Consider the following 1153433-nt stretch of genomic DNA (forward strand, 5'->3'; position numbering starts at 1 on the left):
CCTTTTCAAGAAATGGTACAACTTCATTTTGTCCATCCATCTTCTTTGGGTCGTAGGGTCAGGGTGCCAACGCAGAGAAACCCAGACTACACGTCCAGATCCTCCTGGTAGATCCACAGGCGTTCCAAAACCGATAGAGATACAAACTCTCCAATATGTCCTGGGTCTTCCCTGAAGTATCCTACCAGTCGGACATGCCCAGAACACCTCCCCGGGGAAGCATCCGGGAGTCATCCTAACCATCTGCTTCCTCTAAATGCCTAAGAGAAGCGTCTCTACTCCGAGTCTCTCCCGGATGACAGATGCTTCTCACTCCATATGTAAAGCAGAGCCCAGCAACCCTACGGGGGAAAATCATAATGTCATCTTTTCGGTTATGACCCAAAACTCCTGATCATAGGATTCATTTTGTAAAACAGTAAAACACTTTTTACAACATTTTACAGCAGCAGATAACTTGATGATGGCTTACGAGCCATTTTGCCAACAACCCAGATGGCAAACATAATATGGTAATGGTAATGGTAATGGTAATGGTTTTATTTCATTTGAACATGCATCACATAATCAGTTCACAGTTCCACATGTCCAAAAGGAGTAGGAAGAAGCAAAGCTTATTAAATCCTACCCCTCAATCTGGTACTTTTACAATCAGTAACTGTTACATTTGTTCACTTCCTGCTTTCCAAAATAAAGTTTAAGGTTATTTTTTTGTTTTTTGTTTTTTTTTTATGTTTTGTCCCGTACCAAAGTACGAGGTGTATAACCATATAATGACATAATGTGTACCATAGTAACTGTCCATATAATAATATATATCTATATATCTATATATCTATATGTCTATATATGTACCATATATATACCATATATATACCATATATATACCATATATATATATATATATATATATATATATATACCATCTGGTACTTTTACAATCAGTAACTGTTACATTTGTTCACTTCCTGCTTTCCATCATACAGTTTGAGGTTTTTTTGTTTTTTTAATAATGTACCTTGTACCAAAGTACGAGGTGATATGACCATCCAATGACATAATGTGTACCATAGTAAGTGTCAACATAGTGATATATATAGCACATCATGACTGGTTCAAGACTCTTCATCCTTGTATTTAGCAAACATCAACTGCTTGTATTGTTTCTTGAATTGGCTCATCGTTGTGCATTGTTTGAGGTCCTTACTCAATCCATTCCATAGTTTGATTCCACATACTGAAATGCTATGGCTTTTTAACGTAGTCCTTGCATAGAAGTGTTTCAAATGTACTTCTTCCCTGAGATCATATTTCTAATCTCTTGTAATAGTTCCACAACAAATACATGTTTTAGTTTGGTTTATAAAAGGTAATAATAATCTGGTCAGTCACTTTTGAAATGTTTTAATGATAACAGATCACAGATCACAGATGGCATCCACATGTGCGTGCATTTTTCATAAATGAAAAAGCAGCAATAACTCACAATAATTTCCTGAAACTTTTTTTTCCCACGCACACTAATTCAATTATAAATCCAATATCTTTTCTCCCTATGCCAAATGTCAAGCTGTGCCAGAGTTATTGCTGACTATGTGCAGAATCAGTTCGTTTTGGATAGATGGAAGTAAACCACAGCGTGCTGGGATATGTTTGGTCCAGCTGTGTTTAAGCATGCAGATTGATAAGAAGATTAGTTATCTCCTTCATCTGACCCTAAAACAAGGTCGTTAGCGTGGAAAGATCTTGCCAATAAATGATTTATCATTACCATCTTGTGTGTGTGTGTGTGTGTGTGTGTGTGTTTGAAGTCAACAACATTCCTCACTGAGTAATACCATCACACATTTGGAAATACTTCTTTGTGATGAGCGCTGACAAAGACAATATTTAGCAGGAAATAAAAAGCCTCCTGCAGGATTTAACAAGGAGTGGTCCATCGTTTGAGTCGGCGAAAGCCACTTTAATTTCCTCCGAGTCTACGGCGAACAATTGAGCGAGCAGCTCTGCTCATCACAGCATACCATTAATCACAATTGATACATTCAGGGCATTTGTGGATTTCAATCAATGTCTGGAATAGTGTGCACAAATCACTGTCATTTATTTAACAAAGGTCGTTATTAGAATGGACAAACCCTTTTTTTGAAACACTGGTAGTGCGGTATCTAGTTAGATGTTCTGAAAAACAATTTAGCACGGAAACTGACTATTAACATTGAAACCTGAGTTGACCTGTTACTCACATTCTTGATCAGAGGTTTAATACCAAACGAGGAAGAATAAAATTGCTTATGAGTAGTGATAACTCGTTAACAGTGCTAACATTCATTCATTCATTCATTTTCTACTGCTTATCCTCACGAGGGTCGCGGCGGGTGCTGGAGCCTATCCCAGCTGTCTTCGGGCGAGAGGCGGGGTACACCCTGGACTGGTGGCCAGCCAATCACAGGGCACATATAGACAAACAACCATTCACACTCACATTCATACCTATGGACAATTTGGAGTCGCCAATTAACCTAGCATGTTTTTGGAATGTGGGAGGAAACCGGAGTACCCGGAGAAAAACATGGAAATTCCACACAGAGATGCAGGGAATTGAACCCCTGCCTACGCAATAACCACCGTGCAGCCCCATCATAAAATCATTAATTCATTCATTTTCTACCGCTTATCCTCACGAGGGTCGCGGGGTGCTGGAGCCTATCCCAGCTGTCTTCGGGCGAGAGGCGGGGTACACTCTGGACTGGTGGCCAGCCAATCACAGGGCACATATAGACAAACAACCATTCACACTCACATTCATACCTATGGACAATTTGGAGTCGCCGATTAACCTAGCATGTTTTTGGAATGTGGGAGGAAACCGGAGTACCCGGAGAGAACATGCAAACTGTGTAGCCTGTGCATCCACCGTGTAGCCCAGGTGCAGAGATTTATACAGTAAATTGCTCTGATTTTAGATCAACATTTGCAATAAAGGTTTCAGTATCCAGAAACTTCCTTCCCCTTATTCTCTCTTCAATATGCTTCACACACTTATTTAACACATTTAAAGTATGCCATCCACTTTCTATGCCGCTTATCCTCACTAGGGTCGCGGGTATGCTGGAACCTATCCCAGCTGACTTCCAGCTAGTCGGCAGCCAATCGCAGGGCACATATAGATACCTATGGAGAATTTGGAGTCGCTAATAAACCTAGCATGTTTTTGGAATGCAGGAAGGAAACCGGAGTCCTCGGAGAAAAACATGGAAATTCCACACAGAGATGCAGGGAATTTAACCCATGCCAAGGCACTAACCACCGTGCAGCCCCATCATAAAATCATCCCATAAAACTGAATAGAAGCTTTTCCAGCCTGGATTTGAACATAGGATAGTCGCACATCTTCTGGAAGACCGTTCCAGATTTTGGCCTCCTAGCTGTGAGGCCTGGCGCTAACCACTAGACCACCGTGCAGCTACAGGAAAACACTGACAGCAAAAAAACAGGTTCTGTAAAAGTGAGCACTGATTAGTGAATTCCCGTGAGGTAGAATTTCTTTTTTGTAAATAGAATATTTTTGTACTTAGCACATAGAAAATCTGTTTAAAACGTAATTTTTTTTTTGGCCTTCTCGCTAATCTCTCCTCCGCCATGCAGCCTAATATATAACAGAAGATTGATAAACGATGTCAAATTTGGCATGCATGAATTTTTCTATGAACTGCATCATAGACGTTGTAAGTCAACCGCAGGCCTCGGTGGGATGAAACAAAACAAAACAATCAGGCCTCATTTGTGCTCACGTCACACAGCATGGCTCTCGTTTCCCTTGCAGGCGAATCAGTGCGATATGCATGCATGTGATCATCGAATGACTTCGAAAAGACCTGCGATGGAAAGCCATTTCCGTCCATTGAAATAACACTCGGCTAAATGACTCTTTGAACTTGACTACAGGCTACACAGACTCATCACGGAGTCATTGCAGACTGAATGGCAGAGTAGCAATATAGCATCTTCTCACTCAGCCAGACAGCTCATGAATATCAATGAGGACCAGACACAATCAGGGTGACGGTGTCTTAAACAATGAGGAAGGAAAGGGGGGAAGGAAGGCTTAATATGACTCCATCAATTGTCTTCGCCCTGCTCCTCACACATGTACACATATGATTAACAGCACCGGCACATTGTTGGCAGTGGGTGAAGGTGGAGAGGTCACCCGTGATGATGGAGGATCCGTTGTTGAAGACAGTTATATTTTGTGTTCGTATATTGTAACAATTCCAAATCAGTTAAATGTTCAGACCATCATTTTTTATTGATGGTTAGTGATCACTTTCGCCTTATGCTGGAAAAAAAGCAATGTTGGTGCTTGCAGTGTGGAGGTTATGTTTTGCCGGCAATTTATTTATCTGTCTGTCTGTTTGTCTTCAAAATAACTTGAAAAGTTCTGAATGTATTCGGATGACATTTTCACAAATTGTCAGAAATGGGACATGGAAGAACTGATCAAATTTTGGGGGTGATCCAGATGACTGTCTGGATCCAGGAATTTTTTTGAGGATTCTTTAACTTTTGCGAGACAGGACCATTTTCGTTATTTGTGCATATATAATATATAGAGATCATATTTCTCCTCTCTTGTAGAGAAGTATTGGATGACATTTTTAGCTAATTGGTTGTTTTTAGCCTTATGCATTATTTTAGCTGTTTGAAGATGAACTATATCAGCAAGTTGAAGTATTTGTGATTTTAGAAATAAGGAGTTAGTATGTTCTCTGTAGGCGGCATTATGAATTATCCTTACTGACCTTTTTTGCAGTACATTTAGCGAGTGAAGATTGCTTTTATAGTTATTAGCCCATATTTCCACACAATAAGTAAGGTATGGTAGAACCAGAGAGCAATAAAGAGTGTGGAGTGATTTCTGATTGAGAACAAATTTTGCTTTGTTCAATACTGAAATATTTCTGGCCACCTTATGTTGTATATTTGTAATATGAGGTTTCCAGCTCATATTTTCATCTATTGTGATTCCCAGAAATTTATTTTTGTTCACCCTTTCAATATCCACATTATTTGTCTATTTGTATTTGCTGGTGTGTGTCCTTTCTGCTGTTACCAAACAGCATGATTTTAGTTTTACTTAGGTTACTAAGAACTGCTGAAACTATTTCTATTGACACGAGTCCAGAGCATGACCAGACAGACAAGTCACCTTACACATTAACGGTGTAGTTTCAGCACCATGACCAGCACCCAACCAAATCAAAATGTTGGGTGAAAAAAGAAAACTCAGGAAGGCAGAAAGTCAAAAGAACACAAACTGAAAGCATGTCTATGAAATCGCATAATTGCACAGCGGTGCATTTGAATCAATTAGAAGCGTGGAGTTCATTAATGCAGCATTGTGTTTACTAAGCGAGCGCCATGAGCTCACAGAGGACAAACACACAGTTCCAGGTGACTCAGATGTCCCAGTCACAATGAAGGCACGTACTTATAGCCTATGTCACGCCTTCAGCTGTGACTCACATCACTTTTGTCACACGTTTCCGTTTATCTGGCAGGGTTGAACTAAAAAAAGCTGACCCCCCCTCTGCTGAATGTCTAATAGTGTCTGACAGTGTCCAAATGGACTTCCATACAGTTCAGCGAAGGTCATTTCCATCATTTAGCGCTACTAATGAGATGAATAATGAATGAATTAGCGCCCTGGTGGGAGTGGGGAAGACGTGTTGATTGAGAAAGGACGTGCCGCCGTTGCTTGAGAATGAAGGCGACGCAAACAGGTGCGATGTTTACTACACATGCTCACTGAGGAGTCTATCTCCAGCTGGAACATTTTCCTGACATCCTCCAGAGTGAAGGTAATTTTATTACCCAGCATCCAAACTCGGCATGCTTGACTGGTGGAAGGGAGAAAAGAAATCAATAGGAGCCATTACCACAGTTCTGGCGCGCGTGTGTGTGTTGGTGTGTGTTGGTGTGTGTGTGGTGTAAAACAAACCTCATTTACTGTTGACTAATGAAGATTTAAGAACCTACTGTTTGTCTTTTTTTCTGAGCAGCTGTCAGGGCTTGATTATGTCTTCTCATCTTCCAGAAGTCATCACCACGTACGTGTAATGTCGGCGTCTTACGTTTCACCTCGGCGCCTGTTGAAAGGTGGGGCCCCGAGTGTGACCCCCGTGACCCTGCAGATTGACAGGGAAGAGAAGGAGGAGGTGTTAGAGAAGGAAGTGGAGGAGTTGAGTGCACCGTTCGGGCCATCTGCTGTACAAACCGAGCCTGTCGACTTGATAATTAAAATTAATTACCCCAAATTAACTGCAAAGCGTTTTGTTCACTCGGTCTACACGCGGAAGTAATGACACCGAATCTAATCACCACACATAAAATGAAGACCACTACACTCCGTTATCCGTATTGCTCATCATTTGAAGCACATGTCGTTGTTTTGTTTAACAGGCTTACAGGGCTCCCACTAATCCACAGACAATTTGTCTTTTTAAATCTGAGACGGCATCACTTTGCGTCTCTCATTTCAGACACAGTTGGAGGCTGCCTGTGCCTCTCTCTGGGCTTCAAGCCATCATCATTTCCGACTGTGATGTATGGATTTGCAAAAAGCCATTGTGACAGTCAGTGGCACATCTGAGACAGCAAACACATCCAACTCAACAAAACACCACTTCAACCTTTTTTACAGCCTTGGATGGGATTGCAATCACACGCTTCTTTTTTTATTGTGTTATTAAATATCGAAATACAGCAGAGCTCCACTTTGTCACAATTTTGGATCAACCTTTGAGATAAAAGTCACAGTCTTTATTATTAGACTAGATTCATCTCCAGAACCCGACTTAGATGCTCTGTGCAGTAAAGGGCAGAGCATCTGTTTGAGTCCAAATCAATCAAAACGAGTCTGGTCCCAAGTCAAACAAACTTAAAATCTTTGAGTCCTTACAAGTCAGAAGCTGTTTATTGTTTACCAAATAAAATGGCATTTAAATAATGTAACCATCTATTCATTCATTCATTCATTCATTTTCGACCGCTTTTTCCTCACGAGGGTGACGGGGGTGCTGGAGCCTATCCCAGCTGTCTTCAGGCGAGAGACAGGGTACACCCTGGACCGGTCGCCAGCCAATCACAGAGCACATATGGACAAACAACCATTCACACTCACATTCATACCTATGGACAATTTGGAGTCACCAATTAACCTAGCATGTTTTTGGAATGTGGGAGGAAACCGGAGTAGCCGGAGAAAACCCACGCATGCACGGGGAGAACATGCAAACTCCATACAGAGATGGCCGAGGGTGGAATTGAACCCTGGTCTCCTAGCTGTGAGGTCTGCACGCTAACCACTCAACCGGCGTGCCACCATCTATTCATTCATTCATTCATTTTCTACCGCTTTTTCCTCACGAGGGTCGCGGGGCTGCTGGAGCCTATCCCAGCTATCTTCGGGCGAGAGGCGGGTTCCACCCTGGACTGGTCGCCAGCCAATCACAGGGCACATATAGACAAACAACCATTCACACTCACATTCATACCTATGGACAATTTGGAGTCGCCAATTAACCTAGCATGTTTTTGGAATGTGGGAGGAAACCGGAGTAGCCGGAGAAAACCCACGCATGCACGGGGAGAACATGCAAACTCCATACAGAGATGGCCGAGGGTGGAATTGAACCCTGGTCTCATAGCTGTGCGGTCTGCATGCTAACCCCTCGACCACCATCTATTAAGTTTGACAAATATCAATTGCTTTACTATTTAAAATGACATAACCATCACATTAGTTGAACGGCCTAGTGGTTAGTGCACAGCTAGGAGACCTGGATTTGATTCCCCGCTCCGGCATATCCGTGTGGGTTAATTGTTAATTAATTAGTTGTTGGTAGGTTAATTGGCAACATAGTATGAATGTGAGTGTGAATGGTTGTTTGTCTATATTTGCCCTGTGATCGGCTGGCAACCAGTTTAGGGTGGACCCCGCCTCTTGCCCGAGAAGACAGCTTGGATAGGCATGCCCACGACCCTTGTGAGGATAAGCGGTATAGAAAATGGATGGCTAGTTAGAAATTGGGACGTATTTTACTCAACACATTCAGAGTGTTGAGTCATCAGACTAAGGTCCGATTCAAGTCCGGCGTCATTGATGTCAAAGTCCACACAAGGTGCAGTTATTGGATGATTTGGTCGAGTCATGTCCAAAGTCATCAAAATTGTGACTCCAGTCCAAAGTCATGTGACCAGACCTCTGCCTCATGTCGGCTAAGAAGAGAAGAATGTAGATTTTTATCTCTAAAGTTAACATCAATTTCTGCATCATCAATGCAGCATCTTGTTGCAGGGCTTTCTACGGTGAACCCTTTCAAAATAAGATTTTATCTGATGTTTGTTTGTTCACGTATTACTAATCTACTGAATAAGAAGCTTCATTTCATGTAGACCTTCTTTGTTTAAGCCCAGAGTTTAACATACAGTCACTATGATTGATATCATTATTTATCTCAAGTGTATGTGATGTATCTGTCTCTCGGTAAGCATCCCCAAGGAAGCCGGTGACTGTTGAAGGATTTCATATATGTTTGTCTCCTATTCTTTGCGTCTCATATATGTTTGTCTCCTATTCTTTGTGTCTCATATATGTTTGTCTCCTATTCTTTGTGTCCATGTATGTTTGTCTCCTATTTCTTGTGTCTCACTCATATAACTATGCACTACATTTAATCAAGTACAACCAAGTAGCCTTGGGCAAATCACAGGACACATAATCGCTTTCAGGCACATACAGTTCCGGAGCTCTACTACACATCCACAATTTTGACTAACAACAGATAACGGGAGAGCATGACGTCGGCAGCCATGGCCTGTCGATAACGGCTGGCTCCACCGCTCCACCCCGCCCGTCCTGCGTTGGTGAGAAGACGTCGGCCGAGGAGAAGAGGGGGGCCACCTGTGATGCGCCAGAGATCTACCGACATTTCTTAGCATAATAAAAGCCGGGCAGGGACAGTTAGCTGTACTCATTTGTTCTGACCTGTAAGTAAAGCCTACGTCTCTGCAGGTGTTAGGGAAAGACTTATGAACCCGGAGCTCCGTGTAATCTGACTGGTCTGAGAGTAAACCATATAACTGACAAGTTCGTTGTCATCTCTTGCCTCCAACACGACACCCACAGGAATCACTGACCTAAGAACAGGTGGTCAAATTCCAACACTGTCCATGTGTATGACAGACCATATCCTGTCGTTTCCACATGGTTAAATGTGTGTCCGGAACAATGAGATAAATTACCAAGGAGCGTGGTGAAAATGCCATTCTCCACCTCTGCGGTAATGTTAATCCTTTTTGAATTAGGCTTAAGAGAACAAATGAAATTGGATATATTCATGATAATGGAGTGCGCTCAAGCAAGTTTCATGTGTCTGCAATTTAATTTTAATGCTGAATTAGATGGAGAAGACTTTCTGGTATTTGTTGAAAAAATATCTATGAAATGACTACGGCATATACTTAGTCCTCAAACGATTGCAGGGTGGAACCTTGGTTAGCGTCATTTACTCTTTCCGCAAGGTCCGCCTCTAACAAAACCATACTCTAACCAAATCCATTTTGTGTTGACTGGTTAATTGGTTCTAGATCCCTTCGTGGAAAGTGAATTTCTGCAGTCATAAATGTAATATTTTGGTAATGGTAATGGTTTAATTTCATTTGAACATGCATCAGATTACAATTGAGTGCATCCCATAATCAGTTCACAGTTCCACATGTCCAAAAGGAGTAGGAAGAAGCAAAACTTATTAAATCCTACCCCTCCATCTGGTACTTTTAAAATCAGTAACTGTTACATTTGTTCACTTCCTGCTTTCCATAATACAGTTTAAGTTTTTTTGGGTTTTTTTTTAATAATACACCTCGTATCGAAGTAGGATGTGATATGACCATCCAATGACATAATGTGTACCATAGTAAGTGTCAATATAGTGATATATATAGCACATCATGACTGGTTCAAGACTCTTCATCCTTGTATTTAGCAAACATCAAATGCTTGTATTGTTTCTTGAATTGGCTCATCGTTGTGCATTGTTTGAGGTCCTTACTCAATCCATTCCATAGTTTGATTTTAGCTGTTTGAAGATGAACTATATCAGCAAGTTGAAGTATTTGTGATTTTAGAAATAAGGAGTTAGTATGTTCTCTGTAGGCGGCATTATGAATTATCCTTACTGACCTTTTTTGCAGTGCATTTAGCGAGTGAAGATTGCTTTTATAGTTATTAGCCCATACTTCCACACAATAAGTAAGATATGGTAGAACCATTGAGCAACAAAGAGTGTGGAGTGATTTCTGATTCAATACAAATTTTGCTTTGTTCAATACTGAAATATTTCTTGCCACCTTATGTTGTATTTTTGTAATATGAGGTTTCCAGCTCATATTTTCATCTATTGTGATCCCCAGAAATTTATTTTATCTTAGAAAACCTGTTTACGACCTTCTAAAAATGTTTTTTTTCACATTTTTAGAGCCATCTCGACATGAAACAACACCCCTATAGATCCACCTTTACACTTTTATTACCTAATATAGTACAGCTGTCCCTCGTTTTATCGTTAATTGGCTCCAAACTCCATTGCGTTTAGTGAATTTCCAGGGAGTAGGATGTTGTTAACACCAAGCTAAACCACAAATGAAGACCCTGGAGTTCAACTGTGGCGTTCAATTGCTTCCCTTTATATTAATGTATGGTGAAAACTGTAAAAAGAGAAAAAGTGCATTTCAACATGTTGAGCCGCTACAACACAATCAAGTGCTTAAAGCTTATTCAATCATATTTTGTCAAAATACTCAACAATACCCAAATGTATATAAACTGTAACATAGTTAAAAATACGACATTCCTGCGCACTAATTCAACGTGGATGACATCTAATGCATTCTTGTGCAATCTCTAGCTAGCGATCTTTTCCTTCTGGCGAGAACCGGAAGTAAACCGGAAGATCAGCTTCGGGAACCGGAAGTACATTTTAGCGATAACATTTTAAAATATAAATTTGCATAAACAATGAATTACTTATTTAAACAACTTCTAATCGCTTTTAGCAAATATTCATACTTTTAGCATTGTTTATTTAAACCCATTACCTTATTTATTCAGAACATTGACTTAAGGGTTCTTTCTTTATAAATTTAATATTTTTTATATGTAGTATTCTACAATGGTAACTATGTATCAGCAATTTTACTCTAATGTGTGGTGAGACACACAAGCAGCAGACTACATTGCCGGAACGACAGTGATTAATCTCACAACCAGCAGCATACTCCCAAACACAGGCTAAAGGTGACTTTAGGGGTGTTATTTCATGTCTAGATGGCTCTAATGATGTCAACAGGTTTTCTATTGGTTTAACTCTGGAAAATATTTGATGTATGATATATAAATAAAGAATTCACTTACTGGAACCGATTAACCGTAAAAAACGAAAATGCAAGATTCTGCTGTTTAAGTGTACAATATGACCTTTTAGCGCTTGTTGCTGGTGCCGAAGTCTGCATCTTTTAAGAGGAAGTACAACTTAGGTTTTGAGTGTTTCAGTCTCAGGATTTGAGCTTGATGCTCACCATCGTCTGTGCAGGTAAAAATAAAGTTTCAGCATCACAAAATCCATTTAGCACTGAAACGATCCAAGTTGTTATTATTTTTTCTTTATGTTCTGTTCAATCTTTACTATTTTTACAACGCTCTCCACAAAATCAGCCACGCACTCACTATATCCTCTGCTGGCTTTCACGTGTCTATGTATTGATTTTGCTATTAGAACACTTTGCAGATCTTGTTATGTCTTATTACGGCCAGAGTGAAATGTCCTTTTGCCGCCAGCAGACTGTGCTTTCAGCTCACATCCTCGCTGGCTCCATTAATGGCAGGGCTCAGCATTTTGAAGACCAAATGAGGCACTGTAATTGTGTTGTTAGAGCAGATGGATTAGTCATGCGGGCACATGAAACTGAACTTACATGTTCAGATTGCTGCCATAGTGGGAAATGTTCACATTGATGTGGTCTTTCGGCCAATATGATTCACTTTTTTTTTTGGTCCAAAATGAAATATCTCAAAGAAGGAACAACAATTTATGAGCCACTTCCGCCTAGTTTGTCAATATTTTGTTAAACATCTGCACATGGTGCTCACTGGTTGAAAAGTGGAGTGTCATGTTTATGGGCGACTTTTTTAAGTTTGAGCGAAGAGGGGGCTTAACATGCTACCAGTCCGCTGCAGATATCCGCTGGAGAAGAGGGCACCATAAAGCTATAGACAGTGTCTCACCAACGCAGCTCACGTTGTGTTGCATGGGGGAATTCCACCCACAATGACTGTTCAAAATAACCAAAATAACATGTGGAACATGAAAAGTCACTGGAAAAAATTGTGTTTTCAATAAAAATCTACAAATTGGCGAAGTAGAAAATGCTAAATCGCATATATCGCAATATATGCCCCACTTCTTTCTTTAGATTCTTCAGTGGGTCAGAAACTGATGGGGCTAATGCAAAATGACAACTTTGTTTCTCATCCTTGACACAATACCTCCATTCATGCCACCCCCGTGGATGTGCATGCCCACTGGCTCCATATAAAAACTTGTGTTTTGATTTCTGCCCATGACATATTCCTTAATTTGCAAGAACCCCGAGGTAGAATGCCAGCATTGACCTCTTGCTGTCAAGAAAATTAATCTCCTTTCATCGGAGACTCTGTGTTTATGATGCAGCAAAATCTTTTTTCATCAGTGGCGTCATCAGGCCTATTTTAGGGGGATTCAGCCCCCCTAAAATGTTCTTAACCCCCCTAAATAATTTGATATTTTTTATTGATTTTTTTTTAGCTCTTCAAACAAATTTTAATATTAGTCAATAACAAAACAACTGAACTCAAAATACAAAACAGAACTAGACCATCACACTACCACCACCATATTTTACTGTTGGTATGATGTTCTTTTTCTGATGTAATGTAATGGGGGACACACCTTACACCTTCCAAAAAGTTAAGCTTTTGCCCCATGACACCACAGTATTTTCCCAAAGGTCTTGGGGATCATCAAGATGTTTTCTGGTAAAATTGAGACGAGCCTTAATGTTTTTACAAAAAAAAATCTCTGACAAATTTTATATAATAGGGCAAAAGCAGGCTAATAAGCAAGCCAATAAGCAGGCTAATACTAGCCTACTACTAGTAGTAGTAGTAGTGGTAGTAATATTCAGAAGAAGAATGATAATGATAGTAATAATAATAGGCTAACTAATAACATAATGGTGATTATTATATAATTGATCACTGTCCACTAGACAAAATGGTTGCAGAGCTTGAGCAGCGGTTTTGCAGTGTAGATTGTGTGTACTTGGTGTAAATGTAATGGTGGCCTAAAACAATTGAGTATCCCTACTAAATCTGTCCAAAAGTGGGAAAGTTATATGCTGGTTGCGCACCCCCCCCCCCCCCCCCCACCCGTCCTCAGAACCTAATGACGCCCCTGGTCGTCATCTAAATATTATATTGCATGTTTGTGTAAATCTGTGGTTCGAAGTATGTTCTTTTTTGCCGTGAGAAATTATCCAATATAATTTTCATTATCATTTCTTAATAATTTTCTGCAAATATTACGCCATTGTCGAGTGTCCGCGGTAGAAAAACTGGAAGAGCAATGTAATATTCGTCCGTGTGGCAACACGTAGCTGATTGCGTCGTTCCTCCAATAGACTTCATGATGCACGTGAGGTGGTTAGTGGTGTGCGGTAAGATTTTCCAATGTAAAAAAAACATGCCGTGGCTCAAAAAAGTATGAAAAAACTGCCTTAACGTGTTGGCCAGCTTGAGAAGGTACTGGAAGAGCGTCTGCTCACTGTAGTTAAGCGACGCGCCCACAAGATGTAAGTAAAGACCAAATCATATCTATGCGAAAGGTGCAGTTTTTTGTGCTTGCCGTATCCATCTGAGTATCTCATCTCACGCACGCAGCAGATCGGCAAAACGCCTTTGAGATGTAATTTTAATTACTATTATAATATTTATTATATTTTCCCCATTGTTTCCCCTACTTTCACTTATTACTCCGTGTACTCTGGTAGTTGCGCATGCGTCCTGGCCGTGAGTATGGTCTAGTGTAAAATAATGTATACTGTATGCCTTGGCTCAATAAGTGTTGGGAAACACTGTCGACATAAATTTGTATTTACCACCATCTAGTGGCCACTTACTGGAATGCAGCCTACACATAATTAAAGCCTATAAACAAAACCTCATTTATTCACACATGTATTCTGAATAGAGTTGTGCACAATTTAAAAAAATAACCCACCACTAAAAATGATGTTTTACACACATTGCTTCTTACTTCTTACTTGTTTCTCAAGGTTCAATTGGTAAAATAAGCCCTTCCAATGAGAGAGCAGTACATTTTTTTGTGTAACCATTGAATAATCCTACTTAGTTGTAGTTCACTATTGTTGTGTAAACCTGCTGTCTTGCTTCACTATTTGTACCACGAAGGTGCCTTATTCGTACATCACACAATCATAACTACGCACTTTAACTTTAAACATACTACCAGCGTGATTCACAAATTGTGCTTCTATTCATGAAGTTAAATAAGAAAAGTAAGCATACATGTGAAAATTGTTTTTTGCAGGTATTGAATGCTTAAATGTTTTAGCTCTTTTTTTAAATATTAGTCAATAACAAAACAACTGAACTCAAAATACAAAACAGAACTAGACCATCACACTACCGCCACCATATTTTACTGTTGGTATGATGTTCTTTTTCTGATGTAATGTAATGGGACACACACCTTACACCCATCACACCACAGTATTTTCCCAAAGGTCTTGGGGATCATCAAGATGTTTTCTGGCAAAATTGAGAAAACCTTAATGTTCTCTTGTGGTTTTCATCTTGGAACTCCGCCAGGCAGGCTGTTGTTGCCCAGTGTCTTTCTTATTGTGGAGTCACGAAAACTGACTTTTAACTAAGGAAAATGAGGCCTGCAGTTCTTTGGATGTTGTTGTGGGGTCTTTTGTGACCTCTTGGATGAATTGTCACTGCGCTCTTGGGGTCATTTTGGTTGGCCGGCTACTCCTGGGAAGGTTCACCGCTGTTCCATGTTTTCGCTATTTGTGGATAGTGGCTCTCACTGTGGTTTGCTGTAGTCCCAAAGCTTTAGAAACAGCTTTCTAATCTTAAACCAGATTACTGCGATGCTCTTAGCGGATGGATTTTTAATTTAAATATTATTATAATCTGACCAAATGTTTTCAGCAAAATTGATTTGTGAAAAAATTAAGACTACATAACTACAACATTTAAGGTAATATAATAATATCAACAAAATATTACAATTATTCCCTGTTATGACTTATCGTTGGAGCCAAATAAAGACATCAATCTCATCACACTAGTGGCCACAAAGCATGACATGATCAGGGAAGAAAATCAACAAAATTCTGTTGATCCACCCTGGTGTTTCTCCTATATGGAAAAAATAAGATTTCATTTGAATATTCATTGTTTTCTGAACTATTTATTATTATTTAAAGTGGTTAATGTAAGCAAATTAAATACCTGAAATCAATGTTGTTATGTCTTATGTCTCTGCAGAATACCTCAAAAAAAGTTTATTTCAGCTTTTCTGGTTCAAACACTTTGTCCTGCATTTTATAAAAGAGCTAATCTGTGGAGCTAATCTCTGGATTTACTTGTTTTTCTTCCACATCACATTCCATCCACTGCACTGTTAAATGACTATGTTTAGTGCCAACCACCCCTAATATCCAAGTCACAATAACAGCATACAAGTACAATAGCTCTCAGTGCTGTGGATATTTGATATTAATAAATAAACATGAGTCATTGAGACGCCCCGATGTACCCCTGCGATGTACCCCTCTGATTTCGGATCAACATTTCCCATAAAAGTTACTGCTGCAATTATTAAATTCAGCTCCAGAGCCCTCCCTTTTTAAAATTAGATTAAATTTCCCTATCTTGAAGGGAACCTATTATACTTTTCTACTTTTGTTGTCTATATATGTTGTTATATTCATATATATGTTAAAGGATGCCAAAGCTTCAAATAATGAGATTTGCAAATTTGGAAGTGAGCCCTGAAAGTTTTTCAGTATGTGGCCCTCAGTAGAACAAGTTTGGACACCCCTGAACAAAAGGCATATGATAGGAAGTCAAAAACCCCAACAGCAGTTTTTGGTTTTTTTCCATTTAAATGATTTTTTTTGTTTCTCCGTTGTTATCAGTCCATCAGGACATTATTTGTCGGTTATTTCCTTGTGTTATGCATACTTGTTTGGCAGGATTTAAAGCAGAAGGCAAGCATTTACTGCTGTGTTCAGCTTCAAATAAAATGATATAAAGTCCTCAGGATGCTTTATAAAATTCATTCATTCATTTTCTACCGCTTTTCCTCACGAGGGCCGTGGGGGTGCTGGAGCCTATCCCAGCTGTCTTCGGGTGTGAGGCGGGGTACACCCTGGACTGGTCGCCAGCCAATCACAGGGCACATATAGACAAACAACCATTCACACTCACATTCATACCTATGGACAATTTGGAGTGGCCAATTAACCTAGCATGTTTTTGGAATGTGGGAGGAAACCGGAGTACCCGGAGAAAACCCACGCATGCACGGGGAGAACATGCAAACTCCACACAGAGATGGCCGAGGGTGGAATTGAACCCTGGTCCCCTAGCTGTGAGGTCTGTGCGCTAACCACTAGCCCCCCGTGCCGCCCTGCTTTATAAAATTATTCAAAGAAATCAACTTCAATAATTCAGTGTGTTGAATCACAGTATACATATGGATATGCTCTGAATATGTGTTGAATGATATTTCTTCATTTTTCATTCTGAAAAAAAGATGAAAAGATGAAAGGTGTGTGTGTGTGTGAGTAGTGGAATATGTTTCATTCACAATATTGTGGAAGTCAAACCCACAAGGTGACGACATGAGAGGGGAAACTACAGAGGATTTCACTCATTCTTGTTCTTGTAATCACTGACAGGCGTGTGTATATTTTTAGTTTCATTTTTAAGGAAACTATTTTTAGGTTGCACGTGACTTCACACCCAATTGCAGTCGTCATCGGCTCCAGCAGTTGGGAGGCAAATAAGCATATTCATAGCTCATGTAAAATGAGTGCGAAAATTCCAAATACTGTTGTTTGGAAAAGTGTTTGATTCTTATTTTTAATGTTTGTCACACTGTCACCACTGTCCTAACTGTTTTTATTTTGTGTAAATAATTCAACAAAATGGCGGTATGGTGGACGAGTGGTTAGCGCGCAGACCTCACAGCTAGGAGACCCAATGTTCGATTCCACCCTCGGCCATCTCTGTGTGGAGTTTGCATGTTCTCCCCGTGCATGCGTGGGTTTTCTCCGGGTACTCCGGTTTCCTCCCACATTCCAAAAACATGCTAGGTTAATTGGCCACTCCAAATTGTCCATAGGTATGAATGTGAGTGTGAATGGTTGTTTGTCTATATGTGCCCTGTGATTGGCTGGCGACCAGTCCAGGGTGTACCCCGCCTCACGCCCGAAGACAGCTGGGATAGGCTCCAGCACCCCCCACAACCCTCGTGAGGAAAAGCGGTAGAAAATTAATGAATGAATGAATTCCACAAAATGAGCTCGGCAGCTGTCAGGAAGTCCTCAGGAGCGATTGAGAGTGTGACCAACCACAGCGGAGTGGGCATACTTGAAGAAGGGTTAGGGGTGGAGTAAATTAAACAGGTGGTTGAGGTGGGAAGCAGTAAATCCATGCAAATGCTGCAGAAAGAGGTCCAGAATCTGGAAGATCCAGAAAGTTTTGTGCGAGTCCACAAGTCAATACATAGGGACAAACAATTAGCATAACAGGTCCCCTTCTATATTTTGACTTTATTCTCGTGAAATTACAGATGTTTTTCCATTAATGCTCTTGTACTTCAAGTACTTGTACTTGTACTTTCAAATGTATGATGTTTTTTTTAATATTCTTCTCTTAATTATGACCTTACTCACATAAGATTTAGACTTTATTCTTGTAACACTGTAGCTTTTTCCACAACCTAATTATTTTATACCTTAACTGACTGGCATGTGTGGCATGTGGTGAACTAGGCGACTGCCAAGTAGGGGTGTGCGATACTGCTAGATTCGGTATCTATTTGGTATTGACCCGATATCGATCCTGTGTTTTTATTTTTGAGCTTAGCAAAGTTCATTTCTATGTTGCCATGTGAAATTGATGTAGGAAGTAATTTCCGGTAATGCTTAGGATACAACAAAATACTGTAAGTATTACATGTTGTCATGAGCGTACCTGTTACGACATGATTCCAGCATATACCTATATAACAAAGAGTTGTCTCTTTTTATCTGTTTCTATAGCTTTATAACTCAGACAAAAGAGAAAAATGTGTGTTCATGTGTCATATACGGATTATGGATGATAGAGAAAATAATTTTGATGGGTTGACAAAAAATTTAGATGACATACTTACTATATATATACGTAAGTACTGCAATTGTTTACATCATGGATATATATGCCATACATCCCAAACAGGAAGTCATGCTCTATGTTGTTACACTAACTAACATCATGTCTCGGATTCAGTGACCGATATCAGCTGTTGAACCTCAATGGTGACACTGATCAGGCATAAGATTGAGATACTATAATATTTAGGAGGTACAAAGTCCAAACTGTGATTAAAATGCTGCTGCGTCAACTTCAGCTCCTCGCGGATGTTTGTGTTGAACATTCATTCAGTTTCCGGCATGACAATGTTTACTTATCAGACAAGGAGTGCAAACAAGTGAAGGAATTCAATGTACTTCCCATCAGTGTATTTCTTTTGGAGTACCAGTACTCAAAGAGATGTGTTTCCAGCAACACTAGCTCTAGCCAAAAAACACTAGCCAAAAAAACATCACAGATTAATGAAAACGTGTTCATATAATTTCAATACCACTTTATACTTCCTTATATACTGTAAGTGTGCACTAAGATATGAGAAAATGCTGAAGATGGGAAATAAAATCGTATTTCTTTGTCAGGTGTACAGTATCCTCCCACATTCCAAAAACATGTTTGTTAGGTTAATTAAAGTGTAATTGTCTGTAGGCGTGAGTGCAAGTGTATTGGTGTGTGCCTCTCTCTATATATATGTGTCAGCTCTGGCAGTAAAGGTGGCGTGAACTCCAGCTTTCCATAAACCTGGATAGGACAATGGATGGAAAAATACAAGGTAAGGCTATGAATGCTTTCGCTTTCCATTGACACCTCTTGTGACCTATAAAGTTGAACTAGTAGGCGGAGAAACATCAGAGGGAGAGGGAGGAAGTGGTGAAGAAGCGCTCAGGTGAATGCAGTGTTTGGTTTATGACCACAATCAGCCTGCCGCAGAGTTTGTATCGTCTCACCTTGCCTCTCAAGGTAAGACAGCATTTGTTCTTGAGTAAAACTAAAATAACTTTACATAAAAGTGCTGTTAGTTTCCATGTCGCACATGATAATGATCACTGTCTGACAACCAGAGGGAAACCGGTGGTAGCGTAGCAAGAGGAAATAAACATGCCATAAAGAACCGGGGCAAGTAATCATCATTCTGCAAAAGACTCCACATTATAGTTTCATTTTTAATTTAATGCATTAACATGAGTACTCATGTGCCAGTGTGACCGTTATTAAAATGTAATATTTTATGGTGACAGTTGTTTCAATCAGGTGTGCACGTCACATTGCATTTTTTTAAAATACAAAATCCTTTAAAATTCTTAAATGATTTACTTTAAAGCAAGTCCACCTCTGAATGGCTGAAGACAAACAAAATGAATCCTGAATCCTATTGAGATGCTGTGGCATGACCTTAAAAAGGCTTCATTCTTGAAAAGCCTCCAATGTGGCTGAATGACAACAATTCTGCAAAGATGAAATGATCAAAATAACTCTAATAGAGAGCTTGATTGCAGTTGTTGCTGTAAAAAGAAATCAGAAAGAGGTTAAACGCTAAAATAGCTTTCCATAAAACGGCTGTTAGTTTCTCTGTCGCACATGAGATGCTGTGGTATGACCTTAAAAAGGCGCTTCATGCTGCAAGACCCTCCAATGTGGCTGAATGACAACAATTCTGCAAAGATGAATGGGTCAAAATAACTAATAGAGAGCTTGATTGCAGTTGTTGCTGTAAAAAGAAATCAGAAAGAGGTTCAACACTAAAATAGCTTTCCATAAAATGGCTGTTAGTTTCTCTGTCGCACATGAGATGCTGTGGTATGACCTTAAAAAGGCGCTTCATGCTAGAAAAGCCTCCAATGTGGCTGAATGACAACAATTCTGCAAAGATGAATTGATCAAAATAACTCTAATAGAGAGCTTGATTGCAGTTGTTTCTGTAAAAAGAAATCAGAAAGGGGTTCAACACTGAAATAGCTTTCCATAAAACAGCTGTTAGTTTCTCTGTCGCACATGAGATGCTGTGGCATCTTAAAAAGGCTTCATGCTGGAAAATGTGGCTGAATGACAACAATTCTGCAAAGATGAATGGACCAAAATTCCTCTAAGAGATAGCTTGATTGCAGTTAGGGTTAGGGTTAGGGTTGCTGCAAAAATAAATCAAAAAGGGAGTAAAGACTTTTTCCCAACACTGTTTATCTCACATAGAGAACAACCTGAAAAACATCAGATCAGCACAAACAGTCCTTTCATTGGACTGGATCAGTATTTATGTGTGTAATCAGGCAAAATAGGGATTTGTTTTTGTAACAAAAATCCCTGTATTGGTAGAGTTTGAACTAATCATAGGTCACGCTAAGGTCCTTATATTCCTAAATCCCATGTTTTTCAATGACATCACGGTGTTATGTCACTTCGGGTTTGCAGAGGAAACCTGACACAAATGTCCTCAAGCTGTTCAGGCCATTCAGGGTACAGAACAGTCGTATAGCGGCTAATCTCTCTTAGTATGAAAAGAAACATTGACCTCCAAATGTCCTTATGAAACACTTTTGTTCACCACGAGTCAATGTCGCCAGTCAATGTGAGTTATGTCGCCAACAATCAAGTCCTGCTGCACAGTGTTCCGGCACAGTGTATGAGTGGATATCACGTAGGACACACAGTCAGGAGATCAGGAAGACCTGAGTTCGATTCTCTGCATGTTCTCACCGTGCGTGCATTCCAAAAACATGCTAGGTAAATTAGCGACTCCAAATTGTCCATACCATTACCATAAATAAACATAAAATAGGCTGCATGGCGGATGAGTGGTTAGCATGCAGGCCACACAGCTAGGAGACCCGAGTTCGACTTCGAGTTCCAAAAACATGCAAGGTTAATTAGCGACTCCAAATTGTCCATAGGTATGAATGTGAGTGTGAATGGTTGTTTGCCTATATGTGCCCTGTGATTGGCTGGCGACCAGTTTGTCCACCCACTAATTCAAGCACTGTTTCCTCTGTATATTGTTATAAAACAGGGGGATTGGCTAAACAATCCTTCTCAACTGGGATCAAGATGGATTTGTGAGCTAAAGACAAACTCAAATGCTGAAGGACCCTCAGAACACAGAAAGCTGGACCCAGGACTGACGGCTCTGCAAAACTCTAAGTGGGTAGTTGCAGTATATGGACTTGTTTTGTGGATGACTCTGCTTGAATCTTTTCTCTACACAGATGCTATACGAGAAAATGCAGTGCCGGTAATGTCAGTTCGAGGTCAATAACAGCATCATTGAGGGGAAAGAGGAACCTCATCCAGGAACAACATCCAGACTTCCCCCTTGTAAAGGTCTACCAGTACGGAAGATGTCAGCCAGTAAGACAACCAATGCAGGAAGAAGAACTCCAGTCTTCAAGGTGTCAAAGAATATTAAAAAGGTAAAAACACATACCAGAAAAAATTATACATGAACATGAACGTTAGCAAGATATGTATTTATTTTGCTGTTTTGCCTTTGAATGAGAAATGTATTACCCATATGTGTGTTTAGGAGTAAGCCGCAAATATAATCTTATTGCCATGTAACGCCAAGCGCCAGCCTGATGCTGATTCATACATAATTACCTCCTGCTTGCAAGTGGAAATAAATGGCTTAAGGATTGTTTTGGTTCTTGCAGCCAACAGCTGCTGCCCTGAAAGGTGCCATTCAGCTGGGCATCGGTTACGCTGTGGGAAACCTCAGCTCCAAACCTGACCGAGATGTTCTTATGCAAGACTTTTCTTTGGTGGAGAGTGTCTTCTTGCCAAGGTACTTTCACTTCAACACAAACCAGAAGGGATATGTTGCCTGATTGTTGCCAAGCGGACCAGAGCGGATATTTTTGTCATGAAAATTAAATGTGAGGAAAAATTTCAGTAGAAAAAGTGGAAAATATGTGAATTTCTTGGGAAAAATGTGAGGGTTCACAGGTATATACCGGCATAATGATATTCAATACAAACACTATATGAAAAAATATCTGAAAACATCGGATCGCTTACCATCAAGCCCATACTGTCGCTAGGCTATAGTGTGGTTCCCATCATACTCTTGCATCCATGACATAGTATTGCGTCTTGTGTCGTTTGCTTTGTTTGTGATAAAAATAGCATTAAAAAAACCCCCGGCAACCTGTGTGGAGTTTGCATGTTCTCCCCGTGCATGCGTGGGTTTTCTCCGGGTTTCCTTCCACATTCCAAAAACATGCTGGGTTAATTGGTGACTCCAAATTGTCCATAGGTATGAATGTGAGTGTGAATGGTTGTTTGTCTATATGTGCCCTGTGATTGGCCGGTGACAAGTCCAGGGTGTACCCCGCCTCTCGCCTGAAGACAGCTGGGATAGGCTCCAGCATCTTCTGCGACCCTCGTGAGGAAAAGCAGTAGAAAATGAATGAATGAATGAATCAATTATATTTCGGCTGCATGGTGGACTAGTGGTTAGCACCAGGCCTCATAGCTAGGAGACCCGAGTTAAATTCCACTCTCGGCCATCTCTGTGTGGAGTTTGCATGTTCTCCCCGTGCACACGTGGGTTTTCTCCGGGTACTCCGGTTTCCTCCCACATTCCAAAAACATGCTAGGTTAATTGGTGACTCCAAATTGTCCATATGTATGAATGCGAGTGTGAATGGTTGTTTGTCTATATGTGCCCTGTGATTGGCTGGCCACCAGTCCAGTGTGTACCCCGCCTCTCGCCTGAAGACAGCTGGTAGATAGGCTCCAGCATCTCCCGCGACCATTGTGGGGATAAGCGGTAGAAAATGTTTGAATGAATGAATGAAGAACTGCTGTGGATAATTGTGTTTGTTCCACAGTGCGGGCAGTAGCCTGACTCCAGCACATCACTACCCAGACTTCCACCTGAAAACATATGCACCTCTGGCATTCCGCTACTTCAGAGAGCTCTTTGGTATCAAACCAGACGATTACCTGGTATGTTTGGGCACACAGTTAGTTGAGTGTTAAATTTCTTATTCTTACCATCATTATTTCATCATGACAGCGTGTTGAGAGATTATTATGATTCGCAGTACTCCATCTGTAACGAGCCTCTGATCGAGCTGTCCAACCCCGGTGCCAGCAGTTCTTGGTTCTACCTTACAAGTGATGATGAGTTCATCATCAAGACTGTGCAGCCCAAAGAGGCGGAGTTCCTGCAGAAGCTGCTTCCTGGCTACTACATGGTGACAACACATTTCCTGGTTCTAGTATTCTCTGATGTGTCAGAAAAAACATACAAAAATAGTTAATCTGTATACGACAGTATTAGAACATGTCTGAAGTAACATATGACATTCCTATCAGCAGTGTAGTACATCAATGACCACTTGGTCCCCTAAGTCCAGTTCTGGTTGGATTTCGGTGATGCGGAACGTGGTTCCAGATAGTCACTAGGGTTGCATAAGTAAGGAGTTTGAAGTCTCAAAACATTTTTGTGATGTAAATGTATTATTTTTCTGAAGCCATATTGTTTGTAACTCCTTACTTGTGTAACCCCAGCGTCTACCTGGAACTACGTCCTTCATCACTAAAATCCGAAAATGGATGGATGGAAGACATATTATTGAAAACCGATATTTCCCATTTTCCGACAGCTTACTAAGTCAGAAAATGTGTCTTTCCACAAGCAGGCAGAATGGGATGTAACAATCTGGCTAATTTATCCACTATCAGTCCAAAAGCTAAATTGCAGCAGAGTTGCTGTGTTGTCGGATGCACATTCATTCATTCATTTTCTACCGCTTTTTCCTCACAAGGCTCGCGGGGGGTGCTGGAGCCTATCCCAGCTGTCTTCGGGCAAGAGGCGGGGTACACCCTGGACTGGTCGCCAGCCAATCACAGGGCACATATAGACATGTCAGATGCACAGATTGCAGTAAATATAGTCATCGAGTGCTGTCTACTGCTCCATGGAGGGAGTTTGGAATGTCTTGACTTCATTGAAAGCTCCTTTTTTCTGTCTAGTGTAAAAATAAGACTTTCAGGCTGTGGTTTTCTGGGTGAGACATTTATTTCATTGTACAACAAATGCCAAAGCAAGCTGCTCACACCCTCTTTGTTACACTTCCTCGCTCATATCTGTCAAATGGTTCGTACATAACATCTGTCATCATGTCAGAGACGTGTTAAGTATAATGTTTCCTTTAACTGTTTATCTTTGGAATAACATAAACTTTTCTGTTTATGTTTTATTTCCCAAATGTAGAACCTGAACCAGAACCCAAGGACTTTATTGCCGAAGTTCTATGGCCTTTACTGCATCCAGTGTGGCGGTTTCACTGTCCGTGTGGTTGTGATGAATAATGTGCTGCCACGTGCCATGAAGATGCACTACAAGTACGACCTGAAGGGCTCGTCGTACAAACGCCGTGCCTCGCACAAGGAACGCACCAAGTCTTCGCCCACGTTCAAAGACTTGGACTTCCAGGAGCTACATGAAGGCTTGCTGTTTGATGCGGAGACCTACAACGCATTAATGAAGACTCTACAGAGAGACTGCAGGGTATGTTGCATCAAAGGGAACCTGTTGTTTGTTAGAATGTTGTATTCTCGTGTTAAACGATGCCAATGTTTCAGATAATGAGGTTTGGAAGCAAACCCTGGCAGTTTGGGGATGGCTCTGAATAGCTAACACCAGGAAGTTACCAGTGTACCCGGGAATGCAGGCAGTTTTCCTTCCTCCCATGTCAGTTTTGGTCTCCAATTGGTCTCACATCACATTGTGGTATAAATTAAAACAGTTTTGGAAATTCAGAATGCAGATTCTGGAAGATCTAGAAAGCTTTCTGTGCGGTGTTATTGTGTGTAGCTGCTCTATAAGTCCACAACTCAATACAAAATGGTCAAAAACTGAGCATAATAGGTCTTCTACAGGATTTCATTTTTTAATTAGCTTTATTTGATTTCTCTAATCCTCCATATAATGGAGGATTAAGGCTTAGTACAACCAAATACCAAATGATCACGTGGGATTGGACCTCACTGTATTGCACAACAGTGCTCAAGGAAGTCTTTGTTTTCAAGTATAATTCTGTGACATCATTGCATAGCCGGGAGGATTGGTGCTTGGTTGTACTGTACTTTGGTATGCAGTTGCAGATTAAGTCCCCTTAATTTGGCCACCACATTGTCAGAACCACCTTAAGGAAATCTTTTTTGTAGGTTCTAGAGAGCTTCAAGATCATGGACTACAGTCTTTTGCTGGGGATCCACGTTTTGGATTGCAAACTGTTCAGCAGGGGGAGCAGATGCGACAGCAGAAAAGGACAAAAAGTTCTCTACTCGACCGCCCTGGAGTCCATCCAGGGGACTGTGAAGGACCCAGAACCAGTGGCAAATGACGACACGTGAGGAAACTTTTTTTCTTTTTTTCCAAAACACTAAGTACAATACCATACAGATCACTGCTCTTCGCAGGGGTTACCTTCCAGTACAACCAGAGAGTAGCGAAAGAGGCACCCATAAAAATGTCTATTTTTAACACACACCTCAGCCCCTTCCACTCCAAACTCGGAGTTTGACCTCCAATTTCCGATCAACATTTGCAATAAGAGTGACTGTAATTATTACATTCAATTCAACTCCTGAACTCTCCCTTCTCTCTTAAGTATCCCTCACACACTTATCAAAAGGCATTTTAAATGATAAAATGTTTAGGTACGGGGCTGCATGGCGGTCGAGTGGTTAGCGCGCAGACTTCACAGCTAGGAGACCAGTGTTCAATTCCACCCTCGGCCATCTCTGTGTGGAGTTTGCATGTTCTCCCCGTGCATGCGTGGGTTTTCTCCGGGTACTCCGGTTTCCTCCCACATTCCAAAAACATGCTAGGTTAATTGGCGACTCCAAATTGTCCATAGGTATGAATGTGAGTGTGAATGGTTGTTTGTCTATATGTGCCCTGTGATTGGCTGGCGACCAGTCCAGGGTGTACCCTGCCTCTCGCCCGAAGACAGCTGGTATAGGCTCCAGCGGTAGAAAATGAATGAATGAATGTTTAGGTACTCGCTACTAATGAATGATAATGTGCGTTCAAGGACCGTATAACAAAGTACAAAATCTCAACCCTTGACTAAAACAAAAACAACATTATCAGTGAAGCATAAAGACATAAGCATATAACAAATGTGGGCTTGTTAACTTTATTACCAACTTATGCTGAATGAGATATTTTCTATTTTTTGGACAAAAAATCTTTTTGGGGGGACAAAATCCTGAATCACAAATGTGCAGGAATCCATTACACTGTTCCCGTAACACATGGGGTCTCAAACTCAACTAACCGGGGGCCACTGAAGGTAGAGTGTGGGTGAGGTCAGGCCGCGTCAAATATTTAGTCAGCATTTTTTTTGGTCCTTTATGGTTTCAGATTGACTTCAGTTTGTGACCGAAGGAGAATATTGTGTTTACTCCATCCCAACGCAAACTATGCAGATTAATTTTGAAAACATTTTCATTTCAGATTGGGTGGAATCCCTGCCAAACATAAAGATGAAAAGCTGCTAATCTTTTTGGGAATCATTGACATCCTTCAGTCGTACAGGTTCGCAATCTCACACATCCTTTTCATAGTGTTCCTTTTATTGTGTATACTGTACGCTGTCATACAGTTTTAATTTTAGTATTTTTATTGACAGGTTCATTAAGAAGGTGGAACATTCCTGGAAAGCACTTTTACACGATGGGGTATGGACAGCCACATGCCTCTTATCCTTTTGTTTATTTGTGTATTTATCTGATAGACTTCTTTGTTTTGCAGGACACCGTGTCGGTTCACAGGCCTAATTTTTATGCGGACAGATTTCTGAAATTCATGGGAACGGTCGTATTCAAACGCATCCCTCGTAAGTAGTTCTGCTGTCAGCGCTTGAAGCCGCTATATACTGTATAATGGTTTTTACAGAATGGGTTTTGTTCAACAGACTTAAGAGGAGCCTCTTCCAAAAGGAAGAAGAATTCTTTTGGTGCGGTTCGGTCTGCCTCTCAGGAGTTGCCATGTCTGCAGAAAGTGAAGCAAGAAAAGGAGAAGAAAGCTCAAAGCATGGAAAACCTGGATGGTAAGTTCATGCATCAAGGAAATGCTTCAATGAATTAGTGTATTTTTATAGAATAAAGGTAATTTATTGTGTCAGAATGCTTAGTGAGGCTTCGGTATGGGTGGGCAAACTGCTGCCTGAGGGCCACACCTGGTCCGCCAAGCATCTTCAAATTCCTTTTTGTAAACCATAGAAATAGTCAGATGTAATCTATGGATTGTACCAAAGCGACACAACACATCAACTAGGCTTGTCACAATTATGGATATATTGATCAAATGTTAATTTTTTTTTTAAAAACAAGGTCGGTAATTATGAGCCATGTTAGTCTCTTTGTGCTACACAGGCTGGATGACATAAGGGTTCACTTTGTATGTGTTTGAACACATTGGCTCTATATTAAATGAACAAATCTTCTCAGCTATTTGTGCCAGTAGCACAAAACCTAATTTACTTTGTCACCTTAAAATCACAAATACTTCAACTTGCTGATATAGTTAATCTTCAAACAGCTGAAATAATGCATAAGGCTAAAAACAACCAATTAGCTAAAAATGTCATCCAATACTTCTCTACAAGAGAGGAGAAATATGATCTCAGGGAAGAAGTACATTTGAAACACTTATATGCTAGGACTACGTTAAAAAGCCATAGCATTTCAGTATGTGGAATCAAACTATGGAATGGATTGAGTAAGGACCTCAAACAATGCACAACGATGAGCCAATTCAAGAAACAATACAAGCAGTTGATGTTTGCTAAATACAAGGATGAAGAGTCTTGAACCAGTCATGATGTGCTATATATATCACTATATTGACACTTACTATGGTACACATTATGTCATTGGATGGTCATATCACCTCGTACTGAAGTACGACGTGCATTATTAAAAAAAAACAACAACCTTAAACTGTATTATGGAAAGCAGGAAGTGAACAAATGTAACAGTTACTGATTGTAAAAGTACCAGATGGAGGGGTAGGATTCAATAAGCTTTGCTTCTTCCTACTCCTTTTGGACATGTGGAACTGTGAACTGATTATGTGATGCACTCAATTGTAATCTGATGCATGTTCAAATGAAATAAAACCATTACCATTACCATATAACATAAAGCCAAACTGTTGATGTTTTTGTTTTGCATGTATTGAACTACATTGAATGGGTTCTAGCATCTTTGATGTACAAAATGTAGCCCTCCACTTCCTAAAATTGACCTGTGGCTGCCCATTAGACACCACTGACTTACTGTAGATTGTTGATCCTGATCAAAAAAACAATAGAGAGAATAAAGAGGCCCAAACTGTGAACCACCAGGAGGCAGTGCCTATAGATTTATCTCTTTCTTCCGTCTTCCAGTTTCCAGTTTATCCAAGCCAGCTGATCTTCTGCCAAGGGCAGTAGTTTCTTTCATATCTACTGATGAAGAGCACCTTGAAAACAGGTAGAGTCCATGCTTTACTTATTAGCACGATGACTTGCTCTTGGATTTAGAATTCTATTTTTATTGCTGCAGTAAAGACAGACGGGCTTCCAGTTCAACGATCGCACTGGATGATCCTTTGCCATCCCTCACCAGAAGCCAGTCAGACACTGAACTGGATGTCTACTTGGTATGAAAAATACAGAATATGCTGTATCTACATGCATGCCTTTTTCAAGGATTTGGCCCCAACCTTTTTTGGGACAACGGACAAACAAGACATCCTTGCTAGATGAATGGGGGACAGAGGGATACGCTGCAATATAGTTGGAACCTATCACAACGGCAAACTAAAAGGAAACAATTTGCGGTAGGAGTGTCCAAACCTGTTTTCTTTTAATTTTGTAAAAGGCAAAAAAAACAGGGCGACCAGTCCAGGATGTAAGACAGCTGGGATAGGCTCCAGCATACCCTAGTGAAGACAGGCAGTATAAAAATGGATGGATGGATGGCTAATAAAAACCTGTTTGATTATTAGTACCAACATTTCAGCTTCTTTTTATATTTTGCCTTTTTGCTCTATTTTTGCTGTTTTATGGGTTTAATTCTATTGAATTTAATACAATTCTGGAGGCACCTGGGGGTGCAAATGAATGACATTTGCAGGTTGACCAACTGAGTAGTACTCACACTATGGTTCTTAATTATTTTGCATCAAGCCCCCGCCTTCAGGCGACAGTGATTTTTTTCACGCCCCTCCCCTAAATTGAAATACAATAGAGAACCTGATATTTATTTATAAACACAATGTAACAAGTTTTATTAGCTCAATTTTTAACATTTAAGCAAGCTTTAAGGTCAGTCCTTGTGACTCTCAAAATGTTTTTCCTGGATTTTATCATTTTTTTCCCCCATTCTCCTGCTGTCTCTGTCTCACTCATCCACAGTCAGCTCTGTACAACGGTGGTCCTCTTCTCCTGGGTTGAACAGACAGCCTCTTCATTAGTTTGAGCATTGCTGCCACCTAGCTGGAGGATTCAAGCATGAATACCATACATGCAGACAATGCATGAAGACACTGATACCAAAAAAAAAAACACCCATGAGTGCAGAGGTGCAGACTTATACAATGGCTGTAATGCAACCACTGTGTGCAGACTCATAATGATAACAGCCACCATTATAAAATTAAAATACAAAGACTCACTGTAGGTCGAAACTCGGTTACATGATGTGCAATGTGGTTTCCGCCCTGGTTGTGGAACACTTGTCCAGCTCTGTCCAGGAATTCTAGTATCAGGATCTTGTTCGCTGGCGTGGGAGATTAATTGACGGAGCTTCTGCAGTGATGCAGTAGCTGTACCGGATCACTGTGATGAAGAGAAAGCAAAGCTCTCACTTTATACCTGTAGATCTACATTCCTACACTTACCTACTGTATGTTCACAACGTTCGGACAGTACCAGTGACCTAAACAGCAAGGTTATGGATACAAAATGTATTTCCTCGTTTGGGTCGGTGGACTTTCCTTAACAGGTTAGATGAGAATCTTGGTCACTTGGGAGGAGCCAATTGAGTTGGTTGGAGCATCTAGTCTTGACACCTCCTGGACTCCTCCCTGCTGAGGTGTCTCGGTCATGCCCAGCCAGGAAGAACCCCCCTCAATCTCCCCGGTGGAAATGGCGAAAATGGCCAGAGGCAGGGAAATATTGTCTTCTCAACTGAGACTGCTGCCCCCACAACCTAGACTTGGATAAGTTGAGGAAAATGGATGGATGGAAGGCTTTTATTCACGTAAAACAGGTGGAAATGGAGTCCCCAAAAGCAATGCACATCCAAGAGATCTCCAGTCTAAGTACACGTTTTATTCCTAGGATGGCAGTGTAAATCGAGTTTAAGTATAAGTCAGAACTTCTAAAATATACATCTAAGTCACTCACGCTGTACACAGTATTTCATTCCAAGGGAGGCAGTCTCAATGAATGCTGCTTAGTCCATTTCATAGGAGCAGATCCTTTCACATGTTCAAAGATACCATCTACGTATGGTGATGGTCGCAGCGTTTGAACGACATGGACTGTGCATAGAGACAATACTGGCCATTGTTTCGCCACTTTTCCACGTTTCTAAACATAATGTTTTCATATAATGTCATGGTGTATTAATACAAAAACCTTGTGACTTCGCAAAGGGCCAAAAGATCAGACCCACTGAACAAGATCAGAGGGGTCTTGAAAAATTTGACTTTTTTTTTTTTTTTAACACACATGGCACATCAACAAACATGGACAAACATGATTGGGACAGCTACATAGATATGAAAGGAAAAAATTACATTCAGGTCAAGTAGCAGCAGAGCCCTAGGCTGAATTCACTTTTATTTTGTATGCTTTTTGTTAAGCTCACCTGGGCCCTTTTTGCCGTCAAATAAATACATACATTTATACTAACTATGACTCAAATTCAATTTATACAACAGAATCAAGGATGCACTATGGTAAATAAAAAAAAGCCATATTGCTTTTTTTCAATTTTATGGGATTTTGTTTTGCAGTAAGGTGACACAGCTGGTGGATGTGCTCCTGGAAGCGATGCCTTTTGAAGAAAGAGCTTTTTGAGGTTTTGCTCCTGCATTGTCAAGACATCAGGACTTCACAGCAGCGTGTGACGCAAACAACAGGCGATAAAATGCTCAAAGATAGTGTTTTTACTTGAAATCAAGTGACAATCATTCATCTACTCCACAAAGCACACATGCGAATACAGTTTGGGTGTATACAATGCAATACAATTCAATACAATATTGAAGCCTAGCAGTTTCTTTTACACTTTTCTGCTAATTGAAAAAAAATCAGATTATTTTTTTTTATCAGTGGCTGGATCACTGTGGGTATGTTTTGTCCATACTTATTTATTTTCTTTCCTTGCAGTTGTTTTCCTACTTTCACACTACATCTGTGCTATACATTAACCAATTGTTAAAGTTGAACCTGTAATGATAATGAGTTATTAGCCCATCTATTACTATGGGTATTTGACCCAGGGACCATCTTAAAATTATGTGTACACACTACATAATTGATTAAATTAAATTGTACGTAATTGAATTTATGTTTCAAATGTAAGATGCACTGTTTTGATTAAACTCCAGTAATCTTCAAACGCAATTACGTATGTTTGTGCAGTAAAGTTCAAAGCACGTTTAAGGTGCTCTCGCGTTAACTGTTATATATGTTCATTCAAACACAAGAGGGCGCAACAATGATACTCTTGAAGACTCTTGGAGACTCTTGAAAACTCTTGAAGACTTGATATTTATTCCACCAGTGGTATCCCAAGTGCTGCATTTTCCATTGGCGTGCAGCATAAGTATTATAAAAACAAAATTACAAAAATACAGAAATGGGGGGAAAGTGCAAAACGTCGTAAACTAATGGGAAAAATTATTTGCTGATGCTAACAACGCAATGCAGGTTGATTAATAATAATAATTATTATAAATATTTTCCTTGCATATTGGATTGAGTCTTAGTTTGTATATTCCACAATGAAAACTGTAGAAATGGCCTATTGTTGTTGTTGTTTTTTATTGTTTTGTCCAATAACCATTACTAAAGGACAGCAAATATTGGATATACTTTTCAAATATTTGCAGAGTACATCTATTTTATTTTACAAACCAACATGTGGCAATAAACTGTTTAAAAGGTCAAAATATGGTGATGAATTGGCAATAATTTGTCACAATAGATGACGCGTGCTGATGACGTCACATCCGCACCCAGCAGAAAACACCCACCTGCCCCTGCTAAGCCACACCCACATACCTGTGAAAACCAGGAAATTGCACATATTTGGACCGCCAGATCAAACTAAACGACTCAAAAGAGCCTCGCGGTCATCGCTTTTTATCTTGTCTTGGGCGAAAGTTGTTGTATTTTCGGATTAATCTCCTCGGTTAACCCAAAGAAAAGGAAAGTGACGCAGTTTCACCAGGTATTGTACGTCTCTCGCTCAGTGTCGATATACAGTTCTTGTGTTGTGTCGCTTTGCTACCATGTTTGGTAAAGTACTTCTCACACCCAGGGTGCTTGGATTTTGCTTTTGGTTTTAAAAGTTTTTTTTCTATTTAGCTTTCGCTTTGGGGAGTAGACCTAACTTTTTACTATCATGCTAGTTTTGTTTGTCGTACCAACCTGAGTGTTTGGAGACTGTTTACACATGTTTGCGCACGAGGCCATTCCATTTACTATACTGCCCCAATAATGCAGTATACACTGTGTTAGCTACTATATTAGCATTGTCAGTTGTATATTAGCATGCCAAATTACTGTATCTGCCAAAGGTGGACACCACTCCAATATCAATATACTAACTTCAATTATTTACTGTATTTATTTATAATAATAATCGTGTTTTGACCAACATTGCCATATGCTAATATGCAATCTAACATGTGTTTGTAGTTTGGTCCACAAGCTTCTGCATTGTCATTTAATTCTGTCCAGAGTTGCATTAATTTTTTGCCAAGATTGTGTTGATGATGGGAGATATGGACCACTGCGTAAAATTTCTGCACTGTTCCAATTTTTATACAGCGTTGAATAGTTTGATTTTACAAGTTTCCACCATCGCTTTATTCCAATTATTTGATCCTTCTAAGATACTCACACTGCACAAAAGAGTGTTGTCATGGTAATTCATATGATTGATAATAATAATTCATTGATAACCATAATTAAGATAAGACTGCAATAACATAAGAGCCACAAATTGTTACACACTGCACATTTTATGACAACTGACCAGACTTAAAAATGCCCCCAATTGTGCCAGTTGCTTGGCGCCTCTCCTCTGACTGTTGCGGTGCCATTGGCATGTTTGTTTGTGAGGCAGCGCTTTGTCCTGTTCACTTTGTTGTGTGAATGCTGTTGTGGCTGCAGTCAGCAGGGAAGGACACACCAGCTGGTAGCTTTTGTTAATGCCTTGATGTCCTCTGTCCTCTTCTGCAGCGTTTCACTTTTGAATCCTTTATTTAAAAACAAAAAAAATCCACCCACAAAGAACATCCCACCCCTGAAAAGTACTTTTTATCCTCTGTAATTACCATACATCTATCTTTCCTCATGATCCATGGGTCACCTGTGGTGGACGCATGCTAGCAGTGACTCTACTATTTTGTCTGTCTGTATCCATCTCTGAACACACACATTAGAGATTTGTGAGTGTGTCCTTCCATCTGGCTCGCACGTGCATTGCATATGGACATTGCATAATGGCCTTTGGGCCTTAATAACAGCATGTCGGGAGGGGGCAAGGGACAAAGAAACAAAATGATTATGTAAAAGCATTAAGATGACCAAAAACTGTAGCTGTACTGCACTGTGCAAGAATGCCCAGTGTTTCCCACAGGACTGCAATGTCTATGTGGCTGTGGTGGATCGTGTGGAAATGCTGTAATGTTTGTCTTAATTTACTATGTCTGTAGATCACTGTTTTCCACAGTCAAAGCTAATGTGTGAGAGTATCTTGTTTGATGATGATGGGTTCACTTTCATGGATAACTAATGAAATGAAAAAATATTCACATTTGAAATCCAAGAATATATTCATATTTTAAAAGAAAGAAAATGATGAATCGGATCCCAAACCTGAAATAGTTGTCTGTTAATTAGATAGTTGATGAGTTATGGATTAATTGTTGCAGCTGTAATCTGTTTATGATCGAGGGCGGTTCAGATTTATTTGTTATTTATTGACATAAAAACTTAAGTGATTTTTGTTATTATTAAGAAAGCCATGGAAGTTGCTAAATTGAACTCTTATGAGCTATTTTTCTCATCATCATTATATCTGTCCAAACAACTGTGCCTTTAGTTGTACCAGGCAATAAAATGGATCAGTAAACTGGGGTGATAAAACGGGGGTCGTCTAATCATTTTTTTTTAATTTCCATATGTGAAACACTGATGTCAATAACTACATGAAGGACAATTCAATTTAAAAAGTGACCAAGCCCATTCCCCATTGACTGTAATCATATTGTTTACACTTGCCCTCATAGTGACCCTGAAGCTGCAGTGTTTATTGTAAACACAGGCAGCTGTCCTCTTCTAGAGGCAACTGAGAGGAATGCACTCGCTTTGCAAACCATTGTGACATGACTGTTTTTGAAATGATAAACACACTCTTGGCATTAAGGTTTCACTGTGCTGTGTTTGTGGTTAGTTTGTGGTTAGTTTAGACCATGAGCTAACCAACACAATGCAAAATATTGAATACAATCACCTATTAAACAGGCGTGGGCAATTCATCCTCGTTCTGGCCTTTTGATTTTATACCATACCATGGAATAAATGACAAGGATAAAACTAGTGCTATATGTAGAGTTTTAGGGTTGAATAACACTGGGGCAAGCAGGTTAAGGTATTGACATCAGGTGTGCACGTGATCAAGCACATCTTTCTCCATGTGGAGTTTGTCAACCTCCCCCTCGTGCACGTTGATATACTCACTTTTGTTAGGTTGTCATCTGTGCCAGATGCGTGTGTTGTCCGTGAGATTATTGTGAAGTTGGATTAGGGCATGTGTGTTTGTGATGTGATTTGTGCACATTTGTTTTGTAAGTAGTTTGTACTCTAAAGACTTGTTCAGACCAGGAATGTCTGCAGACAGCATGCAGAAAATTGCACACAAAAAAATATATCTTTGTGGTGGGTTAGGTTTTTAATCGTTTTTCGGAGCTGTTTTTTAACATCAGATTTATCGGTATGTCATAATAATTTCTCATATTGGCTCGATAATTATCGTTCACTTCCCCGCTTGGGCATCTCTCTGTGGAGTTTACATGTTCTCCCTGTGCATGCCTGGGTTTTTTTTTGGGGGGGGGGGGTACTCCGGTTTCCTCCCACATTCCAAAAACATGCTAGGTTAATTGGCGACTCCAAATTGTCCATAGGTATGAATGTGAGTGTGAATGGTTGTTTGTCTATATGTGCCCTGTGATTGGCTGCCGACCAGTCCAGGGTATACCCCGCCTCTTGCCCAAAGACAGCTGGGATAGGCTCCAGCATACTCACAATGCTAAAATTAATTATATCGTCATATCATGATACAACCCAAAAGTATTGTTTAATTTCATACCAAGATCATCTATATGTCATTTTCAAGAAACACTGCTCAGGGTGTAAGAGGTTAAAAATTTTCCTCTTTTTCCTGCCTTTGTGCTTCTTTCACCCAATCATTTTCAGACATAGCTATGTGTTATTTCCGTGCCTCCCCGCTGTGCTTGTGGTATTGGAATGTAGAGGGATTTCTAAAAGCTGCAGCAGCCCCCATGGATGGCACTGCCATCTTTGACGTCCAGGCTCCTGGAATTTAAGTCCTGACCAGAATGTGCATTGACTGGCAACTTGTCAAGAGGATACAGAGATTATTAATTTTTCAAACCTCCCAGGATGTGGCGGCCTGCAGTCAGCTGCTGACTTGGGCATAAGATACTGAATATTTGTATTCAAATTTGCTCATTTGCAATGAAAGATTAGGTTTTGTACTGAAGACACCACCATACAGGAGTAGCTGACGTGTAGGTGTTTATGCATGGATGAAATAGTATGATTCTGTCTGGGTATAAATGGTGAGAAGACTTAGCCCGGTTGGGGGATTAGAGTAGAAGGGGGCGGGGAGCATGCATGATCTGTCAAGAGCTTAGTTCCACAGTTATCCCCACGGCAGCAGCAGCAGCAGCAGCCGCCACAGTGATGGCAAAGGCTGTGTTTTCATTAGTGTAATATTCAGAGAAGCTCCACAATTATGTAAGAGTGACGTGCTGTCGTCCTCTCTCGACCGGCCCACTGCCTGGCAGAAACGTGGCCGTTTTCCTTTGATCCTCCATCGCTGGGAAAAGCCAAAAGGACATCTGTCAAGAGTGTGCGGTCGGGGACGGCACTTGTAGTAGTCACGCCACAGCAACCGTGCTGCTTTGGGGCTTGTCGGCATGGAGAGACTGATGTGCTGAAGCGGCAGGGAAGAGTTTGGAGTCTCTTTTGCTAGGCAGAATAGATGAGCAAGCATGTGGAGATGCTGGAGGTCTTTTGTCGGAAAATGGGAGAAGGCTAAATGTAGTGTAGCATCAGTGCTATCTGTGTGATGCCGCTTGCATCGGAGGAGTGTTGCAGTAGAAGATGAAGTTCAAGAAGTTTATTACAATTATGCAGGCAGCAATGGGGGTTGTACCCCTAAACAAAAGAGAGCTTCTGCCACCAGGCAGGAAACTATGGCGACCCCCTGGGTGAGTTACATTACTTTGTGTCTTGTGAAAAGCATGCATGGCTAGTGTGGAGAACTGAATGTTCTCAAGATTTGTTACATCTACTGGTTATTTGGAACTTCCCTGCTGATGATTCAAACATTAGCAGGCTGGTTAGCACTTAAGGACTTAAGGATGGATTCAGTTTTTTCACTTAATCCAGTCAATGGCAATGTACAGAAAAGGTCGTAGTTACGCGTCCATTGCACAGCGCCACATAGAGACACAGACAACTGTTTCGACTGTAACCTAGGAGGTAAAAGATTGCACTTGATTGGCGTTAAAGAAAAGAAACCAAAAGCTAAAACATTTCCTTGTGTGTTTACTTCTAAGTTAGTGCCTTAAGACTGCTTGCAGTTGCAATAAGCTTCACAGCCACATCATTGTGACATGGATTGGTTTGACAACTTGCAGTGGTAGTTGTAGTAAAAGTAACTTAACACTTGAGTCAACACATTTGTCATCAAACAAAGATTTCACTATATAATATAGTATGTACAGCTAGGTTTTAGAGGGATAGCTGCAAATAAGTGTATTGTGTACGTGATGAAAGGTAGTTTGCGGATACAGCTGAAATCCATGCTTCAGCATCTATGACTTAAAGCATTAGTACTTATATGTCCTAATATGACCTTACAGCAGGGCTCAACTACATCGTGCACAGAAAGCCAATGACTAGGGCCTGGCTTTATCCCTTTATGATTTTTCTTATTATGTATACAATAAGTTTGCATGTTCTCCTCGTGCATGCATGGGTTTTCTCCGGGTACTCCGGTTTCCTCCCACATTCCAAAAACATGCTAGGTTAATTGGCCACTCCAAATTGTCCATAGGTATGAATGTGAGTGTGAATGGTTGTCTATATGTGCCCTGTGATTGGCTGGCCACCAGTCCAGTGTGTACCCCGCCTCTCGCCCAAAGACAGCTGGGATAGGCTCCAGCACACCCCGCGTGAGGAAAAAGCGGTAGAAAATGAATGAATGTATACAATAGTTTCTCATTTGATTTCACAAAATGGTTAATATGTGTCCTAAATATCGTTCTATAAAGCCTAACACACCCAACCTTGCTGGTGGTGCCAAAATCTCTCCACCTATCGCCCAAGTTACAATATGTTTCAAATGAGAACAAAATAGCTACATGAACCCGCTTTACAGTGTTAAAAAGAAAAGGAAATAGACAAGGTTAGTTCCACAACCTCCCGAGAAAGGCATAATGGCAATGTGTGGCCCAATGATGCTTTGTAGCCTTAGAAATCCTGCAGTTGACTATGTCCCAATTCAGAATTTGCGTTCTCCAAAGGATCCAGCCTCGTCGAAAGAAACTGGGTTCATTGGCACCTTCGAAAGCCGTGACCAGCGTTGGGAATGGTCTATAGGGGTGTTCACACTTTTTGAGCCTGCGAGCTACTTTTAACTCTCAAAGATCTACCTCCTACTGTAGACATAGGAAACATCTATATTTACTAATTTATGTATTTATCAATATGAATATTTATGTACATTGTGTATGTACATCGGGGTGCACATACTTTTTCAGAATGCAAGTCAACATCTCTTACAATAAAACTAATAACAATCAAATAACAAACTGACGTTCATACGATCGAAGTAATTGGCACCCCTGGTCTAGTGTTTGGAACACTTCCTGGTCTTGAGACTTTGGAACTTTTGAAGAAGAAAAGTGAAATTCAGTATTAATTAATTACGTTACATTTAATTTGTAAACCAAAGCGTTTTCATCAAGGCTGTGAAACCACTTCACAGATTGAACTCTCTGTTTCTGTGATCTTAAAATGTGCATTCGCACTGTATGTCTAGGACTTGAGTAATATGAGTAATAAAGTAATCTTTTTTTTTTTCTATACATGCAGGGACCAGCCTGGAACTGAGCAATCATCTGCACTTTTTAAGTCCAGCCGCAAGTTCTGCTGGCCCCGCGAAGCGCAGTACTTGTACCTTCGCCGCCTCTCCTCGCGCAGCTACTCTGCTATCATGATGGTACGTTCATTAAATCATACAGAATGTTGTTGCTGTGTTTTCAGAGTCAAAATGGTCTCCTTTTGATCGAAATGTTTGATCAGGTGTATTCATGTTATTGTCTCCAAAAATGTCCAATAAGAACAGAAAAGGTTACTAACTTTATCGCTAATCACTGATCGGAACAGGAAGTGCCATATGAATTACAGGGAACACTGGTATAACCTTGTCCAAGACTCTGATTCTGATGGGCTGGTAGGCTGTAGAATTACTAAATCAGTCAATAGTTTTTTTTGTACTTGGAAGGTTTTGTTTAGAATCAGTCAATCAGAAGCACACAGGAATGCTAAATGTATTGGTATGTTGTATTGATGCTGTATCCAATAGGAAATCTATTACAAATTTAGTAAGAAAAGGTTTTTAGGATAAGCGGCATAGAAATCATAGAACTCAAGATGAAGTTTTTTTTAAAAAGCCTTGATTTGCATATGCATGAATAATTTTCATAAAATTGTAAATAAAGTAATCCCTCGTTTATCACAATAAATTGGTTCCAGACCTGACCATGATACTTAAATTCCCAGGCCCCGCCCCTTAAATGCACACAACACCCTACAGATATTACATTTTTTCTGAATTCCTTATATTTGTACTTTTATTCATTTAGCATTTTTTATGCTTGAAAGAGTACATACTATTTGCTTATATATGCCTATTTTTTCTGAACAATAAGCCATATTCAACCACAAAACGGCAATCATTTATTAAAAAAATTTGAAAAACGTTGTGATGTTTGAACCTCCAATGTACAAAAAAAAAAAACAAAAAAAGATCTACGATTATAATTGCCTTGACTATCACAAAAATGGCAGAATGTAATCTCAATTGTAGATTTTAAAACTGGACGTCTGCTCCTTGTATTTGACTTTGTCCCCAAAAAATACAATTATAATTATGTTATGATATTTATACTGTATAGTATTTGGATAAATAGGAAATGAATTAATTTCTTTTCTGTATGTACTTAACAATACTTAACTGCTTAGAATCTTAACCTACATTGGATTGGTTTTAGTGTGTTTTATATACACAAATGTCAGGAACAAAAGGTGGACACCCCTGCTGTACAAGCTGCATGTAGGTATTTCTATACCCGTGTTATCTACATTTACATGTACATGTCACTGGTACCAGTTGGTCTGCACAAAGGTGACTGGTTAAGTACTCATTCCCATGCATGTTGCTTCGATCTTTGTATATTTTTGTAATGGGTCTTTATCTCATGAAACTCTTTTCATAATCCTGTAACAAGCTAAGGCATGCACACATTTTTGTACTTTCTCCAAAAATAAACAATCTCCTCCTCCTGCTCCTCCTCCTCCGTGCCACACTGCTTGAAATGCAGTGACTCATTATTTTCGCAGACTTAGCCCCCTTTCATTTGAGCACACATACTCTTACGTGACCCCACCTGCATAATGGATGATAATTAACCAGAGAGACATGCCACTGCTCTGGCAGTTCATTGTATTATCTCCGTCTCACTAAGTATTAAGGTTGAGCTATGTTGGAATGGACTCATTTCATGTCTGTTTGGTGAATTGTTGGTTATTGTTGGCTTATTAACACATTGATGTTTGTGTAACTTTTAAGTCAGAGATTTATGAAAATTATTATGACAATTACAGTATCTGGTGGATATATTGATGTAGCGAACTTGGCATGCATGTTGTAGATATTTAGTTTAATTTAACGGGTTGAAATTGCATTGGAAATTAGTTTAAAGGTCTCATTTGTACTGCTGACAAGTCAAGATAAGAATGGACAGCAAAGAAACACATACAAAGTAGCAACACGTTATTAGGGCCGGCTAAATGCAGCCATCTATTTTCCAGACCTTTTGCTTCAGCTACTCATAATAACTTTGCATTTTTCACGTAGCTCTAAACCAGGGGTCTCAAACTCGCGGCCCGCGGGCCAAATGTGGCCTGCAGGACACTAGTTTGAGGCCCCCGCCTTGATATGAAAGTTTAATGTACCCAGAAAAAATTATTCCGTTTGATTTAATGTTCATGTTAAAGGTTAAATAACTGATAGTTATCCTCCCTATCCGTGTGGAAGTTTTTGGCTATTTAAGTTTAAAGGAAATAACTTGAAGGCTACCGTTTAGGTATATATATGTGGTTTCTTAAGTTTTTATTATTTGCCGTTTTATTATTATTATATTTATGTATTTATTACTGATTGATTGATTTTCTTTATTATTGATTTGTTTATTTATTTTTCATCTTATTTTGTGTAGAAAAATATAAAGTAAGATATTTGAGAACAGTGGAATGTTTTATCAGAGCTTTTCTTGTAGAAAATTGGAACCAAAGCGAAGTTTTTTAATTTTTTTTGTTTTTAATAAATGCGTTTTTTTTTTTTTTTTGGAAAACCTGATGCGGCCCAGTCTCACCTAGACCCAAGCTCCAGTGGCCCCCAAGTAAATTGAGTTTGAGAACCCTGCTCTAAACCCTGTCCACATACCATTGTGTGCTTTTGTTAAGGGCCTTTGTTGTTGTATTAGGTCTCTGTGTTCAAATGAGGACAAACTATATGGCTACATTTTTGCTCTAGGAATGTTTTACATGACAATGGCTACATGTTAAAGTTCTCTTCAGTTTGCTACAGACTGACATTTCAGAGCTCTGACCTCAGTCCTATCCAAACGTTGTTGCAATGACCTGGAGCTCGGTTACAAGCCAGCTCATTCATGTCCATATGATTCCAAAAGTTTCCAAATTAGTTTTTTTATGTAAAGTGAAAGCAGGTATAGTACCATACTATTTACAGATCATCTGGAAAGTATTTTGTTCTGTGTTGTTCCTTACCGTCAAAACTGGGCTTCGATGTGTTGAAACCGCAAGCTGGGGGTTACCAAAATCGACCTATTATGATCATTTTCGGCACTTTGTTGTGGGCTCTTATAGAGCAGCTACACACCATATCCCACACAGAAAGCTTTCTAGATCTTCCAGATTCTATACCTCTTTCTGCAGGGTTTCCATTGACTCCCTGCTTCTGACACAAACGGTCGGTTTAATTTACACCCGGTTTTATTCACGCCCACTCCCGCTGTGAATGGTCACACTCCCAAGCGCTCCTGAGGACTTGCGGATAAAAAGGTCAGAGCAGAGCCATCTAAAACGTCTTTCAGGGCTGACTTCCAAATGTGCAAACATCATTATCTGACACGTAGCAAATGTATAGTCTGGCCCCTGGCCAATTTTGTTAACTCAATGCAGCCTGTGAGTCAGAAAGTTTGCCCACTCTTGATCTAGAAAGACTCCTGGTGGTTCTGTGCCTCTTCCGTTTATGGATGATCCAGGCCACTGACCTAATAGAGACCTTTAAAGCATCAGAGTTTTTCATGCCCTTTCCCGGACAATACTTTTGGACAGTAAGTGATAAGTAGGGGCGGGGAGTATTTAGTCATTTGGGGGCCCAAAGCAAACCTAGTCATTGGTTTTGTAATTTAGGGCACTTTTTCCTGCTTCTGAAATCTGTTAGTTATCTGTCAGATTAAGTTGCTAGTTACTGTACATAGCCATGTTATACCCCCCCCCCCAAAAAAAAATAACAATTTAAAACATGTTTATCATCTTCTAACAAGTGTGAATATAAGAAAATTCTCCAGTTTCCTGAACTAGATAAAGTCCTTAAAATCACCCTGGGGGATTATTATTACCTAACAAGTGAATCATGCTAATTTATAAGAACATTTAATGTAGTTTACCGCTTTTATACTCACATCTTTGTGATGAAAAGCATCACTCTTGACCTCATCTCTAAAACGACAGGAGCGGTGCTTTTTTAAATGCCTCTGGTAGTTTTAATAAAAACTGTTTCTTTTTCACTCTTCTCCTTTTCTTGCGCCAATAGAGTAATTCCATGCCAACTGGTTTGTATAGCTCCTGCCTTCCAGAATCTGCAGTAACATGGAATAGTCCATTGCATGACAAAGGGGAGGCTATAAATTGAAGAATACAATCAATAAGCCGTTTTTAGGAAACATATTATGAACAATAGGAGTCTAAAGAAGTTTGATAGGGGTGTTATTTCATGTCTACAGAACTCTAACCATGTTAAAGACCATATTTAGAAAGTCAATAACCGGCAACAATATTGTTCATATTGCTTTTATGTGTAGAATGTTGAGGAAAAATGAATTCAATATGGAATTAGGCTGTAAACATAATGTGGAAAAGTGTGAATCATTTCTGAATGTATTGTATTTTAGAATTACTGCTATAACCTCAAAAATAAAGATGACGCAGAGTGTGTATGTATACGTATTTCACCCTTCAGAATGAGAGTACTTGTATGCTCTCATGCAGCATATTAGTAGGCTAGGGTAAATAAGCATTAATTAATGCTTATTTGTGCTGTGTCTGGAAGCCTCACAGCAGGCCATCTTTAACTCAATGCACATTTTGGACTCATCCATGACGGGGGTGACGTACGCAGCAGTGCTTTTTGCATTGTTATAATTTTGTATTTGTTTTATACTTTATGATAGTCAGCTCCATCTTTCCATTCTTTAACGTAAAGAAGATGCGTAATATCTTGTTTTTGTTGTTGTTTTTTGTCTCTGGGCAATGTAATATTTATTCCGATACCCCCTCCTGCTTCCCTTTGGTATCTTCTGTCCGGAGTAATCGCCGCCACTTCATGCATGGCGGTGTTTAGTAAACTTTTTATGTTTGACTTATGAATGTGTGTGAAGTTGGTGAGACTTTTCCTTGAAATCCCGTACCTTTTTTAAAACGCGTACGACGGGGCGGAAACGGATTGATATCTTGATATCTTGACTCGTTGCTAAGTGCGTTATGCCTGTGAACGGAGGGGAGCTGCTCTCCCTGAGCAGATATGCTGCTCACTATTTCACTGTAAGTATACGTCATCTACCGGTTTATTCATTATCATCCATTCTTTCATGCACAAGTTGACTTACAAAGGCAATATACCTACCGGAAGAAAGCAACATAGAGCCATATGGGGCGTCGGTGCACCTGCTGTGTTCAAGCGTTCATGCGTAGTTGAGCCCAGCCGTAGTTGAGTGTAAACTAATATATTCTTATATATACTGCACAGAAATCGTAGTTGTGGAACGTAAAATGAATGATACTATAAAGTTCAAACATCATATTTGTAGTTCAACACAAACCGAAGGTTACAAATTTACAAACGAGGTGGTTCACGACATGTAAAATACAATATTTTTTTCACATTTGTCATCCTTGTCCTACATAATGTCGCCAGAAGGGGGCAGCGTCGCACAATATGTTCGATACAGGTTGTTTTGGAGGATTAAGTTTTCAGCATTTTATATGTACTAAAAAGACACCTCGTCGGTGCACAGTTGTGTGTGTGTGTGTGTGTATAGAGAGTGGTGTTGACGGATAAGTTAGTGTAAAATTATATACAATGTGAAAAAACACCCCCAGTTCAAGAATGGTGTGATTATTCAATTGCTACATTTGTGTATTGTTGTTATCCAAATATGTGATAGCAGATATCACACAGGCCTCAGGAAGGAAGCTGCAACAATATTTTGCTGTCTGTTTGGAAATAAGTAACTCCTCCATAATGTTATTTAAATTAATACTGTGTACTGTAGTTTATTTTCACCCCAACCTATTTCTGTGCTGTGTTTCCTCTCATTGTCAGCTGCCAAATGGACCGCTCTATTTCTGTAAATCACTTTCGCAACCCATTTTGTGTTAAATGTGAATGCCTTTCAAAACTTTTACCATCTGCTGTAAGCCTTGCATATGTGAAGAATCGACTGAAACATTGTTTTACTAATTCCGTGTCCAACAACAATGACCTTGCAGTTCAACCCTCCCGCCGCATTTGGAGGAAATTGTTGTGTTATGTAATAGAACTCGGGAAGCTACTGCTTATCCTGCATGCCCGGCCTGCGAGCAGCCCACACAGAGCACGCCATAGCACGTATAGAACCGTGTCCAGGAACTGTGCTTTTATGTTGCCTGCTGCTTTTTCACTTGAAAAAGCATTCATCTTGTTCTTGCTGCTGCTTTCATTAACTCCAGTGATTGTTCTGTGCACACATTTCCTTCCACCACATACACTATAGCAGTGAATTTCAACCACTGTGCCGCGGCACACTAGTGTACCTTGAGAAACCGTCAGGTGTGCCGTGAGGAATCCAATATCACATTTTATAGTTAACGTTGATTAATCATCATTTACAAATATTATGTCAATAGCCATGAATATATGGACTCAAATATTTCAATTGCATTTGGTATATTTGCTCAAACGGAAAGAATTGAACAGCAATGGAATATTCCTTTCCCAAATTCAAGTGAGGTATCTTGTACCCGTTCAATCAGAAAGTTGTCAGATTGCGTTCTTCTTTGTGGTGTTTTTCTTCTTCTGTTGTTTATTGGTGGTGGGCAAGCAGCTTTCGTGTGCATTAGCGCCATCTGTGGAACAGAATCTAAACCCTTCTAGACGCCATTCACAAGTCCACTTTTATTAAAAAAGAAAATATATATCTATATAAAACATGTCCCGAGTTTAATTATAAAATATTAGCAAGATTGAATTTGATCTTTTCCTGTTTAAATTTATCCCGGGTGCGTTCTTTCAGCACATGCTCAGATATGACGTAACACGCAGATCCAGACGTTCTTCAGGTTTAAAAATGGAGGCCAGCAATCGGCACTGGACTAAGCAAAGTTTGTTTTTGATTCTAACTAAATTTCAAGACTGGACAGACGAAAAACTGGCAATACGGAGTTATTCCAACAAGTGAAAGAAAAACTCGGGGAAGCCGGTATCACGTGATGTTGATGTTTACATTTTACTGGGCATGCCCTATTGACTATTCTGTTTGATTTTCACGGCGCATGTAGACAAGAGATTGGAATATTCCTTTCTATGGATACCATTGTTTCCTGAAAGGTCATTCAGAAAGAGAAAAAGTGGTCATGTAAAAACGTGGCTACTGTGGAGTGTCTGTGGTGTAAAGACTGGCAGAGCAATGTAATATTGGTCCGTGTGGCAACACCTACCTTGTTCCTCCGATAGACTTATTGATGCACGTGTGAGGTCGTGGTGACATTTTGTAACATTTTTGGTTAGTGGTGTGCCACAAGATTTTTCCAATGTAAAAAACGTGCCATGGCTCAAAAAAGGTTGAAAAACACTGCACTATAGCATCCTTGTGACACAAATAAACCTTAGGAGAATTCAAAGTAAGTCTGTATTGTCACTATATCCTGGTTTCTAGTAGGGTTGTGCAAAAATGGTTATACTAGATATATGTCAGCTTTACTCAATGAGCGCCATCATTACAAACGCTGCCATTTTACTCAATATAATGACATCCATCCTCACTCTTCCCGTCTCCCGGTGAGCCTCGCCGGCCAGGGCAAATTGGCTTCACTGCCCTGGTTTTACCCTGGACAAAAGTATTTGATTTGATCTTCAAATGCGACCCCGATGACAACCTAATGACACAGAAAGAAGTTCACACAGAGTAACAGTTCTATTAAAATGAGGATCATTTTTCACGTCTTAATATATTGTCATGAGCGTGTATTTTCTTTGTCTCCCGCCTTTAAACAGGCTGGAAGAGACTTCACACTGTGCATTGGTTTCAGCAACTTGGTGCGTTTGTTCCATAAAACTGCATGAACGGAGTGAGCATTTTTGTCAGTCATGCAGTCTCTTTGTCTTGGAGGGTGGAGGAGCCTCAGACACACAATGCATAAGAGTGAAATGTGGTAGAAATTTAAATTAGTAGATTGCGGCTGAAAATAATTCATCTCCAAAGGGGGGGGGTTGGGAACCACTGCGTTTAAGGAGTGTCTGTGAGGTGTTAGCTTCTGTTTAGCTTGAACCCCCTGCACCTTCCTTGCCCGTGTATACATTCTTGATTGGCTATAAAATCAAATCCATTATAAATAGTGGTAGTATTAATAATAGGTCACATTCATGCACAAAACAGCCTGATTTATTAATAAAACCATGAGAGTGAAGCTGTGAAATTTGAACCACTATGTGGTTCTAAAGTGCCACTTTAACTTTAACTGTATTTTTTACAGCAGTAATTGTTGAATTGTTTTACTCCACCACTGAACCGCTGCTATTGTAATTGCATAGCCGATGTGAAAGTGTGCGGAAAAGGCATTGCTGTTTTAAGATGGCAAAAAGAATTAGCAAGAAGTGATGCATAGTAAAAAAGACAAACAGCACTGTGACTGCAGCTATAATGCTGTGTTTATTATGAAATGCATACTTTTATTTTGAATTGTACCAAACAGGAACTTGTATCATCGCTTCCGTAAGTTAACAACAGTTACGGCTGTTCGATAGCACTTGTGCACTTGACAAGAAGAAAGTGGTGAGTGCTATTTATATTCAGTATTAGCTTCGATGCTACAGTTCTGCTGATGTCTAACTGCTGGATAATTTGTTATTTTTTTATGTACTTTAGTTCTACGATGTTCCGTGATGTGATGGAAATAAACATATGTAAAAGGAATAGGAGTCTAACGATCAATCAAGTGGCGGCACAAGCACTTTAGTCGAATTTACTGCCAAGTGCCTATAAGGAGTAAAGCCAAATCCTTTTTGTAGTACCATACTGAATTCCATATTTTTCCTTTGGTCCTTTGGTATCGCAAGAAATTGCACCATATCATATCAGATCGCATTGATTTGAACTAAATGATTATCACATCATCGAAGAGGGTGAATTGTATCGCATCGTATAGAAAATACCATGTATCGTTAAAGTATCGTATCGCTGGCAGTGCATCGAGATGTGTATCGAATCGTCCTCAATGCTGAGGTTCAAACCCCTAGTATGTTTGTGTGAATCTAGATTGCATTTTTTAATGAAGCCCTAATCCTAATGACAACCATGCCTCACTTCAAAATTACAATCCTACCAATTCTACCAAATCCAACTTTTGGATTACCTGTGCACAACAGTAGAGTCATTTGAAAAACTTTGTTGTAGTTTGGAATCCAATCTAAGAATTGTTTTGTTTTGATATGGATGGAAGCTCCTTAATCACTGCCCACCAGTACAGGCGTCGGTTGCCCTGTATGTTTACACTGTCTACTGACACTGGGATTTGTGCTGAATGTAGGCCAGCAGAATCACGCTTACGTCAAAGGCAGGCAGGCAGGCAGGCAGGCGGGCAGATGCAGGGAGAGAGCAGCTGGTGGTTGTGCAGCTGTGCCCAAGGAGGAGGCTGTGGCGTACATCAGTTTGCCAGCGCACCGGTGGCAGTGATCAGGGAAAGACTGCGATAGGAAAAGGAGAGTGCCAGTAATGAAGACCGTCCTCAGCCTGCACAGGAAATGGGCCCACGCGGTCAAAACCATACGTATCCTGCAGGGACTTGTGAGTGTTTGGACTAAACTGACTCACTTTTTATCCATCAGCTCTCGCTCAGTGGCAGTGTTTCAGTTGTGGACGTGAGTAAAATGTATGCAATGGAAAAGTTCAGCAAATGATAACTTTTATAAAACTATCCATGTTGCTATTTTCACATGAACTGAGCCAGTGAAGTCATTTTCAAAAATTCTAAACCCTCACAAATGGCATGTTTGAATAAACAAAATCAAAGTATTTGTTACATGTTATTAATTGGAATTAATATATAATTTATAATTAATGTTAGAAATTGTATTATTAAAATAACAATGGGTATGGAACTTTTTGGGTAAAAGTCTTTTGAGTAATTCAAAGTGATAGCTGACAGAACGCCGCGGACAACTGTCATTGTTTTGCTAAGAGGTCCGTGTTGCGTAACAGCACAGGCTAATGAAGTGGCTTTGTCATTACATCACATAATTCATTATTAATCTGTACATGGAAATGAAACCACTGATGGTAATCTTGCCTTCTTCTTTCTAGAACCCGGTCATGGAGGAGACTGTGTGGGAGCAGTACACAGTGACCCTGCAGAGGGTGAGTCCATTTGCACCTCATCTCCTCCTTTACATTTGCTTTTCAACATGGACCAATGGCCATAGCGATTCACAAAGAGGAACATGTAAAAAATTGTACAAATGTTTGATAGCCTACAGGTACCATTTTTAAAGGGGACCTATTACGCTTTTTCCACTTTTCTGAACTAAAAATGTTGTTAGAATGTTGTATTCTCATGTTAAATGATGCCAAACGTGCAGATAATGAGGTTTGCGTCTTTGGAAATGAGCTGTGGAAGAAGTTAGGGATGGCTCTGAACGCTCTGTTTCTAAACTAAAGCTGTACCGGTCTTTACCCTGGTATAAATGATAATGCAGATGGCAGCTCCTTTGCATACACAATTCCTTGATTCACTTTTAGCAACATTGTGTATGGAATACACTGTTTACGTTTAAAGAGGTGTAACGTTTTATCAGAGTACTTGTTTTGGATGCAGCAAAATGCGTTTGGTACATATTGAGGTCTTAAACAGGGTCAGGCAAAATGATCTGACACATTCGTAGGTTAAATAAAAGGCAAATAAAGTAAAACTTATTATCAAAATATATATATAATGCCATTCTGTGTCATTATGTTTTAAAAATTAAATCAGTTCTGGCGGTGCGAAGTCGGCCGGTAGATTTTCATTTTTCAATGCACATCCAGTAGCTCTGAAGTTGGAAACCCATAACAAGATGGTGTTTCGAACTGGTACGGGATCATGTCTACCAAGATTGAAGTACAATCGGAACGCTCGTTGTGTTGCAGTTACAGATTTGTTTGTTTTGATAAACGTTTCCACAATGAAAGCGCCATGCTAACCAGTCCAATTCATGGCAGCAACTGAAAAGGAAACGAAAAACAATGGCATTATGAAGAAACAAAACTAAATGGCATTATATGGAAAAAATTGCATTATATTTACTTTTCGAAAATCTTATCTTATTTGCCTTTAATTTAACCTACAAATGTGTCAGATCATTTTGCCTGACCCTGTGCTTCGGGAATCACTGAAACATAAGTTGCAGCATTTTGTATTATTTATTTCATGTCACAAAATGATGCGCAAACAGTCTGAAATTGACATCATATTGTGTTTTCTACACAGCAGGCCCAAAGAAAGTATTGGATTGTGTAGCACACGACACACACAGCTCGCGAGTAGTTCACTCGATTGCAAATTGCAAAGAGGCTGAATAACTGACTGAATAACAGAACCAAATGCATGGAGTGAACCCTCTTGTCATCCAGCCTGTTTGGTAGAGAGAGGAGAAAAACGAACATGCATCAGCATGTTGATATATCATGGCTGGCAAAATGATCAAGGTTTTTTTTATTTATTGTGTGGTTAATTGATTTAATTTGAAGTGGAACCGTACATGTTAAGTGCCCGTTTCTGTTTTAAATTACAAATTGTAGACACCGCAAACTATGCTGCACTATTTTTAGACCAGCAGTGAATTTGTGACTCATGACCGTGTGTCACTTATGATTTTTGTTTTTTTCTCCTGGCCCAAACAATACCTATTTTTTCCTTTTCATGCCTCTCCTCTAGAAGGTTCCAGGTGTAAGCTTAGGTAATCATCATGGTTAGAGACCATTGTCTTGTGCTACAGTTCATTGCAGCCAGAAAAGCAGATTTAGTAGAAAAAAAGTTTTCTGCTGCAGACATTTGACCTCCAGTTCTCAACCTCCCCACAGCCAGCTGTCACACTAACACTATACTCTGTATATCTACTTTGTACTCTCTTCTCACCTGTCTTAAATAACTCTGTTTGGGAGACAATCAAGTAAAGCATGTACATACTGTAGTTTCCCACAGGACTGCAATCTATTGGTGGCAGTGAGTTGAGGGGGGTGATGATGTTATTGTCTAATTTGCGTAATTGACCATGACGACTGTGTGAGCAAAAAACATAAAACAAAACAAAAATGTTTCAAAGTAAACTATCCTTCTTCTTCCTTTCCCATGGCATTTAATCGATTGCACCTTGACTGTTCAGGTTGTCTAAGAAGACAAACAGTAAGACAAACACTAGTATGACGAGCGAGAGTAGTTAAGGATGTATTTATCAATCGTGAGGATACAATGGAGTGGGGCGTCTGCCAGCTAACAATGGTTGTTTGGGGGATATCATCCTCATTGGCATTCCATTCAGATGTAATGGTAATGGTTTTATTTCATTTGAACATGCATCAGATTACAATTGAGTGCATCCCATAATCAGTTCACAGTTCCACATGTCCAAAAGGAGTAGGAAGAAGCAAAGCTTATTAAATCCTACCCCTCCATCTGGTACTTTTACAATCAGTAACTGTTACATTTGTTCACCTGCTTTCTATAACACATTTTTTTTTTTAATAATGTACCTTGTACCGAAGTACGAGGTGATATGACCATCCAATGACATAATGTGTACCATAGTAAGTGTCAATATAGTGATATATATAGCACATCATGACTGGTTCAAGACTCTTCATCCTTGTATTTAGCAAACATCAACTGCTTGTATTGTTTCTTGAATTGGCTCATCGTTGTGTATTGTTTGAGGTCCTTACTCAATCCATTCCATAGTTTGATTCCACATACTGAAATGCTATGGCTTTTTAACGTGTAATGATGGTCATTGATTCCCGAGAAACCAAGGTGACTGAGCCTTGGTGTGCCTTGTTGGTTTGATTTTTTTTTTTGTGTCGATTTGACCATACAGGATGACACAGCGTTATTGCTAGTCTTTTCTTCCTCATCCACCTTGCTTTTGTTCTTTCCGGAACAAGACCAGCTCGGCTAACCACCATTTGTGATTGTGTGTGGGTTTATTGTACTTATTGTCTTTGAAATCCTCACGTGTAAACTTTATGTTTTTGTCCACTGAGTTCATGTGCTTAGTGAAGGCTTCTCATTTGTGTCATCCACATGTCTGGACTAGTGCTGTTCCCCTAGACACATCCAGAGCCTTCTTTTCCAAGTGTAGAAATCGGCCACAATGAGGGATACCGGTGAACCCCCATAGCACAACTGTGCTTTGAATTGAAAATATATGGTATAGAGGCAAGAGGGGGGTGTCACCACAGCAAGTATGTTTGATTTGGTTTGTTTTTTATGTTGGATGCTTTGGGACCAGTACTGGACATCTCTAGCAGCTATTATATTATATATTATATTTATTGTACATTTGGTCCTTTCACCCACACTCATTATGTTTCACCTACGGTAAGGGAATAGAATAGGGTTGAGATCAGAGATTTTGTCAGGTTATTCCAGAAGCTGAATGTTCTTTATCCATACCAGTATTGATGTGTTTGACGTTTGTCCTGTTGGAACACCAATTTGTGTCAGAGTTTCAGCCTTCTAGCTGCTCTTTTGGGGGTAGTCTTTATTTTCTTCCTTATTCCATCCATTTTTTGCAGTCTGCCAGTACCACTGACAGCAGAACAGCCCCAGAGCATGATGCTACCACCACCATGCTTGACAGTTAGTTGCAAATTTCAGTCAAGCTTGAAGGTGTCCCGTTTCAGAGCAGGAGCTTCTTTCACCACCCCCTCCAGTGATGCTTCACTGTGGACAATGACAATGCTGTTCCAGGAGTTTCACACACACAAGGTTTAGTGGTTTGCTTGTTCCTAAACAAATTGACTAATGACCTTTCATTTTAGGATTACTGTTTGGGTCTTTTTTCAGAATTTGGAAAATTGGTGTTACAATAACATGTACTTGTGTTTAGTTGTTTGAACTGATCATCTTAAAGGGTTTACACATGTCCTGGTAAAATTATTATTTATCTTCTCCCTTTCTCTCAAGCAAATGCAAAGGGATTAGAATGTCCGTTGTCACTTTACCTTTTAGGCAACATTAATGCACCCCACGTACATAACTCTACCAGCCAATCATATTTGCATTTCTGCATAGAGCAATTCTGCAACGCATTGCTTCCAATTGACTTTGTCACTAGATTTAGCAACGTGTTTTATAACTTAAATCCTTCAGGGGCTGAAAATGTCCTGGAAAATAATTTCAGGGAAAGAGTGGGAACAGTGTTTTGGAATTTTCAATTGTTTTGAACGTCAAAATATTTTCAAACCTCTCAGTTCTCCTCGGGTCTTCACAGAGTTGCTTGAATTTCCAAAGTTGTTCAATCCAATGATTGCAAACAAATACATTTCTGCTGCCTAAGAGAAACTACCATCTGCTCGAGGTGGATAGAAGTGTGTGAATAGAAAGCTGTTGGGTTTTTTGTGCAGATGGGAGGGATTAAGTGAAGGGTTTGTCAAATCTCTGAACTAATCTCATCAGCTCAAACTGGAACAGTGGCAGGTAGATTTTGAAAGTCTGAACCATTTTCTGAAGAAGCCAGTGGCCTTTTTTTTCTACTGTGCGATCCATACCTTTATGGAAACGTTTCACTCCTTGGCATTCGAAAGCATACCAAAGTCAGGAATTCGCAGAGTTGTTAATCACCGACGCATGACACACAATGTTTCAGACGATGACAATGTTTCAGCTTTGAACTGTGGTACAGTCATATATGACTGCACCGCTCACGAATGTCATTACAGAGGCAAAAATCCCTTTTAATGACATACAGCCAAGATAATGCCATGAGAGATTACAGGACTGTTTTCTCTCTCGCACACATAGGGATCCAACCTCAAAATTATCTTCATGTTTTATTTTGCTGTTTGTCAGGATCCAAAGATGGGCTTTGGAATCGCCGTGTCAGGAGGGCGAGACAACCCAAATGAAGAGAGCGGCGAGACATCCATTGTCGTGTCTGACGTCCTACAAGGAGGACCAGCTGATGGCTTGTTATTGTGCATATTGCTCCTTCATTCCTATTGAAAATGTTACACTGTATAGTAGATGCCTGCTTTTCACAGGGGATTATTGCAAAAAAAAAATATTTGATACCTCCATAAAACCATAATACTGTGCATTTTTAAGTATCAATCATAGCACAAAACTACGGTGCGTTCAAGGACCACCGAACACGGTGCGAAATGTGAAGCATCAAGAAAGAATGTAAAATGGTGATCTTTTTAGCAGTTGCACACATGTGCTGTTTTACCTGTATTTTCACATATTTATAAATTATTACCATGCAGCGTATGGAGAGATGTTTTCTGTGGAAAAAAATTTAACATTTCATTTATAGTTGGACTCCGGTTTCCTCCCACATTCCAAAAACATGCTAGGTTAATTGGTGACTCCAAATTGTCCATAGGTATGAATGTGAGTGTGAATGGTTGTTTGTCTATATCAGGGGTCTCAAACACGCGGCCCGCAGGCCAAATGTGGCTTGCAGGACACTAGTTTGAGGCCTCCGCCTTGATATAAAAGTTTAATGTTAGTGCAACCCGCGCAAGTTTGATATGGATGCTGTATGGTATCATGTACCCAGAAAAAATTATTACGTTTGATTAATGTTCATGTTAAAGGGTAAATAACTGTTAATAGTTATCCTCCCTATCCGTGTGGAAGTGGTAAGTTTTTGGCTATTTAAGTTTAAAGGAAATAACTTGAAGGCTACCGTTTAGGTCGCTAGCTCTCTAGTTTGCGAGTGAGCATGTGTCTCAAGACCCTGCAGTTGCGCAATATGTCGTAAATAAAAAGAGTATACATATGTTTATATGTGCCCTGTGATTGGCTGGCGACCAGTCCAGGGTGTACCCCGCCTCCTGCCCGAAGACAGCTGGGATAGGCTCCAGCAACCCCCGCGATCCTCGTGAGGATAAGCGGTAGAAAATGAATGAATGAATGAATGAATGAATTTATACTTGGATTTATTGACACATCGACGTCTGCTTCGGAATATACGGTATTCTGGCAACAAATATTGACCAGACAAGTTCCTCCAACTGGTTATATCATCCTACTTACAGTAGTCCATCTGGGGTCTGCAGCACGTCAGTGTACAGCTAACTGCTGTATTGAATAAGGGGGGGAACTGTTTCTCGGATCAATAACAAGCAGTGATGTCCTGCGGCATCTATTATGATCAAATAAGTCGCTGAATATGTTAGAACAGTGACTGACAGAACACAACTTGCCTTCTCTGACTAGAAAAAAAATGAATTTACGTTTTTCACCACTACTATGTACAGTATTTATACATCTTTGTCTCATTTCTCTCTGTTTAGCGAGAATGACAGGGTGGTGCAAGTGAATGCCATCCCCATGGAGGGGGTCATTCACTCCTTTGCCGTCCAAACCCTCAGAAAGTGTGGCAAAGTGGCGAAAATTGTAAGTTGTAATGTCTCACGGTGGACACAAAGATTTGGATACACCACAAAATTTTAACTTGTATGTTTGGTGTGAAATCTTCTGTTAACGAACAGACAGTCAAGCGGCCAAGGAAGGTTCCTGTGAATGTTATGAATCGTCCCGGATCACCCGACGATAGGGTCTTTAACAACGACTACACTGATGATTACAACTACGACCAGGACCGCCGCAGTGTTTACAGTGGCAGGCAGGACCATAGCCTGGAGAGGGAAAGAGGAGGCTACATGGATTCTGGCTACCAAACACGTGAGCGTGAATACGACAGAGACTATGACCGACACGACCGGGGCAGGAGTACGGAGAGAGACTTGAGTCCAGACCAGCAGTACAGGAGAGATGGTAGCAGAGGTCGTACGTTGGACCGAGAACGTAGCCCTGATCGCCATCACAGAAGTGAGCATACACTCAGCCGTGACTACAGCCCAGACAGACGATACCGTAGCGAACGCATGTTAGACCGAGATCACAGTCCTGATCGGCGATACCGCAGCGAACGAGCCCTCAACCGTGACTACAGTCCGGACAGACGCTATCGTAGCGAACGCATGCTCGACCGCACCAACAGCCCCGACCTGGGCTACAGACGGGACAGTCATAGCCCGGGACGTAGCCGTGGACGTGACCACAGCATCGAGCGAGGACGAGATCGAGTCACGAGCGACACAAGAAAATATGACGAGCCGTTGAAGCGGGGTGGTAGCAGGGACCGCTTGGATCGCTCGCCTTCACCTGCCGCGATGCCCATCCCTATGCCACGCCACGCCAGAGAACTGGAGCCACTGGAGAAACCTCTGAATGTGCTGCTGCTCAAGAACCGACCAAACGAAGGTGAGATAGTAAATCAACCATGGTAGACTCGACACATCCAGCAAAGAACTTAGAGAAATTGAATAATACTATATTTTAATTCACACCTCTTGTCTATGAAAATCACATGTTTGTTGTTTATGTTCCAGAGTATGGCCTTCGTCTGGGCAGTCAGCTCTTTATTAAAGAGATGACCAGCACAGGACTTGCCAGCAGAGACGGAAACCTACAGGAAGGAGACATCATCCTCAAGGTTTTTTACTATCAATTTACTTGTTTTACTGCTTTACTGTTTTAATCAAATGTCATTAGGGGTGTCACAAGATCTGGCAAGTCTAATTCAGAAAAAAAACGTTTTGTGGGCACTAGTCCAGGGACGAGAATTCATTCATTGATTTTCTACCGCTTATCCTCACAAGGGTCGCGGGGGGTGCTGGAGCCTATCCCAGCTGTCTTCGGGCGAGAGGCGGAGTACACCCTGGACTGGTCGCCAGCCAATCACAGGGCACATATAGACAAACAACCATTCACACTCACATTCATACCTATGGACAATTTGGAGTCGCCAATTAACCTAGCATGTTTTTGGAATGTGGGAGGAAACCGGAGTACCCGGAGAAAACCCGGGAGAACATGCAAACTCCATACAGAGATGGCCGAGGGTGGAATTGAACTCGGGTCTCCTAGCTGTGAGGCCTGTGTGCTAACCACTGGTCCGCCAAACTGGATAATTTTCCCGGCCATGTGCATGCGTGTCTGTTTTCGTTGTCTCCTGCCTCCAAACAGGCAGGAAGAGAGTTCACTCTGTGCACTGGTTTCAGCACCATGGTGTGTTTTATCCATAGAACAATGGCATGAATAGAGTGAACCCTTTTGTCAGTCATACAGTCTCTTTGTCTTGATGGGTGGAGGTGAGGCCGGTAGGAAATATATACAGTACAGAGGAGAGTAGCCTCATGCCTCATGCAAGGTAACATAGTCAAAATTCACTTAGTATATTGCAATATATTGTCATGTACTTTTTAATGAAGTAATGTTAAAATCTTGTCTTGTCTCATTCTCATAGACCCAGTCTCTTGTGACACCCCTAAATGTCACTGTCCCAAATATTGTCCGTATTACATAAAGCTACAAAGAAAATGCCACGCTTGATAAACAATGTTAACGGCATTAAAGATACTGTTTACTGTGTACAAATCCAATATATCCGGATCATATTGCCCTTCATCTAAAATGTCTAAATTGGCAGTACGATACAAAGAGACCATTCCAGACTGCCATTCTCCTTATGCCTGGCAATGGTCGAAAACCGATTATGTTGACAACCGCTTCTGTCGACATGAGGCAGCCAAGGAGTGGGGCATAGAATATTTTCTGTTCTATTAATTCTTATTCTACCTTTCTACAGCCCAATGAATACATGTCTACATTGCTCCTTAATGATGTAATAACCATGTATGTCCTCCTTCCTGTCAGATCAACGGTACGGTGACTGAAAATTTGTCCCTGAGCGACGCAGGGAAGCTCATTGAGAAGTCGCGTGGGAAGCTGCAGCTGGTGGTTCAGAGAGACAGACAGCAAGTGCTGATCCGAGTCCCCCCGATGGTCGACAGCGACTCAGAGCTTGATGGTGAGAGATATTTGAAACTGAAAAGCAGCAGGTCCTATCCAGTGTAAAGGCAAATGTGTGGTTATCCTCCTCATGTATAAACCTCAACACTTATGCCACAATCAAGTATGGAACTATTACTATTGTACTGTATTTCTCCATCAAATCTGTTTTCCCATCACTGAATAAAAAGTGTACTTCCACATCAGTTTATAGTGTTCTTTACCATCAGAGTTTTCACCAAACAAAAAAAAGAGCAAAACATTATGAGCTAAGGGGAGATTACAAATAATTTCCTCTCTACCTTCATGAGAATTCGCTTTTATACCTAGTTTTAATGTCACATGACCAAATGTAGTACTGTGATTGGTCTGTTCCAATCTAGATAAGTGGTGTGAATGGATGTTTTGCTCACCAAACATCTGCAGGGAGGGTGGAATAGCCAGAGGCCCTGTGACCCACTTTGTCTCTTTTTGGGTGTGTGTGTGTGTGTGTGTGTGTATGTGTGTGAGAGAGAGAGAAGGTTCTCACCCGCCTTTGGCAGGGTGAACTAATCCACCACCATAATCCAGCTATTGGATATGACAGAATTTCATCATGTTAGGTTTCACACCATACCAGTCGTGTGGTTCTTTTGCTTAAAAAAATCAATAAGTGCTGTATTTTTCTATAAAATGTGTATGCAACCAAGCTTTGATAATGCATGTAATTAGTGGAACTACTGGACTTTGTATGACCTGAAACTGTGGACCATAAGTTGTCTATTTACACATGCATCGGTGTATTTAAGAGTAAACGATGACACCACAATAACTTCTTTTTAACCTGGGCTGTTGCAGACATATCTGAGATTGAGTCCTACCGCTCCTACTCCCCACAAGATGACAGACGGGGCCATCATTCAGACCTTTCCTCTCATTCCTCCAATGAGAGGCTCAGAGAGAAGCCCAGGTATGCAGTTGTCAAATCCTTGAATCCTTTATTAAGTGTACAAAAAAAAACACTCAGCTTTGGGAAATATTTTACTCATTCAAAATATCTGTTCAAGGCCTGATAGTGATCCATCAGTGAGCCATCATTGCGACAATGTCTGAATATGTATTAGTGTGTGTAATGCAGTACAAATCAGGATAATGCAGGATTATGTTTATGTTTAACTAAGCTCAGAGACCATCAGCCCAATTGCTATAATGTCGATTAAAATTGTCTTTCACCTGTAGACATGAATCAATTTAATTTCTTTTGTTAGTAGAGAGGACCCACCAAACAGGCTGGCTAAAATGGGCGCCATGCCGACCCCCTTCCGAGGTCATGACAAAGCTGTGGAAGATGGACCCCCACTGCCTCCTGAAAGGGAGGAGCCACGGCCACAAACACCACCAAGTAAATCTGTTTCTCCATCTCATGTGAAATATACTTTAATGTAAAGCAAAATATTTACTTGTTTCTGTTCTTTTTCCGCACTGCAAGCGATAGCCGTCGCCCCGAAAGTTCACACTCTTCCAAAGGTGCCACTAAAGCCAAGCATAGAGGACCTGGATGTGTACGGGTTAGTATATCAGATATTGTCATACATATATAAGAATCCTATTATTTTTGGCAGTGTTCTACTTTACAAACAGGGTCTTGTTTGCTTCTTATAGGCCGAACACTGTGATGGTGCGTTTTCAGAAAGGTGACAGTGTTGGGATGAGGCTTGCAGGAGGAAATGATGTTGGCATCTTCATTGCTGGGGTTCAGGAAGATAGTGCAGCTGAACAGGAAGGTCTCCACACAGGAGATCAAATTGTAAAGGTGAGTTTTTTTTATATACACTATATATTAATAAATGACTCAGTTGACTCAATACAAATTCTAATATGTTATCACAAATATTGTTATTATGGTAATGGTAATGGTTTTATTTCATTTGAACATGCATCAGATTACAATTGAGTGCATCACATAATCAGTTCACAGTTCCACATGTCCAAAAGGAGTAGGAAGAAGCAAAGCTTATTAAATCCTACCCCTCCATCTGGTACTTTTACAATCAGTAACTGTTACATTTGTTCACTTCCTGCTTTCCATAATACAGTTTAAGATTTTTTTTTGTTTTTTTTAATAATGCACCTCGTACCGAAGTACAAGGTGATATGACCATCCAATGACATAATGTAGTATACCATAGTAAGTGTCAATATAGTGATATATATAGCACATCATGACTGGTTCAAGACTCTTCATCCTTGTATTTAGCAAACATCAACTGCTTGTATTGTTTCTTGAATTGGCTCATCGTTGTGCATTGTTTGAGGTCCTTACTCAATCCATTCCATAGTTTGATTCCACATACTGAAATGCTATGGCTAGCATAACGTAGTCCTAGCATATACGTAAGTGTTTCAAATGTAGTTCTTCCCTGAGATCATATTTCTCCTCTCTTGTAGAGAAGTATTGGATGACATTTTTAGCTAATTGGTTGTTTTTAGCCTAATGCATTATTTTAGCTGTTTGAAGATGAACTATATCAGCAAGTTGAAGTATTTGTGTTAGCCCATATTTCCACACAATAAGTAATATATGGTAGAACCAGAGAGCAATAAAGCGTGTGGAGTGATTTCTGATTGAGAACAAATTTTGCTTTGTTCAATACTGAAATATTTCTGAGAAATATTTCTATTATGACAACTATAATTCATTCATTCATTCATTTTCTGCCGCTTATCCTCACGAGGGTCACGGGGGTGCTGGAGCCTATCCCAGCTATCTTCGGGCGAGAGGCGGGGTACACCCTGGACTGGTCGGCAGCCAATCACAGGGCACATATAGACAAACAACCATTCACACTCTCATTCATACCTATGGACAATTTGGAGTAGCCAATTAACCTAGCATGTTTTTGGAATGTGGGAGGAAACCGGAGTCCCCGGAGAAAACCCACGCATGCACGGGGAGAACATGCAAACTCCACACAGATGGCAGAGGATGGAATTGAACTCTTATTGTTATTGATATATAGTCCAAATATTTAAGCATATTCTCCACACAGTTACATTTTGTCATCTCAGGTGAACAACATGGACTTTAGGGGTATGGTTCGTGAGGATGCAGTCCTTTACCTCCTGGAGATTCCAAAGGGTGAAGATGTGACCATACTCTCTCAGAGCAAACCTGAAGGTATAAATCTCAAGATATCACAAACGTAATTGTGGGGGGAGGAGACAGTTTTTGTCTCATGTAATTTTTACCATCCAAAAACAATTTTATGCTATCTTAAAGGATGTGTTGAGCACTAGGACCAAGCGGAGAACAGCTATGCAAGCTGAAGCCTGCTTCCATTTATACAGCCCCGTTTTTTGTTGTTGGTTTTTTTTTTTTTTTGCTTTGTGTGATGAATGTCTGGACTTGCACAATGGTGTTTTCATTAGTTGGCCAGAGTTTGTGCTCATCTGTCACTGTAAATAGTTTTCTTGGCCATTTGATCCGCCTGAGTCGCATCATTTTGATACATTTTATTATCACATACTATAGTATTAATTGGCCCTGTACCCTAGAAACCGCCCATGAATGATACGGGAAAAGGCCGAAATGATACTGTGTCAAAGCCCAGGGCAGTGATACTGATAAAATATAGAGTTTAACCATGTCCAGTATCAGCCCCCGTAGCTGTCCACTCAGAGCGTGCTGCTCTGGTATCGTGCCCATGAAACAACCAATCAGAGAACAGCACACGAGTGCTTAGTGCCTAGTGCTTCTCCAGTCACCAAAAAACCCAAACTAGATTAATGGAACTTGTGGATTAATGGTCAGACATTGATAAGATAAGACTGTTGATAAAATATTATTGTTGAAATATTTTTGCAATTGTTGTGTTTACACTGTTTAGATATAATACATGTAATAAACTGTACATTTTCAGGAAACAAAATGGTCTTTTGATTAAATAGTACGTGATCAAAAGCTCATGATTAAATAGTATGTGATAATAAGATCATCACATGGTTTGTCTGGTATCAGGCCAGGTATCATGCCCCCAAGTGTCAGTATCAGCCCGAGACCGAAGGTCGAACAAACCATGTGAAGTATTAGATGCTTCATTTCCAATAAGATATTGTGTGTGTTTGGACATTTTCAAGCATACAATTAAAAAATGTTGCGATGGTATTTTAGTACACTGGTCACTAGTTGTGACCAGCCGCCACCACATGAAGTACTGTCTAGAATAGGACATTTAAAAAAAAAAGAAGAAGAAGGAACTGTCGCAATGCTAACATGTGTTTTATATGGCTTGTGTTCTGTTATTATGTCGGCTATATTGGGTAATAGGAGTGTAAAGTTGACTATGGGGTGTTATTTCATGCCTAGAGGGTGCTAATAATGTTAAAAACCGTAATTGAAATATTGAAATAGATCGAGGATAGTGCAGGGCCGGGAAGCAAAGCTTGTGGTAGACCAAAAGCAAAGCTGTGGAATAGCTATTTTTGTTTATTGGTGTCAGGTGGGTTACCTTCACACATTGAGTGTGTATTTACAGCCTCCTCCCCATGTTTTTTTTTGCATGCTTGTGCATACGGATGCATTAAAAAGACTGATTAGACTTTTACATTTCTTTGTTTTTCAGTTTACAAAGATATTTTGGCCTCTGGTAGAGGTGACTCTTTCTTCATCAGGACCCACTTTGAGTATGAAAAAGAAGCCCCTCAGAGTCTTCCTTTCGCCAGAGGAGAGATTTTTAAAGTTACAGACACGCTATATGACGGCAAGCTGGGCAACTGGTTGGCAGTGCGCACAAACAAAGAAAACCAGCTGCTGGAGAAAGGCATCATTCCCAATAAGAGCAGGTCGGTTCAGTCTTAATCTTGACGGAAATATGGAGCAGCTTGCCTCAAATCAGGCTGAAGCCCAATTTGCTCACATGCCAGGTGGAAAGATGAAAATACAACTGTCGTATCCACTTTGTTTTTGCATCACAGAGCAGAGCAAATGGCCAACGTCCAGAATGCTGCACGAGCTGCATCGGGCAATGACCGAGGAGACTTCTGGAGGTTGCGAGGACAAAGAGCAGCGAAGAAAAAAGATCTTCGCAAGAGTCGAGAGGATCTGAGTGCAACCCCAGTTGCCACGCGATTCCCAGCCTATGAGAGAGTGGTCCTGCGTGAAGGTGGCCCAATTATTGAATGTCCCAGTCTTTGAATGTCACTGACAGTTTGCTTTGTATTATTTCCAGCTGGTTTCAAGAGACCTGTGGTGATCTTTGGGCCCATTTCTGATGCTGTCAATGAGAAACTGGCCAACGACATGCCGAATGAGTTTACTGTTGCGAGTAAGTGTCGAAACGGTGGTGATTGTCTCTATGATGGAAAAACAGTACACCTTTATTTATTTTCCTTTTAAAAGAAACTGAGCCAAAGGATGCTGGAAGCGAGAAATCATCCGGAGTGGTGCGATTGAACACAATCCGACAAATCATTGAACAGGTATTGTATTCTATCAATACAGTTTGATGATGCTGATCAATAGGGCTGGGACTAACATTGCAGTTTTGATTAATAAAAAATAGCTTACACCAACATTGATGCAGCAAAGTATACAACTTTTCAAAAGTTTTTGTGTACTCCAACAATCGTGTTTTTTTTCCATTTCTCAGGAAAGTCACGCACTGTTGGATGTGACGCCTAAAGCTGTTGACACCCTGAATTACACCCAGTGGTATCCCATCGTCATTTTCCTCAACCCTGACAGCAAGCAGGGAGTCAAGGCGATGAGGAACCGCCTCCTGCCTGGATCCAACCGCAGTGCACGCAAACTTTACGAGCAGGCAGTCAAGTTGAGGAAGACCTGCTCCCACCTTTTCACTGGTAGGTTTCAATCCCGGAAGTAGCTCCTCATTCAAGTCGATGCAGTTGCAGTAGCTAAATGTATTTTAGGCTATGTGCTTGTAATAGTGCTGTTTTTTCTGGACTCCAAGCAATGTTTAAAAACTAAAGCTAACTAAACTAAAGCTATAGGAGCTGAAATAGGTCACATACAGCAGTGATTTTCAACAACTGTGCCGTGGCACACAAGTGTGCCGTGAGAAATCGTCAGGTGTGCCGTGAGGAATTATTCAATATCACTTTTTTTAATTAACATTTATTAATAATTTTCTGCAAATATTATGTCATTGTCACGTGTCATTGGTGTAAAGACTGGCAGAGCAATGTAATATTCGTCCGTGTGGCAACACGTAGCTGATCGCCTTGTTCCTCTATTAGACTTAGTGATGCACGTGAGAGGTAGTGGTGACATTTTGTAACATTGTTGGTTAAATTAGCATGCGGATCAAAAGGATCTGCTGTGGCGAGTCCGTAATCAGGAAAAGTTGAAAGAAGCAAATAATGTTGATTATTGGTGTGCCACAAAATTTTTCCAACGTAAAAAACGTGCCGTGGCTCAAAAAAGGTTGAAAAACACTGACATACTGGATATGGATTCAATAAAAAAAACAGTTTAAACCTGTTTAACAGGTGCATTCCAATGTGTAGAAATGTATCAAAGAGCCATTTGGGGCGCTGGGGCCATCCCAGCTGTCTTCGGGCGAGACTGGTCGCCAGCCAATCACAGGGCACATATAGACAAACAACCATTCACATTCATACCTATGGACAATTTGGAGTCTGAGTACCCGGAGAAAACCCACGCATGCACGGGGAGAACATGGCCGAGGGTGGAATCGAACTCGGGTCTCCTAGCTGTGAGGCCTGCGTGTTAACCCGCATACTACCAATACATGCATATTACCAGACTAACCTGTTTTTTTCTTCTTTTTTCCATGGGAATTCAGACACTATTGACCTCAACTCGGCCAATGACGCTTGGTACGGTAGCGTGAAAGATTCCATCCGAGAGCAGCAGGACAGAGCCGTGTGGGTGTGTGAGGGCAAGGTGGGTCCATACATATATTCCCAAAAGACACACTCTATTTTGCTCCATATCCAGAATCGTCCCATCGACTTCCACAACATGACATTTGTAGTCGTTTTCATGTCTTGTCGCTTCCCGTCACAGTTGGATGGTTCGGAGGAGGATGTCGATCTCCATGATGACCGCATGTCATACCTGTCGACGATGAGCGCAGACTACCTGAGCATGGACAGCCGGCTGACCAGCGACTACGACGACACAGCCGACGAGGGCGGGGCTTACACAGACAACGAGCTGGATGAACCACTGGACGAGCCCCAGCCTGTGTCGGCCATCAGTCGTTCATCAGAGCCCGTGCTACCTGACGAGGTGTGTGGTGGGAAAACCCTTCAGGATATTACAACCCAACCCTGCCAACCCTCCTGTATTATGTGTGTGTGTGTGTGTGGTGTTGGTTTTTGTGTAGAAGCCCCATCCTGAACCCCGGGCTCGTATGAGAAGGTCAGGCAGCAGAGAGGCGCTGAACAGAGAGCCCAGTCCTCCCCCTGCTTTTGTCCCTGAACCTCCTAAGGTGAGGGTGCCTCTCCACAAGTGTTTGCGTTAACTTTTAATACAAACACTATATAAATATAAAGCAGGAATTAGAAAATAATGAAAAAGGACTGTAGATGTTTCAGCTTCAGCTCATGTGTTCCTCTTCCTCTGTGACAGGTACGCGCTCAGACCCTGACTGACACATCACGCAGCTACGACTCGCACTCCAGCAGCACCATCAGCAGCGATGCAGCGGGCGTTACCAAGCCGCCGCCTCCCCCTCCGGTGGCACTGAAGCCAACCATCGCCCGCCTCAGCCAAACATCCGAAGATCAGAGCCCGGAGAAGGAGGAGGATGACCCTGCTAACAAATCCTTCCTGGGCAAGGTTGTTTTTAATCTCACAGTGTTTGCATGTTCTTCACATCTTACCGACTAGTTCAATCTACTTGGTGCTACTTGCTGCGTCTTTATTCCACTGTCTTCTCTTATCATTTCCACGGCTTCTAATGTGACAGCAATCAAGGGAGCAGGTAATCGAACGTGTGTCTTCAGCTGTGACTTCAACAAAAAACACATGACTTTCATGCGTTGGTCTTTTCATTCCATTCACTCCAATCGAAAAGATTCGATGTCAATACGTAACATGGACGTACTGGCTGAGTGGAAAAAAAGGATTCACGTAAATCTTGTTATGTCTTTAAAAAGATTAAAGCCTTCGAGAAGATGGACCACCTGGCACGAGCTCAGAGGATCCTCGAACTGCAGGAGGCAGAAAGTGCTCGAGTAAGTACTTCCTGGATGGATATTATTTCCTATGACTGATTTCAGGATGCTTTACTGTTGGAATGACACGGGACCGATGCTAGCGCTCACCTTTTCTCCTCTGGATACCCCAAACAATCAGAAGTCGGTCCCTGGATAGAAGTTAGAACTTCTAACTTCTAGCACAGGCCATTTTCCAAAGCTTTTCACTCCAATCCCGCAGATAAACCATCTTTCAAAGACAGGCCACACACTTTCTAGGACGCCGTTGATGCCTACAAAATGAACCCCTCTCCTTGAAGTTCTTGATATGATGAATGATTGGTTTAGGTGTCATCCAACCAGCACCAATATCCTTACCAATGTTTAACAGAGGAAAAACAAAGATTTCAAGCTCCACCTCCTTTTCTTTAAAGCTTGACAAAGTCACTATTTGTGGCTGGGCTGAAATGCAGTGGAAATTTTATTTTGGAATGTTGTTAGTATCTTAAGTTAATGGCGTCCCTGTCCTTATTGGAGATGTGGGTGATTGAGGGTGGTAAGCCTCCATATGGCTGTAAATTTTCAATTTGGGGCGTTTTAGGTGCAATATAAGTACATACTTATGTTGCACACTTATGCACTGAAAATGCAAAGGGGAAGTGTTGCAGCTGAAGCACATCCTATGAGTCCATGCAGAAGGAAGATGTCTTGGGGTGTTTGTTTCCCCTCTTTAAAGTCGTTGTGACATATCTGGGTCTTGTTGCTTTCGCTCCACAGTTGGAAATCGCCCAGAAGCATCCGGACATCTATGCCATCCCGATTAACTTGCCCAAACCCAATCTCAACCGTCCTCAGCCAATAGGGTGAGCGTGTGGGGTCAGTTGTCCATTTATCAGCCCTTGCTTTTATTCACTCTGTGTGTGTGTGTGTGTGTGTTCCAGTTCCAGCTCCAACCCTGAACCACAGACTCCATCCAGGCAGCCGTACCCTGAGAGCAGAGGGCATGAAGAAGACGAGGCAGAGTACCGCAGACAGTTGGCTGACAGCAACAAGAGAGGATACTACAACCCCCAGAAATACAAGGACACCGAGTTGTAGTACAAGTAAACCTTCGTTATTACACACTGATCCACACAACCTATTCTAACTACACATGTACTGTATTCAATGCCAGTCCGTGTATGTATGTAGTACTTTTTCGTCTTCCTCTCGTGTCATTTATAGTGAGGAGTCAAGCATCTTTTGTAAAAGAAGATAACCTGGTGATCTTTGCGGGCTTCTTATCTCCTAGAAATCATGTTACCTGTCCCCTCTTTGTGCTTGTTTAGGGTTTTTTTTAGACAAAAAAGGTAAATATATGTATTTTGTATGAATATCAAATTGAGGGAATCAAAGCAGTTTTTTTTTTTTAATTTGTTGGTTCGGAGATGTAGTTTTGTCATATGATGTTTTTTTTTGTCTGTGTGTGTACCTCTACTTTGTTTTAGGAATGTGTATGTGAGGGTGTGTGTGTGTGTGTGTGTGTGCATTCTGGGAAGCAGCACAAATTAAAGTGCCTTAGTCATAATAAGAACAAATGTTTCATTAGATAACCGAACCCCAGAATTTCTCTTATTTGTCTTATAATCTTTTAAAAATGAATCACTAACAAGGGCAAATATATTCAGAGTATATTTGAAAATCTTGAATAAATGTTGTTTTTTTTTTAGTTATTTCAGGTGCCAGATGTGTACCATTTAGGTAGAATTATGGCGTATAACTGTATATTTTCTTATCTACTTGCAACCATCCAAGAAAATGTTCTCTCAAGTTAATAATGAGACAATCATGATAGTTTTTTTGAAATGTAGGTTGGGGGTTTTTGGGCTATGATAGAGGATTTCAAATAAATGTTTTCGGTTTTTTTTACATGAAATTTGGCTGTGTCTCAATTTCCACACTTGCTAGCATTTTGAGTACGGGACTAACGAGTATTAGGGCCACATCGATAGGAAATATGGGAGTTTGAGAATACAAAATAGTGTAGTAACACAGTGACCTTTGGCAAAGGTAATGTTACGACAAAGTGTTTGATTAATCAACTTGGAATACGCGCCCTCGGGAACGAAGTACGCAGTGTACAACGTACATATAGTACATACTCATTCATTCATTTTCTACCGCTTTTTCCTCACGAGGGTCGCGGGAGTGCTGGAGCCTATCCCAGCTGTCTTCGGGCGAGAGGCGGGGTACACCCTGGACTGGTCGCCAGCCAATCACAGGGCACATATAGACAAACAACCATTCACATTCATACCTATGGACAATTTGGAGTCGCCAATTAACCTAGCATGTTTTTGGAATGTGGGAGGAAACCGGAGTACCCGGAGAAAACCCGGGAGAACATGCAAACTCCACACAGACATGGCCGAGGGTGGAATCAAACCCTGGTCTCCTAGCTGTGAGGTCTGCGCGCTAACCACCAGACCGCCGTGCCGCCCTATAGTACATATTGAAGTGTGTAAATTGAAACATAACCACGGAGGTTAAAAAAAAGTCCATGACTTGACTTTACAGTAAAGAAGTCTCCTTTTGGATCATGAACTAACATGATGACCTATGACGCTCAGTTTTCGACCCTATTTGTATTGAGTTGTGGACTCCTATAGAGCAGCTACACACAATAACCCATAATAAAGGTCCTTTTTAAACCATTAAAGTTAGTACTTTAGTACTTAGTGTACATGGCACCTTATACTGTACATATTGAAGGTACAGTATTGGATTTGTGCAATTCTGAACTGGTTTGACTGCATAAACAGGTTGAAACCGAGAAGCGCGGCAACATGCATTGAGGAGCCGAGCGTTTCATGAAATGATTCCAAGCCACACTAGCTCGTCCTGACACAATCTGAATGAGTTTATTCAGTAGAATTGTGTATGCTTTGCTTCCACATTTAGCTTAGACAATATTTAGGTCCAACATATTGAGTGTACATTCAGATACGACAGCTATTGTATTGACTTTTAAAGTGACATTTACGCTGTGTTGCTGCCTATATAATGCACAGTGAGACCCATGGACTGTACCACCACCACACAGGAACATGTTTGTTGTGCACTATACGGATTTAAGGCAGTTTGCGTGATGTCGTACAGGTGAACGCTACTTGTGAGTGAAAAGCTGGACGAAGAGTACGTGATGAAGGTCAGATGTATACGGGCTGCTCCTGTGCTGTGAGCAGGCGGTACATGGCTGCAGGCATGGTCTTCATGTGGATCTGCGACAAAGACACAACGTTGTTATTCCACTCATGTCTTAGATACTGCTAATGATTCATTTTATAGAGATTTTACCAACAGTGTTTTCTTATTTATGACACTACATTCCACTCTTCTGCACTCTGTGTGTATGCTAGCAGCCCCGCCTGCACCCGCCGGACTCATCATACCTCTCCCATGGCATTGGACAGGATCTGAACAATCCTCTCATGAGGCGTCGCCACAACGCTCTGACTGTTGATCTCGATGATGCGGTGACCGACACGTACGCCGCCCCTCTCGGCGATTCCTCCCCTCATCAGGCTGCAGATCTGCACACAATGCGATACAACCCGTTAAAAAGGAGGTACTCGACATCATCATGAAAATACTCACAATGCCGTTCTGGACGCTGAAGCCCAGCTGGTATCTGAGGTCCGGCCTGCGAATGAGCACCATGGTGACGGGGGGGCACCTGACAATGTTCATCTTGATCCTGCACTGAGACTTTAGCCCCTGAGGGAAGACCGAGTCAAATTCTCCACTGAAGACTAAGGAGGTGTGCTTGCAAAGGGAAAAAAACTACCATACCTTGATGATGCTTTGGCAGGTGCCGAGCGGCAAACCCACCAGGCTGGTCCCGTTGATGGTCATGATTTGGTCGCCGATGTTGAGTCGACCGGACTTCTCAGCGGGGCCACCGTGCATCATGCTGGCGATGATGACGGTGGGGAGGATGGATCCCCAACCCGACTCCACAATCACCACGCCCAGAATCTCCCCCTTCTGCTTCTCAATGTAAACCTGGCAGCCAGGACACAAAACCAAAGTGCGGCCTAATTAATTTAAAGAATCAAGTCAAAATATTGAGAGAAATAAGCTGGAACCGTAATAGTTATTTTTACAAGAATACTGTCATTTTAGTAGCATAAATTTGAAATATTAAAGAAAAAATTTGTAATGTTTTAAAAAGTCGTAATATTGCAAGAAACAAAACAACCATGCTGTCATTTTAGAAAATTAGGGTGCAGAAAATGTTACAATACACAGTCAAAATATTCATTCATTCATTTTCTACCGCTTTTTCCTCACGAGGGTCGCGGGGGTGCTGGAGCCTATCCCAGCTGTTTTCAGGCGAGAGGCGGGGTGGACTGGTGGCCAGCCAATCACAGGGCACATATAGACAAACAACCATTCACACTCACATTCATACCTATGGACAATTTGGAGTCGCTAATTAACCTAGCATGTTTTTGGAATGTGGGAGGAAACCGGAATACCCGGAGAAAACCCACGCATGCACAGGGAGAACATGCAAACTCCACACAGAGATGGCCGAGGGTGGAATCGAACCCTGGTCCTCCTAGCTGTGAGGTCTGCGCGCTAACCACTCTTCCACCGTGCCGCCCTTCAAAATATTCAGTCATAAACAAAAGTCATAATTACTAAAACATTTACTAGAACCTTGAAATAAAAAAAACAGCTGTAACATTATGAGAATAAAGTCAAAATATTACAAAAATAGTTTTAGTAGCATGGAGCTGAAATATGAAAAAAAATGTCTCATAATAGGCGGCACGGCGGTCTAGTGGTTAGCGTGCAGACCACACAGCTAGGAGACTAGGGTTCAATTCCACTCTCGGCCATCTCTGTGTGGAGTTTGCATGTTCTCCCCGTGCATGCGTGGGTTTTCTCCGGGTACTCCGGTTTCCTCCCACATTCAAAAAACATGCTAGGTTAATTGGCGACTCCAAATTGTCCATAGGTATGAATGTGAGTGTGAATGGTTGTTTGTCTATATGTGCCCTGTGATTGGCTGGCGACCAGTCCAGTGTGTACCCGGCCTCTCACCCAAAGACAGCTGGGATAGGCTCCAGCACCCCCCGCGACCCTCGTGAGGAAAAGCGGTAGAAAATGAATGTCATAATATTACCAAAAAAATTGTGAAGATTATTTCCAAAAGTTGAACTATTTGAAAATAAAAAGAAACAAATAACAGCAAAAAATGTGAAAAAAGGCAAAACCGAAGTTGATACTAATATATATAGTGAACCTGGTACCCAATATCTATGCAAGTCCTCAGTACTCTGCTGCCACCTGCTGGTGTACTTACATCTCTACAGTTCTCCGACTTGGAGAAGTGGATGAGGTCGTCGTTGTACATGTCCTGAGTGTTAAGCAGGTCGCTGTACTCCCTCTGACTCAGATCCTCTGGGTCGATACCGTTGGCCCTGAGGAACTCCTGGTAGGCCACGCTGAAGGACTGACCAATGGACTGAGCAATCAGCTGAGCCTGGAGGAAACGTTTTGTGAGATGATTTTCCATGAAAAAAAAAAAAAAAACATGGCGGGTTCCACTTACATCTTCGGACTCAAATACGTGACAGACCATCCTGTAGAGCCGTCTGTCGTCATTGGACATGGTGGTTTGCTCAGCCGTGGTGTCCAAATTTTCCTGTGCGCTGCGAGACCGGACCATTTTCCCTCTGGCCATCAGGACCACCATGTTACCAATATCAGCTATGTAGGAGATAGTCCGAAGCGGCAGGTCCATTAAAGACTCCTACGTAAGGACAGGACGGTAGATTCTCAGCAGGTCTGACAAATGATAATAACTTCATATGTGGAAAACTTCATGTATCTCCACCTGAGTGTCGGCATTGAGGACTTTGATTCGTTGCGTGGACATGAAAAGATCAACCTCAGCAGTGGGCGGAGTCTCATTGTCAGGACTCTGCAGGGATTGCAAAATCGGTCAAATCATCAATTAATTCAAACTTCCATTGAAAACTGAAGAGTATTTACCTTTTTCCTGTTCTTTGCTTGCTTCTGAGCTGCCTGCAGAATCAAAAACCAGAACTCAGCTTTTAGGCAAAGAAGGACCACATAGAAAGAACATTTTCTAAAAGAGCTAGTTCCTATCCTAGGACAGCCTAAGCAGACAAGCCCAGGCTTCCCACCACAGTTGAGAGATGTAGTCTCTCCAACATGCCCTGAACACCTCCCCTGAAGACTCATTTCAGCTTCTGGTACCCTAGGATCACATCCCCGATACCAGAGATGACATGCCACCCAACCATGGACTCGGGACTTGGAAGTGCTGATTCTCATCACGGCCAATTGTCACTCAGCTGCGAACCATTCCGTCAAGATCTGCGGATTACGCAGCCAGCAGGACCACATCGTTGACTTAAGCAGGTACTGTTGGTCGACTCGAGGGGTTGTTGACATAAGCGGGACTAACTTAATTGGGTTCCTTTGTTTCGGGATGTGTTACTCTACAAGTGTTTTCCAGAGTTGCTGCCTTCAAGTTAAAGTGAGATGGAAGGTTATTTTTTCATTGAATTGCTCGCAATAATTAATTGAGTTGAGCTTGTGACGCAGTTAGGTACGCTAATTGAAAGACGCTACGGCAGGGGTCTCAAACTCAATTTACCTGGGGGCCACCGGAGCTAGGTTCTGGGTGAAGCCGGGCGGCATCAGGTTTTCCAAAAAAAAACGCATTTATTAAAAACTGGGGAAAAAAATCAATCAAAAAAACTATCTTCACTGCTTTTGCTTCTGCTATACCCTACACTTTTTCAGTATTTTGGTTCCGGTTTTCCACACCAAAATATCTGATAAAACATTCCACTGTCCTCAAATATCTTAATTTTTATTTTTCTATACACAAAATAAGATAAAAAATAAATAAATAAACAAATTAAGAATAAAGACAATAAATCAATCAATCAGTAATAAATAAGTAAAATAATAATAAAACAGCAAATAAGAAAAATGTAAGAAACCACATACAGTTGGTAGAGAAATTATTTTTTTCAGATTCAAATGTACAGTATTAACAGTTATTTAACCTTTAACATGAACATTAATGAAACTTAATAATTTTAATTTTAATTTTAGCCAATTAGCAAGTTAGCATCGTACTCAGTTCCATCTGGGAGCAGCGTGGTAACTTTAACAACATGTTTGATGAGATGCTTTATCTTGACGTGTATTTTCCCTTTTATTCCAAATCATTTCCTGCAATTTATTTTTACCCAGCGTCATAAGCCTTTAGCTTCATTGCTAATCCAAAGCAAAACAGGGCGGGGTAACAGGGTAGGGTAACAGTATGGGCGGGGCAAAATCATGTTAATTGTGTCCGGTGTGCACACAGCTTTAAGCTTTGGTATCAAGGTGGGGGCCTCAACTAGCGTCTCGCGGGCCGCGAGTTTGAGACCCCAGCGCTACGGTATCTTTCTTAGACCTTCATAGAGACGATGCTCACAGTTGAGTTCATCTTAGTTCCTGTATTCCGTATTATATGTTGGGGTGAAAGCATGCGTGACATCCCATATATGGACTGCAGCCAGAAGGGAGGATATTTGCTCTGTGGATGCTAACTGGTTAAAGTTTTATGTAAGATCCACTAGCGCTGAGGAGAGGATGCTGTGTGACTGTGGATCGGCAGCAATGACCCATGCATTATTCCTCTACATATAACCAAAGGAGCCGCAGGAATGAGGAGAGAGAACAGTATTCCCTCTACTGTTGAATTTGGGTGGCATCCCAAGAAGGTCAACAAAGCAGTGTAAAAAAAGTGTTTGCATCTTTCCTGTTTTTTTTCCGTTTTTGTGAAATGCAGTTTTTAAATAAAACTTGTCATTATTAAGGGAGAAACAGGAAGCAATACGTACAGCTCAGAGAATACACATCTGCAAATTCATATATTAGAGTTCCCCAGGGGTCAATACTGGGGCCAAAATTGTTCAACTTGTACATCAATGATATCTCCAAACATAAGGTGGACAGAAATATTTCAATATTGAACAAAGCAAAATGTGTTCTCAATCAGAAATCACTCCACACTCTTTATTGCTCTCTGGTTCTACCATATCTTACTTATTGTGTGGAAATATGGGCTAATAACTATAAAAGCAATCTTCACTCGCTAAATGTACTGCAAAAAAGGTCAGTAAGGATAATTCATGATACAGAGAACAGAGAACATACTAACTCCTTATTTCTAAAATCACAAATACTTCAACTTGCTGATATAGTTCATCTTCAAAAAGCTAAAATAATGCATAAGGCTAAAAACAACTAAATACCTAAAAATGTCATCCAATACTTCTCTACAAGAGAGGAGAAATATGATCTCAGGGAAGAAGTACATTTGAAACACTTCTATGCTAGGACTACGTTATGCTAGCCATAGCATTTCAGTATGTGGAATCAAACTATGGAATGGATTGAGTAAGGACCTCAAACAATGCACAACGATGAGCCAATTCAAGAAACAATACAAGCAGTTGATGTTTGCTAAATACAAGGATGAAGAGTCTTGAACCAGTCATGATGTGCTATATATATCACTATATTGACACTTACTATGGTACACATTATGTCATTGGATGGTCATATCACCTCGTACTTCGGTACGAGGTACATTATAAAAAAAAACAAAAAAAAAACCTTAAACTGTATTATGGAAAGCAGGAAGTGAACAAATGTAACAGTTACTGATTGTAAAAGTACCAGATGGAGGGGTAGGATTTAATAAGCTTTGCTTCTTCCTACTCCTTTTGGACATGTGGAACCTACCTAACCTACTACATGGTGATCCTGCCCAAAGTGGAGGCGTTCAAGTACCACGGGGTTCTTTGGCTGTTGTTGTGGGGTCTTTTGTGACCTCTTGGATGAGACGTCATTTTGGTTTGCCAGACACTTTTTGGAAGGTTCACCACTGTTCCATGTTTTCAACATTTGGGGATAATGGCTCTCACTGTGGTTTGCTGGAGTCCAAGGGTTTTAGAAATGGCTTTTTAATCTTTTCCAGACTAACAGACCTCAAATATTCTCACTTATGTAGGTTTATATTTTTTTTCTAACTTAATAATAACACATATAAAAACACGTTTTCTTTAAAAACTTAAATGTTTTAGATCATGAAATTATTTTAAGTGTGACAAACAATTAGAAGTCAGGAAGGGGGCAAACGGTATGCTGTCCTTACCCGAACTCTGTTCATGGCTTCCTGTGCCTGCTCCATGCGGGCGCTCTTTGTGGGAGTCCTCTCTGAAAGAAGGTGGGTGCAGCCCAGGTAGGTTGCGGCAAAGATGATTCCATCAATCAGATCTTCGGGGTCACATGGTCCCGGGACTGCACAGATCGTACACAATCATTAGACACGAGCATTATGGGAAGACTTTGGAATGTGTGCATTGGAATATATTGATCCTGAAGAACATCTGTGAGATCAAAATAGCTGATATTTTCATTCTGTGACACAACACTGAAAAAATAAATATACAGTAAACCTCGGATATATCGGATTCAATTGTTCCCACTGGTTTTGTCCGATATAAGCGAAATCCGTTATATGCGTATACCGGAAAATGTTGTATACCGGAAATATATGTTTTACGCATATATCGGATTTATATCCGGTATATGCGTAAATCGGATTTTATCCGTTATAAAAAGGCACTATGTTTCCAATGTACCTGGACGCGCAGGCAACGCTGCAAACGCTGCAAATGACATCGTATAGCGGCCTGTCACGATTCGGCGAATCGGAGCGCCACAATGCGGCCATCCGATATATGCAAGGGGAATTTAATGGAAATGCATTGGAACGGGAATGGAGATTTTGTCCGAAATAGGCGAAATCCGTTATAAAAAATCTGATACATGCAATGAATTTTTATTGGAAATGCATTACAGAAAAATTGGTTCTTTTTTATCTGTCCGTTGTGAGCGAATTTCCGATATATCCGAGTCCGATATATCCGAGGTTTACTGTATTTAAATAGTTAATATGTTGCAGTACATACAGCTTGGCCATCATTTTGGTAAATATGTGAATAAATAAATGAATACAACTAAAGCTGTAATGTATACTGTTATGTAATCGTGGGGGTGGAGGTGAGAATAAATGTTTCTACTCACTATCCACAAATGTGGGAAAAGGAGGGAGAGACCTGCGTATCTGTAAAAAGACACAAAAAGTATGCATCAAATATTTTGTAGATGTACTGTATCTTTTGGTTGGAATTAGCATTAATTATTGACGATTATTTTCATGATTTCCCACATGCCACATGACACTGAAAGACTTGAAAAAAAGAAAAATTTGGATTTAAGATTATCAAGCACCCCATGGAGCTAAGAGATTACAGAGATTGTCCCATCACAGTTTGGACACTCACTTCCTGGACAGACGGCTGCTGAGGTGAAGGCTGAACCTGATGCTGATGTTGTTGTGGTAGATTTGGCTGAAAGTGTGGTTGAGTGACATCCCTCTGTTTTGACTGGCGGCTTTGGTGCTGATGGTTGTTCCGTTGGGGCTGGCGCTCGGGATGTTGTTGGGAATGGAGGACTTTTGATGACTCGTCGCTCGGCAGACTGCCAGACTCCTTATCACACAATGACGCGTGCTGAGATGGAGACCTTGACGCTGACTGGGAGAGGGACTGAGGAGAAGACTGTAGGAAGAAAAACAAAAACGGAATAATGGAATACCGAAGTCTGAATAAACACAGAGTCTGAAATATGTATGTAGATGGCCAGTGGGGTGACTATTGACTGTAGGGGTGTTATTCATTACTGGAGGGCTCTAATAACATTCATTCATTCATTCATTTTCTACCGCTTTTCCTCACGAGGGTCGCGGGGGTGCTGGAGCCTATCCCAGCTGTCTTCGGGCGAGAGATCACCAGCCAATCACAGGGCACATATAGACAAACAACCATTCACACTCACATTCATACCTATGGACAATTTGGAGTCGCCAATTAACCTAGCATGTTTTTTTTTCGGAATGTGGGAGGAAACCGGAGAAAACCCACGCATGCAAACTCCACACAGAGATGGCCAAAGGTGGAATTGAAACCCTGGTCTCCTATCTGTGAGGTCTGCGCGCTAACCACTCGACCGCCGTGCCGCCAGCAATTAAATTTGTCACGGAAATATTCAGTAGTTGAACTATACCATGTTGTTCTAGGTAGTAGAACAAGTAGGCAGATTGTTGCGGACTCATCGACCTGACTTCGATCTATGTTGCTACCCTCACAGATGGTCATAAGCTTTGGGTAGTGACCAAAAGGACAGGATTGTGGGTACAAGCGCCCAAAATGAGTTTCCTCCACAGGGTGGCTTATCTCTCTTCCCTAGAGATAAGGTGATCTGGGGTGCTGTGACACATGTGATGGTTCGAGCATCTGGTCAGAATCAGAATGTCTCCCGGACGCTTCCCTGTTCAGGGCACATCCGACCAGAAGGACAACTCGGGGAGGACCCAGGACACGAGGAGACTATAGACTACAGGATCAGCCGGGAGGAGCTGCTCAGGCTGCTTGCCGCCCCGCCCCCCCACCTGACACCAGCCAGATAAGCCGAAGAAGATTAAGATAGGAAGGATAACGGAGTAATAAAACCAACCAAAAGCTGGAGCCTATCCCAGCTGGACCACAACCACAGGGCTGACAGACCAACATTGGATTGGAAGGCTACAAGAACCTAACATATAATACATGTTTTTATTTTAGACTGTGGGAGGAAGCCGTATTACCCATAGAGATCCATAGAGAGCCCACATGAGCACAGGAACAACATATTCAGTTGGACCAAACATCAGTGAGGTGACTGACTATAAACTATAACTATAAGAGCGCAGTGACGACTCATCTAAGAGGTTACAAAAGACCCCACAACAACATCCAAAGAACTGCACTTGCCTCAGTTAAGGTCAGTGTTCATGACTCCACCATGAGAAAGATACGACCCGCGTGGCAAAGTTCCAAGACCAAAACTACAGGCTAACAAAAATAACATTAAAGTTGACTTATTATGCTCATTTTCTACCCTTTTTATTGAGTTATGGGCTCCTATAGAGCAGATACACACAATAACCAGCACAGAAAGCTCTCTTTTTCCAAAAAAAACACTAGCTACTGGCTGAAGACCCCTGACTTACTATGTATGAACTGGCACTTTTTGCCAGTAACCAGTAGAAGACGCTGGTAATTCAGGCTCAAGAAGAGGAAATTGCAATGAAGCTAAGAACATTGATCTAGGAACATTCCTACATTCAGTGTGACAATGTTATCAAAACAGACGCCCAAAACTTAGTAAGGGAAACTCTCCATCCCAAATTTAGGTGCTGGACTGACCTGGCATGCTAGAATTAAATTATTCTTAAACTGCATGGAAGCCTCCACCAAATGAATACTAAATCCACGGAGACTCATAAGGATGCACTTCCATCCACTTTCATGCATCCACCAGCATTAACATTAAGTTAGCAAGGAAGATAAGCGTGATACTTACATGGCCGGCCATCATCTGTATTGTCTTGACTTCCTCCGTGGGGCTGGTTTCCTGCCTCATCACCCAAATGGGCTCCACAGGTTGGTCTGGTGTATAAGGGGACCGCACAGTCTTGGTCTTAACCTCCTCGATTGCCTCCCTGATGTCTTTTATCACTAAGCTAATGGTGTCCCCAGATATATCTGCATCGGGACCGACTTCATCCGTTGTCTCGCCTGCAGGGGATGGATGCTTGGTCCGTGCATCTGCATGCCTGGGTCCATTCCAAAAACTTTTCTGGATGGGACTTTGATTAGCACTGCCCCCCTCTCCATCAGACTGGGCGTCATAGTGGTGCAGCCGGCAGCCGACAGAGCTGTCCACATGGGAAGGATGGGAACCTCGATCCCTGCCGCGACTTGGTGCATAATGAGTGCCTTTTTGTACATTCTCCTGTCTATGGCTGGTAAGCACCTCAAGGTGGGTCTCCTGCTGGGCATCAGATGGCTCGGTCTGTTGACAAGACTGCATGCGAGGTTCTCTGAGTGCCTCAGAATATGACATCTTAAGAGCTTCTGGAAAACATGTTTGATGGCATTTTGTTTCTGACTCCTCAACAGGTTCCAGGTAAGACTTTTGGTGGGATTCTGTATAAAAGTCTGCATAGGTCTTGGGGTAATATTCAGAAGGTGATTCGGAGCATTCGTCTTCATCGTCAGGCAGAGGACTCATACTGGCATCCTCACTGAAGTGGTCCAGCTGGGGGAAAAGTGGAGCATCAGGTGACGATGGCGGCGTAGGGGACTGGAGTGGAGGAGGGCTGTGGAGCGGTCCGTCGTTACTGAGAGAAGCAGCACTTTCTGTGTCCGAGCAGAGATCAGTAATTTCACTTCCCTGAGCTTCAGCATCGAGAACATCATCCATAATTTCCTCCTGATTTTCCACCTCCTTGTCTACATGAACGTCTGCTTCATCCTGGACTGTCTGCAATGTGTCATGGCTGCAGATAGAGTGATCTGTGGTTGAGTGAAGATCTCGTCCATCCTCTGATGGTTCTGACTTTTCATTGTCCTTCACTTCCTTCATGTCGTCTTCACAGACCACAGCAATTTCCTGTAAATTCTCTTGCTGGTCGAGATGTGCTGGTTCTGATGTGAGGTGGGTAGGGGTGACCACAGCAACAGGAGTCTGGTAGGGAGATCCTCTACTCGGTAATTGGTCCTTTAGAGATTTGTCTGTCATGTTTTGCTCTGCAACGTCTGCAGGACGTTCTCTGGATTCTGTACCTGATGAGGTCTGCTGTGTGTCTTTGATCGGAGGCTTCTGTTTGTGACCTTTGAGTCTCGGATTTGGGTCGCCACGGCGGCGGTAACGGGTAACAGCTGCGCGAATCTGCTGGACAGGACGTGGTTCACTGACTTGACTTTCATTGGAAGGAACCACCTCTGGCACCAGACCAGGAAACTGAGCCTGATTTTGACCTTGCACTGATGACCGCCGTTGGCGTTGACGTGGTGGACCACGAGCTGCGTGTAGGTGGTAGTGATGAGATGGCTGTTGATGGTGATGGTGAGGGTGGGAATTCAACTCTCCATCTTGAGCGTGCATCTGACATGGCCTCCAGGTTCGGCGTATAGGGGGTTCTCCAGGCACCGATCCATTGTTCTGCCTAGTCCGCTGAGGAACCAAGGCTCCTGGTCGTTCCTCGCCTACTTCCCCAGTCCCTTCTTCCGGGTACTTATGGCTCATTTTAGTGTCTTGATGTGGTGGTCAGTGTTTGGAACTTACCCTGCAGATTCATCAACAGAGAATATGAAAATTCATCACAAACTGCCCAAGAAAAGGTTTAAAAGAGAACCTCTGAACAATCTGAAATTTGAATACAATACAAAAAAAAAACAAGTGAACACAGGAAGATATATTAAGTATTATATGTTGGAATTGTCAATGAAATGTTTCCATTGTGAAGGCTATATTATGTATATTATGCATTTTCCAGGCTTTTCCAGTAATAGTTTATTTCGTCTTACAACTTAGAATCAGGTGCAACTTACATATGAAAACAGTATGTAATTTTAAAATGTGCTGCCTTTATGTTAAAGTGAAAATGGTTGGGGGGGGGTTGGAAATATCTAGTGGACCCAACGCACCCTGTGTGACAATAATTGAGAGCTATCAATCTGGAATATGTTATGAAGTAATTTTTCTTTTTGTTGAGTCAATTTTAAAGCGTTGGGACTCCAGCAAACCATAGTGAGAGCCCTTATCCAGAAATGGCAAAAACATGTAACCCGCACTCTGGAACCTTCTCAGGAGGGGCCGGCCAACCAAAATTACGCCAAGAACGCAGTGACAACTCATCTAAGAGGTTACAAAAGACCCCACAACAACATCCAAAGAACTGCACTTGCCTCAGTTAAGGTCAGTGTTCATGACTCCACCATGAGAAAGATACGACCTGCGTGGCAAAGTTCCAAGACCAAAACTACAGGCTAACAAAAAGAACATTAAAGTGGACTTATTATGCTCATTTTCTACCCTTTTTATTGAGTTGTGGGCTCCTATAGAGCAGATACACACAATAACCAGCACAGAAAGCTCTCTTTTCCCAAAAAAAACAGTAGCTACTGGCTGAAGACCCCTGATTTACTATGTATGAACTCAAAAAAAAATGGCACTTCTTTCCAGGAACCAGTAGAACGAAGGAAATTGCAATGAAGCTAAGAACATTGATTTAGGAACATTCCTACATTCAGTGTGACAATGTTATCAAAACAGACGCCCAAAACTTAGTAAGGGAAACTCCTTCCCAAATTTAGGTGCTGGACTGACCTGGCATGCTTATATTATTCCTCCAGTAGAATTAAATTATTCTTAAACTGCATGGAAGCCTCCACCAAATGAATACTAAATCCCCGGTGACTCATATGGATTCTCGGCGCACTTCCATCCACTTTCATGTATTCACCAGCAGCTGGCAGAACGAGAGAAGACAAAAGGTCAAAGAGGAGACAGGATGGGATGACGAGGAGGGATATTTCTGGGATGCTAGATGAGACTTGACACAGAGCGATGGATCGGCCACTGATCTGAATAATAACTGTACCGGGACTTACAAGGCCACTTTTGATGCCAATTAAATATGACAAGGCTATCAGAGTGTCCATCAGTTATTTCCTGTAGTAGCCTTTGCCATGATTGTGCTGAGAGTGGAGACTTCCTGAATAAGGATAAACTGTGCAAACTGATCGCAAGAAAGAAAATGGCCAAAATGGTAGTTCATAATGGATATGGAATGTTTTTAAGAGATTCTCCAAGGTGCTCAATGAGGTACACTATATGGTGTACGCACAAGTACGGTAATTGTACAAGTACAAAGACAACATGAAATTGGACAGTTTCTGTCCTTCTGGGAGGATGTTGGAATGTGTCTGTGGGCGATTGTCCCCAATTGTCCACAAGAACACTTTTGAGATCAGAAGTAATGGTAATGGTTTTATTTCATTTGAACATGCATCAGATTACAATTGAGTGCATCCCATAATCAGTTCACAGTTCCACATGTCCAAAAGGAGTAGGAAGAAGCAAAGCTTATTAAATCCTACCCCTCCATCTGGTACTTTTACAATCAGTAACTGTTACATTTGTTCACTTCCTGCTTTCCATAATACAGTTTAAGGTTTTTTTGTTTTTTTAATAATGCACCCCGTACCGAAGTACAAGGTGATATGACCATCCAATGACATAATGTGTACCATAGTAAGTGTCAATATAGTGATATATATAGCACATCATGACTGGTTCAAGACTCTTCATCCTTGTATTTAGCAAACATCAACTGCTTGTATTGTTTCTTGAATTGGCTCATCGTTGTGCATTGTTTGAGGTCCTTACTCAATCCATTCCATAGTTTGATTCCACATACTGAAATGCTATGGCTTTTTAACGTAGTCCTAGCATATAAGTGTTTCAAATGTACTTCTTCCCTGAGATCATATTTCTCCTCTCTTGTAGAGAAGTATTGGATGACATTTTTAGGTAATTGGTTGTTTTTAGCCTTATGCATTATTTTAGCTGTTTGAAGATGAACTACTATATCTATTGTGATCCCCAGAAATTTATTTTCATTCACCCTTTCAATGTCCACAAAACCTTAAACTGTATTATGAAAAACAGGAAGTGAACAAATGTACCAGATGGAGGGGTAGGATTTAATAAGCTTTGCTTCTTCCTACTCCTTTTGGACATGTGGAACTGTGAACTGATTATGTGATGCACTCAATTGTAATCTGATGCATGTTCAAATGAAATAAAACCATTACCATAATTTAAAACAACATAAGGACAAAGGTTAATTTGACCAAGTAATCTGACCACAAACCCCAACTGCCAGGACAGAATGGAAGTCTGCTTGACGATCCTCCCTGCCCGGAGTTCAGAGCCGGACGTCAGACGCCGGGCAGTTTGGGAAGAGGCTCACTGAGGAGGGCTTGGCCATGCTGCAGATGGCCCAGCAGAGCGGCGGTGCATCTGCAGAGCTAAGTGCTACACTTCCATCTGTCAGGATGCAGTGAAAGCTGCTGGGAGGGGGGATTTACTAACCCATTAATTCGCTAATCCACTCCTGACAAACACCCACTGACACCAACACACGTGCTGAGGACCTTGAGTCATCAGTAATCGCACTAAGAGAGTGTCAATAACGTGATCCTAAATTTCAGGAAATGTCTCAATTATGAGACTCGAACATTTGTGATGGCGAATATGACGCTTTCATTTCTCACGCCTCAACATTCAAATCAATTCACAGAAATATCCATCAGCTTAGTCTTTGCTTGTTTAACGTACAGTAGGCTATGTCGTTTATCCAATTCTGCACTCATACACCCAACTATTGGCTAACACCTCCTCATTGTCACTTGACTACCGCGAGGTGCATTCAGGGACTCTCCAAACATCACAACAATGTCTTTACTACGTGTGTATTTTTTTAATCTAAACCTGTGATTAATCATGATAATTCATTTGAAAACTGATTAATTTGATTAACAAATGTTTATCATTTGACAGCCCTATAGTAATTATACATACAATACTGTTACTCAGTAATAGATGGTTTTAATTTGTTCGATGCCGACTTATGAGGATTTTCCTTACCTTTTAAATATTGAGTGCATAGTTGTGCATAATTTACTCAAAATATTGTATGTAATAAAAAGGAATAGCTGTATTATTTTTTTGATATAACATCTATTACTGTATCTGTTTGTTGATAGAGTTTTTGTTTCATCCTGTTTTATTGATCACAAAACCATTCAACTAGCTTGAAAATTTCAAGTAAAATATACTTAGTATCGATACCACATTTTGCAGTATCGGCCACCCCGGTACTTTATGTCTTTGTCGAATAGACTAGTGCTTTTATTTTGAAGGTCGCATTCGCCTCTTAAATCCTTCCAATGGCCTTGAGGGATTCTATTATTTTTGCCATTTAAAGTCAACAATGAACAGAATAGCATAAATATCCTGTACTTTAATGTATATAATGTTGTGACTGTAACGGGACTTTGGAAATACATACATCAAGAAATCCACACCAAGTGAAGCGATGTGTTTAGATTATGTAAGATGTCACCTGTCGAGATGAGCCTCCGTATATTCCACTCGAGCAGGTGTCGTAACACAACATTGTGTCTTAAAAAAACACACACACGAAACACAAAGTCATTACCTGTTCGTCAGTACAGGAGTTCCGGTCGTACACACATTCTCCCCCCCGGTGTCCGGTCGCTCGGTCGGCTTGCTGCGGTATAGTGTTAGTCCGTCCAGACGACAAGTTGTTCGGCTAAAACAGAGAGCAGAGCCCCTCCTCCTCCAGCACGGTGACATCAGAGCGGATTAGAGATGCAGCAAGCGGATGCTGACATGAAGCAGACGCTCGTTTAGCTAAAGAGGGAAGCTTCACACTCGTCATCATAGCGCAGCGATGGATGATCTACAGGAGCAGGTAAACACATACACGCCGTCACCGCATGGGGGGCGCTGTTTCCCGCTTTTGCGCTCAAAGTTGGCTGTTACCGTAAGAGTGGGCGATACTGATTCGATACCTTGTACCGATACCGTGCTGATACCGATGTTTATGACGCTCATTAAATGATGTTGTGCCTTTTATTTTTTTATGATTCTAATCAAGATAAAACACTGGATTTTAGTGCAAGCATCCTTTAGTAATATTGTCTCTGCAAAATTAGTTAGTAGCTCAAAAGAAGCAAACAAAAGAAAAAATGGCGCCTGCTGGAGGTCTGCGCTCTCCAAGTACTTTTATAGTTACCAATTTAGTATTATATTACATAATACAAATTATGGTAATATGAATTATATATATATATATATATATATATATATATATATATATATATATATATATATATATATATATATATAATTTTTTTGGTTTGTTTTTTTAATACATTAAATATACATATATATTATTCATTCATTTTCTATCGCTTTTCCTCACGAGGGTCGCGAGGGTGCTGGAGCCTATCCCAGCTATCTTCGGGCGAGAGGCGGGGTACACCCTGGACTGGTTGCCAGCCAATCACAATTTGGAGTCGCCAATTAACCTAGCATGTTTTTTTGGAATGTGGGAGGAAACCGGAGAACCCGGAGAAAACCCACGCATGCATGGGGAAAACATGCAAACTGCACACAGAGATGGCCGATGGTGGAATTGAACCCTGGTCTCCTAGCTGTGAGGTCTGCTCGCTAACCACTCGACCGCTGTGCAGCCCACGTATATATTAAATATAATTAAAATAAAACTGTAATTTAATATATAATATATATGATATTAATATACATATTACATATAATTAAAATATAAAATATAATACATTAAAGACAAACAAATACCATTTTTTTTAAAAATTAATAATATTGTCATGCAAAGTAGTGATTCTTCCTATTCACAATAATGTGCATGTTTAATATCTGGCGTATGGTGTTTACCCTGATTTTAATGCCCGCCATGGCTTCCCGGTGCGGATCAATAGTGCCTGTATCACCTCTGCAATACAAACTAAACGACCGTCAGTTACATCCTTCCTGTTACCCTGACAACATCCACGTATATGTGACAGGGTACTGATGTTATGCAGTACACTGCAGTAACATTACCATCTCTCTCTCTGTGCATTTGTGTCAAGAAAATAATGGTTCACTTCTGTGGTAGTCTTACACATGTGCACCAATCGCCGCCATTGGGTCATCAGAAAGAGTCCCAGCGAATGCTTGGGACATTAATTTGTGCAACAAAGCTTGCTTTTTTATGCTCTATTTTGAGAGATGGCATCAATAATTACTGGTCTTTTCTCCCTGCATACTGTACAATACATGTCATTAGTTATTTGCCACGCGGGCTGAACCCATTAAAGCACATTAATGTTTCATTGGCCCATAAGCACACTTGATATCTCTTGTCATGCAGAAAACCTACAGTATAAGGAAAAGCCATGCAGCTGCTCCTGAGATCCAATTAAGATACTGTAATGGCTTTGTTACTACTCCTGTGAAGGACGATGTCCTTCAGATAAGAAATAATCATAAAAAAATCACTCAGTACTAAAACTTCAAGTATAAAGTGTTGGCATTGGTATCAGTAATACTGGTATCAAATTGAGACTATTACATTGTTGTATTTGTATTGTATATACAATATATTGAAATGTCCTGTATTTACATGCTTACATTGTTGTATTTGCATTGTACTGTATATTGTATGTAAGGCAAAACCACTCAGTAATATTGAAACATTTCAAGTACAGTAAGTATTGGTAAAATTTCAAATATAAAGTATTGGTATCTACAATCCTGGTTCTGTATTTACTTCGTATCGAATCGATACCACAATTTGCAGGATCACTTACCCTCAAGAGGCGGCACGGCGGTCGAGTGGTTAGCGCGAGGACCTCACAGCTAGGAGACCAGGGTTCAATTCCACCCTCGGCCATCTCCGTGTGGAGTTTGCATGTTCTCCCCGTGCATGCGTGGGTTTTCTCCGGGTACTCCGGTTTCCTCCCACATTCCAAAAACATGCTAGGTTAATTAGCAACTCCAAATTGTCCATAGGTATGAATGTGAGTGTGATTGGTTGTTTGTCTATATGTGCCCTGTGATTGGCTGGCGATTGACCAGTCCAGGGTGTACCCCGCCTCTCGCCCGAAGACAGCTGGGATAGGCTCCAGCACCCCCGTGACCCTCGTGAGGAAAAAGCGGTAGAAAATGAATGAATGAATGAATGAACTTACCCTCAAGAGTTCCAGTGGTGATTTTACATCAAGTGTGCCAGCAGATGGTGCCGTTTTTCTTTCTGTTGGATATGTACAGTATTTGCTATTTAATACAGAAAATGACTAATAAATGTTGTGTATTAAGCACATCCCATATGCCAATGTGTTAAATGACCAGGAAAAAGTGATAGCTGACACTAATGAAGCATCATTGGTCATTATTGGTGTCGCCTTGGTCACAATAAAAGTACATAAATGCCATGTTTGAGCCAAATCACTTGCATTCATGGATGTTTAAGTTGTAAAGAAAAAATGCCTTTAGACAAAGCTCTGGGTGTTCCCAAAGAAAGGCTGAGGGCTCCAAGGGGAACCAAAGTGCCCCGCCCCGTGGCAGTAAATCTACAGGCATCATCATCATGCAAACATGAAGCTCTCTTGCAGTGACGATGACACATGTTGGCTGTCTTCTGTTAGTTATTGGCATTGTGCCATCGGGATATGCTAAATATTACTGATGTGTTACTTGGCTTCAAAGTACAACACAACATGTATCTCTGAACTTTCAAAGAAGAAAATAACTTCTCCATATTTTCCCTTTTTTTTACTAGAGAGACCATAATTTGAAGCTTTGAATGTCATTATAATGACATGCAATGGTGATGATCAGAAATGTAGTGTTGCAATATTTGCCTGCATTTCTGGGGGTAGAGAGAGTGGCTATTAATATAAATAGGATATGAACGTTAACAAAGATGGAAACGGGGAAAGAGAAGCTTGACTGCATGGTGGGTAATCCCCCTTAGTCTAGGCCTGTGAGGGAAGAGGAGGAAAACAACTTTAGGGAGGATTCAGGGCAAGCCTAAGCCTGCTCTAAACTTCATTCAATAAGTAGACTTTAGCCAGCTTAAAGTCATTTCAATAATGAAATGCCTATTTCATATATTTTCTTCTTAGTTTCACCAGGGTCTTAGGTGTGCTGGAGCCTAGCCCAGCCAACAACTCCTATAGCAATTTCTGGGTAAAACGCCTGCAAAATCAGGCATCTCAAAAAGGCCCTCAAGATTCCGGGCGGACTGGTAAAGGTCTGTCAATGTTTAAAAATCACATTGAATATAAGCAATTTTGATTTGGGTGGCTAATAAGTTGATACTTGAAATACGTAGATGGCCAGTGGGGTGACTATTGACTGTAGGGGTGTTACTTCATGACTGGAGGGCTCTAATAACATTCATTCATTTTCTACCGTCTTTTCCTCACGAGGGTCGCGGGGGTGCTGGAGCCTATCCCAGCTGTCTTCGGGCGTGAGGCGGGGTACACCCTGGACTGGTCGCCAGCCAATCACAGGGCACATATAGACAAACAACCATTCACACTCACATTCATACCTATGGACAATTTGGAGTCGCCAATTAACCTAGCATGTTTTTGGAGGAAACCCACGCATGCACAGGGAGAACATGCAAACTCCACACAGAGATGACCGAGGGTGGAATTGAACCCTGGTCTCCTAGCTGTGAGGTCTAACCACTAGCCTGCCGTGCCGCCCCTTCTAATAACATTAATTCATTCATTTTCTACTGCTTTTTCCTCACGAGGGTCGCAAGAGGGTGCTGGAGCCTATCCCAGCTGTCTTTGGGCGAGAGGCGGGGTACACCCTAGACTGGTCGCCAGCCAATCACAGGGCACATATAGACAAACAACCATTCACACTCACATTCATACCTATGGACAATTTGGAGTCGCCAATTAACCTAGCATGTTTTTGGAATGTGGGAGGAAACCAGAGTACCCGGAGAAAACCCACGCATGCACGGGGGAGAACATGCAAACTCCACACAGAGATGGCCGAGGGTGGAATTGAACCCTGGTCTCCTAACTGTGAGGTCTGCGCGCTAACCACTAGACCGCCATGCCGCCCTATGTAAATCTCCAGTGATTTTTAAAAACAACTGAGTGCACAAATCTAATCGAAGCAGGGTTCAAAGTTGACATCCAAACATATGCAAACATCCCCATGTGGCTAACTTCCAGTAGCATTTTAGCCTGACATTGTTATCCATTTCTGTGGGTAAAACCTCAAATGTTATGGAGTGTATACGTTTTTTGGGACACTTTGTATATGCTCATGCTGAAAGCTCCATTTCCATGAATAACTCTCTGCTCTTTCTCTCACCATTCTGTCCCACACCCCTTCCTCTTTTTCCCTTCCTCCATCCAACCATTCACTTCCATTCTCATCCCCTCTCTCTCTCTCTCCCCTCCTCTTTATTGGGCTCTGCTGTCCACATTTAGGACAGTCAGCAGTGTGTTGCCAGTCTGTGAGCTGGAGAGACACTCAGACGACAAACTTAAAGAAGAACTTATCTTCTTTTAAAGAAAAAAAAATTTAAATAAATGAACTCAAGAAGGGTCGCAATGCTTTCATTCTACCTTTTGGCTTTAGCTGGTGAGTCTTTTTTTTTGTTTGTTTTTTGCATGAGGATATGTTTCTGTTAATGCCAGTGTGTGTGATTCATACTTGCCGTCCCCCCCTCTCTCTCGTTTCAAGCCGCCATCCGAGCCCACACGGCATTGTTGCCGGGTTCCTGCAACTTTGAGGCCGACACCTGCGGTTACACGTCAGATGCAGACTTTACCACCTGGACCCTACACGAAGACGGTAAGGGGACACTTATTGTACATATGTGTCACATATGCATTATCATTTGCAGACATTTGCCATTCTGAGATGTTTACCTGCTGCATTTTTGATAGGGATTTTCTCTTAGCTGACACTTTTAAATCTAGTGAGAAGGATCACATCCACATCTGGTCTCCATTGGCTCCAACATCCTTGAACATCTGGACTCAGTGAAAGAGCACATTTAGGCAATTCTCAATTCAGTCCAGTCCCGAAGAGAGCTGTGAACAATCACATCAACATCGTGACAGTATTTGTTTATATGAAGGGATGAAAGCTTGTATCCATTCTCATGTAAGAATATGACCAATCATATCCTTTCATAAACATTTGCCACTTTTCCACCAATATTTTACTCCTGTATTATTACCGTCTATGGAGATTCCAAGGAGTTGTTTGGGGCTGACCAAGTCTTGGTCCAAGAAATGAATACTTGGTCGTTCCAGTATGAAGTGAAGGAAAGTTTGGACTTTCTCATTGGATGTCTTCACTTCTTGGAGACAAGAGTGGAGTACCTCTTAGGATGAGATCCTGCCCAAGTGGAGGAGTCTATGTACTTTGAGATCTTGAAAGGATGGAAGTGATGTGGACTGTGCATCACAATTTTCCGGTTCCTGCCGTCACCTACGGTCTTGAGTTTTTGGCTAGTCCAAAAAGACAAAGCAACCAAAAATGGAGGGAATCCTGGACGCAGGTGATGATTATGAGGTAGCGTCACTCTCCTCAGGTCACTTGTATGACCTCATCACCGGATGCCTTTTATGGTCATGCCCAGGACCCAGTCTTTTCACAATAGTCAAAAAGCCCCTTGTTACTGTAGGATTCTTGACACGTCTTAGGTTGCTGCCCCCCCATCCAACCGGAAGAAGCATATTTGTGTCCTTATCGTGTAAAGAAGCTATTACCTGTACAGGCAGTAGCTACCATTTTTGTCTTCTATTTCAGGACATTTTGTTGCCGTAGATTCTGTTTTGAACAACGACTCGGACAAAAGTACAGATGTGACAGGTATCTTGTTGAGTCCGGTTCTGGAGCAGAGCGAGTGGAGCTGCCTGAGGCTGGTCTACCAAATCAGCGGCTCAGGAAGCCTGCAGGTCCTGCAGCGCTTGGAGGGACAGAGTTTTGACAGGCCGCTGTGGAGTAGCCAAGAACCGTCAGACAGCTGGGTGATTGCAAGCATGGACCTGCACAACAGGACTGAGCCTTCCAGGGTAAAATTCATGTTATAGAAGTTTAAGCTTGACCCTTGATAAATATTAGTTTTCTAACAACGGTTTTTCCATAGCACCGTATAGACTATAGAATTAAACAGCATGATAAAGCACAGCTAAAGTCCTTAATTACACATAATAACAAACACTCCTGCAGTGACATATTGATGTAGTTAAAGGTTAAGCAGAAGTAGGTCAACATGCAGGGAGTAATTATGATACAAAGTGTGAGAACAGTAGAGCTCGTGTTTATACCGGTACGCAGAGGTGGCTCCGGATTTGACAAGGTCACGACCGACGAGATGGCGAACCATGTCTGTGCAAAGATGGGCCCCCTTAGCGCATAAACATTAAGTAACTTGCAGGGCAGACAATGGAGAAGAGAAATTTTCACTGAAAATATCCACCCTAAGTCGGTGATAATTAAACGAATATGAAATAATTCTAAACGTTCTGATGAAAAAATGCAAACTATGAAAAACAAAGCAAGCATTTCATTGACTGGCTGCATAAAGCAGGGATCTACTGTACTGTACGTTGTCTGACCTTTGATATAATCGCTCTCATTGGATGACATCATCCCATAGGAACATGTGTTGTCTATCAGGTTGTCATTGAAGGTAAACCTGGGCGGATGGCTGGGAGCAGCGTGGCCATATTTGAGATCCACATCAGCCCCGGATACTGCCTGGGTCGGTGATGTCACTCCTTCTTCACTCACACACCCTAAGACCCCTCAGACTTATTCAATCAGTCTATCAATCACACTGTAGTTACATTTAGTATGTTGCACAGATGCCTGACTGGCACTTCATTTTGAACTATGACCCCAATCAGTATGACAGGTGTAATGCGTTCTCTACATCTGGTTCTTCTCAGCACTCAGCTGGAAGTCATTTACACATAGACCAGCTTTAAAGTGGTCCACCATCATTATCATCATCCCATCATGGAAAGAGATGTAGATTCATTACACAGGAGCCCAAAAGAACACACAAAAAAAGTGATCATGGATTGTTTGACGTTTGTGCATGTAGAGTGTGACTATGAGGAAACTCACCTGTGTGGATACAACAACCAGTGGAATGCGAATGTAAACTGGTACGTGGGAAGTGGTGGCGGGGGCCAGCTGCTTCACAACAATCTGCCAGACGACCACACAAACAACAACAAGACAGGTGAGTAGTACTTTTTCAAGTCAAGATTAAATGTATATTCTGTGTGAACGTCAGGTTTACCAGTACAGTAGAGCCCTGTTTTTTTGTGAAAACGGGGAAAATCCACAAGTAATTGATACACCTTTCTGATTTTGGATCAACATTGGCAATAAAAGTGGCTGCCATTGTCATTAGACAAGGTTCAACTCCAGAACCCTCCCCATCACTCTTCAATTGCCATTGTTCACTCGCAACTAGGGTTGGGAATTATTTGAGTTTGAACAATTCTGGGGCGGCACGGCGGTCGAGTGGTTAGCGTGCAGACCTCACAGCTAGGAGACCAGGGTTCAATTCCACCCTCTGCCATCTCTTGCATGTTCTCCCTGTGCATGCGTGGGTTTTCTCCGGGTACTCCGGTTATTCCAAAAACATGCTAGGTTAATTAGCGACTCCAAATTGTCCATAGGTATGAATGTGAGTGTGAATGGTTGTTTGTCTATATGTGCCTTGTGATTGGCTGGCGACCAGTCCAGGGTGTACCCCGCCTCTCGCCCAAAGACAGCTGAGATAGGCTCCAGCACCCCCCCCCCCCAGCGACCCTCGTGAGGAAAAGCGGTAGAAAATGAATGAATGAACAATTCTGGTTCTGATACCTCAGTACGATTCTGGTTCCTACCAAGTGCTTTTTCTACCAAGAGGTAGGGTCATAAAAGTTTATATGGTTTAAATGAAGGCGCGAATGGATGGAGTGTCTGAACTTCTCTAGGAACTGTTAATAATAATAATAATAATAATAACAAATTACATTGCACTTATCCTTTCAGGATCATTTATCTCTAGCATTCTTTAAATCTGCAACTCACATGTATTTGATCACGTTTGTTCTTTGGCCAACATCTGCCACTTCCAAATATAGTAAAATGGCTTGATTTCATTTGCTATTATGTGAGCAACAGGAAATTTACTCCATCCCTTTTCAACTGGTTGAGTTGAACCCAAAACCGTCAGTGACAAAACAAAGCTGGCCGTTGCCTTGGTTCCTTTGGGGGTCCCAAGTCATAGTAGTCATGTCTGTGACAATAAAGTGCGTTATTGGTTGGGAAAATCTGAACTGCAGTTAAGATTTGACCAAGGTAAAGTTGTGGTGTCTTTGAGTGGCAAAAAGCAGTCCTTCTATATTTGCATACAAGCTTCATTGTCATCTGGGAGCATGCTGTTGTTGACTAGAAACTAGAAGATTGTAGATTTTGAACGTTGTACATTTGTTGGTTGTTGACTAGAAACTAGAAGATTGTAGATTTTGAACGTTGTTGATTTGTTGGTTGTTGACTAGAAACTAGAAGTTTGTAGATTTTGAACGTTGTCGATTTGTTGGTTGTTGACTAGAAACTAGAAGATTATAGATTTGTTGGTTGTTGACTAGAAACTAAAAGATTGTAGATTTTGAACGTTGTAGATCTGTTGGTTGTTGACTAGAAACTAGAAGATTGTAGATTTTGAACGTTGTAGATTTGTTGGTTGTTGACTAGAAACTAGAAGATTGTAGCTTCGGGCGAGAGGCGGGGTACACCCTGGACTGGTCGCCAGCCAATCACAGGGCACATATAGACACAAACAACCATTCACACTCACATTCATACTTATGGACAATTTAAGGAATTATTAAAGAGCAATTTAGCCACTGGGAATAATAATTTAACAACATTCTCTTTGGTCCATAGGTCACTTTATGTACGTGGACTCCATCTACTCCAAAACGTTCAAAGAAGTGGCAAAACTGGTGTCTCCGATGACCACCGTCCCCATGTCTGGCTGCTTGACGTTTCACTATCAGCGCACTGACGAAGGAGGGAACCTCTTCTCAGTTTACACTCGAGACCGACTGGGTCAGTACCAAGAGCTGTGGAGGGTGGAGCCAAGGAATACAAGCGAGTTTAGCGGGACAAACAGAGAGTGGATACCTGTGCAGGTGGACCTCAGGGCTCCTTACTCCGTGCAGGTAAATACGTAACATAACATGACACATGTTGCATACTACATGCAAAGTGAAATATGTGGCAGTTGTAGTAGTGTAATAATGGCTGACTGCACCGAAGGACATTGGACTCAGAGGTCAGAATTTGCGGCAATTGAGGCAAACAGGAGCTTTCCTCTGAAGCTACATTTGGACTATTGATCATTTTCCAGGCCACAAGATGTCCCTGCTTGGGAGAAATACTTTCAAAGTACCCAAGAACCTCTGAGCAAGGAGAATGCCCAGTGGAACACACAATGGTTGCCTCCAAATACTTGCTATGGTTTGATTTGGACAGCAAAGCATGAATACATTGCTAACTCAGTTTTTGTTATAAAATTGTTCCAGTTATGACAAAAAGTAAACTTCTTTCATCGTTTGTGATCATTGTCATTAGCTTCATTTACTCTTTCTTCGCCAGGAAGGATCTTGCATGCTCCTTGGAGCACCCAAGGTGAACTAGTATGTTACATGTAAAATTGTACGATGTACAAAAACTGATATTTTAACAAATAGACTGTAATTGGCTGGCGAACAGTCTCACCCGAAGATAGCTGGGATAGGCTCCAGCATGCCCGCGACCCTCGTGAAGATAAGCGGTATAGAAAATGGATGGATGGATGGGTTTTTTTTCTACCAACACCAGGGCATTCGAAAACAGTAAGCTGGGCAATAGAAACAATAGATGGATAGTAATGTTGTTTGTCATGCCCTTTAGGTGGTTTTCGAGGTGGCCTTCAATAGCCCAAGAGGTGGGCACGTTGCACTTGATGACATTTCATTTTCACCGGAGTTCTGCAGCTCTGACACAGGTGAGCTCAATCACTCACTGCTTCAGGTTCCAGTGACGTGCGGTTGCTAGTCCTGTGCAGGCCTCAACAATTAACCGCTTCTACCGGATATCCATTTGCATCGTTTTATCCTTTACTTTTATATTTTTCATCATGACACAGAGCATCCTCTGACCGCACGTCACTGTCAATTTCATCCAGTCATAGTCTCATAAATAATGTACATAAATGTGTCCAAGAAGGCACATGTACAAGCCCATCTGAGGTTTTCCACTGAAAGCTCAGAAGGCTTCAGAGGATGTGATGCAGTCACATGAAACTAAAATTGAAGTCTTTGGCATCAACTCGACTCAAAGAAAATACCATCTCTACTGTCAAACACGGGAATATTTTTGCTTTGAGGCTGTTGCTCTGCTAATGGTACTGAAGGACCTCAGTCACTGAGAGGTTGATGAAAGGGATATCATTTTGGATGGGAACGTCCTGGAACACTGAAGATGCGTCACAGATAGCTCTTCCAGCATCACAATAACCCAAAACACAACATGCTTGGCCAACAAAGAAACACATTACGATCCTGGTGTGGTCTAACCAAGTCTGCAGATTGTAAATCTCATAGAAAATCAGTGGAAGGAGCTGACAGATGGAGTTGCTAAGCAACCGTCTTGAATATCTTCAGAGCAACAGAACAACCCTAGTGACCGATGAAAGGAAAAGTGTGATGTGATCCACCATTCAGGGACTTCTTGACCTTGCGTCTTCAGAGCCACATTATCAACCCTCATCTGACATATCTTTTTTTTTTTTCCACAGAGCCAACCTTTGATCCCTCCATCGCCAACTGTGACTTTGAGTCAGGTTTCTGCCAGTACACCCAAGACCAAAAGATGGGATCGTTGTGGAGGAGGGTGTGTGTGAAGCCTAATATATTTAGGAACGGGGACCACACATCAGGAGCAGGTTGTATGTCTTTTTTTTTCTCTTCATAGGTATGAATGTCGGCACGGCGGTCTAGTGGTTAGCGCGCAGACCTCACAGCTAGGAGACCAGGGTTCAATTCCACCCTCGGCCATCTCTGTGTGGAGTTTGCATGTTCTCCCCGTGCATGCGTGGGTTTTCTCCGGGTACTCCGGTTTCCTCCCACCTTCCAAAAACATGCTAGGCTAATTGGCGACTCCAAATTGTCCATAGGTATGAATGTGAGTGTGAATGGTTGTTTGTCTATATGGGCCCTGTGATTGGCTGGCGACCAGTCCAGGGTGTACCCTGCCTCTCACCCGAAGACAGCTGGCATGGGCTCCAGCACCCCCCGCGACCCTCGTGAGGATAAGCGGTAGAAAATGAATGATTTTTAGTTTTGTTTAGTTTTTTTTAGTTGCATTGTATTTGTTAATTGTATTTGATGTCAGAGGTTATTCCGGTCCAAAGATTGTTGTTTCATTTTATTTATTTTTTTTATTTATTTATTTTAATTTTTTATAGCAGGTTGTATTTCAAGTTAACTGTCATTCTGATAGATGTAACTCAATGAATGTTACTTGTCATCTTATCATAGCTTGGCTCTGAGCGGAACTCGCCAAGGTGCTTGAGAGAACTAAACTGAACGAAACTGAACGGCTGAGAAAATAAAATAAATACAATTGTCTTGTTTATCATGGTTAATTGGTTCCAGACAGCGATTCAATATTAGTACATTGAATATTTTCATAGTTAAGAGTAAAGAAAACTGCCGTTTTTTTATCATTATTAGAGACCTGTAGACATGATATAACACCCCTATGGTCACCTTTACACTCCTGTTAATCTTTGTTTACACCACATTGCGTAACTCTTATCCAGGCTACAGATCCCAGGAGAAAATGTCAATAGAAAAGAGAAGGGGTGGGTTCTGGAGCTGAATCTAATCCGAACCGTATCTGGGCAATAATGTATTTTCCTTAATTTCTTAGTAAATTCATGAATGGTGACTCAATTGTTTTCTTTTTACTTTCAGGCAATTTCTTGTTGGCTCATTCCCAGCTGGGCACAGAGTCCAGCTACATGAGTCGCTTAGTGGGTCCCACACTGGCTGCCAACATGAAGTACTGCCTAAGATTTTACTTCACTCTCAGGGGTGAGAGGCACCTATTTCACATTTTGGCATCGATTATGGATGCATGTATGCGAGTGACTCACCAGCCAAGAAATAAGTGCAGGTTTCAACCACTCGGACCAGGCCCTGGCAGTGTATCTGCAACAGGGCAGCAGCCAGGAGAAGATCTGGACCCAGGGGGAGAAGTCCAGAGGAATATGGATAGCGACAGATGTGACCTTCCACACATCACAACCTGCCAAGGTCAGGACAGAAATTGTCTTAGGGAAATAACCTTTGATCCCAGTCGCGGTTCTGAGCCCCCTTATGTCAACCAACTCATCAATCATGATCTCCATTCTTGTTTTGCCTGCCCATATCTGTGGTGGAAGTCACAAGTTCATGTACAAGCAATGGCTAGTCTGAGTTTCCATTTTGGTGTCATGTCAAAGTCCATCAGCCGGTCCGAGGGACGTCAACATAAACGTGTTATGCTGTATACTGCAGGGGTGTTTGGCAGATCAGATGTGGCCTTAGGATCCCTGGTATATTGTACATCAGGGGTCTCAAACTCAATTTACTTGGGGGCCATTGGAACTCGGGTCTGGGTGAGACTGGGCCGTCTCAGGTTTTCCAAAAAAAAAAAACGCATTTATTAAAAACAAAAAAAATTAAAAAACTTTGGTTCCAATTTTCTACAAGAAAAGCTCTGATAAAACATTCCACTGTTCTCAAATATCTTCTCAAATAGGGTCTTGAGACACATGCTAACTCGCAAACTAGAGAGCTAGCGACCTAAACGGTAGCCTTCGAGTTATTTCCTTTAAACTTAAATAGCCAAAAACTTACCACTTCCACACAGATAGGGAGGATAACTATTAACAGTTATTTAACCTTTAACATGAACATTAATCAAACGTAATAATTTTTTCTGGGTACATGATACCATACAGCATCCATATCAAACTTGCGCGGGCCGCACTAACATTAAACTTTCATATCAAGGCGGGGGCCTCAAACTAGTGTCCTGCGGGCCACATTTGGCCCGCGGGCCGCGTGTTTGAGACCCCTGCTATTAAGTTTAAGAGAATTTTGTTCCATCCAAGTTTTGATATCAGTTAAGCAGTTGGTGAGGGTGGAGTAGATGTTGGAGTTGATATAAATTATTGTGTGTATCTGCTCTATAGGAGTCCACAACTCAATAAAAAGGGTAGAAAATGAGCGGGGGCCTCAAACTAGTGTCCTGCGGGCCACATGTTTGAGACCCCTGTTGTACATTGATCCCTCGTGGGAGTTTAAAAGTACTGGCAAAGAACCAGGAGAACGTGTGTGTTTTAACAACTGACCTTTGCCATTTAGGTGGTTTTCATCAGCACCTGCAAGAGTCTGTGGGACTGTGGTTCAGTGGCACTGGATGACATCAGCATGAGTCTGGGAGACTGTGAGCTGACAACAGGTAAAACATCTTTCCATGCTTCAGCAGCCTGGAAATATTTACGCCTCATTAGTGAGTCTGTCTTGAGTCTGTCTGTTTATGCAATACTCAACAAAACCAACCAAGTAAGATTCTGATTACATTTTCTTTGTGGTATTAATGACTTTTTCTGCTGCAGGGATGTCCTCATCCCTCCCAGGATGGTGTGACTTTGAAGCGGGTCTGTGTGGTTACACTCAGGACAAGCAGAGTGATGCTGGCGACTGGGAGTGGAGGAGAGGACCTACTCCAACCTCATTCACTGGACCCAGAGGAGACCACACGACCGGACTTGGTGAGACATAGACAAATATGATTAGCCTAGAATGAGAATTCCCTATGAATTAACAAAGCTGTTAATTGATTGACAGGATACTACCTGTACATGGAAGCATCTCCCATGCTTCCGAGCCAGACAGTCCGCCTGCTGTCCCGTCCTCTCAGGGGCTCGAGGGAGCCTCAGTGTCTGTGCTTCTACTACCACATGTACGGCTCAGGAACGGGTCAGCTCAGCGTTCACCTGGAAAAAGACGGAGAAGATGTTTTGTTATGGCAACGAGGAGGCGAGCAGAGCGTCGCCTGGCTGAGGGCTGCGGTGGAGTACCGGAGCGACGGCCAACATCAGGCAAGAATGCAAAAATAACTCACCCACTTTTTTTGGCTGGAGTTTGTCATGTTGCTTTTGAGGCATTAAATGGAGGTTTGCCCGTTTCCATTTGCTCTGAGTCTGAAACTGGAGGAAACCAACTAAAATGACTGTTGCACTGTCCCAGATTGTGTTTGAGGCAACGAGAGGTTCATCAGTCAGGAGTGACATTGCCATTGATGACATCATCTTGGAAAGCGAACCATGTCCAGGTAAATTTCCTGGCAGAATTCACGTCATTTGTCAGCCCCTAGTAGTGTAATGGTACAGCTGCTGCCGTTTTTTTTTTTTTGTTAATTTGTTATGCACTAAAAAGAAATTATTGAACAGTTTGTGGGTTCCCTGTGTTGATGCAATGATGTGGGTTTCAATTGGTTCAGATCTAGGTTCTAGGTGCGTAGTAAACACAGTTGAAGTAAGAGTGTATTTGCTTATTGAGTCTTTGTTTCCATTGCAGCAGCAGAGACGAAAGCCCCTGTGGAAACATTCAACGATATCGAATAGAGGCGATCAACAGCATCAGGCAGCATGCATGAACAGTTTTTTTGTTTGCACATTTGAGGACTCTAAAGCTTTTAGACTGCACACTCAAGCACGCGGTCACAGTTTTGCAGAACAGTTTCCATAGCCCACTATTGTACTTTGTACTGTGCCATAATAAAAACAAAACTGCTATGTTTATTTTCACATTTATATGCATTAGATTAATGCCCAATTAAAGCTACAGTTGTGATTGTGGTAGATTAGGATTATTAATAGTAATCAAAGAAAAGTCAAAGTTTGCATCAGATAAAAACGAATATATACAGATTTATTCAAATCACATACACACACTGTACATTCTATGGAAAAACCTTTGCAATTAATAAAAACCTGATTTGGTCCAAAAGATGGAGGTTACATGACACACGTCCCATCTTTCAGGTATTTCATAGACTCCATCTGCTGTGTCATAGCAAGAACATCCTGAAATCCGGTGCTGAGCCCGGACATATGCTGGAAGTACGCTTCTTTCTCCAACTGCACAGAGAGATTATTCACGCCGGCATCTTTCAAAATAGCCGTCACCTGCAAGAGACGACACAGTCGGGCCAATCATGTGTTTGTCTGTCATCATAAGTCAGTTTGGGAACATGCAGTAGATGGACTGGTAAATTGAGAGCTGTGCTTTCTGGTTCACTTCTCGTGCTGCTTTATGTGCTGCTTGGCTTTTCGGCACCTGTCAGCTGCTTCAGTACTCCCACAAGCCAGCTAATCTGGGTAGGACTCTTCAGCTGGATGGTCGCATTTACCTCTGATGTACACCATCAGGTTTCCGCTATGACTGGCACTGACCACTGTTTTAAAGGCTCACCAAGCATAAAATACAGTAAAACCTTTAAGGTCATAAATCATTTAACGACTGACAAGTGTTTCCCATACATTCATTCATTCATTTGAATGAATGAAATTTGGACTGCCACAGTCGGTATTAACCTGCTGTATGATGCGTTGCTCCACCGCATCTGACATGACCTGGAGGTGGATGGTCCCTGCGATCACGCTGGCTGAATGTCTCCAGAAATGAGGATCTCTGTATGACAAAACTCCTTCAATCTTCTCAATCTGGAAAGACAGCACACTGAATCAGTTGAGTCTTTATCACGATTATAACATTTCGCTGGATGATAATTGTCCTCCAAATTATTGTCAACGCTATTTTGAGACCATTTTTTTTCTTCCGTGCAGTTATTACAAATGGCATAATAATTACATAAGTACACAGCATCAAAAGCAACACACTGGCATTTCTCAAGAGTATTTAACATTGCAACTGGAAAGTCAAGAGCGTTTAAATAAAATAAACATATCAAATTAAATATACCTAAAAACCCCAATGAAAATAAAATTGACCTATGTGAAAAATAAAATTTAATAAATTGGTGAATCAAGTCCATCCATCCATTTTCTATACCGCTTATTCTCATCTGGAGTCTACCCCAGCTGACTTCGGGCAAGATGCGGGGGGTACACCCTGGACTGGTCGCCAGCCAATCACAGGGCACATATAGACAAACAACCATTCACACTCACATTCATACCTATGGGTTATTAAATCTCTACTCAAAATTGTACTTTAATAAATAATGAACATTGTTTATTATTCTGTAAAAGGAACACTATGTAGGGGTGATGGCTGCTGTTGCGTAATGGGGCCGAGTAACGTCAGGCTCGCTTCACGTATGTGGGAAGTGGTGGTGACAATGCCTACCAAGCAAGCGCATGATCAGTTCGTGCCAATGCATATCATTTTCGCTCACAAATTGCATGCTACATGCATAATTTAACTATGTGTAAACAGAATGCAAACAGGGCACAGACGAGTCTTGTGGCATAAATACATAATTAAATGACGGGCATTGCCACAGCAAATTGCAGGACAATGCAGGGCAAAATGACGCTTTACTCCTCACTTGCATCTCTGTGTGCACTCGCCAACAGCCCCGCCTCCACCCACTGGCACAAAGAGACTGAATGACTGGACAGGAGGGTTCACTCACTCCGTTCATTCCGCCATAGAACCAACACACCCAGATGTACAGAGTGAACCCTCTTGTCATCCAGGCTCTTTGGTAGACAGTGAGGAGGCAAACACATGTGCATGCACATGTCAATATATGTAGAACAGCAAAATTAGCAGGTTTGTTTGTATTTATCGTATGGATAATTGCTGGATTGATTATCATAACATGCCTATCTACCACATTTCTAAAACACTTGCTATATTCAAATCTTACAGCTTTTTTGACTTTTCAGTTATTTTGCCATAAAAGTATCCTCACCTTCTCCAGAGCATTGTTCAGGTCCTTCTCGTGCTCAGGGGGGGTTCTCAGCAGAAGAACCTCACAAGCATCCTTTAGCAAAGGTATGACACTGAGAAAGATGAGTGTGGCAATGAAGAGGGAGCAAATAGGATCTGCGATCAACCAGCCAAACTGGCGGATGAGGATGGTGGAGATGATGACGCCGACGCTTCCCAATGTGTCAGCCAGGACATGAAGGAAGACGCCTGAGAGGAACACAGGAGCGTTACATTCAGCTTCCTGGATGCTTTTATATTCAACGTACCCCTCATGTTGGCATTCATGCCCCCTGAGCTGTGGGAATGCCCGTGCCCGCCATGTCCGTGTCCGTGACTGCCATGCCCGTGTCCGCCATGCCCGTGTCCTCCGTGAGTGTGGCCGTGGCCTCCGTGGCTATGGTCGCCATGGGATTGTCCGTGGTGTGAATGGCTGTGATCGTGCGTCGAGCAACTTTTTCCACCGTGGGAGTGAGCGTGGCTGAAAGCGCAGATTCCCACAAGGTTGACCAATAGGCCGCCGACAGACACCGGCTGTAGTAGACACCATGCGGAGGTCAGATTGATTATTAGAGTCAATCACTGTTAGACTCACTCATAGTGTTATAATATGTGCTGTTAAATGTAAACATCACAAGACTGTACTAACAAAGTGATCAAAAGGAATAACAATAATGACACTATTAATACACAGCTTTCAAAAACAATATGAGAATGACAAAATTATAAAACTGATCTCATAACCATGATACTTTCATATCACCACGATTGAGTAGTTGAATATCACTGAAGATGGAAAGCATTTCACTCACAGTCAGCATGTCTGTGTTTATGTTAGGAGGGTCCACTAAACGGGTAACAGACTCCACAAAGACAAAGAAAGCGATGACCATCAGGAAGAGGCCATTGATGAACCCAGAAAGAATTTCGACACGTCCATACCTGAAAATACAACAACAAATCATGACTGAACACAAATACTACTACGGAGTCCCACAATATGTCTCATTGGAGGCAAAAAAAAAACATTTTACCCATAGGAAAAGATCCTGGTAGCTTTCCAACGAGTCATTAGAGCGGCAAACAGGCCGAGGACTAAAGCTGAGCAGTCAAACAACATGTGGAAGCCATCCGAGATCAGTCCGAGACTGTTTGTCCAAACACCATAAAAGAGCTCTACAAAGGTGAAAGCCTGGAACGCAGAAATCGTCACATAAACATATCTTGACAGCAGTGGGTCAACTTCGCTCAGGAAATTCATTTCATAAGAAAAACACACGGACTGGATAAACAGTCAGCAGGACTTTGCTTGTCGTGGTTTATGCGTTCTATGAATCCATACATTGCCCATGAACATTCATTATACTGTACATACCAAGTTGAGACACAGGAAGTAGAAGATCTGTCGTGAGTCGTACTCTTCCAGGATCTGCTTAAGGGAATCTTTGATGAACCGTGGCAGGGACTGAGATGTGTGCTGCAAGGCGTCACCCATGAAGTTGTACAAGGGCGTCCCTTCAGGTGAGTAACCCACCAGGGTGCCCTTTTGACCTTTCTTTGAAGGGGATGAGAGAATACTGGATGCTACAAAGGGAAGAATAAAGGCCGCAACTCTTAATAAAATGAGCACCAACCTCAGATTGTGGACAGTCAGAAGATGCAGTGACAACAGTCTCACGCATAAAATGAGGAAAAAGTGGTAAATTCTGGTTTTCTGACTTTGTTGGGAATTTTTGTGCATGGTGGATCCCCACACATTTACCATTCAATATTCATGGCCCCATCAATTCACAGATTTTTGGACTTCAATTCTATGCCAAAGGGGGGACTGTGAATGACAAGTTTTGGATTTGGCTGACTTGGACGTCATTCCTGCTTCTCGCCATTTATGTTAGTACACATCGTTGCTGTGATTGTGCAGTAGTGGAGTCTGGAATGCACGGCTTGTATCGGAGTACTGGCCAACAAAACCCGATACTCGTTTGTTTGCTGATATCAGAACAATATAAATATTGGCATGGAACACTTCAAGTATGTGCTGATTTTAGACACAACATATAATAATAGTGGCGGCACAGCGGTCGAGTGGTTAGCACGCAGACCTCACAGCTAGGAGACAAGGGTCAATCCCACCCTTGGTCATCTCTGTGTGGAGTTTGCATGTTCTCCCCGTACATGCATGGGTTTTCTCCGGGTTCTCCGGTTTCCTCCCACATTCCAAAAACATGCTAGGTTAATTGGCGACTCCAAATTGTCCATAGGTATGAATGTGAGTGTGAATGGTTGTTTGTCTATATGTTCCCTGCGATTGGCTGGCGACCAGTCTAGGGTGTACCCCGCCGGGTTGGGATAGGCTCCAGCACCCCCGCGACCCTCGTGAGGAAAAGCAGTAGAAAATGAATGAATATAATAATAGTAATAAAAGTAATAGATATCTATATTGATGAACAGATGTGTTGCCAAGTCATTTGTGGTCAGTAGATATGAGGTGTGTTAAGAAGCAGTGTTACAGTGCCATCTACTGACCACTACTACATACTTCACAGTATAATGTATTTGTGAGTGAAGGCAAATAAGTAGCGTCAAATCATTTCCTCTTTAGGTTGTGCCAGATCTATCCATTGAAGTCCAAATAAATTTTTTAAAACACACACACATACATATATATATATATATACATATATATATATATATACATATATATACATATATATATATATAGTAATAGTGACCACATATATATACACATTTTAAATATATATAAAATATTTTTTCTGTATGCGGCACTCCTACCTAATAGGAAAAAGTTTTGTCTCAAATATAGGAAGTAGAAATTCATTCATTAATTCATTTTCTACCGTTTATCCTCACAGGGGTCGGGGGGGTGCTGACACCCTGGACTGGTCACCAGCCAATCACAGGACACATACAGACAAACAACCATTCACACTCACATTCATACCTATGGACAATTTGGAGTGGCCGATTAACCTAGCATGTTTTGGAATGTGGGAGGAAACCGGAGTACCCGGAGAAAACCCACGCATGCACGGGGAGAACATGCCAACTCCACACACAGATGGCTAAGGGTGGAATTGGTCTCGGGTCTCCTCGCTGTGTGGCCTGCACGCTAACCACTCGATTCAGCCCGAAGTAGAAATTAAGAACCCTGTTTCAGGAGCAACTCTATGACTTACACATGATGAAGAAGACAGCACTGACAAGCACCCCTCCAGAGAGTACATGCTCCGTGCTGATCTCGTGTGGCGGTTTGCTCATAGAGCGCAACTGGTCGGTCAATGGGTGGGTCCAGAAGTTGGCGAGAAGCAGGGAACTGGAGAAGAGTGCAATGGCGCCGTAGCGAGCGCACCGCTGCACCTCCATCTTTGCACTGCAGATGGCCTCCACGTAAAACTCGAGGATCACCACAGAGAAGATGATCATGGCAAAGGGCAGGATGAGAGAAGACCATGACTCTACTTTACTCTGCAGACAAAGAGTGAACTTTTATTTTTTTTTTTACAGCTCCAGAAATGCTTTTCTAAAGGAGACTGCACATTAAAGTTCATGTCTGTAAAGTGCTTCAGTGACTGTTAAATCATTTTGCACTTACTTCAGTAGTGGCTGACAGGACTATGACCCAGGGCAGCAGCACCACAGCAGACACCAGGTTGTCAAGGGCATACAGGCGCTTGGATCCACCAAGTTCCACTGAGAGTTTCCTGGAGGCTGTGCGGAAGCCCACTTTCAGGCACAGGGAAACCACCAGAAGCACAACACCACCCTGGTGAGAAGGAGCAGACAACACACTGATTAATTTAAGAAGAAAATAGCCTTGAAAAAAAATAGATGAGAGCAACACTTTGAATAAAATGACTTACTTTGTGATCTGCAACTCCTAAAAATGCAATAGTGGTGTAGAGGAAGTGCGTTAGCGCACTGTCGTGATGTCCTTCAGCTGCCAGGGGTGTCAAGGCTCACACGTGGGAAACAGAAATGTGATAACAAAACATGATGGAATTAAGGATACGATGCTCTGCCATTTTTGCCATGAGATCATCGTTATCAAAGAGGAGTAGGCAGATTACTGCGATGATGAAAAGAGCAGCGCCTCTGGTCTGGAAAACAGATGTTCAACCATCATCATTATACATAGTAGTAAGTGTGCACTAGGACACTGTGCATAAGCTCCATTTGGTACAATCAAAATCATCCTGGGTTCATATGGAGTGAACCCAAAACTGACTAATGCATTTTAGCGGTCAGACCGATGTGTCCAAAGGAATTACAGAAAAGATATATGTAGACAGGGTGGCACGGTGGTCAAGTGGTTAGCACGAAGCCACCCTCGGCCATCTGTGTGTGGAGTTTGCATGTTCTCCCCGTGCATGCGTGGGTTTTGTCCGGGTACTTCAGTTTCCTCCCACATTCCAAAAACATGCTAGGTTAATTGGTGAATTAATTGGTATGAATGTCTATATGTGCCCTGTGATTGGCTGGCGACCAGTCCAGAGTGTACCCCCCCCCTCGCTCGAGGACAGCTTGGATAAGCTCCAGCATCCTTGTAAGGAAAAGCGGTAGAAAACGAATGAATGAATGAATATATGTAGACAAGTACACCTATACACACACTATACAGTATTCACTATAGGGGTGCACTGATCCCAGACCTATAGTGAAAGCCTGTAGAAAGCCGCTTCCAATTTTTTTACAATGAAAAAAGGCTGAGAAATGACTAATAATATAATATAATAATAGGCCGTTGCAGTCCATTTCGTAACACTGTATTTTGTAACACTGGGGTAACAATTTCTTCTACATTGACCACTCAACAGACAGCAGCAGCCTTGCGCCACACTGTTTAACAACAAATCCTCCAAAAAAAGACCCACACCCCACACCTAGTACTCTCTGCAGTTGAGTAAATGCAGGTGCCACTTTGATGTATTTTGAACCCTTAAGATACTAAAACCAGTCCAATGCAAGTTAATACTAGGGATGTAAATTGCTAAGGACTCATACCACTCAGCGCACAGACTGTTTGCCCTCCTACCCTCAGGGAGGCGCTATAGGAGCTTAGGAACAGCTTTTTCCCAACAGCTGTCTCCTTGTTGAACTCTGTCCCCCTTTGCCCACCCCTTCCGCTGATCTATGCCCCCCCCCCATCACTTCATTGCACTATTGTACATATTACTGTAATATCTTGCTGCATTCATAGATCATACTGTTTAAAATTTATATAATCTGCAATAGCCATACTCTAGTCACTTCATTGCAATACTGTACATATTACTGTTATTATATATTGTCACATCCATACTGTTTATAATCTGTATAATCTACAGTAGCCATATTATAGTCATTTATATCCCTGTACATATCCTCACTGTATTATAGTCATAGCCTGTTATATTTTCTTCCATAGATCTGTCCATTTTTTTCTACATTTACTTACTACTAAGGTACTTACTAGTACCTTAGTAGTACTGAAGGTACTTAAGGTACTTAATTGCACTTCTTGTTGGATGCTAACTGCATTTTGTTGCCCTGTACCAGTGACATGAGCAATAACAATAAAGTTGAATCTAATCTAATCTAATCTAAATGAGGGCTATTTACCTTGGATGGTCCTCCTCCTGTGCTGGTAAAAAGGACACCAAGGAGAGCAATCACCACCACATCACTATGCTCAAAAAGTAGTAATGTCCTGAAAAAGAAACACAGAAGCGCTTACTGGCACCATGAAAGGTTTCTGAAAAAGTGCACCAACAAACTCTAAGGTAATTTATGTAGAATGACATGCACATTTACCTCAGAGGTCCACAAAGAGTCAGCCCAAAAAACCCCAGCAGGGATATGATGCAGCTGAAAACAGCATGCTTGAGTAGCTTTATCCACTAGAAATACAACCATTGATAAGAAAATGAGTTAACCATCATGGCGGGACATACATGTCTAATAGCCCAACCTACCTGTCTTTTTGAGATGACTTTTCCAGACGAAAACGGTTTTTGAAAGAAAAGTAAAACAACAGCAGACCTAGGAATAATGGCAGATCATGGTCAACTCCTTGGAAATCTCAAAAAACATCTCAATTGGACGAGCATGAAGTGTCTTTTCCTCTAGCATAGCAATACCTTGGACAATACTCACCCTAGCTTTAATATGAAGATAAACTGGACAATGTGAACAACCTTAAGGATGTCATATGATTCAAATATCCCCAGGGCCTTGAGGATCTTGGAGATCACCAGTAAAATGATGTACTTGGTTAAACTGCAGAGGAAAAGGACAAGGTAATATAACATAAGCATGTCTCTGAGGTATAATGTAATAAAACATTAGGGGAAATCTAACAGGAGGATAATTGTGTTAGTCAACATTAATACTGTACCTAGCATTAGGAACCTCGACCATTCCTAGTTTCCTCCCAGAGAGGACGTTGCTACTGTATTTCTCCTCCATGTTCAGCCGGTTGGCTTTACGTCCCCAAGTGCTCTTTATATCATTACTGCTCTCTACCAAATTAAATTAAACAGTCTCATCTTGGTTTGTAATTTGAATTACATCATAGTCGCGCTTTGTAACTATTGTCGATGCCACACAAAGGTATAAGGAACCCTTCAATGGAGGTTGGATATAAGCTAACTAGCTAGCTAACCATCTGGCATGTCAGGTTATATCTACCCTTTGACACAGTGACGCGTTGTTTTATATGTGTAAACATGGACTACATCTATATCGGATCAATAAATAGCAACCGAGACGCAGCATATTAAAAACAAATACTGACGTATGTCGGGACTAAACACGGAAAGCAAGACTACCGGAAAGCCTTTCGGAAGCTTGCTGTAAACAGTCCACGTCACTTTCTTCTTCCTTTTTGTTTTAATAGCAGGCTAAAACCATGACTTCAAAGCTGCACACCGCCACCTACCGTCTCGGCATTTGAACTACAGCGTATAATGTGGTGGAACCTTTACGTTACATATACGTAACCTATACATTAACTTCTTTAAAAATATTGGGTGGCCGAGTGGTTTTGCTGAAGCCTGTTGCAGCGCGCTCTCACCGGGAAAGGTGCATTAATGTCGGAGGCGCGGTGCGTCGCAGGTGAAGAGAACCACAGTGCTCACTGTCTGGAACACGGTAGTCCCCTCACATTTGGCTTCTGCGCTCCATTGCACCAGTGGTGCCTCTGACATGTGTCCGACAATGAGTGCTCCTCCTCGGCAAGCGAGGTGAGTTCATACACGGTAAGGCTGGAGTCTCCAGCCAGTAGTTCTCCAAAGGCTTTATTCATTTGTTATCAACTCCTATACCCACTAAATTATATTAAGTGTTTATTTGCAGTAGTCAGGAAGTGGTTTGGGACTGTGACCAATCACAGCAGAGTAGGCGTGCCCAGAGGCGGGCTATGGGTGCAATCAATTTTAAAAAGGCCTTTTTGGCTGGACACACAAATCCAAGTAAATACAGCTGGAATAGGTGTAGATTCTGGAAGATCTGGAAAGGTTTTCTGTGCGCATTATTGTGTGTAGCTGCTCCACAAATCAATACAAAGGGTAAAAAAATGAGCATAATAGGTCCCCTTTAAACATAAACATACATGTTGAAATTACATAGCCTTTGCTATTGCTGTTTAATACCAACTTTATTAGATCATCAATTCAATATATGTATATGTGGTGGAAAAGTTGGCATCAAGTTCCAGTAATGTAGTTCTTTAGTGGGGGCCACAAAGTCCAAGGAGGATGTTCTCAAAATGATTCTTGGTGTCCTTCTGTGAAACAAACTGTGCTTAAAATCGCTGTACATGTATTCTAGTATTATTTGATGAAAGCATTTAAAGATCAATTAAAAGTTACCAATATGTCCTCCTGTAGTGTGGTGTCATACATGGCCCTGTATTCCTCCAAGATCTTCTTCAGGTCGATTTCAGAGCGGCTCACCAGCACCCTGATCAGCGTGTCTTCACATGTGCCATGGCCCTGACGGAACATAGCATTCATTATTAGAAACATAAGCACATAACCATATACAAAACCTGATGTTTATACGCACCTTCATAGCCCGATGTAGCTTCTCAGCGAAGAAGGCAGGTGTGCTCCAGGCGCATTTCACTTGAAAGAAAACAATCACAACATGCCGTCTAAACCAGGGGTCTCAAACTCAGTTTACCTGGGGGCCACCGGAGCTAGGTTCTGGGTGAAGCCGGGCCGCATCAGGTTTTCAAAAAAAACCCAAAACGCATTTATTAAAAACTGGAAAAAAAATAAATAAAACAACTATCTTCAATGCTTTTGCTTCTGCTATACCCTACACTTTTTCAGTACTTTGGTTCCGGTTTTCCACACCAAAATATCTGATAAAACATTCCACTGTTCTCAAATATCTTAATTTTTATTTTTCTATACACTAAATAAGATTAAAAATAATAAACAAATTAAGAATAAAGACAATAAATCAATCAATCAGTATTAAATAATTAAAATAATAATAAAACAGCAAATAAGAAAAACGTAAGAAACCACATACAGTTGGTAGAGAAATTATTTTTTTCAGATTCAAATGTACAGTATTAACAGTTATTTAACCTTTAACAGGAACATTAATGAAACGTAATCATTTTACACAATTAGCAAGTTAGCATCGTACTCAGTTCCATCTGGGAGCAGCGTCGTAACTTTAACAACATGTTTGATGAGATGCTTTATCTTGACGTGTATTTTCCGTTTTATTCGAAATCATTTCCTGCAATTTATTTTTACCCAGCGTCATAAGCCTTTAGCTTCATTGCTAATCCAAAGCAAAACAGGGCGGGGTAACAGGGTAGGGTAACAGTATGGGCGGGGCAAAATCATGTTAATTGTGTCCGGTGTGCACACAGCTTTAAGCTGTCATTTCAACATTAAACTTTGGTATCAAGGTGTGGGCCTCAAACTAGCATCTCGCGGGCCGCAAGTTTGAGAGCCCCAGTTTTGTTAAGTTCATGAAAAAGGAAAAGATAGCATCATGCTCACCAATATCAATGAGACAGTCTTCAATGTCTCCTCTCAGTTCCATGTTCAGAGCTTTAGGTAAGGTCATGTCGCTGACACAGGCGTACCTCTGGAACGCTAGCAGGCAGAGGGGAAAACAAACAATCACACGTAAAAATACTTGTTTCGTTGCATCGTAACTCAACTCAAGTCCCAAAAAGTGCACATTATGCATTGCTCTCTGTTCCGCCTGTTTGTCAAGATGGGTGTGGTTGTACCTGTTTGTTCATTTCAGAATGAATGCTGATTCCACAGTCAAACAACAATAAAACAGTCACGTGGTTTTTAGTCACTCAAGTACTTTTGGAGAGTTGCGGTCCGCTGCGTGTCGTCAGGATGTTAATGAAGGCAGAGACATCCACTCCTTTTGTATTCTCACCAGCTTCGAAGAGAGTCTGCAAAAAAAGAAGATTGTTTTTGTGAAAGTGACTGAACACGTCAAACAGCATAAATCCGGAGTTATGCAAAGTGTGGCCCGCGGGTTATTTGCAGCCCGCGGTGCAATATTTATTGGCCGGAATATGAAGGAATATGAAGAAAAGTAAATAATATAAAAGCGGCTATCGCACCCTATCATTTTTTTTGCATGTGGTCCCACAAAAGGCATTGACATCTCTGCTTATTTTCCTTAATAGAAACGTTGTGTTATCCCAACTAAGTACCGTTGCATCCTTTTGGGCTTGATCCATGTCAACTACTGTGTCTTCATCTTTTTGTGTATTCAGCATGGCCAGAAGAGCGGTGGTAAAATCGCCTCTGGTTTCATCCTTGATAACATCCTCCAGGTCTTTATTGTAGTCTGAAATAGCATCAGAATGCAGAATGAAGCGTGACTGCAGTGTTTTGACTATAGAACTGTCTGCTATGTACTACTACCATTACTTTTTTTTAAAGAAATACATCATTTATATCCTTATTATATACCCTTACAGCAGTGTTTCCAAACTTCATTGAGCTAAGGCGCATATTTTAGATTAAAAAAGCCTCAAGACAGAACAAATTATATCTCATAATTTTTTATATATCAGCCGCACCCACTAAATTTCAATAAAAAAACAAATTTCTACATTGCAGGAGGTCATTGCTCAATATAACAGTCTGACTCACGGTGTCATCTTACAAAGAAGGCTAAACTCATCCCACAGCAACTTAACACTCAAAAGGTATACCGAATAAATATTAGAATACAAGTATAAAATGAAAAAAAGAACATTTTAAAAATTTCACATCATACATTGTCTGAACAAAGCATTTCATTGGAGGACAGGCAGCATACAAAATGGATGGATAATGCTGCAATACTGCCTCAGCACAGAGCGAGGCTGACGGCATTTTGGTGAAACTATGTGATGACTTTAGTGTTCTTTGTTAGATGACACTGTGATTTACACTGTCTACACTGAAGTAGTCTGGAACCTCAAACCTGCTTTAAAGGCCTTTTTCAGCTCTGCAATCTGTTTATTTGTCCTCGTTGCCAGAACCTCCACAAGGACATCCTCATCTGTGCCAAATCCCTGTTGTATTAAAAGTAAATGTTATTAATTTGTAATTTTAGGGAAATGTTCATTCTCATAATCACACTATAATATAAATGGCACTCTCATTCATCAAATAAACAATTAAGTATGAGTTAGTCCATAATTTTAAAAGCTGATAATTACCTTTGTTGCATCTCTGAGCAAGTGGGCATCAAAGTGTGCTGGATTCATCAACAAGGCCAGAGAGATGTCCTCTAAATCTGACCTGAGAGCAGACTTGAGAGCTCCACTCAGTGACTGCAACACATTGGAAGGATCGGCTGATCAGTTCTTTTCTGTCATGACCCCCAGGGGGACAGAAATGTTTGACTTGCGTGTTGAGTGCAACCAACTCATCTCATACTGTGTACTGTTCCACTGTTTATAATCCCTCCTTTATTGCAACTAAACAACTCCAGACTCAGCCGTGATAAGTGAATTCCCGCTGGGTAGGATTACTTATTTGTTAACGGAATATTTGTAACCTGTTTACGACCTTCTAAACACATTTTTAACATTATTAAAGCCCTCTAGACACCCCTATAGTCACCTTTAAAGTGGCATTACCCAATAAAGTAGACATACTAAGAGTACATAAGACATAAGGCTCATGCTTGTGTGTGTGTTGTTGTTGTTTATGTTTTTGACCAGAGTGGCAGGAGAACAGGAAGTGATGTCAGGGGTTAAGAATTGAATTTCACCTTAGCGTGGGTATGACGTGATTATTAGGGATTATTGTACCGGTTCTGAGCTCATTGAAACTGGCAATAAAGAAATCAGGTCTGGTGCTTGTGTGTCTCACTGAACATTACAGTAACATTACTGCCACCAAGTGACCAGTGTAGAATATTCCATATCATGACAATGTCTTTGAACGCATCTTCTAAATGCCAATTTTCCAACATACTGTCGACTCACCTCCCCAGTGGAAGCCTCATAGACAGCCTTTATCTTCTGTCTCTGCTCATTGTTCCTTTTGACCAGGATTGAAATTATCACATCTTCATCCACTCCTGCAAGGGAAAACTTCATTCATTCATTCATTTTCTACCGCTTATCCTCACGAGGGTCTCGGGAGGTGCTGGAGCCTATCCCAGCTGTCTTCAGGCGAGAGGCAGGTTATACCCTGGACTGGTCGCCAGCCAATCACAGAGCACATATAGACAAACAACCATTCACAGTCGGCAATTAACTTAGCATGTTTTTAGAATGTGGGAGGAAACCAGAGAAACCCACGCATGCACGGGGAGAACATGCAAACTGCAGGGTGGAATCGAACTCGGCCTCCCACTCGTCCGCCGTGCAGCCACAAGGGAAACTTTTGTTTCCTTAATCTGTATTAGAAAAGTGGACCCTTGAAAGAAAATATCTCATCCTTATAATGCGTATATATGAGGTATATCAAAAATAGACATTATTTGCTCTCGCTCTTGCTAACTCCCATAAACAATGGGGATCCAGAATGATCATAGAATGAAAATAAACATTTACAGCATAATAATGAGTATGCATATTCCAAGCAGAAGTCAAGATACAAGATAAAGATTGCACATACCTTTATTTTCTATGGCGCTCTGCAGAACTGAAGCATCATGGCTGGCATTGAAGTTTGGGTATGGTGCTACCGTACCATAAAACACGGGCGTCTCTTTCCCTCTCAGCTAAAACATAAGCACAGACAGTGTGATTTTCCCAAGTGCAAAACATCATATAAGGCTTGTTATTATCCAAACGTCGGATTGACACACAAATACAGTAAATTCCTTGCATGACAACCATAATATTACAATGCACACCTTAATGGTGTCTTTCTCTGGGTCTCTGTCATGAATTATATTTTGATAGAATTTCTTGAAGAAAGACATCTTTTCTGGGCAAGATGGTCAAACCTGGAAAACTAATGAAAAAGTCTCAATAAGTAAACATAATTCCTTTTTTTTTTACTTTAAAACTAAGACAATCTTACCTGAGGTGCTGAAGACAGTCTCCACACTCTACTGCATAAATAGAAAGTATCAGGAAGTTTTAGAGTCTCCACCCATCAGATGAGTGTGCAGAAAAAAATCTTGCTTTCCTGTCACCTGCATAAAATCAGCCTCAACAGGACACACCCAACAATGACTGGTCTGACGACTTCTCTTCAGACTTGTCTTGTGAATAAATGCGTCACCCTTTAATCAAACAATCATTTAACACAAACCTACAGTGAACGGTGACATTTCCGATACATTTTCCTAACTTACTGGCGATGCAAGCCCAACTACTGACACGTCATCAGGACAATGCACTGTTGTTTCATGTGGTTCAACCAGATCATCTACATTTTACTCCCTTGTCTTGACCAGTCTGTAAAGCTTAAGGGGCACACATATATGGAGGAAATGCTATTATTCCAATCATTATCAAGTCAAATGTTCTGACACTCAAGGGGAAAAAAATTCATTTATAGGATGACAATACCTAATAACATAATACCAGCATGCCCTTCATATTATTTTATACACTCAAAATTATTCAACCTTTATAAGTTTCTCAATGTGCCGTATTGAAATCCTATTTATCGGTTACAGTTTGTACCAATCAGTAATAAAGTCACTCAATAGTTTTAGCCAATTGCTATTGTTGACTCCAGTTTATTTTCAAGTGTCCCACAGGGATCTGTGCTTGGACCAGTATATGCTTCCCTTGCAGGACTGTATTATCAGAAATCGGAGGGGGGACACAACTTTATTGATCAATGAACCACATCAGCTACCAAAACTTCAGACGTTCCTTAATGACTTCAAGAAATGAATAACTGGTAGTAAACTACTAGACGGCACAGTTAGGAACCTTGGCATTACATTTGATAAGAGCTGATGCTTTAATTCACACTTACAATTGTATAGAACATTCATTCATTCATTCATTTTCTACCGCTTGTCCCCACAAGGGTTGTGGGGGTGCTGGAGCCTATCCCAGCTGTCATTGGGCGAGAGGCGGGGGACTGGTCGCCAGCCAATCACAGGGCACGTACAGACAAACAACCATTCACAGTTTCACACTCACATGTACCGGAGTACCCGGAGAAAACCCACGCATGCACAGAGATACACAGAGATGGCCGAGGGTGGAATCGAACTCTGCTCTCCTAGCTGTGTGGCCTGCGCGCTAACCACTCGTCCGCCATGCAGCCCGTATTGAAAGGCCTGTATTATGATTTAAAAATGTAGATTCTAAAAAGAAATGTAATTCACAATGGGGGACTGAATAATTAAGTAAGTAATTATATAATTAAGTGCGGCATGGCGGTCAAGTGGTTAGCACGCAGACCTCACAGCTAGGAGACCAGGGTTTAATTCCTCCCACATTCCATAAAAAACACGCTAGGTTAATTGGCGACTCCAAATTGTCCATAGGTATGAATGTGAGTGTGAATGGTTGTTTGTCTATATGTGCCCTGTGATTGGCTGACGACCAGTCCAGGGTGTACCCCGCCTCTCGCCCGAAGACAGCTGGGATAGGCTGCAGCACCCCCGCGACCCTCGTGAGGAAAAGCGGTAGAAAATGAATGAATTATATAATTAAGTACAACTGTATGCCATGGGGTGGATAGATTCATTGATCCGAAAAACAACAACCAGTACTCGCCAACCCAGTGAGTCAAATATCCCATTTTACACTATATCCAGTTGTAACAATGAATATGACTGTTTATTTTCTTGGGGCACCTCTACCGCGGCCTCGGCCAGGACCGGATGCTGGTGCCGGTCCTCTTGGTCTAGGGGCTTGGGTTATTGGCCCTCGGGGAGCGGGGTTGGATGACGCAAGGGACATGTCTTTCTGTAGGTGAACACCTTTCCCAGCCGTCCCTGGTTTTGTTTTAGTTGGCTTTGCATCTGACGTCTTTTCTGTTTAACAAAACAATAACGAATACGTTGCTAAAAAGCTGAAAATTACACTTTGATATTTTTTTGGAATGATCATTGATCATTGAAAGATTACTGACCAGGCTCTGGTGGTGGAGCAGGGGGGGCCAAGGAACGGTTTGGTAGCAGATCCTCCAAATCTTTCATGACCTGGTTGGTGCTATCTGTGTTGTTCCGTCGGTTCTTCTCTTCATCACGAGCCTGATCAAATAGATGTTCGCCAGGAGGGGTGTGAATGATTATCGGAAATATATGACACGATTCATCAAAAATATATATAGTCAACCTAACATCTTGAAAAGAATGTCTCAGTGGCACATCAAATTCCTCTCTCACAGTGTCGGCATTCCAGGGGAATCTCACATAGTTGAACACAATCTTTGGTTGACTTCCAAGCTGTTTTAACTTCAGAAACATTTTCCACAGGACATAATGTAATTATGATCATAATACGAATACTAATACTGATCATAAGTGTGTCTTCTTTCATATTGGTCACCCACACTTGTTTGTGTTTCTTTTCCAGATGTTATTTCTTCTGGTGCTGGGCGGAGCCACGAGGGACACCTACAGTACACCAAGTACTGAGAGAGCTCTCTTCATTCCACGTATACTTCCAGGATTTTTGTACTCCTAATTCTCTTTTTGAGCAGAATATGTTTTCTGTTGCTTTGACTTCCTACTGGCCTTGTTGTTCTATTCCAGCTGCTCTTTTGGCCGTGCTGTGTATTTTATAGCTAGTTCTTCGATTTTTCAGCTTGCATGGACAGGCTTCATTGCTTCACTGTAATGTTTGGCAAAGTGTGGACCTTATAGCCAAGCCCCCAGGCTTCCAGGTTGATGATGTCTACTTCATGCACCATTTCCAGGCTGCTCGAAGCACTGGGCCACGCCAAACGTCCAAGTCTTCCGTGGAGCTTCCCTGGGCATTCTTTCTGTTAGAACATCTAACTGTTTTAACTGGGATGCTGCTTCAGAGGTCAGGAGAACCAGAACCGCCTGTCCTCCGTTGAACCCTCATGGGGCGTCAAAAGTTTGAATACAGTATTCCCTCATTTATTGTGGTTGGTTCCGAGTTAATTTCCGCAAAGTAGGAAATACTAATAAAATGAATATGTTTGTAGTTAGAGCATAGAAATATATGACTTTGTAAATATGTGTTTTAGCATTATTACAGCCCTGTAGGCATTAAATAAACCTCCATAGGTCACTTTACACTCCTATGACTTTTTGTTTACATCACATTGCACATGTTAGGCTATCACTGCAGTCAATCAGCATCAGTAATGTTATGAGACATGACATTGGATTAAATTACCTTTCACACGGCATGGTGATGATAGCTACTGGGGTAGCACAGCCAAGCCGGCATGCTATGACTAAGATCTCTTTCAGTGTGGATGTTTTTGCTAGCGGCGACCATCTCTGATGTCCCTTCAGTGATCTCAAAGCATGCGTATCAGTATTGTGCAATGTAAACACATGATAATAGGAGTGTAAATGCAAATATAGGGATGCTATTTTATGTCTACATGGCTCTTCAGTCATTCATTCATTTTCTACAGCTTGTCCTCACGAGGGTGGCGGGGGTGCTGAAGCCTATCCCAGCTGTCTTTGGGCTTGAGGCGGGTACACCCTGGACTAGTCGCCAGCCAATCACAGGGCACATATAGACAAACAACCATTCACACTCACATTCATACCTATGGACAATTTGGAGTCACCAATTAACCTAGCATGTTTTTGGAATGTGGGAGGAAACCGGAGTACCCGGACAAATCCCATGCATGCACGGGGAGAACATGTAAACTCCACACAGAGATGGCCGAGGGTGGAATTGAACTCAGGTCTCCTAGCTGTGAGGCCCATGCACTAACCACTTGTCCACCGTGCAGCCTCTACAGGGCTCTATTAATGGTAAAATAAATGTATTTAGAAAGTAATTTCTAACTATGAAATTAATCTGTTTATTAATATTGAACCAACTTCACGAAAACCAATAAACCACAAGAAACAAGGGACAACTGTATTATCTTTTGAAAGAAAGGCATTTTGTGATAAAGCTCCGTGTAGGATCTGTTTGGATAGGGCTTCAGCATGTTGAGGCTCCACATCTGCAAACGCTACTGCAGACTGTTCACATTCAGACCAGAAGTAGAAGCCAAAAAGTCCAAATAAAGCAACCGGTCAAAGAAATGATTATGAAATGATAATGCAATATGCATTTGTGTTATGTCCATTTACCATCTGCATCTTCTTCTTCAGATCCAGGTTGGAGTTTTTGTAGGCCTCCGAAACTGAGTTCAAATAGTAGATGGCCAGTCTGATGAGGAAAGTAGACACAAGCCTTTTCTGTCAGTTTCACTGTTATTTTTGTAAATATTTTTATTTCAAGCACTGGAGGGTCTGTGTACTCACACCATGAGCAAAACAGCCGGTATGATGAGGCCTGGGTTGGCTACGTAGCTAAACAATGTCCCGATGAAGGCTGGCAAGTCCAGATCGATCGTCTCAATGATCACATCAAACATCTTCGCCTTCCCACTTCAAATAGTAGCAGCAACAATATGAACATCCACATGCGCATATTCACACGATTATTTTCTCTGCGTGTTACCTGAAGGGTCCGCAATCAAACGAGGGAGACAGTGTCATGATGGTGTAGACCACAGGCAACAAACTGAGGAAGAGGATGAGGAGCAGCAGACCCATATAGAAGTTGTTGGACTTGGAGGCCTTAAATACCCTCTCGTGGGGGACGTTGGTGGCCATCACAGCCCAACACTGATAGTACATGGAGGTGAGCAGGCGCAGCACGTTGATTCCGACCAGGCCGGGAGCATAAAACGCCCCCATCCTAAAACATTTCAGCTTGGAGTTAACTGTGATGTATTGCATATAACTTCCCAAGAAAAACAGTTCAAAAATGATCCAATTTGGTGGTTGAATGTGTTTACATTTACTTTGCAGGAGGCCTTCCTTCAGACTAGTGAGCTCTAACTATGGACAAAAAAGCATGACATTACATTTACTTTGAATAACTGAGAAAAAAAAATTAACCATGAACCAAGTGGGGAAAAGTACTACAGTACAACTATTTAATAATGGCTGTTGGATTGGTTAACTCACGTCGATATAAGTGGTCGAGGACATAGCCGAAGCCTTAATAAACGATTTTTTAGTCTAATGCTGCTATTAATAATTTTTCTCCATTTGTGTATATGTTTATCGGGATTCCTCTGCATTCATATGATACTTTGTACTCTTTTTTAACAAAGCTGCTGTGGTAATTTTGTTGTACTGTACTATGTCTTGGCTACAATGACATAAAGTCAAGTCAAGTTTATTTATATACGTAGCTCTCAATCACAAAATTAAGCAGGCAGTTTTTAATAATAATAATAGATTGTCGACATAATGGGGACCAACTTAAATGAGTTCCACTGTCCTGAGTACCACACACAATACAGATGACTTGGATTATATAGATTGAGAAAGGCTCCAACCAGATCATTCCTTGATTGAAGACCAGTCCAAGAACGTTACCACTGATGTCAAACTCTCCGTATGAGGGCTAAAATGAACAGAGAAATGCAGTTTTTAATTAAATTGTTGCACACGACATGGAAATTCTAACTTAATTTCAATGCAAAGCTCATTACAATGAGAGGGATACACTGTCCAGTGTGATGCAATGCAGGTCTACAACCCAGCAAATTACCAACAATGGTCTTGCTGTGTGCTAACGCTGAGGAGGTGTAGGTGTACAGTGCAGCTCCCTGGCTCCCATGGGGATATAAAGCTCCACCTACTATCATCTGCAGAGGTTCTCATATGATTCTGCCATCATTATATCTCCCAATATTTGTGCTATGACTGATAGCACAACCTTCTAATACATCAACTGTTGTCCAACTGGTCCAGTAGTTGCTATCTCGTAGTTGAACCAAGTTTAAGATACTTACAAATCCAGCCTCCAGGTCCCAGCACCAGCAGTAGTTCAGGAAACGCACAATAACTGCCCGTGCAAAGTCACCTATCAGGATGGTCAGGTAAGTGACCTGGATGTCTGACACTGTCAGCTTCACAAACTCCTATAACACAAATATAAAAAAGAACAATAGTATTGAGTTATAGTAATATTCCATTAGTAATATATAGTATTGGTAATAGTATTGACTATTGAGTATATCTAACGAGGTGTCCAATGAAATAAATGCTTCTCCTTACTATGCCAACAGCTGTCTCCCAGCAGGGTCCTCTGATGACATCAGCAGGGCTCATGGGGGGCGGGGTGGCCTCTGTGTCATTGACCAGTCGGGTGTAGTTAGCGTAGTATTCCTTCATGGCCAAGATCGAGGCATTCTTTATAGACTGCTCTTCTTCCAGCTCAGAAGACAAAGAGAAGATCATGTGTAATCCTTAGAGAAGAAGTGCGGTCGCCGAGGAATCACCTCCAACGTGGAACAAACCTTGCTGTTGACCTCGTCAAAGAGGGCGAAGAGAAATGTGTACAGGTTCCCCAGCAAGAGAGCAAAGATGCGTCCCAGCTGCCACTTCAGGGCGATCCGAGGATGGTAGTCCTCCAGCTCCGCAATTGTCTCAAACAGTGGAGGACACAGAAGGCCCAGCAGAGACATGATGATCTCCAACTGAATCAAGTCAGTCAAAATCACTGCTTTCATCTCAACATGTTTAAAACATGCTTTTGGTTTCTATTATATATATTATATATATATTATATATTTGCTGCAGATAATGACTGAAGAAAGCATCCAAGTGGCCTTACCTCATTTTTCTCATACCAGCTGAGATCATCTCTATTGGCAAACTCCTGAGACCTCTTCACCACAAAGTAGATGAGGTATCCGCTTCCTCCCAGGCTGCAAGTGATGAGGACATTTGCCAGGACCCTGAGGAACCTCCGCAGATGAATGTTCTCATCCTTCTGGTTCTCTTGCTCATCCACAATGGACTCCTGTTCTTATACAGTATTAGTGGAAAGCAGAGAATCGGAATCTGTCAACAGCTGGTGTGGAATTTCGATAAGAAATACTCTTGCATTCATCGTCTGAATGAAGGAGTATTATTATTATTATATTACATACCAGTCATCTCCTGCCATTGGTTACCTTGAAGCTGGTGGTGATGGATGCATACTTGTTGTCCGCTGTCTCGGCATTCCCGATGAGATAATCCCAGCTGGTGAACATCTTCCAACCAAAGGTGAACTCTCCATCTTCTCCATCCCCACCGCCGAGGTCTGCATTCTTGGCCATTCTGAACAAGCAAACAATACAAAGAACAGTATTGTATATTTACTAGTCACATTTTCTGTGTTTATGTCTTGCCTAAAACATAATCTCTCTCTATATATAGTGTAGATCCTGACTTTCCTACACATGTGGAACATACAATGTAACTTTACCACACAGACGACCTGGGTATCAAAATAAACGCTAACACACGAATGTACAAAACAGAATCCCTCATTTGACATGGCTAATTGGTTCTAGACCAGACTGCAATAAGTCAACTGTTGTTGTGGGGTCTTTTGTGACGTCTTGGATGAGTTGTCGCTGTGCTCTTGGGGTCATTTTGGTTTGCCGGCCACTCCTGGGAAAGTTCACCCCTGTTCATTGTTTTTGCCATTTGTGCATAATGGCTCTCACTGTGGTTTGCTTTAGTCCCAAAGCTTTAGAAATGGCTTCATTTTTTCATGTAAATTGAGAGAGCAAAGCAGTATCGGCCTAAGCATCGGCTAAGGGCGATGGGAAAAAATCGGTATCGGCATCAGCCCGAAAAAAAACATATCAGTCGATCTCTATTCAGAACATTTTCTATGCTGATAGATCTCAATTAATCTCAGTTAAGTTATGTTTTAAAAGGGGGCAATCACTTTTTCACACATGTAGGTTCTTATTTTTTTCTCCCTTAATAATAAAAAGTAGAATTAAAAAACTGCATTTCCTGTTCAGTTTTCTTGTGAATGAATGAAAAAATAAGAAATCAGGAAACGGGCAAACGACCAGTCCAGGGTGTACCCCCGCCTCTCAGGCGAAGACAGCTGGGATAGGCTCCAGCACGCCCACAACCCTCGTGAGGATAAGCAGCAGAAAATGAATGAATGAATGAAACGGGCAAACACTTTTTCATCCATCCATCCATTGACTTTCTATATCACTTATCCTCATTAAGGTCAAGTCAAGTCAAGTCAAGTTTATTTATATAGCCCTTAATCACAAAAGAGCCTCAAAGGGCTTAACAAGCAGGCAACAGTAGAAGACAGACAATAGACGACAAACGACATCCCCTGATCTGAACCCCCATCAGGGCAAGGAAAAACTCAAAACCCATTAGGGAAAAAGAAACCTTGAGAAGGGACCGCAGATGGGGGAATCCCCCTTCTAGGATGACCAGGCTGCAATGGATGTGGAGAGGTTTACATGTGACAGTTAAATATAAACATAGAGTATAATAGTCCAGGTCCAAGATGTGATGCCATTAGGACAGTTGGGCAGCCACGGGTCTTGAGATGATCACTATCCCTCATTAAGGTCATGGACTTTTTCACACCACTGTATATAACATAAAGCATTCCAGTGAGATACCATACAAGACCTGTAGCAAAGATAAAATAACTAATTTATGCTGATAATTTCCACTGTCAAAGACGTTTTCAGTTAACTAAATGTGATTACATTATGTGGTTGTCCCTAGTAATTAATGTTTAAACTTCACTGATTACTCCCTCAATACTTTGTGTAATAGCTCAGGGATCAGGAATGCTGCGTTAGTTATGCCAGTTTCATGCTCATGACTCACGTGCGGATCACGACCATCAGGCTATAGCCAAATGTTCCGATCCCAACCATAAGGTAGGCCAAAGGGAGCCGGAACTTCAACAAGCCGATGGTCCTCTGGCTGTTGTAATATCCGTAGAACAGGACGGAATACTTGCAATAGCCCTGAAAAGACAGAATGCAGTTATGTTTTATTCCTCTTGAAGGTGGATGCTCGTTCCAAAAGATGTCTTATGCATTTTTTTGTGTGAAAGGTACAAAGAGGTGATGATGCAACTGCACAATAAAAGAGATCATGTGTGATACAGTTTTAAGTCGTAAGAAGAGCATTTTATCAGAGCTCGGCATGCTTCTTTCACATAGAATCAAATGCTACGCAGCCAGCAGGAAATGAAAGGGCATGGAGGCATGTAACATTCAAGAGATTACGTATTAAAGGGAAATTTGAAATTAGTGCAAGTGCGAGCAAACCTGTGCATGTGCACTAGTGCATGAGTTACCGTTTTGTGGTTGGACTTTTATTAATAAAAAAAAATGTACATCCATGACTTAAATAAAGCATGTTCAACAATAAAAATGTCTATGTGAATGAAAATACAGTATCTGGGACTAGTGTACGCGTTTAAGTAGTGGGGCCTGGGAAGTGACGTGTGTCAGCTAGTAGAGTTGACTGTTAGCTGACTGCTACAGCAGGTTAGCAGTGGAGAGAGTGGCCAACAGTCTACTATATTGGGTAATCCAAGTGTAAGGTTGACTATAGTGGTGTTTTTTCATGTCTACAGGACTTTAATAATGGTAAACTCCGTATTCAGAAGGTCATAAACAGGTTACTATGAAAATGTACCATTTATTAATACTGAATTTCGTGAAATTGACTTATTGTGGTCAGGTATGGAATAATTCATTCATTTTCTACCGCTTATCCTCACGAGGGTCGCGGGGGTGCTGTAGCCAATCCCAGCTGTCTTCCAGCGAGAGGCGAGGTACACCCTGGACTGGTCACTAGCCAATCACAGGGCACATATAGACAAACAACCATTCCCATCCCCATTCATACCTATGGACAATTTGGAGTCGCCAATTAACCTAGCATATTTTTGGAATGTGGGAGGAAACCGGAGTACCCGGAGAAAACCCACGCATGCACGGGAAGAACATGCAAATTCCACACAGCGATGCCCGAGGGTGGAATCAAACTGGGGTCTCCTAGCTCTGTGGCCTGCACGTTAACCACTCGTCACCATGCAGCCCATAAGTTAATCAAAATTGCACAAACAAAAAATAGCTATAGGTTTAGTTAAGGGTATAGCCTACCTATCAACAACAACTCACATTGAAATCCAAGAGGACAGAGTAGTCCTGAGCGGTTGCCTGCTCTGCTCTGGGCACAGTCTTCCTAGGAATGGACCCATAGGGAAGGCCCATCAGAACCTGTGTGTAAAGGAATAATAACAAATACAAGACAAACATTGAATTCATATGCATTTTAATATATATTTATTGTTTGTGCTCAAGTATCAAATGTGGCAGTACCTCAGGAATGACCACCAGTCCAAAGGTGAAACCAAACAAAACAAGGTTCATCCCGTACATCCATCGCAGAAAGATGAAGTAAGAAGCTACAGATGACCCGAAGTGACCTGAGGACACAGGGAAGAGTTTATCGCAAGGATCAATTCTTGGGCCCATTTTATTTGCCCTCTACCTGGTCCCACTTGGCACAGTACTTAAAAAGCATGGCCTGTATGCGGACGACTGCCAGCTGTATTTGCCACTCGCAAAAGACTTCGGCCCCCTCCAAAACAGCATTCGTCCCTCAGCCACCAGCCTTGGCGTCATAATAGACAGTGATTTTAAACTCAACAAACAAATTAATGCAGTTATAACATCTTGTTTTTATCATCTTTGGCTTTTATCTAAAATTAAATATTTTTTATCTTTGCAACACTTTGAGCAAGTCATGCACGCTTTTATTTCATCACGTCTGGACTACTGTAATGCACTTTACTCTGGAATTAGCCAAAAGTCTCTCTCCCGCTTACAGTTAGTCCAGAACTCTGCGGCACAGCTTTTAACAGGAACCAAAAAGGGGGAGCACATCACCCCAATTCTGGCCTCCCTACATTGGTTGCCTGTTCGCTTTAGGATTGATTTTAAGATTTTATTGTTTGTTTTTAAGGCGTTGAATGGGCTGGCCCCCAAATACATCTCGGACCTCATCCAAATTTACTCTCCAGCGTGGTCACTGAGGTCCGAGGGCCAGCTCCAACTTATGGTGCCCAAGACGAGACTTAAGACCAGGGGGGGACCGAGCCTTTTCTGTGGTTGGCCCCAGACTATGGAACTCTCTCCCCTCCCAAGTAAAAAAGGCCCCCAACATCGAAAGCTTTAAGTCTCGTCTTAAAACCCACTTTTATTCTCTGGCTTTTAACTCAGAGTGAGTTGTATGGCCCTGTGTCTTTTAGTTCTTAGTTTTTATTGTAATTGGTTTTATTTTTTATACTTTTATTGCTTTGTTTCTTGTTTTTAATATTTTAATATCTATTTTACTATTTTATTTCTTAAATGATCTTTTAGTTTTGGATTATTACTTTTTAATTTTACTAGTCTGTGCAGCACTTTGGAAACTCTGTTTATAAAATGTGCTATATAAATAAAGTGGATTGGATTGGATTGGATCAGTATGACGAAAGACGTCGCCGTGATGCTGTTAAACACACAAACTCAAAACTTACTTTCCACCTCTTTAATCTTCCTCTCCCAGGGGATACATGCCGTTCGGAAGTTTTCAAAATCCCTCTGGAACTTGATCCATTTCTTGAAAATAAAAAAGACAAATTATAAGGCCAACATGCTTGCTGGAAAGTTCAATATGAATAATTTCCCCAACCTTTGTCATCATCACTTTGTAGGCGTACCACTTTCTGCCTTTTCCTTTGCCGAGAGCTCCTTCAAACTTATCCACAAACTCTTGAGCTTCCCTGTGTGTAAAAAACCCATAAAATTAAGGTTAGTACTGCATTACACTGGGTCATATACTTTCATATACATAAAAATAAAGGTAAGGTTAAGTGAAATTGAACATTATTGGTCCAGAATGTAGAGACCACTTGTATAGCAACAACACAACATTACTTCAGGTGTGTTAGCCTCCTCTTCATCCTCCATGGTTTGTTCCTGATGTTGGCTATCAGTTTCTTCTTCTCCTCCACCTCCTCCATCAGCAAGGCCATCTCTCCTTCAGACAAGGACTCCTCATCCTCATCTGAGCTTGAACTAGAATCGGATGAACTATTTGTGGATGGACAGAGAGAGAGGGGTGTGTTCGGACTTGATAGTGTAATCAAAAGACTTAGATTGTATTGATTGGCATCTTTTGCTTATGAGTGGCCTCAATCAAAGAGCAAAACAAAGCAACAAGGTTGCAATTATATCATGGTATTTCTTAAGCATGTGTTTCTAAAGAAATGCTATGATATGTTGAGATATAGTATACAGTAGTCTCTATTTTTCTAAAATATGACTAAACAATGTCAAAGAGGAGCTTATTTAAAAATGAATTGAACAAAAGAACATATATGATTTTAAAAACATTGGAACAGTGAAATTAGTATTGTTATGCGTGTGTTATTAGCATTTTTGCTAAGTCTTTCCAGGCATAGCAATTTTGTTCTATATTGTTTTATATTAAGAACACTTTAATTGTAATATTTGACACTGTTTATTCATTAGGATTCGTATATGGGTTTAAATTGTCCCTTAATGGCAAAAAAATAAGCTTTGGGAAATTAGCTAGCTTGTTGAGATATAGTATACAGTAGTCTCTATTTTTTCTAAAATATGACTAAACAATGTCAAAGAGGAGCTTATTTAAAAATAACACAACTACAAATGCTGCCCTGTGATTGGCTGGCGACCAGTCCAGGGTGTACCCCGCCTTACGCCCGAAGACAGCTGGGATAGGCTCCAGCATCCGCGACCCTCGTGAGGAAAAGCGGTAGAAAATGAATGAATGAACTACAAATGCACTTTAAATTGAACAAAGAACATATATGCTTTTAAAATCATTGGAACAGTGAAATTAGTATTGTTGTGCGTGTCTTATTAGCATTTTCTGCTAAGTCTTTCCAGGCTTTCCATAGCAATTTTGTTCTGTATTGTTTTATAGTAAGAACACTTTAATTGTAATATTTGACACTGTTGACTCATTAGAATTCATATATGGGTTTAAATTGTCCCTTAATGGCAAAAAAATAAGCTTTGGGAAATTAGCTAGCTTGTTGAGATATAGTATACAGTAGTCTCTATTTTTTCTAAAATATGACTAAACAATGTCAAAGAGGAGCTTATTTAAAAATAACACAACTACAAATGCACTTTAAATTGAACAAAAGAACATATATGCTTTTAAAAACATTGGAACAGTGAAATTAGTAGTGTTATGCGTGTCTTATTCGCATTTTCGCTAAGTCTTTCCAGGCTATCCATAGCCATTTTGTTTTATAGTAAGAACACTTTAATTGTAATATTTGACACTGTTGACTCATTACGATTCATATATGGGTTTAAATAGTCCCTTAATGGCAAAAAAAATAAGCTTTGGGAAATTAGCTAGCTCCTTCCACCATTTTGGGGCTGCTGTGGCGTGAGAGTCACATGACCGTCACACTAATTGAGATCCTACACCCAATTAGGGCCTCAATTAGTTAAATTCCAACGCAAACGGGACGATTGTAGGACACTTAAAGTGTTATAACTCACCTTTCCGCCTTTTTTTTCTTTTTCTTGTCTTTTCCTTTTGCATCTCCTTTCTTACTTTTACTTTCCTCCTCCTCCTTTCCTCCTTTCTTTCCTCCTCCCTTCTTCCCCTTCCTTCCTTTCTCCACGTCACTGTCCTCCTCACTGTCTCGGCTTTTACCTCCTTTCTTCCTATTTGTTGCTCCCCCTCGCTTCTTCTTCTTGGGGCCCTCATCCTCACTTTCATCATCTTCCTCGTCTTTCTTGACGGGCTTCTTCGCTGCCCTTCGTGTTCTTGGGGCCACAGCCTCCTCATCTTCCTCGTCCTCACTTGCTGCTTTTCTGGCCCGGGCTCCTCCCTTTGCTTGTCTTCTGTTGGCTCGCCTCCGGGTGGCGCCGTCTAAATGCAGTTAAAGATGTCATTTTTTTTATATATATACAGTGATTGCCAATATGTTCATGGAATATTGGATAAGACTTACCATCACTGTCGCTGTCATCATCGTGTATATCAATCCCAACTGACAATGAACACAAACACATAGCAATGACAAAAAAATCAAAGTAACAACTGAAATGTTAATAAAGTTAGTAATAGTCGACTGTATTCTTCTTATGACTAAAAAAAAAAAACCTTAAGTCAACACGGATTTATATGGAGTCTGGGTACGTTAATGTCATATGTTGTAGTACTGCACTTCATCTGAGTTGTCTTTATAAGTTGATGTTTACATTACACCAGGGGTCTCAAACTCAATTTACTTGGGGGCCACTGGAGCTAGGGTCTGGGCGAGACTGGGTTTTCAGGTTTTCCAAAAAAAAAACAAAAAAACAAAAACGCATTTATTAAAAACAAAAAAAAACTTAAAACTTTGCTTTGGTTCCAATTTTCTACAAGAAAAGCTCTGATAAAACATTCCACTGTTCTCAAATATCTTACTTTTTATGTTTCTACACAAAATAAGATGAAAAATAAATAAACAAATCAAGAATAAAGAAAATATAAATAAATCTAATAATAATAATAAAACGGCAAATAATAAAAACTTAAGAAACCACATATAGTTGGTGGGTAGACAAATTATTTTTTTCACATTAAAATGAACAAAGCATTATTAGAGCCCTGTAGACATGACAAAACACGACTATAGTCACATTTATACTCTTTTTATTTACAACATATTGCGCAACTGCAGGGTCTTGAGACACATGCTAACTCGTAAACTAGAGAGCTAGCAACCTAAACCGTAGCCTTCAAGTTATTTCCTTTAAACTTAAATAGCCAAAAACTTACCACTTCCACACGGATAGGGAGGATAACTATTAACAGTTATTTAACCTTTAACATGAACATTAATCAAACGTAATAATTTGGATGTCTATGTTGAAAAACCCCAAACATAAGTCACCACGCAGTGTGAGACCAGACAACGTATGGAAAAAAGTGTAGAAAAAAAAAAGTGTAAAAAAGTGACTTATAGTTCAGAAAATAGGGTATAAATAACGCTGTTTAGCATATCTACACGGGTTTTCAACTCTGCAGGCTTCATCAGTTCATGTTCAAAGACTAGATGATATTTTTATATGCCCTTATTAAAGTGCATAGAGCAGGGGTCTCAAACACGCGGCCCGCGGGCCAAATGTGGCCCGCAGGACACTAGTTTGAGCCCCCCGCCTTGATATGAAAGTTTAATGTTAGTGCGGCCCGCGCAAGTTTGATATGGAGGCTGTATGGTATCATGTACCCAGAAAAAATTATTACGTTTGATTAATGTTCATGTTAAAGGTTAAATAACTGTTAATAGTTATCCTCCCTATCCGTGTGGAAGTGGTAAGTTTTTGGCTATTTAAGTTTAAAGGAAATAACTTGAAGGCTACCGTTTAGGTCGCTAGCTCTCTAGTTTGCGAGTTAGCATGTGTCTCAAGACCCTGCAGTTGCGCAATATGTTGTAAATAAAAAGAGTATAAATGTGACTATAGTCGTGTTTTGTCATGTCTACAGGGCTCTAATAATGCTTTGTTCATTTCAATCTGAAAAAAATAATTTGTCTACCCACCAACTATATGTGGTTTCTTAAGTTTTTATTATTTGCAGTTTTATTATTATTATTATGATATTTATTTATTTATTACTGATTGATTGATTTTCTTTATTCTTGATTTGTTTATTTATTTGTAATCTTATTTTGTGTAGAAAAATAAAAAGATATTTGAGAACAGTGGAATGTTTTATCAGAGCTTTTCTTGTAGAAAATTGGAACCATAGCGAAGTTTTTTTAATTTTTTTGTTTTTAATAAATTCTTTTTTTGTTTTTTTTTTGGAAAACCTGATGCGGCCCAGTCTCACCCAGACCCGAGCTCCAGTGGCCTCCAAGTAAATTGAGTTTGAGACCCCTGGCATAGAGTGTTAAGGGTGTTGCCGGTGAGTGTCAGTCCATCCTCATGGTGTACTATGATATACTTATCAAATATTCATTAGGTACAGTGGCACTGGAAATTTTGCAACCCCCATTGTAAAATACATTTATTTTCAAAACGTTTTAATCACTATGTCAAAGTACTGTAGTTTTTATCCTCTAGAAGAAACTACTAGAAGAAAATAACAGAAAATACCAAGTCCATACTGTAGTAAATTCCTAATATAAAGGTGTGTATTTTCTGCCAAGGTACCAATGCATCGCTTTTCCCACAAAACCCCCTCAACCTTACCTTCATCTGCTGACAAGTCCCTCTTTCTGGGCATGGTGAATAAGAAAAGGCCACAGTGTCCTCTACAGTGAACCAGAAGCTGTTTAGTTCTGCTCTGTCTCGGATACCCAACTCAGGTGTCCCGTAATGCCGTCACTATGACGACGTCACTGTCACGTGATCCCTTTGCAGAGGATGCTCGTTGGATGTATGCAATACAAAATATATAAAATAGATATACAGATGAGAACAATTATTAATAATTACTACTTAATAAGGCAACAGGTCATTTATGCATATGATTGTATTATTATGGGGCGGCACGGCGGTCTAGTGGTTAGCGCGCAGACCTCACAGCTAGGAGACCAGGGTTCAATTCCACCCTCGGCCATCTCTGTGTGGAGTTTGCATGTTCTCCCTGTGCATGTGTGGGTTTTCTCCGGGTACTCCGGTGCCATTTTGCAGTATGCACAAATCAACTCTTAATTTGACAGGAGCCAAATCAGAAGCTATGAAAAAAAACCTTAACACAAGCTTGTCAACCCATTGGAAATTGCAAGCGGTCCTGACTAAATATAGCAATCTGACTCAAGTTTTCATTTTTATAAACGACATTAAAATCATCACACAGCAACTAACACTTAAATGTTATACCTCCGAAATATGGAACCATGTATCCCTATGGGGTTTTTCTGAAAAAACCCCAACATGTTAAAGTGTAGCTAGGAGACTAGGGTTCGGTTCCACCCTCGGCCATCTCTGTGTGGAGTTTGCACGTTCTCCCCGTGCATGCGTGGGTTTTCTCCGGGTACTCCGGTTTCCTCCCACATTCCAAAAACATGCTAGGTTAATTGGCCACTCCAAATTGTCCATAGGTATGAATGTGAGTGTGAATGGTTGTTTGTCTATATGTGCCCTGTGATTGGCTGGCGACCAGTCCAGGGTGTACCCCGCTTCTCGCCCGAAGACAGCTGGGATAGGCTCCAGCACCCCCGCGACCCTTGTGAGGAAAAAGCGGTATTAAATGAATGAATGAATGTATTATTATGATCCTGTTGACCTGATGGACTCATTGAATTCTTAAACCCACTCATTAGTGCCTCCATCTATTTTACATCTCATGTCTCGCTTTACTTAAATGGCCGAAGAATTCCATTACCTAAAGTGTTTTCAAGTGAGACTCTCACTTGACCAGACACACACACACACACATGAAAGGTCAGACACTTTAAGATTGAATGAAGGATTAGGTGTCTTAAGGCAGGACTCGAAACCTTGAAGGATTGCACATCAGAAGTGATGTCCAGTGGACTTTAGTAAGGAATGAAGTGCATCCTTTAAGGATGAGGAAAAAACAAGCACATTTTGGTGAGGATCTGGCTATAGATGCAAGATTCCTCATGAACCACCAAGTGGACTGCTTAACCAGATATGACACCACACATTATTTTTACTTGTTTTTTTTTTTTACCTGTACCTTTTGTGAGAGCATTCAAACCTGCAGTAAAAGCCTGGCGGTTGCTACCATGGATCTGATACAATTGCTATTCAAACCATGGGTATTTGGGTCAATCCACCCACACTCTTCTCATAGGTGCATCTGATCATCAGCCGGTGTTGAAATGTGAGTCGAGGCCATGCATATCCGCTTTCAACACATGTCCACATGCACGCGCGCGAAGCAGCCTCTTCACGCCAACTAACTGTTGTAACATTTACACCTGGTAGGGGAAGACTTCATTTATGGATAGTAATGGGCATTGTTGTATCCAATGGTGGCCTATTGCAGATAGGATTACTGTACAGTGTTTAAAAATTGATTAGATGACCCTAGATTCTCCCAGGAGTTGGAATTTAATCGGGTTAAACCATTAACACTAAGAGTGAAACATCTCTAATCAACTATACTTAGTGACTGTCAGTTATATTGACAAAAAATTATTTAATTTACAAAGGAAAGAGGGCGGCACGGCGGTCGAGTGGTTAGCGCGCAGACCTCACAGCCAGGAGACCAGGGATCAAATCCTCCCACATTCCCAAAACATGCTAAGTTAATTAGCGACTCCAAATTGTCCATAGGTATGAATGTAAGTGTGAATGGTTGTTTGTCTATATGTGCCCTGTGATTGGCTGGCGACCAGTCCAGGGTGTACCCTGCTTCTCGCTCGAAGACAGCTGGGATAGGCTCCAGCACTCCCGCGACCCTTGCGAGGAAAAAATGGTAGAAATTAATGAATGAATGAATGAGGAAAGAGGGCGGCACGGCGGTTGAGTGGTTAGCGCGCAGACCTCACAGCTAGGAGACCAGGGTTCAATTCCACCCTCGGCCATCTCTGTGTGGAGTTTGCATGTTCTCCCCGTGCATGCGTGGGTTTTCTCCAGGTATTCCGGTTTCCTCCAACATTCCAAAAAAAACATGCTAGGTTAATTGGCGACTCCAAATTGTCCATAGGTATGAATGTGAGTGTGAATGGTTGTTTGTCTATATGTGCCCTGTGATTGGCTGGCCACCAGTCCAGGGTGTACCCCGTCCATCCAATCCATCAGATGACGCTGTCTCAAATTCATTCGCTCAACGTTTTCCAGCAGGAAGATGCTTTGTCAAGTGTAACTGTATATTATACAGGTATATGCGTAGTAGTATGGTATAATATGGAGTAATGGCTTCCAGGTTTGTGGGAAACTAACTTGCCAAGAGAAAAGCATCAGGAAGAAGTGGTATAGCGTTTCAGATTCCCAGCAAGAGAAAAATACGAGAGTGATTTGTGAGTTTCAGCAAAGCTGGACTATAAGATACAGGAATATCTGACAAACTCTTGCTAAAGTCCGATGCCTTTCCAATATTACTCATTTATTATCAACTCCTACACTGAGAACATTAGAAAGTGGGTTTTGGCAGTAGTCAGAAGTCCTCGGGAGCGCTTGTTAGTGTGACCAATCACATCAGAGTGGGTGTGCCGGGAGACGGACTGTGAGTAGAATAAATTAACAGACTGTTTTGGAAATCCAAGGAAATACAGCTAAATTAGGTTTAGATTCTGGAAGATCTAGAAAGCTTTGTGCGGGTTGTGTTGTGTAGCTGCTCTATAGGAGTGCACAACTCAATACAAAGTGCTGAAAAATGCATAATAGGTCCCATTTAACATCTCAAAATTTTTATTCTTGCCATCTTTCAACTGGTTACTAAAATTTTCATCAGGATCCCTTTACTGCGTCCCGCTATTTGAGGCACTGATGCTTCTGTGCTTCAGCAATGCCACCTTGTTTTTTTGCTGGTGAACTTTTAGGATGGATGACACAAGAGCATTTAAACATATTTTGCATTACAACACTCGATGCTTTGACCTTTGGAACAACCCCCACTGAACTCCATGTTCCTCGAGGCGCCAATATCAGTTTTCCAAACAAAAAGCAGTCCCACCAGCAGCACATTCAAAATGAAGGCCTAACATTGCTGACTGTAGTATTTGTGAACACCATTTATTTACATCATACAACTTAATCTGTATTATTGGAAGATTACACACACATACTGCGGTATATAAATAAAGATGTTTGTACAAACTTGCATGACTAAAAGGGTAAAAAAAAAAACACACACACATAATAAGCAGCCAGCCCTTGCCCCCCCACAAAAAAAACTAAAAATCAATGAAAACAGAACACTACTCACCTGCTAATATAGTCATCCACACCTTTTCCCCACAAAAAATGTGTTTTGGTACATGTGTAACTCAACATTCCCAACATTGTGAACATGTAAACACACATTTAAAACAGCAGAAAACATTCCCATGTGGAAGAGAGAAAATACTAGTGGGACAAAACCCTGTAAAGGCCAAACAATTCAAGTTTAGGCTCTCTTGTCATATGACACGACACACATTTGGTGTTAAAAAAAAATAAAAATACAGTGGGGATATGATAATACGTGTAGTAACAAGGACGCAAGGCTAACGTGCCAACATTCAGATCTCTCAATCACAACATGCACACACACACAGCTGGTTTAGCAACATGGTCATGTGGGGAGGGGTGCATCCAGTGGCTCAGACTTGAAAATGCAGGGTGCAATATCTGACCAGTCAGATGAGCAAGGGGAAAAAAAGAAATGGTCGGATTGAATATGCACTTTGATACTAATGCCAGTTGAGCTCCAATACGGTTGGCTTTGGCGTCATTGGCCAAGGACAGTACCAGCCACAGGATGGCAACCGTCAAAGGATTTCTATCAAACAATGAGTGGTACACAAAATGGATTCATGGATTTTCTTCAGCATACAAATACCATACAGTAATACGGACCGCCTCATCCCTCGGATACACACGAGTACATACTGTTCCTCAACACCTAAAAAAAAACACACACACACAAAGAAGGAAAGCTGGAAATCTGTGAAAAAAAACAAAAAACATTCTTGATCGTGAACTAACAAAGAGGGTCCATGGGGGAAGTTGGGCTCAAGTCCATTTTTGCAAAGCCGATCCAAGTAGTTCAAAGTTTTTATATTCTCTGGATCTTGTCAGCAACAACCACAGGGTTCTCTTTGCGAATCTTTGCAGCAGCTTCGGCTTTGTAGTCGTACGGACAGTTGTGTTTGTCTGAGTAACGATGAAGGCCACAGAACAGGTTCCCGCAGCGGCAGTCGAAACCTGGAACACCACAGGAATATATCAGTTTGAGGTTGCTGAGAAAATTAACCAATCATAGTATCCAAAGACATTTCCCCTTATTTTCTCCCCCCGATTCCTCTTAACCACTTTGTGGGCCATTGTTTGCTTTCATCTTTGTGAAAACAGTTGCGGGGTGCCCTTTATAGGCACAGATGAGTCTGAAAAAAGGGGGCTGCCATGGATTTGGAGACCAGTAAAACATTCATTCATCCATCCATTTTCTACCACTTATCCTCACGTGGGTTGCGGGGGAGCCTATCCCAGCTGTCTTTGGGCGAGAGGCGGGGTACACCACAAATTGGTCGCTAGCCAATCACAGGGCACGTATAGACAACCAACCATTCACACTCACAGTCGCCAATTAACCTAGCATGTTTTTGGAATGTGGGAGGAAACCGGAGAACACAAAGAAAACCCACGCATGCACAGGGAGAACATGCAAACTTCACACAGAGATGGCAGAGGGTGGAATCGAACTTGGGTCTCCTAGCTGTGTGGCCTGCGTGCTAACTACTCGTACATCAGTAAAACAGATTTTTAAAATCAAATTATGTGTGGAACAAACCCGCCCAATCAGGCAAGCTGCATTCTCAACTGTCAACACTGAGACATCCCAAGTTGATAATAATTCACACAATATTCACATAGTACTACAGTATAAGCATACATACAGTACATACACGGAAAAAACTCAAACCTTGCGGCGAGGTCAACACAAGTTAACATATGCTTGTAAATACTGTAATCATTCTTACGTGGTGAGTACCAATACATTTTATATAGGGGCTATTCGTCACTGACTGAGCGAATGACAACTGTATTTAGCTCATTGGCTTCCTGTTGCGGGCAAGCAGGAGTGTCATGGCGACTAGAGCCAGTGAATGTGTTACAACAGGCAGCCTTAACAATCCATGTTGCTGTCACTCGAGGATGTTTTTTCTTTGGCGCATATCACGTAATGCTTGTGTGGCATGCACTTGGCACCTCCGGGTTTCTGGGACTGGGCTCAGGCTGCTGGGATGTTTGCCTGGAGAGTGGCAAGGTGTACGCGCATGTTCAGCAGTACAAGTACGTGCCTGTCGGTCATTCTCCGGGAGGGGGCACTGAAGTGATAATGCATTTACCACTTTGTTGTACTGCCTCATTTCCCTATGCATTTCAAAAGCAGCAGAGTGCATCTTGAATACAGGAAGTGAACAAAAACATCAAACATCCTCACTCCCTCCACCCAATCGCTGTTGTTGTGTTCCTCGGCAAGACAATTCACTCACCTTGCCTACAGTGCTGCCCACATTATTTATGAATGTGAATGAATATTTGGTAGTGGTCGGAGAGGCGCAAATTGGCAGCCATTTTTCCGTCAGACTACCCCAGAGTAGCTGTGCCTACAGATGTTGATTACCACCCCCAGTGTGTGACTGAAGAGTGCTATGGGTGCCTTGAAAAGTGCGATATAAATACTAATCCATTATTATTAAAGTCCAAAATAAATGAAACCATTACCAAAGTCCCAAAAATTGATTGGTCGATCGCAATCCACAGGTTTAGAGTATGAAAAATAGGCAGGATAATGTCAGGGACCTATGAAGCCATGAGCTCTTTCAATTACTTCCTTTCTTTTCTGCTACTAAGTTCAATGTCATATGTTTAAACAAAGCTTCAATTTCCTTAATACTAAGAAATTACCTGCAATTACCCATATTGATGAATGAAATAAGACTGAAGGGTGCGTACACTGGCATAACAATTGGTTCATAATGGTATTCGTTTTGTTTCTGCTGGTATGTGAGCAGTGACATGCTCCATACAGCAACAAGCATGCTAGCTCAATCCTAAGGCGATTTGGAATGAAACCTCACACCTTGCGTTTTAAAACCTTGCTGGTTATGCAGAGTGTGGTACATCGCCTTCCTCTAATACTGGTAATTTAATACCATTCCGCAGGAACAGTCACTCGGCATGTCTGCAGCAGTAATAAACGACCGAAGAGGTGTTTCATTCACTGATTGGATTCATTTAGAGCAGGGGTGCTCACACTTTTTCAGCATGCGAGCTACTTTTAAAATGACAGAGTCAAAATGATCTACCCACTACAAAAATGCAAAACATCTATTTATTTTCAAATGTATTTAGGATTATTTGTACGTACAATGTATGTTGATGTACCTTACATAACCAAATGAGCCAATATTGCAAAACACACATAATTAACTATTAACATTTTTTGTAATTACCTGAGTTTACTTTGATGACTTGCACTGAATTGAATCAGCCAGGGATGCATAGTCCGGACAGTCGCTGCTGATAGCCAGGTTAGCCAGGCAAACGCACTTCGAAAAAGACATTGTGAAAAAAAGTCCACCTCCGTGATATGTTTTTGCCTTTTTACTTGGTCCAGCTACTTCACTCATTTTAGTGACCATAAACTTTAGCGAGGGCTTAAAATCTGACGCAATTCGCCGACTAGCTTAGCACTTTGCATCGTTGTTTACGCATGAGCGGTGACCTAAAGGTCAAAATTCAGTTGTCATCTGACTGGTTGTCCTGTATGTCAATCAAGTAACGGGGATGGATGATAGGCTGACATCGTAAGTTCTGCTGCACTTAGAGACGTTGTTTGATTTGATTGGTCACACGAAGGGCAACATTCAGTTGTCATCTGAATGGCTGCCCTGTATATCAATCAAGTGACGGCATTGATGCTAGGATGATATTTTTTTAATGTCACGCCGCGATCGACCAGTACCACCTCCGCGATCGACCGGTAGATCGCGATCGACTTAATGAGCACCCCTGATTTAGAGTTTCCTGCTTTGCACTTTACTTTGTATATCATCAGTGTTTGTGAAATACATCCAGTGGCATCACAGTAAAAGAAGCATCATGTGTTCATTCATTCACCTGATGAGTTTGAGGAAAGAGGTGCTGTCAGTGTTGACATTGGTGATCAAGCGTTGGGACACATTTTCATGTGACTCACCTGTAAGGCCAACCTTTTTGCGGCACATAAAACAACGGTTCTTCTTGGGTTTGGGGGGGTCCGGAGCTCTGGACACTTCACTGCCAGCAGTGGAGGATTGAATATCTATGTCTGTGGCCACTGGAAACAAGCACAACAATTAACATACAATTTAACATTTTTCCCCCTAAAAGAAATCACTGACACCCAATTAATCCGTTTAATCCATCTGTTGTTGATGCAGTCTTCCTGTACATCCTTGCGAGGACTCCATCTTCCTCCTTTTACAATGACTTCTTTTTTCATATTCAATAGCGTTACTTGAAACCTTCTTCGGCCCAAGAGCGGACGATTTACCAATGTTAGATGTAGTAAAGTTTGTACTTGGTCTTAGGTGTGTGATCAAAGATGGCTGAATCATCAACAAAGCTTTTACCCATATCGATTATGGTAGTGTACATTTATTCTTAAATGTGTTTTGCACACAATATCATGCAGTTGTCGTACACAGCCTACAGGAACTCTGCGGGGACACGAGAGACCGCCACCGCTCTAAGAACATAGAGTGGTGTGAAAAGGTGTTCCTGATTTCTTTTTTTTTTTTTTTTTTGCATGTTTGTAAATTGGCAGTTGCTTTGTCAAATGTTTCAGATCAAACAGATGAAATATTGTCAATGACAACAACGTGGTGAACCTTCATAAGGAGTGGCCGGCCAGCCAACAAGTCACAAAAGACCCCACAACAACATCAATGGGTGAATTACAATTTGGTCCACGCCCCACTTTCTGTAGTTAACTGAAACATACACTATATCAAAAATAATCTGACAGACAATAATGAGTTTCAAGCAGCTTGTCAATGAACATACTTAGTTATAATTGTTTTACATTTTAGCTGTGCTGATCAGTTAAAAACCTGCTGAAATATGCTGGTTTTGATTTTTCAAGGTAGATTTTTTTTACATTTTAGCTGTGCTGACCAGATAAAAAGCTGCTGAAATGTGCTGGTTTTTTATTTTTCTACTGTTTCAACTGTTTTCAACAGCTACTGTTGGGATTTAAAAAATCAAACAAACAACAACAAAAAAAACACCAGACACATAAAAGGCAATAGTCAGATAGCTGCGAAAAAGCTGACAATTGAGAGAGAAACCAGCCAGATGTTCAGTCATAGCCTGGCTTTTAAATCTACAGGTGCCCTGTGCTGCAGCATTTAAAGCAGTATCTCTGTTTGTGCATATAAATACAGAAATACAGAAACATGTCAACCCCCCACACTGTTTCAGACTCAAATAAACCATGATAAAGAATGTTTGGATACCTACCAAGCTCTGTAAGGTCTGCTTTGCTAATGGATACCTCTGCGTCCTCTGAGGTAAGGCTCATCGCAGTCATCTTTTGTGTTACGGAAATAGTCGACATCCCACTGCAGTGGAAAGAATCATAGCAATACACACAATAGCAATGTTAAAAGTTGTGACAATCATTATATTCCACGTATCAAAGCCTAAGTGGCACACAGACTTTCGAAACACAGCTTTGCTCTGAAAAGAGAGGACCTTACCTGAGCGTTTCGGTGGCAGCAGCCTCTGCTGAAGCTGCTGCCTCAGCTGCAGCCTCAGCTGCAACCTCTGCTGCAGCCACCGCCGCTGCTGCAGCATTATTCAAGGTGGCCTCTAACCTCTGGATGGCTGAAACTTCTACTGTGGAGCCACTGCTGCCACCTGTGGGGGAAGATGCAGGTTGCAAAACAGTTGAAAGGTGAGATAATCAAAATATAAGCACACATAAATGGCATTGACTGGCATTATGAGTCTTATGAGCCGTGCTGTACATCGGCACACTTAAAACCTAAACCCAGTTTTGCTTCGCTGGTCGCGTCATGACTGGATGTGGACCAGGGACTGACACAAGCAGCTGTGAAAAGCTGTGTTTTACCCGTTCAGACACAAATTACTAATCTGAGTTTTGGAAAATCTCGACTTGCCATGTCCAACTATAGACATTTGATGATGATGTCATCTAGATTAAGACATGTCATCTGCATAAAGACATGAAATAGTCTTTAAGGATCACAAGGTGATCAAAGAGCAATGGCCGCTTATCCTGCCCATTGGACATAATAAACGTAGAGGATGAAAATGGCAGCTCTGACATGTCAACCTGTGTTCTTACACCAAGTTAGTCTGCATAAATACAATCTTGTATGTGTCCGTCATTGTTGCGCTACTCTGTTTTTGCATGGCTGTGTAGCCGATGAACAATAATTTGCTATAAAGAAGGCAACCACGACCTTGTGAAATTACTTTCGCTCTACACGCTCTACTTGATTGTATCACTCCGCCAGAACACCCGTTCATAATCTAGTGTTCGCGACAAGAGCATTGTGAGTAAGTTTATTACTGGCATCACAGGTTTGATGTATTGCTAGTGTAGGATCGCCGCGCTTCCCATTATTTTCATGGAACAAAGTAGGCTTGGTACTCTTGGAGGTATATTAATTGTGTTTGATGAATATTTGCATACTTATACTGCATTTAGATTAAGCAGTATGAAGAAATGAGTCTATAATCATGAGAATTTTCAAGTTCCAACAACATTTTAACTTTGGTTTTAGCATTCATTTTACTTGTCAAACTTTTTGGACTAGATTTGTTCTAACTTCTTCCAAAATCCCTTTTCAAAAGGACTTCCACAAGCAAGAAGAGCGCATTTATGTTGCCTTTTTCCTCTGAATTCACATGGTGTCTAGGTACAAATGCGCTTTTTTTTAACCCCAAAGTGTCTGAGCCGGTGACAACTGAAACCGGATAGCGTAAAGGCTAGTTGAAAGGAGTTCAGGTGGACACATGAGGCTAAGAACTTTTGTCCATGCAAGTGGACATAATAAAAGAGACACAGCGGGTCTTACCCACAGCACTCAGCGAACTGACTCCTCCATTGTTCTGTCTTGACAGGTGCTCCTTGTGGCAAACAGAGCACATGCCATTAGTCCTGGGGTTGCCATAGAAACCACAGCCGGTAGCACAGAGCATGGGAGCTGGGCTCTGATTGGTCTCCTGTGCCATAGCGAAGTCTGAACTGACCTGGAGACACACACAAAAATGCACTGTTTTTACACCAGAAAAGTCACCCACTGACGTCCTCCACTTGGCAACTTAAACCACTCAAGTCGTCTTGGCAAGCATCACAATTGAACAGCCTCATAATGCCTTAGTAACAAACTTTGTCAGTCTCGCATGTTGTCTCGTCACTACTTCCTGAACTGTATTCTTAAGTATTATGGGAAATGCAGTTTTTAGCCATAAATTTGTCGCATCACTGTACCGCAAGGTTCAAAACACGATAAAGTAGCTTATACACCGGAAATTACAGTATTTTTAATATTAATTGGATTCTACATTATTTCCTATAGAAAATTTTCATTGGATTCTACATTATTTCCTATAGAAAAATTACATTGGCTTTAGTCTGACATTCAAGGTACTATTGTACACCATTCCAGTACACAGTTATAACTGCAATCGCTGTGAAAACAACAGTTGAACTAGTTGCAACTCCCAGTATTCCAACTGCACATTTAAGTGGGACAAATATGGTACCGTTACGCTGGCCTTGATCCAAACAAGTCTTAGTCCATAAAAGACACTCTGACCTCACTTATGGGGATAAAATTAATATTGTTAGCTTTTTAAATGGTTAAGTGACATCTTCACATTCACTTTGTGCACTTTTTAGACATTTTAGCCAATCAACAACCAAAAAATGCTAAGGGGTTAAAAGACTTGCGGTCACATCCTTTGTAACAGAAGCAGATCTAACCAGCGTGCTTATAGCATCCAGACAAAGACCAACCAGTCTACTGTGCGTAAAAGCGCTTGAAAACGCTCACCACTACAATACACAATACAATATAACCATTATCTGACAATTTAATCCCGAAGTAAATCTATTTGTTTAAATCACCGCTTTAGTCCCTTCATACAAAAACAGCAGGCCACACTCGTGTATCACACACACAAAATCCACTGAGTCATGCTAGCACGCTAGTGTCTGTCTCTGTGGTTCTCTAGCTTTTAAATTCAATTAGGTAACGACATAGTGGGGATGATGCATGGAAAAATACATATACTACGAATACTGTGATGTAAACGATCCAAGTCGTGTGCTTTGAGTGAATCCCGACACGACTTTATCGTGCCCGGTAGCGAGGATTGCTAACGTTGGGTAAATAAACCGAGCGAGGAGCTAAGCTTATAGCTAGCCTTTGATGTCTCTTTTGTGTGTTGGTGTCTCTAATAGAATAGAATAGAATAGAATTACAGCGATCGTGAAATATTGATAAACGCTTCTCGGTTACTTTGACTTGAGCAAGATAAGACTGATTTAACTATCAGGGATAACGACGTTACACACCAAAGCTCCGGGAATCAATCAACAGTGACTGATTCAATTCAGAAAATACTGAATTGACTTTCCGGAGTTGTTGATGTAACATGTTGGGTTTATGACAACATGATTTCCTAACAAAGACCTTTTCAAGAAGCGAAGTCATCTTCTGCTTATCCGTACGCAACTCACGTCGACGTTTGTGTTCATTAATGGACTTACCTTCTTTGTCAGATGACGGTGGGCTTCTAAAGAATTTAACGGAATTATAATGTTTATTTTAGCACACAACTGGGGTCGTCTATGTAAGGGACTTTCTTAAGTCGTCCGGCACACGGTTGGACCGCACTTCTGTTAGCGTCGTTGACGTAGCTTCATCTGTTTTGTTTTACATGTTGCCTTTGGGGACTCTGTTTCCGGTGACGTCAACGAAATTGCCAGCATGTAATTTTTTGTTTGATTTACTCCCTTTTTTAAAGTAAGTTACACAGTTTAGGCAGGTCACTAACTCGCGCCCCACAGACGCCGCCTTATATGAACTTTGACTCATAGTCAAGAAGTTATTTAAGTATTTTCACGGGGCGCTTCTATTTTGACCAGCGCAGTTTTTTTTGGACTTTACGGTACTGGTTTGCTGGCTCAGGAAATCCACTGACCAATTGCATTCGAGTTAAGTTGTCGCGCGTGATACTACCCAGCCAATCAAATGTGCACATTCCAGTCGCTAAATATACCACACCGGTGAAACACCGATTTGACGATATGACGTTAATTATGGACTGGCCCAGTAGCCAGCCCATAGACTGCTACTTGCAGTAGCAGTCTATGGGCTGGCTACTGAGCCAGCCCATATTGTTATTCCTTGTGGTGTTTACCAATTTTTATTATTCTTATATCTTAATCTTCCACTTTTTGTGCGCGTAATGCGGCCAAAACCGCAAGAAGGACCCCCACACATGTTACACCGTCGGAATCGTGACGCTCGGGACTACAGCGGTATTTATTTTTTGGAACGTTTCGTGTAACCATGGCGACGCTATTCGCGATAGAAAAAAAAATCGGCCACTAGATTAGGTACACCATTCTATTTTTAGAACAGCCGCATTCCAGAGAAAACGAGAATTTACAGACTTTTCACAGCCTTGTAGCTCAGCCATACGGCCACGTAGAAACGTGGTTGATGGCTCATTTTTTAGATAAACTTCTGAACTCTCTCTGTGGCTAAATGCTAATTGCTAGCATGTTAGCATGTTAGCATTTAAGCTAATTTACTCATGTTTAAAGGCAAATACACCCATGGCATGATGCAGGGAGGTTCTAGGACAACCTTGGCAGTTTCTAAACTTGAGGCTCTCTTGCTAGGTGCTAGCATGGACCCGTTAGCATGTTAGCATTTAAGCTAATTTACTCACGTTTAAAGGCAATTGCACACATGACATGATGTAGGGAGGTTATAGGACAACCTTAGCAGTTTCTAAACTTGAGGCTCTCTTGCTAGGTGCTAGCATGGTAGCCGTTAGCATGTTAGCATTTAAGCTAATTTACTCATGTCTAAAGGCAAATACACATATGGCATGGTGTAGGGAGGTTATAGGACAACCTTGGCACTTTCTAAACTTGAGGCTCTCGTGCTAGGTGCTAGCATAATGATTGTTAGCATGTTAGCATTTAAGCTAATTCACTCACGTTTAAAGGCAAATACACACATGACATGATGCAGGGACGTTATAGGACATCCTTGGCAGTTTCTAAACTTGAGGCTGTCTTGCTCGGTGCTAGCATGTTAGCCGTTAGCATATTAGCATTTAAGCTAATTTACTCATGTCTAAAGGCAAATACACACATGGCATGATGTAGGGAGGTTATAGGACAACCTTGGCAGTTTCTAAACCTGAGGCTGTCTTGCTAGGTGCTAGCATGATGACTGTTAGCATGTTAGCATTTAAGCTAATTTGCTCATGTTTAAAGGCAAATACACACATGCATGATGCAGGGACGTTATAGGACATCCTTGGCACTTTCTAAACTTGAGGCTCTCTTGCTAGGTGCTAGCATAATGACTGTTAGCGTGTTAGCATATAAGCTAATTTACTCACGTTTAAAGGCAAATACACACATGGCATGATGTGGGGAGGTTATAGGACAACCTTGGTAGTTTCTAAACTTAAGGCTGTCTTGCGAGGTGCTAGCATGTTAGCCGTTAGCATGTTAGCATTTAAGGTAATTTACTCATGTCTAAAGGCAAATACACACATGGCATGATGTAGGGATGTTATAGGACAACCTTGGCACTTTCTAAACTTGGGACTCTCTTGCTAGGTGCTAGCATGATGACTGTTAGCATGTTAGCATTTAAGCTAATTTGCTCATGTTTAAAGGCAAATACACACATGCATGATGCAGGGACGTTATAGGACATCCTTGGCAGTTTCTAAACTTGAGGCTGTCTTGCTAGGTGCTAGCATGTTAGCCGTTCGCATGTTAGCATTTAAGCTAATTTACTCATTTCTAAAGGCAAATACACACATGGCATGATATAGGGAGGTTATAGGACAACCTTGGCACTTTTTAAACTTGAGGGTCTCTTGCTAGGTGCTAGCATGATAACTGTTAGCATGTTAGCATTTAAGCTAATTTACCCACGTTTAAAGGCAAATACACACATGGCATGATATAGGGAGGTTGAAGGACAACCTTGGCACTTTGTAAACTTGAAACTCTCTTGCTAGGTGCTAGCATGTTAGCCGTTAGCATGTTAGCATTTAAGCTAATTTACTCATGACTAAAGGCAAATACACACATGGCATGATGTAGGGAGATTATAGGACAACCTTGGCACTTTCTAAACTTGAGGCTCTCTTGCTAGGTGCTAGCATGATAACTGTTAGCATGTTAGCATCTAAGCTAATTTACTCACGTTTAAAGGCAAATACACACATGGCATGATATAGGGAGGTTATAGGACAACCTTGGCACTTTGTAAACTTGAAACCCTTTTGCTAGGTGCTAACATGGTAGCCGTTAGCATGTTAGCATTTAAGCTAATTTACTCATGTCTAAAGGTATATACACACATGGCATGATGTAGGGAGGTTATAGGACAACCTTGGCACTTTCTCAACTTGATGCTCTCTTGCTAGGTGCTAGCATGGTAGCCGTTAGCATGTTAGCATTTAAGCTAATTTACTCATGTCTTCAGGCAAATACACATATGGCATGGTGTAGGGAGGTTATAGGACAACCTTGGCACTTTCTAAACTTGAGGCTCTCTTGCTAGGTGCTAGCATAATGATTGTTAGCATGTTAGCATTTAAGCTAATTTACTCACGTTTAAAGGCAAATACACACATGACATGATGTGGGGAGGTTATAGGACAACCTTGGCACTTTCTCAACTTGATGTTCTCTTGCTAGGTGCTAGCGTGGTAGCCGTTAGCATGTTAGCATTTAAGCTAATTTACTCATGTCTAAAGGCAAATACACACAACGCATGATGTAGGGAGGTTATAGGACAACCTTGGCACTTTCTAAACTTGAGGCTCTCTTGCTAGGTGCTAGCATGAAAACTGTTAGCATGTTAGCATCTAAGCTAATTTACTCACGTTTAAAGGCAAATACACACATGGCATGATATAGGGAGGTTATAGGACAACTTTGGCACTTTGTAAACTTGAAACCCTCTTGCTGGGTGCTAGCATGGTAGCCGTTAGCATGTTAGCATTTAAGCTAATTTACTCATGTCTAAAGGAAAATACACACATGGCATGATGTAGGGAGGTTATAGGACAACCTTGGCACTTTCTCAACTTGATGCTCTCTTGCTAGGTGCTAGCATGGTAGCCGTTAGCATGTTAGCATTTAAGCTAATTTACTCATGTCTTCAGGCAAATACACATATGGCATGGTGTAGGGAGGTTATAGGACAACCTTGGCACTTTCTAAACTTGAGGCTCTCTTGCTAGGTGCTAGCATAATGATTGTTAGCATGTTAGCATTTAAGCTAATTTACTCACGTTTAAAGGCAAATACACACATGACATGATGTGGGGAGGTTATAGGACAACCTTGGCACTTTCTCAGTTTGATGCTCTCTTGCTAGGTGCTAGCGTGGTAGCCGTTAGCATGTTAGCATTTAAGCTAATTTACTCATGTCTAAAGGCAAATACACACAACGCATGATGTAGGGAGGTTATAGGACAACCTTGGCACTTTCTAAACTTGAGGCTCTCTTGCTAGGTGCTAGCATAATGATTGTTAGCATGTTAGCATTTAAGCTAATTTACTCACGTCTAAAGGCAAGTACACACATGGCATGATGTAGGGAGGTGATAGGACAACCTTGGCACTTTCTAAACTTGGGACTCTTTTGCTAGGTGCTAGCATGATGACTGTTAGCATGTTAGCATTTAAGCTAATTTGCTCACGTTTAAAGGCAAATACACACATGCATGATGCAGGGACGTCATAGTACATCCTTGGCAGTTTCTAAACCTAAGGCTGTCTTGCTAGGTGCTAGCATGTTAGCATTTAAGCTAATTTACTCATGTCTAAAGGCAAATACAAACATGGCATGATGTAGGGAGGTTATAGGACAACCTTGGCACTTTCTATACTTGAGGCTCTCTTCCTAGGTGCTAGCATGATAACTGTTAGCATGTTAGCATTTAAGCTAATTTACTCATGTCTTCAGGCAAATACACATATGGCATGGTGTAGGGAGGTTATAGGACAACCTTGGCACTTTCTAAACTTGAGGCTCTCTTGCTAGGTGCTAGCATAATGATTGTTAGCATGTTAGCATTTAAGCTAATTTACTCACGTTTAAAGGCAAATACACACATGACATGATGTGGGGAGGTTATAGGACAACCTTGGCACTTTCTCAGTTTGATGCTCTCTTGCTAGGTGCTAGCGTGGTAGCCGTTAGCATGTTAGCATTTAAGCTAATTTACTCATGTCTAAAGGCAAATACACACATGGCATGATGTAGGGAGGTTATAGGACAACCTTGGCACTTTCTCAACTTGATGCTCTCTTGCTAGGTGCTAGCATGACGACTGTTAGCATGTTAGCATTTAAGCTAATTTACTCACATTTAAAGGCAAATACACACATGGCATGATATAGGGAGGTTATAGGACAACCTTGGCACTTTCTAAACTTGAGGCTCTCTTGCTAGGTGCTAGCATGATAACTGTTAGCATGTTAACATTTAAGCTAATTTACTCACGTTTAAAGGCAAATACACTTATCGCATGATATAGGGAGGTTATAGGACAACCTTTGTAGTTTCTAAACTTGAGGCCATCTTGCTAGGTGCTAGCAGGGTAGCCGTTAGCATGTTAGCATTTTAGCTAATTTACTCAAGTTTAAAGGCAAATACACACTTGGCATGATGTGGGGACACTATGGGACTGCATCAACCTTTTCCGTACTTGAGGCTTTCTTGCTAGGTGCTACCGCGGTAGCCGTTGGTACACCGGGCCCGAGGTTCACAGCACAGGTGGCCAGTCCATCAAAATTTCCGCGGGAATTTTCTAGTTATGTATATTTAATTTCTTTATTAGACTTTTAATTTTTCTCTTTTGCAACACCCCGTTGTGACACTATTTCAACCTGGAAATTTACTTGAAATTGATGCCATAAATAAAAATACATATTAACAAATAAATAAAATAAATTCTAAAACATTGTTTTCATTAAAACCTTTGAAGTGTGTCATCTATTATTAGGTACACCTGACACAACACAACATCTAAAATATTAAGCCTTTGGTTTGTAATCTTGTAGCTATTTTGCTGGCTATAATGTCATTTGAACTGAAACCCGATTGTATACAAAGTAAATCAGAATATTTAATATTCATATTTTGTGAAGGAAGTGGCATTAACACAGTACTTTTCTGTTACTTCACTATAGTTCCTCTAAACAGCTGATTGTCATTGTAAGCTGTGACACCCACACAAGACAGAGTCATTTATTAACATATATTTTAATACAATGTGCTCTTTAGTAGCACCAACACAAAATTGTGCTTTTGTCTTTGTTACTGTAATTCTTATTTTCACCACGTGAAGGCAGTGGCATTATCACACAATGTATAATTTGATGCAGTGTCTATTTTCAAAAAAGATAATTTATATATAAAATATTATTAAATACAATATTACATATTTGGGGGTAAAATACATACTATTTAAGTAACTTTTATTTATTATTATTATTTTATTACATTAAGAACAAGAACCGAAACCGGAAAAAAAGCGGAAGTCACCAGTTCTCGCGAGGTTTCACTCAAAAAATAACGCGGGGCACCATCTGAACTGTGTACGTTGGATTGCGTCTTAAAATACTTTGAACTACCTCGAAGAACTAAACGGAATTATCATATTCCTCCGTTGGTTTAAAAATAAAAAAAACTGATTCCAACGTTGCTGTCGCCGTTTGTTGTGAACAGCTAAGGTCGTAAGATGGATTACACGGAGGACTTATCTGCTCGGGTTCTTCTTAAAAACATTCTCAGTACTGAACCACCTAGGACTCCTGTCACTCGCAGGTAAGAAAAGTTGTATAGTGTATATATACTATGTTAGCATAAACTATTAATAATGATATTATAGTTCCGTCCCGGTGGCAACGTTCCCTGTGGCTGGGAGCAGCATTTTTTGTCCCATATTTTGCAAGTAAGTCAAGGCAACTTAACTTGTGCATTTACAGAATTGTGATACAATGATGGTATGATGGAAGACCATAGCACTTACTAGGTATCTACTCAGATGCTTTGAGGTCATTCCTGTGCTGTAAATTGACTGTACTAAAATGTGTTTGTCCCTATTATCTTACTTCAGTGTCTCCAGAGCAAACAGTTCCACATTTGTCCGCCGCACCAGATCGAGCATGAAAAATGCTAGTGCAGAAACCCCACAGGACATCTTGAGGCGCAGTCTGAAGCAGAACATGCGTGAGGTGAGGACTGGAAAAACATACTCCTTCTCAGCACTGCTCTTGGTGGTCTTAAACAATGTCTTCTCTCTTTCCAGGGTATATCAAGGACGGGTCTTTCACCTGCTAGCAAAAGAAGAACCACATCGGTCGTGCTGAGAAAGGCAAACACACCAGCCTCATCCTCCATGCTGTTTGACGAGGGAGACACACCGAGGCACATACTCATGAACATTTTGCGTACAGGTGTGCAAAACATTGCTTTTATCTTCACTTTTCAGTCTTTTAACAGCAATTTCTGTGTGCTTTAGAGCCTGTCAAGTCCCCTGTGATTCATGAGGAAGCTGCACCAGTGGAGCCACAGATGTCATTAGCAGATAGCAGTGATGTCACACATTCAAAGTAAACAGTATATTTTTGGTCATTTTTGTTGTGTATTTGTATCATAACTAAATAACAAGTTGTTTTTTTTTAAGCATTGGACTGTCGGAGTTGGATCTGCCTGATCTAACTTTTGGCAATGCAGCAAGCGTCGCAAAGAGGCTTACCAGAAAGAGACCACGTCACATCGCCAATGTATCCACTCTTGAAAGGAGGCTCAGGGAAGGAGAGGGTAAGATAAATAGAATTGTTATAAACTTTCTACAGTGGAGCCTATAAATCAAACACAAAATCTGTTCAGGGTTTGTCCATATTGGCTGGAAACACATGGCACGGCCTCCTCTAGGTAGGGATTAGTTGAGACGAGGTGCCATCATGTCCATGACGAAGGAGGGTTTTCCTTCATGATGTCACGACGTCAAAGAACACAATCTAAAAGTCAACTTTGCAGAATACATTTACTTTGCGCTCCAAATTTTGCAGGCTCCACTGTACTGTACAGTTATCTCCCATTGTTTGCTATGTGTTTGGCTGACTAGCTGCTTGTGTAAACAGGTGAAAATGAAGAGGAGGATTTGTCACGAGAGGATCTGTCGCTGTCTTTGTCAAAGTATAACAAATCACCCACAATGATGCTGATGCAATAACCCCATGATAACTGTCCTACTTTGCTTTGCAGCGTCACTTCCCTGACTCTAAAAACGCCCTTTGTGAATGTTCAGACTGAGAAGAAAGGCTTGCAGAGGAGAGTTACTCAACGCCAAAAAATCACACAAGAGGGTTTTGGTGACGCTGTGAATAAAATGCTTTTAGATTACGGTGATTAAAATAAATTTCTAGCAAATTTTGAGCCATTATACTGTATGTTGTGCATAACTTGTATTTTTCTCCACTTTCACCTATCAGGGGCGAGCAGCATGATGCAAGGAGAAGCAGACTTCAGTGAGAGCGCCCAGGATGAGGCTTTAAACTATAAACTGGAGTTCTCCAATGACATTAGCCACTCTAAAACATCCGACGCCCCCGCCTGCAACGTCTCCGTACTTGGGATACAGGACCAGTCCACCATCGCGGCATCTCAGATGCATCTCAGCGGAATTGCAATGGGGCCACAGAGCCAACTGGATGAAGCAGCAGGGGAAGTTGTGCAAGTGTCTGGAAGCCAGGAGGAGGAGAATACAGCCCATAGTGACGCTGAATTGAAGACATCTGAGGAAGAGGTTGACGACAGGCAAGAAGAGGAAGGGGATGGAGTTGAGTCTCAAACTGAAGAGGATGCTGCAGCGCCGTCTGAGGAAGAGGAAGGGGCTCTCCTTGACTCTCAAGCTGAAGAGGATGTTGCAGCGTCATCTCAGGAAGAAGATGACATGAAAGAAAAGGAAGGGGCTCCAGTTGATTCTCAAGCTGAAGAGGATCCAGCAGCATCATCCCAAGAAGAGGATGCTGCGACGCCATCTGAGGAAGAGGACAACATGGAAGAAGAGGACGGGGGTGCAGTTGACTCTCAAGCTGACGAGGATCCAGCAGCATCATCCCAAGATGAGGATGCTGTGACGCCATCTGAGGAAGAGGACAACATGGAAGAAGAAGAAGGGGTTCTTCTAGTTGACTCTCAAGCTGACGAGGATCCAGCAGCATCATCCCAAGAAGAGGATGCTGCGACGCCATCTGAGGAAGAGGACAACATGGAAGAAGAGGACGGGGGTGCAGTTGACTCTCAAGCTGACGAGGATCCAGCAGCATCATCCCAAGATGAGGATGCTGTGACGCCATCTGAGGAAGAGGACAACATGGAAGAAGAAGAAGGGGTTCTTCTAGTTGACTCTCAAGCTGACGAGGATCCAGCAGCATCATCCCAAGAAGAGGATGCTGCGACGCCATCTGAGGAAGAGGACAACATGGAAGAAGACGAAGAGGCTGCAGTTGCCACTCGAACTGAGGAGTCTGCTTCAGTGGAGGAAGAGGAAGAGCATGCAACTGCTGCCAGGCCTCAGTCTGAGGAAGAAGACACGGCTGAGGATGAGAATGACGGCAGTCAGCATGAGGAGCGAGGGTCGAAATACGACGTGGAGCGCGTCAATGTACAAGCCGATGCATCCAAGGGAGCTCTCGTCATGCCTGTTGAAGAGGCTGACGTCATGGAGCCTGGTAAGGGTCATTTCCTGTATTTCATGACAAACTTTTATGTAATTAGACGTGATACAAATAAATAAATACAGTACAATTGAACTACAATAAACCTCGGATATATCGGATTCAATTGTTCCCACTGGTTTTGTCCGATATAAGCAAAATCCGTTATATGCGTATACCGGAAAATGTCCGTTTTACGCATATATCGGATTTATATCCGGTATATGCGTGAATTGGATTTTATCCGTTATAAAAAGGCACTTCCTTGACTATGTTTCCAATGTACCTGGACTGGGCAATGAAAAGAGACGTAAGGTCATGAGAATTTAACTTTATTGGACTCTGAGCATAACAAATTGTTAATTAAGCTAGGCCCTGTTACGCCCGTCAGGCCTACGTTATTTCCAATAGTGAGGTTAAGATCTCATTCACTGCTGTGCTAGTATTATTGACGTCACTCACTTTTATATTTGTCCTAAATCTGGAGCCAGGAGAAAGACAATAGCCAGTGACCTCAACAAGATTAGCATAACGATGCGGCCATCCAATATATGCGAGGGAAATTTAATGGAAATGCATTGGAACGGGACTGGAGATTTTGTCCGAAATAGGCAAAATCTGTTATAAAAAATCCGATATATGCAATGAATTTTTATTGGAAATGCATTACAGAAAAATCGCTTCTTTTTTATCTGTCCGTTGTGAGCGAATTTCCGATATATCCGAGTCCGATATATCCGAGGTTTACTGTACAAAAATTGGTAGAATTTGGAGTTGTGGCTGGCGTATGTATTAAATGTTAAATACCGTACTCTAAATGTTAACGTCATGCTTAATTGTATGCAGGCTGCCAGAGAGGCTCGGGGATCAAGAACAGAACCCACAGGTTGAGTGATTCCCACAACCCCATCAAGCTGGATGAAGTCCATCTCAAAAGTAACAAGTATCCGAACTCAGACCCCGCTCTACAGCTGGAGGTGAGCAACGGCCAAAGTTACAGCAATCACCTTGAGGATGTGGACCCACCTGAGCAGGAAGAGTGGGAGGAGGAAGACGACGGAGAAGAAGAAGGTCTCGCTCAGTGTTTGAGGTTGGTTTTAAAACTGAACTTCATGTTTAATGTGAATTTATTATATGCAGAAATCCCCATGAAGACTCCAGCATTTGTTCGAGAAAGGAGGAATTTTCAAGTGGATGACCCGGCCTCGCCCACTATTTTAAAGCCTCAAGCCAGGCAAGTCCTATTAAATCATTACCAGCAGCATCTGTTATAATACAGGAAAACTGACCTGAGTGAACAAACAAGGGTGTTTTCTTTGGGTATACCGGTGATGGCAAAGTGGCAATGTGTGATGATAAACATAGAACCAGAAACTGAACTTAATTCTCCATACGGTATAGACCAGGGATCTCAAACTCAATTTACTTGGGGGCCACTGGAGCTAGGGTCTGGGTGAGACTGGGCCGCATCAGGTTTTCCAAAAAAAAAAAAAACAAATTTATTAAAAACAGAAAAATTAATACACTTTGCTTTGGTTTCGATTTTCTACAAGAAAAGCTCTGATAAAACATTCTACTGTTCTCAAATATCTTAGTCTTTATTTACTACACAAAATAAGATGAAAAATAAAAAAACAAATCAAGAATAAAGAAAATCAATCTATCTGTAATGAATAAATAAATATTATAATAATAATAAAACGGCAAATAATAAAAACTTAAGAAACCACATATAGTTGGTGAGTAGACAAATTATTTTCTTCAGATTAAAATGAACAAAGCATTATTAGAGCCCTGTTGACATGACAAAACACGACTATAGTCACATTTATACTTTTTTTATTTACAACATATGCGCAACTGCAGGGTCTTGAGACACATGCTAACTCGCAAACTAGAGAGCTAGCGACCTAAATGCTAGCCTTCAAGTTATTTCCTTTAAACTTAAATAGCCAAAAACTTACCACTTCCACACGGATAGGGAGGATAACTATTAACAGTTATTTAACCTTTAACATGAACATTAATCAAACGTAATAATTTTTTCTGGGTACATGATACCATACAGCATCCGTATCAAACTTGCGCGAGCCGCACTAACATTAAACTTTCATATCAAGGCGGGGGCCTCAAACTAGTGTCCTGCGGGCCACGTTTGGCCCGCGGGCCGCGTGTTTGACACTTACACATATACACACTATACACACTTTATTCATTCCAATATTATTAATTCCATTACCCATAAGTGCAACTTTGATGCCAGTGTCACTGTTCCTGCTTTAGTTTTATTTGATTACATTTTACTTAAAGGTCCTTCATCATGCTGTATTGACTTTTTAATCATGTTTATTACACTTTATAAGCAACAAACACAAGAAAAATTTATTTAGTCCACTTTTGGGAGAAGAGACCGTTTTGAAGATGCAGCTTTTCAGGATGTAATGGGGAAAAAAACCTTCGCCCATACAGCACGCCCACCAGAAACAGGCTTGTTTGCATTTAAAGCCACAAACACACAAAACCTGGGTAGGGCTCACTCCAGCGTCAAGGCTAGATTTCATCAAAGCGGGATCTCTGAGTTTACTTAGTTTTTATACAACTATAGTAATGTAGGATGATAATATTTTTGCTTACCATTCTCTCTCAACCCAGCAGTAACACAAGTGATTGTGTACCTTTACCGAAACCAAAACGGGTGAGAAAGCCCAGAAGTGCGACAGTCAAGAAAGACGGCCTTCCTAAAAACTACCTTATGGGTGTCTTCAGGCACTTTGCCAAAACAAAGGTGTCCGCCGACATTTATCCCGTCTTAAATGAGATGTAAGTACCTTCCAGTACTCAACTTAATGCTGTGTAACAACTCCTTTTTATTTACGTTTTGTTTTTATGGCTTTCTCAAATAGAATGGATAAATTCTTTGACCGGATGGTCGATGACCTGGAGACGTTTGCTGCTCACGCCAAGAGAAAAACCATTGAAGTCGAAGATGTCGAACTATTGTTGAGACGGTGGGTGTGGTCTGTCTTATTTCAAACGTAAAAGTAGCTAAATTAATTTAAAAAAAAAAAAACAAGGCATTTAGTAGACGCTCCAAAGAGAAGGAGTATTCCACACTGGTCGCTAGGTGTCAGTAATTAATGTTACTGTAATGTTTGGTGAGACACACAAGCACCAGACTTGATCGCCAGTACATAAGGCTTTTTTTGCAGGTTTGGATGATCTCAGATCAGATGCAATAATCCCTAACGCATCTTATTGTTGCAGCCGTAACTCACACTAAAAACTAAAACTCAACGCTGAATCCATGACATCACTTCCTGTCCGTGTCACTGGAACACATTTAGGCTATCTTAAATGGCTTTTTTAAATTTTATATTATTATATTGAATATAGGGATGTTATTTCATGTCTAGGGGGCTCTAATAATGTTCAGAACCATATTTAGAAGGCCGTAAACAGGTCTTCTATGCGCTACGACAATATTTGATTTCATTCATTCATTTTCTACCGCTTTTTCCTCATGAGGGTCGCGGGGGATGCTGGAGCCTATCTCAGCTGTCTATGGGCGAGAGGCGGGGTACACCCTGGACTGGTCGCCAGCCAATAAGAATCCCTACTTCAAGGAAATTGTGTTTATTGTGATTGATAAACAGCATAGAAGATGGATGGATGTTTATTTTGATACCTGCATAGTCTATGCGGTGCAATTACATTGTGTGTTCCACATGTGTCACGTGTTATTTTTTTTTTTGTGTAAATGTTGCACCCTTTCAGGCAGGGTCATGTGAATGACAAGGTGCCCGTGGAAGTCCTGATTGAAAAGTACCTACGCATGGACCAGCGCAAGCTCCTGATACCCATTGCAACCAGCGGGAACGTCGTCATCCCAAAAATGAGGCGATGAATTAAGAAGAATAAGAATGTTTTTATTGCAGTTGGACGTGTATTAAATAAGTCAAAACCCTCACACAGTAAATAAAACAACGTTGAAAGTAAAGCGTGTCGGAGTACATTACAGGAAAGAGAATAAGAGGAATGTAGAATTCCTTATAAATGTATAGTAGATGACAGCAAAATTGGTAGTGCTGATTTTGACCTTTGACCTTTATTCTTTCATATAGAAGTTATTCATGTAAGCTATTGTCCATTAAAACAGTAAGATGAGCTCTTTTGTGTGTCATATCTTATTAGGTACTCTTGATAAAACATACACTTTGCATCCCGTGCTGGTAATGGGAGTTTCTCTGAGAAGCTGTGGAATTATCTGGGGGTTGCTATGATATGCTGTGATGTATTTAGTAGTGTTTGTGATGGCATTTATCAAAACAACGTGGCCGATTTCTTGTCTGGCAATTGTTCGTGTTCCCAATTAAATACTTGATCAATTTAAATGGGGGCGGCACAGCGGTCGAGTCCTTAGCGCGCAGACCTTACAGCTAGGAGACCAGGGTTCAATTCCACCCTCGGCCATCTCTGTGTGGAGTTTGCATGTTCTCCCCGTGCATGCGTGGGTTTTCTCCGGGTACTCCGGTTTCCTCCCACATTCCAAAAACATGCTAGGTTAATTGGCGACTCCAAATTGTCCATAGGTATGAATGTGAGTGTGAATGGTTGTTTGTCTATATGTGCCCTGTGATTGGCTGGCGACCAGTCCAGGGTGTACCCCGCCTCTCGCCTGAAGACAGCCGGGATAGGCTCCAGCACCCCCACGACCCTCATGAATGAATGCTATGATATGCTGCGATGTATTTAGTAGTGTTTGTGATGACATTTATCAAAACAACGTGTCCGACTTCTTGTCTGGCAATTGTTCATGTTCCCAATTAAATACTTGATAAATTTAAATGATTTACGTTATTTATTTTTATAAACTCTTGGAAAAAAGCACCCGTGACACTCGTGAGGACCAGCCGTAGAAAATGAATGAATGGGAAAAAAGCATCAGCGTATTCCTTCTTTACTTTTTACCGACGCAATTAGGCGTATTCTTGTCACCTACTGGAAGTATATTAGCAATCGCTGTAGCCCTAAGATTACTTTAATTTATACCACCATTATATAAAAGTATTAACTTTTTTGTATGAGATAGGTGGTGTACAGACAATTTAGAAAACTGTGAAGAACTAAATACATTCTAAATTAAAAAAAACTTTACATGGTATTTATCGAGCAAAAACGCTGTCAAGGGAAAAGGAAATAGACCGGTTTAAATGTATCACGTGACTCAGGACTTTTGTTGAGAAACAAATTTGTCCAGATGCGCTCGACCAATCAGAAGCTCGGATTGTTTGGATCAGCCAATCAGCTTCGATCGTGCGAGGATTTAAACCAAAAGACTCAAACACTGTTCATGCAAAAAACCTCTAGCAACGTAGCTTTTTCCTCTCCTGAGCGCTGCGTCCTGAAGAGCAACCCGCATTAAGAAAACACAATGGCTTTTCGTGTTACAAGAGTAAGTAAATCACATCTTCTAACACTGTTTTTAAAGTATTTAAAGTATTTAAATTATGTGCCGCCGCATCACTGCGCGTGCAGTTTCTGTGACGCTGACTGTCATGCTAACAGTGTTGACTTGTATGCATTATGCAGGTATTCCACATTTTATTCCAGGTTGTTTATGCATTTATTGTTAATTTTTTTTTTGCTTTTAGAACCGCTTGGCTTCCACTAGGACTGACCTCGAAGGAAAGGCGTGCGGGCCCACAAAGCCACGAGCAGCCCTTCAGGAAATTGGAAACGTCCCAACTACTAAAGAGCCACAAAAGGTTTTTTTTTTTAATAAGTGATATGTAATATTGTATTAGTTAAACTAATCGATAAACGTGTTTGACACATTTACAACCAAATTCAATTCAGTGCAGTGTTAGGATACACTGCATGCAAATTTCTGCAGCCATTTTAAGAAATGCTCATCTGGAAAGTGAACAAGTGTAGACCCCTGCTTCTCAAATGGGGCACTTGAATTAAAATAAGTATATGAAATACTATGTGAAAGTTTACCCCTTTTATATATTGTACTTCAAGGCAGCGCTCCTTCCCCCAACCAAAAAATGCTGGTGGGGGTAGGGAGCGCTACTCTACTCTAGCTAATTATCTTTTTTTATTTTCTAAATTACAACTAGTTTTATTTTGCTCATTTTTCTCATGACTTGACTTTGCAGGCTGTCAAGGTCCAGGCTGCCAAGAAGACCAAAGCTCTCGCTCCAAAGGAAAAACCTGAGCCCAAAGCCAAGGATGTTGCTGTGCTACAGGTACATTTAAATTCCCCCCAAAGTGTCAACCCTACGTTGAATGGCTTGTCTGGTATCTAGGTTCCTCCTGAGTCGACCTCCCCGACCCCTATGGAGACGTCGGGGTGCGAACCAGCTGACCTGTGTCAGGCGTTTTCAGATGTCCTCCTTCAAAGTGCCATCAGGGATGTGGATGCCGACGACTATGACAACCCAATGCTCTGCAGCGAATATGTGAAGGAAATATACAAGTACATGCGTCAACTGGAGGTCAGATATATATTTTTTTGCCCCTTTTTGAGAGCCTCTTAATTGAATGATGTGTTAAAATGCGCCTTTAGGAGCTGGGTCTGGGAAGTGCCTTCAGCTTGGTAGAGTTGACATGAGTTGTAGCTGACAGCAGCCCCTGTGAATGTTAAATCAACCAAGTAACCACAGTAAATGAGGATTACTGTAATTAGAAACCTAAAATGAAAATTTATTTTTTTTAAGGCTGAGCAGAATGTTCGAGCCACGTATCTCCAAGGCCAGGAAGTGACGGGTAACATGCGTGCCATACTAGTAGACTGGCTTGTCCAAGTGAACCTGAAGTTCCGCCTGCTGCAGGAGACTATGTACATGACCGTGGGAATCATCGATCGCTTTCTTCAGGCAAGGAATTTTTATTTTTGGTTTGCATTGAACGATTTGGAGAACAAGCAATGTGCTTTACATACAACAGGAGCACCCAGTCCGCAAGAACAAGTTGCAGCTGGTCGGAGTAACCGCCATGTTCCTGGCTTCAAAGTACGAGGAGACTTACCCGCCAGAGATCTCCGACTTTGCCTTTGTGACCGACAGGGCGTACACCACTGCTCAGATCAGAGAGATGGAGATGACCATCCTGCGTGTGCTCAAATTCCAACTGGGTCGTCCTCTTCCCCTGCAGTTCCTCAGGAGGGCCTCCAAGATCCATGAGGTCCTTAGCGGCGTTTAACTAGAGGTCAGGTGTGAGGCAACATTTAATGATGGTTTTTTTCCTTAGGTCACCGCTGAACAGCACACACTGGCTAAATATTTGCTTGAGCTCACCATGGTCGACTACGAAATGGTTCATTTCCCACCTTCAATTGTGGCGAGTGCTGCTTTGGCGCTGGCGCTGAAGCTGTTGGATGCTGGGGAGTGGGTGAGTCACAATTCTGCAGCGCTGTACTGTTGGCTTGTGATGGGGACTAGATGATTCACCCACTGAAGGAATTGGATTTGATCAGCTAAAGTCATCAAAACCTTGCATATGCCCAACACATGTGAATCGGGTATGCTAGTCACTCAATCAGCAGTACAACATGGGTAGTTTTCTGAAAATTCAAGCATAACTTTCAGTTTTTAATGCGAACAAAACAAAGTACTTAAAATTCACATTTGCAATGAAATTGTACGTTTTTAAATGTGTAACCTATGCACCACTTTGTCACATGGATTTCAATGGGGGAGATGCAGGCAGAGCTCGTATAATACGTACTTCTCCCACCTTGTGGCAGTTTATCTTAACAGCACAACTATTTCTTTTTATTGTGCAATTCAATTAGCTTTAACAAAATAAGTCTTTGGGAGTGAGGTGGTTGGGTTTAAAAAGCGTAAATTGGTCTTTGGTAGCAAATGACTTGAGTGTAATGGGCAGATTTCAAACTCCTGGGTTCAGTTTCTACCGCTTTTCCTCATGAGGGTTGCGGGGGCTGCTGGGGAGAACATGCAAACTCCACACAGAGATGCCGGTGAGTGAAGTATGAGTCCTTATTTATAAATGGAGCATGGAAAACCCGTTTGACCTTCTTTGACGTGGTTTTAAACATTGTTAGAGCCCTCTAGTCATGAAATAACACCCCTATAGTCACCCTTACACTTCTACTACCAACATAGTAGATACAGTAAAAAGAAAATAAGTCATTCATTTTCTACTGCTTTTCCTCACGAGGGTCGTGGGGGGTGCTGGAGCCTATCCCACCTGTCTTCGAGCGAGAGGCAGGGTACACGCTCGACTAATTGCCAGCCAATCACAGCTTATGTCTGGTTTAGCAAAGTTCATTTTTCTCTCTCAGCCTCATGAGTCACAGGAGTGCTGGAGCCTATCCCAGCTGTCTTCAGGCGAGAGGTGGGGTACACACCGGACTTATCACCAGCCAATCACAGGGCACATATAGACAGCCATTCACATTCATACCTGTCGCCAATTAACCTAGCATGTTTTTGGAATGTGGGAGGAAACCAGAGTAGCCGGAGGAAACCCACGCATGCACGGGGAGAACATGCAAACTGAGTCCTTATTTATAAATGAAACATTCATAGTTAAAGCATAGAAAACCTGTTTATGACCTTCTTTGACGTGGTTTTAAACATTGTTAGAGCCCCCCTCGTCATGAAATAACACCCCTATAGTCACCCTTACACTTGTACTACCCAACATAGTAGAGACGGTAACAAGAAAATAAGCCATTCATTTTCTACATGCAAACTCCACAGATTGCAGAGTGGAATTGTACTCGGGTCTCCAAGCTGTGTGGCCTGCATACTAAACACCTTTTTGGATCTAATTTTGCTGTTTTGCAAAGTTACTAAAGTTTGACAACGGACACAAAAGGGGACATTTTTAGGACTTGCACTGTTTAATAGCCAACACTAAGCAACATGTTGCACTGCGTTAAAATAAAAGCGTGGCAGTATTACAGGCATCTTGACGTGTACTCATTTAATTGAGTAGGCTCTGCTGTTCTTGGTATGCATTTTCACTAGTTATGAGATTGCGTCGCTCCTATCTGCAAGCATGTCTAAAAGCTAGTCAGCTTGTATGACATTTTGTGTATAGGACCATACAGTCCACTGAAATACTGCAATTTCAGATATTCCAATATACACTCGATGACTGCTTTCAGTTTCATCGCCTTGGCTAGTCCTGGGGGGCATTGACGTAAACTGGTCCCACTGTCTTGGCAAGGAATTTAATGAATGTCATCTTTTTGCCTTCAGGATGCAACGCTGCAGCACTACATGGACTACACCGCTGACAGTTTGGTTCCCATCATGGCTCACATTGCAAAGAATGTTGTCAAAGTGAATGAAGGAAAAACTAAGCATATGGTAAGATGGCTGGGATTTTTTTTATTATTGCACTTTATGAGATGCTAATATGATTCCCTTTGCAGGCCGTCAAAGGGAAGTATTCTACTTCAAAACAGATGAAGATCGCAACAATTTCGCAGCTGAAGTCTTCTGTAGTGAAAGAGCTTGCGATGCAACTCACACAGTGACTTTTTTTTGGCACAATGTGCTAATTGTACAGAGTGGTGTCGGGAGTTCCTGGGGTTTTTACATTTTTAAGGACACATTTTTTTAAATGCCTTTTTAATCTCTGTAAATACTCTAAACTCAATCCTTCAGACTATCCCTGTCCAGATTTTCAAATTGCATTTATTTATGCTGTTTTATGCACGCTTTAACATTTGTGGTTCTTAAATGTGTTAAACATTAAATGATTTTTTTTTTTGGCCAGAATGTTGTCAAAGCTCTCCTCTAGAGGGCGCCATTGGATAAAGTGTGTTGACTTTAGTGCGATATCAATATGCTTTGACATTCAATTGTAATTTGATCATAATTTATAGTCCAGATAGAACACTAGGCAAAGTTATTCCTAAACATTTTAATATACAATGTCATACTAGAACCATTTTTTTATTTCAAATAAAGTAAATGGTGCAAAAACTACTAGCTGTCAAATTATTCAGCTTTTTGCCTGCCCTTCTGTGTCCAACATAGCTATTGAATATTGAAGGGAGCCGGATGAGGTGGCTTGGGCATCTGGTTAGGATGCCTCCCTGGGGAGGTGTTTGGGGCTTGTCCAACTGGTAGAAGGTCTCGGAAGACCCGGGTCATAGAGGCTTTTTGTATCTGTCTCAACCTCCGGAAGTGTGAATTCAATTGCAAGCCTTTTTTACTGAAAGTGAGTATGCAGCAGATGCTCAGCTATTTAAATGTATTTAAAGTCAATGAATACAATGGAACCCGTTTAAGTCGACATCTTTTGGATGGTCTGACTTGTGACATAAGGAAAATGGGTGGGTGATTGTTTTTTTTTTACTATCAAGTTGGTCGACTTAAACGGGTTATCCCTTGTCTCAGTGGTGACCCTGGTAGTACCAGTCAAACCCCATCTGTCCAGTCATTCCCCATTCCTTTCTCGTGTTAGGGTCGGCACCGACCCGTTTTACATTTTAATGCATAAAAAGAATCACATAACATTTGTTTATTGCATCAAGGCTTTTTGACTTTGTCAGGAAACTATTTCAACAAAATAAAAACAAAAAAAATATTTTTTACTACATTTTAAAATGGTCTGGTTGAAATTATGACCACTGTATTGTTAGGGTCGGTTTCGAACCGGTTATAATGACTATAAAGCAATATTTTGAGCCACAACTGAAATCATAAGTGTATAATTAGCCAACACAATGACAACCAGCTCCTCTTCTCATGTAAGCTTCAGGGGATTCTCATTTTGACCGCTTTTCCAGTATACCAGCAGAAAAACAAGGTCCAGACATGTGAGGGGAATTCACTCATTTGACTGATGGCTGATTTCACTTTTACAATTTGGATCATGGAAAGAATGGCAAGAAGTACAGTGAACCAAATTTTTGGTGACAAAAAAAGGCCTATATGCCCACACCAAAAGTATTAAAATTAACATTTTCATGTATGAGAAAGCCTAAGAAGGTAACCAAGACATGAGAAGCAAATTTGATGGTAACTTATTGTTTTTAGTGTATTTTATAGCTGATTTAATACATGGGTCAAAACCGACCCAGTAACATAAGAGATGATACCAGAAAGCTAACACAAGAGGAAGGTTAAGCACAACCACCCGTGTTCATAAGGCCATCAATGCCCAAAAGGTTCTTGGGTACTAATTGCTTGATTGTGCACTGTAAAAAAAAGTCAGTTTTTCTGGTGAAATACTGTCAAACAGTGACAGTAAACGACCGTAAACTGAAAAACAATCCAAAATTGTTTTAACACTGAAAAACTGTAAATCAATTTACTTTCGAAAACCGTACTTTTTATAATTCTTGTAGAAAATGCATTAGTACGCTGTTAAAATGACAATATGTGAATGTAGCCTTGAAAACGGTGAGGGAGTTTTTTTTTTTTTTACATTGAAAAACCGTAAATCAGGTGGCATGGCGATCAAGTGGTTCGCGCGCAGACCTCACAGCTAGGAGGACCAGGGTTCGATTCCACCCTCGGCCATCTCTGTGTGGAGTTTGCATGTTCTCCTCGTGCATGCGTGGGTTTTCTCCGGGTACTCCAGTTTCCTCCCACATTCCAAAAACATGCTAGGTTAATTGGCCACTCCAAATTGTCCATAGGTATGAATGTGAGTGTGAATGGTTGTTTGTCTATATGTGCCCTGTGATTGGCTGGCGACCAGTCCAGGGTGTACCCCGCCTCTCGCCCGAAGACAGCTGGGATAGGCTCCAGCATGCCCGCGACCCTCGTGAGGAAAGTGGTAGAAAATGAATGAATGAATGAACCGTAAATCAATTTACTTTCTAAAACAGTATTTTAAATATTTTTTTCTGGTAGAAAATGCAGTACTACACCGTTTAAATGGGTGAATAGAATAAGTGAACCGTTAAAGTCACACCTTTTTTATTTGCTTGATTTTGGAAATTCCCAAACATTTGATTGCATTTAAACCTTTGGAAGACATTCATTGAAAAATGTAAACCCTTAAGTTAATGATGCTTTCTTATCAGTATATGTGATGCCATTAGATACAGAAATGTATAGTGTATGTGTATAAAATTAGACAAATACTACAGTAGGCAATACAATTTCTGGTAAAAGTGAGTCACAAATAAAGAATGTCTATAGTCAACTAAAATAACATGTTCATCAACTATCAATAAGACAAAATTTCAGATTCTTCCATCCATTTTCTGCACTCAAAAAATAAATGTTTAGCCTCAACAAAAAAAATCAACGCAACAGTTTCCATTAGTCTTTCTTATGACAACTTCATTTGAAATTGCTTTGAACCAAGAAACAATATTGCATTGCACGAATTAGCTTTTACTCTTCACTCAAAGCTTATTTTAAGTAATGCTTACTGAATTATTGTTGTCATAGGGACAAGTTTTTAAGTTTGTAACTCAAAAAAATATGTTAAGTCTAACATAGTTTAATTTGTTGTCTACTTAATTATAATAACAATGCACACAGCTTTTTAATGAGCAGTAACTTAATATATATACATATATATGTGTGTGTGTGTATTATGTTACCAAGCTAATTTTATTAAGTCATGGCAACTTGAATTTTGTTTTAAGCTTACCAACAATAAAATTTGAGTGTATATGACTATGCTAAATTAAGTTCATGTAATAGCCAACATTATTATTTGAACATAACTTAAAAAATAAAGTTAGCAACTTAGAAAGTTTATCTAAATCAATTAATTAAATTTTTTTACATTGCATTTATGTATTAAATCAAGTGGTGTCAACAGATACTCTGAATTACTTTTTAGAGTGTATGTTGCTTATCCTAACTAGGGTCGGGGGTATCCTGGAGCCTGTTGCACCTGTCTTTGGGCGGGGCAGGGTACATATGGCAGGGCACATATAGACAAACAACCATTCACACTCACATTCATACCTATGGACAATTTGGAGTCGCCAATTAACCTAGCATGTTTTTGGAATGTGGGAGGAAACCGGAGTACCCGGAGAAAACCCACGCATGCACGGGGAGAACATGCAAACTCCAAACAGAGATGGCCGAGGGTGGAATCGAACCCTGGTCTCCTAGCTGTGAGGTCTGCGCGCTAACCACTCGTCCGCCGTGCCGCCAGAAGTTGCCATACGACTTAAAAAATGCGAAAGATCATTTGACATTCTTGTCCCCGACTGTCCACAATATTCAGGAGTGTCACACTATAGCAACCCCATAGTATAGCACTTCCACCTCATGGAGGTCCCCCCCCCCCCTATTTTCGGGTTTATTTTTGCTCAACACATCAAGAGAATTTGGCCGTCAGCACTGAGGTCTACAAAGAATGAAAATCTTTGCTTCAGACGTCCAAGAATTCCAGAGATTGTCTAAGATCAGTTTGGATTGCCCTTCCAGTCTAAACATGGCCTGAAACGCTCAGATTTCCTTACAAATGAATGCTTTACAAGTAACAAATACCTCGTCTCACCCCCCCCCCCCCCCCCCCCCCCCCCCGGGGATTGTAACGTCTGCTTGTTTTCATTCAAGAATGACAAAGTCATACAAACTCACTACCCACAAATAGCACTGTTAGCGTTTTTGTGGGGCGCTAATAGGTTGGCAGCCGGCAAAATGAATGGAATGGAGAGCTTTTATTTGTACTGCACATAGTACATTTGGAAGTAAATATCATGTGGCTCCTAAAGTTTTTTTTAACCTTTTACTTCCAATGTTTCATGAGGCAAAGAAAGACCTTGGAACTGGGTGTCCAGACCATGTTTGGCTTTATTGGGGAATAGGGACTCTTCGCTGTCATTAATATAACATATTTATTCGACCACCATCAACCATGTGTGGTAGCAGGTCTTTTCATACATTTTGAGCACTAATGTCATTTACATTGCCCTGTGATTGGCCGGAGACCAGTCCAGGGTGTACCCCGCCTCTCGCCCGAAGACAGCTGGGATAGGCTCCAGCACCCCCCGCGACCCTTGTGAGGAAAAGCGGTAGAAAATGAATGAATGAATGAACTTTTTAAACATTTTGTTGAAAAATGTGTATTTTTAAAAATATTTCAACTATGCTACAAAATGACATTTTTATTCATAATATAATAATTGTAATATTCTCAGAAAATTTTGACTTTTTTCTCCTTAGAATATGACTTTATCTTAATATTTTGGCTTTTTTAATTTTAATTAAAATTTTAATTTTAACTATTTACATTTTATTTCAGCAATTCCAATTTTATTGCAACCGTTTTTTGACATTTTTGTAATATTCAAAGCTTTTTACACAACCTAAGTTTCTTATTATATCATTACTTCAAGAATTTTCTTTTTGTGCTATTTCAAATGTCATAATATAATAATTATAATAATCTTGTAAAATAGTGACTTTTTTTCTTCTTAGAATATGACTTTATGTTAATATTTTGGCTTTTTGATTTATTTTTTTTATTTTAATAAAACTATTTACATTATATTTCGGCAATTCCAATTTTATTCCAACAATTTTTTCACTTTATTTTTGTAATATTCAAACCTTTTTACACAACCTAAGTTTCTTATTATATCATTACTTCAAGAATTTTCTTTTTGTGCTATTTCAACTTTATGCTTCTAAAATAATTAATAATAAATACTAATAAATACATAATTTATTAAATAAATAATTATTATTATTTTTACTTGTAATTCTTGGAGAATTACAATTTATTTTCTCTTAATATTTTGACTTTGTTCTTGGAAGAACATTTTTGCGTTTTTGTTTCTTTTTAGTTTTCCTGTTAGATTTTCTTTTTGTGCTATTTAAATGTCATAATACAATAATTATAATATTGTCCTAAAATAGTGACTTTTTTCTCCTTAGAATATGACTTTATCTTAATATTTTAGCTTTTTTATTTAATTTTGTATTTTAATAAAACTATTTACATTATATTTCAGCAATTCTAATTTTATTCCAACAATTTTTTCACTTTATTTTTGTAACATTCAAACCTTTTTACACAAACTAAGTTTCTTATTATATCATTACTTCAAGAATTTTCTTTTTGTGCCATTTCAAATGTTATAATATAATAATTATAATATTCTCGTAAAATAGTGACTTTTTTTTCCTCCTTAGAATATGACTTTGTCTTAATATTTTGGCGTTTTTATTTTAATTTTTTATTTTAATAAAACTATTTATATTTTATTTCAGCAATTCCAATTTTATTCCAACCATTTTTTGACTTTATTTTTGTAACATTCAAACGTTTTTACACAACTTAAGTTTCTTGTTATTTAATTACTTCAAGAATTTTCTTTTTGTGCTATTTCAACTTTATGCTTCTAAAATAATTAATAATAAATACTAATAAATACATAATTTATTAAATAAATAATAATTATTATTTTTACTTGTAATTCTTGAAGAATTACAATTTATTTTCTCTTAATATTTTGACTTTGTTCTTGGAAGATTACTGCTGAGTTTTCCATTTTTGCGTTTTTGTTTCTTTTTAGTTTTCCTGTTAGATTGTTAAAAAAAACAGCTACAGGCCGCCAAAAAATGAAAAAACATAATGAAACATGAAAAACCTTGGACTTCCAATTAATAATTGTCTACAGCCTACACATTTGACAACATGTCTTGGTACCTGTCACTCTTTACCCGCTACAATCTGAAGTATTTTATCTTTGCTTGTTGCTTCCTGTGTCAACAGGAATATTTATAGCAAATAAGCATAATTTCTCACAAGAAAAGCACCCTGACTGGACCCTGACTAATGCCACCAATGTTGATTCCAAATACTCAGCAGGTCTAAACAGGGCCCATATTCTTCAATCAACACAAGAGCTTCCAGCTGTAATCACAGCAGGCTTTTCAAGTGATCAGCTGGCTTTTAAACGTCATTAAGGATTCACTACTTCACTGCGGCATTTGGACCGCAGGAGTGATGATGACTGAAAATGCTATTTTACATGCGTACATTCTGTACATATCCAATAAAAATCAATTTCTAGCTGATGCAGAATTTCACATCATTACTGTCTAGACTGGATTTCTGATAGAAATCTTCCCTTCCTGGTGTGACTTATGTCAAATATTCGCTTTGGCAGTTTTATACTTGTTAAATTTGACCAGCATGTAAGTACTTTATTACTGTACGAAGTGCCATACATCGTCATACAACGCCAACAAACTACCATAGCTTCGAAACCCTTTACAATCGCCCCTTTTATCCCATTTATTGTGGTTAATTCAGGGGTCTCAAACTCAATTTACCTGGGGGCCACTGGAGCTCGGGTCTGGGTGAGACAGGTTTTCCAAAAAAAAAAAAAAAAACACATTTATTAAAAACAAAAAAAATAAAAAAACTTCACTTTGGTTCCAATTTTCTATAAGAAAAGTTCTGATAAAACATTCCACTGTTCTCAAATATCTTACTTTTTATTTTTCTACACAAAATAGGATGAAAAATAAATAAACAAATCAAGAATAAAGAAAATCAATCAGTAATAAATAAATAAATATAATAATAATAATAATAAAACGGCAAATAATAAAAACTTAAGAAACCACATATAGTTGGTGGGTAGACAAATTATTTTTTTCAGATTAAAATGAACAAAGCATTATTAGAGCCCTGTAGACATGACAAAACACGACTATAGTCACATTTATACTCTTTTTATTTACAACATATTGCGAAACTGCAGGGTCTTGAGACACATGCTAACTCGCAAACTAGAGAGCTAGCAACCTAAACGGTAGCCTTCAAGTTATTTCCTTTAAACTTAAATAGCCAAAAACTTACCACTTCCACACGGATAGGGAGGATAACTACACTCTTAAAAATGCTGGGTTAAAAACAACCCAATCTGGGTTGTTTTTCAACCCAACGCTGGTTAAATATAGGACCAACCTCGCGTTGGGTTATTTTAACCCAAGTTGGGTTGGTTCTCTTAACCCAACAATTGGGTTGTACATTGGGTTGTTCAAACGACCCAACGCTGGGTTCATATTAACTACACGGCTGGGTTATTTCAACCCAGCAAGTTGGGTTTCCAATTTTTATTGTATGCTAATACTATTAATAATATATTACAATGATAATGACACCAATGTAACAATAAAATATTTATTAAAATTCAACATTTCCAGAACATACAAATATAACAACTCACAACATTTCCTTCACATATGAACAAATTATGTACAAAAAAAATAACATTTTAAGAACGGGTGAGGGGACAGCTATGAGAGAGTGATATATACATAGAACAAGAGGCTCTGTGAGCAGCAGCACAAATGGGTAGGCGATTCTGCCTGCTGCAAGTATTCCACCATGTTAGCGCCGACCTACGATGAGAAAAGAAAAAAAGGTAAGTATTTTGTAAGTATTTCTAGCAGTGCAGAGCAATTGTCATCAGCTCTCTACTGAAGCTATTTCAATATACATTCTACAGGGAGAAGTATGACACCTGTAAATTCAATGGAGTGTTCAACAATTTATTCAGGGGGTTTGGCCAGTCTTATGTTTGGTCTGTGGTTTATACGTCACACATCACTATGGAGTAACAACTTACACCAAGTTACAACTTGTAAGAATAGTGCTTCATGAAATGAGAAACACAGCCAAATGTTACGTTGTCACACATTCCACGAAATACAATCTTTTCAAGTAGCTCCTCATAAAAAGAGTCCTTTAAAACTGTGTAAAAGAACAACTGGAGTCATTTCACAATTCATTTACATTTTAATTTCTATTGAAAGGTAAATTACTTACGGGCTTAACATCGAGGAAGGCTCTCTTCACCTCCTGAATACTCGCCCGGACCAATTTCCTGCCCTTTTTAAACACAGGCGGAGGGAGCAGGATGGGCAGAAGCGTCAGGGCGACTTCTCCCCTGGCATCTGTAGGACAATTATGGGTGTCATTACCAGATTGTTGAGAACATGAGTTTTAAATAATATAATATTACAATTTTAGATAAAACTGTCTTGTTTTCAATATGTTCCACTACTGTGCAGTGTTGTTGTATTGCAATCAACCCTAACATAATATTAAGAAAATGTCTCGATTATGTTTACTTGGTCTATTTTAAAACACAAAAACACACCCCAAACATTTTTTTACCAATTGGGATCATAATGTGTACCATAGAGGGTTTGTCAGTTTGTCTTTTTGACTATAACAGCAATATATATTGGAATCACAAGATGGATCACAATCAAAATCAAATCAAATTTTGGGTATTGGTACAAGCTACGGTGACTGACCCACCGCCATTTCTTATGTATAGAACATATAGTAGGCACAGTAGCTACTGTAAAACAATACCCATAAAATGAAGGCATGAAGATGACTTACCTTTCAATCAGCCCTGGTAGCTGCCACTCAGTCAATTTGGAACTGATAAACTCATCCATAGATGCTTTTCAGCGAACTGAAACATCACAAAGAGGGTCCATAAGAACAAACATACCATGAAATGAAATAAGATTCAGTAGTCCAAACGCATTCTCTACATTTATATGCGACTTACAAAACTGTCGTCGAATTCGCGCCCAAACTAGTTGAAACTGCTAAGTATACAGTGGACTATCAGTGGCTAACGGAAGCCCGCTAGCATGCAGCAGTCTAGCGTAAAAAACACCGGTTCATCAGCACGCTCGTATTAATTCACGAGATTATTTAACTTGATATCACATAAAATGGCAAATTGACGAGATAACTGACGTTGTCCTCATAACTATCACACATAGTGCATGTCTCTTGTAACTTCAACAACATAGTTTGGTTCCTACATAGCTCGCCAGCGAATGTGTTCGCTTGCCACTTTTGGAGGGAATGGAAGTTTGCTAAGGTTACCGATCCATTCCTGAAGCTAGTACTCAACAGTGCTTCACGAACTTACATTTTAACAAGTTTATGAAGCTTTATATAATAATATAAAGTCAATTCTACGGTAAAACAATAGTGGGCATGTAACAAACCTTGCTCTGTGCTGAAATTGGTCTCCTCAGATGAAATGTGGGGTCCGAACGAAGTAAGTTTGTGGGCGGGGCTTTGTTGCGCGTGTTCAAAATTCTACCCAACGCTTTGGGTTGTCCAAAATAACCCAGCACAATATAATGGAAATCACAACCCAGCAGCAAATAACTCAGCACCCAACAGAGATAACCCAGCGAATTGGGTTCTCAGAATACCCAACTCAATAAAAATAACCCAATTAAATGACCCAACAGGCTCAACCCAGCGATTGGGTCAAAAAAATAACCCAGCATTTTTAAGAGTGTATTAACAGTTATTTAACCTTGAACATGAACATTAATCAAACGTAATATTTTTTTCTGAGTACATGATACCATACAGCATCCATATCAAACTTGCACGGGCCGCACTAACATTAAACTTTCATATCAAGGCGGGGGCCTCAAACTGTGTCCTGCGGCCCACATTTGGCCCGTGGGCCGCGTGTTTGAGACCCCTGGGTTAATTGGTTCCAGAATTTCCGTTAAGTGGGATTCAATATTCATAAACGGAATATTTTCATCATTAGAGCATAGAAAACCTGTTTATGAATTTTATGAACTTTTAACATTATTAGAGCCCTGACATGAGATTACACCCCAGTTATCACGTTTACACTCGTATTACTCTTTGTTGACAATACATTGAGCAGGCTACGGGATCACTGCAGGGACATAACAGACAGCCACTGCTAGCATAAACACATTCATTCATTCATTCATTTTCAACCGCTTTTCCTCACGGGGGTCGCGTGGGTGCTGGAGCCTATCCCAGCTGTCTTCGGGCGAGAGGCGGGGTACACCCTGGACTGGTCGCCAGCCAATCACAGGGCACATATAGACAAACAACCATTCACACTCACATTCATACCTATGGACAATTTGGAGTCGCCAATTAACCTAGCATGTTTTTGGAATGTGGGAGGAAACCGGAGTACCCGGAAAAAACCCACGCATGCACGGGGAGAACATGCAAACTCCACACAGAGATGGCCATGGGTGGAATTGAACTCGGGTCTCCTAGCTGTGAGGTCTACATGCTAACCACTCGAACACCGTGCAGCCCGCATAAACACATATTTCCAAATGGAATGAGAGAACCTTCTTTTAGTTGATCTCAGCCATGATGTGGCTGACGAAAATTCTCAGTCTAATTAATTTTTCAATATTTTGTTGATTAATAATCAACCACGAAACAGCCATCATTTATTATTTTTGGAACAACTGCAATACCCAATACTATATTATTGTATCACCTATTCCCTTTATGTCTCTGGCAAAAGTCACAAATGAATATGCCAGCAATGGTTATTAGCAGTTATGTTGACAATTGCTTATGTCGACTTCAACAAGTTCCACTGTATTTTTTTTCCCAACAAAAACAAACTGAAAGTACACTAATAAAAAGAAAAGAATTTGCTTATCTTATCTTGCATTAAATCCAATTGTCGGGACATTGTAATTATTAGTGTTTTACGAGTTGACATTATAATTTCTGATACTAAAATGATGCATGGGACTGCAATAACGACCGACTTATGACGCACGGCATCCTGTGGCTAACATAACTATAACCACACTGTTTTTGTATGATTGTTTTTACATGATAACAAGTGCTGATTTATGAACCACATGATGACATGTCTTAGGTTTAAATATACAGTACATTACGCAGTGTTGTGCAGTGGACTAACTCAGTGACTTTCTGAGACAAGAAGGTCATGAGAGCGTCCAAAGAGTATAAGCGGAGTCTGGTGGTGATGCACCATGTAACCTGACCCCGGGGCTCTTGAATCAGGCCTCCGAGCAGACGTGGCTCCTGAGTGGTGATAAATCTTCGGTGGGTTTGGAGGAGGGGGAAGGGAGATGATGCCGCTCCTGCTGACACGTTGTAAAGCATTCTCGTCTGCGTGACACATGGAGATGAAAAACTTGAAAAAATGTTTAGCCTGAATTGATTGTACCACTTAGAAGAAGAAAGTACAGTACATGCTTATCATTTGATTGAAAAATGATTGGTTGATATAGTACTGTACTCAAGTACTTGATACTCACATAAAAAATTATATTTTTGACACACAGCTCTCTACGAGTCGCCCCAAACCCTCTTGCGACCTTGATGTTGACATTCTCCTCCGATTTTGGATCAACAATTCCGGTAAAAGTGACTCACACACATATTAAAGGTATAAAATGTAATTAATCCCTAATGTATCACTGTTAATTAGTTGATAAGTGAAGTTCATTCATTCATTCATTTTCTACCGCTTTTCCTCACGAGGGTCGCTGGGGGTGGTGGAGCCTATCCCAGCTGTCTTCGGGCGAGAGACGGGGTACACCCTGGACTGGTCGCCAGCCAATCACAGGGCACATATAGACAAACAACCATTCACACTCACATTCATACCTAAGGACAATTTGGAGTGGCCAATTAACCTAGCATGTTTTTGGAATGTGGGAGGAAACCGGAGTACCCAGAGAAAACCCACGCATGCACGGGGAGAACATGCAAACTCCACACAGAGATGGCCTGTGTTGATGGGCTACTGATGGGCGACAACCTGCAATAAATGCCTGTTGTTGCGGCGATCAAGTGTGTCTCACCACATACACATATCATTACAATGTCTTCTGAATGTCATACGGTATCTTGTTTCTCTTTGGGCTCTTCCCTTCAGGGGTCGCCACAGCAAATCAATCTCCTCCATCCAACCCTGTCTTCTGCATCTGTCTCTCTCACACCAACTACCCTCATGTCCTCCTTCACTACATCCATAAACCTCCTCTTTGGTCTTCTTCTACGCCTCGTACCTGGCGGCATCCAATACATTCACTATCTCTCCTCTGGACATGTCTAAACCATCTCAGTCTGGCCTCTCTGACTTTATCTCCAAGGACTCTAACATGTAATATCCCTCTGATGTACTTGTTCCTGATCCTATCCATCCTGGTCACTCCCAATGAGAACAGTATATTTGCATTTTAGTTCACAGAGACATTTTTATGTTTAGATGCTGAATTTAGGCTAAAGATAAGATAAGACAATATGCTTAACTAATATTGAGTGAAGCTGTAAAAGTCACTGTATTTACAGCAGCTATGGTGCGTTCAAGGACAGCCAAACAAAGTGTGAAATCTCAACTCTTGACAAAAAACAACATTATCAGGCAAGTATAAAGGCCTGAACATTTAAAAATGGTGTGCTTTTTACACCGTGGTACATGTACTGTGTTCATTTCTGTATTATCACATATTTGTAATACTAATAATACTGGACGGCACGGTCGAGTGGTTAGCACGCAGACCTCACAGCTAGGAGACCAGGATTCAATTCCACCCTCGGCCATCTCTGTGTGGAGTTTGCATGTTCTCCCCGTGCATGCGTGGGTTTTCTCCGGGTACTCCGGTTTCCTCCCACATTCCAAAAACATGCTAGGTTAATTGGCGACTCCAAATTGTCCATAGGTATGAATGTGAGTGTGAATGGTTGTTTGTCTATATGTGCCCTGTGATTGGCTGGCCACCAGTCCAGCGTGTGCCCCGCCTCTCGCCCGAAGACAGCTGGGATAGGCTCCAGCACCCCCTCGACCCTCGTGAGGAAAAAGCGGTAGGAAATGAATGAATGAATGAATGAATGTATAATACTGACTTATGATGAATGATATGTGTTTATAAAATTGTTTATTTTTTAAAATAAGAAAACACACATTTCCCAGACCATAAATGCTAAATCGCGAATGTGCAAGGATCCACTTTATAACCATATGTTGTAGTCTTGGTGGTGTAGTGGGATACGTGTTGCCTTTCATGTCGGCCAGGGCCCCAACACCCAGCTGGTGAAGAATGCTGGCCCCAAGCTTGGATAAATAGGAATGTTGCATCAGCAAAGGCATCTGGCGTAAAAACTAAGCCAAATTAAAACATGCCATGGACTTGCTGTGGTGACCCCAAAATGGGCAAAGGCTGAAAGAATGAAGAAAATATACGTAAATTTGGTAATGGTTTTATTTCATTTGAACATGCATCAGATTACAATTGAATGCATCACATAATCAGTTCACAGTCCCACATGTCCAAAAGGAGTAGGAAGAAGCAAAGCTTATTAAATCCTACCCCTCCATCTGGTACTTTTACAATCAGTAACTGTTACATTTGTTCACTTCCTGCTTTCCATAATACAGTTTAAGGTTTTTTTGTTTTGTTTTTTTTAACAATGTACCTCGTACCGAAGTACAAGGTGATATGACCATCCAATGACATAATGTGTACCATAGTAAGTGTCAATATAGTGATATATATAGCACATCATGACTGGTTCAAGACTCTTCATCCTTGTATTTAGCAAACATCAACTGCTTGTATTGTTTCTTGAATTGGCTCATCGTTGTGCATTGTTTGAGGTCCTTACTCAATCCATTCCATAGTTAATAGTAAATTTGTATTTCTTATATATCTTACTCAACAAATACAATAAATTCCTCCAAACACCCCCACCCCTCCCCTCCAGGTTTTTTCAAAGAGAGTGATTTTTGTATGTTGCACACAGGAAGCTCTAGGAATTATACTCATTGATTATATCCGTCAATAAAGGCCAGTTTCCTAATGCACTTAGGGTGAACGTCCCAGCAAGTACTGCAGACCAGATTATAAAGTGCACCCGAGATCCTAAATTATTCACAAGGCCCCCTACACCAGCGCCGACCCTCCATTAGGGTGGACGGGGTGGATGGGGTTATATGACGATGATGTCACCGTAACCCCATAGAGACACGTGAGGGCACCAGGGACTGAATGATGGGCTCAGCTGTCATCCGCTACTCTTTTACAGGAAATCCCCCCTCCAATAGGATGGAGAACTGACTATAAGCTGAGAAGACGTGACTGGAATCAAATACTACAGTTGTGATTAATAATTCTGTTATGTAGACAGAGATTTGAATAATGATCAATTACAGTCAATTTCAATTACATGAAATCAACTGCTGTAATATAGTAGACATATTTATAATACTTATGTACCTTACACTCCTACAAATGTCTGTTTTTGACACACGGCTCGCTCTTTCCCCTCCTGACATTGATGCTCCCTTTCGATTTCGGATCAACATTTGCAATAAAAGTGACTCAAGTCTTGAATATACCCCACACATATTCATTCATTCATTTTCTACCGCTTTTTCCTCACGAGGGTCGCTGGGGGGCTGGAGCCTATCCCAGCTGTCTTCAGGCGAGAGGCGGGGTACACCCTGGACTGGTCGCCAGCCAATCACAGGGCACATATAGACAAACAACCATTCACACTCACATTCATACCTATGGACAATTTGGAGTCACCAATTAACCTAGCATGTTTTCGGAATGGGCGGCACGGGGTCGAGTGGTTAGCGTGCAGACCTCACAGCTAGGAGACCAGGGTTCGATTCCACCCTCGGCCATCTCTGTGTGGAGTTTGCATGTTCTCCCAAAATCATGCTAGGTTAATTGGCGACTCCAAATTGTCCATAGGTATGAATGTGAGTGTGAATGGTTGTTTGTCTATATGTGCCCTGTGATTGGCTGGCGACCAGTCCAGGGTGTACCCCGTTTCTTGCCCAAAGACAGCTGGGATAGGCTCCAGCACCCCCGCGACCCTCGTGAGGAAAAGCGGTAGAAAATGAATAAATGAATGAATGAATGTTTTTGGAATGTGGGAGGAAACCGGAGTACCCGGAGAAAACCCACGCATGCATGGGGAGAACATGCAAACTCCACACAGAGATGGCTGAGGGTGGGATCGAACTTGGTTCTTCTAGCTGTGAGGTCTGCGCGCTAACCACTTGTCCACCAGCCCTATTATTATTATTGTTTTTATTATTATTGACTTTTTTTGGACAATTGTATGTAATAAAAGAGAATATGAGAATATTATTTCTTTGACATTGTTGCATTGCCTTATATTGTTTAATTTATATCCAGTATATTTACATTAAATAAGTTAGCTGGTTTTCCTGTTTATCATGTGTTTGATTCCGAATCATTCAAGATCATTCAAGAATCTTCATTCATTTTCCTTTTCAATTTCGGATCAACATTTGCAATAAGAGTGACTCAAGTCTTCAATATACCCCCCACACATTCATTCATTCATTTTCTACTGCTTATCCTCAAGAGGGTCTGGAGGTGCTGGAGCCTATCCCAGCTGTCTTTGGGTGAGAGGCCCTCGCTCCAGCCAATCACAGGGCACATATAGACAAACAACCCTTCATTATGCTAATTGCCAATTAACCTAACATACATGTTTTTGGAATGTGGGAAGAAACCGGGGAGAACATACAAACTCCACACAGAGATGGCCGAGGCTGGAATTGAACTTGGGTCTCCTCGCTGCCCCACACACATATTAAACATATTTTAAACATAAAACGTATAAGTACTCACCACTAATGAATGATAATATAACAGATGGAATTGGAATTGGGGTGTAGAAACAATATATGTTTTAACTTTAGCATCTCACAACAACTATGGTGTGTTCAAGGACCGCCAAAGAAAGTGGCAAAAATATTACAGCTGAATCCGGAGAACATGTACTCTCTTCGGGAAGTGAATTCTAACCTCACAACAGCAACAAATGTGTGTGTTTTTAATTGCTGTGTGAAGTAGAGTTGGGTAATACTGAAAATGTTGGTATTAATTTGGGGTGTCACATGATCTTGCAGCCGTAAGCCAATCAGACCGTGAACTATGGCATCGCTACCATGCATGATAATACGGTAAAATGGAACTAGTAGTGCGGAAAGCAGGATGGAAAACCGCATATGAAGTGCTTTACATACACCTTGCAATCCAGCCTACCTCGGTGTTCCCAGGCTCAGCATCAACGAGTTAATGCCTAAGCAGAAACAGTAGTAATTCTACATTTGATCAAAGTTACTTAAGATTTGTCATATCAAAACACATGGATGTTTCAGATCGGTTCTTCATCAAATCAAATTAAACAAGACAAATTCAAATTAAAATTCTCTGTATGATGAATTGGGGGCTGCACGGCGGTCGTGTGGTTAGCACGCAGACCTCACAGCTAGGAGACCTGGGTTCAATTCCACCCTCGGCCATCTCTGTGTGGAGTTTGCATGTTCTCCCCGTGCATGTGTGGGTTTTCTCCGGGTACTCCGGTTTCCTCCCACATTCCAAAAACATGCTAGGTTAATTGGCGACTCCAAATTGTCCATAGGTATGAATGTGAGTGTGAATGGTTGTTTGTCTATATGTGCCCTGTGATTGGCTGGCCACCAGTCCAGGGTGAACCCTGCCTCTGGCCCGAAGACAGCTGGGATAGGCTCCAGCACCCCCGCGACCCTCGTGAGGATAAGCGGTTGAAAATGAATGAATGAATGTATGATGAATTGATTTTTTTGACTCTCATTACCACTCTTCTCAACCTCCATTTGATCTGTCTTTGAGTTTCCAGGAACAGGCCACTTGTCAGACTCAACATGTTGAGCTATTACATTGATAATTGAAACGGACTGGATGGGATTCAATTAGTAGTGGACACTGGAGATGCCTTTGGCACCAGATGCCATGGAAGCGTTTGACTAAGCTCTATTAGATTTATCTAGTGAAAGAACACAAAAATTGAGACAGACCTAATTACATTTCAGTATCAGATGTCATTCACCGAGCGCCGGTCATTGTTCCGAGGGCTACAGACGAGTTTTATTGCTGGAGACAGATGGTGGGGTAAGTTCACTCGGAAATAAGGTGGACGCCATTAAAATGTTCTTCTATTCACCTTGTGTCGTCTGTGGATAAAAAGCTGTGGAAGGTTCTGTAATGAATTCACAATATTCATTCATTTTCTATCGCTTAACCTCACGAGGGTCGCGGGGGTGCTGGAGCCTATCCCAGCTGTCTTCTTGGAGCGAGAGGCGGGGGACACCCTGGACTGGTCGCCAGCCAATCACAGGGCACATATAGACAAACAACCATTCACACTCACATTCATACCTATGGACAATTTGGAGTCGCCAATTAACCTAGCATGTTTTTGGAATGTGGGAGGAAACCGGAGTACCAGGAGAAAACCCTCGCATGCACGGGAAGAACATGCAAACTCCACACAGAGATGGCCGACGGTGGAATTAAACCCTGGTCTCCTAGCTGTGAGGTCTGCGCGCTAACCACTCGACCGCCGTGCAGCCCCGAATTCACAACATGCTATTATCAATGCTACTTCATTCGTTCATTTTCTACCGCTTATCCTCACGAGGATGCTGGAGCCTATCCCAGCTGTCTTCTTGGAGCGAGAGGCAGGGTACACCCTGGACTGGTCGCCAGCCAATCACAGGGCACATATAGACAAACAACCATTCACACTCACATTCATACTATGGACAATTTGGAGTCGCCAATTAACCTAGCATGTTTTTGGAATGACTCTGGAAACCATGACATGCTGTGCAGCATCGTTCCACTCTTGTCCAGTAGGCTCCAGCAACCCCGCGACCCTCGTGAGGATAAGCGGTAGAAAATGAATGAATGGATGAATGAAAGGTTCTAATAGCCACGCTGCAAGCTTGTTTTTTTTCACCACAGCTCCCTCTGTTGAATCTGCTGAGTTACTGCCTCACTCGGCCCCCAATGTAATGAAGCAGCACATTACTGTAGTCACATTTTATGTCCATTAAAAACTATGGGCTGTTATTATCTTCCTTTTAAATATGAACTGAAGTCAAATGCTTCATGCTCTGAAATGTTTTTTATACGGGCTCTAGGGGACCCGTATGAATGAAATAAATATTGCAACAGCATTTTGGTATAAGAACACGCTGATGTTTATCTTGATAGTCCAGACAGAATAATCATGTTGTCAAAAATGGCTTCCAGATGTTTTTAACTGTATTTAACAACAGAAAATGAGAGTATTTACTTACTGGTGTTTGTTGCGGAAGGGCGACCCAGCGGTCGAGTGGTTCGTGCGCAGACCAGGGTTCAATTCCAGCCTCGGCCATCTCTGTGTGGAGTTTGCATGTTCTCCCCATGCATGCGTGGGTTTTCTCCGGGTACTCCGGTTTCCTCCCACATTCCAAAAACATGCTAGGTTAATTGGCCACTCCAAATTGTCCATAGGTATGAATGTGAGTGTGAATGGTTGTTTGTCCATATGTGCCCTGTGATTGGCTGGCGACCAGTCCATGGTGTACCCCGCCTCTCCCCCAAAGACAGCTGGGATAGGCTCCAGCACCCCTGTGACCCTCGTGAGGAAAAGCGCTAGAAAATGAATGAATGAATGTTTGTTGCGGTCGTGCACCTTATAACTTATAATATAATTATAAAAGAGTTCATGTTTCCTGCACTGTGTAATTGTAAAGGTAGTGTATACTTCATTGTATAACTAATATCAAACTATATTGATGAACAGATTCATTTGAATCAAAAACCAAGTCGGTTGGGTTGCTTTTTCATGCATGACAGCAAATGAATGTGGCTTTATGTTTTTTTTTAAACCTCACTCAATGTTTTTTTTGAAAAATATCCTTGTACGTGTGGACATGGCCAAAGCAGACAGATAACAGAGAGATAGCTTTACTCCGTCACAGCAGCTATCTTAGGGCAAAAGCACAGCCTGGACAGATCACCAGTTGTAAATGGGGCATTGTCTGGGAATTGATCGTACACGCCATCAGCCCTGCCAAGAAACCCCCCCCCCCCCAACCCCCGATTGCACCCATCCAATGGCCAGCAATCCCCACCGCCAAAATGGCCCTACCAACAAGGCTGTCATTCCAACATTTATGATGGTTTCTTTGTCAACATGTACATGTTCATTCATCATGCCATCAACATGTCAATAACATGTGTTCAGACTGAGCTGACAGAAGGTGGGCCCCGTCTGTCGCCCAGCCATTCTTTTTAATGCACTACACATGCACAGGCATACAAAGAGGAGAAAAAGAAAAAGAAGAACAAGGAAATAAATAAATAGATAATAAAATAAACTAAAATAAACTAAAATAAACTAAAATAAACTAAAATAAACTAAAATAAAATGAATATGCTTATTTTAATGCACAGCACAAATGCAGGAAGAAACACAGGAAAAGGGACAAAATGAGAACTAGGATTAGGTGGAGGCGTGATGTGGGGAGTGTGTGCTGGGGGTGCTCGGGCTCTCCAGGAGCTGAATAGCAGACAATCTCTGTCTCTCAGTCATCCGATCAGCAAGCAGACACAATTTTTGCATTTATTTTATGATAAATTAGTGAATTAACATTCATTCATTCATTCATTTTCTTCCGCTTTTTCCTCACGAGGGTCGCGGGGGGTGCTGGAGCCTATCCCGGCTATCTTGGAGCAAGAGGCGAGGTACACCCTGGACTGGTGGCCAGCCAATCACAGGGCACATATAGACAAACAACCATTCACACTCACATTCATACCTATGGACAATTTGGAGTGGACAATTAACCTAGCATGTTTTTGGAATGTGGGAGGAAACCGGAGTACCCGGAGAAAACCCACGCATGCACAGGGACAACATGGAAACTCCACACAGAGATGGCGATAAGTGAAGTATGACTCCTTATTTATAAATGGAACATTTTCATAGTTAAAGCATAGAAAACCTGTTTATGACCTTCTTTGATGTGGTTTTAAACATTGTTAGAGCCCTCTAGTCAGGAAATAACACCCCTACAGTCACCCTTACACTTGTACTACCCAACATAGTCGATACAGTAACAAGAAAATAAGCCATTCATTCATTCATTTTCTACCACTTTTGCTCACGAGGGTCGCGGGGGTGCTGGAGCCTATCCCGGCTATCTTGGGGCAAGAGGCGAGGTACACCCTGGACTGGTCGCCAGCCAATCACAGGGCACATATAGACAAACAACCATTCACACTCACATTCATACCTACGGACAATTTGGAGTCGCTAATTAGCCTAGCATGTTTTTGGAATGTGGGAGGAAACCGGAGTAACCGGAGAAAACCCACGCATGCACGGGGAGAACATGCAAACTCCACACAGAGATGGCCGAGTGTGGAATTGAACCCTGGTCTCCTAGCTGTGAGGTCTGCGCGCTAACCACTCGACCGCCGTGCCGCATTATCAATAATTATTTTTACTAATTCCATATCAATACCTGTACAGTCAGCAGTTTATTTTTTTCATGAGTAACCAATCACCAGCGACCATTGACAATAAACATACACGACATACAGCAGAATACAATAGTTTTTATTTCACAATCAAATGAATATGGATACACATAATTCTAGCATATATTACAGTTCAGGACAAGGTAACAAAAGATGTGGTTGAGCACCTTTGTTTGGGCGCCTTGACAAGCAAATTGTCCTAGACTTCCCAGCATGGCCGGTACACTCGTCCCACCATGCACCTCATGGTGTCCCGCCTCAGGATGGAGAGGTTCAGGTCCTGGCCAGAGTTTCTGTGTTCGCTGGTCTGGCTTGGATCATCGGCTCGCCGTTTGTAGAGAGGCATGATGTTGCGCAGCCCTTGCAGGTCCCGCCAGAGACTGGGATCAGCGACGACGATGACCCTCGACCCTCTGGTTTTGCCGTCAGCGATAGGATCTGCCTCACCGCGGCCGTTGTCTTTCACCTCTTCACTCAGCAGCGAGGTGAAGGTGTCCTGTTCCAAGGAGCTGTCTTCTGCCAGGCCCATGGGCGACGCAGAAGAAGACCGCAACAAGAGCACAGCGGCAAAGATGACGGACACGAGAGACTGTCTCATGGTCAGGATCTTTCTGGATGGAGACTTCTCAGGCTTTGCGGCGGAATCTCTCTTGTGATGTCTGGATTTCGAGTTGTGACTTGAAAATCTTGCGTAGCTCTTTTATACCATTTGAGATGTTTGTCCACGTTGGCGAGTCCTCACGTCATCATGGCTTCTCCCATTGTGTTCAGGAAATTAGCTGAAAGTAGTAAAACAGAGCTAAGTGGAGCCCTTGCGGTGTCCGAGTGTGTTGTCTTCACACGAGTTAATTAAAGTCATCTTTCCACGTCGGATTACTGATAATGAAACAGTCGGAGATCCTCAAACAGGTGAAAGCAAGAAAACATTCATCCAAAATGACTGCCCTTTAAAATAATGGTGACGGATTAACTGCCTGTGAAGTGCTTTGTGCTTTCATATACTCTTCCATAAAAGATGTTCAGTTATTATTGCAGCAACATCGAAGTAGGATTAGCCAGAGAGACAACAAAATTATTGTTGATGGAATCTTGCCAACGTGTTGGAGACAAAGTCAAGTACAGAGATCATCCTGATGGGAGAATTTGCAGCACGTCTGCCAACATGGAAGCTGGTGTGATGTCATGCCATCAGTCATAGTAATGGTAATGGTAATGGTAATGGTTTTATTTCATTTGAACATGCATCAGATTACAATTGAGTGCATCACATAATCAGTTCACAGTTCCACATGTCCAAAAGGAGTAGGAAGAAGCAAAGTTTATTAAATCTTACCCCTACATCTAGTACTTTTACAATCAGTAACTGTTACATTTGTTCACTTCCTGCTTTCCATAATACAGTTTAAGTTTTTTTTTGTTTTTTTTTAATAATGCACCTCGTACCGAAGTACTATGTGATATGACCATACAATGACATAATGTGTACCATAGTAAGTGTCAATATAGTGATCTAAAACATTTAAGTTTTTAAAGAAAACATGTTTTTATATGTGTTATTATTAAGGTATAAAAAAATATAAACCTACATAGGTGAGAATATTTGAGGTCTGTTAGTCTGGAAAAGATTAAAAAGCCGTTTCTAAAATCTTTGGACTCCAGCAAACCACAGTAAGAGCCATTATCTCCAAATGTTGAAAACATGGAACAGTGGCGAACCTTCCAAAAAGTGTCTGGCAAACCAAAATTAATGTACTTCTTCCCTGAGATCATATTTCTCCTCTCTTGTAGAGAAGTATTGGATGACATTTTTAGCTAATTGGTTGTTTTTAGCCTTATGCATTATTTTAGCTGTTTGAAGATGAACCATATCAGCAAGTTGAAGTATTTGTGATTTTAGAAATAAGTATAATGAAGTATAAGTATAATTAAGTATAATGACATAGAGCAGTGGGCATCGGGGGTACAGCACTGGAGTGGTTCAGGTTTTATTTTGCTGATCGTTCTCTCTGCGTCAGCCTTGGTGAATCAGTTTCCTCCTCTCTCATGTACTAGAATTCCTCAGGGGTCAATTTTAGGTCCCCTCTATCTTCCCACTAAACTCTACACTGAGGAAGCAAGCACTGTTATGCAGATGTTTGTCGGCTTTATGCCCCTCTTGGAAGCAACACTCACTCCATAATTCTCAAGTTCTCAATACTCTTTCTGTTTGGTTAAAGATTATCAACACAAATGAACAAATTCCTTTAAATACTTTGAATGCAGTAACCCCAAGAAGACCTGTTGGGGTTGATTTGATGAAGCATCCTCTATGATCTTGGCAGTCTTTCCAAGACAGGTGGAAACACTGAAGAATTTATTTGTTCCATGCAGAGCAGCAAAAGGAATAAATAAGATCTTAAACTTAGAAGTAAATAACAAAACTCAACCTGTCAAACACAAATGTCAGCTGACAAAAAACATTCATTCATTCATTTTCTACCGCCTTTCCTCACGAGGGTCGCGTGGGTGCTGGAGCCTATCCCAGCTGTCTTCGGGCGGGAGGCGGGGTACACCCTGGACTGGTCGCCAGCCAATCACAGGGCACATATAGACAAACAACCATTCACACTCACATTCATACCTATGGACAATTTGGAGTCAGCAATTAACCTAGCATGTTTTTGGAATGTGGGAGGAAACCGGAGTACCCGGAGAAAACCCACGCATGCACGGGGAGAACATGCAAACTCCACACAGATATGACCGAGGGTCGAATTGAACCCTGGTCTCCTAGCTGTGAGGTCTGCGCGCTAACCACTCGACCGCCGTGCCGCCCCTGACAAAAAACAAGTGGATCTTAAAGACAAAAGTTTCCTCAGTTTAACTCATGGACAAAATACGGTGAAACTGTTTGGGGGCAGCACGGCGGTCGAGTGTTAGCGTGCAGACCTCACAGCTGGGAGACCAGGGTTCAATTCCACCCTCGGCCATCTCCAGTTTGCATGTTCTCCCCGTGCATGCGTGGGTTTTCTCTGGGTACTCCGGTTTCCTCCCACATTCCAAAAACATGCTAGGTTAATTGGCGACTCCAAATTGTCCATAGGTATGAATGTGAGTGTGAATGGTTGTTTGTCTATATGTGCCCTGTGATTGGCTGGCGACCAGTCCAGGGTGTACCCCGCCTCTCGCCCAAAGACAGCTGGGATAGGCTCCAGCACCTTCTTCGTGAGGAAAAGTGGTAGAAAATGAATGAATGTTTAAGTCGGTCCAGCTTATGACAACAACCCATTGACAAAACTCCTCAAGTCCCAAGCCATTGTGTGCTTCTAATGACTAAAAAGTACCTGCTAAAGACCTCATTCACCCAGTTCAAAGTCAAACCATCCTGGTTGTTAGGTAGTTTCTACAAAACCTCATGGCTCTTTTTTTTAAAACCTATTTTTATTAGGTCTACAAAACATTTCCATCACCAAAACTGGGGTCAGACGCAGCAACAAATGTCGAGATTTGACTTGCAAAGAATTCCAAAACATGCATGGCAACCTACCCCGCAAATGAGTAGTAGGGAGTAGTAGTTTGCATGAGTTGCCAGTGTGGAATACATATGGAATTCCAGCCACAGTTCTTCAGAGAATCCCTGATTCCTGCAGAAGAACCAGTACATCAAGTAGTGCCAAAACTCCTTTGGAAAATATACAGTATCAATGATTATCAAAGCTGATGATGTCATAACTTGCTAGTAATACACATCTTTCTTAACCTTGTTACTAATATGACATGTTTGATACTAAGATGACATGAGAAGGTACTTATTCCTATTTACAGTATATATCATTTGCTGAGTCAGAAATTAAGTGAAGACACTACTGAGTCGATTATGACTAAATTAGAGAAGATGGGAGATACCACTGGTATGTAGTGACTATGTATACGTTTATAACAGTTAAACCGTGAAGTGAATTTCCGCAAAGTATTTTTTCATCGTTTCATCGCATAGAAAACCTTGGGGGGGTTGAGCCTTTGTAGCCTATAGTGACACAGATGCAGCAGCATAACTTATTCTTGTCAAAAATAAGTTTTTCTGGGTCTCAAAGACTCGCCTTTAGGTGCCATTTGGTCTTAAGCCCCGCAAATAAGAAGGATCGACTGTACTATTGATATGTGCATCGAGCCGTCCAAAGCCTACCTTTGTGTGATTGTGTGAGTGCTCCTCTGCAGCCTCAGCAACACAGAAGCATTCACACTGAGGGTGAAGTATGGAAAGGCAGAAAAAAAAACATCTTGTCATTTGCTGTCTCTAACAACCCAAGTGCACCCTGCAATGGCGATGCCTCTAATGATGGCAAACAGAACTCCAGACATCTCAGAGTCCAAAGATGAAAGAAAGCTGTTATTTATGGCTCCTGGTGGTAATGGGAAATGGTGGCTATTGGTTCAAGGCCAGGGGAAACTGAAAGTGTAGCGAGGATGATGACCATGGATGTGTTTCTCTATGAAATGATTGGTTTCATAATGAAAATATCGGATGGATACCAGTATCGCCCACCTCAGTCATTTTGCAATGCTGTTGCAATGTCCTAATGTCCCACAAACACACACATTGCATGATGCCTGACATATGCACCAATTTTTGTTCGGGTTTGACAAGCAAACATCCACAAAAAACATATCTCATTCGTGCTTTCAAGTGTTGTGGCAGTCTTGTTGCAGACACACTCGCTGGAATCTCTGCCGCAGTTTCTCAGCAACAAGCTCCATGGTTTTGTCTCATCCACTGGAATAAGACCAGGGTGTTATATTTAGCAGGCTCTATATCACTTTGAATAAAGGGATGGATTGCGGGGTAGGAGCAAGCTAAACAAGATTTTTTTTTAATGAAAGGAGGGACTTGTCAATCACATGTGCTTACTTGTTTGGATATCAATCAGCTTTTTTTTTTTAATTTTTGACATAGAAGTGTTAGCAGTAATTACAGCAATTAGGCTTCCATTCCCTTTCCTAGAAGGTCATACCAAATGCTTCTTTTTGAGGCTGTTTTTTAAAGTTGAATATGCTGGCTGTATTATTATTAAAGTTCAAGGTTCGTCTTTAGATGTAATCTAAAATAAAACGTCTTAACACGTGAAATGACAGAAGTGTTTGTGTTTGCTTTAATTGCACCTCAGGGGAGAAGGTGGTGAGCAAAAGCACAGATTTTCAATCTAGCCACCTGAAGGAATGAGAGGGAGATGATTCACACTTCATCCTCCACAAAAACAATATATTTTTTATGCTTTGCAAGTGGGGCTGTCATAATGGAGTAAAATAAATTTCAAAAATATAGCCGTTATTTCCTTTTTACAGAGGTATAACAATATTTATGCTGTTGTAGTTTGCAGTGGTATGAGCATGTGGGCTGGGCAACAAACTACTAAGTAAACTTCTGCAAAGTTGATATTTTTGATATATATCAATATATATCAATATATATATATATATAATATATATATCATTATAACTATTGATATAGTTGAATATTTTCAAAGCTAGAGCTAGAAAAATAGTTTTCGCCCTTCTAAATATGTTTTTTTAACATTATTAGAGCTCTACACACATCAAATATCACCCCTATACTTTCATTTACACTCATATTACCCGATATAGAAACCATTATAAGAGACAATAAGAAAATAATTGAAACCTGCAATAAAACCTGTTGTTCCGATAATCAAGGCTGGTGCTTGGGTGTCTCACCGATTATTACAATAACATTACTGACACCCAGTGATATATATTATATTTGCATTTTAGATCATTTAGACATTTGTCTGTTTGAAAATTATTAATTTAGGCATAAAATATGTAGCATTCGCCCAAGTTTGCATATTATTTTTACTAATAATAAACCACAAAATGTATTAATACATAGCCAGTATTATATAGTATTATTATTATTATTACAGTATTATTATAACACAAATATATTATGTAAACAAATATTTCCACAAAAAATATTTCTGAATATAATACAACAATATGAAACATTGTAATAATATCAAATAATTAAATGATACCCCTTTCTCCCTTTATTACATATAATTGTAAAAAAATGATCAGGAACTTATTCCCTGAGATTAGATCTCATCACACTAGTATGGATCCAATACTATCGATATTGATATCGATACTATCGCTATTTGGACAGATCCGCCCAACATTAATAAACACTGTATCATATCTACAATATATAAACAATACAATACAGTTATTTAATACAGTATGATGTAACCTTCGCCTCTCAGCACAGATCATTTCATTGAAAGTCCAGGTGTGTGTCTCCGTTACCATGGAGACACTTCCGCCCTCTGTATTCAGAGCACGCCAGTTTAACTTTAGAAGCAGTTGGTAGTTCAGAAATGTATTCATTTACAGACATATAGTAAAATAATAATTATTATTTGTTATTAGACATTTGTCCTACAGGTGCAATGTCGACCGACGAGGACGAGTCAGTGGATATAAATCAACATGACAACGACTCAGACGAGGTGAGTTTGCAAAGTGGTTCCATTATACAGCTATAAAAACAATTAACAGAACTCTTAGTGGCATTGTGAAGTATTTAAAATGAAATTCAAACAAATATAAATACAATGATTTGATTTATTATACGGTATTTAATTTGTTTGGACGAATTGACTTCCGGTAGGTTCAGTGGCGTTAGCTAGCAGCCAAACTGTATATTTATGCCATTAAAACTTAATGTATGGTCCTTAGGGTTATGTGTTTAAAATTAAAAACAAGTATAAGATAATGATTTTAAGTAATATTTTACAGTATTTAATTTACGTGGGACTTTCGCCACTTCCGGTAGCCTCAGCTCCGTTAGCTAGAAGCCAAACTTTATATTAATGCAATTAAAATTGAATACGTGGTCCTCAGAGTTATATATTTTCAATTTTACAGAGGGGAACAACTATATATAATAGCTATATTATATATATAAAACTATATAAATAGCTGCATTTACGTTTTTTACTCGCCTAGCATACATTTCAAAATAAAGTATAGGTTCATGCTAGTGTCATTTCCATCACAAACAACAGCCATTTGCCTACCTGTTTTTGCTATTTTTCATACATTACTACACATGTTCAATCATTTTATTTTTGCCAAATTATTATTTACAATATATTTACTTCCACGCGTTGCAGATCCGTACCCATTATTACGCACATTATTAACCATATGCAATAAAGTCTATTAGGAAGAACGTAATAACGGGGATTTTCGGTTTACTTTAAGGGCAGAATTAAAAGGCAAACCCCTGTGTAGAAGCCCAGACAACATTTAGTAACCCTTGTTTGCGCGACTCATTTTACTTTGACATAGTTAATGTCGATAACGCCGTGTCTACGTCATCATCATGGCTGTATTAATAAGCCACGCAGATTCCTCACTTGGCGTTAGTGCAATACAATCATCAAGAGGCCTAAACCAAGCTAAAACTAAGTGTAGACGGCTGAAATATATTGCAGCAGTTATATCAAGTTGGAGAAATGGTGGGTTAACTTGGGTTACCAGGTCCAACTAGTGGTGCCCAAAGTGTGGCCCTTGGGCCATTTTATTGGCCCTTGGCATATTGTAAAAAATAAAATGAATGCGGATAAGCGGAAGAAGAATGCATTATTGATGAAGTATATGATTAGATATTCATGACATGCACTGGATTGACAAGATGTTATCATAGTACACTCAAAAGGCCATAAGGAGTTCTCTTTAATTGGACTCAGTTGATTTACATGGTAGCTGATTGGTTTGCATATTGACCACACAGTCAGGGAAGACCCGGGGTTTGAATCTCCACTAGGGCATCTCTGTGTGGAGTTTGCATGTTCTCCCCGTATGTCCTCCCACATCCCACTCCCCACAAAAACATACATGCTAGGTTAATTGGCGACTCCAAATTGTCCATAGGTATGAATGTGAGTGTGAATGGTTGTCTATACGTGCCCTGTGATTGGCTGGCGACCAGTCCAGGGTGTACCCCACCTCTCAGTCCAATGTGTACTCCACCTCTTGACGACAGCTGGGATAAGCTCCAGTATACCCTCGCGACCCTAGTGAGGATAACCGGTAGAAAATGGATGGATGGATGGATGCTTAGAGTTGGGCCATATTGTAAATGTTGGCATCGATCCGAAAATACAGGGACAGTATTGTCGATACAGATACTGACACCATTACTTTTGCCTTAAATTGTCTCAAGATCAAGTTTTAAGGAAAAAAAATGTATTTGTGAACAATATATACTGATATCAACAATGTGAACAACAAAAACAGAAGAAAATGTACTACTAATATTATATTACTACTGATACTATCCTTGGTGTCCATATTTAATTCCACTGTCGTATCTATCCAGAAGTGTAATGCAGCCGATGAGTTTGAGGATATGAGGGAACAAATGAGAAGAGGACACAGAGGAGTTTTCAACATAAGCCCAGGGGCAAAAATGGACAAGATCACCACTCTGAGGGCAGCATTTACCCCCCCAAGGAGTCCAGGTGTGAGGCTGCGAGGTAGGTGGAGTTCTTTTTTTTTTTTTTTTTTGTTAGCAAGCCGCTCCAAGGAGCAGTTATAATTGTACAGTTGCATGGCTGAAGTCCAATTACACCCCTATAGAGCATGCTAACTTTCTTCATCTCTTCAGGCATAAGGTCAGAGCTCTTGGAAAGAAGAATTGCTCAGATAATGAGGCAAGTATTATTATTTGAATTGCACATACGTGTTATCAGGAAGTGGCTCTTGCTTGGGATCATGTTGCATTTGTGTTCCACCGTGAACCTCATTTGGTACGTCAATGCGGGCCATTTATTAGTAAAAAAAAAGTATTTTTTTCTGCCTAAAGTAAGCATTTTCAAGCAAAAACTGTAAAAGTACTAAAATACAAACACGAGGCACACACAAGATGCATTCAAAGATGTTGTGTTTATATGTAGCATTCTACACTGGTCACTAGGTGTCATTAATGTTACTCGACTGCTCAGTGAGACATACAAGCCACGATCACTGGAACAACAGGCTTTTATTGCAGCTTTTAATGATTGTACAACAGGCGCTCCCCGAGCACCGGAACACATTTACAGCAACACACAGGAGTACAAGTTTTTATTTATGTTGATCTAAAAGAGGCGGCACGGCGGTCGAGTGGTTAGCTCGCAGACCTCACAGCTAGGAGACCAGGGTTCAATTCCACCCTCGACTATCTCTGTGTGGAGTTTGCATGTTCTCCCCGTACATGCGTGGGTTTTCTCCGGGTACTCTGGTTTCCTCCCACATTCCAAAAACATGCTAGGTTAATTGGCGACTCCAAATTGTCCATAGTTATGAATGTGAGTGTGAATGGTTGTTTGTCTATATGTGCCCTGTGATTGGCTGGCGACCAGTCCAGGGTGTACCCTGCCTCTCGCCCAAAGACAGCTGGGATAGGCTCCAGCACCCCCGCGACCCTCGTGAGGAAAACGCGGTAGAAAATGAATGAATGATCTAAAAGACTTATTTTCTGTTATTATGTCTTCTATATTGGTTAATACGACTATAAAGGTAACACTAGGGGTGTTATTTATTGCTGTAAATATTCCATTTATCATTAAACAATCTCACTTTGCAGATATTGACTTACCACAGCCAGGTCTGAAACCAATTATCCATGATAACTAACAAAAGTATCGGAATTGTTTGATGATGTTTTGGCAGAGAGAAGATCCATGCTGATCGGAACCCACCACTACCCCAAACGGACTTCGCCACCATAACCCAGAGAGATTTTCGAGTTGACGGATTTGTCCCCCAAACGAGTAAAATCACACATGTATGTCCATCCAGGCATTTTCCAACATTTTTCCTGTTCAGGACACCCAGTATTGGTCACCATTCCAACACAGGGTGCATTTAAACAGCATTTAAAGCAGCAATGTACACATTTTACCTTGTCATCAAAATGACTTGCAATCATGAGAATAGTCTGCCATTGCCATGGCAACTGCACAGATGCCATCTTTTGTGGTCATCCAGCCCAGACACATCCACTGCAGAAAACGCTTCACCGCAGTGTTCATTCTGTAGTGTAAGGGAATACAGTGGAACCCCTTTATGTCGGTCCTGTTAAAGTCCAATCCACTTCATTTATTTTTATTTAGTAAACATTTGCATGGAAAAATTAGGGAAATTTGACATTTCCATCTTCCACATGAAGATTAAAAAATATTAGATATAATTGCTAGAACTGTAGCCATTAGAGTCTAATAGCTTAGTGCATTTTCAGTCCAATTGAAGGCCTTTTTGACACACTCACACAGCACAATTAAATAGTGTTGTGATGTTCACGAACGAACCGGTTCTTTTGAACGGCTCATTAACATGAACGATGGGAACCAGGTTGCAGCTGGGAACCGCCCCCCAGTTGCAAATAGCATCACGCCACGTTGTGCACGGTGCCTTCATGTGAGTGCGCCAGCAAAAAAAAAAAAATCCAACAACACAGAAACACATGAATGTCCCCCGCCTTGGAGAGCAGCAGCAGCAGCAGTGTAACACCACCCTGTGGAATATTTACAATGAATCCAGATTAGACTTTACAAGTTTATAATCAGTATTTCAGAATAATTCAAACTATTAAATTAATTCCTCCCAGTGATTATTTCCAAGGTAAAATGAGTTAAGGCCAGGCTGGCTTCTTAAAACGTATTAAATATAAAAATGAGCCAGTTTTTTTGAACGGCTCTTTGAAAGGAACGGCTCACCAAGATCCGGCTCCCCTCCAAAGAACCAAAAATCTCTTCACTACAATTAAATAAATGCAATGATGCATTACAATAGATGCATTGTTCTCACTCACACAAGCTTAATTCTCCTTTCTATGAAAACTTTTCGAGGGACTGTCTACTTTCATGGCACGGCGGTCGACTGGTTAGCGCGTAGACCAGGGTTCAATTCCACCCTCTCTGTGTGGAGTTGGCATGTTCTCCCCGTGCATGCGTGGGTTTTCTCCAGGTTTCCTCCCACATTCCAAAAACATGCTAGGTTAATTGGCCACTCCAAATTGTCCATAGGTATGAATGTGAGTGTGAATGGTTGTTTGTCTATACATATGTGCCCTGTGATTGGCTGGCGATCAGTCCAGGGTGTACCCCGCCACTTGCCTGAAGACAGCTGGGATAGGCTCCAGCACCCCCGCGACCCTCGTGAGGATAAGCGGTAGAAAATGAATGAATGTCTACTTTCATTCTATTTAGTTAGTTTTGATTATGTCGACAACCGCTTGTGTCAACGTGACTCAGCCAGTCTTGAGAGCCGTCGACGGGTTCCACTGAAACTTGATGAGACAATCACATGCAACTACGACAAGAAGCTAAGATAAAATGAAAGCATTTTATTGTTGAGCATAAATACCCGGTAGCCACAAACTATTGATTGTTTTTTTTTTACTGTCTTCCTTCCATTTCCAGCTTCATGATTATAAAACAGAGCAGGCCATCAGCTACTGGAGTGAAAATTACCAGCAGGTACAGGTGGGTGTCAAATCTTCCACACCCAGAACATCCTCGGCTTTTTTTGCTGACTTTCTGGTCAAGCCACATGAAAACATGAAGCATTTATTCCTACATGTTTGCCACAGTATCAGCTTAGGGGTGTATTAAACACGGGTCAACCAGTAGTATGTTGTTTTGTGTTACAGGGTGTGACTGCAGTAGAAAGCCCCAATACTCCCTTCAGAAAGTGCGCCCAGTTCTCCACACCCATTGAGGAGCAACGGGAAGAAATCGAGCTCACCATTGAGTAACTGTCAGTAACTGCTTTTTAATAATGTTAGAAAAGATGGTGCTTGTATGGTTACACTGCAGAGCCTCATTAGTCATGATGAAAAAAAATACATAATAATGATAACATAAAATAAATACACATTTTGTCCATTGAAGTGTATTATAAATGCACTTTCTCTAACATTTTATGGCTTAATCGCCTAATTTGTTAATTTTTAATTTTTGTTAATTTCCTGATTAAATACAGGGCAGAAATGGAAGCTGCGGCAGCCGTGAGCATCTCTTCTTGGCTTGGTGTGCAAGCCCTGGCTACAGAGTTGGCTCATGGTGCCTGCCAGTTTCTGTTTGTCAGCACGTTGCAATGTTGAAACATTTACTGCATTATACACTAGACCCTTTTTTCATTCATTTAAAAATAAAAATTACTTTCTCTGTCATCAGTTCCCCTCCAAATATGATGATAATGATGATGTAGCCCTTTATTCTTGTCACTTATACAGAAGTACAAGCGAAATAGTGCAATCATTTGTACATACATATACAACATAGTATGCAGTGAGACAATTGGTGACAGGATGGGATGATTCGGTGATCACGTACCCGGCGGTGTACGTTTCGTCAGGGCAGGCAGGTTCCCCTGAACCTGAGCTTCTCAATTGCGTGGAGAGACCAGTTGATCAATTCCATGATTTATGTTTTTGCTAGACACGTCCACTACTTAGTTTCATTTAAAATAGTAATTATTAAAATGAAATGTAAGCCTTAAGTTGTGCTACATGACGTTCTGGTGAGGTATATTGTGCTATATTAGTATAATACTGCTTATGCTTCACCTCTATCAGAAATAGTAAAAAATAAATGGTAATGGTAATGGTTTTATTTCATTTGAACATGCATCAGATTACAATTGAGTGCATCACATAATCAGTTCACAGTTCCACATGTCCAAAAGGAAGAAGCAAAGCTTATTAAATCCTACCCCTCCATCTGGTACTTTTACAATCAGTAACTTACATTTGTTCACTTCCTGCTTTCTATAATACAGTTTAAGGTTTTTTTTTTAAAAATAATGTACCTTGTACCGAAGTACGAGGTGATATGACCATACAATGACAGAATGTGTACCATAGTAAGTGTCAATATAGTGATATATATAGCACATCATGACTGGTTCAAGACTCTTCATGGCTATGGCTTTTTAACGTACTAGTCCTAACATAGTGTTTCAAATGTACTTCTTCCCTGAGGTCATATTTCTCCTCTCTTGTAGAGAAGTATTGGATGACATTTTTAGCTAATTGGTTGTTTTTAGCCTTATGCATTATTTTTAGCTGTTTGAAGATGAACCATATCAGCAAGTTGAAGTATTTGTGATTTTAGAAATAAGGAGTTAGTATGTTCTCTGTAGGCGGCATTATGAATTATCCTTACTGACCTTTTTTGCGGTACATTTAGCGAGTGAAGATTGCTTTTATAGTTATTAGCCCATATTTCCACACAATAAGTAAGATATGGTAGAACCAGAGAGCAATAAAGAGTGTGGAATGATTTCTGATTGAGAACAAATTTTGCTTTGTTCAATACTGAAATATTTCTGGCCACCTTATGTTATATATTTGTAATATGAGGTTTCCAGTTCATATTTTCATCTATTGTGATCCCCAGAAATGTATTTTCATTCACCCTTTCAATGTCCACACCGTCTAATTGTATTTGCTGGTACGTGTCCTTTCTGCTGTTACCAAACATCATGATTTTAGTTTTACTTAGGTTCAAGGACAATCTATTATCATCAAACCATCTTTTTAGTGTGATCATTTCTTCTCTGACCTTTCTAAAGATTTTGTCTGTATTCCCTCTGGAACAAAAAGCAGTGTAGTGCCGAATGTGTAGTGTGTTTGTGCTTGTCACTGCCACACTTTCATAGAGAGGAACAACCTACAGAAAAAATCTGAGAAAAAGCAATGGCTCGTTAACTTTTAAGAGTTAATTTTGTCTGCGACTGACACAACTTTATCTCCGGCCACCTCTTCCAGTTCCACCTTGAGGATACCAAGGCGTTCCCAGGCCAGTTTTGAGACATGATGCCTGTGACACTCTCGGCGGAGGCCAACGTTGGAAACAGTCTCCACTATCTGCTGGCAATGCTAATCAGGCTTGTACAAGAACCGAATGACATGTGGTCATGTGCCACCAACCCATAGTCCTGAAAGTGTACTGAGCTATAAAAATGCATCTATAGGTGCATTAATATCGCAAAATTATTTCATTCTCCTTTCTTTAAATTAATTGTTGCCGCTAGTTAAAAAGCTGAAGCCTCTCGCAGAAGATGAAGCTTCATTAAACTTCAAAGAGTGAACCTCTCCTGCGTCGAAACACTGCAATGTCGCTTGGGAATTTTCTACCAATACTCATAATATGTGCTGTGTCAATCACAGGACAATGCCAGGAGCTGCTGATCCTTTCTGAGCATTCAGCAAGGATTAGTGGGCGGTAGCTATGGCGACAATTCATTTAAGCTTCAACGCATGCAGGTTTTTCTGTCGGAACATTAGACGATGCAGGGAATTCCACTTATAGAGATAAATATGTTTCATGACATTGAAAGGCACAGGTTTGTTTGAACATTGCAAGCCACCGCTTATATGTTTGTTTTCAGGTAAAGATAGAGATTTGGCAAAGTTTGGCTAGTATATGGCCAATTGCCAAGGATGAGAAGAAAGACATAAAAATCCCATTAGTGCTCATTCCCTCAAGTCAGCAATCAACTACAACTACAGGTGGGGAACTCACGCCCCCATGCTGCTGAGACTAATCAAACTAATCACTTGACGTGGATGAAATCAAAGCAAGTCGTGAGGGGGGATCGTTCACTGCTGGGTCTTCGGGTTAATTACAGGGTTTAAAAAAATGTAAATATCTCAAAAATCTAAAAAGAATCTCGATTAAAATGTGACTTACATTTATAACTTTATTCTCGAAATCTCAGATTTTAAAAATGATTAAAAACGAGGCAATGGTTTAGTGTTTTTGTTCCTTTTTAACGCCTTAATTCCGGATTATATGCTCTTATTTTGTATTACTTCCGTTTCTGCTCCGTCCTAGTTTCCTTTTTTTTACCTTTCTGTTCTCACGCACCTGCTTTCAATTTGTGTTAATTGGGATTATCTGAGCATTGTTAATGGTTACTGTTGTGGCGTCCTGACACTGCTTAACAGCATCAATAGTTATAATAATATAATAATTTTAATCCAAAACTTTTACCTGCACTTTGGGGTCTCATCCTTTGCATCCTGAGGTCGAGCTAAAAACATCACAGTGCAATGACGTCACAGCAATGGTGAGTCAATATGAGTTGGTTTAGCCGAGTGATGATCATTGGTGTCAAAAAAAGGAAGTCAAAGATAAAGATGATGATCATATTCCACCCATATGGCCATTTTTTTTTTACAAAATACAACGTGGAATTGTAACACGTACTAGCCAGTGGTGGCGGTTTTATAATGTGGGTTGGACTTGAAATTCTCTAATGAAACGCGAGGGGGCGGTGTTTTCTGGTGCGTGCGCAACCACAACTCCTGTTTAGTCGCTATTAATTTCCTCTGTTGAGTCGTAGTATTGAACAATGGCGACTGAAACCACATACAGATCGTTGCTATAAATATCAGCGCATAATAAGACGCCGCATTTCACTGTTGGTAGCGGCGTTGTAACGTTTGAAATAGTAATTTGATTACTACCCGTTATATGTTATTATATATGCCGCCTTGGCATGTACGTACGTAGGAAAGCGTCATGATTATCAGGTTGAAGTGCGCCAACCCTTCAACTGCGCATGCTCCGCCTATAACAGGCTACCTGCAGGAAGACAGTTGTCATTACAGCCATGCAAGCAAGGGAAAGATGGCCTCCTGCAGAGACGAACACACATCCACGCTGTCTAAGTGGCCCCTTCCGCTGCCGATAATGAGCATCTAATGAGCGGTGACGTCATGACACACGGATGTTGCTGCCAACGCGCTTTTCCACCCCCTCCCCACTTCCTCTCTTCTGTCGACAACTAAATTAAGTTAATTAAAGCTAATTGAAGTACTTTTTTTAGACGGATGTTAAATCTGTACATCATTTTCCCCCGAGATGTGAAATGTACCGAATAATCACATGTTTTTCAGGGTATTTCCAATGAGTTTATTGAACAAAATATCTTACAGTATCTTGGATATACATATATACACCTTGTATTGTATAACACTTGTTAAAGAACGGCAGCAGTGAATATAAACACCGTTTCTACATTTCAAAGGATTTTCCCAGGAAATATTAATACATCATTACTTCAAAACACATTATACAAATCTAAATATAGAAAGCACAAAAAATTAGATATTTTCTGTGAAAAGTACTCACTCTGAGGACAGAAAACTTCATACAAAAAAAGCACATTTTACATTTTTTTTTCCTGTTTAGCAATTGCAGCATTCAGGTCATAAAAATACCTGGAATTTCCTCTTTGTTTTTTTTTTTTTTTTGGTGTGTGATTGCGTTGGTTTTCATCTGCATGGAAATGACCAACAAAGACTTATTCTAGAACAAATAAAGAAATGGCTCGGACGAAGGAGCTTCCGATTAGACTGCCTCTCAGATGACGTACACATCAGTCTTCTCTCCAAGAAGCCAATATGTTCTCATTTTACCTTTGCCCTGAAACACACAAATCAATAAGTTCATCAATGGCGATGGAGGGTGGGCGGGGTCAGGTTACGTGACCCTGATGTGTGCTGGCGTTCATATTTCACCCCCCACCTCGTAATAGCAACATCTACCAACTAAAAAAAAAAGGATACATCATGGTTCCAAAATTATAAATGCATGTTGATTAATAGGAACACGTTATAATTAATAAATCATATATCACTCCCTCCCTCACTAAAATTCATTATATGACTGCTGTTTCATGGTTGACTATGTATTATTAGTCACAAAATATTGAAAGACATGTTCCAGTGGTGTCAAAAAGTGTTTGCCCACTTAATATTTTTGTTTGTCGCGTCAAACAAATTAAAATATTAGTCAATGGCAACACAACTGAACACTAAATGCATTTTTTTTTAGTACTTATTAAACATCCAAACCTACGTATCCCTGTGTGAAAAAGTGATTACCCCCCTGTTAAACATAAATAAGTCAGATTAATTCATATCAATCAGTCTGGAAAAGGTTATAACACAATTTCTAAAGCTTTAGGACTCCAGCAAACCACAGTGAGAGCCATTCTCTACAAATACTTACCATTACGTTAATACTGCATGAAGTCAGCCATGACATTTCTGACATTCATTCATTCATTTTCTACCGCTTTTTCCTCACGAGGGTCGCGGGGGTGCTGGAGCCTATCCCAGCTGTCTTTGGGCGAGAGGCGGGGTACACCCTGGACTGGTCGCCAGCCAATCACAGGGCACATATAGACAAACAACCATTCACACTCACATTCATACCTAATTTGGAGTCCCCAATTAACCTAGCATGTTTTTGGAATGTGGGAGGAAACCGGAGTACCCGGAGAAAACCCACGCATGCACGGGGAGAACATGAGAACATGCAAACTCCACACAGAGATGCACGAGGGTGGAATTGAACCCTGGTCTCCTAGCTGTGAGGTCTGCGCGCTAACCACTAGACCGCCTTACCCATTTCTGACATGACAATGTAAAAAGAAAAGCTCCTCCAATTCTGTGTGGAAGTGGTAAGCTTCTTTGTCCTTCTTCCTCACTCCACTTGAAACATTTTCTTAAGTTTAGAATAAATAAATTAAAGACTAATTAGGCCCATGCATTGCAGTTATGTAATGTGTTATAAACAAAGAATCATCAGAGTGTGAAAGTGCCTATAGGGGTGTTATTTCATGTCTAAAGTGCTCTAATAATGGTAATAAATTACATTAAAAACAGGGTTTTCATGCTCGAACTATGAAAATGTTGATTAATCTTGACCCCGACTTGGGGCGCACAGTGGTGTAGTGGTTAGTATGTTGGCCACACAATCAGGAGATCTGGAAAACCTATCCTGAATCTCCATTGGATGTCTCTATTTTGTTCTCCGCCTTCCTTCCACATTCCAAAAGTTAGGTTAGTCGGTGACTCTAAATTGTGCAATTGTGTAAATAACAGTGCGACAATGGCAATATGAACTATGAGCTACAATGTTCCTTGTGTGAATGTTCCTTGTGTCCTTCGTAGATGACTTTCTCGACATGTTACACAATCCAGCAAAGACACAGCAACAAAGTGGTGAATAACACAGCAAAACAGCAAAATAAACAGTAAAAAAAAAACACCCATAAAGTATAAAACATCACTTTTCTGTAGAACCCCGTCGTAGAAAGCTTACTTCTCTGACCCCCTCTGTCACATGAGCTCCATCTGGTGTGTGCACAGACCCCTACCCACCCACTGGCCTGCTATCAAAGACTTGTCTTCCTGGAGCTGGTGTGACATAGTCCCTATAATTACCGTAATGCCCCTTATGTCACTAGAAGGTGCAGAGTCTTTGGATCAGGGGTCTCAAACATGCGGCCCGCGGGCCAAATGTGGCCCGCAGGACACTAGTTTGAGGCCCCCGCCTTGATATGAAAGTTTAATGTTAGTGCGGCCCGCGCAAGTTTGATATGGATGCTGTATGGTATCATGTACCCAGAAAAAATTATCACGTTTGATTAATGTTCATGTTAAAGGTTAAATAACTGTTAATAGTTATCCTTCTTATCCGTGTGGAAGTGGTAAGTTTTTGGCTATTTAAGTTGAAAGGAAAGAACTTGAAGGCTACCGTTTAGGTCGCTAGCTCTCTAGTTTGCGAGTTAGCATGTGTCTCAAGACCCTACAGTTGCGCAATATGTTGTAAATAAAAAGAGTATAAATGTGACTATAGTCGTGTTTTGTCATGTCTACAGGGCTCTAATAATGCTTTGTTCATTTTAATCTGAAAAAAATAATTTGTCTACCCACCAACTATATGTGGTTTCTTAAGTTTTTATTATTTGCCGTTTTATTATTATTATTATATTTATTTATTTATTACTGAGTGATTTTCTTTATTCTTGATTTGTTTATTTATTTTTCATCTTATTTTGTGCAGAAAAATAAAACGTAAGATATTTGAGAACAGTGGAATGTTTTATCAGAGCTTTTCTTGTAGAAAATTGGAACCAAAGCAAAGTTTATTCATTTTTCTCTTTTTAATAAATGCGTTTTTTTTTTTTTGGAAAACCTGATGCGGCCCAGTCTCACCCAGACCCTAGCTCCAGTGGCCCCCAAGTAAATAGAGTTTGAGACCCCTGCTTTTGATACTGTACTAAGGATTATTTCAAAATAGCATCACAATTTCTATTGCTCTACAGCTTCGATGCAACCCATGTCTGCTTACTGTCGCAGCAAGATCCATAATCAAGCAGGAGGTGGGAATAAATGTTACTTTTTAAATAAATAAAAATGAATATTGGAGTATCGGTTCCAGACCTGAGTACATTTCCTTACAGTTCCTTATTTATAGATGGGATATTTTTATTATTTAATTTATAACCTTCATTTTAACATTGTTAGAGCCTTCTAGACAAGAAATAACACCCCTATAGTCACCTTTACACTCACATTACCCAATAAAGTAGACATACTAAGACATAAATAAATAGATAAGACTCGTGCTTGTGTGTAAAGCTGAGGGTTTTTCCGGTTTTTCCTCACGAGGGTCGCGGGGGGGGGGGGTACTGGAGCCTATCCCAGCTGTCTTCGGGCGAGAGGCGGGGTACACCCTGGACTGGTTGCCAATCACAGGGCACATATAGACAAACAACCATTCACACTCACATTCATACCTATGGACAATTTGAAGTCGCCAATTAACCTAGCATGTTTTTGGAATGTGGGAGGAAACCGGAGTACCTGGAGAAAACCCACGCATGCACGGGGAGAACATGCAAACTCCACACAGAGATGCCCAAACGGAGAATCGAACCAAGGTCTTCCTGATCTCCTGACTGTGTGGCCAACACAGTCTTAACCACCACTAGCTTTAATCATACACATTTTAGTGTATAGTTTGATATAATTCAAACCTGCAATAAAAGCCTGTTGTTCCGGCAACCAATTTTTGGTGCTTGTGTGTCTCATAGAACATTACAGACACATTACTGACAACTAGTGACCAATTTAGGATATCTTCTGAATGCCTTATATTTGTATTTAATTCATTTAGCCATTTTTATGCTCGACAATGCTTAATTTAGGTAACAAATAAGTAAAGTAGGTTAAATGTGCATATTTTTAGACTAATAGTATTGAACCTTGAAACAGCATGATTTATTCATTAATACCCATACATCCCTTTTGCAGTGAAAAGAGTGGAGCTCCATAATGTGAAGCTTTATTGTAGTGAAATGTGTAAAGTAGTGAGATACCAAATACTTCAATAAGGCTGCTTACTTTCATTTCTACGTCTCCTCGTAACTGCAGATCAAAGTAGCCGAACTCATCCAGCACTTCTTTGGTGGCTGACGATACATGGATCTTCAAAGCTGTCAATCAAACACATGAAAAACATGATCATTTGTCTGCGAATGTCCACTTTGTCCTTTGTGTCTAGAAAAACACATTTATTAAAAACAAAAAAATTTGGTTCCAATTTTCTACAAGAAAAGCTCTGATAAAACATTCCACTGTTCTCAAATATCTTACTTTTTATTTTTCTACACAAAATAAGATGAAAAATAAATAAACAAATCAAGAATAAAGAAAATCACTCAGTAATAAATAAATAAATATAATAATAATAAAACGGCAAATAATAAAAACTTAAGAAACCACATATAGTTGGTGGGTAGACTAATTATTTTTTTCAGATTAAAATGAACAAAGCATTATTAGAGCCCTGTAGACATGACAAAACACGACTATAGTCACATTTATACTCTTTTTATTTACAACATATTGCGCAACTGCAGGGTCTTGAGACACATGCTAACTCGCAAACTAGAGAGCTAGCGACCTAAACGGTAGCCTCCAAGTTATTTCCTTTAAACTTAAATAGCGGATCCTGACGGTGGCTTCAGGCTGCAGTTTATCGCTGGCTAAGGGGCATTCGCTCTAAGTGCTATCAATTATTTACCAGCAGAGGCAGAACGCAGGAAGCGACTGCATAGTTAATCGATATCGCCAATGATTTCCCCCAATGATATCCCAGCAAACGTCTCTGCAGGTTAAGAATAGAACCATCACAATAGAAGTCTTGCATGTGTCCTGTATTATGTTTCCCAAGCAAATGCTGAAATAGAATTCCCCCATATGACTAATTATGGTATGCTCTTTAATAACCGGTGTATGGACACGGAGGACCAGAGAAAGCCAAAGTACATATTGTCAAAGAACTGAACGAAAACTAAACAATAAGTGATTTTGGCATCTCACCCTCGCCGTTGGATTCCATTCGGGATGCTGTGTTGACAGTATCTCCAAACAAACAGTATCTGGGCATTTTCAATCCGACTACTCCAGCGCAGACTGGACCTAAAAACACAGAGATGAGATATTATCACATTGTGTAGTGGAATAAAAACGGGTGTCAATTGGTACAGGCTCCATGTTTAAGATGGATGCTGGCTACACATCACCCAACGTCCTGACGTACTGATTTCCAATGTAGTACAGTAGAACCTGCCTCTTGGACTGGAAACCCAAATGGATCATTTCTTGCACATTTACTTGTGAATTATGCCAGGAGCTTTGGGTTGTGCAGGGGCGTCAAACGGCAGCTGGCTATATGTGGTAATGACTGGCTTTTTCAACAGTTGACAACGCCGGAACACACGAACAACCTGACTCTGGTTTCTGGAAACACCGGCATGCTTTTGGCACAGGCACAACCATGCCCCAAACCATTTTTGAGGGTTTTTCACCTAGTACCCAGGAGGGTACTAAGTGTCCAGGAGGTGAAACCTGTTCATGAGTGTCCATATATCTCACAAAAGTGAGTATACCGCCACGGTCTGTCTGGGGCTGCATGAGTGCACAGGGGAGCAAAATGTACTGCGACATCCGCCAACACTAACAACCTTCGATAAAGTCCCCGTCCAAGAGGATTAAGGCACAACTGGTAACAATCTGGCCAGGCTCACTGTAAGGTTGCCAGGTAGTTAGAATATGTATGTTGACTTATTTTCAGAGGACAGTAAACCCATCCTGCTTCCCAAGCTATACATTGAATACTGTATATTAGTGTGCATCAAATTTGAATGGGAAATTTTAAATTCATAATATCAATTTGGCTGGCATTCCATATTTTTTTCTAATGAACATAAAAATGTCTTTTGCAAAGTTTTGAGGAACTCCACTGATATTTAGGGGTGCCACAAACTTTTGTAAAATTTCGGAAAATGTGCAATTTCTAATGTGCAATTGCCAAAAAGTTGACCTGGAAATGTTGAGTACAATGAACTTCTATACAGCATCATTTTCTATACGGTTATTAAAGGGGGCCCAGACCAAAGACCAAGCTGCAACTGCTAGTCTGAGAGGAACTAGTTGTTGAGGGCAGCATCTTAGGCAGGGGTCTCAAACTCAATTTACTTGGGGGCCACTGGAGCTCGGGTCTGGGTGAGACTGGGCCATATCGGGTTTTCAAAAAAAAAAAAAACAAAAAAAAACAAAACGCATTTATTAAAAACAAAAAAATTAAAAAAACTTCGCTTTGGTTCCAATTTTCTACAATAAAAGCTCTGATAAAACATTCCACTGTTCTCAAATATCTTACTTTTTATTTTTCTACACAAAATAAGATGAAAAATAAATAAACAAATCAAGAATAAAGAAAATCAATCAATCAATAATAGATAAATAAATATAATAATAATAATAAAACGGCAAATAATACAAATTTAAGAAACCACATATAGTTGGTGGGTAGACAAATTGTTTTTTTCAGATTGAAATGAACAAAGCATTATTAGAGCCCTGTAGACATGACAAAACACGACTATAGTCACATTTATACTCTTTTTATTTACAACATATTGCGCAACTGCAGGGTCTTGAGACACATGCTAACTCGCAAACTAGAGAGCTAGCGACCTAAATGGTAGCCTCCAAGTTATTTCCTTTAAACTTAAATAGCCAAAAACTTACCACTTCCACACGGATAGGGAGGATAACTATTAACAGTTATTTAACCTTTAACATGAACATTAATCAAACGTAATATTTTTTTCTGGGTACATGATACCATACAGCATCCATATCAAACTTGCGCGGGCCGCACTAACATTAAACTTTCATATCAAGGCGGGGGCCTCAAACTAGTGTCCTGCTGGCCACATTTGGCCCGCGGGCCGCGTGTTTGAGACCCCTGATCTTAGGAGAGCTGGTGGGTTGTGCTGCACAGTGCCTAAAATAATAAATGGACAAGTGTATATCAGATTATGTAGGACTACAGTACTACTCTCAATAAATATGAGGCATCAGGAATACTGTCTACTCTGTATTACTGTTGTTGATGTTGCGCTTGCTCAGCTATTAGCTAACTGTCATTAGCAAGTTGTAGCTAGCTAATGTTAGCTACAGTAGAGGCAATGAGCACTAAATACATATAAATATGACTACAAATCACTCAAATTACAAAGACAAAACCGCAAATTTGCTAGTAATATGTAATAGGAGTATAAATACCATCACCTCAAATCTCCATGGCGACCATTGAACTGTTCACCACTTTATTCCACAAAAACAGATATATGGTGGCACCCCTAAATAATCATGTATTGGAAAAATATTTTGTATGTGTTGTTTCTACATATATTGGAACACTTTTAGTACCCAGCCATATCAAAATTCAATAATTGTGTTTTTTGATGCACCCTACTGTATATATTATTATTCATTCATTCATTCATTTTCTACCGCTTTTTCCTCACAAGGGTTGCGGGGGGTGCTGGAGCCTATCCCAGCTGTCTTCGGGCGAGAGGCGGGGTACACCCTGGACTGGTCTCCTAGCTGTGAGGTCTGCGCGCTAACCACTAGACCTATATATTATTATATTATATTTTATTATATTATATTATATCCACGTTTCATTTCCAGAGTATCATCCCTCGAGAAGATTTGACTCACCTGTGTGAATACCTATCCTGAGTCTCAGCTGGTCGTTGGGTCTGTGGCGGATCTTGAACGTTTTCACCTGCTCTAACAAGGCCAGCGACATCCCAGCAATCTCCCTGGCATGGAGTTTCCCATTCCGCACCGGCAGCCCTGACACCACCATGTATGCGTCGCCAATGGTCTCCACCTGAGGGAGGAGCAAAGTCATCATCTTCACGTACTTCGTACTGTCCAGCGCTGAAATTTCGACTTACCTTGTATACATCAAAGTTATCAATTATGGCATCAAAACAGGTGTACAGGTCGTTGAGTAACGTGACCACCTAAGAGGGAAAGGACACTCGGTGAAGCTACAATAGAAATGAATGAATGATGACCATGTTTACCAAATATTAATGGGTGCAATTTGTTGGCTGTGGAAAGTAGGACATGATTAAAATAAATAATAGTGTAATAATAATAATAATAGTTCCATTTTACCTAAAAAATGACACCATGTACACTCAGTAACATTGTGTCTCTTGCTGTTTGGACTAACCTGATGGTGCAACCCTAATTGGATAAATATGAGCACACAAAGAGGCCAAATGCAATAGTTCATTGGGAGGTCATTCCTCCACATATGAGGGTGTATAAGCTTGTCAGCTATCACTTGCTGACTCTCTGCTTGGACATCATTATCGTGTTTCCCTGGTGAGAAAGCTTTAGAACTGGAGCTGGTGGGAGCCATGTAGCACAATGTCTCAATGACTCAACTCTGCATCAACATTTTCGATTTGGGAAAGTGTAGGACTCACTGCAGAAAGGAAGTTAAAAATGGTACACTGGCAAATAGAAAGTTAGTTGAGAATTACAGCTTACTGATCTTTTACTCAATACTTAGGTACTTACGATATACTATATATTCTGTATCTATTTATCACATATGAAATATTTACAGTATCTCTTCATTATCATTGTGTATGGTAGTTTTACTCTAGTACTTTGTATTTTTAATTCTTTTATTATTAAATTAACGCTGTTTATCATCAGTGCCGGGCAAATTTAAAACAGTAAATAGTTATAGTTGCTACCGGTACTTACTTTTCCTTGCAATTCTCTATCACGTGGTTATCTTGCTGGGTGTTAGCATGCTAACTATTAGCTTTTTACCCATGCATACCCATGTCAAATTAGCATTTTAGCATGTTTTCCTGATGTCTAAATGTAAATACATACAAAGGGACACTGTAGAACTGCCTTGGCTGTGTCTGTACTGAGCTGCTAGCATGTTAAGTGTTAGCATGTTAACATTTAGCTATTTATTTATGTCTTATTTATGTCAGCATTCTAGCTTTTTTTCTCATTTCTAAATGCAAATAAATACTCCACCAACATATTGTAGGGATACTAGAACTACCTTGGCACTTTCAGCACTGAATGCTATCTTGCCAGGTGCTAGCATGCTAACTTAGCATTTCAACATTTAGCCATTTTACTCCTGTCAATTAGCATTTGAGCTATTTTTCTCATATATAAGTGCAAATACAGGTGCTGTACTGAGTGTGATCTTGCCAGTTGCTAGCATGTTAACTGTTAGCATGTTAACATTTAGCTATTTATTTATGTCCTATGAGCATTCTAGCTATTTTCCTCATTTCTAAATGCAAATAAATACTCCCCGTACATATTGTAGGGACACTAGAACTACCATGGCACTTTCAGTACTGAATGCTATCTTGCCAGGTGCTAGCATGCTTAACTTAGCATTTCAACATTTAGCCATTTTACTCCTGTCAATTAGCATTTGAGCTATTTGTCTCATATATAAGTGCAAATACAGGTGCTGTACTGAGTGCGATATTGCCAGCTGCTAGCATGTTAACTGTTAGCATGTTAACATTTAGCTATTTATTTATGTTCTATCAGCATTCTAGCTATTTTTCTCATTTCTAAATGCAAATAAATACTCCCCCTACATATTGTAGGGACACTAGAACTACCTTGGCAGTTTCAGTACTGAATGCTATCTTGCCAGGTGCTAGCATGCTAACTTAGCATTTCAACATTTAGCCATTTTACTCCTGTCAATTAGCATTTGAGCTATTTTTCTCATATTTAAGTGCAAATACAGGTGCTGTACTGAGTGCGATCTTGCCAGCTGCTAGCATGTTAACTGTTAGCATGTTAACATTTAGCTATTTATTTATGTCCTATCAGCATTCTAGCTATTTTTCTCATTTCTAAATGAAAATAAATACTCCCCCTACATATTGTAGGCACACTAGAACTACCATGGCAGTTTCAGTACTGAATGCTATCTTGCCAGGTGCTAGCATGCTAACTTAGCATTTCAACATTTAGCCATTTTACTCCTGTCAATTAGCATTTGAGCTATTTTTCCTCATATATAAGTGCAAATACAGGTGGTAGCATGCCAACTTTGAGCATGTTAGCTATTTTACTCACCTGAAACTGGCATTTTAGTTATTTTACACATGTCTAAATGCAAATACATACGGTAGATGGCATGATGTAGGGACACTGCAGAACTGCCTTAGCACTTTCGGTACTTGGTGCTATCTTCCCAAGCCCCAGCATGCTAACTGTTCGTATTTTAGCTGTTTTAATTATGTCACAATGACACAGAGAAGAGAAGGTATTACATAAATGGTACATCAAGGAATATTACACGACTATTGTAGACACTACGTTATCATATCCTAACAAAGAAATGGTTTGTGTACCTGCAGTGGCGTACTCTCAGCAGACATGGACGTGAAGCCCACAATGTCGCTGAAGTAAATGGTGACACTGTCGAAGGCTTCCGCCTGTACTGTCTCCCCTCGCTTTAGCTGCTCTGCTACTGAACTGTGTGGAGAGAAAGAAATGAGTTGAAAAGTTTGTAGTCATATAGTTATTAAGAAGCTGGCAGCACGCAGAACATACTCAAAAATCCCTACATTTGAAAACAAAACGGTTCCTCTAAATGTCTTCATCTGACAAAACCATGGACTGCGAGAGAGGACAATGAATATGGGGGACACTGATAGCCGTCTTTTCTTTGAGGCTCATCTCTTGCTGACTGGGTGCCTTTGTAGGAAGGACATTTTTCAGCTGGAACACGGTAGAGCGGGTAAGAAATATGCCATTTCCAAGTGCTCCTAAGTCGACTATCTTGTCTTTTTTTCACCACCATTAATAGTTTGCCTGTCAGCCCTTTCTGTTCCCTTTCATCTGCAGTGAGATCGCACCACAGGGAAAAGTACAAATGTGGTATTAAGAAGGATTTTGGGTCTTTGATTAATACAGGGATTTACCGCAGCACTGGAAAGTACTACATGAAATTTGGACTAAATGTATCTGTGAATTATATAGCAAAGCATGTTTTTTACTCACCTTTTGTCTCCTACAAGGTTATTCCTCTCTCTACTACATTCATTCATTTTCTACCGCTTTTCCTCACGAGGAGCTGGAGCCTATCCCAGTTGTCTTCGGGCGAGAGGCGGGGTACACCCTGGACTGGTCGCCAGCCAATCACAGGGCACATATAGACAAACAACCATTCACACTCACATTCATACCTATGGACAATTTGGAGTGGCCAATTAACCTAGCATGTTTTTGGAATGTGGGAGGAAACCGGAGTACCCGGAGAAAACCCACACATGCACGGGGAGAACATGCAAACTCCACACAGAGATGGCCGAGGGTGGAATTGAACCCTGATAAATCCTAGCTGTGTGGTCTGCGCACTAACCACTCGACCGCCGTGCCGCCCCAAAATTATATTATTAATAAATATATTATTATTTGCAAAGCCATGCACAGCCTTTGCAGCCGGTGTCATTTAGATTTTTTTGGCAACATTCATTCATTCATTTTCTACCGCTTTTTCCTCACCAGGGTCGTGGGGATGCTGAGGCCTATCCCAGCTGTCTTCGGGCGAGAGGCGGAGTACACCCTGGACTGGTGGCCAGCCAATCACAGGGCACATATAGACAAACAACCATTCACACTCACATTCATACCTATGGACAATTTGGAGTTGTGGAGTCATGTTTTTGGAATGTGGGAGGAAACCGGAGTACCCGGAGAAAACCCACTCATGCACGGGGAGAACATGCAAACTCCACACAGAGATGGCCGAGGATGGAATTGAACCCTGGTCTCATAGCTGTGAGGTCTGCGCGCTAACCACTCGTCCGCCGTGCCGCCCCTCTCTACTACAGTTATTTACAAATGAAACCATGACATCATTATGCCGCCGCCCCCAACCACCAGTCCTGTTTATTTCTTTCCCTAGTGGACACACAGGTTGTCAGGTATTCTGTACGTATTCTGAACGTGACCACCCCGGATAGGACATAAAGTACTGCAGTATAAATCCAGTCTTGGTCTGGAAGGGCAAAAATGAGTGTTTTAATTAGTTCTTACTGTGGTAAAATCTGATAGAGGAGATTTTCAGCTTTCCTTTTCTCCTCCAGGTAGGCTTGTGTTCGCTCCTCCACGAGGTTCTCCAGGTTGTTGGCGTATTGCTCCATTCTGGACAGCAGGTTGTTAAGGATACTGGTGCTGCCCTCTCTGCAGAAAACAGCCAAAGAGCAGATTACACAACAGTGTACCATATTGACCTTTGACTTGCCCAGCTTTAAGCATCACTCATGAATGTTAAATGTATATATTTTTAGACCCTTCTTGGTTATACTTGGTTAAATGTCCCCTTTCACCTCAGCCAACTGCTTTTTTTTTTTTTTTTTAGCTAATAAGCTTCTGGCAGGATAGCTGACCACTCTTCTTGGCAGAATTGGTAGACTTCATTTAAATGAGTTGGTTTCCTGCTTTGAAGCATAGCTCACTAATGATCTGGGATTGAGGTCAGGGTTTAACGTTAGCCTGCTTTATCCATTCCAAAACTAATTTTATTTTTCTAATTTGTGTTTGGGATCATTGTCCAGTTGGAACACACAATTATGTCCAAGTTCCAACCGTCTAGCCATCTTTGGAGGTGAATTTGAAGCTTTTGGTTAAGATTACAGCGTCCATCGCGGTTAGTTTATTTTTCGGTTAATGTTGAAAATTTACACAAAAATTTTGTGTACATTTTCAGGTTAGCTTACAAATTCAGTGAGGAAATGGTGGCTTTGTCTTTGGCAGGGGCCAATCACGAGCTATAAGTGAACTCATGACGAGCTGGTCCATATAACAGTCTGACTCACTGTGTCTAAAATCATCACACAGCAACTTAACACTTATAAGGTGGCTAAGAAATATGAGTTTAAAATAAAATACAACTACAGTGAAGAAAATAAGTATTTGAACACCCTGCTATTTTGCTATTTCTCCCACTTAGAAATCATGGAGGGGTCTGAAATTTTCATCGTAGGTGCATGTCCACTGTGAGAGAGATAAACTAAAAAGAAAAATCCAGAAATCACAATGCATGATTTTTTAACAATTTATTTGTGTGATACAGCTGCTAATAAGTATTTGAACACCTGAGAAAATGAATGTTAATATTTGGTACAGTAGCCTTTGTTTGCTATTACAGAGGTCAAACGTTTCCTGTAGTTTTTCACCAGGTTTGCACACACTGCAGGAGGGATCTTGGCCCACTCCTCCACACAGATCTTCTCTAGATCAGTCAGGTTTCTGGGCTGTCGCTGAGAAACACGGAGTTTGAGCTCCCTCCAAAGATTTTCGATTGGGTTCAGGTCTGGAGACTGGCTGGGCCATGCTAGAACCTTGATATGCTTCTTACGGAGCCACTCCTTGGTTTTCCTGGCTGTGTGCTTCGGGTCGTTGTCGTGTTGGAAGACCCAGCCACGACCCATCTTCAATGCTCTGACAGAGGGAAGGAGGTTGTTCCCCAAAATCTCACAATACATGGCCCCAGTCATCCTCTCTTTAATGCAGTGCACTCGTCCTGTCCCATGTGCAGAAAAACACCCCCAAAGCATGATGCTACCACCCCCATGCTTCACAGTAGGGATGGTGTTCTTCGGATTGTACTCTTCATTCTTCTTCCTCCAAACACGCTTATTGGAATTATGACCAAAAAGTTCTATTTTGGTCTCATCTGACCATAAAACTTTCTCCCATGACTCCTCTGTATCATCCAAATGGTCATATGCAAACTTAAGACGGGCCTTGATATGTGCTGGTTTAAGCAGGGGAACCTTTCGTGCCATGCATGATTTCACATCATGACGTCTTAGTGTATTACCTACAGTAACCTTGGAAACGGTGGTCCCAGCTCTTTTCAGGTCATTGACCAAGTCCTGTCGTGTAGTTCTGGGCTGATTCCTCACCTTTCTTAGAATCATTGAGACCCCACGAGGTGATATCTTGCATGGGGCTCCACTCCGATTGAGATTGACCGTCATGTTTAGCTTCTTCCATTTTCTAATGATAGCTCCAACAGTGGACCTTTTTTCACCAAGCTGCTTGGTAATTGCTCCGTAGCCCTTTCCAGCCTTGTGGAGGTGTACAATTTTGTCTCTGGTGTCTTTGGACAGCTCTTTGGTCTTCGCCATGTTACAAGTTAAAGTCTTACTGATTGTATGGGGTGGACAGGTGTCTTTATGCAGCTAACGACCTCAAACAGGTGCATCTGATTCAGGATGATACATGGAGTGCAGGTGGACTTCTAATGGGCAGACTAACAGGTCTTTCAGGGTCAGAATTCTAGATGATACACAGGTGTTCAAATACTTATTTGCAGCTGTATCACACAAATAAATTGTTAAAAAATCATGCATTGTGATTTCTGGATTTTTCTTTTTAGTTTATCTCTCTCACAGTGGACATGCACCTACGATGAAAATTTCAGACCCCTCCATGATTTCTAAGTGGGAGAAATAGCAAAATAGCAGGGTGTTCAAATACTTATTTTCTTCACTGTATTTTTATGGCTTCCTGTCATGCATTTCATCCGGCAAAGCATTTAATTGGACATGACTGGTGGGGCGCTGCCCCTGTCCACCAGAGAGAGCCACAGGAGCTCAGAGGAAGGCTCCCCTTGCTCACTCTCCCCCGACATACATGTATACATATTTGTGTATGTAAATCACAGAAAATACCCAACTTCAAATTCAAACTTGTGCACCCAATTCCTGTTTTTAAAACTTGAATTTGAATTGAATCTGCATGTGCAGGCTTTATGCAACTCTCAACAGAGGTGAGATGGAGACAAACCACAAAGCTACTTTCATTATCACCCAATCAAGCGTGGAATAATCTTTTAATATCGTTTTAATGTTTACTACATGAACACAAATCATCTAACCTATAACACCTTTGAGACACATTGCTACATGACTGTTTTCATCCTAATTCCTTTTTTTGAATTACATAATACAAGTATTGTGTAATACAGTGTCTGAAGGGATGTCTGCATTCATGTGCTTACGCACACACACACACAGTCGATACATAAAGTATATCCAGGCATTAACTCAGATGAAGCAAGTATGTGAGTCATCAGTGGCTTAAAGTATCAATGCCTGGCTTCCTGCCATGTTTCTTGTGTGCCACACATCTTCCCACTGCGCCCACTGTTAAGTGTAAAGAACAACACCGTGAAACATGAAACACACAACCATCCTAGTGCTCAGTCACACAGTTTATTTGGTTCTTATTTTTCCTCATCATTCATCTAAACGCGTACAAAAAGCAATTAGATTTGGATGTTCAAATTAAGTCAATTATTATTAATGTTATTCAAGAACATCTGTGTATTCATCAAAGTTTAATAACCCTTACTAGAATTTAGGGAAAAGGTTCAGGAACGGACCATGACGCGTTACGGTCTTGATCACATTGCATTCAGAGACCATTTTTGCAAAAGACGCACATGTCCACGTCATAAAATGGCATATTGTGACATGCACAAGTCTGTGAGGACCAAGATGCTCCTTATTGACAAGAGCCAATCATGAGCGAAAATTACAGACGGTCATTTCTCATAATAACAGTCTCACTCACGGTGCCATTTTACAAATAACTCTAAACTCATCACACAGCAACTTAACACTCAAAAGGTATACCTAATGAATACACAATACCAATACATTTTCCCATCATGCATTGTGTCTGGAGGACGAAGTGAAAAACGGGTTGATGAAAGGATGCAATGCTGCCTCTGTCCACCAGAGGGAGCAACATAAGCCCAGAGAGAGGCTGACATCATTGCAGCGCCCTGGCAGGCACCAATGTATGCTTTGCTCAGTATTAATTTTATATAGCGCTTGCAGTCAATTGCAAGGCGCATATACATACACAACCATTCAATCTGGACCCAGACAATTCATGACTGACATTCATATTTGAACCCTCGACCTCTTGACTGTGAGGCCAAACTGCTAACCATTATGAAACCACATGTCAGTCATACAATCTAGCTAGCATGCACACCGTATAAGAGTGGAGACGGCAGACGGTAAACATGTTTGATACTGTCTTTATACAGCACCTTTATACCGTCTTTTTCTGTGTTCTGAGTGTAAACAATGGGGCAAACGACAAGCTGCACACTTGCTTAAGGGGTCGATATGGCATGAAAACAATAAGAAATTAATAAATAAAGAACAATTAAACACTAAAAACGCCACGGAAGCTGCCATAACTAGCTTGCACTCGGGCTGCGCCATCTTGGAACATGACATCTCCGCATCAAATCCAGTATTAAAATTTTGCCAAACATTTTGCTACAATTCCTTTGCATAAAAATGAATCTCACTAAGTTTACCACACAATACATCATTTGAGGAAAACATTATCACCAGTCACATCAGTTGGCAGATCTAGAGCCAGATAGAACAAATGCAGTAAAAGGCGCAGTTTGGCGGCAATGTCTTGAGTGCTTTCTTGTTTACAAAGCGGTTAAACATACTTGTTGCAGTACAGAGCCAGTAGTATACACAGAGTTACACGTTGAGGGGACAGCCTTTTCACGGTGAGCGAAGTTTCAACTCTGTACGGGTTAAACAAACCATTTAGCGCTGAAACACCCCTCTTGTTACTGTGCCCTTCAAGCACACGGGTATGCCAAATATAACAGCACATCAATCATGTCATGTCAACAACATACATTTACTTAATGAAAATAACAGGCAAACAGTGCATTAATGCGCCGGCTTGTGTAATGAAGGGGCTTCCTGCACATGTGGAAGAATGGTGCATGACACTGTCAAGAGCATCCTTGGGTGATTCGGAGGTTATCAATCACACAGAGATCTCTAGTCCACGCCACTCTAAATGCAACCCTATACATCTTTGGGCTCATCTTGTATTTTGCCTTGCAGGGCAAGCTAAGGGGAGGTCATATTGAGGTGATTGAAATGAAAAAACATCAGGCAAGACTTGATTCATATCGATTTTCCATATGATTATTTGTTTTGGGGACTGTACTGTAATTAATAAGAAAATGGTGCAAAGGGGTACTTACTTGTTGAGCTTTGCCATGTAGATTTTGATGTGGCCAAAGTCTGGCCTCTCCGTGGGATCTTCGGCCCAACAGCCGTCCATCAGAATAGTCAGCTCCTCTGAGTGACATCTGTTGTCTGTCGTCGGTCGAAAGTACGGCTTTTGACCGTTCCTAACCTTCTGCACAATCTCTGCGGTAAAGAGGAAAAGATTTTTAGCACTTGCTACAAGTGTTGTTGACATAGTTATGACTATTCTATTCAAGTAAATAGGAAAACAATACTCTATTTTCCATCTATTTCACTTTATTGGAAATGTTCTATTTATAATATTATACCCACATCTTCTTCTGTTGCAAGTGTTTAAAATTCTGTTATTTGAGCCAGACAGCAAGTGCAAGCTCTTTCAGCCAATTAATGGCACTTATACAATCAGGACTGAGCGTGACCATGAATAAACACCCAGCCGACGTTATGCCGTGGAGGAAACCCCCTAAGGCAGGGGTCTCAAACTCAATTTACTTGGGGGCCACTGGAGCTAGGGTCTGGGTGAGACTGGGCCGCGTCAGGTTTTCCAAAAAAACAAACAAAAAAAACGCATTTATTAAAAACATAAAAATTAATAAACTTTGCTTTGGTTTCGATTTTCTACAAGAAAAGCTCTGATAAAACATTCCACTGTTCTCAAATATCTTACTTTTTATTTTTCTACACAAAATAAGATGAAAAATAAATAAACAAATCAAGAATAAAGAAAATCAATCAATCAGTCATAAATAAATAAATAAATATAATAATAATAATAATAATGGGTGGCACGGCGGTCGAGTGGGTAGCGCGCAAACGTCACAGCTAGGAGACCAGAGTTCAATTCCACCCTCGGCCATCTCTGTGTGGAGTTTGCATGTTCTCCCCGTGCATGCGTGGGTTTTCTCCGGGTACTCCGGTTTCCTCCCACATTCCAAAAACATGCTAGGTTAATTGGCGACTCCGAATTGTCCATAGGTATGAATGTGAGTGTGAATGGTTGTTTGTCTATATGTGCCCTATGATTGGCTGGCCACCAGTCCAGGGTGTACCCCGCCTCTCGCCCCAAGACAGCTGGGATAGGTTCCAGCACCCCCCGCGACCCTCGTGAGGAAAAAGCGGTAGAAAATGAATGAATGAATGAATAATAATAATAATAAAAGGGCAAATAATAAAACTTAAGAAACCACATATAGTTGGTGGGTAGACAAATTATTTTTTTCAGATTAAAATGAACAAAGCATTATTAGAGCCCTGTAGACATGACAAAACACGACTTTTGTCACATTTATACTCTTTTTATTTACAACATATTGCGCAACTGCAGGGTCTTGAGACACACGCTAACTCGCAAACTAAAGAGCTAGCGACCTAAAAGTTATTTCCTTTAAACTTAAATAGCCAAAAACTTACCACTTCCACACGTATAGGGAGGATAACTATTAACAGTTATTTAACCTTTAACATGAACATTAATCAAACGTAATAATTTTTTCTGGGTACATGATACCATACAGCATCCATATCAAACTTGCGCGGGCCGCAGTAACATTAAACTTTCATCAAGGCGGGGGCCTCAAACTAGTGTCCTGCGGGCCACATTTGGCCCGCGGGCTGCGGGTTTGAGACCCCTGCCCGAAGGGGATGTTAAGGATCCACTGTGAATACTGTAAAGGTTGAACTCCTGTAAACTCCTGGAATTGCATTACAGTCTTTTATTCTCACTGATACCGTTGAGGTAGCTTTGGTGTTGTTGAAGTAGATGGTTCGAGGACGGCAAGGATTTTGTACATCTCGTTCACGTGTTTACCTGGCAGTAAAGTGAGTGACACAAGTGTTGACTTCCATTGTTAAAACAAAATGGATATATTCAAATTAATGCAGGATTATGTTAACACAGATTTCTCATTTTTGCTCTATCCAAAAAAAAGTCTAATCTTTTGTTTGCAACAGATGAACTTTTAATGAAAACCAGATGGCAAAATCCCATTAGTCCAGTTTTCCGACTCGACACTTATTACCAGTCGTTTTTAAAAATCATGTTACCAGTCACCTTTAATACACCTCTTGGCTCTACCCCAGGTTCCACTGCTGAAATGTTGCTCCACTGTGAGCCAGGAGACAGACCTCGACTGGCTGTTCCTGTTCCCTCAAAACTAAAAGGTGGTCGAGCTTTTGCGGTCAGGGCCCCCTCAGCTCTGGAATGCCTTGCCTGAGGTTCTGAAAATCACCTCTCAAAATATCTTAACACGTTCAAGCTGTACTTAAACCAACATTGTTTGGCTCTTTTCCACACTGAAGTACGGTGGCCTAAAGAATCAAAAAGGGTCAACAGGGTCTGATGGAAGATGCCCATGCTACAGGTCCGCAGGTTCGGGGGTGCAATTATTCAACTTGCTCCTGGCGCTGGCAGCCCACGCTTTGCAACTCCTCTGCACGACTGTGGAGCTCATTGCTGCTGGGGTTGGTGCAAATGCACACAACTTGCACAGACAACATTTCTCCATATGCACTGATTTTGTTGCTGTAATTGCATATATCTGCAAAGTACCACTTTGCCTTAGGCCAAAGACAGCAGATCCACATTTTTCCTGAATGTAATTGAACCCCCCACAAAAATATCTACTTTGACGCTTACACAGACCAACAGGAGGGCATTAAAGCAAACTCATGCCTCATTCATGGTGCAGTGAACAAGTAACACATGTGGAACCCACAAGACATACTGGGTAACGTCTGGTTGGGTAACATGTGCACAATACAGCATGCCTTGCGGGTTATGATTAGCATGAAATTGCATTTTTTTTACTTTCTATTTCGAGTCTGTGTGTAACTTGTGTTATTTTTGGTTGCACCGTGAGTGAGTGAGTGAGTGAGTGAGTGAGTGAGTGAGTGAGTGAGTGAGTGAGTGAGTGAGTGAGTGAGTGAGTGAGTGAGGTAGGCATTTGGGATAAGCTCCAGCTGATTTGTGATTTGTGAGCAGGGGTGTAAATATCAAAGCTGATTCACTGCATATCAAGAACACCTCCTCAAGCACGTTGAAGTTTGCCTCTGACTACTTTCAGTGCAAGTCAAGCTTTACCAATGTGGAACCCACAAGACATACTGGGTAACATCTGGTTGGGTAACATGTGCACAACACAGCATGCCTTGCGGGTTATGCATTAGCATGAAATTGCATTTTTTTACTTTCTATTTCGAGTCTGTGTGTAACTTGTGTTATTTTTGGTTGCACCGTGAGTGAATGAGTGAGTGAGGTAGGCGTTTGGGATAAGCTCCAGCTGATTTGTGATTTGTGAGCAGGGGTGTAAATATCAAAGCTGATTCACTGCATATCAAGAACACCTCCTCAAACACGTTGAAGTTTGCCTCTGACTACTTTCAGTGCAACTCAAGCTTTACCAATGTGGGGCAAATGAAATGGGTTTTCCAAATGCTGAATGTTTAATATGTGGGGAAATACCGTCTTGCCAGACGTAATACTGTAGAAATAATCATAATACGCACTCACACCACCTCGGGAATAACCATTTGTACTACTTTAAATATGACATTTAAAGGATATATTTGCCTTGAACATCTGTCCAACATATGTACTGTTTGTACATGGCTGTAGGCCTTCTTTGAAATGTCAGACACAATCCAATAGATGGATGGTGTGTCTGGTCTGTTTAGCTTCCAAAATACAGTATATACTGTACCTTAGCAGATAACCTTTAATCATTAACACATATCAATGCCACTTTACCTTTGGGACTGAGATCCATGCCTTCAACAAAGAAAGGTCCGTTCCTCAAGGCTATTTCCTGCAGGATGATGCCGAAACTGTACACATCACCCTTCTGGGTCCCCTGGGGAGGATGGTGGTCGTATATGAGCAGCTCAGGAGCTGTCCACAGCTTTTCTAAATAAATATCAAAAATGAGGCCACAATATTGCATACATAGCATTATATCCGCATAAGGTCAACTTACTTGCATAGAGAGCATGGGAGTCATCGTTTTCGCAAGATGAGCGAAAACTGGCTAATCCATAATCAGTGATTTTCAACACAAATCGACTGTCCACCACGCAATTAGATGACTTCAGATTTCCATGGCAGCCGAAGTAGCTGTTGTGGAGATAGTTCATGCCCTGGTGGAGAGCAGCATTCATTCATGCATCAAGGCACTTTTTCCTATTTCCTCCACACGAGGACACATAAAACCACACACATGGAAACAATAAACTTCGACAAGTGGATGTAAGTTTGGGTTAAAAAAAAAAAGAGACCACAATTCAAGGACACTACAGTCTCAGGGGAATTATTGTGAAATTACTGCTAATAGCTCCGGTAGGGGGACTGCCCAGACGGACTTATGTTCGATATTTTGTGGAATAGATGAGTCAGTTTTGTGGAAACATCCCTAAAAACTTCAGCAGTGCCTCCTCTGTGCAGGGCTATTTTATCCGTGGGGACCAATTTCGCTGAAGCGCATCATTATGCATGCAGTTCAATATTGGACCCTACAGGAGTCAGCTCCCTTGGCAAAGAGCCTCCATGTTGTACAGTGGAACCCACATTCAGCCACATTGAAGGGTTTTCCAGCATGAAGCCTTTTTAAGGTGCCACAGCATCTCAATAGGAATCAGGTCTGGACTTTGACTAGGCCACTCCAAAGTCTTTATTTTGTTTTTCTTCAGACGTTCAAGAGGTGGACTTGCTGGTGTGTCTGATCCTTTTCCAGACTGACAGATCTCAATGAATGTTTTAACAGTTTGTGTTTTAATATAAAAAGTTACATTTGAAAGCTGCATTTTGTGTTCAGTTGTGTTGTCATTGACTAATAAATTAGTTTGATGACCTGAAATATTTAAGTATGATGAATTGTAAACTGCATTTCTTTTTACTCTTGTCTGACAGCTAAGAATGTTGGATCTTTGGATGTTGTTGTGGGGTTCACCACTGTTCCATGTTTTCACCATTTGTGGATAATGGCTCTCTCTGTGTTTTGTTGGAGTCCCAGAGCTTTATAAATATTACTAGATTAATAGATCTCAATTAATGTCAGTTATATTTTAACAGGGGGTAATCACTTTTCACATAGGGTCATGTAGGTTTGATTTTTTTCCTCTGAATAATAAAAGCTTTCATTTAAAACATGCATTTTGTACTGTATATGTCACACTTTTTTCATAGCTTTGCTGGTCTTGCAACTTATAGTCAAGTGTAGCTTTAGTTTTTTGTCCTTGTTAGTGTAAACATTGCTCCCTCCCTCTGGCTATGTCTTTTTCTCTTGTGAATTTAATGTTGTTAGGAGCAGCGCCATGACACCCTTAAAAAGGCTCACTATGATGATAGTGCCTCATAAAAACCGCAACTTGTAGTCCAGTGCAGTTTCAGTTCCAGTTTGGGTTATGCTGGCGTGAGTCAGCCAGACTTAAATGGGTTTCACTGTAGTAGATTAAAAAACATCATTTTTTTTCACCTACAGTACATCCATGATTAGATTAGATGAAGCTGTAAGAAAATCCTTGCACTGTTCAAAATGATGTTTTGTCTCCCACTCCACAGTGTAATGGGAATATTTGCTGTATTTCACTTCATACCGTCTGTGCAGGCTCACACACATCTGCCTGAAACCATGGCAACAACCTGGGTGGCTTTTGTGTGTCTCTGTGCCTCACAAAGCATTCACTGTACCGTTGAACACGTTTGTTGTTAGCATTCCTGCAAAATTATGAAAAGGTACCTTCACTATGTCGTTGATCAGCGAGTAGCGGAACATCCAATCCAGATTGATGCTCTCGTTTTCCAGAATATCCTGCAAGGCACACAGTCAAAACTAATAAATAACAGAAGGCAGAAAACATTCATTTTCTATTCTACCTTCTTCTCATCGGACATGACAGCAGCTATTTATTTCAGGTCGGAATCCTTATATTCTTTCATACACATTCAGCCAATCCCTGCACTTTTTGTGCCCATGACATTTTATCCAATTAGCGCCACTTTACTGCAACTTTGGCTGTTAGAAACCCTGTTTATGACCTTCTAAGTCCATTTTTTTTACATTATTAGAGCCTTGGAGACATGAAATAATGCCATTATAGTCACCTTTACACTCCCATTAGCCAAGATTATAGACATAATAGGAGAGAATAAGCCATTTAAGACATAAAAAAAAGACTCATACACATGTCTGTTGCTGTAAATGTGTTCTGGTGGCACGGACAGGAAGTGGCAATAACGGCATAGAAAGTACATGGATGTAATTCCTATTGACACATAGAATCGTGGACGTTACCTGCAGACTGCCCCTGGGACAGTACTCAGTTATGATGCATATGTTGGGAGCGTCAATGCAGGCCCCGATGAAGCGGGTCAGATGGTTAAACTGGACATCTCTCATCTGAAAATAACACACAGACACAGGGTTAACGTTCCAAACATCACATCTCACCAAGCCTGTGGAAACAGAGGACACTGGCAGCTCATTTCGATTCAGACTTGTGGGATTACCTGTGCCAGCATTTCATCAAAATGGTGTACTTGCAAGTCGGCTAGTTGGCACAATATCTTTTTCTACGTGTTCCTGCTCAGTTGCACCCAGCCGAAACATGTGCAAGTGCATAAATTGGCCTTGGAGCTTATGAATGAGGCAGTGTGTGCATGGAAAAAAGATGTATTGAGAAGGATGTACAAGCAGTAGCACCGTAGCCAAGAGGGCTGAACTCTGCATGGAAGACACTCAAAATCCAATCTTTAAAGAAAACACCAATGAATAAACTGGTTAAAAAGCAATATCAATTAATTAGATGATTGATTCCGGGACTAAGAAGGTCCCATGGATAGCACGCTGGTGCCTTCAGTCTGACACCCCAGCCAAGCAGCACTAAACAAATATATCTCTGAAGCCGGCAGCTAAAAAAACGGTGTTCTTAATTTCAGCAGCGTACTTTTTTCCCTCAAAGGCCAAGAGTTACAGCAAAACCAAAGACTTGCTCCTGTTTCACAGCCTGGGAGATGTTAGCCTACCCTTTGGCCTACATAATTTCCCCTGCTGAACACTGACTGGTGAAGCGGGTTGGGGAGGTGGGGTGGGGGGCTGCTGGGAGACAAATGGTTAAGTTTCCACCAGTGGTCCTCATTTGGTTGGCTTTTTCATGAGCTGAGGTTTGACGGGCGATCGGGCCTCTGGGAGGTCTGAGAAGCTGCCAGTTCAGACAGCAGCAATTCTCCTATGTGGCCTGCTGAGTGACTGAGAGGCCACGGAGGCTTCCAGGAAGCCTTAACTGATCTTCTCTAACCGGCTGTGACTCGCATGGCAAGCCCAAAAATGCATAGCAGAGATACCCGACTCCAATAAAAGAGCAGATTGGCATTGTGATGAAAAGTTATTTATCAATACCGTTAAACCACAGATTTCAAACCCCACAGTTTTTGTACGATTTGATTTTTGACAAAAATTTGCAACGGTTCTCGTTCTCGTATTTTCAGGTGTCTGAAACAGATTCATCAGATTTACATTATTTCCTAAGGGAAATATTGCTTCAATTTTCGTCTAACTTTTTTCTAAGGATTTAAATATGTAAATATGTGTTCAAAAAAGCCTTAATTCTTATAATGACTCACTTGATGAGTCTGCTATCTCTGCCGTTAAACATATTACCATGACTAAAATGACATGGAAAGTCAATAATTCAATAGCAACAGTCGTTATTTTCATTCATTCATTCATTTTCTACCGCTTTTCCTCACGAGGGTGCTGGAGCCTATCCCAGCTGTCTTCGGACGAGAGGCTGGGTACACCCTGGACTGGTCGCCAGCCAATCACAGAGCACATATAGACAAACAACCATTCACACTCACATTCATACCTATGGACAATTTGGAGTCGCCAATTAACCTAGCATGTTTTTGGAATGTGGGAGGAAACCGGAGTACCGGCAGAAAATCCACGCATGCAATGCGGGGAGAACATGCAAACTCCACACAGAGATGGCCGAGGGTGGAATTGAACTCTGGTCTCCTAGCTGTGACGTTTGCGCGCTACCCACTTGACCGCCGTGTAGCCGTCACTAATTAATGATTGTTTATTTCACTGAGGAACAGACAGAATCCGATATATATATATATATATATATATATATATATATACATATACATATATATATATATATATATATATACAGTGAAGAAAATAAGTATTTGAACACCCTGCTATTTTGCTATTTCTCCCACTTAGAAATCATGGAGGGGTCTGAAATTTTCATCGTAGGTGCATGTCCACTGTGAGAGAGATAAACTAAAAAGAAAAATCCAGAAATCACAATGCATGATTTTTTAACAATTTATTTGTGTGATACAGCTGCAAATAAGTATTTGAACACCTGTGTATCATCTAGAATTCTGACCCTGAAAGACCTGTTAGTCTGCCCATTAGAAGTCCACCTGCACTCCATGTATCATCCTGAATCAGATGCACCTGTTTGAGGTCGTTAGCTGCATAAAGACACCTGTCCACCCCATACAATCAGTAAGACTTTAACTTGTAACATGGCGAAGACCAAAGAGCTGTCCAAAGACACCAGAGACAAAATTGTACACCTCCACAAGGCTGGAAAGGGCTACGGAGCAATTACCAAGCAGCTTGGTGAAAAAAGGTCCACTGTTGGAGCTATCATTAGAAAATGGAAGAAGCTAAACATGACGGTCAATCTCAATCGGAGTGGAGCCCCATGCAAGATATCACCTCGTGGGGTCTCAATGATTCTAAGAAAGGTGAGGAATCAGCCCAGAACTACACGACAGGACTTGGTCAATGACCTGAAAAGAGCTGGGACCACCGTTTCCAAGGTTACTGTAGGTAATACACTAAGACGTCATGATGTGAAATCATGCATGGCACGAAAGGTTCCCCTGCTTAAACCAGCACATGTCAAGGCCCGTCTTAAGTTTGCATATGACCATTTGGATGATACAGAGGAGTCATGGGAGAAAGTTTTATGGTCAGATGAGACCAAAATAGAACTTTTTGGTCATAATTCCAATAAGCGTGTTTGGAGGAAGAAGAATGAAGAGTACAATCCGAAGAACACCATCCCTACTGTGAAGCATGGGGGTGGTAGCATCATGCTTTGGGGGTGTTTTTCTGCACATGGGACAGGACGAGTGCACTGCATTAAAGAGAGGATGACTGGGGCCGTGTATTGTGAGATTTTGGGGAACAACCTCCTTCCCTCTGTCAGAGCATTGAAGATGGGTCGTGGCTGGGTCTTCCAACACGACAACGACCCGAAGCACACAGCCAGGAAAACCAAGGAGTGGCTCCGTAAGAAGCATATCAAGGTTCTAGCATGGCCCAGCCAGTCTCCAGACCTGAACCCAATCGAAAATCTTTGGAGGGAGCTCAAACTCCGTGTTTCTCAGCGACAGCCCAGAAACCTGACTGATCTAGAGAAGATCTGTGTGGAGGAGTGGGCCAAGATCCCTCCTGCAGTGTGTGCAAACCTGGTGAAAAACTACAGGAAACGTTTGACCTCTGTAATAGCAAACAAAGGCTACTGTACCAAATATTAACATTCATTTTCTCAGGTGTTCAAATACTTATTAGCAGCTGTATCACACAAATAAATTGTTAAAAAAATCATGCATTGTGATTTCTGGATTTTTCTTTTTAGTTTATCTCTCTCACAGTGGACATGCACCTACGATGAAAATTTCAGACCCCTCCATGATTTCTAAGTGGGAGAAATAGCAAAATAGCAGGGTGTTCAAATACTTATTTTCTTCACTGTATATATATATATATATATATATATATATATATATATATATATATATGTTTCCCTATTGCATCTCACAGTAATTATGGTGCGTTCAAGGACCAAAAAAAACACATAAAAACATGGGTGGAATTGAACCCTGGTCTCCTAGCTGTGAGGTCTGCGCACTAACCACTTGTCCGCCGTGCAGCCCTCATTATTTTCATGATACGTATATTTCCACCATAAAAAAAAAATTCTTGAACATTATTGTGCGACACATTTGTATTAAATGTATTTTGAAAATGTATTCACCAATTTATTTGTGTGCTACAGTGTTACAGATTTGGTGCTATTTCCGCCAATGCTCCTAAAAAACATTATAACCCACCTGTGGCCTGCCAGAGAAGAAGAAGACAAAGCAAGAGGGATCATTGTTGACAACTTGTTGCTATATTTAGTAGATAGCTTAGCATACACCAGTGGTACTCAGCTATTTTCACATTACACAACTGAGTATATGTACAGTATTTATTTATCTGTAATGTCCAGACCGAACTCAAAACTAAAACCAGCTGAAACATTTGTACATGTGGACATGCCTTCAGTAACATTGAAAGAATTGAAACATTGCAGTAACATTGAAAAAAGAACTGGATACAAATGAAGCCAGCTCAGCATTAACAGATTTTTCAGTTCATGTAGCCTAAAGGCAAACACATTGGTCTGAAAATGGCCACACCTACTTGCTAGCATGTCTGGGAAACATTAGCATCATTGGGTCGGTTGTGTACAATAAAGGAGGGCTTTCACCGAATACCCGTAAATCTCTTTATCGTGAGTTGTTAAGTAACACTAATAAACACTGATACACCCAAATGTGAGCTAAGATAAACAAATCCTGTTGGTAAACAACACTTACGTGTTTTAGCTCCAGTAGAACCTGTCTTGTTAGCTCGATCCTCTTCTTGTTGACATGTTTGATGGCCACCAAGTTGCCCTGCGTTTGACACACATCAGAGGCACAAAGATGAAGCGACTTTCAAGACTAAAATATACAGCTTTATTATGTTTGTTTGTAGCATTTTTTTTATATCAGAAAACGTCCTTGTTAGGAGCTTAGTAGCAATGCTAACAAAATGGAACCCAAAACCAACTAAATCATTGTTCCCTAGCTCTGTTACCTGTCTTTAACTAATTCGCTTTGCAGATGACTTCAGGGCGAGAAGTGGCGTACATCATGGACTGGTCGCCAGCCAATCACAGGGCACATATAGACAAACAACCATTCACACTCACATTCATACCTATGGACAATTTGGAGTCGCTAATTAACCTAGCATGTTTTTGGAACGTGTCCCTGAAGAAAACCCATGGAAACACAGGGAGGAAGCTCAGTTCCAAATGTGAAAATTGTAAATAGTTCATGGTGTTATATTTGTAAATTCATTGTTATTTTCATGAAAAACAACCTTTTTTTTGCCCTAGTGCCTTGAAAGATGAGTAAAAATCCTTCAAAATGGCCGCTACTGGAGGGGATGTCCTTCCGTTCATCTTTTCCAATTGTTTTTGCATGTAAAATGACAGTTGCAAAACAATAAAAGTGTTTTATGTTAATATTTTTGAGTACCCAGAATGGATTACAGTCATCCCTTGTTTATCGCGGTTAATTGGTTCCAGACCTGACCGTGATAAGTGAATTTACGCTAATTAGGATTCAATATTCAATGTAAGTCAGTGCATAGAAAACCTGTTTACAACCTTCTAAATATGTTTTTTACTATTATTATAGTGCTCTATACATAAATAACACCACAGTCACCATTACATTTGTATTACACAATATACGAGACATAATAATAGAAAAGAATCTGTCCGAGACATAAATAAGACATGCTAGCATTGACAGCATACTGGCTATTGTCTCACCAATGTAACTTTACTGACACCTAGAGGCCAGTGTAGAATACTACTCTACTGTTTACTGCTGTTTGTGGTAAAACAAGGCAGTGAAGCTAAACTAATGCTAGCACTCGGATAAAAGTCAACGCTAGCTAGCTGACATCACGCAAGTCATTCCTAGGCAAGTCACAGACAATGTATTACACTTATATATATCATGTCATTTGAATGCCTTATATTTTAATTTTCTTTAATTTAGCCATTTGTATGCCTCAAAATTTAGCTCAATTTAGGCCATGAGTTAGTTAGTTTTACTTAATTTACTTTAATTAGTTTTACTGCCCTGCTGGAAAAACCAGCATAAACCAGCATATGTTGTGTTTTCGTGCTCTGATTCCATGTGTTCATGTATCATTTGACATTATTATTCATTAGCAGTGAGTACTTTTATACTTTAAAGTGTGTTCAATAAATGTATAATCACATCAGTCACTTTTACTGTCAAAGTTCATCCAGATAACATCAAAGTCAAGCCAGCATGAGGATTTTAAAGGCGCCAGCCGTGTTTATGGGAGTATTTTGTTCATGGTTGCTGAACGTAACCCCCAGCGAAAAGCAGTAGATTGACTGTTTGCTGCCCATGAAAATACTTAATTGGTATTCAAGGTTCACCGAGACGCCAGCACTTATACATAACCCACACCATGCAGCTAAACACAAAGACGGCGTTCTCATTACCGAGACACATTTCCTCACACCTCCTTCACCTTAAACAGATAAATTAACATCAGCAACAAGTTGATGGCTTTGTCCAGACGGCGGGGCGGGAGTGTAAAAAGAGACAGTAGAGAGAAAAAGAAAGAAAGAAAAAAGGAAAAATGACGCATTCTGCAGTTCACGTTAAAACCAACTACCGAAATGTGCCCACGCACTCGCTGACTCGCTCCCTCTCTCAACTCCAGCTTTCTCAGCGAGCGTGTACATGTGTAGGTGGCAAAGGAGAGAGTTTAAAATGTCAGAACTCACCAAGCCTTACCTTAAAATAGCCCGTTTTTGCAAATAGCTGATATTTTCCATGAGCGGTTATCAGGGAGCCGTAGCTGGAGCCTCTCTGCGAATAAAAGAATGAAAATAAAGTGTGTTAGCCTTGAGTCGATTGGAGCAAAGAGGAATGAATTGTGGCACCTTCAGAGTTTGCTGCAGAATGAAATCATAAAAAAAAAGGAAAAAAAAATAAACCTAAAGTGTTTTTGGGTTTTCAAAACATCAGCTCAAGGTCTTGTGTAAATATGTTGTCTGAGAGTGAATCAGTCAATTGTGGAGGCAGTGCGTGCAGACAGCGAGCATCATCGTTTTCGGATTTATTTTTCATGCAAATACTGGTAGCATAGTGCAGTAGATTGGCTGACTCATGCAGACATGAGCGCTTGTTAGCATGACCCAATGTGGCCCTTGCTCACGTATTTACTTGTGACTTTCACCAGAGATGTAAGGAGAATGGGAGATAAGAAAGGATTTTTTGGTGACATGGATTTGCATGTATTTGTGAAAAAAAATGTTTTTGCCAAAGACCAAAATACATTTAGGTGCAGAAAGATTTTGACAAATTTTCTAGATTATAAGTCACTCCAAAGTATGAATCGCGTCAGTTAAAAAAAGTAAACTGGACTATATTTATTTTACATTTACAATTATTTACGATTCAGTTATCATCACCAGCTCTTAACATTAAATTCACAAGAGAAGAAGATGCAACCAGCGGGAGGGGTGCAATGTTTACACAAACAAGGAGACAAATAAAGCTACACAATCTGAATTAAGTAAATTTTTAAACTTTTATTACATGACATGGCAACTGGACGCATCCCGGTGTGTCAGTCATATTTTAACACCAACGGCTTGTGCTGTATTGTGCTTTTTCTGGTGGCGTTTTCACTTCTAAAATGTCAATATTTATTATTAAGCCATTTTATTTAGGGGGTGTTGCCGCCCCCACCCAACTCCAGCCCTCCCAGTTGAACACTGATTCCTCTTGCTACATCTTCTTATTCTCTGGCAGACCAGGTGCTCATGAGGTGTGTTCAAACCCAGAGTCACAATGCCATCTACCGTACCGAGTTGTAACAACAAGCTACAGTCGTAGACAGTCCCATTATAATGTGTTTATAAAGGTCTCTTTGCGGTGTGACAAATGTATTCATGGCAAACCTCCACAAATCAATCAATGTGTAGATACAACCCGGGTTGACATCATACCTTTAGCTGCCGTCAGGTTGCATTACATTAAATAGTGGTTGCTGTGATTATTTATTGCATTGAAATGTGCCCGACACTCTGAAAGACCTGCCTGTGAGTTTTTGGTGTGTTTACAGCGTGCCTGTCAGACAATTTACCACTGCGCAGGGTGCGCTTTGCCTGCGCCGAGAATAGACCAAGTCAGAGCTGGCGATCTTTCAACACACCTTTGGTGCGTTGTTTTGTCTTGAAATTTTGCTGAAAATGTGGACACCTCCACATGGTGCGCCACCACACAGTGGTGCGCTTTGCCTGCGCCAAGAATAGATCAAGTCGGAGCTGGCGATCTTTCAGCGCACCTTTGGTGGGTTGTTTTGTTATGAAATTTTGTTGAAAATGTGGACACCTCCACATGGTGCGCCACTACACAGTGGTGCACTGGACGAAATTACCACTTTGTGGCAATTTACAGTAAAGGCAGCACATGCTCAGTGATATATATGTTTTCGTATATACAGTATGTCACACTTGACTATATGTCACAGGCCCAGCAAGACTATGAAAAAGTTGGGAAAATATAGTAAACCACAAATTTTGTATTGATAATGCCATCTTAACCTTTTAGTAATAAGAACAGCAAGGCTAGAGTTTCTCATACATTGATTGATTTGTGGAGGTTTGCCATGAATACATTTGTCACACCACCCACGCTTATAAACACATTATAATGGGACTGTCAACGACTGTAGCTCGTTGTTACAACTCTGTACATTAGATGGAATTGTAACTCTGTGTTTGAACACACCTCATGAGCATCTGGTCTGCCAGAGAATAAGAAGATGTAGCAAGAGGAATCAGTGTTCAACTTAGCAACTTTGTCATTATATTTAGCTAGTCTCCATATTAAACTTTTGGAGATTCTGCATTACAAATGACAAATTTGACAATGATGTCATGAACAGGGTTGATTTAAATAGGTTCCACTGTAGCACTTTGGAAAATATAATCTGGAAAAAAGCATGCATATTATTGCTGAGACCGAAACCCACAGAAGATGTATGAGCCTGCAGACAACAAAACTTGATACTTGAGGAACGTGACAAGGTATTAGAAATGTGGAGACGAGGGCCAGGCAAAAAGCTTATTTTATCAATCACCTAATATGTTTCTGCCACTACAAACTCAGCCACCTCCAATAAACCTCTGGGAAAGAAACCAGGAATGTGTAAACAAAAGATCTCGACTCTCTCCGGGCTGCTACTTTGCTTTCTAGAGCCTAAACCTAAACATCCAATATGTCAAATGAGCATTTTTGGATTCTTGGCATATCTGACTGATAATCAGGCTGGTGCGGAATGAAGATGTTGGACGTTGCATTAAGTCTTATGGAATCTGCCAAAAGAGCAGTATGAGACGTATGAGAACACGTTTGGGTCTGCCAACTTTAATAAGAACCCATGTGGGTGGAACAGTTTTTGACTATCACAACAAATGAAGTGCTTTTGGTTTCTTTAACCTCAACCGAGCTATTTGTATGCTTTTGCTGCCCTGGTCCTTATTGTACTTAAACCACGCAGTAGGAAACCTTCCACCTGTGAGAGGGTGAGGCGGCTGCCGGCTCGTTTGTGGTATTTATTGGGGCTCTCAAACTGGAGGTCCTCCCAGCGAATTCTCCACAGCATTCCAGCCAGCTCTTTCTCCAACTTTAGTTTCCTGCATGAAGAAAAAAAAAAAAAAAAAAAGAGTCGTCAAACCGTGGAATCACAGGACAATGTCACCTTGAGGGTGTTGCATTTGATGGAACGTGTACAACCGTGTACAATTCTTCTACAGTATGTTTGCTGCCATTTTCCTCATAAGACGATCAGAATTTAAAAATAATACACTTCTAATCTGTCTCATCATAATAAATGCATAAATCAACCATACTGAACGATATATATTGCCAAGTGCATGTGACAAATCCACCCGACCAAGTGTTCCCATCCGGGGGAAAAAAACGACACATCTTTGTGCGGACAGCCAACACTCACTGAAACAGCAAAGTCAATGTAAACGGAACAACTCAAAATGATGTGTGTTTACAGAAATGTTGCTCTATGACACAGTAGCAAAACCAGCATAGCAAGAAATGCTGCAAATGTTTGACAGACAATACGAATTAGACTAATTAGACACTCCACAAACGGCAATTCCGCAATGTTACAAAGTAAAGGATGACATATTAAATGAAATACATAAGTATGTGATGCATATTTGGGGATTAAACCTGGACTGTGGATTTAGCATTTAGTTGTTAGCTTCCGTTGCGAATGAATAATGGCAGATGTGATAATGTGATCTGTAATTTAAGTCAAGGTAGCCTATGTTTCATGTAGACTGGAAGCCATTTAGGTCAACTCTACTACTCCAGAAATTACCGTATTTTCCGGAAAATAAGTCACACTCTTTTTTTTTAGGTTGGCTGTTCCTGCAACTTATACTCCAGAGCGACTTATAAAGCATTGTGTTAGCATATCTTACACCTATTCAGCCTGTTCTCTATTCTTTTATTGTTAGAACTTGCCTTCCAAGAGGACGTAATGTCTGTTTTGGTCAAGTCGTTTGGAAAATAAATTATTCGCAAAAAATGACTTATACTCCAGTGTGAGTTATGTATGTTTTTTTCTACCTAATGATGCATTTTTGGCCTTGTGCGACTTATAGTCCAGAGCGACTTATAGTCCAGAAAATACAGTAATTTGAGTGGTTGCAATTCAAGCTTAAAAAGGCACAAAGACGAAGAGAAAGCAGATGACTATTTTTATATTATTTTTATTACATAAGAATATATGATGTGTGACCCACCCTATATATTCCATACCCCTATATACCTGATAGGTGAGTAATTTTACTTTATTTAAGATTAATTTACTTTTAGTATGCAGGGATTTACAGTGGTGTGAAAAAGGGGTGTGTCCTCTTAGTGGTGTGTTTAAACTTAAATGTTTGAGGTCATCAAACAAATTTCAATATTAACCAATGATAACACAACTGAACATAAACTGTAGTTTCTAAATTAATTAAAAAACGTAATTTTGCTCCGTAAACACAAGACTCACTGAAGAATTAGATACAACACATGGGAGTGAACAATTAGTCTGTATCTCATGCCTGACGGAAGAATACAGCGCCAAGCAGCAGTGTGCCAAAGAAAAGGAAAGCCATCATTGTGGAAGTAAAAATGAATATCATTTAGTTAATTTTCGGCTTACACTTAAAACTTGACTTACAGGAATAGGAACAGAACTGGTTCCTAACCCGACGACCACCTGTAATAAGAATTGTGACATGTCTGAATGTTATTTTTGAGCACCATTCCAGTGAAACAACACATCTGGTGCAGATCACAGAGAAGCTGCTGTTTCTCCACACTTAATAATTCCCAACAAAATAGCTTTTCCTTTTATTAGCACAGTCTCTGTGTGTGAAGTCTGTTTGTTTTGTTTTTCAGCAGAAGGGGGAAAAAAAATAATAATTTTCGCTCAGAAATGACAAACGAGCAGAGCCCACACATTCCGACGCCGGCTAAAAGGTGTAAAACATTTCCAGATGGCTCCGAGAATTTATTGCAGCGCTTGCATATTGTGTCCTCACCCTGTTTTACCCCCATTTTCCTCATTTTTTTCCCGCCAGGGCACAGTGCAGTGTTAGTCAGTCTAAACCTATGCTTGCTGATCCTTGTGTATACAAATACTGCAGACGCCGAGTGCATGTGAGCATTCTGAGGACAGGAAACACCATCAAACAAGCTGTGCCCCCCCCAGACCCGAAAAAAGATATTTAAAGAGCCTCGTTCAGAGACCTCCAGCAGCCCGAGGAGCAAAGTGTGGGTCTCCACAGTGGGGCTATTGTTTCATAAGAGCCATATGTGGACTAGTCGCCTTCATTAAAAGACCCCGGCCAGAGCTTCTCTGCTTAACATTCCCTAACACTGCTACTGCTCACACTCCAAAATCAACTTGGAGAAGCTGAGCAGCCACCTGGTGAAACCCACCTTCTAAAATATTGTTTTATTTTCACTATGGTGTTATGAAAACACCGTCTTCTTCCTATTTATTTTATTCACTTGTTCCAGAGGAATTTATAAAAAATTATTTGTTGTACTGTATACAGTAGATAGACAGATTTTTGTTGAAGTTACATTCCAGGCCCTCAAGCAAAAGGCCAAAAAACATGTGTAATTGATTTAATTAATTTCAACACATCACAAATTAATTAATTAATTTATTCATTCATTTTCTACCGCTTTTCCTCACAAGGAATTAATGTATTATTGATCGCTGTTTTGTGGTTTACTATTGCATATTATTCATTCATTCATTCATTTTGTGCCGTTTATCCTCACGAGGGTCGCGGAGGGTGCTGGAGCCTATCCCAGCTGTCTTCAGGCGAGAGGCGGGGTACACCCCGGACTGGTCGGCAGCCAATCACAGGGCACATATAGACAAACAACCATTCACACTCACATTCATACCTATGGACAATTTGGAGTCGGCAATTAACCTAGCATGTTTTTGGAATGTGGGAGGAAACTGGAGTACCCGGAGAAAACCCACGCATGCACGGGGAGAACATGCAAACTCCACACAGAGATGGCCGAGGGTGGAATTGAACCCTGGTCTCCTAGCTGTGAGGTCTGCGCGCTAACCACTCGACCGCCGTGTAGCCGCCACTAATTAATGACTGTTTATTTCACTGAGGAACAGATAGACTCCGAGATATATATATATATATATGTTTCCCTATTGCGTCTCACAGTAACTATGGTGCGTTCAAGGACAAAAAAACACATAAAAACATAAACATGTAAAAATCGTAGGCTCATATTTATAAATTACGATCCACTTACGGTGAACGAGGTGTGTTTTCTGCAAAAAAAAAAAAGAAAATTTGTGTGTGTGGATCCATTATACCTTTACCACAAAGCAATACAAAAAAGACATTCCATTCAGAAAGGGTATTTTATTAAAGTACTATTGCATATATTTCACATATACAATACGTGTAAGTTCTTATTAAAAAAATGACCCATTTATCCAGTACCCATGTGTTAAAATACACCAGTATATATTTCACAGTATATAATTACTATTATTCCATATGGGTTTTCAAACCCCCTAAATTGCAAAACCCCAGCAATTAGACACATCCGAGTATAAACTACTTCTGTTACATTCATTCAAATACAAATCAGCAGCATAACATATATAATGCGTAGAAATGATACAATATTTTCTTTGTTGTTGTTTTAATTAAAATATATGTGTAATAAATATTACTCTATAGGAACATCTGGCTTATACTGGCTGATTGGAGGATAGGAAAAATATAGAGGGTTTTAGTGGTGATTTGTAAGGTCAAGTAGTGAAGACATGAGGTCTCTCAGCAGCTTGTTGGTCTTGCACAATGGCTGTGGGCCGCTGTGCTGTGCACCTCTGTGTCCATCAGCAAAGCTCTACTGGTGTCTGCAATAACAGGAAGCCACTTGTTAGCTTTAGCCATTAAACATCTGAAAGGTTCGAGAAACACTTGAGGTGGAAAGCTGTCTCATTGAATGAGAGCTGGAATGATTCCTTGTCATAAATAAGATTAGATTTTGCAGCACTGTTTTAAGCAACGGTGGAACCTGTGGAACCATGTCGTCGCCGCTTGAACTGGCTGGCTGACAACAGGAAGTTACAATAAATAGCAATGAGGCTTTCATGTGTGAACAAATATTTCTTCAGGGGCCCAAAAATCCATGAAAAGAATAAATAGCATAGCATTTTGCTAATCGCAGTGGTAGAATATTGGAATATTTTCACGGTTAGAGCATAGAAAACCTGTTTAGAATCTTCTCAATACGGCTTTTCAACAATATTAGAGCCCTCTAGACATGAAGTAACACCCCTATAGTCACCTTGGACTTGTATTACCCAGTATAGTACACATAAGTGAAAATGAGTCATAAATAAGACTAATCCTCAAATGTGTTCGGGTGCCAGGAGTACTGAGTGGGGGCGGTGTAGAGGAAGTAACGTCGGGGGGGGGGGGGGGAATCAAAGTTGAGCAGTAGCAGTAGCTTGTGTGGGATTATTTAACCTGTAATACAAGACTGTTGTTCTGGCTATCAGGTTTGGTGCTTGTGTGTCTCACCAAACATTACAGTAAGATTACTAGTGAAGTGTAGAATACTAGATATCAACACAACCTCTCTGGATGCTTCTTCTGAACGCCTTTTGTTTCTAATTCATGTTTATGCTTGAAAGTGCTTAATTTAGGTATGTATATTTATATTTTTTATATATTTTATTTATAACAGTAGGCCATATTCAAAATGTCAGCAATGTCTGCCACATTCTAATCAAGTATAGAATTACTACAGCTTCTGTTTGGAGTACTTGGACTGCCAGCCGTCCACTGTCACCAATGGGTTTCCAAAGGCTGGACTGAATGAAGCTAAATGGCGAATTTGTCCAGACGACAAAGAGCAACAATGAAAGAGAGACCGTCAAAATGTGTGATGAAGGAATTATGAGGTTGTTATGATGCTTGTCAAGACTTGAGTGGTTTGAGTTCTTAGGAGGACAAAGAGGAGGATGGCGATGGATTACTTTTCTGGTACACTACTGTACTGTACTGTACTGTACTGTAGTGGAAATAATAAGTAATATATGAACTCATCCATTTCTCATAGAAACGACCGCTTTGGGTCTCAAATTTTATGTTGACAAAAGTGCTTTCGTCTCTTGGCCTTTTGGTTTCAGTGGAAAAAGTTTGGTTTTTAAAGTTTTATATTAAGGATACAGTGTTTTTTCTGTGTTTTATAGTTCTTGTGTTCTCATTAAGAGGCTTGAAATAATTCATAGTTTGTTATTCGTTCTGCAACTGTAAGAGGCCCAAGGGTGAACTCACATTAGCCACGTTTACATGAGGAGTTTTTCCTCTTTTCGAATGACTTTTCCGAAAACAATGGTATACATGGAAAGGAATATTCCAATCTTTTGTCTACATGCGCCGCATGTGCAATAAAATGTAAACATCAACATCACATGATACCGACTTCCCGGAGTTTTTGTTTACTTGTTGGAATAACTCCGTATTGCTAGTTTTTCGTTCGTCCAGTCTTGAAATTTAGTTAGAATCAAAAACAAACTTTCCCCAGCAGATCAGTGTCATTTTTAAAACTGAAGAACGTCTTGAGCTAAATTGGATAAATTTAAACAGGAAAAGATCAAATTCCATCTCGCTAATATTTTACAATTAAACTTGGGACATGTTTTATATAGATATATATTTTCTTTTTAACAAAAAACTGGACTCGTGAATAAAGTATAGAATAGGGTTTAGAGTCTGTTCCACTGTAATGCACACCGAAAGCTGCTTGCCAACCGCCAATAAACAACAGAAGAAGAAAAACCCGACAAAGAAGAATGAACACTGACAACTTTTTCCGTTTGAGCGGGTACAAGATACCTCAATCGGATTGGGGAAAGGAATATTCCACCTTTGTGAATCCGATTATATGTTCATTCGGATTGGCACTTTTCTTTCGAAATGAGGTGTATACAAAGGTTCAATTCTTTGCGTTTGAGCAAATAAACCAAATGCAATAAGAATATTTGGGTCCATGTATACGTGGCTACTGAAATCGTTGTGTCAGACAATCTTTATGTTGCATGTGCTATGACTGCTACTTTTATTTTTTGTATTCCGGCTGTACAAAAATTATTTTTCATTCATGCTAACATACAATTTTTTGAGATTTTTTTTTTTTTTTGGACTGGACCAAATTGACAACTCATGCTTCACATGATGGCTCCCCCACTAAGCACAGACTAAAATGTTCAGTCCCCTGGTCACTTGTTCCCTCATTAACAACATGAACTACATTCTATGCATGTTCTAGCGCATGAGAAACCGTTAACCGTTGGCCATGGAAATGTCAAGCGTGAGTGACTTTTGCACAATCGGTGTCACTTGGGTAATCAAATCTTAGAGCCGAGACCAACAATGGCCTCCTCTGTTGGGTTCCCATTAGAAGAATAGATACTTGTTGTCATAAATCATCAAGTTTAATGACTCCAAATAAAACCATTCCAGAAAAAAAAAATAGCGGACATTTCTCAGCATTTACCGGCCAAAAGTCCTGGTCGACTAGTTCATTAGGAAGCTGCTCTGTGCTTGCTGAACCGTGAGCTGAAAACAGAAACAGACAGGAACAATGTCAGTTTTAATCCAGAATAAAAGACACAGTGAGCAAAGAATGGTCTGGTAGATTCTTGATATTGATTTTCAACAATGCCAATGGAGGATTTAGTGGATTTACCTGGGGGGTAAAGCTGCTCCTCCGTCTTTCTTCCGCCATTCCTCTGATCAAAATCCATTCTGATTGGCTGGTGAGTAACACTTGTTAATGATCAAATTCATGGTGCGATTTGAAGTACAGTACGAGGCGCAAAATAAAAACACACAAGAAACTACTTGGAGTATAAAAATGTTCATTTGTAGCAGATCTGACCAATGGCATCAACTCAATGCATTTGTTACATTCCATGTTGCTCCCTTATCCGGGTCCGGGGCACTCCATCAGGAAGCCCAGACTTCCCAGTCCCCAGCCACCTCCTCCAGCTCCACCGGGAGGACACTAAGGCATTCCCAGGCTAATGTTCAGTCATAATAATAATAAGACATAATCGCTTCCATCGTGTCCCCGGGTGGGCATGCCCAGAACACCCCACCAGGGGGGCATCTGGGAGGCATCCGGACTCGATGCCCAAGCCACCTTAACTGGCTCCTCTGGATGTGAAGGAGAAGTGGCTCTACTCTGATGACGGAGCTCCTCACCCAATGGAGGAAACTCATTTCAGTCTCTTATATCCGTGATCTCGTTCTTTTGGTCAAGACCCAAAGCTCATGACCATAGGTGAGGGTGGGAATATGGATCGGTCGGTTCCACATTACTCCGATCCGCCTATCCACCTCACCTTCACTCGTGAACAAGACCATGAGATACTTGAGGACCTCCTTCAAAAATGTCAGCAATGTCTGCCACATTCTAATCAAGTATAGAATTACTACAGTTTCTGTTTGGACTACTTGGACTTCCAGCCGTCTACAGTCCGACAGGCTGGACTGAATGAAGCGAAATGGCGAATTTGTCCAGACGACGAAGCGTAACAATGAAAGAGAGACCGTCAAAATGTGTGATGAAGGAATTATGAGGCTTATGAGGCTTTATCAACTTTTAAGTGATTTAAAATTAAGTAAATCTACTGCAGGGCTGCACGGCGGTCGAGTGGTTAGTGCGCAGACCTCACAGCTAGGAGACCAGGGTTCAATTCCAGGGTTCTAATTCGGCCATCTCTGTGTGGAGTTTGCATGTTATCATGTGAGTTTTCTCCGGGTACTCCGGTTTCCTCCCACATTCCAAAAACATGCTAGGTTAATTGGCGACTCCAAATTGTCCATAGGTATGAATGTGAGTGTGAATGGTTGTTTGTCTATATGTGCCCTGTGATTGGCTGGCCACCAGTCCAGGGTGTACCCTGTCTCTCGCCCGAAAACAGCTGGGATAGGCTCCAGCACCACCACAACAGTATCACTGATACTGTAAACATCCAGCAGCAACACAACATTTTGGCATGACTACTATTTTGATGAAAAATATACTGAACCAGGGCTGCACAGCGGCCGGGTGGTTAGCACACAGGCTTCACAGCTAGGAGACTGGAGTTCAATCCCACCCTCGGCCATCTCTGTGTGGAGTTTGCATGTTCTCCCCGTGCATGCGTGGGTTTTCTCCGGGTACTCCGGTTTCCTCCCACATTCCAAAAACATGCTAGGTTAATTGGTGGCTCCAAATTGTCCGTAGGTATGAATGTGAGTTTGAATGGTTGTTTGTCTATACGTATGTGCCCTGTGATTGGCTGGCGACCAGTCCAGGGTGTACCCCGCCTCTGGCCCGAAGACAGCTGGGATAGGCTCCAGCACCGCCGCGACCCTCGTGAGGAAAAAGCGGTACAAAATGAATGAATAAATAAATCTACTACATGCTCTCAGTTCTTTGAGTCTCAAAAAAAGATTGTTTTCCGCCTGTTTTCTGAAGAGCCAATGAGGACGAAATGTCACAAAAATACCAGGAGAAATCGTCAGGTCACACAGATCAGTTTGTGCTACCATCTCTTGAGGACGCGTGCCAGCATGGTTGGACAATATTGAAACGCAAATTCATTTTTAAAAACAAACTATTCACAGCCAGGCACCGATACGAGGTGACTCTGCTGGTACTTGTCTTGTTAATGGTGTATTTACTCATATACAGTAACACAATCAAATGTCTAGACCGGGGGGGTTTGTTTGTATTGGAGTAAGTAATTCACATTATGGTCATGTGGTCATCAGTGAGCTATTAGTAATGATCCCTAATCAGTGAATTGAATTACTGAGTCAGTATTCACACATACTATATGATTATTTACAATAATAATTCATTATATTTCATTGCCTATCTAACCCGATTCACCCTCCAAAGGCCAACACTTGCTACCCTGAGACATTTTCCTCATTTTGCATTGCGTAGTTTCCGGAAATTACTTTCATCAGGCTTCTAATTGACCAAAAGGGATTTTTTTTGCCCCCCTCATGATCAATTTGCAGTAATTATTACATTAATAATTACATAAAATACAAATAATCACATTAAAAATGTTAATAACATGTGATGTGAATGTTAAGGTAGATGTAAGTAAATAAAAAAAACAAAGATCAAAAGAAAACAAAGATCATACCTGATCTGAGTGGAATACTTTACAGTACAGTACAGTACAGTAGATCCCTGCGTTTTCCTGGGGTTCGGTTCTAGGTTCCGGACCATAAAAATGTCTATTTTGCCGTACGGCTCATTCCCAAAATGCTCTTGCTAGTTTGATGTTCTCCTTTGATTTCTGATCCACATTTGCTTGGATAAAGTGTTTGTAATTATTAGATTAGATTCAGCTCCAGAAACATTCTCCTTCTCTCCTTTTGTCTAAATATGCCTCAAATCATGTATTAAACACATGTAATTAACTTAATACCAAAGTCATTTATTTTTATGATCCCGAACACCCGATCCCAACACTGGATTTGTGCCTCTTTGACCTTGTTTTGCGTGATAAGCAAAAAATTGATGACACAATTCTCCACGAATGCTTGTCACTCTCAGAGCAATTTTAAGCCATAAAAACGCCCACAAGGTGGCAGAAGTGCATTGGATAAGACAGGGCTCTCAAACACGTGGCCCTAGTTTGAGGCCCCCGCCTTGATATCAAAGTTTAATGTTAGTGCGGCCCGAGCAAGTTTGATATGGATGCTGTATGGTATCATGTACCCAGAAAAAATGATTACGTTTGATTAATGTTCATGTTAAAGGTTAAATAACTGTTAATAGTTATCCTCCCTATCCGTGTGGAAGTGGTAGGGTTTTGGCTATTTAAGTTTAAAGGAAGTAACTTGAAGGCTACCGTTTAGGTCGCTAGCTCTCTAGTTTGCGAGTTAGCATGTGTCTCAAGACCCTGCAGTTGCGCAATATGTTGTAAATAAAAAGAGTATAAATGTGACTATAGTCGTGTTTTGTCATGTCTACAGGGCTCTAATAATGCTTTGTTCATTTTAATCTGAAAAAAATAATTTGTCTACCCACCAACTATATGCGGTTTCTTAAGTTTTATTATTTGCTGTTTATTATTATTATTATATTTATTTATTACTGATTGATTTTCTTTATTCTTGATTTGTTTATTTATTTTTCATCTTATTTTGTGCAGAAAAATAAAAATTAAGATATTTGAGAACAGTGGAATGTTTTATCAGAGCTTTTCTTGTAGAAAATCGAAACCAAAGCAAAGTTTATTCATTTTTCTGTTTTTAATAAATGCGTTTTTTGTTTTTTTTTGAAAACCTGATGCGGCCCAGTCTCGCCCAGACCCTAGCTCCAGTGGCCCCCAAGTAAATTGAGTTTGAGACCCCTGGGATAAGAGCTCAGCATGTGTAACGGAGTTAAAAAATGTATTTTCTAAATGTGTGAATTTATTATTATTTAGTAATTGTGTGAATTTGATCTCAATTAGTTATTTATTTTTCTTATCTTGTTCACTCTATTTTCATCGCTTTACTTGTATGTGCTTTATTTTATCCTTTCACTTCTGCTCCTCTGGGATTCCGTAGTTGACCCCAGGTCTGGTAGCACTTCCTCTCTTTGCCACACCACGTGGTTGGCATTGATGAGGGGTGCAGAAGTGGAGAGAACTTGGATCATGGATCGTAGATGGAAAAAAAATCACACATGACAGGAAGAAGGAAGTGAGAGAGTGTGGAGGAGTGTAGCGTGCAGAAGGTTATCTAACTATCTGTTGCTGTGTTAGCTTGGAAAAGTAAACAATCCCATGTCACAACAATAGCAACATTTCAGACTGAACACTCCAGGTAGGGAACAAAGTGCAAAATTTCAAGCTAAACAAGTTTGTCAATCAATTGCTTCTCTGGCAATACCTGAGGCATGTCTACACAATCAGTTCATCCAAAGCTGACTGGCTGATTCTTATCAATACAGGATGCTTGTTCGTTTTTTCCTCTCACATCGTTTTAGCGTTCACAACCCTCATATTGACCATTGATGAATCAGAATGGAATGGTGTAAAGGTTTGGCTTTTGTGTCTCAACACACAACTACGATGCATTCAAGGACAGCGGAACAAAAAGTGTGAAATCTCATCACTTTACCAACAACGTTATCAGTGAAGCATGAAGACATAAACATGTACAAATTGCTGCTCATATTTTGAAATTATTACCAACTCGCTGGAAGAGATGTGTTTTCTGTGTAAACAGCCTATTTCTTATTCATTCATTTTCTACCGCTTTTTCCTCACGAGGGTCGCGGGGGTGCTGGAGCCTATCCCAGCTGTCTTCGGGCGAGAGGCGGGGTACACCCTGGACTGGTCGCCAGCCAATCACAGGGCACATATAGACAAACAACCATTCACACTCACATTCATACCTATGGACAATTTGGAGTGGCCAATTAACCTAGCATGTTTTTGGAATGTGGGAGGAAACCGGAGTACCCGGAGAAAACCCACGCATGCACAGGGAGAACATGCAAACTCCACACAGAGATGGCCGAGAGTGGAATTGAACTCAGATATCCTTGCAGTGAGGTCTGTGTGCTAATCACTCAACCACCGTGCAGCCCATGATGGGAATAATAGATTTCCAAACTCATATTGGTACTTATTTGTATATTTCTTATTATTAATTCGTTCATTTTCTACCGCTTATCCTCACGAGGGCGCCGGGGGTGCTGGAGCCTATCCCAGCTGTCTTTGGGCTTGAGGCGGGTACACCCTGGACTAGTCGCCAGCCAATCACAGGGCACATATAGACAAACAACCATTCACACTCACATTCATACCTATGGACAATTTGGAGTCACCAATTAACCTAGCATGTTTTTGGAATGTGGGAGGAAACCGGAGTACCCGGAAAAAACCCACGCATGCACGGGGAGAACATGCAAACTCCACACAGAGATGGCCGAGGTTGGAATTGAACCCTGGTCTCCTAGCTGTGAGGTCTGTGCACTGTCTATTTCTTATAATAATCCATAATGCAAGGATCTACTGTAACTCCTTTAAACACCAAGTATCTACTGCTGTCTTCCTCTTAACTCTAAGCTCTAACTCTAGTTTAGACTGTAGGCTTAATCAGTTCATGCTTGTTCATACTCCTGTTCATACTTGATAGGACAATTCTAGACTGCTGATCCTGCTAGCCTGCTAGCCTAGACCGCTGGTTTCACAACTCGGTTGCGGTCAAAAACTAGATAGGACAGCTCTAGCTTTACTCTAGACGGCAGGATTCATCAGATCATGCTAAAATACTAGATAGGGCATTTCTAGTCTGGACGGCAGACTCCGTCAGTTCAATTCTAGACTGCAGGTTTCATCGGCTCATGATCAAAGACTATATAGGACAGCTCTAACCCAAGTCTAGACAGCAGGCTTTATCATTTCATGCTCAAATACTAGATAGGACAGCTGTAGCCTAGACTGCAGGTTTCACAACTCAGTTACGGTCAAAAACTAGATAGGACAGCTCTAGCGTTACTCTAGACAGCAGGATTCATCAGTTCATACTAAAATACTAGATAGGGCATTTCTAGTCTGGACGGCAGACTCCATCAGTTCATGCTCAAATACTTGATAGGACAATTCTAGACTGCAGGTTTCATCGGCTCATGGTCAAAGACTATATAGGACAGCTCTAATCCAAGTCTAGACAGCAGGCTTTATCATTTCATGCTCAAATACTAGATAGGACAGCTCTACTCTAGGCTGAAGGTTTCACAACTTGGTTGTGGCCAAAAACTAGATAGGACAGCTCTAACTCTAGTTTAGACTGTAGGCTTAATCAGTTCATGCTTGTTCATACTCCTGTTCATACTTGATAGGACAACTCTAGACTGCAGGTTTCATCGGCTCATGATCAAAGACTATATAGGACAGCTCTAACCCATGTCTAGACAGCAGGCTTTATCATTTCATGCTCAAATACTAGATAGGACAGCTGTAGTCTCAACTGCAGGTTTCACAACTCGGTTGCGGTCAAAAACTAGATAGGACAGCTCTAGCTTTACTCTAGACGGCAGGATTCATCAGTTCATGCTAAAATACTAGATAGGGCATTTCTAGTCTGGACAGCAGACTCCGTCAGTTCAATTCTAGACTGCAGGTTTCATCGGCTCATGATCAAAGACTATATAGGACAGCTCTAACCCAAGTCTAGACAGCAGGATTTATCATTTCATGCTCAAATACTAGATAGGACAGCTGTAGCCTAGACTGCAGGTTTCACAACTTGGTTGCGGTCAAAAACTAGATAGGACAGCTCTCACTCTAGTTTAGACTGTAGGCTTAATCAGTTCATGCTTGTTCATACTCCTGTTCATACTTGATAGGACAATTCTAGACTGCTGATCCTGCTAGCCTGCTAGCCTAGACCGCAGGTTTCACAACTTGGTTGCGGTCAAAAACTAGATAGGACAGCTCTAGCTTTACTCTAGATGGCAGGGTTCACCAGTTCATGCTAAAATACTAGATAGGGCATTTCTAGTCTGGACGGCAGACTCCATCAGTTCAATTCTAGTCTAGACAGCAGGCTATATGGTGTCATACTCAAATACTAGATAGGACAGCTGTAGCCTAGACTGCAGGTTTCACAACTCGTTTTGAAAACACATTGAAAACACCTAAACATCGGGTGACGTAACCAACACATGGTCAGGTACAAGAACAATTATGGAACCAAATAAGCATACTTGGTGATCAAGTTTGTGTGCCGACATAGGAGCTTAAACCACTGCTTTCACACCATGACCTGCACTGTTACTATAGCAACGGTTGTGAAAAGACCACACTGGCTCCCATTGACGCACCACCCATAAATCCCTTTTCAAAACACACACAAGACTTTGTCATCTCACTCAAGCGACTTCACCATTTCTAGCCTTTCTAAGAGCAGCGCAGACACGCTCACCTGTAAATGAGGAAACTGGAGATTCCAAAAATGATGAGCGCTAAGCCAGATCCCACGGCGACAATTCCCAGAACTGGCAGCTGACCTGGAAACAAGGAGAACAAGGATTCCACACTTCAGATGTCTCTCATATGCTGAGCAGATGTCCACGTTTATATGTTTGGAAAGAAAAGAGAAAGAGGCACGACTAAAAACACAGCTGTGACTTCCGCAAGTACAGCTGCACCACTTCAGCAGTTTGCCAGATTGCAGACAATTAAAAGACACTTGCTTCACATAAAAGTACATATGGGAACTAAATACAGAAGCGGCAGCAAATAACACAATAGTCCACATCATCATGCATTAGTGTATTTGTTATATGATAACTGCATTGTTTTTTAACTCTTCCAAGGGGGTGTGGCCTTGTGACTGACACATGTTCTGCATTATTTTGTGGGTAGAGTAGAACCCGGTCTCGCTTATGTCGACAACTCGTACTCATTCATTCATTCATTTTCTACCGCTTTTTCCTCACGAGGGTCGCGGGGGTGCTGGAGCCTATCCCAGCTGTCTTTGGGTGAGAGGCGGGGTACACCCTGGACTGGTCGCCAGCCAATCACAGGGCACATATAGACAAACAACCATTCACACTCATATTCATACCTATGGACAATTTGGAGTCGCCAATTAACCTAGCATGTTTTTGGAATGTGGGAGGAAACCGGAGTACCCGGAGAAAACCCACGCATGCACGGGGAGAACATGCAAACTCCACACAGAGATGGCCGAGGGTGGAATTGAAACCTGGTCTCCTAGCTGTGAGGTCTATGCGCTAACCACTCGACCGCCGTGCCGCCCCGACAACTCGTTTTTTGATAGATGAAATAAATTCATGAAGCGACGCAACACAGAACCATCAGGTAATGAATACCATAAGTCGTCTCTCGCCTCTACACTCGATTACAGTTTTACTAAATTAATTAATCTATTTATTCTTGTTAATTATACTATGTGCCGGGTGATTGGCTCGCGACCAGTCCAGGCTGTGCCCCGCCTCTCGCCCAAAGACAGCTGGGATAGGCTCCAGCACCCCCCGCGACCCTCGTGAGGAAAAGCGGTAGAAAATGAATGAATGAATGAATTAATATTCTTGTTAATAACACAGTCAGGAGATCGGGAAGACCTGGGTTTGATTCCACCCTTGGCCATCTCTGTGTGGAGTTTGCATGTCCTCCCCGTGTGTGAGTTTTCTCCGGGTACTCCAGTTTCTTCCCACATTCCAAAAACATGCTAGGTTAATTGGCGACTACAAATTGTCCATAGGTATGAATGTGAGTGTGAATGGTTGTTTGTCTATATGTGCCCTGTGATTGGCTGCCGACCAGTCCAGGGTGTACCCCGCCTCTCGCTCGAAGACAACTGGAATAGGCTCCAGCACCCCCGCGACCCAAGTGAGGATAAGCGGCATAGAAAAAGGATGGATGGATGGATGTTAATCAAGCATAAAAATAAAAAACAAAAATATAGTGCATTTTGAAGACGCATTCAAAGATGTGAAATGTAGTATTCTATACTGGTCACTAGGTGTCAGTCATGTTACACTGATGAAATAGGAAGTACGCTGCCCAGTAAAAAACAAAACAAAAAAACAAAAAAAAAAGGATCCTTTCTCAATGCTGACATGTTAGCCTATATGTTTTCATTTTCTACCGCTTATCCTCACTTTGTCGCCAGCCAATCACAGGGCACATATAGACAAACAACCATTCACACTCACATTCATACCTATGGACAATTTGGAGTCGCTAATTAACCTAGCATGTCTTTGGAATGTGGGAGGAAACCCGGAGAAAACCCACACGTACACGCGGACAAAATTCCACACAGAGATGGCCGAGGGTGGAATTGAACTCGGGTCTCCTAGCTGCGGGGCCTGCACACTAACCGCTCATCCCTACGTTATACAATATATGTAGTTAAATTACAGATAAAACAGATGCATATACATGATAAAGGGCTGCCCCGTGATCCATGAGGGGGGCCTACTATGCGCAAGGGGGCACATTCTTGGAATATGCACAAAGGATTGCGCATCACTGTCGTGAGGCATAGAGCACAAACTTATGGAATGTGGGAGGAAACCGGAGTACCCGGAGAAAATTTGTTTTTACATTAAATGAACAGTAGGAGACCAGGGTTCAATTCCACCCTCGGCCATCTCTGTGTAGAGTTTGCATGTTCACCCGCGCATGCGTGGGTTTTCTCCGGGTACTCCGGTTTCTTCCCACATTCCAAAAACATGCTAGGTTAATTGGCGACTCCAAATTGTCCATAGGTATGAATGTGAGTGTGAATGGTTGTTTGTCTATATGTGCCCTGTGATTGGCTGGCGACCAGTCCAGGGTGTACCCTGCCTCTTGCCCAAAGACAGCTGGGATAGGCTCCAGCACCCTTGTGAGGAAAAGCGGTAGAAAATGAATGAATGAATGAATTAAATGAACAGCTACTTTAATGAATTAATGACACATTTAATAACACATTCATGTATTTAATACATAAATGAATATTTAAGCTTATTTTTACTTTCATTAAAGATGTGATTTTTAACAATGACACACTGTGGCAGCGCGATCGACACAGACACCACCTTCCTCTTTTGATATGTCTTGAATTCAATAGTGTTTCCCACCTTCCTTTTCCTTTATATTTTCAAGTGGCAGCATTTTCATAAAGAAACTTAGAAAGAGTATTGAAAGTGAGAAATAACTCATAGCAAAACACAAAGGTGGTATCTATGTTGATGCATTAATTTCTTTCATTCTGTCCCATGTGATCCTCCCGTCATATTCTGACAGTGTCAGTCACCCGCTATAAACATGCCTGATGTCCTCTAACAATCCCCAACTATCACCAGGCAAATAACTAACAATGATTTATTCTATGACAGCCGGTTTCGCAATGGAAAGTGACTCACAACTTAACACCGACACCCCATAAGCATCCAATAAACCAAGAAAGAGCAGCTGTGTATCATATTACAGAAAGTCTTCTCTTTCATCACGGTGGTGTATGGTTTTCTCTTTTGTTTCTTGACCGGGTTTGATTTTCTCTTGAGTATGTGAGACCAGCAGACAGAGCTGTGGTGTAACATCAAGTTACTGGCAATCGAAGAAAAAGTCACATAAATCATTAAGTGCGCTCGCTGTGTTTATAACATAACATAACATGACAGTGCAAAATCTTACACTATGTAATAGTTGATGTCATATACTTTTTAGCAAAGTCACCAAGGAATTTTCTTATTATTGTTTTAAATACGCTTGTTCATCTAGATGGGTGCAGGATAAGCAAAATTTGTGATGACATACCATCATTGCAGGAGGGGTCATCTGTGGAAAACACACAGGGTGGGTTATCCAGTGGTGGGCCTCCACTGGGCCAGTGGATCTTCTCCGTCTGGGACCAAATGATCTCTTTCATGGTTCCATTGTAATAGGCAACAAGCTGGACAAAGACAATAAAACAGATATTTTAATATACACACACAGTATATACACAATATATATATATATATATACATATATAGTTCAGTCATGAAACATTTGCAATGCCTACCAAATTACACTATGTTTGAGTCCCACCCACGCAGGGGCGTTACTCTCTCCTTAGTGGATCGTTCATTCATTCATTCATTTTCTACCGCTTTTTCCTCATGAGGGTCATGGGGGTGCTGGAGCCTATCCCAGCTGTCTTCGGGCGAGAGGCAGGGTACACCCTGGACTGGTCGCTAGCCAATCACAGGGCACATATAGACAAACAACCATTCACACTCACATTCATACCTATGGACAATTTGGAGTCGCTAATTAACCTAGCATGTTTTTGGAATGTGGGAGGAAACCGGAGTACCCGGAGAAAACCCACGCATGCACGGGGAGAACATGCAAACTCCACACAGAGATGGCCGAGGGTGGAATCGAACTTGGGTCTTCTAGCTGTGAGGCCTGCACGCTAAACACTTGGCGCAGATTAGCAACATTTTATTCATTCATTCATTCATTTTCTACCGCTTATCCTCACGAGGGTCGTGGGGGTGCTGGAGCCTATCCCAGCTGTCTTGGGGCGAGAGGCGGGGTACACCCTGGACTGGTGGCCAGCCAATCACAGGGCACATATAGACAAACAACCATTCACACTCACATTCATACCTATGGACAATTTGGAGTCACCAATTAACCTAGCATGTTTTTGGAATGTGGGAGGAAACCGGAGTACCCGGAGAAAACCCACGCATGCACGGGGAGAACATGCAAACTCCACACAGAGATGGCCGAGGGTGGAATTGAACCCTGGTCTCTTAGTGGATCATTGTGTCTGAAATTTTGTATCAATTAATTAGTAGGTGGGCTGCACCTAGTGGTTAGCGTGCAGGCCACACAGCTAGGAGACCCGAGTTCGAGTCCATCCTCGGCCCCTGTGGAGTTTGCATGTTCTCCCCGTGCATGCGTGGGTTTTCTCCGGGTACTCCGGTTTCCTCCCACATTCCAAAAACATGTTAGGTTAATTGGCAAATTGTCCATAGGTATGAATGTGAGTGTGAATCAGCTGAAGACAGCTGGGATAGGCTCCAGCATGCCCGTGACCCTTGTGAGGTATCCTTATGTGTATCCTTATACATTTGGAGCTATAAGGTCCATGAATCAGTGTATGAAGGTAAAAGGGACAGACGGTAGTCCTGTTTTGCGAACTGAATCAAGAAGATGGTTCAACAAGATAGGACCTTGATAGCTGAAGGCTCTACTTCCGATTCTTCTTTAAAAAAAAAACGCACATAGATATAAGCTGTTAGTGTGTTTTATCCAGTAGGTTACAAGAGCTTTATTTTGACAGGACAACATCTGCTTTTCTGCTATGAAACATGACTCCTGAGTTGCTCTCAAAGTCAGACTTTTTTGTCCCTCCTCCATAGTCTTTGCATGTTGTGTCCTCTCTGCTAAAACCTTGAAGGCCATCACCCCTACAGAGGGTCATCAAAACAATGCAGAAGGTGTGGGGGCAGGGTCTGCATACTCTGAAATAGCTGCGGTATTTTGGTTCAGGCCCCATGCTGGTTATTAGTCCAGGGCTGTGAAAAGCAGCTACATGAGATAAATTTTATTTTGAAACAACAAAACATAAAAAAACCAAACAAAAAAAATATATATGGAGAGCTTAACTTAATCCGTTATTATTACAAACCATGCATTTGCTGTGCGGTTTCTGTTCTTTTTAATGCTAATACTAAGTATCAATCACAACTGGACTGTTCAGGCTGTCTTGCCTCTCATCCGAGCAAGCTTCAAGACTAGATAGGACAGCTATAGCTCTACTTTAGACGGCAGGCTTCATCAGTTCATGCCTAAATACTAGATTGGACAGCTCTACTTTACACTACAGGTGTCACAACTGGGTTGTGGTCAAAAACTAGATAGGACAGCTCTAGCTTTACTCTAGACGGTAGGATTCATCAGTTCATGCTTAAATACTAGATAGGGCATTTCTAGTCTGGATAGCAGACTACTTGATAGGACAACTCTAGACTGCAGGTTTCATCGGCTCATGATCAAAGACTATATAGGACAGCTCTAATCCAAGTCTACACTATATCGTTTCATACTCAAATACTAGATAGGACAGCTGTAGCCTAGACTGCAGGCTTCACAACTCGGTTGTGGTCAAAAACTAGATAGGACAGCTCTATCTTTACTCTAGACGGCAGGATTCATCAGTTCATGCTTAAATACTAGATAGGGCATTTCTAGTCTGGACAGCAGACTCCATCAGTTCATACTCAAATACTTGATAGAACAACTAGACTGCAGATTTCATCGTCTCATGGTCAAAGACTATATAGGACAGCTCTAACCCAGGCTTTATCATTTCATGCTCAAATACTAGATAGGACAGCTCTACTCTAGGCTGAAGGTTTCACAACTTGGTTGTGGTCAAAAACTAGATAGGACAGCTCTAGCTTTACTCTAGACGGCAGGATTCATCAGTTCATGCTAAAATACTAGATAGGGCATTTCTAGTCTGGACGGCAGACTCCATCAGTCCATGCTCAAATACTTGATAGGACAACTCTAGACTGCAGGTTTCATCGGCTCATGGTCAAAGACTATATAGGACAGCTCTAACCCAGGCTTTATCATTTCAGGCTCAAATACTAGATAGGACAGCTCTACTCTAGGCTGAAGGTTTCACAACTTGGTTGTGGTCAAAAACAAGATAGGAGATTTCTAGCTTTACTCTAGACGGAACGATTTTATCAGTTCATGCTAAAATACTCGACAGGGCATTTCTAGTCTGGACGGCAGACTCCATCAGTTCATGCTCAAATACTTGATAGGACAATTATAGACTGCTGGTTTCATCGTCTCATGGTCAAAGACTATATAGGACAGCTCTAACCCAGGCTTTATCATTTCAGGCTCAAATACTAGATAGGACAGCTCTACTCTAGGCTGAAGGTTTCACAACTTGGTTGTGGTCAAAAACTAGATAGGACAGTTCTAGCTTTACTCTAGACGGCAGGATTCATCAGTTCATGCTAAAATACTAGATAGGGCATTTCTAGTCTGGACGGCAGACTCCATCAGTTCATGCTCAAATACTTGATAGGACAACTCTAGACTGCAGGTTTCATCGGCTCATGGTCAAAGACTATATAGGACAGCTCTAACCCAGGCTTTATCATTTCATGCTCAAATACGAGATAGGACAGCTCAAGGGCATTTCTAGTCTGGACAGCAGACTCCATCAGTTCATGCTCAAATACTATATAGACTCAAAGACTATATAGGACAGCTCTAACTTTACTCTAGATGGCAGGATTTATTAGTTCATGCTAAAATACTAGCTAGGACAGCTCCAGTGTCAGATTATGACCAGAGCTGTCCTACCGGATGAATGACAATATTCAGAAAACTCAATTACTATACAGAAATCATAGGAGGCAAAACATACAATGACATAGTTGAACTTTAACCAGGTTGTTGGGGACTTGGTCATCGGTCATATAACTGCACCAATTAAGAGCTGAGGATGAATGAGAACAAGAACTCTGGCTGACAGCCCCAGGGGGCATTCATGAAATTCTGACTGAAGTCAAAAGCTAACCCAGTTCTTCTGCCCCCAGAGTGAAAAATAAAGGTTTCGCAGAGCACAACACAAATAGTTGTTTCCTCTGACTGAAGGCAGAAATGTGAGATATTAAGCATCTTATCATTGGAAAATAACCAGTAACTGTTTGTTGGGTTGGCGGCACGGCGGTCTAGTGGTTAGCGCGCAGACCTCAAAGCTAGGAGACCAGGGTTCAAATCCACCCTCGGCCATCTCTGTGTGGAGTTTGCATGTTCTCCCCGTACATGCGTGGGTTTTCTCCGGGTACTCCGGTTTCCTCCCACATTCCAAAAACATGCTAGGTTAATTGGCGAATCCAAATTGTCCATAGGTATGAATGTGAGTGTGAATGGTTGTTTGTCTATATGTGCCCTGTGATTGGCTGGCCACCAGTCCAGGGTGTACCCCGCCTCTCGCCTAAAGACAGCTGGGATAGGCTCGGACTTTGTAGGCTGCATGGTGAGGAGTGGTTAGCGCGCAGGCCTCACAGCTAGGAGACCCGAGTTCAATTCCACCCCCGGCCATCGCTGTGTGGAGTTTGCATGTTCTGTGGTTTTTCCTCCCACATTTCAAAAACATTAATTGGCAACTCCAAATTGTCCATAGGTACTATGAACGTGAGTGTGAATGGTTGTTTGTCTATATGTGCCCTGTGATTGGCTGGCGACCAGTCCAGAGTGTACCCCGCCTCTCGCCCAAAGACAGCTGGGATAGGCTCCAGCAACCCCCGCGACCCTCGTGAGGAAAAAGTGGTAGAAAATGAATGAATGTTTGTTGTGTTTTTAATGGCAGGTGGATAGGTTCTGTCCAAAATCCTTGAACGTGTCATAGCTGCTCAACTTCAAAGTCACCTCAACTCAACAGCCTGTTTGAATCCTTCCAGTCCGGTTTCCGTCCCAAACACAGCACTGAAACAGCTCTTCTTAAAATCACCAATGATCTTCTTCTCTCCTCCGACTCTGGTCATCTTACCATCCTCATCCTCCTAGACCTCACCGCAGCCTTTGACACCATTAGCCACTCTATCCTCCTGTCCCGCCTCAAAACCAGCCTCAATATCACCGATTCTGCTCTGTCCTGGCTCCAATCATACCTCACCAATTGTCAACAGTTTGTGCACATAAATAGCTGCTCCTCCTCCATAGCCCCTTTACCTCAAGGTGTTCCCCAAGGTTCGTTGCTTGGTCCTCTTCTCTTCATCCTCTACATCCTTCCACAATATCATCCGTCGACATGGCCTCAATTTCCACAGCTACGCCGATGATATTCAACTATACATTTCTACCACCTCCATCAACTCCAACATCTACTCCACCCTCACCAACTGCTTAGCTGATATCAAAACTTGGATGGATATTATCAGATATTATCATCATCGGTACCAAAAACATCACAACACCCACCCATAACTTCTATCTTCAATTTGACAGCGCCACCCTCACTCCATCCCCGCTCATCCGCAACCATGGTATCCTCCTGGACCCCACCCTTTCATTTGAACCCCACATCAAACAGTTAACCCGGACTGCATTTTTCCATCTTCAGAACATAGCCCGACTCCGTCCATCACTTACATTCTCTGATCCATGCATTCATCACAACCAGAATGGACTACTGCAACAGGATTCTCTACGGTACACCGTCCAACTCCGCTGCCCGCCTCCTCACCTCCACCCGCTCCCGTGAACACATTACCCCGGTCATTAAAAACCTCCACTGGCATCCCGTTCCCCAACGCATTCACTTCAAAGTTCTTCTCATAACCTACAAAGCCCTCCATGATCTGACCCCCCCCCATATCTCACAGACCTCCTCCATCCACACAATCCCCCGCGTCCCCTTCGCTCCTCAGACTCCAACCTCCTAGCACTCCCCTGTAAGACCAAGCTCCGAACCTGGGGAGACAGAGCCTTCTCCATCGCTGCCCCCACCCTCTGGAACTCTTTGCCCCACTTACTCCGTGCTTGCCCTGACCTTCCCAGTTTCAAAGCACAACAAAAACCCACCTCTTTAAATCTGTTTTTAATGTCTAACTTTTTATATCTGACTGCTGTGCCCTGCTTTTACTCTTGTTTTAGCTGTGTATTAACCAATGAATGTTGTATTTTAATGTATCTTTTACTCTGTTTACTTGCTTTTATTCAATTCCATTCTTCTGTAAAGTGTCTTTGAGTATTTTGAAAAGCGCTATACAAATAAAATGTATTATTATTATTATTATTATTATTATTATTATTATTATTATTATTATTATTATTATTATTATTATTATTATTATAAGGATCAGTTTTGTCTTGAGGCGGTAAGTCTTAACGCAGTGTGAAAAGCCTAGGCTATGGTCTTACACTCTTGATCAGCTGATGGACAGCCTATTTGACTTTTACGCCTTCTTGAAATTTTTCATCTGGTCTGAACCTGTTGATCAGGAGTGTATAAGTTCCACTTTTTTTAGGACTGCCGAAAAAAGTGTAAAATCTCAACATTTGACAAAACATTATTAGTGAATATGTAAAAGTTGTATGCTTTTTTTTTTACAGTGTTTTATGTATAGTGTACATTTGACTTAGTGGAAAAATGGCACATTTACTAGACCTTAAGGGCATTGAGCATCATTTCAGCCTACTGGTCTGACACTGCTTGGAATATCCATAGTTGACAGTCGCCATGCATTCACAGGAGGAGGAAGAGTGGGAGCGAAAGCTGGACGAGTGCACATCCTATCAACTGCAAGCTTTTTATAACTCCACAATGCTGCTTTGTCATTTTCAGCCTGGCTTGCCGCAAAATGCTACACAGTGCAACAACGGAAATAAAGAAACACTGTACAAAAAAAATTGGTAAAAATTGGTAGACTTACCCCATACTCTCCAGTGTCCTGATTGGTCATGGCCCAAAGGTTGATATCTATATCCCTGGCGTTTTTGTGGTCTGTGGTAACAAGACCCGTCACACCTAGGAATAACATCCACATGAAAGGTCTGGTTAGACAGTGTGATGTCATGCGTTCTCAACAACTGCTGATGCTGACGCTGGTGTATGATGGATACCAGTGACTGAGGGTGAAAACGTCCTTGTCTTAAACCACACACTATAACACGTTTGTGTGCTGCTCTTTGAAGTGAACAATTCACAACATGGTAGGAGTTTGCAATTTCTCACATGTCAGAACATTTGATTTCTTTCTGGCTATTTTGAGCTGCGACGCAGATGTAAAACTTTGATGCTTCAAATATGGTAATGGTTTTATTTCATTTGAACATGCATCAGATTACAATTGAATGCATCACATAATCAGTTCACAGTTCCACATGTCCAAAAGGAGTAGGAAGAAGCAAAGCTTATTAAATCCTACCCCTCCATCTGGTACTTTTACAATCAGTAACTGTTACATTTGTTCACTTCCTGCTTTCCATAATACAGTTTAAGGTTTTTTTTGTTTTTTTTTACTAATTTTACAAATACTAAACAAATGTAAAAAAAGTGCATGCTAGATTTCAGCTGTGGAACACAATTTCACACAAGTAACTGAGACGTCCATAAAGACGTCTACTGTAGACACACTAATAAATCCTGGGTAATGCTGCTGTTTTTAGGCACAGCTGTACATTTTATACCCTTACTCACACAACTAAACCAACAGGATGTCATCAACCCACTCACTCACAGTCCAATCAAAAATAACACAACAAGTAACACATGTGGAATTAAACACTTACATATTAATACAGAGTACATGCAAAGCAATACTAATGTTGGCATGTTGGCTGACTTACTGTTGGGGAAGTGCGTGTGTGGGCTTCCCAGAATTACTACATATGGATCACATTGGGTCATGTTTTTTGTTTTTTCTAAACAAAAAAATGACTAATTATGGAGATTAAAAGAATACTTCATATTTCTTAGCTACCTTTTGAGTGTTAAGTTGCTGTGTGGTGAGTTTAGTGTTCTTTGAGTAATGACCTCCTGCGATTTCCAATGGGTTGACTAGCTTTGTTGTGTTGCTCATGGTTGGTTTCTGTCAAATAAAGAACTACCCGGTCCTCATTTAAGTGTGACAAACATGCCAAAAAATTAAATGAAATAAAATCAAGAAGCGGGTAAACACTTTTTCACAGCACTGTATATGTCCAAATGTGTTTAGTGGGTCTGACTCATACACTGCAAACTAGGGCAGTTTATATCCACTGTATTAGCTTTGAGTTAATTGTTGGATTAGCCGACATATACTGTATATGTACATCATTCATTCATAATTCATAACCAGTAATTATGGTAGTTTTTGAAATGGATACAATTGTTTTCAAGGAAATTTATTCTCCATATGAAAATATTATTATTTCCATGCCGCAACTAAGTGACACATGTATAACAGATTTAGCTCATCTTACAGTGAAACCATTAACAGTTAGAATGCGGCATTTTTGTAGCTTATGCTTCTTTAAAAGACACTGAAGCAAAAATGTCCATTGTTCTTCCAAAGGGATGTGTATGCGTATGTGGTAGTCAGTAAACAAAAATGAAATATTTATATGGATACTTGGGTAATAGTGCTGCACGGTGGTGGAGTGGCTAACGCACAGGCCTCACAACTAGGAGACCCTGGTTCTCTGTGTGGAGTTTGCATGGGGTTTTCCTCCCACATTCCAAAAACATGCTAGGTTAATTGGCGACTCCGAATTATCAATAGGTATGAATGTGAGTGTGAATGGTTGTTTGTCTATATGTGCCCTGTGATTGGCTGGCGACCAGTCCAGGGTGCACCCCGCCTCTCATCCAAAGATAGCTTGGATAGGCTCCAGCATCCCTGCAATCCTCGTGAGGATAAGCGGTAGAAAATGAATGAATGAATGAATTTGGATCATAACTCTTCATAACAATATCAATGTTGTGTTTAGAGAGCAAGTATATCTAATATGGCTTTAGTGCTTTCCAGAACTTTTCACATTGAGACAGTCAACAACCATTTGACCTCACTTCATGACTGTTGGAGTGTTACCAGAGTGGTGACCACGACGGTGGTAACTAAACTACCTCATAAGTGGAGGATGAGAGTCATTTAAGGAGAAAAAAAAAACAATAAACAAAAAGTAGCTGGTTTATACAGTACATTGTAATCCAATGACGTCTCAAAAATCTATATTCAAATAGTCATATATAAATGTCAAGCAAACTGATGTTATGTACAGAAGTGCAATTACTCCGAAAAGAAGGGATCTATTGTAAAGCCTTTATAATAAGCTCAATCGCTGGGTTTTTGCGGAACTAAAACCAAATAAAAGAAAATCAAAGCATAAACAATTTCCATCACAACATCCCATAATATTCTTTGCCAGGTCATATGAGTGAAAACAATGTTTGCTCACCCCAAATTTGACGGTTCTGTGTTCTCATTGTGATGTTGATGCCATCGTTTTGTGCTCCACCGTCAGCCAGGGTTTCCTCCAAGGCTTTTGCGTACAACACAAAGCCATCATAAAAACTACCAGCAATGTAGTCCATCTGCAACAACACAATAGGTCAGGGGTTGGTTCCATTCTGAGATTTGTGTTTTAACCTTCCTCTTGTGTTAGCTTTCTGGTATCATGTCTTATGTTACCGGGTCGGTTTTGACCCATGTATTAAATCAGCTATAAAATACACTAAAAACAATAAGTTACCATCAAATTTGCTTCTCATGTCTTGGTTACCTTCTTGGAAATGTTGGTTTTAATACTTTTGGTGTGGGCATGTAGGCCTTTTTTTTGTCACTATACCCCTCCATTTCAATTTACAAAAATGGTAAAATGAACCTCAAAAGAATCATATTAATAAATTGAAGGTTCTTTTGTTACCTGGCTATTACTGAGGGCTATACAACATATCTCTAAAATCAATTAGTTTTATTTATTTTCTCATTTTAGTACTAATCACTAAAGAAACATCTATGGTGTTGGGGTGAATTATGACCCATATATATTAATGTCAAGAAAAGGTAAAAAAAAAAAAAGTTATTGTTTTCAGCAACAGAATTTTAGTATAAAGTGAAATGAAAAAGGAGAACAGGTCCAGATCTTGGTTCACTGTACTTCTTGCCATTCTTTCCATGATCCAAATTGTAAAAGTGAAATCAGCCATCAGTCAAATGAGTGAATTCACCTCACATGTCTGGACCTTGTTTTTCTGCTGGTATACTGGAAAAGCGGTCAAAATGAGAATCCCCTGAAGCTTACATGATGAGAAGAGGAGCTGGTTGTCATTGAGTTGGCTAATTGTACACTTATGATTTCAGTTGTGGCTCAAAATATTGCTTTATAGTCATATTATTATAACCGGGTCGAAACCGACCATAACAATACAGTGGTCATAATTTCAACCAGACCATTTTAAAATGTAGTAAAAATTATTTTTTTGTTTTTATTTTGTTGAAATAGAGTTTCCTGACAAAGTCAAAAAGCCTTGATTCAATAAACAAATGTTATGTGATTCTTTTTATGCATTAAAATGTAAAACTAAACACAAGAGGAGGGTTAAGTATCAAGGAGTGTTGACAAGGGATTTGCATATTTAACCTACCAATGATGGTTCCAAATGCACACCAAAATCTTTCTGTGCTCTTGCATGGAGTCTTCTTTGAAAGTCGTTGTACTCGGGATTATCAGGAGGTCGGTATGTAATGACGAAAACAGACTAAAAGGACACAGAAAAAGGGTATAACCATATTGGTGAAGCATGACCAAATGAGGAATGTACAGGTATAAACAATGAAGTATTTTCATATTATCCATATTATCCCTATCCAAGTATATTATCCATTTTCTATACCGCTTATCTTCATAAGGGTCGCAGGGGTATGCTGGAGCCTATCCCAGTGGACTTCTTACTGCTGCCAAAAAAATATAAATCTGTGTAATCTGCAAAGACTGTGCAAGGTTTTGCAAATAATAATATATTAGCGCGCAGACCTCACAGCTAGGAGACCAGGACAATGGACCAGACCTATGGACAATTTGGAGTCGCCAATTAACCTAGCATGTTTTTGGAATGTGGGAGGAAACCGGAGTACCCGGAGAAAACCCACCCATGCACGGGAAGAACATGTACACTCCACACAGAGATGGCCGAGGCTGGAATTGAACCCTGGTCTCCTAGCTGTGAGGTCTGCGTGCTAACCACTCGACCGCCGTGCAGCCCAAGCATAAAAATAAAAAAAACAAAAATATAGTGCATTTGGAAGACGCATTCAAAGACGTGAGATGTAGTATTCTATATTGGTCACTAGGTGTCAGTAATGTTACATTGATGACATAACATTATAACGACCAGTCCAGGGTGGAACCCGTCTCTCACCCAAAGACAGCTGGGATAGACTCCAGGGTCAGGCGACCATCGTGAAGAGGTAGAAAATGAATGAATGTTACATGTTACATCACATTTACAGCAAGAGTGATATTTTTTTAACTATCTAACTAACTATTATTAGTTAGTTAGTATTAGTATTAGTATTATTAGTTATTATTAGTTACTAGTTAATTAGTTAGAATTAACTATCTAAATTTAACTGCTTTCATCAAGAATACATTTATTCCATTCTATTGACTTGTACCAAAGTCCAACTTAAACCTAAAACCCAGTAAAGCTTCTACATCAGGGGTCTCAAACTCAGCATGAAATTTTGGGAGTACGGCTTGGAATATGCCAATCATATCATTTTTCACGAAAATCGGCCGATAATCATCGGTGGCCGATCGATTAGATCATCCCCTGAATAAAACTATAAAAAGTTGCTTAAGTTATGTGTTTAGACAAAGTTGTTTATTATTCACCATCATACACTCTATGTGTGTTTACTTTACCTGTTACCTGTTTTGTGTGTTAGCACCGCGATTGACCTCGCGGACTGCAAATGGCCTGTGGGCTATGAGTTTGAGACCCCTGATCTACATAGGGTAAGAGTGGAAAGACAAGACCTTGCACTGGATGGAAGCCTAGATAAAGTAAAAAGTCCAAGGGACTTTGATAAAGTAAATAGTCCGAGGGACACAACAAAACATAAAGTTTAATCGTTAACATTAGTCTACATCTGACTTTATAAACAAGACTTTGGAAAAAGAATAGAATCAGTTGTAAGTTATGGAAAGCAGGAAGTGAACAAATGTAACAGTTACTGATTGTAAAAGTACCAGATGGAGGGGTAGGATTTAATAAGCTTTGCTTCTTCCTACTCCTTTTGGACATGTGGAACTGGGAACTGATTATGGGATGCACTCAATTGTAATCTGATGCATGTTCAAATGAAATAAAACCATTACCATTACCATTACCATTACCATTACCATTACCATTACCATTACCATTACCATTACCATTACCAAGTCGAAGAATACCTTCCCAGCTTCCATCCAGTGCCGTATGGTCATCTTCCCAGTGCTGTAGTATTGTATGTGCTTACGATTTGCTGTTCTCTGCTGATCCCAAATCAGATCCCAAATCCCAACAACTGTATGTCCAGTACATGTGTGCATATGTTCCTTTGTACCTTAAAGACCTTGATGAGATCGTCCCAGTCTGCGTCAGAGTTCTGCCAAGGTTTTCGCTCTGTCAAGCTCTCTGCGAAGACGTCCAGATAAAAAATTGCGTAGTTTTCTGGGTCCTGGATCTCACTCTGGAAGAGTTTCATGATGTTCAAGAAAGTGTCCCTGGGGCCACAGATGTACACAACTGCGGATGAAAAAAAAAACAACAACACTTGAAAAAGACTAAATGCGTTAGCGTAATTGCATTACTATAGTAATTGGCATCAAACTTAAAGTTCATTTCAGTAGTATCATTAGAACTCCAGTTGCGGTACATCGGCTTTTGAACACTTCATCTCCAGTGAAATTCATTCATTCATTCATTTTCTACCGCTTTTTCCTCACGAGGGTCACGGGGTATGCTGGAGCCTATCCCAGCTGTCTTTGGGCGAGAGGCGGGGTACACCCTGGACTGGTGGCCAGCCAATCACAGGGCACATATAGACAAACAACCATTCACACTCACATTCATACCTATGGACAATTTGGAGTGGCCAATTAACCTAGCATGTTTTTGGAATGTGGGAGGAAACCGGAGTACCTGGAGAAAACCCACACATGCACGGGAAGAACATGCAAACTCCACCACAGAGATGGCCAAGGGTGGAATTGAACTTCCTAGCTGTGAGGTCTGCACGCTAACCACTAGACCGCCATGCCGCCCGGGATTTTATATCGACATATCGTGATACATGGGCTGCACGGCAGTGAGTGGTTAGCGCACAGGCCTCACAGCTAGGAGACCCGAGTTCAATTCCACCCTCGGCCATCTCTGTGTGGAGTTTGCATGTTCTCCCCGTACTCCCCGGGTACTCCGGTTTCCTCCCACATTCCAAAAACATGCTAGGTTAATTGGTGACTCCAAATTGTCCATAGGTATGAATGTGAGTGTGAATGGTTGTTTGTCTATATGTGCCCTGTGATTGGCTGGCCACCAGTCCAGGGTGTACCCCGCCTGTCAACCGAAGACAGCTGGGATAGGCTCCAGCACCCCTGCGACCCTCATGAGGATAAGCAGAAGAAAATGAATGAAAAATGTGGTATATCCCAAAAATATTGTAATATTTATATGCTTTTATTGTTATTGCTTTGCAACTGCCTGTTCTCAAACTGACATCCATTCTGGTCCAGGCACTACTGACAATTCGAAGCAATGGAATCACATATGAAGCACAAAACCATCATTCATTTCAATGGGTTTAATGTGCAAATAAAAAAACAATTGCTCTTTGGGACACAGTTTGCCATCAGACTGAAAAGTCCAAAAGTATCGTATTTTTCGGATGAGGTGGAACTCAGTAACTTGCTTGTTGGACTCACTAGATTGTTATGTGGACTCTGTTCATTTATCCTATTCAACACACTATTGTCTAGTTGAACAACTTGCCTTTGCAGATTAACTGTCTGTTCTTGGTTTTGAATTTTTTTGACATCAATTTCTAAATAAATGCGATTTATAGTCCCATGTGACTAAAATATATTTTTACCATGGTCCGGTAGAAAAACCCAAACGGTCACCCTCAGTTGAATGGAAATTTGTATGGTTGTTCAGGAACATCTGACCGCAAGTTTATGTAACACATACCGCTACAGCACATCCGTCGTGGTTTTGGAAGTACATGTAAACGAGTCCATTAATTGGTCAACATTGAACACATTTCACAATACATAAAAATGGAAACCTCATATTCCAAATATACAACATAAGGTGGCCAGAAATATTTCAGTATTGAACAAAGCAAAATTTGTTCTCAATCAGAAATCACTCCACACTCTTTATTGCTCTCTGGTTCTACCATATCTTACTTATTGTGTGGAAATATGGGCTAATAACTATAAAAGCAATCTTCACTCGCTAAATGCACTGCAAAAAAGGTCAGTAAGGATAATTCATGATACAGAGAACAGAGAACATACTAACTCCTTATTTCTAAAATCACAAATACTTCAACTTGCTGATATAGTTCATCTTCAAAAAGCTAAAATAATGCATAAGGCTAAAAACAACTAAATACCTAAAAATGTCATCCAATACTTCTCTACAAGAGAGGAGAAATATGATCTCAGGGAAGAAGTACATTTGAAACACTTCTATGCTAGGACTACGTTAAAAAGCCATAGCATTTCAGTATGTGGAATCAAACTATGGAATGGATTGAGTAAGGACCTCAAACAATGCACAACGATGAGCCAATTCAAGAAACAATACAAGCAGTTGATGTTTGCTAAATACAAGGATGAAGAGTCTTGAACCAGTCATGATGTGCTATATATATCACTATATTGACACTTACTATGGTACACATTATGTCATTGGATGGTCATAGTACTTCGGTGCGGGGTACATTATTAAAAAAAAAACAACAACAAAAAAACGTAAACTGTATTATAGAAAGCAGAAAGTGAACAAATGAAAAAAAAATGTGACCCAATGTGATCCATATGTAGTCATTCTGGGAAGCCCACACACGCACTTCCCCAACAGTAAGTCAGCCAATATACCAACATTAGTATTGCTTTGCATGTACTCTATATTAATATGTAAGTGTTTAATTCCACATGTGTTACTTGTTGTGTTATTTTTGAATGGACTGTGAGTGAGTAGGTTGATGACATCCTGTTGGTTTAGTTGTGTGAGTAAGGGTATAAAATGTACAGCTGTGCCTAAAAACAGCAGCATTACCCAGGATTTATTAGTGTGTCTACAGTAGACGTCTTTATGGACGTCTCAGTTACTCGTGTGAAATTGTGTTCCACAGCTGAAATCTAGCATGCACTTTTTTTAAAAATGTGTTTAGTATTTGTAAAATTAGTAAAAAAACAAAAACAAACAAAAAAAACTTAAACTGTATTATGGAAAGCAGGAAGTGAACAAATGTAACAGTTACTGATTGTAAAAGTACCAGATGGAGGGGTAGGATTTAATAAGCTTTGCTTCTTCCTACTCCTTTTGGACATGTGGAACTGTGAACTGATTATGGGATGCATTCAATTGTAATGAGATGCATGTTCAAATGAAATTAAACCATTACCATTACCATTTCTCAAATTAATTGGGAACTTGGAGTGTGGATTAATTTACATGAATCATGATTGATACCCTGACATTATTGTTTTTGTCATTCTCGCGCTTCTTGATGGCGCCTTGTAATGTAACTAGCAAAATCCAAAAAGCCTCACTCTGCAGTTTTTTTATAGTCCACTTGGCTTGTGTCTGTCAATTTGCCAGAGGGAGACTCATTGAGGCCCTGATGTTCCGTAAGCGTGGTTTGGCATTGCGGTGACTGAAGTGCTTGCAGAGTAATCACCGACTAATGTATGCTTTGCTATATGTACTTTAGGTAAAGTGCATGGAGAAAGGTGCAAACTATTTGATGCCATTTGATCCTTCTGTCTTGATTTCTTTTTATTAACTGTGAAGTTACTGCTTGGATTGAGTTGATTCGGGTAGATTGGTGAAAACCCGATCGCACCAACAAACCGTTAACAGGAACTTTCCTGATAAGTTACTAAGCATTTTTCCTGGAAAGTAACCAGCGCTACTTTATTTAGTTCCATTATTATGTAACACAGACAACCTCTTTTACATTGTGGCTATCATAACACATCATAACATCAAAACACACTGTCACATGCCCAAAGACAACTGGGATAGGCTCCAGCATACCCGCGGCCCTCGTGAGGATAAGCGGCATAGAAAATGGATGGATGGATTCACGATTCTTGATTCAGGTTTTCTAGAATATAAGATAAACCCAGTGGAACCCCACTTAGTCTGTGCTCCGGTTAGCATGTTTTTTTTGGTTTAAGTCAGGGGTCTCAAACCCTGGGCCAAATGTGGCCCGCAGGACACTAGTTTGAGGCCCCTGCCTTGATATGAAAGTTTAATGTTAGTGCGGCCCGCGCAAGTTTGATATGGATGCTGTATGGTATCATGTACCCAGAAAAAATTATTACGTTTGATTAATGTTCATGTTAAAGGTTAAATAACTGTTAATAGTTATCCTCCCTATCCGTGTGGAAGTGGTAAGTTTTTGGCTATTTAAGTTTAAAGGAAATAACTTGAAGGCTACCGTTTAGGTCGCTAGCTCTCTAGTTTGCGAGTTAGCATGTGTCTCAAGACCCTGCAGTTGCGCAATATGTTGTAAATAAAAAGAGTATAAATGTGACTATAGTCGTGTTTTGTCATGTCTACAGGGCTCTAATAATGCTTTGTTCATTTTAATCTGAAAAAAAATAATTTGTCTACCCACCAACTATGTGTGGTTTCTAAAGTTTTTATTATTTGCCGTTTTATTATTATTATTTTTATTATATTTATTTATTTATTACTGAATGATTTTCTTTATTCTTGATTTGTTTATTTATTTTTCATCTTATTTTGTGTAGAAAAATAAAGAGTAAGATATTTGAGAACAGTTGAATGTTTTATCCGAGCCTTTCTTGTAGAAAATCGGAACCAAAGCAAAGTTTAGTAATTTTTCTGTTTTTAATAAATGCGTTTTTTTTTTTTGGAAAACCTGATGCGACCCAGTCTCACCCAGACCCTAGCTCCAGTGGCCCCCAAGTAAATTGAGTTTGAGACCCCTGGTTTAAGTCAAATATTTAAACCAAAATTTTGCCTCGGTTTTCCGATTGGCGCACAATATGGCATGCATCTTGTTGTGTTATGAATACTCTGTGTGTGTTCTAAATGCTTGCAAGAATGGTTAGCTCTATCGGCCATCTATAATGTGGTTAACTATATAGTTTACTAAATAACAAAGTCACACCGCAGGTTTCAAAAAGCTGACTCAAAGCACCTTGTTATCGTTTTACATCTATAGTTTCTCATGCATAGAACAAATTGAAACGCATATAAATGACAAATGAAACGGATAAATTGACATTTATCTGCACTTTTACGTTAATTGAAGATGTAACTATTGACAAAGATAGATAGATAGATAGATAGATAGATAGATAGATAGATAGATAGATAGATAGATAGATAGATAGATAGATAGATAGATAGATAGATAGATAGATAGATGCAGGGTCTTGAGACACATGCTAACTCACAAACTAGAGCGCTAGCGACCTAAACGGTAGCCTTCAAGTTATTTCCTTTAAACTTAAATAGCCAAAAACTTACCACTTCCACACGGATAGGGAGGATAACTATTAACAGTTATTTAACCTTTAACATGAACATTAATCAAACGTAATAATTTTTTCTGGGTACATGATACCATACAGCATCCATATCAAACTTGCGCGGGCCGCACTAACATTAAACTTTCATATCAAGGCGGGGGCCTCAAACTAGTGACCTGCGGGCCACACTTGGCCCGCGGGCCGCATGTTTGAGACCCCTGATTTAAAGTTTTATGTGTGCGTGTGGGTAGGTTATTTGGCATTCAGCAATATATCACATTCATGTGTTGCTATGTAAAACTAATTATATATTATATAATAATTAATTGTAAAATAATTGTAAAACTATGGAAATATTTTTTGTGTTACTTTTTTTGGCTTCCTGAAACAGATTAAGTGGATTTATATTATTTTTGATGTGAAAAATTGATTGGGTTAGAGTATGTTTTGGTTTGAGTCGACCCTTCTGGAACGGATTAATGCTAACCAAGGTTCCAGTGTAGTATTAAATGTTGTTGCAACAGAAAAGGTTGCTGTGGTTCAAAACTTCCACGGAAAGTACAGATCTGACCCTGAGCAGGTAAACACACAGCGGCTCAGTCAAAAATAAACCAACATTTCATTGTCTGCAACGCAAAAGCCTTCCAATGCACATCCACCCTGCCGCCTACGCTGGCCTGCTGTTGGTTCATGAATAAATACAACTCCAATATTTCCATTCCCGTCGTACGTCGGCCCGGCAGCCTCCAGCTCAGAGGCCACTTAGCAGACGTTTCCTCATTGGTTGGCCTAATGTTGGACCCCGACTCTCATGTGTTCCATCACCATTCACCATGCCAAGTAGTTCTGCTGTCTCCTGGACTCTACCCAAAGTAAATACCCACACAGTTGGGGGTGGGGGGGGGGGGTGGGGGGGGCAGCATTACACTAGACAGACCTGCACTTAACACAAATACACATTCAACTTGTTTGCTCATTTTGTCCCACTTCACACTCTCAAACACGGGACGCTGTATTCCGTGGATGTGCAGGTGTTTATTTAAATTTATTTTCTATGCCGCTTATCCTTACTAGGGGGTATGACTTTGGGAGAGAGGTGGCGTACACCCTGGACTGATTGCCAGCCCAAATTATTTTTTTAATTATATATATACTGCATTTTGGGTGTCACGGTGGGGGAGTGGTTCGCGCACAGACCTCACAGCTAGGAGACTAGCGTTCAATTCCACCCTCGGCCATCTCTGTGTGGAGTTTGCATGTTCCTCACAAGGGTCACGGAGGTGCTGGAGCCTATCCCAGCTGTCTTCGGGCGAGAGGCGGGGTACACCCTGGACTGGTCGCCAGCCAATCACAGGGCACATATAGACAAACAACCATTCACACTCACATTCATACCTATGGACAATTTGGAGTCGCCAATTAACCTAGCATGTTTTTTGAATGTGGGAGGAAACCGGAGTACCTGGAGAACATGGGGAGAACATGCAAACTCCACACAGAGATGGCCGAGGGTGGAATTGAACCCTAGTCTCCTAGCTGTGAGGTCTGCGCGCTAACCACTCGACCGCCGTGCAGCCCAAGCATAAAAATAAAAAACAAAAATATAGTGCATTTGGAAGACACATTCAAAGACGTGAGATGTAGTATTCTATACTGGTCACTAGGTGTCAGTAATGTTACATTGATGACATAACATTATAACGACCAGTCCAGGGTGGACCCCGTTTCTCGCCCGAAGACAGCTGGGATAGGCTCCAGGGTCACGCGACCCTCGTGAAGTGGTAGTAAAAATGAATGAATGTTACATGTTGCCGAGGGTGGAATTGAACCCTGGTCTCCTAGCTGTGAGGTCTGCGTGCTAACCACTCGTCCGCCGTGCCGCCTTGCCTCATACAGGTGTCTTTAATAGTAGCATAACACTTTAACCGTGTTATTATGAGTTGAATTCCCATTTTGAATGTAGATGTATTTTTTGGGGGCGGCGCGGTAGTCTAGTGGTTAGCGTGCAGACCTCACAGCTAGGAGACCAGGGTTCAATTCTGTGTGGAGTTTGCATGTTCTCCCCGTGCATGCGTGGGTTTTGTCCGGGTACTCCGGTTTCCTCCCACATTCCAAAAACATGCTAGGTTAATTGGCGACTCCAAATTGTCCATCGGTATGAATGTGAGTGTGAATGGTTGTTTGTCTATATGTGCCCTGTGATTGGCTGGCCACCAGTCCAGGGTGTACCCCGCCTCTCGCCCAAAGACAGCTGGGATAGACTCCAGCACCCCCCGCGACCCTTGTGAGGAAAAAGCAGTAGAAAATGAATGAATGGATGTATTTTTTGGGACTTCTGAGCAACCATGCATCAAATTGTACTTCTACGTTTACGATAGACGTATTATTGTTTTTCTTGGTCTTTCTGTATATTTAGACCACACATACAATAAGTGCATAATTAAGATGCTGATGCATCTCACGGTTGTCTAGTGATGATGAGGAAGTGTCGCAAAGACCTTATCATTATCATTGAAGTGTTTTATTGTCTTCATAAGTGCAGTTACCATTTTATTTACACTTGTATATCTGTTAACAACGACATTCCTTTAAAAAACAGTGCAGGTAATAAAGGTTTTATTATGGCGCCAGTTTGACCCTCGGAGGCCATATTTACATTTCTTATAGGAAAACCTTTTAAAACACAAACAAAACCAAGGTCGACCAGCATCCCGGAGCCCATTGTGTTGGAAACTGACATGTTCCATTTGTATCCCTGTTCACAAAGACCGTATCCGTAGACCGTAGACAGTATCAAAGTATCACACAAATGAAACGAAGTACCTCAAATATGTACATTCATATTTTGACTCTCGTACAGTAAGTAATTGTACAGTTTGATTGTAAGAGACCCCAAAGGATGCCTCCTATGCAATTTAATGTTGGGAAAATGGCTAAAATGCTAATATGCAAAATGGCTTGAGTGAACAGGACATTTTGAAGTTGGAATGCCTGGAATGGTTTGATAAATGTTAAAGAATTCTTAAGTTTCAAAGGTTTTTTTTTTAGGGGAAAATTATGGAAAAAGTGTGAATGTTTGGAATGTAGACAATTGATCGCCAGGATTGGTTGTTTGTCTATACGTATGTGCCCTGCGATTGGCTGGCGACCAGTCCAGATTGTACCTCGCCTCTCGCACAGTGTCAGCTGGGATAGGCTCCAGCAACCAAACCTAGTGAGTATATTCCTGATTGAGCAGAACATTTTGACACTTATTCCATTCATGTTAATGAAAACAATCTGGAAAATTCTGACCCATAGAACAGTACATGCTTTCACTTTTAAGTCTCCATACATTTGTCACTAGTCGCTTTTGATAAATTGCCATGGGGTTTGGAAAGTCACCAGAATTAGCAAAAAAATTGCCAAGCTGGCAACATTGGGCTGCACGTGAGCTCGGGAAGGAAGGGGAAGCCGTTCACGCATGGAGAATACATGAAAGAATAGTTCGTAAACAAATAAAAAGCATCTATTCTCCAACTGAAAAAATAAATAGGAAAGTATTACTCTTTGCAAAGATAGTCAAGGTTTGTTGTAACCGGTCAAATTGAAGTTCAGGTTTATAAGCTATAACCAACAACTTGACTAATCAAAGCAGATTAATTAATTAGTTGCAGCCTAAAGTATTTATTTAATTTTGTGGAATTTGTGGAATTATCCATTTATGTCAATGCGGGTTTGGCGGACAAAAATTTTGTAATTGTAAGAAAACCTGGGGCTGCACGGTGCTCAAGTGGTTAGCGCGCAGGCCCCACAGCTAGGAGACCCGAGTTCAATTCCACCCTCGGCTATCTCTGTGTGGAGATTGCATGTTCTCCCTGTGTTGAGAAATGTGGAATTAAAAAAAAAATACATGTAAATGTTTAATTCATATTAAGCATTTTTTTGGAATGTCCACAACAACGACAGGTTTTCCTCCAATTTGTCCATGACGTGCTGTGAAAAGGAATATTGTTGACTAGCAATAGGCGTTTTCGCTGTTTTGACAACACATCATTTACAGATACGTCTCTTTGTCATACACTGGGAGAAAAGAAACAAGGGGAAATACACACACACACACAGACTCAGCAGAATTTTTCCCACTTGAGTGGCGGACTCAGTAGCATTCAGAGAAAGGGGCTGATATATATATATATATATATATATATATATATATATATATATATATATCCCGTTTTCAGATTCCTGCTTACAATTCACACAATGCCAGCATGAGGACACGCTCAAACGTCTACCAGAAAAGTCCATTGATCAAATTGTAATTTAATTTTAATTAAGAGATAAGACTTGGCATACTGTACATCTTCCATCCATCCATCCATACATCCATCTTCTTATCCTCATTTAGGATAAATGGAATATGCTGGAGCTGTGCATCTTGAATAGTGAAATATGTGTATCAGACATTTTGCACAGTATAAGACTATTGTCTGCTTCCTATTAATCAAAAGTATAATGTCAGTATCAAGTCGATGGTCGCAGGGTTGCTGGAGCCTATCCCAGCTGTCTTCAGGCGAGAGGCGGGGTACACCCTGGACTGGTCGCCAGCCAATCACAGGGCACATATGAAGAGCTTGCAACCAAAAGGAGCTAAATCCCTTTCTTTATTCTTTATTCTGATTGGCCCAAGTTTCCCATCTATTGATAACACTGGGGAACACTCAAAATGTTGCATTTAAAGTAAGACTTGTTTTTAGTCAATTTAAGTGTGCTGAGTTCAAATCTGAAGTTAGTTTTTTTCTGCAAGCTACAGATTTTATGCAATCTTTAATTTTTATTAAAAATAGAAAAAAATCGAGCATTATTATATGATATTGCAATGTCAGCCACAAATCAGTATATTTAACAAGGCAAAAGAAACAGAACATTAAAATGTGATTTTAGATTAAAGTACACCATTGTTAGAAGTGCCATATGTTTTTCTGGAAGCGTTTCTCAGAAAACAGTCTTTATCGCAACGTGAGATAAGCATAATTTACAACGTTCTTCAGATAAGAGTCAATCACAGCTAATAACGCTTATCACTTTCTGTCAGTACAGTATTTTAGTCAGGCAGGAATTTGCGTTTGTAACTTTTGCGTTTGTACACTTCATCTGGGCAATCTCGTTTAATACTCCAGCAGTAGTCGGCCATCATACTTTTGTCCCAGCGACCTTGGTAGCGTTTTCCATGATCTTTAGGTCTTGGTGGAACCGCTCTCCTTGTCCGTCACTCACAGCCCCCAGGTTTTCAGGGAACTGGTCAAGGTGGCTGTTCAAGAAATGAAGCTTGATGCTCATGTTGCACCTGAGAGCACGAAAAGCGAGGAGCATTCTGTTCACAAGTTCATTGTAGTTCTCTGCCTTGTTGTTTCCAAGGAAGTTCTAAGCGACTGCCACAAAGGATAACCATGCTGCCCTCTCCAAGGCGGTCATCTTGGCAACAAACTGATCATCACGAATGAGGGTTCGAATCTGTGGGCCATCAAACACACCTGCTTTGATCTTCTCGAACGACAACATTCACCTTCGGTATCCAGTGCCTTGACAAATTGTTTCATCAAACCTAGTTTGATGTGCAGAGGAGGAAAGATGATCCTATCTCTGTCAACAATTGGGTCATGTGTGATATTTGGCATGCCTGCTTCAAGGGTTTCACGAACAGGCCAGTCCTTCTGGACCCAGTGTCTGTCTCGTGCTCGACTGTCCCACATGCAGAGGAAACATGGAAACTTGGTGAAACCTTTCTGTTGACCAAGAAGGAAGTTTACCATTTTCAAGTCTACACAAATGATCCAGTTGTGCTCACGATATTTTAAGAATTCCATGACCATTCTGATGTCATCATAGTCTTCCCGCAGATGAACTGAATGACCTACAGGCACTGCCCCGTAAACATTGCCATTATGCAAAAGAACACACTTGAGACTGCGTTTAGAACTGTCTATAAAGAGCCGCCATTCAGTTGGATCATAGTGAGGAACACCCAGTTCTTTGAGAAGACCTGGGATATCATGGCAGTAAACAAACTGTCTGTCTTCAGAAAAGAAGGTCACAAAAAGCTGGTCGCGCTTTCTGTAATATGACACTTTAACAGTGTGATCAACAAGATTTTTGCCTTGTAATCTTGATGCCAAAAGCTCAGCTGCTTTCTTTGAAAGACCTAAATCCCGAACTAAGCCATTCAGTTCAGTTTGGTGAAGAGGCTTGGGGACTGGGGGAGATTCAGTCTCTGAAGAACATTCCTCGGATTGTTCCCACTCAGTTTCTGGCAATTCATTGTCACAACTGTCTTCCTCGTTCGTATCATGTCCAATGTCTTTATCGTTTAATGAAGGCAAACCTTTGAAAACTGGAACAGGAATGGAATCTATGTATATAATCTCAAAACGCATAGATTTGGGTTACATAAGTTCATATATTTAGACTATTTCATCTATCTCAAATTGCATGAAAACTAGAGCTTATGGAGAAAAACTAATTTCAGATTTGAAATCAGCACCTAAAAATCATTCAGAATCAGTTAAAAAATCCAATGCAACAGAAAGTTGAAAAAATATTGTTCCCCAGTGTAATCTGACCAATCAGAGAGAAGAATACAATTGGCACTGCACATACAGAAAGCCACTATCAGTGCGCATCCTGTTTTGTTTGTGTACATTTTGATCGAATACGAAGTCGCAGAAATACTGCAATTTATACAATCCTAGTGCAGTTTTACCATGAATGAGCTAGCTGATATAACAAATAACCCAAGGAAAAGACAGAAGAATGAAGGAGAATGGAAGAAAAACAAGGCTAAAAGGAGATCAAATAGCAGTGAAGGTGAGTTGAAATTTTGTGTTTGATTCAGTCCTATATGTGCCATTTGGTGTTAGGGAATTGATGTGCGTGTGGCTGTATGTTGATGTGAACATGAAAATAAGAGATATTCTTGGATGTTTAATTTTCTATTGTTGAAATTAATGAAATGTAAAATTTTATCTGTAACAGTGTACTAGTGGTAGGTTATAACATTTTGTTTCTGTAATGTGTGAAGGTGAACGAGTGTGTGTGTGTGTGTGGGTGGGGGGTGTATTGTATGTTGAGAATGGCTTCTGTGTTGTAATTATTTTATTAGCATAGCACATTAAATCACCTTACATTCTTTTACAACAATGCCATTGAAGAAGTTAAAGGTGCCAAAAGGCGCTAAATCCATCATTTCAGCCAAAAGGCGCTAAATCCGAAAAAAAATTAATTTAAAAAAATATATAAAATACATGGTGTGTGCAGGATTTTTATAGCATGCATTTTTATGACCTATATTGATAGCTCTTTCATTTGCAATATAGACTTGATGACCAAATAGATTGATATGTGCGTAATTAAAAATCATTGATTTTCTCAAAATCAGTCAAAATGGATTTAGCGCCTTTTGGTTGCAAGCTCTTCATATAGACAAACAACCATTCACACTCACATTCATACCTATGGACAATTTGGAGTGGCCAATTAACCTAGCATGTTTTTGGAATGTGGGAGGAAACCGGAGTACCCAGAGAAAACCCACACATGCCCCGAGGGTGGAATTGAACTCGGGTCTCCTAGCTGTGTGGGCTGCGTGCTAACCACTCACTCACCGTGCAGCCTGTATCAAGTCAGTGTATATCAAATTAATCCAATTAATTCGAGACAGCCAAAAATGTGCTTTCGCGCTTTCATAGTTGTACAATTATAGTTTAACATACAGAAAACAATAATAATACTATATATTTTTTATTATTAATAATAATAATATAATACATATAATTATAAGAAATACATATGGATGATAAATTGAGTTTTGGTGTTTTTTCCTCTTCATTATGCATTTTTTTGGCTAATGCAACCTGTACTCCGGAATATATTGTACATAAACACAAAAAAGGCGGCACGGCGGTCGAGTGGTTAGCGCACAGACCTCACAGCTAGGAGACCAGGGTTCAATTCCACCCTCGGCCATCTCTGTGTGGAGTTTGCATGTTCTCCCCGTGCATGCGTGGGTTTTCTCTGGGTACTCCGGTTTCCTCCCACATTCCAAAAACATGCTAGGTTAATTGGCCACTCCAAATTGTCCATAGGTATGAATGTGAGTGTGAATGGTTGTTTGTCTATATGTGCCCTGTGATTGGCTGGCGACCAGTCCAGGGTGTACCCCGCCTCTCGCCCGAAGACGGCTGGGATAGGCTCCAGCACCCCCGCGACCCTCGTGAGGAAAAGCGGTAGAAAATGAATGAATGAATGAATGAATGGTTGGTTGGGCTGCACGGTGGACGTTATTGGCAATTTGCAAGTTTAATATTTGAAATGTCTAATATTTCACCAGATCTTACAAATTTGAGTCCCTTTTCTTGCACGTCAATGCGTGAAAATGAGCATAATAATACTCGTACAGCCAACAGATAGGGTTGCACGGCGGCAAGTGGTTAGCACACAGGCCACACAGCGAGGAGACCTGAGTTCAATTCATATCAGAAAAGAGGCAATAAAGTTAATCACTGTTTTCCAAAGTCAAAACTTATGTACTATGTCAAAGATATGTGGATTTTACAGTCAATTTCACAAATGCTGTGTTATTATTAGTATTAAAGTATTATTGTGTTCAGGTGATGTGATCGAAAAAGCGCCCTATTTTGGGGATAGCTGGGATAGACTCCAGCACCCCCGCGACCCTTGTGAGGAAAAGCAATAGAAAATGAATGAATGAATGAGTAAACACAAAAAAGCCACCAAGAAAGACTTTTTAAAAATATGTTTTCATCTAAAAAGGAAAACTGCAATACTACCAATTTCACCAAGTACAGAGATGTTGCCTGCATGTCCACTTGCCAGGAATTATAAAGGAAGAATTTTGGGAACTAAAAGCCGCAGCAACAGCACGCAATCACTTTGTCAGCTGTAAAAGCTCAAATGACGTGAGTCATCACAATAGCAGAGTTTCTCTTCGCTTGGGTTTCGGCCTCTCGCTGTCTTAAGCCCAGTTGGCAGAGCCGAAAGCCTCGAGGTTATCTGCCGGGATAAAAGTGAATGCTGAGCAAGTCCTGACAAAACCATTAGCTTCCGTGACCTCCAGCTCATTGCAGCAGCATCATAATTCATCCGAGTTGGGGTGGGGGTTTGTGGCATCTTTCTTTTCTTCCGTGCCGCCCTTTCATTAACATTGCACAGGGTCTGTGCAATTATTTGTTGAAGGTGTAGTGAATTAACTAATTGAACTTGTAAGCATGTTAGGTACATTGTCTTCACAACATTAATAAATCACAGGACCCTTTCAGTAATGGCTACTTTTAGCATTCGGTATTCCCAAATGTCATTCCAATTGATGATAACGTGGAACCCGTTTGAAGTCGACATCGCTCACATAAGCAGCTGTCAAGATAAGTGAAAATACTCACATATTTATTTGTGACTCCAGCCAAATATGTGTACAAACATTTATTAAAATGTAAATACAGTAAACCTCGGATATATCGGACTCGGATATATCGGAAATTCGCTCACAACGGACAGATAAAAAAAGAACCAATTTTTCTGTAATGCATTTCCAATAAAAATTCATTGCATATATCGGATTTTTTATATATTTCGCCTATTTCGGACAAAATCTCCAGTCCCATTCCAATGCATTTCCATTAAATTTCCCTCGCATATATCGGATGGCCGCATCGTGGCGCTCCGATTCGCCGAATCGTGACAGGCCGCTATACGACGTCATTTGCAGCGTTTGCAGTGTTGCCTGCGCGTCCAGGTACATTGGAAACATAGTCAAGGAAGTGCCTTTTTATAACGGATAAAATCCGATTTACGCATATACCGGATATAAATCCGATATATGCGTAAAACGGACATTTTCCGGTATACGCATATAACGGATTTTGCTTATATCGGACAAAACCAGTGGGAACAATTGAATCCGATATATCCGAGGTTTACTGTAGTATAGAAAAATAGCCACTAAACTAAAATAGTATATTGTCTTTTTTTTTAATAAAAAAAACTTCAATCTTCAGTGCAATCTCACGGTCTATGCCGCCGGGTTAGCGCCATTAGCGCTTCCATCTAACGTTCCCCACGATAAACATGGTTGATGCCGTCGTTGAAGACCTTTATACCGTCTTTTTCACCGTTCACTCCTGCTATGTAGCTTCTCAAATCCATATTTCCGCTGGCATATCCGATCATTCGACGTAGCGAAAGGATGCTAACAGATGCTAACAGCTGCTCACGATTGTCAACAATGTCGCAATTGGCGAGCAACAAACGTAATAAGATGAACATCCATAGCTGCACACTTGCTTAAAGGGGTCGCTATGGCAAACAAACAATAAGGAAGTACTGAATAAAGTACTATTAATCACTAAAAATACCACAGGAGACACGGAGCTGTCGTGACCAGCTTGTACTCGGGCAGGTGCCATCTTGAAACATGACACCTCCGCATCAAATCCAGTTTATATCGATATGAACGATATGCTTGTTTTTGTCTAGTGGTTAGCGTGCAGACCTCACAGCTAGGAGACCAGGGTTCAATTCCACCCTCGGCCATCTCTGTGTGGAGTTTGCATGTTTTCTCCGGGTACTCCGGTTTCCTCCCACATTCCAAAAAAATGCTAGGTTAATTGGCGACTCCAAATTGTCCATAGGTATGAATGTGAGTGTGAATGGTTGTTTGCCTATATGTGCCCTGTGATTGGCTGGCCACCAGTCCAGGGTGGACTCCGCCTCTCGCCCAAAGACAGCTGGGATAGGCTCCAGCACCCCAACAAAATATCGACACCCAGCCCTAGTTGTGGAAAGACCAGGTAAGAAGTTGACCGTGAAAGAAGAAAGGATCTTTGGTCCTACAGCAAAGCTTTGAAGCTAATTGCTACTTTTCCTGTTGCCCTTCCTAACGTTCTTAATTTTGAGTGATTTTGACGTGAATTTAATATCATGCTGTTTTGTGGTTGAATATGGGCTCATTATTAGTCATCTGTCAGATACACAAACACCAGACTTGATCGCCGGGACAACAGTCTTCTATCACAGGTTTGAATTCTCCCTCAACGGCCATGATAATCCCTGACACGCTCAGCTAAAAACTCAACTCTGACACCACTTCCTGATTGCCCCCTAAAGCACCAGAACACATTTACAGCAATATAAGTACAAGTCTTATTTATGTCTATGGCTTATTTCCTGTTATTAAGAATCCTATATTGGGTAATACAAGCGTAAAGGTAATGATAGGGGTGTTATATCATATCTAGAGAGCTCTAATGATGTTTTTAGATGGTTGTAAACAGGTTTTTATACACACACATACATATTTGACCAGCCGTAAATACATTGTAAAAATGTAATGATGAATTTAACAATACCGCAATCCCTCGTTTATCATGGTTAATTGGTCCCAGACCTGACAGTGATAAGTACATCAGGGCTCTACATTAAAACCAAAAATGACTTGCCCATGGGGAATCCTTAAGGTGAGAACTACTTGCCTGAATATACTGATAATTCATCAGATAATAGTACTGATGCATTGTATTTGGAGGAATGTGGTTTCCTCCAAGTTTGGAGGAAACTTGTGCTAACATGGTATGCCATACTACCTTACACATCGTAGTCGTAGTAAGTAGTGATATTTATAAGTTGTGCACCACCAATGAAACATTATTGAATAGACACATTTGTGTACTAGTAAAGTGTTTATAATCCAGAAAAAAATGCTCAATTGGTCAAACAATAATTTGTGAAGCAAAGGTGAGAAAAATACACAGAGAAATGGAAGCGCTAGATTTTGTAGCTTGTGCAAAATCAGCACTTGGTATTGGATCTAATCGGTGGTGTTTCATTGTGACCACTTCAAATTGTCACAGCAATGTGATTCACTCACCTGTGCCATCATTTGATTTGCTGCCGCTAATAAAATACTTGTTTAGGAGGCACTGGTTCATCACTTTTTGCTGTTTTCCTTCACAAGTTGTTGAAGAATTAGACCATGTTGGCAGGGACGCCATGATAGATGTTTTCTTAGTCAAACGATCACTGATTGGTTGATCGCAAACAAGAACGGGTGTGGGTAAAACGCGGACTGCGGTCTAAATAAACGATTCTGATTGGTCCATTTCAAGATTAGCAAGGATTGGTTTGCAAATTACCGCTTTTAAAAAAACTCTTGGCAGTATGGCATGCCAAAGTGCACTTGCCCGGCGGGAATATCACTGATTGGATTTACTTGCCCCAATTTTGTTTTAACTTGCCCCGGGCGACCGGTACATCATTATTGTCGAGCCCTGTACATTTCCACAAAGTGTGATTCCTTATTCATAAAATACATTTTTATGTAGTTTTGCATATAATACCTCTGTACAACATACTAAATACAGAAACAACATGAACTAACTTGTGAACTAAGTAAACAGCAGCGCAGCACCTTATTACATATAAGGAAGTCCGTCCCTTTGTGATGTCACAAAGGGGCAGTTTTACCACGCCTTCTGAAACCGAGCGTTTTGAGCCATCCCAAACTTCATTCAGGGCTCACTTCCAGATGCACTAACCTCATGATCTGAAACTTTGTCATGGTTTATTATGAGAATACAACATTCTAACTACATTTATTGGTTAGAAAAGCACAAGACAGCGTGCTTTATTAATACATACTTTAAAAACCATGATAGTGAAGCTGTGAAATTCTAAGCATGAAGTGGTGAGGCACTACTGTATATACATATTTATCCAAAAAGTTGGCCTGCTATAAGCTCATACACAAACATGGGTGCATTGCGAGAGTGTGTGTGTGTGTGTAACATGCCCGTGGGGTCAAGGGGCCTGGGTGAAAGATGGATTAATAAACAGCTGCTGTGACACGTTTCTGTGAAGAACGTCTGCAACGCCTCTTCTTCATTTGTGAACTGACCCGTGCAAGCCCTGTGTTCTATCTAGACAGCTTAAATGGGCCCCGCACTTCAAGGCTCAGAATCGTAACAAGGATGCCTCTGGTGTTGCATAAGACCGCTAAGTTTAGCCTAGCCTATCTCCTAGCATAGTAACAAGCTTTGCATTGACGCTCAGTCACATGCTGTCAAAAAAGTACATTTTGCCAAATCTGCGGTCATTTTGACATTGCTAAACACATTTACATAAAACCTGTGACACACAGGTCAAGGCAGCACTCTTTAAATTATGGTGAAGATCTGGATAAAGGTGCAGGTATAAGACTAGGGCCGGGGGCGGTAGCCATGTACAAATTTATAGTACTCAACATCCATTTTTCTGGTTTAAATTTCAAGTTCAGTCTGTACAGAACAGATAAATGAATAAATATTATCATATCATTATTATCATTATCATCATAGCATGACAGAAAATTATTGAGAAGCTGAGCCTTATGAAAATATGGGGTACTCCTTGTTTGATGTGAACGCCAAGGACTGAAGGATAAAATCAATTTATTTACTTTTTTTTCTGTAAAAATCTACATGTTATTTTTACTTTTTTTACTGTAAAATCTACATTTTATTTTCACTTTTACTGCATTTTTTAAACCATAAAATCTGCATATTATTTTCACTTTTTTATTGTAAAATCTACATTTTGTTTTTGCTTTTAACATAAAATCTGAATTTATTTTACATTTTTAACCGTAAAATCTAAATTTTATTTTTCCTTTTTTAACATAAAATCAGAATTTATTTAAATGTTTTACTGTAAAAAGTACATTTTATTTTCACTTTTTTTACTGTAAAATCTACATTTAATTTAGTTTTTCTTACTGTAAAAGCTATATTTTATTTTACATTTTTAAACGTAAAATCTACATTTTATTTTTGCTTTTTTATCATAAAATCAGAATTTCTTTTAAATGTTTTACTGTAAAAAGGACATTTTATTTTCACTTTTTAACTGTAAAATCTACATTTAATTTAGTTTTTACTGTAAAAGCTATATTTTATTTTCACTATTTTAATAAGGAAATCTACATTTTATTTATTTATTTTTACTGTAAAATTGAAATCTTATTTTCACTTTTTTACCCTAAAATCTACATTTTATTTTCATTTTATATTTAAAAGCAATATTTTTTTTCTTTTTAACTAGGAAATCTACATTTAATTTTTAATTTTTCTTACCATAAAATCGATATTCTCTTGTATTTTTTACTGAAACATTTATACTGTCAAATCAAAATCGTATTTTCAATTTTTTACCATAAAATCTACATTTTATTTTAAATTTAATATAAAATCTGAATGTATTGAAATTTTTTACTGTACCGTCAAAGCTACATTTAATTTCCCCCTTTTTTTAAACTTTGAAATCTACAATACATTTTATTTGAACCTTTTTTTAATGTTTATTTTTTACCTTAAACCCTTCACTTTATTCTCCAAAGTCTCCAAACCCGGTGACTGTCATTAGAAAAGCACACCACTCACCACACATGGTGTATTTGCCTCTTTAACAAACACAGGTGGTGGTCCTGCAGGCAGTAAAGCAGTAGCAGCAGCCTAAACATTCTTGTGTAATAACACCCAAATAAATACATCCATGAACTAAGACCGCCTTAAACACTTCAATGTGATGCTCTTATGTCATTAAATAACATGTCATTAAATAACATGACTACTTTGAGCAGATACAAACAATAGATTTCTTGTGAGGTGACGACACACAGCTAAAATGTTGCTCTAGCAAATCAGTCACTCGCAACGCCGCCATTTACTGCCATTATATCCAATGGTGTCAACATGTCACTCGCATCGAAGCCAAGCTGCAAACACACATTACCAGCACAATATATATATTGGCCAATATATTTTGGTGCCATAGAACCCATATTCAGTTTGCAATGGAACCTACTAAACATGCTTCAACATGAACAGAACTACACAGTCTAATGAGATGCAACACAAGAATTCGGCCCTTTACAAACATAACAGTGTTATCTTTGACTTGTATTTATTTTCATTAAACATACTTGTAGTTATCAGTCATGTAGAAATGCACATTTGGATTCTTTCAATTTTTTGTTTTATTTTAATTCAATTGTATTTTTAGAATGTGCTGTGGGCAGTGGCAGAGCTACAGGGGTGGCCACCTCCACCCAATGTGAGTAATGGTCTCAACCTTGGCCACCCCAATGAAACATTGGGTGTGAGCTGGCTGTGATCAAAAAAAAAAAAAAAAAGACTTGCGGGCCGCAAATGGCCCCCGATTCACGTTGTGGGCACCACTGCATTAGGATTTCAACTTTCAACTGAATTTTTTAGAATATGATGAAAAACAAATTGGTACTGGGCACCAATGGCCCACAGGTCACACTTTGGACACCACTGTACTAACCTTTTAACTTATTTGCATTCCTTGTGGCCTAAAGTAAGCATTTTCAATCATACAAATAGCGCGATGAACTAAAAATAGCTCTAATGCCTACTATATAGATGAGTATAACAGTGCCTATAGGGGTGCTATTTAATGTCTAGAGCAGGGGTCTCAAACTCAATTTACTTGGGGGCCACTGGAGCTCGGGTCTGGGTGAGACTGGGCCGCATCAGGTTTTCCAAAAAAAAAACGCATTTATTAAAAACAAAAAAATTTAAAGAACTTGACTTTGGTTCCAATTTTCTACAAGAAAAGCTCATTCCACTGTTCTCAAATATCTTACTTTTATTTTTTACACAAAATAAGATGAAAAATAAATAAACAAATCAAGAATAAAGAAAATCAATCAATCAGTAATAAATAAATAAATATAATAATAATAATAATAAAACGGCAAATAATAAAAACTTAAGAAACCACATATAGTTGGTGGGTAGACAAATTGTTTTTTTCAGATTAAAATGAACAAAGCATTATTAGAGCCCTGTAGACATGACAAAACACGACTATAGTCACATTTATACTCTTTTTATTTACAACATATTGCGAAACTGCAGGGTCTTGAGACACATGCTAACTCGCAAACTAGAGAGCTAGCGACCTAAACGGTAGCCTTCAAGTTATTTCCTTTAAACTTAAATAGCCAAAAACGTACCACTTCCACACAGATAGGGAGGAAAACTATTAGCAGTTATTTAACATGCACATTAATCAAACGTAATAATTTTTTCTGGGTACATGATACCATACAGCATCCATATCAAACTTGCGCGGGCCGCACTAACATTAAACTTTCATATCAAGGCGGGGGCCTCAAACTAGTGTCCTGCGGGCCACATTTGGCCCACGGGCCACGTGTTTGAGACCCCTGGTCTAGCGGGCTCTTAGGTTAAAAACTGTATTTAGAAGGTAGTGCGCTAACAGGTTTTCTCTGCTTATGCTACAAAACTATTTGATTTCTAAATAAGGAATACTCCTTCGTGGAAATTCACTTCCATCATGGTTGGTTGTTTATTTTTAGAATTGGATTATTAGTGACAATGGCCACAAATGGCCCCTGGGCCACAGTTCGGACATCCCTGTATTAATGTTTTTACTTTTGCTTATTACATTGCCTTCTTTGTCCACAATTTTTTAAAATTAAGTTTAAAGTCTCTAAACGGCCCGTGTGCTACATTTTGGACACCACTGACCAATGCATTGCTCTCATTACATTCTCAAGACAATTCTAATTGTTTGCAACTTTTAATGAGTGTATGAAAGTTAGCAACATTTCAATAAAGCTTCTCCTTACTTCTGCCGCGCTCCTTCATGAAGGCAATGAGCTCCTTGTAGTACTTCATCTCGTCTTCATAAGGCTGGGCCTCCACGGTGATGTTCATCTCCTCCTTCAGCTTCAGGTAGATGCCCTCCGAGAGGAAGTAGTGAGGCCGGTCGTCGTGCCTCAGGTCGTGGAAGATGACCACGGCCCGGGACGTCCAGTTGAAGTGCGTGTGCAGCATGTTGGTGAAGTCCCCCAGCTTGGTGGTGGACGGCCCGCTACGCACGATGGTCCGGTACTCGTCGCGCTTATCGAAGCCGTACGCGGGTCCTCCGGCGGTGATGAGCGGGAGTTTCCAGTGGGACGCGAACCGACCCACGGAGGCGAGAGGGTACACGCAGCCGGGGCCGAAGAACGCGTCCGGCCGGATGTAGAGCTTGGCGTCCACGGCCACCACCTGGGCTCGGCTCTCGGCGCAGGAGCCTGCCGCGGGGTCCTCGGTGCTGTAGTGGAGGATGTTGATGGAGCGGCCCAGGAGCAGCCCGTGTTTGTCGTGGAGGTCTTCGTGCGCCATGAGGATGGCGGGGAAGACGCGCGGGAGAGCCCACGGGTACTTGTGGTGGTTGTCCGGCAGCATCACCGCCACCGTGATGTTGCTCCTGCAGCCCGGAAGGAGACAGCAGGACGCGGCCAAGAACAAGCAGCATCCCAGCGCCTCCCTGATGCCCATTTCGGTCGTTCCACGGAGGCGAGTACTAGCGCACCGGTTGGAATGGAGAAACGACCGGCTGTGATCCCCCTGACAGCGAACATAAGTCTCCTTTCTGACTTGTCTTCTTCCTCCCTTTTCTTCTCAAAAGTCGCACAAAGTCGCAAGTGGCATCGTTTCAGTTGTCACAGCCATTTGCGTCCTTATGTGCGCCCAAAGTGGACTTCTCTGGTCGGCCGTGGATTCGAAGTGATGGTGTGTGTGTGTGTGTGTTGGGAGGGTGGGGGGGGGGGGGGGGGGGGGGGGTGAGAACATCTATCCAGATGACTTCAACTTCACCACACGTCACACGCTGTAAAAAGTACGTCAAATAAATTATCTTTTATTTGATTAAGCTTACTTAATCAGTGCTTACTTCTCCAATTTCATGTATTCTGACCATATCAATTATATATGGAAATATTAATAATTCATTCTAATATTGAATCTGTTACATTGGTGGATTACTTCTTTATTTTCAGTTTTTAAAAAAAACATGGCAAAGAAGTAGACCACCAAAATTAGACTGTAACAAAACTGTTTTTTAATCGAAATAATTGAATAAAAGTAAGATACCACGTGACATATTTAATATGTACACATTGTGCACACATGGACTACTTTTTGCAGCGTGGAGGAAAACACCCAAAGTGGGCGTCTGTCGCCCCCTGTCGGTGACTTCAGTACAGTTGGTCATATAGTTATTTTCTCTATCGATCAGACACCAAGTACATTTATTTAATTCATTCATTTTCTACTGCTTAGCCACACGAGGGGTACACCCTGGACTGGTCGCCAGCCAATCACAGGGCACATATAGACAAACAACCATTCACACTCACATTCATACCTATGGACAATTTGGAGTCACCAATTAACCTAGCATGTTTTTGGAATGTGGAGGAAACCGGAGTACCCGGAGAAAACCCACGCATGCACGGGGAGAACATGCAAACTCCACACAGAGATGGCCGAGGGTGGAATCGAAGTCAGGTCACCTAGCTGTGTGGCCTGCGCGCTAACCACTCAGTCACTGTGCAGCCCTATTTCATACAATTGTTTGAGAAAAATATTAACAAAACTGCCAATGGCTCTCGTTTTATCAGTATAGGAGTATTATTATGATAGTTTTCACGCATTGACATGCAAGAAAACAAACTAAAATTTGTAAGATCTGAGGATAAGCGGTAGAAAATATAAATTTTATTATAACTTAAAATATTAACCTCGCAAATTGCCCTTGCCACCATGAAAAAGTTTAGATCAGGGGTCTCAAACACATGCCAAATGTGGCCCGCAGGACACTAGTTTGAGGCCCCCGCCTTGATATGAAAGTTTAATGTTTAATGTGCGGCCCGCGCAAGTTTGATATGGATGCTGTATGGTATCATGTACCCAGAAAAAATTATTACGTTTGATTAATGTTCATGTTAAAGGTTAAATAACTGTTAATAGTTATCCTCCCTATCCGTGTGGAAGTGGTAAGTTTGTGGCTATTTAAGTTTAAAGGAAATAACTTGAAGGCTACCGTTTAGGTCGCTAGCTCTCTAGTTTGCGAGTTAGCATGTGTCTCAAGACCCTGCAGTTGCGCAATATGTTATATATATATATATATATATATATATATATATATATATATATATATATATATATATATATATATATATATATATATATATATATATATATATATATATATATATATATATATATATATATATATATATATATATATATATATATATTAAAAAGTATAAATGTGACTATAGTCGTGTTTCGTCATGTCTACAGGGCTCTAATAATGCTTTGTTAATTTTAATCTGAAAAAAATAATTTGTCTACCCACCAACTTTTTATTATTTGCCGTTTTATTATTATTATTATTATATTTATTTATTTATTTATTACTGATTGATTTTCTTTATTCTTGATTTGTTTATTTTTCATCTTATTTTGTGCAGAAAAATAAAAATTAAGATATTTGAGAACAGTGGAATGTTTTATCAGAGCTTTTAGTGTAGAAAATCGGAACCAAAGCACTGAAAAAGTTTGTATATTTTTCTGTTTTTAATAAATGCGTTTTGTTTGTTTTTTGGAAAACCTGATGCGGCCCAGCCTTGCCCAGACCCTAGCACCAGTGGCCCCCAGGTAAATTGAGTTTGAGACCCCTGGTTTAGATCCATGATTGAAAACAAACAGGAAGTCAGCCATTTTGGTTTGGTGCGAAAAACCGGATGTTGGATTTTGACAAACCCTTTCTATTTATTTATTTATTCCGGCTGGTAAATTAATTGCATAGTAATTGCTTTAGTATAAACAAACTGCAATAAACTGCTAATATTGCATCAGATTTTGTGAGTACGGTTTGTTTCACGGACCAAAAACCTTTAAATATAGCATGTGCATTCATTCATTCATTCATTCATACTCACCAACGCAGGTACTCTGAATAAACCCTTTAATTCCAGGTCCGGTTGTGGTGACAAACATTGGATGAGCTAGTGGCCCATATGTAACATGTAATGTTGATCCCAATCACAATAGCAATACTGTGACTAGCCCTTACATTTAGTTTAAAGCCCTTCAAAAACATATACAATTTGAATGTAACCCCTACTGTACTCTCACACTCTTTTTCCTGGTCCTGTTTGCATCCCAAATGTGTTGAATTCAATGTAAATGATTTCCCCAAAGCACGTTTGTTACCCTGATGATGCCAAGTGCAGACTTTTGGTTTTAAAAGGCAACAACTTCATCTGACTGTCCATCCTCGGGCCTCGTTCCTCACTCTTTCAGCCAGCTGAGCAGCTGAGGGGTGTAGTAGGTGATGATAATGTCAGCACCTTCACAAAATAGGGCGGGAAAATCAATATGCAATGCAGAGGTGACCAAAGTTTCATTTTGATACATTTTATACATTCACCCTTCGTGTTTTGACATATTTTGTGTTCGCATCTCATCTTAAAAACTGTTTATCTCAACCAATCAATGCAGGCTTACCTTTCCACTCTTCCTATGTAACCAAATGGATGCCAATGCTTTATTTGATTGATGATGATCTTTTTGTGCGTCATGATTACTTTTACTTTGAAAGCAGATGCCTTCCGCACCCAAAGTGCATACAAATCATGAAAAATAACATGGTGGCACAATGACATACATTATCTTTCATAAATCTTGTTTTACTTGATAGATTTTCACCAGTTTAAAATCTGCATGTTCATCTGTGTGGCTGCGTCGTCATGCTACCCCACCTATTATGCTAGGCCTGCTTAGACCACGAATACAAGGTTGTTGACGTCTGAGAGTTAAAGATTGTACCACTGATCCAATGCCAATGTAAAAATGGTCAGAGCACTTGTTCAGGATATTGAGCCTTCCTGTACGCTGTGCTAGCATGATGTTAGCATGCTAATGTTAGCATACAAGCAGTGTATGCTATTTTCATGTATACGTATACAACACTTACCACTATCATGCTAGGTTTTAGCATGCTAATATTATCATAAGAGCATTTTTAGCATGCTAATGTAACCATGTTAGCATTGCTACCATGCTAAAATTTGCATAGTAGCATTTTAAGCCATTTTCATAGGTAGATACTATTATGCTGGTTGTTAGCATGCTAACAATAGCAAGTTGGCACATCGAGCATACTGCATTTTTAATGACTTCCAGGAATATGAACTTGGAAGCAACTGCGCAAACACGGTGTTAGCATGCTAACATTATTGCAGTAAATTTTTTAGCATTTTCAGAGGTAGGCTATTATGGTGGGTGTTAGAATGCTAATGTTAGCATGTTAATATTTTGAGCATTCTCTAAGTCATTCAAACCCTTCCATGGTTTTCATGGTTAAGACATTTAAATATGTAGATAAAATAATTGTAGGACTAATATTTATCATGTAAATCTCAATCTCAGCGGGCCGCACATTGGACACCTCTGCCTTACAGTGAGTCATGTGTTTCATTAAATTCATAAAAGTTGCTATATGAAAACATTTAGCCAAGAATTTTAACACAAGCGCACACATGCATTCTATGCAGAGATCATTCATTCATTCATTCATTTTTTACCGCTTTTTCCTCACTAGGGTCGCGGGTGGTGCTGGAGCTTATCCCAGCTGTCTTCGGGCGAGAGGCGGGGTACACCCTGGACTGGTCGCCATGCAGAGATCATAATGACAGAAATAACTAATTTATATATATTAAATAAAACTATTTTTTTCAGCATAACCACAGTTTATTTACTGTAGAGCAGTGTTTCCCAACCTTGATTATATTTTTCATCCGGGAACATTACCTCCTAAAACCTCCAAGATCGGAAATATGTTTCTTAATGACTCTTACTTTCATTCATGATGCTCACCTGCCCTGCGGAAAGCAGTCATAGCCTCCATCACAGCAGCTCGCAAGTCAAACGCACCAGCTTGTGCTCCGTGCCACATCATGGCAAACTCCCCCGACACGTTGTACACAGCCAGTGGATGCATGGGGAACTGAGTAAAGACAATAAAAAAAAAACATTTTACAAATATATATATATATATATATATACAAATATTGTATATACAAATGTAGGGACAATTTAGAGTCTAACATGCACTTTTATGGGCTGTGGGAGGAAGCTGCAGTACCCAGAGAGATTCGAACCCTCCATGAACATCTCAGACATCATTAGTACAAACCTTGTCCTTGACATCTCTGACAATGTCCAGATATGGCAGACCTGGTTTCACCATCAGCATATCAGCCCCTTCTTTCACATCTCGCTCCTGAGACACACAACACAGGGAGCACTAAACAAACCGGCACCTGTAACTCGTAAATGTATAAACATACATTTAAATACATTTACCACAGCTCGAAGTGCAAGCCCTCTCGCTCCAGGCGGGAGCTGATAGCAGCGTCTGTCCCCAAAAGCTGGCTTGGACTGTGCAGCATCTCTGCAAAGGTACCACAGAAAGTTTCAGTATCTAGTAAACACTAAAGCCCCTTTAATACACTTCAAGAAGCGTCCACACCTCCCGTATAGCTTGAGATCTAACAGTAGATATGCAGAAAAGTGTATTTCATTGATGGCATTTTGCATGCACTGAAATACTGTGATGAGATCCTGAGGCCCATTGTGACATCACAACATGTTGCAGCATCACAGCCAACATGTCACTTGTGTGTAATAGGGAAAGAGGGAAAAGGCTCAAATGACTTTCACGTACCTGAAAGGACCATAATAACAGGAGGCAAACTTTGCACTGTAGCTCAGCACTGACACCTAGAGATCATAAAAACATATTGTTTGGATACATCACATTGATCGGTACTACAGTGGAACCCGCTTAGGTTGCAACATACAAAAAGGAATAATAATTTCTTTGAAATCGGTCAGTTTATGTCAACACGTGTTGGGAGTGTTGTCCACATTCCCATTATCAAGAAGCAGCGTCTAGATTTTTGGTTGTGTTGCTAATCGCATAAACGGGTTCCACTGTACACATGCTGCTCGGAACATACAGTACAGAAACTGGGATGGTTCTTGCAAGATTATACTGCGGGGGTGTCCAAAGAGCAGCCTGGGGGCTATTTGCGACCCGAAACTGTTTTTTTTATTGGCTCGTGGCACATAAAATAATATAATTTAATATGAAAAAGTCGATATGGAAAAATCAGCAGTGGTTTTACAAAAATCTGCGGAAAAAGTGATAATATTACGAGAATATTGTTAAAAATAATGTCACTTCAGAAGTATAAAGATGAAAAATTATAGAAAAAATACATAATTTTATTAAAGTCGTAATATTATAACAAACAAAAAATGAATTTTTGGAAAATTAGGTTGCGGAATGAAGTTACCACAATAAAGTCAAAATATGAGATAAAGTCCAGAATAAATTGAAAGTTGAAATAATAAAAAAAACAGCAGCAGAAATGAACAGCTGTAATTTTACTTAATTAGGTTGCAGAATAAAGTTACTAAAATAAAGTTAAAATATGAGCTAAAGTCCAGAGTAAATTGAAAGTTGAAATAATAAAAAAACAGCAGCAGAAATGAACAGCTGTAATTTTACACAATATAATTACATAAAATAGATATATGAAAAACGACCAAAACAATGAGTGAAATTGTAATTTTTGGAAAATTGTTTGGGGAAAAAAAGTTTCAATATTACGGCAATATTATGGAAATAAAGTCCTAATATTACAAAAAGAAAATGTACAAATATTATTTCATAAGAAAGTGGAATATTTGGAAAATACAAAAATAAAAACGGGGCGAAAAAGAGCAAACGGCATCGCATATCTAAAATTATCGTCAAAGTGACCTTCTCATTCTTTTATTTTCAGTGTGTGGCCCTCGCTGGACACCCCTGCGCTACACCAAGATTTGTGTTTCTATTGCAAGAGGTTGTCAAACAGTCTCCCATACTTCATAGATGCTTTTAAGCTGAAGAACATGGTTGAAGTTAGCTATTTCACTTGTTCCTACTTACCTTATTTCCCAAACCATTAGCCAGCAGAGCTTGTTTTATTGCTCCGACCCTGCCGTCCATCATATCAGAGGGCGCAATTATGTGACAACCTGCAACAAAACATGAACATGTGACTTTCTTAGAGGGCTTAATTAACAGATAAAGCATCTGATATTTCCTCTATTTTACACTACATTTTCTTTTATGATAATGTCTGTCAGGCAATGCGGTCAAATGTTCTCTAGCCCATGGTGTGGAATCGTGATGAGAATCCTAACCCTAACAAAACTCCCCACATTTACCAGCTCTGGCGTAGGCCAGCGCCACTTCTGCCAGTCTCAAACAGCTGGCATCATTGTTCAGAGAACCATCTTCATTGAGGATACCTAGAAGACACACACATACTCTATATAAAACAAATGCACTTTTATTAGGTGCAAAAATATGCCTATTAACTCGGCTGTAGTTTACGACATTATACGTATATACAGACCATAGAGTGGTATGAAAAAATGACATGCACAATGCTGCAGAGCCAAGAAGGTCAATCATATGAGGAAACACTCACCACAGTGTCCATGGGATGTGTAGGGACACAAGCAGACATCACACGCCACCAGCAGGTCTGGGAACAAAGATCTCACCTTCTTCACCGCTGTGACGGCCGGTGTGTCGTCTGTGTCTGCTCCTGACCCTCTGTCATCCTAATTAACAAAACACCAGCATCTAACTTATCTTAATGAGCAGATTCTTTGACCTGCACTGTAACAGATGGCGTAGCATCAACCATCAAGCGCTCCCTCATATTTTAATACCAACATCATCAATGTAGATTTTTTTTATATGCTACAAAAAAAACTTTATTTGGATATTACAAAAGGTTGAAGTATATTTTGAAGTTACAGTACATACCTTTGCTATTTGTGCAGGCACCCCAAAGATCAGCACACATTTCAAGCCGTTCTCTACAAGTGGTCGCAGCATCCCTTCCAGTTTGTTTACCCCATATCTAAGAAAGACAATTACAAACGATACATGAGTGAACATCATCGTTTTGATCACTTTTTTGGTTGTTTTATTTCGTGTGTGTTGTACATCACACACAAGGGCAGAGTTTGAGGGTTTCAGTGCAATGCTTAAAAGGCACCTCAGCAGCACTCATGCAGTAAATGAGCCTCTCTCTATTTGCAATTTAAGTATGTACAGACTTGTATACACCAGGGGGGTCTAAGGTGTTGCCCATTTAAAAAATATAATTTAAGAAGAAATTCAAAAAATGAACAAAATAAAATGTAGTATAAAGTCAAAATATTAAAGCTAAAATCTCTGTGTGGGGTTTGCATGTCCTCCGGCTTCCACCCACATTCCAAAAACATGCTAGGTTAATTGGAGACTCCAAATTGTCCATAGGTATGAATGTGAGTGTGAATGGTTGTTTGTCTATATGTGCCCTGTGATTGGCTGGCGACCAGTCCAGGGTGTTCCCCGCCTCTCGCCCAAAGACAGCTGGGATAGGCTCCAGGGTCACGCGACCCTCGTGAGGATAAGTGGTAGAAAAAGAATGAATGATAATAAAGTCATAACATTATGAAAAGAAAACTAGATTATTTAAGAAAAAAGTTAGAATATTTGAAAAATGTAAAAAAAAAACCATCAATAAAGGAGAAGTTCATACTAACAATACGCTTTTTCACCTACATAGAAATGCTGAGATGCAACTCTTCATTGAAATATCAAAGTGACCCTTGCTCCTTTTATTTTTGGACATGCCTAATATACAATACGGGGTGGGGGGTGTTTGTGGTGGCAATCAACAGTCTGCTCTGCTGGGTGCTAAGTGGACCGCCCTCCGGGTGTTCATGTGTGTCTTTGACTTCTAGATCCTAGCTCTGGGGGGCCTGCTTGGTGCTGGGTATTTTGGCGCTGGGGCGTGGTTGTGTTCCCCTGCCCCCATCCGCCCCAGGGGGCTGCCTGCAATCATAAACTTGTACAGTAGAAGCATACCTGACTCAATTGCTGTTTAGCAAATCTGTTCTGTTGAAATGAACATACGACAAATCTGTTATGGGAAAATAAACATACAGTCCACACGTATTGCATGATTAACCTGCCCAAGGAGGCCTTTTGGAAAATGAATAACGACAATCCAATCTGTTCTGGCAAAATCTACATACAGCAAATCTACTGTGAAAAAATAAACATACAGTTCACACATACTGCATAGCTAACCTGCCAAACAGGAACGGTTGGAAAAATACTCAAATACTCAAAACTTAGCATTTTGTCAAGGCAGAACACAGCTCTTGTATTGGTCCTCATTTTTTATTGTTATTAATTATGTCAATTAAAAATGACTAAAAGCTACAGGTGAAAAAGCACTCTAAATTACACAAAAACAATGGTTATAGTGATATAAATACGACTACTAGTACTAAACTACAGCAATTTAACCAGTATCACGTATGAATGTGTAACGATGCTCGGCTTATCTCAGTCCAGAGCCAGTATTTGGTGCTGGAGCCACCCTGACTCGAGAGTTTTTATCTAGGGACAACACCCTCCGTAACAGTTGCTGTTTTTGTTCACACGTTTCCTTTATCAGCAGGAAAGGTTTGTGTCATTTAGCCAGGAAAGAATGCTTAAATTTGGATATTTTTCTCTTACCTGGCTTGTCCCGGCAGGCTAGCAATGGGCTCCACTGCATCAACATTGTCTCTGTAGGGGAGTGGCAAGCAGCAAGTCACAAATAATATCATTTCATTCATTCACTTTTAACATACATTTAATTTTAATTTGAAATCGTCACTCACGTTATAAAAATAGGGTAGATCAGACTTTCCGCTCTTAAATCTGTGGCACAGGTTTGCCAGTGTCTGAGCGTCGGGTGGAAGTAGCCGCTGTGGATGATGGACTGCACCGGCGTCTGCATCTTGGCACTGAGACACACAAAATAGAGGAATGAGGACAGAGTACAGGACACGCTCTGAATGCCTCCACCAAGAGGGTCCCAAAAAAAACAACTCACTCACAAACACCATTGTGCTTCATTTTAGCTCAGGCACCGTTAAAACTGAGCAAGCATGCGTGATGATGCTTTTCCAAACAATGGCTACCCATGCAGCTGGAGTTACACATTTAATAACCACTATTACCACATTTGTAAAAAGACTTTACTTGTTTGTTTTGTCTTACCAACAAAAAAGCAACCAAAAGTTAGTCAGGTCATTGAAAATATTGATAACAAGTGTTGTATTGATACTAGCATGATGATATGAATATTTTACAGTTCTCTTCGTTGTTAATTTTCACAAATATGTTTTTTATTGTGTCGTTCATACGCTATATTTATATATTGTATATATTATACAAATAATTCCAATACATAATATTTACATGGTATCGGATCGATATCGACATATGCTGCATCACCCATACTTAGTAATGCAGAAATAGACTTGTTTGAATCAGTATTAAAAGGCACATACGTCAGGTAGTTAAGTCATTTTAGGAACAAACACACAACTCTGGATCCACTCAACTCATTCTAGCTAGGTTAGTAACAATGTTTAAATACAAGGTATTAGTTCTACGGAACATGAAAAGCAGGCTTGGGTGTGTTTGAGAAAATCCGCTAAAACTCATCTCATTGGTCACCTTGGCTGGGAGAACATACAATATGTCAACGAAACATGAGAAGTAAAAATGACAACAAACTAACCCAAAATGTTTGTCCAATTAACTCCAAAAGAAGCAAGTTAAAGCAGCAGTGAATGTACATGAAAGTGTAATTACCTGGAGAAACCGTGCAGGTCTGACTTCTTTGGCTCACAGGCGGGTTATCTTCGATGGTTAGCAGCCCGACTGGAGATAATGCACAAGTTGTCACTATCGCCACCTAGCGACTAGGTTGAAAAACTACAGAATGTAAATATACGCCCTAAATTACTCTGCGCCCTAACTGTTATTATATTATATATACACGATACTTGTACCATTTCGCAATGTAAGATAATAAATCAAATGTAAGATAATAACGGCATATCCACTATGACTGAAAATTGAGTAGTCATTTCCGCATTTCGGCCACCGTACTTTGAAACTGTGATCTCGCGATAGTTGTGGAACGGCGAGAAGAAAACGACTACGCTATTTAGCTTTGTGTTTTGCCGTTATCGAATTTCACTCAATGGAGGAAAAGGCACTGGAATCCCATTGTGGTACAGTAATGTGGCATCACTAAACTACATTTTAATATCCGTGTCAAAGCATGCGTTGTATGAGATAGTCGTTTGACTGTCCCGTCTCTCGCCTGTCTTACTTAGCTTGCTAGCCGTACACTGTTATAGCTTGGCTTTGGGACTGTGTGCTAGCGTCGTCGATGCGAATATTTAAATGTGTATCATTTTGTTTACTCACTCGACCAATACTATCAAAGCTAATTGCACGCATGATTCACATTTACCAGCAGAAATCAGGATATGAGAATGTCAGCGAGAACAATCTGCTACATTTCGCTGTTTCTCACTGGAAATGATTGAAGGCCATTCCTTCCTAAACTACGTTTTGTGCTCTTTTTGTTTTCTCTTCTAGTCAGCCCAACCTGAAATCGGGGCTACATCGGGCATTCATCTGTGTTGTCACCCTCCTGAGAATGGACTCAAAAATGTAGCCCCTACAAATAAAAGGGGCTCATTTGAGATTCTTCATCTTACCTGAATGGAACTGTGAACCCGTCACCCTAACCAGGGTTTGCCAAGCCATCCTTCAGCAGTCCATCTGCGATTGACCATCCAGATTATTTTGCCATGCTGTTCTCTCTGCGTGAACTTGTCCAGTGGCTGGGCTTTGCCACCTTTGAACTCTTCCTCCACCTGCTAGCTTTTCTGGTCTTCAGCATGCTGGTTGCCTTGCGAGCCGACATGTTCACACCGACCCTCAGCTGGTGGCTGGTCTTCGTCCCCCTCTTTGCCGCCGACGGTCTCAGCACCTACTTCACTGCCATCGTGTCCACCCGGCTCTACCAGGAGAACGAGAAGCGTCTCGCTGTCCTGCGGCTCCTCTGGGTGCTGACGGTGCTCAGCCTGAAGCTAGTGTGTGAGGTTCTGCTGTGCCAGAAGTTGGCGGAGCAGGAGCAAGCCAGAGACCTTTGGTTCGGCCTTATTGTCTCGCCACTGTTTATTCTTCTGCAGCTGCTAATGATACGAGCGTGCCGGGTCAACTGAAGAGGTGATTATATGTTCTTGACATTTAACAGGCGCTTTTTCCTCATCTGCCATTGGAGATTTAGACTCAAGTGATGGTATTAATGTTTCTTTTTGGCTCATTGTCACCTCTGCGGGTCGAAACGTGGGCATGCATACATTTTACCCCTGTGTTCTTTGGCTTTTACATCATTTTATATGAAGAAACATTTTGTCTGTGTTTTAGACATATTCCAAATAGTTCAAAAACGCTTTGAATGGTGACAAGAGCCATAGATTGTCAGAGCAATAACGTGTATGTGTGCGCGAGAATGTGGGACACATCAGTGCCTCTTTGTGCAGTCAGTGATGGACAATGAGCCTGGAGGAATATTATTACCACAGTTAGGTTTTAAAATGCACACGTGCACAAAACACATTGTGTTATCGGAATTACAGAAATTTAACAGGAATTTGAAGCAAGCCTGTGTCCTCCAAAGGCATTCTAGGTTGTGTCATTTTTGGCTACCGCCCAGAAATGAATTGCGCACATAAATATATCTGAAACTAAGCTGGAAATTTAGAAGTGCACATCGTGTGTTTGTCTTCTGCTGTGCACCTGCAAAATTTTAAGCCTCATTCCCTATGTGAAATATTATGTATTGTGTGTATATGTTGTGTTTGGGAAAGAAGTCCACATTGATTTATATTGTTTTTTTTTTATCACGGCATCGTTACTGTATGTATATACTGTGTAAATAAACCAGTATTTATGTCATGCGTCATTGATGAATACTGAAAAGTACAGAGCTATTTCCTGTTTTAGCCACGAGAGGGCGCGAGAGCCTCACCGGTGTGAAACAACATTCTGGTCATCCATCTTAACTCCTTATCACTTCCAGGCAAATTTTCTTCAGTCAACTTAGTGGTAATTTGGGTATTAAAATGGGGACAGCATGCAGATACAAAAAAAAGGCCATAAAGGCATTGGTGATAAATATGAGGACCAGTTGTCCTCAAGGTGGTGATTCATGTGCTCAAACCCTTTCGTTACTTTATCATCATTATTGTCGACAGGTAAATGAATGAATCGTCACAGATCCCAGACTACTTACAAACCATTTTATATCAACACCAAATGTGTTTTTATTGTTTTTTTTTTTTACTGGGAGAGGTCAGGTGAACATGAACGCCACACTGTTTGATTGACAGGTCTTATTGGCCCAGTCAACAATAGAAGCGGGAGTGGTTTGCACCACTCTTACGAAATGGGTGTGTCTGCAGGACCAAATAGCCAATCGGGAGGCGAATAGGACCATAGAACCTCGAAGTCGCAAGAGGCAGGGCGGCGTTCAGGGGGCCGGGCAAGAAACTGAGCTACGGAAGAAAAAAAAAAGAGGGTATAAAGATGTATGGGGCCGCACGGTGAACAGTACTGCAGGTACGGTCGCACACAGGTTACGTAGCCGCACCGGGCCGCGGCAAGACCCCGACACCGCTTCCTCTCACCAACCACAATGTCTGGCGTAGGAGAGGTAGGGCTCGTCCGTAAAGACGCCGGGCAAGAGAACCCGAGGATGCCGGCCTGGAAGCGAGAGATCTTGGAGAGGAGGAAAGCGAAGAGCGGCGGCTCCGGGGTAGCCGCTGGTGCCACGGACGACGGCGGAGGTGGGAGTCCCAAACGTGTTAACGGAGAGCAGACGTTTAACGGCAGCAACAGCGGCGGACCCAGTCGAGACGACACGGGTCGGAACTACACCGTCACGACGGCGAGAAACAAAGAAGCAAGACCGGCTGCCGCAGAGGAGACGACGCGAAGTCATGATGACGGACAGGAGAGCTTGGTGCTACGTGAGAGTCTCGGCCCGTTGGAAGAGAACCCATTTATCAAGCTGGAGAAGGAGCGGAGGAGACGACAGGACCGGGAAAACGCCGCTCGTCCCATCCAGCACATCTTGGAACTATACGGTAACGTCCCGGGTATACGGACTATCAGAGCGGAGAATATTATCATCATCGAGTCGGATCCCGATTACATTTCTGAACGAGAAGAGGTAAAAAGTCCAGTTTGGCAGCAAAACTGTTATTGCTCAATGAATGACCTCTTGGATAGGAGATGCAATGCTGTAACGGAGATAAGAGCTAAGGAAGTGGTTATTTATGACACCACGTTGAGCAAGAGTGAGGAGAACCTGAGTACCCTTGGTCGCACCAATCACAAAGACCCGTCATCATATGACGCCGGCGAAGGTCAAGGTATGGTGAGCCGTATCCTGCAGAAGTTTGACAGCAACTACGGGAAGCTGCAGAAAAAGTCTCACAGCACAGAGAACCTGCTGGACTTGGACGGAAGTGTCAGCAGAAGGCCGAGAACCTGGGCCAAGCCACAGCTGGATCTGGTGCCAAAGTCCAAAGCGGAACGGGCCGATACCGTGGGCAGAAGGCAGGCATCATCACCTGTCTCCCAGAGTTCTTCCAAGCCTAAATCCCATTTTCCAGTATTTGAGCCAAGCAGCCCTCAACATCTCACAGAAGCTCCAATGTCCACAACTTCCTTCCGCCAACGGCTTGAAGATAGCGGAGGTCATGGTGCAGCTGTCGCTTCTAGAGATGAACCAGATAAGGTACACAAGGTGGATCCTGATGTGCTTCTCAACTCCAAGGTGCCATCATCTTTGCAGGCATGTGACACGCATCCCGAGTCCTTTTCATCTAAGGTTCTGCGTACGTCGCCTGATTTTGAGATCCGTGCCTCGCCTAAGCCGGACCTCTCCCAAATTCCCGACAGTGATACGCAGGCACGAGCCTTGGCGAATCTGCGACTGCGGTCCAAAAACTCCTTCACGGTGATTCCCAAACGACGTCTTACTGCTTCACCTGACACCGCCCACTCAGCGTCGGCTACGCCGGCACTCCCGGCTAAAACGTCACCTTCTCACCAAGTGGCAGAGCAGTCGGCGACAGGAGTGCCATCTTCTCCCGTATCCTCACCTGCTATGATGCTCCAAAAACTGAAGGAGGCAAAAACGGAAGTGGTGAGGCCATCAAAGCCCCCAGCGCCTCCTCCTGTTGCCACAAGCCCAACGCCCCCTCCAACCTCTGTGTCTCCTGCTGCTCCTCCTACTTTGTCTTCTTCAGCGGCCCCATCATCACCCCCCGTCTCTCCGGACCCCTTGCCGCCCTCCCCGACTGAAGCCCCCATCCCCGCAGATCATCTCCCAGTAACAAACATAGACGACATTGTGGATGTGGATCACCCTCATCGTGCCCCGACTTATAGCCCCATGGTGCAGAGGCGAAAGGGGAACACATTCACTGTGGTGCCTAAACGTAAGGCGGAGGGTGAGACCCAGCCCGGTTCACCTGAGCCCCAGCAGGAAACCTCAACGGACACGTCACCCGGGTCCACGCCCCCTCAGGCCCCGTACAGTCAGCTGGGCTCCCTGCTGAAGAAACGCTATCCTGCTGTGGAGGAGATTGAAGTCATCGGCGGGTACCTTTCCCTTGGAAAGTCCTGCCTGGCCAAGACGGGCACCCTGGGCAAGAAGGTAAGACGTAAATATGTATGAACATCATCTCGGTGTACACATTCTGACATCACAAGACCGAGACCCACGCCTATTAGTTGACAACAGCACATCACCATAGCAACACATCAAACTGGCTGTTCTCACAGGGAAGTGGCTGCCGAGCTTAGGATGTGATTACATTTTCATTTTACTTGTATTGTTTTCCCAACAAACTTACATTGAAATCAGAAGTGAAGGTGCCGAGCAGAAATTTGAGCGTACAAATATTGTATCATTTTGTTGTTTGACAACAAAAAAACTAAACTCCAACTGCTTGCAGTACAAATATTCTATCAAAATTGACAGAACAAATCCACCATGCTATTTAACGTAATGTAATTTTTAAAATTAAACATTTAATACGGTGGTCGAGTGGTTAGCGCGCAGACCTCACAGCTCTGAGACCCGAGTTCAATCCCACCCTCGGCCATGTCTGTGTGGAGTTTGCATGTTCTCCCCGTGCATGCGTGGGTTTTCTCCGGGTACTCCGGTTTCCTCCCACATTCCAAAAACATGCTAGGTTAATTGGCCACTCCAAATTGTCCATAGGTATGAATGTGAGTGTGAATGGTTGTTTGTCTATATGTGCCCTGGGAATGCTGGCCACCAGTCCAGGGTGTACCCCGCCTCTCGCCCCAAGACAGCTGGGATAGGCTCCAGCACCCCCGCAACCCTCGTGAGGAAAAAGCGGTAGAGAATGAATGAATGAATAACAATAATACAATTTTAAAATATATTAAATGGTCTTTTTTGTGTTTATTTGTATTATTTTCAGGCTTTTGTGGGCCACATAAAAGATCTGGCGGGCTGAAACATTGAACAGTCGGACTTGTGCATCCTGAAAGTTTCGGGATGTCCGATAATTATTATCAGTTGATATCGGTATCTGATTTTTTTCCCCATCATGAAAACCGATCTAAAAAAAAATCCAGTATACAACAATGTGTTCATTCCACCCCTTGAGAGATGTCATGTTACACATATTGGTATTGGCTGATATCGGTATCGTTATTGGACAATATCAGCATATCGATTTCCAGCGTGGGTTTTCTCCGGGTACTCCGGTTTCCTCCCACATTCCAAAAACATGCTAGGTTAATTAGCGACTCCAAATTGTCCATAGGTATGAATGTGAGTGTGAATGGTTGTTTGTCTATATGTGCCCTGTGATTGGCTGGCGACCAGTCCAGGGTGTACCCCGCCTCTCGCTCCGAGACAGCTGGGATAGGCTCCAGCACCCCTGCGACCCTCATGAGGATAAGCGGTAGAAAATGAATGAATGAATGAAACATTTAAAACATAAAATGAATAACAATAATACAATTTTAAAATATATTAAATTGTCTTTTTTGTGTTTCTTTGTATTATTTCCAGGCTTTTGTGGGCCACATAAAAAGATCTGATTTTTTTTCCCCCATGAAAACCGATCTAAAAAAAAAATCCAGTATACAACGCATGTGTTCATTCTACCCCTTGAGAGATGTCAAGTTACATATCGGTATTGGTATTGGACAATATCGGCATATCGATTTCCAGCAAAAAAGCCAATATCGACCACCCCTAGTTGTAGTACATTTTAAGTGTTTTCCATCAATGAATTTGTATCACCACAAATGTGGAGTGTGGAGTTACTTCAGTCAAACACATTATAATGGGACTGTCTGTGAAAGTAGCTTGTTTTTTAAACTTTGTACAGTAGGTGGCAGTAATGCTGCTTTATAACAAAGCTCATACATACCTGGTATGGCAGCATCCCTCGTGCTCCGTCTTATTATTTTTTAGCAAGTATTCAGATTCCTCTAAATAGTTTTTTTGCTTATCATGTTTTGTCGCTTCTGTCTTACAGCGTCCATTACAATTAAGTGTACATATGTCATTGCCGTTTATGCAAACAATGACAAATATGTAATTTACTTCTCCCTCTCTGTCCCACCACCACAAATAGATATTTCGACCTGGTCACTGGAGAACGGAGGATCAAACCAGCAACTTTTTGGTTGAACATTAGTGTTTCCCACAATCTGGGAACCAGAATGAAGATTCATTCTGAAGTCTCCCGACCCAAATGTTGCTGGTTCGATCCTCCGTCCTCTAGACTTTCCTCAAGTGAAAGTCCATATTTGCGAGTGTTGCACCACATCACCCATTTCTGAGTGCAATTTCTGGGAGCTATTTTTCTGTGCTGCTGTGATAGCTAGAACTTTATCTGTGAGCCATTTATTTTGCTCAAGGTATTGTTAGGAATAATCTTCTTAAAGGAAGCCGTTCAGGTTTCTTTGGGATCTAAATTTAGAAGCAGAGAAGATTCGCTTGTTGAGTTCACGTCTTCCCCGTGCACCCGCCACTTTTACTTGGACCACGTTGTGTTTTTTACAACCAAGCACACAACAATACCGTCCCTTGATTGATGAGGCTTGTCTGTGGGAGATCATTCAGATCCCACTCACCCTTTGTTCCTGAGTGCAGAAAGGTGTGTCTACGAGCCGTGCACAGCACTTTGGCTCAGGGCCTTGCTAAAGCATGACACTATGAGCTATTGCCATAAAAATTCTGCTTCCAGGAAGTGTACCGCTTTCAGGCAGAAGCTGTTTGGATTCCTGTGTAGTGAGGAACTTGGGTATGTAGTGAGGAACAATAATGGACATTATTGTTGAAAAGGCTCAAAACAAGATGCAGTTTTGGTATGCATTTGCAGTAGTTACATCATTTTACTAATTCATTGTCTGCAAATAGTTGTACATAGGTCGATGTCTCAGCCTCTCAGACGTTGGCCTGCTTTAGCATTTCCTTGACCTGGCATGCTCTAATCCTTTGCTTTCCAAAGCCAGCGTCTTACGAGCAGGGCAAATAAACACAACCCACTCACTGAAGCTAATTTGTTTTGCCTGCTCCTCAAAGCTCATCATAAAAACAATATTTGTTGTTTTACCTGGCAGAATGTTGCACAATGATTTCTACCACACACCCTCGGTCATCAGCAAAATACAAAAATGTAATAAAATAATACATAACAATCTATTTCTGGATTGTTGGTTATGGGTTGCCATGATACATGTGCAAATCTAGTTATTAGTGTCAAAATTTCAGCTTTTATATTTTTTTTGTTTTGTTCTTTTCCTACAATTTGCTACAGACCAATAAAAACGAGGCTCTGTTCACACATGGCCTCCAAGACACACTTTTGACACCCCTTATTTAAATATAAAAAACGATGAAGCTGTCTTCACAGCGCCAGGGCTGCAACTAATAATAATTATATTATATTATATTATATTATTCATTCATTCATTTTCTACCGCTTTTTCCTCACGAGGGTCGCGGGGGTGCTGGAGCCTATCCCAGCTGTCTTTGGGCGAGAGGCAGGGTACACCCTGGACTGGTCGCCAGCCAATCACAGGGCACATATAGACAAACAACCATTCACACTCACATTCATACCTATGGACAATTTGGAGTTTCCAATTAACCTAGCATGTTTTTGGAATGTGGGAGGAAACCGGAGTACCCGGAGAAAACCCACGCATGCACGGGGAGAACATGCAAACTCCACACAGAGATGGCTGAGGGTGGAATCGAACCCTGGTCCTCCTAGCTGTGAGGTCTGCGCGCTAACCACTCGACGGCCGTGCCGCTATATTATATTATATTATATCATATATGATATAATTATTATATTACATTATATTATTATTATATCATTAATAACCAATTAATCAGTAAGTTATTTTTTTGTTTAATCTGATTTTTTACAAAAATAAATAAATAAATAGGAGATTTGAACTGACACCACTTCAAGCCACTTGAATATTCTGTTAAATTAATGTTAAATTATTCAAAAAAAATCTAAATGTTTGTAAAACAATAAATGTACACAATAATACAATTGTGATCATTTTCTTAGTCGATTAATCTGATTAATCTGAATTTGTTTGTTTTGAGAGGCTGAAATCAGAGGATATTTAATTGGGTAATTGATTAACCACTGATTAATCGATTTAATTGTTGCAGCTCTAGTGAACACTATTGCTAATCATGACTCTCGGTAGTCAAAGGCTGGGCTGCACGCTTATGAAGTTGTTCCGCACGCCTCCACACCTCACCTTTCACAGGGGTGTTATTGCACACTCCCCGGGCTTGTGGAGGTGCCCTGCATGGCTGGATCTTTGCACTTGCATCCTTTTGATTACAGAGTAAATGCATGACGCAAGAAATGCTTCCCTTCGTTCACTAGCTGCGACGCATACTTAAACCTAGTTTGGTTCATATTTATTCGTGGCGTGGTTAATAGGTTCTAGACCAGATTGTTCCGATACCAAGTAAGTGAATCGTCCAAGGACTTAGTCCCCGAGGAGAGGTTTTGTGTGTAAACAATAGAAAGACACCGAACATGGGAGACAATTGCTAGTATTGATGTGACACTGATGCAATACTTGGCAACAATGCTATCGAAGTGAAATATTTAGACTTTTTCCATCTTCATGAAGTGCAAAATCTCATAGTTTGCCCTTCCATCTGTCATGTTCTCCTGTGGTTGCTTCCCGTCTTAGTAATCATCAGGGCTCAGACCCGTCCATTTTTCCCATCGTGTTCTTCTGTGGGCCAGACTGCACAAGTAATTACACAAGCATCAAGGCGCTCGGCCTTGTCTGTGTAATTTGGGTGGAATTTTGGTTGGTTGCAACCTCTGCGTGAAAGCAGCCATAGAAAATGGCCTCATCTCAGAGCTCCGGGTTGGGGTTAGGTTGTGTTTTTCCAGCAACCACCCATTTTATATGAAGCTTAAAAGGAATGTTCCGCACATTACGGCTCTACCGAAGTAGAACATAAGCTCTTCCTGAATGGTATTGTGTCCACTCGGTTCTGTTGCTTGAGGAGGAGGCCGTACGGAGATGTTGGATGAGTTTTCGGTATACGTATGTATCTCTTCACAAGCACCACTCTGCTGTTTTTGTTCTTCTTCTAGCCACCATGCACTGCAGTATTTAATAAGGCCTGTCCCCTGGCTTCCCACTTCCTGTGATCTTCTTTCTTTTGGAAAGACAAGATATGTAGGTCAAGTGTAGCTTCTTGTACAAAGGCACGCCTGCGTTTGCATTAAATCTCCACAGCTTTCAAGTGAAATTACGAAGCCAGGATTGAGTGACTTTCCATCTGCACTGGGATTGGAAGGTGCTTTTTTTTTTTTTTTTGATTTAACACTGTTTTTTTTTCATTGTGGTAAATGATGTCAAGATGCATCTGGCATCCGTGGACTGGGTGGAGTGGTTTGGTTTCAATGTTTTGCTTTCTAGACTGGTCATTGTGGGAAAAGAGTCGCAAAGTGGCAGAGGAGATACAAAATGGTGCACAGCCATGCTTTATTTTAACAATTGTCCTCACTAGGGTCGCTGGGATATGCTGGAGCCTATAGACAATAATTCACACTCACATTCGTACATAGGGCCAATGGGGTGTGGCTAGCCACTTTGCAATTTTTGTTAGCATCACAGTCCGGCACAGCGCGGTGCACCCACACCCCCATCCTTCCCACCGGTGCAAGTGGCAAAGAGGGAGGAGAGAAGGCGTGAGAGGATTTAACACAGCCGAGTGTCATCTTAATCAATCAAAGGAACGCATCTCATTGCCTTTAAATGCGCCAGATTGGACCGCAGAACATCAGAGGCCGCCATGCACGTCATTCACCACATACGCCACCTCACGGGACACGTCACCTGTTCCGCGGTTGGCATCACACCTTTGATCTGACATCAGATGTGATGGGACAATTAATACAAAAATGTACATGCCGGTTCAGATGCTTCCATTAAATAGGAAATTGCTGTCATTGATTTTCCACTGGAATGTGTGCAACACACTGAAAAACCTGCTTGTGAGGTTTTGGTGACGTGTGTACACTGTGCGACTCCCAGCCAATTTACCATCTTTTCGCCTGCGCCAAGAATAGACCAGGTCGGAAAGTTTGTCACAAAATTGGGGGACACCTCCCCTGGTGCGCAGCCACGCCCATTTTAGCGCAGTCCAGTCTACCAAATTGGCTGCGCACAAAAATGACTTGCCCATGGGGAATCCTTAAGGTGAGAACTACTTGCCCGAACTTGCCCCATGTAAAATGAAAAGACTGCCATAATGATATCAAATTTTTGTGGCATCACATGAGAATCTCAAATAAAGATTAAATGATTATCATTTCTTGTGGTTGTTTTCCTACATAGATCATCATAGATAATTCATCAGATAATCGTACTGACCCATTTAATTTGGAGGAATGTCTGAAAAATTGTGGAGATGTATGTTAACATGGCATGCCATACATCGTAGTCGTAGTAAGCAGTGATATTTATAAGTTGTGCACCACAATGAAACATAATTGAATAGACACATTTGTGTACTAGTAAAGTGTTTTTAATCCAGAAAAAAATGCTCAATGGTCAAACAATAATTTGTGAAGCAAAGGTGAGAAAAATACACAGAGAAATGGAAGCGCTAGATTTTGTAGCTTGTGCAAAAATCAGCACTTGGTATTGGATCTAATCGGTGGTGTTTGTGACCACTTCAAATTGTCACAGCAATGTGATTCACTCACCTGTGCCATCATTTGATTTGCTGCCGCTAATAAAATACTTGTTTAGGAGGCACTGGTTCATCACTTTTTGCTGTTTTCCTTCACAAGTTGTTGAAGAATTAGACCATGTTGGCAGGGACGCCATGATAGATGTTTTCGTAGTCAAACGATCGCTGATTGGTTGATCGCGAACAAGAACGGGTGTGGATAGAACGTGGACTGCGGACCGCGGTCTAAATAAACGATTCTGATTGGTCCATTTCAAGATTTGCAAGGATTGGTGTGCAAATTACCACCGGAATTACGCAGCCCATGTTTTCCCAACACCCGCTTTTAAAAAAACTCTTGGCAGTATGGCATGCCAAAGTGCACTTGCCCGACGGGAATATCACTGATTGGATTTACTTGCCCCAATTTAGTTTTAACTTGCCCCGGGCCATCGGTACATCGTTATTGTCTAGCCCTGCATTCATATTGTTAAAATTTCGGAGGTCACTGGAGTATGCAGCGAAAATGCACATCGAGATGTGCAAATGGCACCCTATATAACCAGAGAGGCTCCAAGGGAAGTGGAGAACTGAGCCCCCAGCAGCTGGGAAATAGTGCTTAGAGCCCAGTTGGAACAGCAGCTATTTCACCCGTCGGTCGGCAGACTGGGCAGCAAAACTAGAAATTGAAATGGGAAATTTTGAATGGTTCAGGGACAATTGGAATGTTCATCCTGGTTTCAATCGATGCCCAACTCGACGTCCAACTAAATTTACAATGTACGCCGACGCACACTATGCTGGAAACACAAGCCTGTCCATGCCTTTTGAATGTCTGTAACTGTAATGCTGGTAAACAACAACAAAAATAAAACAAAATACTGTATGTGGATTCCCATTGGCCATCATTCATTCGTTCATTCATTTTCTACCGCTTTTTCCTCACAAGGTTCGCGGGGGTGCTGGAGCCTATCCCAGCTATCTTTGGGCGAGAGGCGGGGTACACCCTGGACTGGTCGCCAGCCAATCACAGGGCACATATAGACAAACAACCATTCACACTCACATTCATACCTATGGACAATTTGGAGTCGCTAATTAACCTAGCATGTTTTTGGAATGTGGGAGGAAACCGGAGTACCCGGAGAAAACCCACGCATGCACGGGGAGAACATGCAAACCCATTGGCCATCAATGATCTACATTAGTCAGTGCCACAATCATCACTGGACTCAGTAAACCCATCAATCCATTCACTAACGCAGTTCAGACAGAAACCATTACACAGAATACAGATTAAAAAAGAAGGTGCGTTGCCGGCTAACTACTCAAAGAATAATGGCACAGTGACTCAGTCCTCATGGGCCGGGCTAGGAATATCAACACATGAACTGACATTGGCGTGGTGGCTTAGCCTGTGTTTATACAATCCATTTGTTTGTGTCTGCGAGCGTGTGGTATTTTAGTTGAACTTAAATGCCACGTCGTTGACACGGAGTTAAAAATACCCCTGAACTTAATTGTTTAAAACTCCTTGTAAGACAGGAAGGCCAACAAAAGGGCACACTGCCGCACTTGTGTTGTACGCATGGGGCTACAGGTGTGAAAGTCCTTTGTGTTTAATTATTTACCGCGCAGCAGACATTCCCCATCTCTCCTTCCTTACACTTCCTGAAACCTGGCACCCACCCCTCCATTTTTTTCAAATGCTCATTAATAAGAGTAATACAGAGTAATGCAGTTCATTCATCAATGACTTATCTCTTGCAAATATTTTGCTGTGTAAAGTTGGTAAGCAAAGATTTGTCAGCATTCACATTTTGTTGCTATGCTCGTTAATCAGTTGCTCTTCAAACGTTAGCCCGCTATCATGCTACCATAAAGTATGGATAGAATTTATCAACACAAAAATGATTTTGCCGCAAAATGACTTGCATGGGCGGGTGGCATGGCGGTCGAGTGGTTATCGTGCAGACCTCACAGCTAAAAGGACCAGGGTTCGATTCCACCCTCGGCCATCTCTGTGTGGAGTTTGCATGTTCTCCCCGTGCATGCGTGGGATTTCTCTGGGTACTCCAGTTTCCTCCCACATTCCAAAAACATGCTAGTGTAGTGGTAGGTTACCGGGACATAATTCACCCCGGAACGATCGATTGGGGAGGGGTTGCCACCCGGACGGGGGTTTTCCGCTTCCTGTTGTGGTTGAGAGACGGGGCTTTCATGTCTTACGTAGCAAAGAGTGCAAGTTCATGTTTGCAAGAAAAATAAAGTTTTCTCCCAAATTTGACACTCCGACCTCAGACTCCTGTTCTTCGGCGCTTCACTGGTGACCCCGATGTGATGAACTTTACCGCTTTAGTGGCCGTCTAGCTGCTCAAAGCCGCAACAACATGGTAGTAGCGAGAGTCGTCGTCATCCACGGCGAACTGTGCCTCCGCCACGACACGCACCGGGGGCCTTTACGCCCACCCTATGATGGACCATACAGGGTCCTGGAGCACGGCGACAAGTATTTTGTTTTGGACATGGGTGGCCGACGGGAGACTGTCTCGGTGGACCGGCTGAAGGTTGCGCTGGTGGACGACACCCAACCCCTGACACTGGGGGTAGGCCCCCGCTCCCCGGCAAGGTGCCCCCTGCCGGGCCAGGCGTGCCGACCCCCGCGTGGACAATCTCGTCCCCTTCACCACACCCTTCTCCCCTGCCGCAAGCAGTGCGCACACGGCGGGGCCGTGCAGTTGTCCCTACACGCACGGACGATTTTGACTATGGGTGAATTCTGGGGGGGGCTTGTGTAGTGGTAGGTTACCGGGACATAATTCACCCCGGAACAATCAATAGGGGAGGGGTTGCCACCCGGAGGGGTGGGCGCAAGGGACGGGGGTTTTCCGCTTCCTGTTGTGGTTGAGAGACGGGGCTTTCATGTCTTACGTAGCAAAGAGTGCAAGTTAATGTTTGCAAGAAAAATAAAGTTTTCTCCCAAATTCGACACACCACCTTAGACTCCAGTTCTTCGGCGCTTCACTAGGTTAATTGGTGACTCCAAATTGTCCATAGGTATGAATGTTAGTGTGAATGGTTGTTTGTCTATATGTGCCCTGTGATTGGCTGGCCACCAGTCCAGGGTGTACCCCGCCTCTCGCCCGAAGACAGCTGGGATAGGCTCCAGCACCCCCGCGACCTTCGTAAGGAAAAAGCATTAGAAAATGAATGAATGAAATGAATGAATGACTTGCATGGATCTTACATGGGGGCGGCATGACTGAAGCGGTAGAGTCGTCGTCTCCCAACCTGACAATTGCTGTTTCGATCCTCCTCCTCCGCCCTAAAACACACTATTCTGTGTACCTTGAGTCAAAATCCTCTAAAATGGCCGATAGTGAAGCGGTTGTCTTTTGAAAAATGTCTGTGATTGAATGAATTAGGGTGGCCCCTCGCCTCAGGGTACAGTATTTTAAGGTTTTAAAATGTATTCAAGGTTGGCAGGCGTGCTGTATGAAATTATTTAAAGCCAAGCAGTACATTTTTTTTTTTTTTTACTTTATATTGTTGGAAAGGATACTAAGTACTTGCAGCTGTGTTCTTGGAAAAATATGTATGAAGCCCAGAAAGAAAACTTGTAGCATTAAGCACATAACATTTAATTGTGGTATAAGTATTGTGCTGCCTTAACTGTAGTTCAACACATATAAAGTGCATGTACTGTAAGCAATGCACCAAAACAAAAATCAAAGCACTTATATATCTTGTTTTGTCTGCCTCACTATCAACAATCACAATTTGCCGTCAACAATGAATGGCTTGATATGACTGCTGTTTTAACAGATGACTGGAAAATCCAAAGAATCTCGACTTGTTTTTGTGTCTCATTGCCACAAATCAAGTGTCAAGGCGGCTTAGCTCAGATGAAAGAGGAAGGTTTACAGGAAGTTTCATAAAACCATGCAGGTTGGCCGAAGTCTTGTGGCTGTCTTGTCTAGACGTGCTGGTTTGAGATAGAAAAACAGACCCTGTCCCTTCTACTGTGTCTTTCAAAGGGGTTGAATCATTTCAGGAGGGAAGCCAAGGAAATGTGTGTGAGAGTCGACTGTGATGTGTGTCGATTTTACACTTAAACTATACCTAAAAACCGAGGACCACCTGTACTAAGACTAAAACAGCACATGAGTGTCAACAGGTGGAGAACATTAGTAAGATTCGTAGTCAACATATTAATATAAACACTAAGAGTACGAGTCCAAAATGATCCCGTCACTGACACCTGACAATGTGCATGCTCATAATCCTTAAGAGTGCTTTGGTGAAATATACTATATTAGAATGTATACTACACAGGAAATTGTGTTTAAAAAAAAAAAACCTGCCAGACCTCACTCACTTCCTCACTTATGGAAAAAAAAATATTGCAGTATATTGGCAAATATAATGCAATGTATTAGGAAATATATTTCCATATATGGGATCTTTTGTTTATATTTTCCAATATATTGCAATATATGCATAGATCATATATGTGTATATATTGATACATATAAAAAATATCTTGCGATCAAGACCAAAAAAGGGCTATATTTTTACATATATAAAATTGCATATAATTTGGGATATATAAACTCATATATTATATGGATTTAATATATTTCAATATATTGAAAGCGGCAATCATTTGTATATTCTGCAATATATTGCCATATATTACATGAATATATAATATATTGTATAATATATGTACAAAAATATATCATTCCATGTATTTATAATATATAATGTATTGGAAAATATAATGGAAAAATAATATATTATAATATAATACAATATATTTAAAGTAATATATTGATAAGTATATTTTCTTTTCGTAAGGGCTGTCACCTTGCACAGACCCGCTTAGCTCATTGCCTTCCTTCTGCAACCCGACTAGGTTGCACTGCAACATTTGTGAGTTCCTTTCAAATGCAGCATGTGTTTGCTAAAAATGCATTTGTAAGACAATCCCTGCAGGCTATCAGGAAGTGCACAGGAAGTGATTTTATTGTTGATATTACACAACACACACTAGTATTTCCCCACACATGCACAACCCTGCGACATTGGTGTAATTAGAATTCAGCCTGCAAAGCCCCTCTGTCATTGATATGTTTAATTCAGTGTTTGTGTATGTGTGTGTTTGTGTGTTTGAGTGAGAAGATGAGAAGGCAGGACATTAACAGACAGGGTTTTTGGAAATTCTATTAAAGTAAACGGTGTGGGAGGGGTGCAGAGCAATGGCCTTTGCATTCACAGCAAATGGCAGATCACTATATTGATACTAAGGGCTGATTCTGCAGCCTTGATTTAGGTTGTGTATGATTAGAAAACACACCTAAGCTGCATTTGGCCATTTTAGAGCATCAGGAAAATTGCAATTAAATGAATTTTTAGGTCGTCAAATAAGATGTCAAGCTAGTCCCTCTGCTATGTTTATCTTCTCTACGAGGGTCCGTCTCCTTCTCCACTGTTCCATTTCCCCTGTCATATAACCATGGCGCCTGTCACCACGACAACACAGGCCGTGGCCATTCTATCCCGTCGCTTGCCTTCCTGAATAAAGTGCACACTATTTCTGTCTGACTCCTGCTCGTTGTTGACAAGGATAAAGTCATAATATTATGAACCAAAAAAATAATTTTAGTGTATGAAATAATAAAGATGTTATGTCATAATACTATGAGAAACAAAACAAAGATTGAAAAAATAACAACAGCATAAATGACCAAAAAAGTGGAATGTAAAGGTACAAAATTCATACTAATAATAGGCTTTGGCACGAGAACAACGCTGAGGTTTGACTGTTTCCCGTACATTCATCTATTAATGGTGGCCCACTACAAATAAATGTGGACCGCCATAGATAGATTTGGTTTTGTTAAAAATTAATGCTCATTCAGGTATTATTATTACTAATATTATACTACTAATATGATATATTGATGATAGAAGCAAGTTGGGTGATTCCCCCCCCCAACAGCCAGTTAGTCCAATCCAGGTAAACACGCACTCGCACACAGCTCCATAGAGAATACTATAACACTATCTTGAGACGTGACAGTGTAAACACAGATGCTGGCTGCCTCCGCTACCTGCCAGATCTGCAAGTACCAGCCGCCTACATGCCCGAGTGAGCTCCACACACTAAAATCCGTGCCGTAATACGTAATGGTTGGGGGTGCTTTAGGATACAAACCTTCACATATCTGAGCCAGCCTCGTATTTGATGAGAAATGTGCCAACCGCTGCAGAGCAGTGCGGTTTTAAATAGCCAGTGGCCATTTCGGTAGTTGCATAGCGGAAGGCCATATCTGTTTTTTGCATCATTAGAGGCAGATCGGGTGTCTCATTGGCCACTGAGAGCTATTTGCATGATTTAAACCCATAATTACTGAAGTATGTGCTTCCTTATTTGATGGTGTTGCTGCAGCAATGTAAACTAAAGACCCAAAAAAATAGCCTTTCATACACGCATAACATGATTACTACTGTAATAACGAGGTACCGCTAGGTATTTTGTAGGCGTCGTGGCTCATATCCAGTCAAATCAAGGTTATGGATTGTAGTTTTTGTGGCTTTCCATACTTATATAATCTCGACAAAAACAGGTTCCACTGTTCTCTGTTCGCTGCTTGTGTCGAAAAACCACTTATGTCGACATCAGTCAGCTGTCTGAGGTACTTACTTATTTTACACCGCTTGTATCGATAACCGTTTGTTGACATCAGTCAACATGTCCAAAAGGTGTCAACATAAACAAGGTCCACTGTACTTGCGTTCACTTTTTCAACCAACTCCCGGTCCACTAAAACAAGCCCGCTTAATTTGACATCAACATAACAGGGTATGTCTGTTGTCTGCTGGCGTAAAATTTGAGATCTGAGGTGATCATTTCTTTCAATCCAATTCGGAAAAGTCAACCTGTGCTGTAGTATTGTTAACTTCATTATCGCTACGCAGCATGAAACAGTGACAGTCAAGCCAATCTGAGGGGCGTTGACACAAACGGGTTCCACGATTGTAGTCTCAAGTTTCGGTTTTGTTTATATCCGCAAATGCGTATTTCAACATCAGTCAGCCGTCTGATGGACTTACTTATTTTCACTTTTTGGGTTTGGTTATGTCGATAACCGTTTGTTGACATCAGTCAGTCTGTCCAAAAGGTGTCACTATAAACGAGGTTCACTGTACTTACTTTCACTTTTTCAGCCAACACCTGGTCTACTAAAACAGGCCCGCTTAAGTTGACATCAACATACAGAGTAGACAATATTTATACAAAAAATCAGTCCAATTCGGAAAAGTCACCATCTGCTGTAGTATTGCTAACTTTATTATCGTACGTAGCAATGAAACGGTGACAGTCAAGCCAATCTGATGGGTGTTGACACAAACGTGTTTCACGATTGCACAATACGCAAACATGTATGTCAACATCGGTCAGCAGTCCAAATGGCGTCGACATAAACAGGTTGCACTGTTTTCGGTTCCGCTTTAGTCGACAACCACTTATGTCGACATCAGTCAGCTGTCTGAGGGACTTACTTACTTTCACTTTGTGGAGGTTTGGTTATGTCAATAGCAGTTTGTTGACATTAGTCAGCCTGTCCAAAAGGTGTCAACATGAACAAAGTCCACTGTACTTACTTTCACTTTTTGGGTTTGGTTATGCCTATAACCGTTTGTTGACGTTAGTCAGCCTGTCCAAAAGGTGTCGACATAAACAAGGTCCACTGTACCTACTTTCACCTTTCGGTTTTGGTTATGTTGATGACCGTCAGGGCTCTACGTTAAAAACAAAAATTACTTGCCCATGGGGAATCCTTTAGGTGAGAACTACTTGCCCGAACTTGCCCCATGTAAAATGAAAAGACTGCCATAATGATATCATATATCAATATATGCTGATAATTCATCAGATAATAGTACTGATGCATTGTATTTGGAGGAATGTCTGAAAATGTGTGGAGATGTATGTTAACATGGCAAGCCATGCTACCTTACACATGGTAGTCGTAGTAAGCAGTGATATTTATAAGTTGTGCACCTCAATGAAACATTTGACACATTTGTGTACTAGTAAAGTGTTTTTAATCCAGAAAAAATGCTCAATGGTCAAACAATAATTTGTGAAGCAAAGGTGAGAAAAATCCACAGAGAAATGAAACCGCTAGATTTTGTAGCTTGTGCAAAATCAGCACTTGGTATTGGATCTAATAGGTGGTGTTTCATTGTGACCACTTCAAATTGTCGCAGCAACGTGATTCACTCACCTTTGTCATCATTTGATTTGCTGCCGCTAATAAAATACTTGTTTAGGAGGCACTGGTTCATCACTTTTTGCTGTTTTCCTTCACAAGTTGTTGAAGAATTAGACGATGTTGGCATGGACGCCATGATAGATGTTAGATGTCCTAGTAAAACGATCGCTGATTGGTTGATCGCGAACAAGAACGGGTGTGGGTAAAACGCGGATTGTGGATTACGGACCGCGGTCTAAATAAACGATTCTGATTGGTCCATTTCAAGATTTGCAAGGATTGGTTTGCAAATTAGCACCGGAATTACGCAGTCCGTGTTTTACCAACACCCAACAAGAACCGCTTTAAAAAAAACTCTTGGCAGTACGGCATGTTAAAGTGCACTTGCCCGACGGGAATATTAATGATTGTATTTACTTGCCCGAATTTTGTTTTAACTTGCCCCGGGCCATCGGTACATCGTTATTGTCGAGCCCTGACCGTTTATGTCGACAGCAGTCAGCAGTCCAAAAGGTGTCAAACATAAACAAGGTCCACTGTACTTAAAATTTTCAAATTTGTTTATGTTGATAACCGATTATGTCGACCGCAGTCAGCAGCCAAAAGTTGTCAAACATAAACAAGGTCCACTGTACTTACTTTCACCTTTCGGTTTTGGTTATGTTGATGACCGTTTATGTCGACAGCAGTCAGCAGTCCAAAAGGGGTCGACGTAAACGAGGTCCACTGTACTTTTACATTTTCAGATTTGTTGATGTTGATAACCGATTATGTCGACAGCATTCAGCAGTCCAAAAGGTGTTGACGTAAACGAGGTCCACTGTACTTTAAATTTTCAGATTTGTTTATGTTGATAACCGATTATGTCGACAGCAGGCAAAAGGTGTTCAACATAAACAAGTTCCACTGTACTTACTTTCACTTTTTGGGTTTGGTTATGCCGATAACCGTTTGTTGACATTAGTCAGCCTGTCCCAAAGGTGTCAACATAAACAAGGTCCACTGTACCTACTTTCACCTTTCGGTTTTGGTTATGTTGATGACCGTTTATGTCGACAGCAGTCAGCAGTCTAAAAGGTGTCAAAATAAACAAGGTCAAATGTACTTACTTTCAATTTCCGGTTTTGGTTATTTTGATGACCGTTTATGTCGACAGCAGTCAGCAGTCCAAAAGGTGTCGACGTAAACGAGGTCCACTGTACTTTAAATTTTCAGATTTGTTTATGTTGATAACCGATTATGTCGACATTAGTCAGGCTGTCCAAACAGTGTTGATGTAAATTAGGTCCACTGTACTTAATGTAAGTTTTTGGTGACAATTATGACGACAGCTGCTTATGCTGACATAAACGGGGTCCACTGTACTTACGTTTAATGTCACTGTGAAATCATGAGAACGATAGATAGATAGATAGATAGATAGATAGATAGACTCCCTTTATTGTCATTGCACAAAAACACAGTAGTGAAATTGCCAACGAAATGTCGTTGCCTGGCTCCCATATAATAACAGACACAAAAGAAGATAAGTAATAAATAATAATAATAATAATAATGATGTGGAGAATAAATAGATAGAATAGACACCAAATATGAACAACATATCAGGACAACATGCTTTGTGGGAGCACATGCATGCATTGTTTGCCACAGGCACAATGCAGCTGCAGATAAAGTCCTCAGCTTTGCTGGTCTAATATTATCTACCAGGCAGCAGATTAGCTCTAATCACATGGGGCTATCTTCTCTAAGCTGTTATACACCTTAATGTGCTTGTGAGACGTTTGAGTTTATTGTATGTGCTGCAATACGTATGAGGCACTGGGTAACATCCATACTGTACATGTTTGAGTGGAGGGCCGAGACACTGCAGGCTTTTCTGTCCAACCAGCTTCCTTCTCCAGCAGATTTCATTGATGAGCCCCTTTTTTGACACACTTGACAGTTGCATGCAGGCCACACCTTCCCTCACCTTGAATCACAGTTCTAAGAAAGCTACACTCCCAGTCAGACACATTTATCAAACATGCAAATGCTGCTTTTGTGTTAGGGATTCTAACTTAGCAGTTGAACCCGATTAGCAAGGAATCCCAGCCAGTATGTGTGTGTGTGTGTGTATACGCATGCATTGTGTGTGTTCATTCATTATGAACCACCTTTCACCAATTTAGGACATGCCACGTTGGCTGGCCTGGAAGAAATGTTCTCTCTCAACTCTCTCAACTGACGAAGGCAGATTGAGTAAGATGGCTGTTTTGTTTTGATCTGTTTTGTAACTCAACGTTTCATCTTATGTCAGGAACAGATAAACCCACACGTCAACTTTAAGGAGAGGAAACTTGAAGACGACATTATATTCTCTCATCCCAGTATCTTGCTAGATTTTCTATATTTAACTTGCAGAAAGCCATAATCAACTCCAAAAGTTTGCTTATCTCTTTGATACCATTCATGGCCAATCCGCTACTAAAAGTTACGTATTTTCTCAGTTAATTGTTGTTTCGATTAATTGAGTAATCGGATAGGCAGACAAAATCAATATGAAACAAACAGAAACTATCAAAAAAGAAACAAATTCCACATTGTAAAACAACTTAGACATATGACTGTAAAATTATATTTTTTAAACCAACATGTGTAGACATGCTAGGAAATAATATATATTTCAATGTACGGGTAAGTGAAAAGGCCTATTATTAGTATGAACTTCAATTTCCTATATATATATATTTTTTCCAAATTTCGTCAAAAAGTAATCTTTGGAAATGTTCATTTTGTTATACAGTAAACCTCGGATATATCGGACTCGGATATATCAGAAATTCGCTCACAACGGACAGATAAAAAAGAACCGATTTTTCTGTAATGCATTTCCAATAAAAATTCATTGCATATATCGGATTTTTTATAACGGATTTCGCCTATTTCGGACAAAATCTCCAGTCCCGTTCTAATACATTTCCATTCCATTTCCATTAAATTTCCCTCGCATATATCGGATGGCCGCATCGTGGCGCTCCGATTCGCCGAATCGTGACAGGCCGCTATACGACGTCATTTGCAGCGTTTGCAGTGTTGCCTGCGCGTCCAGGTACATTGGAAACATAGTCAAGGAAGTGCCTTGCCTAAGTGCCTATAACGGATAAAATCCGATTTACGCATATACCGGATATAAATCTGATATATGCGTAAAACGGACATTTTCCGGTATACGCATATAACGGATTTCGCTTATATCGGACAAAACCAGTGGGAACAATTGAATCCGATATATTCGAGGTTTACTGTATTATGACTTAAATTCCCTAATGTTTTGACATTTCAATAATATAATGACTTTTCCCCCAGCCTAATTTTCAAAAAAATTACAACTTACAACTTCATTTTGTTCTTTTGTTTCTCATATCATGACATATGCATAATATATTTTTTTATATTTCACCTCTATGCTACTTATTCTTCCTAATATTGCATTTAATCTTGTAAATATTATCTTTATATTTTGACTTTATACCCATAAAATTTACATATTTTTCTTTTTTTGGTGTTCCATTTCAGCTTTTTTTAATGTGCATTTTCTTCCTTGTAATGATGACTTTATTCCCATAATATTTAGACTTCACTCTCCTAAAATTATAGCTTTTTCCACAACCTAATTTTCCAAAAAGATTTTAGATTTCAACTTTATGTTACAAAAGTGATGTTTTTCCTCAGAATATTACAAAGTTATTCTCATAAAATGACAACTTTTTGTTGATGAATTACGACTTATTTTCTTAAAGGGGGCCGATTGGGCTTTTTCCACTTTTCTGACCTATGAATGTTGTATTCTCGTACTAAACGATACCAAAGTTTCAGATAATAAGGTCTCTGCTTCTCTGTTTACGAGGCAAGCTCAGGCAGAAGTGATTGTATTTGGTGATTCCCAGCAAGAGATTTTCTTCTGTCAACGGCATTTCACATGGAACTGTTTTTGTGTCCGCCAAACTGTTGCTGAAGCCTGAAGCGGAACCGCTGGGAAAGGTGCATTAATGTTGTACACGCTTGTGTGTCCACAGAGATGGAGTGAACCACAGTGTTCACTGATAGGTAGTCGTGTGATGTACCAATGTTGTGCCGACAATGAGTGCAGGCGAGGTAGGAGGGAAGCCCAAGCGTCCGGCTCTCCTGACCTCCACGTCACCACTCCGAGTTCATAAGTAAGTCAGAGGTCTCCAGCCAGGAGCTCTTGAGCTACCAGTAGAAACACTTTTCAATTACAGTACCTCTCCAAAGACTTTATTCATTTATTATCAACTCCTATATTCACTAAATTAGAAAGTGGGGGTCGCGGTAGCCAGGAAGTATGTCAGGTATTTTGGAAATACAGCTGGAATAGGTGCAGATCCTGGAAGATGTGGAAGGTTTTCTGTGCGGGTTATTGTGTGTAGTCCACAACTATAATACAACTAATACAAAGGGTCGATACTTATTTCAGAGCTTCAGCATAAAAGTAAAGGTGGTTGCCCCTTTTCTCAACTACACTTAAAATTTAGCACAAATGGAGGAAAACTGCTTATGTTTGGAGATGGTTATATTGGCTTACAGAACTACTGTATATCTCTGGATTGATGGTGCATCTGGTATGGACTTTCTGTATATGGAAATCAGTTTACACAAAAAGACGCTGAAGGTTGAGTTCTCGTGCGCGTTCTCCAGAGCATGCAGTCTTTGATAAATATCAAACAAAAACCAACAATGGAAGAGTTGTTTGTCTCCCCGTGTGCCCGCTCGGTGCTGTAGCTCGCTGCTGAATGAGGAGTGCTTGATTGTCGGGCCCCCGCTTCAGATGTCCCACAGCCCGAGGACAGAGAATGATTGACTTCTGCCTCCACGGTGCAGTTTTGTCACACAGACCCCCTTGACAAGCCTCGACAAATATAACCCATGCATGCTTGTTTCCATTGTGGTCTCACTTGGTAAATCTTATGTTTGAAAAAATGAAGCTCCCAAAAAGGGGACTGCTTTCAGACCAGATAAAAAGAAAAGTGAAAGAGGAAGCGATCTCCGCAGAGAGCCTGATTTATTGATAGACGGTCTGGTAGCTTGAGACTTCCTGAGACAGGATGCCAGTTTTCAGAAAACTGTGTCACACTGACGGAATCAAAACACCATCTTAATTTAGGACGACGTTTAGGACTTTTAATGGTGTGAATATCCGACACAATTTTCATCAATTTATCCCTCATTTAACATCTCTAACAGGGTGACATGTCTCAGGAGTTAGGGTGGTTATTCCCTAATACTGCGGTTGCTGGTTCTATCATCCACTCCACTGTAATTATTGTAGTTTTTAGTCTGCTTAATACAAGCCAATAAAACAAGCGGCAAGCTAATCTGGATCTCTAACTGGGTGACATGTCTCAGGAGTTTGGGTGGTTATTCCCTAATACTGCGGTTGCTGGTTCTATCATCCACTCCACTGTAATTATTGTAGTTTTTAGTCTACTACAAGCCAATAAAACAAGCGACAAGCTAATCTGGATCTCTAACAGGGTGACATGTCTCAGGAGTTAGGGTGGTTATTTCCTAATACAGCGGTTGCTGGTTCTATCATCCACTCCACTGTAATAATTGTAGTTTTTAGTCTGCTTAATACAAGCCAATAAAACAAGCGGCAAGCTAATCTGGATCAGGCTGGGAGCCGCAATGAATTCAGTGCGAGTCCGGGGATAGGGTGAGCGGGCATAGGTGTTCCAAACCAGTGGTTGCTGGTTCAATTCTCAGTCCTTGTGTAGCAGTACATTTTTACAATGTAAAACGTTTTGAAAGTCGGGGTGGAAGAAAAAAATGATATGCATCACTGTGTTTTTCCATTCATCTATTTTCTATGCCGCTTATCCTCACTAGGGTAGCGGAGGTATCCCAGCTGTCTTTGTGCGAGAGGCGGGGTACACCCTGGACTGGTGGCCAGCCAATCACAGGACACATATAGACAAACAACCATTCACACTCACATTCATACCTATGGACAATTTGGAGTCGCCAATTAACCTAGCATGTTTTTGGATGTCTGAGGAAACACACGCTCGGGCAGAACACGGAATCGAACCCAGGTCTCATATAATCCCAGAGAGGACTAAAGTTGGAACGTGGAAGTGTGTCGAACACTGAAATCCTTCATCACCAACATCAACATGGATGATCCGTATGCAGTACGTACATGTTTGACATAGTAAATGTGCTTCCCCATATACTGTCCATATCTTCTGTGCAATTGAAGAGTCTCAAATCTGAGGCACTGGTGTTGGCTTGTGGCCTTGTGACGGGGATTAGGACAGAGTTTAAATCTCGGTCGCAGAATAAAAGGAGCCAGGTACGGTGCTATAAGAGCAGTCAGCTGACACCTTTTTGGCTGTCAATACAATGCAGACAACACACAGGAAAAGCTGATATTTGTATGACCTATATGCGTAAAGATTAGTCACTGGTAGTGGTACTATTGGTTACAATGCACAATAAACATAGTTGAATGAAATATTCATCACAATAAAGGGGAGCTTGTTGAAGCTGGTGCCTCTTGCTTATACATTAACTTTTGCCGAGATAAGGAGATTGTCCATAGGTATGAATGTGAGTGTGAATGGTTGTTTGTCTATATGTGCGCTGTGATTGGCTGGCGACCGGTCCAGGGTGTACCCCGCCACTCGCCTGAAGTCAGATGGGATTTTTTTCACAGATTTTGTGTGAACACCTACGTTATGCTGAGGTACCACAACCTGCTTTCATTCTTCTTCTCTTAAATAATAAATCCCCCCAGGTGAGACAGCTGGGTGGTAATCACAGTAGCTCATAATAGGATACCTGTATGACACCTCGCCCATGATAATTCGATTAGATTAAGTTCAATGTTGTCGTCATTGTGTAAAATACAGGCTAGCAGCCAACCACTGCCTCTGGTTTGGGATTGAATGAGTGTGTAAACTTCTTCACTGCTTCAAATGAAAGAGGAGTTTGGTCGTGTAAAACTTCCCCGGTTCTGTGCTATCGTAGGAATCTTGTGTGCAGTCAGCTGCAACGTTTTTTTTCAGACTTTATAGAAAATACACACGGCCGACATCACTCCTACTCCATGCTTAACACTTAACACATCAGACACCCGATATCCGATGCCAATACTGGAATGGAATGGAATGGCCTTTATTGTCATTATACAAGATGTACAACGAGATTGGAGAGCTTCTCCTTTCAGTGCAGTAGTCAAGTTTAAAAAACAAAAAAAGTATATGAAGTAGAGTAAAAAAGACAATTTAACAAGATATATACAAGATATCCAAAATACAGTAAACCTCGGATATATCGGACTCGGATATATATCGGAAATTCGCTCACAACGGACAGATAAAAAAGAACCAATTTTTCTGTAATGCATTTCCAATAAAAATTCATTGCATATATCGGATTTTTTATAACGGATTCCGCCTATTTCGGACAAAATCTCCAGTCCCGTTCCAATGCATTTCCATTAAATTTCCCTCGCATATATCGGATGGCCGCATCGTGGCGCTCCGATTCGCCGAATCGTGACAGGCCGCTATACGACGTCATTTGCAGCGTTTGCAGCGTTGCCTGCGCGTCCAGGTACATTGGAAACATAGTCAAGGAAGTGCCTTTTTATAACGGATAAAATCCGATTTACGCATATACCGGATATAAATCCGATATATGCGTAAAACGGACATTTTCCGGTATACGCATATAACGGATTTCGCTTATATCGGACAAAACCAGTGGGAACAATTGAATCCGATATATCCGAGGTTTACTGTATACACATAGTATTGCACAGGAGCATATGCAGGAGCAGATATATTAATTTCAGTGCAATGATCAATGGGTCATAGTGCAAATAATGACTGGTGTATACAGATGAGTAAAGTCACATATGAGTGTATTGTAATGGGTTGTTAAATAAATAAATATGATTGAGGTAGTAACAGAGGCAGTGATGGAAATATTGCACATTTACATTATGCTAAATGTACTGGATCAGTACATTCCTAGAGCCAATAGAAAAGCACTAGACTTTTTTTTTTTAATGGAGCATTCAGAAGAGCTCAAAACATCAGCCAAGGTCAGTTTGCAGACCTTTTTAAATCAGTGATGTCCTTCTGTGAGACGCTTCCAGACGCCCTCGGCTCCTACCAGACAGCCACCTGCCCCGCCTATTGTATATATTCTAGTGCAGCCTGCCAAACACGGGTCTGAACAAAGTGCATGATAGGAGCCCGATTGAAAAGCTCACCTGATATGCTACTGCTGTGTGCAAAGGGCTGTGCCGTGCGATAAGACATTCTAATGACAGACTTATAAGGAAGTAATAAACTGTCATTTTGGATGGCTATAATGACAGTGGGTCTTGTAGGAGAGAGATTAAAGGGATGTCTGTGTTATAATTAAATTTGGGTTTTAAATAAGAACATATCTGACACCCGGGACATACAGTATGTCTTGATTTGAAAGAAATCATTGTTTTTTTTTTAAATCATGGCCATTGCCAACACACATAGTGTGTTGTCATTTGGAAATTAGATTGCATGTTGGTGCGAATTGAGGTTAGCGTTCCCATGCGTCCCGGAAAGCCTGGAAAATGAATCACGAATTTCAGTCACGGAAGAAAAAATATCCTGGAAAGTTATTTATTATCCCCCTGTTTTATGGATGCCAATGGGCATGTCTGTTGTCACCTTATCTAAAATAGTAAGGTTGATCCAATGTTTTTTTTCCCGATTAAGTAGTACAGACAATCTGTCGAACAACTCTCCAAGGGCTGGTTCACCGTATTTTTAAAACAGAAACCAGAAGAAGCGGGGCTCGGCATTACAAGACCCACATCTCAGTCTGGTGTCTGTGAGTTTATCTGCAAGGCCTCTAACATGTAATGTCCCTCTAATGTACTTGTTCCTGATCCTATCCATCTTGGTCACTCCCAATGAGAACCTCTCGTCATCTAAAACAGGGGTCTCAAACACGCGGCCCGCGGGCCAAATGTGGCCCGCAGGAGACTAGTTTGAGGCCCCCGCCTTGATATGAAAGTTTAATGTTAGTGCGGCCCGCGCAAGTTTGATTAATGTTCATGTTAAAGGTTAAATAACTGTTAATGGTTATCCTCCCTATCCGTGTGGAAGTGGTAAGTTTTTGGCTATTTAAGTTTAAAGGAAATAACTTGAAGGCTACCGTTTAGGTCGCTAGCTCTCTAGTTTGCGAGTTAGTAGCATGTGTCTCAAGACCCTGCAGTTGCGCAATATGTTGTAAATAAAGTATAAATGTGACTATAGTCGTGTTTTGTCATGTCTACAGGGCTCTAATAATGCTTTGTTCATTTTAATCTGAAAAAAATAATTTGTCTACCCACCAACTATATGTGGTTTCTGAAGTTTTTATTATTTGCCGTTTTATTATTATTAATTTATTTATTTAATACTGATTGATTGATTTTCTTTATTCTTGATTTGTTTATTTATTTTTCATCTTGTTCATCAATGTTTTATCAGAGCTTTTCTTGTAGAAAATCGGAACCAAAGAACTGAAAAAGTTTGTATATTTTTCTGTTTTTTATTAATGTTTTTTTTTTTTTTTTGGAAAACCTGATGCGGCCCAGCCTGGCCCAGACCCTAGCTCCACTGGCCCCCAGGTAAATTGAGTTTGAGACCCCTGATCTAAAACCTAGTAAATTCGGAAACAGTTACACGAGTACAGTATTTAAAACGCTCCTTACATTAAAGTGACGAAGATGAACTCATCCACAACCACACGAGCGTGCTAAAGTAAGCTAACCCCAATCATGCTCCGAAGTTCCACCAACCTTCGCTGTTTATCACCATTTCAATATGTTTAGTTCGGGAGGAGGCAGTTTCTTGTTCATAGTGATTTTGTGCCGCGATCCGCCAAGTAAATACTTCCCCACTTTCTCACAATAACAGCAACGAGGCTGATTAAAAATGTAGCTCCAAGGTCTAAACACTCTCCTTAAATTCCTCCAGCTCAAGATCTCCTTCAATGAGACGAGTCTCCACAGCACGTACGAGTATCCGTCAGAGAGCAGCGCCTGGGACAGCGGGGATGAAGACAATGTGGCCAAACCGGAGGAAAAGGTTGCCGGCGAACCGCTCACCATGGTCGGACGCATCCACATCCCTCAGCCCACGTTTACAAGCTCGCCCACCCACGCCAACAGCAGTAATGGTGAGCCATTGTTGAGAAACAAATTCATGTAACACCACAGTTGGGGATGGGGTAGCCAAGGATTTTATTGGATCGTAAAACAGTGCTGGCTTGGTGGACTTTGTCCTTGTACAACATATGGACAAAATGTATGTGAGAGATACTGAATATTGGACCGTTTTCATACTGATAATAGCCAACCTTTCCTATTTGATGCAGGTGTTCTCTTGAACACTCTTAATGCACAACATGATCATCAAATATACTGTTCATATAATGCACACAGAACAAGGAACAAGTTTTTGCTCTGTGTCCTTTATTATTATTATTATGTCCGGTATTAAAGGGAACATGGAGGCGGACCGTGGGTGAATACATTAAAATAGACCGTTTCCGCGGGAACCACGGAAGTCCAAAGAAATGCAGCTGGAATGGATGCAGATTCTTTGTGTGTTGGTTATTGTGTGTAGCTGCTCTATAGGAGTCCACAACTCAATACAAAGGGCCGAAAAATGAGCATAACAGGTCCCCCTTAAGCACAAATGTAGTTTTTTTTGGTTCCCGGCGCATTTGAAACAAGAAAATGACAAGAAAAACAACATCAGCAAAATGGGAAAGGAAAGAAGTTTTCCATGTCCTTCCAGTTATGTGGATGTATCGCATGTGCATATTGATGCAAGCGTGGCGTAGCGGTTACCATGGCAACACAGACACCGGCTCCCAGTGCCAGGGTTTAAATGTGAAGCAATTTAACTCTTTTCGTCCTTCAAGGAACAGTTTCTAATATAAATAACTCATAAGCATCAAAAGCATTTTTGAGAAAAAAGTGTATTGTATTTAAAAAAACAAAACAAAACTGGTGATCAGTTATGGTCGTGTTACACCTTGGAAAGCCTGTAAGTGGGAGGATAGTGACCTCTTCCGGACGAGCTCTGAATTACACCAACCACATTGCTATTTTAACTAATATTTTTTATTATTAAAAATACAATCCATCGCACATTATGACAAGAAATGTAAAACATACAGGCAAATAGCCAACTGTTATTAGTATTCATTTTGTTAAAAACATTGTTAAAAACCGGCATTGTAGAGAATGAAGTTGCGTGTTACTGTGAAAGGAATTGTTCATAGTATTTGCATATGTTTTTGTTAAGTAATTGTCTTTTTTAGATTAATGTGCAAAAGGAAGATGTGTTGACCGCGGTGGTTTAATTTGTACCTGCAGGTATTTTATTTTGTTGTATCGTCAAATGACACAATATCTGTTCCGTTCACTTCCTGTCAACCTACTTCCTGATTCACTCCTAAAAGTACCTTAAATGTTTACATGTTCTGAATAAATCTGTTCTGTCAAAGGTGAAGCCTCTAAGAGGCGATACTGTAAGTTGATAATAGGACATGTATTTCATTTTTTCTGATATTTAAAATAATAAATAGTGATGTATGTTGCAAACTGTACAAGTTAATGAGGAAATACAAGAGCCGCCCTCTGCTGAACATTTTATGGCATTTTAGACATTAGTTTGTTCAAGGAAGCAATCTGATTGGTGCAATTGCAGGAAGAACCGCTTAACACGTGACTAAAAGGAAGAATGAACTAAAACGGGAACAAATAGAGACTTTTTTATCCCAGTGTCTGTCTTGCAGGACTTTCTGCCTTGTCTCATCTAGAAGGAACTCGATTATTCAGTAATCTTTAGACCTAACGATGGTCGCCACAGCAAAAGAGTATAGTAATATTGCCTTTTATGCTGTTCTTTTCACTTCCATCCTTCTTCTGCAGACCTCTCCAACTACATTCCCAAGCACTCTATGGACTTCAGCGTGTGGCAGAAATACAAACAAGAGGACAGCGTGAACAAAGAGGAGGCCACTTCCCAGCAGACACAGATGACAGAGGAGGTCATGGTGAGGGGGAGCAACTCACTTTGTCATCCCATGTTTTCCGACATTTTGCACTGGAATTCGTACCTGCATTCTCCTAATGAGAAGGCACAGTATAAACGCCTTCCACCGCTTTGTGCTTTTACAAAAGCAAAAGCACAAAGCACCAATGAACTAAAGCAGGGGTCTCAAACTCAATTTACTTGGGGGCCACTGGAGCTAGGGTCTGGGTGAGACTGGGCCGCATCAGGTTTTCCAAAGAAAAAAAAAATTATATTTATTAAAAACAGAAAAATGAATAAACTTTGCTTTGGTTCCGATTTTCTACAAGAAAAGCTCTGATAAAACATTCCACTGTTCTCAAATATCTTAATTTTTATTTTTCTACACAAAATAAGATGAAAAATAAATAAACAAATCAAGAATAAACAAAATCAATCAGTAATAAATAAATATAATAATAATAATAATAATATAACGGCAAATAATAAAACCTTAAGAAACCACATATAGTTGGTGGGTAGACAAATTATTTTTTTCAGATTAAAATGAACAAAGCATTATTAGAGCCCTGTAGACATGACAAAACACGACTATAGTCACATTTATACTCTTTTTATTTACAACATATTGCGCAACTGCAGGGTCTTGAGACACATGCTAACTCGCAAACTAGAGAGCTAGCGACCTAAATGGTAGCCTTCAAGTTATTTCCTTTAACCTTAAATAGCCAAAAACTTACCACTTCCACACGGATAGGGAGGATAACTATTAACAGTTATTTAACCTTTAACATGAACATTAATCAAACGTAATATTTTTTTCTGGGTACATGATACCATACAGCATCCATATCAAACTTGCACGGGCCGCACTAACATTAAACTTTCATATCAAGGCGGGGGCCTCAAACTAGTGTCCTGCGGGCCATATTTGGCTCGCGGGCCGCGTGTTTGAGACCCCTGGACTAAAGGAAGTATTTTCAAGCATTCATTCATTTTCTACCGCTTATCCTCACAAGGGTTGCGGGGAGTGCTGGAGCCTATCCAAGCTGGTGAGCGTCGGCGTACACCCTGGACTGGTGGCCAGCCAATCACAGGGCACATATAGACAAACAACCATTCACACTCACATTCATACCTATGGACAATTTGGAGTCGCCAATTAACCTAGCATGTTTTTGGAATGTGGGAGGAAACCGGAGTACCTGGTGAAAACCCACGCATGCACGGGGAGAACATGCAAACTCCACACAGAGATGGCAGAGGGTGGAATCGAACTCGGGCCTGCCTGCTAACCACTCGCTGTGCAGCCCCATTTTCAGGCATAAAAATGGCTAAATCCAATTATTCTCCACTGGCCACTAGGTGTCAGTAATGTCACCTTTATAAAAATATTCAATTTTTGTCCGTGTGTTTGTTGATTTGGTCGAGACGGTCTAACCGTGATACATTTTTGTTATCAGTTGACACCTGCAGACAGTTCATCCCTGTCGGACTACAGCAGCGAGCCTGCTCTCTACTTCTGATCACTCCAATTAATCAGCTGGACAGTAGCACCTCCTCGCCCGCAGGAACCACACGAGATGGCCTGCCACACCAGGAACTGAACCACTTGGAACAGAAAGACACTCCAAGCACACGTCCCTGACACCTTCAGGGAACACAAGCCATGGTAGCACCACCACTCGCCACGCAATCACACTCCTCCAGGTGATTCCTCTCCGACAAATCTACAAAGCAGCTGGACTGCCTTTTTCCCCCCTCAAATGACGCTGGACAGTTGATCTGTCACATCATCAAACCCAAAGAAATTGATAGGCTGGATTTGACCTGTGAAGCCCCCCCCCCCCCCCCCCCCCCGCAAACACTTCATGGTTTGTGGGACATTTATGGGACTTTTAGCGCAAAAATCTGCCAATGTCCATGTGGAGGTGATGCCACAGTGACAGTGTTAGCATGGAAATGTTAGGATGACCTCCAAAAACACGCAGGCTGTGTCTCAAACCCAATACTTGCGTCACTACGCTTTAGTAAGCATACTGTGTACTTAACGATTTTCGATTTTTGACAGCGGAGGCTATCCCAAATTGATTCCTGTCTTTGCGCACTTACCATCGCTACTTTCCATAGTTGCTTTTATTTCAGGTTAGCTCCGTAGCCAAAATGTACTGTGCAACGTGTGGGCACTGACAGTGCACTGCATTTTACCATACTTATGCACTCAAAACGGCTAAGTCTAAGTAGGGAAGTGCACAAATGGAGACAGTCTGTATAGACTAAGACTATGAATACTATGAATACAGTGACACACTTAGTTACTGAGTGCACAAATCAATTCATGTTGTCACGCACTTACCAAACATGCTGACTGCAACATTTTACCAACTTCTTCTTCTGTTCTTTTTCAAATTTGGAATTGCAACCACTTCAGTTAGTCTCTGCCCTTCTAATATGGTGGTATGTAACCGGTAATGAACTACCGTTGTTGCAAAAGTGACCACTGCATTACTTTCATCCACTCCGTCTCTCCTTTTTACTTGGGAATTGCAACCACTCGAGTTTATGCCCTTCCACTATGTAGCCAAGCTGCTAAGTAACTGGTAATCAAATAGACGTTGCAAAAGGACTATCGTATTATTTTTACCCACTTCTCTCCTTTTTTGCTCTTGGAATTGCAACCACTCATTAGTTTCTGCCCTTCTACTATGTAGCCAAGCTGCTAAGTAACTGGTAATCAAAAGCTGTTGCAAAAAGGACTATTGTTATTTTTACCCACTTTTCTCCTTTTTTACTCATGGAATTGCAACCACTCATTAGTTTCTGCCCTTCCAATATGTCGCCAAGCTGTTAAGTAACTGGAAATCAAATACCTGTGTTGCAAAAAAGGACTATCGTATCATTTTTACCCACTTCTCTCCTTTTTTACTCTTTGAATTGCAACCACTCATTATTTCTGCCCTTCCAATATGTAGCCAAGCTGTTAAGTAATTGGTAATCAAATACCGTTGTTGGAAAAAGGACTGTCGCATTATTTTTACCCACTTCTCTCTTTTTACTTGGGAATTGCAACCACTCGAGTTATTTTCTGCCCATCCATTATGTAGCCAAGCTGCTAAGTAACTGGTAATCGAGTACAGTTGTTGCGAAAAGGAATATTGCCTTATTTTTACCCACTTCTCTCCTTTTTACTTGGGAATTGCAACCACTCGAGTTTATGCCCTTCTACTATGTAGCCAAGCTTCTAAGTAACTGGTAATCAAATCGCTGTTGCAAAAAGGACTATTGTTATTTTTACCCACTTCTCTCCTTTTTACGTGAGAATTGCCACCACTCCAGTTAGTTTCTGCCCTTCCACTATGTCACCAAGCTGGTAAGTAACTGGTAATCAAATACCCGTGTTGCAAAAAAGGACTATCGTATTATTTTCACCCACTTTTCTCCTTTTTTACTCATGGAATTGCAACCACTCATTAGTTTCTGCCCTTCCAATATGTAGCCAAGCTGCTAAGTAATTGGTAATCAAATACCGTTGTTGGAAAAAGGACTCTCGCATTATTTTTACCCACTTCTCTCTTTTTACTTGGGGATTGCAACCACTCGAGTTAATTTTCTGCCCATCCATTATGTAGCCAAGCTGCTAAGTAACTGGTAATCGAGTACAGTTGTTGCGAAAAGGAATATTGCCTTATTTTTACCCACTTCTCTCCTTTTTACTTGGAAATTGCAACCACTCGAGTTTATGCCCTTCCACTATGTCGCCAAGCTGTTAAGTAACTGATAATCAAATACCAGTGTTGCAAAAAAGGATTATTGTATTATTTTTACCCACTTCTCTCCTTTTTTACTCTTGGAATTGCAACCACTGATTATTTTCTGCCCTTCCAATATGTAGCCAAGCTGCTAAGTAATTGGTAATCAAATACCATTGTTGGAAAAAGGAGTACAGTTGTTGTGAAAAGGAATATTGCCTTATTTTTACCCACTGCTCTCCTTTTTACTTGGGAATTGTAACCACTCGCTAGTTAGTGTCCACCCTTTCACTGCATAGCCAAGGTGCGAAGTAACTAGTAAGTGTCCATCACTGCACACTCACCAGTTTGGCTGTTCTGACTGCAACATGTGGGTAACGACACCACTTTTTGCCGTATTTTCTCAGTGTGTACAAGTACGGAAGTGCACAGCCTTTATAGACTACAAATACCACTTTTAGTACAATTGAATAAAAGTGCAGTTTACACTGTGTAATTAGTCCCTGAGTGCACAAATCGATTAGTGTTATTGCACACTTACCAGAGGATGACAACTGCAATATTTTACCCCATTCTTCTTCTGCTTCTCTCCTTTTTAATTGTGAATTGCAACCACTCAGTATATCCAAGGTGCTAAGGCACTGGTAAGTGTCCATCATTGCACACTCACCGTGTTGACCGTTTTGAGTGCAACGTCTGCCTGGTTCGTGTCACTGTGAACATACTCAAAAAGCTTACGAGTACCACCGAACAAAGTGCGCACATTTGAGACACAGCCTGATGGTCGCATCTCCTCACTTCCCGTAGAACAACGATGTCGATGTCGAGTGCCACAAGTAGTTTTTGTACGTGCATGGTTTTAGTTGAAGCAACAGCTGGTTGTTTGTCTTTTTACTCCAAATGCTTCCTTATGCCTTTTTTTTTGCTTTTTGTATCTTTTCATGACAAAGCGTGTTTGGTCCAACAGGCAGGTAAAACATCTTCAAGGTATGAAATCAATCAGCATGCACCCTGGAGGAGGTTTTGCATCAGTCCGTAGCGCTCATTTCTTTCTTTGACAGAAGCTTGAACAAGTGACCTTGGGCCAAAAAAAACAAAACAAAATGTCTGTGTTGCTGGCGTTCCAGAAACGTGTCGTCCTCGCAAGCTTCTTCTGTATTTATTGCTTCTCAGTGTTTTGCATGTCTTAAGACCTGCTTATGTACAATGTTGTGGGTTTTTTTTGTGTGTGTGTGTCAAGGTAGAAAGATGCACGGGGACCTCATGTACTCTCACATTCCACGCAGAGCAAGAAAGCTGGTTGGTCCGCTAGTTTTTTTTTTTTTAATGAATGGGAATGCACCACCAAGTCCTAATGCCAAGTGATTCAAGTCGTTTATTTTTTACTCTCAACCAGTATTGTTGTACAGTTTCATTGTAACACCAGATGATCATACGTAATCTTTTGTTTGTTTTTCTTTTTCCGGTCTTGAATGTTGAATTTGTTTAATCCGTTGAGTGGATGACAGGAAACACTTCAAGCGAAGGCTTTGTCTTTGCTGTTTTATTTGACAGCTGATTGTAAAGATGAATAACAAACCAGGACTCCTCCCATTCTGATGAAAATTCAGGTGTTTTTTATAGCGGAATGAAAGGCATGGTGTGGACTGTACACAATGAATGCACTGCCCATGGATGCAAAGTCCACTTTTGCACACTTTGCCTTGACTCTTAAATCTGATGATTGACTGATTGTCCTTTTTCTTCCTTCCTTCATCCTTAGAGCTCATCCACACGCCAGCAATTTTTAAGCTGTTCGCCACAAGTCATATACTTTGTATTTGCATTGCAGTTTACACGCCGTGGTCGTCTTTTTTTTTCCCACATATTGAATGTATTTTTGATCTCCAGCTGTTGTAATAGATGGTAAGGTATAGTCTAATTTTAATGCACGGGTGTCCAAATTATGTGTGGGGTTTTTTTTCCCCCTTTTTAAACGAGAAAACTAACAAAAAGTTAGCTAAAGTAAAAAAAAATAGTGATTTTATGATATATTACAATAAAGTCGTAATGCTATGAGGAAAAAAAGCCCTAAATTGAATTGTATATTGTAATATTAGAAACAAAAAGAAGCAATTTTGGGGGAAATTATGTCATAATATTTTGAAAAAAATTACAAGAAAAATTAGGTGGGAGGGAAATCATAGTAATAATATGCTTTGTCACCTATAACAGACCTGATGCCTTTTGATTGGCTGGCGACCAGTCCAGGGTGTACCCTGCCTCTTGCCCAAAGTCAGCTGGGATAGGCTCCAGCATACCTAATGAGACCCTAGTGAGGATGGATGTTTTGATAGCCTTATTTGCATGAGGAAATCCAGCAGAGGGTGCTGTCTGACAAGTCAATGTTGATAATTCAACATTTTCCTGCAGGAAAATGCTTTGACAAGACATGATGTTGTGTAACTATGCCGGTGTTTGATTCTTAATGTGTAAAACTGAATTTAAAATGTGCTTATTGACTACGAGACACATACGATTTAGAGTATCAAAAATATATATTTTTTTCATTCTTGAGCATATTTTATGGTTGAAACATTGAAAGTTTTCCGGGTAGCACACTATATGGCATGTACCTTGTTGTGTGCAACTGTATATTTACCACAAATCATCCTTTAGCTTGCCAATGCACGGAAACAGGAAGTCAGCTACCTTACCTGTTTATGATGTCATCAGCAGTTGACACTGTAGTTCTTTGCTAACGAACAAGTTACACCACAAAACCCCTTTCATTCATCATTTCTATCTATGGTGGATTGGTTTTTGGCTGCTGTATAAAATTCTAAATATCATTATGGCCCGTGCATGCTTGGTTTGGACACCCTTGGCTTAGCATATTGGCAAAATTCTGGTTTCTTAGACATTAGTCGAGCTCATCAGTACAATTATTATGAAGCAAAACAGTTAGGGCATATTGTGCTGCTTTGGGATTAAAACTACCAAATGCGTTGTTTAGCTCCAACCAGAGCTGCCTTTCTTCTTCGGAGGACCAAAAGCTAAAGACTTCACACAAAGTTGCCACAATTTAACAAAACACCAGCAGTAACTTTTTCAATGAGCATGACAAAAAAAAAAAAACGACCCAAGAAGCGTACGCACTCTGCAATGCAAAATGCACAGCTTGGTGGTGACTCTGTGGTAGAAGGTCCATCTTGTCCACTTTTTCATTCTTCATGTATGCAAGTATGAATTGCCTCAGATATGTAACGTTATTGTCGATGAAAATTTGAACAGAAGTGATGTCATACCTGTACAGTTAAATAAATTGAAAAGTGTAACAACTGTAAATATTTGTGCTAGTGTTTATCAATGATCCTCACCGTTCAGTTCTGGTGCAAAGTATGGACCAAAAGAGTGAGGTGGTTCCTCTGGAAGAAGTCCTTTGTCAAGCGGGTAATGTCAACTGTTGACCAGTTGAAAAAGCCGGTCATTACCACATTACCACCATCAGTTATGAGGGATAACAGTTGCCGTTTGACGCCCCTGCACAACATATGAAAAAGAACCCCCTCCACTGGGCCGTGTGGAAAACATCACATTTGAGCTTGTGTCATGCCCGTAACATTCGAAGCCATCAAGGTTACATTTTTTTCTCTCTGTGTCAGTAATATTAATGAGACACACAAGCACCAGACATCCATTGCCAGAACAACAGGCTTTTATTGCCGGTTTGAATTATCAACAAACATACAATAACCAAGCTACCATAACCCACACAAAGCTAAAACTCAACTCTGAACCCCCAATGTTACTTTTTAATAATTTATTGGTGTAAAAACTACATAATTAAAAGGTTTTTCCAGAACCACTTATCGTACATTAGTGTTCTTTTCTGCGAGGTTCTGTGACTTTACTGAGGTTTCCTGCCTCATGTTTCAGGACGCTGAGTAGAGACTGGGAACTCTCCAAGATCTGTGGGAGTAGAGGAGGAAATGATATGAAGTATATCCTGTCGACCAGCGTAAAACATCAAGCAAAAGTGCTTTGTTGTTCAGCATATAGCAAACATAGCACAGAGCAAAATGTTCCATGCTCCCATCCACATAAAAACATAACTAAAGATTCTTAATAAGAATTGGAGGCTCTGAACTACTGTGGTCCACATACCAAAAGATGTAGCATCAATAACAGTCAAACATTTCTCGCAGTCTTGTGACACCCTTTGTGATAATAAAGGATTTTCAACCAAAAGCATGGGTGCATTTTGTTAGTTGTGGAATGGGGAATGAAAAAAAACATCTGAGAATGAGACAAAAAAACCTTGGTGTATGCGGACTCGGTTTCTGCAATGGTGCGGTCGAATGTCGCGCGTGCAGCCAGTCTTTGTGCGAGGCTTTCATTGACTCTGCTCAGCTTCTCGGACAGGATGCCGATGTCATGCTGTAGTCGCTCCCTCTCCTCTTCCTCCAGCTTGATCTGACGGTTCAACTCTTCCCGCTTGGAGCACAGGTCGTCGATACCTGGCGTGGACAAACGGGAAATAAAAATCCTAGTTTTATCTGGATAGCCTCAGACTGAGGTTTAAGGTTTGTCAATCACAAAAAAATGACTGAATTTAGTTTATTTTTCTTGATATCAATCCATATGATATTCTGGATGTGGATTAGGGCTGCGCCATTTGTAGTGGTTAGTAGGGATGCTGCAATTATACAAACATTTTGGACTTTTTGTTTGACATTTCCTGTCGCCACTGGGTGGCACTGAGATGAATTCACAAAGTGAGCTATGCATACCTTCAAGGTGTTGTCTTCATTATATGTACCAATTATGAAGAAGACCTGACCTTGTGGAGACGAGTTATTAATGTTTACACTTTTGTTCAAAGTAACGTTAGAATCAAAACAAAGTTTGTCACAATGCACCGCCCACATTTTTTGGACTCGCCCGAAGTCAGCTGGAGCCAGTGAGTTGTCATGCATTAGTGGTGGGCAAACCCGGTTATTTTAGTGAACCGGATAATTCCGGTTCATTCAGTAAAAAGATCTGTTCATTTCGGTCAATTGGTCGTTAGCCTTTGATCTTCCCCTGTGCATAGACCCGGTCAGCCGTGTGGAGTCAGTCCGTTCACTCATGTTCACGTTCGTTCCGACTCAACGGCGCAAAGACACGTGATGACGAGTGGTGTGTCGGTCATGAACGAATCAGTTAAAATAACTAGTTCTTTTTTAGAACTGAATGAACGAGGTCACAGACAGTGTCGGTCAATCTCTTTCAGTCTTTCAGTCAGCTAACCCCACCCGCGACGATAGGATAAGACAGGCAAACGTCCTGCAAAAGGAACGGTGAACTGACTCTCCAGACAATCAAAAAAAACATTTTCAACTAAACGTACTGAATGGGTATTTTAGAGGCGGTGACCTCGTTCATTCCGTTCATAAAAAAGAACTATAGTTCTTTTGACCCGTTCGTTCATGACCAACACACCACTATCATGCATGTCAAAACATTCAAAACGGGAAAAAAGTCGCGGAATAGTAAACATAGCAGTTGAAAACGGGCTAATAAATAAATGACTTACACTTTACGAGTTCGTTGTTGTATGTCTGCAGAGCAGCAGCTTGTTGTGCCATGTTGGCGTCTGTTGACAACCGATGCTAACGTTCAAGATGCAAACAAAAGTTCTCTCCGTTTAAATGAGTGAAAAGCTGAGGGGCGGAAGTCGGCCAAGCCTTACTTATTTTCCCTCTCACGAAGCACCGTAAGCAGTACACCGTATATATGACTTTATAAATAAAATGGTACTGCTCCAAATAGTTTCTATCAAATAATAATGACTTATGGAAAAGAATCACTTCAACTAACGTCTTCGTTTTATTCTTCTTCTACTGCTAGCGCTTCTTCTTCTTTGGTTGTTTTTAATGACCGGTAGCAACCATGACTTTCTTGATGAACAGCGCCACCGACTGTGTCGGAGTATATAACAAGGACAATATAATTTACATGACTTTTTTTTAAATGAAATGCTCACTATGTTTGTGATTCCTATCACAATCCAAAAACATGCTAGGTTAATTGGCGACTCCAAATTGTCCATAGGTATAAATGTGAGTGTGAATGGTTGTTTGTCTATATGTGCCCTGTGATTGGCTGGCGACCGGTCCAGGGTGTACCCCGCCTCTCACCCGAAGCCAGCTGGGATAGGTTCCAGCATACCCGCGACCCTCGTGAGGATAAGCGGCATAGAAAATAAATTGACGGATGGACGGAAAGAAGATCATAGTTTTTGCTTTTGTTTGCTTATTTGTAGTATTGATTTTATTTTGTTCTAGCAATTGCAGGGATAAGGCAATATGAGGGATAATGGTAATATTCTGTGGTTATATAATTAATATATCTATAATTGCATTATTACAAATCATGGTATTGTATAATTTCTTCACTCACTGAGGTATTTATTCAACATTATGTTTAATATTGTGGTCAATGTTTGTATCGTACACTAAAGACAAATTTAGAGTTAAAGCCAGTAGATTCTTTCATGGCAGAATCGTTTCATCTCGACGGGAAAAAACGGATATGTGACGTCATTCGGTGTGGGCGGGGTTTAGGTCCAGGCACCATGGCTTCGGTAGAGACCGAGGTGAGTGAGTGAACCTTATCTACTGCAAGCTTGTGACACTTTTTCCGCTCCTTTCCCCGTTTCGAAAAACGTATTTGACCATTGTGAGCGGGGACCGCGTGGCCAAGCGGGAGAATTGTCTTAGTCGCGGCCGTCGGTGTGTTGTCCATTTCCCGCTGCCAGCCGCTGGTCTGCTGCTTTTGTGCTTACCGGAGGGCAGCTTGAATGTGTAGGAAGATGCTGCGCCCTGGAACATGAATTCTCAGTGCGGGCACGTTTTATGCAATTCTCTCTATGTTGCTCATACATGGTCCAGGCTCGTGTCAGTGCCCTGCTTCTTGCTTGTGTTTCAGGCTTCAAACATGAACCATAGCTACGCCTCCTTTAGCCTTTAGCTGATTTACCGGTGTATGGTTGCTAATCGTACACTGCTGTGTAGCTTGTTGCTAAGTTAGCAGACTGCACAAACGTGTCCACAGTAGCGAATAAGACTGACTACATGGCTTAGCATCCCCGTCAGATGAAACGGAATTGACATTCCGTTTTAGTATTTCGAAGACCACTACATGATATTTGACTGGATTAGCATAAATATGATAAACACTGTATAGCACAATGCTAGCTGCAGGAAGCTCAGCTAAGATGCCATGTAAACACATGGCGACTGCCCCCAAACCTCTAACGTTCCCAATTTACATTGACCCAACTCTGATTAGCGTCCATGAACCTGAGTATTCGTGTATTTTTCCTTTTTCTATGTGCCCGATGGTGTGCTGGTGTACAGGCAGGGGTCATCAATGCAGTATATGTTGTGACGTGCTGACTTAAAGATGTGGGGTTCATCTTTTGATGGCATGCTTATATGCACTAAAAACTACGAGTTATTGCATACATTGTTTATGTAAAGTCTAAATACTAATACTTTAATACTTTATGTAAATTCTAAATACCATAATAGAAAATTCAGATGAACACACACATTATTCAACTGGAAATATTTCTTTTGCATGTATACTTATCTATCGATCAGTCACTGAAGTGGGATTTTGCATGTCTCCTTGGGGCACTAATGGTGCAGATTTGACAACATACATTTGCAAGAGAAGAAGAAGACAGAGGGAGTGGGGCATGTTTACACCAATATAGTCATTGCCTTAGCCAAAGTAGAGATTTTCAAAACCTCAGACTCAGTGTTTGTGTCTAACTAAGGGTGTCCCAATCCGATATTGATATCAGATATTGGTCTGATATCAGCAAAATTGGCATGCCAATACAAGCAGTTCATTCCAGACACAGATCCAGCACTGTTAAAGAAGTTGCAGCCGAGTGCGAAAAGTGTCATGCACAAATTTCCCATGGTGTCTCAGGACCCTGGAAATTTAATACGACCGACCTGACTGCACATTTGAGCAGCATCACTAAAATCGGCAAGAGGATTTTCGAACTTGCAAACATCTAATGCTGTTTGAAACATTAGCAGTGGGTGAGAAACTACCATGGGACAGCAAAAAGCCATTGGCTCCAACAGAAAGAGTGGTGAGTCATGTTAGGTTTAACCGCTTCATTGTGATTTACGTGTTAAAGCCATTGTGTATTATATCATGTTTTTAAACCTTATTTGTCAACAGAACATGAAGTTATTGACTTGTGTGTCCAACACACGTACATGTGAATTGTAAGTTGCACGGGCGATGAAAGGAAACAATCATGACGTTTCCTGGGTTCCATGTAAATGTTTGCTGATTTTAAAGCTAATGTACTCATCATTGTACCTCCAAAACAGATATTTGTTGATGAATATCTGTTGATGATCAGATATTATGATTGATCACGTCAGTTGTGTCATTGCCGTATGAGGTGTGCTAAGAAACAGCTTGATGGTGCCATCTACTGTATGGGTTGTAACGATAATCTACACAGACAGTCCCATTATAATGTGTTTCAGGGTGAACAGTTGAAAAACTAAAGCAGTAATCTCAGCTATGCATGTTAACGTATAACCAACATGCTATGGATTAAACCACAAGCATGATAAACTCAACTGGAAACCATTGGACATCCATTGGAAACCAGTTGCCAGCCTGTATATGTTACCATCGATTGATCATCGGAGCCGGCAATCTTGGCATGCGTCAGTCTCCACTGCAGAAGTTACATTCATGGCACATTCAATGATCATTTATTGTCGCTGTCCATGGTATATCACCAAAGCTTCATCAGCCATAGTCGATCTGAAGTGAGCTAATATTAGTATACTGTACATGCAATGAGTTATGTAAAGAGCTGGTACATACATGCTTTCATGTCCGTATTCCTTCTTAACCAATTGCAGCTCGCTTCTGTTGATGTGATGTAATAGATCAATGCAAAAACCATACATTTGCTTGTGATTAAGGAAGATGTAGTCACCAATGCATTTCTAACTGCATATGTAAGATACTTTTTATAGATAAGCAACTCTTGCTTTTTTATGTTTTAATCTATCATTTATACCAGAAAGTAATTTTCTTCTCATCAGATGACTTTATACTGGTATATAACAAAATATCGTCCAATCCCAGAAGGTTCCATACCAAAATGTCCAATTACGTACCATGTACCATTGCACCACTAGAAGACACATATATTTATATTTTGGAAGTAGTTTGGGGCCTCTATGCACACATAGAGGGTGTTCCAAGTTTGACAACATGCTCCCAGTATGGGAAAATCTAATGTTATTTTGTGGACTTTCTGAAACCAATGATATCCTTGCACTGTCGCCCTCCCGTGCCCAAAAGTGACTGGTCATGTGCTTTTGCTGTAAAGCCAATATAATATCTGAATAATATATTTTGTCTTATACTCCAAAGTGACATGCGGATGTAATTCTACTTCCAGACATGCGGAAGACGACTGACCTTATGTGTATGAGTTCTTACTTCTTCTATAGTATTGGTGTGGTATGTGGTTCTGTGGTGGTTTTCACCCGAAAAAAAACCTGCATCTAAAAGTAGACTGTTTTTTGGAGTCCTTTGAAGTAGATCTGTATGTCGACATGTTGGGCTGGGATTTCTGAGTGATCTTCTGTTTCGCCATTTTTTTCTGTCAAAATGGAATTCTTAATTCATGGAAATGACTTGCATATATATATATATATATATATATATATATATAAGTCCAATTTTCCTTAGTTAGAAAGGATGTCACCCCAAACTGGAATCTCTATAAAGGGTGTGGTCATGCTTAGACCAGAGACGGTTTTTATTTTTGTCCCTGGCTGATTGTGTATATTGTCAAGGTAGACCTGACTTCTCTGGCCTCTTGCAGCAGATCTGGATATCTCGTTGCTTAAATCCAGGCCTTTTCACATTTGGAACACCCAGCAGCATCATGGGATTGGACATTGGCGTACCTTAGTGTTGTGTGAATGTAATGATGTCATTTTGTCTTTGCAAAATATCCATTATTTGGAACACTTAATTGTTGGAGCCTTGATTTTGCTACACTTGAAACTAACTACGTTTTACTGTAACTTGTAAGCAATATTTGGACCTTGCTGCTTCATATGGAAGGGCCCTTTGTCTGCATCAATGAGCTTCTAGACCTTGATGTTCCCCACCTAGTGGGAAACCGCTGCAATGGCCGCATTGTGTCGGTAAACAATCCAGTTGCGAAATGGCGGAGATCTGCAGACAGGCTTCTCTGCCTCCCTTCCCCCTTCATCCCTCCTGATATAGCAGATGTTCATTTGTTCACCACTAGGGGGAGGGATGAACACAAGGTTTTTTTTAGGACTCAAGTCATCGAAATGATGAAATGATGGATTCCTGTTTCCTTCACACATCAAATCTAAGCAGGTCCTCAGTGGCTAGACCATTGATTGTCTGACTGTTGTCTCAGTCTTTGGGATACACTTCAGGTTCTCTGTTGGCTCTCAGGCCTGACCTTGTTTCTGCCTGACAAGGTGCTTGCTTGTCCTTGGCTCAGGGACGCACTGAAGTATGCTCCTGCAAATCTGTCCGGAAGACTCATTTTTGGGCGCACTGTTTCGACCTGAAAAATTTGCAGTCTGTGGCCTCGGAGTGAAGGCTGTTACTGGATGAGTCAGGAAACTCACGTCTTGATTGGTCATCTGTTGGTTAAGAACAGAAAACCTTCAATATTGCTGCAGTTTTGCCTGCTGAAATTGTCCATTTCAGTCCAGTTTTACAGCGGTAACCTAGTCTAGATTATGTAAATCTATCTTCTTTAGACATTTATACCCAAAGAAGGTTTGGAAGACAGAGAAAGCTATAGGATGTGACATTTAAAAACAAGTGTGGGGCTGCCCACTGCAAAGCATTGCCGTTCATCTTACTATTCCTCATACGTATCCTTACATAAAATTATTATATTTTTGGCAAAGATTTACCGTCACAGCATGCAAATGACCCTCACATGTTACATCAAAAGTTGCATCTCTTAATGGTGTATTTATGATTTGTAACATTCCAAGTAACCATGGCAACACGACCAGAAAAACATCAGCTACATTTGCAATGGGCATGTCATGTCATGTTTATTGCTCCACAAATCCTCAATTTCTCTACCAATTTGCATCATTCAAACATGGAAATCCTTCAGGACATTCACCCTGACAATTCCTGAATTCATCATTCCAACAACACCACATTTTGCATCATACAGATTTCCTTTGTTCTTGAGATTTTTCCTTCTTCTACATTTCTCAAATGATTCAACAAGCTGTCCTACAAAGTGCTAGCAAGAACATCTACTTACATGATCACTATTGAGCTGCCGTAGAAGCACTTTCAGTACTCAGTGCTATCTTGCTAGGTGTTAGCATGCTAATTGTTAGTATGCCAATTGCTAGCATTTCAGCTATTTCTGGTATTTATCAACATGGCAGGATGTAAAATCACTTGAGAACTGCTTTTGGACCAGGGGGTGTATTAATGTAATAATGTATGTAATTTGAATAGACACTGTAGGAGAGAGGAATTACATTTCGACTCAGGGTGCTCCGATCCATCAACTGGCGACCGATCAGTATTGCCTGATTCCCATGAATTTACTACTAATATTAATTCATGAGTAATTTTATTAGTAATTGCCTATTTATTGTGCCACATGGCAGTCAAGGGACCTTGGAATTTTTCCCGACTTTTACGGCACCCCTTGCCAATAGCACTCAGAAATACATGGAAAAATGTATAATTCATCCATGTGATTATCAGCATCAGCCAATTTCAGTCCTGGATGGTATCAGAATTGCCATCATAAAAACGTGGTCGGAACGTCCCTATAGTTATGACAGTGAGTAATAAACAAAACAAAACATGAAAACAAAACAAATATGATTCCAACTCCAAATGCATTTTCTTCTGTCCTACAGGTTATTGTCTCCCCGGGGAAAGTAATTGTAGTGCACACGTTCCATTTTGACTTAATATGAAACATCTGAGAATATTTACTGGTCATCTTAGAAATTAAATGTTTCCACGTACCCCTTGCTATTTGTTTGTGTACCACTAGAGGTATGCCCCTGGTTGGAAATCACTGATCTGATCATCAGTGAATCACTCACCAATTTGAAACTTGTCCCGATTGTCCTGATAGCTTGTGTTTTGTTTTTCTTTAATAGCCCACTGGTCTTGCCAAAGGAAGCATTTGCAAAGGGGAAGAGCCGTCTAATAAAGAGGGACTGGACCTGGCAAACAATGGAGAAACAGGTACCGTTTGTGTTTATTTAAAGTTGCACATTCTGATAATCTCGTAATCTCGTAATCTAATGTACATCTTTGGTTGTTCTACCCAGATGGTGAAATAAAGGTCATGGACAGATTGACCTCTTCCCCCGTGGCAGAAGCAATTGTAAATGGCAGTGAATGTGACAACGCGAGGCACAACAGCCCGACGCACAGCTCTGCAACAGGCCACAACAAGACCTTATCGCTGATAAATGAGAATGGTATGCCGGACACGGAGACCCCGCACGGTTCTGTCATTGGAAGCAATGGATTCATTCTCACTAAGCCGCAGCAGGAGGACAGACCTGAAAGTACGCCTGATATGGCAGTGGCCCCCCACAGGACTAACAGGTCACCTTCAAGTTCCACCACAGGTGTACACATGACCAAAGCCCCCCCTCCCTCAGCCTCTGGGCCTGCACAGACTTTAGGCACACTAAGGACCGACCCTATTATAGGGACTACATTGGGGCAGGAGACATTAGACTCTAAAAATGGCGCAGCCCCAACTACCACATCTTCAGCACCCATCATGATACACAGAGCCAGAAAAACCATGTCCAGACCGGCTGTGACTCTTGAACAAAAGGTAAATGATACCGGGAATGATATTCAACTTTTCAGCCATTTATCATTTGGATGTTGGCATAATGAATGGGAAGTAGCAGCTGTGCACATTTGACATGTTAGTGTTTTGTATGTCCATTGTCCACGCACATTGGACATAATAGTAATGGCTTCATTGGGCTGATTGCCCAAACTGCATCTTTGATATGCACTGAAAGGAGAAAAGCTGCGATATTACGAGAGTAAAATCTGTACAGTGGATCCCTTGCACATTTGTGATTCATCATTCACGGCATTGCAAATTTGGTGATTCTAATACAGTATGATTATTGTCAAAAAAAACATTTTTCTACAAACTCGAAAGACCTCTCAGCAGTAAAATGACTTTTAATTTGATACACCCACAAAAATGTCCGTTGTTGACACACGGCTCGCTTGTCCCCCTCCAAACATTCCTGCTAGCTTAATATTCTCCTACGATTTCAGGGCAACTTTTGCCATAAAAGTGGCTGTTTTGACATTGGATTGACTCAAAAACACTCCCGACTTCTCTCTTCGATTGCCATTGCCAATCTATATCACTTGCTAACACATGTAAAGTATAACATGTATATGTAGTCACCACTAATGAATAATAATGTAAGATAATTGACGGGAAACAGAATTAGAGTCATTGTCGAGCTCAGGGGTGTCAAAACGTTTTCTATCGAGGTCCCCATATTGAAAAATCAAAGAATGGACAGGCCACTTTGAGATATGCTAAGAAGGTTTCTTTTTTTTCTTTTTTTTTTCCACTGGCCACATCTCAGCTTTGTAATGTATGTGGAAAAAGTGTATTAACATAACGTTTTTCTCCTGAATTACACTTTTCTGTTGTATTTATTTTTCAAATATTTTAATGTTGTAATGTAATGTACTTTATTTCTATCGTATTTTGACATTATTCTCGTAATATTGTAACTTTTTTCAAAAAAATTACATTTTATTTTTGTTTGACATCTCATCATATTTCAACTTTAGTTAGTAACACTTTAAATCATATTAATTTATAATTTCTTTCAATAATTGTTTTACTATGACTTTATTTTCATAATATAAAAACTTTAACTTTCAAACATTTTTCCCTAAATATTATACATTATTATCCTGATATTGCAACTTTTTTCCAATTTTTTCTGTTTTTTTCATTTTCTTTTTTAATATTAATTTATTATTTCTTTCAATAATTGTTTTATTATGACTTTATTCTCATAAAATAAAAACTTTAACTTTCAGACATTTTCCCCTAAATATTATACATTATTATCCTGATATTTCAACTTTTTTTCCCAATTTTTTCTGTTTTTTTTTTTCATTTTCTTTTTTTAATTGTATTTTTGAATGTACCGTGGGCCAATTTAAAAAAAAAAAAAAAAAAATGTATGTGCCGCAAATTGTCCCTGGGCCGCACGTTGGACATCTCTGGTGTAGCCACACAGCCACACTCATCTGATGCATTCAAAGACCGCAGAATAAAGTGAGAAACCTCAATGCACTATGAAAAAAATGTTCAGACCTGACTATTGGCCCCCACAGGAGGCCACCCCCTGAGCTTCTCAGACCCCGAGATGATTCATGTGGTTCTAACATGAGACGTACTTTGGCCCAAGACCATGAAAAGACTAGTACACAAGCATCGCTATTTTAAAGTCTATTCTCTGAGCGACAGGAAATCAGTGCAGAGGTCTAAACACTGCACTGGCATGGTCATACTTCCTGATTCTAGTCAGGACTTGAGCAGCAGCATTGTGGATATACTAAAGCTGTTTTACAGCTGGCTGAGAGAGCCCCGTGAGGAGGCGGTTACCATAGTCTAGCCTGCATCAGTCTATCTACATCTGGCTGGAAGACACTATTCCCTTAATTTTGGCAATGTTTCTTTAGCTGATAAAAAGACAAAAACATGTAAACGTTGGCTTACCTATTTTTTTTGACGAAAACAGGAAAAAAATTGACCAAAAATCTTTGAATTTACGGGACTTTGAATGCTGAATCGTGAATATGCTGGGATCCGCTGTATATCACTGTTGATATGAACACTTCTTTTGGAATGTTTTTGTCTACTACTAATTATGCCGAATTAGACAAGGAGTTACTTAGCATTTATTTGGCAGGTCACTTCTCTTTTCCATTGCTTTTCTTGAAATGTAGTTTTTTATGTTGTAAATATTTGGTACTCTTGTCAAATGCAATATTGGGTACATGGGTGCATGTCATCACATATCTACAACTCTTCAGTCAGACATTGCCTGCACAGTTTCTGTTTTTGTCACCTACAGCTTCTCAAGAGAGAGCTAAGAGAAGCACAGAACGCCAAAATGGAGACTGCGGTAGCATCCGACGCATCGAAACCCTCACAGCAGCACTTAACGGAGAACCATCTACCTCAGAATCCTTTGTCACCTTCAGCACAAACTGCTTCAACGACTTCACCAGCAATTCCTACGATATCTTCTCCTCCACTCACTTCATCGCCAGGCAAGCTTCAACACAATCTGTCAGGTTGGAAAAGCAAATCATACCCATTATAAACCCTTGTAAATGTTGCTTTACATGGGTTTTAACGTAAGCCATCTTTGTGTGCATCATGTCTCAATGTAGGCTCCTTCATGGGAGGGTTGTTGTCCCGTAAGAAGAAGAGAAGAATGGGGATTTACAACCTGGTTCCCAAGAAGAAATCGAAAATTCTGAGGCAGAGGACATTGCTGGAAATGTTTAAGGATGTGCACCCAGATGCCAAGAGCCCAGAGGTCTGTAGTGAACACCCCCTACCCCCCCAAAATGTCAAAAAGTCATTTCTAAATATTACATTTTTTAAAATATTTTTTCCTCTGCTTTAAATTGCTTGATTACATTAAATTACATGCTTTTATGGTTAAATTTTTCCCGAGTCACTTTTTTGAATAAGACAAACTAGAAGGATCTGAACACTGGCTAAATGCAATATCATGTAAATTTGGAAACAGTGACCCTCCTGCTACATCTTCTTATTCTCTGGCAGATCAGGTGTGTACAGTATGCTGTTTTAAGCAGCTATTTTAATAGTTTAAACATTGCTCTGCCTTACATCTTAGACAAACATCAATGGCGATAAGGTGGATTGTGCATCTGAGGAGGAGGAAGATGAGGATGAGGAGTCAGATGAGGTGGACTCTGATGAGGAAGAAGAGCAGCAGCAAGGAGAGCAGCTCCTCACTGCTGAACAGGAAGCGAGTCCAACATCTGAATCCATCTCTCAGGTTTGAAAATAATGGATGCATCCTTCCAATAAAAATGCTTGATGCTAAAGAACTGATTTTGTTCCCAACACTGGAACATAAACCTAGGCGGAGAATGAGCAAGACTCTGATGAATCTGGACTAGAGGCTGAGGAGGAGGGCACCGAGTCAGACTTGGTAAGCTCCAGCTTAAAGCAATGGAATGCTTTTTTTTATCCTCTTGCTTCAGACAGTTTTCTCTTTATCCAGTACTGAAATCATCCCATGACTGAACTCGTATCTGTCTGCCTCAGAGCACGGAGTCCAGTCTCAAGAAGAAGTTGAAAAAGAAAACGAAAGCAGACGGTGCGTGGCTCCGCCCATCCAGGAAACGCAAGAGGAGGGTAAAGGTTAAAGGTAAGAACTGCAGCCCATTACAGCTCATTCTTTGTTGTATGTTGGCTCATATTGAGAACGCATCATGGCTCGACAATAACGATGTACCGATGGCCCGGGGCAAGTTAAAACAAAATTGGGGCAAGTAAATCCAATCAGTGATATTCCCGTCAGGCAAGTGCACTTTGGCTTGCCATACTGCCAAGAGTGTTTTTTTTAAAAGCGGTTCTTGTTGGGTGTTGGTAAAACACGAACTGCGTAATTCCGGTGGTAATTTGCAAACCAATCCTTGCTAATCTTGAAATGGACCAATCAGAATGGTTTATTTAGACCGCAGTCCACAGTCCGCGTTTTACCCACACCCGTTCTTGTTCGCGATCAACCAATCAGCGATGGTTTGACTAGGAAAACATCTATCATCGTCTAATTCTTCAACAACTTCTGAAGGAAAACACCAAAAAGTGATGAACCAGTGCCTCCTAGACAAGTATTTTATTAGCGGCAGCAAATCAAATGATGGCACAGGTGAGTGAATCACATTGCTGTGACAATTTGAAGTGGTCACAATGAAACCACCGATTAGATCCAATACCAAGTGCTGATTTTGCACAAGCTACAAAATCTAGCGCTTCCATTTCTCTGTGTATTTTTCTCACCTTTGCTTCACAAATTATCGTTTGACCATTGAGCATTTTTTTCTGGATTAAAAACACTTTACTAGTACACAAATGTGTCTATTCAATAATGTTTCATTGTGTTGCACAACTTCTTAATATCACTGCTTACTACGACTACGATGTGTAAGGTAGTATGGCATGCCATGTTAACATACATTTCCATGAATGTACTTTTATTTATCAAGGCAAAGTGCCTAGAAGTCTCTTGACAATCCAGATTTCCATGCAACGTCATGATCTATGTAGGAAAACAACCACAAGAAATGATAATCATTTCATCTTTATTTGAGATTATCATGTGATGCCACAAAATTTAGATGATATCATTATTTTCATTTTACATGGGGCAAGTTCGGGCAAGTAGTTCTCACCTTAAGGATTCCCCATGGGCAAGTCATTTTTGGTTTTAATGCAGAGCCCTGCGCATCCATTGGCACTCAACGGAAATTACAATAGGGCTATTTTTGTCATCGTTATATATAACACGGTAATGTCATCAGAAGTGTTTCCTCTGCTGTTACTGCTGTAACACCTGATATATATTAAATAGGGCCGTCAATTGATTCAAATATTTCATCGCCATTCGTCAAATTTTATTTATAGGGATATCAGTTTTGGAAATATGAACCATTATTTTATTCCAAAAATAATATTCATTCATTTTCTACCGCTTATCCTCACAAGCGTACACCCTGGACTGGTCACCAGCCAATCACAGGGCACATATAGACAAACAACCATTCACACTCTCATTCATACCTATGGACTATTTGGAGTCGCCAATTAACCTAGCATGTTTTTGGAATGTGGGAGGAAACCGGAGTACCCGGAGAAAACCCACGCATGCACGGGTAGACCATGCAAACTCCACACAGAGATGGCCGAGGGTGGGATTTAACTCAGGTCTCCTAGCTGTGAGGTCTGCACGCTAACCACTCGACCGCCATCCAAAAATAATACAGTTGGAAATACTTAATGCAAGTGGCCAGTTGTCCCACTTTGTTTGGCGGCCCTTGAAGGTACTTTGTCCCTCACATGCTGCACAGATTTTATTTATCTCCAGTATTTTTACCCTTGAGCTGCACGGCGAACAAGTGGTTAGCACCCGAGTTCAATTCCACAATCGGCCATCTCTGTGTGGAGTTTGCATGTTCTCCCCGTGCATGCGTGGGTTTTCTCCGGGTACTCCGGTTTCCTCCCACATTCCAAAAACATGCTAGGTTAATTGGTGACTCCAAATTGTCCATAGGTATGAATGTGAGTGTGAATGGTTGTTTGTCTATATGTGCCCTGTGATTGGCTGGCCACCAGTCCAGGGTGTACCCCACCTCTCGCCCGAAGACAGCTGGGATAGGCTCCAGCACCCCCGCTGCTCTCATGAAGATAAGCGGTAGAAAATGAATGAATGAACTTTTACCCTTTTTCTTGCACATGGTGATACTATCTGGAAATGCATCAAGATAAGCTTTGACCTTATTGAGTGTTAATGTGCATATCGGTGGTACACAACATCTCTGAAAAACAAAATCCAGGCTCATGAATGGTGGCTATAATGTACATAAGTTTTTCTGACGTGTTGACTAGCTTGTTCTGCGAATGCTGATACCTCTGAATTGACAAAAGCAGCTCGGACCCAAGTTTTAGCTCACCGTTCCAAGCAAAAAACAAGCTTGCTTCCCAAAAAGTTGGCACACTCGACATTCATTCATTCATTTTCTACAGCCTATCCTCATGAGTCACGGGGGTGCTGGAGCCTATCCCAGCTGTCTTGGGGGAGACTGGTCGCCAGCCAATCACAGGGCACATATAGACAAACAACCATTCACACTCACATTCATACCTATGGACAATTTGGAGTCGCCAATTAATCTAGCACAGTGGTCCCCAAACTAAGGCCCGGGGGCCGGACACGGCCCACTTCCACATTTGACCCGGCCCCCTGAACAAAAAAGCATGTACATTTTTCTGTCATAGAACTGGAAATGGTAACCTATTGTGACGTGACTACAACCACACTTTGCCCCAGTCATAGAACATAAACAAACATACGACCCTGACCCTGGCCCCCTTCAGAGGAAAGAAAAGTCATGTGGCCCTCACTGGAAAAAGTTTGGGGACCCCTGATCTAGCATGTTTTTGGAATGTGGGAGGAAACCGGAGTACCCGGAGAAAACCCACGCATGCACGGGAAGAACATGTACACTCCACACAGAGATGGCCGAGGGTGGAATCGAACTTGGGTCTCCTAGCTGTGAGCCCTGTGCGTTAACCACTTTTCCGCCGTGCAGCCGCACACTCAACATTACAATTTCAAACCTTGCGAGAGCCATCTGCAAGGTTTTTGAGGCTAAATTTACAGATCTAATACACTTTTCTCTCTCCATTTCTGCTCAATATTTGCTCCTGCTTGTAGCTCCAAGGTGGCCGATAATAATAGAGATAAATCCTTATTGTTTGATATTGTACTCATCAACTTTGGCCAAATACAAGATAATATTGGATGCAAGATTTTTCTAGTAGTGATTTAGTGATTCTTCTCGTCACTTCCATATTGATTTGAATTATGGTGTTATTTATACTTTGGGGCAGTGTATGTTTGCGATCTAACACTTACTGGTCTATTCAGAACCGGAGTCCTCCACTGAGCCTCCATCTTCAGTTCTGAGCAGCACAGAAGATGGTACGGAGCATGCGTCGATACCACCTGCCAAACTCTGCAAGCCTGATGTTCCTTCAGAAGGTGAGCTCGCCAATAAGTGTTTAACCTGAACCCCTGCTTGTCATCAGGGACCACCAGCGGATGGTGAAAAATCGTGGCCCAAAAAGATGACTAATTTTGACACACGACTTCTCCAACCCTGCAATAAAAGTGACTATTGTAATTATTACATTAGATTCAGCTCCAGAACCTTCAATGTCTTTCTACCCAAAATATGCCTCACACATTTATTAAACACGTTTTAAATTGGAAAATGATGAGGTACTCACTAGGAGTGCATAATAAATATTGGACTGCTAATTATCAGGCTGATATGAGGAATTATGGCATAATAACGATTAAGCTAATAGCATTGGGTTAGCAAATCATGCTCACCTTTTTTCCTAGCTGTGGCGTGCTGGAAGCATTCATTCATTCATTTTCTACCGCTTATCCTCACGAGAGTCAAGGGAGGTGCGGCCCAGCCAATCACAGGGCACATATAGACAAACAACCATTCACACTCACATTCATACCTATGGACAATTTGGAGTCGCCAATTAACCTAGCATGTTTTTGGAATGTGGGAGGAAACCGGAGTACCCGGAGAAAACCCACGCATGCATGGAAAGAACATGCAAACTCCACACAGAGATGGCCGATGGTGGAATTGAACTCGGGTGCTAACCACTCGTCCGCCGTGCAGCTCAAGGGTAAAAGTACTGGAGATAAATAAAGTAACTATCTATCTGTGCAGCATGTGAGGGAGAAAGTACCTTCAAGGGCCGTCAAACAAAGTGGGACAACTGGCCACTTGCATTAAGTATTTCCAACTGTATATTATTTTTGGATGGCGGTCGAGTGGTTAGCACACAGACCTCGCAGCTAGGAGACCCGTTAAATCCCACCCTAGGCTATCTCTGTGTGGAGTTTGCATGTTCTCCCCGTGCATGCATGGGTTTTCTCCGGGTACTCCGGTTTCCTCCCACATTCCAAAAACATGCTAGGTTAATTGGCGACTCCAAATTGTCCATAGGTATGAATGTGAGTGTGAATGGTTGTTTGTCTATATGTGCCCTGTGATTGGCTGGCTACCAGTCCAGGGTGTACCCCGCCTCTCACCCGAAGACAGCTGGGATAGGCTCCAGCACCCCCGCTAGCCTTGAAGGTACTTTCTCCCTCACATGCTGCACAGATAGATAGTTATTATTTTTTTTATCTCCAGTACTTTTATCCTTGAGCTGCACGGTGGCTAGCACCCGAGTTCAATTCCACCCTCGGCCATCTCTGTGTGGAGTTTGCATGTTCTCCCTGTGCATTAGTGGGTTTTCTCCGGGTACTGAGTGTGATTGAATGTGAGTGTGAATGGGTGTTTGTCTATATGTGCCAACTCACATTCATACCTATGGACAATTTGGAGTCGCCAATTAACCTAGCATGTTTTTGGAATGTGGGAGGAAACCGGAGTACCCGGAGAAAACCCACACATGCAGCCTTTCATAAGCATCCCCTGTTTACAATGATCGGTAAACAGACATGGCGTTGATAGTGTGGGACTTCTTCACATATTTATAAATCATGGCCAACTTTTCGAAGGAATAAAAGAAATAATTACTCCAAAATGTAGCAATATTGTGAATGGTGAATTGCAAACGTGTGGATATCCACTGTATTATCAGACTTTTGGTCATAGCAGACACTTCAAGGTCAACAATGGAGGAGGCTCAGGAGCTGCCGCTGTGCAGCTGCCGCATGGAGACCCCCAAGAGTCGGGAGATTCTCATCCTGGCGGACAGGAAGTGTATGGCCACCGAGAGCGTCGATGGACAACTTACCCGTTGCCAAAGCGCTGTCTTGAAACATGAGATGATGCGGCCTTCCAACTCTGTTCAGCTGCTGGTACTTTGTGAGGACCACCGTAGCGGCATGGTCAAGCACCAGTGCTGTCCCGGCTGCGGCTTCTTCTGCAGGGCTGTGAGTACTCGGTCACTGTTTTTTGATCTTAATGAAATGCCGATAAAAAAAAAATTACAGTTCCGACAGCATCTGTAATTAGGAAGCTCATTTTCTTCTGTATTCATGTGTTTTTTTAGGAGTACCCTTCTGTTCTGAGACGGTGTCCTTTTCTGTGCAGGGGACCTTCATGGAGTGCCAACCAGACGTGAACATCTCGCACCGCTTCCACCATGCCTGCGCGTCAGTGCTAAAAGGTCAAAGCTTCTGCCCCCACTGCGGGGAGGAGGCCAGCAAGGCCAAGGAGGTCACTATCGCCAAGGCGGACACCACCTCCACCGTACCGCCTGCGCTCACTCATGGACCAGCCACGCCTGGAGCACATGAGGGCAGGGCAGACACCACCACTGGCAGGTAAATGAAAAAATAAACTAGTTTTGTTTAAGAACTTATCTAAACATAAACTATTATGGTGTTGTCCTATCATGCATTTCTATTTTTATAATAATGAAACTGCTTTGGGGGCGGCATGGTGGTCGAGTGGTTAGCGCGCAGACCTCACAGCTAGGAGACCAGGGTTCAATTCCACCCTCAGCCATCTCTGTGTGGAGTTTGCATGTTCTCCCCGTGCATGCGTGGGTTTTCTCTGAGTACTCCGGTTTCCTCCCACATTCCAAAAACATGCTAGGTTAATTGGCGACTCCAAATTGTCCATAGGTATGAATGTGAGTGTGAATGGTTGTTTGTCTATATGTGCCCTGTGATTGGCTGGCCACCAGTCCAGGGTGTACCCCGCCTCTCGCCCGAAGACAGCTGGGATAGGCTCCAGCACCCCCGCGACCCTCGTGAGGAAAAAGCGGTAGAAAATGAATGAATGAATGAAACTGCTTTGGGATTAAAAGACCCTCTCCTTTTATTTCTTCTCGAGCTCCTCACACTTGAATGTGGGCTGTGATGTTAACGGCAGCGCAGACAGCTCTCTTTCCGCCGGTTTGAAACCTCAACCAGACTCAGATCCAGCTTTTCCCGGATCGTCCAGCAGCACCTCAGTACTGCAGGCTAGTACTGAAGCAACAGCCCAATCTCCAGTTCTCCAAGGACCGCCACGAGAAACCCTTGAAAGCGTCCTGGTTTCTCTCAACACAGAGAAGTATGTTTGAGTCGTTTGGATGTTTTGTGGTCAAAAGAGATGCAACTCCAATTGGTTTTATTTTTGTTTCGATCAGGCCAAAGAAGCTGCGTTTTCACCCAAAGCATCTTTACCTCTCCGCCAAACAGGGAGAACTTAAGAAGGTTGTGCTCATGCTGGGTATGTCACCTGTGTTATGCTGCTGTTTGTTTATTTTTTTTAATACTGTGGAATCTTGTGTTTTGTAAGATTTGATTTGATTTTGATGAAAATTGCTAAAAAATATGACTTTGAAGCGCCGAAGAACTGGAGTCTGAGGCGGAGTGTTGAATTTGGGAGAAAACTTTATTTTTCTTGCAAACATTAACTTGCACTCTTTGCTACGTAAGACATGAAAGCCCCGTCTCTCAACCACAACAGGAAGTGGAAAACCCCCGTCCCTTGCGCCCACCCCTCCGGGTGGCAACCCCTCCCCTATCGATCGTTCCGGGGTGAATTATGTCCCGGTAACCTACCACTACACAAGCCCCCCCCAGAATTCACCCATAGTCAAAATTGCCCGCACGGCTCCGCCGTGTGCGCACTGTTTGTGGCAGGGCAGAAGGGTGTGGTGGCGTCCGGAATGAAGTCCCCGGGGACACGCAAGACCTGCTCGTACACCTGCTCGGCCGACAATGCCTGCAGGTCTTCCTTGGGGGCGGATCGCAGACCAAGCATGACCCACGGCAGCCTGTCCACCCGGTCGCCGTTCGTCAGGCTAGCCCGCAGCGCCGTTTTCATTGAGCGGTGAAACCACTCGATGAGGCCGTTCGCTTGGGTAGTCCTGTCTACCATGGTGAGCAGGTGTGTAAAGCCGTGGGAAAGGGGGAGGGGGCCCACTAGGTCGACATTAACATGGTCGAACCTTCTCTCTGGGACGGTGAAATGCTCCAGTGTTGCCTTTGTGTGGCGGTGAATCTTGGCGGTGATATGGAATGCACGAACTGGCCCAAGCGAGCACGTCTTTCTTTAGGCCCCGCCACACAAACTTTTGTGCCACCAACCTCACAGAAACGGTGCGAGAGCCCGTTTTTTGTACACAGTCCTGCTTATCACAGTTGTTGACTTGTGAAGAATGGATAGTAGTTATTTTAAAGCTGGGACACTATAGGCACTGTGGCAACTGTAATGATGCATTGTGGTGAAGAGGGAACTGAGCCAAAAGGTGAAGCTCTCAATTTACCTGTAAATCTATGTTCCTACCCTTACCGATGGTCACGAGGTTTGGGTAGTGACCGAAAGGATAAGATTATTGATAAATGAGGTTTCTCTATTGGGTGGCTGGACTCTCCCTCAGAAAATCTTGACTAGAACCGCTGCTTCATTGCATTGAGAGGAGCAAGATGAGCTTGCTTGGGCTGGATGCCTCCTTCAGTAGGCCTCGGGGGAAGACCCGGGACACTTTGGAGAGACTGTCTCTCTCAGGCGGCCTAGGAAAGCCTCAGGATCCGCAGAGAGGAGCTTGACGAAATAGCAGGGGAGAGGGCTGCCGATCCCACGACCCGACCTCGGATAAGTGGAAGAACATGGATGGATCGACACTATAGACAGTTCCAGCTTTATTATTTGTGTGTGTGGGGGGGGGGTTATTTGTTGATAGAACAAACACAGAAGGATGAACGAAGCAACGTACGCTATATAAGTGCTGAGGAGTTATTGGAGCGTTCTGCATATTTCTGAGTGTTCTTTTTTTGTTATGATGCACTATACAGTGGATGGTATTGACCCCAACTTTAAGATGGAATCCCAGAACAAGCGCACCCCTCTTCACGCTGCAGCTGAGGGAGGACAAAAGGAGATCTGCCACATGCTCGTACAAGTAAGAACTTAGTAAGCAAGTTATTTTCTGTGTAAAGCTGTGGCAATTGAAGGTTTGACTGATTGGTCTTCACTTTCTAATTGATGAAAACAATAAGTAACATGTATTACATCAGGGGTCTCAAACTCAATTTACTTGGGGGCCACTGGATCTACGGTCTGGGCGAGACTGGGTCGCATCAGGTTTTAAAAAAAAAAACGCATTTATTAAAAACAGAAAAATGAATAAACTTTGCTTTGGTTTCGATTTTCTACAAGAAAAGCTCTGATAAAACATTCCACTGTTCTCAAATATCTTACTTTTTATTGTTCTGCACAAAATATGATGAAAAATAAATAAACAAATCAAGAATAAAGAAAATCAATCAATCAGTAATAAATAAATATAATAATAATAATAAAACGGCAAATAATAAAAACTTAAGAAACCACATATAGTTGGTGGGTAGAATTTACAAAGCATTATTAGAGCCCTGTAGACATGACAAAACGCGACTATAGTCACATTTATACTCTTTTTATTTACAACATATTGCGCAACTGCAGGGTCTTGAGACACATGCTAACTCACAAACTAGAGAGCTAGCGACCTAAACGGTAGCCTTCAAGTTATTTCCTTTAAACTTAAATAGCCAAAAACTTACCACTTCCACACGGATAGGGAGGATAACTATTAACAGTTATTTAACCTTTAACATGAACATTAATCAAACGTAATAATTTTTTCTGGGTACATGATACCATACAGCATCCATATCAAACTTGCGCGGGCCACACTAACATTAAACTTTCATATCAAGGCGAGGGCCTCAAACTAGTGTCCTGCGGGCCACGTTTGGCCCGCGGGCCGCGTGTTTGAGACCCCTGCATTACATTAAACGTACTGACTTCATTACCTACCGACTACTGTAACAGGTAGACACTCTTCTAAGGATGCCCCATTTAAAGTCTTCATTGAATTCATCATTTCAGAAACCAATTTCTTTGTCAAGTGTAAACTGATGTGATATATAAGCAAGTTTTTTTTTTTTTATCCCTGGTGTAAGTATGTTTCCTGGTTCTGCAATGATGTCACGAGCAGACGTTTCCTTGTTACAGGCTGGTGCAAACTTGGACACATGCGACGAAGATCATCGGACACCACTGATGGATGCGTGTGAGAACAACCACATGGAGACGGTCATGTATCTGCTGAGAGCAGGCGCCAGCGCCATGCACAAGGTCGGACCAGAAAAAAAGATCTTTTTGTGTATGAATGACCGCTGTCGGAGCTGAAGGCTTATTTAGCGGCTAACTGGTCAATGCTGCGTTCTCTTCCCAGGATGTTGAAGGGTTCACGTGTCTCCACCTGGCGGCCAAGTCTGGTCATCATGACATTGTTCAATATCTTCTGTCTACAGGATTTGTCAACATAAATTGCCAGGTCAGTAACCATACCTGTCAACTCTATTGTTTTCACCAGGGAACTACTGTTTTTTTTCTAGTTTCATATTTTTCCTGTATTTTGACATTCATGACAACAATATTAACTGTCACTCAAACAGCGCCATAACCAGTAAAGTCAGGCCATGGTTGAAACCAAATGTTCTATTTATTTCCTAACAAATGATGGAAACATTCTTCAATTCTGTTCCTTGATCCAAACTCCTCTTGTGTGATTGTTCTGTTTTTTACCCCCATTAGGATGATGGAGGTTGGACAGCCATGATCTGGGCCACAGAATACAAACATGTGGACCAGGTCAAGTTGTTACTGTCCAAAGGAGCTGACGTCAGCATCAGAGACAAGGTTTTGGCTCAGGACAAGCTGTGTTTGGAATCTTTACAATGAAATCACAAACATTTCTTTATTTCCTAATTTTAGGAAGAAAACATCTGTCTTCACTGGGCAGCCTTCTCTGGCAGCGTTGAAATCGCCAAGCTGCTCCTTGACGCACACTGTAATCTCCAGGCTGTCAACATCCATGGAGACTCTCCTCTACACATAGCTGCTCGGGAAAATCGCCTGGATTGTGTAATGTAAGTTGCAAACTAACGGATTTGCTTGTTGGGGTGTGCAATACGACACAGTTTGGTTTTAATCAGATGCCAAGTAACTACAGGGCCAGTATTGCCAAGTAAGTAGGGCTGGGCAATATGTAAATATTTTTTAGATATCGCTATTTACATTGAGTACATCATCAAAAACCAATCATATCTTTGATATCGATGTAGACTGGATTTGCACTGTATCCCCCTCATCCCTGCATGCAGGAAGAGGGAGGAGGGGCAGAGCAGAAGCTTCGGTCTACAGCAGGGGTCATCAACGCTGTGCCCGCGGGCGCCCATGCGCCCACGTGGACCACTTAAGGCGCCCGTGAGGCATCTTCTAAAAATAGCACTGGTCACAAATTATTATTGTTATTTTGTGCTTTAAATTTTGAATCAGAATTGATTACATTAATGTATTTTTTAATCATCTTATAACATTCATTCATTCATTTTCTACCGCTTTTCCTCACGAGGGTCGCAGGGGATGCTGGAGCCTATCCCAGCTGTCTTTGGGCAAGAGGCGGGGTACACCCTGGACTGGTGGCCAAGCAAATCACAGGGCACATATAGACAAACAACCATTCACACTCACATTCATACCTATAAACAATTTGGAGTCGCCAATTCAAAAATTAAAACAAAAATATTTTATAACAAACTCTTACCTCAAGTCAAAGTTCATGTGTGCGCACGTGTCCGCTCACCGCTTATCTGATATAGTGCAGCGGTGATGAGGAGTTAGCTTACTCGTGCAGTTTAGCCCCCAAAAGCATGGCAGAAAAAGGACTTAAATTTTCCACAGTGACTGGGAGGAAGAATTTTTCTTTACGTATTTTGAAGAAAAATTTATGTGTCTTATTTGCGGGACGACTGTTGCAATACCAAAGCGGCACAATGTGGAGAGACACTTCAAAACTTGTCATGAAAGCTTCAATGTGGAAAGGACGGAAAGGCCTTTTTTCACTAGGCAGGTGAAAAAATCACAAAAAGGTGTTCCCTCTGACTTTCAAATATGTGAGCACATAAATAAATGTTTCTTGTTAAATATGTTTTTGTTACCATTATTGTGGAAAATAATTAACATTGATATACTAATACTATTCCTTTTGTTCTGATTACTAAAAAGTGATCCGTGCTGTTTTGTCATTTTGGAAGTTCACCACAAACAGTAGCCCTTCATACTATCCGTGCTCACAAAGTAGCCCTCGGCCTCAAAAAGGTTTGGTGACCCCTGGTCTACAGCGTCTGCGATGGAAGCATTTGTCAGCAATGAATAAGTAGTATCTCTGTAACGTGGAAGTACTTCAAATTCTGAGCATAAAAATATATTTTTCACCACTCCAATATGAGGAATGTGAAGCTCCGCACTGTCTGCCGCGTTCCTGTTGTGTTCCTTATGAAAAGAGCAAAGGCAGTTTGTTTACATTATTTTCCTCCATTTGTGCAAAACTTCATTGGGTTCATTTGGTTGCTGTGAAGCCCAGGTCATTCATTCATTTTCTACCGCTTATTCTCATGAGAGTTGCAGGGGGTGCTGGAGCCTATCCCAGCAGTCTTCGGGCGAGATGCGGGGTACACCCTGGACTGGTGGCCAGTCAATCACAGGGCACATATAGACAAACAACCATTCACACTCACATTCATACCTATGGACAATTTGGAGTCGCCAATTAACCTAGCATGTTTTTGGAATGTGGGAGGAAACCGGAGTACCCGGAGAAAACCCACGCATGCACGGGGAGAACATGCAAACTCCACACAGAGATGGCCGAGGGTGAAATTGAACTCCGGTCTCCTCGCTGTCAGGCCTGCGCGCTAACCACTCGTCCACTCGTATGAATGTGAGTGTGAATGGTTGTTTGTCTATATGTGCCCTGTGATTGGCTGGCGACCAGTCCAGGGTGTACCCCGCGACCCTCGTGAGGAAAAGCGGTCGAAAATGAATGAATGAATAATATTGACGACGGCACTGGCGACTAGGCAGGACCAACTTAAGCAGGTTCCACTTTATTAAGCTAATGGTCTAGTTGTTGAATCTGTGCTTTGTACCTTCCAGGCTTTTCTTATCTCAAGGAGCGGATGTTTTTCTCAAAAATCGTGAGGGAGAAACCCCCCCAGACTGCTGTGGACACAACTCAAAAGCCTTTGCAGCCCTGCAAGCCCACAAGAGAGAAAAGGACGCCAAGAACGTCAGGCTCAGTCTATCACAGGGAAAAATCCTTCACAGGTTCAAATTGATCTCCACTTCCCTTGTGAATGTGAGGTGTAAGAGGAATGCTTATTAATAGTCGTGCCATAGCGCTATGAAAATATGGATGTGACCTTGGCTCTCATGAGGTTAATCATGGCATACATGAACGTGTGGCAAACTGCACCCACAACATAATATGTGTGGTCCGTATGCAGTGACATCGCTCTTGGGCAAGAGAGAGTCGCCATTCCCTGTGTCAACTCCATAGACGGAGAACCCTACCCAGACGACTACAAGTACATTCTTGAAAACTGCGTCACCTCCCCGATGAACATCGATCGAAACATAACACACTTACAGGTGAGCTGGTGCAATGACATTCAGTCGTGTTTTTTTCCTCTTTTTTTCTAAAATGACAGACGTTATTGTTATTATTATTATTATTATGATTTGTGTCCAAACAGTACTGTGTTTGCAAGGAAGACTGTTCTTCAAGCGTCTGCATGTGCGGGCAGCTCAGTCTACGATGCTGGTACGACAAGGTAAGGTGGTCAAATGAGCTTGTTTAATGAAATAGGAATAAATAAAAATTAATAATGACATAGAAGGTAAGATGAATTACATTAAAAATGGAACATAAAGATAATTGATTACATTAGTACAGTAAAACTGCTCGGGCAGTGATAAGGACAGAAAAGAAAGAAAAAAGAATGGAAAAAATCAAAAGCATAAAAAATGTAGGAAAAAAGTTGTTAATAAATAATGAAGGATAAGGATAAGCGGCATAGAAAATAGGTGGATGGAAAATTTTAATACATGAAAAAAATCCGAAATAAAATGTTAAATTTCAATCCATACAGTGCCTAAATATAATTTATTACATTAGTAAACAAGAATACCAAAAAATAGTATTAAAAAGTAAAACTAAATAAATAAACAAGAAAAAGTCTTGTTAAAAAAAGCGATACAAGTGAATAAGAATAAATAATTAAATAAGAATAAAGAAATGGAAAATGAGATAAATACACTGCATCAACATGCAGTAATTGGTTGAATAACTAATAAAGTAACTTTAAATAAAAAGGAAAAAAGGCAAAATCATTAAAAAATACAAAAATATATTTATAATAATATAATTTTACATAACAATAATAATCTATAGTATCATGTAATATATAATACAATAAAATAAAAGATAAATAATAAAAATTCATTCATTTTCTACCGCTTATCCTCACAAGGGGGGTGCTGGAGCCTATCCCAGCTATCTTCGGGCGAGAGGCGGGGTACACCCTGGACTGGTCGCCAGCCAATCACAGGGCACATATAGACAAACAACCATTCACACTCACATTCATACCTATGGACAATTTGGAGTCGCTAATTAACCTAGCATGTTTTTGGAATGTGGGAGGAAACCAGAGTTAAATAATAAAAATGAATCAGTAAATAATGTGAATAAACAAAAATGAATAAGTTCAGGTGCATAGAAAATAAGATAAATTACAATAACTAAATATCCAGATATAATAATATTTATACTCTTGGGCAATGAAAAAGCCATTAAAAGAAAAATTGACACCTGTGTTACCAAATATAGTATTTATGACCATAGAAAATCAGTAGGGTTGTCAAAGGTAACGAAAGGTTACTTTTTTTTTTACGTGTAATTAATGTGCCCACCACCTATTTGACCCTTTGCCCACACCGTAGTCTTCTAACTGGCTGAAAACGTTAACTTCTTACCTCCTAAAATAAGTCATGGTAAGATTCTTTTTTTTTTTAGGTCGGTTGTCTCCTCCCTGAATTCTCCCGTGAGGAGCCCCCTCTTATCTTTGAGTGTAACCATGCTTGTTCCTGTTGGAGGACCTGTAAGAACAGAGTGGTGCAAAATGGACTCAGGTAGGTACAAGTTGCATTTATTTCATACATTGTTTTGGTTTGTTTCTTTAAATGACAAGTGACGAGTCTGTTATTGTATATGTATTCCAGTACCAAGCTTCAGCTCTTTCGGGCCGGTAAAAAAGGCTGGGGTGTCCGGGCGCTGCAAGACATACCGCAAGGGACGTTTGTGTGCGAGTAAGTCGCCATTGCTAATGAGTAACCTGTTAATATTCATATCACTGTTAAATCCATTCAGGTGAAATATATTCTTGTTCATAAACAAAAGCACATCCTGATTTTGAACAGGTACATCGGTGAGATCATCTCAGAAGCAGAAGCAGAGATGAGGCAAAATGACGCTTACCTCTTCAGTTTAACTGATAAGGTACGCTACACTCACCATTCACAGTCCTCTGGGGAATAACAAAGGGTTTAGTTTAGCATCAGCTTGCAAACCTGCGTCAGTAATATGTAGTTTGAACATGAATTCCTTAGTCATCCATTCCAAAAGGTGCAACGAAAACCAAAGCCGGAACAAATAGTTTCCCATAAGAAACAATATAACTCCAATTACTACCAGACATAGGAGGAAAAAACACATTTTATACAAATTATAATTATTAATTTGGAGTACCACGGATAACCCAGCTCTTTGATGAAGATGAAAAACACTATTGAATTTAATAAATACCAAAGTACAAAGGTAGTACCTCTCCTGTCTCCTCCTCGCCAACCAGAGGCTAAAAGTGATGTTAAAATGTTCATTTATCAATTGAATTGGTCATTTATAAATATTTTTGCATTGTTTTAGGCCAGCAAAATTATAATTTGTATAAATGTATAATTTATAAATTATTGTTGAATTTAATAATAATAATTTTTAAAAATTTTAAATTATGAAATTATTAAATAAATTATGATTTTACATTAATAAATTATATTTTTTATTTATAAATGTTATAAATTATTATTATAAAATTTATAAATTATTATTAAATTTAAAAAATAATTTGTAAATTATAAATTTATACAAATTATAATGCATTATACAAATTATAATGCAAAATATTTATAAATGGCAAATTAAATTGATAAATTGAAAAAATTAATACATTATTTTTTAAATTTAATAATAATTATAAATCTATAAAATTATTAAATAAATTATTATATTAATAAATTATAAATTATTATTTTTAAATTTACTAATAATTGATACATTTATAAATTATTATTTTAAATTTAATAATAATAATTAATTAATTATTATTATTAAATTTATAAATTATTATTATTAAATTTACAATTTACAATAAACAATAATTTAGAAATTATAAATTTCTACAAATTATAATTTTAAAATATTTATAAATGGCAAATTTAATTGATAAATTTAAAAAATTATTTAAAATTAAAAATTATTTTTAAATTTAATAATTTATACATTTATAAAATTATTAAATAAATTATTATATTAATAAATTATAGATTATTATTTTTTAATTTAATAATAATTGATAAATTTATACATTCTTTTTAAATTTAATAATAATTTATAAATCTTTAATTTATTATTATTAAATTTAAAAATAAATTATAAATTTATACAAGTTATAATTTTGCTGGCCTAAAACAATGCAAAATATTTATAAATGGCAAATTCAATTGATAAATGAACATTTTAACATCACTTTTAGCCTCTGGTTGGCGAGGAGGAGACAGGAGAGGTACTACCTTTGTACTTTGGTATTTATTGAATTCAATAGTGTTTTTCATCTTCATCAAAGTGCTACTTTGCCGGTTACCTTGCCGTGTACTCCATAATAAAGCACAAAGACTGAGTCAGCAATGTGTAGGATGCTTTGTTTCAGCAGTCAATTCCACAGTCCAACATCCTGGTTATTACGTGCTTTGTTTGGCTATACAATATACAATACGGGAAATGGGTCGTATAAATAACTGAGGTAACCCCGTGTTGACCTTCATTGGGTTAGTTTTATCTTCAACTCTCAGGAGTGTGAAGAGGCTGGGATGAGAATCAGCAGCGTGGTTCTATAGCAGAATCTCCAGGTTGGTGGTGAGGTGTTCAGGGCAGGTCCGACCCAATGGATGTCCACAACTGGTCTCCATGGTCAATACCGGGGTAGCGGACGCTCAGTTATATACCCCATACAAGTCTGTTGAACGGTGTAAAAGCACACAGAGCTGCCCCACACACATACACAGACACCTGGGTGGGGAGTTAATGCCCCCCGCCCTTTTTTCATTTGGTCTGTGTGTGGCTTTCGGTGAAAGATTTCCGCAAAATGTGTTTAGTGGCCTGCACTTTTACCCAAACTCTTATTTGTTTGCCATCTTTAAAATGTGGGATTTGTCTTTCAGCTCATTTTCACAGCTCATTTTCTCATGCTGTTTGAGCCTTTTCATTATTATTATTTTATCTTTGCCTTCCAGCCACAAGCTCAGTACTGCATCGATGCTCGTTTCTATGGAAACATCAGCCGATTCCTCAACCACATGTGCGAGCCCAACTTGTTTGCCTGCAGAGTGTTTACCACACATCAGGACCTGCGTTTCCCACACATTGCCTTCTTTGCTAGTGAAAACATCAAGGCAGGAGAAGAGCTTGGGTAAGAGGATTTTTTATCTTCATCAATTCATCCCTTATACATCTGGTTGTCTCAGTAGGTTTCAACTTGAAATTTGAAAGAGGAAAAAGGAAGACGCGACGGCCGTAGAAAACCATAGAAAAGTTGTTTATGGCAGTTTTTAACATTATTAGAGCCCTCATTCATTCATTCATTCATTTGCTTTTTCTCACGAGGGTCACGGAGGGTTTCCTCCCACATTCCAAAAACATGCTAGGTTAATTGGCCATTCCAAATTGTCCATAGGTATGAATGTGAGTGTGAATGGTTGTTTGTCTATATGTGCCCTGTGATTGGCTGGCGACCAGTCCAGGGTGTATCCCGCCTCTCGCCTGAAGACAGCTGGGATAGGCTCCAGCACCCCCGCGACCTTTGTGAGGAAAAAACGGTAGAAAATGAATGAATGAATGAATAGACTCACATGTTAGCCTTAGGAGAGTTCCTGGTTGTTGTTACTTCCTGCAGTGGCTGTTGTCTTGTCATTGTAACATTATGACACCTAGTGACGACTGTATTCTCACAGTCGGCTTTCGCCACTTTTAAAATTTCAAAATATTTCAAAATTATTTTTGGTATTTAAAAATATATAAAGACAAGTCATATGTAGTATTCTACATTGGTCAGTAGGTATCAGTAAGGTTACATTGATAAGACACTACCTTACCTTTTATTACCTTAACTTATACGCAGAGTACTGACAGTAGCGCCAAATGATCGCCGGTCATGACATGACATGATTCATCCATCCATTTTCTACCGCCTATCCCAGCTGTCTCCGGGCGAGAGGCGGGGTACACCCTGGACTGGTCACCAGCCAATCACAGAGCACATACAGACAAACAACCATTCACACTCAGATTCATACCTATGGACAATTTGGAGTCAGAGTACCCACACATGCATGGGGAGAACATGCAAACTCCACACAGAGCTGGCTGAGGGTGGAATCGAACTCAGGTCCCCAGCTGTGTGGCCGACGCACTGACCACTCTTACCGCACTAATCGCTGTGCAGCCACTCATAGACATGATACAGTGGGGTGGTATGTTTTGGGCTTCTTACTTTGTGCTTCTTCCCCAAAAACCTAAGAATAAACACATTGAAGGCTACCTAGTTAACCCGTTAGCTTGCTATGCTCAAAGCACAGTGTGATGTAAACAAAGCTAGCAGCTATAAAGTTGAAATAAACATCCCAGTGAATTTACTACACAATAAAATGCCCTTTTTTTTGCTTCTCAGGTTTAACTACGGCAAGCACTTTTGGCAAGTGAAAAGCAAGGTGTTCAGCTGCGAATGCGGTTCCTCCAAGTGCAAGTACTCGTCATCGGCCATGGCGTCACTACAGGCGGACAGCACACCGGAGGACCAGCAGCAGCCCAGCGCCTCGCCTGACACCAGCTCCTCGAACGCTCCCTCAAGCCCTTCTTAGAGATGTCCTCTTCGTCACGCGTACATCACGTCCTGCCACAACGTCCAATAAAGTTTTACAGACTTTGTACTGCATTGACTCATGAAACTTTGACCCTTGGAAAAACACAATCGGACCCCACGGAAGGAGTACTTGCTCCTCTTTGCAGCCATGCTAAACATGACCACCAGGGGGCAGCAAACATCACCGATACAGTAGATTTATTTTTGGGTCATTTGGAGAGGAACCTTTACTTTGAAATTTGTTCCATCGGAACTCCATCGGACAAAATGGAGAAAGAGAAATACATTTTTAATTTGTGATGATCCAATAGAAGGAGGGGTGACTTGAGTGGGATGGACCCTAACTGGAAAAAACGGTGCTCTCATTGTTTTTTTTTTGTTTTTTTTACATGCATACATAACCCTTGTGAACAGTGTAATATAAGAGAATGGTTAGGTTTTTTTAATGTTCATTTTTCTAATCATGCTTCATTGTAGATGTCGCTGGTCCTCATTCATTTGGTTCTGTGATTTTGTCAGCAGGAACCCACGTATCTTTTTAAAACGTCTTTAGTATAAAGCAGTGACTGTAGTGCAAAGTCTTGAAACGAATGGGGATGGAAAAAACAAAAACAACATTTCCATTTTCTTCTGTTACATATTTCTGGACCGGGAACCATGGTTGTCTTTTTCAATAAATTTACTACTAATGCATCTCTTCGCTCTTCACTTGTTGCTCGAATAAAGCAGCAATGTCCACGACTCCTAGTAGGCCTGGGGTGTCCAACCCCCCCCCCCCCAAACAGAAGAGTGCCGGCGCCAATTTATTCTTCAATCACTAAATACTGTAGCATTGAATAACTGTGTTCAAGTTTCAGATTGGGTAGGATGGTTTTGGCCTGCATTTAGAGGTGAAAACAACATGAAAAATTTACTAGGGTAAGTTCATAGTATTTCTACAATATGAAAAGATCCAGTAAAAAAGAAGACCTTAATATATTTTTAACATTATTAGAACCCTCTAGATATGAAATAATACTCATATAGTCACTTTTACACTCATATAACTCACTATAGTTAGCGCAGTACATGTGGGAAAATGTGTTCCAGTGCCAGGGGAGCTGAGCTGCAGGCGGACAGGAAGTGACGGCGGGGGTAAGTAGCCCACTTTAGGGATTATTGTGCCTCATATGAAATAATTCAGGGTGGCACGGAGGTCGAGTGGTTAGCGCACAGACCTCACAGCTAGGAGACCAGAGTTCAATTCCACCCTTGGCCATCACTGTGTGGGGTTTGCATGTTCTCCCCGTGCATGCGTGGGTTTTCTCCGGGTACTCCGGTTTCCTCCCACATTCCAAAAACATGCTAGGTTAATTGCCCACTCCAAATTGTCCATAGGTATGAATGTGAGTGTGAATGGTTGTTTGTCTATATGTGCCCTGTGATTGGCTGTACCCCGCCTCTTGCCCGAAGACAGCTGGGATAGGCTCCAGCACCCCCGCGACCCTCGTGGCGGTAGAAAATGAATGAATGAATGAAATCATTCAAGCCTGCAATAAAAGCCTGTTCTTCCCCTGATCAAGCCTGGTGCTTGTGTGTTTATTGACACTTAGTGACCGGTATAGAACACTACATATCACCCCACTTTCTTTAAATGTGTTTTTTTCTTCTTTTTTCTTCTTTTTTTCTTCTTTTTTTTAAATGTGTTTTTTGAATGCCTTATACTCTATTCTACTGCATTGTTGAGCTGAGCCGTAGGCCACACCCTCTGCCCGGGTGTACCTGGTCTGGGTGTGTCTCCCAGCTGGAAGGGAGTGGATTGATTGCAACAGCTGGGGGTGATCAGGCAATTAGGGGAGCTTGGGACACTTAAGACAGAGGACGGTGCGGAAAGAGTGAAGGAATGTTGCATTGGCTGGATGTGGAAGAGGAGACTGCAGGATCAAACTTGGAAATGGAAATGGAAATGGAAATGGAAATGGAAATGGAAATGGAAATGGAAATGGTAATGGTAATGTTAATGGTAATGGTTTTATTTCATTTGAACGTACATCAGATTACAATTGAGTGCATCACATAATCAGTTCACAGTTCCACATGTCCAAAAGGAGTAGGAAGAAGCAACGCTTATTAAATCCTACCCCTCCATCTGGTACTTTTACAATCAGTAACTGTTACATTTGTTCACTTCCTGCTTTCCATAATACAGTTTAAGGTTGTTTTTTTAAATAATGTACCTCATACCGAAGTACGAGGTGATATGACCATCCAATGACATAATGTGTACCATAGTAAGTGTCAATATAGTGATATATATATAGCACATCATGACTGGTTCAAGACTCTTCATCCTTGTATTTAGCAAACATCAACTGCTTGTATTGTTTCTTGAATTGGCTCATCGTTGTGCATTGTTTGAGGTCCTTACTCAATCCATTCCATAGTTTGATTCCACATACTGAAATGCTATGGCTTTTTAACGTAGTCCTAGCATAGAAGTGTTTCAAATGTACTTCTTCCCTGAGATCATATTTCTCCTCTCTTGTAGAGAAGTATTGGATGACATTTTTAGCTAATTGGTTGTTTTTAGCCTTATGCATTATTTTAGCTGTTTGAAGATGAACTATATCAGCAAGTTGAAGTATTTGTGATTTTAGAAATGAGTTAGTATGTTGTTGTTTCAAGAAGGAGCCGGTGAGCTTGTGGTTAAAAGGTGCAGTTAATGTGTATTTTAAAAATGTATTCAAGTTAGATGTGAATTTGTATTTATGGAAGTGAAAAGTGCTAAAATAATTGTACCATGCTTTAAAATGTATTATGTTGAGGTGGTTTAAATATCTGTATTTTAATGGTTAATTTCTTGTTAATATAATTTTTAATTAGTTTGAATTATTTGATGTTGATGTATATTATATTGTATTGATGATGGTTTCTTGGATTGTTCATGAATTTAAATTTTTCGTGTTTTTAAAGGTGTTTTTTTTTTTTTATATACCTGTTTGGCCTAACAAGTTTTCAAAAGAAAAAGTGGATTCTGGTCATTGAGCAAATACCAGTTCAATGTCCCGAAACAAGTTCCCTTTCAAGTGAGGGGTGGAGGGGGGCACTGAGAAGTGAGGAGCACCTGACATTCATTTAATCATTTTTCATGCTTAAAAATGCTTAATTTAGGCCAAAACAAGTTAGCACGGTTAAGTTCATCCTTTGCAGCTTGGTGAAGAAACAGGAAGCCAATCAGCTCCTTTGCATCGAGATTGTTCTCTTCCTGATTACCACTAAGAAACCGTTAAAAGCCTCCGATAAGAAAATCCAGAAAATGTATCTGATGATTTGATAAGGTCATGTCTGCATAGCTTGACAGGAAGAGGCCTTTCCGCATTCCAAGATGGGAGAAGCTGATTGTGTGTGTGTGTTTATATGGCGCCCTGCCCTTACACTGCAGACATGACTTTATGTGTGTGTGTGTGTGTGTGTTGCAAATTCATTTGAATCCACTCAAAGTGACTTGTTGCATGTTTTCCACCCTGCATGGCCAGCATGAAGAGAATAGTTCCTCACACCTCCAAATGGGTAGAGACGCGATCTACTGTGGTTTACGGTACGTTGGAACTTTGTTTTTAAACAGTATTGTATGCTCATGCTCTAATTTGTACTGTAATTGTAATATACGGAAACTACAAGTTGTGATCACAATAGTTTGTTCTTTTTTTACCAAATTGGGACTCAAATACTCTCCATTAACTTGTTTACTCGCTGCCATAAGCTACATCCAAAAACATGAAACTACTTGTGCCATTTGTATAAATCAATCATTAGTTGGCTCCTCCCCCAATAGTATTAAATACTATTAAAAACATGTAATATTTAATTATCTGTACAACATGACTGGTTCATGTCTGCTTTTTGCTAATTTTGTTATACGAAACAAATTTTTTTAAACGGCTCAATGCAAAATGGACGTCAAGTCGACATTAGTAAGGTAAACTGTCCATCACTCAAATATCATTCCCTTCAAGCAAATATTCTCTCAAAATATAATTGTGACTAACATTACAAATCCATCCATTTCATTTTCTATGCCGCATTTTCTCACTAGGGTATGCTGGAGCCTATCACAGCTGTCTTTGGGAGGCTTGTTGTTACAGATGCCTTAGGTGATGAGTGACTTGAATGAATCAAGTACTCAATTCACCTCAGTGAGTGACTCATAAGTATTCAAGTCGGGAATCAGAATTGAGGTTCCTAATTAATCGCTAATAAACGGTCCAGAATTTTACTGTGGACTGGATGGAAATCAGAGGAAAAACATGAACGTTGGTCACATTTGACCCTAAACGTCAGTCTTTCATTTTGGAATTTGATGACGGAATTGATAAAAATACACAGATATTAAAATGCTGTAGTGTCCAATAGTATACTTCTCTACAGGTGTTACACAATTGCACCAAATTTGACCTGTATCCATTCTGATGGACAATTTTGATGACTTTGGACAAATTCAACTTTGGACTTGATTCGGACTTTAATTTGAAAATACTTAAGATTTTCAGTGAGTGTGAGTAAAATAATTTGGAAAACACAGATCAGGGCTTATGACTTGCAAGGACTCAAATTTCAAGCCAGTGCTTTGGGACTTGACTCGACCTGTTTTGTATGACTTTACTTAAGACTTCATTTGAGACTTTTTGGATGAAAGACTTGAGCCTTTTAAACTTGAAAAACACTGACTCTCTCAAACCTCAATTTTTTTACTGTATTACTGTTTTTACTGTATTTTTACAATGTAAGGAGAAAATGTTGAAATATTGAAAGACAAAAAAAACCCCATGAGTAAATACACCATAAAAATGTTTATTTTTGACACAGGCCTCATCCCCGCCTCCAAAACACTCCTGCTAGCTTGTTGATGATTCACTTTGCCGCACGTTCTGCTTGTGGTACCCAAACAAACCTTTGTGTCTCCCAGAAACGCAACACTATGGTGCATTCGAGGACTACCTAGCATAGTGTGAAATTACTTGAATGCTTGACGAACAAACATTGGTAAAAATGCTGGGTGAAATATCAGTAAGCTGTAGATTTGACTTGTATTTAATTAGAAATTCTAACCAATTTGTGGTGAATTAAATGTGTTTTGTGTGTGTGTGTGGGGTGGGGTGACTATTTTCCTGCATCATGAATGTCTGCATTACTGTAACTTGTATGCGCATTGTCCAAGTACTACGCTATTATGTGAGCAGATACCAAGCTCATCATTAGGCCTCTATATCTTGAAACCATGGCAGCCATCTTTTCCTTGAGGAGGGGTGTTAATTGGTTTCAGAGGGCCCCACTCTACCTTGCCCTGCCCAAAAGTAACAATGCAGCTCCGATAATGTTACACAACTGCACAGGAAAGACGCGTGTGTGTGTGCTGAAAATGGATGGTGGAATATGAATGAGCTGAAACATTGAGTTGCCAAGCGACAGCCTCAAAACTTTCAGGGCTAGTTTATTCATTCATTCATTTTCTACCGCTTTTCCTCACGAGGGTCGCTGGGGGGTGCTGGAGCCTATCCCAGCTGTCTTCGGGCCAGAGGCGGGGTACACACTAGACTGGTCGCCAGCCAATCACAGGGCACATATAGACAAACAACCATTCACACTCACATTCATACCTATGGACAATTTGGAGTCGCTAATTAACCTAGCATGTTTTTGGAATGTGGGAGGAAAACCCACGCATGCACGGGGAGAACATGCAAACTCCACACAGAGATGGCCGAGGGTGGAATTGAACCCTGGTCTCCTAGCTGTGAGGTCTGCGCACTAACCACTCGCCCGCCGTGCCGCGGGCTAGTTTACATTTCTACTTAATGTTCTCTCTCCATCAGCGCTGCGCTCATTCACGTTCAGCTCATGGCGGATGCTGACCCTTGGGGCGGAGTACGAGGACACCTGGGCCCTGTCCCCTACCAGGAGGAGTGGACCCAGACGCCAGGTGAAGGAGGATCCTGGGGGTACGCATGCTGTAGCGCCAGGGGACGCCAATACTACAGAATATGAGACCGTTATACACTTGGATGCAGCGAGCAGAGCGGGGACCGGGGAGGGTCCGGGTCACATGGTCCACCTGCATGAGATGCACACCGACTCAGCTTGGCGTGGCAGGTATAAGGTTTTAATTGCATATCATGTACATGTATGATATGTTTAGGATAAATGATATCAGACATTGTGGTCCGGCATTTTTCCTTCCAACCACCAGTTCAACAGTTCTCTCACTCCGTCAGCAGCCTGCGCGCTCCACTCGCTGATTGGCCCGCTTTGGTCACATGATTTTTTCCTTATTCCACTGAGGGGGACTGGTGGAGCCCTTAGGCCCCCCCACGCAGGGAGTGATCAGACACAATCCACATGACAACTGCTTGCTTGTCACATTGTTGTCTCGCAGCCAGGAAGAAGCTGGACCGACCCAGCCCATCTTTTTTTTTTAATGGGGGGGTTGGGGGGGTAGGAAACAAGCAAAAGAGAACATTTCAACTGGTGTTCTCACGCAGCCACGATGTTCCGACGCGATTCCCCCCCACGCTTCGTTGTTTCTTTTGTTTTTAACTTTGACATTTTGTGCTTTTTTTTTTAAAGCAGGATGAATCAGCACAAAGCGTCACGCGTCCAAGCTGCTAAAACTGCGCTCCGTGGATGAAGATTTGTTTTTGTTGTGATGCGTCTCCTCTCCGTTTCCACTGAAACCGCTTTGGATTTTCCTTGTTGGATCTGTGCGTTCCCAGAATGGCTCATTTCGCTGATGATCTCCCCACCCGCTATGGAGGAGGCGCTGGCGGAGGTGGTGGAGGAGGAGGAGGAGGTGGAGGCGGGCGTGGAGCACCGGGTGCCGGCAGAGGGGGAGCCCGGGGTGGAGGCGCTCCGGGCGGCCAGAGAATGTACAAACAGTCGATGGCCCAGAGAGCCCGGACCATGGCTATATACAACCCGAACCCTGTCAAGCAGAACTGCTTCACTGTCAACCGCTCCCTCTTCATCTTCCGGGAGGACAACCTCATCAGGAAGTATGCCAAACGTATAACAGAGTGGCCATATCCTTTTTGCTTTTGCATGCATGTATACACACACATTTGCGCCATATAAGCCCCAATTGGCCGCAAGTACATGTTGATTACACGTTCGCGCAACACTGGCTGCACCTGTCGCTCCATAGATGCTGTCTGAATCGGACCACACACACCTAAACCTTAATACCCCCCCCCCCCCCCCCCCCCGTAATTAGGTTCTTTGGCAAAATAAAAACAGCAGGCTGTCGCTGTCAAATGATTTGACGTAAAAATAACACGCAGAGTGTGAGTCAGTGTGTGTGTATTTGTGTACACGCAGTGCATTGAATGAAGCACAAACACCGACTTGAAATCTCTCTCCATGGTGCTGAAGTCGCCCACAAGAAGCGCTGCAACAAAACTGCTCACTTATGCCTTTTGTATCAAATCCAACACAACACAGTACAGTACTTCCGTCAGTGTACTTCAATGACAGTACTGTAGTGTGAATCCATTTACTGGAAATTTTCTGTTCACTACTTTCCAACACTAAAGTGTCAGTACAGTCGCGTCAATATGTACAGTATACAGTAATTCCTCGCTTATCGGGGTTAATTATTTTTTAGACCCGAAGTAGAATTTAATTAGAAGTAGAAGTTTTTAATATTACTAGAGCCCTCTAGATGTGAAATAACACCCCTATATTCACCTTTACCCTGAATTGACATCAAGCGCCTATCGCAAACATCACGTGTGCACAGCAAGATTACATACAAGAGACTACAACTATTCCATGGTATCAGTTCATTCATTCATTCATTTTCTACCGCTTTTCCTCACGGGGGTGCTGGAGCCTATCCCAGCTGTCTTCGGGCGAGAGGCATGGTACACCGGTTGCCAGCCAATCACAGGGCACATATAGACAAACAACCATTCACACTCCCATTCATACCTATGGACAATTTGGAGTCGCTAATTAACCTAGCATGTTTTTGGAATGTGGGAGGAAACCGGAGTACCCGGAGAAAACCCACGCAGAGATGGCCGAGGGTGGAATAGAACCCTGGTCTCCTAGCTGTGTGCGCTAACCACTCGACCGCCGTGCTGCCCCATGTTATCAGTGTATGTACTAATACATCACAGCGTTTATATCAAAACATGCAAGTTTTTTTTTTTTTTAGAGGGATTCCTAGTCGAAATAGGTGTATCCCAATGACAGCATTGTTAGCTACCTGAAATTAACTAGTTTTCTTGTGTTATAATGCTTAAGTAAGACTTTTAATTGTGTGTGTGTGTGTGTTGCTGAAAATGTGTTCTGGTGCTAGGGGAACCGAGTGCATAGTGGACAGGAAGTGACGGCGGGGGTTCAGAGTTGAGTTTCAGCATTGTGTGGGTTACACGGACCTCTTGGATGTGTCTTTGTCGTCCCGATTATCCAGGTAGTCGTCAGGCTTGTGTTCTGATGGGTGTTGCGCGGTTCAGGAAGGGCATGTAATTGAACGGAATAAACTCAATAGAACCGGACATCAAGTCTGGTGCTTGTGCGTCTCAAGAAACATTACCGTAACATTACTGACCGTAGAATAGTACATAGTCTACACTCGCTTTCTGAGTTTTTTTAGCCATTTATATGCTTGAAAATGCTTAATTTGAGCAAAAAAAATCATACAATTTGCTTAAATATGCATTATTCATTCATTCATTTTCTACCGCTTATTCTCTTGAGGGTCACGGGGTTGCTGGAGCCTATCCCAGCTGTCTTCGGGCGGGAGGCGGGGTACACCCTGGACTGGTGGCCAGCCAATCACAGGGCACATATACGTAGACAAACAACCATTCACACTCACATTCATACCTATGGACAATTTGGAGTGGCCAATTAACCTAGCATGTTTTTGGAATGTGGGAGGAAACCGGAGTACCCGGAGAAAACCCACACATGCACGGGAAGAACATGCAAACTCCACACAGAGATGGCCGAGGGTGGAATTGAACCCTGGTCCTCCTAGCTGTGAGGTCTGTGCGCTAACCACTAGAGTGCCGTGCCGCCCAAATATGCATTATAATAAGATTTATGAACATGAAATCGAATCCAAAGTTGTGAGGTACAACTGTACTATGTGAGCGTCTAAACTCGCCATTTGGGGGCGGGTTAAGGTCAACATCCAGCTTCTAATGCTACAGTGCATTTTTCCATAATGGTGGTCACCTGCCCAATCTGGACTGGCTACTAAACGAGAGTAGAGAAGCTCTTGCTGATGAGTCTGAGCTGTCACCTCGAGTGAGGATTACCAATGATCTTTCACAGAGCCACGCTGGAAATCATGATCACAACATTTAGCTGCTTCCTGTTCTTCTCTCCTGTTTAATTGTACAAATGCAACCACTTGTTGAACCATTATCACCAATGTTTGGATCACCCGATATATAATACCTGCCAGCTTTGAGCTTTTGTAATAATCCAAAATTAATGCATGTCTTCAATATTGTGTAATATGAGTTTAATGGTGACTATAGGGGTGTTATTTTATGCCTAGACGGCTCTAATAATGTTAAAAACAGGTTTTCTATGCTATAACTATGAAAACACTACATTTATAAATAATGAATCCTACTTGGGGCTGCATGGCGACCGAGTGGTTAGCGCGCAGGCCTCACAGCTAGGGGACCAGAGTTTGATTCCACATTCCAAAAACATGCTAGGTTAATTGGCAACTCCAAATTGTCCACAGGTATGAATGTGAGTGTGAATGGTTGTTTGTCTATATGTGCCCTGTGATTTCCGTTTGAGAAAATAAACCGAATGCAATTGGAATATTTGGGTCCATGTATACGTGGCTACTGCTATATTATTATTCTCAGAAATGTACAACTTTTTTCTTGTTAATTTTATTATAAAAAAAAAATCTCGTAACTTTACAACAGTATTCCCCGAAATCTTCAATGTGTACAATCAATATGGCAGTAATACTCCGTCATATCTCATAATATTACGACTTTAATATTTCAACTCTATACTACTAAACTGCAACTCACAGCTAGGAGACCCGAGTTCAATTCCACCCTCGGCCATCTCTGTGTGGAGTTTGCATGTTCTCCCCGTGCATGCGTGGGTTTTCTCCGGGTACTCCGGTTTCCACCCACATTCCAAAAACATGCTAGGTTAATTGGCGACTCCAAATTGTCCATAGGTAGCGAAATTATTTTTTTCAGATTCAAATGTACAGTATTAACAGTTATCTAACCTTTAACATGAACATTAATGAAACTTAATAATTTGACCCAATTAGCAAGTTAGCATCGTACTCAGTTCCATCTGGGAGCAGCGTCGTAACTTTAACAACATGTTTGATGAGATGCTTTATCTTGACGTGTATTTTCCGTTTTATTCCAAATCATTTCCTGCATTTATTTGTACCCAGCGTCATAAGCCTTTAGCTTCATTGCTAATCCAAAGCAAAACAGGGCGGGGTAACAGGGTAGGGTAACAGTATGGGCGGGGCAAAATCATGTTAATTGTGTCCGGTGTGCACACAGCTTTAAGCTGTCATTTCAACATTAAACTTTGGTATCAAGGTGAAGGCCTCAAACTAGCGGGCCGCGAGTTTGAGACCCCTGATCTACACAATTACATCTATTAAATAGGATTTAATCTCATAAAATATATGGTCATTTTTGGTGATGGCATGGTGTGCATGTAAAATAGTTATTTTAGTCGTATCTCTTGTTACACATGCAGGCAACAATCTAATCAGCTCCAATAGAAGAGCTAGGATATAGAAACAACATTTACTGCAGTTCTACAGTAGTGGATCCCCGCCATCCACAGCCCTAAATATGCATTCTTTTCATACCCTAAATCCTAAAACAATCATGGAACACTTAGGAAAGATACTGTATGTAGTGCTAAAGCATTTTCCTGCTGGAAAATATATCATACCCCCTTGCTAGCTATTTTGGATCAACCTTTTCAATAAAAATGATGAGGTTAAATTCAGCTCCAGCACCCTCTCCTACTCGCTTAGTAACGTGGTATACGTATCTTGGCGTGCGTGAAAGGTCATAAACTTGTTACATCTTTGCATTTCATAATCCCTCAATAGGCGCTTGACCCGCGGGTACTGACCTAGTGAAAATGGATTGCAGAATGAGGCGGCCATTGAAAATAGTCGGCAATGGTCAACCATCTGGAAAGATCACGAGCGCATGTATAGGATGCTTTCTTCCCAGAAAGCCTTCAACCAGAGCATGATGGGAGCTTTCTGCTTTACTGGACGCAAATGTGACGGCATTAGTCATTCTGCAACGTACACACTAGTTCCTCTCTAAAATGCATTGCCCAAACTAAGAGAAATGTATCTACACCATCTTCTCCCACAACACTGGAATGTCTCGGCATGCTTTAAAATTCCAAATGCGATATTATTGGGTGGAGTCCAACCATGACTGAATAATTAATTGACACTCGTCCATATGGTGTACTTAGATTGTGTTTTAATCTTTAATGTTGTAATGAAATGAACTGCTCCTTAACCTTCACACTCCATTTGAATACCTGATCCTGGCTACTATCATCGCCAACTGCATCGTCTTGGCCCTGGAGCAACATCTACCTGCCAGTGACAAGACGCCCATGTCGGAGCGCTTGGTAAGTGGGAGGATCTTCTTCTTCTTATATGGCTTGACCTGCAACTGTACTATCATATATATATATATATATATATATATATATATATCTCATTCAAACCATCTCAGTCTGGCCTCTCTGACTTCATCTCCAAGGCTTCTAACATGTAATGTCCCTCTGATGTACTCCTTCCTGATCCTATCCATCCTGGTCACTCCCAATGTGAACCTCAGCATCCTCAACTCTGCTACCTCCAGTTCGTTTCCTCAGTGGCACTGTCTCAACATGACTGGTCTCACCACAGTTTTGTACTATACTATAAATAAGGAATCCTACCTGTCAGAAATTCACTTATCACTGGAATTAGCCGCAATAAAGGAGGTATTCGCATGTATATACTATGTATATATATATATATATATATATATATATATATATATATATATATATGCATATATACATGTGAATACCTCCTTTATTGCGGCTAATTCATGCTAATTTAGCATGTATATATGTATATATGCATATATATTTATATACATAATGCATATATATGTATATATGTATATACATACATGCATGTATATATGTATATACATACATACATACACACACACACACACACACACACACACACACACACACACACATATATATATATATATATATATATATATATATATATATATATATATATATATATATATGCTAATACCTGTCAGAAATTCACTTATCACTGGAATTAGCCGCAATAAAGGAGGTATTAGCATGTATATATGCATATATACATGCTGTATATATATATATATATATATATATATATATATATATATATATATATTTACATGCTAATACCTGCTTTATTGCGGCTAATTCCAGTGATAAGTGAATTTCTGACAGGTAGGATTCATTATCATGTTTCAGTGTCATTCAATGTCATGACAATTTTTTCTTTTTGTGTTGCGTTCCATCTTACACTGTTGAGCAACGCAATGAAGTTCTAAGAGAAACTAAAGCATGGATAAGATAAGAATCACGAAGGGAAGAAAAGCATGTTGAAGCTTGTTCAGCGTGTTCTTTGAGGGTGTTAACATTGTGTGCGTGTGTGTGCGTGTGTGTGTGTGTGTTACAACACGGAGCCGCAGTGCTGTGTGACTAACTTAATGAAGTCACATTCACCCACCTGCGTATTTAGCACACAAGATGGTACAACAACAAAGACAACAAAGGAGCAGCCGGGACCTGAGAAAGTGAGGCGTGTTGTTTCCTTCACCTCCAGCATGGAATACAACAACACTATTAATTACATCAATGGGTCAGCTAGTATTTATGAAACTATGTCAACAAATACAGAAAATGTACAAAATATTCTTCCTTATTTATTTCCAATGCCACCATCCTTAGAGGTCTCACTATCTAACTCATGCCATTTTTAGATAATTTTTCCATCAATTATGTTATGTAATAGACCAGTCCAGGGTGTACCCCGCCTCTCGCCCCAAGACAGCTGGGATAGGCTCCAGCACCCCCGCGACCCTCGTGAGGAAAAGCGGTAGAAAATTAATGAATGAATCAATGTTATGTAATACATACTGACCGGTCCAGGGTGTACCCAGCCTCTCGCCCAAAGACAGCTGGGATAGGCTCCAGCATACCCCCACACCCCCACGACTCTAGTGAGGATAAGCGGCATAGAAAATGATTGATGAGATTAGCAGTGTGGGCAGATGCTGCCATAGAAAAGGTCAGGTCCCTTTCCAGTAGTTCAGCCTGTCATGCTGCCTTCATGTGATTATGCATGTTGGAGGCTGTAGGAGGACGCAGGGGGTTGGAGCCTGTCTGTCAGGTTGAAGTTAAATGATGGGGGGGGGGGGGGGGGGGACACACGGGGTGGAAGAAGACCCATGTTTTGCTGTACATGGCTTTCATTGAACAGTGGCACTATCGATATTGATGAACATTATAATGGGTTCCATTTGCATTTCTACTTCAATGTCCGCAATACGTGCTTTCCCAGTAACTGTGTTTATAGATTTGTTTTACTTTACTTAGCAGTCCTTGAACACACCTTTAGTGAAGTGCAATGCAATGATGGAACCGTGAAGTTTCTACGACGGGTGTGTGATACTGCAAAAACGATGCAACACCTGTCACCATCTGGCAAGTAGTTATGTTTCTTGAGCTTTTTTTTTGCCAATTTCTGATCAACATTTGCAATAAAAGTGTTGTATAACACATCCAGTTCAAGTACTACTCCCCGCAAATTACAAGCTCACTCATGTCTGGTGTTGCTAATAGCCCTTTTCCACCACAATCAGTAGGTCTACCCGAGTTTTCCACTTTCCCACTACCCATGTTGTGCCAAGATGGCCTGCATCTATGTTACCGCTGTTTGAGTTCCTACACGGTAAATCTAACTAACCACTTTCCCAGTATCTATCCAAAGGGTTTATTCATTTGTATCAACTCTGATACCAACAAAATTAGCAAGTGGGGTTCGGTAGTAGTCCAGAAGTCCTCGGGAGAGCTTGTGAGTTGGGACCAATCACAGGGAAGTTGCCGTGCCTGGAGGCGGGCAGTAGGTGGAATGAATTAAAACAAAATCCAAGAGAATGGTTGGAGATTTTGGAAGATCTAGAAAGCTTTATGTGCAGGGTTATTGTGTGTATCTGCTCTATAGGAGTCCACAATTCAATACAAAGGGTAGAAAATGAGCATAATAGGTCCCCATGGTCTACCCGAGTTTTCCACTTTTCCACTACCCATGTTGTGCCAAGATGGCCTGCATCTATGTTACCGCTGTTTGAGTTCCTACATGTTAAATCTAACTAACCACTTTTCCAGTATCTATCCAAAGGGTTTATTCATTTTTATCAACTCTGATACCAACAAAATTAGCAAGTGGGGTTCGGTAGTAGTCCAGAAGTCCTCGGGAGAGCTTGTGAGTTGGGACCAATCACAGGGAAGTTGCCGTGCCTGGAGGCGGGCAGTGGGTGGAATGAATTAAAAGAAAATCCAAGAGAATGGGTGGAGATTTTGGAAGATCTAGAAAGCTTTATGTGCAGGGTTATTGTGTGTATCTGCTCTATAGGAGTCCACAATTCAATACAAAGGGTAGAAAATGAGCATAATAGGTCCCCTTTAATGGTGTGTATGATTTTGGCACATAATTGAACTGAAATAGTTAAGCTTGAGATAAATGTGACATCATCCCTTTTATCAAATCATCATTTTAATAAATTTTCTGATTGGCTTCCCTCTGTGCACAAATTGTGTTCGAAGGCCATCTTTTTACTCCAAGTTACTTACCCCTTTTTTCTTTCACTTTACGCTTCATTAACTGCTCTCTCACTCCCCCCTCTCTGATTCTCTCTCTCTCCGCAGGATGACACAGAGCCCTACTTTATTGGAATATTCTGCTTTGAGGCGGCCATTAAGATCATCGCCTTGGGCTTTGCATTTCACAAAGGCTCCTACCTCCGCAACGGATGGAATGTAATGGACTTTGTGGTCGTTCTCACCGGGTGAGTCGTTTGCCCGCCGGGTGTCAGCTCCAGAAGGGAATCTTTGGTGTGTGTGTGTGTGTGTGTGTGTGTGTGTGTGTGTGTGTGTGTGCACTGAGAGAGCGGTGTGGTACCACCTTCCTAACATGGTATTCAACAAGTAACATGATATACACAAAGCTTACATGAAATACAAATACATACATTTTGTGACTTCTTGGTTCACTTTTTTTCCTTTTTTGAGTGTCCATTATGCTCCGATAAGAGCCTTGTGGGAAGCTCTCAGGCCGGGTCTTTGGAGACCCGTAATGGCCAGTGTTTCCTATTATCATAAGGAAGTAATGAGAAGGCTACGATAAAGGAGTCGTCAGGTCAATAGTTCCTAGTAATTACCCGTGGGATTCCAATTTAGGCGGCGTTATAGTTTTGTCCCGACAGCAGAACATTGTTATCCACTAAGGGGGCGGGTCAGAGGAAGATCATCTGTAATGAGACTGGACAGCCCCGCCCACTAAAATTGGGCGTTTGGGTGACTTTTTGATGTCAGCTGGTGGATAAAGCTCTAATCAACAAATAAGAACATTAGCATGTACGGGCAATAATGCTATCTGCCCCAATGAATAACAGATTTGAGTATTATTTGGCTTTTATTTGATGTTTTTGCTATGCAAATTTGGAGCGGTCAGACCGGAGCAGGAGGGGATAGAAAAGAAGAAAAAATAAAACCGAGGGGGGAGTGTGGGGACAAGAGACGGACCGCACAAGCACACAAAAACAACAACTGCAATGACAACAGCCCAAAATATGTATTTTTATTAAGTACTGTAATACTGTGATTGTGTTGGCACTGTGTTTGTAGTCAACTCTCAACTGATGGTTGGGACTATTGCTTGCATGTCTGTCGGTTCAAGTGCCTCACAAAATGTCTTGTGAGACTCAAGATCAGAGGCCACCCTCATGCTTAACTTTTATGTCAAGTGGGGCTACGAAAGAAAATGTAACTATTTGGAAAAACACCTCTTAAAGAAGCCGTCTATAAAGCTTTGTCACTAAGGTCAAAGACTCCTCAGATTTAATTAGTGAAAACGATTGCATTATATGACTCTATTATATTATATGTGCATATCGTAGGATCATATTGCGTGCGACTGTTTCCGTGTCTGGTTGGCTAATCATCAAGCAGTGGGTTCCTTCAGATGCCTGCAGGGCGCCAACATTCGAACACACTAAAAGCATTATCCTGCTTTGCGTAAATAAAGGCATTAGTTGTATGAACGCTGATAAACTCGACATCTATTTATTCTTCATCTGATCCAAACCATCAAAATAACCATTGAGGACGCTACGGTAACATTCTGCTTATTCTACAGGCTAATGCGGCTCAGGAAGTAGTCTTGATGATTGCTGGTTCAATCACCGATAACGCTGTAATTTTCAACTTATTTATACAGTTCAATATTCAGTCTTCGACCTCTGATAAAACAATGACTAAATGACACGGCTCAGGAAGTAGCCTTGATGGTTGCTGGTTCAATCATCGTTCTCTCGGTAATTGTTCAACTTATTTATACAGTTGAATATTCATTCTTCCGCCTCTTTTAGTCTGCTAAAAATGACTAAAGTAACTCGTAATTACACCCATCCCAACATGGCAAACACGGCTCAGGAAGTGGCCTTGATGATTGCTTGTTCAATCACCGATAACACTGTAATTATCAACTTATTTATACAGTTCAATATTCAGTCTTCGACCGCTTTTACTCTGCTAAAAAAATTACTAAAGTAACTTGTAACTACACCCATCCCAACATGGCAAACACAGCTCAGGAAGTAGCCTTGATGGTTGCTGGTTCAATCACCGATAACACTGTAATCATTCAACTTATTTACCCAGTTCAATATTCAGTCTTTGACCGCTTTTAGTCTGCTAAAAAATAAATAAAAAAGTAACTAGTAACTACACCCATCCCAACATGGCAAACACAGCTCAGGAAGTAGCCTTGATGGTTGCTGGTTCAATCACCAATCATGCTGTAATCATTCAACTTAAGTCTTCCGCCTCTTTTAGTCTGCTAAAAATGACTAAAGTAACTCGTAATTACACCCATCCCAACATGGCAAACACGGCTCAGGAAGTAGCCTTGATGGTTGCTGGTTCAATCATCGATCATCTCTTTTAGTCTGCTAAAAAAAATGACTAAAGTAACTCATAATTACACCCATACCAACATGGCAAAAAACGGCTCAGGAAGTAGCCTTGATGGTTGCTGGTTCAATCATCAATCTCTCTGTAATCGTTCAACTTATTTATACAGTTGAATATTCAGTCTTCCGTCTCTTTCAGTCTGCTAAAAATGACAAAAGTAAGTAGTAACTACAATCATACCAGCATGGCAAACATGCTTCAGGAAGTAGCCTTGATGGTTGCTGGTTCAATCACAGATCACACTGTAATCTATCAAAGTGTATAAATAAGTTGAATTTCAGTCTTCCGCCTCTTTTAGTCTGCTAAGAATGACTAAAGTAACTAGTAACACACCCACCCCAACATCAAAATATCCAGCTTATTCAGGACATGTAAGCCATCTATCAGGATGTTCCCACAATTTCCATAATGTAGGATATACTGTGTATCATCTCAGTATGTGAATAAATGTCAATACATTTTTAGGATATTTCAGTTTCGTGTCAGCATTTTCAACAGCCTCGTCCTTGGTTGATTAATAATATCTTTAATGAGCACGATAAATGGACATAAAATGAAATGAACACCTGAAGAGAGTGAGCATCTTCTCAGCTATTAAGCCTCTTTGTGCCAGTAGCACCGCTAACAGTTAGCCAGCAGATGCAAATATGATTTGTATATCATGTAGCTTCGCTGGAAGTACTTCCTGTTTCCCAGAGTGCTTTGCTGTACATTTTTTGTAAAAAAAAAAAAAGGTTGGAAAGCACATAGTAGTTAATATTCTGTATTATACTTTGGTTGTGTATTGACTGTTTTCATCTACCTATTGTGTTGCTGTGTGTTTGTAGTTCTTTTGACAGCAGGAGTAGGAATTGTGTGTGACGTGGTGACGCTCCGCTAATATGGTACGTCACACCGGTACACTACACTCGAGTACCTAGTGGTGGCTCAAACGTGACACGACACGACACAATGGCTGACTATTCATGTGGATGGTTGTATATTTAGTACAGTCGGTGTAGCAGGACTAATTTTCTCCTGTTCTGTCAAATGTAGAAAAACAGCATTTAAGTCTCGGCACACCATTGCTGACACAACTGGATACAAATTAACGATTATATTGTGTCTGTGTTTGGTTGCCTGGCAACCTCGGTAGATAATGTATCTCACTGCTTTGTTTGTGTGTGTGTGTGTGTGTGTGTGAAAGTCCCTGCACACTTTGCTTTGTGCTTGACACGGTCCTGTGGGATCGGGTGTTGTGGGTCAAAGGTAGTCGGAGTGAGCCCACGTCAAAGTGAAATCAATCACACGGCCACGTCAAGAGGTGTTCTCATCGCGAGCTCTGATCCCAGGAGCCCCCCCCCCTACACCCCCCCCCCCCCCCAAACCCCCACTGATGTCAAACAATAAAAGATGGAAAAGTCATTTAACCATGTCATAAGACATTCAGCACCACGACAGTGCCGTAACACAGATTTTATTTCAAAATTGTTAGTGGTAGGTGAAATGGGAATTTGATGGTTGTAATTCTAACATGATTTAAGTATCGCGATGATCTTGGATCGCGTTCCTGATTAATAATTTAACCCTGGATATTGAGAAAAAAAAGGAACACAAAATAATAATATAAACAAACTAAATGATATAAACACGTTTTTTAGTGTACCTGTGATATGAACAGTAATTGCATTCTGTAAAAATTGCAGTGCAAGTCATGATTGATGTGTGGCTAACAAAATACGGAAATTGGATAACAATCGTTAACGTTCATGTCTGCTGACGTCACACTCATTACTTAGAGTGGGAAGCACCTTGAGCGCCTTCTGTTTTCATTGTAACACACATTAGCTGCAAAGTAATGGGGGACCTAGGCCTTCTTCCAATTGGACCGGTCCCCAGGGTGGTGTTCAGGAGGCATTCCGACCAAAGCCACCTCATCTAGCTCCTCTCAATGCGAAGTTTTACCCGCCATCAATATAGATTGGCCTAATTAATATTAAGGGACTTGGTAGGTACTCCTCTACAGGCTCAGGAAGTAGCCTTGATGGTTGCTGGTTCAATCACCGATCATGCTGTAATCATTCAACTTAATTCTTCCGCCTCTTTTACTCTGCTAAAATTGACTAAAGTAACTCATAATTACACCCATCCCAACATGGCAAACATGGCTAAGGAAGTAGCCTTGATGGTTGCTGGTTCAATCACCGATAACACTGTAATTTCCAATTTATTTATACAGTTCAATATTCAGTCTTCGACCGCTTTTAGTCTGCTAAAAAAACGACTAAAGTAACTCGTAATTACACCCATCCCAACATGGCAAACACGGCTTAGGAAGTAGCCTTGATGGTTGCTGGTTCAATCACCGATAACACTGTAATCATTCAACTTATTTATAGAGTTCAATATTCAGTCTTCGACCGCTTTTAGTCTGCTAAAAAAATTACTAAAGTAACTTGTAACTACACCCATCCCAACATGGCAAACACGGCTCAGGAAGTAGCCTTGATGGTTGCTGGTTCAATCACCAATCATCTCATTTAGTCTGCTAAAAAAATGACTAAAGTAACTCGTATCTACACCCATTCCAAAATAGCAAACACAGCTCAGGAAGTAGCCTTGATGGTTGCTGGTTCAATCACCGATCATGCTGTAATCATTCAACTTAAGTCTTCCGCCTCTTTTAGTCTGCTAAAAATGACTAAAGTAACTCGTAATTACACCCATCCCAACATGGCAAACACGGCTCAGGAAGTAGCCTTGATGGTTGCTGGTTCAATCATCAATCTCTCTGTAATCGTTCAACTAATTTTGTGTGTGTGTGTGTGTGTGTGTGTGTGTGTGTGTGTGTGTCCCTGCGCACTCAACCCTTTTCCAGTTGAGAACCATGAGCTCGGATCCAATGATCCCGGCCGCTTCACACTCTGTTTCAAACCGATCAACAACAACATCATCTGCAAAAAGCAGAGACCCAATCCTGCAGCCACCAAACCGGAACCCCTCCACGCCCTGGTTGTACCTGGAATCCTGTTCGTACAATCAACAGGATTGCTGACAAAGGGCGGAGTCCAACCCTCACCAGAGTTGGGTCGGACTTATTGTGAACCAAACTTTGACACCAATCATAGAAGGAAATGACAAATTTCCTCGAGGAATACAGTCAGTCTAAAAATCACATGGTGTCCAATCATCACGGTTGTTATCGCTGATATGAATGTTTTGTGGGTAAGCTGTTTTCTTTGCCACTACTTTTCATGAACATACCATTGTACACTTATTATATTTACATGTGTCAGTGATCAAACACTGCAAAAATAATTTCGAGTTCACTTCAACTATAGTTTCCAAGAAGTTTTGAGTCAAAATAGAGCTGGTGCTTTTGCATACATTTCCTATCTGAAAGAATGTTTGCACATAAAATGTTTGCAAAAATCTCTCTCGGAAATTTCATGAACGATAGGAGAAATTGACTTTTGCATCAGAGTTTCTTGGAAACTACAAAGCAGATAATGATAAGCAGCTGGTGGCAAACCTCCTGAAGTCTTACAAAGCCCTTGGCTTTCAATATGGCATTGAAGATTTTGCATTCCCATCTAGATTTCTTTCCATTGAACTGTGGAAAAGTAAGTGATGAGCAGCGGGAACGATGCCACCAGGAAATGTCCTGGCCATGGAGAAAATATATCCGGCAAAGTGGAATCCATCTGTGCTTGCTGACTACTGAAAAAAGTGCCTAAATCTATTATATAAACATATGTCATAAAATATATTGAATACATTAGCTGACCCCCCCGTGACACGGCGGTCTAGTGGTTAGCACACAGACCTCACAGTTAGGAGACCCGAGTTCAATTCCACCCTCGGCCATCTCTGTGTGGAGTTTCATTTTATAAACGACATTAAAATCATCACACAGCAACTAACACTTAAATGTTATACCTCCGAAATATGGAACCATGTATCCCTACGAGGTTTTTCTGAAAAAAACCCAACATGTTGAAGTGTAGCTAGGAGACTAGGGTTCGATTCCACCCTCGGCAATCTCTGTGTGGAGTTTGCACGTTCTCCCCGTGCATGCGTAGGTTTTCTCCGGGTACTCCGGTTTCCTCCCACATTCCAAAAACATGCTAGGTTAATTAGCAACTCCAAATTGTCCATCGGTATGAATGTGAGTGTGAATGGTTGTTTGTCTATATGTGCCCTGTGATTGGCTGGCCACCAGTCCAGGGTGTACCCCGCCTCTCGCTCGAAGACAGCTGGGATAGGCTCCAGCACCCCCGCAACCTTCGTGAGGATAAGTCCTAGAAAATGAATGAAAATTTGCTGACCAGCAGAGTTCCCAATGTAGAAGCAGACCAGTGGAATCAGTCCGCCTTTGAGTCCGATACCAGCACTTTAGTCCTTAGGCTAATGTTGTTGGACAGGGATCTGAGTCTAATGAAAGGGTCTAAATGATAGTGTAGCTGGAGGCAATGGCAGGCCTTTAATCTGTTCTGATCAGACATTAGAAGCCCCTAATAAAATAATACATCTGCTGGAGTTGCCAGAGGCCTAATCAATAGCATGCAGACTTATCATACCAGCAAAGGTAAAATAACATTTTCCTAAAATATGCTTTGAAGGCCATACTTGCACAGAGAGAAATGACACATACTGTATAAGAAGTAGGTTAGTCACTTTAGGCATGGGGTGTAGTACTTTAGTTCATAATGTAGAAGTACTTTGATGTTTCTATCTTGGGCTGGCTGACTCAAGCGACTTAAGCTCCTGTCGATACAGTAATCCTTGGTTTATTGGGGTTAATTGGTGATCTAGTGGACACCATGTTGTCCACACAGTCAGGAGATCAGGGTTCAAATCTCACTTTGGGCATCACTGTGTGGAGTCTCCTCGTGTGTCCGGTTTCCAGCCAATAACAAGGCACATATAGACAAACAACCATTCACACTCACATTCATACCTATGGACAATTTGGAGTCACCAATTAACCTAGCATGTTTTTGGAATGTGGGAGGAAACCGGAGTACCCGGAGAAAACCCACGCATGCACGGGGAGAACATGCAAACTCCACACAGAGATGGCCGAGGGTGGAATCGAACTTGAGTCTCTTAACTGTGTGGCCTGTGTGCTAACCACTTGGTCGCCGTGCAGCCCCAAGTAGGATTCATTATTTATAAATGTAGTGTTTTCATAGTTATAGCATAGAAAACCTGTTTTTAACATTATTAGAGCCCTCTAGGCATGACATAACACCCCTATAGTCACCTTTAAACTCGTATTACACAATATTGAAGACATAATGAAAGAAAATCTTGTTAGCATGTTAGCATGGGGAGAGCTACATTAGCCAGCTTTGCATGATTTATTTGTTTTGGCCTGTTTTTTCATTGTTATACTTTATCTATCTCTCTATCTCTCTATCTCTATCCATCAATCTCTCTATCTCTATCCATCGATCTCTCTCTATCTCTATCCATCGATCTCTCTATCTCTATCTATCTCTATCCATCGATCTATCCATCAATCTCTCTATCTCTATTCATCGATCTATCCATCAATCTCTCTATCTCTATTCATCGATCTATCCATCGATCTCGCTATCTCTATCCATCGATCTATCCATCGATCTCGCTATCTCTATCCATCGATCTATCCATCGATCTCTCTATCTCTATCCATCGATCTATCCATCGATCTCTCTATCTCTATCCATCGATCTATCCATCGATCTCTCTAGATCTATCCATCGATCTCTCTCTATCCATCGATCTCTCTCTATCCATTGATCTCTCTATCTCTATCCATCTCTATGCATCGATCTCTCTCTATCGCTATCATCAATCTCTCTATCTCTATCCATCGATCTCTCTATCTCTATCCATCTCTATCCATCGATCTCTCTATCTCTATCCATCTCTATCCATCGATCTCTCTATCTCTATCCATCTCTATCCATCGATCTCTCTCTCGCTATCCATCTCTATCCATTGAGCTCTCTATCTCTATCCATCGATCTCTATCTCTATCCATCGATCTCTATATCTATCTATCTCTATCCATCGATCTCTATCTCTCTATATCTCTATCGCCTACCTTGCCACTATAGCCACTATGGTCAGTGGTTCTCCAGTTGAACCTTCCAGCGCCTCCTGCTGTGTGACAGGCGTGTCATTGGTACTGGTACTGGTACAGACTGAAACCTCACATGGCCATTTATATCCAGTCCAAGGTTTCTCTCCACGAGAACAATAACCCCGCTGTCATCATCACAGAAACAAAGCCATGAGAGAACTTTTTATTCTATTTATTCATTTTCATATTTCCTAGGTACGTTTGATTCACCGGCCGGCCGAGGCTGTAAATGGTCAGGGCGAGAGTCTGTGCTTGTGTCGACTTCAAAGTTATTGAATCCTTTCATGTGGGTCTCAGGCAATGGGGCCAACACAATGGGAAGCTTCAAAGTGTGTCCCGGGGAATACAGAGGTGGCGTCACGTTTGCCTACATCCGGCTACATCATCGTGTATCTGTGCTACAAAAAAAAATGAATGAGGTGTTTGAGTTTCCTTCCGGTTCCCTTGCGGTGCTGAAATGATCGATTCATTTCTCAATAGCTCCTCAACTGACTGATACGGCCATTGACCTGACGGATGTCAGATATTGCTGTTCTCCGTGTATGTGGGGAGTTCTTGGTACGGTCTGTACTGATCAATGTCTCAGAATGAGTGAGGGAGCCCCCTGGTGAACGCTGCCTGCTGCTGACTTATTACACATCTCTTTTGTTTGTCGTCCGTCAGAAAAGAGCTCGGAGCAACAGGTGGGCGCTCAAACGACCTCGACTGAACCAAAGGCTTGGTTAGTGAAGACGACAACATATACTGTAATTGCATTTGCTGGTTTAGTTACGTGTTGCTTGTATCAGCTAAGTAAACAGTGTGACATCGTACCACCTAAGACAGGGGTCTCAAACTCAATTTATCTGGGGGCCACTGGAGCTAGGGTCTGGGTGTGGCTGGGTGTTTTTTTTTAAATTAAAAACAGAATAAATTAAATTAAATTAAATTAAAAAACTGTCTTCGATGCTTTTGCTTGGTTCCGGTTTTCTCAAATATTTAATTTTTTATTTACTACACAAAATAAGATGAAAAAAAAAAAAATAAATCAATATAAAGACCATCGATCAATCAGTAATAAATAAATAAAATTTTAATAAAACAAAATAAGTAAATAAGAAAAACTTAACAAACCACATATAGTTGGTGGGTAGAGAAATATTTTTTTTCAGATTCAATTTAACAGCATTAACAGTTATTTAACCTTTAACATGAACATTAATGAAACCATTTTAGCCAATTAGCAAGTTAGCATCGCTACATCTAGGAGCAAAATTGCGTCCGGTCATTTCTTGGTAGACGATACCATACAGCATCCATAGCAAAGTCGCGCGGGCCACACTAACATTAAACTTTCATATCAATGTGGGGGCCTCAATCTAGCGTCCCACAGGCCACATTTGGCCCGCGGGCCGCGAGTTTGAGACCCCCGACCAAAGAGGTGGGAAGTGATAGTAAACAACAAATGTGTTGGTTCCTGCGTGACAGTATGTTTATGTTCCCTTTTTAGATTAGTTTCTCCTGAGATGCTCTTATTTTTGTATTCACTTCCTGTCTCGCCTTGTTTTCCGTTTTCCTGCTTTTCCAATCTCCCACACCTGTTTCTAATTTCACCACCGTCTATTTAGTTCAGGTGTGTGCTTCTTCCGTTGTTGGTTCGTTATCATTTGTTTGATTTGGCCAGTTGCCGTTATCCCGCTGATGCAAACCATATTATCAATAAAGAAATCCTGGGGTCCTGCGGTCGCAACACAACGCCGACAAGCGCAACCGTGACACAGGACAGGAAATGCCCTGGGAAGTAAGTGAAATCTTGGACCCTCAGCTGTATTGCCCATGAATAAGTCATATTTTAATATCCCAAACTACAGCAGAAGCATTCAGGAGTGTGAAAATCATGATATCAGTCAGTTATGCAATACTTGAGTAGTGCTTTACCTAATGAGAATCTTAATTATTCATGAGAGTACGGCACAGTTTAATGAAGATGTGAATCATTTAGCGGATAGATGGCAGCAAATTGTAAAAAAAAAAAAAAAAAAATCACAAACAACAAAACATTGTGGAGTATAGTATGCCTACCTTCCAATGGCAAAAATCTGCAGGTCCATCAATTTTCTATCCCAGCTGGCTTTGGGCGAGAGGCGGTCACCAGCCAATCACAGGGCACATATAGACAAACAGCCATTCACACACAATTGGGAGTCACCAAATAACCGAGCAGATATTCAGGTTTGAGATTTTCCGCTAGTTCTGTCAACAATGGCGATAACACTTACGGTGTCCGTTCTCATTGGGATGGCTGTATCTTCCAGCACAGAATGTTTGCTCCAGTCCTCAAGTGAAAAATGCATCAAGATGCACAAGCAATTGGGTATCCACTCTTCCGTCTGTGAATGGCGCTGAGGCTAGCGTGTTAGCCCGCGAGATTAGAATAGTTTTTCATGCAATAATAATATCGCTGTAACTTGGTTAATATACAAGTCAGTTATGTAAATGGAACATTATTGGTGTTTTTTTTTAATTTTCGTTTTCTTGTGAAGCCTTTAGCGTCAAAATATTTCTCATGATGTTCGTTATTAGCTAGCTCATATTAACTAGTTTTTCTATGTGTTCATTCATTCATTCATATTGTACCACTTATCCTCACGAGGGTCACGGGAGTGCTGGAGCCTATCCCAGCTGTCTTCGGGCGAGAAGCGGGGTACACCCTGGACTGGTGGCCAGCCAATCACAGGGCACATATAGACGAACAGCCATTCACATGCAATTGGGAGTCGCCAATCGCCAGATATTCAGGTTTGAGATTTTCCGCTAGTTCTGTCAACAATGGCGATAACACTTACGATGTCCGTTCTCATTGGGATGGCTGTATCTTCCAGCACAGAATGTTTGCTCCAGTCCTCAGGTGAAAAATGCTGACAGCAACAAGCATCTTGTTGAGTCTTTGGAGCCAAATAGAGACTTGGGTATCCACTCTTCCGTCTGTGAATGGCGCTGAGACTAGCGTGTTAGCCCGCGAGATTAGAATAGTTTTTCATGCAATAATATCGCTGTAACTTGGTTAATATACAAGTCAGTTATGTACATTATTGTTGTTTTTTTTTCTTTTCTTGTGAAGCTTTTAGCGTCAAAATATTTCTCATGATGTTAGTTATTAGCTAGCTCATATTAACTAGTTTTTCTATGTGTTCATTCATTCATTCATACTGTACCACTTATCCTCACGAGGGTCGCAGGAGTGCTGGAGCCTATCCCAGCTGTCTTCGGGCGAGAGGCGGGGTACAACCTGGACTGGTGGCCAGCCAATCACAGAACACATATAGACAAACAACTATTCACACTCACATTCATACATATGGACAATTTGGAGTCGCCAATTAACCTAGCATGATAATGTTGGAATGTGGAAGGAAACCGGAATACCCGGAAAAAAACCCCACGCATACACGCGGAGAACATGCAAAGGGTGGAATTGAACTCGGGTCTCCTAGCTGTGAGGCCTGCGCGCTCGGCCCTATGTGTTCATGTTTCATATAAAGATTGTGAAAGAAAATGCAGTTCCACTGAGGGAAATTGGACATTCTCTCAATAAAACTGGACATTTACAAAAATGATAAAATCATACAATTAAAATTTGGATTTTATTTTTACTATAGTTCCAAGATTAGATATTTTTTTTATAGTTTGGCTGGTTACACTGATTATGTATCTGCTGTGTCAGCCACCTTCTATGATGATTTTTAGTCTATTTTAATTAATTTGTGATACAAAAATTACGTTTTGGTGTCTGTCTGATACATTTCTACACTCATGTCACTGATTCAAAGTGTCTTCATGTAATTCTATGATTCTAACAACGGTCCTTTTTGTGCTAATATCAACACTATTCCACCAGAAGCAATACATTCCACTGCATTGTCACACTTCTCCATATGTAAATTCAACCTGTTGATGCATAACGTTAATTGGCATGTTGAAACATGACAAGTTGACTGGACTAATCACAGTTTATGCCGACCGGCAGTCAAGACCCACTTCATGAATATTCATGCAAGCTAAATTTACACGATGCCAAGGTGACTCAGTGTAACACGTAGGAAGGAACACATCCGGTTCCTGTTTAAGTCCAACTGTAATGGCTGCTGTCTGGGTGGCTTCACATTCGACACGGGTGACACTCCGTGTATACTGTAGGCACTTTGTTGAGGAAATGTTTAGCATCATCTTCTTGAAATGTGACACCTTGCTCTCAGACTGAAAGCTTTAGACAAATATTCACATTGACTCAGCTGGAAATTGGCAAAAAAAAAACCAGAAGACGTTTTGTGTCAGGGTTGGCTTTGCCTACCAGGGCTGCAGGCAGGTGTCAGTGAAAGTAATGCTTGTCATTTCCTGCAGGCAGAGCGAAGTGCACCACACCTCAGCTGATGTGATGGACAGGCAGACTGGCAGGTTTCCCGGATCACACACCACTCAGTCCGGAGATTAGAAACAAAGTTCATGTCATTTCTTAGATATGCTTTCATTCAAATATTATAATGACCAGATCCCTACGCAAAGAGAATAATGCTCTACAGTGGAGTAGTGTTTAAGCACATCTGCTTCACAGTCAGGACATCCGGGTTAGAATCTGTGTGCTTATTCACCCCCTTGTGAGGGGTTTTCATGTCCAAAATTAGAGAAAATTGGTATGCTCCGGGGCGGCACGGTGGTCGTGTGGTTAGTGCGCAGACCTCACAGCTAGGAGACCCGAGTTCAATTCCACCCTTGGCCATCTCTGTGTGGAGTTTGCATAGATAGATCGATGGTTAGATCGATGCATAGAGATAGAGAGATCGATGCATAGAGATAGAGAGATCGATGGATAGAGATAGAGAGAGATCGATGGATAGCGATAGAGATAGAGAGATCAATGGAAAGAGATAGATAGAGAAAGCGAGAAAGAGAGATAAAGTATAACAATGAAAAAACACAGTACAAAATAAATAAATCATGCAAAGCTGGCTAATGTAGCTTTCCCCATGCTAACATGCTAACAAGATTTTCTTTCATCATGTCTTCAATATTGTGTAATACGAGTTTAAAGGTGACTATAGGGGTGTTATTTCATGCCTAGGGGGCTCTAATAATGTTAAAAACAGGTTTTCTATGCTATAACTATGAAAACACTACATTTATAAATAATGAATCCTACTTGGGGCTGCACGGCGACAGAGTTAAGAGACCGAAGTTTGATTCCACCCTCGGCCATCTCTGTGTGGAGTTTGCATGTTCTCCCCCCGTGCATGCGTGGGTTTTCTCCGGGTGCTCCGGTTTCCTCCCACATTCCAAAAACATGCTAAAATGTGGAATTTGCTGGCCGAACGGTGATCTAGTGGTTAGTGTGCAGGCCACACAGCAAGGATACCCATGTTCGATTCCCTTCTTGGGCATCTCTGTGTGGAGTTAGCATGTCCACCCTGTGCGTGCGTGGGTTTTCTCCGGTTTCCTCCCACATTCCAAAAACATGCTAGGTTAATTAGCGACTCCAAATTGTCCATAGGTATGAATGTGAGTGTGAATGGTTGTTTGTCTACATGTGCCCTGTGATTGGCTGGCCACCAGTCCAGGGTGTACCCCGCCTCTCGCCCGAAGACAGCTGGGATAGGCTCCAGCACCACCGCGACCTTCGTGAGCAAAAAGCGGTAGAAAATGAATGAACGAATGAATGAATGGTATGCTCCGCCGCTTCCCCAAAGTCAGATGAATAAAACTGAATGGTATTTTTGCCAACTGAGATGTCAATGTTTATGAGGGAAGGCTGCAACAGTAATGCGGTGGTTGTGCTGGACCGTAGCAGTGAAGCGATAGCTGAGGTGGAAGGCAAAGATCTCAATCTACCGGTCCATCTGTGGTTACCTATGGTTATGAGCTCAGTCAGTGTAGTGCTGCTGCTCCTTCACATTGGTATCTAGTCTGGATTCTTCCTGGACGCCTCCCCAGTGAGGTGTTCCGGGCATGCCCAGCTGGGTTTGTCACACTGGAGAGACTGCTGCCGAATGAGGACTGGACCCAGATAAGCGGAAGAAAATGGATTGATGGATGATGGGAGAACTGATCGAAAATGTGTGAACATCCACTTCAGTACTTTCGTATTCCATATATTCACTCTCTCTCCTCTGGACATGCCTGAACCATCTCAGTCTTGGCCTCTCTGACTTTATCTCCTAGGCCTCTAACATGTAATGTCCCTCTGATGTACTCCTTCCTGATCCTATCCATCCTGGTCACTCCCAATGAGAACCTCAGCATCCTGTGTACAAATACAAAACCACACAAAGCATTGGGAAATATGTTTTGTTATTGTTTATTAAAAAGTGCAATACGTACTAAAGTGTCTTGGCACTCCTGGGTCCTAGGAGGTGGATTCCACCCTGGGGTTGAACCAAAATCCCCAAAATGAGAGTAAAAAGCACTCCACCTCCTATGCGAATCTTACATTGAACTAACCAAAAGTGAGTGCGAATACTAAATTATCCAAGCATGTCTTTGCTGGCGTCATTTCATGTTTCAAGTTAACCTCCAAGGTATGCAGTTGGACCACAAAATGGGTCCCTCCAGGACACATTTCCAGTATAATGGATTGATTGGCTTTCCTTGTTTTCTCATAAGCTGAATCTACCGTCCCTAAACATGCTGGGAAAGTGGCTTTTTGTGGCATCCCCTCCTGTTCCCGAGCATCTGGATAATGGAGCGGGTTCTTGTTGGGGAGTTTAGATTAGTCTGTGCAGTGAGAGAAACAACAAGACTCTGGTATGTCTTCCTGACTCTCATTAGACCTATTTGGACATGGCTGTTGCTGAAGCACTTGTTATTTCCTCCTCCTTCTCCTCCTCCTCTCCATCCTAAGGTCTCCTCGTCACCCCTCAGTGGAGAGGTGCAGTGTTTGTTGTTCGTCCTCCTCAGCCTGCTCATCAGCACTCTCACTGAGGAATAAGAGTCCCATATATAGAGGTGCAAAGGAGGCCAATGAGATAAGAGGGGCACAATATTCATAACCTTGTGGCCGCTGGTGGCAAATGGGCAAATTAGCTAAAAAAACACACCATGTTTGGCACCACAGGCGAGAGGCGGGGTACACCCTGGACTGGTCGCCAGCCAATCACAGGGCACATATACATAGACAAACAACCATTCACACTCACATTCATACCTATGGACAATTTGGAGTGGCCAATTAACCTAGCATGTTTTTGGAATGTGGGAGGAAACCGGAGAAAACCCACGCACACACAAGGTGAACATGCTAACTCCACACAGAGATGGCCAAGAAGGGAATCGAACATGGGTATCCTTGCTGTGTGGCCTGCACACTAACCACTAGATCACCGTTTGGCCAGAAAATTCCAAATTTTTAAAAATTATTTTTATCGTCGTCTATATGTGCCCTGTGATTGGCTGGCGACCAGCCCAGGGTGTACCCCGCCTCTCGCCCCAAGACAGCTGGGATAGGCTCCAGCACCCCTGCAACTCTCGTGAGGATAAGCGGTATAGATAATGAATGGAATTCGCCTATGGTGCCAAACATGGTGTGTTTTTTTTTTAGCTAAATAATTTTTATCGTCGTCTATATGTGCCCTGTGATTGGCTGGCGACCAGCCCAGGGTGTACCCCGCCTCTCGCCCCAAGACAGCTGGGATAGGCTCCAGCACCCCTGCAACTCTCGTGAGGATAAGCGGTATAGATAATGAATGGAATTCGCCTATGGTGCCAAACATGGTGTGTTTTTTTTTTAGCTAAATAATTTTTATCATCGTCTATATGTGCCCTGTGATTGGCTGGCGACCAGCCCAGGGTGTACCCCGCCTCTTGCCCGAAGACATCTGGGATAGGCTCCAGCACGCCCGCGACCTTCGTGAGGATAAGCAGTAGAAAATGAATGTGTGTGTATATAAAGTAAGGTTGCAATATTATTTTGTGTTGCCCTACTTTACAGGATGATTTGATCAAAACTTGGTATTATTTGCCCAAATAGCAGCTTGTGGAAGTCGGCATTGAAAAATCACAAGAGCACTGGAAATCAATGTTAACTGCAGAAAGTGAATCCTATTTTAATGATGGTGACTTAGCAAAACTTCAGTGGAAAGTCGGCAATTTAAGATTGTTTGGATCTGTTTTGGCATTGTTATGAGGCAACTCGGACTTCAACATATTAATGTTTAATATTATACACGACTGAATCTTTTGCGGGGTGTTTTATAATTATGTTGCTTGACTGCAAGGGTGAAGACCCAAAGGGAATACTTTGATCCACATCATCCGAACCAAACAGGACCAACACACTTTTGGTCTTATAACACTTTCAGTATAATACATGCAGTTCATATTTGGGAGCGACCAGTCCCAAAATATGGCGACCAGTCCAGGGTGTACCCCGCCTCTCGCCCAAAGACGGCTGGGATAGGCTCCAGCACCCCCGCAACCCTCGTGAGGAAAAAGCGGTAGAAAATGAATGAATGAATGAATGAATGAATGAATGACACACTGGAGAGACTGCTGCCCCATGAGGACTGGACCCAGATAAGCGAAAGAAAATGGATAGATGGATGGATGGGAGAACTGATCAAAAATGTGTGAACATCCACTTCAGTACTTTCGTATTCCTGGTAGCATCCTTCACTATCTCTCCTCTGGACATGTCCAAACCATCTCAATCTGGCCTCTCTGACTTTATCTCCAAGGCCGCTAACATGTAATGTCCCTCTGATGTACTCCATCCTGATCCTATCCATCCTGGTCACTTCCAATGAGAACCTCAGCATCCTGTGTACAAATACACACACACACAAAGCATTGGGAAATATGTTTTGTTATTGTTTATTAAAAAGTGCAATACGTACTAAAGTGTCTTGGCATGTCGGGGTGGATGGCTGCAGACCGTACCTCGCCTGGTGCCGCACTCCTGGGTCCTAGGAGGTGGATTCCACCCTGGGCTTGAACCAAAATCCCAAAAATGAAAGTAAAAGGACTGTCACTCCCCCTCCTTGCTTAAACAACTAAGAAAGGCAGTTGAGTCAGTATTTGGTTCCTCATGTGTGAATAACAGGGAATCTTTAGAGGGAGCACCGAGTGGTCACCATTCAATAGACTGCACTGTCAAGATCAATAGCGTAAGAGCATAACAAGGCACACAGGAAGAGGCAAGAGAGGGCACACCCTGAGGTTGGAGTGAGGTGAGGATAGAGTGCACTGTAACGTGCTTTATGGTGATGGCCGCTCGGCCCAGCTTTCTACTATACTGGACAAACCTCCAATTACTCCGTTTGTCTCATAGACATTGAATACTGCGTCTCTGCACAATTATTGGGATTCCACCCCAAGCACGGTGGCTCAGTGCTCTGTATTATTGTTCCAGTAAATTAAGATTGTAGTTGTAAAGCCGGGGCGGCACGGCGGTCTAGTGGTTAGCGCACGCACAAATCAACTCTTAATTTGACAGGAGCCAATCAGAAGCTATGAAAAAAAAAAACCTTAACACAAGCTTGTCAACCCATTGGAAATTGCAAGCGGTCCTGGCTAAATATAGCAATCTGACTCAAGGTTTAATTTTATAAACAACACTAAAATCATCACACAGCAACTAACACTTAAATGTTATACCTCCGAAATATGGAACCATGTATCCCTATGGGGTTTTTCTGAAAAAAACCCAACATGTTACAGTGTAGCTAGGAGACTAGGGTTCGATTCCACCCTCGGCCATCTCTGTGTGGAGTTTGCACGTTCTCCCCGTGCATGCGTGGGTTTTCTCCGAGTACTCCGGTTTCCTCCCACATTCCAAAAACATGCTAGGTTAATTGGCCACTCCAAATTGTCCATAGGTATGAATGTGAGTGTGAATGGTTGTTTGTCTATATGTGCCCTGTGATTGGCTGGCGACCAGTCTAGGGTGTACCCCGCCTCTCGCCCAAAGACAGCTGGGATAGGCTCCAGCACCTTCTGCGACCCTCGTGAGGAAAAGCGGTAGAAAATGAATGAATGAATGAATGTTTCTAATGTAGGCTCTGTGTCCACTTCATTGGGTAGACCTTCAGGTTGTCAGCTGGGATAGGCTCCAGCATACCCCCGAATAAGTAGCTAAAAAAAGATGCATGGATGGACATTAAATACGTTACTTAATCGACTCTAATAATTACAACAGTCACTCTTATTGCAAACGTTGATCCAAAATCATTGTAGAAATTCAACGTTGAGTTGTGTGTAAAAAATTTTCATTGATGAGTTCCATTCATGAGTTGTAAAGCCGTGGCATCAGATGTATACGCCACAAGCTGATGTTGCGAGCTCATCAGATTTATCATCCGACAGCATTTTGTTTTGAAGGCTGGAACTGTGTTGAGAAGATCCTTTACCGGGAACAAACACTGGTTCTGTTGCTACTGTGTTGTGCAATATACAGTCTTCTTTTTTCTCTTTGGGCTTTTCCCTTCAGGGGTCGCCACAGCAAATCAATCTCCTCCATCCAACCCTGTCTTCTACATCTGTCTCTCTCACAACAACTACCCTCTAACATGTAATGTCCCTCTGATGTACTCCTTCCTGATCCTATCCATCCTGGTCACTCCCATTGAGAACCTCAGCATCCTCATCTCTGCTACCTCCAGTTCTGTGTCCTGTCCTTTCTCCAGTGACACTGTCTGTAGGCCAAACAACATAGCTGGTCTCACCTTTCCTTTCATTTTAGCTGAAACTAAAATGGTGCAATATACAGTACCTGTTATTACATCAACAGGTGGTGGTTGTTTTTTAGCGATATAGAGTGGCCATAACAATTCATTGACTTGAAGTTGTGACAGAGTTAAGCACTTTTTTATGCTTCTGTCTTGGAGACTGTGTGTATATGTCTGTAAGTAATGTGCAATGTGCTGTGTCAGCCACTGGCTAACTAAATACACACAAATGATTTCCAGTCTGCTATATTTGAATCCACAAAAACGAAATTTTGGTGTTAATATTGTTCCATATCGGGATGTGCCCAAGCATCGTATCATATATTAAAAGTTCTTCTTTGAAAACATTCAGACATTGATTGAAACAAATACATTTTCACGGTATCCATATACTTAAAAAATGACTAATTTCAGTTTCTGTAGCTGTAATTTGTTTCCTTGATGGTGATAAGCGGTAGAGAAAATGGAGGGCTGGATGATTGCAATTAACAGCCTCTCTCCAATTAATGGCAGGCTATAATTACAGCGTTTCCGTTACATAACAATGCTGCGGTGGGAAGTTGTACAACTGATTAGTAGCACAGTCTTAACAATTCATCGTTTAACTCCATGCAGTGTTCATGGTTTGATGCCTGAATTGCCGATTGTCAGTGTTGTGTTCTGTAACATCATACATATTCCAGGTCTTCATCAAAAAAAACATGTATCACTTGTGTGTTTTTGGCACGCAACATTTGGTGCTCCACCTGAGACCCACGGACAGATTGTATGGTAATCTGGCAATTCACAATACGTCAATATTGACTCTGCAGGGATAAGAGCATTGTGTTATCTTTTAAGTGCTCTAATGGGTGGATGTCTATCCTACAGGAAGTCTATGTTTACAGAACGAGGTTAGTAATATCATAACAATATCATATGAAACCTGAATCGTCTGTTTACTCATGTAACGTATGGTGGTAATGATTAAGTGTGAAACAGGGGCTTTCAACCCATTGGAAATTGCAAGCGGTCCTGACTAAATATAGCAATCTGACTCAAGGTTTCATTTTATAAACGACATTAAAATCATCACACAGCAACTAACACTTAAATGTTATACCTCCGAAATATGGAACCATGTATCCTGATGGGGTTTTTCTGATAAAAACCCAACATGTTAAAGTGTAGCGAGGAGACAAGGGTTTGATTCCACCCTCGGCCATCTCTATGTGGAGTTTGCACGTTCTCCCCATGCATGCGTGGGTTTTCTCCAGGTACTCCGGTTTCCTCCCTAATTCCAAAAACATGCTAGGTTAATTGGCGATTCCAAATTGTCCATAGGTATGAATGTGAGTGTGAATGGTTGTTTGTCTATATGTGCCCTGTGATTGGCTGGCGACCAGTCCAGGTTGAACCCCGCCTCTAACCTGAATCATCTGTTTACTCATGTAACCTATGGCGGTAATGATTAAGTGCGAAACAGGGGCTTTCATTTGACTAAAAGATCTTAGACTTGGATTGGATACATTATTATTATTATTGTGTGCATGCATGGTAAACACAAATAATTGTGCCTACATACAATACATTGAACTGATTAAAACTTCCGACTGCTGTCTATGGGCAATTATGAGTCTTCAATTACCTTAACGCTCCCTTTACATATCAACCTCCTTTTGTATACATACGCATGGATGAAAACATTAGTTGCTTTCCTTTTTGTAACCCCAATGCTTTTCTGCAGTGTATCTAAGCTACGGTGGAAAAAAAGGCCATAAAGAGACAGATGGGAGAGTGGGAAGGCAATAATGGAAGAGAATGGGTGAGAGCTCCGTCAAGGCAGACAGATGAACATCCAGAATAGCAGAGAGCATGGATGACTGAGATGGCGTGAGCAGGATGCCATGTTTTAGGTTCACTTATACAGGATAAGCTATGCTACTGCTTGCTAATGGTCAAAAGATTGCTAGGTGTAGAACAGTACGTTGTGTAAAAAAAGGTATGGGATGCAGCGCAGGACTGGCAACATCATATTATATATGATGGTAATGGTAATGGTTTTATTTCATTTGAACATGCATCAGATTACAATTGAGTGCATCACATAATCAATTCACAGTTCCACATGTCCAAAAGGAGTAGGAAGAAGCTAAGCTTATTAAATCCTACCCCTCCATCTGGTACTTTTACAATCAGTAACTGTTACATTTGTTCACTTCCTGCTTTCCATAATACAGTTCAAGGTTTTTTTTTGTTTTTTGTTTGTTAATAATGTACCTCGTACCGAAGTACGAGGTCATATGACCATCCAATGACATAATGTGCACCATAGTAAGTGTCAATATAGTGATATATATAGCACATCATGACTGGTTCAAGACTCTTCATCCTTGTATTTAGCAAACATCAACTGCTTGTATTGTTTCTTGAATTGGCTCATCGTTGTGCATTGTTTGAGGTCCTTACTCAATCCATTCCATAGTTTGATTCCACATACTGAAATGCTATGGCTAGCATAACGTAGTCCTAGCATAGAAGTGTTTCAAATGTACTTCTTCCCTGAGATCATATTTCTCCTCTCTTGTAGAGACGTATTGGATGACATTTTTAGCTAATTAGTTGTTTTTAGCCTTATGCATTATTTTAGCTGTTTGAAGATGAACTATATCAGCAAGTTGAAGTATTTGTGATTTTAGAAATAATGAGTTCGTATGTTCTCTGTAGGCGGCATTATGAATTATCCTTACTGACCTTTTTTGCAGTACATTTAGCGAGTGAAGATTGCTTTTATAGTTATTAGCCCATATTTCCACACAATAAGTAAGATATGGTAGAACCAGAGAGCAATAAAGAGTGTGGAGTGATTTCTGATTGAGAACAAATTTTGCTTTGTTCAATACTGAAATATTTCTGGCCACTTTATGTTGTATATTTGGAATATGAGGTTTCCAGCTCATATTTTCATCTATTGTGATCCCCAGAATGGGATCTTGTATATGTACAAGATAGGCACCTCGGCACATTTGTTCCAGAGAACAACGGCATGAACAGAGTGAGCCTGAATGAGCAGTGCTGCACAGAAATCTGACTGCAGGGGGCAGTATATCGGAAACGCACATCTACCACGGTACTGAAGTTGAGCGGAAGAGTTTGCCATTGTTTGCTCGACTTCAAACATAGTGACACTTATCTGTCGACTTCTTATCTGCCGACTTCTTGTGTAGTATTCTCCATTGGGTACTAGACGTCAGCAATTGTTCGGTGAGACAAGCACCAGACTTTATTGCAGTGTTAAATTATCTCACAACAACAATAATAACATTCATTCATCTTCTACCGCTTTTCCTCACGAGGGTCGCGGGTGTGCTGGAGCCTATCCCAGCTGTCTTCGGGAGAGAGGCGGGGTACACCCTGGACTGGTCGCCAGCCAATCACAGGGCACATATAGACAAACAACAATTCACACTCACATTCATACCTATGGACAATTTGGAGTCGCTAATTAACCTAGCATGTTTTTGGAATGTGGGTGGAAACCGGAGTACCCGGAGAAAACCCACGCATGCACGGGGAGAACATGCAAACTCCACACAGAGATGACCGAGGGTGGAATTGAACCCTGGTCTCCTAGCTGTGAGGTCTGCGCGCTACAATAATAACATAATTATAATAATTATTATCAACAACACAGCCTACTACAAACTATTCTTTATGTCTACTTTATTGGGTGTAAAGTGTAAAGGTGACTATAGGGGTGTTATTTCAGGTTTAGTGGGCTCTAAAAGTGTTAAAAACCGCATTTAGAAAGTAGCCATATCTCCACAAATATTGGATTGATGAAGTAGCGCTACTAGCGAGCGGATACAGTGACCTAGCCGTGAATTTTGCCTGGTGAGCTAGCATACGCTAACATGACTGAAGGCACAGAAGCAACGGTATTCTCAGTGTGAGAATATTTTGGTTTTAAACGAAATGATCAAGGTGAGCGCATGAGCACTGATAAACCGATTATGTCGCATTTGTTCGAAAGTAGTGATGAGGAAGAAGGGGATCAGGAATTATTGAGTTTTCCCAATTGGGAAAAAAATAGCCTTTGTCCTGATAGCCTTGCAGAACAAAATGATGCGCGCTTACGGATAGTGTCGCCTGCTGCATTGTATAAATGATAGATAAACCAGGGATTACTTGATATTTTACCGTTTCACATTTTTATATTTATTTTACACTGAACCCCAGAACTATAGTCAGTGTATATAATTTAATTTCAATGTTACACTTCAGCATTTTTTAATCTGTTTTCTTAGCGTCATATAAGTGCTGATTCATTTCCTCATCGTCGTGATATCACCTGACTTGAAACAACCTTTGCCTTTTTATTTTATGTCTCAAACCCTCCCTCGTCGATATCCCCTCATGTGGTGCGTGAGCTATTCCTCCCTTTTACTGCCCCTGTCTCTTTCCACTCTCCCATCCACATCTCTCTGTGACTCGCTGTCGTCTCTCCCACTGCCGCTGTGCACTTCCATAGGCTCAGCGGAGCCATCGTCGTGTCGCCTTCTTGTTTCTATGGCGACGAGGTGCAATTTTTTTTTTTCCACCGAGTCTTTCGCCTCAGCACTCTTGGCTCGCTCCAGTGACTTTCAAGCATGTCCACTCTCTCATAGGTGTGAGCTGGATCACACAAACACTTGCACACACTAAACAGCTGCTGAAGTGCTTCTGATTCCCTGTTGATGAAAGCCACTGTTTCCATGACATATGTCTTCTTTAATTAAATACATAATAAATATTCGTGTCGCACAAGAGTGATATCAAAGGAAAAGACCTCCACAATTACAATAATTTTTCATCATGCTTGGTCCGGCGGAACTCGTTCGTGTCAAGGCCACCGGGGCTGGCTGACTGATGTCGACATGTGCGGTTTTCGAATCTAGCCATTGCTTTTGACTTTGCCCAAAAGCAAAAGGAGAATGGGCGATGATGAAGGATGTTTGGACCTACAGCCTTTTTTGTTTTTATTTCAATTTGCTGTTTTCATGTAATAACGCCATTATTGTTTTCAAGTAAAGGATATTAAAACTTCATTACCCACACTTAAACTTGGCTATGCAATGATAGCCTTAACTTCACGAGGGTCGCGGGGGTGCTGGATCCTATCCCAGCTGTCTTCGAGCGAGAGACGGGGTACACCCTGGACTGGTCGCCAGCCAATCACAGGGCACATATAGACAAACAACCATTCACACTCACATTCATACCTATGGACAATTTGGAGTCGCCAATTAACCTAGCATGTTTTTGGAATGTGGGAGGAAACTGGAGTACCCGGAGAAAACCCACGCATGCACAGGGAGAACATGCAAACTCCACACAGAGATGGCCGAGTGTGGAATTGAACTCGGGTCTCCTAGCTGTGAGGCCTGCATGCTAACCACTTGATCACCGTGCAGCCTATGCGCCATAATATTTTGGGAAATAATTGCGAGTCACAATCTCAGCCCTCTTAATCCATCCATATAAATAAGGGAAAAATATATAAATAATCCAAATAAATAAATAAAAACAAATGAAATTGGTGGAATTTATAGTTCCTATGTAGTACAATCCAGGTTAATACTGTCATGCTTTTATTTTGAAGCATACTTTGCACTGAACAAGAGGCTCACTGTGTGCAAGATTTGCACACAGCTGCTTCACGATGATGAGAGTTAACAGTACTAAAACACATGGCGACATAAACACACCCATTCTCCATAGAATGTAAAGTTGACAACAGCAAACGACCGCTGGCGACTTTTTAGTAATGAGAAGAAGACGGTGGACCAGGACTTGATGAATTGGTCGACAGGTTCCACTGCAATTGTGGTTATTATTATTATTAATGTGGTTATTCAGCATAATTCCGTGTAACAGACCCTTTGTATTGAGTTGTGGACCAGCTACACACAATAACCAGCACAGAAAGCTTCCCAGATCTTCCAGAATCTGCACCTATTCCATGTGTATTTCCTTTGATTTCTGTGCCCTGCCAAAATGGTCTGTTTTAATTTATTCCACCCACGGCCAAAGTGCTGCCTAACTATGAACCATATAAGGAAGTCCGCCCCTCTGTGACATCACAAAGGAACAGTTTTACCACGCCTTTTGATCCATCCCAAACTTCTTTCAGGGCTCACTTCCAAATGCGCAAACCTCATTATATGAAACTTTGGCATCGTTTAACAAGAGAATACAACATTCTAACTACATTTATAGGTCAGAAAATTGGAAAAAAGCACAATAGGTTTAAGTATGTTTAAGTGTAAGCTTATGAGACTGATAATGAGGCAATAATCTGTGAATTGCCCTTTTTACCATTTAAGGGTGGTTTCCCCAGACGATAATTATTACTAATTCCAACTGATTCACCCAATTCCCCCCATTTCCCCCTGGTGCACATTTCCTCATAATTGGTTACCTAACACTGCACTGCACTGCATTGGGTATCTTAAACATTAGAAAAAAAATCCCAGTTCTAAAACCTGCACATAATTATGCAAAATACTAATCCAAGAGTCATTGATATGCCTAACAAAATGTAATTTTTTTACACACAACTCAACGTTTAATTTTTACAATGATTTTGGATCAACATTTGCAATAAGAGTGACTGTTGTAATTATTAGATTAGATTAAGTAACATATTTAATGTCCATCCGTGCATCTTTTTTTAGCCACTTATTAGGGAGTATGCTGGAGCCTATCCCAGCTGACAACCTGAAGGTCTACCCAATGAAGTGGACACAGGGCCTACAGTAGAAACATTCATTCATTCATTCATTCATCCTCGCGAGGGTCGTGGGGGTGCTGGAGCCTATCCCGGCTTTCTTGGAGCGAGAGTACACTCTGGACTGGTCGCCAGCCAATCACAGGGCACATATAGACAAACAACCATTCACACTCACATTCATACCTATGGACAATTTGGAGTCGCCAATTAACCTAGCATGTTTTTGGAATGTGGGAGGAAACCGGAGTACCCGGAGAAAACCCACACATGCACGGGGAGAAAATGCAAACTCCACACAGAGATGGCCGAGGGTGGAATCGAACCCTGGTCTACATTAGAAACAAAGACTTTAAAATCTGTTTGTACTCTCTCTCTCTCCATCACTCTCTGCTCCGTATACAAGGATGCTGTTTGGGCGCTCATTTCCAAAGAGGCTTCTCCTTTTTGCTATTGGGAATAAGTGCCAGCACACACCTGCTCTCCCCCACAGATAGGGGAGGCTGTGAAACCACTTTGGAACACAATGCGCTGCCACTCGGCCAGCTGGTGCTGAACCTGAGGCAGCTGGCCGCAGACTGATGATTGGCACATACGCACGTTATTATATAGCACCGCACTAACGTGCCGGCACACGTGCAAAGAGCTTCTGACGGAGCCCGAGGGACAGAACATGATGAATTACACATGCACGCTTCAACACACACACAAACACAACATTGTGTTTCTTCACTGAAGGACAGACGTGTCCAGAGACAAGAAGCTATATTTGATGCTTATGGTCCTGTTACATTGGTGGAGGGACTCTTGAATGTTAATTATATCTGACACAGGATGCATTGGAGGTCAAATGTCACTCAATCAGTCAGATCCTCCAGTAAGAGCTTATGTGTTTATTTATTATTTATTCTATTTTTGTTCACTATTTTTACAATTTCTCATTGAAGTTTCACCTGTTTATGTCCTTGGTGGCTGGTCATAATATAGCTGTTGTTGTTGCCAGGTGTAATAACAGATTGTTCACCACTCTTCCTGTGGAATGAGACAATGTTTGGGGGGCAGATGTTAGTCTAGAGCAGACTTTTCTCACTTGATGTAATGTCGAACCCTTTTTCATACCTCTTTCCAACCAGTGGTTCTCCGAAATGTAATGGTAATGGTAATGGTTTTATTTCATTTGAACATGCATCAGATTACAATTGAATGCATCACATAATCAGTTCACAGTTCCACATGTCCAAAAGGAGTAGGAAGAAGCAAAGCTTATTAAATCCTACCCCTTCATCTGGTACTTTTACAATCAGTAACTGTTACATTTGTTCACTTCCTGCTTTCCATAATACAGTATAAGGTTTTTTTTGTTTTTTTTAATAATGCACCTCGTACCGAAGTACAAGGTGATATGACCATACAATGACATAATGTAGTATACCATAGTAAGTGTCAATATAGTGATATATATAGCACATCATGACTGGTTCAAGACTCTTCATCCTTGTATTTAGCAAACATCAACTGCTTGTATTGTTTCTTGAATTGGCTCATCGTTGTGCATTGTTTGAGGTCCTTACTCAATCCATTCCATAGTTTGATTCCACATACTGAAATGCTATGGCTTTTTAACGTAGTCCTAGCATAGAAGTGTTTCAAATGTACTTCTTCCCTGAGATCATATTTCTCCTCTCTTGTAGAGAAGTATTGGATGACATTTTTAGCTAATTGGTTGTTTTTAGCCTTATGCATTATTTTAGCTGTTTGAAGATGAACTATATCAGCAAGTTGAAGTATTTGTGATTTTAGAAATAAGGAGTTAGTATGTTCTCTATAGGCGGCATTATGAATTATCCTTACTGACCTTTTTTGCGGTACATTTAGCGAGTGAAGATTGCTTTTATAGTTATTAGCCCATATTTTCACATGTGTTTCGGTTGGTTGAGAAATGTGCAACAATGCTAGAGGCCTGTTGAAAACAATGCAGTGCTACACTTTACTGCACTGAGATTGCTTTCTAGTAATCCAATAAAATACATTATACACAATCAATAGTCCTAAACATTGTTGATAGCATGTGTAACTATTTTTCCATGTAACGTGTTGGCTGGAAGAATATCCATCATCAGCCAAATAAACGTCTTCTCTTAGCCTGGATGCATGTCACATTCTTTAGTGTCTGGCAAACAGACTGAAACAAATTCTCTCTCAGCCTGACTTGCAGGCACAGTGCCAGATGGTAAACAGGTCCCGCTTAATTGATTTGATTCACTCTCGGAGGCCTGTGTTCCGTCGTTGGTTCTGTTTACGACGCCTTTTCTTCTCCCTCCATCAGCTGATTTGAGTCACAGACCTCCTCTTGTTTCTCAACACTCCAAGTTTGCTTTCTTCTTTGTTTGCAGCAGGGGGGCGCTTTCTAAAAATACAATTACACAATAGAAAAACAACACTGGAGGAAAAAAAAAAGATGTAATGTTGATACTAATAACACTTTGTCACTAGTAACACATAAACTGTAATGGCATATTGCCATTGGATTTGCCTTTTTAGAAAATTAAAAAATATCATGCATCCTTTCTGTTGAATGAGGTATGTCGGTACCGCCCTCTTACAAGTCGTGAAACAACTCTAGTGGGTTCATGCCTAGCACATGCCAGATAAACATAACATCGTAACATGTTTGCTAAATACAAGGATGAAGAGTCTTGAACCAGTCATGATGTGCTATATATATCACTATATTGACATGCACTATGGTACCCATTATGTCATTGTATGGTCATATCACCTTGTGCTTCGGTTATTTAAATTATTTAAAAAACAAAATAACAACAACCTTAAACTGTAATGGTAATGTTAATGGTTTTATTTCATTTGAACATGCATCAGATTACAATTGAGTGCATCCCATAATCAGTTCACAGTTCCACATGTCCAAAAGGAGTAGGAAGAAGCAAAGCTTATTAAATCCTACCCCTCCATCTGGTACTTTTACAATCAGTAACTGTTACATTTGTTCACTTCCTGCTTTCCATAATACAGTTTAAGGTTTTTTTTTATAATGTACCTCGTACCGAAGTACAAGGTGATATGACCATCCAATGACATAATGTGTACCATAGTAAGTGTCAATATAGTGATATATATAGCACATCATGACTGGTTCAAGACTCTTCATCCTTGTATTTAGCAAACATCAACTGCTTGTATTGTTTCTTGAATTGGCTCATCGTTGTGCATTGTTTGAGGTCCTTACTCAATCCATTCCATAGTTTGATTCCACATACTGAAATGCTATGGCTAGCATAACGTAGTCCTAGCATAGAAGTGTTTCAAATGTACTTCTTCCCTGAGATCATATTTCTCCTCTCTTGTAGAGAAGTATTGGATGACATTTTTAGCTAATTAGTTGTTTTTAGCCTTATGCATTATTTTAGCTGTTTGAAGATGAACTATATCAGCAAGTTGAAGTATTTGTGATTTTAGAAATAATGAGTTCGTATGTTCTCTGTAGGCGGCATTATGAATTATCCTTACTGACCTTTTTTGCAGTACATTTAGCGAGTGAAGATTGCTTTTATAGTTATTAGCCCATATTTCCACACAATAAGTAAGATATGGTAGAACCAGAGAGCAATAAAGAGTGTGGAGTGATTTCTGATTGTATTATGGAAAGCAGGAAGTGAACAAATGTAACAGTTACTGATTGTAAAAGTACCCGATGGAGGGGTAGGATTTAATAAGCTTTGCTTCTTCCTACTCCTTTTGGACATGTGGAAATGTCAACTGATTATGGGATGCACTCAATTGTAATCTGATGCACGTTCAAATGAAATGAAACCATTACCATTACCATCTTACTAGGATTGGCATAACAAATTGATACTGAAGCCGTTATATCATTCAATAATATTTGGCCTCAAGGATGGTTGTGACAGTCAAGCGGTTAAAGAATTCATGGCAGCATGTCCATAACCATGAAATGTACGATACAAATACTGTATGCTCCATATGGGCTGTGACCATCGAATCCAATCTAATACCATGTGCACTTTTAACAACGATGAATGGTATTTGTAGATTTACTTTGTATTACATTTGAACACTTCACCAGCGTTGGCCCAACAACAGTCGGAGATGTCATGTGACGTGTTAGGGTAACATTATTGAGACTTCCAGCTCTCTCTTCAGCTCCACTTCACCAACACAACACGCATCACAAGCGCAAGACTGGCTGAGAAGGAGGGATTACATCACAGGCGACTGACATGTTGTTGTTGTTGTGCACATTTGGACCACGTTGTCACTAATTCATGCCTATGATTGTGTGCATATGCATCTTTCCCTCACATGATGACTTCAAGGGCTCACAGCCAGCTGAAGGTTGGTCAGATGTAGCTGATTAATAAGTTAGAAGTTAAGTCGACATACGTACATCATACATGGTCGGACTAGTATTTTTGTACTCTAGTTACACAGCATTAAGATGCGTCAACAGTGACTTTCCTGTTCAGTGTTTTATTGTCATTATGAAATTGCCACACTCATCAATAATAATATACTGTAAGTCCCCTCATCTTAGGCTACATAGCCACCAACTGACCTGACTTACATGACTGCTAGTAGCTTCCACTTAGTGACCAATTTCCACTGGTGATTGATGGTAAACCAGAGTTTTTCGTCTTCCCGAATGGAATCTTTATGAATGACTTTTCCGAAAACAATGGTATCCATGGAAAGGAATATTCTAATCTCTGGTCTACACATAGCGGCGCTATAATCAAACAGAATAGTCAATAGGGCATGCACAGTAAAACGTAAACATCAACATCATGTGATTCCAGTAGCTTCCAGTTAGTGACCAATTTCCACTGGTGATTGGTGGTAAACCAGTGCTTTTAAACGTGACGCTCAGCCAAATGTGACGAGCATAAATAAACACCTTGGTGATTAAAGGTTCGGACAAGTTCAAACATTTCAACTACTACGTCATCTGAAGCTGTTCACAATCAATATTTATCTAAGAACATGACAAAAATATAAAACATTTTAAATAAAGTACGTGTCGATTTCCTCCTCCTCAGGTACAATTTAGCTTGTTTATCAACAATTTTGTTCTGATCAATCAAAAGTCTGATTGTGTGTATTACATAAGTCATGTTTACATGAGTTTTTCGTCTTTCCGAATGGAATCTTTATGAATGACTTTTCCGAAAACAATGGTATCCATGGAAAGGAATATTCTAATCTCTGGTCTACATGCGGCGCTATAATCAACCAGAATAGTCAATGGGGCATGCGCAGTAAAACGCAAACGTCAACATCATGTGATACCGGCTTCCCCAAGTTTTTTGTCTGTACAATCTTGAAATTATGTTCAGTTCTTTCAAAGTTTGTATCGAGTTCTGACTGATGGTTACTAATAATTCTTTCGTACAAGCAGCAGGTCAAAGGTCAAATCAGTACACCTTTTACCAGCCACCATTTTATGTTGTTGCGTTGCTGCGTTCATTCACCTCGTGATTGCTATGTTGTTAATAGTCCCTGGTAATGGTCTTGCATAGACTAAGTGATTTATGGATGATAGTTTTCCAAACAGAGCTGACCACCACGCTTCATTTTCAGTATTGATTAGCTGTTGCCCATGACTTGTGTGTGTGTGTATTACATTTCTCAATGCAAAACAGTCCACTGTAGCTCTACTGTGTAACCAACCACCCAGTCCTGTAATCATATGCAAGTAGTTTAATACAAATTTAGATTCATTGTTGTGATTGCATTATAAAGAAAGTATTGATATTGCTGTCCGATGCAGTTCTAACCACTTATACTCTCTGTCAGTTTTTATGTTTGTATATATGTATGTTTGTTGTGCTGTTAAGTAAAGACGTCCAAGTCAAATGAAGACAAGACAGGTTAAGAATTGTGTAAAATGCCATTTGAACAATGTAAAAATTTATTAAATACCATACATTTTGGTGTAAAATGTGCCAAGTTAAGAGAAAAATAAAAGCCGCACCTATGTATGTCATAAAGTGCCATTTTTCAGTACGCACAAACTCTTAATTTGACAGGAGCCTATCAGAAGCTATGAAAAAAAAAACCTTAACACGGTCCTGACTAAATATAGCAATCTGACTCAAGGTTTCATTTTATAAACGACATTAAAATCATCACACAGCAACTAACACTTAAATGGAAATATGGAACCATGTATCCCTATGGGTTTTTTCTGAAAAAAAACCCCAACATGTTAAAGTGTAGCTAGGAGACTAGGGGTCGATTCCACCCTCGGCCATCTCTGTGTGGAGTTTGCACGTTCTCCCTGTGCATGCGTGGGTTTTCTCCGGGTACTCCGGTTTCCTCCCACATTCCAAAAACATGCTAGGTTAATTGGCGACTCCAAATTGTCCATAGGTATGAATGTGAGTGTGAATGGTTGTTTGTCTATATGTGCCCTGTGATTGGCTGGCGACCAGTCCAGGGTGTACCCCGCCTCTCGCCCGAAGACAGCTGGGATAGGCTCCAGCACCCCCCGCGACCCTCGTGAGGAAAAGCGGTGGAAAATGAATGAATGAATGAACCATACATTTTGGTGTAAAATGTGCTAAGTTTAGAGAAAAATATAAGCCGCACCTGCGTATGTCATAAAGTGCCATTTTGCAACGCGCACAAATCAACTCCTAATTTGACAGGAGCCAATCAGAAGCTATGAAAAAAAACCTTAACACAAGCTTGTCAACCCATTGGAAATTGCAAGCGGTCCTGACTAAATATAGCAATCTGACTCAAGGTTTCATTTTATAAACGACATTAAAATCATCACACAGCAACTAACACGTAAATGTTATACCTCCGAAATATGGAACCATGTATCCCGATGGGGTTTTTCTGAAAAAAACCCAACATGTTAAAGTGTAGCTAGGAGACTAGGGGTCGATTCCACCCTCGGCCATCTCTGTGTGGAGTTTGCATGTTCTCCCCGTGCATGCGTGGTTTTTCTCCGGGTACTCCGGTTTCCTCCCACATTCCAAAAACATGCTAGGTTAATTGGCGACTCCAAATTGTCCATAGGTATGAATGTGAGTGTGAATGGTTGTTTGTCTATATGTGCCCTGTGATTGGCTGGCGACCAGTCCAGGGTGTACCCCGCCTCTCGCCCGAAGACAGCTGGGATAGGCTCCAGCACCCTCCGCGATCCTTGTGAGGAAAAGCGGTAGAAAATGAATGAATGAATGAATGAATCTTAAAGTGTTGCACAGATGCAGTTTTGGGAATACTGTAAAATGTTGAGTTTTCTTAAGTCATATTGGGATATGTTTGTATATTTTCTAGGGGTGCTCAAGTCGATTGGCAAGCTTGTAGTGAGTGCACTGATACCTTGTGATTTGACTCCTGCCAAAGACAGCTATTGTTTCCTCACTGACGTGTGATCGGCACATAATTTAAACAAATACTAGGATTTCTAAAGTGAAGATGTCACACGATTAGAATTTAGCCATAAATTAGAAGCACTGCTATATAAGCCGTGGGGTTAAAAAATTAAGAAAAAAATATCTGCTTATACACTGGCATTGATGAATTCATCAAAATGAATTTAATTGTTTTATATTTTAGCCACAGAAAAGAGTGCTGACATATAGCATTTAGGACCTTTGTTGTTCTGAAACCCGATTGGATGTTTGTGAAAATTAGGCAGATTTGATTTGAAAAATAACAATCACGGTAGTTGAATACTTTGAATGGGAACACGGTTTACATTTTTAGTCAGCAGGCTAAAGTCTGAGTCAATCCTGAGTCATCAAAGTCAAGTCTTTGATAACATTGTCAAGTCAAGTCCAAGATTGTGCATATCTATCCTATTTACTGTAGGAACAAAGCCCCTTTTTCATTTTTGGATACATATTTTTTTACAAACGATGAATTGTGTATGACAAGAACAGATAACTGCTCAGCTTTTAACAGCAAATGAACCGGTGGGCAGACGCTATGTGAGGTACTGTGTGTGTCTAATCTTACAAATCTTTGTGACAAGCGTCAAACTGATATTACAGCTGTTCAGAAAATGAAAGGAAAATGACTGTGTGGTTTGGATGTGGCTAAACTGACAGCCCGACTCCACCAGCTGTGTTTACTCGTGTCTCGGGTGATTTGATTGTCACTTCATGCCGTGCTCTTTTCCAAGCAGTTTTCTGTTGATGCTTTCCTAGACTCGTAATTGGTGGCACTGGATTCTCAAGTACAGTAAATCCCTCACCGCTGCGGATTTGGTGGCTTCACGCAAATATATTCATTCATAAATCATGCCGTTTCATGGTTGCATTATTAGTCAGGAATATGCATATCAGAACAAATCGGAAACTTACAACATTTCTAGATCATTCATTCATTTTTTTAGGTGAGAGGCAGGTTACACCCTGGACTGGTGGCCAGCTAATCACAGCATTTGATGAAAATCCAGTTTGCTAAAATATGGTATTTTAAAATTATAGTAGTACTTTTTATAATAGTAAAAGTATATAAAAGTGCACTTTATAAAAATGTGGTATATGTGAGTTTTGAAACATCTGATTTTTTGTGTGATTTATTTACATTTATTTATTTTAAAACACAGTATTTTAACACAAGGATTTGTGTAAAAAAATTGATACAAATAATTTTTCATCAAAATTGTATATTAAAAAATAGTCAACAAAGTAAAAAAAATCAGTTAAATGAATTCAGTATCTGAAAAATATTTTGTAATAAAGAAGCAAATTAACATTTATTTTAGGGGTGTCATGAAAACAAGACGAGATACAAGAGACTCGATCTATGAGACGAGACGAGACAGGGGTGCTGGAGCCTATCCCAGCTGTCTTGGGGCGAGAGGCGGGGTACACCCTGGACTGGTGGCCAGCCAATCACAGGGCACATATAGACAAACAACCATTCACACTCACATTCATACCTATGGACAATTTGGAGTCGCCAATTAACCTAGCATGTTTTTGGAATGTGGGAGGAAACCGGAGTACCCGGAGAAAACCCACGCATGCACGGGGAGAACATGCAAACTCCACACAGGGATGGCCAAGAGTGGAATTGAACTCGGGTCTCCTAGATGTGAGGCCTGCGCGCTAACCACTTGCCCATTTCTCGATGAGAAAAGTGTAAAAAGCCAACTATGCTGGATGGAAGACATTGGATATTTTACCCCAGCACACATGCCTAATCTTTGTTGCGTGCACTGCAGCATATGAGTCACACTTCCCCACTGTTAACATCCTCCTTGTTAGCACTTCCAGTCACTCTTTAATCCATAAAAGGATTAACATAGACCAAGGGGTGTACAAAGTGGCCGTGGCTGCTTTTTTTTACTGGCCAGATAAACTCCATTTTTTCTATTGCGAGAAAAAAATAATGTCATTTTAGTAGCATAGAGTTAATATGTTAACTCATTCAATGCCAAAGACATATTTGACCAAAAGATGTCAGAAGGGCTCGGCATGGAACATTTGCCTGTAAAAACACACTCGGCAGCAACTGTACACATTGTAGCAAACCTTTAACGTATGCACATGCAACCGCGCACACACATGCACACTGTTTAGTTCCAATTGTTATTTTGATGCAAAACAACCCTTTTTTGTGTTGATCGAGTTGGTAGAGTTGTTTCGATATTTGAGCACAAAAGCAAAACTTAGTATCAAAATGAAAGCTATGCTTGAAATGTATCTTTTTCTCCTTTTTTTTTTGTTGGGAACTTAAATTTTCCAGAAATAAAAAGTTGTCATATTATGGGAAATTGTTAGAAAATTAGTTTGTGGAAAAAGAGGAAAAAAGTCAAATTGGACGACAATGTATGCTAATGAAAAATACCGTTGTTTTAGCAGTGTAGAGTTCAAATATTAAACAAAAATATGTTATTTTTAACGTCATAACATTATGAGAAAAAACATAAATAAGATGTAATTTGGGGAATTTTGTTAGGTTGTGGAAAAAGTAGAATATAATGGCAATAAAGTCAAAATATTATGTATATAAAGTCATAACGTTACAAAAAGTAAATGGACAAAGATTATTTAAGAAGAATGTTAAAATACTTGAAAAAATATGTATACTAATAATATTAATCATTGGCTTTTCGTCTATACCGCTATTTCTTGAAATATATACATTATATATAACTTCTTAGCATACCTCCAAAATATCAAAGTGGCCCTTGCATTCTTTCATTTTTCAGTCAGAAGGGCTCGGCATGGAACATTTGCCTGTAAAAACACACTCGGCAGCAAAGAGGAAGTGGATGAGCATGGAGGAGTGTAGCGTGCAGGAGGGTACACATTATAGCAAACTTTTAACGCATGTACACGCAAGCGCGCACACACATGCACACTGTTTAGTTCCAATTGTTATTTTGATGTAAAACAACCCTTTTTTGTGTTGATCGACTTGGTAGAGTTGTTTTGATATTTGAGCACAAAAGCAAAACTTAGTATCAAAATGAAAGCTATGCTTGAAATGTATCTTTTTCTCCTTTTTTTTTGTTGGGAATTTAAATTTTCCAGAAACGTACCAAACATAACAAAAATATGTTATTTTCAACATCATAATATTATGAGAAACAAAAGTAAATAATATGTAATTTGGGGAATTTAGTTAGGTTGTGGAAAAAGTAGAATATGATGGCAATAAAGTCAAAATATTATGTATATAAAGTCATAACGTTGATCGAGTTGGTAGAGTTGTTTCGATAATTGATCACAAAAGCAAAACTTAGTATCAAAATGAAAGCTATGCTTGAAATGTATCTTTTTCTCCTTTTTTTGTTGGGAACTTAAATTTTCCAGAAACGTACCTATGTTCTACAAAGAACAGAAAAAGGTACAAACTAACTTTTTCACTATTTACAGTATATAGCCATAGAACACAATATTCTGTGAACCTTGAAAAATCAGTCAAAAGCAGTCGGTACTGAAGGGGTGGGGAATTAAGTGAGTTAAAGAAATAAAAATGTTTTGCTTTTTTTTTTAAAGTTCTCCTACTATGAGAAACATTCATTCATTCATTCATTCATTTTCTACCGCTTTTTCCTCACGAGGGTCGCGGGGGGTGCTGGAGCCTATCCCAGCTGTCTTCGGGCGAGAGGCGGGGTACACCCTGGACTGGTCGCCAGCCAATCACAGGGCACATATAGACAAACAACCATTCACACTCACATTCATACCTATGGACAATTTGGAGTGGCCAATTAACCTAGCATGTTTTTGGAATGTGGGAGGAAACCGGAGTACCCGGAGAAAACCCACGCATGCACGGGGAGAACATGCAAACTCCACACAGAGATGGCCGAGGGCGGGGACCGAACCCTGGTCTCCTAGCTGTGAGGTCTGCGCACTAACCACCAGACCGCCGTGCCGCCCTATGAGAAACAGTCAATGCTAAATAACGTGGTAATTGTTGGAAAATGACGGAAGTTTCCTTTTTTTCCCATTTTTTTGAGGCGCGATTAACCTCCTCCTGTTTGATCCTTGGCCCATACCGTAGTTTGATTGAAGCACCAATAGCTGGAACAAATGTTGAGCAGAAATGGAGAAAGAATATTTTCATTGGTAAAGTTAGCTTCAAAGCCCTCTTCAAGCTTCAAAGCTTCAAAAGTCTCATTTGCTCACATTTTGTATTTGATGAAAGTAATACAAAAATAGTCATACCAGAATATGCTTGCTGACGGTGATATTTTAAAAATAGCCCATAGTTTTGAAATTAATACCCTTTTACATAAAATTTGATGTAATTATTGTTGTAGTTGCACATTGAATTGTTTACCACAAAGATTAGATTTCCCCTATTTATTATGATAAGAACTTATTTCTATCTGTGATGAAAAGTGATTAATTCTGAGTTAACTACAAACAAAATGCGGTCAATTGCAATCAAATATTTTAATCGGCCCTCGTCATAATATCATGAGAAAAATTAATTCTGAGTTAACTACGAACAGAATGCAATTAATCACGATCAACTTTTTTAATTGATTGACAGGCCTAGTCATGATATTACAAGAAGAAAAAGATGATTTTAGAAGAGAGTTGAATTAAAAAAGAAAGAAACATCAGCAAAAAAGAGGGCAGGTTGAAGTTGATAATAATAATACGCGTTTTCACCTATATCATATCATATGTTGAACATACAATATATATCTTATTAGCATCTACAAAATATCAAGGTGGCCCTGCGTCTTCTTTTTTTCAGTTTGTACTCCCTGACATAAAGAAACAAATGCATCAGCTCGAAGTCGTAACATTTAAATAAGTTCATGAGTAATATTTTACTGGAGATAGTAGTGCACCCCCCACATATTATATGCAATCAATATCCAATTAGTACTTAGAAAAGAGAATGATACTTTCCTGTAGTAAAGGTTAGAGCTGGCGCCCCAAGCATTGCAGTCAATCTAACAATCCATTTTCTTACAAACTGCATACGTGGATGATGAATGAATGATTTCAATTCAATTATTTAAGCAGAGAATAAAACATTGAATGAAAACTGAAGCAAAAAACAAGTGAAAGACTCTCAACGATTTAGGCAGTGCAGAAACAACCAAGACAAAATACGGGGAAATTAGTTTCACTAAAAAATATACTGCATTACATCCAGTATGTATGCATAGTACATGTGTATGTACACGTATGCCATCCTTAGCTGCAACAGCTGCAATCAAGCATTTGTGATAACTTGCAATGAGTCCTTCCATGTTGTCCCACTCATCTTTGCAGAATTGTTGTCATTTAGCCACAATGGAGGCTTTTCCAGCATGAAGTGTCGTTTTTTTTTGTTGCCGTTTGACTTCAAACAATCGGTAAATACAGAAATGAATCTTTATTCTGTATTATATTATGATATATATTTATTATTTATTGTTCTTTAATAGTGTTCAATTACTGTTCAATTATTGTTGTTTGTTATTTGAGTGGACACATATCTAACTTTTTTGCTAACTTAAGCTAACTTAAGCTAACTTACATAAGCTAACTTTTTTGTAGGTATGGATTTTTTTCTCTCTTAATAATACAAAGTGACAAAAATATCTTATGTTATATTTCACGGGTGTCCAAATCGCGGATTGTGGCTGTTTTTAATTAGCCCAGAGCACATTTGACAAGAAAACAGTAAAACAGCAAAAAAAAATGGAATTTTTTTTTTTAATTTTGTAAGAAGAAAATAAAAACATTAAGAGGAAACAGTTGTATTATTGAGAAAAAGTTGTAATTTTATGACAATGTCGTAATATTGAAAATTAATATGGATAAATGACATCATTTTACTACCATAAAGGTGAGATACAAAATAAAAAGTTGTCATATTATGGGAAATTGTTAGAAAATTAGTTTGTGGAAAAAGAGGAAAAAAGTCAAATTGGACGACAATGTATGCTTATGAAAAATAATGTTGTTTTAGTAGTGTAGAGTTCAAATATTAAACAAAAATATGTTATTTTTAACATCATAACATTATGAGAAACAAAAGGGGAATTTTGTTAGGTTGTGGAAAAAGTGGAATATGATGGCAATAAAGTCAAAATATTATGTATATAAAGCCCTAACGTTACAAAAAGTAAATGGACAAAGATTATTTAAGAAGAATGTTAAAATACTTGAAAAAATATGTATACTAATAATATTAATCATTGGCTTTTCATCTATAGTGCTATTTCTTGAAATATGTATATACAGTCTATATAACTTCGTAGCATACCTCCAAAATATCACAGTGGCCCTTGCATTCTTTAATTTTTCAGTCGGTGGCCCTGGCTGGAAAAAGTGCATAGAGCCCTGTTATAGATTATACGATAAGAATAGTATGATATATATCTGAGATAAACAGCCTCTGTCAATAGCAATATCCTTACTGTCTGTCTGACTTTATATTAATCTCACATTGGATGTTTGTGTTGGTGCGTGTTTGGGAGCTGTTCGCATCTTGCTTTCTTCTGTTGGTTTTTATTACTTTTTTTCTGAATTTAACTATATTCCATTTCTATATTCAGTATTTACCCCTAGGTTTACAGTGATAAACATGAATAACTTAATGCCAGATGGGTGGCACGACGGTGTAGTGGTTAGCAGACCTCACAGCTAGGAGACGAGGGTTCAATTCCACCCTCGGGCATCTCTGTGTAGAGTTTGCATGTTCTCCCCGTGCATGCGTAGGTTTTCTCCGGGTACTCCGGTTTCCTCCCACATTACAAAAACATGCTAGTTTAATTAGCGATTCCAAATTTCTGGGTGCATGATACCATACAGCATCCATATCAAATTGAAAATAATTTCATCTCCCCCCGAAAAAAGTTTGGGAACCACTGTTGTCACTATTGTTTGAGCAAAATATGTCAATGAGGGAAAATAACTCATAAAATACAAAAATACAATTGGCTCTCATTCAAATCGTTTGGCTTTTTGCCCCAAAAGCCAATAAATTAATAAATCATACTGCTTTGTTGGTGGAAATGGCCTATTATCAGTCAAAACATGTACGTATATTCAAACATATTTTTGACTAAATGAAGCAGTTTTAAGTCTAAAATTGCTAAATTAAGTAAAATACAAATATAAGACTTTCAAGTCTATATATATATATATATATATATATGTACAATATGTAGTAGGTGTCCATAATGTTACTGTAATGTTCAGTGAGACACAAAAGCACCAGACTTAATCGGCTGAAAAACAGGCTTTCATTACAAGTTAGATTTTTTTTCACAAAAGACACATTCATTCCTAATTAGAGTCTGTAATAAAAGTCCCTAATATGAATTGTTGTGGCTGGAACTCATCCCAAGCTGAAACTCAACTTTGAGCTCCTGATGTCACTTCCTGTCTGCCCACCACTTGATTCCCCCAGGGAGCACATTTATAGCAACATACACGAGCACCGGTCTCATTTATGTTTTGTTTCTCTAATTATTATGGTGTATAATAGAAATATAAATATATATAATAATAAATAATAATAGACCAGGGTTCAATTCCACCCTCGGCCATCTCTGTGTGGAGTTTGCATTTTCTCCCAGTGCATGCGTGGGTTTTCTCCGGGTACTCCGGTTTCCTCCCACATTCCAAAAACATGCTAGGTTAATTGGCGACTCCAAATTGTCCATAGGTATGAATGTGAGTGTGAATGGTTGTTTGTCTATATGTGCCCTGTGATTGGCTGGCGACCAGTCCAGGGTGTACCCCGCCTCGCTCCCAAAGACAGCACCCCCCGCGTGTGTTTTGATGTTTAAAGTTATTATGTTTTATGATGGGCTGCACGGTGGTCTAGTGGTTAGCGAGTAGACCTCACAGCTAGGAGACCAGGGTTCAATTCCACCCTCGGCCATCTCTGTGTGGAGTTTGCATGTTCTCCCCGTGCATGCGTGGGTTTTCTCCGGGTACTCCGGTTTCTTCCCACATTCCAAAAACATGCTAGGTTAATTGGTGACTCCAAATTGTCCATAGGTATGAATGTGAGTGTGAATGGTTGTTTGTCTATATGTGCCCTGTGATTGGCTGGCGACCAGTCCAGGGTGTGCCCCCGCCTCGCGCCCAAAGACAGCACCCCCCTGTGAGGAAAAAGCGGTAGAAAATGAATGAAATGAATGAACTTAATGCCAGAGAGAAATTGACAAGGTAATAGATAGGTAATATAAGGTAATAGATGACCTGGGTGTTGGGGGTTTGTGTAAAGATAATGGTCTGGGAAATATTGGATCATATTGGATCAGTTTTTTATCATCTGAAGGTCAAGACTACAAATCTATGTATGCCATAAGGATTCAGATGAGAGTGCAGCTGCAACTAGATTGCCTTCCAAGAATCATAAACCATCGTTAGGGTCTCTCCTTTGGGGAATAGAGTTGATTATATTCACATGATATGCATGTCACAGCTGCCCTTTTATTATAATATTTATAATCATCTACTCCAATTCATAATATACAGTACTGCTAATGAAAAATATGTACGTCAAGTTCGGTCCACCCCTGTGATTGGCTGGCAACCAGTCCAGGGTGTATCCCGCCTCTCGCCCAAAGTCAACTGGGGTAGGCTCCAGAATTACCCTGGCAACCCCAATGAGGATAAGCGGCATAGAAAATGGAAGTATGAGTTTCGGGTTTTGAACCAAGTGTTGCTATGTTGCTACAGTGGTTCTGTTATTTTCTGTTATGCCCCCCTCCAAGGGACAGAGATGTTTTCACGCCTCTGATTTTAAATACTAAGGAGAAACTGATACTGTACTGTATAATAATAATAATAATAATAATAATAAATTTTATTGATATTGCACTTTACATTACAGAAAGAAAGCATAAAACCTATAGTGAAGCAATAAAACAACACAACACAACAAAAGGTATATTAAAAAATTAAAAATTAAAAATTAAAAATTAAAAATTAAAAATTAAAAATTAAAAATTAAAAATTAAAAATTAAAAATTAAAAAAATGAATAAAAAAATTAAAAATTAAAAAATAAAAATACATCATAAAATATATAAAAAAATAAAAAATAAAAAATAAAAAATAAAAAATAAAAAATAAAAAATAAAAAATAAAAAATAAAAAATAAAAAATAAAAAATAAAAAATGTAAGTCTTTAGGCTCCGTTTAAAGGAATCCACAGTCTGTGGCGCTCTCAGATGGTCGGGAAGAGCATTCCACAGACTGGGAGCAGCCGAGCAGAAGGCTCGATCGCCCATGCTGTGCAGGAGGGTGCGTGAGGAGGTCTGGGGGAGGAGGAGTTCCTTTAGGTAGGCTGGAGCGTCACCGTGTACCGCCAGATTTGTGTACCGCATTCCCGGGGAAATTTATTTTGGGTTCCACAAAGATGATGTTGGGCAAAAGAACCCAAAATGCAAAGTGAGTCTGAAAACTGTCAAAACTACCCAAAGCACAGCGTCGTCAGCGCTTTTTGGAGCTTTTTTCCGAAGGCTTTATAGGCAGAGTAGGTGTGTGCGTTATATTCCATGAAAAATAATGTGGTCGAAATAATCGATAAATCCACCAAAAGCAGTTAATTTACATTTCCTGCAATTATTTTCAGATGGAAAAGATATATAGTGGTGGGGGGTGTTTATCCATTTATTGTTATTGAGGTAAAACTGCCCAATTTATCGTGATATTGATTTGAGGTCATATTGTAAAAAAATAACATAGGCATGGATTGCAGGGTGAATCTAGAGTTTTGATCTTTCCTTGTGTGAACTTTGCAATATTGATGATCTTTAAACATGTATCAGTATCGGAAATGTCGGAAATGGTCAGTTTGTGAAAACTATAGCTTCCGAAACACCTGGAACACCAGAACCTGGTCATTGATGCTACTGTATAGTCGCTGCAGCTACTTGCCTTGACTTTTCACGACTTTCTTTTGTTTGGAATGTTCGAACTTTGGTAAGATGGGTCTTGGACGCTAGACGATGGATCTCCTTTCTCCCAGGGAATGTTCTTTACTGTGGCCCTCAGGAGCTTCGGCTACGGTGGTATTTAATGGAAACTTCCGGGTCTTTGTCAGTCAATAACAGCTTCTCTGACAGATTTGATGTCTTTGCTGAGTCTTTTGAGTCTCTTCGTGCCTCTGAGAGACTGGATCGGAGTTTGTCATTCAGGGAAGCTCGTGTTCCTGAGATTCTTTGTGTGAAATTTAGAAGAATGATAGTCTGTTGTCACAGTATTTTGTTTCATAGTCTGGCTCGAAGGTTTTTTGTTTACTGAAGAATTTCCGTCCTCACAACCAATTAAAAAAAAAAACAATACAAAGTGAGTCATCAATGCATAAGGTTTTTTTGTTTGTTTGTTTGGACACTTAATTGAAATCAATCGCCACATTTACATGAAGAGTTTTTCCTCTTTCTGAATGGAATCTTTCCAAATGACTTTTCCATAAACAACGGTATACATGGAAAGGAATATTCCAATGTCTTGTCTACATGCGCTGCTATAATCAAACAGAATAGAAAATGGGACTTTATTTTATTTTATTTTATTTTATTTTATTTTATTTTATTTTATTTTAATTTTAATTTTAATTTTAATTTTAATTTTAATTTTAATTTTAATTTTAATTTTAATTTTAATTTTTATTTTAATTTTTATTTTTATTTTTATTTTTATTTTTATTTTTATTTTTCTATATATTTTTATTTTTCTATATATTTTTTAATTTTATTTTTATATATTTTTTCTATTTCTATTTCTATGTATATATTTTTTATTTTTATTTTTATTTTTATTTTTATTTTTATTTTTATTTTTATTTTTATTTTTATTTTTATTTTTATTTTTATTTTTATTTTTATTTTTATTTTTATTTTTATTTTTATTTTTATTTTTATTTTTATTTTTATTTTTATTTTGATTTTGATTTTGATTTTGAACAGCCAGTACAAATATATTTGAATTTTGGGTGTGCACTTTTTGTCCCATTTCACAATGTGTGCATTTTTCCATCATGTCTTATGAAGCAAATATCGAGAGTTTGTGTGTGTGTGTGTGTGTGTCCATGCATTCATGAAGACGCAGGGCGTGTCACTTTAGCAGCATGGCTAAACAACAGCATCCATGTTCGACGGAGAGTGACTGTGGCAGCGACAATGAGTTCATGTGTACCCACTTCCACTGTCCTCATGTGCATTGTGGCCTCTCCTGCCTCTGTCACAGCTGTCCACCCCTATCATATTACACACACACACACACACACACACGTACGACATCACAAACAGGATGTGACATACTGAACTCATGATTACTTTGCTCATTTCCTTTTACGAGATTGTACAAGATCTAATTGGCATGAAATGACTTTTGTCTAATGATGAGGCCTACTTTTCTCTCCCGTGCGTGTTTGTTAGCTTTTTGTCTCTATGCTTCCACATGAACGCTTGAAAATGTTTTCTGTTTGGCTTTGTAAGTAAGTTAGTACCACAGGTTGAGCTACAGTGAGTCAAAAATGACGAAATAAAACATCTATTTTCTTCATTCCCAATCGCTGTATCGTTGCATTCATGTGACTAAAAGGGATCATTCATTCATTTATTCATTCATTTTCTTCTGTCTTTGGGCGAGAGGAGGACGAAAAGGGTTCATAATGTGGGAAATTATTCAGTTTCACTCCATTGGTTCAAATTTTTACCTAGTAATGAAATCAGTGGTATCGCACATCACTAGTGCTCACACTGCAGCAATGTTTACTTCTGTAAGCGATGTCGTGCTTTTGCACATGCACGTCACTTTTCAGACATGTTGGATTTGTGTAGTAATGGTAATGGTTTAATTTCATTTGAACATGCATCAGATTACAATTGAATGCATCCCATAATCAGTTCCCAGATCCACATATCCAAAAGGAGTAGGAAGAAGCAAAGCTTATTAAATCCTACCTCTGGTACTTTTACAATCAGTAACTGTTACATTTGTTCACTTCCTGCCTTCCATAATACAGTTTAACGTTTTTTTTTTTTTTTTTTTAATAATGTACCCCTTACCGAAGTACAAGGTGATATGACCATCCAATGACATAATGTGTACCATAGTAAGTGTCAATATAGTGATATATATAGCACATCATGATTGGTTCAAGACTCTTCATCCTTGTATTTAGCAAACATCAACTGCTTGTATTGTTTCTTGAATTGGCTCATCGTTGTCCATTGTTTGAGGTCCTTACTCAATCCATTCCATAGTTTGATTCCACATACTGAAATGCTATGGCTTTTTAACGTAGTCCTAGCATAGAAGTGTTTCAAATGTACTTCTTCCCTGAGATCATATTTCTCCTCTCTTGTAGAGAAGTATTGGATGACATTTTTAGGTATTTGGTTGTTTTTAGCCTTATGCATTATTTTAGCTGTTTGAAGATGAACTATATCAGCAAGTTGAAGTATTTGTGATTTTAGAAATAAGGAGTTAGTATGTTCTCTGTTCTCTGTATCATGAATTATCCTTACTGACCTTTTTTGCAGTACATTTAGCGAGTGAAGATCGCTTTTATAGTTATTAGCCCATATTTCCACACAATAAGTAAGATATGGTAGAACCAGAGAGCAATAAAGAGTGTGGAGTAATTTCTGATTGAGAACAAATTTTGCTTTGTTCAATACTGAAATATTTCTGGCCACCTTATGTTGTATATTTGTAATATGAGGTTTCCAGCTCATATTTTCATCTATTGTGATCCCCAGAAATGTATTTTCGTTCAGCCAATGTCCACACCGTCTATTTGTATTTGTTGGTACGTGTCCTTTCTGCTGTTACCAAACAGCATGATTTTAGTTTTACTTCGGTTCAAGGACAATCTATTATCATCAAACCATCTTTTTAGTGTGATCATTTCTTCTCTGACCTTTCTAATGATTTGGCCTGTACTCCCTCCAGAACAAAAAGCAGTGGTATCATCCGCAAATAATAATGAACGAGCACATTAAAAAAATTTGGATTTCAACAAAAAAAATCCAAATTGTGCAGCATACCAGCAGTGTCAATGTAGCCATGAAGTTACTTTCCTCCCCTTTGGTGTGGAAGTGGTAATTTTTGTCATTGCTTTGTCACATGCTATGTTTAAAGCAACGCTTTTGTCCCGGCTGTGATTCCAAAGCCCATGCATTACACTTGTGGTGTAAACAAAGAATTAACATTTAAAAACATGTTACATGAGTCCGGAAAATATGTGACGTGCAAAACTATAAAGTCAAATGTTTGTCTAAAACATCCCATATTTCCGCATTTATTTTCAAGCTAATCCCGGCAACTCAGCATGCTGTTCCTGAGTGCATCAATATATGGAGGGAAGTGACGTGTTTGTGTCTACTTGACAGACGATACACTCACACTTCATATTTCCGGTGCCTCCGTCTGGCGCCCACAGAGACATATTGCAGTGAGGATAAAGGGATATTAAAAGTCATATAGCTCCTTCTTCTGACAAATCCTTGCTCCAAATGTCAGTGCAACCATCAAATCAAAGGCAAATGTGCACACACAAACAGACACACAGACACACACACACACCTACTTAACAGAGCTAAGTGAGTTATTGATTTTTGGAAGTCATAAGAGCTGCATGGATGGATGATTCATGACGGTTATCTCCATTTTTTTATTCAGTCTCTCCAGGTCACAGTAACTTAGTGTTGTGCGTAGACAAGGCTTTTCTTTTAGCACCATATTAAACATAATTGATTGTTTTCAAGCACAAAAGGTAAGTTACTGATTTATTAGGCAGGTTTTATTGGATGGTATATAAAGTCACATGATCTGGCGAGATTAAAATGTGACAAAATGATCATTCTTGCAGGAAGAGGATTTACTCAACACCTTGCCATGTTTGTTCTATGAACGGAGTGAGACCTTTTGTCAGTCGTACAGTCTCTTTGTCTCTGTGGGTGCATGCGGGGCCACTAGCATACACACACTGTGCAGGAGAGTGTAGTGTAGTAGAAATCCTTTTTCTTAAAATTAATAATAAAATCTTAGCTCGAGCTGCTCGGCGGAGAAGTGGTTTTCCTGCAGGCCACACAGCTAGGAGCCCTGCGTTCGATTCCCCGCTTGGGTATTTCTGTATGGAGTTGCATGTTTTCGCCGTGAAACGCCAAAAACGTTTGGCATGCTAGGTTAATTGGCGACTCCAAATTGTCCATAGGTATGAATGTGAGTGTGAATGGTTGTTTGTCTATATGTGCCCTGTGATTGGCTGGCAACCAGTCCAGGGTGTACCCCGCCTCTCGCCCGAAGACAGCTGGGATAGGCTCCAGCACCCCCGTCTCGTCTTGTCTCATAGACCCAGTCTCTTGTATCTCGTCTTGTTTACATGACACCCCTAAAATAAATGTTAATTTGCTTCTTTATTACAAAATATTTTTCAGATACTGAATTCATTTAACTTAATTTTTTTGACTTTGTTGACTATTTTTTAATAAACAATTTTGATGAAAAATTATTTGTATCAATTTTTTACGCAAATCCTTATGTTAAAATACTGTGTTTTAAAATAAATAAATATAAATAAATCACTCAAAAAAATTGATGTTTCAAAACTCACATATACCATATGTTTATAAAGTGTACTTTTATATACCGAATTTTAAAATACCATATTTTAGCAAACTGAATTTTCATCAAATGCTGTGATTAGCTGGCCACCAGTCCAGCTGGGACTGGGACAGCTGGGATAGGCTCCAGCATACCCGTGACCCTAGTGAGAATAAGCAGTATAAAAAATTTATTTTCAAATGCTGAATTTTAATAATGATTTTAATAAATTTTCCATCCATTTTCTATGTCGTTCGTCACGGGTATGCTGGAACCTATCCCAGCTTACTTCGTGTGAGAAATGGAGTACACTCTGGACTGGTCGCCAGCCAATCGCAGCATATGGATTATTATTCTGCATAATTTAATGTCTAAAAACAAGCATTGGTTCAATTTTCACAATTGTCCAAATTATATTTGTATAGTTATAAACGGTATATATCATTCATTAGATACAATCATGTATGTACAAAAGTATGTACACCTCACCAGAAATAAATGTATTAAAAATGATAAAAGAGCGTGCGTGAACGACATATTTTAGTCAGCATTTTCATCATCGATGGTTGCTCTCCAGTCACTAATTTCCCTCAAGGGATGAATAAAGTACATGTATATCTAGGGGCTCCTAAAGCCCAAATGTGCTTTATCGGTTACCATGCCAACTGATAAACAGGGAGCAATACGATGCCTTTATTGCTCTCAGCTTATTTCCTTTTCTGTTAATATTTGTGTGTGAGTCTTTTAGTGGACAGAAAATACAGCTTATACCTCATTTTAAAGCTATTGTTCTATTGAGGATACAACACAATAAAGTATTATTGTCTTTTTCTGTATTCATACTTCCTGTTTCTCCTCCGTTGGAGCCACTTTGAATTGTTCCTGTTTAACATCTACCGCACAATTTAACACCTAATGGAAGCTTTACAGTAAGGATGTTCCGATAGGGTTTTATCCTGCCGATACCGATCCCGATAAGCCATGAGTGATATTGGACAATACCGATACGAATACCGATACCAGAACCACCAGAATATGAACAAAATGCTGGTATTATTAAATGCTGCATTACTTCCTAGTCTTCTCACATTATGAACTAAAAACCTAAATGAAAGCAGGTTTGACCGCCTCTGCCGAGACAAAATTCCGGCACTCTTCCGTTCAACTTGGCAGAAAGTGAAGCATGAAGTCCAAAATGCCAAAACCAGCAACTCACCTGAAATGGACATCTAACTCTGTAGCTCTACTGTGGTGTTGAGTCTTCAGCTAAGAATTCTAACCATGTTTGTGTGTGTCCATCCACAGAATCCTGGCAACGGTGGGTTCCGACTTTGACCTACGAACACTACGGGCAGTGAGAGTGCTGCGACCGCTCAAACTTGTGTCAGGGATCCCCAGTAAGTCCCAAGAAATTTTAACATTGCCTGTTCTGTTGATTGTTCTCAAATGTGTCTCTTCAATGAGCAGTCCTCGGTGGAAAAACACTCCATTGTAATTCCATTGTATTGTAACCAGGATGCAGACTTGCATCGTTGACACTATATTTGTGGGACTTAATCTGGGATAGGGCTGCACGGTGCACGGTGGTCGAGTGGTTAGCGCGGAGACCTCACAGCTAGGAGACCCAAGTTCAATTCCACCCTCGGCCAACTCTGTGTGGAGTTTGCATGTTCTCCCGTGCATGCGTGGGTTTTCTCCGGGTACTCCGGTCCACATTCCAAAAAGATGCTAGGTTAATTGGCGACTCCAAATTGTCCATAGGTATGAATGTGAGTGTGAATGGTTGTTTGTCTATATGTGCCCTGTGATTGGCTGGCCACCAGTACCCCGCCTCTCGCCCGAAGACAGCTATCCCAGCTCGTGAGGATAAGCTGTAGAGAATGAATGAATGAATGAATGAAGGAAGGAAGGAAGGAAGGAAGGAAGGAGGGAAGGAAGGAAGGAGGGAAGGAAGGAAGGAAGGAAGGAAGGAAGAAAGGAAGAAAGGAAGAAAGGAAGAAAGAAAAGGAAGGAAGGAAGAAAGGAAGAAAGGAAGGAAGGAAGGAAGGAAGTAAGGAAGTAAGGAAGTAAGGAAGTAAGGAAGGAAGGAAGGAAGGAAGGAAGGATACTCCATTTCCATTGGCCATGTTCTTGAAAGTTGGACTTCAGGTACTACTAATACACATCAGTCGTTATAAATACAATTCATGGTTAAAAGACAAACTTCTGAGAACAATTTGGGGAAAGTACTCTCTGTTCCACAATGATGGTGCCCCAGATTTCCAGGAAAACAGTACATAATTATACCTTTAGGGGAGTGTTCCAACGTTTTCCCACTCAGGGGGACACTTTGATTCGTTTTGTTGTGCTTTAATGATGCTAAAAACCAATCCAATGTCTGTAAGCTATCTGAACAAACCATCAACAACCTTAGGAGTCCACTTGGCCGGCGCCAGTTGGTGCCAAAGATGATGTGATTGGCGCGTAGTGGCTCGCTGTAGTGGCTCGCTGTAGTGGCTCGCTGTGGCGGCGAATAATGGCAACATGGCAACATGCCGAGCGTACATTAATTCAGCGCAAACTAGCACCATCTGGCATCGGCCCAGTGGACTCAAATCATCATTGGCGCAAATTGGCTCGCGCCATTACATTCCAGCGAATTCCGATAGGCGGATTGTTTGCGACATTTGGTTCCACTTGGTGAAGATTTTAAATATTTTGAAATTTTCTTGCCACCAAACTCAAATTTTGCCACCATTCCGGGCCACCATGAGCCAGTTGGGAGGCAGTTTGAGCCACTACACGCCACTAGGCACCTTATTGGTGACACTTGGCGCCACAGCAAATTGCATTGCCGCGAACTGGTACCAACTGACGCCGGCCCAGTGGACTTTTAGCCTTATATACAGTATATAGTCATGGGAAAATGTTAGTTTAGTGCTTATAAATAAATAAACCTATAACTTTCCCGAAGACAGCTGGGATAGGCTCCAGCACCCCCGCGACCCTCGTGAGGATTAGCGGTATAGAAAATAAATGGATAAATCTTGTCTCGTCTCATAGACCCAGTCTCTTGTATCTCGTCTTGTTTTCATGACACCCCTAAAATAAATGTTAATTTGCTTCTTTATTACAAAATATTTTTCAGATACTGAATTCATTTAACTGAATTTTTTTGACTTTGTTCACTATTTTTTAATATACAATTTTGATGAAAAATTATTTGTATCAAATTTTTTACGCAAATCCTTGTGTTAAAATACTGTGTTTTAAAATAAATAAATATAAATTAATCACAAAAAATTCAGATGTTTCAAAACTCACATTTTTATAAAGTGAACTTTTATATACTGAATTAAAAAAACATATTTTAGCAAACTGAATTTTCATCAAATGCTGTGATTAGTTGGCCACCAGTCCAGCTGGGATAGGCTCCAGCATACCCGTGACCCTAGTGAGGACAAGCGGTATAAAAAATTGATTTCCAAATGTTGAATTTTAATCATAATTTTAATACATTTTCCATCCATTTTCTATGCCGTTTATCCCCACTAGGGTCACGGGTATGCTGGAGCCTATCCCAGCTGACTTCGGGCGAGAGGATTATTATTCTGCATAATTTAATGTCTAAAAATGAGCATTTTTTTCAATCTTCACAATTGTCCAAATGATATATAGTTATAAACAGTATATATCATTCATTAGATACAATCATGTATGTACAAAAGTATTATAAGTATTATAACAATAACTCTCCTTCAAGACTAGCTTGAACTACAAGGCGTGTCTTTGTGTAGGCAGATGGTGGGTGAAACACCTGTGGGTATTTGAAGCAACCAGGATCTGTTTTGTTTCTCGCAGGCCTCCAAGTGGTGTTGAAGTCCATAATGAAAGCCATGGTTCCCCTCCTTCAGATCGGCCTGCTGCTTTTCTTCGCCATTGTCATGTTTGCCATCATCGGTGTGGAGTTTTACATGGGCAAGTTCCACACCACCTGTTTCAACGTGGACACCGGTGAGAAAATTTTATTTTCCCTGATACGGTATATTTTATTATGTATTTATCGGCATGAATTATTAATAGGTTCTGCATGTACATGCGAGTCATTCTCCAGTCACTCCTTGAGAATGCACCTACTGTATATAAACAATGTAACAAACAAGCACACAGCAGAATTTCTGACAGCCGTTTGTCACATCTTGATTTTGATTAATGGCACTTGCATCAGATTCTGCCTGTGATTGATAGCTTCTGCTGAGACTCCATTGGCCTCATAAGAAATTCTACCTCGGTCGTAAGGGAAGGTTGCCAATCAGTTGATCCATTTTTCTGCAACATCAGAAGAGTGAGCTGTTGATGATATGGTTGTCGTAAAACCTGACAGTGCAGTCCTGACAGCACTTTTATGCTTCTGTGTACACTACAGGAGAACCTTCATTAATCCGTCCCAGAAAATCTGACTCCAACCAAAATGGACACTAACTGAATCCATTTTTATTTAAATTCAATGAATTTGCTCCAGAAAGCCAAAAGTGTCAACCAAAAAAGAGACACCACCTTCATGTTTTATTATGAGTTATTTCTCAAATTCAATAGTGTTACTCACCTCAAGTCTCCGCTTTCCGTTTGATCACATCTGCCAAATAAGCCAAACTGAAGCCAAAGAAAGTCGCATGTGGCAACATTTTGATGAAGAAAGCATGAAGCTCTATTAACTCAAGAAATAACTCATGTCAAAACAGGCAGGTGATTTGCGTGTTGACCTTCTTCGTCTTGGGTAATTTGTCCAATTATGGTTAGAGAATGTACATATTTTGGAGAACTTTTCTGGTACTACAGCCTGTAGTATTGTGCTGACGATGCAACATTCAAATGTAAAACAGTAACTCATTGAAGCCTATTGTGAGTATAAGGAAGGCTCGATTCCCTATTGCTGAGTTATTTCTCAAATTCAATAGTGTTACTCACCTCAAGTCTCCGCTTTCCGTTTGATCACGTCTGCCAAATAAGCCAAACTGGAGGCAAAGAAAGTCGCATGTGGCAACATTTTGATGAAGAAAGCATGAAGCTCTATTAACTCAAGAAATAACTCATGTCAAAACAGGCAGGTCGTTTGCGTGTTGACCTTCTTTGTCTTGGGTAATTTGTCCAATTATGGTTAGAGAATGTATATATTTTGGATAACTTTACTGGTACTACAGCCTGTAGTATTGTGCTGACGATGCAACATTCAAATGTAAAATAGTAACGTCTTGAAGCCTAATGTGAGTATAAGGAAGGCTCGATTCCCTATTGTTGAGTTATTTTTCAAATTCAATAGTGTTACTCACCTCCAGTCTCCGCTTTCCGTTTGATCACGTCTGCCAAATAAGCCAAACTGGAGGCAAAGAAAGTCGCAAGAGGCAACATTTTGATGAAGAAAGCATGAAACTCTATCAACTCAAGAAATAACTCACGACAAAACAGGCAGGTGGTTTGCGTGTTGACCTTCTTTGTCTTGGGTAATTTGTCCAATTATGGTTAGAGAATGTACATATTTTGGAGAACTTTACTGGTACTACAGCCTGTAGTATTGTGCTGACGATGCAACATTCAAATGTAAAACAGTAACTTATTGAAGCCTATTGTGAGTATAAGGAAGGCTCGATTCCCTATTGTTCTTCTATACAGTGCAGTCGGACTGCTGAAATGAGCTATTGTGTAATGCATTGATAACAATTAGGAGAAAACTGTGCGAACACCGCCGGTGCCGGATTGAGTCTGAAGTCGTGACCTTATCTGAAGTTGCTAGTTGTTGTCTGAGCCTCGCTTTCACTTCCTGTGTGTCCCAAAAAAATGGTGTCAGTAGTTGTGACGAATGGCTGTAGTTATTCCGGTCTCAACGAATCAGGCAAGCTGCAATAATCCAACAATACGAAGCGGATTTCAATTGCAATTTTTATTGAAGCTATACAAAACATAAAATAAATAATCCCTACAGTATATAAAATGAGTTCCCCATGTGGAGGCACCTTGCGCGTATCAACCTCCAGCACTGAGTCTGGCTGACACAGCACCTGTCAGTAGGAAGCAAAGAGTCCATTATACTGGAGCAGCACCAGAGGCATGTTGGCTGTGTAAAGTGGCTCTGCATATCTCTATCAAAACTTGATCGAGGCAAAAAAATGTTGGGCTCAGAAGCAACTGTTAGACTCAGCACATTCATTCTTCATTCTGATCTGCTTGACATATGCCTGCACAAGCTCCAAATCATGTCTCAGCACCTTTGCTGCAGCATTAGAACTTATGGAGTAAACACATAAGCAAAAACAATTGAAGTAGTTCAACCCAGCTAATATCGTGTTAGCTATTGTTTTTTGTCATACGGGTGTCACAGATCTTGTAATATTAAAAAGTGACAAATTTATAATCTGTCTAATGGGCACTGGGCCTGGAATGATAATAAATATATTAATTCATTTCACAATGAATGAAAATGAACTAGAATTAAATTAATATATTGCAATATGTAGTTTCCTTAAAAGTAAGTAAGTAAGTCCACTGAAAGTAAACTTAACTCCCCGACACCTTAAGAGTTGCACTGGGTTTTTAGCATACTGGCTAGCACACTCAACTCTATTGTTACATGTATGAGGGGTGTTATGTAGTAGAGTTACGATGCCAATAAGCTGTACCATGTTGTGCAACTACAATGATAATTACATCAAATTTTATGTAAAAGGATATAAATTTTGGATGTATGGGCTATTATTTTTCTTTGTTATTAGCATATTAGCTCTTAAACTCGCCCACAAATGTAACCTCTCACACTGACATAAACATGTTTTTTTTATTACAGTGTCATCTCAAAATATGTGGGGTGCGGTGAAAACAATTCTGTCCCTTAGGGGTGACATGACGGAAAATAATTCGGAAGCAATGGTCGAGGTCAGTGGTGGGCAAACTGCAGTCCGGGTGCCACATGTGGCCCACAAAGCGTTTGAATCCGGCCCGCCAGTTGTTTTCTCAGTATTTCAAGTTTTAACATACAAACTGGCACAATGAATGAAAATGAACCAGAATTAAATTAATATATCGCAATATGTACTTTCCTTAAAAGTAACGTTAAAATCTCGTCTTGTATCATTCTCGTAGATCTGATCTCGTGTCTCGTCTCATGACCTGAATGTGTCATGACACCCCGAACATAAAGTAAACTTCACTCCCTGACACCTTAAGAGTTGCACTGGGCTTTTAGCATACTGGCTAGCACACTCGACTCTCTATTGTTACATGTATGAGGGGTGTTATGTAGTAGAGTTATGATGCCATAAGCTGTAGGATGTTGTGCAATACAATGATAATTACATCAAATTTTATGTAAAAGGATATACATTTTGGATGTATGGGCTATTATTTTTCTTTGTTATTAGCATATTAGCTCTTAAACTCGCCCACAAACGTAACCTCTCACACTGACATAAACATGTTTTTTTTATTACAGTGTCATCTCAAAATATGTGGGGTGCGGTGAAAACATTTCTGTCCCTTAGGGGTGACATGACGGAAAATAATTCGGAAGCAATGGTCGAGGTCAGTGGTGGGCAAACTGCAGTCCGGGTGCCACATGTGGCCCACAAAGCGTTTGAATCCGGCCCGCCTGTTAAAATCTCGTCTTGTATCATTCTCGTAGATCCAATTTCGTGTCTCGTCTCATGACCTGAATGTGTCATGACACCCCGAACATAAAGTAAACTTCACTCCCTGACACCTTAAGAGTTGCACTGGGCTTTTAGCATACTGGCTAGCACACTCGACTCTCTATTGTTACATGTATGAGGGGTGTTATGTAGTAGAGTTACGATGCTATAAGCTGTACGATGATGTAATAACAGGTTATATCGTGCTTGTGAACAGGTACTGCCAGGTAGCATTAAATCTAATGTAAATGTGATGGTTTGCCCCAAATAAATGGATGCATGGGAAACACCCAGTCATTATATCTATATTAAATCCTTCCCTCTTTTTCATGCAGGTGAAAGAGCAGCAGAATGGCCTTGTGGCCTGGAGCCCCCGGCCAGGTTGTGTCCTAATGGGACCCAATGCAGAGAATACTGGACGGGACCCAATTTTGGCATTACCAATTTTGACAACATCCTATTTGCTGTGCTTACGGTGTTCCAGTGCATCACGATGGAGGGATGGGTGGATATCCTCTACAGCGTGAGTTCATACACACACACTGCAATATGTTGAGGAGATTCTACATAAAGATAAGCACAATAGATGCTTGCTTGTCCAGAACTGTGAGTGGCAGAAATTCAAACCAGAATACGTACTATACTGATTACACATTTTATATTAAGACATTGTATTACACATGTATTGTATTACAAATGTATTACACGTTTATACTGATGGGGATGGGATGGTTGGCAAAGCTTCGGCTTTACTTTAAGATGTGTAGTGAAGCCTTAAGTACTGTACTTGGGTGCACTTAACAAAACCATCCTTCCAACACGTTTGGTGCATCTTAGACTGTATCCTGGCTTCACTGGGTGTTTCGGGTCTTGGCCAGGGGACCTAGCAGGGGTATCAGTCCACGGATCTCCCCACTTGATCCGCAGTCATCCGGACGCCTTTTTGGTTGCGTCAGTGATGTTTTTGTTGGATCTTCTGTTGTGCCCGGGTGCTCCGATGACCGATGATCCTCTGCACCCAAGCACAATGGGGTTGCATCCTCAGCCTTGGCGTTTTGTCTGCCTTCCCAGGGAACGGTCAACTCCAGCAGGACTAATTTGACTAGTTGTGTCTGACACCAGCTAGGGTACTCTGGTTTCCTCCCACATTCCAAAAACATGCTAGGTTAATTGGTGACTCAAAATTGTCCATAGGTATGAATGTGAGTGTGAATGGTTGTTTGTCTCTATGTGCCCTGTGATTGGCTGGCGACCAGTCCAGGGTGTACCCCGCCTCTCGCCCGAAGACAGCTGGGATAGGTTCCAGCACCCCCGCGACCCTCGTGAGGAAAAGCGGTAGAAAATGAATGAATGAATGAATGTTTCTGACACCAGGAACGTGTCTGGATTGAGTGTGGTCTCCGGGAATTTGAGCTGTCTCCTTAGGACAGGGGTCTCAAACTCAATTTACCTGGGGGCCACCGGAGCTCGGTTCTGTGTGAAGCCGGGCCGCATCAGGTTTTCAAAAAACCCCAAAACGCATTTATTAAAAACTGGGAAAAAAATCAATAAAAAAAACTATCTTCAATGCTTTTGCTTCTGCTATACCCTACACTTTTTCAGTACTTTGGTTCCGGTTTTCCACACCAAAATATCTGATAAAACATTCCACTGTTCTCAAATATCTTAATTTTTATTTTTCTATACACAAAATAAGATAAAAAAATAAATGAACAAATTAAGAATAAAGACAATAAATCAATCAATCAGTAATAAATAAGTAAAATAATAATAAAACAGCAAATAAGAAACCACATACAGTTGGTAGAGAAATTATTTTTTTCAGATTCAAATGTACAGTATTAACAGTTATTTAACCTTTAACATGAACATTAATGAAACTTAATAATTTGACCCAATTAGCAAGTTAGCATCGTACTCAGTTCCATCTGGGAGCAGCGTCGTAACTTTAACAACATGTTTGATGAGATGCTTTATCTTGACGTGTATTTTCCGTTTTATTCCAAATAATTTCCTGCAATTTATTTGTACCCAGCGTCATAAGCCTTTAGCTTCATTGCTAATCCAAAGCAAAACAGGGCGGGGTAACAGGGTAGGGTAACAGTATGGGCGGGACAAAATCATGTTAATTGTGTCCGGTGTGCACACAGCTTTAAGCTGTCATTTCAACATTAAACTTTGGTATCAAGGTGGGGGCCTTAAAGTAGCGTCTCGCGGGCCGTGAGTTTGAGACCCCTACCTTAGGATGAAGCCAGCAGCACCATTGTTTGACACATCTCCCCGGTCCTATACTCTGTCGCCAAATGCCTTTTAGGCCGACTGTCCCTCACTTCATATATGTACAGTATGGGAAATATAAGCACATGTACATATACAGAGTACAAAATGTACCACAAAACCACAGTCCATAACGTGGATTGTGACAAACCATGTACCGTTGCATCCCTAGTGGGTCCAGACACAGAATATGTGAATGAAGGAGACTCTACCAGAATTTGGCATTGTCGTTTTCGTGCCTTGGCACAAACAAGTGAGGTAGAATATTTTCAAATTTGGTGGTCATGTGGTACTTACGTGTTATTACATTTTGCGTAATAGGAGACAGAGATACGCCATGTTGTTAATGTCCCAGACATGTCGGTCACCAGGACATACCCTCCAGTTAAACAAGTACTTTTACCTTTAAAGCTCTTCTTCTCACCAATTTAAACACTTTTTGCCTTTGACCGACAACAGTTCTTTGCCAAAACATGCTGTCCAAGCAAACACAAAAGGAAACAAGAATCCCCAAAGCAGGGTGGCGGTGCAGCCAAGCAGAACTAAAAGTGTCTGGGAAAATCCTGCAGTGACAGAAACTGTTTTATCACTTTCAAGCATACTGTTGGGAAGCACCAGCAAAACAAGGGAAGATGAAGTTACATTTAAATGGGGAAGGTTAATTGTTCGGTTAATTGGCGACTCCAAATTGTCCATTGCTATGAATGTGAGTGTGAATGGTTGTTTGTCTATATGTGCCCTGTGATTGGCTGGCGACCAGTCCAGGGTGTACCCCGCCTTTCGCCCGAAGACAGCTGGGATAGGCTCCAGCATCCCCCGCGACCCTCATGAGGAAAAAGCAGTAGAAAATGAATGAATGAAGGTTAATTGTTCGGTAAATTGGCGACTCCAAATTATCCATAGGTATGAATGTGAGTGTGAATGGTTGTTTGTCTATATGTGCCCTGTGATTGGCTGGCGACCAGTCCAGGGTGTACCCCACCTCTCGCCCAAAGACAGCTGGGATAGGCTCCAGCATACCCCTGAGACCCTTGTGAGGATAAGCAGTAGAAAATGAATGAATGAATGAATTCAACAAAATGAGCTCGGCAGCTGTCAGGAAGTCCTCAGGAGCGATTGAGAGTGTGACCAACCACAGCGGAGTGGGCATACTTGAAGAAGGGTTAGAGGTGGAGTAAATTAAACAGGTGGTTGAGGCGGGAAGCAGTAAATCCATGCAAATGCTGCAGAAAGAGGTGCAGAATCTGAAAGATCCAGAAAGTTTTGTGCGTGTTATCGTATGTATCTGCTCTATAGGAGTCCACAAGTCAATACATAGGGACGAACAATTTACATTTAACTTCAACACTGACTCCGATTCCATCTATGCATGAATCCATCCATCCATTTTCTATGCCGCTAGTCATGGAGGGAGCTGTGTGTGTCATTCATTCATTCATTTTCTACCGCTTTTTCCTCACGAGGGTCGCGGGGGGTGCTGGAGCCTATCCCAGCTGTCTTCGGGCGAGAGGCGGGGTACACCCTGGTCTGGTCGCCAGCCAATCACAGGGCACATATAGACAAACAACCATTCACACTCACATTCATACCTATGGACAATTTGGAGTCGCCAATTAACCTAGCATGTTTTTGGAATGTGGGAGGAAACCGGAGTACCCAGAGAAAACCCACGCATGCACGGGGAGAACACAGAGAACACAGAGATGCCCGAGGGTGGAATTGAACCCTGGTCTCCTAGCTGTGAGGTCTGCGCACTAACCACTAGACCGTCGTGCCGCCCCTGTGTGTGTCAAAAATGCTAATTTTTATGTAATCCCTGCAAAAAGTGAGGGTATATTGTCTACTTTTATTCATAACCAAATAAAATATTGAATTTGCTTTCTCTATTTTTCTTCCCCATTTCCTGGTATCCTCTTTGTTTATCAAACCTGTTATTCCCTTAACACATCCAGACCCCTCTTCTTTTCCCTCCGCTTCATCGGTTCTTTCCCCACGAGAGCGCTGACACCACACGGTGAGCCACTTAGAGAGACATCTTTCCACTTCCTTCATTTCACTCCAAACATCTCCCTCAGCTCTTTCTGGTTCATTATCCTAAGCACTCAGCTTAGAAATATTTAGTCATTCAGGTTTTTATCAATCACAAGCGATCAGAACTCATAACAAACTTCAGAAAGATCCATCAGAAATAGCAGGAGGTCGTTACTCAATACAAGAGTCTGACTCACTGTGTCATCTTACAAATATCGTAAAACTCATCACATGGCGACTTAACACTCAAAAGGTAACCAAAACTGATTTTAACTTAAGAAAGTAGAACATCTGCCAAGTTACTAGCCAGGCTTTGCTCAGAGGGGTGTCACCAATGAAGGTGTAGGTACACAGGTACACAGATACACGACAAAGCTCTGCTTCCTGCTGAGTCAACCTTACTCAACTCCTATGACAATTAGGGTCAGTGTGTGGCGTCTTTGCAAAATGTCACCATGCCTTATAAAGACCATCAGTCGGCAGGGTCATCCCCAGCCTGCAGGTCAATGTGGGGCTGCACTCACAGACGTGAAGCTTGCTGACTTGGAGAACCCAGGGCCATGGATATAGGCTCTCTTGTAGCGGACTTGGGCGGGGATGAGCGGGGGGTCTGATATAAAGTACTATTCAAGGAGGCCTTAGGGCCTTTTTCTGAAAATATTTTTTACATATTTTCTTGCGTTGGGAATGCTTTACATGTTACCCGACACTGGTATATTTGTTTAACTGGTGCTGAACATTTATACCTGGACAGCATATGTGGAAGTGAAATACAGTGAATGTCGATATCTACAGTACTTAGTTTTTTTGGCCCGGTTAGTACCAAGTACCAAGTTTTCATATGCTTCCCTCAGTCATTTTGATGACTTTGGACACACCCAGAGACTGCACGGTGGAGAGTGGTTAGCGCTAAGGCCACACCGCTACGAGACCCAGGTTGAATTCCTCCCACATCCCAAAAAATTTAGCTAGGCTAATTGGCGACTACAAATTGTCCATAGGTATGAATGTGAGTGTGAATGGTTGTTTGTCTATATGTGCCCTGTGATGGGCTGGCCACCGGTACAGGGTGTACCCCGCCTCTCGCCCGAAGACAGCTGGGATAGGCTCCAGCATGCCCACGACTCTGGTGAGGATAAGCGGTAGAAAATGAATGAATGAATGAATGACTCACCTTGGCAGACAATATCATCTTTTCTTTACTAACATTTTAGAATTTATGAATAAATTTATTCATTCATTCATTTTTTACCACTTTTCCTCACGAGGGTCACGGGGGGTGCTGGAGCCTATCCCAGCTGTCTTTGGGCGAGAGGCGGAGTTGAATACATTTATAAATTAATATATTTTTGAAGCGGGCGGCACGGCGGTCGAGTGGTTAGCGCGCAGACCTCACCGCTGGGAGACCAGGGTTCAATCCCACCCTCAGCCATCTCTGTGTGGAGTTTGCATGTTCTCCCCGTGCATGCGTGGGTTTTCTCCGGGTACTCCGGCTTCCTCCCACATTCCAAAAACATGCTAGGTTAATTGGCGACTCCAAATTGTCCATAGGTATGAATGTGAGTGTGAATGGTTGTTTGTCTATATGTGCCCTGTGATTGGCTGGCGACCAGTCCGGGATCTTCTAGATTCTGCACCTCTTTCTGCAGCATTTGCATGGATTTACTGCTTCCCGCCTCAACCACCTGTTTAATTTACTCCACCTCTAACCCTTCTTCAAGTATGCCCACTCCGCTGTTGTTGGTCACACTCTCAATCGCTCCCGAGGACTTCCTGGCAGCTGCCGAGCTCATTTTGTTGAATTCATTCATTCATTCATTCATTTTCTACTGCTTGTCCTCACGAGGGTCGCAGGGGGTATGCTGCAGCCTATCCCAGGTGTCTTCGGGCGAGAGGCGGGGTACACCCTGGACTGGTCGCCAGCCAATCACAGGGCACATATAGACAAACAACCATTCACACTCACATTCATAGCAATGGACAATTTGGAGTCGCCAATTAACCGAACAATTAACCTTCCCCATTTAAATGTAACTTCATCTTCCCTTGTTTTGCTGGTGCTTCCCAACAGTATGCTTGAAAGTGATAAAACAGTTTCTGTCACTGCAGGATTTTCCCAGACACTTTTAGTTCTGCTTGGCTGCACCGCCACCCTGCTTTGGGGATTCTTGTTTCCTTTTGTGTTTGCTTGGACAGCATGTTTTGGCAAAGAACTGTTGTCGGTCAAAGGCAAAAAGTGTTTAAATTGGTGAGAAGAAGACATGGCGTATCTCTGTCTCCTATTACGCAAAATGTAATAACACGTAAGTACCACATAACCACCAAATTTGAAAATATTCTACCTCACTTGTTTGTGCCAAGGCACGAAAACGACAATGCCAAATTCTGGTAGAGTCTCCTTCCTTCACATATTCTGTCTCTGGACCCACTAGGGATGCAATGGTACATGGTTTGTCACAATCCACGTTATGGACCGTGGTTTTGTGGTACATTTTGTACTCTGTATATGTACATGTGCTTATATTTCCCATACTGTACATATATGAAGTGAGGGACAGTTGGCCTAAAAGGCGTTTGGCGACAGAGTATAGGACCGGGGAGAAGTGTCAAACAATGGTGCTGCTGGCTTCATCTTAAGGAGACCGCTCAAATTCCCGGAGACACCAAATTCCTGGTGTCAGAAACACATGGTAGACTAGACCTGAGATTTGACATCAATTTACACGTTTTTACTTGAGATTTGATTTGGGATTAAAGACTTGAGACTCCCACACCGACTATGGCAACCCTAAGAGAATCTTGCTTAAGTTGATTGCCTATGTCGATGTCATAGTACTAGTCTACCATGTTTTTCTTATTACAGTACTACAAAGTGATGTTTCTATGAGAAACAGGTCAGTTTGTATTGTTAACTTCCTACCGTCAGTTCAGAGATCCTTAAATGAGGTGATACAATTGCTGTTTCATAGTATCCTTAGTATGTTTTTTTCTTATTGTTTGTATTTTTTCTTTGTACAGACCAATGATGTGTCAGGAAACACATGGAACTGGCTCTACTTCATCCCTCTCATCATCATCGGCTCTTTTTTCATGCTCAACCTTGTCCTCGGCGTCCTATCAGGGTAAGTTATCATTTTAACAACCATGATGGAGATTTGCAATCAGATTCAACAATAATAATAAGCAAGGAAAATAAAAATAAAACGCATCCTAAGGCATAGCTTAAGTCTAAGGTTAAAAGGCCTGTATTGATTACTTTAATCATCTTCTGTGATCCTGGATCAGATTGTCTGACTCACTCAGCCAGGCCGAAATCTGAATGAAAGCAAACGTGAGTCACTGATTGTCTGAACATCCTAAAAGCAGCATATTTTTGACATTTACAGAAAAGGCTTTTAGCTTCATTCAAGCAGTGCCTTGCTCGTGCTTCTCCCCATATTGATTGATTGCTGTAATGCACTGAAAAACCACTTGTACTTTGGCTCACATGACTCACATTTGCAACAAATCTTTATTCATGAATATCTTGGTGGATTGGATATAATGACATGATTGACGATGAGTTGAATGACAGGGCCACTACTATTATACAGGTGGACACTAGCCCTCAATTAGTTTGTAGTTTGGGGCAGAATTATTGTATTGTATGTTGTACTGCGAACTGTATTACAGCATGTCAGTCTCAGTCAATGCTACTCAAATAGTGCGCTACCGCCCCCCCATGTGGCCCGCAGGACACTAGTTTGAGGCCCCCGCCTTGATATGAAAGTTTAATGTTAGTGCGGCCCGCGCAAGTTTGATATGGATGCTGTATGGTATCATGTACCCAGAAAAAATTATTACGTTTGATTAATGTTCATGTTAAAGGTTAAATAACTGTTAATAGTTATCCTCCCTATCCGTGTGGAAGTGGTAAGTTTTTGGATATTTAAGTTTAAAGGAAATAACTTGGAGGCTACCGTTTAGGTCGCTAGCTCTCTAGTTTGCGAGTTAGCATGTGTCTCAAGACCCTGCAGTTGCGCAATATGTTGTAAATAAAAAAAGTATAAATGTGACTATAGTTGTGTTTTGTCATGTCTACAGGGCTCTAATAATGCTTTGTTCATTTTAATCTGAAAAAAATAATTTGTCTACCCATTTGCTGTTTTATTATTATTATTATATTATTATTATATTTATTTATTACTGATTGATTGATTTTCTTTATTATTGATTTGTTTATTTATTTTTCATTTATTTTGTGCAGAAAAATAAAAATTAAGATATTTGAGAACAGTGGAATGTTTTATCAGCGCTTTTATTGTAGAAAATCTGAACCAAAGCACTGAAAAAGTTTGTATATTTTTCTGTGTTTAATAAATGCGTTTTTTTTTTTTTTTTTGAAAACCTGATGTGGCCCAGTCTCACCCAGACCCTAGCTCCAGTGGCCCCCAAGTAAATTGAGTTTGAGACCCCTGACATAGACGTTTTAATAAGTCTATAATAAGTAGGGGAAATCTCTTTATGGTAAACAATTCGATGTGCAACTACAACGATAATAACATAACATTTTATGTAAAAGGATATAAATTTTGGATGTATGGGCTACTATTTTTCTTTATTATTAGCATATTACCTCTTAAACTCGCCCACAAACGTTCAGAAAATACAGAATGTGAGCAAATGAGACCTCTCACACTGACACAAACATGTTTATTTTTTATTACAGTGTCAGCTCAAAATATGTGGGGTGCGGTGAAAACAATTCTGTCCCTTAGGGGTGGCATGACAGAAAATAATTCGGAAGCAATGGTCTTGGTCAGTGGTGGGCAAACTGCAGTCCGGGTGCCACATGTGGCCCACCAAGCGTTTGAATCCGGCCCGCCAGTTGTTTTCTAAGTATTTCAACTTTGAACATACAAACTGGCAACATGACTTGCAAGTCGGACGTCTTATTTAGTAATAAAAACAACAAAACTGTAAAATTAAATGACATAACTTGATGTGGTCTGATGTTTAAAGTGCTCCTGAAAAAAGGGACATGAGACCATAGAGCTGATAGTAACACTTTTACAGATAAAATTAGACAAATAATTCAAGGAAAATTATTTGCATAAAATAGTGTGTGTGTGTTAAATATATGTTCTGGCCCTCCGGACAATTTTGTTAACTCAATGCGGCCCACAAGTATAACATTTTCCCACCCCTGGTCTAGGTGATGAATGCTTGGTGTGTCTCAGGCCTGCTGTGTAAAGAAAACAATCTAGATCAGTTATTTCAACTCAAAAATCATATTTTGGTCAGTATTGACTGAAGATTGCTGGTTCAATCTTCCGCTGTCCTCAAAAACGTCTCTGGTGAAAGTGACAAGTGAACGTGACAAGTGATGACTTGTTTCGGTTATGTCAACAACCCCTTAAGTTTCCGTTAATTAGTTATTCACAGGGATGTCAATTTAAACGTGTTCGGCTGTATCAATACACACACAAAACGCCCCCACCTGCACCCCAAAAGCTCACTTGTCATCATTTTTCTGGCACCTCGTTATCAAGATATCACCAAACATGCAGTGTGAAGTCACAAACTCTCAAACCAAGAACTTCTGTTGCTACGAGTAAGGAAAATGTTTTATTTAAGGTCCTTAAAAAGTTATTATAAGTCGCTCATTCTCACAATCGTAAAGTCATATGCTGTTATACGGCAAAACATAGAATGGTTCTCCTATAACGACACCTTCACATTCATATCATTTTATTGGGGGACATTAAAAGTTAGTCACTTGCCGTTTCCACAGAGAGTTTGCCAAAGAGAGGGAACGTGTGGAGAAGAGACAGGAATTCTTGAAGCTTCGAAGACAGCAACAAATTGAAAGAGAGCTCACCGGATACCTGGAATGGATCTGCAAAGCCGGTTGGCCCCATTCCTATGATATACTATATATATATGATATGATATATGATATATTTTAAAAACTGTATTTGTACTGTATGAAAATCACTCAAAATATGATCTACCTCTCAGAGGAAGTGTTGCTGGAGGAGGAGGATGAAATCGCCGAAGAGAAATCGCCTTTGGATGGTGCGTGGTACAAGAGGAAACAAAACCTGCCGGGTGAGTTTGACATCATTCATTCATCCAAAGACAGCTGGGATAGGCTCCAGCACCCCTGCGACCCTTGTGAGGAAAAAGCGCTAGAAAATGAATGAATGAATGAACCTAGGGTAGGAAGTTAACAATACAAACTGACCTGTTTCTTATAGAAACATCACTTTGTAGTACTGTAATAAGAAAAAACATGGTAATCACAGGGCACATATAGACAAACAACCATTCACACTCACATTCATACCTATGGACAATTTGGAGTGGCCAATTAACCTAGCATGTTTTTGGAATGTGGGAGGAAACCGGAGTACCCGGAGAAAACCCACGCATGCACGGGGAGAACATGCAAACTCCACACAGAGATGGCAGAGGGTGGAATTGAACCCTGGTCTCTTAGCTGTGAGGTCTGCGCGCTAACCACTCGACCGCCGTGCCGCCGAGTTTGACATCAAATTATTGGAATTATTTTTGTTCACAGTAGCTCCAGTTGAGTCTGCGTAGGGGTTTTCATAGCGGGAATCACACTACCATCAGGGGAAGCACAAGAAAAGGATACACTGGAAAATGTACCAAAAGAAATTAGGAAAAAAATTAAAATTAACAATTAAAATCTGAAGTTAAGCCTTAAACGGCCAATCCGTCCAGCTTGTTACGCTGGGTGGCACTAGTAAGGTAAACGTAGGAAAAAAAGTATTTAATCATAAACAAAGGGCGCTCACAGAGGCGGAAAAAGTGCAACAAAAGTGCCAGAAGGTCACTGGGAAGCTCAAAGTCCAAACAAAAGAGTACAAAGTAGCAAATAAGAATTATAAAGTGGTTCAACTACGAGTTACAGGGTATAAGAAGGCCTAATTGCTGATGGGCAACAGTGTGCAGACCAGGGGAACAAGGCAGGAGTCATCTGCAGACCAGAGAAGAGCCAACAGGGGGCAGCAGACCAAAACAAGTACAGATAATGCCACGTCTAATACTAATAAGGCTAGTATCGATCTGATACAACACTAACCATGATACTAAGATACTATGATACTATGATACTCGATACTATGAAAATTTGTCAAATATCCGCATCAAGTCGACCACCCATGTCTATATTTTTATTCTATATTTCTATTTCCTTCTAGTACTGAAACGAGGAAAAGCCAAGAAGGGTAAAAACGACCTGATCGGTGCTGAGGAAGGCGAAGATCCATTCGCTGACATCTCCTCCGTCGGTAAGTCTGACATCCTTTTGTCCAACAGCAGCACATCACCTCTTACCTTCACATGCTGTGTCGTCACGGGGCCGACCTTTCCAAAAGGGCCCGTCTTTGACAATAAATGCACACATGCTGGCTGACTCAGATCTCTATTTATTAAGCCGGGGTTTCATGTCACAACAACGCTGCTTTTTTACCGTGTCAAAAAATGTCCAAAGTGTCTCTGAAATAGCTTTGAGCATCACTGAGGCACTCCAACACCATCTGCGTCTGGGATCCCCTTCAGGGAAAAGAAGTATAATTAAGTTTTCTAATTAGACTGTTAAATTAAACTCCTGTTATAGAAGAATCACCTGCAGCATATTAGAATTAGACTTTTTGGGGGAAATTGATTGCCTTCACGGTACCACACAAAGGAGAACATTTCTTGTCTGTGTGTTGTAAATGGGCAATAACTTGAAAATTAAAATGGCTTTAATGCTGCTTTCTGTAAAAAATCATATTTCAGTATTGTTTTTATTTTCTTTTGTATACAATGGAACCCGTTTATGCCAACACGCCTCGCACTGGCTAATTGACGCTGATATAAGCAGTTGTAGGCTGCACGGCGGTCGAGTGGTTAGCGCGCAGACCTCACAGCTAGGAGACCTGGGTTCAATTCCACCCTCGGCCATCTCTGTGTGGGTTTTCTCCGGGTACTCCGGTTTCCTCCCACATTCCAAAAACATGCTAGGTTAATTGGCAAAATTGTCCATAGGTATGAATGTGAGTGTGAATGGTTGTTTGTCTATATGTGCCCTGTGATTGGCTGGCCACCAGTCCAGGGTGTACCCCGCCTCTTGCCCGAAGACAGCTGGGATAGGCTCCAGCATACCCCCTGCGACCCTCGTGAGGATAAGCGGTAGAAAATGAATGAAAAAATAAGCAGTTATATGTAGAGTGTGAAAAGGTTTGGGCACCCCCGATAGTTTTCAAGATTTTCCTTTATAAATCACTAGTTGTTTGGATCGGCCATTTCAGTTAAATACATCATATAGCAGACCAACACAGTGATCGAAGTTTATAGGATTTACAGAAAGTGTGCAATAATTATTTAAACAAAAGTAGGAAGGTACCTTAATTTGGGCCTTGTTGTTTTATTGATTTGAATACCTTTAACACTAATTATTCATTCATTCATTTATTCATTTTCTACCACATATCCTCATGAGGGTCGTGGGCGTGCTGGAGCCTATCCCAGCTGTCTTCGGGCGAGAGGCGGGGTACACCCTGGACTGGTCGCCAGCCAATCACAGGGCACATATAGACAAACAACCATTCACACTCACATTCATACCTATGGACAATTTGGAGTCGCCAATTAACCTAGCATGTTTTTGGAATGTGGGAGGAAACCGGAGTACCCGGAGAAAACCCACGCATGCACGGGGAGAACATGCAAACTCCACACAGAGATCAGAATCAGAATCAGAATGCCCTTTATTGTCATTATTATTATTATAATTTTATATTATAAGATCAACCCAAACCTCATTTTTCAAAAATTGCAACTTTCCTTCAAGGATCAGTGACAAAGTTGAAGTTGCGCCGGGGCCAGATACTTCCAACAACACAATGGCCCTAAACACTACTCCAATTGTACTAAGGCATTCATGCAGAGGAACAAGTACAACGTTCTGGAATGGCCATCTCAGTCCCCACACCTCAATATTATTGAAAATCCCAACAACCAATCATTCATTATCAGGGTCTCAGATCATTTAAGTATGAGGAATATGCACGAACCTTTTCATGTCGTTCATGTGTTTTGTTCAGCTCCTCCCGGTTCTCCTTTTGGTCGGGCCAGTTTGAAAAGCAGCACAAAGATGGACAGTTCGTCGTACTTTCGTCGTAAGGAGAAGAGAACCCGATTCTTCATCCGAAGGATGGTGAAAGCTCAAAGCTTCTACTGGATCGTTCTGTGCCTGGTGGGCCTAAACACGCTATGCGTGGCCATCGTTCACTACGACCAACCCGAGTGGCTTACAAGAGCCCTGTGTAAGTCACACATCGTCAACATGATAGCTGCAATACTTTGAACAGTCTGGAAATCTCCTGCTCTTTGCTACTTTTCATGTCGGTACCAGACACAGCAGAGTTTGTCTTCTTGGGCTTGTTTCTCACCGAGATGACCTTGAAGATGTACGGCCTTGGACCAAGGAATTATTTCCACTCCTCTTTTAACTGCTTTGATTTTGGGGTGAGTTTTTGCTGCGTATTTCAACGAGTTAAATAAGGAATGGATCTAGATATAAAAGTGGAACATGGACCTGTTCCCTTTGCTTTCACCTCTAGGTAATTGTGGGAAGTATTTTTGAAGTGATCTGGGATATGATCAAACCAGGAGCATCGTTTGGTATCAGCGTGTTGAGGGCCCTGAGACTGCTGAGGATCTTCAAAGTCACCAAGTGAGTTCATTTCTGCCAAACAAAACGAGAATAACCCTCATTATAGAAAATGTTTCAATGTTCAATGTTAACTGGCATTGGTGGGAATATATCAAACTGTTGCTGGAAAGTAACAGAATTGATCAATAAAACATTTGGCCAGACTTTTTCCGCTGATGGCCATAGATTGAAAAATGACAGGACGTAAGGGCAGGGCCACTTTTATTTTTGTAAAGCAGCACATGTATGTTTGCTAATAAGATATATATATATATATATACGTATATATATTAATATTAGTTAATGTATGGTTAATTAGTAAATATAGAATTGAAGAAAAATATGCATCTGAGCTTTGTGATATAGGTGAAAAAGCATGTTATTTCTTTTTTCAGTTTTGCTGTTTTTATGATTAATATTTCTACTTTCTTGTAATTTTTCTTTGTCCAACATCATGACTTCATTGCTTTATCTTATATTATAATTATTTTATTATATTGTTTATTATTATTATTGTTAATAATAATATTATTACATAATCAATAATAACAATGTAATAATAATAATAATAATAATAATAATAATCATCATTATTATTATTATTATTATATTGTTTATTATTATTGATAATAATGTTATTACATAATCATAATAAAAATATAACCATAATAAAACAATAATAATGACAACATCATTAATAATAATAATAGTAATTATTATTATTATTATTTTATTATATTATATATTATACTATATTATAGAATAATATAATAATTATTTTATTCTAATAATAATAATAATAATTATTATTATTATTATTATTATTATTTTGTATTATCAGATCTACCCAACCTCATTTTTCAAAAATTGCAACTTCATAAAAAAATTACATATTTTTAAAATAAAAAGTTAATGCATTGCTACAAAAATGACAAAAATATTTTCCTCATAATATTAAAATTTTGCAACCTTTTTTCTTGTTTGAATACACCTTTTTACTCTTAATATTTGGACTATATTGTTGTAAAATTACGGTAGTTTATTTGCATTTTCCAACTCTTTTAATTTTCTTTTGGAAATTATAACTGTTTTGTCAATATTTTGACTATATTCCTATAATATTATATATTTTTTCTGTATACTTGCCTCTTTTTCATAGTATTTCATCTTAACATATTCTGTCTTTAATATTTCAACTTCTTCATTCTTTCTTCTGTGACTTGTCAGGTACTGGAACTCCCTGAGGAACCTCGTGGTTTCCCTCCTCAATTCCATGAAGTCAATCATCAGTTTGCTCTTCCTCCTCTTCCTCTTCATTGTTGTCTTCGCTCTGCTGGGCATGCAGCTCTTCGGAGGACAGTGAGTAATCTCTTTAATCTGTCCCATTCGCAGCAGCCTGACTGCTCTGTCTTCTCAATTCCACAGCTTGAATGAACCCAAAATCCACACGCAGTCCTCTTGAGTTATCATTAGCTCAACACACGAATTAGGAAAAAAAATATACGTATATATAATGTTTGTGTATGACAAGTGGATCAGACATTTTGATGAGCTTGTTGGGTACCGTGGAGAAAGGGATTTAACCAGTTCTGAGCCTGGTGACGTCATAATATGCAAATTAGATACGTGAATTTCCTTCCATCACAAACTTTGGGTCGTATTGATGATTTTTCTCATTTACAGTATGCATTTATCTCCTACTATTTTTTTTGGAAATGTAACTAGCAATTACTTCTTAAAAGTCATTTCGCCAACATTAGCTCTCACTTGAATCTTTGAGCTTTTTACCCCCTCAGCCTTCTTCTTCTTGCCTTTTTCAGCTCAACAGAAAACAGACATTTATTTGTCATCCATACAGCACCGCTTATCTCGGCATAGTCCACCCCCACCCCCCAAACCCCCCAAACCCCCCCCCCCCCCCCCCCCCCGACCCTCCTCCCGCTCTCGCTGTTGACAGACATGTTGACACAGCAGGAATCCGGCAAAGCAGGCACACTGTGGCTCTTTGATACTAATCTCAGCAAGAGTTCTGACATTTTTAATGATGAGCCACAGCCAACTGGCATTTAGTCCTGAATAACTAACCTCACTCACACAGGAAGTCAATGGTGAGGGATTTTAGCCCAACTTTATACAGCATTGTTTATATATATATATATATACTTTATTAAAAAAATTACATATTTTTAAATAAAATGTTAATGCATTGCTATAAAAATGTCAAAAACATTTTCCTCATAATATTAAAATTTTTATATTTTATTTTAATTTAATTTTAATTAAAATATTTTAATTTTAATATTAAAACCTTGTTTCTTGTTTGAATACACCTTTTTACTCTTAATATTTGGACTATATTGTTGTAAAATTACGGCAATTTTGTTGCATTTTCCAACTCTTTTAATTTTCTTTTGGAAAGTATAATTATTTCCTCAATATTTTGACTATATTCCTATAATATTTTTATTTTTTTTCTGTATACTTGCCTCTTTTTCATAGTATTTCATCTTCAAAAAAATAACGTATTCTGTCTTTAATATTTCAACTTCTTCATTCTTTCTTCTGTGACTTCTTCTGTGTCTCAGTTACTGGAACTCCCTGAGGAACCTCGTTGTTTCCCTCCTCAATATATATGTATATATATATATATATATACAGCATTGTTTTTTTGTGTTGGCCCGACATACGTATATGTTGCATGCATCAGGAATATTGCTGATCTTGGGGACATGGCACCACGGGTTCAATGATTTTTATATGATTTTATACCTGACATGATGAGGCGGGGGCGGCACGGCAGTCTAGTGGTTAGCGCGCAGAACTCACAGCTAGGAGACCAGGGTTAAATTCCACCCTCGGCCATCTCTGTGTGGAGTTTGCATGCGTGGGTTTTCTCCGGGTACTCCGGTTTCCTCCCACATTCCAAAAACATGCTAGGTTAATTGGCCACTCCAAATTGTCCATAGGTATGAATGTGAGTGTGAATGGTTGTTTGTCTATATGTGCTATGAATGTGAGTGTGAATGGTTGTTTGTCTATATGTGCCCTGTGATTGGCTGGCGACCAGTCCAGCCCATAGACAGCTGGGATAGGCTCCAGCATCCCCTGCGACCCTCGTGAGGAAAAAGCGGTAGAAAATGAATGAATGAATGATGAGGCGGCTTTCAACAAGGTTATTTCTGTTCTATAGCGTTTTAAGATACAGGTGACGGGTCCATATAAAGCTGTTGAGTGAGAGTAGTCATTGTAAGTTTTGCCGTTCTCATTGTCTCGTATTTATCGTATGCATGAGCTTTAATTGTATGAATGTGAGTGTGAATGGTTGTTTGTCATCTATATTTGCCCTGTGATTGGCTGACGACCAGTCCAGGGTGTACCCCGCCTCTTACCCGAAGCCAGCTGGGATAGGTTCCAGCATACCCGCGACCCTCGTGAGGATAAGCGGTAGAAAATGAATTAATGAATGTTTACAATTCTAGTTTTAAATGCACATAAAACATTAAACACATGTAAATGATGAATGAAAGGTTACTTTCACTTTCATTGATGCCACGTTTGTGGACAAACACACCGATGCCACTAGTGTTTCGCCCCATCTTTATCAAAATGCTGGAAATTGCGACTTTCTTTGGTTCTATTTTGGGTTATTTTGCAGCCGTCATCAAAACAAAAGCAGAGACTTGAAGTGAGAACAGATTCATCCGATTTACATTATATCTTATGGGAAAAATTGATTTTATTGTACATTTCTGTTCTGTTCTGTGAGTTCGGCCTTCTAGGCCAGACTGATGACACTAACCATGGTTCCACTGTACATATTTCTAGCACTGCAGAAGTAACCAATTGTATGTACCAATACCAATGTGTTAAATGTTCTCCACCAAGCCCAGAAATGGTGTTGATGGATGCCTGATGAGAGAGATGAGGTTTTATTGCCCACACTGTTCCCAGGTGGTCTGTCACTACGCTCGTCACTACACTACGCTTATGTGTAAATGGCTCTTTTTACACATAGGAGTGTTCAGTACTCCTTGCACTGACAGCCCTCACAAACACCACCTCTGGATGCTTTGGAGGCAGCAGGCTGTTTCCATGGCACCCAGCCTTGTACCCTTCTACGGCATCATTACCACTGCGTCTCTCCCTTGTGATGGACAAGTGTGAGATGAGTCTGACGCGCACACAATGTTTGCAGCGAGGCAGAACACGCAATTTCACCGTCTTAAAAAACATGCTAAGCTTAGTTAAATGAAAAATGTATATTTCTGTATGAAAATTAAAAATAATGACGGGTAAATAAATTAATAACTTACGCATCCTGGCTCAGAGATTACGCTCTCGTTCACAAAACACCAAAGGTCTCTTGGTAAAACTGTGAGAATTAATACAGCTTGAGGCAGTGGACCGTCTCCCTGCTGAGACTCAAAGGATATCACAACTGTTTGTGATAAGCGCAGAGAAAATATGCCGACTGTATGTGAATGCTCATAAAAAGTGGTTTCCGCTACTTTGGGTGCCCTCAGAACATGTTTAGATACAGAAAAAGGAGTTTCAGGAGTTTATTTTATTCATATTCAGTGTTGTGTTGTCCTCAGCCATGGACACTTTATGGTCTATCCCAATGATTTTCAACCACTGTGCCGCGGCACACTAGTGTGCCTTGAGAAACCGTCAGGTGTGCCGTGAGGAATTATCCAATATCACATTTTATAATAACATTTATTAATCATCATTTGCAAATATTATGTCAATAGCAATTATGTCAATAGTATACATGGACCCAAATATTCAAATTGCATTTGGTTTATTTGCTCAAACGGAAAGAATTGAACAGGGATGGAATATTCCTTTAACCAATCCGATTGAGGTATCTTGTACCCGCTCAAACGGAAAGTTGTCAGGGTGCTTTCTTCTTCGTGGTGTTTTTCTTCTTCTGTTGTTTATTGGCGGTTGGCAAGCAGCTTTTGTGTGCATTAGCGCCATCTGTGAAACAGAATCTAAACCCTTCTATACTTTATTCACAAGTGCAGTTTTATTAAAAAAGAAAATATATATCTATATAAAACGTGTCCTGAGTTTAATTATAAAATATTAGCAAGATTGAATTTGATCTTTTCCTGTTTAAATTTATCCCGGGTGCGTTCTTTCAGCGCATGCTCAGATATGACGTAACACGCAGATCCAGACGTTCTTCACTTTTAAAAATGGAGGCCAGTAATCGGCACTGGACTAAGCAAAGTTTGTTTTTGATTCAAACTAAATTTCAAGACTGGACAGACGAAAAACTGGCAATACGGAGTTATTCCGACAAGTGAAAGAAAAACTCGGGGAAGCCGGTATCACGTGATGTTGATGTTTACCTTTCACTGGGCATGCCCTAATGACTATTCTGGTTGATTTTCACGGCGCATGTTGACAAGAGATTGGAATATTCCTTTCCATGGATACCATTGTTTCCCGAAAGGTCATTCGGAAAGAGAAAAAGTGGTCATGTAAAAACGTGGCTACTGTGGAGTGTCTGTGGTGTAAAGACTGGCAGAGCAATGTAATATTGGTCCGTGTGGCAACACCTACCTTGTTCCTCGATAGACTTATTGATGCACGTGTGAGGTCATGGTGACATTTTGTAACCTTTTTGGTTTGTGGTGTGCCACAAGATTTTTACAATGTAAAAAACGTGCCGTGGCTCAAAAAAGGTTGAAAAACACTGGTCTATCCAACCGGCCTGGTAGTTTATGGTTCATATTCATAATTCTCCTTCTCAGCCCATTTTTCTGTATCATAATGACTAGATACACACCATGGTAGTGTTTCCCAACGTTTACTGACCTAAGGCACATTTTTCTTATTCTGTTGTATGAATAACAACAGCTTAATTATGTAATTAAAATATACCTTCTGCCGTTGATAGATAAATGATGCATTGATAAATGAACAAATATACATATATTACATGCATTAAAAAAATAGAATATGAAGTTGATTTATTTCAGTAATTGCATCCAAAAAAGTGAAACATGTATATTATATGCATTCATTACACATAGACTCATATATTTTGAATATTTATGTTCTTTAATTTTGGTGATTATAACTGAAAACTAATGAAAATCCCAATTTTCATTAGTTACGTCTGGCGTTTTGCAATTTCCTCATGACAATACCACATAAACTTTCTATGGGGTTCTCAGTAAGGACAGGGATAACATGGTCCTTAAATCGGGTACTGGTAGATTTTGCACTGTGTCCAGGTGCCTAGTCCTACATCTCCATAAAGTTGCAGCAGGAAGCATAACGTGTTCTTGGTTAGAGGACCTCAGACAACATAGTGGACCACCATCAGCAGATGACATGGCGCCCCAAATTAGTGTCTGTACTTCCATTTGGCAAACGCTGTTTGGCCGTGCTCTAAACACCCGCCCACCCAAGTTCGCTGATACTCCAACCTGAGCCAATCCTCATTGCTTATGTGGTTATATCACCCCCTCCCTTGTCACTCTGCAACACCCTCACACTCTCACTGCGCTGCAGATTAATTATGAAGTCGGTGATATATTTTTATGCGGCTTCAGTAACGCGGTGTCAAAATGGTAACGGCGTTATGCTGACAGTAAAAGTAATTAGTTAGATTACCCGTTACTGAAAAAAGTAACGGCGTTAGTAACTCGTTTAAACGCCGTTATTCCCATCGCTGTTGTTTGGAATGATTGGTCATTTATTGCTTCAATATTGTCACGTCAGGTTTGTACCATTTCTTTGTAATTGCTTTCTTAAATTTGACACAGATACCAATTCTTTTTAGTCATAACATCTTTCATATAACTGAAAAATACTATTTTGTGGGATCTTTTTAAGACACGACCATATTAACTTAATCTTTGGACTCAAAAAATCAGTAAACGGTAAGCTTCCATTTGTTCTGCCTCCAGCACTGCTGTGTTCTTCCTTCAACTATCTAATTTAATCACTGCTGTAATAAATATACACATTTTAGTTTTCCATCCAAATTCCACCAATTTCCTGGAGCATGAGTTTGCATGTTGTGGTTTAATATGTTTAGTATCAACATGTATTTTTATGTTTGTCTAAAATACTGTATTTGTCCTGTGTTTTATTCTGATTATAAAAAAACTAGGAGTAGAAGAGGAGGGTCTTCTTCCAGATCTCCTTGTAGCAGCGCATAGAATCCATGACTCCTTTAGCATTCACTCATTTAATCCCATGATTTTGACTGTGTTCTTTGGGCTGTATAGATGCCTTTGCATGCGGTAAAATTTCCCCTCAATTTGTGTTCCTTCGCACAACACGTGGACATGACTTTTCACTTCCTGGTGGCTGCGGTGCATGTATTTCAATGGGAAAGATGCAGACTTTGCTTTTATAATATGCACTTCTGCCACCTAAAATTGCACCAAACATGCTCTCTTCTATTGTGGAGTTGCATCATCACCTCTTTTTGCCTCTCATGCAAAAAACGTAAAAGTTTCGTAGTGAGCGTTGCGTTGAAAAAACATTTGTTAGCGAATGATTTCATGATGATTATGACATTGTAGTGTAGTGGTTCGGACCAAAGCAGGGGCCAATATTGGTGAGCGTGTCATCTCATTTTGAACTTTTATGATGTTAATGTTCACTTCCATGGTGCTGTCTTTCATTTTCTTTGGCACACTCTTGCTTGGGAGACATAATAATGTCCAACAAGTTAACAAATAAGCAATGTTATTCTGTCCTTGGTGTGCACTGTATTCTTGGAGTAATTGTTGTATCGTTCACCACTAATATATGCAGACTTAAGTGGAAAAACTTTGTACACCCTTGGCCTACATGTTGGTTGTCTGGTTGTTTGTGTACAACAGAATTACGCGCCATTTTCATTAATTTCCATGCAAATAATGTCTGAACCTCAGTGACCAATTATATTTGGGTTTGTTTGAGGTCGTCACCCTCGTTTCCAGCTGACTTGTTCATGCTGATACAGTACGTGTGCACCACCACTGTATAAGCTAGCAGATATTGTCTGAAATATATGGAATGAGTGCCTGTGACTCATATTTCTAGAATTGATTTAATGAAGTCTCTGTGGGTGCCATCTGGATGAGCGCTCCCATTGCCCATTATCATAGTAAACAGAGGTCGGCACTCACTGGCACAGCAGCCGACTCCCTGCACCGAGTCCACTAATCCTCAAGAACAAACGCAGGAGAGCGCAACAAGGGAGATGTTGGTTGGTGAAATGGTGGGCAATTTTTGCCCAGTAGATAAGAGGTGGTGAGAAAGGAGGGGAGAAATAGATGAGTGATAGGGGGGTGATGGAGGATACAGGAATCAGACCAAGGGGGGCAATGCGTGAAAACGAGCATGCAGACAAACAATATAATGTCCTACCGGAGGAGGAAAAAAGTACGCTGTAATGTGTTTTTGTGTAAAAAAAAAAAAAAAAAGACACACACAACACAAAACAAATACAGTAGTAGTTTATAATGCATGTCTAAGATTTGGGTTTTGGATGGTATCCCAGATGCAAAAGAGGAAGAGTTGGCAAAAATATTGTGCAAAGAAAAACACAACAAGCCACAGTAAATAGTAATTAAAGTTATAACAGCAGACCTGCCAACATTTTGAACATTGCATACATTATGACTGAGTATTGTACACTTTGTCGCTCTCCACATATCTTTTTGTCGTTTGCAGAGTTAGGGGGTGGGGGCTACATCAAACCCACAGTCAGCACACAAACCCTGTAGGAAAAAAATGGAAATTGTATTCTGCATAGATCGCAAGTGGAGGAGTGTGTGTGTCGGAAGTTTAAATGTGGCTCCTCCCACAGCAGCCGCCATACTCCTCCAGCTTGTCTGACAGCGCGTCCGACATTAACGCATCTTGCACAGCCAAGGATGGCGGCACGCTGGTCACGATAGAGATAGGTGCCATAGGTAGCCAGTACTGAATGAGTATTCAGAAGATGAACATCTGCAATAAAAATGACTGTTGTGATGCATGGGCTGGGGGGAAGGCAGTTGCACGAGCTGTATTTGTTTGTCTATGTGTGTGTGTGTGTATGTGACAGCAGGGCTCGACAATAACGATGTACCGATGGCGCGGGGCAAGTTAAAACAAAATTGGGGCAAGTAAATCCAATCAGTGATATTCCCGTCGGGCAAGTGCACTTTGGCATGCCATACTGCCAAGAGTTTTTTTTTAAAGCGGTTCTTGTTGGGTGTTGGTAAAACACAGACTGCGTAATACCGGTGGTAATTTGCAAACCAATCCTTGCAAATCTTGAAATGGACCAATCAGAATTGTTTATTTAGACCGAGTTCCGCAGTCCACAGTCCGCGTTTTACCCACATCCGTTCTTGTTCGCAATCAACCAATCAGCGATCGTTTGACTACGAAAACATCTATCATGGCGTCCCTGCCAACATGGTCTAATTCTTCAACAACTTCTGAAGGAAACACCACCGATTAGATCCAATACCAAGTGCTGATTTTGCACAAGCTACAAAATCTAGCGCTTCCATTTCTCTGTGGATTTTTCTCACCTTTGCTTCACAAACTATTGTTTGACCAATTGAGCATTTTTTTCTGGATTAAAAACACTTTACTAGTACACAAATGTGTCTATTCAATAATGTTTCATTGTGGTGCACAACTTATAAATATCACTGCTTACTACGACTACGATGTGTAAGGTAGTATGGCATGCCATGTTAACATACATCTACACTATTTTTCAGACATTCCTCCAAATACAATGCTTCAGTACTATTATCTGATGAATTATCAGCATATATTTATATGATATCATTATGGCAGTCTTTTCATTTTACATGGGGCAAGTTCGAGCAAGTAGTTCTCACCTTAAGGATTCCCCATGGGCAAGTCATTTTTGTTTTTAATGTAGAGCCCTGGAGAGTGATTACTTTTATTGTTTTATGAGTTCTTATCTTGACACATTCTTGCATGGTTAACATGAACATCTGCAGGGTCGCTGTTGGCGCATCCAGGCACCTCCAGGCCCTGGGGGTCTCTGATCAGGGTCACAGGGACATTTCTTCTTCAGCACATTCAAACACTTTCTATTGTCTAAGCAAATGGATATAAGGGTGATAACTGACATTATATTCATTCTATCTACATTTTATTCTAACATCAACGTTGGCAGGAAATGAAGCTCCAACCTTCTTGCTTTTTGCTAATGCATCTTCTGGTTTAGCGAATGTACTTAGTGAAGAGTAGAAGATACTAAAGTGATACTTTCACGCCTGACCTCTGCAGATTGTTGCTGATGTCACTCACTGCTAACTCACGAAAGCTAAACCACCCACGTGTGGTGGTTACGACGCACGCAAGTTGATAGGACAGCATGCTGCTGCTGGCATCTTAGTGATGCTCAGCATTCCTTCATTCTTGTCTGAAGTAATTCCCCTTCCCCATTACAGGTGATGCCGTGAGTCATTTCAAATGCACAGAGAAGTTAATCAAAACCGTGCCGGCCTCTCATTTTTGCTGAGCTTGTTCTTTGTTACCCTGCGTATGTCTGCAGTTTGTGTCCCGTTGTCTCATTTGTTCGCCAATCGAGACAGAGGAAGTTTTAATTTCACTTGATGCTGATTTTCTGATTTTTGTTTAGGTTTAACTTCGAGGATGAGACACCGACAACTAATTTCGATACTTTCCCAGCAGCCATCCTCACCGTGTTCCAGGTATGTATGTACAAGTAAAAGTGATGTTCTGTTCAGTCGTGTCATTGAAACGGTCTTGACCCACTCAGATTTTAACCGGTGAGGACTGGAATGCTGTGATGTACCACGGGATCGAGTCTCAAGGGGGTGTGCGTCGTGGGATGTTCTCCTCCGTCTACTTCATTGTCCTCACGCTTTTTGGAAACTGTATCCTTTTTACAGAAAAAAACAGAATAATTATCGGGAAATGGTTTGAGTTTGAGCCTCATTTAGAATAAGTAGTTTTGGGTAGTTAGTTCAAGTTATTCGAGCTAAAGGAATCCAAGCCCCAACCATATGGTCCAAACAACCCCAAACTGACTGGATAGGTCAGGTCAGATTAGAAAAATGATCCCCTTCCATCAGTGTCAATCACAATACACATTAAAATGTTCCAAATTAGGAAATCGGACATTTTGATTTCTGGGAACAATTTTTGGCAACAAAGGGTATGTTAACAAATCAGGACCTCCAAGTCTAAGTTCATGGTTCTTTCCCGGAAAATGCCATCTCCGAATGCCCCAATTGCAGGATCTTAGGTACCTCCGTGTCCATGAGTGAGGCAAGGATGAAACGTGAAAAAAAACGTTCTAAAACTAGTATGCAGACTCTGTATCGGTCCTTTGTGGTAAAGAGGGAACTGATCAGGAGCTTTGGGAAGTGACCAAAAGGACAAGATAAGTGGCCAAGTTTAAATTTTCTCCATAGGGTGGTTGGGCTCTCCCTTAGAGATTAAGTGAGAAGCATTGTTGCTGAGTAGAACTGCTGCTCCTCTACAATGAGAGGAGCCAGATGGCTCGGGCATCTGGTTAGGATGCTTCCCGGATGTCACTCACCCTGGGGAGGTGTTCAAGGCAGGTTCAGGACACATCCGACCGGTAAGACGCCTCGGGAAAGACCCAGGACACGTTGGAGAAATATGTCTCTCATCCAGTCTGAGAACGCCAAGGGATCCACTGGCAGGATCTGGATGAAATAGATGGGGAGAGGGAAACTAACTGGGCTTCCTTGCTTCGTCTCGACCTTGGATAAGAGAATGAAGATGGATGGAAGGATGGGATTTAGACTAGTTTGAGGGATGTTGATCTAATGAGTCCGAATGAAAATCACAGACATGTGACAGATGGGCAATGATATTTTGCAAGCCAATTTAGCCTACACTATATGATGTGTGCGGAGCCTTGGAGGGTCACCAAGCAACACCAAGTTTTCTCTTGATTTCAGTAGTGTTGTTCACTTTCTTTAGCAAATACAGGCAACTATCTTGGGCTTCAATTTAGGTTGTTAGGTTGTTTAGGTCAGTGTTTTTCAACCTTTTTTGAGCCACGGCACGTTTTTTACGTTGGAAAAATTTTGTGGCACACCAATAACCAACATTATTTGCTTCTTTAATTTTTTTCCTGATTACGGACTCGCCACAGCAGATCCTTTTTATCCGCATACTAATTTAACCAACAATGTTACAAAATGTCACCACTACCTCCCACGTGCATCACTAAGTCTATTAGAGGAACGAGGCAATCAGCTAGTGTTGCCACACGGACCAATATTACATTGCTCTGCCAGTCTTTACACCAATGACACGCGACAATGACATAATATTTCCAGAAAATTATTAATACATGTTAATTAAAAAAAGTGATATTGAATAATTCCTCACGGCACACCTGACGATTTCTCACGGCACACTTGTGTGCCGCGGCACAGTTGTTGAAAATCACTGGTTTAGGTTGATTCAAGGAATAACTCATGGCAAAACAAGAAGGTGGTATGCATGTTGATCATACCTCTACATCTTGTCTTGTCCCCAATATCAATCAAATTGTCATCACTATCAGAGCAAACCCAGGAGCAATATTATTTAAAAAAAAAAAAACTTGGAAAAACTATGGAAAGCAGGAAGTGAACAAATGTAACAGTTACTGATTGTAAAAGTACCAGATGGAGGGGTAGGATTTAATAAGCTTTGCTTCTTCCTACTCCTTTTGGACATGTGGAACTGTGAACTGATTATGGGATGCACTCAATTGTAATCTGATGCATGTTCAAATGAAATAAAACCATTACCATTACCAATATAGAACACAAGGGAATATGCCGTGACCGTGATTGGCGGATATGAAGGAAAAGTCCTGTCACTGCTGTGGAGACTGACAGTGTTGGAACTACTGAGCACTGCTGTTGGTGTGTAATGGTGGGCAATGGAATTGAAAAAGAGTGTCAGACTCTTACAAGGCTTTACTTCCAACTCTTGTTTTAGGTGTATGAATTTAGCACTGAAATGAAATACCGTCAAAGTACCATCAATTTTCAGTTTGAGTACCGGTTACGTCACTATTCAAGTGCCTTGGTTAACGTCAATTTAAGCCAGTTCCACTGTATTGTATTAGGACACACTATATTCTGTACTGGATTAATAGAGAAAAGCCTTAGTTTAAATGTTTTTTTTTTTTTTAATGGGCATGCCCTGGTAAAGCTTTCCGGTTATCCGATGATGTAGAATGGTGCTGTAGACCAGGGGTCTCAAACTCGCGGCCCGCGGGCCAAATGTAGTCCGCAGGATGCTAGTTTGAGGCCCCCGCCTTAATAGTTTAATATGGATGCCGTATGGTTTCATGAACCCAGAAATAACAGTTTAAAGCTGCGTGCACACCGGACACAATTGACGCGTTTTTGCCCCGCCCATACGCAAGCGAACGAGCCCGCCTGTTTTGCTTTTTCTCTCATCATCTATGACTGAGATCAAAACACTGAAAAAGTGGTTTTTTTTTTTTGAAAACCTGATGCCTCACCCAGACCCTAGCTCCCGTGGCCCCCAAGTAAATTGACTGAGAGCCCTGCTGTAGACCCTCCTCTCCAGAACTGTAATCTGTGACAAATAGTCCTGACTTTATTTTCTCCTGAGTGCTGTTGTTCAGATACCCTTCTGAATGTCTTCTTGGCTATCGCTGTTGATAATCTGGCAAATGCGCAAGAGCTAACTAAGGTAGGTTTTTTTTTTTTTCCAAAATAATGTATTGCAGTTTGCATGCATTGATGGCTTTGTTCGACTTGGCTAAAGGACGAAGAAGAGCAGGAGGAAGCAGCCAATAAGAAGCTGGCTCTGCAGAAAGCTTTGGAGGTGAAAGAAGTCAGTCCCATGTCGGCAGCCAACATCTCAATTGCGGCGTAAGTTTATGCACAGCTTTTCCCTTTTACGCCGTCATTCTCATCCCCCTTTGTGACTGAGTGTGTTGTCACGCTCATCTATTTCATGTGTGAGTTTGTAAGTTTGGGATTTACCTCTCATCGACTGCACACAATGAGAGTGCTCCTGTGGTTTTGTGTGGTTCACTTAACCCCACTGTTCACCTTTTCAAATGACATGCAATTAAGGGAGCACCAGTCATTCGATCATCGAGATTTTTCTGCGTTTAAACTTTGGGAATTCAATTAAAATTGAGTTATGCAATTGTTTTTTTTCACCACCAAAGTCCCGAACCTTATTAAACAGACAAGCTCAAATGAACATCAAATGTAATGAAACCCTGAGCATCATCACCCTGCAACTGAATTATTTTGGCACCTAGTTAAAAGAAAAAATGACCAAATTTCATATAAATAAGAAAAAGTTTGACTGTACAAACAATGAATGAAGACACAAGGCTTTGGTTCTCATTGACTCGGCAAGTAAACAAACAGTTGCTGTCACGTAATAAACTGAAGTCATTTTATATTTCCCATTCATTGTAATTGGCCACGGTCCATGAAGGCCCAATAGTGGGTCTGAGTCCGGATCCGGAACGAGGTCCGCCATTTGGTCTGCCACATTTTATTATCTGTAATAATTTATGAATACGTGACAATACAGGAAAAATGCACACTGTACATGTATCAATGTTTATGTCTTTATGCGTCATTGACTCATTCAATCCCAGCCATTTTTCTAATAACATCCCTTTCAGTATCGACCATTTTGGACGATTTTTATTGATTTTTCAAGGCACGCTGAATATAAATATCAAAAGAAAGATTAAGTTTGTTCCAACCGTTTTGTGAAAAGAAAAATTTCAAATGTTCAAAGATAGAAATGTAGCCATATATATTTAGCCAAAAACCTAAGGAAAAATACTATAACATAAATAACACAAACACCCTGGTTGTTTTCCATCAAAGTAACAATTTATTTACAAATATAACACCGCAAACTATTTACACATTTCACAATTGGAAGTGTGTCTACATGTTTGCGCGTGCTTGCACCCGTGTGCATGCGTTAAATTTTCCCATCAGCGCATAACCTCCTGCATGCTACACGCCACCATGCTTTTCGACTTCCTGCTTGTTTTGGAGAGCTTTATTACATGGGAAAAAGGCATGCCAAGCTCCTTTAAAATGCACTTCTGCTGCCTTGTGGCAGCAGAAGTGCATTTTAAAGACGTTATACATTATATACAACGTATACATATATACTAAAAAAATATGAATGCAACACTTTAGCACTTAAAGATCTAAAACTCATTCTAGATAAACAATATTACCATTTCTGACATGAAATGCTGGAGCTTGCAATGCTGACGGCAGGAATGTCAACCAGATCTGTTGCTCGTGCATTCATTCATTCATTCATTTTCTAGTACTTATCCCCACTATGGTTGCGGGGGTGCTGGAGCCTATCACAGCTGTCTTCGGGTGAGAGGCGGGGTACACCCTGGATTGGTCACCAGCCAATCACAGGGCACATATAGACAAACAACCATTCACACTCACATTCATACCTATGGACAATTTGGAGTCGCCAATTAACCTAGCATGTTTTTGGAATGTGTGAGGAAACCGGAGTACCCGGAGAAAACCCACACGTGCACGGGGAGAACATGCAAACTCCACACAGAGATGGCCGAGGCTGGAATCGTACTCGGCCGCCGTGCATTGTGCACGAGCAGAATGCACATGTGCATTTTATTGATAGCATTTTGAATGCACAGAGATACTGTGATGAGATCCTGAGGCCCATTGTTGTGCCATACATCCATGAACATGAACATGGCCCCATGTTACAAGGATCTATCCACACATCTTTGAAGCTGAAAATGTCCCAGTTCTTACATCTCACCCAATTGAGCATGTTTGGAATGTGCTTGACCAGCGTATACGACAGCGTGTACCAATTCCCACTAATATCCAGCAACTTGCACAGTAATGGAAGAGCAGTGGACCAACATTCCACAGGCCACAATTAACAATCTGATAAACTTTTTGGGAAGAAGATGTGTTGCACTGTATGAGGCAAATGGTGCTCACACCAGATACTGACTGGTTGTGAGTCCCCAGACCCCCAATAAAGCAAAAAAAAAAAAAAAGCACATTTCTGGGTGGCCTTTTATTGTGGACACGCCTGTGCACTAATCATGGTGTCTGATGAGCATCTTGATGTGGCACACCAGTGAGGTGGGATGGATTATCTCAGCAAAGCTGCTCAAACATTTAGACAATGAACAATGTTTGAGTGAAATGGTAATATTGTATATCTGGAATCAATTTTAGATCTTTAAGTCCATCTCTTGAAAAATGGGAGGACAATTTTTATATTTCTGTTGACCATATGTATATACATATGTAGATATATATTGAGGGATTTTTATTAGGAATTCATGTTGTGAGATAATCCAAACCTGCAATAAAAGCCTGTTGTTCTGGCAATCAAGTCTGGTGCTTGTGTGTCTCACCAAACATTGCAGTGACATTACTTACACCTAGTCACCAGTGTGGAGCCATCTTTATGCTGAAGTAGGAACAGTTTTCTTCAATGTCCACATGTTTTTACTAGTCACACAAAACAGCTATGATTAATAGATTTAATAGACAATGACAAATTAAAGCTGAGAAAGTTGAAGTGCGAAGTGCCGAGCGACAACCATACGTAATTAAATAATATAACAATCATAATAATACGCAGTATATACCGTATGTCTTCTCTCCTCAATATTAAATTACTATGACATTGACACAAAATAATAAAGTTCAGCCCAAAGTTGCTCCTTAATCGCCGTCATCCTCACAAAGAATTGGACAAAAACCCGCTGAGCTGACTCCTCTCCCACTTAATCCCCCCCACTCCTTCCACTGTTATTTCTGGTGGGTCTCCAAGTCTTTGGAAGTGAACAATGCGGTGACCCATTAGTGAGCTGGCTCTTCAACTGTTTTTCTTTGACAATAACTTGTTTTGTTTGTGTTCTGTGAATTGTTTCAGAGAAACTCAGGGTTTCATGACAAAACAAAAGAGTAAAAATTCAAATTTGAAGGTTTACGTATTTTTTTTTGTAAAATCATGAATATTCAAAAATAGGTTGATTGGATGATTTTTGGAATGAAACTCCTGACTTGTTTTGAGGTTCAGTTTGTGCCTTTCTAAAAATTGTCTGCTTCTAAATGAGTTTATGGTGTTAGCCAAGTAGTTGCACAGACTTTGTCCGTTTGAGTAAATTAGAAGGGGACAGGTGGACTCTCAGTCCGTCCACCTGCTCCCTTCGCATTTGTGTCTCATTTTTTCTTTTGTTTTTTGTTCTGCATGTACAGTTTTGTAAAGCAAAATCGAGATGCACTCTCTCGCAGGTCGTCCATCAACAGCATTCAGTCACCGTGAGTTATCGCTCTCTGTTACAATATTTCCCCTCCTTGTCTTCTCTCCTCTCTCCTCCGCATTCAGCTTTGAGTTGCTTCCTTCTCTTCTCCTATGGGGCACCCAAAATCTAAATGGTTGTCTGGTTGTCTGGCTGTCTGTCATGTTGTTATTGCTATACATTGCACACAAGCAGAAACATGCAATACAGCTACTTTTAAAAATCAGTAACACATAATAGCTTTGGGTTTGTTTGTAAATAGCTGACGCACAAAAGTAGCACAACCAAGACTCCTTGGGGCATTCTCCAACCGTTGTGTACTTTATTGATGGTCCTCTGTGTTGGTACCTGCTGTGATTAATTATCCGCTCCTTGTGTTCCCTGACTGGTGCATGTTTAATTTCTTTCAGTTTTACCATTGCCTTTGGCAGTGAGCGCTTCAATTTTAGACATTGTTAATTATATTAAACATGTTTTGAAGGCATAATGATCAGTACCAATATGCAACATGCTTAGCACTATAGAAGATGTTTGCATTGCTTGGGTGAAAATTACTACTTTCAAAAAAAAATCATCTGCTTTAGCATGATCAATTATGATTGGAATAGCCAATGATAACAAGGGATGGCTCCATGACACTTTGTCATGTCTCTTGTTATTGTCATAGTCACGCTGGCATAATATAGACATTTATTTTTATAGACAAATATTCTGGAAATGATTCAAGTTATGCAATACCAATAGATCAGGGGTCTCAAACTCAATTTACCTGGGGGCCACTGGAGCTAGGGTCTGGGCAAGGCTGGGCCGCATCAGGTTTTCCAAAAAAAAAACAAAAAACGCATTTATTAAAAACAGAAAAATATACAAACTTTTTCAGTGCTTTGGTTCAGATTTTCTACAATAAAAGCTCTGATAAAACATTCCACTCAGATATCTTAATTTTTATTTTTCTGCACAAAATAAGATGAAAAATAAATAAAAAATCAAGAATAAAGAAAATCAATCAATCAGTAATAAATAAATATAATAATAATAATAAAACGGCAAATAATAAAAACTTAAGAAACCACATATAGGTGGTGGGTAGACAAATTATTTTTTCAGATATAAATTAACAAGGCATTATTAGAGCCCTGTAGACATGACAAAATACGACTATAGTCACATTTATACTTTTTTTATTTACAACATATTGTGCAACTGCAGGGTCTTGAGACACATGCTAACTCGCAAACTAGAGAGCTAGCGACCTAAACGGTAGCCTTCAAGTTATTTCCTTTAAACTTAAATAGCCAAAAACTTACCACTTCCACACGGATAGGGAGGATAACTATTAACAGTTATTTAACCTTTAACACGAACATGAATCAAACGTAATAATTTTTTCTGGGTACGTGATACCATACAGCATCCATATCAAACTAACATTAAACTTTCATATCAAGGCGGTGGCCTCGAACTAGTGTCCTGCGGGCCACATTTGGCCCGCGGGCCGCGTGTTTGAGACCCCTGCAATAGATATATTGCTGTGTATTGGATGGATGGTGTGTCAAAAGACCCATGAAAATGGGTCTGTGGCCCACTTTTGGGTTAAGACCCACTAGTTGAAAGTCAACGATTTCGATAAAGCGGTTAAATAATAATATAACTATGTTTTAACTTTGTTTTTTAGTATCAATTTTGCTTCTTGTTGTCAGCCAGACAAGTCAGCAGCCATCTTCCTCTTCGTTTTCTGGTTGTTTCTTGACTAACTTTGTAATAACTGTTGCCAAAATCCCCATTTGATCGATTTCCATGTACAGGAATAGCGCATGAATGACTTCACGTGTCGTGTAGTTACAAATACCGGTATTACTGTTGGACAGGAGGTGCAACCCAGCATTTTGACCAATACGGATCCTGAGTATTGGATTGGACCATCCCTAAGAATAACTTGAATGAATGACTGCAGCATGGTTTGACCTTGGTTGCAAGGTCAATAGTCTGACTATTACTGAATGTTAGCGTTGCATCTGTCACACTCTTTAGAAAACATACTGTGTTTGTCTCCAACTGTGTGTGTAAACTTTGTGTGCCGTTTTGTATTTTGTATGTCAGCTTGTGTATGTCTTCTGTGTGTCTCTTAGGAGTTATACTCTCTATTCTTCCCCTGCCCGACGAATCTTGAGGTACAGGTGACCAGATGGAACAAATTGAACTAATCCATAAAGTCCCATGAGAATAAATCATATAGACAGAGTATGCAATCATTTTTGGTTCATAGGAAATAACAATAACAATTCTTTTGTAACACCTTTCATTTCATGCCAAAACACATATTGTATAAAAAAAGCACAATTTCACCCATTTGTGTGATTTCCCATATTGTTGCCAGACATGTTGGCATTGTTTTTTCCTGCCTGCCACATCGCGCATGTTTAGTCACACAGAATTATCCGTGTCAACAGAATCTGCATGCCGTGTCTGCAAAGACAAATGGTTAGTTGCAGAAAATGAAAGCAATGTGTTAGGTTAGAGTGCATTCTATTGTTTGTTTTTTCTTTCGGCTTTTTTCCTGATTACAGGGTCGCCACAGCGGGTCTTTTTGATCCACATACTGATATTTGGCTTGCTCTTCCTGACGAATACCGATGATGCTTACTCGTACTTCATCTGCCTGATGGCAGAACACTCGTCATGTGGAATGAGACAATCTTTGGGGGAGATATGTGAGACCAGGGGTCTCAAACACGCGGCCCGCTGGCCAATTGTGGCCCGCAGGACACTAGTTTGAGGCCCCCGCCTTGATATGAAAGTTTAATGTTAGTGCGGCCCGCGCAAGTTTGATATGGATGCTGTATGGTATCATGTACCCAGAAAAAATTATTACGTTTGATTAATGTTCATGTTAAAGGTTAAATAACATTATAACACAATGTTAATAGTTATCCTCCCTATCCGTGTGGAAGTGGTAAGTTTTTGGATATTTAAGTTTAAAGGAAATAACTTAGCCGTTTTAGGTCGCTAGCTCTCTAGTTTGCGAGTTAGCATGTGTCTCAAGACCCTGCAGTTGCGCAATATGTTGTAAATAAAAAGAGTATAAATGTGACTATAGTCGTGTTTTGTCATGTCTACAGGGCTCTAATAATGCTTTGTTCATTTTAATCTGAAAATTATTTGTCTATATGTGGTGTCTTAAGTTTTTATTATTTGCCGTTTTATTATTATTTTTATATTTATCTATTTATTACTGATTGAGGGCGGCACGGCGGTCGAGTGGTTAGCGCGCAGACCTCACAAGATAAAAACATAACACTGGAGTTAAAAGCTGAAGACTAAGAGCAAAAAAATAGGACTAAAAAGATAAAAACAAAACACTGGAGTTAAAAGCTGAAGACTAAGAGCATAAAATAGGACTAAAAAGATAAAAACAAAACACTGGAGTTAAAAGCTAAAGACCAAGAGCAAAAAGAGAGGACTAAAAAGATAAAAACAAAACACTGGAGTTAAAAGCTGAAGATTAGAGCATAAAATAGGACTAAAAAGATAAAAAAAAACATAACACTGGAGTTAAAAGCTGAAGACCAAGAGCAAAAAGATAGGACTAAAAAGATAAAAACAAAACACTGGAGTTAAAAGCTGAAGACTTAGAGCATAAAATAGGACTAAAAAGATAAAAAAAAAACATAACACTGGAGTTAAAAGCTGAAGACCAAGAGCAAAAAGATAGGACTAAAAAGATAAAAACAAAACACTGGAGTTAAAAGCTGAAGACTAAGAGCATAAAATAGGACTAAAAAGATAAAAACATAACACTGGAGTTAAACGCTGAAGACCAAGAGCAAAAAAATAGGACTAAAAAGATAAAAACAAAATACTGGAGTTAAAAGCTGAAGACTGAGAGCATAAAATAGGACTAAAAAGGTAAGAACATAACACTGGAGTTAAAAGCTGAAGACCAAGAGCAAAAAAATAGGACTAAAAAGATAAAAACAAAATACTGGAGTTAAAAGCTGAAGACTAAGAGCATAAAATAGGACTAAAAAGATAAAAACATAAGAAAAGTTTAAACATATTAGTTAAAAGCCTGATTAAAAAGGTGTGTCTTTAATCTTTTTTAAAAAATATCAACAGTCTGCGCAGTCCTGAGGCCCTCCGGCAGGCTGTTCCACAGGTGGGGGCCATAGTGGCTAAATGCTGCCTCACCGTGGGATTTTGTTCTGGGTTTTGGTATAGTTAAAAGGCCAGTGCCGGAGGACCGCAGGGTCCGCGGGGGTTGATATGGTAAAAGCAGATCAGATAAATACGAAGGGGCAAAGCCATTAAGACATTTAAAAACCAGTAAGAGAATCTTAAAATCGTAAATATGTACATAGCGTACATATAGTATTTTAGTCACACCTGACTATAAGTCAAAGGATCAGTGTGATTTATTGTCAGGAAAATATGGTAATATTGCTGTCCTCCACCTGATCTCAGGGCGTTGATTAGGAACAAATTTGTAAGCTCCGTCTTTCTTAAGCAAACACTATGGAAGCCAGCGTCTGTGGTGGAATAACCACAGCATCCCGGTATGTACACATACTGACTGGAGTATCATACACGGTCATTTGTTTTTCTTTATGTTCTGAGCAGCCTCACAACCCTGTTGTTAATATTTCTGCATATTACACAATCATGGTAAAACTATATCATGACGGAGATTTCAACTTGTGACATGATCTGTGTCGGCATGGTTGAGGTGCTAGGGTGGACGTATCCCAACCTGATCCTGACCCTTCTTATATTTATTCTAATATACCGATAATGTACCTGTACTAATAGAGTATAATCTGTGTGTGTACTGTAAATGACTGAAATCTGTCCAAAAGCATAGAGAGCCATATAAAATGACACTGTGTTCATTGTGATATTAATTTAGCTTGTTGGGTTTCCTGTGTCCAGCAAGGAGCAGCAGCGGGCCAACAAGACCATGTCAATATGGGAGCAGAGGACGAACCAACTGAGGAGACACAACATGAGAGCGAGCAGCGAGGCCCTGTTTAACGAGCTCGACCCCGAGGAGCGCCTCCGGGTGTCTTCTGCGCTGCATCTTCATCCTGACATGAAAACTCACCTGGACCGGCCCCTGGTGGTGGAGGCCAAGAACGCCAACCTGCCCAGTAAGCGAGAAGAAGGACAGCAAGATGACACGGGAGACAATTTACATTTGCATAGCAGAAAACACCACAGACATCGGGGCAGGAACGGCGACGGTCGGGATGGAGGTCGACACCATACCCATCATAGCAGGAGCAAAGATCACCACGGCAATGGGGCTCAGACCAAAGAGAGGAGAGGGGAGAGGAGTCACAGTCGGGATGAGGGGCAAAGACGCAGACGGCATCATCAGGCTGGTTCCCCAGAAGAAGAGACCTCGGATGTACGAGGAGGGGTGGAAGAAAGAGGGCATCGCCATCATCACTCCCATCGTACGCCAAAAGAGGGCAATGGGGCTTTAGCCAACGGTGCACACGGAGAGCATCGAGGTCGGGGAAGAGGTGGTGAAGGTAACGGACAGAGGAAAGGGCGTTGCTCCCAAATGATCAGAGCTCAGTCGACTCTGGATGGAGATGAAAGCAAAAAAGGCAAGAAAGGACATAGGTAAGACTGTATTGTATGTACTGCATGTGCGGTAGTAGTATTTCTGTCGTTGGCTTCATTGTGTAACAGACAAATTGCATCCAAAACAGTGAAAATTTTGTTTTTCTTTTTGCATTTGCTACTGTACCTACAGTCTTTACAAACGACCGTATAACAACAAAACGGCGCCAGGACCCACTTTTGGATCCTGACCCACCAGTTGAGAATCACTGCTCTAGAGAACAAAGTTATAGTAACACACACAAGAACTTATTAAGTGTTGGAAGTATGAGCCTTATTTATGTCTTAAATGTTGTTTTTAATCTTATTGTGTGTAGTATATTGGGTAATAAGTGACTGTGGGGGTGTTACTTCATGTCTCTAGGGCTCTAATAATGTTAAAAACTGAAGCTTTTCTATGTTCCATTTGCAAAAATATTTATTCCTTCATTCATTTTCTACCGCTTATCCTCACGAGGGTCGCGGGGTGCTGGAGCCTATCCCAGCTGTCTTCGGGCGAGAGGCGGGGGTACACCCTGGACTGGTCGCCAGCCAATCACAGGGCACATATAGACAAACAACCATTCACACTCACATTCATACCTATGGACAATTTGGTGTCACCAATTAACCTAGCATGTTTTTGGAATGTGGGAGGAAACCGGAGTACCCGGAGAAAACCCACGCATGCACAGGGAGAAGATGCAAACTCCGCGATGCAACCTTTACGGGTAGCAATTACCCAGATGACTGAGGGTCTACACAGACATAGAGTATGTATGTATGTTAGCATGGGGATTTGTCTTGAGATTTTGTTCAGGAGTGTATACAGTCTGCATAACTTGATATTCATACACAATCAAAACATTTGTATTGTGTTACACTGAGATGGGGTCTCAGGCTGAGTACATTGTCACCAATGAGAAGACATGTACTTCTTTCTCCACAGGGAGATGCAGTCTGATGCTGAAGAGGAGGGTCTTACCACAAGTCCTCTACAGCCAATGCAGAGTACGCTGAGTCTTGGAGACAAGCAAGAAGACGCGGACAACCAGAAAAACTCAACAAGAGCGAGCCAGGCCGGCCTTAACAGCAACACTATTCACATCCCTGTCACCGTTACTGCCCCACCTGGAGAGACCACCATCATTCCCAGTGAGCACAGCTTAACAATTGTCATATTATTGACATACTATTGAAGTAGGGGTGCTCCGGAAAACGATCGATATCAGCCAATAACGGTGAAATAGGACGGTATTGCTTTAAAACGCAGATACTCTCTGCCGATCAGCTCCGTCCCCGCTACAGCATTCAGAACAAGCATACCTGGCGGTGAAGAGCGTGCTGAGCAAAGGCAAAGTTGATCTCCATTCCTTCCCTCGCCTATGATCATGAGGTTTGGGTAGTGATCGAAAGGACAAGATCGTGGGTACAAGTGGTCGAAATAAGTTGCCTTCTTAGGGTGGCTGGGCTCTCCGTACGAGTGATAATCTTGGTCATCCATAAGTCAGCACAGAGCCACTGATTCTATGTATTAAGGGGAGCCAGACAAGGTGGGTCGGGCATCTGGTTAGGATGCCTTTTCGATGTCTCCCTGGGAACGTGTTCAGGGCACATTTGATCATAGGAGATTTTGGGGAAAACCGAGGACACATTGGAGAGACCATGTCTCTCAACTGGACTGGGAACAGAGAGTAGCCAGAGATTGGGAAGTCTGGGCTTAGGCTGCTGGCCCCATTACCCAAATACAGCAGCTAAATTAAATAGTGTACTCCAATCATTATCAAGGTCCTGGCCAATGGCTCCAAACTAGAAAAAGTGGGAAAATGCAAAATATGGGATTTTAACAGAAAATAACAGTGGAAACAAAGGGAACCCAACCTGGGATTTAAGTGGCTCAGACCCCATTCAAAACAAAGAGGAAAAGACCAGGAGGGGTACCAGAAAATGAACTGCCACTTGCCTTCAAATCTGCGGTATGGGACTAAAGGTCATTTTTTATTTCATAGTAAACTTTTTTTGTAGTAAACCAGTCACGTAGAAAAGGTTGAGAGAGGTCGCTCTCTTTTATTTCAGCTATCACATGAAAACGTGCATAAAATGCAACCATGGTCTATTTGGTCAAAGCTATTTTATTTCTGTCAATAACCGCTTATGTCACTAACCATTTTTGTTGACATGGGTTAGCCAGTCCGAGGTATGATAACTGAAACGGGTTCCAATCAGTCAATCAATCAATCAATCAAACTTTATTTGTCGAGCTCTTTTCATACATAGAATGTATCACAAAGTGCTTTACATGTTATAAAATATAAAAAAATAATAAATAATAAATAATAAATAATAAATAATAAATAATAAATAATAAATAATAAATAATAAATAATAAATAATAAATAATAAATAATAAATAATAAATAATAAATAATAAATAATAAATAATAAATAATAAATTTAACAAAATTAAAAAAAGAAAAAAGAAAGACAACAACAAGACACATACACACACACACACACACACATAAGAAGTTTGTTTGCCTGAGTACAGAGGAACCAGTTCAGGAAGCGCTGCCATCTGCGCTGGGGGTTGCCCACGGCTCAGGCCATGATGCCGCAACTCAGGGGGCCACCACACAACAGGTAGGCAGGGGACCCACAGCGCTGCAGTGGGGCACCGCCACAGAGCTCTCCGGCCACCCCACTGTAGAATACAAGGGCTTGTACTCGATTTGATGTCTCGCCATTGCCATTCCATATTATGGAACACATAGAAGACATTGCTGTTCTAACCACACAAGAACAATTCTGTCTTTCAGATGTTTGTGTTTTTTTGTACCTTAAAAGGCATGTGTTTGTCCACACTAGTGAACAACATTGACTGTGATAACTTCAAAATAAATGAAGAGAAGAAAGCTCTGCAAGAGGATGACGATAACAGACCTCGGCAGATCCTTCCCTATAGCTCCATGTTCATCTTCGGGCAAACAAACCCGTAAGTCATGAGGTTGTAAAGTCAGTGTCCTACCTGTGTAATTTTATGGGTATACAGTTTATGAAGTCCTTAATATTCATCATTAGTATTAGTTACTACATATTTACTCAGATATCTACAGTATATTTTGACTGTATGCATGTCAGCTGGCTCCTCATTGTTCTAACTTTGCGTGCGGTGCAGGGTGCGGCGGCTGTGTCACTACGTGGTCAACTTACGCTACTTTGAAATGTGCATCCTGATGGTCATTACCATGAGCAGCATCGCTCTGGCAGCTGAGGACCCCGTGCAAGCCAACGCACCACGGAACAACGTGAGTCAGGCTAATAAAGTGTAACACAAAACAGCTGAACGTACAAAAGAAGGACAAGTTGCCAGATGCAAAGACAAAAAAAATAAAGCAAAGCAGAAAGACGTGACCTGACATTTTGCATTTTGATAGACAAGAAACGTGTAAGTAACGCTACTATGAATTTGATGTGATGTTCAGGCATGTTTTTGCTGTCAGATTTGTTGGTGCCAGTGCTATGTGTGGGTTCAGTGGAGTGCAAAGCTGATAGCGCTTGAGGTTCTTTGACAGGGCAAAAGCAGCACGTTGGGACTCTTGGCATTCTTGGTTCTGCTCTTATTGTGTCACGCTTTTAGGACACTTTCAAAACTGTTTTTTTTTTCTTGCAGGTCCTCAAGTATCTAGATTATGTCTTCACTGGTGTGTTCACTTTTGAGATGGTGATTAAGGTAAGGGAGTCAAAATAAACAGGATCTTTGGGTGGTGTTTTGTAGCACTTAAATATGGTTTTGTACATAGATAGATTAGGGATCGACCGATATGTTTTTTTTGGGGCCGATGCCGATACAGATTTTTTTTCCATCACCCTTAGCCGATGGCCGATTTTGCTTGGGACGATATTTGTGACCGATACTGCTTTTGATCCCTCCATTTACATGAAAAAATGACCATGATACTTATAGGTTATCACATGGTTTGTCTGGTATCAGGCCAGGTATCATGCCCCCAAGTGTCAGTATCAGCCCGAGACCGCACGCGGGGGCATGCTACTGGGCCTGATACCAGACAAACCATGTGATGATCTTATTATCATTCATTCATTCATTCATTTTCTACTGCTTTTTCCTCACGAGGGTCGCGGGGGGTGCTGGAGCCTATCCCAGCTGTCTTCGGGCGAGAGGCGGGGTACACCCTGGACTGGTCGCCAGCCAATCACAGGGCACATATAGACAAACAACCATTCACACTCGCATTCATACCTATGGACAATTTGGAGTGGCCAATTAACCTAGCATGTTTTTGGAATGTGGGAGGAAACCGGAGATCTTATTATCACATACTATTTAATCATGAGCTTATTATCACGTACTATTTAATCAAAAGACCATTTTGTTTCCAGAAAATGTTCAGTTTATTACATGTATTATATCTAAACAGTGTAAACACAACAATTGCAAAAATATTTCAACAATAATATTTTATCAACAGTCTTATCTTATCAATGTCTGACAATTAAAGTTCCATTAATCAAGTTTGGGTTTTTTGGTGACTGGAGAAGCACTAGGCACTAAGCACTCGTGTGCTGTTCTCTGATTGGTTATTTCACGGGCACGATACCAGAGCAGCGAGCTCCGAGTGGACAGCTACGGGGGCTGATACTGCCCTGGGCTTTGACACAGTATCATTTCGGCCTTTTCCCGTATCATTCATGGGCGGGTTCTAGGATACAGGGCCAATTAATACTGTAGTATGTGATAACAAATATTACAGGTGTCATGTTTAAAAGCAAGCTAACTCTATTTCTTGTGAAAACGCGCCCTTGATGTGATTCAACAGTGGGGGCGGGGTACCGCGACGACGTGTGTTGCGGGGTCCTCTGCCGCCGGTGCAACACAAAGCTGCCCCGGCGGATGCCTGACTGTAAATCATGCGGTGGAAAAATACATCGGTGAACCCACGCGCGTATCGGCCGATACCGATACAAGGAAAAAAACGCAAATATCGGCCCCTATATATCGGCTGATCCTTAATATAGATACAGTATGCGCAAAAAAAACGGGAACATAGGACCTTCGGAATGGGAGAGGAGAGCTGCTGACCTTTCAGTCAAACGGTCTGACTGTTGACTGAGTATTCTGCACAGTTCTTAAGGCCGAGGGACTGAGGTCTAACCCCAAGTCAACTACTCAACAACCTCCCACCATTTACAAAATGACCAGTTTCAAAGGCAAATGTGTCACATATGGAAAGCGACCACAAACATACTACATTCAGTGGTCTTCTCTATGAAGTTTAGGAGTCATTCCAACACTGTGGAAGGGCACAGGAGGACTAAAATACCCCAAATTTTCATTTGTGTAAGCCTATCAACTGTAGACAACCTGAACTGTTCAGGTTGTCTTGGAAGACGGTTCGCCTCATTTGAGCAGGGCATGTTTTTTTCACTAGATAGGATAGCTCTTGTCCTATGTGACAGCTTGTAGTCTGATCTGCTGATGAGCCTGAACTTATGAAACCTGCCAGTTGTCGTTGTAGATGCTTCATCAGTTCATGTTTATGCGTATGATACAAATTAAGGAAAAATTCAATTAAATCAGTGGTTCTCAACTGGTGGTTCGGGACCCAAAAGCGGGTCGTAAGGCCGTTTTCATTGAGTCGCAGGTTTTGTTTTTTGTAGATTAGATTAGATTCAACTTTATTGTTATTGCTCATGTCACTGGTACAGGGCAACAAAATGCAGTTAGCATCCAACCAGAAGTGCAATTTTATAAGTACCTTAGTAGTAAGTAAATGTAGAGATGGGGATAGAGCTGTAAATGGACAGATCTATGTATAAACTATAACAGGCTGTGACTATAATACAGTGAGGATATGTACAGGGATGTAAATGACTATAATATGGCTATTGCAGATTATACAGATTATAAACAGTATGGATGTGACAATATATAATAACAGTAATATGTACAGTATTGTAATGAAGTGACTATGCTACAGTGTGGATATATATAGGGATATAAGTGACTAGAGTATGGCTATTGCAGATTATATAAATTATAAACAGTATGATCTATGAATGCAACAAGATATAACAGTTTACTTGGGAAACGAAAAATTGAATGACCCAATGTCTATGAATGCACCTCACATTGTCGTGTGCGCTATTTGCTTGCTACGCCAGGGGCATACCATTTGTCTGAGCGACTGGTAAGCTTTTGTGGGAGAGGAAGGACATACTATAGTGGCAAATTAATGTGCCGTCTATCCACAGCTGCAGATATCTGCTGGAAAAGAGCATGCCATAAAGAGACAACTCTGCAGCTCAGGCGTTGAAAACCGTCCCAATATACCCTGTAGGACAGGGGTCTCAAACTCAATTTACTGGGTGAGACTGGGCCGCATCAGGTTTTCCAAAAAAAACCAAAACGCATTTATTAAAAACAAAAACATTTTTAAAACTTCGCTTTGGTTCCAATTTTCTACAAGAAAAGCTCTGATAAAACATTCCACTGTTCTCAAATATCTTACTTTTTATTTTTCTGCACAAAATAAGATGAAAAATAAATAAACAAATCAAGAATAAAGAAAATCAATCAATCGGTAATAAATAAATAAATATAATAATAATAAAACGGCAAATAATAAAAACTCAAGAAACCACATATAGTTGGTGGGTAGACAAATTATTTTTTTTCAGATTAAAATGAACAAAGCATTATTAGAGCCCTGTAGACATGACAAAACACGACTATAGTCACATTTATACTCTTTTTATTTACAACATATTGCGCAACTGCAGGGCCTTGAGACACATGCTAACTCCCAAACTAGAGAGCTAGCGACCTAAACGGTAGCCTCCAAGTTCTTTCCTTTAAACTTAAAAGGCCAAAAACTTACCACTTCCACACGGATAGGGAGGATAACTATTAACAGTTATGTAACCCTTAACATGAACATTAATCAAACGTAATAATTTTTTTCTGTGTACATGATACCATACAGCATCCATATCAAACTTGCGCGGGCCGCACTAACATTAAACTTTCATATCAAGGCGGGGGCCTAAACTTGCATGTTTGAGACCCCTGCTGTAGGAGAAGTTGCAGTTGAAAAATGAATGGAATTTGGGTCACCACTTGCTATTGAGGGGTGATTGTGGGTCCCGCAGCCAAGCCAGTTGAGAACCACTGCTATAAATACATAAATGACCTAGATGTGGACATAACAGCCCCTAAAAACAAGCTTGTATTTTTGTGTTTCTAATATAATTATCTTCATTCCCAAGATGATTGACTTGGGACTTCTCCTCCACCCTGGCTCTTATTTTCGTGACCTGTGGAACATTCTTGACTTCATTGTGGTCAGCGGAGCTCTTGTGGCCTTCGCCTGCTCGTAAGTTGACTTCTTCTGTTTGCTTTTTGTGTATGTTCATTTGAATACACTGGAAAACAATAGAGTATCGTGGTGAGGTTACCTAATAGAGAAGAATCATGTTGTTATCAGAGAAGTAGTCAATGATCACACAATGGTAATGGTAATGGTTTTATTTCATTTGAACATGCATCACATTACAATTAAATGCATCACATAATCAGTTCACAGTTCCACATGTCCAAAAGGAGTAGGAAGAAGCAGAGCTTATTAAATCCTACCCCTCCATCTGGTACTTTTACAATCAGTAACTGTTACATTTGTTCACTTCCTGCTTTCCATAATACAGTTTAGGGTTTTTTTTTTAAATAATGTACCTCGTACCGAAGTACGAGGTGATATGACCATCCAATGACATAATGTGTACCATAGTAAGTGTCAATATAGTGATATATATAGCACATCATGACTGGTTCAAGACTCTTGAAAGTGAAAGTTAAGTTGATGTGAAAGTGAAAGTTAAGCTTGTGTGGAAAAGTGACAACAATGCTTCTATTGTGTGTCTGCCCCTTCCTGTATTTTTTTCATGAATCATAGCTAAGCATTGCACAACTCTGATTGTGCTATGTGAGTGCGGCTGTCAAAAAGGCCTTCTCTGAGAAGCAATAATAATATCTCGAAAACCCGTCTAGTTGACAAACTTGTCAAGTTTTGGTCTAACTAGCCATTTATACAGGAAGTTCTTGTAAACCGTATTTGCCTACACCCCGTTGTCATAGATTTTTTTTTTTTTTGGGGGGGGGGGTGCCTGTTGACATCACAAAACAAGTAAGTACTGGGAGCCTACAACAGCGACGTATTCAGTGTGAGCCCGGGGTTATTGTTGATTGTGTTGAACAGATTATCTGGAAGTTTACTGCAGTGTAGTTATACCAGTGTTTGTATTGTTTCAATCTGACTATACCCGCAATTATACTATGGATCATGCTCATTTCAGTGTTTTTTCCGGTTTTGCTTCAGTGGCAACATGTGGTTTATGTAGAAATGCTACTGTCCTTAAAAATGCTACTGTCCCTAGAGTGTATGTAGCCTTTAAAACACTCGTATTATCTTTACTGTAAGCCACTAAAGTCAAGAATCAAGAGAACAATCATCAAGCAAAAAATATGATTGTCTTGGCTCTATTAACCACCGAGACGTTGTATTGGCATCAGGCTCAAGTAATCAACAAACACTTCCTGTTCCTACCCTCTCCGCACTTTCGGTCACAAATGTAAACAGAAAAACCAGGCTCTGCGGGGCAGCCTTCTGTCTCGACCGCGTTGCAATCTATATTCCACTTCCTGTGGTTGTGCTTCTCTTCTGCTGTTTAGAAATGACTGCTTCTTTGTCTTTTATGTGTTCCTGACTGTGTATTTGCCTCCTACTTTGTTTTCTCCTATCTTCTTTTTCTGCCTTGGATTGCTTTCAGGAGCCTAATGGGGTAATGTCGGCACTTTCTGTCAGACTCTATCTCACATGTGCTTGTCTGTTCCGTCTTCCTTCCTGCCCATCATTTGCAGATTGAGTTATCTCCATCAACCGCCGTCTCATGGCTGAATGTTTGTGTTCTTTTCATACGGTCACAACTCACAACCGGAGAGACTGATTTTACTCTGTGTCTTATGTAACCGTGTTTGGATTGCATATCGCGCTTTAGCTTATATAAGGGTCATTTACCTGATATTGTTGTGTGTGTTGGCAGTAAGAACGTCTACGGTGTGATGCACTGAAACAAGCATTTTAAAAGCTCAGACGTGTTTTTAAAGAAAAGGGTCAACAATATTACAAGTAAAGATGAGTGCTGCGATCAACATACTATACATAGTGTTTACCATGGGAAAACATGCCCTTCTTTGCTGTATTTTGTATTTCATCAAAAAAAAAGATAAAAAATATTGTTTGGGGGCACTCAGATTATATTGTGTCAGGCCCAGCCAAAGCTACCAACGGCCCTGAATATATGTAATATACACAAAACACAAAATATACAGTAAATAAAGGAGTACTATGAACTGAAACAAAAAGAAAGCAATAAAACAATGCTGGAAAATAATAAACATGCAGTAATATTAACTATGTAAACATTCATTTCTAAATGTTTATGTAATTGCTCACTAATAATGAAGGCGCCTCAGCTCAGTGTGAAATGACAACAGGGACATCATGTGAATACCGTTTGGTGGCACAGCATTAAAATGTGCACCCACTGACTTGATGTTCAGTGCAAAATAAGCTTCAAAATAAAAGCATGGACTTATCAACCTCGAGATGACTACAGTACTGCGCTAACTAATACACTGCACCAATGTATTTTTTGGGTTATGAGCCACCAGAAGAATATGGAAGCCCGTTTCTGCCACTGAAATAAAAGTTATCCCAATGGTAAGTCATAATTATGAGATATAGAGTCAAAATTATGAGATAGAAACCGTGCATGGGCCATTGGTGCCACCTGCTTCACTTGGCCACACAATTGTGGGTGGGTATCCTATGTGCCTTTCGTGAATGTTTGACGTTTGCTACATGTCAAATGAAATGTCGGAGGTCGCTCTTGTTTAGTAGGATATCTCATCATTTCAACTTTTGACTTTTTTTTCTCACAATTTCGACTTTATCTCATAATTTGGACTTTTTATCTCATAATTTGGACTTTCTGATTTCATAATTTGGACTTTCTTATCTCATAATTTTGACATACTTCACTCCTAATTTTGACTTACTTATCTCATAATTATGACTTTTTATTTCATAATTATGACTTTTTATCTCTTCATTGCGACGTTTTATCTCATAATTTCAACTTTCTTATCTCACAATTTTGACTTTGTTTCTCAGAATTTCGACATTCTTATCTCATAATTTTGACTTTTTATCTCATAATTGTGACTTTCTTATCTCATAATTTTGACATACTTTGCTCATAATTTTGACTTACTTATCTCATAATTATGACTTTTTATCTCTTCATTGCGACGTTTTATCTCATGATATCAATTTTTTATCTCATAATTATGACTTTTTATCTCACAATTTTGACATTCTTATCTCATAATTTTGACTTTTTATCTCATAATTGTGACTTTCTTATCTCATAATTTCGACTGTGTTATCTTATAATTTTGACTTTTATCTCATAATTTCAACTTTCTTTTCTCACAATTTTGACTTTGACTTTTTTTTCATTGGCGGAAACAGGCTTCCATATACGAAAGATTTGCACATGGACGAAAGCTTTATTGTCATTGTAATCAAGACAATAAAGAATAAGAAGAAATTGAGGAAAATTAGGTTAACAAACTGTCATATTTTAAAAAAAATCTGTGCATTCAAAAGTGTGCAATCAAAAGTTAGTTTTCAGTTTTGTTTATGCCAACAACCACTTATGTCAACATCAGTCTGAGCGGTGTTAATGATACATTGTAATAAGAAATGGAGACTTGTGTCAGAAGACCCCAACAAAAGACATACACGTATTTAAGAAGAGAATAACATCCCATAATACACAAACGTTGTTCTTAGTTGCAGTTTAGAATGTTGTCATACAGTAAACACACCTTATCATCGCCGTCTCCTTTCAGTTATTTGAATGGACACGCCTTGTCGCTGTTTTATCAGCATAGAAAGCCTACATTGTATTTTTTTTTAACTAGAAGAATATGTCATCTTGTTTTGGAAAGGCTGTCACAGTTTGTCCATTCCTCATGAATGTTTTACTTAGTTGTACTTCTCCACATCCACTTGGCGTTTTGTGTTAATGCGTTATGTGTGTCTGTCTGCTTATCATTGCTTTTTTCTCATCAGATCGCAACAAACCGTGGCCAGGTGGGAACTGTCCTTATCTCCCTTTTGCCTGATCACACTCTCTTCCCATCTTTCCTCTTTGTGAAGCAAAGAACGCTTCTCCTTCTCAAGCTCTTTAGATGCATATAGTTGATCTCCATCCCAAGGTGCTTGGGATATGACCGTGTACCCCTCTTCCCTCGTAGAAAAATAGCTACCGTCCCAATATTTGGACATCAGGACAAGAAGACAATATTGGGAGCTCCGTTGCATAGCTTTCAGAAGATCGCTGTGCAGTTGTGTGCTCGTGCAAATAAATATCACGTGTTCTTGTATTTATAATATCGAACTTAAGTTGTGTTGACAATGCATGCAAAAATGTATAGCACATCGCATTTGTTGACACTATTACACCATTCAATTATTAATTTAGCCATTTAGTGGCCATGGGATATTAATTGTGCGTTTTTGTTATCAGCCATATGAATTTCTCATGTTTACCCCAACTTTAAATGCTTTAAAATTAACTACTGACAGTCGTCAGTCGTCAGTAATAACCAGTATAGAATACTACATTTTTCATCACACCTTTGAATGTGTCTTCTCCTTATATTCATATTTTTATTATATTTGTCATTTTTATGCTTGACAATTAATTAATTAATTGATTAATTAAATTAATTTTGGCAAACGAATATATATATATAATTATTATAAATTATATATATAATAAATATTATATATAATTATATATAATATGTATTATATATGGGCGGCACGGTGGTCTAGGACCTCACAGCTAGGAGACCAGGGTTCAATCCCACCCTCGGGCATCTCTGTGTGGAGTTTGCATGTTCTCCCCGTGCATGCGTGGGTTTTCTCCGGGTACTCCGGTTTCCTCCCACATTCCAAAAACATGCTAGGTTAATTGGCGACTCCAAATTGTCCATAGGTATGAATGTGAGTGTGAATGGTTGTTTGTCTATATGTGCCCTGTGATTGGCTGGCGACCAGTCCAGGGTGTACCCCGCCTTACGCCCGAAGACAGCTGGGATAGGCTCCAGCACCCCCCCGCGACCCTCGTGAGGAAAAAGCGGTAGAAAATGAATGAATGAATGAATGTATTATATATATCATTTTATAATAATTATATATATTTTGGTAGATAAAAAAATTATCTTGGTAAGATAATATAATAATTATTATAATATATAATTATATATATATAATTATATATAATATTTATTAGATATATAATTTTATAATAATTATTATATATATATAACCAATATATATATATATATATATATATATATATATATATATATATATATATATATATATATATATATATATTGGTTATATATATATATTGGTTATATATATATATATATTGGTTATATATATATTTTTTTTTCATTATAATATATAATTATATATATAGATAGGTAGATAAAAAATGTCTTGGTAAGATAATATAATAATTATTATAAAATTATAATAATTATATATATTTTTTGGGGGGGGGTTGCCAAAATTGATTAATTAATTGTCAAGCATAAAAATGACAAAAATAACTAAAACATAAATATAAGGAGAAGACACATTCAAAGGTGTGATGAAAAAATGTAGTATTCTATACTGGTCACTAGGTGTAAGCAATGTTTGGTGAGACACACAAGCACCAGATCTCATTCCCGGAACAACAGGCCTTTATTGCAGGTTCGAATGTTTAAACACATTCTACTGTTGCGTCCATGTTAAAACTCAACTCTGAACCCCGAACGTCACTTCCTGTACCCCCCCACCCCAACTCAGCTCAACTCTGGCTCCTGCACTTTTTTTAGCAAACACTGCTGACCTTCTGAAAGCTATGAAGAGACCGTTGTTGCCATCTCTGTGTGTTGAGCTCCTTCAATAACGAGAGCTGGCGTTGTCTTTTCGGCTTGCATGCCGGGGGTAGTCAAGTCACGTGAGCATGAGAGGTGCATGTCATTTTGCTAAACTGTTACCCAGGGAGGACATTTACGGAACCATGCTTCCCCCCCTGCTTTGAGCCATCCTACCTGTCGAGTCATGTTTTAACAGCACGTAGAACTAGGCCACCATTCGCTCTGTCAAGGTGTGTTTGAGTACAGCGTTATATTGGATTTGAAATAGAATGACTATATTTACTGTAAAGTGACATGTTCCACTGTAATTGATTATACATTAGATATGTTATTAGATATGAGACTCATAGATATTTTGTCACCTATCAAAGAAAAGATAGATATTGATGTTTATGTTCAGTTTAGCACAGCGGTTCTCAACAGGTCTGAATGCGGGGCCCACCATCACCCCGTGATGGCAAGGGGTATCAAATATTGTGTATTTCATGAAAAGACAAAGTTTAAATTTGAGGTATTGCAAAGTAACACAGTAAACAGAATCATACATTTATCTCCACAATAATGAATTGAGTGTCAAGTGTCAAGGTTTTTGACAGACAACCCTTCAGCAGAGTTCCATTTCTGAGCCTTTACTTTGAAGAGCAATGAAATGGAACAATCTTCTTCCTCTTCTTCTCTTTGGGCTTTTCCCTTCAACAAATCAATCTCTTCCATCCAACCCTGTCTTCTGCATCTGACTCTCTCACACCAACTACCCTCATGTCCTCCTTCACCACATCCATAAACCTCCTCATTGGTCCTCCTCTACGCCTCCTACCTGGCAACATCCTTCTACCAATATATTCACTATCTCTCCTCTGGACATGTCCCAAACATCTCAGTCTGGCCTCTCTGACATTAGGCCGATGTACTCCTGATGTACTCCTGATGTACTTCCTGATCCTATCCATCCTGGTCACTCCCAATGAGAACCTCTAGTTCTGCTTCCTGTCTTTTCCTCAGTGGCACTGTCTCTAACATACAGAAATAAAGCATGTTAATTATAACATACAGAAGATACAGAATAATTTATGGTAGCTCAATGCTAATGCTAATTTTCAATGAAAATCCCACATGCACTTTCCTGGTAATTTTTTTTACATGTCCAAATATGTAAAAAAGTTAAATCTATATGTAAGATGTGCATTCCACAAAAAAAAGTTCTAAGGCCCAACAAGATACGGGACTGACAACAGCTTGTAGGAATGGGTCCACGACTCAAAAGCCAGTTGAGAATCACGTTCATCATGTACAAAATGTATCAAGTGGTCCCCTACGTCCTTTCATGGTTTGGCGTACAATCCACAGACCCCTGACTTAGACACTTTTGTACCGCTTAGTGCTTATTGCACTTCAGATTTCTACATGTTAACATCAGACAAATGTTCCATAAAGCGCATTATGCGCATGCGGAACTTTAATTAAAACTCCCCCTGACTGTCCTTGGCCAATATCGGTCTTTACGTGAGTGATGTTTCAGCGATACATTATCTTATCAGCAACACCTCCTTCTCGGTTCATTAAAGGTGCAGCATTAGATACTCCTGATAGTGGTTCCTGCAAAGAAACTATTATCTTTGCTGATGTGTCGTGTTTTGTTGTATGTTATTCTACAGAAGACACTTTTGAGTGCCGGTGTATGCTCCCATTTTTGACCACGGTAGTGGTGGAAATGTGGAATAAAACGGCATTATATATTAGTACAGTTAACATCCTTATACTGACCTAAAACCCTTCTTCTGTAGAATAACATGATATAACCCTCACTTGCATGTATTCTACCACTAACAAATCATAAACAGGTATTTCCTCTTGTGGAGCATCTACTTGATGTTCTGCAGTCAGCTACTCTTAGAGGATGGAGAGGCGTGAAAGGGTTTAATGGTTATGGGTTACTCTGCATTTCGTAGATTTACTGTCCTCTCAATCTCCACAGAGGGACAAAAGGCAAGGACATTAACACCATTAAGTCCCTGAGGGTCCTCAGAGTCTTGCGGCCACTTAAGACCATTAAACGTCTTCCCAAGCTGAAGGTACAGTAATCCAATCACTCAGCACAAAACAAACACAGCAGTTTGTATGTTGTTTTTTTTTTACATGTAGCACTCAACAAGATTGCCAATTACGGTCCCAATTCCATTTATATATATTTTTGATTTGTGGGTTTTGATAAATGGCTTCATCTGTGAAAATACAGTAAGAGAGGAAGAAAAGTACTCGCATTCAGTCATCTTTATCCTTCATGATGGTTTGGACAGTTGAGCAGTTGGGACTTCTTGGGACGTTAATTTTCACCTTCTTTTTTTTTTGGCACTGCCGCTTAGGAGTGCCAAAAAAAGCTGTCTTCGGGCGAAAGACGTGGGAATACCCTGGACTGGTCGCCAGCCAATCACAGGGCACATATAGACAAACAACCATTCACACTCAAATTCATACCTATGGACGATTTGGAGTCGCCAATTAACCTAGCATGTTTTTGGAATGTGGGAGGAAACCGGAGTACCCGGAGAAAACCCACACATGCACGGGGAGAACATGCAAACTCCACACAGAGATGGCCGAGGGTGGAATTGAACCCTGGTCTCCTAGCTGTGAGGTCTGCGCGCTAACCACTCGACCGGCATGCAGCCCCGAATTCACAACATGCTATTATTAATGCTACTTCATTCGTTCATTTTCTACCGCTTATCCTCATGAGGATCGCGGGGGTGCTGGAGCCTATCCCAGCTGTCTTCATGCGAAAGGCGGGGTACACCCTGGACTGCTCGCCAGCCAATCACAGGGCACATATAGACAAACAACCATTCACACTCACATTCATACCTATGGACAATTTGGAGTCGCCAATTAACCTAGCATGTTTTTGGAATGTGGGAGGAAACCGGAGTACCCGGAGAAAACCCACGCATGCACGGGGAGAACATGCAAACTCCACACAGAGATGGCCGATGGTGGATGTTACAGGAACAAAACATTGTATATGTATTCTACATATTTGCTAATATGCTTATTTGGTCTCAAAGTCAACCCCAGGAAAAATTCCAAACCAATCAGCCTCAATTGATCAGATGAAGTCATCGATAATGTGCAACATTTTCCTTATCTTGGGAGTTATCAATGATTTAATCTGAGCGTCGAGATTCAACATCACTTAAGGCAGTGGTACTCAATTATTGATTGTTGTACCCCTACCAGGGGACAGAAACGTCTTTGGCGTATATCTATTTTGTTATCTGAACTCCAAACTGAAGCCAGCCAAATACAACAAAATGGAGAGCACATTCAAGAGTCAAATGGCATGCTGGGTATGACAAATGCATACACGTTGGCGGGTCTTCCCTGACAGTTCCCCACAACCCCCCCGGGAACTTGCCGCACTATTTGAGAAGCACAGGCTTAATTCATGCTGGAACTGCTTTCACTTGGCTTAGAAAATGACTTTTTCAATTCCTTCACATTAGGATTGATACTAAGGTATTAAGGTACTAAGGTACCAACTAGGGATCGACAGATGTGTTTTTTTTGGGGCCGATACCGATTTTTTTCCATCACCCTTAGCCGATGGCCGCTTTTGCTTGGGCCGATATTTGTGGCCGATACTGCTTTTGCTCCCTCAATTTACATGAAAAAATGACAATGATAACAAATATTATCACATACTACACTATTAATCGGCCGCCCTGTACCCTAGAAACCGCCCATGAATGATACGGGAAAAGGCCGAAATGATACTGTGTCAAAGCCCAGGGCAGTGATACTGATAAAATATAGAGTTTAACCATGTCCAGTATCAGCCCCCGTAGCTGTCCACTCAGAGCGCGCTGCTCTGGTATCGTGCCCGTGAAACAACCAATCAGAGAACAGCGCACGAGCGTGAACACAGCATTTGTTTTGTCACTGTAACTATAAATATTCCTAGTGCTTCTCCAGTCACCAAAAAACCCAAACTTGATTAATGGAACTTTAATTGTCAGACATTGATAAGATAAGACTGTTGATAAAATATTATTGTTGAAATATTTTTGCAATTGTTGTGTTTACACTGTTTAGATATAATACATGTAATAAACTGAACATTTTCTGGAAACAAAATGGTCTTTTGATTAAATAGTACGTGATAATAAGCTCATGATTAAATAGTATGTGATAATAAGATCATCACATGGTTTGTCTGGTATCAAGCCAGGTATCATGCCCCCAAGTTTGGCCTTGGGCTGATACTGATACTGATCAGATACTGATACTGATACTAACCTATAATTATCAACTTTAAAAGGAATAAATATTCAACCATGTGCAAAACATTTCTGTCGTAGTTTAATTTTTATTTAGCATTGATGTGATGACTGCTCCTCCGCAGCGTGACGCGCCCCCCCCCCTCCCCTCCCCCCCACAAACTCACAAACTTTTCAGACCCACAAACTAAACTATATTACCGCGTCGCTGGGAGCACTTCCTGGTTCCCAGCATGCTTTGCGGCACCGTCGATGTAGTCAGTTTGTAGTTAAAGTTGCATAGTTGTTCATTCTTGGTCTGCTCAACTAGTGAGAGCACTTTTATTCATCTGTTGCTTTGGTATGTGATGTTTTTGGGATTTCTTGTTGCATTTGTTGCGGGGTCCTGTGTTGCTGGCAACTCAAAGCTGCCCGGTGGATGCCTGTCTGTAAATCATGCAGCGGAAAAATATATCGGCGAATCCACGTGTGTATCCGCTGATACTGATTCAAGTAAAGAACGCAAATATCGGCCCGATATATCGGCCGGCCGACGTATCGGCCGATCCTTAGCACCAACAACCTTAAAAACACTGCCACCATCTCTGAAAACTCTCTAAAAAATATCATCAAAAAAGGACAGAACAAAAGGACCACAGAATACCAGACTGAAAATGACAATGGACCTACATTTTTGATCAGGACTGCAGGAACACCTTGAATTCTATTAATGCCAATGGCAGACACAATCCATCTTAATGAAACATTCATTTTGGTTTAACTCGGTGGTATGGCGCATCTCCAATACAAGCAAAGATGGAGATGCTTGAGAGCTTCCTGGCAAAGCCTTTATGCTTTTAGCAACATCATCTCCGGAGACATGCTAATAGTAATAGTAATCAATGGCGTGTGTACTGATGGGAGGTTTGTGCAGTTCTAGTTGACTGCCATAGCTTACACCTTTATAATGTGTTTACTCAAAATTTGTGCATGTGTTCAAACTGTCCTTATACACATTATTGACAGGCGGTACTGTATGTAGACTTCAATTGCACTGCCATGTTGTTTTTTTTTTTTTCAGGCTGTGTTCGACTGTGTGGTGAATTCCCTGAAGAATGTTCTCAACATCCTTATCGTGTACATCCTCTTCATGTTCATCTTTGCTGTCATCGCCGTGCAGCTTTTCAAAGGCAAATTCTTCTACTGCACTGATGAGTCCAAGGGTCTGGAGAAAGACTGCAGGTACGCCATTTATCTTTGGCTGTTTTTCTATGTGAAACTTGGATATATTTCTGCTCTTGTCTCTTTTAGGGGTCAGTTTCTGGACTACGACAAAATGGAACGTGGACGTGATGTAGAAGCTCAGCCCAGAGAGTGGAAGAAATACGAGTTCCACTATGATAATGTTCTTTGGGCCTTCTTGACGCTTTTCACCGTCTCCACTGGAGAGGGCTGGCCTCTGTAAGTCGGGATCACAATTTCCTGTACTTGGATTAGAATGTACAGGGTCAGGCAAAATGATTTGACACATTCATTCATTCATTTTCTATCACTTTTTCCTCACGAGGGTCTCGGGGGTGCTGGAGCCTATCCCAGCTGTCTTTGGCAGAGGTACAAATAGGGTATGTACAGGGCACATATAGACAAACAACCATTCACACTCACATTCATACCTATGGACTATTTGGAGTCGCCAATTAACCTAGCATGTTTTTGGAATGTGGGAGGAAACCGGAGTACCCGGAGAAAACCCACGCATGCACGGGGAGAACATGCAAACTCCACACCAAGATGGCCGAGGGTGGAATTGAACCCTGGTCTCCTCGCTGTGAGGTCTGCGCGCTAACCACTCGACCGCCGTGCCGCCGATTTGACATATTTGTACGTTAAATAAAAGGCAAATAAAGTAAAGAAAGAAAAAAGTGTTTTTATTTTCATTATGTTTCAAAAATTAAATCAGTTCTTGCGAGGTCGGCTGGTTGATTTTGGTTTCAATGCAGATCCAGTAGCTCTGAAGTTGGTAACCCGTAACAAGATGGTGTTTCGAACTGGTACGGGATCATGTCTACCAAGATTGAAGTACAATCGGAACGCTCGTTGTGTTGCAGTTACAAATTTGTTTGTTTTGATAAACACAATGAAAGCGCCATGCTCACCAGTCCAATTCATGGCAGCAACTGAAAAAGAAACGAAAAACAATGGCATTATAAAGAAACAAAGCAAAAATAAAAACACTGTTTCTTTACTTTATTTGCCTTTTATTTAACCTACAAATGTGTCAGATCATTTTGCCTGACCCTGTATATTATTTATTATTTTATTATTATTATTAAAATAAACACTTACAGACATACTGCAAAAACCCCACCCACACTTCCCCAACAGGAAGTTACCCCGCATGCCTTGCGGGCGATATGTTAGTATAAAATAGTATTATTTTCCATGTATATTAGTGTTTATTTTGATACCCTTATGTGGTGCAGTGACATGCTGTATTTTACATGTATTACTTGTGTATTTTGTTTGTTTGGTTTGATGACCTCCTATAGGTTTATATGAAAGTAGTAGTCTTAGAATCCCAAAGCGGGGACGTACAATGTACTTAAAATTATATTCTAGGAATAATTGTTTGTTTTTGCAGTCAAGCAGATGCTAAATTAAGTGGAGATTGTTTGAATATAACACATTACGCATAAGTGGGACACAGTCGCCCCTCGTTTATGGCGGTTAATTGGTTCCAGACTCGACAGTGATGAGTGAATTTCCACGAAATAGGATTTCTGATTTATAAATTTGCAAAATTCATTATTTTTAAACATTATTAGAGAGCTGTAGACATGAAATAACAAAAGTAACACTTGCGCTCGTATTACCCATTATATGAGACATCATGATTATAATGGTAATGGTAATGGTAATGGTTTTATTTCATTTGAACATGCATCAGATTACATTTGAGTGCATCCCATAATCAGTTCACAGTTCCACATGTCCAAAAGGAGTAGGAAGAAGCAAAGCTTATTAAATCCTACCCCTCCATCTGGTACTTTTACAATCAGTAACTGTTACATTTGTTCACTTCCTGCTTTCCATAATACAGTTTAAGTTTTTTTTTTGTTTTTTGTTTGTTAATAATGTACCTCGTACCGAAGTACGAGGTGATATGACCATCCAATGACATAATGTGTACCATAGTAAGTGTCAATATAGTGATATATATAGCACATCATGACTGGTTCAAGACTCTTCATCCTTGTATTTAGCAAACATCAACTGCTTGTATTGTTTCTTGAATTGGCTCATCGTTGTGCATTGTTTGAGGTCCTTACTCAATCCATTCCATAGTTTGATTCCACATACTGAAATGCTATGGCTTTTTAACGTAGTCCTAGCATAGAAGTGTTTCAAATGTACTTCTTCCCTGAGATCATATTTCTCCTCTCTTGTAGAGAAGTATTGGATGACATTTTTAGCTAATTGGTTGTTTTTAGCCTTATGCAATTTTTTAGCTGTTTGAAGATGAACTATATCAGCAAGTTGAAGTATTTGTGATTTTAGAAATAAGGAGTTAGTATGTTCTCTGTAGGTGCCATTATGAATTATCCTTACTGACCTTTTTTGCAGTACATTTAGCGAGTGAAGATTGCTTTTATAGTTATTAGCCCGTATTTCCACACAATAAGTAAGATATGGTAGAAGAGTGATTTCTGATTGAGAACAAATTTTGCTTTGTTCAATACTGAAATATTTCTGGCCACCTTATGTTGTATATTTGGAATATGAGGTTTCCAGCTCATATTTTCATCTATTGTGATCCCCAGAAATGTATTTTCGTTCACCCTTTCAATGTCCACACCGTCTATTTGTATTTGTTGGTACGTGTCTTTTCTGCTGTTACCAAACAGCATGATTTTAGTTTTACTTCGGTTCAAGGACAATCTATTATCATCAAACCATCTTTTTAGTGTGACCATTTCTTCTCTGACCTTTCTAATGATTTGGTCTGTACTCCCTCCAGAACAAAAAGCAGTGGTATCATCCGCAAATAATACCAGCTTTAAGTTTTTCGTAACTTTGGAGATATCATTGATGTTCTTATAAGACATACAGTGAAGAAAATAAGTATTTGAACACCCTGCTATTTTGCTATTTCTCCCACTTAGAAATCATGGAGGGGTCTGAAATTTTCATCGTAGGTGCATGTCCACTGTGAGAGAGATAAACTAAAAAGAAAAATCCAGAAATCACAATGCATGATTTTTTAACAATTTATTTGTGTGATACAGCTGCAAATAAGTATTTGAACACCTGTGTATCATCTAGAATTCTGACCCTGAAAGACCTGTTAGTCTGCCCATTAGAAGTCCACCTGCACTCCATGTATCATCCTGAATCAGATGCACCTGTTTGAGGTCGTTAGCTGCATAAAGACACCTGTCCACCCCATACAATCAGTAAGACTTTAACTTGTAACATGGCGAAGACCAAAGAGCTGTCCAAAGACACCAGAGACAAAATTGTACACCTCCACAAGGCTGGAAAGGGCTACGGAGCAATTACCAAGCAGCTTGGTGAAAAAAGGTCCACTGTTGGAGCTATCATTAGAAAATGGAAGAAGCTAAACATGACGGTCAATCTCAATCGGAGTGGAGCCCCATGCAAGATATCACCTCGTGGGGTCTCAATGATTCTAAGAAAGGTGAGGAATCAGCCCAGAACTACACGACAGGACTTGGTCAATGACCTGAAAAGAGCTGGGACCACCGTTTCCAAGGTTACTGTAGGTAATACACTAAGACGTCATGATGTGAAATCATGCATGGCACGAAAGGTTCCCCTGCTTAAACCAGCACATGTCAAGGCCCGTCTTAAGTTTGCATATGACCATTTGGATGATACAGAGGAGTCATGGGAGAAAGTTTTATGGTCAGATGAGACCAAAATAGAACTTTTTGCTCATAATTCCAATAAGCGTGTTTGGAGGAAGAAGAATGAAGAGTACAATCCGAAGAACACCATCCCTACTGTGAAGCATGGGGGTGGTAGCATCATGCTTTGGGGGTGTTTTTCTGCACATGGGACAGGACGAGTGCACTGCATTAAAGAGAGGATGACTGGGGCCGTGTATTGTGAGATTTTGGGGAACAACCTCCTTCCCTCTGTCAGAGCATTGAAGATGGGTCGTGGCTGGGTCTTCCAACACGACAACGACCCGAAGCACACAGCCAGGAAAACCAAGGAGTGGCTCCGTAAGAAGCATATCAAGGTTCTAGCATGGCCCAGCCAGTCTCCAGACCTGAACCCAATCGAAAATCTTTGGAGGGAGCTCAAACTCCGTGTTTCTCAGCGACAGCCCAGAAACCTGACTGATCTAGAGAAGATCTGTGTGGAGGAGTGGGCCAAGATCCCTCCTGCAGTGTGTGCAAACCTGGTGAAAAACTACAGGAAACGTTTGACCTCTGTAATAGCAAACAAAGGCTACTGTACCAAATATTAACATTCATTTTCTCAGGTGTTCAAATACTTATTTGCAGCTGTATCACACAAATAAATTGTTAAAAAATCATGCATTGTGATTTCTGGATTTTTCTTTTTAGTTTATCTCTCTCACAGTGGACATGCACCTACGATGAAAATTTCAGACCCCTCCATGATTTCTAAGTGGGAGAAATAGCAAAATAGCAGGGTGTTCAAATACTTATTTTCTTCACTGTATTAACATTCATTTTCTCAGGTGTTCAAATACTTATTAGCAGCTGTATCACACAAATAAATTGTTAAAAAATCATGCATTGTGATTTCTGGATTTTTCTTTTTAGTTTATCTCTCTCACAGTGGACATGCACCTACAATGAAAATTTCAGACCCCTCCATGATTTCTAAGTGGGAGAAATAGCAAAATAGCAGGGTGTTCAAATACTTATTTTCTTCACTGTATACGTAAGACATAATATAGACACACATACTCCTGGTTTGATATACTTACTACACACTTTCATAGTAATTATACTTACTACACACTTTCATAGTAATAATAATTCATTTGGAAAGGAGTTATCCACCCCATTTTATGGCTTTCTTAGATGTCTTCCAAGGTAGCTGTTGCTTTACAGGGTGTGTTTCCACACGTACGTGAATCATCACTCTTAAATCCCCTTCACTTCTTTCCAGGGTGCTGAAGCATTCAGTCGATGCCACCTATGAGGACCAGGGTCCCAGCCCAGGCTTCCGCATGGAGACATCCATCTTTTATGTGGTGTACTTTGTGGTGTTCCCTTTCTTCTTTGTCAACATATTTGTGGCTTTGATTATCATCACCTTCCAGGAGCAGGGAGACAAAGCTATGTCTGAGTGCAGCCTGGAAAAGAACGAGGTATAAGTGTGCTGCCGTTTCTCATGTTTCTCATGCGTTTCTCAGAGCATTTTTATAGGTTATTGTAGTTGGACAACAACATGTTACTGTTTTGTACTGCAAATCTCTCATTGGAAATCCAAGTACGAGACAAAATGTATGAACTGTTACATTTTACTAACAGGCCAAAATCCAAATTGAGGTTAGTTTTCTAAGCTTCATTGCTTAGCAGTCACTTTTTGCCATTGAATTATTGGCTTGTGATTATAATAGTACAGTAAACCTCGGATATATCGGATTCAATTGTTCCCACTGGTTTTGTCCGATATAAGCGAAATCCGTTATATGCGTATACCGGATATAAATGCCGGAAAATTTCCGTTTTACGCATATATCGGATATGCGTAAAACGGAAATTTTCCGGTATTTATATCCGGTATATGCGTAAATCGGATTTTATCCGTTATAAAAAGGCACTTCCTTGACTATGTTTCCAATGTACCTGGACTGGGCAATGAAAAGAGACGTAAGGTAATGAGAATTTAACTTTATTGGACTCTGAGCATAACAAATTGTTAATTAAGCTAGGCCCTGTTACGCCCGTCAGGCCTACGTTATTTCCAATAGTGAGGTTAAGATCTCATTCACTGCTGTGCTAGTATTATTGACGTCACTCACTTTTATATTTGTCCTAAATCTGGAGCCAGGAGAAAGACAATAGCCAGTGACCCCAACAAGATTAGCATAACGATGCGGCCATCCGATATATGTGAGGGAAATTTAATGGAAATGCATTGGAACGGGACTGGAGATTTTGTCCGAAATAGGCGAAATCTGTTATAAAAAATCCGATATATGCAATGAATTTTTATTGGAAATGCATTACAGAAAAATCGCTTCTTTTTTATCTGTCCGTTGTGAGCGAATTTCCGATATATCAGAGTCCGATATATCCGAGGTTTACTGTACTGCGTTTTCCAAATGCAATTTCCTTTTATGATAATAGGAGCCAAGCAAAAATAATAATTGAATAATAATAGTAATTGTGTGTTTTTGTTTTGTCTTCTAATCAAACAGAGGGCTTGTATTGATTTTGCCATAAACGCCAGGCCTTTGACAAGGTACATGCCGGACGACAAGCAGTCCTTCCAGTATAGGATGTGGAAATTTGTGGTGTCGCCGCCTTTCGAGTATGCCATTATGACTTTAATTGCCCTCAACACTGTGGTGCTGATGATGAAGGTGAGTCCTCAGGCAGAAAAATGCAGACTTGACTTCCCTTGGAGGCATGATTTACAAAGAACGGTGGCAACAACGGAGAGAGAGATTTACACTTACATTGCTACAGTAAATCCAATTAAATAATGAATCTAAAATTCCAATTTTACATCTGTAATAATAATCTGGGCGGCAAGGCGGACGCGTGGTTAGCGCACAGGCCTCGCAGCTAGGAGACCAGGGTTCAATTCCATTCTCGGCCATCTCTGTGTGGAGTTTGCATGTTCTCCCGGTGCATGCGTGGGTTTTCTCCGGGTACTCCGGTTTCCTCCCACATTCCAAAAACATGCTAGGTTAATTGGCGACTCCAAATTGTCCATAGGTATGAATGTGAGTGTGAATGGTTGTTTGTCTATATGTGCCCTGTGATTGGCTGGCGACCAGTCCAGGGTGTACCCTGCCTCTCGCCCGAAGACAGCTGGGATAGGCTCCAGCACCCCCGCGACCCTCGTGAGGATAAGTGGTAGAAAATGAATGAATGAATGAATGAATGAATAATAATCTGGAATGTAAGAATACAGTAGAACCTTGGTTAGCGTCCTTGGTCAGCCACTCTAACTGAAACATACTCTAACCGAATCATTTTTTCTCATAAGATATGATGTAAATCTGATTAATTTGTTCCAGAAAACCTAAAAATGCAGAAAACATTTCAAAATGTCATATCAATGAGAAATGAAAAAGACAAATATAACATTTAAGTTTCGTTTTACCTTCATTGTAGATGTGATTGTTGATATTCGGAAAATAGTCATGTTAGGTAACTGCAGATTCCAAATTGTCCATAGGTATGAATGTGAGTGAGAATGGTTGTGAATGGTTGTTATTTTGTCTGCTGTACAGTAGTCCCTCATTTATCACAGTTAATAAGTGAATTTTCCTACAGAAGGGTTTTAATTCAATCACTCTTCACTCATAATTGGGTAATACGAGTGCGGAGGTGACTACAGGGGTGTTTCATGCTCTAATATAAAAAAATATATATATATATTTTCCGGACTATAAGTTGCACTTTTTTTCATAGGTTGGCTGTTCCTGCAACTTATACTTCAGAGCGACTTATAAATGAAAAAACTGCTACATAAACACTGGACACCTTTTCTGTTCATGTTTATTTTTATTATTTTTATTATTATTCTTGTAGCTGAATAACCATTGTGTTAGCATATCTTACACCTATTCAGCCTCTATTGTTTTATTTTTAGAACTTGCCTTCCAAGAGGACGTAATGTCTGTTTTGGTCAAGTAGTTTGTAAAATAAATTACCTGCAAAAAATGCGACTTATACTCCAGTGCGACTTATATGTATGTTTTTTTCTACCTAGTTATGCATTTTTTATACTCCGGAGCGACTTATAGTCCAGAAAATACTGTATTTAGATGGTCATGATCAGGTTTTCTTACTATGAAATTATTGTTATTTACTGTATGAATGAGGAATCCTACTTTACTTACCACAGTAGCTTCTGGAACCAATTAAGCACGATAAATGAGGATTCACAGTAGTAACATGCTAAAAGACTGAAAACTAGGATGTTTTGTGATTAAAAATCCATTAAGAACACATCTGAACTCACAGAGTGTATTATTAATAACACGGCAAGATGTGCACAATTTTGCTGTGCATTTTTTATGTTAACCAAAAAAGGCGTACACTAGCCAAGGTTCCACTGTATGTTGGATAATCGTGGTGCATTTATTTTCTATTGGGGAAATTAAAAATCTGTAGCAGTGTGAGAGGCAGAGGGGATTCTACGCATAATATTTCTTTAACATTGGCAGGTCTGTTACGTCTGCAATGCTAGTTCCGGCAATTAAAATACATTTTAAATTTATATTTTAAACAACTTTACAGTAGTATTTTATATTTTTTCCTTGAAGCAACAGGAAAAGATGGTGTTGCATTATGATTTCATTCATACTTTTGTTGGTGATATTAGTATGATCATAGTATGGAACGCCTGAAGTTTATTTGCCAGATTGCTGCCATTACCTGCTCCTTACACCACAACTAAATACAATCTTTCATCAGCCAGAATTTTTCTTTTGTGCCTTTCCTCCCCAGTTTTACGGCGCTCCAGACATATACGAGTCCATGCTGAAATACTTGAACATCGTCTTCACCGCTCTCTTCACTCTGGAGTGCATCCTTAAGGTTATTGCATTTGGTCCACTGGTGAGAACGTTCTCCTTTTCTTCTCTACTAATACTTGTTATGTGATGACTAATTATTCAGTCGTGAATTGTGTTTTTTTTTCAGCACCAAGGAAAACAATAAATAAAAACTGTAGGAATATTGACTTTTAAGTCTTAGATGGAAAAACTAATATGCATAATTACTCAAAGCAATAAAAAAAGAAATAAAGTGGTGAAGGTTCAAAGATAGAGTGCAAGTCAACATGGAGCCATCTGGCACAAAATGTTTCATGGCTGGCATTGTTCCATTTCTTAAATTGCTTTTCTCACACAAGACAAAGCAAATGAACCGCTCTTTGCCTATAACTAACAAGTCATCTTAGCTTATTATTATTTAGACCATTTATTCCAAATATGCTGTTCATAAAGTGATTTTCCGCCTTCCACGTTCTCTTTTCCACTATGATTTGTTCATTTTCATCACCAACCATGGACACTAATAATAATGTGACGTTTCCCATGCAAAGCTGAAACTCAACTACGAACCCCCCAATGTCACTCAGCTCCCTGAGGGAACAGATGCTTACTAATAATGTCTTATATGGCATGTTTTTGTTTTATTATGTTTACTATATTGGGTAATAGGGGTGTAAAGGTGACTATAGGGGTGTTATTTTGTGTCTCGAGGGCTTTAGTAATTTTAAACTGTATTTAGAAGGTGGGTGGCATGGCGGTCGAGTGGTTAGCGACCTCACAGCTAGGAGACCAGGGTTCGATTCCACCCTCGGCCATCTCTGTGTGGAGTTTGCATGTTCTCCCCGTGCATGCGTGGGTTTTCTCCGGGTACTCCGGTTTAATCCCACATTCCAAAAACATGCTAGGTTAATTGGCGACTCCAAATTGTCCATAGGTATGAATGTGAGTGTGAATGGTTGTTTGTCTATATGTGCCCTGTGATTGGCTGGCGACCATTCCCCGCCTCTCTCCCGAAGACAGCTGGGATAGGCTCCAGTGCCCCCGCGACCCTCGTGAGGATAAGCGGTAGAAAATGAATGAATGAATGACTGTAAATGTGACTATAGGGGTGTTATTTCATGTGCAGAGGGCTCTAATAATGTTATATAAAAGATTGTTTTCTGTGCTCTAACTATAAAAATATTGAGTTTATAAATTCCTTTATAAAGGAATCATATTTCACAGAAATTCCCTTATTATCATGGTTGGGTCTGGAACCAATTAACCACGATAAATTAGGAATTTTCTCTCAAAAAATGTTTTTAATATTTTTAGGTGTCTAGAACAGATAAATTGGATTCATGTAAAAATGCAATCATATTGATGTTAACCTTTTGAGAAATGGCTCAAATGTTGGTGGAGTATTCCTTTAAGGTGCCCTCTATCTCCTTACTGTAGGTTAATTGGTGACTCCAAATTGTCCATAGGTATGAATGTGAGTGTGAATGGTTGTGATTGGCTGGCCTCCAGTCCAGGGTGTACCCCGCCTCTCGCCCGAAGACAGCTGGGATAGGCTCCAGCACGCCACGCGAACCTTGTGAGGATAAGCGGTAGAAAATGAATGAATTAATGAATGAATTTAGAAGGTTGTGAATTCACGTATCACAGTCGAGTCTGGAACAAATTAACCTCGATGAACAAGGGATTGCTGTATAGACTATGCATTTTTTTTAAAAGTCTTATTAATATTAATATTTCTTATTTTTCAGAACTACCTGAAAGCAGCTTGGAATGTGTTTGATTTTGTAACAGTGCTGGGAAGCATCACAGACATCTTGGTAACAGAGATTAAGGTAAGACCTGCAGTAGATATTCCACCAGGAGCTGGTGGATGCACATCAGGGGGGGGTCCAAACATTTTCCACCGAAGACCACATGCAGAAAATTGAAAGATGTGGTGCACTTTTGCATTAAAGATGATCAAATCAATCCAATGTAGGAAGCAGCAACTCTGTTTTTGAGGTGACAAAGCACATTAGTGCAATACCTAATAATATATCTAATTATTCATTCATTAATTTTATTTTGGTTAGCGCGCAGACCTCAAAGCTAGGAGACCAGGGTTCAATTCCACCCTCGGGCATCTCTGTGTGGAGTTTGCATGTTCTCCCCGTGCATGCGTGGGTTTTCTCCGGGTACTCCGGTTTCCTCCCACATTCCAAAAACATGCTAGGTTAATTAGCCACTCCAAATTGTCCATAGGTATGAATGTGAGTGTGAATGGTTGTTTGTCTATATGTGCCCTGTGATTGGCTGGCGACCAGTCCAGGGTGTACCCCGCCTCTCGCCCGAAGACAGCTGGGATAGGCTCCAGCACGCCACGCGAACCTTGTGAGGATAAGCGGTAGAAAATGAATGAATGAATGAATGAATAATTTTATTTTTACAATAGGCCACAAATGGCCCTGCGGCGCACTTTGGATGCTTTTGATGTACATTTAATGGACTGACATGGTGACATGCTGCAAGGCTAATACCCGAAATGGAAGCTTGTGTTTGGGTGTTTTTGGCTTTCTCTGTGCCAGAGGCACTTTCTATCTCTGTGTGACTTTCTCATCATGTGATTGTCAGTCTGTGATTGTGGTCTCTTTTCTCTCACGTTACTTTCTTTGTTTTTTCTTGTGGTATTCTCCACTCTCTGCTGTTGTCTTTCCTGGCGCCTGTGCCCTCACTCTGCCCCCTGTGTCACATCTGACACAAAGACGGTAAGTGGCTTTTCTTGCCAGCTGAGTCTTCCAATAACCCTGCCTTTTGTTTTTCTTTCTCCTTTAAAAAGTCTTAGTCTAAATGTCTTTTTGTTTTTTTTTCTTTTTTTTCCTCTCTTCTTTCTTTTTTTTTTTCTTCGACATTAGTTTAATGTAAGTGATGTCTAGCTGCTAATGTTGATGTACTTGGTTTGCTTTAAAGTAGAGCTGTGTGGTGTTCAGGTAAAGGGCGGTGACCATGACTTGGTTTCTATTCGTAGTAATTCCGTTAAAATCCCTTTTGTCATGATCAACACATGTAATTTCTTATAATTGCAGTCAAACTCTAATGCAAAGGTACTGAAATATAAATCTTCCAGTTTTATTAGTAGTTTTATTAGTATAGTTTTATTAGTCAAGCCACCAGCTATACTGTTAAATATATATATATATATATATATATATATATATATATATATATATATATATATACAAAAAGCAACACAACGGAGCCTTGGTTGCAGAGCATTTACGGTAGGGGGGGTTCGTGTAGATCAGAGGTAGGGAACCTATGGCTCGGGAGCCAGGTAGGGCTCTTTTGATGACTGTATCTGGCTCTCAAGCATTTCTTACCACAATAAAAATTTCTTTTTGCTAACATTTTAAAGTAAACATCACAGAAATAAAAAATAAAAATGATCAACAACTTTCTTATGCATTTTAATCCGTCCATCTCTTTTCTACTGCAATACGGCCAACCATATCCATCTTTCCTGATGATATTTTCCAGGTCAAACACCAAAACTCGATTATTACTGGGTAATGCGGTAGTGTACCTCGGTCATTGAGATGTCAACATGTAAATGCAAACTTTCCTCCTTTAGTCAAATAGTCACCTAGCTAAAGCTGCAGAACCAAGCCTTCTGACGAAGATGGCCAAAAGAATGAAATATGTGTACGGAGTACGGTGCAAAACCATGCAGCAGCAGAAGTTGCATTAATGGCAGCAAGTATTAGATTTATTATTAGACACTGCGCTGCTCACGAAAGTGTGCTGGCCACACCCCATTGGCGTGGGGTAGTGTGCCTGGTCTACGTAATTAGAGCCCATTATATCTAAAACTGTTGGTCTTACATAAAAATGCACACATTTTATTGCGTTCAATGTTTAAAAAAATGTATATGGCTCTCACAGATACACATTTTAAAATATCTGGCCTTCATGGCTCTCTTAGCCAAAAAGGTTCCCGACCCCTGGTGTAGATGTACGTTTTCCCTGCCAAAGTGATATGACGTGACGGGAAATCTACGAACGTGCCAATTATATCCAGTGCTGATAACACTCCAACATACTTATTTTCCGACATTTACGTATTTGGATTAAGACGTGCCAATCAGCACTCCTGTTTTAACTCTAGACTCGCTTTACATCGCCGCTCATGTTACTACATTCCGATATTCACAGATTTAAAGTGCTGAACCACGCTTCAGAATTTAAGTCAAAGTCAGCATACTTAGAAAATTTGTATTAATTAATAGTATTAATATAATATATATTAGTTTTATATAATATTAATTATTAATGTATTAATTAATATTAATATATATTAATATTAATATAATATAAATGTATTTATTTATTTATTTTTATTTTATTTTATTTTATTTTTTCTAAATGTCTTTAAAAGTGAGTCCTCCATGCAACTTTTACTGAATAATCCTTAAGTCGTTCGCTTCCTTACCCAGGCTCATGCTGGATAAATAAAAAACAGAAACCAGTTAACCCTCCTCTTGTGTTAGGGTCGGCACCGACCCGTTTTACATTTTAATGCATAAAAAGAATCACATAACATTTGTTTATTGTATCAAGGCTTTTTGACTTTGTCAGGAAACTCTATTTCAACAAAATAAAAAATAATTTTTACTACATTTTAAAATGGTCTGGTTGAAATTATGACAACTGTATTGTTAAGGTCGGTTTTGACCCGGTTATAATAATAGTTGAAACTAGTTGAAAATAGTTGAAAAGTCGGCTAAAAGTGTACAATTAGCCGACACAATGACAACCAGCTCCTCTTCTCATCATGTAAGCTTCAGGGGATTCTCATTTTGACCGCTTTTCCAGTATACCAGCAGAAAAACAAGGTCCAGACATGTGAGGTGAATTCACTCATTTGACTGATGGCTGATTTCACTTTTACAATTTGGATCATGGAAAGAATGGCAAGAAGTACAGTGAACCAAGATCTGGACCTGTTCTGCTTTTTCATTTCACTTTATACTAAAATTCTGTTGCTGAAAACAATAACTTTTTTTTTTTACCTTTTCTTGACATTAATATATATGGGTCATAATTCACCCCAACACCATAGATGTTTCTTTAGTGATTAATACAAAAATGAGATCATAAATAAAACTAATTGATTTAAAAGATATGTTCGATAGCCCTCAGTAATAGCCAGGTAACAAAAGAACCTTCAATTTATTAATATGATTCTTTTGAGGTTCATTTTACCATTTTTGGAAATTGAAATGGAGGGGTATAGTGACAAAAAAAAGGCCTACATGCCAAAAGTACACCAAAAGTATTAAAACCAACATTTTCATGGATGAGGAAGTCTAAGAAGGTAACCAAGAGATGATGGTAACTTATTGTTTTTAGTGTATTTGATAGCTGATTTAATACATGGGTCAAAACCGACCCGGTAACATAAGACATGATACCAGAAAGCTAACACAAGAGGAAGGTTAAAATCAAAATGCCAAAGTAGTTTCAAGCGAAGGAATTGCTTACTTATTCAGATGGCTCTTAGCGCAGGTCTGTGATGCGGGTCAACTCGGTGTTATTTTCCAAACGTTTCCACAGGCCTGATAAAATTGTGGCTATTTTATGACACACACCAGCTTTGTTTGGTGTGTAGCATCTGCACTGATTGTATTGTGTTTGCATACTATTGTTGATCTCTTAGTAAAAGTAAAATACTACAAATTACTCCTCCGTTTGTCTTGAGTGAACATTTCCCTGTTCCTATTTATTTTCCCCAGGACAAGATGATTAACTTGAGCTTCCTGAGGCTGTTCAGAGCAGCACGGCTCATCAAACTGCTGCGGCAGGGCTACACAATTCGCATCTTGTTGTGGACCTTCGTTCAGTCATTCAAGGTGAGTCAACAAAACTAAGAATCATGTATTTACAGTACTCAGGCTCTAAAAGCAAAGGCTTAGAGGCATGGCAGGTGGTTTATGAAATTTTGGTGTTGACGCATCATGTGCCGATAATTATCACACGTTGCTGCCGGGAACGTACTGTTCTTCCGCTGTAAAAAAGACGACAAAGTAGCTCTCACAAGACTGCAGTCGGATTTCCACGCTGAGCTGCTTCTCCCCTCTAAATCCTTTGGGATGTGGAGTTAAATACAGAACGCTTGGATGCAGCTGAGGGAATTTATAGCAGGTTTAATGTCAATGGTGAGAGCTTTAAAGCTGAACAAAAATGGACAGTTGATGCAGGGTTGGAAGGTAGCTACTTAACTACAAATGTCAGCTACCTAGATTGATCATTAAAAAAATGGCAATGGTAATGGTAATGGTTTTATTTCATTTGAACATGCATCAGATTACAATTGAGTGCATCCCATAATCAGTTCACAGTTCCACATGTCCAAAAGGAGTAGGAAGAAGCAAAGCTTATTAAATCCTACCCCTCCATCTGGTACTTTTACAATCAGTAACTGTTACATTTGTTCACTTCCTGCTTTCCACAATACAGTTTAAGGTTTTTTTTGTGTTTTTTTTAATAATATACCTCGTACCGAAGTACGAGGTGATATGACCATCCAATGACATAATGTGTACCATAGTAAGTGTCAATATAGTGATATATATAGCACATCATGACAAATGTAGTTCTTCCCTGAGATCATATTTCTCCTCTCTTGTAGAGAAGTATTGGATGACATTTTTAGCTAATTGGTTGTTTTTAGCCTTATGCATTATTTTAGCTGTTTGAAGATGAACTATATCAGCAAGTTGAAGTATTTGTGATTTTAGAAATAAGGAGTTAGTATGTTCTCTGTAGGTGGCATTATGAATTATCCTTACTGACCTTTTTTGCAGTACATTTAGCGAGTAAAGATTGCTTTTATAGTTATTAGCCCATATTTCCACACAATAAGTAAGATATGGTAGAACCAGAGAGCAATAAAGAGTTTGGAGTGATTTCTGATTGAGAACAAATTTTGCTTTGTTCAATATGCGAAACTTGAACATTTCTTTCCCTTTTCCGTGTATTACAGCACAAAAAAGTTAATATCAGCTAGCTAACAATGCTGTCACACCTATTTTGTGTATGAATCCCTCTAACAACGTTGCATCATTTGATATACACGCTGTGATCATGCATTAACACGTACACTGATGATAACATGTAATAGTTGCAGTATCTGGACGTATTTTGATGATTTAAAACTGAAACTTATTTTCTCGATGCATTGATACACATACTTATGCTATTTCTGTCAACAACAACAGCTGCGACAACAATTACGATGTCCACTCCAATCGGGACGGCTGTATCTTGCAGCACAAGACGTATGCACCAGTCCTCAAGTAAAAAATGCTGATGGCAAACCAGCATCTTGTTGAGTCTTTGTAGTGAAATGTGGCGATCTCGGTATCCACTCTTCCGTCTGTGAATGATCACTGAGACTCGGGATTAGTGACGTGTGGTGTTAATTCGTGAATTAATTAGTTTTTCATGTTAGCTGAAAAACTTTTAGTAGCTTGGAACACTTTTTTTTACATCAAAATAGGTATTGCTAGCTAGCTCATAGTAACTAATTTTCTTGAGCTAGAATGCACAGAAATGCACAGAAAAGGGAAAGAAATATGTGTTTAAGCTATGTTTCACATTAGGATTGTGAATGATGGGCAAGCTTAGAGAAGTATTGGATGACATTTTTAGGTAATTGGTTATTTTTAGCCTTATGCATTATTTTAGCTGTTTGAAGATTAACTATATCAGCAAGTATTTGTGATTTTAGAAATAAGGAGTTAGGAGTAAGGAGTATGTTCTCTGTAGGCGGCATTATGAATTATCCTTACTGACCTTTTTTGCAGTACATTTAGCGAGTGAAGATTGCTTTTATAGTTATTAGCCCATATTTCCACACAATAAGTAAGATATGGTAGAACCAGAGAGCAGAAGGTGAAGGTGAATTTGCTAAGTATTGTGTGGACATTCAGGTTTGGATGTGTGCAAAGAAAGCGGCGTATACAAAAAAAGAAGGGACGCTTTTAAGCGTGAATGCATGAATACTGTGCCATGCATGTGTAAAATGAATGGCTTTCTATTTCCAGGCCCTACCATATGTTTGCCTGCTCATTGCGATGCTCTTCTTCATCTATGCCATCATTGGAATGCAGGTACGTACTTAATGTCATGAATGCAGTCGGTTATTTTTGTGTTGAAACTGTCACTGCCAGCTGAGTAGGATGAGCAACGCTCCAGGTCAAATAAATATTTTAAAATAGGCACTGCACATGTTGTAACTGTTAGTTGTTCACACTCTGTCTTGAACAATTTCTGATTTTCAAGCTTACAGAATAGACAAAGGAAGAAATCAATGATTAAACAGTCTAAGGAAATTTGCATTGTGGTTGTTGTGGGCAGTCACAGTCCCTAATATCAACTAAGCCAGGGCTATTATTATTATTATTATTATTATTATCCATCCATTCAACCGTTTTCTATGTCGCTTATCCTCACTTGGGTCCCAAGGATATATCCCAGCTGACTTCAGGCGAAAGGAAGAGTACACTCTGGACTGGTCACCAGCCATTCGCAGGGCTTTGTCATTCATATAATTCACATTTACTTGGGGGCCACTGGAGCTCGGGTCTGGATGAGACTGGGTTTTCATCAGGTTTTCCAAAATAAAAAAACCCAAAATACGCATTTATTAAAAACATAAAAATTAAAAAAACTTCGCTTTGGTTCCAATTTTCTACAATAAAAGCTCTGATAAAACATTCCACTGTTCTCAAATATCTTACTTTTTATTTTTCTACACAAAATAAGATGAAAAATAAAAAATAAATAAACAAATCAAGAATAAAGAAAATCAATCAGTAATAAATAAATATAATAATAATAATAAAACAGCAAATAATAAAAACTTAAGAAACCACATATAGTTGGTGGGTAGACAAATTATTTTTTTCAGATTAAAATGAACAAAGCATTATTAGAGCCCTGTAGACATGACAAAACACGACTATAGTCACATTTATACTCTTTTTATTTACAACATATTGCGCAACTGCAGGGTCTTGAGACACATGCTAACTCGCAAACTAGAGAGCTAGCGACCTAAACGGTAGCCTTCAAGTTATTTCCTTTAAACTTAAATAGCCAAAAACTTACCACTTCCACACGGATAGGGAGGATAACTATTAACAGTTATTTAACCTTTAACATGAACATTAATCAAATGTAATAATTTTTTCTGGGTACATGATACCATACAGCATCCAAATGTGGCCCGCAGGACACTAGTTTGTGTTTGAGACCTCTGATATAGACAAACAACCATTCACACTCACATTCATACCTATGGACAATTTGGAGTCACCAATTGACCTAAACCTAACATGGATGGGGAGGACATGCAAACTCCACACAGAGATGCCCAAGCTGAGAATCGGACCCATGTCTTCCCGATCTCGGGACTGTGTGGCCTACATGCTAACCACTTGAACACCATGCGCCATTATTATTATTATACATCCATGCATTTTCTATGCAGCTTACGCTCAATAGGGTCGCTGGGTTATGCTGGAGCCAATCTCAGCTGACTTTGGGCGAGAAGTGGGGAACACCCTGGACTGGTTGCCAGCCCATCGCAGATTATTATGATAATATTCCTTTTTTTTATTACGATTCCGAATAATTCTCGATTCTGATGCTTTTAAGAGGTAGTTTCCTAAAAGTTTGCTTTAAAATAAGCATGCTAACTTCTTTGTTGGTGTCCGTGTCCGTGAAGTGGGCGTCAAAATAAAAACATTTACACAGTCCTGGGAGAATCGAGATGTTAGACTCTGTTAGTCTCGGTAACATCTCTTGCCTTGTTTGTTCAAGTTATCATCAGCAACATTCAAATCATGTTGACGCATTCATTCTACTTCAATGTCCTTCTAGGTGTTTGGGAATATTGAGCTGAACGAAGACACGGCTATAAATCACCACAACAACTTCCAGACTTTTTTCCAAGCTTTGACTCTTCTCTTCAGGTAAGCACACTCGTCCATGTGACATACTTTCACTGTCATTTGTGTGTAATTTATTGATTTTTTTTTTTGTTGTTGTTGTGTATTTCCAGGAGTGCCACAGGTGAAGCATGGCATGAGATCATGCTATCCTGTCTCAGTCATCGGCCATGTGATAAACTCTCAGGAACTACAGGGAAGGAGTGCGGAAGTGACTTTGCCTACTTCTATTTTGTCTCCTTCATTTTCCTTTGCTCCTTCCTGGTCAGTATTGCTCTTTCAACACACTGGCATGCACTGATGTTTTTATATGCAACCGATTTTCAGCTTGGATAGGCTGACTTTGTGGCATAGAAAATGCATAGATGGACGTTTTGCCCATCATTCATAATCCTTATATGAAACATGAACACACATCTCTTTCCCTTTTCTGTGCATTATAACACCAGAAAACAAGTTAATATGAGCTATCTAAAAATGCTGTCATTGGGATACACCTATTTAGACTATGAAGTCCTCGAAACAGCATTTTATTGTTTGATATACATGCTGTGATCATGCAAGTACAAGTACAAGTACATTGATGATAACATGTAATACTTGTATGTTTACTGATTTAAACTTCTTTCCTTGATTTCACATCAAACATTTACCTTACACTACTTCCATCAACAACAGCAGCATACATACAGCAACAACACTTATGATATCTGTTCTCCTCGGGATGGCTGTGTCTTCCAGCACAAGACATGTGCACCAGTCCGTCAGATAAAAAAAGGCTGACAGTAAACTAGCATCTTTTTGAGTTATGGAACTGAACATTTTTTAACGTTTTTTTTTAGGGTTTCAGCGTCAAAATAGGCATTTCCCATGACGTCCATTGTTAGCTAGCTCATATTAACTAGTTTTCTTGTGTTATAATGCACAGAAAAGGACCTCAAACAATGCACAACGATGAGCCAATTCAAGTAATAATACAAGCAGTTGATGTTGATGATGATGGCATAGATGAAGAAGAGCATCGCAATGAGCAGGCAAACATATGGTAGGGCCTGGAAATAGAAAGCCATTCATTTTACACATGCATGGCACAGTATTCATGCATTCACACATAAAAGCATCCCTTCTCTTTTTGTATACGCCACTTTCTTTGCACACATCCAAACCTGAATGTCCACACAATATTTAGCAAATTCTCTAACAATTCAAACTTTTCACCTTCACCTTCTGCTCTCTGGTTCTACCATATCTTACTTATTGTGTGGAAATATGGGCTAATAACTATAAAAGCAATCTTCACTCGCTAAATGTACTGCAAAAAAGGTCAGTAAGGATAATTCATAATGCCGCCTACAGAGAACATACTAACTCCTTATTCCTAAAATCACAAATACTTAAATTATTTAAAAAAAACACAAGAAACAAAAAAAAAAACCTTAAACTGTATTATGGAAAGCAGGAAGTGAACAAATGTAACAGTTACTGATTGTAAAAGTACCAGATGGAGGGGTAGGATTTAATAAGCTTTGCTTCTTCCTACTCCTTTTGGACATGTGGAACTGTGAACTGATTATGTGATGCATTCAATTGTAATCTGATGCATGTTCAAATGAAATAAAACCATTACCATTACCATTACCAAAAGGGAAAGAAATATGTGTTCATGTTTCACATAAGGATGGTGAATGATGGGCAAAACCCCCTCCCCAAAAGTGCAGCTCCCCTTTAAGTAAACGTCAACATACATTTTGATACTCAAAGTGACAAGTAAATGTGAAGGCAATGTCTAGTTTTGATTTTGACGTGAATTATGTCGACATCAGTCAGCTAGTCCAGACATAAACAGCCTCCTGTGTATTAAATTTGCATGATTTGTATGATGTTTCTGACTGTATATTTCACTGTGTCTATTTTCATTGACTAGATGTTAAATCTTTTTGTTGCCGTCATCATGGATAACTTTGAGTACCTGACCAGAGACGCCTCCATCCTGGGCCCTCATCACCTGGATGAGTTTATCCGTGTGTGGGCCGAGTATGACCCTGCTGCCTGGTAAGGTGCTTGTGTTGATGCCATGCTTCAAGAGGGGGATTTGCTTAGGGCCGCTGAGTTCCAGTCAAATTATTCAATGTCATGGATTAGGGCGGGGGATGAAATCCCATTTCGGCATTAAGCCTGTGCAGACTGGGTAGAGTGACAAGCCCTAGACGGATCCATGTCAATCCAGCTCTCCAGCATTCCATCACCTACATATAATACATGTAGTTGTATCCCTCCAAGTTAGCGATAAGGCTGCCTTCAGCTGACAGACGGCATTTCATTCAGTGACTGTAATTAGGGATGGTCCAATATTTACTGGATTTGATATTGGGGAAAAAAACTATATAAGATATGGAACCTAATAGTAACCTTATAGTGTGTACAATCTGCTAGCAAACATTCTCCGTATATGGTTTACACTCAAAGTGCGTGTTGATTTTAAACTTTCATTTATGTTTCAACATATTGCACGTACACTTTCGTTGAAAACACCGGGTAAGAGCGTTTGTCAAGAGAATCACCACCACACATCCATGTTGCTGTCAAAGTAAACAAGGAAATGAGGACGTGGGTGGGCCATGCAGGGAAACATTTGTGCGTGTCTGAGCGCTGCTCAGGGACAAATTTGTTTGGTGAAAATGTGCAGTGAAATTCAGAGGAATGGATAATTTTGCAAGGTTCCAGTAATTATGTTGAATTTGTGTGAATTGGCGCAACATGGCGGAATCCTGGAGGGTCTGACATATTACTTGTTGTCAGTGAAATATGTGAAATATACGTAACAACTCCAAAGAAGAGAATAATAATAATAGTAATGAACTGCACTTTTTATGGAAGTTTGCCCTTCATTTACAATCCTAATGTGAAACATAAACACATATTTCTTTGCCTTTTCTGTGCATTTCTGTGCATTCTAGCTCGAGAAAATTAGTTAATATGAGCTAGCTAGCAATACCTATTTTGACGTAACGCGATCACAAAAAACAAAAAAAGTGTTCCAAGCTACAAAAATTTTGGAATTGTAGCCGCTAACATGAAAAACGAATTAATTTGCGAATTAACACCACACGTCACTAATCCCTAGTGTCATTGATCATTCACAGACGGAAGAGTGGATACCGAACTCTCCACATTTCACTAAAAAAAAGTTCCAACAAGATGCTGGTTTGCCATCAGCATTTTTTTACTTGAGGACTGGTGCATACGTCTTGTGCTGGAAGATACAGCCGTCCCGATTGGAGTGGACATCATACTTGTTAAACCGAAATAGCATAAGTATGTGTATCAATGCATCAAGAAAATAAGTTTCAGTTTTAAATCATCAAAATACGTCAAGATACTGCAACTATTACATGTTATCATCAGTGTGCGTGTTAATGCATGATCACAGCGTGTATATCAAATGATGCAACGTTGTTAGAGGGATTCATACACGAAATAGCTGTGACAGCATTGTTAGCTAGCTGAAATTAACTTTCTTGTGCTATAATACACGGAAAAGGGAAAGAAATGTTCAATTTCTTTTTTTTTTATTCAAAAATTAAAAAATTTAAAAACCTTAAACTGTATTATGGAAAGCAGGAAGTGAACAAATGCAAACAGTTACTGATTGTAAAAGTACCAGATGGAGGGGTAGGATTTAATAAGCTTTGCTTCTTCCTACTCCTTTTGGACATGTGGAACTGTGAACTGATTATGTGATGCACTCAATTGTAATCTGATGCATGTTCAAATTAAATAAAACCATTACCATTACCATATGGATTGTGAATAAGTCTCCAAAATTCCCCAAAAAGTGCACTTCCTCTTTAAATCGTCTCCATTTTTCTGTACTAAAATCTGTGCAGGTGGTTCTTCATTTACGCCGTTTTGTGGTTACAGTAGTACTCGTACAGTATTTAGTGTTTAATTCCTGTACTGTATGTCCTTACATGTGTTCTTTGTACCGTGTGAGTTAATTTAGCCATTATTTATTTATGTTTGATCAGATCACAAGAGTAACGCATGTGGAAACATCAGTCCTAAAACGAAACTACATGACAGAAATGGCGACATAATTAATGCCGATGTGCAAAGCAAACTTGAAAATGAATCATGTTGTGCTAACTGTAAATAAACGTGTCTGTTCCACATACTCATCTTATTCAGTGCTGACGTTCTCAGCTTGAGGCCTAACACTATTGATCATGTCTTATCTTTTGCAGTGGAAGGATATGCTATCAAGATATGTACAAATTGTTGCGTTTTATCTCACCTCCCCTGGGCCTGGGGAAGAAGTGCCCAAACAGGGTGGCCTATAAGGTTTGCACGCACTCACAGTCCTTTTGTTGTCAAAGGGACTGTGATTCTATGGATTGTGAATGTCTTGTTATGATTTGCTGCGGTGCCAGAGAACGATATTTAGCACACATGCATAGAAAATATGCATTGATCCCTTACTAACCAGCTGGCAGGTAACCATGGCGGGTCCAAGAAACAAAGCCACAAGTCAGGCTCGTTGAAAAAAGGCTACATTGTCATCTTTGTATTTAAGAGCTGTGTAGTGAAGAGAGCATTGTGTGCTTTGTTTCCACAGTGGTTACTGCGAATGTCTTTCGGTACAGTAAGGAGATAGAGGGCACCTTAAAGGAATACTCCACCAACAAATGAGCCATTTCTCAAAATGCTAACATCAATATGGTTGCATGAATCCAATTCATCTGTTCTAGACACCTAAAAATATTAAAAACATTTTTTAGAGAGAATTCCTAATTTATCGTGGTTAATTGGTTCCAGACCCAACCATGATAGTAAGGGAATTTCTGTGAAATATGATTCCTTATTTATAAACTCAATATTTTTATAGTTAGAGCACAGAAAACAATCTTTTATATAACATTATTAGAGCCCTCTGCACATGAAATAACACCCCTATAGTCACCTTTAAACTCATTCATTCATTCATTTTCTACCGCTTATCCTCACGAGGGTTGCGGGGATGCTGGAGCCTATCCCAGCTGCCTTCGGGCGAGAGGCGGGGTACACCCTGGACTGGTGGCCAGCCAATCACAGGGCACATATACACAAACAACCATTCACACTCACATTCATACCTATGGACAATTTGGAGTCGCCAATTAACCTAGCATGTTTTTGGAATGTGGGAGGAAACCGGAGTACCCGGAGAAAACCCACGCATGCACGGGGAGAACATGCAAACTCCACACAGAGATGCCCAAGGGTAGAATCGAACTCGGGTCTCCTTGCTGTGTGGCATGCGCGCTAACCACTCGTCAACCATGCAGCCCGTGGGCATGCTGAGCCTATCCCAGCTGCCTTTCGGCGAGAGGTGGGGTACACCCTGGACTGGTGGCCAGCCAATCACAGGGCACATATAGACAAACAACCATTCACACTCACATTCATACCTATGGACAATTTGGAGTCGCCAATTAACCTAGCATGTTTTTAGAATGTGGGAGGAAACCGGAGTACCCGGAGAAAACCCACGGGGAGAACATGCAAACTCCACACAGAGATGGCAGAGGGTGGAATTGAACCCTGGTCTCCTTGCTGTGAGGTCTGCGCGTTAACCACTCGACCTATTACACTCCTATTATTAAATACAGTAGACATAATAATAGAAAGTAAGACATAATGTCCACACACACATGTTAGCATTGGGAAAATGCGGAAAATGACTAACACCCGGTGACCGGTGTACGTAGAATACTACATGTTAGAATGTGCCTTTCAAAGCATTTTCTGCCATTTCTGTGGTTGAAAATTTGCTTAAATATGCATATTTATGTTTTAACAGTCGGCTGTAGTCAACCCCCATGTGGCTCGGGGGTGACTCTAATTGAATTAGTAACACCTTCGGAAATGTAAGTATGGAAAGATTGTGTTAGTTATTAGGTCATGACTTGCAGTTATCTACCAAAACACAGGGGGCAGTGTTTTCCTCATTGACTAGCTATTTAGCTTCCTGCATTGTAGTCGAACGAGAACAAGCCTTTATTCTGGTCACTTATACAGAAGTACAAGCGAAATTGTGCAATTAGCTGCCCATACGTATACAACATAGATCATAGGACGATGAATTGGATGATTCGGCGATGAAGGCGGGGAATAAGGGGAAAACCACTAGGAGGGGTGAGGGAAAAAAAAGTCCAAACTAACCTCCTAAAATGAAGTAGCAGAGTGTGGGACTGTTAAAAAAAAACTTGGCATACAAGTAAAACACATTGTTTACACACATACACACGAGTCCAGCGGCCAATTACGGTGGTCCCCGAAAGGCGTTGGACCAGGACGGGGAGTCGTAGCGATCACACGCCACATTTCACTCTAGGGAACGATAACATTTCAACGACCTTACTGCAGAAACTGTTAACAAGGTACAGTACATGAGGACCAATCAGGCTGTAGAACTGGCTTACCTGTAGTACAGTCCTAATACCTGCAAGTGGTACAGTATTCCTTTAAGACTAATTGCACTCTAATTTCTGACTGCATACCTTCCACTGGAATCCCTCCATACAACATTTCCGTACAGGTGGTTCGACAGAGCTTCCTCCCTAACATCCATCTCTGGATTCCTTAAATCCGACTTGGATTCCACATCATGATATCCTGGAAATCTTATTAACAAGGATTTCTGTGTTCCCCTCTCTTTCCCCTCCTCCCTTTTCCTTGCCATTTTTTGTTTTGTTTTATGGATGAAAACTTCCCAACCCCCTTTCTTTCCCCACACCATGTCACCCACGGGAAATCTCCATTCCTTCCTCCGTGGCTTCCTACTATCCTCATCTCTGCGGAAAGCGGCCGCATGCCATATCGCGATATGTACGAGATGCTTCGAGACATGTCCCCGCCTCTAGGTTTGGGAAAGAAATGCCCGCCCCGCATCGCCTATAAGGTAGAATCTCACCCGCACTCATCTTTCCCTTGCGTCTGCTTTCAACTGTCAAACACCATCCAGCTGCTGTCAGTGTGTCACAGTCACAATCTTCTGGGCTGCTGACGTCTGTTGAGTTTTTTGGAAGGCCCCCGTGGCACTGTCATGCTCTGTGAGGGTTTGTGATCTAACTATATTCACTTGGACTTCAGTAATGCTGTTAAATGAAAAAGTTACTTGCTAGTAACTTTTTTTTTTGCATTTTTGGACTCTTTGATAGTAATACCCATCAGTCCCAGGTGGCCTGAAGTACGCAAGACCCGGTTAGCCAAAACAATGGAACCCATTTAAGTCGATCCCGTTTTTTTTATCACATACTACAGTATTAATTGGCCCTGTACCCTAGAAACCGCCCATGAATGATACGGGAAAAGGCCGAAATGATACTGTGTCAAAGCCCAGGGCAGTGATACTGATAAAATATAGAGTTTAACCATGTCCAGTATCAGCCCCCGTAGCTGTCCACTCAGAGCGCGCTGCTCTGGTATCGTGCCCGTGAAACAACCAATCAGAGAACAGCACACGAGTGCTTAGTGCCCAGTGCTTCTCCAGTCACCAAAAAACCCAAACTTGATTAATGGAACTTTAATTGTCAGACATTGATAAGATAAGACTGTTGATAAAATTGTTGAAATATTTTTGCAATTATTGTGTTTAGATGTTTAGATATAATACATGTAATAAACTGAACATTTTCTGGAAACAAAATGGTCTTTTGATTAAATAGTACATGATAATAAGCTCATGATTAAATAGTATGTGATAATAGACCTTCGGTCTCGGGCTGATACTGGCACGCGGGGGCATGATACTGGGCCTGATAACAGACAAACCATGTGATAACCTATAAATGTCAACCAACTCATTAAGCATACCTGTCAATGACAATGTCAGTGACATTGCAGCCCCCAAATTTCCCTTTTCTGAACCATATACACATGGTTCATTATGCCAATAATTCCTGATTTCCAGTTAGTTTTTCACATTTTATGTTATAACATGTATGAAGTGGGTATATAAATAAACATTAAAAATTAAAAAATGAAGAACAGTTAACATTTTCTGATGATCTTGATAATTATTATATACTGTGTCTGTAATGAATACTCAATTGTGGAGTGACACCGCCCTCTAGCGGTGTAATACTCAAAACAGCTGCAAATCTGTAGAAATTAGCAGCATGTCCTAGTCCAGGGTAATCCTAGAAACCAGGGGTCACCAACGCTGTGCCCGCGGGCGCGTGGACCACTTAAGGCGCCGTGAGGCATCTTCTAAAAATAGCACTGGTCACAAATTCTCATTATTTTGTGCTTTAAATTTTGAATCAGAATTGCTTACGTTAATGTATTTTTTTTAAATCGTTTTATAACATCAAAAATTAAAACAAATATATTTTATAACACACTCTTACTCTTTTCTGATATAGTGCAGCGGTGATGAGGAGTTAGCTTACTCGTGCAGTTTAGTCCCCCAAAACATGGCAGAAAAGCGAAAAAGGACTTACATTTTCCACAGTGATTGGGAGGAAGAATTTTTCTTTACGTATTTTGAAGAAAAATGTATGTGTCTTATTTGCGGGACGACTGTTGCACTTCAAAACTTGTCACAAAAGCTTCAATTTCGAGCTACCCACCCGGCAGCGCATTAAGGACGGAAAAAGGCCTGTTTGTTAAAGGCAGCTTTGGACAAACAAAGGACTTTTTTCACTAGGCAGGTGAAAAAAATCACAGAAAGGTGTTCCCTCTGACTTTCAAATATGTGAGCACATAAATAATTGTTTCTTGTTAAAAAAAATATGTTTTTGTTACCATTATTGTGGAAAATAATTAACATTGATATGTGAGCAGTCGCTTCACATAGTGTTACTACTACTATTCCTTTTGTTCTGATTACTAAAAAGTGATCCGTGCCCAAAGTAGCCCTCGGCCTCAAAAAGGTTGGTGACCCCTGCTATAAACTGTCCATATTACAAAAAGTCAATTATACCACAGATGTCAATCATAGTTTAACAATAGTTATTATGTCTCCGGTTGTGACTAGGTACAGACTCCTCGTGCATGTGGAGGATATCGAAAGCAAATTACGTTCAAATTTTGTCAACAACTGCTTAGATTAAGATTAAGATATGCCTTTATTCGTCCCTCAGTGGGGAAATTTGTATTGCACAGCAGAGTACAGTGTCAGTTAAGCAGTACAAAATACACAATATAGAAAAATAAACAATATAAACAATCCAAGTATTAACAAAAATCAACAGTTTTTCCCAGAGTTATATACAAATACAGTATGCAGATAATATGAAACGAGATGAGATATATAACCAGTCTATACACTATGAGATCTTGCTAGAGAGTTAATATGAGGCATTATGGAAATACTTCACATAGAACTTAGTATATTGCATTTAGAGCCCTTAATATTGCACATGGAGGTTGATCAGATATTAGGCCTACATTGATGTCAGTCAGGCCGTCTGAGAGGCATCAACTTAAACCGGTTCCACTTTAGTACAGTAAACCTCGGATATATCGGATTCAATTGTTCCCACTGGTTTTGTCCGATATAAGCGAAATCCGTTATATGCCTATACCGGAAAATGTCCGTTTTACACATATATCGGATTTATATCCGGTATATGCGTAAATCGGATTTTATCCGTTATAAAAAGGCACTTCCTTGACTATGTTTCCAATGTACCTGGATTCTCATAATTATGAGAACAACATTAACATGAAGAATATCGATATAAAATAATGTCGCCAATGTTGGATATTGTTGTTTTGTTCCTAAGAGCAAAGCTTACGGTGTACGCATGTTCCCCTTTCCAGATGACTCCATCTTTTACAAATTTTGTGTCTTCTCTGCTCTCCCTCTGTGGGGACTTTTAACATCTTCCTGTCTTTTTCGCTTCATCGCTGTCATTGTTCTTTTTTCCTTTTGCAATTGTTTCCAATGCTACTGGGTTGTGCATTTGGACATGCATGTGTCCCTTGCCTGCTTCACCGTGAATGTGTAGTGTACTGATGGATGCATGCATGACTGAATGAGATGCACCATTGGTCAAATGGAGTCATGCATTGATGCTGATCACTGAACGGTTGATACATGGTGTCAGTACATTATTACACATTATAATGTTTTTGCACGACTCTGGGTTATTTATATGTTAGCTTAAAAGGGCTAGGACCTGGAAATATTTGCCAAGTCTTGCAGAACATTGGGTCTTCAGTAAAGAAAGGCTCTTCAGTTTAGATTCTGGATCTGGGAGTCCATGTTTTAAGACTGTCACACCAGCACCATAGAAAATGGATTGTCAAATACTCTGTGATTCCAGTCTCTACAGTCAGTCAAATGGTGATTGTTTCTATTTTTTTCCTTTTTCTATTCTTAGCGTTTGGTAAGGATGAACATGCCTATTGCAGACGACAACACGGTACATTTCACCTCCACGCTCATGGCCCTGATCCGCACAGCCCTGGAGATCAAGCTGGCGTCCGGTGAGACAATCCAGTCTTTATTTGCAGCAGGAATAATTGTGCTGATCTTTATGTGAAGAATTGATAATAATGATGTGGAATGCATGTGTGCTCCTCCGCAGGGGTTTTGGCACAACATCTGTGTGATATTGACCTGAAGAGAGAGCTCAACCGAGTCTGGCCCAACCTGTCACAGAAGTCTATTGACCTCCTGGTGACCCCACATAAATGTAATACCAAGTTCTGTATAGGGTGCAATCTAAAATTAAATCAGGCTAAATGTCTATTTTGGGTGTGTTAGGATTACCCAAATTATTTATTAAATTAAGCAAATATGAGAGAGAATAATGGTTAGCGCGCAGACCTCACAGCTAGGAGACCAGGGTTCAATTCCCCCCTCGGCCATCTCTGTGTGGAGTTTGCATGTTCTCCCCGTGCATGTGTGGGTTTTCTCCGGGTACTCCGGTTTCCTCCCACATTCCAAAAACATGCTAGGCTAATTGGCCACTCCAAATTGTCCATAGGTATGAATGTGAGTGTGAATGGTTGTTTGTCTATATGTGCCCTGGTGGGGCGGTTGGTCCTGTGGCCCAGGGCTTGCTCCGGGCGGCTGGCTTGCCCGGCTCGGTTGGGCGGTAGTGCGTGGTGGGCGTGTGTGGGGCCCCGATCCTCCCTGCTGCACTGCACCACCTCACATACATGTAGGACTTTGGGGGGTGGCCTGCAACTGGTTTTGCCGGGGGCGAAGGGTTTCCTTGCGGATGCCCTTTTGTCCTCGGCATTCCTCTGGCTTGGTCACCCTTCAATTTTAACCGCACCTTAGACAGTCAGTTCTGGGGGGGATCTGGGCAGGCATGGGACCCACCATTGCTCAGCTTCCCTCCACACACACACACACACACACACACACATACACATACACCACACACATAGGTCAGCCCTATGGGGCAGGCCTATTTTTAATTGCACAATCTACACAATACCATCTTCACACACACAGGTGTAGCGGGCTGGACCGGAGTGCCTACTGCCTGCCCCCGCGGTTGGCCCGCTGGCTGCTGGGGCTTGGCGGCTTGCTCGGGGTGCCCTGGGCTGCAGGATATTTTGGTCTGGTCTGCCTGGCCTTCCTGGGGGTCCCGCTGGAACCAGCTGACGCCGGGGCTTGCCCTGGTGTCATGGTTGGCGCTACCTCCCTGGGTCTGTCCTGGGTCGCGGGCGCCAACGTGCCCTTGGGGGGGCGTTCACCGACCTCCAGGCGGTGGGGTCCGCGCTGCTGGGGGCCGGAAGTCTACGGTGGTGGCTTGGGGTTGTTGCGCCGTGGTGGCTGCTGCGGGGACCGGGCTGTGTGTTGGGAGGGGGCCTGATCCTGCTCATGGGGACGGGGGCCTGGGTGGCGTGTGGGGATGGGGAGCATGCTCCTCGGGGTGGGGCCTGCTGGGGGGGCGGTGCTCTTCCGGGCGTTTGGGTGTCTGCTGCCACTGGTCCTATGCTCTGCCGCATCGCTGTCCCTGTCTTTGCCCTTCCCCAGTCTTGCCTTAGGGCTCGTCGGGGATGGTTCTCCGGTACGTGGGTGGAGCGCTGCTGGTTCTGGGGGCGGGGGGGGGCTGGCCCTCCCGGTGGATGGTGGGGTCCGTCGGTGGCCTTGCGCTGGTCTTAACTCCCCGGCTCTGGTGCTCGGCCTCCCCGTGACTTGGAGCTATGGCTCTCCCTCATGGGGGTGAGCTGCCCGGCGGGTGTCGGCCGGCGCAGTGGAGCGCCTCACCACTCGCCTGCTCGCCCCCTCCGCTGCTCATGTGTGGGCCTCCTCCCCTCACCCGCTCCTTTGTCTGCCACACTGCCGTAGCCCTGATGCCGTGGTCGAGGGGAGTCTGGGGGTGCTATGCCTTGGCGGTCCGCACCTCCCTGGGCTCGGGGCCTGGTTGTGGGTCTGGGACCCCTGGGTCCCCCGCCCTGTGATGCCCCGGACGCCCCACCCGGGGACGTCCACAGCATGTGCTTGCATGTGTGTGTATTGAGTGGATGGGGTGTGCATGTGTTTGAGTTTATTTTATGTATTTATTGTTTTAAATATTTAGATAAATAATGATTAGTTTTATTATAATTATATAATTATATATACGTATATATATATATATGTATATGTGTGTGTGGGTGTGTATGTGGGTATATGGCCATATGGATATACGGGGGTGGGGCTCTGCGGGGGTCTGGCGTAGGGCGTTCCATCTCTACCGCCCGGTCCTCCATGGGGCAGTGTGCCCGGGCCTCTTCTGTCCTGGCCGGGGCGGTCCTATGTCGGTGGTCAGGCCTGGGGTTACCTGGGGCGGACCTGGTTCTGCTTCCTGGGGGTGTGTGGGGGGCGGGAGGCGGTGCCTCCGGCCGTGGGCGGGCTCCCTTCCGGCCGGCGGGGGCGCCCCTGTGCCCACGGGTGTGTGGCCTTCGATGCCCTTCTGCCCTTGTGGGGTATGGTCTCCCACTGGTCTCGGGGGTGCGGCTCTCCTCCGGCCTGCTGGCGCCCTGTTGCCGGTTGGGATTGCTCTTCCATGGCCTCTTGCTGGTCTCTTCGGGGAGTTGCTTCGGGGGTGGGTCTTGGGGAGTCGGCCCTGGCCTTGCCCACCCCCACGGGGCCGGAGGATCTCTGGCGGTGGGGGCTTGACCTGGCTGCGCGGGGCGGGGTTGCTGGGTGGTAGAAGGCAGTCTCTCTCCTTTTGTCATTCTCAGTGACAATTACACATTCACATACTCGCATTCACATACACAACACACCTCCATATGGGCACTCACAGCACATGGGTGCTTCTCTATACAATCTACTATCTTATCCCTGATGTTTATATAGTATTTGTATGCTATTATTACAGTAATAATGATGTCAAGCAGTGAGATTTTAATTACTGTAACTGTATGGTTGCAATTGTGTTTACTATCATGGGTCATGTCTTCATCGTTACTATTACTACTGGTAAGTTGGACTGTTTCATTTCACTGATATCATCTCCAGTGTGACCCTTAGCCATCATTGACATTTAACTGTTCTGTTGGTCACTGTTGTTGTTTTGGGAATTCTTGTTGCTGCTGTTTTTGTCTCTCCCTCTACTGTCCCCCCCCCCCCACCTTTCTCTTCTCTCTTCTTCTTTTCTGTTCTTCTTCTTGCTCCAGTCCAGTCGCTCCAAATGGCATAACAAAAACATAAAATAACGGCAAATAAAATTTCATGGTACAGGGAAGTTGTAGCCAACACCTTTCCTGACACAGAGCAAATCTGTCTAGCATGTAAGGGCATTTAGATCAACAATACTATCTGCCCCAATGGCTGGACGGGACACAAAAAAAAAAAAAGTCTATATGTGCCCTGTGATTGGCTGGCCACCAGTCCAGGGTGTACCCCGCCTCTCGCCCGAAGACAGCTGGGATAGGCTCCAGCACCCCTCGCGACCCTCATGAGGAAAAAGCGGTAGAAAATGAATGAATGAATATTTATATGAGCTGCACGGTGGAGAGTGGTTAGCATGCAGGCCTCACAGCAAGGAAATCCGAGTTCAATTCCAACCAATTCTCTGTGTGGAGTTTGCATGTTTCCTCTCACATTCCAAAAACATACTAGGACTCCAAATTGTCCATTCATACCTATGGATGCTAGGTTAATTGGCCACTCCAAATTGTCCATTCATACCTATGGACAATTTGGAGTGGCCAATTAACCTAGCATGTTTTTGGAATGTGGGAGGAAACCGGAGTACCCGGAGAAAACCCACGCATGCACAGGGAGAACATGCAAACTCCACACAGAGATGGCCGAGGGTGGAATTGAACCCTGGTCTCCTAGCTTTGAAGTCTGCGCGCTAACCACTCGACCACCGTGCCACCACCTTAAAATATTCTCTCTCATAATTGCAGCACAAGTTCAGTCTGATTTATTTCAGCTAGTGACAAATACAAATCATTTTAGAGTCTAATTAAACTTCTGGTTTCCACTGTAAATATGGAAACAGGTTTTAAGATTCTACCTTTTTATGGTTATTCTTACATCACTCTGGCATCATCTAGTGCACCAGTAAAGGAAATGCATCTCTCTGCTTGATTCCAGACAATGAACTGACGGTGGGGAAAGTGTATGCAGCTCATATGATCTTTGATTATTACAAACAGAATCGTGCCAAGAGACTCCAGCAGCAGAATCCTTCAGGTGGACCTCAGGTACGTTAATGACTTCAGTGAACTTTGCAGGAGTTGGAGTTGTTGTGTTTAGTTTCAATTTATTTTAAGACGCAAATATAGGTGTCATATAAATGTTATATTAAATTGACTTTCATGTTGATAACTGCTGTGGCTTGTCTTTGCAGAGTAAACTCGGGGCGTTGTTCCCTTCTATACTTCCACTTGGTCACAAACAGGAAGTAGAACCCCCCATGCCCAGTCCCAAACAGCTGCGGCCTTTGCAACCTGAATCAGAGCCAAAGACGTCACCTCTGCCACCTCTTACATCCACGACCATCTCTGTTAGCAAGGACACAATGTGAGTGCTTTACAGCACAATATTTAGAGTTTTTTTTCCCACGTAATTTATATCACGGTCAAATCTCTAGGGACGCAACAGGAGTTGAGATACATTATTCAGGTTTAAACCTCTGATCGCAGATTTAGGACCTAAACGGGTATTTGTGTTGGTAGGGAAATATAGGAAAAGAATAAGATGACTTGACAGAATGTTTTTGTGGAAAAATAATTTGATTAGGCAGCACGGCGTAAAGTGGTTAGTGCACATGCCTCACAGCAAGGAGACCCAAGTTCGATTTCACCCTCTGCCATCTCTGTGTGGAGTTTGCATGCGTGGGTTTTCTCCGGGTACTCCGGTTTCCTCCCACATTCCAAAAAAACATGCTAGGTTAATTGCCGACTCCAAATTGTCCATAGGTATGAATGTGAGTGTGAATGGTTGTTTGTCTATATGTGCCCTGTGATTGGCTGGCCACTAGTCCAGGGTGTACCCCGCCTCTCGACAGAAGACAGCTGGGATAGGCTCCAGCACCCCCACGACCCTAGTGAATGTTTAATAAGTGGGTGAGGAAAATTTAGGGCTAGGTGATCGGGTTCCTATATTCGAAAAAAAAACACAATTGAATCTGTAAATTCAATAAAAAAAAATAAAAATTAAATATTCAAAAAATTTAAAAAGTTCTCACATGCCCACCACCCTCGTGAGGATTTTCTTCCAGAAACGCCACAGACCATCACACTACCACCACCAACATGCTAGGTGCCAGGGTGTACACCGCCTCTTGACAGAAGACAGCTGGGATAGGCTCCAGCACCCCCCACGACCCTAGTGAATATTTAATAAGTGGGTGAGGAAAATTTAGGGCTAGGTGATCGGGTTCCTATATTCGAAAAAAACACAATTGAATCTGTAAATTACATTTTAAAAAAATTTAAAATTAAAAAATAAAAATTAAATATTCAAAAAATGTAAAAAAATTCTCACATGCCCACCACCCTCGTGAGGATTTTCTTCCAGAAAAGCCACAGACCATTACACTACCACCACCAACATGCTAGGTGCCAGGGTGTACACCGCCTCTCGCCAGAAGACAGCTGGGATAGGCTCCTCGTGAGGATCAAAATGAATGAACTAATTTGATTCAAAGGGTCATGCGCAAGGGGCAAGGGTCATTGATGTGTTCAGGTCAGAATAAAGTCACATAAGAGCGTCACTTTGTGTGACGGTGTGGGTGACACCACACTTACACATCATGCCCTCAACCCTGACAAAGAGCATCGAGCCATTTGCCTTCACTTTCCAAATTAGCTGAGCTGAGCTGTTTTTCTGCACAGACTTGACCAGAGAAGTTCCATAAAACATTCCCAGTCTGGTGACGTTTCTCAGGCAGCACTGAGAGCGAAAGGTCGCAGGAAACTCCAGCGAGGACAGTCAGAAGATGTGCCGTGTTCCATAAGGCCTCAGGTTCATACACACACTCTCACCCCCACAAGATAAAACAATTAACTATTGTCTTTCCATAAGATGCATCAGGAATTGGCGTTGTGTATGCTGTGTTTCTAGGAAGCTGTTGAGATGAAGCCAGTTGAGGAGAACATCTCAGACACAGAGGGACATCGTGGATTGGAAGGTCAAGGCAGAGCAACGTCTCTGCCTCGACTTAATGCTGAGTTCTACGTAAGCGCTTCAATATTCACAATGTCTTGTCTTTTATTTGCTTTCAACTTTTTATATTGATAATGCCAGATGCAAAAAGTAGACAGCGTGGATCTTAGTTACTTTTAATTCGATGAAGGAATTGCATTGACTGTTCGATTTATGTAAGCTGGTGAAAAAACCCAAAATAATTGACACACCTATGTCTAATGGCTAATTATAACACCCCACCAACCCTCCTGTTAGCTTGACGTCCATTTCAGATCAACATCAGATTATCAGATTACTGTAGATTCAGCTCCAGAGACCCCTCCTTTCTCTCTTCTCTACACTCCTGACGCAATCCAGACCTAAATATCCAGACCTGAACCCTAAACACTACTCATTAGTTCCTCAGTAACCGCTGTACCTTATTGAGACCCATCAAAAGTATGACATGTGTACATACTCAACACAAATGAATGTAAGACGATTCATTACTGCCGAAGCTAGAGCTTCCAGAGCCATACACAACTATGGTGCGTTCAAGGACCACCAAGTAAAGTGAAATCTCAGCGCTTAATGACAATACATTATCTGTGAAGCATAAAAGACATGACCAGTGTTGGGCACATTACTTTAAAAATGAGTTACTGCTCAAAAAAAGTACTGAGTTACTCCGCTACAAAAGTAACTAGTTACCAGTAAAAGTAACTATTGCATTACTCATGCCTGCTAACTACCTCCCCCCCCCCCCCCCCCCCCCATCGCACGTTGAGTTGATTTAGGTTCCTTACACAAGACATGGACAAAGATTTTTTTCGGGGACATTCGACGTGTACATTTTTACCTTTGACCTCGACGAGGGTAAAGTAGTGTATGTACTTCCCTTTGGCAAACGTTTGTCTTCTCACTAGAGTCCTCCTCACCTCACTCCACATCTCTCGCCATGTTGTATCTACTACCGGCACTTCAGATGTGCTCTAAACACCCGCCCACCCAAGTTCTCTGATTGGCTGAAAACGCAATCTTACTAAACCTTAGCCAATCCTCATTGGTTTTGTGCTCGAAACACCCGCCCATTTAAGTTCTCTGATTGGCTGAAAACGCAATCTCGCTAAACCTTAGCCAATCCTCATTGGTTATGTGCTCTAAACACCCGCCCACCCAGGTTCTCTGATTGGCTGAAAACGCAATCTTACTAAACCTTAGCCAATCCTCACTGGTTATGTGCTCTAAACACCCGCCCACCCACAAGTTCTCTGATTGGCTGAAGACGCAATCTTATTAAACCTGAGCCAATCCTCATTGCTTATTGGTTATCTCGCCTCCTCTCTTGTCACTCTGCAACACTCTCACTGCGCTGCAGTGATTAGTTAGATTACCCGTTACTGAAAAAAGTAACAGCGTTAGTAACGCCGTTTATTTAAACGCCGTTGTTCCCATCTATGGACATGACCTGTTTTCAGAGAAGAAAAACATAAATATTTTTATGATCAAAAATCTATAAATGCTAAACTGCAGAGGTGCGGGGATCCACTGTAACAATAATTCTCCACTCTAATCTATAATGTAAGATTTGCAAACAACAGATAATACATTTTCTTATTTCTCATTTTCAGTCCACACATCCATTTTTTTTTAAAATTGTGGTTAATTTTTTGTTCCATTGAATACACCTGAATATGTTTTGTGTGTGTCTCACTCCCTGCTCTCCCTGCATCCCCTCACATGTGCTGTTCTTGTGTTTATGCTGCTTTTTGTGTCTCTTTTGAAGGGAAGGTTGGCATTATACATTATAAGAAAAAAAATGTGATAATTGAATACTCCTTTGCATCGTTTTTTCTATCGTTTAGCACCAGAAGGGTGGAATTTCGCCCAAATTTTACAAATATGTTGCTATTATCATGGTAATGCATGAACATGTAACCAGGTCTAACATTTGTGTATTTTAATCATGTGAAACGCTGTGGCAGGTATTTGTACAATATAGCTTTATGAAATGGAATACGGTGGAACCCGCTGAAGTGGACATCCCTCGGATTGGCTGACTGGTGTCGACATAAGCGGTTTTCGACATAAACAACCCATGTGCTTTGTTACAAGTTGATTAGTGTTAATAATAGTACAACACATGTCAACATAACATCAGCTTTTTAGTCATAATTCGACTTTATGATTCGACTTAAACGGGTTCCATTGTATGTGAAAGGAAAAAAACGATGGCCGACTGCCAACCTTGAACTTCGCCGGTGTCTGCTCTCCTTTTCTGTCGTCGCTTTCTCCTTATTTGGATGGCCATTGCTAATATTTTGCCCACCTCCCTCTTGTGTGTGCTGTCTGATAGCGGAGCCACTCTCGCCACGCCCCTGGGACCCACCTGGCAGTATGTACCACCTGTTGTGCCACCTCTTTGTTCTTCTCCTTCCTCGTCCTCCTCTCCAACGTCTGTCTTTGTGTCTTTGTGAGCTTTTGTCATCTCAGTGCAGGGTTTTGCGACCTCGCTGTGCTGTATTGGGCAGTATTGCATACATATTGCATACATGCAGAAATGTGCATTATCCACCAAGCTTTTCAGCCGCTATCTGTTATAGTAGTACTCTTTAAAACTGTGTGTAGTGTACTAGTAGAATGTAATGTACCGTGTACCTTGAGTGAAAACAAAGGACAGTCTTTCTACTTTCCTGCTTGGAAATAACAGTTGACCTTGTTCTTCTGTTGTGCAAAAACATACCAAATCAGTTATTGTATTCGATCCATTGATTTTTATGGAAGAAGTAAGATTTTAAGACGTGATACAATAACTGAGATGTTTGTTTTTGTTTTTTTCTGTGTTGTACTATTGTGGTGCTTTAGTGTATCTACTGGTTGTACTGTGGTCTAGAAACACATTCAACTGAAAAAACAATTCAAGGTTTATGTGACCGGTTTTCAAGCCACACTGATATCCTATAATAGTATTTTCACATTACTTACAGACACCCAGGCAGAAGCGTATTAGAAAGTATTCTGGAAGAAAAAGCATCCGTATGCTATGTTATCATTCAATTGGAGTCCTGAACTGCGTCACAAACTCAACTCAATGAGAATAGGTTTTGTCAACAAAACAACCACCACCCCTCATGAACTTAAAGGTAGCGCATGTTAAATGTTATACTGTAGTATATATTTTCACCTGTAAGTCGCAGGACCAGACAAAGTCGGAAAAAAGTGTGATTTATAGTCTGGTACTGCCATATTTCATTCAAATATTTCAACATTCACAATATCCATGATAAATGGACTAGCAAACTAATTCTAACTATTTCCAAAGTTCCAAAAATTCACACTTTTGCTTCACGTTCACATTTTTCATAACACAAATTCCCCTTGAATTGGAGAATTTTTACCACTTCCACATGACTCAACTCATCTAAACCATTCCAACATTCAGCCCATTCAGGCTAATGGTTTTTCATTCATTCATTCATTCATTCATTCATTCATTTTCTACCGCTTATCCTCACAAGAGTCATAGGGGTGCTGGAGCTTATCCCAGCTGCCTTCGGGCGAGAGGCAGGGTACACCCTGGACTGGTCGCCAGCCAATCACAGGGCTAACAATTTTTCAAAATCCACATTTTTTACAGCACAACTCCCCACTGAAGTCAATAATATTTTACCATTCCTCAACCAATCCAAACCATACATACTCTGACTCACATTCAGCGCCTTCAAGAATCCCTACTTTTTCCTTCATTTCACATTTTCCAGAGCGCATATTCTCTTTGAACTTGAAAAATCTTAGTATTTTCATATTTCTCATCCCATTCAAATTATTCTCTCATCAAAACATTCAACTCATACAGGACATAAAAATCCCAGATTTTACACAATAAAACAACACGAACTTTACAATTCTTCATATTTCCTCATTTCTCAATGGATTGAAAACCATTCCAACGCCAAAAGATGCAGCTCATTTCACATTCTGGCTAAATCTATCCTTCTTCTTCTTCTTTCTCTTTGGGCTTTTCCCTTCAGGGGTCCCCACAGCAAATCAATCTCCTCCATCCAACCCTGTCTTCTGCATCTGTCTCTCTCACACCAACTACCCTCATGTCCTCCTTCACTACATCCATAAACTTCCTCTTTGGTCTTCCTCTACGCCTCCTACCTGGCAACATCCTTCTACCAATATATTCACTATCTCGAACCATCTCAGCCTGGCCTCTCTGACTTTATCTCCAAGGCCTCTAACATGTAATGTCCCTCTGATGTACTTGTTCCTGATCCTATCCATCCTGGTCACTCCCAATGAGAACCTCATCATCCTCATCTCTGCTAACTCTAGTTCTGCTTCTTGTCTTTTCCTCAGTGACACTGTTTCTAAAAATTATCCTCTAACAATTATCCAACATGGGTTGCACGGCGGACAAGCGGTTAGCGCGCAGGCTAGGAGACCCAAGTTCAATTCCACCCTTGGCCATCTCTGTGTGTAGTTCTCCCCGTGCATGCGTGGGTTTTCTCCGGGTATTCCGGCTTCCTCCCACACTCCAAATACATGCTAGGTTAATTGGCGACTCCAAATTGTCCAACTTCCAAAATTCCCCGCTAATTCCATAATTGCACTAATTCCACCGTTAAAACATCGAACTCATTCAACATTCTGGGCAAACAAATTAACAATTCAACACATTCCCAAAATTCCCATTTTTTCCTAATATTTTCCATTACACAAATTGAAACACTCTTTGTACATTTCTCATCTTATTCAAATCATTCAATCATATGGGACGTCCCGGCTATCACTTATTCCTTATTTAAAGAATTTCTCAATATCTCAACCATTCCAGCGTCCAAACATTCATCTTGTTCAGGAAAAAACATAATTTGCCATCTTTCAAATATTTCCACTTTCATTTACTTTCACATTTTCCAAAACACAAAGTGGAGAACTCTTCCTACAGCCACATTTAACAATAAATTATCAATAAAACCATTCCAATGTCAAAACATGCAGATAGTAGTCCTAGTAGTCCGTAGGTGTCTATTTGAAAGTGCAGAAGAACGGCAGTCTTTATACAGGAAGTTGTCTCCCATCATTGTGCGTGCTGTGACTATTTTGATGATCCAGTCCGAGTGATTTGGGTCAGACCACCGTCCGACATGCCACCGCTCTACGCTCTCTTCACTTCTGTCATCTGCTTCTTTTGAATTCCCAGCCAATTGTGGACCTCAGTCCTATAAGACGATCCGCTTCCTCGTTGACCCCACAGCACAAGCAGGAGGTCCTTCTAAAGGACTACAACCTGACACGGCCAGACCACCCTCCATCATCGATACGACCAGGCCCGGTCCAGGGCCAGGACCGAGCACATCATCATCATCACCACCACCGCTGCCACAGACGCAGGGATAAGGAAAAAGACAAAAAGCAGAAGTCTCTTGATAGATCAACTTCTGTACAGCAACCGAGTACTGTTGGTAAGACAAACCGATGTTTTTCCTGTGATGTCATCAGACTCTTCATTTTCTTGCTGTATGTAACACATTTATAATGATTTCTTCATCATAAGCGTATGGCATCAATCCTATACCATGAATCCGTCAACAAAGACCGCATTACCTCTGCTTGAGCATCAGAGATAGTTATCGCATCAATGAGATCAGAAATGGCCGGACCCTTGAAAAGGATGTGCCCCTTGTTGTGTGGTCCACCCCCCCCCCGCATGTTGAGTCACTTTATAGCTGTCACTATATATCATACTGTAGCTCTCAGCACTCCGTCCCTGAGGGACACCAACATGGATGTTAACATCATCAACAATTATCACATGGTCCAAGTCAATAAACTTTAAGCTCGTGTACATAAATCAGGAAAAGACACCAGAGAATCTTTGGGTTTGGGCTTCAAATCCAAGACAACAAAACAGAATGATTGCTACTGACTTGTATCATGTAAGTTGTGACAAGGAGTTGACACGTTCACACAGCCTAATAATATTGGTGGCTTCTTCCATCTTTTAAAAAAGTAGGGGTGGGTGACAATGCAAATTTTTGTATCGATCCAATACTAGGTACTAACTCCAAGAAATACAAGTGATATGAAATATTATGGTTTGTAGGTGGCAGCAATGACACAAACATGTATGAGAAGTTGCCTTACATTACATTACTTTAACACTGCATGTAGTCATAAAGTCAGCTACGGCATGTCTGACATGTTAGAGTGAAATAAAGTTTCACCTCCCATTGCGTGTGGAAGTGGTAAGTTTTTGGATTGTTAAGTGTAGAAGAAGGCTGCATGGCGATCGAGTGGTTAGCGCGCAGGCCACACAGCTTGGAAACCCGAGTTCAATTCCACCCTCTGCCATTTCTTTATGGAGTTTGCATGTTCTCCCCGTAAATGCGTGGGTTTTCGCCGGGTACTCCGGTTTCCTCCCACATTCCAAAAACATGCTGGGTTAATTGACAACTCCAAATTGTCCATAGGTATGAATGTGAGTGTGAATGGTTGTTTGTCTATATATGCCCTGTGATTGGCTGGCGACCAGTCCATGGTGTACCCTCTCGCCCGAAGACAGCTGGGATAGGCTCCAGCACCCCTACAACCCTTGTAGACCAGTAGAAAATGAATGAATGAATGAATGAAAGTATAGAAGAAATACATTTGTACATAGAAGATGTAGATACAAGATACATTTGTTTGGACAAATACAATGATGACAACAAAATTATTTTTAAAGGTTGAATTATTTGTAAGTACAATGCCGTAGCTGTTGATATAAAAGTGATTTTAAGTGAGTTTGGTTATTATCAAGAAAAAACATGGAACTATTTTTATTGTCATCTTTATATTTCGCCAAACGAATGTACCTTTAGTTATACCAGGCATTAAAATAACCAAGAAACCTAAGAACCGAGGGTGGTCTAATCCTTTTTTCATGACCGTAGACGGTCAAGTTGACAGAACGTCCTTTTGGTGAGGCATGACATTTTGAATAGTCGTATTGTTCCTGTGTGCAGAGCCCAGGAGATAACACAGCTGGTTTTGTCTTGCTAAATAGACATGCAGTGTGTTTATCAGGTTGGGAGGACTGCAGATGAGACAGAGGCTCTTTTATGCACGATATGACGGAGAGGGGAAGATATTGACTGTGAAGGGAAAGAGAAGAAAGTGACATTCAATCATCACAGGTAGTGGAGTTATGTGGGGTTGCCCCTGTTTGGTGATGCTGGGACGACTGGTGGACGGGTGCATTTGCAACGTCAGTCAACATATACTAACACCTTAAAACTCTCTCATGCTGATTTGACAGGGTTTCTGTCATCTTCCACTCATACACAGTACCTCAAGAAATCACAAAACATTGTAAATCTAAATGAGAAGATGGTCAACAATTGCTAGTTTTTCACTCATAGATAGCGCTGTAATTGTAATGGTAATGGTTTTATTTTATTTGAACATGCATCAGATTACAATTGAGTGCATCCCATAATCAGTTCACAGTTCCACATGTCCAAAAGGAGTAGGAAGAAGCAAAGCTTATTAAATCCTACCCCTCCATCTGGTACTTTTACAATCAGTGACTGTTACATTTGTTCACTTCCTGCCTTTCTGATATTATTTTTTTTCTTTTTCACTATTATGTGTGTTTGATTTATTTATTTTTTGTCATTTATTTTTTATATTTTAATTTTTTATTTTTTTATTTTTTTTTATTTTAATTTGTTTTTTTAATTATATTTTTTAATATTGTTTTCACCTCTAAATCACCTCTGCAGGTTTTGTTGTATCTGTTTTCGTAGTGTATTTTGTTTGTTGGGTTTCCCCTGAAACAATTGGTTTGTTCTAATGAGAAGTTCACAACCAAAGTGTGACTATGCCCTAACTTTTACCCCAAGGCTCCTTCACTGACCCTTCAGCTGAAGGTTTGTCCAGGGAGCGAGCGAGGGAGCGTGATCGCAGCCGCCATCACGAGAGGAGGCATCACTCCTCTGCAGGGGAGCAACGCTACTACTCGGAACGTTACAGCTGCAGGGAGGCGTGTCATGCCAAGTCAGCCAGTCCAAGCCGATCCACATCTCCAGGAGAGGGACAAGACACCGGTGTCCTTAAACAAGTGAGTGACCTTAACACGATTGTGCATTTCTTTAAAATGATAACGACCTGACTGCAATAAGTCAGATTAAATGTTAATAAATGTAATATTTTTGTGTGGAGTTTGCATGTTCTCCCCGTGCATGCGTGGGTTTTCTCCGGGTATTACGGTTTCCTCCCACATTCCAAAAACATGCTAGGTTAATTAGCGACTCCAAACTGTTCATAGGTATGAATGTGAGTGTGAATGGTTGTTTGTCTATATGTGCCCTGTGATTGGCTGGCAACCAGTCCAGGGTGTACCCCGCCTCTCGCCCGAAGATAGCTGGGATAGGCTCCAGCATACCCCCCACGACTCTTGTGAGGGTAAGCGGTTGAAAATGAATGAATAAATATTTTTGTAGTCAGGGCAAAGAAAACCTGTTTATGACTTTCTATATCAGGGGTCTCAAACATGCGGCCCGCGGGCTATATGTGGCCCGCAGGACACTAGTTTGAGGCCCCCGCCTTGATATGAAAGTTTAATGTTAGTGCGGCCCGCGCAAGTTTGATATGGATGCTGTATGGTATCATGTACCCAGAAAAAATTATTACGTTTGATTCATGTTCATGTTAAGGTTAAATAACTGTTAATAGTTATCCTTCTTATCCGTGTGGAAGTGGTAAGTTTTTGGCTATTTAATTTAAAGGAAATAACTTGAAGGCTACCGTTTAGGTCGCTAGCTTTCTAGTTTGCGAGTTAGCATGTGTCTCAAGACCCTGCAGTTGCGCAATATGTTGTAAATAAAAAGAGTATAAATGTGACTATAGTCGTGTTTTGTCATGTCTACAGGGCTCTAATAATGCTTTGTTCATTTTAATCTGAAAAAAATAATTTGTCTACCCACCAACTATATGTGGTTTCTTAAGTTTTTATTATTTGCCGTTTTATTATTATTTTTATATTTATTTATTACTGATTGATTTTCTTTATTCTTGATTTGTTTATTTATTTTTCATCTTATTTTGTGTAGAAAAATAAAAAGTAAGATATTTGAGAACTGTGGAATGTTTTATCAGAGCTTTTCTTGTAGAAAATTGGAACCAAAGCAAAGTTTTTTTAATAAATGCGTTGTTTTTTTTGTTTTTTTTGGAAAACCTGATGCGGCCCAGTCTCACCCAGACCCGAGCTCCAGTGGCCCCCAAGTAAATTGAGTTTGAGACCCCTGTTCTAAATGGTTTTTACCATAATTAGAGCCCTGTAGACTTGAAATAACACCCCTATGGTCACCATTACACTCCTTTTATCCTTTATGTACAACACATTGCTACTGCGTTGGCTACAGGATCACTGCCAGGACACACGATAGGGCCACGGCTTTAAGCATGGCATGTTAGCAAGCTAACGAGCTATACTCTGATTTATCTATTCTATACTGAGTTGAATATGATTTTGAATATGTTCATGATATGATTTGATGTTGCAAATCTGATACTTTGTCACTGGTTTTACCTTTAATTTATCGACATTGTCGTATTTTCTTTCTACAGCATGGTAGCACTGGGGGTAAGCCGGCCCCCTCTGGTTCAAGCACACCCGGCCGTGGTCGCAGGCAGCTCCCCCAAACACCCCTCACCCCTCGCCCTGCAGTGGCCTACAAGACTGCTTCGTCCTCCCCTCTGCCGTCAGCCGCCAGCACCAGTATAGCCGGGCATCAGACTCGTGTCAGCCGTGGCCTTTCAGAACACGAGCGCTTGCAGGGGGACAATGACCTGTCCCCGGTACCGGTCACCTGCATTGGTTCTGACCCCAATATAAGCCTACAGGGAACTTCTCAACAAGCGGTCCTCGAAGAAACCGATGACTTCCAGGACGCCGTTAGCAGTCAACTGTTGTCACACACCGCCAGAGCGGGCACCTCCGCTACAACCTCTGCTTCCCACGAAAGTGCTGCTGTGCCCGTCACAGCGGCGGCCGCACAAGGCCGCGCTGATGTCATACCGAATGGCTACCACTTCACCTTTGGAGTCAACTCGGCGTCCAACGGCAGAGGAACAGGGAGCCTCAGGGAGAGAGAGGAGGAGGACTGGTGCTAACATGCTCGGGTAGAAGAAGAGAGGTTTTTCCTGTCCACTGATGAAGGAGCCGGCCGTCCACGTTGCTCAGCTCAGTATGCTTGAGCTGGTCAGAGGCCAGCAGCCTGAGACAGTGAGAAAGTGGAAAGAAGCCAAGTTGAAAGTGCTGAAAAAGGGAGATTCATTCCAGCTTTCTATTGTTACTCTCCGTCATACATCATTTCTTGTCGAAGGAAAACGAAAGCTGACTTGTTCAACCCCTTAACTTGCACTGAAGTGATAGCACATTTGAAGACCCTTCAGTATTTTCGTCTTGGTCTTAGTGTTGGATGAGACGAGAAGCCAAAACCTTGGTGTGACAGTATGGATAATGTTAAAAAATCATCTGAACCGCCTCATTGTTGATCTCAATGGATGCCCACATGTTTTGTTTTTTTTTATCTTTGCTTCATCCTATACATTGGGACAAATAAGTATTTGATCCCCTGCTGACGAATAAGTTCCTTACAAAGATATGCAGTGGAACCATCTTACGTCGACCAACTCGTCAAGTCTTATTACTAAAAAGCTGCCAGCTTATGTCGAGTTGACATATACAGTCAACCGCTTTTGTCGACATCGGGTCATTTCTATGAAAAATGGGTCTGTTTATGTTGACGTGTGTTGCAGTATTGTTATCGCCATTGACTTCTTCAGTGCAAAGAAGGCTTTAAATGGATTCCACCATAGCAACTAACCAAAAAAATTGTTGGACATCCGAAGAAAGATTTGGGACCTATGGGAGATTTATCATTGTAGTCAAGATATCGCATCAGCCAATCTGAGGAGCGTCAAAATTCCTAGGGCACTGAATCGACAACGTTTCAGTTGTTCAGTTTTTTCTTAGAAAAGGTTTCACCTCTCATCTGAGCAGGTTTCATCAATTCATGCTAGGAGAAACACCAATCTGACTAGGTAGGACTGCCCTAATCTGTGGAGAAACATAAAAGTGGAGAAGTGGAGAAACACCATCACCATCTCACCATTGGACAGCCACCTTGGTATCAGTCATGTCCAAGACCAGTACCACTCCATTGTATCCTAGACATACCACTACTTTTAGAGGACAAATACTAGAGTTGTCCTACCTAGTCAGACTATTGTTTGTCCCACAATGAGAGGTAATGGTAATGGTAATGGTTTTATTTCATTTGAACATGCATCAGATTACAATTGAGTGCATCCCATAATCAGTTCACAGTTCCACATGTCCAAAAGGAGTAGGAAGAAGCAAAGCTTATTAAATCCTACCCCTCCATCTGGTACTTTTACAATCAGTAACTGTTACATTTGTTCACTTCCTGCTTTCCATAATACAGTTATTTTTTTTTTTTAATAACGTACCTTGTACCGAAGTACGAGGTGATATGACCATACAATGACATAATGTGTACCATAGTAAGTGTCAATATAGTGATATATATAGCACATCATGACTGGTTCAAGACTCTTCATCCTTGTATTTAGGAAACATCAACCGCTTGTTGAGAGGTGAAACGTCATCTAAGACAAACCTGTACAGTCTATTTGCGATCATTACCAAGTCCTGAGAATGCAATGACCTGGATGAATGAGAATAATCATAGGATTGAGGGAAATTAATATTTGCTCCTAAAGCAAAACATTGGTAAGCACGGTGGTCAGAGTTTTCTTGTAGTTGATAGTGATAGCTGCCAGTGAAGGTTTAGCAAAGTCCAGTAGATCTAGGTTGGACAGCTAAGCCTGGTTTATTGGAAACTACAGATAAACAGACACGATTTGTATTCGTATTTGTTCGAGCCTATATGGCCTTGTTGGTCATGCATCATGTTGTCGATGACGTACCTCAGCATTTATTTACAACAGGGGAAAAATATTCCATTCCTAATAACTTTGAGTCCAGTTGATGCCAAAGTATTTTGCCATTGGTTATCATGGTTATCATGTTTGGTCCTAGGACCCTGGAGATTTTTTCCATTCTGGGCTGACCCCCCCGACCCTTTTCAGAATGATCTTTACACCACTCCAGAGTGTTTCTGGGATTGTTATCTGGGATTTCTTCCATTTCTAAATGATTGCGCCGGCAGGGGTCTCTTTTTCACCAGGCTTCTTGCTGAAGGGTCAAGACTATAAACAGGACATAATGGGTCAGAATTCATACTGGTCGGTAAAAGATCACATACTTATATCCATCAATCAAATACTAATTATTGTCTTTTATATTCTGTTTCTCCACCCTCGGCCATCTCTGTGTGGAGTTTGCATGTTCTCACGGGTTTTCTCCGGGTACTCTGGTTTCCTCCCACATTCCAAAAACATGCTAGGTTAATTGGTGACTCCAAATTGTCCATAGGTATGAATGTGAGTGTGAATGGTTGTTTGTCTATATGTGCCCTGTGATTGGCTGGCCACCAGTCCAGGGTGTACCCCGCCTCTCGCCCAGACATAGCTGGGATAGGCTCCAGCACCCCCGCGACCCTCGTGAGGATAAGCAGCAGAAAATGAATGAATAAATATTCTGTTTCTCTCTGGTACATGCTAATGTATTTCCAGCCAGTGTATCTGTGCAGATGTAGCTTGGTTAACTTAACTTCCTGAAACCTGATGATTTATGCTGGAACTCGAGCTCACAAGCTAGGTTTTTAGCTCGACAGCCAGCGCTCTCGCTGTCGAGCCCAGAGTGGAACCAGTCGGGTTATACTACCACCAAAAAATTCTGGACTGTTCATATCTTTGTAAGGAATCAAATACTTGTGGATTTAAAAGGAACTTTTCTGCCATCACTTATGATGAATACCACTACCAACAGTTCAAAGAGCAACTTCCAGGGAATCGAAACAAACGAGCCACTTTCATGGTCACGTTTTGTTCAATTCTTTGTCCCACACGGGGGCAAGGACAACAATTTTACAACAACATGTGGCCGAATACTAAGTGCCTCATTTTACAAGATGTGTGTCCATCCATCTTCTTTAGTGGCTGGAGTGGGCTGAACACGCAGTCAAGCATGTAACTATGTACACAGTTAAGTGGACAACATAAAGTGGTTGCAACTGAGTCATTGCAAAAAAAAAAATATATATATATAATTGTTTTATACACTGAATCTTGTACTTTGAATCCAAATGAAAGATGCAAAGTCAGTAATGTAGTGCATGCCGAGGTCTTGAACATCATAAAATGGTTTCTGTACATTTACTAAAGGGTGTGCGCTAAGCATTTGCCTTTTTCTTCCAACACACTGCCAGTCCATTGGTAGGAAAAAGTCTGCAAAAGGATAAAAGTGCCATTTTGAAAATAGCATAGCAACACAAAAAAAGTCCTCCTCTATCAAAAGTGATGATCATGGATTTGTTAGCAATGTTTATGTATCTACATAAACACGTGCATTCAAGACATTCAAGTGCGTTCACCTTGAATTACAAGTGGTCCTCGGTTTACGATGGTCTGTAGTTGGGGACCCATTCCCGTACATGAAATTTAGTCCAAGCAGCAGTTCACTAAAAAAGGAAATAAACATCATAAAAAAGATCACCAATATTGTCCGCTCTTTGGTCCTAACTGCACAAGTGAACCATAAGTCAACCATTATTGAGGATGAAGGTAATTGAATGAATGCTTGACGAGTCATGGATTCTGTGCGCTGTTGCAATCTGGGGAGGAGTAAAGGAGGATATTCTTCCATTCTAGCCTGAGATCATATATATTTTTTAAAAACCATTACAACTACAGTCATAAAGTATTGAATTCTTTCGTTATTCCTGTTTTCATATCATTCTTGATGGACACTAAAACATGGCTTCCCTCACCGGTTAGGGCCAGAACTCTTACATAACCCGAGGACCACTTGTTGTATGAATGTTGACATATGACACCTACAATATAAAAGTATGTTGTTTTTACTTGGAGTCAGCAAAAGTTGAGTTTGTTTTATTGGTGTGCATCTGTCCAGACCTAAAACAAAGATTCCAGTATCTTTTTTTTCCACATATGAAATATTAGCTTGATTCTTTAAAAATGATCACGTTGTTGACTCGTGTGTCACTGTAGAGTGAATATGTAACACGCATGATACTAAGTCCTCTACGGGTTTCTCCTCCGGCAACCGTGGCTGTGTTGTTGCTAAAACGATTCTAGCTTTTCCACTTTATTTACTGGCAGATCACCCAGATCTCAGGGTATTTCAGTCACACCATAGCCGAGTCGTTTTAGTGATCCAGATATTTGTCTCCATGCATCACTCAGTGACTGTTAGCCTGCAGAGATACATTCTGTAACAGAGATGGATCACTGCAGGACTTTGGAACTGTACCTAGAAAATGTCTGCCCCACAAATGGATGAGGTCTTGGCTCAGACTTATCATGTTAAGATTGCTTTATCATCATTTATTTTAACTCAGAGTTCAAACTTGTGATAGTTCAGGACATGTTTGCCAGACATCCAACTGCCCCTTGCCCCTCCTGGGTCTGGAAGCAATTATTGTTGACGTTGTTATGTTTTTTTTGGCATTGTAGCTTTTTAGGGTGAATCCTTTGGCACAGTCGCCGCATGGTGTGTGATAGGAAATGATGAGTGTTGTATCAAAATCCTTACATTTCGAGTGGGTCTCTATATAAACAGAGATTTGTACAGACTATTGCCATTAAAGGCAAACTGACTTCCCCAGATGCTTTTTACACTGGAACTCATTTAAATTGATCTAGGATGATCTCCTATGTGAAATACACAAATGCATCAGGACCACGCAGTGGGGTTTACTTCTGTAAACACAAGACACCGTGTGTGGTATTGTGTTTTGTGTGTATCACGTTCTCCCCGTGTATGCGTGGGTTTTCTCCGGGTACTCCGGTTTCCTCCCACATTCCAAAAACATGCTAGGTTAATTGGCGATTCCAAATTGTCTATATGTGCCCTGTGATTGGCTGGCGACCAGTCCAGTGTGTACCCTGCCTCTTGCCCAAAGACAGCTGGGATAGGCTCCAGCATACCCGCGAACCTCGTGAGCATAAGCGGTAGAAAATGGTTGGATGGATGGATTTTTTGGTAATAAAAAGACCATATTTCAACAAAAAAAATCTGCAGTATAAGTCATAGTCCACCATGTTCTTCTTATTACTAAAAAGTGCCTGCTTAAGTCAGTACCAACATACGCAGTCAACCACTAGTGTAAAGACAATAAAAATAAGAAAGATGGGCAAAATATGTTTTTCCCAGGAAAAACGGGAGGTTTTATATAATGTGATAGTGTTAACATTATTATTTGATTACCTTCAAAGCATAATGCATGTCTTTTGTAATTTCAACAAAATAGTTTGGTTCCTACATAGCTAGCCGGCGAACATGTTAGCTTGCCACTTTTGGAGGGAATGGAAGTTTGCTAACGTTACCAATCGATTCCTGAAGCTAGTACTCAACAGTGCTTCACAAACTTACATTTTATCAACTATATGAAGCTTTATATAAAAATATAAAGTTAATTCTACGGTAAACAAATAGTGGGTATGTAACAAAAATTCGTCTTCTCAGATGAAAAGTGCAGTCCGAACAAAGTAAGTTCGTGGGCGGACACAACATAACATAACCCAACACAACATAATGGGAATCGCAACCCAGCAGCTAATAACATAGTACACTCAAAAAATAAATGTTTAGCCTCAACAAAAAAAATCAACTCAACAGTTTCCATTAGTCTTTCTTAGTTAGGACAACTTAATTTGAAATTGCCTTGAACCAAGAAACAATATTGCATTGCACGAATTAGCTTTTAGTCTTCACTCAAAGCTTATTTTAAGTAATGCTTACTGAATAATTGTTGTCATGGGGACAAGTTTTTAAGTTCATAACTCAAAAAAATATGTTAAGTCAACTGACTTAATCATTTTATTCAAAGTAGTTTAATTTGTTGTCTACTTAATTATAATAACAATGCACACAGCTTTTTAAGTAGCAGCTTGATTTACTTGATTTAGCTAGCAGAATTACTGTTGCAACGACACATCATCAGTCGGGTAAAACTAACCTGTCTCATGACGGTCTAATCCCAGCTCACGTTCCATATTAGTGGGTGAACAATCCAACGCTTGGTGAATTCTGCTTCACAATGATAGGAAGAGCCGTCATCGGAGGATCAAAAAACGACGTCGCTATGAACGCTTGGCCGCCACAAGCTAGTTAGCCCTGTGGTAACTTTTCTGACACCTCCTGCTTGAAACCCAAAAAGGATTTAAGTAGCAGTAACTTTATATATATATAACTTTATATATAATTTTTTTTTTTTTTTCAGAAAAAATGTGGCTGTAACAGCTGCTGTAGGTAGCAGTTACATGTCTAAACTAGCTCAGGGGAAGAATACAACTAAGATGTGCTAACAGTGCTATAGAAGCTAGCAGTCGCACGGTTAAACAACCTAAATTTGACTTTTCTCAATGAAAATCTACTGTGACTAATTTAAACCCATCACTTCAGTAGAACAATTAGAAATACATTTACAAATACATACATACTCACCATGAAATGTTGGTCCAGCCTCCTGCACTGTCTTAAAATGGAAAAGGTTAATGTTGAGAAAAATGATGTTACCAAGCTAATTCCATAAAGTCATGGCAACTTGAATTTTGTTTTAAACTTACCAACAATAAAATTTGAGTGTATATGACATGCTAAATTAAGTTCATGTAAGTTTATCTAAATCAATTAATTGCATTTTTTACATTGCATTTATGTATTAAATCAAGTGGTGTCAACAGATACTCTGAATTACTTTTTAAAGTATACCCAACAGAGATAACCCAACAAATCGGGTTCTCAGAATACCCAATTCAATAAAAATAACCCAATTAAATGACCCAACAGGCTCAACCCAGCGGTTGGTTTAAAAAAATAACCCCGCATTTTTTTAGAGTACTATACGTAGGACCAAAAATGTTGAGGTTTTAAGGTGTTTTTGTTATTGTGCATGTCTGAAAGCATGGTCAATGTGTCTACTCAATATTGTCTTTTTACGAATGTATGTGATTTTTATTCCAATATTGGCAAAAGTCACGTGTCTGTCAGTCAACTTAAACGAGTTCCACTGTATTATTGCGTTGTGTTTATTTCCACTTTGGGCCGTTTGATTGGTGCCAGTAATCAAATCCGTCCCCTAAACGGCATCAACCAAGCTCACTTTTGAAGGGTAGTTCTTGGATGTTCCACTGTGCCCTCATGGTAGAATCTTGGTAAAGGTTTGCCATGTGTGTTTTTTTTCCCCCCGACTGTGTCTGTAAAATAAAATCTTGGACCTAATAGTCATGTATTTCAAATAAAAAATAAGATTGTGGAGCGGCTGACTTGGCTACTATTCCCAGATCAATTAACAGCCATCATGATAACCAAGACCCCAAATGAAACTACAGTAAAAAGTAACGTCTGGTGTCAAAATTGGTATAATGATAAACTGTGAGGATGTGTTGGACTTGTGCTTTTAATGTTTTCCAAATCTGTTTTCAGACCTCTAACTTGAACAGGGTGCCAAAGTTCTTCAAATATGTTTACTCTGGCTTCTTTCAACATGTCTTATTTGCATGTTCTGACAAATGTGCATGTGCAAAAAAAAAAAAAAAAAGGGACAAAAATGCATTGTTACTTGTCTACCATTGTTTTTTTTAATACATTTTGTTGTATTTCTGATACTCTACACACTCAATGTGTAGATGACCTGAACTTGAATAACAGTCACAGAACCTGCCCCCCCCCCCCCCCGTCCCCCCGTCCCCCCCCCCCAACAAATGTGGATATGCTCTTGCAGATTGGTTCTAAAGTGGCTCAATCCTTCGCTGCCTGATCTGTTACATGACTGTCTCTTGCACAGTCATACTGTATACTGTACCTAAAGATTTTGTAGTATAAAGTATACATCCTTGAATAAAGAAGTATGATTATGAAATAGCTGTTGTATGTGACTAAAAATTGCATCAAGGCAGTGCTTCTCATAGCGGAGTAGTCATGTTAGGGTGCGGGGAGCGTGTGGTAATTTTTTAAAATGTCCTTTACACTCGTAATACTCAGTATAGTACACATTAGAGTAAATTCGTCAACTAAGAAATACAGTAAATAAGACTTGTACTGGTGTGTGTTGCTGTAAATGTGTTTACATGAAGTGCTAAAGGAGCTGATTGGGGGGCGGACAGGAAGTGATGTTGGGGGTTCTGATACGGCCGCAACAGTACTTGGTGTTAGAGATATATTATATTATATTATCATATATAGATAATATTACTGACACCTAGTGACCAGTGTAGAATACTTCATATCAAAATGCTTAATTTAGGCAAGAAAATAGGTCATATTACTGTATATTAAAGGGATTATATCAGAGGAATTACTGTATATTAAAGGCTGAATACACAATGTAGTACAAAATGTAATTATTTTAGTATCCAGTATAGTGAACTTTGGTCTGCTAACAAAAACAAAAACGTTTCATTTGTTAACACCACAGTAGCGAGCTAAATTAATTTATCTCAACATACATTAAAATATACTTCCTGATATGGTTTGATTCTAGTTTATTTCGGTCCAAAAGTGAATAGATTTTACCGGAAATCTTACTCGGATGTTAATTGGTCACGAAAGAAGAAGTAGGCGGGGCATACTCGGGTCCAACAGTGAATTGTAGGCAAAGTACAATGTCAAATGAAATGGGCGGAGGCATATGCAGAATATTGATTGGTCACAAAAGAAAAAGTAGGCGGGGCATACTTAGGGTCCAACAGTGAATTGTAGGCAAAGTACAATGTCAAATGATATGGGCGGAGACATGCAGAATATTGATTGGTCACAAAAGAAAAAGTGGGCGGGCATATTGTTGCCGAGTGCTGGTGTTTATGGAGGAGAGAACAGAAGTTGGCTATTAATGAGGACGAGGAGGACAGGTGAAGACGACCGGCAAGTGTTTTTAATTTTTGTTTACATGTGATACATGTGTTTGATACACATGTATCCACAACGCGAAGGACTGAAGAAGATGTTGTGCGTGTGGCTTAAGTGGACACTTTGCCTTCTCGGGCTCATTACAATGGGAACAAGCTCACCCGAACATGTACCAGCTGATTCTGATTATGGCAGCGAGTTCGGTTCCGGGAAGCTGCAGACAGGTAAATGGAGCCGCCATCATTTAACAAATTATCTCAAATGCAGTATGGGTATTTTTGATTTTTTTTTTCCGTGAACCAGAATATAATAATAATAATAGAATCTGATTGATATAGTGTAATGTGATTTAACATTCATTCATAAGTAGTTTTCTTCACTTTAAACAGTGTTTAGCTATATTATCCAACAATGGATGTGAAATCGGTAGTTTATTTGTTCCTATAGCTGACTTTTGTACAGCTTGTTCAAGTCCCCCATATGCCAAAGGTAGAATCAAACATTCCACAGGACTGTGATGTATTTGTGGCAGTGTTGGGTTGGGAGATTGTGCTTTTGTTTTTGTTTTTTTAATTTCACAAACAAAATGGATATATTGGAAAAGCTTACCTTGCATCATTGTGTGCGACAAACAACAAAACACATTTTCAGTTGTTTATATGAGTGCGAGTCAAATATTCAAATGAACAAACTTTTGACAGGTACCAAACACAAGTCTTCTTCACACTTGGAACTTGGAAATGTTGACATTAAGCTTGTCTTTGAAACATAAAACTTTCCATGCTTCAACATAAGTCCATAATGTCAGATAATGTATAAGCTGCTACTTTTTTTTTTTAACTAACAACAGTTCCCATGATGCTTAGAGTGCAGCTTCAGGATTTAGTGAATTGGATGCTTATATTATACTTGATCTGACAAGTCCGAAGTAAGTTTGATCAAGCTTCTGTTTGGACTGCATGGAGCTCGACAGAAGTAGAACTATGATGAAAAAAATCATCGGAGCTAACAAGTGATGCTGGGGGGGAACATTGAGTGAATTTAGAATTATGCTGTGTCTTTCTTTATAGGGTATAAAAAATCCATGATCACAAATGCGTGACGAATAGGATCGCTCAAGGAGTGAGCTGATTAGTATCCAGACAAAAGTCACACTGAGAGCGACAATAAAAGAGAGACAGAGACTGACAAAGTGTGTGATGAAGGAATTGTGAAGCTCTTGAAGAAGATGAAGATGACTCTAATGGTTTTAGTTCCCAGGAGGATGATAAAGACGGTGACAAATTACTTTTCTGGTAGGCTACTGTTTAACGAGCCAATTACATGCACTGACTAACTGTGTTATGCTAAGAGTCCACTGGGCCGGCGCCAGTTGGTGCCAGTTAGTGCCAGTTGGTGCCAGTTCGCGCCAAAGATTATGCGGCAATCACATAATCTTTGGCGTGAACTGGCTCCAACTGCCGCCAGCCCAATAAACTCCTAGCATCATTGGCGCAACTTGGCTCGCGCCATTACATTCCAGTGGATTCCAATAGGCGGATTGTTTGTGACATTTAGTTCCACTTGGTGGACACTTCGTGGCAATCGCTTGATGCAAGTGACGCGACTAAGATTTTTAAATTTTTTTAATTTTCTCGTCGCCAAACTAAATTTTTGTTGCCGTTACAGGCCACCATGAGCCAGTTGGGAGACAGTTTGAGCCACTGCACGCCACTCGGCACCTTATTAGTGGCACTCGGCACCACAGCAAATTGCATTGGCGCGAACTGGCACCAACTGGTGCCGGCTCAGTGGACTCTTAGCATTATTACATGCACTTAGCATATATTTAAGATCTGACATTCAATTATATACCTATCACGGTCTGTTGCAACCTTTCACAAAGTATTTGGTTCTCATTGGGTTCTTATTGGCCACGTTAAATCCACTTATATTAAATGGAACAGAAAATGTTCGCAGTGCCATCCAGACTAAGTTAAACACAACATCCCCACAGCTTGGTTCTCTCATCGATGTTTGTTTTCTCAGCATTGTTGACAGTGACAGAAATGCACATACTGTGAGGTTTACATTTTGCATCGGAGCTGTGATTAACTTCCATAATCTCTTCATGACCTGTTGAAATTCATCTCACATTGGCACTCTGCCAGGCGCCTGAGTGAGTCACGTCTGAATTCCACAGCATCACAATGTTTATTTTCCTGCTTTGGTGTAGGCACATTTCCTCATTACTGTCATCTGTATGTTCTATAGCTGAGACTAGTAAGCGATGCTTGTTGAGTAATCCAGGTCTCATGTTTCACACTGAACATTCAATCTGCACCTAACTGTGTTGTGATTGTTATGTAATACAGTGTAATATTCTGTCTGTCCTGCTTTAGTCTGCTTTGCCTGGGCTTGCTCCACAAATAGGTTGGTTCGTGATTTTAACGTAATGTCTGTTCTAAAACGTACTCAATAACTGAAGTAGATCATGCAAATTAGGATTGGGTGATATGGACCTTAGCATGTATCACAATATTTAGGGAATGTATAAAACTGTATACAATTTTAATTCAGCTCAGTCTTGTATAAAATGTGCTGCGATGCGACCCTGGGATGCAGAGAGCCGGACCAAGTGTAGGTGAAAAATGTATATTATTATTATTATTTCACTCCACACTCTTTATTGCTCTCTGGTTCTACCATATCTTACTTATTGTGTGGAAATATGGGCTAATAACTATAAAAGCAATCTTCACTCACTAAATGTACTGCAAAAAAGGTCAGTAAGGATAATTCATAATGCCGCCTACAGAGAACATACTAACGCCTTATTTCTAAAATCACAAATACTTCAACTTGCTGATATAGTTCATCTTCAAACAGCTAAAATAATGCATAAGGCTAAAAACAACCAATTAGCTAAAAATGTCATCCAATACTTCTCTACAAGAGAGGAGAAATATGATCTCAGGGAAGAAGTACATTTGAAACACTTATATGCTAGGACTACGTTAAAAAGCCATAGCATTTCAGTATGTGGAATCAAACTATGGAATGGATTGAGTAAGGACCTCAAACAATGCACAACGATGAGCCAATTCAAGAAACAATACAAGCAGTTGATGCTTGCTAAATACAAGGATGAAGAGTCTTGAACCAGTCATGATGTGCTATATATATCACTATATTGACACTTACTATGGTACACATTATGTCATTGGATGGTCATATCACCTCCTACTTTGGTACGAGGTACATTATTAAAAAAAAAAAAAAAAACAACCCTGTATTATGGAAAGCAGGAAGTGAACAAATGTAACAGTTACTGATTGTAAAAGTACCAGATGGAGGGGTAGGATTTAATAAGCTTTGCTTCTTCCTACTCCTTTTGGACATGTGGAACTGTGAACTGATTATGTGATGCACTCAATTGTAATCTGATGCATGTTCAAATGAAATAAAACCATTACCATTAATAGACAATGACACGAGGAGAAGCGCGCACCTGACTTAAATAGACAAAGACAAGTTGGAGGCAGTTGTGTGAAAAAGTCTGGAACAAACAGAATTGAGCAACACAGGAAGTGTCAACAAAATAATGGCATAGAAACAGGAACTACGGTACAAAAGGTTAAACAAATCAAACTGTCACGCAGACTAAATTGCAAACTGTAACACACTTGTCCCAAATTGTCAAGCACATTTATTTCTTCGTAGCAAAATGGCTGACTTTTCCAAGGGATGTCGCCCTCTGCACACATTGCTACTAAAGCCTGTGTTTGTGATGAAGGAAGATGTAGTCACCCATGCAATTCCAACTGCATATGTAAGATATTTTTTATCATACTCTTGTTTTGAAGGGCCGTCACGAAAGTACGTTCTGTGTGTGGAGAATGTGTTTTTATGGCCAAGACGAGCTATGTTCAAAAAATGAAAGAAATAAACATGCATCTCATACTTTTTTTCCATTTACAAACTGACAAGACGTCATCTGTACTGTAAAACGTTTCTCACATTAAAGCCATAAAACATTACACAGTATAATCCAGTGTGAAATGCCGTTTCAGATTAAAATATTATTCTTTTGCTGGTAGGGAATCAGGAACTCGAACCACTTGTGCCTGATGGTGGCGTCGTTAGGAATTGTAAACAAATGTGGCTTTCCCTTACTTCCAAAGAAACACTTCCTGCGAGCCACTGCTAATAACACAAACACAGAAGCAGAGCTTTCACAGACGCCCATCTGTGACATTACAAAATTCCAGTTTTACAACGCCCTTTGAAACCGAGCGTTTTGAGCCATCCCAAACTTCCTTCAGGGCTCGCTTCCAAATGTGCAAATCCCATTATCTGAAACTTTGGCATCGTTTAACACGAGAATACAACATTCTAATGACATTTATAGGTCAGAAAAGTGGAAAAAGTATAGTAGGTTCCCCTTTAACAATTTTTGACAATTATTTGACAATTTGTTGTGAGCAATTACTGTACCACTTCCATTTTTTACCTAACCTGAAGACTGAGGTAAAGCGGTACCCGCCCCCTCGCAAAATTTGCTTGGTTTCATCCCCATCACATTGTGGATGTTTGGTCACTTTCAGAGGCGTGAATATCTTGCCTGTAGAGGGTGCCCATCTGCCATTGGCTGACTCGCTGAGCGTTAGTAAATAGATTTTATTTTGTTTCCCCTTCCACTGCGCCCCCTGGGCAATTGCCTATATGGCCCATAGCTATAACTGCTACTGGTTATGCCACTGCAATGTCCTCCAAGTATGATTTTTTTTATGGCCCTCCAGCTCTCCAACTAAGTTCTGCTTCTTCATCTTTGACGTCTCAGCAGTGGTGATTCAGAAGAACCAAGCAAAATGCAACCATTAAGTAATGGTTGATTGCAGTAAAGCAAAGTACCTCATTCATTGATTTATAAAGGGAAAAGTGCATGCAGGTGTACCCTTACCATATCTTTTAACATATTTTTGTGTACGCCTTTTTCAGTTTTTGCCCGTGTGCACACTTTTAGTATGGATTCTATGCAATGTTTATAAATATTTTGTTTTTATTTTGCCTGTTAAAAACCCGCCACCCATTGAAAATGGCTTTACAACCTACTACTCGACCAACCATTTTTTTTCCATCAGTTATTTTCCCTCTAGATCAGTGTTTTTCAACTTTTTTTGAGCCACGGCATGTTTTTTACATTGGAAAAATCTTGTGGCACACCACTAACCAAAAATGTTACAAAATGTCACCACGACCTCACACGTGCATCAATAATATCGGAGGAACAAGGTAGGTGTTGCCACACGGACCAATATTACATTGCTCTGCCAGTCTTTACACCACAGACACTCCACAGTAGCCACGTTTTTACATGACCAGTTTTTCTCTTTCCGAATGACCTTTCGGGAAACAATGGTATCCATGGAAAGGAATATTCCAATCTCTTGTCTACATGCGCCGTGAAAATCAACCAGAATAGTCAATGGGGCATGCCCAGTAAAACGTAAACATCAACATCACGTGATACCGGCTTCCCCAAGTTTTTCTTTCACTTGTTGGAATAACTCCGTATTGACAGTTTTTCGTCTGTCCAGTCTTGAAATTTAGTTTGAATCAAAAACAAACTTTGCTTAGTCCAGTGCCGATTGCTGGCCTCCAGTTTTAAAACTGAAGAACGTCTGGATCTGCGTGTTACGTCATATCTGAGCATGCGCTGAAAGAACGCACCCGGGATAAATTTAAACAGGAAAAGATCAAATTCAATCTTGCTAATATTTTATAATTAAACTCAGGACATGTTTTATATAGATATATATTTTCTTTTTTAATAAAACTGCACTTGTGAATAAAGTATAGAAGGGTTTAGATTCTGTTTCACAGATGGCGCTAATGCATACGAAAGCTGCTTGCCAACCGCCAATAAACAACAGAAGAAGAAAAACACCACGAAGAAGAAGGCACCCTGACAACTTCCCGTTTGAGCGGGTACAAGATACCTCAATCGGATTGGTTAAAAGAATACTCCATCCCTGTTCAATTCTTTCGTTTGAGCAAATAAACCAAATGCAATTGTAATATTTGGGTCCATATATTCATGGCTATTGACATAATATTTGCAAATGATGATTAATAAATGTTAATTATAAAAAGTGATATTGGATAATTCCTCACGGCACACCTGACGGTTTCTCAAGGTACACTAGTGTGCCGCGGCACAGTGGTTGAAAATCACTGCTCTAGATTGATAAATGATTACCACCATTTACATGTTCATTCCTGAAGAAAAATTCCACAGCAAGCGATTTATCTTGTCCACTACACCGTCATTGTCAAAGCGGATTTGATTTGACATCTTGACAACATGAACACTGAACAGTATCAGCAAGAATGTAACTCAACTCCGATCCTTCACCCCATCTGACAAGTCTGTGAAGTTTCAAACTTTGTGAGCTCTCAGCACGAGATAGGTATGCATTCTAGTACAACCTTTTTTAAAAGCAGCTTCTGTTGATTACAGAACTAAAAATTATATTCATTTATTAATATTTGTAATACATAACATATATTATAATACACTTTATCATCCCACTGAAACGAAAGTATTGCCAACACAGCCAATGAAAACTCAACAAATAGCCTTGATGACGTATGAATCTCCCCTCGGCCATCTCGAGTTTAAATTTATTTTTTTGAGTGGCCTCGCAGAGTTCGATTCCACCCTCGGCCATCTCTGTGTGGAGTTTGCATGTTCTCCCTGTGCATGTGTGGGTTTTCCCTGGGTACTCCGTTTTTTTCCCACATTCCAAAAACATGCTAGGTTAATTGGCCACTCCAAATTAGCCATAGGTATGAATGTGAGTGTGAATGGTTGTTTGTCTATATGTGCCCTGTGATTGGCTGGCGACCAGTCCAGGGTGTACCCCGCCTCTCGCCCGAAGACAGCATAGTGAGGTACTCATAACATTGGCAGATCTGAAATAGTCTATAAATCTCAAGTTGTGTACAGGATAAATCTGCATACTTCTCTTCTTTGTCAACATGGAGCCTTCTCCTCAATCATAAAATGGCTAACCAAACTAAAATACAAATATAAGGCATTCAGACGACTCGTTCAGTTCTACATTAGTGACTAGGTGTCAGTAATGGTACATTGTTTTACAGAAATCAGTAAAAAGTAAAAAAGGAACATCAAGGAAGTCTCCCAATGCTATCATGTGTGAGTGTATGTATTTGATTGCCTATAACAGAGGGTAATGCAAGTGTAAGGTTGTCTACAGGGGCGTTATTTCATGGCTAGAGCGCTGTAATAATGTTAAAAAAAAACATATTTAGATGTGCCAAATTGGCTTATCATGGTCAGGTCTGGAACCAAGTAAGACTATTTGGTACTTTCAACTATAAATGCATTGTGAATTTTGACAGGCATTGAGACATTTAGATCAACAATTCTGGTTGGCATTCAAATTAATGGCATTAACCCGAGACTAAACATGACCGAAAACACAACAAACAATTCTACTCATGATGTCATTGCCACGATGACGGCAGATGCGTGTCTTGGCATCCAAAGAAATGATGAAATGGTGGTTCTTGGTGTACCACAGAGCTCTCATCTGGAGCCCATTAAAATTTCCTTTACCAGACAGAGGCCTGTATGTTGTAGCATGAGTATACTGTAGTGTTCTCCACACTGAATAAGTCTAAAAAGAAGAGGATTGCGGTAAACCACTTGTTGGACAAATTGTCCAAAATGTTCAAATCCAAATTGTTCAAAATGTGTATGCATGTATTTATATGTGTTTTATATTAGAATTTAAGGAGTTGATGTTCATTTTATGGAATACAATTTTGGTGAGTGTAGTTGTAATGCTGTGGTGACATGGTGCAAGGTGAGAAAATGTGGAGCAGATGTACTGAGATGTACTAAGTGATAACAGAAGGCAATTTAACACGCAGAAGCTTTACAAACATGCAGTTGTGAAAAGACACAGCACAGAATCTATCATAATCATAATCTATCTTTTTTTTCTTCTTCCATATCCGGCTACAATTTTACCCACAGCTCCTCCTGCAGGCCACAGCGTTCACTGCACCCTGCTACTGCTTGCTGTACTTTTCAGCCTTTTCTTTCACCTACAAACAAGATCCCATCCCACTGGTCATACCGCCCGACTGGACTCCGCTATTACAACAATAAACATGCAAATTTAATAAATCTCCGCCCACTCTCCCGCAGCCAAGATCAAATGATGAACTCTTATAATCTCAAATTATCCCTCCTAAATGTCCGCTCTCTCAACAACAAGGCTCTCATTCTAAATGAATACATCACTGACAATAAACTGGACTTCCTCTGTTTGACAGAAACCTGGCACAAACCTTTGGACTATTTCTCCCTAAACCAAGCAACACCTCCTGGATTTACTTACCTTGAAAACGCCCGTCCCGACGGACGTGGCGGTGGCACAGCAGTCATATATAAAAAGGACATCAAAGTCACTCCAATATCCCTCCAAAATGTTCACTCCTTCGAATTCACTGCCTTCAAACTGTCCGGTCCATCCCCCCTTGTCACTGCTGTCATCTATCGCCCCCCAAAACCAAACTCTTCTTTCCTATCAGATTTTACGGACCTCATCACCCAATTAAATGCAATCTCATCATCCATCCTTCTGCTCGGTGATTTCAACCTTCATATTGACAATTCCAACTCCAAACCTGCGACAGAATTCCTTGATCTTCTCAGCTGTTTCTCCATCACTCAACAAGTTAACTTCCCCACCCACACCAGAGGACACATCCTGGATCTTGTCTGCACTACTGGTATCAATATTCACAACCTCACTAGCCATAACCTGCACATATCAGACCATCTGGCCATCACATTTGATTTACACACATCTCCTAGTGTCTCAAAAATCAAACGTCAAATAACCTTCAGGAATCTCAAATCCATCAACCCTCATGCCCTTACCTCACTTCTAACCACAAAATTTGCTATCTCCCCTCCCCCGCTGTCTGAGGACCCCTCTGAACTTGTCTCCTACTACAACAATACCCTTTCCTCCTGTCTTGATGAACTGGCCCCTAAAAAAACCAAACTGGTCTCCTTCTCCCACACTGCCCCCTGGTACACCCCTCAGCTCCATAATATGAAGACCCGTAAACGCCAGCTTGAGAGACTGTACAAGAAATCTGGCCTAACTGTTCATCTTCAAGCTTACACAGATTTTCTACAGCAATATAAAGATGCCTTAAACACTGCCCGCTCACGATACTACTCCAATCTGATTATATCTAGTTCCAACAATCCTAAATCCCTCTTTTCAACAATCAACACACTGCTAAAGCCAAATGACAACTCCTCCTCATCCTTCACCACCACCAAATGCAACAACTTCTTAACCTACTTCCAGTCCAAAATTACCAAAATATACAGCTCCCTAAACCCCCCCTCGACTCACTCGCTTCCTCCTGACCCTCCACTATCTGGCTCCACCCAACGACTCTCCAAATTTACACCTATCTCACCCGTGCAACTCACTAAAATACTAACCGGTATGAAGACTCCAACATGCTCCCTGGATCCTATCCCTTCTTCATTCATCAAACCCTGCCTCCACATCATCTCCCCGCTGATCACAAGTATCATTAACTCCTCCCTTATCACTGGATCCGTCCCACAGTCTCTCAAGCTGGCGGCAATCACCCCCACACTCAAAAAGTCTGGTCTCGATCCCAATAACCTCTCCAATTTCCGTCCCATATCCAACCTCCCCTTTCTGTCCAAAATCCTTGAACGTGTCATAGCTGCTCAACTTCAATCTCACCTCAACTCCAACAGCCTGTTTGAATCCTTCCAGTCCGGTTTCCGTCCCAAACACAGCACTGAAACAGCTCTTCTTAAAATCACCAATGATCTTCTTCTCTCCTCCGATTCCGGCCATCTTACCATCCTCATCCTCCTAGACCTCACCGCAGCCTTTGACACCATTAGCCACTCTATCCTCCTGTCCCGCCTCAAAACCAGCCTCAATATCACCGATTCTGCTCTGTCTTGGCTCCAATCATACCTCACCAACCGTCAACAGTTTGTGCACATAAATAGCTGCTCCTCCTCCATAGCCCCTTTACCTCAAGGTGTTCCCCAAGGTTCGGTGCTTGGTCCTCTTCTCTTCATCCTCTACATCCTTCCACTTGGCAATATCATCCGTCGACATGGCCTCAATTTCCACAGCTACGCTGATGATATTCAACTATACATTTCTACCACCTCCATCAACTCCAACATCTACTCCACCCTCACCAACTGCTTAGCTGATATCAAAACTTGGATGGAACAAAATTTTCTCAAACTTAATAGTGACAAAACAGATATTATCATCATCGGTCCCAAAAACACCACGGCGCCCACCCATAATTTCCATCTTCAATTTGACAGCGCCACCCTCACTCCATCCCCGCTCATCCGCAACCTTGGTATCCTCCTAGACCCCACCCTTTCATTTGAACCCCACATCAAACAGTTAACCCGGACTGCATTCTTTCATCTTAAGAACATAGCCCGACTCCGTCCATCACTTACATTCTCTGCCGCTGAATCCCTAATCCATGCATTCATCACCTCCAGAATCGACTACTGCAACAGCATTCTCTACGGTACACCATCCAAAACCCTCAACAAACTACAATATATTCAGAACTCCGCTGCCCGCCTCCTCACCTCCACCCGCTCCCGTGAACACATTACCCCTGTCCTCCAAAACCTCCACTGGCTTCCCGTCCCCCAACGCATTCACTTCAAAATTCTTCTCATCACCTACAAAGCCCTCCACGATCTGACCCCCCCATATCTCACAGACCTCCTCCATCCACATAATCCCCCGCGTCCCCTTCGCTCCTCAGACTCCAACCTCCTGGCACTCCCCTGTAAGACCAAGCTCCGAACCTGGGGAGACAGAGCCTTCTCCATCGCTGCCCCCACTCTCTGGAACTCTTTGCCCCATTCACTCCGTGCTTGCCCTGACCTTCCCACCTTCAAAAAACAACTCAAAACCCACCTCTTTAAATCTGTTTTTAATGTCTAACCTTCTATATCTGACTGCTGTGCCCCGCCCCCGCTTTTTTAACTGTGTACTAACCAATGAATGTTGTATTTTGGTGTGTCTTTTATTCTGTTTACTTGCTCTATTCAACTTCATTCTTTTGTAAAGTGTCTTTGAGTATCTTGAAAAGCGCTATACAAATAAAATGTATTATTATTATTATTATTATTATAACAAACAAGGAACGCAACACCAGTTCAGAAACATGGCAATATGTACACCTCAGTTGGTAAGCTGGTAGAATCCATAGCTCACTGATTTATTTATTGTTTACTTATTTTCCTGAATAAACAAGAAATAAAGACATTTTTAAGAAAAGAAGGAGTTTTGGGGGGGATCATTCATAGTGAACTAAGTTGGGCAGAGGGCACTTCAGAGGTCAGGTCATGTAACCAAATACAAAGTGAATAATCCATTGGAATGCATAGAGAACCTGATCCCATATTCATACAGGGGGCGTGGCTCAAACCAACCACAGAATGGGAATTTTGTTTATCATAATCATAAGTATAATATTTTTCTCGACACGTATGGACATTCCACACACACATGCGATACCTAGACTCCAGAAGAAAAAGCCACTGGAGTCGGTAATTACCCAACACGCCCATTAGATAGAGGCAAAGACCACAGGATGACTTCAAGGTTTCAGTGCACAGATCCCTGTGATGGACTCAAAGCATGTGGATTGGCTCAACAGTCAACAATATATGTTGAAGTTTGAAGAAGTATTTGGATATGTCAGACAGGCTGTTTGTGAAATACTAATTTAAGCTGATTAGGTAGAAGTGCATGTATGAACCATATATGCACATATAAGTGCTCGTCGGCATTTGTGGGTAGGGTGACGTATGCCACATAAATCAGCTATTAATTGGATGACATAATGTTCGTATGATGTCATTATTTTATAAATGCAGAAAAAAAATGTACAGTGGTGTTAAAATACCAAAAAGTATTTTTGTGCCCGTCCTGATTTCTATACATATACTGTGGCAGAGAAGAGAGGAAACCTCAACTAATTCTGGCCACCTGAGCAGGAGAAGGAGGGGGAAGTGATTTAATTAGGGAACACCTGTGAGCATGAAGAGAACAAAGGGCAGAGGAAAAGGAGATTCAGTGTGTGAAGTGAGAGTGGAAAAGAAAGGAGACGATCAGAACTAAGAGCAGATTATTTTTAAGTCATTCAAGACCCTAATCGGAAAAGGAATGAACTCAAGTAAATGTGGAAACTGAAGGAGAAACTGAGACAAGACAAATTATCAGCGGTAAAGAAGAAAGTTTCTTGAAGCAGGTTGGATCTGAGGCTCTGTTGGACCTGCTGTCCGTGACTGTTTTGTCCCTCCTCGTTTGTCGGCAAAAGCTAAGTCTGGTCTCCTTCCTTCGACTCTCCTGGCTTCCTCCATTTTCCTTTCTCCTCACATTCCCCTTACCTTCTGGTTTCCTCAGCTCCTGGAACATTACAGCTCCCAACCCATACACCTACACTAATCATTGCCCCTTCTTTCATATCGAACTGGACTGAACTGATTGTGAACGGACTGGTGAACTATTTAACCCCCTGCAAACACTACATACACACTCCCACGCCTCACGGAGAGGACAGACTATCTGGGTTCCTAATTTATCGAAGTTAATTAATGGACATTTAATTTATTTTTTGTGAATCCGCTTTTGAGTTTGCAGTAGATTATTTTGTGAATATGAATTTTTTCATTATGAGAATTTGAGGGATTTTTTTTGTGATTACATGAAATGCAAATGATGATTTGAATAATTTGAATGTTCTTTTTCTGGATTTGAATATATAAGTTATATTGACTTTGAGTATCTTATGTATTTTTTTTATTCACTTCTGTAGCACAGGTTAAGCTAGCCGGATGAATAAATCCAAAGGTTATCTTGTTAATTGACAGGTCAGTTTATCTTTTCCCTGTCTGGCGCCCAACCATCGTTCCTATTTGGAATCGTTTTGATACCTTTGGTAAAAGCCTACGCTACAGAAATGGCGCCCAATGTGGGGCCGAGGCCATGAGTTAAAGCTGCAATTGTTGTTTTGATGTGCTATACTATGCAATGCTTATATGTTTTTGCTAATACTCTTGCATGTTTGAATGTTTTTGTCAATGTTATGCATGTTAACTGTTCTTTGATGCTATCCTGCATGCATTAAGGGTTTTCGCAAGCTACTTTGGATTGCTGCTGTGGGTATACTGCTTTGATTGCTGTGATTGACTCTGTAATGCTGCAGTTAATGAAAAAGGCACATCTCACCTAATTTATTTTGATATATCACACAACTTACATTATGGATAATCAGCAGACTTCTTCAGTGTCACCATCAGTTTCTCTGGATATAGAAGCTCCTGATGTTCATACCCCTGTCCCTAACTATGGTGTAAATAGTGCACACTTACAGACTTACTTCACAACTCCCCATCAGCCACAAGGTGGAATAACTGACGCCTCTGGCCATTATACGTCTGTTCCCCCACATGGAAATATGTCTTTTGTCCATCAATCTCTTGCTTGGGAATCTGAAGCAGTGTCCTCTTCACCTGATCCAGAAAGCAGACATCTGAAGTCTGTATCTTATTCCGTATCTCCAGTACAATGGGATCTTCCACAAGCCATCCCTACTCCTGCTCGGAACTTGAATCAACTGGTAGCAAAAACCCAGGAGGGTTGGGACCGAGTTAATAAAGGAATAGAAGATCAAAGTTTAGCCCTTAAAGACTTAACAACATGTTTGAAAGAAAATCAACACACATCAAATGACCACCTTAAAGAACTTAAAGATCTTATTAGCACAAATCATCGCCAACTCATTACAAATATTGTATCTTACAAAGAAGGAATGGAAAGAGAAATGGATAATATTGTGAAAGGAACCAAACTGATCCTGGAAGAGGAATTGAAAAATTCTGAAATCTCTCTTCTGTCAGAGATTCGCTTTATGGTAGAGCAACTTCAAGCTGAAGTTCAAGGAGAGCTCAAGTGTTTTCATACCGATACTCAAAAAAGCATCGATGAGTTGTCAAAAAGGATACAGGCAGGTAATGTGGAGCTAACAAAGCTGACTAATAATCTGGAGAAAGTAGAAGCTGAGAGTAAAGAACCATTACAAAGTCTGGAACAAAAAACCTCTTCGTTGGAGAGAAAACTTGAAGCTATCATGACCAAAGCCACTCTTAGTCCCTCTCAAGAAAGCCCTCCTTCTTGTTCAATAGAAAAACCTTCGATACCTATTCGCACCACATCAGCTGTGAAAAGTGATCATATCAGGTTGACCTTTCCAACCTATGGTTCAACTGATGATGATCCTGATCCTCTCAATTATCTTTCCAAGTGTCAGGATTTTCTTGCCCTACATCCCTTATCAGACACTGAGATTTTAGCAACTTTCAGAACTGTACTCCAGGGGACTGCTCGTGACTGGTGGGAAATCGCAAGATCTAAAGTGACTACTTGGAGTCAGTTTGAAACTGTTTTCCTTTCTGCTTTCTTATCAGAAGATTATGAAGACGAGCTGGCTGAACGGGTCAGGACAAGAAAACAACAAGAGAATGAAACTATCAGAGACTTCGCTTTTTCTTACAGAGCCCTCTGCAAAAGATGGAAGCCTACTCTAACAGAAGCTAGCATAGTGAAAATGATTCTGAGAAATATTAACCCTCTTCTTGCCAGTCAGCTCAGAGGCAGAGTTGACACTGTTGAAGATTTAGTCCGCCTGGGTCACCAAATAGAGAAAGACCAGGAACAGCAGTTGGAATACAATCAGAGAGTGAATGTTAAACATGTCAACCCCTTTCCAAAAAATACAAACTCAGGTCAGCCTGTTGACAAAACCAGACCCCCTGTTTTATGTTGGAGATGTAATGGTAATCATCCTCCTGGTTCTTGCCCACATTACAGTACACCTGGCCGTTCCATTAATCCCCAGCAGGTGTCCAAACATCCTCCACGAGCTTTAAAACCAAAGGGAATGCCTGGGAATGGTTCTGTATCACTGATAAAATCCAAAAAATTCTTCCGACCAACATCTTCACGAGTCCGGAAAGCCTCAAATGAGGCAAGGTCAGAGGTTAAAGGTGAGCCCCTTGGTGCTTTGTCTAGTCCCCAACAACTCCTAGTGCCAGTTTCAATCGGTACATGGCGTGGAAAAGCCATAGTTGACACAGGAGCTAGTTACACCCTCATTCATGAGTATCTGTGGGTAGAATTAAAGGGCTCAACAGCTAATCTTCAACCATGGGTAGAAGGCCCCTTGTATTTAGCTAATGGGGAAGCAGCCACTCCAATTGGGTGGGAAAACCTTTCTATCGATCTTCAAGGGCACATGACCAGTTTACCAGTAGCTGTACTTGGGCCAGAAGCCCTGGCTTATGGTATAGTTCTTGGCCTTGATTATATTTCTAGTGGCGGAATGATAATCAGTGTGGCTGATAGAGTTTATAGCTTTAAGTCAGACCCCTCTCTTACTTATCCCTTTCAACCAGGTAATGCATACCTCCCCCAGAAGAGTGATAAGGCAGGGTCATCACCTCTCCAAAGCCATCAGGGTCAGAAACTTTCGCTTATAAGTTCAGTACCACCTCCCAATCTCTCCCTCGAGCCAGTGCGAATGGAAGTCAAAGATTACATTAACATTGCTGTATCTGAGGCTCATTTGCAAGATGGAGAAAAGAAACACTTAAAACAGATTCTTGAGTCTCACCCACAAGTCTGTACAAATAAACCAGGAAAGACTGATGTTTTACAGCACACCATATATACCACTAATGTCATCCCAATCAAACAAAGACCATACAGGTTGTCACCTGCTAAACAAGCAATCGTTGAGGAACAGTTAAGGGAGATGATTTCCACTGGAGTTGTGGAACCCTCTCATTCTGGATGGGCCTCTCCTGTAGTCCTCCCACCAAAAAAAGATGGTGGCCACAGATTTTGCGTGGATTTTAGAAAAGTGAATGCTGCAACTGAAACAGATGCATATCCTCTGCCTAACATCAATGAAATTCTGGAGTCACTGTCTGGAGCCTCTCTCTTTTCCACTATTGACTTGAACAGCGGATACTGGCAGGTGCCCATGGATCCTGTCAGCAAAGCGAAAACTGCTTTTGTCACCCACTCTGGACTGTACCACTTCAATGTCATGCCTTTTGGTCTAAAGAATGCACCAGCCACTTTCCAAAGACTCATGGAAAGAGTCTTGGAGGGTCTGCGGGGAGAGATTTGTCTAGTTTATCTAGATGACATAATTGTTTATTCTTCATCTGTCACTCAACATTTTGAGCGTCTACAGATGGTAATAGATCAACTCCAGAAGGCCAATCTGACCATCAATCTGAAGAAGTCCAAATTCTGTCTCAGAGAAATCCGATTTCTTGGTCACATTGTTTCTGGTAAAGGAGTCAGAGCTGATCCTGACAAAGTGGAGGCCATTCAGGCCTATCCAGTGCCAACAAATCTCAAAGAAGTTCAGAGATTCTTAGGACTTGCCGGATGGTATCACAAGTTTGTACCAGACTTCTCAAAAACTGCTCAACCCTTGAATGACCTTAAGAAAAAGGGAAACCCTTTCATCTGGAGTCAAGCTTGCCAGCAGGCCTTTGACCAGCTTAAGTCCAGTTTGACCTCTCCACCTATCTTAGGTCACCCAAATCCCGACTTGCCTTTCTTCGTCTACACTGACGCAAGCAATACTGGTCTAGGAGCAGTGTTAACACAGAAAGAGAACAGTGGAACTGAAGTGGTTCTGGCATATGCCAGCAGGACCTTAAACAGAGCTGAAATGAATTACTCTGTAACAGAAAAAGAATGTCTTGCAATCATTTGGGCTCTAGAAAGATGGCAACACTATCTTGAACCAACGCTCTTTACTGTAATCACAGACCATTCTGCCTTGAAATGGGTCCTCTCATCCACAAAAACTACTAGTCGGTTGATCAGATGGGCTCTGAGATTACAGAGATTTGACTTTATCGTAGAATACCGCAAAGGGAAACTTAATGGTGCTCCAGATGCTCTTTCCAGGATTCCTTGCCACAGCAGATGTTTTCTGTACTCTAATAAAAAAGAGGAGAACCTTCAAATATCCCTTGACCGGGTTTGGGAAGAACAAAAGAAGGACATGAATGTAGAACAAATCATGAAGCAGCTAGCTGAAGGAAATAAAAAAGTAAAACAGGAGTTTGTCATTCTAGAAGACAAATTGTATCACAAAAAGCAAATGTCTGAAAATGAAATCCACTATAGGCTTTACATTCCTCGCAGTCTGGTTCAGGAGATTCTTCAGAACTATCATGAGAACCCTTTAAGTGGACATGCTGGTATTTTCAAAACCTATAAACGACTTTATGAAGTGGCGTATTGGCCTGGAATGTGGACTGATGTAAAAAACTTCATTAAGACATGTCATGTTTGTCAAAGTCTGAAAGCAGATAACCAAAAACCTGCTGGAAAAATCCAACAAACCACTGTCAAAGGCCCTAATGAAATGTTAGGTATTGATCTTATGGGTCCTTTACCAAAAAGTCCTGATAGAAATGAGTATCTGTTGGTTGTGGTGGATTACTTTACACGTTGGGTTGAATTGAGTCCATTACGAACTGCTACAGCCCAAACAGTAGCCCGATTCCTGAGAAAAGAAATCTTCACAAGATGGGGTGTACCTGATTACATCTTGTCTGATCGAGGATCACAGTTTGTGTCAGCAGTTTTCCGTGAACTCTGTGAACAATGGACTGTGACTCCCAAACTAACCACTGCCTATCATCCACAAACTAATATGACTGAAAGAGTGAATCGTAATTTGAAATGTATGATAGCCTCTTATCTGGATAATAATCATGCCAGGTGGGATCAATACCTTCCTGAGTTTAGATTTGCAATAAATTCTGCTGTTCAAGAAACTACTGGTGTAACCCCTGCAGAGTTGCAAATTGGTAGAAAGCTCATTAGCCCAATAGACAAAGTTCTCAAAGGACAGATTTATCCCCCTGATAAACCAGCCTATGATGTGGTCCACCGCATGAAACAACTCAAAACCGCTGTTGAGGAAAACATAAGAAAATCAAAACTTAGGCAACTGAGAAATTACAACAAAAACCGCAGAACTGTTAGTTTCAGACCTCGGCAGAGAGTGTGGGTAAGAAATTTTCCTCAGTCACAGGCAAAGGATAAGTTCACCTCCAAACTAGGAAAAAAGTGGAAAGGACCCTACCGTGTAGTTACACAACTTGGACCCCTGAACTACAGAGTGGTTTTAGAGGATACAGGTCAGGATGTAAGAACTGTACATGTTTGTAATCTTAAACCTTTCTACCCTACTGCTGAGGACCTGGAACATATGGAAAGACGAAAAGTACTCGATATCCTGCAGGAAAGCTCGGAAGAGGAGGATTTCCCAGGGTTCTCGGACTAGAATTGGACTGATCCACCAATCTCGGCATTACCACTATGCGTGGTCTTGTCAAGGGGGGGGAGATGTGGCAGAGAAGAGAGGAAACCTCAACTAATTCTGGCCACCTGAGCAGGAGAAGGAGGGGGAAGTGATTTAATTAGGGAACACCTGTGAGCATGAAGAGAACAAAGGGCAGAGGAAAAGGAGATTCAGTGTGTGAAGTGAGAGTGGAAAAGAAAGGAGACGATCAGAACTAAGAGCAGATTATTTTTAAGTCATTCAAGACCCTAATCGGAAAAGGAATGAACTCAAGTAAATGTGGAAACTGAAGGAGAAACTGAGACAAGACAAATTATCAGCGGTAAAGAAGAAAGTTTCTTGAAGCAGGTTGGATCTGAGGCTCTGTTGGACCTGCTGTCCGTGACTGTTTTGTCCCTCCTCGTTTGTCGGCAAAAGCTAAGTCTGGTCTCCTTCCTTCGACTCTCCTGGCTTCCTCCATTTTCCTTTCTCCTCACATTCCCCTTACCTTCTGGTTTCCTCAGCTCCTGGAACATTACAGCTCCCAACCCATACACCTACACTAATCATTGCCCCTTCTTTCATATCGAACTGGACTGAACTGATTGTGAACGGACTGGTGAACTATTTAACCCCCTGCAAACACTACATACACACTCCCACGCCTCACGGAGAGGACAGACTATCTGGGTTCCTAATTTATCGAAGTTAATTAATGGACATTTAATTTATTTTTTGTGAATCCGCTTTTGAGTTTGCAGTAGATTATTTTGTGAATATGAATTTTTTCATTATGAGAATTTGAGGGATTTTTTTTGTGATTACATGAAATGCAAATGATGATTTGAATAATTTGAATGTTCTTTTTCTGGATTTGAATATATAAGTTATATTGACTTTGAGTATCTTATGTATTTTTTTTATTCACTTCTGTAGCACAGGTTAAGCTAGCCGGATGAATAAATCCAAAGGTTATCTTGTTAATTGACAGGTCAGTTTATCTTTTCCCTGTCTGGCACCCAACCATCGTTCCTATTTGGAATCGTTTTGATACCTTTGGTAAAAGCCTACGCTACAATACAAATACATGCAGTTCATTTATTACATCCAGTTAGTATGTGCTATCACACATTACAACTATACAACAAATGAAAGTAATTATGAAAATGACAGCAGCTGAAGTCAATGCAGCATATGAAAAACATTTCAACAATGGGCAGATTTTCCAAATAATCGTGAAATGATAGTTTCCCAAACAAAGGTGTAAAAAAAAAACACATTTCTATAGTGGAGGTCAGGACTAGCTGCTACAAGGGAACGGTTAACTTTTGTTACAGATGTGGGCATCCTACCACTGAGTTAGATTATCCATAATGACAACAGTAAAGGTGAAAGTTGCATTTCCGTGTCGGTTGAGACATCGATTCACATCTGACTTTGCCATGGAGGTGCAACAACGAATCAGGAAGAGAGCTTAATGCCAGCTGACGGATGTCATATGACATATACAAATTGACCTTTATGATGTGGGTGACGTGTTCGATTGACCCACACTACTTTTACGATCGACATATTGGACCCACCTGTGTAGGTTTCAGGGTCCTTTTTTGCAATTTCACTGGAAGCAAACAGCCCAGAGTATGATGCTACTATCACCACTCTGAACAGATGGTATTGTTGAAGGCCTCCCTGTACTCCTCCAAACAGACTTCTAGTTATTTTCGCCAAACTGACCATATAATGGTGGTCCGGAAAGAATTTCCTTTAGTACGTGGTTTCAGCTGCAAAGCTCAGCCAAGCATGAAGGTGTTGATGTTCAATAGCGGTAAAACTCTTCTTGCTTGGGGTTCGAGCAGCTGTCATTGCATATCAGGCCTTGATTTTTTGTATTGTTTTTGTTTTGTTTTGTATCTTGATTGTATTTGTATGGTACAGTATGTGTGTGTGTGTGTGTGTGTGTGTGTGTGTGTACACCTTTTTAAAACATACTGAACAAGATTTTCAGTTTTACAAAGATTTCAAAATGAGGTACAGCTCCTTGTGGACTTTTGTGACACTTGTAGAAGAGTTTTACAAGCACTTACCTGTACATGGTTTTATCACAGTACCACTGTGTTTTCTCACCTAATACACTCTATCTTCATCATAATGACCATCTTAAGAAGACATGGCAATGTTGTTATTATTTTTGGAGATTTGGCGCCTGCAATGTATTATGTTGTTTTCAAACATGCCCATGGTGCATTTCAAATGTACATTCATTCATTCATTCATTCATTCATTCATTTTCTACCGATTATCCTCACAAGGGTCGCAGGGGTGCTAGAGCCTATCCCAGCTGTCTTCGGGCGAGAGGCGGGGTACACCCTGGACTGGTCACCAGCCAATCACAGGGCACATATAGACAAACAACCATTCACACTCACATTCATACCTATGGACAATTTGGAGTCGCCAATTAACCTAGCATGTTTTTGGAATGTGGGAGGAAACCGGAGTACCCGGAGAAAACCCACGCATTCATGGGGAGAACATGCAAACTCCACACAGAGATGGCCGAGGATGGAATCGAACTTGGGTCTCCTAGCTGTGAGGCCTGCGCGCTAACCACCCGACCAGCCTCAAATGTACATTAATTAATTAATTAATTCATTCATTCATTTTCTACCGCTTTTCCTCACGAGGTTCGCAGGGGTGCTGCAGCCTATCCCAGCTGTCTTCGGGCGAGAGGCGAGGTACACCCTAGACCAGGGGTGGGCAAACTACGGCCCGGGGGCCACATCCGGCCCGCCAAGTGTTTGAATACGGCCCGCCCAATCTTTCAAAAGTATTTAATTTAAACTAAACATACAACCTGGCATCATGGCCTGAGCCAACCTTTTGATGGTTGTATCAATTTCGTTGTTTGACATGGTCTGTTGTTTACAAGTGCTCCTGAAAAAAGAGACAGAAGCACATAATAATAATAAAAATTTAAATAAAAATTATTATTATATAATTATTATTATTATAACTATTATGATTATTATATTTATTATACTAATGCTAATTGTTATATTAATTATATATAATAATATTGTTATATTTGCATATTTTACATAATAATAATATAATAATTATGATTTAAATTTTATTTTAATTATTAATATTTTATTATTTTAAAAATATTTAAATATAAATATATAATAATAACTAATAATAGCAGATTGCATGACAATTTTACAGATACAATAATACCAGGTGGACTGTTATGTGTAAAATATATAGTCTGCCCCCCTCCCCGGAAAGTTTGTTATATCAATGCGGCCCGCGAGTCAAAAAGTTTGCCCACCCCTGCCCTAGACTGATGGCCAGCCAATCACAGGGCACATATAGACAAACAACCATTCACACTCACATTCAAACCTATGGACAATTTGGAGTCACCAATTTACCTAGCATGTTTTTGGAATGTGGGAGGAAACCGGAGTATGCGGGGGAAAAAAACCCACGCATGCACGGGGAGAACATGCAAACTCCACACAGAGATGGCCGAGGGTGGAATCGAACTTGGGTCTCCTAGCTGTGAGGCCTGCGCGCTAACCACCCGGCCAGCCTCAAATGTACATAAGACAGTAATTTAAAGTCTAATTGATTTCAGTCCATTTTGGGACCCTAAAATGAAAGCATGATATTGTAGTGGTTGGGGCTCAAAGATGGATCCTATTTAATTTGTTCTTTTAAAAACAAAGTCATGTTACAGCTTCAGAATAAGATACTCTTGGCATTATTCTAACATGGTTATGTAGCAGTATCGGTTATATTATTGCACCTTTGAAACTAGGATCTGTTTTTCTTCTGTTGCGTCTGACATGGCGATATGTCTCACAGGTAACATTAACATCCTAGAAGGTGAATCAACAAACAATATGTGAATTAAAAACTAATTTTAGACTGTTGGGAAGAATGTTTGACGCTAATATGAATGTTTTCTTTGTAAACAGAGGTCTACAGTGAATAGATTGTGTTCCTCATTGGCTGGTCTTCTCTTTGGTTTTAAGGTTGTGTTCTTGTCCCTCCATGTTGTTGTGCACAGTGCACTTGCAGCTTTATTTTTCTAAGAGGTATGACAGACACATGTAGCACAAAGGTTTCCTCCACCCATCTGTTTGCATGTTCAGACGGAACATTCTTCATGTGGATGTTTGCCCCTCTTCAAATTGCACAAAGATGGTCAAAACATGACAAGAGACGGTAATAAATCATGTAGGGTAATGAGCATGTAATCCAAAACAACGGCTTTATATTCTACCACAGGTGCTGTTTATGTGCATGGTCAGAGTCTACTGATGTTGCCAGATGAGCTCCAGCTTGTGTGTTCAGGTTCCTTTCACCTGATTCATCTGCAGCCTTTGAAAGTGTGGTTCATCTTTAGGTGTGTGGACCATTTTTTTCCGGCTTAAAACTGCAACAAACTTGCTTTCTTCCACTGTCACTGATGCCCATCAGAATGCTGTTATTAGACACATCTACACTTTTCTGTGTTTTCTCTTAGTACGATGCTAACTTGCTAATTGGGTAAAATTATTAAGTTTCATTAATGTTCATGTTAAAGGTTAAATAACTGTTAATACTGTACATTTGAATCTGAAAATAATTTCTCTACCAACTGTATGTGGTTTCTTATGTTTTTCTCATTTGCTGTTTTATTATTATTTTACTTATTTATTACTGATTGATTGATTTATTGTCTTTATTCTTAATTTGTTTATTTTTTTAATCTTATTTTGTGTATAGAAAAATAAAAATTAAGATATTTGAGAACAGTGGAATATTTTATCAGATATTTTGTAGGGTATAGCAGAAGGAAAAGCATTGAATATAGTTTTTTTTATTGATTTTTTTTTTCCAGTTTTTAATAAATGTGTTTTTTTTTGAAAACCTGATGCAGCCCGGCTTCACCCAGAACCTAGCTCCGGTGGCCCCCAGGTAAATTGAGTTTGAGACCCCTGCTCAATGGTGCACCAACCATCCGTATAGGCTAATATACTATTGAGCAGGACTAAATAGGATGCTCCCAGAGCATTTTCTTCTCTTTATACTGCCATGACATATATTATGAACATATTTTGGCAGTGGAAAAGTAAAAAATTCCAGTTTTAACCTCCAGTGCACTTGATGCTTTGTCATTGTCTCCATTGTGGCTTATGTGGCTGACAAAAATCTATCAAAACAAGACAGGACCACTTGTCACTAAGATGCATTGGAGTAGGTTAGTGTAGGAAATGAAGTTAACTTCTCCCCCCTGGACACTTTTCTGTGTTTTCTCTTACCATAGTGCAACTCTGGGTCTGTATTAAATACTAAGCGTAGCTTTAATTTAGGGTGCATGATAATTATTGGACTGTGCTGAAATTTATCGTGCTGATATGAGGAATTATTAAGTTTTGTAACTAACTGTAATTGTTTCTGAGACCTTTCGTGTGCTAGTTGCACCAAATACCAGTAACTCCATTGAACACCTTATCAGCTACCTGAAACATCCACATGGCTACAACACCCGGGGCAGAAACACTCTGCAGTAGCTCATTAGTAGCATTCACTCAACTATCAAAACACTCCTCCGATTTGGTCATACAAGCCTGCAGAGCAAGCAGGCCTGTGTTAGGGGTTTATGAACCCAAATAAAGTGAGATGAATAACCAACATAAATGACACTAACGGACTGAATTATGCTGTTCCAAATAGCCTAAAGCACCACAGATCTTTCATCATGTAATCAGTGCTATTCAGTCCTGACGTTCCACACAGGTATATTAAGCCCCAGACAAAGGCAAGTGTTGACTGGTGCTCTTCTGCATTTTCTCTTGCTGAAGTTCCTGTGAAAATTGCGCTACTTTCTCATGTTGGTTTCATATTGAAAGGTTTAGTAAACCCTTTCTTTATTAAGCGGTTTCTGTCATTGCCAAGAGGACCTTGGATCATCTATCAGTGGCTTGTTTGTAATAGCGATGAAACAAGGGTGGCTTTTATTCTGGAGGCTGACATGGAAAACGAAAGTAAGCAGTAGGGCCTGGCCAATATGGCCTTTTTGTGGCCGATGCAGATACCCATATTAAGTAATAAACTATTCTCATAATGGACACACTGATCAATTAGATGTTTTGCCTTTAGGGGACCTATTGTGCTTTTCCCACTTTTCTGACCTATAAATGTAGTTAGAATGTTGTATTATCCTGTTAAACAATGCCAAAGTTTCAGATAATGAGGTTTTCACATTTGGAAGTGAGCCCCGAAAAGAAGCAAGGGAAAGCTACATTTGCCGCCATCAGACACAAGTGGTTGGAGTTCCTGATTCCCTACCAGCAAAAGAAAAATATTTAAATCTGTCAACTGCATTTCATAATGGACTGTTTTGTGAACATGGGCCAGTATGCAGCTGGACTAGCTGACAAACTGTGTCCTAACTGTGTCTATTTTTTGTAAATCATGGAACAAAAGCACTTGTCTATGTAGCATTATAAAGTGTGCATACAGGGAGCAGGGTTGCTAATAGCCATTACCCACCACAATCAGTGAGTCTACCGGAGTTTTTTAAACACGGGTAGTCCCGCCAAAAGACAATACTGTAGAAAACCTAATGCTGAAATGCTAAAGCTACTTACCATGGAGAGACATCTTGAACTAACCTCTTTTCTTGAGAAACTTCGGACTGTCCAGTCTGGACTTATGGATCGTATTCGGGAGCCAACACACATGGCGGATAAATATCAACTCTATAAAGTTGGGTTTGCAGCTAGCGGCACAACACCGGAAGTCCTCCTAAGCACTTGGAGAACCAACCACAGTGGAGAAGGCGTTCCTGGAGGTGGGCAGTGGGTAGAATAAATTAAAACAGACTGTTTTCGCAGGAAGCACAAAATCCAAAGAAATACAGCTGGAATAGGGGCAGATTCTGGAAGATCTACAAAGCTTTCTGTGCTGGTTATCGTGTGTAGCTGCTCTATAGGAGTCTACAACTCAAGACAAAGGTCCCCTTTAAGGGTGTGTGAGCTATGAATGGATCAACAGGTCTGATGGTAACCAGTCCTCTTCATCATGAACATGCACATCTCACAAGACCAAGATGACACTCAATGGCAGGGGTCTCAAACTCGCGGCCCACGCTAGTTTGAGGCCCCCACCTTGATACCAAAGTTTAATGTTGAAATGACAGCTTAAAGCTGTGTGCACACCGGACACAATTAACATGATATTGCCCCGCCCATACTGTTACCTTACCCTGTTACCCCGCCCTGTTTTGCTTTGGATTAGCAATGAAGCTAAAGGCTTATGATGCTGGGTACAAATAAATGCAGGAAATTATTTGGAATAAAACGGAAAATACACGTCAAGATAAAGCATCTCATCAAACATGTTGTTAAAGTTACGACGCTGCTCACAGATGGAACTGAGTACGATGCTAACTTGCTAATTGGGTCAAATTATTAAGTTTCATTAATGTTCATGTTAAAGGTTAAATAACTGTTAATACTGTACATTTGAATCTGAAAAAAATAATTTCTCTACCAACTGTATGTGGTTTCTTACATTTTATTATTATGTTTTATTATTATTTTACTTATTTATTACTGATGGATTGATTTATTGTCTTTATTCTTAATTTGTTCATTTATTTTTTTTAATCTTATTTTGTGTATAGAAAAAAAAACATTAAGATATTTGAGAACAGTGGAATATTTTATCAGATATTTTGTAGGGTATAGCAGAAGCAAAAGCATTGAAGATAGTTTTTTTTAATTGATTTTTTTTTCCAGTTCTTAATAAATGCGTTTTGGGTTTTTTTTTTTTTTTTGGAAAACCTGATGCAGCCCGGCTTCATCCAGAACCTAGCTCCGGTGGCCTCCAGGTAAATTTTGTTTGAGGCCCTTGCTCAATGGTGCACCAACCATCCGTATAGGCTAATATACTATTGAGCAGGACTAAATAGGATGCTCCCTTCTCTTTATACTGCCATGACATATATAATGAACATATTTTGGCAGTTGAAAAGTAAAAAATTCCAGTTTTAACCTCCAGTGCACTTGATGCTTTGTCATTGTCTCCATTGTGGCTGACAAAAATCTATAAAAACAAGACAGGACCACTTGTCACTAACGTGCATTGGAGTAGGTTAGTGGAAAAGTGTAGGAAATGAAGTTAACTTCTCCCCCCTGGACACTTACACTTTCTGCTTTTGCAGATGAGTGGATGTTAAAGATTTCCAAGACAAAGGCCTATCCAGCCTTGTCCTGAGTGATCCCTTGGGTCCTGTTGCAAAGCACAGCTGTAATACCCATTTAGTATAGTACTTACTGTAAATCCCCATTCAGTCCTCCAGTAGACTGTAAGCCCCGTACAAGCCTGTTTTGCATATTTTAACTCCACTACAGGGGACACCCAATTGCAACAATACGCATACAGTACATTGGATCCTACATCATAAAGTGGATAGACTCCAAACAGAAGGAATATCCATTAGAGTGCTGCACTGTACCATCTGTGAGCGATTTTCCGTGCACCCCTCAGGTGAAGCTTAGCGTGGCCATAGGTGTGCTCATCACTCAGACCCTCAGTGATGACGTTAAGGAACACAACCTTTCTTTTGTTAAATTCACTTACTTCCTCGTCTGCTGACCTGGTGAGTCTCTCATCTTTATCCATCAAAGTAGGTGGAAGTCTTTAATCATCTTCCTGTTGAGGCTTCCTCCATCCGTTGTACCAGTGCAGTAATGGAGCTATCTGTCGTTCCAACCAAACCCATTAGAGTAACATGATCCTGCCACTGAACGCAGCGGAGTCAGGTCAGGCCAAGAAGGTTATGGTCTGCAGGTAGAATGAATTTAGACTGAAGTGAGTTATCTAACATTAAAAAAAAGAATACAATGGATAAATGAATGCAAGTACAACGACGGGCTGAACAGTGGACGAGTGGAGGTCTCACAGCTAGGAGACCCGAGTTCAATTCCATCCTCGGCCATCTCTGTGTGGAGTTTGCATGTTCTCCTCGTGCATGCGTGGGTTTTCTCCGGGTACTCCGGTTTCCTCCCACATTTCAAAAACATGCTAGGCTAATTGGCGACTCCAAATTGTCCCTAGGTATGAATGTGAGTGTGAATGGTTGTTTGTCTATATGTGCCCTGTGATTGGCTGGCGACCAGTCCAGGGTGTACCACGCCTCTTGCCCGAAGACAGCTGGGATAGGCTCCAGCATACGTGGTGGCCCAAGCGGTATAGAAAATAGATGGATGGATTTAGATTTGAAGAAAATTAGATAAATTTGAGAAAAACAAGCCAAATGTCACAGAAAGTAGCTAAATATAGTAAAAAAAAAAAGTGACTGGATGTTTACATTTAGCACTAGAAATGAAACAATTTCCGGTATTAATCATCAACTGCAGCAAAACACCTGACGCCACATTGTTACAGCATGATTGACAACCGTGCTCCAATAAACTCACGGACCAGTGACACTCCTCATTTCCTGGAGAAGCAGCCATTTGTTAAATTGTAATCTCTCTCTCTCTCAAAGCACCAACCAGTGCAGGGTGTAACCCGCCTCTGGCCCGACACCTCCCGCGACCCTCGTGAGGTTAAGCAGAAGAAAATGAATGAATGAAAGTACAACGAGTATTAACTTGTGTTCATCTTGCTGCCGGGTTGGCTGTACATATTTTTTTTTTTACCAAAAATACATCAATCCCCTGTACTAATAATCTAAGGCTAATATTCACAATAAAACCTTGTCAAAATGAATACAATGAACACAACATGAGGCAGGATAAGTTTAATAAACACAAATTATGAAACAAACTAATGCAATTTCAAGTAGGTGAAAGATGACTGGAGAGGGCATAAAATATTTTCAATTTCTACATCTTGCTGAAACATCCATCCATTTTCTATACCGCTTATATTCATTAGGGTCGGGGGGCTATGCTGGAGCCTTTCTTAGCTCAGTGATTTTCAACCTTTTTTGAGCCACGGCACGTTTTTTACATCAGAAAAATCTTGTGGCACACCACTAACCAAAAATGTTGCAAAATGTCACCACGACCTCACACGTGCATCAATAAGTCTATCGGAGGAACAAGGTAGGTGTTGCCACACGGACCAATATTACATTGCTCTGCCAGTCTTTACACCACAGACACTCCACGGTAGCCACGTTTTTACATCACCACTTTTTCTCTTTCCGAATGACCTTTCGGGAAACAATGGTATCCATAGAAAGGAATATTCCAATCTCTTGTCTACATGCGCCGTGAAAATCAACCAGAATAGTCAATTCTGCATGCACAGTAAAACGTAAACATCAACATCACGTGATACCGGCTTCCCCGAGTTTTTCTTTCACTTGTTGGAATAACTCCGTATTGCCAGTTTTTCGTTTGTCCAGTCTTGAAATTTAGTTTGAATCAAAAACAAACTTTGCTTCGTCCAGTGCCGATTGCTGGCCTCCATTTTTAAAACTGAAGCACGTCTGGATCTGCGTGTTACGTCATATCTGAGCATGCGCTGAAAGAACGCACCCGGGATAAATTTAAACAGGAAAAGATCAAATTCAATCTTGCCAATAAACAACAGAAGAAGAAAAACACCACAAAGAAGAAGGCACCCTGACAACTTTATGTTTGAGCGGGCACAAGATACCTCAATCGGATTGGTTAAAGGAATATTCCATCCCTGTTCAATTTCCGTTTGAGTAAATAAACCAAATGCAATTGGAATATTTGGGTCCATATATACTATTGACATAATGGCTATTGACATAATATTTGCTAATGATGATTAATAAATGTTAATTATAAAAAGTGATATTGGAGAATTCCTCACGGCACACCTGACGGTTTCTCAAGGTACACTAGTGTGCCACGGCACAGTGGTTGAAAATCACTGTCTTCAGTGACTTCGGGTGAGGGTCGAACTGGTCTTTTCTGGTCGCCAGCCAATCACAGAGCAATCACATGGACAATTTAGAGTCGCCAATGAACCCGGAGAACATGCAAACTGCACACATGTTACAAACAAACCATGTGAACCTTCACGGTTCTGTGAATCTGAAGTGGATTTTCTTATTTTCTTTTTTAGGGATCTTGCATTTGTCGAAACAATATACTGTCAGATAAAATATATTCAAAATATACGAACATTGGTGTTTCTGTACTTTTTAATGTTTTATCAAGGCATGTGTGTATGTTTGTAGCAGATGAAAAACATGCATAGCCCAAAATGTCCGTGAAAGTCTTCACTGTTCACAGATCTCAGACATCTCACACATCTGGTTTACTTTGGCAGGAAACACAACAGGCATGACAGGCAGCCCTCCCCCATCTGCACCTCCCTTTACGTCTCCTCATCTTAATAGCTTGATCCTGTGATAATAGCGTTGAAAGAAAAGCATACGTTCCCAGTGGTTCCTTGAGGGCACAAGGAAAAGTTCTTGTTTGAATCCTGCCTCACACGTCAGGCTCAATAAAGACCACCACAACCTTTTAATATAATATACATTTGTATCAATATACATTCCCCGGACTATAAGTTGATATCAATGTCAACATGAATATATATCAAGGCAAAAACAAGCAGACTGAGAAACAGCTTCATCCCAAGAGCCATCACCACCCTGAACTCAGACATACAACGTACCCGGTCATTAGCATAATGCAAATGTGCAATATTTCCATCACTGCCTCTGTTACTACCTCAATCATATTTATTTATTTAACAACCCAATACAATACACTCATATGTGACTTTACTCACCTGTATAGACCAGTTATTATTTGCACTATGACCCATTTATCATTGCACTAAAATTAATATATCAGCAATATGTCTGCTCCTGCATATGCTCCTGTGCAATACTATGTGTATATTTTGCATATCTTGTACATATCTTGTATATATCTTGCTAAATTGTCTTTTTTTACTCTACTTTTATGTACTTTTTTTAAAACTTGACTACTGCACTGAAAGGAGAAGCTCTCCAATCTCGTTGTACATCTTGTATAATGACAATAAAGGCCATTCCATTCCATATAATATATAAGTGTGTGTAACGTAATCTAAATCATATGTATAATCACCAAATTATGCTGTCAAGCTCATGACATTTGCAGAAATATTTGACCTCATGTCCCTTGGGACTTACATGTTAAGAGTCTAACAGAAGCCATTACTCAAATCATTATTTTCTCCTCTCATCCATATACCTTTGAGAATTCTTCAAAAGCTGGTATGTCATAGTTTTTATATGTTTTGTCGGTGCCATTTGCCCATGCGGCAGAGTGCATTTCAGTGGGGACTTGACTAGCCAGAAAAAAAAAAAAATCACATTTGGGTTGGGTGATATGGACCCTAGCATATACATATCATAATATTGCTAAATATAGTAACCATGTTGCTAAATTGTCAACACGGATGTCTTCCACCTGTGTAATGAAGTGGAGTAACGAATCCACCCTCGGCCATCTCTGTGTGCAGTTTGCATGTTCTCCACGTGCATGCGTGGGTTTTCTCCGGGTACTCCGGTTTCCTCCCACATTCCAAAAAACATGCTAGGTTAATTAGCGACTCCAAATTGTCCATAGGTATGAATGTGAGTGTGAATGGTTGTTTGTCTATATATGTGCCCTGTGATTGGCTGGCCACCAGTCCAGGGTGTACCCCGCCTCTCGCCTGAAGACAGCTAGGATAGACTCCAGCACCCCCCGCAACCCTTGTGAGGAAAAGCGGTAGAAAATGAATGAATGAATGAATGAAATATTAGAATTGAAGTTAGGCCTGTCCTGGTGATGACTAGGCCAGTAGATGAGGCCTCGATTGAATCCACAGCACTCTTGGAGTTATACAGGGGGACTTTGGGAAAAGGTCTGAGCTTGTTGGAAGTGGTTCTGACCCAGAAGTTTATGTTCATCGTCACTGCTAATAGTGTTACGCTGAACCGCCTCTGTTAACCCCATTACTGTTAAACTTGCCCTGTACTTGATAGCTCAGGCTGTTTAAAAATGTGACCAGGATGCGACCATGCTGTTTTTTTTCAGAATCTCCACATGTGATGACAGGCATTGCGTAATGATCGGAAAGAGTGTACTCACAAAGGACTCTTGAGGACAGTATACTGTATGATGTCTTTCTGTGCTCGCATGCAGCAACTTGTGCTTTTAATATCAATGAAGTAATTTGGCAAGAAGTGAAACAATCGGCGACTGGTGACAATCCAGGGCACCAGATTCAAAGAAAACAGAACGACTTTAAACAGGATAGAATTTGTCAGACTTCTCCACAGCTTTTCCAGTCAATGAGTCCATAAGTGGTTTTCCGCTTTTTAGTAATGGCATCAGTAAGTGGTCTTTTTCGTAGCACGTTATGCTCTACAGTGTGTTGTAATTGCCCACAGCAGATGTTAGCCACCTGGAGCTTGTGACTGTGACATACAACACAGCAACCATCTGAAACACGTCAACATGGAAGTACACTCGACATGGTTGCACTTTATTTAGATGTACTGTAAAACCTTGGTTAGCGTCATTCATGAAAAAAATAGTTGGTATGTCCGCCTCCCAGCAAAGACACTCTGTGGAGTTGGCATGTTTTTCCCGTGCTTGTTTGGGTTTTCTGTATGCAGTCCGGTTTCCTCCCACGTTTTAAAGATGTCCATGTTAGGGTCAAACTAAATTACGTATGTGCGCAGTTCAGGACTAATCCTGGTCTGTTTTTATCCTCACAGATGAGGTGAACATTCTGAAGGAGTTTTTCATTCAGGTGCCCAACAGTCCAAACACATCCGTGATTGTGGAGGATGGCAGGTGTCCAATCCTCCAGGTGGGGCAGTACTCCAGCTTGACTCTCCCGCTCATGCAGCTCTTCCCCGATAGGTACAGTTCTGGCTACCTACTTATTATCAAATCAAATCAACTTTATTTGTATAGCACTTTTCCTGCAAAGACATGCAACACAAAGTGCTTTACAGAATTAAAACAATTACCACAATTAAAAGGAAAAAAAAACAAAGAAACAAAAGAAAGCCCCTCCTTCCCACCCTCCATACTAGACACACACACACACACCCACATACACACACAAGCACACAATCACACACAGTATAGAGACATGGCATGGCACTGAGGATCAAGGAAACGCCACCTTTGGGGCCGTCCACACTGGGAGGAGCTGCAGGCCGTGCCATCGGAGGACCAGCACCCAGGCCCCCCAACTCCGACAGACGGGCGGACCCCCACCTTAAAGGGAGGAACCCCCAGCCGGCCGGGTCGAAGGGACCCAAGGATGGCACCCCCTCAGCAGACCCGACACAGCCCCCAGTGTGGAGGACCCCCCTGAGGAAACACTGGAGTTAAAAGCTGAAGACTAAGAGCATAAAATAGAACTAAAAAGATAAAAACAAAACACTGGAGTTAAAAGCTGAAGACTAAGAGCATAAAATAGAACTAAAAAGATAAAAACAAAACACTGGAGTTAAAAGCTGAAGACTAAGAGCGTAAAATAGGACTAAAAAGATAAAAACAAAACACTGGAGTTAAAAGCTGAAGACTAAGAGCGTAAAATAGGACTAAAAAGATAAAAACATAACACTGGAGTTAAAAGCTGAAGACTAAGAGCGTAAAATAGGACTAAAAAGATAAAAACATAACACTGGAGTTAAAAGCTGAAGACTAAGAGCATAAAATAGGACTAAAAAGATAAAAACAAAACACTGGAGTTAAAAGCTGAAGACTAAGAGCACAAAATAGAACTAAAAAGATAAAAACAAAACACCGGAGTTGAAAGCTGAAGACTAAGAGCATAAAATAGAACTTAAAAGATAAAAACATAACACTGGAGTTAAAAGCTGAAGACTAAGAGCATAAAATAGAACTAAAAAGATAAAAACAAAACACTGGAGTTGAAAGCTGAAGACTAAGAGCACAAAATAGAACTAAAAAGATAAAAACAAAACACCGGAGTTGAAAGCTGAAGACTAAGAGCATAAAATAGAATTTAAAAGATAAAAACATAACACTGGAGTTAAAAGCTGAAGACTAAGAGCATAAAATAGGACTAAAAAGATAAAAACATAAGAAAAGTTTAAAAATATTAGTTAAAACCTGATTAAAAAGGTGTGTCTTTCATCTTTTTTTAAAAGTATCAACATTATAAGCTAAGTGGAAAAAAATATGATTATCAGTAAAAGCCATGGAGATGGGGTGGACTTAAATAAGCTTAGCTTCTTCCTACTCCTTTTTGGACAAACGTAATTTTATGCAACTTATCAAATAAATCACACCATACCGACACAGTATCAACTGACATTTTACATGTAGCAGAGTCTACCTATTCTCCAAACAATTTCCGCATCCTTGACCAGTGTCTCTGACAGTGTACCCGTGTTTCAGGTTGACAGATTTCAGTCTGCTGGTGCAGCTAAAGAGTCCTCAGCAAGTTGAGAGCAGCGTGTTCACCATGCTGAGCCCTGACCACCATATTGTGCTGCAACTGCGAATCAGTGCTATCGCCATTATCCTCATTTCATCACAGCGGTGGCACTACGAGTGAGTTTTTTTTTTTTTTTAATAAAAAAAGTGTATAAATTCAGTGTTTCCCACAGTGTTGCTATGCAAATTGTGATGACGTCATGGTATAATTTGAACACTGACCCTTCTCACGGCGGCACGACGGTCTAGTGGTTAGCGCGCAGACCTCACAGCTAGGAGACCAGGGTTCAATTCCACCCTGTGTGGAGTTTGCATGTTCTCCCCGTGCTTGCATGGGTTTTCTCCGGGTACTCCGGTTTCCTCCCACATTCCAAATTAATTAATTAGCGACTCCAAATTGTCCATAGGTATGAATATGAGTGTGAATGGTTGTTTGTCTATATGTGCCCTGTGATTGGCTGGCGGGCTATTTGCCCGAAGACAGCTGGGATAGGCTCCAGCACCCCTAACCCTCATGAGGATAAGTAGTAGAAAATGAATGAATGAATATTTTACACCGGGTGCATGGCGGTCGAGTGGTTAGCGCGTAGACCTCACAGCTATGAGACCAGGGTTCAATTCCTCCGGGTACTCCGGTGTCCTCCCACATTCCAAAAACATGCTAGGTTAATATGTGTCTATATGTTGTCTATATGTGCCCTGTGATTGGTTGGCGACCAGTCCAGGGTGTACCCCGCCTCACGCCCGAAGACAGCTGGGATAGGCTCCAGCACCCCCGCGACCCTCGTGAGGAACAGCGGTAGAAAATGAAAAATGATGATGACCCTTCTCACTTACCTCTGATCTCAAAGCATTAGCAGCAATCCTATTGTTTTTCTCTTTCTCAGGTTTCCCATTGGCGGTCTCACTGATGGAAAGTGGCATTACGTGGCAGTCAGTGTTTCTGCACAGCGGCTGAAGATATTTGTCGACTGCACTCTGCTAGAAAGTGTGCCGTGGGTCTACCAAGATTTGGGGATCAGCACTGATGGGCTCTTCTTCATTGGAGGCATCATTGACGGCTTTGAGACTCCATTTAAAGTGAGTTGTCTCCTTCCACTCGGGTTCATGCAGTTTGCTTGTATAGATGGCAGATTTTAGCTATATAGGTGTTTCTAGATTGTAAAGTTTAATTGCAGTTTCCATGACTGTATTTAAAAATTCTTAATTTTTACATTGTTTGCCGAACTACTGCTAACCACGTACTCCGAGAGCGGTCACCATATGTTTATTTGTTTCAGACATGTGTAACATGAAGGACATCACATGGTTACGTTTGCACAATTCAAACTGTTTTTGAGCTTTCTGTTGGTGTCTGCTAGTGTAAATGAAACCACTGACTGCAGGCCTCTCCTGACCTCAGCAGTACAGCTGCTGAACCAGGAGGCAGGAGGCTTTTCCATGGCTCATCTGTGTGACTGAGATGAGAATATGGAGTAAAAAAAATAGACAGATAAAAAAGAACAGATTTTTCTGTAATGCATTTCCAATAAAAATTCATTGCATATATCAGATTTTTTTATAACGGATTTCGCCTATTTCGGACAAAATCTCCAGTCCCGTTCCAATGCATTTCCATTAAATTTCCCTCGCATATATCGGATGGCCGCATTGTGGCGCTCCGATTCGCCGAATCGTGACAGGCCGCTATACGACGTCATTTGCAGCGTTTGCAGCGTTGCCTGCGCGTCCAGGTACATTGGAAACATAGTCAAGGAAGTGCCTTTTTATAACGGATAAAATCCGATTTACGCATATACCGGATATAAATCCGATATATGCGGAAAACGGACATTTTCCGGTATACGCATATAACGGATTTCGCTTATATCGGACAAAACCAGTGGGAACAATTGAATCCGATATATCCGAGGTTTACTGTACAAGAATGAAGAGTGCAGTTGGTACGGCCATGTGATGAGAACAGATGGATATTGCGGTACAGGAAAGGAAAGGGAGGAGGAGACAAAAGTGGAAGAGGATGTACTGACGCTAACATTTGAAGTGATTGACAACCACTCACAACAAATGATCCAGATGGTTACGGTCTGAAACAAGTCCACACACAAAGAAGAAGGAAAAACCAGAAAGACATTTGTGGCCATGTCAAAAACCCCATTGTTCAGTCATGAAATGTAGCCACAATGCTTAGAAACCATGTGTTTGTTTTTGTGTAGTGTGCATAAGAATCCCAAAGGTATCACTGTTACATGGACATGTTCGAACATGGGAATGTTTCATCATTCTTGGTCAAGTTGCAGCACAGACAATATTCCCAAATGAGAACTAAAAATGGCATGCTATTTGCATTTCACTGTGGTATTTTGGTTTACATACAGTTTGCCCTTGTTTACAACCAGGCGGTACTGTATTAAAGACAGGAACGGTTGGTTGGTAGCTTTATTTCAACAGTGACAGACAAAATATCAACAAAAAATCCATAAAAACATTCAAGGTTATAAATTATTTGTATTCCATCGAGATAAATAAGTATTTAATCCCAAAGCAATACACGACTTAGTACTTGGCAGATCTGCCAACCTTGAAAAAAAATATGCTGAGAATTTGGGGGTCAAGCTACACCGCACCTCTGCCTACCACCCCCAAGCGAACAGCCCCGTCGAGAGGTTTCACCGCTCAATGAAAACGGCGCTGCGGGCTAGCCTGACAAACGGCGACTGGGTGGACAGGCTGCCGTGGGTCATGCTTGGTCTGCGATCCGCCCCCAAGGAAGACCTGCAGGCATCGTCGGCCGAGCTGGTGTACGGGCAGGTCTTGCGTGTCCCCGGGGACTTCATTCCGGACGCCACCGCACCCTAGTCCGCTGCCCTACAGAGGTCCACCCTGCAGGAGGCGGTGGACACCTTTAAACCCATCCCTGCATCACACCACGGTGGACTCATATGTTCCCACTGCCTTGGGCACGGCACGTTTTGTGTTTGTCCGCCACGACGCGCACCGTGGGCCTTTGCGGCCACCCTGTGACGCACCATACAGGGTCCTGGAGCAGGGTGACAAGTATTTTGTTTTGGACATGGGTGGCCGACGGGAGACTATCTCGGTGGACCGGCTGAAGGTTGCGCTGGTGGACGACACCCAACCCCTGACACTGGTGGAGCCCCCTCGCCGGGGTAGGCCCCTGCTCCCCGGCAAGGCGCCCCCAAGGCGTGCCGACCCCCGCGTTGTCCCCTTCACCACACCCTTCTCCCCTGCCGCAAGCAGTGCGCACACCACGGGGCCGTGCGGTTGTCCCTGCACGCACGGTCGGTTTTAACTATGGGTGAATTCTGGGGGGGCTTGTGTAGGGGTAGGTTACCGGGACATAATTCACCCCGGAACGATCGATAGGGGAGGGGTTGCCACCCGGAGGGGTGGGCGCAAGGGATGGGGGGTTTCCGCTTCCTGTTGTGGTTGAGAGAAGGTGCTTTCATGTCTTACGTAGCAAAGAGTGCAAGTTAATGATTTGGGAGAAAATAAAGTTTTCTCCCAAATTCGACACTCCGCCTCAGACTCCAGTTCTTCGGCGCTTCAAGTTTCTATTTTGGGACTTGAATGAAGTTTGCATGCATTTTAAGTAGTGGTGTCGAATTATCATTTTAAATCAAATTAATCACTGTTTCTAATTTAATCATAATTAATGGAGCTCTAGGTTAACAATACCCGGCTGGCAAAGGACTTCTTCCAGGGGGATGACCTCACTTTTTTGGACGATCCTGCGTGTTCCCCTGATCTAAACCCAATTGAGAACATTTGGGGATGGATTGAAAAGGAAGTTTACAAAAATGGACATCAGTTCCAGACAGCGGATGTCCTCCGCGAAACCATACTCACCACCTAAAGCGACATTCCCACTACCCTCCTGGAAACACTGGCATCAAGACCCATTCACGACCATCTTTAGTGCTCTCTGTTGATGGCCATCATAGAGTCTTCCTGTACTTTGACCAGAGAACCAGTTCTACCTCCATGTTTGACACAGGGATGGTGTTCCTGGACTATTATTCAGCATTTATCCGCCTCCAAACACTTTAAGCCAAATGATGATCTTATCTATCTGATCCCAAGCCTTCTCTGAGTCATTCAGGTGTTTGGCAAACTTAGACGGGCCTGTGCAGGCCTTTTCTTGAGCAGGAGGACTTTGTACATCGGACAAGGCCGTACACATTATAGTAGTTAGTTATTCTCATTCTGGCATTGCTAAAACAACAAATCTAAAGGTGGGTGAAGATGTGCACGGTTCTCTGTGGAAAGAAACTGAATTTGTTTGTTTTCATCTTCACATAGTGGAAATGTCTACCTCACTCACGGTGCTACTAAAAGTACAGTAATAGAGTTACTAACACACTTACACACTAATATACATGCACATTTTATATTAAATCATAACCCACAAGGGGCTGCACAGTGGACGAGTGGTTAGCGTGCAGGCCACAGAGCTAGGAGATCCGAGTTCGATTCCACCCTCGGCCATCTCTGTGTGGAGTTTGCATGTTCTCCCTGTTCATGCGTGCGTTTTCTCCGGGTACTCCGGTTTCCTTCCACATTCCAAAAACATGCTAGGTTAATTGGCGACTCCAAATTGTCCATAGGTATGAATGTGAGTGTGAATGGTTGTTTGTCTATATGTGCCCTGTGATTGGCTGGCGGGCTATTTGCCCGAAGACAGCTGGGATAGGCTCCAGCACCCCGGACCCTCATGAGGATAAGTAGTAGAAAATGAATGAATTAATATTTTACACAGGGTGCACGGCGGTCGAGTGGTTAGTGCGTAGACCTCACAGCTATGAGACCTGGGTTCAATTCCACCCTCGGCCATCGCTGTGTGGAGTTTGCATGTTCTCCCCGTGCATGCGTGGGTTTTCTCCGGGTACTCCGGTTTCCTCCCACATTCCAAAAACATGCAAGGTTAATTGGCGACTCCAAATTGTCCATAGGTATGAATGTGAGTGTGAATGGTTGTTTGTCTATATGTGCCCTGTGATTGGCTGGCGACCAGTCCAGGGTGTACCCCGCCTCTCGCCCGAAGACACCTGGGGTGGGGTCTAGCACTCCCACGACCCTCATGAGGATACGTGGTAGAAAATGAATGGATGAATGAATGAATAACCCACAAGGCATGCTGGGAAATTCACACCTTCCCAATAGAAAGGGTTATTTAGGGTTATAAATTGGGCACAGTGACCAAATGGTGATCACACTAGTCTGGAGATTTGACTTTATACAGTATATATTGTGGCATATTTACTTTTGAACTTTTGTTTGTGTACTGTTCACATGGTGAACGTGGTGCATGCACATGGTGCATGCAGTGTGACTGCATTTCAAATTCATTTCAACTTGAAGTGATTCTTATCTGTGTCTAAATAAACACACACACTTATGCGTTGTCTGTCTCGTGAACAGAGCACACAAACAGGTTTTAAAATGTCAGCACATTTTTGTGCAGATTGTGAAACATTTGACGTACAGTACATGCATCTGTGTACACACTGCACTGTTCACTGCTTGAAATGAATTTCCCGTGTCTGTTGTGCAGGGGCATCTGCGACAGTTTACCTTCCTTCAGGACAACCCAGAGGCTGCTCAGCAACACTGCAGCCACCACCCACCGCGGTGTGATGAGGCCACCATTAAACCTACAAGCTCCCGACACAACAATGCTTTGGAGGTGAGAAATAAACTTGGACTACTAAGGAGAGTATTCCAAAAACAAATGCTTAAAAGTTACTGTTTCCTGATGTGGCAAACCATGTTTTTACCCCAAAGTCACTGAGCGAGGTCCAATTACTTCATTCTTCTGTAGGCAACAAGTCCAAAGAGGTGTAAAAAAAATACAACACAATGAAAAACAATGGCAAAAATACAGTTGATAGCCGCACTTTCACGAATCGGTATTAACTGCCTGACAAATTTGTGATTTTCCAAGCAGTCTCTGCACTGATAACATGTGCAAGCTGACTACCAGATCGTCATGGTGATTGTATCCAGCTGTGGCTAGACTGGCAGCTTTGTCCCATTGGTCTAATTCCAGTTGTTTGGTCCCTTTCATCAGCTTCTCTCAGTCAACCCAATGGGACAACTTCCGTCATTAATGTAACCATTCATTTCACCTCTTGTCCCTGGCTGGCTGGGCCAGTTTGTGTGTGGGAGTATGCACAGACCTGTGCCTTGGTGTGTGCCATTATGGCCTGCGAAACAGGTCATTTGAACACATTGACAAACATCATTTCAGTGATCAGCAGCACTTGTTCACAGTTGTATTAGTTTTGTGTATCTGCGCTTACAGCCACGCCCATAAGGAAGCCCGCTCCTCTGAGACATCACAAAGGAACATTTTTGCAACGCCCTCTGAAATGGAGTGTTTTGAGCCATGCCAAACTTTTTTCAGGGATCCCTTCCAAATATGCACATCGGAAACTTTGGCATGGTTTAACACGAGAATACAACATCCTAACTACAGTTTTGGTCAGAAAAGTTGAAAAAGCATAATACGACCTCTTTAAAACAGACCGTTTTGGCAGGAAGCACACATCCAAGGAAATACAGCTGGAATAGGTGCAGATTCTTGAAGATCTAGAAAGTTCTTTATACGGGTTATTGTGTGTAGCTGCTCTATAGGAGTCCACCACTCAATACATGCACTTTATGGTATCGATCAACTACCAAGTCAATGCAGGACCAGGATTGCTGATACTGATTAGTTTGAAATTTAGCGATTTTTACGAGACCAAAGTGTTGAAAAATTAGCATAATAAGAAATATAGTACAGCTCTCACATGATTTGATTTGATGATGAACACAAAAGTTTGTAAATAAAGTTTTTATAGCTCACACAGAGCTATGAACAACTTCATGCTCTTTCTCCTTCCTTCTTCTGCTCTGATGCACTCAGGTGCACTTGGAATTGTGAGCTTTATGCTTTACTTAATTTTTATATAAAGTGTAAACCACTTTGGGAACCCATAGGCCCGAAATCAACTGTTAGCGACACTAGCAACAACCTGCAGAGAAGAACAGGATGGAATTTGCAAAAAGTAGAGATGAGTTTCAAAATACAGAGATAAATACTCATTTGTAAACAAAATAGGGTCTTTGATACAGATGATAACTCACCAATTCTACAATACAATGCAAGTGAAACACCATTCCTAAGACTTTTGTTTACTCGGACTCTTAGAATTGACCGTGATTCTGAGATCAACTAGAACAGGGGTCTCAAACACGCGGCTCGCGGGCCAATTGTGGCCCGCAGGACACTAGTTTGAGGCCCCCGCCTTGATATGAAAGTTTAATGTTAGTGCGGCCTGCGCAAGTTTGATATGGATGCTGTATGGTATCATGTACCCAGAAAAAATTATGTTCATGTTAAAGGTTAAATAACTGTTAATAGTTATCCTCCCTATCCGTGTGGAATTGGTAAGTTTTTGGATATTTAAGTTTAAAGGAAATAACTTGAAGACTACCGTTTAGGTCGCTAGCTCTCCAGTTTGCGAGTTAGCATGTGTCTCAAGACCCTGCAGTTGCGCAATATGTTGTAAATAAAAAGAGTATAAATGTGACTATAGTCGTGTTTTGTCATGTCTACCGGGGTCTAATAATGCTTTGTTCATTTTAATCTGAAAAAAAAAATTTGTCTACCCACCAACTATATGTGGTTTCTTAAGTTTTTATTATTTGCTGTTTTATTATTATTATTATATTTATTTATTACTGATTGATTGATTTTCTTTATTCTTGATTTGTTTATTTATTTTTAATCTTATTTTGTGCAGAAAAATAAAAAGTAAGATATTTGAGAACAGTGGAATGTTTTATCAGAGCTTTACTTGTAGAAAATCGACACCAAAGCAAAGTTTATTCATTTTTCTGTTTTTAATAAATGCCTTTTTTGGGGTTTTTTTTGGAAAACCTGATGCGACCCAGTCTCACTCAGACCCTAGCTCCAGTGGCCCCCAAGTAAATTGAGTTTGAGACCCCTGAACTAGAACATATGCACAGACCAAACAGAAGAAACTAAAAAAATTGTAATAATCGTCAAAACCTATTTCTCATGTCGGTCATATTGACAACACTGTGAAGATGAAAGACAGCAGAATATGCCGTGCAAACACCAGCAGGAACAGTTTATCCATGAGGATGGAATTGGGAAGCCTTTGTGATGATGTAGGAAACCAAGCCGGCCTGCTGTTTTGTGTTGTAGAAAGTGGCGGACCAAGCCGCACCATATGGCTACCAGTTGACTTTGTTCTTCTTCTCGTTCATCTGTTCCTCTCTTTCTGTTTTTATTGTGACTGAGTCTCCATCTTCTGGATCTGGGTCAGTCTATCCCCTGTCTTTCAGCATGAATTAGTTGCTTTGCAAGCTTTGCCGTGAGCCATGCTGTCTTTCGTCCGCAAACGTTTTGTCATGTTCTTTGTAATACCTGCAGGTTATTTGAACTTGACATTATGGGCAGCTTTTGAAGAAGAGTTCAGCTCTCTTTACACGCTCTCTAAGGTAGTTACTGTCAACGGGAATTTAGCCATTTGTTGTTTCTCTGTGAAGTCGATGTCTAGAGTTTGTGATGGATGCTCCGTTTTTTTTTGCACTACAGAGTCAGGCAAAATGATCTGACACATAAGGTTGGGGATGATCAGCAAAAATAAATAAAAAAATGTAAATTTAACTTTTTGCAGTGTCTATTGTGGCATAGGACTTTTGCCAGGCACATGTCTTTGACAAATGTGAATTCCAATGTTGTGTGCTGCCAAACACAACACAAGTACAGGGTCAGGTAAAATGATCTGACACATTTGTAGGTTAAATAAAAGGCAAATAAAGTAAAGAAACAAAAAAGTGTTTGTTTGTTTTTTTCGAAAAGTACTACATATAATGCCATTTTTGTTCATTTGTTTTTCAGTTGCTGCCATGAATCGGACTGGTGAGCATGTCGCTTTCATTGTGGAAACGTTTATCAAAACAAACAAATGTGTAATGTCAACACAACGAGCGTTCCATTTGCACTTCAATCTTGGTAGACATGATCCTGTACCAGCTCGAAACACCATCTTGTTATGGGTTACCAACTTCTGAGCTACTGGATCTGCATTGAAACCAAAATCAGTGTTTGGACAATAATGTATCCCCTTTGACTGATTTACTTATTTTTTTTATGGTAATGGTTTAATTTCATTTGAACATGCATCAGATTACAATTGAGTGCATCCCATAATCAGTTCACAGTTCCACATGTCCAAAAGGAGTAGGAAGAAGCAAAGCCTATTAAATTCTACCCCTCCATCTGGTACTTTTACAATCAGTAACTGTTACATTTGTTCACTTCCTGCTTTCCTTATATAGTTATAAGTTGTCTTTTTTGTCACGTACCAAAGTACGAGGTGATATGACCATCCAATGACATAATGGGTACCATAGTAACTGTCAATATAGTGATATGTATATCATAACATTTTAATTCATTCATTCATTTTCTACTGCTTATCCTCACGAGGGTCACAGGGGTGCTGGAGCCTATCCCAGCTGTCTTTGGGCGAGAGGCGGGGTACACCCTGGACTGGTGGCCAGCCAATCACAGGGCACATATAGACAAACAACCATTCCCACTCACATTCATACCTATGGACAATTTGGAGTCGCCAATTAACCTAGCATGTTTTTGGAATGTGGGAGGAAACCGGAGTACCCGGAGAAAACCCACGCATGCATGGGGAGAACATGCAAACTCCACACAAAGATGGCCGAGGGTGTTTTTTTGTTTTTTGTTTTTTATTTTTATTTTTATTTTTATTTTTATTTTTATTTTTATTTTTATTTTTATTTTTATTTTTATTTTTATTTTTATTTTTATTTTTATTTTTATTTTTATTTTTATTTTTATTTTTATTTTTATTTTTATTTTTATTCAATATTGAAATATTTCTGGCCACCTTATGTTGTATATTTATCTTTTGTTTGTTTTGTTTCTTTATTTTACTTTTATTTAACCTACAAATGTGTCAGATCATTTTACCTGACCCTGTACTTGTGTTGTGTTTGGCAGTACAAACCATTGGAATTCACATTTGTCAAAGACATGTGCTTGGCAAAAGTCCTATGCCACAATAGACACTGCAAAAAGTGAAATCTAAACTGAAATCGAGCACTTTTATGATATTTTGCCAATCATCCACAATCCTTATGTGAGACAAGAACACGTATTTTCTCTTTTCTGTGTGTTTTCCTCTAAGAATGCATGTAATGGGGATTCACCTATATACTGTACCTATAAAGTTCTCTACAAAAACATCCAAAATGGTCAACAACGTTCCATTGACATGCCCCCACCTGCATATGGTTATTGTCGGAGCTAACACCAAGGAACTACTTTTCTGGCATAGTGACACAGTGCCTTGCTCTCAGTGCCTAGATGGACTGTGCATGTCAAGGACTCGTTTATTCATGTATCAGGATCAATATCATGGTGACTGATTGGCTGGACAGTCTGTGTCTGTGTGGTCCAGCTGGTCCACTTTCTTCCTCTGCAGGGTTTGTCAATTTGACTCAAAATGAATCAGCAAATTAAATGGTGCCTAATATTATTTAACATTTCCCAATACAGCGTGACATGGCTCAGGTTTTCTCCCAAGCGAATGGTTGCTGGTTCGATCCTCAGTGAGTGTGTCATTTTGTTATTATCATTAGATCTGTCCAAACAAATGTACCATTATTTGTAGCAGGCATTAGAATGGATTAAAAAAAACATAAGAAACAAGAATGAGCTCATCCTTGTTTCCATGACTGTATTTAAAAATTCTCAATTTTTACATTGTTTGCCGAAGTACTGCTAACCACGTTGAGTACTCCGAGAGCGGTCACCATATGTTTATTTGTTTCAGACGTGTGTAACATGAAGGAACATCACATGGTTACGTTTGCACAATTCAACATATCTGAAAAGGAGTAGGAAGTAAAGGAGAGTGGGGGTTGTACCTTGGGTTCTGTGCAGCCTGTTTCCCATTAAATGTGACCTGTGGAGGTGCAGCCTTCCAGTCTCTGGCTCTCTTCAGCACACTGGGGAAAAAATAAAAGTACTATACATTAAGAGGTATTACTTGCCCATTAAGGACTGCTGGTTTTGTCGTTGGTGCGTAACATTACTGACATGGGGCACATTTTGGGGGTGTCTTGTACTTTGATGTAAATGGTGTGTGGGGCCCAGCATCTCCTTTGACAGGTGTCCTCTGTGGGGACGTGAAGCTTGAGCGGCTAATCCACACTCTTCCAGTGTGTACGGGGATGTTAAACACTCCCTGAGGTCAGGGGCCCCCTAAGTCTCTGCTATGACCTTTATAGCATGATGATGGTTCAGAACATTTATAATGGTCCCATTGGTGTATTTTATGGTTATTGTCTTTTGCAAATGCCATGACTTATTAATTATCAAATACTTCAGTTTCCTCATCGATGACATACATAGAGTACATGCAAAGGCATAACCTCATCTTTGGTGGACGTAAAATGAACGCATGACTACCCTGATGATCTTTCAAGCTAGTTAACGTTGACATACACTGTACATTGTAAGCATTCTGCAACATGAAATTAACATATTAAAGTGCAGTTTAAGTCGTTACGCATATAAATTATGTACCATATTATTTGGACTATAAGTCACACTTTTTTTAATAGTTTAGCTAATCCTGCATTTATATACAGTATATAATTGAACATCTGGCACCTTTAATTTAAAGTAGGATGATGTTGGTTTTTTTGGTGGCTCCCAGTGGTTTTCATAGGTAGGCACTATTATTCTAGGTGTTAGCATGTTATCATTGCTAGCATGCGAACATGAACATACCAGCATTTTTGGCGATTTTCATGAACACGGACTTAAGTAGAAACTTGCTATCATGTTAGGTGTTAGCATGTTAACGTTATCATGTTAGCATGCTAACATAACTATGCTAACATTTTTAGCATGTTTTATGTTAAGCGATTGTTTACCTAGGTGTTAGCATGCTAAAATTACCATGTTAGCATTATTTAAGTATTTCAGACCCTTCTGTGGTATGTTTTCATGACCAAGGAATCTAAATATGCAATAAAATTAATGTAGGACTAATTTATGGTGTAAATTACAATATGGGGAGGGGGAACTATGATGATGACATACATAGAGTATATGCAAAGGCATAACCTCATCTTTGGTGGATGTAAAATGAATGCATGATTACCCTGATGATTTTTCAAGCTAGTTAACGTTGACATACACTGTACACTGTAAGCAATCTGCAACATGAAACTAACATATTAAAGTGTGTTTAAGTAGTTACGCATATATAAGTCACACTTTGTTTTATAGTTTAGCTGATCCTGCATCTATATACAGTATATAATTGAACATCTGGTACCTCTAATTTCAAGTAGGATGATGTTGGGTTTTTTGGTGGGTCCCAGTGGTTTTCACAGGTAGGCACTATTATTCTAGCTGTTAGCATGTTATCATTGCTAGCATGCGAACATGAACATACCAACATTTTTGGCGATTTTCATGAACACGAACTAACGCAGACACTTGTTATCATGCTAGGTGTTAGCATGTTAACGTGATTATGTTAGCATGCTAACATAACTATGCTAACAGTTTTAGCATGTTTTATGTTAAGCGATTGTTTACCTAGGTGTTAGCATGCTAAAATTACCATGTTAGCGTTATTTAAGTATTTCAGACCCTTCTGTGGTATGTTTTCATGACCAAGGAATCTAAATATGCAATAAAATTAATGTTGGACTAATTTATGGTGTAAATTACAATATGGGGAGGGGGAACTATGATGATGACAAACATAGAGTATATGCAAAGGCATAACCTCATCTTTGGCGGATGTAAAATGAACGCATGATTACCCTGATGATCTTTCAATCTAGTTAACGTTGACATACACTGTACATTGTAAGCATTCTGCAACATGAAACTAACACATTAAAGTGCTGTTTAAGTCGTTAAGCATATAAATTATGTACCATATTATTTGGACTATAAGTCACACTTTTTTTAATAGTTTAGCTAATCCTGCATTTATATACAGTATATAATTGAACATATGGCACCTTCAATTTAAAGTAGGATGATGTTGGGTTTTTTGGTGACTCCCAGTGGTTTTCACAGGTAGGCACTATTATTCTAGCTGTTAGCAGGTTATCATTGCTAGCATGCGAACATGAACATACCAACATTTTTGGCGATTTTCATGAACACGAACTAACGCAGAAACTTGTTATCATGCTAGGTGTTAGCATGTTAACGTGATTGTTAGCATGCTAACATAACTATGCTAACATTTTTAGCATGTTTTATGTTAAGCGATTGTTTACCTAGGTGTTAGCATGCTAAAATTACCATGTTAGCATTATTTAAGTATTTCAGACCCTTCTGTGGTATGTTTTCATGACCAAGGAATCTAAATATGCAATAAAATTAATGTTGGACTAATTTATGGTGTAAATTACAATATGGGGAGGGGGAACTATGATGATGACAAACATAGAGTACATGCAAAGGCATAACCTCATCTTTGGTGGATGTAAAATGAACGCATGATTACCCTGATGATCTTTCAAGCTAGTTAACGTTGACATACACTGTACATTGTAAGTATTCTGCAACATGAAAGTAACGTATTAAAGTGTGTTTAAGTAGTTACGCATATAAATTATGTACCATATTTTTTTGACGATAAGTCACACTTTTTTTAATAGTTTAGCTGATCCTGCATCTATATACAGTATATAAATGTACATCTGGCACCTTTAATTTAAAGTAGGATGATGTTGGGTTTTTTGGTGGTTTTCATAGGTAGGCGCTATTATTCTAGGTGTTAGCATGTTATCATTGCTAGCATGCGAACATAAACATACCTGCATTTTTGGCGATTTTCATGAACACGAAATTAAGCAGAAACTTGCTATCATGCTAGGTGTTAGCATGTTAATGTTATCATGTTAGCATGCTAACATTTTTACTATGTTTTATGTTAAGCAATTATGCTAGGTGTTAGCATGCTAAAATTACCATGTTAGCATTATTTAAGTATTTCAGACCCTTTTGTGGTATGTTTTCATGACCAAGGAATCTAAATATGTAATAAAATGAATGTAGGACTAATATTTATGGTGTAAATTACAATGGGGGGGGGACTATGGCGCTAGGCGGAGGTCTGCGCTCTCTGAGTGCTTTTTTAGTTATATCTAGCTTGGACATTGAAGCTGCTGTCTCTGCAAGTGTCTTCTTCGATAACATTTTGACAGTGATTAAACAGGCAAGTTGTTATTGTGTCCATACAGTATATGAAAAAATATATATAATTCAGCCTCTGTAGCTTTGGTTTGTGTCCTTGTTGGTGTAAACATTGCAACTTCCATGACACTCCTAAAACAAAGCAAGCTCTATGATAAATACTAAATAAACATAAACTCAGTTTTTGCTAAGTTTGGCTGTGGATCCACTTTAAAACTGCTTAAAATATCCCCTTTTTATTTCAGAAAAGTACTAGCTCAGGTCAGAAAAGTTGAAAAAGCATAATAGGTCCCCTTTAAAACAGACCGTTTTGGTAGGAAGCACATAAAATACAAAAAATACAACTGGAATAGGTGCAGATTCTGGAAGATATAGAAGGTTGTCTGTGTGGGTTATTGTGTGTAGCTGCTCTATAGGAGTCCACCACTCAATACCTGTTTTTCTTTTGTTTAGTGTTCAGCAGCCCCATACAGCGCTATGTTCTGTAACTCGTTACCATAAAATGATGCTTGTCATTCTTGAAGTATTGCCTTCATGAGGTCAATATCTCATGCTGATGTCCATGATATATACTGACGAGTTTGCCAACAATCTTCAGTTGTTACTCTTTGTTACTTCCTTTTCATGTAAGTGTTGCCTGAGGTGAAAACAGTGAAAACAGAGGTCAGAGTCAGGTCAGAGTCAAACAGCTGGATCATTGGTAGAGCGTGAGGTTTGCCTTTGGTCAACTTTTGGCAGCTTTACCTGTCATCATTATTGATGTCCTCTGCGAACTCTGCCTCGTGTACACGTTACGTCATGTTGGCGCTGAATGTGCACCCGTGTGTGGTTGGAGGCAAAAATATCAATCACCAAATGTCAGCCTGGCTCATTCAGTCTTATTAACTATTGAACAACTATTGGCAACTATTGGCAATTTTCAAGAACACAACCTTAAGTAGAAACTTATTGCTATCATGCTAGGTGTTAGCATGTTAATATTAGCATGTTAGCATGCAAACATAACTATGCTAACATTTTTAGCATGTTTTAAGTTAACACTTAGCACTGTTATGCTAGGTGTTAGGAGCTATAACTATTGAACAATTTTAGTACAGTCAGTACAGTCCATTTTCATTTGATGAAAACAGAAGTGAATAATATCAAAGCAAATTCTCCCAAAACAAATCATGTAAATCCTATTAATATGACAAAATATGAACATGCACAAAAATGCTGCACTATTATTCCAGGTGTTAGCATGTTATCATTGCTAGCATGCTAACATGAACATACCAGCATTTCTGGCGATTTTCATGAAGATGATCTTAAGCAGAAACTTATTGCTATCATGCTAGGTGTTAGCATGTTAATATTAGCATGTTAGCATGCAAACATAACTATGCTAACATTTTTAGCATGTTTTAAGTTAGGCAATTGTACAAACACTTAGCACTGTTATGCTAGGTGTTAGGAGCTATAACTATTGAACAATTTTAGTACAGTCGGTCAGTACAGTCCATTTTCATTTGATGAAAACAGAAGTGAATGACATCAAAGCAATGTTTCCCAAAACAAATCATGTAAATCCTATTAATATGACAAAATATGAACATGCACAAAAATGCTGCATTATTATTCCAGGTGTTAGCATGTTATCATTGCTAGCATGCTAACATGAACTTACCAGCATTGTTGGCGATTTTCATGAACACGAACTTAAGCAGAAACCTATTGCTATCATGCTAGGTGTTAGCATGTTAACTTTATCATGTTAGCATGCTAACATAACTATACTAACATTTTTAGCATGTTTTATGTTCAGCGATTGTTTAGCTAGGTGTTAGCATGCTAAAATTACCATGTTAGCATTATTTAAGTATTTCAGACCCTTTTGTGGTATGTTTTCATGACCAAGGAATCTAAATATGTAATTAAATGAATGTAGGACTAATATTATGCTGTAAAATACAATATGGGGGGGACTATGGCGCTAGGCGGAGGTCTCAGAGTGCTTTTCTAGTTATATCTAGCTTGGACATTGAAGCTGCTGTGTCTACAAGTGTCTTCTTCGATAACATTTTGACAGTGACTAAACAGGCAAGTTGTTATTATGTCCATACAGTATATGAAAAAATAATTATAATTCAGCCTTTGCAGCTTTGGTTTGTGTCCTTGTTGGTGTAACATTGCAACTTCCATGACACTCCTAAAACAAAACAAATCATGTAAATACAATTAATATGACAAAATATGAACATGCACAAAAATGTGAAATAGTATAGACAAACAACCATTGACAATCACATTCGGAGACGCCAATTAACCTAAAATGTTTTTGGAACGTGGTTGAAAACCGGAGTACGGAGACAAACTCCACACAGAGAAGCCAAGCGGAGAATCGAACCCAGGTCTTCCCGATCTCCTGACTGTGTGGCAACTGTGTGGTACTTTTGTCTTCTATTATATTTGCATTGTCTGAACTGATAATCATGGAATTTACAGTTGCTCTAAAAGGCTTGTGTAACTCTATAATTGTCCTTAGCCCTTCAGGACCTTGTACATTCCCAATGTTCCGAGTATTAGTCAATCCAATGAGTGCTGTCAAAAAACTTATTTTCATCTTGGCCATCAATCATGATCACTAATGAAAACTCAACAGGGCTTGGCCTTGTCAAGTTAAAAGGCATTCTAACCTGCAGTACCACTTATTACAATACTTGGGTGAATGTACATGTAGTATATTTGACCCTGTATGTATAATAATGACAGTAATAGGGGCAATTTCCAACAAGTCTGGACCACAAGCCTTCTTACCACAACTGTACATTATAGAACGGTAAGGCAATGTGTTTGGCAATCAAGGATGTTTTCCCCATTACGTCAATTATGTCAGTGTACCATCAAAATCATTGCTTCTCTTTCTGTTATTATTTTTAATATCATTACATTTAGGATGATGTAAGCGTATGTTTAAATTCTGCTACATCAGCATCAAACCCTTGGGACAAACATCACTTCCTTGCAGACTGTATCTATTTTGAAAAACCTAAATGAGAACTTGTACTGCATATGGCAGAAGTCTGGAAGTCATTATGTTATGGAAGACGGTGTGCTAAGACGGTTGTTCAAATTAAACTGCCCATTTTTATTAATACATTCATGTTTGACTGAATATTCTATGTAATTGAGAAATACAAATGAATTCGTCATAGCGAAACCATGGCGAGATGTCTAATCACGGTACCCATCATCCGCTTCTGGCCTTGCAATCTTCCGCTATCACAACCTTTGGCACACTTAAGACTGACCGGCGCCAATCAGCTAAGACCCGTTTTACACATAGAAATATTGTACATGCGTCATCATGCGGTATTAGTTGTACTGTGGGGACAATAAGCGATGGTTCGCTCCGGACAGTCTTTTGATCGGATTCATTTTAAAAAGGGTTGGTCCTTGGTCAATTTGGAGTGGCCAGTTAACCTAGCATGTTTTTGGAATGTGGGAGGAAACCGGAGTACCCGGTTTCCTCCCACCAAGGACCAACCCTTTTTAAAATGAATCTGATCAAAAGACTGTCCGGAGCGAACCATCTACTCCGGTTTCCTCCCACATTCCAAAAACATGCTAGGTTAATTGGCCACTCCAAATTGTCCATAGGTATGAATGTGAGTGTGAATGGTTGTTTGTCTATATGTGCCCTGTGATTGGCTGGCGACCAGTCCAGGGTGTACCCCGCCTCTCGCCCAAAGACAGCTGGGATAGGCTCCAGCATCCCCGCAACCCTCGTGAGGAAAAAGCGGTAGAAAATGAATGAATGAATGAATGACTGACTGGTCCTTGGTCTGTGTATGAGTTCTATTCCTTCAAGCTAACTTTTCTAATGGACGCAACCACACTAGCATGCTAAAAAAAAAAAAAAACGAAGGTAACGCAGCTAGCCTCCATTCACGCTCATTTCGTCGTGTTTAGTTCAAGAGGAGGCGGTTTCATGTTCATTATGATTTTGTGCCTCACTTGAGCGATCCGCCGAGTGAATACTTCCACACATGAACGTTCCTTCGCCTCACGATGACAACATTTCATTCATCTTATGTATCAATTATTATTATTATTATTATTATCAATTATTTTATCACTAAAGTTGGCCGTGGCACGCAGTCATCAAATCATCATAAGTCATTTTCTTATCATTGGAAGACTCTATAGCGGTATATAAAATATATTGCCCAACCCTCGTATGCATAACCCCCCCTCCCCCAACATTTCCAAATTTCCTTTTTGGAACTGGTCCTGATAAGGTACCATATTTTTCCTTGATGATGGTCGCTTGATGATGGATGCATGCCACTTGTTTGTGAGCATTTTACAATGCTTCATTTTAACTTGGCTTTTCTCTTTCACTTTCTTTTTTTTTTTAAAAGGTTTAGTAACCACTGGTGCACATATTTGTATAAACACTGGTATGTCATGTTATGAAATGTAGCTATAAGTTGTTGGAAACATTTGAAAGCAGTTCTCCTATGCATGGTACGTATATAAATATTGCATATAGTTGGCATAGAGAAGAAGGGGTGTGCACCGAGAGTGGGTGTGTTTGTTGAACATTGGATCAGCCTCTTGTGCTGAGGTCTGCATGTCGCTATGAATGGAAGAGCGCTTAAGTGCAAACAGATCTGCAGCTTCCCCTATGCAATCATGTTCTATCATCTCGGATGGTATCTGCTCCTTGGATGCTTGCTGCTGGACTTTGATGGGCGGCATGTGCAGGGTCAAAGGCGGCGCATAGAAAAGGTACAGTAGTAACAATATAGCATTCTGATGGTAGATTTTGACTTTTGACTCTTCACTGAGAGACCGAGAGAGGTACAGTCATAAGCAAGGGTTTTGCAAGGAATGTTCTGTTCATGATAATATTTGAATGGATGTGGAATTCTGTTTCTTACTCATAAGCCAAGCACATTTTTAGCATAATGAATTAAAAGCAAATATTACATGTTCAGTTTTACCATGTTAAGTTTTTATTCTCTGCTATTCAGACATAGGCATTGATTCAGTAAATCAAAAATAGGGTCGAAAATTACAAACAATTAGAGTAGCACCACCAGCACAACACACTAACACATTCAAGTAAATGTGCACACAACAATGTTGTGTAAATGAAATGTGATGCTCATTTTGTTTCTTTTAGGTAATTGTTTTTCATCTTTGGTAATCGGCACAGTTTTTGACTCTACATCTGGTAACTCAATGATAAATCAGATTTGTTTTCAAAGTTTCATGTCAAAATAAATAGTCTATATTATTGAACATGTGCTGCCTTTTTGTTACAACGGGGTAGGGGTTGTTTCTAGATGATATAATCAGAATCGCCTTTATTGTCATTGTAATGCATACAATACATACAATGCATGCTTGTTAAATTGTCTTTTTTTACTCTACTTTTATATACTTTTTTTTTTTAACTTGACTACTGCACTGAAAGGAGAAGCTCTCCAATCTCGTTGTACATCTTGTATAATGACAATAAAGGCCATTCCATTCCATACAATGAAATTTGAGTGCATTTTATAGAAGGTAAAAATAAGAATAAGGAAAAGGATAAAAATAAGACAAGGAATAACAATATAAATATAAAAGTGGCAGGTGCTGTTCAAAATGAGTGTAAATATACGTATGTGCATAATTAATTGAGTTGCGCTTGTGATACAGTTAGGCATACAAATTGAATAATACACAACACTAACACACTAACCACTAACCACTTTTTGTTATGGACTGTTTTCTAATACACTTCTGCCGTGGAGCCTGTCTCTGATGACTGTAAGTAATGTGCAACTAGGATTATATAATACCTGTGTTGCATTTTCGACCAAATAAATGCTCTCTTTCGGCTTTTTCCTTATGGAGTCGCATAGTAAATTCATTTTAATTAACTTGTGAATACAAAAATGAAATTTTGGTGTTAAAATACAAGTGTTTGATATATTTGTACACATCAGGGTGTGACCAGGCGTCATGTCACATAATAAAAGTGTCTTCTTCAATAAGGTTCTGGCATTTATGAAAAAGATAAGGTTTGATTTATGCTTATACTTAAAAAATAACTATTTCAGCTTCTGTAGCTTTAGTTTTTTGTCTTATTGGTGTAAAATTTGCCCCCTGGCTTTGTCTTCTAATGTTGTAAATTTAATGTTATAAGGATTGGCGCAATGACTTATAGTCCAGTGCATGTTTTTTTCCCTTCTTGGGAAACATTTTTTGACTAATATGACATATTCAGGAGCTGACTACATTTAATGGGCTACAAGAGAGTTTAAAGCATATACAAAATAATCCACTGCTGTGCCAATGTCTTACAATATTGGAGTTCTCAGAATCGCAAAACACCCGAATCCATCCATGCATGCGTTACAGATTGTCCTTATTAACTCGTTCAATACCAACTATGTATTTATACAATTTTATACTAAGATCAGTCAAAATCGTCTTAAATGGCTGGTATTGAATGAGTCATGGCGGAGCAGGAGCCTATACCAGCTGACTTTGGGCGAGGAGGCCACAGGACACATTCACATTCACACCTATGGACAATTTAGAGTTTCCAATTAACCAAACATGCATGACATTGGAGGAAGCCCAAATCCCACACAGACGTTCCAATAGAGCAGGGGTCGGGAACCTTTTTGGCTAAGAGAGCCATGAAGGCCAGATATTTTTAAATGTGTATCTGTGAGAGCCATATACATTTTGAATGCAATAAAATGTGTGCATTTTTATGTACGACCAACAGTTTTAGATATAATGGGCTCTAATTATGTAGACCAGGCACACTACCCCACGCCAATGGGGTGTGGCCAGCATACTTTCGTGAGCAGCGCAGTGTCTAATAATAATCAAATACTTGCTGCCATTAATGCAACTTCTGCTGCTGCATAGTTTTGAACCGTATTCAGTACACGTATTTCATTCTTTTGGCCATCTTCACCAGAAGGCTTGGTTCTGCAGCTTTAGCTATTTGACTAAAGGAGGAAAGTTTACATTTACATGTTTTTTTGACATCTCAATGACCGAGGTAGACTACAGCATTACCCAGTAATAATCAAGTTTTGGTGTTTGACCTGGAAAATATCATCAGGAAAGATAGATATGGTTGGCCGTATTGCAGCAGAATATAGATGGACGAATTAAAATGCATAAGAAAGTTGTTGATTTTGAATATTGTTTTTAACAGTCATTTCTGTGATGGTTTACTTTAAAATGTTAGCAAAAATGCATTTTTATTGTGGTAAGAAATGCTTGAGAGCCAGATACAGTCATCAAAAGAGCCCTACCTGGCTCCCGAGCCATAGGTTCCCTACCTCTACAATAGAGATTTGATTATCAATTTGGTGCAGTGAAACCGTGAAGAGTGAGGAGAGATCCATTTAACAGGATTACACAAAGACAAAAACACGGGCCAAGAATTTGGTGTTGATAAGGATCTGGATAAGCATGAGAATACATGTAATTGTTTTAATTCCACTATGACATCATCTACACTCTAGAATCATTATGGTACCATTTGTCTGTTAAACATCCTCAATAAACCAGGAAGCAACCTTGTAACTAAGTAACAGATGGCCAAACAAACTCTATTTATTTGTTGTTCATTTCAACACACGTCTGTGCTTTCTACCGCTTATCCTCACGAGGGTCGCAGGCGTGCTGGAGCCTATCCCAGCGGTACACTCTGGACTGGTCGCCAGCCAATCACAGGGCACATATAGACAAACAACCATTCACACTCACATTCATACCTATGGACAATTTGGGGTCGCCAATTAACCTAGCATGTTTTTGGAATGTGGGAGAAAACCCACGCATGCACGGGGAAAACATGCAAACTCCACACAGAGATGGCCGAGGGTGCAATCGAACTCGGGTCTCCTAGCTGTGAGGCCTGCGCGCTAACCACTCATCCGCCGTGCAGCCCAAGCCCATTTTGTCATTATTATTTACTAATGGCCATGCCGATTCGATCATGTGTTTTTTAATTCCGGGTTTAAGAAAGATGACAGAAAGTCAAAGCCGTTATGATTTTAGAGACTAAAAGTTCTATCAATGGCATTTTGACTGAAAGACTGAAAATAAATGGCTCTATTATCAGATTCTCAACAAAAATTTGGGAGATCTTTCTACATATAACCATCCTTTTATGGCATGTTCCACTCATTGTATTTGCCTAACGATCTCCTTTTTTTTTTTTACAATGCCACAGGACGGCTTTGAAAAGCTAATTATAAAAACAAAGCAGTGATGACCTAATACTTGCACAATAGGGGTGAGTGATACTGCAAATGCTGGTATCCATTTTAAACTAGATTAATCCAGATAATGACACCGATACTTTTTACTTTTTCCACTTTCCCGACCTATAAATGTTATAATGTTGTATTATCGTGTTAAACGATGCCAAAGTATTAGATAATGAGGTTTGCGCATTTGGAAGTGAGCTCTGAAAGAAGTTTGTAGCGTGGCGTTGTACACCCTGGACTGGTCACATGTATAAACTGGCTCATTTGCATATGTTGTGACTGATAATTATAGGTTATCACATGGTTTGTCTTGTATCAGGCCAGGTATCATGCCCCCAAGTGTCAGTATCAGCCCGAGACCGAAGGTCTGATACCAGACAAACCATGTGATGATCTTATTATCACATACTACAGTATTAATTGGCCCTGTACCCTAGAAACCGCCCATGAATGATACGGGAAAAGGCCGAAATGATACTGTGTCAAAGCCCAGGGCAGTGATACTGATAAAATATAGAGTTTAACCATGTCCAGTATCAGCCCCCGTAGCTGTCCACTCAGAGCGCGCTGCTCTGGTATCGTGCCCGTGAAACAACCAATCAGAGAACAGCGCACGAGTGCTTAGTGCCTAGTGCTTCTCCAGTCACCAAAAAACCCAAACTTAATTAATGGAACTTTAATTGTCAGACATTGATAAGATAAGACTGTTGATAAAATATTATTGTTGAAATATTTTTGCAATTGTTGTGTTTACACTGTCTAGATATAATACATGTAATAAACTGAACATTTTCTGGAAACAAAATGGTCTTTTGATTAAATAGTACGTGATAATAAGCTCATGATTAAATAGTATGTGATAATAAGATCATCACATGGTTTGTCTGGTATCGGGCCCAGTATCATGCCCCCGCGTGCTAGTATCAGCCCTTGACCTTCGGTCCTTCGACCTTTGGAAGCACTAGGAATATTTATAGTTACAGTGACATTTCCTGTCACATGCGCGGAGATAAAACGTTCCATTTCTGATATTCTGTTTGCTATTTTCCCTATTTGTCTTTCGCTGGGAGTGTCAACCGCTGACATGTTGACAGAGCACAGACGGCAGCAAAACGAACGCTGTGTGTTCACGCTTGTGCGCTGTTCTCTGATTGGTTGTTTCACGGGCACGATACCAGAGCAGCGCGCTCTGAGTGGACAGCTACGGGGGCTGATACTGGACATGGTTAAACTCTATATTTTATCAGTATCACTGCCCTGGGCTTTGACACAGTATCATTTCGGCCTTTTCCCGTATCATTCATGGGCGGTTTCTAGGGTACAGGGCCAATTAATACTGTAGTATGTGATAATAGGTCGTATTCAACCAAGAGGCAACATTATTTATTCATTCATTAAATCTCAGTGATTTTCGAAATTCAATACGAATGCGATTTTAACTGATATTTCATATTACACGGAATATTGTGTTCTATAGGTGTATAAATAAAGAATCAACTGTACCAAAAGAAAGATTAAACTCTCGTCTTTCATTCGAATAAAAAAAGTCTACCTTTGTCCGTTCTTTAGTAATCAGCAGTAGAACATAGGTAAGTTTCAGGAAAATATCAGTTCCCAGCAAAAAAAAGAAAAAAGCTCCTTGTGAAATGCCATTCATTGGACATTCATTCATTCAATGTGTTTTCTTTATTTACTTTATTATGACTGTTTACCGGGCGGCACGGTGGTGTAGTGGTTAGCGCGCAGACCTCACAGCTAGGGTAGCAGGGTTCAATTCCACTCTCGGGCATCTCTGTGTGGAGTTTGCATGTTTGCATTTTCTCCCCGTGAATGCGTGGGTTTTCTCATATCGTGCCCGTGAAACAACCAATCAGAGAACAGCGCACAAGTGCTTAGTGCCTCGTGCTTCTCCAGTCACCAAAAAAACCAAACTTGATTAATGGAACTTTAATTGTCAGACATTGATAAGATAAGACTGTTGATAAAATATTATTGTTGAAATATTTTTGCAATTATTGTGTTTACACTGTTTAGATATAATACATGTAATAAACTGAACATTTTCTGGAAACAAAATGGTCTTTTGATTAAATAGTACGTGATAATAAGCTCATGGTTAAATAGTATGTGATAATAAGATCATCACATGGTTTGTCTGGTATCAGGCCCAGTATCATGCCCCCGCGTGCTAGTATCAGCCCTTGACCTTCGGTCCTTCAACCTTTGGAAGCACTAGGAATATTTATAGCTACAGTGACATTTCCTGTCACATGCGCGGAGATAAAACGTTCCATTTCTGATATTCTGTTTGCTATTTTTTTTTTTTCATGTCAGGGTTTTCTCCGGGTACTCCGGTTTTCCTCCTACATTCCAAAAACATGCTAGGTTAATTGGCGACTCCAAATTGTCCATAGGTATGAATGTGAGTGGGAATGGTTGTTTGTCTATATGTGCCCTGTGATTGGCTGGCCACCAGTCCAGGGTGTACTCCGCCTCTCGCCCGAAGACAGCTGGGATAGGCTCCAGCACCCCCGCGACCCTCGTGCGGAAAAGCGGTAGAAAATGAATGAATGAATGAATGACTGTTTACATTGAAATAAAAAAAAATTAGAAGCGCAAAGTTATGAAGGAGGACTGTATACAAATATAGCAACAATGTAACACTACTTTCATATCAATACAATACTGATGTTACGCTTGGTATCTGTATTATCCATATATGCGCCGTCCTCCCCATGGTGCCATGTGTATCAGTAGCCATACATAGTAGTCGTAGTTTTCAGATGATATAATTGAAATGTGTCGGGATGTCGGTCGACAGTTTTGAGGTGTAGCGTCAGCATCAGTATCCACAAGCTTAGTCATGTGTGGAGGTTGCAGTAATGTGATATTTGTGGCTGAGCCTGCATAGGCCATTGGCCTTTAGGTGGAAGCCGGCTATTTATACAAATATTCCAACGTCTTTTGAGGTCCCCCACCTCTCAGCCGCGCATGCCTCACAATCTGAAATTCCCAGACCACCACTGGGGATTTGGGTTCACACTTTGATCCCCGACCAACAGTGGGATTTGTTACATGGGTGGTCTTGCTGGGAGTAAAATAATAAGAAAAAAAGTACAGCAGTGTTAATGCTAAGCTCGGCGGAGTCACAACAAAAAGTCAGACACAAAACCTTTGTGCCTGTAGAAATGGTTAACCGACCACTCAACCTTTTCGGGTGACAGGAAGCTTTCGAAAGATTAAAAGATTATCTTCATTCACATTCCTCACTTTATTTGAAATACATTTTCATCAGACTATCCCATACTCGCAAGCACGTATTTCCTAAACCACACCACATTTGCTGTCACTCATCTTTCCAGGTCGGCCAACTGCTGCTTGCAAGACCCAGCCAGTCGAAGAGTGTTTGCATACCTGTGTCTTAGCTAGATTTACGGACCTTGCCGTTTCATTAGGCCGTTGTAAAAGCAAGTTTTCATTGTCTGTGTGCTTGTGCAAGCGTGTGTGTCGATGATCTCCCCTACAGCCCTTTTGTCAGATCGTGGGGCCTCCAATGAGTTCTCATAAGGCTCGTAACAGTCGATACGTCAGGTGTTCTAGACAGACTGATCGGGGGACGCAGTAATAACCATTAATGTAGTCCAGGTGTAGCCTACTAGCATGTGCCCTCAGAATTTCCCTGGTGAGATTTGAGCAGACGTTGTGTAATGATCATAATTTCCTCAGAAATGTTCTACATTTCACGGTGGTCGAGTGGTTAGCGCGCAGACCTCACAGCTAGGAGACCAGGGTTCAATTCCACCCTCGGTCATCTCTGTGTGGAGTTTGCATGTTCTCCCCGTGCATGCGTGGGTTTTCTCCGGGTACTCCGGTTTCCTCCCACATTCCAAAAACATGCTAGGTTAATTGGCCACTCCAAATTGTCCATAGGTATGAATGTGAGTGTGAATGGTTGTTTGTCTATATGTGCCATATGATTGGCTGGCCACCAGTCCAGGGTGTACCCCGCCTCTCGCCCGAAGACAGCTGGGATAGGCTCCAGCACCCCCGCGACCCTTGTGAGGAAAAAGCGGTAGAAAATGAATGAATGAATGAATGTTCTACATTTATGCTATGTATCATCACAAACAAGTCATGTCTTCAAGAAGGTCACAAAAGAGCTGGATTTAATTTTCTGCAATGGAACGCATTTTTGTCGACATCGAAGTTGACTAACTCATCAAGTCCTGTTTTGTATTTGGTTAAAATACAGACCAAATGTCTGTATTTCAGACCAATGTTGCCTCATTCGACATTAATTCCAGTGAAAAATCAGTCGGTTTGTGTTTTTACTGTATCAACGTAAACTATGTTGTTATGTTGTCAACTCTATAAAACAGGGGTCTTCAATTTACATTTGTCCAAGAGCCAGATTTCTTTTTTTGTCAGAAGACCCTGTAAAGGCCAGATGGAGTCCAAATTTTTTAAAAAATCCAGACCTTCCCAATCCATCAGTAATCAGAGAGTTTGAATTGGGTTGTGATGTTAAAGTAACACCATTCGCTTCCACTTACATTTTTTGGTATTTTTTTGTAGTGTGCAGTGTCTATTTTTTCGTTGTTGACGTCACCATATTTATATCAGCACAAGCCAACTTCTACTTTTGCTTCATTTTGATTGCCTTCTGCAGAGCAGAGGAAATCTACTCCACGAACAAGCCTTCCTGAATCATGGGTCTCAAACTACTGGCCCACAGGCCATTTGCTGCATGCAGCCATCTGGGACATATTTTGTGGCCCCCTACTTAACATCAAAGATTAAAGTATTTGGGTCCCACAAAGCATGCGACTTGTGCTAACACACAAATAATACCACAAAATGCTATGCTACAGGTAAGTAAACAAACATATAGTGCAACAAGTACAAAACTATGTTAACACTAAACATATCACTTCAGTGACTGGTGACAAAACATTACCGCAAAGCATGCTGGGAGCCGGCATCACTGCCAATACTTTACGCTGCTAGTGCTGTATAACAACTGAACAAACTATGAACATTTAAACTTATCTTAGCCTTTATCCTGTCTTGTCAACAGCAAGTCCTTGTGCGTAATGTATGTATGTGTAATATATCATTTCAGTGTTTTTGTGGAACTAATCATATTAGGGGCCTGCAGCAGCTTTGTCCATTCTAAGGTTACCCAAAACTGAAAAATAATGTGTATTTTAGAATTAGAATTCCAGGGAGCACCAAATGAATCAACAACAGTGTGTTGGGATCACACTGTGGTACTCTACCCTCATGAACAGCATTGTACTGGAGAAAGTACTTGGTGGGAATTAACAATCAGACACAACACTTAAAAATGTACATAGCTTTTTCCTCCAGAGAAGTAAGTGTTTTAAAACGTTTGACTCTTGATGCTAAGGTCGGTTCAATGCACGCTGGGGCACCGTCATGCTGGAAACCGTTCTTACAAAGCATCGACTTGTTCAAAAAGTCCAAAATTCCTTGTTGATGAATGACTAGATTAAGAGTTTTTTCCTCCATATTAGTAGTTAATATAGTGTATTTCCAGTGTCAGTGCTGAAAACCTATATGGATGCCTGACAGACACAGGAGATAAGCGATTGGGAACTTGGACCAGAGATCCAGTTTCACTTTTAAAACCAGTGTAGGCTGCCTGGCTGTGGATCAGGATAAGGAAGCATAAAAGGGTCTTTGTGTTCACTTGGGGCTCCTTGCTCTCTTGCCCACCTCAGCTCCTTCCGTCACCTTCACAATGACCTCTGGTCTTAAAAGTACATGAAAAGTACCATATATATATATACACGTATATAAATCATACCATATAAAATGCCATTTAAGCTTTGGGCTTACCTAAATTAGACTTCAATTCTGTTTTGAGGTTTTTTCTTTGTTTGTTGTAGGAGAGTGTTGAGTTATTTTATGGTCATTTTAGACACGGACAAAGAAGTTCCTATAAAAACACGGGCAAATACATAAACCATGCTAGTTTTTTCGCCCTGGCTCACTGCAGCAGCTGTTGTTTCATCACTTTCATATCTATCCACCTGCCACACACACACACACACACTCTGAATGTTCCGTCATTCAGGCAGTATGCAATGGGTCAGCAGTAATGACTTATAAGATCAGATATGGTCTTATGAGCTACAGTATGTTCTCCATATGTTCTGCTGTTTTTGCAATGTGTCTCTTGTGGCTTTCTCTTCCGCACCATTACGCTCATAGCAAAAAAAAAAAAAAAAAAAGAGTACACTACGAAGCGTTCCATAGTATATTTGTGCTCCTATAAATTGATTCATTCATTCATTCATTTTCTACCGCTTTTTCCTCACGAGGGTCACGGGGGTGCTGGAGCCTATCCCAGCTGTCTTCGGGTGAGAGGCGGGGTACACCCTGGACTGGTCACCAGCCAATCACAGGACACATATAGACAAACCACCATTCACACTCACATTCATACCTATGGACAATTTGGAGTGGCCAATTAACCTAGCATGTTTTCGGCATGTGGGAGGAAACCAGAATACCCAGAAAAAACCCACACATGCACGGGGAGAACATGCAAACTCCACACAGATATGGCCTAGGGTGGAATTGAACCCTGGTCTCCTAGCTGTGAGGTCTGCACGCTAACCACTAGACCGCCGTGCCGCCCCCTATAAATTGAATAAACGTAATTTTGAGAATGAGTTAAAGCGTGCAGCAGTGGAATAATACATTAACTGCTCTGGTCTATGCTCAGATTATTGCTGTTTCATGGTTGTGTATGAGCTATTTTTAATTTTAGAAAATGCATATTTAAGCACAGTTTATGTATTCCTGGCATAATTTAAATATTTTTAAGCAAAAAACAGGCTGAATGAACAAACATTCAAAACACAAAGATGTTAAATGTAGTAGTCTGTACTTGTCACATGGTGTCAGTAATGTTACAATAGACAGGTTTATGCTCCAGACAAAAAACAACAAAGAACTCTTCCACTGCTATGACTCAGTCTACCTTATGTCTTAGTCATGTCTAATATGTTTTATTTGCAGTTATGTCAACTATAATAGGTCATGTAAGTGTAAAGGCGACTGTAGGGGTGTTATTTCATGTTTAGAGAGCTCTAATAATGTTAAAAAAACCTATGTAGAATGTCATGAACAGGTTTTCTTTGCCTTTTCATCCCATTGTTTGTCATTTTGTCACATGAAAACAAAGACAAAGGGCTATATTTCTGTGGCGCAGCTTGGTGCACCCCATGCAGTGGTAGTTTCGTTCAGTGCATCACTAAGATGGACGTGGCGGTGCACCTGGGGTAATTGTCCACATTGACACAGTGAAAACTTTGTGACAAAACTGAAGCGCTGAAGGTGCGCTTAAAGCTCGCCAGTCTCGACCTGGTCTTTTCTTGGCACAGGCAAAGCAGTCGGTGCTTTAAGGATTTACCTGTTTCACCGTATTATCATATCTCTGTCACCCCCCAAACAATGGATTATCATAAAACATTCATTCATTTTCTACCGCTTATCCTCACAAGGGGGTGCTGAAGCCTATCCCAGCTGTCTTCAGGCGAGAGGCGGGGTACACCCTGAACTGGTTGCCAGCCAATCACAGGGCACATATAGACAAACAACCATTCACACTCACATTCATACCTATGGACAATTTGGAGTCACCAATTAACCTAGCATGTTTTTGGAATGTGGGAGGAAACCGGAGTACCCGGAGAAAACCCACGCATGCACGGGGAGAACATGCAAACTCCACACAGAGATGGCCGAGGGTGGAATTGAACCCTGATCTCCTAGCTGTGAGGTCTGCGCGCTAACCACTAACCGTGCCGCCCTCAACAGTTTATGATCGGCATAAAAAAAAAAGACAAGACATGGACCAACCTCGTTACCGATGGATCCTGGTGGTCCCTGTAATCCTTTTAGGCCCCCAAGTCCTCTCTCTCCCAGCGGCCCTGGAAGACCAGGTTTTCCGCAAGGTCCTGGGTCTCCCTGTCATAAAGGGCACATATAGACAAACCACCATTCACACTCAAATTCATAACGATGGACAATTTGGAGTCACCAATTAACCTAGCATGTTTTTGGAATGTGGGAGGAAACCGGAGTACCCGGAGAAAACCCATGCATGCACGGGGAGAACATGCAAACTCCACACAGAGATGGCCGAGAGTGGAATTGAACTCGGGTCTCCTAGCTGTGAGGTCTGCGCGCTAACCATTCGAGCAGCTTAACATAAAACACGTTTTGCTAAAACATTTTTAGCAGTCCAGGAATAATACCAGTACTTGCCACCCTCTGAAGTGGTTAACGTTTGCTCCTGAAATCTTTTGATTTTCTGTACTTAATTAATTAATCAATTAATTAATCTAGGTGTGTTTGTTTCTGAGTGCTTGTTGTTTGTTTGGGTTGCTGAGCTTTTAGGTGACATTGTTGTGTAAATGCATCACATGGGTATAGTGATGATATTGTTACAGTAACATAGCCAGAGCTTTGGTGTTCTTGGTTCCAGGGATGGGGGACGGGGGCTGCAACCGTTACGTTGTTTACATTTGAGAGAGACTGAGAGATGTTGTGCTCCAATATCCATACAATCCTTAGTGAAGTCTCATTTGCACGTTGCTGTGCTATAAATTCATGGGCTATGACTCTTGTAGATTTTTCCTACTGGCTTTGACACTGGATTCTGGAAGAATGACCATCCTTTGAATGTCCTTTCACTTTCAAATCTTCGCTTTTCTCGATTAACTTTACATACTTTAGAACAAGCCATGGTTCTATTGGAAGATTAATGCTAAAGAAAATAGATGGATGGATGGTTCCTGGCGGTAAACAACCATTTCATTTTCAGAGATCAACCCAGCCTGTCTCCTGATGTTCTCAGAATGCAAGTAAAAAAAAAAACTGGATGTGTTTTTAGTTCAGTGTTATTAAATATGACAGCTTTTTTCATGTTCACTTCCTGCAGATGTTGCTCTGCAGCAGTTAGTGTTTGGCATTTGAGCTTGGATATGTGTCTAGACTTGTGGACTCTTTCATCTTGTCTGTGTCTGTGTGTGTGTGTGTACAGCCATGAAGTTTTGTCAAGTCCATTTATTGTTAGGTTATTTTAAACCTTATTTTAAGTCAAACGAACAGCAAAATGACATGTGACTGTAAATGTGCATTACAGTACATTATGTTTACTCTATTACCATTATACAGTAGAACCTTGGTAATCCTTTAATCCTTTCCAGAAGGTCCAACTTTAACTGAAACATACTCAAATTTTCCCATAATTTTTTCCTTTGAATTCAAAAGTGTCTCTCACCATTCTGGCTTATTTTGCAGCTGTGATCAAAAGAAAAGAAGAGATTCATGGCCTACCTGTGCTAGTCAGCAAATGACTACACTCAACTGCTATTGATGTACGGACATGCGATGTAGCTGACTTCTGTTACCGGCTTCCATTTTGTTAGCATGCTAACCAGCTGCTAACAGGGATGTTCTGTCAGAAAAATCTGTTCACAAACACAGTTGGACTCATGCAGTGTCTTAATAACTCAACAAGATGTGCCAACATTTTGGCATAAAGGTTCAACGTACCCCAAATAATGCTAACCGGGGTGTGTGTTAACCAAGGTCTTTTCTAATCATATCATATTACAATTCATAGTTATAATTTGTTTCATTTCATAGTAGTTATCAGAGATCCCCACACATTCGCAAGTCAACATTCACAGTCTTGCAAACACAAACATTTTTGGTCAAAATTTTCTCTCTGAAAATAGGTGGGGTTTTATTCCCATATCATTAGTATAGGCTGAATATCCAGCATACATCAGGGGTGTACAAAGTGCAGTCATCTTACCTTCTCATTCACCAGTGGTGAGGACAAAAAATTTTATACTTTAAATGCATTTCAATAAGTGTGTGAGGCAGATTTCGGACTTGAACCTGTATTATGAGAAGCTGAATTGACAACAGTCACTATTATGGCAAATGTTTAGCCAAAATCAGTGGGGATCATCAAACTAGCAAAACGGTTTGGAAATAGGATGGGGCAAGTTGTGTGTCAAAAATAGACATTTTTTATGGGCCAGACTTTCAGTGCAATCGCTTGTGATTCACGTTCCATGATTATGTTTTCCAACTGTTCTTTGCACTGATGTACTCCAGTGTGTTCTCATTAGATTGACAAATGTATTTATTTTATCATCAGGAGCAGAATGTCGTCATTTATTGCGATGAATTGGTTCTACAGTGTGAATTTCCAATTAATTGTTTTAGATATGGCGGAGAAAACCGTTTTACCATCTTCTAAATACAGATTTTAATATTATTAGAGCCCTCTAGACATGATATAGCATCCACATAGTGACCTTTATATTTTTATTGCTCAGTATAGTAGATACAATCAAGGAAAATACGTCTCATCAGCGATGTGTTTTTGTCTCATTTCTTAGCAAAATGTGCTACGGCGTCGAGGAGCCACTCGAGGAGATGGGACTCTGCCTTCACGAACCAATGGTAAAGGTTCAGTGGATATCTTTGTTGTGGATGAAGACACTGAATTATTGGACCTGATCTCGCCCATGGGTGGACAAGTCAACCCTTCATGGAAGCCTTTTCGAAACGAACAGAAGGAGAAGCCTGATGTGCCGTCAAAGCATTTGGACGACAACATGACTACAGATAAAAAGGTTGACCCCGGTGGGAGGACTTCCCCAACTTTCCCAGGCAAACCCTCGGATAACATTATTCATCTTGACGATGGAAATGACCCCAAAAAACCTTTTCCACCTAAATTCTCCCTGATACCCTTTAACTCTACCAAACAAAGGGAGGACGCTGATGAATGGGTCTCAACTACGCCTCATTCTATCTACCAAAGTCCAGTAGATGAACAAGTTAGATGGATAACCAAAGAAAACACCTCGTACATCCATCATCCTGCTAAGCACAAAGGGGAACTACCAAGTAAGAGCCAGTCTGGAACTATTCCCATCAGGTCTAAAGATGGAGATCTGGTTCTGGGCTCAGATGGTAAACTGTATCATCTCAAATCTGGACCACCAGGCAGAATGGGTCCTCCTGGGCAGGAAGTAAGTGCTTCTCCATTTATAATAGAACTGCAATGTTTGTGTTATATAGCAAATGTATGTCCATTCATTCATTTTGTACCGCTTATCGTCACAAGGGTAGAGGCGGGGGAACACCCTGGACTGGTGGCCAGCCAATCACAGGGCACATATAGACAAACAACCATTCACACTCACATTCATACCTATGGACAATTTGGAGTCGCCAATTAACCTAGCATGTTTTTGGAATGTGGGAGGAAACCGGAGTACCCGGAGAAAACCCACGCATGCACGGGGAGAACATGCAAACTCCACACAGAGATGGCCGAGGGTGGAATTGAACACAAGTCTCCTGGCTGTGAGGCATGCGCGCTAAACACACGTCCGCCGTGCAGCCTGCAAAAATATTCCATTGGTAAATAAGGAATCCTACTTCCTGGAAATTCACTTATCACGATCGGGTCTGGAACCAAATAACCGTAATAAACAAGGTGATATTGTGTGTAGTTGAGTCAGCAAAACGGGGAAAACATGCAAACTCCACACAGAGATGGCCGAGGGTGGGATTGAACTCGGGTCTCCTAGCTGTGAGACCTGCTTGTTAAAAATGTCCTGATGAATAAAAGCTAATTCATACATATCAGCTTACACTGAGTTGGATCATTTGTCGGAATGCCGCCCATAATACAATGTTGCATTTATTATACACCACAACCTTCTACAGTCAGTGTAATGTTATTACTGTTGTTAAAGTTAATATCATTAATGTAAGTTTGACATTATTCTTGCTCATCGGACAATAAAAGAGAGTAGACCCACCTTTATCCGTAAAAGGGGTGGAGGTGTGGACGTGCTTGTCGCTGCCGTCTTTCCATAGAAAGGAAATGCCGACTTTTTGGAAAGATGGGTACATATTTTTTGTCCACAGACAAACAATACGCTTGTATGCTTTGCTGCTCTTCAGGTAGGCATTTTGTTGCATTTTGCCAGATTCAGTTCGAAGTTCAGTGTGGAATTTTGTTCCAATCTTGTGATAACTTATGGAAATTGCAGGATGCAACTTATATCTTTTATAACAATACTGTTGTTTGCCTTAAATACATTGGGCTTACAAGTTGACATTAGTAGTTTTGATCGTGACTTCATCAGCTGCTATCTGATTCTTATTAACGCATCACCCGACATGGAGGGGGGGAGATTCATCCACTAATAAATAGTGACTAACATGATGCATTTTTCATAGACTATTACAATGAACATGTTCTTCCCATGCATGTGTGGGTTTTCTCCGGGTTCTCCGGTTTCCTCCCACATTCCAAAAACATGCTAGGTTAATTGGCCACTCCAAATTGTCCATAAGTATGAATGTGAGTGTGAATGGTTGTTTGTCTATATGTGCCCTGTGATTGTCTGGCCACCAGTACAGGGTGTACCCCTCCTGTCGCCCGAAGACTGCTGGGATAGGCTCCAGCACCCCCTCGACCCTCGTGAGGAAAAGCGGTAGAAAATGAATGAATGAATGAATGTTCTTCCCATGCATGTGTGGGTTTTCTCCGGGTACTCCGGTTTCCTCCCACATTCCAAAAACATGCTAGGTTAATTGGCGACTCCAAATTGTCCATAGGTATGAATGTGAGTGTGAATGGTTGTTTGTCTATATGTGCCCTGTGATTGGCTGACGACCAGTCCAGGGTGTACCCCGCCTCTTGCCCGAAGACAGCTGGGATAGGCTCCAGCATACGTGGTGGCCAAAGCAGTATAGAAAATGGATGGATTTAGATTTTAAGAAAATTAGATACATTTGAGAAAAACAAGCTAAATGTCACAGAAAGTCGCTAAATACAGTAAAAAAAAGTGACTGAACTAGGAATGTAACAATTTCCGGTATTAATCATCAACTGCAGCAAAACGCCTGACGCCAGATTGTTACAGCATGATTGACAACTGTGCTCTGATAAACTCACGGACCAGTGACACTGGAAAAGCAGCCGTTTGTTAAATTGTAATCTCTCTCTCTCAAAGCACCAACTCTGATGTAAACAAAAGCTCTCGCTCGAACAATGGCGCCAACAATTACTACAAATGGTTTCGGAAATCGAAGGAAATACATACATCATAATGATCTTTCCTTTTTTTAGGGTTTCCCCGGAGAACCTGGCTTGCTTGGGTTTAAAGGTGATAAGGTAAGAACTTGAGCTGTACCCTTGACAAATTAGTCCACATGGTGCATGCAAGCGAACCCAGCCATTTTTCAAAAGACTATTTTCACTGATCATTGAAATATTGGTGTTCCGTGGCTATACAAACAAGGAACCTACCAAAGGAAAGATTAGACTCATGTATTTCATCAGAAAAAAATAATGTTTCTACTTTTCTCGTTCTCTTATCATCAGCAGAACATCGGTAAGTTTCAGGAAAATATTACTTCCTAACTAAAAAAAAAAGAGAAAAACATCTTTTTTGTGGAAAAGTACAATCCAAGCACAATTTTCACTTTGATACAATTTTTTGGCTTTTGTAACAGCTCAAATATCTAAATAGCCGTACCATAATGTTTTACATAAAAATAACAATTTATTTACAAATGTAACACCGTGAACTGTTTAAAATTTTCACATTTGGAACTGAACTGTGTGTGCGTGTACATGCATTAAAATTTCCAATTTAAAATGCGTAACCTTTTGCACACTTCATTCCTCCACATTCTTCCATGCCAAACTCTTATCGAATGATCTTCTGCCACTGTATGGCTTTTTTATGCCTTAAAACCAATTCATGTGCAGTTGCGTCGTCGTCATTTTTTGCCTCTTGCGTAATAAAAAAGTGTAAAAGATGTATGAATACATCTTTGGGATCAGGCGTTCGGGTTTATAAACACGTATAAATACGTCTTTTTTCCCCCTTCTTTATTTCAAACATCATCCAAAGCACAACAAACCAAACATAAATCAACACAAATAAAAATACCTACGTACATATAAACATACACATGTTCGAAAGGGAATGGGAAGAAGTCAAGACTTATCTAGTCCCACCCCCCCAATCACCCAGATTCCAACCTCATCCCAACAAAACATATATTATTCCTTGTCTACCAGAATGAAAACCCCACATCCAACCACCCTCACCCAGCTTGAGGCACCCAACTACGTGCCAAGAGCAACCAGTTCATTACTAGTCATTGTATCGTACATAGTCCAGTACAAAAGAAAAAAAGAATGAAACCACTCCAACTATACCGTCACCACACCAGTCATCACAAGATAACATGGATATTAAAAAAACATCAATGTTATGATATTGTTTCAGTGAGATAAAAAAAAGAATGGTATTTCTTTGGTATTGAATGGGTTAGTAGTCATCCATGATTTGCTTTGACTTATATAATTACTCCAGAAGACATGTTTTATCATCTGAATTGTGATGCATAAAGGGAAAGATCGGCCCTGAAGGGAGTCCGGGAAAAAGGGGTGAGCGAGGACCTCCAGGAACACCAGGTTTACCAACCCTTTACCTTTGGCGTAACACTGCCGAAGAATGGGCTGCCTTCCAGGTATGATACTTAAATTTATGAAACTCAGTCAATCCCTGTTTTTTGTGGGGGTTATGGGGTATGCATCTTGGTATCCGATTGCCTGCATCGTTCACTTCCGCAGTTCCACAATCACTTGTAAATATCAAACATTGTCGTTCCGATTGTTTTCCAAACACATCTGGAAGGATAAAATCCCTCTGAAGGTTCCATTATGTACACACAACCCCATTCATATTTTGTTGGGTGTCCGCAAGAGACTTTTTTTTCTTGGTAATGGTCCATCTAATGCAGTGATTTTCAACCTTTTTTGAGCCACGGCACGTTTTTTACATTGTAAAAACCTCACACGTGCATCAATAAGTCTATCGGAGGAACAAGGTAGGTGTTGCCACACGGACCAATATTACATTGCTCTGCCAGTCTTTACACCACAGACACTCCACAGTAGCCACGTTTTTACATGACCAGTTTTTCTCTTTCCGAATGACCTTTCGGGAAACAATGGTATCCATAGAAAGGAATATTCAAGTCAAGTCAAGTCAAGTCAAGTTTATTTATATAGCCCTTAATCACAAAAGAGCCTCAAAGGGCTTAACAAGCAGGCAACAGAAGAAGACAGACAATAGACGACAAGCGACATCCCCTGATCTGAACCCCCATCAGGGCAAGGAAAAACTCAAAACCCATTAGGGAAAAAGAAACCTTGAGAAGGGACCGCAGATGGGGGAATCCCCCTTCTAGGATGACCAGGCTGCAATGGATGTGGAGAGGTTAACATGTGACAGTTAAATATAAACATAGAGTATAATAGTCCAGGTCCAAGATGTGATGCCATTAGGACAGTTGGGCAGCCACGGGTCTTGAGATGATCACTATCCCTCTGCTGCAGCGCCTCCAAGGTAGGCCACGACCGATGTCCAGTTTCGTCAAGGCAAACTTCCAAAACAGCCTCTCCTGGACCCCCCCCCCTCAGCCGGGGGGGGCGGTATGAGAGAGAGAAGGAGCGGCAGTCAAAACAGGCAGGGAATATTTTTAACTAAACGCTAAAGTATAGAAATGAGTCTTAAGTCGGGACTTGAACATTTCTACTGAGGTAGCAGCTCTAATATTAACAGGTAGATCATTCCACAACGTTGGGGCCCGAATGGAAAAGGCTCTAGAGCCCGCATACTTCTTTCTGGCTCTCGGGATAGTCAAAAGACCGGCGTGTTGTGAGCGTAGGTTTCTAGACGGAGCATAGGGTACAATTAGGTCCACCAGATAACAAGGTGCCAACCCGTGTAATATTTTGTAAACCAGAAGCAGTACCTTAAAGTCACATCTTAAATGAACTGGGAGCCAGTGCAGGTTGGCTAGTATTGGTGAAATATGGTCACACTTACGTGTCCTTGTAAGAAGTCGCGCTGCAGCATTTTGTACTAACTGCAAGCTTTTGAGACTCGCCATTGGAAGACCAGAAAGCAGTACATTACAGTAGTCAAGGCGAGACGTGACAAATGCATGGACTAGGGTCTCTGCATCAGAGGTGGATAGAATAGGTCGTATCTTCGCAATATTGCGAAGATGAAAAAATGCTATTTTAGTAACATTCTTAATGTGTTTATGAAAGGATAGAGTCGGGTCCAATATCACACCCAGATTTTTCACAGAGTCACTTTGGGAAATTATGCTATTATCAAAACTCAGAGTGGTGTCCTTAAACAGGCGGCTCTGTTTAGCAGGGCCGATGATCACCATCTCAGTTTTATCAGAGTTCAGGAGTAAAAAGTTACAGGACATCCAATGTTTAATATCAATGAGGCAAGCCTCCAAATTAGAGCAGTCCCGCGGGTCAGTTAACTTTAGTGGGACATATAGCTGAGTGTCATCAGCATAAGAGTGAAAGCTAATCTTATGTTTGCGAATGATGTCGCCAAGCGGCAACATGTAAATGTTAAACAAAAGAGGGCCGAGCACTGAACCTTGTGGAACTCCACAAGTGACACCACAGAACTCTGAAGTCATATCATCACAAACGACACGATGCGTCCGATCCTTAAGGTAGGATCTAAACCAAGAGAGTACCGGACCAGTAACACCAATATATGTTTGAAGGCGTTCCAGTAGGATAGAGTGATTGACAGTGTCGAAAGCAGCACTGAGATCAAGTAATAACAATATTGTAGATGTGTCACAGTCCATAGAAAGAAGAAGATCATTCGTCACTTTTGCAAGGGCTGATTCAGTGGAATGGTTTCTCCTGAAACCAGACTGAAAAGGTTCAAAAAGATCACCCAAAGCCATGTGGTCATTGAGCTGTTGTGCTACAATTCTTTCAAGGATCTTGGACAGAAATGGGAGGTTAGACACCGGCCTATAGTGGGAAATACTCCCGGGGTCGAGGGTTGGTTTCTTCAGCAGGGGTCGAATCACTGCAGTCTTGAAAGCTGCAGGCACAGTGCCAGATGAGAGTGATAGATTAAATATATTTAAGAGTGAGGGGGCTAGAATTGGGAACAGTTCTTTAACAAGTTTCCCAGGAAGCGGGTCAAGCAGACATGTTGTCTGCTTTGCTGTACTGACAAGTTTTGTAAGCTCGTCCAGAGATACTTCCTCAAAGTAGGAGAAACTAGTGGGACAGAGGCTGGAAGTAGTCCCAGCAGCGATCATGGCGGTTGACATGTTAAGCCCGTCTGGCGGTAGGGAGTACTTTATTTCTTTCCTGATGAGCTCAACTTTATTTGCGAAGAATCGCAAGAACTCATCGGCTGAGAAGGGGGAACTACTAGGAGAGGTCCTCTTCTGGGTTAGCAGTGCCACTGTGTCGAATAAGTATTTAGGGTTATTTTTATGGAGGTCAATTAGTCTAGAGAAATAGTTGTTTTTTGCCGCAACAAGAGCCTGTTTATATTTAGTCAGACTATCCCCCCATGCCTGTCGGAAGACCTCAAGTTTAGTTGCACGCCATCTGCGCTCCAATCTCCGACAAAATTGTTTCAGCCTTCGAGTTTCAGCTGTAAACCAAGGAGTAAGTCTTTTGACATGACACTTAAATCTCAAAGGTGCAACAGTATCAAGAGCTTTACATAACACCTTGTTGAAATCATTTGTAAGGTTGTCTATAGGACCCTTATAGGAAGGGAAAGAGGATACCACTGAGGGCAGTAACTCAGCAAGTGCAGTAGCAGTCGAAGAACTAATATTACGACTGCTAGAGCACTGGTTCCGGTCCAAGCGGTGGGATTGGGTCAAGATTTCAAATGTTATAAAATAATGGTCAGACACAGTGGTTACGTAAGGGAGGACTGTTACGTTGGAGGTCCTAATACCTCGAATTAAAACCAGATCCAGGGTATTACCACTGATATGGGTTGGCTCATTAATTAATTGAACAAAATCAAAGGTATCGATTATTGTCTGAAAAGCCACACTAAGGGACTCTTCAGGAGAATTGACATGGATATTGAAATCACCCATGAGTACAATATTGTCTGCGTGGGTTACCAGGTCTGCAATAAATTCAGAAAATTCATCCAAGAAGCCCGAGTACGGACCAGGAGGACGATAGAGAAGTGCTAGATAAAATGGTAATGATGCGGTCGATCGCAAAACGAGGACCTCAAAAGTTTTAATTTCAGATTTTGACCAAGTGCTGAGGTTAAGAGCAGATTCATGGATGAGAGCAACACCCCCACCTTTCCTATTAGGACGTGAGACCTGAGAACTCAAAAAATTAGGTGGAGACGCCTCATTAAGGGATATAAATTCGTTTGGTTTTAACCAGGTCTCGCAAAGACCCATTATGTTGAGATTATGATCTCTTATCAGATCATTAATGAGCACAGCCTTTGAGGAGAGCGATCTAATATTCATAAGACCAATTTTCGTAAAGGTTGGCTGACTGAGGTTGTTCACTCCCAAAGAATTGATAGTAGTAATATTAACAAGATTGCTCCGTCTAGAACCCATGCCATATTTTGACTTGTTGTACACACGATAAGAAGTCAAGACCATAGGGGTCTGATAGTTGTTTGTTGAATCATCACTAGTACAAGAGGGAGGTTCAAGTTTATCACGAGGCCCTACCTCAGTAGAAGGCAAGACAGACTGTGGTGCATTTATGGGTTGTGAATCTGTATGCATAGTATGTTGCTTTATTCTACAGAAAGGGCTATGTGTATTGTTCAAGTCCGGCATAGCGCCAGTTAGCCATAACCTTACAGACTCCACACCCGTTCTAACAGGCTCGCTAATCACCTGTCCCCCGGCTTGTTCTAGTGCAGGAAGTCATGTGGGACTTAAACAGTAATCTATATTTCTGGAAAGGGTAAGAGCACCTTCCCTATTAGGGTGAAGGCCATCTCTACCAAACAGTCGGGGGTTCCTCCAGAAGGAAGGCCAGTTATCTACAAACTGAAATCCCTGTTCATTACAGAAGCCAGCCAGCCACCGGTTTAGCGAGAATAATCTACTAAACCTCTCATCATTGCCTCTCGCAGGCAAGGGACCAGAGACAACTACTCGATGCCGACACATCTTTCTGGCGAGATTACAAGTCCTTGCTATGTTCCTTTTTGTAATCTCTGATTGCCTCATCATAGTGTCATTGGAGCCGACGTGTATCACTATATCAGAGAAACTAGTGTTATTTGCTTTATGTTGGTGTTTGGACCTGTTGCGAGTCAGCTCCCTAAGGCTAGCTTCAATATCGGGTGCTCTGGCCCCAGGAATACACATTACGGTGGCTGGGTTCTTGAGCTTAATGTTACGGGTGATGGAGTCACCTATAACTAATGTGCGGGAGCCAGTAGACTGTGACATAGTGGGGCTTTCTAAGGGAGTGTAACTGTTATGCGTCTGAATTGGCTCACCGCGGTTAGCCGGCCGCTTAGGGCTAATGCTAACCAGACTAGTAGGTTGGCTACAACCTACGCTATCCGGTGTGCCCGCCACATCTATCGTTACGAAATTACTCTGCTCTAGTTGGCGGACACGTTCCTCCAGCAGGGAAAGCCTCTCAAGGAGGAGGGAGCAGGAATTGCAAGAAGCCATACTCACGTTTCTTGTTGATCGGCGAGTTAGTAGGAAGCTCGAAGAACAACTCCGGTGACACCGCTGGAAGTCCAAGTCGACGGGCAAGCTTGGTCCAGTCAGTCGTTTTAGTTTATAAAAGAAGAAAAATATATATATATATATTGTTTGAGAGAAAAAAAAAAAAAGTCTAGAAGAAAAGATCTGTTGAAGATCGGAATGAACGGAGCTAGCTTAAATCAACGAGCGAGAGATATTCCAATCTCTTGTCTACATGCGCCATGAAAATCAACCAGAATAGTCAATAGGGCATGCCCAGTAAAACGTAAACATCAACATCACGTGATACCGGCTTCCCCAAGTTTTTCTTTCACTTGTTGGAATAACTCCGTACTGCCAGTTTTTCGTCTGTCCAGTCTTGAAATTTAGTTTGAATCAAAAACAAACTTTGCTTAGTCCAGTGCCGATTGCTGGCCTCCATTTTTAAACCTGAAGAACGTCTGGATCTGCGTGTTACGTCATATCTGAGCATGCGCTGAAAGAACGCACCCGGGATAAATTTAAACAGGAAAAGATCAAATTCAATCTTGCTAATATTTTATAATTAAACTCGGGACATGTTTTATATAGATATATATTTTCTTTTTTAATAAAACTGCACTTGTGAATAAAGTATAGAAGGGTTTAGATTCTGTTTCACAGATGGCGCTAATGCATACGAAAGCTGCTTGCCAACCACCAATAAACAACAGAAGAAGAAAAACACCACGAAGAAGAAGGCACTCTGACAACTTTCCGTTTGAGCGGGTACAAGATACCTCAATCGGATTGGTTAAAGGAATATTCCATCCCTGTTCAATTCTTTCCATTTGAGCAAATAAACCAAATGCAATTGGAATATTTGGGTCCATGTATACTATTGACATAATATTTGCAAATGATGATTAATAAATGTTAATTATAAAAAGTGATATTGGATAATTCCTCACGACACACCGGTTTCTCAAGGTACACTGGTGTGCCGCGGCACAGTGGTTGAAAATCACTGATCTAATGAATACTTCATGCTGCCAAAAAGACAGAATTTACCATATCGAAAAAAATTACTGTATTGATAAATTCATGCCAAACCACATTTTCTGGACTATGAATACCTCTGGAGTAAGTTGCATCAGTCAAAAAATGGATCATGAAAAGAAAAAAACACATATATGTCACATGTACTATTATTTATGATGAAATTATGATCACAGTTATTTTTTTAGGTGCTTTATGGCGCCACTAAAAACACAAAATTGACAAGTACATCTTGTGCTGGAAGACACAGCCATCCCAATGAGAACGGGCGTCGTAAGTGTTGATAGAACTAGCATAACTATGTGTATCAATGCACACAGAAAATAAGTTTCGGTAGTGTTTTAAATCATCTGATTCCCTGCATCGTTCACTTCCGCACTTCCACAATCACTCGTAAATATCAAACATTGTCATTCCCATTGTTTTCCAAACACATTTGGAAGGGTAAAATCCCTGTGAACATGCGTCACGCCAGCATCACCGCTCAGGATAATCTTTAGATCCATCAGATAACTGGGCCTTTCCTGAATTTGGTCGTATGTGAGGAGTCAGGCTCAGAATCGTACAGATTCTTATTATTTATGCGTCCCACTGAAATCTCTTCAGCGAGTCCACTGATAAATGCTGAACATCCAGAGAGTGCGTGCAAGAAGAACATCTGCGCTCATCTGCTTCATCTTTATGCAATGACGTCCCCCACATGTTGTGGAATGCACCCCCAAGCATGTCAGAGAGATGGAGAGCCATTACTCAGCATTAAAGGAGGAGATGAGCGCAATGAGTGTGTTAAGTTTTGGACGGTTTATGAAACATACTTTGAACTTCACCCCCATGAGGCCTGTCAGCGGCAAAGTAAGGAAATTAACTGCAGAACGTATCTGTTTGGATTGTCAGCCCTTCAGTTCAAAGGTCGACTCAAGGCTCTGAGGACTGCAGAACCGCGGAAGAGAAGATTGAAGAAAGTTTGTGTTATGTTTTATTGTCCTTGGTCAATGAGTAAAATACTCCTGTGTGTTTTATTATTGCAGAAAACTAATTTCTACCAGTTGCTTCGTGCTGGTTGGCCTGTAAGTATGCATTAGTTACCTTTATTGTTACAGGTGGTCCTTGTTAAGCAGTGTTCTATGTTACTGCATTTCCTGGTTCAGAATGCACTACCATAAATTACTAATACTGTAGAAAAAGAGATGAGTAGTTAAAAGTAAAGATGATATCCTTGAACATGTGAAAGGATCTGCTTCTATGAAATGGACTGATTTTGGTTTCTTTATTGCGAGCTTGCAGAGTAATGATGGTCCCGCTGGACCACCTGGTGAGATCGGCAAGACTGGCATGCAGGTTAGTAATTAGCGATATTAATGATCATATGAAAAAACGAAGGGCGGCACGGCGGTCGAGTGGTTAGCGCGCAGACCTCACAGCTAGGAGGACCAGGGTTCGATTCCGCCATCTCTGTGTGGAGTTTGCATGTTCTCCCCGTGCATGCGTGGGTTTTTTCCGGGTACTCCGGTTTCCTCCCACATTCCAAAAACATGCTAGGTTAATTGGCGACACCAAATTGTCCATAGGTATGAATGTGAGTGTGAATGGTTGTTTGTCTATATGTGCCCTGTGATTGGCTGGCGATCAGTCCAGGGTGTACCCCGCCTCTCGCCCGAAGACAGCTGGGATAGGCTCCAGCACCCCCGCGACCCTTGTGAGGAAAAAGCGGTAGAAAATGAATAAATGAATGAAAAAACAAACTCCATTCATTGTCCTTCCTCAGGGCCCTCCTGGTGAACCGGGGGAACGTGGGCGACCAGGGATGCCAGGAGAGATGGTAAGCACCAAGGATGTTATTTCATCTAGTATCGCTAGTTTTCATTCAGTTACATTGCCGTTTTAAAACAATTTCTGCCCACACAAATATGTATTCACAGTTTGTTTGTTGACGAATGAAGGTAGATATACAGGAGATACAGTGGAACGTGAACGGAAGCTCGGAGAAACAGAATTACCAAATGAGATATAATTTCATTAGGCTTACATCACTACACAAATCGGGAAGTTTTTTGAAGTCCACGGTGACCAAATGGAAACAAGCCTGTGTTTTGTTTATGAACAGGCTCTCAACTGATTTGCCAGCTGGTGCACTGAACCAAACATTGGAGTTTGGGCTCATTAGAAACACTCTTGTGTAAGTGACGCAGGCTACAGGTGGCAGGCATTGATGTCACAGAACTGTCAGTATTAAGTATACTAAGGAATAGGGTTTTGCGATACTGCAAATTATCACATACTACAGTATTAATTGGCCCTGTAAACCGCCCATGAATGATACGGGAAAAGGCCGAAATGATACTGTGTCAAAGCCCAGGGCAGTGATACTGATAAAATATAGAGTTTAACCATGTCCAGTATCAGCCCCCGTCGCTGTCCACTCAGAGCGCGCTGCTCTGGTATCGTGCCCGTGAAACAACCAATCAGAGAACAGCGCACGAGTGCTTAGTGCCTAGTGCTTCTCCAGTCACCAAAAAACCCAAACTTGATTAATGGAACTTTAATTGTCAGACATTGATAAGATAAGACTGTTGATAAAATATTATTGTTGAAATATTTTTGCAATTGTTGTGTTTACACTGTTTAGATATAATACATGTAATAAACTGAACATTTTCTGGAAACAAAATGGTCTTTTGATTAAATAGTATGTGATAATAAGATCATCACATGGTGGTCTGGTATCAGGCCAGGTATCATGCCCCCAAGTGTCAGTATCAGCTCGAGACCGAAGGCACGCGGCAATGCCAAGTAAATACAGAGCAATAACATCTTTATAGTGGTACTTTATACTTGGTTTTCAAGATCGGTTGTTTATTTTCTTTTGGCTTGAGTCACATACTTTATATTCCGGATGCCCTTCCTGATGAATACCAACGATGCATACAAGCGGGGATTCGAACCCAGGGCGTTCACTCCAAAGTCCAGAACGCTAACCACTACAGCACAGTTGCTGGAAGGATTTAAGATCATTATTTGCTTTTAATATTTAAAAAAATATATATGCCACCAAATGTCCAAATTAAAGCAAAAACTAGCATAGCCTTCATTTAGTGCTGCCATAAGGCTATTCTAGAGGCTAGTAGGCTAGATCCACACTGCGTGCCATATACAACGTGGACCACAACACGATCTGTAAAATTTTGCCGCTTGACGAAAAAACATTATCAGTGGATCATGAGGACAAATCTAAAAATTGTGGTCTATCGATAAAAGTGCTCCATCTTTATGGAGCAAATATCTGTTTTAAAAACCTTCTAAATATGTTTTTAACATTATTGGAGCCATTTAATTCATATAACTAAGACTCATAAGACTCTTGCTGTACATGTGTTCCAAAGTGCTTCCTAATTATGAACCATAAAAGGAAGCCCGGAACAGTTTTACTGGCTTTACTTTGCTGGCTTACAGCCATGCCCATATAAGGAAGTCCCTCCTCTGTGACATCACAAATGGGAAGTTTTACCACGCCCTTTGAAACCGAGCGTTTTGTTCAACCCCAACTTCTTTCAGGGTTCACTTCCAAATGCAAAAACCTCATAATCTGAAACTTTGGCATCATTTAATATGAGAATACAACATTCTGACTACATTTATAGGTCAGAAAACCATCTGTAATTCAGACTCCAGTGTATGCTCTCATGTCAGGTTTTCTACCTGTCTTCTGGTTGAGTTATTGTGCTCTACAATCTTCATGTCAGAATGTTGTGATCCAGGTAATACCTTGTCTAGGTGATAGATGGCTTGACTCAATCCCGGAGGCTCTGTGTCTTCACTCATCACAAACGTATAATTTACAGGACAGGCCGACGCTCCAGCTGCATGTGATTGTTTTCACTATATCCCTTCTTCGTTTCAGATTTTGCGCTTTGTCAGCTGTTAAATGTCACAGCTTCTCACTGACAAGCTGGATGTAAATCGTAGTTGTCAGACGTATGTACCATAAGTAATTTATGTTGTCTGGAAAGGGTGAGCGGGGACCGAGGGGCCCTCCAGGAAGAGCTGGGGCCCCAGGCAGAGATGGGGAGGATGGAGAGGATGGTCAGCCTGGGTCACATGGTATTGATGGGCCACAGGTGAGTTATTTTTCTATACATATACGCAATGAAATGGTGCTCCTTCAAAACCAGGTGGATTTACTCAATCATAGAACAGAAACATGGGACTGGGGCCCTTTGGGACTTATTTGAACAACTTTGTCTAGGGTGGAATGATGATACAGTACACATAGGTTCAAATATGTACACATAACCCCATTCATATTTTTTGTTCACATTCACATTTTTGTTGGTTGTTCCCAAGAGACTTTTTTTTATTGGCCCCTATGGCCCCTTAATATGGCCCCCACCTGTGGAACAGCCTACCAGAGAGCCTCAGGACTGCAGAGACTGTTTTTAAAAGAATTTTAATCAGGCTTTTAACTAATATTTTAAAGTTTTAAAAAATCTTTTTAGTCCTATTTTATGCTCTTAGTCTTTAGCTTTGAACTCCAGTGTTTCATCGGGGGGGTCCTCCACACTGGGGGCTGTGTCGGGTCTGCTGAGGGGGTGCTGTCCTTGGGTCCCTTCGACCCGGCCGGCTGGGGGTTCCTCCATTTGATGTGGGGGTCCGCCCGCCCGTCTGTCGGAGTCGGGGGGCCCAGGTGCTGGTCCCCCGATGGCACGGCCTGCGGCTCCTCCCAGTGTGGACGGCCCCAAAGGTGGCGTTTCCTTGGTCCTCAGTGCCATGCCACGTCTCCCTACTGTGTGTGATTGTGTGTGTGGGTGGGTGTGTGTGTCTAGTATTGGGGCTTTCTTTTTAATTGTGGTAATTGTTTTTAATTCTGTAAAGCACTTTGTGTTGCATGTCCTTGCAGGAAAAGTGCTCTACAAATAAAGTTGATTTGATTTATTTGTATTGGTCCATCCAATGCTTACTTCATGCTGCCAAAAAGACAAAATTTAGCATATCGAAAAATAATTACCGTATTGATAAATTCATGCCAAACCACATTTTCCGGACAATAAATTCCGCTGGAGTGTAAGTTGCATCAGTCAAAAATGGATGATGAAAGGGAAAAAAATATATATGTCACATTTACTATTAATTATGATGAATCTATGATCACGGTTATATTTTTTTAGGTGCTTCATGGCGCATCTAATAACACTAAATTGACAAGTACGTATGTCTTGTGCTGGAAGACACAGCCATCCAAATGACAGTGGACATTGTAAGTGTTGTCGTTGATAGAACTAGTATAACTATGTGTATCAATGCACACAGAAAATAAGTTTCGGTCATGTTTTAAATCATCAAAATAATAAATAAAAAACTGTTACTTGTTACTTGCACGTGTTACTGCATGATCACAGCGTGTTTATCAAATGACGCAACTTTGTTAGAGGGTTTTTTAGAGGGATACATAGTCCCAATGACGTGCATTGTTAGCTAGCTCATATTAACTTGTTTTCTCATGCTATAATGCACAGAAAAGGGAAAGAAATATGTGTTCATGTTTCACATAAGGATTGTGAATGATGGGCAAAATTCCAAAAAAGGCACCACCTTAAATGTTATACAGTATACTGTATACTGTATAAACAGTATGTAAGACCAGGTAAACTATGAAAACAATTGAGAAAACATGGTAATTATGGTAATTATGACTAGATGCTGTATTATCATTCCATCCTGAAAAAAGAACCATTCAAATCATTTCTTAAGGCCCCAATATAAAAAAGGCATTGAAGTCCATGATGAGTGTGTGCCAACTTACAACTTCGACTCTCATTGACCTCAGGGACCGTGGGGCTACCGGGGTGAGCGAGGGTCTAAAGGGGAAAAAGGTGATGAGGTGAGTAGGACAAATATCACTGATGAAACATTCATTCATTCATTTTCTACCACTTTTCCTCACGAGGGTCACGGGGGGTGCTGGAGCCTATGCCAGCTGTCTTCGGGCGTGAGGCGGGGTACACCCTGGACTGGTGGCCAGCCAATCACAGGGCACATATAGACAAACAACCATTCACACTCACATTCATACCTATGGACAATTTGGAGTCGCCAATTAACCTAGCATGTTTTTGGAATGTGGGAGGAAACCGGAGTACCCGGAGAAAACCCACGGATGCATGGGGAGAACATGCAAAATCCACACAGAGATGGCCAAGGCTGGAATTGAACGCTGGTCTCCTAGCTATGAGGTCTGCGTGCTAACCACTAGAGCGCCGTGTCGCCCCTGATGAAACATTTCATAAATAAAAAAAAACATAAAACAGAATTATTTGTGATATATTTATGATTATATTATTTATATAATAATTTATATTATTATTTATATTATTTTAATTGTGTAATTATTTAATTATTTAGTGTGAACAAAATGAATGCATTTGTGTAGTTGGAGCATTTACTGTTCAGTCATCAATCATCACAGACAGTAACCTGTTTTCCAAACAGATGTTATCCATGCAGGCTGCACGGTGTAAGAGTGGTTAGCATGCAGCACCTAGGAGACTCCAAGTTCAATTCCACCTTCGGCCATCTCTGTGTTGAGTTTGCATGTTCTCCCCGTGCATGCGTGGGTTTTCTCCGGGTACTCCGGTTTCCTCCCACGTTCCAAAAACATGCTAGGTTAATTGGCGACTCCAAATTGTCCGTGATTGGCTGGCGAAGATGGAATAGGCTCCAGCACCCCCTGCGACACTAGTGAGGATAAGCGTTAGAAAATGAATGGGTCTGTGGTAAAACCACTCTAGGTCCAGCATGCTGATAATGTTAATCAAGATAAAATAAGGATTTCATATGAACATTTGCAATAAAAGTGACTACTTCCGTAGCCAAACAAATGTATGAGTTTCACAACTATGGACTTTATATCATGGCAATTTATATTATGGTTAATAATTATTTATCTTTTCTAGGGTTTCATGGGCCTAAAAGGTTCCAGGGGGGAAACTGGAGAACCAGGCGACAAGGTAAAGCTTTAGTTGATGGGACATAATTGTTATGTTTACTATTTTGCTCTTGTTATTAGAACAGCAGCTTGATTTATGTATTTTGGGTATTTCCTCAAAGGGAGTCCTCACTGTTCAGACAGTGTTGCCTTATAAAGATAAAAGATAAATCAAACTTCCACGACCCCTTGTAGCAAATGCTACGCTATGGTTACAAGACACAGCATTTAACCCTGTTTCCACTGCAAGAGGTACTGTACTATAACAGGTACAAGTTATAGCTGGACAGCTGGAGTTCCATGCACACCAAACTGATGCCATATGGATGTCGTATATTGTACTATATAGTGCCCTACGGAAGGATTGGAACAATGGGGTTGATTTCTTTAATTTTGTTGTAGACTGAAAACAGTTGGGTTTGACATCAAAAGATGAATACTAAACCCATGGGCAACACAGCTTGACTTCCATGTATCTGGATCTGGATCGGATGCACAGTTTAAAAGACAGAATCTTGTATTTGAACCCATTTTTCATGTATATTTCAGGTATATTGCTGTGCTTATTCAATTAATAGCATAGAATTTCCACAATCTGTTTCCAATGGGGCGGTACGGCGGTACGGCGGTACGGCGGTACGGCGGTCTAGTGGTTAGTGCGCAGACCTCACAGCGAGGAGACCAGGGTTCAATTCCTGTGTGGAGTTTGCATGTTCTCCCTGTGCATGCGTGGGTTTTCTCCGGGTACTCCGGGTACTCCGGTTTCCTCCCACATTCCCAAAACATGCTAGGTTAATTGGCGACTCCAAATTGTCCATAGGTATGAATGCGAGTGTGAATGGTTGTTTGTCTATATGTGCCCTGTGATTGGTTGGCGACCAGTCCAGGGTGTACCCCGCCTCTCGCCCAAAGACACTTGGGATAGGCTCCAGCACCCCCGCGAAAAGCAGTAGAAAATGAATGAATGAATGAATGTTTCCAATGGGGTGAGATAGGTGCAGATGGGATTAGTGGGATGAAAAGCAGATAGCTCTCTATGAGTAAAAACAAGTAATGTTTAATTAGAGAAAAGATGGAAAATCAATCTTAGCTATTGCACAGACATTGGTCATAGCTTTGACAACCATTTGGGAAATATGAAAAGCCACTTTGCACCGAGAAAAATAAGTAATCATAAGTTCATGTGTTAATGCATGATCACAGCGTGTATATCAAACCAAGCCATGTTGTTTTGAGGGCTTCATAGTAGAGATGGACCGGGGGCCGATGCCGATACCGATTTTTTTCCATCACCCTTAACCGATGGCCGATTTTGCTTGGGCCAATATTTGTGGCCGATACTGCTTTTGATCCCTCAATTTACAACACAAAGCTGCCCCGGCGGATGCCTGACTTTAAATCATGCGGTGGAAAAATACATCGGCGAACCCACGCGCGTATCGGCCGATACCGATACAAGGAAAAAACGCAAATATCGGCCCGAAATATCGGCCGGCCGATGTGTCGGTCGATCCTTAGTATCAATGCACACAGAAAATAAGTTTCTGTAGTGTTTTAAATCATCCTGCATGCCTGCATTGTTCACTTCCGCAGTTCCACAATCACTCGTAAATATCAAACATTGTCATTCCGATTGTTTTCCAAACACATTTGGAAGGGTATGTCGGTATATCGGTCGATCCTTACTTCATTGTCAAAACAAATCCCAATGACAGCATTGTAAGCTAGCTGAAATTAACTCATTTTCTGGTGTTATAATGCACAGAAAAGGGATAGAAATAAGAATTGTAAATGATGGGCAAAATTCCCCAAAAAATGCAGTTCCCCTTTAAGTAACAGGTGTGGAACAGGTACACCAAGGAAAGCATCAGCGGGGGATGGCAGTAGACAGACTGTAAAGCTGTAAAGAAAAACCCTAAAGCAACCATTAGCAACAACCAAAGTATGCAAACCACTCATTAGCAAGAAGAATATGAAGGCCAGGCTGGAATTTGCCAGAAGGTACAGTAATGAGCTTACCGAAAAAATCAGTGTTTTATGGAATTTATGAGGGCTTCCTCATCTTCTTGCTAATGAGTGGTTTGTATCTTCTGGTGGAGCCATTGTAGTTTCACCTCATCGTTCTGATATGTCTGGAAGGAACTGTATGTGGCGCTCGTTGGTTATCTTTATGAAGTATTCACACATTTAGTGTTAATGAGAGTGAATACACGACCAGCAGTATTACTTTATAAGGAAAACTTGAATGGTGACTGAATGATCTTGGACTGTCTTTGTTGTTTTTAGGGTTCTACAGGTTTACCGGGGCCACCTGGTCCTGTCGGGCTCAGGGTAAGTGTTCTGGACTTTCTAATGATGCTATATATTTACAGTATATCTGTTTAGTCCGTGTAGTTGGGATTTCATGCATTTTTGAGGGTTTACATCTTTTTCTTGAAAATGGCAGCCAGAAAATGTAAATAAGGTTAAGCATCTCTACATGGGCTTCTTAACCCTCCTCTTGTGTTAGGGTCGGCACCGACCCGTTTTACATTTTAATGCAGGGGTCTCAAACACGCGGCCCGCGGGCCAGATGTGGCCCGCATGACACTACTTTGAGGCCTTGATATGAAAGTTTAATGTGCGGCCCATGCAAGTTTGATATGGATGCTGTATGGTATCATGTACCCAGAAAAAAATATTACGTTTGATTAATGTTCATGTTAAAGGTTAAATAACTGTTAATAGTTATCCTCCCTATCCGTGTGGAAGTGGTAAGTTTTTAGCTATTTAAGTTTAAAGGAAATAACTTGAAGGCTACTGTTTAGGTCGCTAGCTCTCTAGTTTCCTAGTTAGCATGTGTCTCAAGACCCTGCAGTTGCGCAATATGTTGTAAATAAAAAGAGTATAAATGTGACTATAGTCGTGTTTTGTCATGTCTACAGGGCTCTAATAATGCTTTGTTCATTTTAATCTGAAAAAAATAATTTGTCTACCCACCAACAAAGCACAGTTTCCCCAATATTCATCCAATTATATCCAATTTCCAATTCTTCATATAACAGCACACAGCTCTGAGGTTGTGTGGTGGGTGTGTGGGGGTCAGGATCGGCTTCTGACCAATCATAACAGAGTAGGCGTGGTCAGGGAAGGAGGCTTCTGATTTCCACAATTTTTACCAAGTTTGACTGTAGACAACATTGAGATGTATTGGGTATTTTATGAAAATAAACTACTTTAGGGCCTTATTGGGATCAATATTCATCAATATTTTAATTCATCCAGCTCGTTCAATCAATCAAACACTAAATGTTTTTAAAAAGCACATACTAACATACTAACTCCGCCAATTATTGTAAATTAGGATTAAAAGTAATTTACTAAATTACTAAAATTACTAAAATACGTAATTTCAAATGTAGCAGCAAAGAGTGGATGTGATATCCTTATGATGCTTGTTAGCTACCTGGAAAATCTGTGTGTCAATGTACATCAAGAGAGTGTATATTTGCTGGTCTGAGTGTCTTAAATCGTCATGAAATCATGTTTATTCATATTTAAACCTCATATTACAAATATACAACATAAGGTGGCCAGAAATATTTCAGTATTGAATAAAAGCAAAATTTGTTCTCAATCAGAAATCACTCCACACTCTTTATTGCTCTCTGGTTCTACCATATCTTACTTATTGTGTGGAAATATGGGCTAATAACTATAAAAGCAATCTTCACTCGCTAAATGTACTGCAAAAAAGGTCAGTAAGGATAATTCATAATGCCGCCTACAGAGAACATACGAACTCATTATTTCTAAAATCACAAATACTTCAACTTGCTGATATAGTTCATCTTCAAACAGCTAAAATAATGCATAAGGCTAAAAACAACCAATTAGCTAAAAATGTCATCCAATACTTCTCTACAAGAGAGGAGAAATATGATCTCAGGGAAGAAGTACATTTGAAACACTTCTATGCTAGGACTACGTTAAAAAGCCATAGCATTTCAGTATGTGGAATCAAACTATGGAATGGATTGAGTAAGGACCTCAAACAATGCACAACGATGAGCCAATTCAAGAAACAATACAAGCAGTTGATGTTTGCTAAATACAAGGATGAAGAGTCTTGAACCAGTCATGATGTGCTATATATATCACTATATTGACACTTACTATGGTACACATTATGTCATTGGATGGTCATAGGTGCATTATTTTAAAAAAAAACTGTATTAAACTGTATTATGGAAAGCAGGAAGTGAACAAATGTAACAGTTACTGATTGTAAAAGTACCAGATGGAGGGGTAGGATTTAATAAGCTTTGCTTCTTCCTACTCCTTTTGGACATGTGGAACTGTGAACTGATTATGGGATGCACTCAATTGTAATCTGATGCATGTTCAAATGAAATAAAACCATTACCATTACCATTACAGTTTCCTTGAATTTGACTGACTTTAAATGTAAAAAATATATATAATATTAAATAGTATGATGTTTTGCAGGGACCTCCTGGGATTCGAGGTGGTTATGGCCCAGACGGCCCGCTTGGACCCGAGGTGAGTGACTTTTGACTTTTTGTATTTAAGCGCCTCTTGACATGTTCTCCGTTCCTCTTATGTGGCTTTGACCAATATCGTTACATGATTAGCTCCACAAAGCGGAAAATTCCAAAAATTGAGTTAGGCCCTCCAGTTCCGTGCGCCTTGCTTATTTTTGTCTTGAAGCTGCCAGCAGTAGCCGTGGTTTATCACCTGTCTGGCAGCAGCCAAATTGCAATGTAATGATGATAATAATTTAGCCATCAATCCCAGTCATTACCAGCTTCATTCGTTTTTGTTCAGTTATACAGCTGCAATTTATTCCTCCCAGCATTCTCAGGGCAAGATCAGACAATGCTGGGCAGCTGCCACAGATCACTAAGGTGATATACTGTATAGTTGGGCGCTTTGATGTTCTTTCTTTGGATTTGTTTCCACAGTATCGGATGCCTTTGGCTTTATAGAGAAGGACTAATGCTGGGGTGTCCACATTTATTGTTGGATATTACAACCTTTTATTATGACAGTATTACTTTTTTTCTTAATACTATTCTCATAAAATTCTAGCAATTTTTCTAACTATTTCAAGCTTCTTGGAAATGTTATTCTAATAATTGAAAACAGGATGTGATCAAATATATTAGCAATTGATGTGAAACAGAGACATGGTGTATTCTAACGTAACATGTATGCATGTTTGAATTACATTACACTGTTGGAATATTTACATTTTATTCTTGTAAAATTAAAGCATTTCTGCTGTTTTTTTATTTTTTAACATTTTTTCAAACCAATTACTTTTCATAATTTTGACTTTATTCCCATTATGTTTGGACTTCATTACCATTTATTTCTTGTTTTCTTTGTTTTTGATCATATTACAACATTAAAGTATTTTTCTTTAATATTCTAACTGTATGCTACTAAAAAACAATTTTTTTCTCTCATAAAATTATGAGATTCAGTCAATTTCAACTTTTTTTGTTAGATTTTGTTTCTCAGAATGTTTTGACTTTATTCTAAAATTACAAGATTTTTCTATTTTTACTCTTGTTTTTTTGTCTTGTTAGATTGTATTTTTAAAAAGTGATGTGAGCCAATTAAAAAGAAATTGTGGGTCACAAATGGCCCTGGTGGCGCACTTTGGACACCCCTGGTCTACGGTGGTTGTAGTAAGTGATAGTACAGTATGTGTAATTCATTCATTCATTCATTTTCTACCGCATATCCTCACTGTCCTCACTGGGGTTGCGGGGGTGCTGGAGCCTATCCCAGCTGTCTTCGGGCGAGAGGCGGGGTACACCCTGGACTGGTCACCAGCCAATCACAGGGCACATATAGACAAACAACCATTCACACTCACATTCATACCTATGGACAATTTGGTGCAGCCCCCAGTATGTGTAATTATGGACTATAACTTTTACTCTGTCTGGTGCCAGGGGGAGCATGGACTGGATGGTCTTCTTGGTCCGCTGGGTCCACCGGTGAGCTGAGTCACAGAAAAATGTGATGTGATGAAATTATTTTTGTATTTTACTATCGTTTTTGTGTGCTTGTCAATGACAGGGTGCACCGGGCATTACAGGACACGTTGGTGCTCAAGGAGTTAATGGCTCAAGGGTAAGATTAATCCACAGAAGTATTTAAGTGCTTTGGAAATAGTATGTAAACATTGGACCAAACCTGGAAGGAATTTGGGAATTGTATTGATCCTGCAGACAGAATTCCAGTTCCGTGTTCGTCAATCAATAATTGATATTGTAAATGAATGTCAGTCTTAAAGGGGACCTATTATGCTCTTTTTTATGGAGTTGTGGACTCCTATAGAGCAGCTACATACAAAGCTTTCTAGATCTTCCAGAATCTGCACCCATTCCAGCTGTTTTTCCTTGGATATCCAAAGCGACCTGTTTTAACTCATTCCACCCACAGCCTTACTCCGGGCCCGCCCACTCCACTACGATTGGTTCCACTCAGCTTGTACAGCGAACAGTTTGTATCGCTTGTACAGGGCAACGCCCATATAAGGAAGTGGCTTAAAAAACTGAAATCAGGCGTTCCGAGCTATCCAAAACTTCGTTCAGGGCTCAGACCCGATCGTGATAAGTGAATTTCAGCAAAGTGGGATTCAATATTAATAAAGTGATTATTTTATACTTACAGTATAGAAAACCTGTTCATGACTTTCTAAATATAGATTTCAATAATAGCCCAATAGTGCTAATAGTCACTTTTACACTTCTATTCTTTGTTTACATCAAATTCTGCAGGCTACGGAATCACTGTAGGGACATAACACATGGCCGCCACTAGTATAGCAAGGTAGCGAGCTAACTAGTCAGCTCTCCAATTACTCTACACTTAAGAAAGTGTTTCAAACGGAGTGGGGATGAAGGACAAAAAAAAGTCAAAAGTTACCACTTCCACATGGAATGAGAGGAGAACTTCTTTTTTTTCATTTGGTGGCTCCATAATCAGTCTGTAAACTAACATGCCTCATAAAATTTTTTTAAATTAAAATTAAAAATTTATTTTTTTTCATAATTTTATAATTTATAATTTTTATGTAATTTTAATTGTAGTCATAACATTATTAAAATTTTAATTTTAATTTTAAAAATGTTATGATTAAAATTAAAATTAAGGTTAAAATTATAAAATTATACATTATAAAATTATGATTAAAATTACGATTAATTTTTTAATTTTAATTGTAATTAAAATTCAAATTAAGATTCATTTTTTTATTTTAATTGTAATTAAAATTAAAATTAAGATTACTTTTTAATTAAAATTAAAATTAAAATTAAAATTAAAATTAAAATTAAAATTAAAATTAAAATTAAAATTAAAATTAAAATTAAAATTAAAATTAAAATTAAAATTAAAATTAAAATTAAAATTAAACAATTACAATTAAACAATTACAATTAAACAATTACAATTAAACAATTACAATTAAGATTAAAAAATTAAGATTAAAAAAATTAACATTTTTTTTAAACTAATCATAGGCCTCAGTCAACTACGAAATGGCGATCATTTCTGAATTTTTTTTGAAAAAAGGACTGTATAGAAATCTGAGCAAATGTCATTTGAGCGGTCACAACTACATGACATTTTTTTTTCATTTCTTATTTTCAAAATGAAGAACCGTATTATTGTCACAAAAGTTGTCAGAATGTAAACTCTTGACTTTATTTGTGACTTTCTGATATTATGGTTTCAGGGTGACATAGGCCCTGCAGGCAGTGTTGGCCGCCAAGGCCCACAGGTATGAATTTATGCTGCAACGTTTCATCTTTCTTCAAATGTTTCCCTGCACTTTAAACAAGCCTTTATTTACTTGATTTGCTTTTGACTAGGGGCCCCCAGGTTTGGAGGGGCAGATGGGGCCTCCAGGACCCAGAGGTCTCCAAGTAAGTACGTTAAAGACGCAATTTGTCATCATTTGGCAAATGTCGACATTTGAACAAAAACATGCAAACTTTGTTATACAATTCATGACCTTTTTGTCTCAGTCTAATTTCTCAAAGTCTCAGGAGGATGAGATAAATGAGGAGGGCCCGTGCTTTTTTGGGGGGTTTAACCAACTTCCTACAATGTGTTTATGTTCTGCTGATCTTACAGGGAACTCCAGGTCTCAGTGGTGCAGCCGGGCCGAAAGGAGATCCTGTAAGTATGTTGTAATTAGAGATTCATGAACGAAGTGTTCAAAACATGAGTTGTTTTTTTACTGAATCGATACTTCGCCATCTCCGCTACTGCTAGCTAAATTTGTTTGGCCATAAATGGTGAATTGCGAATGTTCGGGGAAGCACAATGTGGATTTGTTCCAAATGACACAGTAATTAATTTTCTACTGTCTCATTTCCTTTTGTTGTTTGCACCCTAGGGGCCGGTGGGTGTCATGGGTGTACGGGGTGAACCCGGCTTTGAAGGGCAAGTGGTGAGTTGCATTTAGATGTTCCACTTGGTGAATTTGTTATTCTCATTGTATTTTATTTATATACTCGATACCTTTCAGCATGGTTGTCCGGTCTTTGTCCACCAAGAGCCACATACTGAAAACTGAAATACAACAAATACACCCAGGTTTTGTGATATAGCTGAATAAGCATATTGTTAAAATGTTCTTCTCATAATATTATGACTGTATCCTCATAATATTTCATAATATTTATTCCCATATCATTATAACCTTTTCCCCAACCAAATTTTCCAGAAATTATTATTACTTTATTTGTTTAGTTTTTTTCTTAAAGGGGACTTACTATGTTTTTTTCCCACTTTTCTGACCTATAAATGTAGTGAGAATGTTGTATTCTTGTGTTAAACAATGTTTCAGATAATGAGGTTTACGCCCTGACAGAAGTTTGGGATGGCTCAAAACGCTCGGTTTCAAAAGGCGTGGTAAAACTTCCCATTTGTGATGTCACAAAGGAGGGACTTCCTTATATGGGCATGGCTGTAAGCCAGCAAAACTCTCTGCCCTCACCCAAACTTTGCTTCTCTGTTTGCTTGCTAGCAATGGCTCGTATGGGAGTTCCTGATTGCCAACCAGCAAAAAAAATGCATTTTAATCTGTCAATGGCATTTCACACTGGACTGTTTGTTAATGGACGAGAATGTAGCTAGACTAGCTGACAAACTTTCCAACGTTACTTGGTCGTGTGGAAGAGTCAGAAGAGCAAGCAGTAAGTAACAATTTATCAGTGTTTATTTTGTGTAAGTCATGGAGCAAGTACAGGGAGCGGGGTTGCTAATAGCTGTTTCCCACCACAATTAGTGGCCACATTGGACGCTAACATGCTACTTGGCATTGAGAAACATCTTGAAGTAACCTTTTTTCTTGAGAAACTTCGGACTGTTCAGTCTCTACTTCCGGATCGAATTCGGAATCCAACACCTACCGTTGTATGTTAAAAGCCGACGTTTTAAAAAGTTTATTAGCAACGTATTATTATACTGTTTGCAGCTAGCGGCGAGTGTGACCAAATACAACAAAGTGGGCGTGGCTGTAGTGGGCTGTGGGTGGAATACATTAAAACATATTGTTTTTACGGGAACCATGGAATCCAAAGGAATACAGCTGAATAGGTGCAGATTCTGGAAGATCTAGAAAGCTTGTGGTGCTGCTTATTGTGTGTAGCTGCTGTATAGGAGCCCACAACTCAATACAAAAGGCTGGAAAATTAGCATAATTTTGTTACGTCCTGAAAAAAGAAACATATACTGTATTTTTAAAAAACATTTAAACTCAGTGCTCATAAAATGCCATTATTTTTCCTCATAATATTAGTATGTAGTGTATATTAGTAAATTATACCTTTATTTGCTAATTAGAATATGACTTTATTCTTATAAAATTACAGCTGTTTTTCCATGTCTGCTGTGATTGTTTGTTTTTTTTGGTAAATTTCAAATTGAATTGCAGCATTTCAGATTTTTTCTTGTCATTTTTTTCTCATGTTGTCACTTTATTCCCAAAGAATTATACACATTTTTATATTTAGTATTCAAAGTTTATGCTATGAAATTACATTATTTTTCCTCATAGTATTACTGGTTTATTCTCAAATTATGACATTTTTATAATTACAATTAAAATATGACCCTTTTCTCTTCGTAATGTGACTTTAAATGTGACTTCTTGTAAAATCTTATAAAATAAGTCTTTTTTCATTTTCTACCCTTTTTATTTTTAAATTGTCCCACTATTTTAACGTTATGCTACTAAAAAGTATTACATTCAAGGCATTATTATGACGTTTTCTCCTATATTTAAACTTACTTCTTGTAAAACTAATGCTGATTTTTTCATTTTTGTTATTACTATTGTATTATATTATACAACAATATACTACATATATATAATAATATATATTATTAATATACTATTAATATAATATAATATTTCATTTTTACAATATGCCCCATTAGTCCTTTACGCCCCTCAAATAGCTCCCGGGCAGCAATGGACACCCATGCTTGTAACTATAATTTGCTGATGATGTTTTGTACTTGAGGAAAATAAGTCACAATGTGCAATCAAGGTCATTTATTGCAATTAAAAAACAATAATTAATAATGAACAATTATACAATAAATAACAATAACAAATAACAATTAACAATATAAGCTGAAGATAACAGTATATTATGTGGCTCATAAACATAGAAATCGCTCTGAATATGCAGCCTCTCAGTTCCATCTGACGGCCGTTTTACTTTAGAGGGGCACCCTCTAGGGGTAGCGCCGAGCTATTGCTCCACTGTCAGTAAAGGAAATACCCAAAAAAATCTGATAAGAGCTTCCAGTGTAGTTGAGTTTCTCACTGTTTTCGACACCTTAGCCTCATGACATAAAGAAAAACATTAATCACCATTTCATTAAGGGCAAAAATTGTAGCTTTATGTTTATTTCTAACCACCATTCATTTCATTACTATGCAGCTGAAACACCTAAATGCCATCCATTATTAGACTACACTTCTTTCATGTCCTAGTATCATCCAAGTGAAATATGATGTGACCCATGATAAACAGAAAAGTGCCTTTCACCCAATTTTTCATGATATCTGTTAATACACTTTCTACTGTAAGCATTGTGCAGAGTGTTGTTTTTGATTGACAGCTCTAATATTCACACTTGTATTGTGTTACAATTCAATCATGTGTATTTCTGTGGCGGTCTCAGCCATCTGACACTTTAGAATAAGGATGTTGTATTGATTGACTGGCATTCCAATTTCTCTCATATAGTTTTTCTAGTCTGATATCCGGTTTGAAATTATGTACAGGGTGTACCAGGGCAGCCGGGTCCACCAGGTTTTCCAGGAGTGCCGGTAAGCTCTGTTAAAAAAAGACTATAGATAATAATCCTTTTTTTCTTCAAATCATGAAAGTTGTTTTTTTATGTACAGGGTCCCTGTGGGCCAGATGGAGAAAAGGGGATTCCAGGACCTAAAGGAGATAAGGTAGGACCAAGACCTGTTTCTAAACATAATTATTACCCATGGTAGATGTCAGAATCATTTTCTCTTAGGGTGTGCAAGGAGCAGCTGGAGTCGGGGGTCCACAGGGAGAGATGGGCCCCGCCGGACTTCCAGGTTACCTTGGGCTCAAGGGCCAGCCTGGCCCCAAAGGCACTGAGGTACTATGTACAGCATTTTGTCTTCTGGTGACTCAGATGCATAACATTTGGTGGTTGACGTATGCAGCAGTGGTTCAGATGGTAGAGCACATCATCCAGTAACTGGAAGGTTGGAGGCGGCTTGAACCCACTCCATCCACCCCAGTCACTCTGCAAGACACCTCAGTGTCATTTTGGCCACTGGTTCTTAACGTACAATTAGCTTTTCACCATCAACTGATACTGATTACCTTGAATTTACAGTGGAACCTTGGTTAGGGTCATTAATTCATTCTAAAGGTCTGACTTTAACTGAAACTGAAACATTCATTCATTTTCTACCGCTTATTCCTCACGAGGGTCGTGGGGGTGCTGGAGCCTATCCCAGCTGTCTTCGGGCGAGAGGCGGCGTACACCCTGGACTGCCAATCACAGGGCACATATAGACAAACAACCATTCACACTCACATTCATACCTATGGACAATTTGGAGTGGCCAATTAACCTAGCATGTTTTTGGAATGTGGGAGGCAACCGGAGTACCCGGAGAAAACCCACGCATGCACGGGGAGAACATGCAAACTCCACACAGAGATGGCCGAGGGTGGAATTGAACCCTGGTCTCCTAGTTGCGCGCTAACCACTAGACTGCCGTGCAGCCGCTATAAAAACATGTTTCTGTTAACATTTTTGAAAGTCAAACTCTAATGACATCACAGATGGGTGACATAGCTGACTTCTGGTTCTTTTTGCCATTTTGTTGGCAATCTTAGGATGCTAGCAAAAAAAAAATAAATACATCAAAGGGGACCTATTATTTTTTGGCCCTTTGTATTGAGTTGTGGAATCCTTTAGAGCAGCTACACACAATAACCAGCACAGAAAGCTTTATACTAGATCTTCCAGAATCTGCACCTATTCAGCTGTATTTGTTTGGATTTTGTGGTTACAGCAAAAATGTTTTGTTTTAATGTATTCCCCCCACGACCCGCCTCCAGGCAAGCCCACTCCGCTGTGGTTGGTCACACTCCTGTATGCATGGAAACACTTCCGGGTAGTGCCGCTAACTTTATAGGAGTTGATAATAAACAGTGATGTAGTGTTTTATAATGTCTGCTTTTAAAATAAAGCCATATGTGTAAAATGAAGTAGAGTCAGAAAAGAGGTTACTTCAACACGTCTGTTACTGGTAAGTAGCTTTAGCATTTTAGCATTAGATTTTCTACAGCATCGGTAACCGAATGTGGCCACTAATTGTGGTGGGAAAGGGCCATGAGCAACCCCGCTCAATGTATGCAAGCGCTTTTGCTCCATAACTTACACAAAATAAACACAGTTAGGACACTGATAAATTGTTACTTGCACTTTTTTTGTTGGTAGGGAATCAGGAATTCCAACCACTTGTATCTGATGGCGGCGTCGTTGGGAATTGTAAACAAACGTGGCTTTGCTAGCAAGTAAACAGAGGAGCAGAGCTTGGGAGAGGGCGGTTTACAGATACGCCCATAAAGGAACTCCTCTATGACATCACAAAAGGGCAGTTTTAGCACGCCTTTGGAAACAGACCGTTTTGAGCCATCCCAAACTATTTTTAGGGCTTACTTCCAAATGCCCAAACCTCATTATCTGAAACTTTGGCATCGTTTAACATGAGAATACAACATTCTAACTACATTTATAGGTCAGAAAAGTGGAAAAAGCGAAATAGGTCCCCTTTAAGAACATAGGTGGACTAACGCAGTGTATTAACAACATGATAAGACGTGCGCCATATTGAAACTGCACACAAGCCGAGGAAAAATGTTGGTGTACATTTTTAATGTTAACCAAAAAAAACACCAAAACGAGGTTCCACTTTAGTTTATACTAGAATAAGCATACAATAGCATATAATAAGCATACTCATGATCTTTACAACAATACATGTAGTCTTTGTATTGACATGATATTGACAGGATATTTCTGACTTACCTTTTATCTTCCAGGGCGGGAATGGTGAAACTGGTCTTCAGGGAGAACAGGGCAGTAGTGGACTAAAGGTTGGTCTGAATCCCTGAACTACCAGTATGACATTGTATGTGGATCCAAACCACCAAATGAATGTGTAATATTGCAGCTCCCCTGGTTATGTGTTTTATAGCTACCCTGTTAGAACACAATGTAAAGAATCTGAGGCCTGAAATTAGTCCTGTACTTTGGTAATGGTAATGGTTTTATTTCATTTGAACATGCATCAGATTACAATTGAGTGCATCCCATAATCAGTTCACAGTTCCACATGTCCAAAAGGAGTAGGAAGAAGCAAAGCTTATTAAATCCTACCACTCCATCTGGTACTTTTACAATCAGTAACTGTTACATTTGTTCATTTCCTACTTTCCATAATACAGTTTAAGGGGTTTTTTTTTTTGTTTGTTTTTTAATAATGTACCTCATACCGAGATACGAGGTGATATGACCATCCAATGACATAATGTGTACCATAGTAAGTGTCAATATAGTGATATATATAGCACATCATGACTGGTTCAAGACTCTTCATCCTTGTATTTAGCAAACATCAACTGCTTGTATTGTTTCTTGAATTGGCTCATCGTTGTGCATTGTTTCAGGTCCTTACTCAATCCATTCCATAGTTTGATTCCACATACTGAAATGCTATGGCTTTTTAACGTAGTCCTAGCATAGAAGTGTTTCAAATGTACTTCTTCCCTGAGATCATATTTCTCCTCTCTTGTAGAGAAGTATTGGATGACATTTTTAGCTAATTAGTTGTTTTTAGCCTTATGCATTATTTTAGCTGTTTGAAGATGAACTATATCAGCAAGTTGAAGTATTTGTGATTTTAGAAATAAGTAGTTAGTATGTTCTCTGTAGGCGGCATTATGAATTATCCTTACTGACCTTTTTTGCAGTACATTTAGCGAGTGAAGATTGCTTTTATAGTTATTAGCCCATATTTCCACACAATAAGTAAGATATGGTAGAACCAGAGAGCAATAAATAGTGTGGAGGGATTTCTGATTGAGAACAAATTTTGCTTTGTTCAATACTGAAATATTTCTGGCCACCTTATGTTGTATATTTGTAATATGAGGTTTAAATATGGATAAACATGATTTCATGACGATTTAAGACACTCAGACCAGCAAATATACACTCTCTTGATGTACATTGACGCACAGATTTCCAGGTAGCTAACAAGCATCATAAGGATATCACATCCACTCTTTGCTGCTACATTTGAAATCACGTATTTTAGACTTTTAATCCTAATTTACAATCGTTTGCTCTTTCTTCATTGTCACATTCATTAATATGTGAACCTTCTTATAGGGAAACAGGGGACCGGATGGCCGAAATGGCAAGCGGGGACCCAGAGGGAACAAGGTACTTTATATGAATTCTACAGGAATTATTAACTCATAATCTGGTCTTGACCAGGTTATGTCCTGGCTTTCATCTTAAAATTGGCTATGTTCCACTGTTTAACTCATTTGGAGATGCCTCACCATTTATTTAGAACCTCTGAGGGGACATTGGAGAAAAAAAATGAATAAAAAGAGTATTCCCTAATGATTTCATCCATCTATAAGGAATAAGGAGGAATAACCAGGAATGAAATGCAATATAAAATGTTAATAATCAGGCGACATACATGTCACAGCAGTCCTTGTGTGAGTACTCATCCTGTTATATGGTCTTCTTATATAATATTTTCCGAAGGAATAAGCACTCTGAGACATCAATCAACTGGAAAAAAATACTTGTTTATGCTCGTCATAACACGCAATGATAATTACTTACTCATTTTTCGTCATATACTCCAAACACGATGGCTACTTTTTTGAACGGAAGTCAAATAATATGATGTCAAATGCCCTGACAACAAAGCTGTGAACCGGACTTGACGAAAGTTAGCTGATGATAACCATTGCGGTACCATCTAGTTCTGTTTGTGGAATCTCGGTTTTGTTGAGCTACACCCTGAGCACAAAGTCTGGGTTGGTTGAGCGTCAGAATACTCCTTTAGTCTTGAATCCATCATCTTGCCTTTGACAACATTTTAATACGTAATATGCAGCATAAAAAAATGGATGGATGGATTTAAATAGAAAGTGTGGGAAATCCAGCTCTGAATCCAATGGAAGGTGCTCACAAGTCAATTTACTCAACGGATATATCGGAAATTCGCTCACAACAGACAGATAAAAAAGAACCGATTTTTCTGTAATGCATTTCCAATAAAAATTCATTGCATATATCGGATTTTTTATAACGGATTTCGCCTATTTCGCACAAAATCTCCAGTCCCGTTCCAATGCATTTCCGTTAAATTTCCCTCGCATATATCGGATGGCCGCATCGTCGCGCTCCGATTCGCAGAATCGTGACAGGCCGCTATACGACGTCATTTGCAGCGTTTGCAGCGTTGCCAGCGCGTCCAGGTACATTGGAAACATAGTCAAGGAAGTGCCTTTTTATAACGGATAAAATCCGATCTACGCATATACCGGATATAAATCCGATATATGCGTAAAACGGACATTTTCCGGTATACGCATATAACGGATTTCGCTTATATCGGACAAAACCAGTGGGAACAATTGAATCCGATATATCCGAGGTTTACTGTACTTGCAAACTAACTGCTGTCGGAGAAACCGAGCAGGTAAGAAAAGGTACTCACAAAACACGATACAGAGTTGACCAGAAAAAGAACAACGGCGTAACACAAGGCAGGGAGGCACAGGAAAAAAGCCTGACACTCGGGGGTGCACTGCAACTAAAAACAGGCAGACGGCAGCAAAGCAGCACAACGGATCATGACAATAGTTTTCCTATGAGTTTATGTGTGAGTGGTGCCTTTACTTTCCGCAGGGTCGTCCGGGACAAAGGGGACACAGCGGCCAACCAGGACCATCGGTAATGTTGCTTGTCAGAAATCTGTTTACATGTACGGATAGTTAATGCATGTCTAGCTCCAATGAGTGCAATGTTTTCTTATTGAATATACAGTATATTTACATTGTTATATTCCGACAATTTTTTCTTTAGGTGTATTAGATGCTGTTTTACCTTGACATGTTTTGACCGCCATGCACTGTCTTACTCAGAAGCCCAGTCAAAGCCTTTCTTTCTCCAGTCGATGAAGGACATTTTGACTTGACTTGGCTTCCGACGAAGACCACAGGTCTTAGAAACTAAACATATCCGTGTGTCTCTGTTTTTGTATTTCAATGATATATTGTAGGGTTCGGCGGGTAACCCTGGACCAGTGGGACCAGAAGGAAAGCCTGGTACACAGGTTCCCATTCTCATATTTCAATCAACTGTAAATGATGCCTGTGATGTTTTGTTTCTGGTGGTTATCTACTGTCATACTGTCTGAGCAGTGGGTTGAAGAGGATATTCTGTATATTTTTTTAGGATTGTTTTTTTGTGTGGGAATGTGAGGTTAATACAGTAAACCTCGGATATATCGGACTCGGATATATCGGAAATTTGCTCACAACGGACAGATAAAAAGAACCGTTTTTCTGTAATGCATTTCCAATAAAAATTCATTGCATATATCGGATTTTTTATAACGGATTTCGCCTATTTCGGACAAAATCTCCAGTCCCGTTCCAATGCATTTCCATTAAATTTCCCTCGCATATATCGGATGGCCGCATCGTTATGCTAATCTTGTTGATGTCACTGGCTGTTGTCTTTCTCCTGGCTCCAGATTTAGGACAAATATAAAAGTGAGTGACGTCAATAATACTAGCACAGCAGTGAATGAGATCTTAACCTCACTATTGGAAATAACGTAGGCCTGACGGGCGTAACAGGGCCTAGCTTAATTAACAATTTGTTATGCTCAGAGTCCAATAAAGTTAAATTCTCATTACCTTACGTCTCTTTTCATTGCCCAGTCCAGGTACATTGGAAACATAGTCAAGGAAGTGCCTTTTTATAACGGATAAAATCCGATTTACGCATATACCGGATATAAATCCGATATATGCGTAAAACGGACATCTTTCGGTATACGCATATAACGGATTTCGCTTATATCGGACAAAACCAGTGGGAACAATTGAATCCGATATATCCGAGGTTTACTGTAGGTGGATTGGGCAGCTTCTGTAGTAATGCTATCACAGAGTAGACTTCAGACAAGCAGGAGGGACTATGTGTCATAGTTGGCCGGAGACTGTTGCCCCCTCCTTCCCATGTGGTTCCACAGTCCATAGGCTGGGAAACCATGTTCACCCGTCTAACAATATTGGTAAATACTAGGTCTTCTCAACACAAGTGGGATATCTGCCCTGTGATTGACTGGTGATCAGTCTAGGATGTAAGCCTGACGACAAGGGGTATAATAATAATCATAATAATAATCATAATCACAATCATAATAATAATCATAATCATAATCATAATCATAATCATCATAATCATAATCATAATACATTTTATTTGTATAGCGCTTTTCAAAATACTGAAAGACACTTTACAAGGGTCCTCCACACTGGGGGCTGTGTCGGGTCTGCTGAGGGGGTGCCATCCTTGGGTCCCTTCGACCCGGCCGGCTGGGGGTTCCTCCCTTTAATGTGGGGGTCCACCCGTCTGTCGGAGTCGGGGGGCCCGGGTGCTGGTCCCCCGATGGCACGGCCTGAAGCTCCTCCCAGTGTGGACGGCCCCAAAGGTGGTGTTCCTCAGTGCCATGCCATGTCTCTATACTGTGTGTGTGCGTGTGTGTGTGATTGTGTGTGTGTGTGTGCGTGTGTGTGTGGGGGGGTCTTGTATGGACTTTCTTTTGTTTCTTTGTTTTTTTTTTTCCTTTAATTGTGGAAATTGTTTTAATTCTGTAAAGCACTTCGTGTTGCATGTCTTTGCAGGAAAGGTGCTATACAAATAAAGTTGATTTGATTGATTTGATTTGATACAGAAGAATGGAGTTGAATAAAAGCAAGTAAACAGAGTAAAAGATACATTAAAATACAACATTCATTGGTTAATACACAGCTAAAACAAGAGTAAAAGCGGGGCACAACAGTCAGATATAAAAAGTTAGACATTAAAAACAGATTTAAAGAGGTGGGTTTTTAGTTGTTTTCTGAAACTGAGAAGGTCAGGGCAAGCACGGAGTAAGTGGGGCAAAGAGTTCCAGAGGGTGGGGGCAGCGATGGAGAAGGCTCTGTCTCCCCAGGTTCGGAGCTTGGTCTTACAGGGGAGTGCCAGGAGGTTGGAGTCTGAGGAGCGAAGGGGGTTTGTGAGATATGGGGGGGTCAGATCATGGAGGGCTTTGTAGGTGATGAGAAGAACTTTGAAGTGAATGCGTTGGGGAACGGGATGCCAGTGGAGGTTTTTAAGGACCGGGGTAATGTGTTGACGGGAGCGGGTGGAGGTGAGGAGGCGGGCAGCGGAGTTCTGAATATATTGTAGTTTGTTGAGGGTTTTGGAAGGTGTAGCGTAGAGAATCCTGTTGCAGTAGTCCATTCTGGTTGTGATGAATGCATGGATCAGAGAATGTAAGTGATGGACGGAGTCGGGCTATGTTCTTAAGATGGAAAAATGCAGTCCGGGTTAACTGTTTGATGTGGGGTTCAAATGAAAGGGTGGGGTCCAGGAGGATACCATGGTTGCGGATGAGCGGGGATGGAGTGAGGGTGGCGCTGTCAAATTGAAGATAGAAGTTATGGGTGGGTGTTGTGATGTTTTTGGTACTGATGATGATAATATCTGTTTTGTCACTATTAAGTTTAAGAACATTTTCTAAGAACAAGATTAAGAACAAGAGCAAGAAGTTTAAGAACAAGATCTTGCAGTCCAATTTCTCTGTGTCATGGAGTTGGGAATAAGATGACAGTATGTATAATTTAAAACTCTAACCAGATTTTCAAAAACTCAGTGTTAGTGTGTAGATGGGGAAAAAAAACAAGATTTTTGGTTGGTGTTCCAGCGTTACGGATGACGAGCTACACAGACAGTTCAATTATTATGTGTTTGTAAGCGAGGGAAAACAGATCTATATCAAATCGAACAAAAGGAAGCAAAATAGTCAGTGCCGAAGCGCTCAGTGGGGGTCCAAATTTAATAGTGGCGGGCCGCCACAAAATAAATGAATGTATCGGAAGAACTGCCATTCCTACTTCCACCTCGGAAATTAATGTAATCATGTCTACAGTAAGAAAGACGGTATTTGGGTTTTTGTAAGTTAGCAATTTTAATAACCTTTTCTATTGAGAAAAATCTTTTCCATGTTTTTTTCATTAGGGACCCATGGGTGTGACTGGCCTTGTGGGTAATACAGGGCCGATGGTAAGGGAAATGAATGTTTTATCACCTCTTTATTCACTTTATGACATTATTCTTGTCTTTTTAGGGTTATGTATATCAACTCCTGATCAAAATGTTAAGACCAGTTGAAAAATTGCAAGAATTTACATTTTGCACTGTTGGATCTTTAGGAGGTTCTAAGTAGAGCTTCAAAGTTTTGCAGAGGCAAATTCCGAACAAAAAATTTGTTTATTTATTAATTTATTTATTACAGCTAAGAGTGCCCACAGAAGGGAAAAAGTTCAAACCATACAAAACTGGTAACAAACGCTAACAAAAAATAGACCATACAAAGCTGTGACAAAAAAACACCAAAACCTAAAATACTACTGCCAAAACAGACACAAGGCACAGGAAGTAACAAACAGTAGATCAAACAAAAAACACAGCAGAACAACTCCAGCGGAACTAGAACAAAACTAAAAACCAGAACGCATCAACTCAGGGAAGTCATACATGTGGCAGAGTACAGGGCGTGCAGCACGGGGTAGCTTTAGGGACAATCTGGCATTGAACTGGTCTGACAGCTGAGTTTAAAAGCGGCTAGGCGCAAATTGGCTACACGTGTGTGCAGGACCAGCCTGCCTACTGACGGAGTAGGTCGGAGTAGCACTGCAGAGAAAAGGCAGCAGACCATGACCAACACAGATCATGACACAAAATCTTCAACCTGTAATGAGCTTACACCACCTGGTATTCCCAAAGCTTGGCATTAAATATACCGCTTATCCTCACTAGGGTCGCGGGCATGCTGCAGCCTATCCCAGCTGTCTTCGAGCGAGAGGTGGGGTACACCCTGGACTGGTCGCCAGCCAATCACAGGGCACATATAGACAAACAACCATTCACACTCACATTCATACCTATGGACAATTTGGAGTCGCCAATTAACCGAGCATGTTTTTGAAATGTGGGAGGAAACCGGAGTACCCGGAGAAAACCCACGCATGCACGGGGAGAACATGCAAACTCCACACAGAGATGACCGAGGGTGGAATTGAACCCTGGTCTCCTAGCTGTGAGGTCTGCGCGCTAACCACTAGACCTCAACAGTTTATGATCGGCATAAAAAAAAAAGACAAGACATGGACCAACCTCGTTACCGATGGATCCTGGTGGTCCCTGTAATCCTTTTAGACCCCCAAGTCCTCTCTTGGGGCTTTCCCCAGGTCCTGGGGTACACCCTGGACTGGTCATCCTTTATATCCAACAATGCAAAATGTTAATTATTGCAATTTTTCAACTGATCTTGACAATAATTCCCAGTGACCAGTATGAGTGTGTGACAGCCATAACACCTAATTTAACACACAGCATTCACACCTGAGACCTTGTAACGCTAACGAGTCACATGACCCCAAAATGGCTAACTAGCCCAATTTGTAAAGTACAACATGGGGGTGTAGTCAATTATATTAAATGTACACATTGTATCACATTGTTGTTTCCTTAGCATTGTCCCTTGAAATCGAATCATAGAATTTTATCAGAAATGTGAGGGGTTTATATGACATACAGAAAACCTCGGATATATCGGACTCGGATATATCGGAAATTCGTTCACAACGGACATATAAAAAAGAACCAATTTTTCTGTAATGCATTTCTAATAAAAATTAATTGCATATATCGGATTTTTTATAACGGATTTCGCCTATTTCGGACAAAATCTCCAGTCCCGTTCCAATGCATTTCCATTAAATTTCCCTCGCATATATCGGATGGCCGCATCGTGGCGCTCCGATTCACCGAATCGTGACAGGCCGCTATACGACGTCATTTGCAGCATTTGCAGCGTTGCCTGCGCGTCCAGGTACATTGGAAACACAGTCAAGGAAGTGCCTTTTTATAACGGATAAAATCCGATTTACGCATATACCGGATATAAATCCGATATATGCGTAAAACGGACATTTTCCGGTATACGCATATAACGGATTTCGCTTATATCGGACAAAACCAGTGGGAACAATTGAATCCGATATATCCGAGGTTTACTGTATATATGACATATTGCATGTCCTGTTTTTAGGGTTTTCAAGGAATTTCTGGAGAAAGAGGACCTGATGGACAACCAGGTTCTATGGTAAGCGACAATGTACTGTGTACTCGCTTATTATTAACAGATATTTCAAAGGCTATTACTTTGAGCTGTAAGAAGTGAACTAAAAAAAACCTTCTGTTTAAAATGCGATAACCCACAAACCTAATTGCCAGGCAGTACACAGAGGAGTGTCTTTGTAGATACTTGAGCCTTTTTGCATGAAATAGGGAACATCAGATTGTCTCAATACACACTTTGCGAATACACTGAGGAGAATCGCCATGACAATGCGGTGATGGAGATTTTTTTTTTATTTACTTTTTAAGGGGCCACAAGGGCCATCAGGACCTCAGGGTATGCCTGGAGACCCAGGAGAAACGGTGAGTCTACAGACACAAGCCAGTCATAGTGTATAGAAGGCAATAGTATTGTATGAAGGGATTGAACTTGTGTGTTGTATTAGGGTTTTACAGGGAAACCTGGCTTGGAGGGATCACAGGGCCCAGTTGGCATGTATGTAAGTGATTCATTTATGATATACTGTAGATAACACAATGCCTCGGACCTCTATGTGTGTAAGTTGCATGTTTCTCTGCTTGCATGTTTGCCGTATTTTCCAAACTATGACTCGTATCAGTCAAAAAAAGTGTAATAAAGATGAAAAAAACAAGTATATGTTGCACTACATATGCTTTGTATGAATTAATTTGACAAATTCAAGACGAAAAACAAACATTTAATATGGAAATGAAAGTTATTCAGCTAAAAGACCACATAAAGACTATACTGTACACGCTGGGTAGGCTAAAGCAGGGGTCTCAAACTCAATTTACTTGGGGGCCACTGGAGGTGGGGTCTGGGTGAGACTGGGCCGCATCAGGTTTTCCCCCCCAAAAAAACGCATTTATTAAAAACAAAAAAATTAAAAAAAACTTCGCTTTGGTTCCAATTTTCTACAAGAAAAGCTCTGATAAAACATTCCACTGTTCTCAAATATCTTACTTTTTATTTTTCTACACAAAATAAGATGAAAAATAAATAAACAAATCAAGAATAAAGAAAATCAATCAATCAGTAATAAATAAATAAATATAATAATAATAATAAAACGGCAAATAATAAAAACTTAAGAAACCACATATAGTTGGTGGGTAGACAAATTATTTTTTTCAGATTAAAATTAACAAAGCATTATTAGAGCCCTGTAGACATGACAAAACATGACTATAGTCACATTTATACTCATATTGCACAACTGCAGGGTCTCGAGACACATGCTAACTCGCAAACTAGAGAGCTAGCGACCTAAACGGTAGCCTTCAAGTTATTTCCTTTAAACTTAAATAGCCAAAAACTTACCACTTCCACACGGATAGGGAGGATAACTATTAACAGTTATTTAACCTTTAACATGAACATTAATCAAAAGTAATAATTTTTTCTGGGTACATGATACCATACAGCATCCATATCAAACTTGCGCGGGCCGCACTAACATTAAACTTTCATATCAAGGCGGTGGCCTCAAACTAGTGTCCTGCGGGCCACATTTGGCCCGCGGGCCATGAGTTTGAGACCCCTGGGCTAAAGTAACATAATAGGCTAGTTTGTGCAACAAGTTCACCAAGCTCCCAATCTCACTCCATATTACTGAATGGCAGTAGCAGCATATAGCGTCACAATGCCGAGAGCACCCTCTTGTGGATATCAGTGGTGATGTTCTCTCATTGGTTCATGTTAGTCAGTATGAATTAACACAGTATGAATTTTTTAATACCCTACCTCTTGTCAGCTGGGATAGGCTCCAGCTCATCTGCGCCCCTTAAAAGGATATGTGTTAGCAAATGACTGTCCAACATCACATATGCAAATATCCCCCAACAAGTATTTCTGATGCAGCACGGCGGTCGAGTGGTTAGCGCGCAGACCTCACAGCTAGGAGACCAGCGTTCAATTCCACCCTCGGCCATCTCTGTGTGGAGTTTGCATGTTCTCCCCGTGCATGCGTGGGTTTTCTCCGGGTACTCCGGTTTCCTCCCACATTCCAAAAACATGCTAGGTTAATTGGCCACTCCAAATTGTCCATAGGTATGAATGTGAGTGTGAATGGTTGTTTGTCTATATGTGCCCTGTGATTGGCTGGCGACCAGTCCAGGGTGTACCCCGCCTCTCGCCCGAAGACAGCTGGGATAGGGTCCAGCACCCCCCGCGACCCTCATGAGGAAAAGCGGTAGAAAATGAATGAATGAAGTATTTCTGATAGTACCCATTACATCTGCTGATTGCCATTGAATAAAGTATCCCTGTAAAGAAAGTAGTTCATGGTTATTATTGACTTCTGTAATGTTGTGGCTTCAACCATCAGGGTATCCCAGGTAACGTGGGCATGCGTGGGCATCCAGGTCCCATCGGAGAGAGGGTAGGCACATCTCTTTACCATCTTAAAACATGTTTAAAGTTGTTGTTCGTGGCAATGGCTATAGTGGTCGAGACAATTATTTGATTTCCTGGTAGTTTGTGCAACAAGTTCACCAAGCTCCAAATCTCATTCCATATTACTGAAATAACTGAAATAATTACTGAAAACAGCAAATCAATCTCCTCCATCCAACCCTGTCTTCTGCATCTGTCTCTCTCACACCAACCACCCTCATGTCCTCCTTCACTACATCCATAAACCTCCTCTTTGGTCTTGCTCTACGTCGCCTATCTGGCAACTTCCTTCTACCAATATATTCACTATCTCGAACCATCTCAGTCTGGCCTCTCTGACTTTATCTCCAAGGCCTCTAACATGTAATGTCCCTCTGATGTACTCGTCCCCGATCCTATCCATCCTGGTCACTCCCATTGAGGACCTCAGCATCCGCATCTCTGCTACCTCCAGTTCTGCTTCCTGTCTTTTCCTCAGTGACACTGTCTGTAGATCAAACATGGCTGGTCTCACCACAGTTTTGTATACCTTTCATTTTAGTTGAAACTCTTCAATCACGCCTGACATTTTTCTCCACCGGTTCCATCCTGCCCGCACACGCTTCTTCACCTCCTTTTCACAACCTCAATTGTTCTGAACTGTTGACCCCAAGTACTTAAAAATCTCCACCTTCTGTATTTCTTCTCCCTGTAACCTCACTCTTCTACTTGGGTCCCTCTCATTCACACACATACATTATACTCAAATGATTATTTCCACTACTGTGTGCCAAAGTGGTGTCAAAGTAAATACAGACTTAATCAAGTGACACAAGTACTGAGATGTACTTGTTGATGTACTGTAATGGTAAAATCACTGTGATATGTCTTCTTCACCAGGGAGAGACGGGTTTGCGAGGCTTGCCAGGGCCGGTTGGAAAGCCGGGGCCTCCGGTAAGTGCATACAGTAGTTACCAATGCTTTTTGATTTTACACTGTAATGGCCACAAAAGTCCATCAGTAGGGGTACTGGGGTCCGTAAGCGCGTCACTGTATTTCAAGACTCAGCTGTAGGAAAACTGCTGTCATGGTCTTGGTACAGGGGAACATTTACAGGAGTTGTAGTGGTAGGGACGTCACACGCCAAGGGGATCCTGGGAGTCTGCGTTCGAGCCACGAGGACCAATCTGTCAATCTGTCATCATCTGATGGGATTTCTTTTTCCCTTCTCTCGTGCTTGAGCTTTTGGACTTTGCGCAAGGTTCCGGACCAAGGGATTAACACCAGGTGGATTAACAAGTGGATGCGCGTCCGTGAGTGGAACTGCGGCTTTCACCTCTGTCTTGAAGACTAACTTAGACTCTTAGGGGAACTTTGGGACACTTTCGGGGTGGGGGGTAAACGTTCGGGATTAGGTTGGTGTTTCATGGTTGTCTGTGTTGGTGGGTGGGATGTTTAGTTAGTTATTTAGGTTGGGAGGGGATGATATGCGGGTTGGTTTGGAGTCATCAAACTGCCGTTGTGGAGGCAAACAAGCATTTTCGACAGTGTTTCCTTTTCTTACAGCTGATGAAAAGGGGTGAGATTTTTTTAAATCCTGGATCCTGATGTAAGCCAAGAGAGTAGTAGCTCAAGATGGAAAAAACATTGTTTGGTTGTCTTTTATTTTTAGGGTCCACCAGGACAAGCTGGGGAGAAAGGAACTCAAGGACCAAGGGTGAGAAGCAAGTGCATTTCTACCAGCCAGCCAATCACAGGGCACATATAGACAAACAACCATTCACACTCACATTCATACCTATGGACAATTTGGAGTCGCTAATTAACCTAGCATGTTTTTGGAATGTGGGAGGAAACCGGAGTACCCGGAGAAAACCCACGCATGCACGGGAAGAACATGCAAACTCCACACAGAGATGGCCGAGGGTGGAATCCAACTCGGGTCTCCTCGCTGTGTGGCCTGCGTGGTAACCACTAGTTAGCCATGCAGCCCACATACTAACACTAAAGATACATACATACTACATACTAAAGAAAAAACAATTGTAAGTAATAAAGAAACAATACAATGAAAGTTCATTAACAATACATTTTTTTGGACAAACAACCATTCACACTCACATTCATACCTATGGACAATTTGGAGTCGGAAATTAACCTAGCATGTTTTTGGAATGTGGGAGGAAACCGGAGTATATGGAGAAAACCACACATGCACAGGGAGGACATGCAAACTCCACACATAGATAGCCGAGTCGGGAATCGAACTCAGGTCTCCTAGATGTGTGGATTAGCAAAAAGCTAAACATCCACTGAGAAAAATACCTATGCTGTGGTGGGTTTATTATAATACGTAGCTTAGATAGGACCTCACCATTGTGGACCATTGGGCAGATGTCACTCTGACATTTTTCGTGAATGATAGGTGGTCATAGGCGGACATATTCATACACCAGATATTGAACGTTTAGCTGTGGGAATACACCCTTCTCATCTGCCACGTGAATTCTCCTGCGTCATCGTGGTTACTTTGTACATCCCACCTTTTGCATCAGCCTGTGATGCAAGACCTGCAGTCAGACCTCATTACCATCTCTGGGGGGATTTGAATCACTACACTTTGGACTCTGTTCTACCCTCATTTCATCAATTTGGGCACTATACAACAATTTGAGATTTTAAAGACTTAAAGGAAAATGGCTTGTTGATGTTTTTGTTTACTCATGAATGCCTTGTTTTGTTTTATTTCCCCAGGGTAGACCTGGCGGTGACGGTCCTAAAGGGATTCAGGGGGCACAAGTGAGTCAGAGTTGTCATTTCCACCAGGGATCGACCGATATGGTTTTTTTGGGGCCGATGCCGATACCGTTTTTTTTCACCCTTAGCCGATGGCCGATTTTGCTTGGGCCGATATTTGTGGCCGATACTGCTTTTGATCCCTCAATTTACATGAAAAAATCACCATGATAACAAATATTACAGGTCTCATGTTTAAACAAATATTAATTGAAATGTAAACACTGAACACAGTAGGATTCAGCTTTCTTAAACACACATTTAAACGGCATTATCACATACTACAGTATTAATTGGCCCTGTACCCTAGAAACCGCCCATGAATGATACGGGAAAAGGCCGAAATAATACTGTGTCAAAGCCCAGGGCAGTGATACTGATAAAATATAGAGTTTAACCATGTCCAGTATCAGCCCCCGTAGCTGTCCACTCAGAGCGCACTGCTCTGGTATCGTGCCCGTGAAACAACCAATCAGAGAACAGCGCACGAGTGCTTAGTGCCTAGTGCTTCTCCAGTCACCAAAAAACCCAAACTTGATTAATGGAACTTTAATTGTCAGACATTGATAAGATAAGACTGTTGATAAAATATTATTGTTGAAATATTATTGTGTTTACACTGTTTAGATATAATACATGTAATAAACTGAACATTTTCTGGAAACAAAATGGTCTTTTGATTAAATAGTACGTGATAATAAGCTCATGATTAAATAGTATGTGATAATAAGATCATCACATGGTTTGTCTGGTATCAGGCGCAGTATCATACCTTCGGTCTCGGGCTGATACTGACACTTGGGTGCATGATACCTGGCCTGATACCAGACAAACCATGTGATAACCTATAAGTAGCTGGTATCAACTCTATCAATCATGTTAGTCCAGCCGGGTTATAGTATTAACAGCAAAACCATAACTATGCTGTAGGACTTGAGCAAGGCCAAGAAGCTTGATTTTCAAGTGACCTCAAAGAGGTTCAGGAAGGAGGGAGTAGTCCCATTAGCAATATTTGCAGTTCAGATGGAAGACCATTAAAGACATTTATTGTAACGGATAATATTAATTCTGCTTTATTGTAGCTGTTATGTTGGAAAAAAAAAAGTACATTATTGTTACCTTTCTTTATTTCTAGGGTGCTACAGGGCCACCGGGTGACAATGGAGCCACTGGGAAACCAGGACCCAGAGGAAGTAATGGGCCCCCTGGACCTCATGGCCCTCAAGGGCCAGCAGGAATCTCAGTGAGTGGGTATTTACCATCAACTGCTGCTTTTGTGTTACATATTATTAAAATTAAAAATATAGTACGATTTATTTGTTTGTTGGTCTCTCCAGGGCCTTCAAGGTGCTGTTGGATTAATAGGAGAAGCGGGAGAACGAGGGGACAAGGTCACTTGCAGTAATAGTAATAGTGATAGGAATATTACTACATAGAACATAGGAGTATTCACATCCCTAGTGGTTCAACTTTTCAAATGAACACTCACCTTTAGGGTTTACCTGGCGTAGGTGGTGATGCTGGCCCTATTGGACTTGATGGCCAACAGGTTGGTCTCCATATGAGTTGTTGCTCTATGTTGGTGTATTATTAATATTATCATTATATTTGCAATTTAATGCCCTGACTTTGCAATTCTACTTTGACTTCTAAATGATGCCCGTTTCATCTGTCAGGGCCTTCCAGGCCACACAGGGGATGACGGACCACCAGGAGCCAAAGGAGACCCGGTCAGTGAACACAGATGCAACATCCCACAAGTTTTATGTCAGTGTTTACAAAATGTAAAGGTTCCTCCTGAAAAGGATGACTTCATAGCTTGCAATTAAGTCCAACATGGTGGCCAACTTTGCCGCTCATTTTATGACAGGGAGACCCAGGACCTTTTGGAAAACCTGGTCCTCCAGGGTCGCTGGGAGAGAGAGGACTTGGGGGTCTAAAAGGATTACAGGGACCACCAGGATCCATCGGTAACGAGGTTGGTCCATGTCTTGTCTTTTTTTTTTTTATGCAGATCATAAACTGTTGAGGGCGGTCTAGTGGTTAGCGCGCAGACCTCACAGCTAGGAGACCAGGGTTCAATTCCACCCTCGGCCATCTCTGTCTGGAGTTTGCATGTTCTCCGGTTTCCTCCCACATTCCAAAAACATGCTAGGTTAATTGGCAACTCCAAATTGTCCATAGGTATGAATGTGAGTGTGAATGGTTGTTTGTCTATATGTGCCCTGTGATTGGCTGGCGACCAATCCAGGGTGTACCCCGCCTCACACCCGAAGACAGCTGGGATAGGCTCCAGCACCCCCGCGACTCTTGTGAGGAAAAGCGGTAGAAAATGAATGAATGAATAAACTGTTAAAAAAATCACCACAAATGTCTGATACACGGTGGCACGGCGGTCGAGTGGTTAGAGCGCAGACCTCACAGCTAGGAGACCAGGGTTCAATTCCACCCTCGGCCATCTCTGTGTGGAGTTTGCATGTTCTCCCCGTGCATGCGTGGGTTTTCTCCGGTTACTCCGGTTTCCTCCCACATTCCAAAAACATGCTAGGTTAATTGGCGACTCCAAATTGTCCATAGGTATGAATGTGAGTGTGAATGGTTGTTTGTCTATATGTGCCCTGTGATTGGCTGGCGACCAGTCCAGGGTGTACCCCGCCTCTCGCCCGAAGACAGCTGGGATAAGCTGCGCCCCCCCCTTGTGAGGAAAAGTGGTAGAAAATGAATAAACTGTTAAAAAACAATCACCACAAATGTCTGATATACCAGACATGACGAGTTGCTGTTCACTCTTCTTCTGCAGGGAGATGTCGGCCATCCAGGTGAAGCAGGAGATCCTGGTTCTAAAGGAAATAAGGTCTTAATTGTCTCTCAAGTAAATGCCAATCTATGTTTGAATTAACCATCATTAATCTGACTGTTTGTTGGCGGCAGGGTGAGGTTGGACTCCTGGGATTCTCTGGTCCTGAAGGCATCTGGGGAGAACTTGGAAAAAATGGTGAAAGAGGCCCAAAGGGAGAGAAAGGCAACATTGGATTAATAGTGAGCCCATTTTTACTTAACTTTAAATCCTTCCACTGCGATAAATGAGGGACAACTGTAAATACAAGCAGAATGAAAGAGTTAAATGAACATTAAAGGTTACTGTTTTGACTTTTGTGACTGTTCCCAAAGACACATGTTTTGTCTTAACATTTTAAGAGTCAACACTAATGACATCATAGACGGGCTAACTTTCTTTTTCGCTAACAGAAAATATTCACAAATCAAGGCTGAAATTTTTTGCCGCAATTTTTTTGTTTGTTAAGTGAAAATCACGCTAACTAGGGCGGCCTCTAACTGAGGTTTTACTGTATATTATATACTGTAATTTTTTTTTGTCCGGACCGACTGTCGAAGCAAATGCTTACATACATAGCACACAGTTATGGTGTGTTAAAAGAAATTTTCTGATGTTACTGTCCTCTTTCGTTAATAGGGTGAACCAGGGTTTATAGGTGAAGTGGGCCCTGCAGGTCTGATGGGGTTAGAGGTAAGTATGTGTGCGTTCAATTCAAAAAGAAAAGAATGAGTTCAGTACCTACTATGTTCAGCTTTTGTGTGTTTTGCATTATTATAATGATGCTGAATTGTGTTTCTATGATGTGATTGCTCAACCCCCAGGGAAGTACTGGAACTTCTGGACCCCTGGGGCCAATAGGACTTCAGGGACAGAAGGTGATCAGATCTTTAATTCCATTACGTTTACCAACCAGCAAAAAGTAAACACAAACTAAGCTGAATTGGTGAATCTGAGGTGATTGTATAGCAATCTTAATCTTAATCTTAATGTTTTTGCATTAAAATTTACTTTACTCGTTTTAGGTCATACGTTGTTGATTGTTGTATATATGTATATTAGGGTGCATCAAATTTGAATGGGAAATTTTAATTTCATAATATCAATTTGGCGGGCATTCCATTTTTTTCTAATGAACATAAAAATGTCTTTTGTAAAGTTTTGAGGAAAACAATTGAGATTTATGGGTGCCACCTCAACTTTTGTAAAATTTCGGAAAATGTGCAATTTCTAGTCTAATTGCAAAAAGGTTGACCTGGAAATATTGAGTATAATGAACTTCTATACAGCATCATCATCATCAAAGTAAATATATTTGTTTTCTCTTTGGGCAGATTGGGTATTACTCAGAATTCTCCATTCATTTGTCCTATTGACAAAATGAATGGCGGTAAATGGGACATGTTCACATGGCCTTACCCTGAATTTTATGTAGCAGTGATGGATATTGGACATACAATGTAAGAAGATACCGACACAAGTACTTCTTCCTGGAGTCATCTGTAACCTTTTGAAAATACTTCAATTTGGATGATTTTTATGAGTCGCCATTATGAGCCAGTAAGTCTGTCGATGTTGACCTCATCTCCTTTGGATTTTGCCTTCTATTAAACACAATAAACAAACCAAATTGTCTGTTTGTATATCAAAATAGGCAATTTATAACAAAAAACATCATCCAATGCACAGCATTATCTCTCTAAGAGTCGTTCCAGTGGCAGATTACTATCACTGCCTTGCTCCACTTAAAGACTGAGCAGATCATTCCTCCCCAACACCATGCGGCTTTTCAACACAACAGAGGATAGTCTGTCTGTACATCCATCCATCCACCTTATGTTGCGCCATATGTTTGTGTAGAGGTGCTTTGGTTTCACCGATGTAAACAAACAAACCCACCAACACCCTCAGACCGTATGTCCCCATGAAAGAAGTCTCATTTCTTAACAGAAAGTATGCTGATTTCTGGACCATTCAGTGTAATAAAGAGTAGTTATGGTCTCATTGAAACTTGTTTGACTTACTTTTCTAGGGAGAGTCAGGAGATACTGGAATAACTGGACCTCCTGGGTCAAGAGGCCCTGTGGTAAATATTAAATTCTTTAACATTTTGCACAACATGGCTGCAGAATCTTACTACATGAATGTGTGTGTTTCCTATTTCAAGGGAATAGCTGGTGCACGGGGGGTCAGAGGAAACAGCGGCAAGCTGGGACCTCCCGTAAGTGTCAACCACTGGTTGACATCATTCTTTAAAACGACTTCACAACATGCCGCATAGAAGCTATTTGATCATTTGTATGTATTTAGGGTCCACTAGGAGGGGTTGGACCTAAAGGTTACCAAGGAACTAAAGGGGAACCAGGACAACAAGGAATGAAAGGAGAGCCAGGAGCTCCAGGACCACCAGGACAACAGGTTCTTTGCCAATAATGCCAAAAATGACGATACTGATTCAAGTTGTGCCAAATGGAGCTGCATCAAAAAAATTTAAAATTTAAAATTTAAAATTTAAAATTTAAAATTTAAAATTTAAAATTTAAAATTTAAAATTTAAAATTTAAAATTTAAAATTTAAAATTTAAAATTTAAAATTTAAAATTTAAAATTTAAAATTTAAAATTTAGGGGCGGCACGGTGGTCTAGGGGTTAGCGCACAGACCTCACAGCTAGGAGACCAGGGTTCAATTCCACCCTCGGGCATCTCTGTGTGGAGTTTGCAGGTTCTCCCCGTGCATGCGTGGGTTTTCTCCGGGTACTCCGGTTTCCTCCCACATTCCAAAAACATGCTAGGTTAATTGGCTACTCCAAATTGTCCATAGGTATGAATGTGAGTGTGAATGGTTGTTTGTCTATGTGTGCCCTGTGATTGGCTGGCGACCAGTCCAGGGTGTACCCCGCCTTACGCCCGAAGACAGCTGGGATAGGCTCCAGCACCCCCCGTGACCCTCGTGAGGAAAAAGCGGTAGAAAATGAATTTAAAATTTAAAATTTAAAATTTAAAATTTAAAATTTAAAATTTAAAATTTAAAATTTAAAATTTAAAATTTAAAATTTCATGAGCATTAGCGGTAGAAAATGAATGAATGAAATTTAAAATTTAAAATTTAAAATTTAAAATTTAAAATTTAAAATTTAAAATTTAAAATTTAAAATTTAAAATTTAAAATTTCATGAGCATTAGCGGTAGAAAATGAATGAATGAAATTTAAAATTTAAAATTTAAAATTTAAAATTTAAAATTTAAAATTTAAAATTTAAAATTTAAAATTTAAAATTTAAAATTTAAAATTTAAAATTTAAAATAATTGAATATGTTTTTGCAGGGAGATGAAGGCTTGCCAGGCATCCAAGGCCCCCCAGCTTTGTCTGGCATTGAGGTGAAGCTTGTTCAAGTTGTTTGTTTGTTTGTGCCCGACTTAAAGCCATTTCCTTTTTCTTGTGCAGGGGTCTCCTGGAGAAATTGGACCTCAGGGGCCTCCAGGTCCCATTGGGAATCCTGTAAGAATGTCAACATGTTTCACACAGATCATATTTGGTCATTTGGATTATTGTTTGGAATGTGTAATATAAAATATGTGGGGGGGGGTTTTGTTCAAATCTAAGCAAATATTGCTTTGCAGGGTGTGAAGGGAAGACCAGGATCTGATGGGAAACACGGCATGAAAGGAGAGAAGGTACGTAGTGATATTCATATTTTGTTATAATTATTCATTCTTAGTTGTTATTGCTTAACATTCTCACCTTCATTATTTTCAATTGCTAGACTCTATATGTCAGTGTAGCCATTTTCCTAAAAAAAAAGGTTGTATTTTTCCCCCAACAGGGAGATGATGGCGAGATTGGTTCAGCGGGAAAGACGGGTCAAGTTGGGAGAAGGGTAACAATTTTCCAAAGTCAATTTTAAATTAATTCATTCATTCATTCATTTTCTACCGCCTTTTCCTCACGAGGGTCGCGGGGGTGCTGGAGCCTATCCCAGCTGTCTTCGGGCGAGAGGCGGGGTACACCCTGAACTGGTCGCCAGCCAATCACAGGGCACATATAGACAAACAACCATTCACACTCACATTCATACCTATGGACAATTTGGAGTCGCCAATTAACCTAGCATGTTTTTGGAATGTGGGAGGAAACCGGAGTACCCGGAGAAAACCCACGCAAGCACGGGGAGAACATGCAAACTCCACACAGAGATGGCCGAGGGTGGAATTGAACCCTGGTCTCCTAGCTGTGAGGTCTGCGTGCTAACCACTAGACCGCCGTGCCGCCCCAATTTTAAATTTTAATTTTAATTTTAAACCCTATCTTAGCCTGCGTATAACAGTTGAATGTGTTGTAAACAAAGAATAATAAAGAGTGTAAAGGTCACTATAGGGGTGTTACTTCATGTCTACAGGGCTCTAATCATGTTAGAAATTGTGTTTAGAAAGTCAAACAGGCTTCCTATGCTATTTCTTTCATTAATCTTAAACTTTACTTCACTTAACAGGTCTGGAACCAATTAACTACAATGAACGAGTGAACAAAGACGCTTTTTGTTGCAAGTGATTGATAAAAATATCTATTTTTGACACATGCCTCCAAACCTATCCTGCTCGCTTGACTCCGTTTTCGAATCAACATTTACAATAAAAGTGAATTGCAGTCATCCCTCATTTATTGTTAATTGGCTCCAGACCCAATTGTGATGAGTGAAGTAGGATTCCTTATACATTTATTGAGTATTTTTGTAGTTATGGGCATAAAAACCTGTTTAGGACCTAAATACATTATTAGAGCTCTGTAGACATGAAATACCACACCAAAGTCATCTTTACACTCGTAGTAGTTTTAGCTGGGATAGGCTCCAGCGACCCTAATGAGGATAAGCGGCATTATATATAAATAGATAGATGCATGGACTGGCCTCCATTTTTAAATGGTTTGTGTTTGTCATATTGTTGATTCAACCTCTCTACGTTCTATCTTTTGGGAAAAACAGGGAAAACGAGGAAAAGCTGGAGTCAGAGGGAGCAGAGGCGCAAGAGGACCAAAAGTAGGTTACTCGGAAACAACACCCCACACCCTGTGTACATCCTATGAAATCCGAATCCACCAGCCCACGGCAAATTGTGTTGTGGTTTAGGGTGTGAAGGGGGAAACAGGACCACCAGGACACCTTAGCTGGCCAGGAACGATCGTGAGGCTCTTTTACTTTTACTTCTATGCTTGTTTCAGTGCTCTGAGTTCAGAAAACTTTGTGTGTTTGATTCCTATGGTGTTTATTTACACTGTAATATCAATGTGTCGAAACCAGGGGTGTCCAAACTTTTTCCATAGTTCCAACAGTTCTTGTTAAGATTTTTTCATCATATTTTGACTTGATTTTTCTTTTCAAAAACAAATTGTTCAAGAACTTTGAACTCATTGTATCGTTTCTTGTTTTTTCTTTAGTAGGTATATTATATGGGCTGCACGGCGAACTAGTGGTTAGCACGCAGGCCACACAGCTAAGAGATCCGAGTTCGATTCCACCCTTGACCATCTCTGTGTGGAGTTTGCATGTTCTCCCCGTGCATGCGTGGGTTTTCTCCGGGTACTCCGGTTTCCTCCCACATTCCAAAAACATGCTAGGTTAATTGGCGACTCCAAATTGTCCATAGGTATGAATGTGAGTGTGAATGGTTGTTTGTCTATATGTGCCCTGTGATTGGCTGGCAACCAGTCCAGGGTGTACCCCGCTTCTCACCCGAAGACAGCTGGGATAGGCTCCGGTAGAAAATGAATGAATAAATATTTTTGCAAATGGATCATAGAAAAGCTTCAGTTTTTAACATTATTAGAGCCCTAGAGACATGAAGCAACACCCCCACAGTCACTTACTAGAAAATGAATGAATGTATATTATATATGTTTTCTTTAATATTTCAACCTTATGCTACTCCTGATACTTTTCCCAGTGTCCAGTGTCAAATACCATACATACCTGTATACTGTATCATCATTACTTTGAATGCATCTTTTGAATGCCTTATATTTGTGTTTTACTTCACTTTATCTATTTTATGCTTGGAAATACTTCATTTAGGGGAAAAATACTTCAATATGCCTATTTTCTTTACTCATAGGCTGACTTCAAGATGTATTCATGTTTTTGAAAAACCATGATAGAGTAAAGCAAAGTGGCGCAGGATAATTGTAATTATACTTTTTTTCCTGACATATATTGAATACTTTCAGATTTGACCAAAATAATGTATTTTTTTCTTCATAATATTATACTTTATTGTGCTTTTTTTCTCTTCATATTTTGACTTGATTCTTGTAAAACGACTGCAGAGTTTTCCCTGAATGTGACATCCCTGGTCAAGACACATGTTAATTCAGTATGCACCTGATGAATGTTTCTTCTCCAAGGGCATACCTGGCTTACGTGGAGAGATGGGGGATCTCGGGGAGAAGGGGGAACAGGTAAAAAAAACAAAAAAAAAGCAATTCAGGAACTTGACTGATGCACTTGAATGGAATAAATATAATGTTTGTGTTCTCAGACCACCAGTGAATCCCAAATGAATCGTTTTTTTTCTGTTTCTGTTTTTCTGTTCTCAGGGTGAGAAAGGCGACATGGGACTACCTGGACCACGTGGACTTGATGGCCTAAAGGTAGGCTGTGTGGAATCATAGGTTACCTACAGCCACCTACGGTATCGCTTGCTGATTCTTTCACTATGCTTATTTATTCAGGGTATCCGTGGGCTTATCGGGTCGCCAGGGGAAGTTGGTCCACAGGGAGAGAAGGTAGAAGTGACACAAGTGTTTTATCTTATTGTTATGTCCTCCTAAGTCCACTTGGATACAAGGAACTATGACATATGCACTTGGACATATCGTAGTTAATGTTTATCTGTGGGCTGCACGGTGTGGAGTGGTTTGCGTGCAGGCCACACAGCTAGGAGACCCAGGTTCGATGCAACCATTGGTTGCATTGGTAGCTGTGTTCTGTGTTCTGTCTTCTCATTGAATGTGATCATGATTTGTCCCTCCTGACTTTCATAGGGAAGTACCGGTCCAGCAGGTCCAAGGGGGCGAACAGGCATGTCTGGATTGCCTGTAAGTTTAAATATGTCTCATTTTTAAGTTTTGTGTAAGGATCTGGAGTACCACAGAACTTTCTCTTTTTTCATGCTGTCTATCTTCTCTATGTTGTAGGGCACCCTTGGGTTCAAGGTAGGATATTGACAGTTGAAACACTCACGTTCCTAAACGTCACACTCACCAACAGTAAATGAAGAAAATGGAGGAGAAAATCTTGTAGGGATGGGGGATATGGTCCAGAAACGTATATCGCGATATATTTAGGTTGATATACAGGGTGAGGCAAAATGACACATTTGTAGGTTAAAATAAAAGGTAAAGAAAGTAAAGAAACTTATTTTCAAAAAATATATATAATGCCATTCTGTTTCATAATGTTTTAAAAATTAAATCCGATTTGGCGATGCGAGGTCGGCCGGTTGATTTTGGTTTCAATGCAGATCCAGTAGCTCTGAAGTTGGTAACCCATAACAAGATGGTGTTTGGAACTGGTACGGGATCATGTCTACCAAGATTGAAGTGCAAACGGAACGCTCGTTGTGTTGCAGTTACAGATTTGTTTGTTTTGATAAACGTTTCCACAATGAAAGCACCATGCTAACCAGTCCAATTCATGGCAGCAACTGAAAAGGAAAGGAAAAACAATGGCATTATAAAGAAACAAAGCAAGATGGCATTATATGTACTCGAAAATAAGAACACTTTTTTGTTTTTTTACTTTATTTGCCTTTTATTTAACCTACAAATGTGTCAGATTGCCTGACCCTGTATATACGTATATATATACCGTATTTTCTGGACCATAAGTCGCACTTTTTTCATAGGTTGGCTGTTCCTGCGACTTATACTCCAGAGCGACTTATAAATGCAACAAAAACTGTTTATGTTACATAAACACTGGACACCTTTACTGTTCATGTTTATTTTTAGTGTAGCTGAATAACCATTGTGTTAGCATATCTTACACTTATTCACCCTGTTCTTTTATTATTCTTTTATTCTTAGAACTTGCCTTCCAAGTGGACGTAATGTCTGTTTTGGTCAAGTAGTTAGTAAAATAAATTACCCGCAAAAAATGCGACTTATACTCCAATGTGACTTATGTTTGTTTTTTTCTACCTAATTATGCATTTTTGGCCTTGTGCGACTTATACACCGGAGCGACTTATAGTCCAGAAAATACGGTGTGTACATACATATTAAGAGATAGAGAGTCAACCACTAATGACATCATCGACGTCGTCGGGTGAAATACTGTAGATCAGGGGTCTCAAACTCAATTTACTTGGGGGCCACTAGAGCTCGGGTCTGGGTGAGATTGGGCCGCATAAGGTTTTCCAAAAAAAAAAAAAAAAAAACGCATTTAAAAAAAAAAACGCATTTATCCAATTTTCTACAAGAAAAGCTCTGATAAAACATTCCACTGTTCTCAAATATATTACTTTTTATTTTTCTACACAAAATAAGATGAAAAATAAATAAACAAATCAAGAATAAAGAAAATCAATCAATCACTAATAAATAAATAAATATAATAATAATAATAATAATAAAACAGCAAATAATAAAAACTTAAGAAACCACTAATAGTTGGTGGGTAGACAAATTATTTTTTTCAGATTAAAATGAACAAAGCATTATTAGAGCCCTGTAGATATGACAAAACACGACTATAGTCACATTTATACTCTTTTTATTTACAACATATTGCGCAACTGCAGGGTCTTGAGACACATGCTAACTCGCAAACTAGAGAGCTAGCGACCTAAACGGTAGCCTTCAAGTTCTTTCCTTTCAACTTAAATAGCCAAAAACTTACCACTTCCACACGGATAGGGAGGATAACTATTAACAGTTATTTAACCTTTAACATGAACATTAATCAAAAGTAATAATTTTTTCTGGGTACATGATACCATACAGCATCCATATCAAACTTGCGCGGGCCGCACTAACATTAAACTTTCATATCAAGAAGGGGGCCTCAAAATAGTGTCCTGCGGGCCACATTTGGCCCGCGGGTCGCGTGTTTGAGACCCCCGCTGTAGATGATTCCCTTTTGTTAGCCATCTAAGGATGCTAACAGGACATAAAAATACACTAAAAACACAGCTGGACTCAATCCGTGTATTGATAACACAAGACGCTTGCCATATTGTACGCTATCCGTAAAATGTACGCAAACCGATGTATCGTGTTGGCATACATTTTTAAGGCACTGATGCTCAGATGTTTTCTTCTTGAAGGGTTTGAAAGGCTACCAAGGATTGCCTGGTCTGCCAGGCAGAAGAGGCCTTCCAGTAAGTCCATAACACATCTCCTCCCAGTTGGACGTGCCTGGAACATCTCACCAGGGAAATACAGTCAAGGAAACAAATGATTAAAGCATCCTTGTTTCTTCAGTTTATTCAACCATTCTAATTCCTGGTACAATTAAAGGTTCATTAGTTTGGACAGATGGAATGATGAAAACAAAAATAGCTAATCAGAGTTTAATTTAAGAGCTGACATCCAGCAGTTTTCTTGATAATGACCAAAATGGTAACGGTTCTTACATCATTACTGCCAAAAAATTCACCTTTAGTTGTGCCAGGCATTAAAATGAAAAGAAACTGAAGAAAAAAGGGTGGTGGGATCAATTTTTTCCATGACTGTAGATGATAAAGTCAAGTCAAATGACTCTTGATGCAGTCAAAATGACATATTTGATATTTCATTAGCATTCATGTTTCTCTATTTGACTGCTGAAGGGTCCACCTGGTGTTCCTGGACCGCCAGGACCATCTCTAAACATGACATTGACAGAGCTCAAGGCAAGTAACAAATCTCGTATTTTTTATATTCATATGATATCGAATGGGACGAATCTACTGGTACAGTTGGTCAAATTTAATTTAATTTGAGTCGTTTTTGCTTTAGACATAAATTAGCTTTGACAGCGTACTTCCTGGTGGCTATTTTCTCTATTTTCCTTACTGACACCTTGAGACCAGTGTAGAATACTACTATACTGCTGCTTTACAGTTAAAGACAGACTCACTGCACTTTAATAGCTTTATTAACCAGCGAGGTAATGCAGGAAACATTCACACAGGAGCTGCTGTCGGCCACTCTCTACATCAGTGCTTCTCAAATAGTGGAGGCCTGGGGGGGAACTGTCAGGAGGGGCACGAGACCAACACACTCAACATACTCAACATACTCAACGTACACAACATGCAATTTGAATATGCTTGTATACTCTCCATTTTAGTAACTGTCGTAGTTCAAATCGGGTGGGGTCAAACTTTGGGTCATACTGATTTTTTGCTCACTTACAGTATGCCTTTATCGGTAACCATTATCAAGCTGCAATCATTTGAAATACTAATATAAAAGGGTAATATTTTCTTGAAAAAAATGGCACCCGAAGGGTCAATTCCGATGTACAATTTGCAACATTTAAGTATGCTGGAAATTCATTCATTTTTCTACCTACCACTTAACCTCACAAGGGTTGTGGGGGGTGCTGGAGCCTATGCCAGCTGTCTTGGGGCGAGAGGCGGGGTACACCCTGGACTGGTCGCCAGCCAATCACAGGGCACATATGCTACGTTCACACCGACGCCGAATCGATGGCGAATTAAATCGGCGAGCAAAGCGGCGGCAAAGCGTAACAAAGCTTAATGAAAGCGTAAAGACCGTAATACAGCGTAAGAAAGGTTTGAGCAATTCGGGACATTCGGCAAGAGCGCCAAAAATTTTCAAACTGTTTAAAAATTTGAGGCAATCTGTCACGAATTGCGTAAAGCGGGGAGAGCGTATTAAAGCTTATCAAAGCGTCACAAAGCTTATCAAAGTTTTGCTCAAAGCGTAGGAAAGCTTAACAGAGCTTGGTTCAAAGGATCAATGGATCTGCTGCATCTTTATATATGCTCTGGATCAGAGGTGGGATGCAGTCGGGATCTCGAAATTTTCCATTGCGTAACAGAGCTTAACAGAGCCTATCAATGCACAAGAGAGCTTGATAATCGTATCAGAGCGTTATTTAAAGCATGATAAGCGCACCAAAGCTTATCAATGAGTATTAAAGCGTATCAAAGCGTGATTTAAAGCGTAACAAATCCTGATCAATCGGCATCAAAGTGTGAGTAGCCGTAGCGATTCGGGAAATAATTTGTCGCCTAAAGCGGGAACGAATTTCGTATCAGAGCGTATCAGAGCTTATCAGAGCATAAACATATCTGAGGAGATCGTGAGAATTTTTGAAAAATGACGCCGAATTCGTCGCCGATTCAAAGCGCGACATTCGGCGTCGGTGTGAACGTAGCAATATAGACAAACAACCATTCACACTCACATTTATACCTATGGACAATTTGGAGTCGCCAATTAACCTAGCATGTTTTTGGAATTTGGGAGGAAACCGGAGTACCCGGAGAAAACCCACGCATGCACGGGGGAAGAGATAGCCAAGGGTGGAATCAAACTCAGGTCTCCTAACTGCGAGGCCACTCAAAAAAATACATTTACCTTAAATGACGGGATGTGAACCCTTCACTGCTCATAATAAGGGCTGATTCAAATGTTCGACTACTTAATGTGCCATGTTCGAACCGCGATGTAGCGGGACAACTTATCGGGTATCATATAGCCGGGAGTTATCGGTATCGTCTTGAAACAAACAAACAAACACTGTTATTTTTAACGCTGTTAGTGCCAACACTGACAACATCCATGACATCACACTCCTGGGTTGGCATTCCAGTCACTGGTATCGTTCAGTGTTGGCATCACACTGCACTAATGCATACATACTGTATGTTGTTTCTCTCCAGGAAATCATGTATGTGTCCGATAAGCCCAACCTCCATTTGATCCAGACTCTTCTGGATTCTCTAGAGCAGGAGTTCCGACGCCTGGTGGATCCTCCTGATGGCACCAAAGAGCATCCTGCCACCACATGTCTAGAACTTTGGCTCTGCCACCCGGAATACAGCAGTGGTCAGTCAGCAAACAATGCGGTTGTTTGGAAACACATTTGATCAGGAGTCCTATTGCACTAAACTAGAATTCGGGAATCCCGGAGAAATGACTTAGATGAGCTCAACCAGCCTAAAACAAGAACGTCCGGTTACGTTTGATTAATGTTCATGTTAAAGGTAAAATAACTGTTAATAGTTATCCTCCCTATCCGTGTGGAAGTGGTAAGTTTTTGGATATTTAAGTTGAAAGGAAAGAACTTGAAGGCTACTGTTTAGCGTTTTTGTGTCAGACGTGATGTCCTTCAGCCTGGCAGGGGTCCACTCGCATTCTGAGGAGCTTTTCTTATAGTGCGAGGGGCATGATGGTATTGAAGGCAGTAGAAAAGTCCAGGAACATATTCTTTTGCGAGTGGGCTTGGTATAGCAGGTGGAGGGTGGCATCCTCCACACCGACCGCTGCCCGGTAGGCAAACTGTAGACCAGGGGTCTCAAACAAATGTGGCCCGCAGGACACTAGTTTGAGGCCCCCGCCTTTATATGAAAGTTTAATGTTAGTGCGGCCCGCGCAGGTTTGATATGGATGCTGTATGGTATCATGTACCCAGAAAAAAATTATTATGTTTGATTAATGTTCATGTTAAAGGTTAAATAACTGTTAATAGTTATTCTCCCTATTCGTGTGGAAGTGGTAAGTTTTTGGCTATTTAAGTTTAAAGGAAATAACTTGAAGGCTACCGTTTAGGTCGCTAAGCTCTCTAGTTTGCGAGTTAGCATGTGTCTCAAGACCCTGCAGTTGCGCAATATGTTGTAAATAAAAAGAGTATAAATGTGACTATAGTCGTGTTTTGTCATATCTACAGGGCTCTAATAATGCTTTGTTCATTTTAATCTGAAAAAAATAATTTGTCTACCCACCAACTATATGTGGTTTCTTAAGTTTTTATTATTTGCTGTTTTATTATTATTATCATATTTATTTATTTATTACTGATTGATTGATTTTCTTTATTCTTGATTTGTTTATTTATTTTTCATCTTATTTGTGTAGAAAAATAAAAAGTGATCAGTCAGCAAACAGGTTGTTTTGATCAGGAGGCCTATTGCACTAAACTAGGATTCGGGAATCCAGGAGAAATGACTAAGATGAGCTCAACCAGCCCAAAACAAGAACGTCCGGTTGCACAAATCACATAGTGATGTCCAAGAAGTCCAAAATCTAATACGAGATGTTATCCATAGCTGCGCATTAATGTAATTTTTTATGTTGGTCATTTTTAAACACAAAGAATGTCAGTAAATGCTTGGAGGGACTTTAATCGCTTCAGAGCTCACTGTAACGTTTCTCTTTAGGAACGTATTACATCGACCCAAACCAAGGGAGTCCTGGCGACGCCCTGCTGGCGTATTGCATCTTCTCCAGCACATCCATACAGACATGCCTTCATCCTCAAGATTCTCAGGTGCAGATTCTCATTTTTTGCTACTGACTGTCATTTTTTGTTTGTTTGGATGTCACAAAACACTCCTTTCATAGAGAAATAATGGTAATGGTAATGGTAATGGTAATGGTAATGGTAATGGTAATGGTAATGGTAATGCCATCCATCCATTTTCCTCCGCTTATCCGGGTCCGGGTCACGGGGGCAGCAGTCTTAGTAGGGAAGCCCAGACTTCCCGGTCCCCGGCCACCTCCTCCAGCTCCACCGGGAGGACACCAAGGCGTTCCCAGGCCAGCTGTGAGACATAATCCCTCCAGCGTGTCCTAGGTCTGCCCCGGGGCCTTTTCCCGGCTGGGCATGCCCGGAACACCTCACCAGGGAGGCGTCCGGGAGGCATCCGGACTAGATGCCCGAGCCACCTCAACTGACTCCTCTCGATGTGAAGGAGAAGCGGCTCTACTCTGAGCCCCTCCCGGATGGCTGAGCTCCTCACCCTATCTCTTAGGGTGAGTCCAGCTACCCTGCGGAGGAAACTCATTTCAGCCGCCTGTATCCGCGATCTCATGACCCAAAGCTCATGACCATAGGTGAGGGTGGGAACATAGATCGACCGGTAAATTGAGAGCTTTGCCCTCCGGCTCAGCTCTCTTTTCACCACGACGGTCCGGTACAGCGACTGCATTACTGCCGAGGCTGCACCGATCCGTCTGTCGACCTCACGCTCCCACTTTCCCTCACTCGTGAACAAGACCCCGAGATACTTAAACTCCTCCACCTGGGGCAGGACCTCATTCCCAACCCGGAGGGAGCACTCCACCCTTTTCCGACTGAGAACCATGGCCTCTGATTTCGAGGTACTGAGTCCCATCCCAGAAGCTTCACACTCAGATGCAAACCGTCCCAGTAAACGCTGAAGGTCGCAGCCCGAAGAAGCCATAAGAACCACATCATCTGCAAATAGCAGCGATGAGATTCTAAGGCCCCCGAACTGGACTCCCTCAACACCTTGGCTGCACCTATAAATTCTGTCCATGAAAATTGTGAACAGAATCGGTGACAAAGGGCAGCCTTGGCGGAGGCCAACGTTTACCGGAAACAGGCTCGACTTACTACTGGCAATGCGAACCAGACTCCTGCCCCGTTTGTACAAGGACCTGATAGCACGTAGTAACGCGCCACCAATCCCGTACTCCCGGGAGCACCCCCCAAAGGACGCTACGAGGGACACGGTCGAATGCCTTTTCCAGGTCCACAAAGCACATGTAGACTGGTTGGGCAAACTCCCATGCACCCTCAAGCACCCTTGTGAAGGTGTAGAGCTGGTCCAGTGTTCCACGACCAGGACGAAAACCGCATTGGACCTCTTGTATCAGAGGTTCGGCCAACGGTCGTACCCTTCTCTCCAGCACCCTGGAATAGACTTTCCCAGGGAGGCTGAGGAGTGTGATCCCCCTGTAGTTGGAACACACCCTCCGGTCACCCTTTTTGAAAAGGGGGACCACCACCCCGGTCTGCCAATGCAAAGGTTCCCGACTTCCATGCAATGTTGAAGAGACGTGTCAGCCAAGACAGTCCCTCAACAGCCAGAGCCTTGAGGAATTCTGGGCGGAACTCGTCCACGCCCGGAGCTTTGCCACTGAGGAGCGTCTTAACCACCCCAGATACCTCAGCCACGGTGATGGCACTGTCCACGTATGTGTCCTCAGACTCTGCTTCCTCTATGGAAGGTATGTCAGTGGGATTGAGAAGGGCCTCAAAGTATTCCTTCCACCATCCGACTACATCCCCAGTCGAGGTCAGCAGGCCCCCGTCTCCACTGTAAACAGTGTGGACTGGGCACTGCTTCCCTTTTCTGAGGCGCCGGATGGTTTGCCAGAACCTCTTCGAGGACAACCGAAAGTCGACCTCCATGGCCACACTGAATTCCTCCCACACCCGAGTTTGTGCCTCGACAACCGCCGAAGCCGCAAACCGTTTGGCCTGACGGTACCTGTCAGCTGCTTCCAGAGTCCCACAAGCCATCAGTGCTCGATAGGACTCCTTCTTCAGCTTGACGGCAGCCCTGACCTCTGGTGTCCACCATCGGGTTCGGGGCCTGCCGCCACGGCTGGCACCGACCGCCTTGCGGCCGCAGCTCCACTCAGCTACCTCAGCAATGGAGGCATGGAATATGGCCCATTCGGACTCAATATCCCGGTCCTCCCCCGGGATGCAGGTGAAGCTCTGCCGGAGGTGAGAGTTGAAAACTCGACGAACGGGAGACTCTGCCAGACGTTCCCAGCACACCCTCACTACTCGTTTGGGTCTACCAGGTCTGTCCAGCATCCTCCCCCGCCATCTAATCCAACTCATCACCAGGTGGTGATCAGTTGACAGCTCAGCCCCTCTCTTCACCCGTGTGTCCAAAACATGCGGACGCAGGCCTGATGATACGACTACAAAGTCGATCATAGACCTGCGGCCTAGGGTGTCCTTGTGCCAAGTGCACTTGGACATCCCTATGTTCGAACATGGTGTTAGTTATGGACAAACTGTAGTTCGCACAGAAGTCCAATAACATCACACCGCACGAGTTCAGATCAGCGAGGCCGTTCCTCCCAATCACGCCCCTCCAGGTCACACTGTCATTGCCCACATGGGCGTTGAAGTCTCCCAGTAGAACGACGGAGTCACCAGCTGGGGTGCTCTCCAGCACCCCTCTGATGGACTCCAAGAAGGCCGGGTACTCCGAACTGTCATTTGGTGCGTACACACAAATGACAGTCAGGACCCTTTCCCCAGCCCGAAGGCGTAGGGAAATGACCCTCTCGTTCACCGGGGCTGACTCCAACACAGAGGCACCAAGCCGGGGGGCTATTAATAAGCCCACACCAGCTCGCCGCCTCTCCCCTGCAGCAACTCCAGAGTAGAACAAGGTCCAGCCCCTCTCGAGGAGTTTGGTTCCGGAACCCAAACTGTGGGTCGAGGTGAGTCCGACTATGTCTAGTCGGAATATCTCAACCTCTCTCACAAGTTCAGGTTCCTTCCCCACCAGCGAAGTGACATTCCATGTCCAAACAACCAGATTTGGCCGCCGAAGACCAGGTTGCCTACGCACCCGCCCTTGACCGCCACCCAACACACATTGCACCGGACCCTTATGCTTGCCCCCGTAGGTGGTGGTGGTAATGGTAATGGTTTAATTTCATTTGAACATGCATCAGATTACAATTGAGTGCATCACATAATCAGTTCACAGTTCCACATGTCCAAAAGGAGTAGGAAGAAGCAAAGCTTATTAAATCCTACCCCTCCATCTGGTACTTTTACAATCAGTAACTGTTACATGTGTTCACTTCCTGCTTTCCATAATACAGTTTAAGTTTTTTTTTTTTTTTTTAAATAATGTACTGAAGTACGAGGTGATATGACCATCCAATGACATAATGTGTACCATAGTAAGTGTCAATATAGTGATATATATAGCACATCATGACTGGTTCAAGACTCTTCATCCTTGTATTTAGCAAACATCAACTGCTTGTATTGTTTCTTGAATTGGCTCATCGTTGTGCATTGTTTGAGGTCCTTACTCAATCCATTCCATAGTTTGATTGCACATACTATAACAGATCTGTATTTACTGGACACTTCATTTAGGACTTCAACTAATGATTATTTTCTTGATAAATTTAAAGCTTAATGTTTTGATTCATCAATTAGGTGCAAGACTATAGGTAAGGACTCTATGGCTCTTTTGATGACTGGCCCTCAGACATTTCTTAACATTCATTCATTCATTCATTTTCTACCGCTTTTCCTCACAAGGGTCGCAGGGGTACTGGAGCCTATCCCAGCTGACTTTGGGCAAGAGGCGGGGTACACCCTGGACTGGTGGCCAGCCAATCACAGGGCACATATAGACAAACAACCATTCACACTCACATTCATACCTATGGACAATTTGGAGTCGCCAATTAACCTAGCATGTTTTTGGAATGTGGGAGGAAACCGGAGTACCCGGAGAAAACCCACGCATGCACGGGGAAAACATGCAAACTCCACACAGAGATGGCCGGGGATGGAATTGAACCCTGGTCTCCTAGCTGTGAGGTCTGCGCGCTAACCATTCCACCGCCGTGCAGCCCCATTTCTCAACATGATAAAATGTATTAATTATAACATTTTAAAGTAAGTACAGTACAGTCCAATGTCTCATAAACAGTAAACAATGCATCAATTCAGTGGTTGTTTGTCTATATGTGCCCTGTGATTGGCTGGCAACCAGTCCAGAGTGTACCCCGCCTCTCGCCCAAAGTCAGCTGGGATAGGCTCCAGCATGCTCCGTGACCCACGTGAGGATAAGCGGTAGAAAATGAATGAATTAATTAATCATTTCAGAGACTTGATATTTTAAAGTTGTTGTTCTTGTTTAAGAAACATAGTTGTCAATTGATTAAAATATTGATTGCGATTAATCGCACTTGGGCACAGTTAACTCAGAATTATTCATTTTTAATCGCAGATAGAAGTATTTTTTTCTAATAAATAAGGAATGTAAATCTCTTTGTTGTCAACAATTTGATGTGCAGCTACAACGGTAATTGAATCAAATTTTATGTGAAAAAACATTATATCAATTTCGGAATTACAGGCCATTATATAAAACAATACAGTCAGCAAGCAGATTTTTGAATTACTATGACTATACGAGGGCGGCACGGTGGTCTAGGGGTTAGCGCGCAACCTCACAGCTAGGAGACCAGGGTTCAATCCCACCCTCGGGCATCTCTGTGTGGAGTTTGCATGTTCTCCCCGTGCATGCGTGGGTTTTCTCCGTGTACTCCGGTTTCCTCCCACATTCCAAAAACATGCTAGGTTAATTGGCGACTCCAAATTGTCCATAGGTATGAATGTGAGTGTGAATGGTTGTTTGTCTATATGTGCCCTGTGATTGGCTGGCGACCAGTCTAGGGTGTACCCCGCCTTACGCCCGAAGACAGCTGGGATAGGCTCCATCACCCCCCGCGACCCTCGTGAGGAAAAAGCGGTAGAAAATGAATGAATGAATGAATGAATGACTATACGAGGGTCAAGCAGGAGGAGCGCACATTAATCGCACGTCAAAAAAATGACCGCCATTAAAGGAAACTTCAGTTAAATTTGACAGCCCTATTAAAAATGCACTCATTTATGCAGTCATGCAGTCATTTAGTACATTGCAAAATAGACCATATTAATATGAATCTGATGTAAAATGTTAGTGGTTTGGTGCGCAACATGTCAGGAAATAACATATTACATAACATTACAATAACATAAATAGGCATAACAGTTGATCACTGCCAAAGTGGATATGTGTGAATAATAGATCGTCTTTCCTGAATGACGAAAGATTGGCTGAAATAAAAAATATCAATTGATCGATGTCGATGAACTGAATAATTGATTAACGGTTGATTCATTGCTACAGCTCTAATGTTCTAATAAAATTAGATTTTCAATGACAAAAATAAACAAAATAAACACATCCCATCCATCTGCCCTCAGTATTGCTTGTACAAACTGGGCCTTTTTGTCTGTCCTACAGCTGCCCACAAAGGCCTGGATGGAGGATTCTTTTGCTAACAAGTCCTTCCAGTGGCTCAGCAGACTGGACCAAGGCTTTCATGTGAGTACACACGTCAGGTACAAACTACAGGCGGTCCTCGTTTTTGCAGCTGGCAAAACACTCATACTGATGATTCATACTGTACGAAAAGAAATCTATACTTTTTCACCTTTATTATGTCTGATTCAGACTTCTGATGGGTGCTTCAAAGACAACTTCAGAGGTTTTACAGTAGTGCAGTACCGTAGCTTACTTCTTATGTTTCTGTTGTTCAGTTCATTTATCCAGGTGCCGATGTGGTCCAGATACGCTTTCTTAGGTTGCACAGTAGCACAGCCAGGCAGAAGATGACCTACTCCTGCCACCCAGGACACATATTGGGTCAGTCGGAAAGGGACATCAAATTCCTCACTGACACAAGAACGCAAAGTTTCCTCGGAGTGCTTCAAGACTGTGTGGTATGTAAAAACTAACCTATGCCATTTAAGTAGTAGTGGCTATCACGCGCCATGACGGGATGACCGTAATGTGTTATCTGTGATGTCAGCCTGCAGAACAGACGGCTTCCGGACCCCAAGAGTCGGTGTTTGAGTTTGAGGACCTCCACCTGCTTCCTGTGAGAGATGTGGCCCCGATGGGAGGTGGCAACTTTTCCCATCACTTTGGCTTCAGCGTCGGGCCTGTTTGTTTCACTTAGAATAGTTTGACGCCCAATGCCATCCCAGAAAAAGATCAGGTCCCCCGGATGCAAACACAAGACCACAAGACAAATGCTTTGTCTCCCAGAGAGCCCGCATTGTTTACAGACACTTTAAAACTGTACTGAATAATTTAAAATGTCTTCTTTTTAAGTTTTCATGCATTGTTTTTCTTTTTTGTTTGACATCATGTATATAAGGTTTGTATTACTGCCAGCCTGTTGTGTTTACGCTACTCATACAAAGTTAGGCTTTTGGGTGAAATCTCAGAATTACCCTAAAATGCACGTTTACAGGTGAGAATTTGTATTTTGTTTTTTAAGCTAAGCTACGCTAAGCTAAGCATGCAAGGACGTGGTGGCGGCATCTCACACTCACAACGAAAAGGAACACAAACAGCAAAAAGTAGCAAAATAAAAATGAGATTAAAAAAAAAGAGCAGACAAAAAGGGTCACTACCCTGTGATTGGTTGGTGACCAGTACAGAGTGGGACAGCTGGGGTTGGCTCCAGCATACCCTGCGACCCGAGTAAGGATAATAAACTATAAATAATAATAATAATAATAATAATAATAATAATAATAATAATAATAATAATAATAATAATAATAATAAACTTGTAATATGATGAAAAACAATGTCATTTTAGTCACATAAAGGAGAAATATTAATTACAAATTTTAAGTTGTAATAATAGAAACAACAATTAAAATGTCTGAAAAATTAGGTTGCCTTAATATTATAGAATAAAGTCAAAATAATATGGGAATTAAGTCATAAGATTAGAAGAATACAATTTACAAAAAGTTGAAATATTTGGAAAATGTAAAAAAAAACTGCAGAAATGGGAAAAAAAAAAACCAACAAATTTGACGAGGATAAAGTCAAAACATTAAGAGAAAAAAAGTCATATTCTAATCACAAAATGTTGCAAGTAAAAGAGAATAAACCCGTAATATTGTAATGGAAAAAAATCATTTTCATATTTTGTTTAAGTTGTAATATGAGACACAGAACCAAATAAAGTTGTAATTTCTGGAAAATTATGTTGGGGGGGTGAATTAGGGGAATGAAGTCACCCTACCTTTTTGCATGTGGTGTATACTGTAAATATATAGCTCACATGTTACACCCTTCATGGGCGAGCCATCCGCCGAAAACCACCAGGACAGGAACTCTTGTTATTTTCCAAGGTGCTAAAACTTCCACATATATTTAGTCCATTCAAAACTTTACATGGAGTAGTTTCATTTTAGGAATACATGGTGTTTTTTGTCATCATTCAAACTGTATAACTGTACTGTATGTTCTTTATGTCTCAGGTATGGTATTTAGATTCTCCCATCTGTTTAATGACTTATGTTACAAGACAAATTAAATTCAGGCTGACAATGTCCAAGACCAAAACCAGCCGACCATCTTGACTTTTATTTCCCCTTACTCCAGGGGTGTAAGGGCACATTCTAAAAGACACATGTCATTAAATGTCATTTTTATTGAAGTAATTGAGTAATTACAAGATTATGACATTAAAAAAATCCCAATTGCGTTATACAAACTAGAGTTTCTGCCTTGGTCACATAGCACATGCGCAGTTTCTGCCTTCTTCAGCGGCGCCTTGGTCACATGGCACTTTGCACATGCGCAGTCTCTAGTTCATATGTCGCCTTTTTCGCTCATAATTATGACCTTACTAGATAATTCCGACTTTGTATCTTTTTTATTTCAGTGGCGGAAACTGTTTTTAAATTAAAGGAGAATGAGCTGATAAAAAAACTGCTAAATGATATCGGGATCATTATAGTTACATTACAGATACGCTGTATTTCCCGCCCATAGGAGGCGAAGCGCACACATACTACCCCGCCTGACGGTTCGAAGAAGAAAATGTACACGTGACATGTCACATGACGCGTGACGCCCCCTCTCCTGACTCTTCTGTAGCGCTTTTGTGTTGTGTTGTATTTTTTACTAGCTCTCAAATAAGGTTTAGGTTGCGCTTTAAAATAGTGGATGCCTTATGTTGGCGCTATGGGCATATTTATTCATTGAGACATCGTCCACAGCGTTGAATGCTCCTGGCTCGCTAGCTATAGCAAGCTAACAGCTGGTTAGCCGTGTGGAGAACAACATTGATGTAAGGACTGAACCAGGCGAAAAGGTGAGGAGGCACCTGTACTTTCCACTTTTATTTGACTTGTAAGGTGTTTGTGCTTGGCGTTTATTTGAAATATGTGTGGGCGGAGGCGAAAACACTGAGATGTCGTAGAAGTATCATGTCCATTATTTCGAAGCGCTTCAGATTGAAGTATTACTACCACCAAATATGGAGCAAAAAACGTGCCACCTGATCATATGATGGCTCACAATAACGACATTGATGTGGCACTACGCAGCATTATGGGTCATTCCTATTTGGTGTCATTTGGGTCTCCGTGACATTACATGCTATATTTGTATACTATTTCAATATGAAGAAACACATTTAAAATTGCAAGTCCGGGATTTGTACCGTGAACTTGGCAACATTTAAAGGGGAACTGCACTTTTTTTAAAATTTTGCCCATCATGCACAATCCTAATGTGAAACATGAACAGGTATTTATTTCCATTTTCTGTGCATTATAACGTGAGAAAACGAGTTAATACGAGCTAGCTAAAATCCACGTTATTGGTACACGGCTACTTTGACGCTAAGGCCGTCGCGGCTAAGAGCCACTCATGGTGGCTACGGAAACTGGCAGATGTTCACAAATAAACAACCGTGTATACAGGAAGTTCTTGTAAATAATAGCCATGTTAACCTACAGTCTTGTAGATTTCTGTGTTTTCTTATTTATTGCTTCATCACATGTGCTTGAACAATGTTCAAGCACAGGGCAACTCCACTGTTCATGCTACGGCAGCTGAAAAGGGACATTAAAGACACCGCCAATTCTTGCACACAACAGTAGGAATTTGTTATTGTTGTTTTTTGGGTTTATTGCTGACATCTAAAAAGTGATGCACCGGAGTTCAGAGTTCAAGTATAAGGCTGTATTTGTGCAGCGTGATTGTCTGTGATGAATAAAGAGACCCAGTGAGTTCAAACGTCCAGATTATACAATAGTCAGGAGACACACCAAAATGACACACTTTTGATTTCATACATTGAGTAAGTACAAAAACTTGTTCTATGTATTATTGTATTGACCGGAGTGTGCCCGGCGTCTGATGTTTGCAGCACCCGAAAAAAAAAGTTAGAACCTGAACAGATTTTTTCCATCTTGCCATACAGCTGACCCCCCTTTTCCTGGTGTAAAATAGTAACTACATACACACAGTCTCTATGTCTTGTTAAATTCAGCAATGTTGCCAGTCGTAATTTTGCGCTTTAGCATTTAAAGGGCTATGACTGTTTCCACTACCACAAAACAACCATATTTTTTTTCTGCTGCCTTCATCATATTGCTATGCTCATAGAACATCAACCTTGTGCGGCCAGGGGTTAAAAGTTTATTTTTGTGTTTTTAAATGCAGTGTCCACCACCATCATCTACCTGTCGTCAATGAAATGATGTATCAATCAGCCACGAAAGACTTCATTTCTCTGACCCTCAACGACCAAAACTGTCACATTTACAACAACGGCAAGCACCGCAAACAGTCCTGCTGGAGGGTGAGTAATCCACACAAGTGGTTAAGGTGCCGGTTTAATGTCTGCATGTGTACTAGCGCCCTATGATTTCTCGGAATTGGCCATAAAAAGCATGCAGGCGTCACAGCCAGGAGACCCAATTCCACCCTCGGCCATCTCTGTGTGGAGTTTGCATGTTCTCCCCGTGCATGCGTGGGTTTTCTGCGGGTACTCCGGTTTCCTCCCACATTCCAAAAACATGCTAGGTTAATTGTCGACCCCAAATTGTCCATAGGTATGAATAAGATAAGATAAGATATGCCTTTATTTGTCCCTCAGTGGGGAAGTACAGAATCAGTTAAGCATTACAAAATACACAATATAAAAAAATAAACAATATAAACAACCCAAGTATTAACAAAATCAACCCAAAGTTATATACAAATACAGTATGCAGATAATATGAAACGAGATGAAATATATGACCAGTCTATACACTATGAGATCTTGCTAGTGCGTTAATTAAGAGATTAAGATTAAGATTAAGATTAAGATATGCCTTTATTCGTCCCTCAGTGGGGAAATTTGTATTGCACAGCAGCAAGAGTACAGAATCAGTTAAGCAGTACAAAATACACAATATAGAAAAATAAACAATATAAACGACTCAAGTATTAACAAAAATCAACAGTTTTTCCCAGAGTTATATACAATACAGTATGTAGATAATATGAGACGAGATGATATATATGACCAGTCTATACACTGAGATCTTGCTAGTGAGTTAATATGAGGCATTATAGAAATACTTCACATAGAACTTAATATATTGCATTTAGAGCCTTAATATTGCACATGGAGGTTGATCAGATATTGCACAGTGAATGGGGGTCTGGAGTAACTATACTGAATGTAAAAAGCAAAGTATTACACAGATGTACATAGCAGTGTAGAAGTCTATTGGGAGCAGTGCTGGTTGTACAGCCTGACAGCTGCAGGAAGAAAAGACCTGCGATATCGCTCCTTCACACACTTGGGGTGAAGCAGTCTATCGCTGAAGGAGCTTTCAAGTGCTGTCAAGGTGTCCTGCAGGGGGTGGGAGTTGTTCTCCAACATGGATGATAGCTTAGCCAACATCCTCCTCTCTCCCACCACCTCCACTGGGTCAAGGGGGCAACCCAGTGCAGAGCTGGCCTTCCTGATGATCTTATCCAGTCTCTTCCTATCCGCAGCCGAGATGCTGCTGCCCCAGCAGACCACTCCCTGGAAAATGGCTGAAGCCACAACAGAGTCATAGAACGTCTTGAGGAGTGCCCCTTGCACTCCAAAAGACCTCAGTCTCCTGAGCAGATAGAGTCTGCTCATGCCCTTCCTGCAAAGTGCTTCTGTGTGATGAGTCCAGTCCAGTCTATTGTTGAGATGAACACCCAGGTACTTGTAAGATGTCACCATCTCAATGTCCATTCCCTGAATGTTTACTGGTGTTGGAGGAGAGTGGATGCGCCTGCGGAAATCCACCACCAGCTCTCTGGTTTTCCCCGTGTTGATCTGGAGGCAGTTCCGCTGGCACCAGTCCACGAAGTCCTGTGTCAGTCCTCTGTACTCCAAGTCGTCCCCATCTGTGATGAGGCCAACAATTGCAGAGTCGTCAGAGAACTTCTGCAGGTGGCAGGTTGGTGTGTTGTAGGAGAAGTCTGCTGTGTAGAGGGTGAAAAGGAACGGAGCCAGGACCGTTCCCTGCGGAGCCCCCGTACTGCAGATATGAGGTATTTTAGAAATACTTCACATAGAACTTAATATATTGCATTTAGAACCTTAATATTGCACGTGGAGGTTGATCAGATATTGCACAGTGAATGGGGTCTGAAGTAACTATACTGAATATAAAAACAAAGTATTACACAATGTGAGTGTGAATGGTTGTTTGTCTATATGTGCCCTGTGATTGGCTGGCGACCAGTCCATGGTGTACCCCGCCTCTCGCCCGAAGACAGCTGGGATAGGCTCCAGCACCCCCGTTAGAATAAGTGGTAGAGAATGAATGAATGAATGGCCAATAAAAAACAGAATCTAATGTTAAATTTACATAACATTGTCATTGTGAGGAGGAGGAACGTTTGTTTGAGGAAGCATTTTTGCTGCGGACCGCTCAATCATGGCAGAATCTCATCACAAACATCAAAAAGTACACACTCTTTGCTGTGTGAAGTGTGAAAAGAAAAAAATTAACAAAAGAATTTGGGAGAGAAAAAATCTTTCATAGGGCCCTAGTGTAATGTCGGTCAGTCTTCCAGAATTCATTCTGTGATCATTTATGACAGAGAACAATTTAAGATCTTTCCTCATGTTATTTTACATTTCTTCTTTGATGTGCAGTCTGCAAGTACATGCTGCTCGTTTATTTGTTTTTATTAAAACAAGAAACCTCAATCTAAGTTGGCACCCCTGTGGGTTGTGTCCCATTATCCTGTGGCTTGTGTTTGCCTCTCACATAGCAAATAGGACTTTGCCCTTACTTAAGTTCTGTCCAAATGCCAGGTTTAGGATGTGGTAGAAAAAGTACACCAAGGTGAGTCAGGGCATATATTTCACAATAATTTCAGATATCATCTGTAAAATTCCCATATTAATGAGATGGGATGTCCCAGTCATCCGAGTAACTTAGTAGTATCCTAGTAACTTACAGTACACTTGGTGTACTTTTTTAGTCCCTCGCCTGACTTATCCCTTTCAATAAGTAATTAATTGAACTACTAGTATAATACAATATCTTGAAAATGATGAATAGTTTAAACTCAATTTAAATGTGAATGGTAAACACTGAAGCCACATGGATGGAAGACGTTTCTGTAACTTTCAGCTATGTCATGAAGTCCTCGGCTGGGATTTGGTTTGAGTAGGAGCAGGAGGTTGATGAAGACTGACGAACAGACACGATGGTACTAGGATGGGGCAATAATTATTATATACCGATATAAATTCCTCCATTCATAAGAAACTGGTAATGGTTTTATTTCATTTGAACATGCATCAGATTACAATTGAGTGCATCCCATAATCAGTTCCCAGTTCCACATGTCCAAAAGGAGTAGGAAGAAGCAAAGCTTATTAAATCCTACCCCTCCATCTGGTACTTTTACAATCAGTAACTGTTACATTTGTTCACTTCCTGCTTTCCATAATACAGTTTAATTTTTTTTTCTTGTTTTTTTTAATAATGCACCTCGTACCAAAGTACGAGGTGATATGACCATCCAATGACATAATGTGTACCATAGTAAGTGTCAATATAGTGATATATATATATATATATAGCACATCATGACTGGTTCAAGACTCTTCATCCTTGTATTTAGCAAACATCAACTGCTTGTATTGTTTCTTGAATTGGCTCATCGTTGTGCATTGTTTGAGGTCCTTACTCAATCCATTCCATAGTTTGATTCCACATACTGAAATGCTATGGCTTTTTAACGTAGTCCTAGCATATAAGTGTTTCAAATGTACTTCTTCCCTGAGATCATATTTCTCCTCTCTTGTAGAGAAGTATTGGATGACATTTCTAGGTCATTTTAGCTAATTTTTAGGTAAAAATGGCTTATACTAGTGATAAACGGAAACACGCTGAGTTGATGACTGCACGCAGCGGCGTATGGTGTTGGCACATTGGCAACTAAAATATACTTGAGTGTGAATGGCTTAGTTTAGCATGCTATAGTGGTTAGGTGTTTAGTACGCGGGCTGGATGAGTTTATTTTCACTGTGTTGTGTTTTACCGCTTTAATGTAAGAAGCGTTTTACAATGACGGCGTTCAGGTTATGCGTGAAGAAAGACAAGAAACACGTTTATTCCTGCAACCAGCTCATCATTCTCTACACTCACTGCACACACTTCCGGCCTTCACCGTTAACCGTTTGTCCCATGTCATCTGGATAGGCAAATTAAGACATAAGACATGTCATATTTATACATATGCACTTGGAATTGCAGTGGTGATTATAGTTTGTTGAAGATCAGCAATGTGTGCAGAGGCTGAAATCCCATTAGAATAGTTAGCCATGGTACATCCATTTCTGAATCACTGGGCAAAATTGTCCATTGATGTATTGCATCAATAAATGTAAGGATTTTCGTATTTAATTCACAGACATTTTATTCACTATCCCATAAAGTGCACACTCTTTGTGGGTAAAAAATGTGGAGCAAAAGACCATAATATGCAAAGTTGAGTAAGGGCGACCAGTCCAGAGTAATCCATCTCTCGCCCAAAGACAGCTGGGATAGGCTCCAGCACCCCTCCCCTGTGACCCTCATGAGGATAATCGGTAGAAAATGAATGAATGAGTACGGAGAGTGTGTCATTGAAGCGTGAGACATGACACGTACCCAGTCAAAAATACACAACACCTAGTTTTGTAGACACTAAATGCGCTTACTGCATTGCAGTTTATGACCAATAAATCAAGAAAAGTGCTTCACAATTTGAGACAAGTGTATTTACGTATATAGGTTAAGATCTGTAGCTTTTTATACAGGACTCTGCTGAATTTAATGATATCGTGATACATCCCCAAAATATCATCATACAAGCTAAGGTCCATCATACAAGATAAGGTCCATATCGCCCAACCCTCAATGATCCCCACTCACTTCTAAAGGTGGCCAGGTTCATTGATGGCAAAGTTACTTTAAAGTAGATTCATTAATTCATTTTCTACCACTTTTCTTCACAAGGGTCGTGGGGGGTGCTGGAGCCTATCCCAGCTGTCTTTTGGGTGAGAGGCAGGGTACACCCTGGACTGGTCGCCAGCCAATCACAGGGCACATATAGACAAACAACCATTCACACTCACATTCATACCTATGGACAATTTGGAGTCGCCAATTAACCTAGCATGTTTTGGGGATGTGGGAGGAAACCGGAGTACCCGGAGAAAACCCACGCATGCACGGGGAGAACATGCAAACTCCACACAGTGATGGCCAAGGGTGGAATTGAACCCTGGTCTCCTAGCTGTGAGGTCTGCACGCTAACCACTCGTACACCGTGCAGCCCTTTACAGTAGATGTTGTAAATAAATAATTTCAATCATTTTCAATATGTTCCGCTTGTCCTCATTATGGTGGCGGGTATACAGGAGCCTAACCCAGTTGACGTCAGGAAGTCGGGTAAAAACTGGACTTTTCTAACCTTTGTCTTGAGCTGATTAAATCAACCAAGTCAACTACTTTGATTGGTACAGGGGATGAACCTACTACTACTAATAATAATAATAAAGACACCCCTTGGGAAAAGAAAGGTATGTTGTAAGCAGTGGCTTTCATCACAGGCAATGGCTCAATAGTTTCATGTTGTTGCAAAAGTGTTAATCAGAGCCAATAAGAGACAAGGTAGCCTTCCTGTGGGCTTTCCCTCCCGAGAGAAACATCTGCTTTTGCATTTTATTTGCAACCCGTGATAGTGGATGCAGGGGGAGGAGGATGGGAAGTCATTTTCCTTCTGCTAACCTCTGTTATGTGCCAACAGAAATGGAAGCAGCTGTCTCGGCTCCAGCGAAGCCTCATTCTCGTTCTTCTTGCTCTGCTGCTCATTTTGGGACTGCTGTCTTTTTCCAATGCATCCATGCAAAGAAGAGGTAAGTGTTGCCATGATGCCTTTTCCACATGATTGACAGTCGGTAATTTAAAAAATTTGCAGTGGCGGTGGAGCGATATCAGTGATACATGCTGATATAGTGATGCCTGCTGTGATATTTGCTGCCAATATACACGTTTTGTTATATTTTGTTACGTTTACTTTGTGTTACTCAAAAACTATGACATCACTGCACATTTTTCATTTCACATATCTAGGAAGTGTCTGTATGTTTTTAGAGTTTCCAAACAAGGAAGACTGGCTGGGGATGAGTGATGATGTTTTGAAGCCTGCATTTCCTGGTGTAAAGTCCATGTTTGGGCCAAATGAGGAGGACAAAGCACCAGCTCCGGTGGTGAGACCAAATCTTGGTTCAGATTCTGTTCCAGACCTGAAAGGACCCAACTACCCAGTATTTCAGAAGGTGAGACCACATTGTGTTCTAGAACTGAAAGAACCCAACTTCCTAGTACAAATACAAGAATACTTGTCTATTGTACAAAGAATGAAACATATTGCCATGGCTAATTACGGGACAATACGCAGAAGGAGCTCAAAGGAGCTCTCCATGACAATGAAGCTGCCAAAACATAAAAAAACCTATTGTAATTGGAATTGCACGGAATACAACAGTGGATGAATGCTAAATCATTTCCATGGTGAAGAGAAGCGCCTTCCCAACCACCATCCATTTGAACGCCTCCCCACCTCACCTGGCTCCTCAATGTGGAGGAGAAGTGCGTTTTAGAAGACGTTTTGCTGCTCATCCGAGCAGACTTAATCAGTTCATGAACAAAGATGAGGTGGGACATACAATGCAATAATGAAATAATGCAGTGACACCAAAAAACTAAGTTTAACAATGTAATGTTACTATTGGAATGAATACAAAACAATATAAGGCCAATGCACTGGAGGAAGTCAACTGTTGTGAACCAAACCCCGAAGAAGCCCCTAGCATTTCCTCCTCAGTTACATATTTTGCTTTGTATTATATCTCCTTCTTTCCTTCCATTGGGTGTTTTGTGTCGGCCCCCTTATGAAATAGTTAGTAACAACCGATTCTCCTCACAGAACTGGAGACATGTCCTTCAATTCAGCAATGTGTATATGTGATAGCGATAAAGTCTAAATGGGGGATACATCCTTCCACTAGATTTAGTGCTCCTTATAATAAACAACAGGATGCGAGATATAGTGTCATTTTCTGTAGCAAATAGAATGTACGTCCTTTGAGACATAACACACTACTCTACTCAGGGGGAAACATTTTCTCTTAACACAATACAGGATTTTTTTAAAGCAGATAAGTGGAACATTTGTTAATGGCTTCTGATCCCAACTCAATTCAGCGTAACCTTCCCGTTAAAAAGCATATCAGAAAGAAATGCTCACAACTAAATATTTGGAATAAGCATTTTACTTTGTAGGCTGCATGGTGGGGAGTGGTTAGCGCGCAGGCCTCACAGCTAGGAGACCCGAGTTCAATTCCACCCCCGGCCATCACTGTGTGGAGTTTGCATGTTCTGTGGTTTTTCCTCCCACGTTTAAAAAACATTAATTGGCAACTCCAAATTGTCCATAGATATGAATGTGAGTGTGAATGGTTGTTTGTCTATATGTGCCCTGTGATTGGCTGGCGACCAGTCCAGGGTGTACCCCGCCTCTCGCCCAAAGACTGCTGGGATAGGCTCCAGCACCCCGCAGCCCTCCTGAGGATAAGCGGTAGAAAATGAATGAATGAATGAATGAATAAAAATGATGTATGAACCTAATGCATTCTCTTTTACCTCAGTTGTTTGTTTAAGGTCTGGATTGATACAAATGTGGTCAATAAAACTGTTATCTATGTTGAATATATCTGCATAAAAAGATATTTCCAAACAAGAGGGGTCCACCAAGCCTTCAGAAGAATGGGAATATTTCAGACACGCTCATTGTGGCAAGACAAGAAGAAGACGAAGAGGGGGATGATGCGGAGAAACCAAAAAAGATGGTCAGGTATGTTGTTTGTTCCGTTTTTTCTACCATACATTGGAACATTTAGGAGAGTTGGATTCCTCATATGCATGTTTATTTGTCATTCAGCTGGCGAGGTGCAATGATTGAAGCCGATCAGGTCACTGAGCCCCCACCCTCTGCTAATGAGAAGGACCAAGCAGCACCCCCGGTACCAGATGTCCCAGGTAATACTTTCCCAGTCGTTGGTCAGTACTGAACATGACCTTGTTGAATGTTTCTATCAGTGCAGTCCCTGCAACACAGCCTGCCCAACAATACAAACATAGCGAGATTGAGCTTGATAAACAAAATGTGTAGAAAGAACCGAGAAGCGCATTGATGGGGATCGCTGTTGCGCTTACTGGGACCAACTTTGAGGAGATTCTTGGAATTCCTATTGCCAGTGATGGGACAGCTACTGCCCTTAGGCGGCCGGAAACGTATCAGATTGGTGACAAAATGGTTAGTCTCTCATTTGATATGACTGCGTCCAACAGTGGCATGAACAGTCCCTTGGAAGACCTCTTCTTGACTTGCATGCGAACATCACATTCACAAGGTAGTCCTGAAGAAGCCCTTCAAACGATTCAGAGATAAATGGAACTTCTTGGGTCAACTTCTTGACTTCTTGGGTCAATGACAAGAGCAGAGCACGGAGTGGCCCTAGCATTGTCCGACGAACGAGTATCTTGTGATGACAAGGCGGCCATGGTCAAGAAACGAAGCCATCCGACCTCAAAAGCATTCATGAGACTTGAAAAGAAGAAGAAGAAGAAGAAAGAAGAACTTTTCTCTCCTGGACCGTCTTTCCGAGTTGGTGACGAAGCAAACACGGGAGACCATTGGGGTCTTCTTTGCTGGTGGGATCCTCACAACCAAGAATGTCAAACATGTTCTGCGAGATCCACAAACTCGAGCCACCGTCCAAGGCCTGCAGGCCACCAATGATGCAGCAGAGAGAGGAGTGGCACTGATTACAGAATTAGTTCATCCTGAAATGGGTTCATTATGACCACAAGACTGTGTTGACAGCAAAGTACCATCCTGATGCTGGAGCCTCATCCACCAGTGATTTTATTTCCCTTATAAACCCCTGGAGTAAAACACGCTAAATATTCTCTCATTCTCAATAGTTTTAGGGTACATCCATAAATGTAGTGTATGTATACAATAAAAAATACTGTATAAACTTGCAACTTTCTGCATTGTATCTATAAGACACAGCAAGGTGATATGATGACACTTTTCTTATTCCAATTTCTAATTGCTTGTGGGTTTCTGTTTCAGTTGAAACTGTGGTGGATAGACTGGAAGCTGTGCGTGATGCCTTCAGACATGCATGGAAGGGCTACAAGGACTACGCCTGGGGTCATGATGAGCTTAAGCCCATCTCAAAGTCTTTTGGCGAATGGTTTGGACTGGGCTTGACCATCATTGATTCTTTGGACACCATGTGGATCATGGGTTTGAAAGAAGGTGCGTTATGTCTACTGTTCCTCAACTTCTCAAATTCAGTCCATGCACATATTTGACGATAGAAAAAGCTAACGCCACACAACTAAGCGGGCTCCCACCCATTTTATAAAATTACCAAATTTTCAGTCATGGGAAATGAGAAAAAGGGTGAAGTTTCCTGGAAACGTTTAAGTTAAGGCAGGCCTGTGTAAGATTACCCAAAATGTTTCCTTTTCAGTCGTATTGAGAGGTTCTGTTTATTTTGCAATTACCAAGCGACACAGAACGTTGCGTTAACTGTCGGTACAAAGGCTTTGCTTAACATCCTCACTGGAACTCCGACATTTGACTTAGAAACTACAGCTTTGGTTCCTTCATTCACATTCACATCTGCTTGCTAACTGATAGCACTCTGTAGACCCATTAATGACTTAGATCAGCCTCTCTCTCCGCTGATTAGTAGGCGGTGTCGCAGAGTGTAGTTACTGAGTTTGTGGTTTACCGAGTTGGCTGTCAGATGTAGTATAGCTTTGATTTCAGCAGAGCGGGAGCTTTGAGGTAATTAACTGGTAATCTTAACGGGCCACATTCCACTCTCGCCTTCGTTGTGGTGCCTCCCTAGCACACCACAGCATGAAAAAGAATGCTGGCGACCACAGACTGGTAAGGAGCGTCCTGCAGTCTCTTCAGGAAGTACATCTAGCTCTGAGCTTTTTTATACAGTTTTCCCGTGTTGACGACCAGTCCAGCTTGCTGTCCATCCGCCAATCCAAGATATTTGTAGTTCTGAACAACCTCCACCTCCTCTGCTCCTCGTAAAGTCGATGACCAACTCCTTAGTTTTGGTGGTGTTCTGTGGCAGGTTGTTGTCCCTCACCAGGCTCCAGTACTACTACTCATTGTCATCTCTAATACATCCCATAATGGCAGTGTTGTCTGCGAACTTCTGGATATGATACGGGTTGGAGTTGTAACAGAATTACGCAGTGTAAAGAGTGAAGAGGATGGGGGGACAGTACGGTCCCCTGTGGAGCACCAATGCTGCTGACCACAGTGTCAGACGTGATGTCCTTCAGCCTGGCAGGGGTCCACTTGCATTCTGAGGAGCTTTTCTTATAGTGCGAGGGGCATGATGGTATTGAAGGCAGTAGAAAAGTCCAGGAACATATTGTTTTGCGAGTGGGCTTGGTATAGCAGGTGGAGGGTGGCATCCTCCACACCGACCTCTGCCCGGTAGGCCAACTGTAGACCAGGGGTCTCAAACACGCGGCCCGCGGGCCAAATGTGGCCCGCAGGACACTAGTTTGAGGCCCCCGCCTTGATATGAAAGTTTAATGTTAGTGCGGCCGGTGCAAGTTTGATATGGATGCTGTATGGTATCATGTACCCAGAAAAAATTATTACGTTTAATTAATGTTCATGTTGAAGATTAAGTAACTGTTAATAGTTATCCTCCCTATCCGTGTGGAAGTGGTAAGTTGGCTATTTAAGTTTAAAGGAAATAACTTGAAGGCTACCGTTTAGGTCGCTAGCTCTCTAGTTTGCGAGTTAGCATGTGTCTCAAGACCCTGCAGTTGCGCAATATGATGTCAATAAAAAGAGTATAAATGTGACTATAGTCGTGTTTTGTCATGTCTACAGGGCTCTAATAATGCTCTAATAATTTGTTCATTTTAATCTGAAAAAAATAATTTGTCTACCCACCAACTATATGTGGTTTCTTAAGTTTTTATTATTTGCCGTTTTATTATTATTATTATTTATTTGTTTATTACTGATTGATTGATTTTCTTTATTCTTGATTTGTTTATTTATTTTTCATCTTATTTTGTGTAGAAAAATAAAAATTAAGATATTTGAGAACAGTGGAATGTTTTATCAGAGCTTTTCGTGTAGAAAATTGGAACCAAAGCGAAGTTTTTAATTTTTTTTTGTTTTTAATAAATGGTTTTTTTTTTTTTTTTTTTTTTTTTAAAAACCTGATGCGGCCCAGTCTCACCCAGACCCGAGCTCCAGTGGCCCCCAAGTAAATTGAGTTTGAGACCCCTGCTGTAGATAGTTCTTGGCTTGCTGTACCTGAGGCCTGAAGAGGTCTAGGAATGACACTCGTCAGTAAAAAAGAAAAAAAAGAAAAGAAAGCTCACTCAACTCAATCATAAATACCAGGAAATGCAATTGATAGTCCACTGCGGCTTAATGATTTTCCCCCCTCTTCATGATGCATACTGATGCCAGTGATAACTCAGAGCAATTTGTAGTCCGGAAAATATGGTAAATACTGCACCACATCCTTTAATTGTATTTTTTGTTACAAACTAAATGTCATTTACAACAGGGTTTAATAATGTCAAGTGCATCTGTACGGCCGTAATCTTTAACTATCCACTCTTGATTGTGTTTATTGCCACAGAATTTGCAGAGGCAAAGCAATGGGTAGAGAAGGAGCTCTCCTTCAACCAAAATGTGGACGTGAATCTCTTTGAGACAACCATACGCGTCCTCGGGGGGCTGCTGAGCACATACCACCTATCTGGAGACCAGCTGTTCCTCAAAAAAGCCGTGAGTCGTCACACAACCAGCTTCTCATTCCTCTTTGAAAACAAATGAGCAATACATTTGGGTTAAAGGGTGACTTGTGATGCTGATGTTGTGGAAGTCAGCTTTCAATCAAGTCATTCAGTTTGATGTCGACGCTTACAGAAAGATCTCGGGTCCAGGTTGATGCCTGCCTTCAAAACACCCTCAAAGATCCCGTTCTCTGACGTCAACATTGGGAAAGGAACAGCGCACCCGCCTAGATGGACATCGGACAGCTCCATGGCTGAGGTCACAAGCATTCAGCTGGAATTTAGAGAGCTGAGCCGCCTCACACAGGACCCGGTATACAAGGTTAGCAATTCGGATACAAGGCGGGGGTCAAATGGGGTCACCAGAAAATATAATAGTAATACAGGCAACCCACTTCCTGTCCAGTGAACCAGTGATTCCCAACCATGTTATCCTGGTGGCACATGAGCAAATACATGGAAACATTACATTTCCAAGATTATTATTATTATTATTATTATTATTACACCAAGGTATACCACACAAAACTGTATCATGCCAGGCTAACTTGACTGTAATGCCGGATTGAAATGCAGATCAAGGCGCATTTATCTCAGGTCATCCATGACACCTTGTTTCTTCTATTTAACTCTTCCAGGAGGTCGTAGATGAGGTGATGAAGAAGGTCCACAAGCTGCCTGGCAAACACGATGGTCTGATACCCATGTTCATCAACACCAACAGCGGCCAGTTCTCCCACAGAGGCATCTACACACTTGGCGCTAGGGCGGACAGCTACTATGAATACTTGCTCAAACAATGGATCCAGGGAGGCAAGACGGAAGATGAGTACGTAAAACATTTCGGTGACTAAGCCATAGATATTATTGACTTTCATATTCATTCATTCATTCATTATCTACCGCTTATCCTCACAAGGGTCGCGGGGGTGCTGGAGCCTATCCCAGCTATCTTTAGGTGAGAGGCGGGGTACACCCTGGACTGGTGGCCAGCCAATCACAGGGCACATATAGACAAACAACCATTCACACTCACATTCATACCTATGGACAATTTGGAGTCGCCAATTAATGTTTTTGAAATGTGGGATGAAAAACCACAGAACATGCAAACTCCACACAGCGATGGCCGGGGGTGGAATTGAACTCGGGTCTCCTAGGTGTGAGGCCTGCGGGCTAACCACTCCCCACCATGCAGCCTACAAAGTAGGAGCCTATCCCAGCTGTCTTTAGGTGAGAGGCGGGGTACACCCTGGACTGGTCGCCAGCCAATCACAGGGCACATATAGACAAACAACCATTCACACTCACATTCATACCTATGGACAAACTCCACACAGAGATGGCCGAGGGTGGAATTGAACTTGGGTCTTGAACTTAAGCACTTGTCCGCCGTGCAGCTGCAGTCGTACAAAAATAAAGTCACACTATTAAAAAAGAGTTGCAATTTAGTAGTATAAAGTAATAGAGAAGTAATATTCGTAATATTATGAGATATGACGGAGTATTACTGCCACTTTGATTGTACACATTGAAGATTAAAATTTGTATAATAAAATACTTTAACTGTACTTTACTTTAAAATACAATTTGGAGTCACCAATTAACCTAGCATGTTTTTGGAATGTGGGAGGAAACCGGAGTACCCGGAGAAAACCCACGCATGCACGGGGAGAACATGCAAACTCCACACAGAGATGGCCGAGGGTGGAATTGAACTGGGGTCTCCCAGCTGTGAGGCCTGCGTGCTAACCACGCCCTGAAGTTAATTATTTTTATTTATATTATTTCTTATGGGAAAAATGTACTGGGTTAGAGTATGTTTCAGTTAGAGTCTGACCTTAATGACGTTAACCAAGGTTCCACTGTATGACATAACATAACAAATATAAAGATATATAGGATACACACTTGAACTCGGGTCTCCTAGCTGTGAGGCCTGTGTGCTAACCACTCGTGCAGCCTTTTACTGGCCAATAAAAAAAATGCATCTCAGTTTTGTGATATAGGTGATATAGGTTTTATTCATGAGGTTAATATTTAAGGCAGCGTTGGAAAAACAATGGTCATGTCAATGTGAATACGTGTGTGTTTGGATTCTTCCAGGTTGTTGGAGGACTACATTGAAGCAATCGATGGAGTTAAAAAACACCTTGTGAGACAGACGGGTGGCCACAAATTAACGTTTGTTGGAGAGCTCTCCCATAACCGCTTCAGTCCCAAAATGGTACAAACACTTACTGAAATGACATACAGTATCAATTTGATGTTAACTAGCAAACAATGACTACTTGGTAAAGCTATGTTGTTTTTGTCCAATACTGTTTTTCAGGACCACTTGGTGTGCTTTCTGCCAGGAACCTTGGCCCTAGGAGTCCACAATGATCTTCCAGGGGATCACATGGATTTAGCGGTAGCATTGATGGAGACTTGTCACCAGATGTACAAACAAATGGAGACAGGGCTCAGCCCAGAGATTGCACACTTCAACCTCCATGCCACCGATGGACATGATATTATTGTCAAGGTGAGGCATACCGCACGTTTTCAATTTCACATCCAAGTAGCGGCCCATTCGGGTGCTTTTTAAAATCCGTTTCAGCAACTTTTGTGACATGTAGTTGTTTTTCCTCTCTCAGCCTGCAGACACGCATAACCTGCTGAGACCAGAAACGGTGGAAAGTCTGTTCTACATGTACAGGTTCACAAAAGACCCCAAGTACAGGGACTGGGGATGGGAAATTCTGCAGAGTTTCAACAAATATACCAAGGTAATATGCATGACCATGTTTTTTCATTATGCAGTATATTCATTATTATTATGTTTTAATGACTATTTGACTCAATTCACGATTTGTGGTTACCGATATGATTCAAGGATATTGACCCTTTTTTGGGACGGGCGTTTTCGACAAGCTTTTTGATTGATAGTCATGAGAATTAACAATCAATTATCGATTTAATCATTAAGAAATGTCTGATCGGAAAAAAATGATTAAAAATACCACAGAAAATATTTCAAGAAGAACCTTTAATCCAACAATCCTCTTGCAGAATTTAGGCCTCAGTTTAAATGTGCAACTGTTAAATAATACACCGCAAGTCGTCGGGCTGAAACTCCTCACAAAATAAAAGCCTGTGACAGTATTATTTTCTCAAACAAAATACAATTCCGCCTCTTTTAGACAGAATAAAAAATCATAATAAATAATAATGGGTGGCACGGCGATCGAGGACCACAGCTTGGAGGACCAGGGTTCAATTCCACCCTTGGCCATCTCTGTGTGGAGTTTGCATGTTCTCCCCATGCATGTGTGGGTTTTCTCCGGGTACTCCGGTTTCCTCCCACATTCCAAAAACATGCTAGGTTAATTGGCCACTCCAAATTGTCCATAGGTATGAATGTGAGTGTGAATGGTTGTTTGTCTATATGTGCCCTGTGATTGGCTGGCGACCAGTCCAGGGTGTACCCTGCCTCTCGCCCGAAGACAGCTGGGATAGGCTCCAGCACCCCCCGCGACCCTCGTGAGGAAAAAGCGGTAGAAAATGAATGAATGAATGAATAAATAATAATGGGTGGCACGGCGATCGAGGACCACAGCTTGGAGGACCAGGGTTCAATTCCACCCTTGGCCATCTCTGTGTGGAGTTTGCATGTTCTCCCCATGCATGTGTGGGTTTTCTCCGGGTACTCCGGTTTCCTCCCACATTCCAAAAACATGCTAGGTTAATTGGCGACTCCATATTGTCCATAGTTATGAATGTGAGTGTGAATGGTTGTTTGTCTATATATGCCCTGTGATTGGCTGGCGACCAGTCCAGGGTGTACCCTGCCACTCGCCCAAAAGACAGCTGGGATAGGCTCCAGCACCCCCCACGACCCTTGTGAAGAAAAAGCGGTAGAAAATGAATGAATGAATGAATTTCAGTATCTTCAATTCCACCCTCGGCCATCTCTGTGTGGAGTTTGCATGTTCTCCCCGTGCATGTGTGGTTTTTTTCCGGGTACTCCGGTTTCTTCCCTCATTCCAAAAACATGCTACGTTAATTGGCGACTCCAAATCGTCCATTGGTAGCATCATTCATGAGTTCTAGAAGGTAGAAACATTTTTTGCATCAGAAATGAATGAATGAATGAATAAATAATAATCATTGCGATTTACAATTTAAATGTGCAACTGTTGCCAATAAGCAATTCCCTAAAACAAAATAAATAGGCTACATTTTGCCTCTTTTAATCACAAAAATAAAACATCATTCATTCATTTTCTACCGCTTCATTATTATTTATGAACTAATAGTCATTTCATCAAAGAACAAAGTAGACTCGTAGCTGACCTTTTTTTTAATTTTTTTTGCCAAAAGGCACGACTGAGAGAGTGAGATCCCACATAACAATGACGCATTATGAAGCATGTTAGCATGTTAACATGCTCGAGGGTGAGGCGTGAACGAAGCCAAGTGACTGTCAGTCCAGCAGCTGAAAAGCCCCTCTCTAATGGGACCTAAGTCGCGGGGATGCAGAGATACTGTCTGGCTAACTCGGCCAGCCTGGGGAACCTTGTGTCGTTCACCTTCCACCAATCTGTCGGATTGCAATCCATGGGTGGGGGTGTGATGGTGGGATATTTTACTACCACCACATGGTGAAATTCATTACATTGCTTTCTCGTCACACACTACATGAACTCTATTTAACCATTTTTCGAAAAATTGAAAAAAAAACATTACATGATCGACAAAATTCTTAATGATCAATTATGGATCATGAATTAATCGTGCCCATCCCTAGTTCATTTAGAACAATACAATCAGAAACTGAAGGTAATTATGAATAAAATACTTCATGAATGCTACTTCAGGTGCTGCATGGTTTTGTGATCGCTCTGTAGTCCGTTTGATACGTGGTGATGGTGAGGTTCTACTTCCTGTCCTTTCGCTTGCGTGTTGTAAAAATTCGCCGATTACAAGCCGAGAATCAGCAATTAAAGTTTAAGTTGCAAATGGCAAAGGAGAGAGAAGAGGAGCAGCAGAGGAAGTGGCAGGAGCACCAGAATATTTGGGGTGGGTTGGGGGTACAGTCATGGAAAAAAAATGATTGGACCAGCCTTCATTCTTCCGTATCTAATTATTCATCAATGACAACACAACTCAACACAAAATGCAGTTTTTAAATGAAATGTTATTATTAATGGAGACCAAGAAAACTAATCCAAATCTACACGGCCGTGTGTTGAAAAATAAATGCCTGGTTAGGCCACCCTTAGCAGCAACAACTGCAATCAAGCGTTTGTGATAACTTGCAATGAGTCTCTTCCAGTGCTGTGGAGGATTGTTGTCATTCAGCCACATTGGAGGCTTTTCCAGCATGAAGCCTTTTTAAGGTCATGCCACAGCATCTCAATAGGATTCAGGTCAGGACTTTGACTCGGCCACTCCAAAGTCTTCATTTGGTTTTTCCTTCAGTCATTCAGAGGTGGACTTGCTGGTGTGTTTTGGATCATTGTCCTGCTGGAGAACATAAGTTCATTCAGCTTGAGGTTACCAACAGATGGTCCGTACATTCTCCTTCATGATTTTTTGGTAGACAGCAGAATTCATGGTTTGCAGTTCCTGAAGCAGCAAACAGCCCCAGTCCATCACACTACCACCACCATATTTTACTGTTTGTACGATGTTCATTCATTCATTCATTCATTCATTCATTTTCTACCGCTTTTCCTCACACAGGGGGCTGGAGCCTATGGGGCGTGAGGCGGGGTACACCCTGGACTGGTCGCCAGCCAATCACAGGGCACATATAGACAAACAACCATTCACACTCACATTCATACCTATGGACAATTTGGAGTGGCCAATTAACCTAGCATGTTTTTGGAATGTGGGAGGAAACCGGAGTACCCGGAGAAAACCCACGCATGCCCGGGAAGAACATGCAAACTCCACACAGAGATAATAGTGGAATTGAACCCTGGTCTCCTAGCTGTGAGGTCTGCACGCTAACCACTAGACCGCCGTTCGTACGATGTTCTTTTTCTCAAATGCAGTGTTACAGTGAACGAACTAAAGACTAACTAAGACTAAAGACAAGAACAAGATTATGGCAAAAGTGTTGTTTGAGCAAGTGTATATATGGTGTAGGTAGCATGCACATTCATATTCATATATTCAAAATAAATGTGTACAATAAAAATATGTTGTGCAATGTGGTACTGATATTGGATATTTCTAAAATTAGAAAGGCAAATTAAACATAAGAAACCTGATAAAGCTCTGTCTGAAAGTAAATACATAATATTTATAAATATAAATATACATATACAGTATATATGTTACGCGCTAACGATGGATCTGCGCCATCCATCGATAGCGCTGCGCCCGAGATGGATCCATCGATTTGTGCGCTCACGATTGATGGTATATTACTGCGCTAGGGATGGATGTATGTAGTTTGTTTAGATGCTAACAGATTAAACATTGTGTATGATGTGACCTTGTATCTCCCTTTTTAAAATAAAATTGATAATCTAATAAATAAAAGCAAAACATTTCCCGAACCCTAAAGAAAGTATTCTATTATTAGCTTTCGAAGGCAATATATATTTTTAGAGACACTAAAACGAACAAATACAAATCAACAAATATCTATTTCACAAACCAACACAAACTCATGTATTTATGAGATACTTTTATTTCAACGTTCCTTTTGTTGTCAAATCAAAGCTTCGTCCGGCGTCAGCGTAGTGTCAAAGCATCGGTCTCCAGCGCAAGGCAGTTATATCCATCGCGAGCGCAGAAATCGATCGATTTGTGCACTAACGATGGATCCCTCGATCGATCGCGCAGATCCATTGTTAGCACGTAACATTTACAGATAATCTATCGCAGCTATGTCATGTTTGTGGTAACGGGTTATGTGCCGTTTTCACAACGGAAAGCCGCTTTGCTACCAGTCCTGATGTACTAACCTCGGTTAGCGTCCACCCCAGTTAGCGTGTTTTGGTTAATGGATGGTGACTAATACTCGGATTATTGGTGTAATACCTGCTCATATATTGTTTAAATCAGAAGATTCCATACACCGATTATGGGAATGATAGTCATAACAATTTTGGGCCTGATTAAGGCGTCTGAACCATACTTTTCCAACGTACTTGTCAAACATGTTCATATAAAGCACACAGAACAATGAACAACTTTGTCCTTTTCTTTTGCGCTGTACACGTGATGAGGCGTTCAAGTGCAGTAACTCTTGGATGTTAGGCCTTCAGGCACCAATGTGGCTCGGGCGTCTAGTCCGGATGCCTCACTGGTGAGGTTTTCCTGGGGCGACCCTAGGACACCTAGGTTACGTCTCACAAGCCGGTCTGGGAATGCCCCAGTCTGATATCCTGATCGTAATAATCCATGCCTACGACCTTTTGTGTGCAGGTCTCAGACGGAGGCTACACGTCTATCAACAATGTCCGTGACCGTGAGAACCCAGAGCCCAGGGACAAGATGGAAAGTTTCTTTCTGGGTGAGACACTGAAGTACTTTTACCTGCTCTTCTCTGACGAAAAGGACCTTCTCAGTCTGGATAAATATGTGTTCAACACTGAGGCCCACCCCCTCCCCATATGGCCCCCGCCACCCAAGTGACCGCACCATACAGGAAGTGTGCAAAGTGATCCTTTTTAAAGCTGAAGACGTTCCTCAGTCAGATGTGTTTCTGAGAAACCGTCCCTACTGGACTGCGGTCTGCAGGTCTGTGCTGGCCTTCCTGGACTTTGGTGGATTTTGCACGTGGAGGAATTCATTTGAGATTGTTTTTTTTTAAATAAATAAAAGGTCTGAGCTGGTCTCTGCTATAAATAGTTTTGTAAATAGGACTGGGGGCGTTAGGGCTAAAGTATCGGTCACCTTAGTGACACCGATACCAATGGTGTGAAAGAATAGGATGTTTCATTGGGAGTCTTGGTGTCAATAAAGCTATGTGAAGGCCAATATGTGGGGGGGGGCAATAATGTTGCTTCATCCATTTTTAAGTCCATCCCCTTATGAACACATGAAACGTCCAGATTTTTTGTAGGTTCATGTTGAGATGACCAGAATATCAACATTAAATCCTGGAAAATGAAATAAAGCTTTTAAATTAATTTGTATTTGAGTGAAATATGTATTTGATCCCCAAGCAGACTGGTGGAGAATCCTTGTTGGCAAACACGAAGGTCAGATGTTTTTTGTAGCATAAAGAACATACCAGGGCAGCTGACGTTATTCGATTTTTTTCAAGTCGTATTGTTGAATTTTATTTTCAGAAATGACAAAAAAAACAACCCTATTGGCCCACTTTTTGGACACCCCTGTTCTACAGCCTGTTTTCCCATCCTTTTAACCCTCCTCTTGTGTTAGGGTCGGCACCGACCCGTTTTACATTTTAATGCATAAAAAGAATCACATAACATTTTGTTCATTGCATCAAGGCTTTTTGACTTTGTCAGGAAACTCTATTTCAACAAAATTACACCAAAAAAATAATTTTTACTACATTTTAAAATGGTCTGGTTGAAATTATGACCGCTGTATTGTTAGGGTCGGTTTCGACCCGGTTATAATAATATGATCATGGAAAGAATGGCAAGAAGTACAGTGAACCAAGATCTGGACCTGTTCTGCTTTTTCATTTCACTTTATACTAAAGTTCTGTTGCTGAAAACTATAACTTTTTCTACCTTTTCTTGACATTAATATATATGGGTTAAAATTCACCCGAACACCATAGATCAGGGGTCTCAAACTGAATTTACTTGGGGGCCACTGGAGCTCGGGTCTGGGTGAGACTGGGCCATCAGGTTTTCCAAAAAAAACCCAAAACGCATTTATTAAAAACCCCAAAAAATGTAAAAACTTCGCTTTGGTTCCAATTTTCTACAAGAAAAGCTCTGATTAAACATTCCACTGTTCTCAAATATCTTACTTTTTATTTTTCTACACAAAATAAGATGAAAAATAAATAAACAAATCAAGAATAAAGAAAATCAATCAGTAATGAATAAATAAATATAATAATAATAACTAGAAAATTCCCGCGGAAATTTTGATGGACTGGCCACCTGTGCTGTGAACCTCGGGCCCGGTGGGCCAACGGCTATCGCGGTAGCACCTAGCAAGAAAGCCTCAAGTACGGAAAAAGTTGATGCAGTCCCATAGTGTCCCCACATCATGCCAAGTGTGTAATTGCCTTTAAACTTGAGTAAATTAGCTTAAGTGCTAACATGCTAACAATCATTATGCTAGCACCTAGCAAGAGAGCCTCAAGTTTAGAAAGTGCCAAGGTTGTCCTATAACCTCCCTACATCATGCCATGTGTGTATTTGCCTTTAAACGTGAGTAAATTAGCTTAAATGCTAACATGCTAACAGTTATCATGCTAGCACCTAGGAAGAGAGCCTCAACTATAGAAAGTGCCAATGTTGTCCTATAACCTCCCTACATCATGCCATGTGTGTATTTGCCTTTAGACATGAGTAAATTAGCTTAAATGCTAACATGCTAGCACCTAGCAAGACAGCCTTAAGTTTAGAAACTGCCAAGGATGTCCTATGACGTCCCTGCATCATGCATGTGTGTATTTGCCTTTAAACGTGAGCAAATTAGCTTAAATGCTAACATGCTAACAGTCATCATGCTAGCACCTAGCAAGAAAGTCCCAAGTTTAGAAAGTGCCAAGGTTGTCCTATCACCTCCCTACATCATGCCATGTGTGTATTTGCCTTTAAACGTGAGTAAATTAGCTTAAATGCTAACATGCTAACAATCATTATGCTAGCACCTAGCAAGAGAGCCTCAAGTTTAGAAAGTGCCAAGGTTGTCCTATAACCTCCCTACACCATGCCATATGTGTATTTGCCTTTAGACATGAGTAAATTAGCTTAAATGCTAACATGCTAACGGCTAACATGCTAGCACCTAGCATGACAGCCTCAAGTTTAGAAACTGCCATGGATGTCCTATGACGTCCCTGCATCATGCATGTGTGTATTTGCCTTTAAACATGAGCAAATTAGCTTAAATGCTAACATGCAAACAGTCATCATGCTAGCACCTAGCAAGAGAGCCTCAAGTTTAGAAAGTGCCAAGGTTGTCCTATAACCTCCCTACATCATGCCATGTGTGTATTTGCCTTTAGACGTGAGTAAATTAGCTTAAATGCTAACATGCTAACGGCTAACATGCTAGCACTTAGCAAGACAGCCTCAAGTTTAGAAACTACCAAGGTTGTCCTATAACCTCCCCACATCATGTCATGTGTGTATTTGCCTTTAAACGTGAGTAAATTAGCTCAAATGCTAACATGCTAACAATCATTATGCTAGCACCTAGCAAGAGAGCCTCAAGTTTAGAAAGTGCCAAGGTTGTCCTATAACCTCCCTACATCATGCCATGTGTGTATTTGCCTTTAGACATGAGTAAATTAGCCTAAATGCTAACATGCTAACGGCTACCATGCTAGCACCTAGCAAGAGGGCCTCAAGTTTAGAAACTGCCAAGGTTGTCCTATAACCTCCCCACATCATGCCATGTTTGTATTTGCCTTTAAACGTGAGCAAATTAGCTTAAATGCTAACATGCTAACAGTCATTATGCTAGCACCTAGCAAGAGAGCCTCAAGGTCAGAAAGTGCCAAGGATGTCCTATAATGTCCCCGCATCATGCATGTGTGTATTTGCCTTTAAACATGAGCAAAGTAGCTTAAATGCTAACATGCTAACAGTCGTCATGCTAGCACCTAGCAAGAGAGCCTCAAGTTTAGAAAGTGCCAAGGTTGTCCTATAACCTCCCTACATCATGCCATGTGTGTATTTGCCTTTAGACATGAGTAAATTAGCTTAAATTCTAACATGTTAACGGCTACCATGCTAGCACCTAGCAAGAGGGTTTCAAGTTTACAAAGTGCCAAGGTTGTCCTTCAACCTCCCAATATCATGCCATGTGTGTATTTGCCTTTAAACGTGAGTAAATTAGCTTAAATGCTAACATGCTATCAATCATTATGCTAGCACCTAGCAAGAGAGCCTCACGTTTAGAAAGTGCCCAAGGTTGTCCTATAACCTCCCTACATCATGCCATATGTGTAGTTGCCTGAAGACATGAGTAAATTAGCTTAAATGATAACATGCTAACGGCTACCATGCTCGCACCTAGCAAGAAAGCATCAAGTTGAGAAAGTGCCAAGGTTGTCCTATAACCTCCCTACATCATGCCATATGTGTATTTGCCTGAAGACATGAGTAAATTAGCTTAAATGCTAACATGCTAACGGCTACCATGCTAGCACCTAGCAAGAGGGTTTCAAGTTTACAAAGTGCCAAGGTTGTCCTATAACCTCCCTATATCATGCCATGTGTGTATTTGCCTTTAAACGTGAGTAAATTAGCTTAAATGCTAACATGCTAACAGTTATCATGCTAGCACCTAGCAAGAGAGCCTCAAGTTTAGAAAGTGCCAAGGTTGCCCTATAACCTCCCTACATCATGCCATGTGTGTTTTTGCCTTTAGACATGAGTAAATTAGCTTAAATGCTAACATGCTAGCACCTAGCAAGACAGCCTTAAGTTTAGAAACTGCCAAGGATGTCCTATGACGTCCCTGCATCATGCATGTGTTTATTTGCCTTTAAACGTGAGCAAATTAGCTTAAATGCTAACATGCTAACAGTCATCATGCTAGCAACTAGCAAGAGAGTCCCAAGTTTAGAAAGTGCCAAGGTTGTCCTATCACCTCCCTACATTATGCCATGTGTGTATTTGCCTTTAAACGTGAGTAAATTAGCTTAAATGCTAACATGCTAACAATCATTATGCTAGCACCTAGCAAGAGAGCCTCAAGTTTAGAAAGTGCCAAGGTTGTCCTATAACCTACCTACATCATGCCATGTGTGTATTTGCCTTTAGACATGAGTAAATTAGCTTAAATGTTAACATGCTAACGGCTACCACGCTAGCACCTAGCAAGAGAGCATCAAGTTGAGAAAGTGCCAAGGTTGTCCTATAGCCTCCCTACATCATGCCATGTGTGTATTTGCCTTTAGACATGAGTAAATTAGCTTAAATGCTAACATGCGAACGGCTACCATGCTAGCACCTAGCAAGAGGGTTTCAAGTTTACAAAGTGCCAAGGTTGTCCTATAACCTCCCTATATCATGCCATGTGTGTATATGCCTTTAAACGTGAGTAAATTAGCTTAAATGCTAACATGCTAACAGTTATCATGCTAGCACCTAGCAAGAGAGCCTCAAGTTTAGAAAGCGCCAAGGTTGTCCTATAACCTCCCTACACCATGCCATGTGTGTATTTGTCTGAAGACATGAGTAAATTAGCTTAAATGCTAACATGCTAACGGCTGACATGCTAGCACCTAGCAAGACAGCCTCAAGTTTAGAAACTGCCAAGGATGTCCTATAACGTCCCTGCATCATGCATATGTGTATTTGCCTTTAAACATGAGCAAATTAGCTTAAATGCTAACATGCTAACAGTCATCATGCTAGCACCTAGCAAGAGAGTCCCAAGTTTAGAAAGTGCCAAGGTTGTCCTATAACCTCCCTACATCATGCCATGTGTGTATTTGCCTTTAAATTTGAGTAAATTAGCTAAAATGTTAACATGCTAACAGTCGTCATGCTAGCACCTAGCAAGAGAGCCTCAAGTTTAGAAAGTGCCAAGGTTGCCCTATAACCTCCCTACATCATGCCATGTGTGTTTTTGCCTTTAGACATGAGTAAATTAGCTTAAATGCTAACATGCTAGCACCTAGCAAGACAGCCTTAAGTTTAGAAACTGCCAAGGTTGTCCTATAACCTCCCTACACCATGCCATATGTGTATTTGCCTGAAGACATGAGTAAATTAGCTTAAATGCTAACATGCTAACGGCTACCATGCTAGCACCTAGCAAGAGAGCATCAAGTTGAGAAAGTGCCAAGGTTGTCCTATAACCTCCCTACATCATGCCATGTGTGTATTTGCCTTTAGACATAAGTAAATTAGCTTAAATGCTACCATGCTAACGGCTACCATGTTAGCACCTAGCAAGAGGGTTTCAAGTTTAGAAAGTGCCAAGGTTGTCCTATAACCTCCCTATATCATGCCATGTGTGTATTTGCCTTTAAACGTGAGTAAATTAGCTTAAATGCTAACATGCTAACAGTTATCATGCTAGCACCTAGCAAGAGAGCCTCAAGTTTAGAAAGTGCCAAGGTTGTCCTATAACCTTCCTACATTACGCCATGTGTGTATTTGACTTTAGACATGAGTAAATTAGCTTAAATGCTAACATGCTAACGGCTAACATGCTAGCACCTGGCAAGAGAGCCTCAAGTTTAGAAACTGCCAAGGTTGTCCTATAACCTCCCTACATCATGCGTTGTGTGTATTTGCCTTTAGACATGAGTAAATTAGCTTAAATGCTAACATGCTAACGGCTACCACGCTAGCACCTAGCAAGAGAGCATCAAGTTGAGAAAGTGCCAAGGTTGTCCTATAACCTCCCCACATCATGTCATGTGTGTATTTGCCTTTAAACGTGAGTAAATTAGCTTAAATGCTAACATGCTTACAATCATTATGCTAGCACCTAGCAAGAGAGCCTCAAGTTTAGAAAGTGCCAAGGTTGTCCTATAACCTCCCTACACCATGCCATATGTGTATTTGACTGAAGACATGAGTAAATTAGCTTAAATGCTAACATGCTAACGGCTACCATGCTAACACCTAACAAAACAACCTCAGGTCCTGAAAAGTTTGGGGCAGTCCTACAGTGTCCCCACATCATGCCAAGTGTGTATTTGCCTTTAAACTTTAGAAAATTAGCGAAAATGCTAACATGCTAACGGCTACCATGCTAACACCTAGCAAATCAGCCTCAGGTCCTGAAAAGTTTGGGGCAGTCCTACAGTGTCCCCACATCATGCCATGTGTGTATTTTCCTTTAGACATGAGTAAATTAGCTAAAATGCTAACATGCTAACAGTCATCATGCTAGCACCTAGCAAGAGAGCCTCAAGTTTAGAAAGTGCCAAGGTTGTCCTATAACCTCCCGCCATCATGCCATGTGCTTAGTAGCCTTTAGGCATGAGTAAATTAGCTTAAATGCTAACATGCTAACAGTTATCATGCTAGCACCTAGCAAGAGAACCTCAACTTTAGAAAGTGCCAAGGTTGTCCTGTAACATCCCTACACCATGCCATGTGTGTATTTGCCTGTAGACATGAGTAAATTAGCTTAAATGCTAACATGCTAACAGGCATTATGCTAGCACCTAGCAAGAGAGCCTCAAGTTTAGAAAGTGCCAAGGATGTCCTATAACGTCCCTGCATCATGCATGTGTTAATTTGCCTTTAAACATGAGCAAAGTAGCTTAAATGCTAACATGCTAACAGTCATCATGCTAGCACCTAGCAAGAGAGCCTCAAGTTTAGAAAGTGCAAAGGTTGTCCTATAACCTCCCTACATCATGCCATGTGTGTATTTGCCTTTAGACATGAGTAAATTAGCTTAAATGCTAACATGCTAATGGCTAACATGCTAGCAACTAGCAAGAGGGCCTCAAGTTTAGAAAGTGCCAAGGTTGTCCTATAACCTCCCTACATCATGCCATGTGTGAATTTGCCTGTAGACATAAGTAAATTGGCTTAAATGCTAACATGCTAACGGCTACCATGCTAGCAACTAGCAAGAGGGCCTCAAGTTTAGAAAGTGCCAAGGTTGTCCTATAAACTCCCTACATCATGCCTTGTGTGTATTTGCCTTTAGACATGAGTAAATTAGCTTAAATGCTAACATGCTAACGGCTAACATGCTAGCACCTAGCAAGACAGCCTCAAGTTTAGAGACTGCCAAGGATGTCCTATAACGTCCCTGCATCATATATGTGTGTATTTGCCTTTAAACATTAGCAAATTAGCTTAAATGCTAACATGCTAACAGCCATCATGCTAGCACCTAGCAAGAGAGTCCCAAGTTTAGAAAGTGCCAAGGTTGTCCTATAACCTCCCTACATCATGCCATGTGTGTATTTGCCTTTAGACATGAGCAAATTAGCTTAAATGTTAACATGCTACCGGCTAACATGCTAGCACCTAGCAAGAGAGCCTCAAGTTTAGAAACTGCCAAGGTTGTCCTATAACGTCCCTGCATCATGCCATGTGTGTATTTGCCTTTAAACATAAGCAAATTAGCTTAAATGCTAACATGCTAACAGTCATCATGCTAGCACCTAGCAAGAGAGTCCCAAGTTTAGAGAGTGCCAAGGTTGTCCTATAACCTCCCTACATCATGCCATGTGTGTATTTGCCTTTAGACATTAGTAAATTAGCTTAAATGCTAACATGCTAACGGCTAACATGCTAGCACCTAGCAAGACAGCCTCAAGTTTAGAAACTGCCAAGGTTGTCCTATAACCTCCCTACATCATGCCATGTGTGTATTTGCCTTTAGACATGAGTAAATTAGCTTAAATGATAATATGCTAACGGCTACCATGCTAGCACCTAGCAAGAGAGCCTCAAGTTTAGAAAGTGCCAAGGTTGTCCTATAACCTCCCTACATCATGCCATGTGTGTATTTGCCTTTAAATGTGAGTAAATTAGCTTAAATGCTAACATGCTAACAGTCGTCATGCTAGCACCTAGCAAGAGAGCCTCAAGTTTAGAAAGTGCCAAGGTTGTCCTATAACCTCCCTACATCATGCCATGTGTGTATTTGCCTTTAGACATGAGTAAATTAGCTTAAATCCTAACATGCTAACGGCTAACATGCTAGCACCTAGCAAGACAGCCTCAAGTTTAGAAACTGCCAAGGATGCCCTATAACGTCCCAGCATCATGCATGTGTGTATTTGCCTTTAAACATGAGCAAAGTAGCTTAAATGCTAACATGCTAACAGTCATCATGCTAGCACCTAGCAAGAGAGTCCCAAGTTTAGAAAGTGCCAAGGTTGTCCTATAACATCCCTACATCATGCCATGTGTGTATTTGCCTTTAGACATGAGTAAATTAGCCTAAATGTTAACATGCTAACGACTAACATGCTAGCACCTAGCAAGACAGCCTCAAGTTTAGAAACTACCAAGGTTGTCCTATAACCTCCCCACATCATGTCATGTGTATATTTGCCTTTAAACGTGAGTAAATTAGCTTAAATGCTAACATGCTAACAATCATTATGCTAGCACCTAGCAAGACAGCCTCAAGTTTAGAAAGTGCCAAGGTTGTCCTATAACCTCCCTACACCATGCCATATGTGTATTTGCCTTTAGACATGAGTAAATTAGCTTAAATGCTCACATGCTAACAGTCATCATGCTAGCACCTAGCAAGAGAGCATCAAGTTGAGAAAGTGCCAAGGTTGTCCTATAACCTCCCTACATCATGCCATGTGTGTATTTGCCTTTAGACATGAGTAAATTAGCTTCAATGCTAACATGCTAACGGCTACCATGCTAGCACCTAGCAAGAGGGTTTCAAGTTTAGAAAGTGCCAAGGTTGTCCTATAACCTCCCTACATCATGCCATGTGTGTATTTGCCTTTAGACATGAGTAAATTAGCTTCAATGCTAACATGCTAACGGCTACCATGCTAGCACCTAGCAAGAGGGTTTCAAGTTTAGAAAGTTCCAAGGTTGTCCTATAACCTCCCTATATCATGCATGTGTGTATTTGCCTTTAAACGTGAGTAAATTAGCTTAAATGCTAACATGCTAACAGTTATCATGCTAGCACCTAGCAAGAGAGCCTCAAGTTTAGAAAGTGCCAAGGTCGTCCTATAACCTCCCTATATCATGCCATGTGTGTATTTGCCTTTAAACGTGAGTAAATTAGCTTAAATGCTAACATGCTAACATGCTAGCAACTAGCAGTTAGCCACAGAGAGAGTTCAGAAGTTTATCTAAAAAATGAGCCATCAATCACGTTTCTACGTGGCCGTATGGCTGAGCTACAAGGCTGTGAAAAGTCTGTAAATTCTCGTTTTCTCTGGAATGCGGCTGTTCTAAAAATAGAATGGTGTACCTAATCTAGTGGCCGATTTTTTTTTCTATTGCGAATAGCGTCGCCATGGTTACACGAAACGTTCCAAAAAATAAATACCGCTGTAGTCCCGAGCGTCACGATTCCGACGGTGTAACATGTGTGGGGGTCCTTCTTGCGGTTTTGTCCGCATTACGCGCGCAAAAATGGGAAGATTAAGATATAATAAGAAGAAAAATAACTAGAAAATTCCCGCGGAAATTTTGATGGACTGGCCACCTGTGCTGTGAACCTTGGGCCCGGTGGGCCAACGGCTACCGCGGTAGCACCTAGCAAGAAAGCCTCAAGTACGGAAAAAGTTGATGCAGTCCCATAGTGTCCCCACATCATGCCAAGTGTGTAATTGCCTTTAAACTTGACTAAATTAGCTTAAATGCTAACATGCTAACAATCATTATGCTAGCACCTAGCAAGAGAGCCTCAAGTTTAGAAAGTGCCAAGGTTGTCCTATAACCTCCCTACATCATGCCATGTGTGTATTTGCCTTTAGACATGAGTAAATTAGCTTAAATGCTAACATGCTAGCACCTAGCAAGACAGCCTTAAGTTTAGAAACTGCCAAGGATGTCCTATAACATCCCTGCATCATGCATGTTTGTATTTGCCTTTAAACGTGAGCAAATTAGCTTAAATGCTAACATGCTAACAGTTATCATGCTAGCACCTAGCAAGAGAGCCTCAAGTTTAGAAAGCGCCAGGGTTGTCCTATAACCTCCCTACATCATGCCATGTGTGTATTTGCCTTTAAACGTGAGTAAATTAGCTTAAATGTTAACCCGCTAACAATCATTATGCTAGCACCTAGCAAGAGAGCCTCAAGTTTAGAAAGTGCCAAGGTTGTCCTAGAACCTCCCTACATCATGCCATGTGTGTATTTGCCTTTAGACATGAGTAAATTAGCTTAAATGCTAACATGCTAACGGCTACCATGCTAGCACCTAGCAAGAGAGCATCAAGTTGAGAAAGTGCCAAGGTTGTCCTATAACCTCCCCACATCATGCCATGTGTTTATTTGCCTTTAGACATGAGTAAATTAGCTTAAATGCTAACATGCTAACGGCTACCATGCTAGCACCTAGCAAGAAGGTTTCAAGTTTACAAAGTGGCAAGGTTTTCCTATAACCTCCCTATATCATGCCATGTGTGTATTTGCCTTTAAACGTGAGTAAATTAGCTTAGATGCTAACATGCTAACAGTTATCATGCTAGCACCTAGCTAGAGAGCCTCAAGTTTAGAAAGCGCCAAGGTTGTCCTATAACCTCCCTACACCATGCTATGGGTGTATTTGCCTGAAGACATGAGTAAATTAGCTTAAATGCTAACATGCTAACGGCTACCATGCTAGCACCTAGCAAGAGAGCATCAAGTTTAGAAAGTGCCAAGGTTGTCCTATAACCTCCCTACATCATGCCATGTGTGAATTTGCCTTTAGACATGAGTGAATTAGCTTAAATGCTAACATGCTAACGGCTACCATGCTAGCACCTAGCAAGAGGGTTTCAAGTTTACAAAGTGCCAAGGTTGTCCTATAACCTCCCTCTATCATGCCATGTGTGTATTTGCCTTTAAACATGAGTAAATTAGCTTAGATGCTAACATGCTAACAGTTATCATGCTAGCACCTAGCAAGAGAGCCTCAAGTTTAGAAAGCGCCAAGGTTGTCCTATAACCTCCCGACATCATGTCATGTGTGTATTTGCCTTTAGACATGAGTAAATTAGCTTAAATGCTAACATGCTAACGGCTACCATGCTATCACCTAGCAAGAGAGCATGAAGTTGAGAAAGTGCCAAGGTTGTCCTATAACCTCCCCACATCATGTCGTGTGTATTTGCCTTTAAACATGAGTAAATTAGCTTAAATGCTAACATGCTAACAATCATTTAGCTAGCACCTAGCAAGAGAGCCTCAAGTTTAGAAAGTGCCAAGGTTGTCCTATAACCTCCCTACACCATGCCATATGTGTATTTGCTGAAGACATGAGTAAATTAGCTTAAATGCTAACATGCTAACGGCTACCATGCTAGCACCTAGCAAGAGAGCATCAAGTTGAGAAAGTGCCAATGTTGTCCTATAACCTCCCTACATCATGCCATGTGTGTATTTGCCTTTAGACATGAGTAAATTAGCTTAAATGCTAACATGCTAACGGCTACCATGCTAGCACCTAGCAAGAGGGTTTCAAGTTTACAAAGTGCCAAGGTTTTCCTATAACCTCCCTATATCATGCCATGTGTGTATTTGCCTTTAAACGTGAGTAAATTAGCTTAGATGCTAACATGCTAACAGTTATCATGCTAGCACCTAGCAAGAGAGCCTCAAGTTTAGAAAGCGCCAGGGTTGTCCTATAACCTCCCTACACCATGCCATGTGTGTATTTGCCTGAAGACGTGAGTAAATTAGCTTAAATGCTAACATGCTAACGGCTAACATGCTAGCACCTAGCAAGACAGCCTCAAGTTTAGAAACTACCAAGGTTGTCCTATAGCCTCCCCACATCATGTCATGTGTGTATTTGCCTTTAAACGTGAGTAAATTAGCTTAAATGCTAACATGCTAACAATCATTATGCTAGCACCTAGCAAGAGAGCCTCAAGTTTAGAAAGTGCCAAGGTTGTCCTATAACTTCCCTACATCATGCCATGTGAGTATTTGCCTTTAGACATGAGTAAATTAGCTTAAATGCTAACATGCTAACGGCTAACATGCTAGCACCTAGCAAGACAGCCTCAAGTTTAGAAACTACCAAGGTTGTCCTATAGCCTCCCCACATCATGTCATGTGTGTATTTGCCTTTAAACGTCAGTAAATTAGCTTAAATGCTAACATGCTAACGGCTACCATGTTTGCACCTAGCAAGAGAGCATCAAGTTGAGAAACTGCCAAGGTTGTCCTATAACCTCCCTACATCATGCCATGTGTGTATTTGCCTTTAGACATGAGTAAATTAGCTTAAATGCTAACATGCTAACGGCTACCATGTTAGCACCTAGCAAGAGGGTTTCAAGCTTAGAACGTGCCAAGGTTGTCCTATAACCTCCCTATATCATACCATGTGTGTATTTGCCTTTAAACGTGAGTAAATTTGCTTACATGCTAACATGCTAACAGTTATCATGCTAGCACCTAGCAAGAGAGCCTCAAGTTTAGAAAGCGCCAAGGTTGTCCTATAACCTCCCTACATCATGCCATGTGTGTATTTGCCTTTAGACATGAGTAAATTAGCTTAAATGCTAACATGCTAACGGCTAACATGCTAGCACCTAGCAAGAGAGCCTCAAGTTTAGAAACTGCCAAGGTTGTCCTATGACCTCCCTACATCATGCCATGTGTGTATTTGCCTTTAGACATGAGTAAATTAGCTTAAATGCTAACATGCTAACATGCTAGCAATTAGCATTTAGCCACAGAGAGAGTTCAGACGTTTATCTCAAAAATGAGCCATCAATCACGTTTCTACGTGGCCGTATGGCTGAGCTAAAAGGCTGTGAAAAGTCTGTAAATTCTCGTTTTCTATGTGCTGTTCTAAAAATAGAACAGCGATTCCCTAATCAAGTGACCCATTTTTTAACGTTTTCGTTAATAGCGTCGCCATGGTTACACAAAACTGTCCAAAAATTAAATACCGCTGTAGTCCCGAGCGCCACGTTTCCGGCGGTGTAACATGTGTGGGGGTCCTTCTTGCGGTTTTGGCCGCATTACGCGCGCAAAAAGTGGAAGATTAAGATATAAGAATAAAAAAAATAACTAGAAAATTCCCGCGGAAATTTTGATGGACTGGCCACCTGTGCTGTGAACCTCGGGCCCGGTGGGCCAACGGCTACCGCGGTAGCACCTAGCAAGAAAGCCTCAAGTACGGAAAAAGTTGATGCAGTCCCATAGTGTCCCCACATCATGCCAAGTGTGTAATTGCCTTTAAACTTGAGTAAATTAGCTTAAATGCTAACATGCTAACAATCGTTATGCTAGCACCTAGCAAGAGAGCCTCAAGTTTAGAAAGTGCCAAGGTTGTCCTATAACCTCCCTACATCATGCCATGTGTGTATTTGCCTTTAAATGTGAGTAAATTAGCTTAAATGCTAACATGCTAACAGTTATCATGCTAGCACCTAGCAAGAGAGCCTCAAGTTTAGAAAGTGCCAAGGTTGTCCTATAACCTCCCTATATCATGCCATGTGTGTATTTGCCTTTAGACATGAGTAAATTAGCTTAAATGCTAACATGCTAGCACCTAGCAAGACAGCCTTAAGTTTAGAAACTGCCAAGGATGTCCTATGACGTCCCTGCATCATGCATGTGTGTATTTGCCTTTAAACGTGAGCAAATTAGCTTAAATGCTAACATGCTAACAGTCATCATGCTAGCACCTAGCAAGAGAGTCCCAAGTTTAGAAAGTGCCAAGGTTGTCCTATCACCTCCCTACATCATGCCATGTGTGTATTTGCCTTTAAACATGAGTAAATTAGCTTAAATGCTAACATGCCAACAATCATTATGCTAGCACCTAGCAAGTGAGCCTCAAGTTTAGAAAGTGCCAAGGTTGTCCTATAACCTCCCTACATCATGCCATGTGTGTAATTGCCTTTAGACATGATTAAATTAGCTTAAATGCTAACATGCTAACGGCTACCATGCTAGCACCTAGCAAGAGAGCATCAAGTTGAGAAAGTGCCAAGGTTGTCCTACAACCTCCCCACATCATGTCATGTGTGTATTTGCCTTTAAACATGAGTAAATTAGCTTAAATGCTAACATGCTAACAATCATTATGCTAGCACCTAGCAAGAGAGCCTCAAGTTTAGAAAGTGGCAAGGTTGTCCTATAACCTCCCTACACCATGCCATATGTGTATTTGCCTGAAGACATGAGTAAATTAGCTTCAATGCTAACATGCTAACGGCTACCATGCTAGCACCTAGCAAGAGAGTATCAAGTTGAGAAAGTGCCAAGGTTGTCCTATAACCTCCCTACATCATGCCATGTGTGTATTTGCCTTTAGACATGAGTAAATTAGTTTAAATGCTAACATGCTAACGGCTACCATGCTAGCACCTAGCAAGAGGGTTTCAAGTTTACAAAGTGCCAAGGTTGTCCTATAACCTCCCTATATCATGCCATGTGTGCATTTGCCTTTAAACGTGAGTAAATTAGCTTAGATGCTAACATGCTAACAGTTATCATGCTAGCACCTAGCAAGAGAGCCTCAAGTTTAGAAAGCGCCAAGGTTGTCCTATAACCTCCCTACACCATGCCATGTGTGTATTTGCCTGAAGACATGAGTAAATTAGCTTAAATGCTAACATGCTAACGGCTACCATGCTAGCACCTAGCAAGAGGGCCTCAAGTTTAGAAAGTGCCAAGGTTGTCCTATAACCTCCCGACATCATGCCATGTGTGTATTTGCCTTTAGACATGAGTAAATTAGCTTAAATGCTAACATGCTAACGGCTAACATGCTAGCACCTAGCAAGACGGCCTCAAGTTTAGAAACTGCCAAGGTTGTCCTATAACCTCCCGACATCATGCCATGTGTGTATTTGCCTTTAGACATGAGTAAATTAGCTTAAATGCTAACATGCTAACGGCTAACATGCTAGCACCTAGCAAGACGGCCTCAAGTTTAGAAACTGCCAAGGTTGTCCTATAACCTCCCTACATCATGCCATGTGTGTATTTGCCTTTAGACCTGAGTCAATTAGCTTAAATGCTAACATGCTAACAGTTATCATGCTAGCACCTAGCAAGAGAGCCTCAAGTTTAGAAAGTGCCAAGGTTGTCCTATAACCTCCCTACATCATGCCATGTGTGTATTTGCCTTTAGACATGAGTAAATTAGCTTAAATGCTAACATGCTAACAGTCATCATGCTAGCACCTAGCAAGAGAGTCCCAAGTTTAGAAAGTGCCAAGGTTGTCCTATAACCTCCCGACATCATGCCATGTGTGTATTTGCCTTTAGACATGAGTAAATTAGCTTAAATGCTAACATGCTAACGGATAACATGCTAGCACCTAGCAAGACAGCCTCAAGTTTAGAAACTGCCAAGGTTGTCCTATAACCTCCCCACATCATGTCATGTGTGTATTTGCCTTTTAACGTTAGTAAATTAGCTTGAATGCTAACATGCTAACAATCATTATGCTAGCACCTAGCAAGAGAGCCTCAAGTTTAGAAAGTGCCAAGGTTGTCCTATAACCTCCCTACATCATGCCATGTGTGTATTTGCCTTTAGATGTGAGTAAATTAGCTTAAATGCTAACATGCTAACATGCTAGCAATTAGCATTTAGCCACAGAGAGACTTCAGAAGTTTATCTCAAAAATTAGCCATCAATCACGTTTCTACGTGGCCGTATGGCTGAGCTACAAGGCTGTGAAAAGTCTGTAAATTCTCATTCTTTTCACTGGCATGAGCTGTTCTAAAAATAGCCCAAATGTCCCTAATTTTTTGAACCATTGATTTTTGCGTTTTTCAAACGCGAATAGCGTCGCCATGGTTACACAAAACGTTCCAAAAAATAAATACCGCTGTAGTCCCGAGTGCCACGTTTCCGGCGGTGTAACATGTGTGGGGATCCTTCCTGCGGTTTTGGCCGCATTACGCGCACAAAAGTGGGAAGATTAAGATATAAGAATAATAATAATAGCTAAACAACAATAACAATATGGGCTGGCTCAGTAGCCAGCCCATAGACTGCTACTGCAAGTAGCAGTCTATGGGCTGGCTACTGGGCCAGTCCATAACTAGAAAATTCCCGCGGAAATTTTGATGGACTGGCCACCTGTGCTGTGAACCTCGGGCCCGGTGGGCCAACGGCTACCGCGGTAGCACCTAGCAAGAAAGCCTCAAGTACGGAAAAAGTTGATGCAGTCCCATAGTGTCCCCACATCATGCCAAGTGTGTAATTGCCTTTAAACTTGAGTAAATTAGCTTAAATGCTAACATGCTCACAGTCATTATGCTAGCACCTAGCAAGAGAGCCTCAAGTTTAGAAAGTGCCAAGGATGTCCTATAACGTCCCTGCATCATGCATGAGTGTATTTGCCTTTAAAAATGAGCAATTTAGCTTAAATGCTCACATGCTAACATTCATCATGCTAGCACCTAGCAAGAGACCCTCAAGTTTAGAAAGTGCCAAGGTTGTCCTATAACCTCCCTACATCATGCCATGTGTGTATTTGCCTTTAGACATGAGTAAATTAGCTTAAATGCTGACATGCTAACGGCTAACATGCTAGCACCTAACAAGAGAGTTTCAAGTTTACAAAGTGCCAAGGTTGTCCTTCAACCTCCCTATATCATGCCATGTGTGTATTTGCCTTTAAACGTGAGTAAATTAGCTTAAATGCTAACATGCTAACAGTTATCATGCTAGCACCTAGCAAGAGACCCTCAAGTTTAGTAAGTGCCAAGGTTGTCCTATAACCTCCCTACATCATGCCATGTGTGTATTTGCCTTTAAACATGAGCAAATTAGCTTAAATGCTAACATGATAACAGTCATCATGCTAGCACCTAGCAAGAGAGTCCCAAGTTTAGAAAGTGCCAAGGTTGTCCTATAACATCCCTACATCATGCCATGTGTGTATTTGCCTTTAGACATGAGTAAATTAGCTTTAATGCTAACATGCTAACGGCTAACATGCTAGCACCGAGCAAGACAGCCTCACGTTTAGAAACTGGCAAGGATGTCCTATAACGTCCCTGCATCATGTCATGTGTGTATTTGCCTTTAAACATGAGCAAATTAGCTTAAATGCTAACATGCTAACAGTCATCATGCTAGCACCTAGCAAGAGAGTCCAAAGTTTAGAAAGTGCCAAGGTTGTCCTATAACCTCCCGACATCATGCCATGTGTGTATTTGCCTTTAGACATGAGTAAATTAGCTTAAATGCTAACATGCTAACGGATAGCATGCTAGCACCTAGCAAGACAGCCTCAAGTTTAGAAACTGCCAAGGTTGTCCTATAACCTCTCCACATCATGTCATGTGTGTATTTGCCTTTTAACGTGAGTAAATTAGCTTGAATGCTAACATGCTAACAATCATTATGCTAGCACCTAGCAAGAGAGCCTCAAGTTTAGAAAGTGCCAAGGTTGTCCTATAACCTCCCTACATCATGCCATGTGTGTATTTGCCTTTAGATGTGAGTAAATTAGCTTAAATGCTAACATGCTAACATGCTAGCAATTAGCATTTAGCCACAGAGAGACTTCAGAAGTTTATCTCAAAAATTAGCCATCAATCACGTTTCTACGTGGCCGTATGGCTGAGCTACAAGGCTGTGAAAAGTCTGTAAATTCTCATTCTTTTCACTGGCATGAGCTGTTCTAAAAATAGCCCAAATGTCCCTAATTTTTTGAACCATTGATTTTTGCGTTTTTCAAACGCGAATAGCGTCGCCATGGTTACACAAAACGTTCCAAAAAATAAATACCGCTGTAGTCCCGAGTGCCACGTTTCCGGCGGTGTAACATGTGTGGGGATCCTTCCTGCGGTTTTGGCCGCATTACGCGCACAAAAGTGGGAAGATTAAGATATAAGAATAACTAGAAAATTCCCGCGGAAATTTTGATGGACTGGCCACCTGCGCTGTGAACCTCGGGCCCGGTGCGCCAACGGCTACCGCGGTAGCACCTAGCAAGAAAGCCTCAAGTACGGAAAAGGTTGATGCAGTCCCATAGTGTCCCCACATCATGCCAAGTGTGTATTTGCCTTTAAACTTGAGTAAATTAGCTTAAATGCTAACATGCTAACAATCATTATGCTAGCACCTAGCAAGAGAGCCTCAAGTTTAGAAAGTGCCAAGGTTGTCCTATAACCTCCCTATATCATGCCATGTGTGTATTTGCCTTTAGACATGAGTAAATTAGCTTAAATGCTAACATGCTAGCACCTAGCAAGACAGCCTTAAGTTTAGAAACTGCCAAGGATGTCCTATGACGTCCCTGCATCATGCATGTGTGTATTTGCCTTTAAACGTGAGCAAATTAGCTTAAATGCTAACATGCTAACAGTCATCATGCTAGCACCTAGCAAGAGAGTCCCAAGTTTAGAAAGTGCCAAGGTTGTCCTATCACCTCCCTACATCATGCCATGTGTGTATTTGCCTTTAGACATGAGTAAATTAGCTTAAATGCTAACATGCTAACGGCTACCATGCTAGCACCTAGCAAGAGAGCATCAAGTTGAGAAAGTGCCAAGGTTGTCCTACAACCTCCCCACATCATGTCATGTGTGTATTTGCCTTTGAACATGAGTAAATGAGCTTAAATGCTAACATGCTAACAATCATTATGCTAGCACCTAGCAAGAGAGCCTCAAGTTTAGAAAGTGCCAAGGTTGTCCTATAACCTCCCTACACCATGCCATATGTGTATTTGCCTGAAGACATGAGTAAATTAGCTTAAATGCTAACATGCTAACGGCTACCATGCTAGCACCTAGCAAGAGAGCATCAAGTTGAGAAAGTGCCAAGGTTGTCCTATAACCTCCATACATCATGCCATGTGTGTATTTGCCTTTAGACATGAGTAAATTAGCTTAAATGCTAACATGCTAACGGCTACCATGCTAGCACCTAGCAAGAATGTTTCAAGTTTACAAAGTGCCAAGGTTGTCCTATAACCTCCCTATATCATGCCATGTGTGTATTTGCCTTTAAACGTGAGTAAATTAGCTTAGATGCTAACATGCTAACAGTTAGCATGCTAGCACCTAGCAAGAGAGCCTCAAGTTTAGAAAGCGCCAAGGTTGTCCTATAACCTCCCTACACCATGCCATGTGTGTATTTGCCTGAATACATGAGTAAATTAGCTTAAATGCTAACATGCTAACGGCTACCATGCTAGCACCTAGCAAGAGAGCATCAAGTTTAGAAAGTGCCAAGGTTGTCCTATAACCTCCCTACATCATGCCATGTGTGTATTTGCCTTTAGACATGAGTAAATTAGCTTAAATGCTAACATGCTAACGGCTACCATGCTAGCACCTAGAAAGAGGGTTTCAAGTTTACAAAGTGCCAAGGTTGTCCTATAACCTCCCTATATCATGCCGTGTGTGTATTTGCCTTTAAACGTGAGTAAATTAGCTTAGATGCTAACATGCTAACAGTTATCATGCTAGCACCTAGCAAGAGAGCCTCAAGTTTAGAAAGCGCCAAGGTTGTCCTATAACCTCCAGACATCATGCCATGTGTGTATTTGCCTTTAGACATGAGTAAATTAGCTTAAATGCTAACATGCTAATGGCTAACATGCTAGCACCTAGCAAGAGAGCCTCAAGTTTAGAAACTGCCAAGGTTGTCCTATGACCTCCCTACATCATGCCATGTGTGTATTTGCCTTTAGAGATGAGTAAATTAGCTTACATGCTAACATGCTAACATGCTAGCAATTAGCATTTAGCCACAGAGAGAGTTCAGAAGTTTATCTAAAAAATGAGCCATCAATCACGTTTCTACGTGGCCGTATGGCTGAGCTACAAGGCTGTGAAAAGTCTGTAAATTCTCGTTTCTTTCACTGGCATGAGCTGTTCTAAAAATAGAATAGGGTGTCCCTAATAAAGTGGCGGATTGTTTTTTCTATCGCGAATACCGTCGCCATGGTTACACAAACCGTTCCAAAAAATAAATACCGCTGTAGTCCCGAGCGCCACGTTTCCGGCGGTGTAACATGTGTGGGGGTCCTTCTTGTGGTTTCAGCCGCATTACGCGCGCAAAAAGTGGAAGATTAAGATATAAGAATAAAAATAATTATAACTAAACAGCAATAACAATATGGGCTGGCTCAGTAGCCAGCCCATAGACTGCTACTGCAAGTAGCAGTCTATGGGCTGGCTACTGGGCCAGTCCATAACTAGAAAATTCCCGCGGAAATTTTGATGGACTGGCCACCTGTGCTGTGAACCTCGGGCCCGGTGGGCCAACGGCTATCGCGGTAGCACCTAGCGATAAAGCCTCAAGTACGGAAAAAGTTGATGCAGTCCCATAGTGTCCCCACATCATGCCAAGTGTGTAATTGCCTTTAAACTTGAGTATATTAGCTTAAGTGCTAACATGCTAACAATCATTATGCTAGCACCTAGCAAGAGAGCCTCAAGTTTAGAAAGTGCCAAGGTTGTCCTATAACCTCCCTACATCATGCCATGTGTGTATTTGCCTTTAAACGTGAGTAAATTAGCTTAAATGCTAACATGCTAACAGTTATCATGCTAGCACCTAGGAAGAGAGCCTCAAGTATAGAAAGTGCCAAGGTTGTCCTATAACCTCCCTACATCATGCCATGTGTGTATTTGCCTTTAGACATGAGTAAATTAGCTTAAATGCTAACATGCTAGCACCTAGCAAGACAGCCTTAAGTTTAGAAACTGCCAAGGATGTCCTATGACGTCCCTGCATCATGCATGTGTGTATTTGCCTTTAAACGAGAGCAAATTAGCTTAAATGCTAACATGCTAACAATCATCATGCTAGCACCTAGCAAGAAAGTCCCAAGTTTAGAAAGTGCCAAGGTTGTCCTATCACCTCCCTACATCATGCCATGTGTGTATTTGCCTTTAAACGTGCGTAAATTAGCTTAAATGCTAACATGCTAACAATCATTATGCTAGCACCTAGCAAGAGAGCCTCAAGTTTAGAAAGTGCCAAGTTTGTCCTATAACCTCCCTACATCATGCCATATGTGTATTTGCCTTTAGACATGAGTAAATTAGCTTAAATGCTAACATGCTAACGGCTAACATGCTAGCACCTAGCATGACAGCCTCAAGTTTAGAAACTGCCATGGATGTCCTATGACGTCCCTGCATCATGCATGTGTGTATTTGCCTTTAAACATGAGCAAATTAGCTTAAATGCTAACATGCTAACAGTCATCATGCTAGCACCTAGCAAGAGAGCCTCAAGTTTAGAAAGTGCCAAGGTTGTCCTATAACCTCCCTACATCATGCCATGTGTGTATTTGCCTTTAGACGTGAGTAAATTAGCTTAAATGCTAACATGCTAACGGCTAACATGCTAGCACTTAGCAAGACAGCCTCAAGTTTAGAAACTACCAAGGTTGTCCTATAACCTCCCCACATCATGTCATGTGTGTGTTTGCCTTTAAACGTGAGTAAATTAGCTCAAATGCTAACATGCTAACAATCATTATGCTAGCACCTAGCAAGAGAGCCTCAAGTTTAGAAAGTGCCAAGGTTGTCCTATAACCTCCCTACATCATGCCATGTGTGTATTTGCCTTTAGACATGAGTAAATTAGCTTAAATGCTAACGTGCTAACGGCTACCATGCTAGCACCTAGCAAGAGGGCCTCAAGTTTAGAAAGTGCCAAGGTTGTCCTGTAACATCCCTACACCATGCCATGTGTGTATTTGCCTGTAGACATGAGTTAATTAGCCTAAATGCTAACATGCTAACGGCTACCATGCTAGCACCTAGCAAGAGGGCCTCAAGTTTAGAAACTGCCAAGGTTGTCCTATAACCTCCCCACATCATGCCATGTTTGTATTTGCCTTTAAACGTGAGCAAATTAGCTTAAATGCTAACATGCTAACAGTCATTATGCTAGCACCTAGCAAGAGAGCCTCAAGGTCAGAAAGTGCCAAGGATGTCCTATAACGTCCCCGCATCATGCATGTGTGTATTTGCCTTTAAACATGAGCAAAGTAGCTTAAATGCTAACATGCTAACAGTCGTCATGCTAGCACCTAGCAAGAGAGCCTCAAGTTTAGAAAGTGCCAAGGTTGTCCTATAACCTCCCTACATCATGCCATATGTGTATTTGCCTGAAGACATGAGTAAATTAGCTTAAATGCTAACATGCTAACGGCTACCATGCTAGCACCTAGCAAGAGAGCATCAAGTTGAGAAAGTGCCAAGGTTGTCCTATAACCTCCCTACATCATGCCATGTGTGTATTTGCCTTTAGACATGAGTAAATTAGCTTAGATGCTAACATGCTAACGGCTACCATGTTAGCACCTAGCAAGAGGGTTTCAAGTTTAGAAAGTGCCAAGGTTGTCCTATAACCTCCCTATATCATGCCATGTGTGTATTTGCCTTTAAACGTGAGTAAATTAGCTTAAATGCTAACATGCTAACAGTTATCATGCTAGCACCTAGCAAGAGAGCCTCAAGTTTAGAAAGTGCCAAGGTTGTCCTATAACCTCCCTACATCATGCCATGTGTGTATTTGCCGTTAGACATGAGTAAATTAGCTTAAATGCTAACATGCTAACGGCTAACATGCTAGCACCTAGCAAGAGAGCCTCAAGTTTAGAAACTGCCAAGGTTGTCCTATGACCTCCCTGCATCATGCCATGTGTGTATTTGCCTTTAGACATGAGTAAATTAGCTTCAATGCTAACATGCTAACATGCTAGCAATTAGCATTTAGCCACAGAGAGAGTTCAGAAGTTTATCTAAAAAATGAGCCATCAATCACGTTTCTACGTGGCCGTATGGCTGAGCTACAAGGCTGTGAAAAGTCTGTAAATTTTCGTTTCTTTCACTGGCATGAGCTGTTCTAAAAATAGAACTGGGGTGTCCCTAATATAGTGGCCGATTTTTTTTTCTATCGCGAATACCGTCGCCATGGTTACACGAAACGTTCCAAAAAATAAATACCGCTGTAGTCCCGAGCGTCACGATTCCGGCGGTGTACCATGTGTGGGGGTCCTTCATGTGGTTTCGGCCGCATTACGCGCGCAAAAAGTGGAAGATTAAGATATAAGAATAAAAACTAGAAAATTCCCGCGGAAATTTTGATGGACTGGCCACCTGTGCTGTGAACCTCGGGCCCGGTGGGCCAACGGCTACCGCGGTAGCACCTAGCAAGAAAGCCTCAAGTACGGAAAAAGTTGATGCAGTCCCATAGTGTCCCCACATCATGCCAAGTGTGTAATTGCCTTTAAACTTGAGTAAATTAGCTTAAATGCTAACATGCTAACAATCATTATGCTAGCACCTAGCAAGAGAGCCTCAAGTTTAGAAAGTGCCAAGGTTGTCCTATAACCTCCCTACATCATGCCATGTGTGTATTTGCCTTTAAATGTGAGTAAATTGGCTTAAATGCTAACATGCTAACAGTTATCATGCTAGCACCTAGCAAGAGAGCCTCAAGTTTAGAAAGTGCCAAGGTTGTCCTATAACCTCCCTACATCATGTCATGTGTGCATTTGCCTGTAGACATGAGTAAATTAGCTTAAATGCTAACATGCTAACGGCTACCATGCTAGCACCTAGCAAGAGGGCCTGAAGTTTACAAACTGCCAAGGTTGTCCTATAACCTCCCCACATCATGCCATGTGTGTATTTGCCTTTAAACGTGAGTAAATTAGCTTATATGCTAACACGCTAACAGTCATTATGCTAGCACCTAGCAAGAGAGCCTCAAGTTTAGAAAGTGCCAAGGATGTCCTATAACGTCACTGCATCATGCATGTGTGTATTTGCCTTTAAACATGAGCAAATTAGCTTAAATGCTAACATGCTAACAGTCATCATGCTAGCACCTAGCAAGAGAGCCTCAAGTTTAGAAAGTGCCAAGGTTGTCCTATAACCTCCCTACATCACATCATGTGTGTATTTGCCTTTAGACATGAGTAAATTAGCTTAAATGCTAACATGCTAACGGCTAACATGCTAGCACCTAGCAAGAGAGTTTCAAGTTTACAAAGTGCCAAGGTTGTCCTTCAACCTCCCTATATCATGCCATGTGTGTATTTGCCTTTAAACGTGGGTAAATTAGCTTAAATGCTAACATGCTAACAGTTATCATGCTAGCACCTAGCAAGAGACCCTCAAGTTTAAAAAGTGCCAAGGTTGTCCTATAACATCCCTACATCATGCCATGTGTGTATTTGCCTTTAGACATGAGTAAATTACCTTAAATGCTAACATGCTAACGGCTAACATGCTAGCACCTAGCAAGACAGCCTTAAGTTTAGAAACTACCAAGGTTGTCATATAACCTCCCCACATCATGCCATGTGTGTATTTGCCTTTAAACGTGAGTAAATTAGCTTATATGCTAACACGCTAACAGTCATTATGCTAGCACCTAGCAAGAGAGCCTCAAGTTTAGAAAGTGCCAAGGATGTCCTATAACGTCCCTCCATCATGCATGTGTGTATTTGCCTTTAAACATGAGCAAATTAGCTTAAATGCTAACATGCTAACAGTCATCATGCTAGCACCTAGCAAGACAGCCTCAAGTTTAGAAACTGCCAAGGTTGTCCTATAACCTCCCTACATCATGCCATGTGTGTATTTGCCTTTAGACATGAGTAAATTAGCTTAAATGCTAACATGCTAACAATCATTATGCTAGCACCTAGCAAGAGAGCCTCAAGTTTAGAAAGTGCCAAGGTTGTCCTATAACCTCCCTACACCATGCCATATGTGTATTTGCCTTTAGACATGAGTAAATTAGCTTAAATGCTAACATGCTAACGGCTACCATGCTAGCACCTAGCAAGAGAGCCTCAAGTTTAGAAACTGCCAAGGTTGTCCTAGAACCTCCCTGCATCATGCCATGGGTGTATTTGCCTTTAAACATGAGTAAATTAGCTTAAATGCTAACATGCTAACATGCTAGCAATTAGCATTTAGCCACAGAGAGAGTTCAGAAGTTTATCTAAAAAATGAGCCATCAACCACGTTTCTACGTGGCCGTATGGCTGAGCTACAAGGCTGTGAAAAGTCTGTAAATTCTCGTTTTCTCTGGAATGCGGCTGTTCTAAAAATAGAATGGTGTACCTAATCTAGTGGCCGATTTTTTTTTCTATCGCAAATAGCGTCGCCATGGTTACACGAAACGTTCCAAAAAATAAATACCGCTGTAGTCCCGAGCGTCACGATTCCGACGGTGTAACATGTGTGGGGGTCCTTCTTGCGGTTTTGGCCGCATTACGCGCACAAAAAGTGGAAGATTAAGATATAAGAATAATAAAAATTGGTAAACACCACAAGGAATAACAATATGGGCTGGCTCAGTAGCCAGCCCATAGACTGCTACTGCAAGTAGCAGTCTATGGGCTGGCTACTGAGCCAGTCCATAATAATTATAACTAAACAGCAATAACAATATGGGCTGGCTCAGTAGCCAGCCCATAGACTGCTACTGCAAGTAGCAGTCTATGGGCTGGCTACTGGGCCAGTCCATAATAATAATAGCTAAACAACAATAACAATATGGGCTGGCTCAGTAGCCAGCCCATAGACTGCTACTGCAAGTAGCAGTCTATGGGCTGGCTACTGGGCCAGTCCATAACTAAACGCACAAGGAATAACAATATGGGCTGGCTCAGTAGCCAGCCCATAGACTGCTACTGCAAGTAGCAGTCTATGGGCTGGCTACTGGGCCAGTCCATAATAAAACGGCAAATAATAAAAACTTAAGAAACCACATATAGTTGGTGGGTAGACAAATTATTTTTTTCAGATCAAAATGAACAAAGCATTATTAGAGCCCTGTAGACATGACAAAACACGACTATAGTCACAGTTATACTCTTTTTATTTACAACATATTGCGCAACTGCAGGGTCTCGAGACACATGCTAACTCGCAAACTAGAGAGCTAGCGACCTAAACGGTAGCCTTCAAGTTATTTCCTTTAAACTTAAATAGCCAAAAACTTACCACTTCCACACAGATGGGGAGGATAACTATTAACAGTTATTTAACCTTTAACATGAACATTAATCAAACGTAATACATTTTTCTGGGTACATGATACCATACAGCATCCATATCAAACTTGCGCGGGCCGCACTAACATTAAACTTTCATATCAAGGTGGGGGCCTCAAACTAGTGTCCTGCGGGCCACATTTGGCCCGCGGGCCGCGTGTTTGAGACCCCTGCCATAGATGTTTCTTTAGTGATTAATACTAAAATGAGAAAATAAATAAAAGTAATTGATTTAAGAGATATGTTCTATAGCCCTCAGTAATAGCCAGGTAACAAAAGAACCTTCAATTTATTAACATGATTCTTTTGAGGTTAATTTTACCATTTTTGGAAATTGAAATGGAGGGGTATAGTGACAAAAAAAGGCCTACATGCCCACACCAAAAGTATTAAAATTAACATTTTCATGGATGAGGAAGCCTAAGAAGGTAACCAAGACATGAGAAGCAAATTTGATGGTAACTTATAGTTTTTAGTGTATTTTATAGCTGATTTAATACATGGGTCAAAACCGACCCGGTAACATAAGACATGATACCAGAAAGCTAACACAAGAGGAAGGTTAATGCCCTGCACCACCAATGAGCGCCCACACTGATAGAAATGTACTGCTGTGGTCAGATGTTAATGTTTTCTTGTTATATTGTAAATATAACTTTAAACCAACCTCGTTTCCCTAAAATGGCAATTTTATTCTATGTTTTGTTTGTCATATTACTACTTTTTTCTTTATTCTTGTAGAACGACTGCTTTTTTCGTCCTATTTTGCTGTTTTTTTTTCTTAAGTTGTATTTTTACAATGTACTGAGGGCAAACTCCAAAATATAACAGCCCCCAGATTGCACTTGGGACACCCCTGACATTAAAATATCGATTAAAAAAAGTAATTTAAATTGTAAGATGTAGCCTTTGCAAAAATAGCCTGTAAAATGTCAGACATGACACTTTATATTAAATTGTACCAAAAACGTCTTCCCAGTTTGTTCCTGCTTTGTCACCACAAAGACAATCCCTGGATCCTCCATAGTAATCATTTTGACTCAGTAAACAAGTCACAGGATTACACAAAAAAACTAAAACAATCCATTTCCACCAAAGTTGGAACACAGACATTTCAGCAAGGAAATGTGCTATTTGACACTGATCGAGTCCCAATACCCGATAGCGTCACAGCCCACCACCCAGAATCATCAAGTCACCACCACCACCACGAACCATCCTGAACAAGGAAGTAGCCACAGATGAAAAACTCAAGACTGATACGCTCCACTGCTTCCATCTCCGACACCACCAGACACCAAGGTCAGGTAAAAGGTCACATTTCCATGTGACCTTTCTCATGGTTATTTCATTAAAGTGGTATTATTAAGACTCTTTATCAGAGCAATAGCTGATCCAAGATGGTGCATTTAGCTGCTATCAAAGGTCATCTTTGTCAGCTCCGGATTCAACAATCCACTGATTTTTGTGTTGTGGATATGATCCTTTCACGGAAATAAACGGGTCATTTGACAAATATGTTTTGGAACTCTGCCGGTGTCTTTCTTATGGTGGAGTCATGGATACTGACCTTAACGGAGGCAAGTGAGGCCAGCACTTCTTTGGATGTTGTTGTGGGGTCTTTTGTGACCTCTTGGATGAGTCGTCGCTGCACTCTTGGGGTCCTTTTGGTTGACCGGCTACTCCTGAGAAGGTTCACCACTTTTCCATGTTTTCGCTAAGTCGTAGCTGTGTTCAGTAAGTAGAGCCCCCACCTGTTACGTTCCATACCTGCCAGTGAATGGTGAAAATCATTATCAATGAAACAAACATGTGAAAGTAGTGGCCTAGTAGTCACAATGCCACTTGGCATTGAATCCACTTTTTTTTTTATTGAATTTATCAAATGGTTCCTTTTCAAATACACCCCCCCCACACACACACACAAACTATCCTAAATATAATAAAATGCCATTTAAAAGACTCTCCAATGCCTCATTTCACAGTCTGTCATGGTTTACTGAACTGTGCCAAATGGCCGATTGGCACAAGAAATCCTATTAAATGATATCACATTTGACTACATTATATATATATATATATATATATATATATATATATATACATATATATATATATATATATATACATATATATATATATATATATATATATATATATATATATATATATATATATATACATATATATATATATACACACACACACACACACACACATACAGCCCCTCTGCCAAAGTCAAAAAGTTTGCCCAGCATAGTAGTTCTCTGTAGGTTAGCATAGTGTTTCTCTGTCGGTTACAGTATTTCGCTGCGGTTAGCATAGTATTTCTCCGTGGGTTAGAATAGTTGTTCCCTGTGGGTTAGCATAATATTTCTCTGTGGGTTAGCATAGTATTTCTCTGTCTGTTATCATAGCATCTCTCTGTCGGTTATAGTAGTTCTCTGTGGGTTAGAATACAATTTCGCTGTGGGTCTGAATAGTAGTTCTCTGTGGGTTAGCGTAGTAGTTCTCTGTGGGTTAGCGTAGTAGTGCTCTGTGGGTTAGCGTAGTAGTTTCTGTGGGTTAGCGTAGTAGTTGGCTGTGGATTAGAATAGTAGTTCTCTGTGTGTTAGAGTAGTAGTTCTCTGTGTGTTAGAGTAGTAGTTCTCTCTGGGTCAGAGAAGTATTTCTCTCTGGGTCAGAGTTGTAGTTCTCTCTGGGTCAGAGTTGTAGTTCTCTCTGGGTCAGAGTTGTAGTTCTCTCTGGGTCAGAGTTGTAGTTCTCTCTGGGTCAGAATAGTAGTTCTGTCTGGGTCAGAGTAGTAGTTCTCTCTGGGTTAGAGTAGTAGTTCTCTCTGGGTTAGAGTAGTAGTTCTCTGTGAGTCAGAATAGTAGTTCTCTCTGGGTTAGAGTAGTAGTTCTCTGTGGTTAGCATAGTATTTCTCACACTTCTTCAAAAGGCTGTGTGCATGACGGTCCAACCACAGGCCTGTACGTCCAGATGACTACTATAAAGCAGTGTTTCATAACAGGTATTTTCTTTTTCTACTTGTTAGCCTACATGAGACATCATCATGACAGCTGTGTGGACTGCATTGGCGTCTTATGTCCACCAGATGGCACTGTTTTCTCCTTGCATTTAATACTGTACTGTACTGCACTGACTGACCGTTTGTCTTTAATTCCAATTCCACCAAATTCCCTCAAGGAGAAGTATATTAAAATAGAGCTCTCTATATCACAATGACACAGGGAGGGAAACTCAACTACAAGTAAATGCTGTAATTCTTCATCAGGTTAATTTATAGATGAGTTTAATTACTCCACAATTAATATGCCACACACTTTCATTTCAGTAAAGGCGTATAACTCTTTTTGTCCTACCTTGTCAGCTGGAGAAATGAAGTATTTTGACAACATTCAATAGAACAGGCTGATTTCTCAAACCAAGTACTTCACTCAGTACACTTCATTATGCATACTGTGTACACTGTGTACTTTCATTCATGAGTGCGTACATTTGCACATTTGCAATGCATTACTGTCAAAATGACGATTCAAACAGTCAATACAGTAATCCCTCATTTATTGCGGTTAATTGAGTCCAAATCCCACCGTGATAAGTGAATTCCCACCCAGTAGGAGTTAAAAGTAGATTGCTGGCTAATACCATGAATACAACGAATAATTCACCTAATTGTCTGCACTTCACTAATGATACTGATGAATAATTGATGATGTTGCTGATATCGTGTTATGAAATGCATCATCATCCTGCATTACTGAGGTGTGTGGTTGAGCTGGAGGCTGAAACAGCACCTGTCCAACAAATGGAAAAAAAAAACACATTTTGTTTCCCACGGGACATTGGGGGGTGGGGGGATTTTTGTCCAGAACTCCACAGTTGTCCATATGCTCTTGCCAGCAAATTGGATTTAGAAAGTTTTTCTGCAGTGTTCAATACTGGCCTTGTATCAAAATTAGTAGTAGTTAGAAGTAACTACTAACATGGTACTGTAACTAAACATTTATTTATTTTTACCCATGTCTCTTTTTGTTTTGCACTTGAAAAAGGTCAACTGCATCGTGTTTTTTGGCTTCTTCTTTGGCTGATTTGGAAGAACTCACAGTAAAGTGAGTAAAGTAAAGCTACTGTACTTCCGACTGCGAGCTCCCCTTTATCAGAGAAGCAGTTGAGACCTTGGCATCGGACCGCGCTGAGAGATGTTATCAGCCGCTGAAATGCCTGCAAACCTGCTGCCTCCCCTGTGAGGCATTCAAAGAAAAGACTCGTACAAGAAGGATTTAACGCTGAGAGATGAGAAGTCAAACAGCTTGTCATGCCGACTTTGGTTTGTTTACCTGCCATTGTAGATAAATAATGGGTGGCTGGTGTGTGAGAAATACTTTTCTATCCTTTTTTAATCATTTTTTTTAACTGTTCTGTTTGGCAGCTTGGTTATGCAATAAGAGGGATCTACACGCCTTACTACACACCTCTCCAAGATACAATTTAACCTGTCAACAGTAAATAACCTACTGCCTACTTCATACATAATGCTAATAGAGGGAAAATACAGGATGCTTTTTCAATGGGAGGCTGGGAGGACTAAATACAGGAGTTTCCCGGACAAAACGGGAGAATTGAAAGCAGAGCTGCAAGAAAGTCATTGTTTTGCAAGTCCCAAGTCATGATGTGCAGGTCCAATTCAAGTCCAAAGTCATAGGTTTGAAATCTTTGAGTACTTACATTTCATAAGCGCGGTTTAATGTTTACCCAGCTAGCACACAACGTTAAAAGGACCCCCATGGCTAGTTAGTAACCTGACCAAAAACTAACATTTCGACAACATTCATGGGGGCTTCAACACGTAATACAGAGGTCACGTTAGTATTTTCAAGTCATCAAACTCATGTCCGAGTCAAGTCCCAAAGCACTGATGTCAAAGTCCAGTTGCAACTCTCGGATGAGATTATTGTGTCAAAAGTCAGCAAAATGATTTTCAAGTCATCAAACTCATGTCCAAGTCAAGTCCCAAAGCATTGATGTCAAAGTCCAGTTGCAACTCTCGGATGAGATTATTGTGTCGAAAGTCAGCAAAAGTATTTTCAAGTCATCAAACTCATGTCCAAGTCAAGTCCCAAATCATTGATGTCAAAGTCCCAAAGCATTGATGTCAAAGTCCATTGCAACTCTCGGATGAGATTATTCTATCGAAAGTCAGCAAAAGTATTTTCAAGTCATCAAACTCATGTCCGAGTCAAGTCCCAAAGCATTGATGTCAAAGTCCAGTTGCAACTCTCGGATGAGATTATTGTGTCGAAAGTCATCAAAATGGTGACTCTAGTCCAAGTCGCATAACTCGAGTCCACACTTCTGGTTGAAAGGTATGTCTGGGGAGTATTCCAGAAAACAAGGTTTAGGCTCCACCGTATGGTTTGATATCAGGGTTTCCAACCATCCACTTGTTATTATTCACTCATGATCCTCCCACTCCGCCAAGCCTTTTCCATAGTTGCCAACTATTACCTTTGTTTTGGTATTCTGTATCCATGAAGCATTGACATCTTCTTTCCTCCCTCCTTACTCCATCCTAATCAGTTTTAGCTTTATTTAAAAGGCTATAGAGACAGAGAGATTTAGGAACAAAAGGGAATAACTTTGGGGACTGATAGAGAGAAAGTGGGTGGAAACGCGAGTCAATATTGAACGCAGGGGCAGTGATCCACAAAGCAGTCATTTTTGTCGGCCCGAAATGACACTAGGAATAACAACAGCACTGACATTGATTGCAATAAAAGCAGTAATTATAGTGAAGGGAAGAAATAGTAGCAAGCAATTAGTCATCACCACGACTACCACAGATACAGCAGGGCTCTACGTTAAAAACAAAAATTACTTGCCCATGGGGAATCCTTAAAGTGAGAACTACTTGCCCGAACTTGCCCCATGTAAAATGAAAAGACTGCCATAATGATATCATATATCAATATATGCTGATAATTAATCAGATAATAGCACTGATGCATTGTATTTGGAGAAATGTCTGAAAATTTGTGGAGATGTATGTTAACATGGCAAGACATGCTACCTTACACATGGTAGTCGTAGTAAGCAGTGATATTTATAAGTTGTGCACCACAATGAAACATTTGACACATTTGTGTACTAGTGAAGTGTTTTTAATCCAGAAAAAATGCTCAATGGTCAAACAATAATTTGTGAAGCAAAGGTGAGAAAAATACACAGAGAAATTGAACCGCTAGATTTTGTAACTTGTGCAAAATCAGCACTTGGTATTGGATCTAATCGGTGGTGTTTCCTTCAGAAGTTGTTGAAGAATTAGACCATGTTGGCAGGGACGCCATGACAGATGTTTTCCTAGTAAAACGATCGCTGATTGGTTGATCGCGAACAAGAACGGGTGTGGGTAAAACGCGGATTGTGGATTACGGACCGCGGTCTAAATAAACGATTCTGATTGGTCCATTTCAACATTTGCAAGGATTGGTTTGCAAATTACCACCGGAATTACGCAGTCCGTGTTTTACCAACACCCAACAAGAACCGCTTTAAAAAAAACTCTTGGCAGTACGGCATGCTAAAGTGCACTTGCCCGACGGGAATATTAATGATTGGATTTACTTGCCCGAATTTTGTTTTAACTTGCCCCGGGCCATCGGTACATCGTTATTGTCGAGCCCTGTACAGTGATAGACATTTTTACTGTTAGGTTTCATGCCTATCCCAACTGGGCTGGCACACATTGGAGTGGTCACCAGTCAATCACAGGGCACATACTTTATATGCACAAGCAACCATTCATATCTATGAGAATTTAGACTCTAATGAACAAACATGCATGGTTTTGGTCCAATGGAGAGTCCGACATTACAATCAAACAACTGCTACTTGCTGTGAGGCACGAGTGCTGACCACCATGTCACCATGAGTACAGTGTGCCCCCTGTACAAAAATGTCTATTAAACCTTTGCATGACAAATTTGGGGAATCATGTTGTAGATGTTATACTGTATGTTGATATTCCAAATAAATAAAGATGTGTTAAAAATATATATTTTTGAAAAGAAATGGCTTGGAGATCTCCTTTGTTCTGTTTCCGACTGAAAATAAAGCTGCTGATTCCAAATGATCAGAGACCAGCGCAAACTGTGTGGGTATTATTGTCACCATGGCAACAAACACTACCTTCTCTCAACAAAGTAAATTGCTGTGGTTCAGGGAAATGTACCCAAACCGAGTAAACCACTGTTATTGGGAGTCAGGGAAGAAAGAAATAAGTCAGGAAAAAGCAATAAACAAACTCGGTGCTGGCCAGTGGCCACCATTATGACGAATGAGATAGCTAGCTAGACACGGTAGATTGACTGTAATACAATCAATATGATCTGCGATCAGTCGAAATGCATGAATCTGTTTCACACCGGTGCCTGCCCAAGTCCACCTGTGTTCTTAATGTGTTTATCACAAACCTACAGCTGCAACTAACGATTATTTTAATAACAGATTAATTGGTTTACTATTTTGGGGGGGGATTAATTAATCTCAAAAAATTTATCTTAAACAAATTTCTTCCCTGTTTCTATATTCAAAAATGTAATATTTGAACTGACAGACCAAAAGAGTTAATTGGATAATCGATTAACAGATGATTAATTGATTAATTGTTGCAGCTCTGTTAATGTTAGTAACCTATTCGCTTGCTCATACTATGAAATGTAGCCCATCTGTGATGTCATCAGTAGTTGACTGTAATTATTTGGGAATGAACTGAAAACACAATACTGAAAATTTTCCATACCCAAAATAATCATAAATGCATACAAATGATGGACAAAAGGGATAAATGATCAATTAAGGCAGGGGTGTCCAAATATTTTCCACCAAGGGCCACATACTGACTCAGCAATTCCTGTTAGTTTGCTCACTCCCTGTGTATAACATGTACCAAGTTTAGAATTTTTAATAAGGAAAAAGGTGAAAATAAGCATTCAGCAAAGTATAAAAGTCCCAAAGTCCCCACCATCACCCACACCTCCTGCTTAGGTTGCTGGCAGTGAAGATTGCAGCTTATTCTGTGGAGCTTGGGGTGCTGTGTAGTGTTTATTTTTTAACACACTCTAAACACCGGGGTGATTTATGGTTGATGTCCAGTTTATCCCCTGAGATTATGCAGCCGCTTGCAAAGATAGCGCCATATACTATCTCTGAGTGTCTGGGGGTGAAAATTGAGGGGAAGTGTGTTATGGCCGGCCATCAATGGCTTGCACTAACCACTCCAGCTCATCTCTGCACAGTGCGATTGCCAGCAGGGAGAGATGATCAATGACACACATCAAGGCTATTCTTAGAAGAGATGCGAGCGCAAGGAAGGATCGTTTTTTAGCATATTACTTAAAAAAAAAAACAATAACGTGTCATAGGGTTTTTTTTTAATTAAAAAGAGCTACTAGCTTGATGATGGATGAGTCAGCAAAAAGCCATGAGCGAAGGCTGTAGTGTAGAATAATGTAGTTCATGCTGAGCTAACTGTCCTTTTACTAGGCAGAATATCAACAGTATTGATAATTAATTGCATGCAAGGCTTTTGTCCGATCCATAAATACCGCAGTTGCACACTTTGTGTAAAAATATGTAAAAGCAATTCACCTATTGACACTATCAATGTTGTTTTTGTGTGCTTTAGATTATCTTAGCTTCACTTAGTTTACCTTATTTTAGCGTTCCGACCCCTATGATAAGTGAATTCCCTCAAAGCAGGATTCCTTATTAATATATGAAATACTTCCATTCACACAGCATCAAAAAACATCCATCCATTTTCTGTGCCGCTCATCCTCACGAGAGGGCGAGAGGCGGGGTACACCCTGGACTGGTCGCCAGCCAATCACAGGGCACATATAGACAAACAACCATTCCCACTCACATTGGACAATTTGGAGTCGCCAATTAACCTAGCATGTTTTTGGAATGTGGGAGGAAACCGGAGTACCCGGAGAAAACCCACGCACGCTTTAGGGAGAAGCATAGAAAACCATCTTCTAAATACGTTTGTGACGTAGCTCGTCTGTCACGGCTTTAGTGACGACACACACACACACGCACGTACACACAACAAAAACTTTCTTTCACGTCAATACAGACATGATCAACATATTGTGTCAACTTTAGTCGTATAAATCCATACACGGGAAGATAACTTACTTTAGGTGCTGTGGTTCCCCGTGTTGGAAAAAAGAAAGCTGACTATTACTTCCGGGTTGGTTAAACACTTCCTGTTTTACGGTGATTGAATAATTAGTTAATGTAGCATTGACACGCAGTGGGAGGGGCCTGGTATTTACAGTATAATGAGAGCATGTTCAGTTATAAAGAGACGTTACAAAGCAGTAACATTGTTTGAGGGTTTTTACTTATTAGAATCCAATTGAATTGATGTTTTGTTTGATCTAAATGCTAAACAGATTTGCTCTGTCAGTAAAGGTGTAAGCTACAACTTCCCTGTACTATGAAATTTTATTTGCTGTTATTTGATGTTTTTGTTATGCGAATTTGGAGCAAGAAGAAACACAGAAAAGAAGAAGAAGAAGAGAAACTGGGGTGGGGGGGCAGTACAGAGAGAGACAAAAACAGCAGCAACAACAATTCCCATAACAACAACAGTGACAAACAGGACTGCATCAGTTAAATGTCAATGATGGCTAAAAGTCACAATGGAGATGATATCACCTCACAGTCCAACTTACCAGTGGCAATAGTAACAATGAAGACATGAACCGTGATAGTAAACACAATTACATCGATAGCAGTAATTAAAATCCCATTGCTTGACATCATAATTACTGTAATAATAGCATACCAATAGCATAAAGACATCAAGGATAAGACGCTAGATTGTGTAGAGAAGCACCCATGTGCTGTGAGTGCACATATGGAGGTATATTGAGGTATGTTGGTGTGCATATTCATATATGTGTGTGTAAATGTGCTCATATGTGTGAATGCGTGTGTGTGAATGTGTAATTGACACAGAATGACAAAAGAAGAGGCACTGCCTTCTACCGCCCAGTAAACCCCGCCCCGCTCAGCCAGGTCAAGCTCTCACCACCAGAGAGCCACCGGCCCCGTGGACAAAGCCAGGGCCAAGTGATGCTAAGGTACCAGTGAGTTAAAGTAGAACTCTGAGATTGACTTCTTTTTTTATTTCAATTTGGACACTTTTGCCTATGTTCTATTTTTGAAAGTTGTTGCACCTATGTGGCTGTTTTTATACTTTGGACTGATCCAATAAACAGAATTTGAGCACTCAATTCTGACTCTGCCTGCATGTGAGTAGAGCCCTGCCACAACGTTGTTGTTTTTTTTTTTTTGCATTGTTAAAGCCCTCTAGACATGAAATAACACCCCTATAGTCACCTTGACACTCATATTACCCAATATAGTAGACATATTAAGAGCAAATAGGCCATTTAAGACATACTAAATAAGACACATATTTGTATGTGTTGCTTTAAATGTCTTCCGGTGCTTGGAGAGTTAAGTGAGTTAAATTTTTGACAAGTTTTGACTTGGCATGGTTTACGACCACAACAGTAGTCCATGTTCAGAATTACCGAGATAATTCAAACCTGCAATAAAAGCCTGTTGTTCTGGCAATCAAGTCTGGTGCTTGTGTGTCTCACCGAAACACAAACATGTAATACATTTGCAAACAGTATTTAACATTTGCTTAAATGTGCATATAACAACAAATAATAGGCGGTATTTAACAACAAAACAGCATTATTTTATTGTATATCTACAGTGAAAAAGATGGTGGCATTCACATGAAACTCTGTCATGCCAGAGGGAAAGTGTGCTGCCCTTTAGACCACAGATACATAAAATAGAAAAACTCCATACAATGGTAAAGGTCTGTACCTCTGCGGGTGTACTTGGCTAGAAAAATGAGTTGCCCCGCTGTTAGTTGACATCATGGACAAGTAAAAGAAATCAATACAACCATAAACACAACTCATAAAGTTTGTTTACATGACCAAACTAATGGTTTCCAAGTCTAGGAATGAGAACAGACACACTGTGAAAGTGGCTTTATCTCGTGCCGGGGATGGCGTCTTGCCTCACACGGGAATCTGCTGCATCACTTGGAGCCAGAAATCCCACTCAGCTCAGCTCCTGCTGTCATCGCTGTATCATCTTTTTGAATACATGAAAACCGATTTGGTCACAGCCATTCTATACTGTGGTATACATACAAGTGATGCAATACTTCCACACCTTTATCTTTGTCCTGGTTCTCCTCTTCTTCTTTCCTTTTTTTTCAATTTTCGTTTTGTTGGCTTTTAAACATCACGGCCCACGTTGGCACCTCAACTAGCTGCCAATGCTGAACCAACTCATACGCTTTTGTTATTGAATATTTTTGGAAAGAAATAACATATTGTAGCGTGGTCAGTTGGATGGTTGCAAGCTAGGTGGGTGCGTATTTATTGAAAAACTGTGCACATTTGTCGGGTGACTTGTGGGGGTGGCTGAAAATCATTTCACCCCCCCCCCCCAAAAAAAAGTTTGGGAACCACTGTTGTCACTATTGTTTGAGCAAAATATGTCAATGAGGGAAAATAACTCATAAAATACAAAACTACAATCGGCTCTCATTCAAATCGTTTGGCTTTTTGCCCCAAAAGCCAATAAATTAATAAATCATACTGCTTTGTTGGTGGAAATGGCCTATTATTAGTCAAAACATGTATATTCAAACATATTTTTGCCTAAATGAAGCATTTTTAAGTCTAAAATGGCTAAATTAAGTAAAATACAAATATAAGACATTCAAGTCTATATATATATGTACAATATGTAGTAGGTGTCCATAATGTTACTGTAATGTTCAGTGAGACACACAAGCACCAGACTTAATCGGCTGAAAAACAGGCTTTCATTACAAGTTTGATTTTTTTTCACAAAAGACACATTAATTCCTAATAATTAAAGTCTGTAATAAAAGTCCCTAATATGAATTGTTGCGGCTGTAACTCATCCCAAGCTGAAACTCAACTTTGAGCTCCTGATGTCACTTGTCCTGTCCTGTCTGCCCACCACTTGATTCCCCCAGGGAGCACATTTATAGCAACATACACGAGCACCGGTCTTATTTATGTTTTGTTTCTCTGATTATTATGGTGTATAATATAAATATAAATATATATAATAATAAATAATAATAGACCAGGGTTCAATTCCACCCTCGGCCATCTCTGTGTGGAGTTTGCATGTTCTCCCCGTGCATGCGTGGGTTTTCTCCGGGTACTCCGGTTTCCTCCCACATTCCAAAAACATGCTAGGTTAATTGGCGACTCCAAATTGTCCATAGGTATGAATGTGAGTGTGAATGGTTGTTTGTCTATATGTGCCCTGTGATTGGCTGGCGACCAGTCCAGGGTGTACCCCGCTTCTTGCCCAAAGACAGCTAGAATAGGCTCCAGCATCCCCTGCGACCCTCATGAGGAAAAGAGGTAGAAAATGAATGAATGAATGAATGAATAATAATATATAAAATATAATAAATATACTATATTGGGTAATACCAATGTAAAGGTGACTTTGTGGCTTTAATAATGTTAAAAAACATATTTAGAAGGTCGTAAAAAGGTTTTCTAAATAAGGAATCATACTTATTATGGTTGGGTCTGGAACCAATTACAGTAATCATGATAAACGAAGAAAAAAATTAACAGAAAATTAACAGCTACTATTGATCCAAAACTGATCTCCCATTGACTCTGACAAAAACTTCAGACACAAAACTTTGGGTTCTTATTTTTCAAGCTTTAGCCTGAAGCAGCAACATGGTGTTGCGTTAGGTTATGTGGGTTATCAGTCATGAGCGCAAAACTGTGACAATATCAACTGCAACGATGACACAAATCTGAAATGCTGCCACAACATGAGAAACTTCCATTCATCAGTGTGCTGTGCTGTGTGTTGCCGTGTACTCACTAATGTACTCACACTGCATCTGAAAACGTGTACATTGCATGTCGTTTGTATTTGTAATGTGTGGAATTGATTATTTGTTGGGTGGCAATTTTAGGGATGTTGCTGTCCCTGCCTTGCTTATATAAATAAATCTACATGGTTGTTGTTTTATTTCTTTCCATGGCAGCAATATATACACAGTAAGTACAATACAATACATACTGATGTTCTGTTATTTGCTAATTGGCAAATCCTATGCATTTGTAATTACAATGTTTTTGTAAGTCACCCAATTAAACAGAATTATTTTGTCCTTAAGTCAGGCCATTTAAATTAGGGTGTCCAAACTTTGTGTTAAGGAAAAAGTCGACCAGCAAAAAGGGAAATGGAATATTTTTGTAGTCAAAGCATATAAAACCTGTTTACCGCCTTCTAAATACGTTTTTGTAAACATTATTAGAGCCTTCTAAACTGTGATATGTGAATTTCTGCAATATAGGATTCTTATTCATAAATAGAAGATTTTTGTAGTTAACAAATAGAAAACCCATTTAGTCCCTTTAAATATGTTTTTGTTAACATTTGAGCCTTCTAAACCGTGATATGTGAATTTCCGCAAAGTAGGATTCTTACTCATAAATGTAATGTTTTTGTAGTCTAAGCATATAAAACCTGTTTACCGCCTTCTAAATACGTTTTTGTAAACATTATTAGAGCCTTCTAAACTGTGATATGCGAATTTCCGCAATGTAGGATTCTGATTCATAAATGGAAGATTTTTGTAGTCTAAACATAGAAAACCTGTTTACCACCTTCTAAATACATTTTTGTAAACATTATTAGAGCCTTCTAAACTGTGATATGTGAATTTCTGCAATGTAGGATTCTTATTCATAAATAGAAGAATTTTGTAGTTAACAAATAGAAAACCCATTTAGCCCCTTTAAATATGTTTTTGTTAACATTTGAGCCTTCTAAACCGTGATATGTGAATTTCCGCAAAGTAGGATTCTTACTCATAAATGTAATGTTTTTGTAGTCTAAGCATATAAAACCTGTTTACCGCCTTCTAAATACGTTTTTGTAAACATTATTAGAGCCTTCTAAACTGTGATATGCGAATTTCCGCAATGTAGGATTCTGAGTCATAAATGGAAGATTTTTGTAGTCTAAACATAGAAAACCTGTTTACCGCCTTCTAAATACATTTTTGTAAACATTATTAGAGCCTTCTAAACTGTGATATGTGAATTTCCGCAATATAGCATTCTTATTCATAAATAGAAAGTTTTTGTAGTTAACAAATAGAAAACCCATTTAGCACCTTTAAATATGTTTTTGTTAACATTTGAGCCTTCTAAACCGTGATATGTGAATTTCCGCAAAGTAGGATTCTTACTCATAAATGGAATGTTTTTGTAGTCTAAGCATATAAAACCTGTTTACCGCCTTCTAAATACGTTTTTGTAAACATTATTAGAGCCTTCTAAACTGTGAAATGCGAATTTCCGCAATGTAGGATTCTGAGTTATAAATGGAAGATTTTTGTAGTCTAAACATAGAAAACCTGTTTACCGCCTTCTAAATACATTTTTGTAAACATTATTAGAGCCTTCTAAACTGTGATATGTGAATTTCTGCAATGTAGGATTCTTACTCATAAATGGAAGATTTTTGTAGTCAACGAATAGAAAACCCATTTAGCACCTTGTAAATATGTTTTTGTTAACATTTGAGCCTTCTAAACCGTGATATGTGAATTTCCGCAAAGTAGGATTCTTACTCATAAATGGAATGTTTTTGTAGTCCTGTTTACCGCCTTCCAAATATGTTTTTTCACCCCTAAAGTCACCTTCACACTCATATTAACCAATACAGTTGACATAATTAGACATATTAGACATACTGTAAGACATTACATAGACTGACATAGGTTAGCATTGGGAGAGTTCATTGTTGTTTGTGGGCAGTGTACTTCCTGCTGTGGCTATTGTCTTATCAATTGTATTTTGTATATTGTCTTTTTACTAATAATTTACTAATAGTTTTTACTAAGAATAGGCCGTAGTCAAACACAAAACAAAAAAAAACCCATCAGTATCGGTCATACTGGCATCGTATATTCAGGATCACCCACCCCTGCTATAAATACAGGAGCCCGAATGTGACGTCACTTCCTGACCGTGGCGCTTCCGAGTCTCTGTGAAGCAGCCACTCCACTCTCCAGCAGGTCGCTGTAGTAACGCGTGGGAAGCGGAGGCAGCGAGCAACAGCACACTTAAGAGCTGATAATTATAACAGCAAAAAGCCCACACACTCGTCGCTTTTTTGGCGGTGACGTACAAACGGATACTTATTTTTACCAACTTGACGTCGTCTGGAATTGGAAAAAATACACCCGAGCGAGAACTTTTTTTCCACCCTTTTTTTTGGTTTTCAAGAACCGTCGATAATTAATTCACCGCCATTGTCAAGTAGTTGGCTGTTCCGGGGATTCACAGTTTTTGTGTTCGTTCCGTATTCGAAGCGGTGTTGTCGACCGGAGAAGCTGCTCGGCTCGGCGGCCACCTGACCCTCGGCAAAAAACACGGCGGCTAATGACGCTAAGCTATATATATTGACTCTAAGCTATATAATCACTTAGCTATATATAATGTCGCTAAGATATCAGTCGGGCTAACTTTGCTGTCGCTTGGCTACGAGCTCTGTTAAGTTTGCTAATACAGTAATAACGCCAAGTTGTTGCTAATTTGCGTCGTACTTGTTGAAGTTGCGAGGAGTCTCAGCCAACCCGTCTCGAACGATGCCTTAATCCCCAGACCGCCAGCCACCGCCAGCGCCTCCGCTCTAACGTGGCGCCGCGTCTCCGTCAACACCGCCGGCATGAGCACCGCCGACCCGGAACGCTCGTCGCTCAGCTCCTCCGCCAACTCGGTGGCCTCCAGCGCTCGGACGCTCTCGGCCAACGTGAGGAAGCTTCACAACGCGCTCAACCTGCTGCTCAACGACTTCGAGAGGGAGCAGTTCATCCACTGCCTCAACGTCTACCACTCCAAGCGCAACGTCTACGACTTGGTGCAGACCCTCAACGTCATCCTCAACGCGCCCAGCAAGCGGCAACTTCTACCCATGCTTCGGCTTGTCATCCCCCGGTCTGATCAGCTGCTCTTCGAGCAATACACCTCGGAGGGCCTTTACCTCAAATCAAGCAACGGGAACGCCGGCTCCAGCCCAACACCCCCGGCGCATTTGTCGCCGGAAAACCCGTCTGACTTTCAGGTGGCGCTGCGCGGCTCGCCGGACAGCTTCAGCACCAGCAGCGACGGGACAGCTCCTCTGGTCCCGCTCCTGGGGAGGAACTTCATCCACGAGTCGGCGGGCGAGCTGCGGCAGGTCACCATGAAGCGGCACAAGAGCAACGAGGGCCTGGGCTTCAGTATCCGCGGTGGTTCGGAGCACGGAGTCGGGATCTATGTGTCGCTGGTGGAGCCGGGAAGCCTGGCGGAGAAGGAGGGTCTCAGGATCGGTGACCAGATTATGAAAGTCAACGACAAAGTCTTCGACAAAGTCTCTCACGCTGAAGCAGTTAAGGTACGTGTTCACACACAACAAGCTTTTAAACGGGAATAATTATTCCCTTAATGATGACTAAATGCGCCCACGGGAAGTTCTTAATTAGGTGCGTTTGTGTGCTTGAATGCAGCTGGCAGCCACGGAAGAGTGTGTGTTTACATGTGCTATGTTTGTGTGGGTAGATGTGGGGGCCTGTCCCTATTTGCTGAAGCCCGCTGAATTTCCGCAAAGTAGGATTCTTACTCATAAATGGAATGTTTTACTTGTCTAAGCATAGAAAACCGGTTTACCGCCTTCTAAATACGTTTTTGTAAACATTAGAGCCTTCTAAACCATGATATGTGAATTTTTGCAATGTAGGATTCTGAGTCATAAATGGAAGATTTTTGTAGTCTAAACATAGAAAACCTGTTTACCGCCTTCTAAATACGTTTTTGTAAACATTATTAGAGCCTTCTAAACTGTGATATGTGAATTTCCACAATGTAGTATTCTTATATATAAATGGAAGATTTTTGTAGTCAACGAATAGAAAACCCATTTAGCACCTTGTAAATATGTTTTTGTTAACATCTGAGCCTTCTAAACCGTGATATGTGAATTTCCGCAATGTAGGATTCTGAGTCATAAATGGAAGATTTTTGTAGTCTAAACATAGAAAACCTGTTTACCGCCTTCTAAATACATTTTTGTAAACATTATTAGAGCCTTCTAAACTGTGATATGTGAATTTCCGCAATGTAGGATTCTCATTCATAAATAGAAGATTTTTGGGGTCTCAGGATCGGTGACCAGATTATGAAAGTCAACGACAAAGTGTTCGACAAAGTTTCTCACGCTGAAGCAGTTAAGGTACGTGTTCACGCACAACAAGCTATGTGCTATGTTTGTGTGGGTAGATGTGGGGGCCTGTCCCTATTTGCTGAAGCCCATAAACTACACTATAACTCGAAACACTATTGCGCCTGTGTCAGTCAGTGAGTGTCTGTGTTCATGAACGTAAAGAAAAGCCCATTAGCAAATGAGGTGATACAAAGAGTGTGACTGATTTGTGGACAGTGTGGATTGATTTAAAAGGAGCCAATGTCAGGACCTGGCTCTAGGAGCGCTGTGATCTGTCTTATTGGAAATGCATCATATTTTTCTTTCTATACTTAAGTTATTATTGATTTTATGATGGTTGTGTTTTACACCCCTTTCGGTGTTTCTCAGAGCACTGCAATCTATCTGTGGCATTGAGCAGGGACGGAGTGGCATTGCCTAATTTGCATCATTGAGCATGACGACAATATCTAATGTTTTCCTAATCTTCCAAATCGACATATATACGGTAATCAGAGAAAATAATACATAAACAAAAATAAAAACCTTGTGTGCAGTTAATGTATTTAGTGTGGAGGACAGGAAGTGACATCAGGGTTTTAGCTCGTCATGGTCATGATTATCATGATGATTGTGCCTGTTGTAACATAGTTTAAACCTGCAATCAAAGCCTGTTGTTCCGAGTGTAGTGTATAACACCGATGTACTGTAGAATACTGCATTCATAATTTGAATGTGTCTTGTTAATGCCCTGTATATTTAAGTTCATCTAGTCATTTTTTAATGCTTGAAAATGCTCAATTTAGGCAAAAAACGTGCTCCATGTGCATTTTGTACTAATAATAAGCTGTATTCAGCTACAAAACAGCATAATTTATTAATAAATATATACATGTGATAAGAGTGATACATTATTTCATTTTAGAGTCTCCAAAAGTGTCCAATAATGTTGCTGATTTGTTGCCAGTCTGTTTTTTTAGTTGCTATATTGCCAAGCTAGCAACCCTGAATACCCTCCTACTACATCTTATTCTTTGGCCGACCTGATGTGGATGTGGTGTGTAATTTCCCCAAGTTCCAAAGCTTTTGGGAGACAAATGTGGTGTTTTTTGGCAGGTCACATCAGCCTCTTGTTTATAGGCGCCAAAATGAATTATACAATGAAAAGAAACACCTTGAAACATGGAGGAAGCTTGTTTATGTTCGAAGGCTCTGCTGTATTCGCCATGGGTGTTTTCAATCTGTGTGCAGGGTACAATGCAATCTCAAGACTACAGCCGCATTCTGGAGCCAAATGTGTTGCTGGACATGAACTCTCAGCCAAAACCACTCAAGAATGGATGTGGGCCAAACATCAGCCTATTCCTTCCTTTCTTAAGTGTCCTTATGCGAACCCTGATTTAAATCCAACCGAATGCCTTAGGAAAGAGCTGAAACATGCAGCCGCACTCGAGAAGGCCGCACTCCATGGCTCAAAACACCTGTCAACAGGTGCAGGGGTGTCATAGAGTCACAGGAAGTACTTAATTGCAGTAATTGTTTCAAAAGGTTGTGCAACAAAATGTTCGGTTAAGGGTACCACATTATCTCATGTTTTTTAACTTAATTTAACAAGAGAACATGAAGTTATTGACTTATGGGTGTTTCAGTTCGGGATTATGTAAGTGTACATGTCATTGTACATGAAATCAATCACTATATTGATGAATGGATGTGTGTAACGGATGCTAGCTTGTATGTCTGTACGGATTGTAAACCTTGCAACAGCCCAGGGCTTCTGGCTCACTGGCTAGCACTGCTCGATTTAACTCTCAATGAGTGGGTATGTGTGGGTATGAGTGTGAAGTGTGTTCAAGGAAAACTGGGAAAATGTGCCCATCATCCACAACCATTATGTAGGGCTGGGAGATGTGGACCAAAACATCATATCCTTATATACAATATTAAGGTTGAATATCTATATACAATATTTATCTCCATATTTTTTCCATAAAGTGAGTTCAGACAAAAGTCAAAGACAAATATCAATGCAAAGTTTTATTAAAATGTAAGAAAAATAGCGTCTGAAATGCTAGTCTCATGTTAGCGCTGCCATCTCATGTTCCCCATGACGCCAGATGGCAAACATGGTTGATGTTGTCTTTATCCAGCAACGTTGATATGCAGCCTCTCCTCCTCCATATCTCTGTGGGAATCTCCTGTCACTCGGTGTAGCAAAGAGGTGCTCAAAGCGAACAGGTGCTCTCGAGTGTAAACAATGAGACAAGCTACAAACGTAACAAGGTGAACATCCATAGCTGTGCACTTTCTTAAGGAGTTGGTATGGCACAACTAAGAAAGTACAAATAAAGCACTATTGAACACTAAAAACACAGCAGAAAATACAAAGCTGCTGTAGCTAGCTTGCACTGCAGACCAGCATATCAGCATGACCAGCATATGGTGTGTTGTTGTCGATGCTGGGTTTTTTTTCAGCAGGGAACACAGACAGTCCCATTATAATGAGACAAGGCAAACATTCATTCATTCATTCATTCATTTTCTACCGCTTTTTCCTCACGAGGGTCGCGGGGGTGCTGGAGCCTATCCCAGCTGTCTTCGGGCGAGAGGCGGGGTACACGGACTGGTCGCCAGCCAATCACAGGGCACATATAGACAAACAACCATTCACACTCACATTCATACCTATGGACAATTTAGATTAAATTAACCTAGCATGTTTTTGGAATGTGGGAGGAAACCGGAGTACCCGGAGAAAACCCACGCATGCACGGGGAGAACATGCAAACTCCACACAGAGATGGCTGAGGGTGGAATTGAACTCAGGTCTCCTAGCTGTGAGGTCTGCGCGCTAACCACTTGACCGCCGTGCCGCACCCAAGGCAAACAAATTGAATAAAAATGTTCTGTGGCGGTCCAAATGTAATTGTGGCAGGCTGCCACATATGCATGGGAAAACACTTCCACATAATTGAGTTACTGTAAATATGTACCTTTTCGTGGAAGAGCGTTTAATGTCAATTGCTGGACACAATTTTTAGACCAATTCAATCGGATAATATATTTTTTTCTCCAGACTTATCCAGTCTTATCCAGACTTTTAACACGGTGAACGTTGGACTTTTCAGCCAAGAGAGTTTAGAATAATTTCGTTTTTCCGGCACAGCTTGCAGTCGTGACAAACTGCGCCGCATAATAATGAAAGATGTAGTATTTTGGTGACTTCATTTAGCAGCGTGTGAGGTATGGTTGCTTTGACTGTGCGAAACTTGATTTCATACTGCATGAGTCGGCTTTCATGTTCAATACCTTCATGTTGAAAACAGCCTTTCATCTGAGAATTCAAGGCAATTGATTCCTTCAGCTGTAAATACTCCGTTTGGGAGCGGATGAGGTGTGGAAAAAGAGTGTGGCAGCAGGAGTTTGTGTATCTGTAGGTCTAGTAGGAAACAAAGAACTGCACAAATATATACTTTTTATTCATATTATGCATTTGTCTACAATCCCTATCTTGGTGTTGCTCACTGATTATGTAAAATGTGTCAGCAACATTTACCTCCCACATCTTGCCAACCTCACTTTGCGCTGCCAGAGATTCGCTATTTATTTTCTGTATTTGCATCCAGACAGTCTATTTCTACTACAAAGATGCTACGTACGTCTGGACTCCTATTCCTCTTATTCCTCCTATTGTTCCTTAGTTCTGGTTTCCTGCCCTTTGTCCTGTGTTCCTCTGTTCCTCTGTTCTTCTGTTGGTGGTCTGCTTTACCTTTCTGTTCTCGTGCACTTGCTGCCAGTTCATGTTTGGGATGTTTTTAGTTTAGCCGGGAGCGTGAACTGTTGTCGCCGCATTGTGCTTTGTCTTTTTACTCTTCTCTGTGGGCATCCTGCTACTGCAGTGCCAGCACTAATGAATCAAAATAAACAGTTTGACCTGCATCCTGGGGTCACCACCTGTAGAAATCCTCCCCCTGAGGACTCTAAGTGGGTTTCGAATAGAGGATAAGGGAATCTTATAGAACCAAATTATAGAATGAGGACCAGATTATTTATTCCTCACAACAATACCTAATACAGACGTCCGGGCTTATCTGCAGTCCCTGTATGCCTACAAGTAAGCGTGTCTTATTACAGCACAGCTGCAAAAAAGCACCCTTCCTTTCCCTGCCCGGTCTTTTATACACTCGAGGCTGGAGTCCTGATGCTGGAGTCCTGGACCAATCAGCTTTCGCCACTGCCCTTGCTTGAACCGCTTTCATGGTGTTTCTCCTTTTGTTTGTTCGCTGTGGCATCAAGGCATCTTTCCTTTGCAGGGGCATCAAGGCGTCTGGAACATTCTGCTTTTCCTTTGTTGCAAAGCAAGCTGTCATATGCGTATTCGATGTTTCCACGTTAGTCCTTTTTTGTGTGGGTGCGTGTAGAAGTATCTTTTGTCTGTATTTGTCAGACTATGTTTGTTTTAGCTTATATCTTTAGCTAGCACAATTGAACAACTACCTTCACACCACAAGGCCAAAGCCAAGGGGTGACACTGTGCGACACAAAGTTTGTTTGGTTTTTACTGTCCTTTCAGTGTTTCCAACAGGACTGTGATCTTTTTGTGGCATTGTCCAGGAGTAGGGCGTCATTGCCTAATTTGCATAATTGCCTATAGCAACATTATCTTTTGTTTTTCAGAACAATCAGTTAATTGCACGCACGATTAGGTCATGTTCATACGATAAGATAAGATATGCCTTTATTCGTCCCTCAGTGGGGAAATTTTCATTGCACAGCAGCAAGAGTACAGAATCAGTTAAGCATTACAAAAATACACAATATAAAAAACAAATAATATAAACAATCCAAGTATTAACAAATCAACAGTTTTACTCAGAGTTATACACAACTACAGTATGCAGATAATATGAAACGAGATGAGATATATGACCAGTCTATACACTATGAGATCTTGCTAGTGAGTTAATATGAGGCATTATAGAAGTACATAACATTGTACATCTAATATCGCACTATATTGATGAACAGAGGTGTTATAATGCCCGATCAAGTCAGTTGTGATTGCTTTTCCAGGCTTCTGATTGGCTGAAATGCGTACGGCAGCTGGTGAATATCTTCTTATGCGGACAGAGGTTTTTGTTAACCACAGTAGGGGAAATGTGTTTTTTTTTCATTCATTCATTCATTTTCTACCGCTTCTACAGCTGGAGCCTATCCCAGCTGTGTTCGGGTGAGACCCTGGACTGGTGGCCAGCCAATCACAGGGCACATATAGACAAACAACCATTCACACTCATATTCATACCTATGGACAATTTGGAGTTTGTTTTTGGAATGTGGGAGGAAACCGGAGTACCTGGAGAAAACCCATGCATGCACGGGGAGAACAGATCCACAACAAACTCCACACAGATGCCCGAGGGTGGAATCAAGGGTGGAATCAAACTTGGGTCTCCTAACTGTGTGGCCTGGGCGCAAACCCCAGGCCAATATCTGGTTTTGTGTGCCTTAACTCTGTAACAAAGTGTAATGTCATTCAATTGAACGCTGCAAAAAATTCCAATTGTGTGTGCACCTGGACTTTATTTTGTCTCCCTTTCAGTTTTTTAGTGAGCACAGAACAAGGCATGTATATCTGCAAGGTTTGTGACAGCAATGGATTGTTGCACCACACTCGGGGCGAGTCGAGGGCTAAGAGCTGTATTATCATCTTTGTCTCGTCTGACTTTTCCGTTTGTTAGAGTGTGCTGTGAGCAGATGTGACGTGACCAAAGAGAGATAAACACTATTATCATCAGATGTCTGCGTTCCCCTCAGACATTTAATCGGATTGTTCAGATGGAGTGTAGGAGTCAGAACAATAGAGCAGAGGCACTAAGTTAGCCTTAAGAGGTGACTGTAGTAGCCTTATTAAAGAGCATTGTTTACACTGTAAACTCATGTAAACCCAGGGCTCTACATTAAAAACAAAAATGACTTGCCCATGGGGAATCCTTAAGGTGAGAACTACTTGCCCGAACATGTAAAATGAAAAGACTGCCATAATGATATCATCTCATTTTTGTGGCATCACATGAGAATCTCAAATAAAGATGAAATGATTATCATTTCTTGTGGTTGTTTTCCTACATAGATCATGACGTTGCATTGAAATCTGGATTGTCAAGAGACTTCTAGGCACTTTGCCTTGATAAATAAAAGTAGTCGTCGTAGTAAGCAGTGATATTTATAAGTTGTGTACCACAATGAAACAATATTGAATAGACACATTTGTGTACTAGTCAAGTGTTTTTAATCCAGAAAAAAATGCTCAATGGTCAAACAATAATTTGTGAAGCAAAGGTGAGAAAAATACACAGAGAAATGGAAGCGCTAGATTTTGTAGCTTGTGCAAAATCAGCACTTGGTATTGGATCTAATCGGTGGTGTTTCATTGTGACCACTTCAAATTGTCACAATTTGTCTTGGAGGCACTGTTTCATCACTTTTTGGTGTTTTCCTTCAGAAGTTGTTGAAGAATTAGACGATGATAGATGTTTTCATAGTCAAACCATCGCTGATTGGTTGATCGCGAACAAGAACGGGTGTGGGTAAAACGCGGACTGTGGACTGCGGTCTAAATAAACCATTCTGATTGGTCCATTTCAAGATTTGCAAGGATTGGTTTGCATATTACCACCGGAATTACACAGTCCGTGTTTTACCAACACCCAACAAGAACCGCTTTTAAAAAAACTCTTGGCAGTATGGCATGCCAAAGTGCACTTGCCCGATGGGAATATCACTGATTGGATTTACTTGCCCCAATTTTGTTTTAACTTGCCCCGGGCCATCGGTACATCGTTATTGTCGAGAAAACCTGAAACCATGTCTAAATCTTTGACATTCATTTTACTTGTTGTATGTTTGGGGCGGCACGGTGATCGAGTGGTTAGCGCGCAGACCTCACAGCGAGGAGACCAGGGTTCAATTCCACCCTCGGCCATCTCTGTGTGGCGTTTGCATGTTCTCCCCGTGCATGCGTGGGTTTTCTCTGGGTACTCCGGTTTCCTCCCACATTCCAAAAACATTCTAGGTTAATTAGCCACTCCAAATTGTCCATAGGTATGAATGTGAGTGTGAATGGTTGTTTGTCTATATGTGCCCTGTGATTGGCTGGCCACCAGTCCAGGGTGTCCCCGCCTCTCGCCCGAAGACAGCTAGCACCCCCCGCGACCCTCGTGAGGATAAGCGGTAGAAAATGAATGAATGAATGTTGTATGTTTGATGCGGTGGTGCTAGTATCTCCAAGCGCTATAAGTTGTGGTTATGTGAATATTTCTCTAAGGTGGTTCATAACTTTCATCGGATTGTTAAAGCGGTCTGCAAAAAAGGTTGAGAAGCAATGCTCTTTAGGAAGGGATAAAAAGTATATATAAGTTTCAAGGTTGATACCTGGGCTGCAGCCAGCCACTTTGGCATGCCAGGACTTGGTCACAAGGCAGTGCAATGAACAACTGAGTGCTTCAGAGCAGTTCTGCAGACTGTTAATGGACCACGTGTTCATTGTTTGGCTGGGATGACAGGGAAATCTGGCCAAATAAGGTTATCGGATCAATCTGTACCTGTGAAGTGGCACTTGGTTGCATACATTACAAGACCAAAGTAATATCTTTAATTTGTGGCATAACGTCATCTTATCATTTCATATAATTCGAACATGATTCAAATGTCACACAGAGAGGTGTGAAGTGATTTTGAGCACAGAACATGCTAACCACTTTGGCCAAGGTGTTGCTGCCAACCTTAACATGCTGAGATGTTGACAATAGATTACACCTCTGACGTTGACATAAATGTCAGCACGACAAGGCCACAATGACCATCAATTGAGGGTGAGTAATGCGCAGTATGAGCTGGATTATTAACAGTGAATACTATTCAGTATCCAGCTCACGGTGGGTTATTTAGCAGGAACACTCAATAAAACATGCACAGTTAGTCAGCTGCTTTGTTTGGGCACTTGCTCCCGGAGAATAATAAAGTACAAGGCAGCAGACTAATTTTGTACAATAACCGAGACAGTGTATGATAACTGAGGCACAATTTTGGTGATAATTGTTGTCGTAAATCAAATCATAGAAAAACTGGCACGATCGAAAACCAAAGTTTAACTGTACAACTGTTCCTTGCTACATCATGGCTCCAACCTCACGCTGTCGCGTTTTTTTCCAGAAATTAATTAACAAACGATTGCTGTTTAGTGGTTATTGAAGGAGAAGTTATTGTAGTATTCTGGTCACTAGGTGTCAGTAATGTTACATTGGTGAGATGTGACATTACATTACCTTCAGACCACATGTTTAAAAAAGACCCTCGCATTAAGTGTGGAAGTGGTACATGTTTGGCCTCTTACTTCATCCTCTAATAATGTAAAAATGTTAATTACAAAGTTATAAACAGGTTTTCTATGCACTAACTACAAAAATATTCAGTATTCAAGTTTTTGATATTTAATCCTAATTCGCGGAAATTAACTGATCAATTATTACTTAAGTTATTGAATATGTTTGATACAAGAGCAATGTATACATGTTATACAGATAGGTAAATTATCCTTACATGGAAAACTTTATCAAATCAACTTGACCAACTTGGGGCCTGGGGGTTCCATGAGGCTGGGTGGGAGACACATTGTCTTTGATCCAGCCATTGCATTAGATCACATTACATTGTGTAGCTAATGATGTCGCTGGTGTCAGTAATGTTACATTGTAATGTTACATTGGTGAGATGTGACATTACATTACCTTCAGACCACATGTTTAGAAAAGCCTCTCCCATTAAGTGTGGAAGTGGTACATTTTTGGCTTCTTACTTTATCCTCTAATAATGTAAAAAATGTTAATTACAAAGTTATGAACAGGTTTTCTATGCACTAACTACAAAAATATTCTGGTTTTTGATATTTAATCCTAATTTGCGGAAATTAAATGATCAATTATTACTTAAGTTATTGAATATGTTTGATACAAGAGCAATGTATACATGTTACACAGATAGGAGAGTTATCCTTACATGACCTCTGTTCTGGTGCTTCATAGAAAACTTTATCAAATCAACTTGACCAACTTGGGGCCTGGGGGTTCCATGAGGCTGGGTGGGAGACACATTGTCTTTGATACAGCCATTGCATTAGATCGCATTACATTGTGTAGCTAATGATGTCGCTGGTTTATGTACTTCCTGTTTCTTTGTCCTTAGTATTTCAGTTATGAAGACCACTCTCTTTCCTCAAAGGCAAACATTAAAAAAAAAAAAAAGAGCTTTTTATTCAGTCTGGGTAGGCAGCGAGGAACTATTTTAGTTTCTTGGGCGTTTAATCATAGCTGAGGGCTGACAAGATGGAGTGCTGGTTTGATGTTTGGATCGCTGTACAGAGAATAAACAATGAGGGAAAGCAGCAGAAGGTACATGGATCGTACATGGTTGACTTTAAAGCCATGTGGCCTACCAAGCTTTGTCGTGGTTGCCCATCCAATGTACCTGCTACATGTTCCGTGCTGTATTTTTGGTTCTGCACCGTGGCTAACGCTGTCATTCCATTTGATGTCCATCTGTGTTTGCGCTTGGATTTCAAGGTCTTGCTTGTTGCTTGCAAATTGAAAAGCACCTTCCTAAAGCAAGTGCCTCTGGCAACGCACAACTACCATACCATCTACCGGTTGAATGCCGAGCCACTCAGACAGTCCTATTATAATGAGATTGTCAGCAAGGGCGAGCAGAATCTAAAAATAAACAGATGAAAGGAATGGGAAATCCTTGTAATAAACTACCAAATTCTTTGCAACTGGGTTGGCTTATTGTAGGGGAATTTATTTGACAAGCCGTAGCAGATGGACATTCATGCAGTTAGAACGCCATCAAAGTATGTGGCATCTGTGGCACTGTTTCACATGAAGTTTTAATTGGCATATTTATTGTGTGGAGTCAAGCATAGACCAACGTAATAATCAAGCACTTCTTATTCATATTCATTCCCATCAGCCTCCACGGTTGATAAAGAATCTATTTTCCAAGAGAGACCCATCCAGGAAAGCAGCGTTGCAACGGTGGAGTTACCTGACAAGAGAGGCAATACAATAGAAAAACAGTCAAGCAAGTGAGATTTAATTCGAGCATAGTTCTCTGTCCCTAAAAGTCGACTTGAATTCCCAAAGACTGAAGAGTTATTTTTAAGTGCTGAAAATCCATTCCAAGATGACAGGGGTGCACATTTGACAGCATTTCCCCCAGGTTTTGTCCTTAACCGTTTGCAAGGTGCAGTGCGAGAAAAGAGCCTTTTCTTGTTGAACAAAGCAGCCCAACAACAGCTTTGAGTATGAAGGTTAATCATTCTGAAGGCCTATGGACATACAAGAAGGGGGTATCCCACAGGGGGATGGAGAGTGCAATGATGAATTTTATTTGCAAGTAATGAAACGCATGGCACAATGATATACAGTCTCTACGTTTTGAAGTATTGATTAGTTGTGCTCATGAAAAGCAGATCCTTGCAGTCCAGTAAGGGCAGAGATGTTGTGGGGATCATATAGAGTGGAGTCACGGCCCTGCAAATTTGAGAAAAAACACATCTCATTCATAATAAAAGTACATAATAATTTATGAATGCGTGCTAATGTGCAGCATACATGTACTACTGTTAAAAGACTCCCACAATTTTGGCGTGTTTAACTTTTGCACTGTTGGGCGGTCCTTGAACACACCATCCTCGGAGTAGCTGGCCAAACAAAATGACCCCCAAAAACACAGTGACAACTCATCCAAGAGGTCACAAAAGACCTCACAACAACATCTCAAGAACGGCAGGCCTCAGTTAAGGTCAGTGTTTGACCCCACGATAGGAAGGACACTGGGCAAAGAGTTGGCACAAGACCAAAACCACTCCTGAACAAAAACAACATTAAGGCTAATCTGAATTTTGCCAGAAATCATCTTGATTATTCCCAAAATCTTTGGGAAAATAAAAGTTTGGTAATGGTAACGGTTTTATTTCATTTGAATATGCATCAGATTACAATTTGTCACGCTCCACCTGAACTATGATTCGGTAGCTTGGGTGGTATAGTCATGCTCCTTGTTTGTATTGCTTACTAATTCTGTTGTCCCTTTTAGATTTCTCCACTCCCACTTTGGGAGGAGCCACAGGACGTGCCACAGCTGTTCCTCATTACATTTCCCCCATTTATACCCACCTGTGGCGACTGGAGGGTACTCGGCTATTGTTCTGGTCTCCACGCCACATGCTCACGCGTCGGACCTTCTGGCTACTTCTACTATCCCGGGTGCCCTCCAGTCGACGTGGACTGCTCCTGCTGCACGCCCTGTGGCCCCCTCGATCCCTGTACTTTGATTTCCTGGTTTTTACCCGCGGCATCTTTTCGTTCCTTTTACATGCCGTTGTCCTTGGTTACCCCCTCGTTGTCACGTAAGCCAATTAAAAGACTTGAAGTGCAACTGAACACGGTGTCCTCTGCATCCTGGGATCCGAACCCGGTTCCTATCGCCGCCTCGTCACAGAATAGCCGAGTCAGGTATGGATCCCGCAGAGGACGACGGGGTGCGACAAGCCCTCAGAGCCCACGGCCAGCGAATAAGCCATCACGAGCAAACCCTTAACGAGCTAACCACACTCGTTAGGGAGCTACACGCGCAGCTGTCAAGCAGGCCCGCTACCTCCACGCCAGATCCTCTTCCACATGCCGCCGGAAGCGCAGCTGGCGCGCTGCCTCCCAACTACTTCCCCCGGGAGCCCAGTATCCCCCACCCCATGAGGTACGAAGGGGATTTCGGACAATGCCGGTTGTTCATCCACCAGTGCTCCCTCATTTTTGCACAACAGCCTCACACATATGCCACGGAAGCAGCCAAGGTGGCGTACATGCTCAGCTTGCTAGCGGGACGTGCGGCAAGCTGGGCGATGTCGGTGTGTGAGGTGAAACCAGAGCTGTGCGCCAGCCTACCTCTGTTCATCGCGGAACTCCGGAGCGTATTCGACCACCCGGTGAGAGAGAGAGAGGCAGGCAGCCGCCTCCTCGTGATTCGGCAGGACGGCGCGTCAGTGGCCGACCACTCAATCTCCTTCCGTATCCTGGCGGCAGAGAGCGGCTGGAACGACAAGGCGCTGCGAAGTGCGTACCGGGCGAGCCTCAGCCAACGTGTGCAGGACGAGTTGGCCGCTCGGGATGAGACGCAGACGCTGGAGGAGCTAATCTCGCTATCCATTAGCCTTGACAACCGGCTGCGGGAGCGCAGCGCGCAGCGAAGGGCGGAGCCTCTCATACCAACACGCCGGCTCCAACCTCCACCTCCCGGGGCTCTTCCGGCTCCGCTCCTTCCTCCCTCCTCTAGCGGCGGGGCGCCGTCTGGCGACGTCGGGGGCGTCGTCCCCATGCAGCTGGGAGCCAGCCGCCTTTCGTCGGCGGAGAGGAGTCGCCGTCTACGCCTGCGGCTGTGCCTGTACTGCGGGAGCCCCACACATATGATTTCCCGCTGCCCGGTACGCCCACCACGTCAACGCTCATCCTCCACCGGGGATATTCCCCAGCTGCTGGCACTCCCCGCTCCTACCACACCGGCGACGTCATCCTCCCTGGTGGGTCGACTTCAGGTCGAAGGTACGATATCCTGGGCGGGGGGAGTTTCTCCCATCACTGCATTAATTGACTCCGGGGCAGATGAGAACTTCATCGATAGCGGACTGGTCAGTTCTCTTAAAATTCCCACAGTCGAACTCGTCCACCACAAGAATGTCCGCTCGCTTGATGGGCGCCACCTGGCTTGTATTACGCATCAGACATGCACCTTATCCTTACTACTGTCGGGTAACCACCAAGAGGTCACTAAATTTTTTCTTATGCCCTCTCGCTCAGCGCCGTTAGTACTTGGGCTCCCCTGGCTTCGCCAGCACGGTCCTAACTTTGATTGGAAGACGTTAACTATTTCCAACTGGAGCGCGTATTGTCACAGCCGTTGTCTTCGTGCCGCCTTACCCCCCGCGCCCCCTGTCGGCTTAACCACCATTGACCGCCCAGACCTGTCCCTGGTTCCGGGGGAGTATCATTCCATTAGTGACGTGTTCCGCAAAGACCGGGCCATGACCCTTCCGCCTCACCGTCCCTATGACTGCGCCATTGATTTGCTTCCCGGGTCACCACTCCCCGCATCACGCTTGTACAATATCTCTCAACCCGAACACCGTGCTCTCGAGGAGTACATCTCCACCTCCCTCGCTGCCGGTCACATCCGACCATCATCTTCCCCCCTCGCGGCAGGGTTCTTCTTTGTCAAAAAGAAAGACGGCTCCCTACGCCCCTGCATCGACTTTCGTGCTCTTAATAAAATCACGGTCAGGAATAAATATCCCCTTCCCCTTCTCAATTCTGCTTTTACTTCCCTGCACGAGGCCGCCGTGTTTACTAAGCTCGATCTACGTAGCGCCTATCACCTGGTGCGTGTCCGGGAGGGCGATGAGTGGAAAACAGCCTTTAATACGCCGCTCGGGCATTTCGAATACCTCGTGATGCCCTTCGGCCTTACTAACGCCCCTGCCGTCTTCCAATGCCTGATAAATGATATCTTGCGGGACATGATTGGTCGTTTCGTGTTCGTTTACCTGGACGATATTTTAATTTTTTCCCCCTCCGTTTCGGTACACCGCCAGCAGGTCCGATTAGTCCTCCAGAGACTCCTGGAGAACAGACTATTTGTCAAACCCCAGAAGTGTACGTTTCATGCTTCCGCTGTGTCTTTCCTGGGGTTTATAGTGGAGAAAGGCCAACTCAGACCCGACCCTGCCAAGGTTCAGGCAGTGGTTGACTGGCCTACTCCTACGTCAAGGAAGCTGTTGCAGAGGTTCCTGGGGTTCGCCAACTTTTACCGTCGTTTTATTCGGAACTTCAGTAAGGTGGCAGAACCCTTGAATAAGCTTACTTCATCCAAGGTACCCTTTTTGTGGTCTCCGGAGGCTACAAGGGCCTTCCAGCGCCTCAAATCCCTGTTTACGTCCGCTCCCGTACTGGTACATCCTAACCCCTCTCTCCCTTTTTTTGTTGAGGTCGACGCTTCCGACTCTGGGGTCGGGGCCGTGCTCTCCCAGCGCTCCACCACCGATCAGAAACTGCACCCCTGTGCCTTCCTCTCCCGTCGTCTATCTCCGGCCGAGAGTAATTATGACATTGGGAATCGGGAGCTCCTGGCGGTGGTACTGGCCTTACAAGAATGGAGGCATTGGCTGGAGGGCGCCACTCACCCCTTTACCATCTACACGGACCATCGGAATCTGGCCTACATCCGCTCTGCCCACCGCCTGAACCCCCGGCAGGCAAGGTGGGCCCTCTTCCTTACCAGGTTTGACTTCTGCATCACCTTTCGCCCGGGGTCACTCAATGGGAAGCCGGACGCCCTGTCCAGGATGTTTGCGCCCGCAGTTGAGGACTCCCTCCCAGAGACCATCCTGCCACAGTCCCGAATCATAGGGGCCCTGCGATGGGAGGTAGAGAGGCGCGTGGCAGAGGCGGCCAAGGACTCACCCACCCCAGCTGGATGCCCCCCCAACCGCTTGTTCGTCCCGGTGGCACTCCGTCCCGAGGTGCTGGTGTGGGCTCACGCCTCTAAAATCGCCTGCCACCCCGGGGCTCGACGGACCGCCTTCCTCCTGGCTCAGCGGTTCTGGTGGCCTACCCTTCATGCTGACACCAGGAGCTTTGTCGCAGCCTGCTCCGTCTGCGCCAGGAATAAATCTTCTCATCAGCCTCCTGCTGGATTGCTACGACCCCTTCCAGTCCCGTCCCGGCCCTGGACCCATATCGCTTTGGACTTTGTTACCGGATTGCCCCCATCTAGTGGCTTTACCGTTATTCTGACCATTGTGGACAGATTTTCTAAATTGACACACTTCGTCCCCCTCCGCAAGCTCCCCTCCTCAATGGAGACGGCCAAACTCTTGGTCCTGCATGTGGTCCGCCTGCACGGGATCCCACAGGACATAGTGTCTGACAGGGGCCCTCAATTTTCTTCAGCCACTTGGAGGGCTTTCTGTAAGTCCCTGGGGGCCCGACCCAGCCTGTCATCAGGCTACCACCCGCAGTCCAACGGACAATCCGAGCGGGCTAACCAGGACTTGGGGGCAGCCTTGAGATGTGTTTGTCACCAGCGTCCGTCTTCCTGGTCCACCTACCTCCCTTGGGTAGAGTACGCCCACAATACCCTGGTCTGCTCCGCGACAGGCCTCTCGCCATTCCATGTTGTTCATGGCTTTCAACCCCCCATCTTTTCCTCCCAGGAACCCGAGTGCACAGTCCCCTCCTTGGCTGCCTTCCTCCGTCGGGCTCACCGGGTTTGGCGCAACACCAGGGTCGCCCTCTCGCGTACCGCCAGGCGCAACCAGAGGCTGGCCAACCGCCACCGCAAACCAGCCCCGAACTACAAACCTGGCCAGAAGGTATGGCTGGCATCCCGCAACATCTCCCTGGCAGGCGAATCTAGGAAACTGTCCCCTCGATTCATTGGGCCATACGAGATTAAACACATGATCAATCCTGTGACCGCACACCTTATACTTCCAGCATCTATCAAACGCCACCCCGTATTCCATGTGTCCCAACTCAAGCCGGTGGCTTCATCCGCCCTGAATCCCCCCCCTGCATCACCACCTCCCGCACGGCAGGTTGACGGCCACCCTGCGTTCACAGTAAGGTCCATCCTGGATGCAAGACGCCGAGGCAGGGGAACGCAGTTTCTGATCGACTGGGAGGGCTACGGTCCCGAGGACCGATCATGGATCCCGAGATCACTTATTATTGACAAAACCCTCATATCCGATTTCTATCGCAGGTTCCCCAACAAGCCTGGAGGTCCGCCAGGTGGCGTCCATTGATGGAGGGGGGGAATACTGTCACGCTCCACCTGAACTATGATTCGGTAGCTTGGGTGGTATAGTCATGCTCCTTGTTTGTATTGCTTACTAATTCTGTTGTCCCTTTTAGATTTCTCCACTCCCACTTTGGGAGGAGCCACAGGACGTGCCACAGCTGTTCCTCATTACATTTCCCCCATTTATACCCACCTGTGGCGACTGGAGGGTACTCGGCTATTGTTCTGGTCTCCACGCCACATGCTCACGCGTCGGACCTTCTGGCTACTTCTACTATCCCGGGTGCCCTCCAGTCGACGTGGACTGCTCCTGCTGCACGCCCTGTGGCCCCCTCGATCCCTGTACTTTGATTTCCTGGTTTTTACCCGCGGCATCTTTTCGTTCCTTTTACATGCCGTTGTCCTTGGTTACCCCCTCGTTGTCACGTAAGCCAATTAAAAGACTTGAAGTGCAACTGAACACGGTGTCCTCTGCATCCTGGGATCCGAACCCGGTTCCTATCGCCGCCTCGTCACACAATTGAGTGCATCCCATAATCAGTTCACAGTTCCACATGTCCAAAAGGAGTAGGAAGAAGCAAAGCTTATTAAATCCTACCCCTCCATCTGGTACTTTTACAATCAGTAACTGTTACATTTGTTCACTTCCTGCTTTCCATAATACAGTTTAAGGTTTTTTTTTTTAAATAATCCACCTCGTACCGAAGTACAAGGTGATATGACCATATTTCTCTTCTCTTGTATTGGATTACATTTTTAGCTAATTGGTTGTTTTTAGCCTTATGCATTATTTTAGCTGTTTGAAGATGAACTATATCAGCAAGTTTAAGTATTTGTGATTTTAGAAATAAGGAGTTAGTATGTTCTCTGTAGGCGGCATTATGAATTATCCTTGCTTACCTTTTTTGCAGTACATTTAGCGAGGGAAGATTGCTTTTATAGTTAATAAAGATACTATAAATAAATAAATAAATACAATAAAGAGTGTGGAGTGATTTCTGATTGAGAACAAGTTTTGCTTTGTTCAATACTGAAATATTTCTGGCCGCCTTATGTTTAACTTTGGTGTGTAAAACCGCATTTCAGAAAATGAACATCATACCAACAGTAAAATATGGTGGTGGTAGTGTGATGGTCTGAGGCTGTTTTGCTGCTTCAGGACCTGGAAAACTTGCTGTGATAAATGAAACCATGAATTCTGCTGTCCACCAAAATAACCTGTTGGAGAATGTCCGGCAATCTTGTTCTTGACCTCATGCTGAAACCAACTTGGGTTCTTCAGTAGGACAATGATCCAAACCAGCAAGTCCACCTCTGAATGGACTGAATGAAAACAAAATGAAGACTTTGGAGTAGCCTAGTCAAAGTCCTGACCTGAATCCTATTGAGATGCTGTGGCATGACCTTAAAAAGGCTTCATGCTGGAAAAGCCTCCAATGTGGCTGAATGACAACAATTCTGCAAAGATGAGTGGGCCAACATTCCTCCACTGTGCTGTAAGAGACTCATTGCAAGTTGTTGATTGCAGTTGTTGTTGCTAAGGGTGGCCCAACCGGGTAACATTTACAGTTTTTCTCGATTGTTTAATCACATTTTCTGAAAGGATGCCTCATATTCTCAGAACTCTACACACAAATCCTAAAATCACTCACATATTTCTGAAAACCCCTAAATTCTCCTGCAAAATGAAACTTTACATCCAAAACAGTCTTTATTCTTCTCAAAATGGGGTTTTGTCTCCAAATGACGCACACAAACCACTATATGAACAAACATTTATATGAACCAGTTGAACACTGATGTGCTCAATGTAAAACACTGTGATTACATCATATTCATCATGACTCGGGCCTTTTTGTGTTCAGTGTGACACTTCTTGCAAAATGTTTTAGAATTGTTTTTTGGTATTTTTTTGACTCAGAACACAAAATTACACAGAAATATATATATTTTTTCACAGTAAAACAATGTACAAAGTGTTCATCACAGCCAACACAAAGTTCCACATACAGTGGTCTGCATCTAAATGTATACAGCTTCAGTTAAAGAAATAATAATAATCATCAACAAAAAATCAATCAATAACAAAGCAAAAGACTATGCTGCATCACGTCTTCTGTTTGGGTCAGGCCACAGCACCTCATCTACATCACATGCAAGGTTTTCTCTGGCCAAGCAGCGGGGGAAATATCGCCTAGCATGGCGAATCCAGCCATGGAAAGCATCCGCTGGAATCTCTCCACATGCATCTTCCATAGCTTGGAGAAGGGGATTGTGTGTTTGTGGATTTCTGACCCTTTGCCCAGCCTCCCTCATTGTTAGACCGCTAATTGTAAAAATGTATGACAGGTGTTTACCCATGTGATGAGTCAGTGTGAATAATAGGAATATTCATTTGACTGTTTTGAGTGGCATTGTGTTCTTTGTGAAAACAAGAAGTTTACTTCATGAAAATTGTGCCAAAACTCAGAATTGTGTGTAATGTTTTGAAAAAAGTGTGTTGTAGATCTGCAGTCTGAGCGTAAAGCAGGAATTGTGCTTATAGTTTAGCAGACTTGGTTCATGGAGTTGGTGCATTGGTTATATGTTGTGGTCATTGGGTCTCAGGCATCACAAATTGTGTGAAAACAATCGAGAAAAATTGCAATACAGTACATGATAGTATTAGTTGTTACTGGAATTATTATCACCAATGGTCTGCCATCAGTTTACCAATGAATGAAACGTACCACAAACATATATTTTGCATTCTGGTGCTGCAGTAACACCAATGACAATTGACAGTTGCACTTAGAGTTCTGTCTCCTTTCCTAAAACCAGACTGATGTTGTATGATCTTGTTCACTTGAAAGATATTCACGAAATTTAACCCCAAAAGCAGGTGCTGCAATAATCGGTTTGCATACCCAAAGAATGCCTGTACAACCTGTCAGAAACCGTATCAGGGATGCTGAATGCAACAGGCCAGAAAATAGCAAGAAATAGGAAAAGTTTTGGATCTCTGAGTTCAACTTTGAGTTTGTGTTGCGTTTAGGTTTTTGTAAACTGCATGTACAACATAACTTAAATCCCATGTTATGCCATGTGATGGAGAAGGTATTCTTGCTGTTCCTGACATGCATGGAACAGAAAGACGAATGGACATGCTATATACAGCTGCAGCAGATTTGTTCGGGTCACGTTACATCACAGCTATTTATAACTTCCATTGTGTCTCGAGGGTTGAAATTAAAAGGCTGGGCAACAAGATCAACAGCTGGTAATGGGGTGTAATTGTGTTGCTAATTAGTTGTGATTATGTATATAATGATTCAAATAAAAACATAGAAGTGAAGTGTTCATTAGAGCAGTTCAGAATGGCTGATTTGTCTATTATTGTCAGGGAATCCATCATCATTATTATATTTGTGGTCGTTTTTGATATGAGAATTACCGTATATTGATTTTTGATTTTATTACATTTTTTATTTGGACTTCTATTGGCCAACTTAAAGCAGTATTCTTCAGTTTTTACTGTACTGTCAGGAGGAGAGGTCATTCTGTATTTATGCATCCACTGTATCTCTATCAGTCACATATTGGTGTAAGCAGCTTTGGTTTATCTTCTAGTGCTATTTGTATTAATCCCCAAGGTTATTTGCTAGGGATGTCTTGATATCACTTCATTGATATCGGCACACGAGTAAAGACCTCGCTAGCTCAGTAGTTTCACCTTTGCATTGTAAACTTGCAATTTGCAAGTGAGATGTAAGCCATCTTCCTCTAACACTTGTAATCGTAATATTGTGATATTCGAACGTGATTCTTGACTCGACTGTTCCCAAAGACACAATGTGGGAGAGAGATCAACACCTTCGTCCTCAACACCACCTTCCTGTTTTGCCATGAGTTATTTCTTGAATTCAGTAATGTTTCTCACCTCAGTATGTTGTAATGTTGCCAAAGAATGATGCAAGTGCCCGTATCAGAGACAGAGGAGAAATACTTTAGATCCTGCACCAAAACCGCAAAGTCCAGAGTGAGAAACAATTCAATAAATAACTCAGGACAAAACAGGAAGGTGGTGTTGAAGAGGAAGGTGATGTCTTTGAGAACAGTTACATCTTCGATGAAGGTAAAAGCAACCTTAAATGTTCTTTCATTCATCATTTATATGCATTTGAAATAGCTTTATGCGTGTAAAACTATAATTGTTTATGAGAATTTTTGAGAGTTAATCACTGATGACATCATAGACGTGTGACAAAGCAGAGGATGCTCACGTGGGACGCTCGGCGTCTTGTACGCTACCTGGTAAATGTATGTAAACCAAGGCAAAATTTGGGACTACATTTTTTACTCTAACTGAAACACATGCGAACAAAGGTTTTATTTATTTCACTGTATTCTATAATGGAAATGGTAATGGTAATGGTTTTATTTCATTTGAACATGCATCAGATTACAATTGAGTGCATCCCATAATCAGTTCCCAGTTCCACATGTCCAAAAGGAGTAGGAAGAAGCAAAGCTTATTAAATCCTACCCCTCCATCTGGTACTTTTACAATCAGTAACTGTTACATTTGTTCACTTCCTGCTTTCCATAATAATAATAATGATGATGGTGATGATGATGGTGATATGACCATCCAATGACATAATGTGTACCATAGTAAGTGTCAATATAGTGATATGTAGGTCAAGGGCGAGACTCGGCGGCAGGTTAAGCGTGATAAGCGGGTCATGTGACTGTCGCTAGCAACTGTTGCTCCGTTGCCGTCGCTGTGTTCAAGTGCAGTGTTAACGCTTTTTACCGCTTATCCTTGACTTTTAAATCTTTTAAAACCTTTTTTTTTCTTTTTGAATCACATCTCCACATTTGGTGACGCTCGGCGCGAGACAGAGGTGGCTTGGTGGTGGCCCCAGTCGTTAGCCGTGGAAGCTAACGTAGCTAGCTAACTTTTTAGCTGTGACGCTTGTACCTCATTATGCCAACATTGGACGCTGCCGACTCGCCGGGAAAGTTGGAACAAATGCTGAACAAAGCATACGAGAAGATCGCTCACCTTCTCGAGGACATCGAGCGGATGTCAAATGAACTCCAGAGGAAGGATTCAGTGCTGATCTCCCTCAAGACCCGTTTCCCGACGCTGACCAACTGGCTGGAGACCTCTCGATTCGGTGAGTTCGCTCCGCCGAACACCACCTCCGTGCTCGGGCAAACGGTTCTTTGGGACCCGTCCTCCCCCTGTCGGCGGCCCGCCTGCTCCACTCCAAACAAGGGGACCCCCTGGACCGAAGTGGTTGTCCGCGGGCGGAAGAGGGCTCCGAGCGGGACTCACGGCGGGGCTGCTTCTCCTCCGTTACCGCTCTCCAATAAATACACGGCTCTGTCCGTGAGCGAAAAGCCGGCGACCCGGGACCCACACCAAGAGTCAACATCTGTTGCTGTGGCCACAGGCACCATGCCCCCGCTGACGGACACCACAACCTTCCCTCCACTCACGGCCAGCAGCCCTCCGGTTGGTGGGTGTCCAACAGGGAGCCGTCTGCCGGCACAGGAGCCGACCCGCTCCGCAACTCGGCGTAAGCAGCTCGTGAGGGATGCGGTGCGCCACCACTCGTCCCACTCGTCCCGCTCTTCCCACCTGGCGAGGTATCACACACGGGGCCCTGGTTTGGGTGGTGGGGTGGCTGAGCTGGCCTGTTCCCCTGAAGACCGAGCGGCCGCTCCGACAACCCTGGTCATCGGGGACTCCATTGTGAGGCATGTCCGCATGAGGGAGGCGTTAACTTTGTCGTTCCCCGGAGCCACCGTTTCCGACGTAACCGGGAAAATACCAGACATCCTGAACTCTCATCCGCAGGCGAAAAGGATTATTATCCACGCAGGTACGAACGACATCGCCAGGCAACAGTCCGAACTTTTAAAACAGGACTTTAGACACCTTTTTAATTCCATTTCACAGTCCAAAGTGACTGTTTTTATTTCTGGCCCCACCCCCACCTGCGGCAGAGGGATCGGCAGATTCAGCCGTCTGCTGAGTCTCAACACCTGGCTCTCCTCTGCCTGCAACTCCCACCACGTCGGCTTCATCAACAACTTTGATGTTTTCTGGGAGAGACGACACCTCTTTGGACCTGACGGGCTTCATCTTAACAGAGGAGGTGCCCGCATGCTCTCATCCAACCTGACTTTTGGCCTTCAACATGGTATCATCCCCAAACCCACACCTGTTGCTCTGTCCCACTCTGATTGATGTCCCCCAGGTCCATGCTCCTATTCACTCAGTTCCACCTCTGACTACCATACACATAATACTGGACTTGGACCTCAAACTTACATCAACACTACTTCCATTCCAGTAATCATTACACTATATCGACACATCAGACACCGCCATACTCACCCTGTGAACCCTCATAACCTCCGACCACTCAATAGACACCCATACCCCACCTCCATGATCAACAAGCCACCTGTCACCATCAATGTAGCACTTTTTAATGTCCGCTCTCTTTTAAATAGAACCTTTTTAATGAATGATATGATTTTAGATAATAAGTTAGACTGTCTTCTTTTAACTGAGACATGGCTTGGTACTGACGCATCCGTTGTTCTCACTGAGGCCTGCCCACCAAATTTTAATTTTTTATATTCTACTAGAGAGGGTAAAAGAGGAGGTGGGACGGCATCCATCACAAATGACTCACTGACCTCAAATGGAGTGTATTTTAACAGTTACAAGTCATTTGAGCACCATGCCTTTACTTTTAGCAGCCCTCCGATTCTTTGTGTCACTGTATACAGACCACCCCATCACTCTAGTTCTTTTATTAGTGAATTCTCGGAATTTTTATCAATCATTCACACTTCTTATAACAGGATTTTATTATCTGGTGATTTTAATCTACATGTTGATGACACCTCGGATCCAATATCCAGAGAGTTTTTTAACCTTTTAAATTGTCTTGATTTTAAGCAGCACGTCACACAGCCAACTCACAACAGAGGACACACCCTGGACCTGGTCATAACCCATGGCCTGTCCATCGGTGTGTCCTCTGTTGTTGACCTGGCTATGTCCGACCACTACTGTGTATTTTTTAGCATCACCAGTTTTAACCAGGAGGAGGCCCCGGTGAGAACAGTGAGGAGACGCTATCTAACTTCTGAAGTGGCTGCAAATTTTATTGAGATTTTACAGAGCACTCCTGCTGAAATTTTACCTGCACCTTGTGATTTTATCGTTGATAATTTTAACAGTAAACTGAAGTCAACTCTGGACTCAGTAGCTCCACTTGTAACAAAAACAATAAAAAGGAAACCTACACCCCCGTGGAGAAATAACGATGAGATCAATAAACTGAAAAGAAAATGCAGGAGTGCTGAGAGAAGATGGAGAAAAACTAAATTGACAGTTCATTACGAGATTTTATGTCAACAACTCAAAACCTACAATAATACAGTAAAAAAGGCACGAATTTCCCATTTCTCACAACTCATTTCCAACCATAAAAACAATCCCCGGTTCCTCTTCTCCACCTTTAATATTTTAACAGGCACAAATTTTAATAAAGTTTTTAAGACACCAACAGACGATCTTTGTGAAAACTTTGCAGACCACTTCAGAACTAAAATCAAGGACATCAGATCCTGCCTGTTACCCCAGAAAGTTTTTTCTGTTACCACACCTGGACTGTTGTCCTTGCCTGAGGAGAGACTGGAGAGTTTTGCCCTGGTTGATGCAAGGACACTTGGTCGAGTTTTCTCCCAAGTAAGCCCAACAACCTGCCTTTTAGATCCAATTCCCACATCACTTTTAAAATCACTTTATGGATTCTTTGAGGAGCAGTTTTTAAACATCTTGAATTGCTCTCTTCAGACGGGTGTCTTCCCCACCGCCTTCAAAACGGCGGTGGTGAAGCCCCTTCTGAAGAAGAGCAATTTAGATCCCAACAATCTTAATAATTACCGACCCGTATCCAACTTGCCGTTTTTAAGTAAAATTTTAGAAAAACTGGTTTTTTACCAACTTAATGACTTTTTAAACAGAAATAGCATTTTAGAGAAACATCAGTCTGGCTTTAGGAGGAACCACAGTACCGAGACAGCACTTGTAAAGATTTTAAACGACATCAGGTGGAATTTGGATAACAAGAACCTCACAGTCTTGGTTCTACTGGATCTAAGCTCTGCTTTTGATACAGTGGACCATCACATTTTATTAAATAGACTTAGATACCTGGTCGGCCTCTCTGGTACTGTTCTTAACTGGTTTTGTTCTTATCTCACAGGCCGATGTTTTTATGTAAGTATGGATACATGTTCCTCAGGAACCCATGAAATTGAATGTGGGGTTCCTCAAGGCTCAATCTTAGGTCCACTCCTTTTTAATCTGTACATGCTTCCCCTTGGGGACGTGATCAGGAGGCACGGCATCAGCTTCCATAGTTATGCTGATGATACACAGCTATACATCGCCGTGTCTCCTGATGACTCAGGGCCACTTGATGCCCTTTTTAACTGCATTGTAGACATTAAGTCATGGATGGCAGAGAATTTCCTGCAGCTCAACCAGGACAAAACTGAGGTTTTAGTCATAGGTCCTGAAGGCCAGAGAGAGAAACTTTTACCAAAATTACAGGATATTAAACTAGCCGACTCTGTCAAAAATTTGGGCGTGATTTTTGACTCTGAGCTAAATTTTATCCCACATATTAAAAATATAACAAAAATAGGTTTTTATCACCTTAAGAACATAGCCAGAGTCCGCCCGTTTCTCTCTCAGGCCAGCACGGAGGTGCTAATGCATGCTTTTATATCCTGTCGTTTAGATTACTGTAATGCCCTGCTCTCTGGTCTTCCCAAAAAAAGTATTTTAAATCTCCAATTATTACAGAACTCAGCCGCACGTGTGCTGACGAGGACCAGAGGGCGGGAGCACATTACACCGGTTTTAAAGTCGCTGCATTGGCTCCCCGTCCGCTTCAGGATCGATTTTAAGATTCTCTTACTGGTTTTTAAATGTCTTAACGGCTTTGCCCCTTCTTATTTATCTGATCTGCTTTTACCATATCAACCCCCGCGGTCCCTGCGGTCCTCCGGCACTGGCCTTTTAGCGAAACCAAAACCCAGAACAAAAACCCACGGTGAGGCAGCATTTAGCCACTATGGCCCCCACCTGTGGAACAGCCTGCCGGAGAGCCTCAGGACTGTGGAGACTGTTGATATTTTTAAAAGAAGATTAAAGACGCACCTTTTTAATCAGGCTTTTAACTAATATTGTTAAGCTTTTATTATGTTTTCATCTTTTTAGTCCTATTTTATGTTCTTATTCTTCACCTTTTAACTTCAGTGTTTTGTTTTTATCTTGTTAGTCCTATTTTATGCTCTTAATCTTCAGTTTTTAACTCCAGTGTTATGTTTTATCTTTTAGTCCTATTTTATGGTCTTAGTTTTTAGCTCCAGCTCCAGTGTTTCCTCAGGGGGGTCCTCCACACTGGGGGCTGTCTGGGTATGCTGAGGGGGTGCCATCCTTGGGTCCCTTCGACACGGCCGGCTGGGGGGTTCCTCCCTTTTAATGTGGGGGTCCGCCCGTCTAACGGAGTCGGAGGGCCCGGGTGCTGGTCCTCCGATGGCACGGCCTGCAGCTTCTCCCAGTGTGGACGGCCCCAAAGGTGGCGTTTCCTTGTTCCTCAGTACCATGCCATGTCTCCCTAATGTGGGTGATTGTGTGCTTGCGTGTGTGTGTGTGTGGGTGGATGGGTGTGTGTGTGTGTGTGGGTCTAGTATGGAGGGTGGGAAGGAGGGGCTTTCTTTTTTCTTCATTGTTTTCCTTTTTAATTGTGGTAATTGTTTTAATTCTGGAAAGCACTTTGTGTCGCATCTCCTTGCAGGAAAAGTGCTCTACAAATAAAGTTGATTTGATTTGATTTGATTTGATATGTATAGCACATCATGACTGGTTCAAGACTCTTCCAGGGCTCGACAATAACGTTGTACCGATGGCCCGGGGCAAGTTAAAACAAAATTCGGGCAAGTAAATCCAATCATTAATATTCCCGTCGGGCAAGTGCATTTTAGCATGCTGTACTGCCAAGAGTTTTTTTAAAGCGGTTCTTGTTGGGTGTTGGTAAAACATGGACTGCGTAATTCCGGTGGTAATTTGCAAACCAATCCTTTCAAATCTTGAAATGGACCAATCAGAATCGTTTTTTTAGACCGCGGTCCGTAATCCACAATCCGCGTTTTACCCACACCCGTTCTTGTTCGCGATCAACCAATCAGCGATCGTTTTACTAGGAAAACATCTATCATGGCGTCCCTGCCAACATGGTCTAATTCTTCAACAACTTGTGAAGGAAAACAGCAAAAAGTGATGAACCAGTGCCTCCTAAACAAGTATTTTATTAGCGGCAGCAAATCAAATGATGGCACAGGTGAGTGAATCACGTTGCTGTGACAATTTGAAGTGGTCACAATGAAACACCACCGATTAGATCCAATACCAAGTGCTGATTTTGCACAAGCTACAAAATCTAGCGGTTTCATTTCTCTGTGTATTTTTCTCACCTTTGCTTCACAAATTATTGTTTGACCATTGAGCATTTTTTTCTGGATTAAAAACACTTTACTAGTACACAAATGTGTCAAATGTTTCATTGTGGTGCACAACTTATAAATATCACTGCTTACTACGACTACCATGTGTAAGGTAGCATGGCTTGCCATGTTAACATACATCTCCACAAATTTTCAGACATTCCTCCAAATACAATGCATCAGTACTATTATCTGATGAATTATCAGCATATATTGATATATGATATCATTATGGCAGTCTTTTCATTTTACATGGGGCAAGTTCGGGCAAGTAGTTCTCACCTTAAGGATTCCCCATGGGCAAGTCATTTTTGTTTTTAACGTAGAGCCCTGTCTTCATCCTTGTATTTAGCAAACATCAACTGCTTGTATTGTTTCTTGAATTGGCTCATCGTTGTGCATTGTTTGAGGTCCTTACTCAATCCATTCCATAGTTTGATTCCACATACTGAAATGCTATGGCTTTTTAACGTAGTCCTAGCATAGAAGTGTTTCAAATGTACTTCTTCCCTGAGATCATATTTCTCCTCTCTTGTAGAGAAGTATTGGATGACATTTTTAGGTAATTGGTTGTTTTTAGCCTTATGCAATATTTTAGCTGTTTGAAGATGAACTATATCAGCAAGTTGAAGTATTTGTGATTTTAGAAATAAGGAGTTAGTATGTTCTCTGTAGGCGGCATTATGAATTATCCTTACTGACCTTTTTTGCAGTACATTTAGCGAGTGAAGATTGCTTTTATAGTTATTAGCCCATATTTCCACACAATAAGTAAGATATGGTAGAATCAGAGAGCAATAAAGAGTGTGGAGTGATTTCTGATTGAGAACAAATTTTGCTTTGTTCTGAAATACTGAAATATTTCTGGCCACCTTATGTTGTATATTTGTAATATGAGGTTTCCAGCTCATATTTTCATATATTGTGATCCCCAATGTATTGTAAATTGCAGTATATGTCATATTTGGCTATAGAGTGAAGTGAAGTGCTGAACAATACCTGTTATGGTATATATTGGTAACATTGCAAATAATGGTGATTTTAAACAATTGAACTTGCATAGTTTAAACCAGGGGTCTCAAACTCAATTTACCTGGGGGCCACTGGAGCTAGGGTCTGGGCAAGGCTGGGCCGCATGAGGTTTTCCAAAAAAAAAAAAAAATTAAAAACATTTATTAAAAACAGAAAAAATATACAAACTTTCAGTGCTTTGGTTCCGATTTTCTACAATAAAAGCTCTGATACAACATTCCACTGAAGAAAGAAAATCAATCAGTAATAAATAAATATAATAATAATAATAAAACGGCAAATAATAAAAACTTAAGACACCACATATAGTTGGTGGGTAGACAAATTATTTTTTTCAGATTAAAAATAACAAAGCATTATTAGAGCCCTGTAGACATGACAAAACACGACTATAGTCACATTTATACTTTTTGTATTTACAACATATTGCACAACTGCAGGGTCTTGAGACACATGCTAACTAGAGAGCTAGTGACTTAAACGGTAGCCTTCAGGTTATTTCCTTTAAACTTAAATAGCCAAAAACTTACCACTTCCACGCGGATAGGGAGGATAACTTTTAACAGTTATTTAACCTTTAACATGAACATTAATCAAACGTAATGATTTTTTCTGGGTACATGATACCATACAGCATCCATATCAAACTTGCGCGGGCCGCACTAACATTAAACTTTCATATCAAGGCGAGGGCCTCAAACTAATGTCCTGCGGGCCACATTTGGCCCGCGGGCCGCGTGTTTGAGACCCCTGGTTTAAACAATCCCCTAAATGATAGCATAGAGTGCTCATTCTTCAGTCGCAGCCAGAACACATACCCATTTGTCATGTCAGGTATATTATCAGTAGCCACTCTAAACCTTGCCTTTGGTTGATGGAGTGACTTTCCTCTGCCTTCATTTTTGAGCTTTTTGAGTCATTATCATGACTGGACAGTTAAAAAAAATGACCAGCGAGGAGACAACATGACATTGTTAAAATGGTATTATGGAACAATGGCTCATTTTCAATGAAAGTGAATGAAGATTGATGGAGGAGACTTGCCCTGCCGTCTAAATGGATTTATGTATGAATTGAGCTTGTTGGGTATTTTAGGAACCATCCAAATGTCACAGGATTATGAGACTGAAGGCGGTAGGATTTGAATATTAATGAGCATTTGGAAGGTTCATTGTTTTATTTGTCTGGTCTGTCGCACTTTAACAGCTAGAATTAGGCTTGTTGACACGAAGGAACGGGAGGTAGAAGACGCACTATATTATACGGTTTTATTGCATTTATTGCCGTGTTATCCCTCTGATTGACCGGTAACTGGTCCAGGGTTGTGTCCGCCCTGGACAGGATAAGCGGTAGAAAATGGATCGAAATGTTGTCCTAATTGGAACAAAGCATATGACATCATTGTCAATGCTATTTATTTCAGGTCCTATAAGGTCACCTCGCATGATGCGAATAGTTCTAGGCTATGTAGGGCAGGGGTGAGCAAAATACGGCCACATGCAGCCCGCCGGTTGCAACAAAAGTATTTAAGTTCTATTAACTCAAAGCAGACCACGAGTCAAAAAGTTTGCCAACCCCTGATTTAAGGGATCTTGAGTTGAAGTATGTCTTGGTAACAGTTTGTGTTCTTGCTAAACTACCATGAACTAAGTCTGCTAAACTATAAGCACAATTCCTGCTTTACACTCAGACTGCAGATCTACAACACACTTTATTCAAAACACTACACACAATTCTCTGATTTTTGGCACAATTTTCATGAAGTAAACTTCTTGTTTTCACAAAGAACACAATGCCACTCAAAACAGTCAAATGAATATTCCTATTATTCACACTGACTCATCACATGGGTAAACACCTGTCATACATTTTTACAATTAGCGGTCTAACAATGAGGGAGGCTGGGCAAAGGGTCAGAAATCCACAAACACACAATCCCCTTCTCCAAGCTATGGAAGATGCATGTGGAGAGATTCCAGCGGATGCTTTCCATGGCTGGATTCGCCATGCTAGGCGATATTTCCCCCGCTGCTTGGCCAGAGAAAACCTTGCATGTGATGTAGATGAGGTGCTGTGGCCTGACCCAAACAGAAGACGTGATGCAGCATAGTCTTTTGCTTTGTTATTGATTGATTTTTTCTTTATGATTATTATTATTTCTTTAACTGAAGCTGTATACATTTAGATGCAGACCACTGTATGTCGAACTTTGCGTTGGCTGTGATGAACACTTCGTAGATTGTTTTTTCTGTGAAAAATAAAAATACATATTTCTGTGTAATTTTGTGTTCTGAGTCAAAAAAATACCAAAAAAACCTAAAAACAATTCTAAAACATTTTGCAAGAAGTGTCACACTGAACACAAAAAGGCCCGAGTCATGATGAATATGATGTAATCACGGTGTTTTACACTGAGCACATCAGTGTTCAACTGGTTCATATAAATGTTTGTTCATATAGTGGTTTGTGTGCGTCATTTGGAGACAAAACACCATTTTGAGAAGAATGAAGACTCTTTTGGATGTAAAGTTTCATTTTGCAGGAGAAAGCAGGGGTTTTCAGAAATGTGTGAGTGATTTTTGGATTTGTGTGTAGAGTTCTGAGAATATGAGGCATCCTTTCAGAAAATGTGTTTAAACAATCGAGAAAAACTGTAAAAGCAAAACTATGCATTTGCTGCACCTCGTGTTTCATGTCTTAGTTTAATTTCCAGCGTAGCAGATAGACAAGACCTTGATATATTCCTGTCCCCTCTCTTATGTAATCGGATTCTGCGTAATTGTAAATTGTTCAAGTGAATCTGAAATTACGTAACGTTGATAAACATCCATTTCAGATAGTTAATCATTTGAAAATCCACACTTTAGCCCCCCCTTTTAAATCACTTGCTTTTGCGGATGATCCCTGCCCGCCCTGCCATACAGAGGCAATTATTCTGTGAGAGTCCTGGGTCTTAGGAAGATTGAAGACCAAAGTACAGTATGGAAGGCGTCACATCATTCACCCTCATTCGACCCACAGCATGTGGGGGGGTGACGCTGCAGCTAATATCGCTAACGCGTCAAACATCAGTGATTCGTCAAAGCTCTGTTGATTTGTGGCAGCGGTAATTTAGGGAGTGGAAGGGGGGGGCATTATTTTAAACCTAATGCAGACAGGCTGAAGATAAGCTGCTGATCGTGTTGGGATTAGAGCCCAGGACAAGGTGGTTTGCTTAAAGACTGAAAACCAGATGCAGACACATAATTGACTACAGGTTGAAAGGACAACAACAGTTTCAATCTTTGGATTGTTTATGCTTGAGATGGGATGGTATTAAGGTATTAATGGATTGTAGCCATGGACAAGTGGAAAAAGTGGAATGAGAGAAGGACCGTAAGGGACGGATTGGGTTCAATCTTTTTTTTAACACAATCCAACCATCACAACTATCCGGTTCAGTCCTCAGTGCGTCCTCTGTTGATATCATCTCTAAAACAGTGGGTCAGTGGTGGGTCTTTGCTGGGGAAACAAAATAACAATCTCCTATTGGTGGGAACCAACAGAACCAACAAAGTCTACTGCCATTACAGTTTTTCTCGATTGTTTACACACAATTTGTGATGCCTGAGACCCAATGACCACAACATATAACCAATGCACCATGAACGATCTGTGAGGTCAGGCCTCACAGCTAGGAGACCCGAGTTTAATTCCACCCTCTGCCATCTCTGTGTGGAGTGTGCATGTTCTCCCCGTGCATGCGTGGGTTTTCTCCGGGTACTCCGGTTTCCTCCCACATTTCAAAAACATGCTAGGTTAATTGGCCACTCCAAATTGTCCATAGGTATGAATGTGAGTGTGAATGGTTGTTTGTCTATATGTGTCCTGTGATTGACTGACGACCGGTCCAGGGTGTACCCTGCTTCTCACTCGAAGTCAGCTGGATGCTCCAGCACACCCACGCGATCCTAATGAGGATAAGCGGCATCGAAAATATATCAGATGGAAGAAAATGCAATGTCAAGTCAGGAATAACAGATATATAGCTTGCCATGATGAATTATTTACATTAAATCCAAACCTGCATGTCGCATCCAAAGGTGATTTATGTAAATTCCTCAGCAAATGAATGTGCTATGGTATCTTCAATTTTGGTGTTGAAACTTTCTCACCTGCATTGACCGATGGCAGCAGAGTCTTTTTTTGGTGCTGATTATCCTCCCGATCACACAAAACGTCCTTACTTTGCATGTTGTCCCCATAAGTATGACTTAAACAGAGTTTCAAATAAACACAGATTGATGGAGTTGGATCATAGGGATATACATTGATGCATCACAGTAGCGGATTAATCATAATTATTATATTACTAAATGGTTGAGTAGCAGCACGCAGCTTTTGTGGTACCTTGTTACTGTGTTCCCTATTTGAGAAAACTCAAAAAATCAAAAACTGTCCAAATTTTCCCTCAAGGAAAACTACTCAGATGAAAATGTAGCCTGCAGCAATAACTATGAAACCCTGGTTGATTAATTATATTTTAGTCTTACTCATTCTCATTATCACAGTGTCAGTTCCATCTGCTACATCCTGTCATACCTGTCTTCCAATGGCCCCTGTTTTTCATGTTGTACACCCACGGGTTCCAGCCTCATGGCTCACATTTTAAAGCACACTGTTACATGACAAAAGGAGGGCAGACATCATTCTTAGGAGTGGATGATGGTGGAACCGAGTGCTAACAAGAGGCCCTTATATTCTAAACCAGTGTTTTTCAACCTTTTTTAAGCCACGGCGCGTTTTTTACATTGGAAAAATCTTGTGGCACACCACTAACCAAAAATGTTACAAAATTTCACCACAACCTCACACGTGCATCAATAAGTCTATCGGAGGAACAAGTTGGTGTTGCCACACGGACCAATATTACATTGCTCTGCCAGTCTTTACACCACAGACACTCCACAGTAGCCACGTTTTTACATGACCACTTTTTCTCTTTCCGAATGACCTTTCGGGAAACAATGGTATCCATGGAAAGGAATATTCCAATCTCTTGTCTACATGCGCCGTGAAAATCAAACAGAATAGTCATTAGGGCATGCCCAGTAAAACGTAAACATCAACATCACGTGATACCGGCTTCCCCAAATTTTTTCTTTCACTTGTTGGAATAACTCTGTATTGCCAGTTTTTCGTCTGTCCAGTCTTGAAATTTAGTTTGAATCAAAAACAAACTTTGCTTCGTCCAGTGCCGATTGCTGGCCTCCATTTTTAAAACTGAAGCACGCCTGGATCTGCGTGTTACGTCATATCTGAGCATGCGCTGAAAGAACGCACCCGGGATAAATTTAAACAGGAAAAGATCAAATTCAATCTTGCTAATATTTTATAATTAAACTTGGGACAGAGCGGCACGGCGGTCTGGTGGTTAGCGCGCAGACCTCACAGCTAGGAGACCAGGGTTCAATTCCACCCTCGGCCATCTCTGTGTGGAGTTTGCATGTTCTCCCCGTGCATGCGTGGGTTTTCTACGGGTACTCCGGTTTCCTCCCACATTCCAAAAACATGCTAGGTTAATTGGTGACTCCAAATTGTCCATAGGTATGAATGTGAGTGTGAATGGTTGTTTGTCTATATGTGCCCTGTGATTGGCTGGCCACCAGTCCAGGGTGTGCCCCGCCTCTCGCCAAAGACAGCTGGGATAGGCTCCAGCACTCCCTGTGACCCTTGTGAGGGAAAGGACATGTTTTATATAGATATATATTTTCTTTTTTAATAAAACTGCACTTGTGAATAAAGTATAGAAGGGTTTAGATTCTGTTCCACAGATGGCGCTAATGCATACGAAAGCTGCTTGCCAACCGCCAATAAACAACAGAAGAAGAAAAACAAGATGAAGAAGAACTGACAACTTTCCGTTTGAGCGGGTACAAGATACCTCAATCGGATTGGTTAAAGGAATATTCCATCCCCGTTCAATTCTTTCCGTTTTAGCAAATATACCAAATGCAATTGGAATATTTGGGTCCATATATTCATGGCTATTGACATAATATTTGCAAATGATGATTAATCAATGTTTACTATAAAAAGTGATATTGGATAATTCCTCTCGGCACACCTGACGGTTTCTCAAGGTACACTAGTGTGCCGCGGCACAGTGGTTGAAAATCACTGTTCTAAACAGTATATACAGTGCAGTGTCTCCCACAGGTCTGAAATGTACATGTGGCTAATTTGCATAATGGACACAAAGATACACAACTCAGTTTTGTGTGTGGGTGGATAAAACACAGCTTTAAACCTGATTTAACAACAGAACATGAAGTTATTGATTATGGGTGCCCGTGGCTTTTGCCTAATTTGATTGTGGTGGGCTGTCAGAAATAAATAATGTGCATTTCCTGTGCACATTACTAAATGGGTTGTGTTTGCACTCCAGCTCAACAAGCATGAAGTCAAGGAGCGCCAACAAGAGATGTCTAGTTGAAGCTTACCAACAGGTCCTCTCATGCAACCTTTCCTTTCCTCCTAGAGGTGTCACGTGTCTCCAGGCAGGTGTTTGGGATATGTGTGTGTGTGTGTGTGTTGCCTTGTTGACACAGGCATCTCAGAAAATGTCATAACACAAAGCAAGAGACTCTCTCTGGTTGACTTTATCCTTTTTGCCCCTAGAAGATGTCAACACATGGAATCCATCCATGACTTCTTTAGCATTCATTAGATTTCAATAATCTTTGTCCTTAATGATGTCGTAACAGTTGAGCAGTTTGGGACCAAAATGCGCATTATAGGTTGTTTCTTTAACGCACTGCCACTCGAGAGACATAAGACACATGTTTGTGTCGAGTTTGTCGAGAAGTGATGCATTTGGACGTTGTAGAGCAGTGGTTCCCAAAGTGGGGTACGCGTACCCCCAGTGATACATCAATTGCCATAGTGTGTACATGAATAAGAAAGAAAAAAAATTAGCGTCTAACACTCAAAATTACGAGTGCACCTGAACGCCTCACAGTGTGAGGAGACAGCAGCAGGAAGGAGACAGAGCGGCAAGTCGTTCCTTGCTCTGTGTGCATCATTCATTCATTCATTCATTTTCTACCGGTTTTTCCTCACGAGGGTCGCGGGGGGTGCTGGAGCCTATCCCAGCTGTCTTCGGACGAGAGGCAGGGTACACCCTGGACTGGTCGCCAGCCAATCACAGGGCACATATAGACAAACAACTATTCACACTCACATTCATACATATGGACAATTTGGAGTCACCAATTAACCTAGCATGTTTTTGGAATGTGGGAGGAAACCGGAGTACACGGAGAAAACCCTCGCATGCACGGGAGAACATGCCGAGAACAGGGTGGAATTGAACCCTGGTCTCCTAGCTGTGAGGTCTGCGCGCTGAATGATTAGTGCATTAACTTTAATTTCATCTTGAATATTTTGTTCATATTGGTGTAAAACCTGAGTTTTATTACTATTAAGAAGCGGGTAGTGGTTCTTTTAGAGTTGGGACACCATGGAAAGATCCCAGTCAGATCATGGACACTTCAAAAGTAGCAAACTGCAATCAGTGCTGCTGTGGCTTTTTCTAAAATGGCGCATTCATGTGCGCAAGTTGTCGCTGCATTCAGGGAGACTTGTAAATCCCAGCACCCACACACACAGCCCAAAGCAGGTGATATTTACAAAAGCAACCACTTGTTGCTCATCCAACAACAAGACAATGTTAGAAAATGTTGTACTTCTAACAGACATCAATGTTAACCAACCCTTTGGACAGATACTGCTTTATCGTGATTGGTAAACTTTCCCCTTCAATGAGTGGCTACTGATAATATACCTGACATGACAAATGGGTATGTGAAGAATGAGCACTCTATCCTATCATTTAGGGATTATTTAAACTATGCAAGTTTGATTGTTTAAAATCATCATTATTTGTAATGTTACCAGTATATACCATAACAGGTATTGTTCAGCACTTCACCATTATCACTCTATAGCAAAATATGACATGTACTGCAATTTACAATACATTATAGAATACAGTAAAATAAATAAAACCTTTGTTTGCATGTGTTTCAGTTAGGGTAAAAAATGTTGCCTTGGTTTACGTACATTTATCAAGTAGCGTACAAGATGCCGAGCGTCTTGCGTGAGCATCCTCTGCTTTGTCGCACGTCTATGATGTCATCAGTGATTGACTCTCGCATAAAGCTATTTCAAATGCATATAAATGATGAATGAAAGAACATTTAAGGTTGCTTTTACCTTCATTGAAGATGTAACTGTTCTCAAAGAGTGGACAAAAAGGTTACCAAAAAAAATGTATTCAAAGTGTATTCATTCATTCATTTTCTACCGCTTTTTCCTCACGAGGGTCGCGGGGGTTGCTGGAGCCCATCCCACGGCGGGGTACACCCTGGGCTGGTCGCCAGCCAATCACAGGGCACATATAGACAAACAACCATTCACACTCACATTCATACCTATGGACAATTTGGAGTCGCCAATTAACCTAGCATGTTTTTGGAATGTGGGAGGAAACCGGACTACCTGGAGAAAACCCTCGCATGCACGGGAGAACATGCCGAGAACAGGGTGGAATTGAAAACTGGTCTCCTAGCTGTGAGGTCTGCGCGCTAACCACTAGTTTGCCTGTCATGTTATGCTTATTATATATCAGCTTAAGTGGAGTGTGTATCCTATATATCTTTATATTTGTTATGTTATGTCATACAGTGGAACCTTGGTTAACGTCATTAAGGTCCGACTGTAACTGAAACATACTCTAACCCAGTACATTGTTCCCATAAGAAATAATATAAATCAAATAATTAACTTCAGGGCGTGGTTAGCACGCAGGCCTCACAGCTGGGAGACCCGAGTTCAATTCCACCCTCGGCCATCTCTGTGTGGAGTTTGCATGTTCTCCTTGTGCATGCGTGGCTTTTCTCCGCGTACTCCGGTTTCCTCCCACATTCCAAAAACATGCTAGGTTAATTGGCGACTCCAAATTGTCCATAGGTATGAATGTGAGTGTGAATGGTTGTTTGTCCATATGTGCCTTAGTGTATTCAAGTGTATTCAAATTAAATTGGGGTACGTGACTGTAAATGTCTGGGAACTTGTAGAGTTTTTATATTCCTGTACGCTACTCAACAACAACAACAGTCCGACGCTTTTACTGATGAGCTACAAACCTAAATACTATGCATGTCCATCAATAATACACTTGCATGTAAATCAGCATTCACATGCATCGATCTCAGGCTGGTTTTTGATTAGTCACATGCTTTATTTTTGTAATCTTGCCCTCTGAGCTGTGTGCCATCTCACTAAATGCACCCTAGAGAAGTAGGCCAGGCTTGCAGGCCACGGTTAGTCGATGCAGTCAATATCTGCAGTAGGACACAACATCCCCTCCACAATAACCGCCTCGTGTTGGGCCATTAGGATCCACCAGCATAGTGAGCAATGGATTGGGATGCAGCAATGTCCTCCATAAAGTCGTCATCGCTTCACCTCAACGGGGGGGGGGACAATCATCAATACTGACAATTGCTCACATAGTCACACAGAGGCCCATAACACGGAAAGGACACCTTCAAATATAACAGTGTGTGTGGGTGGACCAGCCAGTCCTGTTTCATTCAGTTCGTTTCTTTATGAATCAGCATTAGCTCCACTGCACTGATTTGGGCAGCCAAATGAATACAAGATTTATGCAGTTAGAAAAAAGGGCTACATTTTTGGTTAGTCCAGTTTCTGTAGCCTGACCAATTTTTTCACCCTCAACTTGCTTTAGTTTTGCATTGATTTCCTTCATCCGGCCATTTATTTCACAGTGTTTAAAAGTAGAGTCCATAATATCCTGTGACTTCAAAACTTCAGTGGCAGAAAAATGTTCTTTAACAGTTTTATTTCTTGAATTGACATTTTACATAAGAATAAACTGTATTCATCCACCATGCTCACTTGCTCAGTGGGCGCATGATTGGACTATTTAAAATGCTACGGTATTTGTTAGCTTAGCTGCGCGTTTGGGACTACATATCGGTGCTTTGGAGACTGTAATGATTTACTGGAAAAGGAAAGCTATCATAATGAGTTAATTGGCATTTAAGACGAAATGACATATTACTTTTGGTTGATGTCTGTGCATTTTTGAAGCGTAAACCGCACAGAAAGCTCTCTAGATCTTCCATAATCTGCACCTATTCCAGCTGTATTTCCTTGGAGTTCATCTTTTCTTTACTTACCGCCTCCAAGCACGCCCAGTCTGCTGTGATTGGTCCCGCTCCCAAGCGTTCCGGAAGACTTCCAGAGTACTGCCGAACCCCAATTTATAAATTTGCTGGTATAAGAATTGATAATAAATAAATAAACCCTGGCTGCACGGCGGACCTCACAGCTAGGAGACCAGGGTTCAATCCCACCCTCGGCCATCTCTGTGTGGAGTTTGCATGTTTTCCCCGTGCATGCATGGGTTGTTTGTCTATATGTGCCCTGTGATTGGCTGATGACCATTCCAGGGTGTACCCTGCCTCTCGCCCGAAGACAGCAGGCATAGGCTCCAGCACCCCCCGCAACCCTCGTAAGGATAAGCGGTAGAAAATGAATGAATGAATGAATGAATAAACCCTTTGCAGAGCTACATACTTGAAAAGTGGTAGCTACGGGACTATCCGTGTTTAAAAAACTCTAGTAGACCACTGATTGGTGGTAGGAAATGGCCATTAGCAACTCGTGGGTTTGTAATTTGCACACTGCTCCCTGTATGCACTCTCTATAATGCTACACAGACAACCGCAGACAACTATACAAAATAAACACAGTTGGGACACTGATGAATTACTGCTTGCGCTTCCCGTCAAGTAATGTTGGAACGCCATCGGACTTCAGCAACACTTTGGTGGTTAGTCCAGCTTCGCCCATGTTCACAAAACAGTCCCATATTTTTTTTGTTTTTTGTCATCACTGTTGCCTCATTGTAATGTCACAGTGAGTCAGTGTTGGAAAAAACTCTAAAAGCAGACGTTCAGACCCATCGCTAACTTCTTTCCCGGCTCACTGCCAAATGCGCTAACCTCATTATGTGAAACTTTATTTGTGTTACGTTAAATTTACTTTGATTCTGGTCTGGAGTGCCCTCAGAGACGATGCAACGTCATAGATGTGTTCTTGTGGTAACAAGATAGTCATCCCTTGTTTATAGTATTACGATAAAGGATTTAATGCTCATTACAGTATTTCTCGATTGTTTAAACCAGGGGTGCTCATTAAGTCGATCGCGATCTACCGGTCGATCGCGGAGGTGGTACTGGTCGATCGCTGGTCGATCGCGGCGTGACATTAAAAAAATATCATCCCAGCATCAATGCCGTCACTTGATTGATATACAGGGCAGCCATTCAGATGACAACTGAATGTTGCCCTTCGGGCGACCAATCAAATCAAACAACGTCTCTAAGTGCAGCAGAACTTACGATGTCAGCCTATCATCCATCCCCGTTACTTGACTGACATACAGGACAACCAGTCAGATGACAACTGAATTTTGACCTTTAGGTCACCGCTCATGCGTAAACAACGATGCAAAGTGCTAAGCTAGTCGGCGAATTGCGAGATTTTAAGCCCTCGCTAAAGTTTATGGTCACTAAAATGAGTGAAGGAGCTGGACCAAGTAAAAAGGCAAAAACTGGACCAAGTAAAAAGGCAAAAAACATATCACTTTCATACAGATATGGAATATTATACGGATATTATGATACGGATATTATCCATGACTGATAAACATTTGGAAGTGTGCTTGAGGCTGGCTATCAGCAGCTACTGTCCGGACTATGCATCCCTGGCTGGTTCAATTCAGTGCAAGTCATCAAAGTAAACTCAGGTAATTACAAAAAATGTTAATAGTTAATTATGTGTGTTTTGCAATATTGGCTCATTTGGTTATGTAAGGTACATTAACATACATTGTACGTACAAATAATCCTCAATACATTTGAAAATAAATAGATGTTTTGCATTTTTGTAGTGGGTAGATCATTTTGACTCGGTCATTTTAAAAGTAGCTCGCATGCTGAAAAAGTGTGAGCACCCCTGGTTTAAACACATTTTCTGAAAGGATGCCTCATATTCTCAGAACTCTACACATAAATCAAAAAATCACTCACACATTTCTGAAAACCCCTCAATTCTCCTGCAAAATGAAACTTTACATCCAAAACAGTCTTCATTGTTCTCAAAATGGTGTTTTGTCTCCAAATGACGCACACAAACCACTATATGAACAACATTTATATGAACCAGTTGAACACTGATGTGCTCAATGTAAAACACTGTGATTACATCATATTCATCATGACTCGGGCCTTTTTGTGTTCAGTGTGACACAAAATGTTTTAGAATTGTTTTTTGTTTTTTTTGTTATTTTTTTGACTCAGAACACAAAATTACACAGAAATATATATTTTTATTTTTCACAGAAAAACAATGTACAAAGTGTTCATCACAGCCAACACAAAGTTCCACATACGGTGGTCTGCATCTAAATGTATACAGCTTCAGTTAAAGAAATAATAATAATCATAAAGAAAAATCAATCAATAACAAAGCAAAAGACTATGCTGCATCACGTCTTCTGTTTGGGTCAGGCCACAGCACCTCATCTACATCACATGCAAGGTTTTCTCTGGCCAAGCAGCGGGGGAAATATCGCCTAGCATGGCGAATCCAGCCATGGAAAGCATCCGCTGGAATCTCTCCACATGCATCTTCCATAGCTTGGAGAAGGGGATTGTGTGTTTGTGGATTTCTGACCCTTTGCCCAGCCTCCCTCATTGTTAGACCGCTAATTGTAAAAATGTGTGACAGGTGTTTACCCATGTGATGAGTCAGTGTGAATAATAGGAATATTCATTTGACTGTTTTGAGTGGCATTGTGTTCTTTGTGAAAACAAGAAGTTTACTTCATGAAAATTGTGCCAAAACTCAGAGAATTGTGTGTAGTGTTTTGAAAAAAGTGTGTTGTAGATCTGCAGTCTGAGTGTAAAGCAGGAATTGTGCTTATAGTTTAGCAGACTTGGTTCATGGAGTTGGTGCATTGGTTATATGTTGTGGTCATTGGGTCTCAGGCATCACAAATTGTGTGTAAACAATCAAGAAAAACTGTAATAGAGTATTTTCATAGTTAGACCACAGAAACTTTTGTGAAACCTTTCTAACTACAGTTTTTAACATTATTAGAGTCCTGTATACATGAAATGTCTGGATCTCCCGTCCCACGGAGTGTCATTTGCCTTTTGTAACTGCTTGTATTTCATTACCAAATACTGTATATACATGATGAAAAAAAACACTGCTTTCACCTCCAGGTTGCAGGTAGCACCAGATTAGACTTTTTCATCAGAAGAATAGAGTTGCTTCATCGCTACTTTGTGTTCTTCCTGCAAAAAAAAATGTCAAAGACGTATAAAATGTCTTTGGGAGCGAATGTGTTGATATATTTTTGAAATTCAAACCACATTGTGTCAATGGATGATTGTATATGATTTACATTCATAGACAGCCAATGCTCGTTTGTTGACCTGTGTCATCCCCAGACATTTGTGATTGGTGTATTTCCAGGTTTTCACTCACATTGTTTTGCCTTGCTGCTGTTGCATTATTCTGCACCTGTTTTAGCCCGTCTGCAGAAAAAGCCTTGCGCTGAGCTATTGGATCCCTCCCGGTGCTCCAAAATCAGTGCAAGACACTTAGCTGGCTGCTGATGGATAACACAGCCTTGCTGATAGTTGTTTCCCCCTTGAAAGTAAGCTGCGTGCGAATTACAACAAGCATTGTAAGGGGCTTGTGGATGAAACCAATGGCACTCGAAAAGCACTGGCAAAATAATCTCAATACGTCTTGACTTCATTATGTCCATATTGCATTGTTTATTATTTCTCACCTGGCCAGATGCAAGTACAGCAATGTCCGATATCAACTATTGTGATAATGGGGCCAAGGTTTGCAAATATCAGAACGGGACTTAGCATAATTGCATAATTGGTCATAATGCCGGAATAGGCTCGTTTTTGGACCTTTTGGGAAATTCCAACTCGTCCGTCTTATTCTTCTTGCTAATGAGCGATTGCTCATGAGCCGTTGTACTTTTCTTCATGAAGTCTTCTACGAACAGTAGATAGTGATGCCTTCACTCCTGCCCTCTGCTGGTTGTTGCTGATGTCACTAAAGCGGGGGGTCACAGCCCCGTCGTACATTGCTTGTTTTTCACCCATAGACGGGGTGCAAAGCGTAGGTTTGGATTGGACTATTTGTACTATCCTGATTTTGTATTACATTCAGTATTTCAGTTTCTATTCAGTCGGCGGAAGAGTGGTTAGCGCGCAGACCTCGCAGCTAGGAGACCAGGGTTCAATTCCACCCTCGGCCATCTCAGTGTGGAGTTTGCATGTTCTCCCCGTGCATGCGTGGGTTTTCTCCGGGTACTCCGGTTTCCTCCCACATTCCAAAAACATGCTAGGTTAATTGGCCACTCCAAATTGTCCATAGGTATGAATGTGAGTGTGAATGGTTGTTTGTCTATATGTGCCCTGTGATTGGCTGGCGACCAGTCCAGGGTGTACCCCGCCCCTCACCTGAAGACAGCTCGGATAGGCTGATAAGCACAAATCCAAAGGAAATACAGCTGGAATAGGTGCAGATTCTGGAAGATGTGGAAAGTTGTCTAGAATACAATAGAATAGAATAGATGAGAATAGTCCTTTATTGTCATTGTGTGCTGGTTATTGCGTGTAGCTGCTGTATAGGAGTCCACAACTCAATAGAAAGGGTAAAAAAATTAGCATAATTGAATGAATAAATGAATGAATGAGGTCATGGTGTTATATTTGTAAACACCTTTTTTTCTGATGAAAGATGAGAGTCTAATCATTCTTCATAGCCTAAGAACACAATAGTCTGTGTGCCTTGAAAAATCAGTCTAAATCATCAAAAATGGCCGATACCAAGAGGGGCAGTTTTTGAAAAATGCCCGGGATTCTAGCTTAGACCAACTAGGATTTCTAGAAAGGATTTTGCTCGGCCTTTGAAGTTCCGCTGTACTGAAAATAGATGTACAGAATAAGCGTATGTCCAACTGCCAGGCTTGTATTCTTCTAACATAACGTACCGAGTCACATCCAAAGTCGAACACAATGTCTTCCGAGACACCGCTTGACTTTGAGGTAGCCTACTATGCTTGTTTAGCTCGTCTACAGGAAGTACGTCTGTAAATAAATGAAATAGCAGACGAGAAATGGAGTGACATGGACAAAGCATTTAAATTTGCCTGTGCTGACGTGTTTTTTTTTGTGCCCCTGGAGTTAATTTTCTGCCTCACTAACCATCGGAAACATGAAGAACGGAGGTGTGTTGTGGTGAGATAGAGGCTGGTAAGACACAGCATGCTGCTGGAAACATTTTTTGACAGGATCTGGCTACCCTGAGGAGGCTGCTGCAGTGCTGCCTTCCCTGAATTTGCAATCCATGCAGCAGAGTTGAATGTTAAAAGGGTCAGTAGGGATAATTGACATATTTTGTATTTTAGCGCCACGCTGATTAACAAAAAGGATTTTTTAATTTAATTAATTTTTAAATTTTTTCTTTACAAATCATCATTGTGGCAGTAAAATTGACAACAAATGTGACATCATTGTGGGTAGTGGTTAGCAATCCTGTGCCTCCAATATCCCAAAAGAGGCATTTTATGCAAACGGTATACTCTAAATCTGTCAATATGGTCAATGAATCAGTCAATAACTTTGAATGCGAAATTGAATGTATGGCGACCCGTCTAAGGGGTGTTCTCCCCTAAGCCTGACCGTGTCTGATATTGATATTGGACATTGGTGCGGGGTCAGGAAAAAGAAAGTTTTGAATTAATCAATGAATGATTATTCATTTATTCATTCATTCACTCACTAATTTTCTACCGCTTATCCTCATGAGGGTCGCAGGGGTGCTGGAGCCTATCCCAGCTGTCTTCGGGCGAGAGGCGGGGTACACCCTGGACTGGTCGCCAGCCAATCACAGAGCACATATAGACAAACAACCATTCACACTCACATTCATACCTATGGACAATTTGGAGTCGCCAATTAACCTAGCATGTTTTTGGAATGTGGGAGGAAACCCGGAGAAAACCCACGCATGCACGGGGAGAACATGCAAACTTCACACAGAGATGGCAGAGGGTGGAATTGAACCCTGGTCTCCTAGCTGTGAGGTCTGCGCGCTAACCACTCGACCGCCGTGCCGCCCGGAATTGAAAGTTGAATACAATAAAAATAGTCTTGGTAAATAATCTCTAGGTAAGGTTTTTCTGGTCTCTGCAACAGAAGAGTGATGAATTGCCATTAGAGAGCAAAGATAAAAGTCCAATCCTTTCATAAAATAAAGTTGCCGACTGGCAAGTAGGAGATTCAATTTGCTTCCAATTTCGGATGCAACGTTTGCAGTATTGTCTACAAATTAAACCTTCCCGCTGCTCATTTGACCTTTTAACTCCAAACCATCTCCAGATAATTGAACCCAGTTTTTTTTTTTTTTTGCACACCAATTCGTCTCTCATAGGGAGTGAGGGGTAGAGCGAGAGAAGAGCGGTAGACACATACACAGCTTTTCCAGCAGAACCACATTCCGTATCCGTTCGTCCATCCGTCCATCCATCTAATTGTATGCCAAAGTTTCAGATAATGATGTTTGCCCATTTGGAAAGTGAGCCCTAAAAGAAGTTTGGGATGGCTCAAAACGCCAGGTTTAAAAAAAAAAAAAAAAATCAGCAAGGGAAAAAGGCTTTTTACAGTTTTTCTCGATTGTTTAAACACATTTTCTGAAAGGAAACACCACACTCAGCTCCCGCTCCCTATTAGGGGGTGAATAATCCAATGCTTGGTGAAATCTGCTTGAAAAGGTGATGCCACTAGGAACGCTTCGTCACCACGAGCCAGTTATGCTTGTAGTAAATTTTCACTGGGAAAAGAACACTATATATAAACTAAAACCAGGCAATAAATACATAAGCAGCTGCCAAAATAGACTTTTATCACGTCTGTGATTGTTTGTGCTGCAGCAGGAATGTACTACTTTTGTGGAAGGCCATCTCCTTTTGACAGTGAAAACATTGCAACACGTTGTCTGTCTTTTTCACTTTGAAACGATCCCAAACTTGTGACAGCGTCTGTCATTTCCTTTGGGCCCTCTCCTCTTTTCACCCCCCATCGCTGTTTTCCTTTGAGCCACCCACACGCTGCTCCCATCCCATGTGCTGTCTATTCCAGCAGCCCCGTGGATACAATTTCTGCGTATTTTATGTTCCAGTAACCTTGTGTGGTCCAGATCAAATTTTATTAGTTACACTCATTAAACGAATCAACGAAGCAACAGAATGATAATCAAAGCTATTTTTTAATCTAATTAATCGATGAATCGTTGCCGCTCTAATCTACTGTATTGAATGGGGATTGATTGTATTCTGGTTACATAAAAATCTACGTAATCCACCACATTAGCAATGGCGTTTGTCAATTCTGTTGTTCTGAGAATTCTGAGAATGGCATTACCTGTATGCGGGATTAGGAATGTGGACACCATATTCCTATTCAACAGCACAGTCCTCTTCCTTAAATAATGGAAATAAAGTGTTCCGCTTTTGTGGCCAGGAAAATCTTCATTGTGAACTCTCTCCTGTTTGGCATTGGCATTATTTATTTGTTATAATTATTTATTTAGGTTGAACGGTGGACGAGTGGTCAGCACGCAGGCTTCACAGCTAGGAGACCGGAGTTCAGTTCCACCCTTGGGCATCTCTGTGTGGAGTTTGCATGTTCTCCCCGTGCATGCGTGGGTTTTCTCCGGGTACTCCGGTTTCCTCCCACATTCCAAAAACATGCTAGGTTAATTGGCGACTCCAAATTGTCCATAGGTATGAATGTGAGTGTGAATGGTTGTTTGTCTATATGTGCCCTGTGATTGGCTGGCGACCATTCCAGGGTGTACCCCGCCTCTCACCCGAAGACAGCCTCCAGCATGCACAAGGTGGAATAAATTAAAACGGACTGCTTTTGCCATAAGCACAAATCCAAAGGAAATACAGCTGGAATAGGTGCAGATTCTGGAAGATGTGGAAAGTTTTCTAGAATACAATAGAATAGAATAGAACAGAATCGTCCTTTATTGTCATTGTGTGCTGGTTATTGTGTGTAGCTGCTGTATAGGAGTCCACAACTCAATAGAAAGGGTGGAAAAATTAGCATAATTGGTCCCCTTTAACTATTTTGCCAAGTAATTTATCAAGTGGGTAATTACAAGTAGCCCAGAAGAAATAATGCAGTATTGAAATTGGCTTAATCTAAATTTGGCCTCCATTCCAACAGTTCCAACAGGAACTTTAAGTTTGGACATTTGGTGGGAATAAAAAAGGGAGTGGTTCTATTGTATGCATACTCAATGAAATCAATATTATCGTATTTAAAACAGAACGTGTTGATGCTGAAAAATGCTGCCCCACGCTGTTCTCCATCTGACAGCAAGTGTAGTAAATGGTGCAACGTTAATGCGGACTCATGCAGAGGCTGCACCTCACAGCTGTGTGTAGTTGGCTCATCATCTCCTCTGAAATAGTGTTGCAAAACACGACATGTGAGTGATTAGGCAAATAAAAGGAGAATTAGGCTATTTATCCATTTATCGCTTTATGGTTGTGTTCTTTTTTGTAAGAATGTCAAATCACATTGTGATTCTTATGTTGACTACCATTTCTTGACCGTTGTGGGTTTTACTGTACAGCTACAATCTCCAAACTCAACATAATCAGTGTCATAATTAAACAACACTACGCAGGTATCATATGATTATAGTTGCACATTACTTACAGACACATAGACTCCGGAGAGGAGAAGCATATTATAAAGTATTCCGTTACAAAAAGCGTTTGGTATGCTATGTATCAAAAATAACAGTGAAAAGTGAACTTTTTAATGATAGCAAAGCATGCTGGGAAAACCATCATTCACACATTACACAGCTTCCGGGTTACACATCTTGTGGATTGTTGGCATGTTTTTGTGTTTGTATAAAATACTGTAGCTTTTACCCAGACGTTGAGAGGATGACAAGAACATAGTCAATCAACTATCAATATATCGAAATAAAGAACCACGCCAAAACAAACACAGTCATATATTCAAAGCTTGTAAACGATACTGAAAGTTCATTCATTCATTTTCTACCGCTTATCCTCACATGGCTTGCAGGGGTTCTGGAGCCTATTCCAGCTGTCATGGGGCGAGAGGCGGGGTACACCCTGGACTGGTGGCCAGCCAATCACAGGGCACATATAGACAAACAACCATTCACACTCACATTCATACCTATGGACAATTTGGAGTCACCAATTAACCTAGCATGTTTTTGGAATGGGGAGGAAACCGGAGTACCCGGAGAAAACCCACGCATGCACGGGGAGAACATGCAAACTCCACACAGAGATGGCCGAGGGTGGAATTTAATTTGGGTCTCCTAGCTGTGAGGCCTGCGCGCTAACCACTCATTCATTCATTTTCTATCCCTCTTTCTCATGAGGGTCACGGGCGTGCTGGAGCCTATCCCAGCTGTCTCCAGGCGAGAGGCAGGGTACACCCTGGACTGGTCGCCAGCCAATCACAGTCCACATACAGACAAACAACCGGATTTACATTATTTCTGATGCAAAGAATTTATTTGGTTAGAGTATATTTTGGTTAAAATTATACCTACTAGAACTCATGAATGACACTACCTATGGACAATTTGGAGTCGCCAATTAACCTAGCATGTTTTTGGAATGTGGGAAGAAACCGGAGTACCTGGAAAAAACCCACGCATGCACGGGGAGAACATGCAAACTCCACACAGAGATGGCCGAGGGTGAAATTGAAGACACTGAAATTCATTCATTTTCATTCCTCATGAGGGTCGCGGGGGTTCTGGAGCCTATCCCAGCTGTCTTGGGGCGAGAGGCGGGGTACACGCTGGACTGGTCGCCAGCCAATCACAGGGCACATATAGACAAACAACCATTCACACTCACATTCATACCTATGGACAATTTGGAGTCGCCAATTAACCTAGCATGTTTTTGGAATGTGGGAGGAAACCGGAGTACCCGGAGAAAACCCATGCATGCACGGGGAGAACATGCATAAATATTGAACCAAAGTATATGACCCTCCTGACTTGACGTTGAATGAAAAGTTCATGTACGTCATTTGCGACATGTTTTGGACCTCCCACACAAAAATACGTATCTGCAGGTAGTGTTCAGTAAGTGTTCATCATGAAGCTCTCGCAGTATGCTCCATACCTTGCACCACACTCAGACAAGCACTTTTTCCAGCCAGTTGCTGTTTTCATAATGCATAAGTGTCTCTTCAGGAGGTGAGTCAGTTTTCTGATAGAAATGTGGGCTGTGAGGTGGTCTTTCTTAGTATCTAAGGCCACCCACTGACAGAGACATCCCATTTCTTAACATGCTGGGTTTTAGCCATGAATGCAAGCCTCTTCACTTCCATGCCATTGTCCAGTGACAACTCTGGAGACAACCCCGGTGGGGGCATTAGACGTTAGCCTTCCAGTCATGCAGATTTATTTGGACATCAATGGCACTTTGTGGAAACCTGCTGTGTTACCTAAACCTACCAATGACTGGAAGACAATTTGTCCCATTAAGCTTTTCAACACATTACATACGTACGTGTAACATACGCCAATCCGACTGCCGGAGACCAATGTTTTTGGTTACAGATGCTAATGTTTTGGCCATGCCTGCATAGATAGAATACAACCATCCATTCATCCATTTTCCTTCGCTTATCCGGGTCCGGGTCGCGGGGGCAGCAGTCTTAGTAGGAAAGCCCAGAATTCCCGGTCCCCGGCCACCTCCTCCAGCTCCAACCGGGAGGACACCAAGGCATTCCCAGGCCAGCTGTGAGACATAATCCCTCCAGCGTGTCCTAGGTTTGCCCCGGGGCCTTTTCCCAGCTGGGCATGCCTGGAACACCTCACCAGGGAGGCGTCCGGGAGGCATCCGGACTAGATGCCCGAGCCACCTCAACTGACTCCTCTCGATGTTCTACTCTGAGCCCCTCCCGGATGACTGAGCTCCTCACCCTATCTCTTAGGGTGAGTCCAGCTACCCTACGGAGGAAACTCATTTCAGCCGCCTGTATCCGCCATCTCGTTCTTTCGGTCATGACCCAAAGCTCATGACCATAGGTGAGGGTGGGAACATAGATCGACCGGCAAATTGAGAGCTTTGCCTTCCGGCTCAGCTCTCTTTTCACCACGAGGCTTTTTCACCGAGGCTGCGCCGATCCGTCTGTCGACCTCACGCTCCCACTTTCCCTCACTCGTGAACAAGACCCTGAGATACTTACACTCCTCCACCTGGGGAAGGACCTCATTCCCAACCCGGAGGGAGCACTCCACCCTTTTCCGACTGAGAACCATGGCCTCTGATTTGGAGGTACTGAGTCTCATCCCAGATGCTTCACACTCAGATGCAAACCGTCCCAGTAAACCGCTGAAGGTCACAGCCCGAAGACCAACCATCCATCCATCTATTTTTTTCTGGGTCAGCAGTCTCAGTAGAGAAGTCCAGACTTCCTGTCACCTGTCGGGAGGACGACGACATCTCCCAGGCCAGCTGTGAGACATGATAAGTCCAGCGTGTCCTAGGTCTGCACCGAGGCCTCCTCTGGAATCCGTGTTGCATCCAGAGAAGACGCCCAAGCCACCACAACTGGCTCCTCTCAATGTGAAGGAGCAATGGCTCTACCCTGGGCTCGTCCCAGATGACCTCGTCAGGAAACTCATTTGAGACTGTTTGTATGTGTGATCTTGTTGTTTCGGTCACGACACAATGCTCACAAGGGTGGGAACATATCGGTAAATTGATTTCTCTGCCGAATCAGCTCTCTCTTCTCCATGACAGACTGGTACAGTGACCACCTTACTGCAGATGCTGTGCCAATCCGCCTGTCGATCTTACACTCCGGCCTTCCTTCACTCGTAAACAGGACCCTGCGATACTCCTGGGATAAGACCCCACTCTCAACGAAAAGGGTGCAATCCATGCTTTTCCCACTGAAAACCACAGCCTTGGATTTGAAGGCCCTGTTTCTCATCCCAGTAGCTTCACAGTCTATAAACTGCCCCAGTAAATGCAATGTTCATGGCCTGATAAGGTCATCTGGGCCACATCATCTGTGAATCGAGGAGACAAGATCATGAGGCCCCCAAAATAGATCGCCTTAGAGGGCAGCCTTGGTGGAGGCAAAAGTTATGAATGCATAAAAATGCTAATATAACTGAAGTGAGTGTTTTTCTGAGTATTTGCAGTCTTTCAGTTCCACACTTTCATAATGCCGCCTACAGAGAACATACTAACTCCTTATTTCTAAAATCACAAATACTTGCTGATATAGTTCATCTTCAAACAGCTAAAATAATGCATAAGGCTAAAAATAACCAATTACCTAAAAATGAGAAATATGATCTCAGGGAAGAAGTACATTTGAAACACTTCTATGCTAGGACTACGTTAAAAAGCCATAGCATTTCAGTATGTGGAATCAAACTATGGAATGGATTGAGTAAGGACCTCAAACAATGCACAACGATGAGCCAATTCAAGAAACAATACAAGCAGTTGATGTTTGCTAAATACAAGGATGAAGAGTCTTGAACCAGTCACGATGTGCTATATATATCACTATATTGACACTTACTATGGTACACATTATGTCATTGGATGGTCATATCACGAGGTACATTATTAAAAATAAACAACAAAAAAAACAAACTGTATTATGGAAAGCAGGAAGTGAACAAATGTAACAGTTACTGATTGTAAAAGTACCAGATGGAGGGCTAGGATTTAATAAGCTTTGCTTCTTCCTACTCCTTTTGGACATGTGGAACTGGGAACTGATTATGGGATGCACTCAATTGTAATCTGATGCATGTTCAAATGAAATAAAACCATTACCATTACCATTACACTTGATTTAATTGTCCATTACTCAAAAGCTAATATTGACAAACCCTGTGAATTAATATTGTGTATGATTATACAATTGTGTGTAACCTGCAGTTACAATTGCAATTGTTTGTTTTCCACTGCTGTACATTGGTGTGCTTTCGATTAAGACCTCCATCGTGCTTTAATTACCACATCCGCCTTTAGGGGACCTCAATAAAGGGTACACACGTTGCATTGCTGTGTAAGTGCTCAACGAGCAGACATGTAAACACCAGTGTTGGAGGTGGCATCCTCGATAATTATGTTAGGATTCCGTAGTAAACACTAAAACATTACCTTATTATACACCAATTATACACCAGCAGTATTTTACCCACTATATTCCTTAGCATCTCCCAAATAAACCATTCATTAAATGATCGCATGAATGGAGTAGAGTTTATAAGTTACTCCAAGTTGCATGATATGGAGCAGATGTTTAATATATCTTGCAAATATGCATCAGGCGATGTGGCTCATTGGCGCATTAAGCGCAGATTAAGATGTTGTCAGTACATGTTCTCTTTCTCCTCGACTTCCAGTCAAGTAAATTGCAGTGAAACGTTTTTAATATGTGTCCTGGAGGTGGTATTGTAAAGCACAGCTGTTCCCTGCAACACATAGCCAGTTTGATTAATGTACTGGTGTAATGGAACAGGTTTGGGGTGGATGAAGTCATTGCAGAGTCAGCAAAACACACATACTGTAGAGTGAGTGTAAGAGACACAGTCACGAGAAGGAAAGACATATATGTAAATATATTATGGGTATACCATAATTTCAAGCGCACCGGGATTTAAACTACCAATTCAAACCATTCATACATTGAACTTGAAATTCTTAGTACTTTCACATTTCTGCACTTTGAGATCATTCATTTGATGTAAAGTGCATTATAAATTAAATGTATTATTATTATTATTATTATTATTCAAATCATTATTCTCCCATGAAAACAATCCCAGATTTTTCTGAAATTCCACATTTGAGTGCAAAAACCCGATTTATATGAATGACAAATTCTTCAAAAAATTTTCATTCATTCATTCTTTTTCTGCCGCTTTTCCTCACAAGGGTCTGGGGGGTGCTGGAGCCTATCCCAGCTGTCTTCGGGCGAGAGGCGGGGTACACCCTGGACTGGTCGCCAGCCAATCACAGGGCACATATAGACAAACAACCATTCACATTCATACCTATGGACAATTTGGAGTCGCCAATTAACCTAGCATGTTTTTGGAATGTGGGAGGAAACCGGAATACCCGGAGAAAACCCACGCATGCACGGAGAGAACATGCAAACTCCATACAGAGATGGCCGAGGGTGAAGGGTGGAATTGAACGCTGGTCTCCTAGCTGTGAGGTCTGCGCGCTCACCACTGGACCGCCGTGCCGCCCCTCTTTTGAATTTTGTCAACCAATTTAGACCTTTTAAATGTTTTTAAATGTCTTGCTTCACACAATGAAATGAACAATTAACCACATTTGAAAAATCCCCCCCTTTTTTTAAATTTCACATTTTTCACAGAACTTATTCTAGTTTTGTCAGAACTAGCATAAGTATGTAAATCAAATACGGCAAGATACTGCAGCTATTCCATGTTATCATCAGTGCACATGTTAATGCATGATCACAGCATGTATATCAAACATGCAACAGGTTTTTTTAGGGGGATTCCTAGTCAATGATGTCCATTCTTAGCTAGCTCATATTAACTTGTTTTCTTGTGTTATAGTGCACAGAAAAGTGAAATAAATATGTGTTCATGTTTCACATAAGGTTTGTGAATGATGGGCAAAATCTCCCCAAAAAGTGCAGTTCCCCTTTAAGTGTTTATGTCAGAGGTTGGAAACCTATACCATCATTTTACCTCCTCTTTCAAAAAAAATTTAAAAAATAAAATAAAATTGTGAACTTTTGAATTGCAATCGGGGCGGCACGGCGGTCGAGTGGTTAGCACGCAGACCTCACAGCTAGGAGACCAGGGTTCTGACCAGCGTCGGCCATCTCTGTGTGGAGTTTGCATGTTCTCCCCGTGCATGCGTGGGTTTTCTCCGGGTCTTCCGGTTTCCTCCCACATTCCAAAAACATGCTAGGTTAATTGGCGACTCCAAATTGTCCATAGGTATGAATGTGAGTGTGAATGGTTGTTTGTCTATATGTGCCCTGTGATTGGCTGGCCACCAGTCCAGGGTGTACCCCGCCTCTCGCCCGAAGACAGCTGGGATACAGATACTTCTTTCTTCACCCCATTATCTTTCTTGCCTCCTGAATGAATAATGGTAAATTACTGAGGCCTTTTTGGTTCTCCCCCACTGACGTCTGCAAAGATAAAAAGAAGGAACACAAGACAGGATGTTGTGCCCTGACCTTCTGTTAACTGACCCTTAACTGGCACTGGTCACAGTTTAACTTGATACTCATATACCCTACATAAAAGACAATTATTTAAAAAACTACAAAAAACTACAAATCTTTTTAAAACGTTACCTGTTGCAAACTGAAGTGTGTTTACATGTGTAGGCCTATTCTGAAATAATATATATTTTTTTTATTCTGGTATTTTCAGACAATGTGAAAAGTGTCAGGCATGATGTGTGATAGAAGAATTTCAGCTAAAATGAAAGGAAAGGTATACAAAACTGTGGTGAGACCAGCCATGTTGTTTGGTCTACAGACAGTGCCACTGAGGAAAAGACAGGAAGCAGAACTGGAGGTAGCAGAGATGAGGATGCTGAGTTTGTCATTGGGAGTGACCAGGATGGATAGGATCAGGAAGGAGTACATCAGAGGGACATTACATGTTAGAGGCCTTGGAGATAAAGGTTCACATTGGGAGTGACCAGGATGGATAGGATCAGGAATCAGAGGGACATTACATGTTAGAGATGTGAGATGGTTCGAGACAGTGAATATATTGGTAGAAGGATGCTGCCAGGTAGGAGGCGTAGAGGAAGACCAAAGAGGAGGTTTATGGATGTAGTGGAGGAGGACATGAGGGTAGTTGGTGTCAGAGAGACAGAAGACAGGGTTGGATGGAGGAGATTAATTTGCTGTGGCGACCCCTGAAGGGGAAAGCCAGAGAAAAGAAGAAGAACGTGAAAGCACATATTGTTCCAAACGGTGAGCGTACAACCAGCGGCACACTATCTGCCTCTCGAGGAGTCACAGCTTTGGCAATTAGCGTGTCACAGGCTACGGTGGGCTTCTCGTTATAAAACATATTGCTATGCTCCTGTTAATTAGTGTACATTGTTTTATCTTTCTGTGCAGTAACTTGCCTCATGCGGCACGGTGGTCGAGTGGTTAGAGCGCAGACCTCACAGCTAGGAGACTAGGGTTCAATTCCACCCTCGGCCATCTCTGTGTGGAGTTTGCATAGGTTTTACTCCGGGTACTCCGGTTTCCTCCCACATTCCAAAAACATGCTAGGTTAATTGGCGACTCCAAATTGTCCATAGGTATGAATGTGAGTGTGAATGGTTGTTTGTCTATATGTGCCCTGTGATTGGCTGGCAACCAGTCCAGGGTGTACCCCGCCTTCTCGCCCGAAGACAGTTGGGATAGGCTCCAGCACCCCCGCAACCCTTGTAGGGAAAAAGCCGTAGAAAATGAATGAATGAATGAACTAGCCTCACAAAACTATCACCTTTTTTTCTCTCCCATGCAGTAAGACTCACTGGCAGTGTATACACTAGTCCAGGGGTCGGCAACCTTTACTATGAAAAGAGCCATTTCACCCACTTGCCCACTAAAGAAAAATAGCCTGGAGCCGCAAAACGTTGTATGTTTAAAACAACATTGGAGGGAAAAAAAAAGACGAGTTGGAGTACTCTTGCTAGTACTGGAGATAAACTTTTGTTTTTAAATGAGCTCTAATTTATTTTTTAGAATCGTCAAATAACTCATTAATAATAATTAATAACTCAAATAACTCAAAGTATTACTCATTTCCCTTCATGTTAACCTGTCAGAGAGAACTGGATAGCATCCTGTCTGCTCATTCAGTCACCAGTCAGAACTCAGTCAGGATGCATTCATGGTCTCACACAAAGTTGGATTTTTGTAAACTCATAACAAAGACGTGCATTTTCACCACACGGGTGCTAAAAAATATTCAAGCATTGCAAAGGGAGCCGCAACAAAGAGGCTGGAGAGCCACATGCGGCTCTGGAGCCGCGGGTTGCTGACCCCTGCACTAGTCTATGCTCCTCGCGGTGAGTCGGATATTTCACATTCATTTCTTACTTTGGAATTAATAGAAAACCCCCAACTGAGCCTCCAGAACCATGTAAGCAGTATAAAAGCTCTTGAGGATTCCTACTTTTTTTTTTTTTTTTGCTGGGAGAGGCGGCAAAATGGCTCTTATGATGCTAAAGGTTGCCAACCCCTGGTATAGGTACTCAACACTAATGTATGATAAAGATGATGGATAGAACAGATGAATCTGAGTCGCAGGCTAGCATTGGAAAACTGCACAGACTTTATTTAACAGTGTCATAAAATGATGCAGATGCGTTTCGAAATACGTCCTCAAATTAATGGTCAAAGATTCATTCATTCATTTTCTACCGCTTTTCCTCACGAGGGTAACGGGGGGTGCTGGAGCCTATCCCAGTTGTCTTTGGGCGAGAGGCGGGGTACACCCTGGACTGGTCACCAGCCAATCACAGGGCACATATAGACAAACAACCATTCACACTCACATTCATACCTATGGACAATTTGGAATCGCTAATTATCAAGCATGTTTTTGGAATGTGGGAGGAAACCGGAGTACCCGGAGAAAACCCACGCATGCATAGGGAGAACATGCAAACTCCACACAGAGATGGGTGGAATTGAGCCCTAGTCTCCTAGCTGTGAGGTCTGCGCACTAACCACTCGTCCGCCGTGCCGCATGGTCAAAGATATTATTGTCAAATTGTTGGAGACCATATAAACAACTGGTGTGAATCACATTCATTCAGATTAATAAAAAAAAATGAAGTAAAAGCGATGGATTGGGGAAATTTGAGGATTAGACGAAATGAGGATTGTGGATGTTTTCCTCTGGCTAATCCCTGTGATTGATGCCTGGACTCCAAGGCATCTCCGTGTTGGCAGCCTTGTCGGTTACTCATTAATCCTTATAATTGTTTACTTCATTTGGGGGTCCAAACAGATTTTCTGCATCCAATCAAGGTACATGTGCATTCGGAACATCTGGAATAGTGCGATACCCAGTGACACAGCCAAAAGTGTCAAAAAGAATTAACTGATTCCGCAATATTTTATTAAGGAAAAAGCAGTGGAAAATTCCAGATACATTTTTATTATTTCAAGTCACAAGCAGAAAACTGCTTCAAATGCTCACTCACTCATTCCATTGCAATGCTTGAGAACTTTAGCAATGCGTCATGAAATTGGTTCATTCCTTTTGAATAACCCTGGCTGTTTTTATGCAGCAAACACAGTAATAATAATAAAAACAAACAGTAATAATTTAGATATATACATGATAATGCAGGTATACAGTATACAGTACTCTTAGAAAGACCACAATTTTAGCATTTGTATGTCTTTATAATGTAATCAGATTATGTTTTTTTTTGTCAAGCATTGTTTGGCGCCTCTTGAACACATCATAATTGTGAGACTGCTGTGAAGTTTATATATTAATAAGGTGTGCTCCGATAGATCGGCTACTGATCAGTATCGGCCGATATCAGTAAAAAAAAAGCTGTGTATCGGTGTATACTCATACCGATCCCTTTGCCAATCTGCTCCGCCCCCATTGCAGCATCCAGCCTATAGCGACAGTCTCCTGTCCACTCGCAGGAGGATTCATAAAACGTTTTTATGATTACATGCGTTTTTTATGCCAATCACAGGTGGTCCCAGAACACATAATGTGAAAAGCCGGGATCTACTGTATTCCAAAACTAGTAGTAGTCAACATATACTAAGTAGACCTCATGTCAATGTTTGGGCCATAACTGTATGCTACAGTCTTCTCAATGCTCTAGATCAGGGGTCTCAAACACGCGGCCCGCGGGCCAAATGTGGCCCGCAGGACACTAGTTTGAGGCCCCCGCCTTGATATGAAAGTTTAATGTTAGTGCGGCCCGCGCAAGTTTGATATGGATGCTGTATGGTATCATGTACCCAGAAAAAAATATTACTTTTGATTAATGTTCATGTTAAAGGTTAAATAACTGTTAATAGTTATCCTCCCTATCCGTGTGGAAGTGGTAAGTTTTTGGCTATTTAAGTTGAAAGGAAAGAACTTGAAGGCTACCGTTTAGGTCGCTAGCTCTCTAGTTTGCGAGTTAGCATGTGTCTCAAGACCCTGCAGTTGCGCAATATGTTGTAAATAAAAAGAGTATAAATGTGACTATAGTCGTGTTTTGTCATGTCTACAGGGCTCTAATAATGCTTTGTTCATTTTAATCTGAAAAAAATAATTTGTCTACCCACCAACTATATGTGTTTTCTTTTTATTATTTGCCATTTTATTATTATTATAATATTTATTTATTACTGATTGATTTATTTTCTTTATTCTTGATTTGTTTATTTATTTTTCATCTTATTTTGTGTAGAAAAATAAAAAGTAAGATATTTGAGAACAGTGGAATGTTTTATCAGAGCTTTTCTTGTAGAAAATTGGAACCAAAGCGAAGTTTTACATTTTTTTTGTTTTTAATAAATTTAAGTTTTTTTTTTTTTTTTTTGGAAAACCTGATGCGACCCAGTCTCACCCAGACCCTAGCTCCAGTGGCCCCCAAGTAAATTGAGTTTGAGACCCCTGCTTTAGATCTTCCAGAATCTGCACTTATTCAAAAGTCAAAGTCAACTGTATTGTCAAATATGCTATACTTTCTTGACATACAGCATACATGAAATAATAAATTTACAACAACTAAACTAAATGAAATAATTAACAGTGTGAGCAGTATAAACAGACACAAGGTATGAACAGTGGTGCAAATTAATATGGGTGAAGTGAGATTCAAATGAACAGACATGAGGTATATGTAACAATAGTGCAAATGAGCAAGGGTAAAGTGAGGTGTGCAGTCCTGAGATAAGTGTGTGTGTGTGGGCAGAGTCAGGGGCCCAGAGACAATGGTGTGGGGCCAGCAGGGGGTTTTGGTGGCAAAGCACGGAGGGAGTTAAGCATCCTGACTGCCTGGTGGAAGAAACTGAAGAGACTGTGGGATGGATGGGTGGGGTCACCTGCAATCCCGGTGGCTTTGCGGGTGAGGCCGGTGTGGTAGATGTCCAGTGGGGGGGGGGCACCAATGATCTTCTCAGCTGCTCTCACAGCTCCAGAAGTATTCCAACTGTATTTCCTTGGATTTTCTAAAAGGAATGTTTTAATTTATTCCACCCACGGCCCGTCTCTGGGCATGCCCACTCTACTCTGATTGGTCCCACTCCACTTGTACAGTTAACTTGTACTCGGGCATGCCCATAAAAGGGAGTCCTGCCCACTGTGATGTCACACGGAGCCTGCATTAGAAAAAAATATGTGAAACCTAGCATTCAGGGTCATCCCTAACTCATGATTGGATTCACTTGTGTATGCAAGTCAAAGGTCAATGAGCTCATTCATTCATTTTCTACCGCTTTTCCTCACAAGGGTCGCGGGGGTGCTGGAGCCTACCCCAGCTGTCTTTGGGCGAGAGACGGGGTACACCCTGCACTGGTCGCCAGCCAATCACAGGGCACATATAGACAAACAACCATTCACACTCACATTCATACCTATGGACAATTAGGAGTCGCCAATTAACCTAGCATGTTTTTGGAATGTGGGAGGAAACCGGAGTGGGTCAATGAGCTTATCAAACTAATTTTGTGTTCCAATAATTAGTGATTCATATCAATAAAACACAAGTGTGTATTGTTTTGCACACTTTCTTTAAATCCTATAAACGTCATCTGCTATATGATATATTTAACTGGAATGGCTGATCCCAACAACAATCTAATCCAATCCAATCCACTTTATTTATATAGCACATTTTATAAACAGAGTTTCCGAAGTGCTGCACAAACTAGTGAAATAAAAAGTAAAAATAAAATACAATATATAAAGGAGTTTGCATGTTCTCCCCGTGCATGCGTGGGTTTTCTCCGGGTACTCCGGTTTCCTCCCACATTCCAAAAACATGCTAGGTTAATTGGCGACTCCGAATTGTCCATAGGTATGAATGTGAGTGTGAATGGTTGTTTGTCTATATGTGCCTTGTGATTGGCTGGCAACCAGTCCAGGGTGTAGGAAAAAGCGGTAGAAAATGAATGAATGAATGAAATAAAGGTACAAATTGAATTTAATCCAAAACTAAAAGATCAAATAAGAAATAAAATACTAAAATAGACATTAAAATATTAAAAACAAATAGCAAAGCAATAAAAGTATAAAAAAATAAAACCAATTAAAATAAAAGAAAGAACTAAAAGACACAGGACCATACGACTCACTCCGAGTTAAAAGCCAGAGAATAAAAGTGGGTTTTAAGACGAGACTTAAAGCTTTCGATGTTGGGGGGCCTTTTTTTTACTTGGGAGGGGAGAGAGTTCCATAGCTGGGGGCCAACCACAGAAAAGGCTCAGTCTCCCCTGGTCTTAAGTCTCGTCTTAGCCACCACAAGTTGGAGCTGGCGCTCGGACCTCAGTGACTGCGGTGGAGAGTCAATTCGGATGAGGTCCGAGATGTATTTGGGGGCCAGCCCATTCAACGCCTTAAAAACAAACAATAAAATCTTAAAATCAATCCTAAAGCGAAAAGGCAACCAATGCAGGGAGGCCATAAATCGATTGCAGTGAGTCATTTATAAAGAAAAATCTTGAAAATGACCAGGGGTGCCCAAACCTTTTCATAACGCTGTATTGTTCTTAGCGGTGAGTGCACAGTCAGCTGCCGCAGCACACTATTTGGTTCTAAAAGTGAGGTTGATTGCATACACTAGCCCAGTGATTTTCAACCACTGTGCCGCGGCACAGTAGTGTACCTTGAGAAATTGTCAGGTGTGCCGTGAGGAATTATCCAATATCACTTTTTATAATTAACATTTATTAATCATCATTTGCAAATATTATGTCAATATCCACGTATACGTGGACCCAAATATTCCAATTGCATTTGGTTCATTTGCTCAAATGGAAAGAATCTAACCTTTGTATACGCCTCATTCCGAAAGAATAGTGCCAATCCGAATGAATATATAATCGGATTAACAGGGGTGGAATATCCCCAATCCGATTGAGGTATCTTGTAGCCGCTCAAACGGAAAGTTGTCAGGGTGCATTTTTTTTCTTCTGTACTTTATTGGACGTTGGCAAGCAGCTTTCGTGTGCATTAGCGCCATCTGTGGAACACAATCTAAACCCTTCTATACACCATTCATAAGTCCATAAGTCAAAAGAAAATATATATCTATATAAAACATGTACCGAGTTGAATTATAAAATATGAGCAAGCTTGAATTTGATCCTTTCCTGGTTAAATTTATCATAGCGCATGCTCAGATATGACGTAACACGCAGCTCCAGACGTTCTTCAGTTTTAAAAATGGAGGCCAGCAATCGGCACTGGACTGCTATGGAAACTTTGTTTTTGATCCAAACTAAATTTCAAGACTGTACAAACGAAAAACTGGCAATACGGAGTTATTCCAACAAGTGAAAGAACAACTCGGGGAAGTCGGTATCACGTGATGTTGATGTTTACGCTTTACTGGGCATGCCCCATTGACTAGTCTGGTTGATTATAGCGACGCATGTAGACAAGAGGTTGGAATATTCCTTTCCATGGATACCATTGTTTCCCAAAAGGTCATTCGGAAAGAGAAAAACTGGTCATGTAGAAACGTGGCTACTGTGGAGTGTCTGTGGTGTAAAGACTGGCAGAGCAATGTAATATTGGTCCGTGTGGCAACACCTAGCTCCTTCCTCCTATAGACTTGATGTTTTCCAATGTAAAAAAACGTGCCGTGGCACAAAAAAGGTTGAAAAACACTGCACTAGCCTACATCCCCTTTCCCTTGCTCATCCAATTAGCAGTCACAACACAGTCTACCTTTATTTCCTCTACTTCGGTGCTAAAAAACACAAGCTGCAACAAGAAGGCTGGAGAGCTGCATGTGGCTTCGTAGCCGCAGGTTTCCGACCCTTCGTCGAAACTAATTGTCATGAACACACAGAGCGCCCCGGCAAATAAAAAGCAATGGCACGTATCATACTCCGCACACTGTCACACACACAAAAACACACATTCAGTGGACTGATCAGATGTGACAAATGGACACACACATTACAGGACACCATGCTGCAACTCGGAAAATTGCCTTTTGTCCTGTTGATTTATGGTTGTCAGACTGGATCTATCAACTACCGCAGGTCTATTTTATATAAACACACGTGAACACATACACAGGGGTTGTGGTTGAAAGGGAGGCAAGTCTGGAGGCAAGTTCTGTCCACAGTGGATTCCCTGTTATTATGTTCCAGTTCTCTGTGAAGTTCTGTTGTTTCATTCATTCATTTCCTATACCGGTGTGGACGGTGTGGACATTGAAAGGGTGAACCAAAATACATTTCTGGGGATCACAATAGATGAAAATATGAGCTGGAAACCTCATATTCCAAATATACAACATAAGGTGGCCAGAAATATTTCAGTATTGAACAAAGCAAAATTTGTTCTCAATCAGAAATCACTCCACACTCTTTATTGCTCTCTGGTTCTACCATATCTTACTTATTGTGTGGAAATATGGGCTAATAACTATAAAAGCAATCTTCACTCGCTAAATGTACTGCAAAAAAGGTCAGTCAGAATAATTCATAATGCCGCCTACAGAGAACATACTAACTCCTTATTTCTAAAATCACAAATACTTCAACTTGCTGATATAGTTCATCTTCAAACAGCTAAAATAATGCATAAGGCTAAAAATAACCAATTACCTAAAAATGTCATCCAATACTTCTCTACAAGAGAGGAGAAATATGATCTCAGGGAAGAAGTACATTTGAAACACTTCTATGCTAGGACTACGTTAAAAAGCCATAGCATTTCAGTATGTGGAATCAAACTATGGAATGGATTGAGTAAGGACCTCAAACAATGCACAACGATGAGCCAATTCAAGAAACAATACAAGCAGTTGATGTTTGCTAAATACAAGGATGAAGAGTCTTGAACCAGTCATGATGTGCTATATATATCACTATATTGACACTTACTATGGTACACATTATGTCATTGGATGGTCATATCAACTTGTACTTCGGTACGAGGTGCATTATAAAAAAAACTGTATTATGGAAAGCAGGAAGTGAACAAATGTAACAGTTACTGATTGTGAAAGTACCAGATGGAGTGGTAGGATTTAATAAGCTTTGCTTCTTCCTACTCCTTTTGGACATGTGGAACTGTGAACTGATTATGGGATGCACTCAATTGTAATCTGATGCATGTTCAAATGAAATAAAACCATTACCATTACCATACAGAGGGTCGCGGCATGCTGGAGCCTATCCCAGCTGTCTTCGGACGAGAAGCGGGGTACACCCTGGACTGTTAAGTCCTGTTATTAACAAGTTTTTATGCCAGGGCAAAATAAGCATTGACCACTGCTCAATGGTGTATCTGGTTCCCACAATGTGTTCTGGTTGTGACGTCACCGCCAAGATGGTGATGATGTCCAATCACTTCTATTTCATAGCTGTTTATTAATCTATGACCGCAGTATGGCAACATTGGTTTCAGGAAGAAAGTCCTTTTATTTTGTTATTGTTTTTTTCAAAGTTTGTTTTGTGTCGTGAGCACATTAAGGTCCAAAAACAGCATCAAAGGGAGGATCACATGATCAAGCTCAGCAACACTTTTTCTGGATTGACACAACCCATGCAATAAAAGAATTATTAGTTTTATTCTGATTTATGCTGATTTTATTGAGTCCAACGTTGTTCTGTGTTCTTGTTAGCAGCCTGTTAGCCTTCTAATAATTGTAAACAGGAACCAGAATTCAGCTCCATCATCCATCAAATAAGGATGAATGAACATTTAAGGTTACTAAAAGACAAACAACCATTCACACTCACATTCATACCTATGGACAATTTGGAGTGGCCAATTAACCTAGCATGTTTTTGGAATGTGGGAGGAAATCGCAGTACCCGGAGAAAACCCACGCATGCACAGGGAGAACATGCAAACTCCACACAGAGATGGCCGAGGGTGGAATTGAACTAGGGTCTCCTAGCTGTGAGGCCTGTGCGATAACCATTCATTCATTCATTTTCTATCCCTCTTTCTCACGAGGGTCACGGGCGTGCTGGAGCCTATCCCAGCTGTCTTCGGTCGAGAGGCGGGGTACACCCTAGACTGGTCGCCAGCCAATCACAGTGCACATATAGACAAACAACCATTCACACTCACATTCATACCTATGGACAATTTGGAGTCGCCAATTAACCTAGCATGTTTTTGGAATGTGGGAGGAAACCGGAGTACCCGGAGAAAACCCACGCATGCACAGGGAGAACATGCAAACTCCACACAGAGATGGCCGAGGGTGGAATTGAACTTGTGTCTCCTAGCCGTGAGGCCTGTGCGCTAACCACTCATTCATTCATTCATTTTCTATCACTCTTTCTCACGAGGGTCACAGGCGTCCTGGAGCCTATCCCAGCTGTCTCCAGGTGAGAGGTGGGGTACACCCTGGACTGGTCGCCAGCCAATCACAGTCCACATAGAGACAAACAACCGGATTTACATTATTTCTGATGCAAAAAATGTATTTGGTTAGAGTACGTATATTTTGGTTAAAATTGTACCTTCTAGAACTCATGAATGACGCTAACCAAGGTTCCACTGTATATTAACAAAGGTGTAAATTCCTCTTGAGTGTATGCCAGGGTCTAATAGCTTGCATTTCCCTTTTTGATTGAGATAACCTGAATACCAGGAAAGTTTTTAAAACATTTTATCTTATGTCACTTCCCGTGAGGAAGCATGGACTGAAACTGGCTCTGCACTGAGTTTTCCCAACCATATATCTCAAACATGATTACAGATCTGTTTGCTGACAGCTCTGGCTTCAACTGGTCTGGTGGGAGCAACTGACTTGCTGAAAAAAAAAAAGAGTTACAACTGCCAATGATTGCTAGCAAGACAAGGCAAGTCTAAAACTACTGAGCACCGACATGGGAAGAAAAAGGGTTTCTGTCACAGTAAAAACAGAAGAAGAGGACGTGGACGACATCCAGCAAGTCGGAAGTCTTCAGAACTTAAGGTTGAAGGTTTAAGGTTGAACGAAATAAGAGATAAACGGCACAATGATATGATGTGGTTAAGAAAAGACGAATTATGACGAATACACTTTACACTTTCATTCATTCATTCATTCATTTTCTACCGCTTTTCCTCACGAGGGTCGCGGAAGGTGCTGGAGCCTATCCCAGCTGTCTTTGGGCGAGAGGCGGGGTACACCCTGGACTGGCCAGCCAATCACAGGGCACATATAGACAAACAACCATTCACACTCACATTCATACCTATGGACAATTTGGAGTCACCAATTAACCTAGCATGTTTTTGGAATGTGGGAGGAAACCGGAGTACCCGGAGAAAACCCACGCATGCACGGGGAAAACATGCAAACTCCACACAGAGATGGCCGAGGGTGGAATTGAACCCTGGTCTCCTAGCTGTGAGGTCTGCGTGCTAACCACACGACCGCTGTGCCACCCCCACTTTACACTTTGTAAAGAAATTTATGGGCTGAACGGAAAAGTAGTAGTTGCTGATTTGGAACAGTCCATGTGCATGAACAACATGATTGTGACTGGGCTCCATATTACATGTTACATATGTATACATATGTATACATATTACACTTCATCTTTCGCTCATCGTCATCAAGACGATGAGCGAAAAAGGACCACTTGGAAGTATATTTGGGGTCGTTATCATGTTGGAAAACTGTCATGCGTCCCAGTTTGTGAAAGAAGGGGATCACGCTCTGCTTCAGAATGTCACAACCGTATATTAATAGGTACCTATTATGCTTTTCCACTTTTTTTTTTTTTTTACCAATAAATGTAGTTAAAATGTTGTATGGCTTGAAATGACACCGGTATGACAGAATATAATTGAGAACCACTGGCTGGCGACCAGTCCAGGGTGTACCCCGCCTCTCGCCTGAAGATAGCTGGGATAGGCTCCAGTACCCCCGCGACCCTTGCGTGGAAAATGTCACAAAATAGACAAAGCACGCTGGACCACCACTCTTCAAGCAAGCAAGAAGCAGAAAGCGCTGACCTAGGAAATGCCTACCAAATGACACTATGCTTGAATCCCACCCATGCAGGGGCGTTACTCTCTCCTTAGTGGATCATTGTGTCTGAAATGTAGTATAAATTAATTCGTAGGTGGGCTGCATGGCGGATGGGTGGTTGAGTGGTTCTCCCCGTGCACGCGTGGGTTTTCTCCAGGTACTCCGGTTTCCTCCCACATTCCAAAAACATGCTCGGCGACTCCAAATTGTCCATAGGTATGAATGTGAGTGTGAATGGTTGTTTGTCTATATGTGCTCTGTATTGGCTGGCGACCAGTCCAGGGTGTACCCTGCCTCTCGCCTGAAGACAGCTGGGATAGGCTCCAGCACCCCCGTGACCCTTGTGAGGAAAAGTGGATTTGAAGTTCATTCAAATGAATGAATGAACTTTCAATTCCAGTGGATTCACACACATTCACAAGCAGATGGTTTATGGTCCCTGAAGGTAACCTGAAGGTATTAGATCTTAAAATAGCCGGGATTTGCAAATAATCTTGGATTTCAGCAATACAACCCTGTCTTAAAACACAAGGTTGTACGTTTTTGTGCTGGAAATCCCGATGAAAATGTAAAGAAAATGTGATTTTACTCATGAAGAGAACAATAGTCAACAACGGTAGATTTGACAAACACTCACTTTCACACACTTTGGGCCAGTTTCCACCATATTAAAACCCATTTGGAGCCACATAAACTAGTATTTGACCATTCAATTCTGCTGGAATGACTAAGGAAATTCAAAAACACTAACATTTGGGAGGCTGAAATTAGAGGCTCTTTACAAGATCTTTATCTTTTTAAATTAAAAAAAAGATTAATCTAATACCGGCTGCACGGCGAACTAGTGGTTAGCATGCAGGCCTCACGGCCAGGAGACCCAATTTCAATTCCACCCTCAGCCATCTCTGTGTGGAGTTGGCATGTTCTCCCCGTGCATGCGTGGGTTTTCTCCGGGTACTCCGGTTTCCTCCCACATTCCAAAAACATGCTACGTTAATTGGCGACTCCAAATTGTCCATAGGTATGAATGTGAGTGTGAATGGTTGTTTGCATATATGTGTCCTGTGATTGGCTGGCGAAGACAGTTCGGCTGGCTGTGATTGGCTGGCTTCTTGCCCAAAGACAACTGGGATAGGCTCCAGCACTTCCGCGACCCTCATGAGAATAAGCGGTAGAAAATGAATGGTATAGTTTTAGGCTGAGGATCGTCAATAAACCTAAAAAGCAGCAACATTTCGGCCTCTCCAAAAAATCCACAACGTCAAAACCCTGTGGCATGCTCACTAATTGAGCACATTCACATAATAAAGTAAAGACCTGTCATATAATGAATGCATTATACATCACAGGAGAATTGTGAATGCCACTTTCTTGTATAAATGAGATTAAGAACATACGCTTATTGGGTTTGTTATAAAATAATGTAATAAAACCAGAAGGGTCTTCGGGAAGGGCACCCTTAAATGTCGTCTGTTGTGGTCTGGCGCTGTATGTAGAAAATGAAATTAACTTGACCCATCGACATTTACCGACATGAGATGGATAAATATTGGAAACAAGTGACAATGTAATGTAGTTGTATGCTAGTACAAACCAACACAATATTGAACATATTGTTAAATGAATACCTCTCCCAGTGTTATTATCTTTGGAAAGGGAGAACTTTTCATACCTATCATTTGGTCATCAAGGTGTGGTCGTTCAGTCTATATTAACATGCTGTATTGGTTTCCACGCCACACTACAAATTGCACGTATGTATATGTACTAAACTTCATATAAACCCTGCCGTGCTTAAATCCAATGCTTTATTTCCTAGTATCAAAACAATAGGGTGATTACGTTTTCAACCAGGTGTCTCAAACACGCGGCCCGCGGGCCAAATGTGGCCCGCAGGACACTAGTTTGAGGCCCCCGTCTTGCCCGCGCAAGTTTGATATGGATGCTGTATGGTATCATGTACCCAGAAAAAAAATATTACGTTTGATTAATGTTCATGTTAAAGGTTAAATAACTGTTCATGGTTATCCTCCCTATCCGTGTGGAAGTGGTAAGTTTTTGGCTATTTAGGTTTAAAGGAAATAACTTTAAGGCTACCGTTTAGGTCACTAGCGCTTTAGTTTGCGAGTTAGCATGTGTCTCAAGACCCTGCAGTTGCGCAATATGTTGTAAATAAAAAGAGTATAAATGTGACTATAGTCGTGTTTTGTCATGTCTACAGGGCTCTAATAATGCTTTGTTCATTTTAATCTGAAAAAAATAATTTGTCTACCCACCAACTATATGTGGTTTCTTAAGTTTTTATTATTTACTGTTTTATTATTATTATTATTATATTTATTTATTTATTACTGATTGATTGATTTTCTTTATTCTTGATCTGTTTATTTATTTTTCATCTTATTTTGTGTAGAAAAATAAAAAGTAAGATATTTGAGAACAGTCGAATGTTTTATCAGAGCTTTTCCTGTAGAAAATTGGAACTAAAGCGAAGTTTAAAAAAAAAAATTAGTTTTTAATAAATGCATTTTTTTTTTTTTTGAAAACCTGATGCGGCCCAGTCTCACCCAGACCCGAGCTCCAGTGGCCTCCAAGTAAATTGAGTTTGAGACCCCTGTTTTAAACAATGTTAGATATATATGTTGAACACAGATCAATGTAGTTGGATCATAGGAATATAAACGGATACATCAACTCTGACCCCACACACCCCCAGCATGGACTGTTTTCTTGCCTGGCATCAGGGAGAAGGCGCTGCAGCATCCATCCATCCATCCATGCTGGACAGTGGTTTTCCTAGCATGCCTTGCGGTTCTAAATGAGTGTTAAGTAATATTGTTTTGTATGTATATTAGTGTGTAAATGTCTATTTCGGTACCCAAAACTGTACCCGGTACAGTTACAGTACATAGTGTGTTCCACATGTGTAACTTCTTATTTTTGTTTGCACCGTGAGGTTAGCATTTGGATCCATCCACCCACCCATCCATCCATCCATCCATCCATCCATAATAACATGCCTGTTGTGAGATCATTTAAACCGGCAAGAAAGGCCTCTTGTTCTGTTTCACCGAACATTACAGTAACATTACTGACACCTACTGACTGTGTAGAATGCTACATTCACCATTTTAATTTGGGTTTTTCCTGTCTTTAATTCATTTAGCCATTTTTCTGCTTGAAAATGCTTCATTTAATAACAACAATGTGGCAAGGGGTGACTGTAGTACCATTTGGATAATTGGAGCATTCTGGTCAGTGGTTTTCCCGGCATGCCTTGCGGTTCTAAATGAGTGTTAAGTAGTATTGTTTTGTATGTATATTAGTGTGTAAGTGTCTATTTCGATACCCAAAACTGTACCCGGTACAGTTACAGTACATAGTGTGTTCCACATGTGTAACTTCTTATTTTTGTTTGTGAGGTTAGCATTTGGATTGATAAGCTGTCCCTAGGACAAATGTAGGTGATGACCCCTGTCCAACAGCTTGTGACTGTGGGTCTCCAGAAGTGATGCACTTGGATGCTTTCCATACCCCAGTTTTGAACAGTCAGCTTCTGTCTGAAGAACGGATTGCCTGTGCTCTTGTGGGAGTTTATTGTTTTTTTGTCCATTGCATTTCATCCAAAAGGGGTTTGTATTCCATAACCAGAAATTTAGCTTCTTCCTATTTCCTCTGTAATGCATTCCTTGTTAGCGAGGCTATGTTTCACGGGCTCATACTCAGCAGTATTACCTCCAGAGGTGACACAGCAGAAATACCGTGCCATAGCTTTTCATGGCTATTAAACTGTTTATTGGTATGCAGGAGCATTTTATTACTCCTGTTGTCAGCCATATTGCCTTACCTCCCAGTTACCTCGCATGACTCATGGCACTTCCGCATTATGTGCACTTTGTATGTGCATGTTTTAGGACTTTGGGAGGAAGCCAGGGTACCTGGAGAGAAACCCATTCGAGCAGAGTGAGAACATCTATCATGCAAACTCTGCTCTCCAAGACTAGTGCTAAGTGAATCATCAAATAACACAGTGGAGCCAAGTCACCTATAAGCAATTAGGGCATTGGGTGTTTACCTAACTGGCCCCTTTGGTCTGATGTAGAGTTCATCAGGCACATGAGAACACATGAATCTACCATATGGCTCCACATGATTCTACTGCAGTGGTCATGGGAGGCATGGGATCTAATATAGCTCTGGAGCCCAAACGCTGAGGCATAAAGCTTTCCACAGACACAAGAGCAAACTCCAATCCACAGATTTTGTTGTTGGTTTTGTTGGGGATGACGCTGTTGTTGCACCGCTTTTTAAAAAGAAAATGAGCGGGCTGCACGGTTGTTGAGTGGTTAGCGCGCAATCTAGGAGATCCAGGTTCGAGTCCCCGCCTCGGGCATCTCTGTGTGGAGTTTCCATGTTCTCCCCGTGCATGCGTGGGTTTTCTCCGGGTACTCCGGTTTCCTCCCACATTCCAAAAACATGCTAGGTTAATTGCCGACTCCAAATTGTCCATAGGTATGAATGTGAGTGTGAATGGTTGTTTGTCTAGATGTGCCCTGTGATTGGCTGGCCACCAGTCCAGGGTGTACCCGGCCTCTCGCCCCAAGACAGCTGGGATAGGCTCCAGCACACCCGCGACCCTTGTGAGGATAAACGGTAGAAAATGAATGAATGAATGAATTAATAATATGCAATAGTAAACCACGAAACAGCGATCAATAATACGTGAATACATTTTTTTCAACGCAATAGAGTGAAGGTAGAAAATGAATGAATGAAGAAAAACAACAACATAATCTCTTAAATCCAGAATGAAAGGTGGAGTGTGGATGGTCGTTAAACATTCCTGGTTTACATATGAGGGGGGAGTGTTAGCAAATGAGTACTGTGTTTTCATAGGACTAACACTAATATATATTAATAATACTATAAGCAAAGGCTGGATACAGGCTTCCACAGTGGTGCACACATACTAGGTTGAGTCCGGCGGCAAGCCTCTCATGAAAATTACGCAGAAATGCATTCCGAAAGAAACTATTCATTGCTTTCTCACGCTGTGCAGGAAATCAGAGCGGAGTTATGACACAGACAAACAAAAAAAGCAGCCACAAGTGGATTACGGTCAACAGCAATTTCTTATGAAATTGAATTCCACTATACTGTATGTGTATGATTTGTGTCCACACTGTTGTATACAGTAGACTCACTGTTCACACAGGAGTTGCGTTGCTACGTACCCCGGCTAAATCCTGATGGGGAAATGTGCATCTTGGCTTCCCAGCATGCCTTGAGAATTATAAATTAGAATAAAATGTAAATATCAAGGTAATCAATGTAAATATCAAGGTTATTCACTTAGCACGACTACTTTCTGTGCAGCTCAAGCTCTAATTTCCCCCTTTCCTTCCCGCAGGTGCTGAAGGGCAGTAAAAAGCTTTGCCTATCAGTTCGCTCAGTGGGGCGGATTCCTGGTGGCTATGTCACCAACCATGTTTATACCTGGGTTGACCCTCTGGGGCATAGTGTGTCCCCTCCACCCGACCTACCCGAACATCACAATGCCACCCTCAGAAGAAGCGACAGCCAGCGACGCAGCAACATGCAGCTCCTGCAGGAGGGAGACGAGAAAAAGGTGAAGAATTAAATCATTAAAGCACCGAAATGCACGTTTTGGTATCACTTCAGGTTTCATTTACATAAACAGAAGGAATTACATGGTCAGGGCATCGGAACTTCCGTTATCTGGAGTCAGTAAGTCAGTAAAATTAACCTCTTAGTCTGCGTACAATTAAACTACTGTTCATTTAAATAAAATAGAATAAAACTACTTGCGCTTTCATTCATTCTAAAGAAAGACTCGAATTAATAGAGTCAGCATCCCTACTTACATAATGGACTTTTTAAATGTTTCTGCTTGAAGTGATGCTACTTAGAAAAATGTCATGCCATCGTGCTTTTCAATAATGTTAAACATCAAGCTTCTAAAAAGCTCTATGATCCATAAAACTATAATATTAATGTATGCAAAAAGGCATGAGGAAATCCTCTCATCTAAAGTACCTCATTTGTCCAACTACAAAATTCTGTCCTCTCGCTTCCCCTAAAGGGAACAAGGAAGATGTTACATGTGTAATGGACATTAATCTTTAAATGGACCTCAGGACGACAAAAAGAAAAGACTTGTTCTGTCACATTGAGAATAATACAGAACATTTTTTTCACTAAGATACTTTGTGACAGTGCTTATGTTTGACTTACAATTTTAAGTTTTAAATTTTAAGCTGGCGGCACGGTGGTCGAGTGGTTAGCGCGCAGACCTCACAGCTAGGGGACCAGGGTTCAATCCCACCCTCGGCCATCTCTGTGTGGAGTTTGCATGTTCTCCCCATGCATGCGTGGGTTTTCTCCGGGTACTCCGGTTTCCTCCCACATTCCAAAAACATGCTAGGTTAATTAGCGACTCCAAATTGTCCATAGGTATGAATGTGAGTGTGAATGGTTGTTTGTCTATATGTGCCCTGTGATTGGTTGGCGGCAAGTCCAGGGTGTACCCCACCTCTCGCCCGAAGACAGCTGGGATAGGCTCCAGCACCCCCCGCAACCCTTGTGAGGAAAAAGCGGTAGAAATTGAATGAATGAATTTTAAGCTGGCGGCACGGCGGTCGAGTGGTTAGCGCGCAGACCTCACAGCTAGGAGACCAGGGTTCAATCCCACCCTCGGCCATCTCTGTGTGGAGTTTGCATGTTCTCCCCCGTGCATGCGTGGGTTTTCTCCGGGTACTCCGGTTTCCTCCCACATTCCAAAAACATGCTAGGTTAATTAGCGACTCCAAATTGTCCATAGGTATGAATGTGAGTGTGAATGGTTGTTTGTCTATATGTGCCCTGTGATTGGCTGGCGACCAGTCCAGAGTGTACCCCTACTCTCGCCCGAAGACAGCTGGGATAGGCTCCAGCACCCCCGTGACCCTCGTGAGGAAAAGCGGTAGAAAATTAATGAATTAATTTTAAGCTGTGAATGTTTATGGCATTGAAATGTGCCTGACGAACCCGCCAGTGAGGTTTTGGCGACGTGTCTGCACTCTGAGCCTGTCAGCTAATTGCCCTCTGCACAGGGTGCGCTTGGCCTCCACAACAAATATACCAGGTCGGAGCTGGCAATCTTTCAGGGCACCTTTGGCATGCTGTTTTGTCACAAAAGATGAAAATGTGGCCACCTCTCCTGGTGTGCCGCCACGGCCATCTGGGCGCAGCCCAGTCTACCAAATTACCAAATTGGCAATTTAGCGTGGGGTGCGCCACCCTGCGCCATAAAATTAAAGCCCCCTGTGCTATTGAGTTTGACATCTCTGTTTTAAGACCATCTTAAAAGATTTATTACACCAGAAGTTTAAATATAAATCATGTCAGGTTCGCTCATAAATCCTCAGTGTTCCAAATGTAATATTTTAGGAATTTTCAGGATTTCAATAGAACCGAGGTCAACAAAATAATAGCGGTATTTTCAAACGTTGTTAAAACATAGTTTGGATATGAGACTTAAACATTAACTGAGATTGTTCAGTTCCTCTTTTGGGTACAGTCAGTGTTCTGTGAACATTCGAAAAGATACACAGAAAATACTTTATATAATAGCAAAACCTATAAGGTCAATGGAAATGAAGATCAATCAAAGCCGGAGACTGTGGGTAGGCACCCGACCTCAGACATTTTTTAGTGCCGGATGTTTGGGACATTCAGAACTCTTTCCTCGAGCTGGCTGCCTTGCCAAACTGATAAATTGGGAGAGAAGCGCTTTTGTGATATAAGCGAACAAGAACCCTATTTTAATTCTGGCTGAGTACCAGAGATCCTGAGTGGAGATGGGAGAAAGTCACAGAAGGTCAGTCATAAATGCAGCCCTGCAACCCACTGAGTTTGGCTGTATGGATATTGTGGCGTTTTTTTTCCGAAGTCTGTAGTCAACTGCCAGGTCTAATTTGGAAAATTTGCAGCAAAATGTGCCCCTTTCATCTGCATAACCTCAGTTTATTTATTTGATAGGGACAAGTATATACCTGTACATTTGACATGTCATGCTGAACTGCAGCACTGGAACCACTTTTACAAAAATAATTACACATTACAATTAAAACAGTCATATCTAAACTGACCCCAATCTGAATCCAGTTGAATCCAGCCATAGAGCCTGCTTCTCTAAGAACTACGAGCTCACTAAAAATAGCAGGTATTTATACATCAATTTTATCAAATGCTCAAAAATAGGTACAGTAGTTCCTCGCAATATCATGGTTCGATAATCGCTCCTTCACTCTATCACGTTGAAAAAAATGTATTCACGTATTATTGATTGCTGTTTCATGGTTTACTATTGCATATTATTCATTCATTCATTCATTTTCTACCGTTTATCCTCACGAGGGTCAATTAACCTAGCATGTTTTTGGAATGTGGGAGGAAACCGGAGTACCCGGAGAAAACCCACGCATGCACGGGGAGAACATGCAAACTCCACACAGAGATGGCCGAGGGTGGAATTGAACCCTGGTCTCCTAGCTCTGAGGTCTGCGTGCTAACCACTCGACCGACATGCTACCACCACTCATATTATTATTAAAAAAATATTGAAAGACGTCAAATTCAATTGCATATTTACTCTTATTGTGTTTAGTACTGAATATTGGGTATTATTTCATGTGTATGTAAGGGGATTACAAACAGTATTTGCAAGGTATCCTATGTTCTAACTTGGAAAACATTAGATTTCTTAATAAGGAATCGTACTTTTTACGAAATTAACTAATCACAGTTGGGTCTGTAACCAATTAACTGTGATAAAGGAGGGATTTGAACTACTGTAGTGCTATTTTACTCAAATCCAGCAAGATTAGTGAAGGACAGGATGTGAATAACAATGACAGAAATGTCAGCAAATCAAATCTAAGAAGACCGGTCCAACTAATTAGCCTTTGTCCATTTCTAATTTTGGTGGTTCAATTAAAAAAAAATGGTCTGACAGTCTCAGTTTGCTGGCTAACTGGTTTGCTACAATGTTTTCAAGCATCTCAGAAACCACACCGGCATAATACTGATTGTTCTGCTACATATCAATGGACGGTTATGCCGTTTTTCAAATCAGGCAAAGCAAACATGAAGGCCCCAGCACCCTCCGCGACCCTCGTGAGGATAAACGGTAGAAAATGAATGAATGAATGAATAATATGCAATAGTAAACCACAAAACAGCGATCAATAATACATGAATACATTTTTTTCAACGCGATATAGAGTGGAGGAGCGATAATTGAACCATGATATTGCGAGGAACTACTGTACCTATTTTGTCTGCTTTGAAAAATGGCATAACCCTCCATTGATATACGTAGCACGTAGAATAAGTAAGGAAGTCTTCCTGTGGTTTTTGTCACAGATGATTCATGATTACGGTCCCAGATTAAGATGCTCCTCCCCGTTTGACTTCAGAGTGGTAGCACATATCACAGTAATTCCAGAATAACAACTGATGCCAGAGATCACGTAAGAGCTGCTATTTGCTGCCAAGAGGAGGAGGAGGAGGATGACTCGAATAATCTAAGCCATTCTCCATAGCCTGGATAAATGTGACAAAGAACATAATTTCCTCCATTTTGCAACTTGGCAAAGGTTGTGTCACGCCCTGTGTGGGTTCGTGCGTGACAGTTTGTTTATGTTCCCTGTCTGGGCTTTGGTTTCCCCTTTTGAACACTCTGGTTTTGTATTGGACTTCCTCTTTTGCCCCGTTTGCCTTAGTTGCCATGGTTACCCACACCTGTCCCTAATTTGTCCTCCTATTTAGTTCAGGTGTGTGCATCTCCCCTTTGTTGGATCATTATCAGTTGTCCGTCAGCTACCTGAGTTGCTTTTCCTGCTGCTGCAATTATTGCACGCAATAAATATTATTTACCTGCTATTGGTCCTGCTCTCTGCATCCTGGGGTCGAACTTTAAAGCGATGAAGCCGAACCGTGACAGGTTGTTGGCTTTCTGCCAATTGGATTGTAGAAAATATGATGCAAGAGGACTGTATTAGGGCGACATCGAGCAATGTAAAAATGCTTCTGGTGTTATGTCATGGATATGTATTTATATGTAGCATAGTCAGAATCATACCGTGAATTATTTTGACAGTCACCAATTATTGTTAGGCTAAGCTAAGCCATCAGTGTAAAATCAGTTTTAATAAGGATGCCATTACACAATGGTGTGCCGTCACCAGCAAAGCCTTCTCTGCTGGCCTCAACACAAACATAAGCACTGATGTACGTTTTAGTATTTCTTACATGAATTTGGAATAATTTAGTCCTAACAGTCTATTATCTTCGTTTCCTAGCATGACTCGTGGCTGCAAGGCTTCAAGGCTGTTTCTTTAACCAATCACATTTCAGCTTTGCCTCGCAAAGCCAGCTAGCTGGCCCACAATAACGTCAGCAATTTTTCATCCTCTGATATGCTGACCAGAGCAAAACGGTTGGAGAAATAATCAGTCGCGATCTGGAAAGGTGGATGGAGGATTTTGTTTCTAGACACCCAGTCAGCATCTCTGCTGGGCTCTTTCATTGAAATTGTTGATGTTTGTAGATAAATATTGATTGTGAACAGTTCCAGATGAGGTTGTAGTGTAGAGCAGTGATTTTCAACCACTGTGCCGCGGCACACTAGTGTACCTTGAGAAACCGTCAGGTGTGCCGTGAGGAATTATCCAATATCAAAAAAGAAAATATATATCTATATAAAACATGTCCTGAGTTTAATTATAAAATATTAGCAAGATTGAATTTGATCTTTTCCTGTTAAAATTTATCCCGGGTGAGTTCTTTCAGCGCATGCTCAGATATGACGTAAGACGCAGATCCAGACGTTCTTCAGTTTTAAAAATGGAGGCCAGCAATCGGCACTGGACTAAGCAAAGTTTGTTTTTGATTCAAACTAAATTTCAAGACTGGACAGACGAAAAACTGGCAATACGGAGTTATTCCAACAAGTAAAGAATAACTTGGGGAAGCCGGTACCACATGATGTTGATGTTTACGTTTTACTGGGCATGCCCTATTGACTATTCTGGTTGATTTTCACGGCGCATGTAGACAAGAGATTGGAATATTCCTTTCTATGGATACCATTGTTTCCCGAAAGGTCATTCGGGAAGAGAAAAAGTGGTCATGTAAAAACGTGGCTACTGTGGAGTGTCTGTGGTGTAAAGACTGGCAGAGCAATGTAATATTGGTCCGTGTGGCAACACCTACCTTGTTCCTCCGATAGACTTATTGATGCGTGTGAGGTCGTGGTGACATTTTATAACATTTTTGGTTAGTGGTGTGCCACTAGATTTTTCCAATGTAAAAAACTTGCCGTGGCTCAAAAAAGGTTGAAAATCACTGGTGTATAGGTTAGGAGTTTGCAATGGGACTGAAAATGTGAGAAAATGGAAAGAAGTCACAAAATATTAGTAATAGGAATATCAACCTCTCTGTCGTTGACAGGTCAACCTGGTTCTGGATGATGGCCGGTCCCTGGGCCTTATGATCCGGGGTGGAGCAGAATACACTTTGGGTATTTACATCACTGGAGTGGATCCTGGCTCGGCGGCTGAATGCGGAGGACTCAAGGTATCACTTGTCGATAACATATCTTTCATATCGTTTTGATTTGTTTTCATACTTGCATAGGAATCCATCCGAAACGGTATTTAGATATTTTATTTAGTATTTAGATTTAACTGTTTGTGTACACTCGGAGGTAACAAAGACATAATTGGAGTTGACAAATTGACAAAAAAACAAAAACATCATGACAGCTCGAAAGTACAACGTTTGTCTCAAGGGGTTTACTAGCCAACAAAAGCTCTCTTTTTTATTGGTACAGAGCTGATGAGGGATGAAATCACAATTTGTTTTTTAGTCCTCGGGTTTTCTCTGGCATACTTTTTTGTACTTTTGAAATGCCGCGTTGACAGGAACAATCCCCAGGCACCCGAGCGATGTTGGTGTTTCAGTTAACTGATAAGGTATATGTCTTCCTCTGAAACAGTGAATGTGTGCTTACGAGTGAGCTCAGGAGAAGTTAGAACGGGCCGTTAAATTCACAGGCTGGACAAAAAGGAGCACTTGAGCTACTGAACTACTTTGTAATTTTATTGCCTTATTGATATGATATGATAAATCTTTTTATGGCCCCGATAATTACGGTAATGGTAATGGTAATGGTTTTATTTCATTTGAACATGCATCAGATTACAATTGAGTGCATCCCATAATCAGTTCCCAGTTCCACATGTCCAAAAGGAGTAGGAAGAAGCAAAGCTTATTAAATCCTACCCCTAATTGGTTGTTTTTAGCCTTATGCATTATTTTAGCTGTTTGAAGATGAACTATATCAGCAAGTTGAAGTATTTGTGATTTTAGAATTAAGGAGTTAGTATGTTCTCTGTAGGCGGCATTATGAATTATTCTGACTGACCTTTTTTGCAGTACATTTAGCAAGTGAATGAAGATTGCTTTTATAGTTATTAGCCCATATTTCCACACAATAAGTAAGATATGGTAGAACCAGAGAGCAATAAAGAGTGTGGAGTGATTTCTGATTGAGAACAAGTTTTGCTTTGTTCAATACTGAAATATTTCTGGCCACCTTATGTTGTATATTTGTATTGTTGTATTTGTAATTATAGGTGGGATGTTTATTGTGCACTCCTAAATTTGACATTTCAATGTAGATTGGAAAGTAGAGTGGAAGAATTTAAGTCCACCTCGTTTTAGCAACTCTTCAAATTCCGGTGCCCGATGGAGACCCAAAGGGTTCATTACTCGATATTCCGCTCTAGAAATAAATACATAATGGAATTGAAACAAATTGTGTATGACAGCTCAGTAGTATCACCGTTCAGTTTGCCTATTTTTGCATTACCTAAGGATCTAGTGTGACAATTTATAATAATACTATAAGTATACAGAGGCCCAAACGGACATTTGAATTTGGAACGTTCTTGCTTGAGGCACCACATGCGCCACTGTGTTCCCTTGAGATGTTCGGTCACATTAAAAGCCAGCTGCAGTCATCTAATAAGGAAACCCAAGGAGGTTCCACTCTTTTAAACAAGGCATGTTTTGTGTTCCCTTGCCGTCCTTGAGACATTGTGTAATATAAACCCATTGTGTCTGTGGCACCTTCAGATGTGGCTTAATCGCCACCGTATCACCAGCTTCATCATTTTTTATTTGGCATTGGATGTCTGGGTCAAATCCAAACGACTGAAGCGTGCATATTTGCTTCCATTTTATGGTGATTAGATATTTTGCACATGCAAAAAGGATGTTATTGCAGTTGAATAATCTGGTTGTCCTCTTCTGTGAACTTCCTGTTGTTGTCTAAATATACTAACAAATGATTCGCCTTCTCGGTGCCGTATGATTCTACATAATAGCCGCCCACGTATTTGGTTGGTGCCCACCATTTTTTAGCTTGTTGACAAAACAACTAGCTTTTTTTATTCTCTCTTTTTTTCCCAACCCCCAAACGTAAACAATGTGAACACATGGTGGAATAGTCAGTCAATAAAGAGAGCTGTGATCTTGTGCATGGATTCCGGCCAAGGGTTTCTCATTTGCACAGTGCTCATTTTCATCCTGTGTGATGATAAAGCAATCCTGCTGAGACGACACAAAACACACATTGACAAAAAGGGCCAAATAACAAGGTCAGTTACTAAATATTCAGACCTTGTGCCGTACAAAGACTACATTCTTACTCTTTTTCTCATATTAGTAGAAATTCTGTAAATGTATTCCCATTATTGTCATGACGTAAAGACATTGGCAATGTCATGCCAACTACGATGTGCATATATGCACATTTCAATAAATTGGACTCTTTTGAAACCCAAAAGACAATTCTTACAGTGTATTCTATAGATCCATAGTGAAATACTTTGTCCATGTAGTAACACTACAGTAACAGAAATGAGTGAATAAACGATCGCTGTTTCGTGATAGACTTTGGTCTCTTACAGTAAACCTCGGATATATCGGACTCGGATATATCGGAAATTCGCTCACAACGGACAGATAAAAAAGAACCGATTTTTCTGTAATGCATTTCCAATAAAAATTCATTGCATATATCGGATTTTTTATAACGGATTTCGCCTATTTCGGACAAAATCTCCAGTCCCGTTCCAATGCATTTCCATTAAATTTCCCTCGCATATATCGGATGGCCGCATCGTGGCGCTCCGATTTGCCGAATCGTGACAGGCCGCTATACGACGTCATTTGCAGCATCCAGGTACATTGGAAACATAGTCAAGGAAGTTCCTTTTTATAACGGATAAAATCCGATTTACGCATATACCGGATATAAATCCGATATATGCGTAAAACGGACATTTTCCGGTATATGCATATAACGGATTTCGCTTATATCGGACAAAACCAGTGGGAACAATTGAATCCGATATATCCGAGGTTTACTGTATTAGTCACAACATTAAAATACAAGTAGTATGTATTGTTCTGGTCACTGGGTGGCAGTAATGACACAAAACATTGAGACATTACCTTCCATTGCATTACCTTAACACTGCATGAAGTCATGAAGTCAGCCTCGGTGTGTCCGACATCATAGTTGAAAAAAAAATGTTCTCCTCCCATTCCGTGTGGAAGTGAAGTGTAGAAGAAATTCACGAGCATAATATGTGGCTTGCTAGTTCGCTAGATTGCTAGCTAGCGAGCCCCTGCAGTTGTGTAGTGTTGCGTAAACAAAGAATAATAGGAGCGTAAAGGTGAAATCTATTAATGTTTAAAAAACATAGAAAGTCAAACCGGTTTTCTATACTCTAAGTAGGAAAATATTCCATTTATGAACATTCATTCATTCATTCATTTTCTACCGCTTATCCTCACGAGGGTCGTGGGGGTGCTGGAGCCTATCCCAGCTGATTTTGGGTGAGACGCTGTGGACTGGTCGCCAGCCAATCACAGGGCACATATAGACAAACAACCATTCACACTCACATTCATACCTATGGACAATTTGGAGTGGCCAATTAACCTAGCATGTTTTTGGAATGTGGGAGGAAACCGGAGTACCCGGAGAAAACCCACGCATGCAAACATGCAAACTCCACACAGAGATGGCAGAGGGTGGAATTGAACTCAGGTCTCCTAGCTGTGAGGCCTGTGTGCTAAACACTTCTCCACCATGTAGCCCCATTTATGAACATTGAATGCTATATCGCAGAAATCCATTAATCGGGTCTGGAACCAATTAACAGCTATAAATGAGGGACGACTGTAGTGTAGTAACCCAAAAACGTAAAGATGGGTTCATGTTGCATTGTCGGTTTACTTTTGCTTGGAAAGCGGCCGTCTTCCTGCCCCAAAAGCTCTTACAAATAGCAAATACAAATAGCATGAATGTGTTTGTACTTGACTGATTTGCATCATTGAAAGACTTGTAGACACTTTGAAGTCTGCTTTTTTTTCCCCACGCTAGCTGAACGAGATTGCTTGTGTGGCATCATGCTACGCCACTTATTATGCTGTGCCTGCATTTTCTGTGAAAGCCTCTTGAGAGTTGATTCATTGTGGTGAGTCTGATATGTATTCATGGCCCGACTCTCCACGCAAATCAGTGTGAGTTGATGGGATTAAATTACAATGTCCGAGTACGCATGTAAAATCAAGCATCATCGGTACGTCAGGCTTATACACCCCCGATGTAAATTTTAAGACCAGTTGAAGAATAGCAAGAATTTATGGACATTAATCTTTAAATGGACCTCAGGACTACAAAAAGAAAAGACTTTTGTCACATTGAGCATAATACAGAACATTTTTTTTTCACTCAGATATTTTGTTTTGTGACGGTGCTTATGCTGCATAAGCTTGTTTGACTTACAATTTTAAGTTTAAAATTTTAAGCTGGCGGCACGTCGGTCGAGTGGTTAGCGCGCAGACCTCACAGCTAGGAGACCAGGGTTCAATCCCACCCTCGGCCATCTCTGTGTGGAGTTTGCATGTTCTCCCCGTGCATGCGTGGGTTTTCTCCGGGTACTCCGGTTTCCTCCCACATTCCAAAAACATGCTAGGTTAATTGGCGACTCCAAATTGTCCATAGGTATGAATGTGAGTGTGAATGGTTGTTTCACTATATGTGCCCTGTGATTGGCTGGCTTGGCTGGCGACCAGTACAGAGTGTACCCCGCCTCTTGCAGAAGACAGCTGGGATAGGCTCCAGCACCCCCGCGACCCTCGTGAGGAAAAGCGGCAGAAATGAATGAATATTATGATGAATTGTCTATAATCCATGAATCCTAATATGTTTTGGTGATTTGGTTTTGTTTTGGTTATTTTTATTAGTGTCACCATTGTTAAAATTGTTTCTTTATCTGTATTGGCCGTCCAAGAGTCACAGACCAGGGTTCAATTCCACCCTCGGCCATCTCTGTGTGGAGTTTGCATGTTCTCCCCGTGCATGCGTGGGTTTTCTCCGGGTACTCCGGTTTCCTCCCACATTCCAAAAACATGCTAGGTTAATTAGCGACTCCAAATTGTCCATAGGTATGAATGTGAGTGTGAATGGTTGTTTGTCTATAGTTAAAGAATAGCAAGAATTTACATTTCTCACTGTTGGATCTTAAAGACATTGGTCTACCGCTTATTCTCCAGGGGGCGCTGGAGCCTATCCCAGCTGTCTTCGGAACGATAGGCGGGGTATACCCTGTACTGGTCGCCAGCCAATCACAGAGGAGTGAGGTTATTCCTATGAATGAAGTCTTTTGTCAGACGAGTATTGTGACGTACAGCGTCTTCAGACATGAAGGACAAAGTCTCCATATAGCCACCTGCCGTCTGACGCCCCTGCACAAACTGAAGCTCCTTTGTTCCATTGAAGGAAAAAGATGGACTGATGATGGCTGCACGGTGCCGTGTGGTAAACATCTAGGTGGGATGTCCTTGTCATGCCAGTAACGTTAACCAGAAAAAAAATGTTTTGTCTCACTCAATCAAGTTCTGAAATACAAACACTGGTTTAGTATGCGAAAAACAGAGACAATGACAAGAGCTGTCCAATTACGATGCCATGTTTGATAAGGATTGATTAACCCTTGTGGCTTGAAGCTGTAATAGAATATGCTTTATTGACATGTGATGTGATATTACATGTTATGTGAGCCCCAAATATGAAACATAAGGAATCTGAAACAAAACAAGTCATTGTAGAGAGGTTGCAATAAAAAACATCAGATAGGAGGAAGGAAACAGACAGTTGGTTGACATTATGGATCAGAATATTAATGTCTATGCCATAAAGTCACAAGCTGTTAAGCTGTTCCCACAAGAGTGCAGGGGTGGGCGATACTGCAGATTTTGGTATTGGTTCGTACATTAAAACCATGCCTGTGTAGATCAACATATTCTAAACCGGGCTTTCCTGTTTGTCACATTTAAATATTTCAGATCATCAAACAAATTTAAATATTGGTCCCTGACCACACAACTGACCACAAATTGCAGATTTTCAATGAAGCTTTTTATTATTAAGAGAGAAAAAAAAAATTATTTAACATTTACAAAATGGGGGGTCGCACGGCGGTCGAGTAGCGAGCGCGCAGACCTCACAGCTAGGAGACCTGGGTTCAATTCCACCCTCAGCCATCTCTGTGTGGAGTTTGCATGTTCTCCCCGTGCATGCGTGGGTTTTCTCCGGGTACTCCGGTTTCCTCCCACATTCCAAAAACATGCTAGGTTAATTGGCCACTCCAAATTGTCCATAGGTATGAATGTGAGTGTGAATGGTTGTTTGTCTATATGTGCTCTGTGATTGGCTGGCCACCAGTCCAGGGTGTACCCCGCCTCTCACCCGAAGACAGCTGGGATAGGCTCCAGCAACCCCCGCGACCCTTGTGAGGAAAAGCGGTAGAAAATGAATGAATGAATTAATTAATTAATTTTCAAAATGGGGGGCGCACGGCGGTGGAGTGGTTAGCGTGCAAGTCCCCACCCACAGCAAGGAGACCCGAGTTTGATTCCACCCTCGGCCATCTCTGTGTGGAGTTTGCAAGTTCTCCTCGTGCATGCGTGGGTTTTCTCCGGGTACTCCGGTTTCCTCCCACATTCCAAAAACATGCTAGGATAATTGGCCCACGATATCCCCACAAGCCCAGTGAGGATAAGCGGCATAGAAAGTGTATGGATGGATTAGTTTAAAGCTAAAATTTAACAAATTTTCTATTTAAATTTAATTTAAATAGAATTATTATTTGTGGTAAACTGTAAAACTTCATCCAGTATATTTATATATAGAGCTTAGTTTCATTCATAGAAGTTATTTGCAAGTTATTCAGAATTATAAAGTTATTGCTGCAATTGTATCATGAGCCACTGCCATTTACAACCGCCAAAAGGGAGCTTTATTACAAGTAATAACAATATTAAATAGGAACTACTAGCATTTATAAGAGTCAGCTAGGCACATTACATTAGTTGCAAGCATTTGGCCACTCTTGTGTAAAAAGACATTAACTGCTGTATAGTAAAACTACAGTGTATGAAACTAAAATAAAACTAGTCATCCTTTAGTGATATACCACAGAGTGTGGCATTTAAGGAGCCTTAGAAACATCCTCAAATGTCATGCAAAAAGGTAAAACAATTTGCGCAATTTAGGTGGAGGAGGTGGGGGATGAATGACATCATCATCAAATTTGCATAACTGGGTGTTTGTACTCGTGTCTTGTGAAAAAACAAGTTTAAAAAATAACATCTAATATACAATATTGAAGAACAGATGCGTAATTATGCGCAACTAAGTCATAGGAGTTGTGCTAAGAAGTAGTGTTACGATGCCATCTACTGTACAGAGTTGTTATGACAAGCTACACAGACAGTTGCATGTAATGTGTTTATGTGCAAGAGCAAACAGGTAGCAAAAAAAAAAAAAACATCAAATCTATCAATGGCAGTCCAAAGTTAGTCATAGCGGGTCGCCACAAATAAATCAACGTCAAATAGATGGGAAAACAGTTATTATAAAACAAAGATTTTGATCCACTCCTATTTACAGAGGCTGTCGCTTGGCAACTCTAGGTTTCTGCTCTTTCCACAGACGTTTTATGGTATTACAGTCCGGAGACTGGCTCAACCACTCTTGGATCTGTTGTGGAAAAAAATGTATCCTGACTAAGGAAGAGAATGACTAAAATAAAGACATTTTGTAAAGGGGTCAGATCACATACAGAGCACAGCAGTGTGCAGATATCGAATGGTCAAATGTAAATGAATTATATCACAAGTCGGAGCCGAGCACCACTGGTGACTGTGTGTCTGGAGAGAGAGGTTCCATCAAATGAAGGTACGGTCATCGCTCTTTTGTCGCGGTTTATTGGTTCCACAGCCGACTGTAGGATTCAATAATAATTTATTATTAAATGGAATATTTCCGGAGTTACAGCATAGAAAACCCTGTTTACTATTATTAGAGCACTGTAGACATGAAATAACACCCCTATAGTCACTTTTACATTTTTCTTACTAAATATAGTACACATACAAATTGAAAATAAGCCATTTTTAACCATATTCTACCACAAAACAGCGATCATTCATTATCGGTGATAGCGTGAGGGGGCGATGTTCGACTGTACTTCCCTAGACGCGTGTACTGTATTTATTGATGGGTTGTAGAGAAAAAAAAAGCAACAAGCTCAATGTAAACATCGCTCTTTTGTCGTGGTTAATTGTTTCCACAGCCAACTGTAGGATTCAATATTAATAAATGGAATATTTCCGGAGTTACAGCATAGAAAACCCTGTTTACCATTATTAGAGCAATGTAGACATGAAATAACACCCCTATAGTCACTTTTACATTCTTCTTACTAAATATAGTACACATACAAATTGAAAATAAGCTATATTCTACCACAAAACAGCGATCATTCATTCATTATCGGTGATAGTGTGAGGGTGCAATCTTCGACTGTACTTCCTTAGTGTGTACTGTATTTATTGATGCGTTGTAGAGAAAACAAAAGCAACAAGCCTAATGTAAACGAGGGTCTGAGATGGTCACTGATGTGAAAACAGGAAGGACGACAGCCATGAAGTCGGGACAGATATTTAGCCATCAAGAGGTCAAAGACCATCCACAGTTTGTGTTCACCTGCCACCAAGGTGTTAGCATGATGGGAGTTTGTTCTGCCAGGGTCATGTCAGGTCGACAGATTTTAATATCAGAGGTGTCATTTACCCCCCCCCCCGCCTCTGAAATCAAAATTTGTCGTCCCCCGCCTCTCTCCCTGGACTGGTCGCCAGCCAATCACAGGACACATATAGACAAACAACCATTCACACTCAAGAACTGTTTCTTGCTTGACGATGGTATACCAGTAGTAAAAAAATACAGTAGTAATAAAATAATAATATAATAATAATATGATTTTCCATTATATATCAATGGCTCACCCTATCTCTTAGGATGAGTCTAGCTATTCAGTCACTTGCATCCGCGATTTCATTGTTTCAATCACAAAAGGTAACTATAGGGGTGTTATTTCATGTTTACAGGGCTCTCAAAATGGTAAAAACTGTATTTAGAAGGCCAGGAATATCCTGCTTTTTATTGAGTGGCTCTGATATGAAGTGGAATTGTTTATTCATTCATTCATTTTCTAGGGGTGCCAGCTGTCTTCAGGCGTGAGGCGGGCTACACCCTAGACTGGTGGCCAGCCAATCACAGGGCACATATAGACAAACAACCATTCACACTCACATTCATACCTATGGACAATTTGGAGTCACCAATTAACCTAGCATGTTTTTGGAATGTGGGAGGAAACCGGAGTACCCGGAGAAAACCCACACATGCACGGGGAGAACATGCAAAGAGATGGCCGAGAGTGGAATTGAACCTGGTGTCCTAGATGTGAGGTCTGCCGCCCCAACCTAGAAGATTGAATTCTGCAAAAATTCCTAAAAGAGAATGTCTGGCCCTCTGTTGGTAACCTCAAGCTGGAACCTTCAGCAGGACAATGATTCAAACAATGATTTTTCATGAGTTTAATAGACCTCTGTCATGTGTATCCAAATCACATATTTTGGTCTTGAAATCATTTTTAAAAATATGAAAAAAAGTGATGTGAAATTTATGCTTTCAACCAAAAGGCGCTATTTCCATTTCAGATTTCAACCAAAAGTAGCTAAATCCCTTTCTTTATTCTGATTGGCCCAAGTTTCCCATCTATTGATAATCTGACCAATCAGAGAGAAGAATACAATTGGCACTGCACATACAGAAAGCCAGTATCAGTCCGCATCCTGTTTTGTTTGTGTACATTAAGTACACAAACAGTAATTGTTATTTTTCATGTGTCGCTCTACTGCAGCCTACAGGTTGAATGCACCTGCAATGTATGACATGTCTTGTACCATTGTCTTGTATAATTGGGTATGTTGAGTTGTGTTAAAGCTGATCATCATGGAATGTGGATGATGTTAATGTGTGCTATAATATCTTAACAACATTTTATCAGTAACAGTGTACTAGTGGTAGGTTATAACATTTTGTTTCTGTAATGTGTGAAGGTGAACGAGTGCATGTGTGTGTGTGTGTGTTGGTGAGGGGGGGGTGTATTGTATGTTGAGAATGGCTTCTGTGTTGTAATTATTTTATGAGCATAGCACATTAAAGCACCTTACATTCTTTTACAACAATGCCATTGAAGAAGTTAAAGGTGACTTCAAATTTATTTCAGCCAAAAGGCGCTAAATCCGAAAAAAAATAATAATTTAAATATATAAAATACATGGTGTGTGCAGGATTTTTATAGCATGCATTTTTATGACCTATATTGATAGCTCTTTCATTTGCAATATAGACTTGATGACCAAATAGATTGATGTGTGCGTAATTAAAAATCATTGATTTTCTCGAAATCAGTCAAAATGGATTTAGCGCCTTTTGGTTGCAAGCTCTTCAGTTGTTGGTACGTGTCCTTTCTACTGTTACCAAACAGCATGATTTTAGTTTTACTTCGGTTCAAGGACAATCTATTATCATCAAACCATCTTTTTAGTGTGACCTAAAAACATTTTTAAACATTTAAACACTTGATTGCAGTTGTTGCTGCTAAGGGTGGCCCAACCAGTTCTTGGGTTTAGGGGGCAATCACGTTTTCACACAGGGCCATGTGGGTACAAATTTATGGTAATGGTAATGGTAATGGTTTTAATTCATTTGAACATGCATCAGATTACAATTGAGTGCATCCCATAATCAGTTCCCAGTTCCACATGTCCAAAAGGAGTAGGAAGAAGCAAAGCTTATTAAATCCTACCCCTCCATCTGGTACTTTTACAATCAGTAACTGTTACATTTGTTCACTTCCTGCTTTCCATAATACAGTTTTTTTGTGTGTTTTTTTTTTATAATGTACCTCGTACCGAAGTACAAGGTGATATGAGCATCCAATGACATAATGTGTACCATAGTAAGTGTCAATATAGTGATATATATAGCACATCATGACTGGTTCAAGACTCTTCATCCTTGTATTTAGCAAACATCAACTGCTTGTATTGTTTCTTGAATTGGCTCATCGTTGTGCATTGTTTGAGGTCCTTACTCAATCCATTCCATAGTTTGATTCCACATACTGAAATGCTATGGCTTTTTAACGTAGTCCTAGCATAGAAGTGTTTCAAATGTACTTCTTCCCTGAGATCATATTTCTCCTCTCTTGTAGAGAAGTATTGGATGACATTTTTAGGTAATTGGTTGTTTTTAGCCTTATGCATTATTTATGCATAAGGCTTATACATTATGCTTATACATTTGTTCACTTCCTGCTTTCCATAATACAGTTTTTCTTGTTTTTTTTTTTAATAATGCATGGGTCTCTGTAGGCGGCATTATGAATTAACCTTACTGACCTTTTTTGCAGTACATTTAGCGAGTGAAGATTGCTTTTATTATATATATATTTTTAATTATATTTTAAAGAGTGTGGAGTGATTTCTGATTGAGAACACTTAGAGAACATTTAGAGATAATACATGTTGTATGAGCCAAAACAAAGGCAAGAAAAAAAATGTCATATCAATTCTGTTCTTATTCTCCATGCCAGATGAACAGGGTTCATAACAAAACGTTTGAACACAACAATGTGTGACATTTGAGTCGGTGTACTGTGCTGCCAGGAGTTGTCTCCTGTCCCTCCTGTCCTGTGTATAGAATGTGTTATTATCTAACACTACCCTGATTGTCTTCCTGAATCGTTGGTATTCGCTGGCTTTTGTTGGACTGCATCGAATATGACGGCCACAGAAAAATGAAATGCTTGTGACTCAGAGCAAGGCCCATCTCCTCTCGAATAGAAGCATAATGATGAAGACGAGGGGGAAATGGAGGAGGGAATAATGAGGAGTGTGAGGCAAGGTAAAGCGATGGAAGTAGCAAGTTGAGTACAGCAGAAAGACAGACCTCATCAACTGATATCAAGGCGCACAGTAAAGTGTGTCTATTTTTAGTCTTTTCTCACAGTTTTAGTCCCGGGTAGCTTGATGTGAAGAGATGATTTTGCCACAATGGTCAAGAACGAGAACTCCAACACGTTGATTTTATTATCTACACGTGACGTTCTCTGAACCTGCAGAGATATCTCCCCATCACTATAGCCTAGATTCTTGCTTTGCAAGCGGGTGCGTGTTGGAAGCCAAACAAAAGGCGTTCAAGGAGCGATGGGTACATGGTAACCATTGGTATTGGATTTCGCCACTTCCTGTATTTCATCAATATTATGTGTGTAGCAGACAGCTAAGTAGCACAATATGACTTCCACTGCAAATCATTTTACAGGATGCAATTCCACCTCCTGGCTGCACGGTGACTGAGTGGTTCGCTGTGCAGGCCACACAGCTAGTAGACCGTTCGATTCCACCCTCGGCCATCTCTGTGTGGAGTTTGCATGTTCTCCCTGTGCATGCGTGGGTTTTCTCCGGGTACTCCGGTTTCCTCCCACATTCCAAAAACATGCTAGATTAATTGGCGACTCCAAATTGTCCATAGGTATGAATGTGAGTGTGAATGGTTGTTTGTCTTTATGTGCCCTGTGATTGGCTGGCCACCAGTCCAGGGTGTACCCCGCCTCATGCCTGAAGACAGCTGGGATAGGCTCCGGCAACCCTAGAAAATGAATGAATGAATGAATGAACAATTCCACTTCATATCAGAGCCACTGAATAAAAAGCAGGAATCTTCCTGGCCTTCTAAATACAGTTTTTACCATTTTGAGAGCCCTTCAAACATGAAATAACACCCCTATAGTCACCTTTCGTGACCGAAACAATGAAATTGCGGATGCAAGTGACTGAATAGCTGGACTCATCCTCAGAGATAGGGTGAGCCATTGATATATAATGGAAAATCTTATTATTATTATATTGTTATTTTTTTATTTTTTTTTTACTATTAGTATACCATCGTCAAGCACGAAACAGCGATATTGTATCGATTTATTTATTTAGGAAAAACTGTGATAGAGTGACGCTGCTGAATTCAAACGGCGATGTAGTGAGGGGACGGTTGTATTCCCTTCTGACCACAAATAATGGTAATGGTTTAATTTCATTTGAACATGCATCAGATTACAATTGAGTGCATCCCATAATCAGTTCACAGTTCCACATGTCCAAAAGGAGTAGGAAGAAGCAAAGCTTATTAAATCCTACCCCTCCATCTGGTACTTTTACAGTATCAGTAACTGTTACATTTGTTCACGTCCTGCTTTCCATAATACCATTTAAGGATTTTTTTCATTATTTTAGCTGTTTGAAGATGAACTATATCAGCAAGTTTAAGTATTGTGATTTTAGAAATAAGGAGTTAGTATGTTCTATGGAGGCGGCATTATGAATTATCCTTACTGACCTTTTTTGCGAGACATTTAGCGAGTGAAATATGTTTACATTCATGTCACTTTTGCATTAGCATTCACACTCTTATATACTGTTAAATTAGAGTAATGTAATTCCTTGTCTAATAGCTTTCCGAATCGTCCTAAAATAAATTAAGAATGTGCTTGTTTTTAAAAAAACAAAGTCTTGTAAGTCTTTTCTCCTCGAGCTAGCCATGTGTGCGACCCCGTTGTTGAATCTCAGTAATATGAAGATCACACACTCCACGTTTGCTGCAGGGTCTTCCAACACAAGGTAAAAGATGTGTTATTGTCCCATTTTAGTGGCATTTTGTCCCACAGATCTGGAACAAGCAGCCTATAATCGTGTTTTTGAATCTGTCTCTCATCCCCGAGGCTTTAGTTCCACCTGACAGCTGGGATGGCGACTGTGTGCTGTGCCAGCAGCGTGTGTCCTCACTGCAATGTCACTTGTTAGCGTCTCTTGATTGATTGATTGCATCTGTAAATACCAGTTTGTGTCCCTTTTGCATTTATAATCAAATGACCCTACCCTGAATGATCACAACTGGTCCCCCTGCAGAAACAGAATGCGGCTAATCGTCTTCAGTTGTGCCCGCAAGATGCTGATGTTAGCTGTTTGTGCAATATGTTGTGCTATTGTGGCACAGTGCAGGTCACCTCAGGTTGCTGGAGTAACAACCTTCTAAATATTAGAGCCCTGTAGACATGAAATAACACCCCTACACATTTACATTCGTGTTAGCCAGTATAGTTGACACTCACACTCACATTCATACCTATGGACAATTTGGAGTCGCCAATTAACCTAGCATGTTTTTGGAATGTAATGAAACCGGAGTACCCGGAGAAAACCCACACATGCACGGGGACCATGCAAACTCCACACAGAGATGAATTGAACCCTGGTCTCCTAGCTGTGAGGTCTGCGCGCTAACCACTCTTCCGCTGTGCCGTATAGTAGACATAATATGAGAAAATATGCTATTTCAAGAGGACCTATTATGCTTTTTCCACTTTTTTGACATATAAATATAGTTAAAATATTGTATTATTGTTTTAAACATTGCAAAAGTTTCAGATAATGAGATTTGCGCATTTGCAAATGTGCCCCAAAAGAAGTTTGCGATGGCTCTGAAGTTTCAGAGAGTTTTTTTTAACACCGGCTCACTGTGATGTCACAGTGAACCTTGCGAGAAGCTACCGGTTCCATCCCATTACCTGGGTGTGCCCAGGTAAGCTGTAAAAGCTGAGTGGCACCAATCACAGCGGATTACGGCGGTGGGCCGTGGGTGGAATGAATTAAAACAGACCGGTTTGGACCGGTTTCCAAGGAATTACAGCTGGAATAGGTGCAAATTCTGGAAGATCGAGAAAGCTTTCTGTGCTGGTTTGACCGGGTCTTTGCACGGGGGGACATCTCAGGCAACGACCAATTGACTGAAATGATCGGAATGACCGGAATGACCAGAATGACCGGAATGAACGAAATGAACGAAATGAACGAAATGAACGAAATGAACGAAATGAACGGATCTTTTTACTGAATGAACCAGAATGACCCGGTTCGCTGAAATGAACGGTTTTGTCCACCACTACTGCAGACTGAACATTTTTGACAACGACCAATTGACTGGAATGACCGGAATGACCAAAATGAATGAAATGAACGAAATGAACAGATCTTTTTACTGAATGAACTGGAATGATCCGGTTCACTGAAATGAACGGTTTTGTCCACCACTACTGCAGACTGAACATTTTTGACAACGACCAATTGACTGAAATGACCGGAATTAACAAAATGAGCGAAATGAACGGATCTTTTTTACTGAATGAACCGGAATGACCCGGTTCACTGAAATGAACGGTTTTGCCCACCACTACTGCAGACTGAACTTTTTTGACATTCTGAATGTCAAACTTTGACACATTCTGAATGTCTATGCTCAGTTTCCGATTGGGGAGGATAGATCTCTGACTGCATTTAGAGATGAAAACAACATGAAAACCAGAGTGCTATGGATCTATGGGTGAAAAGCACGTATGCGTCCAGTTCCTTGGTGTCTTTGACAGCAAGTACTTTGGCTTCCTTCCTGAGGTGCTCCATTTAACTTAATATAGATTTTACAGTTGGTGTTGCAAGGGCAATGAATTTCCCTCTGCTTCGTTAAGTTGCATGCTTTCATGATGATGTCGGCGTTGTACTCCCCCAGGCGCTGTATCGAGATTCTACTCATTTGTATAAAGGAAATATGAACATTTTATTGGACATTAAACTGCTTTTCACGTAACACTGTTCACATAGGACCAAATCTAATTATTTCAATGACCTCTACTCCCTCCATCTGTTACGTTACCTTCTCTGTGACCTTCGATCTACTGTATGTACCCATGCATGTCTGCCTGCCCCCGCCCTCACAGTCTTGCCCCTCCGCCACTCCTCTCTGTTCCTTGCAACGCCCACAGGTTGGAGATCAAATTCTGGAAGTAAACGGCCGCAGCTTCTTGAACATCCCGCACGATGAAGCTGTCAAAGTCCTTAAGTCGTCACAACACCTGATGATGACGGTGAAAGACGTGGGGCGCCTGCCTCATGCCAGGACAGTCATCGGCGAAACCAAGTGGATCGCTAGCTCCCAGATCACGGAAAGCTCAGCAAACAGCAGCATGGCAGGGTGAGTTGAACACTCTTATGTCATCGTCCATCTCCACTAAGGATGGGTGCTTGAGCTTTTGTTTCTTTAACCCTTGCATCCACGACAAAACCCTCTGATATCTGATATCCAGCATTCTTGGATACAATTATAACTGCAGGCTCGATAAGCACCCAACACCAGACCATTTGACCATATGCTAATATAAATCAATGCATGAATGCAACTCATTGCAACTCAAATTTCTTGGCTGGACAGTGAATCGCCATAATCACCTTATTGCGGAGGTTCCATTGAAGATGAATTGACTAGAGACGTGGAGCCCAAAGGTAGATCAGTACATTGGTAGGTTATGTTTGTAGATTGGTAATTGATACGCCCACAAAAATGGCACATTTTGAGGCCGATTGAATGCAGAAGCAACTATTTTTGTAGCCAAACAAACTTTTGAGTCTCTCACTGGCATCACCTAACTTTGATGCATTCAAGAACTGCTGGAAAAAGCGCAAAATCTCAACACTCGCACAAAAAAAAACTATTGAATAAGAGATAAAGATAAAAAAATAAAAAGAGATAAACATGGTACATTAGTACTGTATTTATTATATTTCTATTTCTATATTATATTTCTATTTCTATATTTATAAACTATTACCAACTTATGGTGTATGAAAAATATTAAATGTTAATATTTCGTATTATATTTAATATTAAATAAATATTAAATATATTTAATATTAAAAATATTTTTTGTAAAAACATGGTGAATCATGAATATGCAGGCATGCACTGAATTGCAGATAAATGTCAGACAAAAACGGTCCTGTTATGTTGGTAATGGTACAGTTAATATAAACAATCCACATCAAAGGGGAACTGCACTTTTTTGGAATTTTGCCCATCATTCCCAATCCTTATGTAAAACATGAATACATATTTATTTATTTTTCTGTGCATTATAACGTGAAATAAATTGTTGGTATGAGCTAGCTAACAATGCACGTCATTAGGACACACCTGTTTTGATGCTTTTGACGCTGTTTTGACGCTTGAGCCCTCACAAAAAAACAGTGTTCCATTTCCACAACCTACCTGTATATTAACCAAGCTACAGCGATATTGTTATTATTAATACAAAAGGTGTGCTGAGTGACGTCTCAGCGTCTCTCAGCTACTCCCTAATGGTGCTGGTACTGTGTTGTTAGTTTTAAAAAAATAATGCTAGGTTATAAATCATTCCTTATACGTGCATTTTTGAGGGTTGTGGCAATAAGCTGAAAAGTTGGATTCCATATATACGACATGTTATTATTGATGTACTTGTTGCATGCATGATCACAGCATGTATATAAAACGTTGTAAGAGGGGTTTTTTTAGAGGGATTTGTAGTCAAAATAGGTGTGTCCCAATGACTTACATTGTTAGCTAGCTCATATTAACCAGTTTTCTGCCGTTATAATACACAGAAAAGGGAAAGAAATATGTGTTTATGTTTCACATACGGATCATGAATGATGGACAAAATTCCCCAAAAAGTGCAGTTCCCTTTTAGGACGTTGCAGACGTTGATGGTTTCCATCAGAGGCAGATATCACCTCACTTGACCCAATAGTGTCAATGAACTTACAGTATGTGTGTAAAAATAATAACGATTATTCCATCAACTTCTAATGATGACCTTCACATTGAATAGCCAATGACATTGTGAAAACACCAATCTACTTGTTGATGGGTGGGCTCGATATTCCTCCAAGCGAGTTATTTTGAAGGCTTGTGTTTCTGGGAAAAAAGTAGAAAAATCATTTTTTCTGGTGTATTCAAACCCCTACATGTCAGTGTCAGTGGCACTTACACAGTTACTGTCGAGGGGGGGAAAATCAGCTTGTCAGCTTTCAAAGGAGCTCAAAGCCATGACTCTCCTCCAGCTGATGAAGTTCAGTTCAGTTCTAGTTCCTAGTCCGGTTTCTACGGGTAATTCACAATTAATGATCACACGTTGATTTATTCATTCATTTTCTACCGCTTATCCTCACAAGGGATGCTGGAGCCTATCCCAGCTGTCTTTGGGCGAGAGGCGGGGTACACCCTGGACTGGTCGCCAGCCAATCACAGGGCACATATAGACAAACAACCATTTACACTCACATTCATACCTATGGACAATTTGGAGTCGCTAATTAACCTAGCATGTTTTTGGAATGTGGGAGGAAACCGGAGTACCCGGAGAAAACCCACGCATGCACGGGGAGAACATGCAAACTCCACACAGAGATGGCCGAGGGTGGAATTGAACCCTGGTCTCCTAGCTGTGAGGCCTGCGCGCTAACCACTCTTCCGCCATGCCATATAGTAGACATAATATGAGAAAATATGCCATTTCAAGAGGACCTATTATGCTTTTTCCACTTTTCTGACATATAAATGTAGTTAAAATGTTGTATTATTGTGTTGAACATTGCAAAGGTTTCAGATAATGAGATTTGCACATTTGCAAATGTGCCCCAAAAGAAGTAGAGAGAAGAGAGTTTTTTCGAACACCGGCTCACTGTGATGTCACAGTGAACCTTGTGAGAAGCTACCGGTTCCATCCTGCCGGTGACTTCATTTTTTGGGTGTGCCCAGGTAAGCTGTAAAAGCTGAATCACACCAATCACAGCGGATTGGGTGGGCCGTGGGTGGAATGAATTAAAACAGACCGGTTTGGAAATCCAAGGAATTACAGCTGGAATAGGTGCAAATTCTGGAAGATCTAGAAAGCGTTCTGTGCTGGTTATCATGTCAAAAATTAGCAAAAGGCCAAAAATTTGCATAAAAGGTTTGTTTACGACATAAGTTCTGGTAACAAGGGAGCTGAGTGGAAGGTGGACAGGACGGAATAAACGAAGTAACCGCCCCTAAAATACCCGAGCATGTTTTTGGAATGTGGGAGGAAACCGGAGTACCCGGAGAAAACCCACGCATGCACGGGGGGAGAACATGCAAACTCCACACAGAGATAGCCGAGGGTGGAATTGAACCCTGGTCTCCTAGCTGTGAGGTCTGCGCGCTAACCACACGACCGCCGTGCAGCCCACATTGATTCATCAAGCTTTATTTGAAACCTCAAAGTCAGTAACACACATGCTTTCTTTGCACTGCTGTGTTTTGTTTGGCTTCTTTTTGGCTGCAACAACATGAGGTGCACTAATTCCCTATAAAGATATCACTCTATCTATCCTGCGCAATTAGATGACTATTATACTCACTATCTGCCAGCATTCTAAATACAAAGTGGACCTTGACAGCCAATTGGGTTTTCAGGTCTGCGGGGCTCAGGATTATTAAACTGGTCTTTTATTGGTAATAAAGGAGAAAACACAAAGAGAAGGCATGCAAATTGAAATTGTGCTGAGCCTGTGGAAGAATCTGTTTGTCCCGCACCACACAACGGTTTATTTATCACTGACAACAATAAGCAGATATCTGTCTTCAGTCATTAGCGTAATGAAAGACAACCAGAAACTTGGGATTTGAGGGCAGTTTGTGCAGCCAAAAAAGGGGCCGATGCATCAAGTCATGGGGCACAGTGTTGTTACTGTTACTGTATTACCGTATTCCGTATTCATAATTTGGCTGGTCCTGCAACTTACAGTCAGGTGTGACATAGTGTATATGTCAAAGTAGTGAGTTAAGGTGGGGTGGGAGCACATAGTGGTCACAATCATTCATTGAATGATACAGAGCATAGCTTTTTGTTACGGAATACTTTCTGCCTTGGAGACCATGTGTCTGTAAGTCATGTGCAACTAATTATTTGGTTTGAGAAATTGTGAGAAATTGAAACCACCGAAATGTGGGAGGAAACCGGAGTACCCGGAGAAAACCCACGCATGCACAGGGAGAACATGATAACTCCACACAGAGATGAGGGTGGAATTGAACCCTGGTCTCCTAGCTGTGAGGTCTACGCGCAAACCACTCGTCCGCCGTGCAATCACGTGTAAATTATTAATTCTTTCATTTTCTACTATTTATCCTCATGAAGGTCGGGGGTGCTGGAGCCTATCCCAGCTGTCTTCGGGCAATAGCCCGCCAGCCAATCACAGGGCACATATAGACAAACAACCATTCACACTCACATTCATACCTAATTTGGAATCGCCAATTAACCTAGCATGTATTTGGAATGTGGGAGGAACCCGGAGTACGCAGAGAACATGCAAACTCCACACAGAGATGGCCGAGGGTGGAATTGAACTCGGGTCTCCTAGCTGTGAGGCCTGCGCGCAACCCACCCCTCCACCGTGTAGCCAGAGTGTAAAATATATTCATTCATTCATTCATTTTCTACTGCTTTTCCTCACGAGGGTCGCGGGGGTGCTGGAGCCTATCCCAGCTGTCTTCGGGCGAGAGGCGGGGTACACCCTGGACTGGTGGCCAGCCAATCACAGGGCACATATAGACAAACAACCATTCACACTCACATTCATACCTATGGACAATTTGGAGTCGCCAATTAACCTAGCATGTTTTTGGAATGTGGGAGGAAACCGGAGTACCCGGAGAACATGCAAAATCCACACAGAGATGGCTGAGGGTGGAATTGAACTCGGGTCTCTTAGCTGTGAGGCCTGTGAGCTACCCACTCTACCTCCGTGTAGCCAGAGTGTGAAATATATGAAAACAAAAAATAAAAATATGCACACATGGAGGAAAACGACAAGCTGCCATCGCCTCAATAGTCTTTTAATATCAACCATTCTCCTTATGTCTCTGGGCAAAGTCACAAGGAAATGTGCAAGCCATTTTTAGTTTCAGTTTTGTCTGTGTCCACAATCCATTATGACACCATGAGTCAGCCAGATAAACGACTTCCATTGGAACGAAGAAAAATGTCTTCCTCCTCTTATCCACGGTTTAATGTAATAAGACATGTTTCACATGTTTTCTGCAGAAAAACGACAATCAGGACTTGGATCAAAAAATAAATAAAACACCAGACCTCAAAATTGAAGTTTGATATTATGTCTAAGTCGTGAAAACACAGCATTTAACTTGACAAGGGATACTGTATGTGTAGCATCTCCCCTGAGTGTTGTGGTTGTGTGATGGTTATCACCTTGATTTTACCAGAGACAGATGGCTGCTCTCTTGTTTCCATCCATTTGTTTCAATTTCACACAGCAGAAGACTTATGTTTGTTTCGGAGATAAAACATCCCACATTGGGGATGTCGCTATGGTAACTGTAAGGCAACGCTCGTGTCAATACAGTGGAAACCCGCATATTTGTCAAATCAGCATTTGGAACCCTGCAAATTTGATTTGAGTTTTCATCAAAACATGTTTTGCTTGCTTATAATCTCCATGATTAGGTTGTTTATTGGTAGAAACACACACTCTGACTCATCACTCACGGTGCAACCAAAAGTAACACGTGTTACAGTACACACTAATGCATATGCAAAATAATACTATTTTTTCAATTCAACTTTCTCTGTGTCAGGGGTTGCCACAGTGAGTCAGTCAAATTTTTATGCCAGAAAATATATGGATATATATGTGGATGTTTGGAATTCCGCAATTATGTCCAGTTCAATTAATTTGGAAATCATAGGACTTGTCCAAGTATAGTTGCACAAGTCTTGAAATGTTGTCTCAGGCTAGTGTAATAGCGCACAGCATCCAATATTTCTCTATCATACATTAAAATTCAATAATCTTTATCCTTAAAGATGGTTGCTACGGTTGAGCTGTTCGGACCAAAAGAGCGTCCAATATATTATCTTATACTGTATGTGTTTCTAACCATCAAAGCCATGGACAAAATATAATATTTCAATCAGTTGCCAAATAGGCATCCATAAGTGAATTTGACTAATTGTTCTTCTTCATCTTCTTCTACAGTTTCTCTGTGGACCAGGGATCCACTGAAGTCGGGAAGGTAAGGTTCACGGAACACCAGTACAACTACAGTATGTCAGTGGAGGTGACTTCAGGATCCTGCCTCAGAACATTTAGCTTAGTTTTGCATATTAAGCAACATTTTAAAATGGTTCCCAAACTTGTTACAGTTATTATTCTTGTATGAGCAGCAAGTGGTTGTTTTTGTAAATACCACCTGCTCTGGGCTGCATGTGCATGTGTGGGTATGTTTGCTGTGATTTAGTGTCCCTGAATGCAGCGGAAAGTTATGTGATGCACATGAAAGCACCATTTTAGAAAAAGCTAAAGCAGCACCGACAGTGGTTTGCTACTTTTGATCCTGCTTGTGGAATATGAAGTGTTGATTATCTGGGATCTTTCCATAGTGTCCCAACTCTCAAAGAACCAATACACACTTCTTAATAGTATCTGAAATACAAAAATACAACCAACAATAAAGCCTAATTTTCGGGTGAATCGTCACCCGAATCTTTCACACAGAACAAGGAACAATCTGCCACTGTCTCCTCCCTGCTGTGGTCTCCTCGCACTGTAGGCGTTTAGGAGCACTCGTAATTTTGAGTGTTAGGCGCTAATTGTTTTTTCATGAAAAAACTGAAAACTCAACAACAAAAATGGGGCAAAATGGGCAAAAAAGCAGAGAAATTTATTTTTGGACACATTTACTTTAGATTTTAGGTTGAATTCTAGCATGTTCAATCATATCGAGGTTCAGGTTTCCAGTTCCTGTCGTTGTTGGTGTCTAAACCATGAAGTCATTTTTAAAACTTACTGTATGTTCCGGACTATAAGTTTTTTTCATAGGTTGGCTGTTCCTGCGACTTATACTCCAGAGCAACGTATAAATGAAAAAACTGTTTATGTTACATAAACACTGGACACCTTTTCTGTTTATGTTTATTTTTAGTGTAGCTGACTAAGCATTGTGTTAGCATATCTTACACCTATTCAGCCTGTTTTCTATTCTTTTATTGTTAGAACTTGCCTTCCAAGAGGACATAATGTCTGTTTTGGCCAAGTAGTTTGTAAAATAAATTACCCGCAAAAAATGCGACTTATACTCCAGTGCGACTTATGTATGTTTTTTTCGACCTAATTATGCACTTTTGGCCTTGTGCGACTTAGACTATATACTTATAGTCTTATATATATATATATATATATATATATATATATATATATATATATATATATATATATATATATATATATACTTATATATATATATATATATACTTATATATATATATACTTATAGTCCAGAAAATACGGTACTTCATTTTTCTGTAATGCAAAACCTTTCATTACATCTCACAGGACCTCCAGTGTGTTTGTTGTCGTGTTTGACATTTAGATTCCAATCATTTTAAGGCTGTCGGAAGGGAGCGTTTTCACATTGTTGACTTTACAGATGGGGAAAAAGGTACAGGATTGAGGTATTCATGGAGGGGGGAGGGATCCAGACAGAGGCTTAAAGGGGGTTTCCAAACATATTTACACAGCACAGACGTGCCTATAACATGTTGATGACACCGAGTTAAACCACAAATGAAAACCACACACTATGATGACTACGTGATAACTCCAGCAGAAATAGTGTGGAATAGCCACCAACTCCCCACGTTGTTGGGAAGTTCTGCAGCAAATGTTCCTTTTAGGTTAGACATTTCTGCAACGCATTGGATGATCAAATTCCACTACTCTGTTAATGGAGTCTGCATGCAATATGACTAACAGGCACAGGCTGTGACGCAAGAACAACGAACGTCACCCAATAGAAGATAGTCTTAGTCAGTCTATTTATATTTGAAATACGGGTGGCTCTCATATTTTTTTCAGAAGAGGCTACGCCTGAATAAATTGTTTTATTAAAAACCTTACACGTGCATCTTGGCATAAATCCATTCTAGTTATGTAGTCAATGTAGCTCTGTAGTTGTAAAGATGTGCGCTGTAACTTATATGCTAATGTACCCAACCGCCATATTCATTTATCCCTAATAGCTGACATGTACTCCTTAGTATCTTACGGGAGCTCTAAAAGCTTCGTGCAGCGAGGCGTGATATATTCTGCATTCAATGTACTATTTATGGAACCACTGGAAGTCATTATTACACTTTGACGTTAGTTTGATGACACAGAATGGCACATTTGGAAATACATTTTCGACATGACGAATTAAGGTCATTTAGAAATTAAGCTGTATTTAGGAATCTTACTTTTGGAATCTACTATGTCAGAAAACAGTTTCGGAGAGACACGATGAAAATATTCATTCATTCATTCATTTTCTACCGCTTTTTCCTCACAAGGGTCGCGGGGGTGCTGGAGCCTATCCCAGCTGTCTTTGGGCGAGAGGCGGGGTACACCCTGGACTGGTCACCAGCCAATCACAGGGCACATATAGACAAACAACCATTCACACTCACATTCATACCTATGGACAATTTGGAGTGGCCAATTAACCTAGCATGTTTTTAGAATGTGGGAGAAAACCCACGCATGCACGGGGAGAACATGCAAACTCCACACAGAGATGGCCGAGGGTGGAATTGAACCCTGGTCTCCTAGCTGTGAGGTCTGCGCGCTAACCACTAGACCGCCGTGCCGCCCGATGAAAATATTACAATATGATATTTCCTAAATACATTTTACAACATCTCCACATAGACAGTTGCCGTTTGACGCCCCTGCACAACCTGAATCACCATTTTTCCATTGAAGGAAAAAGCACCCCAGATCATGATGGCGCCCCCTCCACTGTGCCATGTGGTAAACATCTCAGGTGGAAGCTCCCATTTTTCCTCACCAGGGAATAAAACTTTCAATGTCCCATTATTTGGTGCTCTCAATGCCAATTCCAAATTTGAGGCATTGAAGGAGAATGAGGCCTTTGAAGGCCTTTCTTCTTAAACTCTCGCAGATTCCGTCTGATGGTTATTGGACTGCCCTCAGCACCAAAAACATTCATTTGGGCCAAGGATCACCTCGGGTCTCAATTGGATCCTCCAGCTCAGAGTTGGTGACGTTATACTGACAGTATACTGACTAGGGTTGGGCATAGAGGCTCAAGCAGCGATGGGAACTGGGATCGATTTTTATTTTGATTCTTAGTTTCCATGCCCACTTTGCCAACCGAATGAAATAGCTGCAAAAACCAACAAAGAAGAGCAACAGCAAATAAGAAGCGGCCCAAAAACTTGGATTTACTTCATAAAAAAGAGCGGTCTGCTCAGTCCGGTCTGCTCAGGAATCAAGAATCGTTAGAAATGAGGAATCAGAATCAGAATTGTGATTGTTCAAATTCCAACAATGCCTTTATATAGTCATTCAGATTACCTAAAAAAATGTCTATAAATGTCTAAAAAAAAATACCTGTAAAAATGTAAACTTGTATTTGCGTAATGCATCTGTGAAGGCATACGCAAGATATACCGACGTCTCATGCAAGACTATTGACTATGGCACTTTGTGGGGAGTTGGATTGGAGGGACATTGACGTGAGCCGCTTTACTGACACAGATTTTTAACATCATTTTTGAAAGATAAGAACTTTTGCCTACATTTGTGAGTAGTGTAGCCCAGTAATCCCTCAAAAAATAAGAGAAGGGAGTTTTTTTTTTACTTATTAAATTTTTCAATGTGTCTCCAGTATTTTGCTCGCTGTAAATAAACTGTTAATATCAAGGTTGCACTCTTTTAAACCTCTGTAATAATTTTAAATCTGGCATACAAACACATTAGCAGATGAAATAATTAAAAATCACACTGGAATCAGTGGTATGAAAAATAATCTCAATTATTTACTGAGCATCAAACGGGTATTCAACTACACAACGTACATAAAACACAGTTGGTGGGCACACACACACACACAAGCCGGCAAATACTACCAAAACGTCCCTTAAGTTGCAGGCCTGATGCAACGCTTGTGTACGGTGAGGCCAAAAACTATATGGCCGCTTCACTCAAACTGAGCAAAATAAACTATGGTACCTTATTCCGGCAGCGAATCTCTGGGTGGCTTATAGTGATTTTCAACCACTGTGCCGCGGCACACTAGTGTACCTTGAGAAACCGTCAGGTGTGCCGTGAGGAATTATCCAATATCACTTTTTATAATTAACATTTATTAATCATCATTTGCAAATATTATGTCAATAGCCAATATGTCAATAGTATACATGGACCCAAATATTACAATTGCATTTGGTTTATTTGCTCAAACGGAAAGAATTGAACAGGGATGGAATATTCCTTTAACTAATCCGATTGAGGTATCTTGTACCCGCTCAAACGGAAAGTTGTCAGGGTGCCTTCTTCTTCGTGATGTTTTTCTTCTTCTGTTGTTTATTGGCGGTTGGCAAGCAGCTTTCGTGTGCATTAGCGCCATCTGTGAAACAGAATCTAAACCCTTCTATACTTTATTCACAAGTGCAGTTTTATTAAAAAAGAAAATATATATCTATATAAAACATGTCCTGAGTTTAATTATAAAATATTAGCAAGATTGAATTTGATCTTTTCCTGTTTAAATTTATCCCGGGTGCGTTCTTTCAGCGCATGCTCAGATATGACGTAACACGCAGATCCAGACGTTCTTCACTTTTAAAAATGGAGGCCAGCAATCGACACTGGACTAAGCAAAGTTTGTTTTTGATTCAAACTCAATTTCAAGACTGGACAGACGAAAAACTGGCAATACGGAGTTATTCCAACAAGTGAAAGAAAAACTCGGGGAAGCCGGTATCACATGATGTTGATGTTTACCTTTCACTGGGCATGCCCTAATGACTATTCTGTTTGATTTTCACGGCGCATGTAGACAAGAGATTGGAATATTCCTTTCTATGGATACCATTGTTTCCCGAAAGGTCATTCGGAAAGAGAAAAACTGGTCATATAAAAACGTGGCTACTGTGGAGTGTCTGTGGTGTAAAGACTGGCAGAGCAATGTAATATTGGTCCGTGTGGCAACACCTACCTTGTTCCTCCGATAGACTTATTGATGCACGTGTGAGGTCGTGGTGACATTTTGGAACATTTTTGGTTAGTGGTGTGCCACAACATTTTTCCAATGTAAAAAACGTGCCGTGGCTCAAAAAAGGTTGAAAATCACTGGCTTATAGCGCAGTCTGTAACCTCCATGGATCTCTTCAAATCTCCTCTTCGGAAAAAAAATGAATTACAGCCTTGTTAGTAAGCTGAGTTAGCTGTACTGCGGCTAAAAGTTAATTCACTTAGCTAGTGATGCTAACAAAAATGTGTTGGCTAACAGCTAATGCGCTAATACATACCTTGAAAAACTGTTCAACACGCTTCCGGTAGAAACGTCTCCAGCCTCTCACAGAAGATATGTAGATAACGTCCAGGCACAGACAGTCGGACAGACCATCTCACAACACCGACTGTATACTTAAACAAACTTTTACAGGCTTTTACCGATTCTGCTCACATCCCGACTCAGCTCGTCACACGACACACCTGCACACCGGCTCAGACTTTCCGGTAAAACGCACCACTTCCTCTTACTGCCACTGCCTTCAAAATAAAACACTCTTAAGCAAATGCAATAATCACACATTCACCGTACTACACAGTGCTTTTTAACCTATTCATATATCTCTTTTTATGAACCAATTTTTAACCTTATTTATTCTACTTAAGTAGTTTTAAACATTAACTTTATTACACACCTGACGGTTTCTCAAGGTACACTAGTGTGCCGCGCGGCACAGTGGTTGAAAATCACTGATGTATAGGTCGGATTTACGCCACCCGAACGTCGAGGCTACAATAGCATCGGATTCATATCAGATTTATATCCACATACAGTACGAAAGAGGCCTTGAAAAATTAGGAATTATAGTTTTCAAACTGGCAGGAAAACATCAGATACAGGTCACAGGAAGAAGCCGATCTTCTGCAATAGAACCCTCCGTCATGTTCATTGCTGGTAATTCCTGTTGCAACGCCACTCTTAGGATGGTTTGATAAGATTTTTGCTCCTCTATATTCTACTCCAGATTCTTGTTGCGTCTACCTCTCAGCAGGTCCCTGTCAGCATATCACAGCGATCAAAGAGAATGGCTACCCCGCTCCTTCCTTTCAATGTCCTCTTTATCCTTCAGTGATCACAGCCCTGAGGTCAAACAAGACCAATACGCTAATTAATTACCAATAGGTCGCAAAGCAATTCTCCCTCATTTATTCTCCTCTGACCATTTGGGCTTTGCCCAACAGCACATTACTGAAAATAATATCACAATAAATGGATTGATTGAATTCACTTGCATTTTAGGTAATGAGCTTGGATGTCACTTCAGTGATTAGGTACAACAACCTTGTTCGTTTTGCAAGACAAAGTGCACACTTTTGTATCTTTACGTAACCAGGTAGGTCAGTGGAGGACATTACAGACGAAGAAAAAAAACACGTCAAGACGCAATAAACTTTAACATGACAATAAATAGACTGCATAGAATTTGCAGTGGATCCCAACACATTTGCCTTATTCACCCAAAGTCTATAGGAAATTATAAATACAGTAAACCTCGGATATATCGGATTCAATTGTTCCCACTGGTTTTGTCCGATATAAGCGAAATCGTTTATATGCATATACTGGAAAATGTCAGTTTTACGCATATATCGGATTTATATCCGGTATATGCGTGAATCGGATTTTATCCATTATAAAAAGGCACTTCCTTGACTATGTTTCCAATGTACCTGGACGTGCAGGCAACGCTGCAAACGCTGCAAATGACGTCGTATAGCGGCCTGTCACGATTCGGCGAATCGGAGCGCCACGATGCAGCCATCCGATATATGCGAGGGAAATTTAATGGAAATGCATTGGAACGGGACTGGAGATTTTGTCCGAAATAGGCGAAATCCGTTATAAAAAATCCGATATATGCAATGAATTTTTATTGGAAATGCATTACAGAAAAATTGGTTCTTTTTTATCTGTCCGTTGTGAGCGAATTTCCGATATATCCGAGTCCGATATATCCGAGGTTTACTGTATGTGATAATACAGGGGCTGCACGGCGGTCGAGTGGTTAGCGTGCAGACCTCACAGCTACGAGACCCGAGACTCGGCCATCTCTGTGTGTTCTCCCCGTGGTTTTCTTCGGGTACTCCGATTTCCTCCCACATTCCAAAAACATGCTAGATTAATTGCCGACTCCAAATTGTCCATAGGTATGAATGTGAGTGTGAATGGTTGTTTGTCTATATGTGCCCTGTGATTGGCTGGCCACCAGTCCAGGGTGTACCCCACCTCTCGCCCGAAGACAGCTGGGATAGGCTCCAGCACTCCCCGCGACCCTTGTGAGGATAAGCGGTAGAAAATGAATGAATGAATGAATGTATCGATAACAATAAACCATGCATCTTTAGATCAATCGACTGTGGAAACATTCAAGGTTCAGTGTCGGTTCTTATAAACAATGCAAGAGCTCAGGCTGCTGATAAAACGTGGCGGCCGGTCGGTGTTCTAAGTAGTTTACTCGCTTGGAACCTTTATGGATTAATTACAATGAAGGTGAAAACAGAATTGTTAGTCTAACTCAACTGATGATCTGTTATTGCAATAGTAGTCATTGATTGAGCAGCCAGACCAACAGAGGCGAGCACTAAATGTTCTGCTTTGTAACATGATTACACTGGAGTGTTGAAAACACTATGCCGAGTCTGAAATGCTGTACATCTATCACTGTTATAACAGTTTGAGTATGACATTGTTTACTTCCCAAGCTAAAGCAGCATTTTCATCACACTTCTGTGGTAAACACTTCTATGAAAGAAGAGATGTATCATTGTTTAACCTTCCTCTTGTGTTAGCTTTCTGGTATCATCTCTTATGTTACCGGGTCGGTTTTGACCCATGTATTAAATCAGCTATAAAATACACTAAAAACAATAAGTTACCATCAAATTTGCTTCTCATGTCTTGGGTACCTTCTTAGGCTTCCTCATCCATGAAAATGTTGGTTTTAATACTTTTGGTGTGGTTTTTTTTGTCACTATACCCCTCCATTTTGATTTCCAAAAATGGTAAAATGAAAAAAAAAAAAAGCAGAACAGATCCAGATCTTGGTTCACTGTACTTCTTGCCATTCTTTCCATGATCCAAATTCATTCATTCATTCATTTTCTACCGCTTTTTCCTCACGAGGGTCGCGGGGGGTGCTGGAGCCTAGCCCAGCTGTCTTTGGGCGAGAGGCGGGGTACACCCTGGACTGGTCGCCAGCCAATCACAGGGCACATATAGACAAACAACCATTCACACTCACATTCATACCTATGGACAATTTGGAGTTGTCAATTAACCTAGCATGTTTTTGGAATGTGGGAGGAAACCGGAGAAAACCCACGCATGCACGGGGAGAACATGCACACTCCACACAGAGATGCCCGAGGGTGGAATTGAACCCTAGTCTCCTAGCTGTGAGGTCTGCACGCTAACCACTAGGCCCATGATCCAAATTGTAAAAGTGAAATCAGCCATCAGTCAAATGAGTGAATTCACCTCACATGTCTGGACCTTGTTTTTCTGCTGGTATACTGGAAAAGCGGTCAAAATGAGAATCCCCTGAAGCTTACATGATGAGAAGAGGAGCTGGTTGTCATTGTGTTGGCTAATTGTACACTTATGATTTCAGTTGTGGCTCAAAATATTGCTTTATAGTCATATTATTATAACCGGGTCGAAACCGACCCTAACAATACAGCGGTCATAATTTCAACCAGACCATTTTTAAATGTAGTAAAAAAAATGTTTTTGTTTTTATTTTGTTGAAATAGAGTTTCCTGACAAAGTCAAAAAGCCTTGATGCAATAAACAAATGTTATGTGATTCTTTTTATGCATTAAAATGTAAAACGGTTCGGTGCCGACCCTAACACAAGAGGAGGGTAAGGGTCTTTGCACTTTTTATTTATTTTGTATTATTAATTGGACAGAAGGTTAAGGCTTGTGGTTTTTCATTATTATGCTTAAGTTGCATTCATGCTTGCTTATTGTCATTGATGAGGACAACACCCCCGCCTGTCCGATTAGCACGAACAGCCTGAGAACATATAAATTTAGAGGGAGATACCTCATTAAATGATGTAAAGTTGTTTTGTTTCAACCAAAAGACCAATTATGTTATGATTGTGGTCTCTTATCAGATCATTAACAAGCAAAGGCTTTGGGGTGACCAATCTAATATTCATAGGGCCAACTTCCGTTGGGCTGGGTGAGGCTGTTCACCCCCAAAGAATTCATGGTAGTAATATTAATAAGATTGCTTCACCTGGAACCCGTGTTATATTTTGGTTTGTTATACGCACAACAAGACATTAATACCTTAAGGCAGGGGTCTCAAACTCAGTTTACCTGGGGGCCACTGGAGCTAGGGTCTGGGCAAGGCTGGGCCGCATCAGGTTTTCCAAAAAAAACAAAAAAAAGAAAAGTTCTGATAAAACATTCCACTGTTCTCAAATATCTTAATTTTTATTTTCTGCACAAAATAAGATGAAAAATAAATAAACAAATCAAGAATAAAGAAAATCAATCAATCAGTAATAAATAAATATAATAATAATAATAAAAACCACATATACAGTAGTTGGTGGGTAGACAAATTATTTTTTTCAGATTAAAATGAACAAAGCATTATTAGAGCCCTGTAGACATGACAAAACACGACTATAGTCACATTTATACTTTTTTTATTTACAACGTATTGCGCAACTGCAGGGTCTTGAGACACATGCTAACTCGCAAACTAGAGAGCTAGCGACCTAAACGGTAGCCTTCAAGTTATTTCCTTTAAACTTAAATAGCCAAAAACTTACCACTTCCACACGGATAGGGAGGATAACTATTAACAGTTATTTAACCTTTAACATGAACATTAATCAAACGTAATAATTTTTTCTGGGTACATGATACCATATAGCATCCATATCAAACTTGCGTGGGCCCCACTAACTAGTGGGCCTCAAACTAGTGTCCAGCGGGACACATTCGGCCCGCGGGCCACGTGTTTGAGACCCCTGCCTTAGGGGCATGATAGTCTTTTGTTGAATTATCAACAGCAAAAGAGATGGAAGAGGGAGATTCAGGTTCATCACCAAGCGCTACCTCAGTAGAAAGCAAGACAGACCGCGGTGTGTTCATGGGTTGTGGATCAGTATGCATAATATGTGGTTTTATTCTACATGAAGAGCTATGTGTACTGTTTAAGACCAGCCTAGTGCCAGTTAGCCATAACCTTAGACTCCACACACATTTTAACACGCTCGCTAATCAACTGTGCCCCGATTTGTTCTGGTGTGTGGAGTCATGTGACGCTCAAAAGGTAATCTATATTTCTCAAAAGGGTACCTCGGGGGTTCCTCCAGAAGGAAGGCTAAAAAACTGCAGTCCCTGTTCTCTACAGAAGCTAGCCAGCTACCGGTTAAGCTAGAATAATCCGCTAAACCTCTCATCATTGCCTCTGGCAGGCAAGGGAGCTGAGAAAACTACTCAATGCCAACACATCTCTTTGGTGAGATTACAAGTTCTTGCTATGTTCCTATTTGTAATCTCTGATTGCCCCATCCTGGTATCAGGTGTCAGCTGGTGTTTAGGCTTATTGCAAGTCAGCTCCCTAAGGCTAGCTTCAATGTTGGGTTCTCTGGCCCCCGGAATGCACATTGCAGTGGTTGGGTTCTTAAGCTTGATGTTAGGAGTGATGGCGTCACCTATGACTAGCGTGCAGGAGCCAGTACTGTGTTGGAGTAAGGCTAGCTAAAAGAGTAAATGTATTATGCATCTGAACAGGCCCACCCTGGTTAGCAAGCCGCTCAGGGCTAATGCTAACCGGACTAGCAGGTTGGCTACAACCTACGCTATCCGGTGTGCCCGCCACATCTAACGTAACAAAAGTATTTTGCTCTAGTTGGTGGACACGTCCCTCTATCAAGAAGAGTCCTTCAAGGAGAAGGGCACAAGTGGTGCACGAAGTCGGTCTTCTAGGTTTTAGAAAAGGTTTTATTTAGTTAATTAGTTTTTCAACTTATTTGATCATGTTTACAAATTTGTATCACATGCATCTCATTGTTTACATCATCTGTCTTCGTATGTGAATATTCTTCCTACAATTGCCAACATTCATTCATTCATTTTCTACTGCTTTTCCTCACAAGGGTCGTGGGGGTGCTGGAGCCTATCCCAGCTGTCTTTAGGCGAGAGGCGGGGTACACCCTGGACTGGTCGCCAGCCAATCACAGGGCACATATAGACAAACAACCATTCACACTCACATTCATACCTATGGACAATTTGGAGTCGCCAATTAACCTAGCATGTTTTTGGAATGTGGGAGGAAACCGGAGTGCCCGGAGAAAAACCCACGCATGCACAGGGAGAACATGCAAACTCCACACAGAGATGGTCGAGGGGTGGAATCGAACCCTGGTCTCCGAGCTGTGAGGTCTGTGCGCTAACCACTGCAATTGCCAACATTATTTTTGTTTTAGTTAAGTTTTGTTTTTCTCGCATCACCTTTTTAATTGGTTCATTTCCAGTGGGATTATTCTCCATTAGCTCATTTACAATGTCCCCTGAACGACATGCAGTGGTGTCATTTGGAAATAATATTCATTTTGAGTCTTGAGAGCTTAAGAAAATACATTGGAACCTTGGTTAATTCATTCATGAATCTATTCCAGAAGGTCCAACTCTACCCAAAACATACCCAAACTGATTTGGTTTTTCCCATAAATGTTAACACAAATTTCCTTCTATTTTTACAATTATAGTTTAACATGAAGAAAACATTTTGAAATGAAATACATATAGAGATGAGGCAGAACTAGGACATGCTGAAGATGTCACAATGTTCTCCCAGTGGAATTGGAAGAGGTGGCCAAAGACCGGGAAGTCCGGCCTTCCCTACTGAGATACAAGTAGATAAAATGGATGGCTGGATGGATGGATGGATGGATGGATACTATGGATGCTCTGATCAATCGGCCACTGACCTGCTGGGTGTGTTCAAGAGATGAGGAAGAGTATCACAAGTGGATCAGACAAGTCCAAGTTGACAGCGCTAGCTTGGTATAGTCGGCCGTTTAGTTTTTGAAAAACTAGAAGAAACTGGAAGAAACACCCCTGACACTGCTGAAGGTCCAAGTCAATAGTGCTAGCTTGCTAGCAAATCACAAAGAGATTTACAACTATAGTGTCAAGCATTGAGATTTCACATTTTGTTCGGCGGTCCTTGAATGATCCATAGTTGCGTGCTATGTTACACAAAAGTTGCTTTGCCCATGGAACTCTATGAATCCAATTCCACCTGTTCATGGATCATCAGGCATATTTAGCACTTAAACTGGATGGTTTTCCGGGTGAACAATGGGAATTGAATAGCGATGGGGAGGGTTCTGGGAAAAAATAGACATATTGTCGATTGTGTCTTATCAGGTTTCTCAACACTCCTCCTCATCTGCCCTATTTATGTCCTCTAGTCTCTCAGTCTAGTGCCAGTTCCTTGTCTTTCATGTCAAGTCCTCACGCTCTCGATCTTTGTTCTGCAAAGCCTGGAGGCAACTGGACTCTTCTTCTTTGCAGAAAGGTTTCACCTTTAATCCAAAAGGCTTCTTCAGTTGTAAATTTTAATGTGTGTCTCTTGCGAGTTGTTGTTGTGGTTGTTGCCCGGCGTGGCCTGCATAGCAATAGGTGGTTCACCTGCCTCGTTAGTGGCCACTCTTCCTTTGGAATTAGACGACGTTTGCGGGTGAGATGTCAGGACATTGTTATTAAATAGGTCATGTCACAACCATTCCCCTCTCTTTACAGAGGGCCTTTCTAGCTTGACAATAACAACATAGAATTTCTGGGATTTGACAAAGGCCCAGTTAGGGCGCCGTTTCTAGCTTTCTTACCAGACGTTGCCTGTTCTTTGACCTCGTTACCTGCTTTACGTTAAACTCACCTGTGATTTGCCTGCCAAGTCTGCCTTTGAGTACTCCTTCATGATTTCCGTTCCCTTCGTTTGATCATTTTGCTTGGAGGTTGTACGTGTACGATATTTTTTTTGGGGGGGAGCAGGTTGTTGATGGCTTAGATAACATTTTTAGCTCTAGTGTGTTTTAATAATTATTTCCCTGCAGTGAACAGTGGAGTGTGTGGAGGAATATGTGGCTCAGAGTGTGTTGTGCATTATTTAGTATTCCAATGCTTCTTGGCACTTTGTCATGTATTTATTTAGTTAATTAGTTTTTCAACTTATTTGATCATGTTTACAAATTTGTATCACAGGCACCCTCTCATTGTTTACATCATCTGTCTTCGTATGTGAATATTCTTCCTGCAATTGCCAACATTCATTCATTCATTATCTACCGCTTTTCCTCACAAGCCTATCCCAGCTGTCTTTGGGCGAGAGGCGGGGTACACCCTGGACTGGTCGCCAGCCAATCACAGGGCACATATAGACAAACAACCATTCACACTCACATTCATACCTATGGACAATTTGGGGTCGCCAATTAACCTAGCATGTTTTTGGAATGTGGGAGGAAACCGGAGTACCCGGAGAAAACCCACGCATGCACGGGGAGAACATGCAAACTCCACAAAGAGATGGCCGAGGGTGGAATTAAACCCTGGTCTCCTAGCTGTGAGGTCTGCACGCTAACCACTCGACCGCCGTCCCGCCCTTGTCATGTATATATTTAGTTAATTAGTTTTTCAACTTATTTGATCATGTTTACAAATTTGTATCACATGCACACTCTCATTGTTTACATCATCTTTCTTCGTATGTGAATATTCTTCTGCAATTGCCAAGATTCATTCATTCATTTTCTACCGCTTTTCCTCACAAGGGTCACGGAGGGTGCTGGAGCCTATCCCAGCTGTCTTTGGGCGAGAGGCGTGGTACACTTTGGACTGGTGGCCAGCCAATCACAGGGCACATATAGACAAACAACCATTCACACTCACATTCATACCTATGGACAATTTGGAGTGGCCAATTAAGCTAGCATGTTTTTGGAATGTGGGAGGAAACCGGAATACCCGGAGAAAACCCACGCATGCACGGGGAGAACATGCAAACTCCACACAGAGATGGCCGAGGGTGGAATTGAACCCTGGTCTCCTAGCTGTGAGGTCTGTGCGCTAACCACTGCAATTGCCAACATTATTTTTGTTTTAGTTAAGTTTGGTTTTTCTCGCATCACCTTTTTAATTGGTTCTAGAGGTCTACACGGCTGTGCTTTTCCTTGGCTGCCCCGCCCCACAGCCGTGGCACGACAGCCACAGCCGTGGTGAGATTTGAGCAGCCGTCAGGCGGCCGAACAAGCGCAAAAATTAAATTACCTATTTTCAGCTCAAGATAGTATAAATTGTGTGAAAAAGATGATATAAGGAAGCATTATGGACAATATAGGTGACCTTTCAAGAAACAAATGAGGTTATCAATATTTTTTTATATTAGTTTTCTATAGCCGTGGCCACAGGCGTGGCCATGTTCTTGAGATTTCTTCAGCCTGCCCCGCCCCCTTAGCCGAGGAGTCCGGCCCGCCGTGGGGCCAGCCGCTCCGTGTAGACCTCTAATTGGTTCATTTCCAGTGGGATTATTCTCCATTAGCTCATTTACAATGTCCCCTGAACGACATGCAGTGGTGTCACTTGGAAATAATATTCATTTTGAGTCTTGAGAGCTTAAGAAAATACATTGGAACCTTGGTTAATTCATTCATGAATCTATTCCAGAAGGTCCAACTCTACCCAAAACATACTCAAACCGATTTGGTTTTTCCCATAAATGTTAACACAAATTTCTTTCTAGTTTTACAATTATAGTTTAACATGAAGAAAACATTTTGAAATGAAATACATATAGAGATATGGCAGAACTAGGACATGCTGAAGATATCACAATGTTCTCCCAGTGGAACTGGGAAGTCCAGCCTTCCCTACTGAGATACAAGTAGAAAAAAATGGATGGATGGCTGGATGGATACAAGGGATGCTCTGATCAATCGGCCACTGACCTGCTGGGTGTGTTCAAGAGATGAGGAAGAGTATCACAAGTGGATCAGACATTTTGATGAGATGGTGTCGTGGAGACAGGAATCTGACAAATTCTGAGCCTGGTGAAAAAAAAAGTCTGGAGCCTTAAGGGTTAAGATAATCAAGTCCCAGTAGTGACCCTTGAGGTACGCCACAATCCATATGAATGCATAAAGATTTATGTTCTACTGTACTGTTCTAATTTATTGATTAAGATATTATGATTAGGGTGGCATGGCGGTCGAGTGGTTAGCGCGCAGACCTCACAGCTAGGAGACCAGGGTTCAATTCCACCCTCGCCATCTCTAGCATCTCAAACATGCTAGGTTAATTGGCAACTCCAAATTGTCCATAGGTATGAATGTGAGTGTGAATGGTTGTTTGTCTATATGTGCCCTGTGATTGGCTGGCCAGGGTGGACCCCGCCTCTTGCAGAAGACAGCTGGGATAGGCTCCAGCACCCCCGCGACCCTCGTGAGGAAAAGCGGTAGAAAATGAATGAATGAATGAATATTATGATGAATTGTCTATAATCCATGAATCCTAATATGTTTTGGTGATTTGGTTTTGTTTTGGTTATTTTAATTAGTGTCACCATTGTTAAAATTGTTTCTTTATCTGTATTGGCCGTCCAAGAGTCACTTACATTTATTCATGCATTTATCTAATCTCTCATGCAAATCCTGTTGCATCAAGGAGAGAAAGCTGTTGTTTTACCATGCCGAAGTTCCTTTATGGTGTAGCATACAGAATGTGACTTCAAGGTCCACACTCTCCTCTCAAAGCCCTCTCATTAGTCTGTCTGATGGAGGAACATTATAGCTTCTACTTGATTAAATCAGAACAATCCCAGTAGCCAATATAGAAATGCCTTACTGTGGACGGCTCTGCCCATGATCTCGTAAATTCACGTGTTTGTTAGACCTTTTTATTTTGTGGACAACCTCATAAAGTCCTTAAAATCTTGACTGCACCTTTGATTGAATTAGGGAGCTACAGTATTTTATTAGGTGTACAGAATCGCAAAAAAATGTGGATTCTCTGTGTTTGCCTGCTGACCTGCTGACAAGGAAAACATAACAAAAACTTTTTTGATTTATGAAATGTACTGTATTAACAATTGCAAAAAACAATGCAGTCTTGACTGCAATGATGTACCACGTTACATTGGTAGTGAGTGGTGATGTAATTAATCAGGGTTCGATTCTCCGATTCGATTCTCCGCTTGGCATCTCTGTGTGGAGTTTACATATTCTCCCCGTGTGTGGGTTTTCTCCGGGTACTCCGACATTCCAAAAACATTGCATGTTAGGTTAATTGGCGACTGGTGACCAGTCCAGGCCTCTCGCCCGAAGACAGCTGCGATAGGCTCCAGCATACCTGCAACCCTAGTCAGGATAAACGGCATAGAAAATAAATAGATGGAGGTAATTTGCTGAACACTGATGATGGATGAATGGATGAGGCAAAGGCGACTTGCTTAGAGAAATAACTTATGTACGTCTTCTGTTAGCATTTTTAATGGTCACACGTTGTAAAAATACAGTGACTACTCCACTCTTTTAAGTGCCAATCACTACAAATAAACAGATCTAATTTCACATAGACCGCATTCGGTCTAGCCGGTTTCAGCCACTGTTCTGTCAGTCCATGTATGCGGTGGTCGGCGAGCTCAATAGCATTATTTGATAAGCTGCTGTGAAAATTGGGCGGGTTAGTTGAGTGGTTAGCGCGCAGACCTCACAGCTAGGAGACCAGGGTTCAATTCCACCCTCGGCCATCTCTGTGTGGAGTTTGCATGTTCTCCCTGTGCATGCGTGGGTTTTCTCCGGGTACTCCGGTTTCCTCCCACATTCCAAAAACATGCTAGGTTAATTGGCCACTCCAAATTGTCCATAGGTATGAATGTGAGTGTGAATGGTTGTTTGTCTATATGTGCCCTGTGATTGGCTGGCGACCAGTCCAGAGTGTACCCCGCCTCTCGCCCGAAGACAGCTGGGATAGGCTCCAGCACCCCCACGACCCTTGTGAGGAAAAGCGGTAGAAAATGAATGAATGAATGTTGGCAAGAATATTCACATGATGATGTAAAACAATGAGAGGTTGCATGTGATACAAATTTGTAAACATGATCAAATAAGTTGAAAAACGAATTAACTAAACTAATTAGCACCCCCCGCGACCCTCGTGAGGAAAAAGCGGTAGAAAATGAAAATTATGACATTGAAAAGTCTTTGGGACTGTGGGTGATGTGTGAGTTGTACATAACTCATCCATTTTATTCACTGTTTACGTTTTTCATAGCGCTGCCTAGCTGTGGTACCCCCATGTCGTCAGAATGGTACACACTTGACATTTTTGTATTCTCCAACTCCGAGACTGATAGTCCAATCATACTCCCCCAATTCGAATATTTGAAAGTGTTTGCCTTTGACTGTAGGTAATCGTTCATGATCAAGATCGGGTCTGTTGTTGATTGATTGGCTTGAAACACATTTCAGAATATCAGGTGACTCACCCCATTAAAAGTTTGGTTGTTGCCAGCTTAATGATTCAATATAATACCCCTTAAATATACATTTTCTTTTTGCTCTTTTCTTGTACAATAAGTGTAATTTTTTTTCTGTATTGGTGTTTCAGCTTGCTTCATCGGATACGCTTTTTAATCAATCGATGGTCGACCTTTACGGGTTCTTAAACACTGCTATAAACAGACCAGCCTTATCTTGTTGCTTTTAAAGATCCCCGCTGAAGAATGACCTTGGAGATGGATAGTCCAGCCAATGAAGTAGCCTTACAAGACGTCTATTAACTGTAATGTGGTCTTCTTACAGTAAAATGTCCTCCCAAGCAGAGCATCATTACTGCAGGTGTTCCACTCCAATTGATTGACGACCGATTTTTATTAGCTCCTTCAAGTGACAATCTGCTCCATAATAAGACAGTGAGAGGCTGACTGGCTGCTCGCATTTCTCGTGTGATCCCAAGGGTTCACACCCCCTTCTCCCTCCCCCCACCGCCCTTGAGTTAAGTAACAGACGCATGGACACTAACTGAGAAAATTTCTGTAGGTGAGCATCATCGTGATTAGGATTCATACACGGTATCGCCAGATTTCACTTTGGTTATTGGAGTTGCTGGCCTGCCTGGATATTTGAGCAGCTACTCCCCTTAAATGAGGAGAAGGCAGACAGAAGCACAGTGAGTCTCAGCTTCAAACTCATGTTTCTGTCTGGTTGTCCTTCTGATTCATGAGATCTACATACATATCTTTCGGAAAATAACGGAGAAACTAGAGATTTGCAGAAATTGCATGTGAATGCTGAGAAAGGCAATCTGAAGGCAAGCTGAAATGCCCAAAAAGGAATGAACGTCAAAACTGTAATGCTGTTACCATAGCAATGCCCAGAAAACATGCAAATATGCATCCTGGGGGTTATGAACAGTGGCAGTAAGTGCGATCGGACTGGATTCCGGCAAACCTGAAGGAGGCTTTCATTCAGTTGTCTCCCCGTGGAAGAAATGACAGTGATACTATATGCCAGGCATGGCTAAGCTATACAGTATGTACGGCAGGGGTCTCAAAGTCAATTTACCTGGGGGCCACTGGAGCTAGGGTCTGGGTGAGACTGGGCCGCATCAGGTTTTCCAAAAAAAAAAAAAATGTTATTAAAAACAGAAAAATGAATAAACTTTGCTTTGGTTCTGATTTTCTACAAGAAAAGCTCTGATAAAACATTCCACTGTTCTCAAATATCTTAATTTTTATTTTCTACACAAAATAAGATGAAAAATGAATAAACAAATCAAGAATAAAGAAAACCAATCAATCAGTAATAAAGAAATATAATAATAATAAAACAGTAAATAATAAAAACTTAAGAAATCACATATAGTTGGTGGGTAGACAAATTATTTTTTTTTCATATTAAAATGAACAAAGCATTATTAGAGCCCTGTAGACATGACAAAACACGACTATAGTCACATTTATACTTTTTTAATTTATAACATATTGCGCAACTGCAGGGTCTTGAGACACATGCTAACTCGCAAACTAGAGAGCTACTAGAGAGAACGGTAGCCTTCAAGTTATTTCCTTTAAACTTAAATAGCCAAAAACTTACCACTTCCACACGGATAGGGAGGATAACTATTAACAGTTATTTAACCTTTAACATGAACATTAATCAAACGTAATAATTTTTTCTGGGTACATGATACCATACAGCATCCATATCAAACTTGTGCGGGCCGCACTAACATTAAACTTTCATATCAAGGCGGGGGCCTCAAACTAGTGTCCGCGGGACACTAGTTTGAGACCCCTGATGTACGTACAGCCTATTGAGCTTTTTAATCTGGCCTCCCCGACCTTCCCAAACAATCTTATAAAAGATGTCCCCAGCAAAATGGTTTCCAGTGCTATTTTAAAGCTACCATAATTCCAAGCAGAGTATATGCACTTTCCTGTGGTGGGTCATTACCACGTTTGGGAATCGAATATCAATTGGAAGCGGCTCTGACATTCTAATTCTCCCCCAATTGTTCATTTCTTTAACTTCAGGTCCCTACGTGCGGTGATTGGCCAGAGGCATAACACCAAACAAGAAGACAAGGAAGTGTTCATCTAGTTCAACCATGGACATTGTGCAGCGGTGATCTCTTGTTGGGCTGAAATTAGCCAATTGGAATGTCCAGCTAATATAATGCTTTACCTGACGTTAACACTTTAGCTTTAGCCAACAAATTGACCCGAATTTACTCCATTCACCTTGCTTGTTTATCGTGGTGAAGTTAGTTTTTCACGTTGGACGTTGGATATTCATCTTGGTAGCTCTTAATTTCACGTTAAGGGCATTTAGATGAACAATAGTATCTGTCCCAATGGCTGGAAGGGACACAAAAAAAAGGATTGGGAATGATGGGCAAAATTCCCCAAAAAAGTATCGTTCCACTAGACTAAACTTGTGTTTCTATAAATGTGTAAATACGTAAATGGCAGACAGGGAGTGACGACTGGGGTTCAGAGTTGAGTTGAGTGCTGGCCACCATTATGGTTCTTTTGAAAATGTGAGTAAAATGTGTTCTAAACTAAAGATAAGGTTATGGTTCTTTATTTCATATTGTATGTCCAATAGCAGGGGGGCAATTTCACTCACAGATGATCAGTATGGGAATCAGCAGCATAAAACTCACATCGAAGCATCCCTGTACACTCAAAAAATAAATGTTTAGCCTCAACAAAAAAAATCAACGCAACAGTTTCCATTAGTCTTTCTTAGTTATGACAACTTAATTTGAAATTGCCTTGAACCAAGAAACAATATTGCATTGCACGAATTAGCTTTTCCTCTTCACTCAAAGCTTATTTTAAGTAATGCTTACTGAATAATTGTTGCCATGGGACAAGTTTTTAAGTTCATTCATTCATTTTCTACCGCTTTTTCCTCACGAGGGTCGCGGGGGGTGCTGGAGCCTATCCCAGCTGTCTTCGGGCGAGAGGCGGGGTACACCCTGGACTGGTCGCCAGCCAATCACAGGGCACATATAGACAAACAACCATTCACACTCACATTCATGGACAATTTGGAGTCGCCAATTAACCTAGCATGTTTTTGGAATGTGGGAGGAAACCGGACTACCCGGAGAAAACCCACGCGTGCACGGGGAGAACATGCAAACTCCACACAGAGATGCCCGAGGGTGGAATTGAACCCTGGTCTCCTAGCTGTGAGGTCTGCGCACTAACCACCAGACCGCCGTGCCGTTTTTAAGTTCATAACTCAAAATAATATGTTAAGTCGATTGACTTAATCATTTTATTCAAAGTAGTTTAATTTGTTGTCTACTTAATTATAATAACAATGCACACAGCTTTTTAAATAGCAGTAACTTTATATATATATATATATATATATATACACGTATCAAACGTATATATATATATATATATATATATATACACATATATATACGTATATAAAATTTCAGAAAAAATGTGGCTGTGGCACTTGGGTAACAGCTGTTGTAGGTAGCAGTTACACGGCTAAACTAGCTCAGTTAAACAAGCTAAATTTGACTTTTCTCAACGAAAATCTACTGTGACTAATTTAAACCCATCACTTCAGTAGAACAATTAGAAATACTTTACTCACCATGAAATGTTGCTTCAGCCTCCTTAAAATGGAAAAGGTTAATGTTGAGAAAAATGATGTTACCAAGCTAATTTTATAAAGTCATGGCAACTTGAATTTTGTTTTAAGCTTACCAACAATAAAATTTGAGTGTATATGACATGCTAAATTAAGTTCATGTAAGTTAGCAACTTGGAAAGTTTATCTAAATCAATTAATTACATTTTTACATTGCATTTATGTATTAAATCAAGTGGTGTCAACAGATACTTTTTAGAGTGTAAGTATATTTAGTGTTTTTTGTTGTTGTGTGCTGTTAGCGTTACTATTAGCACCACATGATGACAGTTGACTGAAGGACTGTAGTGTGATAGTATGGTAGTATGGTAGTATGGTAGTATGATAGTATGATAGTGTGATAGTATGATAGTAAGTTCTCCAAATGGCAAGAGACTCTTCATTGTATGTAGGAGTGACTTGTACCCAACATGGCGACTTTTCTACCTGTGTCTCCCACTCGTGCTCTAAATTCATCTTCTAGCCTTCTTTTTCCCCATCTTTCCCCCAAGGCGTCACTTCTTTCCCTCCCCTGTATGTTCTGTCTAACCTACATCCAACATCATCCTCTAGCAGGCATCTCCTGTAGTAGCCTCCAGGTCATTTTTTGGTTGGCCTGTGGCATGTTTTGTTAAAATGACATCAAACACTGCCTTGGATGATTTCTGCCAAAAAACAAAAAACCTTTGGTGGAAATAGTTTTGACACTCCTTGCCTAGACCTGGATGAAAGCTTCATAGAAATCGTTCATGTTGTCTTATCTGTGAGCGGTGATCTTAAAGATCATGTCAGTGTAACATCATGTAACATCGATATGACTTTGATATTGACTAAGAGACGCGTCAGAAAGTACAATATGGTCAGCTAATCTCCAGCTCCTGCTTCAGACTTCTGATAAGGCAAAATGGACATGACAGCCAATGGATCTGTGACTAAATGGACATGGAATTTGTATGAACACACCAGAGTGAGGAAAATGTCCAGTTTGTGAAAATAACCATGTGGACATGGCCTAAGGCAGGGGTCTCAAATACGCGGCCCGCGGGCCAAATGTGGCCCGCAGGACACTAGTTTGAGGCCCCCGCCTTGATATGAAAGTTTAATGTTAGTGCGGCCCGCGCAAGTTTGATATGGATGCTGTATGGTATCATGTACCCAGAAAAAATTATTACGTTTGATTAATGTTCATGTTAAAGGTTAAATAATTGTTAATAGTTATCCTCCCTATCCGTGTGGAAGTGGTAAGTTTTTGGCTATTTAAGTTTAAAGGAAATAACCTGAAGGCTACCGTTTAGGTCGCTAGCTCTCTAGTTTGCGAGTTAGCATGTGTCTCGAGACCCTGCAGTTGCGCAATATGTTGTAAAGAAAAAGAGTATAAATGTGACTATAGTCGTGTTTTGTCATGTCTACAGGGCTCTAATAATGCTTTGTTCATTTTAATCTGAAAAAAATAATTTGTCTACCCACCAACTATATGTGGTTTCTTAAGTTTTTATTATTATTATATTTATTTATTACTGATTGATTGATTTTCTTGATTTGTTTATTTATTTTTCATCTTATTTTGTGTAGAAAAATAAAAAGTAAGATATTTGAGAACAGTGGAATGTTGCCTAAGGTGATGGTGTCCAATGTGTGGCCCAAGGGACATCTGAAGCTCCTATCTTGTTGTTTATTGGTCCACAGAACATTGTGGACTCCTATAGAGCAGCTACGCACGATAACCCGCACAGAAAGCTTTCTAGATCTTCCAGACTCTGCACCTGCAATGTTTCCATGGGTTTGCTGCCTTCCGCGGAAATGGTCTGCGTAATTTACTTCACCTCCTCCAGGAACGCCTCCCGCTGAGCCCGCTCCAGTGTGATTGGTCACACTTCCTCCACTTGCTTGATGCACACTCTATGCACACAAGGGTTGCATTGACTTCAGTGGAACTCTGTAAAACACAGCGTGCAGAGCCATTCAAAACTGCTTTCAGGGCTCACTTCCAAATGCGCAAACCTCATTATCTGACATGTTGGTATTGTTTATCAGGAGTACACCCTGGACTGGTCGCCAGCCAATCACAGGGCACATATAGACAAACAACCATTCACACTCACATTCATACCTATGGACAATTTGGAGTCGCCAATTAACCTAGCATGTTTTTGGAATGTGGGAGGAAACCGGAGTACCCGGAGAAAACCCACGCATGCACGGGGAGAACATGCAAACTCCACACAGAGATGGCCGAGGGTGGAATTTAACCCTGGTCCTCCTAGCTGTGAGGTCTACGCGCTAACCACTCGATCGCCGTATCGCCCCATTTTGTAAATTATTATTATTATTATTATTATTATTATTATTATTATTATTATTATTATTATTATTATTATTATTATTATTATTATTATTATTATTATTATTATTATTGTTGTTGTTGTTGTTGTTGTTGTTGTTATTGTTATTGTTGTCGTTATTATTCACTTGGCGGGACGGATGTGGCCCCCTGGCCGTAGTTTGCCTACCCCTGGTGTAGATACTATCTGCAGCAAAATGGTGCTGAATAAGTAGTTTATGAGTTCACTCAGTCCGTTTACATGCACTAAAGAAAAATAAATGATTTGATAAATTAGTATAAAAATGTATCCACCACACTGTGCTCATTGCCAGCCAATCAAGATGCTTGTCAGAAATTCTGGTAGGTAATTGTTGTGTCTAATCACGTCAGCTGACACATGACATCTGATAGCACATGTACCTCATGCATTTCCTTTCCGTGCACATTTGCAGCGGAGACACGGTTGCCATGTTTTTTGGGGATGACTATAAAAGGATGACTTTAATGTCTTTCACTGGAAGGAAGCAACACTCTTGGGTAAACTTTGATATGTTTGAGTACTGGACCTTAATTGGTGGGGTTTTGCTCTTTTACCTCTGGAGGTCTGGGATTGTTTTGACCAACAAGCACAACGTCAGACATGTCTTCCAGAAGCAAGCAGTGTCCGTGTTAACTATGAAAGCGGACACTACATGGTTGCTTGTGCCACGTAGAAATGTGCAGCTTTACAAATTGTTCGTATTTGTGAATGTGTTAGGTCTTGTTTGTTGATAGTCGGAGAACATGTTATTTTTAGGGATGACCGATATTAGCTTTATGCCAAAAAATTATATGCCGATATTGTCCAATTCTCAAATTCCGATATCAGCTGATACCGATGTCTAACATGACATATCACCTGTGGTGGAATGAACAAATATTTTGTAAATATAAGTTTCCATGGGGCAGCACGGCGGTCGAGTGGTTAGCGCGCAGACCTCACAGCTAGGAGACCAGGGTTCAATTCCACCCTCAGCCATCTCTGTGTGGATTTTGCATGTTCTCCTCGTGCATGCGTGGGTTTTCTCCGGGTACTCCGGTTTCCTCCCACATTCCAAAAACATGCTAGGTTAATTGGCGACTCCAAGTTGTCCATAGGTATGAATGTGAGTGTGAATGGTTGTTAGTCTATATGTGCCCTGTGATTGGTGTGACAGGGTGTACCCCGCCTCTCGCCCAAAGACAGGTGGGATAGGCTCCAGCACCCGCGACCCTCGTGAGGAAAAAGCGGTAGAAAATGAATGAATGAATGAATACGTTTTCCATGATCGGGAAAAGAAGCTGATACCGATATCAACTGATATCGCATTTTATGCAGATATCGGGCCGATAATTAGCAGTTACGGGAATTTAGTTCCAATGCATATTGGAGCAGTTGTCCTATTTTTATTTGTGAACTGCATCCATTGACATTATAGCTCGCCGTGATGTAGTGGTTAGCTTTCTGGACTTTGGATTGGACGCCCCGGGTTTGAATCTCCACTATTAAGCACCATTGGTATTCTTCAGGAAGGGCATCCGGAATTTAAAGGGCTCAAGTCAAAAATCTGAAAGAACATCCATTGACATTACATTAAAATAAAACTTTTTAAAGTAAAACCATCAAAATGGTCTAAGGAGTGTGTGAGGGCTAACGTTAGCATAGCTACCGTATGTTAACCACTGTGCTAATATTACAGTCACGTTTTAACCAGCTATCATACTAGGTTTGTTTCACTGTTTCTCATACTCAACACTTCAAAGTGGAATTTTCCTCATTCCACAAACTCCCGTCAGCTTTTTGGAAAGCATCTTTGTCGTTGTCCTTTTTCTTGAAGTTTTCCTATTCTTTTTCCTGAACATGTGTATGTTTGTTTTTCAGCCCGGCTTTTACAAGGGTGTTGCTGGATCACAGGTGACCTTGTCCAGCCTGGTGAACCAATCCAGGGCCATGCTGGAGGAGCAAGCACGCCACCTTCTGACTGAGTCGGAGAGGCAAACTATGTACTACTACATGGAAGAGTACCGGGATGGACACATTGGCGTGGAGCAGCTGGTCATGGCGCTGTTTGAACTGCTCAACACCCACGCGAAGGTGAGCGTCATCATTATTTGCTAAGCAACCTGAACCACCAATTGCGACATAACTACAATAATCCCACGTTAATCTTGGTTCATTGTTTCCAGACCTGACTGTGATAAGTTCATTGAACTCGAATTCCTTCTTTATGAATGGAATATTTTCCTAGAGCTTAGAGGACCTGCTCATAACCTTCTAAAGGCGTTTTTTTAACATTATTAGAGCCCTCTAGACATGAAATAACATCCCTATAGTCCCATAGCATGTAAAAAATCAAAGGTGTTATTTTAGAAGCTATTTGCATATCTCACTTAATGTTGTTGTTCTTCAAAGCATCGTTAGGTATCACAAGATTAACACACTTCACCTTACATGGCAACATGGTGGAAAACAATAGTGCATTGAAAAACTAGATCAGTAGAAAACTGGATGCTAACACAAATTCTGAATGAATTCTGAATTCTGAACTTTAAAAAAAAAAATAACACCAGTGTGACTTATGACAGTGATTTGATTCAAGCTATCGGATTAAAGTCTGAATCAAATCCCGAAACATTGATGACCAAGTCCTTGCAAGTCTTAGATGATATTGTCGTGTCGGATACATAGTCATCAAAATTGTGACTTGAGGCCAAGTCGCGTGACTCAAGTCCAAACTTTTGCAACATTTTCGACTGTGTTTTCTGGATACCTTATATTTGTATTTTAGCAAATTCAGCCATTTTTATGCTTGAAAATGCTTGATTTTGGTAAAAATCAATAACAACGTCACCTCCTACCTCCATTGAGGTTTTTGCATCGGAAGAAAGACTTATGCATGTACAGAAGCTTAAACATGATCAAATATGATCAAAATACAAATACACACTAATGGAAACATGCAATGTCAACAAACTGCTGTAGATTAAAATCTTTTTTATTATTGCTTATTTTCCTCCTGTCTCTGAGAAAAGTCACTAGAAAATGTGTAAGCAGTGCTTGATTTCATTTTCGATTTTGGTTATGTAAAACAACTGCTTATGTCAAGATCAGTCAACCAGTCCAAGTGTTGTTGACATAGACTGGTTCCACTGGAATAACAATAAGAAAAATGACCATTAAGGGATATTGGTATTTGACGCAATCTTTCAAAGAGCCACATTTACAAACTTACAAAAGGGGACCTATTATGTTTTTCCCACTTTCCTGACTAATAAATGTAGTTAGAGTGTAGTATTGTCGGGTTAAATGATGCCATAGCCAGAAGCAGCCCGCTTAAGTCGCGAAAGGTACATTCATGTCGGACATGCTGTGCGTCCACAGAGGTGGAGCGAACCAGTGTTTCACTGTTGTTGTGCCGAGATTGTCTGCACGTCATCCAGGTACACGACACCAGCGGTGCCTTTGACAAAGTGTGTCCGACAATGAGTGCTCCTCCTCGGGCAGGCGAGGTGGACGCAGCGCCCTGATTCATTTATTATCAACTAAGGATCGACCGATACATCGGCCGGCAGTTTTATCGGGCCGATATTTGCGCTTTTTCCTTGTATCGGTATCGGCCGATACACGTGTGGGCTCGCCGATATATTTTCCACCACATGATTTACACTCAGGCATCCGCCGGGGCAACACCCGGCGGCACACTGCGGAGAAGCAGTCATCACGTCGATGCTAGATAAACTTAAACTACGACAGAAATGTTTTGCACATGGTTGAATATTTATTCCTTTTAAAGTTGATAATGTCGTTTAAATGTGTGTTTAAGAAAGCTGAATCCTACTGTGTTCAGTGTTTCACTATTTCAATTAATATTTGTTTAAACATGAGACCTGTAATATTTGTTATCATGGTCATTTTTTTCATGTAAATTGAGGGATCAAAAGCAGCATCGGCCCCAAAAAAAACATATCGGTCCATCCCTATTATCAACCCATATACCCACTAAATTAAAGTGTTCTTAGCAGTAGTCGGACGTAGTTTGGGAATGTCATCAATCACAGTGGAGTGGGCGTGCCCGGAGGCGGACCGCGGGTGGAATAAATTAAAACAGTTTTGGCGGGAAGCACAAATCCAAGGAAATACAGCTGGAATAGGCGCAGATTCTGGAAGATCTAGAAACTCTTCTGTGCGGGTTATTGTGTGTAGCATCGGTGTGTTGGGGTCCACAACTCAATACAAAGGGTTGAAAAATGAGCACAGTAGGTCCCCTTTAACTTGAGGTCATATATAAATGTTCATTTCCACAGACCCTCCGAGTGGACTTTTAATAACAGTATTTTTCTGCCACAGTTCTCTCTACTGTCAGATGTCCGAGGCCTGGTCACCCCGCAGGATCTGGAGCGTTTTGACGGCATGGTGTTACAACGCGAAATTCAGGCTCTGAAAGCAAGACAGGGCACAGCGGCAGCCACCGCACTCCAACCCGACTCGCTGTCCATGGTGTCGTACCCTGACACTCTGACGTCGTCCTTGGCCAGCTTCATGACCAACACCACCCTAAGCTCTGCTCGGGTAGGTTACTGCTGGGTAGAATAGGCGAATGAAATCTACTACCATGATAAGAGCTGGATGGGGGAGCCCCGGGATTAGATTAGATTAGATTAGATTAGATTAGATTGGATTGGATTGGATTGGATTGGATTGGATTCAACTTTATTGTTATTGCTCATGTCACTGGTACAGGGCAACAAAATGCAGTTAGCATCCAACCCGAAGTCCAATTTTATAAGTACCTTAGTAGTAAGTAAATGTAGAAAAAATGGACAGATCTATGTAAAAAACAGGCTATGACTATAATACAGTGAGGATATGTACAGTGATATAAATGACTATAATATGGCTATTGTAGATTATACAGATTATAAACAGTATGGATGTGACAATATATAATAACAGTAATATATACAGTATTGCAATGAAGTGACTAGAGTATGGCTATTTCAGATTATATAAATTACAGTAAACCTCAGATATATCGGATTCAATTGTTCCCACTGGTTTTGTCCGATATAAGCAAAATCCGTTATATGCGTATACCGGAAAATGTCCGTTTTACGCATATATCGGATTTAAATCCGGTATATGCGTAAATCGGATTTTATCCATTATAAAAAGGCACTTCCTTGACTATGTTTCCAATGTACCTGGACTGGGCAATGAAAAGAGACGTAAGGTAATGAGAATTTAACTTTATTGGACTCTGAGCATAACAAATTGTTAATTAAGCTAGGCCCTGTTACGCCCGTCAGGCCTACGTTATTTCCAATAGTGAGGTTAAGATCTCATTCACTGCTGTGCTAGTATTATTGACGTCACTCACTTTTATATTTGTCCTAAATCTGGAGCCAGGAGAAAGACAATAGCCAGTGGCATCAACAAGATTAGCATAACGATGCGGCCATCCGATATATGCGAGGGAAATTTAATGGAAATGCATTGGAACGGGACTGAAGATTTTGTCCGAAATGGGCGAAATCCGTTATAAAAAATCCGATATATGCAATGAATTTTTATTGGAAATGCATTACAGAAAAATTGGTTCTTTTTTATCTGTCCGTTGTGAGCGAATTTCCGATATATCCGAGTCCGATATATTCGAGGTTTACTGTATAAACAGTATGATCTATGAATGCAACAAGATATTACAGTAATATGTACAATAGTGCAATCTGTACAATAGTGCAATGAAGTAGTGCAATTAAGTGGTGGGGGGGGCATTGATCAGCGGGGGGATGTAAGTAGTGGAAGGATCACAACAGAAGTAATTTAAGGATATCTTAAATACCGTAAAATGCCTGACACGCATGTACTAAAAGTTTGCATGCATAAAAACACAATCAAGTTTGCAAAACTGATCAACTAACATGTGCAGCGAGGATCACGTCTGTCATGTCAGCAAAATAGCACTTGTCCATTTTACATGCTAGCCTTCATGAATATGCAGAATACATGCAGATTGTCAGAACTCACACAATAATAGGAGGAAGAGATGCTAATGTAATCATTTTGCACCCAGAATGTGATTTATCACACTTGCGTTTAGCATCACTTTTAGCACATTTGAAGGGGGGGTGAAGACTGGAGCGGCATTACGTACAGCTGGTCATTGTTGCGGGAATGAGACAGGCGCAATGACAGAAGACTACAGAGAGAAAGAGAGAGAGACTCTTCTGTGTACTTTGACATGTTCCTATAATACCTCATTGTTGAATAGCTTGTAGTGTAAAACACGTATATGAAATGACATAATACTGTCACTGTCATTGTAATGGTTGTCTATACGTGGCCTGTGATCGACTACACCGGTGTGTACCCCGCCTCTCGCCCCAAGCCAGCTGGGATAGGCTCCAGCATACCTCCACGACCCCAGTGAGGATAAGCAGCGTAGAAAATGGAAGGATTGAATGTTGACCGGTGTTTATTTACATCATCCACCAAGACCACCAACTCAATGGCTTCTCTGCTGGTGACAGACGATAAATCCTCATTTAAACACTGCTTTAAAAACTACAGTATAAATAGTAATACTACATGCTATTTTTTTCTATGCTCACCCAATATAGTGCTCGTTATTTCAGATCTTAGTGGAACCGGTCCTTCGAGTACAAAACTAATGAATGATAATGTAAGATAACTGATGGACAAATGTAAACGGAGTCACGACGTAGCCTTTAGCCTGGTTGACGGATTTACGGAATTATAGTAAAAAATATTTTTTTAACCAAACCAGGCAAATTTTGTAAGCTAAATCATTGCTTTTCCTCACTCGAGTAGTGGGGATGGGCTGCACAGCGGTGGAGTGGTGAGCGCGCAGACCTCACAGCTAGAAGACCCGAGTTCAATCCCACCATCTCTGTATGGAGTTTGCACGTTCTCCCCGTGCATACGTGGGTTTTCTCCGGGTACTCCGGTTTCCTCCCACATTCCAAAAACATGCTAGGTTAATTGGCGACTCCAAATTGTCCATAGGTATGAATGTAGTGTGAATGGTTGTTTGTCTATATGTGCCCTGTGATTGGCTGGTGACCAGTCCAGGGTGTACACCGCCTCTTGCCCAAAGACAGCTGGGATAGGCTCCAGCACCCCCGCGACCCTGGTGAGGATAAACGGTAAAAAATGAATGAATAAATGAATGATTTGTTATGAGAAAAATCAATTTGGTTAGCATTCGTTTTGGTTAGAGTAAGACCTTTTGGAACAAATTAATGATGCTAACCAAGGTTCCACTGTAATTTTAATAGGAATAATAATAATAAGATGGCAAGGCAAAACACGTCACAATGCTGGTCGTGTGCTGAGAAGAGCCCTGTGATTGGCTGGCAACCAGTCCAGGGTGTACACCGCCTCTTGCCCAAAGACAGCTGGGATAGGCTTCAGCACCCTTGCGACCCTCGTGAGGATAAGCAGTAGAAAGTGAATGAGTGAATGAGTAGTGGGGATATGCTGGAGCCTATCCCAGCTGACTTTGGGCAAGAGGCGGGGTACACCCTGGACTGGTTGCCAGCCAACTGCAAATCACAATCGGAGATATATGAACTTTATATCTTCCGATTCTCCAGACTATACTGTATAACTTTTTTTTTATTATTAGACAAATTAAATAGCTTTATCCTATTTACATGACAGGACATTTGTGTCTCTACATGGGTGCACGTTTACATTTTCTCATCTGCTCTGTGTAGAGAAGCAATCATATTCACTCAATAACTGCAGATTATTTTGGACTCTGTGAAAATGACTTTGGAGTGAAAGTCATTGAAATGTAACTGGATAGGAGTGATTGCTTTAGATAACTATGCTGATGTCTTGATGCCCCCCATCCGCCAACCAAAACTTGTAAACCTAGTGGGAAACACCGACCATTATCAGTTTTTGTTGTGTGTCTCTGACTGACAGATTCCACTATAGGGGCACATGTGTGAGGTCATGTCATGTTTTGGAAAGTATTGCTGTTTAACAGAATGTGGTTCTCCTCCACCGCCCTCTACTTTCACCCCACCCCCAACGATAGGAAAGGCTGCTCTGGCTGATAGATATGATGGAGGTAGGAGTCACTTCTGAAAGAGATGAAGCACCAACCCACACATGCAGGCCACATAGGGGAATGTTAAATTCCCTGTGGGTAGATACCTAGAGGATGAAAAATTCAAAACAACCTCTCCTCTTTGCTTCTCATATTTCTCCCTGAAGTCAAATTCAACATTTTCTTCCATTTAGCTCCACATAAATGATTTTGACTGTGTGTTTTATTTCTGACTGTCTCTGTTTATTTCTAATGTTGTTTACCAAATTAGACCCTACAATTTATTAATGCGACTTATTAGATGGATGTGTTTGGGCTAAAAACAAAAACAGCAAAATATATACAGTCATCCCTCGCGACGTCATGCTTGATATTTCACGGCTATCAGGCTATCAGCATAAAATGACTAAATGGACCACAATACAAATATAAGGCGTTCAGAAGATGGACTCAAAGTGGTTGTGGTAATATGTAGTATTCTACACTGGTCACTAGGTGTCAGGAATATTACTGTAATGTTTGGTTAGACACACAAGCACCAGACCCGATCGCCGGAACAACAGGCTTTTATTGCAAGTTTGAATGATCTCACAACAGCCACAATAATTCCTAACATGGGCTATGGATGCTGCTCAAAGCTCTAAGCCAGGGGTCTCAAGCTCAATTTACTTGAGGGCCACTGGAGCTAGGGTTTGGGCGAGACTGGGCCACATCAGGTTTTCCAAAAAACAAAAAAAAACGCATTTATTAAAAACAGAAAAATGAATAAACTTTGCTTTGGTTCTGATTTTCTACAAGAAAAGCTCTGATAAAACATTCCACTGTTCTCAAATATCTTACTTTTTATTTTTCTACACAAAATAAGATTAAAAATAAATAAACAAATCCAGAATAAAGAAAATCAATCAATCAGTCATAAATAAATATAATAATAATAATAAAACAGCAAATAATAAAAACTTAAGAAACCACATACAGTTGGTGGGTAGACAAATTATTTTTTTCAGATTAAAATGAACAAAGCATTATTAGAGCCCTGTAGACATGACAAAACACGACTATAGTCACATTTATACTCTTTTTATTTACAACATATTGCGCAACTGCAGGGTCTTGAGACACATGCTAACTCGCAAACTAGAGAGCTAGCGACCTAATCGGTAGCCTTCAAGTTATTTCCTTTAAACTTAAATAGCCAAAAACTTACCACTTCCACGCGGATAGGGAGGATAACTATTAACAGTTATTTAACCTTTAACATGAACATTAATCAAACGTAATAATTTTTTCTGGGTACATGATACCATGCAGCATCCATATCAAACTTGCGCGGGCCGCACTAAAATTAAACTTTCATATCAAGGCGGGGGCCTCAAACTAGTGTCCTGCGGGCCACATTTGGCCCACGGGCCGCGTGTTTGAGACCCCTGCTCTAAGCTAATGTAAGGTACATAAAAAGATACAATTAGTAAACATGGTGAAAACTGTTTAAAATGCATAAATATGTATAAATCAGTTAAAAGTATGAATAATTCATGTCTGATATATAGAATTCAATTGCAAAATCCGACACCCCGCTATTTTTAAATATGTTTGCGTCTAAAATAATCCAAATCTCCATTGTTGGTGTTTGGGTGTAATACCGAAATGTCCACTACGGGGTGCTGGCAGCGATGGTGGTATAGAGTAGGTGCTAAAACAACAGAGGAAGAATAAATCCTGATGGTGAATACACATCAAGTCATTGTGGATTGTCTGCCTTATTCTGTACCACAGGTTAGTATTAAGTATAAATAATATATACAAACAACTGTAAAGAGTGTAGAAAGTTGCTTAAGTAAACAGCTGACTGCAATGTGGTTTGTTATGAAATGTTTTGTAGAGCATTTGAACACATGTGAAATGGCTAATGCTAGCAGGCCTTAATGTATGGTGAATAGCATTAAGCAGGCTAATTGTAATATGTGAAATGTGTTAATGATATTATTGTACTAAAGATATATGAAAAGTATAAATTGGTTGTGGAAATTGTGACTAGATTGACATTTGTAGACAATGTGTTAACATCACAAATGTTTAGTGTTAATGTTAATCAGTGTTCAAATGTTTGTTTAACTGATAATGCTGGAAACAAATGAGCAACTGTTGGTGTGGTCGTCTTATGAGATCTGAAGTGTTGTTATTGAAATCCTGATTGTGAATACACATCAAGTCATCGTGGATGACCAAATCCAAAGGATTTGAAATCATACCCCTTTCCAGGTTGTGGAGGGGCAACACTACAGCTCAACAACGACCTCCACTCAGCTCCTGTTGCAACAAAACACGTCTTATTTATATCTTAAATGACTTAATTTCTCTCATTATGTCTACTAACATATTTTAGACGGTAGTACACAGGTTTTCTTTGCTCTAAGTGCAAAAATATTTGTAAATAAGGAATTCTACTTAACAGAAATCACATTCGGGTCGGAACCAATTAACCGTGATAAGCGAGGGATAACTGTATTTCTGATTACTAAGTCTTACTCTAGGTAACAACATACCAATTCTCAGTTTTCTATTGGTTTTGCAGTGAATCTCTTCTGCCGTGTTTGTTTGTCTTTTTCTATGCAGTGGAACCTCAGTTTGAGCAAAAGCATTTTTTTTTAATCTGCCTTAAAAGTGGAACAAAAAACTGTAGGTGGAACGGCCTCATGTGTGATGTCATGTGGACTAATAGTAATACTACTGATATATATATGAATTCAACAAATAACTCTTAGCAAAACACACATCTCTGTCAACAATCATGTCTTCAGTGAAGGTAAAGATAACACTAAATGTTCATTTACTCCATTTTGAAACTGATTGATTGGATTTACATTATTTGTAATGGGAAAAAATGATTTGGTTAGAGGATGTTTGTTCAGAGTTGGACCTTCTGGAAGGGATGAATGACTCTAGCCAAGGTTCCACTGTAGTTTATAAAATGCGTCCCCATCAGAATGAAGGTTTATTAGATCGGACACTCAAACACAGGGTCAAAGATGATAGTGGAAAGAAGCTTTGACTCTCACTGGATATTTCAAGCAGTATTTCTCAGTCCTTGTGTGTGTGTGTGTGTTTGTTTGTTGCTATGAAGTCATCCAGTGTGTCTGTTTGTGTTTGGGTTGTTTGACCCATGGGTGACTACTGCCACTGCTGCTTATAGCAGATTAGAAAGCTTGGTCGGTTTGGGCAAAACAAATTTTGAAACACTGAATTCCAGGCACACCATCAACTCGATGCAAATAAAAAGAGACAGTAGGAAATAGATGCACTTTTGCAGCTGGAGGAAGTTCATTTCATCTTTCAAGTCATTTCAGCACCGTGGTAATTAAGTGAAGGATCAGCCTGGTAACAGGAAACACTTGGCACTGCTAACATCCCGTGTGTCAGTTAAATGGAGCATTGCCATGAAACAACATCATGGGACTTGGTGAACATATGTGAATCATGTTGAGCTCAAGTGCCTAATACAGTGGAACTCGTTTAAGTTGACCCCATTGATGTAGAAGTAAAAGTGAAGTAAAAAGTGCAGAAGAAGCCAACATCAACATATAGGAGCAATATATAACGCAAAGTAGGATTTCGTATTTATAAATGGAATATTTTTACAGTTAGAGCATAGAAAAACTTTAATATTACAGGGCTCTACATTAAAAACAAAAATGACTTGCCCATGGGGAATCCTTAAGGTGAGAACTACTTGCCCGAACTTGCCCCATGTAAAATGAAATGAAAATCTTTAATATATTTAGCATCAATATATGCTGATAATTCATCAGATAATAGTACTGACGCATTGTATTTGGAGGAATGTCTGAAAAATAGTGTAGATGTATGTTAACATGGCATGCCATACTACCTTACACATCGTAGTCGTAGTAAGCAGTGATATTTAGACGTTGTGCACCACAATGAAACATTATTGAATAGACACATTTGTGTACTAGTAAAGTGTTTTTTAATCCAGAAAAAAATGCTCAATGGTCAAACAATAATTTGTGAAGCAAAGGTGAGGAAAAATCCACAGAGAAATGGAAGCGCTAGATTTTGTAGCTTGTGCAAAATCAGGACTTTGTTATTTGATCTAATCGGTGGTGTTTCATTGTGACCACTTCAAATTGTCACAGCAATGTGATTCACTCACCTGTGCCATCATTTGATTTGCTGCCGCTAATAAAATACTTGTTTAGGAGGCACTGGTTCATCACTTTTTGCTGTTTTCCTTCACAAGTTGTTGAAGAATTAGACCATGTTGGCAGGGACGCCATGATAGATGTTTTTGTAGTCAAACGATCACTGATTGGTTGATCGCGAACAAGAACGGTGTGGGTAAAACGCGGACTGTGGTTTAAATAAACAATTCTGATTGGTCCATTTCAAGATTTGCAAGGATTGGTTTGCAAATTACCACCAGAATTACACAGTCCGTGTTTTACCAACACCCAGCAAGAACCGCTTTTAAAAAAACTCTTGGCAGTATGGCATGCCAAAGTGCACTTGCCTGACGGGAATATCACTGATTGGATTTACTTGCCATCGGTACATCGTTATTGTCGAGCCCTGCTTCTTGTATAGCATGACGTACAAACAGTGGTTCCAAGGGATTCACAAGCTAAAAAAAGGTAATGGTAAATGGCTGATTGTGTAACGCCATCATTCCCTTGATTTGTCTCTGGCAATGTGTTGCACTTTTCAAACGGCATAGCTACATAGGGACAAACAACAGGCTCATGTAGCAACGCTGGCGTTTCAGGTGGCTGATAAGGTTTCATGTCTTGAAGCTCTGTTTTTTTCCCTGATTATGGAATTTTTGCAGAACATTTGCTGCTCATTCCATGTCAATGTTTACTTATGAGGTTGCCTCATATCTGCAATATTTTTCTTGCGCCCCGACCGTGTTAACATTTCCTTTCTGTCAGGTAAGGGGTCTTGAGTGTTTCCCGCAGAATTAATGTCAACCCCACCCCTGACAAACACAGATGAAGAGGTGTTTTTAAGGGCAGGATAGTCCAAAGTGTGCGTTATTTTATTGCCCCTTGGAACATTCATTCTTTCATTTATTCATTTTCTACCATAGAAATAAAATGCCCCCCCCCCCCCAAAAAAAAAACCGCAAAAAGTCATCCCTTGTTTATCACTGTTAATTGGTTTCTGAGCCAATAAGTGAACTTGGATTCCTTATTTGTAAATTGAAAATGTTTGTAGTTTGGGCATAGAAAACCTTTTTATGACCATCTAAATATACATTTTAACATTAATAAAAGCCGTTTACATCCCCCCCAGACGCTAACACAAACACAGCGCTCTCTCTCCTGCTAAACGCCATCAATGCACAACAACGGGCCCACCGCGAGGGTGTACACATCATTGCAAGATTGTACTCCCGAAGTCCTACCAGCATGTTAAATGCCCAACAAGAGGGGAAAGGATTCTAGATCAAGTCATACTGTCTTGCACTGAAAATGGAGCTGCTGCAATTTCATTCTACTACACTCTTAAAAATGCTGGGTTGTTTTTTTGACCCAACCGCTGGGTTCAGCCTGTTGGGTCATTTAATTGGGTAATTTTTATTGAATTGGGTATTCTGAGAACCCAATTCGCTGGGTTATCTCAGTTATTTGCTGCTGGGTTTGGATTTCCATTATGTAAAAATAAAAATACAAAATACAAAATAAAATAAAAATACAAAAAAAAATAAAAATACAAAAAAATACAAAAAAAATACAAAAAAAAATAAAAATACAAAAAAATACAAAAAAAATAAAAATACAAAAAATACAAAAAAAATACAAAAAAAAATAAAAATAAAATACAAATATATATATGGTATATTGGCAACCCAATTTGCTGGTTTGAAATAGCCCAGCAGTGTAGTAAATATGAACCCAGCGTTGGGTCATATGAAGAACCCAATTGTTGGGTTAAGATAACCTAACGCGAGGTTGGTCCAATATTTAACCAGCGCTGGGTTGGGAAACAACCCATATTGGGTTGTTTTTAACCCAGCATTTTTAAGAGTGTACGTATATGTAAAATGACAATGAAGGGCATTCTGATTCTGATTCTAATCATACTAAATATAGGGTCTAAAATTGTTTCTTTTTACCAATATACCAATAATCTGAAAGTGTGCCCATGGAGGGAAGTGGAGTATTTTATTTGACCTATGTTGATAGGTCCTTTAGTGTCTTTATTTAAGCTTGAAGGATGATAGTGCCATCAACACAGTGGTTTGTACAAATACAAAATTAAATAGTATTTCAGGGAGGAATGATGTAAAATAATTGATAACCACTGCCATAATTCTACTTTTCCATCCTTTGACTCTCCTGCTCTTGTTCTTTCTGCTTCATGTTTCAGAACGACAGCGTGGTGGACGCCAATCAGGAGGATCCATCTGAGAGTCTGAACACACTGCTGGCTGACATCTCTCTGGTGAGCTGGACAGACCTGGGCTTGGTCTCATTAACATGGATACAGGGGATGGAAGACACGTTTGTTTTTTTTCAGTGGTAGGAATGGATAAGGTTAGTGGAGATGTCTGACCTGCCGGCTCCTGTTTGTTTTGTTAGAGCACAACCAACATCTGCACAGGCGCGAGGGAGAGGTGGTCTTTGTGAGGTTGTCTTTTTTCATCACTTTGTTGTTGAAAGGGAAAATGTATGCAAAGGCCAATCACAAAATGCACCACGGCCTTTCCGCCCTTTCCTACTCTGGTAGAGGGATGAAAAACAAGGCTGGAAGAAAGCTTTTCGAAGCCATCATCATCATTACCATCATCATCTGTGGCCACCTGCTCAAATCACACTTTCTTTGTCATTTGCAAATTGTCCTTTACGTTTATTTTATTGATCACCTTATACATTACAAACCATACATATGTCAGTGTTAAAATGGTCGTATTTCTTAAAACTTCCAAACAAATGTAAAAAAAAAAAGATTTTTTAAATGTTGCCTATTTTTGGAAAACAGTATCTTCAGCAAACTTTTTTAGCTCCAAATTCCTTAAATATTGTATCACGATAAACTTTTTCAAAGTCATTTTATCATACAATTATGACCTTTTGTGTAAAAATTAGGTATTTCATTAACTACGATGATTTTTTGGGTGTAATTCACGAATATACACTAGAACAAGCACACCTCTCTGTTATGATGGTGGAGTCATGGATGCATTCAGGGACACTCAAAACATCACAAAAACGGCTCTAGAATTTGTGTGTGTGTGTGTTCTTATCACTCACTTCATACCTTTTGAATTCGGATGTACAAGAATGCTGGACAATGCACCGACAACAAGTCAATTTACTTTTAATTACGTGATATCCTTGAACGCAACCCCTCATTGCCCGCCATTTATGTTTAAAGTTTTTTAAAATACAGTAAAAACAGACATATTTCAGACAATAGTTGCTCATTGTAATTAATTAATTTAAAACTATGATTAATCTGATTAAAATTGCCCTAGTAAAAATATCACAACTTTTTCAACATATTTAATTGATTTTAAGTGACAGATTTAAAGGGGACCTATTATGCTAATTTTTTGGCCCTTTGTATTGAGTTGTGGACTCCGATAGAGCAGCTACACACAATAACCAGCACAGAAAGCTTTCGAGATCTTCCCGAATCTACATCTATTCAAGCTATATTTCTTTGGATTTCATGCTTCCTGCAAAAACGGTGTGTTATTTATTCCACCCACAGCCCACCACCAGGCACGCCCACTCTGCTGTGGTTGGTCATACTTCCAAGTCCTCAGGATGACTTCTGGATCGCTGCCGAAATTTATAGGAATTGATACACCGTATAGTAGTTGATAATAAATGGCGATTTATCTTTTTAAAATGTCCACATACAGCCATATGTGTTGGACTCTGAATCTGATTCTTAAGTAGAGACTGGACAGTCCAAAGTTTCTCACGAAAAGAGGTTACTTCAAGATATCTCTGATGTCTTCAGCATTTTAGCATTAGGTTTTCTACAGCATCGGTAACGTGTAATGACAACATTACACGTTTTTTGCGGGACTACCAGTATTTAAAAAACTCTGGTAGACCCACTGATTGTGGTGGGAAATAGCTATTAGCAACCCTGTTCCCCATATGCACACTCTATAATGCTACACAGACAACTGTGTTTGCTCCATGACTTACACAAAATAAAGACAGTTAGGACACTGATAAATGGTTACTAACGTTGGAAAGGCGTTGGGCTTCAGCAAGTTTGTCGTCTCGCTCAGCTGCACACTGGTCCATGTTCACAAAACAGTCAAGTGTGACGAATTAAAATAATTTTCTTTTGCTGGTAGGGAATCAGGAACGTCAACCACTTCTGCCTGATGTTCGCATTGTTAGGCATTATAAACAAATGTAGCTTTCCTTTACACTCAAAGAAACACTTCCTGCCGGGAGACATTGCGAAAACAGAGAAGCAGAGCTTGGGGGAGTGAAGAGAGCGTATCACGCCCATATAAGGAAGCTCGACACTCTGTGACATCACAGAGAGTCAGTGTTAGAAAAAACTCTCTGAAACCAAGCGTTCAGAGCCATCCCAAACGTCTTTAAGGGCTCACTTCCATATGCACAAACCTAATTATCTGAAACTCTGGCATCGTTTAACACGGCAATACAACATTTGTAGGTCAGAAAAGTGGATAGGTCCCCTTTAAGAGAAAGAAGCCTTTTTGGATGAAAGGTGAAACATCTTCAACAAACACTTACCTTTTTTGTATTTACTATCAATGTGCCCACCCGCCCATTCATTGTTTTGAAATGGTACACAATGTTGTTTTATAATGTGCAAGTTTTTCCTTTCCACACACTTAATGTCATTTCATCATGATAAAATGATCCTCTCACTTCAGGATGACGTACAGTCAACTACAGCTGACTCTCCCCCCTCCTTCAAGCCTCCACCCCCATCAAGGGTACAGAGGCGCACAAGTCGAAGAGACCAGCTCACCAAATGCCCTTCATCCGAATCCACTCAATCAGGCTTGTACTTTACACCTCCCACCCACCCGAACCACAGCAAAAAAACATGTCCGACCCCTTCCTCGCCCGCAGTACATTACAAACAACATCCTCCTCAGGAACCTTCTCGGGACTATGCAGCCGTCCGAAAGAAAGAACTCTTGGCACCATCCAAGAGGGAACAAAAAGCCCCCACTCAGTTGTCCACAGTTGCCCCACACACCATCGGCCCCTTTCCCCGCGTCCAGTCCCCCAACAGAACCGCCAACCTATCTGCCGCTTCCCCTTCACCACCACCTCCACCCCCGCTACCCGCACCTCCTCCACCACCCGTTAAGCCCGTTAGCATGTCCAAAGCCTCCTCTCCGGGCTCTAAGCAACAATTTGTTACAGTGGAGGTTCACAGGCCCAATGCGGAGCCCGACGTCAATGAGGTGCGGCCGCTGCCCCAGGCTCGAGGTGAGGACAGTAGCTTTCATTCATCAAATTAAGTCACTAATAGGCATTCCAATATGTAGTTTACAGTGTAAAAAAAAACTAAAAACCCTAAACATATCAAAACAGATTTTAGTCAGTCCTTGATAACTGCTATGAAAAAATAGCCCAATAAGCAGCAGTACCCAATGTTAGGGAAATATTTAAATATTCAAATTACAGTAGGGGAAAAATGATATGACCCCCAGCTGATTTTGTAAGTTACTCCTCAATTCAGATAGTAACTGATACAGATACAGAATATCAACACAAAATTCTAAACTATAACATGAAAAGATATATTTGATTCCCAAGCAAAACGTGACATAGTTCTCGGTGAAGAAACTCTTGTTGGCAAGCAGAGAGGCTATATCATTCTTGTAGTTGGTCACCAGGGTTGAACACATCTCGGGAAATATTTTGGTCTACTGTTCTTTTGACAGATACTTTACAAATCCTGAAGGATTCGAGACTGTTGCTGGCCTTCCTCTTCTAGATTTTCAATGTAATGAAGTTCCGGAGACCGTTTTTCTGTTCACATGAATTAGCAGGGGGTTACATAATTACTGTAATTTCCGGACTATAGAGCGCACCTGTTTATAAGCCTCATCCACTACATTTTTAGAGGAAAACCGATTTTGTACATACACAAGCCGCACCTGTATATAAGCCGCATGTGCCCACATTAAAACATGTACATAAACATATTTACAGAGAAAGACGGTACACAGAGAGAGTTTTCAAAGTTTTAATAATATAACTTAACAATAATAATAATAATATAACTTTCTTCACAAACGGTGCCTGTGACGCGGCAGTAAAACGGTAGCAACATGGTAACAACACGCTAGCAACACAATAGTAACATCTGCTCTCTATGTGTTTACCCAGTATTCTAGAATGTTTTCCAGTTCGGGCCACCTGCTTTTATTACCTCTGAAAGCTTTTTTCGTCTTTTTACATTGCTCCAGTTCTTCCCGCTGCCGTTTCCAGCGTCTCGCCATCGATTCGTTTATGCCAAGTTTACGTGCAGCAGCTCTGTTTCCTTCTTTATCGGACAGCTTGATTGCTTTTAGCTTGAAAGCTGCTTCATATGCCATTTTTTTTTTTTGCATTTTCCATGATAAGGGTATGTTCACGCTAATTTCATTTATGCACAAGACAAGAAGTTGCAGTCTTCCTCGACGCATATATTCCACCGGTCTTAATCTTACCTTTTCTACTCGAGAGCCCCTGGCGGCCGTTAGAAAAATTACATAAATTGGCCGCATCACTGAATAAGCCGCAGGGTTGAAAGTTTGGGGAAAAAAGTAGCGGCTTATAGTCCGGAATTTACGGTATTAATTATTTTCTCCACTATAGGAAGAATATATAGTAGTAGTAGGGGTGACACGAGAGCTCATGAGATAAATTACATAAATTTATCACACAATAAATGAAATTGAACTTCCTAATTTTGCCGGTCTCAATATATCGCCATGTGCATGTGTGTCTGTTTTCCTCATCTGTCAGCTGCAAACAGACAGGAAGAGGTCATCCGGTGCTTTGGTTTCAGAACCGTTCTGCAGTTGTTCCATAGAACAACGGCATGACCAGTCAGTTATACAGTCTCTATGCTTCCATTAGGGTTAGGCCACTAATATACATTATCAACATAAACAAGACATCCCTGATAAAATGAACACAAATTAATGTTGTAGCCATTGTTTCTGCAAATAGACAAATGGAGCATTTTTAAATGTATTTAATATATAATCCACACCAAGCAGACAGCAGCTGAGCATACATTTAATTTGCTGCTGGTGTGTGTGTGTTTGAGCGTCAGGCAATAATATCCGGGATTGTTTCACTTGCCTCTCCAGTCACATTGTGCACATCTGTCAACTTGCTTGCTTCCCTTGTTATAAAAGAATATATCAGGGCATCAATCTCTTTGAATATAAAAGGAGACAATCTTACCTCTGCCGCTTTGACCAGTGGGGCCGACATGTTAACAAACTACATCATCGTTAATAATTCCAAAGCTAATCAAGATGTCAAGAAGGAATCATGTGATTACTGAATGTTTACATAGAAAATATAGATTTTTTTTTTTAATCTCTATGACCTAGTAGAGTGGTACCTCTGTTTTTGTTCGAAATCCATTCTGAAAGATCCAAGCACAACTGGAACATATGAACACTGAACAATTTCTACCTTAGGAAATCATGTAAATTCAATGAATTGCCCAATAATATTAACAAAAAATACATTTGACAGATTTCATAGTGGCAAAAACCAAATCTTAGCAAAACTGGGGCTTTTGAACACTACCTAATGTACTTTAATGTGCAATTGTCGAAAATATTAGGAGCAAACATATATGATTCTGATCTTGTCAAACCACAATAAGTTGTTATGGATTGTATAGTTGTATAATTAATTAGTAAAATACCCTTGCAGTGTATATCTGTTAGTATGTAAGAAGTATGTCAGGCGTCATTTTGACATAGCAAAAACAAAAAAGGCAGAAAGGTATCAGGATTATGCAAAATAATAGAAAAAACGTATAGAATTTGGTGAGGATCTGGTTAAAGGTGCCAATGCAGAACAACAGTATATTTTCCAGAGAGCAATTGACAGTACTGATATCACGTGTGCCTGCCCCCTTCCCCCTTAGGTGGTGCCCTGTCTCAGCTGTCAGACAGTGGCCAGACTCTCAGTGAGGACAGCGGCGTGGACATAGCTGAGTCAGGACATGTCAGCAAAGACAACAGCTCCCATTCCTCATGCACACGCCACCTTCCAGATGCCCAGGGGAGTGGGGGGGGTAACCCCGCCAAACCGGTGAGGGTACATTTCCAAACAGCTGTGGACCCAACATGGATAAAGTAGCTGATTGATCATGAAACCAAAATGTTAGTCATGAATTTGGTCTGCTGCTCGACCTTTATCTTTGTGAGGACCAACTGAGAATTGTAATGACCAATTTATGCAACAAATCACAGTTCCTCCCTGAGCAAGATGGTGATGAGCGCTGTGGGCGACTGTCGCTCTCACACAAATACTATTTTAAGAACACTTTCATGCTCACCCTTTTGAATAGGACTTAGTCGAACAAGATGTTGTGTTGTGCAAAATAACTGTGTCCAAGGACTTAAAACAATTTACAGTGGATCCCCACACATGCACAGATTTCTGGTCAAACAGAAGTATTTATTTTTTCTGTGAATTGTTGCCCTTTTTGCAGAAAACACACTTATCCATCACCATTCTCTGATGGAGGTTTGCCTTGGAAAGGAGGCGAATGAAGATTAGCCGCAGCAAGACAGAGTACATGTGTGTGGATGAGAGGGACCCAAGTGGAAGAGTGAGGTTACAGGGAGAAGAGATACAGATGGAGAATTTTAAGTATTTGGGGTCAACAGTCCAGAACAATGGAGATTGTGAAAAGTCGGTGAAGAAGCGTGTGCGGGCAGGATGGAACGGGTGGACAAAAGTGTCAGGTGTGATGTGTGATAGAAGAGTTTAGGCTAAAATGAAAGGAAAGGTATACAAAACTGTGGTGAGACCAGCCATGTTGTTTTGGATGCTGAGGTTGTCATTGGGAGTGACCAGGATGGATAGGATCAGGAACGAGTACATCAGAGGGACATTACATGTTAGAAGCCTTGGAGATAAAGTCAGAGAGGCCAAGACTGTGATGGTTCGGACATGTCCAGAGGAGACATAGTGAAAATATTGGCAGAAGGAGTGACCAGGATGGATAGGATCAGGAAGGAGTACATCAGAGGGACATTACATGTTAGAGGCCTTGGAGATAAAGTCAGAGAGGCCAGACTGAGATGGTTCGGACATGTCCAGAGGAGAGATAGTGAAAATATTGGTAGAAGGATGTTGCGCTTAGAGCTGCCAGGTAGGAGGCGTAGAGGAAGACCAAAGAGGAGGTTTATGGATGTAGAGAAGGAGGACATGAGGGTAGTTGGTGTGAGATAGACAGATGCAGAAGACATGGTTGGATGGAGGAGATGTTGATGGATCCCATACGTCTTTGCAGGGATCTATTGTATTGTAACAATATAACAACAACAGTACTGTAATGATATGAACAATATAACACCCCCCCCCCTAAAAACACACACAATATTATTGGTATTTGGATGGATCCACCCACCCCCTATCTTATGACTGTTGGTCCTCACAAAGGCAGATGCACAAATGCAGACGCAACAGTTAATCAACTGATAAACATTGATCTATTTTGAAACTCACCTTCTCACGCATACTGCTTTTTCCATCTTTTTGTGCATTTTGTCAGTTGTGTTATGCATTCACTTCATCCTTCACCACATGGTACACTCAATAGATGGTCTGAGTGGGAGAGTGTTGATTAGAGAGATGTGAAGCGTGAGAAACTTTTTTCAGACGGAAAAATGAAAGCTAAAAGGACTTCCGTTAATTGAAGGCTGTTATAAAAAGAAGCATTATTATGCAAGAGAACGTGAGCGTGTACATGCACTGACCCTATAAGCTTCACCGTGTCGGTACGACATGTTCTTCTTTCGATATTGAAATTGTTAGTATTTTTAGGACGCATATCTCTAAGTGATGAGAAAGCGTTGCAAGATAACTATAAAGTAATTTATCAAGAACAGGTGGTCCTTGGTCTACGTACAAGTTCCGTTCTTACGACGCACGTTTTAAGTCCCCAAACTGCTGTGGCGTTCTTTTGCGCATGGAGAATGTACGTAGTTGTGGTGACGGTGAACGTGTTAGATGACTGTGAACCGACTTTACGTTGCGTGCAGGCTTTGAAGATTTGCGAGCTGTACATTGTGCGCACCAATGACGTAAAATCCATACCAGAAAATGATTGGTATTGTAAATGCGTGAGACCTACATCACTTCCGTCACTCTTTTTTTTCAACAGAGCTTCTGCAAAGTTTTTCAGCAAAAAGGCCAATTTGGACATTCATTCATTTTCTACCGCTTTTCCTCACAAGGGTCGCGGGGGTTGCTGGAGCCTATCCCAGCTGTCTTTGGGCGAGAGGCGGGGTACACCTTGGATTGGTCGCCAGCCAATCACAGGGCACATACAGACAAACAACCATTCACACTCACATTCATACCCATGGACAATTTGGAGTCGCCACTTAACCTAGCATGCAAACTCCACACAGAGATGGCCGAGGGTGGAATTTAACTCGGGTCGGATGAAATCAAAATTTCATCCATGACTGTTGTGGTCCCCCGCCTCTCTCCCTGAACTGGTCGCCAGCCAATCACAGGGCACATACGTTATAGACAAACAACCATTCACACTCACATTCATACCTATGGACAATTTGGAGTGGCCAATTAACCTAGCATGTTTTTTTTGGAATGTGGGAGGAAAACGGAGTACCCGGAGAAAACCCACGCATGCACGGGGAGAACATGCAAACTCCACATAGAGATGGGCGAGGGTGGAATTGAACCCTGGTCTCCTAGCTGTGAGGTCTGCGCACTAACCACTCGTCCACCGTGCCGCCCCCAATATTGGACATCCCTAATTATAACACCACAACGCTGCTTAGTTGTCGATGTCCGTTTCAAAGGAGCAGATGCTTTCCCGTTGTAATCTTGATTCTTCATGATGGTTTGAGGGTTTGAAATTCGAAGTGGCTTGGACCGGGTACGCAGCCAATTATGATCGATGTTTCTCCATTTTACTTTATGGTGTCTAATTTCACTTTTTACTTTCACTTTCCTCTTTTCTGACACATTGACATCAGAAGAGTCTGCCTCCAACATGGAAGACATCATGAAGGGAAGAAAGTGAAATAAAAGAAGAAAAGTGACATTTTCTTACACCTACTTTTTCTTCTGGTGCGCTATTAGTTATTTATGGGAGTGCGTCGTAACCACGAAACATGGCAACACGAGGACCGCCTGTGTGTGAGGTAGAAGCTTGTAGAACAGCAGTTCTGTCTTTTGTTCTTGGTTTTATAAAAAGGACAACTAAAGGAGGACAGTGATGATGTAACCAAATGTAATGAACATTCTGTTCCCCTGACTTTAGCCAGGGCTGTTGGAGCCCACCTCCACACTTGTAAGGGTGGCAAAGAGTGCAAGTACCCTGGGTATCGCCATTGAAGGAGGAGCCAACACTCGGCAGCCATTGCCACGGATTGTCACAATACAGGTGAGCTGGGGAATTAGTGATTCCCAACAACTGTGCTCCGGCACATTAGTATGCCATGGGAAATTGTCCAAAAATACATTCATAAATTATTTTGTTTTGTGGTTGAGTATGGCCTATTATTAGTCAAACTATATATGCGTAAGCAAATGTTAGCTTTTGCATAAATTTGACATCTTCAAACTACAAGTTTAAGGCGTTCAGAAGACACAAATATGTTGTGATGATTTGTGTTATTCTGTACAGTATTCCAGTAATATCACTGTAATGTTTGCTGAGATACACAAGCAGGTTTATGACATGAGAAATAGTTGAAATAGTAGCTACTGAGCTAACTAGTTAGCCTCTTTAATTTACTCAATCTAAACTTAAAAAAACGTGTTTCAAACATAGTAGGGAGAAGGACAAATTAAGCCAAAAACGTACCGCTTCCACACAGAATGGGAGGATAACTTTTTTTACTCTTATCAGGTTGGCCATTCCATGGCTGACTCCATGTGTGAAAGTAATGTAATGTAATAAGAACATGTTTCAAACAGATTGGGGGAGAAGGACAAATTAAGAAGCCAAAAACGTACCACTTCCACACAGAATGGGAGGATAACTTTTTTTTTACTCTTATCAGGTTGGCCATTCCATGGCTGACTCCATGAAAAAATTAGAGCATGAGGGAGCGATGTTTGAACCGCAAAATAGCAAGGGATGACTATTTACTCTTTTGACTCGGGTTGTTATTTATTATTATTATTGATCGGCTCTGATAATGCAAAAAACATACATATCTAGAAGGTTGTAAACAGGTTATTTATGCTCTAACTCTAAAATACTCCATTTTCTACTTAATTCACAACAGGGTCTGGGACTAATTCACAGCAATAAACAAGGGATTAGTGTATGGTAGGCTAGCAATGTATACAAGCAGAACAATGAAAGGCTCTTGCTCTTGATTGCAGGAGGCTGAATATAGGATGGAAAAGACCGCTAAAAAAAAAAACACTTCACAGATCACCTGTTTTGAACACACTGTCCTTGTCAACATGCATTTTGATGAATATTCCTCTCCACGTTGTCAGCATGTTTTCACATTCTTGTCTCTCTGCAACAACGCCACCCGCCCACCTGTCACATTCAAGGTGGGATTTGATGTCCTTCACTCTTTATAGCAATGTTGTCCTCACTGCGCCTTTTTAATGTAAGTTTCACAGATAGGAGATGAGTTAGTTGTCTCAAGTCAATTATTTATTGTCATTGTCAGTCAATGTGCATACAATACATGACAATATATATATATAGTGCCAAAGCCACAGTGGCAGTACTGGATCAAAATCTTGTTATTGTTATGTAAAATGTTGTATAAGAGCTGCAGCAATGCAAATTCATTTCACAGTTATCACAATGGCGGATTGTGATTATGGAGAGAGCGGGGACTGTTCACTTAAAAGCCTCACTGCCTGTGGATAGAAGCTGAGGGCCTCTTGTCTTGTGGTTCTGGAATGAATGGTCCTGAATCTGGCTTGTGTTTATGGAATGTAGTAGTGGCAATAATACTACATGTCCAATTAACCTAACCCATTTTTTGTGGAAATTATCCTTTTAGGTCTCGAAAAAAATCAATCATATACGTTGATGTGTTTTTGACGATGCCACTTTTTTAGTGCCAAGAAGAACACAGTGGACCAGGATGAGATGGTTCACCAGGGGTGTCAAACTCAATCAGGCCAAGACTCAAAGCCTACTTTAGGTTGTGGCCGAAACTGGACATTTTATTACACATTTTTTTGTGCTTGAAATTTGTATGTTCCGATAGTCGGCGGGTATAGGGCTATGGTTGTTTTGGCGTAGTTGTTCGTTGATCGACCACACTGGCAAAAGCTACAGTCGTTTATGTCTGTGGAATGGGGAATTTACACATTCCCCAGCATGCTTTGCTGTACTTAAAATGATAACTTTTGACTGCCTTTTTAAGGTTATTTTGTCCAGACAGGATGTAAGTGCTGTCACTTTTAGTCATGTACAGTTAAATTATTTGGACTTTTGGTCTGAATCTGGCACCCTTGTTAAAAATCATAGCGAATATTGTGAATATTGTTTATCAAATCAAAATGACAGAGTAGCTCACTTCCAAATGCCAAACCTCTTCTAAAACTTTGGCATCATTTAACACGATGTAACATTCTAATAACTGCATTTATAGGTCAGAAAAGTGGGAAAAGGCATAATAGGTGCCCTTTAATACAAGTGTGAATGCACCCAAAGTGTGACGGGGAAAGCCATGCATTAGCAATAGGCTCATGACTAGCATTAGCATTTTGTTACCTCAGAGAAGCAGGGAGTTCCAGTCGAAGATCAAAGCAGTCCACAACTTATTCATTGCTGTATTTCAGCCTCCTACCGGAGGTGCTGATTGAAATCAAAAGGAGAACTGATTGCAATAGGATGGATGGAAGGATTTCAAATCACCACTTTGGACATGCAAGCAAGTACTGAAAGATACGACTGTGTATTTTCAGGAAAAGGGGATCTGGTCTTATTTGAACTGCTATTTAAAGGTGTGTTTTTCCCCAAAGAATACTGGACATTGTAATTCCTGTGTACCTCCTCTTCCCTCACATCTGCAGTACCTATTCAGAAGACATGTGACTTTCCGAGTGAAGGTTTCTGCTGTTGTCATCAAAGCCCACTTAAAGGTGCATTGAGTGCGATTTAGGCGTACTTTGGACTAGCTCCATCCACTCTGTGGCACAGCGCGCTCAAACTCACAATGAAAATGCAGATTTGCATGAGTCAGTCCTGCCAAACCTGACAGTAGTAAATCCCAGTAGCTGCTGCTTTCACGCTATCCCCTTCAAGAAGATTGCTAAGTATGTGCTGCATTTAAAAATTTCAAACTGGCAAAGCATGTGACGTTTTTGAACTTCCATATACGTACGTACTGTATGTGACACAAAATACAGTGGTGTCTCCTTCCTTTATGAAATGTTTCAGATAATCAAACAATTTCACACAACTGAACACGTTTTTAAATTAAACGTTTTGTTATTGAGGGAGAAAACAATCCAAACTGACATGGCTTTAGAAAGCCATTTCTAAAACTTTGGGACTCCATTTGGGGCGCCATTATCCACAAATGGAAATGGCAAAAACATAGGAGTGGCCGGCCAACCAAAATGACCCTAAAAGCAGCAATGACTCATCCAAGGGGTCACAAAAGACCCCACAACAACATCCAAAGAACTGCAGGCCTCACCTGCCTCAGTTAAGGTGACTCCACCATGAGAAAGACACTGGGCAAAAATGGCCTGCAAGGCAGCGTTCCAAGATGGAAACCACTGGAAAACACAAAGAACATTAAGAACATTATCACACCAACAGTAAAATATGGTGGTGGTAGTGTGGTCGGGGGTGTTTTGCGGCTTCAGGACCTGGGAGACTTAAACAAATGATAAATAGAAATGATAAATGAAACCATGAATTCTGCTGCCTACCAACGTGGGTTCTTCAGCGGGACAATGATCCAAAACACACCAGCAAGTCCACCTCTGAATGACTGAAGGAAAAACCAAATGAAGACTTTGGAGTGGCCGAGTCAAAGTCCTGACCTGAATCCTATTGAGATGCTTTGGCATGACCTTAAAAAGGCTTCATGCTGGAAAAGCCTCCAATGTGGCTGAATGACAACAATCCTCCACAGCACTGGAAGAGACTCATTGCAAGTTATCACAAACACTTGATTGCAGTTGTTGCTGCTAAGGGTGGCCCAACCAGTTCTTAGGTTTTTGATGATCTGAAACATTTAAGTGTGACAAAAAAAAGTGTGCAAAAAAAAAATACACCAGGAAGGTGACACACTTTTCCACACCACTGTATTTGTATGAAAAGGACACAGTTATTGACAGCCTAAAAATGTTCCGTATTGGACAAAGTTGGACATCCTTAAAAAAGTATCAGACTGTCATTTAACAGAGAAACACGAGCATTGAAACCATCTTGAAGTTAATTTGCAGCAGATGATTGTAGATGAAGTTTTACAGTGTAACAGCTGTAACTGTTGTGGAACAGGAGGTTGGGTGGTGCCAGCTGTTGGCCTTTTAGAGCGTCAGTCAGTCAATGTAATTAATCATGATTTAATCTCAGTTAGTTATTCATTCATTCATTTTGTACCGCTTATCCTCACGAGGGTCGCAAGGGTGCTGGAGTCTATCACAGAGAGGCGTCGTACACCCTGGACTGGTGGCCAGCCAATCACAGGGCACATATAGACAAACAACCATTCACACTCACATTCATACCTATGGACAATTTGGAGTCGCCAATTAACCTAGCATGTTTTTGGAATGTGGGAGGAAACCGGAGTACCCGGAGAAAACCCACGCATGCACGGGGAGAACATGCAAACTCCACACAGAGATGGCCGAGGGTGGAATCGAACTCGGGTCTCCTTAGCTGTGAGGTCTGCGCGCTAACCACTCGTCCGACATTCAGCCTCATTCAGTTATATAGCAAGAAAAATGAAAAAATGGTCGGGCACCACCTCATTATCGAATAACGCTGCATTTTGTAATAAAATTCTTCAACGCAATCTGTTGTGCAACAAAATTAAACATCTATCTCATAAATGTTTATTTAAATATAAAATATTTATATTCAGCGTGAGTGATAATTGATTCATTAATAACTGATGACTGATGTCATGCTAATTTTGTAAGTTTTATTTTAACAGCGAGAGACTGAATGTAGTGAAAAACATTGAATAAAGGTTAGAAATGCATTCATATTTGATTTAGTGACGACGCAATGTGATCCCCAACTAACCTCCAAGATTTGCCGACCCGGTTATGTGCCCATGACGCCCTAATTAGTCCTGTCCCAACTGTAGGCATGATAATTGGAAAACAGATTCCGAGAAAGGTGATGGATCATCCCAGAGCCCAGAATAGGTTGATGATATCAAGGGATCTGGTAGCACAACCACCAAGAAAGGCATTAGTATCACTTTGCTGTAATGGATTGATATCCTGCAAGGTCAAGACACGTTTTCAGACCCGTCTGGAGTTTGCCAATGGACTCCTGGATGATTCAGACGAGGCTCGGGAGAAAGTGAAGTGTTCAGAAGAGAACAAAATGAACCTTTTTGGCATCAACTCAATTCACCTTAACTACTGTCAAGCATGGAGGTGGAAACCTTCTGCTTTGGGGATGCTTCTCTGCTAAGACCGTGCAGTCGCCATAGAATCTTGGAAGAGAAGCTGAAGACTGAAGATGTGTTGTTGTGGCATTGACCCCAAAACACAAAATCGAGGCAAAAGAGTGTATGAAAAAGAACGGCATTAAGATCCTGGAGTGAACTAATCCCATTGGAAATCTGTGGATAGAGCTGGAACTACAAGTTGCCAAATGACCTTCAGGATTTGGAGCGTGTCTGTAGAGTGCGCCCTCCAGAGACATCTACAATCCTGGTGACCAACTCCCGAAAACCTCTGACGCTGCTCCATCAAGTAATCAGTCAAGTTTTGCTTGAGAATCAAAAATGTATTCATTCATTTATTCATTTTCTACCGCTGGAGCCTATCCCAGCTGTCTTCTGGCGAGAGGCGGGGTACACCCTGGACTGGTCGCCAGCCAATCACAGGGCACATATAGACAAACAACCATTCACACTCACATTCATAGCTATGGACAATTTGACGTCGCCAATTAACCTAGCATGTTTTTGCAATGTGGGAGGAAACCAGAGTACCCGGAGGAAACCCACGTATGCACGGGGAGAACATGCAAACTTCACACAGAGATGCCCGAGGGTGGAATTGAACTTGGGTTTCCTAGCTGTGTGGCCTGTGTGATAACCACTCGGTCGCTGTGCAGCCAGCATTGGAAATGATGATGGGGCGGGTGGGCTCTGCGGGGGTCTGGTGCTGGGTGTTCCATCTCTGCCACCTGGTCCTCCATGGGGCAGTGGGCCTCTTCTGTCCCGGCCGGGGAGGTGTCAGTGGTCGAACCTGGGGTTACCTGGGGTGGGCCGGGTTCCGCTTCCTGGGATGTGTGGGTGGGCGGGGTGTGGCTCCTCCGGCCGTGGGTGGGCTCCCTTCCGGTTGGCGGGGGCGCCCTTGTGTCCGCAGGTGTGTGGCCCTCGATGCCCTAGTGGGGTATGGTCTCCCGCCGGTCTTGGGGGTGTGGCTCTCCTCCAGCCTGCTGGCGCTCTGTCGGTTGGGATTGCTCCTCCATAGCCCCTTGCTGGAATGTTTTTGGAATGTGGGAGGAAACCGGAGTACCCGGAGAAAACCCACGCATGCACGGGGAGAACATGCAAACTCCACACAGAGATGGCCGAGGGTGGAATTGGACTTGGGTCTCCTAGCTGTGTGGCCTGTGTGATAACCACTCGGTCGCTGTGCAGCCAGGATGGGGAATGATGGGGCGGGTGGGCTCTGCGGGGGTCTGGCTCTGGGTGTTCCATCTCTGCCACCTGGTCCTCCATGGGGCAGTGGGTCCGGGCCTCTTCTGTCCCGGCCGGGGAAGTCCTGTGTCGGTGGTCGAACCTGGGGTTACCTGGGGCGGGCCGGGTTCCGCTTCCTTGGATGTGCGGGGGGGTGGCGCCTCCGGCCGTGGGTGGGCTCCCTTCCGGTTGGCGGGGGCGCCCTTGTGCCCGCAGGTGTGTGGCCTAGTGGGGTATGGTCTCCCGCCGGTCTTGGGGGTGTGGCTGTCCTCCGGCCTGCTGGCGCCTTGTCGGTTGGGATTGCTCCTCCATGGACCCTTGCTGGAATGTTTTTGGAATGTGGGAGGAAACCAGAGTACCCGGAGAAAACCCACGCATGCGGGGGAGAACATGCAAACTCCACCAAGGGTGGAATTGAACCCTGGTGTCCTAGCTGTGAGGTCTGCGCGCTAACCACTCGACCACTGCGCCGCCCCAAAATGTATTCAATCAAATACAAATGAATTAATAACCTTTATTCAATGTTTTGTACCATCAAAATGATGTACTCTCCACCGTCCATACAGAATGTAATCTACATTTTTTTCGAAAGATACGTAAGTGAGTGTGTGTGTGTAAGAGAGAGAGAACGAGGGTGATCCCCCTTCAGCCATGAGCATGCTTCATGTGCATGAGGTGTGCAGGCATGAATAATGCTGTCAAATCCTAGAAGGAGATTCAAACCTTTTTTCTTTATGTCAGAATTTGATGTAAATCAGTGCAGTGAACGATTTGTTGCATGCAGAGACTGTGGGCTAATAAAATCATGACTTCATCCCACGCCGCTTTGTGCTTCACATTTTGCAGCTTTGCTCGATCATATTTTGTTTATATATTAATGAATAAATCATGTTGTTTTGTGGTTAAATATAGCCTATTATGATACAGAAATATGCATATTAAAGCAATTTTTGCCATAATTCACCATTTCTAAGCATAAAATGGCTGAATAAATTAAACAACAAATATAAGACATTCAAAAGATGTGTTCAAAGACGCTGTGAATGATGTGTAATATTCAACAAACTAGGATGTCAGTAATGTTATGCTTAGTGAGACACACAAGCGCCAGACCTGATCGCCGTAACAACAGGCTTTTATTGCAGGTTTGAATGATCTCACAAAAGGCACAATGTTGTGGCTGTAACCTAAGCCAAGCTAAAATTCAACTCAGAACGCTCAACGTCACTTCCTGTCTGTCCTCCACTCGGCTCCTCTAGCTTCGTAGCATGACTCAAATGGTTCATTTTCTGCTACGTTGGGTAGTATGTGTGTAATATTTGATGTCTAGTCTGCTCTTGATACTACATACGTTATGTACCACGCACACCTTGATGGTGTAACACCAACGTTAACACTTTTGCTAGCAAGTTTCACAATCAGGCAATCATCTTCCATCATGTGGGAGTTGAGTGTGCACGCTTGCTCCTACACGCACACGTTAGTAACAATCCCTGGTAGGCTGATGTGCCAAAAGAAACCAAGATAAGCTTCCCAAACCAATCGGCCAAGGTCGCGGTGATACTGTTTACGCGGCCATTACTGAACAATTGCCGGCCATTCAGCTTCCATTTCTCTGGATCATAATAGCAGCTATATTGCATATCATCTACCAATCAAGGAAATTAAACACATCATATATAAGAGAAGAGGGAGATAAATTAGTTCATTTCACACTGCACGGCACATGGAGGGAAATCTTCACTAATGGAAATTTCATGGGAATGGGGCCTTTTGCACTTGGAAGTACTGAAATGGCCTCTTCATCATCAAGAAATTTCAAAGACTACGAGCAGAATTGCTGATCTGTCACAATTGCAAATGTGTGTTGGACCTCTTCTTTCTTATCAAGCTTGTATTTCCAAACGGATCATTTTATTGAATTTTATTATCGTGTCCTTGCTTTATTTTTGTAGGACATTGTTAGTAACGTTTCTCACCATTGGGATTGTTTACAAAAGTCTCTGTGTTTCACAGTTTCACATGGAAATGTTTTGGTCTCATCCCATTTGATGTGAAATGATGTGGCCAACATATCAACAAGACTAAAGTAAACACAAGTTTGACAAGCAGCCATTATCTTTTGTCTTAGTGATTGATTTTTTTTTTTTTTTTACCAAGATGTGTTCAATTACAGACAGCTAAATTATTATTCAACGCAAAACACAGTTTAGGGTAAAACTTTATAATAAGGGAAATAAAATTACATGTTCTGTCGAAGCATTACTTGGTCATGTTGAAAAGTCAGAAGTAACAATTCATTAGTGTGCTAACTATGTTTATTTTGTGGAAGAGTATAGCATTATAGAGTGTGCATACAGGGAGCATCTTACCTGCATGCATGCAAATTACAAGCCTACTGACAATCAGTCGATCTGCTCAATTATTTTTAAACAGTCCCTCATAAACATGTAATGACCAAATTTCCACTTGCGATGTTGTGTCAAGATTCTCTCTTTGGGTTCATACAGGGTAAGTCAGGGGTCTCCAACCAGTATCTCATGAGCCACCACTAGCTCCTAACCATTTGTTAAGTAGTTCACCAAAGGGTTTATCTGTTTATTATCAACTCTTATACCAACAAATTACAAAGTGGGGTTCGGCAGTCGTCAGGAAGTCCTTGGGACCGCTTGGGAGTGTGACCAATGACCACAAATGAGTGGGCCCGGAGGAGCCCTGTGGGTGGAATAAATTAAAACAGACAGTTGTCGAAATCCAATACAGCTGGAATAGGTGCAGATTCTGGAAGATCTAGAAAGCTTTCCCCGTGGGTTATTGAGTGTAGCTGCTCTATAGGACTCCACGACTCAATACAAAGAGCCAAAAATGAGCATAATAGATCCCCTTGAAAGTTTTCATATAAGGATACAAATGTATTTACTGAGTCTGGAGGAAGTCTAGAAAAGGTATGCAATTGTGAAACGTCAAATCCGTAGCTTAATCGGGTTCAGGTCCATCACCGTGCTCTGATTCAGTATTTCTTCAGCGTTAATTGAATTTCAACAAGAATGAGCAGAGAGCGGCAGATCTAAAAAAAAAAAAAGAAATTACGTGCTAAATGTTTCTGTGGCGGTTCAAAATGAATTGTGGTGGGCCGCCACAAGTAAATAAATGTATGGGGACCGTGCTGTATCAGTGACTGTACATGCTGTTCAAGGACAATGAAGTTGTTTTCAAATAATCTCATATTTTGATTGTCTTTTCTCCCCCAGCGAGGAGGTTCCGCTCACAACTGTGGTCAACTAAAAGTGGGTCAGGTAATCCTGGAGGTTAACGGAGTTTCCCTGAGGGGTCGTGAGCACAAGGACGCCGCACGCCTCATCGCTGAGGCCTTCAAGACCAAAGAGAGGGACTACGTGGACTTCCTGGTGACTGAGTTCAATGTAGCACTATAGCTCCGTGGGGGGGAGGAGTGAGATCCCGCAGGAATTCAGGACGGAATGAGGATTTGATTCTTTGAAACGGCACAAATCATTATCACCGGACCTCCGCCTCGAAGATCCCTATTTGGATATGGAGCGCATTCCTTCTGCTATGGACCTGTTCACCATTCTTTTCAACATGTTACCTCCCCGCTGTGAGACCTTATGCACTACAGTAGAAGATAGCAAAGCCTGTATAATCAAACCAATGGATTTGCCTCCATTTCAAATGTACTGGAACTTCTTGCAGTCGTCCAAGATACCACAGACAATTTATTAGTTCTTTGGATTTATATGTGTAATAACAGATGAATATGGCTATATATAATATATATATATACAGTATACTGTACAAATTAGAAGATCTCTATATAAATGTTGTATGAACAAATACACATACATTATATTTACACATACAGTATATGACCAGAGTATGAATATATGATCAGAGCAGCTCACATGTTTGTTAGTAAAATATAGTTCATTGTTTTCATTTAATTACCAAATGAATGGTTGGGTGGTTGGGTCCGGACTTCCATTATCTACACAGCTTATCTTCTACAGGGTCACTGAACGCCACACGGAGGATGCAAGCCAAACGACCTGTAAGGACAACCTGCAAAATCAGTGCAGGTTTGAATTCACAACGTTCTTGTTTATGCCTCATAACCGATGACCATGTTTTCACTCAAGCATCATAAGAACACAAACGCATTTTTGCTTAAATTATTTTTTAAATGAAATATTACTCTTTCATACAAAACTGTGTTGAGACCAGCCATGTTTGGTCTAGAGATAGTCCCACTGAGACAAAGACAGGAAGCAGAACTGGAGGTAGCAGAGATGAGGATGCTGAGGTTCTCATTGGGAGTGACCAGGATGGATAGGATCAGGAAGGAGTACATCAGAGGGACATTACATGTTAGAGGCCTTGGAGATGGTTCGGATGTGTCAGATGTGTTATCAAAAATAATAACATAAAATACATTTAAAAAATTGCCCATTGAATTATATAGTAATTCCTGTATGATTCAAATTATTAACATGTTTTTAAAGTAAAAATCACACAATTTGCTAATTTGCTGAATGGATTTCCTACACTATGATTTTCTACAGTCCAGGGTGTACCCCGCCCCCTGCCACCCCAGTGAGCCTGTGCGATGAATTTAATACAAGTGTGACATCATTACTCTTGCTAAATGGACAATAAAATAAAAAATAAAAGTCATATTTGGAGGCACTGCAGTACTCACTTCATGCTGAAGGGGTTGGGCCGTGCATGAGCTGGAAGATGCTTGTCACTGCCGTTCTTCCAATCAATGAGACAGTCTTTGACAGTACCAACAATTGGGGAGCAGCATTCTCTGCTGAACCAATCAATACATTTGACTGGCGCAATGGAGGATTATATACCCAAGCTCACCACCAGGTGATTAGACTTTTACAACAAAGTATTGCAACATTTTCTGGAGAAGTATAGGGTGCATGTTCATATACAGACACAAAAGGCTCATATATTGATTCCACATAATTGAAATGTATTGAAAGCCATCATGTGGGATATATTCATGTAGCTTGTGTTATATCAATTCAGTCATGAATTATAGTAAAAACAGTTGACTTCTCATTTTATACCCAAAAATAAGCTCATGCGGGCGGCACAGCGGTCGAGTGGTTAGCGCACAGACCTCACAGCTAGGAGACCAGGGTTCAATTCCACCCTTCACCCTCGGCCATCTCTGTGTGGAGTTTGCATGTTCCCCCGTGCATGCGTGGGTTTTCTCCGGGTACTCCGGTTTCCTCCCACATTCCAAAAACATGCTAGGTTAATTGGTGACTCCAAATTGTCCATAGGTATGAATGTGAGTGTGAATGGTTGTTTGTCTATATGTGCCCTGTGATTGGCTGGCCACCAGTCCAGGGTGTATCGCCTGAAGACAGCTGGGATAGGCTCCAGCACCCCCGCGACCCTCATGAGGATAAGCGGTAGACAATGAATGAATGAATGAAATAAACTTATGGAGAATCCATCGCCAAAATACATTTCAGGTGTCAACGTGGGTTCAATTCATCCAAGAGCAAAGAACAAGAACCATTTCTTGACCATATGTGACAGCATAAACGCATGTTAACGCAGCAGTAGATCTCTAAAGTGCACAATAATATTTGAAAGTGCTTCACTTAGCTGCACCCCCCCGACTGAATAATCATCATTTTATTGCGTCGTTTCAAAGAACTAATTAAACGCTCCCCGGAGAGCACCATGAAGCCATGCCCAGTGTGACAACAACACTCAGGACGCAGAGGAAGAAGACTTTTAGAGGACACTGCCAAAGGTTTTCTTCGCTCACACTTCCTATCCATTTGTAGCGAAAAGGCAATTAGGAGATACGATATCAGGTAGAGTGAGGGAGGCTGATTGGGTGAGAATGGGGGCAAGATTGCAAATGTAAAGTGTAAACAAAATGTGGTTGTTGATGAGTGTATTTAGACAAGCACGTCCTTCCTTAGCGGAGCCAGTATAACCTCTCAAAATGCTGGGAAAATTCCTTGAACGCACCATAATTGCTTATCCTCACGAGGGTCGCGGGGGTGCTGGAGCCTATCCCAGGTGTCTTTGGGCGAGAGGCGGGGTACACCCTGGACTGGTCGCCAGCCAATCACAGGGCACATATAGACAAACAACCATTCACACTCACATTCATACCTATGGACAATTTAACTTAAAGGGGACCTATTATGTTCATTGTTGCCCTTTGTATTGAGTTGTGGACTCCTATAGAGTAGCTACACATGAAAACCAGCACAGAACGCTAGATCTTCCAGAATCTACACCTATTCAGCTGTATTTCTTTGGATTTCTGCTTTCCGCGAAAACGGTCTATTTTAATGTATTCCATCCACAGGAGTTGATAATATATGTGTTGGATCCTGAATCCGATCCAGTAGTGGAGACCGGACAGTCACAAGTTTCTCAAGACAAGAGGTTACTATATTATTATTATTATTATTACTATATTATTATTATGTCATTTTCTACCACTTTTTCCTCACAAGGGTCGCGGGGGTGCTGGAGCCTATCCCAGCTGTCTTTGGGCGAGAGGCGGGGTACACCCTGGACTGGTCGCCAGCCAATCACAGGGCACATATAGACAAACAACCATTCACACTCACATTCATACCTATGGACAATTTGGAGTCGCCAATTAACCTAGCATGTTTTTAGAAACGGGAGTATCCGTAGAAAACCCATGCATTCAAACTCCACACAGAGATGGCCGAGGGTGGAATTGAACTCAGATCTCCTAGCTGTGAGGCCTGCATGCTAACCACTTCCAAAAACATGCTAGGTTAATTAGCAACTCCAAACATGTTTTTCCATAGGTATGAATGTGAGTGTGAATGGTTGTTTGTCTATATGTGCCCTGTGATTGGCTAGCGACCAGTTCAGGGTCTCCCCGCATTTTGCTCGATGACAGCTGGGATAGGCTCCAGCACCCCCGCGACCCTTGTGATGACAAGCGGTAGAAAATGAATGAATGAATGAATGAATGTCTGTATCAATTCCTCACTTAGACTTGGACAGACGTTATTGATCCACAAGGGAAATTGCTTGGTTACAGCACCTTGATGGCCGAGGGTGGAATTGAACTCGGATCTCCTAGCTGTGAGGCCTGCATGCTAACCACTCGTCCGCCGTGCAGCCACGGCCCACGTTTATCGCGGTTAATTGGTGTCATGTTTACACTCATACTACCCAATATAGTAGATATAAGAATAGAAAATAAGTTATGTTTTATGTTTATTTATAAATAAGTCCTTTCATTGACTAACATGTTAGCATACTTGCCTCAATGTAACGTTCGTGTCACCTACTGGCCAGTGTAGTCAAATAATACTGTAATGGCGCAGTGAACATTCACACAGGAGCTGCTGTCAGCCACAACTCACACTAGTCACGGCGTAGAATCAGTGCACCTCGTCCGAACCGACGACTATATAACAATCCGGCCTCCAAACTTGCAAAAAGAGAGAGCGGGGGGGTATTCTGGAGCGTTGCCGGCTTTGTAGCTTAATGAGTGACAGATGGTGAGAACCAGCTGGGTTCTTCCGTGAAAATGACCTCCCGGTGTTCCTGGAAATGAGTTTGTTTGGGTTTTTTTATTTTTTTTAGACTAACGAAAAAACACGTTAAAAGAAAAACATGGACTTGTTGTGATATGATTAAATGGGCCTTATTCCGTGTCCTAGTTTGATTCAAATTGTTTCTTTTTAGCAAGTAGGGGCCGACACATGCTCACAGTTGGACACTAACTTAGGTCTAATTTGTTTTTCAGTCTATTATACTCATTTGGAAATGAACTATATGCATATTCAGGGATTAATTAATAGTGATATCTGCAAGTCAATGTAGTAAAGTCACTGTGTGCAATCACAGACACTTGGAATTAATTAGGTGTTAGCCTGCAGACGTGCTAAAAAATGAAAGCTGCAGTGCATCCTCTGAATGCAATTCATTCTTGCTAAGTCACATGAATACAAGCTTGTCAGTATTTGTGTTTGTACTTCATGCATGACAACAACATTCAGAGAGGACATCTACAAAATTATATCATGTTGGTTTGTTGTTGGATGCGGACCATTTTAAGTCAAAAAAAATATTGCATTTAAGAAAGTGTTTTTGCAAAAATAGACTGATTTTTAAGGCCTTTTCACCTCCTGGTTGCTGTACAGCCTGTGTCTCAATGGGAAAGATGCAGGCCGAGCTCTTATAAAATGCACTTCTGCCATATTGTGGCTGTTTTTTGGCTTAAAACTGCACCAGACGTGCTCTATTGTGGAGTTGCATCATCACCTCTCTGTGTAAAAAGTATAGTATAGTATAATAGTAAAGTATAAATATGTCTTTGGTAGCGATTGAGTGAAGTCAAGCCTAAAAGTGACTAAATGAAGTAAAATACAAATACGTGATCATATGTAGTATTGATCAACAGGATTTTATTGCAGGTTTGAATGACCTCAAAACAGGCACCATAATTCCTAATAAAAACGTAGGCTACTGGTCCTAACTCAGGCCGAGCCAAAGCTCAACTCTGAACCCCGCGTCACTTCCTGTCCGCCCCTCACTCATTTCCCCTAGCACCAGAACACATTTACAGCAACATGTTTATGTCTTAAATGTCTTATTTTCTCTTATTATGTCTACTAGATTGGGTAGTATGAGTGTAAAGGTGAATATAGGGGTGTTATTTCATGTCTAGAGAGCTCAAATAATTTAAAAACCTCACAGCTAGGAGGACCAGGGTTCGATTCCACCCTTGGCCATCTCTGTGTGGAGTTTGCATGTTCTCCCCGTGCATGCGTGGGTTTTCTCCGGGTACTCCGGTTTCCTCCCACATTCCAAAAACATGCTAGGTTAATTGGCCACTCCAAATTGTCCATAGGTATGAATGTGAGTGTGAATGGTTGTTTGTCTATATGTGCTCTGTGATTGGCTGGCCACCAGTCCAGGGTGTACCCCGCCTCTCGTCCGAAGACAGCTGGGATAGGCTCCAGCACCCCCGCGACCCTCGTGAGGAAAAAGCGGTAGAAAATGAATGAATGAATGTATGTATAAACAGGTTTACATACATGTAAATATGAAAATATTTCATTTATACTTCAGGAATCCTACTTCATAACAGTTGTGGAACCAATCAACCACAATAAATGAAGTATTGTTGTACTTTATTGTCCGATTAACAAGAATAATTATGTCACACTTACATTACAAAGACATTACACAGGATATAGAAGTTCATGGTGTATAATAAATGGTGCCATGATCCGAGTCATAGGCATCGCATCTGCAAATTCAGCTATTTTTTCTGAAGAAAATGTTAAAAATAATTGGGGTCATACAGAAAATTGATAGTGTAGTTCAATGGACAGGTTCATGTTTATTTTATGTTATTCATTATTCCATTTTTATTGAAAACCGGCCTCCCCTGACCACACGTCACTGGCATACATCTTTGTGTATCAAAAATAGAAATCATTTTTCTATGATAAGGGCCAAAAGTGGCACCCGGGCCGCAGTTATTTCCACTCCTGCCCCGTTGTGAGTGCACCCTAAACTCCATGCCATCTGCTTTGTTAACGACGCTCAGGTGAAACGCAAATGAATGCAAATGCAACTCAGAGGAAGTCAAGTGTGGAAAGCATCAACTTGACAGGAAGCAGCCATTGTTGGAACACTCCATGTGTTTCTCTTCTTATGTACAATCCACCGTTAAGTGAAGAGTGTTTAAAGATTTTGGTTCCTCCCTAATGAGGCCATCTTTTCCAAACGTGTCGATGGCGGCAGAGCTTCCTGTTAAAATGCCAGCGGGGGAGGGAGGGATGATGGAGGAAGTAAACGCAGCCACAGACAATCTCATTCATTATTAGAAGCCAAGATGGAGACTCGCTTGGCTTGGACTCGGTATCATTGCCGACACTCTAGCGCGGTGTGCCGCCCCCCACCCCCACCCCCAGCAGTGACCCCTTCACTTCCAATGTTCTTGTGGAATCAGCTGACTGCTTAAACGAGCGTGTTTTGTTCCGCTTCCATCTTCCATCTTTTTGTGTGTCTGTTTGCCTTCTGCCTGTACATTTGAACAAGGTCGTACGATGATATTTATACAGAAAGTGGATTTAATTTTTTTAATAAACAAAACTTAATAAACAACAAGCTGTTGGTTCTCATTTTCATGACACATTAGGTCTTGTTTTTATTTTTGTTAGTTGACAAAATCTCCGCAAATTCGCACATTTGTAGTTATATATTTGTAAAAATATGTAAATTTAATTGGGGCTGCACGGTGATCGAGTGGTTAGGGCACAGGCCTCACAGCTAGGAGACCCGAGTTCAATCCCACCCCTCGGCTATCTCTGTGTGGAGTTTGCATGTTCTCCCCATGCATGCCGCACGCATAAATGTCTTATTTTCTCTTATTATGTCTACTAGATTGGGTAGTATGAGTGTAAAGGTGAATATAGGGGTGTTATTTCATGTCTAGAGAGCTCAAATAATTTAAAAACCTCACAGCTAGGAGGACCAGGGTTCGATTCCACCCTTGGCCATCTCTGTGTGGAGTTTGCATGTTCTCCCCATGCATGCGTGGGTTTTTTCCGGGTACTCCGATTTCCTCCCACATTCCAAAAACATGCTAGGTTAATTGGCGACTCCAAATTGTCCATAGGTATGAATGTGAGTGTGAATGGTTGTTTGTCTATATGTGCCCTGTGATTGGCTGGCCTCTTGCTCGAAGACAGCTGGGATAGGCTCCAGCACCCCCGCAACCCTTGTGATGACAAGCGGTAGAAAATGAATGAATGAATGAATGAATGTCTGTATCAATTCCTCACTTAGACTTGAACAGACGTTATTGATCCACAAGGAAAATTGCTTGGTTACAGCACCTTGACTGACCATTAAATACATTTTTTTTCACCATCTTTGTATTTGTCTCTCCTCTAGGGTCCACAACACCTGGTGCATGCACCAGCACTTGTAACACCCGTTCCCTTTATGCACACTCTATAATGTTACACAGACAACCGCTTTTGCTCCATGACTTACACAAAATACACAGAGTTAGGACACTGATAAACTGTTACTTACTGCTTGCTCTTCTGACTCTTCCACACGACCAAGTAACGTTGGAAAGGCTTTTGCTAGTAGGGAATCAGGAACTCCAACCACTTGTGCCTGATGGTGGCGTCGTTAGGAATTGTACACAAATGTAGCTTTTCCTTACAAGCCATTGCTAGCAACATAAACAGAGTACCAGAGCTTGGGGGAGGGCCGAGAGCTTATCTGGCTTACAGCCATGCCCATATAAGGAAGTATACTCCTCTGTGACATCACAAAAGAACAGCTTTACCACGCCTTCTAAAACGGAGCGTTTTGATCCATCCCAAACTTCTTTCAGGGCTCACTTCCAAATGCACAAACCTCATTATGTGAAACTTTGGCATCGTTTAACAGGAGAATACAACATTCTAACTACATTTGTAGGTCAGAACAATGCAAAAAGCATAATAGATAAGCATGATTTGCATATACAAGTAGTGTGTAAAAATATAGGTATATACAAGTAAATATACATTCATTCATTCATTTTCTACCGCTTTTTCCTCACGAGGGTCGCGGGGGTGCTGGAGCCTATCCCAGCTGTCTTTGGGCGAGATGCGGGGTACAGGGTACACCCTGGACTGGTGGCCAGCCAATCACAGGGCACATATAGACAAACAACCATTCACACTCACATTCATACCTATGGAGTCACCAATTAACCTAGCATGTTTTTGGAATGTGGGAGGAAACCGGAGTACCCGGAGAAAACCCACGCATGCACGGGGAGACCATGCAAACTCCACACAGAGATGGCCGAGGGTGGAATTGAACCCTGGTCTCCTAGCTGTGGGGTCTGCGCGCTAACCGCTAGACCGCCATGCCGCCAGTAAATATACTGTGTATTATCTTTTATAGACAGGTGAGGAATCGTAGAGCTAGACGGCGTGTAGAATGAATAAAGTCCTGTAGCGTTCACTGTGGGTACGGAACTGGAGGAGTCCATTACAGAATGAACTCTGCTGCCCCTCTTTTATCCGATAGAGTGGGTGGGGTCTTCCATGATGGATGACTGTCACAAACACCGCCAACCGAGTACTCACAGATGTTTTTGCTGGTGGGCCTGGATGATAACCCTTGGGGAACCCTTGGGGAACCCTTGGGGAAGAGTGGGCATCTATTTACAGTCCCATTTGAATCTCTGGTGGCTTTGTAGCAGAAGAGGCGGAACTAACTCCAGTGGTTACACTTCATATTTAGAAAGAGGAGAAGAAGAAGCGGAAGTATTCCATTTGAGACACAGGTTTAGTCTAAATGTACCCTACCTATGTGTGTTAGGTTTCTGATGGACAAAAGAATGAAAATAAACTTATTTTTCCTCCACTTCTGCACCCCTCATCAATGCCAACCACGTTGTGTGGCAAAGAGAGGAAGTACTTGTTTTAATGGTAAACAAAACACAGATTTTATATTTCCAATGTTTCACAACACTGCCGACTAGTGGCCAACATAAGTAACGGCGTTGGGGAGAGAAGGGGAAGGAGTGATTAACACGTGAAAAAGTATTATGATTACAAAAATGAAAAACACATACCTGATTGACAAAAGAATGAAAATAAACTTCTTTTTCCTCCACTTCTGCACCCTACACAGACGGAACATAAATTACACATTGGAACAAAAACCACGACGGGCCTAATGTAACGCAAATCCCGCCAGAAATGTAAATGAAAAGAAGCCCTTTTTACTAAAACCAACGATCAAAATAACATAAAACCACTTGAAATGACAAATATATCAACATAAAAACAATATACACAACACAGATGACCAAATCTTAAACTAAACAACACATTTTGTCTGCAGCTCTTTAACTGAACTTACTCTCGTCAATGCCAACCACGTGGTGTGGCAAAGAGAGGAAGTGCTACCAGAGCTGGGGCCAACTACGGAAGCCCGGGAGGAGCACAAGTGAATGGATAAAATAAAGCACATACAAAGAAAGCAATGAAAATGGAGTAAACAAGATAAGAAAAATAAATAACTCATTGAGATAAAATTCACACAATAACTAAATAATAAATTAAATTAAATTAAATTAAATTAAATTAAATTAAATTAAATTAAATTAAATTAAATTAAATTAAATTAAATTAAATTAAATTAAATTAAATTAAATTAAATTAAATTAAATTAAATTAAATTAAATTAAATTAAATTAAATAATAAAGTGCATATTTAACTCCGTTACATATGCAAGTAGTAATAACTAATAATGGCAAACACACAATGTAAGTAATAATGACCTGTTTTTAGTATCTGCTCTTTTCTAGCAGTCCTTTCCTCCTCCAGTCTACAAGTCCCTTCTACCTCCAGGAGTCACAGGAGGCCGCCTCCAGGAGTCGCAAGAGACAGCCTCCAGGATTCGCGGGAAGCAGCAGCAGCCGAGTTCAAGACGTTGCAGCTCCTTAGAATCTTAATCAGCTGCTTCTTATAACTTTTTTGTGGAGTTTTGTGCCTCTTGTGCGTCAACGAGTGCCAGCATGATACTGCGTTGAATGATTCCCTAACAAAAGAGCTGCCACAAGGGATTTTTCACTCATTGTGCTTTGTAATCAAACAGTAAATGATGAAGATTGTAGGGGTGGGCCATACTGCAAATGTCGCTATCAATCTGATACCAAGAAAAACATATTTCCATAACCATAGTATTTCCATTATGCCTACTGATACCTTGTTGCCTTTTATTTGCTGACAATGATTCAAATCAGAATAAAACACAGGATGAATATTTTAGCCACACAAACAATAATGTAGCGGCCCTGATGTGTTCCTGTTGACATGTTGTGCTCTAGAGCAGGGGTCTCAAACACGCGGCCCGCGGGGCAAATGTGGCCCGCAGGACACTAGTTTGAGGCCCCCGCCTTGATATGAAAGTTTAATGTTAGTGCGGCCCGCTCAAGTTTGATATGGATGCTGTATGGTATCATGTACCCAGAAAAAATTATTACGTTTGATTAATGTTCATGTTAAAGGTTAAATAACTGTTAATAGTTATCCTCCCTATCTGTGTGGAAGTGGTAAGTTTTTGGCTATTTAAGTTTAAAGGAAATAACTTGAAGGCTACCGTTGAGGTCGCTAGCTCTCTAGTTTGTGAGTTAGCATGTGTCTCAAGACCCTGCAGTTGCGCAATATGTTGTAAATAAAAAGAGTACAAATGTGACTATAGTCATGTTTTGTCATGTCTACAGGGCTCTAATAATGCTTTGTTAATTTTGATCTGAAAAAAAATTATTTGTCTACCCACCAACTATATTTGGTTTCTTAAGTTTTTATTATTTGCCGTTTTATTATTATTATTATATTTATTTATTTATTACTGATTGATTGATTTTCTTTATTCTTGATTTGTTTATTTATTTTTCATCTTATTTTGTGCAGAAAAATCAAATTAAGATATTTGAGAACAGTGGAATGTTTTATCAGAGCTTTTATTGTAGAAAATCGGAACCAAAGCACTAAAAAAGTTTGTATATTTTTCTGTTTTTAATAAATGCGTTTTTTGTTTTTTTTTGGAAAACCTGATGCGGCCCAGCCTTGCCCAGACCCTAGCTCCAGTGGCCCCTAGGTAAATTGAGTTTGAGACCCCTGCTCTAGAGTGTATGACCGTTTCGGGTGGCCATGAATGCACCAGGGGTGGGGGCGTGTTGTGGTCTAGAACCTCGAAGAAGCACTGTTACTGTTGCTGGCTGTGTTTTGGTGGCTTGGTTACGGCCGACAGTAGCCATTATCGTTTACAATAAAAGCTTGTTTTTGACGACAGTCGTGTAATTTCCATACCGTCGACGACACGACGCTACAATATATTCAGCAACTAACTTATTTGTTAACAATTTAACAAATTTCATAAGATAAAATAATGCAATAAAATCACATCATTATACTACATAAAATTGTTTGAGCAAAATAAAGCGAACCCAACAAAAGAAAATCGGCTATTGAGTTTTGTGTGAAGCCTTAGTCTTTTTTGGTATCGGTACTATCGTATATGGATCAATCTGTTAGCTTCTGGAGAAAAAGCGATCTCTGGCGGACTTGTTTTTGAACTGCTTTGGCTGAGCCATACATGTCAATCTTCACTAAGCTCCGCCTTTAAGTATTTCTTCACCAATCAGAAGCAATTTATTTTGAACAACCCATAGAGCTTTGTTCTGTGGTTTGTCTCTTAGGTGCGATGACTAACAAATCGAGCAGCTTATGTGTTATAATATTTAACCACTGATTCGTACAATACAGTTATACAGAAGTAAAAATGCTTGGTTACAATGATAGTTGGACAATGGTAGCATATTAAACGCAGACAAAACGCCTACAGACAAAATCCAGGGCATGAGTTAGAGCCACCAAAGTTCTCTGCTTAAATCTATACCCCACTTAGCGACAATACTTTAGCGTCTTTAATGGCTTCCTTTTGACAAAATCTGCCTCCTTTGTGAAACATGTTCAGAAGAAAGGTGAGAAATATTACCTTTTAAAAATAAAAAAATCGCCTTCATGCAGTGTACGAGTGCGTGTATGTGTTAGATGTCACGTGAACCATCTGGTGGATAGTAATGTGGTTGATAGTAATGTTAGCTAGCTAACACTCACTAGCCGTTATGTGTGTACACTTTGCAGTAAAGTAAACGTACTGACGTCACAGTGACGTATTTTAAACCTGTTGACTGTGGGTGAGTTGTTGTGGTGATGAGTGGGCACCATGGTGACACAGGGGCGGGTCTTTCATGATTAGTTTAGTGGTGTTCATGGCAACGCGTCCTCGTGATATAATGACGGTGCAACCGATTTTATTTTAAAGGTAAGGCTTAAAACTACCGATGTACATGTTTTTATACATTTATTCTGTCTTCAGGAATAATATTGACGTCAATTATCTCTACTCTCAACCTAGCAGGCACACTTTTGGGTCTTTGTTGTTGTTCACTTTTTGTAGCAAAGCAAGGCTGTGTTTCACCATTCAGTATATTATATAGAGTTGAGCATCGTTTACATATTATCTGATGCTGATGCCAAATCAGTACTTTTGAAACCGTGCCGATGCTTAATCCAGTCCCGGACTGGTACCTAAAACAAGGAAAAAAATGTTTACAGAATTTAGAGACAGGCAAGTTGAACAGAATAGTCATATAAATACTTGGATTATATAAATAAAACAATAAAAGAGTACTACATTAATAGGAATGCGTACTGAAACTCGGTATCGTAATGGCAACAAGTGCTTGATGGTGATATTGTGCACAAACACTTCCGCATTATCCACCAATCACGTTCACGCTAAGGTGCAGTCATCAATACCGGAATTGAAAATGTATATTTGCCATTTTGGTCATTTGTTTTGGAGAGTACTGAGGAGTTTTGACCATGCATGGTGATATCAGTCACAGTAAAGATACTTCCTGCCACCTAGTGGCACCATCTGTAATTGTTTGAGGGGACAAAAGAAGGCCAATAATGACAGTAGGCCATCTATTAAATCCAAGCTGTTTGAGGAACCATAGTACTCCAGATGTTTTGCATGGTGAGTACCCGTACTACTTTACTTGAAGACTCTTACACACCCTCCACTGGTATGTACCGTCCTCAGCCTCATACCCTTTAAGAAGATTAGAAGCCATATCTTAATTACTCAACAGCTCACTGTAGTTTCATGACCACAGTAACACTTGTATTCACTTTGTGCTTCTTCTGACCAGACTAAGTTATTTTGGGACAACAATTGTGGGGTTTAGAATTGGCAGACTTTTACTCATGCTTTGCAGTCATTTTGGTTCTTGGTTCTTCCCATTTGCTTATGTGTCTCCAGTTTGGGAGTAATTTCATGTTTAACACAACTTCAGTATAACAACCTCCTATGAAGCAACGCATGCAGTGATCATTGGGGGTGTCTTCGCAATGACAGAAGCCCCCTCAGTAAAAGGGCTTACGATGCAGATTAATCCTCCTATTTTACCAGTGGGGTAATTCCTCTTTTTCTCAAAGCCTGTGCATGAGCATACAACAGGTATGTTTCTTTGATTTTAATCTCTGAAAAAAGTCACAGTTAATATGTTGTAGAATTTGTGAATACGAGTTATGATAACAGTTGCCATTGGCTGCTTTACTCAAATTTGAAAGTTTTTCCACACAGATTACGTTCATGGTTGTTTTGCTGGTGGTCTGAGCTATTTCTACACATTTTTTCTATACATTTTTCAGATGTCGGTTAGTCCGCTCTCATTCTTTGTGGTCTTAAAAAATGTTGGCCAATGTGAAGGCCAAAGTGAGTGCTCTGCTATGACTGTTGTGCGTGTATATAATGCAGACGCAGGGCATGATGTCAGGCATGTGGCATTCAATCGAAATTGCATCGGAGTGCAAAACTTGTCATGCACAAGTGTCTCGTGGTGGCACATAAACAGGGAAGTTTAATATGACCAACCTCATCACGTATTGAAGTGGCATCACATGGGAAACACTCTCGGGATGACAAAAGGACATCAGATAAAAAAGAATAGAGCGATCCCTTGTCTGTGGGGAGTAATGTCGGGTTTAAACGCTTCATTGAACACCTCAAACAACATTATATTATGCCTAGCTGCAACTACATTGTGGATAAAACTATACACCACATGCATAAAGAAATAAATGGGGCCGTTTTTTTTTATACCTACTGTTGCAGACTATTGTTTTATTTTGGAGAAATATGACTTGATGAAGCCTTTACTAACATTGCACACTACAAAATAAATAATACAAATAGGTATGATTCTTGTTGCTATCAGGTCTATATTGGTATTCTTGGTAATACCTGGTATTGGTAAAATATTGTTATATTGTTATATGAAGCTAACCAATAAGCTAACCAATAATAATAGCATTGTAAAATACTTCTTACCATTAATGCAACTTCTGGTGCTGCTTTCTTCAGGCCATCTTCTGTGTCAAAGGGGTTTACTCTGCAGAATTAGCTATTTGACGATTTCATTACAGGAGAGAAGTTGACTTCCTGACCCCTCAATGATCCAGTAGGCTACCTACCGCATTACCAAATAATAATTGAGTTTTGTTGTTTGGTGGTTAAAGCATCGGAAGAACAGCTGGCATTGACTCTGGCCTCCCATATCACATTCATTCATTCATTCATTTTCCACCGTTTTTCCTCACAAGGGTCGCGGGGGTGCTGGAGCCTATCCCAGCTGCCTTCGGGCATGAGGCGGGGTACACAGGGTGGTCGCCAGCCAATCACAGGGCACATATAGACAAACAACCATTCACACTCACATTCATACCTATGGACAATTTGGAGTCGCCAATTAACCTAGCATGTTTTTGGAATGTGGGAGGAAACCGGAGTACCCGGAGAAAACCCACGCATGCACGGGGAGAACATGCAAACTCCACACAGAGATGGCCGAGGGTGGAATTGAACCCTGGTCTCCTAGCTGTGAGGTCTGCGCGCTAACCACTTCACTGCTGTGCCGCCCGGATGTTTTGTGTTTTACTATAAAATGTAATCAGAAAAAAAGTAAATACATTTTATTGTGTGAAATGAAACGTCGGCGCCATAGGTTCCCTACCCCTGCTACAGTATATTGGGTAACACGAGTATTATTCATTCATTCATTCATTCATTTTCTACCGCTTTTCCTCACAAGGGTCACGGGGGTGCTGGAGCCTATCCCAGCTGTCTTCGGGCGTGAGGCGGGGTACACCCTGGACTGGTCGCCAGCCAATCACAGGGCACATATAGACAAACAACCATTCACACTCACATTCATACCTATGGACAATTTGGAGTGGCCAATTAACCTAGCATGTTTTTGGAATGTGGGAGGAAACCGGAGAAACCGGAGAAAACCCACGTATGCACGGGAAGAACATGCAAACTCCACACAGAGATGGCAGAGGGCGAAAATTATTATAATATAAACATATTTAGAAGGTCCTAAATAAGGTTTATTTTGCTTTTTGGAAATATTGTATTTATAAATAAGGAAGCCTACTTTATCATTTATCATTGTCAGGTCTGGAACCAGTTAACCATGATAAACAAGGGATTACTCAGCTAGAATTGTACAGCCACAACACCAGTCAGTACATTTGATAGATAATATTTATAAAACAATGATTGTTTTCTAATGTTCCAGAGACTACGTTGTACTTCATCTGCACATCTGGGCTCTGACCGGCTGACTCATGTGACTCGAAGAGCCAACCTGAGACATTTTCTCAGGTCAGAGCTGCGTCATAATAGGCTGAGAACTGAATGCAGACAATAAAGAACACCAAAGCAGGTGTCCTGTCTTGGACCCCCGCACCGGCACGTATCTCACCCACCAGCTCTTTAATGTCTGAGGATGCATGGGAGGACGAGGATGGCAAAGATGAAGAACAAGACCATGACTTTTTTAGCCAGATGGATAGCAATGGCATCATTAGACTGACACTGATGGATGAGATGCAGAAGGACGATGGTCATCCAGCCACCTCTCCTGGTTCCCCCAGCCCAGAGGAAGATATTGGATGTGAGGTAGAAATACCACCTGAGGAGCTGAGTTACATCTTAAACGAACATCTGGATGATGGAGACCTACTGTCAAGCTGTGAGTCGTTTCATACGACTTTATGACACTACTACTGTATAATGCTTTAACCTTGACTTGTCCTAATCTAAACAATCATAGCTGTTTATTGTATTTACAGTTCAGGTTGGATTTTATTTTGTGCTTTACATAGATTGTATTGGCTGGTGTTCAATTCATTCATTAGCAGCCTACTTCCTGGTTCGTGGAGAATGATGAACAAATGTATAGGAAATAACAGCTAGTGATGGCACAATCCCATACGTACTCGTACACTTTTTCCATGCATTCTCCTCTACTTTTTTCCTCAGACGGTGATGACCTTTGTATCTTAAAAGAACAAAATGACGATGAAGACGAGGAGGACATGACAAACGAAGGGCACGGGACGGAGCACCTATCTGAGACGGGCAGCTACATGGACATGGCTCAAGGGCAGATAAATGGGGCAGGAGAGGGGGAGAAAAGTTTCCAAAGGCTGCCAGTGGACAATAACAAAGACGAGTCAGAGCGCCAGTGTTTTTCTCTGCCATTTTTATTCGTAGAAGCTAATGGAGACTGCAAACCGCCATGTCCAACATACCAGGCCTTCTCGTGTCCAATTACCTCCCATCTGTGCCCTTTTACCAAGGAGGAAGTGGCTTCTGGTGTAGGCATTGTACATGGAAACATTCCAAATATCGGCTTTACAGATCGTTCTCCAGCCATGAGCTGCGGGTCCAGTCCCCGCTATCAACAAAGCTCTGAAAAAAGGGACCAAGAAGATCTGGAAGAAGCAGCGGACTCTTCAGAAGCGCTACTGACAAATCAGCACAGCAGTGTCAGTAATGAGGATTCAAATGAGGCTCTTAAAGAGCCCATTTCCCCACTGGGTCAAACGTCACCTCAAGCTTCTCTTGACCCATCAATGGAGGGCCGCCACTATTCTCCGAAAAGAGCTCATGAATCAAGGTGCACCTCTTTACATTTTGTGTATCGCCTAAAAGAAATCACCTTTAACTGTGTTGTTATTCCAGGAAAGGCAGCCAGAGTCACTGGGTGCCAGATTTGTCCAAGGTAAAGCCTAGGGTCTCTTTTCCCAAAGGGGATGATTACAAGCCACCCAAGAGCAGATGGTCGTCCAAGAATCCTCCTAAGTCCTTGACGCCTGTTGTTTTTAAATCTCCTGCTGACATTGTGAAAGAAGTCCTGCTGAACACGACCGCCGAATCTCAGACTCCGTCGGACTATAATAAAAGAACATCGACCGGTGTTCCCAGCGCCACGGTGCCTCAGGAGTTCCGATGCCAACACAAGGCCCATATCCTGGCCGAGCAGCTGCAGGTATTACTTGAAACCATAACAAGATAATACTACAATGGAACCTTGGTTAGCAGCATTAATCCGTTCCAGAAGGTCCAACTCTAACCAAAACATACTCTAAACCAAGGGTCCCCAACCATCCAAACTTTCAGGCGCAATGATAAGAAAATTAATTTGTAAATAACTACATGGAATTGTACATAAATGCATTTCCATGTTGGAAATATGGGGTATTATTTCATTAAAAAAAATACACAATTAGAATTCCCAACACAAAGATGGTGTCCATGTTGTCTCTCTGGCAGGACTCCCATCTTCAATGAAGGTGAAAGTAACCGTAAATGTTTATTTATCCCGTTAATTCGTCATTTATATGCATTTAGAATTGTTTTATGCATGTAAGAAAATGTAAAACTATAAAAATGTTCTAACATTTTTGAGACCTGCGGCGTAACTGTGAGTTAGCCAAGAACTAATGAGTCAACCACTGATGACATCATAGAAAGGCGACGGAGCTGACTTCTGGCTGTGGTTTTTGTGTAGTCATGACTTTATACGTACCGTATTTTCCGACCTATAAGTCCAACCAGAAAAAATGTGTTCTCCTATTGCTTGTTTACATGGCAACTACAAGCCAAACTTTTCAGATTTCCCCACTCTCAAAGCTGCTTTCAAAAATTACCGTTACCCAGAACATGTCAATTAACATGACAAACCGGCGTCATATTGTCCACTAACTGGCAAATGTATGCAAATTGAGGCAAAACTTTTGTCAGAAACTGAAAACACTGATGTGTTTGCTAACTGAGGTTCCACTGTGTTTCTCAAATGTGCACCTTTACTGTAGTACACTTTATGTTAAACAATCAACACTTAACAATCAAATGGTCTTCCTTCATTTTTCCTCCATCCTCTTGCTGCAGGAGGACTACAACAGACTGCTGACTAAATATGCAGAGGCAGCGAACACCATTGATCGTCTACGTCTGGAAGCCAGGGTTAGTTCATCTTGATCCGCACTTTCAATCCAACATGAATCGATGTACGTATAGTGAGTCACGTCTCAAAGAATGGAAGTCAATGGCAACACGGTGCGGTAGTGGTTAAGTAGTGTAGGAGTTTGACCTCCTGTTCTTAGGTCAGTGATTCCTGTGGGTGTTGTATTGGAGGCACAACACCTGCAGAGACGTAGGCTTTACTTTACAGGTCAGAACAAATGAGTACAGCTAACTGTCCATGCCCGGCTTTTATTATGCTAAGAAATGTCGGTAGATCTCTGGCGCATCACAGGTGCCCCCCCCCCTCTCCTCGGCCGACGTCTTCTCACCAACGCAGGGCGGGCGGGGTGGAGCGGTGGAGCCAGCCGTTATCGACAAGCCGCAGCTGCCGATGTCATGTTCTCCTGTTATCTGTAGTTAGTCAAAATTGTGGATGTGTGGGAGAGTTTCGTAACTATGTGCCTGAAAGCGATTATGTGTCCTGTGATTTGCCCAAAGGCTGCGTGGTTTTACTTGATTAAATGTAGTGCATAGTTATATGAGTGAGACACAAAAATTAGGAGACAAACATACATGACACAAAAAAATAGGAGACAAACACACATGATCCTTCAATCCTTCAGTAGTGGTTAGGTAGTGGTTATGTAGTGGTCGTCTGCCTCACAGTCAGGAGAGCTGCCTTTTTTGCTTTATTGATGCTAAAAAGACTAAAAAGTATGGTATGGAAGTATGGAAAGTATGGAAAAATATTCATGTTTCCAAGAGCATTACCACCGTTCTGTTATTTTACAAGGTAAAATTATGATTTGATGATAATTATAATGATTTTTTTCTCAGTGGATTCTGAAGCTTGTTGTGTCAATTAATGGAGGAATGGGTTAGGCCCTAGACCGACCAAATGAATACGAACCAAACACAAACAGTTCATGGTTTGGTCTGCAATATATTGCCAAATTGCTATCATTAGCTAACATATAATGAGTGTGCATGTGTGTTACCTGTGGCGTGGCTTGCAAAGTCCGAGCAGGAGGAGGCACACATTCAAATGTTAGCACCCCCTACACAATGCCTATCCGAGGCCTCCGCACTTTCAACTTATGTAAACATTTTGCAATGTGACAATGAATGAATTATTCATAGCGATGTCATAATCTGAAGTGAATGGCGACATATTTTTCTTTCCATTTCCACAAGGTTAAACTGCACTCGGAGCAACCCCGGCCTGCTCACGTTGAGCCATCAGGATTGCATATGGAGCCTTCAAAAATCATGAAACTGGACTTTCCTCAAGCTCAGAGAGCCCAGCCCAGCGCAGTTTCCCCTCCGCCCAACGGAGCCGGTATACAAAGTAAACCCATCATAGTTAGCATTAGCCTCTTCTCTCATTCATCACATTTATTCAACAGTTAACAGCATGTGTTCACTCTAAAAAATAGTGCCTGCAAAAACACCAGCACTTGCTGAGCATACATCTCAGAACTTATTTCTCCCTTTGTGTAATGAACAGGAGCTTCCTGTGGCCCCCCGTCATTATCGTCCTCCATCTCCAAAAGCTCAGATTGCCAAGGGCGTCCACAGCTGGCCAATGTACTCTACACAAAGGCAGACAAGCTCCTCCAGCAGGTTGGCAATGTCAACGTTGTCAATGTTTGGAACAAAATCCTTCCTTGGTTTTATAATGTGGTGTCTTTATTCATTCAGCTGCAAGGTTTTGAGGAGCTGCTGAAGAGCACAAAACCTCTTCAACAGATGAAGGTAAGACCAGTTATTTTGTCATGTTGCAGAAAGCTGGCATGCCATCAAACGCATGAATTGGTGCTGCTTTTTAGGCTCTCTCAAAGCTCTATGAAGGACTGGACTCTTTAGAAAAGGGCTACCTTTTAGCTAAAAAAGAACAGGAAGATGCAGACAACGGCCACTTTGACCCCAATCGGTAAGACAATTTCATTTTTATTAACTATTATATTTGATTGTTGACCTTAAAAATTGCACATCATGTACAGTTGTTGTGGTCAGAGGTTAATATGCACTCATGGACACAAGTATCATATTCATTCGGGGTCTCTAAAGATGTATTTCATTGAACTTAAAAGTCGAATGTCGGATGATTAAATGAGCTGGAGGTCTCTCACTAAAAATGAACACAAAGTGATACAAATAAAGCAAAATATGTTTTGGATTGTAATCACATTTACTGTGGTGTTACAACATCCAAATTAATTACTAAGGCACACTTCATTCACTAAGCATAATTACAAAAGAGCAGTCAAGATAATACTTGATGATACAAAAACACTGCAGGACTACCGCAGTGTTTGATAGAAAAAAGCTATTAGCAGCTTCAGACATGGGTGAGCTTGTGGGGGGGTAGACAGGACAGGATGATTGTGCGAAAGAGGAGGAAAAGGGGAACAACAAAAGAAGAGGAGAAAAGACAATTCCAAACTAAGCTCCTATAGAGGAGTACAGTGAAGGACTGTTAAAAAATCCCAGCATACATTTACACAAGTAAACACATTTTGTCTGATTACTTACACAAAATAAACCCTGTTAGGAAACTGATGAACTAGAGAAAATTAGAGAAAAAATTGATAAATTAGAGAAAATACAAAATCAGCTTAAACTTGTGGATCCAATTCTTTATATATGAAGTTAGTCGTTTTCATTCATTCATAAATTATTGGAAAAACAATGCATTGAAAAAAATCTTTAAGGATTAATATGACATTCATGCCCGCGGTGAGTGGATGTAAACATCTGATTGCAAGTGTATTTGTATGTGTGTGTCAGAGAGCTGGAGGAGTTTATCTATCAGTGTGGACTGCATATGGATGAGCTGAAGGAGAAAGTGGAACAGAGGGTTCGTGATGGTAATCCTCTTTCTCACAGCACAAAATCATCATCATCTCTGGATGATTCACACTCAGAGGTAACTCTCTTTCCCACCCATTATGAAGACTATACAACATATTTTTTTTTTTTTTTTTTTTTTTTACAGATGATGATTTGGATGAGATTAGTACAGTTGAACCTTGAGTAGTGTCATTAAGTTATTCCAGAAACTCTGATTCTAACATGAATTTTTTTTCCATAAGAAATAATTTAAAAAAAATCAAGGACAAGTGCACTTTTGGGGGGAATTTGGCCATTCATCCACAATCCTTATTTGATACATGAACACACATCTTGGAATTTTCCTATTTTGCCTATGAAGCTCTCTTAAAAAAAAACCTCCAGAAACGGCAACAACGTTCCATTTAGGTATGTCCCGATCCAATCTTCATGATCGGTATCGGCTTCCACTGTATTTTGATGATCAGCTGGTTGCCGTATAGCAGGGGTGTCAAACTCTTGCCATGGAGGGCCGAGACATTGCAGGTTTTCTTTCCGGTCGGTCACTAAAGCAGGTGATTTTAATAATCAACACCCTATTCAATTTGAGGGACAGAGCACATCAATGAAATCACCTGCTGGAGACAATGGTTGGAGAGAAAACCTGCAGTATTTTGTCCCTCTATTGACAAGTGCCGTATAACCTTCGTAACTCTGGGCCACACTCCAACAAGCTAGCCGCAAGAAGTACAAAACACAACATCACCATGCAGGCATAGCAGCGGTGTACCGTGGTAGTGGTTAGTTTCACCTTGGATATTCGACTCTGGAGCTACAACGGAAGTTCCCCCTCACTGTGCCTGGACTGATAACTAGTGTCATAACTTGGTTGTTATTTAGTAGAAATCCCATCTCGCAACCTCGTGGTTAGCATGTTGGCCACACTGTCAGGAGCTCTGGAACATCTGGGTTGGAATTTCTGTTGGACATCTCTGTGTGGAGTTTGCATGTCCTCCCTGTGCATGTGTGGGTTTTCTCCATATACTCCGGTTTCCTCCCACATTCCAAAAACATGCTAGGTTAATTGTCAACTCCAAATTGTCCATAGGTATGAATGTGAGTGTGAATGGTTGTTTGTCTATATGTGCCCTGTGATTGGCTGGCCACCAGTCCAGGGTGTACCCCGCCTCTTGCAGAAGACAGCTGGGATAGGCTCCAGCATACTCGAGACCTTATTAGAAGACAGTAGATGAATGGATGGAAAATACAAGTAACACATAATAATAAAATAAAATCAAAATAATAATTGAGTATCAAAATAAACACTAATATACATGCAAAATTCTATAGAATATATTGAGGAGTCTGATAACGGTATGTGCAGTATGCACTCTAGGTGTGTATGATGTTCTCATTACAGATGTTGTCTTTGCTTCCAGAAGTGTCATATGCTTGATTCATCAGAGATGATGGACAGCAGTGGTGATGAGACTAAAGGAATTGATTCTAGCCTGAATTCTGCTCGCCTCAAGAGATGCCAAGAACAAGCAGAAAACATTCATCCGTTAGTGTCCAGACTTTTTTTTTTCATTCATTTGGCATCCAAGTTCCTCATCCAATGTGATGCTGATATTCTATGCATGTTACACAGGACCCATGCTGCTAACAGCAGGAGAATGAAGGAAGTTAGAAAGTCCTGCAGCAGCAGTCTAAGCAGTCTAGGAGACGTCACTGAGAAGATGATCTCCAAACCACAAACTGTGATCAGGAGAGCCCTCTCTCAGGTCAGCATTCAATGATGACTGCCCCAAATCATATTCTTCATTTTCACCATCAAATGGATGAAATGATAGGTCTTGTTTTGAGCAGGATGGGATCACCTCGCCAGGGACGGATAGCGGGTTTATTGGGTCAGAGACGAGTCATCAGAATGCGAGCGCGACTCCCGGCTCTCTCCACCGGAGGGTATCAAAGAGGTGCTTCTAGCCTTGCTTCTCTACAGCACAGATGCTGTGTGTGAACCTTTGACACACACACACTATTCAGATGGTTCTATACTTTTTAATAATAATATCCTTGGCGTGCTAGTGTTTCGGACCGTCAGGAGGTGAGGTCAGTGAAGCCTCAGAGAAGCCGAATGTCAGCACCACCTCAGGGTCCCTCACATTCACACAGCCCCACACCAATGGAACCCAGAAAATATCGCCAACCAGAGCTGAGAAGATCCTGCAAGGATGAGAGCAAACAAGTCCAGCGGGTCAGTCAGACAGACGCTACCAGGGCAGACAGTGAAAGCAGTGAGTTTGCAAATTCTTTTCATTTTATTTTGATTGTCGTATCTTTTCCGTGTACATTAAACCCGTGTCGCCCTTTGCATCTCCAGCCCAGACTTTGTCTGAGGATGTACAACGTGTCCAGTATGAAGACTCCCTCCCTTGTTCCTCTCCAAGCCCCTCCACCGCCAGTCTGCACCATTACTATGGCGACGCTCTTCAAACAGTGAGGGCCAGCCAGGCGGTGACTTGCAAGTGAGTGTGTGAAACAGCTGCAGCGACAACGGCTGTGCAAGCAAACACACCACTTTTCAAAGCTTTTCTTTGCACAGTACAAAACTGAAACATCCTAAATGCAGTGATGCATTCTTATTATCATACAATTATCATTATATTATCATTATTTCATGTATTTTATTTCAGACGTGGCTGAATTTGGTTTCAAATGAAGAGGTACCTTGTCTTCCTCCCTGCATGATCTGATGTGGATTTATTTTCTTTTTTTTATTTGTGTACTGAGGTTGGCACCTGCACTGATGATTGATTATCTTGAGTGTTTCTGCATTACAGCACTTTTTTTTGTTGTTTTTCCTGGACATTTCTTGGATTAGCCTGTTGACACCTTGATAAAAACGTGATAAACCTCGATAAAGCACAGCATATTCAAATGGACATGACTCTGAACTTGTCTTACTTATAGTGAGCCAAGTCGACCCCGACAGACCATTTCAGCCAGACCGAAGGAGAGGCGAGAAAGTTCCCGGAGAAACCACAAGGAGTCCAAAGCAGATCATTTAGCTCAGCGCAACTGTACTTACCACCGAACTTCAACGCCTCTCAGGTTGGTTCATTTCCTCCAGGCACAGTGGCGGAAAATGTTTGCTTTTATTTATGTCAGGGTTCTCAAACATGCAGCCCGCGGGCCAAATGTAGCCCGCAGGACACTAGTTTGAGGCCCCCGCCTTGATATGAAAGTTTAATGTTAGTGCGGCCCGCGCAAGTTTGATATGGATGCTATATGGTATCATGTACCCAGAAAAAATTATTACGTTTGATTAATGTTCATGTTAAAGGTTAAATAACTGTTAATAGTTATCCTCCCTATCCGTGTGGAAGTGGTAAGTTTTTGGCGATTTAAGTTTAAAGAAAATAACTTGAAGGCTACCGTTTAGGTCGCTAGCGCTCTAGTTTGCGAGTTAGCATGTGTCTCAAGACCCTGCAGTTGTGCAATATGTTGTAAATAAAAAGAGTATAAATTGTGACTATAGTCGTGTTTTGTCATGTCTACAGGGCTCTAATAATGCTTTGTTCATTTTAATCTGAAAAAATAATTTGTCTACCCACCAACTATATGTGGTTTCTTAAGTTTTTATTATTTGCTGTTTTATTATTATTATATTTATTTATTTATTACTGATTGATTTTCTTTATTCTTGATTAGTTTATTTATTTTTCATCTTATTTTGTGTATAAAAATATAAAGTAAGATATTTGAGAACAGTGGAATGTTTTATTAGAGCTTTTCTTGTAGAAAATTGGAACCAAAGCGAAGTTTTTAAAAAAAAATTGCGTTTTTTTTTTTTTTTTTGGGAAAACCTGATGCGGCCCAGTCTCACCCAGACCTGAGTTCCAGTGGCCCCCAAGTAAACTGAGTTTGAGACCTCTGATTTATGTCTTTATTTATCCAAAGCTTGGCATTGACGTTCTCCTCCGATTTTGAATTAACATTTGCAATAAGAGATGGAACTATTAGGTTAGATTAAGTTGTTGATTATAGTTGTTGGTGAATTGGGTAATCGGTTAACCAGCGTTTAATTATTGCAGCTCTAGTTGTGTCTGGTTGTATTTCTGTAAAAAGACAAAGAACATGGGTGTCCTTACATTGATGCCTTTATTTGGTACACATTGCTATATCATATTTTAACCCCAGAGATCACATTTCTATACAGTATAAGCACAAATACAAAGTAACCACAATAATAAAGTTGTTAATATTTACAGGTGTATCTCATTTTCATATGCTTTTTGAAACTTAAGACTGGCTTACAGTAGTATCTAATGCATCCACAGCAAGTAAACAACTTACACGCTATTATGTGGATGTGTACTGTGGTACTCAGCATAGAGAATAAAGAATCCAATCTATAGACCTTAATTCCAGTGCAGCATCTTCAAGAATTTAGTATTCTGTTCATTTCTTTCGTCACATCAACCTTCTCTTGTTGTTTTCTTGTCATTACTCAGATCTGGGGAGCCGTCCATCGATATTGGTGGAAGCAGCCGAAAGAGATGGAGTATTTTTCAGGATGAGACGGATAAGGTGGTGAGACGCCCATCTAGGAAAAGACCGCCGCACAAACAACAACCACGACCTGACTCATGTGAGTTTGTCTGAAAAAGCAGTTGACTGATACTCTTAAAGTGACATCAAAAAATGATTTGGAATAAACATGAAAATAAAGTAAATAAATAAATAAAATATAAAAATAATAAAATAAAAAAGTATCCACCTTTGTCCCACTGCTAGAACTATAGAATATGAGTTTTTTGAACCACTTTTTCAGCATCCACACTCATCAAAACACAGCCATGGACACATAGCAAGCTAACAAAGAGAAATATTCACGACACTAACATTCACTGATATTGTGTGGTGATGAGAAGTACATTGTTACTGCATACACACACACATTAGTTTTTCAACATTGACAGAATAAGCAATGTCAGTTGTACATTAATATCACTTATGACTCTGTTCTCTCAGCAGTTCATTCGGTATATTCGGTATAACACAAAAAAAACTCATGCCACAGCAGGTATGTCTGGCATGAGTGGCAGGGATGGACATTGATGGTCAAACATCTTCTGGTTTGTTGACTTTTTGTTTATTTCCATCCACTCAGTGCTTACGTTTTCCACTGTCTGGAGTCAGGACAGCTGATGGTAGAAGCACCTCCCAGTTATACATCATATAACATACATATACATACATACATTATACATACTTCAGTCCCAATATTCCCTTTATCTGAGGCACAGTATAAAAACAACTGTCCTCCATATTTGCAGCTGAGTGGAAAGCTTCTGGGTTGAGACTCAGGACCTCCAAATCCGAGGCCGTGGTTCTCAGTTAGGAAAAGGGTGGATTGCACCCCCCGGGTTGGGAGTGAGGTCTTGTCCAAGGTGGAGGAGTTCAAGTATCTCAGGGGGAAGGTTGGAGTTTAAAGTCGACAGGCGGATAGGCATAGTAATTTAGTCGTGGTGAACAGAGAGCTGAGCCAGAAGGCAAAGCTCTCAATGTATGGGTCCATCTAGTATGTTCCCACCCTCACCTATAGTCATGAGCTTTGGGTCGTGACTGAAATAACTAGATCAGGTTACAACCGGCTGAAATGAGAACCTTAGAGATAGGGTAAGGAGCGCCATCTCCTGGGAGGTGCTCAGATTATCGCCGCTGCCACTTCACATGGAGAGCAGCCAGTTGAGGTGGTTCGGGCATCTAGTCCGGATGCTTCCCTGGTGAGATGTTCTGGGCTTGCCCAGCCGGGAGAAAGCTCCATGACAGACCAAGGAGACTCTGGAGGGGTTATGTGGTCTGGCAACACCTTGGGATCCTACCAGTGGACCTGCAGGAGGTGGCCGGAGTAAATCCAATTGGGCGACTTCCACTGTATAAAGACTGCCTGATTCATATTACTATGTTTATTCATTCATATTCTACCGCTTATCCTCACAAGGGTCGCGGGGGGTGCTGGAACCTATCCCAGCTGTCTTCGGGCCAGAGGCAGGGTACACCCTGGACTGGTCACCAGCCAATCACAGGGCACATATACTATGTTTATTCATTCATTCATTTTCTACCGCTTTTCCTCACGAGGGTCGCGGGGGGTGCTGGAGCCTATCCCAGCTGTCTTTGGGCGGGAGGCAGGGTACACCCTGGACCGGTCGCCAGCCAATCACAGGGCACATATACTATGTTTATTCATTAATTAATTCATTCATTTTCTACCGCTTTTCCTCACGAGGGTCGCGGGGGTGCTGGAGCCTATCCCAGCTGTCTTTGGGCGGGAGGCAGGGTACACCCTGGACCGGTCGCCAGCCAATCACAGGGCACATATAGACAAACAACCATTCACATACTATGTTTATTATTTCATTTATTTTTCAGCAACTGCATCAGAGACTGAACCCACTGCTTGTCAACTTCTGGTGTCAAGATCCACTCAGACGTCCATTGCTGTCCCTGACACCCAACCCTCCCACACGAGTGCTGCACACGTCCATCATATAAGTAGGACCCCATCTCCTACACATCTCATACCAATTTAGTAAGTCGGATGAATGGATCATTTCAAATATCATGTAAGAATCCGGACTGTGTGCTGCAGAGCAGGATCATGCTGAACTGGAGAAAGAAGATAGCGAGACAGGTGGAGCTCCTCCTTGTTATCAGTGTTTGTCACATCACAGCGGCTCCACTGAAAGTGAGCGGCGTCCCCTCAACCAAATATCCAGATGCAATGTGAGTTAGGTAATTAGTTGTGTTTTTTTTCACTGTCAGAATCGGCTGGCGGCAACCGAGAGGCGGCCCACTTCTGCTGCTGCCATTGTCATCATGGTCCTCACTGCCGACGTCATGATCCCAAGACGAGAACGGATCCAGGTAAGAGGAGGCTACTGTTCCCTTCCTGTGTGTGTGGGTGCCTAATTACCACAATCACTACACTTTCACCAATTTATCCATATCGGCTGCACAGCACCCAAGTGGTTAGCAGGCAGGCCACACAGCTCGGAGACCCGAGTTCGATTCCGCCCTCTGCCATCTCTGTGTGGAGTTTGCATGTTTTCCCATGCATACGTGGGTTTTCTCCGGTTTCTCCGGTTTCCTCCCACATTCCAAAAACATGCTAGGTTAATTGGCGACTCCAAATTATCCATAGGTATGAATGTGAGTGTGAATGGTTGTTTGTCTATATGTGCCCTGTGATTGGCTGGCCACCAGTCCAGGGTGCCCGAAGACAGCTGGGATAGGCTCCAGCATCCCCTGCAACCCTTGTGAGGATAAGTGGGAGAAAAAGAATGAATATTGATATCATTATGAATCCAATTGCTAATGCTATGTTTTGATGGTTGAGGAATCTAAATATGTAAGTAAAATATATATGGTGTAAATCACAAGCACAAGTTCATACATAGGCTAGTTGCGGTTATGTCGACAACTGCTTATGTTGACGTGAGCCAGCCAATCCGAGGAACCTCGACTTAAACTGCTCCATTATAGCTAACTTTAATCCAAAATGACAGAACAACGCCACACAATAGCAGTATGCCTGGAAGCCACAAAACCGGGGGTGCTGGAGCCTATCCCAGCTGTCTTTGGGCGAGAGGCGGGGTACACCCTGGACTGGTCGCCAGCCAATCACAGGGCACATATAGACAAAACAACCATTCACACTCACATTCATACCTATGGACAATTTGGAGTCGCTAATTAACCTAGCATGTTTTTGGAATGTGGGAGGAAACCGGAGTACCCGCAGAAAACCCTCGCATGCACGGGGAGAACATGTAAACTCCACACAGAGATGGCCGAGGGTGGAATTGAACCCTGGTCTCCTAGCGCTGAGGTCTGCGCGCTAACCACTTGACCGCCGTGCCGCCCCGTAAGAAAGCATATTGTTTACAAAATGGACATACATACACTTCCAGGTCCACCTCATACACACACATTTATAAAATGAATGTCATTTGTTATTCAGACTGTTGCAGGGACTCAAACCCCGCTAGAACCTCCAGCTGCAAACCCGTGTCCCCCGGCAGGGCAGCAGCAGCTCCCGTGTGCCCCACGCCACTGCTGTAAGGAACGCTCCACCTGCCACACACAAGTCACATGACCTGTGGCTTCAAGTCCTACTAAATGTGATGTCCTCCCGCTCTTCAGTCTGTACCTCCAACCACAAGCCGTCCACGTGTGCGGCAACAACCCGGGCTCACCATCCAAGATCAGCGGTACCAAGGAGGACAGAGAGAGGTTGCGACCATCGCAACACATCATCCCGCGGCGATCCCTGGATGAAGCCCTCCTCGAGGCGCGAAGGATACACGACAGGTCCAATCGCATGGTGCGTAAACTGGATGCAGGTCTGCGCACTCTGGAGCAACTGTCCAAACCCCGCTCCAACTCCAACTAATGACCTCAGTGCCTGCAAACATGGAAGCTGCCCTGTGAGGCGTTGGCAAGGATTTGCTGCTGCTTTTTTTATTTTTGAGACAACTTTTGATAGCCAAATCTGATTTTAGCGGGCGTAACCAGTATGAGCTGGCATGCCAGTCAGGTAGCCATCAATACAGTACAGTAATCCCTCATTAATCCCGATCAACTGGTTCCAGACCAATCGTGATAAGGGAAGTTCTGCCAAATAGGATTCCTTATTATTTTCTAAACCTTCTAAAGATGCTTTTTTTTTTTACACATGAAATAACACAACAAAATTAGACATAAATAAGACTCATGTTCGTGTGTGAGGCTGTAAATTTGGTCCAGTAGTAGTGGAGCTACTAATTGGCAGAGGGACAGGAAGTGAGGTCAGGGGTTCAAAGTTGAGTTTTGTCATAGCGTGGGTTATGACCGTTATTGTGTATTTTGTGAGATTATTCAAACCTGCAATAAAAGCCTGTTGTTCCGGCGATAAAGTCTGGTGCTTGTGTGTCTCACCGAACATTACAGTAACATTATTGACACCCAGTGACCAGCGTAGAATAATACATTCAGTTTAGAATAGAATAGAATAGAATAGAATAGGACATATGTATATTTATAACGTCTTTCAGTGCGTCTTCTGAATGCCTTATATTTGTACTTTAGTTCATTTTATGCTTGAAAATGCTTAATTTGGGCAAAATGGTGAGGGATTACTGTACCGTACTGTATTTCTTTTCTCTGCTTGATACGTATTTTTTAAGATAACCTCGATAGAAAAGTGGTGCGATGGCACCATGTCCGGGAAAAAAATACTGCGGCTATAAATCCAGCATAAGTCAATTCAATCAACATTTTCCAGCAGGAAGATTGTTTGACGAGACTATATATTTTGTAAGTACAATACTGTATACTCATGTGTTAATAACTGTGAGAGGCACACATTTTAGGGCTTAAAAGTATCAACGTGGGCATTAATTATTGACGGCTGTGTCCATTATGTGTGTCTTTTGCATGAACAGACATGTTGATCATGTCCGTTTGTGTTTACTCTGCAGCATCTCAGCAGTGATCAGCTTTTTTTAAACAACTGCCAAGACAATGATGATGTCATGCAGGGGGTGTACAAAGTGTGTTTTTTTTCAGTATATCCATCCATCCATTTTAAATGCTGCTTATCTCATGAGAGTCGTGGGGGGAAACTGGAGCCTATCCCAGCTGTCTTCGGGCGAGAGGCGGGGTACACCCTGGACTGGTGGCCAGCCAATCACAGGGCACATACAGACAAACAACCATTCACACTCACATTCATACCTATGGACAATTTGGAGTCGCCAATTAACCTAGCATGTTTTGGGGATGTGGGAGGAAACCGGAGTATGCACCCACGGGGGAGAACATGCAAACTCCACACAGCCTTTTCACTATATTGCAAAAAATAAAATACATTTTGATGTAGAAATTTTACTAATGTGCTTTTCCAAGGACTTTTTTTTGTCTTTGCTTGGTTGTGTTCCTCCATATGGCAGATTTTTTTTTTCTCAAATGTTCATGAAAAATACAAAAATTAAAATGTAAAATTTGTTCCTAGGTCAAAATCCCACCTTTTTGGGTCCCTAGAGGACAAAAAAGTCTACTGCCAAAAACTGGTATAAAAACACAACAGATTAATATATTTCTTTGTACTTTTTTGCTTAAATAGCTTAATCAATTCGAGTCCTAACAAAAAAATAAATAAATAAATAAATATTTGTATATTTGATGTAATGATGCCACTGTTTGTTCCTGGAAAACACATTTTCCGTATAATAAATATTAGGGAGCTGTGGCTCTACAAAGAGAGAAAAACCTATTTTGCTTATAAAGCCCCAAAACTGTACAACAACGTACCATTTACATACTGTAACGTGACCAACATATCAACCATAATAACCTGCTGTTATTGTAGGAGCTAACACCAAAGAGCTACTTTTCAGGCTTAGTGGTAGCATTAGCTACTGAAGCTGCTGCTAGCTATTAATGCTAGCTTAGAAATCATGCCTTGCACGTGTATAGTGTCAGGTTGATGCTACAAATGAAACACTGAAGCTAGTAGCTCTCACCTTAGACACCACCATGTTGCTAGCAAGACTCGGCTAGCTCCTTGTTTGACATTTTTACCACCTCAACGGGGAGTGTTGTGTTGAAAGATACAGACAGAGCAGCTATTGTAAGTAACTCCATTTTGTCTATGAAACATTTAGCACTTACGCTGCATGCTAACGCTGTGAGAATGGTTTAGTGTTTCACGATTGCTTGATCTGCTCACACCCAGTAGCATTGTTCTCTGCCTGGGGGCAATAAAAGTAAAAAGTAGTAGTCGTCGTCGGCTCTCCCAGTCTGCCATGTTTAGGGATCCAAACACTCTTTACTGTATGCTGTTGTTGACGATAGTAGCGTATGTGGGCCTCTGTGCCCAGGAAGGAAGTTTCAGAAGTGGCTAAAATGACCAAAATAAATGTAACACCATTTAATACAGGGGTCTCAAACTCAATTTACCTGGGGGCCACTGGAGCTAGGGTCTGGGCAAGGCTGGGCCGCATCAGGTTTTCCAAAAAAAAAACGCATTTATTAAAAACAGAAAAATATGCAAACTTTTTCAGTGCTTTGGTTCCAATTTTCTACAATGAAAGCTGTGATAAAACATTCCACTGTTCTCAAATATCTTAATTTTTATTTTTCTGCACAAAATAAGATGAAAAATAAATAAACAAATCAAGAATAAAGAAAATCAATCAATCAGTAATAAATAAATATAATAATAACAATAAAACAACAAATAATAAAAACTTAAGAAACCACATATAGTTGGTGGGTAAACAAATTATTTTTTTCTGATTAAAATTAACAAAGCATTATTAGAGCCCTGTAGACATGACAAAACACGACTATAGTCACATTTATACTTTTTTTTACAACATATTGCGCAACTGCAGGGTCTTGAGACACATGCTAACTCGCAAACTAGAGAGCTAGCGACCTAAACGGTAGCCTTCAAGTTATTTCCTTTAAACTTAAAAAAACTTACCACTTCCGCACGGATAGGGAGGATAACTATTAACAGTTATTTAACCTTTAACATGAACATTAATCAAACGTAATAATTTTTTCTGGGTACATGATACCATACAGCAAAAACATACATCAAACTTGTGTGGGCCGCACTAACATTAAACTTTCATATCAAGGCGGCGGCCCACATTTGGCCCGCGGGCCGCGTGTTTGAGACCCCTGATTTAATATATGTGTATGAAGTCAATGAGATTTTAGTTAGTAGGAATAAGTTGTGATTAGTTGTCTTTGCTTGTGAGTAAACAGCGAATGAATGGTACCTACAGTAGACTAGTACTACTAGTACTACTTATTGGCCATCCCAACATATGCTATACTATGCTGTCCTTTTTCTTTGTCTTTGACTTGTTGTTGTATGATGGCTGCTGTATAGACTGTTTTTGACTTGGGTCATATACAGTAAAACAAGCTAGGAAAATACAAGTAAGCGTCTTTTAGGCCTAAAATTGCTATGGAAAGCCAGACGTGATGTATTTGTCACAATAGCAAAAAACGCAAATAAGACACTCAATAAAGGTCACTTTGTGAAAATATGTTCTTCCATTCAATTGAAAGTACATTTGTGGTTTTAAGCACAAAAGCCTATCAAGTTGATTTATTTTCAGTAATACTGATTAGCAGACGTTATAAAAGGGTGATTATATAGGTCAAATGTACAGCATACATCCATTTTCTATACCGCTTATCCTCAGGAGGGTCGCAGGGTATGCTGGAGCCTATCCCAGCTGACTTTAGGTCGCCAGCCAATCACAGGGCACATATAGACAAACACCCATTCACACTCACCTATGGACAATTTGGAGTCGCCAAACATTCATTAATTCATTCATTTTCTACCGCTTTTTCGTCACGGGGGTCATGGGGGTGCTGGAGCCTATCCCAGCTGCCTTAGGGCGAGAGGCGGGGTACACCCTGGACTGGTCGCCAGCCAATCACTGGGCACATAAAGACAAACAACCATTCACACTCACATTCATACTATGGACAATTTGAAGTTGACAATTATTTAACAGAATAATTATTTTTCAGAAGATGCATTCAAAGTAATGATGATACAGTATACAGGTATGTATGGTATTTGACACTGGACACTGGAAAAATATCAGGAGTAGCATAAGGTGGAAATATTAAAGAAAACATATATAATATACATTCAACCATTCATTCATTTTCTAGTAGGTGACTGTGGGGGTGTTACTTAATGTCTCTAGGGCTCTAATAATGTTAAAAACTGAAGCTTTTCTATGTTCCATTTGCAAAAATATTTATTCATTCATTCATTTTCTACCGCTTATAATCACAAGGGTCGTGGGGGTGCTGGAGCCTATCCCAGCTGTTTTAGGGCGAGAGGCGGGGTACACCCTGGACTGGTCGCCTGCCAATCACTGGGCACATATAGACAAACAACCATTCACACTCACATTCATACCTATGGACAATTTGGAGTCGCCAAATATGTTTTTTTCAAAATTGCACATATTTAGTTGCATAAATGCAGCATTTTCATGCATAAAAATAGATAAATTAATTGAAATATAAATATAAGCCATTCAGAAGACCATTTAAAGACTTTGTGATGATATGTAGTGTTGTACGCTAACTTGACTCGATACTGTATGTCTGATTTAAGTCTTATTGTCACGGTTCGTCATGCGGGTGTTGCGTTGCGACCCCAGGATGCAGAGATGAGGCGAAAGGTGCAGGAAAAAGCTTAGCCTTTATTCTTGAAATTTGGCGAATGCAGCACTGGCATACGACACGTAGCAAAGGACAAACAATGAACCAACAAAAAGCAGACGCACCCGGCTGAACTAAATAAGGCAATCAAATTAGGAACAGGTGCGCGTAGAAGGGGGAAAGTAAAAGTGACGGGACACAGAACAGACCAACACAGGAAGAACAACAAAATAAAAGCATGAAAGCAGGAACTAAGGCAAACAATGTGAAACACAAAACTGTCACACAGGAGGCGATGCGGATTGTGACACTTATGTTCTTTTGTTAATGTAGTAGTAGTAGTAGTAGGGTAGTAGGAGTGTAAAGGTGACTATAGGGGTGTTACTTTGTGTCTAGAGGGCTCTAACAATGTTCAAATCTGTATTTAGAAGGTCGCAAACAGGTTTTCTGTGCTCTAACTACAAAAACATTTGTGGAAATTCACTTATCACAGTCAGCTGTGGAAGCAATTAACCATGGTTACTGTATATACGTACCTTCTACACCGGGACTGCAACGTATTCACGGAATGATGCCTAATAGTTATAACAGCCACTTTTATTGCAAATGTTGATCCAAACATGGAGAAGATCAACCTCAAGTTAGCAGGAGGGTGAATAATGATAATGTATCGCATGACAGTCTTTATAGTTTTTATAGATTCATTAAGTGAAAAGTGCAACAAAAAAATGTAGTGGAAGCCAATTTATTGGACAGCCTTAGTACATATAAGGTACACATGGAAGTATTTTTTGTGCTTCAACACTTGCAAACATACATTCCCAATAAGTTGAAGGACAGACTAATGTGCCGTTATTTTTATTTTTTTTCAAGATAAAGCAGTTGAAAAGAAATCAATGGATTTGACAGTTAATCCTATACAACAGAAAAAGAAAGTACACAAGTAAGCGTTTGCAGCACAGAAAATGCGTTATAGTGCAATATTCCACTTTTGCTGGGAAGGGGGCGAAAGGGGGGGGGGGGGGGGTTAAACGTGTTTTTTTACTCTTGCAAAGCCATTCACCATGGGAGGGGTTTACATTGCACCAGAGGAAAATCAGGCATAGAAACCATATATTTCTATATTTCTTTTTTGTTTGTTTCCTACTGACCACTAACAGCTACACACGTCACAAATACAGTGGCTGCACATCGCCGTCAATTCATAAAGGAAAGCTAGCACTACTTCACAGTCAACAAGTGAGACGCTAAACGGCAACAAATACACAACACTACTCAGTGCAACATCATTACTAAGCCATAAGACGGGATACAATACTGAAATACAACTGGCACTCGTCCAGATTCATCACTCACTTGAAAACATGGCGTCTGTCTATCAAGTGAGTCCTTCGGTCTTGGCATTCAAAGGTATTTGCCAAAACCTCCACACTTCACCTTCAACTCAGAACTGTACATGGAAATGTTTTTCGAGAAACTGTCCCGGCTCATGGGATCAACTACAGTGCAGCCCGTTTATGTCGACGCCCCTCAGACTGGATGAATCTAGTTGCTGATAGAATCCAGAAGCTTACTTTGCACTGAACAGGAAATCGCAGTGTGCGCTTTAATACGGTTGTCTCTATACGGTAGTTGTCGTTCACGCTGTTAGTCATAATGATGATGTTAACGATACTAATACAAAAGCGGTTGGCTATGCAGTTAGCACAGTAGTTATGTTGCAATTTCCCGGAACAGTTGCTGTAATTTTTTTTTTTTCCTCACAGTTTTTCCGGAAAAATTCATGCATGAATAAATGCATTCATCAAAGAGTATGACGATTTTTAGTCTTTCAAATTGATTGTAACAAGAGAAGACCGGAGAGAACACTGGCTATCAACCCAACCCGCAACCTCCTGTAAATTGTTAATAAAACTCAAGAAAATCTACTAGTGTTGAGTTAATAAAGCGTCCTTTACAGTCTTCTCAGCATTTTTTTTCCGGTACAGGCTGGAAAACAACAGAATATTTGATAATGGTCAACGGCGAGAGTCATCCTCTTTGATGATTGGAAGTACTCATTTTTATCAATGTATTCTCAAATAAGTCAAATTCAACCGTTCAACAGAACGGGGGATTGTGTTGGTCTAAAGACCCGACCTACTGGTATTTGTCTTGCAATTGAAAGGTCTGACTTTACGGGTTACAAGATGTGTCGCTATGTCGATATTGTCCGAGTGTTAGAGAGCACATGGAGCAAAACCGGAGAGCAATTCTTTCATTTGTTTACAGGGGAAACTATTAAAACCGCAGGTCGCCGATAAAGACGGATAAAATACGCTAGTTTTCCTGTGAAAATCGGAGGGTTCATTGGGTCTCGTGTTCTATACCGACAACAGCAGTCGACTGTACGTTACAATTTAGAAAAACAGTGTACCGTAGATGGGATTGTCGACATAAACAGTAGTGACTTAAGCGTGTTCCACTGTATTCAACCCTTTGGTTTGTGAGCAGGAGGCATCCGCTTAGTAACGAGAAGTGAGCGTTAAGGCTATGTCCACGCAAACACAGATATTTAAAAAAACACATGTGGATCCATCCATGTGCATTTTGGCCAATCAGAAGCCTGACAAAGCAACCAGAACCAACACACCTCTTCGTCAATATAGTGAGACATTAGATGTAATGACTTCCATGGAGCCCAGGAAACATCATCAGTGTGTTTTTTGAAGTCCATAATTCCATGTTCTGTGTATGATAATGTCTCACATATCTTATGACACAAAGCAAAATGCGTCGTTTTACCTGTCCGCACACAAACACTGTTTCAAGAGGCCAAAACGCATAGAAAAATCAGTTTTTAGAATATTCCCATAGGAGTGGACATGACCTTGAAAAGCATTGGCGTGGTGACCTTGCATAGATTGAGCTGTGAAACTTTGATGCTGGACTCGTGGTTTTGAAAGGAGTATTCTACAGGATGTTTTCAGTAGAGTATCCAAAAACAAAAACTTGTTAGGAAAAAGCTAGCTCCTAAAAAATAAATAGATCAAATGAAATAAAAACCAAACCCAAACAAACATCCACACTGGATACAAACACAGTAAACAGTCCACACCAATCCAAGCATGCTACTTAGTACAAACATCTCAAACGGGCAGCGGCGAGGGGGGGGGGGGGGGGGGGACTCGTCTCCACTTAAATATATATTTATATATATATTGCATGTTGATTGATATATTTTACAACATTTCAACTCTCCACCCGCCTTTCACTAAGCTGATGGACAAGGACAGATCTACTTTGACATATTCTAGCAGGTTTCATAGCATACACGGTGAGATTTTGGTATGTCCCCTCCTCAATCTGTTGGGATATTTTCTTGCATCCGTTAAAGATGAGAATACTTCTTTAGTTTCAACATGTATTTTTTTTTGTCATATTTTTTTTCATTGTATTTATTCTCAAGCAAGATGCATACACAATAAACAACGTCGAGGGGGAGAGACTTTGACTTGTTGGGGGGGGGGGTTTGTTGTTGTTGTTGTTTTTTAACTTGTCACTTCCTCGTCTGGTTTGTTCATGGCCTTGAGCTGCTCCAGCAGGCTGGTGGGGGTGAAGATGTGGGTGGATCCTGAAGACACACACACAGACCACACAAACACACAAAAAGCGCAGTATTAGATGCAGGGACGCAGCACGGGCACAGGAGGAACATGTGTTTTCAGCTCTTGCTATGTGGACCACTTCATGCGTCATTTTAAATTAGTACGCGTGTTTTAAGAATTAATATTACAAATGGCGACCTTAACTGTATTTTATGATGCTTTTTGTGTCCAAATCTAGCTGACAAGCAAATTAGTGTACTAATGTGTATATTAAAAAAATTTACATAACCCTTTATCTTCATCTTACAACAACTACTCAGTCATATAAGTTATTGTTAAAGATACAGTGGAACCTCGGATGTCAGGCGCCCTGACGTCGTGCAACGATTCAAGCTAACATAGTTTTTGTGATACACATTCATCTTGGGTGTGTTATATAAACAACTTTTTACACGGAATCATGGATACTCGTCTGTGTTCACTCGTTCACTGACTCACCCCTGCAACTGCTAGCTATTTAAAAAGGAAACCGGGCCATTCATTGTGCAATTGCTACAATGAATGACGTCCCCGTAGAAAAAACAACAGATCTGCTGCTTCCCTTGACTCGAGTTTCACTGATTCATGGGTACTCAGCCAAGATTCGGCTTTCACTGACTCACATGCGCTTGGCAATGACTCAAGTTTCACTGACTGACTCAGTGGTGTGCCATGGACACTCGGGTTTCATTGCCTCACGGGTACCCAACTAAGACTTTTGTGTTTCACTGACTCAGTTACTCGACGATGACTAATGTTTCATTGACTCACGGGTACCCAACTAAGACTTTAGTGTTTCACTGATTCAGTTACTCGACAATGACTAATGTTTCATTGACTCACGGGTACCTGACTAAGACTTTAGTGTTTCACTGACTCAGTTACTTGACTGATGTTTCATTGACTCACGGGTGCTTTACGAAGACGAGAGTTTCACTGACTCAGTTACTCGACAATGATTAATGTTTCATTGACTCACGGGTACCCGACTAAGACTTTTGTGTTTCACTGATTCAGTTACTCGACAATGACTAATGTTTCATTGACTCACGGGTAACCGACTAAGACTTTTGTGTTTCACTGATTCAGTTACTCCACAATGACTAATGTTTCATTGACTCACGGGTACCCGACTAAGACTTTTGTGTTTCACTAATTCAGTTACTCGACAATGACTAATGTTTCATTGACTCACGGGTACCTGACTAAGACTTTAGTGTTTCACTGACTCAGTTACTTGACTGCTGTTTCATTGACTCACGGGTGCTTTACGAAGACGAGAGTTTCACTGACTCAGTTACTCGACAATGACTAATGTTTCATTGACTCACGGGTACCCGACTAAGACTTTTGTGTTTCACTAATTCAGTTACTCGACAATGACTAATGTTTCATTGACTCACGGGTACCTGACTAAGACTTTAGTGTTTCACTGACTCAGTTACTTGACTGCTGTTTCATTGACTCACGGGTGCTTTACGAAGACGAGAGTTTCACTGACTCAGTTACTCGACAATGACTAATGTTTCATTGACTCACGGGTACCCGACTAAGACTTTTGTGTTTCACTAATTCAGTTACTCGACAATGACTAATGTTTCACTGACTCATGGGTGCTTTACGAAGATGAGAGTTTCACTGAAAAACGGCTCAAAAAGACTCAAGTTTCAATGATTCACAGGTTTTCGTAAAAGTGTCACACGCAGCTGACAAGACCCAAGTTTCACTGATTCACAATACTCGACAAAAACTAGTTAAGACTTGGTATTCTCTGACTCACTGATGCTCGGTGAAGGCTTGGGTTTCACAGGCTCATGGGTGCTCAATGAAGACTTGCGTTTCAATAACTCACAATACTGAATAAAGACTTGGGTTTTGCTGACTCACGGTTGCTCACTGAACATTTACAGCTTGTTTCAAGTTTCACACAATGGATGAGCTTAGTATTAAAGTAAGGGGGATACTTTGATGCTTAGTGTCGATATACAGTAGATACTGTACATAGGCTACTGGGTAAGTATAAATCCTGCTTGTCCAGCGAGTTTCAGAAATAGGGGTAGAATACTTTTAGAATACTTTTAAGCTGTAACTTGTAAGCTGTAAGCCAAGTGTGACGCATTCATCTTTTCTTTTATGAAATTATTGATGACATATGGTTATGGCCATTGCCCACACCAGAACTGTTCATACTTTCGTCAGCCCCCGGTTGGATTATTGTGACTCTGTTAATAGGCTGTGCTAAGAAATCATTAAAGACTGTTCAGTCAGTCCAAAATACTGCCACCCAAGTCTTAACTGGAACCAGAGCCTGGATTCTGTCCAAGGTTTTCCTTGCCTTGTTTCAGTTGGTTCTCTGTCGTGACCGTCATGTGTAAAGTATAGGTAATAACTGCTGTTGGGATGTTTGTTTGTCCCATTGTGTTTGACATGAGAGGTTCCACTGTACTTGAACTTTCTTGACACAAGAAAAGAACAATTAAACAAAAAATCTATGTTTTAAAGCACTAAGGTAAATGACAATCAACAGCCGTATGAGATTTAAAACGCTTTCCACCCACTAGATGCTACTGTGATGTCGGTGGCTCTGGGGTCACTATGATAATGAAAGACTAGCTATTCTGTGTCCTCAAAATGATTTACAATTAGCTTTAAAGCATTCACTAATAAAACAGCCATGCAGTCTATCATGTGTCAAAATGCCTCACAAACACCCAAGCGGATATCATCTTCGGGAATTAAAGAAAACCAAAGCATCCGCTGTAGATACGAGTTCAACACTAATGACATAAGATGAGCAATCAAGATAGCTGAAGACACATTTCGCACTTTTTTAAAAACGTTTAAGGTGCTTGAGTGGAGTAAAGCAAATAGTCAGCCACATTTGATTTAACCTGATTTCATCAGGTAAATGGGAATTTTACAAACGGCACAATTTGATTTACTCCTTACAACAGGGTGTCCAAACGTCTACCGTTATCTCTGCAAGGGAGAGGTGTCAACATATTGACGTGGGCAAAGATTTAGAATTGAGTTCAGTTCATGAAAAATGTAGTTAGTGTAAATATCTAATGATTTATCTAAGTAATAACAAATCAATTTCATTTTCACAACAAGCCAAGGGGTAGTAAAAAAACAATTTGCACACTTTGGACACCCCTGTTTTACACCATCAACAATATTAATATGTTGGTTTCTGCTGCAAAGCTGCATGTTTTATGGTTCTACTTTACTCTGATTTAGTTGTCCAGTTTCCAAATACAGTAATCCCTCGCCATTTCTCCTTTCAAATTTCTATCACGGTTTTGTTTGTTGAATAGTACGTATGTCTATTGGTCAAAAATGTGCACATTTAAGGAAATAATAGGCACAATAATCCCTAACAAAAACAGAAACTACAGTTCCCATGTCAAGCTCAAACTCAACTCTGAATCCTCGATGTCTCTTCCTGTTTAGCTCCCTAAACACACTCAAATGTCTTGTTTTCTGTTATTATGTCTACTATATTGGGTAATAGGAGTGTAAATGTGATTACAGGGGTGTTATTTCATGTCCAGAAGGCTCTACTGTTCATAAAATGTATTTAGAGGCTAATTTCTATGCCTCTAAAATATTACATTTTTAGAAAAGAAATCCTACTTCATGAAAATTCACTTATCATGGTCGGGTTTGGAAGCAATTATCAGCAATAAACGAAGGATTACTGTATAGCCAAAATAAAACTTGGTCAAGTGGCCTATGGGAGGGGTTCATTGGCGCCGGCCACGCCTCCTTCAAACACGGAGCTTTGTGCCTCAGAAACACAACGTTGTGACACACTGAGCTTCTCAACAAAACACTAAACTACTGAATGAGACTAAATCTAAAGACCCAAACAGCATGACAAAAAGAAATATTTGCTTCATTTGACGTGTTGAATGTGACGACAGTATGTGCCGGAGCAGACATACTGCTGAAAAACATCAACTCAAGTTGGTTTGGAAATGATATCGCTGTAGCGTCCAGGTTAGGGATGGGAATGATGTGCAGTGAGTCCTGACGCAGACCTGGAAATTAGCATCTATGATCCACGCCATGGAAGTTATTTATATGGCAGTCGTTTGGAGGGAAAAATGTTGTAGCATGACTTGGCAACAGAACATTTGTGTTCATAACACTTGGGAGCTTTACAAGTGAAAAAGTAATTGTGTTGCATGTGCCGATGACTGTTTACATACTGTAGATACCGTCTCTAATCAAATACCAGAAAGTCTCAAGTCAAGTCTCAAATTTTGTTGATCCGCATGCTAATTTTTTGGCTTGAGCCCTTTTATGTTCCGGATGCCCTTCCTGACGAATACTGATGATGCTTACTAGTGGAGATTCAAACCTGAGGCATCCGCTCCAAAGTCCAGAACCACTACACCACAGCGGGCTCAAGTCAGGTCTCAAGTCTTGAAATATTTGAGTCCTTACACTGTTTAGCCTTACTAAATAATAGCATTTTAACATTAGTAATTCAAGGGAATTCAAGATCTAGTCACTGTGTAAAAAGATGCATTCAATGACGCAGATTGTTTGTGAAAATGAGTTGCCTACATTTTAGTATTTCCAAGTCATCATACTAAAGTCCAATTGCAGTCCCAAAACATTGATGTCAAAGTCCAAGTCACGTTACAAGTCTTTGATGAAACTGTCAAGTTGAGACCGAAGTGATCAAAATAGTGACCGGAGTCGTCCAAGTATAGTACGAATACCTACATAAGTGTCCATCACTGCGCACTCACCAGCGTACTGCATTTTGCACTTATGCACTCAAAATAGCGTGAGTATGTATTTAGAGCTATTGAACTCAACATTGAGTGTATATTAGTTGTTAGGTTGCTAAAGCATATCAAGTGGATGCTACACTGCCAAGACTGTCAGCAGAGAGGCGTCTCACACACACACACACTATTGTAAATGTTTGCATTTATTGTACTAGCGTGATTGTAATACAGTATGCAATGACGCCCCCTGCTGATGACCCGTTGCAATGTGAGCATGTGATGGTGAGGCTGTGAGTACACAAACAAAAGTGAGGCACAAACAAGAACAAGGGAGAGAAAGGAGAGAATCCTTCTATGAACTCCAACCTTGTCCTGAAAGAAATCAAGGTGATTGTCGTTGCGACGGGATCATTAGAACACAAGCAGACAGTAAAAAAGTGGTAACAATAACGGATGGATCTTGGGGTAGATTAAATCTGAAGTGAGCCTTCTTTACCATTGGGGGTGATTTAATCCACCCGGCAGAGATGGTGGGAGGAGGCAGCAGGGATGGGGGGGTACAACCCACTCAGGCATGGACGCGATATAGCACATCTTTTTGGAGGCAAATTTTACTCTAATTCACCTTAATTTGCGTAGACTGCACAGACTAAACATATATATATAATATATATAATATTTTATACACATTTATAATCCAAAAAGCATGCTGGGTAACTTCAAGTTGAAGGAGGGTGCATGTGGGCTTCCCAGCATGCCTTGTGGTTTATAACTGAGTACAACATAGCATTGTTTTGCGTGTATGTGCTATATATTAGCGTGTAAGCGTCCACTTTGGTACCTGCATAGTCCGTGTGGTGCAGCTGCATTGTCCACAGTGTAAACCCTTTAAAAGGATACAATATTAAGTACCCTCATTTCCGGTGTTTAAGCCGCACCCGCTACATTTAGGGTCTCACTTTACGATAACGTACACAAAAAGACAGAATGAGTAGAGTGGTTACTGAGGAACTCATGAAGAACTAATGAGTGGTGGTTAGGGTTAGGTAGGTTCGTTCCTCATTAAATACTAATATTTTGTGTACCTTATTGTAAAGCGTTACCAAATTTATAGAGAAAAAGATTTGTACATATGGTGTATAAACTGTGCTGGACTCTAAGGAGCACATGTCCACATCAAAAAATGACATATTGTGGTGCACACCAGTCCATGAGGAGCCAATCTCAAACTATGAAAAAACTCGACAAACTTCTCAACCAATTGGAAATGGCAGGCGGTCATTACTCAAGATAACAGCTAAAATCATCACACAGCAACTGTGCACCCAAAAGGTAGCTAAGGAATATACAAGTCAAGCACCAATACGAGTTAAAATAAAAAACAGCTATTTTTAATTCATCCCATTATACATTCAGGCAGAGCATTTCATTGGTCATTGCTGCTGGGGTGCTGCAATGATGTCAGCCTCTCTCTGGGCTCATCTGGCTGCAGCACTGCAGTTATGGGATTACTCACGAGCGGCACAGTATTTATACGATCAGTAGTAGTTCTGAAGTAAAGGAGATGTGACCAGATTAGAACATGGCCAGAAATTAGCCGATCCAGGATTCAAAGTTTAAGCATAAAGTCGCAGCTAATACACCGGAAAATGATGGTAACTTTGGTAACCAATTCATATAAAATAGACGAGTTGAGAACATGAATGGTTTCCACTGTAGCTTACAAAGAGTGGAATCAGTATAGCTACTGTATATGTATGTATTATACCTGTAGATTTACATAACGCCACAAGTCTGTCAGTGTTTGGATTGAGTTACTTTTGGCAGAGTTTCAGGCGCCAATGGACAATGTTAGAGCGCTGCATGCCAGAGAAAAGGTTGCGAGGTACCCATCCCTGAGGGTGACAAGGAGGAGGAGGAGGCAGTGGAGGTACATAAAACACTAGTGGTTCAAAGAAGGACAATGAAGCCCTTGTACTGTGATAGTTCAGAAAGGGCTTCTTGAGCGGCTGCCTTTACTTTTTTCTGTGTGATTTCTCTCTCCCTCCCTCCCACTCTGTCTCTGCCTCACTCGTCTGAGGCCTCTGCGTCCTCAAAGGACACCCTAGTGGACTCTCGGAAGTCGGGGTGCTGCAGGTCCGATAAGAATTTGGTGGGGGTGAGCATGTGGGTGGAACCTGTAGGAGGAACAGAGGTGGCTTCACCACGCATCTCTCAACACCACCACCACGCCACGGGCCTCCTCCACTCTCTCCAAAAACAACAACAAAAACAAAACAAAGTGCTTCAAAAAACACAACACTCATTTGTAGATTCTCTCTCACACACACACACACACACACACACACAGTCACATGTTGCACAAAACACTCGGGATGCAGAGGGACAGAGAAAGACATGGCGAGGCTGCAATTTAAAGACAACAGTTGTTTTGAAAGACAACAAGAGCTGAAGCAGAGCAAAACTTAGAAGACAGCAGCACAAAGAAGCATTTAAACATCAACTCAACAACATTGCAAAGGGGAGAAGACACAACACACATTAATACACACTTAATACATTAATACACACAGTCATGTTCTAAAGGTAGGCCTCGGTTTGGCCTTTCCCTGTCCTGGTCTATATTTTCTTATTGCTATTTCCTTTTGGCACCTGTTTACGATTGGTAATTAGGTTGCTAGCACTTTTCCTGTTTTGTGAACTCAGGCCCTGTCCACACATAGGCGGATATCTGATAAAACAAAGTTAATTTTTCCACAATTGATCATCCACACGAGCCTGCAGATATCTGGAACTAAAAATGAAAGTACTCAAACACTCAGATCAATGTGTAGATTTGGAGAAAAATCCAGTTATGTGTTTGGGTATGGACGTAAATAACCAGAGTTTTATGTTTCCAAATGTCACTGTCTGTGACAAAGTATGCTGTGACATCACACCTGTGTTGACATCAGAAACAACATGGATGCCCTCACGACTGTGTTGGTTGTAGGTTGTTTTGCAAGCTCAAATACTGAAGAGCAGGGGCGAAGAAGCACTTTGAGGTTGGCTCCACGTCTCGTAATCGGCTCAGACGGCAGTTGTGGGTCAGACCGGGCGCACTGCCAACTGCCTCTGGGCCAAATTTGGGATGGAATTCCCGAATGTCACGGTCCTCGCTATTATACATCTTATTTATGTGGTTACATGTGGATGCCCGCATGGTGAACAAGTTAGTATGTAGGCCGCACAGTCAGATTAGGAAGACCTGGGTTCGATTTCTGTGTGAGGAGAGTTTGTGTGAATAGTTGTTTGTCTATGCCCTGTGATTGGCTGGCCACCAGTCCAGGGTGTACCCCGCCTCTCGCCCAAAGACAGCTGGGATAGGCTCCAGCATACCCTTGTGTGGACACATTTTTTTCATGAATACAGAGGGTTTTGCAAATACCCTGCTACGTGTGGACAAGGCCTTATACTCCTTTTATGGGCATGTTCCTGTTTCCACCTCCCATGGTGAGTTTTACTGAGCTGTGACTGCTAGCATTTCTACATTATTTTGCTACGTTTTTGTGTGTTGTGCCATGGTCGTGTGAGCTAATATTTTATTGAAATAAAGACTTTTGTGCTTGTATCCTGGGATAATGCTGCACAATATCATAGCCATTCTTGGATTTGCTATTTTTTTCAGTAAACTTGAGTATAGTTTAAGTATATTTACTATAGATCATAGGTACAGCACATTAAGGGTAGTTTTAAATACTGCATACTATTTTGGTGCTTATTCCGATTAAAATAGAATTATTTAACAGGTTATTATAGTCAACTTTCAAGTACACTTGCATGCAAAGTGATGTAAAAGATATTCAAAGCCAAAACCATTCAATAATTCAATAAATGTCCATTTAAAAAGTACAAGCACGGCAAGTATATTTCACTTACGAAAGTGCAAAATAATTATTGCACAGTGTCATTTTATTTAGATCAGCTCACAATTCAGGATTCACAACCCTGCAAATTTTCTTTGAAACATTGTAGGTCAGTAATATATTCTAAATATGTGATAATACTGGTATACATTGTAGCACTGTTAAAATCTCCCCAGAGTTTGTCTGTATGCTTCACTGATAACATACCTACATTGTGTATTTAGCATTTACTTGTTGGTCGGTGTGGAAAGTAACTGCTAAAAATGTTGTCATGTCAGTGGTTTTCCACTAAATTGATCCAGAACTCAACTCAGAAAGACCTGGTTCCAAAACAAGGACACTAGTGTCGGAGTGTTAGAGTATATCAAATTTAAAGCTTGGATGGTTTTATGGCAGCATGGATGGGTTTTATTGGGCATTGTTAAATGCAATCTCAGTATATGTCCCCACATGAAGGAACCATTCATATGGGAAGGGTTTAGGTGAAACAACAATCCTCGTTCTCACTGGCGCCCCCTGAAATACCAATTGGGAGATGTGGGCCAGGGTACGGCATGATTACATGCACATATGTATGTTATGTTATGTTTTGCAAGTTCTACATGACAAGCGATACAAAGACTCAAAATAATGCAAAAGTCAGACCCACGGCATGTAGGGCTATAAAGGGGGGTCTAGGAATGGACCAACCACAATGATTTGTTGTACAATGAACTTATGGCAGGTTTAAGAACGTTCTACTTGTCTTTGCTACACATCCCACATGACAGTGACAATTGGGGGGGAGGCAGAAGGGTTCTAAATAGAGGACTTGGTGGCTTCTCCATTCCAAGGAGGCATTCCTAGCAAACCTTTGTGTTGATATTTTTTCCGGTGAGGATTATTGATCGGGGTTGAGCGATGTACACCGCATTTTCTATTGCTTGTTAATGCAAAACGATGTACTATTTATTTTGTGTCAGTCTGCTTTAATGTCACACAGTCAGCTCTCAGCCCCTCCCTCCCCATTCGCACTACTCACCAATAATGGCTTCCCACTTCCCATTGGCTTGTGTGACCTCATACGCGCAGCGCATCTCGCTGAAGGACACACCGCCGATGACAAAGACCATGACACGTGGGCCTGTGCGGTATTCTCCAGGTGTCTTGTTCTTGTGCCAGTGTCCATACCGAGCACTGCCAGAAAGGACAATGTTATTACTTTTCTACGACTAACTCCTCTTGGACCCCAAAGCGGTCACGAAGGTGAATTCCCATTATGGAATATAGCAGGCATTAGTAGTGGATGGCTTCTATAGGGTTGTTGGTAAACATCTAATCTCCTTCCTTCGTGTACTTCTACTCAATATGTCAAAATATATTATTTAACATATGTGGTTCATTTTCAAGTATTGGTAAATTAACCCAGTGTTTTTCAACCTTTTTTGAGCCACGGCACGTTTTTTTACATTGGAAAACATCACTAAGTCTATAGGAGGAAGGAGCTAGGTGTTGTCACACGGACCGATATTACATTGCTCTGCCAGTCTTTACACCACGAACACTCGACAGTAGCCACGTTTACATGAGGAGTTTTTCTCTTTCTGAATGACTTTTCCGGAAACAATGGTATACATGGAAAGGAATATTCCAATCTCTTGTCTACATGCGTCGCTATAATCAACCAGAATAGTCAATTCTTTCACTTGTTGGAATAATTCCGTATTGCCAGTTTTTCGTTTATCCAGTCTCGAAATTTAGTTTGGATCAAAAACAAACTTTCCGTATCAGTCCAGTGCCGATTGCTGGCCTCCTTTTTTAAAACTGAAAAACGTCTGGAGCTGCGTGTTATGTCATATCTGAGCATGCAATATGATAAATTTAACCAGGAAAGGATCAAATTCAAGCTTGCTAATATTTTATAATTCAACTCGGTACATGTTTTATATAGATATATATTTTCTTTTGACTTATGGACTTATGAATGGCGTATAGAAGGGTTTAGATTCTGTTCCACAGATGGTGCTAATGCACACGAAAGCTGCTTGCCAACCACCAATAAACAACAGAAGAAGAAAAACGCACCCTGACAACTTTCCGTTTGAGCGGCTACAAGATACCTCAATCGGATTGGGGAAAGGAATATTCCACCCCTGTTAATCCGATTATATATTGATTCAGATTGGCACTATTCTTTCGGAATGAGGCGTATACAAAGGTTAAATTATTTCCGTTTGAGCAAATAAACCAAATGCAATTGGAATATTTGGCTCCACGTATACGTGGATATTGACATAATATTTGCAAATGATGATTAATGAATGTTAATTATAAAAAGTGATATTGGATAATTCCTCACGGCACACCTGACAATTTCTCAAGGCACACTAGTGTGGTTGAAAATCACTGGATTAACCCACCTGATTCCAGTGTTCTCCCTAATATTAACAAATAAAAGTATAAAAATAGGCACATAGATTGATGTGACACTCCTGTCACTGCTGTGGAATATTTCCAAAGCTCATTAGCGCCTACGACTTCTCAAATATTGATCTACAAGACTCATCTCCTGTGCAAAATTGCTATTGATCTGACATTGCCATTTTTTTTGGAACTGATTGCAATTTAATGTGTGTGTGTGTGTGTGTACCTGACAGCAGTGGTGCTGAAAGAGGCTGAAGAGCGGGTGGAGATGTAAGGGTAGTGCTTTGTGTCCAGTTTATCATCGATGGCATCCTGCAGAGGAACAAAAACACACACATTGTTTTAGCACGTTAGCATCATAAACAGCTGTGAGAGGTCGCTCTGGGCTTGATTCAGTGATGTGGAATGAGATCTGGAGCTTTATGAACTTGCTTACCGGTAACTTGCTTGTTGGACTCGTTGGCTTGTCATGTTAATTTAGTCAATTTAGCCTCCCAGCTATGTTATTACTCTTCATGTGTTAAGTTAACATACTGAACACCTCTTCATCCTCTTGTTCTGTGTACTACGGTTTTATGGCGCTGAATAAATTGCCTTTTCCAGATTAAATGAAATGACCCTTGGTTATTTGGCAACACCTCGTTGCTGCAATAATTCCTTGTGCCGGTTTTGACACAATAATTGAATGATACAGGGCATACTGGATGCTTTTTGTTGAGGAATACTTTCTAATAGGCTTCTGCCTTTGAGACTGTGTCTGTAAGTAATGTGCCACTTTAATTATATGATACCTGTGGGTTGAGAAATGTCATATTTTCGACAGCAGTGTGTTTAATTTAAGGAATACTAAATAAGGGTGAATGAATGTGAGTGTGAATGGTTGGTTGTCTATATGTGCTCCGTGATTGGCTGGCGACCAGTCCAGGGTGTACCCCACGTCTCGCCCGAAGACAGCTGGGATAGGCTCCAGCACCCCCGCGACCCTCGTGAGGATAAGCGGTAGAAAATGAATGAATGAATGAAATAAGGGTGATGGTGGTTCCGCAGCCACAGCAATCAAGAACCACTGGTCTAAATCAATGGTTATAGAAACATCAATACCATGCATCCATCCATTTTCCTCTGCTTATCCGGTCCGGGTTGCGAGGGCAGCAGTCTTAGTAGGGAAGCCCAGACTTCCCGGTGCCCGGCCACCTCCTCCAGCTCCACCGGGAGGACACCAAGGCGTTCCCAGGCCAGCTGTGAGACATAATCCCTCCAGCGTGTCCTAGGTCTGCCCCGGGGCTTTTTCCCGGCTGGGCATGCCCGGAACACCTCACCTGGGAGGCGTCCAGGAGGCATCCGGACTAGATGCCCGAGCCACCTCAACTGACTCCTACTCGATGTGAAGGAGAAGCAGCTCTACTCTGAGCCCTCACCCTCACCCTAAACATCAAGACCTGAGGCACATATTCTAGACTTCTTGTATATAACTCAAAAAGCTATTGGTACTTACCACTTGTAAAAGTGTGTGCATCTGGGCTTAAAGTAAAACAAAATGCTGAGCCTGAAATCAAGAAAAAAGAAGTGCATACAATTCTACACAAGTTCCCAACCCTTACTTACTTAACGCCCAACCCCAGAAGTAAATAGCAACTAAATGCAGTACCCTCCTGGTCAAACTGCGCTATTACTGATAATTGAAAACAGCATATGAAACCCAGTTAAGGTGAAAGGTAGGATGTTTACAAAGCAAAATACGGATGCAGCTAAGTTCTGCCTCCTCCTTGTGAGGGATAGGCAGACTGCTCTGTCTCCACCAGACTGCTGAACACCAGTCACTCATTGGCTGATCCGGGCATGCACTGCGGTCTCACGAAGAAACGCAGCTTTCTGATATGTTTTAATTGTACCCCAATACAAAATTTTTAAATACAAAATTTGTTCTAATTAATTATTCGTAAAATAAGTCATTATTCGTGCCGTTCCGAATACCGTATTCGGGTTCAGTTCCACCCATATAGCATACACTAGCTTCTTGGAGCACAGCACACAACAACATACACCTTTCCCCGAGTTATCTTGAACGCAGCATAATGGTAGGATTGTACAAAAGTGGTTTGGACATGGCTAAATGAGTTTGTGTTTGTCTGGGTCTTGTGTGGCAGATTCTTTTTTTTTGTTGGTCATATTGAAACGCCGGAATACTTTAAGCCCTGGTGCATGCTCAAAAATGCATGCGTACACAATTATCACCGACACTACCTGGTAATGTGTGCCACTAAGTCCACCTCATATCCCCCTCGTCAATATTGCACCATAAAGACTCGATGCAAAGCACCTCAGGAAGAAAAATGCACATGAATGAGCCTGTTGGTTCATTCCACTGCCAAAACATTTGTTACAGAACGGGTGACACACCTCCATGATGTCTTTGACCAATGGTGTCCAGCGGGACAGTTGATAGGTCTGCTCACTCACTCGCTCCTTCCTGTCCATTTTCTTTCCTCGGCGGAGAGTTGACTGAAGAAAAAAAATCAGAAAAATTTAGAAGATCTTAAAGGTCTAATATGTCATGATATTAAACATGACTAATTGATAATAAACATGAAAATACGTAGATGCAGTTGCATGTCTATGGTTCTTATAGGCCTATTCCAAGTCGTGAATGTGATGGATGGGCAGGAAAAAGAGAGGTGAAGAGTTACGTCTGTGACAATGGGGACGCCCAAGTGAGCCATGTTGCTGATGATCTCGCTGTCTTCAGGAGGGATCTGAGCATGCTGGATCAACTTGTTCAGGTTCTCCTCTGTTATGCCTGAACACACACATGCATAAATACATACACACGTAAACCATCACTAAATCACTATAAAGTAGGGGTCTCAAACACGCGGCCCGCGGGCCAAATGTGGCCCGCAGGACACTAGTTTGAGGCCCCCGCCTTGATATGAAAGTTTAATGTTAGTGCGGCCCGCGCAAGTTTGATATGGATGCTGTATGGTATCATGTACCCAGAAAAAATTATTACGTTTGATTAATGTTCATGTTAAAGGTTAAATAACTGTTAATAGTTATCCTCCCTATCCGTGTGGAAGTGGTAAGTTTTTGGCGATTTACGTTTAAAGGAAATAACTTGAAGGCTACCATTTAGGTCGCTAGTTCTCTAGTTTGCGAGTTAGCATGTGTCTCAAGACCCTGCAGTTACGCAATATGTTGTAAATAAAAAGAGTATAAATGTGACTATAGTCGTGTTTTGTCATGTCTACAGGGCTCTAATAATGCTTTGTTCATTTTAATCTGAAAAAAATAATTTGTCTACCCACCAACTATATGTGGTTTCTTAAGTTTTTATTATTTGCTGTTTTATTATTATTATTATATTTATTTATGTATTTATTACTGATTGATTGATTTTCTTTATTCTTGATTTGTTTATTTATTTTTCATCTTATTTTGTGTAGAAAAATAAAAAGTAAGATATTTGAGAACAGTGGAATGTTTTATCAGAGCTTTTCTTGTAGAAAATTGGAACCAAAGCGAAGTTTTTAAAACATTTTTGTTTTTAATAAATGCAGGTTTTTTGGGTTTTTTTTTTGGAAAACCTGATGCGGCCCAGTCTCACCCAGACCCGAGCTCCAGTGGCCCCCAAGTAAATTGAGTTTGAGACCCCTGCTATAAAGGCTATGTTAAGACAACACTGTATGTTTGTGATCGGTATTGGTATCGTCTGATTTGACTCATGGATAATCTTTAACAGCAGCATCAAATCTTGATCGGAACATCAGAACATCAGATGAATCAAAAGAAAAATATGCACAAAGAATTTCAACAAACTACTGCCAGTTTAAAAAGTGTTCGCCCATCCTCCTTATATCTCTGGTGAAAGTCTCAAGTGAAATTATGTGTCACTTGTGTCAACGTGAGTCCTAAACGGGTTCCACTGGAGTTAGGAAAAAAAACAGACAGGGAGTACGAAGCAGCACATAAATGGTGTAGTGTCCGCCATACCGTTCTTGAGGAAGATGTAGAGCAGGATGATGCGGATCTTGTCGTATGTGCTGACGTTGGCGTCAAGCAGGATGGGCACAATGGCCCTCATGGGATCTTTGATCTTCTCCCCCTCGGCATCCGTGCCCATTGCAAGATCCTACGACATGAAACATACAACGTATCTCTTGGTAACACATGTGTTTGTGTTATATTTATTTCCTTTTGTCCTTCCCTTTTTTCTCTCATTACCTCCTCACCACAATGTAACAAATGAGGCTAGCAGACTACGGAATAAGAATTCTTGGAATTCTTTGACGACAATACTACTGATCCTGGACCCTTTTACCTGTTCAACACGGCACAGCTTGTCCACTGTCCCCTGGTAATGTTTCATGCAGTCCTCAGCAAGCTGCAGGTGAGTGGAGTACTGGAAAAAAAACACACACAGTTGCCACATGACATACTAAACTCATGCAAAGAAACATACACACACACACATTCATCTGAACATACACACCTTGCTGAGCTCCTTCTGATACTGTGGCATCTTCTTCAGCATCTGGGACAGATCCCTCATTGTGGTCTGTTGAAACAAATGTGGAATTAGTATGAACTTAATGGGCTATAATTTTGTGGTGCACCCCATGCACTGGTCATTTCGTCCAGCACACCACTGTGCGCAGCCAATTTGGTAATTCGGTAGAGATGGGCGTAGCAGCGCACCAGGACTAATATTTTCAGCTTGGTGCAGTGGCAAAAACCAAAGGTGCCAGTGAAAGATCGCCATCGCAGACATTATCTGTTCTCGGTGCAGGCCAAGCGCACCCTGCGCAGTGGTAAATTGGCTGACAGGCGCACAGTGCACAAAACCTCACAAGCAGGGTTTTCAGAGTGTCAGGCACATTTCAATGCAATAAACAATCACAGCAACCACAATGTAATGTAACCGTCTGAACCAGCATGTACATTTTTTGTATTAATTGTCCCATCACATCTGATGTCAGATCAAATAATGGGAACTCAACCTGACAGCAGATGAAAGTATGATGCCAACTATGGCCGGCTGTATATCAAAAATGCAGCAATTTGCGAATGTTTCACGTTACCTTCTCTCCGGTGTTCATTCTCTTGCTTGAGGAAAATTCTTTCAGCTGACGTGTGACTTCCCTTTACGTCAATAAACAGCACAATTTTGTCATATTGTTAGGTACAGTATTAAGATGAAAGAGAAGATGTAGGGATCATTAGAAGTACTCACTGGGACACCTCGGCGATGTGTTTGTGTCTCAGGCTAACCCAAAGATCGTCGTCTTCATGCAGCAGAACCTCTTTCTCACGAGAGTCACCCATGCCGCTGGTGTCATACCTTTACCAAAAACACAATTGACAACGTGAAGTTGACGTTGCCGTTTCACTCTGCTTAGCAATAATGATTAAGTTAACAATATTATGACACATGTTGACATAAACAGACCCATTTTTTATCGAAAGTAGCCCCTTTGGATCACAAATTTTATGTTGGCAAAAGTGGTCAACTGTGTATATCAAGCAGGCACTTAATATGGCCCTACCGAATAATCATTATTAGTAATCAAATTTTAGCCACTTGATGTCAGTGTTAAAACTTATTTTTCAGTAATAAAATGTAGGTGATATGGTATTTTTTCTTAGAACTGAATGTCATTCATGACTCTGCCAGACAATTTAATCAGCTGGTAATAGCCGTTAGAGTACAGGTGGCAAACTCAAGGACCGGGGGCCAGATTCGGCCTGCCACGTTGTTTTTGCTGGCCCCAAAACCTTGGAAATAATGCAAATTTTGGTTGAAATGACATGTACCGAGTTGAATTCTACCCAAATGATAGTCGTTGGCAGGCCTCACTCTATTGTACCTTAATGATTGTCTCTTGGTACCACAAAAGAATGAAACTAGTATTGGTAGGGGCGTGCCTCAACCTGAGACATAAATACTGGGATCTTGCACCATCGAGAGAGAACATAGAGATTTGTTGGGCAGAAAAAGTTGGTCAATATATTAGTTATGGAGATTTTGTTATTCCCCAATATCAGAATCGGGCTCCATCCATCCATTTTCCTCTGCTTATCCGGGTCCGGGTCGTGGGGGGAGCAGTCTTAATAGGGAAGCCCAGACTTCCTGGTCCCCGGCCACCTCCTCCAGCTCCAACGGGAGGACACCAAGGCGTTCCCAGGCCAGCTGTGAGACATAATCCCTCTAGCGTGTCCTAGGTCTGCACCGGGGCCTTTTCCCGGCTGGGCATGCCCGGAACACCTCACCAGAGAGGCATCCAGGAGGCATCCGGACTAGATGCCCGAGCGACCTCAACTGACTCCTCTTGATGTGAAGGATGACTGAGCTCCTCACCCTATCTCTTAGGGTGAGTTCAGCTACCCTATGGAGGAAACTCATTTCGGCCGCCTGTATTCGCGATCTCATTCTTTCGGTCATGACCCAAAGCTCATGACCATAGATGAGGGTGGGAACATAGATCCACCGGTAAATTGAGAGCTTTGCCCTCCGGCTCAGCTCTCTTTTCACCACGACGGTCTGGTACAGCGACCGCATTACTGCGCCGATCCGTCTGTCGACCTCACGCTCCCACTTTCCCTCACTCGTGAACAAGACCCCGAGATACTTAAACTCCTCCACCTGGGGCAGGACCTCATTCCCACTCCACCCTTTTCCGACTGAGAACCATGGCCTCTGATTTGGAGGTACTGAGTCTCATCCCAGACGCTTCACACTCAGATGCAAACCGTCCCAGTAAACGCTGAAGGTCACAGCCCGAAGAGGCCATAAGAACCACATCATCTGCAAATAGCAGAGATGAGATTCTAAGGCCCCCGAACTGGACTCCCTCAACACCTTGGCTGCGCCTAGAGATTCTGTCCATGAAAATTGTGAACAGAATCGGTGACAACGGGCACAACAATTTCAAATCAAGGTAGACCAGAAGTTGAGTTCAATAACCAAAAAAAAGCCTCCATCTCAGTGTTATATGTGTTGTATTAGCTTTTGATCTGATGACATTTTAACTATTTTCTTGTAACCACTTGAAAACTTTTTATAATTTTCATAATGGCGCCTATTCATTTTTTATATATATAAACACCAGTTGCTGGACCGGACACCCCTGAATTAAAGGTATTACATGAGTAAACTATTATATTGTACTTGTAGACGTCATTTTCAATGGGCAGCAGGTCGTAGCCCATCGCCTGGAAGGTGAGCTCATGCAGGACAGGTGAGACTGGGTCAAAGGCTCTGTCCAAGATGATCAACTGTGAGCGAGCCTTATCTGGACCCTGCACATGGACGCAAACAAACAGAACAATAGCAATACTTTCCAAAAAAAAAGTTCTAAAAATAATACTATCATTGACAGCAGAGATGAAACAAGATGTGCTCGCCTCTCCCATGGTAGGATCATCAGCCTTGTAGGCGTCCAGTTTGTCCTGAACCAGCTGAGCCAAGGTGGCATTGTCTTTGTACTCCCTAAAGACATAGATACATATGCAAAACTTTAGCTAAGTTATAGGTTAGTACGTTGTAAGTTAGCTTTTAGCTACATAAGTTAGCTTTGTATGAGCTATAGGCAACGTAATGAACTGCTGATCTAAAATGCTGCTGCTGATGCAATACATGTGATAGTTGTGCGCTAACCGCAACATTTGCTTATCTCTAGCACATACACCCATACGTACTGGTTTTAACTCAAGACGACGCAGTAGCATCATAATACAGTGGAACGTCTGCCCTGGTTAGCGTATTTTTCAGTTAACAGCAAAAAATTATGACAAAATTTGGCTATCTTTGTGTACTTTTTCCAGTGAGTGCGCGTCTTGACATGAATACACTGTGAGAGTCCAGTTGATGTCATGTATTTTTATCACTTCTTCTACCAAAGAAGCTAGCTGGCTAACAAAATGGCAACCGAAACAGGATGTTTGCTACCTAGTCGGTTTTTATGACGTCATCAGTAGTTTTTTATACATAAAACCATTCTAAACGATGGATAAAATTAACATTTAAGGTTACCTATTTTTTTCACCTTCACTGAAGACATGATTCTTGATGTGAGTTAAGGCAGCAAGACAACACGGAACAACACGGACACCATCTTCCTGCCTTGTCATGAGCTAGTTCTCTAATTCAGTTTAATAGAGTTTCTCACTTCCTTTATCAAAATGCTGGTACTGGAAATTTTCTTTGGCTCCACTTTGGTTTGTTGAGGTCAGAAAAACTATTTCATTCAATAAATAACAAAACAGGAATGTGGTGTCTGACTGCCACGTCATGTCACACCAAGAATCAGGTATGCAAAACCAAAACACATGTTTACTGTATTGGCTTCTGGAACAGATTGGATTTACATTAATTTGTATGGGAAAAATTAAGTTTAAGTCCGTTTTAGTTAGTCAGACTTTCTAGAACGACATAATGAAACTAACCAAGGTCCAACTGTATTTTACCATTAAGGCTTTAGCATGAACGCTGTGGCTTAAACATTGATGTGGCTAATTTATGGCTAAAAGAACAGCAGTTCCCATGATACTTAGAGTTCTGAAACAGACAGAGTGCATTTCACATGTTTTGAAGTCTTATGCAGCAATTGTGTTTTGATCTGACACATCTTAAGTAAATTTGATCAGGTATAGAATTACGAGTCTACAGGTTCCGTTTGGACCAAAAACATCCGACATCGCACCGAATGTGGCAAGTGACGCCGGGAACACCGAGTGCAGGTAAGATTGCAAGGTTAATAGTGTGTCTTTTGTTGGAAATATCCCATGTTACAACATGGACACCTATGGCTGATTGACAAGTGCAACCTATACTGTTTTGCCTATGCCTTATCACAGTTAAAACACAACTTAAGTGGCATCTTTTAGTAGTAAAAACACAGCGGACCAGGACTTGATCAGGTCGTCTAGAAAAAAACTACACCAACGCAATCAGGTTCTACTGACCCCCTATATCTGACAGCCGGGTACTCCTTCAGTGTAGCACACAGCGTGGCCAGTTGCTCAGCCAGCCTCTCCATCACGGGGTTCTTCAGCTGGGTCTTATGAGGGCTGTAGAAACTGTGGAAGGCATCAGGATTGTCCAGAGAGTACACCTGTACACAGATACACTTCACTTAACCTTTTAAATCCGATGTTGGAGACTTGGAGAACATGTAAGATCAAGGACAACATCGGCATTGTGGGAGCTGTAAAGAAAGACCTTACGTTGCTATTATTTTTATTGCCATTTTTATCCTTTCCTTTTACTATTATGAAATTATTAACCGAGGACAAGTTAAACACTGGAAGTGAACAAACTGTCAGTAATTGCCGGGAGACAAAGCAGAGGTGAAATGCTTCTTTGTGATTCATTTCACACATGTAACATTATCATTTTTTTCGCTGCTTTGACCCTTTCCTTGTCACTACATGTCCTTGACGCATTTCCTTCATTTTTCTGCTTCCTATCCTCCCCTTCGTCAATCACTATCCCTGCCGCCTCCCACCCCATCTGCCTGTAGTCACATGACCAGGCTCCTGAATTGCAGAAGGGGCTCCGCGTGCAATTGGTCAAGGCCTGCTGTGTGGATTTGAGCTCATCTGATAGGAGGATGTGCCTCAGTATGTAGGCGGGACTCATGAGGCAGCATTTGCCTGAGGCAGAAAATCACTGACTCTGAATTAATAATAGTAGACAGGAGGGAGAAAAGCATTGTGGGTCGGCACATAGTGAGAATAAAGGATGGAGGGAAGGAGATGAAGGAGAAAGGGACATTCATCGTCAAAATGGGGATGGAGAACAAAAGAACAAAAATGTGAAACAACAGGAGGAATGATGCTTAGTGATGATAATGATGATAACGATGCTACAGCACATTTCGACATCAACAGAAACGACCGTTTTGCATCTAAAATTCAACATAAACAGCAAAAGACATTCAGTAATAAGAACATGGAGGATCTGGACTTGCATCTGGTACAGTTTTAAGCCGAAAAAAGGGCCATAAACAAGTACATTTTATAAGATCTTCCTCATTGAAAAACCGGAGTAGCCGGAGAAAACCCAAGCACACACAGAGATGCCCAAGTGGAGAATCAATCCAAGTTTTCCCGATATCCTAACGGTGTGGCCTACATGCTAACCACTCGTCCACCATGCGGCCTAATTGTATTTAATTTTCCAAGCACAAATTGACTTTATGTGGTCCAACAGTTAATATAAATAAAATATATAATATATATAATATAAAATAATTGTAATCTGGGGGCGGCACGGCGGTCGAGTGGTTAGTGCGCAGACCTCACAGCTAGGAGACCAGGGTTCAATTCCACCCTCAGGCATCTCTGTGTGGAGTTTGCATGTTCTCCCTGTGCATGTGTGGGTTTTCTCCGGGTACTCCGGTTTCCTCCCACATTCCAAAAACATGCTAGGTTAATTGGTGACTCCAAATTGTCCATAGGTATGAATGTGAGTGTGAATGGTTGTTTGTCTACATGTGCCCTGTGATTGGCTGGCCACCAGTCCAGGGTGTACCCCGCCTCCCGCCCAAAGACAGCTGGGATAGGCTCCAGTACCCCTGCGACCCTCGTGAGGAAAAAGCGGTAGAAAATGAATGAATGAATGAATGAATTGTAATCTGCCTAAGAAACATGTATACGAATGAAAATGTCAGATTTTTTAATCGCTAAAGTACAGGTTTTGTAACATTGCTACATTGCCAAGCTTTAAGGTCACGTTAGCCACCGCGAACGCTGCGAGTATTATTTCTCTACCGCAAAAACTCAATACAAAAACACCCTTATAGTCACCTTAACACTCCTATTATTCTTCTTCTTCTTCTTATTATTATTATTATTATTAGGCTATGGAATCACGACAGGGACACAACAGACAGCCAAAGCTGCATAGCATGCTCGCGAGCTAGCTAGTTAGCCTCCAATGTATTTATTCTAAATTTAAGAATGGGTTTCAAATGTATCGGGTAAGAACGCCAAAATAAGAAGCCAAAAACTTACCACTTCCAAACAGAATTGGAGGAGAACCTCTTTTTACTCTATCATGTTGGACATACCATGGCTGACTGCATGCCGTGTTAAGGTATGGTAAAAAAGTCTAAAAACCTCAGGTAGGGCTTAACAAGAAGAAACTGATCACCTGTCCAGACACAGTCTCAAGTTCTTGCTTTTTAATGCACAAGATTAGACACATGCAATCCAGAAAATGATATGTAAATGTTACACTTTGGGGGAAAAAGTGGGCAAATAAATTGACAATAAAAGCACACATACTGCGGATTTCAGAAAACAACAGATGGAATGATACAACACTCTACAAGAAGCAATGAAGTCTGTAAAATTTAATAATTTTAAAAATAAAATAAAATCCGGGGCGGCACGGCGGGCGAGTGGTTAGCGCGCAGACCTCACAGCTAGGAGACAAGGGTTCAATTCCACCCTCGGCCATCTCTGTGTGGAGTTTGCATGTTCTCCCCGTGCATGCGTGGGTTTTCTCCGGGTACTCCGGTTTCCTCCCACATTCCAAAAACATGCTAGGTTAATTGGCGACTCCAAATTGTCCATAGGTATGAATGTGAGTGTGAATGGTTGTTTGTCTATATGTGCCCTGTGATTGGCTGGCGACCAGTCCAGGGTGTACCCTGCCTCTCGCCCGAAGACAGCTGGGATAGGCTCCAGCACCCCCCGCGACCCTCGTGAGGAAAAGCGGTAGAAAATGAATGAATGAATGAAAATAAAAGCCAAAAATTGTTACAACTATAATGATGAAAATGGTAATATTAATGATGATTATAATGATGGTAATAATGATAAAGATTATAACAATAATGATAATAATGATAATGATAATAACAATAATAATAATGATAATAATAACAGCGGAAAACAAGACAGTGGCATGAACATGATTATATCTTGCAAAAAGGGTCGGCATTTATAAGCTTTTGCTTCAGCCTACTCCTTTTGGACTTGTGATCAGATAGCTGAATAAAAATGTAAATAATAGAAAGTTATATTTTGATCGATGTAAGAAATGCACTGTAATGTTTCATATATTTGCCCAAATTAAAAAAAAAAAGGTAATGTCATGTAAGGTAATGTTTCATCAATGTTGTGTGTCATTACTGATGGGTAGTGACCAGAAGACTACATACCGTATAATCTGTATTTTCTTACTAATAAAGGTAAATGGCATCCCTCTACAGCAGGGGTCTCAAACTCAATTTACCTGGGGGCCACCGGAGCTAGGTTCTGGGTGAAGCCGGATCGCATCAGGTTTTAAAAAAAAACCCAAAACGCATTTATTAAAAACTGGAAGAAAAATCAATAAAAAAAAATATCTTCAATGCTTTTGCTTCTGCTATACCCTACACTTTTTCAGTACTTTGGTTCCGGTTTTCCACACCAAAAAAACATCCCACTGTTCTCAAATATCATAATTTTTATTTTTCTACACACAAAATAAGATAAAAAAATAAATAAACAAATTAAGAATAAAGACAATAAATCAATCAATCAGTAATAAATAAGTAAAATAATAATAAAACAGCAAATAAGAAAAACAAAAGAAACCACATACAGTTGGTAGAGAAATTATTTTTTCAGATTCAAATGTCCAGTATTAACAGTTATTTAACCTTTAACATGAACATTATTGAAACTTAATAATTTTACCCAATTAGCAAGTTAGCATCGTACTCAGTTCCATCTGGGAGCAGCGTGGTAACTTTAACAACATGTTTGATGAGATGCTTTATCTTGACGTGTATTTTCCGTTTTAATCCAAATCATTTCCTGCATTTATTTGTACCCAGCGTCATAAGCGTCCTTTAGCTTCATTGCTAATCCAAAGCAAAACAGGGCGGGGTAACAGGGTAGGGTAACAGTATGGGCGGGGCAAAATCATGTTAATTGTGTCCGGTGTGCACACAGCTTTAAGCTGTCATTTCAACATTAAACTTTGGTATCAAGATGGGGGCCTCAAACTAGCGGCTCGCGGACTGCATTTGGCCCGCGGGCCGCAAGTTTGAGACCGCTGCTCTACAGTATGTAGGTTTGCTTACCTGAGACTCATAGGGCAGGAAAGCTATATTGATCTCCGTCAGAGTCTTGATGGTTTTGGAAGCTCGGCTCTTCACCAGCTCATTGAACAGAGGATCGGGACAGGCTTGTGGGGATAGCAACACATGATGTAGCTTAAACTATAATTAGTACTTTGACGTCTGACTTATTATATTTGAGTAAAAAAAGGCTGGGGTTGTCGCTGTGGTCTACCCCCTCACAGATCACAATGATTCGAACCGTACTTGTGAATACTCACAGTCAGTGAAGAAAACATGGGCTGCCTTGTATTTTGCTGAGTGAGGGTCTTTGAAGTCTCCAATGAGGGTGTGGACAGACTGAGGAGGAAGAGAAGCACAAATAATGAAGATGTCTGAGGCCTTCGAGGAACCATGTCAAAAACGATTAATAGCGCATATTTAAAAGGTGCATTTCATCCATACATATATTTTCTCTACCGCTTGTCCTCATTAGCGTCAAGAGTGAGTTAGAGACCGTGGACCAGCCACCACTCAACCACAATGCACATACTGTGGAACTTCGCGAGCGTCATTAATCCGCTCCAGAAAGTCTAACTAAAACGTACCCGTACCGTGGGGTGACCAAACTTTTTCTACCGAGGTCTACATACTGAAAAGTCAAAGGATGCGGAAGACCATTTTGATATTTATAGGTTATCACATGGTATCATGCCCCCGCGTGCCAATATGAGTGTGCCTGATACTGACACTTGGGGGCATGATACCTGGCCTGATACCAGACAAACCATGTGATAACCTATAATTATCACATACTATTTAATCATGAGCTTATTATCACGTACTATTTAATCAAAAGACCATTTTGTTTCCAGAAAATGTTCAGTTTATTACATGTATTATATCTAAACAGTGTAAACACAATAATTGCAAAAATATTTCAACAATAATATTTTATCAACAGTCTTATCTTATCAATGTCTGACAATTAAAGTTCCATTAATCAAGTTTGGGTTTTTTGGTGACTGGAGAAGCACTAGGCACTAAGCACTCGTGTGCTGTTCTCTGATTGGTTGTTTCACAGGCACGATACCAGAGCAGCGCGCTCTGAGTGGACAGCTACGGGGGCTGATACTGGACATGGTTAAACTCTATATTTTATCAGTATCACTGCCCTGGGCTTTGACACAGTATCATTTCGGCCTTTTCCCGTATCATTCATGGGCGGTTTCTAGGGTACAGGGCCAATTAATACTGTAGTATGTGATAAATCTGATTATCACATACTACAGTATTAATTGGCGGTTGGCGGTTAATGGGCGGTTTCTAGGGTACAGGGCCAATTAATACTGTAGTATGTGATAAATCCGATTATCACATACTACAGTATTAATTGAATGATACGGGAAAAGGACGAAATGATACTGTGTCAAAGCCCAGGGCAGTGATACTGATAAAATATAGAGTTTAACCATGTCCAATATCAGTCCCGTAGCTGTCCACTCGTCCACCTATGGTATCGTGCCCGTGAAACAATCAATCAGAGAACAGCGCACAAGCGTGAACACACAGTGTTTGTTTTGCTGCCGTCTGTGCTCTGTCAACATGTCAGCGGTTGACACTCCCGGCGAAAGACAAATAGGGAAAATAGCAAACAGAATATTAGAAATGGAACGTTTTATCACCATTAATGAGGAGGACACTCTTGAAATGATCGAAAAAACTAAAAATGCAAATACAAGTCGGAAAACCAAGGGCGACCTCAAGCTTTTTTCTGAATGGCTCATCAACTGCAAGAACGAACGAAGACTGGTAGAAAGTATTCTTGAAACACTTTTGCAATTATTGTGTTTACACTGTTTAGATATAATACATGTAATAAACTGAACATTTTCTGGAAACAAAATGGTCTTTTGATTAAATAGTACGTGATAATAAGCTCATGATTAAATAGTATGTGATAATAAGATCATCACATGGTTTGTCTGGTATCAGGCCCAGTATCATGCCCCCGTGTACCAGTATGAGCCCTCGAACTTCGGTCTCGGGCTGATACTGACACTTGGGGGCATGATACCTGGCCTAATACCAGACAAACCATGTGATAACCTATAAATAACACACTTAAACCTAATATATGCTCATTCAACCTGAGATTTACACACACAACCACACTAGCATGCTAAACTAAGCTAATTCGGCTAGCTTCCATTGGTGTAAGATTACAATGGTGTAAGATTAAGATTAAGATTAAGATTAAGATTAAGATTAAGATTAAGATATGCCTTTATTCGTCCCTCAGTGGGCAAATTTGCATTGCACAGCAGCAAGAGTACAGAATCAGTTAAGCAGTACAAAATACACAATATAGAAAAATAAACAATAAATAAAATCAACAGTTATATACAAATACAGTATGTAGATAATATGAAACGAGATGAGATATATAACCAGTCTATACACTATGAGATCTTGCTAGTGAGTTAATATGAGGCATTATGGAAATACTTCACATAGAACTTAGTATATTGCATTTAGAGCCCTTAATACTGCAAGAATTTCAACCTGGATGGAGACCAAGTGTGTTGAAAGTGGAGTTTTTTGAACAGACAGCGACCGACGCCATTGCCGACCATTGTTGTAATAAGTGGGTGGAGGAAGAGGAGTGAGCATACTAACCTTCTCTGTCGGCGTAATCAGGAAAATGGCCTCCAAGCTGGGAAGAGGCTCTCGTCGCTTGTTGATGTCCTCCACAACTGGAAGGAACATTACATTGCAGGTGTATTAGAGAAGTAGACATGCAGTATGACATTGGAAGGGTGAGACCATCTGACTTACTGGTGATGCCCTCTGTCATGATGTCTGTCATCTTGCAGCAAGAAGACAACATCCTCATACTCAGCTGGTCCACAATCAGGGCCTGGAAACAACAGAGACATTTCATACAACTATTTGGACTATCCAACCATTTAGTTGGTATACACACGGGAAATAATGTACTAAAAAACAACCAATATGTGTCTCCATGTAGTACAACATGCACCTCATGTTGTACTACATGGTAGGATTTGGAGGGGGCATAATACGGCGTCAAAGCATCAAGCATATTGTATCGTAATCTTATTAGTTTTTACCTTCCATTCTCCCTTCTTCTTCACCTTCTTGATGACATCATTCATAATCTCTGCAACACAGACACGACAAGCAATTATACACCTTTGGCACTGAATTTAATTGGATCTGTGCATTAAAAGCACATGTACACGCCATTGGCAGTAGTACTCATTGAACGTTTCACATACAGTGCAATCACAATTCATTCCAATGTAGAGAATATAGCAGAAATGATTCATCCTGAATTGCACAGGAATAAAAACATGCTAATAAACAAGATAATATACACCAGGGGTCCCAAACACGCGGCCCGCGGGCCAAATGTGGCCCGCAGGACACTAGTTTGAGGCCCCCGCCTTGATATGAAAGTTTAATGTTAGTGCGGCCCGCGCAAGTTTGATATGGATGCTGTATGGTAGCATGTACCCAGAAAAAATAATTACGTTTGATTAATGTTCATGTTAAAGGTTAAATAACTGTTAATAGTTATCCTCCCTATCCGTGTGGAAGTGGTAAGTTTTTGGCTATTTAAGTTTAAAGGAAATAACTTGAAGGCTACCATTTAGGTCGCTAGCTCTCTAGTTTGCAAGTTAGCATGTGTTTCGAGACCCTGCAGTTGCGCAATATGTTGTAAATAAAAAGAGTATAAATGTGACTATAGTCGTGTTTTGTCATGTCTACAGGGCTCTAATAATGCTTTGTTCATTTTAATCTGAAAAAAATAATTTGTCTACCCACCAACTATATGTGGTTTCTTAACTTTTTATTATTTGCCGTTTTATTATTATTATTATATGTATTTATTACTGATTGATTTTCTTTATTCTTGATTTGTTTATTTATTTTTCATCTTATTTTGTGTAGAAAAATAAAAATTAAAATATCTGAGAACAGTGGAATGTTTTATCAGAGCTTTTATTGTAGAAAATCGAAACCGAAGCAAAGTTTATTCATTTTTCTGTTTTTAATAAGTGTTTTTTGTTTGTTTGGTTTTTTTTTGGAAAACCTGATACGGCCCAGTCTCGCCCAGACCCTAGCTCCAGTGGCCCCCAAGTAAATTGAGTTTGAGACCCCTGATATACACCAATAGAGTTCATCTAACATTGGAAAATAATGGAAGGTCACAACGGACTGTTTAAACTAGTATAGTATATTGTAGCGTTGCTGAGAGCACTTCCTGCTTCCCAGCATGCTTTGCTAGACTGCTCTGTAAATAGTTGTAAAATTTTAACGTTTAATGTTATTTAAGTTGTTGTTTGTCATTCACTGTAGTATCAGTAGCTGCCCTGTGTGTGTCTACTTATCTGTTTTATCTTTTTTTATATTTCCCTGACACCTTGGCCATTCAGTGTTTCATTCCTATGGTGTGTCAGTCCCAACTACAATTAAAATAAAAAGCAACTTAATAAAGGATTAAAGCACATAAGGCGCCTCTGAGCGTCTCTTTGCCGACGCAAGATCAATATGATATTGTCACTAAATGACACGGTGTCTTCAGTCTTTTTTGCTTTCCTTTAACCTCTTAAAGGGGAACTGCACTTTAAAAAAAATTGCCCATTGTTCACAATCTTTATATGAAACATGAACACATATTTAGTTCTCTTTTCTATGCATTCCAGTGCGAAAAAACATATATATTATATTTATATGAGCCAGCTAGCAACAGGCGTCATGGGAAATACATATTTTGACACTAAAGCCCTCACAAAAATATTTATCTTGCGAAATAACAGCTTTTTTTAACCTGAGGACTGGAGCACACGTCTTGTGCTGGAAGACACGGCCATCCCAATGAGAACGGACATCGTAGTGTTGTCGCCGTATCTATGCTGCTGTTGTTGTTTTGGTAGTCTTTTATATATACTCAACAAAAATATAAACGCAACACTTTTGTTTTTGCTCCCATTTTTCACGAGATGGACTTTAAGATCTAAAATTAATCCCAAATACACAATATTACCATTTCTTTCAAACATTGTTCACAAATCTGTCTAAATGTGTGATAGTGAGCACTTCTGCTTTGCTGAGATAATCCATCCCACCTCACTGGTGTGCCACATCAAGATGCTCATCAGACACCATGATTAGTGATTAATTACCTTAGACTGTCCACAATAAAAGGCCACCCAGAAATGTGCATTTGTTTTGCTTTAGGGATCTGGAGACTCAGAAGTATCAACTGACGTCATGGGAAATACCTACGGGTGACCACCATTTGCCTCATACAGTGCAACACATCTTCTTCGCATAGTTTATCAGATTGTGATAATTGTGGCCTGAGGAATGTTGGTGCGCTCCTCTTCAATGGAATGTGCAAAGTTGCTGGATATCAGTGGGAATTGGTACACGTTGTTGTATATGCCGATCAAGTACATCCCAAACATGCTCATTGGGTGACAAAACTGCACATTTCAGAGTGGCCCTTTTATGGTGGGCAGTATAAGGTACAAATGTGCAGTAATCATGATGTCAGAGCAGCATCTTGATGTGGCACACCAGTGAGGTGGGATGGATTATCTCAACAAAGCAGAAGTGCTCACTATCAGACATTCATTCATTCATTTTCTACCGCTTTTTCCTCATGAGGGGTGCTGGAGCCTATCCCAGCTGTCTTTGGGCGAGAGGCGGGGTACACCCTGGACTGGTGGCCAGCCAATCACAGGGCACATATAGACAAACAACCATTCACACTCACATTCATACCTATGGACAATTTGGAGTGGCCAATTAACCTAGCATGTTTTTGGAATGTGGGAGGAAACCGGAGTACCCGGAGAAAACCCATGTTTTTACACTTTTAAGCCATTTTGTAATTTTTTTTAAATTCATTAATTTATTTATTCATATATTTTTTCTACTTTTCTTTAAGTCAAACCAAACAAGTGTTAAAAACTCCCCCCTAAATAATTAGCTTCCAAGCCATTTATTTAAACGGGGGCAAGTCATTTATTTAGGGGGGCATTTCAGCTCCCCAAATCAACTTTTTAGAAGTGAAAAACTCTGCCAGAAAAAGCACAAGATATCTCCACACATCGCTCATCTCCGTGGCTGTGCTGGATGCTTTTTCATAGCCCAAATCGCTCCATCCAAGAACCATCCAATCACTGTTAGTATCCAAATGAGCCAAAAAGCAGCGCAGACTTTGTGGAAAAATGAGCCATTACATAACTAATCATCATGACTTATTCATTCATTCATTCATTTTCTACCGCTTTTTCCTCACGAGAGTCAGCTGTCTTCAGGCGAGAAGTGGGGTACACCCTGGACTGGTCAACAGCCAATCACAGGGCACATATAGACAAACAACCATTCACACTCACATTCATACCTATGGACAATTTGGAGTCACCAATTAACCTAGCATGTTTTTGGAATGTGGGAGGAAACCGGAGTACCCGGAGAAAACCCATGCATGCACAGGGAGAACATGCAAACTCCACACAGAGATGGCCGAGGGTGGAATCGAACCCTGGTCTCCTCGCTGTGAGGTCTGCGCGCTAACCACTTGTCTGCCGTGCCGCACGTCTTAAATATTTTTTTTTTTTCAAAGATAGCATATATTTTTGTTGAGAGTATAAAACCTGTTACAACCTTCTAAACCTAATAAGAGCCCTCTAGACATGAAATAACACCCCTATAGTCACCTTTACACTTGTATTACTCAATATAGTGCACATAATAAGAGAAAATAAGACATAATATAGACTCCGCCGTGCCGCCCCCACTATCAAACATTTAGACAGATTTGAAAAGGCACATTTAAAAGAAATGGTAATATTGTTTATCCGGAGATAGAGACTGACCCATAGCAAGTCCTTAGCACGGGATTGTAAAGTTCTTTGGATCTGTGCCATAACGGTAAAGAATGTTTTTGTTCCTATGGATTGGAAGCAGTGGAAGTTCCATTGCCACAGGATGAGTGGTTTCCACAAACAAAGGTTTTTATCTATCACTCGTTTCCTCAGGTTTTGCATTTCAGCATTTTTCTGAGAATAACATGTCTCTATATAAAATGGTGTTTTTACTGTATTTCCATTTCCAATTCCCACTGCTAACCCAGAAAATAATTCCATTTTTGACCTTACTAGCAACTATACCTATATCCTGTTTGGTTTTGGTCTGGTGCAAATAGACCTACTGTCTGCTTCTTAGCTTCACCAAAGTTAACACTGAACTAAAAGAATATACAGTATGTACATAAATGCAACAACACTTGTATACGAAGAGCAGGACCACTTCATTAGACAACAACAATGGCGACTCGTCCCTGCTGATGTCCTGATACACAATACAGGAAAACACCAGTCAGTCCGACATAGGGGAAGGGACCTGATCAAACACGGTGCAACAGCTGTGTCAACCAAATAGGAACACACACACACACACACACAAAAGCCTCACAATCTCTCTCCCGTCCAGTTTAGCAGGATACACATCCTCATGGTTGAAACCTTCTAGAATAAACACGTAAGACTCAAGTCGTTTACATTTCATGTTGTCTTGGAAAAAACAAGCAAACTGGTTTTTGTGATAAAAAGACAGTAGAATAGTGATTCTCAACTGGTGGGTGGTGACCCAAAAGTGAGTATTTGGCTGTAAATATATATTTTATTTATCAAGCAGTTGTTTAAGTGGAATGTGCATCATACTTATCGCCTAATTGTCATATTTGGAAGTGTTCAAAATTGCCATGTGAAATTGCTAATGCTAATTGCTAACACATACTGTATATTGGATTTTCAATGTAAATTAGCATAAAGCTAACACATTTGTTAAAATGCATGCCGTTTATGTTGAGTGATGCAGAGAAATTATTTTGTATCAAATATAAGTCATGATAGGCGGCACGGCGGTCGACGGTTAGCGCGCAGACCCCAATTCCACCCTCGGCCATCTCTGTGTGGAGTTTGCATGTTCTCCCCGTGCATGCGTGGGTTTTCTCCGGGTACTCCGGTTTCCTCCCACATTCCAAAAACATGCTAGGTTAGTTGGCGACTCCAAATTGTCCATAGGTATGAATGTGAGTGTGAATGGTTGTTTGTCTATATGTGCCCTGTGATTGGCTGGCAACCAGTCCAGGGTGTACCCTGCCTCAAAGACAGCTGGGATAGGCTCCAGCACCCCCGCGACTCTCGTGAGGAAAAAGCGGTAGAAAATGAATGAATGAATGAATAAGTCATGATGATTAGTTATGTAATGGCTCATTTTTCCACAAAGTCTGCGCTGCTTTTTGGCTCATTTGCATACTAACAGTGATTGGATGGTTCTTGGATGGGGCGATTTGGCCTATGAAAAAGCATCCAGCACAGCCATGGAGATGAGCGATTTGTGGAGATATCTTGTGCTTTTTCTGGCAGTTTTTCACTTCTAAAATGTTGATTTGGGGAGCTGAAATGCCCCCCTAAATAAATGGCTTGCCCCCGTTTAAATAAATGGCTTACAAGCTAATTATTTAGGGAGGGGATTTTTAACACTTGTTTGGTTTGACTTAAAGAAAAGTAGAAAAAATATTCATTCATTCATTCATTTTCTACCGCTTTTTCCTCATGAGGGTCGCGGGGGTGCTGGAGCCTATCCCAGCTGTCTCCTGGGCTGGTGGCCAGCCAATCACAGGGCACATATATGTAGACAAACAACCATTCACACTCACATTCATACCTATGGACAATTTGGAGTCGCCAATTAACCTAGCATGTTTTTGGAATGTGGGAGGAAACCGGAGTACCCGGAGAAAACCCATGCAAGGACAGGGAGAACATGCAAACTCCACACAGAGATGGCCGAGGGTGGAATTGAACTCTGGTCTCCTAGCTGTGAGGTCTGCGCGCTAACCACTATACCGCCGTAGAAAAAAATATGAATAAATAAATTAATGAATTAAAAAAAAAATACAAAACGGCTTAAAAGTGTAAAAACACACAAATGACTTATAGGTGTAGTAAAAATAAATAGAATAAATAAAAATGATTTAAATTAAAGTGTAAAAAAAACAAAAATGACTAATAAAAGTGTAAAAAATAACAAACAAAAATGTAAAAAAAACCACATAAATTAAGATGACTCAGTTGAAAGTGGGTTGTGATTTACTGATCATTGGAAATATGGTTCCCAGGTCGAGACCACTTGAGAACCTGCCTCTCACATTTATGAAACACCATTTCAATTCAGCTTCATACATAAAGAAACAATTACAGGCATGCAGTATACAGTATTATACCTGAGCCATTGAGTCTGATCTGTACATTACATTACATTACATTACATTACATTACAACACACTAACCAGACCCAGGCAACACTAGCGTAAAAAACACAACAACAAACCATAACAAGTGTGTAGCCTCATTTACCCAGCCTGAGGCCGACTGGGGGACCTTTCCCATGACATTGTACTGGTGGGAGAAGTCCAAATGCTAATACAGTCTATATCACTCGTTACTGTCACAGCAGAGTAATTAGCTCCTGCTGGGTTTAAACCTATAGACTACAGTAAACCTCGGATATATCGGATTCAATTGTTCCCACTGGTTTTGTCCGATATAAGCGAAATCCGTTATATGCGTATACCGGAAAATGTCCGTTTTACGCATATATCGGATTTATATCTGGTATATGCGTAAATCAGATTTTATCCGTTATAAAAAGGCACTTCCTTGACTATGTTTCCAATGTACCTGGACGCGCAGGCAACGCTGCAAACGCTGCAAATGACGTCGTATAGCGGCCTGTCACGATTCGGCGAATCGGAGCGCCACGATGCGGCCATCCGATATATGCGAGGGAAATTTAATGGAAATGCATTGGAACGGGACTGGAGATTTTGTCCGAAATAGGCGAAATCCGTTATAAAAAATCCGATATATGCAATGAAGGCACGGCGGTCTCGTGGTTAGCGCGCAGACCTCACAGCTAGGAGACAAGGGTTCAATCCCCACCCTCGGCCATCTCTGTGTGGAGTTTGCATGTTCTCCCCGTGCATGCGTGGGTTTTCTCCGGGTACTCCGGTTTCCTCCCACATTCCAAAAACCTGCTAGGTTAATTGGCGACTCCAAATTGTCCATAGGTATGAATGTGAGTGTGAATGAAGACAGCTGGGATAGGCTCCAGCACCCCCCGCGACCCTCGTGAGGAAAAAGCGGTAGAAAATGAATGAATGAATGAATATGCAATGAATTTTTATTGGAAATGCATTACAGAAAAATCGGTTCTTTTTTATCTGTCCGTTGTGAGCGAATTTCCGATATATCCGAGTCCGATATATCCGAGGTTTACTGTACTATGGGTTTATGCTATAGACTCACTGTTGGGAGGTACTGTATGGAACGACTACATACTGTATAGCTAGACAGTCAGTGCAAAGTCTGCCTTCTTTATGACCAAAGGGACGGAGGGACTGTGCAGTGTATGTCTGTGAAAGGTGGAGGTAGCAACATACTTTACAGGTACAATGCAGAGTGGGTGGGAAAAGAACCCAGAAATTTTCATAGTCGATAAATCTGAAGCCAAATCAATATGAACCACCCACGGACAGTTAGCGGTTTGGTCCGCAACAAAAAATTGTAATGACTGTTTTCCAAAGTCAAAACGGATATATATACAGTAAACCTCGGATATATCGGAAATTCGCTCACAACGGACAGATAAAAAAGAACCAATTTTTCTGTAATGCATTTCCAATAAAAATTCATTGCATATATCAGATTTTTTTATAACGGATTTCGCCTATTTCGGACAAAATCTCCAGTCCCGTTCCAATGCATTTCCATTAAATTTCCCTCGCATATATCGGATGGCCGCATCGTGGCGCTCCGATTCGCCAAATCGTGACAGGCCGCTATACGACGTCATTTGCAGCGTTTGCAGCGTTGCCTGCGCGTCCAGGTACATTGGAAACATAGTCAAGGAAGTGCCTTTTTATAACGGATAAAATCCGATTTACGCATATACCGGATATAAATCCGATATATGCGTAAAACGGACATTTTCCGGTATACGCATATAACGGATTTCGCTTATATCGGACAAAACCAGTGGGAACAATTGAATCCGATATATCCGAGGTTTACTGTATGTGAATATCGTGTTTTGCCACAACGATAACAGGTCTTCTTTCATGGATGACGAAGGAAAAAATGATTTACCCAATACCAAAATGAATTGGATAATGGATGCATCTTTGATTGATGGATACATTGTTGCACCTTTACGTGTAACCCCTTCATTTCACCTTAGAATCAGTGCAGACAACAGCACATGTGTAGTGTAGTCCATGTGCAGACTGTTAAATATGTCTGGTGCTATATACAGTATGTCTGTGAGGGGGATGGTGAGTGCTGGTGAGAGCGAGATGATGATGAGGAGGAGGAGGAGGGGGAGGAGGAGCGTGCATGCCAGGTCTGACGCAGCGTTCTTCAGTGGAATAGCAAGATTTCAGTATATTTGCACTCCATTCCCGGACTAGCTCTACTTCAGTCAGCCCTTCTTCATGTAACCACAGCAACTCGTACATGCGGTGGGTGTGTAGTCATTGCTCGTATATATTTATTATGCTTGCGTGATTCATAGTGGGGCTGAGAGCTGCAAGCCCTGCAGCAGACATGGAGGTCAAACCCTATTTTTTCACTGGGAATCTGCCTCTTCCTCGGACACAAGCTAACCCCTGCTAGCTTCCGTTCAAGCTCTTTAAGAGGAGATGCATTTCAACCTGTTTAGGTCGGGCGGTCCGCCGAGTAAATACTTCCCCACATTAACGTTCCTTCTTCTCCTAATGACAAAATTACTAATCAATCAATGCTGTTCAGCAGTCCTTATTTTTATGCAGTCTGTAAACCTAAAATGCAAATATAATATTATACATATACTGTATATAATGCAGCACATGCCTGGTAATGTGCAAATATATACCTAAAATGCAAATATAATATTATACATATACTGTATATCATGCAGCACATGCCGGGTAATGTGCAAATATATACCTAAAATGCAAATATAATATTATACATATACTGTATATAATGCAGCACATGCCGGTTAATGTGCAAATATATACCTAAAATGCAAATATAATATTATACATATACTGTATATCATGCAGTACATGCCGGGTAATGTGCAAATATATACCTAAAATGCAAATATAATATTGTACATATACTGTATATAATGCAGCACATGCCTGGTAATGTGCAAATATATACCTAAAATGCAAATATAATATTATACATATACTGTATATCATGCAGTACATGCCGGGTAATGTGCAAATATATACCTAAAATGCAAATATAATATTGTACATATACTGTATATAATGCAGCACATGCCTGGTAATGTGCAAATATATACCTAAAATGCAAATATAATATTGTACATATACTGTATATAATGCAGCACATGCCGGTTAATGTGCAAATATATACCTAAAATGCAAATATAATATTGTACATATACTGTATATCATGCAGCACATGCCGGGTAATGTGCAAATATATACCTAAAATGCAAATATAATATTATACATATACTGTATATCATGCAGCACATGCCTGGTAATGTGCAAATATATACCTAAAATGCAAATATAATATTATACATATACTGTATATCATGCAGCACATGCCGGCTAATGTGTTCATTTGGCCTCCTTTCCCTCCTGCTTCCTCGTACGGAGTCATGAAGGATAAGGCTGAAGCGCTGCACACCCATCCCCCTTCCCTCTTTCCCTTCCGCTACTGCTGCAGAGAGGACCCATGATAGTTCACCACGCTTCCTTCCCTCCTCTCTGCCTCCACCAATCCCAACCCAGTTTCACCTCGGCCAAACAGAGCTCAGGTGTTTCCCAATGCATCCTAGCGACGACCTCGTACCGAGTGTGTATACAATGTGTGTATACAATGTTGTAGAAAAGACTCCAAGTGCGTGGAAGTCCTGGCTTTACTATGAGTGACAGCGGTATGTAAGTTACAAGTAATGAGAATACATTTTTGGTGCAATTTCTAAAAAAATTAAGTAGTCCTTAAACATATTGATATAAATTATAAAATCTGACATTAAAAAAAGAGTTGGTTCATGTTGACATATTGTTAACTTCATCATTATCACTAAGTAGCATGAAACAACAACAGTGATATTATTTCTGTCTAAAAATGTGCACATGGTGACTTCCTGTTTAGGGCAAAGCTATGTTCAAAATAAAAGCATTGCAGTATTAACCTGGATTCTACCATGGCAACATATTTTTTTACGTTGTTAGCCACCAGAAGAAGGGTTTACGCATGTATGAAAGATAAAGTGGTACCATGGCCCACTGGTTTGTTTATGCCGCCATCTTGGACCACACACACACAGCACGAAACCTTACGATATTTTGACGTGTTGGCACGTTTATATCAGAGATATATGATAAAACAAACACATGGACCGCACTAAAAGACAAAGGCCATGGACCGTACTGAGACAAGGGTCCAAGACCTCCATATTTTACGGGGCACTGCACTTTTGTGCCCATCATTCCCAATCCTTATTAACACATATGGCGTTCCCTTTTCTGTGCATTCCTCGCGCAGGAAAACAAGTTAATATGAGCTAGCTGACAATGGAATCGTAGCTTTATCATCAGACCTGTTGGTCGATCCTCGCTTACAAGAGGTTCAATGCAGTTTTCGTGCCGGTTGCGGAACACCGGACTAACTCTACACCTTTGTGAGGGTGCTGGAGGGTGCATTGGAAGTTGCTAAACCGGTCTACATGTGCTCTGTCCACTTGGAAAAGGCATTTGACCGTGTCCCTCACGGTGTACAAGAGAGTCGAGTTCGGGGGCCTTAGGATCTCATCTCTGCTATTTGCAGATGATGTGGTCCTGACGGCGTCATCGGGTTTACTGGGATGGTATACATCTGAGAGGAGCCAGTTGGGTCATGGGCTTGGGCATCTAGTCCAGATGCCTACCGGACGCCTCTTTGGTGTTCCGGGCATGCCCAGCCGAGAGAAGGCCAGACCAAGGACAGGCGGGAGGGATTATGTCTCACAGCTGGCCTGGGAACACCTTGGTGTCCTGGTGGAGCTGGAGGAGATGGCCGGGGACTGGGAAGTCTGAGCTTCCCTACTGAGATTGCTGCCTCCACAACCTGGACCCGGACTCGATAAGCGGAGGAAAATGGAATGAAATGGAATGGCATGCAAGAAAAATGTGTTAAGGGATGTGAATGACGGGCTAAATTCCTAAAAAAATGCGGTACATGCATCTACTCCGGTTCCCGTTTACGTCTATCAACCCGGCGGCACATCAAGGATGACAATGACACTATCCCATTTTACATCCATAACACACATTTTGGCTTCCAACAACAAAACATAAGCATTCAAACTACTACAACTGTAGCCTGACCAAAGCATCCTACACGTTGGTGACTCACTGGTTGTGCATTGCTAAATAACCCACCATGGGGCCAAACAAAGTTGCAATGCCTGCAATTTGATAAAAAGAGGGAGAAACAATATTAAATTAAACAAATAACTTGTTGAACGTACGAATATGTCCCTACTGTCCCCTCTCGCTCTGCTCCCTCGTTGCCAACAAGTCTTCAATAATAGCAAAAATTATGTTAAATGGGAATTTAGCCATTCATTCATTTTCTACCGCTTATCCTCATGAGGGTCGCAGGGGTGCTGGAGCCTATCCCAGCTGTCTTCGGGCGAGAGGCGGGGTACACCCTGGACTGGTCGCCAGCCAATCACAGGGCACATATAGACAAACAACCATTCACACTCACATTCATACCTATGGACAATTTGGAGTGGCCAATTAACCTAGCATGTTTTTGGAATGTGGGAGGAAACCGGAGAACCCAGAGAAAACCCACGCATGCACGGGGAGAACATGGAATCTCTACACAGAGATGGCTGAGGGTGGAATCGAACAAGGGTCTCCTGGCTGTGTGGCCTGCATGCTAACCACTGGACCACCGTGCAGCAGGCATTTAGCCATTTCAACCAAAATTGATGATAATTTCACAGTGTTTTCTGCACGGAAAACTAAAATGATTCTCTATAATATATTATTTGGGGGCATCACGGCGGTCGAGTGGTTAGCGTGCAGACCTCACAGCTAGGAGACTAGGGTTCAATTCTATCCTCGGCCATCTCTGTGTGGAGTTTTCATGTTCTCCCCGTGCATGCGTGGGTTTTCTCCGGGTACTCCGGTTTCCTCCCACATTCCAAAAACATGCTGGGTTAATTAGCGACTCCAAATTGTCCATAGGTATGAATGTGAGTGTGAATGGTTGTTTGTCTATATGTGCCCTGTGATTGGCTGGCAACCAGTCCAGGGTGTACCCCGCCTCTCGCCCGAAGACAGCTGGGATAGGCTCCAGCACCTCCCGCGACCCTCGTGAGGAAAAGCGTTAGAAAATGAATGAATGAATATTATTTATTTGGGTGCATGGAGCGTATTAATTGGATTTATATTATTTCCTACAGGAAAAATTGCTTTGGTTTTGAGATGTTTTCCGGTTGCTGTCTGACGTTTTTGCAACAAAAACCGAGGTACCACCATCAGATGAATCTAACAGACGAACTAAAATGGACACAAATGGAGGAAACGGACGTGAACAAACTGCCGTAGGTTAAAAAATGCTTTATTATCGGCATATTCTCATTATGTTTCCGGTCAAAGTCACAGTAAACGTGCAAGCCACAGTATGGATGGTTGAGGTTACGGTTGTGTCGACAAGTCCACCTGTCCGAGGGGTGTCGACATAAACGGGTGGTGTGCGCCATATGGAGGATGTAAGACAGATGATGTAGCACCACGTCTTAAAATGACACTACCGGGTGGCAATAAAAGAAGCATCATTTATTTTAAATGCTGCCAATCTTGATTATTATTCGCTTTGGTAAGCACTTTAAACAAATATCATTGGAAATAGAGCTGCTTAAATTCCCAACTAAGGAAGGAATATGTGACTTGGGGTGTCGAAGGGCAGGTATGCAGTTGCTGAGGATGAAGCTGCGCCTCCATATTCAGGCCTTGCATCAGCACCACACACACATCAACACTGCAAGAGCAACATCTCCACAACAAACAAACCAGTCTATATTTGGACTGATGGTGCAGTGAACATAGATGACATCCGTGCTTAAGGGTGTGGAGCTTTTCGCATTGCAGCCTTTAAAGGCAATTTTATGGTCTTGATAAGGATCCGCCATTAATGTGCAATGGAAGAGAGGCTAACGTGTGTTTTACGCATCCATCTGAGGGGTGAGGCTCTGCCGAAAAACACCAACATCTAAGCACCGAGTGGTAACCTCAAATAACACTGCAATGGAATTGATTCAAATGTATTTAATTAGCTAATCAATCCGTTTCTCCAATATCAGTGCGCAATACAGTGAAGCGATGCGCTATATTTTTATACATGGAATAAATGCTGATTAAGGCTAAAAGAGCATAGCAAGAATTATACGTTTCACTGATGTTTTAAGACAAATTTACATTTGCGCATCGGCGCCGCAGGAGCCTCTGCAGGTTATCTCCATCACTTCCATTGCCGTGCACTGTTTCACACGAATTATTATATTTACACATATTATATCACATGGCGATCATTCAAGCTAATTATATGCGATAAAAATAAAGAGTCTTACTTTCACCGACCACCGCCTTTAATCCGATTGGTGCCATATTGGTGCGGAGTGTATGTTGGACTGCTTTCTTCCTCTCTAGTGGTCACCTCGCATCACTGCGGAGGAGCCTCCGCAAGGAGCGGTCTGCACTACGTACGTATCCTTCCGCCTTGTCAACAGAGGCAATTGTGCGCTTTGACTACCACCCCTTATTAACCACAAACACGTCACTCTTTGTTAACAATCTACTTATTCTCTATGTTATGATAGTGTGGAACATAATTCGGATTGATTATGGTTTATTTTGGATACTGTGGATTCTGTATAGATCCGACACTAGATAAATATTGGGCCAATTCATTTGCAATTCAGCACTCACTCACTGCTTTGCAACTGTGCAGATTTATGGTCTTCATTTTTTTTTTCAAAGATAGCAAATATTTTTGTTATAAAACCTGTTACAACCTTCTAAACCAGGGGTCTCAAACTCAATTTACTTGGGGGCCACTGGAGCTCGGGTCTGGGTGAGACTGGGCCGCATCAGGTTTTCAAAAAAAACAAACAAAAAAAAACGCATTTATTAAAAACAAAAAAATGTACAAAACTTTGCTTTGGTTCCAAATTTCTACAAGAAAAGCTCTGATAAAACATTCCACTGTTCTCAAATATCTTACTTTTTATTTTTCTACACAAGATAAGATGAAAAATAAATAAGCAAATCAAGAATAAAGAAAGTCAATCGGTAATAAATAAATAAATATAATAATAATAAAACGGCAAATAATAAAAACTTAAGAAACCACATATAGTTGGTGGGTAGACAAATTATTTTTTTCAGATTAAAATGAACAAAGCATTATTAGAGCCCTGTAGACATGACAAAACACGACTATAGTCACATTTATACTCTTTTTATTTACAACATATTGCGCAACTGCAGGGTCTTGAGACACATGCTAACTCGCAAACTAGAGAGCTAGCGACCTAAACGGTAGCCTTCAAGTTATTTCCTTTAAACTTAAATAGCCAAAAACTTACCACTTCCACACGGATAGGGAGGATAACTGAACAGTTATTTAACCTTTAACATGAACATTAATCAAACGTAATAATTTTTTCTGGGTACATGATACCATACAGCATCCATATCAAACTTCTGCGGGCCGCACTAACATTAAACTTTCATATCAAGGCGGGGGCCTCAAACTAGTGTCCTGCGGGCCACATTTGGCCCGCGGGCCGCGTGTTTGAGACAGCTGTTCTAAACCTAATAAGAGCCCTCTAGACATGAAATAACACCCCTATAGTCACCTTTACACTTGTATTACTCAATATAGTGCACATAATAAGAGAAAATAAGACATAATATATAGACTCACACATTAGCACTGGGAGAGTCCATTGTTGTTGTTTCATTTTTACTTCCTGCAATGGCTATTGTCTCATCCATGTAACATTACTGACACCTAGTGACCAGTGTAGGAGACTACACTACACAGCATGTCTTTCAATGAGTCTTCCGAATGCCTTATATTTATATTTTATTTAAATGGTAAATAGTCTTTCACTGGTACAGCAACATTTGTATGCTTGAAATGCTTAATGTGCTTAATTTAATTTCAATATATATATATATATATATATATATATATATATATATATATATATATATATATATATATATATATATATATATATATATATATATATATATATATATATATATATATATATATATATATATATATATATATATATATATATATATATATATATATATATAATCTGCTTAAATATGCTTTATATTTTTACTTATAATATGTGATAGTCCTTTTTGAGCCACGGTTGGAAAAATGTTGCGGCACAAACTATACGAACATTTTACAAAATGTCACCACGCCCTCTCACGTGCATCACTCAGTGTATTGGCGGAATGAGGCAATCAGCTATGTGTTGCCACACGGAAGAATATTACATTGCACTGCCAGTCGACGGATACTCGACCATGGACACTCGACAATGGCATAATTTTAGCAGAAAATGATCAATAAATGTTAATTTTAAAAAAAGGGATATTGGATAATTCCTCACGGCACACCTGGTGATTTGGTGATTTCACTGCTATAGTCAACGACGGAAGAGTGATTATTTATAAATGAATATTTTGAGTGTAGCCGTAAAATTACACATTCAAAGTGGCGAGGGATTATAACGTTCTACATCTGTTCATCAATCATACTGCATTATCATTAAATTACTGGTGGATACCTATACATTTTATGCATTAAAATGCAGTTCATACGTGTGTGAGGCATATTTAAGAAAGGCGGGGGTTGGGCGAGGAATATCGATCACAACATCCCGGTATTGACCCGATACGGATACCACCCTTGGTATCGATCCGCCCACACTGCTTGAAAGGGAGACTGCAGCGGCACCAGAAACTGTATTAGGTGCACCTGCACGCTCTAATTGGATTTAGCACAAGCAATGTACCAAATTATGCCTTCAAAGGGGAGCATCGGGCATTTCGAAAAAAAAAGAGTTAACAAATATATGCCTCTTATTTATTGACAGTGTTGTAGTTAGGTTAAAAAAATAGAAGCCACTATAAATAATAGATAGACATCACAATACAGTATTTATTACACAGCACACCTACACAGAAATACTGTGTACAAACAGTACATTACTAATACAAAGGCAGCATTGACGAGGAAATGATATAATACAATACTAAAAATAAATGACAACAATAGCGCTGTAATATGAATACGACCACATGGGGGCAGCATGCATCTTCTTTCAATTGAACCACCCCACAAAGAAGAAAAGAAGAAAGACTGCGGGAATATTTTACAGCGAAACCGAAAACGGGGTGTATTTTGCCATCCGGTGGTGGGACAATTGCAATTAAATCCACAAATGATAGTAAATGTATATGACACACATGACGTAAAGAGACTGGATAGTCAGAAGGGAAGGGAAATGACGTGTTAAACGTCATATAGTTAGTTTTTTGTAGGTTGAAATGCACGAGTCGGACAACAGTAGAGTAACATAGAAGGTTGTGAAACCGAGGCGCTTGTGGACACACCCAAGCCAGGGCCGCCTTAACACGTTGGACCAGTGATGGCTTCCACAAGGTGTGTCCCGCCTCCCTCAAGCTGAACCGTGTGTGTGTGTGTTCACCTCCTCCTCCTCCTCCTTCTCCTTCTCCCCGCCAGGGTGTTGTCACCGAGGAGCACAAACGCAGCAGAGGCACGCATCAGCGCCAGGACCCTGCGACTCTCTGGGGGAGATTAACGATTAATGCCCCCGCGTCACTGCCTTTTAGGTCGAATAATTAATCGCTCTCCAACTGGGATTGTTCCCGATATACACTCCTGCAGCCCGTCCGGATCCTAACCGAAACGGAGGTTCTGTTGCAGCCATGGGGGACGTTGTTTCATCTCACCTGGATGAAGGCAAGCGGGAGATGATTACAGGTAAAATTGCATTTACAAAGCGATATGTCGGGTATAAAACTCATTATATGCAACATGCCTTTATGGCATATGCACCCCCACCCCCCTCCCCCAACTCAATCGTGCTACTGTTTTGTTACTCTGATTACTTCAACACTATGATATCATCCAAATTTGTACAAATACATGCAAAGTGATGTCCACATTTATTTTCCACATACAATATAATAAAGGATTAATTTTGTACATAAAAGTGCTGAATGTAATCCAATATACTGTACGATCAATACAGTACAGCTCCACGCGGGAGTTACATTCCGCGCCTACCAGCAAATGGCAAAATAAAAACAATTCATACACCCTTCAAACGATTATTTTTAACACACGGTTGGCTCCTCCCCCTCCAAAGCGTCCTGCTATAGCTGTAGATTTTCTCTGTTTCAGATCAACATTTGCAATAAACATATGTACTGTTCACTAGCAGCGGAAGCTAACAACTAAAACAGAAGATTCAGGTTTAAGCTTTAAATATGTGTGATATACATTTATAATGATGGTCACTAAAACTGATGAATCAGAGTCATCAATCACTCTAAAGCGGGTAGCAAAAAACTATTGCCCCCGGGCCGCACTTTGGACACCCCTGCCATAATTGCTTCTCTGCAAGGGTCATCCTTCCCTGTGTCATTTTATGTTTGTGTATTGGACTCCCCAGTCCGCTGTGGGCCTTCTTCCCAGACGTAATAAGTAGGTTCTCCCAAAGGGGAGCATGTTTGTAGAAATTGGTAGTGGCTGATGTTTAAGTCTCAGATGGCTCTCAAACGTCTGGATTGTGAATTCTGTGGTGGGATCTGTTCCAACCAGGCGTGCAGGCTGCGTGGAGCCAAGGAGCAGTGTAGAGCACTTTTTTTTTGGCTTTCACCCCGTGACACTCCTCCTTGCAGGAGGGAAGCTGACAGTAAAAAAAAGTTCCAAACAACTTGGGGAAAGGGGGGAATGCTTCAGAGTTGTGGTAGATGTTTGCTTCAAGTCCAGTTTGGACATTACAGTATTCTTATTTTGGCTCAGGCTGTGTGTTTTCAGGACAATGGTGGCAGGCTACAAGCCATGAAAAGTACAATACTCTTTCTTACTGTCTGATGTGCTTTCTTTACATTCATATTTATTGTTGCCAGGCAGAATTTAAGATTTACCCTGTTGATATTTAATGATGATGACACTGCAATTGCTATTCTGCCCTGCGGTACTAGAAAAATGGGCATGTTTGCTTTGGCATGTCCACAAACCTCATCAGCGAGTAGCTTGTGTAGGCTTAAGCCTCCTGCAATCCTGAAGAGGATAACTGGTCAATGGATGGAATCTGTATAGAGCGGTGTCAGGAGCAAGTCAGTCAGAAAAAGCGGTGTTTCCCACATGACTATAATCTATTTGTGGATATGGGTGGGGATGATGTCATTGTATCGGTTGCATAATTGGATGCATGTACACGTAATATTTTTGGACACACAACAAGCGTCACATCCTTTTGGTTTCGGTTTGGTTGCTTTCAATGAGGGGGACACAGCAAGACCGATCCCTCATGCTGCATCTTCTTATTCTCTGGCAGACCAGGTGCTTAGAAGGTGTGTTTGAAATCAGAATGATGTCATTTATTGCACAGATTCGTAAGAAGACGCTCCATTAAGGTATAGTCCCAATACAATGTGTTGATGAGCAAGGGCAAACAGGTAGCTTCCCTTCTACGTATTTGTGGTGGTACAAATTTCCCAAAAGGAAACACGACAAGCTAGTTACACAGTGAGAGTAATTGACTTCTACACACCATATTCAATATGAAATGCATGCAATGGCTGCATATGGTGAGGCGCTGGTGCCACTGGTTCTTACTAATGAATTAAACTTGTAGAGCATTTATAGGTAATACAAATCTAATTTGCAGCCGTTTGCCGTCATCCACACCCTCTGTCTCAAAATTACAAGGTCTTTGATTAACACTGACCCAAAAAGTTGTCTTGACCTTGGGAAAGGCTTGAGACATATTAATCTCAATCTCATCATCCTGCATTCTTACAAAGTGACTTAATCTGTCTGATGACGTCACTTCACCTGTTTGTTGTTTTTGATGGCAAGCGGTGTTATTTTGGCTGAAAGCTGGGAGATGATGTAATTGCTTATCTTAGTTGGATTGAATCATTCCATTTTTATTGTCTCATCAACGCATGTGTTGTTTATACAGTTTGAGGTATATTCATGCTATGCATTCTTGGCTAGATGGGATTTATTTCCATTTGTATGAGTTGAGTCGTTTTCCGTACAAGAGCTGATTCAATTTATTTCCCTGTGTTTGCTCACTTCATCAGTCAACAGGTTGATTTCTGCTGGTTACAATTGTTGTCATTTATTCAGATTTTTTAGTGCCCTGACATACTGCCGCTTGCCCGACTGTAAGAAGTGAATTTCCAAGAAGTAGGATTCATTCATTCATTCATTTATTTTCTACCGCTTTTTCCTCACAAGGGTCGCGGGGGTGCTGTCTTTGGGCACATATAGACAAACAACCATTCACACTCACATTCATACCCATGGACAATTTGGAGTCGCCAATTAACCTAGCGTGTTTTTGGAATGTGGGAGGAAACCGGAGTACCCGGAGAAAACCCACGCATGCACGGGGAGAACATGCAAACTCCACACAGAGATGGCCGAAGGTGGAATTGAACCCTGGTCTCCTAGCTGTGAGGTCTGCGCGCTAACCACTCGGCCGCCGTGCCGCCCACAGAAGTAGGATTCTTTATTTATAAATGGAATATTTTCATAGTTTACAACGTTCGAAGTCACCCCCAAAAGAAGTTTGGAACGGCTCAAAACGCTCGGTTACAAAAGTCGTGGTAAAACTGCCCCTTTGTGATGTCACAGAGGGGCTGACTTCCTTATATGGGTGTGGCTGTAAGCCAGATAAGCTCCCCCCGCCCCTAAGCTCTGCTTCTCTGTTTCCGAAACAAGCTCAGGCAGAAGTTATTATATTTGGTGATTCCCAGCAAGAGAAAAATATTTTCATCTGTCTGTTTTCACAAACGAACTTTCATCTGGCATTTCACACAGGACTGTTTTTGTGACTATGAACGTGAAATACCTGAAGCCAGAAGTTGTGCGTCCACGCGGTGCCCTCACATCCGGCTTCTGGGCTCCACCGCACCAATCACACCTCTCAAAGTGTGTCCGACAATGAGGGCTCTTTCTTGGGCTGGCAAGGTTGCCACACGTTTGGTTTCTCCTGAGCTCTGAGTTATTGTGTGTAGGGTTGAAAGGGTTGAAAAATGAGCATAATAGGTCCTTTTTAACACCCCTATAGTCACCTTTACACTCCTATTACTCAGTATAGTAGACATAAGAAGAATATTTGAAGGGGACCTCTTTTGCCTTTTCCACTTTTCTGACCTATGAATGTTGTATTCTCGTGTTAAACTATGCCAAAGTTTCAGATAATGAGATTTGCGCATTTGGAAATGAGCCCTGAAAGAAGTTTGGCATGCCTCTTAACACTTTTCATTGTGACAGCCTTCCTTATATGGGTGTGCCGGGGTACTTAATGTAGGCCCTCCACCCTGCTCTGCTGCACTGGTTTGTCTTGCAAGTGTGACCAATCACAGTGGAGTGGGCGTGCCCGGAGGCGGGCCGTGGGTGGAATAATTAAAATCAGAGCGTTTTGTAAATCCAAGGAAATACAGCTGGAATAGGTGCAGATTCTGGAAAATCTATTGTGTGTAGCTGCTCTATAGAAGTCCACAACTCAATACAAAGAGCCCAAAATGAGCATAATACGTCTCCTTTAAGACATAAAGCAGGGGTCTCAAACTCAATTTACTTGGGGGCCACTGGAGCTAGCGTCTGGGTGAGACTGGGCCGCATCAGGTTTTCAAAAAAAAAAACAAAAAAATGCATTTATTAAAAACAAAAGAATTTAAAAAACTTCGCTTTGGTTCCAATTTTCTACAAGGAAAGCTCTGGTAAAACATTCCACTGTTCTCAAATATCTTACTTTTTATTTTTCCACACAAAATAAGATGAAAAATAAATTAAATTAAAACAAATCAAGAATAAAGAAAATCAATCAATCAGTAATAAATAAATAAATATAATAATAATAATAAAACGGCAAATAATAAAAACTTAAGGAGCCACATATAGTTGGTGGGTAGACAAATTATTTTTTTCAGATTAAAATGAACAAAGCATTATTAGAGCCCTGTAGACATGACAAAACACGACTATAGTCACATTTATACTCTTTTTATTACATATTTATAACATATTGCGCAACTGCAGGGTCTCGAGACACATGCTAACTCGCAAACTAGAGAGCTAGCGACCTAAACGGTAGCCTTCAAGTTATTTCCTTTAAACTTAAATAGCCAAAAGCTTACCACTTCCACACGGATAGGGAGGATAACTATTAACAGTTATTTAACCTTTAACATGAACATTAATCAAATGTAATAATTTTTTCTGGGTACATGATACCATACAGCATCCATATCAAACTTGTGCGGGCCGCACTAACATTAAACTTTCATATCAAGGCGGGGGCCTCAAACTAGTGTCCTGCGGGCCGCATTTGGCCCGCGGGCCGCGTGTTTGAGACCCCTGACATAAAGACTCATCCTCGTATATGTTGCTGTAAATGGGGTCAGGTGTTAGGGAAGCTTAGTAGGGGGCGGACAGGAAGTGATTTCAGGGGTTCAGAGTTGAGCAGCCAGTGTTTTCATTTGGGATATCTATTAGGGATTATTGTGCCCATTATGCCTGTAATTGTGCAGTGCTTGTGTGTCTCACCAAATGTCACAGTTAACAGTGGGGTCTTTGATTGTGTCTTCTGAATGCCTTAATTTTCTATTTGTGTTTTATTTTTCCAGTTTCTGGATATACTGTGTATACCTATATAGTTTCAATAGCTCGGTGCTAGGGTATTGGCAGAGAATCAAATATGCAGCACAGCAGGGTGTACTATTACACTGCCGGTCATATGTCTTGACCCCTATTACAACCACACTCATTTTACTTTTTGCTGAACTTAGTAAAGTAAACATTACTGTGCAGTCACTTTGAAAAATGTACTTTGAATCTTGTGTGTGTGTGTGCGGACAGCTTGTGTATTCCTGTTTGTAGGGAGTATGTGATTTCTTCCTTCTCCTCTTAAACACGTTCTCACAGAACGATCTCCTACCCGGATCCCACATAACACACACAGCACATACATAAATGTTAGCTACAGTGCAGTCAGATAGAATTCAGAGGACCGCAGTTTTTGACAGCCCAGCATCACATTGGTCCAGGCCTCATCCCACGTATTAAAAGTGTCTTCTTCCAGAAGACGGGCGCAGTTTTCTTGAATCTATATACATAAAATGTTTGACTTATTTCAGGTTCTGCAGCTTTAGTTTGTGTGCTTGTCAGTCTAAATATTGCCCCCCTCCCTCGGGCTTTGTCTTCTCTGAGAAACGGCGCCATGATATTCCTGAAACATGTTTTTTTTTCTTCTTCTTCATAACAATTTTTTTGACTGATGCGACTTTTACAGTACGCATAAAAGCAATAACAACACATTCAACACTTTTACTGGTTAAACAATATTGCCCACGGCTTAGCATGCTTGGCATATATGAGGCCCTCTAACCCGGTTAGATGTTTTTTGACCGGAGTACCCGGAGAAAACCCATGCATGCACGGGGAGAACATGTGAACTCCACATAGAAATGGCAGAGGGTGGAATTGTACTCGGGTCTCCTAGCTGTCAGACCTGTGCGCTAACCACTCGACCGCTGTGCAGCCTGAAAATTGATATCTTCCTGAAATGTACCTATGTTCCTTTAATGCTAAATAATGGAAAATGGTAGAAACAAACAAACTAATCTTTCTTTTGGTTGGTTTCATATTTCAGATGAGTCAAAATCGTCAAAAATGGCCAGTACCGAAGGGGCTGGGATTGAATGAGTTAAAAACAGGAAGTGAAAGAAGCACTGTGTTGTCTGTCAAAATGAATGTTAAAGAAGACAGAAGGGGATGGACCTTGAAGTCAGAACATTACAGACCTCAGCTATTGTTCAAAGGGAACGACGAATAATCGAAAACACTTTGCTCGGACGCCTTCTTGTCCCAGAGACAAGAGAAACAGATAGATAGATAGATAGAACTTGCTGAAAGACATATTTTGTGACATGGCTATCTAGCTATCTAGCACAAGAGCTTACAAGATTGAAATGTGAATTCTCGTTCAGAAAAAAATGTGAGCCTCTTGTGGGCACTACGTATTATTGGGACAATAATACATGTATAAATTAATCACATAATCATTCATTCATTCATTCATTTTCTACCGCTTTTTCCTCACGAGGGTCGCGGGGGGTGCTGGAGCCTATCCCAGCTGTCTTCGGGCGTAAGGCGGGGTACACCCTGGACTGGTCGCCAGCCAATCACAGGGCACATATAGACAAACAACCATTCACACTCACATTCATACCTATGGACAATTTGGAGTCGCCAATTAACCTAGATCACATAATCAATTAAAATTAATAATTAATAATTGCCATGTGCATGCACGTCTGGCAGGAGGAGGGTTTCAGCACCATAGCGTGTTTTTTCTGTGTAACAACGGAGTGAGCTCTTTTGTCAGTCACAGTCTCTTTGTTTCGGTCAATGGAGGCCAGGGCGGTAACATACACACAGAATGCAGACGAGTGGAACATAATAGAAATGAAATGCATAGATTGCAATAGCAGCTCTGTTCCCATTTTGCCTGATTGCTGTGAGAACATTGTGACCCTTAATAAAAAAAGATACTGCTAGCTGATATACCACCATCTGTTTAGTGTCCTCCCTAGCATCACTTATGATGTGTTGTCTCAGTTTTGCTTAACACATTCTTGGGTTCAAAGTTGAGTTGAAATCTGGGGGTGGAATTTGTTTGTACTGCATGTGCCCTGTGATTGACTGGTGACAAGTTCGGGGTGAATCCGCCCCGTCTAAAGTCGGCCAGGATAGCCTCCAGCTCAACCGTGACCCTAATGAGGATAAGTGATATGGGAAATGGATGGATTAATTGTGGAACTCGGTCTAATCGCAATGGATGAGTCAAGCTCAGTGTTTGTCACAATTTGACCTCTGGAAACCATCGCAACAAAAATAATCTAGCACTGAAGCTATTTGGGGATATTTTTTTATAGGACAGAGTACATTGTGTTTTTATTTTGTTATTTCTCCTCCACATTTTTGTTACTGTCAGTCCTGCCTTTTCAGCGGTATTCTTCCTCCTGCCTTCCTATTTCCTGTTGTCACTTCCATAAACGGATCCTAGTCAACACTGTCTGCTGCTGACTGAGCCAACACATTGGCACTTTTTCCACCAATGGAACGTGGGAAAGACGCACTTCCCTTCCAGCAGTTCCTTAGATGGACCGATGAGGGAAGATGTCTGAAGGCAGCAGTAGAACTGGGTCAAGCACTGGCGAGACGTTGTGTGAGAATGGAAACTTTGATTCATTGATTAGTAAAAGGAGGTTCTGCTTTGTCTCCGAATGAATGCAGCAACAAACAATTGTTAATAGTTTAGTGTTAATAGTAGTAAGGCTTTTGTCTGGCTAGCTTTTATCTTTCACAGACAAAATGAATTCAGAAGTTATTCATCTGGCTCGACATACAGCTATTGTTTGCACTTCATACTGTATATGAATTGGAAACAGTTGAAACGTGCAAGACAGGGAGAGTAAAAGATGTGAGGAAGAAATTCTGATTTTTTTGGTCAGCATGCAGCAGTGAAGCACAATATGTCCCGCTAATACCATCATCCTACAAGTTGGTCCCAAGCATGACCTTGCATGACAAGGTTTGGACACATGAGTGATAATGTTTCCAATTGTAGAACTGGGTTTTATGTTCTGGATCACGGTGATAGTTTTTGCCTGTTAGTAGACCCGAGTTCAATTCCACCCTCGGCCACAAATGTCGCTATACAAGTGAAAGACTATTTACCATTTAAGTAAAATATTAATATAAGGCATTCAGAAGACTCATTGAAAGACATGCTGTGATATGTAGTGTAGTCTCCTACACTGGTCACTAGGTGTCAGTAATGTTACATGGATGAGACAATAGCCATTGCAGGAAGTAAAAATGAAACAACAATGGACTCTCCCAGTGCTAATGTGTGAGTCTATATATTATGTCTTATTTTCTCTTATTATGTGCACTATATTAGGTAATACAAGTGTAACGATGATTATAGGGGTGTTATTTCATGTCTAGAGGGCTCTTATTAGGTTTACAAGGTTGTAACAGGTTTTATACTCTCTAACAAAAATATATGCTATCTTTGAAAAAAAACATAATTTTTAAGACGGGCGTCACGGCGGTCGAGTGGTTAGCGCGCAGACCTCACAGCTAGGAGACAAGGGTTCAATTCCACCCTCGGCCATCTCTGTGTGGAGTTTGCATGTTCTCCCCGTGCATGCGTGGGTTTTCTCCGGGTACTCCGGTTTCCTCCCACATTCCAAAAACATGGTAGGTTAATTGGCGACTCCAAATTGTCCATAGGTATGAATGTGAGTGTGAATGGTTGTTTGTCTATATGTGCCCTGTGATTGGCTGGCGACCAGTCCAGGGTGTACCCCGCCTCTCGCCCGAAGACGGCTGGGATAGGCTCCAGCACCCCCGCGACGCTCGTGAGGATAAGCCGTGGGAAATGAATGAATGATCTGCCTGTTGAAGAGGTCTTCCTGTTTATTTTGACGCATGGATAAAAGAGCATGGGTGTCTCGACTTGTTTCTGCCGGAAAGGTGTGAGCAACAGGGGGATCCGTCATTCACACAACTTCTGCTCATGGTCCAACGTGATTTTCCACCGACGCCTAACTGATCTCAGCGTCTTTTTTGGCTAGATTAGAAAAGTGATTGATTTCAAGTTTTAATAAATGGTGGCATTTTGAACACTGAAAATGTGATAACCATGATTGCTATATCATTCCATTCTCTCTCTATCTTGCAGGAAAGACCAGAGATGTGATGAGACAGTTCAGTGACGTGTATGAACAGCAGTACGCGGTTGCTCTCTTCAACAGCGTCCGCTACGAGATTGAAGGAGGAGGTGGGCCGCAGTCGCAGCTGCTACACAGAAAGGCAAGTTCACCCCTTTTAGTTTCAACCTCAGTCAGTCATTGTGCAAACTAAAAATGTGTGTGAAAGGGATGAACTGATTAGCAACACCTTGTAAAGCTGGTTTTATGTCAGCCAATCTGAATGAATGTAGTTGATTAAAGGCAACGCCGTGAAACAGCATTTTTCCCTTCCAAATGATACTTCAAGACCCAAAGCAGCCAGAGTGCAGTTATTATAATCTGGATCATTAACCCTTAATTACTTTTTCACTTCCAATATAATGATGATATTGGGGCCTTGAATATCGGGTGAATCAGGGTGAATCATACATACTTTTTAATGACTTACTTTGTAGTGTAGAATACTCAGAGGTTCACATTGGGAGTGACCAGGATGGATAGGATCAGGAACGAGTACATCAGAGGGACATTACATGTTAGAGGCTGTGGAGATAAAGTCAGAGAGGCCAGACTGAGATGGTTCGGGCGTATTGATAGAAGGATGCTGCGTTTAGAGCTGCCAAGTAGGAGGCGTAGAAGAAGGAGGTTTATGGATGTAGTGAAGGAGCACATGAGGGTAGTTGGTGTGAGAGATGCAGAAGACGGGGTTGGATGGAGGCGATTGATTTGCTGTGGCGACTCCTGAAGGGAAAAACTGAAAAAGAAAGAAGAATAGTGAGCAACAGTAGGTAAAAAACTGAACCATTTTCTTCTTTGTGCATGTGAGGTATATTTTTACCCACCATGTAGTGGCGGCTGGACATAATATAGCGAGGCACCAGGTGCTTGGTGAAGCATTTTTTAAACCTGATATTACTCACCACCAACAGAGCCTGGCTCTTTTTTGTTGTAGCTAAGTACTTTTTACCGTGGTATGTTGTCATGCTTTGCAAAAGTCTCAGACTGCTTTGGATGTCTGATTTTTTTTCCCAATACTACTTCAAATATGGGGTGAGGTTAGTCATATTCAACTTCCCGAGTTCTGTACCACCACGGGAAACTTGTGCATGACAAGTTTTGCACTCAAAATCACGTTGACTCTACGCTAGTATCGGAGTGCTTATGTTGGACAGGCCGATTATAATCCTCTACTTTTTTTGCAGATATCGGATCAGCCCTGTACATTTCCGAAATTGATAAATCACTGGCTAAAACATTGTTGCCAATAATATTGTAATAATAATAATACTTTGTTGCATACATTTTTATGTGCATTCACTGGCCACAAATTCACATGAAACCTCCTGTATGTGAGGTTTGACACACAGGAGCCTAGGAGCCAGAGCCTTTAATTAGAAATGGTGTGGCATCAAATGGATTACATAATGAGCAGGAAGGAATAAATTATTTAGACATTTTTTTTTTTTTATGTGAGCAGCATAACCGATAAGCCACATGACGTCTCAGCTTGAAAGTGTCCGCTAAGTGATTTGTAAACATTGTCAGTCGTATCTGAATGGCAAGCCCTCTTGTGTAAACATTATGATGCCTGTGGGTCCACTCCTCAATCACAAGAAGGGAAATGGAGCACATTTCACACATGATCAGAGTTGTTGTTCTATGAATTCATCGTGTCAGCCCATCTCTCCTCACAACCTATGAGGACATAGCGTCTGCATGTCCGTGCATGTCCCTCTGACACATTGCATATTTGAAATAATTAGTTCCAAGCACATGAATGAAGACCACGTATTGTTCTGTTGGGAAAATTCAAGTTGGCCTCCTCCTTCATTTGTAAAAAATGAAGCTTCAGCAATTTGAAGTGGAAACAAATGTAACTTGGTTTTTGTATGAATGTTCTTTGTTCCAGGACCCTTTGGCTGGCCGATCGATCTTTTCAGGAAACTTGTTTCAGTACCTAGAGGAGAATCGCAAGTGGAGAAATCGCTTTGTATCAGTGCCAAACAACTACAGCATCAACCTCTATGAGAGCAGAACCGTGGGTGCACTTTGTTTGCCACTTGACATCATCACCTTGACTCCTTCAACTTATCTTTTTCCCTCTCATCTAACAGGCACAGGAGCGGGGACTGCATCCCAAAATAACCATCAACTGTGCCGGCTACAGGGCCTTGACCTCCATGGAAGAGTACATTGAACTCATTAACAACAGCCTTCCAGGTAACATAATAATGTCAACATAATCCAACAAGTTCCTTAATTGCTGCCCATCTTCTTATGTCTGATTTTTCTTGTTTTAGGTATTAAATCCAATTTGGGAAGCAGTCCTTTCATCAAATGTGCGACTCAGTTCCCTCTCATCCTGTGGCACCCGTACGCTCGGCACCATTACTTCTGTGTGATGACCGAGAAGGAGCAGCAGAAGTGGCACGCCGTTTTGCAGGACTGTGTCCGGCACTGTAACAATGGTAAGCATATAAATCATTCTTTTGTGCTGTATACAGTACACATGTTTTTCATTCCATGCAGTGTGTATGCACCTTAAAACAACAATTAAGCTATTTAAGTGTGCCATAATATCTCACTATGTTGTAACCTTACAGAGTACTGCAGGAAATTGTACCTACACTCCATTCCATACAGACAGATCATTATAATGTGATTTTTTAGCAAAGCGGATGAATGGGAAACCTTGGCGTAGAGTGAGCCTGACTAAGCAGCTTTCCTGACTTATTACGTGATGAAACATAGATATGCTGTCTGCTGGTTTATACGCTGTTTTTTTATTCTCTGCTATTTTTAACAGCTCAAATTTCACACAAAGCTTCTAAGAAAAGCTACTTTTAGGGGCATTGTTGTTGCACTCAGCCATGCACACGACACGGACCGGCATTAAAATTAAAACCCACACAAAATTTATGTTTGTTTTTAACACATTGTGGCATGAAAATATGTTTTTTTAGCTTTAGGGTAATTGTATGTATTCACTCTAGTAACATACCATACTGTTGTTATTTAGTTTATTGTCACAAACATTTTTAACATCCATTCATTTATTTTCTATGCCGCTTATCCTTATTAGGATAGCACGGGTATGCTGGAACATATCCCAGGACTGGTCGCCAGCCAATTCACACTCACATACCGAAAAACAATTTTGAGTCACCAATGAACCTAACGTGCATGGTTTTGAAATGATTTTGAATTTTTTTTTTAAATGTTATAACATTGTGAGGAAAAAAAGATTAGGCACAAAGTAGGTTTTTGCACTGGTACGCCCTGGACTGGTCGCCAGCCAATCGCAGGGCACATATAGACAACCGTTGTCACTGATATTCACAAACTATGGACAATTTAGAGGCTCCCATTAATGGAACATACATATTTTTGGAATATGGGAGGAAGCAGAGAACCTATGCACGCACAGGGACAACATTTGAACTCCACCAATGTTCCAACAGAGATACAAACCCATGATTTAGACTCTAGAGTGCTTTGTTGGGTCCATCGATTCTGCGGAATGATACCATACAGGACAAACGGACTGGTTTGTTAGGTGCCACATTGTACGCTAACCAAGACAGTGTATGACTACATTTTTTTAGCTTTGGGGTAATTTTATGCATTTACTCCAGTAACATACCATACTGTTGTTATTTAGTTTATTGTCACAAACATTTTTAACATCCATTCATTCATTTTCTATGCCGCTTATCCTTATTAGGATAGCACGGGTATGCTGGAACCTATCCCAGGACTGGTCACCAATTCACACTCGCATACCGAAAAACAATTTAGAGTCACCAATGAACCTAACGTGCATGGTTTTGAAATGATTTTGAATTTTTTTTTTAAATGTTTTAACATTGTGAGGAAAAAAAGATTATCTGCAAAGTAGTTTTTCTCACATTTCCTATGAACAAACCAAAGAGTGAATTGCAACCCAACCCCAAAGATACATAGCAGTCCTGTGTGAGGCAAGTATGTATGCATGCCTCACACATGTATGTAGGTTATGCTAATAAGGACTCAGCTTGATAAGAAAATTTCCTTCTCATTCTGGTTCATTCCTACCCTGAAAGAATGCATGCATTAAACATTTGCAGAGAACTCGTACTTGCACACATCGTAAGGTTTGACAATGTCTCACCAATGTTATCGATTGTCATATCTGCTGTTTGATCTTGTTTTCGAGCTAGTCGACAGTACTGGTACACAGTACTACAGTACTGAGTACTGCATCTCCCTGGGGGGACTCAAAGCAAGTCAACTGGAAAGCTGTCCTGTTCCCTAAAGGCACTGTCAACATGACCACAGTTGTTTGGATCAAAATGTTCAACATCCTTGGCTACAAGCTCAAGGACTTCTCTGTGGCGTCACGGTGCAATCCGTACATGAACCACTCGCTAATTCATTTATTAGTCACTTATTAGTCACTCCAGCAAACAAAACGAGATATCATCCAGGTATTTTTATTTTTCAGAGTTGAAGAACAAAATATTTTTCTTATTACGGAAGTAGCAGAAAGACTTTTTACCTCCTAATAAAGAGAGATTTCTATGGATTTGTCAAGAATCCTTCATTTAACATTGAGTAACAGTAAATCATAATCACGCTTCAGTACGGCTTGGTTTTAAAGTCATGCTTCGATTCATTTTTGGGACAGTTATGGTAAAAAAAAAAAAAAAAGCAAAACAAAAAGTTGCTCAGCTTTTGTGTAAAATAGTCGACTTAATTCCTTGTTATTAATACATTGGGAAAAGTCAGAAGAAAACCGAAGGAATTTCTCCCACTGGAAGTAACGTAAATCAAAGCAGTCTGTTCCAGATGCCCCAAAATCCACCCATTCATCCATTTTTTGCACTGGTACACCCTGGACTGGTCGCCAGCCAATCGCAGGGCACATATAGACAACCGTTGGCACTGATATTCATAAACTATGGACAATTTAGAGGCTCCCTTTAATCTAACATACATATTTTTGGAATATGGGAGGAAGCAGGAATACCTGCAGAGAACCTATGCACGCACAGGGACAACATTGGAACTCCACCAATGTTCCAACAGAGATACAAACCCATGATTTAGACTCTAGAGTGCTTTGTTGGGTCCATTGATTCTGCGGAATGATACCATACAGGACAAACGGACAAACGTTTGTTAGGTGCTACATTGTACGCTAACCAAGACAGTGTATGACTACATTGTTTTACATGTATACTCTGTGTAATTAAGTGCATTCACATGCAAATCCGTTCTTGGTGAATATAAGATTGAGTGCATGCAGGCTGGAGGTGCACAGCAGAAGGAATGTCTTTGATCCTTCTTCATGTTGTGTGCTTGTGCCACAACACATGACTTGTGTGTCAGATTTGTTGAGGACAAAACATACATACTGTAGCATTAAGACTACACTTTATGTAAGTTAAGTCATGTATCTGCTTATCAAGGGCTTATCCAGTAGAGTTTTCCCTTACCAGGATGGCTTGGATTGAATAAAGTAGTTAGTGGTGCAAGCTTGTACAACAAGGAATCTCATGCTGCCTGTCACACATTGTTGTTGTTAAAAAAAGGTTCAATGGCAGGGGTCTGGACTCAGAGCCATAACTTCTGTGGTCATGTCCACCGGTGGAAGAAAGAGTGAAAAGAACGAGCACAACAGGAGTACTTGAGGGTATTGTGTTAATAACGTGATGTCATGAATCATCAGCTGGACATCAGCAGAGCGGGGAGCTGGGTCAACTCAAGTTCAGAATACTTGAAAGACATTTCATTAGTCCCAGGAAGTAAACTGTGGTACTTTAACATGATTATAAAGACTGTTTTATCAGCCATGTTGTTTGGTCTAGAGAGCCACTGAGAGCCACTGAGGAAAAGACAGGAAGCAGAACTAGAGTTAGCAGAGAGGAGGGTGCTGAGGTTCTCATTGGGAGTGACCGGGATGGATAGGATCAGGAACGAGTACATCAGAGGGACATTACATGTTAGAGGCCTTGGAGATAGTCTTACAGGCCAGACTGAGATGGTTGGGACAGATAGGAGAGATAGTGAATATATTGGTAGAAGGATGCTGCCAGGTAGGAGGCGTAGAGGAAGACCAAAGAGGAGGTTTATGGATGTAGTGAAGGAGGGCATGAGGGTAGTTAATGTGAGAGAGACAGATGCAGAAGACAGGGTTGGATGGAGAAGATTGATTTGCTGTGGCGATCCCTGAAGGGAAAAGCCCAAAGAAGAAGTTTAATTTACCTCCTGTATTTAGGATTTCCTCATAATTTTATTGTTGTAAAGCTCTTCCATATGCCGTTTTGTTGTGAATTGCAATAAATTAGCAACAGGAGTTCATCACCTCAGTCACGGTGAAACTAAAATAACAGCAACATGTCAAATACACAATGTAACACCATCACACAGACTGTGTGTGTATTGAAATAGACCGTAATATACATGCAAAACAACACAGTACTATTTTATACAAATGTATAGCATGTTTGGTAACTTCCCAGCATGCCGCCTGGGTTGTAAATTAGTACACAATTGTCTTGTTTTGCTGGTATATTAGTGTGTAACGTTTTTTATCCACTAATATAGATCAAATGTACTTGATAAAGTTGCAGAGTATGTTTGGCATGTTGCCATGCCTTCTCATTGCTGAGCAAATTAACTTTAGGAGACATCTTCAGGCTGTCTGCTGAGGAATCCAGTGTGGTGTGCATTATTGGCTGGCTTCCAGAACGTGTTCCCTGTGTGAAGTGTTGACAGTACATTACATACAGTAGGTAGAGCTGCGTGAAATGTGCCTTTTGTGGTGCAGTGCAGCCATTCAGAGCCGATTTTAAAGAAAAATTAAAAATGGGTTTGTTTATATGGACTTGTATTGTATTATTGTTGTTAACTTCATTGTGATAGCTTGCATGTTTTTGCAATAGCAGATTTGTGGTTCCAAATGCGGGGTGGGTGGGGCCACAGTATGCCTTTAGCTATGCGGTATAACCTTCACTGTTGTTTGACAACACAAACGTGCTTAATTGGAGCTACTATACACCAAATTGTCCCTAATTGTTTGTGAACGCCATGTACAAATACTTTTTTTCTTCAGGTTTTTCTCCCTCAAATAGAGCTGCAGCAATTAATCAACTATGAGATGATTGACTGCCCAATTCATTGACAACAATTTTGGTATTACATTAATTGTTTTTTGTTTAAAATGTAAATATATTCTATAAATTAAATATATTTAAGCCCCAAATTAATTTTCTTAGTCTTCTATTTGTGTTTTAGGCAAAACAAATGTTTGATCCATACTGTATAGATTTGAGGCTGCACGGTGGTCGAGTGGTTAGCGCGCAGACCACCACTCGGCCATCTCTGTGTGGAGTTTGCATGTTCTCCCGTGCATGCGTGGGTTTTCTCCGGGTACTCCGGTTTCCTCCCACATTCCAAAAACATGCTAGGTTAATTGGCGACTCCAAATTGTCCATAGGTATGAATGTGAGTGTGAATGGTTGTTTGTCTATATGTGCCCTGTGATTGGCTGGCGACCAGTCCAGGTTGTACCCCGCCTCTGGCCCGAAGACAGCTGGGATAGGCTCCAGCACCCCCCGCAACCCTCGTGAGGATAAGCGGTAGAAAATGAATGAATGAATGTATAGATTTCATCCGTCTAGGGCCAACCCATTACTCTATACATTAAAACAACACATTCATGGACTAAGACAATAATAGTCAGTTGAATATTTTACCTAGAAATGACACAAGAAATTAGCAAAAGACTTAATGTTGAAAAAACCTAAGTAGAATTTTGATATAGAAATGGCTTTTAACAAATTTGATACATGTTATGTCCAATATTATTCATAGTCCTCCTCCAAATAATGATCAGAAATGTGCATTACTGTTATTTCTTACTCAGAAAATCACCTGATTTGGGTTAAAGAAAATCAGACAATACAGTTTACATGAACTGCTTATGGCTGTTATGTGCCTACATCTACAGTAGCACTCCAAATTATTCCACCCCCACTGGAAATGACGTTCGTTTTCAGTATGTGCAACCTTTTAATAAATGGCCAATTTAAAAAATTACTAATAATAGTAATAATGTGTTGAGCTATATAAGTTGTGTTTGTCTTGTCGGTTTATTGCAAGCTACTGCACGTTTATACACTTTGCAAATAAACTGAATTCATCATGAGGGCTGAATAATTTGGATTGCATGAGTAAATATTTCCAAAGGCTTTGCATGACTTTTAGCTGTGCAGACACACTTTCATACCGTTCATTGTTGTTTGACAGCCCACAGACTTCCCTAATTGGAGCTATTATGTGGCTAAATTGTCTATAATTATTTTTCAAAGTGTTTAGCGAGGTTTTTATTCATTAAATCTTCCGTTTTAACCCGTGTGAACGTTTTAGCTAGGAATGACAGAAGAAATTATACTGTTTATTGTTTGTTTTTTGTTCATACATCTCATCGTTGTTTACGTACTGTAGTTTCATAAAATATATACGATAACATAGACTCACACATTAGCCGTTCCTTGTTTTTGTCTGTGCAGCGTACTTTGTGCGACGGCTATTGTCTTCATCAATGCATTGTAATGGTGCCTTTTAAATGGCTTTACACTTGTGTCACACAATATAATACACATAATTAGAGTAAATAAGCTAATTTAAGATGTGTGTCACAGTAAATGTGTTCCTGAGTGGAGCTTAGTGGCTGGTGGACGGTAGTGTAAAGGACAGGAAGTGACATCAGAGGTTCAGAGTTGAGTTTTAGCTTGTCGTGGGTTATGGCCCCAATGGCATCCTGTGTGAGAATTAAATATGCATTTTTAAAAAAAACTTACAACAGGCTGTATTCGACTATGAAACAGCGATCATATAAAACGTGATAGAGTATAAGTACTAATACTCTACGTGGTAGAGTATAAGTATATTGTCAGTTTTAGGCTGAAAGTATCCCCAAACAACATTATGTGATATTAGGTGCATGTACCATGCCTGGGCCAGACCCACAGTGTAAATCCGAACAAGAAGGGCTTGCATTTTGGCTGTAAAACAAAGCTGGCCCCTTGCCTCTATGCAGTTTTGTTTGGTTTTACTTTTTAACACGACCTGTTTGGGCATGCTGAGTTTGTCTATGTTTGTCTACATTCCAACTGCAAGGTTGGGCTTCAAGAACATGTTGCAAGGAACTGAGGCTGTGTTTGTGTTTTACTGCAGCTGTGGCATGCAGAGGTTAATTGCATCACTGTGAATTGATGACATTCATGCCTTTGGCCTTTGTTGAACACGCCCGCTCTCACCTCTGTCATGTGACGTTTTGACTAAAACCAGAGCCGCCAAAGACTTCTGGGGTTACTGCTTGGTTTTCCTGACATGACACGTGCACTCTATTGCAGTCCATTAGGAGCATTTTCATAGATGAAGCAACCAAGTTAGTGATGAAACAACAGTGGTGGATCTTGAGCCAATGAACTTCCAACTCATGGTGGTAAACCTCACTGTGAGGACGGCCTCGTGTAAATGACTCGAATTCTTACGCCACAGTACACAAACACTCTTGCTGGTGGACATCCGCAGACCCCTTTAGAACGGGGATTAGATTACAAGTACAGTGGAACCCGTTTATGATGACACACCTTGGACTGGCTGAGTCATGTCAACACAAGCGGTTGTCAGAAGTACAGAAACCAAAATGACCCATTGTGTACACATTTACTTTGCCAAAGACATAATGGGCAATTAATACGTTCTTCATGTGATGATTTACACTCTCGTGTAACAGAGATGCTAGAGACAGTCCCACTGAAGTAAAGACAGGAAGCAGAACTGGAGATAGCAAAGATGAGTATGGTGAGGTTCTCATTGTGAGTGACCAGGATGGATAGGATCAGGAAGGAGTACATCGGAGGGACATTACATGTTAGAGGCCTTGGAGATAAAGTCCAAGAGGCCAGACTGAGATGGTTGGGACATTTCCAGAGGAGAGAGAGTGAATATATTGGCAGAAGGATGCTGCGGTTAGAGCTGCCAGGTAGCAGGACGAAGGAGGACATGAGGGTAGTTGGTGTGAGAGAGTTGGATGGAGGAGATTGCTAGATTGCTTGTTACCTTAGCAACAGAGATGCTGTGGTAATTTTGTTGTATGTATTGACTATATTGATTTTTTTTCACATTCCCCTATGCCAAATAATTTAATTTATTTACCTGTACAAACAACCGTATGGGCTGCTGGCACACTGACGGACCTGCCAACCTTCAAAAATGTTCCCCCCTATCTCTCTGTGTATCAGGTCCTGTCCACATGAGAATCCATTTTTTATTTTTTCCGGGTTGAAAAAATATTGTGCTCACACTACATGGGATGAGTAAATAGTCGCATCCTAACGAGCACAGTTTATTGGGTGAAAAACTAAATAATACATGTAAACAGACACATTCAGTTCCAGGTTGTTGTGACCACACCAGGAGACCAGCTGATCTACAAGCAGATCCATCACTGTCACTGACGAGGCCAATGACTGTGGTGTCATCTGTAAATTTCAGCAGTTTCATAGCTGGGCCCCCTGAGGTGGACTCATTTGTATATAAGGAAAAGAGCATGCTGACTGGAGTGAGTCATACCAGTCAAAATATTCAGATATCATGTTGGCATGTCAGCAGAGCTCATGTCTGGTCACATGACGGCGGCGGTGGAAATGATGTCATCTTTTTCAGAAAGTTGCAGTTTTTTGGTCTACGCCAAAGACAAGTCGGTGTTATCAGATTTTCCCACTCCGCAAACCGTTTTCAAAATATGCTGTTTGGGGAAAAGGCTCAGAGTTTGGGGTATTTTGTCATAACGTCAAATATTTTAGATCATTGTCACGGCCAACCACATTTCTCACATGCCAGCAATTCCTCCGTACTGACTTGCGACACCCAACACAACCATTGGACATTTGGGGCTGTCCTACTAAGAATCAGGTTCTTAAACAGGCATGTAAACCTAGTTGTACTAATCTGTCGTTTCATGGCTTACACAAGCGCATCAGGGTTTACAATTCCAAACTGGACAGCTGACAGGTAAAGCCCCAGGTACAGATCTGAAAAGGACAGTACTGTAGAACTAACATCTCTCCACAACCATGTGGTTGCTGTGGACCACACGCATCAGTAATAATAGCTCATGCAAAGCTGGATACAAACATCAAATGGCTTGTTGTTAGGAGTTTAAAAATAGCCACTCAAACCGAACATCAATTTGAATCCGCTTCATTGTCATAAAAGCGCTTTTCACTACCTTTGCTCTTTTGCACGGCTGTGGCCTGTTAATCATTTCACTTAAACAATGACCTCATCATACAGGAAGCTGGAGCCTACAAGAGAAGCCGTTATCCTTCTAAAAAAATAAAAGAAACCCCACTAGCTGTCCTAACCTATTTTACATGTCTGGATGGAAGTAGGATTCTGATGATTTGTCTCTTTAAAAAAAAAAAAGAAAAGCTGAACCCACATTAGTGAGAACCGCTTGTGTCAACGATTCAAGTCACAGTCTACGGTGATCATCAATACTAAAAAATGTCTGCTCTTTGGGGGACATACGTAATTTTATTGCTTTATTGTTTTTATTACTTTATTTTATTACTTACGACATAGATAGTCCAACGTACCTCGACATAGCCAGGTTATGAACAGTGCTACTGTGCTGGGGAGATCCGCTTTATCCGAACAACTGACTCACGCTTGATTGGTAAAAAGGGCCTAATCATGAATATGTGAGTGTCCACTGTACAGTAATCACTTGTTGCGGTCAATTGGTTCCACATCTGACTGTCATTTTGAATTTCTGCAAAATAGAATATACATGGAATACTTTTGTAGTAGCATAAAACCTTTTTTAGTACCTCCAAATACTATTTTGTAACATTATTAGAGCCCTCTAGATATAAAATAACAACCCTATAATCACCTTTATACTCATATTACCCGATATAGTAGACATAATAACAGAAAATAATACATATTAGACATAAATAATATATTACATAAGCCAGGGGTGGGCAAATATTTTGACTCGTAGGCTACATTGAGTTAACAAAATTGTCTGGAGGGGCCAGAACATATATTTAACACACACACTATTTTATGCTTATATTTTTCCTTGAATTATTTGTCTAATTTTCTCTGTAATAGTGTTATACTATCAGCCGTATGTTCTCATGTCCCTTTTTTCAGGAGCACTTTAAACATCAGACCACATCAAGCTATGTAATTTAATTTGAAAGTTTTGTTGTTGTTTTTTTTTTTTTTTTTTACTAAATAAGACATCTGACTTGCAAGTCGTGTTGCCAGTTTGTATGTTAAAAGTTGAAATACTTAGAAAGCAACTGGCGGGCCGGATTCAAATGCTTGGTGGGCCGCATGTGGCCCCCGGGCCGTAGTTTGCTCACCCGTGACAAATGCCTGACACATGTTTACATTGGTAGAGTTTTTTCTTGACAGCGTACTTCCTGCAGTGGCAATTGTCTTATGAATGCAACATGACTGACAATTGGTGACCAGTGTAGAATACTACATATATTTTCATCCATTTGGTCATTTTTATGTCTGAAATGCTTAATTCTAGCTTAAATATACACATTGTTGTACTAACAGGTTGTATTCAACCATGAAACAGCGATAGTTCATTTATTTTGTATAAACCGGCGAGGGACGGCTGTATATGCAAAATAATACATTGAGAAGTCTTCTGTCCGGTAGCACCATTCAAGTGCAGCAGTGTTTTTAAAAGCATTTGTCAAACTTGGCTAAACTAATTACGCAAACGCTTGAAGCCTTGACACCCAAATGCTTAACTGATAAGCACAATGCAGAATCATTGCTCTGAAGGCCTGAGAACTTGCTAAAAAAAAATCCCACCGACCAGTATGCGGTTAGCCTGGAAAAAAAAAAGGGAAATACCTCGAAAAAGAGACGGTGGTAAGTGCTGCCACATGTTCTATTTATACACACTGCAGAGAACGACCGTAGCCCGGTGGTTAAACTGCCTGGCTGGCAGAGGGAGCAAAAATATATATATTTATATGTTAAGACCTAGAGGATATTCATTTTCAGTGAGAAAGGAAGTCAACTACGGCCAACATCCAGTCACCGTTAACAGATACTGTACTGTGGAATTATTAACCAAAACAAATAAAACATTAGCATTCTTTCCTTGCAGCATATTAGAACAATGTTCCCGACTTTGAACTGAAACATGTCCGGGCTGGGCTGTATTTGTCTCAGTACTCACAGGGTCAACTAAGGTCCTTCAATGAAAGACTTGAATGGCCGCTGTCGGCTTTCCCTGTCTTATCTTCCCACATTATCCACTCATTTCCCAAGTTGAGAATGTCAGGTAGGGAAAAGCATTGTTTCAAAGGACACTGGGCGGCGATTCAGCGGTTGGGAATGTTGCAGTGCTCTTGATTAGGATGATTTTTAGGATGGGCCTTTTTAGTGGATGAACAGGTAGTGCGACATCTGACATTTGTGCTCATCTGAAAAGCAGGCAAATTTTGGATTTTGATGGCATAGGCATGGCTGATATGCATGACGTAATATTTAGTCTAATGTACACTTTTCCCACTGGCCACCTTTGCACCCATCACTGCAAACTTAGTGGGGAGGGGCGGCTTCCTGTCTGGCTCACCCTGCCCCCTCCCACCCACCATTCCTTGCTCACTTCCTGACTTTGACAGCCTCCTCTGAGTCACTGACCTGGAATCACAACATTGTGTTTGGAGTTTGAGGAGAAGTCATAACACAACGGATCTGTATCAGTAACATTGGAGCAATTATTTGTTCAAATGTCATCTACTAAATACAGTCATGGAATAAATCATTAGCTACTCATTACTGATTAGTGACCGATTCAAGTCAGTTAATTAATGACATAAGTTTACATTCACTCATTCATTCATTTTCTACCACTTATACTCACAAGGTTTGCAGTGGTGCTGGAGCCTATCCCAGCTGTCTTCGGGCGAGAGGCGGGGTACACCCTGGACTGGTCGCCAGCCAATCACAGGGCACATATAGACAAACAACCATTCACACTTACATTCATACCTATGGACAGTTTGGAGTCGCCAATTAACCTAGCATGTTTTTGGAATGTGGGAGGAAACCGGAGTACCCGGAGAAAACCCACGCATGCACGGGAGAACATGCAAATTCCACACAGAGATGGTTGAGGTTGGAATTGAGCTCGGGTCTCCTAGCTGTGTGGCCTGCGCGCTAACCACGTGCGCCGTGTAAACGCCATGCGTTTACAATACGTGCTAATTCAGGTAAAATTTAAAAAGCCCACATTTTTATGTTTATATACAGTATGTTGTTTTTTGTCAAACTTGTTTGACGGTCTTTGAATGCGCCATAGCTGCTGTGTGATGCAGAAGTGAAACTTCCAGTATACTACATAATTTTTACATTGTGACTTTGTGGATCATCTTGCAATATCATCCATTAGTGGTGTCTACTTACTCAATAAGTCCAACAGTCACTTTTATTGCAAAGGTTGCTATGAAATCAGAGAAAAATGCTACCATCGCATTTTTATTGGCGTCTCAAGGTGGGCTCGGCCAGAAAATGTCTAAGCAAAAATGCTGAGATAAGACCAATGATAATTATGATGTCTGATTGTACATATTGTAATCCCTTGTTGTGCAATGTACATGCTTCTGTTTTTCATGGGTTCAATTCCCGGCCAGTGTTGCTTCAGGAAGGCCATCTGGGGTGTAAACAAAACCAAAACCACTTATGTGATAGACTCCCTGTGGCGACCCCGAAAGTGTGGAAAGTGTTGAGGGGGGGGGGGGGGGCAATGTGGTGTTTGTGTGTGTGGGTTTTTTTTTTTTTTTCCAACACCCATTAAATCTCATCACATCAACACAACCACATGACAGTAAGCAACTTCCTAAAAAAAAAGCAGCTGCTGTTTAAGAACAGCTTCTGGTTTCCTGTCACTTGGGTGTGTCCGTAACAATAGCAACCTAATAGCAACAAAAACTATCTTCCTCTTTTGAGACACACATTTTGCTTTGTTTTGTTTAGTTACAGCGCTAGATTTCCTCTCTGGACACGCTCTTCTTTGTTGTTAATGTTGTCTGACACTGCAAATGTAGGTGTTGGTCATACCAATTAAATATAGTGTCGATTTTAAAATAAAACACAAGACACATATTTCAACTGAGTAGGTTTTCTCTGGGGACTCCGATTTCTGATTTTTGACAAATTGTCCATAGGTATGAATGTGAGTGAATGGTTGTTTGTCTATATGTGCCCTGTGATTGTCTAAGCGGCATAGAAAATGGATGGAAGGATAGATAGATAGCTGTTTTGAGGTTGAATACTTCCTTTTATTAACGATTGTATGTATTTTTGGCCTAAATTAATCATTGCTAAAACTAAACTAAAAAGCCAATATAAGGCATTCAGAAAATGCAAGTGAAATGTAGTGATATGTACATAGTATTCTGCACTGGCCACTAGTAATGTTACACTATGTTACACTGATGAGATAATTATAATAATAACAAATATATATAATATTTATGTTATGTTATTATTAGTTTCTGTATTGTCTGTATGTGCGCTGCTATTACTGGCAACCAGTCCAGGGTGCTCAACGCCAGTCAGCTGGGATAGGCTCCAGCATAGCCATGTGACCTTATTGATGGATGAATCGTTCTCAAAAGTTTAGTGGTGTATTTGAGAAAAAAAACGGAGAGGAAACGCTAGTATGCTAGTATCGATCAGATACTGAAACTGCCTTCGGTATCGATTCTGTCAATATATTAATCAATCCGCCCACCCCTACCCTAAAATGAATCTAACATCCTGCTGTAGAGATGGTTTTATTTAGTTTTCTAACGTTCCCATCCTCTTCCCTTCAGGTCTGCCGGAGGACTGCACCGTTCAGACGCCGGCATTCACCGACACTGTGAGACTGTACAGACAAGCCCAGGGACACTATGGGACCTGGGATATGATGTGTGGAACTCCACCACAGGTTAGACACGCTCTTTCAGGGTCTTTGTTTACTCAAAGTCTTGTTCACCTTTTTAAAAGCCCGGGGCCCCGGTACTGGGGGCTGCTTGGGTGTGTCTGTGTTTCTATGGTAATTGTCAATATCAGTAAACGCTGTGAAGAATGTCAGATACAAGACAAGACAAACTTGGCCTAGTTTGAAAGCAACACTCAATGGTAGACGTATCGTTCCTTGACTACGTAAAACTGACTGAACACGCAGCTTTTAGCAGATTCACACATGTCGAAGTTTGAAACCAGTTCATCTATCTTGAACTCCAGCTTCCTCCCGCTGTCCAAAAGATATATGCTCGGTGGAACCGAGCCTATGTGTGAAATGTTTGGCTGACATTTGGTTCAGCCATGTGATTGACGGTGGAGAAAGTGATTCAGAGCCGGGTGAAGGGTTTACAGGAACCTGTGAGCAATCCCTCTGTGAATGGAGGATTTGTAATTCTAGACCACTGAGTAAAAAAAAAAAAAAAAACATCACAAGTACGCTACAATACATGGACAAAAGTGTTAACACATACTGTATATTCCTGTACAAAACTTGGAGGGCCTTGAGTCACTATGGGATCAATGTACTGGTCCACTCCCCCAGAATGATAATGTAAGCATGTGTCTGTTAGTCATCCTCCATGAACCAGGATCTAGACTCCTAATTATCATTTGCCAGGTACTGTATCACGATCAATGAATCAGCCAGCTGAAAAATGCTCATTCATTCATTTTGGAGTCGCCAACTAACCCAGCATGTTTTTGGAACCACTCTGTCGCCGTGCAGCCATTGACCGCTTTTGTCGACATCAAATTTGAAACCCAAAGAGGTCATTTCTATGACAAATCAGTTTGTTTATGTTGACATGTGTTGCGATATTGTTGACCATCATTATTGCTAAGCAGTGTGAAACACAGTGGTGTGCCGTCAGGGCCATCAAAGCCTTCTCTGCTGGCCTAAACACAATCAGATAGATCCTAGATAGATAGATAAATAGGCTTCCTTTATTGTCATTGCACAAAAACACAGCAGTGAAATTGCCAACGAAATGTCGTTGCCTGGCTCCCCTATAGACAAAAGAAGATAATAAGATAAAAAGATAATAATAATATGGAGAATAAATAGATGACACCAAATATGAACAACATAATGTATAGCGTAAACGGTAAATTGCACAAATAATTTAAATTGAAAAGCATTGACCTACATTTACATGACTTAAATTTTTGGATTTGTTCCATGGAATTGTTTGAATTTATTCTAAATTGTACTTCTGTTGGATAAGAGTATAAAATATTCTATGAAAACACAAAATTCTAAATAGCGTGACCTCAGCTCTCACTTTTACATGTTGAATCGGAAAATTGTAAGCAAAGGGGAGACCAACTTCAATAGTTTCTTTCATTTAAGCCCCTGTAAGTTGTGAAGGAGGTGTTGGGGTGCCCCAGTACGTTCTCCGTATAGAATGTTGTATTTGTAGCAAACACACTGAACCTAGTCTTAAACATACAGTATGGAGCCCCGCCCTTGTTAAGGTAACCCCTTGAAATGCCACATGGCTGGTGAATTGGTAGAACAACAACACAAGCAAGGTGTTCTGCTACATAAATACAGCTTAGCAGACCAATTAGCTGCATCATGAGCACACGCCCACATCACACACTACAAAAAAAAGAATACATCAACACATAAACGTGAAAAACAGCATTAACAGCATGCAATAGGCAGCACACACATAAAACACATACACTCTCCACTGAATAGCTGACTTTGCTATTTTTGTACTCCTGAATCACCCTGTGTTCATTGTTGTCACCTTTACCCTCCTTATTGCTTTATGCATGGACTGCAATCTATCTGTGGTGCAGGACTGTGTTGGTTTGTGTCAAACTACCATGAGGTGGAAAAGGAGGAAGTGTTGTTCCGAAGATGGATGAAGATTTTTGCGATAACTACTGTATATGGTGTCAATAATAAGTATTTCATATTTGGGAACTTGGCTAACATATTGTCCAAATGTGTCCAGATTCTGGCGAACCTCGTGATGGAGACCCTCCATCCTGAGTTGAGAAATGTGATCGGGCCTCGTCTGAAGGGGAAGACACAGCAGAGACAGAGGAATTGGATGTTTGTGAGTTCCCATGAGACTCGACCACGCGTAATATTTAACGTCGCAGAAAACACAGTGGAATCGTAAAAGCAACACTTTGCTTTGTCTAGATATCTGATGCAGTTTACAGGCAGGTTTTGGCCCAGACCACCCATCAATATGATGCTCTGCTTGAAGGCTGTGAGTCTCAGAAGGTTCTACTGGATGCGAGGCTGAGAACCAACATGGACCAGGTCATTGCTTCCAAAGAGCATGTCAGCAGCAAGATCCGAGGTAACCTTGTTCAATAAAAATAATACTCTCTACAATGTCTAATATTTACAAGCCAGTTCCCAACAGAGGTTATCTCAAGGCACGGAGTAGGTTTAGAACCACAAGGCTCATACATTAAGGAAAACCAACTTAACCCCACATGAGCAGGCAAAAACGCCCTCTCGGGAAGAAACCTCAAACACAACTCAGACCCTGTGGGGGTTGAGATCGAGAGACAAATGGACAGATCACTTTTTCACAGGAAGACATTTTGCGTGTTGCTTGCACCAAATCGGCTGCAAACAATCCGCTGCACGTTATCAGCTACCTGAAATGCCAGCATTTCCACAGAGCACGGGGCTTGTTCCTATTGCCACAGTAGGGACAATAGTGAGTTATGTTTATCATTTTTGCATGAGTTATGTTTTCGAGGGGGGTGGGGGGACTGAACATAATTTCATTTCCAAAAAAGGGGCGCCGCAAAAAAAATTTTGGGAACCACACGGAGTTAGCACAAATCCAGTAGAGTTGATCAAGTCCAACTTTGTTTGAGTTAGTCTTTCAAAATGAATACATATAAAAGTGAAACATATAATATTTCAGTATTTTTACTGTGGGGGATATTGAATCTTGGCTTACTTGGTGGATAGAAGGAAGGAAACATTTTGGATTGTCCTCTCTATTGAGTGCTGTCATCCATCTGTGTATCATTTTTTTTATTTAATTAATTGATAAATGATCAGTGTTTGTGGTTGACTATGACCTATTATTATAAATACATATTTGAAGACGGGTCATATGTAGTATTTTGGTCATGACAAGACATTACATTACATTACCTTAACTTGCAGTCTGAAATGGCACGGTGAAAAAAGTTCTCCTCTCAATCCGTGTGGAAGTGGTATGGTTTTGGCTTCTTACTTTGTCCTTCTTTCCCACCCACTTTCAAATCTTATTCTTTAGTTTCGTATAAATAAATTGGAGGCTAACTAGTTAGGTCGGTAGACGATGGTTAACATTGCGGCCGTCTCTTGTGTCACTGGTGTAAACAAACCCAGCAGGATTGTCAGACTGGTAAACGTGACTGATTATCATTTCTACTATATTAGGTAATATGTTTTCTATGCTCTAAATAAAAAAAATATTCCAATTAGTAATATAGAATTCTCTTTTGCAGAAATCGCAGACCTTTAACCAACTATTAATCGCCATAAATGTGGGGAAACTGTACAGCATGTTTTTGCTGCTTGAACCCTTCTGAGTTAGCTTCATTATACATCATCAAACCTTGTATGAAAGCACGGTCAACATGTTTATAGCTCTGTTCAATTACATCAATTTTTGAAAAGATGCAGGTGCTAATAATATCATCTGTTTCTATGTTTCTCTTTTCCTTTACACGGCCACTGTGGGCAGCCTTGGTGTTGCCCAAAGCAGAGTCTCTCCTGAAGAGGAGCGTCCAAACCTATATCAGCTCCATCTTGGAGGCCCTGATGGAGCCCACCAGCCGAGGTTTTGCAGAGGTCAGAGAGGTTTTCTTCAGGGAGGTGGTGGAGATCAGCAAGAACTTGTTAAATGGAGGAGGCAAAGAGAAGCTGGGAGAGGTCAGTCATATTTTGCTGATTTGTTGTGTCACCTTGCACGCAGTCAATGTGAACTGTCCACCCCCCCCCCCCCCCCCCCCAGCATATGGAAAGGCTCTCCATGCTCGCCTTCCATCCGGTCAAAATGCAGAGCTGCTACGAAAAGGTGGAGGAGCTCAACCTGGAGGGGCTGCAGCAAAGGTTCGACGTATCCAGCCCCTCCGTGTTTGTCAGCAGGGCTCAGATCCTCATGAGGGAGGTGAGATGTTCACATGTCATCATCAGAATCAGAAGGTCAAAAAGTAGTAAACCTGCTGTAAACAGCTCATTTGTCAACAATGTAACAATATACTGCATCGCCGCATAATATTGATCTGATACTGATGTTACCCTTGGTATCGGGATATGGATTGACCCGCCCTACTTCTATGTGTGCTTTTACTTTGATAGCAAATGGACAATGCAGTACACACCTTTGAGCAGCTGCTGCAGCAGTCTTTGGCTGCTCAGGGAGACAACGACTTGTGCAAAACTATCCAAGGGTGCCAGGACAGAGTTCTCAAGGTAAACAGTAAATGCGCACAAGACAAAGAAATATGGCATTTCTTAGCATTAGAAAATTTCTTCTCTCTTGTTCCAGAAATATGATTATGACAGCAGCACAGTACGCAAGAAATTCTTCAGAGAGGCTCTGCTGCAGATCATAATCCCTTACATGCTGCAGCAGCTCTCCCCATCTTGCACGCCCGTAAGTAGCGCCCGGTGACAGTACACGTCATTTTCATATGGGGAACGGAGGGAACTGCACTTAAAAAAAAATAAAAAATCCCATCATTCACAATCCTTATGTGAAACATGAACATGAATCATTTTCTGTGCATTATAACATGAGAACACAAGTTAATACGAGCTACCTAACAATGTACGTCATTGGGACGTGTAAAAAACTCTGCACACAGGAAGTGACTAGTGGATGTGGCCAGCAATACCGGGTATTATCACATGCTACAGTATTAATCGGCCCTGTACCCTAGAAACCGCCCATGAATCATACGGGAAAAGGCCGAAATGATACTGTGTCAAAGCCCAGGGCAGTGATACTGATAAAATATAGAGTTTAACCATGTCCAGTATCAGCCCCCGTAGCTGTCCACTCAGAGCGCACTGCTCTGGTATCGTGCCTGTGAAACAACCAATCAGAGAACAGCGCACAAGCGTTTGTTTTGCTGCCGTCTGTGCTCTGTCAACATGTCAGCGGTTGACACTCCCGGCGAAAGACAAATAGGGAAAATAGCAAACAGAATATTAGAAATGGAACGTTTTATCACCATTAATGAGGAGGACACTCTTGAAATGATCGAAAAAACTAAAAATGCAAATACAAGTCGGAAAACCAAGCGCGACCTCAAGCTTTTCTCTGAATGGCTCATCAACTGCAAGAACGAACAAAGACTGGTAGAAAGTATTCCCCCGCCTGAGTTAGACAAATACGTGTCTATGTTTATTTTATCAATCAGAAAAGAAAATGGGGATGAATACGAGCCTGATTCTCTCAAATCAAAATTCAACTCTCTGGCACGTTACATGTAATAAACTGAAAATTTTCTGGAAACTAAATGGTCTTTTGATTAAATATTACGTGATAATAAGCTCATGATTAAATAGTATGTGATAATAAGATCACCACATGGTTTGTCTGGTATCAGGCCAGGTATCATGCCTCCAAGTGTCAGTATCAGCCCGAGACCAAAGGTCTCTGATAACCTATAAGGAACGCACTCATACAGTATCCAGACAGGATTATGAGTCTCCCATAGTTTTGATTGGATGTCAGATGAGGAGGGGATACTGAGGTATCAAAGGAGTTAAGAGGAGCTCGTATGTCACAAGATTTGATATAGGCTACTCAAAGTGTGAACCTGTCACGCAGGTTCCATTAAAAATGAATGAACTAAAGGGGACGTTGTCTCCTGTGTGTAGAATATGTAATGATCCCTTGATGAATGTACACACATGCACACACACCCAGACATATGCCAGGCTGGTGTATGATGTGTGTACCCTAGTTGAAGTACATGGCAGGTTTGTCTTTAGTTTGGTGCTTTTATGTATAACAAGTATTGACAAGTGTTTTGCTGCGGTCTGCAACAATTTGGAATACAAACAATAACCAAAACAATGAAACTGTTATCACACATAAACTTTCATTCATTCATTCATTTTCTACCGCTTTTCCTCACGAGGGTCGCGGGGGTGCTGGAGCCTATTCCAGCTGTCTTCAGGCGAGAGGCGGGGTACACCCTGGACTGGTTGCCAGCCAATCACACGGCACATATAGACAAACAACCATTCACACTCACATTCATACCTATGGACAATTTGGAGTCGCCAATTAACCTAGCATGTTTTTGGAATGTGGGAGGAAACCGGAGTACCCGGAGAAAACCCACGCTTGCACGGGGAGAACATGCAAACTCCACACAGAGATGGTTGAGGGGGGAATTGAACTCGGGTCTCCTAGCTGTGTGGCCTGCGCGCTAACCACTTGTTCGCCGTGTGGCCTGTGCGCCGTGTAAACGCTGTGCGTTTACAATACGTTAACTAATTCAGGTCAAATTTAAAAAGCCCACATTTTTATGTTTATATACAGTATGTTGTTTTTTGTCAAACTTGTTTGATGGTCTTTGAATGCACCATAGCTGCAGTGTGATGCAGAAGTGAAACTTCCAGTATACTACATAATTTTTACATTGTGACTTTGTGGATCATCTTGCAATATCATCCATCAGTGGTGTCTACTTACTCAATAAGTCCAACAGTCACTTTTATTGCAAAGGTTGCTATGAAATCAGAGGAAAATGCTACCATCGCAATTTTATTGGCGTCTCAATTACTTGCAGCTTTTAGGTGGGCTCGGCCAGAAAATGTCCTATGGACAATTTGGAGTCGCCAATTAACCTAGCATGTTTTTGGAATGTGGGAGGAAACTGGAGTACCCGGAGAAAACCCATGCATGCACGGGGAGAACAAGCAAACTCCACACAGAGATGGCCGAGGGTGGAATTGAACCCTGGTCTCCTAGCTGTGAGGTCTGCGCGCTAACATAAACTTAATCATGTTAAATCATGACAACCAAGGCACATAAAGTACAGAAATCAAGAAAGAAAGGAAGTCAGTCCAAGGCTTTACTGCGCTGAAAAAGCATGAGATTATGCAGTAAACAAATACAGTATGCACACAATCACACAGCACAGAGCTAACAACATTATTTAGCATCACCACTGTGCATTTTCACACAGCATTAACATTTGTTAACAAGGGCGGGGGAAGGGACGATTAGAAAGTACATGTCTTTCTGTAGGCTGCACGTTGCTCAAGTGGCTAGCGTGCGGGCCTCACAGCTAGGAGACCCTAGTTCAATTCCCCCCTTGGCCATCTCTGTGTGGAGTTTGCATGTTCTTCCCGTGCATGCGTGGGTTTCCTAAAAAACATGCTAGGTTAATTGCCGACTCCAAATTGTCCATAGGTATGAATGTGAGTGTGAATGGTTGTTTGTCTATATGTGCCCTGTGATTGGCTGGCGACCAGTCCAGGGTGTACCCCACCTCTCGCCCGAAGACAGCTGAGATAGGCTCCAGCACCCCTGTGACCCTCGTGAGGATAAGCGGTAGAAAATGAATGAATGAATGTATAGATTTGATCCGTCTAGGGCCAACCCATTACTCTATACATTAAAACAACACATTCATGGACTAAGACAATAATAGTCAGTTGAATATTTTACCTAGAAATGACACAAGAAATTAGCAAAAGACTTAATGTTAAAAAACCCAACTATAATTTTGATATAGAAATGGCTTTTAACAAATTTGATACATGTTATGTCCAATATTATTCATAGTCAATACTGTTTACATGAACTGTTTATGGCTCCAAAAACATGCTAGGTTAATTGGTGACTCCAAATTGTCCATAGGTATGAATGTGAGTGTGAATGGTTGTTTGTCTATATGTGCCCTGTGATTGGCTGGCGACCAGTCCAGGGTGTACCCCGCATCTCTCCCGAAGACAGCTGTGATGGGCTCCAGCACCCCCCGCGACCCTCGTGAGGAAAGGCGGTAGAAAATGAATGAATGAATATCCTGGGAATCCAATGACCTGGATGAATGAGACTATTCAGGACAGGAACTGTCCCTTTGCAATCATATTCAATACCCTGCAGATCACCCCCCCAACACAATAATCATGCTGATTGCTGGAATGTCCACATGAATTGAATGTCCACGTCTCTGCCTTCCCCAGGAGCTGCCACGTTTTAAAGAGCTCATCTTTGCCGATTTTTCACGCTTCCTGCTTGTTGAAAATCTGTTTGAAGAGGTGGTGCTGCAGTCCGTCACCAAGGACATCATGATGGGTGGGTGTCGAGAAGCATTAAGAATGATGGAATTGTCCCACGACGGAGACGCATGACTTTGTATGTGTGTGTTTGTAGCTGTGAAGGAGGCTGCCGTCCAGAGGAGGCACAACCTCTACAGGGACAGCATTGTGATGACCAACAGCGACCCCAATCTCCATCTACTGGGGGAAAACTCACCGGTGGACTGGGCCGCCAAATTCTGTAGCGAGGAGACCGAGGGTTCCAACAGCAGTGGGGAGGATGGAGGTTCGGGTAAACGACGCAAGCAGGTGGTGTCCATGATCCAGTTGGATGGAGTACCTCTGCCATATGAGTCATGTTTGGAGGTTCCTGGGGTGGAGCTCATCCCGGAAGAGGGCTCTGGTGCATCCAAGGAGGAGGAGGACGACGAACCCAATGTGGACCCGTGCACGGAGCCCAAGTCTCCTGATAGTGTGGAGGAAATCCGAGATCTCATCAATCCCGTGGTGGAAGTGGTGCTACCGGACGAAGCCCACGGCGACACCCCCAACGGGACGGTCAGCCCGGACGACGACGTGCAGGAGGAGGTGAGCCACGTCACCACCGTCGTGGAAGATGTCCCGCATGACAGGAGATCTCCACGCTCGCTCCTTCGGCAGCTGGTGGGAAACAGGAACCAGGAAGCTGAGAAGGAGGAAGCGGCCATTAAAAGCGCCATCGAGGAGATAGATTTAGCGGTACAGGAAGGCGACGGCAAACAAACTGCAGCGTCTCCTTCCGTGACGCCATCACAGCCTCCATTGGCGACAGACTCCAGCCCACGTGAGGAGGCAGTCAGAAAGAGCCTGAATGGGGAGGACACCGTCATCGATGCTGTCGAGGTGGAAGTGGTCGTGGCGTAGGAGATTTTGCTGACTTTGATGTATGTATGATGTTGCTTTGTTGACGTTGCACACTTGAAGACCAATTGTATGCTGGAGATACGTTCTTACTCTCTTTAATAATTATCATGCAAGCTTCTTTTCCTATTTTATATACGACACTGAACACACCACATTTTTATAATAATCTGGACCTGACTGCGGGATACATTAAAACATTAACAATAAGCAAGACAGTTATTATACAGTATAATAATTGTTTACAGTCCATCAGCAAGGGGTGTCATCATAGTTGGATTGCTATGTCTTTTAACTGCTACAGTTTTTCAAACTAGTCTATATTTTTGTAAGTGTTTTTTTTTTTTTATTTATACCGTAGTCTGTATTCCAGTGTCTTAACAAGGTATCTTCACGGAACGTCAAACAGATGGTCCTCCGGTTACACTGTACACGGAGCACATGAAGGGTGCATAAAATATAGCAATAAGATTAAATACAGGGATTAAGTATGCTAGATCTCCTTGTAACAGCGCACTGAATCCATGACCCCTCTTTATCCTTAATGATGGGGGCAACAGTGAACCAGGGCGGCCAATATGAGGTTTTTATGACGTTCATTTTGTGTTTACAGGCTAACATTTGTTGTAAACCGAGGACCACTTTGTAGGTGTTTCTATGAACATATAATCGCAAGTAGGAGACATAAAGCTGAAGATTTGTGGCTTCCAGCAGTGTTCATTCAAATCTCACTTTGATATTTGCCCAGCTTCAAACGTTGGAGGTGTTTTCTTAAGCACGTTTTCTTATATCACCTTTCTTCCTAAGCGTCAATTTTTCTCCCATCAAATTGTTACTGTGAGCTGTAATTGTACGTACACAATTTTACATTTAGATCAGTTGGATGGAGGAAAAGTCACATGGAGTTTTTCCTTCCCTAGCGCAACCCCGGAGCCGTTTTCAGCCCGAATCCCGTTTTTTTTCCACCTGAAAATGTTTGGACTTTGATGCATTGTGACATTTTTCTAAACTTTAGGAATATAAATACGATAGAAAAGGAATCTCCTCCAGCAGTTGTATCTTAAATGTTGAGAAGAGAGTTGCAAATCCTTCTCACTTTTTAAAAATAGTTCATGGTTAGTTGTAAAAACACATAAATTTCTCCAGTTTTAGACTTTTGAATCCATATCTTAAATAAAGTACGGTTTTAAGCACAGCAACCCCCGTTTTATTTATTCTGAACACATGCGTGATTGTGCTTCCCAGAAATGTAATGTTTTTTGTCATCTTGATCTATGTATGAACATTTACTGCTTAATAAAGTTATTTCATCAACGATGCGTCATTTAATCATATTTTGGTCTTTTTGTTTTTAATTGTACAGTACCTTGCTTGGGAAATTCCAAATTAAATTCAAATATGCTTTTGGTTTTGTATTTGTTTACAAGCTGAATGTATTAGAAAACATTAGAACGTTCAATGTTTTTTTTAAAGAAGCAGTACCACATTATGGGCCATACTGCAAATTTTGGTAACCGTTTAAACACAGGTCTCGTATTACCGAGACTGATACTTTGTACTTTCAAAAATTCCAAGATTCATTGAATAATTTGGCACTGTGGCGTCGTCGCCGACGCCATGGAATAACAAGCTCTTTATTGCACACAATAATGGCTACGGTCGGCCGTAACCCCACCACCAACTCCACCATTGCTTCTTTCCTGGTTACCGAGCGACACGCCTGTACCCCTGGTGCATTCAGGGCCACCCGAAACCGTCAGACATTCTGGATCACAACGTGCCAACAAGAACAAATACAATATGTCGCTACAATATGTTAGGCAAACAAAACATTTTACCAAATATAAAAATACATATACAACACAAATAAAAATGCAACGGTAGCGACAAAGTAACAAAATGATGCCCTTTTATTATATGCAATTTTTGCTAACTAAAGTCCATAACACTACAAAAGCAAACATATCAAAATACAGGAATGAGAGGCATTTTTAAATGTAAACTAAAAAGGTGTTAGTATGGACATGAAGGAAATACGAATTGGTCATTAAACGCAGACAATGTGGGTATTTGGAATATGTTCATTACAGATAGAAACTGTAAGCCAGCACTCACACTTCATTTTACTAAAACGCAGCCCGGATGTTGCACTCAATACGCCCCAAATGGTAGATGTACAGCAATAGCGGGTGTTTATGGTGCTATTTCTGTATACATTATTGTTTTTTTTACTATTTACGTTCAATTAAAAAAACAAAAAACACTGGGAGATGGTGTTATGATCGTCATTTCCGGTAAGTGCGCCATGACGGTAACGATTTGAGACAGTACTCCGCCGTCAAAAATTCACGCCGCTGGAATTAAGTACGCAGTCATAGTATACTTAAGTGTAAGTACGGAAGTGCGTGATTTGAAAGAATGTTTGAACCGGAAGTGGAGAGGAACCGGTTCCGGATAAGTTCCTAAACCCACACGCGCTGACCATGCTTCACGGAATTTCAGACAATATTGAAGCAGTTGAATCGGTTGGGTTTTTTTTTAATATATAATTTGTGTACCGTAATACACTGACGACATGTCATGACAATTCGAAGGGGGGAAAAGCTTGTTTACTGTATATAGCTTTAGTTGAGTCTGAGGACCAACATGTCCAGACTTGTTCCCTGGGACACCGAGGGATCACCGGATGTCTTTGTAATAATTTAAACAAAAATGGACTACCAGTTCCCCCAGCAGCTTTTCTCTTCATTCTACAACTGTGGACCAGCGGACTCGACGCTGAAGCACTGTGCTGGACATTGGGGCAGCTATGATCGGGTCAGACTTAAGGTAGGTCTCTGCTAATGTTTATTTCAATGTTGAAAGCCTTACATGGAAACTACTGTAAACATTGCACGCTAATGCTTTTAATGTCATCGTGTGAGTTGTCGGAATTACTTTAAAGTAGCAGCTAACACTGCTAGGTATTGTTGTCATTCTTGTTGCACTGCATTCTATATTGACAGCTGTACCTCAGATAGGAAAAGTCTTTTTGGCTATTGGTGTTTTGATTGTTTCCATTATAATGTGTGTTTTTTTGTTTCCTGTCATGGTTTCAGGGCGGTTCTGGATCACAAAACAATTGGACCTTTACACCCAGACATCATGTTAAAGGGGAGATATTGCGTCACACCGAGCCGGTACCAATTCCACTCTTCAACCCCAAAAAATGTAAGCAACTGACAGCTGTGTTTGCTTCTCCTACAGTACAGTAGGGAGAATGAATATTCCCGACTTAAGCGATCGCTCCTCCTCGCCAGTTGTAGGTGATAACTGTCACCTTTTTATATAATAACATCAGTGGACTCCAAGATAATCCACTAAATCAAAACGCACGGCAGGTTGCTAGATGTGTCATTACTTCGATAGCTTCCACCATACTCACAAAAGAAGCCATAGAAGGAAAATAAAGACATGCGCATACATCCTTGCTGTATTATGCAAGTTAAAAGATGACAACAAACTAACCATCCACTCGCAACCCATGCCACAGGTCAATTACAGGCCTATGGGAAAAGAAAGACTCCAAAATAATGTAACCTACGTTTTTTTATATGATAAAACTGGTGTTTTACACTACACCACTACTCCACTAAAACAGATGACGAGCTTATGAAACCACAATATGCTGGTTTACTGATCAAGGCAGGGAACTCCTCCTCCAATGGTGCAAGGCCCGCCCCCATGTAAGCATCATATTACGGTAGTTGTGTTCATTAATTCATTAATTTTCTACCGCTTATCCTCACGAGAGCTGCGGGGATGCTGGAGCCTATCCCAGCTGTCTTCGGGCGAGAGGCGGGGTACACCCTGGACTGGTCCCCAGTCAATCACAGGGCACATATAGACAAACAACCATTCACACTCACATTCATACATATGGATAATTTGGAGTTGCTAATTAAACTAGCATGTTTTTGGAATGTGGGAGGAAACTGGAGTACCCGGAGAAAACTCCACACAGAGATGGCTGAGAGTGGAATTGCACTCTGGTCTCCTAGCTGTGAAACCCAAAGAGGTCATTTCTTTGTCAAATCGGTTTGCATGTGTTGTGGTATTGTTGAGCATCATTATTGCTAGTTTTGTTTGTCAGCTAATGATAGCAATTTACCAAAGTCTATCTACTAATGTTGTTATGACTATCAATATCATAACCACTGCAAGTGATGGTTTGACAACCATGAAAGGCAGGTAGAGTTCTTATAATATTTGTTTTTTTATGTTACATTTTCAGCTTTCCTTTGGTATTCAGCTCCTCCCGATCCACAGGACTTCACTGAGCATGTGAGTGTGTACCTAGGTCCAACTCCAGGTCTTGGCTCCAACATGTTTCTTCAGGAGCGCTTTCAACTTTTCTTAAAAAAATTTTTTTGTGTGTGTGTAGATGCAGAACTTCTTCATTGATCATTGCCAAGACGCTTTCGGGTGCATGACTGAAATTCTGGGCAACCATATCTATTTGAAGAAGGGACCGAAAGGGGTAAGTTTTGCCTTCACCCTAGAAAGAAACTTTTTGGACTGAGGTAGGATGTTCAAGCCAACAGAGGCAGCTAAGAATGCACGTGATGGGATGTGACTATTCCGCTGATAAAACCTTTTGGGAAAAAAAAACTCCCAAAACTGCCACCAAGACTGCATTTAGACCAGGTGACCTGCGTATCAACCAAGCTACATTGTTACGCCGAAGAACTATGTAACTGGCAAAGTGACACCTTTCTGTGTTTTTGTTTTTGAATTTGGAAATGTTGCTATGTGAACTTCCAGGCACGAAGTTCTGGTAATGCTTAAAAGGACCATAATACTCTAAGTAAGGCATGTTGTCATGAATGTGTTACTAATTCAAACCCTTTTGCAGGTGTTTTAATAGCAGGCTTTCTAAGCCGTCAGGTGTGCCGTGAGGAATTATCCAATATTCAATTCAATACAATAGTATACATGGACCCAAATATTCCAATTGCATTTGGTTTATTTGCTCAAACGGAAAGAATTGAACAGGGATGGAATATTCCTTTAACCAATCCGATTGAGGTATCTTGTACCCGCTCAAACGGAAAGTTGTCAGGGTGCGTTCTTCTTCGTGGTGTTTTTCTTCTTCTGTTGTTTATTGGCGGTTGGCAAGCAGCTTTCGTGTGCATTAGCGCCATCTGTGAAACAGAATCTAAACCCTTCTCTTCTTTATTCACAAGTGCAGTTTTATTCATAAAGAAAATATATGTCTATATAAAACATGTCCTGAGTTTAATTATAAAATATTAGCAAGATTGAATTTGATCTTTTCCTGTTTAAATTTATCCCGGGTGTGTTCTTTCAGCGCATGCTCAGATATGACGTAACACGCAGATCCAGACGTTCTTCAGTTTTAAAAATGGAGGCCAGCAATCGGCACTGGACTAAGCAAAGTTTGTTTTTGATTCAAACTAAATTTCAAGACTGGACAGACAAAAAACTGGCAATACGGAGTTATTCCGACAAGTGAAAGAAAAACTCGGGGAAGCCGGTATCACGTGATGTTGATGTTTACGTTTTACTGGGCATGCCCTATTGACTATTCTGGTTGATTTTCACGGCGCATGTAGACAAGAGATTGGAATATTCCTTTCTATGGATACCATTGTTTCCCGAAAGGTCATTCGGAAGGGGAAAAAGTGGTCATGTAAAAACGTGGCTACTGTGGAGTGTCTGTGGTGTAAAGACTGGCAGAGCAATGTAATATTGGTCCGTGTGGCAACACCTACCTTGTTCCTCCGATAGACTTATTGATGCACGTGTGAGGTCGTGGTGACATTTTGTAACATTTTTGGTTAGTGGTGTGCCACAGGATTTTTCCAATGTAAAAAAACGTGCTGTGGCTCCAAAAAGGTTGAAAATCACTGTTCTAAGTGAACGGAATAGGTGTGTTCCATTACGTTAAATAATTACCTGCCTCTTTTTACCTGTTTGTTTATCTTTATACCTCGCAGGAAATAGAGACGTGTTCATGTTTCCGAAAAGGATTGTGCATGATTCCTCCATCATCAACCTCTGCAGTCGATATAAAGCAATTAGTGAACTAGTACACAGTCTGACATAAGTCACTCCCACTTGACGATTTACCTGGTGACGTGAAGGTGAATATGCGTTATTTGGATGGAGGAAGTTACACAACGTTATGTTGCACCTGTGTGTATTACAGCACCAACAAAGAAATGCTGGTCCCCCCCGGAAACTAAAACGCTTCATCAACATGCTGAATTTGCCAATGTGAGTGTCCAAATTCACAAACTTAATGTGAATCAAAAGAAAAAACACTTGACTGATTAATGACATCACCTTTTCAGATGCCACCAGTCGTATTCCTCCAGGTCAGTGCAAGCGTACAGTGCCCTGCTGTCAGATGCCTTGCCAAATGTGCCCGTCGAGCTGCTGGGCTCTCTGTTGTACGAGGAGCTGACGGAGCAAAGAGACAGTCTGTTGTTTTCTGAAGCAGCCACAGGGGGCGCTCTCGACTTCATCCCCTTTTCTCATAGTGGGAGCTTTCAGCGAGGCTGCCTCATCTACCCTGGAAACCAAGGACTGGACCGCCTCAGTATCCTACCCCCCAAATCTTTGTTGTAACCTTTCTCTCTTCTATGACACCCCTGGCCAATAGCAGTCATCTTAAGTAAATTTAAAAATGTACATTTAATTCATGTGGTTGGTAATAGAACCCCCACTTTCCACTAATACACACACACTGAAAATTTACACCGACCTCCACAAGTCTATCCAACACTGCTGTGCTGCTGTTCTTGTATGAGGTGACAGTCTTGTCAGGATGCATGTTTGATGGTCCTTAAAGCAGTATCAGATTACAATTGAATGCATCACATAATCAGTTCACAGTTCCACATGTCCAAAAGGAGTAGGAAGAAGCAAAGCTTATTAAATCCTACCCCTCTATCTGGTACTTTTACAATCAGTAACTGTTACATTTGTTCACTTCCTGCTTTCCATAATGCAGTTTAAGGTTTTTTTGTTTTTTTTTAATAATGTACTTTGGTACGAGGTACTGGTTCAAGACCGGTTCATCCTTGTATTTAGCAATCATCAACTGCTTGTATTGTTTCTTGAATTGGCTCATCGTTGTGCATTGTTTGAGGTCCTTACTCAATCCATTCCATAGTTTGATTCCACATACTGAAATGCTATGGCTTTTTAACGTAGTCCTAGCATAGAAGTGTTTCAAATGTACTTCTTCCCTGAGATCATATTTCTCCTCTCTTGTAGAGAAGTATTGGATGACATTTTTAGCTAATTGGTTGTTTTTAGCCTTATGCATTATTTTAGCTGTTTGAAGATGAACTATATCAGCAAGTTGAAGTATTTGTGATTTTAGAAATAAGGAGTTAGTATGTTCTCTGTAGGCGGCATTATAAATTATCCTTACTGACCTTTTTTGCAGTACATTTAGGGAGTGAAGATTGCTTTTATAGTCTAACAGCTTTTATTCATTCATTCATTTTCTACCGCTTTTTCAGTAAAACAAATGTTTTTGTTGGATGGAAATATAAATATATGTACAGGTGGTTCTAGGATGTTCCCTTCCTAGTAAGCTGCCTAAGGTAGATTACAGATTGTATGAGGTGACAGTCTTGTCAGGATGCTTGTTTGATGGTCCTTAAAGCAGTACATCAGACTTCCACACGATGGAGCTAGAGCACCGTAGAGACCGAGGTTTCTCTGTCAACTCCAGCCTCAGCAAACCATTCAGCTTTCAACTGAAAGGTCCAATCAGACAAATAAGCTCTGCATCTCTGTTGAATGAATGTAAGGAATGGATGTCATTTACAAAAATGTCATTGGAGGAGGGGGGGGCACAGTTGTGTTTTGTAATCTGTGTGGGTCTGCAGGTTGCGTGGCAGTGAGGTCCGATCACCTGTGTGGCGTTTGGAGATGCAGCGAGAGAAACGAACCACAATTGCTGCAAGTCGTGAACACTAGAGAGGCCGCCACCTGTGTCAGCGTCAGGTGAGTCCATCATGACACCAGCCAGGAATCCACTGTAACCTTTGTTGTGTGATTTAGTCCTCACGTTTTAGGTGAAGTTCTGGTGGCCAGTAAAAGTGGAACAGCTCACCTGTGGACTGTTGGGAAAGGGTGAGGAATTACTTGTCGCTTTGTTGATCTTGTATTGAGCTGATTTTATTTTTCTGCCCCGACAGGATCCAGAAGGTTCATGACGATGATGGCAACCTGTACTTTAATGCCAAGTCGTCATGGCGATGGTGCGAGTTCTCTGCTCACCCTCGAGTGGTGTTGTACGCTGACAGGACTGGTGCCGAGCTGTGTGATATCAGGGTGAGAGTGAATAACGTTTAGTGTTGATGAAATATCATTTTAAATGTTGGTAATGGTTTTATTTCATTTGAACATGCATCAGATTATAATTGAGTGCATCCCATAATCAGTTCACAGTTCCACATGTCCAAAAGGAGTAGGAAGAAGAAAAGCTTATTAAATCCTACCCCTCCATCTGGTACTTTTACAATCAGTAACTGTTACATTTGTTCACTTCCTGCTTTCCATAATACAGTTTAAGGTTTTTTTTTTTATAATGTACCTCGTACTGATGTATACAGAATGCAAAACCTGTCCTTGTCGGCAGAAAACCTGATACGGATATGAATTAATATCAAATATTTATACCAATATCGGCCAATATGATATTATTGGACATCCCTACTAACAAGCGATGTTATTGGTTGTCCTTGACCCGCCTATGGTCCCTGTATTAAAAAAGCCATAGTCCCTGAAATGCTATGGCTTTTTAACGTAGTCCTAGCATATACGTGTTTCAAATGTACTTTTTCCCTGAGATCATATTTCTCCTCTCTTGTAGAGAAGTATTGGATGACATTTTTAGCTAATTGGTTACTTTTAGCCTTATGCATTATTTTAGCTGTTTGAAGATGAACTATATCAGCAAGTTGAAGTATTTGTGATTTTAGAAATGAGTTAGTATGTTCTCTGTAGGCGGCATTATGAATTATCCTTACTTACCTTTTTTGCAGTACATTTAGCGAGTGAAGATTGCTTTTATAGTATAACAGCTTTTATAGTAGAACAAATGTTTTTGTTGGATGGAAATATAAATATATGTACAGGTGGTCCTAGGATGTTCCCTTCCTAGTAAGCTGCCTAACGTAGATTACAGATTGCATATTTATTGTACAAACAGAATGTAAAACCTGTCCTTGTCGGCAGAAAACCTGATACGGATATGAATTAATATCAAATATTTATACCAATATTGGCCAATATGATATTAGTGAGGCGGCACGGCGGTCGAGTGGTTAGCGCGCAGACCTCACAGCTAGGAGACCAGGGTTCGATTCCACCCTCGGCCATCTCTGTGTGGAGTTTGCATGTTCTCCCCGCGCATGCGTGGGTTTTCTCCGGGTACTCCGGTTTCCTCCCACATTCCAAAAACATGCTAGGTTAATTGGCCACTCCAAATTGTCCATAGGTGTGAATGTGAATGGTTGTTTGTCTATATGTGTGATTGGCTGGCCACCAGTCCAGGGTGTACCCCGCCGGATAGGCTCCAGCACCCCCCGCGACCCTCGTGAGGAAAAAGCGGTAGAAAATGAATGAATGAATGAATGATATTATTGAACATCCCTACTAACAAGCGATGTTATTGGTTATCCTTGACCCGCCTATGGTCCCTGTTGCCCACATCGATGCTCTCCATCTGACTTGTTCTGTCTCTCCAGGTGAGTCCCGCCTCCATCCACACTCTGTTTCGAATCAGCAACACCATAGAGTGTCGGAGTGGGGAGAGACTGATCTTCTGCAGATACCTAGGAGGCTCCCACCCCTTTCACCATATCTTCACAACTCAGGTACTTACCAATACAGGTACAATTACAGGTACTACCAATATAGTAGACATAATAAGAGGCCATAAGCCATTCAATACACAAATAAGACCGGTATGGATGTGTTCCCTGCAGAGAAGAATGACTGGACAGGAAGTCTGTACCCACCCCAACCTTTGAGGTGGCACAGGCGGGACCCGGCAACGTAGAAAACATTATAAAAGCGAAAGCTCATTTACAATTCTTCTCCTAGCACTCGGCCTACATCATGGACGAGCGATTCCCGTGCCTGCCCATGCTGAAGCTGGATCACATGATGCAGTTCCCACCCATGTTCTGTCACGTCCTTCCCGGGGTGTCCTCACCCGATCCAACCGGAGGTGGAGGTAGAACCACTAAGGTTTTTCTGGGTTCCCAGAGTTCTCAGGAAATCACACTGCTGCAATACTCAGGTTTGTCTTAAACTGGAGTTTGTTGGGGGTTTTGGGGTATTTATTAGGTGAGGTTATTTTGAACGTACCGTATGTTTGCATCTGCAGGAGGCAGATTAGAGGCATGTGTCAGTCATGGTCCTCCTCAAGCTCTACTTCGGCCTTGTGACAGCCTCAAACAGCTTCCTGTCCAGATCCCACACCGCATGGACACGGCGGCTAACAGACTGTCTTCCCCTGCTGCAGGTATGGATGGGACACTGTCACACACTGTGTGTGTGTGTGTGTGTGTGTGTGCGTGCTAATACAGACTTGAAAAATAATATAAATGCTTTTTAAAGGAAAACTGCACTACTTTTGGAATTTTACCCATCGTCCACAAACCTTATGTGTGCATTGCAAAGCTATAAAATCAGAGAATGTAATTCATAGGGTTAATTTATCCAAATCCAAAAATGTAAACACAGCAGCGGTAGTGGCAGCTCCAATAATGTAGCTTTACCATTCGGTGGTGGCCTGAGGCTTTGTGAGAGCTGCAATGACGCACTGCGGTTGACTGTCTGGAGTGGCGAGGTGGCGAGGTGTCACTACGCCAATAACGTAGTTCTTTGGTATAACAATGTTAAGGACGGGAAGTCACTGTGTAACTAGACATTAGTCATGTCTCTAGCCACGTATATACATGGACCCAAATATTCCAATTGCATTCAGTTTATTTGTTCAAAAGGAAAGAATTGAACCTTTTTATATTCCTCATTCCCAAAGAAAAGTGCCAATCCGAATGAACATATAATCGGATTCACAGGGGTGGAATATTCATTTCCCCAATCCGATTGAAGTATCTTGTACCCGCTCAAACGGAAAGTTGTCAGGGTGCGTTCTTCTTCGGTGTGTTTTTCTTCTTCTGTTGTTTATTGCCGGTTGGCAAGCAGCTTTTGTGTGCATCACCGCCATCTGTGGAACAGAATCTACACCCTTCTATAGGTTCAAAAGTCCAGTTTTTCTTCATTCATTCATTTTCTACCGCTTTTCCTCACGAGGGTCGCGGGGGGTGCTGGAGCCTATCCCAGCTCTCTTTGGGCGAGCGGCGGGGTACACCCTAGACTAGTCACCAGCCAATCACAGGGCACATATATGTAGACAAACAACCATTCACACTCACATTCATACCTATGGACAATTTGGAGTCGCCAATTAACCTAGCATGTTGTTGGAATGTGGGAGGAAACCGGAGTACCCGGAGAAAACCCACGCATGCACGGGGAGAACATGCAAACTCCACACAGAGATGGCCGAGGGTGGAATTGAACCCTGGTCTCCTCGCTGTGAGGTCTGCGCGCTAACCACACGACCGCTGTGCCGCCCCAGTTTTTTTTAAAAAAGAAAATATATATCTATATAAAACATGGCCCGAGTTTAATGATAAAATATTAGCTAGATTGAATTTGATCTTTTCCTGTTTAAATTTATCCCTGGTGCGTTCTTTCAGTGCATGCTCAGATATGACGTAACACGCAGCTCAAGACGTCTTCAGTTTTAAAAATGGAGGCCAGCAATCGGAACTGGACTGCCGGGGAAAGTTTGTTTTTGATCCAAACAAAAATTTCAAGACTGGACGAACGAAAAACTTGCAATACGGAGTTATTCCAACAAGTGAAAGAAAAACTTTGGGAAGTCGGCATCATGTGATGTAGATGTTTACGCTTTACTGCACATGCCCCATTGAATCTTCTGTTTGATTATAGCGGCGCATGTCGACAAGAGATTGGAATATTCTTTTCCATGTATACCATTGTTTTTGGAAAAGTCATTTGGAAAGATTCCATTGGGAAAGAGGAAAAACTCCACATGTAAACGTGGCTATTGTTGTTGTTTCACACTGCTTAGCTTACAACCAATTTTGACAGTAATGGCGTTAAAAGTATTCTACTTTTAAACGTATTTCTATTTTCACATTTATTTCCAGGGCTGACGTGTATCCAGGAGAGTGAAGGCAATGGGCAAAGTCCAGAGTGCTTCTGTGTGCTCCAGCTAACGGAGGCAGGGGATGTTTTCTACCAGATCCTTGAGCCTGAGCGGTCAGACCCCGTTCCACCACCAGCCACTGAGGACGAACCCCAGCCTCAACAAACTGCCAAAGTCTGGACGTTGGACAATGGCACAAAATCAGGGAGAGATTCTTCTTCATCGCACAATTTGGCACAGGCAGATTCTCAGTGGGCGGTGCCTGACACATCCAGCGATGAGGACGTCATCGGACAAACTCAGGATTCAGTGTTTCCCACTTTCATTGCGGAAACACCACGGAGGAAATTTCCAGATGATGCTTCCTCTGAAACTGGATCTGAGGAATCGGAGACACAAGAGAAAGGACAAAAGCTGAGCAGGTTGAACCTCCAGGTTCTAGTCAATGATGGTCCAGACGGAGAGGATGGGAAGGAGACCAACGATAAAGCTGATGATCCAGAGCAGCCAGACGCTAATCAGGGGACAACCAGCAATGTGACCCCTCCCATCCAGCGGGCTCCAGTGAAGCCCAGTGAGGCGGCTGTCTCCTTGTGGAAACACTGGCTCCAGAAACTGATGCACATCAGCCACAAAAAGAAGCCACGCCCTCAACACCCGCATCATTTGGCGTTTAACTCATGTGGCCTCCTCCGCCTGTCCAGGGACAAAATGAGGGAGTTATCTGAGGAGGTGACGAGCGTGCGACACCAGCTGATGGCGTGCATGTCCAACCGTTCACTCCTAGTGACAAGCTCCGCCCCATCAGACTCTACGGGTATTCTGCCATTTCCAGACCAGGTGGACACTGAAGCTTGGAAAGACGGGCTCAGCGAGCGTCTGACGCTCTCCTGGCAGGGCGAGGAGATGTGGCGAGCATGGTGGGAAGACCGGCTGGGCCTGAACAAGGACAAGAAGATGGATGCTCTCAGGAAGAAGAGGAGGAGAGCGAGGGAGGCGAAATGGGCCGCCGGACGACGACTTGACCTTTCTGGAAGTTTCACTTCATCCGTCAGCTACCAGTCGGATGTGGATAATTACTCCGACTTCACGGGCTGGTCCTCCGGAGCCAGCCAGGGGGCGCTCTCGGATACAGAAGAGGCCAAGATGTTATCGCAGTCGGAGGACTTGATGCCAAGATCCAGGACACCCACCAGCGTGCTGACAGAATCCACATTCCCTACGCCAACCACCACGCCTCCACATGGAAAAAATACCCAAGATAACCTGGGTACGCCCAGCACCCCGAGAGTCTTTACTGAGCTGAAGACCGTCCAGCTTGAATTCACCCCATCCAGTCAGAGGAGGAGCAAACGCCCCGGAGATGACTACCTCAGCTCTTTGTTTGGCTCACAGGTAACTACACGCTGGAATATGCTACCTTCATCGTCACATCCATAGCCAATTAGGAGTCTCCCAGATTTGGAGGGAATTGCGGGCTATCAAAGTAGTTCAGATGAGAAAAGTTCATCAAGTACTCTTGGTAATGGTAATGGTTTTATTTCATTTGAACATGCATCAGATTACAATTGAGTGCATCCCATAATCAGTTCCCAGTTCCACATGTCCAAAAGGAGTAGGAAGAAGCAAAGCTTATTAAATCCTACCCCTCCATCTGGTACTTTTACAATCAGTAACTGTTACATTTGTTCACTTCCTGCTTTCCATAATACAGTTTAAGTTTTTTTTGTTTTTTTTAATAATCTACCTCGTACCGAAGTGCGAGGTGATATGACCATACAATGACATAATGTGTACCATAGTAAGTGTCAATATAGTGATATATATAGCACATCATGACTGGTTCAAGACCAAGGGGCTCAAACTCAATTTACCTGGGGGCCACCAGAGCTAGGTTCTGGGTGAAGCCGGGCCGCATCAGATTAAAAAAAAAAAACTCCAAAACGCATTTATTAAAAACTGGAAAAAAAATCAATAAAAACTATCTTCAATGCTTTTGCTTCTGCTATACCCTACACTTTTTCAGTACTTTGGTTTCGGTTTTCCACACCAAAATATCTGATAAAACATTCCACTGTTCTCAAATATCTTAATTTTTATTTTTCTATACAAATAATAAGATAAAAAATAAACAAATTAAGAATAAAGACAATAAATCAATCAATCAGTAATAAATAAGTAAAATAATAATAAAACAGCAAATAAGAAAAACGAAAGAAACCACATACAGTTGGTAGAGAAATTATTTTTTTCAGATTCAAATGTCCAGTATTAACAGTTATTTAACCTTTAACATGAACATTATTGAAACTTAATAATTTTACCCAATTAGCAAGTTAGCATCGTACTCAGTTCCATCTGGGAGCAGCGTGGTAACTTTAACAACATGTTTGATGAGATACTTTATCTTGACGTGTATTTTCCGTTTTATTCCAAATCATTTCCTGCATTTATTTGTACCCAGCGTCATAAGCGTCCTTTAGCTTCATTGCTAATCCAAAGCAAAACAGGGCGGGGTAACAGGGTAGGGTAACAGTATGGGCGGGGCAAAATCATGTTAATTGTGTCCGGTGTGCACACAGCTTTAAGCTGTCATTTCAACATTAAACTTTGGTATCGAGGTGGGGGCCTCAAACTAGCGTCGCGAGTTTGAGACCCCTGTTCAAGACTCTTCATCCTTGTATTTAGCAAACATCAACTGCTTGTATTGTTTCTTGAATTGGCTCATCGTTGTGCATTGTTTGAGGTCCTTACTCAATCCATTCCATAGTTTGATTCCACATACTGAAATGCTATGGCTTTTTAACGTAGTCCTAGCATAGAAGTGTTTCAAATGTACTTCTTCCCTGAGATCATATTTCTCCTCTCTTGTAGAGAAGTATTGGATGACATTTTTAGCTAATTGGTTGTTTTTAGCCTTATGCATTATTTTAGCTGTTTGAAGATGAACTATATCAGCAAGTTGAAGTATTTGTGATTTCAGAAATAAGGAGTTAGTATGTTCTCTGTAGGCGGCATTATGAATTATCCTGACTGACCTTTTTAGTATTGAAGATGAACTTACATAAATATATGTGTATGGTAACTTCATGTAAACTTACCTGGTATGTTTACTCTGGAGCCAACAAGTTCCAATGCCGCTCTTTCCTCTCATTTCTTTTTTCTGACACGGCAAGTGTTAGCATGTTTACTTGTGAGAGCGTACTTTTTAGCACCCTTTCCTCTCATTGGTCACTCCGTCGTGTGGCTTGGCTGGACAGAGGCTGTCAATAATTGCCCCCATTGTTGCATGTTCCATTGAACATGTGGAAGAGGTGACTTGTCATCATGCATGAAATGACCACCGGTCTTACTTACTTCCTCCCTGCCTTGTGTGCAGGACGGTCCCTTTCAGCATGACAGCTACTTCCTGGATGAGGGCGGCGAGGACCACTCACTTCCACCCATGGCCCACTCATCGCAGCACCACAGCTCCCAGCATCTGCCCCCCTCCCAGAATTCACTGGGGCGGCCGTGGTCGCAGTTATCCCAACCCAAGAAAAAGAAAGCACAAATGGGGTTTTGATGTTGGATCAGTGTACGGCCTTTTTGGTGGAAGATGCTTTTTTTTTTTCCAAGGACTCTAACAAGGACATCTTGAAGACACAGCAACAGGATCTTAATATGCAGTGGAAAATCATATGATTTATTTTCAAGCAAACACTGGATTTAATCTTGGAGAGGATTCAATCATGGTTGGTGCCTGAGATCATCATGTGGTGGAAGAGGATGGAGTGCTGTACTCTGGTAGGACCAAGTCACATTTTTGTTACACTAAAAATCCTGAATGAAATGTATGTGTGGCATATGGAAGACGAAGAACGTCCAAATAATTCATAATGTTGCTGATTTCAACTGGGGACTGATAATTCACTTCACTTCTTCACTTCTTGGCTTGATAAGTGCTGTAAGACACACACACACACACACACACTACGCTACGCTACATTACATTTACACGCACAAAACCAAAAAATACTCCTTTCCGTCTTTCCCATGCATTCATTTCTTGAAATACATCTAAAGGTACCTGTTTGGTTTTGCTCATAAACACATTCTAATGGGATTGTGTGAATGTAGCTGGTTGTTCCGCAATTCTGCTTCAGAGAATAAGAAAACGTAGCAGGAGGGTTACCAACTTTCAGACCCCTCCTAAGGTTATCTTTGTCAAAAAAGCAACTCAGGACAAATTTAGTGACTTTTTCTGGTCTTATTGATAGGACACATACAGAGACTAACGTGAAGGTCCATAATGCTCTTCTCAACGAGCAGCGGGTCCTTCTGAAAGCACTGTCATTTGCTAAGATATCTGAACAAATGTCCCCTAGACCTCACTTTGGGCAGCTTTACAGATACTTTAGGTGCCATCAGGGTCAGGTGGACCTGGTGTTACCTTCTACATACCGTCTGGATTGAGTAGTTTGACAGATGAGTAATTGTCTGACGCCTGGAATCAAAGTTCCACCTCGGCACACCTAGACTCTAGACTGCAGTTTGTCTTACGATCATGATGCAGGTCTGATGCAGGTTCATGTCCTTAACAACGTTGGGGTTAAAGTGAAACAACAAAAACATTGTGCCTCTTGGGACAGAACAGGATTGCAAGTAGTTGTTGGAGAAATGCTGCTGATGAGGTCACAGCTTGAGTTCCTCCTCGCTCTGATTGGCTCTGTGCGGTGTGCAACACAACATGCACCGAGTACCGAGTAATCCCTCCTTTATGGCGATTAATTGTGGCCTCCTTATTTATATTGGAATATGTATGAATAAAAGTACATATTTTAACATTAGAGCCCTCTAGACATGAAATAACAACCCTATATTTTTTTATATATAATAAGAGAAAATAAGACAAAAGACTCTTGCTCATGTGTGTTGCTGTAAGTGTTAGGGGAGCAAAGTGGTGGGCGGACAGGAAGTGACGTCAGCTGCAACAGTAGCCCATGTTAGGGATTATGCCTGCAATAAAAGCCTTGTTGTTCAGGTGATCAAATCTGGTGCTTGTGTGTCTCACCAAGCGTTACCGTCACATTACTGACACCTAGTGATTATTGTAGAATACTACATATAATCGCTATGTCTTTAAATGTGCCTTATACTTGGATATTAGTTCATTTGGCCTTTTTAATGCTCGAAAATGCTTAATTTAGGGGAAGAAAATGTAACCTTGTAACCTTGAGGTTATCAGGCTTCAAGGTGAGTCCTAAAAATAACCCAGCAGTTGTAAGTCGTCTAAAAACTATTGAAGCAAAGAAAGCATAACACAACATCTTAGCTTCCTAGCTACACTGAACAGGCAAAACAGGATTTAAAGAAAATACGGATCGTACTCCTACGTCATATTTCACAAGCTGTACAAACAATCGCAGCGTTGCAGGCTGGGAGGTGCTTTTCAAAAACTTAGTCATGGAACGTGAATATTTTCGACACACATCCGTATGAATATGCCATTGTTAATTTCCCAAATGGTGGAAATGTTCCGCCTCTTTTGCAACCGTGACATCAGTACTTGCGTCATCTTGTACATCATTTTGCCGTGACTCAATATGAGCTGCTGTTGGCTGAAACTCTCCTCTATGGAAAACACTTTCTGTAGCAATTGCATATGAATGCTGAATATGTGTAAATACATGTGCACTCCTGAACAAAATGTAGTATAGCCAGATTTTCCATTGAGTGTGTGATCCAACATGGATAACGGAGCACAAAATCAGGCAAGTCCAAATCTACGGTATTCTAAAGACTGGAGCCATCAGGAGGTGAGGACAGTGGGAGATGACATGAAAATGAATACAGTAGCAGGCTGGGGATAAATAGATGATGCACTGCTGTCCACTTTTATCACTGAAAATTCACTGTGGGTGTACATTGATATTTTTTATTTTGTATTAAAAAAATATATAAAGCCAGTATTTTTTGCAGTCCAATTTTTTGAAAGTGCCACAAATGGACCCCAGTCCACATTTTGGACACCAATGTAGCTGAACCTTAACAATTGCAGGTGCAGCATTTTATATTTAATTTATTTGCAGTGTGACATTACCAAAATAAAAAAGAAAAGAGACAGATAACAGTTTAAAAATAATATTTTTATAAGATTTTTTTCCCGCACAAGTGACAAAATAATAAATTAACTTAATATCTACAAAAAACTATTAACATTTTTTTATACATCATTTACATTTTTGTGTGCATTTTGTGTTATACATATTTTTTTGTACTTTTTTTCACATTCTTTTTGGACAATGTCAGAGCTACATCTTAAAATTGGCAACTTTTAACTCGTACAAACACACGCATTAGCACAAACACAACACGCTCATCAGATTATTCAACAATGTTTTTTTTTTGACCCTGCTTTGAGCAGGAGCAACCTCGGAAGAAACCCAACAAAAATGTTAATCGACATTTGTCACACGTTCGTCCCAAAGTCATGCATTCAGTCTTGAATTCTAAAGTGTGCAAATGAAACAAACCGGGAAGGTGAAGAGCAGCTGCAGTTGCTGGATGTTTAGTCACATGTGGACATTGTGTTGCCTCCTTTCCATCTTTTACCATTCAAATGCTGAAAAATTATTTTCAGGAAATTATTCATGATGTATTGCCAAAAATGTTTTTGTTCCGCTTTCGTCTGACATCCTTGCGGTGAGGTGGACGTACGTACATAGCAAGACCCGAGCAGACTTGCATGATGTCCAGATGACCTCAACTGTAGCTGCCTTCTTCTTCTGGAGATCAGTAAACTGATTAATAACAGTCAACACAACTCTCTGTTCAATAAATGCCATACTTTGGCAAATCAACCTTCCTAAAGACAACTGGAAGGTTTCCGTTGTAGTTGTGGCACCCTAACCAAGTTGTCTTGGAATGCGACATTGCACCATGCACCGACGACACGTCTACAAACAAAAAAAAAAGGACAAAAAAAAGCATATCTTCAGCTGCCACATGTTGTGCGTTCAGGTCGAGTACAGGAGCTTATTAGAAAATAAATTAAAAGACGTCGCTGGCGGAGGCATCAGGCGTTGAGGTATTGGCGGCGTTTTTGGCGGCGGAGGTGCTCTGGAAAGAAGGGTCCTTCTGCGTCGCTGCCCAGGGAGCTGCTGAGGGACTCCTCGCCTGAACTCATCATGTCCTCGCAGGAGTCCTCACTGTCAGCGGGAAGGAAACATGTTTGAGTTAAAAGTGCAAAGTCATTGCAAACCAAATGATGAGAGAGACAGACAAGCTACATTCACTGATTATGACGTGTTTCCGAGCTAGTGCCAAATGTATGTGTGGCCATCACCAATAACTAATGTGTGATGGGTGTGAGGGAGCTGCCAATCCTCCCTCACTGATCAGGTGTATCCCCCACCTACACTGTCATGTTTCTTTGTGTATATAGTTGGCTTTTGTTATTTACATATATTCTAGTTAGTACTTTGATTATATTTGTTTGCCATTTAAGTTGTTCAATTGCCACTTTAGTTAGTTTTTCATTTAGAAGTCATTTGTTTTGTTCCTAATTTCTCACCAGTTTCTCCTTTTTTTTTTTTGAGCGGATTGGTCAGGGCACAAACATGGAGGTGCGCCCATGTGAGTGCAGGCCAGAGGCTGATCGCCTTAATTGGACTCTCCCAAGTGTCACCTGGAGGAGGGGGGGATTAACTGGATGGTAGTTCAGTAATCTAAGTTATGTGTACTTGAGTGTTTAAATATATACAGGAAGTGACACTTCAGTGTGGGACTCTTGAAAGACTTGTAATATAAAAGAAGGGTGTTATGAATGTAAATAGGGTACCTTTTTAGATGTATTGCCTCACCCTCTCATTGGGAACTATGGTTGGTCCTTCACAGGTAAAAAGGGGTGGGCGAATTGTTTGGGGGAGGCCTGTTGTGTGTGTGCTGGGGGAAATGCTGTTGCACTATCTTGCGAAATAAACCTGAAGAGCTCTCAAGCCCATGTCTGGTGTACATTTCAGCTGCTATGGCTATCCCGGGCTAGTAAGAGGCCATTGTTTTCCAACTGAAAATCTTACAATGGGCACCAGGTCCATATTCCAACAGTAGGAACTTCCCCAAGCCATCCGGTGTGGCTTTAAACAGCCAAGCAGCCTTGTGTGACGTCACGGAAACCGGAGTCAGTGGGACGTGACCGCTGACTCGCAAACGTCCTGTCATGCAACACCAGGAGATACGAGAGGCCCCCAACAGGGCGGGGCCTGTCACGTATGTGTTACGTAGTGTGTGTGTGTGTGTTGTAACAGTTGCCCTGGAATGCAAGCGCAACGAAAACAACTCACTTTGACAGAAAAAATAAGATTGAGCGTGTGTTTCTCTTTCGTTTGCCCATGAGTAGTGTTATTGAGGAGGTAGTGTCCTTTTGACGGGACATGCTGCCACATGACTACCACATGACTACCGCCTCATAGGACCCAACCCAAGGGCTTGCTTGTTGACGTTTTATAGCCCATGACAAATCAGAGTGACTCAAGCAGACCGAGACTGTAAGACATGGTTGCTAAGTAACGGGCAGATCATTGTTGTGTTTTTCTATGAATTCAGCCCAACTTGTTTTGTTGTATTACGATATGTACGTTATATGTCCACACGTTAGGTGGGCAAACTCAAGTCAAAATTACACCCGCAAGGCATGCTGGGTATCTGGTACGCTCTCCCAAGTATATGTTGAGGAGGTCGCGAGGGGAGTCGATGTATTCGTTTTTTTATTGTTCATAGCTCATCACTACCCAGCATGACTTGCGGGCACTTGTAAATAACAATTTATGTTTACTGTTAGTTGTTTATGACCAGCATATTGGTTGATAAATGTGACGTGTTCGTTTTGTTGCACTGTAAGTATGTTGCTCTCTTTGATGACCACCCATATATGGACACCCCAGAGGCAAAAAGTTTGGCCACCCATGCCTTAGGGGCACCGTGTATATTTTATCTCGTTGGCGTCTTAGTCGTCCATTTTATTTTCTACCTCACGAGGGTCGCGGAGGGGTGCTGGAGCCTATCCCAGCTGTCTTTTGGCGAGAGGCAGGGTACACCCTGGACTGGTGGCCAGCCAATCACAGGGCACATATAGACAAACAACCATTCACACTCACATTCATACCTATGGACAATTTGGAGTCGCCAATTAACCTAGCATGTTTTTGGAATGTGGGAGGAAACAGGAGTACCCGGAGAAAACCCACGCATGCACGGGGAGAACATGCAAACTCCACACAGAGATGGCCGAGGGTGGAATTGAACCCTGGTCTCCTAGCTGTGAGGTCTGTGCGGTACCCACTCGACCGCCGTGCCTTCCTCTTAGTCGTCCAGATATTGCTAAAGTAGGAACTAGGGTCCAAGGAGACATAAATCAAGTGTCCTCACCTCTCGCTCTCGTCCCAGCAGCACTCAGGGATGGTGGGTAGTTCGGGTACACTGCGGTAGCTGCTGTGGAGGTTCTGGGCGGTCCGGCGGGACACGACCCACTGCAGTTTCCTGTGATTGGGTTTGCTGCACTCTGGCGAGTCGTAGTCCGACAAACACTGGGCAACTTGACCGCGCCACAGCAGGAGGTCAGCATCTGCAATCTGAAACCAAACAAAGACACCAAAGTGTTAATCTGTTTGGCCCGCATACACCATGCGCCGCTGCGTTGCAGAGTGGTTTCTCTTTCTAGGTCACAAGGGTAAAAAGCAAGCACTGTGTTTAGGTTTGAAACCTGATCGGCTGCCCGTGGGGGTGAGGGGTGATGATGCAAGTAACGTTATTTCAAAGCACAGCCAAAGCCTGGCTTTTACCTAGCATAAATATAAACTATTTATCCGACATATGACAGTTGATTGACAGGGACGTCATCATGCTCTGCCTTCATCCATGAGAGTGAAGTCCTGCTGCAGTGTTTGCTTACCTTCAGGTGTCTCTGGATGTGGCGAGCTATTTCCAGCATGTCCTCAGAGTGAATGGCTTCAATCTCCCGCCTCAAGAGAGACAATGCTAGGACGGAGGGCTGGGTGGACAAACGAATGAAGATTCAGTGAGCCAAGACAGGGGGCAGGAAATGGAATGACGGTGACCTCTGAACCCTGCTGTGAATGCCTACCTTCGCTTTGGAGAAGGAGATCCGGCACAGACAGGCTTTGAGCTGAGCCTCCAGCTTCTCCAAGCTAAGCATCTTCTTCCTATTCACACAGACACACAAAGGTCAGTCCTATGTTTCCTATACAAGTATTTGCACACAATTAAAAAAACATAATAATAATAATAATAATCACAGATCCAAATCAAATGTACAAACAAATATTCCTGCAAAACCCAAAGTGACCCACGAGTGGTTATGCAAGTGTGAACAGCCGTCAGCAACAAATCTTATCAGTGCACTTCAGCCAGACGCAGCTGTCTGATAGTTTGGCGGCGGGCCCAAAAACTACGCACACAAACAACCCGGAGTGCGGCGGACAAGCAGCGGCCAGCAAAAACAATGAGGCGTTGTAGACGCTGGCAGCAAAAACGTTGACCGACCGTTGAATTTGCAGATGACATGTCTGCGGCCATAGAAAGGCTCAACATGCAGAGAAAATATGTCTAGTCTATCCACAAAATATGCCAAGTGTTTCAAAAGTTCAATTCAATATTCATTTTGTCTTTATTATTATTTGATATTTATATCTGTGTGTGTGTCCTTTTCATTTCAGATGTGTCAGATACGGAGCTGCAGTCTGTGTTGCATTCAAGGACCACCCATAATGGTGAAAAACTGAGTAATTGAGTATCTAAATAGAAGCTTACACTTCTATATTCATGCAAAACAATATTGTTTATACTAATGTATAACCCACAAGGCATGCTGGGTAACTGAGTAATTGAGTATCTGCGAGTATCTAAATAGAAGCTTACACTTCTATATTCATGCAAAACAATATTGTTTATACTAATGTATAACCCACAAGGCATACTGGGTAACTGAGTAATTGAGTATCTGCGAGTATCTAAATAGAAGCTCACACTCTTATATTCATGCAAAACAATATCGTTTATACTAATGTATAACCCACAAGGCATGCTGGGTCACTTCCTGTCGGGGAAATGCAGTGTGCTACCCAGCATTCCTTGCGGGTTACAAATGCGTATAAGATGGTAGCGTTTTGCATGTATATTAGTGTGTGGGCATCTATTTGGGAGCGGTTTTGGTTTTTGGTTGCACCGTGAGCAAGGCAGGGATGGTCGGTTAGTGATGTCCGAGTAACGGTGTAAATATCAAGTATCACTGCATATAAGAAGACCTCCTCAATTAGGTTGAAATGAGATTTATATGCACAAAATGGCGGGTTTCTTGCCAAGTTTGAAATGTTTTTATCAAAACCTGCAAATTAGCGGTGTTGCTAATGCCGAGTCCCAAATATGCAGGGTTCCACAGTATTTTACAGTATTTTGCGGTCATTCTCACCTCTCTGTGGAGTGAGACAGCGTGATCTGATGGTACAAGTGCAGAAAGGTTAAGGCAGTGACAGATTTGGACGTGAAGTCCAGCTTCTCCGTGATGATCTTCTCCATGCGGCCGAGGTCGGACACGGTGAACCTGCACTGTCCGATGCGGATGAGCTCGTCCGTGGGCGTGAGGTTGCACTCCTCCTCCGTCACTTTTGCAGCCAAGTGGAGACAGCTGAGACTGACGCAGGACAAGTGTTTCGGTTGGATCTGAAAAAGGAGGACACGCTATTGAACACAACGCAGGCTGTTAACAGCAGCCATCAAAATGTAAGGACTGTGTACCCTCATCATGGCCAAGAATCTGTCCAGCAGGTTTACAGCCAGGACGAAGGTCTGCGTGGTGTAGCCAAAGAAGCTGGTCAGACTCCACAGGTCCTCCACTTTGGCATCTCTACACTTGGCAGAGATCCGCCCATCCTTCTAGAAAAATAAAAATACATCAGTTTATATGACAAGCTTTTTGGGACTGGTACCAAGACTAGTACTATACACAAAAACATCTGGAGTCACACTGATGCTTCGTGCCCAACTATGCAAATTAGATGATGTCATCTATCCCCCCTCAACGCAATGCCACATATCGATTGTAGTCCAACATAGGCAACATCAATAATACATGTACATACGTATATACTGTGCAACAGTTTTGCACCCATTTATACTACAGATGGCCACCCCACATTGTCTTATTGGTATTTGTATCCTCTCTCCATCACAATATCATGTGCTTCCCTCCATTCAACCCAACTCAAGTGTTAGTTTTGTGTTGGTTCTTGTGTTTTTTTTTGTAGTTGTGGTTCTCTACCCCTGTAGAGACATGCTGAATGGTGGTCCCAAACAAATAAGTAAATGGTGTGGACTCACCTGATTAGTGGACTCAATGAGACTTAGGCCAGTCTCCTTGGGGAGATAATAGACCTCCTGGTCGTAATTCAGCCTCAGCTCCTTCATCAGTTTGAAGGCATCCATGTCTCAGCTGGCTTGTCTTCTCACTACAACAAAAAACAAGTATCTTGTTTTTATTCTATTTGTTGTATAATTATAAGGGATAAGCCATAATACTGTAATATATCTGTAATTTCAATGTAATCATGTTGTGTCCTTACATGAAAATACTAATCTCGATGTATTATTCTTACGTTCTGTACGTGTACCCCCCAGGCTGAGAACCATTACTGTACAATACAAGCCCGGCCCACTTCCCTCAGCTGGACTCCGGTGTCAGATTTCCACTGGTAAACGCCTTCTTTGCCTCCGACGGAAAAAACAACTGCTTTTTGATGGCCCAGTTAGATGATTAAGCCCACACGAAAATATTTCTCATATTTATTCATTTTTGTTGCATTTAAATGACAGTAACCAAGTATGCTAGCGTCGAATACAGCTAGCTAGCTAGCTTTAAAATCCTCTCTTAAGAGCGGGGGAGGGGATGTTTTTCCCAGTCCTCAATTCAAACAGAAAGCCTGCACGGTTAAAAACCACATAAAAAAACATACATTTACACATCATGGCACAGCACCTATATAATATTCATGCCGTTTTTTATACGTACTGTCGTGGTTAAAAAATGTATCTCGGACAGAGCAGGATGCCAAGATACCAAAAGAAGACAAGAAAAATAGCTAGACAGTATTAACGGGGTAATAATTCACGCGAACCGTTAGGAAATTACTGTTTATTATCCTGGAAGAATATATATTATCAGGAAATGTTGCTAAATGCCACTGTTGCCTATTTTTTTTTATCCTCCGTCGATTTACATAGAGAAAGAAACCAAGAGGAAATTCGCGCAGTATTACTCTAATACTACTACTTCCGATCGATAGTCAGGAGTGATCCTTACCTGTTAAGGCAAATTAGATCCACATATCTGATGTATTCCTTCTGGGGGTCCGTAAACTCCTTTCTCCTTTTTCTCTTTTGTTGATGTTGCTAACATATACGCCCACTTAGTGACGTCACAGCGGGGCGTGTCGTGAGAATAGAAATTCCTTCTGGTCTACAAGAACAATTTTATCTAAGTACATAAGCCTATCATATATATTACAACTTGAGTATAATGTATTACAAATTCAGGGAAATTTAACACTGGAATTTAAATACGACCGACACTGGAGAAAAGCCGTAGGCTGACTGACGTGTTTATTAACCAATCAGCGAGCTGTACTTTGCAACGTTCAAATTGTCCGCCCAAAATGGGTTTCTTTGATTGGCTCTTGAGCGGGCAGGTTCCTGAAGCAAAACTGGCATTACGTAAGGTTTTAGGTTGATTTGAGTATCTTGGAATATGATCATAAATAAAGTTTCTGTCCGCTGTAAATAATGCTATTAATCCACGTCTGGGGCGATCGACTGAATTTTAATGAAACATAAAGTAACGAAGTATAAGTCCGCAAAATAAAGCATTTTAGATGTATATCCTTTTCCGAGAGAAGAGCACAGCAATTTTATGCATAATGTCTGTCCGTTGCTTTGTCGGCCAATGTAGTTGTGTTACAATTAGCCAAGAGTAGCTAAAAAACGATGCGTATTTTAGAGTGTATACTTGTTTTATTCTCCCCGTCCGCTTGGAGGTGGGCGGGGTTTGTTTCATTCCCTCTCCCCAGTCCCTCCTCGGAAGTGGACACTTGCTGTCTACATTCCCTTTATTTATTTTTATATTTTGCAACAAAATCCCCAAATGGAAGCCAAGATGGACGACTGAGCCTCAAATCGCCCCCCCTATTTCACCATTTATTTATCAATGAACTGAGAGGACCGGATGAAATCCAACTGGGGTTTTCTCCGCTTCGCAGGGGAGGTAAGGCTCTGGGCTCCGTCTACTTACTGGATACGGGGAAAGCCAGGGTATTTAAATGGTACTGGCTTCAACTTACCGCCGTTGTCACAGCGAATATATATACATATATAAATCAAATGTAACGCATGTTCATGGTCGTATATATCTAATTCAACTCTTAAAACATTAAGTTAGCTTGACATATACGTACGTTGTAAGTTATCTGCGACGTCAGGTCAAGCAGCTTAGCTGTGTGAACACCAGAGCTAATGTAGCTGTTTTATTCCATTCCTCAATGGAACAGCAGAAACCACTTTGGTACTGGGTATTTTCTGAAATTAGGTTGTTTTATGAGACAAATGCGGACAATGTGTAGAGTCAATGCCATATACAATCCTTGACAGGAGTATATCCCAATTCCCAGGCAATTTCAAACAAATTCATGTAGTACATTTTATCACAGTGTTACTTTTCAGTCCAGTTATGATACATTTCCTGTGTGCCTGTGCACAGGTAGCTGTATCCAGTGGGGAGGAAGGCTTGACCGGGGTGGGAAAGAATGAAGATCACCGAACCCTGGGGAGTCCACAGGCTGGCTTTTCTTCTAGAAAAAGCCATGTCGAGGGAAGCCAAGATGTGGAAGGGCTATGTGGCAAAGAAGCCCTCATCACAGGTGAGGATGACTTGTAATGTTACATCATGTATTTCCATTAGCAGTATAGTATAACTTTCATTATATTATATTTCAATGGAAGTGGACACATTTAAAAAGGTTGGAATGCTTCTATTCCAGTGAATATTCACCTTATCAAGTAAATGATAGCCAAAAGCAATCTATCTGTTATTGCTGATAAAACACGTCAATAAAAGGCCGTACGTGGGAACACTGACGCACATCTAACATGTGAACTGATTTGAGAGGTCAAGGAGGCAGCTGGACTTTTCAGTGCCATAAAAACAACTGCAGCATTGCTGACATAGTTCCAGTTTATTGTGTTTATATGCTCAAACAAAGACTTTGTTGTGCTGCATTTGGGGAAATCAAGCTGTAAGGATCTGTGTGTATAGACCTATTGGCAAATGGGTTCCTTAGAGACTTCCTAAGGGAAGACCTCACCAATTGTCACTGGTCCTCACCGGTTCTTACTGGTCACCACTGGTCTGCCGCAGGCAGGGCGATGCAAGGTTCTGACGGTTGTTTATTGATGTGTTATTGCAGGATACAGATATCTCCCCAACTCAGCGGGATGAAGCGGTGTGCTGGCTTTTGGAGCTCCACAGCAGGCTGCAGCTGTACCCAGAAACCCTGGTGTTAGCTGTTAGCATACTGGATCGTTTCCTTGCTTCCATCAAGGTAATGAAGTACATTGCAGCACTTTAGTTGGGTGTTACAGGTGACTGACTGATTATCACCAATGTAAACAAATGGGGAGGATCGATTTGCATATGGATATTATTCTGACAAGGGGGCCTGACATGCACAGGTGGGTTGATTTCATTGCTTCATTTTCTACCGCTTATCCTTACCAGGGTATGCTGGAGCCTATCCCAGCTGTCTGTACACCCTGGACTGGTCGCCAGCTAATCGCAGGGCACATTTCGACAACCATTCACACTCGCATTCATACCTATTGACAATTTGGAGTTGCTAATTAACCTAGCATGTATTTGGAAGGTGAACATGCAAACTCCACACAGAGATGGGAATCAAACCCAGGTCTCCTAGCTGTGTGGCCTGCGCGCTAATCACTCGTGCCGCCGGGGGTTGAGTTAATGTGTTAAAATTTGAAACATACGCTTTTAAGGATACCCACCATATAGAAGAAGTCCACACCTTGCTCTTTGATTAACCAATTGAATTGATCTTATTCACCCATGTCCAATTCATCACCTGCACGCAGAGGAGTGGGTCATTTTGGTGTATTTCAATTGCTTTTTATGATTAACTTTTGCCATACTGCGTCCATGCATATGTTTATGTCGGTGATGTTCACCTCGATTCCCTCCCAACCCACACATGCATGTGTGCACCCCCCAAGCGTAACTGGAGAGGAGCGATTACATGATCTAGTTGACTGCATGCATGTGCAAGCATGTGATCTCATATTTGTGTCACCTCCCACCCCTAGTATTGTTAAATAAGCACATTACATAACACAATAAAAACATCGATATTTCAACATCAATAACTTTCTTACACTTACAATTATGTTAATTTCTAATTGTTATAAACCATTTGATACATTCTGAGAGAGGTTCCACTGTACAACCTAAAAATGCCTTGCGTGTCTTCAGGCCCGTCCAAAGTATCTGCGCTGCATCGCCATCGCCTCCTTTTTCCTGGCTATCAAGACCTGTGAGGAAGATGAGGTAAACACTGCACACAATTTTAAATATGGAAACTAATCAAGGAGCGTGATACTGATGAATGAGCGTCTTCATCTGTCTGCCTCCCAGTGTGTTCCCTCTCTGAGGGAGCTGGCTGCTTCCTGCAGCTGTGGCTGTTCTCCATCAGACATCCTGAGGATGGAAAGGATCATCCTTGACAAACTCAACTGGGATCTGCACAATGCCACGCCGCTGGACTTCCTGCACGTAGTATGTATCCATACATTTACACATACTGGATGCACATGATCACAACCTCATGATGAAGCGCACAGGATTTAAGGAAGTTAACTTAAGGCTCTGCAAAGTTAATCTTGTATTTTGATTGCCTTCTTCAGCCCATACCACGAAAAGAACCCCAAGATATGTTATATCTTTGGATAGATCTCAATGAGAGGCAGAGAGGACTTTTATGATTAGCATATTTATATATGAATTTGTCATACTCTGCATGGAATTTGACTGTTAAATACGCGTGTCTGCTTCCCTGCTCTCCATTTTGTTGCATTTCACCAGTGTCAGTTTTGACTTCAGTCCATACAGTACGGATGGGGAAAGGGGCAAAACATTCCTGTCCCCCAGATGGGGGCATGACAAAAAATAATTGCGAACCACTGGTATACAGTACTCCGTTGTTTATTGCAGTTATCTTTATCAATTGAATATTTTTGTAGGGCTGTTTCCGATCTTCTACATTTGTTTTTTTAACATTATTAGAGCCCCCAAGACATGGAATAGCACCCACATAGTCACCTTCATCCATTGTCGTATATACAATCAGACAAAATAAGCCATTTAAGACATTTTACCCAGTAAGGGAGCACAAAAACCTGGTGGTTCCAGAGATTAAGTCTCGTGCTTTTCTCATTGAACAATTACTGACACCTAGTGACCAGGGTAGAGTACTACATTTACAATTTGAATGTCTTGTATTTGTATTTTAGATCATTTAGCCAATTTTTTGCTTGAACATGATAATTTAGACAGTTAAACATATTTTCGTACTAATAATAAGCCGTATTCAACCACAAAATAGCATGATTTATTATGATATATTTGAAAAGCGTGATAGAGTGAATCTGCAACATTGGAACCACAACGTGGTGAGGGATGACTGTATAGTCATTGCCAGTTGGAATAAATCGATGAAATATCAGATTTTGGGCTCTTATTTAGTGCAATTTTGGTATGTGATTTCAATGTATGAAAACCAAATTGATATGCTTGGTTTGACCTGAATCAAAGTTAAGTGGGGACTTATTGACCAGTGGAAAATGGGGGTCCCAGGTTAAGAGCATTTGCAAAACCCTGGTTTAAAACATGCCATTATTTACTGTGACAGTAGTTTTCGGTGTTGTATATTGTATTTTGGTGAAGAATACCGTGCTTGTCCGCCAAGTGTAATGAATGGTTAATAAGTAACTGATGTATTCTAGTTGTGTACTTTGCATAAGTTACCCTTTTGTACTTGGCAAAGGCGTGTTTTTGTAATGTTTTTGGAACGTTTGAATGGAGACACTTTTGATGTGACGAGATGACAAATGAATATGGATGAATGATTTATGTTTATATGGTATGAAATTACTACACTGGTGAGGGGTATTGAGGTTTTAAAGGAACTGCATTGATAATTGATGATTATGTCTGCCATTTTTCTATTCATTCCCTATTGTCTTCTTGCATAGTTCCATGCAATGGTCTTGTCATGTTCCTCTGGGCTTTTGGACTCCTTGATGGGACTGAACCGGTCCCAACACCTTGCCCTGCTCACACGCCGACTCTACCACTGTTTAGCAGACCACACACTTATTAAGGTAGGCGTTTTGCTAGGGGGGTAATATAACCTAAACAATGTTAAGCGAGTTGCTAGCAGCTCCTTTACTGTAGATTTAAAGATACGACTTGTAAGACTTGTACTACTTCATTGTGGGCAGAATTCCCCCATCAGTGAGACCCTGCCTCTCCACTTATGACTCTTATCACTCAATGTTGTTTCCCTCCTGTTGAAGCTTGACTAAGCCACACAAAATTTGCAGTATTAGTTGATTGCTTTTGTATGTATTTGTATGTTTTTGTCTGTACACGTACGATATAAGTTTGTCCTCTCTTGTTGTGTAGCTGAGAGGATCCATGCTGGCCTTGGCTATCCTCACTCTGGAGCTGGAGACCTGCTGTCCCGATTGGCTGGCTGTCACCATCGAGCTGCTAAAGAAGGCCCAGGTACTCGTCTCAAGAGAACAAACATTGTTATTGTGGCTCGGCTGCTCTGTATCATACTGAAGGTTGTTTCAATATTCCATTTTCAATGGGGGAATCATGTTCTGATCTATTTGATAATGAAATAATAATAAAGACACATGAAGGGAAATCAGGAGATCAATTTCCCGACAGTGGAAAAACCAAACAGCACAGTTGTCAGTTGTACACCACAGTATTTGTAAACAAATAGCTCTAATGACAGCCCTGGCATTCCATCTCATTAGACTGTGAAGGCATACCTCATCAATATAGTCATAAAAAGTGGAAATGTTCTTCATCTTCCTTCCCTCCTCTTAGATCGACACCTCTGAGTTGATCCGAAGTCGAGAGCTTGTTGCTTGGAGTCTTTCGGCACCGAGTGCTGCCCTGCCGCCAAACACCGTCTACATCTACCAACCCGGTCAGAACCAAACCACCCTGCAAGCTCCTACCCAGGACCCTCCTGGTATATATATCACTTTGCTTCCAACTACATGAACCTCGAGTGTCAGATGATGCTGTTTGGAGAGAAGAAAGTGAAAGTGAATTTTGGGTGGAAAACCTTTCTACGCCCGAAGATGAGACCCCCGGTGAGTTTGTATAGTAACCTTATTCTGCTGTTTTCAGGGAGCGTCACCTCCTCCACTGAGTCTTCCACACCAGGCCGGCCTCAGACCCCAGCTGGAGAGGAAGGGGTGTGCCAGCAGCCCCGCGGCTCTCCCACCTCCTCCAACGACGGCAGCCTCCCAGCTCTCCTCTCACCTCCCAAGTCCTCCTGTCATCGTAACCACCTGCACAAGGTCACGCTGCGCTGCAAGGTGTCTACAAAGCGCAAGGTAAAACCAGCCCTCATCTTCCTGGAGCACCCCCCACTTTTTATCCTCCAGATATTTCATTTGCACCTTCTTGTTCAGGTGGAGGAGATGGAGGTGGATGACTTCTATGACGGCATCAAACGCCTCTACAATGAAGACATCACCGCCGCTGTCCAGGAGGGGGCGTCACCTGCAATGGGGGCGATAATACCAGCAGGTGAAGAAGGCCTCCTGATGTCCTCCCCCTGCCCGCCGCTACAGCCAGTCGGTGCCCCCTAAACGCCGGTCCAAGTCGTGCTGGTCAGAACCATCCCATTGCTGTCGTTAGCGGCAACACCATCAGAGGTTTGCGTTTACATAAGAAGCAGTAGATGCAGCTTCTCTAACATCCTCAGTGGTTTAGATGGTTTGGATTAGCACAAATTGTCTGTTCAGGTAGACCTGAGCTCCCATCACCCCCTTCGGCCAGAAAACAGAGCCCCCAAAAAAATACTAAAAAAAAAAAAAATCTGCTGCTATTATGACATTTGTTTGACAAATACAAAAAAAGTATAGAAATATAAAAGTATCCCTTAAAAACGTATTCACGTTTGTTCACTTTTATTTGTTGTTAACCCCTTAATTTAATGTTCCCCTCATCGCTGTTAACACAAACAGAGAAAAAAGTGACGTATTTAGCAACATGCACTTTTTCCTCATAAGATGCTTCATAAGATGGCCATTTAAAAGTCTGTGTTGTCTATCCTTTGCCATTCCCTCTATCAGCTTGTTGGAACCAAGGCTTCTCAGGGTGTTTTGGTGATGCATTTGAGTTTCAACTGGACAACTGATTACAAAACTGAAAGTTTTGGCAGGTTTGTACCAACCTCACCTTTAACCAGAAGCTATAATACAACCGTAAAGTTATGACTGCTGTAGAAAAGTCTTGTGTTCTGCCGGGACACACACACTGGGGGAAATAAGCACCGTATTTGATCCCCTGCTCGACTTGAAAGACACGAACACTCCTTCCTGTTTATGCTAGGTTTCAAAATAAACATAAAACCAAGCACGTAAACATCCTAAACCTAAACTACTGTGGAACTTAATTTCATTGAAAATCTGTGGTGATAGTAGAAATAATGAGTTGCCAAGAAACAGCCTCAAAACTGGCCTTCATCCTTGTGAATTTTATTGTTTATTGTCACAATAAACCCAACATATGGACTGTTGATGTCTTTGTAAGTGTGTAGCAGGGATCAAATACTTATATGTGATGGAAGAGGCATACTGCCAGCCAGAGAGATTGAAATTCTACTTAATATATTCTCATGTCGTAAACCATAAGGGCATTTTAACATGACGCAACATAAAAGTGTGCGTGTCTGAGTTTAATCCATAGATGTTTTTATTACTGCAAAAAGCTCTGTTCTACTTCCTGGAGGGGCCCGTTGGATGCAGCTCTTTGGTCCCTGAATGCACCTTGTGGCACAAATAGAGTATGAAAACAAACAATGGTGTCTATGTGTATTATTTGGGGGGGCTTATTGGAATTACTAAGCTGTTACGAGGACGACTGGTGTTTTTCCCCTGGGAAAGCCGATTCCCGTGTGCTAAAGGGTACGCCTGTTAGTCCAACCATGGCTACAAGAGGTGCAATGTGGACCACTGGACCAGCTCTACACCCTCACAAGGGTACCGGAGTTGGAGCTCGGTTGGCATTGCCAGCAGTAAGTCCAGCCTGTTTCCGGTCAATGCTGGCTTCCTCCAAGCCTGCCGTTTGTCACCGATTCTGTTCATCAGTTTCATGGACAGAATTTGTACATGCAGCCGAGGAGTTGAGGGAGTCCAGTTCAGGGGCCTTAGGATCCCATCTCTATTTGCAGATGATGTGGTCCTGATGGCCGCTTCGGTCTGTGACCTTCAGCGTTTACTGGGACGGTTTGCACCTGATTGAAGCTTCTGGAATAAGACTCAGCCCCTCCAAATCCTTGGTTCTAAATCGGAAACAGGTGGCGGTCTTGGCCCAGGTGGAGAGTTATGTCGGGGTCTTGTTGGCGAGTGAGATCGAAAAGCGGATCGGCAGAGCGTCTGCAGTAATACGGTCCCTGTACTGGACCGTTGTGGTGAAGCGAGAACTGAGCCCGACTCAAGTTTCACCGGTCAAGGGTTCCCCACAAAGACTAAAGTTAAACGCGATTTACGGGTCCTTGACAGACTTCCGTTTCACTGACTCATGGATGCTTGACCAGGATTTGTGTTTCACCGATGCACGGTTGCTTGGCAAATATAAGTTTCCCTGACCCGCAGGCACTCAAGGAAGACTAGAGTTAAACTCGACTCATGGGTCCTTGACTAAGACTCGAGTTACACTGACCTACAGATGTTCAACAAAGACGGTTGCTGCAGGAAGAGAAGTTAATGTTGATTCACAGTTGCTCAACACAACTCAACATAAAGGCTTAATGTCTTTGGGATGGTTGTCTAATGATGATGCAGCCATCTTTACTGTGAGCCAGTATGATTCTAGTGCAAATTATCCATCACACTTTATGAAACAATCCACGAAAAAAGACACGTTCATTTGTCATTTAATATGAAGTGACTGTACAAATACTGTACGGTAAAATCAATACCAAAACTCACCAGCGACTGTAGGGACTTTTTTTTTAGCCTGACGATATTTTAAATATCAAAATGGCTCCTCTCGAATCCTTTGGCTTTTCAGTTCAAGTTAGCATGCACCTGTTCTACCGTTTATGTGCGACACCTTTGGAGTTTTTCACCCGTTACGTACTTCCTCACATCAACACACTTGCTACATCCAACATCAACACGACAGAGAGGCGGACATTTGCACGAATGTCCGGCGCCATCTGCTTTGAGGTTTGGTTGCACAGTCCAACTGCCAGTATTTGCCAGTACTTGAGAGTCCAAACCACTGGAGGTCATCAAATCGCCTTTTTCACGGTTCAACCAGAAATAAAACGTTAACACAATGTGGCTACCCTGCGATACATCAACTACAAGGGTATGGAAATAGATGCTCACACACTAATATTCATGCAAAACAATATTTTAGCCATTTATAACCCGCAAATCATGCTGGGTAACTTACCTGTGTGGGCTGTCCAGCATGCCTTGCGGATCCTAAATGAGTACTATAAAATGTTGCATGTGTGTTGGTGTGTAAGCATTGTGTTAATACCCATTTCAGTTGCACCGTGAGTGAGCGATTAGTCACGGTATTTCACTCCTGCAGTGAACCGTCAGCCATCGGATTTATATCCGTGGAAGCGACTCAGTGATTTGTGTTTTAGGAACGCCGCGATTGATGTTGATCGTTTAACTTTGGCACCTGAGCCGGTCCTGGGTCTTTCTCCCGAAGACGCAGAGGACAGGTGATGGCGGCGATGGCGGCGATGAGGCTTCTGTTCACCGCTGTGGTCTGCACTCGGGGTGCCTCCTTCTCCTCGCCTGGCCGCGGGCATGGGCGCTCCCAGCATGTGCGCCACATCCGCGGGTGCGCTGTGGCTCAGGTACTGCCAGGGCTTCTTCCCCGCCGTATCCCTCAGCTTCACGTCCGCGTGGAACTTGTTGACCAGCAAGCGGATCATGTTCTTGTTGTTGTGCATGGCGGCGATGTGAAGAGGTGTTTGGCCGCATGATGACCGGGCGTTAATGTCAAAGGTGGAGCCTGCCTTCTGGACTCCATACCTGAAAGCAAAAGAAAAAGAAACGGGAAGTAAACGTAGTGAGATAGAAGGAGTGTTCATTGTGATTGTCTTCACATTCAGAGGTTCACAGACAATGAAGCTACTAAGAAGAATAAGAAGGCACTAGGGGTACCACAGGGTGTTGAGGACTCGGTGGTCGCCGTGTTTGGCAATCCAGTGCAGCACAGTGAAGCCGGAAATGAAGTCTCGTCTGTTGAGAAGGGAGGGGTCCTCCCTGAACAGGGAGTAGATGTCTGGCCACGCCCCCGCTGCCCCCTTTACCAGCCAGGCATGCTCCTTGGGCTCCAGAGGAACCAACGACTGTGGCAGAAATAAAACATCAAGCCATTTCCCTCCAGGGAATCATTCAAAAAAGTAAGTATTTGTTTTGTGACGTTTGGCGGTTATGACACATAATTTGAACGCTTATGTTTTGAGAAGCTTTAAGCTTTTTTTATTTTTTATTTCAACCCTCAACACTGAAAACCCACCAGAACGAGAGGGAGGAACCGAGGTCCTAATCTACTGTCTCACCTGTCTGCTGGGGCTTTCATGATGAGTGCTGGTTGCTGCCGGAGGACTGTTTCCTGTCGCTTCCGCCCCCTCCGCCAGGTCGGCGAGGCTGTTGCAGCGGGACGGCGTGGAGCAGGACGACAGCGACGAGGATGACAGGTTGTAGCGGAGGCTCAGCGAGGACGAGATCCGATGGAGGCGGTTCAGTCGCGCCGCTTCGTTCCCTCCAGCTCTGGCCGGAGCGGCCTCGTCGTGGAGCAGCTGGTCCAGGTCGGCGCCCACGCTGCGGCACATTCTGCCTCGTAGCCGACTGCTGACACGTCTGGCGAGGGTCGGCCGCTGATGGGCCGCCGGTGAAGAAGTGGAGCCATCGCTTGACTCGTGGTCGTCATAAAGATCACCTAGAAGAGGCCATCACCTCGTCAGTAGAAGATCTGATCATCAGACGTTTCGTCACAAGCCTCTGCAATTTGGTATGCAATTGTATTGTGAAGCAGGGCTGTCCAAAGTGTGGCCTGGGGGCCACTTGGGAGAACAATCAGCATTCATTTTACAAGAATTAAATAAAAATACAGTATTACACTAAAATGTTTGAATCTCATCACGCATGAAGTTTTCTTTTTTTTTTAAGCGAAATATGAGAAACAAACTAAGCAAAATAAATGGAAAATTTTTTGGAAAATTACGTTAGGAAAAAGTGTGGATATTATGGGAATAAAGGCAAAATATTGTGGGAATAAAATTATAATATGAAAAGAAAATGTCCAAGAATAAAAAATTGAGGGGAAATTAAATAAAAAAAAAAACAGACGGAATTTTATGTGAATAAAGTCAAAATATTAAGAGAAAAAAACATATTTTAGTAATGCATACTATAAATATTGAATTTTTTTTCTTAAGTTTTAATATTATGACAAACAAACAAAATAAAAAGTTGTAAATTTAGAAAAATTTGAGGAAAAAGTTTGAATATTATGGGAATAAAGTCAAAATATATACGGGAATAAAGCCATCATATTACAAAAACAAAAATGTACAAAGATTATTCATGAAAAAAGTTAAAATATTCAGACACCGAAAAAAAAGAGTTGCTACTAATATGATTTTTCACCTAAACACCACAAACCTGAGTTGCCGGTTAATCGCATCTTGTCTGGAGTTAAATCATAATTAATCACATTTAATCGCGAATAGAAATAAGTAAGGATGTAAACCGATTTGATACGGAACTATGATAATTACATGACGTTTTATGTAAATATCAATTTTGGGAATATGGGCTTAACAACATACATGTCAAGATACCATTGTATAAATGACAATCACATAACGGCATTGTTTTTGTACCTTCTTGCAGCTGGTTTCTGTCCGTTTCCATAGCGACCACTACTGTGTTGAAATTCCTTTGACAGCCCTAATTTATGTATTTATAAATTGTTCATAATGCAGTTTGTCGGGGAGCTGACCTGTCGAGCGATGCCAGGATGTCGTGACCTTGGTGTCAGCGTGATGCGCCGCATAGCCAAGCTTTGTTGTTCCATGAGCTCGCTGGAGGTCTTCTTCACTCTTTACGCCGCCCATCAGGTCACCTGATGACATAAGAGAGACAACAAAGATGACACGCAGCCTTTGTTTCTTCTTCTGTAGTCAGTGGAGACGTCCACTGACAACAACATCCAATCGTTATGATGATTGTTGAATATGACCATTAATAAAAAATGCATACTGAAGGAAATATTACTGACTTTTCCCCCCCTAAATTAAGGCTTTCCAAGCATAAAAAGATGCCTACATGAAGTACAATACAAATATAAGACGTTGTAAAGAGATGCAGTACTCTAAACTGGCCACTAGGTGTCAGTATTGTCACACAAGCACTAGGCTTGTTGGCCGGAACAACAGGCTTTCATTGCAGGTTTGAATTATATCCCTAATGACGGCTGTCACTTCCTGTCCGCCCCTCAATTAGCTCCCCCAGGGAACACTTCCAGCAACACAATGGAGTCCAAGTCTTTATGTATTTATGTCTTCCATCCATCCATTTTCCATTGCTTATCCTCATTAGGGTCACCTGACTTTGGTTGCCAGCCAATGGCAGAGCACGTATACACAACCATTCACACTCACATTCATACCTATTTGGAGTCAATTTGGCCTATTTGGAGTCAATTTGGAGTCGCCAACTAACTAACTGCTTTGCCAACAAGCTAACCACTCGTCCACCGTGTGGCAACTTCATTGGGTAACAAGTGTAAAAGGTTACTATAGGGCTGTTATTTCATGTCTAGAGGCTCTAATAATGTTAAAAAGCATATTTCCAGTGAAAAGTGGGTGGTGGTCGAGTGGTTAGCGCGCAGACCTCACAGCTAGGCGACCAGGGTTCAATTCCACCCTCGGCCATCTCTGTGTGGAGTTTGCATGTTCTCCCCGTGCATGCGTGGGTTTTCTCCGGGTACTCCGGTTTCCTCCCACATTCCAAAAACATGCTAGGTTAATTGGCCACTCCAAATTGTCCATAGGTATGAATGTGAGTGTGAATGGTTGTTTGTCTATGTATATGTGCCCTGTGATTGGCTGGCGACCAGTCCAGGGTGTACCCCGACTCTTGCCCAAAGACAGCTGGGATAGGCTCCAGCACCCCCACGACCCTTGTGAGGAAAAAGCAGTAGAAAATGAATGAATGAATGTCTACATTATTGGGTATTACATTGTAAATGTGACTATAGGGGTGTTATTTCATGTCTAGAGGGCTCTAATGTTAGAAAATGAAAGTGAAAGGTGGCTTCTTCTGGACGAAGATATTAATATAAAAAGTTTGATCTACCTGCCACCACCTGTGGTTTCTCAGCGCTGCCATTCCATCCTGCTCCTCCAGGGCCGGAGAGCGTCCTATCATCACCACAGGAGAGGCCAGCAGGAAATGAAGGCGAGAAGATGCTGTTGTGGCTGGTAGACATCCACGCCCGCTCAGGTTGTCTGTGATCCCACTGAGCACCTCCAGGATGCGAGGACCGTCCTTCCTCCTCCACTTCTGGCAAGGAGCGCTCTGCGGGTAGACTACGTCGGGTGGGCATCACCTCCTCATGGAGACATGCAAAGTCCAAACTCTGCTTGGGTGGTCTTAGCTCCTTCCCCGACCCCAAACCCGGCCCCTTTCCCTGCTCCACATTCTGGATGTAAATCTTGGGAACGGTATTCTGAGGCTGATGTGTTGTGGAGGCAGTGACGGGGCCAAGATGGCCTCCTGGCCTCATCTGGATCCCTTCATCTTCATCTTGATCTTGATCATCATAGGAGACTGCGGTTTTGTAGCTCTGCCTGTGTCTGGCCCGGCGTGGCTGAGAAGGACTCGGACCCTGATGAAGACTGGGTTCGGTTTCTATGATATGTTGAACCGAGGCCGCCTTCTGTGGCCCCACATGAGGGTACTGGTTTCTGGTTTCTGGTCCCCTCTGGACTGAGAGTTGAGGTTGATAAAGTGGTGGTGGTGTCTGGTTCAAATTAGTTTGGACGTTATTGTTGTTGTTGAGTACGATACCCGCCACAGGTAAGACATTTTTCATGCCAACGTCTCCACTCAGCACAGTGGGTGTTGGCGCCTCTTTCTGCCGAGCCCTCCCTCTGCCCCACGCCGGGTTCAAGGCAGCCTTCTCCGGGGAGGGCTCAGACGTCCTCCCGGCGACAGTCCCGGAAGTAGCGCCTCCACCTCCACCTCCACCTCCGACTGGTGCCGAAGTTCTGAATTTCTTCCTGAGAACGACGTGCGAGGCTCCGTGCTCCTGTTTGACGGTAGCCACGGAGTTAACGAACTTCTTGAAGAGTTCGCGGTTCTGGACCTGCTCCGCATGATCCCGCAGGAAGCCCCGGAAGTGCAGTAGCAGGTCCGAATTCCTCACCGAGCCGCCTCTACTCTGGATAAAACGTAAAACCGAGTCCTGTGTGAAATCCGTGGCCATTCCGGATTTGTTTGTTTCAGTCTTCTTGCTGGTTTCGAAGGTCGGGAGTGAACCGAGTTTCGCCCACTTCAGGTATTTAACCCCTTCCTGCCTGGAGCAGGTGAACCGGAAGTAGTGCATCTAGCCCATGTTTGCTCTTTAAACTTTAATCATATTCACAGTTCAAAATACTAGCATGTCCAGTATTAAATATGTGTATTTAATAATAAAAACACATTCTATGAAAAACTATTTAAATTAAAATTATTTTTATTTTACACACTACATCTACAAGTTTTAATTACATATAGCATTACAAATAAATTCTAAATATAAAATATATACACATACAAAATGTAAATGCAGCTTTTTTATGCACACAAATATTGTTGACAAATCTGTCTAAATCTTAGTAATTTATAATCCATTCACCTGACCGGTGTGACACAATTATTGTTGCCTTAGGCCACTTTAAAATGTAATTTGCTTCAAATACCGTATATGCAGACCCAGAGCATCACAAACATGGCCGACCAAAGGCACACCTGAGGTCAACAATATGTGGGAAACGGGCCTTTTGTGTACGCAGAAACTTTACATTGTGGGGTTCAGCTTGTGAAAAATGGAACAAAAGCAAGTGTTTATAGTAAGGATGTCCGATAATTATCATTCTGATAAAAATATGATATGCGTTAATTCCGACCTCAATACGTTAAAATACGTATTATTGTAAATAAATAAAAAATATGTACAGTAGATGCTCCATGTGAGATTAAAAATGCATTTTGAATTTGTCATTTGAATTGAATATATAATCAATTCAGGTCTGCACGGCGGACAAGTGGTTAGCGCGCAGACCTCACAGCTAGGAGACCAGAGTTCAATTCCAAACTCGGCCATCTATGTGTGGAGTTTGCATGTCCAATTAACATGCTAGGTTAATTGGCGACTCCAAATTGTCCATAGGTATGAATGTGAGTGTGAATGGTTGTTTGTCTATATGTGCCCTGTGATTGGCTGGCCACCAGTCCAAGGTGTACCCCGCCTCTCGCCTGAAGAGAGCTGGGACAGGCTCCAGCACCCCCGTGACCCTCGTGAGGAAAAGCAGTAGAAAATGAATGAATGAATGTCTACATTATTGGGTATTACATTGTAAATGTGACTATAGGGGTGTCATTTCATGTCTAGAGGGCTCTAATGTTAAAAACCTTATTTAGAAGATCCTAAACACTTATTACGGTTGGGTATGGAAGCAATTAACCATAATAAATGAGGGGTCACTGTATTTATAAATTATTGCTGATTTCGGATTTTTGGAGGAAAGAAAATGGTGGTGGGGGGGATCCACTGTACTGTTTTTGTTTGCCTTTCAAATGAAGATTTAGTTGGGATTTGTGCAGTAAAAAGAAATGAAAAAGAGACAAAGTGTAACCATAAAAAAACATAAAACCAAGTTTTATCAGGTGCCATTTTAGTTTTTGACATTTTTGACCCGTGCAAATTTTCCTGCTAGGTTAATTGGCAACTCCAAATTGTCCATAGGTATGAATGTGAGTGTGAATGGTTGTTTGTCTATATGTGCCCTGTGATTGGCTGGCCACCAGTCCAGGGTGTACTCCGCCTCTCGCCTGAAGACAGCTGGGATAGGCTCCAGCACCCCCGTGACCCTTGTGAGGATAAGCGGTAGAAAATGAATGAATGAATGAATGAATGAATATAATCAACTCTACTGTAAAATAAATACATTTTCATGTCGCCCCCCCCCCCCAATAAATCCAAACACATTGTATGACAGTGGCAACCTGAACTGAGCATGAACACCACAGACCACTCACAGAACTTACAAAATACTTTTATTTAGCAAAAAATCCCCAACAAAACAAAACCGAGACATTTTTCACTATATAAACGCCAAATCACACGAGTCAAACATATGAGTTCATATTTTGTGTCTAAGACTAAATGGAACAATGAGGGTGATAGGCTTTCCGGGTGTGATATTTGGACAATAGGACATATTGACAATACCTACAATGTGCTCTCCAACTACAAAGATAAGTCAAATTTGTAGGCGGAGGATAAAATACGGTCCTTTAGTAGACATTTGAGAGTAACAAAGAACCTCTGACAACATTGCATTCAGTGAATAAGTGCAGTAATACTCAAATAAAACTTGCTTTTTCAACCTTTTGACAGTTTGGATTAAGAAAGATGTTTTATCAAAGACCAGGAAGACACACCGAATAAGCAACTAGACCACAATAAAATAATGCTACGTCCTGTTTCATTCATTATGACATTAATACGCAGCTCATCTATTGTTTGGTTTAAAATCAATAAATTATATCCAAATGTGGCTGGCGACCAGTGAAAGTCAGCTGGGATAGGCTCCAGCATAATTACAACCCTAATGAGGATAAGCGACAATGGTTGGATGGATTTCTGGTTGTTTTTGTACTCTATATGAATCAACTGGGGGTCATTTAAAATATGGAATATGACACATACGATTAGAATCTTTGGACTCCTCAACATTGACATCAAATGTTTCCATTGAAAAATAAGCGGAATCAAATTTTAGTGGCATTTTTTTTTTATTCTTATTTTGTCTTTGGCCCCCAGCAAACCTGCCCCCATTCATTTTTTAGCAAAATAGCTGTTTTTCCTTGCATGGCAAACTCTCATTAGTGATGGGGAAAAAATGCAAATACAATATTTGACTGTGAATTCTGGCTCCTAACATGCCTGCATGAGGATTAGAGTCCATTTGTTATTCAACATTCATTTCTCCTCAGCCTTTGCCAGCGACTTATGGTCCACTTACCTTGATATCATTTAGATACTGCTAACAAATCTGTGAAATATTACGGTAAAATAAAGAGCTCACCCTTAAACCCGACGTATCTTGGATGTACAGTGGACATAACCAAAATGGAAGCTTTTCTTTCAGAGCCATAAGGAGATAATATAGGATGTATTGTCAGGTGAAACATTCAGTCAGGTGTAACTAGAAGGAGGCACGTTATCATGTGACATTATGCATAGATCCACTCTTCTTCTCCTGTCCCACTCTTTCATGGCATCACAGTGATGTTACTGTGGTGGGCCTGACCGAGTGGGAGGGGCCAGAAGTCAGCTGTGGGAAGGGGGAGGAGCAAGGGGTGGGGTTCGGGGATGAACGAGAAGATCCTCCAGACCGATCCCGGGCCGACGCCAGCTCTGGCGGGAGGGTCTCTGCCAGCCTCGTCAGCTGCTCCTCTCGCTGACGCATGAGGTCATCGAGGTTCCGCTGGCGAGTCAGCAGGGAGGGTTTGGTGCTGACAAAATGGCGGTAGTCTTGGAGTTGGGGTTCAGTGAGGTAGCCTAGCAAGATGGCGTGAACGACGCGCTGCCGCCGGTCCAGGTTCTCCTTCAGTTCCCAAGCATCCTCCGTTTGGCTGAGGAGCTGAGAGCGCTTTTGATGGAGGGAATCCTGATGAGACAAAACAAGCTTTCAGGAAAATTTGCACGGGTCAAAAATGTCAAAAACTAAAATGGCGCCTGATAAAACTTATCATGGTTACACTTTGTCTCTTTTTCATTTCTTTTTACTGCACAAATGCCAACTAAATCTTCATTTGAAAGCCAAACAAAAACAGTACAGTGGACCCCCCCCCACCATTTTCTTTCCTCCAAAAATCTGAAATCAGCAACAATTTATAAATACAGTGATCCCTCATTTATTATGGTTATTGCTTCCATACCCAACCGTAATAAGTGTTTAGGACCTTCTAAATAAGGTTTTTAACATTAGAGCCCTCTAGACATGAAATAACACCCCTATAGTCACATTTACAATCCCAATAATGTAGACATTCATTCATTCATTTTCTACCGCTTATCCTCATGAGGGTCACAGGGGGTGCTAAATGAATGCAGACCTATCCAGTGACGTCTCACCCTCTGTTCTGATGTGCCCTCCTGTGGGACCTCCTCTCGCTGCAGAGCAAGCAGGGACCTGTCAATCCTGGACAGCCTGCTACACAGCGACAGCAGCAGGTTCATGATCTTCTCAAGATCTCCTGTAAAGCAAATCCAGTGAAGGTTTCACAGCAGATTCAAGCCCAAGTGGCCCCATTTTGCCTTCTGTAGTACCAAAGGTAGTACCAATGAACATGCTGTACTTGTCCCGCTCGTTGATTTTACATAGATTGTGCACCAGGGATTCGATGCTTGCCCCGAGTGCCTGGTGCCGCCTCTGCTCTTCACACAGAGCTTCCTTTTCTTGGCGCAGAGCCACTAAACTGCACCTGAGTGCGTCACACAGCTCCACCTAATGGACACGGAGGGAAATGCAGGGAAAAGGCCATCTTGACGTGACATGAATAGATTTTGTTTCGCACAAAACTTTTCTACCTTCTTGGTGTTGATGTCTTTCCCACCCTCATCCATCTCCATCCTTGGATCCACGTCGGTGCTGAAACCATCCTCCATCCTGTGCAGGGTGCAAGAACAATTATTCTGGATTATTCCTTTAAAAATAGTAGTAGTAGAAATGATATTAACCATGACCATAGCCCCGTGTGATACACTTTAAATGGTATTTTTATTTCATTTGAACATGCATCAGATTACAATTGAGTGCATCCCATAATCAGTTCACAGTTCCTTCCCTTCCTCCCTCCCTCCCTTCCTTCCACCTTCCCTTCCTCCCTCCCTCCCTTCCTTCCACCTTCCCTTCCTCCCTCCCTCCCTTCCTTCCACCTTCCCTTCCTCCCTCCCTCCCTTCCTTCCACCTTTCCTTCCTTCCTTCCTTCCTTCCTTCCTTCCTTCCTTCCACCTTTCCTTCCTTCCTTCCTTCCTTCCTTCCACCTTTCCTTCCTTCCTTCCTTCCTTCCTTCCTTCCTTCCTTCCACCTTTCCTTCCTTCCTTCCTTCCACCTTTCCTTCCTTCCTTCCTTCCTTCCTTCCTTCCTTCCTTCCACCTTTCCTTCCTTCCTTCCACCTTTCCTTCCTTCCATCCTTCCTTCCTTCCATCCTTCCTTCCTCCCTTCCTCCATCCCTTCCCTCCTCCCTTCCTCTGTCCCTTCCCTTCTTCCTTCCTTCCTTCCTTCCTTCCTTCCTTCCTTCCTTCCTTCCTTCCTTCCTTCCTTCCTTCCTTCCTTCCACCTTTCCTTCCTTCCTTCCTTCCTTCCACCTTTCCTTCCTTCCTTCCTTCCTTCCTTCCTTCCTTCCTTCCTTCCTTCCTTCCTTCCTTCCTTCCTTCCTTCCTCCCTTCCTCTGTCCCTTCCCTGTCTTCCTCCCTCCGTCCCTTCCTCCCTCCCTTCCTTCCTCCATTCCTTCCCTTTTTTCCTTCCTTCCTTCCTTTCTTCCTTCCATCCATCCATCTGTCCTTCCTTTTTTCCACCGTTCCTTCGGTCCTTCCTTCCACCTTTCCTTCCTTCCTTCCACCTTTCCTTCCTTCCTTCCTTCCTTCCTTCCTCCCACCTTTCCTTCCTTCCTTCCTTCTTCCTCCCTTCCTCCCTCCGTCCTCCCTCCCTCCCTTCCTCCTTCCTTCCTCCGTCCCTTCCCTTTCTTCCTTCCTTCCATCCATCCATCCTTCCTTCCTTCCATTCATCCATCCTTCCTTCCTTCCTTCCTCCCTCCGTCCCTTCCCTTTCTTACTTCCTCCCTTCCTTCCTCCCTTCCTTCCATCCATCCATCTGTCCTTCCTTCCTTCCACCTTTCCTTCCTTTCTTCCTTCCTTCCTTCCTTCCTTCCTTCCTTCCTTCCACCTTTCCTTCCTTCCTTCCACCTTTCCTTCCTTCCTTCTTTCCATCCTTCCTTCCATCTTTCCTTCCTTCCTCCCTTCCTCCATCCCTTCCCTTCCTTCCTTCCTTCCTTCCTTCCTTCCTTCCTTCCTTCCTTCCTTCCTTCCTTCCTTCCTTCCTTCCTTCCCTTCCTTCCTTCCTCCGTCCCTTCCCTTCCTTCCTTCCTTCCTTCCTTCCATCCATCCATCTGTCCTTCCTTCCTTCCTTCCTTCCTTCCTTCCTTCCTTCCTTCCTTCCTTCCTTCCTTCCTTCCTTCCTTCCTTCCTTCCTTCCACCATTCCTCCCACCTTTCCTTCCTTCCTTCTTCCTCCCTTCCTCCCTCCGTCCCTTCCTCCCTCCCTCCCTTCCTCCTTCCTTCCTCCGTCCCTTCCCTTTCTTCCTTCCATCCATCCATCCATCCTTCCTTCCTTCCTTCCTTCCTTCCTTCCTTCCTTCCTTCCATCCTTCCTTCCTTCCCCCCTCCGTCCCTTCCCTTTCTTACTTCCTCCCTCCCTCCCTTCCTTCCTGCTTATTAAATCCTACCCCTCCATCTGGTACTTTTACAATCAGTAACTGTTACATTTGTTCACTTCTTGCTTTCCTAATATAGTTTAAGGTTTTTTTTGTTTGTTTTTTTGTCACATACTTCGATACGTGACAAAAAAAAAAAGAAAAAGAAAAAAAAGCTTATTAAATCCTTCCCCTCAATCTGGTACTTTTACAATCAGTAACTGTTACATTTGTTCACTTCCTGCTTTCCATAACACAGTTTAAGGTTTTTTTTTTTTAAATAACGTACCGAAGTACGAGGTGATATGACCATCCAATGACATAATGTGTACCATAGTAAGTGTCAATATAGTGATATATATAGCACATCATGACTGGTTCAAGACTCTTCATCCTTGTATTTAGCAAACATCAACTGCTTGTATTGTTTCTTGAATTGGCTCATCGTTGTGCATTGTTTGAGGTCCTTACTCAATCCATTCCATAGTTTGATTCCACATACTGAAATGCTATGGCTAGCATAACGTAGTCCTAGCATATAAGTGTTTCAAATGTACTTCTTCCCTGAGATCATATTTCTCCTCTCTTGTAGAGAAGTATTGGATGACATTTTTAGCTAATTGGTTGTTTTTAGCTTTATGCATGCTTATGAAGATGAACTATATCAGCAAGTTTAAGTATTTGTGATTTTAGAAATAAGGAGTTAGTGTGTTCTCTGTAGGCGGCATTATGAATTATCCTTACTGACCTTTTTTGCAGTACATTTAGCGAGTGAAATGTCCTAAAGTGTTAAATGTCCTAGTGTGTTTGTGTTTGGCTTGAACTCTTAATAAGGTATCAAATACTACACTTCAACTCTTCTTACTTGTTATTTATTGAATGAATTCATACAAAAGTGGCTAAAAAAATTGACTGAAGGTCAATGTGTTTGGCTTTGTTTAGCATAAGCTGTCCCATTGTCGTTGGGAGGGTACGGTGAGTAGCGGACGGGAGACGTGAAACATGAAAATTCCCCCAACAGTCTTTCTAAAACCAGAGCTCACTAAGTCCCAACCGGTTCAGTGTTCAATAGAAAACAGTGTTCAATAATAAAAAAAATTATTATTTATTATTTATTATTTGTTATTTGTTATTTGTTATTTGTTATTTGTTATTTATTATTTATTTATTATTTATTATTTATTATTTATTATTTATTATTTATTATTTATTATTTATTATTTATTATTTATTATTTATTATTTATTATTTATTATTTATTATTTATTCATTCATTCATTTTCTACCGCTTTTCCTCACGAGGGTCGCTGGGGATGCTGGAGCCTATCCCATCTGTCTATGGGCGAGAGGCGGGGTACACCCTGTATTTATTATTTATTATTTATTATTTATTATTTATTATTTATTATTTATTATTTATTATTTATTATTTATTATTTATTATTTATTATTTATTATTTATTATTTATTATTTATTATTTATTATTTATTATTTATTATTACACGGGAGCCAGGCAACGACATTTCGTTGGCAACTTCACTGCTGTGTTATTGTGCAATGACAATAAAGAAAGTCTATGTCTATGTCTATCTACTATGGCCTATTATTAGTCCAAACAATGCATATTTAAGCAAATGTTAATATTCTTGACCTAAATTATGCATTTTAAATCATAAAAATGTTCCAAATGAACCAAAATATAAAAACACCAAGGCAATACAAGACCCGGATAAACTGTTGTGTACCCTGGCCACTAGGTGTCAGTAGTAACATGCACCAGACTTCATCGTTAAAGACAGGCCTTTAGATTATTTTATAATTAATTATCTCACAACATGCACAATAATAACATAATAATAATAGTAATAATAGTGATCATCATCATAACAATAACACAGACTACTGTCGTGGTCGTACTCCAGCTAAAACTCAACTCTGAATCACTGCTGTCACTTCCTGTCCAAACGTCTGAAAGGCACGTATAGAAACACACATACACAGAGTCTTATTTACGTCTTCAATGGCTTATTTTCTCACAGCTAGGAGACCCGAGTTCAATTCCACCCTCGGCTATCTCTGTGTGGAGTTTGCATGTTCTCCCCGTTTATGCGTGGGTTTTCTCCGGGTACTCCGGTTTCCTCCCACATTCCAAAAACATGCTAGGTTAATTGGCCACTCCAAATTGTCCATAGGTATGAATGTGAGTGTGAATGGTTGTTTGTCTATATGTGCCCTGTGATTGGCTGGCGACCAGTCCAGGGTGTAGGGGATAGGCTCCAGCACCCCCGTGACCCTCGTGGGGATAAGCGGTAGAAAATGAATGAATGAATGAGTGTAAAAGTGACTGACTATAGGGGTGTTACTTCATGTTTAGAGGGCTCTAGTAGGTTTTCTATGCTCTAATATTTCGTTTATTAATATTGAATCCTACTTTGGGTCTGGAATCAAAAGCCACTCTATAGCTGTATTTCCATTCTCACACTTCATGTGCATTAGTACGTTCACCCTGAGGAGTACAGCAAAATGCAGTACCCGAACGTTGTACTCCAAAATACTGAGTGTGCGGTGATAGACACTCATCCCCGGCAATAGGCTACATAGGCTACGTAGCGGAAGGGGCAGGACTGAAATAGTGGCGGAAAGTAGCAAACTGAAGAAGAAGCAGCGGGTGAATTTTATAATTGTCCTTTCCTGTAACATCTATTAATACAGTGGAACCTTGGTTAGTGTTCATTCATTCATTCATTCATTTTCTACCGCTTTTTCCTCACAAGGGTCGCGGGGGGTGCTGGAGCCTATCCCAGCTGTCTTCGGGCGAGAGGCGGGGTACACCCTGGACGGGTCGCCAGCCAATCACAGGGCACATATAGACAAACAACCATTCACACTCACATTCATACCAATGGACAATTTGGAGTCGCCAATTAACCTAGCATGTTTTTGGAATGTGGGAGGAAACCGGAGTACCCGGAGAAAACACACGCATGCACGGGGAGAACCTTGGTTAGTGTTTTTCACTTAAATTTTGTGTCTTGTCGTGTTATTGATTCCGCTGTGTGAATCCAACTGTCTTAACGTCCTTCAATCCAAATACCTGTCATTCATGTTGCTGCCTTGCCAAGGCACTTTAGCACCCAGTCTGCTGTTTCGAAAGATCCCCTCCACGAGCTCCACAGTTGATTTACCATCCCTTGTTTGGAAGATGGATGACAGAGAGCGATCCTGCAACACCTGGTGAGTCAACACAGAGGAATTTTAACTATCAAGAGCAGGGGTGCTCACACTTTTTCAGCATGCAAGCTACTTTTAAAATGACCGAGTCAAAATGATCTACCCACTACAAAAATGCAAAACATCTATTTATTTTCAAATGTATTGAGGATTATTTGTACGTACAATGTATGTTGATGTACCTTACATAACCAAATGAGCCAATATTGCAAAACACACATAATTAACTATTACATTTTTTTGTAATTACCTGAGTTTACTTTGATGACTTGCACTGAATTGAACCAGCCAGGGATGCATAGTCCGGACAGTAGCTGCTGATAGCCAGCCTCAAGCACACTTCCAAATGTTTATCAGTCATGGATAATATCCGTATCATAATATCCGTATCATATTCCATATCCGTATGGAAGTGATATGTTTTTGCCTTTTTACTTGGTCCAGCTCCTTCACTCATTTTAGTGACCATAAACTTTAGCGAGGGCTTAAAATCTCGCAATTCGCCGACTAGCTTAGCACTTAGCATCGTTGTTTACGCATGAGCGGTGACCTAAAGGTCAAAATTCAGTTGTCATCTGACTGGTTGTCCTGTATGTCAATCAAGTAACGGGGATGGATGATAGGCTGACATCGTAAGTTCTGCTGCACTTAGAGACGTTGTTTGATTTGATTGGTTGCCCGAAGGGCAACATTCAGTTGTCATCTGAATGGCTGCCCTGTATATCAATCAAGTGACGGCATTGATGCTGGGATGATATTTTTTTAATATCACGCCGCGATCGACCAGCGATCGACCAGTACCACCTCCGCGATCGACCGGTAGATCGCGATCGACTTAATGAGCACCCCTGATCAAGAGCAAAGGTAGACAATAACAACAAACAGGAGCTGATAGGCGAAGGCATGCCCGTATGCCAAACATGTAGAATAAATGACATGAGAATCAAAACACGCCCACCAGCTTCTTCCACAGCGTTTCCACTCGAAGCTCCTCTGCCGTCTTTTCCCTCTTGAGCAGCGGCTCGTACTCAAGGTTGAGGTCCTCTTCAAAATTGTCCACATCCAGGCTGGAAAAACTAGACGACGTGGTGGATGTGAGGGTGGACGACTGCGCTTTGAGAGATGGAGGAAGGCTGGTGGAGAATGGGGAGAAGGTAGGAAGATCCATATGAGTTGATCACATTTTATCTGCTCGGCCAACCAGTTGTCAAAGAAATGTGATTGTTCGACTAACCTTGCGGCATTCTGCAGGGAGACGTTCTTATTCATCTCAAGGATGGGAGGAGCAGGAGGAGGGAAGTCCTCCATGATGTCAGTCTCTTTGACGGGAGGAGGCAATGATGGAGGAGGGGGATTTTGGAGAAAGACCTCATCTAGGTCCTCGTGGCAGGTCCGTGATGTTGGTTGCAGGTCAGTAGAACCGTCAAGAGCTGGCGTTTTCCGTGGGGACAAGTGCTGGTGGATGGACTGATGATGAGAGGACGGTGTGGACTCAAACTGGAAATGCATGTGCGGTGACGACGTCACTGCTGAGACTTCCTTTTCGTTACAACGTTCTCCTCTCTGGTCTAAACTAAATGTTCTCTCTCTTGCAGCGTCCTTCATCGCGTCTTGGCTCAAACTGTGCCTTGTGGGTTTGTCCATCACTAAGGTTTCAAGATGGCCGTCCAGGCTGAGTGCTGCACCTTTCCTGTCTCCGTCGCTCTCTGGTATGGCATCCTGGTTGGCTTGACTCAGACCCTCGCTAGTAGGCCACTCAAGCGCACCGCTGTCCCGGGACGTGAGGGGGCACGGTAGGCCAACTGAGGCTGCAAGAGAAGAGGTGCTATAGGCTCGCTGACGTTCCATGTTCCTTTGCCGTTTCTCTCTCAGAGGGACAGGAGTGTGGGAGAAGGTTACTTCTAGGAAATAAACAAAGATGGAGTTAAAGTGCTGGGGTAAAACAACCAAGAATACATAATATGGGACTTAACCAAAACCCAAGTTAACTATTGCTTGCACATTTTCACTTTCACTTTTACTTTCACCAGGCATAATGACAATGGTCTCTGGAAATTGCAACAAGCCAGACTTTATGATTACATGAAGAAATATCAGCGGCAGCCACTGGCTAGTTGGTTGATAAATGCTTACCTGGTGCACAGGTACTTTAGTTCCATTTTGGAGTTATGTCATAAAATAGAAACAATAGAAACAGCGAGACTGAAGTGTACAAAAGAAAATTCATTTTAAAAAACCTTTCAAGATTTTAAGTGATTTGCTTTTTGTTTTTTTTTTACATTTTAAGGCCTTGATTTCACATAATTGGATTTTATACTTTTGGAAATTCTGGTCAGAATATATTATTATTATTATTATATTACAGTTATTATAATTATGATTAATAATAATAAAATACTTTTTATATACATTTAATATTTAATATATTGAATATATGTAATATATTAATATATTATTATAATATATATAATTTTGTATATAATAATAATAATTATTATTATTATTAATAATAATGTACAGCATATATGTACAACTGTTAAAAAAAGCCCACAATTTTTACATCTTTATGCTTCATTAAAAAAACCTTTCAAGATTTTAAGTGATTGGTTTTTTGTTTTTTTTTTACATTTTAAGGCCTTGATTTCACATAATTGGATTTTAGACTTTTTGAAATTCTGGTCATAAAAGTATATTATCATTATCATTATCATTATCATTATCATTATCATTATCATTATTATTATATTATTATATTGTTATAATTGTATTACAGTTATTATAATAATGAATAATAATAAAATATTTATATATATATTTAATATATAATATATTAACATTATATTATTTTTATATAATAATAATAATAATAATAATAATAATAATAATAATAATAATAATAATAATAATAATAATAATAATAATAATAATAATAATAATAATAATTATTATTATTATTAATAATAATAATAATGTACAGCATACATGTACAACTGTTAAAAAAGCCCACAATTTGTACATCTTTATGCTTCATTGATAATGTTGTTTTTAGTCAAGTGATGAGACTTCGCACTTTGTTCGCCGGTCCTTAAACACACCATAGTTGCTGTGGGATGTAAAAGTTCAACTTACTATGCAACTTCTACACCATGACTCGGTAGTGGTGACTACCTATACATTTTATCCTTCAAATATCACTTTTATTGCCAATACTGATCCAAAATCAGAGAGGAGCATCAACGGCAAGATAGCTGAAGGGTTTTGAGAGGGAGGAGTGAGCCACGTGTATAGTAAAACTTATATTGCTCACCTGAAAAGGATCCGGCAGGACCATTCTGTGATGAGGGGGGAGATGACAACTTCTCTAGCAGTTTGTCATCTGCAAGCCTAAGAGATACAGATATGTCAGATTAATATGCAGTAAATAATTACATAATGTATGTTTTAATGTGTTTTGAGTGTAATCATACACCGATCTCTCGTCAGGCAACGACACCCGCCATCTTTGTCTAGTTCCGTTAATACACTAATACTTGATATTGCTCTTTTTTTGTTATCCTTAGTCCATCTCTAGCTGGTTTCATTCTCATAATCCTCACATCCTGGGGTTACTTTTACAAGGCAACTGTACTTGCTTTACAACGCCACCAGAGGTCTCCAAAGTGCAGCCTGATGTTTTTTTTTTTTTAACTAGCCCTTGGAAAATGTTCCCTTGGTCACTATTGCTTCAAACCTCCATTGGACTCCTTCTCACTGGTGCAGCATGGCACTTAGAAGAAAGTAAGTGTGATGGTCATGTGGAAGTATTTACCTGTCCACTGTCCCAGGTTCAGCAATGGAGGCATCAAACATCTTCTCTTCATTTGGTGATATGTCCTGAAATGCAGACATCCATCTTAATTTCTTCAAACATACAATATACTCCTATGCTAATGAAGGAAAATGAATGAATGAATGATTTATACGTATAGGAGACCGGAGTTCAATTCCACCCTCGGCCATCTCTGTGTGGAGTTTGCATGTTCTCCCCGTGCATGCGTGGGTTTTCTCCGGGTACTCCGGTTTCCTCCCACATTCCAAAAACATGCTAGGTTAATTGGCCACTCCAAATTGTCCATAGGTATGAATGTGAGTGTGAATGGTTGTTTGTCTATATGTGCTCTGTGATTGGCTGGCGACCAGTCCAGGGTGTACCCCGCCTCTCGCTCGAAGACAGCTGGGATAGGCTCCAGCACCCCTGTACGTTTTTGTCTTTATTAGTTTAATTAGATTATAAGTGTATACCCTCAAATACCGACTGCAAATCTAAATGTGTAAGAATACTATGCTAATATATGTAAATTGCAAAAACACACTTTTGCTTGAAAGTCTCTGTGTCTGTGTGAAATGTAACAAAGCTTATGTGATACGGGTCACGCTGATAAGTCAAACAGATAACGGTCAAGTTCATCTTTTATTGCTGTCCATCAAGGACCCCGAGGATGGCCCATGCATACGTGTGTGTGTGCATGTTGTATCTTTCCTATCAGCCACATCAGACATCGCCCAGTCACCATCTCCAGCTCTCTGGCACCACACAGGAAACACTGTTTGTTTCCATGCATGTTTCCTGAACAAAATGTCCCCAAAGCTAAACTTTGATCAGATTTAATGACCAAACCAGCAATGCCATGATTATCTCCAAGATGTAGTGTTTGTTCCACATACACTGTTGACTGCGCACCACAATATACACAGCATTTGGAGAGTGGAGGAGGCTTATGGCAAAGTTTTCTACCCCATATAGACAGATACACATGCCAAACATATAGCGTATTGTGTGTAAATATGGGGTAATAACTATAAAAGCAATCTTCACTCACTAAATGTACTGCAAAAAAGGTCAGTCAGGATAATTCATAATGCCGCCTGCAGACAACATACTAACTCCTTATTTCTAAAATCACAAATGCTTCAACTTTCTCTAGCCACTTTTGTATGAATTAATTCAAGAAATAACAAGTAAAAACAGTTGAAGTGTCGTATTTGATACCTTATTAAGAGTTCAAGCCAAACACTTTAGAGGACATTTAACACTTTAGGACATTTCACTCGCTAAATGTACTGCAAAAAAGGTCAGTAAGGATAATTCATAATGCCGCCTACAGAGAACATACTAACTCCTTATTTCTAAAATCACAAATACTTCAACTTGCTGGTATAGTTCATCTTCAAACAGCTAAAATAATGCATAAGGCTAAAAATAACCAATTAGCTAAAAATGTCATCCAATACTTCTCTACAAGAGAGGAGAAATATGATCTCAGGGAAGAAGTACATTTGAAACACTTCTATGCTAGGACTACGTTATGCTAGCCATAGCATTTCAGTATGTGGAATCAAACTATGGAATGGATTGAGTAAGGACCTCAAACAATGCACAACGATGAGCCAATTCAAGAAACAATACAAGCAGTTGATGTTTGCTAAATACAAGGATGAAGAGTCTTGAACCAGTCATGATGTGCTATATATATATATATATATCACTATATTGACACTTACTATGGTACACATTATGTCATTGGATGGTCATATCACCTTGTACTTCGGTACGAGGTACATTATTAAAAAAAAAAACCTTAAAAACCTTAAACTGTATTATGGAAAGCAGGAAGTGAACAAATGTAACAGTTACTGATTGTAAAAGTACCAGATGGAGGGGTAGGATTTAATAAGCTTTGCTTCTTCCTACTCCTTTTGGATATGTGGAACTGTGAACTGATTATGTGATGCATTCAATTGTAATGTGATGCATGTTCAAATGAAATTAAACCATTAAAATCTGCACACATTTACAAGGAGTCCAGAAAACATCATGAATGTTTTTTTTCATTGCCTATGCGTCTTTTCACACACTAAAAATAACCTGTTGTTAAATACGGTTCAGAAACACGACATGTGGCATATTTCTTATGACCCAAAGTAAAAATCTGCAGCGTTACCTGCTTGATTATCTCCACAGTGGGCGATGAGCGAGAGCGGGAGTGGTGAGGATGCCTTTCTTCTGATCGCTCCAAAAGATCCTCAACAGAGGCAGATTTGCCAGAACCCAACCTGGACTGAGCCTTTTGCAAAGCCCTGCTTAGGTGCCTGGGCCCCCCCCACGTCTGCTGAGGCTCTGCTTTCTGTTGTGGTGATGCTCTGCTTGGAAATGGACTGTGTCTATTGGCGTCTGGCCCAGGGAAGTGACTGATGGGGGTGTGGTGCTCATGTGGAGAGTCACCGCTAAGGGAACATCAGGGATAGGGGTCATGAAACAATAGCATTACAGTGGAACCCGTTTATGTTGACACCCCTCAAACTGGCTCACACTGACATAAGCGGTTGTCGACATATGTAACCAGAACCAAAACGAGCCACGGTTTGCACATTTTCTTGTGGATTTTGCCAGCAACATAAAGGACAATGGCCGATATAGGATTTTTTTTTACCTAATGTAAACTGCACAGGAAGTTAAATAGCTAGTCAACAAGCGCTGTGGTCGCTGGGTCTGAGGCAAACACTGCTCTTTAGAGTTTTGGTAGAGAATTGCAAGTCACCAGCTAAACCCTTAGCCCTAATCTCATGAGACGTTTACATATTTCAATATATTTCAAATAAGTAACACAATCACTACAATGACAATAAAGCTTTTAAATTGTTCTTCCATTGGTTAAAAGGAAAAAAAATGGTGCATTTTGTTAGTTTCTGTGGTGGAATATATGTTCATACAGTCATGATTTTACTTTGAAACTTATTTTGCACAAACCAGGAAGACACTGTGTGTTGAAACCTATTTTGCACTGAACAGGAAGTCTTGTGTGTATGTTTTAATTTGTTTTGTCACAGTTGTCGTTTCACACAGACACATTTTTCATGGAAATATGTTAGGGTCTCAAATTTTATGTTGATGTCGATTTAAATGGGAACTTGGAATATAGTCGTCCTTCACCACATCACACTTCGCATTTTGCAGATTTTTCAAAATATATTAATAAAATCGTCACTCTTTTGTGGTTAAATACAGCTTATTAATGGCAAAATATGTGTGGATGTTTAAATTTGACGTATTCCTGGCTTAAATGAAGCGTTTCCCAGCATAAAAATAGGAGGTATTCATAAAACTCACTGGGTCACTACACAACACTAAAAATCCCAGAAAAAAACAACAACAAAACAAAACAAAACGATGGAATTCTCCCAGTGCTAACGTGCGAGTCTATATGTCTATTTTCTGTCTTTGCTTCCATATTATGTCTCCTATATTGGGTTATAGGTGTGTAAATGTGGCTACAAGAGCCTTATGTAATGTATTTATATGTATGGTCATAAACAAGCTTTCTATAGTATATTTACAAAAATACGTCATTTATAGTCTGCAACGACCGAGTGGTTGGCGCGCAGGTCACACAGCTTCAGAGACCACACAGAGACCCGAGTTCGATTCCACCCTTGGGCATCTCTGTGTGGCGTTTGCATGTTCTCCCTGTGCATGCGTGGGTTTTCTCCGGGTACTCCGGTTTCCTCCCACATTCCAAAAACATGCTAGGTTAATTGGCGACTCCAAATTGTCCATAGGAATGAATGTGAGTGTGAATGGTTGTTTGTCTATATGTGCCCTGTGATTGGCTGGCGACCAGTCCAGGGAGTACCCCGCCGCTCACCCCCGCGATCCTTGTGAGGATAAGCGGTAGAAAATGAATGAATGAATAGTCTGCAACCAATGAACCTGCTGGTTTAAGGGAATATTAATGGGACACTGTGGACCAGGACTTGATGAGGTGGTCAACATAGACGGGGTGTAGACTTAATGAAATGAAATAATTCCACTCTTCCTACCTCGGTAGAGAGTATGATGGAGGCCTCGGGGTGGTCACCCTGCCTGGATGGTAGAAGTTAGCTTGAAGGTTTCTTGTGTCAGCTGCAGGGGAAGATGACATGTGAAGCCTATCACTTGAGGTGGGGCCAGAGTCCTGGAGAGAGAGCAGGCTGGACGTGGACGAGAGGCTGAGGGTGTCTGAGTGGAGTTTCCAGAAGGGCAGGTAGAGAGAAGATAAAAGGCGTCATTGAGTACATTATCTCTCACAAGTTCAGAAAGGAACCCACCAAGAAATCGTTTTTCTCCCGTTTATAATTCACAAAGTTACAGCCTTGATGATGCACCCACCTGAAAGGTAGGCGTTCTCCAACTGTAGATAAGCGCTGAGAGGCCTTGGCCCACTCCTCTGTCTTGCCTCCTCTTTCTTTGCACTTTTCTTCCTCTGCACGTACTGAGCCAAAGCGTCTTGCTGAAGCTGGCGTAAGTCAGGCCTTGACATGGCGGTGTTTGAAAACCCGAGCTCAAACATCTTACGTCTGTCTGCCACACTCGCCTCTGTCAGATAAGGAAATTCAGGGTCAGTTGGCTGGGTTAGCTGAAAAGCATCCACATCCTGGCATCACTCCACAATCCACATTTATACAGCTGTAGGAAACAATAATCAACCCCCTTTTTTGGTTTCTAAAGGACAAAACCGTCAGCTGATAGCAGATTAAAAAAAGAATCGTAACCTTTTTTGTGTTGAATTAGTTCAACTGTTTGTTTGCAAATGCAGTATTCCCGCATTTATCACGGGGGGTTCCCAAAACAGCCTGCAATAAATTAAATCCGCAAAGTAGAAGCATTTTTTTTTGTTATTTAACAATCTACTAATTTGGACACAAGAAATTATTAAGTGACTCACGTGTACTCACCTCTCCGATCGTGTCTCGTTCTACTGTAGCGTTTTTGTATCCTTGTTAAAACAATATTGCTCCTCTTTTAGTATTTTACCCCTCCTTTTAGTCCTCCGTGAAGCGAAGACTCATTTACAGTATTGCATAAGGACACCCTAGCGGTTGCTAGCAAACAAGAACTTATTTAACAAGACTTATTGACAATGGTCTACAGCCAATCAGAACGTAGGACAAAATGGGCAGGTTCTCCCTTAGCCAATCAGGACTGTGGTGGCTCTAGATTTAGCCGGCTGATGAGCTGTATATACGTCTTCAACATGAGTATACAACACCCTCTACTGGTAGCCGTAGTAAATACAATAACAGATAGAATGGATAGATAGATAGATAGATAGATAGATAGATAGATAGATAGATAGATAGATAGATAGATAGATAGATAGATAGATAGATAGATAGATAGATAGATAGATAGATAGATAGATAGATAGATAGATAGACTCCCTTTATTGTCATTGCACAAAGCGCCGATAGATCGCTCTAATACACCACAAGGCCGCAAAAGGCAATGAGAGTTCATACGCTGTACATCATGATGCCAATGTCAGCTTAATGGTCAATGTGGATGGGTTGTCGACATAAATGGGACCAAAAAGGTCCGGCAGGTTCCACTCTTTTCCACACTTTTTTTCTTACCTCCTCCGGGCTTAAAGAGGGACGATGTCTCCGAATCCGAAATCCCAACCTCGTTTATGTTGTCCGGTTCAGAGTAGGAACGTTTCTTCTGGTCTGCAGTCATACGTTTACGTCCGCAGATTCTCAACAGAGCAGGAGGACCAACTGGTGCAACGCTGGGTAAGGCCGGGGGACTTGGCCCTCGAGTTTCTGGTCCGACGACGTGACGCTCCTTTGGAGTGTGAGGGGATGTAATTGGTGGTGAGATAACAACGCCGTCTGGCTTGGGCATGGTTTTAGGGCCTTTCTTCCCAGAGGGATGGTGTTTTAAGGAAGCAGGATGATAGCTGCTGGGTGAGGAGGAAATGGGAGGAGGGCCTGCATGTGAAGTACGAGCGGGGGAGAAATTGTGTCTCAAGGAGGTGGAACGGACGACCTTAGACTGCATGTCTTTCATTGAGTCCCTGTGAGATCTGTTTGAAGACAAAGATCCCATATTAGGAAGGTTGACGACATTTACTGAAAACCATTTTGCATTTTGACTATGACCTCTGACCTGCGGAAGGACGTGTCCTGATGAGAGCCCAGCATGTTCTGGATATCTTGTGTCCAAGAAGTCTTGCTGTCACCTCCCCTTGATCCGTCCGACTGAAGGCTGCTCATGCTCCTCTCCAGGGCTGAATTGGGATCAGATATGGTCCTGAACAATACAAGAACAATACAGCACTGAGTGACCACCAGGTCCAAAGCCAAAGGTTTTGTATGCCCCACCTGCAAAAATATTCCATTCATAAATAAAAAATCCTACTTGGAGGAAATTCACTTATCATGGTCGGGGCTTGAGCCAATTAGCCGATATTAGCCATATTTGATGTTTTATTAAAAAAACCTACATCAGCGTCATACACCAACCTGTCTTTCTTGCAGTTGATGCTGCCTCCTCTGTAACTCATAGTTCTATGGGCTTTGGTGCTTCTTTCTAGCATGCTTCTGAGGTCCTCTGCTCCACGGGGGGCACTGTGGGCTTTGTCAGAGATTTGATTCTAAAATTGTTCAAAAACATAAAGTAGCAAAGCGTGATCAGTGTCAATTTGTCAACATCGGAGGCAAAGATCTTTTTTTTTCTAACTGACCCGATGAAAGGACTTGTGGTGACTATGACTGATGCTTTGACTGCGTTGTTTTCCTGCACGTTCACGATGCTCAAAGCGGCTGACCCTCTCCAGCACAGAGAGACTCCGTGTGGGTCCCTGGATGCCCTCCCCCAAGGCACTGTTGTCATTGCTACCGACAGAAACAACACTGCTAGGGCCGGTGTGTTGTTGGACCTCAGCGAGAGCGTTCTCCAGACGGGTCAGCGGGTGTTCTTTGTCTTTGTCCTGCTCTTTCTGGTCCCGGTGGTGGTGATGAACAACTGGCGAGTCGCTGTAGTGACGGGGAGAGACCTGAGAGGAGGAGGGGTGCTGATGTTGAGGGTGAACTGGTGAATGGGAAGGTGGAACCTGTCCTTGGGCCACTCTGGACGAAACCACTGGATCTGGGTGAACGTCGGATTGGTCTACTGATCTGTGACTGAGGAGAGAACGGAAGAGGAGACTTTATGAACACGTATAACATCATTCCTGTGCAATCTCTTCAGTTTACGTTTATTTCTATTGCGTCAATTAAAGACACATGAGAAAAACAAAGGAAATATATAATGTGTGTAACTTTATTGTTGTGTATTACAAGATGTCATTGGGCAAATCACAAAATGATTGGTTGTTTCACGGGCACGATACCAGAGCATCGCGCTCTGAGTGGACAGCTACGGGGGCTGATATTGGACATGGTTAAACTCTATATTTTATCAGTATCACTGCCCTGGGCTTTGACACAGTATCATTTCGGCCTTTTCCCGTATCATTCATGGGCGGTTTCTAGGATACAGGGCCAATTAATACTGTAGTATGTGATAAAGTATTTTATCATGCTGCTCTATGCTGCTCTATGCTCTATGCTTTGCAAAGCCCTGCTTAGGTGCCTGGGCCCCCCCCACGTCTGCTGAGGCTCTGCTTTCTGTTGTGGTGATGCTCTGCTTGGAAATGGACTGTGTCTATTGGCGTCTGGCCCAGGGAAGTGACTGATGGGGGTGTGGTGCTCATGTGGAGAGTCACCGCTAAGGGAACATGGTGATACTTAGAGGTTATCACATGGTTTGTCTGGTATCAGGCCAGGTATCATGCCCCCAAGTGTCAGTATCAGTATCAGTATCTAGCACGCGTGCTAGAATCAGCCCTCGACCTTCGGTATCACCCATAATTATCACATACTATAGTATTAATTACGACCTTTGGTCTCGGGCTGATACTGACACTTGGGGGCATGATACCTGGCCTGATAACAGACAAACCATGTGATAACCTCTAAGTATCGGCAATACTGGTCCTGTGTTTACATGGTATCAATATAAAGTCCATTTACTGGCACACTGCAGTGTAACAGCCAATTATGCCAATTAGCCAATATGCAGCGTTTTGCACTGCAAGAATTCAAAAGTCATTTTGTGAAAAAAGTATACAAATCCTTACCTGTCTGACTTGTGGATTCTTTTGATCTGCATTGATGAAGAAGGAGAGTGGGGGTACAATGACAAAGTGTTAAATTGGTCTCCGTTTTCACTGGATGGTTGTATTCCATCCCTCCATCGCTCTGTAGGTTCTTCTTCCTGTCCTCTGACATTTTGTAGATCTTCCTTCCGGTTGCTGTCCTTGGCCAGAGCGGTGTAAAGTCCAGAAGTGGGTGACACGGGACTTATAGTGGGTATCTGTGCATACTGTGGCTCTGGTTGGGGTACAGTGTATACTCCTGTGGGGAGAATGAGGCGTCCCGACTGGGGAGCAGGGCTGACAGGACCTGTGGAAGATGCTGAAGGTGAACCTTGCGGAGGAAAACCCTGTCTGGGCTTTGTGGTGGGGCTGCTTTCTGGGCTCTTCTCTATGACCGTGTGAAGCTGGACCTCAGTCATGTACAAGCCTTTAGCTGAAATTTTAGAAAATATTGGTGTAGTTGATTTGAGTCTTGCTTTGGGTGTTAAAATGAATCATGATAAAATGTAGATGACGTCACCATCTTACCTGCCACGAGGCCACTGGAGTGATGCCAGGAACTTTTCTGCAGAGACCTAATTGGAGCACCAACTGGTTAAATTCATTGTGAATATGCAAAATGTGTGAGTGGAATGGTGGGTTTGTCATTGGGGGCACTGGGGTGGTGAAATACATTCATCACAAACCAATATCCTTATGTACCCGTGTGCTCTCTATAGTCCGAAAATGATGGTAGTCACCTGTTAGCTGAGCGGGAATGCTCCACACTGGACCAAGAGTTGGGTCTCTCGTGGTTCTTGATTGCTGCATAGCTGTCGCTGCGCCTTGGTGGAGCGGGAACCCCTCTCAGGTTCTCATATGAGCTATGACTGGTCCCAGGTGCCCATATTGGACCCACACTGTGCCTGTTTGCAGCCGGTGCACCACTGATCCTGCCACTGCCGCTGCCACGGTAGCAGACCGCACCTCCTGTATCGGAGTGAAACCAAATCATTGATGCCACCGAGCCAAAAGTTACACTTCCTTTGCGTATTATGCTTTACCTTGCGGATCTCTGCCTTGCCCTGCTTTCTCACCTCCGGCACTTCTGGAGTCACTGTTGCGTAGCGACAAAGTCGATGCAGAGGTCAGTTCCTGCTCCGGAGCAAGTTCCTGCTGGGTGTTGTACACCGTCCGGATGTAATGAATGTCGGCTTGTTGTATGTCTCCGCTTCCTCCTTTCTGAGGGACGGTGTCCAGAGAATAGGAACGCTCGGGACTAAAAGTCGGCGCAGAAGCGAGGTACTCTGGAATACTGGAGCTAGTGGAAAAGGAGGAGTATGCAGAGTCTCGTTTGCTGTGGAGGTGATCAATGCTGTTGGACGACCTAAAACAGGAGAGACAAGTCGACTGATAAAATAATCTATTCATGTTTATAGTACGGTTTGTGGAGAATAGTTCAACTGCCCCTTGCTTGCCAATCATACAGCTGGATTCTACTCTTTAACCCGCCTCTTTATTAATTCATTCATTCAGGCGGCACGGTGGACTAGTGGTTAGCCCGCAGACCTCACAGCTAGGAGACCAGGGTTCGATTCCACCCTCGGCCATCTCTGTGTGGAGTTTGCATGTTCTCCCCATGCATGCGTGGGTTTTCTCCGGGTACTCCGGTTTCCTCCCACATTCCAAAAACATGCTAGGTTAATTGGCGACTCCAAATTGTCCATAGGTATGAATGTGAGTGTGAATGGTTGTTTGTCTATATGTGCTCTGTGATTGGCTGGCCACCAGTCCAGGGTGTACCCCGCCTCTCGCCCGAAGACAGCTGGGATAGGCTCCAGCACTTTCCACTAAGTAGAATTTCTACCCAGCTAACTAGTTAGCCTCCAATTTATTTGTTCTAAACTTAGTGAACCGTTTCAAATAAAGTGGGGAATAAAGACAAACTAAGAAGCCCAAAACTGTACCACTTCCACACGACATGAATTCATTCATTCATTTTCTACTGCTTTTTCCTCACGAGGGTCGCGGGGATGCTGGAGCACATATAGACAAACAACCATTCACACTCACATTCATACCTATGGACAATTTGGAGTCGCCAATTAACCTAGCATGTTTTTGGAATGTGGGAGGAAACCGGAGTAACCGGAGAAAACCCACGCATGCACGGGGAGAACATGCAAACTCCACACAGAGATGGCCGATTGAACTTGGGTCACATCGCTATGAGGCCTGCACGCTAACCACTCGTCTGCCGTGCAGCCCCGCCTCTTTATACTGAATCTAAATGTAGAAAAGTACTTTTCTTCTACTGGCTGTTAATACCAACCTGGCAGAGGACAGCTGCTGGCAGGAGGAGTAGGCAGGGTGTGGCCCGCTGTGGGGTTGGTAGCCCAGAGCGTGGTGGTGCTGGAGGTGTGCAGACTGAGGAGGATCCAGACTCTCCATGCTGCCTCTTGAGCTGTATTGGTCTGGGCTCTTCCTCAGACAGCCGCCATCGGACTGAAAATCACCAGCGAGGTCTGTGGTGGAGGCACTGAGCAACGTACAAATGGGCACATTTACAAATATGATGATAAGACGGAAGGACCAGGCCCTGAGGATGATGCTGATATTCATCTCTGTAGTTAGAGAATACTGTGATGACTGAAATGAAACTGAAATGACCTTCTAAATACGCTTTAACATTATTAGAGCCCTCTAGACATAAAATAACACCCCTATAGTCACCTTTACACTCAAATTACCCAATATAGTAGACATAATAAGCGTGAGTTCCCCACCTGTAGTTGATCCTGACTTAAAAGTCACACTGTATTGGACAGGAAGTGACACTGTTCAAAGTTGCATTTTACAGCCGCAACATTGGCCATGTTATGGATTATTATGCCTTAAACTACAATAAAAGATGGTAGTTCCGGTGATCAAGTCTGGTGCTTGTATGCCTCACTGAACATTACTGTAACATTACTGACACCCCAATATTATATCATCGCAATGCCTTTGAATGCCTTATATTTGTATTTTACTTTCAATTAGCTTATGGTTGATTTAGGTTAAAAAATACATAAAATTGGCTTAAATAGGCATTATTTTTTAATAATAATAAGTCAAATTCCACTATAAAACAGCCACATTTCAATGTGAAATACAGCAAAAACCATAAATGGTTGCAAAATTGTGATTAATCATAATTAATTTGAAGCCTGACTAATTTGATTACGGCTGCACAAGTGCTTTGCGTGCAGGAGACCCAGGTTCGATTCCCTGCTCGGGCATCTCCGTGTGGAGTTTGCATGTTCTCCCCGTGCATGCGTGGGTTTTCTCCGGGTACTCCGGTTTCCTCCCACATTCCAAAAACATGCTAGGTTAATTAGCGACTCCAAATTGTCCATAGGTATGAATGTGAGTGTGAATGGTTGTTTGTCTTTATGTGCCCTGTGATTGGCTGGCGGCCAGTCCAGGGTGTACCCGCGGTTCTTGTTGGGTGTTGATGAAACACGGACTGCGTAATTCAGGTGGTAATTTGCAAACCAATCCTTGCAAATCTTGAAATGGACCAATCAGAATCGTTTATTTAGACCAGTGATTTTCAACAACTGTGCCGCGGCACACAAGTGTGCCGTGAGAAATCGTCAGGTGTGCCGTGAGGAATTATTCAATATCATTTTTTTAATTAACATGTGTTAATAATTTTCTGCAAATATCATGTTGTCGCGTGTCATTGGTGTAAAGACTGGCAGAGCAATGTAATATTGGTCCGTGTGGCAACACGCAGCTGATTGCCTTGTTCCTCTAATAGACGTAGTGATGCACGTGAGAGGTAGTGCTGACATTTTGTAACATTGTTGGTTAAATTAGTATGCGGATCAAAAGGATCTGCTGTGGCGAGTCCGTAATCAGGAAAAAGCTGAAAGAAGCAAATAATGTTGGTTAGTGGTGTGCCGCAAAATTTTTCCAACGTAAAAAACGTGCCGTGGCTCAAAAAAGGTTGAAAAACACTGATTTAGACAGCGGTGCGCAGTCCACAGTCCGCGTTTTACCCACACCAGTTCTTGTTCACGATCAACCAATCAGCGATGGTTTGACTAGGAAAACATCTATCATGGCGTCCCTGCCAACATGGTCTAATTCTTCAACAACTTGTGAAGGAAAACAGCAAAAAGTGATGAACCAGTGCCTCCTAAACAAGTATTTTATTAACGGCAGCAAATCAAATGATGGCACAGGTGAGTGAATCACATTGCTGTGACAATTTGAAGTGGTCACAATGAAACACCACAGATTAGATCCAATACCAAGTGCTGATTTTGCACAAGCTACAAAATCTAGCGCTTCCATTTCTCTGTGGATTTTTCTCACCTTTGCTTCACAAATTATTGTTTGACCATTGAGCATTTTTTTCTGGATTAAAAACACTTTACTAGTACACAAATGTGTCTATTCAATAATGTTTCATTGTGGTGCACAACTTATAAAAGGCAAAGTGCCTAGAAGTCTCTTGACAATCCAGATTTCCATGCAACGTCATGATCTATGTAGGAAAACAACCACAAGAAATGATAATCATTTCATCTTTATTTGAGATTCTCATGTGATGCCACAAAAATGAGATGATATCATTATGGCAGTCTTTTCATTTTACATGGGGTAAGTTCGGGCAAGTGGTTCTCACCTTAAGGATTCCCCATGGGCAAGTCATTTTTGTTTTTAATGTAGAGCCCTGTGTGAGTATGTGTGTAAAAAAGAGAGCAAGAGAGAGTGTCTAGGTTACACTTTGACTCCCCATCGACTCCTCCAAGCGAATACAATGCAATTAGTGCCTTTGAAAAGAGGACAGTCTTTGTCTGTCTTTCCCCATTCTGTGTCAGTAACTATCTCTGCTTCTCTAACGTCACCGTTCACCATTCCTCAGGTCTACTTTCCATTCACATGGTCTCAGTATGAACAAAAAACACCACAACTATCGTCAACAAATTGCCTATCTGCTGTAGGGGGTGAGATGTTGCCCCGGGAGACCGGAAGGAGAGGGGGACATGAAGAATTCCCCCTCTCTTTGGGCATTAGCGTCAATGCCCCCCTTAACAAACAGAGTCATGTCAGAGCCTTTTCACTCCCATTTACTGCTGTTTAACAAATACACTGACGTAACATTGTCTGATGTCAACCTCCTGACCAACAGCTCCCCTTTACATAACAAACACGTAACACATAACAACACCATCACACGCTACCATAACAAAACACTTCAATGATATAACACACACAGTAGTAAACAAACCATTCAATACTACTCCTGTAGAGCATAGAGCAGCATGATACAATACTTTATCACATACTACAGTATTAATTGGCCCTGTACCCTAGACACCGCCCATGAATGATACGGGAAAAGGCCGAAATGATACTGTGTCAAAGCCCAGGGCAGTGATACTGATAAAATATAGACTTTAACCATGTCCAGTATCAGCCCCCGTAGCTGTCCACTCAGAGCGCGCTGCTCTGGTATCGTGCCCGTGAAACAACCAATTAGAGAACAGCACACGAGTGCTTAGTGCCTAGTGCTTCTCCAGTCAGCAAAAACCCCAAACTTGATTAATGGAACTTTAATTGTCAGACATTGATAAGATAAGACTGTTGATAAAATATTATTGTTGAAATATTTTTGCAACTGTTGTGTTTACACTGTTTAGATATAATACATGTAATAAACTGAACATTTTCTGGAAACAAAATGGTCTTTTGATTAAATAGTACGTGATAATAAGCTCATGATTAAATAGTATATGATAATAAGATCATCCCATGGTTTGTCTGGTATCAGGCCAGAAATCATGCCCCCAAGTGTCAGTATCAGCCCGAGACCGAAGGCATGTGGCATGTGATAACCAATAAGAATTGTGCTGTTCACACTGACAGGATACAGATTGCATATTAGCAAAGAAATCGGAACTGACCTGCAGTGTGAACATAGCTAAAATTTGGGTTATGAGCTGCAAGTTAATGGCAGGCATACTTGAGGACAGCTATTCGGGGGCTTATTTCAATGAGACCATGGCTGAAGAGTGGGCAGCGCTAGCATTACCAGCGTACTAGCTCATCATTGGGAAATATTTTGAATAGGAACAACATCAAATTAAAAGCACAAAATGAATACAAACCCACCATCCACCAGTACGAGCCTGGACTTTGTTTTTCAGAGAGGTTGTGCAGTGAACAAATATGCACATTAGGACTCAATAAGGTCATCAAATCTTACTTAATGTATTCCCACATAGTATCAGCATTTGGGACCGAGTATGAGGTGAAAGAAAACGAGGAAAAAATACAGTACAGTATTTTAACTGCACATTGTAGGGACAGAGTTAGAGGGTGCGTTCAAGGACCGTCAAACAAAGCTTGTAAAAAAACTGGGGGATTTCTGTATATTATTGTTTAGGAATAAAATAATGGCCCATATTTCCAAAGGTGATATCTCATTATATAAAATTTGATGTAGTTGCGTATCAAATATTTACATCCTAACTTTCATTCGTTTTCTACCGCTTTTTTGCGGGGGTGCTGGAGCCTATCCCAGCTGTCTTTGGTCGCCAGCCAATCACAGGGCACATATAGACAAACAACCATTCACACTCACATTCATACCTATGGACAATTTGGAGTCGCCAATTAACCTAGCATGTTTTTGGAATGTGGGAGGAAACCGGAGTACCCGGAGAAAACCCACGCATGCACGGGGAGAACATGCAAACTCCACACAGAGATGGCCGAGGGTGGAATTGAACCCTGGTCTCCTAGCTGTGAGGTCTGCGCGCTAACCACTCTCCCACCGTGCCGCCCCACATCCTAACTTATTATTGATAAAAACTTATTTCTATCTGCAATTAAGTGTGATTAATTATGAGTTACATCAAATCAATCATACATCAATTACATCAATCATATTACATCGACACCTAGTGATCAGTGATAGCATCACATCTCTGAATGCATCTCCAGAATGCCTTATATTTGCAATTTCCAGTGTATAACCTGCCACTTTTTTAATTCAACTACAGCGGTGCAGCTAATTTATGAGCATATTCTACTATCGTGACATCAACTATATACTTCACAAGTACTACTAATCGTTTAAATCAGGGGTGCTCATTAAGTCGATCGCGATCTACCGGTCGATCGCGGAGGTGGTACTGGTCAATCGCTGGTCGATCGCGGCGTGACATTAAAAAAATATCATCCTCGCATCAATGCCGTCACTTGATTGATATACAGGGCAGCCATTCAGATGACAACTGAATGTTGCCCTTCGGGCGACCAATCAACTCAAACAACGTCTCTAAGTGCAGCAGAACTTACGATGTCAGCCTATCATCCATCCCCGTTACTTGATTGACATACAGGACAACCAGTCTGACAACTGAATTTTGACCTTTAGGTCACCGCTCATGCGTAAACAACGATGCAAAGTGCTAAGCTAGTCGGCGAATTGCGTCAGATTTTAAGCCCTCGCTAAAGTTTATGGTCACTAAAATGAGTGAAGGAGCTGGACCAAGTAAAAAGGCAAAAACATATCACTTCCATACGGAATGGGAGGTGGACTTTTTTTTGTCTTTTTCGAAGTGCGTTTGCCTCATATGCCATTCTACCATCGCAGTACCAAAGAAGGGAAATGTGGAGTAAAGTGGAGGTAATTACAAAAAATGTTAATAGTTAATTATGTGTGTTTTGCAATATTGGCTCATTTGGTTATGTAAGGTACATCAACATACATTGTACGTACAAATAATCCTCAATACATTTGAAAATAAATAGATGTTTTGCATTTTTGTAGTGGGTAGATCATTTTGACTCGGTCATTTTAAAAGTAGCTCGCATGCTGAAAAAGTGTGAGCACCCCTGGTTTAAATGATGTGCCAATATTAAGACATATTGACGGAGGCAGGTTTCATGTCGTTCTGACTCCTGTTTTGAGTGATGTGCGGCTTCTTTGACGCTGGAAAGCATGCAGAGGGACCTGTTTCTCATTAGTAGTAGCACTACTGATGCGATGTGCTACTACCACGGTACCGTATTATTCTATCCGGACTATAAATCTCACTTTTTTTTTCATGGTTTGGCTGGTCCTGCGACTTGTACTCCAGAGCAATTTATGAGGACGTTCGAGGTTTGTATGCCAGTATCTGCTACTTCAAACGTCAACATCTGAGAAACAGACTGCAGGTTACAAGCTGCAAGTAATAGTAGTTATGTCATATTGTTAATATGTTACGTTAACAAATGTAAATTATAGTCCAGTCTTCTTCAGTGTGCATTTTTGCATTATACTCCAGAGTGACTTAAAGTCCAGAAAATGTGAAAAATTCACACTTGCATATTTTTTTGAGTGTGACTAAAGTGTCACACACCGTTGCTATAACACACACACTGACCTTGCGTGGTAGTTGTGGTGCCAGGCACTGCTCATGGTGTCCATTCCTTCCTGGTCTGAGTCCGGCTGACCTTCACCAAGCTTTGTTGAATGCCACGAGTGAGGACGAGAGGAAGGCTCACTGCGTCTGTGGGGTTAAAACACGTTTATTTTTTGGTGGAGATTAAACCGTATTTACAGTAACAAAAAGAACACATTATCAGCCCCAAAATATGCAACTTTACAAGACAAACATCCATCCTTTTTCTATACCACCGAGAATTGAGTCCTTGTCAGCCACACCAAATTCAGTTGTGTGAACTGCTACACTACCAAAGTCCCCACCAAATTAGCATCAAGTTCAGGAGTTGACTCTGAAATCCGGACCACAGAGCCCACAAAGAGACCATGAAACATGATGAGAGCCAACGGGCATACCAGCAGATAGAAGTAAGACCACTGCAATTCTGCTTTGTTTTACCTGGACGTGAATCTGAGGACTCTGGAGATGAGGCCTGTCGCCAGGGTGTTGACATTGGCCTCCTCCGGCGAGCGACAAAGCGCGCCCTCAGAGCGGTGGAGCTCGGCTTTTTTCTGTTTCCTGCGGAGCTTCCTACGGTAGAACAACTCCAGCAACTCCATGGTCTCAATCCAAAGTCCACTTTTTGGCGTTTTCTATTCAAACGCCTCACTTTTCAGCTGAAAAGTCTCAGTCTTTCAAAGTCCTAGAGCGGTACGCAATCACGCTTGTTTGATGAGGCCTTGTTTAAACAGATCTGATATCAATTTCTCATGAAACTGCAGCCTTGAGGGTTCCCTAACATAAGCTCAGAAGCTCTTCTGCAGTGAAATTTAAGCTTCACCTTCCATCCCTTTTTGTGCCTTAAAGATGCAATCTCTGATCTCCTATATTTGTGGACTGCACATCCGAACTGTACAACTTCTGCTCTGGTACTGGTGTGCCGGAGAGCATCCCGCTGCTCTGCCCCCTGACCCTGAGCTTGTTAAGCAAATGAAGCAATTACCAGTCATCAGGCTGCCGCATTTTAAAAGCATGAAGTAAACATTCCCAGTCTGGCCTGAAGGTAGCGATGAAACACACACTGAAAAAGGAGTGAGAGAGAAGAGGAAGGGAGGTGAGAGATACTGAGAGAGAATGAGTAGCGGAGGGATGGAAGCAGATAAGAGTTGTTAGAAACAAAACATGTACAGTACAACTAGATAAAGGAATGTCAGTATGTACAACTATAGTCAATGGAAGGATGATGATGGGTGAAAGGAATTTCCGTCATAATTGTATCCTTTATAATAGTTACAGATGGGGTATTCAACTCCCTGAAAAATAAATAAGGGACCTTGTTGGCAGGGCCAGACAAAAATTCTAAACTTAAAATTCAAACAATGATGCAAAAAAGGTTCTGGAGCAAAAAAAATGCATGTACAAAACAATGTTTTATTTATTATTATTCAGGCGTTTATTTGCCCACCACAAACACATTTGGCCCACCACAAATAGATTTAGTGCTACCATTGTTTTTGTTTTAGTCTCTCTCTCTCACTCGCTCACTCTCTCTCTCACTCTCTCTCACTATCTCTCACTCTCTCTCTCACTCTCTGCGTGGGTTTTCTCCGGTTTCCTCCCACATTCCAAAAACATGCTAGGTTAATTGGCGACTCCAAATTGTCCATAGGTATGAATGTGAGTATGAATGGTTGTTTGTCTATATGTGCCCTGTGATTGGCTGGCGGCCAGTCCAGGGTGTACCCTGCCTCTCGCCCCAAGACAGCTGGGATAGGCTCCAGCATGCCTGCAACCCTCGTGAGGATAAGCGGTATAGAAAATGAATGAATTTGATTACAAACTTGATTTAATCATTTTCCAGCCCTAGTTGTATTATTAGTTATTAGTATCAACATTTTAGCTTTTTGCTTGATTTTATTACAGGGGGGGTTGAACTTTATTGTGCTACAATGTGCCACAGATCCCCCAAGTGGCCCCTGAGTCACACTTTGGACACCCCTGCTTTAATAGCTCTTTGTGTGGGTTGTCATCTCCATGAACCATGAATCTTATTTTGCAGTGAGCAAACAAAGGTAATGAAAAAGAAAAGGAGAGTGTTACTGCAGCTGGATGTAATCAATGTGTTGCAACTTTTATTACAAATGTTGAGCCGAAATTGAAGGAGAAGGTGTTCACGAGTCATATATACATACACACAAGCAATGGTTTTCCACAGGGTTCGATTTTTTTGGGGGAGGTGCACGTCACGCTACAAAAGAGGGTTTCCAGGGGAGGAGTGAACAAGTAACAGATGGTGCAGGAGCATAATCCACGTTTCAGACTGAACTCAATACTGAAAGTGAGAAATGGAAACAAAATGTGTACCTGGAGAACAGCGGTGAAAAGGTGTGCAAAGAAGAAAAAATGGTTATAGTGTATATTGGCAGGTCTGCAAGGCACTTGAAGCACTTTTCAAAGCAGCAAACCTTTCAAGAAGCACTATAGTATAAGGATGCAATGGTTGTCAGAATTCCCCACAAAACTCCTCTTTTGTTGTTTTATCTCATTTTATAAAGCAAAATGCACTCGCAGCCAAAAGTGTGCTTCGAGGTGTGAGTACGTGTGTGTAAAAAAGAGAGCAAGAGAGAGTGTCCAGCACCCCCACAACCCTCATCAGGATAAGTGGTAGTAAATGAATGAATGAATGAATATGCAATGATTATACTGCAACAAATGTTTGCAGTCAAATGGGTGGGAAAAAACTAAAAAGCATTTCTTATACTTAAATTGCTTTTTTTATCCACTCCAATGAATGATACACTAATGCGAAAGATGCACTTTAACACTTTGGAGTAACAGTACCTATGTACCTGGACGCACAGGCAACACTGCAAACGCTGCAAATGATGTCGTATAGCGGCCTGTCACGATTCGGCGAATCGGAGCGCCACGATGCGGCCATCCGATATATGCGAGGGAAATTTAATGGAAATGCATTGGAACGGGACTGGAGATTTTGTCCAAAATAGGCGAAATCCGTTATAAAAAATCCGATATATGCAATGAATTTTTATTGGAAATGCATCACAGAAAAATTTGTTCTTTTTTATCTGTCCGTTGTGAGCAAATTTCCGATATATCCGAGTCCGATATATCCGAGGTTTACTGTACATTAAAAGGTGCTAAAACCAAACAGATGTATATCAATACCTGACATAAAAGATGCAATATATGCATAAGCATCAGTCAGAATATGTGATTATAATGGGAGTCCATGGGGCCAAATTGGTCCTCAGGGCAAGGACTGTAAGCATATATGTAAATCTCATTTTCGTTGCGATGGAGGCTATCATTACATTTAAATAAGAATAGAAAAACTGAAGTATATCCAACAATGAGGACTCTTCCTCGGGCAGGCGAGGTTGCCACAACTTCTCTTGAGCTCCACCGCACCAGTGGTGCTGCGTTCATACATGGTAAGTCAGGGGTCTCCAGCCAGTAGCTCATGAGCTACAAGTAGCTCCTAAACACTTTTCAATTCGCTCTCCAAAGTCTTTATTCATTAATATCAACTCCTATACCCACTATGATAGAAAGTGGGGTTCATGCATACGTAGTTAGGAAGCACTTTGGTCACAGCGAAGTGGCCGTACGAGCTGTGGGTGGAACTAATTAAAACAGATCGTTTTGGTGGGAAACACAAATCCAAGGAAATACAGCTGGAACAGGTGTAGATTCTGGAAGATCTAGAAAGTTCTCTGTGCAGGTTATTGTGTGTAGCTGCTCTATGACTCCACAATTAAATACAAAGGGTAGAAAAATGAGCATAATAGGTCCCCTTTAAAATTAAGCAATATATTGAAAATAAATGCACATTTGGTCCTCTAAGGTTAAATATGATTAAACGTAGGTTAAAAATGAGTTCAATATCATATAATAAACTGCATACAAACTACAGGCCTGTATATTTTTCTCAATTGTTTTCCTTATTATTTCAATTATTAATTGAATTGCTATTTAAATAATAAATAAATATTTCATAGGCTAATAATTTTTTTTCAATATATTTTCTAAATCTGCAATGTTAAATAATTGACATATTTCCTGATGATCCAAATAACATATTCATATTTCATAGGCCAACATTTTGGACATAGTGAAATATAATAGGGGCTGCCTGCGCAGTGGTGACTCCGCAGGCCTCACAGCTAGGAGACCCGAGTTCGATTCTACCCTCGGCCATCTCTGTGTGGAGTTTGCATGTTCTCCCCGTGCATGCGTGGGTTTTCTCCGGGTACTCCGGTTTCCTCCCACATTCCAAAAACATGCTACGTTAATTGGCGACTCCAAATTGTCCATAGGTATGAATGAGAGTGTGAATGGTTGTTTGTCTATATGTGCCCTGTGATTGGCTGGCCACCAGCCCAGGGCGTACAACACCTCTCGCCCGAAGACAGCTGGGATAGGCTCCAGCATCACTGCGACCGTTGTGAGGATAAGCGGTAGAAAATGAATGAATGAATGAAATATAATAGTATATGATGGATTACATTTTTTATGTGTTCTAATGTACAGTTGTGAAACATGAACAAATAATTCCTGGCTAGTAGTCGCTGTCGAATGCAAAGTTTTTTTTTATTGAATTTGTTTACTTTCATTGAAATTATTCTTGAATATCGAAATCGGGCCCGAAACGTCTCTTTTTTTCAACGTAGCAAAAAAAACATTTTTACGTAATTTTGGCCGTGGCCGGACTTTGGACACCCTTGCTCAAGGACACCTTCAAGGATCAGTTCAAGGACTGATGAAACATGACATCATTCACTCCAAGTCCATAAGCCCAGTGGAAAATCCCTTCCTTAAAGCGTCCCGTTTGTCATTCAATTACAAGAGACACCTTTTCATGGCAGGTACTTTTATTGATTATGTATTTTGGGTCAACTCAATCACTATGAATGAGTAGAGAGACATGACTTCACTTTTAATAATCAATGGGACAACAAGGGTCATCCCATAAAAGACAAAGTGTTTGTGTTCCACTGCAGTTTCAAGAAGTTATGTGATGATCTCATTTTCAGAAAATGTGAGTCAGCAGACATGAGGAAGAAATAAACTGAAGCAAGAAGAGGTCGGGGAGGGCATGGGAGGACAAGACATGCGAGGCGAGGATGGACGCAGTGGGAAGTAAGAAAAGGGGAGGCGGGAGGAACTGAGAAAACACCGCAGAGGAGGATGGAATTTAGGAAAAGAGCAGAAACGGGATCGGGATAAAAGAAGACAGAGGAAAAGTGGTTAGTAGAGGAATAAGACAGATGTGGTGGTTGGCTGGGGGCTGATGAGAAAATGAGATAAAAGGGACGAAGGAGAGGAAATGAAAGGAATGGGATACCGTTATCAACATCTGTCCTTCCCAAATCAACACCCAGCCTCAAGGGGCTCTGCTACACTTCCTGTTTTTGGACGAATCAGACACAAGAATCCTCGCCATCCCCACCCAAATGTTATCTGATAGCCGCCCTTAGCCAAGGGATTTTGTGGGAGGAGAATAGTTTTATCTGTTGAGTATGCTGAACGCTTGGCTCAGGTTGCATGTGGTTGGCTTGCAACGGACAGGCCGCCAGTTTGATCCTAGCTCAAAGCATCTTGAGCTGGATACTGAAGCAGATGAATATTTTATATCTATATACTGTATATATATTTTGTTAATATATTTGAGTGTCTAAAATTGTCTACATTCCTTGCCACAACACAGTAAAATATATTCATGAATAAATCATGTTTTGTGGTTGAAAACAACCTATTATTAGACAAAAAATAATTCTTAAAATAAATTAAATTAAGCATTTTCAAGCATAAAAAAGGCTAAATAAACTAAAATATAAATATAGGGCATTTAGAAGGCACACAACAGACAAAATGACCTCTAAGGCGGGCTATTGTTCCGCTACTGTGGAAGTAACACACACCTAGCTAAAACTCAACTTTGAACCCATGATGTCGCTTCCTGTCAGCCCCCCCACTCTGCTACCCCTTGCACCAGCAACACACACAAGCACAAGTCTTAAATGTTTAATTTTCTCTTATTATGTCTACTATATTGGATAATACGAGTGAAACAGTGACTGTAGGGGTGTTATTTCATGTCTACAGGGCTCTAATAATGTTAAAAAAACATGCTAAATACAAAAAGATACCATTTAGAAATAAGAAATCCTACTTTGCGGAAATTCACTTATCATTGTTGACTGTGTAGGCAATTGACGGCAAAAAATAAGCGATTTAGGTATGTCTGTTTTGTCGTCGGACAATGTACTATGTCAACTTCCAGTTAACACACATGCTGAAAACTCAAGGCTTTGGCAGCTTTCCCCCCACAATAACAGTAGCTTGTGTTTCGGGAACAGATTATTCCATAAAGGCACCCAATCACGACTACACATTCCACTCTATTTAAACTGCAGCATGCAAGACGAATCAACCCAGGAATCAACATCAATGTCTTTCGTCACTTTAGCACCCTCGTGAGGCTGCACCCTCTCACTCGCTCTCTCTCTCTCACACACACACACACACAAAGGATCTGACCTCCATATTTGGATGAAAATGGCTAAAGACGAGGGATAGTATTTATAGACTGTTTGTATGGATTGAGAGTACACATGGGAGTAAGAGGTGTCTCAACAAGCAGTGTGATGCAAGAAAACCAGAATACTGCAGATAAGATGCAAGGCACTGACCTCATTCCCAGCATGCCTTGTACTCAATGATTTTACTTTGCATTGGAGTACACTTACTGATGGTTCCTGTCAGATTTCTACACTCACTCACTACACTCACATACTGTTTCAGTCCCAAGAGACCTTCAAATGAATAATAAAATAATTCATCAAGTCAGAGACGTGGTGCATTCACTCACTCCAGACTTAGTTACTTCATGTGATTATTCCCCCTAACAGCCAATGCATGATACCCAGCGGGTCAATGGGTAAGGAAGAGGGCAGGTGGGGCCAAATCCACATCCACACCCTCCTCCTCCAATTTTGGACCAACATTTGCAATTAAATTTACTATTGTGCACTACTGTTAATATTATGTGGAAAAATAACTTGACTCTATAGCATAAAGTTGAATATTAAAGAAAAATTGTAATATTATGAAAAACAAAACAAATCAAGTTTGTATTTTTTGGAAAACTAGGTTGGGGAAAAAGTTATGTTACAAGAAGAAAGTCAAAAAAATATTATGAAGATAAAGTTGAGAAGAACATTTACATAAGGAAAGTGGAGATTGTTCAAACAATAGTTTAAAAAACATCAGAAAATAAACAAAGAGCTGTGATTTGATGAGAATAAAGCAAAAATATATATATTCTAACAAAACAATAAGTCAGAATTTTACAACAATACAGTCATTTTAGTCAAAATATTGAAACATTTCTAAGTTGTAATATTATAAGAACAAAGCAAAATGAAGTAAATTATATTTGCGGGGAAATTTGGTTAGGGAAAAAGTTATATTATGAGAATAACATAAAAATATTATGAGGATAAATATTATAATCATGAAAAGAACATTGACAATAAGAAAGTGGAAATTGTTAAAACAAAAATGTAAAAAAAAAACATCAGCAGAAATTAAACAAACAGCTGTGTTTTTATGAGAATAAATAAAAATAAATTATTGGAACAAAAGTCAGAATTTTACATTTTAGTCAAAATATTGAAACATTTTTAAGTTGTAATATTATGAGGACAAAACTAAATGAAAAAAATTATATTTTGGGGAAAATTTGGTTGGGGGGAAAATTATGTTACGAGAATAAAGTCAGTATGTATGAGAATAAAGTCATGAAGTGATTATTATGAGAAGAACATTTACGAGAAGAAAGTGGAAATTGTTATAACAAAAATGTAAAAACACATCAGCAGAAATTAAACAAACTGATGTGATTTTATGAGAATAAAGCAAAAAAAATATTCTAACAAAAAAAAGTCACAATTTTATAAGAATACAGTCATTTTAGTCAAAATATTGAAATGTTTTTAAAGGTGTAATATCACGAGGAACAAACAAAACAAAAAATTAGCTTGGCTACAAAGTTACAATATTATAAGAATAAAGTCATAATATTACCAGAAGACAGTTTATGAAGATTGTTTAACAAGTTGAAAGTTGAAATATTTGGAAACATATTTTAAAAATGGGGAAAAAAACAATCCATGTTCATGTCAATAATATGCTTTTTCACCTATATCACAAAGCTGAGATGTATATCTTTCTTCATATATACAGTATGAAACTTTACAGCCTAACTACATGTGTTGGTTTGGACCCCCCTGATTTAGAGTCTCCAGGTAACCCAAAATGGATGTTTTGGGGATGTGTGAGGAAGCGGCTGTACCCGCAAAAAAAAATCCACTTTGAGCTGTTCCAACAGAGATTGGAACCTGGATCAGTGTGAGGCAGATGTGCTAACCATGAATCGTCAGTTTTCATTTCCTCAATGGTGCAGCTCATGTAAACAGTCCAGTCCAGCCAGGACGTCCAGCAGGGGTCATGACCTACTCAACTTATGGCCCAAAACACTGACATGCCAAAGCCGCAACCCAACCAGCCTAACTGATACAGCCATTTCCTGTTGAACCTGCAGCACCCATGCCACTATTGTCTTCATCCAATCATAAAATCCCACGCAGCCACAAACTAGACGATCGCATGTTGTTCACCAGCTGTCATTGAAATTGATGTCACCTACCTGTTCTTGATGCGTAGCTGGACGCCCCCGGTTGAGCATGGTCTGTTGTGGCAGCTTTGTTTTTGTAGTTTCTGATGCGGTGGCGAAGATGGAGAACAATAAGAAGTAGGATGTGAGGGAGGTGAAGACCCAAATTCCTCTATGTATCCCAGATCAAACTCCCTGAAAAAGAAAAGAATAACATATTAGAGTGGATACCGACGCCTGCACATTCACCATTCTGTATTTTTATTTGTGGTGTCACGAGATCTCACAAGAAACGGGATGATATTTTTTGTTTAGAGCAGTGATTTTCAACCACTGTGCCGCGGCACACTAGTGTACCTTGAGAAACCGTCAGGTGTGCTGTGAGGAATTATCCAATATCACTTTTTATAATTAACATTTATTAATCAGCATTTGCAAATATTATGTCAATAGCCATGAATATATGGACCCAAATATTCCAATTGCATTTGGTTTATTTGCTCAAACGGAAGGAATTGAACAGGGATGGAATATTCCTTTAACCAATCCGATTGAGGTATCTTGTACCCGCTCAAACGGAAAGTTGTCAGAGTTCTTCTTTGTGGTGTTTTTCTTCTTCTGTTGTTTATTGGCGGTTGGCAAGCAGCTTTCGTGTGCATTAGCGCCATCTGTGAAACAGAATCTAAACTTTATTCATAAGTCCAGTTTTATTAAAAAAGAAAATATATATCTATATAAAACATGTCCTGAGTTTAATTATAAAATATTAGCAAGATTGAATTTGATCTTTTCCTTTAAATTTATCCCGGTTGCGTTCTTTCAGCGCATGCTCAGATATGACGTAACACGCAGATCCACACGTTCTTCAGTTTTAAAAATGGAGGCCAGCAATCGGCACTGGACTAAGCAAAGTTTGTTTTTGATTCAAACTAAATTTCAAGACTCGACAGATGAAAAACGGACAATACGGAGTTATTCCAACAAGTGAAAGAAAAACTCGGGGAAGCCGGTATCACGTGATGTTGATGTTTACGTTTTACCGCACATGACCCATTGACTATTCTGGTTGATTTTCACGGCGCATGTAGACAAGAGATTGGAATATTCCTTTCCATGGATACCATTGTTTCCCGAAAGGTCATTCGGAAAGAGAAAAAGTGGTGATGTAAAAACGTGGCTACTGTGGAGTGTCTGTGGTGTAAAGACTGGCAGAGCAATGTAATATTGGTCCGTGTGGCAACACCTACCTTGTTCCTCCGATAGACTTATTGATGCACGTGTGAGGTCGAGGTGACATTTTGTAACATTTTTGGTTAGTGGTGTGCCACAAGATTTTTCCAATGTAAAAAACGTGCCGTGGCTCAAAAAAGGTTGAAAAACACTGGTTTAGAGAACAGGGCAGCCAGAAGCCAATCAAATCCTGAACTATGGCATAGTCACCTTTACACTTGGATTACATAATACAGAATCCATAATAAAAGAAAATAAGACATTATTACATTGTGTGCTGCTGTGAATGTGCTAAGGTGGTGCAGACAGGAAATGACGTGGGCGGGTTCAACGTTTCGTTTTAGGCACAATATCCCTAACAGTAGCCTGCAATGCTAATAATAGTCCATATTGGTCAACAGCATGATATATTCATTCATTCATTCATTTTCTACCGCTTTTCCTCACGAGGGTCGCGGGGGGTGCTGGAGCCTATCCCAGCTGTCTTCGGGCGTAAGGCGGGGTACACCCTGGACTGGTCGCCAGCCAATCACAGGGCACATATAGACAAACAACCATTCACACTCACATTCATACCTATGGACAATTTGGAGTGGCCAATTAACCTAGCATGTTTTTGGAATGTGGGAGGAAACCGGAGTACCCGGAGAAAACCCACGCATGCACGGGGAGAACATGCAAACTCCACACAGAGATGCCCGAGGGTGGGATTGAACCCTGGTCTCCTAGCTGTGAGGTCTGCGCGCTAACCCCAGACCACCGTGCCGCCCAGCATGATATATTAATGAATATATTTTTGATATATATAAAAGCACTCACAGGCTTTAGGAATTATACATGCTTCCATTTTCTATACCGCTTATTTATTCTCATTAATGTTGCAAGTTAAAGTCATGGTTCAAAGACAAAACCTTATCTTACTGAACATTGAACCTCTTTGGACCAATTTTTCAGTTTTGCTACAGAAAATGCTACGAGGGAGACATGTAACAAACACAACATCTGTTATTAATTTCACTCGTGTGCCGCCCATTTGAGGTGTTTAAACCAACAATCCTTTGAAACAGAAATAAAAAGTGAACAAGAAGGAGGCGCACAGAGAAAGGCCTCAAAATAAAACCTGTTCCACGGGTGACAGGAATGTGGAACACCCTGAACTCAGCTTGACAGGAGGGACCATGGAGCATTCCGCTTGCCATTAAACACACTGAAAAACCACACACTTCAAGTGCAGCGCTGATCTGTTTCGATTCTCAGGATACGTGGAGCACAATCAATACACGGGTGCATCTCTTTGCATCTCTCTTCAGTGTCAAACTGTAGTTTGCAATTTTATGATCCTGGATTTGATGTATGCTTTTCAAACGCACCAGTATTAGCAAACAGAGGATTAATATCTCCCCTGTTTGTGGTCTGGTTCTTATCATTTATTCATTTTCTACCGCTTATCCTCACAAGGGTCGCGGTGGTGCTGGAGCCTATCCCAGCTGTCTTCTACACCCTGGACTGGTGGCCAGCCAATCACAGGGCACATATAGACAAACAACCATTCACACTCACATTCATACCTATGGACAATTTGGAGTCGCCAATTAACCTAGCATGTTTTTGGAATGTGGGAGGAAACCGGAGTACCCGGAGAAAACCCACGCATGCATGGGGAGAACATGCAAACTCCACACAGAGATGGCTGAGGGTGGAATCGAACTCAGGTCTCCTAGCTGTGTGGCCTGCGCTCTAACCACTCGGCCCTGGTTTAAACAAACACAGCAAAAATGGACAGAATCAGCAGTAATTTTACAAGAATAAAGTCCAAATATTATGTACCATTATGAGGGGAAAAAACACCATCTGAATAGCATCAAGAAAAAGTTGCAATTTTTGGAAAATGAGGATACAAAATATTATAAAATGTTGTGGGTGTAAAGTCGTGGGGCAGGCCCTGAACCCGATGGTGGACACCAGAGGTCTCCACACAGAGATAGCCGAGGGTGGAATCGAACTCAGGTCTCCTAGCTGTGTGGCCTGCGCTAACAGGAAGGCTTTGGGGGCAAAAAGCCAATTAGCCAACAGCAATTACTAATAGTAATAGAAACCAAAACAGTGCAAGCTTTCATTTTTCCCAGACTGTGGAACTCGTTACCATCAGACATTCGAAATATCTTTGTATCCAGACTCACAACAAGGCTTGGGTAATATGGACTTCAGCATACATCACAATATTTCCGGGATGTTTTTTTCACTAGGGATGCTGAAAAACCTGGCGGACTACTACTAGTCAGGATAATGGGGAGACATGAAGGCAAAATTCAACTGAAATGATGACAGGTGCTACAGTAATCCCTCGTTTATCACAGTTAATTGGTTCCAGGCCATTACCTCCAAGTAGGATTCCTTATTTATAAATGGAATATTTTCATAGACCAAGACATAGATCATAGACCGGTTTACGACCTTCTAAACACAGTTTTGAACATTATTAGAGACCTGTAGACCTGAAATAACACCCCTATAGTCAACTTTACACTCGTATTACACAATATTGCAATAAACAATAAGCCTTGTGCTCCTGTGTGTTGCTGCTTAAATGTGCTCTGGTAAAAGACGTCTGGGGTTGAGAGTTGAGTTTCAGCTTGGCACTCGGCAATTGTGACTGTTGTGAGATCATTCAAAACTGCAATAAAAGCCTGTTGTCCTGGTGGTCAGGTCTGGTGCTTGTGCTTCTCACCCAACATTACAGTAACCTTACTGACACCTAGTGTAGATTACTACAATCTTTAACTGTGTCTTCGGAATTTGGATTTTAGGTTATTTCACACTGCTTAATTTAGGTAAACATTATGTAACATTTGCTTAAATATGTGACCAGTCCAGGGTGTAACCTGCCTCTCGCCCGAAGACAGTTGGGATAGGTTCCAGCACCGCGCGACCCTCGTAAGGGCAAGCAGTAGAAAATCAATGAATGACTGTTCATGAGCAAAACCACCTGTGTTTGTTGTGTTTCGTCAGAGAGATGAAAGTCAGAGGTTGGCGAGGAAGTGGGCCGGTGCATATGCTCAAAAAGCACCAGCCTACTGAATCTACTCCAGCGTCACTGTCTGAAGTAAAAAATCTTGTCTCGGAACTTCAACAGAAGTAGAACAGAATGGACAGACACAAAAAAAACCTGTGGTGTTGTCACTGTGTGAACAGCTTGTCTCCAAAATCTCATGAAATCACACACCCGCAGGAACACACAGATAAACACTTGGACCCACCGGTCATCAGGGAAACGCTTTTGTTGCAGTTGTGCTTGTAATGACTTCTTCCTGTTCTTTTTTGAAGAAGAGAAAGTCAGACATTCATTCAGATCGAGCACATCATTTAAGCACGGAGGGAGAGAGTTTGACAAAGACGATACAGACAACATATCTCTGACTTTAACTCTTAAGAAAGCAAAGTCCTGATACCCATTACTTGGATTTTGTATCAAAATACAATCAATCACACATTTTGACCTATTCAGAATGTCAACAGGGTTTAACTTGGCAAACTTAGCCAATATCAATGGCCAATAAAAACATACTAGGAAAACGCTATGAAATATTATAGCTGAAGCAAACGAGCCTTCAGGTAGGGCTGTTCAACATGTTAATTGAGCAACGGGGTTGGCTGACACCGCAAACCTGGGTATCAATCCGATACCAAGTAAATACAGAGCCAGTATTATAAAAAACAATATTTATGTGGTTTTGTAAACAACATGGTAAATGGTTTTTCACTTGTATTGCGCTTTTCCACCTCCAAGTCATTCAAAGCGCCTTGCTCAAGGATACTTTTACATAATCACAGGAGGACGGACCTTCATGTTTGAGCAATATAAATAGAAAATAGGAATCCCTCATTTGTCATGCTTCGTTGGTTCCAGACCAACCATGATAGGTGCATTTAAACATGCAATGTTTTTGTAGTTACAGCAAAGGAAACCTCAGTACGATTTCTGACAATAGAGCCTGGTAGACATAATATAACAACCCTATATTTACATATACACTCGTATCACCCAATATAGTAGACATAATAAGATAAAATAAACCATTTAAGACATAAACAAGAAATAATATAGACTATAGACTATAATATAGAAGTTATGGCATTGGGGCATTTCCTTGTTTTGTGATTGAAAATGCTTTAGGCAAACAATTTGGGCTATGACTCAATTGCCACTGGACTGTTCAGCTTGTCTGAGAATATGTGTTGCCTATCAGTCTGACTGATGAAGGCTGCTCGGATAAAACAGCCACTAAGACAGGGGGTGGGTAAACTATGGCCCAGGGGCCACATCTGGCCCGCCAAGCTTTGAATCTGGCCCGCCCATTCCTTCCAAAGTAGCTAATATAAACTTTAACATACAAGCTGCCAACATGACTTGCAAGTAAGTCAGAGTCAATCTGAGACAACCTTTCTATGGTTTAAGTAGTTTCTCACATGCAGCGACACATTCAAGTGTCTTATTCAGTAAAAAAAACAGCAAAATTCCATTTCATTATTTGATGTGGTTTGATGCCTAAAGGGCACCTATTATGCTTTTTCCACTTTTCTGACCTATGAATGTTGTATTCTCCTGTTAAACGATGCCAAAGTTTCAGATAATGAGGTTTGCGCATTTGAAAGTGAACCCTGAAAGAAGTTTGGGGTGGCTCAAACGCTCAGTTTCAGAGGGCGTTGCAAAACTGTTCCTTTGTGATGTCATAGAGGAGCAGGCTTATGTGGGCGTGGCTGTCGGTGCGATACTCTCTCTGCCCTCCCCCAAGCTCTGCTACTCTGTTTACGTTGCTAGCAATGGCTCGTAAGGAAAAGCCACATGTGTGTACAAGTCCCAAAGACGCCACCATCAGGCACAAGTGGTTGGAATTCCTGATTCCCTACCAGCAAAAGAATCTGTCATCGGCATTTCATACTGGACTGTTTTGTGAACATTGGCCTGTATGCAGCTGGACTAGCCGACAAACTTGCAGAAGCCCAACGCCTTTCCAACGTTACTTGGTCGTGTGGATAATATTGATAATATTGGTTGCCGAAACAAAGGACAAGCGAGGAAAGGAATGAAACAATAGAAAGGAATCCTAATTCTATGTTTCTGACAGATGTAACAAAAAAGGAAAATCGACATTGTCAAAAATTGTAAAGCAAAAACATGAACTGATTGTAATGGAATGGAAATGGACACTATAAAAACGGTAGTCAACGAGATCGTAGAACCGCTTATGTACATCAGTAATTTATCTTTTCAGACCGGAAGATTTCCCCAAGAAATAAAAACAGCTAAGGTTGTTCCAATTTTTAAAAATGGTGACAAACACCAATTTACAAACCATGGGCCAGTCTCCTTACTACTACAATTCTCCAAAATTATTGAGAAGCTATTCAACAATATGCTGGATACATTTATTAATGCAAACGCATTACTATCAGAAAGTCAGTATGGATACAGAGCTAACATTTCTACCTCCATGCCACTGATCAAAATTACGGAGGAAATCACTAACGTGAAGTGTGCAGCCTCAGTATTCATGGATCTGACAAAAGCCTTTGATACAATCAATCATGACATCCTAATAACTAAATTAGAAAGGTACGGAATAAGAGAATTAGTTCTGAACTGGGTCAAAAGCTATGTAGCTGACAGGAATCAATACGTAAAGCTAGGAGAATACACATCTTTAAGTTCATATATTACGTGCAGAGTACCCCAGGGGTCAATACTGGGACCAAAACTGTTCAACTTGTACATCGATGATATCTCCAAAGTCACGAAAGACTTAAAGCTGGTATTATTTGCGGATGATACCACTGCTTTTTGTTCTGGAGCGAGTACAGACGAAATCATTGGAAAGGTCAGAGAAGAAATGGTCACACTAAAAAGATGGTTTGATGATAATAGATTGTCCTTGAACCTAAGTAAAACTAAAATCATGCTGTTTGGTAAAAAGCGGAAAGGACACGCACCAGCAAATACAAATAGACGGTGTGGACAATGAAAGGGTGAAGGAAAATATATTTTCTGGGGATCACAAAAAATGAAAATATGAGCTGGAAACCTCATATTACAAATATACAACATAAGGTGGCCAGAAATATTTCAATATTGAACAAAGCAAAATTTGTTCTCAATCAGTCGTGAGGATAAGCGGTAGAAAATGAATGAATGAATGAATCAGAAATCACTCCACACTCTTTTTTGCTGTCTGGTTCCACCATATCTTACTTATTGTGTGGAAATATGGGCTAATAACTATAAAAGCAATCTTCACTCGCTAAATGTACTGCAAAAAAGGTCAGTAAGGATAATTCATAATGCCGCCTACAGAGAACATACTAACTCCTTATTTCGAAAATCACAAATACTTCAACTTGCTGATATAGTTCATCTTCAAACAGCTAAAATAATGCATAAGGCTAAAAATAACCAATTACCTAAAAATGTCATCCAATACTTCTCTACAAGAGAGGAGAAATATGATCTCAGGGAAGAAGTACATTTGAAACACTTATGTGAAATATGTGGAGTATGTGGAATCAAACTATGGAATGGATTGAGTAAGGACCTCAAACAATGCACAACGATGAGCCAATTCAAGAAACAATACAAGCAATTGATGTTGGCTAAATACAAGGATGAAGAGTCTTGAACCAGTCATGATGTGCTATATATATATCACTATATTGACACTTACTGTGGTACACATTATGTCATTGTATGGTCATATCACCTCGTACTTCGGTACGTGATAAAAAATAAAAAAAAATAAAAAACTTAAACTACATTAGGAAAGCAGGAAGTGAACAAATGTAACAGTTACTGATTGTAAAAGTACCAGATGGAGGGGCAGGATTTAATAAGCTTTGCTTCTTCCTACTCCTTTTGGACATGTGGAACTGTGAACTGATTATGTGATGCATTCAATTGTAATGTGATGCATGTTGAAATGAAATAAAACCATTACCATTACCATATATTGCTGTTTATTATGAACTCCTATACCGATATGTTTATCAACTCCTATAATGTTGGGTTCGCAGATAGCGGCACAACAAGTTCTTCTAACAACTGGGGAGTGTGACCCACCACAGCAGAGTGGGCGTGCCACATACAACACGTGTACTAAAATGACTATAATGCTGTAGAAAGAACTTGTTATGCATGACAAATGTGTAGGGAGAGTAATACATAATCCCACGTTGTTACTTACACAAGGAAAAATGTCACGTATGTTTTTTTTTTTTTAACTCTTTCAACTATAACCTCCATTATGTCTCCAGTGATGAAGCAGACGCTTCTGATGGCAACGAATACAAGAAAAAGTAAGTGAAAAAAAGGAGGTACTCTTTTAATTTGGTTCCTGAACGCATCATAGTAGCATGCAGCTAAGCGAAAATGAAACTTTAATAATGTTCTTCCATCCTGCCACAGCTTAATAAATTAGATTTTATGGTATTGTATCATACATTTTCATTGATTAGTGGTGAGTACCTATACATTTTATAATTTAACATGTGTTTAATAAGTCTGTGAGGCATTTTTAGGGTTTAAACCTGGTTTAAACATTCATTCATTCATTCATTTTCTACCGCTTATCCTCACAAGGGTGCTGGAGCCTATCCCACACCCTGGAGTGGTCACCAGCCAATCACAGGGCACATATAGACAAACAACCATTCACACTCACATTCATACCTATGGACAATTTGGAGTCACCAATTAACCTAGCATGTTTTTGGAATGTTGGAGGAAACCGGAGTACCCGGAGAAAACCCACGCATGCACGGGGAGAACATGCTAACTCCACACAGAGATGGCTGAGGGTGGAATCGAACTCACGTCTCCTAGCTGTGTGGCCTGCGCTCTAACCACTCGGCCCTGGTTTAAACAAACACAGCAAAAATGGACAGAATCGGATTAGATTCAGGGTTGAATTAGGATTGACTGATTTGGACCTTCGCATATATTACAATATTTTTAGGATTTATCACGATATGACGATCTAAGGTCTATGATGGACTTTGTAGTCGTATCATCAGACCTGCGTCCGCATGTTCTGGACAGACGGGTGAAGAGAAGGGCTGAGCTGTCAACTGATCACCACCTGGTGATGAGTTGGATTAGATGGCGGGGGAGGATGCTGGACAGACCTGGTAGACCCAAAGGAGTAGTGAGGGTGTGCTGGGAACGCCTGGCAGAGTCTCCCGTTCGTCGAGTCTTCAACTCTCACCTCCGGCAGAGCTTCACTTGCATCCCGGGAGAGGATCGAGATATTGAGTCCGAATGGGCCATATTCCGTGCCTCCATTGCTGAGGCACCTGACCGGAGTTGCGGCCGCAAGGCGGTCAGTGCCAGACATGGCGGCAGGCCCCAAACCCGATGGTGGACACCAGAGGTCCTATCGAGGAGTCCTATCGAGCATTGATGGCTTGTGGGACTCCGGAAGCAGCTGACGGGTACCGTCAGGCCAAACGGCACACGGCTTCGGCGGTTGTCGAGGCAAAAACTCGGGTGTGGGAGGAATTTGGTGAGGCCATGGAGCACGACTTTCGGTCGGCCTCAAAGAGGTTCTGGCAAACCGTCCGGCACCTCAGAAAAGGGAAGCAGTGCCCAGTCCACACTGTTTACAGTGGGAAGGGGGCCTGCTGACCTCGACTGGGGATGTAGTCGGACAGTGGAAGGAATACTTTGAGGCCCTTCTCAATCCCACTGACATACCTTCCATAGAGGAAGCAGAGTCTGAGGACACATACGTGGACAGTGCCATCACCGTGGCTGAGGTATCTGGGGTGGTCAAAAGGCTCCTCAGTGCCAAAGTTCTGGGGGTGGACGAGTTCCACCCAGAACTCCTCAAGGCTCTGGATGTTGAGGGACTGTCTTGGCTGGCACGTCTCTTCAACATTGCGTGGAAGTCGGGAACCTTTGGATTGGCAGACCGGGGTGGTGGTCCCCCTTTTCAAGAAGGGTGACCGGAGGGTGTGTTCCAACTATAGGGGGATCACACTCCTCAGCCTCCCTGGGAAAGTCTATTCCAGGGTGCTGGAGAGAAGAGTACGACCGTTGGTCGAACCTTTGTTACAAGAAGTCCAACACTGGACCAGCTCTACACCCTCACGAGGGTGCTTGAGGGTGCATGGGAGTTTGCCCAACCAGTCTACATGTGCTTTGTGGACCTGGAAAAGGCATGACCCTATTGGCATCCTTTAGGGGATGCTCCGGGAGTACGGGATTGGTGGCTTGAGCTTTCATGACCGAAAGAATGAGATCGCGGATACAGGCGGCTGAAATTAGTTTCCTCCGTAGGGTAGCTGGACTAACACCCCAAGAGTTAGGGTGAGGAGCTCAGTCATCCGGGAGGGGCTCAAAGTAGAGCCGCTTCTCCTTCACTTCAGAGGAGTCAGTTGAGGTGGCTTGGGCATCTAGTCCGGATGCCCCCCGGACGCCTCCCTGGTGAGGTGTCCCGGACATGCCCAGCTGGGAAAAGGCCCCGGGGCAGACCTAGGACACGCTGGAGGGACTATGTCTCACAGCTGGCCTGGGAACGCCTTGGTGTCCTCCCGGTGGAGCTGGAGGAGGTGGCCGGGGACCGGGAAGTCTGGGCTTCCCTACTGAGATTGATGCCCCCGCGACCCGGACCGGATAAGCGGAGGAAAATGGATGGATGGATGACGATCCAAAATGTTACTTCAACAGTCTTGTATACAAAGCTACCAACCTTAAGCCATATAATGAAATACACTTGTCGCAAATTTTAAAGCACAAACTGGCTAACTTTTCTCTGCATTACTACGAAATATTGAGGAAAATGTAATGCCTGTGCTTGTGATGAAGGAAGATGAAGTCACATGGATGGATAGATGGATGGATGGATGGATGGATGGGCTTTCTTTATTGTCATTGCACAAAAAATATCTTCCAACTGCATATGGAAGATATTTTTTATGACCCTCTTGTTTTCTTTACAAATACATGGGGCAAATAGCATGTGTGAGGAGAATGTGCATTCACGGCTAACACCAGCTGCATTCAAAAATAAAGGTTTATCATTTATATCGGTACAAGATGTAATACAGGAGTTGAGAGAGTTAAGGTAAAATTCTGGGATGATGTTGTGCGGTAAAGTGAAAAAAAAGATACTGAATGAAGTCAAGCACAATAGTGAAGATCACTCACGACTACACAACAGTAGTACAAAGTCAAAACATCTTGACAGAACATCAACTCTGCCGATGACAGCTATGTCATTTTCATGATTTGGTAACTGACTTGTCCTGAACTGAACAAGGTTACAAAATGCTACAGGCACCAGGACGACTGTAAATCATGTTGCTACTCAATACTGTATACAAATAAATGGTTTTTGTCTAGTATTATTTCTGCTATGATTTGAAATACACTACTTTTTAAAATTTACCAGACACATTAGGTGTACTGGCACAAAGCATTAGTTTCGGATCCATATCACCAATATCAGCCTGGATTTTACTCAGAATGCGATCGGAAAGGAAACAAGCTCTCACTGCATGTCTTTTAATGTTAATACTATTTGGTGTTAGGTTGCATTTATGCAATCAGTCATGATGATGACTTGATGGACTGATTTAACAGACTACTTGATTTATATCGTTAGAAAGTGAAACAACCATTCTCGCTCACATTCATACCTATGGACAATTTGGAGTTGCCAATTAACCTAGCATGTTTTTGGAATGTGGGAGGAAACAGGAGTACCCGGAGAAAACCCACGCATGCACGGGGAGAACATGCAAACTCCACACAGAGATGGCCGAGGGTGGAATTGAACGCTGGTCTCCTAGCTCTCCTAGCTTATTGCACGCTTTGTATAAATCCTATAAACTTAATTTCACTTCTCATCTATCACTGTGTTGGTCTGCTATATGATATAGTATTTAATTGGAATGGCTGATCCAAACAACCAGAGATTTATAAAGAAAAATCTTGAAAATGATCAGGGGTGCCCAAACCTTTATGAAAGGTTGTGAAATACACAACCTTAATGAATGAAACCCCTGATTATTAGTGGACGGGCTGCAAGATACTGGACTTTCATTGCTTGCTGCAGTACAGATCATATGCAGTACATATATGCATACAGTATGAGTCTGTTGACACTGAAAAGGGCTACAAATGACAAAATGTACGCCATTCGTAGGGATTGCCCATTTATACTGACCACTCACAGTTGGTAAAAAAACACAAATAATAAACCCAAAAGCCTCCCTCATTCACGATATAACTAAAAATAACATAATAAGTAATACAAGTTGAACACACAATGTAAGAGCACCACACGGACTATGCTGGTAGCAGAATAACACTTACACAAATGTTATACTAATTTATAACCCCCAAGGTATGCTGGGTAACCTCCTGTTGGCAAAGTCTGAGGGTGGGCGTCCCGATGTAGGACATATGAGATGAGTTTTCTACCAATTGGCTGCCTGATTATGTAGATTATGAGCATAAATTGGATACAACGTTTATGTTATGATAGCATCTGGTCCCACAGTGTCAATTCTGGTCATTGGACAAATGTAGTTGATGACTGTGATTGATGATTAATTGTAAATAAATCAAATGCATTCCCTCTATTCATGGTACAAAACTGGCTTTTTCCATGCAGGTTTCCATCCGTTTTCTACTGCTTATCCTGTTCGGGATCAATGTGACCCTGGATGGGCTGCCTGTCAATCACAGGACACACATATACAAACAAACAAACACACTCAAATTCACCAAATGGGGACTGAACCCACGTGAGTAAGCATCTACGTATATTGTTCGGGGAAAAAAAACAACAAGGAACCATCCCAGTGCTCTCAAGGTCATTTTTCATTCCTATCAATAATCCATTAATCAATAACAATACTCATCCTTAATTGAAACAGAATTACTAGTGATGAATTATTTTACTTTGAAAGCATGATACTTTGTGATAAGCAGTCCTTTATTCGTCATTATTAGCTATAATTAGATTAGCAAGATTGATGATGATGATGAACTTTGTCAAACCTGCTCAACGACTAGAAACAAACATTCCAGCGCAATTTTCTCCACAATGCATTTTAGATCTTTGACTAATCTTCAGTGCAAAAGCCACCGTCACAACAACAACCTATTTGACTTGTTAACCCCTTTAATATGCTGGAACGGTATTGTGTGGGATCTTTTGTGTGTATAAAATATATATTTTTTGTATTTTGTACAGTAATTTGCAAAAATGCTTTCAACTTACATGGACCAACACATCAAAGAGAGAACCTAACATGAGCGTAGTATGAAAGTTGTAATATTACACCAGTGCGGTGAAGAGTGTTTGGAAGGGAAGGGAAGGGAAGGGGGGATCGAATGACAAAACATCTGCAGAATGTGGAGAAGGAAAGAGATACATGTGACACAAACACACGCAGTGAGACTTCGAAAAAACCCCTACTGAAACGTCCACACAACTCAAAAAGCACATGACAAGCGATAAAAACTAAGTCTATGCTCTCTCATACAGCTCCATCTATCAAATTTCAAAGTTTCAACACAAAACCACAACTGAATAAGTGAAATAAATACACACACTCGCACACTTACAGCTCTGATGCGAAGGTCTTCGGAAAACCTGATTGTTTGTTTTGAAGGCACTACTGGCAGCGAGCATGTGTCTCTCCCACATTGTCTATAACCTCCATCTTTAGCCAATCAGGTTTCGCTGGAATGCACCAATCAGAGGGAGCACGCCAGGTATGGAGGAGAGACAGGGAGTGAAATGGACATACAGGTATGGCGAGTGACGTCGCGTTTTGACAGGTGTGCAGAGAGCCACGCACCTTTTGTCTTACAGAGTACACACACACAAACACCTGAAGGGAAAAAGATGTGCGAGTTCAAAGTCCAACCGGGACTCAAAAGGTACCAATCTCCGTGAACTCATTCACTTACTAAACCCTGCTACTGCTAGATACAGTTAAAAAAGGACACCAGGTTGTTTTTTGTGATGTCACTTCCTGTGTGGGTGGACTCCAACTACTTTGGCACATTTCCTGACCTCCACAACAATTACACCCATTTACTGACACCACTTGCTGGGGAACCATCGAGCATGAGGAACTAACTTATCAAAACACATAGACTACTTAGCATCACTAGCTAGGCAAGCTAATTGTTGCTAACATCCCATCTGCTTCTGATTCTGATGCTGCAATTCCAATGTAGCAAGATGTGGAAGAACGCCAGGAAGCAGGTACCAGAGGCGTGAGAAAGTCAGTGTTTTGCAAGTCCAAGTCAGGTCGAGCCTCGTCCGAATTCTTAAATTTGACATTTTCAAGTCCTTACATAAGGACAAATAATCCAAATAAAATCCCACACATACACATTAAATGTTTATTTAACAATCTATTCAATTTGACAAACACAATGAATGCACTTAGAATTTTTTTTTTTTTTTTACATGAAATACTAAGACCAGTGTGGGCGGCACGGCGGTCGAGTGGTTAGCGTGCAGACCTCACAGCTAGGAGAACCAGGGTTCGATTCCACCCTCGGCCATCTCTGTGTGGAGTTTGCATGTTCTCCCTGTGCATGCGTGGGTTTTCTCCGGGTACTCCGGTTTCCTCCCACATTCCAAAAACATGCTAGGTTAATTGGCGACTCCAAATTGTCCATAGGTATGAATGTGAGTGTGAATGGTTGTTTGTCTATATGTGCCCTGTGATTGGCTGGTGACCAGTCGGGGATAAGCGGTAGAAAATGAATGAATGAATGAAGACCAGTGTGACACGACTTCAGCATTCAGGATTTAGTCGTAAATCCGTCATTCGTAAATCCGACCAGATGCTATATTCATTGAGGAAGATACCGTAGGAAAATATGTTATGTTGCTGAAAATGACAATAACGATCATGTGACTTCAATACTTTGAATGGGAACACATTTTACATTCATAACACATTCACTGAAAATCTCAATTCATCAGACTAAGTCCAAATCAAGTCCCGAGTCATTGATGTCAAAGTCTTTAATGATACTGTCAAGTCCATTATTTACATGATTTTTTTTTTGTTTTGGTTAACATCCGTTTGGGTTAGAGTCTGACCTTCTGCTATGAACTAACCAAGGTATGGTATGCTAAACAAGACTCCATTGTATTACATTCCAGATTCAAGTACTGTATTCTGAAGAAAATAGGTGAAGTAGCCGGTTGAAAACAATTTTGACCTTAATTTCAGATATTTCATCTTGCTGAAAGACGCTGAGACACTACACTTGTTCAACCGTATGTGTGTGTGTGTGTGTGTGTGTGTGTGTTTGTGAAGTCCTGCATTGAGCCAGACCGCTCACACAGCTTCCACTAAATAAAAGCCGCAGTCGCAACAACAGCATTGCAAGCAGTCACACCCACACTCAAACACATAGCAGCTATAATAACCAGCAGGGTGTCAACAGTCAATTCTAAAAGATAATATATGGAATAACACAACCTCAGCACTGTGAACAACAAGTGATATCATCCAGGTGAAAGTTGGGCTTGTTTGATGGTTTAATTCCCACCCATTTTGATATCCACACACAAACTGTATACTGTATTACCTGCGAACGGTGATGTGTAGAGTCTTGTATGATCCTTTGACCAGAGCAATGGCTTCATGTCGATATCCCGTCAGCTCGATGTCATTTATCATGATGATCTCATCCCCCACCAGCAGGGGGCACTTCAAATTGTCCACCTTCCCGCCCTGTTCCACCTGCAAAAGACACACACCGCGCTAGCGAAACGTTGACACTCGGATACATTACTTCGCATTTCTCCTCATGAGGCTCCCTTGCTGCACTGTGTGTGTATGCTAGTTGCCCCGCCCCCCCCCAAAGAGACAAAGTGATTATACAGTATGCCTGCCAAGTGGTCTCACTCTGTTCTATGAAACGCTGTTCTATAAAGCATCTGGGTGCTGAACCAATGCACAGGGTGAACTCTCTTCCTGCCAATATATGGAGGCCGGCAAAATTAGCAAATGAATGAATGACATATTTCATCACATTTGAATTTTGCAATATCCTGTGATACCCTGAGAAAAAACATTCAAAAACATACCAACGACACCTGGGTTAGCGTCCCCCTGGTTAGGTTATGTGTTTTTTGGTTAACATAAAAAAATGATGCCATAATTTTGCTAGGTTTGAGTACATTTTCCGGTTAGGGTACATAATGGGACACATCTTGCCGTGTTATTAGGGGGTACCTATAATGCTTTTTCCTCTTTTCTGACCTATAAATGTAGTTAGAATGTTGTATTTTCATATCAAACGATGCCAAGGCTTCAGATAATGAGGTTTGCGCATTTGGAAGACGTTAGAGGTGGCTCTGAATGCTCAACACCGACTTTTTGTGACATCACAATGTTCCGACACTGGGCCCACCCCCGACTGAAACTAAGCTAGCTCGTATTTACTCGTTCTCTCACACTACAATACACAGAAAAGGGAAAGAAATGTGTTTATATGTTTCACATGAATTCAACAAAAGCACAATTCCCCTTTAAATGTTTATTTATCCCATGTTCATTTATATGTATTTATATATACATTTTGCATACATCTAAGACTATAAATGCATAACTCTAAAAAAGTGTTTTGTGTTAACATTTTTGGCTTTTTACAAGATTTCTTATGGAAAAAATGTATTTGGTTAGCATCCATTTCAGTTAGAGACGGACCTTCTGGAATGAAGTAATGACACTAACCACTGTACTACACTGGTCCCAAGGTGTCATTGATGGTCGGTAACATGGATGAGACAATAGCCACCGGAGGAAGTACTCGGTCTGGAACCAATTAACTGCAATAAATGAAGGATTACTGTTTTTTGTTGTTTTTTGATATTTGGTTTAGATACGTTCCGGTGACTTTTTGGAACAGATTCATGCCAAAAACTGAGGTTCCACTGTATTACCACAGAAATTACCACATCAAGTAGGTTTTAGGCTTCAAACGCATGTATGTAAGATACATTGTAGACTCTAAATCAGGGGTCTCAAACTCACGGCCCCCGGGCCAAATGCGGCTCGCGGGACGCTAGTTTGAGGCCCCCGCCTTGATATGAAAGTTTAATTTGTTCCTTTGTTTTTTGATTTGCTTATTTATTTTTCCATCTTATTTTGTGTTGAAAAATAAAAATGAACATTAAACATTTATTTCATAATTTAATAATAAATACAAATTAATTAGTTAATTTGTTTCATTTGTTTTTTGATTTGCTTATTTATTTTGCCATCTTATTTTGTGTCGAAAAATAAAAATGAACATTAAACATTTATTTAATAATTTAATAATAAATAAAAATTAATTTGTTAATTTGTTTAATTTGTTTTTTGAATTGCTTATTTATTTTTCCATCTTATTTTGTGTTGAAAAATAAAAATGAACATTAAACATTTATTTAATAATTTAATAATAAATAAAATTTATTTGTTAATTTGTTTCATTTGTTTTTTGATTTGCTTATTTATTTTTCCATCTTATTTTGTGTTGAAAAATAAAAATGAACATTAAACATTTATTTAATAATTTATTAATAAATACAATTAATTTGTTAATTTGTTTCATTTGTTTTTTGATTTGCTTATTTATTTTTCCATCTTATTTTGTGTTGAAAAATAAAAATGAACATTAAACATTTATTTAATAATTTAATAATAAATAAAATGTATTTGTTAATTTGTTTCATTTGTTTTTTGATTTGCTTATTTATTTTTCCATCTTATTTTGTGTTGAAAAATAAAAATTAACATTAAACATTTATTTAATAATTTATTAATAAATACAATTAATTTGTTAATTTGTTTCATTTGTTTTTTGATTTGCTTATTTATTTTTCCATCTTATTTGTGTCGAAAAATAAAAATTAACATTAAACATTTATTTAATAATAAATAAAAATTAATGTATCATAATTTATCATAATTTAATGTTTTATCAGAGCTTTTCCAAAGAACCAAAGCACTGAAAAAGTGGAAGGTATAGCAGAAGCATTGAAGACTATTATATTATCTATATATATTTATTAATATTTAATATAATTAATATTTTTATTATATTTTTATTTTTAATACATATATATATATATATATTTTTTTTTTACCTTTTTTTTTTACCTGATGCAGCCCAGCTTCACCCAGACCCTAGCTCCAGTGGCCCCCAGGTAAATTGAGTTTGAGACCCCTGCTCTAAATGATTGTTTGTTGATACATGTACTGCATGTGCCGTGCAAATGACTGCAAAATACTCAATATTCAGGAAGAAAGAAAATGTGCTGCTGCATCCAGAGCTACTTCTAATACAAAACAAGACATACAGTAAGTGGTAACATGGTAACATGTAAATGGCTTTTGGTTAATTGTCAAAACCCACATTGGAAGATCACACACAAGAATGCGGCGAATGTGATGATTAATCACGCACACACAATTACTATAGTGTCTCAGCAGTGTACCATATGCTTTATCAGGCGTGTTGATGATGGCTCTTAACAGCTTGTCAAGTGAGTAAGCTGGTGGGTGCCTACATGTGCAGCTATCAAGTGTGCAAGTGTCCTGTCAAGGTCACAAAGTATTTTTGCTTTGGTTCCCTGTGATATTAAGCAGGATTTGCTACCAAAATATTTTTTTCTGGTTGAGTTGCTAATAATTTTAAAATATGTAAATATGTAATCATACAAATAAATGCCTGAGAAGTCTACTAAAGAAAAGGACCCGTTGGTCTGTTGCCGATCCTCTTGCCCCTCCCACCCTTCCTCGGTTGTTTTTATTATTTTGACACAACCATACATCTGCTCTCAAAAAAAACACAACAGACCCGTTTTTCATAATAATTACCCCTCTGGGTCTCATATTTTATGTCAACAAAAGCTGTGGACCATACTGGATGTTGAGGGCACTTTTTAGTGAGAAAAATAGTATGTTGGACCAGGACTTGATGAGCTGGTTACCCTAGACAGGCTCCATTGTAGTGTCAACATTTCACCTTATACTACACCTTCTTGCTAGTTTTTTCCAATTGTTGCGGGCCAAAATGGCCTTCGGACCCCACTTGGACACCCGTGACACAGTTCATTCATTCATTTATTTTCTACCGCTTTTCCTCACGAGGGTCGCGGGGGTGCTGGACCCTATCCCAACTGTCTTTGGCCGAGAGGCGGGGTATACCTTGGACTGGTCGCCAGCCAATCACAGGGCACATATAGACAAACAACCATTCACACTCACATTCATACCTATGGACAATTTGGAGTCGCTAATTAACCTAGCATGTTTTTGGAATGTGGGAGGAAACCGGAGTACCCGGAGAAAACCCACCCACCCCTCATCTAAAATGGCACAGTCCATAGTCAGCATATGATCCCAATCAGGGAGTATTATGACAAATCTCCTGGATGTAAACACCATAAGAGTTGACAAAGACACAGAAACAATCTCTAGAAATTGAGGTTATCTGATACGCTGGAGTGAATGCCAAAGTTATCTAGCACATTTGGGAACCATGAGACTCCTCCGCTCTGGTCCTCTTCAGATGTGAAAACAACTGCCAAGAATTTGTTACAGGGTGTATCACACCCAAGCTGAACTGCTATGTGTTTTGTCCCTCGCGCTGAAGATCCAACATTTTTAAAGGTCCTTCCTTCATCTGCAGGGAGGAATGGATTATTGTTATTACACACTTACAGGAAATAATGATGGTAATATTTACCCTTCTTCTTCTTCTCTTCAATACTTTCCAGCACAGCAAGTTGTCCCTCCCCTTTTGCTATGTTGCCAAAAGGGCGACTATTGAGGGTTGCCCGTCAATATTCTCATTCATCCATGTCATTGTCTTCTCAGGGCAATTACAAGTTGACTCTTCAGGTTGTCTAACAGGACCTTTTGGCTCTCATCCAAGCAGGCGTCTTCAGTTCATGCTCCACTTATCCAAAGTCGGGTCGTGGGCCCAAGAGCCTAATCGGGGACCCCTCCCCGGCTAATTCGTCATGGTCCTCCCTCTGGATCCCAAGGTGTTCCCAGGCCAGTTTAGAAATAGTCTCTCCAATGTGTCCTAGGTCTTCCTGAAGGTCTCTTACATGCCCTGAAACCTCCCTTTGGATGCATCCTAACCAGACGTCCGAAACTCTTCATCCGGCAGAGGAGCAATGGTGCTTGTCCAAATTTCTCCTGGATGACAATGCTTCTGACACTCTATACGTACATAAACTCATTTTGGCCGCTTGTCCATGCATGGTCCTAACACAAAACCCAGGACCACAGGTGAGGGTAAGGATTGAGAATGTGGTCTTTCGACTCAGCATCCTCAGCATCCTCAACATTTAGAATTCACATCACTGCAGACGTTGTACACAATCCGCCTGTCAATCTCGCGTTCTATCCTTGCTCCTCACTCGTGAACAATACCTTGTGAAAGCCTCCACTAGGGGCAGGATCTCATCCCCGACCCATAGAATACTGCTCAGGTTACGTATCATGTCATCATTACAAATTTCCCCACTGAGGGACGAATAAAGGCATATCTTATCTTAATGTCACACCGAACTTGATGTTTATTCTATTAAATTAGTAATGCAGACAAAATGGAAATAAACATAGCAGAACAAAAGAGGCCAACACACACTGGGCAATGAAAAATGAAAAATAATAGTGTATATGATGATGATATAGTGTATATGATAATAATCTTAATGCTCATATTTCATATTTAATTATTTAGCAAGATCCTATAGTGTATATACTGGCCATATATCTCATTCATATTTCATATATTGTATATAATTCCTGGGTAAAATTGTTAAACTGTTATTACTTTTAGGTTGTTTATATTGTTTATTTTATATTGTTTATTTTTTATCTATATCTTTGCTGCTGTGTAATGTAAATTTCCCTACTGAGGGACGAATAAAAGTATATCTAATCTAATCTAATCTAATGACTAGAATGTTACGGGTCCAAATATTGTGGGTGCAGGGTTATTCTCAATGCAGCATTGCAAAGTTTTGATCAAAACAGTACTGTTGATCAAAACAGTACCCGCCATTTTCTGCTTCATCTCCATAAATAGGCTGATAATGGTGTCAGCTTCATCTACAACGTCACTCACACATCACAAACCAACAGAAGCTTGTCAACCTTCACGATGCAACCGAAATAACAAATAATAAGCCAAACATACGACCATACTACTAAATAAATTCTTGTACGCAAATACATATGCAAACCCAAGGCATGCTGGGAAGCCCACATGCACAAACCACCAACAGGAAGTTACCCAGCATGTCTTGTGGGTCTTTGTTGTCTTTGTAGGAAATATTGTTGTTGTTTTTTTCGCCATTCAAGAGCGGTTCCGGAATGTAAATGCTGCAAAAAGCAGGGCTCTGCTGTGTTAAAAAAAATAATCAGACAAAATAATTTGTGGAGGGAATTAACAAGCATGCAGGAAATAAATACCATTATGATTCTGGAAGGTGGACTCACACTGAAAATACAATTCTGTATCTACAAGTTGGAGTTGTTGCAATGATGCTTTATTTGTCCGACTAACTGTTTTACTATGTAAACATGGGAAAATGGTCACTGAGACATCAAAACCAGTGGTCTGGCGAGTCTTCAGCAGAGCTGCTACACAGTACAATATACACGCAGCTTCATATATTTCTGCAAGTATGCAGTGGTCTAAGATGAACAAGACTGAATTTTCCCCACTATTGCTGTCCATGTGCACGATTGTCAAAACTTGCAGTTGTTGTGCCGTGGGAGTTATTGGAAACAATTGGTTTCCAAGTGTTGTTGTCGTATGATGTGTCAAAGACTCTTTTATCCCTAATTGTGGGCCATAATATGAAAACCGTGGATTTGGCATTTGTGCTATTTGACAGGGCAATTTCAAGGCTCTCAACAAGCTTCAAAAGACAATATTATTTGGATGGCGATCTCCACAGGTCAGTTACAGTACAGCATATCATTATCATTACACCCTATTCACATTTTAAGTTCAAGGGAATTTGGTGAGTAGGTATCATTTAGCTGGAAAAAGAAAGTGGTAAGAAACAAAAAAAACACACAAATGCTGCACATGCACCTAGTGTCACAAAGTTACGATGTTAGCATACTGTTAGCAACTAGCATCGTGTGTGTGTGTGTGTGTCTATACAAGTTCATAGCTACAAAACTGCTAAAATGCAAACATCCTCGCATTGGCATGTTAACAATGCTAACATGCTAACACCTAGGCTGACACCACTAAGTATGTTTATACCTACAAAAAAGATAAACTGTTAGCATACTAACAATGAGCATCATGCGTGCATGTCTATACAAGTTCATAGCTACAAAACTGCTAAAATGCAAACATCCTAGCATTGGCACGTTAACAATGCTAACATGTTAACACCTAGGCTGACACCACTAAGTATGTTTATACCTACAAAAAAGATAAACTGTTAGCATACTAACAACTAGCATCATGTGTACGTGTCTATACAAAATAGCTAAAATGCAAACATGCTAGCATTGGCATGTTGACAATGTTAACATGCTAACACCTAGGCTGACACCACTAAGTATGTTGATACCTACAAAAAAGTTAAACTGTTAGCATACTCAAAATAGCTCAAATGTAAACATGCTAGCATTGGCATGTCAACAATGCTAACACCTAGGATGACAGCACTAAGTATGTTTATACCAACAAAAAAGTTAAAATGTTAGCATACTAACAACATGCGTATGTGTCTATACAAAATAGTTAAAATGCAAACATGCTAGCATTGGTTAGCATACTAACATACTAAGCACGAATGCTAACATACTATCCCTTACCATGCTAACATATATCATAATGACACTGTAAGTTTGTATGTACGTTTGTACTGAAAAGTGCTGTGGAATTTTACAGGTGTGAATACTTTGAAGATTTCACGCATGGAGGAAGATCATGCAGCTCTATAAAATGAAAGTTACATTTGTGTACAAGTGAGAGTTAAGCTTGTATGAGTGAGAAATATGTCTCTCCCCAGTATTTTTCCATGGGTTCCATAAGTATTGTACTACTCTAGTTTTGCTATGTGAGTGTACTATGTGAAAAGGCTGAATAGACTGAATCTAAAAGGTATTAAAAAAAACTTCCATAAAGACCGTAATATCTGAAATCTAAGGGGCTACGTTTACATGAGATAATTAACTTGGCAATCATCAGAGTATATCAGGAATATATTTACACAGCCACAAACATAGATTTTTTTGTTTGTTTAGATTTGGAGTTAGCTGTTTGCCCTTGCTCATTAATACACATTATTATAGGTCTGTCAACAAGATTTCCCCAGAACAAACTTTAACAACAGGAGTCAATCAGCTGAGGATGTAAAACCCTCCCATCTGGTTTGAGGATACATTTGTAACAACAATTGCACGCTGGGCCACCATTCATTCTTGCAAGTTTAATGACAGTCACATGACCACCAGATTAAACTCATTAAGACTATTTAGCCTGAGCTAAAATGTGACAAACTAAGAAATGTGCTGATGATAAACAAGAAATTCATGAAATACTATAGCTGAAGTGAAATAGTCTTTCTTCATGTGCTAATCATTATTTGTATGTACAGTCGTACCTCACTACAGTCTACCACAGGTTTTCACAAATTAATACATAATTGCTGTTTTGTGGTTGATTGGTTATTGTCTATTTCTAGTTAAAAAATATTAAAAGATAAGTTATATGTAGTATTCTGGCCACCAGGTGTCAGTAATGACACAAAACATTTAAAAGACATGACATTACGTCACATTACCTTAATACTGCATGAACCATGAATGGTTCGACATGATAGAGTGAAAAGTTCTCCTCCTCGTCCATGCGGAAGTGGTAAGTTTTGACTTATTTAATTTTCTTCCACACTCATTTGAAACCCTTTTTTAAGTGACACCACTAAGTATGTTTATAACTACAAAAAAATTTAACTTTTAGCATACTAACAACGAGCATCATGTGTGCGTGTCTATACAAGTTCATAGCTACAAAATAGCTAAAGTGCAAACATGCTAGCATTGGCATGTTAACAATGCTAACATGCTAACACCTAGGATGACAGCACTAGATATGTTTATAACTACAAAAAAGTTAAAATGTTAGCATACTAACAACTAGCATCATGTGTGCGTGTCTATACAAGTTCATAGCTACAAAATACCTAAAATGTAAACATGCTAGCATTGGCATGTTAACAATGCTAACACCTAGGATGACACCACTAAGTATGTTTATAACTACAAAAAGTTAAACTTTTAGCATACTAACAACGAGCATCATGTGTGCGTGTCTATACAAGTTCATAGCTACAAAATAGCTGAAGTGCAAACATGCTAGCATTGGCATGTTAACAATGCTAACATGCTAACACCTAGGATGACAGCACTAAGTATGTTTATAACTACAAAAAAGTAAAAATGTTAGCATACTAACAACTAGCATCATGTGTACGTGTCTATACAAAATAGCTAAAATGCAAATATGCTAGCATTGGCTAGCATACTAACATACTAAGCACGAATGCTAACATACTATCCCTTACCATGCTAACATCTATCATTTAATCTTTCTCCCACACTCATTTGAAACCCTTTTTTAAGTGACACCACTAAGTATGTTTATAACTACAAAAAAGTTAAACTTTTAGTATACTAACAACGAGCATCATGTGTGTTTGTCTATACAAGTTCATAGCTACAAAATAGCTAAAGTGCAAACATGCTAGCATTGGCATGTTAACAATGGTTTTCAAATGAGTGTTCCACACTCATTTGAAACCATTTTTTAAGTATAGAATAAATAAGCTAGAGGCTAACTTGTTAGCTCGCTACCATCCTATGTAGCCGTGGCCATCTCTTGTGTTCCTGCAGTGATCCCATAGCCTGCGCATTAGTAATGTTATGTAATCCAAGAATAATAAGAGAGTCAAGGTGAATATAGGGGTGCTATTTCATGTCTTCTGGGCTCTTTAAAACATGTTTTCTATGCTCTAACAATGAAAACATTCAATTTATTAACATTGACACCTACTTCGCAACTGCAGCTCGAAAATGCTAGGTCAAGATGCCTTACATTGCAGATTGTATAAGAATACTTTCACATTCTGCAACCGATTCAAACCATTCCAACAGCTCTACACATTCCAAAAATGAACACTTACTACTACTTGTACAGCATTCCAGTTTGGCTTCAGCTATTTAGCATTCACATGCAATTTCTACATAAATTGTTTTCTCTAGTTAACATGGTTGCTCTATTTACCAGCCATTTGGCTTTGGTCCCAGGAAAACACTCTTTCGTGTTTCATAGCGAGCTCGTCTGCTGATTTGCATTTTAATAAAATGAGGCTGCAAAGTAAATCTTTCCTGTCATTGTACTAGCTGCAACACAAGATGAACTGAAGGATGAATGGAATTACCGGTAGTCACTAAGGCAACATTTACACTGTATGGTTCAAGTAATCCGGACTTTTTTTTTTTCCAAAGTGGCCCATTTCTGATTCCTTCAGGTACTATTTGGTTGAAGATTACTTCAGGATACAAGGACATGTTGGCAGATTGGATCAATAAAATAATTTATTAACACAAGATCGGCTTACACAGAGCGCCACAAGAAGCAAAAATGTCAAAATAGCAAAATAATGAAGGCTAGGAGGTACAGCCAAGGCAAACAAAACACTCACCATGGGAGGTGGAAAACAGGAAAACAGAGTAAAGGTAATGCATTCAGCCCAAATAGGAAACAGACAACAAAATAAAAGCAGAGAAATTAAATGAAGGAAGGTATGTGCCCAGAGCCCTGACCTCAAGCCTTTCAAATATCTTTGGAAATATCAACTATCTTGCATAACAAAGAAAGGGTAAGCGGCCACGGACGGACCACAACACAGATGATGAGCCAGCAGGCCCCCTTCTCAAGTCCAAAACCAGTGACACCTGACCTCACAAATGTTCTTCATGATATTCCCACCTTACAAAGACACATCTTAATTCTTCACTTTCTTCATCAAGTGTTTGTTCAGCAGTGCATGAACGCACCATAGTTGTGTGCTGAGACACAAACGTTTGTTTAGCTCTGGAAGTACTAGCTTCAACAGTCAAAAACTACTGCAGTGAGGTGAACTCCAGTTTATATATGATAGTCCTTGCTGGAATTACAACAGGCAAGCACTATGGGTTACCATTGCCCCTCACTTTGTCGCAGATCAAACACCGAATTAAAAAATAAATAAATAAATTATCACAGTTTTGTGGTTCAATATGGCCTATTATCAGGGCTCTACATTAAAAACAAAAATGACTTGCCCATGGGGAATCCTTAAGGTGAGAACTACTTGCCCGAACTTGCCCCATGTAAAATGAAAAGACTGCCATAATGATATCATCTCATTTTTGTGGAGTCAATTGAGAATCTCAAATAAAGATGAAATGATTATCATTTCTTGTGGTTGTTTTCCTACATAGATCATGACGTTGCATGGAAATCTGGATTGTCAAGAGACTTCTAGGCACTTTGCCTTTTATAAGTTGTGCACCACAATGAAACATTATTGAATAGACACATTTGTGTACTAGTAAAGTCTTTTTAATCCAGAAAAAAATGCTCAATGGTCAAACAATAATTTGTGAAGCAAAGGTGAGAAAAAAAACACAGAGAAATGGAAGCGCTACATTTTGTAGCTTGTGCAAAATCAGCACTTGGTATTGGATCTAATCGGTGGTGTTTCATTGTGACCACTTCAAATTGTCACAGCAATGTGATTCACTCACCTGTGCCATCATTTGATTTGCTGCCGCTAATAAAATACTTGTTTAGGAGGCACTGGTTCATCACTTTTTGCTGTTTTCCTTCACAAGTTGTTGAAGAATTAGACGATGTTGGCAGGGACGCCATGATAGATGTTTTCCTAGTCAAACCGTCGCTGATTGGTTGATCGCGAACAAGAACGGGTGTGGGTAAAACGCGGACTGTGGTCTAAATAAACGATTCTGATTGGTCCATTTCAAGATTTGCAAGGATTGGTTTGCAAATTACCACCGGAATTACGCAGTCCGTGTTTTACCAACACCCAACAAGAACCGCTTTTAAAAAAACTCTTGGCAGTATGGCATGCCAAAGTGCACTTGCCCGACGGGAATATCACTGATTGGATTTACTTGCCCCAATTTTGTTTTAACTTGCCCCGGGCCATCGGTACATCGTTATTGTCGAGCCCTGATTGTTTTTAAAATGCATATATAAGTAAACGGTACATATTAATGCACTAAATGGAGGAAAATACAACTATAAATGAGTTCAGAAGACATGATATGAAGTGGCCATCTGTGACTTGTGTGCGTCTGTACGACCTGGGAAGTGACATGCATGACATCAGCTTGCTACAGTTGAACGTTAAAAGAGTGGCCGACAGCAGCTCCTGTGTGAATGTTCACTGCATACTATGTTCTCTGCTTGTTAAAATAAGCGATTGAAGTGCATCGCGAGTTTCCTTAACCACAGTTACAGTATTCTACACTGATCACTAGGTGTCAGTAAAGCTACTTTGATGAGACAATAACCTGCTTGTGCGCTTATCTTATTAATGTCTAGGAAAGCTTATTTTCTATTATTATGTTTACTATTTTGGGTAATGTAAGTGTAAAAGTGACTATAGGGCTGTTATTTAATGTCTATAGGGCTCTAATAGTGGTAAAAATATAATTTGGAATGTGATAAACAAGTATTTTATTGAATCCGACTTCACATAAGTTTTACTTTATGTTTGGGTCTAGAACAAATTAACTGTGATAAACTTGGGGCGACAATGTAGAAATGCTCGGGCCTGTCTGACAACCAGGCTAAAGGCTAAACCGTGTCTCTGATTCCATCTGTTCGCAAATCATCATACTTTTGTACTTTACATAAGTTTAAGAAGTGTGTGAGGCATATTTTGGATTTAGACTTGGATTGTGCATCTAGCGTTTAGCTTGTTAGCTTCCGTCGCACAAATGAAGAGCGGATTCTGGGGCTGAATCTAACCAAATTATTGCAGTTTTATTTTATCGCATGTATAAAAACTAAACAGTTGTGTCGGTGTTTCACGTTTTTTTGCCATTCACCGGTGGTCCCGGGGTGTAACTTACATGAAGTGTAAAATCTACTTTTCAGTTCCAAAGGACAGTTAAACACACATTCAACAAATAGTTGGTTAATAGTTAATATGTTGGTCTGATTGGCGTTCATGGTTGTCACTTACTGCTGAAAAACTTGCAATCATCTTGTGGCTATGCAACTTTGCCAAAAATGCTATTATTAGCTGACAACAAACGTAACTAATACGCGGGTGTTACGTGGGCGTGGCTTGCAATGCCGGAACAGGAAGAGGGCGGGATGCACACCTTAGAAAGTTAGCCCCCTCATGCAGTACCTTCCAAAGGACGACAGCATATTTCAAGGGTGTGCATTTACAGTTTAAGTGGTCTCAAGTGTCTTTCATCTGTCATTTGAAAGCAGCAATCCCAAATCCACGCGTACCCACTGTTAACTAGTCCAAATGTAGTACTTGCAAATGTATATTTTCAACACACCTGGCAACATTTGCTCAACTATCAAAGTAGTTTTAAGGCTACACTTGTACCTTGGAGATGATGAGCGGCTCTCCGTGCTCCAGGCCCCCCTGAAGCGTAAAACCCCACGGTGCTCCACCCTGCAGCCGGGCCTCCACCATGACCCATCCGCCTCCTCTTGCGCCGCCCAACGCCTGCTGGAGCCCGACCCGGCCACCGTCCATGCCCGGAAAGGAAGTACTCATACCGGGCTACGCGGTGCTCAGTGCGGCTGAAGAGCCTCTTCTCCTTCACCAGTACATGTCCGGCGATCATTCAGAAGCCCGGCTTGAGAGCAAGCAAAGCAGGAGGTGTCCGAAAACCGAGCTGCAAAGTGCACCCTGCATTCCTCAAGCACAGATTCGGTAAAACAACACCCGGCAAAAAAGTGTCAGTAGAAACAGTTATTTAAAAAAAGTTGAAATGTTGAATGTAAAGGGGATAGGATCACACTTTTTAGCTAAGATTAAATCAGATCTGTCCAAACAGAAATCCAAACCTCTCCGAGCTACCCAACTCTCTCTTCCCCAAGTTTAGCATCACAAAAGCATTTGATGCGACTCACTGGGCAAAGAGAAAGAACCGGAGAGAGAGAGATAGAGAGCGAGGAGGGGTGTTGGTGATCAAGACAGCGAAAAGAGTGACGTCAAGTGGGGGTGGGGGGCATAAAAACGATTATGACGTCTGTGTGATTTGGTTTTAATGTCAATCTTAGTTTCAACCTGCCAAGTAGAGATGTGCGAGTCATGAACGAGTCACTCAAACCTCGCATTTTTTTCTGAATCGGGACTCACGGGTACTCGTGTCCGTTAACTCGTTCAACTACTCACCCCTGCTGCCGCTCGCGAAATTAAAAAAAAGGAAACCTTGTTGCGCATGTGCGGGTCTCTGCGCATGTGTATTGTGACGACTGACTCGGCAATACTCGATATACTTCCGTGAGTGACTCATAAGAACTCGAGTCAAGTAGAAAGAGTCGAGTTTACCAGCACTATTGCAATAAGTGGGTGTATAGTCGTATAGATACCTTGGATAACGTTAGTATTGCATCAATATCTATATTTATGGAATGAAAAATAAGGACAACAAGGTTTACTTTAATTAAAGTGCTAAATTAGAAATAATTTTGAATAAGTGGAGACATTAAATACAGACAAGCAAAGCAAGAATAAATACATAAATATTGGTGTAAACAGCTATTATTTTAATAACAGATTAATTTTCGATTAATTGATGGATCGGATTGAAATAAAACATTTTACATTTCCTCTTCCTTATTCATAAATAGAATATTTGCACTGACAGGGGCAAACACCAGGTTGCTGCAGGGGGTGCCTCGCCTCTCGCCCAGACACAGCTGGGATAGGCTCCAGCATTCCCCCGTGACTCTAGTGAGGATAAGCAGCATAGAAAATTGATGGATGGATGTCAAATAGCTTCAGTCAAACAATAAATGTACAACAAAAACAGAAATGACAAAATATTGACATTTGAGAGGCTGAAATCCGAGGACATTTACATATTTAAATAAAAAAAGCGATTAATCTAATTGATTAATCAATGAATTGTTACAACTCTAGTGTAAATTATGCAATAACTTATTTGTGATGATGAATGAATGAAATGGGTTGCTTAATTGTTCTAGTCACAAGATGCACCAGTTGTCTTTTATTTCCTTGTAGTTGAGATGACGTCATCATCAGTACTCGTCCAGTTCCTTGATGTCTGTGATAACAAGTACTTTGGATTCCGGCGTCTTCCATTTCACTTTTTTAGGTTTGTTGTTGGCACTTCCAAGTGCCTTTAATTTTTCCCTGCTTCCTTATCCTGAAAATGACACTAACGGTATTTGTAATTACCAGGGAAGAAGGGAAGTAGAATATACAGCAGTTGCTATGAACCCAGTACATGTAAACAAATATCGCCATCTAGCGGCCGGAAGTATCATTTCCATATGAAACTGACTCATTCACACGATGATACCTCGATGTACTTTGAAGCCAAAATAACCCGTTATCATTCGGTGCCAACATGTAAACACATCACGGTGAAGAGGATTGTATAAATAGCCATCCTAACTGAAGCAAGGCATTTATTGCTCCATTCATGGATAACAAACCTGTTGCAAATTCATGTTGCCATGCAGCAGCTTGGAAGAGTAAGAACACTGAGCAGCCAGACACGTGCATTCAAAAGCTGAGACAAGGTCAAACCAAAGTCACCTGTAAAGATGCTCGTGTTTTTTTGTCATCCTGTATAGTAATCCTAATTTATCGTAGTTACCTTTAAAAAATGGAATCCTTTTGTACTTGGAAAATAGAGCACACTTTTTTTTACATTATTAGAGCCCTCTAGACATGAAATAACACCCCTATAGTAATGCTATGGGTTACGGCTGCAACAGTGTAGCCCGTGGAAGGGATTATTGTGGCCGTTGTGAGAACACCTACAATAAAAACCTATAATAACAGCCTGTTATTTTGGTAATCAGGTCTGGTGCTTGTGTGTCACTGAACATTACAGTAATATTACTGACACCTAGCGACCAGTATAGAATACATACACATATCACAACATAACCACAATTTTTATGCTTGATAATGCTTAATTTAGGCAATAAATGAGGATATTTTGAGTGAGTATGTATATTATTTGGGACTAATAATCAGCCATATCCAACCATAAAACAACAGGGTTTATTAATGTATTTTGAAAAACTGTAGTAGAGTGAAGCCACAAAATGCGGGATTGCGCTAATGGATATGTTACATGGGCGCTCATGGTAAATGTATTCCTTGAAAAGAACACAACTTTACACTTTTGTGTGCTTAGTAGTACAAACGCAATTTGAACTGAACCAAATAACCTATAGGAACATCACGGTTTGAAGACCGCTCCCTCACTCTATTGCAGTTTTTCAAGAATGAATGATTGCTGTTTTATGGTTGAGTCTCATATAGTACTCTGGTCACTAGGTGTCAGTAATGCTATGCTATGGGATGACATGTTAGAGTGAAAATAGCTTCTCCCATTCTGTGTGGAAGTGGTAAGTTGACTCCATTTGAAACCCTTTATTAAGTTTATGCGTCTTGTGTCCCTGCAGTTTGACAGTGTGGTGTAAACAAAGAATAGGAGAGTAAAGGTGACCACACGGATGTTGCTTCATACCTACAAATGGTAAAACCTGTATTTATGAAGTCATAAACAGGTTTTCTATGGTCTGAGTACAAAAACAATGAGAAACTGGTTGAACTAATGGAAATAAAGAAGGTGGAAATGACTCATGAGGCTTGGGGTCAGGTGTGTTCTCTTTTAATTTCTACTAACCAACAACTTGTTTTTTTCTTAACACATTCAGAAAAAACATACATTTAAAGTCAATCCCATGTACATTTGGTTTCATGACAAACATTGAATCTATGTACAACATTTACAGCATTGAGACCCTTTCAGTGCCGTGGGTCACAATCAAATAACACTTTCATCGGAATTATGTTATGGGTTTGGACAATTTCCTCCTAAATACAATCATCATTCCTGGGAGAGATAAACTATTTGATTTTGATGATTTCAAAATAGAAGGTGATGAGAACATATTTTGGGTTGTCAGTTAAACACCATTAAAAGGTCTCTACGATGGTTATAACCTTTCAGTGTTACGGAGTCTAATCCCAACTCCAAGCAAGAAGACCAGACCCATGGCTCGTGTTCAGTTCCATTTGAAGGTCTTAAAGCAAGTCATTATGTACACTGTAACTGGTCACTACAGTCCAAGTGTTCCATATTTCCTCCTCAAGGAGCAAATGGTCCAAACATGGCATTTAGGAGGACGTTCAAACCAGATTTACGGACATTTTTATGTGTTGGAATGACTTTGGTGAGAAAATACTGGGAGTACATTCACAAGTTGGTAGCATACATCTGTGACATTATAGTGTTATTATAGTACATGTGGTCCTCGGTTTACACGCCATGTGTGCCTCCTTCTGGGCGGATAAACATCGCTTGTTGGTGAACTTTTTACACTTCATTTTATGTCCCAAGCGACCAAAGAAAAGGAAAGCCATCACCGTGGGAGTGAAAATGAACATCATCAGAGACGCTGTTACAAAGAGAGTTGTTGTCTCTGTATTAGTCTAATTGATCTCGATTAATCTTTCTATGACTGTTAATTGACAATATAATAAGGTCCAAATTGGGCCAAAACTCAACTTGCATCGCCTAACCCAAGGACCAACTGTATTTGAATATGAACAATTTCAGGAAAAGCAGTCATCCACTTTCTTTGAACAGCATACTATTATGTTGGTTACATAAGTATTTGGACATTTAGGAGTGTGGTTGAATGAATCTTCTTTTGACAACATGACTTTTCAAACTTTGTTTTGCCTTCTTGAACGTGTATGAAAAGCTGGCTTTCGTTCGGTCAAATCAAATCGCTGCCTTGATCCAGTTAAGCAATGGCTTCACATTGGGAGCACTTTGCAGCTGCCGCATTAAACTGGTCCGTCCAGTAAAATGCCATGCCCTCCGGCAAAGCAACAACGCTATTGGCGCTTCCTGCTGTCAATCATAACAACAAGACAATCAACAGCTCATTACACCGCAAATAAAATGTGCTCTCCTCCCTTTTGAACAAAATGTTAATCACAATGTTAGTTCCGCACGCTGTGGTCCATCAAACGATACTGTCCTGCAGCAGAGGCTCAAAGTCCTCCTCGCTTGTGGCGGGAGGAGATTCTTCGTCGCTGCCCGGGAGAGGTGTGTTGATGTGGATGCCTGCCAGAGAGGACAGCGACTCTTTGCTGCCTGGACGGGGCTTATCGCTAAGAGGGAGCGGAGAGGACGCGGCAGCAGAGGGCGGTTTCTCCGGTATGAAGAGCGCAACCAGGAAGGCGACAACCACGGTGCAAGCTCCCAAAAGGAAAGGCGGGCCGGGGATGAGAGATTGCTTATAGAAACAAGAGAAGTTATTATTAGGATGGCAACTGATGATTTCTTGATGATTGAGGAATCAGTTAGGCCCAAGACCAGCGGTGTCCAAAGTGCGGCACAGGGTTTTTATTGTAACCAAAAACCTGATCCAATATGTGGTATTGGTCAAAATTTGGCCAAACCTCTAGCTAACTATTGTAGGGTTGTCCAAAGTGTGGCCTCAGAGCCATTTTATTGCCCGGGCTCGTTTTCCATTGGCCTGAGGTATGTTAAGGTAAATCAACAATAACATTTAAAACTATAAACAACATAAAAATGCAAATAAAGGTGGACTGTAACGAGACAAAGCAGAAATGTTATGACTAAAAAAACAAAGTATCATTGTCTAAGTTGGATAAGTGTCCATGATGCATGTCTTTGTCATTTTCATGGCTGCTGCGTGAGACAAAAAGTGAGAAAAGTCACTAAGTTGGCAACACTGAGTTGTGTTTCTCAGCGCATTTGCAATAGATAGCTATAGCAACCAGCTACATTCCCATTATAATGTGTTTATAATAATATGTATAATATGTATATATTTTCTTTCTACCTCAGTGGGACTGTGCAGAGGCAGGGGGTCAAAATCTCCCTGGATGGGGTCCATGCTGTTGAGCTCCACATTGAAGAGGAAGAAGATGAATCCATACAAAGCTGGACCCAGACCGTTACACAAGCCTCTGATCCCAGTGATCATCCCCTGGACTACACCTGTGAGGGGTGGGGGCAGGTCCTCAGGTCAACTGATCAGATCAACAAGCGAGGTGATCATGATGCTGAGAATAGATCCTTGCATGCAACACTAAGACTCTCAAGAACAATAAAAGTCCCATCAGCAAGATCAATCGTGACACGTTGACCTATTGATGTGTGGAAGATGAGAACATGGCGGAAAAGAGAATCGCTTTTCTTTGTCACCTTGTTTATCGGGATCTGCAGACTGTGACACCAGAGCTGAGACTGCGGGGAAGGTGATGGAGGACATGGCTGCCACAGCACCAGCTGCCCACATCATCCTGGAAACACACAAATACATGTGTGGGTAAGGGTGGAAACACACAAAAACACACACACTGCTCATGACACCAAAATACATGCTAATTGTGTTATTTCTTCCATGCAAAATAACTGAATGACACTTTTTTGTTTACATATTTCACCAATACAAAAACAATCCTGTTGGAGACTGGAGAAGAAAGAGGAAGTAACGTTGAAACATCATCATTTTACTCATATTTTAAAGTTCTCACCATGGCTCTGATCCAAAGCCGTACCAGGCCAACTGAAGGATCTGGAAGCCCAAACCCAAGAGAACAGTGTTTTTATTACCCAGAGTCCTCATCAGCAATGTGAGTAGAAGGGTCTGAGAGGGGGGAGGAAAAGAAGTTTAAAATTTGTGCACTTATTCTACATAATTCAACTGCAAAAAAAATACTTTTATGAGCTGTTAATGCACATAGAGTATCTGTCTGTCTTACCTGTGCTACAATGGATAGAATGCCCACAACCCCAATAAACACAGCAATGGTTGTAGAGGAGAAATTTATAACCTGTGGCAAAACACAAAATGATATATTATCCAGCATTCTTGTAAAATACTGCCAAGGCTTAAACAGTGAAAAATATAGTCTGTAGTTGTACAGTAAATGGGTATGGAAGTATTAGAAATGTACTAATTGTGATGGTCAAGGTTCTTGTCGTTGAGGAGAAATCGAGTGGCGAAAGGTTGCAAAGAGGATTTGTGTGGTAGGAAGAACACATGGTTTCTTCTACCCATGTCTTAATTCACCTCACTGTAGTGGTAGAGAAGTGGACCGTCTTACCTGCCTCAGGTAGAGGAAGAAGCTGGAGTACTGTCCAGCCTCTGGCAAGTAAGAGAGGAACACGGTGATACAGATGAGTAAAACTGTGGTGTCCTGGCCCACCTTCCTCAGAGACTGAAAAAAGGGGGTGGGGACACAGGATAATGGATTTAAGTTTTTACTTTCGATGAATTTAAAAAAGGTGGATCCACATCCCACTGTTCCAAATAACATTTGTCCACATTTTCCCTAATTTCTCAATGAAAGAGCATCAAGTAGGATTGTGGGTTACTTACAGCAAAGGGATCAGCTTGCTCCCAGGATATCGGTGCTCCCCAAGTATTGAGCCTCATCTTGTCTGGCAAAGACTCGGGCACGGCCAACAGGATGAAGCAGATGTCAGCGAGGGCGATCAATGTGGCCACCAGGACCACCAGGTTGTCTCCATACCAGGCTGACAAGTACGCCCCGATTGCTGGGCTGGTCACCAGGCTAGCAGCAAATGTAGCAGACACCTGAAGGGTTCGGATAATAGGATAGTGCATGAGCAAAAAGAAGCCAACAACTGACAGAGCACAGCTTGTGCGGTGACAAAAGGATAGATATGGATGGATGGATGGATAGTATCATCACATTCCTGGTAATGCCTATTCATACCAAATTGCAATACTGACCAGACCGTAAGCTGTGCTCCTCTCTCGTTCATCTGTCACATCTGCAACGTACGCAAAGATGACCGAGAAGGTGACGGAGAACGCTCCAGACATGGAGATCATGGCAAAGTACCACCTGTAAGTTAAGGAAGATTACAACTCTCCTCAACTCTCTCATATCTGTCATTTTCATATAAGATAAGATAAGATTTGCCTTTATTCGTCCCTCAGTGGGGAAATTTGCATATACGTACACTCCTGATCAAAATTTGAAGACCATGTGGAAAACTTGCACCAATTTACATGGAGAATAAAACTTTCTTCCACCTCTCAATGTCCCTTGTTTGGTGCTCTTGTGCAAATTACAAACATTATGTGTTGTTGAAGGAGATGAGTTTCATTATAATTGCACCGGTTGAATAAACAAAATCAACTGCATGATTAAGCTACAGGTTAAAAAAAGGGACCTACCAGGGGCTGAGTCTCATGAGGGGGATAGGGGCACAGGTGAAGAAGACCGTGACCAATAGGAAAGACCGTCTCCCCCACACATCCGACAATGCACCAATCAGAGGAGCAGACATGAACGACAGAAGACCCTTGACAGGAAGAGGTGGAGTCAGTGACAGGAGAAAAAAACGTGGAACTGCAATGTAAACCATTAGTTCTAAGACCTCCAACATACAAGTCATCATCATGCCTTAAACAGTCCTATCTAAAATGTTCAAGTATGCTTGTATTGTTTAAAGCTGCAACCACAAGATGTCTACAGTCTAGTAACTTTATCTTGCTTTATCTTGCTTTAAACATTACAAACTGTCCTCTGTTCGACACTATCGGTTCGGATTCATATGCTATCTATGTATGTAAGTCCCAGTAGGAATAAATAGTCAGCAAAGGTCCAGTAGATACACCCCAATTGCTTGTAATAATATCACAATTACTGCTATACTGCTATAGCTACAGTCATGGCTGTTTGTACTGTTCCTTAATACCATACCTGTTGTGACTTGCAGGGCGCATTGGGTTAAAATATTTTGCGCAGGGGCTGTCTTCATATAGGTATAGATCAAACAGAATGACATACTTGCTCACGGTGCAACGAAGCAAAAACACCATACAGTATCCACAGCCAGTTAACACTTCACATATATCAACTGCTGCCACTAAGTGGTTTCTAAATAACTGCTAAGCGCTAAACATAACATACTTAAAACTGTTATTTCCAAATGCCCGCAAGTCATGCTGGGTAGTCCGGCTGCAACCACAATATGAACTATAAACAATAAAACATTGCATATCCACTCTTCTGTCTGTGAATGGCGCTGAGGTGAGCAGTTAGTGAGGTGTCGTGCTAGTTAGCATCAACGAACCGAGGAAAGAAGTTTCGGTAGTGTTTTGAATCATCAAAATACGGCAAGATAAGGCAACAATTACATGTTATCATCAGTGTATTAATGCATGATCACAGCGTGTATATCAAACCATGCAACATTGTTAGAGGTTTTTTTTAGAGGGATTCATAGTCGAAATAGGTGTATCCCAATGACAGCATTGTGAGCTAGCTGAAATTAACTTGTTTTCACGTGTTGCACGTAATGCACAGAAAAGGGAAAGAAATGTTTTACATAAGGATTGTGAATGATGGGAAAAAAATGTCATTGTCTTTCATTGCTTTGTGGTTCATGACCCCAAACTAATGAAAAATGATTACCTTCACGCCTTGAATGAGTCCATTCATCAGGAAAGTATGCTGGGGGAATGTTTCATGGAGCACCTGCAGTCAAAAACAATGAAAGGTTATACTAAGGTCATCATAGTTTTATCTTTTTCATAATGACTACATACTGTATATCTATGTTTTATCTTCAGAACTAACAGACTCACATTGCAATATGAGCTAAGCGTCACATCGTCACAAAATGGGTTACAAATGCATGTACAAGGCCAAGACACCAATTATCGTAAATGATGGTGCCTGATTTAGCAATCAGAAAGTGCACACACCCACTGCTACCCCTCTATAAACATAATATGGAAGCTTCCCCTTGTCATTCCGACAATCCTTTGTGTCTGTTGTATGTACAGTGGGAAAGATTCAATTTAAAAGGTTAAACCTCACACTTTATGGGGGGTCTGACGAATACGATGAGGACATTTTTCTGGGATGGGAATGACTCTTTGGGAAATGACTCATTTGTGCTATAGGGATGACTCGCCGGTCTATAAGCACACGTTCTCCCACTCTTAGGACAGGCATCTCACTTGACACCATTCCCCGCCCATTTCTTTTCTGACGCTACATTAGTTGTCAGCTGTCCTCTGCCTTCTCATGACTCAGCACAAAGTGGCAGAATTGTTGGCGCTCCCAGAGGCTGGGACATTGTACATGTACATTGGCTGCTGGTAAATATAAATACGCCTTGGCATTGTCGGTTTTTGAAATCCTAAGCACTTCACCATGACAAAATAGCTGCCCTGTTGGAGGCCTTTTTTCCGCCTCCAAGTTGATAGTTGGTAAATGTGCAGTAAATCTAGTAATCCCTTGCGAATATCTGAGTGACATTGAGGACTCTGCGGCTGCTTCGGTATCCCATGTTATTATTATTTTACTATTATTTTTGTGCCGTTGTGAAATAATATAAACCTGCAATAAAGTATGCTTCAATATTAAATGGAATATTCTCAAGGCTAGAGCATAGAAAAGCTGTTAATAACCTTCTAAATACAATTTTTTAACATTATTGGAGCCCTTTAGACATAAAATAACACCCCTATAGTCCCTTTGTTGTTCTGGTTGTTGGACAGTTGCAGTGGCTATTGTTTCATCAATGTAACACTACTGGCACATAGTAACTAGTGTAGAAGAGTTTTTCAATGTATGCCTTTAGTTTGTATTTAGGCTACTTTAACATTGCAGGGTATTATGCCAAATTCTAATTTTTGGGGCAGTTTCAAGGGTTTTGGTGCAATGGGAGTCAACGTTTTCTTAACCAAATGAAGACCTTTTGGTCTAAAAAAAAACAAAAACTGTTATTCACTACCACATTTTTCTTTATTTCTTTTATTGTTTCTTAAAGCTACTAGGTTGCCGTTTGACATGAGTTTAATTTTGCATCACGCCTGGGATCTGCTTTTTTTCTACAACATTAAACAACTGAATAAACATCCTGAAACAATGGTGATTCCATCACTTTTGCCAGGGGTTGTATACTGACATGCTAAGACAAACCCAGAATTGTTATCATGGTAACTAACCCTTAGTGTCCTTCGAAGAGGCAACATTGTTACTCACTGTGAGCATAGGTGTGGTCAGCAAACCCCAGGCAAAGAACTCCAGGAAGATTACCACCACTGCATGGTACACACTCGGTCGGCCTATACCCTGCTGGAGCTGACACACAAATACAAAGACAAAACTCAAAATACAATGTCATTTCAATGACAACAATGCCATTATAAATCCCCGTCTACTTTGTAGCTTCACACTTAGCAGTGCACATTTTCTGAAAGGTCTTTGGAATTATCCCTACTAGTGTTGCGGGTTCCACTGAAAGAGCTTTAAGGACTTTAAGGGTCTAACATGCAATAAATTACAGACACACCGCCGCACTAACGTGCTCTGCTAAACTGAGCTTCCAGTCACGCAAATTCTGTGGTCCGGCCGCAGAACCCCTGCCCCCCCCAAACACAAACCTTCCTTTTCCTCTTGATGAAAGCATTTCATTCTCAATTTGTTAATTTTCCGCATCTCACAGTAGATTCCATTTTTATTGGCCAATTTTGCAGAAATAATAACTGGGGCTTCAGTGTCTCACCCAAGGTCACTATTACGTGGTCACAAGGGGGCTGAGGATCAAACCCACTCAGTTATAATGTGAAAATTAAGAGATAGTGCCAATTCTTTTTACTTGAAAAACACATCCATTGTTCTTTCTGGGAAGTCCCAGACATGTCTTGATAAAAATGAATACAACCATTGAAAATGTAAAAAACTTGACACACCTGCCAAGTAGACAGTACATTCATGCATTTAGTTCATGTGATTGCCGGTGATGTTGGAGTAAACCAGGGTGGTGTAGCCCAATCACCGTGGCCGGCAAGGCAAGCCAAGGACAAATGACAATGTTTTCTTTTTGTGAAACTGAACATCATTCATTGTCATTGGGAAATCAGATGGTATGTTCGTGTGAATCCAGACAGCAATTTTCCCCTGCTAAAATGTGCTACCTTGATCATGTACTGTATATTACTACAGTGTTTACCATTCATGTTTATTTGTGGTGGCTCACATGTGCAAGTGTTTGCAGTTGACTAGTGCTGTCCTATCTACTGTGACTGGGGTGTGTCCTACCTAGTGTCTGAGCATGAAGCAAAACGTTGTTGCAATGGAATGAGAATACCTGGATGAATGGGAATATTCACAGATGCAGGAAGTGTTTCGTGCATCGTGGCGATAGTGCCAAGAAAACAGAGCATGGAGACATGTCGTTTGGCACTTAGCCTTCCCGCTGAAATATACTAAATGACTTTTGTTGTGGCTGATTTTAGTAAAGAACTGCCGATATCACACAGGTCTCCCTTCATGGACCACTCCTTAAAATCACTGGAGTTTGGAGGCATGTCTCAAAAGGGAATGACTATTGACTATTAACATTACAGAGCTTAAAGTAAAAAAAAAAAAAAGCCTGAGCCTGACCTTCTTTCCCGCAAAAAAAAAATATGGATACATGCTCAGTTGAGCAATTGTGAAAGATAAATGTTGTTCAGCAATGAAAGAACAAACATGTTTCTTCAAATCACAAACATGATCAGTCTGACGCAAAAACTACCAAAATATCATTGTGAACATGAACACCCCCCCCCCCCCCCCCAAAAAAAAACATGGTATACGACCATACCGTGCACACGTACAGCACATGTACTTTACTATGGGACAATGACCCATGGCCACAACAAAGTCCTTCAGTATATATAAAACAGGGGTGTCCAAAGTGCGGCAAAAAAGCCATTTGCCGACCACAGCTCACAGGGCTCGACAATAACGATGTACCGATGGCCCGGGGCAAGTTAAAACAAAATTGGGGCAAGTAAATCCAATCAGTGATATTCCCATCGGGCAAGTGCACTTTGGCATGCCATACTGCCAAGAGTTTTTTTAAAAGCGGTTCTTGTTGGGTGTTGGTAAAACACGGACTGTGTAATTCCAGTGGTCCACCGGAATTACGGTGGTCCACAGTCGGCGTTGTACCCACACCCGTTCTTGTTCGCGATCAACCAATCAGCGATCGTTTGACTACGAAAACATCTATCATGGCGTCCCTGCCAACATCGTCTAATTCTTCAACAACTTCTGAAGGAAAACAACAAAAACTGATAAAAACAAGTATTTTATTAGTATTAGTATTTCATTGTGGTGCACAACTTATAAATATCACTGCTTACTACGACTACGATGTGTAAAGTAGTATGGCATGCCATGTTAACATACATCTCCACAATGCGTCAGTACTATTATCTGATGAATTATCAGCATATATTGATATATGATATCATTATGGCAGTCTTTTCATTTTACATGGGGCAAGTTCGGGCAAGTAGTTCTCACCTTAAGGATTCCCCATGGGCAAGTCATTTTTGTTTTTAATGTAGAGCCCTGGCTCATTTTTACCCCCAAACATTGTAAAAATAGAATAGAATAGATAGAATAGAATAGAATAGAATAGAATAGAGCAAATAGACACGCAATGAGTGAAATCTGAAATGTTGATACAAACACCATTATTTGTCTTTAAATGCAGATATCTTTATTCAACCTTTTTCTTTAAAATGACTTGCACATCCTAATTATGGAAAGTAGGCAACGACCACCACCAGAAAGAGAATGCAGTCCTGAAGAAAACACCATCCTGTACTGTATACGGTTATTAGTCCGGTCCAAAACATCACTGTTAAATGATGAAATGGGCTCCACTAATAAATAAGGCAAAACGCTTGTGTGGGAGACATATTGTTATGAATTGAATGATTTAAGAGTGTTTAGAGATTTTCCTGTGTAGGGCTGATTTGAGCGAAGATGTTAAAATGGACGCTGACAGAGCAAGCAGACGGCGTCTGTGTGTTGGAGGCAGAAGTGTTACGTAACAGATAATGGCTCCATCCTCAGCACTTCACCATGGATCCATTAGAACACAAACACAAATACATAAAGCTTTGTTTCTTCGTTATTTTTACAACACACCCCCATTTATTTACTAGTTTAATACCGCAATTTAAACACCACTCCTCGAATCCCGACACTTTTAGAAGGCCTGGTGTGTTCGTGATGAAAGGAGCTATTGTCATTATAATATCAGTATTCAATCCACACAATCAAATTCGCTTGATTTCAGTGTTGGTTAAATGAAATAAAAATGGCGACTCGTCTACGCACCACGGATCCGTCCTTCATGATGATCTTCTTGACAAGCACCACTCGGCCGGTGCCCACCGGCGGCTCCCCCGCCATCTCTTCACACCTGCAGCGGGTCACAAAGCATCCTTGCCGCGTTGATATCCGCGGTTCTCCGAGTGCTTCCAGGATGTCTTCTTGAAATGAGTGGCTTAATCGAGGGAAGAGATGACACCAATAAAATTATCTCTCCGCAAAATGTCTCACTGTGGATATTCAGACTGATCAGTCAGCTGCTCTCAAGACGATGCGTTCATGGACATTCGTAAATTGGACCTAAGCAGCGCATGACTTCCGGGTGTGTTGTCGATTCATTTCAGAGTATGTTTTTTTTGTTCCCTTTAAAGCCACATTGATAAGTCGTACACCAGTGCCACACCGAATGAAATGAATATGCGAGAAAATGCATAACTACAATGGAAAATGATGGACATTTACTACACCGAATCGATAACAAAACTTTATCCTGTCGTTATTATTTGAGTCCTATTGTTTGATTACGTCATTTATCTTATTTTATTAAAAATGTAATCCTGTTTCCTGTCTCACTGCCCGTCTAACGGGAAGTAGAGAGCTTCACGATCACATTAAAAACTAATCAATTTTTAGTTACACACGAATATAGGTCACCGTATAAACTGGAAAAGACGCATTTTCCTCAGTGAATGAATGAAATCGGTTTATTTTATTCTGAAAACCAAAACTGCATTCCGGTTGTTCTGGCAGTAACGGATGACGGGCTTAAACCCGATCACGTGTAAATGGATGTGGTTGTCCCTACTTGTGTGTGCATATGTAGTGTGTATATGTGTGTGTATGTGTGTGTGTATGTATGCACGTGCGCGTGCATACATAAAACATGATCAAATCTGAGAGATGATGGAGGAAAACGTGACCGCCTCTCATCATAATTCAGCAGCAAACTGAATAATACAATTGACCCATGTGAAGAATAATAAAGATTTTATGACTGTTTTTGTTGATGATTATTTTATTTAATACTCATCTATTTCAACAAAACAAAATGTTTTGTTTTGATGGATTTTGTGCAGTCTAAATGTATACATTATGTATACAAATTCATGTATACATTAATGTATACAAATTAGCGTAATGCAAATGTGCAATATTTCCATCACTGCCTCTGTTACTACCTCAATCATATTTATTTATTTAACAACCCATTACAATACACTCATATGTGACTCTACTCATCTGTATACACCAGTCATTATTTGCACTATGACCCATTTATCATTGCACTAAAATTAATATATGCAATATGTCTGCTCCTGCATATGCTCCTGTGCAATACTATGCGTATATTTTGGATATCTTGTATATAGCTTGTATATGCTGTATAACTTGTATAGCTTGTATAACTGTGTACTAACCAATGAATGTTGTATTCTGGTGTGTCTTTTATTCTGTTTACTTGCTCTATTCAACTTCATTCTTTTGTAAAGTGTCTTTGAGTATCTTGAAAAGCGCTATACAAATAAAATGTATTATTATTATTATTATTATATATATCTTGTTAAATTGTCTTTTTTTACTCTACTTTTGTATTCTTTTTTTTTAACTTGACTACTGCACTGAAAGGAGAAGCTCTCCAATCTCGTTGTACAATTTCATTTGTCATTTTGTTTTTTTTAACTTTAAAAATTATTTAATATGTCAACTTTCAGGCGGCACGGCAGTTGTGTGGTTAGCGCGCAGACCTCACAGCTAGGAGACTAGGGTTCAATTCCACCTTCGGCCATCTCTGTGTGGAGTTTGCATGTTCTCCCCGTGCATGCGTGGGTTTTCTCCGGGTACTCCTGTTTCCTCGCACATTCCAAAAACATGCTAGGTTAATTGGCCACTCCAAATTGTCCATAGGTATGAATGTGAGTGTGAATGGTTGTTTGTCTATATGTGCCCTGTGATTAGCTGGCGACCAGTCCAGGGTGTACCCCGCCTCTTGCCCGAAGACAGCTGGGATAGGCTCCAGCACCCCCGCGACCCTCGTGAGGAAAAAGCGGTAGAAAATGAATGAATGAATGAATGTCAACTTTCATGCTACTAAAATTGCATCCCCCCCATTTTTTCATAATAACAAAACATTCATTAATTCTACCGCTTATCCTCACAGGGGTCGCGGGGGTGCTGGAGCCTATCCCAGCTGTCTTCGGGCGAGAGGCGGGGTACACACTGGACTGGTCGCCAGCCAATCACAGGGCACATATAGACAAACAACCATTCACACTCACATTCATACCTATGGAAAATTTGGAGTAAAACCGGAGAAAACCCACACATGCATGAGGCGAACAGGCAAACTCCACACAGAGATGGCAGTGGGTGGAATTGAACACGGGTCTTATATTTTTAGAATGTTAAATAAAGGATAAAGAAAACCATCCAGCTGCAAATGGTCCCCAGGCAAATGACCCCAGCTAAAATAAATACCAAATACTCATTAACATGAAGCAAATTGGATGTAGCGTTGTATTTGTATCTGTTGGCTAATTCAATAATGCCCTCTGTATCAGTATGTTTGTTTGCATTGCTAGGCAACCATGTACCTGCCAGGGAAGCTTAGCCTGCCTGTCACTTGAGCAGCCAAGGCTCATCCGTGGTTAGTACAGCACCAATAAGGGCGTAATAGTGCAGGTAAACCCAAGAAGAATCAGCTTTGTGAGGTGAGCCTTCCACAGGTAGGTCTCATTCAACTAAAAGCAAATGCCACCAACACATTTGTGTATGTATGCGTACATTGCTAAAATGAGGCCCAACATATTATATTTAATTAATTTATTTGCACTTATTTGCATTGAATTATGATTTGAGAATATGTCTTTGTTTTAATTCACATGCATAAAGAAAGATGGCACTGGCCAGTGGACATTGGCTGGAGAAAGACATGAAGGGACGGGTGCCAAGTCCCAGGTGGGTTGCATTTAGATACCTCAAAATACAGCAATAGAATGACTTGTACAGTACTGTAATCTTGTGAGATCTTGTGACACTGTGACTAATGAATGATGATGTAAGATGATCTATCACTATCTATGATAGTGCTTCTATAGACAAACAGACCTTTGCGTCCCACAGCAACTAAGGTATTGTACATTCCAGGACCACAGAACAAAACCACAAAACCTATAGGCATAAAGACATAAACATTCATTCATTCATTCATTTTCTACCGCTTTTTCTTCACGAGGGTCACGGGGAGTGCTGGAGCCTATCCCAGCTGTCTTTGGGCGAGAGGCGGGGTACACCCTGGACTGGTCACCAGCCAATCACAGGGCACATATAGACAAACAACCATTCACACTCACATTCATACCTATGGACAATTTGGAGTCGCCAATTAACCTAGCATGTTTTTGGAATGTGGGAGGAAACCGGAGTACCCGGAGAAAACCCACGCATGCACGGGGAGAACATGCAAACTCCACACAGAGATGGCCAAGGGTGGAATTGAACCCTGGTCTCCTAGCTGTGAGGTCTGCGCGCTAACCACTAGACCGCTGTGCCGGCCGACATAAACATGTAAAAGAAAAAAATGTACATTTTACCTGTACTATCATGGATTTAAAATGTATTGCCAATTTATGGTGAATGGGATGTGTTCTGGAGAAAAACAACAAAATGGAAAATTTTGAGCAAAAATATGCAAATTTGCAGGACAGTGAATGCTAATCTGTGGAGTCAAGCCTGTTTATGTTGACAAGGGCAACGCCCCCCTACACAAATGGCTTGACCCTCCCCAAATCAACATTATCAGATGTGAAAACTCCACCAGAAAAAGCACAAGACAGCTCCACTCATCGCTCATCTCCGTGGCTGTGCTGCATGCTTCTTCACAGCCAAGATAGTCTGGAGAATATTTTATTTTACTATTCATGTGCACTACCGCTCAATTGTTTGGGATCACTTGGACATTTTTAGGCCAGTCTGATATATGGCTTTTTCTTGGCAATCCTGCCATGAAATCCAGCATTTGAAGTCACCATTTCAGTGTTGATACTGACACTGGTGTCTGATTCATTTTAATTGTGTGTGAAATGGATACAAATGTTTGTGAAATACATAAAAATGCGTTTTTCTTTGGAAAACAAAGACATTTGCAAGTGATCCCAAACTTTTGAGCGGTGTAACTGTCAGGAACGATGACATATGTCCCACCAGGTGGTGTATGTGGTGCGTGTTGCACATTGTGGCCTCTGATGTGCAGTCCAGTGGGCCCTGTGCATTTAACGCCAATGAGAGGCGTTCATTGATTGGTTAAGATTACACTCTGTTATGTTCAACCCTCCCATGTCTTCTCTCCTCCCTCTTTGCTACTTGCGCGAGTGGGAGGGATGAAGGCGTGGGTTCGGCGCTCATGAAAATGGCAAAGCGTGCTGGCCACACCCCTTGGCTAGTCTGGTGACTGGGATGGGAGTCTGGTAAGGCTCCTGAATGGTTCAATCATAAGACAAAGAGCTTGGGGAAGGGTACCTGAAGGGGGAACTCTAGTCCACTGGTAGGTCCTGGTTTCCGCAGCCCTTGGGGGTGCTGGGGGAGTTGGAGCTACAAGCTGGACAGGGCTGCTGGTGAGAGGATGTTAGAGGGTGAGATGAAATTGGGAGATGGCTCGGAGGGCCCAAGATGATGTTGGAGAGAAGGGATGAGCCTAGTGGTGGGCAAATCCGTTCATTTCAGTGAACTGGATCATTCCGTTTCATTCAGTAAAATGATCCGTTCATTTTGGTAATTTCGGTCAATTAGCCTGGGATCTCCCTCGGTGCATAAACCCGGTCAGCCACGTCGAGTCAGTCCGTTCACTCGTGTTCACGTTCGTTCCGACTCAACAGTGCAACAACACATGATGACTAGTGGTGTGTCGGTCAGGAACGAACGGGTCAAAAGAACTAGTTCTTTTTTGTGAATGGAATGAACAAGGTCACCGACAATGTCGGTCAATCTCTCGGTCTCGGTCAATCAGTCAGCTAACCCCTCCCACCCACAGAGGGAGGCGTGATGATAGGATAAGACAGGCGAGCACGCAGATAGTCCCGCTCTGCAAAAGGAATGGTTAACTGACTCGCCAGCCAATCAAAAAAAAGCATTTGCAACTGAAGGGACTGAACGGGTATTTTAAGGGCGGAGACCTTGTTCATTCCATTCACAAAAAAGAACTAGTTCTTTTGACCCGTTCTTTCATGACCGACACACCACTACGCTGTGCTGCGCCCGGTCTATGAAAGTAGAGCCTCAAGTCTGTGTTCTTGTTATTGAAAATTGCCCGCTTAAGCCGATATCGACATAAATGGTCACCCGCTTATGTTGATATGATCACCATTATGTCATCATAATAATTTCAATGAAAAATTGGTCTGTTTATGGGGACCTGTGTTGTACTATAGTTGACATTACTATTTTTAGTAAGCAGCGTGACTGTCATAGTACGACTTCATTGCTTTACGGTTCAACCCCAGGATGCAGAGAACAGGACCAAGTGCAGGTAAATAATATTTATTCTGTGCAATAATAGCAACAGAAGAACAAAGCAACTCAGGTAGCTGACGGACAAACGATAATAATCCCACACAGGGAGACGCACACACCTGAACTAAATAGATACTCAAATTAGGGACAGGTGTGGGTAACTAAGACAACGGAGGCAGAAAAGGCAAAACAGGAAGTCAAATACAAAATAAGAGTCCAGAAAGGAAACCAAACAAACTGTCACGAGGGAACCCACACAGGGCGTGACAGTGACACAAATATATTAAAGATAAATAAATAAAAAGATTAAATCCATCCATCCATTTTCGTCCGCTTATCCGGGTCCAGGTTGCGGGGGCAGCAGTCTCAGTAGGATGGTGGCGCCCTTGACCGCCACCCAACACACAATGCACCGGACCCTTATGCTTGCCCCCGTAGGTAGTGGGTGTACGAGGGGGAGAGCCCGTGTGGCTCCTTCATGCTGGGCCCAGGCACCAGGCACCCCCGGGCCTGGCTCCAGGGTGAGGCCCCGGTATCCCACATCTGGGCGAGGTACGGTTCCTCCTCTATTAAATCCAATAATTCTATGATTGTAATACAAAAAGAGAATATCTCCTTACTTTTATTCCTGTGATTGTCCTGCACACTGGAAGGACGTTGCAAAGTAGGGAGAGACAGGCCTATCAATAATGAAAGCACATGTTTGGTTATAGATCTCGACTTATAGGAGCGTGAGACCGTGAGTAACGTGAGCCCACTTATTACGCCTCTTTTAACTAGCGCTTTTTCTTTTTTTTATACAGTGTTAATCATTTATGGCACAAAACACTGTAACACTTCCATCTCTGCACTGTCTGTGTTTTTGTGACAGATACGGCCATGCTTTAGCTGTGGCAGGAAACATGGCCTTTCTCTTTGGAGGAGCCTCCAACCTCGCCCAAGAGGTGGCTTGACACAAAACTGTTTTTTTTGTGTGTGGAATTTGTGCTGTCACACTGATTTTCCAGTATGAATTTGTCTCTGGTGACTAATGTAGGAGGACAACCCTGTCTACTTCAATGACTTCTACATGCTCACAGGTACAAAGACTCAACACAATTATTCATTTAACTGCACACTGTAACAAATGTTCCTGTTAAATTACAGTACACTACTGGCAGCTACAATCGCCAGCTTCAAACTGTTATTTTACGGTGTGCTACTGTGATCGACAACAACAGTATACTACTGTAAAAGTATTACAGTACTGTGCTGTAGATAGTATAACATTACAGTAATATACTGTTATTTTACAGTTCCTACATTATTCTCAATTAAAGACTTACTACTGTAAAATTACACTGTAACAATTTTCCTGTTAAATTACAGAGAATTTACAAAGAATATAAATCACACAAATACGTATTTATTTAAACGGGCAGTGTCAACATGAATACTGCTACTGTAAAATACAATAAGAATAATCAAAGAAACTAAAAACCCTTAGATATCCCAGATAATTAAACTAAATAAATTCTTCAAATGCATGTATGAGACCTTACCAGACATGAAAACACAACAAAACCGTTTCCATACTATTCTTTTTCATAGTGTCTTATCTTACCATATTGAACTTTACCTTCGATCAAACAATTGGGCTGAATACCGAAGCAACTAATACACGGCAAACACAGTAAGTGACTAACAAATTGTGTGAGGAATGCTTATGAATGTGTACTGTATCTAAATGTACTCCAATGTATTCTCTGCTGTTTGCAACCATGTATCAGTAAGAACAGTTTGAAAACACACTTTTCCAAGACCATTGTGAAAATACACACCAGTAAGAACTGAATATGAATATGAAAATATTCATCAATTGCAAAATTTCTGAAGAAAACTGTAGGTATGCTGGTGTTTTTCCAACTTAAAATAGTCCTGTGAGGTACACATATGTTCTATCAAAAAGCAGTTATATATACAGAACATCAATTTCCTGCCATGTATGGAAATATACAGCATCTCAGCAAGAACTTATATAACTTAAATATGCATCAATGGCAACATTTGGGGAAAAACAAGACCTTTTAAAAGAGTTCTGTAACATAGTCTCTTAGTAAAGTGGTTAGGTAGGCTTGTTCTTTACCTCAATAGAGTCCTTTGAGGCTTGCGTTTTACCTTTACCTAAAGAGTTCTGCAAGGTAGGTGCATGTTTATCTTCGTCTGAGTAGGCGTGGACAGTCCTGATTCAAAGCAAAGATTATTTAGTCAGAGAGAGATGATCATCATGTTCCCGGCCGTTGTTGGTCTCTATGGCTAGCAGTGTTGATGCTCTAAAACAACAGCAAACAAAATAATCAAAATAAGTCAGAGATGTACAATAACATGACATGCTTATAAAGCTGATCATATCAGAGTCTTTTATGGTTTAATGTGGCGATGTCAGTCAGAACAACATATGGAGTTAAGAGCATGAGACAAGAGATAGCTCACTGACCTACGTATATGAAGTCCTATTCAAAGTCCATGAGGTTCTTCAGTAGTGTGGAGACATGTGTATTCACTGTGGCAGACTTCTTCTGGAACCATCATACCAGTCTTCTTGGAGACACCCTTTCCTCAGGTGGTCTTCCATCCTCTCTCTGGATTGATATGAATGAAGCAACTGAAATCAGAATAGTCTATGATTAGAGACTGAAAGGAAACTATATCTTGGAACTATTCTAACATGCAACATGCAAACTCCACACAGAGATGCCCGAGAACCGCTCATCCACCGTACAGGCTATTCAGGTTCCAGTTTTCACTAATTCAATAAATAAAGTAAAAAAAAATCCATAATGACGACAAGGAAATGAAATGATTCTTACCTGTGAATACATTCCAGAGTACAAGCTGCCCCCTCTGGATGTTGAAGGTTGAATATGTAGTAGACTGCAAAAGCAGCCAGTCCCATCAAAAAGGATGGCGTGATGCCCTGAGATATTATACGCCCCTCCAGAGTGATCATCCAGCATCCAATATTGACATTCTCTGTTCCACCTGAAACTTCAAGTAACATCATCAACATCATTTGCTTTATGTACACATCTATAGTCTCAAAATAATGACCAATGTAACATATGAAACAATGAAAATGAAATGCTTACCAAGCAGTATCAGACGAGGACTTGCAGCAGGAGTGAAGGTTGTTTCAATGTCGGCTACAAAGGCAGACACCTGGAAGGAACAAAGACAAACCATATTATGGAAAATAATAAACAATCAAAAAACAGAAGCACTGGGTGAGAATAACTTTGACCTATTGTAAAAATAGATATGACATTCAATATTTAAACACGTGGCATGAAAGAGAATATAAACTTACTGCACTTCTCTGAAGTGTGCCAGGAGCAGCTGAACCATCTCTGTACCTTCGCTGTTACAGAGGATATGTTTGTTGGTCAGTTTTACTCTGAAGTATTCTGTGATGGCTCTTCCACGTTCCTCAATACTGAGTTCCAAGCTACGAAGCCCATTGGTGTCTGTAAGCAACTCAAAATGGGCGTGGATGTACCTGAGAATGAAAAGAAAAGGTCATTTGATTTTCTTATCTTCACTGTCAGTTGGTGCGGCACGGCAACTAACGTAACCTAAAGTAACGTAAAGTAAAATAACGTAACGTAACGTAACGTAACGCAGTCTAATCATAATACAAATCGTTACACCTCATGTAAACGTTGACAGAAAGTCAAATAAAACCCACCACAGCCATCTCTGTTACTCATTTAACTCTTCCATCAACCACCAAGTGTTTAGTTTGTTCGAGATAAGTCCTTAATTCTGTCAGCTCGATGTAAAAATATTTTGGACGTGCTCTTTCTCTCCCCTGCTTTGCTGAGTGACCAGTTTGTAAAATTAACTGGAAGAAAATTTAATGGAAGAAAAAAATCAACGGTAAAAATGTTGCTAACATTATTCAAATCTTAGCCTCACTGATGAGTGGCACTGAAAATCAGGCACTTGCTAGCTAGCCAGTTTGATTTCAGTCAGGTGGCTTCATTCTGCTGTAAAAAATAGAGATTAGTTAGTTTTTACTTACTGTGTTATTTGTAGATGCACAATTGGAAGAATGCAGACAAAGCAAGATTTCCTGTTCATGGGTAGCAAACATGTCCCCGCTGCGCAGGCAGGAGAACTTTCCCTCGCAAGTTTGGCACGCAAGCAGTGTGCAAGTATACTATGACCTGCACCTCCTGTCTTTGTCAGTTCATATTCATGTTAAAGTGAAAGCTACCTCAATCAATACCCTATACCCAATACCCTTTTGCTTTCTCTCTCATCCATGACTGAGATGACCACGGTCATTGAGCTGTACTGCTCTGAAAATCTGAAGCTCCGCTGTCATTTCTGGGTACATGATACCCTCTGGAGGCGCACAGAGCTCTCTAAAACTGTAAATACAAGTCACAAGATAAAGCAGCAGCTCATCAAGCATGTGGTCAAAGTTACCGACGCTGCTGCCAGATGTAACAATGCTAACGAGTACGATGCTAACTTGCTAATTGGGTAAAATTATGTAGTTTCATTAATGCTCATGTTAAAGGTTAAATAACTGTTAATACTGTTCATTTGAATCTGAAAAAAATCATTTCTCATTTCTCTCTATAAGTTTTTCTTATATGCTGTTTTATTATTATTGTATTGATTATTACTGAATGATTTATTCATTTTCTTTATTCTTGATTTGTTTATTGAGTTTTTATTTTATTTTGTGTAGAAAAATACAAATTAAGATATTTGAGAACAGTGGAATGTTTTATCAGAGCTTTTCTTGTGTAAAAGCGGAACCAAAGCACTGAAAAAGTGTAAGATATAGCACAAGCAAAAGCATTGAAGACAGTTTTTTTAATTGATTTTTCCCCCTGTTTTTAATTTGAAAAATGTTTTTGAAAACCCAGCCTCACCCAGAACTTAGCTCCAGTGGCCCCCAGGTAAATTGAGTTTGAAACCCCCGCCCTAGACTTACGTATCCATTTTGCTAACCCTGATATTGTACGTCTCTGACATATTTATACATATTGTAATGCCCCGGTTGTGGTTAAGGAAGAGACACTCACGTCGCCGATGCACTTCGTCGCTTTATTGATAGCGGTCAACTTTATAACTGTTCACTCACACCCGGACTGCTGTGGGCCACAACCCACGCCAACACACGTACGCCATTCGCTCCTAGCTAGCGCTCTCTCTGTCCTCTCGCTCACCTATCGCCACACCCAGCCTCACTCTCTGACTTGTGACGTAGCACCGTCACCTTCCAAGCCCCGCCCTATTAAAGGCCCAAACACACAAAGTCACAGATATTACAATATTATACGTAGTTTTTTTGCGTGATAGGCCCCTAGGGCGGTCGTTATGACGGAGGACGCGGGGGTCCCATTAATTAATTCATTTAGACAGGAATTTCTTCTAGAAAACATTCAGTTTTGATATTACTGTTTTGTAGCTTGGAAATGGTGAGAGATGAATGCATACTGTAAAAGCTTTTTTTGTTGGAAACTGATATTTTGCCGATACTTACCTATTTTCTACTGCTGAGTACTAAATAACTGAAGAAGGTAGAAACAAACTTTCTTTGTGATGAAAGATGAGAGTCTAATCTTTCCTTAGGTAGGTTCCTAGAACACAATATTTTGTGCGTCTTCAAGAAATTAATCAAAATCTTCAAAGATGGGGTTGAATTTAGAAAAATAGCTGTGTTTCAATGAGCTAATGAAAGGAAAGGCATACAAAACTGTGGTGAGACCAGCCATATTGGATGCTGAGGTTCTCAATGGGAGTGACCAGGACGGATAGGATCAGGAAGGAGTACATCAGAGCGACATTACATGTTAGAGGCCTTGGAGATAAAGTCAGAGAGGCCAGACTGAGATGGTTGGGACATGTCCAGAAGAGAGATAGTGAATATATTGGTAGAAGGATGCTGGTAGGAGGCAAACCAAAGATATGGATGTCACAATCTATGGATGTAGTGAAGGAGGACATGAGGGTAGTTGGTGTGAGAGACACAGATGCAGAAGACAGGGTTGGATGGAGGAGGTTGATTTGCTGTGGCGACCCCCATAGGAAAAAAGGATTGTGATTTTGGGGGGAATGTGTCAACCCTGAAGATTTATGTTGGAATAGTTTGAATCTGTTGGGAAATGTGGGTGGAGATGATTGTCAAATCATCATTCACACAATCAAGATATACGTATCTACAGTTTCTCCAGATGACATCAAGTGGGAGGAGATTCCTCAGAGTGGAGAAGTTCCCCCAGCCAGAGAAGGACACACCCTCTGGTAAATGACCGTACACGATGTCACATTCAAAGATCTGCAACACAGATTGACTTTACTGTAAGTTTTTCATCCCCTTCAGTGTTGTTAAAGGGAAACTGTATCTATTTGGAGGACTGTCCCATCCTCAGGCTACCGAATGCCTTCCAGGAGTTTACAGTTTTGACATCAGTAAGTTGTAATGCATGACGCAGAGCAGATGATGACCACCGCCTTCCTTTGCATCGCCACTGTCTTTAGAATCAAACAAAGTTGTGAAGTTTCAGTTTTCCATCAGTGTCGCTGACCTGGGATTCCCTGACAACTGGGATCGTTGCCGTGAGAACGCTCGGACACAGCTCTGTTGCTGTGGGAGACAACATCTATGTGTATGGAGGCACACTGGAAGGGACGCCAACCGATGACCTCATGGTCTTCAACACAGGTCTAAATCATAGAAATATCTTTACAGGTGGTCCTCCGGTTACCAACAACCACATTTTGTCCCGGGCTGGTCTGGAAAGATAACTAACCTTCTAACCCTGAGTTGTTTGTAACAGCGCACAGAATCCATGACCCCTCTGGCATTCATTAGTATTCAATATGTTTATCCTTAATGATGGTTGGAAGAGTCGAGTTAGGACCAAAAGATCAGCAAAGATCGGAACTTATTATGATGTTCATTTTTATTGGTGATGGCTTTCCTTTTCTTTGGCGCACTGCTACTTGGGAGACATAATGAAGTTTATGTCTTTCTGCTGGTTCTAGAGAGTCTTCTGTTTATAGTTTAAGTTTATAACTAATCAATTATGGTGACCACGGAATGTCGCAACACGGAACGTGGAAAACCAGGGAGCACCTGTATAATAGATCAGTCTATTCTTTTCTCTGCTTTCGAATAAATATAGTACTCCTTCTTTTATGGCCATGATAAGTGAATTTCCGCAATGTAGGATTCCTTATTTAAAATACATTTAAATATCTTGATAGTTAGGATAGATAACATAATTCACAACTTTATAAATACAGTTTTTAATATTATTAGAGCCCTCTAGACATGAAATAGCACCCCTATAGTCACCTTAACACACATATTTCTCTATAAAGTAGACATAATAATAGAAATTAAGACATACCGACTCAAATGTGAGCATTGGTAGAGTTCCTTTTTGTTCCACTTAGTGGCCAGGGTAGAATAGAAGACATTAAAGACACAAATGTATACAATTTAAAATTAAAAAAAATGCAGTGAAGGGTCAGAGTTCAGGAGCTGTTCTGCTGTAGAGACAAAGATTAACCTTTGACCTATGAGCCATTCAAACACCAAGTGTAGTGTGCTTGTAGGACCTGAGCAGTGTAAGTTATTTACTGGTTGTAATGCACAGAGCCCAAGCAGGGTGTTCGATGATTGCGGAGCAAACTGTGGTGATGCTGAGCAAGCGCGTTTGGTCCTGATGATTAAGTGAATAAAACCACAAGATAAATGACAATGTTAACATGCTCGCAATAATGGAGGGGTAAAAAGTCATTTTTTTGTTGGCTCTGAACAAACTCATCTTAATCAGAAGATGATGTCTCTGTTGGCACTTCTTTTCTGTGTTGGAGTGAAACCTCAAAAGGCTGCCCAACCATATACAGTAAACCTCGGATATATCGGATTCAATTGTTCCCACTGGTTTTGTCTGATATAAGCGAAATCCGTTATATGCGTATACCGGAAAATGTCAGTTTTACGCATATATCGGATTTATATCCGGTATATGCGTAAATCGGATTTTATCCGTTATAAAAAGGCACTTCCTTGACTATGTTTCCAATGTACCTGGACTGGGCAATGAAAAGAGACGTAAGGTAATGAGAATTTAACTTTATTGGACTCTGAGCATAACAAATTGTTAATTAAGCTAGGCCCTGGCAACGCTGCAAATGACGTCGTATAGCGGCCTGTCACAATTCGGCGAATCGGAGCGCCACGATGCGGCCATCCGATATATGCGAGGGAAATTTAATGGAAATGCATTGGAACGGGACTGGAGATTTTGTCCGAAATAGGCGAAATCCGTTATGAAAAATCCGATATATGCAATGAATTTTTATTGGAAATGCATTACAGAAAAATCGGTTCTTTTTTATCTGTCCGTTGTGAGCGAATTTCCGATATATCCGAGTCCGATATATCCGAGGTTTACTGTATATACATATATATTTTCATTTTGTAAAAGATTAATAAATTGATAGAAAGAGTAACAAAGCCTATTAGTTATTAGTATCAACATTTCAGCTTTTTCTTTTGTGCTTTTTGCAAGCTACAGCGATATTATTATTGTAGCAGCTAGCATGAAAAACTATATTTATCTGGCATGCTAACACGATGATTCGCTAATCGCTAGTGTCAGTGTCATTCACAGACGGAAGAGTGGATAACTAGCTCTCAATTTCGCTACCAAGACTCAACAAGCTGCTTGTTTGCCGTCAGCATTTTTTCACCTGAGGACTGGAGCACAGGTCATGTGCTGGAAGACACAGACACACATCCCAATGAGAGCGGACATTGCCACGAAAAGAAGCTTTG

The 1153433-nt window shown here is 41.0% G+C and overlaps 33 protein-coding genes and 4 long non-coding RNA genes across 93 annotated transcripts in view; 20 read left to right on the forward strand and 17 right to left on the reverse strand.

Moving 5' to 3' along the window:
• Positions 1-17803: 17803 nt before the first annotated feature.
• On the forward strand, positions 17804-31551 carry LOC131109956 (phosphatidylinositol 4-phosphate 5-kinase type-1 beta-like). The gene is made up of 13 exons (XM_058062547.1): positions 17804-19516; positions 21558-21957; positions 22198-22328; positions 23377-23494; positions 23593-23745; positions 24768-25064; positions 25724-25908; positions 27021-27101; positions 27196-27244; positions 27318-27402; positions 27481-27615; positions 28957-29041; positions 29114-31551. Exons 2-13 carry the CDS (start codon positions 21886-21888, stop codon positions 29214-29216), a joined length of 1494 nt encoding a protein of 497 aa, XP_057918530.1. The 5' UTR covers positions 17804-19516; positions 21558-21885; the 3' UTR covers positions 29217-31551.
• Positions 31552-32838: 1287 nt separating this feature from the next.
• On the forward strand, positions 32839-68078 carry tjp2a (tight junction protein 2a (zona occludens 2)). Of its 13 annotated transcripts, none has more exons than XM_058062326.1 (26): positions 32839-33016; positions 39202-39328; positions 49254-49307; positions 53995-54119; positions 55446-55548; positions 55644-56418; positions 56547-56650; positions 57874-58027; positions 58846-58957; positions 59256-59389; positions 59477-59555; positions 59650-59800; positions 61057-61165; positions 62610-62829; positions 62962-63149; positions 63216-63311; positions 63386-63465; positions 63636-63846; positions 64812-64912; positions 65036-65260; positions 65358-65462; positions 65603-65812; positions 65943-65957; positions 66133-66210; positions 66949-67034; positions 67113-68078. In XM_058062326.1, the coding sequence occupies exons 2-26, from the start codon at positions 39323-39325 to the stop codon at positions 67267-67269; spliced, it is 3678 nt and encodes a 1225-aa protein (XP_057918309.1). In that variant the 5' UTR covers positions 32839-33016; positions 39202-39322; the 3' UTR covers positions 67270-68078. The 13 variants fall into 13 exon arrangements, with proteins under 13 accessions (XP_057918309.1, XP_057918264.1, XP_057918227.1 ...); XM_058062244.1 differs by lacking the exon at positions 32839-33016 and adding an exon at positions 36397-37310; XM_058062253.1 differs by lacking the exon at positions 32839-33016 and adding an exon at positions 36397-37310 and having other exon boundaries at positions 59259-59389.
• Positions 68079-69049: 971 nt separating this feature from the next.
• LOC131109891 (amyloid-beta A4 precursor protein-binding family A member 1-like) lies at positions 69050-91199 on the reverse strand. 8 transcript variants are annotated; one of them, XM_058062421.1, is made up of 18 exons: positions 90044-91199; positions 89730-89834; positions 89512-89639; positions 87012-87073; positions 84434-84697; positions 81535-81676; positions 78724-80491; positions 76605-76880; positions 76345-76384; positions 75410-75555; positions 72217-72249; positions 72059-72145; positions 71774-71974; positions 71525-71704; positions 70003-70215; positions 69808-69927; positions 69603-69743; positions 69050-69431 (listed from the first exon to the last, which is right to left on the reverse strand). In XM_058062421.1, the coding sequence occupies exons 7-18, from the start codon at positions 80449-80451 to the stop codon at positions 69360-69362; spliced, it is 3237 nt and encodes a 1078-aa protein (XP_057918404.1). In that variant the 5' UTR covers positions 80452-80491; positions 81535-81676; positions 84434-84697; positions 87012-87073; positions 89512-89639; positions 89730-89834; positions 90044-91199; the 3' UTR covers positions 69050-69359. The 8 variants fall into 8 exon arrangements, with proteins under 8 accessions (XP_057918404.1, XP_057918383.1, XP_057918374.1 ...); XM_058062400.1 differs by lacking the exon at positions 81535-81676 and having other exon boundaries at positions 84434-84571; positions 90044-91197; XM_058062391.1 differs by lacking the exon at positions 81535-81676 and having other exon boundaries at positions 84434-84574; positions 90044-91197.
• Positions 83371-99915, forward strand: LOC131109935 (MAM domain-containing protein 2-like). Of its 4 annotated transcripts, none has more exons than XM_058062526.1 (16): positions 83371-84709; positions 89286-89439; positions 89542-89652; positions 90619-90884; positions 91492-91576; positions 91922-92062; positions 93763-94040; positions 94774-94867; positions 95660-95806; positions 96840-96959; positions 97042-97181; positions 98277-98373; positions 98531-98686; positions 98763-99016; positions 99165-99249; positions 99495-99915. In XM_058062526.1, the coding sequence occupies exons 2-16, from the start codon at positions 89388-89390 to the stop codon at positions 99539-99541; spliced, it is 2073 nt and encodes a 690-aa protein (XP_057918509.1). In that variant the 5' UTR covers positions 83371-84709; positions 89286-89387; the 3' UTR covers positions 99542-99915. The 4 variants fall into 4 exon arrangements, with proteins under 4 accessions (XP_057918509.1, XP_057918518.1, XP_057918491.1 ...); XM_058062535.1 differs by having other exon boundaries at positions 99498-99915; XM_058062508.1 differs by lacking the exon at positions 99495-99915 and having other exon boundaries at positions 99165-99428.
• On the reverse strand, positions 99828-109155 carry slc30a5 (solute carrier family 30 member 5). 2 transcript variants are annotated; one of them, XM_058062497.1, is made up of 16 exons: positions 108949-109155; positions 108030-108152; positions 107849-107915; positions 107688-107773; positions 107496-107583; positions 105907-105994; positions 105758-105834; positions 105490-105660; positions 105074-105362; positions 103252-103460; positions 102911-103068; positions 102689-102818; positions 102146-102410; positions 101860-102086; positions 100514-100642; positions 99828-100105 (listed from the first exon to the last, which is right to left on the reverse strand). In XM_058062497.1, exons 1-16 carry the CDS (start codon positions 108960-108962, stop codon positions 99935-99937), a joined length of 2292 nt encoding a protein of 763 aa, XP_057918480.1. In that variant the 5' UTR covers positions 108963-109155; the 3' UTR covers positions 99828-99934. The 2 variants fall into 2 exon arrangements, with proteins under 2 accessions (XP_057918480.1, XP_057918470.1); XM_058062487.1 differs by lacking the exon at positions 108949-109155 and adding an exon at positions 108271-108855.
• A 123-nt stretch (positions 109156-109278) lies between these two features.
• LOC131109970 (annexin A1-like) lies at positions 109279-114539 on the reverse strand. The gene is made up of 12 exons (XM_058062572.1): positions 114401-114539; positions 114231-114331; positions 113990-114095; positions 113353-113447; positions 112579-112692; positions 112341-112431; positions 111580-111716; positions 111219-111312; positions 110900-110995; positions 109941-109999; positions 109745-109867; positions 109279-109659 (listed from the first exon to the last, which is right to left on the reverse strand). The coding sequence occupies exons 2-12, from the start codon at positions 114297-114299 to the stop codon at positions 109603-109605; spliced, it is 1041 nt and encodes a 346-aa protein (XP_057918555.1). The 5' UTR covers positions 114300-114331; positions 114401-114539; the 3' UTR covers positions 109279-109602.
• Positions 114540-115997: 1458 nt separating this feature from the next.
• tmc2a (transmembrane channel-like 2a) lies at positions 115998-130625 on the reverse strand. The gene is made up of 20 exons (XM_058051833.1): positions 130592-130625; positions 128365-128403; positions 127907-128282; positions 126281-126436; positions 126036-126126; positions 125881-125962; positions 124679-124785; positions 124478-124576; positions 123168-123310; positions 121475-121622; positions 121132-121320; positions 120815-120994; positions 120573-120731; positions 120308-120436; positions 119849-119916; positions 118960-119199; positions 118761-118886; positions 118587-118665; positions 116423-116543; positions 115998-116324 (listed from the first exon to the last, which is right to left on the reverse strand). Exons 1-20 carry the CDS (start codon positions 130623-130625, stop codon positions 116128-116130), a joined length of 2763 nt encoding a protein of 920 aa, XP_057907816.1. The 3' UTR covers positions 115998-116127.
• A 3404-nt stretch (positions 130626-134029) lies between these two features.
• LOC131109979 (AN1-type zinc finger protein 5-like) lies at positions 134030-143192 on the reverse strand. Its single transcript, XM_058062585.1, has 6 exons — positions 142815-143192; positions 141115-141289; positions 139768-139927; positions 139529-139629; positions 138225-138344; positions 134030-135223 (listed from the first exon to the last, which is right to left on the reverse strand). Exons 2-6 carry the CDS (start codon positions 141269-141271, stop codon positions 135075-135077), a joined length of 687 nt encoding a protein of 228 aa, XP_057918568.1. The 5' UTR covers positions 141272-141289; positions 142815-143192; the 3' UTR covers positions 134030-135074.
• Positions 143193-148871: 5679 nt separating this feature from the next.
• Positions 148872-156212, forward strand: cenpt (centromere protein T). 4 transcript variants are annotated; one of them, XM_058062444.1, is made up of 14 exons: positions 148872-149148; positions 149213-149275; positions 149441-149558; positions 149633-149780; positions 149846-149936; positions 150011-150147; positions 150471-150525; positions 150595-150734; positions 150822-152063; positions 152895-153119; positions 153189-153282; positions 154701-154868; positions 154952-155056; positions 155823-156212. In XM_058062444.1, exons 1-14 carry the CDS (start codon positions 149063-149065, stop codon positions 155950-155952), a joined length of 2802 nt encoding a protein of 933 aa, XP_057918427.1. In that variant the 5' UTR covers positions 148872-149062; the 3' UTR covers positions 155953-156212. The 4 variants fall into 4 exon arrangements, with proteins under 4 accessions (XP_057918427.1, XP_057918436.1, XP_057918457.1 ...); XM_058062453.1 differs by having other exon boundaries at positions 154704-154868; XM_058062474.1 differs by lacking the exon at positions 149213-149275 and adding an exon at positions 149310-149356.
• A 1158-nt stretch (positions 156213-157370) lies between these two features.
• On the forward strand, positions 157371-162016 carry ccnb1 (cyclin B1). Its single transcript, XM_058062559.1, has 9 exons — positions 157371-157500; positions 157700-157813; positions 158210-158299; positions 158360-158548; positions 158771-158929; positions 159000-159236; positions 159303-159443; positions 161282-161392; positions 161458-162016. Exons 1-9 carry the CDS (start codon positions 157480-157482, stop codon positions 161560-161562), a joined length of 1167 nt encoding a protein of 388 aa, XP_057918542.1. The 5' UTR covers positions 157371-157479; the 3' UTR covers positions 161563-162016.
• A 7085-nt stretch (positions 162017-169101) lies between these two features.
• Positions 169102-171055, reverse strand: LOC131109991 (uncharacterized). 2 transcript variants are annotated; one of them, XR_009120809.1, is made up of 4 exons: positions 171014-171055; positions 170388-170463; positions 169803-169930; positions 169102-169375 (listed from the first exon to the last, which is right to left on the reverse strand). It is a non-coding gene; the product is annotated as an uncharacterized LOC131109991 (long non-coding RNA). The 2 variants fall into 2 exon arrangements; XR_009120808.1 differs by lacking the exon at positions 171014-171055 and having other exon boundaries at positions 170388-170607.
• An 11172-nt stretch (positions 171056-182227) lies between these two features.
• pmchl (pro-melanin-concentrating hormone, like) lies at positions 182228-182852 on the reverse strand. Its single transcript, XM_058062599.1, has one exon. It carries the CDS (start codon positions 182790-182792, stop codon positions 182394-182396), a length of 399 nt encoding a protein of 132 aa, XP_057918582.1. The 5' UTR covers positions 182793-182852; the 3' UTR covers positions 182228-182393.
• Positions 182853-191909: 9057 nt separating this feature from the next.
• LOC131106630 (uncharacterized) lies at positions 191910-207510 on the forward strand. The gene is made up of 7 exons (XR_009120106.1): positions 191910-192026; positions 193663-193725; positions 193893-193999; positions 196014-197317; positions 203813-203991; positions 205934-206016; positions 206097-207510. It is a non-coding gene; the product is annotated as an uncharacterized LOC131106630 (long non-coding RNA).
• On the reverse strand, positions 198123-283503 carry npr2 (natriuretic peptide receptor 2). Its single transcript, XM_058055829.1, has 22 exons — positions 282563-283503; positions 260685-260866; positions 258722-258835; positions 257533-257668; positions 255027-255121; positions 248377-248512; positions 245027-245111; positions 231022-231142; positions 228231-228305; positions 226215-226292; positions 221833-221937; positions 221278-221349; positions 219520-219679; positions 219294-219449; positions 215542-215710; positions 210531-210677; positions 208841-208964; positions 206369-206437; positions 206127-206301; positions 203433-203531; positions 202452-202543; positions 198123-198678 (listed from the first exon to the last, which is right to left on the reverse strand). Exons 1-22 carry the CDS (start codon positions 283257-283259, stop codon positions 198616-198618), a joined length of 3150 nt encoding a protein of 1049 aa, XP_057911812.1. The 5' UTR covers positions 283260-283503; the 3' UTR covers positions 198123-198615.
• Positions 283504-285527: 2024 nt separating this feature from the next.
• alad (aminolevulinate dehydratase) lies at positions 285528-293773 on the reverse strand. Of its 2 annotated transcripts, XM_058055840.1 has the most exons (13): positions 293542-293773; positions 292560-292685; positions 292414-292464; positions 290662-290758; positions 290318-290453; positions 290052-290135; positions 289771-289859; positions 288499-288554; positions 288138-288225; positions 287968-288054; positions 287649-287778; positions 287357-287437; positions 285528-286120 (listed from the first exon to the last, which is right to left on the reverse strand). In XM_058055840.1, the coding sequence occupies exons 2-12, from the start codon at positions 292676-292678 to the stop codon at positions 287370-287372; spliced, it is 1005 nt and encodes a 334-aa protein (XP_057911823.1). In that variant the 5' UTR covers positions 292679-292685; positions 293542-293773; the 3' UTR covers positions 285528-286120; positions 287357-287369. The 2 variants fall into 2 exon arrangements, with proteins under 2 accessions (XP_057911823.1, XP_057911831.1); XM_058055848.1 differs by lacking the exon at positions 287357-287437 and having other exon boundaries at positions 285543-286120; positions 293542-293769.
• Positions 293774-293848: 75 nt separating this feature from the next.
• tmem203 (transmembrane protein 203) lies at positions 293849-295707 on the forward strand. The gene is made up of 2 exons (XM_058055861.1): positions 293849-293966; positions 294340-295707. The coding sequence occupies exon 2, from the start codon at positions 294555-294557 to the stop codon at positions 294969-294971; it is 417 nt and encodes a 138-aa protein (XP_057911844.1). The 5' UTR covers positions 293849-293966; positions 294340-294554; the 3' UTR covers positions 294972-295707.
• A 499-nt stretch (positions 295708-296206) lies between these two features.
• Positions 296207-330558, forward strand: tprn (taperin). Of its 2 annotated transcripts, XM_058064100.1 has the most exons (4): positions 296219-298477; positions 323355-323556; positions 325322-325446; positions 326888-330558. In XM_058064100.1, exons 1-4 carry the CDS (start codon positions 296447-296449, stop codon positions 326948-326950), a joined length of 2421 nt encoding a protein of 806 aa, XP_057920083.1. In that variant the 5' UTR covers positions 296219-296446; the 3' UTR covers positions 326951-330558. The 2 variants fall into 2 exon arrangements, with proteins under 2 accessions (XP_057920084.1, XP_057920083.1); XM_058064101.1 differs by lacking the exons at positions 323355-323556; positions 325322-325446; positions 326888-330558 and adding an exon at positions 317391-319188 and having other exon boundaries at positions 296207-298477.
• Positions 330559-332837: 2279 nt separating this feature from the next.
• On the reverse strand, positions 332838-335071 carry ssna1 (Sjogren syndrome nuclear autoantigen 1). Its single transcript, XM_058064156.1, has 3 exons — positions 334731-335071; positions 333473-333672; positions 332838-333124 (listed from the first exon to the last, which is right to left on the reverse strand). The coding sequence occupies exons 1-3, from the start codon at positions 334780-334782 to the stop codon at positions 333032-333034; spliced, it is 345 nt and encodes a 114-aa protein (XP_057920139.1). The 5' UTR covers positions 334783-335071; the 3' UTR covers positions 332838-333031.
• A 522-nt stretch (positions 335072-335593) lies between these two features.
• Positions 335594-364886, forward strand: ehmt1b (euchromatic histone-lysine N-methyltransferase 1b). Its single transcript, XM_058064155.1, has 26 exons — positions 335594-335792; positions 341398-341485; positions 341572-342092; positions 344389-344611; positions 344711-344859; positions 345184-345348; positions 345436-345504; positions 345621-345723; positions 349006-349119; positions 350771-351051; positions 351212-351444; positions 351959-352180; positions 352257-352339; positions 353911-354017; positions 355115-355237; positions 355338-355439; positions 355700-355804; positions 355880-356034; positions 358103-358273; positions 358453-358597; positions 358702-358779; positions 360024-360139; positions 360230-360316; positions 360428-360506; positions 362576-362751; positions 364009-364886. The coding sequence occupies exons 1-26, from the start codon at positions 335691-335693 to the stop codon at positions 364196-364198; spliced, it is 3987 nt and encodes a 1328-aa protein (XP_057920138.1). The 5' UTR covers positions 335594-335690; the 3' UTR covers positions 364199-364886.
• Positions 364887-366158: 1272 nt separating this feature from the next.
• On the forward strand, positions 366159-543464 carry cacna1bb (calcium channel, voltage-dependent, N type, alpha 1B subunit, b). Its single transcript, XM_058052322.1, has 53 exons — positions 366159-366184; positions 367716-367777; positions 370053-370159; positions 370248-370329; positions 370950-371254; positions 375752-375858; positions 379222-379361; positions 428445-428536; positions 430980-431132; positions 435133-435320; positions 442124-442227; positions 444879-444994; positions 445106-445195; positions 446314-446403; positions 448204-448425; positions 448515-448627; positions 448723-448835; positions 450042-450173; positions 459448-459520; positions 459589-459706; positions 462457-462524; positions 462600-462706; positions 466097-466159; positions 468270-468311; positions 471067-471765; positions 472694-472899; positions 474610-474736; positions 474920-475049; positions 475415-475474; positions 479032-479138; positions 486807-486903; positions 490166-490326; positions 490396-490545; positions 495256-495457; positions 496514-496678; positions 498780-498890; positions 500575-500658; positions 504595-504711; positions 506908-506973; positions 508748-508839; positions 508929-509079; positions 510740-510867; positions 515659-515755; positions 519186-519291; positions 519393-519500; positions 523358-523467; positions 523614-523786; positions 525103-525232; positions 525332-525445; positions 527751-527789; positions 530607-530868; positions 533290-533507; positions 535016-543464. Exons 1-53 carry the CDS (start codon positions 366164-366166, stop codon positions 535559-535561), a joined length of 7464 nt encoding a protein of 2487 aa, XP_057908305.1. The 5' UTR covers positions 366159-366163; the 3' UTR covers positions 535562-543464.
• A 961-nt stretch (positions 543465-544425) lies between these two features.
• Positions 544426-665373, forward strand: si:ch211-196i2.1 (collagen alpha-1(I) chain). Its single transcript, XM_058051856.1, has 58 exons — positions 544426-544693; positions 576733-576880; positions 578396-578551; positions 579322-579514; positions 584010-584141; positions 611479-612117; positions 614235-614279; positions 615530-615649; positions 622747-622785; positions 623003-623056; positions 623484-623537; positions 625726-625833; positions 627540-627593; positions 628666-628719; positions 630984-631028; positions 633186-633239; positions 634664-634708; positions 634791-634844; positions 636454-636498; positions 636590-636643; positions 636855-636899; positions 637120-637173; positions 640027-640071; positions 640150-640203; positions 640272-640379; positions 642344-642397; positions 643695-643748; positions 645240-645284; positions 645613-645666; positions 648627-648671; positions 650722-650775; positions 651060-651113; positions 651197-651250; positions 653099-653152; positions 654046-654099; positions 654818-654862; positions 655900-655944; positions 657077-657184; positions 657279-657332; positions 657437-657490; positions 657618-657671; positions 657812-657919; positions 658742-658795; positions 658873-658980; positions 659417-659470; positions 659602-659655; positions 660810-660863; positions 660945-660998; positions 661088-661195; positions 662104-662157; positions 662225-662278; positions 662401-662454; positions 662604-662657; positions 663762-663815; positions 663906-663959; positions 665177-665230; positions 665311-665317; positions 665369-665373. The coding sequence occupies exons 1-58, from the start codon at positions 544519-544521 to the stop codon at positions 665371-665373; spliced, it is 4440 nt and encodes a 1479-aa protein (XP_057907839.1). The 5' UTR covers positions 544426-544518.
• A 3-nt stretch (positions 665374-665376) lies between these two features.
• On the forward strand, positions 665377-680010 carry LOC131104810 (collagen alpha-2(I) chain-like). Its single transcript, XM_058052357.1, has 11 exons — positions 665377-665422; positions 665504-665557; positions 665816-665869; positions 665969-665986; positions 668101-668154; positions 668605-668667; positions 670672-670837; positions 672169-672278; positions 677827-677907; positions 678123-678305; positions 678395-680010. Exons 1-11 carry the CDS (start codon positions 665384-665386, stop codon positions 678542-678544), a joined length of 972 nt encoding a protein of 323 aa, XP_057908340.1. The 5' UTR covers positions 665377-665383; the 3' UTR covers positions 678545-680010.
• A 418-nt stretch (positions 680011-680428) lies between these two features.
• Positions 680429-701662, forward strand: man1b1a (mannosidase, alpha, class 1B, member 1a). 2 transcript variants are annotated; one of them, XM_058052342.1, is made up of 14 exons: positions 680429-680707; positions 682066-682204; positions 687691-687799; positions 688038-688222; positions 689672-689799; positions 689887-689984; positions 691087-691275; positions 693665-693813; positions 693955-694143; positions 694460-694650; positions 695928-696048; positions 696154-696348; positions 696461-696592; positions 701253-701662. In XM_058052342.1, exons 2-14 carry the CDS (start codon positions 682100-682102, stop codon positions 701460-701462), a joined length of 2001 nt encoding a protein of 666 aa, XP_057908325.1. In that variant the 5' UTR covers positions 680429-680707; positions 682066-682099; the 3' UTR covers positions 701463-701662. The 2 variants fall into 2 exon arrangements, with proteins under 2 accessions (XP_057908325.1, XP_057908316.1); XM_058052333.1 differs by lacking the exon at positions 680429-680707 and adding an exon at positions 683395-683834 and having other exon boundaries at positions 682088-682204.
• On the reverse strand, positions 698064-736852 carry LOC131104816 (uncharacterized). Its single transcript, XR_009119829.1, has 3 exons — positions 736797-736852; positions 729160-729359; positions 698064-699329 (listed from the first exon to the last, which is right to left on the reverse strand). It is a non-coding gene; the product is annotated as an uncharacterized LOC131104816 (long non-coding RNA).
• A 5913-nt stretch (positions 736853-742765) lies between these two features.
• Positions 742766-903286, forward strand: whrna (whirlin a). 4 transcript variants are annotated; one of them, XM_058064923.1, is made up of 12 exons: positions 742766-744161; positions 815333-815551; positions 821437-821562; positions 837312-837565; positions 843430-843466; positions 868949-869161; positions 871415-871636; positions 881538-881612; positions 884044-884611; positions 887286-887452; positions 890667-890789; positions 900471-903286. In XM_058064923.1, the coding sequence occupies exons 1-12, from the start codon at positions 743454-743456 to the stop codon at positions 900651-900653; spliced, it is 2895 nt and encodes a 964-aa protein (XP_057920906.1). In that variant the 5' UTR covers positions 742766-743453; the 3' UTR covers positions 900654-903286. The 4 variants fall into 4 exon arrangements, with proteins under 4 accessions (XP_057920906.1, XP_057920909.1, XP_057920907.1 ...); XM_058064926.1 differs by having other exon boundaries at positions 837357-837565; XM_058064924.1 differs by lacking the exon at positions 900471-903286 and adding an exon at positions 891740-893398 and having other exon boundaries at positions 837357-837565.
• LOC131119987 (uncharacterized) lies at positions 761980-767818 on the forward strand. Its single transcript, XM_058064927.1, has 2 exons — positions 761980-766750; positions 766828-767818. The coding sequence occupies exons 1-2, from the start codon at positions 765847-765849 to the stop codon at positions 766965-766967; spliced, it is 1044 nt and encodes a 347-aa protein (XP_057920910.1). The 5' UTR covers positions 761980-765846; the 3' UTR covers positions 766968-767818.
• A 9218-nt stretch (positions 903287-912504) lies between the features above and the next one.
• Positions 912505-954932, forward strand: akna (AT-hook transcription factor). Of its 8 annotated transcripts, none has more exons than XR_009119957.1 (23): positions 912505-912791; positions 916464-916919; positions 917210-917849; positions 917915-918221; positions 919124-919198; positions 920393-920546; positions 920706-920821; positions 920900-920953; positions 921028-921131; positions 921989-922127; positions 923470-923594; positions 923682-923814; positions 923900-924006; positions 924119-924327; positions 924414-924558; positions 925004-925144; positions 926548-926684; positions 928472-928594; positions 928671-928787; positions 928865-928966; positions 930063-930159; positions 930245-932711; positions 954217-954932. XR_009119957.1 is itself a non-coding variant. In XM_058053760.1 (22 exons), the coding sequence occupies exons 2-22, from the start codon at positions 916583-916585 to the stop codon at positions 930492-930494; spliced, it is 3612 nt and encodes a 1203-aa protein (XP_057909743.1). In that variant the 5' UTR covers positions 912505-912791; positions 916464-916582; the 3' UTR covers positions 930495-933120. The 8 variants fall into 8 exon arrangements, 5 of the variants coding, with proteins under 5 accessions (XP_057909743.1, XP_057909794.1, XP_057909784.1 ...); XR_009119958.1 differs by having other exon boundaries at positions 954222-954932; XM_058053760.1 differs by lacking the exon at positions 954217-954932 and having other exon boundaries at positions 930245-933120.
• stxbp1a (syntaxin binding protein 1a) lies at positions 936020-979897 on the reverse strand. Of its 2 annotated transcripts, XM_058053828.1 has the most exons (20): positions 979783-979897; positions 966156-966205; positions 965860-965941; positions 965701-965777; positions 963303-963381; positions 963046-963149; positions 958931-959079; positions 957371-957455; positions 957135-957265; positions 955200-955307; positions 955048-955108; positions 954459-954524; positions 954288-954368; positions 953960-954098; positions 952657-952766; positions 952370-952471; positions 950196-950281; positions 948588-948742; positions 945681-945838; positions 936020-938903 (listed from the first exon to the last, which is right to left on the reverse strand). In XM_058053828.1, exons 1-19 carry the CDS (start codon positions 979817-979819, stop codon positions 945729-945731), a joined length of 1812 nt encoding a protein of 603 aa, XP_057909811.1. In that variant the 5' UTR covers positions 979820-979897; the 3' UTR covers positions 936020-938903; positions 945681-945728. The 2 variants fall into 2 exon arrangements, with proteins under 2 accessions (XP_057909811.1, XP_057909820.1); XM_058053837.1 differs by lacking the exon at positions 945681-945838.
• A 2690-nt stretch (positions 979898-982587) lies between these two features.
• On the forward strand, positions 982588-1018868 carry niban2a (niban apoptosis regulator 2a). The gene is made up of 15 exons (XM_058064257.1): positions 982588-982907; positions 982989-983249; positions 992269-992399; positions 994188-994316; positions 994393-994498; positions 994579-994746; positions 1008199-1008314; positions 1010359-1010463; positions 1010553-1010715; positions 1012111-1012298; positions 1012381-1012536; positions 1012728-1012841; positions 1012918-1013025; positions 1016580-1016691; positions 1016770-1018868. Exons 2-15 carry the CDS (start codon positions 983195-983197, stop codon positions 1017555-1017557), a joined length of 2439 nt encoding a protein of 812 aa, XP_057920240.1. The 5' UTR covers positions 982588-982907; positions 982989-983194; the 3' UTR covers positions 1017558-1018868.
• Positions 1018869-1019877: 1009 nt separating this feature from the next.
• On the forward strand, positions 1019878-1040815 carry taf1c (TATA-box binding protein associated factor, RNA polymerase I subunit C). 5 transcript variants are annotated; one of them, XR_009120052.1, is made up of 16 exons: positions 1019878-1020383; positions 1020653-1020764; positions 1021828-1021877; positions 1021978-1022073; positions 1023766-1023833; positions 1023911-1024158; positions 1025247-1025378; positions 1025462-1025579; positions 1025637-1025708; positions 1025774-1025909; positions 1027328-1027456; positions 1027686-1027884; positions 1027972-1028109; positions 1029830-1031223; positions 1033208-1033614; positions 1040544-1040815. XR_009120052.1 is itself a non-coding variant. In XM_058054900.1 (15 exons), exons 1-15 carry the CDS (start codon positions 1020267-1020269, stop codon positions 1033391-1033393), a joined length of 3183 nt encoding a protein of 1060 aa, XP_057910883.1. In that variant the 5' UTR covers positions 1019878-1020266; the 3' UTR covers positions 1033394-1036001. The 5 variants fall into 5 exon arrangements, 4 of the variants coding, with proteins under 4 accessions (XP_057910883.1, XP_057910894.1, XP_057910872.1 ...); XM_058054900.1 differs by lacking the exon at positions 1040544-1040815 and having other exon boundaries at positions 1025247-1025336; positions 1025432-1025579; positions 1033208-1036001; XM_058054911.1 differs by lacking the exon at positions 1040544-1040815 and having other exon boundaries at positions 1025247-1025336; positions 1033208-1036001.
• ccng2 (cyclin G2) lies at positions 1035803-1043316 on the reverse strand. 3 transcript variants are annotated; one of them, XM_058054981.1, is made up of 8 exons: positions 1043183-1043316; positions 1042204-1042331; positions 1041622-1041756; positions 1041296-1041546; positions 1039952-1040030; positions 1039760-1039858; positions 1039237-1039439; positions 1035803-1037018 (listed from the first exon to the last, which is right to left on the reverse strand). In XM_058054981.1, exons 2-8 carry the CDS (start codon positions 1042306-1042308, stop codon positions 1036886-1036888), a joined length of 1005 nt encoding a protein of 334 aa, XP_057910964.1. In that variant the 5' UTR covers positions 1042309-1042331; positions 1043183-1043316; the 3' UTR covers positions 1035803-1036885. The 3 variants fall into 3 exon arrangements, with proteins under 3 accessions (XP_057910964.1, XP_057910955.1, XP_057910948.1); XM_058054972.1 differs by lacking the exon at positions 1043183-1043316 and adding an exon at positions 1042892-1043062 and having other exon boundaries at positions 1035808-1037018; positions 1041622-1041759; XM_058054965.1 differs by having other exon boundaries at positions 1035812-1037018; positions 1041622-1041759.
• A 601-nt stretch (positions 1043317-1043917) lies between these two features.
• On the forward strand, positions 1043918-1051053 carry ccni (cyclin I). Of its 2 annotated transcripts, none has more exons than XM_058054953.1 (10): positions 1043918-1044139; positions 1044632-1044791; positions 1045338-1045472; positions 1046414-1046488; positions 1046576-1046716; positions 1048192-1048320; positions 1048625-1048726; positions 1049063-1049165; positions 1049372-1049580; positions 1049659-1051053. In XM_058054953.1, exons 2-10 carry the CDS (start codon positions 1044678-1044680, stop codon positions 1049836-1049838), a joined length of 1188 nt encoding a protein of 395 aa, XP_057910936.1. In that variant the 5' UTR covers positions 1043918-1044139; positions 1044632-1044677; the 3' UTR covers positions 1049839-1051053. The 2 variants fall into 2 exon arrangements, with proteins under 2 accessions (XP_057910936.1, XP_057910928.1); XM_058054945.1 differs by having other exon boundaries at positions 1043922-1044139; positions 1049063-1049210.
• Positions 1051054-1052113: 1060 nt separating this feature from the next.
• Positions 1052114-1057817, reverse strand: LOC131106132 (ankyrin repeat domain-containing protein SOWAHB-like). The gene is made up of 5 exons (XM_058054932.1): positions 1056592-1057817; positions 1055234-1055356; positions 1053789-1054168; positions 1053388-1053575; positions 1052114-1053255 (listed from the first exon to the last, which is right to left on the reverse strand). Exons 1-5 carry the CDS (start codon positions 1057721-1057723, stop codon positions 1052808-1052810), a joined length of 2271 nt encoding a protein of 756 aa, XP_057910915.1. The 5' UTR covers positions 1057724-1057817; the 3' UTR covers positions 1052114-1052807.
• A 1721-nt stretch (positions 1057818-1059538) lies between these two features.
• Positions 1059539-1125785, reverse strand: shroom3 (shroom family member 3). Of its 6 annotated transcripts, none has more exons than XM_058058498.1 (25): positions 1125260-1125785; positions 1112170-1112324; positions 1096353-1096514; positions 1087619-1087744; positions 1081519-1081725; positions 1080251-1080573; positions 1079948-1080176; positions 1079736-1079782; positions 1079190-1079640; positions 1077753-1078191; positions 1077532-1077662; positions 1077176-1077319; positions 1076641-1077092; positions 1075397-1075603; positions 1075069-1075246; positions 1073193-1073475; positions 1071020-1071084; positions 1070519-1070595; positions 1068446-1069109; positions 1068170-1068344; positions 1067075-1067211; positions 1062098-1062176; positions 1061837-1062014; positions 1061642-1061763; positions 1059539-1061174 (listed from the first exon to the last, which is right to left on the reverse strand). In XM_058058498.1, the coding sequence occupies exons 1-25, from the start codon at positions 1125431-1125433 to the stop codon at positions 1060785-1060787; spliced, it is 5595 nt and encodes a 1864-aa protein (XP_057914481.1). In that variant the 5' UTR covers positions 1125434-1125785; the 3' UTR covers positions 1059539-1060784. The 6 variants fall into 6 exon arrangements, 5 of the variants coding, with proteins under 5 accessions (XP_057914481.1, XP_057914472.1, XP_057914488.1 ...); XM_058058489.1 differs by having other exon boundaries at positions 1068446-1069112; XM_058058505.1 differs by having other exon boundaries at positions 1061849-1062014; positions 1068446-1069112; positions 1125260-1125784.
• A 2738-nt stretch (positions 1125786-1128523) lies between these two features.
• LOC131116951 (hippocampus abundant transcript 1 protein-like) lies at positions 1128524-1139418 on the reverse strand. The gene is made up of 12 exons (XM_058064511.1): positions 1139087-1139418; positions 1135949-1136047; positions 1134368-1134430; positions 1133125-1133252; positions 1132675-1132789; positions 1132297-1132515; positions 1132022-1132135; positions 1131677-1131748; positions 1131449-1131561; positions 1131117-1131214; positions 1130752-1130909; positions 1128524-1130178 (listed from the first exon to the last, which is right to left on the reverse strand). Exons 1-12 carry the CDS (start codon positions 1139159-1139161, stop codon positions 1129906-1129908), a joined length of 1527 nt encoding a protein of 508 aa, XP_057920494.1. The 5' UTR covers positions 1139162-1139418; the 3' UTR covers positions 1128524-1129905.
• Positions 1139419-1144594: 5176 nt separating this feature from the next.
• On the reverse strand, positions 1144595-1149807 carry LOC131108631 (uncharacterized). 4 transcript variants are annotated; one of them, XR_009120494.1, is made up of 6 exons: positions 1148646-1149807; positions 1147932-1148120; positions 1147714-1147783; positions 1147435-1147612; positions 1147062-1147229; positions 1144595-1146897 (listed from the first exon to the last, which is right to left on the reverse strand). It is a non-coding gene; the product is annotated as an uncharacterized LOC131108631 (long non-coding RNA). The 4 variants fall into 4 exon arrangements; XR_009120495.1 differs by having other exon boundaries at positions 1149664-1149800; XR_009120496.1 differs by having other exon boundaries at positions 1147066-1147229; positions 1147932-1149807.
• The window catches only part of zmp:0000001301 (uncharacterized), a 20110-nt gene continuing 12104 nt past the window's right edge, over positions 1145428-1153433 (forward strand). The window contains exons 1-5 of the mRNA XM_058059691.1: positions 1145428-1145529; positions 1145622-1145664; positions 1150807-1150885; positions 1150965-1151053; positions 1151160-1151306. Coding sequence (XP_057915674.1) covers positions 1145488-1145529; positions 1145622-1145664; positions 1150807-1150885; positions 1150965-1151053; positions 1151160-1151306 — 400 coding nt within the window. The 5' untranslated portion in view covers positions 1145428-1145487. The remainder of the gene's footprint in view (positions 1145530-1145621; positions 1145665-1150806; positions 1150886-1150964; positions 1151054-1151159; positions 1151307-1153433) is intronic.

The sequence above is a fragment of the Doryrhamphus excisus genome, chromosome 2 (genome assembly GCF_030265055.1).
Source record: "Doryrhamphus excisus isolate RoL2022-K1 chromosome 2, RoL_Dexc_1.0, whole genome shotgun sequence".
Lineage (NCBI taxonomy): Eukaryota > Metazoa > Chordata > Actinopteri > Syngnathiformes > Syngnathidae > Doryrhamphus > Doryrhamphus excisus.

Excerpts from the sequence above, each read along its gene's own strand:
- LOC131109956 (XM_058062547.1), top strand. The coding sequence starts at position 21,886 with ATGTCAGCCAGTAAGACAACCAATGCAGGAAGAAGAACTCCAGTCTTC. Across the intron at positions 21,958-22,197 it reads TGTCAAAGAATATTAAAAAG|CCAACAGCTGCTGCCCTGAA; the intron begins GTAAAAACACAT and ends TGGTTCTTGCAG. Across the intron at positions 23,495-23,592 it reads TCAAACCAGACGATTACCTG|TACTCCATCTGTAACGAGCC; the intron begins GTATGTTTGGGC and ends TATGATTCGCAG.
- tjp2a (XM_058062244.1), top strand. The coding sequence starts at position 37,204 with ATGAAGTTCAAGAAGTTTATTACAATTATGCAGGCAGCAATGGGGGTT. Across the intron at positions 63,466-63,635 it reads TCCGACAAATCATTGAACAG|GAAAGTCACGCACTGTTGGA; the intron begins GTATTGTATTCT and ends TCCATTTCTCAG. Across the intron at positions 65,463-65,602 it reads TTGTCCCTGAACCTCCTAAG|GTACGCGCTCAGACCCTGAC; the intron begins GTGAGGGTGCCT and ends CCTCTGTGACAG.
- LOC131109891 (XM_058062421.1), bottom strand. The coding sequence starts at position 80,451 with ATGAGCCATAAGTACCCGGAAGAAGGGACTGGGGAAGTAGGCGAGGAA. Across the intron at positions 72,146-72,216 it reads AAGCAAAGAACAGGAAAAAG|AGTCCTGACAATGAGACTCC; the intron begins GTAAATACTCTT and ends CAATCCCTGCAG. Across the intron at positions 71,975-72,058 it reads TCCTCAATGCCGACACTCAG|GAGTCTTTAATGGACCTGCC; the intron begins GTGGAGATACAT and ends GTCCTTACGTAG.
- LOC131109935 (XM_058062508.1), top strand. The coding sequence starts at position 89,388 with ATGAACTCAAGAAGGGTCGCAATGCTTTCATTCTACCTTTTGGCTTTA. Across the intron at positions 89,653-90,618 it reads CTGGACCCTACACGAAGACG|GACATTTTGTTGCCGTAGAT; the intron begins GTAAGGGGACAC and ends CTTCTATTTCAG. Across the intron at positions 98,374-98,530 it reads AGACTGTGAGCTGACAACAG|GGATGTCCTCATCCCTCCCA; the intron begins GTAAAACATCTT and ends TTTCTGCTGCAG.
- slc30a5 (XM_058062487.1), bottom strand. The coding sequence starts at position 108,341 with ATGGAGGAGAAATACAGTAGCAACGTCCTCTCTGGGAGGAAACTAGGA. Across the intron at positions 107,774-107,848 it reads AAGTCATCTCAAAAAGACAG|TGGATAAAGCTACTCAAGCA; the intron begins GTAGGTTGGGCT and ends TTGTATTTCTAG. Across the intron at positions 105,995-107,495 it reads CAGGAGGAGGACCATCCAAG|ACCAGAGGCGCTGCTCTTTT; the intron begins GTAAATAGCCCT and ends TCTGTTTTCCAG.
- LOC131109970 (XM_058062572.1), bottom strand. The coding sequence starts at position 114,299 with ATGTCTTTCTTCAAGAAATTCTATCAAAATATAATTCATGACAGAGAC. Across the intron at positions 111,717-112,340 it reads GAAAAAGGCCTTTAAAGCAG|ACTACAATAAAGACCTGGAG; the intron begins GTTTGAGGTTCC and ends ATGCTATTTCAG. Across the intron at positions 110,000-110,899 it reads AGACTGTCTCATTGATATTG|TGAAATGCGCCTGGAGCACA; the intron begins GTGAGCATGATG and ends TTTTCTTTCAAG.
- tmc2a (XM_058051833.1), bottom strand. The coding sequence starts at position 130,625 with ATGCCCAGAAAGAGGGACTTGTCAGCAGATGAAG. Across the intron at positions 126,437-127,906 it reads AAGAAAAAAAAGGCGGAAAG|TTCATCCGATTCTAGTTCAA; the intron begins GTGAGTTATAAC and ends ATCCACAAATAG. Across the intron at positions 120,732-120,814 it reads TTGACGAGGTCAACAGCAAG|CTGGAAGAAGAGCAGTCTAT; the intron begins GTTTGTTCCACG and ends TTGTCTTCTGAG.
- LOC131109979 (XM_058062585.1), bottom strand. The coding sequence starts at position 141,271 with ATGGCACAGGAGACCAATCAGAGCCCAGCTCCCATGCTCTGTGCTACC. Across the intron at positions 139,928-141,114 it reads CAGTTCGCTGAGTGCTGTGG|GTGGCAGCAGTGGCTCCACA; the intron begins GTAAGACCCGCT and ends CTTCCCCCACAG. Across the intron at positions 139,630-139,767 it reads GCTGCCACCGAAACGCTCAG|TGGGATGTCGACTATTTCCG; the intron begins GTAAGGTCCTCT and ends TTTCCACTGCAG.
- cenpt (XM_058062444.1), top strand. The coding sequence starts at position 149,063 with ATGGATTACACGGAGGACTTATCTGCTCGGGTTCTTCTTAAAAACATT. Across the intron at positions 149,559-149,632 it reads TGAAGCAGAACATGCGTGAG|GGTATATCAAGGACGGGTCT; the intron begins GTGAGGACTGGA and ends CTCTCTTTCCAG. Across the intron at positions 150,526-150,594 it reads CTGTCGCTGTCTTTGTCAAA|CGTCACTTCCCTGACTCTAA; the intron begins GTATAACAAATC and ends TTTGCTTTGCAG.
- ccnb1 (XM_058062559.1), top strand. The coding sequence starts at position 157,480 with ATGGCTTTTCGTGTTACAAGA. Across the intron at positions 158,300-158,359 it reads AGGATGTTGCTGTGCTACAG|GTTCCTCCTGAGTCGACCTC; the intron begins GTACATTTAAAT and ends TCTGGTATCTAG. Across the intron at positions 159,444-161,281 it reads TGTTGGATGCTGGGGAGTGG|GATGCAACGCTGCAGCACTA; the intron begins GTGAGTCACAAT and ends TTTTGCCTTCAG.
- pmchl (XM_058062599.1), bottom strand. The coding sequence starts at position 182,792 with ATGAGACAGTCTCTCGTGTCCGTCATCTTTGCCGCTGTGCTCTTGTTG.
- npr2 (XM_058055829.1), bottom strand. The coding sequence starts at position 283,259 with ATGGGCATCAGGGAGGCGCTGGGATGCTGCTTGTTCTTGGCCGCGTCC. Across the intron at positions 226,293-228,230 it reads CAAAAACGGGCTATTTTAAG|GGCAACTTGGTGGCCATCAA; the intron begins GTAAGGCTTGGT and ends TGTCAAACGCAG. Across the intron at positions 210,678-215,541 it reads TACATGGCAAAGCTCAACAA|AGAGGGCAGCACCAGTATCC; the intron begins GTAAGTACCCCT and ends TGTTTTCTGCAG.
- alad (XM_058055840.1), bottom strand. The coding sequence starts at position 292,678 with ATGCAGACGCCGGTGCAGTCCATCATCCACAGCGGCTACTTCCACCCG. Across the intron at positions 292,465-292,559 it reads ATCTACCCTATTTTTATAAC|AGACAATGTTGATGCAGTGG; the intron begins GTGAGTGACGAT and ends ACTCCCCTACAG. Across the intron at positions 289,860-290,051 it reads GCTGGCCTACGCCAGAGCTG|GTTGTCACATAATTGCGCCC; the intron begins GTAAATGTGGGG and ends GTTTTGTTGCAG.
- tmem203 (XM_058055861.1), top strand. The coding sequence starts at position 294,555 with ATGCTGTTCTCTCTGCGTGAACTTGTCCAGTGGCTGGGCTTTGCCACC.
- tprn (XM_058064100.1), top strand. The coding sequence starts at position 296,447 with ATGTCTGGCGTAGGAGAGGTAGGGCTCGTCCGTAAAGACGCCGGGCAA. Across the intron at positions 323,557-325,321 it reads CCACGCCAACAGCAGTAATG|ACCTCTCCAACTACATTCCC; the intron begins GTGAGCCATTGT and ends CTTCTTCTGCAG. Across the intron at positions 325,447-326,887 it reads AGATGACAGAGGAGGTCATG|TTGACACCTGCAGACAGTTC; the intron begins GTGAGGGGGAGC and ends TTTTGTTATCAG.
- ssna1 (XM_058064156.1), bottom strand. The coding sequence starts at position 334,782 with ATGGCACAACAAGCTGCTGCTCTGCAGACATACAACAACGAACTCGTA. Across the intron at positions 333,673-334,730 it reads CAACAACGAACTCGTAAAGT|GTATCGACGACCTGTGCTCC; the intron begins GTAAGTCATTTA and ends TGTCCACGCCAG. Across the intron at positions 333,125-333,472 it reads CCGAGTCCGCATACACCAAG|ATCTTGGAGAGTTCCCAGTC; the intron begins GTTTTTTTGTCT and ends CTACTCCCACAG.
- ehmt1b (XM_058064155.1), top strand. The coding sequence starts at position 335,691 with ATGGCAGAATCGTTTCATCTCGACGGGAAAAAACGGATATGTGACGTC. Across the intron at positions 345,505-345,620 it reads AGGGCACCGAGTCAGACTTG|AGCACGGAGTCCAGTCTCAA; the intron begins GTAAGCTCCAGC and ends TGTCTGCCTCAG. Across the intron at positions 356,035-358,102 it reads AATCGCCTGGATTGTGTAAT|GCTTTTCTTATCTCAAGGAG; the intron begins GTAAGTTGCAAA and ends TGTACCTTCCAG.
- cacna1bb (XM_058052322.1), top strand. The coding sequence starts at position 366,164 with ATGGAAATGGAAATGGAAATG. Across the intron at positions 428,537-430,979 it reads ACTTGTGTCAGGGATCCCCA|GCCTCCAAGTGGTGTTGAAG; the intron begins GTAAGTCCCAAG and ends TGTTTCTCGCAG. Across the intron at positions 475,050-475,414 it reads CCAACGCACCACGGAACAAC|GTCCTCAAGTATCTAGATTA; the intron begins GTGAGTCAGGCT and ends TTTTTCTTGCAG.
- si:ch211-196i2.1 (XM_058051856.1), top strand. The coding sequence starts at position 544,519 with ATGTGTTTGATACACATGTATCCACAACGCGAAGGACTGAAGAAGATG. Across the intron at positions 640,204-640,271 it reads CAGGACCTAAAGGAGATAAG|GGTGTGCAAGGAGCAGCTGG; the intron begins GTAGGACCAAGA and ends ATTTTCTCTTAG. Across the intron at positions 650,776-651,059 it reads ATGGACAACCAGGTTCTATG|GGGCCACAAGGGCCATCAGG; the intron begins GTAAGCGACAAT and ends TTACTTTTTAAG.
- LOC131104810 (XM_058052357.1), top strand. The coding sequence starts at position 665,384 with ATGGGACTACCTGGACCACGTGGACTTGATGGCCTAAAG. Across the intron at positions 677,908-678,122 it reads GACTGGACCAAGGCTTTCAT|TTCATTTATCCAGGTGCCGA; the intron begins GTGAGTACACAC and ends TCTGTTGTTCAG. Across the intron at positions 678,306-678,394 it reads GAGTGCTTCAAGACTGTGTG|CCTGCAGAACAGACGGCTTC; the intron begins GTATGTAAAAAC and ends CTGTGATGTCAG.
- man1b1a (XM_058052333.1), top strand. The coding sequence starts at position 683,634 with ATGTTTACTGGTGTTGGAGGAGAGTGGATGCGCCTGCGGAAATCCACC. Across the intron at positions 683,835-687,690 it reads AGAACTTCTGCAGGTGGCAG|AAATGGAAGCAGCTGTCTCG; the intron begins GTTGGTGTGTTG and ends ATGTGCCAACAG. Across the intron at positions 693,814-693,954 it reads AGCTGTTCCTCAAAAAAGCC|AAAGATCTCGGGTCCAGGTT; the intron begins GTGAGTCGTCAC and ends CGACGCTTACAG.
- whrna (XM_058064923.1), top strand. The coding sequence starts at position 743,454 with ATGAGCACCGCCGACCCGGAACGCTCGTCGCTCAGCTCCTCCGCCAAC. Across the intron at positions 881,613-884,043 it reads TGCTGGCTGACATCTCTCTG|GATGACGTACAGTCAACTAC; the intron begins GTGAGCTGGACA and ends CTCTCACTTCAG. Across the intron at positions 887,453-890,666 it reads GGGGTAACCCCGCCAAACCG|CCAGGGCTGTTGGAGCCCAC; the intron begins GTGAGGGTACAT and ends CCCTGACTTTAG.
- LOC131119987 (XM_058064927.1), top strand. The coding sequence starts at position 765,847 with ATGCCAACATTGGACGCTGCCGACTCGCCGGGAAAGTTGGAACAAATG. Across the intron at positions 766,751-766,827 it reads AAGGATTATTATCCACGCAG|TCCAAAGTGACTGTTTTTAT; the intron begins GTACGAACGACA and ends TCCATTTCACAG.
- akna (XM_058053760.1), top strand. The coding sequence starts at position 916,583 with ATGCAGACAATAAAGAACACCAAAGCAGGTGTCCTGTCTTGGACCCCC. Across the intron at positions 924,559-925,003 it reads AGCCAGGCGGTGACTTGCAA|TGAGCCAAGTCGACCCCGAC; the intron begins GTGAGTGTGTGA and ends TCTTACTTATAG. Across the intron at positions 928,595-928,670 it reads TGCACACGTCCATCATATAA|AATCCGGACTGTGTGCTGCA; the intron begins GTAGGACCCCAT and ends ATATCATGTAAG.
- stxbp1a (XM_058053828.1), bottom strand. The coding sequence starts at position 979,819 with ATGGCACCAATCGGATTAAAGGCGGTGGTCGGTGAAA. Across the intron at positions 966,206-979,782 it reads AAAGGCGGTGGTCGGTGAAA|AGATTATGAATGATGTCATC; the intron begins GTAAGACTCTTT and ends TCTGTGTTGCAG. Across the intron at positions 952,767-953,959 it reads CTACATCTTCCTCAAGAACG|GCATAACAGAGGAGAACCTG; the intron begins GTATGGCGGACA and ends GTGTGTGTTCAG.
- niban2a (XM_058064257.1), top strand. The coding sequence starts at position 983,195 with ATGGGGGACGTTGTTTCATCTCACCTGGATGAAGGCAAGCGGGAGATG. Across the intron at positions 994,317-994,392 it reads ACCTCTATGAGAGCAGAACC|GCACAGGAGCGGGGACTGCA; the intron begins GTGGGTGCACTT and ends CTCATCTAACAG. Across the intron at positions 1,010,716-1,012,110 it reads TGTCAGCAGCAAGATCCGAG|CCTTGGTGTTGCCCAAAGCA; the intron begins GTAACCTTGTTC and ends CACTGTGGGCAG.
- taf1c (XM_058054889.1), top strand. The coding sequence starts at position 1,020,267 with ATGGACTACCAGTTCCCCCAGCAGCTTTTCTCTTCATTCTACAACTGT. Across the intron at positions 1,022,074-1,023,765 it reads TGAAGAAGGGACCGAAAGGG|CACCAACAAAGAAATGCTGG; the intron begins GTAAGTTTTGCC and ends TGTGTATTACAG. Across the intron at positions 1,025,709-1,025,773 it reads CTGTGGACTGTTGGGAAAGG|GATCCAGAAGGTTCATGACG; the intron begins GTGAGGAATTAC and ends CTGCCCCGACAG.
- ccng2 (XM_058054972.1), bottom strand. The coding sequence starts at position 1,042,308 with ATGGATGCCTTCAAACTGATGAAGGAGCTGAGGCTGAATTACGACCAG. Across the intron at positions 1,040,031-1,041,295 it reads CTGTCTCACTCCACAGAGAG|GAAGAAGATGCTTAGCTTGG; the intron begins GTGAGAATGACC and ends CTGTGTGAATAG. Across the intron at positions 1,039,440-1,039,759 it reads ACATCCAGAGACACCTGAAG|ATTGCAGATGCTGACCTCCT; the intron begins GTAAGCAAACAC and ends GTTTGGTTTCAG.
- ccni (XM_058054945.1), top strand. The coding sequence starts at position 1,044,678 with ATGAAGATCACCGAACCCTGGGGAGTCCACAGGCTGGCTTTTCTTCTA. Across the intron at positions 1,044,792-1,045,337 it reads CAAAGAAGCCCTCATCACAG|GATACAGATATCTCCCCAAC; the intron begins GTGAGGATGACT and ends GTGTTATTGCAG. Across the intron at positions 1,046,717-1,048,191 it reads CGCTGGACTTCCTGCACGTA|TTCCATGCAATGGTCTTGTC; the intron begins GTATGTATCCAT and ends CTTCTTGCATAG.
- LOC131106132 (XM_058054932.1), bottom strand. The coding sequence starts at position 1,057,723 with ATGGCCACGGATTTCACACAGGACTCGGTTTTACGTTTTATCCAGAGT. Across the intron at positions 1,055,357-1,056,591 it reads GAAACCACAGGTGGTGGCAG|GTGACCTGATGGGCGGCGTA; the intron begins GTAGATCAAACT and ends TTATGTCATCAG. Across the intron at positions 1,053,256-1,053,387 it reads CGAGTCCTCAACACCCTGTG|GTATGGAGTCCAGAAGGCAG; the intron begins GTACCCCTAGTG and ends TTTTGCTTTCAG.
- shroom3 (XM_058058489.1), bottom strand. The coding sequence starts at position 1,125,433 with ATGAGTACTTCCTTTCCGGGCATGGACGGTGGCCGGGTCGGGCTCCAG. Across the intron at positions 1,081,726-1,087,618 it reads CACCACAACTACCACGCAAG|TGCCTCCACCACAGACCTCG; the intron begins GTCAGTGTGTGT and ends TACGTTGCTCAG. Across the intron at positions 1,061,764-1,061,836 it reads GTTCATTGGTACTACCTTTG|GAGATCTTGAGAAGATCATG; the intron begins GTACTACAGAAG and ends TTTGCTTTACAG.
- LOC131116951 (XM_058064511.1), bottom strand. The coding sequence starts at position 1,139,161 with ATGGCGGGGGAGCCGCCGGTGGGCACCGGCCGAGTGGTGCTTGTCAAG. Across the intron at positions 1,136,048-1,139,086 it reads TCATGAAGGACGGATCCGTG|CTCCAGCAGGGTATAGGCCG; the intron begins GTGCGTAGACGA and ends TTTGTGTGTCAG. Across the intron at positions 1,131,749-1,132,021 it reads TCTTCCTCTACCTGAGGCAG|GTTATAAATTTCTCCTCTAC; the intron begins GTAAGACGGTCC and ends GTTTTGCCACAG.